The sequence below is a fragment of the Schistocerca nitens genome, chromosome 4 (genome assembly GCF_023898315.1).
Source record: "Schistocerca nitens isolate TAMUIC-IGC-003100 chromosome 4, iqSchNite1.1, whole genome shotgun sequence".
Classification (NCBI taxonomy): Eukaryota; Metazoa; Arthropoda; class Insecta; order Orthoptera; family Acrididae; genus Schistocerca; species Schistocerca nitens.
In genome coordinates, this window is record NC_064617.1 from 177983966 (window position 1) to 179065038 (window position 1081073).

The window sequence follows — 1081073 nt, forward strand, 5'->3', positions numbered from 1 at the left end:
TACATGTGTGGCCTTTTTGTTTCCTCTTCCCAGTTTGACGAGCACATCTGATTTGCTTAATGGGGATATTTATGGTTACAAAAAATAAATAAATATGTGGATACAATGCAACCTGCAAACCAAGATCATCCTCCAAAGTTTACGAGCCTAGGAAATAAGCACAATGATTTGGACATAGTAGCATGTTTTAATAAACCAGATGTTTCAGTTATTACTGAGCATTGGTATACCAAAAAAGAATCTTATTATGCACCCATTAACAAAGAAGTTCTGCTCATCTTTCAGTAGGGATATCAAACCTTATGGTAATGTTGCAAAAAGTGGCAATAATTGGTGCTCAAAGATGTAATTCCTACGTGTTGAAGGTGTTACTCAACTTTCTGCCATAAGCTGTAGATGGGAAAGGAAACGTAATTTTAGATACAGACAAACCTCCATCTGAAATTACAGATTTGTTTTAGCTAATCTCTATCAGTTGCTTGTAGAGAGAGATAGTAAATACTAAGGGAAAACAGCTGGTAATTATGCTGATAATTGTTCACAGTTTAATAAAACCTTATCTAACACAAATCAGTTTTCACTCATAAGGATGGCGAGTGGCACACACAGATCTAACATTACTGATAGGTAATACAGGGTACCCAGGACTTTCTACTGGGATACTTTCTTTTGTTGATTTATGTAAATGACAAAATACTGCTCCTCAAATTCAAGGATAGTTCTGTATGCTGATGCTACACCCATTGCATGCAAGTGTAAAGATCGTGAGCAACTACAAAAACTATGAAACTGTATTACAAATGAAATAACTCAGTATTTCTATGAAAGTCATCTCATTGTCAGCACAAGATAGTAGCAGTAACGGATTTTCACCCCACAATACAGATTTTTAAATTCAGTTGTGCACTGGAACTGATATTGTCACCAAAGAAAACTACTGCTTGGTTACAGTTAAACTTTCTATATTTAACATGTTATAACATGGAAATAAACGGTCCTTATCAGAGCCAACTTTAACTATCATATCTATAAATATTGAAGGCATATCATCAGCCAAAGAACATCTGTTATCCAACGTATGCCGTGACAAAAAATGCAACATCCTGTGTATACAAGAGACGCATAGAGATGAGCGACAGAGGCGACCAGAAATACCGGGCATGAAACTAGCTGCAGAAACACCGCACTCTCAGTATGGAAGTGCTATATTTGTAAGACCAGGACTTCAGATAATCAGTGCTTACTGCACCGTAGAAAATAACATCGAAGTCATTTCAGTGGAGCTGAGTAACTGCTTGGCTACCTCTGTGTATAAGCCCCCTTCGGCTGCATTTTCCTTCACACCACCCAGGAACTACCATAACAGCAAGACGTCTGTAGTAATCGGTGACTTTAACAGCCATAGTCATTTGTGGGGATACTCTGAAGATGACGAAAATGGGGAGGCAGTCCTCTCCTGGGCTGAATCCTGCCAGTTGTCTCTTATACATGACAGCAAGCTACCCCCCTTCCTTCAACAGTGGCAGGTGGCAACGTGGATTTAACCCTGACCTCCTCTTTGTGAGTGAAGACATCACACAGCTTTGCTCCAAATCAGTGTGCTCGCCCATACCAAAGACGCAACACAGGCCACTACTATGTCAAGTTCTTACAGCAATAAGGCCACAGGAGGTGAATTTCAAACGGAGATACAATTTCAAGAAAGCTGATTGGAAATAATTTGCTAAGATGCTGGACAAGGAGATTAAGTCTGTGCGACCTATTCCTGACACAGCTGCTCTGCTGTACGGATACTATCGACTATATGAAGAAAACCCTTATAGCGAGGAGACTTATCTGGCTGCGCAAAATACTCTCTCCTCAATCTCTGAGGCGAAGAGAGAACAGTGGATTAAAATGATGACAGAATGTGAGATGAGTAGAAGTAGTCAAAAGGCCTGGAGATTGTTACGACACCTTAACAATGATTCCTCCCAACCCAATACGCATACAAATGTGAAGGCAGACCAGATCGCAAACCAGCTTTTGAAAAATGGTAAACCTGATCATAGCAGTAAAATCGGGAGACGAACCCTGGAAAGGGAGCCCGAACAAGAGGGAAACACTCTGTCTCGACCATTCAGTTTGAATGAGGTCGACTCAGCTCTAAATAAGTGCAAAGTCGGAAAAGCAGCAGGGGTAGATGACATAAGAAGTGAACAGATCAAGAACTTTGGTCCAGGCGCAAAGTGCTGGCTACTCGAGCTAATGAATAATTGTATCAAGAGCGGCAAGATACCAAAATCTTTGCGGAAAGCAAAAATTATAGCTATACATAAACCAGGGAAAGACCGGGATGACCCCAAAAGCTATAGGCCAATCTCCCTCCTATGCCACCTGTATAAGGTATTGGAAAGGTTGATCCTCCAAAGAATTACAGATATGATAGAACCATTACTGATCCCTCAACAGGCAGGATTCAGACAAGGGAAGAGCTGTACAGCACAAGTGTTGAATTTGACACAGGATATAGAGGACGGCTTCCAAAGGTGGCAGATAACAGGAGCAGTGTTTATAGATATTTCAGCCGCCTACGACACTGTCAACCACAGACTCTTGTTGTTGAAGCTATACAACCTCACCAAGGACTATAAACTAACCTGTCTAATTAGAAATCTTCTGCAGAACCGAAGATATTTTGTGGAATATCAAGGACAAAGAAGCAGATGGAGGCAGCAGAGAAATGGGTTGCCACAGGGCAGGGTACTGGCACCCACCCTCTTCAATATATACACTAATGACCAGCCGTTACCAGAAGGAACACAAAGCTTCATATATGCAGATGACCGAGCAATCACAGCACAAGATCACAGCTTTGAGAGGGTGGAGCGGAAGCTAACTGATGCTCTGAAAGAATTAACTGCCTATTACAGGGACAATCAATTGAAACCAAATCCTTCTAAGACCCAGACCTGTGCTTTCCACCTCCGAAACAGACAGGCTAGTAGAACCTTGCAGATAGATTGGGAAGGAACCTCTTTAGAACACTGCAAGACTCCAAAATACCTCGGAGTCACTCTGGACCGTGCTCTTACATAAAAGGAACACTGCTTAAAAACAAAGCAAAAAGTGGCTGCCAGGAACAATGTGGTTAGGAAGCTGACTGGAACAACATAGGGAGCACAGCCAGACACAGTGCGCACATCCGCATTAGCCCTCTGCTACTCTGCAGCTGAGTACGCTTGCCCAGTATGGTGCAGATCTACACATACAAAGAAAGTTGATGTTGCTCTGAATGAGACATGTTGTATCACTACGGGTTGTCTAAGAGCCACACCTGTGGAAAAACTGTACTGCTTATCCGGCATAGCCCCCCCGGACATCCGAAGAGATACAGCAGCACGGAGTGAAATGAAGAAGGCATTAACATCCGAAGCCCACCCACTACATGGCCACCAACTGGCACAGCAAAGACTTGTGTCTAGAAAGAGCTTCCTTCACAGTACAGAACCACTCGCTGACACTCCACATCAACACCGGGAGAAGAAATGGCAGGTCAGATGCCAGCATCTGGAGGAGTGGCTGATCCCACAAGAAGTATTTCCCCCAGGCCACACAGAGAAATCACTCAACTGCCTGCGTTCTTCTGTCACAAGATCCAAGAGTAATCTGGAGGGGTGGGGCTTCCAGGTGGACTCTCTCCAGCGTGACTGCGGAGCTGCCGTGCAGACATAAACACATCTACTACAAGGCACATTACCTCCAACTGTGTGCACCATGGAGGACCTCGTAAACGCTACACAAAGTGCACTGGACGTTGCAAATTTTTGGGCATCCACTGTATAGATTAAAATTACCTTATGTTTGACAACACAATCTGTGTCTAATCATTTATTTCATTCTTGACTAGTTTAATTTATAAACCATAATGTATGTAGTAATGTATCTAATATTGATTTTTTTTTAGTTTGCTTCTGACACAATAAATAAATAAAATAACATGGAAACTAATTACCGTACAAGAACATAACTTGGTAGCATTAATGTCAAGGACATGGGGAAGAGAGATAATGCAGAATCAATTCAATTGAAACACTTTTAATGTGCTGCTACAGTACACCACACTATTACTTACCAGTACCATTACTGGTGACGGTGATGGAGGCTGTTATGAAAAGCTTGCGATATTATTCAAATCTGATATGGCAAGTTAACAGAACTTTTGATCCATGTGAGTAAAATTATTGTGTAAAATCGATAGTTCAGCTTCTTACAGAAGTCTCTTCAGGGCCTTCGGAGTCTTTCACTTACATGTCAACATATTTACTCCCTAATAGTATTTGTTGTCCATAATAGGGGTAATTTTACTCTGTTCAGTGAAATGAACTTGCAAAATACTGGAAGGAAATGGAATTTCACATTCTAATTGAAAGTCTTTAAGAGGTTGCTGCAAGACATAAGGCAGCAAACTGAAACTCTTAAGATATTAATAAAATACAAAGTAAAAAAATTATTTTATTAGCCTCTCCTTCTATAATTATAATCAAACGTAATGTTCTTCCTCAAGGATGCATATGATAGTTAACACTAAGATTCAAATTAACACGGTTTTAATGCTACCATTATATGTAGGGCAGCCAGTACTCATTGTAAAATTCTGAAATGCTTTGTACAAAGTATGAGAGAAACAGCACTTGAATACAAAAACCATTTCCAGCTTTCAGGGTCATTACTTCCTTCCTCTGGGAAGATGAATATGTTTTGTGACTGGAAATGAGGGGAAGATCACTTAGACCACCCATATCGAACACTTATGTGACACATTCATGAGTACTGCTCCAAAGTTTGAGATCCATGTCAGATTTAAGCAACACATTGAAGCAACTCAGAGGCTGGATGCTAGATAGGTTACCAGTAGTTTCAAACTATGTGCGAGTATTATTTTGTATAACACTATTGAGAAAATTTAGAAGGCATGAGAAATCAGGGCTCGGATGATAGACAGCCTTTCTTCCCTCTCTCTATTTGCGAGTGGAACGGTACCATTTGGTTGCTTGTGTAGTATGTATATACATAAAAATACGGAAGAAAATTGTGACTGCCTACTACATTAAGAAGTAATAGTTGAACTAACCTAAAGCTTCGTGATTTACTTCAAATGTTTTGTCCCACTGACACACTCTGACAATCAGTGACTTCCATCTATAGCAGTCTTACAATTTGGAGATGTCAGTATTGCTTCGATCTATTAATATTCCCTCATTGAGCTCTTTTTATTTTAAGATCACATAAACTGGATTTTTGAGAAACTACATACAGGAAGATGTGATTGGCATATAGCTGTTTGTTTTTAGAAAAACAACGATCAAAATTTAAGCATATCGGTAACGCACACAGGGCAAGAGCACATATCTGGGCAAGAGCACTATACTGGATTTCGCCCCCTTTTCCCTAGAAACCTTGACTGGAGTAATAACTTTATTTGTAGCATAGTCTGATGTCTACATTAGGTTGAAAAGCGATAATTTCGTTGACAGTTGTGGAACACAGCGAATGAGAAATAAAGGTTGTGGTAACAGACAGACGTGTGTCTTTGCCTAATATTTGTTTGTGGCATATTTAAATGCACTTTCCCACATTTAACACATTTCTCATAATAAAAAAAATAAAACTACTAGGTCATCCCCAAAAAACATATATTAGAAAATGAACAAGCATCCGACGTGTTTTGATGCATATTACGTACAGATATCGTACACAAACTGGAAAAATGCAATGGGCGTTCCACTACGCATCCTTTACCATATTTGATTCGTTTTTCTGCACTTGCTACTGCTGGTATGGGTTCAAAGACAAATTCGTGCTGCAAACGTCTCAGTGGTAGTTAGCCTACATTAGTAAGCAGCAGTTAATGCGTTAAAAACATTTAGACACATTGTCCACAATGCGTAATATGTGTTATGCTTTAAATCACTCTGCCTTTCGACCAATAATTTGTAATGAGTTGGTTTCAAACAATCACGTACGGCTCTAATATGTAACCTTGACTATGCTGCGGATTTATCATGTCACCATAATACAGATTATTCGCATTTAAACCTTCTTTCTACATTTTATTCTGTTAACGGAAGCTTCATTCAAACAATCTGGATTGATTTGACATTCCAAAACAACAGCTGAAGGCAAGTCTGTATAAACACTGTAGCCAACGTGTGACGTCACTTGCGTCAACAGAGTTGTTTACAGGTCTAGTCACAAGGCAGCGCTGTCACGCTTTCAGCCTTGTTGATGACGTCATGAAGCGATTCCTCGGGGCCCGCGAGACGCACGTGTTATCATTATTGGCTCGTAGTTCTAGTTCTCTGGTAGTTATCGGGCTACCACCACAGATAACCTGGAAGCTGGTAACGGAATAACTGTGTGTCTAGACGTTCCTGACTCGGTGACTCCAGTTATGCTTTAAATCACTCTGCCTTTCGACCAATAATTTGTAATGAGTTGGTTTCAAACAATCACGTACGGCTCTAATATGTAACCTTGACTATGCTGCGGATTTATCATGTCACCATAATACAGATTATTCGCATTTAAACCTTCTTTCTACATTTTATTCTGTTAACGGAAGCTTCATTCAAACAATCTGGATTGATTTGACATTCCAAAACAACAGCTGAAGGCAAGTCTGTATAAACACTGTAGCCAACGTGTGACGTCACTTGCGTCAACAGAGTTGTTTACAGGTCTAGTCACAAGGCAGCGCTGTCACGCTTTCAGCCTTGTTGATGACGTCATGAAGCGATTCCTCGGGGCCCGCGAGACGCACGTGTTATCGTTATTGGCTCGTAGTTCTAGTTCTCTGGTAGTTATCGGGCTACCACCACAGATAACCTGGAAGCTGGTAACGGAATAACTGTGTGTCTAGACGTTCCTGACTCGGTGACTCCAGTTAAAGGTCGTAGTTCCAGGTGATATTTCCAGAGAGGATAGTAACTGGAACGAACAAATATTTTCGTACTGCTACGGAAATAGCCGCTGGCCATCGCGAATGACAAATAACATGTCAGAAAGTATAACATAATACAGTGGAATATAATAATTATTATCCTCATCATTTGTCAGGAGATTGTCAAAATATGTGAATATATCACAGTAACTGCTAATATTTACAGAATTGGTACACTGACAGAATAAAACACAGTTACGTACTTTTAATAAATTTATCGTACACAGAATACCCGATCTTGACTGTTGCAACCAAGTGCTGTCAAAACTGAAATATAGCAGAATTTTTACCTAAGCTGGTCTATCAGTCTCTGTTGCGATATTCATCTACAGAGTAGAAGGAGGGGTCAATGGAAGCGTCTGATTCCACCCATCTGCTTCGACGTAAAGGTGTTGTGGTGGGTGAATGTCATTACGGCACGGTGTTTATGAGTTGGTTTTTGTGTGTGTGTGGGGGGGGGGGCTGTCGATCTAGGTTGCAGTGCCGGAATTTGCTGGGGGTAATTTTTTTTTTTCTAGCTGTGATGTTTTGTGTATTTATGAAGTATTGAATTTGATTTAATTTATGTAGGGATGATTGATTTGTGGATTTTTGGGATTGTGGTTTTATTTTTCGCAGTTGTAGGTGTTGGTTTTTTGGCATCAGTAGCTGTGGTGGACCTATATACACTCCTGGAAATGGAAAAAAGAACACATTGACACCGGTGTGTCAGACCCACCATACTTGCTCCGGACACTGCGAGAGGGCTGTACAAGCAATGATCACACGCACGGCACGGCGGACACACCAGGAACCGCGGTGTTGGCCGTCGAATGGCGCTAGCTGCGCAGCATTTGTGCACCGCCGCCGTCAGTGTCAGCCAGTTTTCCGTGGCATACGGAGCTCCATCGCAGTCTTTAACACTGGTAGCATGCCGCGACAGCGTGGACGTGAACCGTATGTGCAGTTGACGGACTTTGAGCGAGGGCGTATAGTGGGCATGCGGGAGGCCGGGTGGACGTACCGCCGAATTGCTCAACACGTGGGGCGTGAGGTCTCCACAGTACATCGATGTTGTCCCCAGTGGTCGGCGGAAGGTGCACGTGCCCGTCGACCTGGGACCGGACCGCAGCGACGCACGGATGCACGCCAAGACCGTAGGATCCTACGCAGTGCCGTAGGGGACCGCACCGCCACTTCCCAGCAAATTAGGGACACTGTTGCTCCTGGGGTATCGGCGAGGACCATTCGCAACCGTCTCCATGAAGCTGGGCTACGGTCCCGCACACCGTTAGGCCGTCTTCCGCTCACGCCCCAACATCGTGCAGCCCGCCTCCAGTGGTGTCGCGACAGGCGTGAATGGAGGGACGAATGGAGACGTGTCGTCTTCAGCGATGAGAGTTGCTTCTGCCTTGGTGCCAATGATGGTCGTATGCGTGTTTGGCGCCGTGCAGATGAGCGCCACAATCAGGACTGCATACGACCGAGGCACACAGGGCCAACACCCGGCATCATGGTGTGGGGAGCGATCTCCTACACTGGCCGTACACAACTGGTGATCGTCGAGGGGACACTGAATAGTGCACGGTACACCCAAACCGTCATCGAACCCATCGTTCTACCATTCCTAGACCGGCAAGGGAACTTGCTGTTCCAACAGGACAATGCACGTCCGCATGTATCCCGTGCCACCCAACGTGCTCTAGAAGGTGTAAGTCAACTACCCTGGCCAGCAAGATCTCCGGATCTGTCCCCCATTGAGCATGTTTGGGACTGGATGAAGCATCGTCTCACGCGGTCTGCACGTCCAGCACGAACGCTGGTCCAACTGAGGCGCCAGGTGGAAATGGCATGGCAAGCCGTTCCACAGGACTACATCCAGCATCTCTACGAGCGTCTCCATGGGAGAATAGCAGCCTGCATTGCTGCGAAAGGTGGATATACACCGTACTAGTGCCGACATTGTGCATGCTCTGTTGCCTGTGTCTATGTGCCTGTGGTTCTGTCAGTGTGATCATGTGATGTATCTGACCCCAGGAATGTGTCAATAAAGTTTCCCCTTCCTGGGACAATGAATTCACGGTGTTCTTATTTCAATTTCCAGGAGTGTAGGTCACCAGAAATGTCCGATTCCCATTTTCATAGTTGTGTGTGTTGATGTTTTAGTATCGTCATCTGAGGTTGACCTATGTAGGTCAAGGGAAATGTATGATTCCAATTTTCGTACTTTTAGTTGTGGGTATTGGTGTTTTGGTATGGTCACCTATAGTTGACCTATATTGTTCAAGGGAAGTGTCCGATTCCTGCAGATTTTTGTTGGTGTAGCAGAATGCTGTATTTTTTTCTTTTTGTTCTTCATTTTGTGTTTTGGGATCATGATGTGTATTTTTTACTAGCTTGTCCTCACCCTAAAACCCCCAACTTCCCGCAGTTGTCCCATTGGTTTGATTGTATTTTTGGTGGGAAATATTATTGTATTATTGATATGTATCTTCGTGTTTGTTGCCATGTGTATGTAGTGACGTCATAGACACACTTAAAATAGCCATTTCCGGCATATTGATGACGGGTGGAATCAGACACTTCTGTATCAAATAGTCTTTCAAACACACTGTAAACCGTGCCTTATCTGAAATCAAGTTTTTAATGATTGCTGACTTGCTGGCAGTTTATTGAAAATGCATGTTCCTGAATATTGGACCCCTTTTGGACCAAGGTAAGTAATTTTAGGTCTTTATGTAGATTGCTGTTCCCATTTCTAGTACTGATATTATGTATTAAGCTATTGGTTGGAAATACTTGTAACAAATTTCATTAAGGAATAAATATACTAGGAAGCAGTGGTTAGAATACAAAGTTCCTTGAACAGGTTCCTACATGACGTTCTTGAATTGATACCACAAACGATTTTTATTACACGCTTTTACATGCGAAAAACTTTTGCTACGTTTGATAAGTTACCACAGAATATGCTCCCTTATGAAATAATAGAATGAAAAAATGTGGTATGCCCTTCCCAACTGAATTTATTATCGAGTTGTAGTCCCAGAAATGTAACACTGTCAACCTTTTCGATCTGCATGTCTTCATATGGTATAAACATGCTGTCGCTGGAGAAATCGAGCAGTTTGCAAATCTGACATAAAACTTGGATTAGCGTACTCACGCTTTCCCCAATAGGACTAGCTTTTACAGCACAGGAGTAAACGAATCTGTCACATTACGTATATTTTTTTTTGTATTACAAGGCTGTACACTTTATTCTATTATGTGAGCAGCACAAGAAATTAAGCTTCGAATTTAACCTACAGTACTCAGTTTACATATTACTTCATACTTAAATGCACGTTGTTAACATTTTACTTAAACAGTGCTTTGGCGAAGTTCCGCGTACTTTCTGTCGCAGCTGCGAAGATAATATTTCTAATAGCGACCGATAACCTACAAACATATAATATGAAACACTAATAATCGTTCTAACATCAACTAAAATGTACCCGGAGTTAATAAGCTAAGGTTATGACACGATTCATACGACATTCCTGCTATTTCACACTACTCGCAGTTATACTGATAACTAAACTGATGGATTCCAACTATGTCGTTATTTAACTGTCGGAGTATTCGGTATTCGCTAACGAAAAATAACTTGGCAGTTATTAATAACTGTTAACGATAACGGTTATCAAAGAATAACTGGAACTGTGATAACGGTTACTCCAGAATAACCGTTTGGCCCACCTCTAGTCTGGCGCACCTTAGCACCGCACTCTGTCGGCGATCGTTTCAGTCGCATGTCCTGCCCTCTGGGCAGTTGATGCGAGCAACAGGACAGAGAGCCTCCTAGCGGAGAACTTGCAACAACCTGTTCGCAAGAGAACGGACGATTTGTCTCGGAGCGGGTGAGTGGTGGCCGTTCACCGCTCCCCACACCCTCGGAACTCGACCGCTCAACGCTCACCTCACCGTTCTCGACTCTAGCCAGAGCGTTGAGCAAAGCAACTCAGGTGTCACTCTGGTCTCTGCGGTCTTAGCTCACGCAGCAATACAGCTTGCGGCTCGACCAGCTTGACTCAGCGCCTCTGCATCGGAGTTCGTCTATTCTGGATATTGTTCTTCGTACTAATACCGATATGTATATTACATAATTATGTTATGTATACATCATTTGTTTTTATTTTATTTTTATTTGTTTAAACTGATCAGATGAGGTTCCTGACGACTCCTCTTACTATAGGATTTTTTATTATGGACACTCGAATTTACACTTTAATTACGAGCGAACCAATAAACGTATCGCAAAATGTGATACACCAATATTTTCCTTGTTTTATTCTGCATAAGGCTATATGCAGCACTTTGGTCTTACAGTCAAATTTATATTTTTTTTCTAATTGTAGTACGGATTTTGCGATTTTGGGCGTCTTCGGAAGGAAATGTTCACTTTAAAAATATATGGCTTGGAATGTATTTGTACGAGGTTAATGAAATTTTAATACATTATAGCCAAATACATTGTTAATGTAAATCTCAAGTTACAACATTTTCCGATCACCCAAAAAACCACGATAGTGCAAAATAAATCGATAATCAAAAACTTTGTCATATCGTGGAAATTTCAATAAACAATACAGAATTCTTACTCATTATCTGTGTTACTTCAAAATAGGATCAAATAAGATCAAAATACAGGTATAGTACTGGAATAAACCAAGTTTAAAGGGCAATGTGCCTTCCATTTATTTTCTGTTGTGAATGAGTGGTGAGTCATGAAAAAGACCTAGTTCATTTCAGGGAGTGAACAGTTCGGATCCGATCTCTGAAAAGAACAGTTTTTCCCATCTCTAGTGCTGTGGCCGTGCCGGACACAGAGGCCATTGCTGGCCCGGTCGGGCAAGCACAAAGGCGAGGAGCACTTAGCCAGAAATGGGTAAACCCCAGAACAGGCAGAAAGCAGTCGGTCGCTTACTCAGCGTGCAGAAGATTCACCGGGAATGGTGGAGTTGAAGGCAGTCTGCCATATGGCTGCTTACAGCTCTTAGAAACTCTATAAGAAACCACAGTTAAACAATAGAACAAATCTGAATACATCTGCAATCTCAGATAAATGAGGCATATCTAATGAACAATAATATTTTCAATATTTTTAAAATTACAAAAGTTAATAATTTATAGTGACTAAATATTTTCACAACGAACTTTATAATTAACAACGCTTCATATTTCCCAGATGACAGAATTGCACTATAACTATCATCCCTCAAAGCCACTCATCTGTATCTAAATTATTTTTGACTTCATGACGTATTTGTACCTTTTTCATTGTGCATATGCCTGTCAGAACATAGAATTCTCCACAATATCACAGCAAATGGATGCAGCATGAATATCTCATATCTTGTCATACTTCGATAGTTATTTATTGAATTTCTACTATTTTGGCAATTGCGTTATTTAAATGTTGATTACAACTGATTTTCCGAAGCACGATAATTTAAAAGTGATCAGTAGTATATGTTAGCCGTCACCGTAATTGAAAACAGAAGCATAAGATGCTTCTCTCAAGGAGACATATTTGTTTTAACAGTATTTCACGACAGTTTGTTGTCATTTGACGTGAGCACATTGGTGCAACAATGATGGCTTATTTATTTACAAACAAAGCTTTATTTATATTTATTATGAATGTGACCAAATATTTATAACATTTCTTTATTTAAATGTTGTTGTAATGTATTAGTTTAGTGCAGAAAGTGGTCAAGCTGAGTCAAAACCATGTCTGTAGAACATAAGAACAATGAATTTTTGATAAGGACGGCATTCAGTGGAGAAGCAGGAAGTGGTGGAACACTGTTGGGGGCAAGTGGAGACGGAACACTTTTTGAGTGGTGCATTCAAGGGAGCGATTCGGACACTTTTACGTGAGTTCTGGACGAATGCAAATCTGTCTGTGGTAGCGTGACTTATTCGATCATATGCGTAACTGATTCTGGATGGTGAACGGTCACTACTCTACCTTTCCAAGGAACTCTAACCCACACGAGATCTGAATGTGCTCCAGTGCACAACGTTAACTTTTTTCGATTGCATAACGGAACTGAGAAGAGACAGAAAATGAGTTTCCATTCGTTATCTCACGTGTGATAATTTGTACAACGTCATTCGGAGTTCTGAACGGTTTTGAGCTTGGAGTATTTCGTGTATTCTGGTCACGAAATTGACTTACTTTTCGCGAGTCTTGGATGACTATTTAGTTTGAGGATTCTGTTACAATTCTTTTAACCTTCTCACTGTAACTGTACTGCATTTAATAAGTTTATTTCTGACTGTAATACACTTAGTTATCGCCGGATCATTTTCCATTTATTTGGATTTCAGTTTCTTGAATAAACATTATTCAACATAATTCTCTGTCATCTACATCAATTACAGACATTAGAACAGAATCCTTTTTATTAATTATTCATTTTGCTTTATTGAATATGTCTGTTTATGTTATTAATTCACAATTGTAGCCAATACTTAGAAAACTGCACTGCAGGATCACGGCTGCAAGTTATTATTTGCAACGATGACGCTACTGGGTATGAAAACAGATGTGTGCGGCTCGAACCTACCACATTATATGGCTTTTTTTCCTTTTTTTCAAGCAGAGACGTGCATAGCCCAGTTACCTAAGGTACAAGCAAGGTTAGGTAAAGTCGCATTTGATTTGCTCTATGGAACGCTGTGTGGAGAGCAACTACTCTGCAAAATATCCGTTAGGTAACGGACACTGATCTTGAAAGCCTTCTAAAAGACACCGACAGTCCCTGGGAATGATGGTCACACGCTTCAGCCGCCTGTTCGGCATCTAGCCCAATATTTTTCCCTTTCCTTTCCTTTTTTCTCTTTTTGTGTTCCCAAGCTTGGAAACAGTGCACAGAAGGCGCCATATATAAGAGATATGGATTGGTTGGAATATCGTGAAATACAATTTTCAGACACAAGTTTATGGAATAGGGTTTTCAGTACACTCGAGTGGGAAGGGCCAATTTTTCTTACGTTGCTGGAAGTACAGGTGCGTGAGCTTAATTTTTCTGTTGTGGAACAAAAATGTTACTTTCTGATTGGCAATTCAGATGCGGGAATCGTCCTCAGAACTGACGCATTCTGCACTTTTAACTTTACTTCGGATTTTGCTCCGAGTAGACCGACTTCAGGCTGCGCTTGCAGAGGGGACACTTCAGCCTCTGACTGCAGCATATTCACTTTGCGTCTTACACTCGGTAGAGACACTTTGCGCTCCGCTCGCAGATACGACACTTTGCGGTCATGGCCCTCCAGACTGAGACTTCGCCAGTCAGACTTCATCCGAGGACGATGCAGCAGCGGCACTCAGCCAGGCTGCGCTTAGCGATACATTGGTACCTTCCACAGCCAGAGCACGCTCCAACGATGGTGAGATTTACGGGTAGCACCAGTGGTACAGGTTGTGATGAATTTAATGTTGTTGTTGTGGTCTTCAGTCCTGAGACTGGTTTGATGCAGCTCTCCATGCTACTCTATCCTGTGCAAGCTTCTTCATCTCCCAGCACCTATTGCAACCTATATCCTTCTGAATCTGCTTAGTGTATTCATCTCTTGGTCTCCCTCTACGATTTTTACCCTCCACGCTGCCCTCCAATACTAAATTGGTGATCCCTTGATGCCTCAGAACATGTCCTACCAACCGATCCCTTCTTCCAGTCAAGTTGCGCCACAAACTCCTCCCCAATTCTATTCAGTACCTCCTCATTGTTTATGTGATCTACCCATCTAATCTTCAGCATTCTTCTGTAGCACCACATTTCAAAAGCTTCTATTCTCTTCTTGTCCAAACTATTTATCGTCCATGTTTCACTTCCATACATAGCTACACTCCATACAAATACTTTGAGAAACGACTTCCTGACACTTAAATCTATACTCGATATTAACAAATTTCTCTTCTTCAGAAACGCTTTCCTTGCCATTGCCAGTCTACATTTTTATATCCTCTCTACTTCGACCATCATTAGTTATTTTGCTCCCCAAATATCAAAACTCCTTTACTACTTTAAGTGTCTCATTTCCTAATCTAGTTTCCTCAGCATCACCCGACTTAATTCGACTACATTCCATTATCCTAGTTTTGCTTTTGTTGAATTTAATAACCGTCAATAATTTCACATTTAGGTTCTAACTGACCACTGGGGTTAGTATGGTTGCACAAGAATTTCACTTGTATTCCAGTCAAGACTGCAGTCAGTGTTGTCTAGTCGCGGACCTGAGTCAGTTAAATTTTAATATGTTAGAGAGCTGAACTTACCATAATGTACTCCCCTTCCTGAACTTTGCCAACCATCGGTCACTTCAGTTTTATCTTGTTTTGTGTTGTTGTTACTGCTGTTGCATCTGGAGTTACTTTTACTGAATAAGTTGAGAACGTTTGTAACGAAATCGACTTGTGCGAATAAACTGAAGACTTTATAGTAACTTTGAACTTCGTTTCATAGCCAGTCATTGCTGTTCATAATTCAGAAAACTTCGTGACTACCCCCACACATTGATCCATGCTGGGCAGAAAATTAGCGATCATTTACTCTATTGCATGCAGTTTAATTAGCATAGCTCTTTGTGGGCGGGGGGGGGGAGATTTAGATAGATAACCAGCACCTTTTCTCACTCTCTTTAATAGTGAAGGGTGTTTCGCATAAATTGACCGACCCTGGGCATAGTTTCGAGGCAGTTAGGATTGAATCGTTGAACCGATAACATACATCTGAGTATAATCAGTTATAGCTACTTTTCATTGTAGAATGTTTGAGCTACACCAGCACCCCCTTAATACAATTTTAGTTTCAGTTGCTGGCGCAAATTCTTAAGTGATGTATTTTTCTTACAGCTTTCCTCTTATTCTGTGGATTCTGTTCCACATCCTGTGAATATCGGCATCGGTAACAGCGTTGTAGCTTTTGGATCGGTTGGGATATATATGTTTTAGGTATTGTCTTTATTTGTAATTTTGTTGTAGGTTTTTCAAACATCTTTGAGTAGCTCATGGTTTGAATGAAAACGAGAAGGCAAAGCAGGTTAACAAGAGACCAGAATAATGTTAACCCAGTAACAAACATGAGCAAAGCCAGGACGGTGAAGAGGTAAATACGGGGGAGGAGTAGGTAACATTTCCCATGGAACAGGCAGATCACAGCGCATCCGAAAATGAAACAGGGGGAGATGAAAGCATGGAGTTAGCAAGCGCTGTGGGCTATGATACGAGGTAGAGGTCACGGTCGCATCACGAGACGTTGACGCCAAAGTAAAAATCAGAAATTACGAGGTAGAGGATGCGATGTTTCTGCTCTGCTTTTAATGAGACAGTGGGGCAAATGTATGGCTCTGAATAAAAGTGGTTCGTAATTATCCTAGAAAAGAGCTGTACACCGTGTACTTTACAAGTAAAATGTTTTATTGAAAGGTGATCTAGAGGTCGAATAATTGAGTGTAGACAAGTACTGTGAATTATAAATTAATGAAAATAAAAAAAAATGGTGAAAGATTTGTAATAAACATAGGCAACACTGTACATTTAACTTTAAGAACAGATGGTTTATTCAGTAAGAACTCCTGAAGCTAGAGTCTCTCCTTCTCAGTAGATATCGTGAGCTGTTCTCCCATTTCTTGCTCCATCATGCTCCGAAAAGCACCTTTTCCACCACCAAGCTCATAACATTTTAGCCGATGAGAGCTCAAGCAACTCCCCACCAAGTTAAACACTTCTTACAATGCTTTGACATATATGTAAATGGTCCACCAGTCCTATATTAATGATCCTGTAACTAAAATATATATTCTAATTGACGCGTTATGTCATGAAGTGTCTGCTGACACCATATCTTATCATTTTTAATTACGTACCTTATTAACATTGACCTACTATTTATTTTAGTGTACCCTCATTCATATTACAATCAGCATTGATATAGATTAATAAATCGATTCACTAACAGCTACATAAAGCTTTATTTCATCAGTGTGATTGTGGAGAATGATCTTGTACGACACCCTTACATATATAAACTTAATATTATAGAATATTTGACTGAGATGTAGCGAAACAAATGGGCACTGGAGGCATATAAATAACTTTGGATTTCTGGGAAGGGATCACTTATCATTCCAGAGCGACATTGGACCATGCGACGACTGGGCTCCGCTATGTACTAAGATCAGTAAAGATCTTTGTAATTCTTAACAGTGTTTGCCCTAGGTCCCACAGCCTCTCACCACCACTTACTCGTTCCTCGGCTTTCCCAGTACGCGAAAAAAGGGAAGAAGTGCAAGGTCCAGTCTTAGGTCATTTCAGACATTTGTACGAAATTAAATAATGGTCAGTCTAGAATATGAGAGACAAGGAAGGAAATAAAAGATTAATTTAAATACAAGCGGGGGGGGGGGGGGGAATTATACGCGCATATGGGTAGGAATGTGAGGAACAGTGTGATATCAGTTTTGCGTAATAGTCAGTTGTGGGATATCAATCAGTTTATGTTCTGTTTGTTACATCGAACTTCATGATAAAATAATAAATGCGTGTACAGATGTCTTTGTAATGGTGTTAAGTGTTCTTCAGGTTTGTTTTTCTGTAGAAATGCCATGTCGAGTCATGAAGTTGTGTTTGTAGGAGATAATGTATACGTTCTGTCGATATTTAAGAAGGGTGACATTGTGAGCCGCACAGCTGCGAGTTCGATGCTCACCAGCCGACCCTCACAATTCAAATACACGGAACGTTAAGTAAGGGGCCACTTGTCTTAATAAAACTGTTATTTATGTAGTGTTATGACGCCAGCATGAGAGAAGGAGAACTAATTCAAGGACAGTATGGACACGACAAAGAGAATACATCAAGAAGGAAACTGTAAGACGAGATTCTAAATTATTCCAACGAAGCACGAAACTTGATTATGTAAGTACAGATGACAATGACTGCACCATCTACATAAATATATATGGTGAACATTAAAAAAAAACGAGAAACTGCAGGGACAGATTCCTAACTGGAAATGGAGGAAAAAAGGTCCTATGAATATGTGTTCAGGAACGGACGATGTGCTTGCAACGGCAACAAATCGTCCCGGAACACAGCACAGAGCTGTATCAAATCCACGTCATAAGATAGCTTCAGAGTGGTCCCATGGGGTATAATGTCATGCAGGATACACCTCACCGTACTTTGGCTTGCACCACGTTGGCGGGCCACTCGCCTCGAGCTTGTACTAACGTTCGCCTCAATATCCAGTAGGACTCGGCGCTCCAAATCTGGTGTACGCAGTTTGCCGCCTCCCTGGACGGTCGTCTGTCTGAAAGGAACCATGATCACACAAACGCCCAAAGAGGTCTTGAAATTTTGCGTAACGTGTCGGTGTCTGTGAGGGTACTTCTCTTGGTATAGCTGTGCTGCCCCTTGACTGTTTCCATCTACTTGTCCGGAAGCAAACACCATCTCAAGTGTGTTCCCAACATGAATTCTGGATCATTCTGCTGTTTACAGTACGGTGAGTCAGCCACACAGCCTGCAACACACAAGGAGCACAGGGCACCGGAGTCAGACGAACTGTCATTCGCCATCGTTATGTACTGTGGCAACGATGCATTTCCGAACACGTGTTTATGTGACTTTTTTTCCTCCATTTCCAGTCTGGAATACGTCCCTACAGTTTGTGGACGAGCAGATGGAGCGGAAGGACGGAAAAGATGAAAGAATGATTCGCAGCACTATGACAACCAGGGAAAAGGTCGTATAGCTGATGAGAAAGGTATGATGCGTAAGATGAGAGAAGAAAAAAGAGAACGACACATAGTAAATGCTGTGTATGATACGATGAAGGTTTCCTGCTCTTGTACTTGAGTAGATTAACGGTAATTAGTACAGTTTAAGACATGAATTGTAGGGCAGTTTAAAGGCATAAAATGAACGACATGAAGAAGGTACATAAACTTGAAACATCGCATGACAAGAAAAAAGGAAAAGAAAATGTCGATGCATGATTATTAACAAGCTAAATAAGACTAACGAATAACTTTCCAAGAGTCAAATATATATTAATTTAATGTTCTCTGAATCCCAGCCCGCCTGCTTAGCTGGGTGGTAATGTGCTCGCCTCCCATGCAAGTGGGCCCAGGTTCGATTCCCGGCCGGGTTGTAGATTTTCTCCGCTCGGGGACTGGGTGTTGTGTTGTCCTCATCATTTCATGCTCATCACCGGTGTGTAAGTCGCCCAATGTGGCGTCGACTGATATTAAGTCTTGCACTTGGCGGCCGAACTTCCCCGGATGGAGCCTCCCAGCCAACGATGCCATACGCTCATTTCATTATTATATAAATCCCATAACAAGTCACTTTCGTCATGTGGACTCTTAGAAGTAACTCCCTCCATTATCATGAAAAGTTATCAAAATGCATCAAATGGCTCTGAGCACTATGGGACAACTTCTGAGGCCGTCAGTCCCCTAGAACTTAGAACTACTTAAGCCTAACTAACCTGAGGACGTCACACACATCCATGCCCGAGGCAGGATTCGAACCTGCGACCGTAGCGGTCGCGCGGTTCAAGACTGTAGCGCCTAGAACCGCTTGGCCACCCCGGCCGGCAAAAGTTATCAGAATGAATTGTTTTCTCAATAAGAAATTTACTCTTATGAAATATCTGTAAACATTGTAATTTGTTACATACATCCAATGTTTTAGTAGAAATTAACGTAGGACTTATTAGCTCTGTGCAACGGGCACGTGGGTGGATGGAAGAGCGAGCTACGGGGAGCTGATGGCATCACACAGGCCAGAGCGATGGCGCGTCAGGCTATGGCAAGGAAGACGTTACCGACAGGCCAGCTTGCCCAACCATTTTCACCAGTGACCCTGAAGTGCTACTGCTGTTACGCTTCAATTGTCGATATGCAAGTGATATCAGAAAGCAAATTAGGTAGTATTCACAGTAATCTATGACATGACAAGAGTGTTTCTTCTCTCGTAATCATCAAATTGTGCAACAGTATGTTTCATTACGATAAGTACTCCTCAGTATCACACTTCCTCGTCCTACCTATACCTTTCCTAGTGTGTATGAAGGCATGATATGAGATTATAATGGGATGTAGGTGGGTGAAGAACCAACCCAAGGATAGTTAGGAAGCAACAGGCTTGTCAAAGCATAGCATGGGAAAGCTAAGCACAGAGTTTATCTCAGGGGGCGGTAGAAAGATCGACTCGGATGAAAGGAAAGGGCGTAAGTTGGCCTGCAGTCAATTGGAGACCAATGGTTTGAAAAAGGGGCCGCTGTTTCCGGAAAGCAGCCATGTTCCGGCAATACTCCTAGTGGCGTTGAGCTGAAGAGACTGCTGTGGCTGAGTGCCGCTTGGTATGTGGTAAAAGAAAAAGTCCGGTCAGCACTCAGGTGTCACAAGATGCTCATACAGATGGGCATGTGATCAGCTACCGCTCTCCTAGCCCTTGTCAGTTTTCGTGAGCGGTGACGCTACTTTTCGTCAAGTAGCTCCTCAATTGGCCTCACAAGGCTGAGCGCACTCTTGCCAACAGCACACGGCAGACTCGGATGGCGACCCATACAAGTACTAGCCAAGCCTGACAGCACTTAACTTCGGTAGTGAAAAGAAGCACTCCGTCTTCAGGCCACAAGTGGCCCATCGGGACCATCCGACCACCGTGTCATCCTCAGTTGATGATGCGGATAGGAGGGGCTTGTGGATGGCACACCACTCTCCCGGTCGTTATGATGGTTTTCTTTGACCGGAGCCGCTACTATTCAGTCGCGTAGCTCCTCAATTGGCATCACGAGGCTGAGTGCACCCCGAAAAATGGCAACAGCACATGGCGGCTGGATGGCCACCCATCCACGTGCCGGCCACGCCCGACAGCGCTTAACTTCGGTGATCCCAAGGGAACCAGTGTATACACTGAGGCAACGCTGTTGCCCACTGCGGTGGTAAGAAGTTGAAAAATGAGTTACATCATTGTGGATAGGACTCTCGATGTGTTATTTGGGATTGATTTGATTAATGAAGTGTCAAATGTTGACGTAATTATTATTATTTTGTCGGAATAAGATGATCAGTGAGTGGTAGCTGCATCTGTCTTTCTACTGCTACGGATCATCAGTCTTGCTCCTTACAGGACAACCTTCAGAGTGTTAAATGATAGTATTTACGAAAGCGTTTAAAGATATTTCTTTGCTAACATAATTTTGTGGAATGGAGGTAAATTTTGAAGTAGTTTTCTTAGTAATGAGGTCTTGGCCACTGCATCGCGCCACTCCCAGTGTGACACAGTAAGTGCAGAAAATGCATAGGTTTGAAAACGGTCAGTTACAGCGAACATTCAGGCAGTATAACAGAAAGAGGGCTACAATTCTTTTAGTTAATTTCTCGACGAATTCGTGGCAGTTTCTTTGTAGCTTGAGTCCGCACCATGTATCAGTGCAACTTCCGGAAGAAAGCAGTAACGGTCAGCATACGATGATCGATGAGTGTTTAACTGCAGTCAGAGATTAGAGGTAGAATGAATTGCGAGATAGATATTTTACTTGATTAATTTGAGTGTTCGGTTGACTCTTTTTGTGGTTAGTGGTAGATGCATTGTGGTGCCCATGTGTATGCAGTTGATAGGCATTAGTAGGGGGACAAGGTTCGTGTCAGCGCATGTTGCATTGTTGCCAAATTTATTCAAGATGGCGGCGATGACGTCATCCAAGATGGCGGATTTTGGCGGGAAAATAGTCCAATTGTGCTACATCCACTAACCTAACCTTCAGAAAAAATGGCGGGAAGTTTGAATTTTGGCGGGAAAAAGTCAATTGTGCTATGTCCACTAACCTAACCTCAAGAAAAAATTGCGTGAAGTTTGAATTCCGACAGGATAATGCATGCAAAGACCGTACTTGTCTTTATTATTATTATTGATTATCATTCATTAACATTCATTATCATTCATTGTCATTCATTATCATTCATTATCATTTATTAACATTCATTATCATTCATTGCCATTCATTATCATTCATTATCATTTATTATCATTCATTATCACTTATTAACATTCATTATCATTCATTATCATTCATTATCATTTATTATCATTCATTATCATTTATTACTATAGGCATACCTCCACTAGAAAATTGCGCCAAATTCAAATTCCAACACGATATTCTCTCGAAAACTGTACTTCTATGTATTATTAGCATTTATTATTTATTCAAGATGTCCGATTTTCTTGGTGAGAAAGCCATTCTCCTTGCATTCATAACAAAAATCTGTCGCAAGTTCAAATCCCCAACACCATAATTGACCACATGTACAAGCTTTCTCCATCACGTATTTTTTTTCACTGGTAGCCTATCATAATTGCGTCAAATAATAAACTGCACTTATAGTAACATAATTCACGTCCTTTGATTTTGCAGGGGGGGGGTGGGGGGAAGGGATTGAAGACTTTATTTCAAGCAGTACGCTCATCACTTGTTCTCCAACACAGTCAGCACACACACCTTTGATATTGCAGTGCAGTCACCACGACGTCCGCGCTCCAACTGAATTAGTTCAAATCCTCGCCACCCCCTGGCCAGCACGCGAAGACACTGCCTACGCCTGTCACGTGAGGCGGCTGGCCACTAGCGCGGGGGGGACGAGCCCAGCGATCGCTCCCACGTCGTAAACATGTTTTCGCTGCGTGTAAATAGAGATACAGAGAACAAGGCAAGCGCTCTCCGAATGTGGAGGTGACTGGATACGCCTTGGTTACATTTAGAGGCAATTTTAGAACACAGAACGATAACTTATGTCGCGGTCACATGGATGGATCTGACATAAAAACGGCGAAATGCAAAAACTGATTAGCGCATAGATTTAAACTAACCTAATATACACCGAAATGCGGTGAAAATGAGAACGTACTTGCTTATCTTCGGGTTCGCAGGGGGGAATTTGTACATGGAGTCAAGTATGCTGCAACAAGAGGAATGCAGGAAAACGACGACATCGAAGGGAGCGGACTATGGAAGGTAGTCAATTTTTTCTCGTTGAGTTCATATTATAGTGTATGTCTACTGAGGTAGCAGTGATACACGCGAGTTAAATACTGTATTTGATGCTTTTGAGGAGGACAGAGAATCATTCACGTCTAAACTTACTCACCTCTGTGTGAAAGGATAACAGAGAGTGTACGGGGTGATCGATTGAGACAGAGCTGTAACTAGGTAGGATTTAAACGTTGACTCATGTATTCTGGAGAAAGACAAGTTGCTGAAGGTCGTTTTTTTTTCAGTGTTCTATCTGGATGCTTTTAGTCACGTTGTAACCTCCCCGCAAAATTATTCAATGAAAAATGAGAAAAGAGCCATAGAACCAAGCCTAACCTCCCCACAAAAACTAAAAAATGATAATTGACCATAAACCACACAATAATATTAATTAAATAATGAACCATGAACTAAATGTAACCTCCCAACAGAAATAATAATATCTGGTAAATTTTATAAGGACAGCAGCGCTGACCTTCGGCCCCGTATTCTGAATAAAAAAGTAAAAATTCTTACCTCAATAAAAACTGCAATTATATCTGCTCTTAATTATACATTCTTCGACACAGCTTCGTGCAATACTGGCGTATTTTTCTTTTTTTTTTTTTGGATTATTGAAAGGAGTGATGATCCATTGGAAATGTTCTTTAAATTGAAATGAATGTTTTTCTTTAAAAGAGTTACTTTATAAAAAAAATTATTATTGGGGCATTTTTTCTGAACAAATTAAATTACAATTAACATACATTATTAAATATGCACAAGGCTGCTTCTTTACCTTCTACAACAATACTCATCCTCCAGAATGCTGACCAGAGTCGCGAGCAGAGCACACAGCCGACGCATGCCGACTCCCGCAGACTACTCGCTACTAAAGCCGACCGATTACTACTGTATCCGACTGACTACTACTGTAGACTCACTTCTACTGTCGACTCGCGCAGACTACTACTGTCCACTCGCTACTAAAGCCGACCAACTACTACTGTATCCGACTGACTACTACTGTCGACTCACGCAGACTAGCGCAGACTCACGACAAGCAACAACTAACAATAAACTACTCTCTGGTCAGATATTCTGTCATGCCTCGCCCATCGCCGGCGAAGCATACGCCTTACATAACCCTCCACTGGGGGGGCAAAAATTTGGCAGCGATGGTGAGTCAATTGGACTTGCCATGAGCAACAAATTTTTCATAATTAATTAACTTTACACTCACAGAATATACATATATAGAGGTGCAGAACATGAAATAAAATACAGTGCACATGCACTGAGTACAGACATATCAAGCAATGACAAAATGTATACACAATGAATACAAATGAAATGACATTAAGTGCACACGCACCGTAGTTCAGAATATATCAGCAAATCACAAAATGTATATACAATGAATACAAATCATGTTAACAAAATGACGAAAGTGCACACGCACTGTAATACAGAACATATCTGGGAATCACAAAATGTATACGTAATGAGTAGAAATCATATTAACAAATGGCATAAAGTGCACACGCACTGTAGTTCAGAACATATCAGCAAATCACAAAATGCAATGAATACAAATCATGTTAACAAAATCACAAAAGTGCACACGCACTGTAGTACAAAACATACCTGGGAATCACAAAATGTACACGTAATGAGTACAAATGGCATAAAGTGCACACGCACTGTGAAACTCTCTAATATTTTTACAACAAATAAACATAATGAGTACAAATCATATTGACAAATGACAAAAGTGCACACACACTGAAGTTCAGAACATATCAAGTAAAGACAAAATGTATACACAATGAGTACAAAACATATTAACAAATGGCATAGAGTGCACACGCACTGTAAAACTCTCTAGCATTTTTTTACAACAAATAAACATATCAAGGAGTGAAATAAAATGCACATGCACTATAGAAGTCTTTAGTATTTTTAGGACAACTGATCTTGTTAACAAATGAAACGAAGTGCACACACACTGTATATGTCTTTATCATTTTACAAGAATTAGGAAAGGATTTGGGAAGGATTTCGTCATGGTTGTAGCACTTTAGGTTGCACGCAGCTGCACTGAAAGTCCATATCTTTCTACAGAAGCACAACACCAAGTGAGATAATCTGAAGCTCTTTTCCTTGAAGTATTAATCAGTGTAGCCAAGACACTGAAATGTCGTAATAATATTCCATGCTATCATTTTGGTAGTACACTAGGTACACCAAACAGTGGGACCATAATAACATCTCCATCGCTCAAGGTGGTGGACAGCATGTCATGTCAACACCATGTTCTTGTAAAGTAGACCAACGTAGAATTAGTGCAAAAACCAAATATAGTGCTCCATGATCATGAGGATAGACAGGACAAATGGATATTGCACTAATTTCTGGTAACTAGGTCAGAAGGTGAAGGACATTAAGTCACATAGTAGTCTTCATTGAGAATTACACTAGTCTAACAACTGATTTGAGTAATTGGTGGCACTCATTGCCCAGTTACATTACATTTCTGTACCATGTATGTAGTATTACAGAATAATGTTCATAAATTATCTGAATATAGTAATTATTGGCACTCATTGCCCAGTTACAAACCATCAGAAGTCACCATTCAAAACAGAAGCTAATGAATGGCATAGTATTAACATAATTCACTTAATTATAGTAATCATTGGCATCATCAATTTCATCTTATTACAATAATCAGTGGCATTCATTGGCCAGCTACAAAGCATTTTTTTTGTATTCTTCAGAAATCATCATTCAAAATGAGTTAATTATTGGCATAGAATTTATACATAATTAATCTAATTATAGTAATCATTGGCATCATAGGTCATCTTATTACAGTAATCAGTGGCATTCATTGGCCAGCTACAAAGCATTTTTTTTTGTATTATTCAGAAGTCATTATTGAAGTGACATACAATTCAGTATTACTCAGAACTCTCTTAAACTAGTAGTATTATTTTGGACTGGTAATTCCTTTGTTTGTTTTTGAGTTATTGCTGCAAATGAAGATGTGTAACGTCGTTCGTCATGAGTCAGCTGTACCAAGGTTATGAAACAAGTAGAGTATATGTGATCACTTTCATAAACGACATAGGTTTAATAAACAACTATTTATACCACATTAATTTCATGAATAATTTCTCCTGCAAAATATACAAAATGGATTATGAAACTGAAAGAAGAAACGCATATTATGCTGGAAAGTAGTGAACTTCGAATTAACAGGTAGTGAAATGTGTATAAAAATATATATGTTCTCTAGCTGTCCTTTCCAAAACCTTCAGTCATCATACCATGCGATATAAGACATACTGTCAAAACGAACTGCAACAAATACTTAAATAACTACATAGCATCTCTTAACTAACAGTAAATATATAAACTTTATCATTATTTTCATCTGCAAAGAAAAAACTTCATTATCCGTATCACCATAACTCCATTATTATCATCACCTGTAAAGAAAAACTTCATTATCCATAGTAGCACATTCTTCATCATTATTCATCACCATTCATTATCATCTGCAAAAAAGTCACTTCATTATTCATTATACAACTATTCCTTATTTCTAGCATATTTCATCACTAAAACTAAGATGTGTAGTTCTGTCTGACAGCCTGCATCAATCGCCTCGTATTCTGAAAGAAAATTAGTTAAGACTGCTATTCTACGATGTGTATAGTATATTCTTGTTAATGCTTGTTAATTCTGATCCATTTACTCTTCATCACGAGGTATTGCATCCTCTTTCGTTCATTCCGAAGGTGAAATTCCCATTTCTGTTTAATTTATTTCGTTTACACGTTATTTTTTTCTGAAAATGATGAACAAAGATTAATGTCTTGCATTTAATTCATATCTTCATCATCAGTTATCTGCTATATTAGCAGGTCCTTTGCCTCTCCATTTTCTGCGATCCATTGCTTCCTTCTTAAGGTTGCTGTATGTTGTACCGTCCATCATGTCATCCAGTATCTGGAATCTCTTCCTTCCTCGCTTCTTTTTCCCTTCTACATAACCTTCTAAAACTGTTTTTATCAGTCCGTCATTCTTTCTTAATATATGCCCAATCCAATTTCTTTTTCTTCTCTTTATTACATCTAGTAACTGTCTTTCCTCTCCCACTCTTCTCAGTACCTCTTCATTTTTTACTCTGTCCATCCAACTTATTCTTTCCATCTTCCGCCATGTCCAGATCTGAAAAGCCTCCAGCCTTTTTCTCATTCATATACCCATTAGATAAAAACTGGTTTATAGTAACGTAATTGAGCATACAGCATAGCATGACAATAAACGTAATATGTCAAAAACATCGACAGTGTTCAGAAGCAAAAAATGTACACAGTGTATCACAATGTAGCAGCAAAAAAAAAGTAAAGTAGTCACGATGTTGAGATATCATAAGGCAAAATGTTAAAGTCAACTGGTGTTTGTTATATCTTAAATATTTCATAGTGCATACAAACAAAACAGGAAAACAATCATACATACGTAAAAAATGGAAAATATGCACGGTCTGATGTGTAACGACAACAAAAGCGACCTGCTAACCTTACCTTGCCGGGCACTTGCCAAGAAAAAATACGACAATCATCAGTAAGTAGTCACATAAATATAATTGCATAAGTGGTCATAAAATGTGTAAGTTGATCTGGAAAAATATGCACGATCTGATGTGTAACGACAAGAAAAGCGACCAGCTAACCTTACCTTGCCGGGTACTTGCCAAGAAAAAATTACGATAATCATCAGTAGGTGTTCATGTGAATATAATTGCATAAGTGGTCATAAAAAATTAGGAAATGGCATTACAGTGTGATAAATCATAAACTATGTTCATTCAATAAAAGGTTTGATGTTGGATACGTGGTGGTTCCCTTTGGTTTTTCTGGTTCTCAAAGTTTCGACGTGTAGTACATTGGGGTGAGGAATGCTGCGAATCCGATATGGACCTGCTTATAGAAGTTCAAATTTACTGCACCTACCTTTTCCTCTATTGGATAAATAGTGTGTACATACTAAAGTGCGCGTCATATATCTTGGCAGCCGAGTTTAGGTTCGTTCTGCGCATCTGACGTCACAAAACACAGTCAGCCAATGAACAGAGAACGACGTTGCCAGATCTCGACTGCAGTGCAGAGCACGGACGAGCGAGTGTCTTCAGTTTTAGAAACGTTCAGTCATAAATAAAGTAATAGAACAAAAGCAATGTCTTGATAGCAGACTTTCTTTTATAGAAAGTTTGGAAAAAGCATTCTTTATACAAATTGCTTCATATTCTATTAATTAATCAAACCAAGCAAGCAATAAGACTCCTAATTCAGGCGATAGCAAGGAAAGGTGTTTGTTTCAATCTCACGAACTGCTTTTTCGCAATAAAGAACAGCGGTAACTGTTTATTTCCTATTGTACTTCGACGAAGCGTGAGTAATTCATAGTCATACCAACAATGTTTATAAGTAGTTGTGTGAGGTTTTAAAGTCCTTATGGACTTACACTGTTCGATGAGCTGAGGTAGTGGAATGGTTAAGGTGTTGGGCTGCCAAGTGAAAGGTTAAGAGTTCAAACCTTGTGTGGTGCTTAATATTTTCTTTATTTAAAAACAATATTGGAGTGCCTTACTTCACGAATTTTATTTGTTTGAATGAAATTTCTAGTGCTTTGCCTCTTTATTAACTTTTTCGCTGCTGCAGTCATGTGCTCCCAGCATTCCGCGCTTTGCGCGATTTTGTCATCACTGCACTTCTCGCCTGTGCAGACACATGGTGTTCCCACTGCTTTGACACACTTATCATTCGATTTCACAAAAACTATTTGGCCAAAAAATTTGATTTTTACACGTCTTCTTGACTGATACCTTCCCCCATAAATGACTTAATTTTGTCTTGGTGTGCAGCATTAAATGTAGTAAACCACTGCACGAAATTTTGAAGAGTTTGCAGAGGTAAAAGTCCATAGCGTCTACTTTCCGTATGGTCGATTTTAGTTGCCACAATGTTGAGAATGAAATGTGGACAATATACCTAAATTTCATATAATATTTACTGTATAACAATATCTCATTTAATTTAAGTACCACATTGGTGTTGTATGTAATATTGAGAAATACTCCGTCTTTCGCGACTGTAATAAAAGTTTTATTTACACAGGGCGCGTTTGGCTTTATTTTAAAGCACTTCCATCGGTGAAAGGTATGGCACATACACAATGGTATTCATCTTCTATTTCTTGTTTTTGTTCCACAGACGCAGTTTTACCAATGGTGTTGAAATATATCCCTCTTCTGCAACTGTAATAAGCGACTTATTTAGACCAGACACTTTTCTCTCTTTTGAAGCATCATAAGAGGACTGTATTTTGTGTCCTCCATTGCCAAGTCACCTTTCGTAGTTTTGTGCTGTGGTAGCACAATATTCAACGTTTGTGTTGGCTCATCAGTGTTTTTGCAAATAAATGCTGTTTGTGTGTGCCACACACAAAATTATATTTGACATAGCTCTGAGCACTTCACTGACAGACGGTGTATTCAAGTCCTAATGTTTTTGTAAGTCCACAATTTTGTTTAATGTATTTTGTCTACTTCCTTTTGATTGATTGAAGTGCTTTAAAATAAAGCCAAACGTGCCCAGTGTAAGTAAAACTTTTGTTACAGTCGCGAAAGGTGGAATATTTCTCAATTTTACATACGACACTTATGTGGTACTTAAATTAAATGAAATATGTAGGTATCTTGTCCACATTTCATTCTCAACATTGTGGCAACTAAAATCGACCATCCGGAAAGTATACTCTACGGACTTTACCTCTGCAAACTCTTCAAAATTTCGTGCAATGGTTTACTATATTTAATGCTGCATAATAACTGCGTTGAACATCGAAACAAAATTAAGTCATTTATGGGGGGAAGGTATCAGTCAAGAAGATAGGTAAAAATCTAATTTTTGAGCCAAATAGTTTTTGTGGAATCGAATGATAAAGAGTGTCAAAGCAGTCGGAACACAATGTGTCTGCACAGGCGAGCAGTGCAGTGACAAAATCGCCCACAGCGCGGAATGCAGGGAGCACGTCTTTGTAGCAGCGAAAGGGTTAATGCGGCCGTGGTGGCTTTACTTCATGAACTGCGCGCTCCCCCCTAAACGTAAGCTTGCGATCTATGCTATACTATGGCGCTGCTTCTCTTGGCGCGTGCGTCGTGTGCAACTGGCAACGCAGCAATCTCCCGCGTCTAGGCGGGCATGCGCGAGCCGCCAAGATAAAAGAATTGAAATATAATATCTTCTGTCCAATGTGAAAGTCACGGCGTATACAAACCTGTTTTTGCTGTCTCCTCCGGCGCTCTGCGGCACGTTTAATGTTCAGCGCAATGTCAATTATTTCATGGTGTCGAAGTCGACGAGATGTAGGAAATGATACTAATTCTTTAATTTTGTTAGGTGGTTCAACATTTTTCAGTATAACAGACGGAGATAGCATAGTAGATTCATTCGGTATGGAATTAATTACATCTTGGAATGAGAGTATGTGTGTGTCCCAATCAGTATGTTTTTTATGGCAGTAAATTCTACATAGTTTACCAATTTCTTTCATTAATCGTTCACAAGGGTTCGAAGAAGTATGGTACCTGGATATATAGACCGGAGAAATGTTTCTAGCTCGTAACATACGTGTCCATATAGCAGATCGAAACTGTGATCCACTGTCGGAAATTACTTTCAACATATGCCCTACATGAAATAGAAAATGTTTTACAAATGTTTTCGAAACAGTTTTAGCTGTAGCTTTGCGTAACGGAGTGAAGGTAGAAAATTTTGAAGTGAGTTCAACAGCGACAAAGATGTAGCAAAAACCTCTATTAGTTCTGGGAATCGGACCAAAAATGTCTACAGCGGCCATAGGTCTCAATTTAACAGGAACAATGGGATGTAATGGAGGAATATGTGAAGTCGTATCTGATTTAGCTTTCTGGCAGATTTTACATGACGCTAAAACTCGACGAATAGGTTTCTCCATGTTCGTAAAATAACAGTTCTGTCTCAGTATAAGAAAACATTTTCTGGCTCCGTAATGTGCGTAACTTAAATGAGTATACCAGATTAATTTGTTAATAAGTTCGTCAGGAATGCATAATAACCAATTGTTGCTGTCAGGATGAGAGCGGCGAAACAATGTCATTGCGTACAATGTAATGGTTTCTAATGGTAACATTATTCCTATCTTGCCAAAGGTGTTTAATCTCTTTCCATACGTTGACTTTATTCTGCTCTTGTGCTATGTCTTGTAATGACGACGAAATGAAATTTTCAAATGCAACTTGTTGAATGTACATGACACTGAAATTTGCTTTGCAGAAGTTGGTTGCGATGTCTTGCTGATTGTTGCTGAGAGAACGGGATAGTGCATCTGCTACAATATTTTGTGTGCCGGGAATGTGAACAATTGTAAAATTAAATTCCTGTAGATAAAGTTTCCATCTACTTAATCTGTCGTGTGTAAATTTAGCGGAAAGTAAAAACTGTATCGCTCTATGGTCTGTATAAATGGTAGTGTGTCTTCCATAAAGAAAATGCCTAAATCTGGTAAAAGCCCATACAACACATAATGTTTCAAGTTCTGTAACAGAATAATTTCGTTCAGCAGGTGACAGAATGCGACTTGCAAAAGCGATGTTTTTAATTATTGTACAACCATCTTCTTCCATTTCCTGAAAAATATGTACGTCTAAAGCGGTGTTAGAACTGTCGGTGGCAATGGAAAAATTTCTGGTAAGATCTGGGTGCGATAAAAGTGGTGCATTCAACAAAGCATGTTTCAAATAACATTCTCGTGAACAAGATTCTGCGTGTCAAAAGTATTGCTTGCGTTACTGGAATATGCAACCTGTACTGTATTTAATCAAATTCTATCTGGCGTGTTATTATTTTCAGGAAGATGCTGTGGCATTTCAACTATTTGTACTGTTCTGTTATTTCTTCCTGACGTATTACGTTCTGGATGATACCTACTGTCTGGTTCATTCATGATTATTTGTTGTGGCGGATGTTCTTGCTCCGACTGACTACTACTGTCGACTCACGCAGACTAGCGCAGACTCGCGACAAGCAGCAACTAACAATAAACTACTCTCTGGTCAGAGATTCTGTCATGCCTCGCCCATCGCCGGCGAAGCATACGCCTTACAACGTGATATAGCCTGCGTTCTAGCCATATGCAGCTACAGTGCTTTACACATGATAGATTGGATGATTTACGTAAATATGTGTCGAACTACGTTGTGTATAAATATCACTCCGTTCTTGTCCTTCTTAACTGTATGCTATTAAATTAAGGCACTTTGAGATCTGTTACTATAGATCGATACGGTGTGCTAAGCGCCAATACTTGGGTACATCTCTAGAAATGTGGTGTACTTGGAGGGGTTAGGCCTAGGAAAGCTCTATTCAGACAAGAGAGGTGAAGTTTAGCTATATTCCTCTGGTCGGTTGAGGATTAATTGGGTAGCGACGTTGCAGGGTAGGTTGGTTAATGCCGAAGTGAGGATGGTCCTTTAACGTAAGAGGGCGAGATTGCACTGTGACCGCCATAGGCAGAGAGATTGATCGAGTACTATGCGCGAGGTCTTAGAAATATGTATATCGTTGTCTGGTATACTTTGGTCGTTTTTATGTGCTTGAGAATTAAGTGTGAATGGGCTTACTGAGCAGTCATCTATCAATGCTCGCAATGATACTTGCAAAGTAGAGGAGGTATGGTTTAACTATGACATTGAAATTAGGAAAACATGCTGTCACATGATTGGCCAGTGTGCTTTATTACGAGGACAAGGTGCGCGTCGGAATATGGTTATCATTGGTTTGTGTTTAAATATATAATATTAAATGCCCTATCCTCAGTGAGAGGGGTGTGTATGTCGGTAAAAGTATTTGCTTATTTGACTACATGTATGCGTAATTTAGTACATTTAAATGTTCACTGAATATGGCTGTCTGTGGGAAAAGGAATTATTATGTTCTATTGAGCTGGGTTGTATGTGGGGGCGTAAATGCTTGTTCCAAATTATTATAACAGGGTGGCTGGCATATAAGTAGAGCAAGTTCTGTGGAAGCGTGTGTAGAAGGAGTGAGCGAGTGGATGACACGACTCATCTACGACTGTATCATTAGGACGTGTAAATAAATGTGGGGTAATCTAAATTGAGGTCTTTTTTTTCTTTTTAATCATATGTATGACTTCTGCTTGGAGTTATGTTTGTCTATTTGTTCTAAATGAATACTCATCTTTGTTGAGAAAGTGAGTTTTGACAGAATTTTCGGCGCAGCGTGAATGACGACGGGTTCACTGGCTGGGGGAGACACTGTTTACATGTCGAGTTGGAAATGTAGGGGAGGATAGAGATCTGCACTATTCAGGAATCCGTCTGTGCAGTGTATGTCGTTAGACAATAGCTGGAGAGCAGGTATAGAAAGAGAGCCCACTACGGCATGCTGGTCCTGGGGCTTAGTGGACGGCTGTTTAGAAAGACAGATATGTGGCTTTGACATGCCTCCGGCGGCGCTTGAATTTCAGGTGAATGGTCAAGACAAGGTCCTGTTGCAGTAACTGAGGTCATTCTGCTTGTAGACAGGCTGCAGAAGGTAACTGATATGTCTTTCTCTGACTTAAATTGCATATACCAGATGCGCAAAGATCTTGAAATGGGATCAGCTGAACGATGTGTAGGGTGTGACTAAAGCCAAGTTGGAATTTTAATGTAGCATGCAGGTTCGGGAAAGGTGACACGTTTCACATTGGGTACAGCCGTCTTGAATAATGGTAATTGCGTAATCAACCGACGTGATGACAGAGCACTCTGGTGGTTGTCAAAGGAGCTAAACACAGTTGAACTTGGAGCCATTTTTGTTAGGTAACATGATAAAAATTATAATAAATAATAAATCATAATAAATAATAATAAATGATCATAAATGATAATAAATAACTGGAGCAGCTGTCCAAATGCAGAGACCTGTTGGAGTGTATGGGTCTGTAAGAGCTAGCTTTGATGTCCTCTAGACGACCAAATAGCGAAGTAATATTATGTGTTGGGCGGCTTTGGTGATCAAGTCAGAATTTGAGAAGATTATTGATTTGGGTTGGAGTGTTATTAGATGGGATGTAGATTGTTCCGTTGACTACGTCTGCACATTTGCTTCCTTTATTTAGCTGAGTGAAGCTGGATTGTGGTGTGTTGGTTACATGCTTGTCTGTGTTCTAGACCTGGGACAGACCTTAGTTGACGTGTAAATTATAGCCAAGATCTCGAAAATGTTATATGACTGAGACCGGTATTCGAGAGTGGAAATATCATTTTGCGTATGTTTGTTTCTAGTTAGTCAGTGGTTTACAGCATGCTGCACATAGATAAAGTTCGGCGTTTGTAGAGAATTAATTTGAAGTCTATATCTTGAGAATTATGATGAACTAGTGATCGGTAGGGTGTCGCCTAGTGCATGATATTGAGAAGTACAGCTAAAATGGTGTAATATTATGGAGAAAGTACATGTGTTCTTGCAGTGTATGAGTCTGAGGATGTTTGTAGAAAAGTGAACAGATAAGGAAGGAGAGACAGTAAGGCGTTTTGCTGAGGAGGGGACGATACCGAATTTGGAAAAAAGAGTTCTGAGGGTGACTTAGGTCCGCTGATGTAAGAGGGAAGTTTAGCTCTGAGTGTCGGGTCTGTAGAGAGAACAGGTTGACGGTGCTTTCCTAGGATTTGGGGGGGCGGGCATTGCTGTATATAGACGCTGTATAGATAGGATATTTTTTTCGCATGCTGTAGAGATATACTGGATAAGTGCACTGTTTTGTGTCAAATGTGTATATACTGTATTGTGAAGTTAATGTGGTTTACATTGTGTAGCGTTTATATATATTGCACTGTAAAGTTAATATTGATTGTGTTATGTGATGAGTAGAGAGGAAATCGTAAGGACGGTAGAGATATTTCATGAGTAACAGCGGTCAAGAGAGTGTATTTCCGATACTTATCTCATTGTCGAATGCCAATCAAATGAGACCGCGATCGTAAGATTTAACTGTATAAGTATAATGAGATCAACGACTTCGGTATTCGAGAGTGCGAATATAATTTTTTGGTCTGTTAGTTTCTAGTTATTCAGTGATTTAAAGGAAGCTGTACTTAGGAAAAAAATGGTGTGTTCTTGTAATCTATGAGTCTGGATAAGTTTGTAGAAAAAAAGCGAGCAGGCAAGGAAGAAGAAGAGAGAGTAACGCATTTGTGTTGAGGGGAAGCGATCGCCGAATTTGTAAAACAGTTCTGAGAGGGACTTCCGTCCGTTGATGTAGAAGGGCTGATTACCGCTGAGCGTAGCGTGTGTAGAAAGAAAGAGCAGGTTCACAGTGCTTCCTTAGGCATTGAGAGAATTGGGGCATGTAGTGGGTATTGTAAAGTTAATGTGGCTTACATTGTGTAGGGTTTGTATATAATGGATTGTAAAGTTACTATTGCTTATGTTATGGGATGAGTAGAGAGGATGACCGTATGTGTGTGTGTGTGTGTGTGTGTGTGTGTATGTGTGCATGTGTGTGTGTGTGTGTGTGTGTAGATTGAGGGGGGCTGTGGAGGTAATTTAGCGATCTCTGTAAAAGTAAGCACAGGAAGTATCAGAAAGAAAAGCAGGATGGTACTTCGATAACGGGTTCTTAGGAAATTGAGCCAGTAAATTCGATAAGAAGGAATAAGAACGATTAATCGGTTGTGCTGGGATATAGGAGGGTTGAGAACATTTGCGTATGTTGAGAGCTGGAAAGGTAGGAGATGGGGAGCGCATTCAGTATTATTTTGGTGAACATGTTCTGTTAGGGTAAGAATTTGAATTTACAAATAAGCTTATAAAACACGAAAGCGAGCGTTAACTATTTTTGGGGGCACTATACAATTTCAGAGAGGTTGACTGGGCTCTTATTTTCTTTTTTTTTTTTTTTTTCAAATGATCGTTTTAGTTTGAGAGGGGAGATAAGCGCTGGGATGTGTGCGGACGGTGTATGTGTGAACTCGCTCTCGGCTATTCTGACAACAAACGTGAAGGTGGAGATGTGGCGCATATAGGCCGGCAAGCAATGGAATGCGGCCTTAACACGTGTGTTGGACCGCATTGAGTTAGGACGGAGACAGACGACTCGCGTGGTCTGGCTTGGTTAGTCATGTTCGGCGTGTAGGTGATATGAATTTCTCAGGTGTTAGGTGTGAATGAGGCTGTCATCAAGTCATGTTTGAAGGGTCGAAGAGAGGCCTTTGAGCGAATTGAGAGCTGTCGGACGTGTGACTTAATGTGGGACAGGTTGATTGCGCGCGTCTGTTGAGTTACTTTGCTTTGCGTTATTTGGACAGATTACGAGAGCTGTCGGACGTGTGACTTAATGTGGGACAGGTTGATTGCGCGCGTCTGTTGAGTTACTTTGCTTTGCGTTATTTGGACAGATTACGAGTACTGATGGTGTTTACAGCTATGCGTACTGCATTATTTAGGAGCAGTTTGATATTGTGCACTGAAATTAAGAGCTGTTTGCGTGTCTGCCGATTGTGCAACATGACATCAGGCATATCAGGAGAGTGTTTTTTTGTATGAGAGTGACAGGTATACTCGATGCATAAATAAAATGTACGTTAAGTATTTGTGGGACGATATAGAATATGAGAGAGTTCGAGTTGGTTGTTATTTTTTCTACTTGGATGGTTTGTTAGATCGAATTGCTGTGGTGAGTAGCTACGAGAGCGTGAGGGGTGTGATTGCAGCATATCTCCGTCTCTCAGCGGTTAACTAAAGATGGGGCGAGCAATGTTCTCGGCTTAGGTACTGTGGGTGTGCTCTGGCCATGTGCTAGACCGTGTGGATTGAACAACAGTATTAGGGTCATAGCTTAGCTAGAATATTGATACAGGAGTATGTCCGACGCTAGTATAAAGGTCCAGACTGTGATGTGGGCGGTCTCGTGCTCGTGGTGTGTGAGAGAGGCAAAGCAGACGATTTTGAGTCATCATAGGTGACTTAAGTTAGTGGCTTCGTTTGCCACAATTTTCTTGTGTTTAGTAGCGAAACACGAACTGACCATCAGAATTGAAGCTTGGCTTATTTGTATAGACAGAATGTGATATAAGTTAATGTGGGTTAGTACACGTTAGTGCACGTTAGTAAACGGAAGCAAGCATTAGTACATGGTAGCCAACGAACATGGGTCGGTAAAAAGGACGTGGAGGTCGGTAGGGACTTTAAATATTTCATTTCAAGTCCAGGTGAGTGTGGCAGTGGCGAAAATTTATTCCCAGTCTAGGTGGACGTGGCAGTTTTCCGCATCAGAGAGGTTAATTAATTGATCAGATTAATTAAATAGTCATGCGGACTTTGTTCCATTCACTTGCGGAGGTACTGAGCTAGGTGCGCGCGATGGCTCATGTGTACGGACGTGTGGTTTCGCCAAGATCCTGGATTAGATAATCGAAGCGTGTGGGCTGAATAATGAGAATCAGGTGATCAGTTAACTTAGTGAGAGCGTTCTTTGTCTGACAGAGCCACGTGGTCGATCGCACGTTGTGACGTCAAGGAAGTTTCCAACTTGGTAGAAAAAACATTATGTTTACTAGAAACGTGTAGGAAGAGGTTGAGTGCTGGTGGCTTTGTTTGAAACAATTTTCTTAGGTTGGTGGCGGAAGCGCAAGTGAGCTTTGTTTAATGGCAGATTTCAAACTTGGCGCTGGTTCCTAGGAGGAGGCGGAGGTGGCTATCTGGTCCTAGAAAAGTAGTTGAAATTAGGGAGTTGAACACGTTTGCATACGTATATGAAATTGTAAATGGAATTATTTAATATAGCGGGGTGGTGAGAGTGAATTAGCGAGCGTTCTCGCGACGAGCAAACGCACTGTTATACGGTCATGGTGGATTCCACTGTCGAGCAAACTTTGCCGCCAAAAGTGTAGCACTGCGTTCTCGATCGCACAAGGACACGTGGCGAACGGCTGTGTCAGGTCGGTATCTGCAGGTTCGGACTTGCTCAGGGAACGGTCGACCGTTGTGTGATTCAGCTCCGAGACAGACAATTTTGGCAGGAAACGTGCGGATGCGACGAATACAGATGGTGAGCGGACAAGGGGCCGCTGTGATATCAAACTCGACAAGTTCCAGTGTGTCCAGCGAAAACATGTTTACGACGTAGGAGCGATCGCTGGACTCGTCCCCCCCCGCGCTAGTGGCCAGGCGCCTCACGTGACAGGCGTAGGCAGTGTCTCCACGTGCTGGCCAGGGGGTGGCGAGGATTTGAACTAATTCTGTTGGAGCACGGACGTCGTGGTGACTGCACTGCGATATCAAAGACGTGTGTGCTGACTGTGTTGGAGAACAAGTGATGACCGTACTGTCTGAAATAAAGTCTTCAGTCCCTTCCCCCCTGCAAAATCAAAGGACGTGAATTACGTTACTATAAGTGCAGTTTATTATTTGACACGATTATGATAGGCTACCAGTGAAAAAAGATACGTGATGGAGAAAGCTCGTACATGTGGTCAATTATGGTGTTGGAAATTTGAACTTGTGATAGATTTTTGTTATGGATGTAAGGAGAATGGCTTTCTCGCCGAGAAAATCGGACATCTTGAATAAATAATAAATGATAATAACACATAGAAGTACAGTTTTCGAGAGAATATAGTGTTGGAATTTGAATATGGCGCAATTTTCTAGTGGAGGTATGCCTATAATAATAAATGATAATGAATGATAATAAATGAAATGTTAATAAATGATAATGAATGACAATAAATGATAATGAATGTTAATAAATGATAATGAATGACAATGAATGTTAATGAATGATAATCAATAATAATAATAAAGACAAGTACGGTCTTTGGATGCATTATCCTGTTGCAAGTCAAACTTCCCGCAATTTTTTCTTGAGGTTAGGTTAGTGGACGTAGCATAATTGGACTATTTTCCCGCCATTTTTTCTGAAGGTTAGGTTAGTGGATGTAGCACAATTGGACTATTTTCCCGCCAAAAGCCGCCATCTTGGATGACGTCATGCGCTGTTGCCAAGTCTACATGCCGCCATCTTGGATGACGTCATCACCGCCATCTTGAATAAATTTGGCAACACTGCAACGTGCACTGACACGAACCTTGTCTTCCTACCGGCAATGTCTTGAACAAGGCAGCCAGTTAATAACACAGTGTCCTAACGCGTAATTTGGGACATCGATGTTAGTTTTGTGTGAATTTTGTGTATTTTTGAATTTGTTTCTTTGTGAGGGAGAGATAGCCAAGTCCCTAGCAATGATCCACATGGCCCCTGTGAGCATACTTTTCCATTTACTGTCTCCCTCTTCTTTCGATTTCATTATCAGAATTGTAATGGCCTTCAGCCATGTTTATGGTAACATTCATGCGGATTTCGCGTGACTGATATTAGTTCTGGCGAACGGCCTTGCCACAGAGGTAACACCGCTTCGTATCAGATCACCAAAGTTAAGTGCTGTCGAGCTTGGGTAGCATTTGAATCAGTCACTGTCTGTGTCTGCTGAGCGCTGTTCGAAAGCGGTGTGCACTCTGTCGTTGTCAGGCCAGTTGAGGAGCTTTTTGATTGAGAAGTAGTAGTATCAGTAACGAAAACCATGATCGATGAGTGTTTAACTATGGTCAGGGATTATTAATCATGAATTGCGAAATAGATATTTTACTCGATTAATTTAGGTGTTCAGTTGACTCTCTTTGTGATTCGTGGTAGATGCATTGTGCTGCCCACATGTTGTTGTTGTTGTGGTCTTCAGTCCTGAGACTGGTTTGATGCAGCTCTCAATGCTGCTCTATCCTGTGCAAGCTGCTTCATCTCCTAGTACATACTGCAGCCCACATCCTTCTGAATCTGCTTAGTGTATTCATCTCTTGGTCTCCCTCTACGATTTTTACCCTCCACGCTGCCCTCCAATGCTAAATTTGTGATCCCCTGATGCCTCAAAACATGTCCTACCAACTGATCCCTTCTTGTAGTCAAGTTGTGCCACAAACTTCTCTTCTCCCCAATCCTATTCAATACCTCCTCATTAGTTACGTGATCTACCCACCTTATCTTCAGCATTTTCTGTAGCACCACATTTCGAAAGCTTCTATTCTCTTCTTGTCCAAACTAGTTATTGTCCATGTTTCACTTCCATACATGGCTACACTCCATACAAATACTTTCAGAAACGACTTCCTGACACTTAAATCTATACTCGATGTTAACAAATTTCTCTTCTTCAGAAACGCTTTCCTTGCCATTGCCAGTCTACATTTTATATCCTCTCTACTTAGACCATCATCAGTTATTTTACTCCCTAAATAGCAAAACTCCTTTACTACTTTAAGTGTCTCATTTCCTAATCTAATCCCCTCAGCATCACCCGATTTAATTTGACTACATTCCATTATCCTCGTTTTGCTTTTGTTGATGTTCATCTTATATCCTCCTTTCAAGACACTGTCCATTCCGTTCAACTGCTCATCCAAGTCCTTTGCTGTCTCTGACAGAATTACAATGTCATCGGCGATCCTTAAAGTTTTTATTTCTTCTCCATGGATTTTAATACCTACTCCGAACTTTTCTTTTGTTTCCTTTATTGCTTGCTCAATATACAGATTGAATAACATCGGGTAGAGGCTACACCCCTGTCTCACTCCCTTCCCGACCACTGCTTCTCTTTCATGTCCCTCGACTCTGATAACTACCATCTGGTTTTTGTACAAATTGTAAATAGCCTTTCGCTCCCTGTATTTTACCCCTGCCACCTTCAGAATTTGAAAGAGAGTATTCCATTCAACATTGTCAAAAGCTTTCTCTAAATCTACCAATGCTAGAAACGTAGGTTTGCGTTTTCTTAATCTAGCTTCTAAGATAAACCGTATCAGTATTGCCTCACATGTTCCAACATTTCCACGGAATCCAAACTGATCTTCCCCGAGGTCAGCTTCTACCAGTTTTTCCATTCGTCTGTAAAGAATTCGCGTTAGTATTTTGCAGCCGTGACTTATTAAACTGATAGCTCGGTAATTTTCACATCTGCCCACACCTACTTTCTTTGGGATTGGAATTATTATATGCACGTGTATGTGCTGACCACATTCCCCTCTGTATACGCATCCGGTGACACCTAAGGACTGAGGGTGACACTGCGGCTGGTCGGTACCGTTAGGCCTTCAAGGTCTTTTAGGCCCGTGTTTGTTTGTTTTTTCTTGTAGCAGTTCTGAGTGCTCCCGCCAAAAGTTGATGGCCCACCTCTGTCTGCTTACGTCATTGGTTCAAGTGATAAAATATTTTCTATATTATTGATCGTAATCAAAGCCTCCACTCTGAACATGTGTTTGCTCCTTAATTCAACCTTCCCCACTCTTTTCGGGAGCTTACGTAAACAATGTACCCTGAGTCAACTTTGTTGCAGAACTTTTGCATGACGTATATTAACGCGGTTAGTTTTACCAGTAGCATGCTGCTGATTTCGAAGTGCATATCTGTGAGTGTCACTGCGAGAAAATGTTGCGTTGTTCTGAGAGCTTTTCCCCCTCTTGCCTTTTGATAGTGTGACAAGGGGTAATTCATGACTAAGAGACCGAATAAGAGAAGTTAATTTACTAGTAATTCTATATAACTAAAGTTTATGTCATTCAAGTTCATAAATAATGTTGATTAAAGTCCATGTCATTCATATTCAGAGAGAATGTTGTTTGATACAATAAAAGAAGTTCGTTCATCCTAATTAAGTGTTGCCCATGACAATTCCTAGTCCACTCTTTATTGATTGAATGATGCAAACCAAATATAACTTCAATAAGAGAAAAGAGTAGTAACAACGTTAATTGAAATTTAATTAAATAATTAATAAAAGCCCGATAGTTCAGCTTAGTGTCAGCTTGGTTAGGGGCATGTTTCAACCAAGAGTTACCTACCTCTATGGTGAATGTGTTAGTAGAAGTGCGACTAGCGTTACCTGTTGTATTTCTTAACTTATTAACTCCAAATATTATGAATGGTAATTTAAAGTCGGGGCACTGAGAATAATTAAACAGAATCATAGCACCGCAACCTGAACATAAGGGAAGAGGCAAAATTTTCTCCTAACAAGTGCCATAGGATAGTATAGAGATAATAATGACGGCACAGACAAATTGCTTCATGTACCTGTAACAGAAAGCAGATGGCAGTTATAAGAGTCGAGGGATATGAAAGGGAAGCAGTGGTCGGGAAGGGAGTGAGACAGGGTTGTAGCCTATCCCCGATGTTATTCAACCTGTATATTGAGCAAGCAATAAAGGAAACAAAAGAAAAGTTCGGAGTAGGTATTAAAATCCATGGAGCAGAAATAAAAACTTTGAGGTTCGCCAATGATATTGTAATTCTGTCAGAGACAGAAAGGACTTGGAAGAGCAGTTGAACGGAATGGACAGTGTCTTGAAAGGAGGGTATAAGATGAACATCAGCAAAAGCAAAACGAGGATAACGGAATGTAGTCGAATTAAGTTGGGTGATGCTTAGGGTATTAGATTAGGAAATGAGACACTTAAAGTAGTAAAGGAGTTTTGCTATTTGGGGAGAAAAATAACTGATGATGATCGAAGTAGAGAGGATATAAAATGTAGACTGGCAATGGCAAGGAAAGCGTTCCTGAAGAAGAGGAATTTGTTAACATCGAGTATAGATTTAAATGTCAGGAACTCGTTTCTGAAAGTATTTGTATGGAGTGTAGCCATGTATGGGAGTGAAACGTGGACGATAAATAGCTTAGACAAGAAGAGAATAGAAGGTTTCGAAATGTGGTGCTACAGAAGAATGCTGAAGATCAGATGGGTAGATCACATAACTAATGAGGAGGTATTGAATAGAATTGGGGAGAAGAGAAGTTTGTGGCACAACTTGACTACAAGAAGGGATCGGTTGCTAGGACATGTTCTGAGACATCGAGGGATCACCAATTTAGCATTGGAGGGCAGCGTGGAGGGTAAAAATCATTGAGGGAGATCAAGAGATGAATACACTAAGCAGATTCAGAAGGATGTAGGCTGCAGTAGGTACTGGGAGATGAAGAAGCTTGCACAGGATAGAGTAGCATGGAGAGCTGCATCAAACCAGTCTCAGGACTGAAGACCACAACAACAACAACCTGTAACCAAACCAAAAGGAAAATAAATTTCAACAGCAGACCACTACGGTAACCGACAACTGGACAGGTAGGCAGTGTGGTGCAGAGCCAGACGTCTACAGCGGCGACCAAGGGTTGCGGGGCTCTGCCGGCTGGCTGACGCTGACGCTAAAATGATGGTCCTTGTTCTTGGCCCGAGTCATAGGAGTTTAAGCTTTCGGAAGCTGTTCCTCCTCTATTCCTGGCTGGTTGGGTTGTTTTGCCTCTGGTTCTGGATGGGCCTCTGGTTTTCTGTAAAAAATAATTATCGGCCAGAAGTCTCTGGCTGCTTCCTATTCTTCTTCTTCTTGTGGTCCCGTGGCTGTCCAAAATCGATTTTGATCAGACGGGAGATGTCCACTGGCGGTGTGTTCTGCTTGATGTACAGGACGGCTTGTTCCGTCGTCGTCGGTGAAGATCGTATAGCAGTTTATTAACTCCAGATCCGCACACCAGACGAGTTCCCTCCCTTTGACCTCCTGGTTTAGGGGTTCACACCCCCAGTGGAACGAAAGGGTTTGTGGGGCAGGGGAGGGATATCGGTTTCAGTGAAGGGATATAGATTTCCATGGTGGAGATAGCTGCCGTCACGTAGGGAGTCTGCAATCTTGCCGAGTACCTCCCTCACACAATTCTTGTTAAGGAGGGGCAGGAACTTAAATTTCGGCTCGTCTTCTTCTCCCTCGGTGTCCATGGGGGTCTCTTCCGCCGTCTGCGTATCTGCAGAGGCAGAAGGGGCGACCGTTTCCAAGGCGGCCGTCTTCTTGCTGTCGGTGGGTGTCCCCGGCTCCCCAGCAACCTTCGTTGCCGCATCGGCCAGAGAGACGGTAGTTTGCGTTTCCGCGTCTACCCCCATACTGGTGGGGGTCGGCGCCCCTTCATGTGTCGTGAGAGATGCGAAGTACAGGGCTACCCTCAGTTGTGTCACCTCGCGACGCATCTCGTCGAGTTCCGCCCTCAGGGCCGGCATGGCGGATTTGAACGTGTGGCGTTATGTAAGGAAAAGTGTTTTCATAGTCCCATTACTTCATGACGTAGATGAGCTGAAGAATAGAATAAGAGCTGCAGTGAATTACGCAGGCATTGATATGTTAGGTTAAATAGTTTTTATGACGAATGTGTCTATCATATGGACACTGTCTGTACTGTTGCTTGTGGACATATAGACCATTTGTAATAACATAACTAAAACTTAAATATTTTATGAGTATTTTGAGATTTGTCTCTGTTTTCTAATACATTACTGGCCATTAAAATTGCTACACCACGAAGATGACGTGCTACAGACGCGAAATTTAACTGACAGGAAGACGATTCTGTGATATGCAAGTGATAGCTTTTCAGAGCATCCACACATGGTTGGCGCCGGTGGCGACTTCCTACAACGTGCTGACACGAGGAAAGTTTCCAACCGATTTCTCATACACAAACAGCAGTTGACTGGCGTTGCCTGGTGAAACGTTGTTGTGATGCCTCGTGTAGGGAGGACAAATGCGTACCATCATGTTTCCAACTTTGATAAAGGTCGGATTGTAGCCTATCGCGATTGCGGTTTATCATATCGCGACATTGATGCTCGCGTTGGTCGAGATCCAATGACTGTTAGCAGAGTATGGAATCGGTGGGTTCAGGAGGGTAATACGGAACCCCGTGCTGGATTCCAACGGCCTTGTATCACTAGCAGTCGAGATGACAGGCATCTTATCCACATGGCTATAACGGATCGTGCAGCCATGTCTCGGTCTCTAACTCAACAGATGGGGACGTTTGCAAGACAACAACCGTCTGCACGAACAGCTCGACGACGTTTGCAGCAACATGGACTATCAGCTCGGAGACCACGGCTGCGGTTACCCTTGACGCTGCATCACAGACAGGAGCGCCTGCAATGGTGTACTCAACGACGAACCTGGGTGCACGAATGGAAAAACGTCATATCTTCGGATGAATCCAGGTTCTGTTTACAGCATCATGATGGTCGTATCCGTGTTTGGCGACATCGCGGTGAACGCACATTGGAAGCGTGTATTCGTCATCGCCATACTGGCGTATCACACTGCATGATGGTATGGGGTGCCATTGGTTACACGTCTCGGTCACCTCTTGTTCGCAATGACGGCACTTTGAACAGTGGACGTTACATTTCAGATGTGTTACGACCCGTGGCTCTACCCTTCATTCGATCTCTGCGAAACCCTACACTTCAGCAGGATAATACACGACCGCATGTTGCAGGTCCTGTACGGGCCTTTCTGGATACAGAAAATGCTCGACTGCTGCCCTGGCCAGCACATTCTCCAGATCTCTCACCGATTGAAAACGTCTGGTCAATGGTGGCCGAGCAACTGGCTCGTCACAATACGCCAGTCACTACTCTTGATGATCTGTGGTATCGTGTTGAAGCTGCATGGGCTGCTGTACATGTACACGCCATCCAAGCTCTGTTTGAGTCAATGCCCAGGCGTATCGAGGCCGTTATTACAGCCAGAGATAGTTGTTCTGGGTACTGATTTCTCAGGATCTATGCACCCAAATTGCGTGAAAATGTAATCATATGTAAGTTCTAGTATAATATATTTGTCCAATTAATACTCATTTATCATATGCATTTCTTCTTGGTGTAGCAATTTTAATGGCCAGTAGTGTATATTTCCATTAGTCCATACGAAGTTTTGAAATCACGTCGTTCTGTTTGATACACCATGTATCATCATCAACATGGCAGGGGGCAAAGAAAGAGCCTCCAAGAAGCGTCAGAAATGCCCAGTCGGGCGTCCCCTGGGCAACGGCAATTTGCCGGCTAATCTTTCTACCCAGCGACTACAAACCTCATGAGAGTGCGGAAAATGAGAGATCACAAAAGGCTCTTTTCAGAGCCAACACTGACAATTATCTCATTCAACACAGGACTGTGACATGCAAAACAAGATCTTATTTCAAATATGTGCAAGGATTATAGGTGCGATGTTCTGTGCCTCCAGGAAACGCACAGAGGGCCAGACTCCACAAAGTCAAGAATACCTGGCATGCAACTAATCGAACAGATTCGCCATAACCAATACGGAAGTGCAATTTTCGACAAGAACGATCTCAAAATCACAGAAGGTAGAACTAATGATAAAAACAGTGTAGAAATAGTCTCTGTAAGTCTGGGTAACATAAACATCCACTCTGTATACAAGCCGCCCAACATACCATATCAGTTCAGTACACCCCTGAGGAATAACAAGGATATACCAGACATGATAATGGGAGACTTCAACAGTCATAATGTGGCCTGGGGATATACAAAAACTAACAAAGATGGGGAACTAGTGGAACAGTGGGCTGAAAACAACAAGCTCCATTTGATCCACGATCCCAAACAGCCTCCATCATTCAACAGCGGCATATGGAAAAGAGGCTACAATCCAGATCTATGTTTCACTAGCAATACTCTTGCGAAAATAAGCCAAAAGATCGTATTGAATCCCATCCCAAAGTCCCAGCACCGGACAATACTCTGCAAAATCAACCCAGTCATATAACCAACAGAGTTTCCCGTTCGAAACAGATTTAATTTCCAAAAAGCTAATTGGGAAGCTTTGTCGAAAGGAGTGGACAACAAACTTTCATTTTTTCAACCTCTACCAGAAAACTACAGTGAGTTTGTTAAAGCTTTAAAATACTGTGCACGGTAGGGTATACCGAGAGGATGTAGAAAATCGTACATTCCAGGCTACAGAGAAGAGACACAAATACAAATCGTATTGTGATCTCTATGACGTCAACCCATTCTCCCCAGAAGCAATGGAGGCGGGCAAAGACGTCATAACAACAATGATTGAAAATAGAAGACAGAAGTGGCAACACAATGTAGAAAGTATTAACTTAGCCCACAGTAGTAGGAAAGCGTGGAGACTGCTCAGTAAGCTAGATGGTATATCTGCAAAAAACCAGGCTTTCGTTGGCGTTACAGGAAATCAAATAGCCTCCCAGTTGCTGAAAAACGGTAAAGCGGAACACAGACTGAAGAAAGGGCATACGAGGAAACTAAATGCTTCCCAAGAAGAAAATAATGAAACACTCGATCACGCATTTACATTATTAGAACTGAACGAAAGAATCAAAAGTTTAAAGATTGGGAAGGCCGCAGGCATAGATGATATTTAAAATGAACAGCTGATACATCTTGGTGTTCTCTCTAAATTGTGGCTGTTGGAGTTTATGAACTGGACGAATCCCTAAAATCTGGAGGCAAGCAAAAGTAATTGCAATTATTAAGCCTGGTAAGGACCCAGAAGATCCTAAGAGTTATCAGCCGATCTCTCTTTTGTGCACAACTTACAAACAGTTTGAAAGACTGAAACAGATTCAAAGAGCTGATTGAGGGCATCCTAATAAAAGAGCAATCAGGATTTCGGCCTGGCAAATCTTGTACCAGTCAAGCTCTCAGTCTAACCCAGTATATTGAAGATGGGTTTGAGAAAAGACTAGTTACAGGGGTGGTGTTTATAGATTTGACAGCAGCATATGATACCATAAACCTCAGACATCTCATTGCGAACGGGCAAAAAACAACAAAAAGCCCTCAACAGACTGCTGAACCCAAATCAGTTCTATTTAACAGAAGATATTTTGTTGAGTTCCAGGGCAACGAGAACAGATGGCGACTACAAAAAAATGGGCTTCCCAGGGCAGTGTTTTTGCTCCCATGTTGTTCAATATTTATACAAATGACCAGATATTTCATTTATGCTGATGATAGGGCAATAACAGTTCAGGCATCAAACGACAAGTATATTGAGGAAATACTAGCTGAGAACCTGGAAAATCTCACCAACTATTATAATAAAAATCAGCTGGAACCCAATCCAAGTAAGATCCAGACTTGTCTATTCCATCTTAACAACAGAGAGGCGAAGCGAAAATTGAATGTTTAGTGGAATGACACAAGTTTAACACACTGCCCTTTCCCGGTGTACTTGGGAGTTACTCTTGATAGGAGACTGTTATTCAAGCAGCACACTGAGAAGAGCAGGGCAAAAGTCCAATCACAGAATAACTTCCTTTGCAAGATAACAACAGCAAAATGGGGAGCTAATCCAAAAGTTTTACGCACCACAGCAATGGCACTCTGTTATTCTGCTGCTGAGTTTGCAAGTCCTTTCTGGGAGCGGTCATGCCGCAAACAAGCTGAACACTGTCCTGAACCGGACTTGTAGACACATTACTGGATGTCTTAAGCCAACAAGAGTAGAACACCTACACTCCTTACCAGGAACTGCTCCGCCAAATGTCCGACATTCAATACAGAGCAGAATTGAACGAACAAAACAGGTTCAAGATCAACGTCATGCATGGGGGCTTAATTAAAATAAAATGAAAATAATATTTTAATTTTTTGGTTTAGTAGCTGTCTGTCCGATTACGAAGTCTCGTAAACGGTTGGCCCTGACTAGTATTATTACGCAATCCGACTGCATAGAACTACAAAGAATGAAATGAAAATTTTCGTTAACACAATTAATTAATTAAGTCCCCAGCAACTATAAAACCTACGAAACCAAAGCACAAGTGTAACTGTTCTGTGTGTGGAAGTATGACTCAACGTACGCATCTGGCACGGTTCTTCTTCAACAACACAAGAAATTTTAAATAACATTTATACTGAATTAATTAAAGAAAATAGAAATACCATAATTACTCAAGAAAACCAGAATTACACTCTAATACAAGAACACAAGCCAGATGCTTTGTTGACTGAACCTGTAATGACGCATTATTCAGGACATTGAAATAATGAGAAAGAAAAGAAAAGTAGTTTGTTACCTTAATTTACATTGATGAAAAGCACTCTAGACATTACAATCTCTCCACACCGACTCTCTACTATCACATCTCAACAAGAACTTTTCAGTATCACATCTCAGCAAGCACTGCCTACTAGCTCATCTCAACAAACACTCCTCACTACGACATCTCAGCACTGACTACCACGAGCTCTCCCCAAGCACTGCCCACTACGAGTTCTCAATAATCACTGCCAGTGGAGGCGGCAGAACAATACTCTCTAGCGCGATCTCTGGCGCTGTGGCTCAGTGTAGCCACCTTTCATATGCCCTTCCTCCACAGGCTAGAATTTGATGGTATTTTTGCCAGCATTGGTGGTGAAAATACCACCAAATTCGTCAAAAAAATACAGACAAAAATAAAAGATAATATTAATACGTAAATATCACATACTAGATAAAATTTTGGCTTTGCACTGACCTTTCAATAACCTAATATATAAAATACAGTAAGCAATACAAATTCTTTCATACATGTGACTTTACATAATAGTTTACACAAGTATTATGTGGTTAAACAGTTCAATCAATAACGTCAGCAATGACGAATATGTGCAGGTAAGAGTCTCATAACTTTTCACAAACAGTAATACACAAAAAATCAGTTTATACAAATATTCACATAAACGCTTTCCATAGCCCAAGAAACAAGTAGTTGACAGTTCCAGCAGTAGCACCCAGCAATGGTCAACAGGTGCAAAAACCAACAAGTGACATTTTTGCAGTAGAAACAGTCCATCAGTGGCACCCAGTAATGTTGAATAGGTGCAGACACCAACAAGTAACACCATTTCAGTATAAGCAGTTCCATTAGTGGCACCAGCAATGTTGAGCAGGTGCCGACACCAACAAGTAACACCATTTCAGTATAAGCAGTTCCATCAGTGGCACCAGCAATGTTGAATAGGTGCAGATATCAACAGGTGACATCTTTTCAGTAGAAGCAGTCCATCAGTGGCACCCAGCAATGTTGAGCAGGTGCAGACATCAACAAGTAACACCATTTCGGTAGAAGCAGTCCATCAGTGGCACCCAGTAATGTTGACCAGGTGCTGACCGCAGTCCATAAAATTCACTATCACTAATCACACTGTTCATCAGCAGAAATTAAACATGTCCTAGTGGCACCAATCATGTAGAAAAAGTGCAAATAACAGTTCATAATATTCCCTATCACTAATCACACAGTTCATCAGCAGAAATTAAACATGTCCAGGTGGCATCCACCATGTTGAAAAGTGCAGCACCATCACTAATCAGACAGTTCAGGCATGAACAATAGTTTGAATACACATACAATGCTTTTACACTAAACATACAAATCATAACAAACACACAAATGATATCAGATAATTGTCCTATTAACTATTACAATACACAAATACCAGTAAACCTATAATATTTATGGGTGTCAGTGCAAGCCACAACAACAAGTAAAATAATATTTAGGAGATAAGTTGGGATCACTTCTCTGGGATTATAAAAGGAAAACACACAAAACACACTCACTCATCTTTCATCCACATTTAGTGCTACTGTGTAGTTGAATAGTGTTAACTGTGTAAATGCAATTCTGTCAAAATTTTATGTTCATCATGTGTATCAAGTAGTGGTGGCAGCAATGTATAACAGTCAATAATAGTTAGTCAACGTCATAGTCATCATGTCAAGACCAATGTTTGCCAAGCCAGATCAAAATGTACGGTTGCTGAACAACTGTCAGTGAGCCAAGATATGCAAATACATCCTCTCTTCAAAAAAAGTATATACTGCTTAGTGATTTAACAAAGTGTGTGTGTAGACAATCTTCCTTCTACTTGAGTGTTCTAGTCTGCCATCTTTATCCTCCTTGTTCCACATAGACCAACAAAAAAAAATATGCTCCTCACTTACTTCACCTCTTATCCACCAAAACTCCAATAATCATCAGCATCACATAATCTCAATACTTCAATAATACCTCATTTACCTTACCTCTTGTCCACGAAACTCCAATAATCATCAACTTCACATAATCTCAATACCTCAATAATACGTCGATACATATAAACCTCAGCACCAATATCATTTCACTTCCATAACAACTCTTTCTTCTAGTCAGTCTCCTCGAACAAGTACAGACAAAATCCTAGTGCAACTTCAATTCAGCATCCCATACAATCCGAAGACACAGTGTCCACACACAACCTCTGTGTAATCCATCTGACACAAATTTTCTACTCATTATAAATTATAAGATACATTTTGGTTCCTTGTCCATCATTAAATAAAAGAAATGCATACATGACCTCTAACAGACTTAGTTCGAATAACTCTCAGTAATTAAGTACGATTACGAAGTGTTCATGATCGTGATATTTCAGTGTGTACACCACTTCAAAAATTATTGCAAACAGAAGCAAACATGTGGAGTATTTCTCGTGTCAAGTGTCACTTCCTATTTCAATTGCTCACGAAGAATGCAGTGTAATAACTGTCAATGGTCTAAACCTAGTGTTGGTATGTCATGTCGTTAGCTTCCTTCCTATTAGCATAAATTTATACAGCTTCCATAAAACCTCCAGCTCATGTGACTTCTAAGCAGTTTCTTGTACCAATGTCGTTCGTAGAATTATAGCAGTTCATTTTCTTATCTTAAAAATATCAGGCACTGAGCGTAAGCAATACATGCAATATCGCGACAATATACCAGTAGCGAACAGAATGTCAACAAGTGGATGCAGCACAATCCCTATAACGAGACTCTGCCAAGCGAACAATCTACAATTAATACAATAGTGTAACCTAATCTTCATGTTTGTACACTGTACATCAGCATTGCTATATTCTAAATTGAAGAGTAGTTATGACAACAAAACAGAAATGTGTAAATATGCAATCCATACGCACAGCAGCAAACATATATCTTACGTAATAAACAAGTGATTAGCATCATATCAGCATAAGCAAATAAATGTTCATATGTAATCTTTAAAAAGTAAACATGAAGGCGCAAGCAGATAAATCACAAAGTGTAGCCTACATACATAACCACTGTCAGCACAATTAATCAGGTGACAATTATAACTTAAATAAATAAGCACAGCAGGCACATAATAGAAAAATATGACTTCAGTGAAAAAGCAGTGCAGCCAAGCGATGTATAATATATACAAATAACAAGCCTGTTCATTAATCAATCATCGTCAAAATCAGTAAATGTACACAAGCACGTCGCTTCACAAGTAAATTCATAGAACATGAAATTTAGCACAAAGTATGAGTCACGTAATGGCAAGCAACAAATTACGTCTAAAGTACGTACCTAAGTGGAAATATGTTACCTGAAAAATAAACTCAATTAATAGTTACCCTTTTTAGTTTATTACTTTTTTTTCTTCGAAATTACATTCTTCCTGAAATTTTCTCCATAGCAAGTCGTCTTAACGTCGGACACGCACAGAATTTACCTAAAGGTCTTAAATATTTTACACAACCGTATCCTGAAAAATACTGAACGTTAATAACATAATTTATAAAGTCACCATAGCTTTATACAGAATTTATTCGGAGAATTTAGACTGTGTATTTGATTACGGCTGTCAGTGCATTCACACTGTGCGCTCGATCAGCTGTAGGCGCGTGACGTATGAAGTAATTGTTTGCTGTCAACGACTGCCTTTTGCGGCGCGCAGACTTCACTGTTGCTTTGAGTATCTGCCGCCGCCGGAACACGGCGTGGTATCCTTGTATTCTCTGCATGTTTACATGTAGCTGTTAGGAAACTACGAACATCACGTTTTGTGGTAGGAACAGCATAATTACGAATCGCGTCTAGTTTTTCTGGATCAGGAAGAATACCGTCTGTAGAAATAATGTGACGAAAAATTTCACCTGAGAACGACCAAATTCAGATTTTTTTTTTTTAAGTTCACTATAATGCCAACTCTTGCAAAAATACGTAATAATGAATCCAAAATTTTGTTGTGCTCACTCCAAGAATGTTTAGCTATAAGAATATCGTCAACATAAGAAGTAATATTGTCACGAAGATAAACAGGTAAAATTTCATTTAAATTACGAATGAATGCTGCAGAAAATATAGTAAGTCCAAACGGTAATTTCCAAAGTCACTTTTGGGTAAAACAGTCAAATCCGGTTATTGTTTACCTACTGTCTAGATAGATGGAGAGTAGAAGAGTTGTTTTTTCTTTTTTTTTTTCTTTTTTTTTTTTAGATGCAAAGAATAGTGAAAGAGTAGGCAGCGGTGCAGAAAACTAAAAGGGAAATAGCACCACTACAGCTCGGGGCCCTGTGAACGCTACGACACATATTCACTTAGTGTAGTGAATCCCCTGAGGACATTAATAGCTGCACATAAATTTCAGTTTGTGACTTAGTGGCACATCTGGCGGAAGTGCGTACGTAAACTGATCTAACCATGAACATGGATGTATGTCATTCCTAGAATTGCAAAAGATCTTAAATTTCCGAACAGTCAAAAAGTGTTTATAGTCAAAGTTTTCGCCTCGTGGCGACAAAGACCTACCGCGTCTGTCCCAGTCCCAATGTCGATTATTGTCAAGTTCGCGCGCCTGGCACTCTCTTGTTGCGTCCCGTAAATGAAACAAATTATTTTCTTCAAAGCCCTCTGCTATCTGTGCTTCTAAATTTCTTCTGCTGTCTTTTCCTACAATTTCCCCTTCAATTTGTTTGACTTGCTTTCGTAATGCCTCAACTTCCCTTTTAACACGTTCATTAAATTTTCCCTGATTTTCAACATGCTTATTTATGTTCTGGTACTCTTCGGTTTCTGCAAATGGTAATGGAGCTGTATCATCAGACTCTCTGTCCCCATGTAAACTAAGATTTGTCAATTTATCTGAAATCTCCTCAACTCTTTCCGATAAGTCACCTATTTTTTCTTTCTGTTTATTTACGTCTTCCGTAAGTGTCGAGACTCGGGTTTCAGTGTTGACACATTTGGTAGTTAACTGTTCATATTGTTGTGTTAGATTATTTATTCTGTCATTTGGTACGGATTCCTCGATTCTCTGAAATATTTCTTCCTTATCGTGTACACGTTGTAAATTTAACTCTGAAAATTTTTGTACTATCACGCGATCTCTTTCTTCCTGTTCTCTATCTTGTTCCCTTTGTCTAATCTCCACTGCAATTAATCTATTATTGTGAGAATTCAAAATCGGTTGTACTTCTTCCCTAATTTCTTTCTTTAATTCATCTTTCATATTTTTGAAACATGTCCCTATTCGTAAATCTAACCGTGTTTCCAGTGTTCCCATATCAGTTTTTAATTCAGATCCCAAAGTTCCCATCTCGGTTTTAATTGTTCGTATTTCTGTTTTTAATTCAGATCCTTGTGAGTCTAACCGTGTTGCCAAAGTTCCAATCTCTGTTTTAATTGTTCCTATTTGTGATCCCAAATTTAATATTGCACCCATCAACTGCTCCATAATAGCCGGTTCGAAATTCCTTTCGCCCCTAACATTTCCCGCAAAACCAGTTTCATTCGTCATAGCTGTAAAGCTATCTGTGTTCGATGCTATTCCAGAATTTTCTATCGTTAATCTCGTATTCTGTGAATTTTCTGATTGAGAAAAATTTTGAAATGGTTCCGGACTGTCTTCCCGACTTATTAAATTGTTTTCAACTCCATTATTCATCATACTGTTGTCCTGTGTTGGCGAGTTCGCCATGTCGACAATTTCGTCATTCTCACTATTCATCATTTTCGCCTTTTTCATTGATCGCGTAATCATTTACAAAACATACAAAACTCGTTACTGTACGAAAATTACACACAATGCCTCTTTATTTCCAACAATACCATTCACACGAAATGCTTCCCTCAACCACGATTAACGAACAATTGAAATCTTCCTAACTGCACAAAATTGTCAAACCCGTATACAAGATAACAAAATTAAATTCTGCAAAAAAAAAAAAATACCATTAGAAGAGTGACAATTACCAAATCTACACATGCAAAATAGACTACAATTACTAAACTACAAAGTACTACAACAATACTACTGTCTACTATTTTTACAATCAGAAGAACTCCAAGGGACGATCCTGGCAGGGTCGCCACGTGCATGGGGGCTTAATTAAAATAAAATGAAAATAATATTTTAATTTTTTGGTTTAGTAGCTGTCTGTCCGATTACGAAGTCTCGTAAACGGTTGGCCCTGACTAGTATTATTACGCAATCTGACTGCATAGAACTACAAAGAATGAAATGAAAATTTTCGTTAACACAATTAATTAATTAAGTCCCCAGCAACTATAAAACCTACGAAACCAAAGCACAAGTGTAACTGTTCTGTGTGTGGAAGTATGACTCAACGTACGCATCTGGCACGGTTCTTCTTCAACAACACAAGAAATTTTAAATATCATTTATACTGAATTAATTAAAGAAAATAGAAATACCATAATTACTCAAGAAAACCAGAATTACACTCTAATACAAGAACACAAGCCAGATGCTTTGTTGACTGAACCTGTAATGACGCATTATTCAGGACATTGAAATAATGAGAAAGAAAAGAAAAGTAGTTTGTTACCTTAATTTATATTGATGAAAAGCACTCTAGACATTACAATCTCTCCACACCGACTCTCTACTATCACATCTCAACAAGAACTTTTCAGTATCACATCTCAGCAAGCACTGCCTACTAGCTCATCTCAACAAACACTCCTCACTATGACATCTCAGCACTGACTACCACGAGCTCTCCCCAAGCACTGCCCACTACGAGTTCTCAATAATCACTGCCAGTGGAGGCGGCGGAACAATACTCTCTAGCGCGATCTCTGGCGCTGTGGCTCAGTGTAGCCACCTTTCAGTCATCCGTTACATGGGTACCAAAACGTCTTAAAGTCAAGAAGTAGTTTTCTCCACTCAACGGAACCGCTCACAGATCCAGCAAAAACTTCTGGAAAAAGACTGTGGCAGGAACAACAAGAATCACCCACGATTCTGAGCAAGTGCTGCCACCAGGTCCGGAACTTGAGTGGGAGAGATGGAAAACCCTGAAAAGGCTGCGTTCAGGAATGGGCAGATGTCACAAAAATCTGCACAGGTGGGGAATTAGTGAAAGTGCTTTGTGTCCGTGTGTGAACATCCAGACCAAGAACCACATGTTTCAATGTCCGCTAGTAAACCGTCCAAGAGCGTGCACGGCCCAAGACCCGATAGCGTGCAGTGAAACAACGAGGGCATATGTGGACTTCCGGAAGAATGAGATATGAAGCAAAGACTCCGTAATATTTTATTACACTGTATATAATGTTCCATTTATTTTATTTTATAAATTAGCATTGTAATATTGTAAATTTTATAGAGGACAAATTATTCTATAATGTGTGAATTTATTGTAAATTGTTTGTAGTACACATACGAAATATATATATCAACATGGTCAAATACATAAATCAAAAAATGTTTTGCATCACCCCGGTTCCCAGAACTCCTGAAGATAGACAATGGCTGTGGATATTGTGTCACAGACACAGTCCCTTTGACTAAACCTGCCCAAAGATGTACACAACCATGCATGAGCAGCGCCTATTAGACGGAGGGGATCCGACAGCCGATCAGTTCCAGTCGCTCCACCAGGAAGGAGGTACACAGCTCGTGTTGTCTGTAGTTCAACTATGCCTAGACGGTCAATACCGCGGTTCGATCGCATCCACATTGTTACTTTGTGCCAGGAAGGGCACTCAACAAGGGAAGTGTCCAGGCGTCTCGGAGTGAACCAAAGCGATGTTGTTCGGACATGGAGGAGATACAGCGAGACAGGAACAGTTGATGACATGCCTCGTTCAGGCCGCCCAAGGGCTACTACTGTAGTGGATGACCGCTGTCTACAGATTATGGCTCCGAGGAACCCTCACAACAACGGCACCATGTTGAATAAAGCTTTTCGTGCAGCCACAGGATGTCGTGTTACGACTCAAACTATGCGCAATAGGCTGCATGATGCGCAACTTCACTCCCGACGTCTATGGCGAGGTCCATGTTTGCAACCACGACATCATGCAGTGTGGTACAGATGGGCCCAACAACATGCCAAATGGACTGCTCAGGATTGGCATCACGCTGTCTTTACCAATGAGTGTCGCATATGCCTTCAACCAGACAATCGCCGGAGACATGTTTGGAGGCAACCCAGTTAAGGCTGACTGCCTTAGACGCACTGTCCAGAGAGTGCAGCAAGGTAGAGGTTCCCTGCTGTTTTCAGGTGGTATTATGTGGGGCCGACATACGCGCTGGTGGTCATGGAAGGCGCCGTAACGGCTGTACAATACGTGAATGCCATCCTCCGACCAATAGTGCAACCAAGTCAGCAGCATATTGGCGAGGCACTCGTCTTCATGGACGACAATTCGCGCCCCCGGCGTGCAAATCTTGTGAATGACTTCCTTCAGGATAACGACATCGCTCGACTAAAGTGGCCAGCATGTTCTCCAGACATGAAAGCTATCGAACATGCCTGGGATAGAAAAGGGCTGTTGATGGACGACGTGGCCCACCAACCACTCTGAGGGATCTACGCCGAATCGCCGTTGAGGAGTGGGACAATCTGGACCAACAGCGCCTTGAGGAACTTGTGGATAGTGTGCCACGACGAATACAGGCATGCATCAGTGCAAGAGGACGTGCTACTGGGTATTAGAGGTAGCGATGTGTACAGCAATCTGGCTCTGAGCACTATGCGACTTAACGTCTGAGGTCATCAGTCGCCTAGAACTTAGAACTAATTAAACCTAACTAACCTAAGGACATCACACACATCCATGCCCGAGGCAGGATTCGAACCTGCGACCGTAGCGGTCGCTCGGTTCCGGACTGCAGCGCCTAGAACCGCACGGCCACTCCGGCCGGCCCAGCAATCTGGACCACCCCCCTAAGAAGGTCTCGCTGTATTGTATGGTGGTACAACATACAATGTGTGGTTTTTATGAGCAATAAAAGGGCGGAAATGATGTTTATGTTGATCTCTATTTCAATTTTCTGTACGGGTTCCGGAACTCTCGGAACCGAGGTGATGCAAAACTTTTTTTGATGTGTGTACTTGAAGCTATCGTCAGCGCTAACAGATGATCGCAAAAGTATTGTCAGGTATGTGATAATACTGTCATGATCCCTAGCGTTCATGAGGGGTAAGAAACGAAGCGCGATTGCATTGAGCACAATGGAAACAGGACGTTTGTCAGTGAAAGCCTCCACAAATGATATGGTATGGATGAGAGAGTTATCGAAGAGTCTTGACCTGAAAGAAATAACTGTTGAGTAACACCTTTGGCAATTACACACTCCAAGTATCTTATAGATAAATCAAGAACAATGCACATCTTCATAAAACACCATTTCATCAGGGAAAATGTGCAGATCGAACGATTAACATTCGATACATGATGACACATAAAAATCAAGAAGAGATGTTAACAAAGCCTCTGAATGAGAATACTCATGGATGTCACAGCAAGGAAATATTAATGAGAATAATTCGAAACGATGTATGCGACATACGTTTATCGGCAGTCGCGGAGCCGGAAGGACACACCTGCAGGTGTACCAGGCTTTTATGACGAATATGTCTACTTTCCGTCTTCCAAGTACTTCCGTAAAGAAGGGAACTGTGCTTGTGCATTTTCCTGTGTAGACTTGTGTTATTGGCTTACTCTATTTTTTTGCGTAAATTTTAATGCATGTCTTTTTTTGAGGTGACTTTCTCGTGTAGTTTTCCGTTACCAAAAGCTCCATGTCACGTGAGTCAGTTAGAATCTCCTGACCGTTAGATACTGTGCTTGGACAAGCATTGCAGCGGAATCACGAAGCTGAGAGGACGCGCTAGTAATTCGGTAGTTTGTCTAATACAAGTTACCATAGTTTCTGTTTTCCGTGTACTTCTGCGAAGAACTTAATTGTATCTACATATTTTACTGTATAGACTATTGATTATTAACTTACTCCAGGCGTTTTGCGTAAATTTTTGTGCATTAGCTTTGTGTGGAGGCGACTTTCTCGAATAGTATAGACTAGAGGTAACATACTGTAGCTGCAGAACCTAGACTGCACCCAGCGATTTCTTGGGTTAATGTTACATGACTTGTGATATGTCGGCCGTTGTCACCGAGCGGTTCTAGGCGCTTCAGTCTGGAACCGCGCTGCTGCTGCGGTCGCAGGTTCGAATCCTGCCTCGGGCATGCATGTGTGTGATGTCCTTAGGTTAGTTAGGTTTAAGTAGTTTGTAAGTAGGCTGTTTAGGTTTTTATATTGGTAAGGCCGGTATTACACTATCAAATTTCTTTGTCAAAGATTTGATCAAAGATGTGATCAAATATTCCATCAAATATATTTGCCAAAGATCTTTGATGTAGCGCTAGAAGGGGTATTACACTGTCATCAAATTTTTCATCAAAGTTCAAGATGGCTGACAACAACTTGTTATTAACCGCAGCAGTTGCACGTACCGCAATTGCATTGTGTGCACATGCGGAAAAGAAGTGGGGGAAAAAAAGGAACCATACATTCGAGATTGACAGTCTTAAATTCCTGGGATTACAACTTGATAATAAATTCAGTTGGGAGGAGCACACCACAGAACTGCAGAAACACATTAACAAATCTGTATTTGCAATTCGAGTGTTAGCAGACATGTTGTTGTTGTTGTGGTCTTCAGTCCTGAGACTGGTTTGATGCAGCTCTCCATGCTACTCTATCCTGTGCAAGCTTCTTCATCTCCCAGTACCTACTGCAACCTACATCCTTCTGAATCTGCTTAGTGTATTCCTCTCTTGGTCTCCCTCTACGATTTTTACCCTCCACGCTGCCCTCCAATGCTAAATTTGTGATCCCTTGATGCCTCAAAACATGTCCTACCAACCGATCCCTTCTTCTAGTCAAGTTGTGCCACAAACTTCTCTTCTCCCCAATCCTATTCAATACCTCCTCATTAGTTACGTGATCTACCCACCTTATCTTCAGCATTCTTCTGTAGCACCACATTTCGAAAGCTTCTATTCTCTTCTTGTCCAAACTGGTTATCGTCCATGTTTCACTTCCATACATGGCTACACTCCATACAAATACTTTCAGAAACGACTTCCTGACACTTAAATCTATACTCGATGTTAACAAATTTCTCTTCTTCAGAAACGATTCCCTTGCCATTGCCAGTCTACATTTTATATCCTCTCTACTTCGACCATCATCAGTTATTTTACTCCCTAAATAGCAAAACTCCTTTACTACTTTAAGTGTCTCATTTCCTAATCTAATCCCCTCAGCATCACCCGATTTAATTTGACTACATTCCATTATCCTCGTTTTGCTTTTGTTGATGTTCATCTTATATCCTCCTTTCAAGACACTGTCCATTCCGTTCAACTGCTCTTCCAAGTCCTTTGCTGTCTCTGACAGAATTACAATGTCATCGGCGAACCTCAAAGTTTTTACTTCTTCTCCATGAATTTTAATACCTACTCCGAATTTTTTGTCAGCAGACATAGGCAACATAAAATGAAAAAGCTTGCATACTTTGCCTACTTTCATTCCACAATGTCATATGGGATAATATTTTGGGGTAAGTCTTAAAGTCAAACAAAAGTTTTCAGAGTCCAAAAGCGTGTAATACGTATTATTTGTGGAGTAAATTCACAGACGTCCTGCAGAAACCTCTTTAAAGAACTGGGTATACTAACTATTGCCTCTCAGTATATTTACTCCTTAATGAAATTTGTCCTAAATAATATATCTCTTTTTCCAGCAAACAACTCAGTTCATACACTCCTGGAAATTGAAATAAGAACACCGTGAAGTCATTGTCCCAGGAAGGGGAAACTTTAGTGACACATTCCTGGGGTCAGATACATCACATGATCACACTGACAGAACCACAGGCACATAGACACAGGCAACAGAGCATGCACAATGTCGGCACTAGTACAGTGTATATCCACCTTTCGCAGCAATGCAGGCTGCTATTCTCCCATGGAGACGATCGTAGAGATGCTGGATGTAGTCCTGTGGAACGGCTTGCCATGCCATTTCCACCTGGCGCCTCAGTTGGACCAGCGTTCGTGCTGGACGTGCAGACCGCGTGAGACGACGCTTCATCCAGTCCCAAACATGCTCAATGGGGGACAGATCCGGAGATTTTGCTGGCCAGGGTAGTTGACTTACACCTTCTAGAGCACGTTGGGTGGCACGGGATACATGCGGACGTGCATTGTCCTGTTGGAACAGCAAGTTCCCTTGCCGGTCTAGGAATGGTAGAACGATGGGTTCGATGACGGTTTGGATGTACCGTGCACTATTCAGTGTCCCCTCGACGATCACCAGTGGTGTACGGCCAGTGTAGGAGATCGCTCCCCACACCATAATGCCGGGTGTTGGCCCTGTGTGCCTCGGTCGTATGCAGTCCTGATTGTGGCGCTCACCTGCACGGCGCCAAACACGCATACGATCATCATTGGCACCAAGGCAGAAGCGACTCTCATCGCTGAAGACGACACGTCTCCATTCGTCCCTCCATTCACGCCTGTCGCGACACCACTGGAGGCGGGCTGCACGATGTTGGGGCGTGAGCGGAAGACGGCCTTACGGTGTGCGGGACCGTAGCCCAGCTTCATGGAGACGGTTGCGAATGGTCCTCGCCGATACCCCGGGAGCAACAGTGTCCCTAATTTGCTGGGAAGTGGCGGTGCGGCCCCCTACGGCACTGCGTAGGATCCTACGGTCTTGGCGTGCATCCGTGCGTCGCTGCGGTCCGGTCCCAGGTCGACGGGCACGTGCACCTTCCGCCGACCACTGGCGACAACATCGATGTACTGTGGAGACCTCACGCCCCACGTGTTGAGCAATTCGGCGGTACGTCCACCCGGCCTCCCGCATGCCCACTATACGCCCTCGCTCAAAGTCCGTCAACTGCACATACGGTTCACGTCCACGCTGTCGCGGCATGCTTCCAGTGTTAAAGACTGCGATGGAGCTCCGTATGCCACGGCAAACTGGCTGACACTGACGGCGGCGGTGCACAAATGCTGCGCAGCTAGCGCCATTCGACGGCCAACACCGCGGTTCCTGGTGTGTCCGCTGTGCCGTGCGTGTGATCATTGCTTGTACAGCCCTCTCGCAGTGTCCGGAGCAAGTATGGTGGGTCTGACACACCGGTGTCAATGTGTTCCTTTTTCCATTTCCAGGAGTATATATATAATACCAGGAACAAAAAGGATCTGCACAAGGACTTAAAAGCACTTACTTTAGTTCAAAAGGGGGTCCACTACTCAGGAACACTCATCTTCAATAATTTGCCAGCAAATATGAAAAATTTAGTTAGAAATAAAGATCAGTTTAAAAGGAGCCTGAAAGACATGCTAGTGGCCAACTCCTACTCCATTGGCGAAATTTTTAATAGAAACAAATGATGTATTTATTCATACTATTAGTATTGTTATTTCTGCTTAAAAAAATCGACATGTTCCACATCCACGAGGATCTCCTCAGCACGGATCTATATAACGAAAAACTAATCTAATCTGGGTGAAGCCGTGGGTTTTACGACGACACGATGAAAGCATTCAACAAAACTTGTTACGTGAGCTTACAGTGGAAGACGTCAAGTCGTACATCAATTACTTAAGAATGGATGAGCATACATCTCTGTATGTGCTCAATGAAGTGTATCCTCATATCACAAAGCACAATATTCACTTAAGAACTGCTACATCTTCAGAAGACAGGCTCACTGTAACACTTCGATTCCTTGCTACAGGAGAGGGTTATGTTATGTTAGGTTAGGTTAGTTTAGGTTAGGTCAGCTCAGGTCAGGTCTGGTCTCCAATCTTCTTAATCTATTTTTGTATTCAGGGTGCCTCATGTTGTAAAGCGCCTCATCAGCTTCAGACATCTCTATTAATTTTTTAGTTGTCGGCACACACCAATTGTATTTACCGGCAATGGTTATAAAAAGCCTACAGACGACAGAACGCTGCAGCGATGCTAGCGCTCCATGTGGTAACAAGTCACGTTGCAGTGAACAGAAGACAAGCGATTTCTTTGATCAAATATACAGCGAGGCCCTAGATTTGATCAAATATTGGACGACATTTGACAAAGTCCCTATTACACTATCAAATACCTTTGACAAAGATATTGGACAAAGATATTGGGCAAAGAAATTTGATGTAATACCGGCCTAACGCCACGTAACGCTCTGTATGAAAGGCTGTATGTGTGAAGGCTGTGGTTGGTTTGCATTGTTGGAGTATATGCTATTGTAGCGTTGGGCAGTTGGCTGTTAACAGCATGTAGCGTTGCGCAGCTGGAGGTGAGCCGCCAGCAGTAGTAGATGTGGGGAGAGAGATGGCGGAGTTTTGAGAACGGATGATCTGTTCGTGTGTCCATCAGAGACAGAGCTTTATCTGAAAACTACCTTGAGCAGTTAAACAGAGAACCGACTCGTGGCGATAACATATTAGACCTTCTGATGACAAACAGACCCGAACTATTTGAAACAGTTAACGCAGAACAGGGAATCAGCGATCATAAAGCGGTTACGGCATCGATGATTTCAGCCGTAAATAGAAATATTAAAAAAGGTAGGAAGATTTTTCTGTTTAGCAAAAGTGACAAAAAGCAGATTACAGAGTACCTGACGGCTCAACACAAAAGTTTTGTCTCAAGTACAGATAGTGTTGAGGATCAGTGGACAAAGTTCAAAACTATCGTACAATATGCGTTAGACGAGTATGTGCCAAGCAAGATCGTAAGGGATGAAAGAGCCATCGTGGTACAACAACCGAGTTAGAAAACTGCTGCGGAAGCAAAGGGAACTTCACAGCAAACATAAACATAGCCAAAGCCTTGCAGACAAACAAAAATTACGCGAAGCGAAATGTAGTGTGAGGAGGGCTATGCGAGAGGTGTTCATTGAATTCGAAAGTAAAGTTCTATGTACTGACTTGGCAGAAAATCCTAAGAAATCCTGGTCTTATGTCAAAGCGGTAGGTGGATCAAAGCAAAATGTCCAGACACTCTGTGACCAAAATGGTACTGAAACAGAGGATGACAGACTAAAGGCCGAAATACTAAATGTCTTTTTCCAAAGCTGTTTCACAGAGGAAGACTGCACTGTAGTTCCCTCTCTAGATTGTCGCACAGATGACAAAATGGTAGATATCGAAGTAGACGACAGAGGGATAGAGAAACAATTAAAATCGCTCAAAAGAGGAAAGGCCGCTGGACCTGATGGGATACCAGTTCTATTTTACACAGAGTACGCGAAGGAACTTGCCCCCCTTCTTGCAGCGGTGTACCGTGGGTCTCTAGAAGAGCGTAGCGTTCCAAAGGATTGGAAAATGGCACAGGTCATCCCCGTTTACAAGAAGGGAGATCGAACAGATGTGCAGAACTATAGATCTATATATCTCTAACGTCGATCAGTTGTAGAATTTTGGAACACGTATTATGTTCGAGTATAATGACTTTTCTGGAGACTAGAAATCTACTCTGTAGGAATCAGCACGGGTTTCGAAAAAGACGGTCGTGTGAAACCCAGCTCGCGCTATTCGTCCACTAGACTCAGAGGGCCATAGACACGGGTTCACAGGTAGATGCCGTGTTTCTTGACTTCCGCAAGGCGTTCGATACAGTTCCCCACAGTCGTTTAATGAACAAAGTAAGAGCATATGGACTATCAAACCAATTGTGTGATTGGATTGAGGAGTTCCTAGATAACAGAACGCAGAGTGTCATTCTCATTGGAGAGAAGTCTTCCGAAGTAAGAGTGATTTCAGGTGTGCCACAGAGGAGTGTCATGGGACCGTTGCTGTTCACAATATACATAAATGACCTTGTGGATGACATCGGAAGTTCACTGAGGCTTTTTGCAGATGATGCTGTGGTGTATCGAGAGGTTGTAACAATGGAAAATTGTACTGAAATGCAGGAGGATCTGCAGCAAATTGACGCATGGTGCAGGGAATGGCAATTGAATCTCAATGTAGACAAGTGTAATGTGCTGCGAATACATAGAAAGATAGATCCCTTATCATTTAGCTACAATATAGCAGGTCAGCAACTGGAAGCAGTTAATTCCATAAATTATCTGGGAGTACGCATTAGGAGTGATTTAAAATGGAATGATCATATAAAGTTGATTGGCGGTAAAGCAGATGCCAGACTGAGATTCATGGGAAGAATCCTAAGGAAATGCAATCCGAAAACAAAGGAAGTAGGTTACAGTACGCTTGTTCGCCCACTGCTTGAATACTGCTCAGCGGTGTGGGATCTGTACCAGATAGGGTTGATACAAGAGATAGAGAAGATCCAACGGAGAGCAGCGCGCTTCGTTACAGGATGATTTAGTAATCGCGAAAGCGTTACGGAGATGGTAGATAAACTCTAGTGGAAGACTCTGCAGGAGAGACGCTCAGTAGCTCGGTGCGGGCTTTTGTTAAAGTTTCGAGAACATACCTTCACCGAAGAGTCCAGCAGTATATTGCTCCCTGCTACGTATATCTCGCGAAGAGACCATGAGGATAAAATCAGAGAAATTAGAGCCCACACAGAAGCATACAGACAATCCTTCTTTCCACAAACAATACGGGACTGGAATAGAAGGGAGAACCGATAGAGGTACTCAGGGTACCCTCCGCCACACACCGTCAGGTGGCTTGCGGAGTATGGATGTAGATGTAGATAGTAAATTTGTAAGACTGGATGTCATGAACTGCTATATATATTATGACTTTTGAACACTATTAAGGTAAATACATTGTTTGTTCTCTATCAAAATCTTTCATTTGCTAACTATGCCTATCAGTAGTTAGTGCCTTCAGTAGTTTGAATCTTTTATTTAGCTGGCAGTAGTGGCGCTCGATGTATTGGAGTAGTTCGAGTAACGAAGATTTTTGTGAGGTAAGTGATTTGTGAAACGTATAGGTTAATGTTAGTCAGGGCCATTCTTTTGTAGGGATTTTTTAAAGCCAGATTGTATTGCGCTAAAAATATTGTGTGTCAGTTTAGTGTTGGTCAGAATAAGTAAAGAGAGAAATGTCTGAGTACATTCAGTTTTGCTCAGCTGTTTGAAAAGCGAATAATGTAAGAGGTTTATCAGCATAGTCATTTATAATTTTTTCTAAGGGGACGTTTCAAGTTCTAAGTCTAGGAGACTGATGACCTCAGATGTTAAGTCCCATAGTGCTTAGAGGCATTTGAACAATTTGAACTTGTGATACAGACGAAAATTGTGAGAGATGGTTGGGCACTGCACCAGTTGTCTACGGATTCAAGGGCTATTGGCCATTGTCCATAAATATCTGGAAGATGAATTGGCCATGGTCGGCAGGTGTCAGGCTGCTGCCCTGAGCTACGGTGTTTTGGGGTACCTGAGGGAAAGGCTTTGGTACCTCTAGAACATGTAGTGCTGCCTAGGATCCCTGTTGCCACTGCACTTTCCGACTGGCACGTTCCTGCACATATGCGTTTTTCAGGATAGAGGAATCCCTTCATAGGTCCTAAAACATGTGTTCTGGATCCAGATAGGGTAGCATTTGTCATGGCAGGTCACATGAAGAAACTGTAATGTGCTATTAGTCAACTGCAAGAGTATCTATAGAAAGATCCCTGAACTAATTGCGGTTATAAACGGTCGCAGTGCCCACATAGTACTAGGGACAGAAAGCTGGCTGAAATCAGATGTCAATAGCAATCAAATTCTAAATTCAGATTGGAATTACGTCGCAAAAATAAGATGAACCCTGGTGGTGGAGGCGTGTTGATACCTATAAAAAGTGAGATTAGTACAGATACAGAATGCGAAATAATTTAAGTGAACGAAAGCGTTAAAGGTGGATCAAACACGGTCATCAGATGCTGCCTCAGCGGCAGTGGTGGGGGAACATCTGAGGGGAAATTTGGAGAATATTTTGCGGAAATTTACCAGTCAAGTTACTATTTTAGGTGGAGATATGAGGGTGGTTTGATTGGTAAAAAAGCGCATGTAACACAATTTTTCAGCACGACATCTGTTTCATAAACAACTCATCTTACTTCCCGACATAATCTCGTTTGAGGGATATGTACTTGGTCCAGCAATCCTTCAGCTTTCTCACGCCATCAGAAAAAATGTTCTTTCAAACTCTGCAAAATGCTATTACACTGTCGGTATCGCTGACTTGATGGTGATAGTGCACTTTTTGCGTGTCATTCTTGGTCTTTTTTCAGCCAATGTAAGTTTCAAATGATTAAAAAACGAAGCATAATAGGGTCCAGTTATGGCTCTGCCTTTTTCCAAGTAATCTACGACGATTATTCCTTGAGAATTCCCCAAAAAAAGTATTAATTACCTTACCAGCTGACAAAATGGTCTTTTCCTTCTTCGATGCACTTTCACAGCCTTTTTCCATTGTTTTGACTGCCGTTTTGACTCTTGCGTGTAATGACATCAACAGTCACAAATCGGCGCAAAAAGTCTTGGGGATTGTGATTAAACATCGTGGACATCGTGCTGAAATATTGTGCCAGATGTGCTTTTGGTCGACTGTGAGCAATCACGGCACCCATCATGCACACATCATCATCTTCACAACCAATTTTCCGTGCTGGAATTATGCACTCGCTTAGTTGAAATGCCTACATTTTCAGCTGTCTCATTGATTTTTCTTCGGCGTTATTTCATTCCCATATCATGGATTTTGTCGATGGTTTCTCTTGTGGTGACCTAAAGTGGATGTCGGGAGTGCGCTTTGTCTTCGGTGCTTTTGTGACCACGTGACCACGTTATTAATTAATCCAAAAGTAAATGGTCTTCCGTGATGTTGCAGAGTCCACGTCGCCTCCATCCAATTATGTTTTCATTTGTGCTGCAGTCCAGCCCTTCAAGATAAAATACAAAAGCTAGCTCGGTTTTCTACATTTTCAATCATAGTCGACACATTGACCAATTCAGACGACTGTCAACAATAAACTGTATGCTGTATATTGTTGAAATTCTTTATACGATTCTTGAAATAATCATGCTTACCAACAATGAACCGCACATGGAAATTTGCCAGATTTATCAAACCACCCTTGTACTTGCCAGATATAGATTGGAAGACTCAAGTCATTAGGATGGGTGGTAGGGACAGAGAACCGAGCGAAAATATTATAACAACTTTACCCGGAAATTACCTTGAGCAGTTAATCAGAGAACCAACTCTTGAAGATAATGTCTTAGACCTGCTGATAAAAACAAACCCAGACTTTTCGACTTAGCGTAGTTGAACAGGGAATCAGTGACCATAAGACTATTACAGCGTCACTGAATTCGGCTGTAAATTGCAATACAATGAAAGGTAGGAAGATCTTTCGGTTCAGCAAGAGTGAAAAGAGACATTTCAGATTACCTGGCAGGTCAACACGAACGTTTCATCTCCAGTACTAACAATGTGGAGCATCAATGGACAAAGTTCATGAGCGTCATACAGTATGCTTTAGACATGTATGTGCCGAGCAAAATTGCGAGGGGTGGAAATGACCCATTATGGTTTGAGAACTGCTACTAGAAAGCTGCTACGAAAGTAAAGGGAGCTTCATTGCAAATTTAAATGTAGCGAAAGCCACACAGACAAACAAAAATTGAAAGAAGCCTAAATTAGCGCAAGGGGGCTATGAATGAAGGGGTCAACGAATCCAAAAGTAAAATTTTATGTACCGACTTAACAGAAAATCCTAAAAAGTTCTGGTCCTATTTTAAATCAGTAAACGGATCGAAGTCATCTGTCCAGACACTATGTAACTATAATAGCACTGAAACAGATGATGATAAAGAAAGACGTCGAAATACTAAACATCTTTTTTCAAAACTGTTTCACACATGTGTATCATGATGTAGTTCCTCCTTTAAATCGTCGCAAAAACGACAAAACGAAAATGTTCTAATAAATGACCAAGAGATACCTAAACAACTGAAATCGCTCGACAGGTAAGAGGCCACTGGACTTGATGGGATATCAATACAATTCTACATAGAGTATGCGAAAGAACTTCACCCTGTTCTATCAGTAGTATACCGCAGGTCTCTAGAGAACCGAAACGTTCCTAATGATTGGAAAACAGCACAGGTATTTCCTCTTTTCAATGATGGTCGTCGAACAGATGCACAAAACAACAGAAGTATTTTTCTGGGACCGGCCTGTCGTAAAATTTTGGCACATGTTTTATGCTCTGGTATTAAAACATTTCTGGAGACCCAAAATCTCCTCTGTTGGAATCAATACAGGTTCCGAACGTTCGAATGAAACTCAGCTCGCTCTATCTGTCTATGAAACCCAGAAAGCAGTTGGTACAGGTTCCCAGATAGGTTTTATGTTCTTTGACTTCCACATGGCCTTTAGGACAGTTCCGCACAGCCGCCTGATGAACAAAATACGACAACACAGAATATCCGACCAACTGTGTGACTGGATTGAAAACTTTCTAGCAAACGGGACACAGTATGTCATTCTGAATGAAGAGAAATCTTCAGACGTAAAAGTAAATTTCTGGCTTATTGTAGTACCGTTACTTTTCACAAAATATATAAATGATTTAGTAGATAATGTTAGACATTCCATGAGGCAATTTGTGGACGATGCTTATGTGTGCAGAGAATCTTCAAAGTTAGAAAATTGTAGTGAAATGCAGGAAGACATTCAGAGGATTGACGCTTGGTGCAGGCAGTGGCAGTTGACCCTCAACGTAAACAAATGTAACGTATTGCGAATGCTTATATAGAGAAACCGTTTATTGTACTATTACACAACTGCAGAACAATAACTGGAAGCAGCTATTTCCATACAATCTCTAGGAGTACTCATACAGAACTATTTTACATGGAACGATGGGTAAGGCAGACGTCAGACCGAGATTCGTTGCAAGAACCCTCGGGAAACGTAGTCCATCAACAAAGGAACTAGCTTGGAAAACACCCTTTTGGCCAGTATCTGAACACTGCTCGTCGGCCTGGGATCTGCACCAAATAGGAGTGATAGATCATACAGAGAAGAGACAAGAAGAGATAAGAAGCTTTTGTTCTCTTAAAAAGAGTTGTTAGTTTCTCTGCTTTAATGGTGTACACTATTTTTTCCCACAAATATTAATGTCTACATCTACATACATACTCCGCAATCCACCATACGGTGTGTGGCGGAGGGTACCTCGTACCACAACTAGCATCTTCTCTCCCTGTTCCACTCCCAAACAGAACGAGGGGAAAATGACTGCCTATATGCCTCTGTACGAGCCCTAATCTCTCTTATCTTATCTTTGTGGTCTTTCCGCGAAATATAAGTTGGCAGCAGTAAAATTGTACTGCAGTCAGCCTCAAACGCTGGTTCTCTAAATTTCCTCAGTAGCGATTCACGAAAAGAACGCCTCCTTTCCTCCAGAGACTCCCACCCGAGTTCCTGAAGCATTTCCGTAACACTCGCGTGATGATCGAACCTACCAGTAACAAATCTAGCAGCCTGCCTTTGAATTGCTTTTATGTCCTCCCTCAATCTGACCTGATAGGGATCCCAAACGCTCGAGCAGTACTCAAGAATAGGTCATATTAGTGTTTTATAAGCGGTCTCCTTTACAGATGAACCACATCTTCCCAAAATTCTACCAATGAACAGAAGGCGACTATCCGCCTTCCCCACAACTGCCATTACATGCTTGTCCCACTTCATATCGCTCTGCAATGTTGAGCCCAAATATTTAATCGACGTGACTGTGTCAAGCGCTACACTACTAATGGAGTATTCAAACATTACAGGATTCTTTTTCCTATTCATCTGCATTAATTTACATTTATCTATATTTAGAGTTAGCTGCCATTCTTTACACCAATCACAAATCCTGTCCAAGTCATCTTGTATCCTCCTACAGTTACTCAACGACGACACCTTCCCGTACATCACAGCATCATCAGCAAACAGCCGCACATTGCTATCCACCCTACCCAAAAGATCATTTATGTAGACAGAAAACAACCGCGGACTTACCACACTTCCCTGGGGCACTCCAGATGATACCCTCACCTCCGATGAACAATCACCATCGAGGTCAACGTACTGGGTTCTATTACTTAAGAAGTCTTCGAGCCACTCATATTTGGGAACCAGTCCCATATGCTCGTACCTTAGCTAGGAGTCTGCAGTGGGGCACCGAGTCAAACGCTTTCCGGAAGTCAAGGAATATGGCATCCGTCTGATACCCTTCATCCATGGTTCGCAAGATATCATGTGAAAAAAGGGCGAGTTGCGCTTCGCAGGAGCGAAGCTTTCTAAAGCCGTGCTGATGCATGGACAGCAACTTCTCTGTCTCAAGGAAATTCATTATATTCGAACTGAGAATATGTTCGAGAATCCTGCAACAAACCGATGTTAAGGATATTGGTCCGTAATTTTGAGGATCCGTCCTTCTACCCTGTTTATATACAGGCGTTACCTGCGCTTTTTTCCAGTCGCTCGGGAGTTTCGTTAGGGAGGGAGATTTGCGATAAATGCAAGCTAAGTAAGGAGCCAATGCAGTTGAGTACTCTCTGTAAAAGCGAATTGGAATCCCATCAGTACCTGGCGATTTATTTATTTTCAACCCATTGAGTTGCTTCACAACCCCAGGGATGTCTATCACTATGTCCTCCATACGGGAATCTGTACGAGACTCAAACGGCGGTATGTTTGTACGATCCTCCTGCGTGAAAGATTTCTCCAATGCGAAATTTAAAATTTCAGCTTTCGTTTTGCTGTCTTCCGTTGCCAGGCCAGACTGATCAGTGAGTGACTGGATGGAAGCCTTCGACCCGCTTACAGATTTTACATAAGACCAGAATTCCCTTGGGTTTTCAGCAAGATCTTTTGATAAGATATGACGGTGGTAGTGGTTGTATGCTTCGCGCATCGCTCTTTTTACAGCAGCACGAATCTCTACTAACTTTTGCCTGTCCTCATTCTCCCGATCTTTCTTGTACCGCGAGTGCAACTGTCTTTGCTTCCTGAGCATTCTCCGAATTGCGCTGTTAAACCACGGTGAGTATTTTCCGTCCGTAACCCTTTTCTCGGCACATACTTCTCCAATGCGCGATTTACAATGTGTTTAAAATTTGCCCATAATTCTTCCACGTCCATCGTACCGGAAGTAAATGAAGTCGATTCATTTACTAAGTGGGATGTCAACAACTTCTTATCTGCTCTTTCTAGTAAGAATACTCTCCTAGCCTTCTTGACCGACTTTTTAACTTTCGTAACCATAGTCGTAATGACAACATGATGATCACTAATCCCTGTCGCAACACTGACACCGTCGATGAGGTCTGGTCTGTTCGTGGCTACCAGATCTAAAATATTTCCATTACGCGTTGGCTGTCGATTTAGCTGCTCAAGACAGTTTTCGGTTTATGTGTTCAAAAGTAATTCACCTGACGGCTTGTCTGTACCACCTGTAATGAATCCATGGACATCCCAGTCTATTCTAGATAGGTTGAAGTCGCCTCCAACTAATATAGCATGATCCGGGTACTTCTGCGATACAGAGTGTAGACTCCCTTTGAATGAGAACTGTAACGGTGGAACCTGGTGGCCGGTAATAACACCCAACAATTAACTTTATTTCTCCTAGCCCTGTTAAACGTATCCAGATAACTTCACAATCACACTCTACTTCGACCTCAGTAGACACAATATTTATGTCAATTGCAATGAAGACACCACCTCCTATGGTGTCTAATCTGTCTTTCCGATACACGTTCCAACTCTCACTAAATATTTCGGAACTTCCTATCTCAGTGTTCAGCCAGGTCTCAGTCCCGAGAATAATTTGCGCGCCACACGCTTCCTGGAGGGCAGTAAATTCAGGAACTTTATTCTGAACACTCTGAAAAATTACTGCTAATATCTTGATAGCTGAAGTGTCTTTACACTGAGCGCATCCTGATTTCCCTGCCTGCACATCGACTGGTGAGTGTTCATCAGGACACTACACTACTGCCTAGCTTAAAAAACCCCTATGTGCACACCACAAGTACTCGGCTACCTGAGTAGCTGCTTCCTTTGTGTAGTGCACCCCTGACCTATCTAGGGGCGTCCTACAATTCCCCATCGAATAGTGCAAGTCTAGAAATCTGCAGCCAAGACCGTCACAGAGTCGACGAAGCCTCTAGTTGAGACCCTCCACTCGGCTCCAAACCAAAGGACCCCGATCTATTCTGGGAACGATGCTGCAAATAGATAGCTCTACATGCACCCCGCGTGCAAGGCCAGCGGTCTTCACCAAATCCGCCAGCTGCCTGTAGTAACTGAGGATCGCCTCAGAAATCAAGCGACAGGCATCACTGGTGCCAACGTGAGCAACTACTTGCAGACGACTGCACTCCATACGCTCAATAGCCGCAGGCAAGGCCGCCTCCACATCTTGGGTGAGGCCCCCCGGCAGACAAACAGAGTGCACGTTGGAATTCAAATGGCTCTGAGCACTATGGGACTTAACATCTTAGGTCATCAGTCCTCTGGAACTTAGAACTACTTAAACCTAACTAACCTAAGGACATCACACACATCCATGCCCGAGGCAGGATTCGAACCTGCGACCGTAGCAGTCCCGCGGTTCCGGACTGCAACGCCTAGAACCGCACGGCCACCGCGGCCGGCCACGTTGGAATTCTTTCCAGCCCTGTACGCTATTTCCCTAAGGGGCTCCATCACCCGCCTAACGTTGGAGCTCCCAATAACCAGCAAGCCTTTGCCCCCGTGTGCCTGCTCGGGCCCTGCTGAAGGAGCGGCCACCCGCCCACTGACAGGTTGAACGGGCGAGGCCAGCCGGCCAGCCTCCACATTGACCCTCCGCCTTGAGCGACGCGAACGCGTTGCAGTCCGCCACTCACCCTGAGGCAAGCGACGCGCCAGACCCTAAATGCTGCTGACCGTGGCCAACAGCACGCTCAGCTGCTCGCGAACCGCGGCCAGTTCCTCCTGCGCCCGCACACAGCACGCACACACCCTATCCATTTTACTGCTAATATCTGGACGTATAGAGTTGCGACAAATAAAACAGTGATATGCGACTGCACAGTTGCGTCACCAGCGCCATATTGATCTGCGATATATGAACAATTACTTACGAACTAAGCAATCAAATGACGACGACTACGCCACTATGCAGATATTACAATGTGATTCTACCCCTGTCTTAGTCAAATGACAACCGCCTACGCGATGTTACACTCTATCGTTTTTAAAATTGGATACTACCCCTTTCTATTCTAAAATACGCAAAGATCCGAAAAATTTTACCACGCAAGCACACAAACACACAAAGTAATTTGAATTAAACCTGCGAAGCTAATACGAAAAACTGAATATACGACTAGTTTCTGCTACTGCTGCTCGCACACGTCAATCTGCAAGCACAGATGAAACTGCACTGGCCTCTGTCTGCTGCTGACTGACTCTACTACATAAACAGAAAGCACTGGCTGTCCAAAACAAACAACTGACTAACGACTCCGCGAGCTTGTACTTTACAGCTATCAATAAGCAATATAACTCCTCTCAAATACGAGAATATGCAAGGATTTTATGTAATTAAATATGCAAGCGCACAAACACTCGGAAAGAAATTACGAATCAAACTACAAAACAAATATGAAAGCTAAATATGCGACTCGCTACTGCACTGCTGCTGCACTACTGCTGCACTGTTACTAATGTGATTATTACGGCTGCTTATTCTACTCCAACATCCTTCAATAGAGCTCATTTGTTCATTATTAAAAAAAAGGTTGCGTAGAGTTGTCAGTGCTAACAGACAAGCAATACCGCATGATACAACCACAGAAATCAATGGGGTACGTACAGCGAACATATTCGTTAGGACAATGAAGCGAAATTTGATATTAACAGGCCATGGCAGCAGACGACTGACGTGAGTGCCTTTGCTAACAGCTTGGCATCACCTGCATCACCACCCCTGGGCTCGTGACCATATTGGTTGGACCCTAGACTATACGAAAACCATGGCGTGTTTGGATAACTCCCGATCTGAATTGGTGTCAGCTAATGGTAGGGTTCGAATTTGGCGCAGACCCTACAAAGCCACGGATCTAAGTTGTCAACAAGGCATTGTGCAAGCTGGTGGTGGCTCCATAATTGTGTGGGCTGTGTTTACATGAAATGAATTGGGTCCTCTGATCCAACTGAACCGATCATTGCATGGAAATGGTTATGTTCAGATATTTGCAAGCCATTTGCAGCCATTCATAGACTTTATGTTCCCAAACAACTATGTCATGTCACCAGGCCACAACTGTTGGTGACTGATTTGAAGAATGTTCTGGACAATTTGAGCGAGTGATTTATCCACCCACATCAACCGAAATGAATCCCATCTAACGTCTATGGGGCATAATAAAGAGGTCAGTTCGTGCACAAAATTCTGCACTGACAACCCTTTCACAATTATGGATGTCTGTAGAGGCAGCCTGGCTCAGTATTTCTCTAGCGGGCTCCCAACGAATTGTTGAGCCCATGCCACTTCTAGCTGCTTCACTATGCTGGGAAAAAATATATCTGACATAATATCAGGAGGTATCCCATAACTTTTGTCAGCGCAGTGTATTCCTTCATTGCAGATCAATCCATCAGTGAAAAGCGTATCAAAATTCCTACAGTAGATTCTGTGACTGGCCTTCACATGCAGACAAAAAAATGCTGCAGGAGACTGGTCTAGCACAAAGTTCTAATGCACCAGAAATTTTCAGTATATATGTTATATATCAGGACTCAAACTCAAAATCTTGCTCTTTGCAGGCCATGCTCTAATTGGTCGAATGATGCAAGTGTGACTCACCACCTTGCCTTAAGTGGGATTGTGATGGTAGATCGTGACCTGAGAGTCATGCCTGGATAGCTCAACTGGTAAGAACAATATGCATGAAAGGGAAGGTGCTCTCATGTGTACCTTTGCGTCGCACTTCCAGAGGCAATGATGTTGCAGAGATGTGTCTGCAGCTTACAGCATTGTTGCCAGAATGATCTCTCACTCAGTAGTGAAGTGTGTGGTGTTTCAAAACCTATGGCAGATTAAATACATACGCCAGACCTGAACATGAGCTTGGAACCTTAGCTTTCAGTTGCAGTGTTCTTATCAGCTTAGCTATACTAGCACAATTGATGGCCCACCCCCACAGTTTGACTTCCGCCAGTACCTCTCCCCTATTTGGTGTGGTTTATGAGTCAGAGCTGCTTAGCTCAGCCAGTAAGTGCGTTGCCCATGAAATGTAGGTTTGGGGCCATGATTGCTAATCTGGCACAAAGTTTTAATCTGTAAGGAAATTTCAAAATAGCGCACAGTCCACTGTCGAGTGGTATTTGATTGTGGATACGATCAACTACGCTGTGGCTGTCATTAGTCTTCAGTATACGGTACTTTATTTTACAGGTGCTAGTCCAGCTTAAGCGTGCAGAACTCCTGTGAAGTTCGGAATTTAGTAAAGAACACTGGTGTAAGTAAAGTTGAGACGGTGAATGGAGTTTCTTATGTGGGCAACTCAACCGGTAAGAGCATTGCCTGTGGCCTGTGTAATGCCTCTGGCATTCAGTTATAATCTGCTAGAACGTTTCAAAATAGTGGACATTCTGGTGTAGAGTGAAAGACCCATTTTGGAAACGTCCATTCATTTTTAGACTCTTATTTTATAAATAATATCATTTAATGAATTTAATAATTCTGTCATTTAAAAAAATCGGTACTTGAACCGTCTGTGTACTGTTTGGGTCTCATTCGTGATTTTAACAACTTTTTTTCGAGGAGGTGCTTAGAACCTTCCGTTCTTTGACCCCACTAGATTTTTTTACCAGTGTCACTGGGTAATACTGGACTTTATTACTTGAGAAGTAACGATTCTCACGTCATAAGAAATTTGGAGACTCCAAATTGAATCCCAGGTTATAACATTTTTGTGATACTTCGTCTGGCTCCTGCGTTTGTCATAATTTATGAACTGAATCTTATGCTTAACCTTCTCAGTTGTGAACTTCACACAAAATAAATTCAATCTGACATTTATTTTGTATTACCTGTGTAATGATTCACAATTACCGTTCCTGATCGTATGACATGTGTTTACTGCGTATATCACAAATATTTGTGTCTTTGCTGTTTATATAAGCAAAGACTTCACACTTCTTACCTACGCATATACACTGTGAAGCGTAAACACAGCCAGTGACTGAGTTTGTATCCAATGGAAGTTTATATGTCAAAGCGTCGAAAGTGTTCTTTAGTGCTTTAATTTAATGTGACGAAAGAATATGTGATGTTGTACTCGCTTGGCGTTCCGTATTAAAACAGTAATTTACTTGTTTTCGAATTCTTGGGAAGTCACAAGGACAAGTTTGAAAAACAAGAGGATAGGAGAAAGTTTAGTGCGTCGTCACAGGAAGGTTTACAAATGACATCGGTTGATTCTGGCGTTGAAACTGGCAATGACAGTAATGATAGTTGTGCGACACATGATCCACAGTCACCAACACTTGAAATAACCCCAGCAAAATTAATTACGACGACTACGACCGACATACAACAGACCCTTACTGTGTGTCAAACAGCAGTTGACAAATCATGTTCGACGACGGATCATGATATCCAGTTTCCACTAGTCAGGATAAAGCCAGATGACAAGGTTAGTTCATGGTGACTTAAGAACACTGTTATACAACTATTTCTAGCAACATTGTACATCACTAGTATTATTTTATTTCGTCAGGTTGTAAATTTCCTGCTCCCTCTTCAAAGACCAATTCCTGGAATCGATCCACCAGCTGGACTCACATTCTGTAATGTACAGCGCACAAGTCTTGGTCTTGGAAATGGTTATGAAGTGGTCAGGGCTGGTAAGTAAATTTTAGGAGTCAAACAACCTATTCATTCCGTTTGCAGAGAACATTAGGTTGATTTCGCTATAAAATTTATTTTTCGTTTACAGAGAACAAAGGTTATGATCTGACAGCTGTGTACCAGAAATTTGAACTTCAGAGGAAACTCCGAGCTGTGCGGTGCAGGCTGAAGACTACTCGTGAAGCGTGGTTGCAGTTTAAAGGACCTCTCAGTAATTTCTGTAAACTCGTTATTTTTATTCATTAAAACTGATAGTCTCAGAAAACAGTATTTGGTTGACACCAAGGAAATGGGGCATTTTTTTTCTTAAACTGCTTAATAATAACAGTATTTGTCATTGTGTTAGCAGCTTTTCTACCATCTGTAGTTTACTATCTACTGTGCTCCACTATTACTGGTAAATAGTCCCCAGTATATTTTTATTCATTAAAACTGGTAGTTTCAGAAAACAGTATTTGGTTGACACCAAGGAAATGGGACATTTTTTTTTTTCTTAAACTGCTTAATAATAATAGTATTTGTCATTGTGTTAGCAGCTTTTCTACCATCTGTAGTTTACTATCTACTGTGCTCCATTATTACTGGTAAATAGGCCCCAGTATATATGTAAAATATGTTTCTTTGGTTTTCTGTGTTATTGAATGAACAGATAACACACAAATAATAGAAAGAACAGGGATGTAATGTTTGACATAACTTTGTGATTAACAGCTTTGAGGAGGGGGGAGGGGAAGAAGGGAGGAATATCTGGAGCATTGTCCCAGGGTGTAAAATTATCAAGCTCAATGAACTAGTAACACAGTACCATTATAAATTACATCCTGATCATTGGGTGAAAAAAAAGTTTATGACCGCTTTTTAAACATTAAAGTGACATACTGAAAATGCATTGATGTTTGCAGATGAGCGGAAGTTAAGACATGCATGCTCCACAAACAATTTAGATTTGGTTCAAGCCTTACTTGACATGGGCGTCAACCCGAACTGTTATGATGATCAGCGCAGATCACCATTACATCTTGCTGCATGCCGCGGATACGCTGATGTTGTGAAGTAAGTAATGGGTTACAATTATCATCATGGTCCCACTCTATAATTACATTGTTACTTATAGGAATGCACTTTTACATTCAGTAATGGAAAAATTGGGTGAAATTATCGTTAGTTACTGAATCTCCCTTTGTTGCATTGCTGACTGAATGAATAACCTCAACTATTTCTGGCTGCTGCAGTTTGGTGGCTGTTGAAATTGCACAGTAAACATAATAATAATGAGTTGTAGACATCCTTTGATTTTAAAAAAATGAGACTTGCTTCATAGTGAAGGTCACTGTGCAGTCACAAAATTCATTTTTAGTCGTGGCAATGTTTGACTCATTTTAGTTTTCAGGGATTGTGGAAATCCTAATTCGGAAATACGGAAGCGTCCGATCCCGCCCGTCTGCTTTGACCCATGACGTCACAAATATGGCGGAAACAAAAACAAACACACACACTTTCCACAAGAAGCCTAATGACACTAACGGGACAAGTGCGGGAAATGGGGTGTTTTGTGTGGGGGGCAAACTAAATATAAACAAATTTAGACGCCTTGCTTAGCTACAATGTGTAAGTGAAGACAGCCATATATGAATACCCACCAACCTCCCCAGGGGTCGTAACCCCTGCAACCCATAGAAGATAAAGATGCTTCAGTAGCTGATTAGTGTTTTTTGTCTTTAAAAAAAAAAAAAATCTCACGGGATAGAACGAACAGATCAGAAAGATAAATATAATAAACTAAAACAGAAATTGGAGGAAACAGATAATTAAAATAAGTAATAAGTGTTTTTAAATTTAAAAAAAAAATCTTACGAGATAGAACGAACAGATCAGAAAAGTAAATAAAATAAGATAAAACAGAACTGGAGACAGCCACACTCAAACCAAACTCCGCGCCGTCATGACATCACACACGACAACACCCTTACGTCATGGGTCAAAGCCGACGCGTGGGATCGGACGCTTCTGTCGACCCCCTAATTCTTTAATATTTATGAGGTTATGAGCAACAAGGTTTTATATTGGTCATTAGGTATATCTTGCAACCATCTGTACACTTTCTTTTTCTAGTGTTTTTGTTTTTTAGATTTTTATATTGACTGAGAAAAAAATTAGTATTATCTTTGAGAAACAGTTTTATTGATAGTGCCATATTTATTCTTCTCAAACTTCTGAGTTGAAAAAAGAAGTTATTTTTTTGGGTTTTAATCAACTAGTAAATAGTCTCTCGTCTTTCGTTTAACATATAATTATGTGCCACTGATCAGATAAAATTTTTCTGATAACTGTGCTCTTGTGTGAAATGTAAATATCAGTATAATTTTTCTGATAACTGTGCTCTTGTGTGAAATGTAAATATCAGTATAAAATTGCTCAAGTGCTTTGTGCACAGTTTGCTTGGTGAAGTAACAGTTCCTGGAGAAGCTTTGCTGAAGCTGTATCAGTCACCAGCCATTAGTGTACAGATTCTCAAGGTTACAGAAAGCAAAACATAATGACTTTTCTCTCCTTTTTGTTGGTTCTTAATGTATGTGCAATACTTCTTTAAAAATTTTGCTATATGGACGGTAGGAGTTACATAGTATAAACCAAGATCAAACAATTAAATTCTTAAAATTACACCAAGACAAGATGGCATACTGTGACAAGTACACTTCTGATGTCTGCAGTTTCTCCGTTGCATGCTGATTTTGGCATTTTGTTGATGGTGGTAGCCAATCAGGTGATAGTAGCCTACATGGTAGACAGTGGGAATTGCTAAATCTAATGCTTTCTTTTCAGTAGACGATACAGATGGAGTATGTTTGTTTTCAGCATGAAGAGTTGGAAGAAAACTATCTGTGCTGACAAACTGACCTATACTATAGCCCGAAGTGTAGGTTAGTTTAAAATGTGACAGTTTGCTTGTAAACTGGTAAAGCCAATGAATATCTATACAAAAATAATAGTTGTCATAATAGGCTGATGTGTAGCATAGCCCAAGAGATACATGCATCATTGCAATGAACAACTTTTATGTCTTATTTCAAATTTTGCCAAAAATTGTGTGATGGCTAAATTCTAATTTATGGGACAAAACCCTCAATTAACTTTATTTAGGAACCATAGGAAGTTTCGAAGGAGTGTTCCAATTGGATACCAACTGACTCACCATATTTGTTGTATTCGCAGGGCTATTTTTTGGCAACAACGGCACAAAACACAATAGCTATCTACGCTGTTCAGAATTGTATCTAGTAAATGTTAGCATTGTTGTAGTGAATGATGTCTTCTGCCGTTTGCACCGCTGAGTTCTGTTATATTGTATACACCTTAAGAATAGGCTATCCCATCTCATGGCTAACATTCCAGACAAACAAAAGTAAAAATTGTATCGTGCCTGATACCAGCTTGCTGTAATATGGCTCTTAAAAGAAGAATAAAGTTTTACAAAATGTCAGCACTTAAATATTGCTGTTTGAGATATTGTTTAACATCTTCTCTTAATAACAAAAAGAAGGCATTCTGGTATTCACAATCTTGGCATTTTAGTTTGTGCATCCTGTTGACATTCTGCATTTGTTCTCTGTTTAGTTACACCTTGACATCTGGCATCACCCTAATTTAATAACAACATTCATAAAATGCCGAGGAAACTGAGATTGTTGCATTCTTGATTCAAAAAAGGATACAGAAATGCTGACATTCAATACTTGGTAAACATTATTGAGTGACTTTATAAAGAGAGCTATGTATGACACATACAATAACTTACACAGTCATACATGAAAAATTATTTCTAGAGACTTAGAAGTTCTGATGCTGTATAAAATTGATATGTGAGTGGAAAGCTTATATTCAGTCTTTCATCAAAGCTTGTATTCAGCCCTTTCCCAGTCTGGTGTGGAACCAGAGGCCAGCAACCGGGAAGCTGAAGTCTTAAATCTAGCATTTAGAAAGATCATTCATACAGGGAAATCATACTATTATTACACTGCCTCACAAACTCCCAATTGGATGACACAGAAATAAGGTATCTAAAGTCTAGATCAGGGCCAGAATCAGTCACAGGCTGATTCTTTGACATAACCAATGAGAGATGAGACCAGAGACAATGTATTTGTAGTATGGAAACTGAAACCACTGTCTTGTTTGCTGTTTTTTGGTGCATTAGTGAGTTTCGAGAGAAATATTTTGCGATTACGGCAGCAAGTGCTATAAAGAGGACTGATTTAAGTGATTAAGTTGTGCATTGCGTCTTTGGCTATTGGTTCATGTCTCATGGATTAATTGCAGAAACATAAAAATGTATAAAATCTGGCAGTGAAATGACTCTTAATGAGCAAAAGGTTTGTGTGGAGCCATCTGGAGCTACAGCAGAAACTGCCATTTTCAGTTAGTGTATCAGTGTTTTTTCATTGAATCACGGGAGAAGATAGGTGGATCAATGGGGATAACGGAAGTGTCCGATTCCACCCCTCTGCTTTGACCAATGATGTCACCAGTATGGCGGAAACAACCATTCACGACGACTCCCATACCGCTCCTATGACGTCATCAAGTAAACATGGCAACAAACACGAAAATAGATCGAAAAACCACCAAACAGATATATAATGAAACTAACGGGACAAGGAGGGGAAATTGGGGGTGTTTGGATGGGGACAAACTAAATATAAACACATGCCACTACACCGAATGACAAAAAACACTAAAATAACAGGACCCCAAATTACACCACACACAAAAATCCACTGGAAACTATCACTTGCCTTGAGCTATATAGGTCAACAGGAACAACCGATGCCACACTATAAATCTAAAAACATTCACTACCACCACACTTAATCCTACTGCAAAGAAACACCTAGAAAATCAAAATTTAAATCGAACACTTCCCTTGACCTGTTATCCTTATGACATCTCCACATATAGCAGTCCCTGGTCCGAGATGCCGGAACTTTAGTAAACCTCATTTCTTCACGACTTCAGCCAGCAGGCCGAATAGCTGAAGAAATTTTATTGGAGACAACGCACTGTCCCCCATCAACGTCGACAACCAAAAACTGTTGACCTTGTCAGTCATATCCGTACCTACCAAAGACATAAGCAAAGCAATTTACCAAAATTCACACGCGACAAACAGAAAAAAAATCTACAATAACGTTGACATAACAAAACCAAAATCGTTAACTCGCTGAAAAATATTCCGCTGAAAGCACAGTCACGACTGATACCCCACACGTGCAATACTACCATGCAAATGAATCCCTATTGCCACATAACACGCTACCCATAAACTCACCACCAGTGAGGACCACAGACCGCAACAATATGCCGCCTATAAACACTCCACACAAGCAAACTAAACAAAAAACATCATCTGACACACAAACACACCACCAGAGAACACCACCGATCACATCAAAACGACACATACAAACATGCCACTCTCACAAACTAAACTCCGCGCCATCGTGATGTCACACACAACAACAGCCTTACATCACAGGTCAAAGCCGACGAGTGGAATCAGACACTTCCATTGACCCGATCAGTGTTAGGTAATAATAGTTATTTGTTCAGTATGTTAATAAACATTGATCCACTTACTCATTGCGCTTGCACAGAACAACTGTGTAAAAATATAGAGCAGAGAAATAGTTCACAATATATCATGGGCTGTGACACTGTGCTTGGTTTGCAGTTGCTAGCAGTGTTTAGAATAGCTGCAACTCTAACAAGGACCACTTAAATTTGTAATCCTCATTTACAGAAATGTTTCACCCTTTCTTCCAAATGTATTACTCTGAAACATGTTATCTGCCTGCTGCTCTCTCCTTGGCTGCATAATACAAACAACTGAAACACCTCTTTTTGTTACCATCATACCTCATGGCAAGTGCTGACATCATTCGTGCATGTAACATGTAAGTAAGCCACTGGCCCTATTGACTTTTACAAATAAGCCTTCTTGGCTGAGGAACAACTTGAACCAATTGAAGACAAAAAGGGCACCAGGCCCCGATGGTGGAATCCAGTTTGGTTTCCTGGTCAGTACTTGGAGGCATTGGCCCCTAGCATTATCATGAATCTCCCTCACAGAGAGCAGGCCCAAGTGAATGGAAAAAAGTTAGACTACTCCAGTGTGCAAGAATAGCAGGTAGTATTATAATGTGCAAAATTACCCAACACGAGAGAACCTCACTCACTGCAGATTAAGTGGCAAGTTGTGTAACATGTTAGTGTCACTCAAAGTGGAGGATGAATATGGGGATTGGCCATCTCGCCTCAACCATTCCTTCAATAAATGAATGGACAAATGGTTATTTCTTCAGCAGGGTCAAAGCAGGCACAAGGAGCAGGGATTTGCTAGGTATTGGGAGCTCCAGTGTTAGGCACCTTATGGAGCCTGCTTTGGCTGTGGTCACTGGCACCAACAGTGAACCATTCTGCTTACACCCATCATCTGACGCCTGATCTTTTCAAATCAGCGCGCCAGTGCATGTGTGGTCTCAGTGCAACAGATCTCAATCCCTGATCGTACAGGCTACAGACAACAGTCGGCAGAATTCAAATCAGTTTGTTTCCTATGGGTGACGTTCCCACACTCAAAACATGGTTTATGAGAAAGAAGGGAGTTACTTGAGATCTGGAGGATGAGAATGTAGTAATAAAGATATGTCTTTGAATCTGTGGCCTGAAATCAGTGCATTTTTGGAAGCAGTAAGTGTCAGACAACTTAGAAATTTAATAATAATTAATTGAGTATTACCTTATATTACTTTATGCATGTTCTGTAGCTGTCTGTCTACTTCAATTTCATGTATATCCTTAAAATGCAGCATGTCATGTGCAACACAGGCAAAATCTGTATCAGAAATTTTAGGCATAGATTATAACAGTAAAATATTAGGTGTTCAAGGGAGAAAGGTGGCATGGGTCAATTGTGATGCTTAAAGTTACTGTAGAGGATCTATTTTGGGTTGTGGTAGGTGAGCACTACCTGTCTACAGATTATAATTAGCCTATATATAATAGAGGGAAACATTCCATGTGGGAAAAATATATCTTAAAAACAAAGATGCTGTAACTTACCAAACGAAAGCATTGGTATGTTGATAGAGACATAAAAACACACAAATGCACACACAAATTACAAGCTTTCGCAACCCACGGTTGCTTCATCAGGAAAGACGAACGGATGTGGGTTTTAAGGGAGAGGGTAAGGAGTCATTCCAATCCCGGGAGTGGAAAGACTTACCTTAGGGGGAAAAAAGGACAGGTATACACTCGCCCACACACACACATCCATCCGCACATATACAGACACTTTTTAAGTAATAGAACCCATTACGTCATCTTGGGAGGTGAGTGTTCACAGGAGATGAGGGTACTGTCAGGAATGCCCCAGGGAAATGTGATAGGACCACTCTTGTTTTATATATACATAAATGATCTGACAGATCGGGTGAGCAGCAATCAGCAACTGTTTGTGGATGATGCTATAGTGTGTGGGAAAGTATAAGTGCTGAGTGACTGTAAACGGATACAGTGTGAAGTAGACAGAATTTCATTTGGTGTGATGAGTGGCACCTTGCTCTAAATGTAGAAGAATTACATTTAATGCAAATGAATGAGAAAAAGAAGCCTTTCATGTTCGATATAATGTTGCAAAGTGATATGAAATGGAACGAGCATGGAAGGTTGGTAGTAGGGAAGGAAAAGGTTCATATTCGGTTTATTGGGAGAATACTAGGAAAGTGTACTTCATCTGTAAAGGAGACGACATATGGAACACTAGTGGAATCCATTTTTGAGCCTGCTGGAGTGTTTGGGATCTCCACTAAGTCGAATTAAAGGAAGACATTGAAGCTGTTCAGAGGCACGCTGCTAGATTTCCTACCAGTAAGTCTGATTTACATGCAAGTATTATGGAAATGCTCCATGAACTTGAATGAGAGCCCCTGTAGGAAAGATGACATTCTTTTCATGAAACACTGTTAAGAAAGTTTAGAGAATGGTCATTTGCAAATGACTGCAGAAAAATTCTACCATCAGTAACATACATCCTGTGTAAGGACCATAGAGACAAGATAAGAGAAATTATGGTTCATAGGAAGGCATATAGATAGTCATTTTTCCATCACTTCACTTGTCAGTGCTACATGTTTGGGAATGACTAGTACTGGTACAATGTAACCTCCACCACACACAGTATGGTGGCTTGCAGAGTGTACGTAGAGGTATATACCAATATCCTTAATGTTAATCTGCTGCAGTATGCTTCAGCATATGTTAAGAACAAATACGGTGTGTTTTGTAGAGAGACGAATTTTTGTTCGGTCTAGGTTAACAGGCAGATTCTTTACTCCTAGACTTATAGAAAGCTTTACACACTGTACCACACAGTAGATTATCAAAAGCCTGAGCATATAGAAAAAGCTATCAGATATCTCACTGACTCTTAGACTTTTCAGTTAATGTAACCCAGTTATTTATCTTGGATGGTAAGTGTTAATTAGAGACATGTGACACTGGAGTGCCCCAGGGATGTGTGATAGAGGACATCGGGGAATGTTTGTTGGTGACACTGACGAGTACTGGAAAGAGTTGTAGTCATATGACTGTTTGGAGGCTTCTGGATTACTTGGGCACAAGTTCTGTTTGGTGTAACGAATTGCAGTCTCCTTTAAATGTGGGTGACTGTAAGTTAATGCACATGGTTGGCAAAACATTCCTATAATGTCCAAATAAAGTATCAGCTTACCAGAGTTGGCTTTTGAGATATTGCCGCTGTGCCGTGGCACAGCTTATATAAAAAAGAAATAGAAATCTATCCGAACTACGTGTTCATGTAAAACATCGTTTCAGTGTACGTATTTTCTGATTTGAAGAGGCACATTTCACCGTGCATGCTTTCGCGGTAGTTTTCTGAAGCTTGGAGCCAACTGTAGATTGGCACCGTCTGTCCTCATAAGCACTTCGTGAAAGGGTCGGCCGTAGATTTCTACACGCTTCTTATGACAGCTTTGGAGCCACAGCTAATCTGACTCAGAGCTTTACATTCCTTCCAGCAGAGAGCAGTGAAGTGCAGGACCTATAGAAGCACAATCTGCCAAATAGCTATCATGTTAGAATACATCTGGGTGCAGATTTCTTGTAATCCAGTTTTACAATCTTTCTGCAAGTTAATGCTAATGCATTCCCAAATGCTTAATTAAATCAAATACAGATATAATACACTTAAATATCGTTATAAATAGCTATATGTAATTTGAATATAATTATGCCCTTAGATCTTGAAACTAAGAGGCATTATTTCAATATTGGCGTATCTCACAACAGCAGGGCTACTGCTACTGAACAAAAAACTAACATATTCACCACATGTTAGCATCTGTTCTCCAAAAAAAGGTATAGTATTTCTGTTTATACTCGTTATGTTCGTGTAATACTGTTCTGCACTAACATGTAGTTATTGTGAGGTCAGATGTATAGCTGTCTGCACAGTGTTATCTGTAAGGAAAAATTCAGTTGACTGTGAAAATAGCTAACATGAACAAAGTAAATGAGTTATTAAAAATGCCATTTAGTGACAAGACTCAGATAAAAAACACTAGGTAGGTCACTCGCGAAACTGAATCTGTGGCAGCAAACAGAAAATCAATGCCGTAAGTTCAATCCAGAAATTGAGCAAAAGAAGAAATGGATTTGTGGTTGTGAAGAAAGCAAGTTTTGTTTTCCTTCTATGTCATTTGGAGGAGATGTTCATTGGTGTAAGACCGGAATAACTGATATTGAGCATATATGGTCTAAAATGAAAGTACATGAAATGTCAAAGCAACACATGAATAATGTGCTTAGTCTTTCATTTCTAGGCAAACCAACATTCAGCAGAAATTAGATTCACAATATAAACAAATAATTGACAGCCGCAACAAATGTGTAGAAAAGAATAGATAGTATCGAATTTAATTGTGAACTGTATTCTGTTTTGTGGTGCTTTGTAACTGGCTCTCAGGGGCCACGATGAATCTGCTGCCTCTCAAAATAAGGGGGGTTTTCGCGAGCTAATTCAGTTCAGCACGGAACTGGATAAAGATCATTTCATCTCATTCAAGCATCAGTGTTTCAAAGGCATTTCTAAGACTGTTCAGAATGAACTACTGCAATGCATGTTGGAAGTGTACCATGATGAAATTTGTAAAGAAATAAAACGTGCCGATTGTGTTGCAATAATTGTGGATGAAAGCATAGATGTGTCTTGCAAATTTTGGTTGGTTATTGTTTTGTATTATGTTGTTGAGGGAAAACCTGTTGAAAGATTTTGGAACTTTGTTAATCATGAAAGTCAGCATGTTCATACTATAGCTGAGAGTATTCTGAAAGAAACGGAACCATTAATTGATGATGCAAACATTACGAGTGACAAATCAAATGATGTTCAGAAATTAATTAAAGACAAGTATCCAAATGCAAACTAAATCCATTGTTATGTGCATCAGTTCAACCTTATGTATATGGCAGCCGCTGTTAATCGCAAAGCCAACTTTTTTTTTGCACACCTTTCAGGTAATTCTTTCTTTTCTAACTGACCACAGAGATCAAAAGTGTTGCATAGCATTATTCAAAAAAGCTTGCCCTGCATGTGTGATGAGATGGAATTACCATTCGCGAGTAGTAAAAGATGTTTTTGAACACAAGGAAAAATCTTGTTACTGTCATGGAAGTCATTGAAACAAGTGAAAGTAGAAGACTATCTTCTACTATTAAAAAAGCTGGCTCACACAAACAAGGACTGCAAGATAACAAATTCATTTTCTGGCTATCATTTTTCTATAAGATAATGCCTCATGCAGACGTACTTCTTAATCAGCTTCAGAAGAAGATAATCGAATTGACCACAGCAATGCAAGACAACCAGAACTTTGAAGCAGTAATGCAGAACATCAGAGGTGACATTGGCTCCATCCTTAATGAGATTAGTTTCGAAAATGACGAAACAATGCTTGCTAAGAATTCATGGATTATCGATGAACATAAAAAAGAAATGCTTTGGAAGTGTGCCTCATTACAGCGTACTTATTTGATGTGAATCAGTTTGGCAAATATACCACAGATTTTCTAGACAAATACCTTGAAATTAGAGATACACATACATTTATGGTAAAAAGGAAGTTGAAGGGTTTGCTTCATGCTTCAAGTCTTCTGTGCTAGGCCTGAGTTGAGAGCAGTTTCTGGAGCAGTTCCGTTTCTTTAGCTGATTCTAGAGGATGAACTTCGCGACACATTCAACGAGACTGTTAAAGTTTTGAAACTGCTAATCACGAAACCTATCTCAATATCAGAAGCTGAGCTGTGCTTTTCAATGCTCACAAGAATTAAAACGTTCCTACAAAAAACCATGAAAGAAGAATGACTGAGTGCCTTAGGGATGCTATTGTGTGAAAAGTCATTCATGTGTTAAATGGAACATTTGAATCTGAGATGATGACAGATTTATTTGCCAACATGAAGGAGCGACGAATCAATTTACAATATAATTCCTACTAATTATTTTGAAGCTGTCTTCCCAAAGTCATGGAGTTGCTGCTTTTGGTGGGTACAATGCTTTTAGTTTTAAATGTTGGTAATTTCATTAAATTTGCTTCGCAAAATCCAGATTACACATTCAAATAATTTACACATGCTCTATTATTTCTCACACTGGCACTCATGTTGTAGTGGACACTTTTCTGGCAGTCGGCCATGAACGTAAAACAAACAACGAATTTTAGCTGTCATGAGGAGAAGAGCGGAGTGGTGGGACAAGCCACACCTCCCTCTCACACGGCTGGCAGCCTACGTCCTTGTTCTGAGCTGCTGGGAAGGCAGAACTGATGTAATAATGTACATATGGATCACTGGTTCCATCTTGTGTTGCGTGTGACATATTCAAACCCTGTGACAGAGCAAGATTCCTCTCTGTACTTATTTCAAAATAAGAACATAAAACAACCAGCAAGCACAACTCAAAGCAGAGCGGAGCACATAAATCATTTGGTAACAGCTGGAGCACAGTTGTTAGCAGATGTTGGTGTAGTCGTTACATGGTAGTTCAGGCCCGAACTTGATTGATATCTTCAGCAACCATACATCAAAACACCCCCTGCTTACGACTGCCATTTAAAATTGACTGAACATACCCTGTGAGGAGTGAAGACTTGTGCTATTGAAGTGTGTGCGCACATGTGCATTTATGTGTGCGAGAGAGATTTTCAGAGTTAGTGCTATGTTTTATATCTCATGCAGACACGTGAAAAAGATGGTTAAAGCAAACCATCCCCCCCCCCCCCCTCTCTCTCTCTCTCTCTCTCTCTCTCTCTCTCTCTTTTATACAGTCACTTGCTGTCATGTTCTCCGGGAATATATCAGTCTCTTACTGTGCATAAGAAGAGCACTGTTGTAATATGTGTTTATTTCCGTTCCTCTATATGTTTTGTTTGACATTCGATACTACCAAACTAAGTTCCCTTTTTTTTTCTCCCCCCACCACCAACGGAATGCCTCTTGTTGACTGTGGGCTTCAGTTCAGAAGTATGTATTTATTAGTTCAGTATTCAAGCATATAGCCCATCATGAGTGACGCCTTTTATGTTATTAAATTTCATTTAGTCTGATAAGCAAAGTATTTTAAAATTATTTGTGACTGTAAATTTTAAATTGACTGTTGAATCATGAATACTAATAAAATATTATTTGTTTAGACTACTACTAGACAAAGGAGCAAACCCTAATCAGAGAGATTCTCTTGGAAACACGCCTCTCCATCTGGCTGCATGCACAAACAATCTGAGTGTTGTGACACTGCTACTGAAGGCTGGTGAGTACCACCAAATAGAACCGTCATGTGTGCAAGGTTGCAATCGCCATTTCCTTCCAGTAACAATTTGTTCCAAGATGTTAAATAAACTGTACTCTATACTTAATGTGCCATTTTTTGCTGTTATTTACTGATATCTTCTTATTAAGTATTTAAGAGGGTACTTGTAATGTAGAATTAGCTCCTCATTTGCTTTAAACTTTCTTTCATGAACAATTGTGTGAATTTACTGAAATAAAAGACAGCATTTTTAGAAATAATCAATGTGTGTCAGATCTAAGAATTAAATTCTTTCCTAGATGATCTCATAATTCCGACTAATACCGGATGGTCAACAATATGTGGCCAGATAATTAAAAATACCCTTATGGTAAGCAGTGAAGAAACTGTAGAGTATAATGTGCACATAATATCTGATGGAGATAGCTTTAACAGATCTTGACCAACTGGATGTCAAAACATTAAATATTGGTACAAACCTGAGATTTGTATGATAGACTTGCCACAAAACATTTTTTAATCAGTGTGTAGTAAAATGTTATCTTGCAGAACTTTTTAGGTAGAATAAATGAACATAACTTGTGTTCACTGTTAATATGTAGTGGTTGAAACTCTGAAAGAACCCATAGAGGTTTTGTGAGTACTGTCATTATTATATGAAGTGTGGATATTAATCTGCATATTTTCTACAAATCGAAAACAGATAAGATGTACATTTAAGAAATGTTGATTAACATAAGTTTTTTCCATTTTCAGGAACTGATGTAAGTTCGTTGGACTTGTTTGGACGAAATCCATTGCAGCTTGCTCAGGCAAAGCTGAAATTGCTACAAAGAGGAAGTGACAATGAAGATTCAAAATTTATTAAAGGCGAAGTGCAAAAGGTAAAAATGGCATTCCAAAATATGATCACTGGTACTGTATGAGATGTAATTTACTAATAGAATGTGTAAATGTTCTTAGGTCATAGACATGATGATGGCATATCTGCAAAAGAAAGGCCAACAAATGGAAATGGAGCTTTTAACTGCATTCTCATCCCGTGTGACCCTAAGCAACTCAAAAGAAGAAGTTGAAACTGATGTGCGAGACTTGTTGGCGAGTCTTAACAATTTGACCTTGGATACAAAGAAATGATTATTTTTGAAGAAGGCAGCTTGTGATTTTGATGAAGTCAATTTTAGATATTTGGATGTGACACAGTGCTTATAAAATTTTCTGCATACTTTCTCTGTTTTAGTATCTGTACTTATAATAGTGGCTGCTATAGGATTGAGTACCTCTTCTGTTCCTTGTGTTTGTAGATAGTCCACACTAAATAAGAATGTGGTTGTGAAAGATGAACTGACATAATCAAGCAGTTGTCTTATATTTTTAGCTAGTTTCATGATTTTAGTATCCTGCTGCATAAGGCAGGTAGCTTGTGAAACAGTCTAGTAACTTAGGTAAGTAGATTTATTTTCAAAAAAATAAAAAAGTAAGGACAGGATCGGTTTGCATTTGTTGCAAACTCACTCAATGATATTATCAATATGACTGATACTGCAGTATTGTTGTATATCTAAAGGACATGATACTTATTATACTTGGAGTGTTAATCTTCACTGCCACTCTTTGTATGTGTGTGTGTTGTGCATTATAAAAAGATTTTCATACTAATCCATTTTCTATGTCAGTGTTTAGAGTTTAAATGAGGTACCAAGAAAGAAGGTTTTTTTTTCCTTTTTTGTACTGTCATATTTACAAACTTATTTATTACAGAAATGTAGTAAGTAAAGATGCATCATATGTTATTGTTATAAATGTCTATCAGAAGCCATTCACGTTGATGAAGCCAAAATATTTTAATAATCTGACTATTCAGATGGACTGCACAAACTACTTACAATACTACAAAGTTTCATCTTTTTCGCATAATAGTACACACTTAAAAAGCTGACTGAAAAAAAGAAACGAATTAATTTCAGTTGTGACAGCAATGTATGATGTTTCTCGCATAAAACTGATCACATAATTACACTGAGACTGATAAATAGCAAACATCATTTGTGTGTTGATGGCAACTTGGACAGTTTCTAGGGGCATGTTATTCTACAAGTGTTTGCCAATGAATGTACATGTGACGTTTAAGTATCCCATGTCCATGATCTTGTAACAGGTATTTACACAATTATTAAGCTATTCTTGGGAGTATTTGTGTTCGTTATCTTGAAATTTTGCTGTTACATTACAGCAAATGTAAGATGAAGAAGGGAAGAAAGAGAAAATATTATTCTTAGTGAAAGAGAGTGTTGAATTTTTAATGAGGATTCAAAATTAAGAGAGATGGGGATTTCAGTTTATTGGCTGGAAAATTTCTCTTGTACATTTGTACATGTATTTTGTTTTGCAATTTAAAGAAAGTTTGTTTGTAATGTATTCAAAGTGTATTATATTAACATGAACAGTCACTTCATACCTTGTAGAAATGTAAATCAAATAAAAAAATGTGAGAAGAAAGTGTTCCTTAGCTATTTGGTCATATCTACAAAATTAAACACCTCTTGTTCATCAGATATGACAATTTAATTATGTGATCAAGCCAAATGTACATACAGCAACAGAAGAAATGGTAAAAAAATGTTCTTAGAAGTATCATTGATTTGTTTCCTGTGAATGATCTCATCATCAATTTACAAAAAAACACAACACATTCTGTTCTGCGCTAGGGTTCCAACGCCAGTGGTAAGTGTAACACGTGGTGAGGAAATAATAAATATGGTGGAAACTTCAAAATTTTTGGTGTTAATATTGATGGGAATTTAAACTGGAGAAAGTACATTTTGGAACTCCTAAAACAGCTTGGTTCAGCCACATTTGCCTTAGAATAATTGGAAATCACTGCAAATCATAGGCAAACATATTTTCTGTATTTTCATGGAATAATGTTCTGGGGCAAATCTTTTTAAGAAAGAAAGTCTTCATTGTTCAAAAATGTGCTTTAAAAATAGTGTGTGGTGCTTACCCTTGATTATCTTGTAGATGTCTGTTAAAGGAGTTGGGCATTTTGACAACAGCTTCATAATATATTTATTTCCTTGCGAAGTTTGTTGTAAATAATCCACTGCAGTTCAAAAAGAACAATGATGTACATAATTACAATAGCAGAAAAAAAAAGACATTCATTACACCGCGTTGAAATTGTCTTTAACATGAGAAGGGGGTGCATAATACTGCAATTAAATTTTTTGATAACTTACCCAGTTATATAAAATGTCTGATAGACAACAAAGTAAAATTTGAAAACACAAACAAAAAATTTCTCCTTGACAATGCCTTCCATTCTGTAGAAGACTTTGTATTACTGTAATCTGCACAGAGAGGTGGGTAGGAGGTACCAATTCACATACATATTTTAAAAAATATACTGTTCAGCATGAGCCATATTTACAAATTAATTTGTGATGTGAATGTAAAATGATTTGTTCCACATATTACGATTTATGGTGCAAATAGCCTGTGCAACATGAAATTAACTGCAATGACATCCAGTGTTCATGACACAACGTGGTAACATCATCTGTTCTTAGAAGATAAGTGCTTTATCACACTGAAAGTGAATATTGAGAATAAGGATGAGCTTCAGTAACGTGACTCTAATCCTAAGAAAAGAACAACAAAATACGCAACTCACTCGATAAACAATTGGCTGTATTGTAATCTTATGAAGAATAGCGAGTGACCCATAACTACAAATTACATTTTAAATTGAAACCCGCCTGACCATCATTTCATTTACTGTGAACTGATGCCCAATTCTGTTTATACAATGCATCATAGATTATTGGGATAAAAAGGGGCAGAAAAATTTGTTTTCTCTTCACATTTGTCCTTCAGATCCCATTGTGGAGGAGAACCTTCAATGATTTAGCACAAATCAGCTCTTGGTTCTATTCTAATATTGTCTCTATGATTACACTGATATTTATCATAGAACAATACTTATCTGCATGCTGTAAACACAGAGACCAGTGCACTGTAAGAATTTTTAGCTGTCCGTGCAATTAATATACTACTACTGCCTGCCTAACTTATAGTTTGGTTTGTTCCATATGCTGGAAGCCTCTCCTCTATAGTGGGATGTACTGAACACAATTAGCAAATACGTAAAATTTTTGTTTCCTAAATCAAATTTTACGGTTCACAAAGTTGAAGATTTTTGCAAGTTGCCAGGCCACGTCATCAACATATTTTTGCTCTGTTTAACCTTGTCATGACTTTGTTTATAAGGTCATGTATGGCTTTCTCTGTAGAAAACAGTTTATGAAATAAAATTCAAAACTATGTTTATTAATCACCAAACATACTAATTGTACATATTACATGCAGTGCACTAAACTGGGAGAGCATACTTCGTATGAGATTTGTACATGCTATTTTGCTGTCATTGAAGTAATGTTCAGACACATGCTTTCTGTATCCATATGGTTAGCAGTTTTAGATGTAGGTGGGAAATAAGAAAAACATTGCGAATTGAAGGTACTACACTACTAGAAGCTTTTAGAATCAAGAGATATCTGGATGTTTCAGTTTCAGGGGGAACAATGACAAATGGTTTAGCATACACTTTCTACTAAACAATCCATTACATCTTCTTGTTTCCTTCAAACTATTACTGAAATGATACAGTTTTGTTTGTAGTGGGGCAGTATGCGAGTTCAGCGTGCAAAGATGCAAAGAGATCTCCCTCCCTCCTCTCCTCTCTTCCTTCCACCCACCCCCCACCCCACCTTGTCTGTAGCGCGTGGTCTAGTGTTGCTGCCTCTGGATCACAGGGTCCTGGGTTCGATTCCTGGCAAAGTTGTGGAGTTTTTGTGTTGTCCTCATCATTTTGTCATCATTCATGACAGTGACTAAATTGGATCCCTCTGCCCCTCTACCCCCCCTCCCCTCTCTTCCCACCTTCTCTATCCCTCTCCCCCCTTTAAATTTGGGGGGGGGGGGGGAGACAGCTGGTCCAATGTTTGATTATGATTATTTGAAGGAAAAGACTTTTTTTTCCCCAGATCAGATGTTTTTGGTACGCTTTTGTCAGCCGGTTTAAGACTAAAGTGGCACCTAGCGTTGCCAAGCTGAGACCGGTAATAGAGGTACTGAAGTGCAAAATATGTATACAAGGTTAGTAGCAAAACTGATGTGTCAGAGTGTCTGATAATATTTGTAGAAGCAAAAATGTTCCAGTAAAAATTTGCTGCAAACAAGCTGTTTCCAAGATAATTTCAATGTATTGTTAGAAGCCGATATTGCCTTCAGATGGAAATGTCTAGTTAGACAAAAATTTTACACTTCAAATACATTTGTACTCAGTCCCCATTTAAATGGGTTCACATTTTACGCAAGGTCTAACTTAACAAGATATAAAATATTATGCCAGCACATTACACGTTACAAATTATTGTGCACTCATACCTTCTAAAGGTGTGTCCACATGTCCTCACATTTGGAGGCAATACTGCACTCATCTTGGCAGTCAGTCGCAATTTCCTTCAAACACCCTGGATCATTTCATAAATCTTGATGACTGTACAAGTTGCTGCTCCAGTTCTTCAACTATATCAATGGGAGTGTTGTACACTTTTCTTTTGAAATGATCCCAAACAGAAAAGGCCAGGAACTTGTCAAGTGTCCTCAGTGGCCAAGGTACATGCTGTAATTGTCCGATTCATCTTGGGCGATGTTGGCAAGATAATGTCGTACTCTGTCAGCATAAAAATGTGCCTATACCCCATTGTGCATGGAACTGCTTTCCTCAACATTGTGCAAGTGAGATAGGCCATAGATGAAATGTAAGCCCACTCAAATGGGGACTGAATCAAGAAGTTTACAATAGAAATACATTCATACTGAAGTCTGTGGCAGCTGGTAACCATACATTCGGAATTGGCTCACAGACGGCAAGGGGAAGTGAACCATATGCTGACCTCTAAGAGATATAGAACCTAGTTTTGCTTACTTAGCAGTCACTTTCTCAGTTTTTTATACATAATCAGGAGACAATCAGCATTTCATTTCATCTTTTGTGGCACTACATTTTGTAGATGGTTATAATGTCAATTAATCATAACAGGATAACTGCAAATCTTAGAAGAAATTGGTAATCTGCAGAGGGTGTAAGCAAATTTTATCAGCTGCAAATTTAGGCAAAATCCTCCAAACTGGATTGTTGAAACCAAAATTACTGCCCCAGAGTGTGATGAGATGATGAATGTACAGCAGCAGTAGTGGAACAAAAACATGCATAAATACATACATCAAAAAAAGTTTTGCATCACCTCAGTTCAGAGAGTTCTGGAAATTTTACAGAAAATTGGAATAGAGATCAACATAAATATCATTTCTGCCATTTTTATTGCTAATGACAACCACACATTGCATGTTGTACCACCTTACAGTGAGATCTTCAGAGGTGGTGGTCCAGATTGCTGTACACACCGGTACCTCTAATACCCAGTAGCATATCCTCTTGCATGGTGCATATCTGTATTCATCAAGGCATATTATCCACAAGTTCATCAAGGCACTGTTGGTATAGATTGCCACACTCCTTAACAGCAATTCGGCGTAGATCCCCAGAATGGTTGCTGGGTCACGTCATCTATAAACAGCCTTTTTCAATCTATCCCAGCCATGTTCGATAGAATTAATGTTTGGAAATCTTGCTGGCCTCTCTAGTCAAGCAATGTCATATCCTGAAGGAAGTCATTAACAAGATGTGCACAATGGGGGTGCAAATTGTCGTCCATGAAGATGAATGCCTCGCCAATATGCTGCTGGTATGGTTGCACTATCGGTTGGAGGATGGCATTCACGTATTGTACAGCCATTACAGTGCCTTCCATGACCACCAGCGGCATACATCGACCCCACATAATGCCACCCCAAAACAGCAGGGAACCTCCACCTTGCTGCACTCGCTGGACAGTGTGTCTAAGGTGTTCAGCCTGACCGGTTTGCCTCCAAACACATCTCCGACGCTTGTCTGGTTGGAGGCATATGCTACACTCATTGGTGAAGAGAATGTGATGCTAATCCTGAGCTGTCCATTTGGCACATTGTTGGGCCCATCTGTACCATGCTGCATGGTGGTGGTGTTGCAAGGATGGATGCCAGGAGTGAAGTTGTGCATCATGCAGCCTATTGCGCACAGTTTTGAGTCTTAACACAACGTCCCATGGCTGCACGAAAAGCATTGTTCAACATGGTGGTGGTGTTGTCAGTGTTCCTATGAGCCATAATCCATTGGTAGCATTCATCCACTGCAGTAGTAGCCCTTGGGCGGCTTGAGCGAGGCATATCATCGACAGTTCCTGTCTCTCTGTATGTCCTCCATGTCCAAATAACATCACTTTGGTTCACACTGAGACACCTGGACACTTCCCTTGTTAAGAGCCCTTCCTGGCACAAAGTAACAATGCAGACATGATCAAACGGTGGTATTGACCATCTAGGCATTGTTGAACTACAGGCAGCATGAGCCGTGTGAACAATTATGGAGAAGTTTGCTCTGGATTGAGTCATATGCAAATTAATTAGCCCAGTGAAGAATATCACCATACTTTTTTAAATGAACCCTTCATGATCTAAGAACTGAACCAAGTTCTTCCTTGGTTAAAAGTATGGTCTTGGATCTAGGCAAGACACATTAATGACATGTTACCACACCTGCTGTTACAGGGACAGAAACTGCTATACACTCTCCATAATATATGGGAAAATGTAATTGAAAAATGACACAGGTCATGACTGTCTGGGCCATGGCACAAATTATATTCCATTTATTACCAACAGCCAATGCAAATGGATAACTTGTAACAATATTCACTTCCACTGTTAATGCATATTAATTCTCTCAACGAATAAACAGTTAATGTACCAAGTCCAGCTGGCTTTGTAAACATGTTGCTACGAGACATCATTGATCATAAAAACGATGCTCATTAAGTAGCTCCCAGGAGAATTGGCAGAGATCATCCATAAGGGATTGATCTTGTCCTCCCTCCTATTTAGTATGTCCACTATGAACTTCCACAATGCCTTAAAACTAAGCATAAGACTCCTACAACAAGCTGATGATTTATGTATCCAACAGAGGGTGACACACTAACAGAGATTATGCTTAAAATAGATTACTTGATAGTTAAATGATTCTGAATACAGAGGCAAATTGTCTAGGCATCTCAGATACCAAATCTTTGCAGTCTTTATTATTACGCACTGGACATCAGGGCTCACACTAGAAGACTTACAACCACATGGGTTTCAGGTCCATACAGTGGTCAAGTATCTCGCTTTTTCTCTGACGAGAAGTTCCAGTGGAATATGTACATTATTACATGCTAGCAAAAAAAAAAAAAAAATGCTGTGATCATAAATGAGAATCAGTTGGGGAACAGACTAGATGCCCCCTGCAGGCCTGGGGGTTAGAATAGGCCTGAGGTATTCCTGCCTGTCGTTTTCCCAAAGAGTGAGCCTATTGGGGAAGGGTGCTTTACATGGTGCATCATGTCCATTGTGCATTGAGATCAAAGCCCACTTTCTCATCGTGGCATTGCAGTTCTGATCATTCTCCATCTCTTGAGGGAGGACACCTTCCTGGGTGCGTTTTCCTCCACCCACTAGGCAGTGTCATTTTCTGCGCCAACGAGGACCATGGAATTCTTTGCACCTCATATCCAGCATGTTAGCCAGTCTGTTGTGGTGGGTCCGCCATGTACCCTGTTTGTTGTAGCCCCCTGACTACACAGGGATCACTTTGTTGATGCCTGTGCCATTAAATCCCCATGTATGCCATGCCAAGGAGTAGATGCCTGTCACCCTGGGACATCGGGACTCCCAGCAATGGCCATCGTGCCAGGTGGCCTTTGCTGTGGTTGGGAGGTGCCCATGGGAAGGGCCCCTGGTCGGAATGGGTGGCATCAGGGTGGATGACGCACAATGAAGCATACCACATCATCACTTGCTGGTGATCAAACGCCAGCAGTCTCTAAGCATTCCAAGTCTCAGTACAATGCAGGGAAGTATGATCCTAAATTGTTCCCCTCCCTGGCCACACCATGAAGAAACGCCTGCCTGGCTAAGGATGGCAGCGAACCTTATTCACCCCGGTACCTCATATGTACGAGCGCTGATGGGTCTGCTTTGTCTTGATGAAGCCTCAGTTTTTGTAGAGCATTCAGAGGACAAGTTTGGGGAGGTGTAGGGCTTGTCCAAAATGTGGTCAGGGTCAGTCTTGATAAAAATGGCTTCCTCTGTCCAGTCACAGACATTACTCGCTTGTGACAAGCTGGGGGATGTTTCCATTACCATCACGCCTCATAAGAGCTTAAATATGGTCCAGGGTATTATATTCCACAGAGACCTTCTTTTGCAGTCTGACGACGAGCTGCATGCTAACTTAGAGCAACGAGGAGTTCATTACGTCCGGTGCGTCCATTAGGGTCCGAGGGATAATAGATTGCCATCGGTGCCTTCATCGTGGCCTTTGAGGGCGACACATTACCCGAGAAGGTCAAGGTGATGGTCTACCGTTGTGATGTCAAGCCATATATCCCTCCCCCAATGTGGTATGGAAGTCTGGCCTTATATCTTGCCGCTGTACTTCCAGCATCACATGTCGAGATTGTGGACATCTGTCCCATCCCAATACTCCATGTGCCCCGCCTCCCATCTGTGTCAACAGTGGAGAGCATAATTCCCCTTGCTCACCAGACTGCAGGATTTTACAGTGAGAAAGGAAAATCATGGAATACAAGACCCTGGACTGACTGACCTACACTGAGACCAAGAGGACATTTGCTGCCGTTACGAGAAGAGCCCCATCAGTAGTCCCATCAGTTGTAGCCCCTTCAGTTCCACAAGTTCCAGTTGGCTCTCAGAGCTGGAAGACTACACCTATCCCCTTGATGGTGGGGGGCACTTCCCTCCCTGTTGCTCCTGCACCACCTACCTCAGGAGTTCTGTCCCCACAACCATCGGGGACACCACTCCCCACTTCTCAGCCGGAGAAGCATGAGTCTTCTTTGGCTCCTCTTGCTAGGAAGGGGTCCCTTGGGTCATTCCCTGCCTAGGTTTCTGCTAGTGGGAAAGATCACACCCACCAGTGGCTGAAATGCACAAAAGCAGCTTGTCGTAGGGCTTTATGATCATTCTCAGTCATGGAGACTGAATCAGTGAAGCCCTCCCAACCGGAGGAACCCAAGGATCAGTGAGATAAATCCAGAAAGAAGGCCCCAAGACCAAGGGAATTGCGGTGGCACCAACACCACCGCTGCCTACAAGCTCTATGTCTGAGGATGAGGTGAAAATTCTGGCATCTGCTGAGGACCTAGAACTCGCCAGACCCTCACACAATGGATATTGCCTGTTCAGGAAATAAGTTGGTGGCAGCAGGTGACCCTGAGGCGTAGACTTCCTCATTGAGTGTTTCATGCTTTCCCAGTCCCATGATCACGTCATCCTCCAGTGGAATTGCGGTGGTTTTTTTCCACCACATGGCTGAGCTACAGCAACTGTTGATCTTTACACCTGCGTTCTGCATTGCCCTCCAGGAAACCTGGTTCCCGGCAATGCAGACCCCTACCCACCGTGGCTACAGGGGATATTACAAGAGCTATAACGAATATAGTAGAGTCTCAGGTGAAGTTTTCGTTTGTCCTGAACTCGGTATGTAGTGGACTTGTGCCCCTTCAAACTCCTCTTGAAGCTGTGGCTGTCAGGATATGGACGATGCAGGAAATAACTGTCTGCAACATATATTTCCCTCCAGGTGGTGCGGTACCCCTGAACATATTGGCTGCACTGATTGATCAACTCCCTAAACCTTCCCTACTTTTGCGAGATTTTAACGCCCATAACCCCTTGTGGGGTAGCATCATGCTGCATGTGGCAGAGATGTCGAAAATTTACTGCCCCAACTCGATGTCTGCCTCTTAAATACTGGGGCCGCCACATGTTTCAGTGTGGCTCATGGTAGTTACTCGGCCATTGATTTATCAATTTGCAGTCCAGGACTCCTCCCATCTATCCACTGGAGACCATATGATGACCTGTGTGGTAGTGACCACTTCCCCATCTTCTTGTAACTCCGCTGGCGTCATGCCCACGGATGCCTACCCAGATGGGCTTTAAACAAGGCAGACTGGGTAGCCTTCACCTCTGCTGTCATTGTTAAATCTCCCCTACATGATTCCATTGATGTGATTGAGCAGGTCACTACAACAATAATTTCTGCAGCAGAAAATGCGATCCCTAGTTCCACAGGGTGCCCCTGGTGAAAGTCAGTTCCTTGGTGGTCACTGGAAGTTGCTGGAGCAATTAAAGAGAGTTGGCGAGCTCTACAGGGACATAAGCGGCACCCTTCCCTAGAGCACCTAATAGCCTTTAAGCGGCTCTGTGCCCACATTCGCCTGCTTATAAAACGATGGAAACAGGAGTGTTGGGAGAGGTATGTGTCGACCATTGGGTGCCATACGTCACCTTCCCAAGTCTGGACGTAGATCAGACATCTTTTTAGCTACCAGACCCCAACAGGTGTCCCTGGCGTTATCAGCAATGGTGTGCTCTCTACCAATGCAAACACAATTGCCAAGGACTTTGCTGAGCACTATGCTCGAGCTTCTGCATTGGAGACCTACCCTCAAATGGCTGATGGAAAGGAAAGTCCTCTCATTCCCTACTTGCCACAGTGAACCCTATAATGCCCCGTTTACAGAGTGGGAGCTCCTCAGTGCCCTTGCACATTGCCCTGACACAGCTCCTGGGCCGGATCGGATCCAAAGTCAGATGATTAAACATCTCTTATCTTCAAATGGATCTTGTGCAATGGCGTCTTTCCATCAGAATGGCAGAAGAGCACCATCATTCCGGTGCTAAAACCCAGTAAAAATCCGCTTGATGTCGATAGCTATCAGCCCATTAGCCTCACCAATGTTATCTGTAAGCTGCTGGAATGTATGGTGTGTCAGCGGTTGTGTTGGGTCCTGGAGCCATATGACATACTGGATCCATGTCAGGGTGGCTTCTGCAATGGTCGCTCTTGTGTCCCTCAAGTCTGCCATCCGAACAGCCTTTTCCAGATTCCAACATCTGGTTGCCGCCTTACTTGTCTTATGTAAAGCATATGACACCACCTGGCGACATCATATCCTTGCCACAGTGTATGAGTGGGGGCTCTGGGGGCCGCTCCCAATTTTTATCCAAAACTTTGCCTCACTTCGTACTTTCCATGTCCAAGTCGGTACCTTCCATACTTCCCCAGGGATCTGTATTGAGTGTATCTCTATTTTTAGTGGCCATCAACGACCTAGCACCAGCTGTAGGGCCATTGGTGTCCCATTCTCTGTATTTGGATGACTTTTGCATTTCGCATTGCTCCTCCAGTACTGGTGTTGCTGAGCGTTGCCTCCAATCAGCCATCCACAAGGCGCAGTCATGGGCTCTAGCCCACGGCTTCCAGTTTTCAGCCGCAAAGTCGTGTGTCGTGCACTTCTGTCAGCGTCGTACCGCTCATCCAGAACCCACACTTTATCTTAATGACAATTGACTCACTGTAGTTGAGATGCATTGATTCTTAGGACTGGTTTTCGATGCCCAATTCACTTGGCTACCTCACCTTCATCAGCTTAAGCATGAGTGCTGGCAGCACCTCAATGGTCTCTGCTGCCTGAGCAACACCAACTGGGGTGCACATCACTCTATGCTGCTGCAGCTCTATAGAATCCTTGTTCAATCACACCTTGAGTATGTGAGTCTGGTTTACAGTTTGGCGGCACCCTCAGTGTTGCATTTCCTCGACCCAGTGCACCACTGTGGCGTTCACCTAGCGACGGGAGCTTTTAGAGTGAATCCGGTGACCTGTGTCCTGGTGGAGGCTCAAGCCCTCCATTGCGGATCTGATTTGCACAACTGCTCACCAGTTATGCTGCACACATTTGTAGTTCTCATGCGCATCCGAATGACCATCTCCCGTATCGGCAGCCTGGGTCAGGGCTCATGATTGTGGTTCACGTGCAATCCCTTCTCTCTTAACTGGAGTTCTTCCCTTTACCACGTCTATTTTGAGGTCCATTCACGTACACCTCGGCCGAAGCTGGATCTTTTGCAGGGCCCTAAGGACTCTGTTAACCCCGCCATCACTTCCTCTCAATTCTTGACGTGTTCCGAGGCTCTGAAGTTGTTTACACTGATGGCTTGATGGCTGATGGTAATGTTGGCTTCGCCTATGTCCACAGAGGCCATATTGAACAGCATACCTTGCCTGCTGGCTGCAGTGTATTCAATGCAGAGGTTGTGGCCATATCTTGTGAACTTCAGTACATCCATTCCTGTTTTGATGAGTCATTTCTTCTCTTTTCTGACTCCCTAAGCAGCTTCCAAGCTATCAACCAGTGCTACCCTCACCAACCTTTGGTAGCAAACATCCTGGAGTCCATCTCAGATCTGGAACGGTCCAGTCGTTCAGTGGCGTTTGTGTGGGGCCCAGGAATCCCAGGCAACAAACTTGCTGACAGGCTGGCCAAACAGGGTATGCAGAAACCGCTCCTGGAGATGGGCTTCTCTGAAACTGACCTGCGTTCTGTCTTACACCGCCAGGTTTTTTGGCTTTAGGAGATGGAGTGGTATAACAGTATGCACAACAAACTGTGTGTCATTAAGGAGACTGTGAATGTGTGAAAGTCTTCTCTGTGTGCTTCTCGCAGGGAATCAGTTGTCCTTTGTGGAATCCTCATTGGCCATATGTGGCTCACACATGGTCACCTCCTCCATCGCAAGGACCCATCTCAGTGTCGCTGTGGCTTCCAAATGACAGTCATCCACCTCTTGCTGGACTGCCCACTTTTAGCCACTCTGCAGCGGACTTTCAACTTTCACAGCACCCTCCCTTTGGTGTTGGATGACAATGCCTCAACAGCAGCTTTTAGTTTTACATTTTATTTGTGAGGGTGGGTTTTATGATTTGATCTGAGTTTTGGTACATGTCCTTTGTCCCTCTGTGGTCTCCGTCCTAGGACTTTTAGGTTGGAGGTTTTAATGTGTTGCAGAGTGGCTGACTTCTCCTTTTTTATTCTCATGGTCAGCCAGCCATGGTAATCTGCTTTCTTGTTTTTAATCTCCTCTCCCTGTTTCTTGCATGTCTGTGTGCTTTTCTTGTCTTGTTTTGTCCATTATAGTGTTTGTTGTCCTTCTGTTGTTCTTCTGGTTCTTCCTTTCTCCTGTTATTATGCTGTATGTTTTCTTTGTTTTCTTCGTTCCCTTGGGTAATTGTTCTGCTGGGAGCAAGGGACCGATGACCTCGCAGTTTGTTTGATTTGGTTGCCCCCCCACCTCCCCCCCCCCTCTTTTAAACCAACCAACCAACCTAGAACTCAACATAGATCATGCTTAAGTTTGGATTCATTTTGATCATGCCTGTCTGCATTTTGGTTTAGCTTCTTATTCGTGTCATGCTGCTTTGTCAAGTGGTGATACAAAGCAGTCAGAGTTTGCCGGTGCCACAGTATCCACATCAGTGCTCACATTATTGATGGACATGATAGACTCTGCTTCAAATAAGACATCAATATCTCAGTGCAAAATTCTTCTTAAAACTAGTGCAGTTTTTTTGGAAGATTAAAACTCAATGAATATTCAAGGGGTAGCCAGAAAGCGTTTTACCTTGAAATATTGACTGGAGAGGCACCTACCCTCATTTGCGGCAGAGTATGCAACACGAGTCCTTATGTCACGAAAAGCTTGTGTATCCATATACTACGCTATTTTGTTGCTAGCTAACAGAGTACTGTCTTACAGTCAGAAATTGCATTAGACATATTTTAAAAGACTTATACTATTCTAGAAAAGTATCTTTCCGCAAGTGGAGAAGTGTCAGGCCTTTATATATTAATGTACATATGACGAAAAGAAAAACAGAAGCTTCCACTGAACATCACTATTCTAACACCAGCTTTCCTAAAGTGTGTCCAATATGCTCACCAACGAGATAAAGAATTTTAGGTCAATGCATACTTTGCAGAAATCTTTGTGTGTTGAAAGATGTAATCACCGCATTGTGTATAATATTCAACTATTGCTAATATTATTCCTCAACTGATGCAGGACGGGAACCCCTGCTAGATAAAGGAAATGCAAATTGTTTGGTGTTTTAGTTAAGGGAGTCGCTTACAGTACAGAGGCCAGTCATTGTGGAATCCCAGCTAATGATTTCCTTTGAAGACTCTCAGCCAAGGAAGTGTCGAACAAAAAATGGGTAAAGTACACCAGAAGTGGTGGAAAAATTTGTACCCAATATACCTATTGCTACCAGAGTGTTACTGGTATAATAACTGCTGTTATTCAAGGAGCGTCAAAACCACCATTACCTGGACTTCAACCATGGCTGCTACAGAAAACAACTGCACTTTATCAGCCGTACTACCACACAAGCTGTGTGCTGAACAGTAGACTACCAGACTTATCTTTTTGTTGGCATGATCATGCAATGCTCTGTTGTATGAACTGCTAAGGCTATATTGTTCGCTGCCAACTTCAGCAGTGATGTTATTGTTGAAAATAACTGAAAGATATTGAAAGCCATAGAGGCTTTCATACCCATTTTGATCTCCTTGAGAATGGACCTTTAATAATAAATCATAGAGAAAACTGTATTAAATTATGAATAAGTGGTAAACTGCTTATACACTGAGGTTTTGTCCCAAGTACAGACAGTGTTGAGGATCAGCGGACAAAGTTCAAAACCATCGTACAATATGCATTAGATGAGTATGTGCCAAGCAAGATTGTAAGAAATGGAAAAGAGCCACCGTGGTACAACAACCAAGATAGAAAACTGCTGCGGAAGCAAAGGGAACTTCACAGCAAACATAAATATAGCCAAAGCCTTGCAGACAAACAAAAATTACATGAAGCGAAATGTAGTGTGAGGAGGGCTATGCGAGAGGCGTTCAATGAATTCAAAAGTAAAGCTCTATGTACTGACTTGGCAGAAAATCCTAAGCAATTTTGGTCTTATGTCAAAGTGGTAGGTGGATTAAAACAAAATGTCCAGACACTGTGACTAAAATGGTACTGAAACAGAGGATGACAGACTAAAGGCCGAAATACTAAATATCTTTTTCCAAAGCTGTTTCACAGAGGAAGGTTGCACTGTAGTTCCTTTTGTAGATTGTTGCACAGATGACAAAATGGTAGATATCAAAGTAGACGACAGAGGGATAGAGAAACAATTAAAATCGCTCAAAAGAGGAAAGGCCGCTGGACCTGATGGGATACCAGTTCGATTTTACAGAGAGTACACAAAGGAACTTGCCCCCCTTCTTGCAGCGGTGTACCGTAGGACTCTAGAAGAGTGTAGCGTTCCAAAGGATTGGAAAAGGGCACAGGTCATCCCTGGTTTCAAGAAGGGACGTCGAACAGATGTGCAGAACTATAGACCTATACCTCTACGTTGATCAGTTGTAGAATTTTGGAACATGTGTTATGTTTGAGTATAATGACTTTTCTGGAGACTAGAAATCTACTCTGTAGGAATCAGCATGGGTTTCAAAAAAGACAATCGTGTGAAACCCAGCTTGCGCTATTCGTGCACGAGACTCAGAGGGCCATAGACACGGGTTCCCAGGTAGATGCCGTGTTTCTTGACTTCCGCAAGGCGTTCGATACAGTTCCCCACAGTCGTTTAATGAACAAAGTAAGAGCATATGGACTATCAGACCAATTGTGTGATTGGATTGAAGAGTTCCTAGATAACAGGACGCAGCATGTCATTCTCAATGGAGAGAAGTCTTCTGAAGTAAGAGTGATTTCAGGTGTGCCACAGGGGAGTGTCGTGGGACCGTTGCTATTCACAATATACATAAATGACCTTGTGGATAACATCAGAAGTTCACTGAGGCTTTTTGTTGATGATGCTGTGGTATATCGAGAGGTTGTAACAATGGAAAATTGTACTGAAATGCAGGAGGATCTGCAGCGAATTGACGCATGGTGCAGGGAATGGCAATTGAATCTCAGTGTAGACAAGTGTAATGTGCTGCGAATACATAGAAAGAAAGATCCCTTATCATTTAGCTACAATATAGCAGGTCAGCAACTGGAAGCAGTTAATTCCATAAATTATCTGGGAGTACGCATTAGGAGTGATTTAAAATGGAATGATCATATAAAGTTGATCATCAGTAAAACAGATGCCAGACTGAGATTCGTTGGAAGAATTCTAAGGAAATGCAATCCGAAAACAAAGGAAGTAGGTTACAGTACACTTGTTCGCCCACCGCTTGAATACTGCTCACCAGTGTGGGATCCGTACGAGATACGGTTGATAGAAGAGATAGAGAAGATCCAATGGAGAGCAGCGCACTTTGTTACAGGGTCATTTAGTAATCACGAAAGTGTTATGGAGATGATAGATAAACTCCAGTGGAAGACTCTGCAGGAGAGACGCTCAGTACCTCAGTACAGGGTTTTGTTGAAGTTTCGAGAACATACCTTCACCGAGGACTCAAGCAGTATATTGCTCCCTCCTACGTATATCTCACGAAGAGACCATGAGGATAAAATCAGAGAGATTAGAGCCCACACAGAGGCATACCGACAATCCTTCTTTCCACGAACAATACGAGACTGGAATAGAAGGGAGAACCAATAGAGGTACTCAAGGTACCCTCTGCCACACACCGTCAGGTGGCTTGTGGAGTGTGGATGTAGATGTAGATGTAGATGTAGAGGTGACAGAAGCATGGGATGCCTCCTAATATCATGTCAGGCCTCCTTTTGCCCAGAATAGTGCAGTAACTCGACAAGGCATGGACTCAACAAATCTTTAGAAGTCCCCTGCAGAAATATTGAGCCATGCTGCCTCTATGGCTGTGCATAATTGTGAAAACCAAACAATTGACCTCTCGATTACGCCCTGTAAATGTTTGAAGGGGTTTGTGTTGGGCAAACTGGATGGCCACATCATTCGCTCAAATAGCCCAGAATATTCTTCAGACTGTTAGATGCCCCATGGATTGTTACCCATGGAGAGTGAAATGAAACACAGGCATGACAGCAGATTTGTTTAATTAAATTCTTCATTCCAGCCCTCAGCTGTAATATGTCAAGAACAGCTTAGTGGAGGTGTCCAGTTGCCTCTCAGGTGAAACAATAGAAGTCTGGCATTGCTGACAGTGCAAAGAGTCAGGACAAGTGTGGCATCACTCGAATGCCACTGTCAGCAACATCTCTGGCTGCAGCCGTATGACAGCATGGAAGCCCAGCTAGCAACACTGCGGAGGCAGCCGTGACCTCCTTCCAGCAAGCAGACAGTGCTCTGCTCCGGGTATGGCTGCTTTCATGACTCAGAGCAGGCTGCCCTGTCCCATGATCGAACAGCAGACCCATATTGCACTCCAGGATGTCACTCAAGGTATAGCTGTGATACTCAAAAGAGAATATTTTAATACATGGGTGGGTGAGTGCTTAACAACCAAGATTATGTTCATTTAGGGCTTGAGGCACATACTCTAAAACACTTCCAAGGCAGCAACTGAGGAAAGGCTTCCATCCTTCTGCTAGCACATTGCAGCATTGGCTGTTGCTAAATTGCACCCAGCTGGCTCTGTTTTGCAATGCTTGTCTGTCATATTTTGCTTTGCAACATACAACACACTTGCCTGCCTGTGGCTGGCTCCGTTGCAACTCATTTCCACTCTGGCATACTTTTTTGAGCGAATATGGTCAATATGCTACATTGCCCTCCTTTTTATGAAGGCCCGGCCCCTTGGTTCAATTAAACTAGATTATCCTTTACACTAGAGTTCCTGGCGACTGGCCCTTCTGACCCTCTTACATCTCTTAAGAATTATTCTAACAGTCGGTTTCTTTAACCCTATCACTTAATCTTACACATTTCTACAGGGCCCCTTCCCTGCTCCTTGTCTCAAACACCATGGGACTTATTTCTTTGCTAGGCTTCCTTTTGTACTGTTCCTCCTGGGTGGACATGAATGTGCAGTGTATAGATTACATGTTTTTAGGATAAGTATTGTATGAGTAACTTGTGAGTTTTACCAAGGAAATGCTACAATGTATGCCTGTTCCATGGAATTGAGATTCTGTGTTTGAACTCTGACCTCTTTTGTCATTACTATTCTTCCTCTTGTCTTATGATCTGGACGTGAACTGTAAGGAGCATTTAACGAAGGTTCATCTTGCTGTATCAGCCAATCTAAGTTATTAACAAAACCGAAAATAGAGTTGTTTGTGACTTAAAAATTGTGTCCGTCTTGAAATCATATGTAATCCTAAACCTTGCTTGTCCAGAGTAGACATGGGCCTTAACAGAAATTCTTCATTGTTAGGCGCCATATTAAAAAATAATTAAGAACTTTCTTTTAGCTCATCATTGAGACGTGCTGCTGGTTAGAAAACTAAACCTTTCTTTCGGATTCTACGAGCCTGGTGGTCGCTGCAAATAATTTAATAAGATTCACTTTCAGATATTCTCAAAGTTGCGAGATAACATCCCAGGCAGGAAGGCCTGGTCACAGAATTCTAGTTCTGGTATAAGATTTCATTTGCAAAAGCTACGCTTATTATCTTATATTGGGAATCAAGACAAAACCACAATTTTGAGTTATGGAATTTATTGTTGTACAGTGAATGGACTGGTGAAGCGCTCGACTTTTAACTTGACATCGACTAGGCATATATTGAGGAATATCTGTGGTGTTTTAATAGCTAAACAAATGAGTATTTACAATTCTGTAACCCTTGAGAACTGAGTTAGTTTACTGAGTGCTTATACATCTTGGGCAAAATTAAACAACATATTACATGGTTAATAATATGCCTACATTAGTTATTTCTCTTTTATGCTGAGCCATTGCATTAATGTGTGTTTCTTTTTTTTGTATTAGTCATGGCTCAGATTTATTCTATTACATTAAAGAAAAAGAGTCACAAGCATTTTTATTTTTTTACATTACATTTTACAGTAACTTCTAACTCTCTATTCTAAATTTACAAGACAAAATGAATCAATTATCCTTAATGCTACCCCCTTGAGTATTCATCTTCCTTTTGACTGCTTTAAAGCTCAGGGTATTCAATCCACTGGAATTTGAATGATGGCTGGGTCTGAACTCAGTCTTGTGCTTTGTCTTCTACATACCGACACAAGGACTAAGCTCAGCAGAATAAGTGGTGCTGTGGGGTTGGTATGACAATAGTCAATTTTGTCTCTTTCTGCTACTGATTTTCCCAATACAAATTTACATGCTGCAATAAGGTTTCCAGGGGACTCACCCCTCCCTCTGGTTCAGAAGCATGTTTATAGACTGTAACAGTTCTGGCCCTAGAGTTTGATTTAAGCTGGTTAGATATGCAGCTGGTAGCACTTCCATGGGCTCCTCTGACCAATCCAAATGAGGGTGTGAAAAATTCAGGTGAGTTATCCCTGAAATTGTGACGGGCAGATGGAAAGTAGGCCCCATTATCTCACATGCTATTCCATTTAGTAACAAATCACTCTTGTTTAATTCTATCCTCTTTGCTGACACAAGCTTCCCCTGCTCAAATCTTGACAAAGGTCGAGTACAACCAATGTGCCTCGACCTGCTGAAAGTACAATTCCAGCACAATCATTTCTTTATTGCATTCTCTTACCTCCCTTCGTCCCATTAGCAATTTCACTGCTCAGGAATTATGCTCATCTCATATGCCATATTCGGACAGATTTTGATTTCACCTCAGTAGCATTTTTGTAACTTAGCTTCCTCCATTTCTACATATCCTCCCTTGTCTTTAGCAATCAATAATAGTTGCTGCATTTTTACTCTTACAAATTTCTTCAATATCCCCCACTAGGCAGGATATGCATGAAGTATGTTGCACTCATATTATGCTTGTTTTCCTGCTACTGGTATAGAAATAGGAATGTAAACTTTTGTTCTACCAGTTCTCACTGGTACTGTGGCTACCTTGAAATAAAAATGTAAGTTTCTGTGCGCAGGTTCTGAAACCAATCCCAACTCCAGCAGTAGTTCCATCTGTACTTTCCTTAGACCCATTAAATACTGCACTGGTGACAACAAGTTTACTCTTAGCTGACCTCTTACAACCTGCAGCATACTCTCCTGTAGTTCTGTTACTTTCCCTCATGCTTCCCAAACCTGTCTTCTATGGACTACAACCATTTTCCCTATCTAAGACTTCTACTTTGGTTTGTAGTTCCCTGGTATTTCGATTAACTGCATCTTTTGCAGCTCTGGCATACTGCATTACTTCTACAGTCAGTTGTTGTTGTTGTTGTTGTTGTTGTCATGTGTAATTCAATAGGTCCTTCTCTAAACTTTCAATCTGTTTTCATAAGCCGACATCCAGCATTGATCCAACCCCTCTTCCTTCATGTATGTGTAATAACACCCAGTATCTGGGTCCTCTCACTCCTTAATTTCTCATATGCTCCATGTACTCTCTCACGTATCCCTTCCTTTGAGTGTCCTGTGCCTTTCCGTTCCCTGATGGAATTTTTCAAATGCTTCCTCCAACCTTCTCACCTTGTTATGCATCTACCATGCACTGAATACTACCTGTATCACCCAGCAGTGACTGGTGATCGCTACATCTTCCTGCCTGATGAACAGCACTCACCCTTCCAAGCGCTGGTTCTGTAACATTTCCACCCCAATGAAGATCAGTAACCATGCTATGAACCACATCATCTTGTCTTCTCTGTAGCTCACCCCCATGATAAGAATACCTGCTACTTCCCCCCCCCCCCCCCCCCAAATTCATTGCTGCTCATACTAATTACACTAAATCTATACCTAACCTAAAAATATAAATTAAATGACTATCTCCTAGGCCATAACCCACACAGGATCCTTGTTACCGTTTCATTCACAACCTCTTGTTTATCTCCCGATATCTTTCTCCTGATTCTCCCTTTCCGACTCCCTTGAAAAGATTTCAACCACCATACATGCACAATTGTTTTTCTTGTTGGTAGCTGAATCTTGACATTTACTGGCAATGTAGTCTCTACCACTTTACTGATAACCTTGGGAGAGCCAGCTGAGACAAAACTCTTCCATCTGGTGAGCAAGATGTATGAGACAGGCAAAATACCCTGAGACTTAAAGAAAAATTTAATAAGTTCAATTCAAAATAAAGCAGGTGTTGAAAGATGTGAAAATTACCGAACTATCAGTTTAATATGTCATGGTTGCAAAATACCAATACAAGTCCTTTACAGAAGAATGGAAAAACTGGTGAAAGCTGATCTCAGGGAAGATCAGTTTGGATTCAGGAGAAATGTAGGAACATGCGAGGCAATACTGACCCTAAGCCTTCTCATAGAAGACAGATTAAGGAAAAGCAGACCTACATTTGTAGTATTTGTAGACTTTGAGAAAGCTTTTGACAATGTTGACTGGAATACTCTCTTTCAAATTCTGAAGGTGGTAGGGGTAAAAAATTACTATTTACAATTTTTACAGGAAACAGATGGTAGTTATAAGAGTCGAGGGGCAGTAAAGGAAAGCAGTGGTTGAGAAGGAAGTGAGACAGGGTTGTAGCCTATCCCTGATGTTATTCAGTTTGTTTATTGAGCAAGCAGTAAATGAAACAAAAGAAAAATTTGGAGTAGGAATTAAAGTCCAGGGACAATAAATAAAAACTTTGAGGTTTGCTGATGACATTTTAATTCTGGCAGAGACAGCAAAGGACTTGGAAGAGCAGTTTCACGGAATGGACAATGTCTTGAAAGGAGAATAGAAGATGAACATCAACAAAAGCAAAATGAGGATAATGGAATAAAGTCAAATTAAATCAGGTGATGCTGAGGGAATTAGATTAGGAAACGAGACACTTAAAGTAGTAGAAGAGTTTTGCTGTTTGGGAAGTGAAATAACTGATGGTGGTCGAAGAAGGGAGGGTATAAAATGTAGACTGGCAATGGCAAGAAAAGAATTTCTGAAGAAGAGAAATTTGTTAACATCGAGTATAGATTTAAGTGTCAGGAAGTTCTTTCTGAAAGTATTTGTATGTAGTGTGGCCATGAATGGAAGTGAAACATGGACGATAAACAGTTTAGACAAGAAGAGAATAGAAGCTTTTGAAATGTGGTGCTACAGAAGAATGCTGAAGATTAGTGGGGAAGATCACGTAACTAATGAGGTGGTACTGAATAGATTTAGGAAGAAGAGAAATTTGTTGTACAACCTGACTAGGAGAAGGGATTAATTGGTAGGACACATTCTGAAGCATCAAGGGATCACCAATTTAGTACTGGAGGGAAGTGTGGTGTATAAAAACCATAGGAGGAGGCTAAGAGCTGAATACAGTAAGCAGATTCAGAAGGATGTAGGTTGCAGTAGTTACTTGCAAAAGATAGAGTAGCGTGGAGAACTGCATCAAACTAGTCTTTGGACTGAAGACCACAGCAACTGTCCCTACCACGTGGTATGGCTCCTCATACTTTTCAAAAAACGTCTTTGTCCTTTCCTTCTGCATACATGAAGTTGATAGCATCATCCACTGAAGAAACTTACTTATACTGTAGCAATCTTGCTGTATGGCCCACTGCTTCTTCCTGTTTCTCCAGTGCATGTGTATTTGACCTCCATAGTCTATTGCAAATTTCACTTATCACTCTGGCAAATTCCTTAAGACTCTCCGGTCTTATCTTTCTTCATTTTCAATACGTCGAATGGTAATGGCACTTTAGAACCATATATTACTTCATTTGATAATAATCCTGTATTTGTATACTGTTTTGGGTTGTAGGCAGAGATGACGTACTTCAAATACACACCCAAGTTGGTGTGAGATGAGTCAATTTAATGTCCAAGCATCTTCCTGATTATTCTATGCACTCTTTCAGTTCTTCCATTGCCTTGTGGATAGAAAAGAATTGTCCTTAACTTCTTCATGTTCAATAACTTACACTATTCCTTGAATAGATCTGACATGAATTTCGTTCCCTGGTCTGTTACAATTGTTGCAGGCACTTCAAACTTCAGTATCCAATTATTCACAAGTGCTCGTCCCACTGTTGCTGCCTGCTGGTTTGGCGCCACAATCATTTCTACATATCTCGGAAAAATGATCCATGATTGTGAGTATGTACTAATTTTCTGCAGATGTTTTATGGAATGGACGTAAAACATCAATCCCCAGAAATTCGGATGGTGCTAATGCTTCAGGTAATCTCTGCAATGGTATTCCTACTCGACGTAAATCTTCTCTCCGTGTGCACTGTATGCAGTTCTGCAAGTACTGGTTTACGTCCATCTGCCTATTCTTCTACCAGTATCATTCTGCTACCCTTCTGTTGGTAGATCTGCAACCTCCTTGACCTACTAATATGTGATCATGAGCTTCTAGTTGCACTGTATTCCTTAGCTTCACTAGTACCCGCAGTCCCAACTTGATCTCCCTGCATACCGACCTATCCTGCGTACAAAATGGTGACTGCTTAAAATACTGTTTACATTCATCATCCACTCTCTGTGCAGTTTGCCATTCCTTATGGCCACTACCCTCAATATTTAATACTGCTACACTTCTACTTAAGCCATCAGCATTTCTGTGCTTCTTTCCAGGTTTATGTACGTCTTCAAAATCAAATTCGCTGTCCATAGCATCAAGGACATAGGCAGGCTATTATCAAAGGGGGGGATCCAATTTGTTAAAGAGGGCCTTAAAAAGGCTCATGTTTTTAATTTTATTCTGAAAACTCATTTATTTATTTATTAAGTTTCTTGCGAAATCTTCATACAAATAGTATTTGGTCCATAAAATTAACCCAGAAAAGTTAGCAAAACACAACTGAGTCTTCAAATATAAATTTCACCATTACAAAGGAGAAGAATCTTAATGTTATGTTGAATAATTTATAAAGGTGAACGGGCTCGGGTCTCTTTTGACAATTGCTATTTTTCTCCTACTGCAAACTTCTATTTAAATTTTCAACTTATTTGAAACCAAGTCAGAATTCCTTCAGCACATCAAAGCATCCCAAGTTCCTCAATCCAAACGCAAATTTTATTAAATATCTTTCATTTCATTAAAATGCTTATGTTTCCCTTACTGATCAAGAACTTCTTTTAGATTATTATTTCAATAGTCAACTTGAAACTATAGCAACAAAATTTAATTACAGAATGAAACACAATACACAGCTACTATGAGCTACAGTTTTAGGATCTTAACATTGATTCATGTGTTAGTTTCAACCAGATTCTGATGTATGCAACATCTTAAATCAGTTCGTATTTATCCATGATAATGTAGTTATATAACCATTGATGCTAATAAACTCCATCAAGATGTACAACAAACAATGTCATTTATATGATGTTTATCTACAAATCATTAGAATTGTTATGGTTGGACTCACTTTTCCAACAATATCACAAATAAAAGGTTTCACAGTAGAGCATCATTCTTGTAATAAGACTTGAAGACATGATATATTGCCATTACACAAGTGAGGCATCTTTATACACAGATGCGTAGTATAAAATAATGATTGTTAGCCTCCTTCCAACGTAAATATGGCTTTTAGTGCTAAGAGTCTCTGAAGATATGTTTGGTTCACCTTCGATTCAGCTCTTTCCATGTACACAGAGATGCTGCATCTTTAAGGAAACTGGAATCTGTCAGGAAAGAAAGGAATTCAGAAGGAATTGACTATGGCATATTGTATGGGACTGATCCCAGGATTTGCCTAAATTGAAAATGGGAAACCACAGAAAACCATTTTCGAAGTTGTTGGGAGACACATTTGAACCACCTTGCTGCCTGAATCCAGAGACTGCTAGCACAGTGCCTCAAGGCACAGAGCTAATCCAATAGGTCGACAATTTGGAAAAACTAATTGTTTTACATTGTTTTCAAGTAAAATAAAATGCTTTGCAATAAAAAGTGGAACTCTGATACTGGATGTTTTTCCTTTAACTGTGTATGTATCATCATCTGGTAGTGCAAACATGATTTCATGTGTATTTTGAGATTTAATTGTGCAGGGTATTCATGGTTTCAGTTATTACAGTATTACAAGAGTGTAAATAGATTTTGGATGAAAGGGGGGGGGGGGGGGAGGAGGGATGCAGGTCTCAGTCAGCTTGGACAAATTTAAGCAGCCCACTGAAAAAGTTTTTATAAACGAATGAACTACAGAATGTGCTGTTATCACAGACAACTCTCAAAACCCCTTTCCCCATCATTCTGTATCAGAACTGGTTTTCGTAATTTGAGTACCAGCCATGTGACCAGACAGGGCAATATTTTACCATTTGACCAATTAATGATAGAATTTTGAACAATTTTTTTGAAGAAACATAAGTAATTGTTTGGGCAATTTTTAATGCGATTTCTAGGTGACACAGGCAAATACAAGTGTATTTTTATGCACTGAGTTGAATATTATTTGTAATGTTGTTTTACTGTTCCACTTATTTGTAAAACATTGAAATATTGCAACCCCAGAGTTTACAAGACTCCAAATAAGGACTCCAGTGCCAACATTAAACAGCTATAGATAGGTAATTAGGCTTTTATAGTAGTGCATACATATTTTTAACTTACTACAACATGATTGGGTGAACCAAAATCAATTTTCCTCTTGTTTCTTTTAGCAAACTTAACCAAAGTTAGAAACTATTAAAACCACACACAGCATAAGAACAATACAGCATAAAAACAATTCAGCTACAGGTAAGAAGTGAACTGATAATAAAATAACAACTGACCTCAGGTAAAGCCAACAATGTACAATACTTAGTTTTGGCTAAAGCAGGGCTAGGCGGTAGCCAAAGTGCTATCGAAATATCGGTAGCTTAAGTCTATCGATGATCTCGTTGACGGTTTATGGTGTGTATGCCTCTTTTGTCATACAACTGAAAACAGATTACAAGGAGGATCAAAAAGTTTCCTTTCGGAGGGCGTAGAGTCCAGAATTGGTAAGACAATGTCATAACTGCCTGGACACTGAGGCAATGATTCCATCAATGCACCAGGCTGAAGATACCTTTTTGGTAAAACACCATGTACTGCTGCTTGAAGAAGTACACAACTACCTGCTGTACATCCTCATCTGACAGGAATTGTCAACCCTACAAGGCCATTTTTAAAGGACAAGGGCATCTACATCTACATCTACATACATACTCCGCAATCCACCATACATCTACATCTACATTCATACTCCGCAAGCCACCCAACGGTGTGTGGCGGAGGGCACTTTACGTGCCACTGTCATTACCTCCCTTTCCTGTTCCAGTCGCGTATGGTTCGCGGGAAGAACGACTGTCTGAAAGCCTCCGTGCGCGCTCTAATCTCTCTAATTTTACATTCGTGATCTCCTCGGGAGGTATAAGTAGGGGGAAGCAATATACTCGATACCTCATCCAGAAACGCACCCTCTCGAAACCTGGCGAGCAAGCTACACCGTGATGCAGAGCACCTCTCTTGCAGAGTCTGCCACTTGAGTTTATTAAACATCTCCGTAACGCTATCACGGTTACCAAATAACCCTGTGACGAAACGCGCCGCTCTTCTTTGGATCTTCTCTATCTCCTCCGTCAACCCGATCTGGTACGGATCCCACACTGATGAGCAATACTCAAGTATAGGTCGAACGAGTGTTTTGTAAGCCACCTCCTTTGTTGCTGGACTACATTTTCTAAGCACTCTCCCAATGAATCTCAACCTGGTACCCGCCTTACCAACCAATTAATTTTATATGATCATTCCACTTCAAATCGTTCCGCACGCATACTCCCAGATATTTTACAGAAGTAACTGCTACCAGTGTTTGTTCCGCTATCATATAATCATACAATAAAGGATCCTTCTTTCTATGTATTCGCAATACATTACATTTGTCTATGTTAAGGGACAGTTGCCACTCCCTGCACCAAGTGCCTATCCGCTGCAGGTCTTCCTGCATTTCGCTACAATTTTCTAATGCTGCAACTTCTCTGTATACTACAGCATCATCCGCGAAAAGCCGCATGGAACTTCCGACACTATCTACTAGGTCATTTATATATATTGTGAAAAGCAATGGTCCCATAACACTCCCCTGTGGCACGCCAGAGGTTACCTTAACGTCTGTAGACGTCTCTCCATTGATAACAACATGCTGTGTTCTGTTTGCTAAAAAATCTTCAATCCAGCCACACAGCTGGTCTGATATTCCGTAGGCTCTTACTTTGTTTATCAGGCAACAGTGCGGAACTGTATCGAATGCCTTCCGGAAGTCAAGAAAAATAGCATCCACCTGGGAGCCTGTATCTAATATTTTCTGGGTCTCATGAACAAATAACGCGAGTTGGGTCTCACATGATCGCTGTTTCCGGAATCCATGTTGATTCCTACATAGTAGATTCTGGGTTTCCAAAAACGACATGATACTCGAGCAAAAAACATGTTCTAAAATTCTACAACAGATCGACGTCAGAGATATAGGTCTATAGTTTTGCGCATCTGCTCGACGACCCTTCTTGAAGACTGGGACTACCTGTGCTCTTTTCCAATCATTTGGAACCCTCCGTTCCTCTAGAGACTTGCGGTACACGGCTGTTAGAAGGGGGGCAAGTTCTTTCGCGTACTCTGTGTAGAATCGAATTGGTATCCCGTCAGGTCCAGTGGACTTTCCTCTGTTGAGTGATTCCAGTTGCTTTTCTATTCCTTGGACACTTATTTCGATGTCAGCCATTTTTTCGTTTGTGCGAGGATTTAGAGAAGGAACTGCAGTGCGGTCTTCTTCTGTGAAACAGCTTTGGAAAAAGGTGTTTAGTATTTCAGCTTTACGTGTGTCATCCTCTGTTTCAATGCCATCATCATCCCGGAGTGTCTGGATATGCTGTTTTGAGCCACTTACTGATTTAACGTAAGACCAGAACTTCCTAGGATTTTCTGTCAAGTCTGTACATAGAATTTTACTTTCGAATTCACTGAACGCTTCTCGCATAGCCCTCCTTACGCTAACTTTGACATCGCTTAGCTTCTGTTTGTCTGAGAGGTTTTGGCTGCGTTTAAACTTGGAGTGAAGCTCTCTTTGCTTTCGCAGTAGTTTCCTAACTTTGTTGTTGTACCACGGTGGGTTTTTCCCGTCCCTCACAGTTTTACTCGGCACGTACCTGTCTAAAACGCATTTTACGATTGCCTTGAACTTTTTCCATAAACACTCAACATTGTCAGTGTCGGAACAGAAATTTTCGTTTTGATCTATTAGGTGGTCTGAAATCTGCCTTCTATTACTCTTGCTAAACAGATAAACCTTCCTCCCTTTTTTTATATTCCTATTAACTTCCATATTCAGGGATGCTACAACGGCCTTATGATCACTGATTCCCTGTTCTGCACTTACAGAGTCGAAAAGTTCGGGTCTGTTTGTTATCAGTAGGTCCAAGATGTTATCTCCACGAGTCGGTTCTCTGTTTAATTGCTCGAGGTAATTTTCGGATAGTGCACTCAGTATAATGTCACTCGATGCTCTGTCCCTACCACCCATCCTAAACATCTGAGTGTCCCAGTCTATATCTGGTAAATTGAAATCTCCACCTAAGACTATAACATGCTGAGGAAATTTATGCGAAATGTATTCCAAATTTTCTCTCAGTTGTTCTGCCACTAACGCTGCTGAGTCGGGAGGTCGGTAAAAGGAGCCAATTATTAACCCAGCTCGGTTGTTGAGTGTAACCTCCACCCATAATAATTCACAGGAACTATCCACTTCTACTTCACTACAGGATAAACTACTACTAACAGCGACAAACACTCCACCACCGGTTGCATGCAATCTATCCTTCCTAAACACCGTCTGTACCTCTGTAAAAATTTCGGCAGAATTTATCTCTGGCTTCAGCCAGCTCTCTGAACCTATAACGATTTCAGCTTCGGTGCTTTCTATCAGCGCTTGAAGTTCCGGTACTTTACCAACGCAGCTTCGACAGTTTACAATTACAATACCGATTGCTGCTTGGTCCCCGCATGTCCTGACTTTGCTCCGCACCCTTTGAGGCTGTTGCCCTTTCTGTACATGCCCGAGGCCATCTAACCTAAAAAACCGCCCAGTCCACACCACACAACCCCTGCTACCCGTGTAGCCGCTTGCTGCGTGTAGTGGACTCCTGACCTATCCAGCAGAACCCGAAACCCCACCACCCTATGGCGCAAGTCGAGGAATCTGCAGCCCACATGGTCGCAGAACTGTCTCAGCCTCTGATTCAGACCCTCCACTCGGCTCTGTACCAAAGATCCACAGTCAGTCCTGTCGACGATGCTGCAGATGGTGAGCTCTGCTTTCATCCTGCTAGCGAGACTGTCAGTCTTCACCAAATCAGATAGCCGCCGGAAGCCAGAGAGGATTTCCTCCGATCCATAGCGACACACATCATTGGTGCCGACATGAGCGACCACCTGCAGATGGGTGCACCCTGTACCCTTCATGGCATCCGGAAGGACCCTTTCCACATCTGGAATGACTCCCCCCGGTATGCACACGGAGTGCACATTGGTTTTCTTCCCCTCTCTTGCTGCCATTTCCCTAAGGGGCCCCATTACGCGCCTGAGGTTGGAGCTCCCAACTACCAGTAAGCCCACCCTATGCGACCGCCTGGATCTTGCAGACTGAGGGGCAACCTCTGGAACAGGACAAGCAGCCATGTCAGGCCGAAGATCAGTATCAGCCTGAGACAGAACCCGAAACCGGTTCGTCAGACAAACTGGAGAGGCCTTCCGTTCAGCCCTCAGGAATGTCTTTCGCCCCCTGCCGCACCTTGAGACTACCTCCCACTCTACCACAGGTGAGGGATCAGCCTCAATGCGGGCAGTATCCCGGGCAACCACAGTCTTAGTCCGATCGGGGGATGCGTTGGACGAGCTGGCCGTCCCCGACAAACCCCCATCCGGACCCCCACTGTGATGCCCATTGGCAACAGCCTCAAGCTGTGTGACCGAAGCCAACACTGCCTGAAGCTGGGAGCGAAGGGATGCCAACTCAGCCTGCATCCGAACACAGCAGTTGCAGTCCCTATCCATGCTAAAAACTGTTTTGCAAAGAACGTCTGAACTAATCTACAGAGAGCGCAAACAAATCGACAAAATTTAAACGGTTATTAAAATACAAGATTGCCTAGTAAATGCAGTAATGCTGCTACTAACGCACTGCTGACACACTGCTCGGCAGCGGAAGGAGACTACGCGATTTTACACTATTCAGGTACTAAAACGCGATGCTACAGCTCGCAAATACTATAATACGCCAGAAATTTATGTATCAAACAATGCAAGTACCAAAAACACTCAAAGAAATTAAGAATTAAACTATGTAAGAAATGAGTGAGCTAGGAGTATACGACTTGCTGCTGCAGCTGCTTATCCAACGGCGGCAGGGAGCACACTGACTGACCAACCGACACTGGCCGTTCAAAACAAAAACAAAAGACAAACGACTACGCGAATTTACACTATTCAGGAACTAAAACGCGATGTTACAACTCTCAAATACTATAATACGCCCGAAATTTATGTATCAAACAATGCAAGTACCAAAAACACGCAAAGAAATTAAGAATTAAACTATGTAAGAAATGAGTGTGCTAGGAGTATACGACTTGCTGCTGCAGCTGCTTATCCAACGGCGGCAGGGAGCACACCATACAGTGCATGGCGGATGGTAACTCGTACCACAACTAGCATCTTCTCTCCCTGTTCCACTCCCAAACAGATCGAGGGAAAAATGACTGCCTATATGCCTCTGTACGAGCCCTAATCTCTCTTATCTTATCTTTGTGGTCTTTCCGCAAAATATAAGTTGGTGGCAGTAAAATTGTACTGCAGTCAGCCTCAAATGCTGGTTCTCTAAATTTCCTCTGTAGCAATTCATGAAAAGAACACCTCCTTTCCTCCAGAGACTCCCACCCGAGTTCCTGAAGCATTTACGTAACACTCACATGATGATCAAACCTACCAGTAACAAATCTAGCAACCTGACTCTGAATCACCTCTATGTCCTCCCTCAATCTGACCTGATAGGGATCCCAAATGCTCGAGCAGTACTCAAGAATAGGTTGTAATAGTGTTTTACAAGCGGTTTCCTTTACAGATGAACCACATCTTCCCAAAATTGTGTAAATCATGAAATTCTGCTAGACAAGCTCAATTATTGTGGCATGAGTGGGGCAGTGCACAAATGGTTTAATTCGTACCTAACTGGAAGAGTGCAGAAAGTAGAAATAAGTAGTTCTCATAACATGCAAAGATCAGCACATTCCTCAAACTGGGGAACTATCAAGAATGGGGTTCCACAAGGGTCAGTCTTGGGTCCTTTGTTGTTCTTATTATATATTAATGACTTGCCATTCTATATTCATGAAGAGGCAAAGTTAGTTCTCTTTGCTGATGACACAAGTATAGTAATCACACCTGACAAACAAGAATTAACTGATGAAATTGTCAATACTGTCTTTCAGAAAATTACTAAGTGGTTCCTTGTAAACAGACTCTCATTGAATTTTGATAAGACACAGTACATACAGTTCCGTACAGTGAATGGTATGACGCCATTAATAAATATAGACCTTAATCAGAAGCATATAGCTAAGGTAGAATATTGCAAATTTTTAGGTGTGTCCATTGATGAGAGATTAAATTGGAAGAAACACATTGATGATCTGCTGAAACGTTCGAGTTCAGCTACTTATGCAATAAGGGTCATTGAAAATTTTGGTGATAAACATCTTAGTAAATTAGCTTACTATGCCTATTTTCACTCATTGCTTTCATATGGCATCATATTTTGGGGTAATTCATCACTGAGGAATAAAGTATTTATTGCACAAAAGCGTGTAATCAGAATAATAGCTGGAGTCCACCCAAGATCATCCTGCAGACATTTATTTAAGGATCTAGGGATATTCACAGTAGCTTCTCAGTATATATACTCGCTTATGAAATTTGTTATTAACAACCAAACCCAATTCAAAAGTAATAGCAGTGTGCATAACTACAATACTAGGAGAAAGGATGATCTTCACTATTCAAGATTAAATCTAACTTTGGCACAGAAAGGGGTGAATTATACTGGCACTAAAGTCTTTGGTGACTTACCAAATATTATCAAAAGTCTGACAGATAACCAACAAGTATTTAAGAAGAAATTAAAAGAATTTCTGAATGACAACTCCTTCTACTCCATAGAGGAATTTTTAGATATAAATTAAGAAAAAAAAAACAAAAAAAATATTTAAAAAATTAAAAAATAAAAATAAAAAATAAAGAAAAACAAAAAAAACACAATAAAATAAAGTTGTTATATTAACTTAAGTATGTTGTTAAATTAACCTAATTATGTCATGTATTGGAAAATTCGACTCGTTCCACATCATTACGAAATATCGTATTCATGATCCATGGAACTAGTATTAATCTAATCTAATCTAATCTACCAATGAACCAAAGACGACTATCCGCCTTCCCCACAACTGCCATTACATGCTTGTCCCACTTCATATCGCTCTGCAATGTTATGCCCAAATATTTAATCGACGTGACTGTGTCAAGCGCTACACTACTAATGGAGTATTCAAACATTATGGGATTCTTTTTCCTATTCATCTACATTAATTTACATTTATCTATATTTAGAGTTAGCTGCCATTCTTTACACCAATCACAAATCCTGTCCAAGTCATCTCGTATCCTCCTACAGCCACTCAACGACGACACCTCCCCGTACACCACAGCATCATGAGCAAACAGCTGCACATTGCTATCCACCCTATCCAAAAGATCATTTATGTAGATAGAAAACAAAAGCGGACCTACCACACTTCCCTGGGCCACTCCAGATGGTACCCTCACCTCCGATGAACACTCACCAATGAGGACAACGTAATAGGTTCTATTGCTTAAGAAGTCTTCGAGCCACTCCCATATGCTCATACCTTAGTTAGGAGTCTGCAGTGGGGCACCGAGTCAAAACACTTTCCGGAAGTCAAGGAATATGGCATCCGTCTGATACCCTTCATCCATGATTCGCAGGATATCATGTGAAAAAAGGGCGAATTGCGTTTCGCAGGAATGATGCTTTCTAAAGCCGTGCTGATGCATGGACAGCAACTTCTCTGTCTCAAGGAAATTCATTATTTCGAACTGAGAATATGTTCGAAAATCCTGCAACAAACCGATGTGATAATAATCACACGGGGAGATATCAGAACTATAGGACAGATGCTCCAGTGTGTCTCACTTCAGTTGACATAACTTCTGTGATACAGCATTTGTGACATGGGAATGTGCATTATGATGGATCAGCACACCTTTCACACCATTCCACAACAGTGGTTTTTGACAGACATGCTGTCCCATACACATTCTTCATTCTCTGATGGATGCCAAAAAAGAACAGCAGCACATTGGTCCTGTGTGGACACATTTGGCAATAACATTGTCACAGTTCACGTTTGTGAATTTACCACATATACATCAGAAAGGCATGAATGGCACACTGATACCTTGCCCACATGTCTGTGCAGCAGATATGCTGCAGCAACGCCCTCAAACAGAAACTTTCTGATCGTCCCTTATAGCTTTCAATTTCACTACATGACAGCTAGATTGTGTGGAGTTTTGTTTAGGTGATAGGAGGGGTCCAGACCACCCCCTTTGGCTATGTCCTTGATCTCATCAACCTCCTAGAAGGATCATATAACACCAACAATCATTTTAATGCCACATGATCTGTAATTACTCTAAACATTTTACCATACAGATAACATTTTAAATAAGTAATTCCATAAATATGGCTTAACATGTTTTTCTCCATCATTGAATAATGTCTTTCTGCAGAATTTAGTTGTCTTGATGCATAGGCTACCAGATGTTCTGTGGCTTCTACTTCTTGTGACAACACACAGCCAAGTTCATGGTTTGATGCATCACATGCTAAAACAAGTTCTCTATTAAAATCCAGAAATAGCAATATTTGACTTGATGTTAAAGCTTCTTTTGCTCCTTAAAAGTATGCTGGCACTCTTCTGACTACACAAATTTGGTACCCTTTTTTAACAACTGTGTCAACAGTTTGGCAATATCTGCAAATCCTTTTACAAACTGGTGAGAATTGTCTGTGACTCCTAGGAATGATTGCAACTCCTTTACAGATTCAGGAAATGCACGTACAGCTCTAATTAATCTTGGGTCTGTCTTAACCCCATCTTTACTTATGAGACGTAGGTATGCTACCTCTTCCATCACAAAATTACACTTTTCTGTACTCAATGTTAACTTTGCTGCTTTTAACCTTAGGAATACTTCCCTTAATCACTGCATATGCTGTTCGATATCACTCCCATAGACAATAATCTCATCGAGATACACTAAGCATTGCCATGGTTTTAAACCTCCGAGTACTCCAGTCTGACAATCTCTAAAATGTTGTAGGTGCATTTTTTATTGATCCTGTGGTGAAACTATTGTCTGGTGATAACAACTCTTCAAATCCATTGTTGAAAAATATTTGAACTACCCTAAATGACCCAAGATTTCTGTGATTTTTGGTAAAGGGTAGGCATCCATTATGGTTTTCGTATTTAGATGTCTGTAATCACAACAAAACCTCTATTTTCGTATTCCATCTATTGATTTTTTTGGCATGATGACAATTCTTTCCCACCATGCACTATTGCTTTCTTCAATTATTCTATTTTTCAGCTGTTGATCCATAAATTACTCCAAAATTGGCTTTAAGTACCTAGGTATTACATATCGTTTGCAGTAGACTGGTGATTCATTTCCCATTTGTACGCAGTGCTGTGCAGTATGCATACCTGGTACTGGCTCTTTTGGAAAAAATAACTACTTGAATTCCAAAAGTAATTTTTCCATCCATTTGCTATAGCTTCTCTCTAGGCCCTTCACTTTTCCTTGTAATGCTGTTTCAATGGGACCAGGTCATTGTGCATAGCTTACGCCCCTCATGTCCCATTCTTCTTCCTCCAGGATATCCATATTAGCAATTAACAATCCATTTTTAATACTATGTCCTCTGTGCTAAAATTATCTTTAAAAACCTGTACTGCCTTTTCATTCTTTATTTCTTGTATGTGTACGATACCTCTTATCACTAAGCAACCTGCCTGATCTTATATTTCAATCTGTTCTAATGGTTTCACCACACACAAAAATCCTACCAGAAAGCTAGTCTCAACACTGACCCAAAGTGATTTCCCAGTATCCTTAGGTACACAATCATGCAAATCAAGTCTCAGTATGATAATTCATCGTATAATCGGATTGTCTTTCGCGACAGAGCCCCTCGCAACATCGGTACACTGGCAATGACTTCACTTAACTGAAACATTTTTCTGCCAAGTTACACTCTATGTTGCCAAAGATCAATTATGCCACAGTGCTGATATAAGAAATCTAAGTCCAGAATCACGTCACAGCCCTCACTGACATGTGGCACGATCTCTACACGTTTAAACTGAACCGTATCCAGGCAAAAGTCTATGTCCACTGACCCTAATGGTTTGAAATCTTTATCCCCCACTCCACACACTCTGTACCATGGTGGGTCCCATTATTCATGTTTCACAAGATCACTACTGGCGACCAACACATGTGCTCCTGTGTTCAAAAATATCCTGCAACTGTTTTTTTCCTACTAGTTCTCTTATTGCACAGTCCACCTCTGCATCTGATTTTGTAGCATCCAGTCTTACCAGGAATTACCGTAGGTGGACCTGTGGTTCCTGTTGGCATTTTACACCATTTTCTTCTCTACTTCTAAAACTATTACTTCCTCTTACTTTACCCACATCACCCTGAGGCTGGCAGCACTGCCTTCCTACATGCCCTGTTCATCCATACCTGAAGCATTATATACTAGCTGCAAACACTCTTTGTTTACCCTGCATTCCAGCTGATAAACCGATCTTCTAATAGTCTATAACTAATCGCACTGCTGTGCACAGGTCCATCAGACCCCTTGTCCATACACATCTTCACATTTCCACATGCAATCCTCTTAATGAAGCACTGAGCACCCTCTGCTCAGCTTCTTGTAAAATAATTTCATTGACTGTGTCCTAATTCATAGGTACATCCATTAATTTTCCTTACCCTATCCACAAATTGTTCCACAGTTTCTGTACTTCGCTCAGCTATTATTCCTAATTGTTCTGTATAGTGACTGGCACTACATATCTCTAAATCAACCCTTGTTTAAAGTCTTCAAATGTTGTGGCTCCCTCTAAAGCTTCTGTATACCCTACATATGTTTTAGCTTCCCCTATTAGTCTCAGTTTTGTAATGCTCGATAATTCCTTATCAGCCAAACCTTTCATCTCAGGTAGATACCCAAGGTCTCCACAAAGGCCTGCAAATCCTCAATTGCCTTACCAGAAAAAAGGAGCAATTACACTTGTGACTGACAAATGTACACCCCTTTGTGATGATCGCAATTCTACCAACCCGTGCTGTTGTGTACTATCTGTTGTTAGTTGTGCTACCTTTTCTAACAATATGTGTACTGCTCCCAGCTCTGACACACCTTGAGTCTCTCATTCTGTCAAAGCTTAATCCTCGACAACACTCATTTTGAGATCTAGCCCTCACAAGACAAGAACATGAAATGTTGTTGTTGTTGTGGTCTTCAGTCCTGAGACTGGTTTGATGCAGCTCTCCATGCTACTCTATGCCGTGCAAGCTTCATCTCCCAGTACCTACCGCAACCTACATCCTTCTGAATCTGCTTAGTGTATTCGTCTCTTGGTCTCCCTCTACGATTTTTACCCTCCACACTGCCCTCCAATACTAAATTGGTGATCCCTTGATGCCTCAGAACATGTCCTACCAACCGATCCCTTCTTCTAGTCAAGTTGTGCAACAAACTTCTCTTTTCCCCAATCCTATTCAATACTTCCTCATTAGTTATGTGATCTACCCATCTAATCTTCAGCATTCTTCTGTAGCACCACATTTCAAAGGCTTCTATTCTCTTCTTGTCCAAGCTATTTATCGTCCATGTTTCACTTCCATACATGGCTACACTCCATACAAATACTTTCAAAAATGGCTTCCTGACACTTAAATCTATACTCGATGTTAACAAATTTCTCTTCTTCAGAAACGTTTTCCTTGCCATTGCCAGTCTACATTTTATATCATCTCTACTTCGACCATCATCAGTTATTTTGCTCCCCATATAGCAAAACTCCTTTACTACTTTAAGTGTCTCATTTCCTAATCTAATTCCCTCAGCATCACCTGACTTTATTCGACTACATTCCATTATCCTCGTTTTGCTTTTGTTGATGTTCATCTTATATCCTCCTTTCAAGACACTATCCATTCTGTTCAACTGCTCTTCCAAGTCCTTTGCTGTCTCTGACAGAATTACAATGTCATCGGCGAACCTCAAAGTTTTTATTTCTTCTCCATGGATTTTAATACCTACTCCAAATTTTTATTTTGTTTCCTTCACTGCTTGCTCAATATACAGATTGAATAACATCGGGGAGAGACTACAACCCTGTCTCACTCCCTTCCCAACCACTGCTTCCTTTTCATACCCCTCGACCCTTATAACTGCCATCTGGTTTCCGTACAAATTGTAAATAGCCTTTCGCTCCCTGCAATTTACCCCTGCCACCTTCAGAATTTGAAAGAGAGTATTCCAGTCAACATTGTCAAAAGCTTTCTCTAAGTCTACAAATGCTAGAAACGTAGGTTTGCCCTTCCTTAATCTAGCTTCTAAGATAAGTCTAGGGTCAGTATTGCCTCACGTGTTCCAACATTTCTACGAAATCCAAACTGATCTTCCCCGAGGTCGGCTTCTACTAGTTTTTCCATTCTTCTGTAAAGAATTCGAGTTAGTATTTTGCAGCTGTGACTTATTAAACTGATAGTTCGATAATTTTCACATCTGTCAACACCTGCTTTCTTTGGGATTGGAATTATTATATTCTTCTTGAAGTCTGAGGGTATTTCGCCTGTTTCGTACATCTTGCTCACCAGATGGTAGAGTTTTGTCAGGACTGGCTCTCCCAAGGCCGTCAGTAGATCTAATGGAATGTTGTCTACTCCGGGGGCCTTGTTTCGACTCAGGTCTTTCAGTGCTCTGTCAAACTCTTCACGCAGTATCGTATCTCCCACTTCATCTTCATCTACATCCTCTTCCATTTCCATAATATTGTCCTCAAGTACATCGCCCTTGTATAGACCCTCTATATACTCCTTCCACCTTTCTGCTTTCCCTTCTTTGCTTAGAACTGGGTTTCCATCTGAGCTCTTGATATTCATGCAAGTGGTTCTCTTATCTCCAAAGGTCTCTTTAATTTTCCTGTAGGCAGTATCTATCTTACCCCTAGTGATACTTGCTTCTACATCCTTACGTTTGTCCTCTAGCCATCCCTGCTTAGCAATTTTGCACTTCCTGTCGATCTCATTTTTGAGACGTTTGTATTCCTTTTTGTCTGCTTCATTCACTGCATTTTTATATTTTCTCCTTTCATCAATTAAATTCAATATATCTTCTGTTACCCAAGGATTTCTACTAGCCCTCGTCTTTTTACCTACTTGATCCTCTGCTGCCTTCACTACTTCATCCCTCAGAGCTACCCATTCTTCTTCTACTGTATTTCTTTCCCCCATTCCTGTCAATTGTTCCCTTATGCTCTCCCTGAAACTCTGTACAACCTCTGGTTTAGTCAGTTTATCCAGGTCCCATCTCCTTAAATTCCCACCATTTTGGTGTTTCTTCAGTTTTAATCTACAGATCATAACCAATAGAACATGAAATACAGTAACTTAATTCTTACGTCTAATCATGAGCCATCTCAACTTACAGCATTGCCTAGCCATATGCCCCTAAAGATTACATGTATAACATTTTAGTGGAACATGATTCCATACATGGTCCCAAGTGGCCCTCAAGGTTGCACTGTGCACATCTCACAGGCATTAACCAATCATAACTTACATTACCTTTAAAACTAGCCAAGACTGGCTAAGTTTCACAGAAGCTCGAAATTCAGTGCAGACGTCAATGCGAGATGCTTTTAATAGGTTCCACAATAAAACATTGTCTCAAAATATGGTAGAAAACCCAAAGAGATTCTGGTCGTATGTAAAGTACACCAGTGGCAAAAAGCAGTCAATACCATCATTGCACGATAGCGATGGAAATGTTACCGATGATGTTGCCACTAAAGCGGAGTTACTAAATACAGTTTTCTGTAACTCCACGAAAGAAGACAAAGTAAATATTCCAGAATTTGAAACCAGAACAGCTGTTAGCATGAGAGACATATATAAGTAGATATCTTAGGTGTTGTGAAATAACTCAAATCACTTAAGAAAGGCAAGTCTTGCGGTCCAGATGGTATACCAATCAGGTTCCTTTCAGAGTATGCAGACACAATAGTGCCTTTCTTAGCAATCATATGCAACTGCTCACTTGACAAAAGGTTTGTTCCTAAAGACTGGAAAGTAGCACAGGTCACACCAATATTCAAGAAAGGAAATAGGAATAACCCATTGAATTACAGACCCATATCACTGACCTCGATTTGTAGTAGGATTTTGGAGCATATACTGTACTCAAACATTATGAATCACCTTGAAGAAAATGACTTATTGATACATAACCAACACGAATTCAGAAAATATCGTTCTTGTGAAACACAGTTAACTCTTTATTCCCATGAAGTAATGAGTGCTGTTGACAAGGGATCTCAGATCGATTCCACATTCCTAGATTTCCAGAAGGCTTTTGATACCATTCTTCACAAGCTACTATGAATCAAATTTCGTGCATATGGAGTATCGTCTCAGTTGTGTGACTGGATTCGTAATTTCCTCTCAGAAAGGTCACGGTTCATAGTGATAGGTGGTAAATCATAGAGTAGAACAGAAGTGATATCTGGCATTCCGCAACATACAGTCATAGGCCCTCTGCTGTTCCTGATTTACGTAAATGATCTAGGTGATAATCTGAGCAGCCCCCTTAGATTGTTTGCAGATGACGCTGTAATTTAACATCTAGTAAAATCATCAGATGATCAATTCCAATTACGAAATGATCTAGAGAGAATTTATGTATTGTGTGAAAAGTGGCAATTGGCACTAAACAAAGAAAAGTGCGGGGTCATCGAAATAGGTACTAAAAGAAATCCGATAAATTTTGGGTATATGATAAATCACACAAATCTAAGGGCTGTCAATTCGACTAAATAGCTAGGAATTAAAATTATGAACAACTTAAATTGGAAAGACCACATAGATAATATTGTGGGGAAGACAAAACAAAGACTGCACTTTGTTGGCAGAACACTTAGAAGATGTGACAAACCCACTAAAGAGACAGCCTCTTGTTTTGTGTTATTGTGCAATAAGGATGAGAGTGTCACTGATATGATATGCGAGTTGAGGTGGCAGTCACTGAAACAAAGCAGTTTTCTTTGTGGCGAGATCTATTTATGAAATTTCGATCACCAACTCTCTCTTCCGAATGGGAAAATATTTTGTTGTCACCCACCTACATAGGGAGAAATGATCATCATAATAAAATAAGAGAAATCAGAGCTCAAATGGAAACATTTAGGTGTTCCTTTTTCCAGCGCGCCATTCGAGAGTGGAATGGTAGAGAAGTAGTATGAAAATTGTTTGATGAACACTCTGCCAGGCACTTAAGAGTGAATTTCAGAGTAACCGTGTTGATGTAGATGTAGACAAATCAACTGGTTCTCTACTCGTAATAAAATCTATTTTATAAAATGCATGACCAAAATACAAGCAAAAGTTTTGGACTCATTGTGCTGTAGGCTGCAGGTTCACACATTTTCTAAGAAGGCGACATCATCGATCTGACACCAATGTTAGATGATCCACAGATTGTCACCCATGGAAAGTGAAGTGAGACATCAGGTCAACAGTATATTTGTTTATTAACTTCTTTATTCTGGCCCTCAGCCGTAGTACATCGAGAACAGCTCGATGGAGGCATTTAGTTCTCCCTCGAGCGAAATACACGACCAGCATTGCTGACAGTGTAAAAGTGGGGCTGAGCATGGCATCACTTGAATTCCGCTGTCATTGATATCTCCAGCTGCGACTGTGATGACAGCATGGCAGCGCAGCTAGCAATACTGTGTATGTGGCTGTGACCTCCCTGCAGTGAGCAGGCAGCTCTATGCTCTGGCAGCAGCTGTTTTTGTGACTCAGGGCAGGATGCCCTGTCCTGAGGTCAAACAGTGGACACTGGACTGCATTCCAGGATGTTGCTCTGGGTGTCACAACTGTGATACTGAGATGAGAATATTTTAGTACACGAATGGCTGAGTACTTACATGCTCCAGACTGTGTTCGTTTAGAGCTTAAGGCACATACTTTAAGGGGCTCCGGAACGCCCTATACTTGCAATGTTAAAATAACGCTTATAAATTACATCTTTCCTCACAAAGTATTTGAGGTAGGAAGTTGAACTTTTTACAGATTATTTATTGGAATATGGGCTACAACTTAACACAGGGATTTTACAAAATTTTAGTTCAGTTATTAAAGATGATTTTTTTTCAATTGTAATGAAAATTCACAACATTTTTTTGCAATTTTTTATTTATATATTCAAAAATATACAGTTTTTTGGAAAAAGGCTGTGTTAAATTATGCAGAAGGTACTGTGTAACATTTACTGAAAGTTTGAAACAAATATGTTTGGAAGATCCTTAGAAAAAATGTAATTAGTATGAGAAAATAAAAGTTTTGGGAATCGAGCAACAAAGATTGGATTAACTTTTTAGTGCATTCCAGGTCCATATGATGGATTATCTTCATCCTCTGCAAACTCCTCCTCCAGCTTCCTCTTGTTCCTCCTCCTGTTTACTCTTGCTTGTATTTCTAGACTCTTTACAGCCCTGTCTGCAGCCCGAAGGCGTTCCTTGTCTAAAGCAAGCATCGCTCATTGTTGTGTTCGTAGATTTTGCTACCATTTTCTTCAGTTGCAGTTGCTGCAACACTGTTCCAAAAGGTGGTCATGTATGAACACTTATCACATTTCAGCTGTATTTCACTAGCAAGTCCTACGTGCTTTATTATGGAGAGTTCCAGACCAACTTCACTACAATGAATACATCTTACACAGTTTGAAAAAATTCCTTTGAGAACCGACATATCAAATATTTCATTCACATCCGATTCGCCCATAAAACATTCATAGTTTTCACTCATTGAACCAAGCTTCTTCTGTGAAGTATTTTCTTTCCCACTTTGACTGCCATGGGCAGGTGTACTTGAGAGGTTAGGTTCACTCACTTGGTTATCGTCTTTATTGTTTACAGTAATAACACATACCTTTGGCTTTCCAACATTTCTCCTTTTCTTAAAAGCCTTCAGAGGATTTCTAATAACTTTACTTTTCCTCATTATTATACTTCAACAAAACAGAGACTCAAGAAACAGAATTAATTACGAATATTTTCAAGGTAATGACAGAGTAAATAAACATGAAACAATCGACAATCACACCAGCGATATATATTGAACCATCACAGGTTAGCCACAACACATACTTTATCTCACATCACTAAAATGTACCTGATGAACACGGACGTTAATAATAACACCATTTGACAGCAGTTTAACAGCGCCACAGTGGGTCACGCCCATGTAGAACACATTTCAAAAAAAATTTAAAAATAGTTGTAGTCTTCGGAATTGAATAAATTATATATCTATTAAAAGGTAATAGTCTGCAGATTCAGAAAACACAAAAAAGTAAAAATTGAACATTTCATGATTTTGAGCCTTTCCGGAGCCCCTTAAACACTTCTGTGGCAGAAAGTGAGCACAGGCTTCCATCCTTCTGCTAGCGTATTGCAGCATTGGCTGTTGCTATACCGCAACCAACTGGCTTTGCTTCATAACATCTGTCAGCTGTGTTCTGCTTTGCAAAGCATAATGCTCTTGCCTGTCTGCAGCTGGCTCTGTTGCAACTCACTTCCACTCTGCCATACTTCTTGATCAAGTATGGTCGATATGCAACAAAGCCAATCTTCAACAGCTGTGACCCAGTGACATGGCGCATCCATAAAAATCCCGTTGATGTTTGGGAATATGAAATACGTGAATGGGTGCAGACAGTCTCCAGCTAGCCGAACATAGCCATTTCCAGTCAATAATCAGTTCAGTTTGACCAGAGGACCCAGTCTGTTCCATGCAAACATGGCTACACCGTTATGGAGCCACCATCAGCTTGCACTGTGTCTTGTTGACAGCTCGGGTCCGTGGTTTCGTGGGGTATGCACCACACCCCAACCCTACCATCAGCTCTTACCATCTGAAACTGGGACTCATCTGACCATGCCATGGTTTTCCAGTTGACTAGGGTCTAACCAATATGGTCACAAGCCCAGAAGAGGCACCACAGGTGATGCCGTGTTAGCAAAGGCACGTGTGTCTGTCATCTGCTGCCACAGCCTGTTAATGCCAGATTTCACCACATTGTCCTGTTCGATATGTTGTTTGTGCAGTTATTTCATGCAGTGTTGCTTGTCTGTTGGCACTGACAACTGTATGCAAATGTCGCTGCTCTCGGTCATTAAGTGAAGGCCGTCAGTCGCTGCATTGCCTGTGGTGAGAGGTGATGCCTGAAATTTGGTGTTCTTGGCACATTATTGACACTGTTGATCTAGGAATATTGAATTCCCTAACGATTTACAAAATGGAATGTCCCATGTGTCTACCTCCAACTACCATTCCAAGTTCAAAGTCTGTTAACGCCCATCATGCAGTCATAATCAAGTCAGAAATCTTTTCACATGAATCGTACCTTTTGTATGCAATATTACCATCATCTATATACGTGCGTATCACTATCCCATGACTTTTGTCACCTCAGTGTGTGATATCACTGTATAGTTACTTATAAGTGTAATAGGTCTTCCTGTAAGAGACTTTGTGAGATTTGCGAAAAAAATGTGTATGACATTTTAAGATGAAAGCACTATAAATTTGTAGCTCCTCATGGTTTATTTCATCAAACTGTTAACCACAGCAAAATATGTGGATTATTCATTCTTGGGGTACCATGTAAGAGGATTTTTTTTTAATGCAAAAATTGATAGATAGATCACGATTTCTAAAGTATGCATATTCCACAGTGGGTGGATGAAACATAATGAAGTACTTTCATGAGCTTTTTTTCCCCTTGCAGTAGTCATTCAGTTCCCTTCTGGAAACAAAAATGTATCTTTCTTATTGGGACTGTGGAATCTTTTTGGATGTCCCAACATGTTGAATTTATTTATTTCATTTAGCTTAGTGCTATAAACATGATTTTCATTTTTTTCTAGTTGATATTTTTCTTCTGGTGATGGTCACTTCTAATTGCTTTGTAGTCAAGTGGTCTTCTTTTCCCCATATTCTCTGCCACAAATGGATTTCTTGTTCTTGCATTTTACTTCACAGACCCGATCATTAGAAACACACACATGCAGTGGCATAGTGTGGTTGTAAACGTTGGGGAGACTCTACATTTATTATAGGTAGACAAAATAGTACAACAAACAATAATTTAAACAAATTAAACAAAACAACAAACTACTACTACTACTACTACTACTACTACCACTACTACTGCCGCCACTAATAATTAACTTGTTCAAGAAATTATGACAAATTTGTAGAGAACTCCAGCAGCAAGAGAAGAAGCACTTATATTTTCTTGTATACAAGTGCAATGCGCCTGTCTTTTCTTTCCACGAATGAGTCTATAACTCGGTCTACAAAGATCTGATCACTGGATAGCTCTCCAAGTAGTGTCTTTTCTATTGATAACGTGCTCAAACACGATAGCCGGGTGTTGGACATTGAATTCCTCAAATAATTCTTCACTCGTTTAAGAGTACTCATGCTTTGTTCACTGCCTGCTGTAGTTGCAAGTAGGGTCAAAACCAAATGCAGGAACTTCGTTGTTTCTTCATAAACAGAGTCTAAATCATTGTTGACAATGTACTTTAAGAGGATTCTTGGAGATAAGTGTTTTTTCACATCAGTGTATATGTTACATAGTGCATTTTCAAATTGTTCTTGTTTGAAAAAAGGGTACTGTTCTAATAACTGAAGCAGTTTCAACTTTTGGAATTCTTTTTGATAGTTCGGGAAACACTTTTCGTACAAAAATTCACAAACTGAATTTGAGGAAACTCTTGAAATCTTGCTTCCATCTGAACAATTTGCAAATCCAGTATCTCATAAGTTAGTGCCCTGAGATATGTCTTTTGACTGTCACGGAATGATAAGTTGCCATTTTCAAACATAAACTGCATTTAATGCATTCATCAACGAATGTTTCTGTTCTTAATTGGCGTACGTTTCTCAAAACAGTTCTTATTTCGTCGTGGCAACCAGTTATACTGACAGATTTTGACTGAAGAACATTAAAGAATTGAACAACATGAACAAAGCACCCTCGGTAGAAACAAAGCAAGTAGACAAACGTAGGATCATCCATCCATCGTTTCATTCTCACAGCACAGCTCAAAGATTCTGGGTCCCACTGAGAGCCTGTACTATCAATTGTATAATTAAAAACACTATATAGCTCTGAGAAATGACTAGATGTTGTTGAAACTGCCCTAGAATGAAAGTTCCAGCGAGTGTTGCTTGCAAGTGGCAGTTTAAATCTTTTCTCAGTTAGCAACACAGTTCGTTTTGATGATTTGCTGGAAAATGAATGGAATGCAGTAAAATCACTTACAAACATGCATACTTGTCGTATAATTTTGGAGACATGTAACAGTACCAAATTCAGTTGGTGTGCGTAACAATGAATAAACAGCACATAGGGACAGAACTGCTCCACCAATTGTTGTAATCCTCTTTTTCTCTGCCCACCATTACTGAAGCGCCATGTTGTGCTTGACTAACCACTTTTCTTTCCACATTCCATTCTTTCAATACTGCATGAATAATGTTTGACAAACCTTCAGCAGTTTTATCTCCAGAAACACCGTAAAATCCAACGAATCTTTCCTCAATTTTGTCTGCAATACAGTATCTGAATATTATACTCATTTGACTCTTACATGACATGTTTAATATTTCATCAGCTTGAATCGAAATGAAATTGCAGTTCTGAATTTCAGATCTTATTTTCTCATTAACTGCTAGAGTTATCATTTCTATTACATCATTATGTATATCTGGAGAAGTTCCTTTAAAGGTTGAAGATGGTGACAGATGGTCTTGGATTACCTGCTCTCCTTGAGCTAGTTAATCCAACAATTCCAGATAGTTATCTTTGTAGCTGGAGGATTCATCTTCTCGATGGCCGCGAAAGACTAGTTCTTCTTTACAAAGAATTACAATTGCCTGAAAAATACAAGCCAATACTCTCCTGTTGGATGCAACTTGTTCGTTGTATTTTATTGCTGTCAGATGAGCGGCTTCAGAAAGGGCGTGCTCAGTTCTACTTTTCCCCAATAACTGAAATGATTCTTTGTGCTGCAGGTGACATTTTGATATCTGATGCTTTGGTGCTTTTCGGTCAAAGTTCTTTATTGTACAAATGCCCTCATTGCACCATTCCTTTTCACCACCAAACAGAAGACATACATAACAATCTGCTATTAACTGCATTCGCAGTCATCCAAGTATACTTTTCGTACCAAGCTATCTGAAAAGTGAGTTTTTGTTTGGATTCACTTAAAACTACACTGAGTATAGGAGTAGGTCGTTTGTCCTTCAATTCACACTTTTTTTCGTACGGTACGTTAATGTAGAAAAAGGTGCTTTTAATAAAAATTTTATAAGGTGTTCAGTTGCTCGCTCACTCATGTTGGCGACACAATGAAAATATGCACTAAATTCACACAAGAATGACTATGAACACAAACCGCGTGACTGTTCACTTCCATGTTAAAAGCCAGCATAGAAGCGGCAGAGACTAGTCTCGATACCTGTTAGCAAGTGCAGCGCACCGGCCTTTGTGGAAGAGGGGAAGTGGAGGGGGCGCAGGCGCACCCAGCCAGGTAAGGGAAGAGAGGCAGAGACTGAGAGCAGTCGAGTCTCAAGCTGGCAAATACATCAATACTCAGGGTGCGGCGCGGACTACAAGACTGATGTCTTCACACATTTAGAGCTCTTAGCAGAAAGTTATTTATATTTTTGTTATGAATTACTATTGAAACTTTTTTAAGCATGAATACGGGGGAGACTAAGTCTCAAAGTCTCCCCTCACGCTACGCCACTGCACACATGTAGCAAACATTCTCTTTTCTGTTCAATCAAAATGTTTATCACAAGTAGAGGCTGCAGAGAAACTTGTCTTTGACATTGGTATAAACAAAAACGGGACTTGACAGCATAAAATTCTACTTTAGCAGCAATTCAATATTTGATGATGAAAACTTAGCACAGTAAAATGATTGTCAGTTGATTATCATGTGCAAAAATATTTCATTTCCCACTTGCATCCAGTATATCAGTTACATGAACTGTGCTTTGGACCACTGTAGTATGCATCACAGTTGAAATTATTGTTTTTAGTATTAAACCACAGTTGTTGTTGTTGTGGTCTTCAGTCCTGAGACTGGTTTGATGCAGCTCTCCATGCTACTCTATCCTGTGCAAGCCTCTTCATCTCCCAGTACCTATTGCAGCCTACATCCTTCTGAATCTGCTTAGTGTATTCATCTCTTGGTCTCCCTCTACGATTTTTACCCTCCACGCTGCCCTACAGTGCTAAATTGGTGATCCCTTGATGCCTCAGAACTTGTCCTACCAACCAATCCCTTCTTCTAGTCCAGTTGCGCCACAAACTCCTCCCCAATTCTATTCAATACCTCCTCATTAGTTATGTGATCTACCCATCTAATCTTCAGCATTCTTCTGTAGCACCACATTTCAAAAGCTTCTATTCTCTTCTTGTCTAAACTATTTATCGTCCATGTTTCATTTCCATACATGGCTACACTCCATACAAATACTTTCAGAAACGACTTCCTGACACTTAAATCTATACTCGATGTTAACAAATTTCTCTTCTTCAGAAACGCTTTCCTTGCCATTGCCAGTCTACATTTTATATCCTCTCTACTCCGACCATCATCAGTTATTTTGCTCCCCAAATAGCAAAACTCCTTTACTACTTTAAGTGTCTCATTTCCTAATCTAATTCCCGCAGCATCACCCGACTTAATTCGACTACATTCCATTATCCTCTTTTTGCTTTTGTTGATGTTCATCTTATAGTGCTGATAACAATTAGTTTTCCTAGATACTACATTGAATATCAGATGCTGTCAAAGAGTCAGGCTGTAAGTCCAGACGATGTAGAAACACATAATTCACCAATAGTGTTTGTTTGGCTACTGATGTTTTCATAGCCTCAATTCTACTCATCTTTGGGTATCCTGTATAAGGTAAAGCTGTCATCAACCCACAGGTTGGTCAGAACACCACAGCAATTTCCATGGAGGTGATATGCAACTGCCTTCATCTAACCTTGAACAAAGTTACCCAACCAATTGTAAGAGAACCTATGATTTAATGTGAGCCCTGAACCTCGGTGCATCTTGTCATTGTTCACATTAACAAATAATTGTGACAGATGAGAGATGTTAAAAATAACAGAAATAACTTTTCACTGACTGGGTTTTGAACTCACAACCTCTGGATGTGTAGTCTGGCACTTAGGCCCTATTTACCTATAATAAACACATAATTTGCTTTGTTCATCATTGATTACAAATTTAGTCACAAAGTCGACTTCCGTGCATGATCCAGTTTAGTGCCTTTCCCACTGGCAGCCTACAACACAGATCAAAGTATTGCAGACACTCATTTAACATCACACTCAACACTATCCTTCCAGCAACTGGCGCAGAAGCTTAAGATGACTGACCTTGCTTGCAGGGTTTCAGTGAAGCTCACAATCTGCAGCATTGTCCCCAGAACTGACGATTGCCTCCTGGGTCTGAGTTCAGTGGACAGTATGAAACAAAGGCTTTGAGGGTTCAGTGACTAGATGTACTGGCTTCCTTGACTTGTGTCATAGGATTGAAAATTTGTAAGGTCCCTCTGCATGGGTCACGTATGAAGTGCACATCAGAGGCTGCTACCCAAGATGCTGACTGTGTTTTGGTTGCACACAATGGTTTTTCAGTTTAGGTTTAATGATAACTGGAGGAGACCCATAAGCATTAGTATAATATCCAAAGCAATGCCTCCCACAGGCAAGACTATTAAAAAACCACGGTTAACTGTATTCACAACGAAGTTATAGAGTCTGAACTGCTCCAGAAAAGCAGTGATGCTCGCATAATAATAGATACTGGTTAAAACCCACAGCTGACAGCAGTGAGATTTTTGGGAAAAATTTAAGCCTGTATCAAAAGTATAGGCTAATGGTAAATGGGAAATGGTGTATTTGAAGCAGTAGACAAGATGCTCAAACCCAATGAGATGGAAACTGAAGCTTCGTGAGAAACTGTTTAGGCAAGACTCAGTTTTTAGAGGTGGGCATAAAATTGTTACTGGATCCTTTTATCAATCGACAGACTCGCGTTCTGATGTAAACAAGAACTTTAGAGAAGACCTCAGTTCACCAGCACATAAGTATCCAATCATACTGCAGTCATTGGAGGAGACTTTGTCTCCATTGATTGTTGGATGATTAATTACAGTTTCATTAATAGTGGGCATGAAGAGACATGCTGTGAAACATTCCTAAATGCCTTCTCTGAAAACTACCTAGAACAGATGGTTCGAAACCCCCTCAAGGTGGAAATATATAAGATCTAATGTCCGAAAAACGAACCTCAAGTATTAGAAGTAATCCACATCGGTGACCATAAGGCAGTTGTAGCAACAATGATTACCAAAGTACAAGTGGCTACTAAGGGAAGTAGAAAGATTTACATGTTCAGTAAAATAAAGAAGCAGCAGTGTTTTGTCTCAAAGAGGAACTTGAAACTTTTAGCTCTAGACAGGAGCATGTAGAGGAACTGTGACAATTTTAAAAGCCTAATTGAGCATGCATTGGATAGATAAGAACCCGACAGAACAGTTCTTGATGGGAGGCACACCATGGTATACATTCACTGTAAAGAAATTTCTAAAGAAATGGAGACTAATGCATAATAGGCATAACAAAGCATAGGACTACAGATGGTGAGATTCTGAATGAAACACATTTGAGTGTCAGGGCAGCAATGAGAGAAGCCGTCAATTACTATCATAAGAGAATATTGTCAAAGATAATCAACAAAACCCAAAAAAATTCTGGTAAAATCTGTTAGTGGCACCAAAGTTAATGCCTAATCACTCATGGACAAGACAGGAATTGAAACTGAAGGTAGCAGTGCCAAAGCAGAAATACTGAACCCCAGTTTCAAATGTTCCTTTGCAAAGGAAAATCCAGAAATGTTGCCCCAATTTAATTTTCACACCACTGCAAAAATGAGTGAAATAGATAGTGTTGGTGGTGATGAGAAACAGCAAGCAGAAATTGAACAAAGCTCCAGGAACCAATGGAGTTCCTATCAGAGTCTATACTGAATTTGCAGCTGAATTAGACACTTTTTTAACCTTAATATATCTTAGAGCCCTTGAACAAACAAAAAACATGCCCAGAAGTTGGAAGAAAGCATAGATCACTCCTGTATACCAGACAGCTAGCAGGAAGTATCTACACAACTACTGTCCAGTGCCCATGACTTCCATTCTTTCCAACATCCTGAAACATATTCTGAGTTCAAATGTAATGAGGTAACAAAATGACTTCCTCTATGCCACCCAGAATGTATTCAGAAGATATTAATCATTTAAAACCAAATTCATAGCTTTCTCACTTGACATACTGAAAGCCATGAATCAAGGCAGTCAGGTAGACACAGTGTTTCTTGACTTCAGAAAAGCATTTGACTCAGTATCATACATAGCTTATCATCAAAAGGATGATTGTGTGGGGTAGGCCAATTGAACAGAATTTGTTCCTGGATTGAGGATTTCTTGGTAGGAGGATGCTCTGTCATTTTGCTAACAGACTCTTCTGTCACTTCTTGATAGAACAATTCTATGATGATAAATGAAAAGCGCAAAATCTTAGATGTTCTGCGACAAGCTAGATTGTGACAATTTTGTGCTTTTCATTTATAATTATGTTGTCTTGTATGGACAGTCATTGACCCTTGCTGTTCATGTTGTACGAAGGACATTCAATAGGTAATTCAACACATTTTTTTCTGTAAGAAGGTAGGGTTTATTCAGGATTCCAATATACCATATTATTTCACAGTCTTTGGTCTACAAAACCCAATTTTTCAACATGATCTCCATGTGACAGCCTTCCCCCACCTTACTGGGAGGGACTGCATGCCTGCATGGTATCTCTCTACTGCTCAACATTGGAGCCGAGGTGGTGTTGTATCAACAACCTTCCCATCATCCACATACTGCTTCCCACATGGTGCATCCTTCATTGGGCAAAACAGATGGAAATCAGAAGGTGTGAGATCTGGACTGTAGAGTGGATGAGAAAGAACAGTCCAATGAAGTTTTGTAAGGTCCTCTCAGGTATACAGACCTGTGTGAGGCCGATGAACACACTGAAGTCCAACACTGCAGGAGTTGCAGCCATGTGTGACTGGCTGCCGTACAGGAGATCAGACAGGTTTGCACGATCATGTTGCTGCAATGATGACAGACGACTCACCCAATGACTCACAGCGAGTTTGTTCATTGCCAGGTCTCCATAAACATTTTGCAATCATCTATGAATATCTGCAATGCTCTGGTTTTCTGCTAAAAGAAACGCAGTGACAGCTCTCAGCTTGGAACACACCAGTATTATGGACAGCAGTTTGCACTGCTGCCTTTGGAACTTCGTGAAACTATAGGGGCTGAAGCAGGAATATTCCACAATGTCCAACAACAAATTCCACTTTTTCAACCAAAATTGTCCAAGAAAAAAAATCATTACATTACTTATTCAATACCCCTCAAACATTAATGAACTTGTACACAACATTAATAGTAACCTCTGATGTTTTGCAGATGATTCAGTTAACAATAGTGAAGTTCTGTATGAAAAAACTTACACTAATACTCGGGGAGCTCTCAATAAGATTTCAAAGTAGCGCAAGGATTAGGAGCTTGCTTTAAATGTTCAGAAATGTCAAGTTTTGCACTTTACAAAATGATAAAATATGGTATCATATGACTACACTATCAATGAGTCACTGTTGGAACTAGTCAACTCATACAAATATCTGGGTGTAGCAGTTCGTTGGGGTATGAAATGGAATGATCACATAAGTTCAGTAACAGCTACTTTGGCTGGTTGGTAGAATACTAGAGAAATGCGATCAGTGTACAGAGGAGATTGTTTACAAAACACTTGTGCAATCCGTACCAGAATATTGTTCAAATGTGTTGCACCCATATCATATATGACTAACAGGGCGTATTGGATGTATACGAAGAAGACCAGCACAAAATTGCTATGGTTACACGTTTGTTTGACCCATGGGAGAGCATCACACAGAGGCCAAAAAAATTAACTGGCAGATGCAAAGAGATAAACACAAACTATCGTGCGAAAGGTTACTTACAAAGTTTCAAGAACCAACTTTAAATGATGATTCTAGGCCTACATTAAAACCTCCTATGTATTATTCCTGTAGCAACCTCAAAGATAAGATTAGACTAATTGTAGCTTGCATAGAGACATTTAAACCATCATTATTTCCACATTCTGTATATGATTAGACTGGGGAGAACCCCCAATAACCTGCACAATCAATGGGAAGTACACACTGCAATGCACTTCATAGTGGTTTGCAGAGTACACTGTAGATGTAGATCATTAATTATAATATAGCTGAGAGCAAGAAAGGCACTCTGCTAAAATTCAGAATAAAGTATTTCATTGACACAGTGTTTATTTTATCTTTTTTTAAAAAAATGAACTTTTCATATAAGACCTTCATGTATTTACTTTAGGCCTACACAAGACACATACTTGAAAAGTTACGAAGGAAAGATTAAGAGGACTACTACTGGTAAAACAATATTAGAAGTTGGAAAGGCAGAATGATGGCCGTTGAGAATCTGGAATTTCTTTTTCCAAGGAGAAAGAAGAGTTTTTGAAATTTCTTGTAAATATATGATGGGAGAGGAAACGTAGTGTGGAATGGAAATTAAATTAAAATCAGTTATAAAAGATGAGAGCAAAATCCTGAAATCTAATTTTTAAAGCAGTAGAGTCAGTCTGCAAAATGAGAAGGGATAGAGGTGAAGCAGAAACAGATGAGTTTCAATGGAAATAATATATTGGGTTCGGTAGGGGTTAGTTATATGAGAAGATAAAAATAAAGAAACATATCGGTAATGCAAAAGATGTTGACAGAAGCACAAAGGAATAGGTGGAATGTCTGAGTGGGAAATGGGCAGACAGCATCCTGCAATATAATCAGAGATCAGTTGTGAAATGTAAATTACAGTTCTGTCACTTAGTAAGGCACCACCTTCTTTCTGAATATTTTGTGCTGGAAGGAAGCATGTAGGTTGCCAACACATTGCAGCAGGCATGAAACGAGGCAAGTGCATTGTGATGGAGTGTTACACGTTACATTACTAGTGTATACCCAATCATTCTGCGGATGATTTCCTGAGAACCATGTCATACGTAGACCACAAGGTTTTATCCTTATATGAATCCCAGAATAATCAACCGCTTTTCTTTTAAAAATTATACAGATGATATATCCCAAACTATTGCTGAAGACGAAATGTTTCATTTCTTCTGGCAGTAAATACTTTCCTCATTGTTAGACACTATCTCACAGACAGTAATCTAGCAACTAACAAAGTATTTACCTCTATCCAAGGTGGTGTTCTTCAGGGAGATTTTGGCCTCTGAAAATCACTATTATGACACTGACTATACCCTAAAGCAAACTGACAACCCCACGGCCTTTTTTACATAACCACCCCATCAATCATAACGTGTAGGCTTTCACGTCTGGCATCTTCATTCATTAAAACTTCCGGGCTAAGAGGCAGTGGTCGAATGGTAGAAATTCTTCCTCCTGATGTTTTGTTGCCAACTGCGGGCAGCATCTCCCAAGGTGGGTCAATGGCTGGCTGCAGGGCCATGGATGTTCCATTTACATAGAGTGCTTGGAGGGCACCAACACTCATCATGTGCTGTTACCAGTAAAGCTCTCTCTGACAAATGTCATTACTCTCAATCAAAGGTAGTCTTTGTTCACATCATTGGTTGCCATATTGTATCTAATTTTAAGTCCTATTCTTTTCTGTTAAAATTATTGTGATGTTTATAAATCTCTATCGCTTCTCTGTACATCCCAGGCAGAAACATTGGTGGACAGGACCCATAAAATCTATGAGCCAGTCTATTTGCAACAGAAACTAAATAATTTGTGAACAGCTCTTAAGAAAAATGGATACATTGATAACAAGATAGATCAAGCACTCCATCCCAGAAGAAAAGTGTCCGAAAATGTGCAACAATAGCAGTGGCAACAGCAGCAGCAACAACAACAACAACAACAACAACAACAACAACAACAACCTTTGGCTGGGAAAGTCTTTCTACTGTTTATCCACAACATTATGGACTGTATTAGAAAAGTTCTGGACAAGATTTGAGTTGAAACGATCTTTATACCCACCGAGAAAACCAGTGAATGTTTAAGATCAGCAAAAGACATATGACACCCTTTTGCAATCCCTGTGGTGTATAAAATTCGGTATAGTCATGGCAAGGTTTATATTGGAACAATGAAAAGAAGAGTTAATACCCACCTAACTGAACACAAAAGAAACTGTTGTCTGGGACACACCAACAAATTGGCTGTAGTGGAACATGTTTTTGAAGACTGTGATCATGAAATAAAATTTAGGGAGACAAGCATGGTAACTAAGACATCAGATTATGTGTGTACAGAGAAGCCATAGAGATTTATAAACACCACAATGATTTTAACAGAAAAGAATAAGGCTTAAAGTTAGATCAGATATGGCAGTCTACTTTGTAACAATGATGTGACAATTGATTATCTTTGATTGAGAGTAATGACGTTAGTCAGAGTTTTTACTATTGACAGCACATGATGAGTGGTGGCACATTCTTTGCACTCTATGTAAACGGGACCTCCATGGTCCAGCAGCCACCAGTCATTGACACCTCAGATGTTGCCCACAGTTGGTAATGAAACATCAGGAGGAAGAAGTTCTACTCTTTGACCATGGCCTCTCATCCCAGAAGTTTTAATTAATGATCATCCCATCAATCTTAAATACACCCAGAACTGATGCATGTACTGACAAATGGCAGAGTGGTATGTGCACCCCTTGTGATACAATGATATAATTATCTTGAAAGCACCAGCCAGCTTTTGTGCTGAACCTGAAATTATATGCTAAAAGAACATAATTTTCAGAAAACTTTTTCTGCCTCACCCCATAGAAGTGTTCCTTCATATAATCAACATTGATAACATACTAATTAAAATCCTATGAGCTCCCACCATGTACCCCTCCCACAAATAAATTATTTTATCCTTGAGGCTGTTCCCACTGTGAAACTTGGCCTGTGCACTAGGGAACTGCACCACTCCTATCCACACCCTCAGCACAATTCACATTCAAATGTGTGAGCAATCACCAATTGCAACCCAACATGCATGTGACCCCCCTGGTGACCTCAAAAGCTATTATTTTTAAGTAAAAACAGGTTTTCCTTGCACATGCTATACTGTTCATAATTTCTCTTACCCAAAATGTGAAAATCTTTTCTATATGTTCCCATCATTTACTTTACTGTTATGAAAAGGCATCCGTTTTCTGATTAAGGAGTGTGAAATACGAGGGTTGTTTTTTAAGTAAGGGGTGTTTTTATTTTTTAAAAAAAAGATACAAATACTTTTGTAAAAAAACTTTTATTTTCTGATTCTACACACTTTTACCTGTTTTTCTACATAGTTGCCTTGTTTATTTAAGCACTTGTCATACCGTACAACTAAGTTTTTAATTCCCTCTTCAAAGAATTCGGCCGCCTGCTCCGACAGCCAAGAGTTCACAGCCGCTTTCACTTCATCGTCGTCATTGAAGCGCTGCCCTCCAAGATGGTGTTTCAGGTACCGGAAAAGGTGAAAATCGCTAGGAGCAAGGTCAGGGCTGTATGGTGCATGGTCCAAAACTTCCCAGCCAAAAGAATCAATCAAATCCCGAGTCTTTTGAGAGGTGTGAGGCCTAGTGTTATCGTGCAGGAGCAAAACTCCTTTTGTCAGCATGCCACGCCTTTTGTTTTGAATTGCTCTGCGGAGCTTCTTTAGAGTTGCACAGTAGGCATCTGAGTTGATTGTCATTCCTCGTGGCATAAAGTCCACTAGCAAAACACCGCGCCGGTCCCAGAACACAGTTGCCATAATCTTGCGCTTTGACAGCGTCTGTTTGGCTTTGACCTTGACGGGTGAGGTTGTGTGTCGCCATTCCATCGATTGCCGCTTGCTTTCGGGAGTGATATGGGATACCCATGTTTCATCTCCAGTGACAATTTGACTCAACATGTCATCCCCTTCTTCCTCGTAACAAATCAAAAAGTCCAACGAAGTGGCAAATCTCTTCCCTTTGTGGTCCTCTGTGAGGAGTCTGGGTAGACACCGAGAACACAGTTTCTTAAAGTTTAGGTTTTCAGACACAATTTTGTACAAAACCGATCTTGAAACTTTTGGAAATTCCAAAGAAAGAGTGGAAATTTTGAATCTTCTGTCCTCGCGAATCTTTGTTTCGACTGCAGCCACCAAATCATCAGTGATCACAGAGGGCCGGCCTGAGCGTTCTTCGTCATGGTCATTTTGACGGCCATTTTTAAACTCTCTAACCCATTGACGCACTTTACCTCCACTCATTGCATTCAAGCCATAAACTTTTGTTAACTGACGATGAATTTCTGCAGCTGATAGGCTTCTCGCGGTCAAAAAACGTATCACTGACTGTATCTCACATGCGGCGGGCGATTCAATAATCGTAAACATTATAAAGTAGCACAGCGATGCGTACACGTCAGCTACAGAGCTGCAACTTGCATCAGTGTGAACGGGAAGAATGCCGGCAAGTGGCGCGGTGGCTTGATGCGGCGTCCGCGCGAACTACGGGACTATACGCACGAACAGCATTACTTAAAAAACAACCCTCGTAGTATATATCCAACTTTACTTCATTAGATCATAACTAGAGCTTAAGGTAAATTTGCTCACAGCTGTCTTCTAATCCAGAACTTGCAGTGTGAAGATAAAAGAACTCAGGCATGGAAGAAAATGAAGGACATGTGAACACACAATGAACAACTAAATAACTATTTCTAGTTATTTAGTAACTGTATTATTACATACACCGAAATATATCAGAAAATGTATACCAGTAAGTGAAAATCAAAGCAGTTCCAAAATACAATAGTGAATGTTATTAACAGCATATGACAAAATACAGCTTAATTCAGTGCAAAATTACGTTCAGCCATTCACTATAGCTTGCAGAAAAGTAATAGCATCTAAACCATTACTAATAACAAATTATGAATGCAACAGAAGTCACAAACCTACCCTTTCCCAGAATTGGGAAAGTTCTGGTGTGATTTTGGGAAGAGTAACTAATGTAAATGATTGAAAAATTCTTTTATTATTTGGAACATTTTATTTGTCATTCCAGAAACTATAACAAATCTGTCTGAGAAATTTACTCAGGAGCTGAGAAAACTGTGCAGTTTATATTTATTCCCACACATTTATTATATATAAGATCCATTTTATTTACAATAACATAAGAAATACCAAAAATATAAAATAATATATTCAAACAGGTATGTACACACTATACATTTATTACCATGGCACAACCACAAAGTTTTCAATCACAGTACACCACATTATTGTAAATATTTCATACTCTGTTCCAAGAGATCAATAGAATATCAGTATCACCTCTCTAAAAGAAACACTTATCAATGTTCTTCTTGACTAGTGGACTCATATTAATCCACACTGTGTTTGGAAGCCATCCTATAAGAATTCAGTCTCTTGGGAAGAAAGAATTTATGTCACAGATATCTAAGGCAAGTGGAGCAATGGGGAAGCAGACAATGGAGGAGGAAATTATTGATCATAGGTCTCCCAACAGCTATAACAGACCTATAACGTATCTGCAGATTGCTGATATAGAAACCAAATTCAGAATTAAAAACATAGATTTCTAAATTAATGGCCCCAAAACATAAATACCACTGCCAAATTGTGATGCGAAATAATGCAATTGCTGTTTCTAAAATAATTCTACAACAATACAAAAACTTTTAAAAGATACAACAGTGCTGATAATGTATTGTTTCTATCACATTAAAATTATTTGCAGTTAGTAAAGATCATTCTCTACTAATGGCAATATATGTTTGAAACAATTACAAATATGAATTAATCTTTGAACACATTACAGTTCTGTAAATTAGTCCAAAAACTATGTTCCACTACTAATGAAGAAAATCTTCTCTCAAATGAATATGAAATATTTTTTTATAAAAAAATTCAATATGAAATGAAAATTAGAAAAAAGGGAATGTGACCTGTAATCTGCAAAGGAGAGAAGAAAATAAGAATAAATTATTTGTAGATTAGTGTGTCATTAAAAGAAACGTTTGCTATGATATGTTAAAGCACGGCTGAAGTGCACTCACAGCCTGCAGTACTTGCCAAGTCTGTATGAAAAAAAAAAAAAGACCATGAGCAAGGCACATGGGAATCAAAATTGAAGCATATGACGAAAACAGGGTAGGAGAAGAAAATGACGAATGAAGAAGCAAGGAAATATATAATGTGAATGAACACATGGGGACAGATTGGAAATAAGGGGAATTCAAGATCGTCAAGAGATAAGGAGGAAAAGAACAAGGAGAATTAAGATGATGAGAATCATAATGGTCATGCATCAGATTAGTGTATTGATCATGCAATGAGAAAAGGATGAAAGGCAGGACAATTTTAACATCCTATAAATTGTATGGGGACAGAAGAGGGTGGTAGGCATGATGTAATTGTACCAAGACTACCCCAGCAATCAACAGAAGTACTGGAAACCACACAAAACCCATATCTTGATGAGCATATCAACCACACTCCTCCAAAATGTTAGTACAGGATCTTAAGCACTTCTCGCAGAGAAAACAAACTGTGTATAGTAATTTTGAAAGAGAAAAAGGCCTGCTATAACTGGAGAAAAGTTCTGTCTCATGACTTCACCATTAAAATACAGTCAATACTGTATAATGGTTCCAGGATTGTTCAAGACAAGGTATAAACTTTTGTGAGCTGATATACTGAAAGGCAGTTACAGTTAACCTTTTATTTTTATGATAGTCAGCGAAAAACAAACTGTTAAAAATAGTGTATTGAAATACAAGTGAAATGCCAGTAATAATATTTCTCAATAAAACAACTGTAACTGAAAACAAGAAAACTCAAACATTAAGACAGACGAGTACGTAATAATTCATATTCAGAAAGGAATTATGCCAATATGGAACACAGCATTTGTGAACAAACTCTCAAAAGTCAAATATAATAACAGTTATCCATTTATAGAAAAGAGGCATCCACTGCCACCACAACATATACCTGCAGTGCATATTTTAGTGAATATGGCTACCGAAAAATTCAGCTCTCTTGCTCTACTTCTTTCTCTTCTTAGTGACGTCATGCTCTTGTATCTTTCCAAAAACTCAACACCTCCAGCAAAGAGCCGTTTGTCTACTACACATAGGCTAATAAGTCAGTTCCTCAAAAATACACAAATGTTAATATCTCAAATTTTCACATCATAAATGAGGCAGCATTTCAGTATTAACAAACAACAACTAATGAAGAATCAGTGTCTTGTAATCAATCTCATTGAGGGTTGAGGACTTGGAACAGTTGTCTTTTTATTATTGCAATTCATATAAAAATACTTCATTTTTCACATTATAAGTTAGTCAAAGCATATCACAGTACCAGTTTTATTAATAGGTGGACTACTTAACTGAACAATATGTACATAAGTACAGTCTGCCTGCTTTATAGGATGATGGTGGAGAGAGTGCAGATAATAAGAAAATACACAATAGAATCAAATGTGAACATGAAAAGATGAGGTTTTAATAAATCAGTATTTTATATTTAAGTGAAAATAATGACACAGGGTAAGATGTAATATGGACTGTAGCTAAGCAGTAAGAAACTTTTAATTTATGGACGACAATGAAAAATAGCAAACTAATAATGAATGAATGATTAAAGATGATCACTTACTGTATCAATACTAAGCAGAAGACACTCAGACTTTGATCTCGGATTTGACAGTATGTTCTGAAGCTTTCACTGATCCTGTTGTTTGTATTCTGTTCACAATCCTTCAGCATTGTATAAATGTGGAAACAATTAGATGATGTGAAATAGTGGTTCAATGACATGACTGGTAAGTTTACAAGTAAATAAATTCAAAAAAATCAAAACAACAAAAAAAGAAAAGCGAAAATATTTAAAATAAGAAAGTAGTGACAGGAAGGAGCTAGTGAGTAAAATATACAAATAAAGACTGTTATTTTGCTTACAACATACACTGGTGCCAGATGAAAGTGAGGTACATTTCTCTATCACTATGTAACATAGTGAATAGTATGGCACTGTGCAAATAAACTGATAAGCCATTTTGTGCTACATTTTTAAGTTAACATAAAACCAGTGAGTGATTTACTATCAGCAAGTAAAATGAAGCATCCATTATTAACATGATCATAAGATTTTTAAAACTTTATTTGTATCTTAAAAAGGGTGGTATGCTTTGGTTCAACTCACAAAACCTAATTCCTTTTGAATCTTTTTCTGAAGTTTTGTTGACTGCACGAAATTGTAAAGAAACAGAATGTGAGAAATGATGAATAGGATGGCCAATGTATCAATCAAGTCAGAAATACTGAGACAAGATGCAGATGCAGACCACTTCCTATAAGGTTGAGAACTACCTTAATGCGGAATTGATTCAGCTGACTGTGGTGCCAAAAGTCATACTGTAAATTCATACAGTTGGAAATAAAGAATGAACAATTTTGGAGTGGTGTTTTTCCTGTAATTGTCTCTCACATCTGTCCACATACAAAATATTTAATCATTTTTGATGCCGGGTTCACACTCAAACATGTCATAATTCCAAGAAATTCGTTATCCGTTCCAGACATTCACTCCATTCTCAATTTGTGTACAATTCTACTCATTTCTTTTTTTTATTCATTTTTTGCAATAATGAATAAAAGTACAGAATTAAAAACATTGGAACAAGGGCAAACAAATAACTAACCACAGGATGCCTAATTTACACCATTTGCATGATATGCTTTGTACTGAAAGTCATTCAACTTCAGACTTAAATAATCAATATGTACGTGTCTTCAAGATGGTATATTGTGGTAACTTACAGCCTGTAGTTTTTGTCCAGTATGATTTTTTTTTTTTTTCAGAGACTGGTTTTGTTAAGAATTTCTTTGGGTATTCCGGCTCAGACTAGGGAGTGTCCAACACTAATAACAATATAAATTGTCTTAGTAGATATTATATACACAGTATTGAATATTAAAAGTCAAATATAAAAATTACACTATACAGGATAATTGACATATTAAAAAAGTAGAAAGTGTGCAGCACATGACAGCAACCTGATAAGAACCAGTGACTGATCTTGAGTGTCCAAGACTAAAGTCCAGTCTACAAAAGTTAGCAAGAAAAATTGGGAAACAACAGAAGTATTTAATAGTTTCCTGGGTCCAATGAAATAAAACATTTGATTTCTTCCATGACATCATCTGATATCTCTAGCTCTCTAAGTCACTGCAAGACTTATTATTCTCCTTTAATATCTAGACTTCTGCTCTGTTTCTATTTTTACGGTTCTGGTAAATGTATTCATTGCTTCTCTATTGCAATTTTTCCTTTATCTCAGTTTTCATGGCAGTTCTGCCATGACTTCCATTTGTAGTAAGTACAGTCTTTCTATTTTATTACAAAGTTTGTGACACTAAAATACTGCCTTTTTATGATTCCATGACCAAGAATCTATCAGCAGCCACCACAACAACCAACGCATTAACAGATTTGTAAACATTTAGAATGATTAAAAGTTTGATTGCAATTTATATTATTCTCCTGCTACTCCCTAGGAACTATATTTACTTTGCTTAAGATAAAATACAAAACTCTGTGAATAAAAATCCAAGGTGCTGATAAATCATCACATATTATAGCCTACATAAAGATGTATTGGCAAGTTGAAAAACATTAAGTTACAACATATTGTTGGGAAAAATAGCAGATTCTGAACCAGTAACTCATTTTATGCTTATTATAATTAAAAATGTACACACTTTAAAATTTTTAAACACTTGGATGGAATGTATGAAGCATGTTCTTTGTACAAAACAGTTACAGTATATACAGCCCAGTGACCAATACAGGTCCAAATTAAATGTAGCAAAAATATTTACAGTGCATTTATGAGGAAAACTGGGTAACAATATCAGCAAAGCACCATATTTAAATGATTAATCAAGTTTGTAAAGAATCACTCTGCAGCATTGTTGACTTGATTTAAGCACATAAAAATAGAAGTGAAACATCCTTGAAATGGACTACTGCCAATGCAAACCTTTACATGCAGATGAATTTCTGCAGTAAAACTACCGTACAATTTGTGTTTGATTTTTATTCATAGGCAGTAAATTTTACTATGGTTTACAAATATACTGTTTATTTAAGAATGCTAAAATACTGTTATAGTACTAAATGTACCTATAACCTGGCACTTGCTCACAATTTAACAAACATACAATGACTGCACAGAAAACAGGAAATGGCAAGACCCTCGCATCATTTGCCATGTCACTGTGTATCAAAAGTTCAGCATTTGAGTTCCTTGTACTCTTTGTACACAGTTAAGTAAGAAACAAATTCACAAATCCTGTAAGAAAAGATCCCATTAACAGAAAAGGAACTTTTGATAAACCTAACATGGCAAATCTCTTCTAAAACTGGGGGTAATACGTAACTATGTTTAGTCTTTAATTTCACAAATTACTAAAACCCTACTATGATCATTTACTGTTTTGGTCTGGATAAACAATACAAATATTACCTTCCAAGCCATAATCAGACTCCAAGATAGTTTTGACAGAGTTTTGATACTACACAGTTAAAAGCTAAATCCACAATGGAATTTTAAAAATACTGAATGTAGGACTGTACAGTAATATGTCTGGAGTCAAAAAATGAAAAATAATTTGGAGTGGACATCTGCACTCTACAAAGTATGAGGTTGTACTATTCACAGCAGCGTTGAGACAAAAGTGTGTCTTATCAGACTGCCAGTACTAAACAGCACATAAATTTTCTACAACCATGAAAACATGATAATTGTAGCCACAATGCTACCACAAAAAAGGCTGTGGAACTGTTGCATTCCACTGTGTGATGCAGACAACTAGAGAATGTTCCACTTACCTCTTTGGTAAATATTTTGTTAAAATAGCACCTTACATTGTTTGCATACAACATGGTTGTAACTTTTTGTGCTTCTCTTTAAAATACAAAATTCACATGCAACATAGGCAAGACATACTTCAACACAAGTTGTGCAGATTTTTAGGGCAAGTTTCATACATCTACACAAATTGTGTAGCTTTTTAGAGGCAAGTTGTACAGAAGTTATGTACTCAAATGAGCAAACAATCAGTCTCAATACACAGAATACTGGGCAAATGGTGAATGGTTTATCATACAGACGCAGCTTCAGTTACTGTGAAATGGAAACAGGCTGCAATAACAGCTCCGACTGAAAACACATTCCTTCCTGAATACTGTAACCATGGAAATACGTACAGGAAGACCTAAGGCAGAATAGCAGTAACCTGTCTAGCCACATCAACGTGACATAATGTTTGCCAGTGATGGCATAAGCTCTGCTTGCACAGGACCGTAATCCACAAGTTCACCATCCACCGTCAGGTGTCCACGAGTAGACTCAGGCTCAAGGCGGAATGCTGTCACCGGAATCATTTCTGCCCGAGGACAGGACAAGTGACTTCCTGATGAAAGACCAAGCAAGAACTGCAACAAAAACTGGAATTTAGCAACATGAAATATTTTTGGAACAGAACATATCACCAATCATCACAGAATGCACTCTTTCATATAACTATATCTATGTGCACCATAAGCCATCAAATGGCAGAACACACAATGTACCAAAACTATTGTCCCCTTTCTATACAATTTCCTAGAATAACAACTGTTGATACCCATCAGCACCAACCCCAATATCTAATTTTAGCGGTGTGGACATTACACAAGTCATATGTCCTTGATTCATATTAGACTTCTGGCACTCATTGTTTAGAGAACAGGGCATTCCACATTGCACAAAATAAAGAATTTCTTGAAGCATCTCCCATTGTCATTTGTTCTAGTTTTCTGTGAAGCTATCACAAAACCATACAGTTCTTCTTTGAAACTTACCTAACTTCTCCATTAATTCAATTCATTTGGTGTTCTTAGTGGTTGTCATTGATTTCAGAGACTGAATGACAAACTCATAACACAACATTATGTGGTCTTGTCTATTTACTCGCACACCTTATATTTATTTATGTTAAGGGGCCAGCTGCCAGTCTTTGCATCAAGTACTTATCATTTGAAAGTGTTTATACATTTTGTAACAATTTTTAATGGTAGACCTCCATGTGCAAAACTGTCATCTTTAAACAGAGAGCTAAATGTGTTATCTGTCAAGGTATTTGTACATATTGTTAGCCGTAACGGTTCCTTCTCACTGATGTACACAAGCACCCATGTGTATCTCCCCCCCTGCACACACAGTAAAAACGGCAAAACAATTAAATTGCAATGGGAAATAAAGGTACAAATTATTCAGTACTATGCACATATTTTAATGAAAACAAACTAAAATTAAACACAAATAAATCCGCCTATATTGAATTTGATCTTTATAGGCATAAACCTCATGGAAACCAAATTTTAATGGGTGATGACTACGTTAAAAAAGAATATTTGACCAAATTTTCTGGCCTGACACTTGATGCAGAGTTAAACTGGTCTAATCACGCAAGCATATATGCCCTAAGAAAACTGGCACCTTTTTGTAACATTACCACTCTGGGGCAAATATATTTTGCACTATTTGAATCCCACCTAAGCTATGGGATAGAGGTATGGGGATCCAGCAGTAAAGGTAATATGAAAAGTGTACTTATCCTACCAAAGAAGGCACTTAGAATTATGGGAAAGAAATGTGCCAGGGAGTTCTGCAGAAATTTGTTTAAAGAATTTAAAATACTAACTGTTCATAACCTGTATGTACTTATGGACAGAGACCCTACAACATACCTCATAGAACAACACTTTATGAAAAAAGCCCTTACTATGCAGCCATAAAACTACTGAATTGCTTCCATCCTAGTACCTCCAAATTACCCATTACAGAACTAAAAAAGAAATTAAAATTATGGCTCCTAGACAATCCTATGTATTCAATACATGAGTTTCTACATTTAGTACACTTGTATGATGAAAGACCATCTATCTAGAAATATTTGAATCTCAGATCTTACACCATGTGATAGTAAATTGTTTTTATGTATTGTCCATATATGTAACATTGTTCTCTCAACTAAATTTAGAAAAAGTTGTGTAGATAATAATGCCAGGCAATAATATGTAACTCTAGTAAGTAAGGCTCTGACTTATCCAGAAAACTGGAAGATTTTTTTTAATCAATAGATGTTGGATCAAAATAAATAAATACATATCAAACTGTCTAGAAAAGTAAATAATATGACAATTAGGCTCATTGTTTTTCCAACTACATAGCAGGTGACATTATTATTTTGGATAATGTATGCTGAAGTATAATATTTTCTTTCAAGATAGCATAATTAACTAAAATTACATAACCATAATTAGGGCCAACAATGTGAAAAAGTGTTTCATATATTTTTATCAAAACCTTACTTGTAACAACTGTGTACGCGTTATTCCCGCACGAATAATTAACAGCCAGATTATACCATCATCTAGTTTAGAACTGGGTGCAAAGAGGCAGTCGGAGCCAAGGTGTGTCTGGTATGATGCATGTACCAAGACAAAATCGCCTGCATGGAGAAGAAATAAATTTATTAGCTTGTGGAGAACAAAACAACAATATCGAAAGGTACTTGAATAATTCTGCATGCATTTCTATGACAGTGTCTATTATAATTACATACTAATAATAATATTAATTCCAAAAATTCTTTGAATTTATGCAAAAGTATTCAAATGAAACTGATTTATGTATTCTCAATTTAATACATCATGATTGCAAAATACTGCCACAATTTATTTGCATAAGAAGGGAAAAAAAGTAATAGATGTCAACTTTGGAGGAGGTCAGTTGTGTTTTAGAAAAGTGTAGGAATGCACGAGGCAGTACTGATTCATTGATGTATTTTAGAAGATAGGCCAAAGAAAAGTAAATCTTTAGATTTAAAGACAGGTTTTGACATTGTTGACTGAAATACAGTGATAAAATACACCAAGCAAAAGATTGTCTGCAACTTGTGCAGAAACTCGACTGCAGTTATAAGATTCAAAGGACATGAAATGGAAGCAGTAGTTGAAAAGGGAGTGAAACAGGGCTGTACCCTATCCCCAATTCTATTCAATCTGTACACTGAGCAAGCATTAAAAGAAACAAATGAGAAACTTGGAAAAGGAATTAAAGTTCAGGACGGAAGAAAACAAAAACTTTGAGGTTGACACTGTTATCCTATCATTCGTGCTGAAGCACTTAGAAGAGCAGTTGAAAGGAATGGTCAGTGTCTTGAAAAGAGAATCTCTATTTTATTATTTCATTATGTACATACATCAATCACTGATTTAATGTACACGAGACTTTTAAATATAAGTAATATAATTTTGAGATATAAAAAGTAAAAAAAACTTAAATTAATTTTAATGTACAATCATCTTCACAAGGATATTACATTACTCTACACAAATAAAAACAATAAATACTTCCGAACAGGCCTTGAAGACCCAATAGCTTTATCATAATACAAAAATTCTGTGACAATAAAAGTACTGGCATTTAATTTTCTTCTCAGCAAAGCTAGATACCTACTGTGAAAGTTTTCACTTTTAATTCATTATAAATTTGCATAACCATCTACTGAATGGCCTAGCAATAAATTTTTAATCTATGAGATGGTAACATGAAATTTTCTTTGTTTCTAGTTTCCTACACATATAGAAAATTCTAAAAACTGTAGAGACAGACCAACACTTAACACAGTAAGTGTGTTCAAATGGATGTAGGCTGCAGTAGTTATTTGGAGATGAAGAGATTTGCACAGGATAGACTGGTGTGTGGAGAGCTGCATCAAATCAGTCTTTCGACTAAGACCAGAACGAGATGAATCGTATAGAGGAGTTAGTACAAGAAGTATGATTACCTGAGGTGTTTAATCTGACACAGATTTTTAAAACAAGGCAAGGAAGATTGGTTTCACATCCCATTGACAATGATGTCATGAGGGACAGAGCATAAGCTCAGACTGGGGTAAGAAAATCATACATGTTCTTCAGAGGAACCACAACAGTATTTTCCTTTATAATTTCAGAAACCGCAGAATATCTGAAAATAGAAGGCCAGTTGGGAATGAGAACTGCCTCCAAACTCTGTAATGCAAATCTGATGTGCTAACCACTGTTCCACCACACTTGGTGATTTCAGGAAGGCAGAGTTAAAAGAAAAAGAGTGGCTTGAACCAAAACTATTCATTTTGGCTGTCGTGTGTGTCTTTACAATAAATGACAAAGAACAAACTCCTTCTAATAATTTCCGGGTATGCAGCCGGATCCCATCGACATTCTGCCACGATATTTCAGCCCAGAGACGTCCGGCCATCATCAGGTGAGTACACAACTACTGAAGAGCCCGGGTGCAGTCGCGGTATTTATGCCGAATCTCGCGCATGCGAAATGTACTGGCATCCTACAGTGCATGCGTCAGGTGTTGACATGCGCGGCATAGCCGAGTTGTACGTGCTGCCCTCGGGGTGAAAATAAAAGATCATCTAGTCATTGAGTATCGAATGACGCTGTCGATTCCACTGTGATTGTATAATTTCAAAAACAGGATTCCAATTTTTATCCAGCTGAAAGCCGTTGTCACGATTTATAAGATTATCGACAAGATGTATTTCCACTGATTCTTTGACTATGGAATCCCAAAATGGAACAAAAATTTTAGCTCCGGTTTCCGGATTTTGGGGTTCCGTAGTCAAACAATCAGTGGAAATACGTCTTGTCGATAATCTTATAAATCGTGACAACGGCTTTCAGCTGGATTAAAATTGGAATCCTGTTATTAAAATTATACAATCACAGCAGAATCGACAGCGTCATTCGATACTCAATGACTAGATGATCTTTTATTTTCACCTCCGAGGACAGCACGTACAACTCGGCTATGCCGCGCATGTCAACATCTGACGCATGCACTGTAGGATGCCAGTACATTTCGCATGCGCGAGATTTGGCATAAATACTGCGACTACACCTGGGCTCTTCAGTGGTGGTGTACTCACCTGATGATGGCCGGACGTCTCTGGATTAGATTAGATTAATACTAGTTCCATGGATCATGAATACGATATTTCGTAATGATGTGGAACGAGTCAAATTTTCCAATACATGACATAATTAAGTTAATTTAACAACATACTTAAGTTAATATAACAACTTTTTATTTTTTGTGTTTTTTATTTATTTTTTTTATTTTTTAAATATTTTTTTTTTTTCGTTTTTTGTTTTTTTCTTAATTTATATCTAAAAATTCCTCTATGGAGTAGAAGGAGTTGTCATTCAGAAATTCTTTTAATTTCTTCTTAAATACTTGTTGGTTATCTGTCAGACTTTTGATACTATTTGGTAAGTGACCAAAGACTTTAGTGCCAGTATAATTCACCCCTTTCTGTGCAAAAGTTAGATTTAATCTTGAATAGTGAAGATCATCCTTTCTCCTAGTATTGTAGTTATGCACACTGCTATTACTTTTGAATTGGGTTTGGTTGTTAATAACAAATTTCATAAGAGAGTATATATACTGAGAAGCTACTGTGAATATCCCTAGATCCTTAAATAAATGTCTGCAGGATGATCTTGGGTGGACTCCAGCTATTATTCCGATTACACGTTTTTGTGCAATAAATACTTTATTCCTCAGTGATGAATTACCCCAAAATATGATGCCATATGAAAGCAATGAGTGAAAATAGGCGTATTAAGCTAATTTACTAAGATGTTTATCACCAAAATTTGCAATGACCCTTATTGCATAAGTAGCTGAACTCGAACGTTTCAGCAGATCATCAATGTGTTTCTTCCAATTTAATCTCTCATCAATGGACACACCTAAAAATTTGGAATATTCTACCTTAGCTATATGCTTCTGATTAAGGTCTATATTTATTAATGGTGTCATACCATTCACTGTACGGAACTGTATGTACTGTGTCGTATCAAATCAGTGAGAGTCCATTTACAAGGAACCACTTAGTAATTTTCTGAAAGACAGTATTGACAATTTCATCAGTTAATTCTTGTTTGTCAGGTGTGATTACTATACTTGTATCATCAGCAAAGAGAACTAACTTTGCCTCTTCATGAATATACAATGGCAAGTCATTAATATATATTAAGAACAACAAAGGACCCAAGACTGACCCTTGTGGAACCCTATTCTTGATAGTTCCCCAGTTTGAGGAATGTGCTGATCTTTGCATGTTATGAGAACTACATATTTCAACTTTCTGCACTCTTCCAGTTAGGTACGAATTAAACCACTTGTGCACTATCCCACTCATGCCACAATACTTGAGCTTGTCTAGCAGAATTTCATGATTTACACAATCAAAAGCCTTTGAGAGATCACAAAAAATCCCAATGGGTGGTGTTCGGTTATTCAGATCATTCAAAATTTGATTGGTGAAAGCATATATGGTATTTTCTGTTGAAAAACCTTTCTGGAAACCAAACTGACATTTTGTTAGTACTTCATTTTTACAGATATGTGAAGCTACTCTTGAATACATTACTTTCTCAAAAATTTTGGATAATGCTGTTAGAAGGGAGATTGGACGGTAATTGTTGACATCAGATCTATCCCCCTTTTTATGCAAAGGTATAACAATAGCGTATTTCAGTCTATCAGGGAAAATGCCCTGTTCCAGAGAGCTATTACACAGGTGGCTGAGAATCTTACTTATCTGTTGAGAACAAGCTTTTAGTATTTTGCTGGAAATGCCATCAATTCCATGTGAGTTTTTGCTTTTAAGCAAGTTTATTATTTTCCTAATTTCAGAGGGAGAAGTGGGTGAGATTTCAATTGTATCAAATTGCATAGGTATGGCCTCTTCCATTAACAGCCTAGCATCTTCTAATGAACACCTGGATCCTACTATATTCACAACATTTAGAAAATGATTATTAAAAATATTTTCAACTTCTGACTTTTTGTTCGTAAAGTTTTCATTCAATTTTATGGTAATACTGTCTTCCTCTGCTCTTGGTTGACCTGTTTCTCTTTTAATAATATTCCAAATTGTTTTAATTTTATTATCAGAGTTGCTGATTTCAGACATGATACACATACTCCTGGATTTTTTAATAACTTTTCTTAATATAACACAGTAGTTTTTATAATGTTTGATAGTTTCTGGGTCACTACTCTTTCTTGCTGTCAGATACATTTCCCTTTTCCGGTTACAAGATATTTTTATATCCTTAGTAAGCCATGGTTTGTTACAAGGTTTCTTACGAGTAAATTTAACTATTTTCTTGGGGAAGCAGTTTTCAAATGCATTTACAAAAATGTCATGAAATAAATTATATTTTAAATTGGCATCAGGTTCACGGTACACCTCATCCCAGTCTAATTGCTATAGGCTTTCCCTGAAATTTGCAATTGTTAAATCGTTGACTGAACGTACTACTTTGGAGGACTGTTTAGTATTGCTGAATGGAGCTATGTCATATATTGTGACTAGCTGTGCACCATGATCAGAAAGACCATTCTCAACAGGCTGAGCAATTATCTGGTTAAACTTATCTTGGTCTATAAAGAAGTTATCTATCAGTGAGCTGCTATCCTTTACCACCCGAGTAGGAAAATCAATAACGGGTGTCAAATTGAAAGAACTGAGTAATACTTCAAGGTCATTTTTCCTATTACCCTCTTTCAGAGAATCTACATTGAAGTCCCCACAAATAATAATATGCTTCCCCCTGTCTGACAGATAGCACAACAAGGAGTCCAAATTTTTCAGAAATAGATGAAAATTTCCTGATGGGGACCTATATACAGTTACAATTATAAATGTGCCTTTCTTTAATTTAAGCTCACAGGCACATGCTTCTATATGTTTCTCTACACAAAACTTTTTTGTTTCTATACTTTTTGCACAATGATAACTTTTGACATATATGGCAACTCCTCCTTTCTCCATATTTTCTCTCATTACATGTGCAGAGAGCTTATATCCACTTACATTTACCTTTTCCATATCAGTAACAATGTGATGCTCAGACAGGCATAGTATATCTATTTCATCCTCAGCTTCTAAATCTTCTAAACAAACCAGAAGCTCATCTATTTTATTCTTTAAACTCCCAATATTTTGATGAAATATACTTACATTATTTTTAATTATACTTTTATGAGAACCTTTCCTTATTCTAACATTTGCAGTACTCTCCTGTCTGAGTTTCTCATTGTGCTTAGGCCTAGTTCCTATACCAGTGGTCACATGGTGTTCAGAGAGGCAGATTATGTCAACTGGGTTGGCTGACTTTAATTCATCAATGCAATTACCTAGGACTGAGATACAACTTGGTGGAGATAAAATTTCTGGTGATTGGTGAAAATTTATAATTGACAGCTGTGATTGGTGATCCAATGTGCTAGAATTGTGCTGTTTAATTTCTTTCCTAAACTGAAGATTTGTTTCAATCCTGACCTCTCGTAGAACTTGACATCTTTCTGTCTTACCTATCCTAAAAAAAGGTGCTGCTCCAACACCTGTAACCACTGGTATTTTACCATTCATGGCAGTGCCTCCCCCCCTTAAATTTCCTGGGCCGAAATATTGTGGCAGAATGTCAACGGGATCCGGTTGCATACCTGGAAATTATTAGAAGAAGAAATACACTGGGAAAATTTCAGAAGTCACATCAAAGAACAAACTGTTTAATCAAATGTATTTATTTACTTTGCTGACTTTAATTACCAAAAATCAAAACTACACAAGTTTAAACTATCCATAACTGACACAGCCAGATATTTACAAAAACCTCTGTAGATATCAATACTGGAATGAACAGAGTGTACTGAGGGTGTTGAGCAATGGGTAAGCACAAAGACATTTATCATTCCTTTAGTAAGACATATGCAAAGAAAACTTTACCTCCACATGGAAAAGTGGCAATTATGAGTAATTCTTGTGTGTATGATTCAGGGATAGAAAATAAAATTAGGAATGCAACCAAAAATAATGAAAAATGGAATCAGTAATTTTGATAATCTTTTTAATACACGTTTCCATGTCCAGTCCAAATATTTTCAGCCAACTGAACATATGCTACCAGATTACTTTGGTTTCAGTGGCTGCTACAATAACTAATTTAAGAAATTGTGAATGTCCAATACGAAACTTCAAACAGACTACTTTTTTCTTTCTTTTAATATCATGTTCATCATGCACATACCCTCAATAGTCTTCCAGTGTGATGGCACTGGCTGTGTAAGGGCTGGTAAACGTGAAGGTGGTCCATATACAACATGCGGGCTACCGTCACCTGCTATTGTCACATCCACAGATCGGTAACTTGAGTCTGCAGTTGAAAAGTATGCACTGTAGCGTGAATTTGCTGAGTAATAGCTGTCTAGACGTGGCCTCATTGTTGATCCTGGACTGTCCAGGTCACTCATGCCCTAATGTTTGACACAAAAAAGATATGCAATGTTAATTGTTTTGTAAATATTAACCATAATTAGGAGCAGTGGACAGAAACACACTATGTTAACTATCCAATCAAAGCAAATTAAAAATAAAAAGTAGAAAATCCCTCACTGTTATTTCCTAAATGCTAACAATACAGACTGTGACAAATGAAACACACCAGTGGATCTGAAATAAAAGTAGAGTATTAGTCACTAATTACATGGAGAATGGTAAGGTTTATTTGTATGTGTGGGGCTTTTGGTTTATGTGGGTGGACTCTACACCATTGTGGCAAGTGAACTTGTGGCTGAATGCCAAATGAGGTAATGTATTTGCCTGAATTATAAAAGTAGCCCAATTGCTAAGCAGGGAAGTATATGAGAAAATAAGAAGAAAAGCACAAGTTTGTATAAATAATTCTGTATTCAGAATGTTGGAGTGATGGAGATTAGTGTGTTGAGTGAAATAATGTCATTGTGATGTTCACAAAAGTAAGGTGGAATAGAAAAAACACAAATGTAGCACAAGAAAAAGCATGTTTAAAAATGATGAAAACCTTTTTTGTGATATTTTCATGTCACTTTTTTGAAATATTAAAAAAACACAGATTCAGGGCAAGGAAAGGATGGTTCAAAAAAGACAAAAGCTTTTACCCTCAACCTTCACTAACAACAAAGAAAAAGGCAGTGAATTTCATACCATGTAAACTGGAAGCAAAAACACCAAACGCCACAGAAGAAAAACATGTCTGGTGGAATATGCTTTTCAATTGGTGGTAGCTTAAGATGAAAAACCCATTAACATATAATAGCTGCAGTGGCAGATGGCCATGCAAACAAACATACAAATCTGAAACATTTTCAAGGACAAGGCAATCAGTGAATCACTGGCTGGTGTGCAGGTTTGAGTATTTAGTTCAGGACATCAGGAGTTTTAAAATGAACAATAAAGAGAGCATCAGTACTTACTGAAAAATTGATCCAAAGGACTGCTGCAACAATTTTGTAATTATAATTGAGTTTTGATATCTAGTAATTACACAAAGAGACCTGCATATCATCTTGAGTGTTATTCTCCAACTATGTCCTTTGTCCTTGCTGATGATACTAACAGAAAAGCAGAAAACTTCCTGAGGTGTTATAATAATGAATGAGATGTTTTCTTTGGCCACATTGGTACTGACTTTAAAACATAGGCTCTGCACTCAACCACTGACACACAACAGCATTCCATGTATTGAAGCAACTAATTGTTGCCAGAAAAGACTATGTTGGATAATTTCTGTAACTTGGAAGAGCTCACACATGGTGTTACAGACTCGGCAAGGAGTTTATGCCTTACAGCATAACCATGAGTACACATGTACATTGCAAAATGCTGAAAAATGCATTGCCTATTCATGGTAATGATTTCCAGCTGAAAGTAATTTTCTTATCTTCACTACAGTTCTCATCTAAACAGTAGTGATTTTCTTTTCTGCGCCTCCAATCATACATTGCATGATCATGCTTTCAAAGCTATGACCAAGAGAAAAACAATTGTCTCCAGCTGGATACCATCATAGACGTCAATTTTTTACAATAAAGACAGGAAACACTGGCCACAAAGACAATGCAATCAAAATAAAATTGTGTAATTGTATGTAAAGCCAACAACATTGTCAAAGCTTTTTTCCCCTTCATCAGAATTTTCTTTCATGATGATACTCATAATTTTGGCTGTAACTCCCAAAACATGAGACGTTCATTAGAAACAATGATTTATATTAAATAAAACAGAGTTCCTTAACATCACATTTGGCTTCTCTTTTGCCATGGATGAAGACCTAGATGGGATGTACACCATCTAACATAACACTCAATCTCTTGAGTGGAATCACATTAAGTGGAAATGTGACTTAATACCTGTTTTATCAATAACAAAGATTGGTCTGAATGCTGGAATCTTCAGCGACTGATATTCATTTACAAGTGTTGTCTCTCTCCTGCAGTTTCAAATGGTTGGTGGCTTAGGAGATACCCTCATACTCCAACATCTACAATTTTTGGGTCTTAACGTTCCACTTTCTGTTATCTGAGATATTGTTTAAATAGATCAACTTCATATAATGCTTTAAACATTTTGTTAGATAATCCTAAGAATGTGGATTTTTATGTCAATTTTCTTCAAGGTCAGCTGAAGAGCAGTTCTGTTCAGGGTGTGGCTACCCGGGCAAGAGCACTCTAGTTCGCTTGCTGCCTGGGGAGTGAGCACTAGCAGAAAAATGGGGTGGTCTGACATCATTACATAGCACAGAGGAAGTGCAACCAATGCGCTGCCTTCAAAGGAATGACCACAGTTACGTTTGGCGTAGCCTTACAGATGAAAATAATTATATATTTATGGCACAGCATACCAAGTGGAGAGCAGCGGTTTTACAACATGAAAAGTAGCGTGATGGCTGGGTTAGAAAATTCAAAATGATGGTCAGACAGATGAACATCAATTTAGAACATGTCAGAGCCAGATTGCTATACATTAATGGTATGTAATGATATCTGAATATGCTTAATTAATTTCAAAGCTCTGAACACAATGAAAAAAATTGCAATATCTTCGGTGTAAAGGATTCTGGAAACTTACAAAAGTGAAGAGCAAGAAGGGAGAAGCAAAAATTAAAGAAAGCACTATTACGTAATGTGACTAAAGAAAGTATTAATCATGTGGAAACAGAGAAATAATCATCTGTATAATTTATCCCAACGTTTCCACTATGAAAATATATTTTCATTTTCAGGAGGGATCTCAACAAATGAATCTGCAGTTCAAGCAAGTTACCTTACTGCTTTCCAGTTTGCACAGCATTGTGCAGTTTCACTGATTTTTAGTTGATGTTGACAATACTGAAACTGAGCTATAGTTAGAACTTTTAGACCTAAAGTGTGACAGTTGTGTTATAAGTTTCATTACAAAACTAATCTCGCAGTGTTTTATTTCCTCATCATAAACTTCCATGACTTAACAAACCTGCAGCAATGATTATGTCATTGTTTTGGTCTGCATACTTGTGCAAGCAACTTTTTTCCATGACAAAAAGAATGAAACCTTACCCAAAAAACTCACTGACAGACTTTTAAGTTAAAAGCTTGTCTTTGAATTAGCAGTACTCAAAAGTGGTACCAGTCAGTGATACTTTAGTTAAAAGCAAAATTAGAAATTTCTTGCTTCTATGTGTAACGTATAAAGAAAACGGCAATGAAATCAAGTCTGTCAGTTTACATTTTGTCCTAAAATGTCATTCCTTATTGGGCTCCATCGGTCTTAAGAAATCTGATGTTCTGTACTTCGCTGAAGTGAAGAACTTCTTCAAAATATTAAAAAGAGATGTTTCATTTGATTGTCATTTCTCATCAATATAACAATCATAAAAATAAATTTGCCACAAAATGCGTTAATGAGTGGCCATGAAGCGATACATTTACGAATAACATAACATTATTGGCTGCAGAATTCTACATCTACATCTAGATTTATACTCCGCAAGCCACCCAACGGTGTGTGGCGGAGGGCACTTTATGTGCCACTGTCATTACCTCCCTTTCCTGTTCCAGTCGCGTATGGTTCGCGGGAAGAACGACTGTCTGAAGGCCTCCGTGCGCGCTCTAATCTCTCTAATTTTACATTCATGATCCCCTCGGGAGGTATAAGTAGGGAGAAGCAATATATTTGATACCTCATCCAGAAACGCACCCTCTCGAAACCTGGCGAGCAAGCTACACCGCGATGCAGAGCGCCTCTCTTGCAGAGTCTTGAGTTTATTAAACATCTCCGTAACGCTATCATGGTTACCAAATAACCCTGTGACAAAACGCGCCGCTCTTCTTTGGATCTTCTCTATCACCTCCGTCAACCCGATCTGGTACGGATCCCACACTGATGAGCAATACTCAAGTATAGGTCAAACGAGTGTTTTGTAAGCCACCTCCTTTGTTGATGGACTACATTTTCTAAGCACTCTCCCAATGAATCTCAACCTGGTATCCGCCTTACCAACAATTAATTTTATATGATCATTCCACTTCAAATCGTTCCGCACACATACTCCCAGATATTTTACAGAAGTAACTGCTACCAGTGTTTGTTCCGCTATCATATAATCATACAATAAAGGATCCTTATTTCTATGTATTCGCAATACATTACATTTGTCTATGTTAAGGGACAGTTGCCACTCCCTGCACCAAGTGCCTATCCGCTGCAGATCTTCCTGCATTTCGCTACAATTTTCTAATGCTGCAACTTCTCTGTATACTACAGCATCATCCACGAAAAGCCGCATGGAACTTCCGACACTATTTACTAGGTCATTTATATATATTGTGAAAAGCAATGGTCCCATAACACTCCCCTGTGGCACGCCAGAGGTTACTTTAACGTCTGTAGACGTCTCTCCATTGATAACAACATGCTGTGTTCTGTTTGCTAAAAACTCTTCAATCCAGCCACACAGCTGGTCTGATATTCCGTAGGCTCTTACTTTGTTTATCAGGCAACAGTGCGGAACTGTATCGAACGCCTTCCGGAAGTCAAGAAAAATAGCATCTACCTGAGAGCCTGTATCTAATATTTTCTGGGTCTCATGAACAAATAAAGCGAGTTGGGTCTCACACGATCGCTGTTTCCAGAATCCATGTTAATTACTACATAGTAGATTCTGGGTTTCCAAAAACGACATGATACTCGAGCAAAAAACATGTTCTAAAATTCTACAACAGATCGACGTCAGAAATATAGGTCTATAGTTTTGCGCATCTGCTCGACGACCCTTCTTGAAGACTGGGACTACCTGTGCTCTTTTCCAATCATTTGGAACCTTCCGTTCCTCTAGAGACTTGCGGTACACGGCTGTCAGAAAGGGGGCAAGTTCTTTCGCGTACTCTGTGTAGAATCGAATTGGTATCCCATCAGGTCCAGTGGACTTTCCTCTGTTGAGTGATTCCAGTTGCTTTTCTATTCCTTGGACACTTATTTCGATGTCAGCCATTTTTTCGTTTGTGCGAGGATTTAGAGAAGGAACTGCAGTGCGGTCTTCCTCTGTGAAACAGCTTTGGAAAAAGGTGTTTAGTATTTCAGCTTTACGCGTGTCATCCTCTGTTTCAATGCCATTATCATCCCGGAGTGTCTGGATATGCTGTTTCGAGCCACTTACTGATTTAACGTAAGACCAGAACTTCCTAGGATTTTCTGTCAAGTCGGTACATAGAATTTTACTTTCGAATTCACTGAACGCTTCACGCATAGCCCTCCTTACGCTAACTTTGACATCGTTTAGCTTCTGTTTGAGAGGTTTTGGCTGCGTTTAAACTTGGAGTGAAGCTCTCTTTGCTTTCGCAGTAGTTTCCTAACTTTGTTGTTGTACCACGGTGGGTTTTTCCCGTCTCTCACAGTTTTACTTGGCACATATCCATCTAAAACGCATTTAAGACTCATTGTGAAGAGTGAAGCTACCTTGTTCTGATACCAACCTCCCCTACCTTACCCTCACTCCTCCTTTCCCCACCATATGTTGCTGTGGGCCAACTGGTTTCTCACTGCTGTCATGTGCGCACAACCCAGTGCACATGAGCAGATCAGTAAACAGGCCTGCTCTAGAGGGCCACCTTGAGGTGCTCTGTCAGCACTGAGCTCATAAAAGATGACAATGTTGATTGCCTGAGTGATAACAGACTTCCTTGACATATTGTCCTGTCTGAGTCTGTGGCTAATGTGGTACCTTTTATACTTTTCATTCATGCTCTTATAAGAACAACTATTTCAATTATCTACTTTTTGCATTTTATGATCACTGTTCAAGCTTTTGATGGTAAAAGCACTCCAGTTTCTCAATGTTTTGAAATAGAATCCATGAATGGAGTTTGAGACAATTGCCTGTTACAGCATTACTTCTCTCACTGTTTTATTTTCTTCCCACTGCAGTTTTCCAATTATTGTCATTTATATCATGCACCTTGACATTAAACATCACCAACTGAGTATCATCATATGAGATGCTATTAACTATATGATTTATATCATTTCTATACAAGCTCAATGAATTTATAAACTTTTTTTCAACAGCAATATGCTGTTTCCTATAATTTTAGCTGCAAATTTTATGAGGGGAATTTGATTATATGATGTGGTAAGATGTCCAAGTATATCTGCGGAATAAATATGCTCATGAAAATTTAAATTTAAGCCTTGATATTATTTCATACTGTTTAGAAGTCAAAAAAGAATTAATAATGCATCAAACAGTTTTATGAATAGCACAATAGCTAGAACTTTGTATATTGTTACTGTTACTACTGATTTTCATGTATTTACATTTCTACATAAAAGCTTTAAAATGATGATCACTGCAAAATCTAAGAGTATCAATATGTTTTTCCGGAGTGGAAAGGAGCACCTGGTCCCCGGCACGAATCTGCCCGGTGCACTTGTATCGAGGTCTGGTGAGCCAGGCAGTCTGTGGATGGTTTTTAGACAGCTTTCCATCTGCCTCGGCGAATGCGGGCTGGTTCCCCTTATTCCGCCTCAGCTACACTCTGTCGGCAATTGCTGCGCAAACAAGTTCTCCACGTACGTGTACGTCACCATTACTCTACCACGCAAACATAGGGGTTACACTCAGCTGATGTGAGATGTCCCTTGGGGAGGTACATCGGGGGCCGAACCGCACAATAACTCTGGGTTTGGTGTGGGGCGGCGGAGGGGTGAAGTAGACTGTGGTAGTCATAGTGGGGTTGTGGACCACTGCGGCTACGGCAGGGACAGAGCCTCTCCGTCGTTTCTAGGTCCCCGGTTAACATACTATACAATACAATCAATATGTTTAATGTAAGTAGCAACACTTCATTTCTCTATTATGTTGAGATACATGCCATGACATATAAAATCCTACTGCCCATAACATTATGTTAAATTCCATAACTGACAGATGCAATTGATCTAACTCTGTTTGCCTGACACACAGAGTTGTTCAACTGATACTGACCATAACACTTCATATCAGGAGTAATCTCAACATTTGTATGATTTTTTGTGAAACTACCCTTACCAGATCACTCTCAATACTGTTTCCTAACCTATTTACTATTATAACATGCTCATTCTTTCCTAAATATTTGCACAAAGGACACAAGTTCTCTAATATTTCACTAAGACATACACTTGTTATACGAGCCACTACTTTTTCTCTTAATTCCCTCTGCAGAATCTAGTGCACACCTTTTTCAAGTCACGTTACCCACTTTACACTAAAAAATCAAACTGAAAATACAAAGCGGCAAGCTCATCAGTATTCACACAATGTAAATATCAGCAGTGCTATAGAGTCAACCTAAAAATCTTCTGTCAATAGAAATATACTTAATACATAGAACAGGGTGCTGATAGTGAAACAACAGAACAGAAGGCAATATAAACATTGCATTGATGCTGGGGATGGCTCCACTCTCATTTTGGATGTCATAACTATAGACAGCAATACGGGCAGTGGCCATAGTTTAGAATACCTCTGGACTGCCCTTATGGAAATGGAAGCAAATGGCTATGTACATAGAAAGAGAACCATGGACACAAATTGGCAGACGTATTTTTGTTTCCTGATGATGAGGGCAATGGTAATGATATTTGAAGGCTTGAGTTTTAAATTTAGTCCGTAATGATTTGTGTATCAAAAATTTTATAACAACAGCCTCAGTGGAAGAAAACTTGATAAATAAAACAGTCATTCACAATGAACACAATAACCTTAAGGGAAAAAAGTTTACTTTATTGTACTTTCCGTAAGGTAATATTGAAGAAAACAACAAAAAAATAAAGCAATATGTACCTGAGACACCGCTGTCTCCAAGCTAAGAGAATCGGTGAGAGTGTCTGGTTCATCCAGGAAATCATCAGGAAGCGCACCAAAATCAAAACTCCGACTGGCATGCATGGCCTGCAGACGCCCTTCTGAAGGGACACCATTTGTGTGTTCTCTCATTGTAGAGACTGTTTCAGTGGGGTAATGGCTTGAACTCCGTGTGAGAAGTGCTTCACTGGGTCGTATGCGGTTCTTATCATCTGACAGGCCATCTTCAACTGGCTCATATGACAGACGACCACGATAAGTCCGCAGCCCTGCAGACAGGTCAGAAGTCAAATGTTCTTAGTCACATGTAACAGCTACCTAGATTTTTTATTGTTTCAGTTAACTATTTTAATTTTATAAGATATAATTTATACAAATTAGATAACTTACATATTTGAAAAGGATATGGTGAATAAGAACCTATCAGTTTGAAATAATTCAAGTGGAGAGAAGAGGATGCAAACATTAGAGAAGGAGGCAAGGAATAGAGAAGGCAGAGGAGATGTGCGAGTTTGGCTGGAGGGAGGTATTTGAGGGACAATGATGTGGGATGAGGGGGAAGGAAAATTGGAGATAAAGCAGAAGCAAGAAAAAGAGGAAGGGAGAAGGTGACAAAGGTGAATGGATAGGGAGGAAAATGGAAAGATATATGAGAATGATAGGCATATGGGGAGGTAAGGAATGGAAAGGCAGAAAAGTTTATAGAGATAGTTACGAGAGTGCAGGTGGAAGAAGAGGATGGGTGAATAGGAACAGAAAGCGAAGAGCAGGAGGATAGAAAGTCTGAGAGTGGGGATGCAGAGAGGGTGAGTGGGCATACAATATGGGGAAAGGGAATAAGACAATGTGAGAGCAGTAGTAAGAGCAATGTTAAAGGAGTGGGGCAGATCTGTTAAGAGAGGGGAGAAACAGGTCTATTATGTTAGTGGAAAAACAGTAAGAGAGGGAGTACAGAGGGAAGTAGTAGCAAAGAGGTAGTGGGAAGAGACAAGGGAATAAAACAACTTTGCGATATGGTGCTTTACTATTGCACACACAATCATGAAAGGAGAGTTTGTCTGCCTCTTTGAATTACTTATATAAGTGAATAATATACAGGATGCCCATAATTAAAGTTCCAATTTTAAAATGCTGTAGAAAGAGAACTACTGCTCAGAATGATGTCAAATTTTAACAGCATAATACTGACATAGGGAGAAAAGTCACACGAAAAAAAGGAAAGAAAAAAAAAAACGAAAATTTGACCAACAGATGCACCATGAGCAACAGAATATGCACACCAACAGATGCACAGCACAAGGCTCAACATGACTATCTCCTTGAAGGATCATGCAATGCTGGTATATCTCTTTTATAAGAACAGTGACTGTGTACCAGTAGTCCTCCAGAAGTCCTGGCCACTCAGTGGTATGAAAAAAGGCATTGGTCTGATGTCTGCTAATGATCTGGAGAAAATGATTACAAAATTTGAAAAGAAAGGTTTTTTGAAGTGCAATGCTGCAGAAGGAGAAAAGCAGTTGAATCTGAAATCTGTCAAATATGTGGCCACAGCACTGTAGGAGGGCCTGAGTAGTGGTGTGCAAACATGCAGTGCACAGGGAAGTGCCCAAAGGTTGTACATGCCTGTGAGCACAGTGCATAAAATTCTATTAAACATCCAGAATTGCTATCCATACAAAATCACCCATGTTCTGTAGTTGCTTTCTGCCAACCAGCCAGCAGCACAAATGATTCACTCCAGAATTTCTTGCTCACATGGAAGTGGACAATGAATGGCCAAGGAACATTCTATGAACAGACGATGCCCATTTCCGTCTCCAAGGACATGTCAATATCCAAAATTGCAGAAAATGTGCAACAGAAAATCTGCCCATACGTCAACTAGTTCAACTTCATTCTGCAAAAGTGTCTCTGTGGTGCAAGTTGATGGCATCATTTTTTGAGATGAGTCTTGCAGTTCGTGTTACCTGTACCATCACTGGCAAATACCGTGAAAGTCTTTTGTGCACCAATACCGTTGCAAGTATTCAACAGTGTGGATGTGGGGGTATGATCATTTTCATGCAGTATGGCACTCCTTTGCACATTGTACAGCCAGTGAAGCAACTGCTGCAGAGGCATTTCGGAAATGCTAGAATTAGCAGCCATAATTTCCCTACAGCCTGGCCATCCAGATCACCAGATTTTAACCCAGATGACTTCTGATTGTGCAGTTATGTGAAAGATGTAGTGCTCAGTGTTCCAGTCACAAACATAGCTGAACCAAAGGCAGGCACTGGACAGTGCATTCTGAATGTCACACCCCGGTCTGGTGTGGAACATGCTATTTCTTGATTTCAATTTTCAAGAAAACAGTGGATATCATGTTGAACATGTATTGTGTCAGTCTAATAACAGTTAGGAACCAATGTCATTTTGTTTTTTATGAAGTTTTTGGCCCCAGGACAATTAAAAACCAATGTCATTTTGCTTTTTATGTGGATTTTGGCCTCAGGACAATTAAAAACCTAGTTTTTCCTTTTGATGTGGAATGACCTTGCCATGGTGATGGGCTTACTTAACTAGCAGTGCCACAACTGCTCACAACCAAAACTGTGCAGTCATGCACACTGAAGAGTACAGATGGTGTAATATGTAACTCAAATCATAGCCGTTTTACTATGATTAATCTATCATTTGTGAGCGACCCCATTTACGTTAAGACCTTTGCAGTGCCATCTATTGGTAAAAGTTTTGTTACTTTTTTTTGTTCCATGATGTTTCCCCCAGCGTCAATAATATGCTGTTCATCTGAGTGATGGTTCTCTTTCTAAAATGTTTTAAAATTGGAACTTTAATTGTGGGCACCTTGTAGTTAATATTGGAGGAATCAGTGAGTGATCTGATAATTTTATGAACCTTAATTTGATTATTGGGATGAAAAAATGTACATATTGGCATTCTCATAACTCATAAATACATTTTATCTTAATAATTCTATGTTGATTGGTAAGATATGCCAGTTTTGTGTTATAGCCTGCTTTATATCTCTAAATTCATACTCTATGTACCTAGTCAGTCTCTTGACATGCAAGACTATACTCTAGCTCTGTACAAAGAATGTCATGTAGTATCTATACTTACATGTTAAATAGCGTCAAAATTATTTTGTCCCTTCGATGCACAAACTGTTCATTTAATAGAAATTCATTGAAAACTTTGACTTTCTCTTACCTATTAGCCTAGCCACACTCCATACAGTAAACCTCTGGCCTCCAATAGCTCGCAGCTTCTCTGATTCAATATCAATATCGGACAGCAATCCCCACCCAACAGATAGGAATGAGAACATTATCTGCAAGACAAAATACTTCATTACTTTTCTGTACAATATGAAGAAAATTGGTTGACTTATGGGATAACAAGCCTAGCAATATAGGCAAATAAAATAAAGTAAGAAGAAATAAGAAGTTAAAATGTAATTCCATGCTGCATGCAGAAGCAATGGGATTCAAGACAATAGTCTCATGTGACAGTGTTGAGAAATGTCATTATTCAGATTCTTCTTTGTTTCTTTTTTTTTCTTTTTTTTAATATGAGTGTACTGTAGAAACCCAAGACTTGATACAGAGGTTGGGCCAGGGGAAGCTACTGGGTGCAGAATCAGGGACACACAGCAGTGGCTATCACCCTGCCAAGTACTGTTACATCAGACCGTACACCTGGACAGCTCCGAACGGTTACTGCAAGTGACCTCCTGCCTCTTATGACACCTAGCCACCAATACCTTACAAAATATGGTAATGACCAGAGACTTTGGCATAACCCACTAATGACACACTATCATGTGATCAGTGGAAGGGTTGGCGGTGTATTATAGAGCTAGATGGGACTCTGTTTCATCTTGGTTGTAGGGCCGGTAAATCATCACTGTCCCAAGGCACACCTCCAGGACAAAGGGAGCCGCATAAACTGTTAGTTCATGGGATATCGTATGAAAGGTTGATCTGGGTTGAAACGGAAGATGATCTGTTGCTAAATTCATTGTGTACTGTGGATCCATATAAATTGATAGAGGGAAACATTCCACGTGGGAAAAATATATCTAAAAACAAAGATGATGTGACTTACCAAACGAAAGCGCTGGCACGTCGATAGACACACAAACAAACACAAACATACACACAAAATTCAAGCTTTCGCAACAAACTGTTGCCTCATCAGGAAAGAGGGAAGGAGAGGGAAAGACGAAAGGATGTGGGTTTTAAGGGAGAGGGTAAGGAGTCATTCCAATCCCGGGAGCGGAAAGACTTACCCTAGGGGGAAAAAAGGACGGGTATACACTCGCACACACACACATATCCATCCACACATATACAGACACAAGCAGCATGTCTGTATATGTGTGGATGGATTTGTGTGTGTGTGCGAGTGTATACCCGTCCTTTTTTCCCCCTAAGGTAAGTCTTTCCGCTCCCGGGATTGGAATGACTCCTTACCCTCTCCCTTAAAACCCACATCCTTTCGTCTTTCCCTCTCCTTCCCTCTTTCCTGATGAGGCAACAGTTTGTTGCGAAAGCTTGAATTTTGTGTTTATGTTTGTGTTTGTTTGTGTGTCTATCGACGTGCCAGCGCTTTCGTTTGGTAAGTCACATCATCTTTGTTTTTAGATATATTTTTCCCATGTGGAATGTTTCCCTCTATCAATTTATATCATTAATTTGAACCCAACAATTACGTTTGTTATTGTCACTGTTGTATTTCGAAATCTTTTCTGTCATCTTATTTTCTCTTTTTGTTTGTGCCAGTAGTTTCACTTTGTATTCACCTTCTCCTTTTTACCGTAATCTACTATACAATTTTATCCCGCCTATATAGACTCAATAATAAGTCACCCACTTCCAAACCATAACCAAAAATTTTTTTCTGCTTTCAACACTACCGCTGCTATGAAATCCACCATTTCTAGTCCACAAACAGTTCATTTCAGCTATTAAACAACCTTTTCGTCTAGTTCTGATAACTTTCGCTTTATTTCCATTTCCGTTCTTCCCACATCACTGATAATTTTTAGCCGCTTCCCACAGGTTTTAACGTCATTATTTCTTCGCCAGACTATTGTTAGCCTCATTTTCATAATCTGCCACCACAAAACCACTCTTTTTAACACATTTACACGCCGTTTTTTTCGAAATTTTCCCGAATCTCTCCATCCTTTAACGTGTTTTGGTGGCAACACAACCACCTAACCTATGTGCACATCGTTCTCTACCAACCCAAGTGATATATGTCTGCTTGTGTCTGTATATGTGTGGATGGATATGTGTGTGTGTGCGAGTGTATACCCGTCCTTTTTTCCCCCTAAGGTAAGTCTTTCCGCTCCCGGGATTGGAATGACTCCTTACCCTCTCCCTTAAAACCCACATCCTTTCGTCTTTCCCTCTCCTTCCCTCTTTCCTGATGAGGCAACAGTTTGTTGCGAAAGCTTGAATTTTGTGTGTATGTTTGTGTTTGTTTGTGTGTCTATCGACGTGCCAGCGCTTTCGTTTGGTAAGTCACATCATCTTTGTTTTTATATAATTCAGTGTTTTCTCTGATGTAGCTCGTCCCATGCTCAGGAAAGTAAAGGACAGAAAGTAGTACTATTATGTATCGATAATTTCAGCCCTGAGGATGGGGAACTACCACATAGTGTACAGGCAGCTAATTTAGAAACAGTGGATGAGGACAAATTGGAAAATAAATTCTTGCATCGCTGTGCAACACTGGAACAGTCTTTCAGTTTGTCCACAATGAAGGGAGAAGTAGCACATTTACAGGGAAAAGACAGAGTAAGTGTGAGGAAGCTGTTGCAGGAATTCGTAGATACAAAGACCTATCTGACACTCCTGGACCTCTGCCTGCCACACCAATATGCCAGCATCTTATTCCAACAGGGAATGAAGTAGGGAAGGCATCACAGAACGTAGTACCAGTCCACAGTCAGAATTTGTGGTCACTGTATGAAAAATTCACCAGTTTATAGATTCTGTTGTGACAACTGTTTATTGAATGAGAAAATTGTTTCAGATCATGTACCCTATGCCTACAATAAGTGACATCCTAGATTATCTGAGGGCAATGTAGGTACTTCATGACTAAGGACCTTAGCACCAGATATCATCAGTTGGGGGTGGCACCCAAAGATTGGACAGAAACTGCGGATTCCACCCTGTCTGGACATCATCAGTATCAGTTCATGCCTTTCAGACTAAAGAATGTGCCAGTGACATTTAAGAGCCTTTTGGATGGTGTACTGAATGGTTTAAAGCCAAAACAGTGTCTTGTGTTATCTAGATGATATAATAGTTTGCTAAAGCCATTCTACAACATCTTCTATATTTGTATGAAATTTTTGATTGATTATGTTCAGGAAGACAGCCACTTACTTTACAGAAATGCCATTTTATTTTGCTTCAAGTGCATATTTATGGCACATCATTGGGCAGAATGACATAAGCACTGTCCTTCATCTAGTGGAAGCTGTAAACGAGGGTAGTCCCAAAAGTAAGGTCTCCTATTTTTTTATAAGTACATAGACCTGTTTATTTCTACAAAGGTTTACATCAGTTTACAGCTTGAACATTTAGCTATTTTTCGACATAATCACCATTTCTGTCGATGCATTTTTGTAGACACTGTGGCAGATTTTGTATGCCCATGTCATACCAGCTGGCCGCCATGCTGTTCAGAAAGTTGTTGCTTAGTCTCAGGTGTAAAGTGGTATGCCCAGGTTTCCTCACTCGTGACAATTGAGTCCAGAAAGTTGTCCTGTTCGGCTGAAAGGCAGTGAAGAAATGCGCGGGAAGTATCAACTCGTTGACGTGGCACCCATCTAGTGCACGCCTTCCGGTAGTTCAATTTTTCCGTTAAAATTCTGTGAGCGGTGCTTCGGGAAACCTCAGGAACCAAGGTGCAGAGATCATCCAGGGTGATCCGCCAATCTTCACGCATGCTTTGTTCAACCTTCAACACTGTCTCCTCAGAAAGGACAGTCTCCCGCTCCTTTGTTCGTAGCGAGTTTCGGTCCGATCTTGTGAATTTCGGTCCGATCAGTTGCATACTCTCTACACTACCCACGAACATTTCTGACATCCATGCACGACTCACCATACACTTCCATCAATTGGCGATGGATTTCAATCGGCGCAGTGCCCTTTGCGTTCAAAAACTGAATAAGTGCATGCAATTCGCACTTGGTGGCAACATCCAACGCAAGCTGCATTCTCAACGGCTGCCAAGCCAAGACTGAGCACCTCAGCGTGGCGTGCACATGTTTACACACAGCGCTTGAAGCACTCTTCATAACAGAGTGACCAACTGCCACACAAAGAGAGTTCTGTACTTATAAAAAAATAGGAGACCTTACTTTTGGGATTACCCTCATAGAATTACTGTCATATCTTGGCCTGCTGACTTTCTGCTGAAAATACGTGTTGCACTTTGTGGAAATTGCAAGATCGCTTACATAGTTATTGCAGATGGGGTAAAATTTCAATAATATGAAAGCTGTGAAGCAGAATTTCAAACATTAAAAGGCTTATTAACTTCATCTCCAGTTTGTGTTTTTCCCAATTTCAAAAAACTGTTCATATTGTCCTGTGATTGGAGCAACTTCACTCTCGGCTGCATCCTGAGTCAGGAAATTGATGTGCATGAACATCCCTTAGCATATGTATCTAGGCAGCTAAGTTCAGCTGAGAAAAACTATTTACAACTGAGAAGTAAATGTTTGCACTCATATTGAGTGTAACATAATTAATATGTTATTTGTATGGCAGATGTTCCAAGGTGGTTATGGATTCACACAGCACTTCAGTGTCTACTAGTCCTTTGAAGATCCAGCCAGCAATAAGACAAGGTAGTGAATTCTGTTATGAAGTGATACATCGTCTGGGCTAGTCACATGTGAATGCAGACAGCCTGAGTCACTAAATTCACACTGTGGAATGTGCTGGTGTTGATGCTAACATTTGGAGACAAGTACAGAGTCGTGACTCAGACTGTCAGCGATTCACAAGGCAGCCCAGTTCTGCATGGAAGACAGTCTCCTTTACAGGGAAACAAGATGTGGGTTGCAAACTGATGGACTGACAGAGTCCCATGACTCAATTATGTCCAGTCATGTGAGACATAGGTCAACAGAACGCAGAGTGGTGAAAACATACTGGTGGATGACACGCAAGCAAGATACCGAGCATTACATCAAGAAATGCATTCCACGTGCCCTAAGAGTGGATCTAAGCCACTAAAATATTGGATTATAACAACTACCTGAAGTTAATAAATCTTTTCAAGTGATTGGAATTGACATGTGTGGACCATTTGCCCCACACAACAACAGGAAATCAATATGTGCTCATAATTACCAATCATTCCTCTCATTTTATAGCTATCATAGCCATGTCTAACCAACATGCGAAAACCATGGCTCATGCACTGGATGAATTGGTGAATCAATGGTTGCTAATGAATTTTATGTTTGACCTAATGAAATACTTTTGCCACTTAATGTGTATTAAGAAACTACGGATCAGTATCTTGCAACCATTCATGAATGGCCGTACTGAGAGGGTTCACAGAACAATAAGTAAAATGTTAAATTATTACGTTAATTCATAGCACACAGATTGCGACTGTCTACTTCCATTGTAATGGGGATGTACAATTTGAAAGTCCATCAGAGCATGTGGCTCTCCTATCATGAGGTTATTTTTGATTGAAAGAAGCCATCATTTGTTAATTTTGTCAAAGCACCCAAGGAGGGAAATGTTTCACAAATAAAAAGAGTTTACAAAATGTTTAGAAACTTTTTGTTGACATGTGCAGAAAATGAACACGAAAGCTTTAGAGCGGTAGGAGAGGGCCCATACCAAAGAGGCTGTACTGCTAAAATATTTGGTTGGCCAGTGGGTCATGTTAACCAACTCTTGAAAACCTAAAGGGATGACAAACAAATTCGTGACACTATCAGGGGCCATTTCAGGTGACTGAGATGCTGTCATCAGTATATGTAAGCTATAGCTTCCAAACTATACATTGATTGTTCATAGTAGTCAAGTGTGCCATTTTGGAGGTGTCATAGATCTGCTACCTCCTGTCGGCAGCTTCCACTGATTGGGAGGGAGAAGTTTCCGAGATCAGCAGGAGAAAAAGACAGAAAGAGGCAGGAAAACAAGGGCAGCACAGTCACTAACCTGATGCACCGCTACGCACTTTGGCCACAAGCCAAGACAATAAACTAACACCAGGCTTCCCTTTCCCTTAGGGAATGGAGTGGTCTGGCCTTGGGGCAAAGAAAGGCAGTTCCAGCACCAAGCATGGAGCCTGGGATGATGGGGAAAAGAAGCATGAAAACAGTCATCCTAATGGGTCTGTTAAGATGGAGCAGGATGATGCATCCTTTCACGGGATGAGTTTTATTCATATGACAGCCAGGTGTGATCATGTTGGACCACTGGTGGACTTTAAGATTAGATTTCAATATCTGAGCAGTAAGAAACGAGATCAGATGGCTGGAAGGCACTTTTGACAAGCTACAAGCTATTATAGTTAACAAGACAGAGTTCAGAGATATCCAGGGAGAATACCAGCTTTTACTCAACTACAGTGTCAGCTTTGCCACACCATGGAGATAGTCCCAGGGGTAGAAGTTGGATAGATGCATATTAGAAACCATTTTCGGTACAGCTGACTCCGAGGATACTGAAAAAAAAATGAAACCTTGCAACAGCTGCAAGCCAATGAAAACACTAACCAGAATGCAATAGACTTGCATACCATCCAGCTTGCCAGCCTATAAAATGACATGGTAAATAACACCAGGTAAGCACCTGGTCAGCAGCCAGGGGCCAACACCTACAGTCCAGTGGGATCAATGGCTATCCATTGCATATGTTGTTAATAAAGCAGCACTGCAATTCATCAACACCTTCCTCAGCTGTTGGGCCTCCAGCTTCACCGGCAGCAACCCACAGCCTGCCATTCCTAAATCTCCTACAACGTAGTGTAGAGGTTTGTGATGAGAACTTATTAAGAACAAAATAAATATCTTATTGTTGCAAGCAAGTATGGCAACGAAATGATGGAAGAGGCTGAAACCAGGAACACTCTCCAGCTGTCAAAAAGCAGCCTTATGGAATATCTCTTATGCTCTACTGTACCAATAAAATATAGAGCAAACTTAAAAATTATTTTAATGCAAGAGTTCATCTGATAATGTGACACTTGTAGAAAATTTCTTGGTTTAATGACACCTTTGCATGATGGCAGACAGAAAGATGGCTTCACTGATTTCTGTGACATCAATGTGTTGCATTTCTTCAGATCAGTCAATGGGAAATATTAAGTACAAAAGGCTACATAAGAAAGGAAAGACAAGATAAGTCAGTGATTCAACAGTACATTTTTATCATTGGTATAATGAAGTATCGTCTACCTAGTACCAATTTTGTGTTATCTAGCAAATAACATTCACCATCTAAAACTTAAGACTGCTTGCAGTTTAAAATGTTTTAAAATTTATGTTAAAATGACAGCCATCTGAAGTATTATAACTGCCAATAAATATGTCCTGAACTTTGGCATATAGACAAATATAACTGTGAATCACAATCTAATTTACTTTCTGTCTGTATGTAAAGTTATGATTTAGCAGACAATAAATACAGTAATTAAATGACTTATACACTGCTAAAAGAGTCATGCATAACTCTTCAGATACTACTAACATTTATTAAATGAATACCTGTGACTTTGTCTCCACTCTTACAAGATCCATGGGTACTTTTTTGGCTTTTATAATGTTCAGTGTAGAGATGAGTACAGGGTTTTGGTCAAATGGTTCCCTGTATAAACATAAAGAGGTACAGCTATTACTTATCTGAATTAAGGCAAAGAGGGATCTTCAAAATTATCTTTTGCAAATGTACTATTAACTCACACTAGAAACATTCTCGATATCTCAGTATACGTGAAACAATGGCACTAACTACTTCCAGTGATTACCTTTGTGCCTATCTTACTAATAGCACTGTCAAAGGGGTAAAATTAGGGATTAGCAAGAAGCTATAGATGTACAATATGCATTTTATTGAATGCAACTCAGAATAACTATTAAAAGAAAAACAATCACCTCTTCACTAATCTACATAATTATCTATCTGTGTATCTTATGGGCACATTTTGGTGCTTATGTCTGTGATTTTGGGAGCCCCAGACGTGACCCAAGTGAGAAATGAGATGCAGCAGCAAAAGAAATGAATTTATCTTACAGGGGAAGTAGATTCACAGCAAGAACAGATGAAATGGATGAGGAGAGGAACACACTGTCATTTCAACTTTACAAACGCTTCACAAGCACAATACTTAATCTTTTACACATGCAATTCCTGAAGATCAAGTGAGAAATAGAATTTTCATTTAGGGCATTTACTTACTTTTAATGTGCACTTTAATGTTCTAGAGCAAATGGGGTACAAATAAATACATTGTTCAGTGCCATTAATACCTTATCACAAAAGATAATAAAACCCGCATACGTACTCATGTATATAAGCTATTGTCTTCGCTAAGCCATTTCCAGAACCACAGGGTATAATTCCAATACCAATTTCCTTAAATGCCTGCTGCCAGTCTGGTCGTTCAAACAAGCCATTAATTACCTGCCAAATCAATCAAAAACATTTGATTTTCTTACAAATTAAGAATGGGATAGTTATTTAATTATTTGGAATAAAGTTATTCTTTAAACTAATGTTCTGTATTTCTTATAAAATATAAATAAATATTGGGTATTGGATTATTTAGTGGTTGATTAACCCAAAGTAAAAATATGTAAGATCTGAAAATAAGAAAGATAAATATTATGAAGTCATTGTTTGTATATTTCTGCTATTGCCCCCCTCCTCCCAACCCCGCCTTTTCTCCAAATAATATTATCAGCTTTAACAGACCAAATTTTACCTCAAGAATATTAGGTATCAGAACATTTAAGTTTTGGTAAGGATGGGGGGAGGCACTGATTATAATGTTCTTGGCAGAATCAATAACTTTAAATGAAATAATTGATGGAAATTACCTCAAACCTATGTCTGTGTGGCTGCAAAGGAAGATGAATATTTCTCTCTCTCTCTCTCTCTCTCAAACACACACACACACACACACACACACACACACAAATACCAATAAATGGAATACAAAATAAACTCAGCAGAGCGTAGGCACATTCTCAAGGAATAATTTTTAAATGTGAGAAGATATTACGAAATTGTGAAATAGTAAACACTTAATATGTGTAAAAACAAGTGTCAGTTTTTATAGCATCATTATCTCTATCAATCATAAACAACAGAATTATCATCAGCCATTTCACATATACTGCTTAATAAAGGTCGCCTCTAGAACCTTCCATGCAATACTGTCCATAGCGACACACATCAATGTTGCTCCTGCATATTTTCTAATGCCGTTTACATACCTTGCATAGCTCACATCCTCAGTGTTTCCCTCTCTCTAGCAATCCAACAAAGAACTTCCTTGGTTGACTTAACATCCACTCATCTTGCTACTTTCCATTTGTTTTTCATTACGACTGCAACTACACCTTACACTAAAGTCTGTTATCTGATCTATTTACTTGTTTTCCTAACTGTTCTAGTAATACCCAATATATTTCTTTCTACACTGAATGCTGAGCAAATGTGTTTTTAATGTTTTTCTTTTAAACTATTTAGTTTACCGACCCCATTCCACGCCATTTTTATGTATCTGTTTATTTCTTCTGGTGTTCATCCAGTCACTGTCTCCAGCTATCCTAAATATCTTCTATGACTTCACTGTTAATGTGTGTGTGTGTGTGTGTGTGTGTGTGTGTGTGTGTGTGTGTGTGTGTGTGTGTGTGTGTGTGTGTGTGTGTGTGTAGTTTATTTTCAGTCCTACTTTCAGAATTAGTCGACTAAGTTAGTCCAATTTTTGTTGAAGTTAACTTGTGCTAGATGTAAACATTATAATGTCACCAGCAATTGATGATGGTTCAGGTATTTCCCAATAACATGTATTCTCATTTGCTTTCCTCAGGTTTGGGTCTGAAAGCTTCCTCCAGGAGAATACATTTTTAGACATGGAACCTCCTTGCTCAAATCCCCCTCAGTTCACACTATTATTATCGTTACAGTGTGGAAACACTGTAACAAATATGTCTGAAAAGGCCACATGCAGAATTGTGGGTTTGTGAGGAAGGGAGCTCATTGCTCAGTTTCCATTTGAGCTATGAGCATGAGGTAAAAAGTTTTTAGATTGGCCTGGACTCAGTCATTTTTATAGCCATTCAAATATATGTCGTACTGTAGCTATGTTGCAGTATGTTAAGCAAGGTTCGTGCAACGAACTGGAGCTGGCATCCAGGAAAATTCTGCGAATCAATTAATATCTTTTGCAAAAGATTCTAATTGGTTTTAAATTAATGCTCAGCTAATCGCACCATACCATTTTTATGTGCACCGTTCGGATGTTATTGTGCACATACATACAGAAAACAAGCTTTTCTGGGAGGTTTATGGAGTGCCGCACCTCTACAGTTTAAACTTGCGTGAACTGATTCAAACTTTGCACCAAGGTAGATACACTGATAAACTCAAAACGAAATGTTTTCTATTCAATAATCTTTATCCATTGTCACGAAACGATGGTTTAAAGTCGAGCTAAATGTAGCAAGTCAAATTTATTCTTAAGTGAACTGTATGTACAGAAACAGTTTAAAATGTTTCAGAAAAATTAAAAAAAATGCATTCTTATGATAAAAATTTGGATTTTATGTGCAAAAAACATTTTTTGTGAGGGTTTTTTTATACGCTTCGCTTATATGTTTCAACCTTGTGCAAACTTATTCACATTTTAGAAGGTGGACAAATACATGTAATTAAAGGCAGTCCTATTGTTTAGTGGAAGTTTAACCATTGCCACAATGTAAGCAACATGATTTGAAAGACAATAAAAAAAACATATACTCATCAATCTTTGACAGAGTCAACAAAACTGTACATTGGTTGCGAGTTAAGGCAGTTTACCATCAAAATTATGATAGAGTAAAAGTTGGGAACTAGAATGAAAAATGCTCCTATCACAAGGCAAAAAAAATGTGAAGAAGTCCTGGGCAGAGTTAGGGATGTAACTATGGGACTAGCTTTTTGATTTATCTGGGTTGCTTCAGAGACATTTAAGTCAAAACATCTTGACATATTCACACTTTTTTACGAATTAACCCTACTGCCTATCACATTAAGCTCTCTTATCTGCAAGATGTCGACACACTTGTATCTTGCAATTTACAGGCTAAAGTCCCTGATCATGTGCCCGAAATTCAGTAGATTCATCAGCCATTGTAAAAAATATTAATATCATATGGCTGAAGAACATACATGTAATACCTAAAAAAGTTTTTCTGTGGAAGTGGGGGGGGGGGGGGAATATAAAATTTCTGTGGGTGGATTTGTTCATGGGGGGGGGGGGGTGTTTGACATCATGTATCATGTTACTTTTCTTGACACAATGCATAATATGACACGACATGGGTACTAATACTACCAAGTAAAAAGGTATGAATATGTCAAGATATTTTTATTTAAATGTCTTTGAAGCTGCCACATAAACTGAAAAGCTAGTCCCTTATTTTATGTCCTTAGATCTTTCCAGGACATATTCACATTTTTGGGCTATGATAGGAGCATTTTTCATTCTGGAATAGTCTACGGAAGCTATATTACAGGTTTGTGTATTCCTCAATTTACAAACAAGTGTTGAGCTAATACCTCAGTTTTCAAGGACTATTGTCACAGGTCCCTTTACAAAGAAGAGTCAGCCTGAAAGCTAAAATTCCTAGCATTCTTTTTCATTGTTTCTGTTCTCGACTCGATGACTCCTCTACATTATATTAATCCTTTTTCCAGAGATCATGAATATAATGACATTTCATAATGATGTGGAACATGCCAGTCTAACACAAGTTACCATTACACTTTTTTTTTCAGTTACTATTTCGTATCTAAAAATGCATCTATTGAGTAGGAGTTGTCAGAAATTATTTTAATTTGTTTTTCAATGTTGGTTGGCTATCTGTCAGACTTTTAATGATATTTGGCAAATGACCAAAGATGTTTCTGGCAGCATAATTCACCCCTTTCTGTGCCAGAGTCAGATTTAATCGAGAATAATGAAGATCATCCTTTCTTATAGTGTTGTAGCTATGCACTTTGCTATTATTTTTGAACTGGGATGGGTTATTAATAACAAATTGTGTAAGTGAATGTATGTATTACAAAGGTACTGTGAAATCTCAAGTTCCTTAAACAAATGTCTGCAAGGAGATCTTGGATAGGCTCCAGCTATTATTTTGATTACACACTTTTGTGCAATGAATACTTTTTCTCTTTTGTTGAATTACCCCAAAATATGATGCCATATGAAAGCAGTGAATGAAAACAGGCATAGTAGGCTGATACATTTCTCATAAAAATTTGCAATACCCGTAATAGATAAGAAGTCCAAGCTAACCATTTCAGCAGATCACTGATGTGTTTCCTCCAATTCAATTTCTCATCAATGTGCACACACAGAAATTTTGAATATTCTGGCTTAGCAACAAACTTCTGTTCAAAGTCTATATTTATCAATGGTGTTATGCCATTTACTGTACAGAATTTTATATAACGTGTTTTCTCAAAATTTAGTGAGAGTCCATTTGGAGAGAACCACTATCTAATTTTCTGAAAGGTATTATTTACAACTTCCTCAGCTAATTCTTGTTTGTTGGATGTGATTATTATATCTGCATTGTCAGCAAAAAGAACTAGCTTCGGATACTCATGAATACGGAGTGGCAAGTTATTAATATGTTAAGAACAATAAGAGAGCCTAGACTGAACCCTGTGGGACTCTGTTGTTGATACCTCCCCAGTTAGAGGATTGACTTGATTTTTGCAGACTATCTGTACTGTTAATTTCAACCTTTTGCATTCTTCCAGTTAAATACGAATTAAACCATTTGTGCACTGTCCCACTTATATCACAATACTTAAGCTTATCTAGAAGAATTTTGTGATTTACACAGTCAAAAGCCTTTGAGAGATCACAAAATATCCCAATGGGTGATGTTCAGTTTTCAGAGCATTTAATATTTGGTCAGTGAAAGCAAATATAACATTTTGTCAGTACTTCATTTTTACAAATATATGAATCTACTCCTGAATACGCTACTTTTTCAAGAATTTTGGATGAAGCCATCAGAAGTGAGATTGGGCAGTAGTTGCTAGCATCAGACTTGTCCCCTTTTTTATGCAATGGTTTAACAATTGGATATTTCAATCTATCTGGAAAAATGCCCTGTCTCAGTGGGTTACTACATATGCGGCTGATAATTCCACTTATCTGTCGGGAACAAGCATTTACTAGATGGGAACAAGGATTTATTATTCTGTTGGAAATGCCATCAATTCCATGCGAACTCTTACCTTTTACTGAATTTATTATTTTCCTAGTTTCAGTAGGAGAGGTGGGTTGGATTTTAATTTTATCACATTGCGTAGGTATTGTCCCATATACAACCTTGCTTTTTCTAATACGTAGCTGGAACCTATTTCCTCTACAACACTTAAAAAATGATTATTCACAATATTTTCTACTTCTGACTTTTTGTTATCAAACGTTTCATTGAGTTTGATAGAAATACAGTCTTCCTGAGCTCTCAGTTGCCTTGTTTCCTTTTTACCAATACTCCTAATTGTTTCAATTTTATCATCAGAGGTGCTAATCTCAGACATAAGTCACATACTTCAGGAGTTTTTGATAAACTTCCTTAAGACAGTGCATTAGTTTTTATAATGTTTACTGTTTCTGAATCATTACTCCTTCTAGCTGTAAGATACATTTCCCTTTTCTTTTCACAAAATATTTTTATCCCCATAGTAAGCCACGGATTTCTAGATAATTTCTTACAATTATGTTTCACTGTTTTCTTAGGGAAACAGTTTTTAGATACACTCACAAAGGTATCTTGAATTAGATTAAATTTTTAATTAGCATCAAGTTCCATGTAAGCCTCATCCCAGTCTAACTGTTGCCAGCTTTCCCCACAATTTGCAATTGTTGCAATCATTTGAAGAACTGTTTTGCATTACTGTATGTAGCTATGTTATATACCATAACTAGCTGTGCATCATGATCAGACAGACCATTCTTAACAGGAAAAGTTTTTATTTGATTCAATTTACCTTGGTCCATAAAAATTATCTATCAGTGTGCTACTTTCCTGTTCCACCTGAATAGGAAAATCAGTAACTGACGTCAAACTGAAAGAACCAGGTTTTACTTCATTGTCAAGCTTTCTATCAAACTCTTGCAGAAAATCTACATTGAAGTCCCCACAAACAATAATTTGCTTCCCTCTGTCTGACAGATAGAAAGAATCCTAATTTTTCAAAAATAGCTGAAAATTTACTTATTGGGACCTATACACAGCTACAATTACAAAAGTACCATAATTTAGTTTAATCTCACATGCACATACATCTATATGTTGCTCTACACAAAATTTTTTAGTTTCCAAATTTTTCACACTGTGATAATTTTTAACATATATGGCAACTCCTCCTCTCTCTGTAGTGTCTCTATTTACATGTACTGAAAGCTTATATCCACCTACATTTACCTTTTCCATACCTGTGACTATATGGTGTAGTACATCTATTCTTCCCTCAGTTTCTAAATCTTCTAAACAAACGAGAAGTTCATTTCTTTTGGTTTTTTAAATCCCCTGATATTCCGATGGAAAATACTAACATGATTTTTCACTGAGCTTCTCATTAAGCTTAATTTAATTCAATGTTGAATCATGGGACAGCGATCTTAGCCTAAAAGCAGGTACTCCCGTGAGTTTCAGTGCCGCCCCCCACCCCCCACCCCATGTGGTGAGTAACAATTTTGTTGTTATTCCATTCCGGACTTTTCATTGTTTTTCAATTTCTGTCCAATGCAGTCTCCAAAAATCAGTCTTTCTTTCTCATCAGGTCTGGTGAATCTCCCCTGACCTAGGATTCTAAACCTCTCCAGTCCCTTTTGCTTCACCCCTCCTCGTTCACTTTCAGCACTTCTGCTGGAAGAAGGAGCCACTGTCTCTGAAAGCTTGCATAAGTAAAACCTTTTTTTTATGTGTGTGTTCTCCTACCACTGCTTGGTAAGTAGATTTTTTTATCTATCCGATTGCATTACATAATCAGAAATTTATTATTTTTGGTTGTTATATGTAAGAGGATCAATACAATATAAGAGTAGCTCTCTGGCACTCTGAATTTATATGACACCTGGCACTGCCTTTACAACGGCAACATATAACAGCCATCTCACATATGAAAATGTGTAAGTTTTCTTTAGAAGGCGATACTGCGAATGTAACTTGATTGAGTAAGTGTGCTGGTGGTGTGTATATAAAAGGAATGTATCAATATGTCTGCTTCATTTATACATATGACTAGCTCATTTCACAGGTGATAATGTCAAAATGACAGTATTCCATCAGTTTTCCTATTACAGTTTTGTATGGGTGTCAATATCCGCAGTGCTGATAATCTTAATCTTACAGCCAATTAACCAACTAAACTCGTTCTGAAATAAATTTGGGGCAAAATCTCTTTCTTTAGCAAACTTTATGGAAGCTTGCTGAATTTGTGAAATAAACAAGACCAACAGTAGTCCTACCCTGACTTACAAAATGAGTAACTTCTACCTGTAAGAATTTGAAATTTAAATGCAGCTGCTCACCTCAAACAGTATCCCATCTCCTCCAACTACTACAATTGCACGCCATTGGTAAATATCTCTAGATCTCACAAAATCTCTGGCATACCCAGCATGCTTAGTAACATGCAGATCAAATGGTATCTCTGCCTCCGCAAATACAGGTACAACTCGCTGCTGAAAGACATCTCTAGCTCGGCCTGGACCAGATTTTGGGTTAAGTAATACCAGTACTCGCTGCTCTTGTTCATCACCTGGAAAAAAAAAAGTCAACATACACAAAAATCTTAGATATAGCTGCCTTTTTCTACTCACCAATGCCAGAATAATTACTATTAGCTAGGGTTTTTGAGTTTTCACTGGCAAGTCACACACACTGTATGGTTAATATGCCTTGGCACTATTTACTTTAAATAGTTTCTCATTAATAATGGGTGCAGCTGAAGGTTCTGCCTGTCAATCACAAAATATAGGACAATTTTCTTTGCTCAGAGAGAAGTATCTATTCTTTTTAAACAAACTATCCTAATTTAATCACTCAATGTAGCTTTTCTTTAGAAGCACAAACAGACCAAAAAATTAGTCAGTCTCAGGAGACACATCACTATAGTCCACAAGTTTCTTCAGTTATGTCATATCCAGTTGAAGCCACTCACTGATGATTAGATCCCATATGCCTCCCAAATTGTGGCAATGTTGACAGCTCTGTTTCGCCCACTATTCCAAGTAGTACCAAGCATTTAGATTGGCGTAAGATCTGGTGGTTTAGCAGATTAGTTGAGGTGTGGGAGGACACCTGGGTGCTCAACAAGGAAAATTTGTGTGAGCCCTACGAACAAGGGTGTCCACAAAATACTCAAGATGCAGATGTAGATAAAGGACAACATATGCTCAACAAGTTGAAATGAACATCCTGGGTCAACTGCACAGTAACCAAAATGAATGGATCAAAGGCCCAGAATGAAAAATATGTCCTAAACATCAGAGAACCATCTCCAGTCCGAACTACACCCTCCACATGTTGCAGGTTAAGTGCCTCCTTGGGTCATCAGTGCATTCGATGCCCTTCATCACTTGAAAAGAGGCAAAAATCCCAACAAGTCGGACCACTTTACATGCCCTCAGTACCTGCTATTCAGTTCCTTGGTTGTTTGACCCACTAAAGACGTACAGTTTTATGTGCCACTGAAGCAATCACCTTTTACGAGATACTTGAGACTCCACATTTCCATTGAATATAGCTCTGTTCACAACATTTACTTCAAAATTGGTTGAGATGGACATGCATTCAGTAACATCAACAGTTTCTGTCAGGATTGAAACCAGTTGTCAGTTGTGAGGAATGAGTCTTGTCTCATATACTGTTAGGATCACGTTAAAACTGCTGTTAGAACACTTTGTTACATGGCAGTTACACCACTCCTTGCAGTCACAGTGGACAGTCCGTAATCATACACCAACAAATGGGGCAACTTTATTCTAAGTGTGGTCATGGGCACATTGAAATGCAACAGATTTTTTCTGCCACATACCCACTTTAACTTATCTCACTGTGCTAATTCCATACAGACAGCTGGCACATACGTTCTACTTCAATCCCATGATTTACATCAAGGTTGAGGATCGCACATGATCACATGACATGTTGACATAAAAGTAATATTACCTGTTTGTTCAGATGCATGAATGCATGAATGCTTAATTGAAAACTCAGAGTATTTTCAGTAACTCTAGCAGCTTCTCTTGCAGCTTGGGAAGTCTTGTGTGCAGATTCTGAATAGGCTATTGATTAAGGGGGGAGGGATGTGAAAACAAGGGTTTTTGGATGATCCTTTTTGATATAAACGTTACAGAAATTGTTTACATATTCCAAATTCATTTGAGAGTTCTGAAAAATATGTGTTATTAATATCTACCACATAAAGAATTTATTGTTAAAATCTAAGTAACTTTAGTCGACATCTACGGCACAGGCAGTGGAAACTATTGCTATTTTGTCTAAAAGACATGAATAAATAATGACCATGTTGTTTAACAACTCAATAGAGTCCTGCTCTGTTTATACTCTGTGATTCAGTTGCCTCACGTTAATTTTTATTTCAAGTTTTCAGTTGAGTTGAAGTTGCAAGTTTAAAAAAAAATATGGCTAATTTAAACTTGAAAATATACCACTACAACAGGATGATGCCTCCCTTCTCCTGTGCCCCATCCATACTTAGGCAGAGTTGAGATGTACAGTGTTCTGTATTTTCTACACTCCACGGACACAGCACCGTATGATTACAACATACTTGGCTTGTCTATTGATGGTTTTGGTGGAACAAAACTTTCAAATTGGTAAATACATCAGCAAAGAACTGTTTAAATGGATAACCACTGGACAACAAAATTCTTCTGCGTTGGAAACTACACACTTTCAAAAAAAACGTGTATTTTCATCAAAATGAGGCACATCACTTAGAAGAATATATTATTGAAACGAATATTGAAAAGAATATTATTGAAACGATCAATCGAAATCATATGTCTGATAATTTTCTATCTTCTTGATTGCTCATTGATATCACTATCGGTAATGAAATGAAATAAAATTATTAATTTATCCGCGCTGAGCCTTATGGTCATGGACTGAATTACGTAAAGAACTACAGCCGCCACCACCACTTTTTTTTACGTCACATTCCCGGCGTCTATCTAGCTTCAACTGGTGTAGAACTTTTAAATCTGCGTTTCTTAGAAACTGCGTTTTCAACATAGCTCCTATTGCCGCCTACCAACAGGGAATGCACGAACACTTTTAGGTTCTCTAATGCACTGACGCAGTGCATCATTCGTAATGTGACCGACTAATTAAGGTATCTGATGGCACAACAAAAGAAACTAAGGCCCAATTAGCAAACCGCGACGAATCACATATGACAACCGTATTGTACGTGTACCTGCTCCACTGTTTCTCAGGCAACAAACCAGTTGCAGGCTTCTAATTACAGCCCATAAAAGCGTTATAATGACGTAAATAGGGTGGAGAAAATTTGCGTCACGAAATTTTAACGCTGGATAGCTGATGCCAATAGGAACCACAATAACTAATGTTGTGTAGGTCGACGATGCAAAATTTTTAAACTACGGAAACTTGGCGCCGCGAGCTCCGATTGGCGGCCGGATGCGCCCTGTTGCCAAATGCTCTCGACAAGGCATGACCGCGAATGCTTTGTCTACCGGAGATGTTACCACGTTGGGGCAATGACGGTGCGATGGTCTTTATTTATAGTATGTGTGAACTGACAACCGACGAACGGCAACAGGGCAATCCCACGGCCAATCGGAGGGCGTGGCGCCAAGTTTCCGTAGTTTAAAAATGGTGCGTTGTCGACCTACACAACATTAGTAATTTTGGTTCCTACTTGCATCAGCTATCCAGGATTAAAATTTCGTGCCGGCCGGGGTGGCCGTGCGGTTCTAGGCGCTACAATCTGGAACCGCAGCGGTTCTAGGCGCTACAATCTGGAACCGCAGGACCGCTACGGTCGCAGGTTCGAATCCTGCCTCGGGCACGGATGTGTGTGATGTCCTTAGGTTAGTTAGGTTTAAGTAGTTCTAAGTTCTAGGGGCCTGATGACCTCAGATGTTAAGTCCCATAGTGCTCAGAGCCATTTGAACCATTTTTTTTTAAATTTCGTGATAATTTTCATCCCTCTGTACATGAACACATTTCGCTAACTGAAGATGGGTGAAAACCTGAAAACACTCCTGACAAACTTACTGTATTTCTTTACGATAATAAAATCAGAGCTACTACAGACTGTACAGTAGCGTAACGGTTTTATGCACATGGAAAAGTTTTTTTTCATTGTTGAACACAGCTAGGCGTTCCTTTCAGAACGGATACACTCGCCTTTGTTATGTAATGTATGTTACGTAAAACTAATTACTAGTATATAATTCATACGAAAAGCAACAAAATTAAAAATTATTCGCGGACTCCTAGCTACGGTTGCCAGGTCCAGATCTGGCATTTTGTGGTCATGACGCCTTTTGTTAGTCTTTTTTAGCGATGGAGTAGAGAAAGTATAACAAAGGCACGTTCCGAGTTAATTATGTACGTCAGTATAAGGAGATACAGGGTCTTTTTTCACAAGCTGCGACATGATTGTGAATGGGATAGCGATCTGAAAATGTAGAATAAATTTCTTTACTTTAGGTCTATGGTCACAAGTACGTCCTCTGATTACCTGTTTCGGTCAGCAATGACCGCCTTTGCATCCAATGCCTAATTTCCTTTTCTTGACAACGTTCTACTGTAATCATTGAACGCCTTTCTCATGTACAGAAACTTGTACACCTACCTAATAACGTGTAGGGCCCCGTGAGCATACAGAACTGCCGCAACACGGCGTGGCATGGACTCGACTAATGTCTGAAGTAGCGCTGGAGGGAATTGACACCATGAATCTTGCAGGGCTGTCCATAAATTCGTAGGAGTACGAGGAGGTGGAGATCTCTTCTGAACAGGACGTTGCAAGGCATCCCAGATATGCTCAATAATGCTCAGGTCTGGGGAAAATGGTGGCCACCGGAAGTGTTAAAACTCAGAAGAGTCTTCATGGAGCCACTCTGTAGCAACTCTGGACGTGTGGGATGTCGCATTGTCCTGCTGGAATCACCCAAATCCGTCGGAATGCACAGTGGACATCAATGGATGCAGGAGATGAGACAGGATGTTTACGTATGCGTCGCCTGTCAGACTGGTATCTAGACGTATCAGGGGTCCCATATTAGTTCCCACTTCATTACAGAGCCTCCATCACCTTGAACAGTCCCCTGCCGACATAGAGGGTCCATGGATTTATGAGGTTGTCTCCATATCCGTACACGTCCATCCGCTCGATACAATTTGAAACGAGACTCGTCCGACCAGGCAACATATGTCCAATCATCAACAGTCTAAGAGTCGGCGTTGACGGACCCAGGCGAGGCATACTGTGTCGTGCGGTTATCGAGGGTACACGAGTGGGCATTCTGTTCCGAAAGCCCATATAGATGATGTTTCGATGAATTGTCCACATGCTGACACTTGTTGATGGCCCAGCATTTAAATCAGCAGCAATTTGGGAAAGGGTTGCACTTTTGTTGCGTTGAACGATTCTCTTCAGTATCGTTGGTCCCGTACTTGCAGGATCTTTTTCCGGCCGCAGCGGTGTCGGAGATTGATGTTTCACTGGTACACTCGTGAAATGGTCGTACGAAAAAATCCCTACTCCATCGCTACCTCGGAGATGCTGTGTCCCATCGCTCGTGCACGGACCCTAACATCACGTACAAACTCACTTAAATCTTGATAACTTGCCATTGTAGCAGCAGTAACCGATCTAACAACTGCGCCAGACACTTGTGTTATATAGGCGTTGCCGACCGCAGCGCAGTATTCTGCCTGTTATATACAGGGTGTTACAAAAATGTATGGCCAAACTTTCTGGAAACATTCCTCACACACAAATAAAGAAAATATGTTATGTGGACATGTGTCCGGAAACGCTTAATTTCCATGTTAGAGCTCATTTTAGTTTCGTCAGTATGTACTGTACTTCCTCGATTCACCGCCAGTTGGCCCAATTGAAGGAAGGTAATGTTGACTTCGGTGCTTGTGTTGACATGCGACTCATTGCCCTACAGTACTAGCATCAAGCACATCAGTACGTAGCATTAACAGGTTAGTGCTCATCACGAACGTGGTTTTGCAGTCAGTGCAATGTTTACAGATGCGGAGTTGGCAGATGCCCATTTGATGTATGGATTAGCACGGGGCAATAGCCGTGGCGCGGTACGTTTGTATCGAGACAGATTTCCAGAACGAAGGTGGCCCGACAGGAAGACGTTCGAAGCAATTGATCGGCATCTTAGGGAGCACGGAACATTCCAGCCTATGACTCGCGACTGGGGAAAACCTAGAACGACGAGGACACCTGCAATTGACGAGGCAATTCTTCGTGCAGTTGACGATAACCCTAACGTCAGCGCCAGAGAAATTGCTGCTGTACAAGGTACAAGGTAACGTTCTTCCCCCATGAACCATGGACCTTGCCGTTGGTGGGGAGGCTTGCGTGCCTCAGCGATACAGATGGCCGTACCGTAGGTGCAACCACAACGGAGGGGTATCTGTTGAGAGGCCAGACAAACATGTGGTTCCTGAAGAGGGGTAGCAGCCTTTTCAGTAGTTGCAGGGGCAACAGTCTGGATGATTGACTGATCTGGCCTTGTAACATTAACCAAAACGGCCTTGCTGTGCTGGTACTGCGAACGGCTGAAAGCAAGGGGAAACTACAGCCGTAATTTTTCCCCAGGGCATGCAGCTTTACTGTATGGTTAAATGATGATGGCGTCCTCTTGGGTAAAATATTCCGGAGGTAAAATAGTCCCCCATTCGGATCTCCGGGCGGGGACTACTCAAGAGGACGTCGTTATCAGGAGAAAGAAAACTGGCATTCTACGGATCGGAGCGTGGAATGTCAGATCCCTTAATCGGGCAGGTAGGTTAGAAAATTTAAAAAGGGAAATGGATAGCTTAAAGTTAGATATAGTGGGAATTAGTGAAGTTCGGTGGCAGGAGGAACAAGACTTTTGGTCAGGTGATTACAGGGTTATAAATACAAAATCAAATAGGGGTAATGCAGGAGTAGGTTTAATAATGAATAAAAAAATTAGGAATCCGGTTTAGCTACTACAAACAGCATAGTGAACGCATTATTGTGGCCAAGATAGACACAAAGCCCATGCCTACTACAGTAGTACAAGTTTATATGCCAACTAGCTCTGCAGATGATGAAGAAATTGATGAAATGTATGACGAGATAAAAGAAATTATTCAGGTAGTGAAGGGAGACGAAAATGTAATAGTCATAGGTGACTGGAATTCGTCAGTAGGAAAAGGGAGAGAAGGAAACATAGTAGGTGAATATGGATTGGGGGGAAGAAATGAAAGAGGAAGCCGCCTTGTAGAATTTTGCACAGAGCATAACTTAATCATAGCTAACACTTGGTTCAAGAATCATAAAAGAAGGTTGTATACCTGGAAGAATCCTGGAGATACTAATAGGTATCAGATAGATTATATAATGGTAAGACAGAGATTTAGGAACCAGGTTTTAAATTGTAAGACATTTCCAGGGGCAGATGTGGATTCTGACCACAATCTATTGGTTATGAACTGCAGATTGAAACTGAAGAAACTGCAAAAAGGTCGGAATTTAAGGAGATGGGACCTGGATAAACTGAAAGAACCAGAGGTTGTAGAGAGTTTCAGGGAGAGCATAAGGGAACAATTGACAGGAATGGGGGAAAGAAATACAGTAGAAGAAGAATGGGTAGCTCTGAGGGATGAAATAGTGAAGGCAGCAGAGGATCAAGTAGGTAAAAAAGACGAGGGCTAATAGAAATCCTTGGGTAACAGAAGAAATATTGAATTTAATTGATGAAAGGAGAAAATATAAAAATGCAGTAAATGAAGCAGGCAAAAGGGAATACAAACGTCTCAAAAATGAGATCGACAGAAAGTGCAAAATGGCTAAGCAGGGATGGCTAGAGGACAAATGCAAGGATGTAGAGGCTTGTCTCACTAGGGGTAAGATAGACACTGCCTACAGGAAAATTAAACAGATCTTTGGAGAGAAGAGAACCACTTGTATGAATATCAAGAGCTCAGATGGCAACCCTGTTCTAAGCAAAGAAGGGAAGGCAGAAATGTGGAAGGAGTATATAGAGGGTTTATACAAGGGCGATGTACTTGAGGACAGTATTATGGAAATGGAAGAGGATGTAGATGAAGATTAAATGGGAGATAAGATACTGCGTGAAGAGTTTGACAGAGCACTGAAAGACCTGAGTCGAAACAAGGCCCCGGGAGTAGACAACATTCCATTAGAACTACTGATGGCCTTGGGAGAGCCAGTCATGACAAAACTCTACCATGTGGTGAGCAAGATGTATGAGACAGGCGAAATACCCACAGACTTCAAGAAGAATATAATAATTCCAATCCCAAAGAAAGCAGGTGTTGACAGATGTGAAAATTACCGAACTATCAGTTTAATAAGTCACAGCTGCAAAATACTAACGCGAATTCTTTACAGACGAATGGAAAAACTGGTAGAAGCGGACCTCGGTGAAGATCAGTTTGGATTCCGTAGAAATGTTGGAACACGTGAGGCAATACTAACCTTACGACTTATTTTAGAAGAAAGATTAAGAAAAGGCAAACCTACGTTTCTAGCATTTGTAGACTTAGAGAAAGCTTTTGACAACGTTAACTGGAATACTCTCTTTCAAATTCTGAAGGTGGCAGGGGTAAAATACAGGGAGCGAAAGGCTATTTACAATTTGTACAGAAACCAGATGGCAGTTATAAGAGTCCAGGGGCATGAAAGGGAAGCAGTGGTTGGGAATGGAGTGAGACAGGGTTGTAACCTCTCCCCGATGTTATTCAATCTGTATATTGAGCAAGCAGTAAAGGAAACAAATGAAAAATTCGGAGTAGGTATTAAAATTCATGGAGAAGAAGTAAAAACTTTGAGGTTCGCCGATGACATTGTAATTCTGTCAGAGACAGCAAAGGACTTGGAAGAGCAATTGAACGGAATGGACAGTGTCTTGAAAGGAGGATATAAGATGAACATCAACAAAAGCAAAACGAGGATAATGGAATGTAGTCAAATTAAATCGGGTGATGCTGAGGGGATTAGATTAGGAAATGAGACACTTAAAGTAGTAAAGGAGTTTTGCTATTTAGGGAGTAAAATAACTGATGATGGTCGAAGTAGAGAGGATATAAAATGTAGACTGGCAATGGCAAGGAAATCGTTTCTGAAGAAGAGAAATTTGTTAACATCGAGTATAGATTTAAGTGTCAGGAAGTCGTTTCTGAAAGTATTTGTATGGAGTGTAGCCATGTATGGAAGTGAAACATGGACGATAACCAGTTTGGACAAGAATCGAATAGAAGCTTTCGAAATGTGGTGCTACAGAAGAATGCTGAAGATTAGATGGGTAGATCACGAAACTAATGAGGAGGTACTGAATAGGATTGGGGAGAAGAGGAGTTTGTGGCACAACCTGACTAGAAGAAGGGATCGGTTGGTAGGACATGTTTTGAGGCATCAAGGGATCACAAATTTAGCATTGGAGGGCAGCGTGGAGGGTAAAAATCGTAGAGGGAGACCAAGAGATCAATACACTAAGCAGATTCAGAAGGATGTAGGTTGCAGTAGGTACTGGGAGATGAGGAAGCTTGCACAGGGTAGAGTAGCATGGAGAGCTGCATCAAACCAGTCTCAGGACTGAAGACCACAACAACAACAACAACAACAACAACAACAAGGTAACGTTGACCACGTCACTGTATGGAGAGTACTACGGGAGAACTAGTTGTTTCCGTACCATGTACAGCGTGTGCAGGCACTATCAGCAGCTGATTGGCCTCCACGAGTACACTTCTGCGAATGGTTCATCCAACAATGTGTCAATCCTCATTTCAGTGCAAATGTTCTCTTTACGGATGAGGCTTCATTCCAACGTGATCAAATTGTAAATTTTCACAATCAGCATGTGTGGGCTGACGAGAATCCGCACGCAATTGTGCAATCACGTCATCAACACAGATTTTTTGTGAACGTTTGGGCAGGCATTGTTGGTGATGTCTTGATTGGGCCCCATGTTCTTCCACCTACGCTCAATGGAGCACGTTATCATGATTTCATACGGGATACTCTACCTGTGCCGCTAAAACATGTGCCTTTACAAGTACTACACAACATGTGGTTCATGCACGATGGAGCTCCTGCACATTTCAGTCGAAGTGTTCTTACGCTTCTCAACAACAGATTCGGTGACCGATGGATTGGTAGAGGCGGACCAATTCCATGGCCTCCACGCTCTCCTGACCTCAACCCTCTTGACTTTCATTTATGGGGGCATTTGAAAGCTCTTGTCTACGCAACCCCGATACCAAATGTAGAGACTCTTCGTGCTCGTATTGTGGACGGCTGCGATACAATACGCCATTCTCCAGGGCTGCATCAGCGCATCAGGGATTCCATGTGACGGAGGGTGGATGCATGTATCCTCGCTAACGGAGGACGTTTTGAACATGTCCTGTAACAAAGTGTTTGTAGTCACGCTGGTACGTTCTGTTGCTGTGTGTTTCAATTCCATGATTAATGTGATCTGAAGAGAAGTAATAAAATGAGCTCTAACATGGAAAGTAAGCGTTTCCGGACACATGTCCACATAACATATTTTCTTTCTTTGTGTGTGAGGAATGTTTCCTAAAAGTTTGGCCGTACCTTTTTGCAACACCCTGTATATCTCTATATTTGAATACGCATGCCTGTATCAGTTACTTTAGCGCTTCAGTGTATATCTTGCCTATGTCTGTACCTAATACAGAGTGCCTTAGATATTTACTTCATCTTCTTTGGTTGAGCTCTGTTCTCTGTTTATAAAACATGTTTGACAAACTAGATAATCTTGTTAATGGACCGGTACGGTGTTTTATCATTCTTTTCTCTGAACGGCCTGTCGCGGGGTATGAGGGGCCGTCTAGAGGTTACATTCCTCTAACAGCTTCTCGTCCGTGCGGCATACTGACAGTAGCACGAACAGAGGGCGCTGATTATTTGCTACCGTATGTTTTCATTCATTGGGCTTCTTTCGGTATTTGTTTTTGTCATTTTTATGTTATGCTGTGTACTCCGTAAGCTGGTTATTATTTTTTGATAATCTAACTTTTGTCATATCTTAATTTATTGCATTTTATTATTGTAATGACTTTTACGCCTGGTAAGCCTGCTACAGAGTTCACTGATTGTATTCTTTTTATTTTATATCGTATAATTATATCGTTGAAAAGTACATGTATGCCTACAGGAGCGACGTCTGTTGTGCTAGCGACACGAACATTTTGTTGGATAGGTTAGGTTGGCTGGTTAATTTGGGGGGAGGGGACAAACATTTTGTGGCTGCTGTATACAGTAGTTTGTTTTGAACAGTAGTACTCTTAACAAGATGACTCTAGTATACACCATAATTTAGATATGTGACGATGCTGTCGCTAATTTTGTGTTTAGCATTTGACGATGCCACTATGGCTCAGGATGTACATAAAGTCCGGGAACATTTTCAATTATTTATTGCACAAGAACCAAATATTGTACAGATATCATACATATGTCATTTTGAAGAGAAATCCTGAAAGTTTTTTTTTTTCCATGTATACCCCCCTCAGCGTAGTTTGGTAATTTGCCGATAGTCAGCGCTAGTCGCACACGTGGCGATTTCAGGTGCAGAGTAAGCTTTCCGTGTGTTGGGAGTTCGGCAAAAACAACTGTGCTACAGCTGTTCAACGGATGTTTAGAACCAAGTACGGTAAGAAGACACCAACAAGGAAGGCCATTTACCACTGGAACAACAAATTTGTTACGACGGGTTGCTTGTGCTCGGCAAGGAGGAGACCCCAGTGTGAGTAAAGCGAATATGGAGGGTGTACGAGAGACATTCATAAGGAGTCCAAAGAAATCGGTGCGTCGTGCATCCCGTGAACTCGAAATGGGGCTCCACCCCATTTTCGTCGTGAAGTTCGTGGGTACTTGAACAGGGGAGTTGTCGCATCGATGGATCGACCGTGCTACAGAAGGGGACAGCTGTTTCATGAAATGGCCTCCCCGATCACCAGATCTCAGTCGGTGTGACATTTTTCTGCGGGGACACATTAAAGATCTGGTTATGTACCGCCTCTACCACGTGATGTAGCAGAGCTCCGGGAGAGAATACGGGAAGCGACTGCCACAGTCGACGATGCCATGCTGGGACGGGTACGGCAAGAAATCGATTACCGTATGGACGTTTGCCGGGTCACTCATGGTTCGCATATCGAATGTTTGTAAAAAAACTTTCAGAGTTTCTCTTCAAAATGCAGTATGTATGACATCTGTACAATGTTCAATTCTTTGCAATAAATAATTGAAAGTGGTCCCGGACTTTATGTACACACTGTATTAGGACATGTTATACAACAGGTATGCCTCGTCATATTTGAAGCGCATAATTTTCACATGTATGTCAGTACTACTTTTCTTCCTTGCCTATTTTATTGTTTTAAGCTGCAGCCATCCACTAGTTGTATTTGTATTTTGCTGCAGATCCGAAGATCGTTGCTGACCAAAATCGGTAGTCTGAGACCTACAATATTTGTGATCATATAAGTGAAACAAAGAAATGTAGGCTGTTTATTGATTGCTTTTTTAGATTAAGCACGTTTAAGATTGATCTCCCGGCAAAACTGATGGTATTTGATTATTGATAATCGGCTGGATATAACCAACTGACTATTTCTATTTAAAACAGATAGTTCGGCTTTTAGGGCAACGTGTCTGGCTAAATATAACACCGAGTCAGGCTTTTCTATTTTTGGACCCGGCAACCCTACTCTAGCTGACACTCGGCGCGGGGGCTGATGGGAGCGATCCTTTAAAAGCATCTTCCATTTACGGTTGCACCCATCAGCCACCACGTCAATTTTCAGCTTGGACCAGTACACTCCGATTCCTCAAAGAATAGAACTCCCACTAATAAAATAGCTTTGAAATTCTGATTACTTTACAAATGAGTTAATGTGTTACATATTTAACGTTAAGCATGGAAGCAAAAAACGAGGACTGATGACTTCAGAAGTTAAGTCCCGCAGCGCTTAGAGCCATTTGAAGCGAGAAACAGTTTGGAAAAGATTCGAAATAATGTTGAAAGTTCTCTAGAAGTGGATACATGTTCCATTTATCTAACACTGGATGAGTACGATCTTGGGAAATCTGCGATCCGCTTTAAGCAAAAGCTAGTTTCTCACGCATCTCAATGGTTATGACGTCGTATGTCCTGAACTGTCTGTCGTACAATTATATAATTTTACACGTACTTTCAGTGGCATATGTATTTTATGCAGTCCGCAAAATGTGTTACGAATAGAGGTAAGAGTAAAGAAAGTAACAAATTAAAATGTGGTGCCTAATGCTGAAGCTTGAGTGCATAACAGCGAAAATGTAGTAAGCGATACGCTTCTTTTCCTTTCATCTTTGTGTAGGGGGTTTCAGCGAGAAAAAGCTTCATAAAAGTTCGAAATTATACGTAAAGTTTGTTGGAAGCCGCTTAGTACTCTCATTCTCTTATACTGTATGAATATAGTCCGAATATTTGTGCGCTGTCATGTCTCAACACACACACACACACACACACACACACACACACACACACACACAGTTTCTATCTGTAACACTTGTCTAGTGTGTTAAATCTTTCACGTAAATTTATCCCTTATGTATTTATTAAACGTCCATTTCATTAAATCATTGACATAGGACACACTTTCTTGCGTACATTAATACACAGTTTTAAATACAAGACACATTACAATAAAACTGAGTCAATAAAGTACCAATACCATAGATAATATTTGGCGTATAATACAGTACAAAAAAGCTTTGCAATATAATACATTAAAATAACAGAAATAACAGAACAATGGATAACAAAAGAAATTTTTGATATGGTGTATAAAAGCAAGAGGGAAATAATTTTAATTTATGTGATAGTATGTCTTCTAGAACCATTTTGAATGTTTTTATTTCTTTTTTGTCTTGATGTGGTGAGGAAGCTCATTGTAAAGATTTTTCACAGTCTGCAGACGTCAGTTTTGTCTGAGAGTTGTGTTAGCATATTCACTGTGAATGCCCAGTTTTTCCCTGGTGTCATATGAGTAGTCTACTTGATTTGTACGCATAAAGTTGTGCCGGCCAGGTTGGCTGATAATGAACCTCACGCTTCTCTCACCGCTCCATATGTAATGCACATACTATACCATGAAATGATCTACATGTTCCTTTTAACAGAGTGGTCCATATGGAAAATAAAAAAATAAATAAAAAACATAAAAAAAGCGGTTCTAGGCGCTTCAGTCTGGAACCGTGCGACCGCTACGGTCGCAGGTTCGAATCCTGCCTCGGGCATGGATGTGTGTGATGTCCTTAGGTTAGTTAAGTTTAAGTAGTTCTCAGTTATAGGGGACTGATGACCTCAGATGTTGCGACGCGATAATGTATAGAGTTGTGAGGAGCGTACCGCATTACTGCTGAAACAACTAAACAAAATTTATTCTTAAAGGGCAACGGAAATAGTTTCTGAAAGCTAATCTTCTGTATTTTATAGCACGACGAATGTACACATCCTTCTTGGTTCTCCTTCGTAACATGACTAACGGATCGCTATGCTTGTATATACTGAGAAAAACTTGCAGCGCTTTCGAATCTTGCCATCGTTGCAGAAAGATAGATTTAAAAAATAATGGCACCATGAAATTAAGCCTCAATATCGCAGTGCAGTTCCTGTAAGCAGAACCAGAAGTCGTCGAAACAGTATTGCATCGTGTCAACGCGCTCACAAACAACAGCAGTGTTATGGCAGTTTCGTCACTGTAGGTTAATGGCGGCTCAGTTGCGTAGTCACTGACATTAGTGACACAAGCAACTGAGCAATTCCGTCTAGCGAGGAGGTCATTGTACTTCCGTGTCTTTCTTCACGGCGTCCTGCTCTGAATAGTATTCACGCCGGTAGGAACGAGGTACAGGTACCGGTAATTTTCGTTACAAGATACAGAAGTGAGGTTTCCGGAAAATGATCGAATGCAGAGGGGCATGTCATTTTATTTCATGGGTAGTACCGCAGATGGGCAGTAACGTTATTTCATGGGTAACACATATGTATCAACCGACAGCATGTTTTAGCTCTCGAAAAGACGAGGCAGGGATCTTTTGCTCGTTAATGTTGGCATTGAACCTTTCTGCAAAAGTATCCGAGAAACGTGCTCAAGTTGAAATAGGCCATTGAAATTAGTTCCATAACTGGAAACTGTTTTAATCATTCATGTAGGCATCTGATATGAATAATCTGAGTTTGCCTCGATTTCTGAGTGGAGCTTCACCAATAATGAAACAAAAACCATCAAAAGTTCGGTCTTACTCCTTTTTTCCAAATTATTTCGAAAGTAGGCGTTTACTAGAAAAATCCAACGTTACCAAAAATGAAGAGCGTTTAATTCTGCATCAATCGAATAACAAAACTTTGCTATTTAATTAATTTTCGTAGACAAAGCTACATCTGACAACGGTAATTTCTCACACTTTTCAAAACACACTCGTTTCGTTGTTATGAAAGGTGGAGCATCTGAGACTTAGCCAATTTGACGCAAATTTTTATAAGAGAAAAGTTGGAGAGCATTAAATCGTTTTCAAAAAGTCAAACAAAATGATAAAAACTAGCCATTATTCAATTATATGTAAATCACATGGTTAACGACCAACACCATTTTTTACTTTAACTTCAGTGACTTCTTCCCACTCTTGTTCGTTTACTTATCGGTATCTTCATTCTTCAGTTCGGTGCTCCACCATTGTCTGAGACACTTGCCGGGGCGCATAGTGTTGATACTTCTAGCAGGCGTCAGGAGTTAGCTGACCATTGTTCATTTACGTTCTCCAGTGGAAATCAGTGCAATGTCTGAGAGTTGTATTTGTGGTGAAAGTGCTGTGGACGGGGTGGATGTCGTCATAATGAAGGAGAGTGGGGTACGAACATTTACAGAGAGAAGTAAGATGAGAAAAGGTAGTAAACATGTTGGTTTGGTGAAATGCACTGCTACTGCTGTTCATGGAAACTGTTTCTGACCGCTTCAGCCCAGTCTCCAACATCTCTACTGAAGCCAGGCAAAGGTAGAGAGGGCGAGGTAGTCTAGAGCTACCTAAATTTCAAGTTTTCTCTAACGTCGAAAGACAATATACCGTTCGTTCCTAGACGCCTTCAGTGACTGTGATAACGACTTCGTCTTTTTCCGGCAAAGGAAAACTGAAACTCATCAGGTTACCTTCGATTCAGAAGGCTGTTCCACTCAGCGACTGTTATATTGACTTGTAAAGTATAGATTGCAGCGATCAGTCGTCCTTTTTAAATTTTATTGTGCAGATCTAGATTTCGGCTAGAAGCTAGCCAGTCTCAATGCACTATTATTTCCGCGCAATGCATGTAATGCCTGTTGGTCGGGCTTCATCCACAGTTCATTGAATACTACAGTAGTATTCAAATATCGGTCCAGTGATTTCGGAGACGTGGAACATACATATATGCATACGTACATTTTTATAACATAAAAGCATGTATTAATAAATAATACATGTATGAATATCTTTTCTTTCGTGACACGATCTTTATGAACTACAGCCTATACGGTGCACTTAGCTACGCCGAGAATAACAGTGACAACCCCATAAAAATCTGTCCAATAATTTTGGACATTACCGTGTTCAGACAGAGAGACAAAGTTTCAGTCAAACTTTAAATCGTGATATCTTTTTTCCGTTACCCGATTTTAATGAACTAAAGCTTATACGGTGCCCCAGACTATACTCAAGTGACCTGCGAAAACCCAATGGAAATTCGTCTAGTAGTTTTGAAGATTAGCGTGTTTAAAGACAAGCAGAGAGACACGACAGTTTTACAGATTATTAGGGCCTAGATATATGTACAGGGTGGTCCGAAACAGTTTGAAATGCGTGTTAATGTGTTGCAGGGTGGGATGTGCCGAGAAAGAACATTTAAGAAAAAAAAATTAGCTACCTCGCGGGGTTTCCAAGTTAGTTAACACTGAAGTTAGCCAATCAGGTCTGTGCAAATTCAAGCGGGCCGCCAGACACGATTACTGTCAGTTGTTCTCATAGCGTCGATGATAGTGCACGAGTTGAGCAGCCTTTGGCTCGGTTTCGGGGTCCTTACTACCGTCCCATGCCCAATTTTGGAATCGCTCTGTTGTTCGGTTTTAGGAAACCAAACGAGGAACGCGTTTGACGACATTACGCTGGCTGGATGAATTTGGGCGCACAACGGCCTCATTCTCTAACTTCAATGCTAATTATCTCGAAAACAACGCAATGCATAGATTGCTTTTCCTCAACAATTATTTCTCAGCATAATCTATCATGTAACAACCTTTACAAGCTTTTTGGACTGTTTCTTACTGTGTGTGTGTGTGTGTGTGTGTGTGTGTGTGTGTGTGATTGTTCTGATGACACGTACCACATCATAACGTTTATCGTGCATATGATTCATGGAACAAGTAGATAACCAACTCACTCACTCACTCACACCTACAACCTTTAGTACATGTTTACGATTCTCGTTTGGAAGGGACAATACGACGACTGGTCCCAGATTAATGCACGACTGCGAATCTGCGCAAAATTTCGTGGAGCCAAAATGTTGTAGTATTCTGCGTCGCTTGTTCTTCCGCGACACCGTAACGTCCAGCGGATAGAAGCTTTTCGATCTTTCACAACCATGTGTCGAAATTTTTTTGTCTCCTTTCTGATTATCAAAACTGCCGGACCAAAATGGGCTTCATTGTCTGTGTTTCTGCGACCACCTTTACATTCATGAATTAAGTCCTCTTTTATCTGCGTCTCACCACACCTTCTAGTCAGTCTCCAAGAGCCTGAGAAACCCCATGGGAAAGGCAATGGGCGTAGTAATGTATTTAGCGCAGAGAGAAGACTACGTGTTGGCATCAGTGCCGATCGTCTGCGTGTACGGCTTCGACCACGAGAACGGAAAATAACAAAGTTTATCAGGCCGCGAGACGCAGAACTAATTCTGAGCATCCGCATTTACATCCATACCATGGAGGCCACTGTGATGCCTATGGCTGAGGAGACTTCCCATTGCACACTGGCGTTTCATCCTGTTCCAGATGCGTAAGAAGCTTAAATACATCCAGTATGCACTGTGATTAGTGTGCTGTTATCTTCGTGGCAGGAGCATGAAGTTCCTCGCTCCTACCTTCCCAAATTCATAGTCGTTCTGCATACCTTTTGGGTCTAGCACTCCTCGAAGAAAGGATTCATTCTGAAAACAATCACTTGCGCTATGACACAGTCATTCCTCCGCAGTAGCCTTTCTTCCAGGATTACTAGTCCCGTAAGATACGAATTTCTGTGAAATTTGGAAGAGAGGAGAGAAGTACTGGCAGATGTAAACCAGTGAGGGCGGGTCGTGAGCCTTACCTGGATAACTCAGTCGGTAACATTGTCCACGAACGGAAATACGCCAGACTGAAGTCTCTGTCCAGCACACAGTTTTAATCTGTCGGGAAGTTAACACCGATACTGACTTCTTTAAAATGGTGATTACATATTAAACATACACTGTCTGATCAACAGCATCAAGGCGCGCAATGTAATGCGGAACTGACCACTAGATCTCACAGAGGCGCACCCGCTAGTATAAAAGGAGGCAGGGAATATTGAACTGTCAATAGAGAATCAGTAACAGCATAATGGGAAGGTCGGGTCAGCTCGGTGACTTCGAACGTGATCATTGTTGGATGTAACACATGAATCCCTTAGGGACATTTCAACCTAAAAGCTGCCCAAGTCGACTGTTGGTGACGTTATTGTGAATTGGAAACGTGAATGAACAACCACAGCTATACAAAGACCATGCAGACGCATGAGGGAGAATGAAGATTACAAGGTAATCTGCTTTGACGAACTAAAGGTATGACTACAGCCCCCTCCCCAAAACAGCATCCAAGGGGCATTTTATAAAAGACAGCTTAGCTTTTATTGTTCCTGTATGGATATTAAAGTCACAATTACCTGTATTTATATTCAATTAATAAACAGTCATATGTTCTACAACATCCAAAATGAATAAGATTTATCTGTTTATAGCTTGCTTCATTTCCAGCCTCAGAAAGAGAATGTGATGACAACTCACTCCCTGCATTGATGCAATTCATGAAAAAAGTGACTCTCAGGGCACTTAGACTGGAAGGTGTCTACTTCAGGGACTACAAAGGAAACCCCAGCACTGCACTCACTGCAGTTATTGACGCACATTATTGATACATTTACACAACTATTTGTCCTATGGTAGGGTGTATGATGCGCCAGTTTTCAACAACAGCAAACTGCTTAAGTGATTTGTAAGCAATCTCCTTTGTAGACTTATTACATTTTTTCAATATTCTACCTATAAAACGAAGGCTACCACCTGCGTTATCCACGACTGAGCCTGTATGATCATTCCACTTCACATCCTTACAAAGTGTTACACCGTGCCGATTCCAACTCTGACTCACTGATAGTACTGTCACACAATACTACGTTTTTTGTTTTGTAAAATGGTCTATTTGACATTTCCAGAGGGTGGTTGACACAAATCACGTGATATGAGCGGAAGGAATCACTCCTGACTTACGAAGTACTACCAGCAGTCCAACTAGCACAATGATTCTGCTTTGGAGGGTAAGAAGGGGCATAATGATCGAGCAGTTCCTCATAAGCCACAAATTTCTATAGTCAGCGCTAAGCGACGCTCGAGGTGGTGTAAAGGGTGACACCAGTGAACAGTTGATGATTGGAAAGTAATGATTTGAAGTGCCAAATCACGCTATGTCTTGGGCCATCCGTTTCACTTTGGCGAATGCCTGGAGAATGTTACCTGCGATCGTGTGTAATGCGAACAGTGTAGGACGGTAGAGGCGGTTTTACGATATGGATGCGTTTTCAGTTTTAGGATGCGGTACGCCTACTGTGCTTAAGAAAGCCCTACATGGAGAAGGATATGAATGCATTTCACACTTACAGTGTTGTGTACGGCGTAAACTAGAGGAACAATTCGGAGACGATGATTGGTTGTATGAGAATGACAGTGCATCTTATCATAAAGCAGCATCTGTGAGCTAATGGTCTGTGGACAACAACGTTTCGGAAACGGACTGGCCTGCCTAGAGTCGCGATCTGAACCCAGTGGAACACCTTTGGGGTGAATTCGACCGTCGACTACGTTCCGGATTCCAGCATCCAACATAGCTACCGTCTCTGGTTTCGGCTCTTGAGGAAAAACGGACATCTCTTTGACTATGTTCCCAGCAAAGTTCAAACCGTCATAAAAGCGGATGGTGGATACAACCCATATTAATGCCCGGCCACAACTCATCGATAGCCGACGGCCTTGCCGCAGTGGTTACACCGGCTCACGTCAGATCACCGAAGTTAAGCGCTGTCGGCCTGCGCTAGTACTTGGATGGGTGACCAACCGGTCTGCCGAGCGCTGTTGGCAAGCAGGCTGCACTCAGCGATGGTAAAATGGAAATGAGCGTTTGGCGTCATTGGCCGGGAGGTCCGTTGCGGGGCAGGTCTTATTACATTCGACGCCACATTGGGCGACCTGCACGCCGGATGGAAATGAAATGACGATGAAGACAACACAACACCCAGTCCATGAGCGGAGAAAATCCCCGACCCAACCGGGAAACGAACCCGGGCCCCTTAGGACGGCAGTTCGTCACGCTGACCATTCAGCTATCGGGGCGGACACTCAGCGCTGGTGAGGTAAACTGAGGAGCTATTTGATCGAGAAGTTGCAGCTCCGGTCTCGTGAATTGACATACGGCCGGGAGAGCGGCGTGCTGACCACGTGCCCCTCCATATCCGCATGCAGTGGCGCCTGTGAGCTGAGGATGACACGGCGGCCGGTACGTACCGTTGGGCCTTCATGGCCTGTTCGGGCGGAATTTAGTTTAGCTTTTCCTGAACCCATCGAATCCAAAGACATATGACAATCATGGGATCCCAAGCAATGCGAGCAGTAATACTGCGGACGTTAAAACGCATTGTCGATATGCCACAATTCTGCCATTTCAAATACAGGCACGTGCTAGTAAACGATTAGCCTCCTTAGATGAGGTATAATATGGCTTTTACACAAACATAAAACTGTGAAAGGTGTCTACACTGAGTCACAGCGCCAGAGATTGCGCCAAAGATTATTATTCCGCCGCCTCCACTGGCAGTAGTAGTTCAGAGGATGTCGAGTGCAGTTGTTGTTCTGTTGGGCGAGAGAGTAGATGCTGTACGGTTGGTGTAATGTATGGATGGAAGATGTTGCAATGATCACAGTGTATTTTTCGTCAATGTATACTGAGGTAAAAAAAAAAGTATTAAAGATTTCTTTAATGACAATGCCTCTTGGTCACAGGTTCAGTCAACAAAGCATCTGGCCCGTGTTCATGTATTAGACTTGTAATTCTGGTTTCTATGTGCAATTATAGTATTTCTGGTTTTTCAATTAGTTCATTGTAAATGGTGTTTAAAATATCTTGTCGTACTGAGGAAGAACCGAGCCAGATACATGTACGTTGAGTCACACTACCACACACAGCACAGTTACATTTGTGCTTTGTTGTTTCGTAGCTTTTACAATTGTAGGGGACTTAATTAATCAATTGTGTTAATGGAAATTTCTTGTCCTTCTTTATTTTTATTTTATGCAGTCAGATTGCGTGCTAATACTAGCCAGGGTTAACCGATTACGAGACTTCGTTACCGGTCACACAGCTACTAAAATTATTGCATTTATCCTTGTTTTTAATTAAGCCCCCATGCAACTGCAAATTCTGAATAAGAAAGCCGCTGCGTAATCTTTCTTTATACACAGGACGGAGATGGCGTTACTCCCATCTACTTTGTGTACATGCGCTGTCCATCATTTGTATGCGCAAGTACATAATACACTTGCCAATTTAAGTTTTAGTGGCCAGCAGTGTACTTTCTCAAGATTAAACTCTGTAATAGTAGCAAATGGAGGATCTATACAACACAAGTTACACAGCAATGGCTGCCCGATGACTTTTGTCTACATAAAGTGAGTGTTAAGCGGAAAAACAGGAGCAGGTGGTAGCCACAGTGCGGCGCCATCCTCGCTCGGGTGAATCTAGCTGACACCGACAATGTAAACCTGAGTGTTGGCAATTTGCTGCGAGTAACACGAGGAGGCACTTTGGATGCCGATCGCTGACGGCTTTGCGTGAAGGAGACGAAACAGCGTCGCTAAGGCTTCCCTGCAGATCGAAGGATCGTAGCTCCTCTGAGAAGAATTTAACGCACGCAGGTTTTCTAACTGTCTAACAAGTAATGCACAGGCGTTCTTAAAAAGACCGCGGCTGCAGTAGTTAAAGCACCTACCGCATATCAACAATAGCAGCGATTATCATAACGGGATGACCAAGTTAATTTTGAGCAATCGATTTCCACACAAAATAATGTAAAATATATGGTCTGCATGAAAGAGTACTTACGTTGCGTAGCTTCGAATACTGTATGAGCTTGACACACTTTTATCTTCCATTCTTTACTGTGTGACAGAATGAGGCAAAGCTACCGAGAAGTTCACAAAACCCTGATGATTTTTTTAAACTAAAACAAGAACAAGCTATTTTGTTGACATAAATCGCAACATTACAGCGAACGACTCTAAACTACTGACTGGAACACAAGCACATGAAAAGGAAGGGTGCCACACAGGTACCTTTCCACTTAGGTCTGAAAACCTGGGCACTATCGATCACAGCTTGTTTTTTGTTCTACTGAAAGCGTAATGAATATGGGAACTGTAAAACAGTGTACGTCCTTCAGTAAAATCGTTAAAGAAGTACTGTTGCTGTTATCTTCAGTCCGAAGCCTGGACTGAGGCAGCTATCTACGTTTTGTCTCCCCCGTGCAAGCCCCTTCATCTCTGCTTAACTACTGCAGCCTACATCAATTTAAACCTGCTTACTGCAGTCAAGCCGCCGTCTCCCTCTAGATTTTGTACCCCGGTACACTTCCCTCGATTACCAACCGACTATCCCTTCACGCCTCAGACTGCGTCTCGTCAACCGATGCCTTCCGTTAGTCATGTTGCCCCACAAATTTCTTTTATTCCCAGTTCGCTTCAGTTCCTCTTCATTAGTTCGCGATCTACCCATGTAGTCTCTAGCTTTACCTGTAGCACCACATCTCAAAAGCTATTATCATTCTGCTAGACATGTTTATCGTATATGTTTCACTTTGGTACAAGGTCACACTCCAGAAAAATACCTTCAGCACTTAAATTTACGTTAAGTGTTCCCAGATTTCTCTATTTTAGAAGTGTTTTTCTTTAAATCCCCAGTCTGCATCCTATGTCCTCACTACCTCGGCTATTGTCAGCTACTTTGCTGCCCAAATAGCAAAACTTTTCTACTACTTCTCCTGTTCTTAACGTAATTCCGTCAGTATCGCTCGATTTAATGCGAATGCATTCCTTTATTGCCTTGAAAAGAGATTATAAAATGAACATCAACAAAAGTATTCATTCAGTTCAATGGATCTTCCATGTCCTTCTCTGCCTCTGATAAAAACTTATTCCTTGGCAAAGCTCGAAGTTTCATTTTTTGTCCCTAAACTTTTAATTCCCTTTCCAAATTTGGCTTCATTCACTGCTTGCTCGGTGTGCAGACTGAGTAACATTGGGAACGGGTTATAACCCTGTCTCACTCCCAACTCAAGTACTGCTTCTCTTTCATGTACTTCAACTCATATTATAACTGCAGCATGACTCAGGTTCGATTCCACATGAAACTGTTATGCTCAGCGACTGCATTTATTAATATTGAGTCGCTAATAATCGCTCCATTCACGTGAAAAGGGGAAATTTATGGACCTGCTGGAGGAACTGGAAATTTTCTGCCACCAGCAGTCGTCTCATGGTAGGCTGCTCAATGAGCAGACAACGAGCTCCCATTTCTGGGAACTTTTTTAAACTGCTTTGGGCTCCGCCAATGCCAGCAGGTGCATCGGTCTGCCAGTGTTGGCATATTATAATAGTACCCCTCAAGGCTCATCTCTGACAACATGTTCAGTATTAACTAACAAAGTTTTTTCATTAATAAGCGGCGCACTTTAAAGCTTAAATAATTTAGCATCAAACTGAACCAACAGTTATATGGTCCTATGGGAGATCTGGATTTGGCGGGCCTGTGTGGCCGAGCGGTTCTAGGCGCTTCCATCTGGAACCGCGCGACCGCTACGGTCGCAGGTTCGAATCCTGCCTCGGGCATGGATGTATATGATGTCCTTAGATGAGTTAGGTTTAAGTAGTTCTAGTTCTAGGTGACTGATGATCTCAGATGTTAAGTCCGATAGTTCTCAGAGCCATTTGAACCATTTAAACCATCTGGATTTGCCGCGTCAGTTCAGTGTTAAACCTCGAGCTTCCGCCGATCACCTCCATCGTCTTCGTCAGGAGCAACTTCCTGTCAAACTGCTGCTGTCATGGACTTGTATAACCCAAAGACGGCTTGTGATTGGCCGGCAATTACGTCACCCTGTCGCAGATGGTGTCAACGTCTGCGCTGGTGGCGCCACCACTCCCGCCGTAGTGTAAACATCGCAAGAATATCTCTGGCTCTTCTCTGAATCGAGAGCTCGCTTCCATGCTCCGCTAAGATTATATACACTGTCACAATTGAAGATTTTCTTACACATTCTTATTTCTACGGCCTCTTTAATTACAGAGTCCCAGCACGTAGGAGCTTTGGGCAATACTGTTGTTTCTTCGAACAGTATTTTATGTTTGTGAGGGTGTATTCAGCAACTGCAGATTTCCCCATTTCTCGACTTTTAATATGCCGTTGATATTCTGCACAGCGGCCGGAAACGGCGAGGGTGGACTGACCGAGGAAATTGGTTCCGCATTCACAATGAACGTTCTAAATGGTCCAAATGGCTCTGAGCACTATGGGTTCAAAAATGGCTCTGAGCACTATGGGACTTAACATCTGAGGTCATCAGTCCCCTAGAACTTAGAACTACTTACACCTAACTAACCTAAGGAAATCACACACATCCATGCCTGAGGCAGGATTCGAACCTGCGACCGTAGCGGTCGCGCGGTTCCAGACTGAAGCGCCTAGAACCGCTCGGCCACTCCGGCCGGCGAATGTTGTAAATCCCAGGAATCCTGAGGCCGAGACTGTCCTTAACAGGGCGTAGCATCTCCTGTATCATCTTAGGAGGTCGGAAAATAGATCTGATACCTCGTATTCCTAGGACTCTGCCTGTTTCGCTGGACGTAGTGCCGCAGAAGGGAAGGAATGCAATCGGAGGCACATCACGTGGACGTTCAACATTTTCACTTTTTACTTTTTTTGAGAACGCTCAGTTCATATCACATGGCCGGCAGACGTTCTTTCGGAACACACACTTCACATTATTAATTCGGAATCCAAGTGCTCTTCGTCAGAAACGGTTTTCGATCCGCATACCAGCGTATTTAAAGCTGCTATCTTCTGCGCTGGATGGTGGAAACTCGGGGCGCTAAGATATAAATGTGCGTCGGTTTGCGGTACACTGAGTGGCCGAGACGTCCATCCTATTTCCAATGTACCTAAACATCTAAAAACAGCAGCCTTTTCTCTGTCTCGATGGTGAACTGGATGTTTGGGTGCATGTTGTTCATATGTAGGATGAAGATGGATGAATGGGAGCCAAATTAAATGCGCGTTGCTCAAAATGTTCCATAAAAAAAGTTAGCCATTGCTGGAGACAACTGAAAACCCATAGCCATATGAAATACTGCTTGACGAAACAAAATTTTTGTCCTAGGCTCCAACATACTGGGACTCGTAATGAAAGAGGCTGTAGAAATAAGAATGTGTGAGAAAATCTTCAACCGTGAGACCGGATATAATCTTAGCGGTGCATGGAAGCGAGCTCTCGATGCGGAGAAGAGCCGGAGATAATCGTCGCAATGTTTACGCTACCGTGGGAGCGGTGGCGCCACCAGTGCAACATTGACAACATCTGCGACAGCATGTTGTAATTACCGACCTTACTGGCTATATCAGGCCATCACAGCAGCGGTTTGACAGTCGTCAATCCTGACGAAGACGATGTTGGCAATCGTCGAAACCTCGAGGTTTTACCCTAAACTGACGCAACAAGAAATCCCAGAATGCTTTATATAACAGTTCCGTCACGAAAGACTTCGTTCTCATATAAATGAGTCTTGTTTCTTATAACGTACGTCTGCTGATACGTTACTTCCTGAAGCTTCTGGTGTATATTTTTAATTGGAGCTGGCATTGAAATGAAGCCAATATTGTGTTTTAATAAATGGTTTTAAGTTTTATTCCCGCACACAAGAGTAAATGTATAATTTTTATTATCTGTTTACGTTTTTAAACAGTACTACGTACGAACTAGTGTTACACTATGTGATCAAAAGTATCCGGACACCTGGCTGAAAATGACTTACAAGTTCGTGGCGCCCTCCATTGGTAATGCTGGAATTCAATATGGTGTTGGCCCACCCTTAGCCTTGATGACACCTTCCACTCTCGCAGGCGTACGTTCTATCAGGTGCTGGAAAGTTTCTTTGGGAATGGCAGCCTATTCTTCACGGAGTGCTGCACTGAGAAGAGGTATCGATGTCGGTAGGTGATGTCTGGCACGAATTCAGCGTTTCAAAACATCCCATCATGTTATATAGGATTCAGGTCAGGACTCTGTGCAGGCCAGTCCAATACAGGGATGTTATTGTTGTGTAACCACTCCACCACAGGCAATCACAGAATTGCTCTTCAACAGTGGAAAGTAAGAAGGTGCTTAAAACATCGATGTAGGCCTGTGCTGTGATAGTGCCACGCAAAACAACTCGGGTTGCAAGACCCGTCCATGAAAAACGCGGCCACACCATAATACCACTGCCTCCGAATTTTACTGTTGGCACTACACACGCTGGCAGATGACGTTCACCGACACACTGCCATCGGATCGCCACATTGTGTACCGTGATTCGTTACTCCACACAACGTTTTTCCACGGTTCAGTCGTCCAATGTTTACATTCCTTACACCAAGCGAGGCGTCGTTTGGCATTTACTGGCGTCATGTGTGGCTTATGAGTAGCCGCTCGACCATGAAATCCACGTTTCCTCACCTCTTGCCTAACTGTCATAGTACTTGCAGTGGATCCTGATGCAGTCTGGAATTCCTGTGTGATGGTCTGGATAGATTTCTGCCTATTACACATTACGACCCTCTTCAACTGTCAGCGGTGTCTGTCAGTCAACAGACGAGGTCAGCCTGTACGCTTTTGTGCTGTACGTGCCCTTTCATGTTTCTACTTCACTATCACATGGGAAACAGTGGACCTAGGGATGTTTAGGAGTGTGGAAATCTCGCGTACAGACATATGACACGACTGACACCCAATCACGTGACCAAGTCCGTGAGTTCTGCGGAGCGCGCCTTTCTGCTCTCTGGCGATGTCTAATGACTACTGAGGTCGCTGATATGGAGTACCTGGCAGCAGGTGGCAGTAAAATAATCCTAAAATGAAAAACGTATGTTTTTGGGCATGTCCGGATACTTTTGATCACATAGTGTAATTCACACCCCAACCACCAGGCAGGTCGATAGGGAAATGGGTAGCGAGTACCTTTTGAATAATACACAATTTTGCTTTTTCTGCAATGTTTTTTCCACTGTGTTTGATGGTTTTTTAAATGTTAGCCAGTTTGTAAGGCTAGTAAATTGTGTAAGATAAACAAAAGGGCTCTGCATACCATTATGACGCACACTTGAGGTTAACTGTGCAATGATTGTAAGCAATACCCTCAATGTGAACTGAAATACTGTCGTCTGTACAGGCAAGTGATAATGATGTTTTAATTTGTATTACTTTATCATCTACTTTTATACAAAGCTTATACAACTATAACATGTTCTGACTCATATATGTGCCTTATTGTAATATATTTTTATATGCTAGCACTTGCTATAGCCTCACAGTGGTCGCAATCTAGTTATATCTGCAATAAACCGAGTATTAGCAACTGATTACTGTAGCTTTCTCAATTTCAATTGTGATATGGTTTCAGTTCAAACTGTGACAACCTTTCACTCCCTGTAATTGATTACTATCATCTTCAGAATTTAAGAGTGTTTCCAGTCGACGTTATTAAACCGCTGGCAGAAGCGGCAAGCTGGCGTTTGGCGGTCCTCTATGTCTGATCGCGGCGTTTACTTTTGTTCCTGTATTTCAGCGGAACACAAAAAAGATCATCCCCCGGGATCAGGTGCTACCAGTCTTTAGATTCACAATAAATCAATCGTGATAATACCCTGTCCAGTCGCATTAATTCACACCTGTCACACCGTTCGCAGAGCGGAACGCGACGGTACGTGCAGGAAGAGCGTCAGTGAGGTTCTGGAAGGTACAGACAGGGGTGTGAAGCCATGCCGACTGCCGTGTCGTTGCCCGCTGCGCTGGGTCTCTCGGTGGCGAATCCATGACGCGAACAGCCCGATTGAGGTGGCCTCACAGAGTCACGATTGTGTTTATATACGGGGAGTTTGGTGGCCAGGGGAGTACAATAAACTCATCCTAGTGCGCTTCGTACCACGCATGTACAGGGTGTTTCAAAAATGACCGGTATATTTGAAACGGCAATACAAACTAAACGAGCAGCGATAGAAATACACCGTTTGTTGCAATATGCTTTGGACAACAGTACATTTTCAGGTGGACAAACTTTCGAAATTACAGTAGTTACAATTTTCAACAACAGATGGCGCTGCAAGTGATGTGAAAGATATAGAAGACAACGCAGTCTGTGGGTGCGCCATTCTGTACGTCGTCTTTCTGCTGTAAGCGTGTGCTGTTCACAACGTGCAAGTGTGCTGTGGACAGCATGGTTTATTCCCTAGAACAGAGGATTTTTCTGGTGTTGGAATTCCACCGCCTAGAACACAGTGTTGTTGCAACAAGACGAAGTTTTCAACGGAGGTTTAATGTAACCAAAGGACCGAAAAGCGATACAATAAAGGATCTGTTTGAAAAATTTCAACGGACTGGGAACGTGACGGATGAACGTGCTGGAAAGGTAGGGCGACCGCGTACGGCAACCACAGAGGGCAACGCGCAGCTAGTGCAGCAGGTGATCCAACAGCGGCCTCGGGTTTCCGTTCGCCGTGTTGCAGCTGCGGTCCAAATGACGCCAACGTCCACGTATCGTCTCATGCGCCAGAGTTTACACCTCTATCCATACAAAATTCAAACGCGGCAACCCCTCAGCGCCGCTACCATTGCTGCACGAGAGACATTCGCTAACGATATAGTGCACAGGATTGATGACGGCGATATGCATGTGGGCAGCATTTGGTTTACTGACGAAGCTTATTTTTCCCTGGACGGCTTCGTCAATAAACAGAACTGGCGCATATGGGGAACCGAAAAGCCCCATCTTGCAGTCCCATCGTCCCTGCATCCTCAAAAAGTACTGGTCTGGGCCGCCATTTCTTCCAAAGGAATCATTGGCCCATTTTTCAGATCCGAAACGATTACTGCATCACGCTATCTGGACATTCTTCGTGAATTTGTGGCGGTACAAACTGCCTTAGACGACACTGCGAACACCTCGTGGTTTATGCAAGATGGTGCCCGGCCACACCGCACGGCCGACGTCTTTAATTTCCTGAATGAATATTTCGATGATCGTGTGATTGCTTTGGGCTATCCGAAACATACAGGAGGCGGCGTGGATTGGCCTCCCTATTCGCCAGACATGAAGCCCTGTGACTTCTTTCTGTGGGGATACTTGAAAGACCAGGTGTACCGCCAGAATCCAGAAACAATTGAACAGCTGAAGCAGTACATCTCATCTGCATGTGAAGCCATTCCGCCAGACACGTTGTCAAAGGTTTCGGGTAATTTCATTCAGAGACTACGCCATATTATTGCTAAGCATGGTGGATATGTGGAAAATATCGTACTATAGAGTTTCCCAGACCGCAGCGCCATCTGTTGTTGACAATTGTAACTACTGTAATTTCGAAAGTTTGTCTGCCTAAAAATGTACTTTTGTCCCAAGCATATTGCAACAAACGGTGTATTTCTATCGCTGCTCGTTTAGTTTGTATTGCCGTTTCAAATATACCGGTCATTTTTGAAACACCCTGTACACTGCGAGCTGTGTGACACCTTGCTGTTCTTGTGGTAGATGCCATTGTGCCGAGGAAAAACGAACTGCATGTAGGGGTGGGCATGGCCCCCATGGATAGATGCATACTTGTGTTGATCCACTGTGCCATGTCCGCTTCCGTAGCGTAGCGGTAGCGTTACCGGCTACCACGCAGGGGGTCCGGGTTCGGTTCCCGGCAGGGGACTGGGTATTGTCATCATTTTCATCGTCACTGACTCGCAAGGACTTGCAAAACGGCGGCCGAACTCCCCCGAATGGGGCCTCCCGGCCAAGAATGCCATACGATCATCATCGTCGTCAGTGATAACTATGACGAGATCACCCAGGGAATGCCACGAAAACATTCCCCAGACCATAACGCTCCTTCCTTCAGCCTGGACCCTTCCGACGATTGTTGCTGGGTGTTTGCTTTCCGAAGTTTCACGCTGTATAGGCCAACGGCCATCAGCCTGATGGAGCATAAACCGTGATTCATCTCAAAACGCCGTCCGCCCCCCGGTAGCTGAGTGGTCAGCACGACAGACTGTCAATCCTAAGGGCCCGGGTTCGATTCCCGGCTGGGTCGGAGATTTTCTCCGCTCAGGGACTGGGCGTTGTTTTGTCCTAATCATCATCATTTCATCCCCACCAACGCGCAAGTCGCCGAAGTGGCGTCAAATCGAAAGATTTGCACCAGGCGAGCGGTCTACCCGACGGGAGGCCCTACTCACACGACATTTCATCTCAAAACGCCACCTGCCGCCATTCAGTGGACGTCCACTTACGATGCTGGCGAGCAAATTCCAGCCTTCGCCGGCGGTGAACTGCAGCCAGCATGGGTGAATGACCAGCTACCTGCTGCAGAGGCCCAAAGCAAACATTCGCTGAACGGTCGTTGAGGAGACATTGGTGGTAGCCCCCTCGTTCATCTGGGCGGTCATTGCTCAACAGTTGACCGTCTGTTCGCCCGTGCACATCTCTGCAGCCGCCGTTCACCCCTACCATCTATGACGTGCTGCACCAGTTGCATCGGCGCCCGTTTTGGATAGCGTCATTTTGTCATGAAAGGTATATTTTGAAAGGGTCCCATATTCCCCTTCCATTATCAGTTTATTTGCTTTCCAGTGTACCAGAGAAGACTGAGCTCTGATTCAATCTAGCCGTAGCCTACTTCTTTCTACGATCTGCAAACATAATATGGCTGTTATGTTGGTTCTTTTCAGACTTTAATGTTTTTATATGTAACCCAACTCACGACTATGATTCCATAAAATGTTTATCCCTTGTTCTCCAAAACTGTCTGGCATGCGTGAGTGGATGAATGTGGGTTTCATTTTGCTGTACGGTAGTTTAGTCTGCTGCAGAGAATCAGCGGTAGTCTTACAGAATGGCCAACCCTTGTAGTTTTCAGGTAGGTAAAGAGGTTTATTCCCTTTGTGTGAAAGTTACCGGTGTTAGGTTGGTGGCGGAAGCCTCATCTCTGGGTTTTCCTGGCCACGGGGTCGTGTGGGAGAAGTTTTAGTGTGAGATGGGCAGTCTGCTTCCAGCTCTCCGAGGGTCTGCAGCCGAGGTCTCTTCGAAGAAGGTTGAGTTGATTTAACCGCGTCGTGCTTTATCTCATAGCGAGAGGGGAGCTTTTTGTAATTATCTCACTGAAGTTGCACCTTGTGCAGCTTTTTGCCTCGCATTTGTCTCATAAATATTGTTTTGCTGGGTCGCAGCAAGAATTGCAAGGCTTTTGCAGACTTCCAGTTTGATTCCTACTGCAGACTTTGGTCCGTCAGAAGAACTTAGCACAAAGCCGTTGCATATGTTGAAGCGATCTCTCATAGGAAGTGCGCTCTCGGTTCAGTGTGAATGTTTGTGTGCCTGCGACTGCGTGTGTATACATTCTAATCTTTTCCGAATCTTGAGTCCGCATCTCGTGGCCGTGCGGTGGCGTTCTCGCTTCCCACGCCCGGGTTCCCGGGTTCGATTCCCGGCGGGGTCAGGGATTTTCTCTGCCTCGTGATGGCTGGGTGTTGTGTGCTGTCCTTAGGTTAGTTGGGTTTAAGTAGTTCTAAGTTCTCGGGGACTGATGACCATAGATTTTAAGTCCCATAGTGCTCAGAACCATTTGAACCGAATCTTGATAATTTTTGCCTCTTTGGTAATTTTCTTTGTTTGATTACTATATGTCCTTTGGATACCATCCACGAGGGTTAATATTTGAGTTTGTTGTCTCCCATTACCCTTCGCCTCTTCAAATGTGTCCTCTGTAAAATGTTAATTGTTCGCGGCTGCGTGGTTTAACGTTGCTAAAATTTGGCCACGGTATGTAGAAATTGTTTCCGCGGACCACGTGGCCACACAACAGTGAGCCTAACTTTCCCGTCGCCCCCTGTCTCTTTCCTAGAGTTTACTTAGTGCTCTGATTATGGAATATTAAATATATCCTGTCCAGATTATTCAATTGTGTTGGTGGCTTGTGATTTCATGTTAAGCGTGTAAGCGTGTATTTGTGGCCCTTGTTGAGGCTGTTTCTCCAAACCGAGATTCAACTTTAAATGCAACCGTGATATTCAGATTTACTCTTTTATTTAATCATTTTCCAACGCGGCGGAACAAACCTCCTAACTTCGTTGCATGTTGGTGTTAGGGCCGTCCTTGCTGTTCTTTGAGTGAATGTGGGTCTGAATGCGACTATTAAACCTTTCCCATCCCCCTATAATTACGACCACGATTCTAAATTAAGAGATTCTGTTGTGAATCGTATAGCGTTTCACAAGCAATCGTAAGTAGTTACTAGGCAACAGTAGTTTTATAGATGCCTTATATCAGTGTCTTAAGGAATAAATAATTTTTTTCAAGTCTTATCCAGCAAACCGATGTTACGTCTCCTTTACCTACGCCATTCACCTTGTAGTTTCCTTGTTAGCCCATCCATAGCGTTTCCATGCGCACAGGCCCAATAATTAGCGTTCCCTTTTTATTTAAAATAAATTCTTTAGAATAAATTTGTTTTCAGAAATGTTCCTGCAAGCTGCTCTTGTTCACAGTGTTCACACACTTTTTACTTTATTTCAGTATTTGATTCATGTGAACAATCCCTGGATCATATTAAAACTTACATCCTTTTTTTATTAGTGACATTACAATGGATGTTCTTTTATGAGTTTTTTCTTTAAACGAATTACTTCTCCAACTCAGTCGAACCTCTTGTTTGTCGTGTGGCTAGAGTTGGCGGTGACCCAATCTTTAACTTTGTTTTTAATGTCAGATAGCATTTCCATTTGCGTGTGGCTCTTTTAGCCATCTGGATATAGCTCAGGGCTCCACTCATTTCGTAAACACCACTCGAGTGCGCGTCACTAACAACTGCAACTACAGCAGCACGCGAACACTTTATAAACTTAGCCGTTTCGGAAATGTTTCCACCATTGGCTCGAAAGCCAGTGATCACGCCTTTTTGGACGTCAGATAAATCGCTCCATTTCGGCATTACGACAAAGACTGCACTGTTTTCAGCGTCCCACCGACACGCTTCAGAAACCCCCCACTGCTAGTGTTGGCACCTGCCGTCTGTGAGTGGTTATCCCACATTGGCGTCGAACACGGCGGTAGCGACTTCACCTTTTTTTTTGCAACCATGACTTATTGAACTGACGTTACGGTAAGATTCACATCTGTCAATACCTACCTTGTTTGTAATTCGAATTATTACATTCTTCTTTAAGACTGAAGATATTTCGGCTGTTTCATATTCTGTATACCAGGTGGAATAGCTCTGTCATGACTGGACCTCCCAAGGATATCAATAATTCCGAGCGAAAGTCGGCTACTCCAGGTGTATCATTTCGACTTAGTTTGTCAGTGCTCTCTCAAACTTTTCTCGCAGTATCAGATTCCCCATCTCATCTTCATCCGCTTCACCTTTCCTTTTCGTAATATTTTTTGCAAGTTTGCTGCCTTTGCTTAGCCGTTCCATATAAGGTAAAGGGATATTGATATTTTTTTCACTCTTTAACGTAAAAACAATTCACCCAGTTACACATTAATATTGATCAACTACGGATAAAACTGTGAGAATTTTTACGTTGCAAGTAAAAGTGGAATTTTAAATGATTATCAAGATGCACATACATTGGTAGGTAAATCAAATGGCTCCAAGTACTATGCGACTTAACATCTGAGGTCATCAGTCCCCTAGACTTAGAACTACTTAAATCCAACTAACCTAAGAACATCACACACATACATGCTCGAGGCACGATTCGAACCTGCGACCATAGCGGTCGCGCGGTTCCGCACTGAAGCGCCTAGAACCACTCAGCCACAGCGGCCGGCCATTGGTGGGTAATTTCGTGATAATTGTAAGATGAAAATGGCTCTGAGCACTATGGGACTCAACTGCTGAGGTTATTAGTCCCCTAGAACTTAGAACTAGTTAAACCTAACTAACCTAAGGACATCACAAACATCCATGCCCGAGGCAGGATTCGAACCTGCGACCGCAGCGGTCTTGCGGTTCCAGACTGCAGCGCCTTTAACCGCACGGCCACTTCGGCCGGCCAATTGTAAGATGAATAATAGACTGAAGATATATACAGTTACAAGTAATTATTCTTGATAATATGTAATTCATCGAATATAATTAATATAAGTGAAGTACCAATATAAACAGTTTTAGTTTTATTTTAAAATTAACCAGAACCAGCATTTAAAGCAGCGTAGGTATCACACATGGAAATTTCTTGCTCAGTGTCTGAAGCGTGACCCAAAACCTGATGTGGTTTTAGACAAACCACTCATTGCACCCTTTTAGCACCAATCTTCCCTCTCACGTCATCAGTACAGGGGCCTCCGTAAGTACTGCGCCACGAGTCATCCTCAGCCGCACTGATTGCTTCATTTGGCTTCATCTATACAGAGACGTAGACGATAGGACGTTTGCGTTTTGTTTTCTTGGTTACGAGTGAGATACTTTGCCCTCCTGTCTCTTTTTCTACTGCTGGTAGTTTCCTAGGTTTTCTCCACTTCCTCTGGCTCCTTAAGAATGTGTCGAAACTCTGATGTTTCATGTGGTTGAAAATTTGTGGTGTTTTCTGTAAGCAACGATGGCGTAATAGCTTCTCTTGAGATGGCTTGTTCGTCGCATGTAAAAGTCCTGTTTTTTAAAAGAAAAATCAGAAATGACTAAAAGAATGGACAAAAACTGGATTTAGAATTGTGTGTAAGTCGTATTGGGTTTTCTTCCGTATAAGAACTCACATTGTGTGCCCAAAGTGATATGAGGAACTTGCAAATTCCAACGTCCAGAGGCTGCAGCGTACGTGTGGTACGTGCAGGAAAACTCAGTAATAAGATGCTGTTCTCCTCTGCCATCTTCACTATATCTTGAATTAGTGTGCGATGCATGGGACGGGACTGCTACGGTCGCAGGTTCGAATCCTGCCTCGGGCATGGATGTGTGTGATGTCCTTAGGTTAGTTAGGTTTAAGTAGTTCTAAGTTCTAGGGGACTGATGACCTAAGATGTTAAGTCCCATAGTGCTCAGAGCCATTTGAACCATTTGGTGCATGGGAGTCCATATTCAGGACAAATGGGATGTAACTGATGAAAACGTGGAACCACTGCAGGAATATCTCGCTGGTGATCTATCCCTTTGGAGGAAGTTTCACCACAACGTTCAGTAAACAGTCCGTTTTTGGCTTCTCACCCCATCTAGCTGCTTTAAAGTAATCGTGGATGGTATCCATGTCCAATATATATATATATATATATATATATATATATATATATATATATATATATATATATATATATATATCGATGTGGAGTATGAACTTCTCCTTTTGCTTCAGTTCTTTTACAAACATACTGTTTTCCCTATCAACTTCACTACTTCTCTGGGTGTAACAATCTACGACAGGCCAGTTTCAACAGAGTTCCAGATTGCGTCAGGACTGTCCCTGATGTTTAGTTTTGTCAGAAACTCCCGTAATTTGTTGTATAGGTCCTCAAACTTATTGCCCTTTGAAGCTCTGTAGGCAGCAAATTTCTCGGGAATCCTAAGGATGAGATTATATCTCCTCTTGAAACAATACCACCACCAGCAATGTCACCGTCGGAGTTTAAAAATTTCTGTCGACCAGAACTTCTGTTTGACTGGCAACATTCCTTACCCTGATAACCATCCATCCAAATGCTCTTCCGTGCTTGTCTTAAAACAGTTAAGTATCCGCCGTTGCTCGGCTCTGTATTCCAATTCTGTTAGTTCACTTCCTCCTTCCCCCTCTCTCGCGGAAAATTTTATCTTCTTTCCTTTCTCTGTCCATTTCCTCCACTCCCTCTCGTTGTACATTTCCTCCCCCTATCTGGGTCCATCTCCCTTGGATAACGTCTGAGAAATGCGTTGCTAATAGTGTTAGTAGTAGAGACGTAATAAATCAAATCGTCATGCATGCAAATACCAAATCCCGCAGCAGTGTCTTACGGCGTTATATGGGACTTTGAGACTAGGTGTCAATCGGCCGATTGTGTTAACCAAAAGGTAAGTTGGGTTTCACCCTCTCATATCCTTTATCCTGGACAACACAGATACACCACACCGCACAAGCTCTCAACACAGTCATCATACTTCATACTTCACATTGCTCGATTCACACACAACCGTGAGATGAGAGTCCCCTAATCGCGTTTATTGCTACTGTTCTCGGTGCATACGCCAAATGTACACACACGCTCATAAATTAAGGATAATGCTCATACATGGTGAAACAACGCTCTGGTGGGCGGTTTGAGGGTTGAAATCACCTCGGGGTATGACCATGCAGTGCGACGACCTGTATGGAGGTCGTGGTTTGATGGTGTGGGGGTGGGATTATGGTTAGTGCACGTACACCCCTGCATGTCTTCGGGACGTCATTTTGCACCAGTATGTCCGCCTTTTCAGGGGTGCAGTGGGTACCACCTTCCTCCTGATGGATGATAACGCACGGCCCCACCGAGCTGCCATCGTGGAGGAGCACCTTGAAGCAGAAGATATCAGGCGAATGGAGTGGCGTGCCTCTTCTCAAGACCTAAACCCCATCGAGCACGTCTGGGATGCTCTCCGTCGACGTATCGCTGCACGTCTTCAAACCCCTAGGACAATTCAGGAGCTCCGACAGGCACTAGTGCAAGAATGGGAGGCTATACCCCACCACCTGCTCGACCACCTGATCCAGAGTATGCCAACCCGTTGTGCGGCCTGTGTTTGTGTGCATGGTGATCATATCCCATATTGATGTCGGGGTACATGCGCAGGAAACAGTGGCGTTTTGCAGCACATGTGTTTCGGGACGGTTTTCTCAACTTATCACCAATACCGTGGACTTACACATCTGTGTCGTGTGTGTTCCCTACGTGCCTAAGCTATTAGCGCCAGTTTTGTGTAGTGCCACCTCTGGCTTTTTCCAGAACAACAGATGATATGATTGTACCCACTTGCTTCTCCACAACTTTTATTAAAAGTGAGATACAAATACGTACAATTCCGTTACTCAGCCAGCTGATTTTAGGAGGGGTGGGGTGGGGGTTCTCATACTTCAAAATTTATTTTTGTATGGAGGGAAGGCAAGGACAAGTGCATTTTGGCAAGAGAAACATTCACGGAATACTTTAATTCTTATGCTGTGGTCTCTACCTAGGCCCTGAAATATCGAGATAGAAGTAAATGTCAAGTTCTAAATACACTGTCTGCTGCACAAGTACAATTTTTTATTCTATAAACCTTGGTACCCAAGACGTTGCTGTTAACAATATGATAAATAATAACACAAAAAACGTGAATTTCGTACCCTTTGTTTCGATTTCGTCTCCAGTGTTGCTCCAAAAACAACTCAAATCTGTATCCACGTATTTTGGACTGGAGAAGCCATACAGTGAGATGTATTTTCACACCGCCACATATCGTCATATAAAACACTGATTTGAGTAATGAAAGAGGCCAAGAGCCATATTTGCCAATGTATAATATTTAACTACACATTGTAATGATGTATTTTGACGATTCAAGGAGAAATGAATCCAGCGCCACTGACGCGCCTAAGAAACTATAGACTAATTCAGTGCACATGTACTGTAAAAACATCAATATTAAAGACAGACTCTGAAGACATTTTAATATTAAAAAAAAAGCAAGCGCTCAACCCATCGTCCACTGCCGGACGATATCACTCTCTTTTTATCTCCTGTATAATATGGACGCACCATTACATAGGCGTCATTATAAGGTTTGTATTTTGTTAAAACTTGCAGAGATATACTGTCATTTTGTTGCATGTGGGACTAGTATGTGTGAAAAACGCAGAGTTGTTAATGAATGGACATTTCTACGTGATTTCTAAACTTTTCAAACCCCTCAGGCTCTGTCATTGTTATTGACGTAAGTGTTAACATGTTATATGTATGTTAAATCCAAGTTCATGATTATAGTGTCAATTTCTCTAAATTTGTGTTTGCTTTGGCAGTTGGACAACCTTAATCATTTACATTCTATGTGGCAAGTTTTTTCACAGAGCCAACCGTATCCGACGTGTCATTGTGTGGACAGAACAGTCGAGGCCGACGTTAACATACAACTTATTTTCTCCCCTTCTAATATTCTTCAAACTCAGTTTTAAACCGGCCCTTAGGTACTTTTTCAATGCGAGTAACGTCCGGGAATGTCTTAGTAAACTTTACTTCTCAAATTGCACATCAAATGGCTCTGAGCACTATGGGACTTAACATCTGTGGTCATCAGTCCCCTAGAACTTAGAACTACTTAAACCTAACTAACCTAAGGACATCACACACATCCATGCCCGAGGCAGGATTCGAACCTGCGACCGTAGCGGTCGCGCCTAGAACCGCTCGGCCACACCGGCCGGCTATATCCACAAGCCACCTGCACACTGATTCAATAAGTCTTTGGTCATTCAAAGTTCCGATGATAAATGAAAACAATCTACAAAATGGGAAATAAGAGTACTCCCACACTCCCCGAGTTGCACGTTCGCGAGAAATCAATCGCAGTACTGTGACGGCGACAGCACTGTTGGCACAGGCACGGTTCCGCGCCGAGAGAGTGCCAACACAGCCATTCCAATTCTAGCCAGAATGTTTTCAATTTTGTCGCAAGACGCGCGAACCACACACGGCACTATCACATCACAGATAGGTGTGAATCGATTCGAAAAGACGGAAGAACGAAACGGCGAATATAATCCACTTGTGCCTCCGAAACGCGTCGGGATCCTTGCTGTTCTTGTTGTGTATTAATGACCTGGTAGGAAATATTAATAGTAACGACAGACGTTCCTTGTAGATGATACAATTACCTATAATGAAATATTGTCCGAAAAAGCTGCACTAATATTCCGTCAGAGCTTTCTACGACTTCAGAGTGGTCAACTTGCTTCAAATGTTCCCGAGGGTAAAGCTGTGCTCTGCCACGAAATGCAGAAAAAAATATAACGTTAATGAGTCACGATTGGAATCTGCTGTCTCATATAAACACCGGGCAGTTCTCGTGTGATGTCTGCACTTGTTGGTTGGCTTTGTTATACCATTTTTGTACAGGCACTAGAAACCACACGATCGCAGCAACATGCTACATGTATCTCATTTTGGACACTTCCGAATGATTCATCACTAAGACCTTCTGAAGAGAGACACTGAAACCAGATAAGGAAATAAAATTTCTTTTGCGGAACTGGTTGCTGATTATTTCAATAAATACAAATACAGATGCTGCGGATGGATAAAAATATTACCTTTACATGTTTTTTTAAATGTTCATTTGTGTAATTATTGACGGTTGAACAGTAAAATTGTTGAAGACTAAACGGTGTAACTGCTGATGGCTAAATAGCGTGCCCATGCTGAAGGCCAAATAAGAAACAAAAAAGATAGTATTTTCAGCGAGTTAGCCCAGCCCAGGAGAGTGGCGTCACCGGCGGGATCACGCGCACCATAGCGAAACCATTAGCCGCATGTAAACGCACAGCCTGTGGTCTTTGTAAGATCTACCGCAGGCCCCCTCCGTCGTCTGTTGATAGAAACATGGAAGTCCAGGATTGATTCCCAGTGACCACCTAAGATTTTTCTTCACTGGGAAGGTCTGGAATGGGGTCCGCTCAGTCTCGTGACGCCAAATGGGAAGTCGCTTGCTAACGTAAGCAGAAAAACTGGTACCTAAGCCGACGAAGCGGCGTCAGACAGAAAGGCTTCCACCAGGCTGGCTTTAGCCACTGCTCGATTATTCAAACGCGTCCTGAAAACAGACTGTAGTACCTGCTTACAGACACGTTATTGATCTTCAGCTGTGACAGGCTTTCATTATTGGGCATCAGCCATCGTGCAAAGCTAGCGGCACCTAGGTTTGCACATCGCCTTGTGTCTTCCTACTAGCTACTGTAAACTCCAACGTGAAGTAGTGTAGTGAATTACTGTATATTGCATGTTTTATACCTCACAGTGGATCATAAATAGCACAGGGATATCAAAAAACATGGGTCCAATTAGATTAATTTTCATTTCATTAAATATGAATTCTTTATAAATACACCGATGGAAACAGGAAGTTTTAAGGCTTAAAAACGTAGTTTATAAACAATGTGTCACCGTCCCGCTGCTCGCCTTCTTAGCTGGGTAGTAACGTGCTTGCCTCCCATGCAGCGGGCGCGGGTTCGATTCCCGGCCGGGCTGCAGATTTTCTCCGCTCCTGGACTGGGTGTTGTGTTGTCCTTATCATCATTTCATCCTCGTCATCGGCACACAAGTCGCCGAATGTGGCGTCGATTGAAATATGATTTGCACTCGGCAGCCCAACTTAACCCGGATGGGGCCTCCCGGCCAACAATGCCACACGCTCATTTCATTTTTTCATTACTATCCCGCCATGCAGTAAACGTCTAAGAAGTAGATGAGCTCATCCCGCACGCGTCCATCGCAGCTGTCATACGGTTGGGCATAGTTGTTTGTAGATGTGGAACGTCTGCCTCTTTTACAAAGCCCCGCCAAGAAAAACCATTCAGCCTGAGATAGCTCTCAGCGGCCACACCGTAAGAGCCAAGTCGTCTTTTTCCCCATTCAACCTGACCGTCGCTTGGGAAGGGATTGATTAAAAAAGAAATGCTGCGACATCAAGTTGCCAATTGGGCGGTATTGGTAGCTCTGTACTCGCTTTATTGGTCGACATACTTGGACTACACACAACAAGTTCTTCAATTTGTATCACATCCTCACCTGACACGCACACGGTCGGTGTGTGCTTCGGGCTCTCCAGAGAAATCACGTTTGTTAAAATTGCTTAAACCAATGACTTACACATTTCCTAGTTGGTGGAAATTGGAAATTTTTCGAAAGGTCTTATGGGACCAAACTGCTGAGGTCATCGGTGCCTAAGCTTACGCACTACTTAATCTAACTTAAACTAACTTACACTAAGTACAACACACACGGCCATGCCCGAGGGAGGACTCGAACCTCCGACGGAGGGAGCCACGCGGACCGTGACAAGACGCCCCAGGCCGCGCGGCCCTAGTTGGTGGCTTAATGTCGAACCAGAGAGGAAATACCCTCTGCACTGCAGTTCTCGAGTCACTTCTTCCGAACTCAAGAACGGAGAAAACTTTATGCTGCACGGTAGCCATCTCCTTCACAACTGACGGTAACTGGCTCTAGTGGTCATTTCAGCAATTATCAGCAGTCTAGCGGTGGTAATCGAAACTTCACATCTTCCTTCAAAAAGCGTGAAAATTAATCATTTTTATGAAATAAAAATTAAATTGGGTCCATCTTTTAGAATACACCTGTATTCATATTTCGTATCACAGTGCGAGCAAGCCAATGAAATTTGGGCAACGACAACAATATAAATTGTTTGCGTCGTTATATGCAAAACGCGGAGTAAGCAAGGCTCAGTGGAATTGCGAATAGTAACGACTGTAAAGTGCAGATATTAGGAACAGTCAAAAAATATACGAGCTGATGGATGCATAAACTATTGCGTCATCCGATGCCGCATATAACATCTCTGAACTCCCTATCTTTCGTTACATTCCTTTTTCCGAACACTTGCGTTGCTTTAGTGATCTTTGGTTATTCTCGCGCCGTGCACAGTATACACACGCAGCAACGAGACTAGCTAGACGTTTCTCAGTCTCCCATGGAAGTTCTGTATAGTTATTACAGTGTCTGTAGTACTTCCCTAGACTACTATAGACAATGTTCCAGAGTGTCCCACAGAGAACATGACGCTCGTCGTGGTCCGATAGACGTTCAATTAGCTTAATGTCATGGCAACTTTGGGTCTAGACAAATGGTTTGAAATCTCTGTTGTGTTTAGAATGGCGCATTATCGTGATGAAAAGACCAGTTCTCTCCCGAGAAGACAATTATTACGTACACCAAAACACAAATAACAACCAAGCGCCACGGAGATACTGAAGATTCTTTCGTTTATCGACTTCAGTAAATAAAACACTGGGCTCTAAACCGGCCACATTACAACTGCTAGAATATTCTCTGCTTCAGTTTGTAGTGTGAGCGAGATGTACTTAATTTCCATAACGTTCTGCTGACGCCGGGACCATGATATGGAAAGAACGTTATCGCAACTCAGATATATTGCTAAATGGGGTCAAACTGCAGGAAACTGTTCCTGAGATAACAGGAAGCAAAAATGATGGCACGGACATATGGCCGAAAATGTGTTCCAACCCACTTGAAGGGCGAGGTAAAACATTTTTGACAATGATCTTGGTATCAGCACCAGGCAGGTGGCCCGTCAGCATGGGATAAGCTAGACGACCGTGTGGAACACATTCCACAACTGAGACTATCAGATTACTTACAATGCGCGCACGCCTTCTTACTTACCTACATGGCTACGGTTTGCCGCTCGTTCGTCGCATAGACCACCAAGTATTGGGATATCTATCAACCATTCTATCCACAGATGATGCTACCTGTACGATGGGCTGTATCGCCAACCTTCTCAACACCATCTGTTGGCTAGGAGAACCACCATGACCGGGTCAGCCTCAAAGTGTGGCAGGGATTATTAACGACCGCCTTGTGGGAGCATTCATCCATCCACAACGCTCCGAAGGCGAGGTATATCAGCACTTCCTGCAGGTGAGCCTACCACCCCTGCTGGAAGACATTCTTCTGATGGTACGGAGAGTAATGTGGCAGCTATATGAGGGTAGTAGAGCTCACGGCTCTCTCGAATGTGGAGCTAAACCACTAGTGGACATACAACATTCGCAGTTGGCTAGCGTGTTCTCGTGCGTTCTTTCAATTACTGACACCTACAATATCCAAGATCTTCAGTATCCACAGTCTACATCTACATCTACATTTATACTCCGCAAGCCACCCAACGGTGTGTGGCGGAGGGCACTTTACGTGCCACTGTCATTACCTCCCTTTCCTGTTCCAGTCGCGTATGGTTCGCGGGAAGAACGACTGTCTGAAAGCCTCCGTGCGCGCTCTAATCTCTCTAATTTTACATTCGTGATCTCCTCGGGAGGTATAAGTAGGGGGAAGCAATATATTTGATACCTCATCCAGAAACGCACCCTCTCGAAACCTGGAGAGCAAGCTACACCGCGATGCAGAGCGCCCCTCTTGCAGAGTCTTCCACTTGAGTTTATTAAACATCTCCGTAACGCTATCACGGTTACCAAATAACCCTGTGACGAAACGCGCCGCTCTTCTTTGGATCTTCTCTATCACCTCCGTCAACCCGATCTGGTACGGATCCCACACTGATGAGCAATACTCAAGTATAGGTCGAACGAGTGTTTTGTAAGCCACCTCCTTTGTTGATGGACTACATTTTCTAAGCACTCTCCCAATGAATCTCAACCTGGTATCCGCCTTACCAACAATTAATTTTATATGATCATTCCACTTCAAATCGTTCCGCACACATACTCCCAGATATTTTACAGAAGTAACTGCTACCAGTGTTTGTTCCGCTATCATATAATCATACAATAAAGGATCCTTCTTTCTATGTATTCGCAATACATTACATTTGTTTATGTTAAGGGACAGTTGCTACTCCCTGCACCAAGTGCCTATCCGCTGCAGATCTTTCTGCATTTCGGTACAATTTTCTAATGCTGCAACTTCTCTGTATACTACAGCATCATCCGCGAAAAGCCGCATGGAACTTCCGACACTATCTACTAGGTCATTTATATATATTGTGAAAAGCAATGGTCCCATAACACTCCCCTGTGGCACGCCAGAGGTTACTTTAACGTCTGTAGACGTCTCTCCATTGATAACAACATGCTGTGTTCTGTTTGCTAAAAACTCTTCAATCCAGCCACACAGCTGGTCTGATATTCCGTAGGCTCTTAGTTTGCTTATCAGGCGACAGGGCGGAATTGTATCGAACGCCTTCCGGAAGTCAAGAAAAATAGCATCTACCTGGGAGCCCGTATCTAATATTTTCTGGGTCTCATGAACAAATAAAGCGAGTTGGGTCTCACACGATCGCTGTTTCCGGAATCTATGTTGATTCCTACATAGTAGATTCTGGGTTTCCAAAAACGACATGATACTCGAGCAAAAAACATGTTCTAAAATTCTACAACAGATCGACGTCAGAGATATAGGTCTATAGTTTTGCACATCTGCTCGACGACCCTTCTTGAAGACTGGGACTACCTGTGCTCTTTTCCAATCATTTGGAACCCTCCGTTCCTCTAGAGACTTGCGGTACACGGCTGTTAGAAGGGGGGCAAGTTCTTTCGCGTACTCTGTGTAGAATCGAATTGGTATCCCGTCAGGTCCAGTGGACTTTCCTCTGTTGAGTGATTCCAGTTGCTTTTCTATTCCTTGGACACTTATTTCGATGTCAGCCATTTTTTCGTTTGTGCGAGGATTTAGAGAAGGAATTGCAGTGCGGTCTTCCTCTGTGAAACAGCTTTGGAAAAAGGTGTTTAGTATTTCAGCTTTACGCGTGTCATCCTCTGTTTCAATGCCATCATCATCCTGGAGTGTCTGGATATGCTGTTTCGAGCCACTTACTGATTTAACGTAAGACCAGAACTTCCTAGGATTTTCTGTCAAGTCGGTACATTGAATTTTACTTTCGAATTCACCGAACGCTTCACGCATAGCCCTCCTTACGCTAACTTTGACATCGTTTAGCTTCTGTTTGTCTGAGAGGTTTTGGCTGCGTTTAAACTTGCAGTGAAGCTCTCTTTGCTTTCACAGTAGTTTCCTAACTTTGTTGTTGTACCACGGTGGGTTTTTCCCGTCCCTCACAGTTTTACTCGGCACGTACCTGTCTAAAATGCATTTTACGATTGCCTTGAACTTTTTCCATAAACACTCAACATTGTCAGTGTCGGAACAGAAATTTTCGTTTTGATCTGTTAGGTAGTCTGAAATCTGCCTTCTATTACTCTTGCTAAACAGATAAACCTTCCTTCCTTTTTTTATATTCCTATTAACTTCCATATTCAGGGATGGTGCAACGGCCTTATGATCACTGATTCCCTGTTCTGCACATACAGAGTCGAAAAGTTCGGGTCTGTTTGTTATCAGTAGGTCCAAGATGTTATCTCCACGAGTCGGTTCTCTGTTTAATTGCTCGAGGTAATTTTCAGATAGTGCACTCAGTATAATGTCACTCGATGCTCTGTCCCTACCACCCGTCCTAAACATCTGAGTGTCCCAGTCTATATCTGGTAAATTGAAATCTCCACCTAAGACTATAACATGCTGAGAAAATTTTGTGTGAAATGTATTCCAAATTTTCTCTCAGTTGTTCTGCCACTAATGCTGCTGAGTCGGGAGGTCGGTAAAAGGAGCCAATTATTAACCTAGCTCGGTTGTTGAGTGTAACCTCCACCCATAATAATTCACAGGAACTATCCACTTCTACTTCACTACAGGATAAACTACTACTAACAGCGACGAACACTCCACCACCGGTTGCATGCAATCTATCCTTTCTAAACACCGTCTGTACCTTTGTAAAAATTTCGGCAGAATTTATCTCTGGCTTCAGCCAGCTTTCTGTACCTATAACGATTTCAGCTTCGGTGCTTTGTATCAGCGCTTGAAGTTCCGGTACTTTACCAACGCAGCTTCGACAGTTGACAATTACAATACCGATTGCTGCTTGGTCCCCGCATGTCTTGACTTTGCCCCGCACCCGTTGAGGCTGTTGCCCTTTCTGTACTTGCCCAAGGCCATATAACCTAAAAAACCGCCCAGCCCACGTCACACAACCCCTGCTACCCGTGTAGCCGCTTGTTGCGTGTAGTGGACTCCTGACCTATCCAGCGGAACCCGAAACCCCACCACCCTATGGCGCAAGTCGAGGAATCTGCAGCCCACATGGTCGCAGAATTGTCTCAGCCTCTGATTCAGACCCTCCACTCGGCTCTGTACCAAAGGTCCGCAGTCAGTCCTGTCGACGATGCTGCAGATGGTGAGCTCTGCTTTCATCCCGCTAGCGAGACTGGCAGTCTTCACCAAATCAGATAGCCGCCGGAAGCCAGAGAGGATTTCCTCCGATCCATAGCGACACACATCATTGGTGCCGACATGAGCGACCACCTGCAGATGGGTGCACCCTGTACCCTTCATGGCATCCGGAAGGACCGTTTCCACATCTGGAATGACTCCCCCCGGTATGCACACGGAGTGCACATTGGTTTTCTTCCCCTCTCTTGCTGCCATTTCCCTAAGGGTCCCCATTACGCGCCTGGCGTTGGAGCTCCCAACTACCAGTAAGCCCACCCTCTGCGACCGCCCGGATCTTGCAGACTGAGGGGCAACCTCTGGAACAGGACAAGCAGCCATGTCAGACCGAAGGTCAGTATCAGCCTGAGACAGAGCCTGAAACCGGTTCGTCAGAAAAACTGGAGAGGCCTTCCGTTCAGCCCTCCGGAATGTCTTTCGCCCCCTGCCACACCTTGAGACGACCTCCCACTCTACCACAGGTGAGGGATCAGCCTCAATGCGGGCAGTATCCCGGGCAACCACAGTCGTAGTCAGATTGGGGGATGCGTGGGACGAGCTGGCCGTCCCCGACAAACCCCCATCCGGACCCCCACAGTGATGCCCATTGGCAACAGCCTCAAGCTGTGTGACCGAAGCCAACACTGCCTGAAGCTGGGAGCGAAGGGATGCCAACTCAGCCTGCATCCGAACACAGCAGTTGCAGTCCCTATCCATGCTAAAAACTGTTGTGCATAGAACGTCTGAACTAATCTACAGAGAGCGCAAACAAATCGACAAAATTTAAAAGGTTATTAAAATACAAGATTGCCTAGTAAATGCAGTAATGCTGACACACTGCTCGGCGGCGGAAGGAGACTATGCGATTTTACACTATTCAGGTACTAAAACGCGATGCTACAACTCTCAAATACTATAATACGCCCGAAATTTATGAATTAAACAATGCAAGTACCAAAAACACGCAAAGAAATTAAGAATTAAACTATGTAACAAATGAGTGAGCTAGGAGTATACGACTTGCTGCTGCAGCTGCTTATCCAACGGCGGCAGGGAGCACACTGTGGATGTGCTTCCCTTGGGACACACTTTCGACCAAATGTCCAAATGGTTCAAATGGCTCTGAGCACTATGGGACTTAACATCTATGGTCATCAGTCCCCTAGAACTTAGAACTACTTAAACCTAACTAACCTAAGGACAGCACACAACACCCAGCCATCACGAGGCAGAGAAAATCCCTGACCCCGCCGGGAATCGAACCCGGGAACCCGGGCGTGGGAAGCGAGAACGCTACCGCACGACCACGAGATGCGGGCCAAATGTCCACATGGCACTTTTGCTCGTTATCCTCTCAGGGATAGCTTCCTGCGCTTCGTCCCTATTTTGCAAAATCACCCTGTATACGTGGTCTGTCAAAACGATTTATCCGATTTCATTAAGACTACATCTTGTTCGTGAATGAAGATAGAAACATGCGGGCGCATTTTAACCTTCGCATCCAAACTAAAAGTTTACCTTGCGCCAGTTGTAAGCTGCCGTTGACATTTAGCCGGTAAGGGTCTCAGAGGGTCACCTCGCTCGCTTGCTTGTTCATTACCGAATGGGTCGGGATGGAGATAGCACGGCAACAAAAGGCGTTTTATATTCCCCGTTTAAATAGATTGTAAGATGCCGTCACTAATAATTTTTGTGTGTGTAAAAATTGGTGATTTGACGGCGGCTAGGAGACGCCTAGTTGTTCATTTTCTTTTTTCGCCATCCCTATCTTTAGTTGCTCTGCTCCCTACGCCAATCTGGGATAATTACAACGTGCATTACTTCGTTCCTTCGATATTTATTTAGTGAGTGGAGGTGGAAACCAGCTCACAATATGCAACTGAGCTACAACTGTGCGGCGTGATTTTCACACCTGCACCTTCAACAGCACAAAGCATTCGACGATATGTTAGCAGTTTTTAGACACACTTTGTTTTCGTAATGGGAAATCCATGTCTGCCTGTTTAAGATGTACGATGCATTCAAAATTTTTTCCAGGTAGCCCACGTAGGTCTACTCGTCGTGGCATCCGAGAGTTAGACTTTCCTCACGTGTCTGGCTGGCAAGTTTTGAGGCGACATTTGTATTTCACACCATACACGATTCTGTTGTTAGGCCGGCATTACACTATCATATTTCTTTGTGAAAGTTGATAAGTCAAACAATTATATCAAAGAAATTTGATAGCGTATTAAGGAAATTTGTCAAATCTCGCCTTTCGTCAAAGAAATATGATCACACCTAGAGCCTCGCCGTAGATTTGATCATAAAAGTCGTTCTTCTGTTCATTGCAATGTGAAAGGTAACCGCTTGGAGCGCTGACATCGCTACAGCTATTTGACATCTTTGTAGTGTGTTTGTGCACATGGCTTCAAAGTTGGTGTGTTTCTTCAACTCTTTTTTTAATAACCTTGCTTCGAATGGGGTGGGGGATGAGCAAGGGGCTCAATGCATCGTGTGCTGATGGGCAGGCGCATATGCTGCAGGTAGCTTTATATCCATAATCACAGCTACAGCCATCCACCTCTGCATCTGGAAACATCCAGGCAGCTTTTCAGCAAGCCGGAATAGAGGAGATAGTCACAATCTAAAATAAAAAAATTTCTTAGCTTTCCATTCTACTTTGTCTATTTTTGAACTCTGAATGCCACAAGTTGAAAGGCATTTCATCTGTTTCTTACTTCTTGTTAATTTTGTAGTTGTTGGAACACTAATTCTATTAATTAAATTATCCAAGAATAAAAGTAGTTCTTATTGCACTTATAGTGTACTAAACATTTATTTATGTTCAGATATTCCCCCTTAGGTGCTTTATAAATCGCTTCACACATTTCTGGAATTATTTTGGTTAATGTGCATTGTCGTATTAGAGTACTGTATTGTAAATTAGAGTAACTCTCTCCTGTACGAAAAAAAATCGCAGTGTCACAGTGAGCATGTCTTCTGCACATATAGCGTTCCTCAAGTGAGATTCTGTTTTATAATATGAGAAGCCATTTACTGAGCAAATACTGAAATGCAGTCTCATCCACTCGTAAGTCCTCCACTTGCAGCTCTCGTAACAAATTTTGCTGAATGCTTTTAATACCTCGACGTAATAACCATGGCCTCAATAAGTGTGTTTCCTTTTTTCCACCGCTTTTCTTCCAAATGCACACACAATGTAATTGTGGCACAAGCAACTGCAGCGCATAACAAGTTATTGCTGTCCGCCATCTTGAAATATGACAAAAATATAGCGACAGTGTAATATCGATAGACCATATACAGGATGAAGCGAAATTCGCGCACTCGGGCTTCGCAGCGCGACTCTTCACGTGCCAGCGATAAAAAAATCTCTCTCACAAAATTTCGTCTGGCGAGTATATCCGGCAGAAAAAGGACGTTAAAGAGTGGCAATCTGGCAACACTGTAACAACATTACGGTAACTACTCTGACAGCACACTTTAATAGTGCAGCACAGTTGGCGCAATAGATAGAGTTCTGGGTTCAAAGCTGGGTTAAGGTGCACTTTTTCTATTTGTTAATTTCATTCTGACATTTCATACTGTAATATACACCGTTTCTTATGTCACATGTACCCTAAATTTACAACATTTTGTAACGCTCAACACCACAAATACGTGGTTACACAAATAGGAAATAGTTCAGACACTTAATGGGACCATGGTGATAACACATATAAATAGTTACGAATTTGGACATTACTCGCAAAGCACGTTGTTAGTCCTACTGGTAACGTAAGGCCCTGACGAAATGTAATGGACCTGAACGAGGCAAGAATAATAGTTGGTACTAATCTATGTGACCATTAGAGGAAGGTACAAAGAAAACAGGTTTCGCTTCTAGTAGAGGAAGTGGTGCGAGTAAATTCGAGCCCACGACGTGGAATGGGCATCTTTCAAAGCTGACCAATGTTCCATTTCTACGATTGTCTTATGTAAGTGCAAGCGTTTTCCAGAGTACCCGCTGCAATCGCTGTTGATGATAAAGATGCCAGATACCGTACCACTTGGACTACATTTACCAAATAAAAAACATATTCTTGAACCCAGGATCGAACGCTCGACCTGCATGTTAACCCAAAACTCTATTCAATGCACCAACTGTACAGCACACCTCTCCTGTGTTGACAGAGCTAGTTACTATACGTGTGGTTACAGTGTTACCAGATTGCCACTCTTTAACGTCCTTTTTCTGCCGGGGCCGGCCGAAGTGGCCGCGCGGTTCTAGGCGCTGCAGTCTGGAACCGCGAGACCGCTACGGTCGCAGGTTAGAATCCTGCCTCGGGCGTGGATGTGTGTGATGTCCTTAGGTTAGTTAGGTTTAACTAGTTCTAAGTTCTAGGGGACTAATGACCTCAGCAGTTGAGTCCCATAGTGCTCAGAGCCATTTTTTCTGCCGGGTATACTCGCCAGACGAAATTTTTCGAGAGACGTTTTTTTATCGCTGGCACGTGAGGAGTCGCGCTGCGAAGCCCGAGTGCTCGCGTTTCGCTTCACCCTGTATAACACAGAGCGCGCATGTCCCTATCTCTGCCGTGTTAACGCTTGAAACCAACATGTAAGTCGCGTGACTCGGGGCAGAAAGCCGACTTCCTGTCATTACGCGCTGTGTGGAGTTGACAGTTACCGTATCTCTCATTTTTAGCTGAAACCAAGCAATGATTTTGACGGAGTCAACGAACTGTAGTACCACTACTACACATGCAGTTCAGTCAACCTAATTTCTCCGAAATTCCCGATAATAAAGCAATGGTTACTGTTTCACATGTGGTCAAGTTAAAACATTTTGACAGTTCTTTTACGAAGCGACAGAATGACTGCTCTTCAGTGAATACTGTTTTTGCACTGTGATTTCTTATAGTTCACCGCTTCCACAGGCGTGGAAGACAAAATAACTATTTCGAACGCAGAATTAGTTTTCTAACGATTCCACAACAATATACGAGGGCCGTTCAGAAAGTAACCTCCGGTTGATTTAAAAAAATACACCAAGTTAAATAAAAATATTTTAATATATACATCTTACAACTACATCTTTGCACTATTTTTCTACATAGTCTCCATAGCGATTGAGACACTTATCGTATCTCTTCACAAGCTTTGAAATTCCTTCTGCATGAAAATCACCCGCTTGTGCCTGGAGCCAGCCTGTGACCGCATCTTTGAGCTCTTCGTCGTCATCAAACCGCTGTAACCCGAGCCATTTCTTCAAATGCATGAAGAGGTGATAATCACTTGGCGCCAGGTCTGGGCTGTAAGGTGGATGGTTGATAACGTCCCACTTGAAGGACTCAAGAAGGGCCGTTGTTCTGCGAGCAGAGTGAGGACGGGCGTTATCGTGCAAAAAAACGATACCGGAAGTCAGCATACCACGGCGTTTGTTCTGTATAGCCCGTCGTAACTTTTTTATTGTTTCACAGTACACGTCTTGATTAATGGTCGTACCACGTTCCATGAATTCAACCAACAACACCCCTTTGGCATCCCAAAACACCGTTGCCATCAGTTTTCTGGCAGAAAAATCTTGCGAGGCTTTTCTTGGTTTGGTAGGCGAATTTGAATGTGCCCACATCTTTGATTGTTCTTTTGTCTCAGGGTTCACGTACCTAATCCAGGTTTCGTCACCGGTCACGATTCTGTTTAACAATGGTTCTCCTTCGTCCTCATAACGTGACAGAAAGTCTAATGCAGAGGCCATTCTTTGAGTTTTGTGGTGGTCGGTAAGAATTTTGGGCACCCATCGTGCACAGAACTTACGGTAACCCAATCTTGCTGTCACTATCTCGTACAAGAGAGCCTTAGAAATCTGTGGAAAACCAGTAGACAACTCCGACATTGAGAAACGTCGATTTTCACGAACTTTTGCATCAACTGTCTTAACGAGTTCGTCAGTCACCAATGAGGGTCTACCACTCCTCTCTTCATCATGAACGTTTTCTCGTCCACTTTTAAATAAACGTACCCATTCACGGACAACTCCTTCACTCATAACTCTTGGTCCGTACGCGATGAATAGCTGCTGCAGAATATCCTTTGGCTGTAAAAAAACCTTATGACAGCACGCACTTCACATTTGGCGGGGTTTTCTATTGCAGCACACATTTCAAACTGCCACAAAAACTAAACTAGCGCAGGTACGACGTTCACTCGACCACGGCTTGATGCCGACTGACCTGTTGAGTGCGTGAACGCACAGATGGCGTCACTACTCCCCCCACAACCCGCACTGTGACCAATCGGAGGTTACTTTCTGAACCGCCCTCGTATATGAAATGCTTTAGTAACCTTTTGTAAGAAAGGAAATTCGTTTATGTGCATAGTGTCAGGTATCTACGCAAAGTAAGCACATATATTTTGTGACTTTTGCTTATTCCAGTACAGATACCGAAACGATGTCGAGATAGGAAGCGTAATGTATTACAAACCGTAATTACACTGGTATTGTGAGCTCGATATTAACTATATGTTGTTTCAAAAGCTTAGTCATTCAAGAAATTTTACATCCGAGGGCCAACATGCATCCTAAGTATCAACTTATGGAAATACCTCTGCAAGTATTTCAAAGTAATTCACTTACACAACCGAGATTTTCATCACTTTACCTAATCTGCAGGACACAAACCAAGACTTATCTGAGCATATGTGCAGGTCTTTCCTTCTGAATCTAGTAAAAAGCACAACATTTGATCTATAACAAAATGTCATAAATGCGAAATGACATACTCGGCTTCGTGTCCCGAGTCACGTGACTTAGATGTTGGTTTCAGTAATGTGACGCAGTCTATGTTATCTTTGTCAAAGAAATATGATAGTGCAATGTCGGCCTTACAAGCCCGTCATGATGGTGGCAAACAACTTGCAGAGTTCTGCAAATTCATTCTGCGCGTGTAGAAGGAAGATAATTTGCTTTCACGCTTAGTTTTCAGTGATGACGCTACGTTCTATTTAGCCGAAAAGCTCAGCCGCCACTACGTAAGAATATGGGAAACACAGCAGCCACATACAATAGTCGAGCGCGAGACGAACTCTCCAAAGCTTCAGGTGGTTTGTGCCATTTCCTGAGAAAAGATTTACGGCCCAAAAAAGACGGTTACTGGAATTGTGTACTTAGATATTTTGCAGATCTGAACTTTTGCGCAATTGAGAGAACACGATGAAAACTTAATTTTTGAACAATACGGGTCATCATTGGCCTCCAAGGACGTTGATGTTAAGGTATGCAACGATTTTGACTGGGGTGTGACGGACTCCGAGTGCATTCTCTGCTGACGACTGCGGGTGAAATGTGACGCCGCAAAACAACAGCAGTTGATCCAGTAACTCAAGACATGCTCGCAGAACTTTCGGTCGTGTTTAATGTCGTCTGGGTGTTTGTCGCGTATCGGGTAGAAGGCACATTGAATATTTGCGAAGGGTAAATAATACCTTCGATCCTAAACGTAATTGTAAAAAGTAAACCAAGGTTGTATGTGCATGCATGTAAAAGACATGAGCTTGCAAAAGCGAATGATTCTTTTGAAAATAAAAACTTTTTATTTCTAAGCGTAAGTTAAAATGGGGCAAGTTAAAATTTGCCATAAGTTTCTATCTTTGTTTATACAGATGACAACGTCTTGTAAAATCGGACGAAGTTTTTAGAAAAGCCCCGCATTACAAACATGGTATACCTGCGTACCATAGTTTCGTGCACTGCGACAACATTATTGAGATCGAACTTAATATTTGTGAATTATGATCAAAATTGTAGGTGTTAAATTGGGTGGCGTCTTAGAAAACGAAATATATGCGTCACTGTAATATGCTACGGCAGCAGCCTGCGCTGCTCCCAGATGAGCCGCAAAATATTCAGCTAAGCGTCAAGTTCCAGCATACTTGGCCACTATTGTGTATCACACGATCTGTACGTGAGCGTCTCCACAGCAGAAATCAGGAACGATCGGTAGGTCACGGTAAATCAATTCCATGGCCAAGGTCACTACAATAACTCGCTGGCCTCCTTTCTCTGCATACCATGTAAGGTATGTTCTTTCTCATACATGTAACGATGCTAGGAATGCCTCTGTACAAAACAAATTTTTGCAAGACATTTCGAAACTGTCTCTCCCACGAAGAACACAGGAGCCAACTAACGTACCATTACGCCTCTTTCTCCCACCTTCAGCGGGATAATCGTTCGGATTCTGACGTTAGTACCAAATGATATTTGGTTTAATTTTTGGCTATAAAATTTGGCTATTTTGTTTAATTCTTACACAATACATTATTAACCTCAGCGTGCTTCACTGCAGGGACGCTCTTAAGTAGTTCACAGCTTGTGAAAGACCAAGTTCCGACAGTCTGCAAGGTAACCGCCGCCGTGAACTCTATTAGAGCGCTAAAACGGTGTCCACGAATGGGTTCCTGAAATTTAGAAAGCCAGACGAAGTTTCCTGATGGCTGGGCTGTAAGGTACTTCCTACCTGTAATTTTGCTCCAAGTCGGTCATACGTACCTCCAGGCGAAGGCTTGCACCGTCGTGTAAAATGAATAAGTCATATAAGACAGCTTTTGACTGTTTTCGTATATTACCCCTCTTCCGGAGCCACAACAAAGCATTTAGTCACACTATGTGACTATCTCTCACGATGTTTTCTGCAAGATAATCAGTGATCGTAAGTGATAGTCCTCACTGTTTTCCAATTGGACCGTATCCATCGATTTATTGTTATTGTTATTGCCACTAACACCCCCACATACTAATTCTTTAAAGAATCGAACTCGAATGTCTAAAACGTCATACCGATCGAATTGTGTGTAACACAATGATGTATTTTTGCAGGTAAATTCAGGGGTAAATGTGGATACTGTCTGAAAAACTGTTCCAAATAGAGTTAGTAATAATAATAAAGGAGAACGTCACGCCTGATGCTGTAGCTTTACTACATGAACAGTGAAAATGTAGTAAGGGATAAGCTTTTTCCCTTCCAACAGTTTGTGGGAGGGTGTTAACAAGAAAAAGTTACGTAAAATGTGACATCAAAAATATATCAACGCAATTTTAATTGCACAGCACTGAAATATTATCTCTGAAAATACTCAATGGAAAATCAATCAGAGATTGATTCGCTGTCGTGTTTTCGTAACTCACTTGTTATTCTATGATACGGGAACTCTTGTACCACTTTCGATTTTCTGCTTCTAGTGTCTGTCTTTGGAGTTAAACGTGTATCATGCAGCTCTGAATTATTTCTGATAGTAACATATATTATTTATACGGCTAAAGCGAATAAACGCTCAGGAGGCGTTAGGAAGACATCATTAATCACTGATTCTATATTATGCTCAACTCAATCTTTGTAATAAATTCTTATTTGCCACCTACTCATTGGTAACAGGACATATATCGCTAGTAATCCTAAGCACATAAACAGTTTCTAATTGTGATACCAGGCTTATTGTGTTGTACCTCTAACGTAAAATTATAGTTCCTGATGACTAGATTATGACAGCATTTTAAATTTTTAAATTAGGTCAATAATTTTATGAAACAGTAAAACCAAATTTTTGTTGCTCCTGGGAGCCAAGCCGTTAGACAGCCAACCTGCAACTGGGATTGTGTATTTTGTACAGTTTGAGACCAGCCGACAATTTCAGTTGCGTCTCATCTGCGCATTCCTTTTCCTCCCATGTCCTCTCAACTTTTCTTTCTCCACAAATAAAACCTCTTCTGTTATTGCCTCTGATTTGGAATCATTCTAAATCTAACATTTTATTTTTGAAAATCTCTTTCTGCTATTTCTTCTGCTTTTATGTTGTGTATTTCTAAATCTTTAACTTCTCCGGTCCAGCTTCTTGTTAATTTCTCTACCAGAAGACATACGAAGATTTCCCTCCTTGGCGATGTTTGTCTTACGATAAACACGCCGTGATCTAAGCATGCTTTCGTGCCTGCTGCTTCGTCTCCGCCGGCCGCGGTGGTCTCGCGGTTCTAGGCGCTCAATTCGGAACCGCGCGACTGCTACGGTCGCAGGTTCGAATCCTGCCTCGGGCATGGACGTGTGTGATGACTTCAGGTTAGTTAGGTTTAAGTAGTTCTAAGTTCTAGGGGACTGATGACCTCAGCAGTGCTCAGAGCCATTTGAACCATTTTTTTGCTTCGTCTCCCAATGCTGGAGACATCGTCAGAGGTTATAAAGGCACAGTTGGTATTTTCAAACTTAAGCAAGCTCATTCTCCTTTTCTTTGTTGTTTCTGGTATTTTTTTTATTTCGATATATTTCATTTCATCGTTGCTCCATTATCATTAGTGTAACTATATTAGAACACAGCAAATAAGTTCACTATACTGGGATTTCGCATTTTATCAATTGTCAGACACTTCCCAAGCATTTAGGCCTGAGTGATGTACCAGGAATTTCTGTAGATCCCAGTAAAGTGGGTAGTTGGCAGATGTATATTTTATCGATGCTAATGGTATTCAGATGCCCACAACGATCTTCTGGAACTGCTCTCTGTGTGCCAAGAACCACTTTTTTACTAGTGCTTGTTTCAAGTACTAGTATCTGATAAATTCAAGTTGTTTCTCATCGATTCAGCTATCACCCGCGATGTCAATGTCAATGATCTACAGTTTCTTTTTCTCCACAATTGTCTGGTGTATTGTGTTCTAGCAGCCGATCTGTCTGGAATCGGCACTTCCACAGTAAATGGGCATGTTCTACCATCTCTTGCCACCAGTAGATGGTAATTTTGGTACAAGCAACAGATCATTCGTGCCACATTATCGTGCCTCTGCATGTGATCAGTCAGAGCGATCTCTCTGCAACAGCTAAAGATATGGTAAATTGTTTCCCCAAGATCCTTGCAAAGTCTGCACTTCTGGTCTTTTGCCGATTTCTTGATTACTATTATTATTATTTGCTTCTTGCATTTCCTATTTTCCAATCCAAGTAGGAAGCTAAATAACAGCAGCTAAAAACAGAGGGAGAAAGAGAGAGAAAAAAAAATGGCTCTGAGCACTATGGGACTCAACATCTTAGGTCATAAGTCCCCTAGAACTTAGAACTACTTAAACCTAACTAATCTAAGGACATCACACACACCCATGCCCGAGGCAGGATTCGAACCTGCGACCGTAGCAGCCACGCGGTTCCGGACTGCAGCGCCAGAACCGCACGGCCACCGCGGCCGGCAGAAAGAGAGAGAGAGAGAGAGAGAGAGAGAGAGAGAGAGAGAGAAAGAGAGAGAGGAGAGAGAGAGAGAGAGGGGGGGGGGGAGTGTTTTGGGTGTTTTAGCTGACTCGCATTGAAAAGCTGTTTTTATATAAAAATTCGTTTCACTCTATCCCAAAGAGCAGAACAGGCTGTTCGCGATCGGACGCATTATAGAGCCGGGTTCTCTCCCATCAGAAGAGTTGATAGTAGGTCAGAGGGGTTCCAGTTGGGGATATTCCACTGGACAGGTGAACATAGCGTTTTTATGGCAACACTGGCTGAGAGAACAACAGAGTCAGTCAGACCACTGAAAAGGTTTCTTTAAGTAAGACACATGGCTGGATTTGTGTGAAGTGTATCTCTATAAGGTGAAAATGACTGTTGTGCCTGTGTGTAAAATTGTGTTGGGTTTGTTCAGCAGGTAGTTTAGGTTAAGGGGCAGGTGTGGGGCTATGGTGACAAGTGCTGTTGGCAGGTAGCCCACTCCTCTCGATATGCAATAAAGTAGCCACTAGACAAAGTGTTTTCCACGAAGACAGATCGACATCCACAGTTTTACCTCCCACCTACATATATAAGACCATGCGGATATCTTCCCAGTTTAGCACGGTTTCACAGGAGGCTATTATTTCTTCTTTCCACCACCGAGGTTCGAACTACCTACCATCCAGGCATAGGCAGCAGAAGTCGACTTCGTCACTGCAGTACTGATAGCATGGAAGATAACAGGTGACTGCAGTGTACAAATCTGTTTACTGAACTTAATAAAATCTTAGTAACATTATAAAATCCATATACAACAACGGAACATTGTAAATCATACAGATCTGGTAGTGCATACTACAGTCAGGTTCACATGTACCTACACGAGGTGAACCCGCACTCCACTGACAATATTTCTCAGGTTGTTCAGGGGTATTTTCTGAGTATTGGTTTGTAACGAGCCAATGGAGACCATGTATGAGCCATGCGTGGCTCGTGTTCGTGCCATATCTCGTTTGACATCCTGTTTTTACTGTATTACCACCTCGTTATGTTAACTTCAATTACTGGTGTCACTGAGTTGCCGCCATGCATGCCCGTGAGCGGCAGCAGCGGCGCTTATCGATATAAGCCCTGGCGTATTATGTTTGCTGACTGCTATTACTTCCCGGTTGTCGTGTGTTGGGAGTTAGTTCGGATCGGCCAGTGAGTTGGGAGGCGATAGCAGTGCAGTTTGGACCTGGCAGTGTTTGACTGAAGTTCAGTCAGGGCACGGCTGCATTGAGGTCCGGACGGCCATGACTCGCCCGACGGTTGCCGATACATATCACTTGAGTGCGGACCGCCTTGGTTGGTCGTCGGTCGGTCATCTTGTCGGACGACGTGTATGTTGGCCGGCGATCGCTTATGGGTTGCCTGCGTGTGCCGACTTGTGATTCGACCTTGTTGCACAGTCGCTGCCGTTAGTATTGTCTAGTCCTTCGTGCAAGTGTTCGTGAAACTGTGTGTAGCGTGTGATGTCGACTGCTCAGTTATTTTAGTGCTGTCTCCGTGCTGATGTGTGGCAGTCGGTCAGTTGGTGTGGATCAGCCGGGATATCTTCGCGCGGCACAGTGGGCTGGGCCCGCTGGCGATCTCTATGCAGTGTCTGAGTGTGTGGGAGCTGTTCCTATTGCTACGAGGTTCGTGGCTCACCGACCAAGGACATCAAAGTTGAGTGGTGATTTAACTACCGAAGCCAGTTTGTTCACATTGTGCCGTTGGTTTTTATGGTTGGCTGTTGGGGGTATTCCCATGAGCAACAGCGAGTGTTCGAATTGGCGAAAGTTTGGCCACCATCCCGTGGAGTTTAACTGCATTTTGGTTATTTGAAGTCCAAGTGCACCATCGGAATTTTCTGCCTTGTGGCCGTTAGCGTTCCGGTTACCTGCCCATGCCACTGACGTAAAATTCAGGCAGTGTCCTTTACTCACCGTGTTGTCGGTGTCCAACACGTGTGTTTAGTTTTGACAGCTTATGCATACTTGGTTGTGGGCGGCTACGCCTTTTACGTTTTGGCATTGCAGTTCCTCGTGTACTGGTCGGGTGGAAAGCAAGTCGTCTTGTCGGTGGGTCCATTGACTATCTCTTGGTTGGGTTGCCGGCGGATCGGATATAGTTGGGCCGACTACCTGCCTCCCCTAAGCGAACGTTAATATTTGAAGTGCAGACCGACCCCTGGAAACTTCTGAGCGCCGCTGGCTGTACTGCCTTTTCTTATTGGTGTTTGATTGTGTATTTTAATGGCTCATAGCCGAAGGTTTGAATTTGTATGCCTTTAGTTGGGTTTTAAATAATGGGCCTTCAGCCGTTTTAAAATTGAAAGTTTCTTACTTTTCAAGTCTTGCATTGTTTGGGCCTTCAGCCTCATTTAAAATATTTTTTTGGATAAAGCTTTGGGCCTTCTGCCTTTTAAAAACATAACTACAATAAATTTTCAATCATGGGCTTTCAGCCATTTCAAAAATTAAAGAGGTTGTGCCCTTAAGCCATAAGATTGTGTGACATATTCAGTCGATAGTTAAGCTCGGAAATTTGCGCTGTAATGTTTAGGCAACTAAATAAATTGTGTGTGTTCGAGTGTAACTGACAGCCGCTCATTTCTGGCCCCTTTCTACAATTCGAACTACCTGTTCTGTCCCGCGGATTTAACCCGGCGTTTCAATGTACAAAAACAAAACACTGTCCGAACAGGCCTTGAAGGTCAAACGGTACCAACAGGCCGCCATGTCATCCGGTACCGACCGGCCGCCATGTCATCCTCAGCCTCTACGCATCACCAGGTGCAGATACTGAGGGGCACGTGGTCAGCTCTTCCAGCCGTTGTCAGTTTTCGTGACCAGTGCCACTACTGCTCAGTCAGGTTTCTCCTCAGCTGACCTCACAAGGGCTGAGTGCACCCCACTTGCCAACAGCACCCGGCAGACCCGGACAGTGACCCATCCAAAATATTCATAAAATATCCCTGAACAACATGTGAAATGTTCTTGGTGAAGTCCTACCACCGAGAAAAAATCCCTGGTAGTACCTGGAGTCGAACCGAGGTCCCCTACATGGCAGTCAGCTTCACTGACCATTCAGCTACAGAGGTGGACAGAAACGTAATGACTCCTGTCCAAATTACCGCTTATGTGAACCAGAGGTAACCCTGTTGTGCACCTAATGCTAACCCATACCATCACGCCAATTGCAGAGCCTCTAGATGACGGTGAATGTAATCTCGCAACGTTCATTCAACTCAGAGCCTCCACACACAAATACGACCATCGTGATCGCCTGTATGCAGAACCGGCACTCGTCTGAAAAAATGGTGTCACTCGAATGTTTAGTATTGTCGTTGGTCTCTCCGCTGCCACGTCAGAGGAAGCCACAACAATCGTCGCCATGTTGACCGCCCGTGGGTCTTCCCATACGTCTTCCTATATCCTGACTCAAGATACGTGACGTGCATTTATTTTCCTGACGGCCGAGTCGCGCGAGGTCGTTGAGATCCTGTCTGGTGATCATAATGGTCCTCCTGAACCCATATGCAAATGACAGTCATAGGCTGCCAACCAACGGCAGCAGCAATATTGCTGAATCACAAACCGCAGTCGCGGTGGGCCATGATCCATCGGCTGTCGAATTCCAAAACTTGATGGTAAACACTTCTGCTCTTTACATTAGGCGTAATATTATCTTACCACAAACAACAAACATTCGAATGCAATTTGTTGTTGTGGTCTTCAGTCCTGAGACTGGTTTGATGCAGCTCTCCATGCTACTCTATCCTGTGCAAGCTTCTTCATCTCCCAGTACCTACTGCAACCTACATCCTTCTGAATCTGCTTAGTGTATTCATCTCTTGGTCTCCCTCTACAATTTTTACCCTCCACGCTGCCCTCCAATGCCAAATTTGTGATCACTTGATGCCTCAAAACATGTCCTACCAACCGGTCCCTTCTTCTTTTCAAGTTGTGCCACAAACTCCTCTTCTCCCCAATTCTATTCAATACCTCCTCATTAGTTATGTGATCTACCCACCTTATCTTCAGCATTCTTCTGTAGCACCACATTTCGAAAGCTTCTATTCTCTTCTTGTCCAAACTGGTTATCGTCCATGTTTCACTTCCATACATGGCTACACTCCATACAAATACTTTCAGAAACGACTTCCTGACACTTAAATCTATACTCGATGTTAACAAATTTCTCTTCTTCAGAAACGATTTCCTTGCCATTGCCAGTCTACATTTTATATCCTCTCTACTTCGACCATCATCAGTTATTTTACTCCCTAAATAGCAAAACTCATTTACTATTTTAAGTGTCTCATTTCCTAATCTAATTCCCTCAGCATCACCCGATTTAATTTGACTACATTCCATTATCCTCGTTTTGCTTTTGTTGATGTTCATCTTATATCCTCTGTTCAAGACACTGTCCATTCCGTTCAACTGCTCTTCCAAGTCCTTTGCTGTCTCTGGCAGAATTACAATGTCATCGGCGAACCTCAAAGTTTTAACTTCTTCTCCATGAATTTTAATACCTACTCCGAATTTTTCTTTTGTTTCCTTTACTGCTTGCTCAATATACAGATTGAATAACATCGGGGAGAGGCTACAACCCTGTCTCACTCCTTTCCCAACCACTGCTTCCCTTTCATGCCCCTCGACTCTTATAACTGCCATCTGGTTTCTGTACAAATTGTAAATAGCCTTTCGCTCCCTGTATTTTAGCCCTGCCACCTTCAGAATTTGAAAGAGAGTATTCCAGTCAACATTGTCAAAAGCTTTCTCTAAGTCTACACATGCTAGAAACGTAGGTTTGCCTTTTCTTAATCTTTCTTCTAAGATAAGTCGTAAGGTTAGTATTGCCTCACGTGTTCCAACATTTCTACGGAATCCAAACTGATCTTCCCCGAGGTCGGCTTCTACCAGTTTTTCCATTCGTCTGTAAAGAATTCGCGTTAGTATTTTGCAGCTGTGACTTATTAAACTGATAGTTCGGTAATTTTCACATCTGTCAACACCTGCTTTCTTTGGGATTGGAATTATTATATTCTTTATGAATGAGAAAATCTCTGCATAACCTTTCCTTGTTTACGGTACATAGATGACGTTACTAAAAAAAAAAGTATCTACGCTGTGCAACAGAATTAAGGTATCACCTTTTAGAAACCCCGTAATTCCCACTCATTGCGTTGCTTAAGTTCGAAATTTGGCTCAAAGGTACCTACAGCGTTCCTCTGTAATGGTGCAAACGTATGGCGCCCTGCGACGTCAGGCAACGCTTTAAAGAGCAGGGTGTCAGCACTTGAGAGAAAAAGGCCAGAGCTCAGAATTTCTTCTGAAGTGTAAGGTGAGTTAAAGTTGTCACATTGGCACCAAATTTCACCAATGTCACTGTGGACGTGTCACACGGTCGGAAGGTCATCACACCCCCTCTTACTCACATTTCACCCTTTGTTTTGACGCCTCTGCGATGGAAGTCAGAGTCGCGATACCCAGCGTTGAAATCTCGAAGTTCTCTTATGAGTGGCCGAGGAAACCACTGCCGCTCAGAATCGGCACGAAAAGGGCGCATGGGGTCGCGTAGAGGGCGTCAATGAGACGAACCATTTCCCTGTAGTATTCATTTTCAAATATTTCGCGATTGAAAATGACAGTTCGCAGTTTGATGAGCAGAAAGAAGACGTTGCTCGCAACATTTGACACTGCTGACACCGTCGAACATTTCAACCCTTCTCTAAGCACATTGTGGGGCTGCATCCTCATCAAACGCGATCACACCTGTTTGGAGTCCAGCACGACTGTTTTTGCTCTCGTGTACAGGTTGGAACCAATACAGACCATTGAAAACCATCCAATGAAATCTTAATCTGAACCGAAGTCGCATGGGCGCTTACGCTTTTTCAGCACTCCTATTTTGTGTCCTGTGGCAGATGTGACAGGCAGATGCATGAATAAAATGGTAAAGGGTCTGTCTAGGATTCCCCAGGTGTCAAAACTCTTGGTGGCACCTGCCCATCTTTATTGAGGATTTTAGAAATGTACCTGTACTGACAGACAAGCTGTAACCACGTCTTGGCACTTGCAGACCAGCAACCCCTTTGACACTCTATGATTCTAGATAGCCCACTATCAGGCGCAAGAGCAGCATTGTAGCGGCGAAGAGTTGCAGCGAAGCCTGCCTGCAGGCGCCTGGCACTCTTGTCACAGGTTCTGCTAGACAGGGAAATTTTTAAAATTCTCAATGAGAGGGGTCGGATGCAGTCGAGAGTTTTGCCGAAGGTGGAGAGGCTTAGAGGGGCCATTCGCCATTTTATTAACACACAAGTAAACCTTACATTCCACTATGATCACGCCACATGAGGACACATAACAGGAGTGCCGAAAAAACATAAGCACTTTTTGCTGCTTCAGATCACATTCAAATCTCGGCGAAAGGTTTTGAATGGTCCCTAGTGTTTCCAACCTGTAAACGAGAGCAAAAACGGTGGATGCGCTGCAGTCCAAATGGTGCAATCACATTCGATGGGGATACAGCTCCACAACGTGCACAGAGGAAGGCTGAAACACCCGAGGATGCCAGCAGTGTCAAAGGTTGTTGCATTGCACAGTGAACTGTCGTTTTCACCGCGAAATGTGTAGGAATCAACACGCCAAGTAAAGAGATGGTTTCATTGACGCCGTATGCCCCCTGCGGCCTTTTCGAGCCGATTCTGAGCGGCAGTGTGTCTGGAATGTTTTCCTCGGACACTCATAAGAGAACCGCGAGACTTCAATACTGGGTGTCGCGGTTCTGACCTCCGTCACAGAGGCATCAAAATAAAATAAAATAAAAATAAAGAAAAAGGTCCGCCCATTGAGCCAAATTTCAACTTAAGCGTCGCAGTGGGTGGGAATTTATATCCAAGAACGTAGTACACTTAACGCAATTTTGACCTCTGATCCATGTAACTTTAGTGGTGTTGCAATTTTAAAGGCTAACGGTATGATGGTCGGGGTGAACGAATGCAGTATGTGTCCACAGGACAAATAGAAAGAAAAAGAACTGTCCAAAGCCGCCACAGTATTGCGCTGAGTTTGGAGACTTCTTTATTGACACTTGGCCAAGAAACGTGTTCAGCCATTTTACGCCGAATGTCCTCGCTCTCCAAGAAGGTCGCAAGTCGGCAGTTACGGCTAACGTGTTGGTTAGCATGATTATCTCATGTCACGGCGTTTCTTATTTCTGCCAAAGAGACGCCAAATTCTGTTTTGTGTTCTCTTTGAAACTCCGTTCAGAGCTTTAGGCTGTACTTTGAACCTCAGGAGCAGTAAGGAATCTTGCCTGCAATGCCTCGCAGAATGGAAATCGCGCTATTCGTGGGTAGCAAGCAGTAAAATGCAAAACCGTGTAAAACACGCCTCCGTAGCCGAGATCGATAGTATACGCCATTGCGACGATGCTCGATTCCGAAGTAATCGGTTCGAGGCAATTCCATGTCATTATTTGGTCAGCAAGAGGCGGTGGGGGAGATGGCGGTGGCGACACACAGTTGTCGATTGCCAAACTATGCATCAAATTAATGCATTGAACACTAAACACCTAAGCAGTGTGGTGTAACTTCTTTAATATTTGGACCAACACTCAATGAATGGACAACCATTAGCTGTATAATGGAATGACAACAATGAAAACTTGTGCCGTAACGGGACTCGAATCCAGATTTTCTGCTTACAGCGAGCGGTCGTCTTACCTGTTGGCTATCCGAACACGACTCACGGCCACACCCAAACTCCCATATGTCGTCAATAATGCGTCTACAACCTCCACTCGTGCATTCCTTATGTACCGGATGATCAAAAAGTCAGTATAAATTTGAAAACTGAATAAATCACGGAATAATGTAGATAGAGAGGTACAAATTGACACAAATGCTTGGAATGTCATGGGGTTTTATTAGAACCAAAAAGCTACAAAAGTTCAAAAAATGTCCGACAGATGGCGCTTCATTTGATCAGAATAGCAATAATTAGCATAACAAAGTAAGACAAAGCAAAGATGATGTTCTTTACAGGAAATGCTCAATATGTCCACCATCATTCCTCAACAATAGCTGTAGTCGAGGAATAATGTTGTGAACAGCACTGTAAAGCATGTCCGGAGTTATCTTGAGGCATTGGCTTTCAGCATCCTTAGTGATGGCGCTCGATCACGATACACTTGCGACTACAGGTAACCCCAAAGCCAATTATCGCACGGATTGAGGTCTGGGGACCTGGGAGGCCAAGCATGACGAAAGTGGCGGCTGAGCACACGATCATCACCAAACGACGCGCGCAAGAGATCTTTCACGCGTCTAGCAATATGGGGTGGAGCGTCATCCTGCATAAATATCGTAAGTTCCAGCAGGCTGTGGATGATGCGATTTTGTAACATATCGGCGTATCTCTCACCCGTCACGGTAGCAGTTACAAAACCAGAATCACGCATTTCCTCGAAGAAAAAAGGCCCGATAACGGTAGATGTGGTAAATCCAAACCATACTGTGACTTTCTCGTCGTGCAATGGAGTTTCCACGACAGTTCTAGGATTTTCGGTAGCCCAAATTCTGCAGTTGTGGGCGTTGACAGACCCTCGGAGCGTGAAATGAGCTTCGTCGGTACACAACACATTACTCAACCAGTCGTCATCTTCCGCTATCTTTTGAAACGCCCACACCGCAAATGCCGTCCGCTTCACTAAATCGCCAGGTAACAGTTCATGATGCCGATGGATTTTGTACGGATAGCATCTGAGGGCACGCCTCAGTGCCAACCAAACAGTAGTGTATGGAATGCCGGTGCGACGTGCGACTCACGAGCGCTGACTTCCCCGTGCGTAGACGAACCCGCTACAGTCTCCTTTCTCCCTGAACTGTCTCAGTAGCATTACGCCTTGTGCTCGGTCGGCCACTACGGGGTCTATCGTCTAAACAACCAGTGGCTTCGAACTTCGAAATCTCGCCACAGCTGCATTTGTCAACGGATCTTTACCCGTTCGAATCCCCTTCCTATGGCGATAGGAACGTAACGATGAACTAGCACATTCCCCATTCTGATAATACAGCTTCACTAAAAGCGCCTTTTCAGGTAACGTCAACATGCTGCGACTGCTTGCGCACCTGGTTCTCTCTCTCATTACAGCTCCTTTTATACACTATTGTCATGCGCAGTCACTGACGTTTTGCTGTCCAGCGCCATCTGTCGGACATTTTGTGGACATTTTTTGTTCTAATAAAACCCCATGTCATTCCAAGGATTTGTGTCAATTTTTACCTCTCTATCTACATTACTCCGTGGTTTATTAAGTTTTCAAATATATACTGACTTTTTGATCACCCGGTATATTCCTGTACAGGAGAGACTTCTATTGAAAATTGCTTGCACGCTGTCGGCGGATACATACATACTGCAGTGCCTGTTGCTCACAAGGGAACCTCCCCATCGCACTCCCCTCAGATTTAGTTATAAGTTGGCACAGTGGATAGGCCTTGAAAAACTTACCACAGATCAATCGAGAAAACAGGAAGAAGTTGTGTGGAACTATGAAAAAAATAAGCAAAATATACAAACTGTGTAGTCCATGGGCAAGATAGGTAACATCAAGGACACTGCGAACTCAGGAGCGCTGTGGTCCCATGGTTAGCGTGAGCAGCTGCGGAACGAGAAATCCTTGGTTTAAGTCTTCCCTCGAGATGAAATTTTACTTTCTTTATTTTCGCAAAGTTATGATCTGTCCGATCGTTCATTGACGTCTCTGTTCACTGTAATACGTTTAGTGTCTGTGTTTTGCGACCGCACCGCAAAACCGTGCGATTAGTAGACGAAAGGACGTGCTTCTCCAATGGGAACCGAAAACATTTGATCGCAAGGTCATAGGTCAACCGATTCCTCCACAGGAAAACACGTCTGATATATTCTATACGAGTCTGGTGACGGCATGTGCGTCACATGACAGGAATATTTTGTCGACCCACCTAACTTGTACACTTGGCGAATGGGTAAAAAGATTCTTCTACCTTGCCCGATTTAGGTTTTCTTGTGAATGTGATAATCCCATTGGAGAGGCACGTCCTTTGCTGTCGCAAAACACAGACACTAAATTTATTACAGTGAACAGAGACGTCAATGAACGAACGGACAAATCATAACTTTGCGAAAATAAAGAAAGTAAAATTTTCACTTGAGGGAGACTTGAACCAAGGACCTTTCGTGCCGCAGCTGCTCACGTTAACCACGAGACTACGGCGCTCCTGAGCTCACGCTGTCCATGATGTTCCTTATCACGCAGATGAACTACTCAGTTTGTATATTCTTAGTTCCACACAACTTCTTCCTGTTTTCTCGATTGATCTGTGTTCAGTTTTTCAAGGCCTATCCACTGTGCCAACTTATAACTAAATCTGAGGGGGGTGCGATGGGGAGGTTGCCTTGTCAGAAGTATGATGCAAATTTCCTTCGGACAAGCATGCATGTCCCAAGGAACAGACACTGGGGCGACTACAGCCGTTATGAAATACATTTTAAAAGTGTTCACAGTTGCGAATATGAAGAACCTTCAGCGGCGTAAGGGAATGACGACCATGACATGCATTCACGCATGTCCGGAGGAACGTTGCTTCGCTCTTCGTAACAACATACGCACTGCAATATCGTATTAGCTTTTGTTGTTTCGCCTCAAGTTTTTTGATACTGGGATATTTAAAATTTGTCGAATATTTATAAGGCTTAGCTTTTTATCTTGCTCGGATTGGTCAAGGGCAAAGGTCAAGTGGCACTGTTAATGGGGGATCATCCATTTAGCCCATTCAATTTGTCAGAAAAAAGAACTATACCTTGCAAAACGTTGGGTATAGGATTTTATATTTTAATCTGTTCATATGGTTGGACAGGTTGGAAAACCAAGTTAAGCCAACAAAATTTATGTTGGTTAAACTTCTGTAGTCAAAAAACTTTGAAAATTTCGGATTTTTTCAGTTTTTCTAAAAATTCCAGTTTCTTGTGATCACAGCGCTTTGGCAACTATTTCCTTTCTAAAAGAGCACAAAATTGTCTACAGATTTGATTAATGCAACCTTTCTCTGCACCCAATATCAAGGGTGCTACAGTTCGTCAAAAAATATCAATTATACAACAGTTTACGACAATTTCCGGTTATGTGAAGTTCCATAAAAAAATATAAGTTTATGACTCCCCTTTCTGCGGTCAGTATTATAAAATCTGGGACCACTGAACTTACTCCTGTTGATTCTTTACCTATTTTCCAAAGGATTTGTTTAATGAAACAGAGTGGAGAAGAATTAAAAGCCTTTCTTAAATATGAACCTGTTCCCTAGCCAGTGTCTCTACTCTCAGAAAAAGACGTACCAAAATGAACAAAATCTTCAGTCTACAAGTCCTTTGCTCCAGTGAGCGATGTGAACTCAGGCACACCGAATAATGTTTTTTGTCGTTGATAAAGGGTAAATTACACATAAGGTAACTTGGTCTCGAAATGTTTCCTTGAAATCATTAGCCCCAAGTTATGTTTCTTACATGCGACATCATTTTAGATCTGAATTTGCTATTGTATTTGGTGGATATTCTTGCGAGTGAGAGCAATGTAGCACAAAGAGTGCTGAGAGAATCCGTAGGTCTAGAAAACATTATTCGGTTAAGGCTGTAATTGAATCACAAATGATAACCAAGTCCCTCAGGGCAAGTTTTCGTACAACTAACAAAACAAGAAACGCTTGATCACACTTCTTACAAAGGAATTTCGAGAGAGTAGCACTGAGATAGACGAGGCACAAGATGATGCTGACGTTATGATTGTGGTATCTGCCATTTCAAGAAATGACGATTCTGGAAGTCTGGTCATAGTGGGAGAAGATGTCGACCACCTTGTGCTAATGACTGATTTAGGACAAGGCATCAAAAACTTCTTTGCTTTAAAGTCAGGAAGAGAAGTTGCAGCCGGCCGGTGTGGCCGAGCGGTTCTAGGCGCTACAGTCTGGAACCGCGCTACCGCTACGGTCGCAGGTTCGAATCCTGCCTTGGGCATGGATGTTTGTGATGTCCTTAGGTTAGTTCGGTTTAAGTAGTTCTAAGTTCTAGGGGACTGATGATCTCAGCAGTTAAGTCCCATAGTGCTCAGAGCCGTTTTTTAGAGGAGTTGCAGAAGAAAACTGATTTTGCAATGCAACCTACAAGTTAGACTGTGAATATATTTAGTTCATGCGCGCCCTTCGTGGATGTGATACAACATTCGCTTTTCTCGGTCAAAGAAAAATTACGTTTTGGAACACTAATAAGAAACATGGACACTTAAACTCAGCGCTTGTCACGTTCAAGAAACCAGACGTTACACGTAAAGAAATAATAGCACCTGGAAACAGTTTATAAACGCATTGTATAGAGGTGGTCTCAGCGGTTTCCAGATGCTAGATGATTCGAGGTACCCGCTATTCGTCAAGTCCGCCACAAAAGCACACTGACTCTTGCAAGGTTGCCATCCACAAGAGATTCCGCGCAACATCGTTCGTTACAGAGTTACCAGCAAGTCAAAAGTTGGATGGGGAACTGGAAATGTCCTGAGAAATGGAGCTGGATTGCACGTTCGAAATACTCTTCTATCTGCAAGAACTGCAGTGGGGTCCACTGTGAAAACGTGCATAATATGAAAAATCTGAAAAGTGGATTTTATGGAAATTATTGAGGAAACAAACGTCGAAATCGACGTACTGCAAGAGGCTTACTCGCTTTTGCAAGAACAGGTCCATCTGGGACACACTCTTAACTACTTACTCTGATTCTATTATTCAATGCACTTCTTTGGCACATCAAAACGTCGGTCGTGACTCATGTCCATCTCAAGTGCTCCAAAGGTTGAAGTACACCGTCAGATGTTTTACCCAGCCAGAATTGATAACAATAAGTGTAAGTAAATGTTAATGCCTCTTTAATTATAATAAAGCTTCATGTGTTTCATTTGGTTGCGTGGTTTCCTTATACACGTACAATTAGCTATCTCGGTCTGCCTATTTTAGCTGTCAAAGGTTATTTAATATATGCACCATAATGAGCAAATGATGTAATTTTTTAAATTTTCGCGACTCAGTGTTGAAAACACTAGGACATAGCTTCGAGTAGGGATGTACGAATCACAACAGATCTATGCACAGGAATCACCCGATTGCACACGGAGTAACTGAATACCGCAAAGTGAGAAGTTTAGTTCCAATATATATTCCTACGGTAGAAACAGAAATTGAAAGAAAAGTGCTCAAAAATGAGGTATTTTGACATTTTGCGCAAAAATTTTTAAAAATGTTTTTTGACGAACTGTAGCGCCCTTGCCGCTGGTTGCAGAAAAAAGTTACAGTAATCAAAGTTGAAGAGAAATCGTGCTCTTTTACGAAGGAAATACACGAGGTGACAAAAGCCACAGTGTCGGACCTCCTTTAGCCCGACATGGTGTGAACATGCTACCTCCATAGCTGTCCACAATTGCGAATGTGTTGCTGATGCTGGATTTTGTGCACGAACTAACCTCTCGAAAATGTTCCATAAAAGTTCGATGAGATTCACGTCGGGCGGTCTGGGTGGACAAATCATTTGCTTATTTGCTTGAATTGTCCAGAATGTTCTCCAAACCAGTCGCGAACAACTGTGGTCTGGTGACATGGCTCACCGTCATCCATTTGGCAATATCACGTCCATGAATTCCTGAAAATGGTCTCCAAGTAGCCGAACATAACAATTTCTGATCGGTTCAGTTGGACTAGAGGATCCAGTCCATTCCATGTAAACACAGCCCTCACCATTATGGAGTCACCACCAGCTTGCACAGTACCTTGTTGACAACTTGGTCAATGGCATCGTGGGGTCTGCGCCACACTAACTCTACCATCAACTCTTACCAGATGAAATCGGGACTCATTTGACCAGGCCACAGTTTTCCAGTCGTTTTCGGTCCACCGATATGGTCTCGAGCCGAGAACGGGCGCTGCAGGGGATGTCGTGCTGTTACCAAAAGCACTCGCGTCGGTCGTCTGATGCCGTAGCCTATTAACGTCAAATTTCGCCGGTTTGGCCTAAAGGTTACGTTAGTCGTACGTCCTGCACAGATTTGTACGGTAATTTCACGCAGTCTGTTAGCACTGACAACTCTACGCAAACGAAGCTGCTACCGGTTGTTAAATGGAGGCCGTCGGCCAGCGCGTTGCATGTAATGAGAGATCATGCTTGAAATTTGGTATTCTCGGCGGACTTGACGGTGTGGACCTCGGAATATTGAATTTCCGAAATGGAATGCCCCATGCTTCTAGCTCCAGCTACCATTCCGCGTTCAAAGTCTTTTAATTCCCGTCGTGTGCTCATAATCACGCCGCAAACATTTTCATATCAATCACCTGAGTGCAAATGACAGCTCCTTCTTTTATACCTTGTGTACACAATACTACCGCCATCTGTATATGTGCAAAGCGCTACCCCGTGACTTTTGTCAGTTCAGTGTATGTTCGATACATGTGGAGCAAATGATGTTTTTAATGACTGCAAAAAAAAAAAAAAAGAAATGGCTCTAAGCACTATGAGACTTAACATCTGAGGTCATCAGTCGCCTAGACTTAGAATTAGTTAAACCTAAGTAACGTAATGACATCAAACACACCCATGCCCGAGGCAGGATTCGAACCTGCGACAGTAGCAGTAGCGTGGTTCCGGACTGAAGCGCCTAGAACCGCTCGGCCACAGCGGCCGGTTGTAACTAAAAGACACTGCATGTTACACATTGATGATATGATTCTAAGGGCATAACATGCTGATGACATTCTGTTTTCAAGTACCTTTGTGTGTTCACACCACTTCAACCGAGAATCAATATTCATTCCTAGAAATTTGGCATTTGTTACATAGTCTATAGAGGTGCCACCTACATTTAATTTAACATTGTCATTTTTCCTCTTCAAACTGAAATTCATGGCATTAGTTTTCTTTATGTCCAATGTCAATTTATTGCTTATTGACCAATCATAAACTTCCTTGAGAGTTTCATTTGCTTTCTTGGCAAGGAGTTCTCTTGTTTTCTCAGTGACTATAATATTGCTGTCATCAGTGAAGAGAATTGTTTTCACCATGAGTAACATTACCGGGAAAGCCATTGATGTATATCAGGAACAGTATTGGTCCTAATATGCTACCTTGCGGAACCCCTATATTAATGTATTTTGGTTCTGATAAGTGTTTTACTAAATGTTTAGATCTATTTGAACTACACTCCTGGAAATGGAAAAAAGAACACATTGACACCGGTGTGTCAGACCCAACATACTTGCTCCGGACACTGCGAGAGGGCTGTACAAGCAATGATCACACGCACGGCACAGCGGACACACCAGGAACCGCGGTGTTGGCCGTCGAATGGCGCTAGCTGCGCAGCATTTGTGCACCGCCGCCGTCAGTGTCAGCCAGTTTGCCGTGGCATACGGAGCTCCATCGCAGTCTTTAACACTGGTAGCATGCCGCGACAGCGTGGACGTGAACCGTATGTGCAGTTGACGGACTTTGAGCGAGGGCGTATAGTGGGCATGTGGGAGGCCGGGTGGACGTACCGCCGAATTGCTCAACACGTGGGGCGTGAGGTCTCCACAGTACATCGATGTTGTCGCCAGTGGTCGGCGGAAGGTGCACGTGCCCGTCGACCTGGGACCGGACCGCAGCGACGCACGGATGCACGCCAAGACCGTAGGATCCTACGCAGTGCCGTAGGGGACCGCACCGCCACTTCCCAGCAAATTAGGGACACTGTTGCTCCTGGGGTATCGGCGAGGACCATTCGCAACCGTCTCCATGAAGCTGGGCTACGGTCCCGCACACCGTTAGGCCGTCTTCCGCTCACGCCCCAACATCGTGCAGCCCGCCTCCAGTGGTGTCGCGACAGGCGTGAATGGAGGGACGAATGGAGACGTGTCGTCTTCAGCGATGAGAGTCGCTTCTGCCTTGGTGCCAATGATGGTCGTATGCGTGTTTGGCGCCGTGCAGGTGAGCGCCACAATCAGGACTGCATACGACCGAGGCACACAGGGCCAACACCCGGCATCATGGTGTGGGGAGCGATCTCCTACACTGACCGTACACCACTGGTGATCGTCGAGGGGACACTGAATAGTGCACGGTACATCCAAACCGTCATCGAACCCATCGTTCTACCATTCCTAGACCGGCAAGGGAACTTGCTGTTCCAACAGGACAATGCACGTCCGCATGTATCCCGTGCCACCCAACGTGCTCTAGAAGGTGTAAGTCAACTAGCCTGGCCAGCAAGATCTCCGGATCTGTCCCCCATTGAGCATGTTTGGGACTGGATGAAGCGTCGTCTCACGCGGTCTGCACGTCCAGCACGAACGCTGGTCCAACTGAGGCGCCAGGTGGAAATGGCATAGCAAGCCGTTCCACAGGACTACATCCAGCATCTCTACGATCGTCTCCATGGGAGAATAGCAGCCTGCATTGCTGCGAAAGGTGGATATACACTGTACTAGTGCCGACATTGTGCATGCTCTGTTGCCTGAGTCTATGTGCCTGTGGTTCTGTCAGTGTGATCATGTGATGTATCTGACCCCAGGAATGTGTCAATAAAGTTTCCCCTTCCTGGGACAATGAATTCACGGTGTTCTTATTTCAATTTCCAGGAGTGTATGTGTTATCTCTACTCTTTGTACCCTATCTGTAAGGTATGATCGAAACCAGTCATTAGCTATCCCTTTTATTCCTAATGCTTCTAATTTATTTAATAGAAGCTTGTGGTCGACTCTGTCAAACGCCGTAGAAAGATCCAAAAATATGCCTGTGACACACTCATCTTTATCAAGAGCATCAAGTACAACTTTTGTGAATTCTACTATGGCTGACTCTGTATTTTTGCCACTTCGGAGACCAAACTCCCAATTTATGTCCCATAAATTTTCGACGGGATTGATGTCAGCCGATAAGCGTGTCCAAATGAATTCTCTCGAACTGTCCAGAATGTTCTTCAAACCAATCGCGAACAATTGTAGTCCTGTGAACGGCGCATAGTCATCCATAAAAATTCCATCGTTGTTTGGGGCAAGTAGCCGACAATTACCATTTCCAAACAATGATTGGTTCAGCTGGACCAGAGGACCCAGTCAATTCCATATAGACAAAGCCCACACCCTTATGGAGCCACTACCAGCTTCCACAGTGCCTTGTTGACAACTTGGGCCCAGAGCTTCGTGGGGTCTGTGCCACACGCGAACCCTACCATCAGCTCTTACCAACTGAAATCTGGACTAATCTGACCAAGCCAGTCGTCTGGGATCCAACCGATATGGCCACAAGCCTAGGAGAGGCGCCGCAGGCATCAGTCGTCTACTGCCATAGCCCACTAACGCCAAATTTGGCCGCACTGTCCTAACAGATACGTTCGGCGTACGTCCCACATAGATTTCTGCGATTGTCTGTCAGCACCGACAACTCTACGCAAACGCCGCTGCTGTCGGTCGTTAAGTGAAGGCCGTCGGTCACTGCGCTGCATGCAGTGAGACATCATGCCTGAAATTTGGTATCCTCTCGTGACACTCTTGACACTGTGAATCTCGGAATATCGAATCCTCTAACGATTTCCGAATTGGAATGTCCCAAGCATCTGGCTCCAACTATCATTCCGTGTTCAGAGTCTGTTAATATCCGTCGCGCGGCCATAGTCACGCCGGAAACCTTTTCACATGAATCATTTGAGTACAGATGACAGCTGCGCCAATGCGCTGTCCATTTACACTTTGTCCTCGTGAAACAACCGCGAACTGTATATGGACGTATCGCTATCCCATGACTTGTCACCTCTCAGTTGGTCAATGTTGCAGTGCAATACTTATTATTGTGCAATAAATATTGAGCGTGCGACGGATCTTTTACGTTGTGCTACAGTAAAATGGCTGCATTTTTTAGTTTCTGACGAGACACTTACGGTTAGACAGGATGGGCAGACACGGATTTAACGACTGACGCTCTTCAGCACGACTCCAGTGACTTGACTACTGCATCAGCTGTTTGTTGTGTTGCGGTACGAAAAGAATATCACGTCCAAAGATTTATAAGCGGCGGATATCTGTGTACTACAGTCTCCTGCTCTGATGTGCACGCTAATAACACACGCAAACCACAAAGCTGTTCTCAATACAGGAAGGCAATACATTTGTTTACAAAATTAACTTGTGTTAAAACAAAAAATTTAGGTTAGTTTAATGCTGCAAGTGGAGATCTTATCTCGACAAACAAACAACTTTTAAAAACTCACTTATCCTAGTTGAGTGTATTTCATAAATAGTGGCCACCGAAGTCTTAACTGACAGGTGATTTCATTCCTGATAAGGAACTAAGATATGGGACAAAACACTCAGTTAGGTCATCTACCAACAAAGACAGAACCAGATTATCTGGTAGTGATAGACAACACGACAATCTTAGATTTTCTTATGCACGGGAACTTCGTTCTTCTGTGGAAACCTTTACCCTTCTATAACAAATAAACGGCAAACGTTTGAGGTCAGTTTATGGAAAAACGTGGGGTCAGAGTCTGTCCGCCATTCGAGGGCCACCACGATTGACTTATTTAATCATCATGCTGAGTTTGCAGACATTGCAGAGAGACTTCGAAGGAACTTTATTTCTGTTAGTCCTTTAAGTGAAAGTCTGCATAAATATTGTGTCGCTTTGAAAGCAGAGTCAGACAGCTTGTAGCAAGCCTCTTTACTACGCTTTGGCAATAAATCTTTCTTATTTCCAGCTTTCTGCCAATTACGGTCTTGAAATACATTAAGCCCCGGTAGCTCCGCCTGCTTCCAAATATTATTTCCACAGTACATGCGTCTGTAGTTAAGACCGTCGAAAGTAACTTGAAAGGCATATTAACAGCCAAAGTGGAAGAAATCTGTATTTTTCTCTACCAAAATTCTGTTCAGGCAGCTCTGTCTTACTGATAATTATCTTGCCATAGGATAGCGGCTGATCTGACAATGATCTGTATTTTTCTCTCAATACACAATGTGGCTTTTGCCATCTCAACCCTTATAGCCATCACATCACTGTTACAATTTCTTTCACATTTGAATATACACATCGCGCAAGGTTTGTCCAGCCATTCAAAATTAGGTTTCCGGCGATTTCCCTAAGTCAATTACGGTGCATGGTGGGATCCTGCGAGAGGTACGGCCAATTTCCTTCCATACTCTTTCACAAACAGAGTTCGTGACCCGTTATCCAATATTATCGTCGTCGATGTGACATTAAATCCTAATGTCCCTTCGAGTATACGCACATTTTAAGGTATGTAAATGTACGGGTCCATTTCCGGTTTTTATAGCGTCAAACTAAAACTTTTACATCAAATGTTACATCTTAACTTATGAGACATATTCCATGTATATGCACTTTCTTAAAGACCTGAAAATGACAGCAAAGTCTGTTGAAACCGGCTGTCTTAAATAAAGGAATATTTTATGCGATATGGGATGCTGTTTTTTTTTTTTTTTTTTTTTTTTTTTTTTTTTTTTTTTTTTTTTTTTTTTTGCGATTGCACTGAAATGCTAATCATTCGTTAATACAAGTACGAAGCGCGCTTCATACCAATTTGACGTTTGTTGGGTGTCGCCTTCATGGTGTTACAATTTTAATGGCCAACAGCGTACATTTTTACGTTACGTGAGTAACCATAAATAAACCCAGCATTGTTGCTGGTCAGTGCCAGGCTGTTTTGTGTACTTTACACAGCTGATTGGTACCTAGCGCAAGGTATCACCTATCCTGTGCTGCTACGGATGCCATTTCACCATAGACTTAAAAGCCTGTAATGCTTTTTCACTCGTTAATTGTATCGTAATTTTATATATATTTTTACGACTCACTCTATTCTTCTGTTTTAACAGTTTGTCTGAAGATGGTTAAACCGAAACCGCTCACCAGTTTAAGTAAAATAAGACTTTTACTGTTTCATGATAAATTTGAAATAGTAACTGTTAAACCCCCTCTTCCCTGGAGGAAGCCAGTTTGAATCCTCTTCATCAGTGGGTTAGTCATAAAGCTATAATTTGCACACTGTTTAAAAAAGTTACGTTACTCAATTATTTGTTTGTCTGCAGGTATGTGTCTGCAGTGCTGGTATACAATGAAATCCCTGCACCAAACACCGTAGTACACCACTAAAGGAACCAAATAAAATGGCGCAGACCACTGATAGGGTTGAGTATCTTACAGTAATTCGTTTTCTGCGTTAGACGGTGAACAACGCTACAACAATCCATGCTGAGTTGAAAGCGTGCCGTAAAAACGTGCAACCATATGACGCAGTGGTTCAATGGGACAGACACTTCCCATGTGGTCGGAATGAGGTAGTAGTAATTTTTTAGAACGTTTCTCGTGGAGAATAACAGTGGTCTGGTTAAAATACTTTCAAAATGGATTAAAAATAGTCTTGACAGCAATAAAATATTTATTTGCAATGAGTACCGGCTTCGATCAGGATGTGACCACCTTCAGCCAATTTATACCATGATGGTAGGCGGTGGCAGTGAACGGATCAGGTGTTATGACTCCACGAGCGTCAGCTGCTCAAAGCAGACGGTAACCAATCGAAACAAATATTTTATTGCTGTCAAACTGTTTTTAATCCATCTTTAAATGACGAAGTGGCAGACCATGTTTGTGTGAAGAACCGGGAATAGCAAGACAAGAGGAGGCCCTGGCCCTCGGCATATCACAAAGGAGGTAACAGTGGAAAAAGTTAGTCATGGATCAGTTTTCAACATCTTGCACGACATTTCGAAAATGACAAAGATTTCCGTCTGACGGACTGGGGCGGCACCGGAAATGTTGCAATCCACATAATTTCTTTAACTGTCCAATCACCATGGACGAGTGTTGGACGTACCACTACGACTCTGAGACAAAGGAGCAAAGCAATCTGAGGGAACATTTGGATTCATCGAGACCATTATCGGGCAAGGTGATGCTGAGGGATTTCTGGGACTGCCGTGGTGTGATTAGGGCAAGGCGTCACAGGGGCATACGACCGAAATCTCCTGACGAAGTTATGGGAGGCTGCCAAGATGAACTGTCGCGGAAAGCTGTCAAAGGGGATTTTGGTCCTCTCTTCACGATAACTCCCTGAGCATTTTGCGTAGTACAGTGTCTCACCTGCTGCTTCCTTTGGTCACTGGACGACCAAATTTTTCATCACTCCTTAATTCTCCAGACATGACACCCAGTGACTTCTTTCTCTTTCCTCTGGTGCAAGAAACCATTTGCGGCAGGACGACGAAGTGATTTTCGAGGAGTTTCCAGAACAGCCAATATGCAGACTTGGGAAACCGAAGTTACCGCTAAATCATCCGTCATTTACAAAAAAGGTCTCACACTGGAGAGTTGATATGCACAGATGGACTAACGCCATCAGCGGGTTGCAGCAACACTTTTTCGAGATGATAAATAAATTTTTATGATTAGCCCTTCTATGGCTGGCAAGGGGTGGACGGGGGGGGGGGATGCAATAGTGTACAATTTACAATCTTTGGTCCGCGTTCCATTCTCCTTGGTTAAGCCACAAACCACTTCGCCGTGTCGCACTGAGTGAGGGCACGTGGCACAATGATACATTCGGCACTAACTAAAGATGACGAATCCTGCTCAGTATTTCAATACGTTTAACGGAAATCTTGGAAAATTCGGCACAACTCTATGAATGACGAGGCACAGCTATTGAACTAAGAAAGAGGCAACGTGGTACGCCGTCTCTAGTTAAGGGGAGGTTTACTATCTTTGGCCCGGAAAAAGAATTTTTTTCTTGGTATGTGTTATAGATATCAATGACAAATTTGTTCAAAATTTTTATTGATGTTTCCTCTACAAACTGGAATTTTTTCGTCCGGAAATGTCGATATCTCCACAGTCTCCGCACCAGAATGCAAATGCTTGGGGGCTAACTTCCAAACACACGCGTTCCCACTTTCATTTGAATTTTGTGTGTTTCCTCCCAAGCACCGGTACAATAACTCGTCCACAGAAAGGGCCTCGTAGTTCGAATGAATCACTTTTTGAAATTCTTTGGAGAGCAGCTGGTCGTGTTGATATTCGTCCAGATGTCCGGTAGCCTCTGAAATGCGCCACTTGCACCAACTAGTTTCCCCAGCCGGATAATTTTGGTGTTGTGGGTTGTCATCCGTCGAACACTTGTGGAAATACGTTGCCCAAACTGGCTTCTTCATCTGTTCCACCGAATTGGAATGCCGTCGGATTGCCAAGCCGTAGTACGTCGTAAGCTCCTTGATTACTTTTAGTCATGGCCAAGCACAAAGAATAATTTTTCGCGGGTACAAAGTCGAAATTCCCGAAAAAAAAAAAACTGGTGGGTGAAAAAGGCCGATTTCAGGCAGGTGCATTTTTTTGTTCAACCGCGAATACAAACATTTCCGTTCCGTATTCGGAAAAAACCGTTTCAGGGGTAGATTCTAAACCCTTTTACGGATCCAAAACTGCAATTTAAAAAATCGATTTTTTGAACCTAAAGATAGTAGGCTAAACCTCCCCTTAATATACTCAGCGTATTCAGCTTCGCGTAAATTCCAGGTTGGTGCGACACTTAAGTATTTTTATTAGATGTTTCCTTTCAAATAAAATGTAGATAGCATGAAACAGCTGCGAAAATGAGCAATCACCAAGCTTCCGAATTATCATGATTTGCCCGCAAATTACACTTGCAGACACAGTAAACATCACCTGTACGTGAATTTTAGTCACACTGACGGCAGCTCCGAAGATAAACTTCGTCTGAAAATTGTCCTGTTTGTCCTGGTCTGAAGTGCTAATAGGGAATGTTTCACTGCCTTCGCCGCTTACAGAGGAGGACATCACCGTGTCGCAAACATTTGGTACGAAGGGCACAGTGCGGTAGGCAGAGTTGTGTACCCCGAAGAAGTGCAAGCGATGCCTATACGCTAAATTCTGAAACAAATAACGAAAAGTTGCATAACTTCACTGGTGAACAGAGATTGTGTATTAATACTTGGAAAATATCCTTAACCTTCAACGCAACAAACATTTTGGTTATACACGCGTACTGTGCTCACAGAATGACAGTAGGAACATCTTGAAAATATCCGTCGCTTACCACTGCCAGCCCTTTGAGCTCACGATGTCACCTTGTACTCGCTACAACGGAGACAGTAATGCCAGCAGCTAACAAGTCCAAGCCTCGTGCTGTCTCGATAGTTTTAATGGCGTCTGTCATTAGCACCGGAGGGCGCTTCCATTCATTATAAACCACACTATACGAAGAGCTGCGGATAGCACACAGCGCATGTCACCGACAACAAACCGAAATAGTCACGTGAACTTGTGCTAAGACTCAAACTACATTTTTCATATTTTAACACATTCAGTTATTAATAACAGCTATGGTTTGGATTTTTACTGCAACAGATGCAAATCGAAATTCATCGAAGGAGGAAACGTTTCTGTTCATACAGACCACACAGGTCTAATTAGAAGGCGCTTTATTGTCCATCTGTATATATAAAGAAGAGTGTGCGTTTGTTTCTTTGTAATTCATACAAACCTACAGTTTTATTCCGATCCTGAAGAATTTTTGTACGCTTTACCTTAAGAACAAGAGGAAGATTACTACCTACATAAGCTTTCATAGTCTGACTTGAAACATACACAATGAGGAGCCAAAACATTATGAACAGCTGCTTAATAGCGTGTTTGTCCGTCTTTGGTACGAAATGCATAACTGATTCTGCGTATCAAGGATCAGACAGTTTATTGGTAGGTTTGTGGAGATATGTGGCACTAGGTGTCTACACACAGGTCATGTAATTTGCATAAATAAAGCGGTCGCTGATTTGTGTACGCGATGATGGCGTGCGATAGCGACCTAGATGGATTCCGCAGCATTTACATCGGGCGAATTTGGTCGCCAAGTTATCAACATGAGATAATGATCCTCAGACCACTGTAGCACGGTTCTGGCTTCGAGATACAGACATACTGCTGAAAGATGATATCGCCGTCGGGGGACACACCAAGTACGAAGGGATGCAAGTGGTTCGCAGTTGTCAGTGCGTCTTCGATTACATCCACAGGTCCCGTGCAAGCGCAGGAGAATGTATCCCACAGCATAATACTGCTCCCAGTAACCTGCGTCCGCACCGCGGTGCACGTTTTGAGCCGCCGTTCACCTCTTGCTACACTTAGCAAGAGTGTGATTCGCCCAAAGAGCCGACACATTTTCATTGATCGACGGTCGAATCCCGATGGCTCTGTGACCACTGCGATCTTAAATGACGATGTCGTTGGGACAACATGCCGGGGTGGTCTGCTGCGGAGCTCCATGTTAACAATGTACGATGAACGGTGTGCTCCGAAACACGTGTGCCTGCACCTGTATTGTGCTCTGTCGGTGGATATGCCACAGATCACCATCTATCCTACGCTGCAGAGCAGACAAGTCTCCGAACCCCACGTTCCGTGGAGAGACGTGGACGTACAACCGCTGCCCCACCTCTTTCCGTAGATGCTCACGACAATAGCGCGTGCACATTCGACCGGCTTCGCCGTTTTCGGTATATTCGTTCATACACTCTGCCTAATAATAACGTGTCCTTTGCCAAAGTCGCTTATCTAAGTGGATTTCCCCATTTGCAGTCCCTATCTTCGCTAGGGTGATCCCCGTCCGTGTCTGCAACGCTTACACACTTTTGTTACCGCGTCACGTGTCCGCAACGTCACCAGGCGGCATCCAACATCGAGGTGGGCAGTGGCCATAATGTTTTCGCTTATTACTGTATGTACGCAATATACAGGGTTATTACAAATGATTGAAGCGAATTCACAGCTCCACAGTAACTTTATTATTTGAGATATTTTCACAATGCTTTGCACACACATACAAAAACTCAAAAAGTTTTTTTAGGCATTCACAAATGTTCGATTTGTGCCCCTTTAGTGATTCGGCAGACATCAAGCCGATAATCAAGTTCCTCCCACACTCGGCGCATCATGTCCCCATCAATGAGTTCGAAAGCATCGTTGATGCGAGCTCTCAGTTCTGGTACGTTTCTTGGTAGAGGAGGTTTAAACACTGAATCTTTCACATAACCCCACAGAAAGAAATCGCATGGGGTTAAGTTGGGAGAGCGTGGAGGCCATGACATGAATTGCTGATCATGATCTCCACCACGACCGATCCATCGGTTTTCCAATCTCCTGTTTAAGAAATGCCGAACATCATGATGGAAGTGCGGTGGAGCACCATCCTGTTGAAAGATGAAGTCGGCGCTGTCGGTCTCCAGTTGTGGCATGAGCCAATTTCCGCGGGCTACGCGTGAAACTTCGCTCACTGCAGGCCGACCCGTTGATTTCCCCTTACAGAGGCATCCAGAAGCTTTAAACTGCGCATACCATCGCCGAATGGAGTTAGCAGTTGGTGGATCTTTGTTGAACTTCGTCCTGAAGTGTCGTTGCACTGTTATGACTGACTGATGTGAGTGCATTTCAAGCACGACATACGCTTTCTCGGCTCCTGTCGCCATTTTGTCTCACTGCGCTCTCGAGCGCTATGGCGGCAGAAACCTGAAGTGCGGCTTCAGCCGAACAAAACTTTATGAGTTTTTCTACGCATCTGTAGTGTGTCGTGACCATATGTCAATGAATGGAGCTACAGTGAATTTATGAAATCGCTTCAATCATTTGTAATACCCCTGTACAATGAAGAGCGAAATAAACTGGTACACCTGCCTAATATCGTGTAGGACCCTCGCGAGCACGCAGAAGTGCCGCAACACGACATGGCATCGACTCGACAAATATCTGAAGTCGTGCTGGAGGGAACTGACACTATGAATCGTGCTGTGCTCTCCATAAGAGCACGAGGGGGTGGAGATCTCTTCTGAATAGCGCGTTGCAAGTCATCCCAGATAAACTCAATAATGTTTATGTCTGGGGAATTTGATGGCCAGCGGAAATGTTTAAAGTCTGAAGAATGGTCCTCGTGCCACTCTGCAGGAATACTGGACGAGTGGGGTGTCGCATTGTCCTGCTGAAATTGCCCAAGTCCGCCGGAATACAGGATGCTTGCTTACGTGACACCTGTCAGAGTCGTATCTAGACGTGTCACGGGTTCCTTATACGCCCCACACCATTACAGAGCCTCCACCAGCTTCAACAGTCCCATGCTGATATGCAGGGTCCATGGATTCATGTAGTTGTCTCCATACCCGTACATGTCCATCCGCTCGATACAATTTGAAACGAGACTCGTCCGACCATTCATCAACACTCGAATATCGTCGTTGACGGGCCCAGGCAAGGAGTAAAGATTTGTATCGTGCAGTCAACAACGGTACATGAGTGGGCCTTCGGCTCCGAAAGCTCATATCAATAATGTTTGTTGAATGGTTCGCACTTGTTGATGGCCCAGCATTGAAATCTGCAGCAATTTGCGGAAGGGTTGTACTTCCGTCACGGTGAGCGATTCTCTTCAATCGTCGTCGGTCCCATTCTTGCAGGACTTTTTCCGGCCGCAGCGATGTCAGAGATTCGATGTTTTACCGGATTCCTCATATTCGCTGTACACTCGTGAAATGGTCGTGCAGGAAAATCCCCACTTCATCGCTACCTCCGAGATGCTGTGTTCCCTCGTTCGTGCGCCGACTATAGCACGACGTTTAAACTCACTTAAATCTTGATAACCTGCCATTGTAGCAGCAGTAACCGATCTGACAACTAGCCAGACACTTTTCTTATAGAGGCGTTGCCGACCGCAGCGCCGTATCCTACCTGTTTACGTATCTCTTTATTTGAATACGTACGGCCATAGCAGTTTCTTTGACGCGTCAGTGTATAAAGCGGAAAGGTTGTTACCAAAAGTCTCTAAGAGTTCTTGGCCGATTTACTTGAAATATCTATACGATTCCCCAACGAACATTTTGGCGGACATAGGCTAAGCCTCTGTATTTTTTTTAAAAAAACACAAAATTTATGACAAACGTTGTCACCAAACACCTCGAAAACTACGTGACCGGTTTACGTCAAACTTTTTGGCCAATTTACTTCAGATTTCTACATTCAGATGTAAATGCCGTGTGACTAGGGCCTCCCGTCGGGTAGACCGTTCGCCGGTTGCAAATCTTTCGATCTGACGCCACTTCGGCGACTTGCGCGTCGATGGGGATGAAATAATGATGATGATTAGGACAACACAACATCCAGTTCCTGAGCGGAAAAAATCTCCGACCAGCCGGGGATTGAATCCGGGCCCTTAGGATTGACATTCTGTCGCGCAGACCACTTTTTTTATCTCATTTTGTTCTATATTTTTCGCTGGATTTGTTCGTGGCGGACGTCCGATGACACTCGTTCAGGCTGTTCGTTGATCCGTGCACTCAGTTTTTTTATTACAGAGGGTAGCTTGACGATAGCCAATCAGGTCACGATGATTATACGTTATACAGAAGACGGAAAACTGAAAATGGAAGCTTCATAGCGACAATTAAAGTTAACAACAAAAACAACGAAACCGATAACGGATGGGTTGTGCCTTATTGCCCTGTCCTTACAAAAATGTTTCACGCGCCCATCATGATGGAGAACTACCACTCTGTTAAATCTATTAAGTACGTTTGCAAATACGTCACCAAACGCAGTGACATCACCGTTTTTGGATTAGCCGATGAAAATGCGGACGAGGTGACTCAGTACCAATCAGGACTCTGTATTAGGAGTTAGGAGGCCGTTTGCCACCGCTTAAATTTTCCTATCCACCAACGATACCCAACCGCTGTCTGCTTAAGTATTCACCTAGAAAACAGACAGAGTGTATATTTTACTGAAGAGAATGCTCAAAAAACAGCCGAAATGTTTCCCAGCACAACATTAACATCGTTTTTCCAGGCATAGGGCCAATCACTTTGTGTGGTAGATATTACAGTAAATACCACCCGCAATGCGTAACTTTGTAAGATCTTAAGGAACCAAACTGCTTAGGTCATCGGTCCCTAAGCTTACACACTAGTTAATATAACAAATTAACTTAGGCTATGGACAACACACACACCCATGCCCGAGGGAGGACTCGAACCTTCGACAGTTCGACGGAGGGTGGGGAGGGGGGGGGTGGGGGGTGGGGGGGAGCCGCGCGGACCGCAACGCCGGGCAATGCAGCTAATCGAATAATACAGAGATGCAGTATAATGAAGGCTTAAGGCTGTAGGACTAATTTAAGTGACCATATGGTCATGTGTTTACGAAGTAAGTGCTGGATAATTTCCCTGTTTACGAAATTCGGGGAGGTGAGCCTGCTCCGGATCGAATTCACCTGGAGGATTAATGACGAGGGTTGATGAGTTACCCAACCTGGGTGTGATTTTTAGGCGGCTTTGCTCATCCACCTAGGTAAATACCTGGCTGGTACCCAAGTTCCGCCGGCCGCTGTGGCCAAGCGGTTCTAGGTGCTTCCGTCCGGAACCGCGCTGCTGCTACGGTCGCAGGTTCGAATCCTGCCTCGGGCATGGATATGTGTGATGTCCTTAGGTTAGTTAGGTTTAAGTAGTTCTAAGTCTAGGGGACTGATGACCTCAGATGTTAAGTCCCATAGTGCTTAGAGCCATTTGAACCATTTTTTGAACGCAAGTTCCGCCTCACATACCCACCACGTTCTCACACTTGAACGGGAAATGTACACTAGACGCAGACAGATGGCATACACAGATTCCGTCCCGTGGTGGTGTGATGGCATCAGGACTAGCATTCGGTCACCAACTGTCACTAATTTGCTTCAACCATATAACAACGCCGGCCGCGTAGAGAAACGGGAGAAGGAGATGATTCAGTTGTTCCAAACCATTGTGCTTATTTTACAGCAGTTGTAAAGTTGCTATCACATGATTAGTCTTTTTTTCCCTAAGGAAGGGTAAAGGTTAAAACGAAAGTACCAGAAAGAAAAACGGGAGAATGTAGTTCAAAAAATCATTTCAAAGTGTGAAAAGCCTAATTTGCTGCAAGTTGTAGGTCCAAATTCGAAGTTTATAGGGACACTTTCTAACTGTCGTAGTAGGAAGCCATTACACAATGCCACCGCAGCATGATTTATTAAAGCAGAGACTCCGCAATTCCAACAACAAAAGAGGAAAGAAAAAAATAGCGACATCGGCCTTGTGACACTTGTCGCACGTGAAATGCCCTTACGTTTCTCTCTTCAAATCGCTAAGCAAGTTCATTCTTTATATTGAACGCAAATTGTTAAAAGACTATGAGAGGCGAGTACAAACTCTACGGTACTTTCGAATGAGCTGTGTCTGTAATAATATAATAACACACAAAGCTGCAGAGCGCTTACGGACAAACCTTAACGCTGTAGCGTAGACTTATTGTAAGAGTATGTTGACAACAAAAAATTCTGTTCTGAGCATTTCTGACTCTAGAAATACTACTATTCTGCCCCTTTGAACAAAAGGTTGCATATGGTACCGTAGTTACCATGAGGCGCGGTCCTTGCGAAGTGTCGGTGGCATCATACCATTAGTGGACGTAACAGTCCAACATCCCGCCTCCGGACAAGACCACACATCACCTCACCTCAATATTCGGCCTTTCGAGTTTCCGTGTCCCCTACGTCGCGTGCATTGCGGTAAGCACCGCGGGTGCATAACTTCCCGGTGCAGCCTTTCAGTAATGCAAACAACTTTATCTGCATAGTCACACTTCCGTGTGTAACGCCTGCCTTGCACGAGCTACTTTCTTATCTAAATCAACTACCAGTGCTGGGTTCGCGTCACATGCCAGCCTGTAAATCAACTGCCAATGACGCACGGATGGGCCAGTAACGCCAACAGGCGTTAACTGAGAGCGCCGAGTGTAGAACTCCGGAAGCTAGGGAATGCTGTTGACTGTGTCTCCTTAATATTTATTTTATTGTTTGCTTTGCTTTCGTGACATACGGCACAGGTTGCATGAAAACGTCCTAGGACAGTTCTCCCACAGGCGAGCCCAAAATAACTGAAACCAAAAGGTTATTTAGGTTTTCCATGTCAGAACAAAGAAAAAAATCTACACTGTGCGTAGATAAAAACTTAAGCAGATTAAAACTGCTGCAGCAGTCGTAAAATCAGCTCTATTGAAGAAGAAAAATAGTTTTGCATGTCACATGGCACTTACAGAGGAAATAAAATACAAAGGATAAAGAAAAAAATGCACTACATACTGCCTTCGGAAACTGAGTTTGTACTTATATATTTTCTCGAGTTGATGTTTCGATTTTTTTTAGTATTTTCCCTATTCTTGCAGTTCCCAACAGGGCGGTGAATTTATGACACAGTGTTTGTCAAGGTTATCCATAATGAATTTTGCTTTATCTTTAATAAACTGTGCTTTAATTGCTAGTCCCTTGACTTTGTTACGAGATTCCCAGTTTTTGTAAGAATAACTGTCGCATCTTCTACTCTACCGTTCAGGCGCCTAATTGCACAGTAGACAACACTCAGAGCATAGGCTGTAAAATATGTTCGTATCCTTCTGTATTCTTAAGCCGCAAATAGGGGACCGCGTCCTAACCACGAAGAAACAGACTCAGGTGCCAGACTAAGATTCATAGGGAGCATCAAGGACTTGTCCACGAAGGAAGTGGCTTATGAGGTGCTTGTTCGAACGATTTTTGAGTACTGTTCGTCTATCTGGAATCCCTACCAGACAGGACTGATAGGAGGGGGAAGGGGAGTGGGGCAGTGGGAGGGAGAGGGGGTGGAGAGGGAGAGGGTGAGAGAGAGAGAGAGAGAGAGAGAGAGAGAGAGAAGATCCAACGAAGTGACTCAGGGGATCGTTTAGTCAGCACGACAGCGTTACTGAGAAGCTCAACAAACTCCATTGGCAAACGTTAAAATTGAGGCGTTGTGCATCACGGAAGATTTACTATTGAAATTTCGAGAGAGCACTTTCCGGGAAGAGTCGGACAACGTATTACATAGCTGTAATCAGGAATGAAGGTCGACACATGGGAAAACTGTGGTGCGACGTGCGCAACCAACACCGGCGGGACGTGAGAGACTGGCATCAGAACCTGTAGTAAACGACCAGTGAGAGAAGGACGTTGACTTTTCCATCGTTTCCACATGTTGATCATGTAAAGGGCAGCTGCTCCCGCCCTCACGTTGATCAATCCCAGCCCCCCTTTGTGCACTGGAAGGGTAAGAGTGTCGTATCGCCCTTTAAATATATAACCTGTGGAAACGTAGTCACTGAAGGCCGCCTGAAGCCGGCGACCTATATGCAGCGGTAGTGGGAGGATTTGTGCCACATGGTTGAGTTTTGATCCCACGTAGAGGTTCAAGTATTCAACACGTTGTAGGTGATTCAAGTCCCACAGCAGGTTCTGGCGCACAATGGCGAGTATGATCTGTAGTAAACGTCGATAGTTTGCTGCAGCTGTTTTGCGTAAATCCTTCGTGAACGTGATTCCCAAATATCGCAGATCAGAAACTGGTGGGAGGGGAGCGAGGACTTGCGGTCCGAGACCACGCCCAATATCCAACGCCGCCGACTTGTTGATGTTCAGAAGACTGTCTGCGGCCTGTCCCTTTGAACTTGGTCATTGGAACGTACCAGCAGTAACAGGTCGTCAGCGTATTCCCTATAGAGAAAGGTGACGACCCGCAGCGTGATGCCTGATAGCCGGTGGTTAAGGCCCCCGAGGAGTGGCTCGAGAGCGATTGCACAACGTAGGTAGAAAGGAGACAACCCTGTCGTGGAGACCTCTTAGGGGGTACTGGTCCTACCGTCCTTCCATTGACATGGACGTGTGAGTTGGCTGCGGTCCAAAGACGCCCTAGGATGTCAATGAGGCCCGGCGGGAATCCCATACGGTTCATCACTCGTAGGAGGAAGTTATGGTGCACTCTATCAAAGGCGTGATTGAAATCGATGGAGACGATCGCCGCTCTCAGACGGCACGCAGAGGCGATCGCTATTAAGTCCCTGCGGTCACCGGTGGTCATGTATATGTTGGCTTCTCCCCCCCTGCGACGTCTGTTCTGAGGCGAGAATCATCGGAAAAGTCGTCTTAATACGGCCTACCATAAGCCTGGCGAAAATCTTGTAGTCGGCGTTCAGCATTGTGAGCGGCCGATAGTCGTTAATTGATCGCCCTCCACCTGGCTTGTGTATCGGTATGAGAAGTCCTACAAACGCTGGCGGCAGAACACAGTCTGGAGACATAAGTTCGCGGAACATTATAACCCAGCGAGGCATCATGTCGTCACGCAAGGTCCGGTAGAATTCGACGGGGAATCCATTAGGCCCAGGAGACTTACTGGCCGCACCTTTGTCCAGAGCGTCTTCGGCTTCTTCGAGTGAGACTTCCTCCGTTTAGTGCATTCACGGTAGCCTCGTCGATAGTACGTGTTACCTGCTGTAACACTTCAGTAGTGGCCTCGTCATCTACCGTTCTTTCCTGGTAAAGATGACGAAAATGATACTCCACCGCCTTTACTATGGTTGCTTGGGTCGTATAGAAGCGACCGTCTTGTGTCCTGAGTTGTGTGATTAAGTGTTGGTGATATCGGCGTTTATCCACCTTGCTAATTGCGAGGAACGAACAGCGTAACGCGGAATCAGACTTATGATGCAACTGGTCACTTTCGGCAGTCACGAAATTTTCGAACTACCCCAGACAATTCTCCTGGCCATACATACATTCGGCTACGGTGTGGAGCCGGGGTGGGTCGTTAATTACTCTGTATTTATGTTCCTAATACCATCGGGATCGATATGTAAGAGGGCTGTAGAGTCTTCGTAAATTCCATCCTCATAGCAAATCCTTGAATTTTTTTAAAGCTGGTATTCGCGATTTATACAGTATCCTTCTTCGAATGCTCTTCCAGTTAGGATTTTTCGTATATGTTACGCTCTTACACCATTCTAACAGAAAAGTGACCATTCGTGCCGCTCTTCTCTGTATATGTATCATTTCTTTAAAAAAAATAAAAAAAATAAAAATAAAAAAGGACCTGGCCAAGGGCGAGAAGTCAGTCATCAGGCAAGGAATGACTTTATTGCTCATAAGACGCGTTTCGGAATTTATCCATCATCAGATATCCAGGAGCGATTATTGCACGTAGATACGGCGTTTCAACTTGGACGTGAAACAAACATTCGAAGACCTGTTTGAACTAAAAGCTTGACGGGGGATAACAAATGACAAAAGAAATATTTTTTCGTGTGATATAATCACAAATTAACAATTTTCGAGTTTTTTTCCTTTAGTTGTACTGCGAAACCTCACTTCTTACCAAATTTCATCGTTGTAGATCGACGGGAAGTTCCTTATGTGTTTTAATGAGTGAGTCCTCGAGTATCATAATGTGTGACATAAATGGCCGTACCTTTCGACTGCATTAAATTAGAAGCTAACGTTCATTATATCGCCAAAAGACCAGAGACTTTAGTTCAAATGGCTCTGAGCACTATGGGACTTAACATCTGAGGTCATCAGTCCCCTAGAACTTAGTGCTACTTACACCTAACTAACCTAAGGACGACACACACATCCATGCCCGAGGCAGGATTCGAACCCGCGACCGTAGCGGTCGCGCGGTTCCAGACTGAAGCGCCTAGAACCGCTAGGCCATCTGGCCGGCAGAGACTTTAGTACGTTAAATTAATTTCAGCTAGATACGCCTAACCGTTCCTCAGAAAAAAAGGGTGTGACAGACGGACAACGAAACGACCCTTTAAGGTTTCTGTTTTTGCCGATTGAGGCCCGGAACCCTAAAACGTTATCCACTTTGAAGTCTCAAAAACAGTCGCCCTTACTGCTTCCGCCGACGAAAGTTTTGAGCTCTTCGGTGCTCCTTCACCGTCGCAAAAACCAAAGTTTTGACTGCAGATTTGACTCCGTGAGCAATCGTGCATAAACGCTTCGCCTACATCCACATAACGGCGCAAACTTTTCAAACACTATTCTGAAATGTCTCCCCTCCAGCGCTATGTGAGTAGAGTCCAGAAACACAACACCCATAGTGTACTATAGTTGTTCTTAAACAGAACTCACATTTGGCATATTTCTCGGATATATTTGCAAAAATAATTCACTGCAGATGTTGACGTATGCTACATGTTAATAACGTTCTTTTTACGAGTTATCGAAGGCCGTGAAAAAGAGGATATAGTTCCGCTTAATAAATAAATAAATATAAAACTCAGATTCTCTCGACACGCAGTTGCATCCATAAATGTATTAAACATGCTTCAATATACACTCCTGGAAATGGAAAAAAGAACACATTGACACCGGTGTGTCAGACCCACCATACTTGCTCCGGACACTGCGAGAGGGCTGTACAAGCAATGATCACACGCACGGCACAGCGGACACACCAGGAACCGCGGTGTTGGCCGTCGAATGGCGCTAGCTGCGCAGCATTTGTGCACCGCCGCCGTCAGTGTCAGCCAGTTTGCCGTGGCATACGGAGCTCCATCGCAGTCTTTAACACTGGTAGCATGCCGCGACAGCGTGGACGTGAACCGTATGTGCAGTTGACGGACTTTGAGCGAGGGCGTATAGTGGGCATGCGGGAGGCCGGGTGGACGTACCGCCGAATTGCTCAACACGTGGGGCGTGAGGTCTCCACAGTACATCGATGTTGTCGCCAGTGGTCGGCGGAAGGTGCACGTGCCCGTCGACCTGGGACCGGACCGCAGCGACGCACGGATGCACGCCAAGACCGTAGGATCCTACGCAGTGCCGTAGGGGACCGCACCGCCACTTCCCAGCAAATTAGGGACACTGTTGCTCCTGGGGTATCGGCGAGGACCATTCGCAACCGTCTCCATGAAGCTGGGCTACGGTCCCGCACACCGTTAGGCCGTCTTCCGCTCACGCCCCAACATCGTGCAGCCCGCCTCCAGTGGTGTCGCGACAGGCGTGAATGGAGGGACGAATGGAGACGTGTCGTCTTCAGCGATGAGAGTCGCTTCTGCCTTGGTGCCAATGATGGTCGTATGCGTGTTTGGCGCCGTGCAGGTGAGCGCCACAATCAGGACTGCATACGACCGAGGCACACAGGGCCAACACCCGACATCATGGTGTGGGGAGCGATCTCCTACACTGGCCGTACACCACTGGTGATCGTCGAGGGGACACTGAATAGTGCACGGCACATCCAAACCGTCATCGAACCCATCGTTCTACCATTCCTAGACCGGCAAGGGAACTTGCTGTTCCAACAGCACAATGCACGTCCGCATGTATCCTGTGCCACCCAACGTGCTCTAGAAGGTGTAAGTCAACTACCCTGGCGAGCAAGATCTCCGGATCTGTCCCCCATTGAGCATGTTTGGGACTGGATGAAGCGTCGTCTCACGCGGTCTGCACGTCCAGCACGAACGCTGGTCCAACTGAGGCGCCAGGTGGAAATGGCATGGCAAGCCGTTCCACAGGACTACATCCAGCATCTCTACGATCGTCTCCATGGGAGAATAGCAGCCTGCATTGCTGCGAAAGGTGGATATACACTGTACTAGTGCCGACATTGTGCATGCTCTGTTGCCTGTGTCTATGTGCCTGTGGTTCTGTCAGTGTGATCATGTGATGTATCTGACCCCAGGAATGTGTCAATAAAGTTTCCCCTTCCTGGGACAATGAATTCACGGTGTTCTTATTTCAATTTCCAGCAGTGTACTATCTCCAATGTGCAGTGTAATTCGCCGAAACCGCAGTTTCGATGTTTGGATTATATTGGAAATAAATATTGATCGTGTCCATGTTTCTTGGAACCCCCTACATAACATAATCGAGAGAATATACAGGGTCATTCAAAAAGAATACCACAACTTTAAAAACGTGTATTTAATGAAAGAAACATAATATAACCTTCTGTTATACATCACTACAAAGAGTATTTAAAAAGTTTTTTTTTCACTCAAAAACAAGTTCAGAGATGTTCAATATGGCCCCCTCCAGACACTCGAGCAATATCAACCCGATACTCCAACTCGTTCCACACTCTCTGTAGCATATCAGGTGTAACAGTTTGGATAGCTGTTGTTATTTCTCGTTTCAAATCATCAATGGTGGCTGGGAGAGGTGGCCGAAACACCATATCCTTAACATACCCCCATAAGAAAAAATCGTAGGGGGTAAGATCAGGGCTTCTTGGAGGCCAGTGATGAAGTGCTCTGTCACGGGCTGCCTGGCGGCCGATCCATCGCCTCGGGTAGTTGACGTTCAGGTAGTTACGGACAGATAAGTGCCAATGTGGTGGCGCTCCATCCTGCTGAAATATGAATTGTTGTGCTTCTTGTTCGAGCTGAGGGAACAGCCAATTCTCTAACATCAGCTTTCTGTTGAGATGTCGCCATCTTAGCATCAACTGACGCTGACGCCTAGTCAACAGCGCCTCAAGCGAACAAATGTACAACTAAATGAAACTTTACAGCTCCCTTAATTCGCCGACAGATAGTGCTTAGCTCTGCCTTTTGTCGTTGCAGAGTTGTAAATTCCTAAAGTTGTGGTATTCTTTTTAAATCACCCTGTACTATCCAGTAAGAGCAAAAGGGAGGAACACTGAACCGTTTTACATCAAAGAGTCTTGCAACAGTCAAACAACCGACTTTGAAAACTCATGTAATGCAGCTGACTAAGCTCTCCTAATTTCGGCAATCTAGATCTTGCAAACGAAGCCAGCGAAAGGGTATATAGACTTTTAAAAAAGAAAACTGACAGAAAGTATAGAATGGCTAAGCAAGAATGGCCACAGGGCAGATGCAAAGCTGTAGAGGCACGCGTGACTAAGGGAGAGAGAGATGCCGCCTGTAGGAGCTTTGGAGAAAAGAGGAACACGTGTATGAAAATCAAGAGCTCAGGTAACAATCCGGTACTAAACAAAGAGGGGAAAGCTGCAAAAGACATGAGTAGAAAGGCTGTACAAGGGCAATGAACTTCAATGCAGTATTACAAATTGTAAGAGGAAGTAAATGGGGATGGGAGATCCGATATTGCGAGAGGAATTTGACATAGCACTGACGTACCCAAGTCGAAACAATGCTTCTGTAGTACACGACATTCCGTCATAATTACTGAGATCCTTGGGAGAGCCAGCCATGAAAAAACTGTTCCACTTGGCGTGCAGGTTATATGAGACAGGCAAAATACCCTTGCACTGTAAAAACAATGTGACAATTACAATTCTTACTACCCCCTCACCCCCCCTCCCTCCACACACACAGATACACTTCACTCCAATCCCAAATTCATGATTGCTTGACACCTCAGGATGCATTCCACGAACCGATCCCTTCTTTTAGTCAATTTGTGCCACAAATTTCTTTTTTTTTCCGAGTTCGATTTAGGACCTCCTGATTTGTTACTCGGTCTACCAACTTGATCTACAGCGTTCTCTATAGCGCCGCACTTTGGAAGCTTCTTTTCTGTGCTTGTTTTAATTGTTTATCGTCCACGCTTCACATCACGAGTAGCTGTCGAAACAGAGCCCTACAGACAACCCCAAGAAGCAACTTACAACTCCAGCACGGTTAAATAAGGGCAAACCTACGTTATAACATTGGTTGATTGAAAGAAAGCGTTTAACAATGTTGACTTGAATACACTTTTTCAACTTCTGATGCTAGCAGGGATAAAAAACAGGAAACGAAAGTGGTTATCTGCTGAAGATTGATGCGTTTATTTGTAAAGGTCATTGATGTTCTCGTCAAGCAAAGTTTGCGAAAGAAATATTGTGTCTCCTTAATACCAATTAGCAGTATAATTTGGTAACAATCCGTGATCAAGCTCTGAAGCCCACGCGATGCTAAAGAGTCGTTTTGTCGTTCTCCGACAATGGTATCATTTGGAAATTGTATTATCTGGAAATGATATTGAGGGTATGTGGTCAGTACACGACTATTCTAGCCGTTGTCAGTTTTCCTAAACTAATGTTAATTCTCTTGTTCCACTGCTATTAGAAAAGAAACCGGTCTGCCACAGTATCAGTAATTTAGGTTTCCGCGAAGACCCAGGTTAAACATTTAAACCATTCAGCTATGGAGGCGCACTAATGATGCCAATTTGTTGTCGTCGTTTTTAGTACGAAGGCTGCTTTGATGAAGCTCTCCATGCTACTCTATCCTGTGCGAGACTCTTCATCTCCGAATAACTGCTGCAATCCACATCCACGTTTGTGATGAGCCACATTCAAGAATATCCTCTATCTTTTTTTTATGAGAGACGCCTCAGTCAGTTGGTTCACAATAATCGTCGACAGTAAAACACGGGAACTGGCACAAATTATGTAATACGATGACTCAACCATTGTACGCCATTTGCGTTCGTTGAGTAAGGTGTAAAAATTAGGTACGTGGGTACCACACATGTTAAGCGGCACCATCGAAAATCAGCGATTAAGGTATTTTTGTCTTTGATGATTCGTTACGATTTGGCTTGTAGTAGGTACAAACCCTTCCGTCAGAATATCATTACAGTTGACGGGAAATACACTACTGGCCATTAAAATCGCTACACCACGAAGATGACCTGCTACAGACGCGAAATTTAACCGTCAGGAAGAAGATGCTGTGATATGCGAATGATTAGCTTTTCAGAGCATTCATACAAGGCTGGCGCCGGTGGCGACACCTACAACGTGCTGACGTGAGGAAAGTTTCCAAACGATTTCTCATACACAAACAGCAGTTGACCGGCGTTGCCTGGTGAAACGTTGTTATGCCTCGTGTAAGGAGCAACAATGCGTACCATCACGTTTCCGACTTTGATAAAGGTCAGATTGACTGTTAGCAGAATATGGAATCGGTGGGTTCAGGAGGGTAATAAGGAACGCCGTGCTGGATCCCAACGGCCTCGTATCATTAGTAGTCGAGATGACAGGCATCTTATCCGCACGGCTGCAACGGATCGTGCAGCCACGTCTCGATCTCCGAGTCAACAGATGGGGATGTTTGCAACACAACAACCATCTGCGCGAACAGTTCGACGACGTTTGCAGCAGCATGGACTATCAGCTCGGAGACCATGGCTGCAGTTACCCTTGACGCTGCATCACAGACAGGAGCGCCTGCGATAGTGTACTCAGCGACGAACCTGGGTGCACAAATGGCAAAACGTCATTTTTTCGGATGAATCCAGGTTCTGTTTACAGCATCATGATGGTCACATCCGTGTTTGGCGACATCGCGGTGAACGCACATTGGAAGCGTGTATTCGTCATCGCCATACTGACGTATCACCCGGCGTGATGGTATGGGGTGCCATTGATTACACGTCTCGGTCACCTCTTGTTCGCATTGCCGGCACTTTGAACAGTGGACGTTACATTTCAGATGTGTTACGATCCGTGGCTCTACCCTTCATTCGATCCCTGCGAAACCCTACATTTCAGCAGGATAATGCACGACCGCATGTTCCAGGTCCTGTACGGGCATTTCTGGATACAGAAAATGTTCGACTGCTGCCCTGGCCAGCACATTCTCCAGATCTCTCACCAATTGAAAACGTCTGGTCAATGGTGGCCGAACAACTGGCTCGTCACAATACGCCAGTCACTACTCTTGATGAACTGTGGTATCGTGTTTACGCTGCATGGGCAGCTGTACCTGTACACGCGATCCCAGCTCTGTTTGACTCAATGCCCAGGCGTATCAAGGCCGTTATTACGGCCAGAGGTCTGGGTACTGATTTCTCAGGATCTATGCACCCAAACTGCGTGAAAGTGTAATCACATGTCAGTTCTAGTATAATATATTTGTCCAGTGAATACCCGTTTATCATCTGCATTTCTTCTTGGTGTAGCAATTTTAATGGCCAGTAGTGTAGTTCCTGACATATACTACTAGAAGAAGAAAGACTGCCTCAGCACATCAAAGAAAGCAATGAGTTGTCAGCAAGAAATGAAACTATGGGATGTGTATATGCAGACTCTCCAACTGTACTGGAGTAGGAACTCGGCATTATGCGAAACAGGGCATCCTGCCAGAAACCAAAGCTTGGTGCTTTAATCAAATGAATACCAAGAGATCCGAGGTGTGAATGGGAATTTAGATTGAGGAACGAGGCATGCTAGGATAGTCCGTGCATTTGTGCAAAGCCACTGTGCCAGCCAGGGTGACGATCTGCCTAGTGAACACGAGACACGGCATCGAAACCCAGCTTTCATACAAATTTTTATTTGTCGTTTCAGTCTGCATATAAACATCACGGATGCTTGAGACTTGAAAAGGTCTCTGGCACTATAGAGTTTCATTTGAAACTATAGAAGCTGGTGCGTACACTGAACAGCTAAGACGACTCGCAGTTGCTACTAAAAACTTGGGAATCTTGTGCTCTTTTTCCACGACAGTGCTCGCCTGCTTACAGCCATAATCACCACAGATGCGATAGGTGAATTTGGTCGGGAACCAGTGCCTCGCACTTCACTTTCACCAGCCTTGTCCCATTTTTACAGTCTTTCTCTCTCTCTAGCATCATTCCGGAAGAAGTGTTTCAAGACAAAACTTCTCTTAGCAACTGGCGAACAGATTTCTTCAACTCGGAAACATATCAATTCTACAGAAAAGGCATAAAACTCCTACTTGAATGATGGCAGGCGGTCACTGATAATGATGGTGAGTACATATCTAATTGACTGCGTTGTGTATCAATCTTTTTAGTGCGTATTGTATATGTGTAATAATAAAATAAAATCACTGCATCGTAAAAACTGCACGAACCTATGCACAGTACTCAATAGTTAACCCTTTCATAGTAATGCAAAGTTTTAAACGCTGGGGCATACGTATCTCGCATCTGTCTAATGCTAGCATGCTGGGAGGTTCTTTCAGCACTTGCAGAAAAATACCACGGACTACGGGATGGATACACGTATATCAGGCTGTGAGCGATCAAATGGGGCGGCGTGTGTTTACAGGTGGTGCAGTGCGTCTATTCAAATGGTTCAAATGGCTGTGAGCACTATGGGACTTAACATCTGAGGTCATCAGTCCCCTAGACTTAGAACTACTCAAACTAACCTAACGACATCACAAACATCCATGCCCGAGGCAGGATTCGAACCTGAGACCGTAGCAGCAGCGTGGTTGCAGACTGAAGCGCCTAGAACCGCTGGGCCACAGCGGCCGGCAGTACGTTTATTTCACGAAAATCAGATCAAATCATCATCTTCTCCATTCCAAGAATGACTGAAGTAACCAACTTATCTTACACGTCATAGACGTAGTTTTCAAACATCTCTACACACCTCAGTAAGTCCGCTGGTTCGTACATAATTTGTATGTAGCGAGACGTATGTGTCCCGGAAAGGCTCTTATAGTGTAGAAAACACTGGCGTGTGGTACGTCAGCGCCATCTTCAAATGTTATGGTGAAAATCTTTGTGCGATAATTCATGCTTTGCTTTGTGAGGGAAATAAATGTGACTTGGTACTGATTTGTTATACTTTTGTTTAACTTCTGTCCTAGTAAAATAATTCTAAAACTAAAAATTCAGCTCTGAAAATCTTAGGTTCACATCAAAACATGAATCCACTTAGGTTCGTGGGACACACTGTTCTCAAAATTTGCCAGACTAAAACTTTTTTTTTTTGGTGATGAAAGTATTATTTACCACAAACGAAGACAGTTTTTGAATATTTACTCTTCAAATATAGGCAAAATAAATTTTAACCGTGAAAGGGTTAACAGTGCCTACTTGCTGCAGTTACTCATTAGCTATTTCATGAAAGTAGCAGTGAAGATTCATACAGTCCTTGCATTTCTTACATGCATTTCACCAGCAGAATGACACGGGCGCCAGTGTAACGTAACGTGATGCGTCCCGCCGGACGCCCAACGATTTGGCCGCAGCTGTTGCAGCTGCTGCCCCAGACGCAGGTGGATCAAACTGCGGCAAAGTTAGTGCGCTAGGCGGCCGCCTGAGGGCTCCGCTGCAAGCGCTTACAACACGCTGTACTCGGCGCCAAGCGAAAGGCCTGGTCGCGTGTTGTCCACACAGCCTGGGGGACATGGATACCAGCTGACTCATACACGTCAGCTCTGCTTGTATGCCTGTAAGGGACTGGACCATTAAATTTATCGCGCACTCTATTTTCTAAAACATCAGTCTTCGGCTGGCTTTACGGCGTCGTCCATTTGTTACGATCGTGTTAAACCTCGTTTATACCAGAGCGAATGGAAGCTAATACAAGCGGATGAGCATTCGCAGACAATTCGCCAGCATTGACTGCACCTGTGAACAAAACGATCATAACGTGCCAACCCTACGATCGCTGTTTTTTTTTTTTTTTTTGCTCAAATTGTTGGCACACTGGTTTCACTCGATACAACGCTGGTTATTGCCGTGAGGCAAAAACTCTTACTATTCAGACAGTACTATCTTCTATGACAAGCGCGCCGTTTTTTTAACGAAGGTGTGCAAAAGAAAAGTAGATGTACGAATTTTTACACAAGCCTTAAACACAAGTAGCTTGTGCACGTATCACTGAATTGAAGCTCGAGCCTTCTTTGGGAATATAACAAACCGTTACTCATACACTGATGAGCAAAACATTATGACCACTGCCTACCATTAGCTCGAATGCAGCGTGGTGGCGTTGCGGGCACAAAAAAGTGGTTCAAATGGCTCTAAGCACTACGGGACTTAACATCTGAGGTCATCAGTCGCCTAGACTTAGAACGACTTAAACCTAACCAACCTAAGGACATCACGCACATCCATGCCCGAGGCAGGATTCGAACCTGCGACAACAGTAGCAGCGCGGTTCCGGACTGGAGCGCGTAGAACCGCTCTGCCACAGTGGCGGGCGTTGCGGGCACAACATGCGATTAAGGGATGTGCAGGGTCATGTATATGTGCAGACAGTAGCAACAAATGAAAATTTGTACTCAGGCCAGGATTCGAAACATGCACTAATCACGACGCCACCCTGGCGCAGTGGCTTTGTACAACAGCAAGGACTATCTTTGCATGCCTCCGTCCACAAGCCAAATTACCATTCATGCATCAGCACACTTGATAGCCGGCCGGGGTGGCCGAGCGGTTCTAGGCGCTACAGTCTGGAACCGCGCGACCGCTACGGTCGCAGGTTCGAATCCTGCCTCAGGCATGGATGTGTGTGATGTCCTTTGGTTAGTTAGTTTTAAGTAGTTCTAAGTTCTAGAGGACTGATGACCTCAGATGTTAAGTCCCATAGTGCTCAGAGCCATTTGAACCAACCCACTTGATATTCCCCCTAAACTCGAACTGCATTGCAGAGGTTCTCCAACTATATTGGAATAGCACCTCAGCATCAAATGAAATGAGGGATCCTGCCTGAAACACAGGCATAGGTGCTTCCATAAAATGAAACTGTATGGTTCAGGAGAGATATTCAAGTCTCAAGCGTCTATGATGTATGTACGCAGACTGAAGTGACAAATGAAAATTTTTACCGAGGCCAGAATTTGAACCCAGGTCTCCTTGTCACTGGGCAAATGCCTGCAACACTGTTCGAGTTTAGAGGAAATATCAAGTGGGCTGATGCCTGAATGTAGATTGCTGAGGAAGGCATGTGAGAGTAGTCCTAGCAGTCGTGCAAAGCCATTGTGCCAGGATGGCGTAGCGGTTTGAGCATCTGCATGGTGAGCAGTAGACCCGGGTTCGAAACCTGGTCTTGCTACAAATTTTCATTTGTCTCTTCAGTCTGCATACATACAGCATAGATGACTGAGGCTTGAAAAGGTCTCTGGAAACATATAGTTTCATTTGGTTGAAGTACAGGATGTTTATAAATAAACTTTCGCTACTTGACAGACCCCATGAAAATCGAGTGATCGGAGGACAATGAAACTTCATGGAAACATTTGTAAGAACAAGATGAAGAGAAATCATGCATAAATCATTGAAGGCTCAAATGGCTCTGAGCACTTCTACGGTATTCAGTCCCCTAGAACTTAGAACTACTTAAACCTAACTAACCTAAGGACATCACACACATCCATGCCCGAGACAGGACCGAGCGAGGTGGCGCAGTGGTAAGACACTGGACTCGCATTCGGGAGGACGACGGTTCAATCCCGCGTCCGGCCATCCTGATTTAGGTTTTCCGTGATTTCCCTAAATCACTCCAGGCAAATGCCGGGATGGTTCCTCTGAAAGGGCACGGCCGACTTCCTTCCCCATCCTTCCCTAATCCGATGAGACCGATGACCACGCTGTCTGGTCTCCTTCCCCAAAACCAACCAACCATGCCCGAGACAGGATTCGAACCTGCGACCGTAGCGGTCGCGCGGTTCCAGATTGTAGCGCCTAGAACCGCTTGGCCACCCCGGCCGGCAAATCACTGAAGAAAACACACTTTCATTTCCACATAAGGGGTGAAAATTGTGAATTAACGTTCCATGTTTACGTTACAGTTTAGAAACGTTGCTCAATGTTATGACCATCTGCATCAACGAAAGCCAAGAACCGCACTAAAGAGAAAATTTCACAATTGTTCGAAGCACTTTTCGAACAGTGGGCCATGGAATGTTCAATGCCTAGTTTTCTCAGCCATGGCAACAGTAACTCCTACAACAATTTGTGGCCTTCGGCCTCTCCTAGGAGTAACTTCTAAATTGCCAGTTAATTCGAACATCCGAATCATTTTCTTCAATTCCAGTGCAAAAAGAGGACCTCTCCTTATTCCTGTAATGCGTCAACACTCGCACTGAGCGAGGTGGTGGAGCGATTAGCAAATTGGACTCGCATTCTGGAGGATGACGGTTCAAATCCGCGTCTAGCCATCCTGATTTAGGTTTACCGTGATTTCCCCAAGTCGCTTCAGGCAAATGCCGGAATGGTTCCGACCAATTTCCTTCGCGGTCCTACTATAATCCGTGCTTGTGCTCAGTCTGTAATGACCTCGTTGTCGACGGGACAATCATCTTCTACTCCTCCTCGGTTCTCGCGAAGAACGGCAGCACAATTACTTGACGAGTAACGCCCTGCTCATCTTGTCCAGACTCCTGTTAGCTGTCTGCAATAGTAATGCACACTGATGCTTGTGTTTGCTCGAAAATGAAACTAAGTCTAGTGAAATGTACAGATTTTAATACCCACCTGTTTCCACTCCCTCCTGTTTCTCATGAAGATCAATAGTAAATGGTACTGGAGGTCAAGATATCTCTCTCTCTCTCTCTCTCTCTCTCTCTCTCCTCTCTCTCTCTCTCTCTCTCTCTCTCTCTCACACACACACACACACACACACACACACACACACACACACACACACACACACACGAGAGAGAGAGAGAGAGAGAGAGAGAGAGAGAGAGAGAGGAAGATGGTTTCTTATAGCCTAGTGATATCGCATTTAGTGATAGGTTAGAAGCAAGTGTGTTTTCGAAGTTGCTAGTTTATTCAAAAATGGTTCAAATGGCTCTGAGCACTATAGGACTCAACATCTTAGGTCATAAGTCCCCTAGAACTTAGAACTACTTAAACCTAACTAACCTAAGTACATCACACACACCCATGCCCGAGGCAGGATTCGAACCTGCGACCGTAGCAGTCCCGCGGTTCCGGACTGCAGCGCCAGAACCGCACGGCCACCGCGGCCGGCTGCTAGTTTATTATTCAACTTTTGGGAGAATTCATAATGACGTTGTAAGTGGCGAATCATTTTCTCTACACCAAGATCATAAAGAGTGTTTGGTAAGGTTTGTTCTGTAGCATGTGCCACCTCTGAGAAATTATGTTAATTAACAAAATAAAACGACGAAACCGTAAGTTACTTCTCTTTATATATTGCCCTTGTGTAGCAATTTCGCAAACACTGATAAAATATTATACGAGGAACTGTCGAAAGTTTCTGTAGCTAGTATTTTGCCTGAGCACATCAATGCATCGCAGTGTACCTCCTCCATGCCTCCTTCTCTGAGTAAGTTTAGCAGCGTCGGTATGAGTGATCGTATGTATCTATGATGAAAGTAATTTCTTTGTTATGTTTCCATTATCCTGTGATACGGCGTCGTCAGTCGTACAATACCTGCGTGGCTGTGCAATCTTTCTTGTTAATTCGGGAAAACTGCAACAAGATCCACCAAAGAATGAAATAAGTTTTTGGAGATAATTACAGTATTTTTTAAAAACAGTCTTGGTTGAAATTTAAGTTTTTTATTTTTCAACAACGCGGATCGCCTTATTTAGGCATCTTCAGGTTACCTTAATTTGGTATTTCTTAGAAGAATCCGTGAGTCAGTGTAGCCAAAGGGCATCGTCAAATATATCAGCCCAACATCGCCTTCGTTAAACTCAGTAAAAACTTTTCTAGATAGACGCGAGTGACACCAAGATCTGCATGACGCGTTACCGTTCACAGGAGCGAGTAACAGAATCAGAATTTTCTGATCGTTGTTGTCATCTATGGTCCGTGATGCACCACAGTTACCTCAGCGTCGGTTTCGGATGGCGCCATTTTGGCATTCACGGTATACTTTAACCATAGACAGAGTTCGCTATTTCGGAAATGCTTCCAACCTTGGTTTGAAAATAAAGATAATGCCCTTTTGGACAGCAAGTAAATCACTCCGTTTCCGCACTACGACAACTGCACTGTTTTCCGCGTCCCCCCCCCCTCCCCCGCGACGCGCTTTATCTACCATCCACGGCTAATGCTGCCATGTATCGTCTGTGAATGGTTACTGCAGAGTGACGTCGAGCATAGGCGGTGGTCACATTAACGTGACTGTTCCCTATTCGTCATACTCACCAAGCTTTGGTCCTAGCGCCATCTTCCTTTTCTGCAAGATAGATGTCAAGTTAACGACAGGTAGGGGGAATGATACACAGGCGGAAAATTCTAACAGAGATACAGACACATTTGAAAACCATAGCATAGGAAGACACAGACGTGCACTTCAAAAGCTGTAACCCTGGGACTGATGTGCAAGTCACCAAATATACCACTTTGAAGATGGAGGTACTGAAGAAGATGGAGTTTAGACGTGGAGATTGTTAATAATACACTCAGGCAAGTTATTGTTAGCCTTTTTCGTAGTTTAGCGTTCTCCTGAAACGATAGACCAACAAAAAGACCTTAAATAGTTCAACCGGAATGAGGTTCGAACCCTGCTCCTCTTGATAGCGAACCCAATTGTATTCACATACACAAGGATGTGCGGGTAAGCCAGTGTTAGAATAATATGAGAGTCACTCAACACCATGCAAAAATTAAGTGGTCCTTACGTATTAATTTTTATTTACTTATCAATACATATATATCGGTATACTGAAAATTAAGGCATAATATTTTCACTTTTAGTCTCCTCTTCCCACGACATTCCCGTCTGTCCTTATCGCTGCAAGTATCGGGTCACTCTGTGTCACCTTCCAGTGTTCTGCTGGACTGCCTCTTCTGTTGTACGATTTCCATGGGCTGTTCGCGACATAGATCCTGTGCTTAGAATCATTATCGTCTCTCCACCAACACGTGCAACATTAAACTCTCTCTCTTTAGCGGTTTCCATCAATACAGTACATTCAGCTTCTTCGTGTGCCTCAAGCGTAAGATTTAGTTTTTTGTTGTTAGGAACTGCGACGGCAACAATCCATTCGCTGCCGTTAGATTTATCTAAGAGCATCACACAAAGTGATTCAGCTGCCCCTACCGCTGTCGTTTTATGCAACCCGCAATGTTACACGAGGGCTGGAACTTATATAGCGGCAACTATTTATTTACAACCGATACGAAAGAGTTACATGTTTGCACCTGTTACTGTCCTTCAAAGTAGTCACCAGCATTGTGTAGAACCCGTTGTCAGCGATGTGGAAGGCGTAGTATACCGTTAGCAGAGCCTGTTCTGTTGATGGTGCGAATGGAGCGGTCTACTGCCTGTCGAATCTCTGGCACAGTTCTGAAGCGAATGCCACGAAGTGGTTCCTTCATCTTCGGAATCAAATCAAAGTCACAAGGACTTAAGTCCGGGGAGTATGGTGGATAGTACAGTATTTCCCAGTCCCATCGACCGAACAGAGCAGCCACAGGTTGCGCTGTATGCGCCCGCGCATTGTCGTGCAAAATGATGGGTGGGTTGCGCAGGAAGTGTCGCCGCTTCTTTCGCAAAGCTGGTCGCTGGTGATGCTCCAAAAAAGAACAGTAATACTGTGCATTGACGGTCTGTCGTGGAGGAACGTATTGCGTGAGGGTAACACCATCACAGTCGTACACGAGAATCACCCTAACTTTAGACCGCTCCATTCGCACATCAACAGGACAAACTCTGCTAACGGTATACTACGTTTTCAACGTCGCTGGCAACGGGTTCTACACAACGCTGGTCACTACTTTGAAGGACAGTAACAGATGCAAACATGTAACACTTTTGTATCGGTTGTGAATAAATAGTTGCCACTATTTAAGTTCCAATCCTCGCATATGTCCTTCATAAACCACGTGCGAGATTTTCATAATCTCTCGCTCGGTAGGCGAAAACTATTGGTCTTACTAATTTTTTCGTAATGTGAGGCCACAGTCATATTTCTTTAAAGTCAGTACCGCCATTAGATTGTTTTTTTTTCCCAGTGCTACATTTACACGGTCATGATTTCGGCTTTAAAGCGCCATTATCAAGTGTTTTAATGTTTTATACAGTGCCTAAGATGGCATACTGTCGTATTTAAAATACACTATTAGTCACATTGTCTAAGGGTCAATATTTCTGGTAGGCTTTTATCAGAACTATTGACCCTTAGGCAATATGTCTATTAGTGTATTTTAAATACGACAGTATGACATCTTAGGCACTGTATAACATTAAAACACTTGATAATGGCACTTTAAAGTCGAAGTCATGATCTTGTAAATGTAACACTGCAAATAAAAAACAGTCTAATGGCGGTACTGACTTTAAAGAAATATTAGTCTTACAGAAAAAATGAAGAGAACCTTTTTGTAGGAAATTTAATGTAGTGAAATTTTGTACTGGGATACGTCTTCGCTAGATGCCGTAATTTTCGAGATATTTAAGGAAAACGTCCAAAATGACCTTCAAACGCACCCCCGCTCCCACGCTCAGCCCCCACGGCCAGGAATTCTAGTATGTTGTTAACGGCACTCCCTCCTGTCATTGCACGAATATTTGCGACTGCAAGAATTATTTCCCACATTCGATCTTTTCTTCAGGTCTTCATTGATTAGCTTTATTACGCCACTGGCTTAGTCGAGCACTTACAAATTGTAAAACTGACGTTTGTGTAAATTTTATTTTACAATTTTGTGAATTTTAACAGCATAAAATAAACGATTACATTGTTGTAATCGTCAGGCTTCCAGATTACCATAGTATTGTGCTTCTAATGGTTAAGTTTGGATCGAATTTCCAACGTGATTAGTTTTAGCGTAACGTTTACAAAACTCGTGTTGTTCATTAGCCTCAGACACGTTTAAATTAATAATTGTGACGAAGTAGCTGGCTATACTGGTGGCGTAATAGCTAAATCAACAGACACCAAAATAGGTCGAATGTCTGGAATAGTTCGCGGAGTCGGAAATTTTTGTACAGGGGTGGGAGGGAGTGGCACGAACAACATACTAGACATCCTGATTAGTGAGGGATGAGAGTTGGGTGGACGTGCGTTTGAAGTTCGCTTTTGTGTGTTGTCCTTGAATAACTGGAAAACTGCGGCCTCCAGCGAAAACGTGTCCCTGTACAAAATTAAATTAAATTTTCTGCAGAAAGGTCCTGCTCATTTTTTCTGTAGGACTAATAACTTGCGCGTGGTGAGCGAGAGAATACGAAAATCTCGCGCGTGTTTTATGTACGCCAGCTGTAACATTGCGGGTTGCATAATCGGCAGTGTTAAGGACAGCCGAATCACCCTGCGTTGGGACAGTTGACTGGTGGTGTACGATCTGTTAATGTTGTTCAGTTCCATTAAATTTTGAGCTGGTCATTTTGTAGTTCGCTTTGTGGTTCATTTTTGAAATCTGCAGAAACCAAGTGGATTTTCAGTACAACTTGTTGATACATTGTTTTTGCAATTGAGTCACGCCTGAGCTAAAAGGGGACTTCAGAATATAAGTGCACCTTACGATGGCAGGCCAAGTAACGTTCACTGAATACAGAACTACACCTTTAAGTGGCACAGATAGGTGCCACTATTTTTCAGCATAGTCGCCAAGTCTCTGTAAACTACGGTCGGAACGTTCTACCAATCGCTCAGTTCCTCGACGACTGAAATCCCATTCTTGGACATTGAGTCAACCGAGAACTAGTGTACAAACTTTCTCCTCTTTGAAAAACGTCTTTCCCCGCAGATGTTCATTCAGCTCGCCGGTTGAGTGGACATTACCGTCTGTGGTCGATGTCGATGGTCTTCCGTCCCGATCAGCATCAATCGCATCTGTGTAGCCTCGGTCAAATTGTTGGCACGATTTCACTACGACAGGACGCACATTGCGTTTAGTCCACATACCGCCAGAATTTCACGGTGACAGTGTGCAGTATTGACGTGTTGACCACAAGAACAGTACTGTCGGGTAGTTCAGCTTTGTATTACGTTTCCAGCTGCTACGACATTTCACTGCCACACCACGACGCACGCGGTATCCGCACTGCAGCAGGACGTGGTCTGCAGGAATTGCGCAACGTGTACTGTCTTCTGACAATGCGCCACCCTTGTTCCGCTATGGCATTAGCGCGGGGCAAAATTTGTAACTTACTTTCTGAAGTCCTTACGTAGTAGTCTGTTGCTGTGACCCTACGTAGTAGTCTGTTGCTGTGATACGTTTGCTGCGCGTTCTTATGGCTGCTCTGTCTTCTATAGACGGTGCAGCACATACCTCAGTAGCTTTTTTACGACATAGATCACTTCAGGTAGTTTCTTATCAAAATCACTCGGTACTTAACAGCCACCAAGAAACCCCCCACCCCCCGCCCTCCAGTTTCCGGGAACAGCTGCCCAGAGGTCAAGCAGTAATGCAATACATCTTCGAAAGGAGAAAGGAAAGTGCGGAGATTAAATCCTAATGTCCCGTCGAGCACCAGGTGGCAAGAGCTAGAGAAAAATTTCAGACGGGAAGAAAATCGGTCGTGTCCTTCCAAAGAAATCATCCCGATATTTGCGTTATTTAATAAAGTTACGGGAAATTCAAATCTGTATGACTGGTCGGGGATCTGAACTGCAGTCATTCCGAATGCAAGTCCACTCTCTCTCCACTGCGCCAGCTCGCGCTCTACTTACGCTCGAATACTTCTTGGTCGACTCTTTACGATAGCAGACGAGCAAGTATTTTTATCAAAACTAGACATATTCGTCACCAGGGAGCGTCCGCGATCGTTACTTACACAAAACTGTCCAACTTTAGTCTCAAGCTCGCTGTCTTCTATTTCTGCATGACCGGCTACGAGCTAGCTGCCCCCCTTCAGCTCTATTACAAACAATTTTTAAATCATAATTGGTTCAAATTACAAACAGTTTACGATATATGTTCAGAAAGCTCCAAAATTATTAGCAAATTAGTTGCAACACAGCAGTAGCACAACACAGAATTCGTTACAGTTAGAGAGCAACCTGTCGAATACAGAACTCAAAGTCCACTGTCGTATCTAGTCATACACAAGCCTGCTGTGGCTTTATAATTTTTAAGAAACTTGATTGGTGCAACAACTACAGCGCTAAAAAGCACCCATACGTTACATTTAGGAACATCTTTCACTGTATTTATTATATCAGTCCATGGAAAGCGCTTTCGATCGCTATATACAAGCCGCAGTAGGCTGTGCGTGGCTAAATATGACAGTGAACTTTCAGTTCTACACTGAAAAGCCAAAAAATCTGGTACACCTGCCTAATATCGTGTACGGCACCCGCAATCACGCGGAAGTGCCGCATCAAGACGTGGCATGGACTCAACTAATGTCTGAAATGGTGCTGGATGAACTGACGTATGAATCCTGCACGGCTGTCCATAAATCCGTAAGAGTACGACGGGGTGAAAATCTCTTCTGAACAGCACGTTGCAAGGCATCCCAGACATGGTCAATCATCTTCATGTCTGTGGAGTTTGGTGGCTAGTGGAAGTGTTTAAACTCAGAAGAGTGTTCCTGGAGCCACACACTAGCAATTCTGGACGTGTACGGCGTCACATTGTCCTGCTGGAATTGACCAGTCCGTCGGAATGCACAATGAATATGAATGGATGCAGGTGATCAGACAGAATGCTTACGTACGTGTCACTTGTCAGAGTCGTATCTAGACGTATCAGGAGCCCCATATCATTCAAAATGCTCACGCCCCACACCATTACAGAGCCCCTACCAACTTGAATACTCAACTGCTGCCATGTAGCGTCCATGGATTCATGAGGTTGTCTCCGTATCCGTACACATCCATCCGTTCGATACAATTTGAAACGAGACTCTTCCGACCAGGCAACATGTTTCCAGTCATCAACACTCCAATTTCGGTGTTGACGGGCCCCGACAAGGCGTAAAGCTTTGTGTCGTGCAGTCATCAATGGTATACGAGTGGGCCTTCGACTCCGAAAGTCTATATCGACGATGTTTCGTTGAATGGTTTGTACGCTGACACTTGTTGATGGCCAAGCATTGAAATCTGCAGCAATTTGCGGAAGGGCTACACTTCTGTCACGTTGAACGATTCTCTTCAGTCGTCGGTTGTCCCGTTCTTGCAGGATCTTTTTCCGGGCGCAGCGATGTCGGAGATTTGATGTTTTAGCAGATTCTTGATGTTCACGTTACACTCGTGAAATGGTCGTACGGAAAAATCCCCACTTCATCGCTACCTCGGAGACACTGTGTCCCACCGTTCATGCGCCGATTATAACATCACGTTCAAACTCGCTCAGCCCTTGATAACTTGCCATTTTAGCAGCAGTAACCTATCTAACAACCACTCCAGACACTTCTTGTCCTACATAGGCGTTGCCGACCGAATCGCCGTATTCTGCCTGTTTACATATCTCTGTATTTGAATACGCGTGCCTATAACCAGTTTCTTTGGCGCTTCACTGTATATTCGACAGATTACACTGTAACTAATGATATGTTACACAACTGTTATGTTCTAACTAATTTGCTAAGAATTTTGAAGCTGTCTGAACACACATCGATATAGCTATTTGTAATTTGAAGTACTTAAAATTTAGAAATTGTTTGTGATAGATCTGAATGCGGGCAGCTGACCCGAAACCGGTGATGTGGAGATAAAGAACACCGATCTGGAGACTGAATTTGGAGAGTTTTGTATAGGGTATAATTTTGATTTCGTTTAGTGACTACTACTATACTACGTATTTCTTCCTGGTTACGACATAGTGGTGTTAAATCGTTCGTCCGATACATTGCGAAATATTTTTTTCCATCAGTCTTACGAGATGATGCGGCCTGCCGCATCTTCCTCTCCTGAGCTAACCTCTTCACCTCAAGAACAGTACTTACGCCAAAAGCCCTTAATTATTTTGTTGATAGATCCTAATCTCTGTTTTTCTCTACAGTTCTTAACCTCTATAGCTGCTTGTAGTACCACAGATGTTATTTCCTGATGTCCTGTACTCCTGTCACTTTTCTTTGTCAATATCTTCCACATATTCCATTCCTCACTGTTTCTACGGATAACCTCATTTTTTATCTTACCAGACCACCTAATTTTCCACATACTTCTATAGTACATCATCTCAAACTATTCGATTCTCTTTTTTTTCTGGTTTACACTCCCTGATTTACTTCCATATAATGTTGTGCTCCAGACGAGTATTCCCACAGATAGATGTATTCCTCAAATTCAGTCTTGTTTGATAGTAGTTGACTTCGTTTAGCAACAAATGCCCTCTTTGCCTGACCTAGACTGCACCTTATACTGTCCTTACGTCGTCCGTCATATGTCATTCCTTCACTTCGCCAACTTTGTGGCCCCACCCCATTATTTCTACTACTCCTTAATCCGTTTGTCTTTCTTCGTTTTCCTCTCAATCTACATTCTGTACTAGACAGACTATTTATTTTCTTTCAGGATGTCCTGAAATTCTTCCTCGCTTTCATTCAGGACAAAAATATTATCAGCGAGTATTTTCATTGATATCATTTCACCCAGAATTTTAATTAATGTACTGTCCCTTTTGTTTAATTTCGTTCATTTTTTCTTCACTATACTGGATGAACAGACGGCATGCCTGTCTTAGACCCTTTTTAATCGTGTTCCATTCTTGTCGTTCCTTCTTGGTTCTTAAAAGCATTGTATTTTAGCTACTTTTCCTACATCTTAACTTATTTTTCTGAGATTTTATAACATGTTCCACCTTTTTATTACGCTGTCAAACGCTGTTTTCTACGTGCTGTGGTGACATACTCGTAGTTCATTTCTGGAAAAAAATTTGTCAGACTTTATTTGATTTGTACGTTACCTCTGTCAACCATATATCTCAACTGCAGATCACTATTTATTTCCTAAGTGTTGGCTGGTTAGCTTTACACCGATCACATTTAATCTTTGAGTACACATAGTATTTTCTTACTGCTATTTATTTATTTGTACTGTTTATTCTGTTAAGGAAGCACACACTGACATCACATTTCAAATACATACGCATGTTCGAAGTGGGACTCGAACTTATGACGTGCGCTTTACGAGGCAACGATTCTGCCCCGAGAGCACTGAGGCCGGTTGTCTGTAGCATGCAGTCCCGGTAATGACGGTAACACACACACACACACAAGGGACGGACGTCACGCCTTTGGGGACAATCACAACGTGGAAAGCTTCCGGAGATGTACATACCGTACTGAGAACTGCTTTTACGAGAACCAATGGAGCGAGAATTCAAATTTGCTACATCCCACACAGTGAAGCCAGTTTCCGGGTCCGTCTCGTCTGCAAATACAAGGTGCAAGAATTCAGTCTCTATGTCTATAGCTTACATTTATCACACTATGAATTAGGGCACTGTAGAGCCATGAGTCTGTAAAAAATATTAAAGAGCACAGTTTATTTTCAGGGACTGCAGGATGATAACAAGATGACTTAGACGAAATTTCTAGTTGGTGTGATGATGGCAGCTGGCTATAAATATAGAGAAATTTAATTTAATATGGATATGTAGGAAAAACAACCCGTAATGTTCGGATACAGCATTAGTAGTTTTTATTTAATTTATTTAATCGTATGACTAGGGCCCCCCGTCGGGCAGCCGTTCGCCGGATGCTGGTCTTTCAATTTGACGCCACTTCGGCGACCTGCAGTCGATGAGGATGATAGGATGATGACGAGGACAGCACAACACCCAGTCCATGCGCGGAGAAAATTCCCCGACCCAGTCGGGAATCGAACACGGGCCCAGAGGATTGACAATCAGCTACCGGGAGCGGGCAGCATTAGTAGTGTCCCGCTTGACAAAGTCAAGTCCTTTACATCTACATCCACATCTATACTCCGCGAGCCACCTTACGGTGTGTGGCGGAGGGTACTTATTGTACCACTATCTGATCCCCCCTTCCCTGTTCCATTCACGAATTGTGCGTGGGAAGAACGACTGCTTGTAAGTCTCCGTATTTGCTCTAATTTCTCGGATCTTTTCGTTGTGATCATTACGCGAGATATATGTGGGCGGTAGTAATATGTTGCCCATCTCTTCCCGGAATGTGCTCTCTCGTAATTTCGATAATAAACCTCTCCGTATTGCGTAACGCCTTTCTTGAAGTGTCCGCCACTGGAGCTTGTTCAGCATCTCCGTAACGCTCTCGCGCTGACTAAATGTCCCCATGACGAATCGCGCTGCTTTTCGCTGGATCATGTCTATCTCTTCTATTAATCCAACCTGGTAAGGGTCCCATACTGATGAGCAATACTCAAGAATCGGACGAACAAGCGTTTTGTAAGCTACTTCTTTCGTCGATGAGTCACATTTTCTTAGAATTCTTCCTATGAATCTCAACCTGGCGCCTGCTTTTCCCACTATTTGTTTTATGTGATCATTCCACTTCAGATCGCTCCGGATAGTAACTCCTAAGTATTTTACGGTCGTTACCGCTTCCAATGATTTACCACCTATGGCATAATCGTACTGGAATGGATTTCTGCCCATATGTATGCGCATTATATTACATTTATCTACGTTTAGGGAAAGCTGCCAGCTGTCGCACCATTCATTAATCCTCTGCAGGTCTTCCTGGAGTACGTACGAGTCTTCTGATGTTGCTACTTTCTTGTAGACAACCGTGTCATCTGCAAATAGCCTCACGGAGCTACCGATGTTGTCAACTAAGTCATTTATGTATATTGTAAACAATAAAGGTCCTATCACGCTTCCTTGCGGTACTCCCGAAATTACCTCTACATCTGCAGATTTTGAACCGTTAAGAATGACATGTTGTGTTCTTTCTTCTAGGAAATCCTGAATCCAATCACAAACCTGGTCCGATATTCCGTAAGCTCGTATTTTTTTTCACTAAACGTAAGTGCGGAACCGTATCAAATGCCTTCCTGAAGTCCAGGAATACGGCATCAATCTGCTCGCCAGTGTCTACGGCACTGTGAATTTCTTGGACAAATAGGGCGAGCTGAGTTTCACATGATCTCTGTTTGCGGAATCCATGTTGGTTATGATGAAGGAGATTTGTATTATCTAAGAACGTCATAATACGAGAACATAAAACATGTTCCATTATTCTACAACAGATTGACGTAAGCGAAATAGGCCTATAATTATTCGCATCTGATTTATGACCCTTCTTGAAAATGGGAACGACCTGCGCTTTCTTCCAGTCGCTAGGTACTTTACGTTCTTCCAGAGATCTACGATAAATTGCTGATAGAAAGGGGGCAAGTTCTTTAGCATAATCACTGTAGAATCTTACGGGTATCTCGTCTGGTCCGGATGCTTTTCCGCTACTAAGTGATAGCAGTTGTTTTTCAATTCCGATATCGTTTATTTCAATATTTTCCATTTTGGCGTCCGTGCGACGGCTGAAGTCAGGGACCGTGTTACGATTTTCCGCAGTGAAACAGTTTCGGAACACTGAATTCAGTATTTCTGCCTTTCTTCGGTCGTCCTCTGTCTCGGTGCCATCGTGGTCAACGAGTGACTGAATAGGGGATTTAGATCCGCTTACCGATTTTACATATGACCAAAACTTTTTAGGGTTCTTGTTTAGATTGTTTGCCAATGTTTTATGTTCGAATTCGTTGAATGCTTCTCTCATTGCTCTCTTTACGCTCTTTTTCGCTTCGTTCAGCTTTTCCTTATCAGCTATGATTCGACTACTCTTAAACCTATGATGAAGCTTTCTTTGTTTCCGTAGTACCTTTCGTACATGATTGTTATACCACGGTGGATCTTTCCCCTCGCTTTGGACCTTAGTCGGTACGAACTTATCTAAGGCGTACTGGACGATGTTTCTGAATTTTTTCCATTTTTGTTCCACATCCTCTTCCTCAGAAATGAACGTTTGATGGTGGTCACTCAGATATTCTGCGATTTGTGCCCTATCACTCTTGTTAAGCAAATATATTTTCCTTCCTTTCTTGGCATTTCTTATTACACTTGTAGTCATTGATGCAACCACTGACTTATGATCACTGATACCCTCTTCTACATTCACGGAGTCGAAAAGTTCCGGTCTATTTGTTGCTATGAGGTCTAAAACGTTAGCTTCACGAGTTGGTTCTCTAACTATCTGCTCGAAGTAATTCTCGGACAAGGCAGTCAAGATAATGTCACAAGAGTCTCTGTCCCTGGCTCCAGTTCTGATTGTGTGACTATCCCATTCTATACCTGGTAGATTGAAGTCTCCCCCTATTACAATAGTATGATCACGAAACTTCTTCACGACGTTCTGCAGGTTCTCTCTGAGGCGCTCAACTACTACGGTTGCTGATGCAGGTGGTCTATAGAAGCATCCGACTATCATATCTGACCCACCTTTGATACTTAACCCAGATTATTTCACATTCGCATTCGCTAATAACTTCACTGGATATTATTGAATTCTTTACTGCTATAAATACTCCTCCACCATTGGCGTTTATCCTATCCTTGCGGTATATATTCCATTCTGTGTCTAGGATTTCGTTACTGTTCACTTCCGGTTTTAACCAACTTTCCGTTCCTAATACTATATGCGCACTATTTCCTTCAATAAGCGATACTAATTCAGGAACCTTGCCCTGGATACTCCTGCAGTTTACCAATATTACGTTAACTTTTCCTGTTTTTGGTCTCTGAGGACGGACGTTCTTTATCAACGATGCTGATGTTCTCTCTGGTAAGCCGTCAGGTATTTTATCGTTTCGCCCAAGGGGGGGGGGTCCCCTAAAAAACCCCCGTGTGCACGCCACACGTACTCTGCTACCCTAGTAGCTGCTTCCGGTGTGTAGTGCACGCCTGACCTGTCTAGGGGGGCCCTACAGTTCTCCACCCAATAACGGAGGTCGATGAATTTGCAACCATTATAGTCGCAGAGTCGTCTGAGCCTCTGGTTTAGACCCTCCACACGGCTCCAAACCAGAGGATCGCGATCGACTCTGGGCACTATGCTGCAGATATTAAGCTCAGCTTGCACTCCGCGTGCGATGCTGGTTGTCTTCACCAAATCAGCCAGCCGCTGGAAGGAACCAAGGATGGCCTCAGAACCCAAGCGGCAGGCGTCATTCGTTCCGACATGTGCTACTATCTGCAGCCGGTCACACCCAGTGCGTTCAATAGCTGCCGGAAGGGCCTCCTCCACATTACGGACGAGACCCCCCGGCAAGCACACCGAGTGCACACTGGCATTCTTCCCCGACCTACCCGCTATTTTCCTGAGGGGCTCCATAACCCGCCTAACGTTGGAGCTCCCTATAACTAATAGGCCCGCCCTCTGTGACTGTCGGGACCTTGCCGGAGAATCGGCCACTGGCCCAACAGGCGAGGCATCCTGTGGTGGCTCGGAAACGATGTCATCACCACTAGGAAGCACCCCGTACCTGTTGGAAAGGGGTAAGGCAGCTGCCACGCGGCCAGATCCCACCTTCGCCTTTCGGCCAGGCACACGCGAGCCCACCACTGTCCGCCATTCACCCTGGAGTGATGGCTGACCGGTAAGATGCTCACTGCCGGAAGACGCAGCGACATCAGGGGTTCCATGTGATTCCAAGGCCACCGAAGTAGGCATAGGTCTCACCACAGTTGCCCCAACGCCACTACGAGCCGACGCCTGCGCCTCGAGCTCGATGAGCCTAACAGACAAAGCCTCCACCTGCCCCCGAAGAGTGGCCAATTCTCCTTGCGTCCGCTCACAACAACCACAGTCCCTACACATGACTATGTTTACCCTACTCTATACGGTGACAAATTCCCAAGATAATCTTCTGATGAGCTACTCTGATAATCAAGAAACACTCACTGAAATACGAGACGCGAAAACTACGCTAGGTTTTCCCAGAAAAACTATTTAAAAGCTAAGCGCAGCAAATAAGTACAAAATAAATTTCTCTCCTAACGATCAAGAACTGTTAGTTTCTATGCAGAGCAGATAAACACAAATAGAATCCCTTCCTCAGTGGAAGGTCGTAAACAAAATGCAAAATAAACGCTTTATACAAACAGTACTCGCTGCTGCTGGTGCTCTCGCTCTGGCTGTCACAAGACAATATCGGGGCGCAAAGTTGCCAAGCGATATGAAGTGGAACGAGCATATGAGGATTGTGTAGGCAAGGCAAACAGTCGGTCTCGGTTTAGTGGGAGAGTTTTGGCGAAGTGTGGTTGATCTGTAAAGAAGAACACGAATAGAACGCTAGTGCGACCTTTTCTTCAGCGTTGCTTGAATGTTTGGCATCCCAACCAGGTCGGATTAAAGGAAGACAGCGTTGCAGTTCGGATGCGGGCTGCTAGATCTGTTACTGGTAGGTTCCAGCAACATGCAAGTGTTAATGGATGCTTCGGGAACTCAAATGGGAATCCCTGCAAGAAAGGAGACGTTCTGCAGAGAAAATTTAGAGAACCGGCATTTGAAGCTGACTGCAGAGCGATCCTACTGCCGCCAACATACATTACGGTGGTTTGTACTGAGTATGTATGTAAATGTAGAAGACACCGCCAGTGAATCACACGATGCGCACTAATTTTGGTTTTGTAGCAAGCGACAGTCCAGTCATTTGCTCCAGTACAGGCTGCAATAAAAATAGTGAAACAAATGGGCTGAAATTGTATAATTTGATTAACACACACACACACACACACACACACACACACACACATTCCTGCGTCCTTATGCGTACATACCTAAAAATTTTAACGTTTTTATAAAGTGTAAACAAAGAAAATAATTGCCAACTAATAGGGCATTTTAGATATAGATCACTGATCATTAAGAGGAAAAAGAAGAAGCGTAGCATCAGTACACACTTTAGTATACTTTCCTCTCCTTTATTTTTTAATTTTCTACTATATATACTAGGAGTAAAATAGTTATTACAATAAAAAAATTACATCCACATGTATTACTTTTTTGCCATGTAAAAATGTGTGTATCTACTACATAAAGTGAAATGTGTCTGTTTCGATGTAATTCGGTCACCGTGAACATAGAAACAAATAAATTATAATAGTAGTGGAATCTACTTTCAACGATTTCAGTACTATTCTGTATGGAAAGCAAAATTTTAAAACTTTTGCAGTACCCAGGTCTTTGAAAAATTCACAGTGGAGGTGGTGATTATGACACTTCGCGAGGGGACGTCTTTTTGGCCTTGAAATTTGACGCCCATTTTCTACTCTCCACCGCAGGTAATTGCATCTTTTGCTCCGACCGTCGTATTGCGGTCGAAAGGCGAAGTCATTTTCCTTATGGTCTACTGCATTCGCTCTACAATGTTAAACATAGTAATTTCAGCAAGCCATCACGGGCTTTGTTCGTCGATAGACAGAGGACAAAAACTATTGGTGTGACAGATAGTGCTGCAGGACGAAAGCACTCCGTCTTCAGGCCAGGAAGTGCTCTTTTGGGAATCGGGGACGGGCGCCGGCCCGATACAATATAAGGTGTCCACATGAAGCCTTCCTGATTTCCAAATACATTTTTTATAATTTAGCGTTTTGCTGTATCACGTAAAGGAACTCACAAACTTTTATGTAGATTATTTCTGAATGAATCCTTTCGTTTTGTTTCAGATGTTAAATAATTACCAAAAATTACTACATTTAAGGTAGTGGCACGTCGCTCGGCCAGCAGCGGTCTACTGCAGACCGGCACTTAAGGGACACTAAAAACAAATTGACATCGAGAGAGAGAGGTCCTACTATGTGGCACTCGCGGTGTATACGCTGAAATAAAATGTAAATAATACTTCTTCTTTAGTGGGCGGCGCGCTACTGCAATGTCACACATGACACATAAATAGGAAAACAGTAGCAAGTCTGTGTAGGGCCATGTTTTTACCCACTTTCACTTGGCTGGATGTGTATAATCCTCTGTGGCATCATTTAGACACAGACAAATCATCACAGTAGCTGTGTATCTCTAATAATGTCGCCTCTGTGGCGATTAAAACGATTTGGCCCCCGGGTGGGCTCGAACCACCAACCTTTCCGTTAACAGCCGAACGCGCTAGCCGATTGCGCCACGGAGGCCTTGACTTTTGCTCACTTCTGCTCCCTCAATCAATGCAACTAGTATACCTTTTGCAGGCATCTCGCAAAATGTTAGAATCTGCTTATTCCTCTTCACATGGATAAAGTGTATGCACACTGTAGCGAGGTTCATAAACGAATGTCATCGCAAAGCATGACATTATACTACAAAATTCATACAAAACACTATTCCATGTGGCCACCGCGCTCTCCAGACATAACCCCTCTGGATTTCTTCCTGTGTGGTTACGTGAAAGACGTTGTGTATACCTCGCCTCTACGTGACCTACACGATCTCCGTTGAAGAACTGTGGATGCAATAGCTTCCATCACCCCGCAGATGCCTGTGCGCCTATCGGTTGGGATAGAGTATCGCCTAGATATTTTACGAGCCACCAAAGGAGCCCGTATACTCGTAGATGTGTGTTAATTTTTTGGAAAAAACTTTGAGTTACTTTACATGATCTCGCCAACAGGAAGTATATATGGATCAAATATTGTTTTTAATTGCATTTGGGAATCAGGGAGATTTCATGTGGACCGACACACTGTACAACAACCATATTCATGCACCGCTGATGAGATAGGAGAAGGCAAATGACGCCCGACTCTACGTTGGGTGGCGAACCGATCCTATTCTGCAGCTCGGAAAGTGCTGTACGAGCAAGGAATAGAGAAAAGGAGGATTGTACTTCCGTTCTGTTCTGCAAAAGTTCGCATGTATCTTACCAGTAGCGCAGCGCAGGAACCATTGCCGCTCCAAGGAAATGGTATAATTTCTCTTGAACAGTATGATAAGCAACCAAACCGAAATTACGAAGCGATTCCTAAAGTCGCGATATTTTTCATCGCGCTCTGTAATACTAAATCTGCAGTTTCGTAGAAATCCAATCATTCTTAGCAAAGATACACAATTTTAAAATGAATAATAAGTCTACACTCCATATTTCAAGCAATTTTTAACACTACAACACAATATGTCACACTATGATACAATATTTCTTTCGTATATTTCAACGTTGCTCATTTGTAATGAATGTAAATATTTTCATTGTTTCTTTGTGTATGACCAATTGCAATATGGTGGAGTTATTTCGCGTAACTATTAGTAACGATTTTTATAAATTTTGTAAAGCAGACGCATAGGCAATGTCAGAGTCTTCGCTTTATATACAATCAAACGTAAGGCTTAAACGGTAGCAGTACCTATGGCGTATGAGAGAGCAATAGTCGGAAGATGTGAAGGAGGTTGGTCACTATGTAGCTGCAACAATAAGCATGGGAGTGTATTTCGACGGCGCGTTGGCAGTGTGTTTGTCGAGGCTTTGTGGGTGTGATGAATGCAACTTTGTAAGCCACAGTACAGATCTAATTAACTAAGAGGCTTCAGGAATATAATTAATGAAGGAGTACGGTGTGGTTGTAGCATGTTTAAATTTATCTCCGACTGGATGGTGAACTTAGTCAAAGTAATTGTTGTCGCCGTGCTATTACGTTGCGCCAGAAGCTCCACCTTCAACACATCTTAACATAACAGTCGCGACACTCGGTCTCGTTTTTGTTACCCAGAGATAGCAGCGCCCCAAGCGGCCAACAAGCGACACTTCTAAATACGAGATCGGATGAGTGCCTATACTTCCATTTATAATAATTTGTACCATAGTTTTTACAATAGGGAGAATATGTAGCGCCATAAAAATCGACAATAATAAGTAAAAATGACAATATTTTTCATTTTTAGCTTTCTTAAGGACCCTGGAAGGTACGAAACGGTACATTACAGCGCAGTTTATTTACGATTGCCTTGTAACGTATAGACGTTTACTATTAATTTTTTGTTATTATTCAGTAAACACCGGAAAACCCGACCCTTAGCGGAAAGGCGTCGTACATCTAAACAACAATGTATAGTTTTACTCGCTACACTTACAGCCAAATCAGTGAATGTGGAACGTCTGAAAGCTATATGGAATGTAATACCTACATTATTTAACGTACTAAATAAGCCACCACAACTGTAGCTTCAGGAAAAGCTACACAGACGTGATAACAAATCGTCAAAAGCACAATAAAACTGTTTTCCAGCACTGAAGAGAGCAATTCCGTAATTGTTGCTAAATCTGAGCCATAAACGGCGCCGGCCGCGGTGGCCGAGCGGTTCTAGACGCTTCAGTCAGGAACCGCGCGACTGCTACGGTCGCAGGTTCGAATCCTGCCTCGGGCATGGATGTGTGTGATGTCCTTAGGTTAGTTAGGTTTAAGTAGTTCTAAGCTCTAGGGGACTGATGACCTCAGATGTTAAGTCCCATAGTGTTCAGAGCCATTTGAAACATTTTGAACCATAAACGGCAAGAATCTTCAAAACAATCGCTTTTGAAGCAAAAGTAATTTCATTTTCAAAAATATTCGTGTATTAAAAGGCGAGTGAAGGTAAGAATGGGCGAATCATTAGACTCCATAAAAAGGAAATTGTTTGTGCTAACAACAGAAATATATGCTTCTCATGCATGAAATAAGCGTTTATATTCCCTAACTTTCAGCGGAATAAGCTACAATATACACATATTCGAATGTATTTCTTCATGAACAAGTTGTAAATGTTCAAATGTGTGTGAATACCTAAGGGACCAAACTGCTTAGGTCATCGGTCCCTAGATTTACACACTACTTAAAGTAACTTCAACTAACTTATGCTAAGAACAACACACACGCCCATGCCCAAGGGAGGACTCGACCAAGTTTTAGTACACGTCTTTGTATCAGTGTAAGCCGGGTGTTTTTAAATGTATTTCACAACTCACGTCTCTTGGTAATTTACTAACGCATGGAACGCAAGAACGCCGGCCGCGGTGGTCTAGCGGTTCTAGGCGCTCAGTCCGGAACCGCGCGACCGCTACGGTCGCAGGTTCGAATCCTGCCTCGGGCATGGATGTGTGTGATGTCCTTAGGTTAGTTAGGTTTAAGTAGTTCTAAGTTCTAAGGGACTTATGACCACAGATGTTGAGTCCCATAGTGCTCAGAGCCATTTGAACCATTTGAACGCAAAAACATGACAACTATTTCGTTAATTACGTAGAAAATAATTATAAACAAACATTATCCTTGCGACACATGTGACTGCTTTCTCATCGCTTCTCAGACAACTAGTACCATAAAAGACTTGGCAGTGGAACAGAATTTTCTGTGAACAATGTATTCCGTGTGAAAAAATTAATCGTAATCCTATGCTAATTATTTACGCAAGTCATTATTACCTTAAGCAGGGTCCATATCCTATTACCCTAGCATCACATTGAGAAAAGGAAAGAGACTTTAATAAAAATGATAAAGGTGGCTAAAAGTAAAGCTAAATTTTCAGTTACAATGAAAGAGTCATTCTTGTTGGTTGAAGTAATCGCGTAAGTCTTGTACTGCATCAATACGCAGCACATGTTTTAAAAATAAGGTTCATTAAATGTTGAAACCACTGATAAGTCAAACTACTGTAATTTTTATACTATGATCCAGGTGTACCAGTGTCCATTACTGACATCGTGGTGCGGCTCCTCGGGCCACATATGTACCGGTCTCATTTTTAATTTGGTAACTCGTATGAATTAGTACGTTATGAGTTCCCAATACACTAGCTACGGTAAGGGCGCGATAAACACCACAGGCCCCTCCGAGTACTGATCCTCAGAAGTCCGTATCGTTCGGAACATTTCTGGTCGACCGGTCTTTATTTCAAATTGCTGCTAACCGCAGCGATCCCACAGCAGTGACACTGTAATTTCCTAACGAAGTGTTGTGTTATCTGTGTGAGCAGCTGGTTAATTGATTAGTAACAGTAATTATACTTATATGTATGCATCATGTCGTAAGGATCATAAATGTTTAACAAATATTTTGAATGTCAATTTTCTTGTACGCATTGCGTTTTATCACAGTAGCCTTAATTTAATTTCATAAAAAAATGGTTCAAATGGCTCTGAGCACTATGGGACTTAACTGCTGAGGTCAACAACAGTCCCCTAGGACTTAAAACTACTTAAACCTAACTAACGTAAGGACATCACACACATCCATGCCCGAGGCAGGATTCGAACCTGCGACCGTAGCGGTCGCGCGGTTCCAGACTGTATCGCCTAGAACCGCTCGGTCACTCCGGCCGGCTTTAATTTCATATTCCTACCGCATTTGAAGATGACTCGTCTCCATAAAGCGCATCCGCGAGTCCCTGTTGTGTTGTTGTTGTGGTCTTCAGTCCTGAGACTGGTTTGATGCAGCTCTCCATGCTACTCTATCCTGTGCAAGCTTCTTCACCTCCCAGTACCTACTACAACCTACATCCTTCTGAATCTGCTTAGTGTATTGATCTCTTGGTCTCCCTCTACGATTTTTACCCTCCACGATGCCCTCCAATGATAAATTTGTGATCCCTTGATGCCTCAAAACATGTCCTACCAACCAATCCCTTCTTCTAGTCAAGTTGTGCCACAAACTTATCTTCTCCCCAATCCTATTCAATACCTCCTCATTAGTTATGTGATCTACCCACCTTATCTTCAGCATTCTTCTGTAGCACCACATTTCGAAAGCTTCTATTCTCTTCCTGTCCAAACTGGTTATCGTCCATGTTTCACTTCCATACATGGCTACACTCCATACAAATACTTTCAGAAACGACTTCCTGACACTTAAATCTATACTCGATGTTAACAAATTTCTCTTCTCCCTGTTACTTTCGTTTAAAATTTATACCATAGCAGCTGATCGGTACGAGACATACACGCCCATGAACTATCAGCACTGGAAGAGAAGCAATAAAACATTCCCCCTCTACGACATATTCAAATCTTGCTTGTCAGCGCTACTTACCTCTCTGTCCATAAAGTAAGCGGCCAACTCTCATTTGTTCACTGACGAATTTGCCAACGTCAATTAAAATTAAGCATATTATGTCTCTGTAAGAATTTTTGTTTGTTACTGGGCAGGAAAATACATTCTTCAGCTCTTAACTTTAGTCGCCTTTTTTGGATTCGACTGTTAGTTGCTAGATGCATATTATGATAAAATACGGTTGAGAACCGCGGGCCGCACAAATATTTGATTAGGGTCACAGTTTTACGACCACTGAGCTATACTATTCAGTTTTGAGTGTTTACAAGTTCCGTGCATCTATCTCTTGGGTATCGTATTTCGGCGCTGCTTTAATAGATTGCTGCTAATTGCGATGCCGTTTATAATTAATTACTACGTTTTTGGTAAATAAATGTTACTACTTGCGAAAAGTGGTTCGTTAAACTCAGTGACAGTGAACATTACTGGGAGGTCGCGCTACGTAATTATTACCGGGTCGCATGAGACAGTGAGAGTTTTGAATTTAAATAATTCTGATATGTTGAATATGATAGTTGCTCATTAACTTAATTTTGTAATAGTCTGCATTTTAAATTGCGCTCCCGTTTAAGTAACTACCGCTGTCGCCCATGTACGTATCATTATTGTTCCTTAAGATTCAAGCTACGCCAATCAGTATCAGAATTATCGTCCACTGTAGGACAGGCGACTCTATTATTTCACTCTATAATTACAGTTCCACTAAACTGCAGTTTCAAAATCAGTAACAAATTCGCTTATTTGAGCAAAATTAATATTTTAATTACGTATGTTTGCATCCGATCATTGTTACGGCAACATATTCTTGTGCCATAGGCACGATTAGCTGTACGCTTTCCCACATCGTTTCAGTTCCTTAGGTTCATTTAATCACGGTCGACTGCACGACTCGCGACTGCTACGGTCGCAGGTTCGAATCCTGCCTCGGGCATTGATGTGTGTGATGTCCTTAGGTTAGTTAGGTTTAAGTAGTTCTAAGTTCTAGGGGACTGATGACCTTGGAAGTTAAGTCCCGTAGTGCTCGGAGCCATTTGAACCATTTTTGACTGCACGACTACCGAAGCGTGTAGGGGAGTTACAAACTGTATCTATCGGCTGTTACCGTGATGCCTTAGTGTGATCTGTTATCGTCTACTATGTGCTCCGTATGTCCTTAACAATTTTCTTTGTTGTCAGTACTACCACCTAAGTAAGTAGTTACTGGATGTGTGGCATGTACACAAATGCTAATAAATAAATAATTGCGTCACCAGGCACATGCCGCCGAGTAGTTTTCGCGAACGCCACGAGTTAACGACGTAAACATTGCGGAGACAGTAGTAGAGAGAGAGAGAGTGTGTGTGTGTGTGTGTGTGTGTGTGTGTGTGTGTGTGTGTGTGTGTGTATGTGTGTGTGTTTACGACAAGCCGTAAATGTCTGGAAGGCGCTGTACACGGCTTTCTACGATCAGTTCTGGTTCCCGGCCAGATGCAGTGTACATATTTCACAGCATAACACAGTTTAACGCCGATACAGATACCATCCGACGGGCGCACCCATCTGCAAACAGATAAGCGCCATATAACGTACTATCAGTAGCATGGGAATGGTACAAGTATTACAACAAAACTCTGTAAAGTTCATCGAGCGAGGCGTCGCAACGCTAACAAAAATTGTAGCTACGTGCTGGAAGATATGTAGAGAACTGACGCCTGGTACAGGGACCTGCAGTTGATCCTCAACATAAATTATAGTTTTGGGCATGGATAACCGGAAAGACATGTTAGCGTCTGATTGTACTATTGCAGAACACGCTGCAAGCACGTAACATCTATTAAACGTGTGGGAGTATGTGTACGGACCGATATAAAGTCGAATGAGAGCAGATAACTAATGTAGGAAAGGGAAATGCCAAACTGACATTCGTTGGAAGACTCCTCTGAAAGTTTAGTCTACCCGTGAAGGAGGTAGCTTACAAAACCTTCAATTTACCGATATTTTAATACTGTTCATCAATCTGGTGCCCGCACCAGCAGGGATTGAAGAAGGAAAATCGATAAGACCCAAAAAAGGGCACCCCGTTTCGCCGCAGGCTCATTCATTAAGCACGACACCTTTACGGAGACGCTCAGCCTATTTCTTGGAAGAAGCGGCAAGGCAAGCGCTATCCATCAGCGCGTGGTTTACTCTTAAAGTACCGAGCACGTTCATTCCTAGAAGAATCAACCAATATATTGCTTCCTCCTTCATATATCTGGCGCAAAGATCATGAAGGTAAAGTCGAGAGATTTTCGAACTCAGAAGGAGGTTTACCAATTAATCTTTCTTCCCGTGGACCATTCGCAGCTCGAACAGAGGTGCACAAAATACCCTCGGCCACACACCATAAGATGCCAGCCTGTGTATACCCCATCAGTCCAAAATGTTTCGAGGCCGGATTAATAAAAAACAGAGAAACGGTAAGAAGGTGGTTTTTAATGTTTCATGTGTCCTATATAGTCTCTCACTCTTGTGTACAATGAACAGAAAGTTCAACCAACCATGTGAAACAGTCAGAAAATTTGTTTTCTGGAATGATGTTGAAATCGCGCGTGACACTGGCTTAAATGTCGATTATGTCTTAAGTGTTGAGTCTTTGTATCAATTTCTGCACTTTGTGTTATCGGTACAAACCTTCTACAGAACGACGAAATCTTTTCATCCGTGATTTGCATTTCAATCAACTGGTGGCAGGTGCCACGCGTCGTTATTCTTGTTCGAGAGTTCAGGTGTGCGGGACAAACTGTGCACCCACTTTCCTCTCGTTTAAAATAATCTGGAAACCTCTTGTACACTTTATTTACGTGTTGCTCCATAGCAATGTGTGACAACAACGTTAAAACACTGCGGTCGCATGCCCACCACTTACCACTGTCTGCTCACTATGGTCGGCTGCACGTCTTACACTTGTTAGCTCAAGTTGCCCCCGTAATCAATGCGCAGACGTCGTTTATACGTCAGCAATGAAATCAGTCTCGGAACTTTTTGGACGGACGGTGTAGATGAAGAGTCGCATTTTTAAAAATAATGCGGTTTTTAACGCTGATGGAAATGCAGAAAGAGCTATACTGGACGCAGACAGTCGAGACAATCCTTTGCATGTGCCTTAAGCGATTGAGGAATTCCATGAAAAATAGTAGTGGTTTGGCAGCGCCAGAATTTAGACACTCAGATCCTCCTGAAATGCGAGTGCACGTTCTTTGCTTTGTGGCTGAATTCATTGTGAGAGGCAGGGACCAAATCTCGTACCGCCAATATTATTTACGTATCCCTTTGTTTCCTTAAGTCGACTGAGGCGAACGCCGAGATGAGTGCTTCAGAAAGAACGCTAGTTCCCTTCCCTACAAATGTACATTTCCGCCTAGTGTTCTGCGTCTAATGGTCTGTCGCCAACTAAGTTCTTAAACACCTGTCCCGTAATAAATAATTACATTCATTAAGCGAAAAATCATTGCCCCGTCCCGTTGTAATGGCTACCATAAGCATTCGCCGGGTTGCTTCACCTGCAGACCGACAATGTTAACGATGGCGATGGATTTAGGGCGCTCAGTAGCATGGTTATTAGAGCCCTTACGGGATATGAAAATATCGAGGTTTGTCTGTCCTCATAAGCAAATTTCTGCGACAGTTGTCCAGGAACACATATGACGGGCGTGTAATAAGTAATGCAACAATTTTTTTGTTGAAGCAGGTTGGTTTTATTCAGGACTCCAATACATCATCTTATTCCCCACTCTTTTGGCTAAAAAACCCTATTTTTCAAGATAATCTCTGTTCAATGCGACAGTCTTACGCTACCTTACTGGGAGGGCCCGTATCCCCGCATGGTACCCGTCTACTGGTCGCCTTGCTGCATCAATAACCTCCCCACCATCCACGTACTGCTTCCTGCAGAGTACATTAGCCACAGGGGCCAAACAGATGGAAGTCGGAAGATGCGAGATGCGGGCTGTCGGGTGGATGAGGAAGAACACTCCAATGAAGTTCTGTGAACTCCTCTCGGGTGCGCAGACTTGTGTGAGGCCTTGCTTTATCATGGAGAAGTTTGTATTTTTGTGGCGAGGAACACGCTGAAGTCGTTTCTTCAATTTCCAAAGGGTAGCACAACCAACTTCAGAGTTGATCGTTGCACCATGAGGGAGGACATCAAATAGAATAACACCTTCAGTCCCAGAAAAATGTCTACATGACTTTACCGGCTGAGTGTGCGGCTTTGAACTTTTTCTTAGGAGGAGAGGTGGTGTGGCGCCGCTCCATGCAATGCCGTTTTGTCCGGTTCGAAGCGATGAACCCTTGCTTCATCGCCTGTGACAATGCTCCACAAAAAATTGTTACGATCAGCCTCGTAATGCGCAAGCAATTCAGCACGGATGGCCCTTTGTTGGTCTTTACAGTCATCTGTTAAGCGGCGAGGAACCCCAGTGGGCACATCACCTTCCGTATCGTGACTTGTGGACGAGTGTGTCAGCACTACCAGCGAGCAGGAGGAGGCAGGATTTGCGTTCGGGACTGAAAGATGTAAAGTGATAGGACACTGAGTGACACTGAAATGTTTCGTGTGATATTACCGGAAGATACAAAAACTAAATGTTAAAGCATATTGCGTACGATGATATTGTTATTCACGGTGCTCAGGAAATATTCCAGTTTTCAAAAATTCCTTTTACTGGCTCTTTGCGTCTGCAGGCGATTCACGGCAAAGTTTGAATAAATTTTGGAGAGGCATTCGTGGCATGCTACGTCAGTGTCCGTTCCTTTACTTCGGCTGAGTCATAATTTGGATTTTAATTTGTATCACTGTTCGTCCGTGCACCATTCAATATATGAGCAACGAACTCGCGACCCGCTGAGAAGAAGAATCGAATGGGGACATTCACCAGCACAGCGGTCGGCACTAGGAAACAATGCATAGCAGACGCTGAACTAACAAGGGAACCTTCCCATCGCACCCCCCTCAGATTTAATTATAAGCTGGCACAGTGGATAGGCCTTGAAAAACTGAACACAGATCAATCGAGAAAACAGGAAGAAGTTGGGTGGAACTATGAAAAAAATAAGCAAAATATACAAACTGAGTAGTCCATATGCAAGATAGGCAACATTAAGGATATGGTGAGCTCAGGAGCGCCGTGGTCCCGTGGTTAGCGTGAGCAGCTGCGGAGTGAGAGGTCCTTGGTTCAAGTCTTCCCTCGAGTGAAATAATTTCATTCTTTATTTTCGCAAAGTTATGATCTGTTCGTTCGTTCATTGACGTCTCTGTTCACTGTAATAAGTTTAGTGGCTGTGTTTTGCGACCGCACCGCAAAACCGTGCGATGAGTAGACGAAAGGACGTGGCTCTCCAATGGGAACCGAAAACATTTGATCGCAAGGTCATAGGTCAACCGATTTCTCCACAGGAAAACACGTCTGATACTTCTATACGAGACTGGTGACGGCATGTGCGTCACATGACAGGAAAATGTTGTCGACCCACCTAACTTGTACACTTGGCGAATGGGTAAAAAGATTCTTCTACCTTGCCCGATTTAGGTTTTCTTGTGGATGTGATAATCACTCCCAAAAAAGTGATGAAAACATAAGAGTTTGTCACATAAACTGCAACAAATGAATGTAACAGTCTCTCAAGCTCACTACCTCAGTACGTCGCATCGGGACTAAGTTCGCATTGCACCTCAATACGTCGCACTGTGCTGTAGTCTTCCACAGTGATATCCTCGCCTCGAACCTGTGAGGCAACGTTAGTCATTATATTTATTTGAGAAATGCACACGGAGAAGATTCAAGAATTGTCACTGAAGTTAAATACTCAACTGGTTCCTTTAATATACTGTATTTTAACCACGTGTTGCAGTCAGAGGAAACCGCCACCCACCTATCTTATCACCCTCTCCTCATCCAGCCAGGAACCACAAATCATTACAGGAGGGCACAACTACAACAACATCAATACGAACAAGCGGCTTCCACGAGGCATCTATAGAAAACGTCAGGCGAGCAAAAACAATTCCAGATAAACAGTGAAGATACAGGGCGCAAAAATAGAACAGTGTTCGGATTTTTATTATTTCATAGCCTCCGTGGTATCTTAGTGTAATCAAAACAGTGATAATCAGTGCCGGATGGTGTAATGTGTGGGAGCAGAAGTCTGCATACCAATTTTCGGCAGCATCTAGTAGACACTGGGGCTATGCCTTGAAGCCCACAGTTTAGATGATAAAAAACGCCTAATAATATGCTGTGCACATCGCCTTCCACTGCTTACTTTCATTTAGTTATTTTTCACCAAATTTCTGTTATAGGGTCTCTCTTCAGCTTGGATCTCATCGGCTGATCTTCCTGTACTCGTCCTGAACGGGTTGTGACCGGAGCCTATATGGCTGGTACAGAGAGAATACTTCCTCTCCGCGGCTGGCATTACCAACATAGTTCTTACATTTCTTCCAGAAGGCAAGACCTTACAGAAGTGCTGTATGCAGTAGCAGGGAATGACCTACATTCTGCTCCCCGTCCTGATTGGCTTAGAAGTACATTAAATAATTTCGTGGCCTCGAGTTGGCACTGGGGAAATCCAGGCGTCAATTGGCAGTCCTTGTAGGACGTAGAAGTTACGGCATCGACGGCGTCTCTGTCATCGCACAAGGCGCGCCGCTCGTAGATTTGTGGAAGGCGGCACATGTAAACATCCCGCCAGCGCGCCGCCGGGCGAGATAGCTCTCCCGTCGCTCGCTTTCTCCGATTGATGGCGCCATCATAGACGCCACCAGTGGACGCTGAATTCCCATCACCTCACTGCCTGTGACTGAGTTTTTTTCTCTCTTTATTGAATTTCAATTCCCCCCCGAAGGGGGCAGGCCGGCAGCGGCTTACTACGCCGCTCTTCAGCCTACAGAATTTGTGTTAAAAAGATGAAGATAATAAAAAATAACAGTTGGCGATAAAATCAGTGACTTAAAGGTAAAATGGCAGAAAATTCTAGAACTGAAAACATAAAACACAGGGTTAATCATGCTAAGATAATACACAAGAAGCAGAAAAATAACAGACAGACAGTTAAAAAAACACGGCGATAGTCTGGTTTCTGTTCGCAGGATATAAAATGCACACCCAGCGACAGCATGATTTCTGTTCGCAACACTGTGGAAAGACGCACAACACTGAACACTCACTTAAAAACGGCACTAAAAAGTTGGCACAAATATGACATACCACAGCCGAGAGCAGGTGTGGGGGGGGGGGGGGGGGGGGAACTGGACAGATGATGGAGAAATAAAAAAAAGGGGGGAAGGAGAGGAAAAGTGAACGGTGGGAGGGGGGAAGGAAGCCAATGGAGAATGAGGACCCATAAGAGGGGTGGGGGGTGTTGAGCAGACGTGCCAGGGAGTGGGGAAGGCAGAGGAGGGGAATGCAAAAGGAGTCGGGGGGTGGGGAGTGAGAAGGGACAGAGGGGGAGGTTGGGCGGGGAGAAAACACAGGATGGAAGGGGGGAGGAAGAGGGAGCCCAGGGAAAGGACGGAGGAAAGGAGGGGGGTGAGGGATAAATGGAGGGAGAGAGGGCATCGTCTGGGAGGGGGAGTTGATGGAAGCCACCTCGGGAAAGGAGATGTAGGGTGGAGAGATGGAGGGTAGGGGGGACACAACGGTGAAGACGTGGCAGGGGGCGGGGATGGGAGAGGAGAGGAGCAACCAGGGGGTGAGGGGGTTCAAGACGGCGGGAGGTGTAGAGGATGCGGATATGTTCGAGGAATAGGAGCAGATGGGGGAAAGGAATGAGATTATAGAGGATCCGCGTGGGGGGCGGGAGGTGTGACTGAGTCGCCGTTGCGTGCTTTTAAGCAGCCGCAAACAGAGCTTTGCCCCAGATTCAGTGCATCTTCATACTTGCATTAACCTTAGTACAGAAGACTGCAGTGAGAAATTACATCGTCGCCTCACAAAGCTACTAAGCATTATTACTTCTCAGTGACTTAGCACATTGTATCAGCACTCAAGATCATTTTTTCCTATTAACATCATTACTCTCCGTATATGACTGAGCACCACCAAAGAACTCACAGTAACAAAATTATACATTGAAGTGCCAAAGAAATTGGTATAGGCATGCGTATTCAATTACAGAGATAGGTAAATAGACAAAAGACGGCGCTGCGGTCAGCAAAGCCTATAAAACACAACCAGTGTCTGGCGCAGTTGTGATATCGATTACTGCTGCTATAATGGCAGGTTATCAAGATTTAAGCGAGTTCGAACGTGGTGTTATACTCGGCGCACGAACGATGGGACACAGCATCTCTGAGGTAGCGATGGAGATTTTCCCGTACGATCATTTCGCCAGTGTACCGTCAATATCAGGAATCCGGTAAAACATCAGATCTCCGACATCGCTGCGGCCGGAAAGAGATTCTGCAAGAACGGAACCCACGACGACTGAAGAGACTCGTTCAACGTGACAGACATGCAACTCTTCTGCAAATTGCTTCAGATTTCAATACTGGACCATCAACAAGTGTCAGTGTGTGAAACATTCAACGAAACACCATCGATATGGTCCGAAGGCCCAATAGTATACCCTTGATGACTGCACGACACAATGTTTTACGCCTCGCCTGGGGCCGTCAACACCGACATTGGAGTATTGATGACTGGAAACATGTTGCCTGATCGGACGAGTCTCGTTTCAAACTGTATGGAGCGGATGGACGTGTACGGCTATGGAGAGAACCTCATGAATCAATGCATGTCAGCAGGGGATTGTTGAAGTTGGTGGAGGCTCTGTAATGGTTGAGGCGTGTGCTGTTGGAGTGATATGGGACCCCTGATACGTCTAGATACGACTCTGACAGATGACACGTACATAAGCACCCTGTCTGATCACCTGCATCCGTTGATGTCCATTGTGCGTTCCGACGGACTTGGCAATTCCAGCAGAACAATGCGACACCCCACATGTGCAGATCTGCTACAGAGTGGCTCCAGAAACACTCATCTGAGTTGAAACACTTTCGCTGGCCACCAAACTCCCCAGCTATGGACATTATTGAGTATATCTGGTACGTCTCGCAACGTGCTGCTCAGAAAAAATCTCCACTCCCCGGTACTCTTACAGATTTATGTACAGCCCTGCAATTGACAGTCCTGCAGGATTCATGGTGTGAGTTCTCTCCAGCACTACTTACGACGTTAGTCGAGCCCCTGCGTGCTCGCGGGGGCCCTACATGATATTAGGCAAGTGTACCAATTTCTTTGGCTCTTCAGTGTATAGATCTCAATTACCAAGTATACATAACGTAAACAAACTTAGTAATGCGTTACTTTTTTGTAGATGTATGTCTATCTTGGCTATCTCAATTACCGACTCATCGGAAGTTGTGTGCGTTCTGGGGCGGAGGTGGTGTTTTTCTTGGTTTACAGGGTGCTTATAACCAAACTTTCGCTGAGTCAGCCAGAGTAGACGGAAAACTACGAGGGCCGTTCAGAAAGTAACCTTCGGTTGATTTAAAAAAATACACCAAGTTAAATAAAAATATTTTAATATATACATCTTACAACTACATCTTTGCACTATTTTTCTACATAGTCTCCATAGCGATTGAGGCACTTATCGTATCTCTTCACAAGCTTTGAAATTCCTTCTGCATAAAAATCACCCGCTTGTGCCTGGAGCCAGCCTGTGACCGCATCTTTGAGCTCTTCGTCGTCATCAAACCGCTGTGACCCGAGCCATTTCTTCAAATGCATGAAGAGGTGATAATCACTTGGCGCCAGGTCTGGGCTGTAAGGTGGATGGTTGATAACGTCCCACTTGAAGGACTCAAGAAGGGCCGTTGTTCTGCGAGCAGAGTGAGGACGGGCGTTATCGTGCAAAAAAACGATACCGGAAGTCAGCATACCACGGTGTTTGTTCTGTATAGCCCGTCGTAACTTTTTTATTGTTTCACAGTACACGTCTTGATTAATGGTCGTACCACGTTCCATGAATTCAACCAACAACACCCCTTTGGCATCCCAAAACACCGTTGCCATCAGTTTTCTGGCAGAAAAATCTTGCGAGGCTTTTCTTGGTTTGGTAGGCGAATTTGAATGTGCCCACATCTTTGTTCTTTTGTCTCAGGGTTCACGTACTTAATCCAGGTTTCGTCACCGGTCGCGATTCTGTTTAACAATGGTTCTCCTTCGTCCTCATAACGTGACAGAAAGTCTAATGCAGAGGCCATTCTTTGAGTTTTGTAGTGGTCGGTAAGAATTTTGGGCACCCATCGTGCACAGAACTTACGGTAACCCAATCTTGCTGTCACTATCTCGTACAAGAGAGTCTTAGAAATCTGTGGAAAACCAGTAGACAACTCCGACACTGAGAAACGTCGATTTTCACGAACTTTTGCATCAACTGTCTGAACGAGTTCGTCAGTCACCAATGATGGTCTACCACTCCTCTCTTCATCATGAACGTTTTCTCGTCCACTTTTAAATAAACGTACCCATTCACGGACAACTCCTTCACTCATAACTCTTGGTCCGTACACGGCACAAAGCTCACGATGAATAGCTGCTGCAGAATATCCTTTGGCTGTAAAAAACCTTATGACAGCACGCACTTCACATTTGGCGGGGTTTTCTATTGCAGCACACATTTCAAACTGCCACAAAAACTAAACTAGCGCAGGTACGACGTTCACTCGACCACGGCTTGATGCCGACTGACCTGTTGAGTGCGTGAACGCACAGATGGCGTCGCTACTCCCCCCACAACCCGCACTGTGACCAATCGGAGGTTACTTTCTGAACCGCCCTCGTATTTACCGAATGGACGGAACTTTCAGAGAATGATGTTCACATTGTGCGCTGCAGGATTTGCGCTGTTAGTAGTGTCACTGTCATGACTTGCCGTTAGGCGCCGTAGGGTTGAAACACAAGCATAGGTGTGGATTACAGTTTGAGACAGTCAGCATGAGTCTGCACAAGGCGAGCTGGGCTTTACTCGTGAAGCTATTTTATCAAAACAATACCAATAGTGCTGCTGCTCTTCGAAAGCATGACGCATTAAAGGAATACGTAGAGTTGCTGTTTTCGCACCGGGACTGAAGAAAATGGTTCGGAAGTTCGGATTGACTGGCGATTTGGGAATTGCTCCTGGGAAATGCCGACGGGTAATTGCGTAATTGGTACTGTTACTATGCCTGAGAGCGCTTGACGCAATGTGCGATCTTAAAGCAGTGCGCGAGGTGCTTGACGTCAGTTAAACACGGACCACCGTTCGAAAAGTGTAGCGAACAATTGTGGAATGGTATCCTTACAAATTTCCAGGCTGTCGTGAATACAAATGGTCGTCACATTGAGCAACCAGTTCTAACAAGAAACGTATACACAGTATGCAATTGACAAATATTGTCCTCTCGTGTAGAAATTAAAATGCGTTTCTTTCAATGGTCTATTAGTTATTTCTCTTCCACATTTCCTTACAAATGTTTCCACAAAGTTCCATTGTCTTACGATCACTCGTTTCTCATGGAAGTCCTCTCAATCAACGGAAGTTTAATTATAACAACCCCATATTTCTGAAGTCAGGGGTACGTGATACTTCATAGTCAGCCAGATTAATTATTGCACTATGGAAGACAGAGAGAATCCAAACTGCGTTACCACATGCAGGCGTGGAATTCTACACAGGAATTTGTGTGGTTTTTTTTTTTTTTACGGATTAGTGAGCGTGGAATTGCTCGGTCAAAAAGATACACCACAAAGCAGAGCGTGGAGCCATTAGGTGTAAGGGCCAGTCCAATTAAAACCGAACACCCGCCCCAGCGAAAGTAATCACCACACGCGTTAAGGCGTTTATCCCACTTGGATAGAAGACGATCAATTCCTGTTTCATAGAACACAGAGGGCCGCTGACGGATCCACAATCACACTCACTCTTGCACCACCTTCTCGGACTGAAACCGACGTCCACTCACGTCTTACTTCACTTCACCAAAGAAATGAAAATCACGCGGTGGAAGATTCGGGCTGTGTGGAGGATGTTGCCGAGTTTCCCAATGAAATCGCTGAAGCGTAGCCTTAGTCCGATCGGACGTGTGGGAGCGGACATTATCGTGGATTTGGATGATTCTGTCCGATAGCATTCCTGGGTGCTTTGACTTAATGACGCGTGGCAGTTTCTGCAAAGTCTCTTCATAGAGCTGCGCACTGACCGGGATTCCACGCTCGAGGAACTCGACGAGCAGAGGGTCCATGCGTTCGAAGGAGGAAGTCATAACGACCTTACCGGAACTCTTGTGAAGATCTTTGGATTTCTCTGGCGGGGAAAATGGGGGTTGTTCCCACTGCTGGCTTTGCGATTTGCCCTCGGGCTGCCGCAATGCTATTGGATGGAATCATCCTGTTGCACGATAACGCTTGCCTCCACACTTCCACTCTGAAGAAGGCTACGTTTCAGCAGTTTGGTTGGGAAATATCCTCTGTACATCCAGGATATTTCACCCTGTGGTTTTCACACTTTGGCAACCTGAAGAAAAACATGCGTTGACGTCAGTTTCCGTCGGACGAGAACGCGCAAGAGTGGGTGCGGTTGTGGATCCATCAGCGGCCGACCGCGTTCTACGAAACAGTAACTGAACGCCTCTTCTTCCAGTGGCATAAATATCTTAACGCGTGTGGTGATTACTTTTGAATGGAACCATTCCATGGTTTCGTTGGGGCGGGTGTTCGGTTTTCATTTGATTGCTCCTCATAGCTGGAAGTAGTTTCGGAAAACATGTTATGTACTTTAGATTAAGCTCATCCTTTACGGACGTTTAAGGGCCCGTGACTGTTTATTCATTGTAAGTACATAAAACTGTAACCAGTCACTTCTTTTAAAATAGTTATTTATTCATTGCACGATCCGGTTTTCGAATCTTTCAGGCTCATCTTCAGATGGTGTACAGAAAGTTAGATAGCTATTTCAAGCAAAATGCTGGGCGCTGGCTCTGTGACAAGAAGATGGTTAACAAAATCTTTGTCAAAAATCCATTTCATGTAAATATTTTAGTATTATATCATTATATTTTACCTCACTTTGTATGTCATACCTCTTTCTTCTCCTAATATCTTTTCGCATAGAGAGCGGGTTTGCTTTGCAGCGCCCCCTTATGGTTTCTCGTTGTCATAGTCAATTCTCGATGTATCACTTAATGTTTGACCTCTGCTTACGTCAGTATTACTACTCAGAGCACATACTGGTTGAAAGGTAAATTTGTATGTTCATTTTAAATGGTTTAATGCGTCTATATACATTTAATTGGTTTACGTTGCTTTATGTACAGTTATTCATTTGGTCACTGTTATTAATTATTTTTATTCTTGTATTTGTACCACCAATGATGGCTGTTAATCAGTTGAAATAAATAAAACATGATTTTTCGAGTGGTTGCTGCATATTTGGTAATTTTAACCTCATGTTTGTTCAAGTGTATTTTGTATGATAGAGCATAAAGCTTCTGCTGTGTTCCCGTTCTTTTTTTTTTTTCGTGAAATAGTGACATTGTCATGCAACACTTTGGCAATAGCATTGAGTTGTCACGTCCATGGAGAGTTCCTTGAGAAGAGTTGAAGATAGAGAAGGAAGATTCATGGCATTTCATCTCCCGACTGTCGTGCTATTGGGTTTCCCGTCTGCCAGCTGGTGCTGATGGGCACATGCTTTGCTGTCATGGGGAAATGTGAGTGTCGCATTCCGCGTTAGCGTGGTCCATATTATGAGCAGCTCGTTACCTAGTCATTATGGTAAGCAACTTTAGTTGCCTATTTTATTATAATTTGTAATTTTGTCTCGTTAACTGTGGATTCAAGAGCTGCCAAGATAAAAATATCTTGTTGCATTTTCTCATTGCAGTCTTCCATATAATTTGGTATCTCCCCACAAAGTAAGAGTCGTTTTGTGTCAGTTCAATCGAGATTTTAGAGAACTTGGCTTTCTGTCAATTTTTTTTTTCACGAATTGTGCGCAACACTTAGCAAATAAATAATAATCTGTTACACTTAAATTTCAAGATGTTTGTTTTACAACTTATTCGCGATATGGCGACTCGCTAGTAAAACACAGGGTGGCGCACGAAATGTGTTACCAATTGTTTCTTTCACAATTTACGACGCACATTAGATATCCCGCTGGGATCTCTACAGCAGTACCAGCAGAGCTTGGAAAAACAAATGAGTTACGAAATGACGTGTAATTCACGATACTGCCGCTAGGAGCCTAGTAAGCAGCAATGGCTGACAATGGAAGACTGACGACACAGCAACGATCGGCAATCGTGTTACTTTTTCATGAAACGAAAAGCCTTGTTGTGACTCAGAGGCGTTTGCAACAGTTTAACACACGATGGGTCCCTTGGAAGAAGACCATCCACAGGTTGTACGATACATTTGTACAGGAAGGAACAGTATTGGAAGCGAAGCGACCTCGGCTGAAGCCTGTTTGTTCGCCGGAGAATATTGAAGCGGTACGAGTTGCTGTACAGAGAACTCCCGGGAAATCGTTTAGAAAGGCAGCAGTGCAACTGAGAATATCCATACGCTCCGTTCAACGCATTCTTAAAAGTGACTTCCATATGTACCCATACAAGATGACCTGTGCACAGAAGCTCACTGAAGAACACAAGCAGCAGAGACTACCGTTTGCTCAGTGGGCGGAGGATAGGGAAGAAACTCTCAACAACGTTTGGTTTTCAGACGAGGCGCATTTTCATTTAGACAGTGTGGTTAACAAACAAAATGTACGCTTTTGGGCCACTGAAAACCCACAAGTGATTCATGAACGACTACATTATGCTCTGAGGGTTACAGCGTGGGTAGCAATTTCCAGTCACGGACTTATTGGACCGTTTTTCTTTGAAGAAACTGTGAACAGCGAGCGTTATTTGAGCATGCTTCGCAATAGCTTCATTCCACAGCTTCTTGCTACTGCCTTGCCCTTCGACATGCAGTGGTTCATGCAAGATGGAGCAAGGCCACATACTGAAAACACTATGTTGGAGTTGTTACACGAGCATTTCGACATGCGGATCATTTCACTCAGGTTTCCAGGTCGCTTTAATGACGGACAAAATTGCAAAATTGCCCCCCCCCCCCAATAGTCCAGACCTAAATCCATGTGACTTTTTTCTTTGGGGGGACCTAAAGGAAAAAAATTTCCCGAAACGTCCACGTGATTTAATGGAGCTCAGAAGACTTATTCTTCAAGCTTGCAGTGAAATTACGGAAGACACGTGCCGTAGGGTAATCACTAACTTCAGTGTTCGTTTGAAGGAAGTTAGGAAACGAAATGGTGGGCATATTGAGCATGTGCTGAGTTAGAACAAATCTCCATGGACGGCTCTTCATTGTAGTATATGTTCCTTTCAGATTGTATTGACAATAAAGTTGATATTAAAAAACAAAATGGAAACACATTTGGTACGCCACCCGGTATAATTTGTTAACACCTAAATCTGTTGTTCTCACTGTGACAGTGTAATCGTTGTACACAGTACTCAAGCTCAGCAATCAGTTATTACTCAGACAGCGTAACAAGCATTGCACTCAACTTCTGTGATTATAGATTTGTTTAATGTCTAGGGAGAGTTGCGTCAGTTTCCCCTACGATTGTAAGTTTGCTGTGGGTTGTTTCATGTTAATTCGGCTAATTACCTTGCAGTATTCAGACATAATAAGCAACAATATTTTTATAAAAATGTCATATCACAACGTATGTCGAGCACAAACTGCCCACACAAAGAACTGGTACACAACATTCAATACTTAGTATTAACGACAGCATTCGTCGTGTTATAATGAAGAGCGAGCGTGTTAACAATACAACAAGCAGCAGAATATCAGGCCAGTTGAACTAAATTGTTCAGCATGCAAATTTTCACTAACAACAGAATTCTTTTACTGCATACAATTCGGAACAAAAAAATGTGTACACAACACGCCACAGAACTACAGCTGTATTTTAATTGTTGTTATGTGTATGACTGCCCAGTAGGTGTCTCAACATTTGTCAACATGTTTTAGAGAGCGGCAGAATAATTTACACAAACACTTAGTCACCGCTGCAATTACAAGGAACGTAGCTTTAAGACAGGTTTCACGCACCAGGTCACGGAATATTCTGCAGCAGTTTAAGAATGAAAAATAGAGACTTTATTTAGTTTCATTATTTACTGGGCTCAGCTTGCTAGGGCATAATCAGACGTCAACTAACTATCATCATCAAAGCGATATGATGAACAAGTTTTGAAATATATTAAAAATGAAATACGATATTAAAAACGAAAAATGTATAAGAAAACCATCACAGTCAATTGCAATGACAACTCATGTATCAAAAAACGATTAACAAGAAAAATAAAACAGTGCTCACACCTTTTTAGACTGAATCTCCCTCTAAGCAGACGAGAGTACGCTGTAATATAATTTCCTGTCACGTTAAAATGTAACAGATAGCAACTGTAATCCACGTCTTTGTATTTTTCAGTCAACTTTATCGTCAACTAAACGATTTGAACACACCGCACGGTCCAAGTCAAAGCTATATTCTGGGAGTACCTCCCTCTTCTCACCTTCGATACACAACAATTCTCCTGCAAACCTGATTGGAATAAACCTCCCTGGAAAAGGATACGCTTCTCCCTTTTAGTCATTTCATGAGACCTGCATGAATATTTAATCTCTCAGTAAGTTATAAAATGTCTGTGCCAAGCAATTATAGAAGAAGTCATTAATAGTGACAGTATTGCAGCATACGTCACTCACTTATTTATACTATCTTATGTGACTAATTTAGAAAAACGGGTGTCATTTAGACATGCAGGCAAACTAGCTGGATCATCAAGTTATTGGGCTACAATAAAAAAAAAAACCAGACTTGATCTGTCATGAAAGTAACTCTCATACAGAAACTCTAATTTTAGCGCTGACTTCAATGTGAGATGCTTATAATACTTTCCACAACGAATCTTTGTCTCGAAACCTGGCAGAAAATTCAAAGAGATTCTGGTCATATGTAAAAGCATACTAGTGGCAAGACACAATTAAAGCCTTCTCTGCGCGATAGCAGTGGAATTACTATGAATGACAGTGCTGGTAAAGCAGAGTTAACTTAACACAACCTTCCGAAATTCATGCACCAAAGTAATAAACATTCTCGAATCAAGAACAGCTGCCAACATGAGTAGATATTCTCGGAGTAGTGAAGCAACTTAAATCACTTAATAAAATCAAGTCTTTCTCTCTAGACCGTATACTAATTCGGTACTTCTCAGAGTATGCTGATGCAATAGCTCCGTACTTAACAATCATAGACAACCGTTCTCTTGGCGTCAGATCTGTACTCAAACACTGGGAAGTTGCACAGGTCACACCAATATGCAAGAAAGGTAGTAGGAGTAATGCACTAAATTACAGGCCCATATCACTGACGTCGATATACAGCAGGATTTAGGAACTTATATTGTGTTTGAACATTATGAATTACCTCGAAGAGAACTGTTCATTGAGACATAGTAAACAAGGATTTAGAAAATATCGTTCTATGAAACACAACTAGCTCTTTATTGAATGCTATCAATAAAAGACTTCCAACTGATTCCATATTCCTAGATTTCCAGAAGGCTTTTGACACAGTACTTCACAAGTGGCTTGCAATCAAATTGCTTGCTTATGGAATATCGTTTCAGTTATGCGACTGGATTCGTGATATCCCGTCACTGAGATCACAGTTCATAGTAACTGACGCCAAACCCATTGAGGAAAACAGAAGTGATATCTGGCGTCCCCCAAGGTCCTGTTATAACCCTCTGTTGTTCCTTATCTATATAAACGATTTAGGAGACAATCTAAGCAGCCGACTTAAGTTGTCTGCAGATGATGCTGTCGGTTATCGTCTAGTTATCGGAAGATAAAAACCAATTGCAAAACTATTTAGATACGATATCTGGTATGGTGCCAAAATTGACAATTGATCCTAAATAATGAGAAGAGTGAGGTTATCCACATGAGCGCTAAAGTGAATCTGTTAACTTCGGTTCATGATAAATCAATCAAATCTTTAAAGAAGGGCAGCACGTGTTGTATAATAGAGAAATAGGGGAGAGAGTGTCGCGGACATGTTACAGGATTTGGGGTGGACATCATAACAACAAAGGTGTCTCTCGCTGCGGCGGGATCTTCTCTCAAAATTTGTATCACCAGATTTCTCCTCCGAATGGGAAAATATTTTTTTGGTGCCGACTTGCATAGAGAGAAACGATCATGGTCGTAAAATAAGGGAAATCAGAGCTCGCACGGAAAGATATTGTGTTTTTTTCCGTGCGCCGTTCAAGAGAGGAATGACAGAATTATTGTGATGCCTCTGGGAGGCACTTAAGTGTGTTTTGTAGAGTAGCCACGTAGATGTAGACAGAGATGAAGACTTATGATTCAGTCCACAGTACAAAACTTCGATGAAGAAACATAGTAACAATAATGAGCTAAGTTGATCTAGATAGAATATGTTCGTAAGTTGTAATCAGTGTCAAGAGAAGAATTTGTTTACTTGTCACGGACTAACTTCAGCACATACATGGGTTTGACAAACGTGAAGCCATCGAGAGAAATGCATGCGTGAACATAAATGCAAATACTATCCAAGCCTGCAGATTGCGCTGTTGTTTTTGACAGCGAACGGCGCCTGTGCAGTGTCCTCAATATGTTGCAAGTGTCAGTCGAGTTACAAGAGTGTTCTGTGTAGTTGTGAGTACGTTATGTCGGCGCTAAGTGAATTTGAACGTGGGTAAATTGTTGGAGCTCATGTGGTGGGTGCTTCCGTAAACAGTATAACCGACGCGTTTGGTGTTTCAAGAGGTATCATATTGAAGATTTATATCGCATACAGAGAAACAGGACAAACCATCTGCTAAGTCACAACGCGGACGGAAGTGTGTGTTGAGTGATCGCGACGGACGGTCATTGAAGATGATTGTGACGAAAAATACACTACTGGCCATTAAAATTGCTACACCACGAAGACGACGTGCTACAGACGCGAAATTTAATCCACAAGACGAAGATGCTGTGATATGCAAATCATTAGCTTATCAGAGCATTCACACAAGGTTGGTGCCGGTGGCGACACCTACAACGTGCTGACATGAGGAAAGTTTCCAACCGAGTTCTCATACACGAATAGCAGTTGACCGGCGTTGCCTGGTGAAACGTTGTTGTGATGCCTCGTGTAAGGAGGAGAAATGCGTACCATCACGTTTCCGACTTTGATAAAGGTCGGATTGTAGATTATCGCGATTGCGGTTTATCGTATCGCGACATTGCTGCTAGCGTTGGGCGAGATCCAATGACTGTTAGCAGAATATGGAATCGGTGGGTTCAGGAGGGTATTACAGAACGCCGTGCTGGATCTCAACGGCCTCGTATCACTAGCAGTCGAGATGATAGGCATCTTATCCTCATGGATGTAAGCGATCGTGCAGCCACGTCTCGATCCCTGAGTCAACAGATGGGGACGTTTGCAAGACAACAACCATCTGCACGAACAGTTCGACGATGTTTGCAGCAGCATGGACTATCAGCTCGGAGACCATGGCTACGGTTACCCTTGACGCTGCATCGCAGACAGGAGTGCCTGCGATTGTGTACTCAACGACGAACCGGGGTGCACGAATGGCAAAACATCATTTTTTCGGATGAATCCAGGTTCTGTTTACAGCATCATGATGGTCGCATCCGTGTTTGGCGACATCGCGGTGAACGCAAATTGGAAGCGTGTATTCGTCATCGCCATACTGGCGTATCACCCGGCGTGATGGTATGGGGGGCCATTGGTTACACGTCTCGGTCACCCCTTTCTTACATTGGCGGCACTTTGAACGGCGGACGTTACATTTCAGATGTGTTACGACCCGTGGCTCTACCCTTCATTCGATCCCTGCGAAACCCTACATTTCAGCAGGATAATGCACGACCGCATGTTGCAGGTTCTGGATACAGAAAATGTTCGACTGCTACCCTGGCCAGCACATTCTGCAGATCTCTCACCAACTGGTCAATGGTGGCCGAGCAACTGGCTCGTCACAATACGCCAGTCACTACTCTAGATTAACTGTGGTATCGTGTTAAAGCTGCATGGGCAGCTGTACCTGTACACGCCATCCAAGCTCTGTTTGACTCAATTGACTCAACGTACACCCTGCGACCAATCATAAGGACACTACGTATTCGGAACTCGCTTACCATTGTTTGTGATATTACCATATTTTTGCCCACTCCCTGTATTTTTTCAGTAGGACTAATTTTCTTGGAACGGCGAAAGCTGCTTATTTTCACGTATTTACTTTTTCTGTCCTACTTGGCGTAGATAGAACACAGTTTATGAGCAGTTACACATTGGCGGTGACGCTGAGACCAGAGGAACAAACAGGCGGTTCCTGCTGCCGATGAAGGTGAACTTCATGAAGTTAATGGCTAGCCAGAAGCAAAGTCCAGAGCGTAGTGAAAGTCGACCTAAATGTGTGCAAGCATGAGGAGCGTTACAAATTGAAACACGTAAACACAGGCAAGGTCACTCACTCTACTATGTATACCGAAAGCAGCGAGAATGCCGTACAAGTGCGGGGCTGCGGTATTTATGGTCAATGTCGATTCAATAGAGGACCCATTTGACATCCCCGCAGCGGCGCCCTTGGCGCGAAGGCCGAGTATCTCCGATCTTCCACATCTGCATGTGCAGCTAGAGGATACCTCTGCAATTCGCACTTAAGTGCCTGACAGAGGGTTCTTCTAATCACCTTCAGGCTATTTCTCTACCAAGACAAAGGAATGAAAGACATCAGCTGTAAGTAGGCATTTATTTATATCAATGGGGCACGTTGAAAATATCTGCTGGACCGGAATTCGAATCAAAGTATCCTGCTGACTAGGAAGATGCATTAACCTCTACGCCATCCGGGCACAGTGGTCACCACAACCACATGGACTACCATAGCACACTTCCCGTCAGGCTCAAAATTTACAATTTATACCACACACTACTGATGTCGGGTCCCTGATCATTAGCCTCATTACTTGCGGCATCTCGGCAGTCCCTGTAGGAGTCAGAGCTTAGTGTGCATCTTCACTGATGGGATCATTGGCGGTCATCGCAATTATTGTACTGTATATATTGTGTCTGTTCTTTCAGGCAAGAGGCTAAAGAGCAAGGGCACTACATCAGCACTGTCTGCTATAACTTGAGAATTTGGGTCTGACAGACGGTGTGCTAGGGTAGTCCGTGTGGTCCGAAAGAACACCATACACTCAAATATACGAGGCCTGTTCAGAAAGTAAGCTCCGATTGATTGCCAAATTGAAACCACAGTGAACATCAGAAATGTTTTACTTGTAACAATTAGCTACACCTTTCAGCTACTTCTCTACGTAGTCGCCGTTCTGACTTAGACTTTTGTCATAGCGTTGTACCAACTTTTCAATAGCCTCATCATAGAAGGCAGCCGCCAGTGCTTTCCGCCAATTCTCCACGCTGGCCTACACCTCGTTGTCTGTGTCAAAATGTTGTCTTCAAAGACAGCGGTTCATGTGACCAGAGATGAAACTCAGGGGGAGACAATTGCGGAATGTATTGTGGGTAATCTCACATTTCCATTTGAAAACGATGCAGGAGCATCTTCATTGCCCCTGCAGAATGCGGCTGAGAATTGTCTTGAAGAAGAAACAGCACGACAGTTATGTAATGTTAGCTGCATAGCTTCAGGCGAAATTTCTCACCAGGCCCTCGTACTTGGCGGCAGACACTATTTTCTAGACATCTTTACGCACTCACTGCGAGCTCAGAAATGAGAAGAGCGACGTGATGCTAACTGGGGTTATACTAGAGACACTACCCAATACATCTGTGCAAAGCTTTATCGGATTTTCATAGTCGTTTCCATTTCGCGACCGATCGGAGCTTACTTTCTGAACGCCCCTCGTACATGCACAAGCACACACACCATTCGACACTAACAGCACGAAGGGAAAATGAACACTTCAGTCTCTCTGTACGATCTCTGATTGCTCTTATTTTATTATGATGGTCATTTCTCCCTATGTAGGTTGGCGACGATATAATATATTGAATATACTGAAGAGCCAAAGAAACTGGTACACTTGCCTAATATTGTGTACGGCCCCCGCGAGCACGCAGAAGTGCCATAACACGACGTAGTATGGACTCGACTGATGTCTGAAGTCGTGCTGGAGGGAACTGCAGCGCTGACTCCTGCAGCGCTGTCCGTAAATCCGTGAGAGGACGAGGAGGTGACGATCTCTTCTGAACAGCACGTTGCAAGGAATCCCAGATATGCTCAATAATGTTCATGTCTGGGGAGGTTGGTGGCAAGCGGAAATGTCTAAATTCAGAAGTGTGTTCCTGGAGCCACTCTGTAGCAGTTCCGGATGTGTGGGGTGTCGCATTGCCCTGCTGGAATTTCCCAAGTCCTTCAGAATGCATAGTGGACATGAACGGATGCAGTTGATCAGACAGAACGATTACGTACGTCTCACCTGTCAGGGTTGTATCTATACGTATCAGGGGTCCCATGTCACTCCGACTGCACACGCCCGACACCATTACAGAGCCTCCACCAGCTTGATCAGTCCCCTGCTGACATGTAGGGTCCATGGATTCATGAGGTTGTCTCCATTACCGTACACGTCCATCCGCTCGATACAATTTGCAACGAGACTTGTCCGACCACGCAACATGTTTCCAGTCATCAACCTCCCAGTGTTGGTGTTGACGGCCCCAGGTGAGCCGTAAAGCATTGTGTCGTGCAGTCATCAAGGGTACACGAGCGGGCCTTCTGCCCATATCGATGATGTTTCGTTGAATGGTTCACACACTGACACTTATTGTGGTCCAGCACTGAAATCTGCAGCAATTTGATGAAGAGTTACATTTTTGTCACGTTGAACGATTCTCTTCAGTCATCGTTGGTCCTGTTCTTGCAGGATCTTTTCCCGGCCGCTGCTATGTCGAAGATTTGATATTCTATCGGGTTCCTGATATTCACGGTACACTCGTGAAATGGTCGTACAGGAAAATACCCTCTTCATCACTATTTCGGAGACGCTGTGTCCCATAGCTCGTGCGCCGACTGTAACACCACGTTCAAATTCACTTAAATTTTGATAACCTGCCATTGTAGCAGAAGTAATGGATCTAACAACTGTGCCAGACACTTGTTGTCTTGTATAGGCACTGTCGACAGCAACGCCGTATTCTACCTGTTTACGTATCAGTGTATTTGAATACGCATCCCTATACCAGCTTCTTTGGCGCTTCAGTTTATTTTCATGATTCAAATGGCTCTGAGCACTATGGGACTTAACTTCTGAGGTCATCAGTCGCCTAGAGAACCTAGCACTACTTAAACCTAACTAACCTCAGGACATCACAACCATCCATGCCCGAGGCAGGATTCGAACCTGCGCCTAGAACCGCTCGGCCACTCCGGCCGGCGTGTATTTTCATATACAGAGGAGAAATTTAGTGATTGAAATTTCGTGAAACGGCTTTGTTTTTACCTCTTGTCTTCATATCGATAGTCAGGCTAAATGGGGAATCTGAATCCCTGCCGATACTAAATTACCCGTTTTAATTAAGGTTCTTAATTAATTAGTGCACGAGAAATTGGCGCTTTCGCTGTTCTCGGTCGCATTCAGGCCCCGTCTTGTTCTTCCCGTGTGGAACCAGCGAAAACGCTGAAAATCTGATAAGCAGGAGAGTGCTTATTATGATCACGAAAATAAGAGAGCTAAGCATCTCCACGAGAAATATACGAAATCAATAGCAGTTTCAACACATGCGGAGAAATAAAGCGAAGAACTGAAGCAAAAACGAGTAGCATTATTTACTGTAATACGAAATTATATGCACAGAAGGTTACATTCCTTAACGGGATTACAAGTTAGATGCCGAATAAATAACGTAATAAACTTTAAAAAGCCGTTCACAGGACAAGGAGAACAACAACAAAAGCCTGTAAAAACAGGACGTTCTTTGTTCAGAAGAAAACAATTTCGAACATCCGTTGTAAATTGTGTTTTAAATCCAGTGACCTTTGCTCACTGTTGTGATTGTAACTGCATTGAACGTGGTTTGTTACAATATCTTCGCTTACCATGGACGAAGAGTGATGAATAGTGCGCTTACGCTCAAAGAAAACAAAAATTAAACATAGTACTAAATAAACTTAAAGTGACAATGAAAATGTGCTTCAGTTTCAGTTAGTTGGAAATAGAACTTTACTATCTGGCTACGACAGCAAGTTGTGCAGTGTGTTGCTATGTCTTGAGACCAACTAAAATCACGCTATCCATTCTCCGCAGATTTTCCCGCAAACGGTGGATGCCACAATTTAACAAAGGGAATTTTTATCTAAAATTTTTGAGCACACGTTTCTGGATACGCAGTATACTACATACGTATGATCTCGGTAACAGCCTGACCATCTGTGCTGAAACTGGTTGTTCGCTATACATCGTTGTTACTACTGTTCACGTTGAGATGGAACGTGTGCTTCTCGGGCGAGTGCAAGTTTGTTGTTAATGTGCGGTGCTATACTTCGTTTCGAAATAATTTGACACGCTACAACTGTTTCGGCAAATTTAATTGTTGTCTTTCCTATCAATTATTCAATTTCGTTAAATAATAAATAGCACTTTACCGCAACAGGATTGCATCAATTTACTTGGCCACAACAGTGTTTAATACCCATGAAATTAACTGTCACGTGAAACGGGAATATGTTATGTCTTTTGTACGTTAAAATGTGTGTGAAAGCTTTGCTACAATAAAATGCTGGAACAATGAGGCAACTTACTACTGTCTGATATGAGAGAGGGTACTATTACGAAATATGAGCATCCAAGGTGGACAAACGGTTTTTTGAGATGTCGTGCAGTATTAGTAGAGCAAGAGCGTGAATATCGCAATGTGGCAAAGTCCAAATCTTCATTTCTTCCAGAAAGGTGACAGTGAGGCCAGTTGGCGAAACAGCTTTCAAAACCACAAGCGGCTGTCAAGAAAAACCTCGCGCAGTGGGAAAACATCTTGTGTTGTCACGTTGTGACTCACGAGGCCGAGTCTCTCAGCATTTCTGCAAAGCCAAGAGAGTGGAGAAGAGAAGGGGCATTAGGAAAGGCACGGGATGGGAGGGAAGGAGGGAAACAGATTCGCAGTCGACATAGCCATTCTGACGAAAAGCAAGAAAGGCTTATTTAGAGGACCTGTGAATGGATTGTACAGCGTACTTAGTGTAGTATTTAGGCCACAGATGAACAAAATGGAGAAATTCGGAAGGTTAGTAGGAAAGATACTGACAACAGTCAAAGAAGCAACGAAACTGTATCAAGGAAGAAAGACCACATCCTTGTAGACGACGCAAGAAAGGAACAGGCGAAGAAATCTTTTTTTCATTCAAACGCGCTTTAGTGATATCAGATACACTGAAGCGCCAAAGAAACTGGTATACCCGTCTAATATCGTGTAGGGCCGCCTCATAAAAGTGAGTATCCTCAGAAGTATTGAAGACATCTTGGCTTCACTAAAACAAAAGTCAGTGCAGGAAGAGAAAATAAGTGGATGTCCTAATTATTCGCCGGCCGAGGTGGCCGAGTGGTTCTAGGCGCTACAGTCTGGAACCGCGCGACCGCTACGGTCACAGGTTCGAATCCTGCCTCGGGCATGGATGTGTGTGATGTCCTTAGGTTAGTTAGGTTTAAGTAGTTCAAAGTTCTAGGGGACTGGTGACCTCAGGTGTTAAGTCCCATAGTGCTCAGAGCCATTTGAGCCTAATTAATCATTACAGAAAAGAGAGAACACCGCTAAATATATCATACACGGTCTAAGATGTGTAAATGGTAAGTTGCAAAAAATACGAAGAAGGTTTACTAATTTGAAGCTCTAGGTGGACAAACTACTTCTTGCTTCTGTGTATGTTGACAGCGCACATCTACATCTACATTTATACTCCGCAAGCCACCTAACGGTGTGTGGCGGAGGGCACTGCCATTACCTCCCTTTCTTGTTCCAGTCGCGTATGGTTCGCGGGAACAACGACTGCCGGAAAGCCTCCGTGCGCGCTCGAATCTCTCTAATTTTAAATTCGTGATCTCCTCGGGAGGTATAAGTAGGGGGAAGCAATATATTCGATACCTCATCCAGAAATGCACCCTCTCGAGACCTGGACAGCAAACTACACGGCGATGCAGAGCGCCTCTCTTGGAGAAATGCTACTGAAATGGTAACCTGTTGAAATGGACGAAAGAAGAGCGACGAACAGATTTTAACAACATTTTAATCGATAACAGGCATCTACTATTAGAAACCTCGTTATCTGAAATCCACGCCATTGTGTAAAACGGCATAAAACGGAAGCAGTTGTGTTCTTTCTGTGTATTACACTCCTTCACACAGAACCACATGGAAGATTGTTCCTCGTTTCCGAAGGAATACTGAAGAAACGGGCCAGAGCAGCATTTCCGTAGTATTGTTGTTGTTGTTGTTGTTGTCTTCAGTCCTGAGACTGGTTTGATGCAGCTCTCCATGCTACTCTATCCCGTGGAAGCTTCATCTCCCAGTACCTACTGCAGCCTACATCCTTCTGAATCTGCTTGTGTATTCATCTCTTGGTCTCACTCTACGATTTTTACCCTCCACGCTGCCCTACAATACTAAATTGGTGATCCCTTGATGCCTCAGAACATGTCCTACCAAGCGAACCCTTCTTCTGGTCAAGTTGTGCCACAAACTCCTCTTCTCCTCAATTCTATTCAATACCTCCTCATTAGTTATGTGATCTTCCCATCTAATCTTCAGCATTCTTCTGTAGCACCACATTTCGAAAGCTTCTATTCTCTTCTTGTCCAAACTATTTATTGTCCATGTTTCACTTCCATACATGGCTACACTACATACAAATACTTTCACAAACGACTTCCTGACACTTAAATCTATACTCAATGTTAACAAATTTCTCTTCTTCAGAAACGCTTTCCCTGCCATTGCCAGTCTACATTTTATATCCCCTCTACTTCGACCATCATCAGTTATTTTGCTCCCCAAATAGCAAAATTCCTTTACTACTTTAAGTGTCTCATTTCCTAATCTAATTCCCTCAGCATCACCCGATTTAATTCGACTACATTCCATTATCCTCGTTTTGCTTTTGTTGATGTTCATCTTATACCCTCCTTTCAAGACACTGTCCATTCCGTTCAACTGCTCTTCCAAGTAGTATTATTACAGGCGACGAAACCTGGCTTTATTACTATTACATGTCAACCAAGCTCCAGAGCAAGAATTGAATGTACGAGGTCTGTACAAAAAATTCCGGAACTTTGTCCGCAAATTTTTTTTACGCTTACCTTTCATTTACTGTGCACGATCTCCTTCGAAATATTCTCCTCCACAATAGGTACACCGCTCCCACCCCCGTTTCCTCTTCCAGAAGCAATCTTTATAAGCCTCTTGCTCGATCGCGCGGAGAGCCGTCTGTGAATTTTATTTTATCTCGTCTATCGTTGCAAATCTTCGTCCTTTCAACGGGATTTTCAACACTGGAAATAGAAATAAGTTCGCAGGGGCCAGGTGTGGAGAGTACGGAGGATGGGGCAACACAGTGATTTCGTTTTTTGTGCAATAATCATCCCCAGAAGGGATGAATGTGCGGGTGCGTTATCGTGACGCAAGAGCGATGAATTGCCTCGCCACATTTCAGGCCGTATCCTTTTCACATTTTTTCGCAGGCGTCGCAACACGTGACGATAGTACCGCCGATTAACAGTTTATCCCTGTGGTACGAATTCATGACGACCTAACCCTTCAAAGTCAAAGAAAACTATCAGCATGGCTTTGGCTTTTGACCTGAACCGACGAGGTTTTTCTGGCCTTAGAGAACCTTTCCCCACCCGTTGTGTAGATTGAACGTTGGTCTCAACATCATAACTGTAGATCCACGTCTCGTTCTCACTTGCGCGATCCAGAAGCTCTCCACAATTTGCGAGGCGAAGTTCTTTCTGTTCTTGACTAATGAGCCGTGGGACAATCTTGGCGGGAACACGATGCATTCCAAGATGCTGTGTCATGATTTCATGACATGATCCAACTGAAATGTTATATTCTTCTGTGATCTCTCGGAAAGGCATGCACAATTTAGTTGACGTTTCTGACATGAGCGTCGTCGGTAGGCGTCGAAGGGCGTCCTGGATAAGGGTCACCTTTAACTTCCGTCCGGCCATTTTAAAATCGTCTGAACCATTCGTAACACTGAGTGCGCCTTAAGCACTCATCAGTGTAGGCTTCCTGTATCATTTGATGTGTCTGTAAATAGAGCTGGTGAGACAGCGGTTCGAGAGGCTCTCAAATTCAATCATCATGTAAGGCTCCAGAACCTGCTAATAGTGACAACTCAAAAAGCGTATCACACACTATTGAAAACCCCAAATGGAACACTAAAATGAACATTCAAATACTAGAAATCAAACGCGATTCACTGCTAAATAAACGAAGAGTTATAAGAACCCCTTTCCTATGGGACATAGCTCATGTACGACTGGTCTCTTATGACATCTACATCTACATGATTACTCTGCAATTCACATTTACGCGCTTGGCAGAGGGTTCGTCGAACCACAATCATACTATCTCTCTACCATTCCACTCCCGAACAGCGCGCGGGAAAAACGAATACCTAAACCTTTCTGTTCGAGCTCTGATTTCTCTTATTTTATTTTGATGATCATCCCTACCTATGTAGGTTGGGGTCAACAAAATATTTTCGCATTCGGAAGAGAAAGCTGGTGACTGAAATTCCGTAATTAGACCCCGCCGCGACGAAAAACGTCTTTGCTTTAATGACTTCCATCCCAACTCGCGTATCATATCTGCCACACTCTCTCCCCTATTACGTGATGATACACAACGAGCTGCCCTTTTTTGCACCCTTTCGATGTCCTCCGTCAATCCCACCTGGTAAGGATCCCACACCGCGCAGCAATATTCTAACAGAGGACGAACGAGTGTAGTGTAAGCTGTCTCTTTAGTGGACTTGTTGCATCTTCTAAGTACCCTGCCAATGAAACGCAACCTTTGGCTCGCCTTCCCCACAATATTATCTATGTGGTCTTCCCAATTGAAGTTGTTCGTAATTTTAACACCCAAGTACTTAGTTGAATTGACAGCCTTTAGAATTGTACTATTTATCGAGTAATCGAATTCCAACGGATTTCTTTTGGAACTCATGTGGATCACCTCACACTTTTCGTTATTTAGCGTCAACTGCCACCTGCCACACCTTACAGAAATCTTTTCTAAATCGCTTTGCAACTGATACTGGTCTTTGGATGACCTTACTAGACGGTAAATTACAGCATCAGCTGGGAACAACCTAAGAGAACTGCTCATATTGTCACCCAGGTCATTTATATAGATCAGGAACAGCAGAGGTCCCAGGACGCTTCCCTGGGGAACACCTGATATCATTTCAGTTTTACTCGATGACTTGCCGTCTATTACTACGAACTGCGACCTTCCTGACAGGAAATCAAGAATCCAGTCGCACAACTGAGACGATACCCAATAGGCCCGCAGCTTGATCGACTAGCTGGCGAAGGAGGCCTGTGGCTCTCTCCTTGTAATGAACGTCAGTCTGCCATCATCCGATTTCAAGTTACGGATGGGATAACTGGCCGAGGAAGAATGGGCAGTGTTGGCGCCCTTCAATCTGCTATAGAGGTCAAATACTAGACTACGATCCAAACAATAAATAATTAGAAGTACCCCCTGGTTTTGAAAATTTCAGGTGAGCAGGAGGCTGGCAACTGCCTTGGTACTAATTCGTACCAACCATGGTTCAACTCGTTCCGTTCACACGTGACTTGCATAGGCGTCAAGCACAATCCTTTCTGCGACTACCAGAAGAAAGAGAGGAGGAGACGTCAACCACTTATCGTTTTCCTGGAGTTTCTTCGAAACACACGAAAACGAATTACTACAAAATCCCGTGAAACTGAAGATGCCCCTGTTCCTGTTTTATGATGTCGTGAACATGCTAAAAAATACGTAACCCATTTTTGTTTTGTACGAGAATGCAATGCGTGTGCATAAAATTTGGTGTTTTGTCTGTCACTGCATTAACACATTACTCTCCGGGTGTATTCTTCCTTATCACTGTTGAGCTCTTTTTATTAATAATTTTGTCTCTATGTAAATGACAAGTTTCCTCAGCTACATGTCTTGTACTTACGAGGACATTATAAAATGATTTTAAATCATTGTTCAAACTTTGTAAATTTTGATTTCTATGTATATAAGCTTTTATATTTGTACTAAGCTGTTGACAGTATAGTTCAATAAACCAAGGCCAAATATATAAATAAAATAGAGATCAGTTCCTAAGTGAATGCTATTTTTTTTTTAAACGGTGCTTGGTTATTAAGGTCGGTCAACCCGAGTTACAAGCACTCTTGTCTTGGTCCCATTAAATAACTTCGTACAGGACCATGTGTAAGACCATGTGTACAGAATTCCAGTACCAGATACTGAAAAGCTAATATTATAGGTAGTTCTACTGTTACGCTTGCTACGCTCGGACTGGAACTAAATATCGACTGCGAGTGCTACCAAGGATGCAGATTAGTTTTATCGCTCCCTTGCTCTTACGAATACACAGATGAAGCTTACAATCAGGGATATATTTTTCGGACACAATGTACAACCTTGACGTTGCAAAATAAGTTCGTTTCCGGAGTCATTTCCGCAGGCGTTTTTCTACGCTCGTTTACGCAAACGCTGGGCTCGTCCTCAAATTCCGCCACGGGAAAAACGATGCACAAATAGTTCAAATACGATAACACACAGAAAAAAGTTCACGCGATTGAGAGAGAGAGAGATGGCGCACACGATTTCTCTCTCATCGGTTACCTTAATACTAGGGGAGACAGAAAGGGGATCCGAGCATGAAGTTTAAATACACTCCTGGAAATTGAAATAAGAACACCGTGAATTCATTGTCCCAGGAAGGGGAAACTTTATTGACACATTCCTGGGGTCAGATACATCACATGATCACACTGACAGAACCACAGGCACATAGACACAGGCAACAGAGCATGCACAATGTCGGCACTAGTACAGTGTATATCCACCTTTCGCAGCAATGCAGGCTGCTATTCTCCCATGGAGACGATCGTAGAGATGCTGGATGTAGTCCTGTGGAACGGCTTGCCATGCCATTTCCACCTGGCGCCTCAGTTGTACCAGCGTTCGTGCTGGACGTGCAGACCGCGTGAGACGACGCTTCATCCAGTCCCAAACATGCTCAATGGGGGACAGATCCGGAGATCTTGCTGGCCAGGGTAGTTGACTTACACCTTCTAGAGCACGTTGGGTGGCACGGGATACATGCGGACGTGCATTGTCCTGTTGGAACAGCAAGTTCCCTTGCCGGTCTAGGAATGGTAGAACGATGGGTTCGATGACGGTTTGGATGTACCGTGCACTATTCAGTGTCCCCTCGGCGATCACCAGTGGTGTACGGCCAGTGTAGGAGATCGCTCCCCACACCATGATGCCGGGTGTTGGCCCTGTGTGCCTCGGTCGTATGCAGTCCTGATTGTGGCGCTCACCTGCACGGCGCCAAACACGCATACGACCATCATTGGCACCAAGGCAGAAGCGACTCTCATCGCTGAAGACGACACGTCTCCATTCGTCCCTCCATTCACGCCTGTCGCGACACCACTGGAGGCGGGCTGCACGATGTTGGGGCGTGAGCGGAAGACGGCCTAACGGTGTGCGGGACCGTAGCCCAGCTTCATGGAGACGGTTGCGAATGGTCCTCGCCGATACCCCAGGAGCAACAGTGTCCCTAATTTGCTGGGAAGTGGCGGTGCGGTCCCCTACAGCACTGCGTAGGATCCTACGGTCTTGGCGTGCATCCGTGCGTTGCTGCGGTTCGGTCCCAGGTCGACGAGCACGTGCACCTTCCGCCGACCACTGGCGACAACATCGATGTACTGTGGAGACCTCACGCCCCACGTGTTGAGCAATTCGGCGGTACGTCCACTCGGCCTCCCGCATGCCCACTATACGCCCTCGCTCAAAGTCCGTCAACTGCACATACGGTTCACGTCCACGCTGTCGCGGCATGCTACCAGTGTTAAAGACTGCGATGGAGCTCCGTATGCCACGGCAAACTGGCTGACACTGACGGCGGCGGTGCACAAATGCTGCGCAGCTAGCGCCATTCGACGGCCAACACCGCGGTTCCTGGTGTGTCCGCTGTGCCGTGCGTGTGATCATTGCTTGTACAGCCCTCTCGCAGTGTCCGGAGCAAGTATGGTGGGTCTGACACACCGGTGTCAATGTGTTCTTTTTTCCATTTCCAGGAGTGTATAAGTAAATTTGCAACATCAAGAAAAAACACAGCGTGCATCGTACTAAAGGATAAACTCTATGAAAGATATTTGCTAAATTTGCCACTAATCTGAAAAAAATTCTAATACACTTTGTGGTTGCTGTTGATATAACAAAATGTGGAGTGTTGTAAGAGAGATCAGAATAAACAGCTGCTTTTGAAGCTCCAACTTTTTAAAAATGTGTCACATTGAGATGTATACTATGATATAACGCTGCCACAATGATGATACAATACGATAAAGGAGAAGCACGGGGGATAAGTGCTCGGATGTTAGCGATGTGAAATCGAAAAGCGAACTGAATGAGCCATCAGCGGCTGTCACGCATGAAAATCGACCATTAGGGAGAACCGACACACTATGACGGAATGCTCATTACGATATTTGCCACATATCAAACAATAGCATTCTTAGTAGTTTAAGTGAACATTTGACCGTGTATGTACAAAAATACACTTGAAAATCAGAATCTGGCAATACAAAATATTTTTCGATCATTGAGGAATAAAACCTCAAAGTGTGGCGTGCTTGCTATGCTTGCATTCACCATAAAAAAGGCTTATAGCCGAGAACACGGCTGGGACATTTTTTAATACTCTCAAAAGTGAAGCACATCACAATAACTTCCTACTGAGCTCTGAGTACGAGATTTTCTTCATCTTCCCCAGTTCATCTCTGTCAGGCAAGACCGAATGAGAACATCATGCACAGGACACCTGTCCTCGTTACTCGTCGCATGTCTTCCGGTGGAAAGACACCTTTGTTCGGATCTGTTCTGTTCTGGAACGAAAGTAAAGTTACAGCCTAGTGCAACGAGAATCCGATATTTACAGAAAATCGGTTGTTCACATGGCGTACTCTTGCTTCTCTGCGGAGCGGGTTTTGAAAACTGTGCCCGTATTTCTCTTTCTTTTCAAATTACTTGAAGCCTGATATAGCTTCATTTCTCATTACAGTTAGAGCTAGATGCTAATGAAGAGATGTAAGTGTCTTCGACATGTAGCTCTTCCAGACCAGCGCAGAATTCTCTGACTTGCCATGACATTTCGGGAATCTCGTCATATGCGACATCTTCAAAGAAGCTGTAACAAAGCTGTTTTCATCATATCTCACCCCGCCACTTGCCAACCACCCAGCCAGTCTCTAGCGCTCATTCAGTGACCAACTCCACTATCCTTTATCTCACTGGAACGGAAGTGCTAGTTTAAAAGGAAATCCACGGTGAAATTATTAATGTGGCCTTACTGATGAATCTAGCCAGACATTAATCGAAAATGAGAGAAAAATCAGAATACAAAAAGCGAAGATAGTTGAAATGTTTGTAATGCAAGTTCAATGTGTGTTTCCATACGCGTTAAATCGCTGGGAAGGTACTAGAATGAGAGCGCTTCGCCTTCTCTCTCTCTCTCTCTCTCTCTCTTTCACTACTTAAAGTTCGTCGCCTCTACAGTATCACCCTTGCTCCGTGACGCTAGAGAGGGATTTCGAGGTCTGTGCAACAACGCTACCAGTATTGTTACTAGTTACGTTTCACGTTAATATTTTCCTAGGAACTTTCTCTCGCCGTTATAACCGGACCGAAGTTAGCTCTACAAGGTCAACAGTGGCTCCGCCGACAAAACTGCGGGGCTTGTTCATGTTTCTGGTGACTCTTTAAAAAGAAATAAGGTAATTATGATTTATTCGGTTTGTTACCCCAATTATCTATCTTTCCGTGAAAATGCCTCCACAAAAGCGAAAACGTTTCCATTACGCAATCACCAAAACGTGCAACACAAAACACAGAGTAACGCAACAGCCCTCAGACAGATGCTAATGTATTGTGATGTGGCTGTCGTTGCTACGGGAGGAGATTCCCATGCCGTCGTCATGTCACTCTTCACACTGCATTTAGTTAGCCCATGCACGAGGTGCATATCGGCCAACTCTTCATCTGTAAACTGCTGTAGTACTACTAACACTGCTTGGAAAACAAACCCAAGATGCACCCGGGCGTTACTCACAGCAGTCTCGAGGGATAAGAGTAAAAGTGGACATTACTGTTGTCAACAGCAAGCGCCATGACTGAACGGAGTAAGTTTGTTTCCACAGGCATCCAGCATACACAGTTGACATTTCCACTGTTGTACGGATGTGTTCAGCGCAATACATGTTTTAAAAAATGGCAAAATGTGAGTAGGATTGGCGCACTGATGTTTCTGTAGATACTTAATTATGTGTGTGTGTGTGTGTGTGTGTGTGAAATCTTATGGGACTTAACTGCTAAGGTCATCAGTCCCTAAGCTTACACACTACTTAACCTAAATTATCCTAAGGACAAACACACACACCCATGCCCGAGGGAGGATTCGAACCTCCGCCGGGACCAGCTGCACAGTCCATGACTGCAGCGCCCTAGACCGCTCGGCTAATCACGCGCGGCTACTTAATTATGTATATACATTCCGGGGATCGAGGTATTGACGATTTCTGCCTATTACCGACATTGATACAGACAATATATCGGTTCCAGGGATACCAAGACTTTCGAGAATGTTTTAATTCCAAGTGACAAAAGAATTTTTTTTCTTTTGATATAATTACGAATTAACTATTTCCGATTTTTCTCTTTACTTGTACTGTGAATGATTCTAGGTCAACAGGAAGTAACCTATACGTTTTGATGAGTGTTCCTGAGTATCAAAATACGTGACATAAAAGGCCGTATGTTTTGATTACATGGACGTAAAATTTTTACACCGGCAAGGGACCATTGACTTTAGTACGTGACATACATTTCAACATGATTCACCAAATTGTTCCAGACAAAAAGGATCTCAACAGACGGATAAAAAAAAAAGAGACGAAAGATATTTTTTCGTATTGTATAATTACAAATTATTCGGATTTTTCCCTTTATTTGCACTATGAAACCTTACTTCTTGTCAAATTTCGTGATTATAGGTTAACGGGAAGTACTCAATAGGTTGTGATGGGTTTCAGAGCGTGAAAATATGTGACATAATCTGCCGTATCTTTTGACGGAATGACTTAAAAGTTTATAATTTCTACACCGCCAAGGGACCACAGACCCTTAATATGTGACATAAATTTGAACTTGTTAAGTCTACTCGATATTACAATCAGACAGACGGATAATAAAGAGCTTCTATAAGGGTTCCGATTTTACAGTTTGAAGCACGGCGTGAAAAAAAGTCTAACGAAATGGATGTCCTGTGTAACGAGCCCCTGGAGGCCACAGGTGCCTTGTACCAGAAGACTCGGAAAATATCCATGCCCAAGTTTTGTTCCTCCTGTATACAACATATGCAAATACCACTCCACACCACGTTTCTTATTACCTCTACATTTTCATATTTTTCATCAAAATATATGTTGATCGAAACGGTTTTACTGGTATCACGAACTGCATCTCCAGTTGACTGCGAAGCTCTATGATTATTGTGTATCGTGGCACCAGCCTCCTCAACCAATATTCCCAACGCACGTTAGATACGCAAGGATCTGCACCTGGCGATCGAAGAAATAATTTTTGACCGGAAAGGGAATAGAAAGTTGTGTCCTAAAGTTCACTTCTTGACCATCCACCTGTCCGGCACTGTCCTGGAATACTCGTCAGAAGATGATAGTGGTGATGAGGATGGTTTTTTCAAAATGTTCAAATGTGTGTGAATTCCTATGGGACCAAACTGCTAAGGTCATCGGTCCCTAGACTTACACACTAGTTTGACTTATGCTAAGAACAACACACTCACCCATGTTTGAGGGAGGACTGGAACCTCCGGCGGGAGGGGCCGCGCAATCCGTGACACGGCGCCTCTAACCGAGCGGCCATTCCGCGCGGCTAGCTTTTTTCACTACCAGGACACGAATCAAGTAGCTCCTGGTATAACAGCATAGCACTATCATGAATTAGCGCATAGAATTGCAGTGTCGCTGGACCACTAGTCGTAAGGATGAGAATATTTTGAGAGAAGTTCCTCGTTACCACACTATGTGGCAATGTTTGGTTTAAAGCCTAAACCTGTTCACACTGTGTCATATAACTTGGCCGTAGGACACAGTTGATCTGTTAGTCAGATGAAAGTGTTAAGCTCGGTACTTTTCGATATGCGTGGGCCATCTCCCGGCACCAGGTTTCATCTTCCAGCGACAAAAACGACACGCCACTACACAATGGAAGTACCGATCACAGTACTACTTCTTGTTCTTCTTCTTTTCCCTTAGCATCACATCACCACCATCACCCTTAATTGTGGGGTGCCACAGCTGTATTGTGTCATGTACGGACCAAGTGAATAACAATGGTCAACAGCTTTTTCCGAAGACTTATTTGGAGTGAATTTTTTTTTACTAATTCTTACTATTTTTGATTTGCTGACTTTAAATTTGAAATCGGTTTTGCTGTGCATGCTCTGGTTTTCATGCAATTCCAACTTTTCCGTTCAAGCAGTATGCGGTTAGATTACTTACTTAGAAAGGAAATGGGACAAACCTGTAATGGTAGACCGTTTCTGGAACATTAAACGAGACCTCCCTGAAATTGTCCACAAACGGAAGAGCTTAAAATTAAATTGGGTTTCCCTCCAAACTGGATTGAAAGAAAAGTGAGATTACAAAATAGCACATTACCGAAAGCGGAAAGAAGCCTTTCTTTCATATTTAACATAAAAAGATAAGTTTGTTTATTGCCATAATCTATTAGGTCTTCTCCAGGAATTTGGAATTATATTGTACTATCCTAATGACTGACGTCTACTTGTAGACAGTTCAAATCGCAGTCTGAAGTGTGTCTATTACATAATGGAAATGTCTATGCACCTGTTCCAGTTGGTCATTCCGCGTATTTACAAGAGGAGCATAATGACCTGAAAAGTATGATTAACCTAAATACCAAGAGCTCTACAGTATAATATTCGTGGACCTCAAAATGGTTAATTTTCAGCATGGCCAACAGAGCAGAATTACAAAGTATCACTGCCTTATTTGCATATAGGACATCCAGGGACGAGATAGGTACTGGAAAGCTGTCAGTGACCCCAATTGTCGAGAAAAAAAATAATTTTCCCTCCACGCCATATCAAATGGATTTGAGACAACAGTTTTTTAAGCATTAGATAGAGACTGTGAATGGTTCCAACATATTGTCAGTGCCCTTCCTGCTTTGTCCCTAGAGAAGATCAAACAGGAGTGTTTAATGCACTCCAGATTCAGCCACTTGTACTTGACGAAGAGTTTATCACAAAGATTAACATCAAGGAAAGGATTCCACCAGTGTCATTCGTGTTCGTAACAAAACTTCCTTGGTAATAAAGAAGCTGCTAATTGTGAAAATCTCGTAGCTGGTATGTTGTCAGCTTTCCAGATTCCGAGATTTCATGTGAGTGTCAAACTCCACTTCGTTTACAGTCGTCTTACAAATATCATGATTACTCAAGAGAAGTTAGTGACGAGCAAGGCGAATGGTTCCATAAGGACCTCAAGACTGTGGAAAATCGTTGTCAAGGGAGATGGGACAAACATATGATGGCAGACTATGGCTTGAGTATTAAATGAGATTTCCTTGAAGTAGTGCACAAACAGAAGAGCTTGAAACGAAACTATCTGCGTCAATGGAATGTGTTAGTTATAAGTCACTGTTATCTAATTGTAACCTTCTTCATGGTTTATGTGTTTCAATTTGTACCACTAAATACATTTAGACCGTTTTCTATATTTAATTTGTATTAACAGGCTAAGTTCAAGGGAGTTAAATCAAGTATTTGTCGACCTACGTTATGACCTAACGATAAAAGATGAAATACTGAAATTTGCAACAAAAATGGAGCTTTCAGAAGAAAAGCGGCCACAGATATGAAATCAGCACCCTTACATTAAGTAAGAACTACTGCTGATAACAATGCAACAAAAATGTTGTGGACCAGTGCAATTCCAAATCGTCTTTCGGGTATGATGCGCATTTTCAAGCACAGTAAAACGGATATTATAGCGCAATTGCCGGTTACGGTTCTCGTATTCTCATATTGTGGCGTTCTTTAAGACGTAAGAACGTAAGTGACTGTTGCATTATTGACATTTTCACGCTGCCGATATGTGCTATACAATGGACGTGATGCCCGAAACTCGTCAGTTTAGGAGTTAAATAGCATCCACATGTCCTCTGACGTGCGGATGCTATTCAGCTCCGAAACTGACGAGTTACTTTATAACAAAAATTAATTGGAGAATGGATCGTTCGTAAATCCGAAATCGGTCGCATGTGAAAAACTTGGAAATCCCAGGGTGCTAAATAAAAACTGTTAATTCCTGATATCTCGTCGTATTTGTTGGAACCGACCGAACTGCATAAAACTGAGTGTCTTTGCCGTGTTTTCCAGGAACTAGTATTTAGAGTTTTGTACTTACAAACGGCATCATCCACTCGTAACCTGAATGGCTGAAGACAGTGAAAGCCAAGCTAGACAGCACTGGCTGTGAGCCAAGAATAATAGCCAGTTCTCACCGACGTTAGTGGGAGAGCTTTTCACTTCCAAGAAACTGGTATGGAAACTAGTTAGGTTAAGTGCATCGGCGTGAACTTTCGTCCTCAGTAGTATTCGCTTTCGTCGAGACGCCGCTGTGTGCAAGGCAGGTTAGAAAATGGGTTGCACTATCGCGTATGTGATCCAGGACTTGGGCAATTGTTTTTAGGAATCTTTTCTCTTTAGCCGTATGTGATGCTTTTTTCAATGAGAAATATACTACAAAGAATGGATAGATATTCATAACTAGCTATTGTTGAAAGAGAAGATTTTAAGAAAAAATATGTTTAATAGTACAAGTATGTACCAACATTTTTTAATTTTTATGCAGTTTGTGTTTTGACGGCTGTGGATGAATATAACGGCTGATGATTAGGAACAACTAATACAATTCCATTCCTTTAAAAAGTCCTACGTTAACAAGAAAATTGTAGATAAATAATTAGGAATTAACAGTTTCATCGAGCAAAGACAGATTGTCCCTGGGAAACCTTGGATCTTTATCAGTGGTTTCCACAAAGCTCGAGACGTAAAGCTTAGAGGATATATGTCAGATGGGATAAACAGACCTGACCTCTGACACCGTTGGTTGGCGGATTCTTCTTGTGGATGGCCAAGCATATATCTTCTAGAATGTGGCTACGGAGTACCAAAGCACACTATGAGGTACACGTGTCAGAAATAAGGATTGTGATCCTAGAAGGAGATTTGAGTGAACTTCATGACCCCCCAAAACCACCGGACTAGAATGGACCGTAACAATCTACCGAGAATCTAGTTTGGAGCGGTTTCCTTAAAATACTCCAGTCAAATATCGGGATGGTTGCTTCAAACATACCATTCTACACCCCTGTGCTTGAGATTCATTTGTAATGACCTAGAATTCGAGGTCATGTTCAACTTACTTCCTTCCTGTTTATAAAGACGTGTTGCCATGTTTAAGCTTCGAATTGGGTCAAGTGGGCGGATAATTTCGTTGGTAGAGCTTTGATAACAAGAGGCAACCGAATCTAATCTTCTACATGATGTACTGTCTCTTAGTTATTTATAGTTGCATACTAACACTTTCTACTGTATAATAAAATTGTATATGACCACTATGAATACTTCATTAATTCATTATTTTCAGATTAGATTACATTTTTTCTGTCTTCATGCCGTGTCTGAGAATGAACTCGAATATACAAAGACTTCCATTATCGTCATCGTCAGGGGCATCTAACTGGTGTGACTGCTAGTGTACCGGCCTTTTACGAAAGAAAACGATTAGACGACAAATTTCATGTGCGGTCATGGATAAGGTTTTGCCTGTACCACCAGAGATTACCTCGATGCCTGATGGGATACCTATATGATTATACAGAGAATATGCGGAAGAAATTACATCTCTTGTTGCAGCCGTCTACCACAGGTCGTTGGAGGAATGAAGCGTTCAAAGTGATTGCAAAAAATGCGCAGATTATTCCCGTTTTCAAGAAGGATCATCGAACAAGCGCACAGAAATATAAAGCTGTGTCGCTGTCGTCGGTCTGTTGCAGAAATTTCCAACATGTTTTATGATCGATTATTATAATCTTTCAGAGGACTGAAAATTTCTGTAGGGATCTGTTGTATCCCACGTCACTACCCCTGTCATGTAGACAACCCTTCTGTCGTAGCGGTGTGTCAACTTGCTTACATCTAGGCGCGGCCAAGAGGGCTGAGAACTTGTCTGCAGAGGCCGCTAGCGGCGACTGCACTATTTTGCCATACCTCCGGACGTGCGCCAATCGCACACACTTATGACATCAGCCCGCTTGCGAAGACAACGAACGCGCCGGTTATCGTCAGCAGCATCAATCACTAGCATGGATTCAGTGTAGTAACTCGTGCTGCTTTATAGCTCGCGGCTCGGGAAGCCAGCAGGCAGTTCATCGGCGGAGTTCACCTGGAGCTCAACAGAGTTCTGCAACAGCGGAGCTAAGAGCTCAGAGTTCCTCGGTAACCAACACTTCATTATCAGCAGCCAGGGGTCGTCTTCAGCAGTTCTCGGTCAGCGGGCATCAGCTATGCAGTCAGCGCCAGCATCTATGAGTAGAGAGCTGCCCACAGCCTTCAGCCTTAGCAGCTACGCATATTAATTGACTTTGTCTCTGGAGGGGTGTTTACTTCTGAAAGTGACTGTTCTTTTGTGAAACTTAGTTCTCAGCTCGGACAGATTAATATGTGTTTAAGCCGAACTGTTTGAGTTAATATTTCAATCAACAAATGTTTATGTACTTGTGGTAATGATATGTGGGTTGCTGTGTTGCAAAATGCTACAACAGAATAGACATGGGATCCGCAAACAATGATCGTTACTCATTTTTGATATGGGTCCCACACAAGAGTAATTTTCTACCATGGGACGCACGAGAGTTCTGTAGGCAGTCTCTTTTGTAAACAACCTATTTGATAGTTTTGGAGCATGCTGCTTTAGAAACCTACAATTAGTTTCCTTTTTAATTTAGGTGCACAATTTTTTCGAAAGCTGCACTATCTAATTGCAAAGTCTCTAATCAGCAGTAATCACAGGTTAAAATACTGTGCTATGTTTTCCTTATCAAATATGTATCTCCAAAACGCACATAATTTAATGCTTCAATAGGCGTCGTCATTCTCATGCAATTAAAAAAATAAGACGCTGCACATCAAAATCTTATACCACAAAGCATACTCTGATGACGACGTTAAGTTTCGTGGCTCCATACAGCATGCGGTGCTTGTGTTTAAAAACTAGCGAGCCTCTTTCAACACACCTCTGGCACGCAGGGCCGTGTTTACGCGCTGGCTATGTGCGCTGCAGCCTATGCGCCAGCACAACAAAAATTTTACATACCATAAGACTTTGGATTAACACTGTTCAAAAATGGCTCTGAGCACTATGGGACTTAACTTCTGAGGTCATCAGTCCCCTAGAACGTAGAACTACTTAAACCTAACTAACCTAAGGACATCACACACATCCATGCCCGAGGCAGGATTCGAACCTGCGACCGTAGCGGTCGCGCGGTTCCAGACTGTGACGCCTAGAACCGCTCGGCCACCACGGCCGCTATTCGGCTGATTTTCCATTTCACAGCTGATGAATTAAGTCAGCACTCGCCCCTCAAACCCAGTTGCAGCCAGTCAAACGCGTGGCTCTTCAGTCGGTAAAAGCACTAATACTTCCATACATCCTATAAATTAAACTTCCCCGATGTGTTTTTCTGTCGGCATGTGAAAGCTTATTTCAGGAACTACTGTAGGAGTTTTGATACAGTTTCCACAAACGCCGGCCGGTGTGGCCGTGCGGTTCTAGGCGCGTCAGTCTGGACCCGCGTCACCACTACGGTCGCAGGTTCGAATCCTGCCTCGGGCATGGGTGTGTGTGATGTCCTTAGGTTAGTTAGGTTTAAGTAGTTCTAAGTTCTAGGGGACTGATGACCTCACAAGTTAAGTCCCATAGTGCTCAGAGTCATTTGAACCATTTTTTTCCACTAATAACAGACGAACGACGAAGGTTTTTGTATATAATTTATAACTGGTATGTCAGACAAGTCGCCCAGTCGCAGAAGTATCTGATGGCGGAGCAAAGCAGGGCAGCTCGCAGGTGTAAAGTAATGGTCAAGAGAATTTTGGCATTTCAGGTGGATCGATTTCGCTGAAAGCCGATTTCTTCAAATAGTTCAAATGGCTCTGAGCACTATGGGCTTAACTCCTGAGGTCATCAGCCCATAGAACTTAGAACTACTTAAACCTAACTAACCTAAGGACATCACACACATCCATGCCCGAGGCAGGATTCGAACCTGCGACCGTAGCGGACGCGCGGTTCCAGACTGAAGCGCCTAGAACCGCTCGGTCACAATGGCCGGCACCGATTTCTTCCATCAATCATTTAATCGAAACAAGACCCACAGAATGTTTTACTACCTTTCACCAGACGTGCATTCTTCCGTTCTTGAAGTTGTGGGGGGGGGGGGGGGAGGGGGGGGCAGAGGGAACAATTTTCTAGTTAACGAGATATTTCGGGAAACGGGAAACTTAACATCTTAAGAACCATAGCGTCTGATAGTTCACTGACTAGTAACTTCATAGCAGCGTAAAAAGGTCCAACATGAGTGTTTTAGCAGACAATTCTATAGCCAAAAAAAGGATAGTATTTGTGAAAAAATACAAATTTCTTTTTATAAAAAGTTTGGTCGTAGTAAATTGCAAATAACTGCAAAGCTTTGTAACTATCCGTGCTACAGCAGAAACCTAGCTCGACCTCTAACAAAGCTTTTGCGTCAGCGCTGTCGTAACTAACAAGCTACACAGGAGCCGACGGAACTGAATTTGTGGTGAAAACTCACGAATTAGAAGACTGCATTAAGCACAAAACTGAAACGCAGCACAAACGTATGTTTGTCGTCTATTGAGTGCGTTGAAGCACTTCATGTCGAGCTGACCCCATCAGAAAAATTATGAACTAAGAGTTTCCTTCGTGTCATAGACTAGTTTAAATCTATGTTGCGGCAGAGGTTTGAGTCACACGATTATTTTATTCTCATTCTGGGTTTCTCAGAAAGTTGGATTCAGTTAACAAACAGGGATCATTGCAACTCAAAACTGAGTTGATATACGAGGGCGTACTGGGAAGTAATGCCTCTGAACTCTTTATTCGGTTTTCGGTATCGATTGAGGTATTATACGTCATGCATATTACTCGGGCGACCTTCCCGCTTCGCTGGCGCAAGTTGCAACCCCTACAGGAAGAGCGCTCCGAATTGCGCCGTGTAACATGCCAGTACCGTTGTGGCCGTGCGGTTCTAGGCGCTTCAGTCTGGAACCGCGTGACCGCTATGGTCGCAGGTTCGAATCCTGCCTCGGGCATGGATGTGTGTGATGTCCTTAGGTTAGTTAGGTTTAAGTAGTTCTAAGTTCTAGGGAACTGATGACCTCAGATGTTAAGTCCCATAGTTCTCAGAGCCATTTGAACATGCCAGTATGTAACGTAACTATGTCGGTGCGTGAGAAACAGAGTGCTGTAATCGAGTTTCTAACCACAGAAAACGTGCTTCCAACAGAAATCCATAAAAGAATGAAAGCTGTGTACAATGCCAATGTTAGGTCACACAGAGCGCTGCGACATCCGCAACAGTCAGACACCTCTGGTTCACTGTCACCGATCACAGTCCATACAGTCCCTATTTGGCCTCATCCGATTTTCATCTGTTTCCAGAATTTAAAGAACACATCGAGGAATTCATTTTGTTAGCGATGAAGCGGTGCACGCAGAGATGAGGTTGTGACTCCCTTAACAAAGTAAAACATTCTACATTGACGTTATCAACAAACTGGCCTCTTGTTGGGAGAAATTTGTTCGTCGCCATGGTGACAATGTTGAGAAATAGTTAATATTTAGACATGAAAAATAAAGATTTAGATTGTTAATAAATTTTCTGTTATTTAAAAATTTTAAGAGTTTTCACAAAAAAATGGAGGCGTTACTTTACTGCACCCTCTCGTAACAATGACTTGAAGGTTCAACTACTAAATAAAATGATTTAGTTCTAGGCTTTTTACCAAGAGAGTCATCAAGATGAGGAAAATGTAAAAGTGCTTCCATGGGGAGGAGACACTTTATCAGTTCTCGGACCATCTGAACTCCGTTCATGGAAGCAGCTAATTTATCATAGAGATGGAAAAAAAGCACATCATCTTTCTTGGAAGTCTGTCATCATCCTACGCAGACCAATGGTTTCCTGAATAAAGTTGTCCGCAGGGCAAGTTTGACTGCTGATAAGGGTCATCTACAGCAAAAAATCGAACATGAGAATTGTTTTTTGAAGATAATGGCTATCCACTATCGAAGATCCGCAAGGCTTTACAATTAAAACCGAATGTGCGGGTCCCACCTTACGAAGCTGAACACAAAAAGCTCGAGACGACGGCCTTTATACCGTTCGTAGGGTATCTTTCTTCTTAATTAGGTCCTATGCACTCTAAACATAAAAGCAAGGTTATCTTTCTGCCAGCACCAAAGATAGCAACGCTCGTTCTCTCCGTGGAAGACGAAAAATAGCTCTGAGCACTATGGGACTTAACATTTTAGGTCATCAGTCCCCTAGAACTTAGGTTTAAGTAGTTCTAACTAACCTAAGGACATCACACACATCCATGCCCGAGGCAGGATTCGAACCTGCGACCGTAGCAGTCCCGCGGTTCCGGACTGCAGCGCCAGAACCGCACGGCCACCGCGGCCGGCCGTGGAAGACTATTTGACACTTGGGAAGGCAGTGCAGTTAGTCATACATCGGACGTGCTTTCTGTACAATTCAAGAACAATGCGTTAGAACATCGACGCTATACCTGGCTGCTATAGCCTGATAAATCGACAATGGCCGAGCAGTGTATAAAGGCAAGTCACGCTATGGACTACAATAACGTCCGAATTTTAATATCTCACTCATCCTTCTGCGATTCAGTTTTCAGGGAAACCATTGAAATGATCTGACGAATGATTTAATTAGCCGTGACGATGCTTTTAACGTTGACAAAATGTGCAATCCAGCACTAGCACCGAGCGAGGTGGCGCATTGGTTAGCACACTGGACTCGGGAGGACGACGGTTCAAAACCGCGTTCGACCGTCCTGATTCAGGTTTCCCGTGATTCCCCTAAATCACTTCAGGTTCCTCTGACAGGGCACGGCCGACTTCCTTCCCCATCGTTCCCTAACCCGATGGGACCGGTAACCTCACTGTTTGGTTCCTTCCCCCCAAATCAACCAACCAAGCCGCACCAGCCATACTTAAGCATCATAGAAAACGGTACCGTCCCCCTGTCGACCAGAATTTTTGAAACAACCTCTTCACAGACGGGTCACGGATACCATACATCTCTGCCGTCCATTGTCTGCCACTATGATTTATGGTGTACGCATGCGTAATTAACTCGCTCTGACACTACATAAGGTGGACGGGAGCGCTTTGCAGTCACTGGGTCTTGACAACCGAAATACACTAACTGATCAACAGTATCCGAACACCTATTAGTCGCCATTAAGATGGGGTGTGTGCTTCCTTTGCCTTTAAGATGGCTTGTACTCCGCTTGAGACGCTATCAGTAAGGTGTATGAATGTCTGGAAGAATGGCAGCCCATTCTTCCTCAAGAGCCGAAACCAGAGAATGTAGTGACGTTGGATTCAGGGGTCTGGAGCGACTTGGACATTCTAACTCATCCCGAAGGAGTCCATTTGGATTCAGGTCGGGACGCTGGGCAGGCTTGTCCATTTCTGGAACGCTGATGTTCAAATGGTTCAAATGGCTCTGAGCACTATGGGACTTTGCTTTATGGCAGAGTGCACTGTCATGCTGATACAGTCATTGCCTCCGAACTGCTCCTCTTCCGTGCTCAGTGCTGTAAATAGTCGCCGGTCGCTGGTGGCCGAGCGGTTCTGGCGCTACAGTCTGGAACCGCGCGACCGCTACGGTCGCAGGTTCGAATCCTGCCTCGGGCATGGATGTGTGTGTTGTCCTTAGGTTAGTTAGGTTTAAGTAGTTCTAAGTTCTAGGGGACTTATGACCTCAGCAGTTGAGTCCCATAGTGCTCAGAGCCATTTGAACCATTTTTGTAAATAGTCTTCATATCCTTCAGCATTCAGCTCTTTCTTAAACGCAGTAAGCGGACCATACGACAACCACGAAAAACACCTCAATACCGTAACACCAAATGGGTTCAAATGGCTCTGAGCATTATGGGACTCAAACTGCTGTGGTCATAAGTCCCCTAGAACTTAGAACTACTTAAACCTAACTAACCTAAGGACAGCACACAACACCCAGCCATCACGAGGCAGAGAAAATCCCTGACCCCGCCGGGAATCGAACCCGGGAACCCGGGCGTGGGAAGCGAGAACGCTACCGCATGACCACGAGATGCGGGCCCGTAACACCACATCCTCCGTACTTCACTATTTGGCACTACACTTGATGGCAGGTGCCGTTCTCCAGGCATTCGCCAAACCCAAACCCTTCCATCGATTTGCCAACGGGTATAGCGTTATTCATCACTCCAAATGACTCGTTTCCAGTTATTGACTGTCCAATGGTGTTGCTCTTTATACCATCTCAATGGTCGCTTAGCACTGACTGTAGAAATTAATGGCTTATGAGGAGGTGCTCGACAGTCATATCCCACTAGTTTTAACTCCTAGACACAGTCACTGTACTAGCTGGACTGCTGGTAGCACTTTGGAACTCACGTGCAATTTCTTCCGCTGAATTCCGCTTCAATCACCCTCCACAATGACCGATAGTCCCTGTCCGTCAGTACAAGAGGTCTGCTTGGTCTTGGTTTGGCTGTGGTTGTTCATTCCATCGCAGCGGTCGACTTGGACAACTTTAGAAGATTTGAAATCTTCCTGATTCACGTGTTAATCGCGCGAGATCCACGTGCAAACTCACTGGGCTCTCCTGAACGACTCATTCTGCAGTTACTGCTTTTGCCGGCCGTTGTGGCCGAGCGGTTCTAGGCGCCTCAGTCTGGAAACGCACGACCGTTACGCTCGCGTGTTCGAATCCTGCCTCGGGCATGGATGTGTGTGATGTCCATAGGTTGGTTAGCTTTAACTACACTACTGGCTAATAAAATTGCTACCCCAAGAAGAAATGCAGATGATAAACAGTTATTCATTCGACAAATATATAATACTAGAACTGATTGGGATTACATTTTCACGCAATTTGGGTGCATTGATTCTGAGAAATCAGTACCCAGAATAACCACCTCTGGCCGTAATAACGGCCTTCATACGCCTGTTCATTGAGTGAAACAGAGCTTGGATGGCGTGTATAGGTACAGCTGCCCATGCAGCTTCAACACGATACCACAGTTCATCAAGAATGGTGACTGGCGTATTGTGACGATCAAGAGTGGTGACTGCCGTATTGTGACGAGCCAGTTGCTCGGCCACCATTGACCAGACGTTTTAAATTGGTGAGAGATCTGGAGAATGTGCTGGCCAGGGCAGCAGTCGAACATTTTCTGTATCCAGAAAGGCCGGTACAGGACCTGCAACATGCGGTCGTGCATTATCCTGCTGAAATGTAGGGTTTCGCAGAGATCGAATGAGGGGTAGAGCCACGAGTCGTAACACATCTGAAATGTAACGTCCACTGTTCAAAGTGCCGTCAATGCGAACAAGAGGTGACCGAGACCTGTAACCAATGGCACCCCATACCATCACGCCGGGTGATACGCCAGTATGGCGATGACGAATACACGCTTACAATGTAGTTCATCGCGATGTCGCCAAACACAGATGCGACCATCATGATGCTGTAAGCAGAACCTGGATTCATCAGAAAATATGACGTTTTGCCTTCGTGCACCCAGGTTCGTCGTTGAGTACACCGTCGCAGGCGCTCCTGTCTGTGATGCAGCGTCAAGGGTAACCGCAGCCACGGTCTCCGAGCTGATAGTCCATGCTGCTGCAACCGTCGTCGAACAGTTCGTGCAGATGGTTGTTGTCTTGCAAACGTCCCCATCTGTTGACTCAGGGATCGAGACGTGGCTGCACGATCCGTTACAGCCATGCGGATAAGACGCCTGTCATCTCGACTGCTAGTGATACGAGGCCGTTGGGATCCAGCACGGCGTTCCGTATTACCCTCCTGAACCCACCGATTCCATATTCGACTCGAGCAGCAATGTCGCCATACGATAAACCGCAATCGCGATAGGCTACAATCCGACCTTTATCAAAATCGGAAACGTGATGGTAAGGATTTCTCCTCCTTACACGAGGCATCACAACAACTTTTCACCAAGCAGCACCGGTCAACTGCTTTTTGTGTAAGAGAAATCGGTTGGAAACTTTCCTCATGTGAGCACGTTGTAGGTGTCGCCACCGGCGCCAACCTTGTGTGAATGCTCTGAAAAGCTAATCATTTGCATATCACAGCCTCTTCTTCCTGTCGGTTAAATTTCGCGTCTGTAGCACGTCGTCTTCGTGGTGTAGCAATTTTAATGGCCAGTAGTGTATTATCGCCCTCTGCCAAAATACAAAGTGGACGAGAGCGCTTCACCGTCAGTCTTTCTGGCTCGTACCGAAGATGGTTGAACGGCTGACAACCGAAACATTGACAGCAAGTAAAGTTTGTTTCCGAATGAAGTCTGACAATCACTAATCACGTAATAGGCTGTGAGAAGATGTTGGTTTACACATAGCGGTCCGCTCGGGTGACCAGCGCCCCGGCGTGCGATGCGGCCGGACGCCTGTGGAGCCGAGCGGTACGGTAAGCAGCTCGTGACACGGCAAGGCGTCGCGTGCCAGCAGGGACCGGCCGACCTCGGCGCGCCCTAGGCTGACGCGGCCGCCCTTGGCCCTGAGCGGCATTTGTCTCGAGTGGGAGGGGCGCCAGCGCGCTGAGGGCACCGTAATGAAACGGCTGCAGTGCTCCGCGACGCGCGTCGTGCGTCTTGTTTATCTTCTGCCTCCTCGTACGCCGACGCCCCGCAACACTCCGCGAACGACAAAATGTTGCTCACAAGGGGACCGTTCGAATATCCCATCACCGATTGGACTCATATGGACAGGTTGTGCAAGGCACGACCGGGACTTTCACATACACGACCATTCGCCTTCCCCTACCACTTTTCACATGTTCATTCCATTTCATATCGGTTTGCAACGTTACACCCAGATATTTAAACGACTTGACTCTGTTCAGAATGTTCAAATGTGTTTGAATTCCTAATGGGGCCCAATTGCTGCGGTCATCGGTCCCTTGACTTACACACTACTTAATCTAACTTATGCTAAGACACACACACACACTCATACACACACACACACACACTCGAGGGAGGACTCGAACCTCCGCCTTGTTCTTCCTAACCATCCGCATTAACTTACATTTTTCCAAATTTAGAGCTAGCTGGCATTCACTACACCTAGAAATTATGTGTAAGTAGTCTTGTATCTTCCTTCGACACCTACCGTACATCACAGCATCAGCTGCAAACAACCGCAGATTGCTCCTCACCCTGTCCATCAAATTATTTATGTACATACAGAACAACAGCGATCCTATCACACATCCCTGGTCTCTGACGAACACTTGCCGTCGAGGAGAACATACTGGGTTCTATTATTTAGGAAGTCTTCGAGCCACCCTCACATCTGTACTAAAAGAAATCAGCTAAATTTCGATTACGCGATAAGTCACACAAATCTGAAGGCTGTAAATTCAACTAAATACTTAGGGATTGCAATTACAAATAACCAAAATTGGAACGATCACGTAGATAATATTCTGGGTAGAGCAAACCAAAGACTGCGATTCATTGGTAGAACACTTAGAAGGTGCTACAGGTCTACTGCTTACAGCACGCTTGTCCGCTCTATTCTGGAGTATTGCTGTGCGGTGTGGGATCCGTATCAGGTGGAACTGGCGGATGACATTGAAAAAGTACAAAGAAGGGCAGCTCGTTTTGTATTATCGCGAAATAGGGGAGATAGTGCCACAGACATGATACGTGAATTGGAGTGGCAATCATTAAAACAAAGGCGTTTTTCGTTGCGACGGGATCTTCTCATGACATTTCAATCACCAGTTTTCTCCTCCGATTACGAAAACATTCTGTTGGCACCCACCTACATAGGGAGAAATGATTATCACCATAAAATACGAGAAATCACGGCTCGCACAGAAAAATTTAATTGCTCTTTTTTCCCGCGTGCTGTTCAGAGTGGAACGTTAGAGAGACAGCTTGAAGGTGGTTCATTGAACCCTCTGCCAGGCACTTTATTGTGAATAGCAGAGTTATCACGTAGATGTAGATCTGTGAACTTATTCCATATGCTCGTACCTTCGTTAACAGCCTGCAATATAGTTTCATTAAAAAGACCTATTTCGTTCAATATTCCGTTGATACAAGAGTTAACAGTATTATACACACAACAAAATTACGAGCCCTTTTGCATATTATCACTAGCCGAAAACCTCATTTCGATATCTTGAAACGTTCAAAGGTGTGATACGACTTACGAGACTCACCCAGCATAAAGCTCGCAACTACATACAAATCGCATATACTGCGTGGAAAATGGTGAACGCCACAGTTTGCGAACGAGCGACGTGGGCGATCGAAATAGTAATCGTCGCGCACATCAGTGTAAATGCTGCACCTCTGGATACGCTCTCCGGTGGCTATCTTAACTGTCTGTCAGAGGGTACATCCAGCCACTCCACGTCAGGCCAGTCCGCCTCCGTACCTGCGTGGTAAAGTGCGTTGGTAGTGAAGTGCCTAAGAGCACAGTTCCCAAATTAAGCTGGCGCGGGAGCTCAGCGTGTTTCGTCAGGGGACTGGCCACCCTCTGTAAAAACAAACGGAGTGAAATTTCTCATCGATAGAATTTGAAAGATAACATGCTACATCCACACAGAACCACTGAGAAAAAAACTACGAAGAAACAGATCGAAAGAAAGAAAAAAAAATAAACGAAGTGGTCAGCGCGGAGTATCCGGGCTCGATTCTCGGTATTTCCTGGGAGGACGGGAATTACGTGCACTTAGTTTAGTGATGCCAACTGAGGACAGACGTCTTGGGGCAACATAAATGGGGATTCTCAACTACCGAGCAATCCGATAGATGTCGCTACGATCGTACTACCAAGATCCTTTGCGAATCCATAGTGCTCATATCTGCTGTCTAGCTCAGGAGAAGCTAATCCAGAATTCAACTTTCAAGGCAAGGCGGAGAGAAGATTTATCACAAATACCTCCCTCTTTTTTACGATTTGTTACAATTGTCAGTTAATGACATGTCGACGTTAGAAAGCCTTCATATCATTGTTAAGATATACATGCAGCGTATCGTGGTGTGCAGAGTGCAGGAGTTCATAAACAGAAGGAAGTAGATTCGAGTGTTACCATGTGCTAATTTTTTTTTCGCCTTTGTGTTTGCAAAATATTCTCGGGCTTTCACATTAATTTAATAAAAGATGTGTTCTGCGATTTATTTACACGTATCACCACCTTCCAGTGTAGCCTAGAACACGGGCTATGCTACGGATCATTGTCACGACAAGCAAGATTTCAGGGATAGGGAGAGGGAGAGGGCGGGATCAAGTATCACATGCTAGCACCTTTTCATTCAGCACAGTTTCGCTTAAATAGGTAGGTTCAATGTTGTACGCATCACATTCCTTTTAAACACATTCTTTTCAGCAGTGGCATTCATTTGTTGTGAACTTTCCGAGCGAATTTTCAAACCATATGCATACATACTCTACAGAAGAGACACATATCGGAAATATGAATGGGCTAACTTGACTTTGGTGACATGTATCGGATTGCTTGGAAGCTGAGAATTCCCATTTCTGTCTGCCCTAGACGCCTCTCCACTGAGAAGCTACTTGGCCGACCAATAGCAGCACCAGGTCGGCTAAATCACCTACGGCCGGGAGAGCGGCGTGCTGATTCCACACCATTTTATACCGCGTCTCGATGACACGGCGGTCGTCTGGACTCTATAGGCGCGTCTGTGACCAGAATGGCGGTGCTTTCCTCCCCATTTCCAAGACCGACTGCATTCGCGTATGAAGCGAGGAAAAATTGCTCACTCCCTGCCTGCATACGATAATGATGGTGAGACGTGTTTCCATGGAACTTCACAGCGCAGTTGTTAATCCCTGTATACAGGGTGGTCCATTGATAGTGACCGGGCCAAATATCTCACGAAATAAGCATCAAACGAAAAAACTACAAAGAACGAAACTCGTCTAGCTTGGAGGGGGAAACCAGATGACGCTATGGTTGGCCCGATAGATGGCGCTACCATAGGTCAAACGGATATCAACTGCGTATTTTTAAATAGGAACTCCCATTTTTGATTACATATTCGTGTAGTACGTAAAGAAATAGGAATGTTTTAGTTGGACCACTTTTTTCTCTTTGTGATATGTGGCGCTGCAATATTCACAAACGTATAAGTACGTGGTATCATGTAACATTCCGCCAGTGTGGACGGTATTTGGTTTGAGATACATTACCCGTGTTAAAATGGACCGTTTACCACGGAAAAGGTCGATATCGTGTTGATGTATGGCTATTGTGATCAAAATACCCAACGGACGTGTGCTATGTATGCTGCTCGGTATCCTGGAGGACATCATCGAAGCTTCCGGACCGTTCGCCGGATAGTTACGTTATTTAAGGAAACAGAAAGTGTTCAGCCACATGTGAAACGTCAACAACGACCTGCAACAAATGATGATGCCCAAGTAGGTGTTTTAGCTGCTGTCGCGGCTAATCCTCATATCAGTAGCAGACAAACTGCGCAAGAATCGGGAATCTCAAAAAGGTCGCTGTTGAGAATGCTACATCAACATCGATTGCGCCCGTACCATATTTTTATGCACCAGGAGCTCCATGGCGAAGACTTTGAACGTCGTGCACAGTGCTGCCACTGGGCACAAGAGAAATTTCGGGACGATGACAGATTTTTTGCACGCTTTCTATTTAGCGACGCAGCGTCATTCACCAACAGTGGTAACGTCAACCGGCATAATATGCCCTATTGGGCAACGGAAAATCCACGATGGCTGCGACAAGTGGGACATCAGTGACCTTGGTGGGTTAATGTATGGTGCGGCATTATGGGAGGAAGGATAGTTGACCACCATTTTATCGATGGCAATCTAAATGGTGCAATGTATGCTGATTTCCTACGTAATGTTCTACCGATGTTGCTACAAGATGTTTCAGTGCAGGACAGAATGGCGATGTGCTTCCAACATGATGGATGTCCGGCACATAGCTCTCGTGCGGTTGAAGCGGTATTGAACAGCATATTTCATGACAGGTGGATTGGTCGTCGAAGTAAGTTCACCGGACCTGACGTCCCCGGATTTCTTTCTGTGGGGAAAGTTGAAGGATATTTGCTATCCTGATCCACCGACGACGCCTGACAACATGCGTCAGCGCATTGTCAACGCATGTGCGAACTTTACGGAAGGCGAACTACTCACCATTGAGAGGAATGTCGTTAGACGTATTGACAAATGCATTGAGGTTGACGGACACCATTTTGAGCATTTATTGCATTAATGTGCTATTTACAGGTAATCACGCTGTAACAGCAGGCGTTCTCAGAAATGATAAGTTCACAGAGGTACATGTATCACATTGGACCAACCGAAATAAAATGTTCAAATGTGCCTTCGTTCCGTATTTAATTTAAAAAGCCTACCTGTTACCAACTGTTCGTCTAAAATTGTGAGCCGTATGTTTGTGACTATTACAGCGCCATCCATCACAAAGCGAAAAAAGTGGTCCAACTAAAACATTCATATTTCTTTACGTACTACACGAATAAGTAATAAAAAATGGGGGTCCGTTTGACCTATGGCAGCGCCATCTAGCGGGTCAACCATAGCGCCATCTGGTTTCCCCCTTCAAGTTAGACCAGTTTCGTCCTTTGTAGTTTTTTCGTTTAACGTTTATTTCTTGAGATATTTGACCTGGTCACGATCAATGGACCACCCTGTACTCATAATCAACAAGCCAATAGGAGAGTCCTTGCGAGTAATAAAGCGTAGAGGCAGGTAAAGAGTTGTAACGCTGCCACAAAAAATGTCTCATTGGAGGACAGTGAACTGAGAGTACCAATAAGCGAAGATTTAGACATGCACAGGTAAAGGTAGAGTAGTAGCAGCAAGGGCGCAACCAAACATTGTCCCAGCAGAGCTGGGCAAACGATACACGCGTTCGAACGGTCTCTATATTTTCCCATACGCCGCAGCGATCGATACGGTATCGAGCCTCCTCGAACAGCCACGTGATATTTGACTCATCGCGAGCGGAAGAGATACGCGAGAAACTAGCCACAACAACAAGCTATAGCTCTGCTTACAATTTTACAATTTAGTGAAACATAGGCTGAAATATTATTAAATCCTGTCACCGTACAGACCCTCGTTGTATTCGATCAAATTTGCAGTACGAGTTCTCATACAATAGGTATGGATGCTGTACGTATAACTGTTTATGCTGATCTTTAATGACGAAACTGCTGTCCTTCGAAAAAATATTACCTGAATGTGTACCCGGTATAATATTTTGTCTGGATATTAGGGACTGTAATATTTTACCAAGTTGGATGAAGCACCCTGTAATGACACATTCCGACGCAGAGACATACAATACCTTAAAGGCTGCGCCAAAGATTAAATTGAGAGGGATGTAGAATATAATCTCTGTAATGTTCATGTTGGATTCTCTTTTGTTTCATACTCCAAGAAGGAGTTAAGAGACACTTTCGATTGTTACCTTGTAGGGGATGGACGTAATTTTTGGTGTGTGCGGAATGGCAGCCATCTTGTTAGTATTTATGGTTTGTGCGACGAGCAGAGCAAGTCTTATTGTGTTTTGAATAAAAAATAGTGAGAATTATCTATGTTTTACGAGAATTATTTAAAGCGACGTAGCATTGTATTCCTTGGTTTCCACCGTCTTCGTGGAGTGAACCGATGCCGACTCAGGAAGATACACACGGTCAACAAAGACAAGAACATCGATGGCGACTAATGAATTAATGTTGCGGCAGAAGGACAAATTCTACGTCTAAGGTGAGAACTCTGAATAAATCAACAATGACGTAGAATTCAAAAATGTAATTAATCGGGATGGTAAATTATATTACAGGCAAATTTCACGTAGAACTGAATTTGACCGCATTCAAGCCGGTCAATACAGTCCGTAAAAAAAGCCCGTCAAAAATTCGAAAGTTACAGTTCCATATCCATAATTTTTTCTCTTTTCAAAAAACAATAAATTTAATTTTTTTTATTTATTTCGCCACAACCCCCTCGGCAAAACAAGCGGAAGCAGAGTCCATCCCATAGGTCGACTACTCCTTTAAATCAAGTGGTTTATCACAAAAAGCTTAAAATGCGGCCTGCTTTCGTTGACCGTCACCTGGGAACTTCCGGAACGGGCTTCAATCTTACTTATTCCCAAGGTCCCTACATAAAATGTACGATGTAGTCGGCAGAATTGTTGGTAATCTACGGCGATGCCTGCTTCTCGAAATTTTTACACCATGCTCTCATGAGAACAATACCGACTTTCTTCCAACGAATGCCATTTGATACTGTTAGGCGACGCCACGGCTGCAATTTCCTTCCGTGTCATACTGACCTGTTACGATCTCTGTAGCGCGTCTCAAAATTCCTCCGCCGCCTACCATCAGGCTTACAGAATAAAGAAACAGAACACTAGAACAATACTCTGGAGTTGATCACACTGCTGTTTTGTATGGCCTTCCGTAGTACTTAATTCGCTCGCTTGTCAGATTACATATCGTTTAGTAGTGTCACACTCTGTCTAGGATGTCCCAGGAAGTGATCAGTATTCGGGGATATGACAGGAACTATCATTCGAAGCAAAAAAGTATAGTAAACATGGGTTCTAAAATGCATACTAGAGCTAGGAGCACTTCATCTTCGATAATGTGAAACTAATTTCTTTTACTGCAAGCTCTTTGTTTTCCATATCTTGATAAGTGGTAGTATGGATCAAAACAAGGAAAAAATGTCGAATAAACATGGGCTCTAAAGTGCATATCTTACGAGCTATGAGTACTTGTTCATATTCGCTACGGTGAAACGTAACTCTTCTGCTGAGCGAGTGCTCATAGCTCATAGATATGCATTCCAGGGTCCATGTTTACTACATTTTTTTGCTCAGAATGATCGTTCCTGTCATACTCTTGAACACTGACTGCTCCTTTTGGGATATCCTGCATATTTAAACTTGCGTCAGACTTCGCAGATTTATTACTAACGCTATCTGCGTCTCTCTCTTGTTTACGGGAGTAACCCACATTCCTTGCACATGGAGCTACTATTCCCATCACTGGGTGAGAATGGTTACGCTGTAAACAGTTGCAGCATTTCAAAATACTATAACTGCTCGCGAACACCGGTGTTGCCTTAAGACGTGTGTCCACTAGCAAGTAACTTCTGCAAGCATTTGCTGAGATGTCTACATTACAAACAAAAACTTGCGCAAGTTTACTTCTGCAGGTCGCTTGTGCAAGTTAACTTCAGGAACTTGCTGCAAGTACTTGCAACAGTGTTGCCTCTAGGGCCGCGTCGTGAGATAATAAGTTACAAAGTAACACTATTGAATAAAATAACATCAGAGAGCTTTGCTTAGATCAAAAACTTTCTGAGAATTTCGTATGTAATTTTCGAAGAGCATACAGTCGAAAACAGGGTAGAAAAATTCGGCACGATATATTACCAAGAAATCAGGTTTTAATTCCTCTTTGATTTTTGCAAACAGTATTTGTTACTTTTATTACAAATGTGATGCATTTAAGTTTGCATTTACCTTAAAATCAAATGGTTCAAATGGCTCTGAGCACTATGGGACTTAACTTGTGAGGTCATCAGTCCCCTAGAACTTAGAACTACTTAAACCTAACCAACCTAAGGACATCACACACATCCATGTCGGAGGCAGGATTCGAACCTGCGACCGTAGCAGCAGCGTGGTTCCGGACTGAAGCGCCTAGAACCGCTCGGCCACAACGGCCGGCTTACCTTAAAAAAAAAATCAGCTAAAATTTGTGTGTATTTATTGCCATTCTACTTCCCTTCTGGTGAAACAAAGGAACTGGTGAATTAATTTCGCACTCCTTTGGCTGTCGGTGGCCAATTATACAGTATGTTTAGGGATTTCAGTGGTACATTTGTTTCGGCGCACCTTTTCATACCGGTATTGAAGACACGTAACTTCTAGAAGTTCGAGAAAAACTTCCAGCAACTGTGACGTGCAGTAATAACTTGCACCAAGGTACAAGAAACTCTTTCCATTAAGTTGCAGAAACTATTTCTGGAAGTTGACGAAACTTACAGAAGCCGACATGCTGTGGGTTGTTTCCATGTCAATAAACTGGGAGAAATAGTTTCTGCAAGCGACTTGTAGAAGTTTTCTTGCTACTGAACACACACTTCTACGGCCGTTTACGGGAGGAAAAAAAAGTGCGCAACCAGTCTTCCATTCGTTCCTTCGTGCCATTCAGTGGCATCCAGTGAAACTGAATGTACTCCTCGGCAATTTCTTGTGAAAAGACTGAGGGGTCGTGAAAGCCAGGAATTTATTGTAGACACACCTGCACAACTCTTTCAGCTCTTGCGGCATCGCTGTCGCGATGAATATGAGGCGGTGTGTGGCCTTTGAAGAGCTAAAGTCCGACTCGCTGTTTAACCCACAGCACGTGGGTGTTCAGGGCTGTGGCTATTGCACTCGCTGCGGGCCACGCATTACACCTGACCTTCCGTAGCAGCAGTGCGGAACGCGGGTACAACGTTACCAGCAACCACAGCTCAGTACCAGGTAGATGCTAGAAGACCGGGAAAAAAGGGAATTTTGTAGAAGGATGCTTAAAATTAACTGGACTAATGAGATAAAAAATGAGGAGCTTCTCCGCAGCACCGCCAGGGATCGAATACCATACAAAACACTCACCCCAAGAAACCCGTCTCCGTGGCTGAGGTCGCTAACGCATGCTCACCCCCGGGTAAGCCAGTTCGAATCTTGGTGGTGGAAAAGTTTTCACAGTTAGTGTTTGACCGGTGAGGGGAGATGGTGTGGTGGCCCTGAAGTACCACCAGATTTTGCGCCAATGTCTTGGTTTAAACATCAAACCTCTCCGCAGTGTGAGGTGAAGCCATGTGATACTCTTGATGGTGATCCGTTCGTCGGATGGGGAAATTAAACTTTGCGGCCCCCTTGGTGCTGTTTGCGAAGAGTAGGCTATGTGGCGGCACCGGGTTTCACCTTCTCCCTTCTCTCATCATCTTCATGCAACAAAAACATTACACTACACACACACACACACACACACACACACACACACAAAGAATACATACTTTCTTTCTCTTTCGCTTACGCCATAGTCCCGCAGCGACCGCAGGGTCGGCGTGGTTAGAACGGATTTGGCAAGGTTAGTTGTAGGGGTGGCCGGATGCCCTTCCTGCCGCCACCCCATACCCCTAGGGATGGAGTCAGTCTACCCCAGCTGTCTGCATCCAGTGTAAATAGTGAAATAGTGCGAACGTGTTGCAAATGTCTGCAACGCGTGTAACTGAGGCGGTACGTGGGGACCAGCCTGGTATTCATCTAGTGGGATGTGGAAAACCGCCTAAAAACCACATCCAGGCTGGCCAGAACACCAGCCCTCGTTGTGAATCCGCCGGGCGGATTCGATCCGGGGCCGTCGCGCCTTCCTGAGTCCAGGAAGCAGCGCGTTAGCGCTCTCGGCTACCCTGGCGGATACACAAAGAATACATACACGCAATATTAAAATATTGTAATGGAACACGTTATAAATAAAAGAAAAAACTTCACTACGTGAAGGGGTAGGGTGACAGAGTTCTACGCATCACACCGCATCCGCAAGTCACTTATCCAAATCCGCAACGGCGAACATTAAATTTTTGTAAACCACTGTAGCTCGTTCGAGACACCGAAGCTTCGGCTTTAGGATTGCGCCCTGGCTTACATTTTCGTATGTTCAAATCTGACCTCCTGTCTTACAATCCATGACAGGTCTGTAATTTCATGTTACGTACACAACTTGTAAAGCTCTTGTCCTTGTGCTTCCTTCGCACTTGGATTTCTGAAAATGGAAATAATTCCGAAACGCGTCATGCATACTTTGTGATCAATGCTGTATGCCTTTTTAAGCGGTCTAGCCAGCTAAGCTACAGATGTGCGTATATTTACTAGAATGATAACTAGCCCCGTAAGTGACTATGTCACACCTTGAAACTTCCTGGCAGATTAAAACTTTGTGCCGGACCCTGACTCGAACTCGGGACCTTTTCCTTTCGCGGGCAAGTGCTCTACGAACTGAGCTACCCAAGCATGACTCACGCCCCGTCCTCACAGCTTTACTTCTGCCAGTACCTCGTCTCCTAACTTCCAAACTTTACAGAAGCTCTCCTGCAAACCTTGCAGAACTAGCACTCTTGAAAGAAAAGATATTGCGGAGACATGGCTTATCCACAGCCTGGGGGATGTTTCTAGAATGAAATTTTCATCTACAGTGATTTACTCAGTTTCTCAGCAAGAATGTTATGAAAATCAAAGAAATAGCAAGTACCTTTCATATACCTCACCAACATATTCCCCACGGTATCGGTGATTGCACTAAATGCATATCTGAAACACACAGGTGACGAAGAAGTAACCTCCTCTACCCCTCTGTGTGCCCCTCCCCCACCCGCACACAGAGAGTGATTTGCTCCAATCTAAGACTGGTACCTTGGCTCTAAGCACTATGGGACTTAACATCTGAGGTCATCAGTTCCGTAGACATAGAACTACTTAAATCTAACTAACCTAAGGAGATCACACACATCCATGCCCGAGGCGGGATTCGAATCTGCGACCGTAGCAGCCGCGTGGTTCCGGATTGAAGCGCCTAAAACCGCTCGGCCACAGCGGCCGGCCAGCAGCTACCTTGTTCGAGAAAGCTCTCATGACGCTTCAGCGAATAGAACAGTTCCGCGTTTTACATGACCGTGATGCCGCCAACCCTTGCACCTGCCCTCTGAATAAGAATCGCACACAGGATTTGGGGAGACGAGCGATGTCAGCGCATTTAGTCACTGTCAAGTCTTCGAAGGCAGATGCATCGGCTCCCAAGTAATACAAGTATCGAGCCTTCCACGGGGTCCTGCGTCAATTGTCTACTGTCAGTACATCGATTCCAGTAAACTACACCATCAGGGTCAACTGAATTGGTTTAAGTGTCGATGCCAAGGATCGCCGAGGGTTCGGGCCGACTGTAACAGCACATATACGGGTCATAATGGTCGACATCACTGGCTAACTCAATCCTGTGACAACATAAACAACGTTTAAGTTGCCGGAGTATTCCGGAGTCTCACTAGTGGAGCACAAAGGGTTTTGATCGTCGTAAACAGAACATTTCTGTGCCACTCCTTTCCGACGCCTTGCACAAAAGCAAACTCAGTTTGTGTGTGTGTGTGTGTGTGTGTGTGTGTGTGTGTGTGAGAGAGAGAGAGAGAGAGAGAGAGAGAGAGAGAGAGTGTACACGTCAGAAGCTGAAGACAAAAACAAGGCGTGGAGTTTTTATAACAAATTAAAATACTCGCAGTTAAATACTTCTCGGGCAATCTGAGTCAAAATCACTTGAAGTGGGCGAATTCGGCTAATATCATTACATTACAAGACAAGGTACAATATTTTAAAGTGACTGGTCCCAGAGTGTTATGCTAGGGAAACTTAACATCGGGTGTGCTCGAGAAAGCGTACTACAGTCGCCGATGTTGTCAATCTACGCAAATGATTAAACACAAGAGGTCAACACCGCGTTCACATTGTTAGTTTTAACAGAACTATTTTCTAAAATAAAGAATCGTCGTCACCGGTGATGGTGAGGAAATGCCGAACGACTCAGACAGTGTTCCAATTGCTGCACTGCGCGACAGCACTTTCAAAACGCGGAAAAATGGAAACAACACACAGCAAGAAAGAGGTAACATCCAAATGCAAGAGCTTGTGGAGTCTTGCATATGAAAAATATCTAGGAGTAGCACAACGAAATGACAAGAAATCTAACACATGACTCAGTACTGTGCAGGCCGGACGAAAGATGTAGATTCGTCAGGAAGATTTTGGGTAAAAACAACGCATCTATTAACTAATGCTCATACGAGACGGCAGTGAGAACATTTCTAGTGTATGTTTCCAGTGTTCTGTTACCAAATATAGCTTGACATTAGACGCTTAACGAACTTAGAGACGAGCAGACGGGATCGTAACAGGTCGATATAGCCCATGGGAAAGTGTAACAGATGCGCAAAGAGAAATTAAATGAGAATCATTGGAAGGAGGCAACGCTGCTCTCTTGAAACTGTTTTGCGCAATTTAAGGGAACAGCTATTGGCCGAAAACTGTGCGACAGTTCAGTTATCACCATCGTGTATCTCGCGAAGGAGCCATAAGACTTAAATCACACTAAGGAGCGAACAGGTGCAAGCAAACAGTCAACTTTTCCTCGATTAATACTCTTGTGGAATACGACAATAAATGGATACGACTGCTGTGAAGTTACTTCTGGCATGCACTGTCCAGTGGCTTGTTAAGTACACTACATACTAAACTAAAAACTTAACTCCTCCTGAGCAGGCCATGAAGGCCAAACGGTACCGAAGGGCCGCCGAGTCATCCTCAGCCAATAGGCGTCACCGGATGCGGATATGGAGGGGCCTGTGGTCAGCACACCTCTCTCCTGGCTGTGTGCCAGTTTCCGAGACCGGAGTCGCTACTTCTCAATAAAGTAGCTCCTCAGTTTGCCTCACATTGCCTGAGTGCACCGCGCTTGCCAACAGTGGTCGGCAGACCGTATGGTCACCGACTCAAGTGCCAGCCCAGCCCGACAGCAACTTCGGCGATCTGACGGGAACCGATGTTACCACTGCGACAAGGCCGGTGGCTTGTTAAGAACACCGCACAAAATAATTAAAAGGTCACTCTTTTGTAAACCTGTCTGTTCAAGTAGATATCTGAAATTTGGTTCAAAGGTGCCCACAACATTTTTCTGCACAGGTCGAAATGCCTGGCGTCCTGCCAAGTCGTGCTACGTCTCGGGGACGATTCAAAAAGCAATGTCCATGGGAAAAAGAGACCAGATCTCAGAAGTTTATGTGAGGCGTAAGGTGAGTTAATGAGGTCACATTGGCAGCAAATTTCCCAACGCCACCGTAGATGTATGTCACGAAAAGAGTGCGACGCCCAGCGTTGAAATCGCACGGTTCACTTATGGGTGGCTGAGGAAAATATTTCAAGTACACCATGGCTCAGAATAGACAGTAAAAGTTTCACAACTGCGACATCGTCGCGAAAAAACAGTGACCCGTATATGTAATAAGTTTCCTTTAATTTACGTCTATGGTCACAAACTTTTTATTAATATATTACCGGTTTCGGTCTATAATGACCATCATCAGGTCTGCAGCTTTTAATTATGGTCTATGTATTGTTCTTAAGCTGTATACAGTTTGCGAGTGTATTTATGTTTTTCGCATTTTTGCTGCAGATCTGATGATGGTCATTATAGACCGAAACCGGTAATCTGTTAACAAAAAGTTTGTGACCATAGACGTAAATTAAAGGAAACATAAGACAGTACAAGGCCGCAGGAGGTGCCGTAAAGAGCGTCAATGAAACCCCCCCCCCCCCCCCCCCCCCCCCCATGAACGTTCATTTACACACATTTCGCGATCGAAAACGACGGTCTGCAGTGCAGTGTGTAACAGAACGACGTACTTGACGCTGATGAGGCCCCAGGCCCCCCAGAAGATTCATCCCTCCTTTAAGGACAACGTGAGGCTGCAATCCCACTGAACGTGGTCTAACCCCTTTGGGGTGTAGTGCGATCGCAGTTTTTGCTTTGGTATACGGGTGGAACCACTAGGGACAGCTCGAAACCGTATCACGAAACTTGAACGCATCCAGAGCAGCAACTTCAGCCATTCTGTTTCACACGCTACTACGGTGTGATCATTGAGGGGGGGGGGGGGGGGGGAGAAGAGGGTGACTGACATGTGCATGTATAAAATGGCGAAAGGTCCCTCTAAGAGCCCATAATTCGGCAAAACCCTTGCTGACACCTATGCACCTTTATTGAGCACTTTAAAAAGGTATCTGTAGGCGCCTGTGGGCAGGCAACCCCTGCCGACACCTTGCTATTTGAAGCATCACCGAACCCGAGGGTGACGTCGCAGCTGGGGGGGGGGGGGAGGGTTGTTTTGGGGGAGGAGACCAGACAGCGAGGTCATCGGTCTCATCGGATTAGGGAAGAGTGGAAAAGGAAGTCGGCCGTGCCCTTTGAAAGGAACCATCCCGACATTTGTCTGGAGCGATTTAGGGAAATCACGAAAAACCTAAATCAGGATGGCCGGACGCAGGACTGAACCGTCGTCCTCCCGAATGCGAGTCCAGTGTGCTAACCACTGCGCCACCTCGCTCGGTGCAGGCCGCTAGGCTCTTGCACCATTACAGAGGAGGTTTGCAGGTACCTCTGAGCCTAGTTCAAACTTCTGTGCTGCAATAGAGGAAAATTTTGGGGGTTCAAAAAAATTATGCTTTAATCCCTTCGTGCAGTATATTTCTGTATATGTATAAGTAGACTGTACAAAGGTGGAGAAAATAACCAAACAGTGACATGAATCTTGCACCTCTCAAATTTTTCTGCTCAGTTATTGCACCACATACTATCGCAGAACAAGTAAACCACTCATTCTTCCCATAGCGAAAAAATAAACTTTTACCTCAATCTCGTCACTGTAAGTATACAGCACCCGCTGTCTTATATTCCAGCAATGTGTCTTGTAGTTAACGCAATTCAACATGAACGATTGTCGGAGACTTAACTTCTATTTTGCTCAGTCTATTGGCGTTCGTTATCACTGCACACTGGACGCTTACATCCAAACATACAGCAATATAGATTAATGTTTGTATTCTATAACTACATTATTTCATGGTCCGCCCCCGGTAGCTGAGTGGTCGGCACGACAAAATGTCAATCCTAAGGGCCCTGGTTCGATTCCCGGCTGGGTCGGAGATTTTCTCCACTCAGGGACTGGATGTTGTGTTGCCCTAATCATCATCATTTCATCCCCATCTACGCGGTAGTCGCCGAAGTGGCGTCCAGTCGAAAGACTTGCACCCGGCGAACGGTCTACCAGACGGGAGGCCCTGGTCACTCGACATTTACATTTACTTATTTCATATTCTGAAGTCCATAATTCGCCTGTATTAAATTAATCTAAAAAGTGTTGACCACTGAGATCGCTATGTGGACCAGCGGGTTCGTCAAAAGAAATATGTGCAATGCACATCCCGAAAAGCGACATATTTCACTGAGATGGTTAGCACCGGGCGGCGCGCGCTTTCCTTCTGGAAAACAGCAGTTAACAGCTCCAATTCAGCCACTTGCCGGAGAAACCGCCCGCAACTGGTGCACGTGAGGCTGCCGTGTGTCAGGCCACTGCGAGGTTCCACACCTACCCTGCCCCAAGGCAATAACTTCGCATTTCAACGACTGTCTTTTGACTACAAGAAGTAATGAGACTATGAGGACTTAGCCGTGAGAATATCGTTTCGAAGGAGGGATTCTGGATGTCTTGCCGTCTCATGCGCACCCTTCGTAGGGACCAATAAAGATAGGACGATCCCTCTGGAAATGAAACGAAAAGATACTTTAGTGCACTAGTTTCTAGAACTACAAAGAAATTCAAACGGCAATAGCTCAGTGGTTAAACAGAAGTAAATCTACATGTCTTAATTTTACCCATTGTTTTTCAGTGTTTCGTCCGCGACTGTTTTATTTTCGTAAAATGAAGAACAAACCGCCTTCAGTCACAAGTTGCGTTTATTTACTGCACTATGCATTTCGAGCCCTGGCGGCTCATCTTCAGGTGCTTTTTAGTGATTTACATCAGGTTTTTTAGTTGTTTACCTGTTGATATTACTTTTTTTTTGTTACAACATGGTGTATTGTAGATATACGTTTAACAGCTTTAATAATATGAAACTAACTTATAGTTTAACATTGTATGTGGTCTGCTTCTGTTGTGCAGTTGGTATACACAATACACATCTTTAATTTTGCAGTACATACTGGGATATATACATAGTCACACACTTTTTCGCACATTGTAGTAGCAGAACGTAAACATGCCGAAGATTCTTGTTCATACAGATGTTGTACTTCTAAATATAATCGATTTTCTTGTTTCATAGAAGATAATAGGATATCATATTATCTTCTATGAAACAAGAAAATCGATTATATGGCTGTGAGCACGATGGGACTTAACATCTGAGGTCATCAGTCCCCTAGAACTTAGAACTACTTAAACCTAACTAACCTAAGGACATCACACACATCCATGCCCGAGGCAGGATTCGAACCTGCGACCGTAGCGGATGCGCGGTTCCAGACTGTAGCGGCTAGAACCGCTCGGCCACATCGGCCGGCAAAATCGATTATATTTAGAACATCTGTATGAACGAGAATCTTTGGCATGTTTACGTTCTGCTACTATAATGTGCGAAAAAGTGTGTGACTATGTATATATCCCAGTATGTACTGCAAAATTAAAGATGTGTATTGTGTATACCAACTGCACAACAGAAGCAGACCACATACAATGTTAAACTGTAAGTTAGTTTCATATTATTAACGCTGTTAAACTTATATCTACAATATACCATGTTGTAACACAAAAATGTAATATCAACAGGTAAACAACTAAAAAACCTGATGTAAATCACTAAAAAGCACGTGAAGATGAGCTTCCAGGGCTCGAAATGTATAGTGCAATAAATAAACGCAACTTGTGACTGAAGGCGGTTTGTTCTTCATTTTACGAAAATCTACATGTACATTGACGTACATACTCCACAAGCCAGGGTACGGCGCGTGGCGGAGTGTACCCTCTACCGCAGCCTGTTCGTGTTCCGTTCCTGTTCTACTCGCAAGCAAAGCGAGGAAAAAACTAATGTCAACTAGCCTCCGTGTGAGCCATAATTTCTCGTATCTCACCTTCACGGTCCTTCACGAAATGTATGTTGGCGGTAGTAGAATCATTCTGCAGTAGGCTTCAAAATCCATTTTTCTAAATTTACTCAGCAGCGTTCCTCGAAAAGAAGGTCGCGTTCCCTCCAGGGATTTCCATTTGAGTTTCTGAAGCATCGCCGGCCAGTGTGGCCGAGCGGTTCTAGGCGCTTCAGTCTGGAACCGCGCGACCGCTACGGTCGCAGGTTCGAATCCTGCCTCGGGCATGGATGTGTGTGATGTCCTTAGGTTCGTTAGGTTTAATTAGTTCTAAGTTCTAGGCGACTGATGACCACAGCAGTGAAGTCGCATAGTGCTCAGAGCCATTTGAACCATTTTCTGAAGCATCTACGTAACACTTGCGTGTTGTTCGACCCTACCGATGACAGATCCAGCAGCCCGCCTCTGAACTGCTTCGATGTCTTCTTTTAATGCGACCTGGTGCGGATTCCAAACCCTCGAGCAGTACTCAAGAATAGGTCGCACCAGCGTCCTATACGCGGTCTCGTTTACAGATGGATCACACTTTCCCAAAATTATCCCAGTATACCTTAGTCGACCATTGGCCTTCCCTACCACAATCCTCACATGCTCGTTCCATTTCATGTCGCTTAAACGACGTGACTGAGACAAGCAGGACGCTACTACTGCTGTAACCGAACACAATCGGTTTGTTTTTCCTGTTCATCCGCATTTACTTACAATTTAGAGTTAGCTGCCATTCATTAAACCAACTACAGATTTTGTCTACGACACCTCATACCCTCCTGTAGTCATTCAACCTCGACATCTTCGCGTACACCACAGTATCATCAGCAAATATAGAAAACAATAGCGGCCCTGTGACACTTTCCTGGGGCACTCCTGACGATACCTTGTCTCGCCGTCAAGGACAACATAATGGCTTACATTACTTAAGAAGTCTTCGAGCCACTCACATATCTGGGAATCTATGATCGCACCTTCGTAACTCGCGAGAAGAGCAACACAGGTGTATGATAGTTGTTAGCGAAATCTGACACAGGTGGAGATACACCATAAAAGAAGCAACTTGTGTCCGGCGACGAGCGATCGCGAGATAATAGACTGTGTAGTTAAGAGCCGTCACTTAAGTATGAAACGTTGTCCTTGTTAGTACAAATTTGTTCATATGCAAACTGTTCCCAACCTAATTGTGCTCAAATCTGAGTCATGGCCTATCTCAGCAAGAAATCTATGAGAATGTTACTAAAATGCTATCCCAGAACCCTCACCACTTGCAGAGGAGGGGCAAGAAAAATTCGATTTTCAATATTTCGCGTAATTAATGACCGAATTTAAAATCTGTCATAATGTAGTTATTAAGAGGTATAATCCTATGTTACATGTTTGACACAATAAGGCAAGTATTACAGATAGAAACTGTGTGTTTGTCTCGAGGCAGCGTAACTGACGGCGCGCAAATACCCGCACTCTTATTCATCCAGTATTTGAAAATCATTTACCTACTTCCAACAGACTTTACACATAATTTGAAACCCTTCACGAAACTCTTCCTCGCTGACACCTTTCCCAAAGTGATAAAAGGAAATATGTTTATCGCTTAAGACAATTTCGCTATTCTTGTGGTGAAACTTCAACATCAGGCATGACTTTTCAATGTATCACTTCTTTACTACTAACACTATTCGCAACACGTTTTGCGGACAGTATCCGCATATTATATCCTTGTACGACACATGGTTCAGGACATATGATTTCATAAACATTCAGATGCCTCAGAAACTAGCATTTGCTTAAAACGGTGCCCACATAACCCAGACTGTATTCATTCAGTGTTTGAGAATTACTATACTTAGGGACTTCCAACAAACATTAAACTTAATTTCAAATCGTTTCTAAACTATTTTACCGCTTACGTACTTAACCTCAAATTTTTGGCATATTAACCCAATTGTACAGTAATCAGACGTTTGAAGCTGTTTTAACAGGAGATTTCGTTTCTTTGAAGAACGGGGATTTAGTGGTGCAGTACTACTACACTACGCTACAAGTTACAGTTTACTGTACACTCATACATATTAAAGGACGTGTTCCACGTGTCGTCCTCACATTTGGATTCAATGCTGCACTCGGCTCTTATTCAAACACCTCCGAATATTGAAAACTGTGGTGTCACCGCCAGACACCACACTTGCAAAGTGGTAGCTTTAAATCGGCCGCGGTCCATTAGTACATGTCGGACCCGCGTGTCGCCACTGTCAGTGATCGCAGACCGAGAGCCACCACACGGCAGGTCTCGAGAGACGGACTAGCACTCGCCCCAGTTGTACGGACGACCTAGCTAGCGATGCACACTGACGAAGCCTCGCTCATTTGCAGAGCCGATAGTTAGAATAGCCTTCAGCTAAGTCAATGGCTACGACCTAGCAAGGCGCCATTAGCATTACATAGCTTGTATCTAAAGAGTCTCACTTGTATCGTCAAGAGCAATGTACCACAAGGATGGATTAAAGTTAAGTATTCCAGGAGCTACGTACTTTTCTTTACAGCATTCATTACGTAACCTGTTTCAGACCTATCTACTAGCCTGCGTGCCTTTCGGCTACTTCCGAGTGGCGTGGCTGTCTTGTTACGCCACAACAAAAACATTTTACAATTCGATGCTTCAGTTCTTCAACATTCACAATAGGAATGGTGTACACTTCGCTTCTGAAATACTCCTAGACAGAAAAATCCGGAGGATTTAGGTCAGGTGATCTTGCAGTGCGAGGTACAGGACCTGCTCAGTTTAATCCTCTTGGACATTCTGGCGCGATGGACGCCGTCGTTTTCCATAAACAGCGTGACCTATCGTATATGAATCACATTCCACAACCACGCACAATGGATGAAAGTCGAACCCAATCAGAAGGAGACTTCATCGAAAAGTTTACATTTCAAATACATTTGTAGTAACTAAGACCATACTTAATACTGAAGTCAGTGGCTGATAGTAAACAAACACCCATACGTTCAAAGAACAAAGAACTTCCTCCCACATATGTCTTGCGAAATAAGCACGCTGAAATAAAATCAGAGAAATTATATCTCATAAGGAAATTTATTGACAGTCTTTCTTCCCACACCATTCGCATACAGAGAAGTGGAAAAATTACAATGGGTTCTATAGGTAGCCTCCACCACACACTGTAAAATGCCTTGCGGAGTACAGATAGAGATGTAGATCTTGGAAACAGCCGGTTTGCAGACCCTTCTTTATTGGAATGTTTTTTTTTATCTACAATCGTATGCTTTCATGGGGAGGGGGGGGGGGACGCTTTCACCGACGAAAATCTGCGGCCCATTGTTCGAAAAAGCACTGTTCGTATCACCTCGACCAGTTCGTAATACTGTGTGTGATCTTACATTGTTCTTCACTGACATAATCATAGGTCTTTTAGTCGGTTGTTAGTTCAATGAAAAAAGATTACAGTATATTGTTGAAACACTAGAAGTTATGGTTTGTGGAAAAAGATAAGTCCAGTAGTTGGTTCAAATGGCTCTGAGCACTATGCGACTTAACTTCTGAGGTCATCAGTCGCCTAGAACTTAGAACTAATTAAACCTAACTAATCTAAGGACATCACACACATCCATGCCCGAGGCAGGATTCGAACCTGCGACCGTGGCGGCCGCGCAGTTCCAGACTGTAGCGCCTAGAACCGCTCGGCCACCTCGGCCGGCACCAGTAGTTCGTGTTGCACTTACTGCACGACATACTCCTGTTTTCTTATCATGCAGTGATCCTTGAAGTAATAAATGGGAATTTTCAAAACTCAAGCATGCACAGTATTTTGAGTAGACATTACTGACACACCGAAGTGCTAAATGGCGCAGAGATTTTGTCAGACTTCTTTGCGAGGCCATTCCAAACTCGTTTAGTTTGGTTAAAACTGATGAGCCACCTGCCAGAGTCCCAAGAATGCGCCGTAGTGTATGCGACGATAGGAGCGTGTGTCCCATGTGAAACACCCTGTATTTAATATATGGGGCAACCAGGAGACGGCTGCAGCCTGTTTTATGGACACAACCATGCGTCACCACCAGAGGGGCTTGGAAGATTGGCCGGTAAGGAGCTGCCCGCGGAAGGCCTGATTCCGGGCTCAACTCCTGGATCGGCTCACAGCTTTACAAGAAAGTATTCTTGACTGGAGCACAGTGATCGGTATAAAATGTTAAAAATCAATAAAAAGTCTCGATCGTGTTTTCATATTTTTCATTATTTGTTGGCAACCGGTGTCAGCCCTTTCCTCGGACCATCTTCAGGCTTACGTCGCCATTCTGGGTGCTGGTGGCGGCAGACGGAGCGAGATCCGTAGAAGTACTGCAGTGACAACCGTACTTCGGATCTCGTTCCGTCTGCCGCCACCAGCAGTGTAAGCCCGAAGATGGTGTGAGGAAAGGGCCGAAACCGGTTGCGAACAAATAAAGAAAAATCTGAAAATGCCGTAGAGATTGTTTTTATTGATTTTTAACACGGTTTTATTCTGTCCAGTAAGGAGTAGTCACTAGGTCCCACGTCGTGATGATTGCCGACAGCAGCAGCGGTGGTAGCAGCAATGGGTGCGTGAGGCAATGTGGAGGGCCGCGAGGCGGCAGTACGGCAGAGGCGCCTGCACTTCCTGATTAACCGCTGTGGCCGTGGGAAAGCCGGCTCTGAGGTGTCACAGGCGCAACGAGGCCGGCCTTGTCCCAAACCAGGACAGGAGCGCCTTCCGCTTCCACTCTACTCGCACACTCAACCGCGTCGGTGTAGGAGGGGACACCTTGCCACGGCAGGCCCAGACAAACAGTAGCTCGTGGGACAAAACTTCAGTCACACACCAGACTGTACAACTGCTACCAGTCGTTCATGTGACCGTCTACCGCTGATGGAAGTCATGGCAGTGAAGTGTCGTTAACGCGTCCATCAATTATATAGAATCGGTGCAGTAAAATGGTTCGACGTGCAGGTGACAGAATGGCAGGAAGGAGCTATTGTCTTTCCACATGCCATGAATGAAGTTGCCAGATTTGATATAAACACGGACTCTCAAATGTGTCTACAAGAAACGATGTACCGCTCGCAGCTTGTAACAAGGCTTTAGAAACAGTGGTCATAAAAATATCCTAAACGACAGAAGACGAATGTCACGCCTTGTCAATGACTTTCGGTTTTAAACACTACAGGAATTGGTACTGACGGTGAATAAAGTCCATCTCAAGCGCTTTCCCAGCGAACACTGCGAAGGGAGCTGCAAACAAGTGAACATTTGGAGTCGCTTACCTCGCAAAAGGCTAGTGTTCACAGCGGACCAAACGACACACAAACTGGACAGTAGCTGACTAGAGGGTGTACTGTGTTCCGAGGAGTCCCGTTTTCGCCCCCTCCATCTTTTCCCTCGTACAGTTGCCGCATGCCGGTTTTCGTCATTAACTGTGATATACTCACTACACAAAGCTGGCACCTGTCGCCCCTGGAACCCTCCTCTTCCTAGCCGCTAAAAATTACGATACGTCCTGTACAAAAATCCTACAGTTGCATCTGTGGCGCCCCTCTCAGCTTTGCGCCCGAGCTGCGGTTTGTGTCGCTTGGGCCTTAAACCTGCCCTGTCCAGAGAAGGCAGGCGCTGATAGGTGTGAACACTACCGAATCAGCTACTTAATAAGTCATCGTTGCAAAATACTGACACGAATTATTTACGTAAGAATGCGGAAACTGGTAACAGCCGACGTGGGGACAGATCACTCTGGATACAGGAGAAATGTAGCACGACGCCGAATCAATAGTGAGCCTAAGATTTATCTCAGAAGATAAGTAGAACACAGGCGTCAGTCGCTGTGGCCGAGCAGTTCTAGGCGCTTCAGTCTGGAACCGCACGACCGCTACGTCGCAGGTTCGAATCCTGCCTCGGGCGTGGATATGTGTGATGTCCTAAGGTTAACTAGGTTTAACTAGTTCTAAGTTCTAGGGGACTGATGACCTCAGAAGTTAAGTCCCATAGTGCTCAGAGCCATTTTTGAAGATAGGCAAAACCCTATTTTTAGTAGTTGTAGACTCAGAAAAAATTTTCGACAATGATGGCTAGAGCACATTCTTTGAAATTCTGAAGTTATCATGGATAAAATATGGGCAGTGAGTGGCTATCTACAACACATACAGAAACCAGAGTGCAGTTATAGCTTGAAAAGGAGACTACTACGGAAGGAAGTGAGGGAGTCTTGCAGCTTACCAATAGTGTTATTTTACGTCAAAAAAAAAAAAAAAGTCCCCCATAAGTAACTCCGGACTGGAGCGAGACTGATGGTTCAAATTTTGTCCACCGGTGTGTTGGACCTTGGTCTAAGATAACTTTTAGCAGTTTAAAAAAAAATTGCTCCGTTTGGGTTTTACGTGCAAAAAACATATTTGTCTTGGACGTTTATGAAGCGCGCCACTTCTGAACGGTGTTTCTGTAACAGCGTGCAAGAGGTTGCTCTACTAACCAATTTCTGGTAAGGAACCTAGGGTCGGAGAAACCAACTTAAGGAAAAAATAGAAATAACATCACATTACTGTATACTTTTCTATTTACGTTAGCTACAGTTAACTGCAAATACGATCATTGACACAATGAACGTACCATTAGTACTGTGTCTTACAAAATGTGCTAAAACTGGCGGCCATCAACCTCTATGCAAGCATGAGATCAGCGAACATGATTCTGACGCATGCTGTCAAATATCCCTGGTGTGTTTCGAATCACATCACAGACAGCTACAATTCTGGCAACTAGTTGCATCTCCGTATCCACTGGAGAAGCATACATAAGTGTCTTTAGATATCCTCATAGGAAATTGTCAAGCGGATTCACGACAGGGGACCTCACAGGCCATGTAGTAGGACCTACCCTTACAACACAGCGACCAGAAAATACAGCAGTGACATGGTTCCGGACATCCACACTGAAGTGAGACGGCTCTAGGCGCTTCAGTCCGGAATCGCGCTGCTGCTACGGTCGCAGGTTCGAATCCTGCCTCGGGCATGGATGTGTGTGATGTTCCTAGGTTAGTTAGGTTTAAGTAGTTCTAAGTATAGGGAACTGATGATCTCAGATGTTAAGTCCCATAGTGTCCACAGCCATATGAACAATTTATTTGGTAAGACGGCGCATCGTGATGTTCTATCCACTTCCCCTCACGAAGGGGTACGTCCTCCAACAACTCATGTAGAACACTTTGTACGAATATCAAGTACCGGTGGCCATTCAGACAGCCAGGCTGACTTCCTAGTAATCAGGCTCGTCCTTCTTGTTTCCTTGCAAGAAACAAGAATGTACATGTAAATAAACAGCACAGTACGTGTAAACATGTAATCATGTTAGCTGTAAATAAGATGGAAAACAGTGCTGCTAGACGAAGCGGTAGACAAGTTTACTTCGTGTCTCCTTTCTGGCTTCTCTGAGCCCAGTTCCCTACATCAAGTTATTAAGTGGAGCATTCTCTGTGTCATGTTACACTTTTGCGCTCTCTTACGGAAACACCGCGTATACTTTAAACTTAGAGTCGGTTCGAACTTTGCCCAAAGGTAGATAAGTGGATAAAGTCAACATTAAATTTTATTTATCAGGTAATCTTTATACGTTGTTGAGATACAATGGTTTTAAGTCGAGCTAAATGTAGCATGTAAAATTCTTAAGAGAACTAAACGCGCGGGAACGGTTTGAAGTGAATAAAATAAATAAAAAAGCCATTCTTACGATAAAATTGAAACTCACTTTCAAAACTAGCTTCATTCGGGTTTTACGTGCAAAAAACACCTGTTTTACGCACGCCGTTTGTATATGTTTCAAACTTGTGCGAATCGGTTCAAATTTTGTACGAAGGTAGACAAATACATGTAATTAATGGTCGTCCTGTTGTTTTGTGGAAGCTTTAACTGTTGCTACGACATAAGTAAAATGATTCGAATGACAATAAAAAAGGCCTAAACCTGGGCCAGTCATCGCCCGAGTGAACAAAATTTCACATCGTTTGCAAAGATATGGAGATCTAGTGCGAACATCATGGTAGAGTAAAAGTTGGGAACCAAAATGAATAATGCTCCTTTCATAGCACAACAAGAGGCGAATATATCCTGGACAGAGTTACGGATATAAAAGAAGGGATCTAGCTTTTCGACTTATATGGCAGATTCAAAGGCATTTCAGTCAAAACATCTTGACATACTAGCACTTCTTTGCAGATTATTCCGACTTGCAAGGCGCGGCGAACTTCCTTAGCTGCAAGGTGTTGGCAAACCTGCATCTCACCATTTATAGGCTACATTCCCTGATGCTGTGCCAGTGATCTAGAAGATTCGCCAGCCACAATAAACAATATATAATATCATATGGCTGAAGAGCACACATGTAACAGCTAAAAACGTTTTTCTCGCATGGGGGGGGGGGGGGGGGGCGGACAAAAATATATAGTGGTGGATTTGATCCACAGGGAACACTAAAACAATTTTTTAACTTCTGGGTAGGAGAGGGGGGTGGGTTATTTTTGTCCCCATGGGGGCTACTTCTCCCCCAAAACCGTCCCTTGTTACATGTATGATGGGGCGATTGTCGAAACAACTACACAGAAATTTATGTTCTTCTAGAGAATGTAGATAATGGGATGCAGCTACAATAGAAAGTATCCGAGAATGGGTATGCATGCATCCTAAACGATGACACGTTGTGTTATATTGTACAGATGTCCGCCCCGATAGCTGAGTGGTCAGCGTGACGGATCGCCGTCCAACGGGCCCGGGTTTGATTCCCGGCTGGGTAGGGGATTTTCTCCGCTCAGGGACTGGGTTTTATGCTGCCTTCATCATCATTTCATCCCCATCCGGCGCGCAGGTCGCCCAATGTGGCGTCGAATGTAATAAGCCCTGCACCAAGGCGGCCGGACCTGACTCGCAAGGGGCCTCCCGGCCAATGACGCCAAACGCTCATTTCCATTTTCCATATTGTACAGATGACAAATGCCGTATTGAATAACATTATGGCATGTATCATGTTATACAACATTACATCAGGCATCATGTTGCTTTACTTCACACGATGCATTATGTTACGGGACATAGGAACTAATAACAGCAAGTAAAACAACGCGCTTATGTCAAGCTGTTTTGATTTGAATGTCATTGAAGCCGCCAGGTAAGACGAAAAGCTAGTTCCCATCTTTTACACCCCTAACTCTGCCCAGGACATATTCGCCTTTTTTGTGCTATCATAACAGCATTTTCCGTTAGGGGTTCAAGCATGAATGCTAGAAGGAAGAACGACGAGGTGATTAGAGCTTCGGTTGGGGAAAAAATCGACAGTGCCCTTCGAAAGGAGCCAGCCCGGCAATCGCCTCCATCTCTCTCCCCCTCCCCTAATATGAGTCAATTGTCTGACCACTAACCGTGGCATCACCCTCTGTCGGTAACAGACGCAACTGGAACTGTGCCACAAAAATGAGTATTTAACGGGGTAGCCACTTATGAAAACATTATCCAACGTAAAACTATCTTTTTGGACCTGATCAAATACATACTTTAATAAAGAAACGGTTAAATCAAAATTACACAAAATAAGATTTATCTGTGGCATCTGGGTCAGATGCAAGTTAACGAACTCCACCAAGAAACGCACGTCACAGATAAGAAACACCTGATTCCAAAGTTCTCTATGGAGAATGTGGTAATATGCCTGATAACAGGCCTCGTGCCACTTTATCGATCTGTAATCAATGTTACAATTTCTCGTTTACTCGTCAACGTCCTCGAATTTAGCTAGTATTCAGTTAAAAACAGTCACGAGTTGGCTAATAGTATTCGTGATGTACAAGTAATAACAGAAATGCAATTTGTGTCACTGGATACAATTAAGTTATACACAAATACACCGGTTGAGGCTACTGTTTAAATCATTGCGAGAAATTTGACTGTACAGGATAGATCGTCAAGGAACAGACTGGGGAATTTATTGGCCTGTTGTCCCTAATCCTGGAATATAATTATTTTGTTAGCACTAGGAAAGTATACCTCCAAAACGACAGGTTAAGTATGCTGAGTTCAATTTCTGGCTTATTAGCAGACATTTTTATTAACCACCTATTAAACAGTTCTTTCCGTGAAAATGCCAACATGGTACTTAAAACTGTTTATTACTTTTGCTAATAAAAGGTAATGAAGATGACATTAACAAAATCGCCACGCTATTTAATAACGGACATGAGAAAATTCGTTTCACAAGTGAAATAGGCAATAATTCTATAAATTTCCTAGACTAAGACGTTAGGAATGAAAATGGGAAACAAACTACTGGTACTTTCCAGAAGACACCTGTGTAGATAGTTTTAGATTTTTACTCAAACCACCCATCCCAACACAAGAAGGCAAATTTTGACATTAATCGCCTTTTTAAACTACCACTGTTAGAAACTGCACACAAATTAGAGATAGACATTATCAACTACATTGCAAGAACTAATAATCGCCCGCATCTCGTGGTCGTGCGGTAGCGTTCTCGCTTCCCACGCCCGGGTTCCCGGGTTCGATTCCCGGCGGGGTCACGGATTTTCTCTGCCTCGTGATGGCTGGGTGTTGTGTGCTGTCCTTAGGTTAGTTAGGTTTAAATAGTTCTAAGTTCTAGGGGACTGATGACCATAGATGTTAAGTCCCATAGTGCTCAGAGCCATTTGAATCAGACCGTAATGCCTGTCATGTGGGCCAAACAGGGAGACAGCTCGAGGCCAGATTGCACGAGCATGTGGCACTGGAAAGAAGGAACGTGGCTGATAAATCTGATTTTGTCACCTACTTAATTGACGGCGGATACAGGGTTCCGGATATGACCTTACAATTAAAATTACTTCATAGGGACAAGAAGAATAAATTTTTGGATTTACTAGAGGAGATGGAGATATTCTGCCATCACAGATCTTCCCCCACATTCTTGTTGAATGAACAAGTGGCAATGAGTAGCACCCATGTTTGGGAGTTTTTTTTTTTTTTTTTTTTTTTGAAACCGCCTTCTTGGTAGAAGGCATGGTTGTGATCCAGGAGGGATGCATTCAACCTAACAGATCCATTTCCGTGTACTAGCGTTGTAACAGTATACCAAACGAGTAAGAACGCTGTAACCAAATATCTAAGCCGTCTTGCCAGCATTATAGACTGTATATTTTGTAATGTAGTTTTTAACATCAACATATGCTATTTATCTTGCTTGAATTTGGTTTATAAACATCTCATAAACATTTTACTATATGTCACATTCTCTGTGAAACCTAAGATATCATTTTTAAAATATTACATGGTGTGTCCATACAGGTACAATGACGATCATTGTTTACATTTAGACGATACGATTAAGTAGAGAATGGTAAATTGTAATTTTTATGCCCATTTGTTAATCCTGTTTCAGTGATTTACGGAAACAAAGTTTAATATGCCGATGTACTTCATGGTAAGTGATTCAGTGTAATGTAACACTTGTTACTGTTTTTTAATTTATATACCTCCAGACAAAACTGTATATTATAATTGTTATTTGAATACACTGTATTTTTATGTATATAAAAGTTTTTGATCTCAACCCATTCTTTTACATACGGGCAATAACAATAGTTGGCGTTGGCTACCCAGTATGACGTAATATAGCACATGACACATAGTTGATGCCATATAGAATTTTGGTCTGGCCTAATGTTAAGGCGACCACTCGCGATAAGCAGGAATTTCGAGTTCGGTCCCGGTCCGACACAAATTTTCACTGTCGTCATTTCATTGCTTATCTGATGGTTGTCCATATTGCGAATGCATTTCACGTAATATAACATTTTATCGTAATGATTTTTAGAATTTATTTGCTTCCAGACAAAAGTACTATTTGAATTCCCTGTATTTTTGTGTATAATTTTTTTTATCTTAACCGAATCTTTTAAATATGTGCAATAAATAGAGGGTGTTAGCTACCCAGTATGATGTAAACTGACGTTAGTTAGGTGCACGGATCTGTAAACAGCAGCCTCAATTGGACTAATGCTTGTATATGACTGAGTTGGACAGTAATAGGTGTCACTATATTTACGTTGAGTCTGCATGAGTACTTATAACGGTATGGAATTGCGGAACTGTAATTGTGCATAACTGTGACATGGCGTTTGATCAATGTGCTGTTTCTATGTTACATTTTTGTATTAATTGTATTTATAGCACTGATGACAGCAGAACTGTCAGTTGAAATCTAGATGTGCAATGCAATAAAAAACAGATGATGTTACAACACGATGGTGAATCCCTTTCTGTCCTGGATTACGTCACGATCGTGTGGCACAATCATTCCAACAAGAAAAAAAGAAAAAAGTTCAAATGTGTGTGAAATCTTATGCGACTTTACTGCTACTTAACCTAAATTATCCTAAGGACAAACACACACACCCATGCCCGAGGGAGGACTTTAAACTCTGCCGGGACCAGCCACACAGTCCATGACTGCAGCGCCCCAGACCGTTCGGCTAATCCCGCGCGGCTACAATCATTCACGTGGAATCTAACGTGACGAACAACACAATATATATAGTGTTTTAATACAATTACATTGCTTATGCTTTTTTTTCGGGTGAGTCGTTCATAACACCCACCATCACCCTTGCCTGCTCCGTTGGATTTGTGCCTATAGTTGTTTATACCACTTGTGCCTGATCTTGGAAATTAGAATGCAGTCCATCCCAAGTTTTGGTGTTTATTGTCGCATTCATCAATTTCGAAACTGACATTTTAATTTTAACAGTTACATCTTTCACGTATTTGAAAGAATAGAGGTTATTATTTAATATCCTCTCGATCTTAATTCATAGTAGACTGAGTAAAGTTCGTGTAGGTCAAGGAAAGTGCATGAAAGCGGCCATGTCCTTGTTAAGGAAATCACTCTAGCACCCCATGCGATTTGAAGGGAACAAAAGGAAAAAAAAGGAGCGGAGAATTTAAATCAGAATGACCGACCGTGAATTCGTACCACATTTCTCCAGAATACGAACGTACCACAGTAACAGTTTTATAGGAGCTGTCAAACGATATAATCGTTGGCAGGATATCAAGTCTTACTACGAAGACGACAAATAACAGATAAGTAGGTTAGAGAGCTGAAATGTTTATGTTACATGTAATGCCAGAACTATATGGACCGACACGTCGTAAGTCATGTTACTGGGAGATGAACGCGGGTTGACGTATGGAAACAAAGGATGCGCATTTCAAATAATATAACAAAATAATGATGATAACGAATGGTCGTTCATATATCACTTCCTGACAGCTCTCCGTTCACTGAAACGCATTCTAATGAGGGAACTATCTCTCTTAGCCGTCTCATGTCCTGTAGCGCCATATTTACGACAAAAGCGTCACACATTTCGACCAGGTTTTCGACTACACTCTGTTCCAAACATATACAGATTGTCTAACATGCACTACGGCTTTATATTTATGTCTGAGACAAGGTGTCCGAGAAATAAAATTAACTCCAAAACCGTAGTTCAGGTTATTATTCTAACTTTGTTAAGTATTTAGCGCTCTCTAAGTAACTTGGCCCTAACACATTAGATCAGCTGCTGCACTTTTAAAAAGGAAGCAAAAGTGAAGAAATGGCAGACATCATACTATCAGCCGTACTGAGTGGCTAGGAAGCATTGTCGCCGTTCAACAATCTGTACCTCACGAGCCTACAGGTACCTTCCGAGCAACATCCAAGCGCTCAGCACCAGTTCTGCAGTATCTGGTAACCCATCAAGGAAAGTGCGACTACAGCCGGACTCTTAAGTACTTGAAACCATGTCGTTCATTCTTTTCAACATATGCAACCAGTTTCGACACCAAATGGTGTTACCTTCAGGGCCCAAGCGTAGCCTGCCACCCACAACCGTTTTCATGTGCAATTAACAGAACTGTATGCAGCGGGCCAAAATTAAATGGATTCCGTACCCTTGAAGCCTGAAGATGGCACCATTTGGCGTCGAAAATGATTGCTTGTTTAAAAAGAATAAACGACGTGGATTCAAATACAGCCGCTGGTTTTGTTAACATTGCTCAATTAGTTCTGCAGTACGTGTAATATATCAACCAAAACATGGTTTCCCTAAATTGCTCAACTTAAAAGCTTGGATGGTCCCAGTCAGAACACACGGAGGCGTTGTGTTTCTAACGGAGTCGCCGTCGGCAGAACGTTAAACTCTAATCTTCCGACCACCCTTCTTCGACTGTTCACTTTTTCCGTGCGGGCAGATACAGTCTATTTCAGCGTGTTATTGACTGAGATAGTGTCAGTCACTATTTCGACTTCTATACATATTACCACTGCTCTTTTTCTGGGAAAACGCTTGGGGGACGCGCACCCCTAAACTTTTCCTGTCCGTAAACTAACTTCTTTACGATTTTGGAGAACTTAAAAGTTTGTCAACGATTTATTTCACGGACGTAAATCGGATTTCATTTTTTCATGTTGTTAATCGCAATATGAACGATGCCAGTGCAGCCTGTCGTGGAAAAAGCGATACATTTAACTATTTCGAAGCAACAGGCAACCGTTCTCAATAACTGAATCGCTGACAGGCAGTGAGTCAACATTCTTCCTCTGTGAGGGAGACGGGACACGGGACACGTCACACTTCGTTATTCACTTATAGTTCCCATTCTACTGGCTACGTGATTGTACAGTGTGCCCTGCCTTTCGTTGCACGTGATCTTAGAGGTTAGGTTAAGAGGAACAGTAAAATAAACTATTTTATTTACTCTCATGCGTCTAAAAAGCTAAATCTTCAAAAATGGTTCAAATGACTCTAAGCACTATGGGACTTAACATCTAAGTTCATCAGTCCCCTAGACTTATAACTACTTAAACCTAACTAACCTAAGGTCATCACAAACATCCATGCCCGAGGCAGGGTTCGAACCTGTGACCGTAGTAGCACCGCGGTTCTGGACTAAAGCGACTAGAGCCGCTCGGCCACAGCGGCCGGCGCTAAAACTTTTTAATTCCTGTACGAATGAAAAATCAGGAATTTCGACCTTGTCGTTGGATGACAAAAGTCAGAATGTGAACACTGAACCTACGAGTGAAAAAGTGCACTAAGAAAGTCAAAAGATCGTTCACAACGATTGACTTGGGTTCAAGAAACAGCATTTTGTGAGAAAAATGACTGATTAATCGTTTCAAACAAAAAACTTGGTTGAAAAATTTGCGAAGAAATAGGAAATTTGGGCGCAAGTCGAAACAAACAAGGAGTGAACAAGCCCAACATTGAGCTATCGTATCTATCGTCTTAAGGTGATTCAAGAAAAGAAGAGACTGTTTCTTTGCGGAAAAAAATATTTAAACCAACAAACTTCCGCTCATCCAGCTGCTGCCCAAATTCTACTTTGTGCTAAAAAGAAGACTTTAGAAAATGCTTGCACTAATGCGTTTCAAACTGAACGGGAGATGACAGCAAATCTATTTTGCACTGCTTTTAAAGACGCGAAAAATAATCGACCTTCCAATGATTTTGATACGGAAACTGATCCGCAAGAATTTAACGGAGTTGACATGGGCCGCATTTTACATTCTTGAAATTCGTGTACTAAAATTATTAATCACATCAAGTGAATCTCATCGTCACTCCTACAAGACCTTTATTGCGTCTGTCTACTGTCAACAATCTAATGTTCATTGAGCTGGGTGGTCCCCCACGTCAGTGTTTCAGCCTATGGATCATGTACATTCTTGGTTTATGAAAGGCAGGCATCTTGCTACTGATACCGGGACTAACGTAAGAAAGAGTGAAGATCAAAGCGTTTGGTTCAAATGGCTCTGAGCGCTAAGGGACTTAACTTCTGAGGTCATCAGTCTCCTAGAACTTAGAACTACTTAAACCTAACTAACCTAAGGACATCACACACATCCATGCCCGAGGCAGGATTCGAACCTGAGACCGTAGCGGTCGCGCGGTTCCAGACTGCAGCGCCCAGAAAAGCTCGGCCACCCCGGCCGGCAGTTAATTACAATGTAATGTTGTTTTACAGTCAAATAAATAAAAAACTGTATTGAAAACTTCAGTAATTGTCGCTGCATAATATCTAGGATTATTAGTACCCCTAAGCTTTTTTTGTTTAGAAAAAGAGCGTTGCATATTACTAAATTAAAGTCCCCCTCGTTTGTTTGTCTACATTAGGAGACTAATTTCAGGGAACTACTGTTGGAGTTCTGATATGATTTTCACTAATAGACAAATTGATTCTTGAGAAAGGTTTCTGTGTGTAATCCATTACCGCTACGCTAGACAAGTCGTCCAGCTATAGATATTTATCTACATACATACTCCGCAATCCACCATACGGTGCGTGGCGGAGGGTACCTCGTATCACAACTAGCATCTTCTCTCCCTGTTCCACTCCCAAACAGAACGAGGGAAAAATGACTGCCTATATGCCTCTGTACGAGCCCTAATCTCTCTTATCTTATCTTTGTGGTCTTTCCGCGAAATATAAGTTGGCGGCAGTGAAATTGTACTGCAGTCAGCTTCAAATGCTGGTTCTCTAAATTACCTCAGTAGCGATTCACGAAAAGAACGCCACCTTTCCTCTAGAGACTCCCACCCGAGTTCCCGAAGCATTTCCGTAACACTCGCGTGATGATCAAACCTACCAGTAACAAATCTAGCAGCCCGATTCTGAATTGCTTCTATGTCCTCCCTCAATCCGACCTGATAGGGATCCCAAACGCTCGAGCAGTACTCATGAATAGGTCGTATTTGTGTTTTATAAGCTGTCTCCTTTACAGATGAACCAAATCTTCCCAAAATTCTACCAATGAACGGAAGACGACTATCCGCCTTCCCCACAACTGCTATTACATGCTTGTCCCACTTCATATCGCTCTGCAATGTTACGCCCAAATATTTAATCGACGTGACTGTGTCAAGCGCTACACTACTAATGGAGTATTCAAACATTACGGGATTCAACTGCATTAATTTACTTTTATATATATTTAGTTAGCTGCCATTCTTTACACCAATCACAAATCCTGTCCAAGTCATCTTGTATCCTCCTACAGTCACTCAACGACGACACCTTCCCGTACACCACAGCATCATCAGCAAACAGCCGCACATTGCTATCCACCCTATCGAAAAGATCATTTATGTAGATAGAAAACAACAGCGGACCTACCACACTTCCCTGGGGCACTCCAGATGATACCCTCACCTCCGATGAACACTCACCATCGAGGACAACGTACTGGGTTCTATTACTTAAGAAGTCTTCGAGCCACTCACATATTTGGGAACCAATCCCATATGCTCGTACCTTAGGAGTCTCAGTGGGGCACCGAGTCAAACGCTTTCCGGAAGTCAAGGAATATGGCATCCATCTGACACCTTTCATCCATGGTTCGCAAGATATCATGTGAAAAAGGGGCGAGTTGCGTTTCGCAGGAGCGATGCTTGATTTTTTCTGGGGAGGGTCGTTAGTTCGTATTGTAAAAGCTTCCGTTCGATGAGCGACGGCGGGTAAATAGCATAGCAGAAAGCAGAATAATCTTTTTTTCGCTTCCTTTTAAAGTTCCAGACGATACGTGGGACTAAATGTTGTAAGTATCCCTCTGTTATACTGGCCTTATCTAATTTGTTGACGCTGTCATGCTCGGACGCTGATTAATCAAAACATTGATGAATCCAACAGCTCTTTTTTGAATCTACTATATCTTTTCCGTTTACATAAATTCTTATGTATCCCTGGTCGACTACAATACTAGAAGTAACAACGCAGCAATAGTTCCAAATTTTCTATTTCCGGCTATTATTTACAGCAGATTTTCCTTTGTTGCAAGACAGAAACCTGGGACTGGAGGTCGCTTGTCGGACAATCTCTGCGGAACTCTGGGTACTGACTAAAAGTGAGTCAGAATTTCTGACCTGCTATTTTTTTAATATTTATTTTATAAAACACGTAAATGCCACTGACAGGATAAAAGCTACAACAAAAATAAAATCATCATCTTTGTCCACAATTCTTTTCCACCTGTGCAGTAATAATCGCGGTCCTGCTTACTCAGCCATCGGCGCACAGAATTTTTCAAGACCACATCTTCCACGTGACACCCCTGATAAGATTATTTTCAATGGGCCGAACAGATGGAAGTTTGATGGTGCAAATTTTCTTTATCCTAGTTGGTCAACATTTTCCGTACCCAGTGCACAAAAATCTTGGAATAGCTCAGTTGCTTCCCGCGCCCGGGTTCCCGGGTTCGATTCCCGGCGGGGTCAGGGATTTTCTCTGCCTCGTGATGATTGGGTGTTGTGTGATGTCCTTAGGTTAGTTAGGTTTAAGTAGTTCTAAGTTCTAGGGGACTGATGACCATAGCTGTTAAGCCCCATAGTGCTCAGAGCCAATAGCTCAGTTTTTCAATAATGGCCATCACACTGCCTGTACGTCACGGGTAACAGGAGAGACATTTCGTCTCTCGTTATCCGGCGGTCTCGCGGATGATTTGGTCGACACAATGGATGTTGTGTGAAGTTGCTGCAGTCGCTGGTCGACTGCTGAGCGTTGCATCAGACCAGCTGCATCTGCCCGTCAGTTGCTCTAAAGCGACGGACCCATCACCTGACGGTACTGGCGTCGACCGTATCATCTCCGTACACATTCTTCAGCCTTCAAGAAATGCGATTTGGCGTTTCAACTTCTGCAGTAAGAGACGTAATCACAGAATGCTATCTTATACGGCGAAAATTTGTGTAACGTTCGGCTTACTCAGAAGTGACATCAAAAGGAGACGTAGTCGATGCGACCACAAAACTCGATAGCAGTCGACCCAGTAAGAGTTGCGTCCTCACCAACGGAGGCAACCGCAGCTGGCTTGCTGAGATAGTTTCCAACTGGCGCCACAGGCGGCTCTTACAATTTCACCGCCAATCACAAGCGCAGCCCAAACAGCAACCTCTGCGCCGACGCCAATGACATGGACTTCTGCGTTGTAATAAGCGGCGGCCAGAGGCAGCAACGTGTTCATATTCGGCTTTGGAGTACGACAGTTCCGGTACAGAGTTCCACAGTTGCTGTTCGTAGGAGAAATCAGCCTGCGAGACTTAATCTACAAGTTGAGTCGCCTATAGCCTATCCATAGAGACAGCTGTTTAATACAGTGATTGACAGTATAGTGCCCAGGACGGACATCCTTCTGGCGTGCGCTGGCGCCAGCACACCATGCGGCATAGAGGTTACGCGAGTATCGATAGAGGCCAACGACAAGACTCGCTAGAAACGCGCCGCCAACGTCCTCTCAGCCGCCAGTATTTAGGATCGCCGCCGTGGTCCGGAGAGCCAGTTAGTTCGAGCATCTTACGCCGTGAAGTTCCAGCTTGTCACCGAGACGGAGCCGCAGACTTAGCGTCTAGAACAGAGACAGGCAGCACGTAGCAACCTTATAGTGAACATAGCGGACTACTTCTTCAACAGCGTTGAGGCTATGTGGACTATACACAAGAGAGCTTGTACCTCAGCACAAGGAAACTTGAGTTACATAGCTCTTTTTTTATGAATAAAGAACCCCATTATTAATTACGTGTAGTTTGTGTTATAGAACGAGGATACCGGCCACCAACCAACATCCTCTCCTAGCTTCACTAGGTACAGCTCTAAAGAGACAACGAGACGACATAAAAGCGGTTAAAGTGAATATAACATAGTCCTGTTGACATTATATTCAGTAACGCTCGCCTTGACAGGCCACTGTTAGACTATCTATCCGCCAGGACATACAGTAAGTTACTGTACAATGAGGTGTGTATGTGTGTGTCACTAATTTGTTTGCACTGTCATAGTTCCTCCGTCCAACTTGGAGCACCCAAACGTGTGCGAGCCGTTCTACCCACACGACTCATACACATTAGTAAGTGTCTCTTTGACTGCGAGTAGACCCTCGGAAATAGCGACATATACGGAAAAAACAGCTAAATATTTGTGGGAACCAAGTACACAAGTGTCAGTGCTGCTCCTATCACTCGCAGCATTTCAAGCTGTGTTCTTAGATTCCTACCTAACCATACCCTCGAAAAACGCGACTTATCCGGAAATTAAACAGCCAAATATTTTTGGTGAATACGAATATGAATGTCATTGCTGCTCGTTTCACTTGCAGCAATTTATTCTCCCTTCTTTTAATCAGACTACAGCGCGAAACTCATTCATCTACATCTACATTTATACTTCGCAAGCCACCCAACGGTGTGTAGCGGAGGGCACTTTACGTGCCACTGTCATTACCTCCCTTTCCTGTTCCAGTCGCGTATGGTTCGCGGGAAGAACGACTGCCGGAAAGCCTCCGTGCGCGCTCGAGTCTCTTTAATTTTACATTCGTGATCTCCTCGGGACGTGTAAGTACGGCGAAGCAATATATTCGATACCTCATCCAGAAACGCACCCTCTCGAAACCTGGCGAGCAAGCTACACCGCGATGCAGAGCGCCTCTCTTGCAGAGTCTACCACTTGAGTTTGCTAAACATCTCCGTAACGCTATCACGCTTACCAGATAACCCTGTGACGAAACGCGCAGCTCTTCTTTGGATCTTCTCTATCTCCTCTGTCAACCCGACCTGGTACGGATCCCACACTGATGAGCAATACTCAAGTATAGGTCGAACGAGTGTTTTGTAAGCCACCTCCTTTGTTGATGGACTCCATTTTCTAAGGACTCTCCCAATGAATCTTAACCTGGCACCCGCCTTACCAACAATTAATTTTATATGATCATTCCACTTCAAATCGTTCCGTACGCATACTCCCAGAAATTTTACGGAAGTAGCTGCTACCAGTGTTTGTTCTGCTATCATATAATCATACAATAAAGGATCCTTCTTTCTATGTATTCGCAATACATTACATTTGTCTATGTTAAGGGTCAGTTGCCACTCCCTGCACCAAGTGCGTATCCGCTGTAGATCTTCCTGCATTTCGCTGCAATTTTCTAATGCTGCAACTTCTCTGTATACTACAGCATCATCCGCGAAAAGGCGCACGGACTTCCGACACTATCTACTAGGTCATTTATATGTATTGTGAAAAGCAATGGTCCTATAACACTCGCCTGTGGCACGGCAAAGGTTACTTTAACGTCTGTAGACGTCTCTCCATTGCGAACAACATGCTGTGTTCTGTTTGCTATAAACTCTTCAATCCAGCCACACAGCTGGTCTAATATTCCGTAGGCTCTTACTTTGTTTATCAGACGACAATGCGGATCTGTACCGAACGCCTTCCGGAAGTCAAGGAAAATGGCATCTACCTGGGAGCCTGCATCTAATATTTTCTGGGTCTCATGAACAAATAAAGCAAGTTGGGTCTCACACGATCGCTGTTTCCGGAATCCATGTTGATTCCTACAGAGTAGATTCTGGGTTTCAAGAAATGACATGATACGCGAGAAAAAAACATGTTCTCAAATTCTACAACAGATCGACGTCAGAGATATAGGTCTATAGTTTTGCGCATCTGCTCGACGATCCTTCTTGAAAACTGGAACTACCTGTGCTCTTTTCCAATCATTTGGAAACTTCCGTTCCTCTAGAGACTTTCGGTACACGGCTGTTAGAAGTGGGGCAAGTTCTTTCGCGTACTCTGTGAAGAATCGAATTGGTGTCCCGTCGGGTCCAGTGGACTTTCCTCTGTTGAGTGATTTCAGTTGCTTTTATATTCCTTGGACACTTATTTAGATGTCAGCCATTTTTTCGTTTGTGCGAGGATTTAGAGAAGGAACTGCAGTGCGGCCTTCCTCTGTGAAACAGCTTTGGAAAAAGGTGTTCAGTATTTCAGCTTTACGCGTGTCATCCTCTGTTTCAATGCCATCATCATCCCGGAGTATCTGGATATGCTGTTTCGAGCCACTTACTGATTTAACGTAAGACCAAAACTTCCTAGGATTTTCTGTTAAGTCGGTACATAGAATTTTACTTTCGAATTCACTGAACGCTTCACGCATAGCCCTCCTTACGTTAACTTTGACATCGTTTAGCTTCTGTTTCTCTGAGAGGTTTTGGCTGTGTTTAATTTTGCAGTGAAGCTCTCTTTGCTTTTGCAGTAGTTTCCTAACTTTGTTGTTGAACCACGGTGGGTTTTTCCCGTCCCTCACAGTTTTACTCGGCACGTACCTGTCTAAAAAGCGTTTTACGATTGCCTTGAACTTTTTCGCCGCGTGGGATTAGCCGAGCGGTTTGAGGCGCTGCAGTCATGGACTGTGCGGCTGGTCCCTGCGGATGTTCGAGTCCTCCCTCGGGCATGGGTGTGTGTGTTTGTCCTTAGGATAATTTAGGTTAAGTAGTGTGTAAGCTTAGGGACTGATGACCTTAGCAGTTAAGTCCCATAAGATTTCACACACATTTGAGCATTTTTTTGAACTTTTTCCATAAACACTCAACATTGTCAGTGTCGGAACAGAAATTTTCATTTTGATCTGTTAGGTAGTCGGAAATCTGTCTTCTATTACTCTAGCTAAACAGATAAACCTTCCTCCCTTTTTTTATATTCCTATTTACTTCCATATTCAGGGATGCTGCAACGGCCTTATGACCACTGATTCCCTGTTCTACGCTTAGAGAGTCGAAAAGCTCGGGTCTGTTTTTGTTATCAGTGGGTCCAAGATGTTATCTCCACCTGTTTAACTGCTCGAGGTAATTTCGGATAGTGCACTCAGTATAATGTCACTCGATGCTCCGTCCCTACCACCCTTTCTAAACATCTGAGTGTCCCAGTCTATATATGGTAACTTGAGATCTCCACCTAAGACTATAACATGCTGAGGAGACAGCGCTCTTATATGTAAATAACATCGAATATTGCAGAACATACTTCTGTTACATTTATAAGTAAGTCCCGAACACAGGAAGATAGTTAAAAATATATTATCAAACAGTAAGACATGAAACAACGTTTTACGACTCTGTAAAGCCGCGCGGGGTGGCCGTGCGGTTAGAGGCGCCATATCACTGATTGCGCGACCCCTCCCGTTGGAGGTTCGAGTCCTCCCTCGGGCATGGGTGGTTGTGTTGTTCTTAGAATAAGTTAGTGTTAGTCTAAGTAGTGTGTAAGCACAGGGACCGATGACCTCAGCAGTTGGGACCCTTAGGAATTCACACATTTGACTCCGTAAAACGACGTCTCTCCACGAAGCACAAACTGAGCTTTCGACAGCATTGTCACTCGTCTTAGGATCGCCTGAAGGCATTTATCTGAAGTGTCATTAGTTACATTCAGATGACGGGAGGACAAAGCTTTGCGTGGATCCAGTCATTCATTTCTAGAACAACATGGTATTCAGAGCTGAAACTTTCACGTCGTCATGCATCAGCGATAAGAATGTGAAAGGAAGTGTTGTCCTGCACATCTCCACAGAATCCATACTGTGTAGATCATCCTTCAGAACTGACACATCTAAATTATCAGCTGCTTGACCGTTCCTGCTACGCGATTAGCAGACCAAACTTTACAAGGCAATCGTCAAACTGAAAATTCCCCTGTCCAAAGTGTCATGAATCTTTGCCGGCAGTCAAAACACCTGTATCCATATCGGAAAATATTTTCAAGAAACAGCCATTCACAAATAAACTGCAAAGTTTCATGTCACACGAATAAGAGCAAACACATGACCCCACCGGTCAAATTTTGCCAGAAGAAGAAACTGCTGCAGTTATTTACTCATTAAATGGTTATTCGTTCGCGGTATTAATCCCAAGTCAAAGTAGTTTTTATCTCTACTGGTTGACTCCAACAACTTACTAAAAGTGCCATACGATTGTCAATTTATTACTAATACCCTCAGCAGAAAACTATATGACTGATACGGAAAAAATAAAAACAAGAATAAGAAAGCTTGTATGTTTGTCTAGTTTCGAGTGATAGTACAGGGGCGCACAAAGTAACTTCACACTTTCAAAAATTCATACAAACGAAACGGTATGAGTTACGCACTTCTAATCTTAACCATTTAATAGAGTATCATTGGACGTTTTGTTTACTTATGGGCACAAATCTATTGTTGCAGGCTGTCTCCGCCAGAGAGCGCTAGTGTAGATGAAGGCAACTACATAACACAAGAGCTGGTGTGTTCTTCAGTTAGCAAAAATTAGCCGATAACTGCTGTTCAACAGGCATTTTGTACAAATTTTCACCAGGAGCCACCCAGCAGAGCCTCCATTTATGGCTGATACAAAGCATTGTGTCGGAAAAATATACTGATTGCGTACGATCAATATTCCAGCGAAGCCCACAGAAATCATGTCGAGCAAGACGTTAGCTACAAACACCACAAATAACCGTTTCCAAAATCCTGCGTAAGTTGCGCATGAAACCGCAAAGACTGCAGTTGGTCCTCGCTCTCACTTCAGGAACCTATGCACTATGAAAAAAAGGTTCAAATGGCTCTGAGCACTATGGGACTTAACATCTGAGGTCATCAGTCCCCTAGAGCTTAGAACCACTTAAACCTAACTAACCTAAGGACATCACACACATCCATGCCCGAGGCAGGATTCGAACCTGCGACCGTAGCAGTCGCGCGGTTCCGGACTGAAGCGCCTAGAACCGCTAGGCCAAATCGGCCGCTATGCACTATGAACTGACTACTGGAGTGAGGTGTTGGCAATCATGAACAACGACAACGGCACCTTGAAGAGGTTAATTTTTAGTGAATGAACAACGTTTCATACTAAAAGTGAAAGTAATCGGTTAAGTGTTCGTTTTTGTGCAAGAAAAAACTCCCAGTTCTTCGTTGAACAACGAGATTCAGTAAATACGTTGTGCACAACATAATGAGAGAAAATTACGCGCCTTCTTTTTAATGGAGAAAACCGCCTCGGGAATTTGCTACTCGATGTACTTTTATGTGGCTTATGCCTCAGTTGCAAGACGACTCCTACAACCTTATCTTGCAACAAGATCGTGAAGCTCCTTAGTTCCCTTGGCTGTTCGGAATTACCGAATCAACATCTGCCTGGACAATGGCTCAGCCGTACAGTCACTGTTGATAACGTGTGGTGAAAATGGCCACCACGATCATTAGACATAACGTCTTGCTATTTTTTATGGAGTTATGTGAAAGACAAAGTGCGCCACAATCCTTCTAACAGTTACGGCGGCGAATCACAGCTCCGGTGCAGTGCATTCACATGTTGCGCAAGGTTTGAGTAGAGTACGAACAACGTCTCGACGTTTGCCGTGTGTCTCGAGGAACATATGTCGAGCCCCTGTAAGTTGTAAAAAAACTTCCACAGAGGTTCTATTAACAGCTTAAGGTTCGAAGCGAACAAGTTGTACCGTTTCGTTTGTATGAATTTTTGAAAATGTGAAGTTCTTTTGTGTTCCCTCTGTAGATATTTCAGAGAGTGAAAGGTATCTAAATTTCAGTGTAACCGCAACAAAACAATTCGTAAACACGTTAAATAACAATACAGTTGGCTACATAGTTTGAAATTTGTCTGTCACGATCCTAACTTTCAGTACAAACTTTTCTTTTTCATATTCTAAGTCGCAGACACTCTGCGAAGATGTTTCTGTACCGAGAAATCTATGAAAGCATGACTGTGATACATTCAGCAGGAGGAGTATACAGGGCGATTCACGAAGATATGCAAATATTTTAATACGTTACCCTACAAGTAAAACTAAAGAAAAAAGTTCACATAAACATAGGTTCGCAAATTTTTCGTTACGGAGTTACGGCTGATAAAAGATTTTGCCTGAAATTTAGCAACTTCGCTAATATAAGCCATTGCAAAACTGTACGAGGCTAAAGTAAAGCACGATTTCCATTTATTTTGTTATTATTGATCGGTGAATCTAATAAAACATAACATCCAGAAAAGCAAAGAAGTAATTTTTTAATATATTAACTACTTGGCAGATTTTGTTTTTTAAATTCCAGACAACTGCACACAGTTTTCAACAGAAGTTGTAGAGAATTTAATTTTGGAAGAATGACAGTAATAACGTTAACTGAAAATGTATGAATGTGTCAGATAATCTGATTTTATTAATAACATAGTACATGTGCATTCACGTTAAACCGGATTGAAACAACTCACTAACGGTGGCCAACAATGGCCAACGTTTCTACATTCTTAGTGGAAAGTAAACAAATTTACTTGTATAATAATCTTTGCTTCTCTTGATGTTCTGGATAACTGCTGCAGATACACGTCTGAGACATGTTTTATTAGATTCACCAGACCAATAACAACAAAATAAATGGAAATCGTGCATTACTTTAGCCTTGTACAATTTTGCGATGGCTTCATATTAGCGAAGTTGCTAAATTTCAGGCAAAATTTTTTATTAGCTGTAACTCCTTAACAAAACAATTGCGGACCTATGTTTGTATGAACTTTTTTCTTTAGTTTTACTTGTAGAATAACATTAAAATATTTGCATATCTTCGTAAATCACCCCGTACAAGGGCCACGAGGAGTGGCCGCGCGGTTTGGGCGCCATGTCTCGGATTGCGCAGCCCCTTTCGCCGGAGGTTCGAGTCCTTCCTCGGGTATGGGTATGTTTGTGTGAGTTGTTCTTAGCATAAGTTAGTTTAAGTAGTGCGTAAGTCTAGGGACCGATGACCTCAGCACTTATGTTGAAACGATACGTTCGTTGTTTCGTGATATGGGCAGTTTTCGAAGCACGGTACAGAATCGGGTGTACAATAGCTTACTCGAATGCTAGAGCAGTCGGATTCTTCAGTCCGCGTTTAGTGAGCCTTTTTCAATACTTTCTAATAGAAGGTATTTTTGTTGTTCAAGTCTCATTTCTGGTGGTTTATTGTACCAATTTCGTGTGCGTTATGTGGCCATAATTCTGCTTTCAGTAAATGTAGTAATTCCCTGGAAACATCTTGGTCGATAAAAACTTCGTCATCTGATAGCGTTTCGAGTCATCATCACCATCAGATAAAATATGCAAGTCTGGCATGCGAAGCCAGCCGATGTGGCCGAGCGGTTCTAGCGCTTCAGTCTGGAATCGCGCGACCGCTACGGTCGCAGGTTCGAATCCTGCCTCGGGCATGGATGTGTGTGATGTCCTTAGGTTAGTTAGGTTTAAGTAGCTCCAAGTTCTAGGGGACTGATGCCACGCGGGATTAGCCTAGCGGTCTTGGGCGCTGCAGTCGTGGACTGTGCGGCTGGTCCCGGCGGAGGTTCGAGTCCTCCCTCGGGCATGGGTGTGTGTGTTTGTCCTTCGGATAATTTAGGTTAAGTAGAGTGTAATCTTAGGGACTGATGACCTTAGCAGTTTAGTCCTATAAGATTTCACACGCATTTTCTAGGGGACTGATGACCTCAGATGTTAAGTCCCATAGTGCTCAGAGCCATTTGAACCATTTGACATGCGAAGTCTCCAAATAACATCTTTTGCAAATACGCCTGACAGCAATTGCATATGAGATTGTACATTTTTCTTGCATTGATCACTTGTGTGGGCTGTTCTAAGCACATTTTACCTGTGTCGATTACTCGAAACGTTTCAGAAATGAAGATTTTAGCATCGTGGGCTTCCTGCATTATTTGGTTTGTGTCTGAATGTTTTCCTGAGTTTCACGAAAAATTTAATGCAGACGCGTTGCTCCTCTAACGCTGCCATCTCGAAGTTACCAGACTGTGCGACACAACGTTGTACTTTGTACAGCATTGAACCTAACAGACATACAACAGTGAAACTTATTACACATTAAAAACAGGCGTGTGCAGGGATGTCAACCGCATTTCGCTCCAACACACCATTGGCGTGAAATTACGAATGTTCCGTAAGTTTTTGAAGAGACCTCGTAAGTATGGGACGGTAGTTCGCTAGTGCGGCTGTGGTGTCACCGCCAGACACCACACTTGCTAGGTGGTAGCCTTTAAATCGGCCGCGGTCCGTTAGTATCCGTCGGACCCGCGTGTCGCCACTATCAGTGATTGCAGACCGAACGCCGCCACACGGCAGGTCTAGTCTAGAGAGACTCCCTAGCACTCGCCCCAGTTGTACAGCCGACTTCGCTATCGATGGTTCACTGACTACACACGCTCTCATTTGCAGAGACGACAGTTTGGATTAGCCTTCAGCTACGTCATTTGCTGCGACCTAGCAAGGCGCCATATTCAGTTACTACGAATGTGTTCTGAACAGATAATATTGTGAATCATGTACCGCCAAGAGCGACGTTCATCATTAATGGATTAAAGTTAAGTATCAAACTAATTATGTCCGCTTTCTGAATTCTAATTCCTTGTCATGTTCCGGACCTCACATCAGTCTAGTTCTTCCCTCCTCACGCCAGCCTGCGTGCTAGTAACACGGTGTTGGCTCTTCGGCCAACACAACAGCGGCTGCTGCTACTCTCCGACCAATGCTCTAGGATACCAAGCGCAGATGTAAAAGATTACGAACGGCGTGGTGCACAAATCGACTATCCCCCTCGTGTGGTGGTGAGACGTGGTCGAGCGCAACCTTGATGAAGAGTATGCTTGCCCTCACGTTCCTATACAGTCCAACATCGGGTCACTGTCACATCCGAATGCCCCACAAATCTCGATATTGCACGATTCGACCGAACGGCAAATTGGAGATCCATAATGAGGCCCCATTAAAACTGTGGTGTGCTGATAATGCTATTTCGCACGATTACACGGCACCTCCGTGTCCTCCACAGTGGTCACTCAACTTGTACTGCTGTTGACGTCTCCTATGTACCATACCAGGCCTGTTAAAACATTAAAGACCAACAACACTGATTCACGCTGGTGGCTGTTAGATAGTCACCTACTGCCAGGTATTCCATATCAGTGACCTCAGTAGTCATTAGGTCATTAGATGTCGCGAGAGAGCAGAATGGGGCGCTACGTGGAACTCACGGACTTCGAACGTGGTCAGGTGATTGGGTGTCACTTGTGTCATACGTCTGTACGGGAGATTTTAACACATCCCTAGGTCCACTGTTTCCGATGTGATAGTGAAGTGGAAACGTGGATGGACACGTACAGCACAAAACCGTACAGGCCGCCCTCGTCTGCTGACTGACAGAGACCGCCGACAATTGAAGAGGGTCGTAATATGTAACAGGCAGACATCTATTCAGACCATCAAACAGAAAATCCCAACTGCATCGCCGGCAGGTGTGGCCGAGCGGTTCTAGGCGCTTCTGTCTGGAACCGCGCGACCGCTACGGTCGCAGGTTCGAATCCTGCCTCGGGCATGGATGTGTGTGATGTCCTTAGATTAGTTACGTTTAAGTAGTTCTAAGTACTAGGGGACTGATGACCTCAGATGTTAAGTCCCATAGTGCTCAGAGCCATTTTGAACCAACTGCATCAGGATCCACTGCAAGTACTATGACAGGCGGGAGGTGAGAAAACTTGGATTTCATGGTCGAGCGGCTGCACGTAAGCCACGAATCACGCCGGTAAATGCCAAACGACGCCTCGCTTAGTGTAAGCAGCGTAAACATTGGACGACTGAACCGTGGGAAAACGTTGTGTTGAGTAACGAATCACGGTACACAATGTGGCGATCTTTGTACGACGCTTCGAATTATTCAGACTGACTGAAGAGCAACAGTGAACAATCACACTGACGTGTACGCAAGAGATTCGTTACAAGCAGCGTGCTATAATTGGATTTTTACCTGCGCAAAAAGAAACCGCGCTGAAATTCATAAACGTTTGTGTGCAGTCTATGGTAACGATGTAGTTGGTATGCATTGGGCTATGCGTAATGAAAGTTTAAGTGCCAGGAAGGGCAGAAATTGAGCTCCATGATCAGCTGCGTTCGGGATGTTCTATCACAACCACTACTTACGACTTGGCGAATCGCGCAGATGCCGTTATTCGTACAGACCAGCGCATCACAACTCTACAGTTGGCTCTGCAACTATCAATGAGCACTGGAAGTGTGTGTGCGATGATTTGACACTGTTCAGTGTGCTCAAGATGGGTTCCACGAATGCTTAGAATGGGCCACAAGATTCAAAGAAAAGCCATTTCATTGTACTGTTGGAGCAGTTTGAAACTTATGAGGTGGTTTCTTTGTGTAATTGATCGTTATGGAACTTAAATGCATCACTTGACTCACAAACAGAAAAGAAGTCACTGGAAAGGCACCACCCACAAAAAAATTTGAGACAGCTCCCTGTGCTGGCAAAGTCGTGATAATAGTCTTTGGAGATAGCAATGATGTCATTCTCATTCTCATGGATGTGTTGCCAAAAGAGTCAATCATTAATTCAGAGGCACATATGAAGTCTCTGAACTAACTCAAGAACCGTTTTCGACGTGTTTGGTCCGACAAGAATACAAAAGAAATCTTGCTCCAACACGATAATGCACGCCCACACATAAGCCTCAGTACATGCGAACACATCGCCGAACTAGGTTGCTCATTATTTGCCTCATCCATCCAACAGCCGAGGCTGGCGTAATCGGACTTCTGTCTGGGCCACTTAAAGATTCTCTACGTGGGATACATCTCGAAGATCATACGAGTTTAATTCACGCAGTGAAAACATGGCTACGATCACAGGAGAACGGATTCCCAAGAGGGAATACACGCTCTTACATACCGCTGGCATAATCCTATATGACGTGATGAGGACTGTGTAAAAACTAGTACATCGAAAAGAAATCTTGGTGGGTGTATCATTAAATACTAACTCTTAAGAACATGTTCAGTGGAAAAAATTGTGGGGCACTGTTTGCTGAACGATCCTCGTAATCCAAGTTACCCCTTTCCCCGGAGTGTTGAAGGTTATTAGGCTTTCCTTGGTTGAGAGATTATCCGCCGCGCTCTTGTCAAAAGGGACTTGTAAATATGTAAATGCCTTTACTTTACTGTAGTCCAATAACCTTGCGAAAGTGATCTACGAATGAATAAATCTGTCACTACTACTGCAAGTACATTTACTAAGACGTTGGATCTGGTAAGCCCGGCCAAAATATTTTTTGATGACATACTGACTGCCTCACTCCCGTCTAAAAGCTTATTTTGCTCCGAAAGAAAAGAACTGACAACTTTACGCCAAACTCTCTGCCCCTTGTAAAGCAGAGGACGACGTATGAAAGATGTGGCACTACACTTTACACTGAAATAAAAACTAGCTGCAGATTTAATTTTTCGCTTACACGAAGTATCTATAGATAAGAAAATAATTCTTGGACCATGTGGAAATCCAACTACTAACATTCGGATACTAAACTAGAATTAAAACCAACCTACGTGTTGTGAAGATGACCCGTTCGCGCACTTACGTCTTCGGTGCAGCACTCAAAAGACTTTAAAATTAAATGCCGTCTAACTTTCGAAGACTGCAGTGGGACATTGAGAGCGAGATACTTCCTGCACAGCGCAAACGCAGATCGTCTCAACTTAAAATGGGACTTCAGGGCGTTGGGCAGAAAATCGACACATTAGAAGAATGGAGACAGTTTCGAAATAGGAACGCAATATTGCATGAGAATAATCTCACACGAACGTCTATGGAGAGCAGAATGTGGTCATATTTCGTAGCTATGTAATATACGGCATCGGATGCTCGAAGCGAACAGAAAATGACGTATACGTACAATTTCACTTTTCGTGTGTTGTGCGGTATTTCAGCATTTTGTTGTGTTAATGCGAGGTTTCGCAATAATGAGCAATCACTTACGCCACGTTGCGATATCACTGCTACCGAGGAAGGGGGAGGGGGAGATGGGGAGACAGCAGCATAAGGCAGGCAGTCTACATTCGCGTCAGTCATATCGAGCGATCTGGCAGCGCTACTGACAAGGGAACCTCCCCATCGTACCCCCCTCAGATTTAGTTATAAGTTGGCACAGTGGATAGGCCTTGAAAAACTGAACACAGATCAATCGAGAAAATAGGAAGAAGTTATGTGGAACCGTGAAAAAAAATTAGTAAAATATACAAACTGAGTAGTCTATATGCAACATAGGCAACATCAAGGAGAGTGCGAGCTCAGCAGCGCCGTAGTCCCGTGGTTAGCGTGAATAGCTGCAGAACGAGAGGTCCTTGGTTCAAGTCTTCCCTCGACTGAAAATTTTACTTGCTTTATTTTCGCAAAGTTATGATCTGTCCGTTCGTTTATTGACGTTTCTGTTCACTGCAATAAGTTTAGTGTCTGTGTTTTGCGACCGCACCGCAAAACCGTGCGATTAGTAGACGAAAGGACGTGACTCTCCAATGGGAACCGAAAACATTTGATCGCAAGGTCATAGGTCAACCGATTCCTCCACGGGAAAACACGTCTGATATATGCTACACGACACTGGTGACGGCATGTGCGTCACATGACAGGAATATGTTGTCGACCCACGTAACTTGTACACTTAGCGAATGGGTAAAAAGATTCTTCTACCATGCCCGATTTAGGTTTTCTTGTAGATGTGATAATCACTCCCAAAATAGTGACGAAAACGTAAGAGTTTGTCACATAAACTTAAAATAAAAAATTAAAATTTTCACTCGAAGGAAGACTTGTACCTAGGACCTCTCGTTCCGTAGCTGCTCTCGCTAACCACGGGACCACGGAGCAGCTTGCCTCCCAGTGTCCCTGATGTTGCCTATCTTCGCATGGACTACTCACTTTGTATATTTTACTAATTTTTTTCATAGTTCCACACAACTTCTTCCTGTTTTCTCGATTGATCTGTGTTCAGTTTTTCAAGGTCTATCCACTGTGCCAACTTATAACTAAATCTGAGGGGGGTGCGATGGGGAGGTTCCCTTGTGAGATGTGTCTGTGTAGCCGACATTTGTCAGAGATCAAAAATACTTTCGACCGCGTAAAATTGGAAAAACAAGTAGCTGTTTACTTCTGTTCTGACTGTAAAACAGCCTGTACGTACAAGCCGAAAAATATGCTCGTGTGTGTAAATACACTGAAGCGTCAGAAAAAAAAACTGGTATAGGCATGCGTATTCAAATACAGATATATGTAAACAGGCAGAATACGGCGCTGCGATTGGCAACGCCTAAATATTACAAGTGTCTGGCGTAGTTGTTAGATCGGTTACTGCTACTACAACGGCAGGTTATCACGATTTAAATGAGTGTGAACGTGGTGTTATAGTCGGCGCACGAGCGGCGGGACTCAGTATCTCTGAGGTATCGCTGAAGTGGGGATTTTCCCGTACGACCATTTCACGAGTGTGCCGAGAATATCAGGAATCCGGTAAAATGTTCAATATGGCTGCGGCCAGAAAAATATCCTGCGAGAACGGGACCAACTACGGCTGAAGAGGATCGTCAAACGCTACAGAAGTGTGCAACCCTTCCACAAGGGCCCTCAACAAGTGTCAGCGAGCGAACCGTGCGATGAAACATCATCGATATAGGTTTTCAGAGGCGAAGGCCCACTCGTCTACCCTTGATGACTGCACGATACAACGCTTTGCGCCTCGCCTTGATCCGTCAGCACCGAGACTGGACTGTCGTTGACTGGAAACATGTTACCTGGTCGGACAAGCCTCGTTTAAAATTGTATCGAGCACATGGACGTGTAAGGGTATGGAGACAACCTCACGAATCCATGGATCCTACATGTCAGTAGGGGACTGTTCAAGTTGGAGTGATATGGTAGCCCTGATAGGTCACCCGACAGGTGAGACATAAGTAAGCACCCTGTCTGTTCACCTGCAACAATTCATGTCCATTGTGCATTCCGATGGACTTCGGCAATTTCAGCAGGACAATGCGACACCCCACGCGTCGAGAATTGCTACAGAGTGGCTCCGGGAACAGTCTTCCGAGTTCAAATACTTCCGCTGACCACCAGACACCCCACACACGAACATTATTGAGCATATCTGGGATGCCCTGCAACGTGCTGTTCAGAAGAAATCTCCACCCCCTCGTACTCTTACGGATTTATGGACAGCCCAGCAGGATTCATGGTATCAATTCCCTCCAGCACTACTTCACACATTAGTCGAGTGAACGCCACGTCGTGCTGCGGCACTTGGGCGTGCTTGCGGGGGCTCTACACGATATTAGGCGCGAGTTCCAGTTTCTTTGTCTCTTCAGTGTAATACAAGTATTGTCACGACCAAGGGGAAAGAATAAATTATTCTGGTCAGTTAATAAACGACGCAGCTATTTTTATTCAACTACCATGAACTAATTGCCTGAATTTTAGAGGATTGTCAGTTGCCACCGATTTCCGGAGAAATAATAACATTCAGTGGCTCGTAAGAAAATGTAAAGGATTTGGTTGGTGGTTTTGAGTGATGGGTTACTAAAATGTGTGAATGTAATGTAGATCAGGAATAATTTCTGGAATCTATGGATTTAAGGATAGCTGGGACGATTACAGTAGGAGGATAGGATGTCCAGTGAGAATCTGCTATGGAAGTACAGATTACGAAAGAAAGACTGAAGAACTGTAGAGCACGTAGAGAGCATGAAATTTAATAACCGCTATGAAAATCTAACAAACAATGGGCAAAGTAGACATAATTTCATACGACATTCAAAACTGAACCGCCCGTTTTATTCGTTAGGTGGAATGTAGAAGGAACCGTCGCTTCCTGACGCTCTTGGAATACGCGATGAAGCAGCACAGTGTCAGGAATCGTAAGCGTGGAATAATAATACAAAGGCTAGGCAGCAGTCTTGGTGGAGTACAGGCCAACAGCTGCAGGAGAAATTAAGTTTTAGGACACAGGTCACAAGGTTAATAAAATCTGGTCTTAATCTTAGCTATGCAGCAAAAAACTTGGGGCACAACTTAGAGGATTTTACTACAAAGGAACAACTGGGTGTTGAACTAGCCTGACTAAGGACATGCGGTATCACGGGAGACCTCGAGAACTAATTACTGGAGGCGTAATTGTGGGTAGTGTTGAGGCCTTTTGGGAACATGACGAGATCTGCATAAAATTCGCTTCAAACCATGCGAACACGGTGCTGAACGCGAGATCTGGTATTGATACTGGAATCAGTATAAAGTACAAGGGAAGCTACGGCAGTTACTGGTATCAGCACAGGCTCTTTTCAGAATCTGGACAAACGGTATCATGAGAAAGTAAACAGACAGATCTTCTCAGTTCATCGGAAGGAAACATGATAGTAACTTTCTTTAACGGAATATTAGAGGGGACAAAAGAAGAGTAACTGAGCTGCTTGCCTGGGAGGTTTTAAAAACCTGGAATGAAACTGTAGATTGCCTGTATTAACACTAATTAACGACGAACACCAAAGAAAATAATGTGTAAGCAGTCTTAAACATCAGCATACTCACGTATGTGATATTTGCCGAGAAACTGGCATGCCACCACTCGCCAGCCACAACGGTTGATGGACTCTGGCATAGGATTAAATCAGCATGCAGTGACGTACGTGTATCCGTCATCAAAGTTTAGTTCCATTTGATGTTTAGTTGGGTTAAAGCCATAGTTTCTGTTGAAAATAGCAACTCTGTGTACTTAATTTCATACCTTGTATACCTCATTATCACCTAGCACAAATATATGCTCAAAATTTAAAGTTTTGACTGCGACATTGGACAACCAAGAAAAATATACTAAGAGAAAAGAAACGCACCACAAAGGAATCTTATGAGTTGCACGGAAATCAGTAGATGTGACTTACAAGTACAGAGAAACAAATGGTTAAATTTTCAGAAAAAACTGTATTATTTATTCAAAAGAAAGAACTTCACAAATTGAGAAAGTCAATAACCCACTGGTCCACCATAGGCCCTTATGCAAGCAATTATTCGGCTTGGCACTGTTTGATAGAGTTGTTGGATACCCTCCTGAGGCATATCGTGCCCAATTCTGTCCAACTGGCACTTTACATCGCCAAAATCCCGAGCTGGTTAGAAGGTCCTGCCCATAATCTTTGCCGGCCGTGTTGGCCGAGCGGTTCTAGGCGCTACAGTCTGGAACCGCGCGACCGCTACGGTCGCAGGTTCGAATCCTGCCTCGGGCATGGATGTGTGTGATGTCCTTAGGTTGGTTAGGTTTAAGTAGTTCTAAGTTCTAGGGGACTGATGTCCTCAGAAGTTAAGTCCCGTAGCGCTCAGAGCCATTTTTGAACCATAATGCTTTAAAAGTTCTCAATTGGGGAAAGATCCGGCGTCCTTGCTGGCCAAGTTAGGGTTTGGCAAGCACGGAGGCAAGCAACAGAAATTCTCACCGTGTACTGAATGTAGCCCAGGATGCCTTGCCAAGAAAGCAACAAAACGAGGCGTAGAATATTCTCAACGTAGCACTGTGTTGTAAGGATGTAGTGGATGACAGCCAAACAGTCCTGCTATGAAAAGAGGTGGGAGAACGGACCATCACTCCTGGTTGCCGGGCAAGTCAGGTTGATATCCCACCACTGTTCGGCGCGTCTCCAGACGTCTTCGGCTCGGAATCTCATTGACTGGAGTAGAATTGATGATGATGATGATGATGATGGTGTTGTTTGGATTGTGGGGCGCTCAACTGCGCGGTTATCAGCGCCCGTACAAGTTGCCAACCTTTTCTCAGTCCAACCTTGCCACGTAAATGAATGATGATGAAATGATGACAACACAAACACCCAGTCATCTCGAGGCAGGTGAAAATCCCTGACCCCGCCGGGAATCGAACCCGGGACCCCGTACTCGGGAAGCGAGAACGCGACCGCGAGACCAGCGACGACGCGTGGGTAGGCAAACTGGAAAGCGGTGGGTTATCCACCTAAGTGTTGCTCGCCATATGGCCCAACAACCAGGAGTGATGGTCTGGGGTGCCATCCATTTTATAGCAGGACCCCTTTGGTTGGCATTGACGGCACCGTTACAGCACAGCGATACGTCAACGATACTCTACGCCCCGTGTTGTTGCCATTAATGGCAAGCCATCCTGCTCTCACATTTCAGCAAGATAATGCCCGCCTGCACGTGGCGAGAGTTTCTACTGCTTATCTTCTTGCCTGCCAAACCCTACCTCGGCCGGCAACGTCACCGGATCTCTCCGCAACTGCGAACGTTTGGAGGATTATGTGCAGGGCCCTCCAACCAGATAGAGATTTTGGCAGCTAACGCGCCAATTGGACAGAAATTGGCACAACATCCCTCTGGAGGACATCCAACAACTCTGTCAGTCAATGCCAAGCAGAATAACTGCTTGGATAAGGGTCAGAGGTGGACGAGCGCGTTATTGACTTGCTTAATTTGTGAAGCTTTTCTCTTGCATAAGTCATCCAGTTTTTCTGAAATTGTAATCACTTATTCGAACATGTACATCACATCTACCGATTTCCGTCCCATTAGAATTATTCAAAAAATGTTCAAATGTGTGTGAAATCTTGTGGGACTTAACTGCTAAGGTCATCAGTCCCTTAGCTTACACACTACTTACTCTAAATTATCCTAAGGACAAACACACACACACCCATGCCCATGCCCGAGGGAGGACTCGAACCTCCGCCGGGACCAGCCGCACAGTACATGACTGCAGCGCCTTAGACCGCTCGATTTAGAATAATTCCTTCGTAATGCATCGTTTTTTCTTACAGTGTAGTTAAATCCCCTCAGTCCAATAAAGGATTTCAGCAGACAATCATTCGTCCATCAGACAACTGCTGGAATTGTAAATCCCTTACCAAATATTTCCAAGCAGAACTCCCTCTGCCACACTCCAAATAGTTCGGATATTTTATGGAAAACGACGAGGTTCTACAACAGTCTACAGTGCTCTCCCAAGTTGGGAATGAAAGATGTATTTTTATAAAATTCGAGGTTTAATAATGTGTTTTCCCTACTATACCATACACCCACAGTAAATAAAATTTCTGTATTTGCTATTCTTCTTGGTGTTGAAGTTTTAATGGCCAACAGAGTATTTTCGGCTGGGACACGATCCGTATAATTTATACCAATAGTTTTAGCTTCTGGATTACAATCGTCTGGATGCGTTCAATTGCTACAAGATCTGAAATGGTTTTTGAATAGAACCGAAACGCATCCCAGTAGGTAAAAAGGATGTTTGTGACCCAGACGGTAAATAAATTGTTGTGCCCGTTTCGTTTACAAGTTCCTGTAATTGCAAACTTTATGGAGAGACTGAACAAATTGTTCTTATAGCCTACAGTGTGACTGGCGACGAGATTGTAGGAAGCATAGCAAAAGCGTAAGAATAAATGAAGATTGATGGAATGTTGCACGCAGGCTCAAAATAAGTGAAATGATTCAAAACTTCACTTAATGCCGAGGAAGCGTAACAGGTTTTTTGAGACTAAAAAGGACCGCTTCCAGTCGACTTTTATTTCTAGTGCTGATGTATTATACTCCGAGAAGCTACAGAAAACAAGTCGGGCCGTTCAAAACAAATAGCGAGAAGTGCTGTCGCAGACATTTGTTTACTGTAAGTCATCTTCGAAGGTTGCGCCGAGTCTCTGTTATTATTTTTGTATCTTTAAATATATGTAACATTCAGGAGACTCCTTTTCCCCGCAACATGGCATCATTGTGGGATGGAACATCGTTCTATGTGCACAGGAAATTAAATATTCATAACAGCGTGGAGGAAACGGGAGTGGCCCGGAATTACGGATCGTCCAACCTTTTAAGCGACTATAAGTTATGGAACAGCCTTTGCAAAGCCAAGCGGAAACATGGTGCGCGTGGGGCTCTGTATGCTTGCCACCAACGAGATTCTACATCTTCACACACTATCTTCACGCTTTCTTGCCTGCGCAAACTAAATCGTAAAGTCAGGCGAATAAAAAGAGGAATTGTCTTTTACGAGACAAAGAGAGAGAGAGAGAGAGAGAGAGAGAAATGAGGTATCCAGGTAATACTAAACTTATTTTTATTTCAAAATGATAAAAACATTTTATAAACACTCATGTGTTTTCTTCCCAAATATTCCTGCACGCCCCTTTGAAAAATCAACAGATGTCTCAGTAACTGAACAGACTGACGTACCAAGTACTTATGGTTTCTTGTCGAATGTCAGAAAATACTCTCATAATTGTGTTTAATTCAGTATACCAACGAGCAACTTATTTTAGACATGTCCTCCTCAATAGTGTGTAACAAACTCTTTTATTCACAGTGATGACAGTGACTTACCATTAAAAGTAAAACTTCAACATATATTTCCTCAGTTTGTAGCGAGTAAGATCTAGTGACGCAGTAAACTGTGGCAAGACTCCAGTTTAAATTTTTCTTGCTCTCCTTACGCAAATGACTGAACTTTGCCACATCTGTTATTAAGGCACATGGCAGATACCTTTGAAATAAATGTATAACGTTGTTATATCTTATTATTCTTATACTGACACAATCACAAGAACCGCTTTCAGCCACACAGTGTTTACCTTCCGACTATAACCGCACACGCCTCTCATGTAGTAACACCAGGAGCTCTCCGTACACTGTCACTGAATGCGCCGTTTGCGGTTAGCGTTTGCAGACGACCACTGTGTCCTTGAAAAGGGTTACATTGCAAAATGATCTCATAACTGTATCTTCGTCCAGCCAATTGATGTTCAAAGCAGACGTTTTCTTAACAAAATTGCGAAACGAAAAACGCAAAAAGCCTCAAAATTTTCGCTCTTACTCAGTGTTTCGCGTAAATCTCGAAAACTATGCGTTTTTCGAAAATAAAACTCGGAAAAAAATTAAGGTAGACAAAATTTCCTTCAAATTTTCTGATGAGTGGTATCGGCGTTCGAGCGCACTGAAAAACGCCAGAAACGCAGACTCTCACCCCCCTAAAATTCGAAAAACGTACATGTTATGAATAAAAAACCCAGCAAATCTTGAAAGAACATTAACTTTTCTACAGGATAGGTCTCTAACATTCAATTTTCTCACAAGAGGGAGGGAACAAAGCGAAAATTACGAAAAATGCCTTCTGCGCTCTATTCTCAAACGACCCCTCCCACATCTCATCGTAGTTGTACTTTCGGAGCATTGCGCTTAAAAAAGAGGTTGTTTTGAATGAATTGATTGGAAAGCATTTTTGAAGAATACAATACTAAGAACTACATCGTTTGGCAGGACCTATACATCAAGTTGTTAAATGTTGTAGTTCCTCAAAATGATCCTTCTTCCTAACTAGTATCTTTGGCTCGGAAGAAGATATTGCTGGGCAAAACTGGGTTTCAGGTCTTTGCCTGATAGGAATACCGAAAATCTTTGCCCAGAAAGATTTTATTGCTTGGAAAATAATTACGTGTGGTGAGTCGATCAGGTGGGAATAAACAGCACGTCGTATCTTTAAGGCTACAGTATTTTCTTAGTTTTCAGTGCTGTTTTAAGTTTGTGTTGCTATGTGCGTACATCATGTATCGTCCGCAATGTTTCACTTGTGACAAACTGTTAGAAGATGGGACGCGGACGAGTGCTGTGGCAGAAAAAGGACTGAAATATGTCATTCAAGCCAGTAAGAAAAGACACAATGTTAAGTTTGTACTATTTAAGATGAACACTGAAACTGAAGTTCATGACAAATATCGGAAAAATTACGTATAAGAAAGTCTGTAGATGCTTATTTGAACAAGGCTCAAGAAAATCCTGAATCCTAACAGCTGAGTTCAGGTCCCCGTGACTTTGCCTTTACAACTGTTTTGTCGTGTGGGTGTCTCTGGACTATGGCAAGAAACAAAACAAAATTCCCCTTGAAACGCAATTTGGTGCACCTTGTGACAAAACTAGTCGTTATTGGAAATCTGCTCGCATTCGTGAGGCACCTAAATGATGAATTTGGAAGAAGTATAGTATAACGTATAGATTCAGTTAATGACTTTGTAACATCTCATGCGCAGTCCCATTTTCTGTGCGTGAAACCTCTACACCAGCTTCCACGGGCTCTACATGCAGTTGGCAGGCCCTCTGGAGGTGAGGTGGAAGATTCTTCAGCTCACTAGATTGTGAAACTTCCTGGTAGATTAAAACTGTGTGCCCGACCGAGACTCGAACTCGGGACCTTTGCCTTTCGCGGGCAAGTGCTCTACCATCTGAGCTACCGAAGCACGACTCACGCCCGGTACTCACAGCTTTACTTCTGCCAGTATCTCGTCTCCTACCTTCGGTAGCTCAGATGGTAGAGCACTTGCCCGCGAAAGGCAAAGGTCCCGAGTTCGAGTCTCGGTCGGGCACACAGTTTTAATCTGCCAGGAAGTTTCATATCAGCGCACACTCCGCTGCAGAGTGAAAATCTCATTCTGATCACTAGATTGTCTCAATTGTGGGGGAAAATGCTGACCTTCTGGTCACAACGATGAGTCTCCAGACTCCCCCCAGCGTATATTTCCACGAAACAGGGAGAGGCTCAGCTCCTGTATCACACGGGAGGTGTAGGGGAGAAGAATACTGCCAACCACAAGTTCTTTCTCGACGCAATGAGTGCTTACGACTCTACATCCACAGTTTTCAACAAGGCAAGGCTAAATTTCTCAAGAATTTCTCCAAAAATACGGACCTCGAATCATACAAATGGGGAATAAGGATTCAGAAAAATATCGCTCTTGTGAAGAACATGTAGTTCTTTATCCTCACGAAGTAATGAGTGCAATCTGCAGGGGACGTCAGATTGATTCTATATGTTTAGATTATCAGAAATCTTTTGACACCGTCCCTCACAAGCGATATCTGATTAAATTGCGTGCCTATGGAGTGTCGCACCAATTGTGGACTGTATTTGTGATTTGCTGTCAGAAAGGTCACAGTTCATAATAACTGACGATCGAGTAATACAGAAGTAATATCTAGCGTTCTTCAATGAAGTGTTATAACCCTTGTTGCTCCTGATTTACATAAACGATTTAGGAGACAATCTGAGCAGCCGTCTTAGGTTCTTTGCAGATGACGCTATCATTTACGGTCATGTAAAGTCATCAGATGATCAAAACGAATTGCATAATAATAAAACAAGAGAAATCAGAGCTCGCACGGAAAGATTTAAGTGTTCGTTTTTCGGCGAGCTATTCAAAAGAGGAACAGTAGAGAAGTAGCTTAAACGTGGTTCGATTAACCCTCTGCCGGGCACTTAATTGTGAATTTCAGAGTAATCATGCAGATGTAGATGTATTACTAAATTCACTAATCCTTCAGGCAGTCCAAAAGAAATAACAGCTGCTGGTGAGAAATTCCCAATCACACCCTGTTCTTGCCAGGCGTTACTGCATCATATAGATCCTCCAACGTTATTAAACCTGCATTCCTCTCTGTTTCAGCCAGAACCAATCTGTATATATTACACTTCCGTCCAGAGTTTATTTTATAGTACTGTAACCAGTTAGTTTCGGGTATGGTCTTTATAATCTTTGTTTAAATGTTTTGTTATTTTGTAAGCTGCGTATTGTCTTCCTCTTACATTAGTTCAATACCTGTATTGTACTGTTTTTTCAGCTATAGTTTTTAATTTGCCTGTCTTTCCTTTTCATTTGTATCATTAACAAATGTGTTAAAAGGAGAAGCTGCTCTAACTATATGCCTATCAGTATTTATTGCCTTCAGTAGTTAGAATCTTTTATGTAGCTGTGTATTTCAGCTTCCCGCAATCGGGCAAACCATGTTTGTTATTTTTCCGCGGAAATATATAATCGTCGTCGTCTTCGTCTTCAAGGAACAGGCATTTTGGCCAGTTTTGCCTCAGAATTGTTCACGCCATCTCTCTAAGGGGCGTTCAACGTTCCTATTGCCAGTTGAGTTATATTTCATTGCCACTTTAGTTATTCAATCATTAGACATATGTTGGACATAGTTTTTCCCTTTCAGTCGGTATTTTTCAGTTACATTTGTAACAGGTTCAACATTTAGTTGTCTAACATCGGTATTTCTTTTACAGTCCAAGAGTGAATATTCCGCTACACACCGGAGGAACTTCATCGCTGATGATTCGATGCGTAGTAATTGAACAGATGCTAGGGTCCAACATTCACTACCATGCAGCAGCAGAGGTAACGCTATTACGTTGTGGACTTTAATTGGTGTTCCTTTCCGTACGTTATGTCTTAATGTACGTTGTCTAGTTCCACAGAAATAACTGAAACTGGCGTATTTCATCTCTAGATCATCTGACACGGGAAATTTAAAATTTTACCCTAAATATTTAAACTCTGTTACTTGTGCAATTATTCGACCACCTATAACATTTTAGCTGTTATGGGTTCCAGTCCTTGAAATGCCATCACTTTTGGTTTATCTGTTGACATTCTCATTCCGTATTTAGCGGCTATTTGATTCAATTTTTGTACTGAAATTTCAACCTTTTCTTCAGATTTCCCTATGATAATATGATCCTTAACAAATAGCATAGTCATAAAATTGAAGTTATCACTTCTTAATGTGCGATGTACTGAAGTCAACCATTTACGAATGATATCGTGAATGTAAACATTAAAAGGATGGGGACTGTGGGCAGCCCTGACTGACTACTTGATTGCTATCGGCAGGTTCTGTCCCATTTCTCACAGTACGGATCCTTGTTTTATAATTGTTGTATAACGACTGAACTGCCACCCAGTTCGTTAAGTGATTCCCACAACATTTTCCGCTTTATCTTGTCAATGGCCTTTTCATAGCCGATAAAAATTTGATGCCTCAGTTGACTAAAGGCAAGAGCATTGAGAGCTTTTAAAATCTTGAAATACTTCAGGCATTGGTCAGAGCCCTTATGAGATACTGGCTTGATTACAGATGTGTAACATATGGCTCAGTGAAGTCTTTATAGGTAATAATATCACTCATGAACACTGAAAATAGTGCACTCAGAGGGGAGAAAGATAAAAATGCGAAACTTTTCGAATAAGTATAGTGAGATCCAATATGCGCCTGTTCACGGATGCCTAGTGGACAAGTTATATATTTTATGATCACACCCTGACTCGAGGAGGACATTCTTGGGCACAGAATGCTAGGTGCTATTCAGGCAACATTTCTCACAGTTAAGTATGTTTGAGAGGGGTCTAATCATTGACATGAAAATCGCAGGCTGTTCAACATGCAGTGTAGCTCACCAGGTCGATTGTTCGGAGTGTTCTGTCCGACAATTTTTGAAGTAGAGTAAACGAGATGGCACCTACGTGTGATATACTGGATCTGGAGTGATCAGGAAGATGACGAGATGAGAGGATCAAAGGATCTTGCAGCAAGTGATCATGCATCCTACAGTGACTCGCTCCATGATACAACCCTGCGTGTGGAAATCTAAATTGCTTTCCTTTCTCGGCCACTTGTGTCAATGTGAAAAGACAATCAGAATATACCTCTAACATACTTGCCTCCGCTACTGGCACTAATTTCTTATTTATAATTTTAGCATACAGTTTACAGCAGGAAACATTATGACGTACGACGGGGGGAGGGTGGGGGGGGGGGGGGGGGCAAACGAAACGGACTCCGAGGGCGCTGCCACTCGTAGACATAGTACAGGGCTCTCACGCTAGATGGTGTTAGTAGAGACCTTCATGAAACAGCTGTGCAGACGGCAAGTGTGGTATTGCGTTTCTCAGACTGTTGGCGGGTTACCTCTTTTCTTTAAAAGAACAAAGAGCGTGTGTGAAATTTTGTTTCCTGCTTTAAAAAACTGCAACGGAGACACACCAAATGCTTCAGGAAGCTTTCCGGGAGGACGCTATGAGCCGCACACAGGTTTTCGAGTGGTTTGGGCGCTTTAAAAGTGGTGAGATGTGTGTTGAAGACCAAGCTCGTTCTGGACGCCCTTCAACATCGCGAAATGAGGAGAACATTGAAAAGGTCCGCCAAAAGATCAACGAGGATCGCCGCCAAACGATCGACCAAATTTCAGCAGAGACAGGAATCAGGAGGAGAGCCGTAGCGGCCACCCCCACACCATGGTCGAACGAATTAGGACAGATGCGCCAGGCCGTGAGGAGGGCAAGGAGGTACTACCAGCGGAGTGTCGTCTGGAGAGAAAAACAAAGATGGCTGCAGATCTATCGAGAGTGCAAGGAACAATTTCAACAGGAGTTAAGGGCAGTCAGACTCAGAAGCTGGGAAAATTACGTAAAAAGCCAACTGGCTACAGACCCATGGGGAGTCCCGTACAAACTGGTTCGTGAAAAGTTAAGATCACCTATGGTGTTATCCACCGTCAGGGACGGGGACCGAATGACGGGCACGTGGCAGGAAACTGCTGAGGCCCTACTTCGGGTCCTGTTGCCTGACGATGTGGAGGAAAACGAAACAGAAGAACAAAAAAGAATAAGGACAGAAGATCAATGGGACAACAACAACAACAACAACAGAATCTACCCTTTCTCCGAGGAGGAGGTTGCTGCCCAGATCAAGGCCCTCAAAAGAGGAAAAGCTCCTGGCCCAGACGGCATTACTGCGGAGGTGGTGCAATTCCTTGCCCCCCAGCTCGTAGCTCCTCTCACTAAGTTATATAACGAGTGTCTGAAGCTCGGGAAATTCCCAGAAATATGGAAAAAAGCTAACATAATTATCATTAAAAAGAGTCCAGACAAGGATCCCACAGAAATCAAATCGTACAGACCTATCTGCTTGTTAGATGTACTGGGCAAACTTTTTGAGAGGCTACTGGCGGACAGACTGACAGCACACCGCATGCTGTGCGGGATGAGTGACAGGCAATTCGGCTTTCGGTCTGGGCGCTCTGCGTCTGACGCAATCGCCCTGGCTGCCGAGGTCTGTGGCTCTACCCCGCACAAGTATGTCGTTGGCATCATGGTAGATATCAGTGGCGCCTTTGACAACCTGTGGTGGCCCTCACTCTTTTCCTGCTTGCGGGAGAAGAACTGTCCAGGGTCGCTATATGGCTGTCTTAGGAGCTATTGTGCAAACAGGGAGGTCTCGCTATCGGCCCCTAGCGGCACAGTCAGGAAGACTGTTACCAAAGGATGTCCTCAAGGCTCTGTCCTAGGACCTCTCTTTTGGGACATCAATATGGAGCCATTACTTGAAGATCTAAAGAACTGTGACGATGTGCTAGAGGTCATAGCATACGCTGACGACCTCCTCCTGCTGGTCGGCGGCAGAAGCCGCGAGGATTTAGAGCCGAAAGTGGAAAGAGCATTAACTATCCTTACATCGTGGTGCCATAAAAGTAAAATGACGATTGCACCCAACAAATCCACATACTTACTCCTCAAAGGCCAATTGGTCAGAAACCCCACGGTAAGAATAAATGGCATGCCAGTTCTTCGGCGCCGCGAGGCCCGATACCTGGGTGTAATCATCGATGAGAGGTGGAATTTTGCATCACATATTGACACCGTATCTCAGAAATCCCTGGTCCTATTAAACAATCTCATCGGAATTGGACACAAGCGGTTTCACCTTCCACCTAATCTAATCAAGCTATATCACAATAGCATACTGACCTCAATAGTGGGATACGGCTCAGGAGTCTGGGCACACAGACTCACGAGGGTCATGCCTGCCATGGCCGTAAGAAGAGTGAAGCGGAATATGATTCTACGTTCAGCAGGAGCCTATAGGACAACACCTGGGGGAGCGCTGTTAGTGCTAATGGGAATCTGCCCATTAGACATAAAAATTCGTGAACAGGCTGCCTGGTACTGGGCAAAAAAGGATAACAGGGACAAAATTAGGGAGATACTTGGGGTTTACGCAGGGGATAAATATACCATCAAAAATAGAATTATGGCAAGAACAATGGAACAACGAGGATACAGGTCGCAGAACATACGAGTTGCTACCAGATATAGAAGAAAGAATAAAACTTACATTTTTCACGCCGACGAGAGGAATGCTGCACTTTCTTACTGGACATGGACCATATCCAACATACCTATGCAGGTTTGGGAAGCAGGCTACACCAGCGTGTGACTGTGGTGCAGTGCAAGGCACCCCAGAACATGTGGTGTATGAGTGCCACCTCTTCGATGATGTAGCCCATGAGCTAAGACAACAACTACCAAACAATGACACGTACCACTTAATAAGACATGACAACACCTTTGACACCTTAAACAAACTCACAAATGAGATATCAAAAAAGATAATTAAGAACTTTCTAAGGGACAATCGCCATTAAAGACTAAAACCTTTACCGACTTTGACTCAGTACACCCTTCCTGTACCGCCAGGTAAGGACTGGCCAGCCGCTTCACGGCTGGAATCCGCCTTGTCCAGGATTAGGAGGGAGGGGGGTACACAAATACCGGACTAAACGCACACCGATTATGACTAATGTAATTAGAGTAGATGTAGAAGTAGGATAATACCTTAGAATAGACTGCAGCGACACTAAGTTAAGGGCCAGCCCAGTGCCAGGGGCATGCCCACTGGGATTAGCTCAGTGGGACTGGCCAACAACTAGTAGGTTTATAGTAGCACTGGCACACTTGTAACGCTGCAGGTAGCACGTAGTTTCCTCGTAGATTAAGTAATAAGAGCCTCATAGCGGTAAGATTAGAGTAAACAATAATAACAATAATAAAAAGATACCTGTAGTGTAGAATAAATAGCTGCATTTTCCATGTATCATCATTAGGACCCACTAATGTAGTCAGGTAGTGGGTTATTATGTATCATGTAATTGACTTAATTGACTTAATCAGTTGGAGCTCGTGCCATCGGATTTTGAGTGAGGATTTGCACATGAGACGTGTTGCTGCTAAATTTGTTCTGCGCCTTCTCACACAGGAGCAAAAACCCTCAGCATGAATGTGTGTCAGGACTTAAAAACAGAGATTGCACGTGATCCAAACTTCTCGAACAAAGTAATTACAGGGGATGAGAGTTGGTGTTACGGGTATGACCCAGAAGCCAGGCAAGCGTCAAGCCAGTGGAGGACTCCCAACTCTCCCAGACCAAAAAAGCAAGGCATATGAGGTCAAATGTGAAGACGATGATCATTGTCTTTTTTGTTGTTCGTGGAATTGTGCATCAGGAATTCGTACCCCCTGGCCAGACTGTTAACCAGCACTTTTACTTGGATGTTTTAAGGCGTCTGCGAGACGATGTGAGGAGGAAACGCCCGGAACTTTGGCGATCAGGTGACTAGCTTCTGCATCACGACATCGCTCCAGCACACACGGCCTTACGAGTGACCCACTATTTGGCATCTTAGAGGTGGTCTGTCGTTCCCCACGCTCCGTATTCGCCGGACTTAACCCCGTGCGACTTTTTCCTATTTCCACGAATGAAAAAAAAACGCTAAAAGGGGAGCGTTATGACGATGTGGAGGCGGTAAAAACAGCTTCGCAAAGGGCACTGGGCAATATCAAACTGGGAGAGTTCCAAACATGCTTCCAACAGTGGGAAAGGAGACTTGACAAGTGCACCTCATGTACTGGAGAGTATTTTGAAGGTGACTGAAGTAATTTTGTAAAAAGATTCATCAATAAATTTTTTATGACAAACAATCCGGTTTCTTTTGGGTCCCCCCTCGTATGTCTCTCTACTCCGGCAGCAGAGATTTAATTTTGAAGACCAGCACAGTCAGTAAAGTAATGCGTCATATAAACGGGAGTGAAGCCCGTTTGAACTGTCGCCTATTCAGCTGGTGTAACCTCGCCGGGCTGAGCACGGCGGTCGCTGTGTACAGTGAAGTGGAACGGCCGGAAAGAGCGCGCCGGAACACGGCTGTAGGGGCGGCGAGGTAAGGCAAGCTGTGCCGAGAGTACCCCGCCGCGCCAAGGGCCGCCTGAGAGCGTCGCGGACAGAAATATTCCCCGCGGCGTCTGCGCCGCTTAATTACGACTGGCCCAGAGCCGGCTAGGGCCGCTGCCTGGGCACGCCACCGCAACACTCTTACCTCCACAGCCGCACTCGCATCCCCGATCGATTGCGTGCCTGCAGTCTGCCGTCTTACTGCCAACCTCCTTACGGCCACCATCTACATATTATACAGCGTGTATCTAGTGGCGCAGGAAAATAGGCTGTTACACTGGGTACATCGCCTCAATACCCACATAACGTGTATAGCTTCCGGATAAGACCAAGACATCGATCAACTGCGTTCCCGCACACTGCCGTCTTGCTACGAACCCTCTCGCGTCTACGTACATATACAGGGTGTCACAAGAGGAATGCTCCAACATTCAGAGATATGACACAACGATCATTAGAAGCAAAAAAAAGGTCTAGAAAACATGAGCTCTAAAATGCATACCTTCTACATCTACATTTACATTTAAACTCCGGAAGCCACCGAATGGTGTGTGGCGGAGGGCACTTTACGTGGCACTGTCATTACCTCCCTTTCCTGTTCCAGTCGCGTATGGTTCGCGGGAAGAACGACTGCCGGAAAGCCTCCGTGCGCACTCGAAACTCTCTAATTTTACATTCGTGATCTCCTCGGGAGGTATAAGTAGGGGGAAGCAATATATTCGATACCTCATCCAGAAACGCACCCTCTCGCAACCTGGACAGCAAGCTACACCGCGATGCAGAGCGCCTCTATTGCAGAGTCTGCCACTTGAGTTTGCTAAACATCTCCGTAACGCTATCACGCTTACCAAATAACCCTGTGACGAAACGCGCAGCTCTTCTTTAGATCTTCTCTATCCCCTCTGTCAACCACACCTGGTACGGATTCCACACTGATGAGCAATACTCAAGTATAGGTCGAACGAGTGTTTTGTAAGCCACCTCCTTTGTTGATGGACTACATTTTCTAAGCACTCTCCCAATGAATCTCAACCTGGCACCCGCTTTACCAACAATTAATTTTATATGATCATTCCACTTCTAATCGTTCCGTACGCATACTCCCAGATATTTTACAGAAGTAACTGCTACCAGTGTTTGTTCCGCTATCGTATAATCATACAATAAAGGATCCTTCTTTCTATATATTCGCGATACATTACATTTGTCAATGTTAAGGGTCAGTTGCCACTCCCTGCACCAAGTGCCTATCCGCTGCAGATCTTCCTGCATTTCGCTGCAATTTTCTAATGCTGCAACTTCTCTGTATACTACAGCATAATCCGCGAAAAGCCGCATGGAACTTCCGACACTATCTACTAGGTCATTTATATATATTGTGAAAAGCAATGGTCCCATAACACTCCCCTGTGGCACGCCAGAGGTTACATTAACGTCTGTAGACGTCTCTCCATTGAGAACAACATGCTGTGTTCTGTTTGCTAAAAACTCTTCAATCCAGCCGCACAGGTGGTCTGATATTCCGTAGGCTCTTAGTTTGTTTATCAGGTGACAGTGCGGAACTGTATCGAACGCCTTCAGGAAGTCAAGGAAAATGGCATCTACCTTAAGGGCTATGAGCACTTTCTCCGCAAAAGCGACGTATTGCACCTTGCCGAAGACGACCAAGTGCTCATCGCCCTAAGGTATGCACTTTACAATGTTTAGTGGACATTTTTTATTGTTTTGGTCCACACTACCTCCTTTCAGAATTTTGAAAGTACAGTGCTTCCCGTAGATGAGATTTGTTTCATAGTATCGAAGGTGATGAAGTGCTCCAGCTCTGAAGGTTTGCGTTTTAGAGCCCGTGTTTAATAGATATCTTTGCTTCGAACTGTCGTTCCTGTTATATCCCTGAATATTGACCACTGCTCCTGGGACACCCTGTTTACTGCGTCTATCTAATTGTAAGTAGGCTGTTTAGGTTTTTCTGTTGGTAACGCCACGTAGCGCTCTCTATTAAAATCGCTGACTGCGTTGTGTACAGTATGTGGCTGGATGGACTCATTGTTGGAAGTTATTCCCCAGTGTAGTATTGTTGGACAGTTCGATGTGAACAGCCCGCAGCGTTGGGCAGTTGGAGGTGAGCCGCCAGCAATGGGGGATGTGGGGAGATAGGTGCCAGAGTTCTGAGATGTGAATATGAGCGGACGATCTGGACGTGTGTCCGTCAGAAAAAGGAAATCTGTTTGGCCCGCTAGATGGCGCTGCCATAGGTCAAACGGATATCAACAGCGTTTTTTTAAAATAGGAACCCTCATTTTTTATTACATATTCGTGTAGTACTTAAAGAATTATGAATGTTTTAGTTGGACCACTTTTTTCGCTTTGTGATAGATGGCGCTGTAATAGTCACAAACATATGGCTCACAATTTTAGACGAACAGTTGGTAGCAGATAGGTTTTTTAAATTAAAATACAGAACACAGGTACGTTTGAACATTTTATTTCGGTTGCTCCAATGTGATACATCTACCTTTGTGAACTTATCATTTCTGAGAACGCCTGCTGTTACAGCGTGATTACCTGTAAATACCACGTTAATGCAATAAATGCTCAAAATGATGTCCGTCAACCTCAATGCATTCGGCAATACGTGTAACGACATTTCTCTCAACACCGACGTTTTTGAGATTTCCGATTCTCGCGCAATTTGTCTGCTACTGATGTGCGGATTAGCCGCGACAGCAGCTGGAACACCTACTTGGGCATCATCATTTGTTGCACGTCGTGGTCGACGTTTCACATTTGGCTGAACACTTCCTGTTTCCTTAAATAACGTAACTATCCGGCGAACGGTCCGGACACTTGGATGATGTCGTCCAGGACACCAGGCAACATACATAGCAAACGCCCGCTGGGTATTCTGATCACAATAGCCATACATCAACACGATATCGACCTTTTCCGCAATTGGTAAACGGTCCATTTTAACACGGGTAATGTATCACGAAGCAAATACCGTCCGCACTGGCGGAATGTTACGTGATACCATGTACTTATACGTTTGTGACTATTGCAGCGCCATCTATCACAAAGCGAAAAAAGTGGTCCAACTGAAACATTCATATTTCTTTACGTACTACACGAATATGTAATAAAAATGGGGGTTTCTATAAAAAAAACGCAGTTGACATCCGTTTGACCTATGGTAGCGCCATCTAGCGCCTTTCTTTCAGGAGTGCTAGTTCTGCAAGGTTCGCAGGAGAGCTTCTGTAAAGTTTGGAAGGTAGGAGGCGAGGTACTGGCAGAAGTAAAGCTGTGAGGACGGGGCGTGAGTCGTGCTTGGGTAGCTCAGTTGGTAGAGCACTTGTCCGCGAAAGGCAAAGGTCCCGAGTTCGAGCCTCGGTCCGGCACACAGTTTTAATCTGCCAGGAAGTTTCATAGGTTATTGTTAGTCAGGGCTATTCTTTTGTAGGGATTATTAAAAGTCAGACTGCGTTGCGCTAAAATATTGTGTGTTCGTTTAAAAATGATTAGAATAAGTAAAGAGAAAACAGTACGTTCAGTTTCACTCTGGAGTTTGAAAATCAAGTAACGTAGAAATTTTACCAGCACAGTTATTCCTTACATTCAAAGGGGAAGTTTCGTAATGGCTCACGAAAATTGGCTGTTACAATGAGTACGGGTACATCGCCCGAACAGCCACAGAAGATATACTGCATCCGGTCAAGAACCTGTGCCCCAAAATGAAAAAGAGCTAGTTAATGGAAAAATATACAACTATACATCTACGTAGGGACTTCATAATGTAAGATGCAAATATTGTCCCCCACGAAGACCACTGTGCAACAAGAGTGCCACGTTGTCAGAAGACTGAGGTGACAGAAGTCACAGGACAGTGATGTGAAAGTACACACATGGCGGTAGTACCGCGTACACAAGGTACAAAAGGGGAGTGCATTGGTGAAGCAATCATTTGTACTCAGGTGATTCACGTGAAAAGGTTTCCAGCGTTGATTATGGCTGAACGACGGGAATTAACAGACTCTGAACGCGAAATGGTAGTTGGAGCTAGACGCAGGACACATTCCACTTCGGGAATCGTTAGGAAATTTGGTATTCAAAGATCCGCGGCGTCGGAAATACGGAAGCGTCCGATCCCACCCGTCTGCTTTGACCCATGACGTCACAAATATGGCGGAAACAAAAACAAACACACACACTTTCCACAAGAAGCCTAATGACACTAACGGGACAAGCGCGAGAAATGGGGTGTTTTGGGTGGGGGGCAAACTAAATATAAACAAATTTAGACGCCTTGCGTAGCTACAACGTGTAAGTGAAGACAGCCATGCATGAATACCCACCCACCTCCCCAGGGGTCGCAACCCCTGCAACCCATAGAAGATAAAGATGCTTCCGTAGCTGATTAGTGTTTTTTGACTTTAAAAAAAAAAATCTCACGGGATAGAACGAACAGATCAGAAAGATAAATATAATAAACTAAAACAGAAATTGGAGGAAACAGATAATTATAATAAGTAAATAAAAAAATCTCACGAGATAGAACGAACAGATCAGAAAAGTAAATAAAATAAAACAGAACTGGAGACAGCCACACTCAAACCAAACTCCGCGCCGTCATGACGTCACACACGACAACACCCTTATGTCACGGGTCAAAGCCGACGCGTGGGATCGGACGCTTCTGTCGACCCGCGGCGTCTCACCACGGACAACACAGTGGTCGACAGCCTTCACTTAACGACCGATAGCAGCGGCGTTTGCATAGAATTGTCAGTGCTAACAGACTAACAACACTGCCTGAAATGACCACAGAAATCAACGTCGGACCTACGACGAACGTAGGTCAGTGCGGCGAAATTTGGCCGTCATGGGCTATGGCAGCAGACGACCGAGACGAATGCCTTTTCTAGCAGCACGACAACGCCAGCAGCGCCTCTCCTGGGCTCGTTACGTTATCGGTTAGACCATAGACGACTGGAAAGGCGTGGCCTGGTCAAAGGAGTCCCGATTTCAGTTAGTAAGAGCCGATGGTAGGTTTCGAGTGTCACGCAGCCCCCATGAAGCCATGTACCCAAGTTGTCAACAAGGCACTGTGCAAGCTTACGGTCCGTCCATAATAGTGTGGGCTGTGTTTACAAGAATAGACTGGGTCCTCTGGTTATGTCCGCCTACTTGGAGACCACTTGCAGGCATTCATGGACTTCATCCTCTCAAACAACGGTGAAATTTTTATGGATGATAATGCACCATGTCACCGGACCACCATTGTTCGCGACTGGTTTGAAGCACATTCTGGACAATTCGAGCGCATATGGGACATATTCGAGAGGTCAGTTCGTGCACAAAATCTTGCACCAGCAACAGTTTCACTATGGACGGCTATAGAGGCAGCATTAAGAATCAGCCCTCTGCAGAAAAAGTGATAGTTTCAGTTTTTGGATCGCGTGTCAGTTCAGGAACATTACCAAGAAAAACGGTCAGCCGTAAACAGTCAGTATTACAGTGATTTGCTTTACAAAGAGTTGGAGCCAGCAATTCGAAATTAACGCCGAGGTCTGTAGTTTTAACTGAAAGCACCCGTCCACATATCAAACTGTTCAGAACAAGCATATAGGAGTGTTAGAGCATCCTGTTTACAGACCTGATGATGTCCCGTCATATTTCCATTTCTCTGGTCCACTTATATATGGTTAAAGAGGTCGTCGATTCATTTCCGACGAAGAGGTGAAGGATGCTGTACATACGAAGCTTGCTACTCAGAATCTTTTTGACTTGCCGCCATACATACTATGTGAGATCAAGGAGGAGTGTGACAAGCCTGATGGATTATTGACAGGGGCATAACTAAGTTGGGTCGACTGGGGCAAAGGCTCCCGACAATGCGAGGCCCAAAAGAGGGAAAGAAAGGTGAGAAAAATTAAAATGAACCACATTAAGCAATTTAAAACAATTACGACAAACCTAAGTCTCATTGGCCGGATAGTGATACGAGCCATTGGCTTTCCGAACAAGAGTTCAGACTGTTGCCATTGCACATATTTTCAAAAAGAAAAAAAAATTCGCTGCTGTAAGGTACGAACTATTTGGAACATAGTAAAAGTCAGACAGGAAAAAGGAACAGAAAAATTCTTTAAAGGTAAATAATAAACTGATTAAAGGTAATCTGAAATTTTTGGACCATTCATTAAGTCCTTTTTATCCCACCCAGCTAGCCGTGCGGTCTAACGCGCTGCTTCCCGAGCTTCCCCGGCACGAAGCCGCCCGGAGGATTAGTGTAGAGGTCCGGTGTGCTGGCCAGCCTTTGGATGGTTTTTAGCCGGCCGCGGTGGTCTAGCGGTTCTAGGCGCTCAGTCAGGAACCGCGCGACTGCTACGGTCGCAGGTTCGAATCCTGCCTCGGGCATGGATGTGTGTGATGTCCTTAGGTTAGTTAGGTTTAAGTAGTTCTAAGTTCTAGGGGACTTATGACCACAGATGTTGAGTCCCATAGTGCTCAGAGCCATTTGAACCATTTTTTTCATGGTTTTTAAGGCGGTCTTCAATCGGCCTTGGCGAATGCGGGCTGGTTCGCCTTATTCCGCCTCAATTGCACTATGTCGGCGATTGATGCACAAACACAGTCTCCACGTACGCGTACACCATCATTACTCTACCACGCAAACGTTTGGGTATTGGGTATCAGACGTTCCCGGGGGTGGGGGGGGGTTTCCAATGGGGGCCGAACCGCACTATAACCCTGGGGTTCAGTGTGGAGCGGCGGTGGGGTGGGTGGACTGCTGTAGCCTGTTGTGGTGTGAACTACTGCGGGCTACGGCAGGGCGAAGCCTCTCCGTCGTTTCTAGGTCCCCGGTTGCAATACACACAATACGCAGTACAAGTCCTTTTTAAGCTAAGTAGCAGATAATTTAAATCCGAACACTTCCTTAGCGTATATATCACAGTCTTCCGAAACACTGTTGCTAAACGTAGCAGTAAATTTTCCAGAACAGAACTTATCGACACATTGGCTTTCAAAACACTAGTTTCAATTCCTTTTTCAATACTCTGTATGGCGACGTGGATGCGAGCGACCTACTGTAGGCGATACTGCTGCCAAGTTTACCAACGATATATCGATCGTGACCCTTTAAATGAACTTGTTGTTGACGGAACTACTTGATGTGTCAGACCAGGAGCACGTAGTCTTTAAGAGTTTATGTACAAGTGATGACAGCATTAAGCAATGTACAGCTACGTTGGGTAGGTATACTACGCATAGCATTACATTTTAATCACCGAAGTTGGTAGCGAGACGAATCGAAATATTAGCAGCTCGAATTTCAGCGGCCTCTACAGATACAGGCTCAGCAAGACGAGAAGGTAAGTGTATATGGATGCACTGTACTGGGCTTGAGGATACGAATTGCTGTGCAATCAGAAAATAAAGCTATCGACCTTATTTAATTATACATGGTGTTTCCGTACGAACGTGTAAAAAAATTAACACGACATATAGGCTGCTCCACTGAACAATTCGAGGTAGGGAACCTGGGGTCGGAGAAGCCAGCTTAAGGAGATAGGAGGTTGCATTAGTTACAGTCAACTGCAAATATCCTCACTGACACAATGAACGTACCATTTGTACTATATCTTACGAAATGTTCTGAAACTGACAGCCATCAACTTCAATGCAAGCAGACATCGACTAACAAGATTCTGACGCACACTGACAGCTATCCCTGGCGTGTTTCGCATCATATCGCATCATATCCACTCGGGTCTCATACACAAGTGACTTTATATATCCCCATAGGAAATAATCAAGGGGATCCAGCTCAGGTGGCCTCGTAAGAATAGGACCCCCCTTCCAATCCAGCGACCAAGAAATACAGCATTGAGATAGTTGCGGACAACCATACTGAAGTGAAGCGGTGCGTCGTCATGCTTTATCCACATCCTCTCACGAACAGCCAACATTACGTTCTCCAACAACTCGGGTAGAACTCTTTGCATGAACCTCAAGTACAGGTGGCCATTCAGACCGCCTACTGCATCATGACTTCTTAGTAATCTGGCTCGTCCTCCTTGTTTCCTTGCAGGAAATAAAAATGTACATGTAAATATACAGCACAGTATGTGTAAACTTGTACACATGTTAGTTTTAAATAAGCTGGAAAACACTTGTCAGACAAAGCGGTAGACAAGTTTACTTCCATATATCCTTCAGGTGCTTTCTCCAACTCCAGGTTCCCTAGCTCAAACTGTTCAGTGGAGCATTCTCTATGCCCTGTTACATTTTTCCACGCTCTTACCTATATGTTAGCAAAAATGACAGAATTTCAAAATACATTTCATTTCGTTGATGTCCACAGTTCTCAAGTTCCATTGATTTAAATGGCAGATGCTTAACGTATCAAATGCGTTTACAAGGCATTACACATTCTTATAAAATATATTATTTGTTATGACAAGTGCGCGAAAGACCATCCTGATGCACTCGACGTGCTCAACATCATGTGTATGAGCGAATGAACAACGTTTCTGCAGGATTTGTAACATTTGGACTTCTCCAGTACCAACTGCTTCAAACAAGCTGTTATATATAGTCTGAATGACAGGTTTGCAAAATGAAATTACTCTGCATATAGCTGCTGTGTCTGCCACTGAGAATTTATGCTGTGCGTCCGCAGAAAATGGCAATCGATCTGACTCCTGTGTTTTGGGAGGCGAGATTGTCATGACTCAGATGTTTGTTGACGACTGAGCTTCTGAGTGCTATCGTTGCTCCGTGCTGTTACTGCGCTATAAGGTTTTCTTCAGAATTTGCTGACTGGGAATGAATACATTAGTGTTTCTCTCCAGTCGTCCGTCTCAACCGTAAACCAAGCAAGGTTATGGGCCGCTGAAGGGAGTCACCTACTGTTGAGGACTGCAGCACGTTGCGATTCGATGTTTACTCTCAGACAACGCGTGGAAAATAATCGCCGCCTAATTATGGTAACTATCCAGAAAAACTTGTTACGTGAGTACTTTCAAGGTGAAGCTAAAGGCACTACGCTCAAGGCGTCGGACTAGCATTTACGACGCCATCTATGCACTTAGAGGCTATTCGTTGACATAACTCTCACGAGAAAGGAACGAAGTGCAGTAACACGCCTTAACAGCACAATCGCAACAGTTTGTTTTTCAATGTAAAGCACTAGAATGAATCAGTACAGTATCCAAGGTCTTGAACTGTGGTAGTATGGACGTTGCAGCTGCATTTCACCTTTTAGGAACAGTGCTGCCAGAAATCATCATTCGACAAACACTTGATGAAACTTTCACCAGTTGATGGCAACGCAACGAGAGTAAATTCTCTAACGAACTAATAACAACTATAGATAAGACTGACATAGCCCTTAACTAATCTTAGAATGACACTTTACGTACTAATGATTGACAACATTTATTCGCAACTAAATATAATAACTAGTTTCAAGTAACGAAGTCAGTTACATGTGCATACGCTGTGGTGGTGACGGTAAGAGAATCATCGAAACTGTTCGGCGTACAAGATTTGGTAATGCTAATATCGAGTTATAGCGACGTGTGCACAACCGTGCTAATGCTATCTTATTGAACTTGTGGCTGTTGCAAAATCTGAGTGTACTTTTTCCAAGGTCCATATCTTAAAAATAGACATTTTATAATAGTGCGCCAAGAACGGTTATCTGGTTTTGGAATACTGTCAATATGGTCAGAGGATTGTTTGACTGGTGAACGAATGTAACAAATAAAAAAACATTGGCTGGTACAACTCTAAGCAAGACGCCGTACAGCTCCCAATAACGTGTTTGGAAAATACCAAGACCCGTCTTTGAGCCCAGACACTACAAACGTTCTTCGGCCACCTACATATCCGTCCCGTAAAAGTCGTGCAGATAAAATCAGTCGACCGACATCACGCACAAGCGGTATGCAGTCAGCCATTCTCCCCACTCTCCATATATGCAGGCAACAGGAACACAATTTAATGTGTGGTTCAATATAAAGTATCCGCTGCCACTTTACGGTGATTGGCCGAGTATCGATGAATATATAAAAATGGCTCTGAGCACTATGGGACTCAACATCTTAGGTCATAAGTCCCCTAGAACTTAGAACTACTTAAACCTAACTAACCTAAGGACATCACACACACCCATGCCCGAGGCAGGATTCGAACCTGCGACCGTAGCAGTCCCGCGGTTCCAGACTGCAGCGCCAGAACCGCTAGACCACCGCGGCCGGCGATGAATATATAGATGCACCCATGCAAAATAAAAGAGCGCGAAATGTCCCTATTAACGGGTAGACATAGATGGCGCTCCCGTAGCTATGCCATTACCCTGTCTATTGGCGGACGATGTTGAAACCATTATCAGTAAATACACTTACTATTTCCGAGGCAGCATATGCCGTCATCGGATAAAAATCGATGTCGTCCTTCCATATGCACCAATTTTCTTCTGGAACTGTAAATATCATTACAGATTCCGTTGTATTGACGCCTCCGGGCGTGAACTGGACCACTGACCCACACTCTACGCTTGACACCCTATTTACAAAGTGACCCTCGCACTCGGGTCGCAACAGAACTAGTATTGGAAATCACTGTACAGACTTTCTTCTGTCTTCGTCTCATATCCCTGTAATAGCTCGTACAGATGCATAGTCATATTTCTCTCGCTTCCTGTGCAAAATGGAACAGGAAAAGAAATGGGTAATATTGGTACTACGTACCCACCATGCATTGTAGATAGGCCTCATGAGTATGCGTGTACACTGTAATTCTACTCAATCGATTCGTAGATAATTTTTTTCTTTCTTTCAATTACAATCGTTTCCTATAGGATTAGAAAATTCTACTGACCCGCCGTGTTGTGCTAAATTAACATAATGACATTTGTTTATAACCTTCATAACTTGCTTACAGCTATGTGAAATAGGTGTGTTTAACAAAAGTGCCATATTCCTACAGGGGGCAGTATTGACCAAAATTAGAAGAAAAGTTCCTATAGCGATATATCCAGAAACCCATACCTGTTGAGATATGGGCCAGTCCCTCCTCTCATTCCCAACTGTTACGTCGAAGTACATAGTACAGGCAGGGCTGCATGTGATTACCACGCATCTTGTCACGCCCTTCGGCCCTTCTTCGCAGTGAATCACGCATTCTTTAAAATACACCTGGCGACATTCAGATTGTGTCACATGCATTGGTCATACGTTCGGGTAACGTCCGTACCTTGTGGATGGGTTGGGCATACACCAATGCATTTAAATGTCTTCACAACCAGAAATCCAATGGATTCAGGTCCGCTGAAAGGGAAGGCGATGCTATCAGACCACCTCGACCAAGCCATAGTTTATGAAACTTTGCAGTAAGGTTCTGTCGCACGGTCCGTAGAAAATGGGGTGCTGTCCCGTCGTGTATGAACCAACCTCGTTATTCATCGTACAGAAGTCCGTGATACACAGCATCTGTTTATTAAAGTGTATGGCACTATGAGTCTGTTATCGACAATTCCTGTCCATAAACTGATACTGAAGAGAACCTGATGTCTCACTTCCGTGGTTCCTTGAGGATCTGTATCTGCCCACATGTGCGTGTTGTGGTTATTTTGCTATGCCATATCTTGTAAATCCTGCCTACACCACGAAATACTATACACTACTCGCCGCAAGTAAAACGGCCCATATCTCAACAGGTATTTCTTCCCTGACATGTAATCATAAAAACTTTTCTTCTAGTTTCGACCGTATTTCATCCTGAAGGAATATGTGGCAGTTGTTTTTCTAACACCCTGTGTACTAATAAACTATTTGCTTTGCAGCCCGCATCTCGTGGTCGTGCGGTAGCGTTCTCGCTTCCCACGCCCGGGTTCCCGGGTTCGATTCCCGGCGGGGTCAGGGATTTTCTCTGCCTCGTGATGGCTGGCTGTTGTGTGATGTCCTTAGGTTAGTTAGGTTTAAGTAGTTCTAAGTTCTAGGGGACTGATGACCATAGCTGTTAAGTCCCATAGTGCTCAGAGCCATTTGAACCATTTTTTTGCTTTGCATGTTGATTCTCGAGAGAGCCTAAGCAGTTTGACGCTGCACGATAAAGCTGCTTCTTGATCCTTACTTAATTTTTAATAAGCAAAGTTACACATGTGCAACTACGAAGGGAGCAATCACGACACAGATTGTCAGTAACATACGATAGCACTGCGCTCGGTGACTGTAAGAGTCATGGCAAAGTTCTTCATCAACAGCTGTGACGCACAGACGTATGTACTGAGATGAAGTGAAGTACTAAGACTGTGACGAACAGAACAACTTCGCACACTGTCCTGGCGGCGACTTTAAAATAACGTCTGCGGTGTACAAATGAGCATTGGTGTGCTCATTTATGAGAACGAAAGACCCCACCCATGAACATCGCTGCCACATTTGACTTGTCAATGATGCTGTGTAGCTGCTTCTTAATATGGTGTTGTGTTACTTCGCAACTTGATTGCAGTGTGTCTGTCCTATTGCTATTTTGATCTGTGCGTGCTTTAATTCATGGAACATTGTCTCTGTAAGGGTTTATCGTCATCGTTATCCAGAAATAAATGTGATAGGGCAGTTACTTTAGTTTTTGGAGTGTCCACGTGACTCTTAGTTTGTCCTCAGCCGCATTCAGTCCGATTGCCTTTTTATTAGAGCATTAGGTAAACTCAGCGAAGGTCTTAATGCTAATGTACTGCAGTGTTTATCAACAGAGACACAAGCAACGAACACTCACTACGCCGTACGGAGTGTTTGCAGCATTAAAATGATGGCGAGCACAGATAACTACGTGACTGAAGAGCTTTTCAAACTGCAGGATGTAGATGTAATGGTATGGCCAGCCGTCCCTGGATGGCAAACGAAGAAGCGAGTGGAAGACAGGAACTTGTCATGACACCAAACAACCTTCTTTTCTGATGATCTGGCATGTGTGCGTAACTCGCACATCCACCTGTATCAACATTTGCGTTCCGTCTAGTCTGAACAGGCTAGTTAGCTGATAATGTGGCGATACGGCCCGAAAGCTTCCATCAAAACAAGCACTTTCGAAGATTATCAAATGATAGGATGGTTATCGGATGTGATATGCTCAAAGAAGCAAGTTCCACCAAAAGGAGCAAAAGAGCTCCATTAAGCCCAAGCCCGCCGCCGATTGGCCACGGATGGCAACATGTGTTGTGTTTTTGGAAAATAAATCATGTACTCTCGCACGGAATCATGTCAGCCAGCTGACTGTATCCCTTATCTTCGATGCAACTACCAAATTTGTAGGTGTATTTTCTCTATGTTGCAAGAAATGTATAAATTGAACTTCATTCTAGAATGAGATTTTCACTCTGCAGCGGAGTGTGCGCTGATATGAAACTTCCTGGCAGATTAAAACTGTGTGCCGGGCCGAGACTCGAACCCGGGACCTTTGCCTTTCGCGGGCAAGTGCTCTACCAACTGAGCTACCCAAGCACGACTCACGCCCGGTACTCACAGCTTTACTTCTGCCAGTACCTCGTCTCCTACCTTCCAAACTTTACAGAAGCTCTCTTGCGAACCTTGCAGAACTAGCACTCCTGAAAGAAAGGATATTGCGGAGACATGGCTTAGCCACAGCCTGGGATATGTTTCCAGAATGAGATTTTCACTCTGCAGTGGAGTGTGCGCTGATACGAAAGGCAAAGGTCCCGAGTTCGACTCTCGGCCCGGCACACAGTTATAATCTGTCAGGAAGTTTCATATCAGTGAACTTCATTCCGTCTCTAATGACGTTGTTGTCGACGGGACGTTGAACATTAATCTTCCCTCTAGCTTTATTTGAATCTTCAAACGTCATTCTTATTGCTGCTGTCTTCAGTCGAAAGACTGGTTTGATTTAGCTACTCTGTACAAGCCTCTTCACATCCGAATAACTACTGTAACCCATATCCGTCTGTGGGTTCCCTCTAAAATTTTTACCCACCCCCACTAAACTAATGATTCCTTGACGACTCACATTGTGTACTATCAACCAGTCCCTTCTATTACTCAAGTCTGGCCACAAATTTCTTTCGTCTCCAGTTTCATTCAGTACTTCCTCATCAGTCACGCGATCCACTCATCTAATCTTCACCATTCTTTCGTAGCACAATATTTTAAATGGGTTAATAAATGCAGTAAACCTTAACTACGTTAAGGTTTTCTCTTCATGAGAAGTTTCACTACCAAACAGCTCAAAGTACATGTAAAGATAGTACTTTTCCTGTCACTTGTTTGATGTTTATCTTATCATCAACTATGATAACTATGTGATTCATTCACATTCTTGTTCACGTTTTCAGTCATTCCTTTACCTTACTTCACCTTTTCATATAGAGAGAAAGAGAGTGGGCGAGTGTGTGTGTGTGTGTGTGTGTGTGTGTGTGTGTGTGAGAGAGAGAGAGAGAGAGAGAGAGAGAGAGAGAGAGAGAGAGAGAGAGAGACAGTTTTACCACCTTTAAAATTATTTCCTTCAAATGATTTTCTCGAACTTAGGCTTGTTTTACCACCTTTAAAATTATTTCCTTCAAATGATTTTCTCGAACTTAGGCTTTGATATATATCTACACGTTTCATAACAAAGTTATGTCAATTTGAAAAATTTCGACCCAACTTCATGTATTAAATCTTGTTCTGACGTTGAAAATATTAATTTCGTTTCTGATATAAAATCGGTAGGAATCGACTAGATAAAATAATTATTAACCATGGTCTTGGGCAAGGGCGGGGGACTATCACCTACTCTTTTTAATATTTATATTGACTTCATTCTTCGCAAATGGAAATGTAAAGTAAACGAAAGTAGTGAGATAACTAATAAGGAATACGTGAATGACTTTTGTTTGCTGGTCACATCGTTATTACTCAGAAGAATGAAGATAACCTCCAAAGATCAGTATGGCAGCTGAACGAAATTTGCAAGAAGTACAACTTTATAATTTCTAGCAAAGAATAAAAAATAATGGCATTCCGAGGAAAATATCCAGTCAGATCAAAAACTGTTTTGGATAATTCAGTTTTAGAATAAGTGTCTCAGATCTCCTATTGAGATTATGCAGTAAGTTTTGATTTTGGCTCTAATATTGAAAATGAAATACACAAATTCCAAGCTGTCTGTGGCACCATTAACAGAACATTGGGCCATAACGTACAAAAAGAAATCATCATTAGATTCTATAAAGTAATGGCGGCTCCTGTGTTATCCTATGGAAGCGAAAGCTGGGTTACCACAAAAAAAAAAAAGAAAATAAAATTCAAACAGCAAAGACGAGGTTCCTAAGAAAGACAAAGGGCTGTACAAGAAGACATATGTTTAGAAACGATGATATTAGAACAAAATTAAATATTTTCAGTATTAATGAAAAAAATCAAGAATTTCGTGAAGATTGCAGACAAACATCTCATGAGAATGGTAGGTCACAGAATTTCTTAGAAGATCTTGAAGTACAAGCAGAATGGGAAAAGAGACATTGGAAGACCTCGAAAAAGATGGGAATGATTTTGTTTGAGAGTTCGGAACAGGTAACAGCGAAATCCTTGAAAGTGAGATGATAATGATATAAAATCGGAAGGCCAAACATATATATTAGATAGTAAACTGCAATACAGTTTTTAATTTCGCGTAATCAGACAGTTATGTAAATAATTACATTACAGTTTCCTTGATCTTCCTTTGTCCAAATTAACATCGTCACTTTTATTTGAAGCCAAAGGCAGAAACACAGAAACATTCTTTAACTCTCACATACTCAACTGTGCTTTTGGTTCTTTATAGTCACATAGTTTTGAGTATAGCATTCCTCGCATAATATACAGAAAGTAGCTCTTTCTCGAGAAAAATACAGTATAACACAAATATTTCTAGCGAATAACTGTGCTACTTCAGGTAAAGAAGAAACACTAAAAATTCTGCAGGGGAAATTTCAGTCTACATGACAGGAAACAAACACCATCCGCCTACGATCGTTTTTCGTAAAACTACTCACATACAGGAATGTCTAGTCCTAGAGACTCGTTCTCACGTACACGAGCATATACTGTTCGTTACATTTTTAGTAGTGGAGCCACTCGTCCTCAGCTGCTAGTTCAGTATCATTAATTATATGCAGGGTGTCTCCGCAGGATTGGTCTATATTCAGGCATGTACCAGGAACGATCATTCGAATCAAAAAAGTCTAGTAAACATGGTCTCTAAAGTGCATAACTTAAGAGCTATGGCCACTTGTTCATCTACCCTAGCGTGAAACACACCTCTTCTACTGAACAAGTGCTCATAGCTATCCGGGTATGCACTTTCGAGCTCACGTGTACTAAACAATTTTTTCCTTCTTTCGATGCGTACTACCGCCCCCTTGCCCACAAAAAGAAAATTATGAAAACACAAGAGCTTGCAGTAGAAGAGATTTCTTCCAGAGTTGGAATTATCGTTCCTGTCATATCCTTGGCTACTAACCATTTCTCCTAGGACTGGCTGATACTCATATTTCGTAAACGAAACTTTATTTTGAGAATGTAGTTACATTCTTGGACAAATGTTACACGAATTTCTTGCAGCGTCGTGTGGATATGTAAACTCAAGCTTCCTATGATGCTCTCTGTACACATCGTTAGGAGTATTCCGTAAGCCGAATGGTACTTTTATTTAGTTGGCCGAATTATGTCAAGGAGACTAACCTGACGCGGTAAAAATCCATGAAACATTTACCCACGAATATCGTTTTGCTTATTAATCACACATATTTTACGTAACTTTTCAAGACATCTTCAAGGATTCATAAAGGACAATTGCACGCGTTCTTGTGTATTCATCCCACTTTCCTAGTACATCATTACATTGGAAGTCGTGTCTCACTGAAAATATTATTGTTCTGTTGGTGCTCTTTTCATCATTTATCATTCATCGTTCATCATGCTTACCTGGGCATAAAACACATGCTCACACGGCAAGTACCACATGAGTTGTACCCCTAGCACACCAGGTCTTCCTGTTCCAACATCCGGAAACCACTGCTATCCCCCTCTGCTCCATTATTCCCCATGATCCTTCAGTTACACTGACAGCAAATAATGGGAAGTGCAGCCCAGCTCACCGCAGTGGAAACTTTTATGCAAGAATATTTCATAATTTTTTTCTCCTTAGGTGATAGCAAAAGAGTCAGTGGACCCATAAAAAAACAGGAGCGGTAAAAATTAGGTGTTTAAGTTACATATTTTACTTTAACTACCGTAATCACAAGTTAACTTAAAAGTGCTGCTATGAAACACTACACATTTAAACTGAAGTTTTAAAATATCAATTGTAAGTAAACGATGATTACTATACTGAGGTGACAGAAGACATGGGATAGCGATATGCACATACACCGATGGTAGTACTTCTCCTGCGCGGATGCACAAACAATGCCCGAACTCTTACGGGAATCGGCAGTAAAGCCGCGAGCAATGAGTATGATGGTCAGGGGCACTATGAGTATAGTGCGGGACAGTAAGTAGGTCTCACGGGAGGCGTGCCAGAGATAAGTCCCTGCAGTCGCACTCTCCTCTGTGCCTTGGTGGTTCAAATGGATATAGCGTCTGCCATGTAAGCAGGAGATCCCGGGTTCGAGTCCCGGTCGGGGGCGCACATTTTCAACTGTCCCCGTTGACTTATAGCAACGCCTCTATGCAGCTAAGGGTATTCATTTCATTGTAATACGACGAATTTTTTTCGTCTACTTTAGTTTTTCATTTAATGCTCAATTTTATGAACACACGCATACAGTTTAACATAATGACATCATATATACTGTATTACACAGAATTTTGAAAGCCTTCAACAATACCGTTATAAATATTCTGTATGACATTTATAAGAAAACTGAATGAGAAATTCGTTGAGAATCTGTCATACATATTATTTGAATGTCCTCATTGAGACGTTCCACCACCATATTCACATAATGTTTAATATGGATACCAATGCCTAGTGTGGATCGATACCAATGCCTAGTGTGGATCGATACCTCGATATATCGGAACAAAAGTGTCAGTAACAACAGTACCGCAAGGTATTAATTACCTATATGTTTCCTTTGTCTTTGTATCGACCAACTGGGATCATGTGACAACTTTAATTTCAGTTCTTTATTGCTGTTTTCTATTTCCCATTACTCCATTTTTTGCCCATCCTTTCTTTTGCTTTCTTCTGTCCATAATGTTGGAGATTCCCTATTTCTTCTGCATTGAAACCCTTCTAAAACAAATATATTTCTCAAGCCAATATCCTTTTCTCGCAGCACATACTAACCGTAAAGGTTTTTTAACGTCTTCTGACACTGCATACCGATTTTGCGCTAATACTTATTATATGTAGAGACGTTTAACATAAAAGAGACTTAACTATGATAGGCAAAAGGGCAACATGGATGCCCAGCTTCACACTTATATTTTACGAAGCTAACTATTAATTACGAGTCCGCAGCTCGTAGTCGCACGGTAGCGTTCTCGCTTCCCGCGACCGGATTCCCGGGTTCGATTCCCGGCGGGGTCAGGGATTTTCTCTGCCTCGTGATGACTGGGTGTTGTGTGATGTCCTTAGGTTAGTTAGGTTTAAGTAGTTCTAAGTTCTAGGGGACTGATGACCATAGATGTTAAGTCCCATAATGCTCAGAGCCATTTGAGCCATTTTTTTTATTAATTACGAACAAAAGACTCCTTTTTCATATTATCTTGTTACAAATACCATTTTATTTGTTTTAATGTATTTATTAATTGGACAGTTTGTATACAGTATTATCATAAATAATAACAGTGACCACTGCAGCAGTTCATTCTCTCTGCCAGTCATGCAAGTTCACTTTTCTAAACGAATATACTTTCGAAACGACTAACATATATGTCATTGTCACCTTGAATTGTGATTTACCTACTGCTATTACGGCCTACGTGCTTACTGTAACTGAAAATGTTAAAGGTTATGTGGCCCTATTGACAGTTCCCAATCTCTGCTTGTCGTACAAGCCGGGGCAACTATATCGAATGCATAAATATCTTTTTATTATATATATATATATATATATATAGTGCACTTACGTATTGCTACTACACCATAAAGTACGTGAATTAAAATTTCAAAATAAAGGTTGTTGTGACATTGCATGTAAGAAGCGAACATTACCTTCTGACCTAAACATATCGCATTTCTTTACTTTTTTGTGTTTCATATACGTAAAAAAAATTCACTAAACTTCTCTTCAACAACAGGTGAATGTAAATATTACGGTCGAAAGTTAAATTATTTGACATTTCTATATCCGTTAGAGAAAATGAGAAACAGAAAGTACACGAAAATCACTTTCTTACGTCAAACACTGTTTACAGAGTTTTTTTAAGTTTTTTTTCTCTTCATTCCCACGACGACCCTTACCCCAAACGACTACATTTACTCCAAATACCCTCATCATTTAAAACTATGAAAGTGTGAAAATCCCTTGGTCTAGTAATTTTTCTTAGAAACGTTTCTTTCTGTTATGTACAATTCTTTGTTCCTTCTTTCTACCTCTTTTCATATTCTGTAATCCATGCTAGCGTTGACTTCTTTTTCCAGAAATACAGGAATGTTTGTTACGATAGCCAGTTCTGATTCTTTTGGTAAAGGTGACCAAAGAGGATTAATCTGCTTTGCCATTGCCTCTGATATCTTATGTATATTTTCATATATCTCCTCGCTACTTCTCAGTTTCCAATTATCTGTACCCTGAACACATTTTTCTAATAATCTGACTTAACTATCTCTGCTATGTCCAGCTTCTAGTTCATCGTTAAGCGTTCACAAGCCTGTAAAAATTCCCGTCTTACCACTGTGTTATACTGTTGTGATTCTAGATATAAGTTTTTGGTTGTGTATATTTTTTGTGAAACCATTTGCCCCTTTCATTTTATTAACTCTTCCATCTACTGCAATTTTTTCGAGTTAATTCGATTGTATAGTTTCTCTAAGATAACTCTCTCTCTCTCTCTCTCTCTCTCTCTCTCTCTCGTTTTATCTATTTCTGTATCTATGTATTTTGCTGCAATTTTACATTCGTCATGATTTTTTTAGACGAGACAGACTAGTTCTATTTGTTGTTGGTTTCAGAAGATTAATCTGAGTTACCGCTTCTGTCAGATTTTCTGAAAGTACTGTTAAATTGTCTGCAAATGCCAGCCATTTAACCTCAGTGCCATTTCGTTTCCTTCCCAGAATTATTGGTTGAATATGGTAATTTTTAAACTCTGCATTCCAGATGCTTACAATTTTTTCTTTCTATTGGAGATTAGAGGATCTGCGAGTATTATTAAGTAAAAAGCATTTACTCTTCACGATGGGGCGTCAAAAAGAAAGTTGCACAATCCCACTCCTTGGCCGCAGAACCGCTCGAAGACAGCTGTGTGAACGTTCACATCGTTGCAAAATCTCTTTCGCCCAAGTTCAACGTGTTGTTCCTCAATTACCTGTACACTGCCACGTGTGGTCGATTTCGTCGGCCTTTCTTCCGATCAGCATCTTCCCTGTCTGAGCGGCCTTACTCTCAAATTGTTGGTACGTATCATTTCATTACGTCTGGACGCGACATTTTATTTGGTTCATATACTGCAGAAATTCACAAGAATCTTACTGCCCGCCGTAGTTCAACTTTGGAGGATGTTTCCAGTTGCCACGGCATTTCACTCGCACACTGTGTTGCACTAGTTATCCGTACTGTACAGGAGCTAATGATCTTATGAATAGTAGCCGCACACGTTACACATTTAGCCACCGATGATTCATTAAACGCAAGGCAGATATCCCACATCTACCCCGCCAAGGAAATCCAAATTTGTTCACACGAGTTCCTGAGACTGCAGGGGCCCTCTGCTCGTCGAGTTCCTCGAGCGTGGAAACACAATCAGCTCTATAAAGACACTTTCCAGAAATTGCGACGCGCCATTGAGTCAAAACGTTTAGGAACGCTGTCGAACTGAATCATCCTCATGAAACACCCGCCTCTAAACTGCCAATCAGACGAAGGCTGTTTGGGAAACACGACGCCGTCCGTACAGCCCGGATACTTCACTGTGTGATTTTCACGTATTTGTCGACATGCTGAAAGACATGTGTGGACATCGGTTTAGCCAGACAAGGAAGTGCAAGAGTGGGTGTGGTTGTGAATCCGTCAGCAGCCGATCGCGCTCTACGAAACAGAAACTGATAAGTCTCGCCTCCCAATGGGATAAATGTTTTAACACGTGTGTTCATTACTTTTGAATGGAACCATTACTGTGCGTATTCTGTTTTCATTTGACTGTCCCCCAAAAAATGTGGGCGATGACTCTGTTCATTTTCTTGGTAGAGTGGACGCAGCGTGCTTTCAGGGGGACCTTGGAGTTACTTCTTATAAGTAACGCTTTGAAGGTCAGTGCGCAGACATTTCTTGCCTAAATGAGTAAGACAGCAAAGATGACTGAAAAGATCCCACATCTACTCAGTCAAAGAAATCCAAACCTGTTCACACAAGTGATTTTCACATTTTGGTTGACCTGAAGAAAGACGTGCGCGGACGTCGGTTCCACTCGGACGAAGACGTGCAAGAACGGGTGCAGTTGTCGATCAGTCAGTGACCGACTGCGTTCTGTTGTTGTTGTTGTTGTTGTTGTCTTCAGTCCTGAGACTGGTTTGATGCAGCTCTCCATGCCACTCTATCCTGTGCAAGCCTCTTCATCTCCCAGTACCTACGGCAACCTACATCCTTCTGAATCTTCTTAGTGTATTGATCTCTTGGTCTCCCTCTACGATTTTTACCCTCCACGCTGCCCTCCAATGCTAAATTTGTGATCCCTTGATGCCTCAAAACATGTCCTACAAACCGATCCCTTCTTCTAGTCAAGTTGTGCCACAAACTTCTCTTCTCCCCAATCCTGTTCAATACCTCCTCATTAGTTACGTGATCTACCCACCTTATCTTCAGCATTCTTCTGTAGCACCACATTTCGAAAGCTTCTATTCTCTTCTGGTCCAAACTGGTTATCGTCCACGTTTCACTTTCATACATGGCTACACTCCATACAAATACTTTCAGAAACGACTTCCTGACACTTAAATCTATACTCGATGTTAACAAATTTCTCTTCTTCAGAAACGATTTCCTTGCCATTGCCAGTCTACATTTTATATCCTCTCTACTTCGGCCATCATCAGTTATTTTACTCCCTAAATAGTAAAACTCCTTTACTACTTTAAGTATCTCATTTCCTAATCTAATCCCCTCAGCATCACCCGATTTAATTTGACTACATTCCATTATCCTCGTTTTGCTTTTGTTGATGTTCATCTTATATCCTCCTTTCGAGACACTGTCCATTCCGTTCAACTACTCTTCCAAGTCCTTTGCTGTCTCTGACAGAATTACAATGTCATCGGCGAACCTCAAAGTTTTTATTTCTTCTCCATGAATTTTAATACCTACTCCGAATTTTTCTTTTGTTTCCTTTACTGCTTGCTCAATATACAGATTGAATAACATCGGGGAGAGGCTACAACCCTGTCTCACTCCTTTCCCAACCACTGCTTCCCTTTCATGCCCCTCGACTCTTATAACTGCCATCTGGTTTCTGTACAAATTGTAAATAGCCTTTCGCTCCTTGTATTTTACCCCTGCCACCTTCAGAATTTGAAAGAGGGTATTCCAGTTAACGTTGTCAAAAGCTTTCTCCAAGTCTACAAATGCTAGAAACGTAGGTTTGCCTTTTCTTAATCTTTCTTCTAAGATAAGTCGTAAGGTTAGTATTACCTCACGTGTTCCAACATTTCTACGGAATCCAAACTGATCTTCCCCGAGGTCCGCTTCTACCAGTTTTTCCATTCGTCTGTAAAGAATTCGCGTTAGTATTTTTCAGCTGTGACTTATTAAACTGATAGTTCGGTAATTTTCACATCTGTCAACACCTGCTTTCTTTGGGATTGGAATTATTATATTCTTCTTGAAGTCTGTGGGTATTTCGCCTGTCTCATACATCTTGCTCACCAGATGGTACAGTTTTGTCATGACTGGCTCTCCAAAGGCCATCAGTAGTTCTAATGGAATGTTGTCTACTCCCGGGGCCTTGTTTCGACTCAGGTCTTTCAGTGCTCTGTCAAACTCTTCACGCAGTATCTTATCTCCCATTTCATCTTCATCTACATTCTCTTCCATTTCCATAATATTGTCCTGAAGTGCATCGCCCTTGTATAAACCCTCTATATACTCCTTCCACCTTTCTGCCTTCCCTTCTTTGCTTAGAACTGGGTTGCCATCTGAGCTCTTGATATTCATACAAGTGGTTCTCTTCTCTCCAAAGGTCTCTTTAATTTTCCTGTAGGCAGTATCTATCTTACTCCTAATGAGACAAGCCTCTACATCCTTACATTTGTCCTCTAGCCATCCCTGCTTAGCCATTTTGCACTTCCTGTCGATCTCATTTTTGAGACGTTCTACGAAAAAGAAATTTATCGTCTCGCCTCCCAGTGGGATAAATGTGTTTACGCGTGTGGCGATTACTTTTGAATGGAACCAATTGTTTTTGGGGCGTATGGACGCTTAACGACGAAGTTATCAGCGCCCTTAAATTTATTAAAAGAAATGAATATGGTTGAAAGGGCTAAAACGTTGGAACACTCACTAAAATCCTCACTCCTTACCTCATTGGCGTTGTTCCAGACAATCACTCCATATCACATACTGTAGATCAATGATAAATAAGAAACTTCCTGGCAGATTAAATCTGTGTTCTGGACCGAGACTAGAACTCGGGACCATTGTCTTTCGTGGGGAAGTGCTCTAGCAAAGGGCTACCCAAGCACGATTAACGACCCGTCCTCACAGCCTAACTTCTGCCAGTACCTCGTCTCCTACCTTCCAAACTTCACAGAAGCTTTCCTGCGAAACTTGCAGGACTAGTACTCCTGGAAAAAAAGGACATTACGGAGACATGGCTTTGCCACAGCCTGGGTGATGCTTCCTGAATAAAATTTTCACTCTGCAGCAGAGTGTGCGTTGATATGAAACTTTCCGGCAGATTAAAACTGCGTGCCGGACCGGGATTCGAACTGGGGACCTTTCCCTTTTGCGGGCAAGTGCTCCCCACCGCAGAGTGAAAATTTCATTCTTGAAAGGATGAATAATCAAAGGTACTACACCGGGGAAGAAAGCAGAAAGAAAACGGCAAAGGAACTAAAATAATGGCACAGTGACATGTGACCACTTACAAAAAAAACCGGGTGAGCCAGTGAGCCATTAACACATTAAGAACTATCTATCGCTTGCGCCGTTGTCCCTCATTGTGTGCGGGGTTGGCGTGGTTAAATCGGATTTGGCATGTTAATTTGAAGGGGTGGCCGGATGCCCTTCCTGCCGCCACCCCATACTCCCGGGATGGAATCAGAGTACCCCATCTGTCTGCGTCTAGTGTAAATCATGGAAAAGTGCGGATGTGTTGCAAATGTCTGTGAGTCGTGTAACTGAGAGGCGGGACGTGGGGACCAGCCCGGTATTCACCTAGAGGGATGTGGGAAAACCGCCAAAAAACTACATCCAGGCTGGCCGGCACACCCGCCCTCGTCGTTAATCCGGCGGGCGGTTTCGATCCGGGGCCGGCTCCGTTACCGAGTACAAGGAGCAGCGCATTAGTGCTCTCTCTTTCTTTTCTTTTCTTTTCTTTTCTTTTTTTTTTTTTTTTGTTCGAGATAGTTCGTTGAATTTGTTCGTGGCGGACGTCCGATGACAGCCGTTCGGGTTCTTTGTTGATCCGTTCACTCAGTTTTTGTTCTCGGCTAACCTGTCGGGTCTGTTAACACATTAAGAACATCTTCCTAAAATTTTTGGATACCAGAAACCTCAGAAGTCTCACCACATTCGTTTGAACGTCACTTAGAATAGAGGCCAGATCTGCCGCTGCCACCTGGTTCAAAAATAAAACACAGTCCAGTAGAATGTGGTACACAGTGATCTGTACGCTACGAGCGGGACACACTGGAACCAAAAACCATGAGTCAGAGGGCTGTGTCCCATGCGAGACGAGTAAGGAATAACTCATCCCGCATTCGTGGTGCCGGCCGCAGTGACCGAGCGGTTCTAGGCGCTTCAGTCCGAAACCGCGCGACTGCTACGGTCGCAGGTTCGAATTCTGCCTCGGGCATGGATGTGTGTGATGTCCATACGTTAGTTAGGTTTAAGTAGTTTCAAGTTCTAGATGACTGGTGACCTCAGATGTTAAGTCCCATAGTGCTCAGATCCATTTGCATTCGTGGCTGAAAGGAGATACGCCACAGCCGTGTAGTGAGTTGTACTAGGCGCAGCACATTATTTGTCACTCCCGCTCACTCGTTCTTCCTATTACATGGAACCATCCCATGGTCCTGTTGTGGCGGATGTTCGGTTATCATTTGACTGCCCCTTATAGAGCAGTTCCTATTGTTGGTAACGCTTTCCATTTGCTGTTTACATGAGAACTGTGAGCGACCAGATGCAGTGTCAAGGCAGCAGAGCAACTGTGTCGCGGAGGAAGGCAGGGATGCGAATAGCGGCGCAGTGCGAACTGGCGCAGAGGGCTGCCCAGCTACGTGCTCATTGCTTTCGGTGGACAAACTGCCGGCGCCCGCTGCCAGAGGTCCATTCGGCAGAGCCGTAATGTGCCGCTGCAGCGCAGATCAGAGGCCGGGCGCCGCGTCTGGGGTGACCCGTCGCTCTCGTTCAATACCCGACAGCGGCAGCGGCGAATCTCAGCCAGCCCGCACCGGCCGCTGCTCTCAATTACTCACACACAGCTGCGGCCGCTGGCGCTGTCATCCGTACCGGTTAACTGCCAGCACAGAGCGCGCTCGCTCGTTTAGGGGCTAAGTGGTTTCTCCATAGAGTCAAGTACAATTGCACCCAATTAATTCCTGCGCCGTACGTTCTATTTGTACAGGGGGCAACGTCTAGTGACGATTTGCAGTAACGTCCGACGGGACGTCACCTCTCAGGTTCCTTCGCCGTGATTCATTAATGATGTGCTTCCTGGTGCTCTGCCGAGTTATTCTTTTCATTTTATGGTAAAGAGTTCGGACAAAGAGATCTTCACTGTCCAAGATGCTGCTCCAGGGGGATGTAAAATGAATGTGCTCAACGGAGAATAATAACGCTAAAATGATGATTTGGCCCTGTCTGTCTACCCCCTGAATCAGATCTTAACATCTCTTAATTCTATAAATTACAATTTAAACATAAATGAATGATGAAGGCAATTAATTCTACTAAATGATAAACGTTGTTCCCTGCTTATATAGGGTGGTCCACTGATAGTGACCGGGACAAATAACTCACGAAATAAGCATCAAACGAAAAAACTACAAAGAACGAAACTCGTCTAGCTTGAAGGGGAAAACCAGATGGCGCTATGGTTAGCCCGCTAGATGGCGCTGCCATTGGTCAAACGGATATCAACAGCGTTTTTTAAATAGGAACCCCCATTTTTTATTACATACTCGTGTAGTACGTAAAGAAATATGAATGTTTTAGTTGGACCACTTTTTTCACTTTGTGATAGATGGCGCTGTAATAGTCACAAATATATGGCTCACAATTTTAGACGAACAGTTGGTAACTGGTACGTTTTTTTTTTTAATTAAAATACAGAACGTACGTATGTTTGAACATTTTATTTCGGTTGTTCCTATGTGATACATGTACCTTTGTGAACTTATTATTTCTGAGAACGCATGCTGTTACAGCGTGATTACCTGTAAATATCACATTAATACAATAAATGCCCAAAATGATGTCCGCCAACCTCAATGCATTTGGCAATAGGTGTAACGAGATTCCTCTCAATAGCGAGTAGTTCGCCTTCCGTAATGTTCGCACATGCATTGACAATGCGCTGACGCATGTTCTCAGGCGTTGTCGGTGGATCACGATAGCAAATATCCTTCAACTTTCCCCACAGAAAGAAATCCGGAGACGTCAGATCCGGTGAACGTGCGGGCCATGGTATGGTGCTTCGACGACCAATCCACCTGTCATGAAATATGCTATTCAATACCGCTTCAACCGCACGCGAGCTATGTGCCGGAAATCAATTGCCCCTTACTGTGCGGTCTAATATCAATAACGCGAAATGACTGACATCATCTGCGTAACAAACACTAGAAGACACTACTTTCAAAAATGATCTACGGTGGTGTGGAACCTCAGTGGAAATAAACTAACGTGATCACAGTTGTTTAGCTTTTATAGCCCTAATAAGCAGAAGCAATTTGCGATATCGCCGTACTAAGTTGTAGGGGACTGATGACCATAGATGTTTCGTCCCATGGTGCTCAGAGCCATTTTTTTTATAAACTCTCCTGAGAGCAAAGACAGCAAGTCTGTCTGTACCAACAGTGGTATCGAGCGACCGTCACACACGAGCGCTCAAAAAGGAAGATCACGTCTCTCCAGTGCTGGCTTCCCAGCAAGGCTTGGCTCCACACCATGGTAATTCCGAAAACGAATCATATTCCCGAAACCACGGAATATTCTCCCTCTCTACAGATTCTTCCTAACGCCGACAAAACATATTTTAGTCTTTTGTCGTCCAGCGCGTTAAGGTTGCGAGGAAAAACCTATCTCGTACAGTTGTACGCTTCTGATTAAAAATCCTTGGAAATAACCCGGCCTGTGTGGTTTCCGAGGTGCCGCTTCTGCGTTCCTCTCACCTGCGTCCAAGACTTTCAGCGTTCGGAAGTATTATTCGGTTATCCTTCCGGCCCCTACTACAATAGCGGCCGACCGTCACCCTACTGTGCTCCAGAGCTCAGGTGCCACGACGTCCGTCTAGCTACTTCCTTTGTTTAAGCAGGACCAACACCTGTGCAGGTCTTCCACCCAAAGCTTGAGTCCTGCCTGCCATTTCATCTCCACTGGCGTTCCAACCTCTACTAGTATAGGCAACCATGAATTACGCCGTTTTTATAATAAAGACATTCCGTCACCTTTCATGGGATAGGCGTTAACAATTATTCACAATACGTACGTGACAATGTCAGTCTCCTTTATATATTCATATGCACGATGTACAACCTATCACATGATACCTAACTGTGTTTGTAGATCATGGCAAAGTATGTGGATGAGTTCTTGTAAGGTGCGGAATTATAACCACCTTACAACTAAAGAATTCGAACACCTACGAATAGTGCATATCGACGATCCACAGCTATACGAAATACACTGAGGTGAAGTCATGGGATAGCGATACGCACATATTATGAAACGTCCCCTTTGAACAATTATACAAGACTGTGCTTAAACTGACACACAATGTTTTTAGCGCAACGCAATCTGACTTTCAAAAATCCCTACAAAAGAATGGCCCTGACTAACATTAACCTATACCTTTCACAAATCACTTACCTCACAAAAATCTTCGTTACTCGAACTATTGCAATACAGCGAACGCCACTACTGCCAGCTAAATAAAAGATTCTAACTACGGAAGGCACTAACTACTGATAGGGCCGGCCGGTGTGGCCGTGCGGTTCTAGGCGCTACAGTCTGGAGCCGAGCGACCGCTACGGTCGCAGGTTCGAATCCTGCCACGGGCATGGATGTGTGTGATGTCTTTAGGTTAGTTAGGTTTAATTAGTTCTAAGTTCTAGGCGACTGATGACCTCAGCAGTTAAGTCGCATAGTGCTCAGAGCCATTTGAACCATTTTTGAACTACTGATAGGCATAGTTAGCAAATCAAAGATTTTAATAGGGAACAAACAATGTATTTACCTTAATAGTCATCATATATATAGCAGTTCATGACATCCAGTCTTACAAATTTCAAAACTCCGCCATCTCTCTCCCCACATCCACCACTGCTGGCGGCTCACCTCCAACTGCGCAACGTTACGCGCTGTTCACATCCAGCTGCCGCTGCCCAACACTACAATGGCAGACAACAATGCAAAATAGCCACAGACTGCACACAGCACAGCCAGTGATTTTCATACAGAGCGCTACGTAACGTTGCCAATAAGAAAACATAAACAGCCTACTTACAATATACAGACGGCAGTAATATTGCGTACACAAGGTATAAAAGGGAGTGCATTGGTGGAGCCTTCATTTGTACTCAGGTGATTCGTATGAAAAAGTTTCCGATGTGATATATGGTCACACGACGGGAGTTAACAGACTTTGAAAGCGAAATGGTAGTTGGAGCTAGGGGCACAGGGCATTCTACACTCCTGGAAATTGAAATAAGAACACCGTGAATTCATTGTCCCAGGAAGGGGAAACTTTATTGACACATTCCTGGGGTCAGATACATCACATGATCACACTGACAGAACCACAGGCACATAGACACAGGCAACAGAGCATGCACAATGTCGGCACTAGTACAGTGTATATCCACCTTTCGCAGCAATGCAGGCTGCTATTCTCCCATGGAGACGATCGTAGAGATGCTGGATGTAGTCCTGTGGAACGGCTTGCCATGCCATTTCCACCTGGCGCCTCAGTTGGACCAGCGTTCGTGCTGGACGTGTAGACCGCGTGAGACGACGCTTCATCCAGTCCCAAACATGCTCAATGGGGGACAGATCCGGAGATCTTGCTGGCCAGGGTAGTTGACTTACACCTTCTAGAGCACGTTGGGTGGCACGGGACACATGCGGACGTGCATTGTCCTGTTGGAACAGCAAGTTCCCTTGCCGGTCTAGGAATGGTAGAACGATGGGTTCGATGACGGTTTGGAAGTACCGTGCACTATTCAGTGTCCCCTCGACGATCACCAGTGGTGTACGCCCAGTGTAGGAGATCGCTCCCCACACCATGATGCCGGGTGTTGGCCCTGTGTGCCTCGGTCGTATGCAGTCCTGATTGTGGCGCTCACCTGCACGGCGCCAAACACGCATACGACCATCATTGGCACCAAGGCAGAAGCGACTCTCATCGCTGAAGACGACACGTCTCCATTCGTCCCTCCATTCACGCCTGTCGCGACACCACTGGAGGCGGGCTGCACGATGTTGGGGCGTGAGCGGAAGACGGCCTAACGGTGTGCGGGACCGTAGCCCAGCTTCATGGAGACGGTTGCGAATGGTCCGCGCCGATACCCCAGGAGCAACAGTGTCCCTAATTTGCTGGGAAGTGGCGGTGCGGTCCCCTACGGAACTGCGTAGGATCCTACGGTCTTGGCGTGCATCCGTGCGTCGCTGCGGTCCGGTCCCAGGTCGACGGGCACGTGCACCTTCCGCCGACCACTGGCGACAACATCGATGTACTGTGGAGACCTCACGCCCCACGTGTTGAGCAATTCGGCGGTACGTCCACCCGGCCTCCCGCATGCCCACTATACGCCCTCGCTCAAAGTCCGCCAACTGCACATACGGTTCACGTCCACGCTGTCGCGGCATGCTACCAGTGTTAAAGACTGCGATGGAGCTCCGTATGCCACGGCAAACTGGCTGACACTGACGGCGGCGGTGCACAAATGCTGCGCAGCTAGCGCCATTCGACGGCCAACACCGCGGTTCCTGGTGTGTCCGCTGTGCCGTGCGTGTGATCATTGCTTGTACAGCCCTCTCGCAGTGTCCGGAGCAAGTATGGTGGGTCTGACACACCGGTGTCAATGTGTTCTTTTTTCCATTTCCAGGAGTGTATTTCCGAAATCTATAGGGAATTCAATATTCAAAGATTCATGCTGTCACGAGTGCGCCGAGAACACCAAATTTCAGCCATTACTTCTTACCACGGACAACGCAGTGGCCTGCGGTCTTCACTTAACGACTGAGAGCAGCGGCGTCTGCGTAGAGTTGTCAGTGCTAACAGACAGGTAGGACGTACGACGGACATATCCGTTAGGACAGTGCGGCGAAATTTAGCGTTAATGGGCTATGGCAGCAGCCGACCGACACGAGTGCCTTTGCTGACAGCACGACATCGCCTGCAGCGCCTCTCGTGGGCTCGTAACCATTTCGGTCGGGCCCTAGACGACTGAAAAACCGTGGCCTCGTCAAATGAGTCCCGATTTCAGTTGGTAACAGCTGATGGTAGGGTTCGAGTGTGGCGCGAACCTCACGAAACCATGGACGCATTTTGAAAGCTAGTGGTGGCTCGATAATGGTGTGACCTGCATTTAGATGGAATGGACTGAGTCATCTGGTCCGACTGACCCGATCATTGACTGGAAATGGTTATGCTCGGCTACCTGGAGATCATCTGCAGCCGTTCATGACTTCACGTTCCCAAAAAAACGATTAAATTTTTATTGACAACAGTGCGCAATGTCAGAACATTCTGGGCAATTCGAATGAATGATTTGGCAACCCAGATCGCCCACCATGAAACCCACCGAACAATTATGGGGCATAGTCGAGAGTGAGTTCGTGCACAAAATCCTAAACACTTTCGCAGTTACGGTCGGCTATATACGCAGCATGTCTAAGTATTTCTGCAGGTGTCTTTCAATGACTTCTTGAGTCACGCCACGTCGGGTTGCGACACTACTCAGTGCAAAAGTAGGAGCCAGCCGCTGAGGCCGGGAGGCTCTAGGCGCTTCAGTCCGGAACCGCGCTGCTCCTACGGTCGCAGGTTCGAATCCTGCCTCGGGCATGGATGTGTGTGATGTCCTTAGGTTAGGTTTAAGTAGTTCTAAGTTCTAGGTGACTGATGACCTCAGAAGTTAAGTCCCATAGTGCTTAGAGCCATTTGAACCATTTTTTGCAAAAGTAGGTCCGACACGATATTAGGAGGTATCCCATGGCTGTCATCTCAGCTGAATGCGAATTTCTTGCAGTCAGCTGTTAAGGATATGTTCCGAAGGAATGGCCACTCAGATCGTCAAATTGAACTGGCATTGCAGTCAAAATCAACAACGCCTGAGAAAGAGGTTGAAGGAAGAGAAGCCGAGAATCGCGCACCTATATTATTATGGTCCAGAATCCGGAGAGACTGGTAGACTGCTTCGTAAACATGGTATCCCCAGCATTTCGCTCCCTATAACTAAGACTTTTGGTCTGCTTTCTAAGGTTAAAGACAATCTAGATCTCCGAAAGCCGGGTGCGCATCGCATTCCATGCGAGTGTGGCATGTCTTATGTGGGGCAGACTCTTAGAAAAGTAGAGGAGGAATGCAAGAAAATATCAGCGGCGCGCTTGACTAAAACAACCACGCATATTGGCTGTCGTCCAGCACTACTTTGCGTACAACCATGAAATGAAACGCAGTGAGACCAGTGACGTGGAGCAAACGTCGAATTTTTGTGACAGCGTAATTCAGGGGTCAAAATTCTAACAAACAGGTGCCGGCCGGAGTGGCCGTGCGCTTATAGCCGCTACAGTCTGGAACCGCGTGACCGCTACGGTCGCAGGTTCGAATCCTGCCTCGGGCATGGATGTGTGTGATGTCCTTAGGTTAGTTAGGTTTAAGTAGTTCTAAGTTCCAGGGGCTGATGACCACAGCAGTTAAGTCCCATAGTCCTAAGAGCCATTTGAACCATTTGAACAAACAGGTACGGAGGTTACGATTTAGGCAAGGCTTGGGGTCTGGCACTCAATTTTTTGTAATGTAGTGCACATCGTTTGTTTGTGTATGTACCTTCCGGAAGCTGTCATCCGATGTAGTCTACGCTACACACCAAGGTTACTGAAAAAGGAGGTTAGGCCCGAAGCTAAATCGGCTGTGACTGGCCGGCGCAGCGACGTCACTGTAGGAGCAAAGCGAGGCAGTGGCTAGCGCAGCAAGCGACTCTTATTAAAGACAAGCGACTATTTCGGCTCTGGGCGCTGCACTCTGGAACCGAGCGACCGCTACGGTCGCAGGTTCGAATCCTGCCTCGGGCATGGATGTGTGTGATGTCCTTAGGTTAGTTAGGTTTAAGTAGTTCTAAGTTCCAGGGGCTGATGACCACAGCAGTTAAGTCCCATAGTCCTAAGAGCCATTTGAACCATTTGAACAAACAGGTACGGAGGTTACGATTTAGGCAAGGCTTGGGGTCTGGCACTCAATTTTTTGTAATGTAGTGCACATCGTTTGTTTGTGTATGTACCTTCCGGAAGCTGTCATCCGATGTAGTCTACGCTACACACCAAGGTTACTGAAAAAGGAGGTTAGGCCCGAAGCTAAATCGGCTGTGACTGGCCGGCGCAGCGACGTCACTGTAGGAGCAAAGCGAGGCAGTGGCTAGCGCAGCAAGCGACTCTTATTAAAGACAAGCGACTATTTCGGCTCTGGGCGCTGCACTCTGGAACCGAGCGACCGCTACGGTCGCAGGTTCGAATCCTGCCTCGGGCATGGATGTGTGTGATGTCCTTAGGTTAGTTAGGTTTAAGTAGTTCTAAGTTCTAGGCGACTGATGACCTCAGAAGTTAAGTCGCATAGTGCTCAGAGCCATTTTTTTGAAGAAGAGTGCCACTGTTTTGATTTCCGCTTCTGTGCTGCCGCTGCTTTCTGTATTTTATGCTTCATATTGCAGCATACGAATGAAAAGTCGTGTTCTGACAAAGTTTTATAACTTGTGAAGAAAACTCCGGTTATTTAGTTTGGACAGGTATCGGTGGGGATGCCCCGGGTAAGTATGATGGGGCCGCACTTATTCTCCATATGTGCGGGGCCATGGCCCCGCACTAGCTGGTGTAAGTGGGGGCACTCAATTTATTAAATTCTCGCCGGCCATCGCGTCCACCAGAATTTGAAAACGCTGAAAGACTTTGCGTCTCACGGAATATTAGGGCGGACTGTGACAAACAAGTGAGCATCGAAGGGCGTAGTGGACGTTGGGAGTTGAACTCTGCTATAAATAGCGGCGTGAGATTAACAATTTCTCACAGGCTGGTTGGAGTCCAGGCAGCAAGTACGCGTAGCAGAGAAACTCTCAATACCTGAAAAAGACGGCTTGGTCGGTTATAAAAATATTGTGCGAAAAAGGGAACAACAACTCGACAGAACACCAGGAATGTCACGTTGTTGTGGTCTTCAGTCCTGAGACTGGTTTGATGCAGCTCTCCATGCTACTCTATCCTGTGCAAGCTTCTTCATCTCCCAGTACCTACTGCAACCTATATCCTTCTGAATCTGCTTAGTGTATTCATCTCTTGGTCTCCCTCTACGATTTTTACCCTCCACGCTGCCCTCCAATGCTAAATTTGTGATCCCTTGATGCCTCAAAACATGTCCTACCAACCGATCCCTTCTTCTAGTCAAGTTGTGCCACAAACTTCTCTTCTCTCCAATCCTATTCAATACCGCCTCATTAGTTACGTGATCTACCCATCTTATCTTCAGCATTCTTCCGTAGCACCACATTTCGAAAGCTTCTATTCTCTTCTTGTCCAAACTAGTTATCGTCCATGTTTCACTTCCATACATGGCTAAACTCCATACAAATACTTTCAGAAATGACTTCCTGACACTTAAATCTATACTTGATGTTAACAAATTTCTCTTCTTGAGAAACGCTTTCCTTGCCATTGCCAGTCTACATTTTATATCCTCTCTACTTCGACCATCATCAGCTATTTTTCTCCCCAAATAGCAAAGCTCCTTTACTACTTTAAGTGTCTCATTTCCTAATCTAATCCCCTCAGCAACACCCGATTTAATTTGACTACATTCCATTATCCTCGTTTTGCTTTTGTTGATGTTCATCTTATATCCTCCTTTCGAGACACTGTCCATTCCGTTCAACTACTCTTCCAAGTCCTTTGCTGTCTCTGACAGAATTACAATGTCATCGGCGAACCTCAAAGTTTTTACTTCTTCTCCATGAATTTTAATACCTACTCCGAATTTTTCTTTTGTTTCCTTTACTGCTTGCTCAATATACAGATTGAATAACATCGGGGAGAGGCTACAACCCTGTCTCACTCCTTTCCCAACCACTGCTTCCCTTTCATGCCCCTCGACTCTTATAACTGCCATCTGCTTTCTGTACAAATTGTAAATAGCCTTTCGCTCCCTGTATTTTACCCCTGCCACCTTCAGAATTTGAAAGAGAGTATTCCAGTTAACGTTGTCAAAAGCTTTCTCTAAGTCTACAAATGCTAGAAACGTAGGTTTGCCTTTTCTTAATCTTTCTTCTAAGATAAGTCGTAAGGTTAGTATTGCCTCATGTGTTCCAACATTTCTACGGAATCCAAACTGATCTTCCCCGAGGTCCGCTTCTACCAGTTTTTCCATTCGTCTGTTAGTATTTTGCAGCTGTGACTTATTAAACTGATAGTTCGGTAATTTTCACATCTGTCAACACCTGCTTTCTTTGGTATTGGAATTATTATATTCTTCTTGAAGTCTGTGGGTATTTCGCCTGTCTCATACATCTTGCTCACCAGATGGTAGAGTTTTGTCATGACTGGCTCTCCCAAGGCCATCAGTAGTTCTAATGGAATGTTGTCTACTCCCGGGGCCTTGTTTTGACTCGGGTCTTTCAGTGCTCTGTCAAACTCTTCACGCAGTATCTTATCTCCCATTTCATCTTCATCTACATCCTCTTCCATTTCCATAATATTGTCCTCAAGTACATCGCCCTTGTATAAACCCTCTATATACTCCTTCCACCTTTCTGCCTTCCCTTCTTTGCTTAGAACTGGGTTGCCATCTGCGCTCTTGATATTCATACAAGTGGTTTTCTTCTCTCCAAAGGTCTCTTTAATTTTCCTGTAGGCAGTATCTATCTTACCCCTAGTGAGACAAGCCTCTACATCCTTACATTTGTCCTCTAGCCATCCCTGCTTAGCCATTTTGCACTTTCTGTCGATCTCATTTTTGAGACGTTTGTATTCCCTTTTGCCTGCTTCATTTACTGCATTTTTATATTTTCTCCTTTCATCAATTAAATTCAATATTTCTTCTGTTACCCAGGGATTTCTATTAGCCCTCGTCTTTTTACCTACTTGATCCTCTGCTGCCTTCACTACTTCATCCCTCAGAGCTACCCATTCTTCTTCTACTGTATTTCTTTCCCCCATTCCTGTCAATTGTTCCCTTATGCTCTCCCTGAAACTCTCTACAACCTCTGGTTCTTTCAGTTTATCCAGGTCCCATCTCCTTAAATTCCCACCTTTTGCAGTTTCTTCAGTTTCAATCTGCAGTTAATAACCAATAGATTGTGGTCAGAATCCACATCTGCCCCTGGAAATGTCTTACAATTTAAAACCTGGTTCCTAAATCTCTGTCTTACCATTATATAATCTACCTGATACCTTTTAGTATCTCCAGGATTCTTCCAGGTATACAACCTTCTTTTATGATTCTTGAACCAAGTGTTAGCTATGATTAAGTTATGCTCTGTGCAAAATTCTACAAGGCGGCTTCCTCTTTCATTTCTTCCCCCCAATCCATATTCACCTACTATGTTTCCTTCTCTCCCTTTTCCTACTGACGAATTCCAGTCACCCATGACTATTAAATTTTCGTCTCCCTTCACTACCTGAATAATTTCTTTTATCTCGTCATACATTTCATCAATTTCTTCATCATCTGCAGAGCTAGTTGGCATATAAACTTGTACTACTGTAGTAGGCATGGGCTTTGTGTCTATCTTGGCCACAATAATGCGTTCACTATGCTGTTTGTAGTAGCTAACCCGCACTCCTATTTTTTTATTCATTATTAAACCTACTCCTGCATTACCCCTATTTGATTTTGTATTTATAACCCTGTAATCACCTGACCAAAAGTCTTGTTCCTCCTGCCACCGAACTTCACTAATTCCCACTATATCTAACTTTAACCTATCCATTTCCCTTTTTAAATTTTCTAACCTTCCTGCCCGATTAAGGGATGTCACATATTTAAAAATTTCTACTCTCTCGCAGGCAAAAAAAGTCTTTCAAGAATTTTAAGTAATTGTGTCCGTATCTGATGATGCTAGAATCTGACGATTGTACAAAGCATACTAGTCCTTGTACCAGCAATTACGACTCGCCCGCCAGTATATGAAATCCGCTTAGTTTACCCGAGATAGTTTATTCGCGCCCTTGTACCAGCAAATTTACCGCTTGGTTGACTTCACAATCGACTAGGGGAGCTTAGGGCTTGAAATGCTCCTGATAGACATGTTACTCAGGCAATACTCAAAGCCACGCTCAATCACTTCACAATCGACTAAGGGAGCTTAGGGCTTGAAATGCTCCTGATAGACATGTTACTCAGGCAATACTCAATGCCTAGTCCACACCTGAAACCACTGAACTGCTTTGACCGATTCAATCCGCCATTACTGGCTTGCCACTGACAGCACAACTGTCCCTTTAAGCGGCCAGGCCCATCTCTCGTGACACATGGTGGCCATTCCGAATTACGTAGGTTGTCCGGACACTTCATCGGAGAATGTATATTCCGTACAGTTCAGCCTCACTTGGCACACTGACTGGCAAGTGCACTGCCTGGCAAGAGAACGCTGCTAACTCTCTCCAGTCAATATAAAGAAAAACTACTCGCAAAAAGGGTGACGGAAATGAACCTACTGGCTGCTGGCAACTAAAGTACCAGTTTTCTTATCAGTATATGCGCTGGAAGGATCTAGATATTCGAAAATGCTAAAACTGAAGATGGAAAAAACTTCGTGACAGTAAAAATTTTTCTTTTCTCTATGTACCTCAGGGCCGACCGCGGTGGCCGAGCGGTTCTAGGCGCTTCAGTCCGGAACCCCGCGACTGCTGCGGTCGCAGGTTCGAATACTGCCTCGGGCATGGATGTGTGTGATGTCCTTACGTTAGTTAGGTTTAAGTAGTTCTAAGTTCTAGGGGACTGATAACCTAAGATGCTCAGAGCCATTTCTATTTACCTTATACAGCAGATCACTACAATTCGTCCATGCAACCGACAGTCACGCGCCGAGAGTCGTAAGATCGTTTGCCAAGGTCAGGAGTAATAAGTAACTATAGCTTGGATGCATACAAAAAGAGACGACAACGAAGAAAAAGGAATAAGGCGGAGGTGGCGATGTGAGAGAGGCGCAGTAACTTCAAGAGCAGGATGTAAGATTTGTTTTGTTCACTAATTAGGGTATGTCTAGTAGGAGTAACGTTTTTAGGCGGATTGAATCACCTTGAGAATTCTTTCAGAAAAACATTAGTTACTTGAATTGATGCTTCTCTCTCTTTATCGACTAAATGATCATCTCACGTTTTTCTTCTTCTTGTCGTTGTTCCTGTTGCTCCCCGTCCTACACTTACTCTTCCTTCACTCACTCATAATGATGTAGATGCATTCATCTACTAAAAATGGCTCAAATGGCTCTGAGCACTATGGGACTTAACGTCTATGGTCATCAGTCCCCTAGAACTTAGAACTACTTAAACCTAACTAACCTAAGGACAGCACACAACACCCAGCCATCACGAGGCAGATAAAATCCCTGACCCCGTCGGGAATCGAACCCGGGAACCCGGGCGTGGGAAGCGAGAACGCTACCGCACGACCACGAGATGCGGGCACTCATCTACTATGTTTATTGTTATAAATAATTAGTTAATCAATAATAATAATAATATAATTTCCATTTGCAAGCAACGAAATACTAGTTGACGCTCACAGGCTTGCAAGGAGAAACGATTGTTGGCTCTGAGCACTATGGGACTTAACATCTATGGTCATCAGTCCCCTAGAACCTAGAACTACTTAAACCTAACTTATCTAAGGACATCACACAACACCCAGTCATCAGAAACGATTGTTGATAGCGACAAAAGACCAAGTCGTTGCAGCGAAGAGTAACTACCGGAAGTATATCTAGATATAGCAAGGAAGAGAACAATAGATGATAGTTGCAGAAAGTGGGGTGCGGGAAGGGGAGCAAAAGGAGACGGTCAAACAATACAACTGACTGTACAACTCTGGCACCCACGGAATATTTGAGAAGCCATTGTTATCTTCTTCTTCTTCCTTGCCTTTGTTCCCGTTTCTCTGCGGGGTCGACACTGTTCAATGGATTGACGAAGTCTTAGTGACAGGTGGTGGGCAGATCTGCTTCCTGACGTCATCAATCCTCCCAGAATGGAATCTGTGCTCCACATACGTCTGCGTCTAAAGTAAATCTCATTCAAGTGTGAGATCGTTTTCTCAATTTCTGCGTAGCGTGTATCTGAAGGGGACGTGGGTACTAGTCTGGTATTCACTTAGCTGGATGTGGGAAACAACCTAAAAACCGCATCCAGGTTGGCCGGCTCGCCAGCCCTTGTCGTTAAGCCGCGAGTCAGACTCGATCAGAGGCAGGCTGGTCTCCCCGTTTTCCAGAAGCAGCGCTTTAACGCGCTCGGCTACATTGGCGGGCATAGGCCAAAATTAATTAGTTGGCATAAAATATCGTGGTCCGTAACTGGAATAAATATAAAAATACTTTCCTGAATCGATTTGGACTTTCTGCTACGTAACTCGTTTAATGAAAACGTACTGAATCCAACTGGGCAGAAATGAACATCTGCGCACAACTTGGATAAATAAGGGATAGATTGATAGGAAAATTCCTAAGGCATCAAGAATGGCGGTAAGTGTGTGTATATATTTTGTGTGTAAGGGGAGAGGGGAAGCTGATTTGTAGGTTCAAATGAATGTGAGATGCAGTAAACATACAGAGTGAAGATGCTTGCACAGGATAAACTAGCGTCTTCGAGTTGAAGAGTACAACAACAATCGTTGGGCAATAACGGAAGTCAAGAACCAACATGATAAGGGGGATAGTTTTACTTATAAAACTTTTTGAATTAGTAACGCTCTAAGTCATAAAATTCATTTCTTTGTCCAAATGGAATTCAGCAAATATTAGAGAAGAGTGTTCAACAGCTAAAATGTGGCTTTCAGAATTCAATATGGACGTTCTTCTGTTCGATATGATCGACATGAACGACGCTTAAAACTGAGATGAAAATATACAGGCACTGTATGGGAATGCAGGCTTCATCGGCGAATTTCAAAGTCCTTACCGGCAGATGATGGGTAGGAAACTCGTTGAAACGTTGCGACGAAGGCGATTAAAGACTTTTGAAATCACTGACGGGTAGGGATATCACAAGAATAAGTGCAGTGCATTCTGCGTTACGAAAAAAAGGGTGGAAAAAGCGTGGTGTAAGGTGCCGCATTCGTTGAATACTAAACAAATCTAATGCGAAAACGAATGTTTGGGCCGTTTTAAAAAGGTTCAACTGAGTTTGTGTACGTTCGTGTTGGGGACGAACTCTATGAAAAAAATTGTAAACGATAAAACCTATTCGTTGTTTGCAAGAGGACAATGCATCTGCGGAATACAGAATAGTAATGCGTGATGAGATTAAGGTAAACTTTTTAGCGCTCACACCGAGAATTTTGTGTAGCAAGCAAATTAATTTATTATTCATATTTCTTTGAGGCATGTTCCGTCAACCGTTTTCATCAAAACTTGCATACTAAAGGAACACAAAGAAGAAAGAAACGCACTGGACGGGAACATGCCTGATTTTAAATAACGAACAAAGAAAAGAAGTCATACTTAACGTTTTGAAAGAAACTCAAATATACGCCAAGTTGAGAAATAATCGGGTAAACTTTCTCAATGACAAATGTGAATATCGTCACAGTACCCACTGCGATATTTTTAAGGACTTACTGTAACAATACACCGAGGTGATCTAGTCTCCGTGCAGTTCCTATCATTAGCCTCCGTTCTCATTCTATGAGCTGCTCGCCGTTGACGACAACATCCGCACAGCTCACCGGTATTACCACTAGTCGGAGGTCCTTAGTGTACAGCGAAATGATGCACTTCCTGCCCCACTGCCCGTTCCACGGATACCGCATGGAAGCATGCTAACGGATTGCCCGCGCAGAGACTTCTAACGTCACCTTGGACAGTCACCTCATAATCATAGTTATGTTTCTTTCGTATTTTCTTATACAGGGTTACGCAGATAAAAGCTGCCTATGTAAGTATAAACAAAATGCAGTGAAATTACTGAAACGAAGAATTGAAATGGACTGACCATTTATTTACAATGAAAAATACATTTCTGGAAGATGCTGAAAGTGACCTCCTGCAACATCTAGACACAGCTGTGCACGTCTAAGCATATTCAAATACACCTGGCGTAAAGTTCGGATATCGATGGCGGCAGTTTCAAGCCTGATATTCTTCAGCTCCTGTATTGTGTGTTGATTTGTTTCAGAGCTCTTGCTCTTCAAGTGTTCTTACAGGAAAATAATTGCATGTGGTGGCCATAAATGACTGCTGACAGTTCGTTCCTCAGTGAAGACAACACGGACTCGTTCCCGGGATACCGCAGACGTACTAGAAGAAGCAGTATTGTCTTTCATATTCACTCAATTGAGCACAAAATGTATCAAAAATTTTCATATATGCAATCTTGTTGAGGGTGTGTCAAAAAATATCGGCCCAATGATGCGCGTTCCTATTACACCGCACCAAAAGCCGATTTTTGCATCATGAAGAAGTTGCTAACACACAATGTTAGTGTTCTCCGTCGCTCAGTACCTCGTGGTCTGTGAATTCACATGAGCGGAAACATGAAACAAACCTTGCTTCATTACTCGTGATGTAATGGAAAGGGTCTAACAAATCATCGTTGATGTTGTTCAAAAGCCACATGTAAACGTTTCTGGCTGTCATGCTCCCGTAATTGCTGCACAACCGTCACACGATATGGCTTCAAATTATGACTTTTCATTATACGCTGGCAACTCCCCCTACTTTCTTAGAAGAATGTCTGCAATAACTTTTGGCGTGCGAACTGAAGGATTTCTTTGTCGTTTTACATTTTGCACGGGTCCGTAGGTGCGCCAGTTTTTATACAGACTGTGTTGCTCTCTTTGCTGGTACTCCACTATCCGGATACTTCATCCCGAAAATTTCATGAGTTTTCTTAATCGAGCCTGTTTGCACATATTTTGTCGTCCCATCTCCCCTTTTTTTGTCGCTATTGATGTTGAGCCGCTATTGCTACAGCTCGGTCTGTGGAATGGAGACGCGACGCGCAGAGATGGTTGTCCCCGCCGGATAACGTGGAACAGCACCTGAAAATCTCTAAAGAAAATTATTCCTCGCGTAGTGTATGAAAGCCCGTTTGCGAGTCCGCACAGTCTTCTCAGCGATGCGAACTGCTGATTTTAATTGTCTGTTATGGTTTTATAATGATTTGCTATGCCCGGTTAGTTAGTTATTGCAGTATTGAGTGAATCATTCATCACCGGCGTCGTTTCACACCACTGAAGCGAGGAAAAATTCATTTGCGGTCCGGTATCAGTAGTTGTTGTTACGTTGCTAGGCAGAATTGTTCACTACGGCACGACACAAATCCAGAGATAATCTATAATGCTATCTTGCTTTCGTGCGTCGTAATATTATTTCGGCAAAACACTCCTTTCAGTGCTCAATGTTCATCAAGTCCCTCTTTCAATTAAAATGCTCACAGTTAATTAATTTTGATCATCAACTATCGCACTGTTCAATTAATGATGGAGCCAACACGTGACATTTCCATTACTGACGAACAATTTTTATTGTTACTTCTTAGCAGTTACTTTATAATCATCACACCACACGCACACCGATGGATCAGATCAATTACGATTCTTTTCTGTTCGGTGATCGTGACAATTACGACAACTTTTACAATCGACGTATTTGTATTACCTTCGTATGGTCGTATTAATGTTTCCTACTCAAGGCTAATCAGGTATTGCAGTCTTCGATACTATGTCCATTCTTCGTTGTAACTGTTCACTTTGATGAAGGTTGAGTCCAACAATAATTAAAGTTCATTCACTCGTCGTACACTATCAAAATATCACTTCAGTTCAAGTTCTCAAGTCAGAATAGCTGAGAACAAAGTCCGCGCATCTCTATCAAGCAATAGTACTTTTTTTAATAGAAACAATATCGTAGCGTTCCGTTTGTAGTTCTATAACAAACAGTGCTCTCTCACGACTTCATAGCAAGCAAGCTAAATGCTTCAAATGGCTCTGAGCACTATGAGACTTAACTTCTGAGCTCATCAGTCCCCTAGAACTTAGAATTACTCAAACCTAACTAACCTAAGGACATCACATACACCCATACCCGAAGCAGGATTCGAACCTGCGACCGTAGCGGTCGCGCGGTTCCAGATTGTAGCGCGTAGAACCGCTCGGCCACCCCAGCCGGCGCTAGCAAGCTACTAACATTTTCATGATCGAGCATTGTAGACGCATTGAATTTCCTTTTCGCCGCGTTTACGACTCTCTTTCACAATAAATGTTATCTCTGACCGACATATTACTTTGGACTTAGCTTTCGTCGTACTGATTTGCAGTTATTACTGAGATGTTTGATAGCTAATTAAAAATAACCTTTCTTTCTTTCTACTTTTATATATATCATGACATCCTCAGTAATTATTGAAATTGGTGTTCATTAAAACTTTAAGGTGTTATATTATTATCAAAGTTGTCGTACCTATTAGGATACCACTGTTGCCTACTTTAAATTATCATGACATTATTATTTGGGTTTTCGGCTTTCTTCAGGTGTTACAATATGCCCCCACAATTTCAGTTCATTCTTCTACCGAGAAAGTCATTCTCCACAGCGCAAACAGAAACGTCTAACTTCACTGACGAACTAAAATGAAATGCTGACAGAAGAATGCTACTGTTGTTGATGTTGTGGTCTTCAGTCCTGAGAATGGTTTGATGCAACTCTCCATGCTACTCGATCCTGTGCAAGCTTCTTCATCTCCCAGTACCTACTGCAATCTACGTCCTTCTGAATCTGCTTAGTGTATTCATCTCTTGGTCTCCCTCTACGATTTTTACCCTCCACACTGCCCTCCAGTGCTAAATTTGTGATCCCCTGATGCCTCAGAACATGTCCTACCAACCAGTCCCTTCCTCTTGTCAAGTTATGACACAAACTCCTCTTCTCCCCAAATCTGTTCAATACCTCCTCTTCAGTTATGATCTACCCATCTAATCTTCAGCATTCTTTTGTAGTACCACATTTCGAAAGCTTCTATTCTCTTCTTGTCCAAACTATTTATCGTCCATGTTTCACTTCCATACAATTACTTTCAGAAACGACTTCCTGACACTTAAATCTATACTCGATGTTAACAAATTTCTCTTCTTCAGAAACGCTTTCCTTGCCATTGCCAGTCTACATTTTATATCCTCTCTACTTCGTCCATCATCAGTTATTTTGCTCTGCAAATAGCAAAACTCCTTTACTAATTTAAGTGTCTCATTTCCTAATCTAATTCCCTCAGCATCACCCGAGTTAACTCGACTACATTCCATTATCCTCGTTTTGCTTTTGTTGATGTTCATTTTATATCCTCCTTTCAAGACACTGTCCATTCCGTTCAACTGCTCTTCCAAGTCCTTTGCTGTCTCTGACAGAATTACAATGTCATCGGCGAACCTCAAAGTTTTTACTTCTTCTCCATGGACATTAATACCTACTCCGAATTTTTCTTTTGTTTCCTTTAGTGCTTGTTCAATATACAGATTGAATAACATCGGGGAGAGGCTACAACCCTGTCTCACTCCTTTCCCAACCACTGCTTCCCTTTCATGCCCCTCGACTCTTATAACTGCCATCTGGTTTCTGTACAAATTGTAAATAGCCTTTAGCTCCATGTATTTTACCCCTGCCACCTTTAGAATTTGAAAGAGCGTATTCTAGTCAACATTGTCAAAAGCTTTCTCTAAGTCTACAAATGCTAGAAATGTAGGTTTGCCTTTCCTTAATCTTTCTTCTAAGATAAGTCGTAAGGTCACTACCAGCTTTTTCCATTCGTCTGTAAAGAATTCGTGTTAGTATTTTGCAGCCGTAACTTATTAAACTGACAGTTCGGTAATTTTCACATCTGCCAACACCTGCTTTCTTTGGGATTGGAATTACTATATTCTTCTTGAAGTCTGAGGGTAAGAATGCTAACAATCGAATATTGCTTAAAACTTTCCATTGTTGCAGCTGTTTACTCTGTTTCAGAAATCAGAATAATGCATTCGCATTCAAAGGGGAGGCAGGCTACTTTTAACTACGCCATCCTGTATTTTGTACTTTCCGGCATTTTCGCATTACCGCTACTACTTTTAATCCTGTTCGTTTTTCCACGGAATTAAAGCATGCTCTTTTGTTCATACAGTGAGGAAGCTGTCCGGAACCTCGACGGCAGCAGCCCTGTGCCCACTATTCGATCTGTTTCGACCGCCAGCAAGACCGAAATGGCTGCGCAGTCACGGTCGCCAGAAGGGCCAGCACGACACCGAAGACTGGGACAGCCGGCCGCGGCGTAGTGCAGGCGGCAGGCAGCCCCGGCCTTGCTGGGTCACCTGAGCGCGCCCACCCGCAGCGAGCAGAAGGCGGACGTCGCCGCCTCCGCCCTGACGCAACAAAACAGGTTCCCCCGCCGCGCACTGCCGGGACCTCTGCCCCGGCAATTACACTTCCCAGCACGGCAGCAACACGAAACGTGACGCGCGCGTCACAGCAGGCGCAGGCGCATGCGCAGGACGTGCCACGCGGGACGGTCGACGTTGCGATGGGCCAACTCGGGTTTACGCCAATCCGAGTTAACCTATTACGGTGTATAGATAATTTTTACTTATGGACCGTCTGACAGCAACTGAATAAAACACAATTTTAGTGCCATACGCGTTTCGCCTTTATTTTCTGCAAGGCATCATCAGTGGCCTGGAATATGTACATATGTTTGCTATCTAATTTACATTTTTGTCACTGTACCTACAGGTTATAAACAGTTCTGGTGGTTGGTATTTCCCATTAAGTAGTAATGTTTTGAACTGTACTTACAGGTTTCTGGACAATTTCTTACATATTACGCTCCTGTTGCATTTTTGCTGTTGTTCTTCTTCTTATGAATGCCAATTTGCGGTTTTTTCCCACATTCCACAGCACTATGAACTGAACGCTTGTTTCAAAGCAATGGGCCGGCCGGTGTGGCCGTGCGGTTAAAGGCACTTCAGTCTGGAACCGCGTGACCGCTACGGTCGCAGGTTCGAATCCTGCCTCGGGCATGGATGTGTGTGATGTCCTTAGGTTAGTTAGGTTTAATTAGTTCTAAGTTCTAGGCGACTGATGACCTCAGAAGTTAAGTCGCATAGTGCTCAGAGCCATTCAAAGCAATGTTTTGGCTTCCGTTGCCGACTGTCAAGTGTTTTTGCCAAAGATCGAATGTTATTGCCAAACTTTCGAGTGTAATCATTGAAGTATCCGTGATCCGTTTGTGTATGCATTTGTGTGTGTGTGTGTGTGTGTGTGTGTGTGTGTGTGTGTGTGTGTCCAGATGGTGAAGGGGGAAGAGTTTTTTTTTTGTTTTATCTTATCAATTCCTTTATTAAGTGTAGTAGGGAGCCTGTGCTGATGTGTGTTTGTTCATTTACCACATGTTTGTTTTCTGCTATGGCTTTCTGGATGTGGAAGTGAATAAGCAACCATGACAAACCACTTATACAAACGCAAGAAAACTTCCACACCCAGAAAGCCATAGCAGAAAACAAACATGTGATAAATGAACAAACACACATCAGCACAGGCTCCCTACTACACTTAATAAAGGAAATGATAAGATAAAACAAAAGAAAAAAACTCTTCCCCCTTCACCATCTGGACGGACACACACACACACACACACACACACACACACACACACACACAAACCACAGTTTCGACAGGCCACAATCCAGCCGTAGTCGAATTCCGCCAAGTACTGCTAAATGTTTCTCTTTCTTAGGTGAAGCGTTACATGCTCTTCTCACAAGTAACCAACATTCATATTTGATTTATGAATGAGAAATCCGCTGCGTAATCTCTTCTACAAACGGAATGCAGATGGCATTGCGCTGAAATGCTGATCATATGCGTATCCAAGCATGTAGTACTCCCACGACAATTTGACGTTAATGCATGCTCCTTCATGGTGTTGGTATTTTAATGGCCAGTGCTGCATATCCCTTCAGCAAGTAAGCGTAGTGCCTCTTCGCTGTTGGACTGAAAGCTTCGGCGTCTTCCCATTTCTTTCTGTCAGCGGGCTGGGCGCAAGTACTGCCTGCAAAGGAAGGGATACCGATTCCAGTCCCGTATGACACACAGTTAAGCCTGTTGCATATATTCAGCACACTACATGCTTCTCTAAATACAAGAATTCCACACCACTCGATTTTGATACGAGACGCAATTACACAGCTATCAACAAACTAAACATTACTCGGCCGCCTCGAATACACTTTCTGCACTGGAATACTAGTGAAATAGTTTGCACAGTTAGCGCACCCTCGTTTTCACATGCGAGATATGATTAAATAGTCACAACTTTCATACCACTGCTATGATTCCACTAGGAATCTGATAACACTGAGTTAGGATATTGCCCCGACTCCTTGACGGAAACAGTATAAGACACAGCCTCCACACAAACCCTACAATAGTCCCCTACAACTTCATCGCGTCTCAGCAAATAAAAGAGTCGAGATAACATTTAAAAAAAATGCGAGATACAAAACATTCACGAAAAACTCTACATACAGGATGGATCAGAGGAAACGCATGTTTTTCACTATTGAATGACTGGAACACGGTTTGATAAAAATAATAAAAACAAGAACTACGTGATAGATTTTTAATGCAGTTTTGAAATGTACATACTTTGATAAGGTTCGAAAAATAATGTCTTGGAGATGACGTCCATCTTGTAGATACAATTTGGATCCTCTCCCGAAAGTTACGCATGGCTCTCTCCAACATTTCATTCGGCACGGTTTCAATTTCCTGAAGAATGGAATTTTTCAGGTCATGGATTGTGCGAGGCTTGTTCATGTAGACTTCTGATTTTAAATATCCCCACAAAACGTAGTCGCATATAGACAAGTCGGGAGAGCGAGGGGGCCAGTAAACATTAACATATCCCGAAATAGCCGGCCGCTGGTGGCCGAGCGGTTCTGGCGCTACAGTCTGGAACCGCGCGACCGCTACGGTCGCAGGTTCGAATCCTGCCTCGGGCATGGATGTGTGTGTTATCCTTAGGTTAGTTAGGTTTAAGTAGTTCTAAGTTCTAGGGGACTTATGACCTCAGCAGTTGAGTCCCATAGAGCTCAGAGCCATTTGAACCATATCCCGAAATAACATGTCCTGCGAACATTTGTCGAACCACTTCCATGAATTCTCCCGTCGTGTGAGCTGTGGCACCGTCCTGCTAAAACCATATTTCTCTCATGTTCACTTGACGCCTTTCAAGTTCTGGACGAAGAAAGTTGTTTAACATTTTAACGTAGCGCGCTGATGTCACAGAAACTGCAGTTCCTTCCTCTTCAAAAAAATAGGGTCCAACAATCCCCATCTTTGAAATGCAGCACCACACTGTTAGTTCTAAACTGTGGAGAGGTCTTTGGTGTAATTCATGTGGGTTCTCCGGCGCCCAATACCGACAATTTTGAACACTGACGTAACGGTCTACATGAATATGTGCTTCATCACTCATGAAGACTGTGGCATCTGCATCTTCCGTAAAAATTCCATCCATTACGCGACAAAATTGTCTGTGCTGCACAAAATCCCCTTCACTAAGCTGCTGTACGATCATTATCTTGAGCGGGTGAAACTTAAGATTTTCATGTAAGATGCGGTGAAGCGAACGACGTGACGTACCCAGCGCTACTGCCTGTCGTCTAGCCGATCGTTTCGGAATAGCAAGAACTGCCGTTCTCACTCGGTCTACATTTTCCAGAGTGCGAACTGAACGGGGAAGACCAGGTGATTTCTTTTTCATCACAGATCCAATACTTCTAAACGCTGCAACCCATCGGAGTACAGTATTTCGATCAGGCACTGCACCTCGATGTCCAAATCAAAAATTTTGACGGAAAAGCCGTTGCACTGTGACTACGGAATCATTGTGTCTAGGGAAGTACTGCTCGACAATGAACACACGAAGCTCTACGATCCAACGCTCCATAGCGACTGAAACTGCATTATATGGACAGTCTGCCAACATTCATTCAAGGTCAATACCCCCTCTCGTCGCCGCGTACTAGCAGTTCAAAAAACATGCGTTTCCTCTGCTCCACCCTGTACATAGAAACGATCTGGTTTCTTTCCAGATTAACAAGTCTCGAAACGCTATTTTTTTATCAACATCCCCCCCCTCCCCCATCCAAACAAACTCCATAATCACACATAAAACTGCCCACCTCTGCTTGTCACAACTCACCCCCTTGAAAATCCTTCAAAATCCGGAACCACCGATTCATCTCCACCTGTGAGGAAGAATCAAACTGTGATTTCAGGCTAACTTTCCTCACTGGAATCGAAACTTCGATGATCCTTATGGTACACATCGTCCATCTCAGCAAAACGGAAAACTGACGACCACAGCTTATGTCCCTTAGGACGCCAGAAATCCGCCTCCTAGCGGCCTAGATTAAGATCCACAACCTGCTCTCGTTTACAAACAATCCTCGAAAATATAAGCTAGACATTATAATTGAAGGCCACACAACTTTTATTCACTGTTACACTACACTTCAAAGTAACACTGATACATTACACAACTTTTCAATATTCTCACCAAGTCTCTGTGAACAACGGTCGGGACGTTCTACCAATCGTTCTATTCCTTGAAGACAGAAATCCGCTCCTTCGTCATGGGAGTTTCGAGAATCTCTGCGTGAGCGTCCGTCCTCATCGCTCATCGTGGGGAAACCTCCTCTCCCTACCCCCCCCCCCCCTCGATGTTGCATCAGCTCGCCGAGTCGAAGTGATCTGGACTGTATCGCGGATGCTTCCAAACTCCCCATCGAAAACGTTTAAGCAGAACTTGTGTTGTGAGCACCGTGTAGGGTGTTCCATGTCTTACTGCGGAACACTTCCTTTGCTTAATATTCCACGCTTCTTGTTCTTTATGGCGTTGCGCAACTATGTCACAGTTGCACAGTAAGAATCGGCATTAGTGGTTGTGCCCTTTGCCATAAACTCGGAGAATACAACTCCTTCACAGTCGAAGAAAACAGAGACCATAACTTTCCCTGCTCATAGCGCAACTCAGCATTTCCTCCGGGGAGGCGAGGCAGTATGAATCCGTTCCAGAAATGTTCTCTTTGTTGCATGTGCCAAATGATGGTCCCATGTCCCTGCGTCCGTAATGATGCGGTTTAGGAAATCACCGACTTCCACGAATCAAGGCTCGAGGAGACGCCATAAATCTGCGTCTTTGTGTGCAGCTGACAGTGATCTCGGAGCCCAGTGTGAGCACAATTCGCGATATCACAGACGATATCGGAGATAGAATAGCACTCCCTAATGAGATGCGCATCTGCTGAGCAGTGTCATCGAATGTCACTCCACGACTGCAGCGAATCAGATCGTCGATTGACCGAAGCTACACATACATGGTTGATGTCCAGGCAAACTGTTAGCCCATTTCACTACAGCGGGACGCGACATCGCATTTTATCCATTTATTGGCAGAATCTGTGTGCAATTTAGACATTTTGCTCCAAGAATCATGCTGTTCTGTGTACAGCTACTTCGGAGTTTTTCAGTACCGCAGCAGAATTGCGTCTGCAGGAATCCGGAACACGCTGGTATCTCTTCTGACAGTACGCCACTCTTGTTGCGCAATAATCGTAGTTTGGGACGACATATCTAACGTCCTTTCTTAAGTATTTACGTATTTCGGTTAGCCCATAGACACTGCAGCTACAGATAGATTGACTTCTGTCAGGGTGCCGAGCGAATTGATGCATTGGTTAAGCCACTGAATTGAGTTCCAGAAGATAGCGGTTCAAATGCCCATTCTTCCACCTAGGTAAAGTTTTTTCATGGTTTCCGTCAACCGCTTATAGAAAACGGCAGGATGGTCTCTTGAAGAAGAACATGACCAATATCCCAATACCCCCACTCTGAGCTTCTAGTCTCTCGCTAATGACACTGTCGTCGACGAGACGCTAATTTTCAATCTTCCTCCTTTCCGTCTTACTCATCGGGATTTACATTGCTCCTACCCCCTTGTTCCAATAACAGGGGGCCCACATAGGCTGTTGCCACCTGCCAGCAAGTCTCGTACTATATTTTAATACTTTATGTTGACAGAAACTTCCTGGGAATGGGAAACCCTGTGTCACTTCGGTCAGCCGAGAAATTTCAGCAACAGCATTTAGCCTGTGTTGTTAAGCTTCCCGAATGCCAGTCACGTTTGCGTCACAGACAGCCCAGGCTGCACAAATAATGGCATGCACGTGGTTCTGCCGCGACTTGCGCAGAATACTATCGGATACACCGGCCACTCGTCTGAATGACAGGACGTTCCAAGCTGCGGCGGTCTCCCGCATCGCATTCAATCAACGTAAAAACGCTGGCTAGATTAAATTGCTGGTCGAGTAATTAATACCACAAACCCCACCCCTAGGCGGTCGAAAATGATACTCTGTGTCCTTTGGCAGTAATAAGAACGTAGAAACTGCAACTCAGACCAGTAATTTCATTAACTAATTTCGTAACAGGGAATGTGCTAACTGTGCAAGTTTTATAACTGGTAAGTATAAGCATGTAGTCCGAGAACTTACGATTTTTAAACTGATAACAAAAGCAGTGGTTAGTGGGTAAAAGCAAGGCTATAGAAATATGCATGACTAGGGGAAAGATAGATACCGCCTATAGAAAAATGTAAGCAGTTGTAGGAATATCATTAGCTCACATGCCAAGCAAACAAGGGAAAATTCACATATATTTTGCTCACCCATTAATTCACTTATATATATAACTGATCCGAAAAATATTTATGCACTGAAGTGGAACTGATCCTTGTTAATGAATAGCTGAACTGTCCTTCACAGAAAATGCTGGAAACCGTGATATCGATGCACCAATCAGTTGGTGTCGTGTGTCTGCGCACGCGCATCTCTTGCATGCTCTGTCCCGAGTATTTCGTTACGTCATTATGTTTGACTTAACTGAGAGGAGCAGACGTGTCTAATGACCAGTGGAGTGCAGTACAGAATGGTGCTCACAATAAAACAGCCCATGGAACTGCTGACGAGGAGGACACGGGAAGTGCTATCAACCGATTTCTCAGGAACTTCGCTCAGTCAAAGAGGAGTCAGAATAAGCGAACACGTGTCTCGGCTTATCTCCAGATACTCGACTGTTTCTGAAAAAAACGACGGTCGAAGTTTTCGAGGTACTTTGCACGTCTTTTTACCGTGTGGTATTCTTAGACGAAACGGTTGCTCAGTGGTTAGCGTCACGGGTTCTTATATTGCTCCCCGTTTTCAAAACCCGATTATTGTTTTTATTTTTTATTGTTTTCATTAGCTACGCATGTCCGTAGGAGGCTACTACACGAACGTTTCTTATCAAATTAGTGGCGTTATATTAATTGTGATACTATAACTGGATTTTACAGCAAGTTTAGCACATTTTTATATAAAAAATGTGTGTATCGCACGCTGAGTGATTACAATCTTTTGCAGTTATCATATTCTGATATTTCATTGTCATGTCAGTTCTTATATTAATTCTTATATTTTATTCAGGCGTTTATTCTTCAGAAAGATTTAGTGTATTCCCTTGGATGATACCCATCGTAGAAACTTTTAAAACACATATATATTCCGAACACCACGAGCATTGTGCGAAGTAAGATTCGTTGCATGACATTTCTCCGTATGAATCTCACTCGGGAAAGAAACGTCGTTAAAATTGGTGAAGATTTCGCTAGTTAGCAATAATTTCGCGGGAAATCATGCGTAACGGTTCACTGTTAAGAAAACTGGCGCTGGCAACTGATTATAAATCAGGATACACAACAGGAATCACCGAAGACAATTTCAATTTTGTTTTTTTTGAAGAATTCATTCATCTGACATACAATTAGTAGACGAATAAGGGCAACATTATATCAACATACAATGGAAAACATCCGTGTAGTAATTTTATACAGGCATGGATGGGTTTATACATGAAAAACAAAAGTAAAAGTAATAATCTGGTTTCGAACACAGGGCGCAAAATTAAGACACCACGACGCTAACCACTGTGCCACCATTTCGTCTGAGGATATGGCGTAAAAGGCACAAAGTCACTGGAAAATACCCCGAAAACTTTGACAGTCGTGTTTCCAGAAATAGTCAGTATCTACGGAGAAGCATGGACACATGTTCTCCTATTTTTACCCCTCTTCCACTGAGCGAAGTTTATGGGAAATCGGGTGATGGTACTTGCGCCTTCTACTCGTGGGTGTTATGCGAAGAACAAGTCGTCAAAACACGTGCGAAACTGTTTGTACAAGAGTTTAAGACTGGGAGTGTTTTGGCGAAACCTCCAGTCGCCGTGCAAAATTTAATGGCAAAGTGGCGTGAAAAGCATTCTGCAGGGAATAAAAACTGTAACTTTCAGAAACATGTTCGAACACCACAAAACATCCCGCGAGTGAAGGTAAGCCTGGAGCAAAGTCCGACGAAAACTTAATGCCGTTTATCTGTGCAAGTAGAAATTAAGAGATCGTCTGTCAAAACATTATCAAAAAGGACCTGGATCTGCACCCTTACAAATTTACTGTTGTATCTGAATTAAAGCGACTAGATGAACTTTTCTGTGTGTCCATATTTTTAGAGATGGTTGCGGGAATCGACTTGTTCGATAGAGGATGTCAAACTAAACACCTTTCAGCCGTCAAATTTCCAATCTTATTTTGTGGCAACCAGTTGGAGCGTTTTGCTACGCCATCTTCAGGTCCCTGACCGACATGTGGGAAGAATCTACCTCGGTTGTGATCGAAACAGGGGTCAGCATTACTGGTATTAGTAGATTTCTACTTGTTGCAGTGGTCACTTTCTCGTGTTGAGTCCTGCCGGTGGTTTCAGAGTAATTTGGAGTCATGTCTTTTCGATCCTCAGTTTCTCATTTCTTGGGATGACGACTGGTTCAGCCTGTCAGGGTAGATGAACCCCCACAACATGTGCCATTACGGATCGCAAACTCTCCCGTCGATACTTTGAAGAGCCACTGCATAATCTCTAAGTTGGCGTTTAGTGCGAAGTGGCTGGTGCCCTCACCCTCCTCACACCTTAATTGTTAATGCTAACCTGTAAGTCCAGAAAGTGTTCAGTGTGGATCAACTCACGGAAGGTGAATGACTGTACGGATTTTTGCAGCAAGATGGAGCAAGAGCAGCCATCATTTGAGAAACTTCTCACCAGTGCATCACGTGTGCGGTGCTTGATCTCTCCCCTCTGTGATTTGTACCTGTGGGTCAAACTGAAGGATCAGGTGTACTCAAATAATCCTCACACACGCTGGAAGAGCTACAGCAGGACACTGAAACTCTATTGCTGCTATCCCTCAGGCAGAGCTGCTAAGCATCTCTCATAATTAGATAAACCGAGCACAGCCCTGTACCGACGTCAACGGTGGCTGTTTCCAGGATCTTCAGTGATGTTCGTTAACGAGAGCCAATCCCGCGGCAGTCTTATTGTAAATATTTTCTTAGGCTGTTTCATTTTGCTCATTCTGTACATGGGAAATGAACTTGGGGAAGATAGGAGAAGTAAATGAAGGTAAGATAGGAAATATGTTATTACGAGAAGAATCTGACAGAGCACTGAAAGACCGAAGACGGAACACGGCGACTGTAGTAGACAACATTCCTACAGATCCTTGGATGAGCCAATCACGACAAAACTCTTCTACCTGTTGTGCAATAAATATGAGACAACTGAAACACACTCAGACGTCAACAATAATGCAACAATTCCGATTACAAAGTAGGCATGAGCTACAGGTGTGAATATTACCGATCTACCAATTTAACAAGTCATAGTCGCAAAAGGCTGATAATACTTATGTACAGCGGAATTGAAAAACTGGTGGAAGCCGACCATGGGGAGGCTCAGTTTGGGTTCGGGGAAATACTGTCTATGACGTCTCTTAGAAGACAGGCTAAGGAAAGTCAAACCCACGTTTACAGTGTTTGTAGACTTCGAGAGAGCTTCAGATAATGTTGAGTAGAATAAACTCTTTGAAATTCTAGAGGTAGCAGGGATAAAACACAGGGAGCGAAAGGCTATTTACAACTTGTGAGAAACCTGACAGCAGTCGTAAGAGTGGAAGCGTATAAAAGGAAGCAGTGGTTGACAAGGGAGTGAGACGGGGTTGTAACCTCTCCACGATGTTATTTGATCTACGTTGAGCAAGAAGTAAAGGAAACAAAGGAGGAACCTGGAAAAGCAATTAAAATTCAGAGAGAAGAAATTAAAATTTTGAGTTCTGCGCATGTCATTGAATTCAGTCAGAGAAAGCAAAGGGAAGAGTGGTTGGATAGTGTTCTGAAGAAAGAGGTTATGAGATGAATATCAAAAGGCGTAAACAATGGTAATGGAACGTAGCTGAATTAATCAAAATGAGATTTGCTGCTTAGATAGAAAAATCACTGATGATGGACGGAATATAAAGGATATAAAATACAGGTTGCCAACAGCGAAGAGCGTTTCTGAAAGAAAGAAAGTGCAGGGAAGCAGCCTACTCACGCCGTAGTAAACTCACATCAGTCTTTCCATTGTGTGCCAGCCTAGTCCGCTGTAACTAGCTCTGACGTCATAAATGTTGCGCAATATTTTAAAAATTAAGCAAATTACCTAAAATGTTTCTAGCATGTCAGGAGTAATACTAAATCAACATGTGTTGAATATCAGTTCGATAATTTTAACCATTTTCGAAATTTGGACGTTTTCTGTAAAAATAATTGGCGCAACAGAAAAGAGCTAGAGATTTAAAATTTTACAATTAGCTTCCTTTTTCATAATTATTTAATAGAAACAGTCTTCTGGATCTCACAATTTAAGATTTTAGTTGAAATTCAATATTTTCTGGTTTTTGTCTTAAAAATTAAGGAAGCAAGATAGATTAAGTAGGCTAATAAATAAGGCTAGGATGTTTGTATTTAAGTAGAATGGAGATCCGCTATCACCATAAGGATGTGAGAAGTTTCATTTGAATAACTAATAAACTATAGCGATAGCGTATCTCCAAAGGGCCAGTTCAGAGCTCGTCTACTGCGTGCAGTTTAATTAAATTAATTCTCTCGCCCAAAATATTTAACTTAGCCACGTCAAACTTTTATTATGATTACTTACCTGTGTGTTGAATGCACATTTAAATTGAGAGCTTCATCGGCCATCAGCAAAAGAAGCTATGATTTATTCAGTAACTTAAAGTGGTGCATTACTAGCCCAGCGGCTAGTCGGGAGAGCCGATTTGATCACTCTCCAGATGCTGAATAGGACGCCATATGTGTCGGGAGTCGCGTCGCGTCGGTATCATTGCTACAAACAGCCTCGGATGCCGTATTAAGTTACTCGAGATACGCGTAACCATGAAATCATTTTCGAGTGAAGTGTTAATTCTGGGATGATTTTCATTATCTAGCTTCAGTTTGCGTATTGTCGTATTTTCACGTGCCGCCGCGGGACAAACATTCTACCATTATTTAGCGTGGCGTTTCATGAAACATTATCATCAAATTATGGCGAGCATTCATTTAAATATTTAATTTGGACAGTTATAGTGGCATCAGCGCATTAGACTCTGAACTGCTCTGTTAGTTAGATTGTGTGGATTCTTTTGTTTTCATCTGTGACTTTCAGAATACAGAACTTTTTTTTCACGACCGTTTTTGATTATAAATCCCGGACAATCTCCTAAATTCCTCAGAGCTATAAGCTGTAACTATAAGTGTATTCTCAGATGAAGTGGGCACTAGGAATTCTAATTACAGGCTTCACGTTTTGCTAATCACTTTCTGGTTGCCAATATTGTAGTTAGAGAGCCAGTGTTGAAAACGGCGAAAGACAGCATAAATAACATTCTAAATAATAGGAAATGCAGTGTTCCTACATTCAAACAAATTATATAACAGCAACATATTTTCCTACCAGCCGCCCCACAAGAGAGAGAAATTTACTAGCATAGAATATAAATTTCGTGTCGGAAAGATTTTTCTGAAGGTATTTGTATGAACTCTAACCTTCGACAGAAGTAAAACGTGGGCGATAAACAGTTAATGCAAGAAGCTTTTGAAATACGTTGCTACAGAAAAATTATGATGATTAGATGTGTAGGTCGGATTACTAATCAAGAGGTACTGTATCGAAATGGGAGATAAAGAATAATCAAGTGTCAAGTGACACTGTTACTGACAACGGAACACGGGGGCTCACTAGGATGTGACAGACGAGAGGAGAATAGACTGTGGGGCAAAGTTCCAACACCAGATTTTCCATCATTGTCACGATTCGGATTTCAGATCTTCTTGTAGTGTGTCAACGAGTTGAGACAGTGATACTACTGCTGGCGATTCGTTCATACGTCAGATACGCACGTGTGTATCTACTATCCCCTTGGTTCTGTTAGACAGTTGTGAACTGACACTGGGTTTCACTCTCACACTTCCTTTCGTTTCATGCGCATCCATAACAACACAAACGCATTGCATAAGCATTTCTCGCACTCAAACACTCGGGACAGACACACGCATAACATCTTATCTTATAAGAAAGTCAGAGAAGGGCAACGGCGACCCAGTGTAAAAGGTCCTCCTCTACGACCTTGATCATGACAGCAATTCCTGCATCTGACTTTTATGGCGTCGTCAGGATAGGCGTAGAGTAAACGTCTATGGCCACGTACCTTCCTAGAACCAAAATTTTTCCTTTAAAACATGAAGCACCCGGAAGACACGGTCCGATATCAATGTAACTCCGTAAAGTACACACGACCGTCGGGTACGTAACTGATCAGAGTTGTGACGCTTTGAGAGAGGCAGAACTGCCACCAGAGTGCATTGGTCTTGTTTGTGCTTCGTGTTGTCACTAGGCGTGGTAGGATATACAGGGCTATTACAAATGATTGAAGCGATTTCATAAATTCACTGTAGCTCCATTCATTGACATATGGTCACGACACACTACAGTTACGTAGAAAAACTCAAAGTTTTGTTCGGCGGAAGCCGCACTTCAGGTTTCTGCCGCCAGAGCGCTCGAGAGCGCAGTGAGACAAAATGGCGACAGGAGCCGAGAAAGCGTATGTCGTGCTTGAAATGCACTCACATCAGTGCAACGACACTTCAGGACGAAGTTCAACAAGGATCCACCAACTGCTAACTCCATTCGGCGATGGTAAGCGCAGTTTAAAGCTTCTGGATGCCTCTGTAAGGGGAAATCAACGGGTAGGCCTGCAGTGAGCGAAGAAACGGTTGAACGCGTGCGGGCAAGTTTCACGCGTAGCCCGCGGAAGTCGACGAATAAAGCAAGCAGGGAGCTAAACGTACCACAGCCGACGGTTTGGAAAATCTTACGGAAAAGGCTAAAGCAGAAGCCTTACCGTTTACAATTGCTACAAGCCCTGACACCCGATGACAAAGTCAAACGCTTTGAATTTTCAGCGCGGTTGCAACAGCTCGTGGAAGAGGATGCGTTCAGTGCGAAACTTGTTTTCAGTGATGAAGCAACATTTTTTCTTAATGGTGAAGTGAACAGACACAATGTGCGAATCTGGGCGGTAGAGAATCCTCACGCATTCGTGCAGCAAATTCGCAATTCACCAAAAGTTAACGTGTTTTGTGCAATCTCACGGTTTAAAGTTTATGGCCCCTTTTTCTTCTGCGAAAAAAACGTTACAGGACACGTGTATCTGGACATGCTGGGAAATTGGCTCATGCCACAACTGGAGACCGACAGCGCCGACTTCATCTTTCAACAGGATGGTGCTCCACCGCACTTCCATCATGATGTTCGGCATTTCTTAAACAGGAGATTGGAAAACCGGTGGATCGGTCGTGGTGGAGATCATGATCAGCAATTCATGTCATGGCCTCCACCCTCTCCCGACTTAACCCCATGCGATTTCTTTCTGTGGGGTTATGTGAAAGATTCAGTGTTTAAACCTCCTCTACCAAGAAACGTGCCAGAACTGCGAGCTCGCATCAACGATGCTTTCGAACTCATTGATGGGGACATGCTGCGCCGAGTGTGGGAGGAACTTGATTATCGGATTGATGTCTGCCGAATCACTAAAGGGGCACATATCGAACATTTGTGAATGCCTAAAAAAACTTTTTGAGTTTCTGTATGTGTGTGCAAAGCATTGTGAAAATATCTCAAATAATAAAGTTATTGTAGAGCTGTGAAATCGCTTCAATCATTTGTAATAACCCTGTATAAGGGCATTAACGCAGCGTCACAGGTTGACTGATTACTGAAGGACACGGAGATGCCGTATATTTCTGTGAGACAGCGTTATCAGCACCTGACAAAGTTTTAGAGAGGCCTCATTATGGGTCTCCATTTGACCGCCTGGTCGAATCCAGCAATATCCAGATTTGTGGGACTTCCCCATGTGATGCTGACTTGATATCTAACAGCATGCAAACGTGAGGGAAGCCATAATAGTCGTCAAGGTTCCGCTCTACCAAGTCTGACCACCACAAGGAAGATCGCCGTATTGTGCACCAAGTCCATAAAGCCTTCACATCTGCCCCTGCCATCCGAGATCAGGTAATGGTCTCCCTTCAAACTTCTGACCAATGGTCCGATACTAGAAGCAGCCTTAGTAAGGGATTGCAGTCCCGTGAGTAGGCTGCCGTTAACACTACAACACAAACATCTGGTTCGGTGTGGTACGTGACAAGGACGCATGGATTGATTGACAGATGGAACTCTGAACGGTACGTCGCGGGCATCCTATGCCGTAATATGTGTTGCCTCTCACCCACAGTATCGTGGTGCCATTTTTCCACAAGTGCTCGTCCACACACGGCACGCGTGTCTATGAACTGTGTAGCGATGCTGATGTACTAAGGTGGCCAGCGAGATCCCAGACCTGTCCCCGATGGGACATGTGTTGGCCTATCTCGGACGTCAGCTCTGTCCCAGTGCAACAGCTGTGAGCTAGCTTGCTCCAGAAGAGGATTCAACGGCATTCTGACAGCCTTCCCACCCAAGTAAGTGTAATCACCCAGGTCAGACCGCGTGCAACGTCGCTCTGATATGTGGGAGCTGTGTGATTTTGTAATCACTGAAATAACACCCTCTTATCACGCTGAAATTTCATTTTGTTTCAGCTTCCTCTTCTGGGTGCTGCTTCTTGTTTTGTCAGCGGTGTGTTTTACACAAATAAACCAGAACTGAAGCAGTTTTATTTTTAGATGTTAGTTTCAAGGAGAGGTGTATTCATTGCCGAGTCACCTACAGGCAGTTAGAAAAGGTGTTCAAAATGCCTTCCCTGAAGCTGACTGTGCAATAGCAACGACTGCCAGAATTTTCTCACGACGGAACAGCTGTAAACAGAAATTACATATCGATGTTCGGTTTATAATATTTTAACAATCACTTTAGCTGGCTACACATCTAAAGCATACACATTCCGTAGAGGAGTGAAGAATTCATTCTGGAAAGTAATCCGTACGCTGTGGCTAAGTTCGAGGGGTGCGAGTCCCACCGCCTAGGCATGAGTTACGAGAAGCTTGAAAAGCAGGAGGGAGGTACAGATAAAATTGAATCTGAACGGGCGGATCTAGTGCCTGGGTAGCTCAGCCGTTATGAACATTTCCTGCGAATGGCAAGGTTCCGGGTTCGAGATCCCTGTGTGGGACACAGTATTAATCTACCTCAAAGTTTCAGATCTGAAGATTGTCAGTGCACTAAAATCGGCCAGCCCACAATCTAAGTGCAACCGTAAAGGCATGTAAAAAAACTCAAGGCTATTGATCATTCTGGACATTTCCCCTATACAACGTGTCAGGGAAGGACCCGAAAATGCCACAGAAATGTAGGTAATTTGACAGAATACGATATGTTGATGTAAAACGCAACGCAAGGGGCGTTGAGAGTTGTTCGAACTTCTTGTGGGTACACTAAATATACGGTACATATCTGGTGGTTTTAATAAAGTGTATGCAGCTACAATTATTTGCAGTCGTGTTAAGTGTCAATGTTTTCTGGATTAAACACGGATTCAACGACACGACAACTGTACGAGATCTGTTCAAAAAAATCTGGAACCTTCGTAATTTCGCGCAAATGGTCTGTTGGAGCGAAATGCGATTTATATCCCTGCACTCGCCTGTATTTAATGTGTAATTGCCGGATATTCCATTGTTGTCTTTCTGTTAGTTATTGTTCTCAGTGCTGTGTTGAGTAGAACACGTTATCGCTGAGTTTGCGAATTTCGAGACGGGAGAGTTAGAGGAGCAATGCGTCTCCATTAAATTCTGCGTGAAACTCTAGAAAACCTTTACAGAGACACGCCGAATGATCAAGGAAGCCTACGGTGACGAGCGCTCAAGCCGTACTCGGTGTAACGAATGGTACACAGGGTTTAAAAATGGCCGGACGGAAGTTAACGATGGTGCCCTTCGACGCCTAGCGACGACGCTCATCTCAAGAAAGTCAACGAATTTGTGCGTGAAGTCTGACTGTCCGAGAGATTACAGAAGAATGTAACATTTCGGTTGAATCATGTCATGAAATCCTGACATAGTGTCTTGGAATGCATGGTTTTGCCGCCAAGTTCGTCCCACGGCTCATGAGTCAAGACCAAGGTGCGTGACTATCGCACAAAAAACGAAATCACTGTGCTGCCTGATCCTCCATACTCGCCAGACCTGGCCCCTGCGAACTTTTCTTTTATTTCCAAAGTTGTAAAGCTCATTGAAAGGACGCAGATTTGCAACGACAGACGAGATAAAAGAAAATTCGCACACGGCCCTTCGCGCGATCCAGCAAGACGCGTACCAAGACTGCTTCCGGAAGTGGATACGGCATTGGCAGTGGCGTTATCAGTAGTGGAGGAGAGCATTTCGAAGCAGACGACAAACATTAAGGGGCTCCGGAACGCCCTATACTTGCAATGTTAAAATAACGCTTATAAATTACATCTTTCCTCACAAAGTATTTGAGGTAGGAAGTTGAACTTTTTACAGATTATTTATTGGAATATGGGCTACAACTTAACACAGGGATTTTACAAAATTTTAGTTCAGTTATTAAAGATGATTTTTTTTCAATTGTAATGAAAATTCACAACATTTTTTTGCAATTTTTTATTTATATATTCAAAAATATACAGTTTTTTGGAAGAAGGCTGTGTTAAATTATGCAGAAGGTACTGTGTAACATTTACTGAAAGTCTGAAACAAATATGTTTGGAAGATCCTTAGAAAACATGTAATTAGTATGAGAAAATAAAAGTTTTGGGAATCGAGCGACAAAGATTGGATTGACTTTTTAGTGCATTCCAGGTCCATAGGATGGATTATCTTCATCCTCTGCAAACTCCTCCTCCAGCTTCCTCTTGTTCCTCCTCCTGTTTACTCTTGCTTGTATTTCTAGACTCTTTACAGCCCTGTCTGCAGCCCGAAGGCGTTCCTTGTCTAAAGCAAGCATCGCTCGTACCATGTTAGAACCTATCTTCATTCCCATATTTCTAAATACCTTGCACCTTACAATGTTGCCATCATTGAAAGTCGCAACAGCATCATACACACCAAAGTGAAGTGTTTCTATTCCAACAAATGCAGTCTTGGGGATTCTCGACCATATAACTCTATTTACACTTTCATTGGGGTTTTGAGTTTTTCCGTGAATACACTTTTTCAACAGTTCAGGTGCTGCTAAGTCTCTGAAAATAAGTTTTATCACCTCCATTATTGCATGAGGCAGACTATGCTTATGAGTGTACACTTCACCAGTTAGCAATCCTTTGTTATATTTACACCAACTGTCTTCTTCTTTGGGACACAAGCTATGTTGGGGATTTTCATCGTCTTTATTGTTTACAGTAATAACACATACCTTTGGCTTTCCAACATTTCTCCTTTTCTTAAAAGCCTTCAGAGGATTTCTAATAACTTTACTTTTACTCATTATTATACTTCAACAAAACAGAGACTCAAGAAACAGAATTAATTACGAATATTTTCGCGATAACGACAGAGTAAATAAACATGAAACAATCGACAATCACACAAGCGATATATATTGAACCATCACAGGTTAGCCACAACACATACTTTATCTCACATCACTAAAATGTACCTGATGAACACGGACGTTAATAATAACACCATTTGACAGCAGTATAACAGCGCCACAGTGGGTCACGCCCATGTAGAACACATTTCAAAAAAAATTTAAAAACAGTTGTAGTCTTCGGAATTGAATAAATTATATATCTATTAAAAGGTAATAGTCTGCAGATTCAGAAAACGCAAAAAAGTAAAAATTGAACTTTTCATAATTTTGAGCCTTTCCGGAGCCCCTTAAGTAAAAGGTAAGCGTAGAAAAATTTTATGGAGAGAGTTCCGGAGTTTTTTGAATAAATCTCGTACATGAACTAGCACCTTTTGAAGGATCACTGTATATGGGGTACAGTTTGCAGATCCACTTGCCACTGCTGCGACAGAAGAAGACTCACTAACAAAGGTAAGGTTCTGAACTGAACTGTGAGCCAGCCCAAACAGGCAGTAGCGTCAACAAACATATCAAGAGCGCGTCCCCGAGGTACGAACCAAGTTCTAACGGCAACACTATGACGAATAGTACTCGTATAGGGAAGCCCAGCTTCAAGAGATCGAAAATTCTTCAGAAATTTTAGGGTCATCTCATACGCGGTCAGCGCTTTCTATAATTCACTGGAACGACCAACTGCACGCGGCCTCTTTCACGGCAATATAACGGAGAAAGTTGTTTTCCCGTAAGAGCGTCTACGTACTTGCCGTCTCAACCACAATAAACTGTGTGTGTGTGTGTGTGTGTGTGTGTGTGTGTGTGTGTGTGTGTGTGTTGTGTGTTGTGTCAGGAGTCCTTGCTCCTCCGGTATGATAAGATAATGCAAGTTACGCTGCTGTTGCGGGAACCCTAAAACTAACAACTGACTGTTACAGACCAGCAAACAAATAAAAGACCGACTTAACGACAGTGAAGGAAGCAGCTGTGGAGCTCGGCTTTTAATCTGCGAACCCATTAAGCTTCGCCCATAACGTGGTACTCACAGTACTGCTTTGACGCAAGACATGCAGAAAGTGGAACTGCATACGTTCTGTACTCTGACGATCTTTAGACGACTTACACGAACGAAGACAATCACGCCTGCTCTCAACGGGAGTTTTATACACTTATCCACACTTACTCAGCAGAATACCTGTTCGCGTATACCTCGTTACGTACACAGTTTGCGAACGCTGCTTATAGTACTCATTCACCTAGTTCCATTTCTTTGAGTTTTATGACTACTCTACAACTATTTAATTAAAAATTTCTAAGCAACCATAAAATTGGTTTGCCGGCCGCTGCGGCCGAGTGGTTGTAGGTGCTTCAGACCGGCACCACGCTGCTGCTACGGTCGCAGGTTCGAATCCTGCGTCGGGCATGGATGTGTGTGATATCCTTAGGTTGGTTAGGTTTAAGTAGTTCTAAGTCTAGGGGACTGATGACCTCAGATGTTAAGTCCCATAGTACCTAGAGCCATTTAAAATTGGCTTGAACGTTACTGCACTTTAGAGAGGAGTTTTGGTCTTCGTAAGACTTACGAGTCGTTTCAGATATCCAGTGAGCGGGAGACTAAAGGTACAGGGGAGAGGGGAGGCATACGTAGGATGAAAATCTCCGTGCACATGGGCGTTTGGACAGTCACAAAGCATTGGCAGGGATTAATAATCACGATACGCGCGTGATACTCACAGGTCGAATTGCATCATACTGATAAAATACACTCTAAGAAAAAAAAGTAACCCACCACGAAGGAATTATCCAAATGGGACCGTTGGAAATCGGTAGATGTGATTTACTTGCACAGTCAAAAAAATGATTACAATTACAGAGTAATTGGATGATTTATTCAAGAGAAATACTTTCACAGACAAAGCAAGTAATTAACCGGTTGATCCAAATGGTTCAAATGGCTCTGAGCACTATGGGACTTAACAGCTGAGGTCATCAGTCCCCTAGAACTTAGAACTGCTTAAACCTAACTGACCTAAGGACATCACACGTATCCATGTTCGAGGCAGGATTCGAACCTGTGACCGTAGCGGTCGCGCGGTTCCAGACTGTAGCGCCTAGAACCAGTTGATCCATTTCTGGCCCTTATACAGCAGTTATTCGGCTTGGTATTCATCGACAGAGTTGTTGGATGTTCTCATGAGGAATATCGTGCCAAATTATGTCCGATTGGCGCATAGATCGTCAGACTCCCGAGAGGGTTGGAGGGCCCTTCCCATAATGCTGTAAACGTTCTCCATTAGGGAGAGATCCGGTGCCCTTGCTGGCCTCGATAGGGTCTAGCAAACATGAGGAGAGCAGTAGAAACTCTCGCTTTGTGCGGGCGGTCATTATTTTGCTGAAATGTATGCCCAGGATGGCTTGTCGAGAAGGGCAACAAAACGGAGCGTAGAATATCGTCGACGTACCGCTGTGCTGTAAGGGTGCTTCGGATGACAACCAAAGGGGCCCTGCAACGAAAAGAAATGCCCCCCACCATCACTCCTGGATGTCGGGCCGTGCGGTGTGCGACAATCAGGTTGGTATCCCATCGCTAGCCGCGGCGTCTTCAGACACGTTGTCGCTGGTCATAGGGGCTCGATTTGCATCGAGACTCATCGCTGAAGACAATTCTACCCCAGTCTGTGAGGTTCCAGGTCGGAGACGTGTCTGGAAACGCACGGGACAGCGGTGTGGTAAGAATCTGACTGACGCCCGACAACCAGGGATGAAGGTCTTGGGTGCCATTTCCTTTCACAGCGTGACCTATTTGGTTGTTATCCGCGGTACCCCTACAGCTCAGCGTTACGTCGTCGATATTCTACGCTCCGTTTAGTTGCCCTTCGTGGCAAGCCATCCTGGGCTTACATCTCAGCAACATAATGCCTGCCCGCTCATGACGAGAGTTTCTAGCGCTTGTCTTAAGCTTGTCCAACGCTACCTTGGCCCACAAGGTCGGCGGATCTCAATTGAAAGCGTCTGGAGCATTACAGGCAGGGCCCTTCAACCAGCTCGGGATTCTGACGACCTAACGCGTCAACTGGACAGAATTCGGACGATATCCAGCAACTCTAGCAATCAACACCAAACGGAATAACTGCTTGCACAAGAGCCAGAGGTGGACCAATACGTTATTGACTTGCTCAGTTTCTGAATCTCTTTTTCTTGAATAAATCACCCTGTTCTTCTGAATTTCTGAAATTGTAGTCATTTGTTTGTCTGTACAAGTACACCACCACAGCTACCGATTTCCGTCGCATTCGGATAATTCCTTCGTGGTTTTGCGACTTGCTTATCATATCGGGGAAGAGAGAGAGAGAGAGAGAGAGAGAGAGAGAGAGAGAGAGAGAGAGAGAACATCTACGCTATGGTCCACGCTTTAACAGCTTGCTTCAGGAAATTGTTCTCTGTCGTTCCGATTTTGTGAAATCTTTGCATTAACATTGCATCTGATAAAAACATGTACCAACTTTATCCGAAATTAAAGATACAAGTCTACAAAATGAAAACTTATATTCTAAATATTCGAAACTGCAACCGAATTAAATTTTGTAGTTTTCTCCGCGGTATTTCCCTAGTGGTGTTCGTCAGATCTGTCAAGAGTACTGAGTAGTTCCTTGTCCTGGCTCCAACAAAACAGTTTCGTTGGACTGGATTGATCCCCGTCTCTTGTTTTCATTACACATGAACCAATAATACTAGCATTGCACAAGTTAATCACTAATCCACATGACTCAGTTACACGTATGACACTTCACAATAAGGAAACGGAAGGCAACGACAAACCACTTCCTCTAGGACCTTGGAGACGGCAGCACTGTGGGCTTCCAACCTTTTTCCTGAATGTGGGTCTCCATTTTACGAGCACAGTAATAATTAGGCATTGCAGCCAATGCTACAATGCTCATTTCGTGTTGAAGGGAGACGTAAATCAGCTTAAAACGTGCGAGTTAAGAGCTAATACGTAGGTGAAATGGATGTGGTGTCAGCTGATGATACGCAGTACTGCTGTCAGCGAACGAGCCACGTGGAGTAACTTCATGTTTTAATGTATGACGTGGGAACCGGGGCCATCTCCGCCACCAAGTGACTTCAGAGACTCCCTGCCATAGAATCGCAAATTCTCATCAAAGCAAAAAAATGTCCAAGCAGAAAACCAGGAAGTATATATACATAGACAGAATCCCATCTGCATATACATTAGTCATAACACACACTAAAATAAACACTTACTAAAAAAAAAAAAAACAGAAGTCAGTGACTGCTATTTTGATGATAACGTGTAAATGGGAACATTTGTACTTCATCGATTACATGTCGCATTACGAATGGCTTTACTGAAGTTTTACATACGTAACTGATAAAGAGTGGTCAAGATAGAATGGGTTGTATGTAATTTCATTGAATTAAGAGTCACTATTGAGAACATGGAGCGAAGAAAACATTACGGACAGTATGCAGCCGACTGATATGAGAAGACAGATTAACGAAAGCCAAACATACTTTTATAAAATTTGTAGAATTGCAGAAAACTTTTGATAATGTTGACTGGATTACACCTTTCGAAATTCCGAAGGTAACAGGGACACAATACAAGGAGCGAAAGGTTATCCACAAACTGGACAGAAAAAAGTCAGCAGGTACAGGAGTCGAAGGACATGAAAGGAAACCCGAGTACCAGCCTGTCCTACATATTATTAAATCTGTACAATGAACAAGCGGTAAAGGAAACAAAGGAGAAATAAAACTTCGTTCCTTGATAACACAGTACGAGGGGCGTTCAATAAGCAGTGCAACACATTTTTTTGTGAAAGCAGGTTGGTTTTATTCAGGATTCCAATACACCGTATTATTCCCCACTCTTTTGGCTACAAAACCCTATTGTCAAACATAATCTCCGTTCAATGCGACGTCCTTACGCCGCCTTCCTGAGAGGTCCACTGCATACCGCGGAGTGCTTCCTTCATTCGGCCAAACATGTGGAAGTTGGAAAGTGTGAGATCCAGGCTGTAGAATGATTGACGAAGAACAGGCCAGTGAGCTCTCCTCGGGTGCGCAGATTTGGGTGAGGCCTTGCGTTATTACGGAGAAGGAGACTTTCGTTCGCAGTACTGTAGCGACCAACACGCTGAAGTCCTTTCTTCAGTTTCCTTGAGGGTAACACAATACACTTCACGACTGACTGATCGTTGCGCCATGAAGGAAGACAGTAAACAGAATAACCCTTCAGAATCCCAGAAGATCGTCACCATGACTTTACTGGCTGAGGGTGTTGAGCCGTGCATGCTCTCGTTTATCCCACTTCTGTTTGTCATCTTATTACGGTACTCCCGCCTCGTTTTCTTATTCCATTTACTGGCGTCACTAACTTCCTGCCTTACTTGCCGTGAGCGGCAGCAGCAGCGCGTATCGATAAGTGCACTGTCGTACCATCTCTGGAGCGACCGATAGTATTTCCGGGTCCCCGTGTGTCTGGCAGTCCGTTAGGGACGGACCAGCAGCCGGCCGGAGTGGCCGTGCGGCTCTAGGCGCTGCAGTCTGGAACCGAGCGATCGCTACGGTCGCAGGTTCGAATCCTGCCTCGGGCATGGATGTGTGTGATGTCCTTAGGTTGGTTAGGTTTAATTATTTCTAAGTTCTAAGCGACTGATGACGTTAGAAGTTAAGTCGCATAGTGCTCAGAGCCATTTGAACCATTTTGAACCACGGACCAGAAGTGCAGTCGGGACGCAGCGGCGGTGAAGTCGGGGGACGGAGCGCCGGTGAGGCGCCGACAGCCAATGCTCGACGACCGCTGGCGACACACCTGAACTGTCCGACGGAGGGAGATTGGAGTGGGACGACCGTTGGCTGGTCGTCTCATCGTCCGACGTATACTTCGTCCTTTCGGTTGGTGTGGAGCAGCGAGGAATTCTCCGCGCGACGTAGTTTGACAGGGGCCTCTGGCGATCTATACGCAGTGTCAGAGAGAGTGTAGCTGTTGCCATTGCTGCGAGGTCCGTGGCTCACCGACCCTGGACACGAAAGTTGAGTTTTGATTTAATCTACCAGAAAGTCAAGACTGTTGACATTGTGTCGTTTGGAGTTCGTTGTCAGATGTTGGGATATCCCGCAAGCAACAACGTGGTTTTCAAGTTGGAAAATTCTAGTCACCGTCAGGTGGAGTTTTACCGTATTTGGTTATTTGAATTGAAGTGCACCAGCAGAATCTTCTGCCTTGTGGCCGTTAACGTTCCAGTTACCTATCCTGGGCGTTGACGTACAGTTCAGGTAGTGTAGTTTCCTCATCGTGTTGTTGCTGTCCAGCACGGTGTGTAGTTTGACAGCTCCCTGTATGATCGGTTGTGAGCGCCAAAATCTTCTACATTGTTCCGTTGAACTCCCTGTTGAGCCCTGGTCGGGTGAAGTGGAAGTTATATTGTCGGTGGGTCCGCTAACTGTTGGTCAGTTGGGTTTTCGTCAGATCGTGAATGGTTGGGCCGACTGCCTGTCTCACCCAACCGAGCATTAGTGTTTGAATTCCAGGCCGACCCTCGAACATCTGAGCGCCCATGGGTGTACTGCCTTGAATGGCTTCTAGCCGATTTTTTTAAAATTTAGGTTGTTTTGCCCTTATGGTGTAAGATTCTTTAGGTCTTGAGGCTAATTTAAAGAACTGCTTCACGTAAGGCCTTTGGTATTTTAAAAAATTAATGTTGTGGAGTTTTAAGTTTTGGGCCTTCAGCCGATTTTGAATTTAAGTTGTTTGCTCTTAAAGTGTTTCATTCTTTGGGCCTTCAGCCTGACCAAAGAACTGTTGTGAGATAAGGCTTGCCTTTAAATTTCTGATTATGCTTGCGTTTTAAGTTATTGGCTTTCTGCCGTTTTTAAATTAAAGTGATCTTGCCCTTAAGGCATCAGATTGTACGGCGCATTCAGCCGGTGATCAAGTTCCCAAGATGAAAGCTGTATGTTCGAATGTAACTGACAGCCGCTTATTTTGGCCTCTTTCCAGAATTTAGACTACCTGTCCTGTCCTGCGGGTGTAGCAGGGCGTCTAAGGTGTGGTTCTGAACTTTTTCTTCGGAGGAGATATGGTTTGGTGCCACTGTTTTGTTTCCGGTTCGAAGTGATGAACTCATGTTTTATTGTGTTATATGTTCACCTCACCTGAAGGTGTGTGAGTTGCGCCGAGGAAATATTGTGGAAATTTCGCAACCACATCCGATGTCTCACCCGAGAACCATATTTACAACCTTTCCATTTTATTAACTCTTACATCTAATCGATAACTTTTTAGTCTATGGACTGAAGCAACTGAAAGAATGAATTTCACTCAATCAAGTAGGAAGGCATGAAGTTTGTTACGTAAACTCGGAGGTACGACAAGACCAGCCCAGAAAAATCCAACCATAACACCAGAGAAAATTGCAAATAACATTGTCGAAATATCAAGAGCTCCGAGAGACAAACCACATACCAGGATGATTAAGCGCGAACTCAGAACACTAAAAAAGAATACTCCAAATATATCAGAGCTTTCCAGACCATTGACTGAGGATGTCATTACTGCCCTCAAGGATATGAAACCGGGCAAAGCCCCAGGTTTTGACAACATACATCGAGAATTTCTAACCTACGCTGGAAAGAACGTAGTCAAATGGCTGGCAAATTTCTTTTCGAACATTTTGACTACAAACCATCTCCCTAGAGAATTCAAAAAGGCAAGAATACTAGCTTTGCTGAAACCAGGGAAATCAGCAGACCAACCGCTAAGCTACAGACCAATAGCACTTCTTAGCTGTACATACAAACTTCTCGAACGACTTGTCCATAATCGAATTAGCGGCATTATTATGGAGAACTTAACTATAGAACAGGCAGGCTTCAGACCTGGGCGTAGTTGCTGTGACCAAGTTCTGGCATTAACATCCTACATAGAGGCTGGCTTTCAACAGAAATTGAAAACAAGTGCTGTATTTCTAGACTTAACATCTGCATATGATACTGTTTGGAGAGATGGAATAATTTACAAACTCTTAAGAGTGATTCCTTGCCAGATTCTAACATCCTTAATACATAATATGCTGAGTAACAGAACCTTCCAGGTCACCCTAAACGGAAAGACAAGCAAAACAAAACTTATTAACAACGGGCTTCCGCAAGGCTCCGTATTGGCCCCTCTTCTGTTTAACCTCTATATAGCAGATCTCCCAAACACAAAGTCAAGAAAATTTTGCTATGCGGATGACATAGCACTGGCTACCAGAGACAAGTATCTCTTCAATACAGAGGAAGTCCTTAATAATGACGTTGAAATACTATACAATTATTTCAAGAAATGGAGACTCAAGCCAAACCCTAACAAAACTGAAGTATCTACATTCCATCTTAATAACAAAATGGCAAATGAAATTATTAACATAAAACTCGGAAACACCAACCTCAAACATAATAAGTTTCCAAAGTACTTAGGTATAACATTGGATCGCACTCTTTCTTACCGAAAACATCTGGAGAACACCACTGCAAAAATTGGAACACGGAATAACATCATTCAAAAACTTAGCGGTACTACTTGGGGAGCTAACGCAAAAACATTTCGCACCTCATCTACCGCCTTAGTGTTCTCTGTGGCTGAGTACTGCGCTCCAGTCTGGATTAATAGCTGTCACACCAAACTTATTGACAGACAATTAAATAACACAATGAGGTTGATTTCTGGAACTGTTAAATCAACGCCCACGTACTGGTTACCGGTGCTATGTAATATCCTGCCCCCGGACCTGCGTAGAAAAGCGACCCTACTGCACGAATTAAGAAAGATTGAGACAAAACCAGAACTACCAATTAAAGAAGAATTCTCACAACTGCGACACACGCGATTGAAATCAAGAAAGCCACCCATACGCACAGCTGAGCAGCTTCAAAATAATAACTATGACCACATGAAACAATGGAGACTAGATTGGAACCAAAAGACAAATGACCAACTACAGACCTGGTTTGAGAGCTATAAATGCAACATCTCTGGAGTGGAACTAACACGGAAAACATGGTCCGCATTAAATCGAATACGTACTGGACATGGCAGGTGTGCGGATTCACTACACAAATGGGGAAGAGCAATGTCACCAGAATGCGACTGCGGTGCCCCTAGACAGACGATCCAACACATCCATGGTGAATGCTCCTTGCGAGCATATGCAGGGAACTGGTCCGACTTCCTGGAGGCATCCCCATCGGCGCTAGAATGGATCTCAAACCTCGATATAACCTTTTAACTGACCAATATATAAATTATATTTATGATTGTTATAAGATTTTAATGTCTAACACTTGACGTATTAATGTTGCATGTATAGCTATACGCTAAATAAATAAATACATAGTCTATTCTGCTGTATGTTTTCTCTAGATTTAAATATACCAACGGTCCTGCCACAGTGGTAACAATGGGCACTGGTTCCCGTCAGGTTAGCAAAGTTAAGCGCTGTCGGGGTTGGCTAGCACTTGGATGGGTCACCGTCCGGCTCTGCCGAAAGCTGTTGGCAAACGGGGTGCACTCGGCCCTTGTGAGGTCAACTGAGGAGCTACTTGACAGAAGTTGCGGCACTGGTCACGAAAAGTGACATACGGCTGGGAGAGCGGTGTGCTGAGCACATGCCCCTCCGTATCCGCATCCGGTGACGCCTATGGCCTGAGGATGACACGGCGGCCGGTTGGTACCATTGGGCCTTCAAGGCCCATTCGGAGGATGTAAATTCTATTTTCTGATAAATATGAGGGTCACTCCAAAAGAAATGCACACTATTTTTGTAAAAACACAGTTTTCATTCTGCATGTGTGAAAGTCTTACAGTGTGCAGATACATCCTTCCCGCTTGTTTTCAAAGTTAGTCAACCTGTTCCCATGAGTGGCGCCGTCACAGCATGTCTTCAAGATGGCTGCTACACTTAACGTTCGCCAGAAGCAACGTGCTGTCATAGAATTCCTGTGCTGTGAGAACGAGACAGTGGGAAACATCCACAAGAGGTTAAAAAAGGTGTATGGAGATGCTGCTGTCGATCGCAGTACAGTTAGTCGGTGGGCAAGCAGGTTACGTGATGAAAGCGGGCACGGCAATATTGAGGATTGTCCTCGCAGCGGCAGGCCGCGTACTGCACACATTCCAGACAATGTGCAGAGAGTCAACGAATTGGTTACTGCTGACAGACGCATCACAGTGAACGAATTGTCGCGCTACGTTGGGATAGGGGAAGGAAGTGCTTTCAGAATACTGAAAGTGTCGGCGTTAAAAAAGGTTTGTGCCAGGTGGGTTCCCAGGATGTTGACAGTGGCTCACAAAGAAAGAAGAAAATCGATACGCAGCGAACTTTTGGAACAGTACGAGAACGGTGGAGATGAATTTCTTGGAACAATTGTGACAGGTGATGAAACATGGCTTCATCATTTTTCACCAGAGACGAAGAGGCAATCAATGGAGTGGCATCATGCAAATTCACCCAAGAAAAAAAAAAAAAAATTCAAAACCACACCTTCTGCTGGAAAAGTTATGGCTACGGTGCTTTTCGATTCCGAAGGACTCTTGCTTGTGGACATCATGCCAAGTGGAACCACCATAAATTCTGATGCATATGTGACGACACTGAAGAAACTTCAAGCTTACTGAGTAGTGTTTGACCACATCGGCAAAAGCAGGATGTTTTGCTGTTGCACGACAATGCACGGCCACATGTCAGTCAAAAAACCATGGAAGCGATCACAAAACTCGTATGGACAACACTGAAACACCCGCCTTACAGTCCTGACCTCGCTCCATGTGACTACCATCTCTTTGGGAAACTGAAAGACTCTCTTCGTGGAACAAGGTTTGAAGATGATGACTCCCTTGTGCAGGCTGCCAAATAGTGGCTCCAACAGGTTGGTCCAGAATTTTACCGTGCGGGTATACAGGCGCTGGTTCCAAGATGGCTAAAGCAGTTGAGAGAGATGGAAATTATGTGGTGAAATGAAAATATTGTTCCTAAAGGATGTATCTACACACTGTAAAACTTTCAAACATGTAGAATAAAAGATGGATTTTTTAAAAAATAGTGTTCCTTTCTTTTGGAGTGACCCTCGTATTAATTTCTGCAGCCAAGATCGGTTGTTGAAATATTTCTATTGCCTCAATAACCGTTTTCGAAAGCTATCTGTCATTTTCGGATCATCTGAAAATAATATTACCGTGTGTGAATGGCGCAACCATAACGAGAGCACACTATTTGTAAAACAGAGGCGCCGCATTGGCTTCTCAAATACATAAACCAGAGAAAATAAAAAGTCCCTCGCACCAACAGTGGACGTGGAGCGGAGGCGAGTTCTTCCGTGGAGCAGTTACAGTTGCGGCCCATCAGGAAAGTAGCTATAACGGCTCCACGGACGAACTTGCCTCCGCTCCAGAGCTCACTCTTGGTGCTATGAACTTTACATTTACTCAGTTTTATGTATTTGAGAAGCCAATTCGGCGCCTTTGTTTTATGTATGGAGTACGCTCTCGGTACGGTTGTGCGACTCATGCACAGTAACTTTTTCTTATCTGTCACCAAATATCAGTTTGCGCCCAGCAACATGTGCAACTTAAAAATATAAATCTGTTTTACTATCTCTGTTACTACAGTTTTGGTGCACGTTTTTTTACACTGTCCAGTCGCATTAAAGCGATCATCTGTCAAAAGCCTGAATACCCACCTTTTGCAGTGCGGACCACTGCGAGATGTGAAGGAACAGAATCAGTCAGGTTCTTGAAGATACCAACAGGGATGTGGATCCACGACGACTCCAGCGCCGTGGCCAGCTTCGCTATGTATCTCGGGTCGAGAATCCACAATGCGAACAGCCCGATCTAGCTGCTCCCATTGATTCTCGGGTTGTGTGTTTAAATCTAGGGAGTACGGTAAACTCAGACGCATACTTGTGTTGATCCTCTGCAACTTCCATAATAGCGAGATCACCAAGGGAATGCCACGAAAACATCCTACTTTCAGTCGTTCATGCCGTACACGCCAACGGCATCTGTCCGGTGGAACGTAAAGCGTGATTTATCTGAAAAGACCACCTCGCCACCCACTGGATGACCATTTGTGGTACTGGCGTGCAAATTCCAGTCTTTGTCACCAATCAACAGCAGTGAGCATGGATGCATGAACCAAGCCAAGCGCTGGCTGCAGAGGCCCATAAGTAGCAATGTTCGCTGAACGGACTTTGAACAGCGACTGTTGTTAGCCCCTTGGTTCATGCGGGCAGTCAGTTGATCAACAGTTGTACGTCTATTCGTCCGTAAATATCTCCATGTATGACCCCTGGTGCACTGCAGTTTTTTTTTTCTTTATTTTGATTTTGATCACCTTATACATAGGCGAGCTGTCAGCAGCATATTACGCCGCTCTTCAGCCTTGAGTGGTACAATAAGTATTACATATAGGTGGCACAGATAATACAATCAAAACGGCTGGCAAAAACTGGAGACACTAAAAACAAAAAACATGGAGCCGTTCACGCTGGACGAGAAATATCACTAGCACTAGTTGACACGGCGCACATAACAGTGAAGACGGCGACGGCACACGTGAACAGTGGTGGCGTGACGGCGAAAGAACACGAAACACAAACGAAGGCACACACACGAGACACTGATGTCGATGATCTCCGGCGCGCGAATGTTCACTGAGCGTGTGCGAGTCCGGGGACCTGCCAAGAGAGGAGGAGGAGGAGGAGGGGGAGTGGGAGAGGGGAGATAGGGGGAGGGGAAGCCCGAGGGAAGAGGGGGCGGAGGAAGGGGGATGGGGGAAAAGGAAAGAGAAGGGAGGGAGGGTGCCTAAAGGAAAGGACACAGGAAGTGGGGGAGGGGGAGGATCAAAGTTGATAGAAGGGGTAGATGGAGGGGAGGAGGACATCAGGGAGGGGGAGCTGGCGGAAGCCATCTTGGGAGAGGGTAAGGAGGGTGGAGAGATGGAGACCAGGTGGGACGTGGGAATACAGGCGCGGCAGCGGGCGGGGGCGGGAGAGGTAGGGTGAGACAAGCGGATGAGGAGGATCGAGTTTGCGGGAGGTGTACAGGATCCGTATCCTTTCAAGGAAAAGGAGGAGGTGTGGGAACGGAATGAGATCGTACAGGAACCGCGTGGGGGAGGGGAGACGGATGCGATAGGCGAGGCGGAGAGCATGGCGTTCAAGGATTTGAAGGGATTTATAAAAGGTAGGGGGGGGGGGGGGCGGAGATCCAGGCCGGATGGGCGTAACAAAGGATAGGGTGGATGAGGGATTTATAGGTGTGGAGGATGGTGGAGGGGTCCAGACCCCACGTACGGCCGGAAAGGAGCTTGAGGAGATGGAGTCGGGAGCGTGCCTTGGCTCGGATGGTCCGGAGATGGGGGGTCCAGGAGAGTCGACGGTCGAGGGTGACGCCAAGGTACTTAAGGGTGGGGGTGAGGGCGATAGGACGGCCATAGATAGTGAGATCGAAATCAAGGAGGCGGAAGGAAGGGGTGGTTTTGCTTACAATGATCGCCTGGGTTTTGGAGGGATTGACCTTGAGCAACCACTGGTTGCACCAAGCGGTGAACCGGTCAAGATGGGATTGGAGAAGGTGTTGGGAGTGCTGCAGGGTGGGGGCAAGGGCAAGGAAGGCGGTGTCATCGGCAAACTGGAGAAGGTGGACGGAGGGTGACGGCGGCGGCATGTCCGCCGTATATAAAAGGTACAGAAGGGGGGAGAGGACGGAGCCTTGGGGCACAACGGCGGAGGGAAAAAAGGTGTAGGAATCCGTGTTATGGATGGTGACGTAGGAAGGACGGTGGGAGAGAAAGGAGCCGATCAGACGGACGTAGTTAATGGGAAGGGCGAAGGTTTGGAGCTTGAAGAGGAGACCGGAATGCCATACGCGGTCATAAGCACGTTCGAGGTCCAGGGAGAGGAAGATTGCGGAGCGACGGGAATTAAGCTGTTCGGAAAGGAGATGAGTGAGGTGAAGGAGAAGGTCGTCGGAAGAGGACGGCCGAAAGCCACAATGGGTAACGGGAAGGAGGCGGTGCTGGCGGAGATGCTGGTGGATGCGGCGGGTGAGGATAGATTCCAGGACCTTGCTGAAGACCGAGGTAAGGCTGATGGGACGGTAGGAGGAGACGGCGGACGGCGGTTTTCTAGGTTTAAGGAACATCAGGATACGGGAGGTTTTCGACAGGTCGGGGTAGTAACCGGTGGACAGGACTACATTGTAGAGCCTGGCCAGGGTGGAGAGGAAAGAGACAGGAGCTTCACGAAGGTGACGGTAGGTGACACGATCGTGACCAGGAGCGGTGTTGCGTTTTGTGCGGAGTGTAGCAATGAGATCCTGTGTAGTGATAGGGGCATTGAGTTCCGTGTGTGCAATGTTGTCCAAGTACTGGAAACCAGGTGCGAGTGGAGGGACAGAGGTGTCAGTTCGATCGCAGATATCCGGGAAGAGGGAGTAATCGAACTGGGGATCATCGGGGATGGAAAAGACATCGGAGAGGTAAGAGGCAAAGTGATTGGCCTTACTAAGGGTGTCAGGGAAGGGGTGATCATCATGGAGAAGAGGATAGTAGGGGGAGGGTTTAGTTCCGGTAAGGCGACGGAAGGCTGACCAGAACTTGGACGAGTTTATAGGTAGGGTAGCATGCACTGTAGTTGCCTCGGCGGCGGTTTTGTCATCTACGGTATACCACGGCGGCACGCTAACGGTTTACACACTTATCCGTGTCGGAAATGCTTCCACGCTTTGCCCGAAAGCCAGTGATCATGCCCTTTTGGACGTCAGATAAATCATTCCATTTCCACATTATAACGACTGAGCTGTTCTCCGCACACCCGACACGCTTTGCATATTGTCCACTGCTAGTGCTGACACCTGTCGTCCGTGAGTGGTTATTGCACGTCGACGTCGCACATAGGCGGTGGTCACATTGTGATTGGACCGTGTCTATTTGTAATGAATTATGTTATGAACGTCGATAGATGCTTTTGGTAGACCCTTATGTTATTCAGTAACTGCAAAAACAGTTTCAAACTACAGTTTCAGCAACGGAGGGCCAAGTGTAGGACACGTGCCGAAGACGGATATTTGCTGTTATCAACTTTAAGGAGGACAGTAGTCCTTATCTCATTTACGGTCTGCTCCTGCTTCAGAGACGTGCGCTGAAGAATTCATTCAGGTATTACGCATACAATACGACCAGTGACGTGCATGCTCAACATAGGAGGCTTTCGGCGGTAACGCCACCGTGTTCCCTGAATTGTAGATCAACCGAAGCTCTTCACTCCTAGGACATAGTTCAGTTTACCTTCTAAATCTAAAGCAGATATTTCATTTATGAAGACGATGAAACCCTTTACCTCCTACCAAGTAGCCGTGGAAGGGATGTCTACGGATGACACAGTGCCCACTGGGTGTGGCCTAACACACCTTTACATGGAGCAACAGATCTTTACATCAGGCACGTCCAACCATGATTGCTCATGACTGTTCACACTTTCATAAAACTTGACTGTCAAAATTATGCTGACGCTAGACGCACCTACACTGAGTACTTTGAGATAAGAAACTGATGGTCCGAACTGAACACGTAGTATTTTGTTGGCGTAAACAGCTTACACGTTGTAGCAACAGCTAACGGTAGCTAGTTACATAGTCAGTAGAACATTTGAATAATTTTTTTATCGGAAATATATGAAACGAGTCACTTTACAGGATAAGTACTGATGATTACCTTTAACGTTAATATATTTTTACAGTTTTACTGATGATGCTACATTTAAAAACGCGTTTTTCTTTTGGGATACCAGTTTTTAAATGAAAATTCGTCTATGAAATCGAAGACATTGTCCAGATGAAATGATTTTATGTCAGATTTAAAACTTGCTTTGCTACCCGCCAGACGTTTTATATTATTGCGCAAATGATTAAAAATTTCTGTTGCTGCATATTTAACTCCTTTCTGAGCCGCTGACAGCTTTAATAAAGGGTGATAAGGTTCATTTTTCTTCTACTGTAATAGTAATGGACATCACTGTTCTTCTCAACTTGTGATGGATTGCTTAAAACGACTTCCATTAACGAATATGTACGAGATGCTGTTGACACGCCTGACTCCTTTAAAGGTACGCACAAGATGACAGCGGATTAACACCACATACAATTCTTACGGCTCGGTTTCCTGCAATCAATAATTTATTTCTAACTGATGAGTTACACCAGAAAATTATTCCACACAACATTGAGTGAAAATGTGTGAAATACATAAGGAAATTGATTAGTTTCTAGCAACGACACGAAGAGTAAAAATGGCTGAATTTGACTGTTTGAGTAGTTCAGTAATATATTTCTTCGGTTCAAGCTTTCATCGATATGTAAACCCGATCTTCTTACCTCCAGATCCAACGCAATGGAAATATAATTTAGACAAACTATTGACATTTTCGAAACTATTTAATTTCTCTTCACAAAAATTGTATTCTAATGGGGAGAAATTAATCTTTTGGTTCCAGTTTAGTCTCTCAGCCACAGGAACAACGTGAGATACATAGTGTGATAGCCGCCATCAATCATTCCTCTAATCTCCCTTCCAAATTACTCCATTCTCTTTATGAACTCTGACGATGTCTACAAGTAACGGTGAAAATTTCTATATTTCTCACTAACGAAAATCCTAGTGGATGGCAGAACTGTCAACACATTAGTGACAGACTCCAGCATTTTAGTTACATTGCGGGAGAAGGAAGCAGACCACTAATGTGAGCTTTTTAGCCTGCGTCTTTTCCCCAAATACCTAAATGCCATTACCGAAGATTGGGAAATGTCTTATTCATCAGTGAGGGAAAAACCGGCTGCTCTAGCCACTAAAAATTCCACTGCTCCAAATGGGAGGTATTAGAGCCCATTTTCCTACAGCTACGGATTAACAAATTTTTCAGTTACAACAAGTTCTTAGAAAATACGAGAAGGACAGCTTGAGCCTGTCAAACTTCTGTGCGACTTCGAAAATGTCAACATATAGTCCTCAAAATATATCCATTTTCGAATACAACACCAATTTTCTGCTTAAATGCATCCACATAAAATCATAAATAAGTTGTTTCTCGCCTTGGACAGTGGAAAATGCGTGGGACATCAGAAATTTTACTATTCGTACTACCAATTTCTTCCCGTCGTCGGTGCCAACAAATTTAGCACAAAGTGCTCTTTTCTATCGATCGTTGTAATTTTTTATACTTTCACTGTCAACTAAATTTTTAAATTCTTTCTGTTTGGTACTGTAATGTCGTTTCATAGAAAACTTGCAGAACCTGTCGGCTATGCGACTGTGTAATAGATACTGAGAATTCTCATCCCTCTCTTCTATCATTCCCATTTATTTTTAAAGGCTTGTGACGACAGATGATTAGACTGTCTCTTTTGTGCATATAGCCAGGGACGTGTGAATGTACTTCATACCACTAACAAATAACGGAGGGTAAACGGTGCTGACACAACAATTCTACCGAACTGAAGAGAGTTGCGCTGAGCGAAAAGTGGCACACCGGAATACTGAATGAATTGTGGCGCTATACAGGGTACATGACATCATTTAGTTCTAGTACTATGGACGTAGAAGAATGGGCAAATTTTAAACTGATTGTGCAGAGTAAGTGGATGAAGGGCAGGAAAGACCCACCGTGGTTTAACAACGAAATTAGAGAAAAATGCTGAGGATAAAAAGGCTGTTTTATCTCAGTTCGAAAGGGAACGCCCAAATGATGACAGGCAAAAGTTAACAGAAATTCGTGCGTCAGTAAAAATATCGATGTGCGAAGATTACAACTACCACAGTCGTACCTCAGCAATAGATCTTGCCGACAACCAAAGAAAATTCTGGACCTATGTAAAATAGCGAAGTAGAGCTAAGGCTTCTATCTAGACACTCGTTGATCAGTCTGGTATGGCAATAGAAGACAGCAAAAGTAAAGCCAAAGTTTTAAATTTTGCATATAAGAAATCGTTCACGCAGGAGAGTCGCACAAACTCCCGTCCCTTGACCATGCACATACTCCCGTAAGGACAACACCCGTAATAAGCATCGCTGTTGTAGAGAAACAACACTGTAAAATAGCGTAGGTGACTCCTGTATATAAGAAGGGTAAAAGACCGGACCTGCAAAATTTCAGACCAATATCTTTAACATTTTGCTGCAGATTTCTTGAACAGACACTCAGTTCCAATATAACAAATTTCCTTGAGTAGGAAAGGCTTCTGTCACAAATCAGCACGGTTTTAGAAAGCATCGCTCGTGCGAAACTCACCTTGCCCTTTTCTCACATGAGAGCCTGCGAATCATGGAGGAATGGGCAACCAGTGGATTCCATACTCGTAGATTCCCGCAAAGCATTAAACACGGAGTTACAATGCCGACTGTTAACGAAGGTACAAGCATACGGAATAGGTTTCCAGGTGTGTGAGTGGCTCGAAGACTTCTTAAGTAACAGAACCCAGTATTCTGTCCAGGGCCTGCGACTATTTGTTGTTGATGCTGTGCTGTATAGGAAGGTGTGGTCGTTGAGTAACTGTATGGGGATCTGAGACGACTCAGACCAAATATCTAGTTGATGTGATGAATGACAGCTAGCTTCCAATTTTGAAAAATGTAAATTGACTCAGGTGAGTAGGAAAAACAAACCCATAATGTTCGAATACAGTATTAGTAGTGAGCTGCCTGACACAGTCAGTTGATGAAACATCAAGGCGTAACGTTGCAAAGGAATATGAAAGGGAATGTGCATGTGAGATCTGTAGCAGAGAAGGCAAGTAGTTCTACTTTAGTTTTTTGGGAGAATTTAGGGAAAATGTAGTTCATCTGTAAAGGAGACCGCATATAGGACACTAGTGCGAGTACTACTCGAGTGTTTGGGATCCGCACCAGGTCGGATTAAAAGAAGACATCGAAGCAATTCAGAGGCGCGCTGCTAGATTTGTTACCGAGATGCTTCGGGAAATCATCTACATCTACATCCATAGTCCGCAAGCCACCTGACGGTGTGTGGCGGAGGGTACCTTGAGTACCCCTATCGGTTCTCCCTTCTATTCCAGTTTCGTATTGTTCGTGGAAAGAAGGATTATCGGTATGCCTCTGTGTGGGCTCTAATCTCTCTGATTTTATCCTCATGGTCTCTTCGTGGGATATACGTAGGAGGGAGCAATATACTGCTCGACTCCTCGGTGAAGGTATGTTCTCGAAACTTCAACAAAAGCCCGTACCGAGCTACTGAGCGTCTCTCCTGCAGTCTTCCACTGGAGTTCATCTATCACCTCCGTAACGCTTTCGCGATTACTAAATGATCCTGTAACGAAGCGTGCTGCCCTCCGTTGGATCTTCTCTATCTCTTCTATCAACCCTATCTGGTAGGGATCCCACACTGCTGAGCAGTAATCAAGCAGTGGGCGAACAAGCGTACTCTAACCTACTTCCTTTGTTTTCGGATTGCCCGCATCTCGTAGTCGTGCGGTAGCGTTCTCGCTTCCCACGCCCGGGTTCCCGGGTTCGATTCCCGGCGGGGTCAGGGATTTTCTCTGCCTCGTGATGGCTGGGTGTTGTGTGCTGTCCTTAGGTTAGTTAGGTTTAAGTAGTTCTAAGTTCTAGGGGACTTATGACCACAGCAGTTGAGTCCCATAGTGCTCAGAGCCATTTGTTTTCGGATTGCATTTCCTTAGGATTCTTCCAATGAATCTCAGTCTGGCATCTGCTTTACCGCCGATCAACTTTATATGAGCATTCCATTTTAAATCAGTCTCAATGCCTACTCCCAGATAATTTATGGAATTAACTGCTTCCAGTTGCTGACCTGCTATATTGTAGCTAAATGATAAAGGATCTATCTTTCTATGTATTCGTAGCACATTACACTTGTGTAGATTGAGATTCAGTTGCCATTCCCTGCACCATACGTCAATTCGTTGCAGATCCTCCTGTATTTCAGTACAATTTTCCATTGTTACAACCTCTCGATATACCACAGCATCATCCGCAAAAAGCCTCAGTGAACTTCCAATGTCATCCACAAGGTCATTTATGTATATTGTGAATAGCAACGGTCCTACGACACTCCCCTGCGACACACCTGAAATCACTCTTACTTCGGAAGACTTCTCTCCATTGAGAATGACATATTGCGTTCTGTTATCTAGGAACTCTTCAATCACACAATTGGTCTGATAGTCCATATACTCTTACTTTCTTCATTAAACGACTATGGGGAACTGTATCGAACGCCTTGCGGGAGTCAAGAAACACGGCATCTACCTGGGAACCCGTGTCTATGGCCTTCTGAGTCTCGTGGACGAATAGCGCGAGCTGGGTTTCACACGATCGTCTTTTTCGAAACCCATGCAGATTCCTACAGAGTAGATTTCTAATCTCCAGAAAAGTCATTATATTCGAACATAATACGTGTTCCAAAATTCTACAACTGATCGACGTTAGAGATATAGGTCTATAGTTCTGCACATCTGTTCGACGGGGATGACCTGTGCCCTTTTCCAATCCTTTGGAACGCTACGCTCTTCTAGAGACCTACGGTACACCGCTGCAAGAAGGGGGGCAAGTTCCTTCGCGTACTCTGTGTAAAATCGAACTGGTATCCCAGCAGGTCCAGCGGCCTTTCCTCTTTTGAGCGTTTTTAATTGTTTTTCTATCCCTCTGTCGTCTATTTCGATATCTACCATTTTGTAATCTGTGCGACAATCTAGAGAAGGAACTACAGTGCAACTCAAATGGGAATCACTCAGGGGAAGGCGACGTTCTTTTCCAGGAGCACTGAGGCTGACTGCAGAACGATTCTGCTGCCACCAATGCATATTTCGTGTAAGGACCCAGAAGATAAGATTAGAATGATTAGGGCTAATTCGAGGCATACAGATTGTCGATTTTCGCTCGCTCAAGCAGAGAGAGGCGGAGCCTCGGCCGGCGTGCGGCCCGCACACCCGGTCGCGTGCGGTTTGACACGTCGTGGCCGGCACGGTCTCAAGCGACAAAGCGACAAAAAGACTTACGTTAAGGCATCATATCTGTAAATGTAACAAGTTTCTGTGTAGTGCCTGTAGAAGCATCCTGAAGGCCAACTAGTACCTTTTTTTGACACACGCCGAAGTACTTGTCAGATTCTTGTTGTGTCGCTGATTTCATTTTCTCTAAGAAAGCATGTGTTATCGAGCTACATCAGGGAAGTAGAGAGAATATTTGTGCACGATTCTTGCTCTCAGCCGGCCAGAGTGGCCGAGCGGTTCTAGGCGCTGCAGTGTGGAACCGCGCGACCGCTACGGTCGCAGGTTCGAATCCTGCCTCGGGCATGGATGTGTGTGTGGTCCGTAGTTTAGTTAGGTTTAAGTAGTTCTAAGTTCTAGGGGACTGATGACCACAGAAGTTAAGTCCCATAGTGCTCAGAGCCATTTGAACGATTTTGTTCTTGCTCTCAAACCTCTGATTGTCCTGAAGACATCTGAACGATACTCCACGAAGTGGGTCAGCATCTCTGCACACTGCAGGCCGCTACGGGTGACTCAACGTTACTCATGCTTATAGTGGCCGCAGATCAGGTGGTATGTGGTAGCAAAGGTCAAAGATCGGAAAGGTAACATGAGAGTGATTCATTTGAAACATTTATTGTACATAATAAGTACGCACCGCGAACGACATGAATACAACTCTAATGTTAGAACAGATGCTCGAAGTTTGCACAATCCGATCGCGATAAATGAGAGACTTCATGGCTTCCCGCAAAGAGAAACCAATGTGAGTCAGGGGGTGGGGGTTGGGGGCAGAGAAACGGTCGACCATGCCCAATCCATCGGTATGGGAATGACCTGTACAAATGCCTACGAACAGTCAGTCCAAAATGAGCAAGCACTCCACGATGTTGGAACCACATGCTGCGCCTCGCATTTGCTGGAACATTTTCAACAAAGCCAGCAAGAACTTGTTCCAGAAAGGTCTGATAATTCGCGGCAATCGGGATGGTACAATGAGGTTACAAAATTCATGGGGCACCTCCTAATAGTGGTTGGACTTTGTAAGTAGGCTGTTTAGATTTTTATATTGGTAACGCCACGTAGCGCTCTGTATGAAAATCACTGGCTGCGTTGTGTGCAGTCTGTGGCTGGTTTGCATTGTTGGTTCAAAAATGGTTCAAATGGCTCTGAGCACTATGAGACTTAACGTCTGAGGTCATCAGTCGCCTAGAACTTAGAACTAATTAAACCTAACTAACCTAAGGACATCACACACATCCATGCCCGAGGCAGGATTCGAACCTGCGACCGTAGCGGTCGCTCGGCTGCAGACTGTAGCGCTCAGAACCGCACGGCCACTACGGCCGGCGGTTTGCATTGTTGGAATTTGCTATTGTAATGGGCAGTTGGCTGTTAACAGCGCGTAGCGTTGCGCAGTTGGAGGTGAGCCGCCAGCAGTGGTGGATGTGGGGAGAGAGAGGGCGGAGTTTTGAGAGCGGATGATCTGGACGTGTGTCCATCAGAGACAGTACATGTGTAAGAATGGATGTCATGAACTGCTATATATATTATGACTATTAAGGTAAATACATTGTTTGTTCTCTATTAAAATCTTTCATTTGCTAACTATGGCTATCAGTAGTTAGTGCCTTCTGTAGTTTGAATCTTTTATTTAGCTGGCAGTAGTGGCGCTCGCTGTATTGCAGTAGTTCGAGTAACGAAGATTTTTGTGAGGTAAGTGATTTGTGAAAGGTATAGGTTAATGTTAGTCAGGTCCATTCTTTTGTAGGTATTATTGAAAGTCAGATTGCGTTGCGCTAAAAATATTGTGTGTCAGTTTAGTGTTGATCAGAATAGGTGAAGAGCGAAATGTCTGAGTACGTTCAAGTTCTGCTCAGCTGTTTGAAAATCAAATAATGTAAGAGGTTTATAAGCACAGTAATTCACTAATTTTTCTAAGGGGACGTTTCAACTTCATTTTATGAAGCGTGGCATGGACTCGACAACTCTGTGAAAGTTCCCTGCACGACAACTGAACGATGCTGCCTCTACAGTCGTCCATGATTGTGGAAATGTTGGTGGTGCTGGTTTAGTACTGACCTCTCGGTTATATCCCACAAGTGTTCGATGGGTGGCCAAATAATTCGCTCGAATTGTCCAGACTTTTCTTCAAACCAATCGCGAACAATTCAGGCTCGGTCACATGGCGCATTGTCATCCATAAAAATTCCATCGTTGTTTGGGAACATGACGTCCATGAATGGCTGCAAAAGACCTCCAGATAGGCGAACATAACTATTTCCAATGAATGGTCGATTCAGTTGCACCAAGCGATCCATTCCATGTAAACCCAGTCCACACCATTATGAAGCCACCACGAACTTGTTCAGTGGTTTGTTGACAACTTGGGTCCACGATCCGTGGGGTCCGCGCCACACTCGAACCCTACTGTCAACTCTCATCCACTAAAATCGGGACTTCTCTGATCACGCTGCAGTTCTCCAGTCATCTAGGGTGCAACGGGTATGGTCATGAACCCAGGATGGGCACCGCAGGCGATGTTGTGCTGTTAGCAAAGGCACTCGCGTCGGTCGTCTGCTGTCTTAGCCCATTAAAGCCAAATTTCGCCGCACAGTCCTGACAGATAATGTTCGCCGTACGTCCCCACGCAGCGTTGCCTGTCTTAGCACTGACAACGACGCTGCTCTCGGACGTTAAGTGAAGGCCCCTCCAACACTCGTGTGCAACATCACCTAGCGGCGTACGACGGCGTTTGAGGCCATGATTTACTACGAAATTCTCAATCCTTATGATGTGTTCCACCTCACGTACAAGTTAGTCGCAACATTTCTGGGGCCCAATGGAGATGTAGCTGTAGACGAGAATGCAAGAATGTAGAATGAATGACTGCAGTGAGTGTTGTCCAAGGTGCCCGAGAAAGCCTACACGTGTCTCAAAGTTGTTTGTCACTGGCAGAGTCCTCTGCAATTAAGTAACGTGTTGCCATACGGACAGCGCTGACGACGCTTTGTCGAGTCGATAGCCAGCACGAGGAAGTGATTAAAAGCGGCGTAGCGCGATGAGTGTGTGCCGGCTGCACTGAAGGGAAACGAGTTCGATACAAGGACGGCGACAGCTGTTGGAGCGCGACCTACAGACACTGTGATCCGCTCGAGGAGAGCAGACACCTGCACTGCTCACTAGTGCGTACAGGTGATAAGATGTATACGCACGCCGTTCCATTTCTAGTCGCCACTCTGTTTTTTACAGCACACGAAAAGAAAGTTATATACCGGATCAAATAGTCAGTATAAATTTGAAAACTTAATAAACCACGGAGTAATGTAGATAGAGAGGTAAAAATTGACACAAATCCTTGGAATGACATGGGGTTTTATTAGAACAAAAAAAAAGTTCACAAAATGTCCGACAGATGGCGCTGGACAGCAAAACGTCAGTGACTGCGCATGACAATCGTGTATAAAAGGAGCTGTAATGAGAGAGAGAATCAGATGCGCCAGCAGTTGCAGCATGTTGACGTTACCTGAAAAGGCGCTTTTAGTGAAGCTGTATTATCAGAATGGGCAATGTGCTAGTTCATCGTTACGATCCTATCGCCATAGGAAGGGGATTTGAACGGGTAAAGGTCCGTTGACAAATGCAGCTGTGGCGAGAATGATTTCGAAGTTCGAAGCTACTGGATATTTAGACGATAGACTCCGCAGTGGCCGACCGAGCACAAGGCGTAATACTGCTGAGACAGATCAGGAAGAAATGGAGACTGTAGCGGGTTCGTCTATGCACGGGGAAGTCAGCGCTCGTGCAGTCGCACGTCGCACCGGCATTCCATACACTACTGTTTGGTTGGCACTGAGGCGTACCCTCAGATGCTATCCGTACAAAATCCATCGGCATCATGAACTGTTACCTGGCGATTTAGTGAAGCGGAGGGCATTTGCGGTGTGGGCGTTTCAAAAGATGGCGGAAGATGACGATTGGTTGAGTAACGTGTTGTGGACCGACGAAGCTCATTTCACGCTCTGAGGGTCTGTCAACGCCCACAACTGCAGAATTTGGGCTACCGAAAATCCTAGAACTGTCGTGGAAACTCCATTGCACGACGAGAAAATCACGGTATGGGTTGGATTTACCACATCTACCGTTATCTGGCCTTTTTTCTTCGAGAAAATGCGTGATTCTGGTTTTGTAACTGCTACCGTGACGTGTGAGAGGTACGCCGATATGTTACAGAATCGCATCATCCCCAGCCTGGCTGATAAACACCTGCTAGAACGTACGATGTTTATGTAGGATGGTGCTCCACCCCATATTGCTAGACGCGTGAAAGATCTCTTGCGCGCGTCGTTTGGTGATGATCGTGTGCTCAGCCGCCACTTTCGTCATGCTTGGCCTCCCAGGTCCCCAGACCTCAGTCCGTGCGATTATTGGCTTTGGGGTTACCTGAAGTCGCAAGTGTATCGTGATCGACCGACATCTCTAGGGTGGCTGAAAGACAACATCCGACGCCAATGCCTCGCCATAACTCCGGACATGCTTTACAGTGCTGTTCACAACATTATTCCTCGACTACAGCTATTGCTGAGGAATGATGGTGGACATATTGAGCATTTCCTGTAAAGAACATCATCTTTGCATGTCTTACTTTGTTATGCTAATTACTGCTATTCTGATCAGATGAAGCGCCATCTGTCGGACACTTTTTGAACTTTTGTATTTTTTTGGTTCTAATAAAACCCCATGTCATTCCAAGCATGTGTGTCAATTTTTACTTCTCTATCTTCATTATTCCGTGATTTATTCAGTTTTCAAATTTATACTGACTTTTTGATCACCCGGTATATATATATATATATATATACGCAGAGGGGCGTGAGGCAGCGCCGGCTGGAATAGCCACTAAATGGGCTGCCAACCTTTCAGATTTTAAATTAAATAACTAAAAATTTACTTACCTCTTCGTCTATTTTTAGAACTAAATTTCATTGACGTATATTGTAACATACCTTACGACATGCAAATGACCCGTACGGTGAAGGAAATATTACGCATTGCATGATTGATATGATTTCGGCACGTGCAAAGAAATGAAGACCTTCTTCACAAAGGAGTAACACTGCAAGATATAAAAAGAGAGGGAGTTTATAATGTGAACATATGGAGGCATATTGTCTACAATGGTCCTACCAGGCTCGCTGAAAGACGCGATATATTACGTTGTATTTTCAGTCACACGCGAAGGCCAATGACAAACTCATTTAAACGATAACTTGGTATAGTGCTGTAATTACTAGCTACAGGGTCCGGAAAGGAAGTGTTACACTTTTCAAAACATTCTAACACATTTATTTTTTAAATAAATTCCAATGTTTATATATCTCAAAGATTACAAGGACAATGCAATTTAATAAAGATAAAGCACAAACAAGGATGCACTGCAATTCAAGTGCGAAATATATCATCCAAATGGCGCCGTTCTTGCTCAGGCATTGTTGCACCCGAGTGGAATAATTGTCCATACACCTTTCAAGGATAGCAAGAGGAATTTCTCGTGTAATGTCTTCTGAAAGAGCTTCAAGAGTCAGTTGTTTTTCAATGCCAGCCGGAGATTTCATGTAGCCCTATAAAAAATAATCGCACGCCGGCCGTTGTGACCGAGCGATTCTAGGCGCTTCAGTTCGGAACCGCGCTACTGCTACGGTCGCAGGTTCGAATCCTGCCGCGGGCATGGAAGTGTATAATGCCCTTAGGGTAGTTATGCTTAAGTAGTTCTAAGTCTAGGGGACTGATGATCTCAAATGTTAAGTCCCATAGTGGTCAGAGCCATTTGAACCATTTTGAAATAATCGCACGGAGAAAGATCTGGAGATCGAGCAGGCCACTCCACATCCCCAGGCAAAGAAAGGAGGGGACCTGGAAAAAATTTCTTTAGAAAAGCCATGGGCGGTCTTGAGTTATGGGAAGTAGCACCATCCTGTCGAAAGCAAAGATTATCGTGATCAATCTGACAATTTCTCAGTTCTGGCATAAAAAATTCTGCCTATATCCTGAGGTAATGCTATGACTTGACAGTCACAGTGCGTCCATTTTCTCGGAAAAAGAAAGGACCCAATGATGTCAACTCGGGCTAATCCACATTACACAGTTATTTCCTCACTATGTAGGAGCCTCTCGTGGAGTTGCCGGATTATTTTCCGACCATTACGGGCAATTTTGTTTCTTCACAGCACCTGGTAAGTGAAAATTATTCTCATCACTCATTATAAGAATAATGTCATTTTCTAAGGTTTCCAGCATCCCTTCTGCCAACATACGCCGCCGTACATAGCCAGTTTGCATCAGTTATTGAACCACCATGATTTTAAAAGGATGAAAGTGGAGGTCAAAGTGCAAAAAGCGGCCAACTGATCTGTACGAAATGTGAAAAGCGCGAGCATGTCCACCGTTCAACGCCGAGGGCTAGTCTCGACAACTTGTCGAACTTACTTTGTGTTTTCTGCTGCTCTAACTGTCTGAACAGCTCCCCGGACTGTTCCAAATCGTTCCTCTTATTCTGAAGTTGCTGAACCACTTTATTATTGTTCGGCTAAATGAGACAGTACTGTGTCCACGAACACTGAACTGTTTGCGTAATCTTCGCTGCGTCTGCACTACTCAATGGCCGGTTGCAACAAAGATGTATAGAAAGACGCATTAGTCAATTGGCCAAGGCTCCATCCTTAGTTAAGTGGCAACTAATAACGAATGTATATGAGCTACTGTGCATACACTAGTCCACTCACCACATAAGTACTGAAACGTAACACCTCGCTGCCGAATCATGTATAATGTTTTTCACGTCAAGAGGTCGTGTGTCCTCATTCGTCCATTTCAGATTTGGTTCAAATTTTATGTGCCAGTTTGTTAAACTATTGATAAAAATTTCTAGTTTGTATGAGCCTGTTGAATGAAGGGCTACAAAATGTCGCAGCCACACTTCAAAAATTTTGGCAAAGGTCAAAGTGTTTTGTTTCAGTTAATAGGTGGGCTAAAGCTATAGAACATGTGATGATGGTTGACCATCTTGGCATTGTGCACATTCTGTAAGTACGTATCAGGCGATACTTTTAAAAAGAAGTGTTTAAAAGTTACTTTCGGCGTCCGCTGTGGCCGAGCGGTTCTAGGCGCTTCAGTCCGGAACCACGCGGCTGCTACGGATGCAGGTCCGTATCCTGACTGGATGTGTGTGATGTCCTTAGGTTAGTTAGGTTTACGTAGTTATAAGTCTAGGGGACTGATGACCTCAGATGTTAAGTCCCGTAGTGCTTAGAGCCGCTTGAACCATCTGAAGTTACTTTCGCGCTAATTTTTTTCAGGCAACTCCAGCTTCCACATATCTCAAAAACTACACACCAAAAAGTGATCAAACTTAGAGGTGCCGTAAACAAGGCGCTAGGTAAAACGGTTGCAAAACCAGAGCCTCTTAAACCAACTACTTGAAGAAACAAAGCAAGTTAAACTTTTGACGTGACTTTAAATGTCGCTTGGAGCAAAAATAGTGGAGCCGATGACATGCAAATTACAGAACATGCAGAACTCGAGTTGTTCAACCATCTTGCCGCATTTACAGCTGTATTACAACTATTCACTTAAATACTGCACTTCAGACTTGGACAAAATTTTTGGACATGCAATGTACGAAACCTGAATGCCGTCCCAGTCTTGGTTCAAGTAGATACCGGTACTGTCTGTAGTTGTCTCTCTCCGAACTTTTGATTTTTGCCTGTAGGGATTTCGTGCTTAATTGAACAGTTGAGGTATTTTTAATCAGTTCAGTATACATCATAAAAGGGGGGGGGGGGGGAATGAAACTCTACCCATATAAAATCAGATCTTCCTTGATTCGCAACTAGTAACACCTAATGCAGAATGTAGCTTAATACTGATACTTAATACGGTTATCATGGACTTCGTAAATGCCTTACCATCTTGTAGCCAAAATATCGATAACGATATTAAAGTCAGCATCATGTAACACGCTCTTACGAGTGGTAATGCCTTCAAAATCCCTGAAGACTTCCCTCAACACATCTTTACCAAAGTAATCTAAGGCCAGTCTTCGTTCAATCTACTGCAAAAACCAGTTGTCCTATATCGGATTGCAGAATTACTTGAATGGAAAGAACCTGTTGATGCTGCAGGCCACATACTGTGCTTGTATTGTTCAGTACAAGCATACAGTGGTGTCTGAATCTGAATGAAGATGCACGAAAATAAATGACCAATGGGATAACGTCAGATGTTCCAAGAGGATAGTCGCGGATGCCGCTGCTTTTCGCTTCAATTTATAACGTTGCGTCTTCTCTATATAGAACAATACAGAGAAGTCGCAACGTCACAAACTGAAGCGAAAAGCAGGTAGACCAGCCGAGGTTCACCGCTCGGTACAGGGATTGGCAATCGACCCGTAACATACACAAATCTAACCTGTTGCGTATAAAAAGGTAGAAAGACCCGTTACTGTAACATTACTGGACTGCCGAATAATCACTGGACGGAGTAACATTCATTAAATATCTGGAAGTACACCTTTGGCGAGATATAAAATAGAACAACTAGATAAAATGTAATCAACCAAAGAAGGAGATAGCTTAAACATCATCGTTCGACAGGCACTTGATCTGGAATGCTTATCAGATAAAATTGATAGATGAAACAGAGAAGATAAAAAGAACAGCAGCGCGTTTCATCACAAATGTATATGTGTGAATTCCTAAGGGACCAAACTGCTGAGGTCATGGGTTCCTAGACTTACACACTATTTAAATTCACTTAACTAATTTATGCCAAGAACAACATACACACCCATGCCCGAAAGAGGACTCGAACCTCCGGCGGAAGGGGCCGCACGTTTCATCACAGTTTCGATTATTAAGCGCGAAAGCGACACACCGAGATGCTCATCCAGATCCAGAAGCAGACGCTATAGGAGAGGCATTGTGCACCACGATTGGTTTGCTGTTAAAATTCAAGAGCGTACGCTCCTAGGAGAGTCAACAAATATATTGCTTTCGCCCATGTATTTCTCGCGAGAAGACTATGAAGGCACAATTACAGAAATTCGAGCTCACAAGGAAGTTTCGTTCTCCCTGCAGACCATTCGCGCGATTGGAAAACGGAGGGGGAGAGGGAATAAAGGAGAGGAGGAAGCGACGAAGAGACACAAAGTATTCTCCACCGCACACAAGGTGGCGTGCGGAGAAAGCCGACGATCTTGCTTGAGTCAAGCAACGTCTTCACAAGCAACGTCTTCACAAGCAATGTCTTGCTCTTAATTTTACTCCAATCGATGAAAAGGGTTAATACGTTCATTTTCGCAAAAGTCAAACTTTGATTCGCACTATGCAGAGCCGACAGATTGGTGAAACAGTATATAAAATGAAGGGGCCCACGGGAGTGGATAATCACATCGACAGGTTCGTTCTTTATCCGTCCAAGGCGTTACTGGAGGCCCAGAAAGGTTAGAAAAGTCATTAGCACATCACTGCCAGCCATTATCATCAGCTTCTGAAACTGTAGCCGTTACTAACTTAATTCTTCAAGAATATCTTCAGCTGTTTTCGTGAACCTGAAGGGACACTTTTGCAGCCTTCTAGCTAAACAAAAACCTGTGGCAGTACTAGGAGGCGAACCCATGTGCTCCATATGGCGGTGACAAAACTTGAATGCTCACTTGATGGATTAACTACTAGTGCCGAAAAGAATACTACATTAAATTAGGAATAAAACAAACTGGATTCCGTAAGTTACTTCGTGGAAGTCAATCAACGCTTATGCTTGTCGTGACAGATGGGACCAAGGAAAAAAAAAAGAGGTAAAAATTATAAACGCTTACATGAACTAATGAAGTTAATACGTGAATATTTTAGATTTCGTGCGCATCAAGTTTATTTCTAGTTCATTTTCACAAATCAGAAACAGCTGTTTATCAATCACAACTTCTTGATACGGTATCTACAGATCTGTTTGTGATTATGTACTTGTCTTTGTTAGTTGCGGGGTACTAGCTTTGGAGCGAAACAAAAAGAACGCTGAATATTAGATGACGAACAAAGAAGAAATATTTTCATTCGTGAACTCCTACACATGTTCTAGACAATAACTGTACTGTTTCTAAGCATTAAGCTAACACCATAAGCCGTCACTGTTGATTAATATCAAACGTACGTTTCAGGGATACCAATAACAAAATGGTTCAAATGGCTCTGAGCACTATGGGACTAAACATCTATGGTCATCAGTCCCCTAGAACTTAGAACTACTTAAACCTAACTAACCTAAGGACATCACACAACACCCAGTCATCAGGAGCCAGAGAAAATCCCTGACCCCGCCGGGAATCGAACCCGGGCTACCAATAACAAATTCGTGTTTTATACCTAACACGCTCCACGAACAAACACATTTGACCAGGTTGAGATAAAAGTACCTGAGTGAACATTTCCAATGTGAAAATTATAATTCTCTTCTGAGTCGCAATTTAAAAAATAACAAAGTTCAATTTTTCTTTAAAGTCCTTAACACTATTACTACTTACATTACGTAAAAGAAACTGATCCAGAAAAAAAATACATCGACATATTGGATAAATCGGCCACGGAGACACGTGGAACTAATTGTGACCAGTTTCTGTCCGTAAGTTCTGTCTGTCAATTACTTGTCCACTGCCGCAGAATGCGACTGCAGTATTGCTGTACGACGCAAGATGACAGAGATTTTGTCTGGTGATTAATTTATAAAAGTAAAATTTCTGGATACACAACACGTCAAAGTATTATTCGTAATAAAACTGAACTACTTTAAAACTGAAGTCACAGTGTGGAAGTGAAAAAAAAAACGGAATATCCAAAAGGAGTATTAATACGCTATATTTATTTCAGATATAGCGTATTCATTGCCAGTAAACAGTCCTGTATTTCAATAAAGCATTCAGTTCAAATGCCAAAGGCGTTGTGCATAATGTTATGCCAGTTGCAGTGAAGCATGAAAATTCTGAACTCCAAAAATATTCGTCTCGTTCGGCATCCTCCAAAGTTACCCCTCAGTTGAAAACAACATTCTATTGCTTATCTGTGGAAGATAATTTGGAACTACCTTATGGACATGAACCTCACTACATTTTTAGACACAGAGACCGAAGTATTGCTTTTTTTCGGCTTAAAGAAGAAAGACTAGTCCCGTTGGCGGCAATATCACTAACGCTGGGTTACAATCTCCGAGGACAAGAAAGGGAACAGCCGTTTCTGGTAAAGCAAGTGACATAACTCGAATAAAATAGCTCTGATACCTTATTATGGTGGTGGAGGATGGGGGGGGGGGAGAGGGGGGGGGAGGCCAATTGCCGGCATGCAGCCAACCATGGCTGACAATGTTCTGAATGTAGCTAAGAACATCGAACAAAAACTTAGTCACTGTCAGAAGACAAGAAGTTAATACTGTGTCTGGGTGCCTCTAGCCTATATAATGGCGTCTGCTACAGAGGGACCGCCATGAAGATGTGATTTCCATTGCTTGGTAGAAGAAAGTCTCACCCAATATGAAGCTAATTCTATGAGCTGCCTGCGAAACTGTTCAACAATATCTAATTGAAGTTCAAAATGCCTTACTGTACCAAAATATCAGTAGCGCTCAGACACGTACATTTACAGCAGTATGTGCAACTAAAAAAATATAGTAAAAAAGATCCACTGGTGTTGGTGAAACTGCACTGAAAACTTTAATGGGTAAGAAAAGAATAATACTGTTTTTTCTCAGACAGAATTTTCACATTTTTAACCATACCTATCTTCCAAAAATCAAAATAAACTACCGCCACAGGATCTGTCGTCTGCGTCGATGAGATGAAATGCAGCTGTTGCAATCGCTTTAGTTCGCTACTGTTGTTACTGTTACTCTGTTTAGAATGAGCGGATTCAGCGCCATACAACGTATTTAGGGACGGTTGTTGGCCTCCTTTGTCGTGTGCAACTTTGGTTCGCATACAACTGGTTGATATGAATGTAATCAGCGCGAAGCAATACAGGAGAGAGGCTACGCCTCCGTGGATGAGAACAGTAGTACGATGGTGCTCGACACAGGTGCAACAACCAGTTCAAAGCCTGAAAGTCGAACCCGTTTTCATCGACAGCAGTTGGCTGGCTAGCGGAGAAGAGGTGGTGACAATGTGCCTGGTCATTACATCTCTCGACAGTGTCCAGCATTAAATCTCAAACCTATCTGCGAGAAGACATTTTATATGGTGACCAAGTATTATGACGAAAGATAGACACCGTCAGACGGTGTTACATTAGAAGTGGTCTCGTTGTCCTCAGATGTCATATCTTCAACTATGGTGTTCAGGTATTTAAGCTGATAGCTCTCTTAATGCACCGCCGCCGCCACCGCCGCCGCCGCCACCGCCGCCGCCGCCGCCACCGCCGCCGCAACAACAACATTCACCCGACTACGCACTATTCAAGCACAATTTGTGGGCGAAAGGTGTAAATTTGCGCAAAGAACGGAACATGTGCAGTTGTCGGAGCTACAGGGGTTGGAGAGAAATATAGAAACACCGCGGAAAATGCATGCTTGAATATAAACGCAGATGCTAGCCAAGCCTGCAAGTTGCGCTATTATATTTGACGATGACGGGCACCTGTGAAATGTCTTCAGTACATTGCAAATGTCAGTCGTGGTCAGGAAAGTGTGCTGTGTAGCTGTAAGTGCATTATGTCGGAGCTAAGTGACTTCGAACGCGGAAAAATTGTTGGTGTTCGTATGGTGGGTGCTTCCGTAACTTAGGTAGCCGGAGTGTTTGGTGTTTCAAGAAGCACCATATTGAAGATTTATATCGCATACAGGGAAAGCGGAAAAACAACATTCGCTAAGGCACAACGCGGACAGAAGTGTGTGTTGAGTGATTGTGACAGGCGGTCAGTGAAGAGGATTGTGACGAAAAGTAAGACGACGCCTACAGCAAAAGTCATAGCAGAACTAAATGTCGCCCTTGTCATTCCAGTCAGCACTAGAACACGAAGGGACCTCCTCAAACTAGAAACTACAAGGCGAGCTGGAATTCCAAAAGCACTCATCAGTGATTCACATACCCATGTCGAAGCCGTAAAACCTGGACTGTGGAGCAATGGAAGAAAGTCATTTGGTCGGATGAGTCTTGTTGCACATTGTTACCAATTCCTGGCCGAGTTTACGTCCAAAGCGTAAAAATGGAGGGGGCTCGATGACGATTTGTACAGTCATATCGTGGCATCCGATGGGCCCCATGGTTACTCTGTAAGCTCGTATTGTTGCCACGGATTACATGACCATTTTGGCTAATGAGGTCCATCCGAAGGTACAGCGTTCGTTCCCAAATGGTGTTGCTATGTTCCAAGACGATGAGGCCCTGTTCGCACATTTCGCATCGTCCAGGTCTTGTTTTGTGAGCACGAGGATGCATTGTAGCATCTCCCCTAGGTACCAAAGACACTAGATCTCAATTTTATTGAGCCTTTGTGTTCTAATTTGGAGGGAAGGCTGCGTGATCGCTGTCCACCTCCATCATCGTTTCCTGATCTTGCCACTATTTTGCAAGAAGGACCTTTACTTATCCATTGGAAGTTGTTTCGAATGGCAAAGGTTTTCTTACAGCGTATTAGGCATGATAATGTGTTGTGTTTCTATATTTTGGTCCTTCCCCCTGTAAATATTCTCCTCGAAGTCTTCCAACCAATATGGCGACTTCCCGTATCCACCAGTAGGGCCATCCAAATGGTTCAAATGGCTCTGACCACTATGGGACTTAACATCAGAGGTCATCAGTCCCCTAGACATAGAACTACTTAAACCTAACTAACCTAAGGACATCACACACATCCACAGCCCAGGCAGGATTCGAACCTGCGATCGTAGCAGCAGGGCGGTTCCGGACTGAAGCGCCTAGAACCGCTCGGCCACAACGGCCGGCAAACTTGAAAATACCTGAGGATTTTATATCTCAGAATGGATCGAATACCACCTTGTACCTAAACGGTCTCCGTACAGCTAAGCAACGATATTTTTCCCATTCAGAGGTTTACTTCTGGGACTTTATTCAAGGCAGACCTGCAGAACGCTGATTTGTCGTTTACGTTGTCGTCGTCGTCGTGATATATTCCTTCGCGCTACACTGTGCAGTCTATGGCACAGCTGTGGCCCGTATTTCCTGCTAAGACTTCCGGTCGGTCGATGCGTAACGTTACTCACAAGAACAGGCGGACGTACTTATTTCCCCCGTGACCAAGTGATGTGCAGAATGTGGAGCCTCAAGTGCAGTTTGCACCTGCGCCGTACCGAAAAACCAGTGCACTCTACGGAACGATGAAAGGATGGCAGAAAGAAATAAATAAAGAAAGAAAAAACGAAAAAGTTAATGATCTAATTTAACGTCTCGTCGACAAATTGAGATTTACTTGGACAAGGATGGAGGACAGGACTATGTTGTTGTAGGAAACGTTGTGACATTCGCCAGAAAAAATTTAAGAACCGACTGCTAAATCAGGATAAACAGTTGGACTCTTGAATCCTGCCCTTCTCGAAGAACAATCTAGTGGCTCAACCACTGGTCCCTCGCCTCGGTGCAAGTACATTCGCAAAGTTTAGTGTAGTTTTCTTTAGTTTAGTGTTCTACATGTTCCTCAGGTCATATTCGCGAAAAGTCGTCACGATGTGGAGCGTATCAGTAGGTTTACTAATAACATGCATTTTCTCCGTGAAGGTATGGCTACATGTTGACCATTTACACAACTGAAATTTTTGATTTGATTTCAATCTACAAAAAAAGTTGATAAATGTAACCCAGTCCCTTACACACAATCTACTTAGAAATCCATCTATGAAGTAGAAGGAGTGGTCAATCATTATGCCGGCCTCTGTGGCCGAGCGGTTCTAGGCGCTTCAGTCCGGAGCCGAGCTGCTGCTACAGTCGCAGGTTCGAATCCTGCCTCGGGCATGGATGTGTGTGATATCCTTAGTTTAGTTAGGTTTAAGTGATGTAATTGCGTAGGCTTCCGTGGCCAGAGTGAGTCAGTCAGTCTGTGGGTATGGTACCGCGTCATAATGTAAAAACTACTGCTGCTGGAGAAAAACCAACGTTTCGGCCACGGTTACAACAGCCTTCTTCAGGGTCTAATGCTACGTTCTAGCCATGTAGTGTCCTTTATATTTTGCTGTTACTGTTCACTGCGCATGCCATTACGTCATCTCCACTAGGTTTAAGTAGTTCTAAGTCTAGGGGACTGATGATCTCAGATGTTAAGTCCCATAGTGCTTAGAGCCATTTGAACCATCGATCATTACCTTTCAGCACTGTTACTTCGCAAGGAAAGTTGGTCAAATATTTCTTTGGCTACATACTTTGCTCCTCTTTGTGCTACAGTCACGTTAAATCGTGGACGGTAGAGACTAATTTTGTTCCTAATGTTGCAGTTATGAATCCTACTATTATTGTTTTTAAATCGTGCATGAGTCTTCGCAACAGACTCGATAAGAGAATAAATGTAGTGCGAGGGTCTTAGTATGTCTAATCTTTTAATTGTTCGATGATGATGTTTGGTTTGTGGGGCGCTCAACTGCACAGTTATCAGCGCCCGTACAAATTCCCAACCTTGCTCAGTCCAAACTCGCCACTTTCATGAATGATGATGATGAAATGGTGAGAACAACACAAACACCCAGGCATCTCGAAGCAGGTGAAAATCCCTGACCCCGCCGGGAATCGAATCCGGGACCCCGTGCTCGGGAAGCGAGAACGCGACCGCGAGACCACGAGCTGTGGACATGAAGTTCGAGAATGGACACCAAGCGGCCTGGAATATCAATGACTGGAGTAGAATTGTCTTCAGTGATGAATCCGACTTCGGATTGAGCCCCAATGACCAGAGAAGACGTCTGAGGAGACGCCCCAGACAGCGGTGGGATACCAACGACTGTCCCCCGCTATATGGCCCAGCAACCGGGAGTGATGGTAGGGGGTGCCAGTTTCTTCATAGGAGGGCCCATTTGGTTGTCATCCGCGGCATCCTTACAGCACAGCGATACGTCGACGATTATTTGCTGTCCGTTGTAAGCAAGGGCTTACATTTCTGCATGGTGATGCCCGCCAGCACACAGTGAAAGTTTCTACTGTTCGTCTTCTTGCTTGCCAAACCCTATCATGGCCAGCATCGTAACCGGATGTCTCCATAACTGAGGCATTATGGGCAAGGCCCTCCAACCATCTCGGAATTTTGACGCTCTAACATGCCAGGTGGTCAGGTGTGTGTGTGTGTGTGTGTGTGTGTGTGTGTGTGTGTGTGTGTGTGTGTGTGTGTATTCCTGTGGGACCAAACTACTGGGGTCATCGGTCCCTAGACTTACACACTACTTAAACTAAGAACAACACACACACCCATGCCCGAGGGAGGACTCGAACCTCCAGCGGGAGGGGCCACTTAATCAGTCACATGGCGCCTCTAACCGCACGCCCAATCCGCGCGGCAGGTGATCAGAGTTTGGCACAATATCCCTCGGGACGACGAACAACAACTCTGTCAATCAAGGCCAAGCCGAATAGCTGCTTGCATAAGGCCCAGAGGTGGACCAACGCATAACCAACTTGCTCAATTTGCGAAGCCCTTTCTTTTGAATAAATCATCCAATTTTTCTGTTCAAATGGCTCTGAGCACTATGGGACTTAACAGCTATGGTCATCAGTCCCCTAGAACTTAGAACTACTTAAACCTAACTAACCTAAGGACAGCACACAACACCCAGCCATCACGAGGCAGAGACAATCCCTGACCCCGACGGGAATCGAACCCGGGAACCCGGGCGTGGGAAGCGAGAACGCTACCGCACGACCACGAGATGTGGGCCCAATTTTTCTGAAATTGAAATTATTTGTTTGTACATGCGCGTAACGTCTAGCGATTTCCGTCCTGTTCGGATAATTCCTTCGTGATGCATTGCTTTTTTTTCCTTAGGATGTATTTTGTTCACAACAGCAACGCCGATTTTACTGCCTTCGTCAAGCTTGCGTTCAGTATTGCTCAGCTCTGTCTCGGGTTTGTATTTCTTGCAGCGTTAGTTGACTGTTAGCAGTGATACACAGCAGTATGGATAAGTTTGTTGATGACTGAGTTGACCGATGTTCACCTCGTGTATGGATTTACTGAATGTAATGAGAGAACGGCACTACGGCGCCATGTTGGACTGTTCCCGCAGCGACGGCAACCACATTGCAGTACATTTGCATCCGTACATAGGCACCTGTGAGAAACCGGATCATTCCGCTTTACAATTGACCGTGCGAGGTATGCCGTAACACCTGATCTGAAAGATTCGCTGCACGCGACTCGTGAAGGCCGTGTAACCAGTAGTCGGTACGTTGAACGAGCTCTGAACATAGAATATGAAGAATATGCGACAGACATTCCAGACGCACAGCATCAGCAAGGCGACACAACGGAGTCTCCTGTTTAACATAGGCAAGACAATAGATAGGTCAGGCGTGCAGGCACCGTTTATGTACCGATAGTCACCAGCCAATGAAGTATGAAGCAACAGACATTTGCTTAGATCTACGTTACCCCAATTTGTTATCGTCTGGTTCTTGTACAAAAGACAATACTCGTATTTGCTCATTGCATAGGAAGTATCAAAGCTTTGAGACGAAAAAGAAACACACACGGGATATCATGTTTTCTTCATCTGGAGACTGCCTATATCGAAGTCAAGGCCATGTGGCTCCACGGCATTTACCATAGGCTTCTCCTCCACTGGGTGCATTTCTTGCTCCCTGTCGCCAGTCGTCCAGTATGTCAATTTGCAGCAAATAACCACAGAGTTCAGCCTATCATTTTCTTTTCTTGTTCTGCCCTGCGGCCTTCTTCCACCGCAAATTGGGCCAGAATTCTGACGAAAAAAAAGCTATAAATTCCAAAAAAAAAAGTTCAGCGTTAAGAAATTTCGTTCAGTAGATTGTCTAGGGGACTGATGACCTTAGAAGTTAAGTCCCATAGTGCTCAGAGCCATTTGATTCGACAATTTCCAGTGTTCGCATCGTGTACTGTCATGACGAGTTTTTTGTTACAATAAATTTGACGTGAAAGTCATTTTTCCTGGAAACACATATCCAATTTCCATACAATATCACTATTTCGTTGAATGTCATGTACTTTTGGTGTTTGAATTATCTCTCGACAGACTGTATGACTTAAGCAAATGACTGAGAGTTAAGTAAGAAAAAGTTCCGGCTTGGATATTTAAGATGATCTCAGTCTGTTGACATTTCTCCAAGGTATTTGGATATTCTTATCCTTTCGCAAAATCGGTGAGACTCTTGTACGTCTGGCCGGCCGGTGTGGCCGAGCGGTTCTAGACGCTACAGTCTGGAACTGCGCGATCGCTACGGTCGCAGTTTGGAATTCTCCCTCGGGCATGGATGTGTGTGATGTCCTTAGGTTAGTTAGGTTCAAGTAGTTCTAAGTTATAGGGGACTGATGACCTCAGATATTAAGTCCCATAGTGCTCAGAGCCATTTGAACCATTTTTTCTTGTAAGTCATGTTTTTTAACGACAAGATATTCAGTCTTTGCTTCAAATACCAGAAGGCCATTTCTCCTAAGTTCTGTCTCCAATGGCCTCGTTTGGACGGTTGTTGTTGTTGTTGCTGCTGCTGCTGCTGTCGTTGTCTTCAGTGCGAAGACTGGTTTTATGCAACTCTAGATGCTAGTCTGTCATGTGCAAGCCTCTTACTTTCTATGTTCATGGCTAGGCCTCCCTCTACAATTTTACCAAACTGACTACTCCTTGGTGCCTCATGTGTGCTACCAACCTATCCCTCCTTTCAGTCGAGTTGTGCCATAAATTTCTTTTTTACCCCGTTAGATTCGTTACTTCCCCATCAACTATTCCATCTAAATATCTAATCTTTAACGCTCTCCCGTAGCATCACATTTTAAAAGTTTTCATTCTCTTCTTGTCAGAAATGCTTGTCGTTCAAGATTCACTTCCGGACGAGCCTACATCCCAGACAAGTACCATCACAAAGAACATACTAAAACTTAAATTTGTATTAGATATCAATAACTTTCCCTTTCTCAGTAACGTATTTCTTGCTACTGACAGCGTGCATTTTAAATCCTCTCTACGTCGGCCATCATCAGTTATTTTACTGCCCAAATAGCAAACCCGATCTACCACTTTTATTGTTTCGTTTCCTAATCTAATTTCCTCAGCATAGCCGGATTTAATTAGACTACATTCCATTACTGTCGTTTTACATTGGTCGAAGTTCAACGTGTAATCTCTTTTCAAGACATAGTCGATTCCGGTCAGCTGCTCTTCCCAGTCCTCTGCCGTCCGTCTCTGACAGGCTGCGATGTCGTCGTTAAACCTCAAAGTTGTTATATCCTTTCCCTGAACTTTATTTGCCTTTCCAAATTTCTCTTTGGTTTCCTTTACTGTTTGTTTAAGGTACCGTTTGAATAACAATGGAGATAGGTTACAGACCTTCCTCCCCTCCCCCTCCCCTCCCACCCCCTCCGCGGCTCAGCCGCCGCTGTGGCATTAGAAATTACACACTTGAAACATCGCTTTGTTTAACTTTCTCAATCATAAACTGTCACTTTACGTGATCGATGACGGACGCTGGACAAGAAAGACTACAGTAAACTGCTCCGGCTCAAGTATTTTATGAGTTGGCATGTTGGTTCGAAAATTTTACTGTCGCGGATATTGGACAGTCCATATACGAGCAGAAAACTCGTATAAGAAGCGCGGACTGTGAAGCAAATGCTATAATTGTACCGAGAAATTGACGAGTGTCATAAAGAAACTAACCGTGAAGCAGCAGCGCACTGAAATGAGAGTCTTTCAAAACAGGCATAGAAAATCTACGTCACATGTGGAATTTTATCTCCTAAATTTAACTTACACAGCAGTACCTGCGTGTGAGAAAAAGATTATCGTGTGAAAAACGTTTGCATTGTAAAAGCCACGGTCTGTGGAATCAATTACTTACGTTCTCTGCAAGCCGCTTTCTCAAGTATTTGTCTCTGATAAGAAATGATAACAACATCCGTATCCAATCAAGGGGCATGACTGGGTAAACAAAAGAACGATTTCTCTTGTGCGAAACTGGAGAGCAGTGTACGATCGGAGCACATTGTTCCGCTGGAGAATTCCAAAACAAGTAGATTGTAGTTTCTTTAGTAGATCTGCTGCCTCTCACGTTAACTGTCAATTACTTTGAATTAGTTTAAGTTTCTCGTTGGTTGAAAGAGCAGTAAGCCATAACGTTACGGTGTTACCTCGGAAGATAAAGAGGTGATGCAGACTTCGATAGAGTGATCGACAGTATTAATGACCATTGGCCAACAAGGTTGTTAGAACAATTTGTGGAGGTGGACATGGAAGAAGAGTCTCATAGTTAACAAATATGATAACTTGGTTTCAGGTTTTATCCAGTTACTTGTATAACTTAACATGCAGCACTGTAGCTTGCACGACACAGATATGAGCCATGTGTCTATGGAACCCGCATGCCGACCTACAACTGGTTGTCCGGTACCCTGGATAGGGCTGAGTGAAGTTTTTCGGTGGAGGTCCACAATCAGGTAAGCAAATGCTGGAGTGGTCTCCAATTTCTGCCTCAGAAAATACGATACATAAACAGTTAAAACACAATAACGGAATAAAATTTACACAATTCACAGACAGATGGGGCAAACAAATGGTTCAAATGGCTCTGAGCACTATGGGACTTAACTTCTAAGGTCATCAGTCCCCTAGAACTTAGAACTACTTAAACCTAACTAACCTAAGGACATCACACACATCCATGCCCAAGGCAGGATTCGAATCTGCGACCGTAGCGGCCGCGCGGTTCCAGACTGTAGCGCCTTTAACCGCTTGGCCACCACGGCCGCCTGGGGCAAACAACTTTCCTCTCTTATCTTACCCGACGACTGTGCATACAGGGATGACATCTGTCCGCAAAGTTAAAATAAATTAAAACGACTAACACAATGCGACAGGATAAACGCTAGGAAAGAGAGAAGTTTCTTCTTTCATCAAAATGCCCTTTCTGAAACACAGTGGGCAAAGGCAGAATTTCCACGCATGCAACCAAAAGTGTGCTATCACGTTTCGATACAATCCCACGGGGGTCACAGCAATGGAATTGCAGATTTCCATGAGACGCCGATAACGCTCGTATTGGGTCCCGGCGGACCCAATGGAGAACGCCTGCTGGGCCGCACCTCTAGCTACGGCTGTTGATAAAATATCGATATCAAAGCGGCAATATCGAGTCCCGATCTTTTAATTTTATATAATATTTCTTCAAGATTTTAGTAAAATATTTGAAGTTGTCCTTTCGAAATTGTAATAAGACATAATTTTGCTTTCACTGTGCGCAGGAGCTTTACTACTTTTTGAGCTTACATCACATCCAATCTTTCTCTTTGACTGTGTGAAGCAATTATAAGTGGCACAAAAGAAGAACACTGATTCCATTGGTGGTGCGGGCGGAGGGGGGGGGGTGAACAACAATTTTTTCGATGTGAAGGAAAAGCACGTCAGTTGCGTTAAAAAAAATTAACGCAGCCAGTGTGCTATTTCTTCACGACGACATTCTTCAAAAACATTTGGTGAAAATGATGAACAAAACTCTAAATGACAAGATTAGTCTTTCCTGTAGAAGGAAGCGTTTGAGGGGAAATGCTGACGCAATCGGCGCTCGACGCTACCAACAGAAACTGCAACATTTAGCTTCACCACGCAATTTTGCCACTACAACTTATAGACTGCTGGCATTTGCAGAAATGAAAAAAAAAGGGAAGTCAACATGAAGTGTTCCGGACAAATCCGATATATGCCATAAGTGAACGATTGACGCCACTTACATACAATTACCATTGTTAGCGGCGGCCGAACTTCCCCGATGCCATACGCTCATTTCCATTTTTCCGTTATTAGCAAATTGTTTATCGCCAACGTGAACGTGCATCGTTTTCCTTTCAATTCTTGCTCTAAAGGGCATAGGCAGGCTGCTAGCTTGTTGATATATAGAATACATCAATACTTAAATATACAGCTTCAAAACTAACTCATAGTTAGTAGTCAATACTTGATGCAAACATCTGCGTAGTTTTCTATATGCAGCAGAATAAAAAGGGACCAGTGAAACTGGCAAAAAGGTGGAACTGCGCGAAATATTCCACTACGACAATGTGTCTGCTCACAGGGCGACAAAAATACAAATATTACTTGATAATTAGCGAGAGCAGAAATTTCTGCATGTACTTCATAATACAACTGTTTTCAGCCAGGATTGTCGTCCTCTCCAAAAAACATATGTGAGCCTCTCTCTTTATGAGACGTCTCTGAATAACCTTATCTGGGAGACATATCATCGAGCTAGCACTAAGTAGTTTACCAAGATACGCTTCTACATACAGCTTCAGGGATAAGATGTGTTCGTAAGTTTTCGGGAAAAGGGAAATTTCATTTACTACAGGTTCATTTTTTGTCGATCGTGTTCAAACACTAGGCCGGCCGCGGTGGCCGAGCGGTTCTAGGCGCTTCAGTCCGGAACCGCGCGACCGCTACGGTCGCAGGTTCGGATCTTGCCTCGGGCATGGATGTGTGTGATGTCATTAGGTTAGTTAGGTTTAAGTAGTTCTAAGTTCTAGGGGACCGATGACCTCAGATGTTAAGTCCCATAGTGCTCAGAGCCATTTGAACCACTTTCAAACTCTAGGGATTGATCGATGAGAGAATACGGAACAAAAAAGGTTTAGTGAACTTGTGTCCGAATATGCATAGTTCCCATGCTAGAGACCATTTATTCAATAATACTTTGTTACAGAGACTGCGGTCTTATACGCGCTCAACCACAGCATTCAATGTATGCAACAGTGCTACGCCGTTTGTCTGAGACAGGGTCGTTCCAGGAAGCAGGAAATCATGAAGGACGTACCATAAATATTCGGACACCAGACTTGGAGGGAAATGTAACATTGTGGAAGGCGACCGCCGTGTCAGTACCAAGCAGTTGGTCCGCCAGTACAGGGTAAGCCCGACGACCGTGCGGAACATTCTCCATGACAACTGCTACTACCCTTACCACTTTTAGTATGTGCAGGGCCTACTAGCGACAGACTTTACACATCGGGAGCAGATTTGTCACTGGTTTCTTCGCCAGGCAACCACGCTTTCGGGATTTGTGCCCTCCAGCCTATTCACAGATGAGGTCACCTTTACGCGGAGTGATTTCTTCAACTTTCGTAAGAGTCATCTGTGGGATAGTATGCAGAACCTCCATGGTATGGTGCAAGCGAATCATCAGCATCGGTACTGCCGGAATGTGTGGGCCGGGATAATTGGCGACCATAGTTTGCGACCAGACTTCCTTCCATATCGCCTAACAGGCCGGAACTATCCGCCTTTCTTGCAAGTGACTTAGCCTCTCCTGCTGGAAGAAGTGCCACTGATGATTCGAAGGGTTACGTGGCTGCTACATGTTGGTGCTCCAGCCTACTTCGCTGTTAACGTCCGGACGCGTCTCTATCATGTCTTCCCTGGTCTATGGACCGGATGAGAGGGTCCACTTGCATGGCCTGCTCGTTCACCGGCTCTCCATCCGTGCGATTTCTGGTTACGGGTCCATATCAAAAGTGTCGAATATGCAGAGCCCATTCCAGATGTAAAGACACTGGAGCAGCATATTCATGTTGCCTTTGACACTGTTGGGATGCATCCTGGCCGACGTGAAGGTGTGAGACAGAACAAGCTAGGCGCGTACTCGCATGCTTTGAGGCACATGGAAACTATTTTCAACACATACTATAACTGTGGCTGCATGGTACAGCGGGTATTAGACCGCACACTCTGTAACAAAGTACTACTGAATAAATGTTCCCTAGCATGGAAATTGTGTATTTCCGGACGTAAGTTCTTAGGCCCTTTTTTGTTCCGTATCCTCTCATCGATCAATCCGTACATTTTGTACATGTTGAAAAAAAGATCACCTTGTGTATTAAAAAAGACAGAGATGCTCGTGTAGCCTATATGACGCACCTTATGGTGTTTTGCAGAGGGTACTGACTGCTGCATTCGTTCAAATGGCTCTGAGCACTATGGGACTTAACAACTGAGGTCATCAGTCCCCTAGACGTAGAACCACTTAAACCTAACTAACCTAAGGACATAACACACGTCCATGCCCAAGGCAGGATTTGAACCTGCGACCGTAGCGGTCACGCGGATCCAGACTGAAGTGCCTAGAACCGCACGGCCACACCAGCCGGCGCTGCATTCGTGTTCTTCACTATTAAAAGGTGTAGGGACTGGGAGGGAGGGGAGAGAGAAAGAGAGAGAGAGAGAGAGAGAGAGATCAGATCACGTTGCAGAGCGGTGTCCGGGCGCGGAGACGCGTATTGAATAGTAATGAGAATCCTCAGCTGCAGTCGTGCAGAGATTGCAGTAACGAGCCGACCTCTGCAGCACAGCAAACACTTCATCTTTTCGATATAAGCACGGTACCCGTCTGCTACTTACCTGCTGTTCGTCCACTGACCTTGAGAAATACTGTGTGTCTCTAAAGCGGGCATGCGAACGTTGCATGCAAGCACGGTGAACCTTCTCACAGAGGGCTGTGATTAAAAGCTGCATTTTTCAAAGAGGCACCTTAGTCGTCGGACCACTTGATTACCCATTACGTAAAGGTCGCAACATCTACTAATAGGAGGCTACACGGGGATTGACGTGTTTGATTGCTGGGAAGTTTTCAGAGGGGGCAAAAAGAATGTCTTCTGGCGGAAGCCGCAAGACTGGTAAACAATTTCGCTGCTGAGAAAACGACTATGTCATCTTGCACGCGACATCCTTTGCTCATCCCGCACAACACAGCAGAGGTCGCTAAGGCGAGCTAGTGCGGAACCTCTACAGGGTGTTACAAAAAGGTACGGCCAAACTTCCAGGAAACATTCCTCACACACAAATAAAGAAAATATGTTATGTGGACATGTGTCCGGAAACGCTTAATTTCCATGTTAGAGCTCATTTTAGTTTCGTCAGTATGTACTGTACTTCCTCGATTCACCGCCAGTTGGCCCAATTGAAGGAAGGTAATGTTGACTTCGGTGCTTGTGTTGACATGCGACTCTTTGCTCTACAGTACTAGCATCAAGCACATCAGTACGTAGCATCAACAGGTTAGTGTTCATCACGAACGTGATTTAGCAGTCAGTGCAATGTTTACAAATGCGGAGTTGGCAGATGCCCATTTGATGTATGCATTAGCACGGGGCAATAGCCGTGGCGCGGTACGTTTGTATCGAGACAGATTTCCAGAACGAAGGTGTCCCGACAGGAAGACGTTCGAAGCAATTGATCGGCGTCTTAGGGAGCACGGAACATTCCAGCCTATGATTCGCGACTGGGGAAGACCTAGAACGACGAGGACACCTGCAATGGACGAGGCAATTCTTCGTGCAGTTGACGATAACCCTAATGTCAGCGTCAGAGAAGTTGCTGCTGTACAAGGTAACGTTGATCACGTCACTGTATGGAGAGTGCTACGGGAGAACGAGTTGTTTCCGTACCATGTACAGCTTGTGCAGGCACTATCAGCAGCTGATTGGCCTCCACGGGTACACTTCTGCGAATGGTTCATCCAACAATGTGTCAATCCTCATTTCTGTGCAAATGTTCTCTTTACGGATGAGGATTCATTCCAACGTGATCAAATTGTAAATTTTCACGATTAACATGTGTGGGCTGACGAGAATCCGCACGCAACTGTGCAATCACGTCATCAACACAGATTTTCTGTGAACGTTTGGGCAGGCATTGTTGGTGATGTCTCGATTGGGCCCCATGTTCTTCCACCTACGCTCAATGGAGCACGTTATCATGATTTCATACGGGATACTCTACCTGTGCTGCTACAACATGTGCCTTTACAAGTACGACACAACATGTGGTTCATGCACGATGGAGCTCTTGCACATTTCAGCCGAAGTGCAGCTCGTGGTCGTGCGGTAGCGTTCTCGCTTCTCGCGCCCGGGTTCGATTCCCGGCGGGGTCAGGGATTTTCTCTGCCTCGTGAGGACTGGTTGTTGTGTGCTGTTCTTAGGTTAGTTAGGTTTAAGTAGTTCTAAGTTCTAGGGGACTGATGATCATAGATGTTAAGTCCCATAGTGCTCAGAGCCATTTGAACCATTCAGCCGAAGTGTTCGTACGCTTTTCAACAACAGATTCGGCGACCGATGGATTGGTAGAGGCGGACCAATTCCATTGCCTCCACGCTCTCCTGACCTCAACCCTCTTGACTTTCATTTATGGGGGCATTTGAAAGCTCTTGTCTACGCAACCCCGGTACCAAATGTAGAGACTCTTCGTGCTCGTATTGTGGACGGCTGTGATACAATACGCCATTCTCCAGTGCTGCATCAGCGCATCAGGAATGTTTCCTGAAAGTTTGGCCGTACCTTTTTGTAACACCCTGTATAAACGGGGCAGTCTTTTCGAATCCCCGCGATAGATTTGTTCGGAAACGAGAACGGGAATTGTGACATACAATATTTCCCGACCAACAAACGGACCGTGCGAGCCCCCACTGATAATGTAGAAGCTCAAATCCGCAATTCGCGTGGACATAATTAGTTTGTACCTTTTTTCAAAGTGCAGGTGCACAGCTTCAAATAAATATTTATTTCTGTTCTGGACAACTGCTGTGAGTCAGAGCTGCCAACTTCACCCAAGGCAAAAACAGTGCAGCGCCACCTTGCAATCACACGCACGTCTGTCATCTGACCAACAAGCTATCGTGCAAGTACTGCTGCCAAAATCAACCCTTCGTCAGCTGAGGCTGCTGCTTTTGTTATACGGACTAGTGACATTAGCGTGACCTTAGACAAGCTCTACATCAGAATTACGATACGCCTAATGATTCAAATTACGTGTTGTTTAGATTTAAACTATGTTAATGGCTAATAATACTAAATAAAGGACTCTAGGGATCCTTCTCAATTTGCCGATTTTGTTTACGGGAAAATTGTGTTTGTAATGTTTTGATTCTATCCTACTGACAAGGATAGAAAGGACTAAAAACGTACAAAAAATCACTAGAAATATATGAAAATAAAAATAACTATGTAACTGTGTCATCATGATGTGCTGTGCATCAAACGATTCCGTTTGATCAGAGGATTACAAAACTATAATTTAATTTCGTTTAGGTGAAGTCGTATGAAAGTCTTAAATCTTCACGGTAAATAATAGCAGCCAAACAGTTGCAGGATAAAGATTTATTGAAATCCCTGACCACGGTTTCGGTATATCTAAATCTAACTTCATCAGAAGCAAAAATACATCTGAACAGGAAGACACCTTCATTAGCAAAAAACTTAGCATCATAACTGAGATAGAAGAAAAAAACACTTCTAATTTTAAGTAACCGCGAAAATTACCTAAGTATTACAAGCACAAAAACTTTTAGTCACTTACAAAAATCACATCCTGCAATGGAGATACATAAAACAATCGTGCCAAAGGCATCGTCAGTAGTTAAAATATCACCACTATCTGTACAGCATAATTATGAAGAGAGGGTCGATGCAAAACACGGCATATTATCCGTACTTAGCCTGTGAACTAGCGTGAAGAGGGTGTGGAAGTCCTAGGGCAGACAGTTTAGTAAGTTTCTTAAAAGACGTCATAGTCGCCGTTGACTGTATAAAATATTTATTGTGACTATTGCAATTTCGGCCTTATAGCTATTTTCAAGTAACACTGCAAAGTTACCTGAACACAAAAATACAAAAGTGAAACACGGGGTGTATATACATAATTAAGCAAACATTTCATTTAGAAAGTAGTTCAACTATAAAAATTGGAGATACATGCACATCACTTATATTCTGTTAGAATATAAAACTATCTAATGCAGCCTTTTGAATGTGAGAGTCCCACAAGATCTGATGAGTACGACACATATTACATCGTAATATGTTGTTTAATATATACTGAACTGTCGATGTTACCGTCGTTCTAATAATCTAACACACATACAAGATCAAGTGCACTGACAACATGTGAAGTTAAGTCAGTCGGCGCCAAAATACATTTACTAAAGATACTGCCTGTGCACGCAGCAAAGATAATGCACACCAAGGATACAACTTATACGCTTCATATCGTAAAGGCTTTTCATCTGTCGACATCATACAGCTTACTAAACAGTGCTATGATTGTAATGGGCAGTAGGATAGAATGGGAATATTTATTTATAACATAATAGGAGATAATACATGTGTCATCTGTTAAAAAGCTCTCACATTGACTGAAGTGCTCGTAAATGACAGAATGTAAGTAATGTACATTTATCTCCAATTTTTATAACTGAACCCTTTCCCTGACTCCCTTAGTAAGGCCAATCACTTTGCCTCCTACCTCTCCGATGTCTTTTCCATCCCCGATGATCCCCAGTTCGATTACTCCCTCTTCCCGGATATCCGCGATCGAACTGACACCTCTATCCCTCCCCTCGCTCCTGGTTTCCAGTACTTGGACAACATTGCACACACGGAACTCAATGCCCCTATCACTGCACAGGATCTCATTGCTACACTCCGCACAAAACGTAACACCGCTCCTGGTCACGATCGTGTCACCTACCGTCACCTTCGTGAAGCTCCTGTCTCTTTCCTCTCCACCCTGGCCAGGCTCTACAATGTAGTCCTGTCCAGCAGTTACTACCCCGACCTGTGGAAAACCTCCCGTATCCTCATGTTCCTTAAACCCGGCAAACCGCCGTCCGCCGTCTCCTCCTACCGCCCCATCAGCCTTACCTCGGTCTTCAGCAAGGTCCTGGAATCTATCCTCACCCGCCGCATCCACCAGCATCTCCGCCAGCACCGCCTCCTTCCCGATACCCAGTGTGGCTTTCGGCCGTCCTTCTCTTCCGACGACCTTCTCCTTCACCTCACTCATCTCCTTTCCGAACAGCTTAATTCCCGTCGCTCTGCAATCTTCCTCTCCCTGGACCTCGAACGTGCCTATGACCGCGTATGGCATTCCGGTCTCCCCTTCAAGCTCCAAACCTTCGCCCTTCCCATTAACTACGTCCGTCTGATTGGCTCCTTTCTCTCCCGCCGTCCTTCCTATGTCACCATCCATAATGCAGATTCCTACACCTTTTTCCCCTCCGCCGGTGTGCCCCAAGGCTCCGTCCTCTCCCCCCTTCTGTACCTTTTGTACACGGCAGACATGCCGCCGCCGTCACCCCCCATCTACCTTCTCCAGTTTGCCGATAACACCGCCTTCCTTGCCCTTGCCCCCACCCTGCAGCGCTCCCAACACCTTCTCCAATCCCATCTTGACCGGTTCACCGCTTGGTGCAACCAGTGGTTGCTCAAGGTCAATCCCTCGACCGTCGCCTCTCCTGGACTCCCCACCTCCGGACAATCCAAGCCAAGGCACGCTCCCGACTCAGTCTCCTCAAGCTCCTCTCCGGCCGCACGTGGGGTCTGGACCCCTCCACCATCCTCCACACTTATCAATCCCTCATCCGCCCTATCCTTTGTTATGCCCATCCGGCTTGGATCTCCGCCCCCCCTTCCTTTTATATATCCCTCCAAATCCTTGAACACCATGCTCTCCGCCTCGCCTATCGAATCCGTCTCCCCTCCCCTACGCGGATCCTGTACGATCTCCTCCCCTTCCCCCACCTCCTCCTTTTCCTTGAAAGGATACGGATCCTGTACACCTCCCGTAAACTCGATCCTCCTCACCCGCTCGTCTCCCCGATCCTCTCCCACCCCCGCCCGCTGCCACGCCTGTATGCCCACGTCCCACCTGGTCTCCATCTCTCCACCCTCCTTAACCTCTCCCAAGGTGGCTTCCGCCAGCTCCCCCTCCCTGATGATGTCCTCCTCCCCTCCATCTACCCCTCCTATCAACTTTGATCCTCCCCCCCCCACCTCCTGTGTCCTTTCCTTTAGGCACCCTCCCTCCCTCCTTTCCCTTCCCTTCTCTTTCCTTTCCCCCTCCCTCCTCCCCTCTCCCCCGGGCTTCCCCTCCCCCTTCCTCCCTCCCCCTCTCTTTCCTTTGCCCATGGCATCTCTGCTCTCCCCTCTCGCTCTCCCACTCCCCTTCCTCCTCCTCCTCTCTTGGCAGGTCCCCGGACTCGCACACGCATAGTGAACATTCGCGCGCCGGAGATCGTCGCCTTCTGTGTCTCGTGTGTGTGACGTCGTTTAGTGTTTTTGGTGTCCGCCGTCCCACTACTACGTTCACTTGTGCCGTCGGATTCGTCAGTGTTCTGTGCGCCGTGCCAACGTGTTTTCAGTGTTGTTATCGTCACGTGTGAATGACTCCGTGTTTTTTGTGTCTCTGTGACCTCTCTCTTTTGCCCGTCACTTTGTTCATTATCATTCTCCGTTTTTATACTATTGTAAAACGCTATGTCTGAAGAGCGGCGTAGTGTGCCGCTGCCAGCCTACCTGATTTGTACAGGTTTTAAAATAACAATAAAGTAAAATATATATATATATATATATATATATATATATATATATATATATATATCTGAGCTACTTTCTAAATGAAATGTTTGCTTAATTATGTATATACACCCTGTGCTTCACTTTTGTATTTTTGTGTTTAGGTAACTTTGCAGTGTTACTTGAAAATGGCCATAAGGCCGAAATTGCAATAGTAACAATAAATATTGTATACAGCCAACGGCGACTATGATGACTTTTAAGAGATATTATATGACTGTGAATCCCAACCATGAGAAGTTTAGTAATTGACTAAAAGTTTTTGTGCTTCTAATACTTTGGTAATTTTCACGGTTACTTAAAGCTATAAGTGTTTGTTTTTTTCTTCTATCTCAGTTATGATGCTAAGTTTTTTGTTAATTAAGGTGTCTTCCTGTTCAGGTGTATTTTTGCTTCTGATGAAGGTATATTTAGATATACCGAAACCGTGGTCAAGGATTTCAATAAATCTTCATCCTGCAACAGTTTGGCTGTTATCTTTTTTTTTAAGATTTTAAATAGTTGCTGCTTCATTCATGTTTAAAATTTTGAGATTTTTAATCGTCTTGACACCAGCCGGGGAAGCCTACGGAGTTATGACATTATGGAAGTTATTAATGTCTTCAGCAATGTTTTAATTAATTATTAGTAACTAAAACATCGTCTTTTAAGTGAAACTAGCTGTAAGAAACAAGGTATTTTGACTTCCTGCTTAGACTGAAATGCGTTATTTACTTCAAAAGATCTTTTTTAAGAAAGTATCAAATTAAGATGTTCCAGCGTTCTCGCATCAGCCTTTGTAAGATTATGTGACGAAATCCATCCCCCAGAAAACTTCTTACGTAATTGCGAATAAGCGTGGTCCACGAGAAAGACAGGTCGTGGCACAAACGTCACACCACGTTACACTGCAGGTCTTCCGAGTGCCAGCTGCTATCTCCAGCGGGGAGCGAGTAACTGTTTCAGACGAGTTTAATATGCAAGCTATCGATAGCCGACGGTAAAGTTAAGACCTTAAGTGGGTACTTTTTCAATTACATATTGATTTCCGTTGGGCGCTGCTCCGAGCCGAACATTCCGAAGTGTTGCGGACAAGCCGACTAGTGTGACGTCACAAGTTCGTTACAGGGCCCGTATTCTCATGGGCCCCGGAATAAGCGGTTGTCTCACTCCCTCTACATGTTAGTGAAGCCGGGGATAATTTCTAAAAGAGAAACAATATACAAAAACATTAAGCACACGAAGAAAACAGATAAAGTAGGCTGAAATGAAAAGGGATGGATAATTTTAAACAATTTCGTGCAGTGGCCGTGATGTTACATCAGAACCAACTTTTATTACGTAGAGTTTAGGTTTGACGAACAAAACAGTTCTGATTTGCAGCAATCGATCTGGACTAGATATGCATTGGTCGAAATAGATCCCGGCTTTATGAAAAGCGCTATCAGTTAAACGGAATTATATCACAAAGTCGCGTCGACAACACGGCCATTCGAGTCAAGAGAAAGGACAAGGGCAGGGTAGCAAAATTGGCCTTGCCCTTCTGAAAGCGAATCATCCCGGCATTCATCTTGAGAGGTTTACAAAAACCACGGAAAAACCTGTATCAGGCCGGATAAACAATTTTAACCTCGGTTCGTCATAACTTCCGGGTCTAAGTCTGATGAGCCCGTAACAGTGCTAAAAATCTCAATGATTAGCCACATTTTGGTACAGAGGAGCAGTAAAAATACAGGGTGAGCACAAAGTCTTGCCCTGATTATAAAAATTTATAACAGAATAATCGTTTGACATAATAATTTACATTTGATGCCGTTACATAGGTTAGTGTTACTAGTTTCTTTCAAGACTACTTCCGTTAGTAAACCTCAACGTGTGATCTCTTGGTAGCTCGGAGAATGTAGAGGTGGTATTCCAGTTCCCGCCATGTGTTTCGTAACATGTATTCTGCCACAGTACTGATAGCAGCTGGTATCCTAGCCTTCAGTTCGTCGACGTCAGCAAATGGTGTGATGAAGACTCTGTCATTGATATAGCCCCAGAAAAAAAAAGTCAGGGAGCGTAATGTCTGGAGAGGGGAGTAATGTCCGGATCGGTGGAGTGGAAGGAACGGTCCAACACCCTGGCCACCCAGCTCTCCAGACATTAAGCCCCTTGACTTTTTTTCCTGGGGAGGACAGAGTCTTCGTCACACCAGTTGCTGACGTCTTCATCTACATCTACATGACTACTCTGCAATTCACATTTAAGTGCTTGGCAGAGGGTTCGTCGAACCACAATCATACTATCTCTCTACCATTCCACTCCCGAACAGCGCGCGGGAAAAACGAACACCTAAACCTTTCTGTTCGAGCTCTGATTTCTCTTATTTTATTTTGATGATCATTCCTACCTATGTAGGTTGGGCTCAACAAAATATTTTCGCATTCGGAAGAGAAAGTTGGTGACTGAAATTTCGTAAATAGATCTCGCCGCGAGGAAAAACGTCTTTGCTGTAATTACTTCCATCCCAATTCGCGTATCATATCTGCCACACTCTCTCCCCCACTACGTGATAATACAAAACGAGCTGCCCTTTTTTGCACCCTTTCGATGTCCTCTGTCAATCCCACCTGGTAAGGATCCCACACCGCGCAGCAATATTCTAACAGAGGACGAACGAGTGTAGTGTAATCTGTCTCTTTAGTGGACTTGTTGCATCTTCTAAGTGTCCTGCCAATGAAACGCAACCTTTGGCTCGCCTTCCCCACAATATTATCTACACTCCTGGAAATGGAAAAAAGAACACATTGACACCGGTGTGTCAGACCCACCATACTTGCTCCGGACACTGCGAGAGAGCTGTACAAGCAATGATCACACGCACGGCACAGCGGACACACCAGGAACCGCGGTGTTGGCCGTCGAATGGCGCTAGCTGCGCAGCATTTGTGCACCGCCGCCGTCAGTGTCAGCCAGTTTGCCGTGGCATACGGAGCTCCATCGCAGTCTTTAACACTGGTAGCATGCCGCGACAGCGTGGACGTGAACCGTATGTGCAGTTGACGGACTTTGAGCGAGGGCGTATAGTGGGCATGCGGGAGGCCGGGTGGACGTACCGCCGAATTGCTCACCACGTGGGGCGTGAGGTCTCCACAGTACATCGATGTTGTCGCCAGTGGTCGGCGGAAGGTGCACGTGCCCGTCGACCTGGGACCGGACCGCAGCGACGCACGGATGCACGCCAAGAGCGTAGGATCCTACGCAGTGCCGTAGGGGACCGCACCGCCACTTCCCAGCAAATTAGGGACACTGTTGCTCCTGGGATATCGGCGAGGACCATTCGCAACCGTCTCCATGAAGCTGGGCTACGGTCCCGCACACCGTTAGGCCGTCTTCCGCTCACGCCCCAACATCGTGCAGCCCGCCTCCAGTGGTGTCGCGACAGGCGTGAATGGAGGGACGAATGGAGACGTGTCGTCTTCAGCGATGAGAGTCGCTTCTGCCTTGGTGCCAATGATGGTCGTATGCGTGTTTGGCGCCGTGCAGGTGAGCGCCACAATCAGGACTGCATACGACCGAGGCACACAGGGCCAACACCCGGCATCATGGTGTGGGGAGCGATCTCCTACACTGGCCGTACACCATTGGTGATCGTCGAGGGGACACTGAATAGTGCACGGTACATCCAAACCGTCATCGAACCCATCGTTCTACCATTCCTAGACCGGCAAGGGAACTTGCTGTTCCAACAGGACAATGCACGTCCGCATGTATCCCGTGCCACCCAACGTGCTCTAGAAGGTGTAAGTCAACTACCCTGGCCAGCAAGATCTCCGGATCTGTCCCCCATTGAGCATGTTTGGGACTGGATGAAGCGTCGTCTCACGCGGTCTGCACGTCCAGCACGAACGCTGGTCCAACTGAGGCGCCAGGTGGAAATGGCATGGCAAGCCGTTCCACAGGACTACATCCAGCATCTCTACGATCGTCTCCATGGGAGAATAGCAGCCTGCATTGCTGCGAAAGGTGGATATACACTGTACTAGTGCCGACATTGTGCATGCTCTGTTGCCTGTGTCTATGTGCCTGTGGTTCTGTCAGTGTGATCATGTGATGTATCTGACCCCAGGAATGTGTCAATAAAGTTTGCCCTTCCTGGGACAATGAATTCACGGTGTTCTTATTTCAATTTCCAGGAGTGTATGTGGTCTTTCCAACTGAAGTTGTTCGTAATTTTAACACCCAGGTACTTAGTTGAATTGACAGCCTTGACAATTGTACTATTTTTCGAGTAATCGAATTCCAACGGATTTCTTTTGGAACTCATGTGGATCACCTCACACTTTTCGTTATTTAGCGTCAACTGCCACCTGCCACACCATACAGCAATCTTTTCTAAATCGCTTTGCAACTGATACTGGTCTTCGGATGACCTTACTAGATGGTAAATTACAGCATCATCTGCGAACAACCTAAGAGAACTGCTCAGATTGTCACCCAGGTCATTTATATAGATCAAGAACAGCAGAGGTCCCAGGACGCTTCCCTGGGGAACACCTGATATCACTTCAGTTTTACTCGATGATTTGCCGTCTATTACTACGAACTGCGACCTTCCTGACAGGAAATCACCAATCCAGTCGCACAACTGAGACGATACCCCATAGGCCCGCAGCTTGATTAGAAGTCGCTTGTGAGGAACGGTGTCAAAAGCTTTCCGGAAATCTAGACGTCGACGAACTGAAGGCTAGGATACAAGCAGCTGTGGGTACTGTGACAGAACACATGTTACGAAACACCTGGCGGGAACTGGAATACCGCCTCGGCATTCTCCGAGCTACCAAGGGAGCAGACGTTTAGGTTAACTAACGTAAGTGGTCTTAAAAAAGCTAGTAACACTAACCTATGTAACGACATCAAATGTAAATTATTATGTCAGACGGTTATTCTGTAATTGTTATAATCAGGGCAAGACTTCGTGCTCACCCTGTATTTACGTTTCTTCGGGTAGGTGCCACAGTCGTCGTAATTACTGAAATGACAACATTTTGCATGTCCGAATGTAATTACTCTTAATTTCTCACTTTTGGCCAACTTCTGCTGTTATGGCATTGTCAAGAGGTAGTTGGCGAGTATGAGGACTGGACAACAAGCTGTCCAGCCATTATCATGTAGCGGCAAACGTGCAGGGTGTAACAAAAATATACGGCCAAACATTCCTCACAAACGAGTAGTGGTGGTGGTGGTGGTGGTGGTGGTGGCGGTGGCGGTGGCGATGGTAAGTTCCTATGGGACCAAACTGCCGAGGTCATCGGTCCCCAGGATTACACACTACTTAATCTAACTAACTTACGCTAAGGACAACACACACATCCATGCCCGAGGGAGGAATCGAGCCTCCGATGGGGGAGCTGCGCGAACCGTGACAAGGCGCATGAGATCGCGCGGCTACCCCGCGCGGCGAAACGTGAGGTAAAAAATGGTTCAAATGGCTCTGAGCTCTATGCGACTTAACTTCTGAGGTCATCAGTCACCTAGAACTTAGAACTAATTAAACCTAACTAACCTAAGGACATCACACACATCCATGCCCAAGGCAGGATTCGAACCTGCGACCGGAGCGGTCGCTCGGCTCCAGACTGTAGCGCCTAGAACCGCTCGGCCACCCGGCCGGCAAACGAGAGGTAAAATATGTTATATGGACATGGGTCCAGATACCCTTTATTTCCATTTTTCATTTTCTACTTGATGTTTACGGGTCCCACACGTCGTATTAGGTTTAGGTGTCCCAAGGTGGATGGAGGAACTGTGACAGAGCAAACATATTAGTGACACACTTCATTGCGCTGTGATACTTGTTGTACAGCAACTCGTTGGATGCACTTGCGGACAGATACAACCAACCAGTGGCCTGTCAAGCTGTGCGTTACTGAATACAATGTCAACAACATTATGTTCGTCCTGGGCGCCACACTGACAATCACTGTTGTAAACACTTGTCCCTGTGCGAAGGCTAGGCGGCACCACTTCTAGACTAACAATGGGAGGCCGCCAATTGTGAAATTCGGATTCGATTCATACTGCGCATAATAAAAGCTCATGGCCAGAGGTGTAATGTGGCAAAGCACCAAGATGCACAAAAGAAACCGTTGCGGTGAAATACTCTCTACGATTAATAATTTTCTACAGCGTCGTGGCGCAGCGGTAAGCGCTCGGGTTCGTAATCCGAAGGTCGCCGGATCGAATCTCGCGCCATGCAACCTCTTTTTTTGTATTTGTTTTTTGTAATTCAAATGTGTGTATACACACACACACACACACACACACACACACACACACACACACACACATATATATATATATATATATATATATATATATATATATATATATATATATATATATATATAATTCCCGGCAATCAGTTGCAACAATTATGCATTTAATAAGTTGTTGAAAGTCGTTTGTCGTGGAAAAACTGGCGACTTCGAACATCATTATGTTTTCCGCAAACAAGGTTGTATTTCACAAATGTTATTAATTGTCTTCATAATGTTAACCACGTATAGTTAACGGAAGACGTAGAAACGATATTCCGAAACGAATACGTATAGCGTAAGTCAAACGTTCGAATTAGAATAGAAACCCCACGAACACAAATTCGCTGTGGCAGGTATGAAATATAAACTCCGTTTCTCTCTCGTTACACTTGAAGGACAGATGTTGAATGGGCCGAAACGAGCCGCCGCATAACAGCGTAATTGCCTGCTAACTTCGAAAGAAGGTAGATGCGGTCCCTAGCGCAACTTATAACATCGTCGAAAATCAGTGCGGACGGGAGAGCTTTGGTACACCCTGTTGAAAAAACGGAAAAATGGAGGCGGTACAATTGGAGAGCGATCCGCCTTCCCCAAAATGCATAAGCAATTTATTAATAGTTTATATATATATAAACTATTTGAATTACAAAAAACTAATAATAAAAAAATGTTGCATGGCGCGAGATTCGATCCGGCGACCTTCGGATAACGAACCCGAGCGCTTACCGCTGCGCCACGACGCTGTAGGAAATTATTAATCGTAGAGAGTATTTCACCGCAACGGTTTCTTTTAACTGTCGATTTTCTCGACAACTGCTCAGAAGTGCATCTTGGTGCTTTGCCACATTACACCTCTGGCCATGAGCTTTTATTATACGCAGTATGAATCGAATCTGAATTTCACAATTGGCGGCCTCCCCTTGTAAGTCTCACAGGCCGATCTCCACAACTGCATCCCTGGAACTCCGTGGTAGAACTGTCGTATGCCACCGCCGAACATGAACCCACTGCTGTATGTGACCGTCGCTTATCACAACGCGGACGTCCCTCTCATTGGCGGCGGCGACGGAGGTGGGCCGCTCTTGTGTTTGGCGGCGAATTTCAAAGCTCCGCCCGGTGCTCCAGTCGGCAACTGTCTCAACGCGCCAGCTCAGGTTGCGTTCACCGGAGAAGACACAAAACTAATTCTCTTCATAATCACATTAATTATGGGAAACACGCAGAAATAGAACGTACCAGCATTACATGGAATGTTTTCTTACATGAAATTTTCAAAATGCCTTCTTGGTTACGTTTGATTAGAACATAAAATAAGCTGCAATTTTTTCGGTTTACAGTCATTCTTGTTCGAATTAAGAACGAAGGTAACGTTGACAGGTCACTCACATGATTGCTCCACATGCGTCAATCAAGTAGCATCAACTGCTCAGTGCCGCGCGGGATTAGCCGAGCGGTCTATGGCGCTGCAGTCATGGACTGTGCAGCTGGTCCCGGCGTGGAGGTTAGAGTCCTCCCTCCGGCATGGGTGTATGTGTTTGTTCTTAGGATAATTTAGGTTAGGTTGTGTGTAAGCTTAGGGACTGATGACTTAAGCAGTTAAGCCCCATAAGATCTCACACACATTTGAACATTTTTGAACTGTTCAGTGTTCATCACGGGCTTGGTTTCCAGTACACTGCAATAAAAGTGTACCCAAATGCGGAATTGGCAGATGCCCGTTTGCTGTACGGATTAGCAAAAAATGGCTCTGAGCACTATGGGACTCAACATCTTAGGTCATCAGTCCCCTAGAACTTAGAACTACTTAAACCTAACTAACCTAAGGACATCACACACATCCATGCCCGAGGCAGGATTCGTACCTGCGACCGTAGCGGTCGCGCAGTTCCAAACTGAAGCGCCTAGAACCGCTCGGCCACAATGGCCGGCGTGTCTCGACAGAACATTTGAAGCAACTGATTGTCCTCTTAGGGAGTATGGGGCATTTAAGCCTACTACTCGCGACTAGAGGAAGCCTAAAAGAACGAGAATACTTTAACAGGAGGCGAAACATCGTGCAGTTGACAACAACCATTAGGGTCAGCGTAAGAGAATATGGTGCAACAAATAATGTTGACCACATGACAGTCTGGAAAGTGCTACATGAGAACCTGCTGCATCGTACCACGTACGACGTGTGCTGGAACTATTGACAGCCGATTTTGCTGCACTTGAGCACTGTCACGAATGGTTCACTCAACAATGTGTCAACTGCCACTAATGCTAGTGTGCTGTTCACAGATGAGGTATCGTTTCGAAGTAGATGATTAATTGTGTTGAAGAGTTATGAATTACATCGAAGAAAACGGCCTATTGACACACAGTCAACGCGGATTTAGAAAACATCTTTCGTGTGAAACACAACTAGCTCTTTACTCGCACAAAGTGTTGAGTGCTATCGACAGGGGATTTCAAACTGATTCCGTATTTATGGATTTCCAGAAGATTTTTCTTACACTGTGCCCACAAAAGCGGCTCCTAGCAAAACTGCGTGCCTGTGGAATATCGTCTCTGTTATGTGACGGGATTCGTGATTTCCTGTCAGAGAGGTCACAGGTCGTAGCCATTAACGGAAAGTCATCGAGTAAAACAGAAGTGATTTCTGGCGTTCCCCAAGGTAATGTTATAGGTCCTTTGCTGTTCTATATCTATATAAACGATGTGGAAGACAATCTCAGCATCTGTCTTAGATTGTTCGCAGATGACGCTGTCGTTTATCGACTAGTAAAGTCATCAGAAGATCAAAAGAAATTGCAAAACTATTGAGAAGAGATATCGGAATGGCGTGAAAAGTGGCAGTTGGCCCTAAATAGCGAAAAGTGTGAGGTCATCCAGATGAGTGCTAAAAAGAATCCGTTAAACTTCGGTTACACGATAAATCAGTCAAATCTAAAGGCCGTAAATTCAACTAAACACGTAGGAATTACAACTTAAATTGGAAGGAACACACAGAAAATGCTGTGGGGAAGGCTAACCAAAGATGCGTTTCATTGGCAGGACACTTAGAAAATGTAACAGATCTAGTAAAGAGACCGCCTACACTACGCTTGTCCGTCCTCTTTTAGAATACTGCTGCGCGTTGTGGGATCCTTACCAGACAGGATTGACGGAGTACATCGAAAAAGTTCAAAGAACGTACGTTTCGTATTATCGCGAAACAGGGGAGTGTGTGTCACTGAAATGATACAGGATTTGGGGTGGACATCATTAAAACAAAGGCGCTTTTCGTTGCGGCGCAATCTTGTCACGAAATTCCAATCACCAACTGTCTCCTCCGAATGCGAAAACATTTTGCTGACGCCGACGTACATAGGGAGAAACGATCAACACGATGAAATAAGGAAAATCAGAGCTGGCACGGAAAGATATAGGCGTTCATTCTTTCCGCGCGCTATACGAGATTGGAATAATAGAGAATTGTGAAGGTGGTTCGATGAACCCTCTGCCAGGCACTTAAATGTGATTTGCAGAGTATCCATGTAGATGCTATAGAAACTGAACTCTAACATGGAAATAAATCTTTTCTGGACCCACGTTGTAATGTTACTTGAATTACGTAACCATTACGGCACCTCATCTGAACCTCTCGATACCATAAATATTCTACTGTGTTTTTGTTGAGTAGTTGACATATTTCTGAGACAACATTCAGATTTGATTTCATTAATGTAGCGATTGATACATCGATATGTTTATATTGCAATGATATTATTCTTATGTATATTCTTTCTTTTGTCACTATGATCTTTGACGTACTTGTAACTCTGATTTTTGGGCGCGTAAGCGATTATTAGTTAGTTGTTAGAGAGTCGGACCTTAAAAAAGTGTAGTCTTGGACGTCATGTTGGAAAGACGCATATTGTAGTTGGCTTATAAAATGTGAGGAAGATGTTTTCAAGTACGTTTTGTATTGTGAAGTGATGTTTTGTGTCTTACGTGATATTGCAATAAAAGCAATTAAAAGGAAGTGTAACTTAAATTCGGAGTGCTGATTATTTTTTTTACGTCACTATTGTGCTAACTTTGAAAGGTTTAATCTTCAAGAATGGTTTGTGAAGCGCATCTACAAAACTTTTGAATATAGCAGAATAAAACCCAGGCCTCTTTGCATCCGAGCTTGGAATCATCACCACCTAGATTTTCTACGATTGAGCCATGATTTTACAACGAGACCAGCGTGGGAAACACGAAAAGATGAGTGCCTAGTTTATTCATTTTTACATAAAATGACTTTATTAACTGTGCTCTAATGACACCTGCCACATAAATGCCCGAAAATGCAGTATTTAGCAGCGTGAGCAAAACCACAATCATTACTAAATTTTGACCTTTGTTGTGGTAGGGTTGTTAGAACGTCTATATAACACATTTTCTTCCTCTACGTTTGAGGAATGTTTCCTGAAAGTTTGGCAGTACCTTTTTGTTATGCCCCATAGAATTTCCAGCAAATAGTCTGCGTACAATTGGCATAACACAGTTTGTACAGATGGTGTATATACAGGTCAGTTGGACACATAGTTCTTAAATGTAAATATTCCAACACACAGCATTGTGTCTAGGGTACGAGGGCATCTCAGACGCACTGCGCAGCGCTGCTACTCTGGCATTCGACAGTTGTGTGATGAGGCGTATTGTAGATAGGGCGCTGCACCCGCAAGCCCTTGAACGTTGCGCTGGCCGCCACAAGAAGCGCCATTTATCTCTGTGACGAGTGACGCGAGCGCAGCCAGCTGATGCACGTGCGTCAGGCGAAGGAGCCTCGGCCGCCAGCAGGCGGCTGCAAACACGCGACACGCCAGTACACTCCTCTAGCTGCCCCTCTGTACGTAGGCCGCAAACAACGAAAAAACTCATCGCAAACAGTAGCGCGAGGTACCCCAGTTTCTAGTATGCTATGATCAGCGCACTTCCTTGTCTGTTAAATATTAGCGTCAGCAATTATGTTAGGTGTGATGGTGATCTATATTTATACTAATAACAAAACTAAACTGTCGTGTTTGTACTTTGAAAATACACTACTGGTCATTAAAATTGCTACACCAAGAAGAAATGCAAACGATAAACGGGTATTCATTGGACAAATATTTTATACTAGAACTGACATGGGATTACATTTTCACGCAGTTTGGGTGCATAGATCCTGAGAAATCAGTACCCAGAACAACCACCTCTGGCCGTAATAACGGCCTTGATACGCCTGGGCATTGAGTCAAACAGAGCTTGGATGGCGTGTACAGGACAGCTGCCCATGCAGCTTCAATACGATACCACAGTTCATCAAGAATAGTGACTGGCGTATTGTGACGAGCCAGTTGCTCGGCCACCATTGACCAGACGTTTTCAGTTGGTGAGAGATCTGGGGAATGTCCTGGGCAGGGCAGCAGTCAAACATTTTCTGTGTCCAGAAAGGCCCGTACAGGACCTGCAACATGCGGTCGTGCATTATCCTGCTGAAATGTAGGGTTTTGTAGGGATAGAATGAAGTGTAGAGCCACGGGTCGTAACACATCTGAAATGTAACGTCCACTGTTCGAAGTGCCGTCAATGCTAACAAGAGAAGAGCGAGTCGTGTAACCCATGGCACCCCATAACATCAGGCTGAATGATACGCCAGTATGGCGATGACGAATATACGCTTCCAATGTGCGTTCACCGCGATGTCGCCAAAAACCGATGCGACCATCATGATGCTGTAAACAGAACCTGGATTCATCCGAAAAAATGACGTTTTGCCAGTCGTGCACCCTGGTTCATCGTTGAGTACACCATCGCAGGTGCTCCTTCCTGTGATGCAGCGTCAAGCGTAACCGCAGCCATGGTCTCCGAGCTGATAGTCCATGCTGCTGCAAATATCGTCGAACTGTTCGTTCAGATAGTTCTTGTCTTGCAAACGTCCCCATCTGTTGACTCAGGGATCAAGACGTGGCTGCACGATCCGTTACAGTCATGCGGATAAGATGGCTGTCATCTCGACTGCTAGTGATACGAGGCCGTTGGGATCCAGCACGGTGTTTCGTATTACCCTCCTGAACCCACCGATTCCATATTCTGCTGACAGTCATTGGATCTCGACCAACGCGAGCAGCAATGTCGCGATACGATAAACCGCAATCGCGATAGGCTACAATCCGACCTTTATCGAAGTCGGAAACGTGAGGGTACGCATTTCTCCTCCTTACACGAGGCATCACAACAACGTTTCACCAGGCAACGCCGGTCAACTGATGTTTGTGTATGGTTAATCGGTTGGAAACTTTCCTCATGTGAGCACGTTGTAGGTGTCGCCACCGGCGCCAACCTTGTGTGAATGCTCTGAAAAGCTAATCATTTGCATATCACAGCATCTTCTTCCTGTCGGTTAAATTTCGCGTCTGTAGCACGTTATTTTCGTGGTGTAACGATTTTAATGGCCAGTAGTGTATTTGCCAAAAACTGGCTGCGGGTCATGTAGGGAATGTAACAGAATACTATAAGATTACTTTTAAAAACTTTGCTTGTTCGAACACAATAATCTCCAAAACTACTAGACGAATTTTCATGGGGTTTTCACAGCTATCTTCAACGTAGCTTAGCGCAACTCATAGGCTTTATTCATCAAAACTAGATCGCGAATATATATATATATATATATATATATATAATCTCAAAGTTTTAGGAGCCTGTACAGCTTAGTAATTCGGATGTTTACCTAAGTGACACCATCAACATCCAATAGGTGGCGCTGTTAGGTGTTTAACCTCAGCATCAGAAAACTTATTGGAAGTTCACGTTATTGTCAGAATTAAGCACCACAACCTTTTCTTTACGAATGCAAACTAACACTGAATTCACTTGGCTAAGATATACGAATATACTTACTTCACTTTGTGTATTAAAAATACAACGACATTCAAATGGCTCTAAGCACTATGGAACTTAACATCTGAGGTCATCATTCCCCTAGAGCTTAGAACTACTTAAACCTAACTAGCCTAAGGACATCACACACATCCCTGCCCGAGGCACGATTCGAACCTGCGTCCGTAGCGGTCGCGCGATTCCAGACTGTAGCGCCGAGAACCGCTCGGCCACTCAGGCCGGCTCAGATGTTAAGTCCCATAGTGCTTACAAGGGAACCTCCCCATCGCACCCCCCTCAGATTTAATTATAAGCTGGCACAGTGGATAGGCCTTGGAAAACTAAACACAGATCAGTCGAGAAAACAGGAAGAGGTTGTGTGGAACTATGAAAAAAATAAGTAAAATATACAAACTGATTAGTCCATGCGCAAGATAAGCAACATCAAGTATAGTATGAGCTCAGGAGCGCCGTGGTCACGTGGTTAACGTGCGCAGCTGCGGAACGAGAGGTCATTGGTTCAAGTCTTCCCTCGAGTAAAAAGTTTATTTTATTTTCGCGAAGTTATGATCTGTCCGTTCGTTCATGGACGTCTCTGTTCACAGTAATAAGTTTAGTGTCTGTGTTTTGCGAACGCACCGCAAAACCATGCGATTAGTAGACGAAAGAACGTGCCTCTCCAATGGGAACCGAAAACATTTGATCGCAAGGTCATAGGTCAACCGATTCCTCCACAGGAAAACACGTCTGATATATTCTATACGACACTGGTGACGGCATGTGCGTCACATGACAGGACTATGTTGTCGACCCACAAAACTTGTACACTTGGCGAATGGGTAAAAAGATTCTTCTATCTTGCCCGATTTAGGATTTCTTGTGGATGTGATAATCACTCCCAAAAAAGTGATGGAAACATAAGAGTTTGTCACAAAAACTGCAACAAATGAATGCAACAGTTTCACAGTCGCACAGTTTTCCCTGTGCTCTGTCAAAACATATGTTTTTAACGTTTTGAAATTTTTCCGTGTGTAGACGTCAAATCCTGCATATGTCCAAGCAAATCTGAACATGTCCTGGAATTTTAGAGAGCGAAGTTGATTATATAAAAATTTAATTTTTTCGCTCGAGGGAAGACTTGAACCAAGGACATTTTGTTCCGCAGCTGCTCACGCTAACCACGGGACCACGGCGCTCCTGACATATTATCCTTGATGTTGCCTATCTTGTACATGGTCTACTCAGTTTGTATATTTTGCTTATTTTTTTCATAGTTCCACACAACTTCTTCCTGTTTTCTCGATTGATCTGTGTTCAGTTTTTCAAGGCCTATCCACTGCGCCAACTGATAAATAAATCTGAGAGGGTGCGATGGGGAGGTTCCCTTGGTAGAGCCATTTGAATTTGAACTCAGCTGCAATGTGACTTACTCGCGACTACTTCAGACTCCTCACCTTCCATTCGACCTTTTAAGACAACAGTTTGAATCAAATAGTGTACACCCATCGCAGGATTGTCTATTGCAAGGACATATACAGAAGCTTGATAATAAAACGCACATAATCACGACAAACTGACTTGCTAAGGCGAGCCATTACCGTCTGTTTTTCGTGAATAATTAAGTACTATATAGAGTTTTGGTAAATATACCTGTTCACACAACTATGAAGCTTAATAATTCAGCAAACAAAATACGTATCGGCTAAAACATGTTGAAAACGTGTATAAATAATGTCACGTACACCACATTTAACTTTCAGAGAATACTTGTGATTTTACAAGCTCGTGAAATCCGTAACAGCCATACAACATTTTACGCTTAGCACTTTCTAGAGAAACGCGTGTCTTATTACGAGCTATTCGACCACTGTTCCACATTTTCTGAACTCCCTGCGCTCAGTCTTTGTGCTGGCTGGACTGCTGGTAGCACTCTGGATATCACGAGTGATCCCTTCCGCTTATTTCTGCGAGTTTTTACATCCACCCTACGCAATGCTCGACGGTCCCTGTCTGTCTGTACATGAGATCTGCCTGGTCTTAGTTTAGCTGTGGTTGTTCCTTGGCCCTTACACTTCACCATCACATCGCCAGCAGCCGACTTGGGAAGATTTAGAAGGACTGAAATGTCCCTGATGAGGTTCGGTTTGTGGGGCGCTCAACTGCGCGGTCATCAGCGCCCGTACAAAGCCCCAATCTTTACACAGTCCAAAGTAGCCAGTTTCACGAATTGTACTGTGTTTTGTGTGTATTAAACCCCACAACAGGCCACAGCAGTCCACCAACCCCACCGCCGCCCCACAACGAACCCAGGGTTATTGTGCGGCTCTTGGGGAAGAAAGGGTTGCCATTCCTCAAAACACATCCAATGACCTTACTGGATGTCTCCTCAGTAGAGTTCAAGCTGTCAAAGGCGAAGGGATGACACACCCCCTACTGATGTACACTAATATGGAGTCCAGATACTTTTGTTCTGATAGTGTAAATGTTGTAAGCTTACTCAACAATCACTTTAATGCCGTTACGGGCGTGCAATTGGGCGAAACACCTTATTAAATACAACAAGATTCTATCTGTCCATAGTAAATCATGATTCTTCATGTTGCTGATTTACCTGGTATCAACGGGATATACATAACTTCGTCGAAAGTCGATTTCAGAGAATACTTGTGATTTTACAATGCGTCTGTCCAGTATGCTCACCGATTCGTACGAATCCCGTTCATAGGTCCTCTTCTCTAACGCAGTCTTACGCATGACTGTGCTAATCCACAACATCTTTCCTGCCGCGACAACACGCTTACACCACGGAGAGAAGTTGCTCAGGCTCCTAAACACTAACATAAGCCAGCCAGTTGCGATACCCTCTAGATCAGTGGTTCTCAGCTTTTCTGAGACCATTACCCCTTAGTATTCGGTAGTACCCCCTCTCGTTCCCACCTGCTTACCATACAACCATCACTATCATCCATCAACATAAGCGCCTAACTAATCTTTCTTTGAACATTTCCATTTCTATATGACGAAATACACTCCTGGAAATGGAAAAAAGAACACATTGACACCGGTGTGTCAGACCCACCATACTTGCTCCGGACACTGCGAGAGGGCTGTACAAGCAATGATCACACACACGGCACAGCGGACACACCAGGAACCGCGGTGTTGGCCGTCGAATGGCGCTAGCTGCGCAGCATTTGTGCACCGCCGCCGTCAGTGTCAGCCAGTTTGCCGTTGCATACGGAGCTCCATCGCAGTCTTTAACACTGGTAGCATGCCGCGACAGCGTGGACGTGAACCGTATGTGCAGTTGACGGACTTTGAGCGAGGGCGTATAGTGGGCATGCGGGAGGCCGGGTGGACGTACCGCCGAATTGCTCAACACGTGGGGCGTGAGGTCTCCACAGTACATCGATGTTGTCGCCAGTGGTCGGCGGAAGGTGCACGTGCCCGTCGACCTGGGACCGGACCGCAGCGACGCACGGATGCACGCCAAGACCGTAGGATCCTACGCAGTGCCGTAGGGGACCGCACCGCCACTTCCCAGCAAATTAGGGACACTGTTGCTCCTGGGGTATCGGCGAGGACCATTCGCAACCGTCTCCATGAAGCTGAGCTACGGTCCCGCACACCGTTAGGCCGTCTTCCGCTCACGCCCCAACATCGTGCAGCCCGCCTCCAGTGGTGTCGCGACAGGCGTGAATGGAGGGACGAATGGAGACGTGTCGTCTTCAGCGATGAGAGTCGCTTCTGCCTTGGTGCCAATGATGGTCGTATGCGTGTTTGGCGCTGTGCAGGTGAGCGCCACAATCAGGACTGCATACGACCGAGGCACACAGGGCCAACACCCGGCATCATGGTGTGGGGAGCGATCTCCTACACTGGCCGTACACCACTGGTGATCGTCGAGGGGACACTGAATAGTGCACGGTACATCCAAACCGTCATCGAACCCATCGTTCTACCATTCCTAGACCGGCAAGGGAACTTGCTGTTCCAACAGGACAATGCACGTCCGCATGTATCCCGTGCCACCCAACGTGCTCTAGAAGGTGTAAGTCAACTACCCTGGCCAGCAAGATCTCCGGATCTGTCCCCCATTGAGCATGTTTGGGACTGGATGAAGCGTCGTCTCACGCGGTCTGCATGTCCAGCACGAACACTGGTCCAACTGAGGCGCCAGGTGGAAATGGCATGGCAAGCCGTTCCACAGGACTACATCCAGCATCTCTACGATAGTCTCCATGGGAGAATAGCAGCCTGCATTGCTGCGAAAGGTGGATATACACTGTACTAGTGTCGACATTGTGCATGCTCTGTTGCCTGTGTCTATGTGCCTGTGGTTCTGTCAGTGTGATCATGTGATGTATCTGACCCCAGGAATGTGTCAATAAAGTTTCCCCTTCCTGGGACAATGAATTCACGGTGTTCTTATTTCAATTTCCAGGAGTGTATTAATGATATTTAGTGTTTGTAGCTGTTTCATTGAACCATGAACTAATGGCTCAATGAGACAATTGGTACGCCTTATACCTAAATTTTTTTTTTTTTTTTTTTTTTTTTTTTACAGAACGATGAAGCAATTTTCAGTACATCGCGATAGCTACCTACGTCTCCATATCGGAAAAGAAAGCTAAATGTCCACATTTAGGGTAGATACTTGTGAAACATGCGTGCTGTGCACTATTGCTCTCCCTAGTGACACTTGCTTCATCGCCGGCCGCGGTGGCCGCGCGGTTCTAGGCGCTTCAGTCCGGAACCACGCGGCTGCTACGGTTGCAGGTTCGAATCCTGCCTCGGGCATGGATGTGTGTGATGTCCTTAGGTTTAAGTAGTTCTCAGTTCTAGGCGACTGATGGCCTCAGATGGTAAGGCCCATAGTGCTTAGAGCCATTTGAAGCATTTTTTAACATGCTTCAACCACACCCTGCACCCCCATTTGAAATCAACCAAATTTAATTACGTGCCGTAAACTTGTTGCTTGAAAATCACTTGATTGCTGGTCTCCTTACTTCTGAACTGCCAGAAATTGGACAACATCAGGCTGTGAGAGCTTTGGGTCTGAAGACTGTAGCTAATAATAATAATAAAATGAAATGAAATGTCGTGTGGGTTGGGTTGTTTTTGGGGAAGGAGACCAGACAGCGAGGTCATCGGATTAGGGAAGGATGGGGAAGGAAGTCGGCCGTGCCCTTTGAGAGGAACCATCCCGGCATTTGCCTGGAGTGATTTAGGGAAATCACGGAAAACCTAAATCAGGATGGCCGGACGCGGGATTGAACCGTCGTCCTCCCGAATGCGAGTCCAGTGTCTAACCACTGCGCCACCTCGCTCGGTGAAATGTCGTGTGGCTAGGGCCTCCCGTCGGGTAGACCGTTCGCCTGGTGCAGGTCTTTCGATTTGACGCCTCTTCGGCGACCTGCGCGTCGATGGGGATGAAATGACGATGATTAGGACTACACAACATCCAGTCCCTGAGCGGAGAAAATCTCCAACCCAGCCGGGAATCGAACCCGGACCCTTAGGATTGACAGTCTGTCACGCTGACCACTCAGCTACCGGGGACGGACAATAATAATAATTACAGTGTAGGTCCTACAGCGGTGGAGTAGCCATTACGTGGTTACTGCTGAGTTGTGCTGTGGTAAGGTTTTATGGGACCAAACTGCAGAGGTCATCGGTCCCTATGAGTTGTGCTTTCAATTAGTGCCGTTAGTGTTGTGAAGTGAATAATGAAGCGATTTCTGCTCTGATGGGGGAAGTATCTACAATTTTAATGAGATATTTAAGTATGTGCGACGTATAAGTCCCCATTTTACTGTAGTATATGCATAGTACGAAGTATGTAAGTAGTGGTTAGAATATGTGAGGAAAAATGTGTTCATAAATTCGTTTCACAAGCACTAAACTCCACCACATTGTGTTACACGTTAATGCTATAATGGTTCAAATGGCTCTAAGCACTATGGGACTTAAAATGTGTCATTACTCCCCTAACTAACCTAAGGACATCACACACATCCATGCCCGAGGCAGGATTCGAACCTGCGACCGTAGCGGTCGCGCGGTTCCAGACTGTAGCGCGTAGAACCGCTACCCCCCCCCCCCCCCTCGGCAAGCTAGTTTCGTGAACGAAACTCAATTGAGCGCTTCTGTTTTTACCTCTCAGAAATTATCATTCTACATCTCAGAGGGAGGGGGTAATTAGGCTACCCCCAGGCTAGGAACCACTGCTCTTGATGAAACAAGAGAAATTACAATATCAGAAGAGAAAAGCCAACGATAAAGAGTGCGCTCCTGATTACGGACGCCTCCGCGCAGCTAGCGTTAGCAGAAGGAACCGGGAAAGCGTTACATCTTGACTGGATGTCCGGGAAAGTGTGAAAGACGGCTAGCTGCGGACTGAAGCAGTGCACTTTCACCTCCTCAGCCGCACAGTCTGCTAAAACAGATAGGAGAGCGACGTGCCAACTTACAAAGCCACGCCGCTGGCACGGCACTGCATTCTCACTGTGCAGAGAGCGCCGGCGTGTCAATCGTGGGCGGGTGATGAGCGCGACAACACTACGGGCCGCCTCAGCTGCCTTGTATTTCCAGTGAACGGCCTCGGGGCCTCCACTGCACGGACGTCAACACGATTATACAGTTGTGGCGATAGGCTAACTGCTGCCCTTCGCGGTGCCTTTATACGCAGCTCGACACGGCAGGTCTCGCGAACATAGCTTGTGTGCGACGTGTCTTGCGGACAGGAAATTCTCACAATGATGGAAGGACGTTTCACGAATGACAGCGGGATTGGGACAGTGGAAATACAGGCTGCCGGGCATGCAGTCTCCTCCCTAAAAAGGAAAAAGAGAGACTACAAATGTATCATAACATTCGCAGCATAGACTGGTTAATTTTTATGACAAGACACGCCGTCCCCCCCCCCCCCACCCCCAATACACATGTACAAGGTGATCCAAAACACCACACTACTGGCCATTAAAATTGTTAAAATTGCTATACCACTAAGATGACGTGCTACAGACGCGAAATTTAACCGTCACAAAGAAGATGCTGTGATATGCAAATGATTAGCTTTTCAGAGCATTCACACGAGGTTGGCGCCGGTGGCGATACCTACAACGTGCTCACATGAGGAAAGTTTCCAACCGATTTCTCAAACACAAACAGCAGTTGACCGGCGTTGCCCGGTGAAACGTTGTTGTGATGTCTCGTGTAAGAAGGAGAAATGCGTACCATCACGTTTCCGACTTTGATAAAGGTCGGATTGTAGCCTGTCGCGATTGCGGTTTATCGTATCGCGACATTGCTGCTCGCGTTGGTCGAGATAAAAAACAATGGTTCAAAAATGGTTCAAATGGCTCTGAGCACTATGGGACTCAACATCTTAGGTCATAAGTCCCCTAGAACTTAGAACTACTTAAACCTAACTAACCTAAGGACATCACACACACCCATGCCCGAGGCAGGATTCGAACCTGCGACCGTAGCAGCCCCGCGGTTCCGGACTGCAGCGCCAGAACAGCACGGCCACCGCGGCCGGCGTTGGTCGAGATCCAATGACTGTTAGCAGAATATGGAATCGGTGGGTTCAGGAGGGTAATACGGAACGCCGTGCTGGATCCCAACGGCCTCATATCACTAGCAATCGAGATGACAGCCATCTTATCCGCATGACTGTAACGGATCGTGCAGCCACGTCTCGATCCCTGAGTCAAGAGATGGGGACGTTTGCAAAACAACAACCATCTGCACGAACGGTTTAACGAAGTTTGCAGCAGCATGGACTATCAGCTCGGAGACCATGGCTGCGGTTACCCTTGACGATGCATCACAGACAGGAGCGCCTGCGATGGTGTACTCAACGACGAAACTGGGTTCACGAATGGCAAAACGTCATTTTTTCGGATGAATCCAGGTTCTGTGCACAGCATCATGATGGTTGCATCCGTGTTTCGCGACATCGCGGTGAACGCACATTGGAAGCGTGTATTCGTCATCACCATACTGCCGTATCACCCGGCGTGATGGTATGTCGAGATGACAGCCATCTTATCCGCATGACTGTAACGGATCGTGCAGCCACGTCTCGATCCCTGAGTCAAGAGATGGGGACGTTTGCAAAACAACAACACATCTCGGTCACCTCTTGTTCGGATTGACGGCACTTTGAACACTGGACGTTACATTTCAGATGTGTTACGACCCGTGGCTCTACCCTTCATTCGATCCCTGCGAAACCCCACATTTCAGCAGGGTAATGCACGACCACATGTTGCAGGTCCTGTACAGGCCTTTCTGGATACAGAAAATGTTCGACTGGTACCCTGGCCAGCACATTCTCCAGATCTCTCACCATCTGAAAACGTCTGGTCAATGATGGCCGAGCAACTGGCTCTCACAATACGTCAGTCACTACTTTTGAGCCGGCCGCGGTGGCCGTGCGGTCCTGGCGCTGCAGTCCGGAACCGCGAGGCTGCTACGGTCGCAGGTTCGAATCCTGCCTCGGGCATGGGTGTGTGTGATGTCCTTAGGTTAGTTCGGTTTAAGTAGTTCTAAGTTCTAGGGGACTTATGACCTAAGATGTTGAGTCCCATTTGAACCACTACTTTTGATGAGCTGTGGCATCGTGTTGAAGTTGCATGGGCAGCTGTACCTGTACACGCCATCCAATACCCAGGCGTATCAAGGCCGTTATTACGGCCAGAGGTAGTTGTTCTGGGTACTGATTTCTCAGGATGTATGCACCCAAATTGCTTAAAAATGTAATCACATGTCAGTTCTAGTATAATATATTTGTCCAATGAATACCCGTTTATCATCTGCATTTATTCTTGGTGTAGCAATTTTAATGGCCAGTAGTGTATTCGTGCAAATTAATACAGAAGACAGAGAAATCAAAACAAACGTATATGTGGTCTCTGACGTCAACTTCTGACGTTAGAGAAAATTTTGTTAGTGGTGTCGTAAGCTGTTGTTTCGGTGTTGCTGACTGGTAATGCGTACAGACATTCAAAATTGCTCAGTGTACGGATGGCTGGCTGTACTGGGTGAATGTACCTCTGAATGTTAGACAAACGATGAACTTCAAATACGATGTGGCGCCAGTCCATTTCAGCACTGCTGTGAGGAATCATCTCAGAGCCACCCTTCGGGAATCTATGGATCGGCCGAGTGGCCCTGTGGTCTGGGCACGAGGTCAGCTGACCTCATGTTTCTGGATTTCTTCCTCTGCAGGCGGATGAAATAGCTGCTGTATGAAACCGTTGTGAAATCAGAAGAGCCGGCCGGGGTGGCCAAGCGGTTCTAGGCGCTATAGTCTGCAACCGCGCGACCGCTACCGTCGCAGGTTCGAATCCTGCCTCGGGCTTGGATGTGTGAGATGTCCTTAGGTTGGTTAGGTTTAAGTAGTTCTAAGTTCTAGGGGACTGATGACCTCAGAAGTTAAGTCCCATAGTGCTCAGAGCCATTTTGAAACCAGAAGAGCTCGTCGCTAGAACTGCCGTCGCTGCCTGTACCATTGCGGACATGCCAGGAATCTTCGAACGAACACGACACAATGGTTCAACGATGTACTGCGTGCATACAGTCCAGTGATTGCGCATTTGAGCAGTTTTTGTGAATTCCAATATTGTAATTAGCATGCTACATTCCCTTCTGTGCCAGGCCTCACCGACCGACATCAATACCTCCCCTCAGTGCAGCACCCCGTGAAGAATGGGCCCCGATCCCCCAAGAAACCTTCCAGCACCTGATTGAACGTGTTCCTGCGAGAGTGGAAGCTGTCATCAAGGATAATGTTGGGCCAACACCATATTGAATTACCGATTGAGGGCGCCACGAACTGAGTCCATATTTCTTGTGTTATTTATCGCAAAAAAGCTGCATTCAAAACGCCCGTACAGCCTTAGCCTCAATGTTCAATAGTGAGATCGCTTTGTAGGGTCATAAGTCTTATCACTCGTGTAAGCAGTTTCACAGTTAGCTCCACATATTCTAACGGTATAAAAGAAACGTACCGCACTAAGAAACAAAACATACAAGAGCAAATCACAACAATTAAAAAGGACATTAAAAAAGTAACTATTATTAAGGAGCAGACTGACTGCCCTCCGGCAGCTAGGGTAGCAGAGCGATATGAAACTGTGCCCGTCACTTTGTTATTCTGAGCCAGGTATGTAGATAAATATTGTTTTCGCCTGCAGGCGTCTGTGCTCCGCAGTTGACAACACCGCTGCCAACTGTCAGGAATCTTCTTTCGACGACTTTACTGTAGTAAGCTGAAGTGGCCCACACAGGCGCTCACACTATGGTAGTTGGAACTGAAGGGAACAGTCAACAACTTAACAGTTGAAATCTGGCGACTCTTAAATCGCAAATCCTCGTGGTTGGCATTTTGACACAGTCTAAGAACTTGACAAATTAAAAATCTGCAGATCAAGTCCCTAAGCGAGACGAGAATAGCATGCTTGAAGGGACCTAGAATGGACAGAATCTGGATAGAGACTAATTGAAAGACCACAAACAAGATGAGACTGCAAAGGATAGACTGTGGGAGAAAAAAGAAGATTGAAAGAACATATGCGGAAACGTTTCAGGACGAGGACAATGAAGGGGAAGAAGAAGAAGAAGAAGAAGAAGAACCATAAAAGTTGTTCAAGAAACAAAGTGATTTCCGTAACAAAGCTGTTTCGAAATATTGTCTGATCCATTATGTCTGTTGTCCGTTTTTTGCACCATTTCTTTTGTTGGTATTCCTTTTTTTGCTGGTCCGCTCGATTTCATGGTTGTTTCATTGTGTCTGTAGTGTATACTTGTGACCGCCCGCTAGAGTGTCCAAATAGCAAACTTTAGGATTTACGATTTAACAGTTACCATCATTTTAGTATTACGCGTCCTTCAGTTCTAACAATCAGAGCGCATATATGCTCACATTTGTAAGTGCCTCTCCTGGGGTCTTCAGATGACGAGTTCCAATATAACAGATTCTGATGCGTATAGTCACGAATAAATGTTAAGTTTCATTTGTAATTTAGTTTCCCGGCATTTTAATATAGCACCTTTTCTTTGCTTTGCTTCTAAACAGATCACCTTAGGACTTACTCAGACGTCGAGCTCGATTGTGTGGCCTGAGGCTTTGAAATACAAAATACAGTTGCTCTTTGTGTAGTGTCTCGTGTATACACCGTTTTTAAATTTACTCCCGTTGCAGAAATCTCCGTTTAGTCATACCGAGCACTCTCAAACTTCGCACCAGCAGATGCTATGAAAACGCTTATTCATTGCGAACGTCAGGGGAAATGAATGACTACCATCTCATCTCCATGCTTTATAAGCACATCCGGTGGAAAGTACTGTGACTAACAAACACCGCCTGCCACTTGAACACTTTATCTACAACAACAAACACTCAAAAAGAAAGCAAGCAAGCGCGCGCGCGCGCACACACACACACACACACACACACACACACACACACACACACACACACACACACCACACACACCACACACACACACCACACACACACACATACACACACAGCCGGCCGGTGTGGCCGTGCGGTTCTAGGCGCTATAGTCTGGAGCCGAGCGACTGCTACGGTCGCAGGTTCGAATCCTGCCTCGGGTATGGATGTGTGTGATGTCCTTAGGTTGATTAGGTTTAAGTAGTTCTAAGTTCTAGGCGACTGATGACCTCAGAAGTTAAGTCGCATAGTGCTCAGAGCCATTTGAACCAAGCCAACACACACACACACACACACACACACACACACACACAAGAGCGCGCGCGCTCGCTGGCACTTTTAGAACTCGCGAACTGAGTGTTTCGTAGAAACTTAATAAGGTATGTAGACAGTTCATCCATCCCGGGACCCGAGAATGTCTGCGATTTTTGGCAGTAACCGACATTGATACTGGCAAGATATTGGACTGGGGAATTCCAAGACTTTCCAGCACGTTTTAGGTTCGTGGGCGGATAAACAATGAGAAATGAAATTTCTCTCGTAAAATATAATTTAAAAATGATAATTTTCTGATTCTTCTTTTGCTTTACTTCCACTGTGAAACCTTGTTACTTGCACTGTGAAACCTTGCTTCTCGCTAGATTCATGATTCTAGGTCAACAGGAAGTATCCTATAGGATTTAATGAGTGAGTCTGCGAATATCAAAGGTTCCGTTTCTGCCGACTGAAGTACGGAACCCTAAAATTCAACGTTTTAGAACACCACATATAGGTTGAAATGCGCACCCTGACGATACAGACATTAGCAGCGTTCGTTTCATCTTTTAATACGTAAAGGTTTTTGCGGAGACCGCTACCGGTCACAGACATTTTACTTACATAAATTATTTTATAAAGCTACATGTTTCAAGGTATAAACCTCATCTACAGACTACAACGGCAATACAGAACCCCAAGAACCCCGTACGGATAGCTGTGAGCGTTAAAGCGCTCGCTTTCAGGACGGGGAGTCGCGCCGGTCTCATTGAATCCGCCCAGAGGGTTGGCGATGAGGGTCGTTGTGTCGGCCAGCTTGTATGTGGTTTTTAGGCGTTTCCACACATCCCACTAGGTGAATACTGGGCTGGTGTCCCTTGCTGCTGAAGGTACACGCTATGCGCTTGGAAAACTTTCTTGCACGTTCACGTAGAATTCACTCTACAGGGTGAAAAGTATTTAAACCGACAAACTGTGGGGAGTTGTAGGGGACATCAAAACAAATATTTTTCCCTAATGTCATTTTTTCCTATGAGGAGTATTTAAAGCGGTAGAGGAATATTTCTCTGGCGGCAAATTAAATAAACCAACAAACACTTTTCTATTTTTTTATGACCAAGAGACAACACGTTAACACTACCCAATTTCAGTTACAGTAGATTTTCAAAAATTCCTCCATTGACACGTAAACAAAAGTTACACCGTCGGATCATGTTCTGTCTGACACGGGCAAAAACCCCAGGAGTATCCTGAATTATTCCTGCTGCTGCTGCTACTATCCGGGCAACCAGATCCTCTTCTGAAGCAACAGGAGTTGCGTAAACAAGGTTGTGCATCTCTCCCCACACAAAAAAGTCCAAAGGGATCGAGCAGGCCATGGTACAGGACCACCTCTGCCAGTCCACGTTGTAAGTGAAATGGACTAACAATTGCTCTCGAAGGACTGTTCTTACATTCATCTGATTCGTCCCCATGTTGCGCGCAATTGCACGAATGCTGTTTGAAGGATTGCGCTCCACATGCTGCAAGACAGCTTCCTCAAATTGCAGCGTTCTTACCGTGAGACAGCGTCGCTGTCCAGGTAATCTGCTAAATGACCCGGTTTCACGCAGACGTCGTATGATGCAGGATACGTCGATTAGGATATTGTTGTTAATAAACCCGCTGTGTAGCTCGTCCGTTGTGGTGCGCAACGTAGTACGCACCAACCATATCAGTGTACTCACTCCAGGTGTATCGCTCCAGTAGTAAACAGAGACAATGCACAACTACACTGGCGGATAGCAGTTGCCTACAACTGAAGAGCGTAATACGGCCTCTAACAACTGAAGATCGTAACACGGTCTCTAACAACTGAAGAGCGTAATACGGCCTCCGCCGGTTTAAATAATCCTCATCGGAAAAAATGATATTAGGGAAAAATATTTGTTTTAATGCCCCTACAACCACCCAGAGTTTGTCGGTTTAAATACTTTTCACCCTGTGGACGCAAACTGGTTGGTGGTACCCTCATTCCGTCCGAGGGATGAGGGTGGGATGGAGGGAAGGGGAGGAAAGGGTGGTGAAAAGAAGATTGATGACCTTAGATGTTTCGTCTCAAACCGATAATCAGCAGCAGCAGCAATATAGGAACCTTTAGCAAAAGTACACGTAGATATTAAATTTGTTTGTTTACAGTTTTGGCATGTGCTGTGTCCGTACTCTGGAGAAAGATAAGAATAACCTAATATGAGGAAGAACTCACTTCCTTTGCTGTTCACATACACAAATTAAATAATCATTCACCTTGTTCATATGAAATGGCTGTCTCCTTGTCGTGTACTCAGTTTTACAGCCTTTACTGTGGCTCCTGGTTTTTTTTTAACCACTTTTTATGAACTTACCACAGGCACTCCAAACACATCTTCACAATCAACTTTACTGTACAACAGAAAAAAAGGCGACCAAAAAAAAAATTTCTTTCTATCTAACCACTGGTGATTCAAGCCATTTGTTTTAAAAATGTATGTGAACAGCAGACTAACAATTGAAGTACATATTCCCTGATATTAGGTTATCCTATTTCTCCGCACGAAGGCCTCAACACATGCAACGGACAATTTACGTATCTATGCACATTTTTGTTAAATTTTTTTGTGTCACCGTTTTAACCTGAAGATGAAGTTTATGTCTCGAAACATTAAGCTTCAGTAAATAATTTAAGTAAACCAACAAAGGTTTGTGACTAGTAGCGGTCTCTAAATCAACTTCTTCATGTTCTTCAGTCACGGTCGATTAACAGCCAATACTGCTTTAATCCTGCACACTCGTAGAACTCCAGTAGCAACAAATATTCGAATCATACGTCAGAGAGAATTCTTGGTGAAGGTTGCTCGCTGAGCTCGGAAAACTAGCATGGGAAGTCATTGGGATTTATCGCAACAACGTTCGCATGATAGACTTGCAGGAGAATGATGCCACCTTCGAAAAGGCAGTTGACTGTCCCATATGGCTGCCGTTGGATAGAGAAGAGAAACTCCATGTAAAAATCGTTGTCATTTAACAGCGAAGTTTCATGGTGCAGCTCATAACGTATCCAACTTGAATTACCAACTGTCAGGGCACATATCCGTCTTCTTTCGCAATTTGAGTGGATATGATGCCCACTTTCTCGTCCAGCATTTGGGTGATTTTCGTTTGAAGGGTGATAAGATCAGTGTAATTGCTGGTACCGTTGAAATGTACATTTCCTTTTCCAACAGAATGACACTAACGGAACTGTATGTCTCTTTACATCAACAGTAATTAAATTTTTCAAGTTTATAGAGGGCGACTCCAGACTCGTCCGACAAAATTTACGAAGTTATTCAGGGATATTTTCTGAGCATAGGTAAGTGATGCGTGGTCTTCGGCGGGTCTTTACAGAGAACTGCAATTTGTATTATTTCTTACTCTATTTTTTATATCTGTATTGTACTGATTAGATTAGATTAATTATTCATTCCATACACTCACAAAAGAGGGGACCCTTCTGGGCGTGGAAGATGTCAGATAAACACATTACAAAAATGTAATTAGTAAAATTTGAGTTCCGATAATTTTAATAATCCTCAGTCAATCAACAGTAAAATTATGTACATGAATTAAAATTTAACTTCTAATATTTACAGGTTTAATACTTACATCTGCTTTCATTAAACCCATCATTCACACAGTAGCTAGTTACTTGGCTATTACAACCAATTATTGTAAAAAATTAAAGTAAATTATTCATTTCAATGATCCTCAGTTAAGAACAGTCAAATTATGTACAAGATTTGAAATTAAACTTCCACTATTTGCAGACGTAAGACTTACATCTGCTTTCCATACATCCATAATTCACACATTAGGTAGTTACTTGGCTGTTACATTATTTCTTACTCTAATTATTTTTTATATCTGTATTGTACTGAATACATATGATGAGCATTATTTTAGCTGCACAGGACATCAAAACAAATATTTTTTGTAATGTCATAATTTCCTGTGAGCATTGCTTAATCCGGTAGAGAGCTTATTCACTCTTCAGTTGTAATGACTGATTTGTTGTTAATGGTTCCCGTTGCACCAGTAGAGAGCATACTTCACTCTTCAGTCGTAATAGCTGTTTCATATTCACATTTCGTTGTACAGCCCGGCACAATACTTGTTTACCAATGGAGCGATGCTCCTCGATAGAGTACACTGACATGATTCGTGCTCACTACATCCACAATTCAGATGAGTAAGTTTCATCCACCTGCCACATTTATTCGCGCTCATCAAATGCGGTTTTACGTGAATGTGTGAGCCAATATCGTTCGTGACCGTTTAACTGGGCCAAATCCTTCACCTAGACCATTAAATGGCAGGCATTATTACAATTTCCTCGTCGGAGCATTGCCAGGATTTCTGGATGACTTCCCACTTGTTATGAGACAGCGCTTGTGGTTCCAGTCAATCAATCACAGTTAACGTACAACTAATGCTATCGTATAAAAAAGAGAGAGAGTGAGAGAAAGGGGGGGCGGGAGGGAAAGGGTTAGGGAGGGAGGGAGGGAGGGAGAGACCGAACTGAGCAGTACTGAATGCGGCCTTGAGGTGCAAAGAGCAAAGCGGGCATTACTGTCGTCAACAGCAAATAGCGTGAGTGAATGGAACAAGTTTGTTTCGAAACAAGACACAGTGCATTCCGACGAAATTTTCACTTTAGTACAAATCAGGATGAACATTATTTAAACCGACAAGCCCTGAGAGATTGCACGGGACACAAAAAAGAAATACTTTAATGTCATATTTTCCTGTGAGGACTTTTTAAACCGATAAAAGGAGGTTTTTTGGACGAAAATTAATTAAACCATCAAACTCCGTGAGGTTACTTGGGAAACTGAAAACACTTTGTGTGGAGTGTTTTGCTTTGAGGCACCATTGTACACCAAATCTTACACTACACAAAAAATAACACAAACAATTTTTAATCTTTGTTTCCAAGAGACAATATTAATAAAACACAGTTGCTTCAAAAATGCCTCCATTGACTTGTAAACGAAGGTTACACCGGCGGATCGTATTCTAACACAGTCAAACGCTGCAGGGGCTTCCTTAATTTCTTCTTCTGCTACTGCTATGATTGGGAACCGGATCATTTCCGTCGTCCAGTGCGTCGATTCTTGAACAGTTTCCAGAGAAGTGGGTTGGGAAGTGTGATCCTGTACCATGTCCTACGGTATCCCCTGATTTTATCCTTCTTGACTTTGTGTGGGGTGAGACGTGCAGCCTTGTTTCCAAAGCCCCTGTTGAATTTGTTGAATCAATAGAGGATCTGACTGCCTGGATAGCAGTAGCACCCCTGTGTTAGAATACGATCCGCCGGTGTAACCTTCGTTTACAAGTCAATGGAGGCATTTTTGAAGCAACTCTGTTTTATTAATATTGTCTCTTGGAAACAAAGATTAAAAATTGTTTGTGTTATTTTTTGTCTAGTGTAAGATTTGGTGTACAATGGTGCCTCAAAGCAAAACACTCCACACAAAGTGTTTTCAGTTTCCCAAGTAACCTCACGGAGTTTGATGGTTTAATTAATTTTCGTCCAAAAAACCTCCTTTTATCGGTTTAAAAAGTCCTCACAGGAAAATATGACATTAAAGTATTTCTTTTTTGTGTCCCGTGCAATCTCTCAGGACTTGTCGGTTTAAATAATGTTCATCCAGTACTCACTGGACGTAGTGGGAGTGCGGCGTGAGGTAGCGGACAGAGCTATTTCCGCAGCGACGACAAGCACATCATTGCACCTTTGCGTCTGCATTTTACTCCATGTTTTGCGTTGTTCGTATTGATGATCGCTTATCATACGCTTTGTCACTGTTGTGAAGGTGGTTTCAAAGAAACGAAGGTAACTGGGGTAATAAACCGGATAAATCATGATGCCATTATAACTATGAAATGTCTCTGCGCTGTCGGAAAAGGGAACTAAACGTGCTAGAAAAATAATAAAGTTGAGGAAGTCGGCATTAGAGGATGTAAGTCTAATTCTCTGCCCACAATGAGAATTGGAAGGACGTTAACATCAAGGTCGGGTGGAATACCGTCACTGAAATACTTCTGCATTTTTAAGTTAAGTACAATTAAATGTACAATAATTGATATTAATAAATCAAATGTTTGTTGGCATTGTTGGAAAAAAGAAACAATAAAAATGCGCAACATTTCACAAAAACAGGTAACACGTAACTGTATGCACAAAAATCTTCAGTATTACATGTATTATTTTGCGTTCTGGTCTTCAGTCCAGAGACTGGCTTGATGCAGCCCTCCATGCTACTCTATCCTGTGGAAGCTTCTTCATCTCCCAGTATCTACTGCAAGCTACATCCTTCTGAATCTGCTTAGTGTATTCATCTCTTGGTCTCCCTCTATAATTTTTGATTTTTACCCTCCACGCTGCCCTCCAGTACTAAACTGGTGATCCCTTGATGCCTCAGAACATGTCCTACTATCCGGTCCTTTCTTCTAATCAAGTTGTGCCACGAATTCCTCTTCTCCTCAATTCTATTCAGTACCTCCCCGTTGGTTACGTGAACTACCCATCTAATGTTCAGCATTCTTCTGTAGCACCACATTTCGTAAGCTCCTATTCTCTTCTTGTCTAAATTAGTTATCGTCCATGTTTCACTTCCATACATTTTTTATTTTACTAATGTCAAATATTACCATCAGCTAGGTACTTTCATCAAATCACTTGACAACTACACACCAACAAAGCAAACAATTATAAAATAATTAAAAATAACAAAAAATAAAAATTGTTATTACTTTGCTGCATGTCAAGACAATTGGAACAACCCATATTCTTAGGTTCATCACATTTTGTAGAAATGGAATGACGCCTTCACCAAAATCATTTTTTCACCGTATTGAACATAAAACTATTAGATACAGTGCAAAAATAATTTTGGTGAAGGTACTTAATTCTTACAAACTGTGAACTGTGTTTGTATTCGGCACAATTATATGTTCACATACAAAGAAAATTTTCTTGTTAAGTGAACTTAAGGTGCAGTTTACACAGTTAACTGTTGAATACAGTACGAACATATTTCCTTTGTGAATCTGGTACCTATTCTTTTCAAATGTTAATTGTGTTTGCATTCAGTGCTTATTTATGTATGGATGTATTAAGATGTTCATAAGTAATAAAAAATACAATTATTTTCATTGCAGACGTCACATCGAAGAGGTTCTTTCGCAGCTTCCCGAATTCCGGCTCATCTTCTTCTTCGCCGAGATAACTCTTGATAGAAAGTCGAAGTTCTCTTGGTAGATGAGAATTATCAGCTCGCTTCTTCGCAAGTGGTCAATGGGAAAATCTTTTAAGGAATCGGTCACGTGCCCTGCTAGAGAAACCATGCGTTTGGGGGCGTTGAAAGTACAAATGCGTTCACACCAGCAGCGTCCTGAACTCCGTAAAAATACCGGAGTGGCCATCTTCGAGTTTCACGTTTGGTGCTCTTACGGTGACACAGTTGGCCGAAAACGTCACTCCGTATTTTGCCATATCGTAGAATTCGATTTATTTGAGTTTTTGTGATTGCGCATCTATTCTAGGTGAACCATGCATGGATGACAAAATAATAACGTTTTTGTATTTCTTTAGTGTAAAAGAAACGAGCATTTTATCAGGGCCATAGGGAAAATGAGATGGCAAAGATGGTTCGTTCCTGGAGTAGAGCATTTCCGGTGGCATTTGCGGTTTATTTTTGCGTACCATGTCCACTAATGTGAGTTTCATTTTTGTCAACTCTTCGGCCAATTCGTACGATGTAAACCAATTCTCTGTCGTGATACTTCAGTTTGTGTATCTTACAGATTCACAAAGCTATAGGACATACCTCGTTGGCATGGAAAGATTCATTGATTCTTTTTTCTTCCCAACGTCAGTAATTCCACCCAAAAAATAAAATATTTTTGCGTCATATACACTAATAGTGACAATTTGTAAGCATTGTTTGCTAGGGCTTTTTGGCAAAAACAAGAATTCAGATGGCATATAATTACCTTTACACTGAGTGGTAAAAAAGGAGTCCAGAACGCTAGAAAGACCGAAAAATTGTCGTTTTGTTTCCTTTGGTCTCGTGTTTTTTTGTCGTTGAATCTAAGGGCACGTACAAGAAATCAAAGCGGCTTTTATACATTGTAAATCGAAAAATCGAGTGTCCGTCAATTTTTGGAAGCTTTTCCTCGGTGTTAAAACGGGAATTCTACATGTATCCGCTCCTCTATAGTAATCCAGAAAGTGCTTTCCTCTCAGATTTGTCTGTGGCTACGATATACCTTTTAACAGAATTGAATCGCCCGCCTATTAGTTCGACTTTCTGATTTGTATATGTCACCAATATATTAATCATTTGTTCATTTACAAACAATGAAAATAGTTTTCCGTCATTCGTCATGCCTTTAGCGATATTCTTAGGTGAGGGAAGCTGTAACGCTACATTTTTTTGTAGGCGTTTTGGCACATTAGACTTTAGAGGTGTGTTTGTCCATATTGTTCCTGAATCTTCCCCCGGCGTAAAATATCTAGCTTTTCGTCGTTGTCTTCGAGTAGCTCCTTCCTGAAGGAATTCGTACTCGGTTTCGAATTCACCGTCGTTGGCCTCATCATCAGATAGTTCCTAAGTAAGATTCATCAAAATTGCTTTCATCCGCATCATCAGAATCCATCGCATCCGCATCATCAGAATCCATCGCCATTTGCCTTTGCAACTCGTCTAAAACTACTTCTGGGATGATGAACACATTTTTGTGGGCCATTGTGGTATACCGTAAAATAGAACGAAAAATAACAATATTAGCGAGATTAAAACTGTGTGCCGGACCGAGACTCGAACTCGGGACCTTTGCCTTTCGCGGGCAAGTGCTCTACTAACTGAGCTACCCAAGCACAACTCACGCCCCGTCCTTACAGCTTTATTTCTGCCAGTACCTCGTCTCCTAGCTTCCAAACTTTACAGAAGTTCTCCTGCGAACCATGCTGAACTAGCACTCCTGGAAGAAAGGATATTGCGGAGACATGGCTTAGCCACAGCCTGGGGGATGAGAGGTAGGAGACGAGGTACTGGCGGAAGTAAAGCTGTGAGGACGGGGCGTGAGTCGTGCTTGAGTAGCTCAGTAGGTAGAGCACTTGCCCGCGAAAGGCAAAGGTCCCGGGTTCGAGTCTCGGTCGGGTACACAGTTTTAATCTGCCAAGAAGTTTCATATCAGCGCACACTCCGCTGCAGAGTGAAAATCGCATTCTGGAAATATTAGCGAGGCTCGGTAGAAATCCACCCGAGCTACTGTCACATTCATAGCAATGTCAGGCGAAATCCCATCCGAAGATCGTGTGTGGAGCCAGTATTACGTTCAACGGAGTAGGAAGCCCCTCCAATATTGTGAGCGTGACGGGCTACAAGGATACCCTAGATGAGGACAAGACCTGAGCTACAACGCACATGCCACAAAGGCAAATAGGGCGGACGGGTGATTTCAAAACATCGCATCAATGACTATGTCATTAGAGATGAGGTACAAACTTAGATCAAAGTACCTACGGAAGAACATTGTTGGTGGCCTGTTCCATAAAGGCCCGTCCACACGCAACGATCTGTCTGCGCAAATGTCTGCTCACATCACATCTGCACAGACAGATCGTTGCGTGTGGACAGAAGATTTGCACCAACCTGAGGTGTGTGCAAACCTGGAAGTTGGAGTTGGAGGTTTGAGCGAAACCTCTCAAATCTGTGGGTTCAAACCACATCTGCGCACATAAGTTGGAGCGTGTGGAGAGGGGATCGCCGCAAATCTGGCGCGAAACAGCTGTTTGCTCAGTCTAGTGTTTGCATTTGTGCGCACACATTAAAATGACTGATACTCGTAAGTGTTCTCGAGAGTTTGTAAGTGAATTCATTGAAATACATACAAAGCACCCATGTTTGTGGAAGATTAAAAGTAAAGAATATAGTGACCGAGACAAAAAGACAGCAGCATACGATGCTCTAATTGAAAAATTGCGGGCAGTTGACGCCTCGGCAAACAGAGAAACAGTAATAAAAAAAAAAAAATTCGTTGCGAACTGTTTACCGAAAAGAGTTATCCAAAGTTAAGAAATCTAGAAGATCTGGTGTAGGAGTAGATGAAGTATACCAGCCAACGTTATAGTATTTTGATCTGCTTGGTTTTCTTGGTGATGCAAGAAACGGCAAGACCAAGCAGGAGTACAATTGAAGATGAAATTGGAGTGTCAATGTGCGAGGAAATGGAACACGAGATAATGTAAAACAATATATTTCACATACGTTTATCAAAAGTTTATTCAAAAGAATATATTTGTGTGAAAACATAATAGAAAATTAACTGCTGTTATAAAAAGAACTCATTCTTCAAGACAGCGTAAATAGCTTCACATGTGTAGGGTATTATTTCACTCAACGATTGTTTCGATATTGCAGTTGAAAATTCCAAATCCTTGTAGCTCCTTCCTGTTGCTAGGAATCTTAATGTTACCGCCAGCCGTTCATGAGGAGAAATTGCCCTTCTCATACAAGTATTTTTTTTCTCATAATATGAGAAGTTACAAGCTTTAAGAGATAATTATAAGTTTCGACATCCATCCGCAAATAATTTCGCCAGTCGTTAGGTTCGCCCTGCAACTCTCGCAGCAAATTTACGTGAGAAAACTGCTTTCGCTTTAGCAGCCACTGTCTACACCATTTTGACCGCTTTCTCTGTGTCCTGCGGTTGGTCTGAATGTTTTTTGCTACACAAGTTGCGAACACAGACTACAACAGAACTTCCTCCATTTCTATATTTCACAATAACTGAATTAAATTTTTGACGTTTACGGGGAGCGCAGTCGCTTGCCACTGATATTTCTTGTCTGCACCGACAGATGGCGGGCGAGTAGTAGATTGGGGTTTGTGTCGTGTGAACACACCACATTTGCAGCGAACTTTTGCATGTGCAGACATCTGCGCCGATGTCTGCGCAGACAGATCGTTGCGTGTGGACCGGGCTTAACACTATCCTAGCACTTGCCGTAACTGATTGGGGAAACCTCCAGGTAACACAACACTGTCCGCTGCAGGTCAGCGTTTTGGAGAAGCAATTCTCACTGCACGTTTAGGGCACGACGCGAAAGACTCATCTGTCGTGCAGGTGGACGGACTACCAGAACTGCACAGTTGCTTCTGTTAATCGTACAATTTATCGCTGAGACATGACGCGACATGTAATAAAATGCGCAGTTAAAGTGAAAGTGCGTGGGCCCCGGCGGCAGCGCTGCAGATCCGTCAGCATGAGGGCGGAGAGCGGACCGCACCCGGGGCTCCTCGGCATCCTATCGATCTGTAGCATATTGGCCACTTCCTGCCGCTGCCGATGGACCCAATTTCGGCGAAACAGGTGTGGTTTTCCCTCTCCGGGGTCGAGTGGCGTTTGTTCGCCTGCCAGTTTCGCTACCTACTAGCTTTCCGGCCCGTGCTAGGGGCAGGAGTCTGCACCGATTTGTTGCAGCTTTGCACTCAGCACATCTGTGACTTAGCTGAACCGGTCATTCCTGCGCTTTTCGTAGCGTTGAAGGTATTATGTTTGCAATATATCTACTGTTATTATCTGTCGAGGTGGATTAAGACCTCGGTCACAGATATGTCGTATTGATGACAGAGAGAAAGACAGACTTTTCATAAGACGTCAAAAAACAAAGGATCACCACCAACAGAAGTTGGTAAAAATTTTTCCAATTACAAAAAATATTATCTGAAGAGTAATTTCCAACGTATTGAAATCCCTTTGACAATGCGTTAAGCACATCGATGAAGCTACAAATAATTATGTCCATACTGCATGTAGTATAAAATAAAATGTTCCTTAAATATAACAAGGCTGGTAGAGGCGATTTAAAGATCGACAAAAAATGAAACAAGGAGATACACTATGTGATCAAAAGTATCCGGACAACCCCAAAAACATACGATTTTCGTATTAGGTATATTGTGCTGCCACCTACTTCCAGGTACTCCATATAAACGACCTCAGAAGTCATTAGACATCGTGAGAGAGCATAATTGGGCTCTCCGCGGAACTCACGGACTTCAAACGGGGTCAGGTGATAGGGTTTCACTTCTGTCATACGTCTGTATCCGAGATTTCCACACTACGAAACATCCCCAGGTCCACTGCTTCCGATGTGACAGAAGTGGAAACGTGAAGGAACACGTACAGCACAAAAGCGTAGAGGCCGACCTCGTCTGTTGACTGACAGAGACTGCCGACAGCTGAAGAGGGTCGTAGGCAGACATCTATCCAGACCATCAAACAGGAATTCCAGACTGCATCAGGATTCACTACAAGTACTATGACAGACAGGTGGGACGTCAGAAAACTTGGATTTCATGGTCGAGCGGCTACTCATAAGCCACACATTACGCCGGTAAATGCCAAACGATGTCTCGCTTGGTGTAAGGAGCGTAAACATTGGGCAACTGAACGGTGGAAACACGTTGTGTGGAGTGACGAATCACGGTACACGATGTGGCGATCCGATGGCAGAGTGTGGGTATGGCGAATGCCCGACGAACGTCGTCTGCCAGCGTGTGTAGTGCCAAAAGCAAAATTTGGAGGCTATGGTGTTATGGTGTGGTTCTATTTTTCATGGAGAGAGCTTGCACACCTTGTTGTTTTGCGTGGCACTATCGCAGCACAAGCCTACATTGATGTTTTAAGCACCTTCTTGCTTCCCACTGTTGAAGAGTAATTCGGGGACGGCGACTGCATCTTTCAACACGATCGAGCACCTGTTCATAATGCACGGCCTGTGGCGGAATGGTTACACGACAATAACATCCCTGTAATGGACTGGCCTGCACGAGGTCCTGACCTGAATCCTATAGAACACCTCTGGGATGTTTTGGAACACCTGCTACGTGCCAGGCCTCACCGACCGACATCGATACCTCTCCTCAGTGCAGCACTCAGTGAAGAATGGGCTGCCATTCCCCTAGAAACCTTCCAGCACCTGATTGAAGGTATGCCTGCGAGAGTGGAAGCTGTCATCAAGGCTAAGGGTGGGCCAACGCCCTACTGAATTCCAGCATTACCGATGGAGGGCGCCACGAACTTGTAAGTCATTTTCAGCCAGTTGTCCGGATACTTTTGATCAGATACTGTAGAAGGCACTTACTCTTACATGCAATAATCTACATACGACTCTCTGGTCTGAATGTAGGTGAAGTTGCGGTCGGTATAAGGATTATTGGCAAATTGTAGGAATGACATCAGTTAACACCATAAGCTGCTGTCATTTCTACAATTCGTCGAAGCTGTGGAACAGTCAATGAAAATATTGGATTACTGGCAATTATTTCAAGCCTGCGTTAATGTAATAGCTATATTGACAAACCTGGCCGCTGTGGCGTAGCGGTTCTAGGCTCTTCAGTCGAACCGCGCGACCGCTACGGTCGCAGGTTCGAATCCTGCCTCGTGCATCGATTTATGTGATGTCCTTAGGTTAGTTAGGTTTAAGAAGTTCTAAGTTCTAGTGGACTGATGACCTCAGATGTTCAGTCCCATAGTGCTCAGAGCCAAACCAATGATTTTCGTATATGCTGTCTATACTGCTGATGTAGAGTGCATATAAGTTCCACAAGTAAAGACTCTTCAATTCGCAGACGACGTAAGCTTCTACGGCATGTAAAAATTAGTGACCAATTCAATAATATTTTCCAAGAGAGTAACATCTCTCCAAACGGCTTTACCGTCATTAGGTGGCAGCGAAATACAGTTAAAATCGCAATCCGCTTCTTGGACATCATCCTTGATAGTAAACTGAGCTCCATCAACGCTCCAGTACCTTCGTGTGATCGGGAACTGAGCCTCATACGATGCCTTTCGGTTTGGAGGAGAGCTCATTCCTCGACATAATTAATTCTCCACATATCTGCAATCAGATTATGGCTGTTGTTTATACGGGAATGCCAATATCAGACAGCTTGACAAGACAGATACGCTAAGTACAGTGCCCTCGGGATATGCTTGGTTGCCATTAAAACAACGCCAATCAACGCCCTAGTGATTGAATGCCGCGGGATGCCCCTACGTATACGACGGACAGTTTTAACAGCGTATCAGATAACAGGACTAGCTAACACAAACCACTGTTTACTGAAACTACAGCCGCCTTCATCCAGATGCGCGTATTTCTGCCTCACAGTTATGGGCTCATCGACTATCCCGTCTGCTACAAAAATCGCTAGTTTTCTCTTCGGAAACTATTGCTACCTCTGAGACCATTAAATACTTTGCTGATACTCTCTAACTCCCGAAGCGCTCCGGAATTTTCCCAATGGAATAAGAGAGCAAATAAATACGTTTTGCAAATCCGCACAACCTACTATGAATATGTTCAGCGAGGCTAAGCCATCGTGTTCAATTTGGCAAACATACAAGCTGATATCGATGATGAAGAACGAGCTGCCGAACTTGCCAAGGAGGCTACTCGCAAAGCATTAATATTCAATACTGAACTCACGTTTGTGGAATTTAACCGTTCTGTCAGGAAGAGAGCAGTGTAAGTGACAAGAACAATGAACCCTTGCATCTAGCTTTAAGAGAGTACCATACGCAAAATCAAGCCTACAGTGCCAACACATGGTTCGCTTCCTTTAATTCCCAAAGGTAGAAAATATCCGCAATATTATGGGGATGAGATTTAAGAATGGTACTTTCCCAACTCGTCTGCCGGCCGGAGTGGATGAGCGGTTCTAGGCGCTTCAGTCTGGAACCGCGCGACCGCTACGGTCGCAGGTTCGAATCCTGCCTCGGGCATGGATGTGTGTGATGTCCTTAGGTTAGTTAGGTTGAAGTAGTTCTAAGTTCTAGGGGACCGATGCCTCCGATGTTAAGTCCCATAGTGCTCAGAGCCATTTGAACCATTTGAACTCAACTCGTCTGCACAGAATTCATTTATTGGATGCCTCCAGCTGTGAGTGCGACGGTAGTTCACCAGATATTAAGCATATCATTTTCACTTGCAAGATGTGCAGCGCACACACAGGACCGTTTCTATATAAACGGAAGAAGACGTCTCTCAGTTGACTCCCACCAAGTGTCTCCTATGTGCCAACAATCCATAAATATACGATGTTCTTATGGGATACATTTTTACAGTGAACATTAAACTGTGATTGTTTAAGGTTAATGTGAATTCATTTATTTGCGATGGAGTGTGAATATGCAATTGTTAAAAATGGTTCAAATGGCTCTGAGCAATATGGGACAACATCTGTGGTCATCAGTCCCCTAGAACTTAGAACTACTTAAACCTAACTAACCTAAGGACATCACACAAATCCATGCCCGAGGCAGGATTGGAACCTGCAATTGTAACTGTCTATATTTATGCGTACAATTACATCTACCAAGAGAGATCGGAAAGTAACTCACAATAATTTTATTACCAAAATGTTTAACAGGCAACAACAAAAACAAAAAGAAACTCACAAATGAGCTCACATCAAAAATGTTCAAATGTGTGTGAAATCTTATGGAATTTGACTGCTAAGGTCATCAGTCCCTAAGCTTACACACTACTTAACCTGAAGTATCATAAGGACAAACACACACACACACATACACACACCCATGCCCGAGTGAGGACTCTGACCTCCGCCGGGACCAACCGCACAGTCCATGACTGCAGCGCTCTAGACCGCTCGGCTAATCCCGCGCGGAGAGCTTACATCTTTTACCCACTTTTCTGCGTAGCCACTAACGTTTCCAACACATTTTTCCTATTGTAGTACCAGTTTCAATATTCCCTGTATGTAGAAGTCAGTTTGGTTGGAGTATAGCCATCCGCGGAATGCGGATTTCACTTCCGCATCGGTCGCAAAGCGTTGGCCGGCCAGGAGTTTCTTCATGCGCCAAACAGAAGAAAGTCCGACGGCACAAGGTCGGGACTGTATGGTGGATGCTGGAGTACCTCCCACCCAAATTTGGTGACTTCCTCACGAGCAGGAGCAGCAACAACATGGGGGCGAACATTGTCATGAAGCAGTTTGACACCATCAGAATTAATGTTGTGGTGTTTGTCATGAAGGGTACAACGCAACTTAACTAAAGCTTTAATATAGGCTCCAGCAATCACAGTGGTCCCTTGTTCAGCACAGTCCACCAATAACACCCCCTGCATAATAACAGCCGGCCGCGGTGGTCTAGCGGTTCTAGGCGCGCAGTCCGGAACCGCGCGACTGCTACGGTCGCAGGTTCGAATCCTGCCTCGGGCATGGATGTGTGTGATGTCCTTAGGTTAGTTAGGTTTAAGTAGTTCTAAGTTCTAGGGGACTGATGACCACAGATGTTAAGTCCCATAGTGCTCAGAACCATTTTTTGCATAATAACACACCCTGCATACCCCAGAACACTGTCACTAGCTATTTCCTAACAGACTGAGTCACTTTGAATTTTTTTTTCCTGCACGGAACCAGCATGTTTTCACTCCCTAGAGGCCTGCTTGGTTTCGGTCGTGCATTGGAATGCCTGTCCGCAGCTCGTGGTCTCGCGGTATCTTTCTCGCTTCCCGAGCACGGAGTCCCGGGTTCGATTCCCGGCGGGGTCAGGGATTTTCACATGCCTCGAGATGACTGGGTGTTGTTGCGTCGTCTTCATCATTCACCGCATTATGGTCGGAGGAAGGCAACGGCAAACCACGTCCATTAGGACATTGCCTAGGACGGCGCTGCGCGTCTCCCGCATCGTTCCCCTACGCTCTGTTAAGAATTATGGGACTTCATTTCCACTAGAACGCCCACGGTTCATCATCAGTGACGATTCCTTTCAGAAAGTCATGCCCTTCTGCGGTATAACGCGTTAACTTGACCCTTGTGGCTGTCTGTGAAGTTCTTAGACAACCAGCAAGCACTAACTTTACGAAATTTCAACGTTTCGTTACCAATATCGTAAACCGCACCTCGGGAAATTTTGAACTGCTGCGATAAAGTTAGCAGATGCATGCGCCGGTCGTTCATAATTGCCGCCTCAATGGGTCCAATATTCTGCGGGGTTCCAGCTGTTCCCAGCCGCCCAGAGCGTGGTGAATCACAAAGGTTCAGACGACATTCTTGGAAGAATGCACACCACCTAGACACATTGCTACGGTCCATACAGGCATCCCCATACACGTCACTCATGTCCCTGTGAATTTCACTCGGTTTATGCCCACTGGCCCACACATATCAAACTATACCTCGCTGCTCTTCACAAGCTGACGACAGTAACAAGCGCGTCATGTTTGTTTCGCAGTTCAGGCTTCTCTCGCTAGAGCTACACATGAAAACAAAATACCCTCTGTAGCTCAAACGTCAAACTATATCATCGTGAAGTTTCAACATTCCAGCTGCAATAGCAGTGGAGAAAAAAATTATTGTGAGTTACTTTCCGATTCTCCTTCGTGTTTTGTACTGAGTGATATATTTGCTCATCTTTATAATGTGTTTTATGTATGTATTTATGGTTTAATGGTTTGTTGACAAACGCAAAATAAAAAAGAAAGGTTTCTGGATGTACTCATCTTCTTGTATCTTCCATAGAAGTAGGTGCAACGCTTCTCTGTCTTTAAAATTGTTTCCTTGATATGTTGCCATGAAATGAAATGAAATGATCGTATGGCATTGTTGGCCGGGAGGCCCCATGCGCGGAAGTTCGGCCGCCGTATTGCAAGTCCTTTTTAATTGACGCCACTTCGGCGACTTGCAAGTCAGTGATGGTGAAATGATGATGAAGAACACACACAACACCCAGTCATCACGAGGCAGAGAAAATCCCTGACCCCGCCGGGAATCGAACCCGGGACCTCGTGCTAGGGAAGCGAGAACGCTACCGCAAGACCACGAGCTGCAGACTGAATCAATTAAATGAAAAACTTTCCATAATGTGTTTATTTCTCACCTCGAAATATAAACAAACAACACTGACGTAGAATGTGTAATTCAAATATGGCTGATATGAGCGATGCACAAACAAAATGTCGCACGAAGGCTGTGTTAGCTATACAAATGACATATTGTGCCACACACTGCCGCCTCCATCCAACATCCTTTCAGCGAAGACGTCTACTAACCATTGCCTCGTGGCGTCATTGTTAGGTGTCAGACGAGTTATAAGCTGCAATATGGACATGACATTGAACTTACGTTTGCATACTGTTCATTCATTCTGAATCCCAGTTTACTGTGTACTTTAGTGATTTTTAAAATAAAAGGGACATGATATTGTATACGCATGCAAATCATGTTTATATGACATTAATCGAACCTGTTGATATGAGGGCAGAAAAATGAGAGCTAAACATATGTTTCCTCGTAACGAAGTGTTCAAGAGATACGTACATCAAATGATAGCATTGGATTTATGGGTCATGAATGTGGAATCTGTTTTTGTCTGGGCAACGTATTTGAAAAATAATCTGTGTTATCACACTCATTTTTAATTAATCAACATTAATTAAAACCGCCTCGCTTGAGAAAATACCTATCTAAATAGAGGTATCTTGACTTTCTGCTTCAATTGAGATAGTTCAATATCTTGTTTCTAAAAAGTCTAAAACCAATTGGTGCAGCACTTCCATATTACGTTTGGTAGATCTAGCAAATACAAATTGTCCCCCCCCCCCACAATATTTATTCTGACTGCGAATAAAAGGGCGTTCTAACTGTTAATAAGTGTTAATAATACTAGACATGATGACATCTCCTGGAAATCGGGTTTTCTGCCGGATATCAGCGTCTTCCAAACACGATATTTCGACGTCATTACTTGACGTCTTCATCAGGTGTGACCTGGTCACACCTGATGAAGACGTCAAGTAATGACGTCGAAATATCGTGTTTGGAAGACGCTGATATCCGGCAGAAAATCCGATTTCCACGAGATGTCATCAAAACGCTGGGAAAGTCTAAGAAACTAGACATGATGTTTAGTTAGAAAACAAAAAACTTTACTCACATTATGAAACTCGATGAATATCTGTAAAAGTATTGATGTAGACAGGAACGGTCTATCCATACAGCACACATAGAATATGCTACAAGTCCTCGAGTCTCAGGGGACACACAGCCTAATTTTTCAGAGGAAAAATTAAACATTAGCAGTTCTGTATTGAAAATTACGACAAAGTTTAAGAATATTTTTAAAGCGCTTGAAATAATCACTCACTGACATGAAATTGTGTGTATTTAAGAACGATTAAGAATACATTCGACGTAAATCTATTTCAATAAACCACTATTAACGAATTAAAATTTCGCACCACAACAGTTTTATTTAGATGCTCAGTTTCATTTATGCATGCTATGCAATACTATGAATGTGTGACACAATATTGTCAATGGATATTATTTGCTTTATATTGTTAAGAAAGCTCTCCTGAAATCGTCTGTTTACCAAACCATGTAGGCTGCTCAGCGAAACAGTCGGAGAATCAGAATGCTCCAAAACTCTGGCAGCTGTTTGAATTAAGGTTAATAATAATACAGCTCAGGTGGTGCTGCTTTTATGATCCTGTTATATATCCCTTTCACTAATTTTGTGTTTTGACGCAACGTGTCCTCACAGTGTGTGTGTCTATCGCGTTACGAGGTATTTCTGAAAGGTTTTGAGGCATCTTACTTGTTAGAGCTACAGAGAGTAAGAGGAGGAACTTGGAGGCCACGGGAAAAGGATGTGTACAGACAATCATTGGGAATATGGCTAGATTACAGAGGGTACAGAAAGGTCATTAGCACTCGAAATTTAACGGAAACAATTAATATACTACGATCATATCCAACGGATGGCTGTATCCAGGTTATCTAAGAAGACTATGCTATGGAGACCACGGAGGAGTAGGAAAGGAGGATCATGGAAATCGGGCATCGGACAACGTCGGAAGCGTGTTCTCAAACCGATAAATAAAATGTAAATGTCGTGTGACTAGGGCCTCCCGTCGGGTAGACTGTTCGCCGCGTGCAAGTCTTTCGATTTGACAACACTTCGGCGACTTGAGCGTCGATGGGGATGAAATGATGATGATTAGGACAACACAACACCCAGTCCGTGAGCAGAGAAAATCTCCGACCCAGCTGGGAACCGAACCCGGGACCTTTTTTATTTTTTAAAAAATTCTTTGTTGATCTCATTTTGTTTTATTTTGTTCGTTGTATATGTTCGGGGCGGACATCTCATAATACCCGTTCAGGTTGCTCGTTGATCTGTTCACTCAGTTTTTTTTTTTTTCTTTAAATTACAGAGGGTAGCTAATCCTCTGACAGAACACGCTGAGCTACAGTGTGGCAGCCCTTAGGACTGAGAGTCTGTCGCGCTGACCACTCAGCTACCAGGGGCGGACCTCAAACCTATATTATACGAAAACAATTTTACTTTTTATGTGGGCTGCAACAATTTAGGGACAGCCTGTACAAGTCAGCGCTAGAAACGGTGGGCAGCTGTATAGTTCTGCTCCCCGGTGACTGGAGCGAATATAAAAACATGGGACAGCGGTTACGTTACTCTCCCCACTTAGTGAAATCAAAAGTAGGGGGCACCCTGCTCATTTTCAGTGTAGACATTGCCTAATAGCTAGGGTTCCAAAAAAATTATTTCAAAACTTTGTGATGGAGAGACCTATTATTCGTAATAAGAGTAATCGGAGACGCTTAGTATCAGTTGTTTGAGTAATGTTGATTTTGTTGCTCAAATAATGGTTTCAAAAATCATGCTGAATAGAATCTGTTAGTGCTAAAATTAGTGAAAGAAAATTTATATTAGACGGTACCTCATTATATTTAAGAACTGTAAGTACATGTTACTGAGTAGGGATTCTACGCGGCATTAAACTTGCCCTGTGTATGAAGAGAAATAGGAAATTTTCGAGCAAACTTACAGTTTAGGAGAAACTAGAGACCCGTCCCGGCTACTCACGGGTATGTACAAGTATATAGGTACAGCGTGTCTCACGAAAGACACCCAGGAAGGGTCCGTGGAGTCTCTCGGCGCGTTCGCCGCCTGTTGCTGCTGCGACTGCCGCTTGTCGCTATGCGTACTTCTCGGACATCAATACTATGCGCGTGCCTCTTATACACTGTGCGGCTGAGTGTAGAGGTGTTTCCTTTTGAGTTTTTTGTCAAATTTAGTCGCTTCAAACATTGTTGCTAGACGTCACTATAGCAACTACGCAGAGTCCGGGGCTTTCCTTGCCCGTCTGTCACTGGGCCCTGTCCTCAGACAAAAACACCGTGCGTGTGTCTTCTATACTGTGCGATTGAGTCTTACAGTGTTATTTTGAGGTTCCTGTCGAGTTTCCGTTCGATATGGTATACACAAAGGATCAAGGAGTGTTCCTTGTGTTTAACTATGCAAAAACAGAATTGTATGTGGAATGTCGGCTTGAACTGATACGAAAATTTCCCAGTGTGCATGTTCTCAGTTATTCGACGATACACATATCAGTCAAGACATTACACAAACGGAGGCCTAGAGAACCTGGTGTTTTAACCCAAAATAAATTAGACGAGATAGGCGAGGCCTTCGAAAGAAGATCGAGAAAATCTCGGCACCATTTGGCACTTCAGACTGGTGTGCCAAGAGCATCTGCTCATGAAGCTGTGCAAAAAAAATGGTTCAAATGGCTCTAAGAACTATGGGACTTAACATCTGAGGTCATCAGTCCCCTAGAAATTAGAACTACTTAAACCTAACTAACCTAAGGACATCACACACATCCATGCCCGAGGCAGGATTCGAACCTGCGACCGTAGCGGTCGCGCGGTTCCAGACTGAAGAGCCTAGAACCGCTCAGCCACAACGGCCGGCGTTGTAGGTGCCGCCACCGGGGCCAACCTTGTGTGAATGCTCTAAAAAGCTAATCATTTGGATATCACAGCATCTTCTCCCTGAGGTTAAATTACGCGTCTGTAGCACGTCATCTTCGTGGTGTAGCAATTTTAATGGCCAGTAGTGTACATTAAAACGTCATAACTGATGCGGGAGTTTCACTCCGTGAACATCGAAAATGTAGTAAGAGGTTTTTTTCCCCCTTTCATCATTTTGTGGAAGTTGTCAGCGAGATAATGTTTTGTAGAGGTTTGCAACTACGTGTAAAGTTTGTTGCAAGTCACCAGCTTATGCCATTCTGAAATGCTTGTCAAATAGACTGGTTATTCGCCTCTAGACATATACACAGTTACTAACTATAATACGTCTTCAGAATGAGATTTTCACTCCGCAGCGGAGTCTATGCTCATATGAAACTTCCTGGCAGATCAAAACTGTGTGTCGGACCGAGATTCGAACTCGGGACCTTTGCCTTTCGCGGGCAAGTGCTCTACCATCTGAGCTACCCAAGCACGACTCACGCCCCGTCCTCACAGCTTTACTTTTGCCAGTACCTCGTCTCCTACCTTCTAAACTTTACAGAAGTTCTCCTGCGAACCTTGCAGAACTATCACTCCTGGAAGAAAGGATATTGCGGAGACATGGCTTAGCCACAGCCTGGGGAATGTTTCCAGAATGAGATTTTCACTCTGCAGCGGAGTGTGCGCTGATATGAAACTTCCTGGCGGATTAAAACTGTGTGCCGGACCGAGACTCGAACTCGGGACCTTTGCCTGTCGCGGGCAAATGCTCTACCCGAGTTCGAGTCTCGGTCCGGCACACAGTTTTAATCTGCCAGGAAGTTTTTTATAATACGTCTTATATAAGAGGGGAGGAGGGAACGAAAAAATAGTGTGACCCCTCTTCCCCGTTAAAAGCGCACACTGAGTCGGTTCCTCCGACGCGGAGCGCCACACGTGGACCACTAGGAGAACACGTGCGAGTCCCGGTATCAGGTGCGGTGTCTGTCTGTAGCGACTGCTTACGCAGCGGCTGGCGCTACGCTCCGCTGCCCAGGCTGGCGCGAACAGCGCATAGGCAGCAGCCAGATGCGGGAGCGACTTTACATGCGCACGCGCGGACGCCCCGCATTCATTATGATTCAGCGGTAGGGCTCATTTCCTGCCCGCCGGCTCCTGGCCCGGGCCGGTGGCGTGCTGACGACGCGCCGCCGTAATGGACTGTCGTTATGTTGGCGCCGCACGCCTTGGCGCTGCCCTCCACTCACAGCTCAAATGTCACGGGGCTGTTGCATATCAGGCCGCGAGCCACCGCGACAGTTGCCTCTTTTTCACCTGCATTTCAGGAAAACAGCAAGCTCATCGCAAACGATCCGTCCTAAAACTACCTGAATCTACTTGCTCCAGTCGCAGATCCAGAGTTCGGTCCTGGGGGGAAAGGGGTGGTGTGTGTGTGGGGGGGGAGGGGGGGGGGGGTTCAACGTTTTATTGTCGCTTTGACCTGCTCCCAAAAGATGAGGAGCGTTCAGTAAGTAATGTAACACATTTTTTTCTGAAAGCAGGTTGGATTGGATTGTCTGGGGGAAGAGAGCAAACAGCGAGGTCATCAGTCTCATCGGATTAGGGAAGGATGGGGAAGGAAGTCGGCCGTGCCCTTTCAAAGGAACCATCCCAGCATTTTCCTGGAGCGATTTAGGGAAAGCACGGAAAACCTAAATCAGGATGGCCGGACGCGGGATTGAACAGTCGTCCTCTCGAATGCGAGTCCAGTGTGAAAGCAGGTTGGTTTTAGTCAGGGCTCAAATACATCATATTATTCTGCGTTCTTTTGGCTACAAAACCCTGGTTTTCAGCATAATCTCTATTCAGTGGCCGCGCTGGAGTAGCCGAGCGGTCTAAGGCGCTGCAGTTATAGACTGTGCGGCTGATCCCGGTGGAGGTTCGAGTCCTCCCTCGGGCATGGGTGTTTGTGTTTGTCCTTATGCTAATTTAGGTTAAGTAGTGTGTAAGCTTAGGGATTGATGACCTTAGCAGTTAAGTCCCATAAGATTTCACACACATTTGAACATCTATTCAGTGCGACGGCCTGCATGTCCGCATGGTACCACTCTACTGGTCGATGTCGGAGACAACGCCTTGCTGCAGAAATAACTTCCCAATCATCACTACCACGGAGTTCATTCTCCATTGGGCCAGACAGGTGGAAGTCGGAATATGCGAGATCAGAGCTGTAGGGCGGATGAGGAAGAATAGCCCAATGAAATTTTGTTAGCTCCTCTCGGGTCTGGAGACTTTCGAGGCCTTGCTTTTTCATGGAGAAGTTCGTATGCATTTTTCTGGTGACGAAAACACTTAAGTTGTTTCTTCAATTTCCTGAGGGTAGCACAGTACATTTCCGAAAAAAAAATGGCTCTGAGCACTATGGGACTTAACAGCTGAGGTCATGTACCCCAGAACTTAGAACTACTTAAACCTAACTAACCTAAGAACATCACACACATCCATGCCCGAGACAGGATTCTAACCTGCGACCGTAGCGGTAGCGCGGTTCCAGACTGAAGCGCCTAGAACCGCTCGGCCACAACGGCCGGCTACATTTCAGAGTTGATCGGTAAGTCACACAAATCTGAAGGCTGTAAATTCAACTAAATATTTAGGGATTACAATTACAAACAACCTAAATTGGAACGATCAGATAGATAATACTGTGGGTAGAGCAAACCAAAGACTACGATTCACTGGCAGAACACTTAGAAGGCGCAACAGGTCTACTCAAGATACTGCTTACACCACGCTTGTCCGCCCTATTCTGGAGCACCGCTGTGCGGTGTGGGATCCGCACCAGGTGGGACTGACGGATGACATCGAAAAAGTACAAAGAAGGGCAGCTAGTTTTGTATTATCGCGAAATAAGGGAGATAGCGTCACAGACACCAGTTTTCTCCCCCGATTGCGAAATCATTCTGTTGACACCCACCTACATAGGGAGAAATGATCATCACTATAAAATAAGAGAAAACAGGGCTCGCACAGAAAAATTTAAATGCTCGCTTTTCCCGCGTACCGTTCGAGAGTGGAACGGTAGAGAGATAGCATGAAGGTGGTTTATTGAACCCTCTGCCAGGCACTTTATTGTGAATAGCAGAGTAATCACGTAGATGTAGATGTTGCACCATGAGGGAGGACATCAAATAGAATAACCCCTTTAGAGCCTCACAAGACTGTCGCCATGACTTTACTGGCTGAAGATGCGGCCTTGAACTTCTTCTGCAGGGGAGAGGTAGTGTGGCGCCACTCCATGGATTGCCATTTTGTATCCGGTTCGCAGTGATGAACCTTTTTTTCGTTGCCTATGACGATGTTCTCCAAAAAACTGTAACGTTCACCCCCTAACGCGCAATCAATTCCACACAGATGGTCCTTCGCTGCCCTTTATGGTCTTCTGTTAGGGGCCGCGGAAACCAGAGAGCACAAACCTGTGAGTACCCTAACTGGTGGACGAATGTCAGCAGTAACAGAGACGCGCGGTTGTGCAACTAGGTGTTCCATCGTGATCCGTCGATCACATCGAATTACAGTGTCCGCACGTTCCAAACACTACGCGAGTCACAGCTGTATTGCGGCCGGCCGGCACGGGGGAGACCGGACAGGTTTGCGCCACCTTGTTGCGATGATGACAGACGGCCTTATCGCGCTTTTCTTCACTGCCAATTCTCCGTAAGTACTCTTTAAACGCCTATGAATATCTGCGACGCTCTGGTTTTCCGCAAAAAGAAACTCAATGACAACTCCCTGCTCGGAACGCACTTCCGTTACAGACGCCATTTTGAAGTCTACGTATATCACCGCCACCTATCGATACTTCATGGAACTATAGGGGCTGAAGCGGTAAATTCCACGACCGAGCGAGGTGGCGCAGTGGGTAAACACTGGACTCGCATTCGGGAGGACGACGGTTCAATCCCGCGTCCGGCCATCCTGATTTAGGTTTTCCGTGATTTCCCTAAATCGCTCCAGGCAAATGCCGGGATGGTTCCTTTCAAAGGGCACGGCCGACTTCCTTCCCCGTCCTTCCCTAATCCGATGAGACCGATGACCTCGCTGTCTGGTCTCCTTCCCGAAACAACCCAACCCAACCCGGTAAATTCCACGATGTCCCAAATTCCGTATTTTTTAAACCGAAATCGGCCGAGGAAAAAAATGTGTTGCATTACTTATTGAACGCTAGTCGTATAACTTACTGATACACCCTCATTTAAGGGGAGGTTTACTATCTTTGGTTAAAAAAAACAGATTTTTTTTTAAATTGCGTTTTTGGATCCATAAAAGTGTTTAGAATCCACCCTTGAAACTGTTTTTCCGAATACGGAACGGAAATATTTGTTATTCGCGGTTGAACAAAAAACTGCACCTGCCTGAAATCAGCCTTTTTCACGCAACAGTTTTTTTTTCTTTTTTCTTCAGAGGACGAGTTACTGTACCGGTGCTTTGGAGGAAACACACAAAATTCAAATGAAAATTTGAACGCGTGTGTTTGGTAGTTAGCCCACAAGCATTTGCATTCTGGTGCGAAGACTGTGGAGACTGCGACTTTCCTGGCAGTGAGCAGCTTCAACGAAGGGTATTCAGCAGTTTTGAAGACCATGACAACGATGGACGTCACCCTGGGATTCTTTTCGACGCAGTTCGCCAAGCATTCGGACGACCACCGAATTCAAGCGGCCGAAAACCGCTCGTCACCGGCCGTACGAGCGGCTCTGGAGCAGCGCAAATGGCCCACATCGAGCAGAACGCACTCCATGAGGAAGAGGGAGGGCTAGTTTATGGACCCGGAATAGCAAATTGAACGTACGTAGCATAATATTGCATTTATATGTAGTCAAAACTTCAAACGCGTTTTTCTCGAAATGACGTGTTTTTTATCGCGCGGTATGGCAACTTCAAATCTACTCAACCGACTGGCATGATTCTTTGTTTCCGACGAAGCTAACTAAATTGTCTAGGAGTTGTACCACTTTTATTCCGATCCATTAACTATAAATATTTTTACTTGGCCGACGAAGTCGAAAAATCGATGAAAAATCTCCTATTTTTTTTTCAAATGGCCGCCATTTTGTTTGCTATGGTCTATTAAGCGAGGTACATCTCCTAAAGAATCTTATATACTCCGCTAACATCAACTCAATTTTGATTTCAGACGAGCCGGCTGACCTGTGACATACCGCGCGTGGAGGTCTACATCGAAATTTTGTTTCGTTCCGACGGCAGTGCCGCCTTTGCTGTTGTTGTGCGTGAAATCTTATGGGACTTTAAGTGCTAAGGTCATCAGTCCCTAAGCTTACATACTACTTAACCTAAATTATCCTAAGGACAAACACACACACCCATGCTCGAGGGAGGTCTCTAACCTCCGCCGGGACCAGCCGCACAGTCCATGACTGCAGCGCCTTAGACCGTTCGGCTAATCCCGCGCGGCCCGCCTTTGCTCTTCCACATTTCCGGTCGAAAATGTTCCAGTTTGTAGAGGTAATATCAATAAACATTTTGACCAAATTTGAAATTGATATCTATAACACATCCTGAGAAAAAAATTCTCAAAGAACATACTTTTTTCGGGCCAAAGATAGTAAACCTCCTCTTAAGGTACCACATATGCTGAGATTTTAATAATAATAAAAATAAATTACATAAAATGTTTTAACAGAATTCAATAGAACGCGAAGTCCTGTTAATCATCCTTAATGAAATCGGAGTTGACAAACTACCAGAACCTGGTGTACGGGTTTGATGCAAACCGACTATACCCCGATAAGAACGGAAACTAACTCCAAGAGAACCGTGGTAGACTGCCCATGTTTTGCCAACGATATAAACGACGAACCAACTGTTAGCATTCACATCGAACTGTTCAAGGAAACCGCCGAACAAACTACACAGCAGATGTATGAAAAAAAAACTAATCATCAAATGTGCCCCACCCAAAACTCCGGACGAAATATCGAGACATCAGCAGAGCAGAAAAATTTAAGTGCGTGTATGAGATCACTATGAAAAATGGACTGAACAAGGAACTACTTAAGGAACGAGTATATAACCTTGAAACAGTCTACCAAAAATAGCCTACTGAACGACGCGCACGATCAATAACGTAAAAACACCTTTCACAAAATTCTGAGTTACATCAGCGTTAAACGGTTCTGAAGTCAGTAGTAATTTATGGAGCCCGAACACTACATCTAAATCCAAATGAAAGCCTTTTCGAATAACTGGAAGAAAAAAATGGAATCCACCGGATAAAATCCAACAAGGAAGTCTATGGTAGAACAGAGAAAATTACACTATCCGCAAAAGGCTTGTATGATTTTATGGTCACATCAAACGTATGGATGGGAACAGGTTGACCAAGAAAATCTTCCACTTTTATTCAAATTCGAAAACCACAATTCCCAGATTTAGAAAAACCAAAGAACAGTCCGAACACGCCAGTGACGAGGGTCTCCTCTTCAAGGGTATAATGATGAGCGGGATACACTGGGGCGAGCAACCAAAAGATGCGGTGCTCAGTGAAATAATAATTATTATTTTATTAATTATTATTATTACTATTTCTTTACATCAGTGGTTAGTACAAGGATTTTACTTTCTCTGGTGATAATGGTACACTCCTTCCTTCCGCCCCAATCCCCCGATACGGCGCCTAATTGGTCCACTGACGACTTCAAAAAGCTTTTATCCGAAGAATGCCTGTGACCGTGGACTCTAATATCAAATACGTGTCTTACTCCGATACGGATGTAGATCAGCAGCATCAGATGGGAGCATTAGTTCTTGCAGGGCGGAAAGAGAGACCAATGTGGTTTTACTTACCGGCAGTTACCCGTATTAGTCTCATTTACAACGGTATTAATGAGCAAGTAAGCTGCTGAAAAACAGTTTTGTTACCTCTTTGTGACTGGCAAAATCTGTGTTTTCTGATCGGAAACGCCTTTCTCAATACTCATTGGATCACAGGAAGTCGCTTTTGTACAACCACCTATGTAAGAACTAACCCACGGTTTCAGTGTAGTTAAGAACAGCACGCTGTGTGTCCAGTCGTGAATAAGACAATCGAGATTTCAGTCCGTCAAAACGCTCGCAGGGTTCACTTCAAGCTTAGACCGTGAGAGCATTGTTAGTTACGGCAAGAAGAGTTGTCGGCACGGGGTGTTTCCTGGCGAACTGACATACATCACAATGTGTATTCGAACACTCAACCACAATCGTGAGACATGAAACACTGAAGCTCTGCCCTGTTGTGGTCCCCTGTTGTCTAAAACCCCAGCTGATGACGATAACCTACAAATTATCATTTTAACATAGCATTTGTGCGCTACCTGCGCTTTATCTGATACTCTTTAAAAGAATAATAAACTTAATTCATCACTTATATAGTTCGACAGATACCACGTAGTTTTTCTCTTCCACAATTAGTGTTGTACCCAAATCATAATATTATCAAAACTAACATTTTATAGCATTTTTAAGCAGCGCAAGTTGAATGTCTCCCACAAAGCAGTGGATATGGAACGCTGATTTCGCCATTTATGACATCTTGAATTTTTTACACTGCCATGTTAACTGAACTATTCCGCCATCTTGCAGCACAAGTTGACTACATTTGCCATCTTGGATTTAGACTGCACGGGGAAAGAAGAGGGGAGAGGGAGGAGGAGGAGGAGGAGGAGGAAGTTGGTGGAGAGGAGTTGGGGTCCGACCTTCATAACACTGACGTAGAGGGATCAATATGTTCACTGTTCGAACTCTCCTTTAGCCGCTAAAATGCACCATCGTCAAATATAAATTTTTGGCACATCGTGCACAATCGTGCCCACTTCTTCACAGTCATTTTCAACTCACTGAGTCATAAAATCTTTCTCACAGAAGACAGTCTCCACTGTGTCAGGTAGATGTACATCAAATTGCACCGGATCTGGGCTTCACTAAGAATGAGGGGTCACAGACAATGCTAAATTTTCCGGCCGCCTAGTTCTTTTTCTTTGGGAAACAGGGGTGTTTGTGCAGACTGTCTTGTTGAATTTGATTGTTTTCAGATTCTTGCGTGGATTCTTCCTTCTGATAGCTTCTCTGTTCAGTGGAGTGTCTCAGTGTACCACTGTATATTGTCGATATGATCACATTCCAGAAAACCAAGAATAATGATGCCATGTAATAACAAAACCGGTCATCACCGCCATTTTATGAACTGATTCACCGTTTGCGGATCAAGGGCTATGCCTATGTCCACCTTTCATCTCCTGGCACCAGATCGGAAAAGACATGTTTTCACTGACTTTGAAGGCATCAATCAAATCAGGACAGACTTCCATATTTATCTCCTTCAAATTGGGTGTCAACTACTGAAGTCCGGACGAGGCACACACTTTTTGACAGTTTAGGTTCCCCACCATATTCTGTCAGCAACAAAGGAGGTACACGGAATCTGACTCGTCTGCCGACGTGAGTCCAATCGTCCATTCGCTGACTATTCGTCTTCGGGGCGGCAGATGGTGGCCTCCCACTGCATTGTTTGTCTTTAATGCTGGTTTCTGTCTCTGTAGACATCTCCATCCCACGCCTTGTTGCTCATGTTAATCAAATCATCTTCAAACACATTCTCCAACCTTCAGTGGATGTTGGATACCTCACATCCCTCTTTCACTAGTAACCGACGAGAGAGCGTTGTTTTTGCGCGAGAACCATTTTTCACCTGCAAGGCATAAACATTATTTTGAAGTACCTCTAATGAGGAACAGTCTGTCCAATCAGATGTGCAATACTCTATGTGATCGAAAGTATTCGGACACCCCCAAAAACATACGCTTTTCATATTAGGTGCATTGTGGTGCCATCTACTGCCAGGCGCTCCATATAAGCGACCTCAGTAGTCATCGTGAGAGAGCAGAATGGGGCGCTCCGCGGAATTCAGGGACTTCGAACGTGGTCAGGTGATTGGGTGGCACCTGTGTCATACGTCTGTACGCGAGATTTCCACATTCCTAAACATCCCTATGTCCATTGTTTCCGATGTGATAGCGAAGTGGAAATGTGAAGGGACACGTACAGCACAAAAGCGTACAGGCCGACCTCATCTGTTGACTGACACAGACCGCCGACTGTTGAAGAGGGTCGTAATGACTAAAAGGCACACATCTATCCAGACCATCACACAGGAATTCCAAACTGCAACACGATCCACTGCAAGTAGTATGACAGGCGGGAGGTGAAAAACTTGGATTTCATGGTCGAACGGCTACTCATAAGCCACACATCACGCCAGTAAATGCCATACAATGTCTCGCTTGTTGTAAGGAGCGTAAACAATGGACGATTGAACAGTGGAAAAGCGTTGTGTGGAGTGACTAATCACGGTACACAATGTGGCGATCCGATGGCAGGGTGTGAGTATGGTGAATGGCCGGTGAACGACATCTGCCAGAGTGTGTAGTGCCAACAGTAAAATTCTGAGGCGGTGGTGTTATGATGTGGAGGAGGCTTGCGCCCCTTGTTGTTTTGCGTGGCACTATCACAGCACATGCCTACATTGATGTTTTAAGCACCTTCTTGCTTCCCAATGTTGAAGAGCATTTCGGGGATGCCGACTGCATCTTTCAACACGATCGAGCACCTGTTCATAATGCACGGCCTGTGGAGGAGTGGTTACATGATAATAATATCCCTGTAATGGACTGGCCTGCACAGAATCCTGATCTGAATCCTACAGAACACCTTTTGGATGTCTAGGAACGCCGACTTCGTGCCAGGCCTCACCGACCGACATCGATACCTCTCCACAGTGCAGCACTTCGTGAAGAATGGGCTGCCATTCCCCAAGAAACTGACTGAATGTATGCCTGCGAGAGTGGAAGCTGTCATCAAGGCTAAGGGTGAGCCAACACTATATTGAATTCCAACATTACCGATGGAGGCCGCCACGAACTTGTAAGTCATTTTCAGCCATGTGTTCGGACACTTTTGATCACATAGTGTAAGAGCTATCTAAATCAATACACATTATAAAAATGGATGTATGTATGTTCCATATCTCCTCCTAAGCTAGGGGCCAATTTCACTCAACTTTGATACACATATCACTAACTGTCTGAAACGAGTCGCTGTGAGGTTTGAAAAATGTGTGGTCCTCGACGCGCGAATATCCATACTTCATTCATCCAGTATTTTAGATTGACTGCAAGTGACTTGTAACGAACTTTACACATAATTTTAAACCTTTTCGAAATTTTTTCTCGCTGAGAAGTCCCACAATATCATGAAAGGAAAGAAGTTTATCGCTTACTACATTTTTTATGTTCATCAGGCCTGACGTTTTAATTTACTTGCTCGGATACATCAGTCGAGTGTGCCTCTGGTGTTCACGGCATCACGGGTACTCAAGAGTGGCAGATTCAACGTGCTCTCCGCCCACCCACTACAGCACAACCTGTGGAGATGGATGAAATCACGAGGGAGGAGGTAGGCACTGCGTTTATCCCATATACAGGCGCACTCTCGGGGAAAATCGCCCGCATTTTGAAGAAACACCGGGTCGGAACTGTGTTTTGCCCTCCGAATAAAACTCGTGCACTGTTGGGGAGCGCCAAAGATGACCTCGGTTTGAGGAAGGCCGGCGTGTACCAGATTCCGTGTCAATGTGGCAAGTCGTATATTGGTCAGACGATGCGTACCGTCGAGGATCGATGCCGTGAACACCAGAGGCACACTCGACTGATGTATCCGAGGAAGTCGGCGGTCGCTGAACATTGTTTGTCGGAAAATCACGCTATGGAGTATGAACGCACGAGGATTCTGGTACAGACGTCGAGATACTGGGACAGCGTTGTTAGAGAGGCCATCGAAATTCGCACCAATGACGACCTCATAAACCGTGACTGTGGCTATAATCTCAGCAAGGCTTGGGAACCAGCGATTGGGTTAATCAAGAGTAAATCGAGCAAATGTATAGTTGTGACGACCACGGCGGACAGAGCCATCACACCGACGTCATCTCAGACGCCGTCGCAATCTGTTGCACCGCGCGACCGTGGCGCGGGGCGCTGACGGCGGAGTGAGCGCGCCGCGGGCGGAGGGTATTTAAATCGGCCGCCGCCGCGACCGAACCCAGTTCCCCCTGAGCAGTCATAGTGTACGGATCTCCGTGCCGGCACGTTCACAGGAGCTCAGTCCGTCAGTTCACCTGATGATGGCGACATGTATGATCGCCGAAATATTGTGCCCGTTGGACACTGTAGACCGGCAGTACACCCGTGGATATTTAGATAGTTAGTTAATAATGATGGCGTTGTGACCAATTTTGCATTACTTCGTGTACAGCTCCCAGATAGAATCGGGGTTGTTATTTCCCTACGGAAATTCACAGGCTCGCATTGTTGTATAATCGCAGTAATTTTTCCTTTCTGTAATTGTGCATATGCTGCTTCAAGGCCGGTTAGTTTTCTGCTAAGGCGAACAACGAAAATAGCTTCCGTAAAAACAAAAGAGTGGAGAGGCGCAGGGCTGTTTTTACGGTGCTCATTCCCAGAACTAACGCCTATTTCGACCTTATTCAGTGTCCAAGAAGTAAGGGTAGAGAAAAACTGCTAACTAACTAGTTTCGAATTCCATGTTACGCCAGGACGCAGGCAGATTTCCGCAGCAAAATTTATGCACCCGTTTAATGCCTTTTTAAAGCGTTTAAAGTCCTTTTCACATCACTGTCGTTAGAGACACAGCTGTTACGGCGGAGTTAACTGTTGAAGGGGATTCATGAGAACCGAAATCAATATGACAGTGGTATTTGGAACTGATCCCTCTGCGGTACGAATCCGAGGTATTAACCAGTGTGCCATCCTCTTGCTTCATAGCTTGTAACAAATGACGAAGGAATGAAAAATCCAATGACATGATTCTTAACGATCTGAACGATATAGTCTATCATTTTGTCAACTGTTTACACTCAACTCGGTTTTACGACACTGTTGCAATTACAGTGCACGTGTTAAACAGCCACTCCGTTCGAGTGCGACGAACTTCATGAATAATGCCATAGTATGAAGTTCATGAATAATGCTCGGTAATTCTATTCCACCGTGTCAGAATGTGAGTTTTGTCACTTCGTCTATTTCAAAGACACCGAGAAAGCTTTCGATAGGATGCAACAAAATTTGATAAGGATTTTGAAGGGAATTGTTGCTGAAAGCAAAGTTGTACATATCATGGAAAATCCCCAGCTGTCAGAATTGAAGGAACTAAATCACGAAACATTATCGTTTAATCAGTGATTGACGGTGGTTGGGTTTGGAGGTATCGTAAACTCCTTCCATCAAAAGTGAATTTTTTAATGTGAACTTTTTAATGTTAACTAAGCAAAGGAATATTCAAGTACAGAAATTATAAAGCTAAACTAAATCATAATATTCTCAATGGAGAATTTAGTAAAAGGAAACTCTCTTTTGTTTTCAGTTTATTTCATACTCAGTTATAAAGCGCATCCAAAAAGAAATGATCCTGAGGCTCTAAAATTAAGACCGCAGTAAATATCGTAATGTCATTGCCGGCGGAAGATGCGACTGTCCCTAAACGAGCGCTGAGCTCTCATACTCGCCGCTTATGGGACACACGGGAACACACCCACGTAGCGACACAGCGAGCACGTGTCGACATTTCACTGCACTCAGTCTAAGAACAGCCCGCCCGGTTGGCCGTGCGGTCTGACGCACGGCTTTCCGGGCGGGAAGGAGCGCCTGGTCCCCGGCACGAATCCGCCCGGCGGATTTGTGTCGAGGTCCGGTGAACCGGCCAGTCTGTGGATGGTTTTTAGGCGGTTTTCCATCTGCCTCGGCGAATGCGGGTTGGTTCCCCTTCTTCCGCCTCAGTTACACTATGTCGGCGATTGCTGCGCAAACAAGTTCTTCACGTACACGTACACCACCATTACTCTAAAACGCAAACATAGGGGTTACACTCTCTGGTGTGAGGCGTTCCCTGGGGGGTCCACCGGGGGCCGAACCGCACAGTAACCCTGGGTTCGGTGTGGGGCGGCGGAGGGGTGAAGTGGGCTGCGGTAGTCACCGTGGGGTTGTGGGCCACTTCCGCTGCGACGGGGACGGAGCCTCTCCGTCGTTTCTAGGTCCCCAGTTAACATACCATACAATACAATACAATACAATACAATACAGTCTAAGAACAAGAGAGCATAACCTTTCCCGGACTTGTGTGGACGGCATTGGATTTTTTGGTTGGTGGCGACCTTGCACACTTCCAATACAGACTTTGTGGTTCTGACTCGGGTTCGAAGTGGCGAAATCCTGTCTCGTGTCCACCTACCACTCGTGGCAAGAATTCATTGCCTTCCTTGGCGTAACACTTCACACGTTCGCCTCCGGTAGTTGAGTGGTCTGGAAAAACATGAGTAGTGATTTTCTTTCGTCTGATGTGAGAACAGCGTGGTACAACGTAGTCAATAACATCATCAACACTAATGAGCGCCGGCCGCGGTGGCCGTGCGGTTCTAGGCACTTCAGTCCGGAACCGCGAGACTGCTGCAGGTTCGAATCCTGCCTCGGGCATGGATGTGTGGGATGTCCTTACGTTAGTTAGGTTTAAGTAGTTCTAAGTTCTAGGGGACTGATGACCTCAGATGTTAAGTCCCATAGTGCTCAGAGCCATTTGAACCATTTTGAACTAATGAGAGTCTCTTTGCCATCGGTTTAAGTGACACTAACTTCTGCAGCAGATGCAACCTCGTTGACAGTGTGCCTCATCGTTACACATGTGGAGATCGGATTATCAACTAGTGGTGGACCAGGGAGAAAATTGCTCAAATAACAAGAACTTCAGCAAACAATGTACCGACTAACATTTTCTTCAGACCAGAAGAAAGTTACTACCTTCAGGCAAAAAATAACGCAGTGATATGGTTAATGGGCAAATATACAAGTTACATTTGTAACAATATTGGGAGCGATGAACATATTGAATTAAATATGTATATAGAAAATGAATTCGTGAACACAATTAAGTATCAGAATCACAATAAGAAATATGGTAACATGCTCCGAATTGTCTTCAACAGAATGGGTATAGGTTGGGAACTGGATTCCTCGTGGAGAGGGGATGGGTTGGGTCACGTTCCCGACCCTAACCTCACCTGCAAGTCACACATGAAAAATAAATCAGTAGTACAGCAGATACAAGAATATGATGGTAAACATCTGGTGTCAGTTATAAAGGAAGATCTTCAACTCCCTAAGGATGCGTTCAGAAGGTTGGAACTGACAAAAATAACGAGGCTGTGAAGAACTTTGCGATGTCGCTGTTCGGGACTGCTGTATACGTAATTTACCCTGGAAAGAACACACATCAAGGATTTGCTGAATGATTAATTTGGGTCTGATGATGAGGAACTTCAGGCTGCAGAAGAAGAAAATGTGCATGATGAACTGCCACCAGTTGAAGGTGACAGTGAAGGTGCTAAAGACTCTAAAGACTGAATATCAGTCCTCATTCTATGAATGCTGTAATTTATCTGTCACCTGATTTATGTCATTTCATTGTAAGCCATCCATTTTTGTTATTGTTTTTGTGGAATGATAATAATAAAAAAAGTGGTCAGAGCGGAGGAATGTGAATCCTAAGGGTCCGGGTTCGATACCCGATTGGGTCGGAGATTTTCTCCGCTCAGGGACTGGGTGTTGTGTTGTCCTAATCATCATCATTATCATTTCATCCCCATCGACGCGCAAGTCGCCGAAGTGGCGTCAAATCGTAAGACTTGCACCAGGCGAACGGTCTACCCGACAGGAGGCCCTTTCGCACGACATTTACATTACACTTCAGTTGTTCAAGAGAGCGTTTCCTTCGACATGGTTCCTGTCCTGGTTGAAGACTATGACGTATCCATTGGGGCGCACCCTTCGCGAAATTTCAGCAGCCAACGACATCCGTCCTTCCGTGGATCGTTTGTGCTACGTCTTGACACCTGCAGCGGTCATGCCAGTCTTTGAAGAATTTCCATTCCCCACTCTCCTTCGGATGTCAGAGCGACTGAATGCAGTGAACGATCGACGCATGCGCATGGTCGCTCTGTCGACGTGCGCCCGTGCCCCTCTAGCGACTGGTTTGGAACTTGGGCGCTCTAATAGGACCCACATCTTCTTCCGCAGGAAATCTGATTCGCTCTCATCAGCCATTTTAGTTTTACAGCTTCTGGTTCGTTTCTTTTTGAATGCACCTAAACCTACTCTATTATAATATTTGCTTATGAATTACATTTGTCATCTTATTTGGTGAGGACATATTCTTTGGGTTTCCCATTCTGCAGCAAGCTTCGTGTAACTGAGAGCGAGAAAAGAATGATTGTTTCAAAAAAATGCCACATTATTTTAACGTTTAACCATGTGCCTTACTTATAATGATATTAAATGCTAATCTCAATGGAAACGGCAGTTTGGCAGACATGAGCAGAATCCTCGTAATAAAGGAGAAAAGAAACATTGGTTACAGCTGCGACCTCTGAACTTTATCTAGCTCTAGCTGCTTCTCCTGTAGTCAAATACTTTATCCCTGCCCTATTTACACCACTGGCCATTAAAATTGCTACGCCAAGAAGAAATGCAGATGATAAACGGGCATTCATTGGACAAATATATTATACTAGAACTGACATGTGATTACATTTTCACGCAATTTGGATGCATAGATCCTGTGAAATCAGTACCCAGAACAACCACCTCTGGCCGTAATAACGACCTTGATACGCCTGGGCATTGAGTCAAACAGAGCTTGGATGGCGTTTACAGGTACAGCTGCCCATCCAGCTTCAACACGATACTACAGTTCATCAAGAGTAGAGACTGGCGTATTGTGAGGAGCCAGTTGCTCGGCCACCATTGACCAGACGTTTTCAATTGGTGAGAGATCCGGAGAATGTGCTGGCCAGGGCAGCAGTCGAACATTTTCTGTATCCAGAAAGGCCCGTACAGGACCTCCAACATGCGGTCGTGCATTATCCTGCAGGAATGTAGGGTTTCGCAGGGATCGAATGAAGGGTAGAGCCACGGGTCGTAACACATCTGAAATGTAAAGTCCACTGTTCAAAGTTCCGTCAATGCGAAGAAGAGGTGACCGAGACGTATAACCAATGGAACCCCATACCATCACGCCGGGTGATACCCCAGTATGGCGATGACGAATACACGTTTCCAATGTGCGTTCACCACGATGTCGCCAAACACGGATGCGACCGTCATGATGCTGTAAACAGAACCTGGATTCATCCGAAAAAATGACGTTTTGCCATTCGTGCACCCAGGTTCGTCGTTGAGTACACCATCGCAGGTGCTCCTGTCTGTGATGCAGCTTCAAGGGTAACCGCAGCCACGGTCTCCGAGCTGATAGTCCATGCTTCTGCAAACGTCGTCGAACTGTTCGTGCAGATGGTTGTCGTCTTGCAAACGTCCCCATCTGTTGACTCAGGGGTCGAGACGTGGCTGCACGACCCGTTACAGCCATGCGGATGTCATCTCGACTGCTAGTGACACGAGGCCGTTGGGATCCAACACGGTGTTCCATATTACCCTCCTGAACCCACCTTCAATATTCTGCAAACAGTCATTGGATCTCGACCAATGCGAGCAGCAATGTCACGATACGATAAACCGCAATCGCGATAGGCTACAATCCGACCTTTATCAAAGTCGGAAACGTGATGGTACGCATTTCTCCTCCTTACACGAGGCATCACAACAACGTTTCACCAGGCAACGCCGGTCAACTGCTGTTTGTGTATGAGAAATCGGTTGAAAGGTTTCCTCGTGTCGGCACGTTGTAGGTGTCGCCACCGGCGCCAACCTTGTGTGTATGCTCTGAAAAGCTAATCATTTGTATATCACAGCATCTTCTTCCTGTCGGCTAAATTTCGCGTCTGTAGCGCGTTATCTTCGTGGTGTAGCAATTTTAATGGCCAGTAGTGTAATATTTGCTTATGAATTACATTTGTCATCTTATTTGGTGAGAACATATTCTTTGGGTTTCCCATTCTGCAGCAAGCTTCGTGTAACAGAGTGAGAAAAGAACGATTCTTTCAAAATAATGCCACATTATTTTAACGTTTACCCTTGTGTCTCACTTGTAGTGGAATTAAATGCTAATCTTATTGGAAACGGCAGTCTTGTGAACTGAAACGGCAGTTCGGCAGACATGAGCAGAATCCTCGTAATGAAGGAGAAAGGAAATGGTTACAGCTGTGACCTCTGAACTTTATCTAGCTCTAGCTGCTTCTCCTGTACCCAAATACTTTATCCCTGTCCCTATTTATTACTCTTCAGTAGTATGTTTCCATGTATTTCACATCCACGCTGCTCCGACCTGTTTCACTCCAGTGCAGCGTCACGACCGTGTCCCCTCTATTATGTTACTTTAGCAACAGGCAGCAAAAGGTCATTATTCAAAATGTTGATAACGGCTGTGCTGTGGGGTCTGAGTGGAGGGTGCCTCAGGGATCAGTGTTGGGGCCACTCCTGTTTCCTTATTTATATAAAATACGCCCTCTAGTATTACAGGTAACTCTAAAATATTTCTGTTTGCTGATGACACTAGCTTGGTAGTAAATGATGTTGTGTATAACATTGGCTCGGTTGCAAATAGTGCAGTACATGACCTCAGTTCATGGCTTGTAGAAAATAAACTAACGCTGAATCACAGTAAGACTCAGTTTTTACAGTTTCTAACGCACAATTCAACAAAACATGACATTTTAATTTCACATAACGGGCATATGATTAGTGAAGCTAAACAGTTCAAATTTCTAGGTGTTCAAATAGATAGTAAGCTGTCGCGGAAAGCCCACGTTCAGGATCTTGTTCAAAGACTTGATACTGCCATTTTTACTGTTCGAACGGCATCAGAAGTGAGTGATCGTTCGACGAAAATTAGTCTAATTTGCTTATTTTCATTCGCTTATGTCGTATGCTATTATATTTTGGGGTAACTCTTCCCATTCTAAAAGGATATTTTTGGCTCAGAAGCGGGCGGTTTGCGCAGTAGTGGTGTACCTCTTGTCGACCAATGTTCACGAGTCTGGGTATTCTGACATTGGCCTCTCAATATGTATATTGCTTATTGTCGTTTCTTGTTACCAATATTAGCTTATTCCCAACAATAATCAGCTTTCACTCGGTTAATACTCGGCGGAAATCAAAGCTACATTTGGAACGGACTTCCTTAACTCTTGTGCAAAAAGGTTTGCAGTGTCCTGTTGCATCCATTTTCAATAAGCTGCCACTCGAATTCAAAAATCTTAGCAGTAATCCACGCGCTTTCAAATCGATACTGAAGAGTTTCCTCATGAGTCACTCCTCCTATTCTGTCGAGGAGTTCCTTGAAAAATTAAGCTGATACTTATTGTATTGTTGATAACGTTTACTTAATTCCTTTGAACTTACCTCTGACCACCTAATGTTAAGGAACACTCGGGAGGAAAATAAAAGTCCACCGTACCACTGTTGGCCTATTCCACGGAATCGAGCCGAAACCCTCTTTAACTCTTTTAGGGAAAATATAGAAAACCTAAATCAAGGTGGCCAGAAGGCTATCTGAACTCCAATCGTACAGCATGAGTGTCGACTGAATTCATTGCCGCGTCAGGTCGCTTGATATGATGGAGTTATTTGGTGATACGTTTGGTTGCTTACATGTTTCACACTCACATAGCAAGATTTCACATCACTTCTGAATATTCAGACATAGTTTTCTTCCCTGGGGATTTCACTGATTTACCATATTTATTTTACTTGGATAAATGCACCAGTAAGTTTTTGTATACGCAATTGAGACTACCATCCTATCAGTTTCACTAACTACCTCTCAAAATTTACCACTTGGGTTTCGAGAAATGCTGAGTTAATCCCTTCATCCGGTCGAATTGTTGGTGACCTTAAACCACACATGCGCTTGATCTCTAACTTCAGTACTTTGTCCTGCATGTTTCTGAACCAATGTGAGCTTAGGAAAAGTCATCAGTAAAGTCTAACCCTCAAATGACTTAACTTCCTTGGACCTACTTTATACTTCTGCTCTAACTTCTGAGAGTCCGTTCAGTACTGTTTGGTGCCTAGGGAAATAAGGTAGTAAATAACACCAATAATTACTGGACCCCTGAGCTAAAATTTGCAGGTTCCGTTAATTCTGACCGATAAACTATTTATTATTAATCAGTTAATGGCCTATACTTCCAACTGGAAGATTCAAGTAACATCACGAAGGCACTTTCTTTGGTGACTTATGAGTCCAATACGAGAGCCCATAGGGCACCCTCAGGGGGGGGGGGGGGGGGTAAGGGTTTATCATCCCGGAAGAGCGGTTAGTCGGAGGCGATTGTTGACAAGCTCGTTTCGCAGATAAGTTGTTGAGCCAGAAGCCGTCATGGAAGTTGCTGCCATCCTTGATGAGTTTCCTTCATCTGCTACCGTCTTCGGCCAGCTCCTCCCATTTGTGCTAGTCAATATTAAATGCGTTCATGCTGCGCTTAGCCAAATCTTTAAAGGGCAATGCAGGTCTTGCAGGGGGTCTATTGGCATGTGCTGTCTCTCTAGACGGGAGTGGTCCGTACGGCATAAGTACACTAGCCACTGCAGGCGACGTTCCTTGAGAGTGGCGGTGATACAGTATTGAGGATCTAGTCTGTCACATAGTGTCCACGGTCCCTAATAACTAATACAAATCTACATCTGTAATCTGTAAACCACTGAATTTTACGTTGCCTGAAGGTTTCTTCCCGTTCCATTCGTGTAAGGAGCGTGGGAAGAATGGCTGCTTAAATGTCTCCGTAAAAAGTAAAATTTCCGTCAACTCGCCCTGACCAGCCCGTCGGCACCGACCGAACGCCGTGTCATCCTCTGCCAATGGTGTCATTGGTTGCGCTACGGATGGGCGTGGTGTCAGCACTCCACTCTTCCAGCCACTACTACTGGGTCAAGTAGTTCGTCAACGGACATCACGAAGTTGAGAGCTCCCTGTTCCAGTCCTCTCACCAAAGAAAAATTCCTAGCAGCATCAGGAATCGAACCCGGGTCCTCCGCATGGCATTCAGCCGCGCTGATCACTCAGCTACATAGGTGCACCGTGAATGCCTCTGTGCGTTTTACTATTAGCCTGATCTTGTCTTCGTGCGCCACCGAGAGAGGTGGCGCATGGTTAGCTCACTGGACTCACATTCGGGAGGGCGACGGTTCAAACCCGCATCCGGCCATCCTGATTTACGTTTCCCGCGATTTTCCTAAATCACTTCAGGCAAATTCTGGGACGGTTCCTTTGAAAGGGCACGGCCGACTTCCTTCCCTAACCCGACGGGACCGATGACTCCACTATTTGGTCCCCCTCTGTCCCCAAATCAACCAACCAACCAACAAATCTTCGTGGTCCCTACTGGAAGAGTGTCGCAATACCTTCCTACATTTCCCCATTTATAACTGTTCTTGAAACTTTGTGAATAGACTTCGCCCAGTAGCTAGTGGGTGTATCTTTCAGCGTAGTCCGCCAAATCTGGTTTTTCAGCATCTCTGCGACGCTCTCCCATGAGTCCAACAAATCTGTGACCACTCATGCTGCCCTTCCTTGTAGTCCTAATTGATATGGCTCTCACACGCTTCAACAATATTCTAGAATGGTTCAAAAAAATGGTTCAAATGGCTCTGAGCACTATAGGACTCAACTGCTGTGGTCATAAGTCCCCTAGAACTTAGAACTACTTAAACCTAACCTAAGGACATCACACACATCCATGCCCGAGGCAGGATTCGAACCTGCGACCGTAGCGGTCGTGCGGTTCCAGACTGTAGCGCCTTTAACCGCTCGGCCACTCCGGCCGGCTAGAATGGTTCAAATTAGTGTATTGTGTACAGTCTCCTTTGAAAACTCATTGCACTTTCCCATTATCCTACCAAAAAAAATGGCTCTGAGCACTATGGGACTCAACTGCTGAGGTCATTAGTCCCCTAGAACTTAGAACTAGTTAAACCTAACTAACCTAAGGACATCACACACATCCATGCCCGAGGCAGGATTCGAACCTGCGACCGTAGCAGTCGCGCGGTTCCGGACTGAGCGCCTAGAACCGCTAGACCACCGCGGCCGGCTATATCCTACCAAAGAACCGAAGTCTGCCACTATGTATGTTCTTTAAGTCTGTGAAATACCTACTTAGAACCTTCTGTAAAACAATGCTGAAGTGTAGAAAAGCCTTGAAGACGGAAGCAGTAAGTTTCATTTCGAAAATATTGAGCATTATCTACATTTTAAGCCCTCTTAGTTATCAGCGTATAATTGGTGATAATATATCTAATTTAGTATCGAAATCAAGTGTATTATACACGCCCGCTTTATTAGACTTAGACACTCAGGTAAAAACGAACAGCAACGTTCTTCAATCCAAAACTTCATTTACTTCGACAGTAGCAGGGAGCGCTCCAGAAACCGACATAAATTTGTAAATGCTGTCGGATCTGAAACTACGATGAATAAAGCCCAGACGAATTGCAATGAATATTGCAGCCTTTAGCTAACAGAGAGGAGATGAATAGCGACACTATTGACGCAATTTCGAGCATCCCGCAAATGCTCTGAAGCGTTTTGTAACAACGCATAGTTTAGGGATATTAAACATCCGAAGGAGAATGTATCAAATAGAGTATGGGGACCAAATGAACACATCTCCAGGACGACGCAGTGGACTAGCAACAATGGAAATGGTAAGAAACACCAAACGATAATTTAACACTGCGAAACTTGTGCTAAAAAGCTGTTTTGTAATTTGAAAAACAAGAGAACACGAGAAAGTTAACATAGTAACATTTGTTAAGTACTTCGTATTGCATTTATATATATTGAGGCGGTAATTTTTAAGTTGATTAAAAGACGCGCTCTCTAGCCGCTAAATAGCGATAACATCTGTGACAACGATAAAAGATAGCGAGGTCAGAGATGATTGTTAATGAGCAATCCAGCGTGCATTAATTAATTAGTAGCTGTCTGTGTTGAGATCTGAAAGAGACCAGACGCATATTATGACTTGTGTAAAAACTGTAAGCACGCCTAAGTATTATTAACCTTGTGAATATAATACGTGAACGTTGTGTGTGCAAATACATTCGGGACAGTTTTAAAAAGTTGTTTGAATATTTATTTATTAGTCCACGAAAGTACATCGTAATAAATGTTTGGACGATTGTGACGACCTGCAAGGACACCAGTAATAATGGACGGGAAACATCAACGTGTTACCGCAGCGTTGAAGAGGTATAAGAAATCGTTTCAAGAAGGGATATAAGAACATTTTTACTTTTTGTATCAATGTATCTATAACGAAATCTTATTGTTACATTTTTTTCGGATAGACGAAACCCCTCCTTTATCCGATTATATATTCCATACAATCTTAAAAATCATTTATTAAATAATATTTGCCTTATTTCCAATTCCTTTTCCAACTAATTTTACAATATAAAACAAGCATGTATTACAAGCCACTGAAGATGTGTCATAAATAAAAGAAGCGAAATGCGTATGGCAGAAAACAGACTGCCTTTCATTTAGATGCAAAGAGGGAACATACCTCCGTGAATTTTGAAGCACCTAAGGAATGATGGAAAACGTAAAAAGTGACGAGAATGTATTTGTTTTTAGTACCTACTATTAGTCCTACGTACTACTGATGCACTTGGCCGTCATCTCTAACACGCGGTGACGTTGCAAATTGTAAACAAGTACAATGCTGACTAAGGAAAACATCATACTCTCAATGCTTTCAGGTCAGCTGCGCATATACTATCAATCCCGATTACATGCTGAATCATGACGAGCTGGCAGAGACGTCCTCGCTGCCAAGTGCAATAATACTGTGGTCGAATAATATAGGCCACCTTACCAGCCGGACTTTAAAACATTTGCCATAAAATTTTCTGCATGCAACTGTTGTTAAATGAGGGCGGGGTTCCGCACACATATATCACATTAAATTTTCTCTCCATATAACTCTAAATGACAGCTATATGACCATCGAACTGTAAGAGAGATTATTTGAAACTGGTTAGATGTGTTCTTCCTTGCCGGCCGTTGTGGTCGAGCGGTTCTAGGCGCTTCAGTCCGGAACCGCGCTGCTGCTACGGTCGCAGGTTCGAATCCTATCTCGGGCATGGATGTGTGTCCTTAGGTTAGTTAGGTTTAAGTAGTTCTCAGTCTAGGGGACTGATGACCTCAGAAGTTAAGTCCCATAGTGCTCAGAGCCATTTCAACCATTTTTGTGTTCTTCCTTCGTGCCCAACTACGTAAATCTAAGTTATCTTCCGTGACGATCACGAGGAGCTCAGTGTTCAGTCAACATCTTGGCCATTAAAGCTCAACATCTTGGGCATTCAAGCGCGAGCCTGATTGGACAATGTTGGGGAAGGAAACCAGACTTGGCCTACAGCAAGAAACCATCTTGACACTAGCCTGACGCGAGTCATAGTAAGAAGACAAACAATTCGGTTTGGCCACATGGAATGTGAACAACGGTCTATCTAAATTATAGTCCACTGTCTTAACTATGCTCACCGCTTTTCGTCGTGTAATCTGCTTCTTTCTCTAACTGCTATTTACTACGTTACGCAGCGCTAACTGCATCTAGTTTATCCAGAAGATAACGTGCGCATCTTAGTGATATCAAAACAAATGGTTCAAATGGCGCTGAGCACTATGGGACTCAACATCTGAGGTCACCAGTCCCCTAGAACTTAGAACTACTTAAACCTAACTAACCTAAGGACATCACACACATCCATGCCCGAGGCTGGGTTCGAACCTGCGGCCGTAGCAGTCGCGCGTTGCCGGACTGAAGCGTCTAGAACCGCTCGGCCACAGCGGCCGGCGATACCAAAACAAACTTCGTCATGACGATGAAAGAAGACTACAGTGTTTCCTGTGTCGTACGAGATGTTTCATTTTTGAACCGTAGCTCGAATATGTTTGTCTTCTACAACGTGTCATACCATAAATTCACTGACGGAAAAAAATCGCGAAGTAGGAGTTGTGCGATATAACGAAAGTTGGTAGGCGTGCTTCTACATCTGAAAGATTTCACGCCAGTGGAAGACGAGTGGCGCTAGTAGCGCCACTATGAGGATGCAAATTAGGTTTGCTTTCAATACACGCTGTAACGGTCGTGAGCGCTAGTTACCTTTGACACTGTACGTGGCGAGTTGATGTTGGACGAGAACGTCTTTAAGGACGCCATTATCAACACCGCACTGAGTTTGAACGAGGTTGTGTAATGAGGCTACGAGAAATTCGCTTTTGCGATATTGCAGAAACACTTGGCAAGAATGAAGCCACTGTACTTGATTGCTGACAGCGGCGGTAAGAAGACAACGGTCGCAAGAAGATCGGGCTCCGGACAGCCACGTGGAAATGCATAGAGAGAAGACCGTTATGTCTGGAATATTGCTCTGGCGCATCGTATTGCATCTACAGCAGCAATCTGAGCAGCAGTTGGCAAAGTGACACAATGAACTGTTACAAATCGGTCACTTCGAGGACACCTCCGAGTCAGATGTCCTGTGGCGTGCATTCCATTAACCCAAAATCAATGCCATTTGCGACTTCAGTGGTGTTAAGCGAGAACTCATTGAAGGGCAGGGTGGAGATTTGTTGTGTTTTCTGATGAAAGCTGGTTCTGCCTCGGTGCCAGTGATGGCCGTGTGTTGGTTAGAAGGAGGCCAGTTGAGGGCAACCAACCTGTCTGCGTGCTAGACACAGTGGACTTAAACCTGGAGTTATGGTCTGCGATTTCGTATGAAAGCAGAAGCACCCTCGTTGTTCTTCCACACACACCCTGATTCCAAATTTGTAAGTCAGTGTGGTGATTCGACCAGGGAGCATTTTCCAGCAGGATAACGCTGGAGCCGCGCGGGATTAGTCGAGCGGTCTCAGGCGCTGCAGTCATGGACTGTGCGGCTGGTCCCGGCATGGGTGTGTGTGTTTGTCCTTAGGATAGTTTAGGTTAAGTAGTGTGTAAGCTTTGGGACTGATGACCTTAGCAGTGAAGTCCCATAAGATTTCACACACATTTTGATAATGCTGGTCCACGTACCGCTGTTGTAATCTAACATGCTCTACACAGTATTGACATGATGGTTTGCCCTGCTCGATCACAAAAAAAAAAAAAGTTCAAATGTGTGTGAAATCTTATGGGACTTAACTGCTAAGGTCATCAGTCCCTAAGCTTACACGCTACTTAACCTAAATTAACCTAAGGACAAACATACACACCCATACCCAAGGGAGGACTCGAACCTCCGCCGGGACCAGCCGCACAGTCTATGACTGCAGCGCCTTAGACCGCTCGGCTAATCTGGCGCGGCTGCTCGATCACCAGATCTGTCTCCAATCGAGCACGTAATGGACATCATCGGACGATAGCTCCAGCTTCATCCACAACCAGCATTAACCGTTCCTGCATTGACCGACCAGGTGCAACAGGTATGAAACTCCATCCCACGAACTGACATAACACCTATGCAATACATGTACGTTTGCATGTTTGCATTTAACATTCTAGCGGTTACACCGGTTATTAATGTATCTGCATTTCACATTTGCAATGGCTTCACTGTCGCTTACCTCAACCTGTGATTTTGCAATGTTAATCACTTAAATATGTTACCCAGACAGTTGTATTCCCGAAATTTCATTACTCTACACTGATTATTTTTTGGTGTTGCGATTTTTTCTGGCAGTATAATGTTCAGTACAAACAAAGTCTGCACTGTTAAGAATCAAAACACAATTGTAAAGTATTGCGTAATTGTTTAGAGTATTTCTGCTCCTTCAGGGCGAAAAGTGGTATATACAAAGAACCACAGTAAAAATCGCGTGACGTGATTCTGTCTGAATCCTTCTGTCAACTAAGCTGAGTGTGCCCGTAGACCAGAGTTCAGGAATTCCGAACCAATTACAAAATACTAGTACATTTTTCATCATTGTAATTACTGAAAAACTATGAAACTATAAGCAGATCAATGGCACGTTTCGTCACTGAAGCACAATATGTACAATGTCTTTCAACGTACCGATGACGTACAGAACACTGAACGGAATAAGAATAACTGACAAGTAAACTCAGCTGTTTTTTTTTAAGAAGGAAACTAGTCAGATGTCGTGTTTCCTGGAGTTTCCCCGGCGGATCGAATATTCCAACATTTTTACGACGTGTATCTGCAGTAGACAGTAGCAAAGGAACCTCGCTCGAAACGCGTAAACGAACAGACGAGACATCAGTTTTTCGTGGTGCAAAACACATGTTACAATGTCTGATCTTCCAGAGATACATGTTGCGAAACAATAACTGAAAGCCGGCCGCGGTGGTCTCGCGGTTCTAGGCGCGCAGTCCGGAACCGTGCGACTGCTGCGGTCGCAGGTTCGAATCCTGCCTCGGGCATGGATGTGTGTGATGTCCTTAGGTTAGTTAGGTTTAAGTAGTTCTAAGTTCTAGGGGACTGATGACCACAGCAGTTGAGTCCCATAGTGCTCAGAGCCATTTGAACCAATAACTGAAAAGTGTAATGCGTCATATCTGTTGAATGTTTAGAACGTGGGGGATAGTTCAGGTTTTAATCGACACACCTGACGCTTTGGAATCCGATTCAATTATACGACACGGTTGGCCCATATCAGTCCAGGCAGCTCATTCCCTCTCATTCTGATAAATGCTAGCACAGCACATGGACAACAGTGATTGTTTTGTCACAAGTGATTCTATATGTCTCACTCCGTCCGGATAGGTGTCTAATAACACAGTCGACAAATCTTGTTCGAAAACGTCACCCGACGCGGTTTGTAAAATTTCACTACTCCTCGCTGACGAGGAGTTTAGTTCCCTGCTGAGACCTGCAGCCTCTTACGACAATCTTATCGGTAAAAGATAACAGCGGAAGTGACAGGTCTGTTGAGTCTGTGCAATGTTTAGAAGCAGAGTAATCCTTTGCACTCTTTACGCCAGCAGTTTGCAAACTGATTTCCGAAAGAATTTTGGGTCCTATGGTTCCTCCGACGAGAGTCGCAAGGCCTGCATTTAGAGCGGTATCAATCATAAATGCATGAAACAACCGCACGGCCCTAACATATACACATTGTTATGAGTGGCACTTCCTGACACGCACTTTTGATTTTTAACAATGATAGCGGAAAACACATGCCATTAATATTTAAGAAGAATGGCAGTTTAGAAACAATTTTTCACGAAAACCGTGCGTTCGAATACCAGAACTGTCAACCGGCATAGTACCAATGAAGAGTGATGCAATTCTCATTAGATGATACGCCTATTTGTCTCTGGCCTTGCGACAACGGTCGCAGGTTCGAATCCTGCATCAGGCATGGATGTGTGTGATGTCCTTAGGTTAGTTAGGTTTAAGTAGTTCTAAGTTCTAGGGGACTAATGACTCAGATTTTAAGTGCCATAGTGCTCAGAGCCATTTGAACCTTGCGACAATGTGCAAGCATTCTGAAATCGAGTCGATAAATTTTTGACCTGTCAATAACATTATTGCAAGATTGAAAAGACGGTGAGAATTTCGATGGAAAGATCGTCTGCGAACAGGCTGCTTGTCCGTTTTCATTCGTAAATATTTCATCAAGCAACACTGGATTTGTCGTTGTAGCGATATATGTGAATAGAAAAACAGATTTTTCGTTTTAGCGATACAAGTGAATAGTGAAAGAGTAGGAAAATAAAAATAACGCGAGACTCAGTAAGTTCGGGGCAGACTTCTACCCTGCCGTCCATTGCCGGTTGCGCTAATGCTGCTGATCGTCGACTGCGCTCCCGTATGATATTCTACAGATTTATTAAAACCTTCAACCTCAATTTCTCCGGAACGCTTTAGAAACGAATCGCAGTAGAGCAGTAATCCCTACGTCCGAATACATACTACAATCACGTAAAAGTTGAGCAAAATGGTGACCCTTTGGGTACGCACTTGGCCCACGAAATCTGACGACCGAGTTAAAAAAAACGTATCTGGTGAACATATTCAAGTAGAATACAATACTGAAAGCACTTCATTATTTCTACTGTCTCCGTTCGTTGTGTAGTTTTCGACCGGCTGACGTCCATGTGAACTGAATGAAGGACCAGTGATTCTACACTGAACGCCAGCCACGAAGCCCTGCCGGAAGTGTTTATAAAATACTCCAAGGCTACCATGAAAAAGGACATGTAGAACATGCTAGGTTTAAAAAATTCTGCGACCTCGGTGGCTTCTCAACACACTACCTCGAATGTGACTACCCGGCAGCCGGGCAGGAAATTAGGTTGTGCAACACGAGCTACTGGGCTGCGACAGCGTTTTCACTGGCTGCTCTACTTCCGTATTTTCACTGTGATTCGTACGGAAACACACGCACGCACACGCACGCACACGCTCACACACATGCACACAGTCACGGAAGCACCGTCTCGTCTAGGACAACTGTAAAATGGTTCAAATGGCTCTCAGCACTATGGGACTCAACATCTTAGGTCATAAGTCCCCTAGAACTTAGAACTACTTAAACCTAACCTAACCTAAGGACATCACACACACCCATGCCCGAGGCAGGATTCGAACCTGCGACCGTAGCAGTCCCGCGGTTCCGGACTGCAGCGCCAGAACCGCTAGACCACCGCGGCCGGCTAGGACAACTGTAGTATTTACGCCAACGCAATGTCTATACACTCTCTCCAGCCGACATATGATATTTGTCTATTTGTGTTTCTACTGTTGGCCTTGAGTGGTGCTAAAAGTGGCACTGACTCTTATCGTACGCAACGCCTATACCATTGCTAGAAGTGAAAATATTTGTGTTATTCGGCTAGGGAAAAGTAAACGATTGCAACCGCGTCAGTATTTTCGGCAAACAGTGGATAACTACGTTAAGTGAGATATTTGAAAGTCGTGTCGAGGATGCAGAATCGACGATGGACCCCTCCCCTCCCCCCTTCTCCCTCCATCTCTCTCTCTCTCTCTCTCTCTCTCTCTCCCTCTCTCTCTCCCTCCCTCTCCCTCTCTCTCCCTCCCTCCCCCCCTCTCTCTTTACAGTGGTCATCCTCGACGAGCCAGTGGTTGCAGAACGCAGTTAGATACAATGCCGACTGCTTTACACACATGTAAAACGTACCGACATTAACGTCATATTTCATGCGAAGAACAACAAGAATGTGCAGCAGCAACATTCGACATTTCAGTTTGTTTCCATATTCACAGACTGTGTGTGTGTGTGTGTGTGTGTGTGTGTGTGTGTGTGTGTGTGTGTGTGTGTGTGCGTGTGTGTGTGTGTTAGATCGAGGGGGGGGGGGGGGGTTAGCTGGTTGTTTCACGCAAATAAGGTAATATGAAATTCTTCCTTGCTAAGTCCTTCTACGGATCGCTCATAGCGTAATACAGAAAGAATAATACAATATTTCTAAATCAGCTAGGACAATTGATTGTACGAGGGCTATCCACAAAGTACATTACGTTTTGGAATTAAAAATAAATAAAGTATTGGAAATTTTTTTTATTATATACAGATGAAAGCCAAACTTAAATACCACTTTTCTACATAGTCGCCATTTAAATTAAGGCACTTATCGTAGCGATGGACGAGCTTGGAAATTCCTTCGTCGTAAAATTCGGCCGCCCGCGCCTTCAACCACGTGGTTACCTCTTTTGGGACAGAAAAGGTGTGATTTTTGTTGATTTCCTGGAAAGAGGCACTACAATAAACTCTCAAAGGTATTGCCAAACTCTGCACAACCTCAGAAGAGCAATACAAAACAAGCGTAGGGAAAAGTTGGGCTCAAAGATCTTGCTGATTCACGACAACGCCCGTGCCCACACGACAAATGCCACTCGTGAAGTTCTCGAATCTTTTAAGTGGGAGTTGTTTCCTCATCCGCCGTACAGTCCCGACCTGGCACCGAGCGACTTCCACTTATTCCCAGCAATGAAGAAGTGGTTGGCTATGCAGCGTTTTGATGACGACGCACAGCTTCAAGAAGAGGTAACCACGTGGTTGAAGGCGCAGGCGGCCGAATTTTACGACGGAGGAATTTCCAAGCTCGTCCATTGCTACGATAACTGCCTTAATTTAAATGGCAACTATGTAGAAAAGTAGTATTGAAGTGTGGCTTTCATCTGTATATAATAAAAAAAAATTTCCAATACTTTATTTATTTTTAATTCCAAAACGCAATGTACTTTGTGGATAGCCCTCGTATTACACCATGCAAGAAGAAAATTCGAGAGGCAATACCAACGTTCTCTATTTACGACGTAGGATACCGTATAGCGATATTACGACGATCAGCGAAACCAAACAGACTGATCTGTCTGCCTCAAGGAGGAAGGACGAAAAGAAACGGATATGTCGATAAAGAACAATCGTTAGGAAGATAAAGAAAAAAATCTCCAGCTTTACAGTTCCGAATTGAAAGGAGAATAGATTCAGCAGTCTGGTACAAATACCCTATTCTCAGAAAATTCACTGACTGATACAGAAACTGGTGTACTATGCTAGACCTCACAGAAGGAAAACATTACGTTCCGCCAACTTCTATTCAATACGCAGCAACACATCGTCGAGATTACGCAAACTGGAAGTGACGTTAATCACAAGAGGTAGCTATAGTTTTATAGAAATCAAGGCAATGACGATAAAAACCTAGTAAGATTATGAGATTATTGCTAATGGAAGTAATCTAAGTGTCTTTTACTGCGATAACAGAACTAGTAAGGACGTTAACAAAACCAATTATTGGAATTCAGAAAACACGCCCAACCGTCAAGCTTGATGAAGAAGTGTGTAAAATATGCTCGGTATTCTGGTCGTCCGAATCCCTGGAGTTTGCAGCATCTCTTGTCAGTGTAGAAGCAATTAAATCTGTTAAGGAATATGTATTGTTTGCAAACGTGTAGAACACCAACGGTGCAGTAGAAACTAGGAGAAAGTAGATTCAGCGGTTGACGAGTACAACGGCACAAATCAATATCAAATTATGGTTAATGGAACGAAAGTCATATCCCACGCATAGATCTCCTGAGAAGATGTCATCTTAGAAACCGTAGAGATCAAGATGTGCAACAATAACTGGAACAGCAGCGAAAATCTTAGAGGTGCATGGAAGGGAGCTCTCCACCTTGAGAGACAACACTGAAATTCGCCGAGTTGTTTACACTCCAATGGGCGCCACTAGCTTTGCCGACATTGACACGATCGCTCGTAACATGACAGTCAGATGCTGCTAACAAAGATTACCTCAATCTTAAAACATGAAACGCCGCAAGAGTACCGACAGCATTTTCCTCAAGAATGCCGCCGCGAGGAAATTCGTTCCACATGATGGAGATACAGTGACGCCAAAAAGTAGACTGACCACAGTGCATAGAATATAATAAACACAATCATAAAAATATAGCTAATAAACGAACAATAACTATTTATTTAAATAGGTTAATACTTTCATTTCGAAATAGAACGCCATTTTGCTTCCAGAATTGCTTAATTTGTGAACAAATACCCGTTATTTAAAACCATGTCCCAGTTGATGTCAAACAAGTATTCGTCAAGTAATGTAGATCTCAGGTACGGTGCTGCACTGACACACAGCCCTCTCCCTTTCCTTTCGCAGTCGTGTTTCATCCACTGCAGAGGAGAGTTCCTTGTTTTCAAAGCCGCTCAGTGATTTTTGAGTACTATGGGTCGAAAACGTCGCGAAACTATGAAAGCTAGAGAAATTTTAATTAGAGTGATTCGAAAACAAATACCTTTTCAAGAAATCAGTGAAACCACTAGCAGACCTACCAGTGAAGAGTATTATATAAAGATTTAATCAGAACACAATGCACGAAAACCAGTCACGAAGATGGAAGAACGTCAACTACTTTGAGAAGTCAAGAAAAATCCAAAACTAAGCGCTCCAAAACTTGCTACTGCAATTTAAATGCTTACGGAAAAGTCTCTTTCACCACAGACTGAAAGAAAAGTGCTTTATGAAGCCAGGTATGAAGGCCGAACAGCCCAAGACAATCCTACATCAGTAAAATCAACTAAAGGACGCTAGATGCATTTGCAAGAGAACACAAATCCCGTGTGTTTGATTCATGGAAGATGGGTGTACTTACTGACAAGAGTCGACTTGAGAGGTAAGTCAAATGGGCGAGTAACACTGTGAAGAAAAAATTATTGTGAACTTGAAAAGAGAAATATAACAGCCCCAGTTAGACATGGAAGAGGTTGAGTACCTGTCTGGCGCTGCGAGAGTGCAAATGGTGTGGGGGATTTATGTTTTATCGAAAGAATAATGATCCACACGATTTAATAAAGATCCAGATGATAACTATCAAAAACACATAAGGTAATGATCCAAAACATACACATGAACGCCTGTGTCTGTTGTACAACACTCCCCGCTGGATGCCGACACCACCGTTCAAATGGTTCAAATGGCTCTGAGCACTATGCGACTTAACATCGGAGGTCATCAGTCCCCTAGAACTTAGAACTACTTAAACCTAACTAAGCTAAGGACATCACAAACATCCATGCCCGAGGCAGGATTCGAACCTGCGACCGTAGCGATCGCGCGGTTCCAGACTGAAGCGCCTAGAACCGCCGGCCGACACCACCGTAAATCCCAGTCGTTAATCCGGTAGAGAACTTGCGGAATGTACTGGACAAAAATATGAGGAATTATCAAATATAAAACACTAATGATCTAAAGAACACTTTAATAGAGGAATGGCGTAAAATCACATTGCAAACAACAGAATCTCTGGTGAAATCCATTCCAAGGAGAATTCAAGAGATCATAAAGAGGAAACCAGGGCCTGCTAAGTACTAACCCTAACGTTCTATGTTCGGAGTGTCATTTTTCAGTATTGCTCATGAATACTTATTTTTATAACAAATTGACGATCTTGCCTTTTGACTGTTTAACTATGGTTCAAATGGCTCTGAGCACTATGGGACTCAACTGCTGTGGTCATTAGTCCCCTAGAACTTAGAACTACTTAAACCTAACTAACCTAAGGACATCACACACATCCATGCCCGAGGCAGGATTCGAACCTGCGACCGTAGCAGTCGCACGGTTCCGGACTGCGCGCCTAGAACCGCGAGACCACCGCGGCCGGCGTTTAACTATGTTTATGTAAACAGAAATCTGTGTTTCTTTATTGTATTCTCCTTTTCACTGATTAATAAACAGGTCGCTGTCCCTACTGTACGAGGTCTGTTCAAAACATTTCGGAACATTCGTAATTGATTCAAATGGCTCTGAGCACTATGGGACTTAACATCTGTGGTCATCAGTCCCCTAGAACTTAGAACTACTTAAACCTAACTAACCTAAGGACATCACACACATCCATGCCCGAGGCAGGATTCGAACCTGCGACCGTAGCGGTCACGCGGTTCTAAACTGAAGCGCCTAGAACCGCACGGCCACACCGGCCGGCACATTCGTAATTCCACGTCAGTGATGTGTTGGAGCGAAATTTGGTTGGCATCCCTGCACACGCCTGTGTTTAATGTGTATATTGATTAGAACGTTGTGTCGCACCGTTTGCAAATTTCGAGATGGCAGAGTTAAAGGAGCAACGCGTCTGCATTAAATTTTGCATGAAACTCAAGAAAACCTTTACAGAGACACACCAAAAGATGCAGAAAGCCAACGGTGATGAGTACTTAAGCCGTACTCGGTGTTACGAATGGTTCGCACGTTTTGAAAAATGGCCGGATGGAAGTTATAGATGACCCTCGACCAGGACGTCTACTGACGACGCTCATGTCAGGAACGTCAACGAAGTTGTACGTGCCAGTCGAAGACTGACTGTCAGCGAGATTGCAGAAGTATGTAACATTTCAGTTGGATCATGTCATGAAATCCTGACAGCATCTTGGAATGCAGCGTCTTGCCACCAAGAGCGTCCCACGGCTCATGAGTCAAGACCAAGAAGACCCTTCTCCTCGTAATCTGAGGAAAGCTTTTGTATCTCGCAGATGAGTCCGAGATGTTCCTTAAGAGAATCATAACTGGTGGTGTGACGTGGGTCTACGGTTGTGATGTTGAGACCACGGTTCAATCTTCATAATGCGTCGGGAAAGGTTCTCTAAGACCAAAAAAAGCTCGACAGGTCAGGTCAAATGTCAAAGTGAAGCTACTAGTTTTCTTTGACTTTGAAGGATTAGTCCATCATGAATTCGTGCAACAGGGACAACAATCGATGGTACTATCCTATGGTCGCAGGTTCGAATCCTGCCTCGGGCATGGATGTGTGTGATGTCCTTAGGTTAGTTAGATTTAAGTAGTTCTAAGTTCTAGGGGACTGATGACCTCAGAAGTTGTCCCATAGTGCTCAGAGCCATTTGAACCATTTGATTTTATGGTACTATCGGGACGTGTTGCGACGGCTGCGAGAAAATGTGAGAAGGAAACGGCTTGAATTGTGGCAAGACAATTCATGGCTCCTGCATCACGATAATGCACCCACACATTCATCCTTGTTGATACGTGATTATTGAAGAAAAACGAAATCACTGTGCTGCTTCATCCTCCGTACTCTCCAGACCCGGTCCCTACAGACTTCGTTTACTTTCCGAAGTTGAAAACCCCTTTCAAAGAACGAAGATTTGCAACGACAGACGAGATACAAGAAATTTCGCAGACGGTGCCTCGCTCGATCCAGCAAGATGTGTATCAAACTGCTTTAGAAAATGGGAACGGCGTTGGGAGCGGTTTGTTGGTTGGTTTAAAAGAGGGGGGGGGGGGGGGGGGACCAGACAGCTAGGGTGATCGGTCCCTTGGGAGCGGTGTTTGAGGTATGGAGGAGAATATATCTAAGGAGACTATGCACAATCAGTAAAAGGTAAGCGTAAAAAAATTTGTACTCGAAGTTCCGGAATTTTTTGAACAGAGCTCGTATTTCATTCTGACAATTTTCCACTATCTATACACCCTGAAGCATAAATTCATGTAGACGTATACTTTTTGAAGTAATTGTGTTCTCGAACGACGCAGTCATGGAATGGAAGCTACTTCCTCACGTTCCATCGTTATCAGGGTCGTTAGCTCAGCGGGAGACTGGAAAATGAAATCTCATTGCTTTGATTTCGGAAACAAGGAGTAATATTTCTGAAGTAATTTGAGGGAACCTCGGAAAAACAAATAATATGGCGGAAAGAGGATTTGCACATTATCAGGATTAGCCGCCATAGGTGTCATAATGAGAATTTTACTAACAGCTCCAATACCGGATAACGATCCAATCACTTACACAAGATGTATTACAATTAATAGGGAAAACTGATACGTGTGAATGCCTAGGATAACAGATCCGGAACACGGGACAGCAAACGAGCAGTTCGTGAGGAAAGTGCAAATGTAAGTTACAGTTACGAGCCTTCCATTAATTTCACTGTAAAATATTGTCATATGCTGTCCATTTTTGGAACACCATCTACGACCAGCTTACAGACAGAAGTGATGACACTTTCTGCATGACCTGACAATCATTTTGCAGGTCAATGCTCAAGCACGTACAGTGCAAGCTGTTACTGATTTGTTTGACTGATGGGGCTGCAATACCATCTACTGCGCTCCCCTGAGTTAAGCCCTCGTGAGTCCAACTCGATTTCTAAACTGAAGGAAACACTTCACGACATTCGCTTCAGAACTGCTACAAATTCGTCGGGCAATAGACCGCACCGCTCGAACTGTCAACACAACTGGCACTGCTAAGAGTATTCTACGACTTCCACGTCGCTCGCAACGGGTTATACATAATGCTGGTGACTACTTTGAAAGTCAGTAAAACTTTGAAAGCCGCATCTATCTTGTACGAGCTGTAAATAAATAGTTGCCACTATCAAAGTTCTAACCCTCGTATTATCACTTACTTTTATCTGCGTCAATTTTCGTTGCTAATTATAATACACCCTGTCCACTGCAGCAACTCTTGTTCCAAAAAAACTGGCGAAGGTCTAAGATTACATAAAAAGTTGCATGCCATTTCCTTTCTCTGACCTTTGAACTGACTTACTTAGCCTATTATAGGGACATCTACAGTTTACCCCTTTTGCTACCACTGGATCGCACGAGTCCCACGACAGATTATCAGCGAACAAGTGGGAATTTTCTGCATATTATTGCTATGTATCAGTGTCCAACTGGTAAGGGATAGCCTGCTAATTATTTGCACAAATCTTATAGATGCGTTGTGCTGTCTTCAATTTTCACTGTTAACCCTCTACTCCGCTGCGCTCTGTAGTATCGTATCGAAATATATCGCGCCTGCAGATAGGCAACTCAACGAACAAGTTTGCATAGTGGGCTGCTGTTGCGCCTTCTCGGAACAGTCGTATCAATGAAATGAAATGTCTTGTGGCTAACGCCTCCCGCGGGTAGACCGATCGCCTGGTGCACGTCTTTTGAGTTGACGCCACTTCGGCGACTTGCGCGGCGATGGGGATGATATGGCGATGATGAGGATAACACAACACCCAGTCCCTGAGCGGAGAAAATCTCCGACCCAGCCGGGAAACGAACCCGGGCCCCTTTGCACGGCATTCCGTCGCGCTGACGTGGCGGACAGTCGTATAAATGAATCACACGTATTAGAGTTTACCGTGCTACAAATGGTACCCTTGTATGTTAAAAACTTGGAGATGCTCTATCCGCCGATGTGTGGCTGTTTTTGTTATGTCTTGTAGTTTTTGTGCAGTTGTATTCTGAAACCCCGGAGGGACGTATCAGTAACCCTGCATGTCTAACCCTCCTCGCACTGGAAAACGAAACGGCAGGAGATATACACTACTGGCCATTAAAATTGCTACACTACGAATATGACGTGCTACAGACGCGAAATTTAGCCGACAGGAAGAAGATGCTGTGATATGCAAATTATTAGCTTCTCAGAGCATTCACACAAGGTTGGTGTCGGTGGCGACACCTACAAAATGCTGACATGAGGAAAGTTTTCAACCGATTTCTCATACACAAACAGCAGTTGACCGGCGTTGCCTGGTGAAACGTTGTTGTGATGCCTCGTGTAAGGAGGAGAAATGCGTACCATCACGTTTCCGACTTTGATAAAGGTCGGATTGTAGCCTATCGCTATTACCCTTGACGCTGCATCACAGACAGGAGCGCCTGCGATGGTGTACTCAACGACGAACCTGGGTCCACGAATGGCAAAACGTCATTTTTTCGAATGAATCCAGGTTCTGTTTACAGCATCATGATGGTCGCATCCGTGTTTGGCGACATCGCGGTGAACGCACATTGGAAATGTGTATTCATCATCGCCATACTGGCGTATCACCCGACGTGATGGTATGAGGTGCCATTGGTTATACGTCTCGGTTACCTCTTGTTCGCATTGACGGCACTTTAAACAGTGGACGTTACATTTCAGATGTGTTACGACCCGTTGCCCTACCCTTCATTCGATCCCTGCGAAACCCTACATTTCAGCACGATAATACACGACCGCATGTTGCAGGTCCTGTACGGGCCTTTCTGGATACAGAAAATGTTCGACTGCTGCCCTGGCCAGCACATTCTCCAGATCTCTCACCAACTGAAAACGTCCGGTCAATGGTGGCCGAGCAACTGGCTCGTCACAATACGCCAGTCACTACTCTTGATGAACTGTGGTATCGTGTTGAAGCTGCTTGGGCAGCTGTACCTGTACACGCCATCCAAGCTCTGTTTGACTCAGTGCCCAGGCGTATTAAGGCCGTTATTACGGCCAGAGGTGGTTGTTCTGGGTACTGATTTCTCAGGATATATGCACCCAAATTGCGTGAAAATGTAATCACATGTCAGTTCTAGTATAATATATTTGTCCAATGAATACCCGTTTATCATCTGCATTTCTTCGTGGTGTAGCAATTTTAATGGCCAGTAGTGTATTTCTCTCCTGATATTTCTGTCGACGACGTTAATTAAAATAACCATGCATTAATGTCTTTCACTCCGAAGAAAATGCTAACGTACTTCTGAACCACGGTGTCACTGAGTACGTCTCACATTAACAAACTTTGCTAGAGGTGAGAAAAGTGAAAAGCGACAGATAATAATCCTAGAACTAATCGAGGACCGAGATCTTTGGATTGGTAATCTTGCACTTTATTTCTGGGCCACCGAACCGCATCAGCTGCTCGATTATGGACTAGCACTCGGCGCTAGCAAAATTTACACTGGCAGGCAAAGCGGGCGTGTAATGCAGCAGATCAGGCGGGGTTGAACGACAGTGCATAATTAATGAGGCGAGCCCGTTAAAGGCGAAAACGCCGGCCGAGACCCCAGGCGGCGAGCGGCGGCGGTAACGATCAGTCAGCTAGGCGCCACGCCGCGACGCGCCGCGCCGTCGTACTCTCCGCGCCGGCGTTCGGAGGAAGTTACTTGCTACTTGTTCCTCACTTCTCGAGACGGCCACAAATAGAGTCGGCGCCGTGGATAACACTAGAGCCACATGCACTGTCTGACAAAAAACGTGGAGCACTCAGAAGGGGAAGAGGAAACGAAATGAAACTTCGCAAGTTCAGAGGATATGTCATTTTATTTCAGTGATTACAAAATCGAGCCAAATTTACAAAAAACTTGGCAGTATGAGCTCGCGTTGTACCCTCTCTGGCCCCTGATGCATGCCCTTATTCAGTCGGGAAGGGCGTCATAATGCCGTTGTACCCCCTCCCGAGGCGAGATAACCCACAACTGCTTTAACCGGTCCCCAATATACTGGATACTGACACTGGGATGAACTTTATGTTCGAGCTGGTGCCCCATATGTTCCATTGGGGGGCCAGATCTGAGAATCGTGCTGGACTTGAGAGTGCCTCAATGTCACGCGGACAGTTCACAGGGACCCTTGCGATATATGGACGAGCATACTTGCATTGAAGTGATACACCCTGTCTGTTGTCAGGAGTAACAACCCTCTGCCTCTCGTAAACATCTAAACTATGATGACTCTCCCAGTAGAGGTGTTGGCAAAATATCTATATATCGATGCGTTTCCCAAAAATATCGATATATATCGGCGGCCTTACTTTCACCAACACATCGGTATCGAAATTACAATATCGGGTGCCGATATTTTTATTTTGTATATTTTTCGCAGTTTCCGGTAAATACTTGAAACATTCTTTTAGAATTATAGTAGAACATAACTTTACTGTAATGTGTGAAGAATTCTTACTGCTTTTTGAGCTTTCATCGGGTCCGGTCTTTCTCCTAGCTGTGTGAAGTAAGTACGGATGCCACAAAAGAAGTCCGATTGCACTGGGGGTTGGCGGTGTGATTGGAATAACAAGATATTTGATGTGAAAAAGTAGCACACCAGTTACGTTAAAAATTGTTTTTTAGCGCAACTAGTGTGCTATTTCTTCACATCAGCATTCTTCAAAAACAGTTGCTCGCTCGGTGGTGCAGGATGACACAGATTAATGCAGGATGACCGCTGCTTGTTCTCGGATCGCAAGCGCAGATTAGAAGGGGTTACACAGTGCTTGATGCATACTGCGGTGATCCTCTGTTGTGGGCGTCAGACGAGGTCGACTAGGACCTTGACGATGAGTATGCCTGCCCTCACGCTCCCACGCAGTCCAACATCCATTCACTGCCACATGCTAATGTTCCACAAATCTGGATATTGCACGATCTGAGCAGACGACCAAATGGAGACCCATAATGAGGCCCCATTCGGACTCTGTTAGGTGATGATAATGCAGTCTCACACGAGTACGTGGGATCTCCGTGTTCTTCATAATGACCATGCAACTTCTGACGCTTTTCATAACACTTATAAATCCCGCCAGACTTGGTAAAATCATTAAACGCGAACAACACTAATGAATTCTCGTGGTCGTTCTACCTGTCGCAGATAATTGCAACCATTAATCATTTACATAGCTGCTGATGACGTGTACGCGTACGGAGTTACAGTGACAACCGACCCTGTCTTCTGGATGCTTCACTTTTTTGTCAGGCAGTGTAGTTGTCGTTAATTTCACATGTCTTCCTGCACCCACAAACTGTGTCCAGGACGGAGCGAAAATACACTGGATGCTACCGTCAACTAAAATAAAAAGTTTTAATGAAACCACTCTGGTTGTTTGGCCCTGACAGTATAAAATACTAGAACAACTATACAACAATTGTATAAAACATTCTCTGACATCTTGTCGAGGATTACCTCCATCGTCTCGTAAGAAGCAAGAGACAAAGTGCTTCTGACGAAGATGATGGAGGTAATCATGGAAAGCTCGAGGTTTTACCCTGAATTGACGCAGAAAGAGGTCAAGAATGTTTTATACAACAATGCCATCGAGAAAGACTTCGTTCTCTTATGACTACAAGATCGACGATTCGACCATCATTGCAGCAGTTGCCTTCGGGGCGACTAGACTACTAGATTATGGGGATGGGTCTTCCATATACAGGGTGTTTGACTACTGTAGCAAAAACTAAAAGGGCGAGTACAGGGCAGGGAGACAAGCAAACAGTCCTAATAAACGTAGGTCCGCGACGTATCACGACTGACTACATGAACACCATATAACAGAGCCCTAAGGTTGAAAACTGCTAATATGTACATGAGCACAAACACACCACAAGTGTTCAACATGGCCACACTTCATGTGAAGGCTGGCTTCAACATGTCTCCTTATCAATGGCGATACATGTTCCAAAATTCCACGCTTGTTCCGAATGCACCGACAATCACAGACAGTACATTCCCAGAGTTCATCGACACTATCAAGAGTTCTGGAATACACCGAAGATTTCAAATACTCCCTCACAAAAGAATCCATCGGGTTCAAGTCGGGGGATTTGGGAGCCCATGGTGCTGCCGAGCCACCACTGATACACCTGTAGTCGAAACGCTGTTTACCAGTACTTGCATATCCAGAATAATGATAAAATGAAACGAGGGAAGTTTTCATTTTGTACTTTACGCCTAACTTGTGGTGTTTAGAAATAAAAGTAGCCTTGATATGAACATTGGCATGACAGCACTGGGGCATCGGTTTCCAGAACAATGTTTAGTAGGATTATTTGCTTATTTTATTGCTCTCTACTCGCCCCTTTTGTTTGCAGCTACAAGGAGCGATCACAAAGTTTCCGTTTGAAACCGACAAGTAGGTAGTGGTTTAGTGTGCCACTCATATCTTCCTCACTTGCGTGCAGTAAATGCAGAAACGTGAACTATGCTGACTTTATTACCAAATGCGTCCAAAGAGGACCGACGTGCTGTTATTCTTTTCTTGGCTACCCAAAGACAAACACTAGAAGACATCCACGAGAGTACGAAGAATATGTATGGGGCAGCACATCTACCGAAAACTACCATTCTGGAATGGTGCGCCAAGTTTCGTGCTGATCGCGATACGATAAAAGGCGCCCATCGATATGGGTCGTCAGCCTCGTCCAATACGGAGAATAACAAGTAGGCGGTTGATGCGATTGAGGCGGATCGGCGCATGTCTTACGCTAACAAAGGATCTCTACGTCAGCTTCGGTAGCATGCGAAACATTATTCGGCAAGTGCCATGCTATCGGAAGGTCTTCAGCTACTGGATACCGAAGGCGTTGAGTGCTGATCACAAAGCAAACCGGATGGTTCTTTGCCTGAAACACCTGATGCCTTTCAATGTTGAAGGCGTCCGCCCGCGGAAGCTGAGTGGTCAGCGCGACAGAATGTGAATCCTGAGAGGCCGGGTTCGATTCCTAGGTGGGTCGGAGATTTTCTCCGCTCAGGGACTGGGTGTTGTGTTGTCCTAATCATCATCATTTCATCCCCATCGACGAGCAAGTCGCCGAAGTGGCGTCAAATCGAAAGACTTGCACCCGGCGAACGGTCTACCCGACAGGAGGCCCTAGTCACACGACAGTGTTGAAGGCAACACGTTCCTTGAGCGCATTGTTGCAAGCGACGAAAGCTGGTGCCACCAACAGGAGTCTAAAGCGTTGACGATGCAGTGGTGGTGGTGATTATTTTGGGTGAGGGCGCTCAACATGTAATGGTGTCATCCGTCATCCCCTCGTCCAAATAAGTTCAAGAGCAAGTCACCTGCTGGAAAGATGATCCTCATCTTGTTCTTTGATTACCAGGGCCCATTGCTTATTTATATCTAGCAACCTGGTATCTCCATCACTGGGGAATGGTGCAGTTCAACGCTATAGAAATTATGGCGTACAATTAAGGCGAAACGTCCAGAAAAACTGCGACAAGGGGTACTGCTGTTTCACGTCTCCACATCGCAAATGTCGTAACGCAGAAGTTACCTCAATTCACAAGGAAGATACCAGAGTACCAGCCCTATAGTCTTGATCTCTGCCCATGCTATTATCACACCTAAGGTCCCTTAAAAAGGGCCTTGAAGCGTTGGCGATGTGCAGCAGGGAGTTACTGACTTCATGACGCAGCAGCATGTGGTCTTATACCAAACGGTTATCTCCAACCTGGTGCGCCAGTGGAACGATTGCCACAATGCTCACAGCAGTTGTGCGTGACTGGCATACCAATTCTGGGCTGTAAGTTCTTCAAATGGAAACTTTCTAATCGCCCCTTATATGGTAGTTAAACACCCTGTATATATTGTTTCGTGTAGGTTGTCAGCTGTATGTAGGGAAGACAATTCTCATAATCTAGCAGTGTAGTTGGTCTATCGAGAACCTATGCAAAGATGGTCTAAACTCTTTTTGTATAACTGTCTTAATGTTTTAAAGTGACGCAACTTAACACTCAAAGTGATTTAATTCAAACTGACACTGACTGCGGAGCTCGACGAACTTAAAGAAGACAGTCGAAGAGAGAAATATCCGACTGCAACAATGAAGTGGTTCGAAGATAATACTGAAATAAAATACAAGGAGACCTGTACAGTGATGCAAACGTTTGTTTCCGGAACAGCGTAATTAAAGAGTCAGTCGAAATAAAGACGTCGAAATAAATCACAAACTGGAGCGGATGTTTGAACTGAAACCAGGTTTGGAGTCCGGCATTCGGTTTATCAAGATTTCGTTGGCCGTCACCCACCAAGAGCCGGAACACGTTGAGAAAATATTCATTGTTTTGTTTTTTAAAAAAAATTCTTTATTCAATCCAATAGTATCGTACATCATAACTCACCACCTTATACATTAATGGGTCTTAAAATCTACATACATTTTAATAATATTAGCAGCATTTTTACTTTTTTATTTCTAGTTTTTAGTAAACTTACATGCTACAGGAAATAATGAGTTAGTTTCTTAATGCGTAAGATCTACAGTCTACTCTTAGCTAACTATTCTAAGGGCTACTTCCTTCATTTCGCTGAATAACAGTATGGTATCTGACAAACAAATGAGCATCGAAGGGCGAGAGCCGGGACTCGAACTCGGCTATAAATAGCGGCGCGATACCAACAGTACGTCACAGTCTGGTTGGAGTCCAGTCTCATTAATGTGACCTCCTGTCAAAAGCCTGAATAACCACATTTTGCAGCGGGGACTGCTGCGTGACGTGCACGAAGAGTGCCAGTGAGTGGAAGGTACTGATACGCATGTGGAGCCATGCCGACTCCAGGGCTGCGGACAGCTGCGCTAGGGTTCTCGGTTGAGAATCCATAGCGGGAACAGCCCGATCGAAGTGGTCCCGCCGGCTGCTGTTGCCGAGCGGTTCTAGGCGCTTCAGTCCGGAACCATGCGGCTACTACGGTCAGGTTCGAATCCTGCCTCGGGCATGAATATGTGTGATGTCCTTAGGTTAGTTAGGGTTACGTAGTTCTAAGTCTAGGGGACTCATGATCTCAGATGTTAAGTCCCATAGTGCTACGAGCCATTTGAACCATTTTGAACTGGTCCCACAGATTCTCGATTAGGTTTACATCAGGGAGAGTGGAGTACGGTAAACTCATTCTGGTCCCGGCGGAGGTTCGAGTGCTCCCTCGGGCATGGGTGTGTGTGTGTGTGTGTGTGTGTGTGTGTGTGTGTGTGTGTGTGTGTGTGTGTGTGTGTGTTTGTCCTTAGGATAATTTAGGTTAAGTAGTGTGTAAGCTTAGGGACTGATGACCTTAGCAGTTGAGTCCCATAAGATTTCACATTTGAACATTTTTTGGAACAAACTCACTCTGGAGCCCTTCGAACCACGGACCTTCACAGCAAGGTGTGTGACGTGTTGCAGTGTCCTGCTGATAGGTGCCATCGTGCCAAGGAAAAACAAATTGCATATAAGGGTGGACATAGTCCCCGAGGATAGATGCATGCTTGTGCTGATCCACTGTGCCACGAAAACATTCTCCAGGCCGTAATGCTCCCTCCTCCAGCCTGGACCCTTCTGACGATTGCTGCAGGGTATTTGCTTTCGGATATTTCACGCTGTACGCGCCAACGGTCATCTGTCCGATAGAGCAAAAATTTGATTCATCTGAGGAGGCCACTTAGTGGACATCCATTTGCAGTGCTGGCGTGCAAATTCCAGCCTTCGTCACCGATGAGCTGCACTCAGTGTTGGACCACGAACCAGGCGCCCGCTGCGGAGGCCCATACGCATCAACGTTCGTTGCACGGCCGTTACGGAAACATCGTTGGTACCCCCTTGCTTCATCTGGGCGGTCAGTTACTCAACAGTTGCACGTCTGTTCGCCCGAACACATATCCGTAGCCGTCGTTCGCAGCTAGCATGTATGGCTCATGGTGCACCACTGCTGCCTCAGCGCCGGTTTTGGATGGCGCCGTTTCGTCATCCACGGTATATTTTTAACCACAATATTGCGTGAAAATTTTACAAACTTAGTCGTTTCTGGATGATCTCTTTATGTACCCTCCATTGTTAGTGCTGCGACCTGCCCTCTATGACTGGTTATTGCACGTTGACGTCGAACATACACTCATGCTCATAAATTAAGGATAGTTGCAGAATATGGTGCCACACAACGTGGCACTACACAAAACTGAAGCTAATAGCATAGGCACATAGGGAACACACACGACACAGATCTTTAAGACCACGGTATTGGTAATAAGTTGAGAAAACCGTCGCGAAACATGCGCTACAAAACGCCACTGTTTGCTGCGCATGTGCCCCGACATCAATGTGGGATATGATCACCATGCACATGAACACAGGCCGCATAACGGGTTGGCATACTCTGGAACAGGTGGTCGAGCAGTTGCTGAGGTATAGCTTCCCATTCTTGCACCAGTGCCTGTCGGAGCTCCTGAAGTGTCGTAGAGGTTTGAAGACGTGCAGCTATATGTCGACCGGGAGCATCTCAGACGTGCTCGATAGGGTTTAGGTCTTGAAAACAGGCAGGCCACTCCATTCGCCTGATATCTCGTGTTTCAAGGTACTGCTCCACGATGGCAGCTAGATGTGGCCGTGCGTTATCATCCATCAGGAGAAAGGTGCGACCAACTGCACCCCTGAAAAGGCGGACATACTGGTGCAAAATGACGTCCCAATACACCGGACCTGTTACAGTTCCTCTGTCAAAGACATGCAGGGGCGTACGTGCACCAGTCATAATCCCACTTCACACCATCAAACCACGACCTCCATACAGGTCCCTTTCAAGGACATTAAGGGGTTCGTATCTGGATCCTGGATCACGCCAAATGAAAACCCGGCGAGAATCACTGTTCAGACTATACCTAGACTCGTCCGTGAACATAACCTGGGACCACTGTTCCAATGACCATGTACTGTGTTCTTGACACCAGGCTTTACGGGTTCTCCTGTGACCAGGGATCACTGGAATGCACCTTGCAGATCTCCGGGAGAATAAACCATGTCTGTTCAGTTGTCTGCAGACTGTGTGTCTGGAGACAACTGTTCCAATGGCTGCGGTAAGGTCCCGAGCAAGGCTACATGCAGTACTCCGTGGCCGTCTGCGGGCACTGATGGTGAGATATCGGTCTTCTTGTAGCGTTGTACACTGTGGACGTCCCCTACTGTAGCGCCCAGACACGTTTCCTGTCTGCTGTAATCGTTGCCATAATCTTGAGATCACACTTTGTGGCAGACGGAGGGCCCGTGCTACGACCTGCTGTGTTTGAACAGCCTCCAGTCGCCCTAGTATTCTACCCCTCATAACGTCATCAATATGTGTTCTTTGAGCCATTTTCAACACACAATCACCATTAGCACGTCCGAAACGTCTGCACACTTACTCGCTGCACCGTACTCTTACATGCATCAACACATCTCTGCGTATGTGGACTGCTGCCAGCGCCACCATGCGACGACCGCAGGTCAAATGCACCGCAAACCGCCCACCAGAGCGTTGTTTCACCGTGTATCAGCATTATCCTTAATTTATGAGGATGAGTGTAGATGGTGGTCACATTAATGTGGTTGGACTATGTACAATTAACTACAATGTTGATCCACAGCCAAACCATTATCACCATATTCTTCGAGTTACATTAAGCCAACATTTAATGATAACAAGGATAATAAAAAGGTTAACTAGAGCAGCATTCATTTTGCATCACGAGAGCTTTCTTATATGACCTACATATTTTTTTTTAATTGCGTCGTACTGCTTTAGGAAATTGTTGTCCAAGCACTCGCCTTCAAATTCTATAAGCATAAAAAAAAGGAAGAGGGCCAGTCCGTATGACACTTTTGTAAGTGACACTCCTGGAAGTACTATGAAGGTGCATTCATGTTGGATTATTCCTGCAAGTGTTTCCTGGGATAAGCTTCATAAGGATCGTTTCGAACAATGAAAAGTCTTCCCTGACACAGTCTCTGAGTTAGTTTCATTCTGCATTATGCAACGGCCCCTGTCATGCGATTGCTACGCAGGCTGTGTGGGCGCAGAACTATGCACTTCCCTCACGCAAACTCTAGCACTTCACGTCTACCCATGCCACGAGTGGCACTTTAAAAGTGACGTTTTACAAGAATCTTGCAAGAACTCAAAAATCTGTAGCAGCTTTCACTGCGGCTCAGTCATCACTGGTTCAACCCTTCCTCGAACGATCCCAGACGTAAAGAACGTAAATTACGTCTTAAAAAGGGAGGAAGGATTATTAGGGTTTAAAGTGCGGTCGACAGCGAGGTAATTGTAGACGCGGCAAGAGCTCTAATTGTTTCAAGGATAGGGAAGGAAATCGGTCGTATTCATTCAAAGGAACCATAGCGGCAACTGCCTGGAGTGATTTATGGCAATGACGGAAAACTTAAGTCAGGGGGGGCCCGACGCGCATCTGAACCGTCTTTCTCCAGAATCCGAGCCCAGTGTGTTAACCACTGAGCCACCTCGCTCAGTTTAGGGCTTAACGTCCCCTCGATGTTGGAGTCTTCTGGTCTTGTGTAAGATAGCTCCCTCGCCCATTTTTCGCTTATCCCATTCCATTTTTGTTCAGGAAATACTTACATGTGCATGATCTGAAACAAGTCTACTGAACTAGATAGCGCACTGATTAAGACACTGGAATAGTGCTCAGGTTAAAATTCTCTTCTGAGCTTCTCTATTTAGATTTTCTGTGGTTCCCTGAAATAATACCATTCGAACTTTGTAATGGTTGTTTCGAGCAGGCGCCGTTCAGTTTCCTTCCCCGGCATTATGAAACCAAGTTAGCGCTCGGTCTAGAAACGTCTTTGCTATCAAAGAGACAATAATTTAATACCCTTCTTTTACGTCTCTGCCCTCATACGTTCCCATAAATACATGTAAAGTTGATTTAATTGTTATATACAATGTTATCGTTGACAACATTATTATTTTATGTTATTTACGCTAGTTAGTTTTTAATATGTCATATCTGCTTAGTTTAGTCTATATAAAATGTATTTGACGTAAAGGTGAACATAAAAGCAACCTGTGACCACTGAAAGGTATCGACATTTGTATTACAGTTTATTTATGCAATCAAGTAACCACCACATAACTTTGAACCTTGTACTAATATGGTTTTTTTTCCTCTGCTGTCAGACAGTGCAACAGGTTACTCAAACTCATGCTTACAGCTCATACACACATTCCTTATTAACTGACGATAGTACACCTGATGAAAGAGGTGTACCTCTCTGAAATGCCAGTGGAAATAATACTAAGAGTATATTCAATGCCTCATCGATGTGTGGACGAGGAAGAGTAGTGTGACAAAGTTGTTATGCTTCATTCAGGTTACGTTTCGCATTGCCGGTTCACCTTGAATATAGCCTGCTAGCTGGTTTCCATGTAGGCAATCACTTACGTTGTTACGTGTGCTTCTTCACTGCGGCAGTGCGCTCGCTTCCCCCCCCCCCCCCCCCGCCCCCCCTGTGTGTGTGTGTGTGTGTGTGTGTGTGTGTGTGTTGTAATTTGTCAGGCACATCTGTGGACCCAGCACAGCCTAAAATGACGTCAGAAGCCTCCTGGAAGTCATGGTGAAAGGTTTAACCCAACGTGGACATTTCAACTGTGTTAGGCTTACATCCCCGATGCAAAAACAAGTGCACTACATACCATGTCAAGCAAGCACTTCATCTTTAAAACGACTATCACTAAATTTTAAAGAGGACCGAAAAAAAAACCAAGAACAGGAATGGGTCCAGTGACACAAATAAGGGTTTTTTTATTTCTGCACTTGGAGCCAACTGTTCGAAGAGGAGACAGTGTCTTTTACGGCGTCGGCACTGTTTTTATTAAGGCAATGGAGCATCGAGCAAACGGCTTATTACGCTGTGGCCGTGCGCAGAATATCGGTGTACGACGAATCGGGTGTAGAATTTTTACGAATAACAGAGTAAAGTGTTTACAATAGATACATAACAACTAGAAAGGCACACATAATTGTGTGGCAATGATGACTGCTCGAGACCGCACCGAGTAAGATAATTACCGCAGCGTGGAACTCCAATCCTCTAACTCAAGGCACCTTGAGAAGGTGGATAGCTGGGCGCACTCAGATATCTGGTACACCGAATCATATACGTCAGACGACGCACACAAAACAGTGGACAATGGACTGACGCCGCGTTGTTGAGGTTGGCTTATCACGTCTTCCGCTCGCGTGAGCACAATTGTACCCGTGTGAACCGATTACCAACCGCACCCATCCATCCATTATGTAATGGGCTTTTTTACGGACGTTGGTTGGTTGGTTTGTGGGATTAAAGGGACCAGACTGCTACGGTCATCGGTCCCTTACGGACGTTGGCCTCAAGGGTTCCATTGAAAGGAAAAATAGTCCCAGTGACACTGCAGTCCCTCCATATAGGAGAGATTTACACAGATCCCCTGAACATCTTCACCGAATACATTCAACTACAATCTTCTTCCACAAAAGGTGGGGAGATTATCATCGGGAGGACGAGAAAGATTTCCGGAGATCCTGACAGCCATCCCACTCGTCGTCTCTTACGGGAGAAGATGAATACATGTGTGATGTTGAACAAGAACCATGACAGCAAATTCTTTGGGGTTCGAGCCACAGCGCTTGAGGACCACCAGACCCGCAAAATTGTAGGAAATATTTGAACAGGCGAGACACCTATTATTTAACTCCAACTTTGAACACAGTTTATACTGAATTTTAATACAGAAGTGTAATTTGAGAAACTGATACTGTAGTAACAACAAAGAAGTAGACAAGTGAATAGCGCAGTATCATGTTGCGTGTCTTTTGTATTCCGGCTGTGTATAGCTGTCCATCAGTTTGCCAGAGGGCTAAAGTATAGCAAGTAGACGTGGAATATATCGTGTAATAGGTTGGTTTCTGTTTGGGATCGTCAGTTCTCTGGCTAGTTTGTTGCCAACTGCCACGACTTCTTCTCTTGTGCCAAACTCGCCAACCCAGAGCAGCATTTGCACACAGCGTTCTCAATTGCTGGTTTGATATATTCTAGTGTCTGTCTTCCCCTACACTTTTTACCCTCCGCATTTCTAAACCTTACCAGTCCACCTACCGTCAACACACTTCTGTAGCACCTCGTCTGAATGACTTGGATTCTCTTTCTTTCTTTTTCTTTTTTTTTTCACCTTTCCTACAGTTCAATGTTCCCACGCTGTATAACATTGTCTTTATAATTTCTAAGCTCCCATGTCACTGTGCAAAGCTATCAACGGACAAACAAGTACAAATAATTAATACTGGTACCATGCCAACAGCTACCACTGCTATTTCTTCTGTTATTGAGTGAAGTCTGAGACATGCTTTATCTTCGATTAAGCCTATGTGATCATTCCATTTCATATTGCCCCTCAGTTGTGACTGGATTGAGAGAGTGTGTGTTGTCTACGAAGCATTTGTTGTATGTTAGTAGGTATTGGTTTAACTGTTGGTATATTCGCTTTGTAGGATTGATCAGCCTGAAATTAACCTAAACTGGCGCGGAAAATAGCTTAAACTACAACCAGGCTGCAGAATGTACAACACTGAAGGCTATTAGTATAACAAGAACATCGCAACAGCTTTGGCCCACTCCTTTGGTTTTTCAAGCTAACTGTTCTACGTAATATTTAGAACTAGCGAGTAAATAAAAAAAGATATCATCGACCCGAATGTTGGTTTGAACAATGCAGTGCTGCAATAGAAGACGTCCTATCACAGAAAGATTACCCTTGCCTTACACCGACATGAGAAGCGTCACCCTTCCAACATGCCAGCCAGAGGGGCCTACATTTAAAATTAAATTAAGATCACAGTGAAAACATGATTCTTTGACGTTCACAATGCACTGCCAGAAAAATTTCTAGGCTGCTCAGCGATCGAACCCATTATCTACAGATTTATATAGAGCACAAGAAAGGGCAGATACTTGTGCCCATTGTTCTTTAACGCAGACTCTGCTCCCAAGTAATATCGCGATAAGCATACATGGCTGAGATATAAACTCAGGTGCGAAATCCGGATGATACATTGTAAATAACCTTATGTACTGTTATGACACCACTTTGACAGTTGAAACAACAACTATTCTTCAAGGTAAAACAAGCAAGCAATGAATCGGAGTGATCTAATTGCGAAAAAAATAATGATAACGACCACAGCAGCTAACAGAGACATTAATCTCAAGAATACCGGGACATGAGTTACTGGAGGTTTTCTTTTTAGCGGCTCTATGGTAAGCTATTGAGTACAAGGTCCAAGTAGTCAAGCCTCGGCAGACAGACAGAAGATAGTCGAGATGATATAGTGGCTTATGGGAGTTGAATCAAGGAAAAGTATTATATGCCTTTTCTTTGCTACCGAAGGCGATCGCTACAGATTCTGCCAATGTTGTACTGAAATGAAACGAAATGGCGGAATTATTAATTAGAGTTTTTGAGTGGCTCGAAGATTTCTTACGTGATATACACTGAAGAGCCACAGAAACTGGAACACTTGCCTAATATTATGTAGCACCCCCCGAGAGCACGCAGAAATACCGCAACACGACGTGGCATGGACTCTTGACTAATGTCTGAAGTTGTGCTGCGAGAAACTGACACCATGAATCCTGCAAGGTTGTTCATAAATCCGTAAAAGCACGAAGGGGTGGAGATCTCTTCTGAAGACATCCCAGATATGCTCAATCATGTTCATGTCTGGAGAGTTTGGTGGCCAGCGGAAGTGTTCCAACTTAGAAGAGTGTTCCTGGAGACACTCTGTAGCAATTCTGGACGTGTGGGGTGTCGCATTGTCCTGATGAAATTACCCAAGTCCGTCGGAATGCACAATGGTCATGAATGAATGCAGGTGATCAGACAGGATGCTTACGTACCTGTCATCTGTCAGTTGTATCTAGACGTATCAGGGGTCCCATATCGTTGCACATACCCCACTTCATTACAGAGCCTCCACCAGCTTTAACAGTCCCCTGCTGACATGCAGGGTCCATGGATTCATGAGGTTGACTCCATATCCGTACACGTCCACCCATTCGATACAGTTTGAAACGAGACTCGTCCGACCAGGCAACATGTTTCCAGTCAGCACCAATCCAATGTCGGTGTTGATGGGCCAAGGCGAAGCGTAAAGCTTTTATGTCGAGCGGTGGGCTTTGGCTCCGAAAGCCCATATCTATGATGTTTCGTTGAATGGCAGTGTTGCACTTTTGTACGTTGAACGATTCTCTTCAGTCGTCGTTGGTCCCGTTCTTGCGGGATCTTTTTCCGACCGCAGCGATGTCTGAGATTTGATGTTTTACCGGATTCCTGATATTCACGGTACACTCGTGAAATGGTCGCACGGAAAAATTCCCACTTCAGCGCTACCTCGGAGATGTGTCCCATCGCTCGTGCGCCGACTATAACACTAAGTTCAATCTCACTTAAATCTTGATAACCTGCCATTGTAGCAACCGTAACCGATCAAACAACTGCGCCAGACATTTAATGTCTTACAGCACCGTGTTCTTCCTGTTTACATAAACTATGTGATCAAAAGTATCCGGACACCTGGCTGAAAATGAATTACAAGTTCGTGGCGCCCTCCATCGGTAATGCTGCATTTCGATATGGTGTTGGCCCATCCTTAGCCTGGATGACAGCTTTCACTCTCGCAGGCATAAGTTAAATCAGGTACTTGAAGGATTTTTGGGGAATGGCAGCACATTCTTCACGGAGTGCTGCACTGAGGTGAGGTATCGATGTCGGTCAGTGAGGCCTGGCACGAAGTCGGCGTTCCTAAACATCCCAAATATGTTCTGTAGGATTCAAGTCAGGACTGTGTGCAGGCCAGTACATTACAGGGATATTATAGTCGTCTAACCACTCCGGCACAGGCCGTGCATTATAAACTGGTGCTCGATCGTGTTGAAAGATACAATCGCCATTCCCGAATTGCTCTTCAACAGTGGGAAGCAAGAAGGTTCTTAAAACATCAATGTAGGACTGTGCTGCGATAGTGCCACGCAAAACAACAAGGGGTGCAAGTCCCCTCCATGAAAAACACGACCACACCCTAACACCACCGCCTCCGAATTTTACTGTTGGCACTACACACGCTGGCAGATGACGCTCACCCGGCATTCGCCATACCCACACCCTGCCATCTGATCGGCACATTGTGTACCGTGATTCGTCACTCCACACAACGTTTTTCCACTGTTCAGTCGTCCAATGTTTACGCTACTTACACCATGCGAGGCGTCGTTTGGCATTTACCGGGGTCATGTGTGGCTTATGAGCAGCCGCTCAACATGCAATCCAAGTTTTCTCACCTCCTGTCTAACTGTCATAGTACTTGCAGTGGATCCTGAAGCAGTTTGGAATTCCTGGGGGATGGTTTGGATAGATTTCTGCCTGTTACACATTACGACCCTCTTCAATTGTTGGCGGTCTCTGTCAGTCAACAGACGAGGTTGGCCTGTACGCTTTTGTGCTGTACGTGTCCCTTCACGTTTCCATTTCACTATCACATCGGTAACAGTGGACCTAGGGGTGTTTAGGAGTGTGGAAATCTCGCGTACAGACGGATGACACAAATGACACCCAATCATGTGACCACGTTGGAAGTCCGTTAGTTACGCGCAGCGCCCTATTCTGCTCCCTCACGATGTGTAGTGACTACTAAGGTTGCTGATATGAAGTACCTAGCAGTAGGTGGCAGCACAATGCACCTAATATGAAAAACTTATTTTTTGCGGTGTCCGGATACTTTTGATCACATAGTGTATCTCTGCATTTGAATTCGCACGCTTATACCAATTTCTTTGGCGCTTCAGGGTAGAACCCAATACGCTGTCCCGGATGTCGAGTGTTCATAAGAGACTAAGGTATTGTCAGGAGTGCCCCAGGGAAGTCTGATACCTCCGGTCCTGTTCTCTATGTACGTAAACGATATGACTGATAGGGTGAGTAGCAATCAGTGACGCTGTAGTGTATGGGGGATTGTTGCCGTTGACAGACTGTAGGATGATATAAGGTGATTTAGACGGAATTTCTATTTTGCGCGATGAACGGCAGCATGCTCTAAATGTAGAAAAATATAAACTAATACTGACGAGTAGGGAAAAACAATCCTGTAATGTTCGAATACAATATTAGCGGTGTGCTGCTTAACCCAGTCACGTTGATTAAATATCTAGGCGTAACGTTGCAAAGTCGTATGAAATGAACTACCATATAAGGACGGTAGTAGGGATGGCAAATAACGGGCTTCGGTTTATTGGAACAATTCTAGGAAAGTGTAGCTCATCTACAAAGGAGGCCGCGTATAGAATAGTAGTGCGACAGAGTTAAGAGAACTGCTTAACTGTTTGGAATGTCCTCCACGTCGGATTAAAGGTAGAAATCGAAGGCATCAAAAGGCGCACTGCTAGATTTGTTACCGCTAGGTTCGATCAGCACGCGAGTATTACGGTGATTTGTCGTGAACTCAAAGGGAAACCCTAGAGGGGTGACGACGCTCTTTTCGTGAAACATTAAACAGAAAATTTAGAGAAACTGCATTGTCAGCTGCCTGAAGAACGGTTCTACTGTCGCCCAAGTACATTTCGTGTAAGGACCGAGAGCACGGGATAAGAGAAAGTATGGCTCGCACGGGGGCATACAGACAGTCATTTTCCCCTCGCTCCAATTGCGGGTGTAACAGGAATGGCTAGCAATGGTAGATGGTACCCTCCGCCGTGCACCGTATGGTGGTTTGGTGCGTATTATATAGAGATCTAGAACCTATCGGGCTTGGTTACGTCGTGGAAGATTTTTCCCTTCGAGGGGGATATGACAGACAGAAGGGAAAAGTAGAGGCCGTCTAAGGACCTAAGAGTAGAAGCAGTGGTGCAGAATATTGGAATCCCTTCAATCTACATCAGCAGTTGGCAAATCTCTGAACGGTGTGCGGCGAAAGAGCCCCCCCACCCCACCGCGCAACTTCCTATTCCATTCGCGAATGCTGCGCGAGAAGAACGGGAGTCGATATGCCTCTGCCTAGGTCAGAATTTCTAATTTTAGTATTATGTTCGTAACCTAAGAGAAATCAATGATGTATATATTCAGACTAAAGCGATGAATGAAAATTTGTCCCAAGGCCGGGCTTCGAACTCGTGTCTCCCGCTCATTAGGCAGATGCACCAACGACTGCGCCACCTTGGCACAGTAGCTTTGTACAACTCTACGGACTACCCTAGCACGCCTCCTTCGTCAGTCCAAGTTCCCATTCGCGCCTCAGTCCATTTGGTATTCCTCTATACTCGAACAGCATCCCGGCCTTGGTACAATGTTTCATTCGTCGCTTCAGTCTGCATATATACAGCACAGATGTTTGAGACCTGAAAAAGTCGCTGGAATCAAAGTTTCATTTGATTAAGATAATCTCGTCAGAAAAAGTATGTTTCTTTAGTCGTCTTGAAGTTTCATTCTCGGGGCAAGTAGAGTAAAGTAAATGAAAGCTGTTACAAGCTACGTTACTATTGACAAAAATCTTCCAAATTCACTTGTGTTCGGAGTCGCAAGCAGAGGAAGGAAGGAGGATTAGGGTTTAGTATCTCGTCGGCATCGAGGTCATTAGGGAGAGAGCACAAGCTCGGATCATTTCAAGGATGGGGAAGGAAATCGGCCGTATGCTTTCAAAGGAACCATCCCGGCATTTGCCTGGAGCGGTTGAGGGAAATGGAAAACCTAAATCTGGATGGCCGGACGCGGATTTGAACCGCCGTCCTCCGAACTGCGAGTCCAGTGTTTTAACCGCTGCACCATCTCGCTCGGTGCAAGCAGAAGAGCTTCTTCTGCGCGAAATGCAGGGCGTAGTTGATAATCCAGTACGTTTTCAATGGTCTGTGCTTCTCCGAAGTCAGAATTGGTAGTATCCACAGGGAAGTGCCATTCCTGGATATTCTCCTGGATATTTCAACTCCAGAAAGAAGACGGCTGAGTGACCTCCACAGATGCAAATCTGTTCATGCCCAGGTGGGAGGGTTTCCGGAGGGAGAGGCTAAGTAATGTTATTCTTACGTCGAGAACTGCATCATTGGGTCCTTACTGTAGCTGCCGTTTGCAAGAGTGATGGGCTATTGAGGAAACATCTTCTGGACCTCAAACTTGGGGCTGCTGCAACGTGGCCATATAAAGAGTGGTTTTCCCGATGAATGTGATTGTTCTCTCCGCGATGGCAGCTACTTCACGACGAGTATCTCGTGGCGCTATGCATATGAGCTGGTGATATTTTACAAGTGGAGTAGGTTTCAAAAAACCTGTAATAAGACCACACGTTTCGTTTAACTATGTTTGCGTTAGTAGAATTGCACCAGTGTAGGCACGCGTTCTCTGCAGCACTGTTCCATATTGCTCGTGTCGTCGTTCTCAGGGTTTGTGGTCGAGAGCCCCACCTGCTACCAGTGATCTAGCGAAGGATGTTATTCCTGGCTCGCCGGCCGCGGTGGTCTAGCGGTTCTAGGCGCTCAGTCCGGAGCCGCGCGACTGCTACGGTCGCAGGTTCGAATCCTGCCTCGGGCATGGATGTGTGTGATATCCTTAGGTTAGTTAGGTTTAAGTAGTTCTGAGTTCTAGGGGACTGATGACCATAGATGTTAAGTCCCATAGTGCTCAGAGCCATTGCTGGCTCGTATTCTCGCAAAGCTATTTGTGCGTCGGAGTACGATGCAGAGTGACTCCTACATGTTTTGGATGGAGGGTTATTTCCGAAGTGTATCTCCTGTCATGTGATGTTAAGTTTGCGACGTGCTTGACTGCTCAACGGAACGCACACAGTTGGGTTTTAGCTGGGTCTCTATTGTTTGTTATAGAAATAGACACTCAACTATCTCAATGCTTGTGCCACGTGGGCTTCAACGTCTTCAAATTTCCCTTGATTTGCTAATGCCAGATCATCGGCATAAAGGAAACTCCTTATGTTCCTCGAAGTGAGTGGTCATTCCGGACTGAAAAGGAGCATTCCATATTCAGCCAGACTTCAGTTTGGTAAGCTATCTCCTTCGTGTGTTTTTCCAATGAAATGAGGGTTTTTTTTAATGAAATTCAGCCTGGCGCCGGCCGGTGTGGCCGAGCGGTTCTAGGCGCTTCAGTCTGAAACCGCGCGACCGCTACGGTCGCAGGTTCGAATCCTGCCTCGGGCATGGATGTGTGTGGTGTCCTTAGGTTAATTAGGTTTAAGTAGTTCTAAGTTATAGGGGACTGATGACCTCAGAAGTTTAGTCCCATAGTGCTCAGAGCCATTTGAACCATTTTTCAGCCTCGCGTCAGCCTCCCAAGCAACTAGATTTATGTTCAAATGGCTCTGAGCACTATGGGACTTAACAGCTACAGTCATCAGTCCCCTAGAACTTAACTACTTAAACCTAACTAACCTAAGGACATCATACACATCCATTCCCGAGGGACGATTCGAACCTGCGACCGTAGCAGTCGCGCGGTTCCAGACTGAAGCGCCTAGAACCGCTCGGCCACCGCAGCCGGCCTAGATTTATGTAATCGTCTTACATTGAATTACCTCTGATGGGAGACTGTGTTGACTAACTCTAGTCACAATCATTGCACTGCATCTGGTTAATCCGATTATACTAGAATGAGTCTATGATGGAAGTTGTGGAAGTGATTTGGATAGGTAGAGATGGAAAAGCCTGAAACAACCGATATCAAAGTCGTTCGGTACTGTCTGAATTAGGATGTGGTGTACAAAATCCAGAATCCCCACGGATAATATGCCATCACAATAGGCAATAACTACCTGGAAATCTTTGCACTATGATACCATCACCTGGAACTACTTCCACACCATTCAAATAGAGTACTACGTCGTCGGTTACGTAAGGGAACTAGTTAGCATGGGATATCCAGAAGAATCTGGGTGGGATAGAGAACCTAACAGGCACAACACAATACTTTGTGCTCGGTAGAGAGGACGATGTGATGTATTGTGTGCCACTGAAAACTGAGATAGTGTAATTGTTGATGGTACGCAGGGCAACTCAAAATGACTATAGCGATTACAAACAGCTATAGGTATTTAACGCATAGCGATAAGAATTACAGAAGATGTGAAACAAAGTTCAAACTCCGGCCTATTGCGCAACACAGTTAACTGGAAGCCGGCAATGCTGGATTTCAGGAGGGAGAAAGATTTGCTGCAATTCTCATTTTTAACGATGAAGGCAACCTTCTACGTGCGTGGCAGGGTAACTGCAATAACGTCCGAATATGGCGTAGAGAAAACCCTTCGTGCGCTATCGAACATCAGCCTATCTCACCGCAGGTTAATGTGTTCTATTGCGATGCCAGCACAAAAATTGCACATTTCATTTTTTTTCTTCACTGTTTCAACAAACCTGTATCTACACACATATGAGCAATGCTGATGTCACAGGTTGATACGGATTACTTCTTTCATCAAATGGAGCAACCCCCTCCCCTCCCCAATGGAGTATTGAGGTTCACATCTTTCAAACTACTAGATCGGTCGTACGGCACTAGAAGTTGTGTTCCGCTCTTGGCCACCTAAAACCTCAGACCTGACACCCTGACGTAATTCATACATACTGACATTTAAATACTTTTTATTCGTTTTGGCTTTCGGAACGTACCCATACAGCCTCTCAACACTGGAGGTGTTATACTGCAGTTTGTTTTGACAATTCAGAGTTTATATTAGGCCTAGTTTAAGTCACATAAGCTTAACTAAGGACAGATTCCGACATGAAACAAATTTTAAATCCACAGTGTACTGGTCCGAGAATTTATATACTTACAGATCTAGGTCTACAAGGATGGAGCAGGTAGTGGACCTTGGCCATACAGCAGGAACCTCTCGGCATTTGCATGACGTCATTAGGGAAACCACGGAAAATCTAAATGAGGATGGCCTGACGGAGACTCCAAACTCCCATTTAAAAAACCAGCCTGTTTAAAACAGCGCAACATCATTCGTGTTATCTGTAGTCTAGAATACAGTTTCCTTTATAGGGTGTTGCCAAGAAGTTATTTCGTAGCGTAAAAAGCTATTCGTTCATTTCTCAAAACAGATTATCCCACACACTATACTATTCACACATTATTTTATAATGAAAACACTACACACATTATCAACCGAAATCAAGATCATGACGGCGATGTTTGGTTTCAGTTTTGTCTACCGAAAATTGTAGCAGTAATTGATTGTGTATTTAATCGTTCATAAATGCAGTCAGTGAATTCACATCGAACGTAGCTATATGGCGCAGTGTGTAAGGCGTCGGACTCGCATTCGGAAGAATAACGGGCAGAACCCACCATTCGGTCATCCAATCTGACATATGTATTTTCCGTAAATTAATAACAGCGTTGTCAAGGCCGTTACTTTGAAAATGGAATCGACCGATGTTTTTCACCGCCCAGTCCTACCCGAGCTTGCGTCGGAGGTGCGTTAAATTGTAATCCTTCATTCTTCACATTCTACAAATATCTGGGAAAACCACTTACAGATTTCAGTTTCTTACAGGTTCAAATGGCTCTGAGCACTATGGGACGCAACTGCTGAGGTCATTAGTCCCCTAGAACTTAGAACTAGTTAAACCTAACTAACCTAAGGACATCACAAACATCCATGCCCGAGGCAGGATTCGAACCTGCGACCGTAGCGGTCTTGCGGTTCCAGACTGCAGCGCCTTTAACCGCACGGCCACTTCGGCCGGCCCGGTTTCTTACAGAAGGTTTTTTTTTTTTTTTTTTTTTTTTTTTTTTTTTTTTTTTACGACCTGAAACAATAGTTTTGGAGTGTGTGGGATCTCTGTTATCTACGACGGGGCAACCCATTTTTTCTGTAAGCATGTTGGTTTTATTCAGGGTTCCAATAAGCCATATTATACCCCATTCTTTTGTCTAGAAAACCCTATTTTTCAACGTAATCTCCGTCCAATGCGACGGCCTTACGCCATCTTACTGGGAGAGCCAGTATGCGTGCGGGGTGCCACTCTACTGGCAAGTGTCTTGCTGCGTCAATACGTTCTCCATAACCATCGCACAGATTCCCGCGGAGTGTATCTTTCATTGGGCCATGCAGATGGAAGTTGAACGGTGCGAAATTAGCGCTGTAGGGTGAATGAGGAAGAACAGTTCAATGAAGCTTTGAAAGCTCCTCTCGGGTGTACATATTTGTTTGAGACCTCGCATTATCATGGAGAAGGTGAAGTTCGCGTTACACATTTCAGAGCTAATAGTTGCACCATGAGCGAAGACATCAAACTGAATAACCCCCATCAGATCCCAGACGACTGTCGCCATGACATTACCGGCTAAGGGTGCGGCTTTGAACAGAGGCAGTGTGGCACCTGTCCATGGACTATCGGTTTCCGGTTCGAAGTGATGAACCCATGTTCCATCGCCTGTGACGAAGTTCGACAAAAAATTTTCACGATCAGCCTCGTAACGCGCATATGTTCCTCCGTTACTCTTTATAGCCTTCTGTTAGCCAGCGAGACGCGCAGCGGTCACACACTTTTGAGAACGCCAACTGGTGGACGAGTGTGTCAGCATTACCAACAGAGATGTCCAGTTCTGCAGCGAAGTGTTTGGTTCTGATCCGTCGATCACCTCCAACGAGAGTGTTCGCACATTCCAGCTTCGCAGGAATCACAGCTGCGTGTGGCCGGCCGGCACGCGGGAAATCGGAAATGTTTGCGCGACCTTGTTGCGATGATGAAAAACGCCTCGCCCAACGACTCATCGTGCTTTTGTTCACTGCCTGGTCTCCGCAGACATTCTACAAGCGCCTGTTGTGACGTTCTCTGGCAGCACGCATCCAAAGTGAAACTTAAAAGGACATTTCGATGTATAATGCTCACTGTAACAAATAATTTATATGTATTTCTGTTAATTGAATTTCAAAAGGACACTTAATTTTGTGAGGAAAAAGATACTTACGCATTTTGCTATTATAAATGATTATTCAAAGAGTGTGAAATACTATCTGTGGCAGAGGATGTGAAAACCGCCACAGAAGAAACGATATGTAATTAAAAATGACAAAGAATGTACAACAATTATTTAAGATCTAAATAGGCAATATATTGTAATAGAATCGCTTGTCTTCTGCACGGACTGACTGGGAGAGGAATCCGTGACATTGCATTAGGCTCTTAGGTAGTCTTCATTTGTCATAAGTCGATGATCGACGCCATTTGTTGCTGGGATTGTAGAAGGTGTGTAAAGATTTTAATTGTTTCTGTTAAAATATATTTATCTAGTAAAATCTGTTTGTCACAATTACTGTAAAGTCCGCACCGGACATTACCCATTTTATTTAAGAAATTTCAGCATTTATTGGATATCGCTGGCGGTGAGGAGCTGCGCCGCGAGCGAGCAGTCTGCAGCAGCGGCAGATTTAAATATACGATCGCAATAACGACCACACCCTAAAAAGGGTACAAGTAGAGGTGAAGGAAAATAATAAAGTGTTTCTTTTCACAGCATTCCAGACGCAGAATAAAAAGAGATAGTAGATTTTATCTTGTGCATTTACAAGTGGATACAAGCTGCAGCTTTTGTAAATTTTCATTCAAAAAAGTGATAAATTCTGAACATATCGTAAAGTGTATTTAAAAGTGGATAATTTTCATGAGAGCTTAGCAATATAAAAAAGAAAACATTTTCATATAGTAAAGATAGTCTTAAGCTTCAAAGCTAGTCGGGGTATATCCAGTTAAACAAAAATCCACTGCAACGTGAAAATGTTTGCTAAATTCGATGGACAATAATATTTTCATTCTTGCACAAACATCCTTAGTACTTGAATAAAAGTAAAACTTGAATCATTATTTTGGAATATTCAAAGAAATTCATTTTTATTAATCTGCAACAAAATATTTCATACGTAAAGTAATAATCACAGATGAAAAATTTATTGTAACCTTTCATTTCTCATATCCATCCATGAATATGTTAAGTTCAATCTCAACGGTTTCCCAATCAAATTAAACGCAAAAAGCAAAGAAAGTGTAAAACCAGATGGTCTACTCCCGAATAATTAAAACAGACAGAATCGCATTAAACTGTGCATATCTGTGATGCTCTGGTTCTCCGTCAAAAGCCACTCAACAACAACTCTCTGCTTGAATCGCATCTCCGTTACGTACATCTACCGGAACTTCATGAAACAACAGGGACCGAAGTGGGAATATTCTACGATGTCCCACAACAAATTCCGCATTTTTTTTTCAACCGAACTTGGTGGAGTAAAAAGAGGTGTTGCATTACTTATTAAACGCCCCTCGTACATTAATAAATGGCTAGTAACGTAAGTCCTAGTTGTAGGTTGCCTCTCCAGTGGCTTCCAAGAGCAACAAACATTTGATTTCGAGTAGTTCATATAATTATTGACAGAATTTAATAATTCTGTCATTATCTACTAAATAAGAGGCATAATCTTACGTTAAAGATTTAACAACCAATTAAAGCTAGAAATAGTGTGTATGTGCCGAGAGAACTTAATACACAGCGCGCAAATTATCCAGAATATATTCATCCAGTATTTGAGAATGAGATCACTTAGCGAATTCCACCAATCTCCACACACAATTTTAAACCTCTTCTCGGTGAACACCCCCCCCCCCCCCCCACACACACACACAAACAAAGTAATGAAAGGAAAAATGTTTATCGCTTCCTACATTTCCGCTGTTCATGTACTGAAACTTCACATCACGCATGACGTTTTCATATACTACTCCTTCACTACTAACTCCATTGGCGAAACACTTTGCAGACAGTATCCACACACATGTACCTGCAAAATTATATCATTGCACGAGATATAGTTCAGGATATATGACGTCATAAACACTGAGAAGCATGAAAACTGGTTTTTCTTAAACCGGTACTGCTTTATACGTGAGAGCTCGATTCTTTAAAGAACCAGGGTGGGGTTACTGGTGTCGGATTAACAGGGGAGAACGAGCGCAGAGGTCTGGGCCAGTGGCCACAGGCTTGTTAAGATCAACAGGGAATCTGCGATATTTCGGCGTATGGCTTAAATGGCAGCCGCTCTAAGAAATAAAGAAAAGTACCGAATATTTCGTGTGTATCCACGTACAGGGACTGGGTTTCAAAGGTAGAATCTGTGAATATTTCTCAGATCCTCGTGTATCGCGCCAGAAGCGAAGAGGGATACGAAATAACATTGACGACAGCCTGCGCAGAAGCCTGTAAACAACCACTCTTCCCACGCTGCACGTGAATGAAATGGGGGAAAACTGTAATATGGGGTACAAAAAGAAATCCCTACCTTTCACTTTATACCAATTCACAGAGATTAGGTGCGGATGCGTAATGTAACCAGGCAGCAGACTACGGCAATGAGGGGCCGAAGACATGCTGCGTACCTGAAAACTGCTCACCTGGAACGAGCCAGGTCCACGGAACTTCTTCTACTCACTCCACTCCCTATAAAAAAAAGAGCTCTGAAACCGAGCGAGGTGGCGCAGTAGAAAGACACTGCACTCGTATTCAGGACGACGGCGGTTTAAATTCCCGTTAGGCCATCCAGATTTACGATATTGCAGTGCCTGTGTTCTTCAGAAATCCGACGTAATGTTCCTTGGGACATGCATGCATCTCCGAAGGAACAGGAACTGCGGCAACTACGGTCGGTCCGGTACAAAATCGCATTGTCATCATTCCATTATACAGTTGATGGCTGTCTATATTCGCAGCTGCGAATACATTTGATGCATCCAGATTTAGTTTTATGGGCTAACCGCACACGATGGTTTCATCAAAAAGAACAAGACCAGCTTCCGTCCATCTCCAAGTCTTCCCCCAATCCGAGCTTGTACTCCGTCAATGAAACGTAGCATCTAGAGTCGTAGCTATGACTTATACTTTGTTCGTAGGGCTGGGCAAATGGAACTCGCGTTCCAACGGATTCGAGATTGCCCGATACGTCCACAGAACTCCATACGGCATCGAGCGCTGCTCGAGCAATCGTTTGACATTTCACGCAAATGGCGCGAGTGCAAGCGATACGCGAGAAACTCAAACGAGCAACAACTTTGCTTGATATTTCGACAATTCACGTGAAGCACGAGTGGAGATAGCGATAAATACAAACTCCGTACAAACTCCTGTTGCGTTGAAACAAAGTCGCTATAAGAGTTCTCATACGGTTTCTATGGACATATAAACATTTATGGTGATTTTTAGGTGAACTGCAGTCAAGGGAGCAAATGTTGTGCTCAAAAATGGTTCAAATGGCTCTGAGCACTATGCGACTTAACTTCTGAGGTCATCAGTCGCCTAGAACGTAGAACTAATTAAACCTAACTAACCTAAGGACAACACACACGTCCATGTACCCAATAAAATATTTTATTTACTTATTACAGGCTATAATGATTTACCAAGTTAAGCTGCAAACCAACATTTCGATCCTGTTCACAGATTAGAATGACGTGCATAAAAGTTACCAGTTTTTGATCGTCGGGAAACAAGACGGTAACGTTAAGATGAAAAATGAAGAAAATTAGTAACGGAATGCCTAATAAACGAACTAAATACTATTAAATTGATTGCGATCGCGAGAATAAATTACAGTGGTAAGATCCAACGTGTCAATAGTACCAACAGACGTCACGACATCACAGAACGAGAGGAAACTGTGTAATTAGACTGAGTCGTGACTTCCATAATTTATTTACTCATTAGTTGCCATTTTTACATATGACCTGCACTCTTTAGACACTGCTGTCCATGTCTCAAGGTTATTTTTATTATAACAATGCATAATAGATTAATAATGCTGATCCTTTGTGGAGGAAGTTTCAACTTTAGATCGAACAACGATCGACATCTCGAACAAAGCCCGAGATTTCTCGATCTGTTCAACTGTTCGAACCATGCTCAAGCAAAGCATTATTTGTTCGTCCTAAGTTTAAACTTAATGGTAACAAACGCCCACTAAGGTAGCTCAGCGATTGGTCTTCCGGCGCAGTGCACCTAAGCCAATAATGTTGTGACAACATTGAAACTAGGTCGTGCTTAAGTACTAGTTATTTAGTGGTTATTCTAACGCGAACGACACATTGAGGCGCGCAATGTGTAGCTTTTGTTCAAATCTCATTGGACAGTCGCTTTCTCAGTCTCATCCAACGTGTTCACGGAGTCCTGTCGTTCGAAGGCGCTGGGAAATTTGTTTGGGAAAAAACGTCCGCTGCCACCGATACAACAGATTTCACAAATAACACCTGCGTTTACAGGTGTTTCTTTGTCGAGTGCATTAGGTGCGCGTAAACCTCGACAATACTACACATTTCTCACGCAGGTGAAATATATGTTTGCGATAGGTTTTTCAGCGGCTCGTTTCCTCTCTCCCCCTCCTCCCTCTCTCTCGTAGCTTCCACTTTCTGCTTGCTCTCTTCTCGTAGCATATTAGGGAGTTTTGCCGTACATTATTTCACTGTGCTTACAAACTGTACTAAATGGATCTTGAAGTTATACGGTCTGTCGGCTGTTCATCATTTTATGAATCACGTATCCAGGGAATTTAATGTTTCGTTTCCCTGTTGTTGCAACAAGTTAATGCTACAGCGTAGCCCAATTAATCCTTGGCGTTGATTCCAACGGCCATACTTCGTTCATCATAAGAATAAATCTGATGTAAATAAACAAAAACGTGATAATTGGCTGGCTCAAATGGCTCTAAGCGCTATGAGACTTAACATCTGAGGTCATCAGTCCCCCAGAACTTAGAACTACTTAAACTTAACTAATGTAAGGACATTACACACATCCATGCCTGAGGCAGGATTCGAACCTGCGACCGTAGCGGTCGCGCGGTGCCAGACTGAAGCGCCTAGAACCGCTCGGCCACAACGGCCGGCCGTGATGATTGGTCAGCAGCCGTAGCACATGTATACTAGTGTTGTTACGCTCTTGGAAGTAGGTCTTACTTACGAATTCGGTAGTTTGTTACTATGTTACGGCAAATGATACTTTAAACTCTTCTAATGAATTAACAGCCATCAACGTTTTTCTTAATCACACTTTACCTATGTAGTTTTCATTTCGAAAATCGTGTACTGTCGCAGTCGCTATGCTGTTGTGCTCTGATTGTCGAGCTTTTGTGTAGTGTGAAAATGGTTGACGCTGGTTCCTGTTCCGTAGTAAAACACGAGCGTGGAACACTGTTAAAAAGTGCCGAGAAATAGATTGTTCTTAAAGTTTTTCACAAGTTTACGGAAAAAAACTGGCTTTGAACTTTTCGTGAAATTTATTTACTACATTAAGGCGTTTTTGTAAACGGGACGTATGGCTGAAACGGTAGCGTTGTAAAATCGTAAGCTGGAATAATCTCATTTTGGTCTTCTTTTTATCGTTCACTTTGGAATACCTGCATATTTGAAATATAAAATTCAAACATATGCTACTCAATATTGCTCGCAAAATTTCAGTTTTTATTGCAAATACACATTCTTGATTATCCGAGATTGTTTAAATTAAGAAAACTTAACAGATTAAATGTTTAGGACAAATTGTCTATTTGGTCTACGTTCATTGTTTTATATCGCATACGTGGTCTCACACGAGCCGGAGTGATTATGCGTTGTAGAAACATGGAAAACAATTTTCACGGCACCGAGCACATCATACAAATGCTGCACTTTTAAACTGCCGCAGTACCTCGGTAATATGAACCCAACAGAACTGATCTGGAGCCATTTAAGGTACCAGACGTATTGGGACTAATGCACTTGTCACACGTCACTGCCGAACGCCGGCAGGGTACGGAATGGCAGTTCATAAAAGATGAGGGGAAAATGTTGTGCTAGGATAGCTTCGTGGATTCCATTGTTGATCGACTCGTTATCAACGTGGCAGATCTAGAACGAGTAAAGAATTATCAGACGGCTGACTGTAAGTAACACCTTAAGTGGTTTCAATATTTAATTGTACGATGAAAACCCTGCAATACACTTTTGAGTCAAACATTGCTCGCGCAGAAAAATTACCCTGTGTTTCAGTTAGGATTTTCACTACTCTGTTTATAATCACAGTACTATGTTAGCTAAGAAGGAGAGCATGTTATGCTTTCCGTCTGGTCCCTTAAGACCGATGGCGTGGTGGTAGTGCGCCCATCTCCTCCGTCAGTTTTTGACAGGGTCAAAGGAGGTTAGGTTAGAATCTATTCTATGTAAGAAGTAGGTTAGATTTTATCCTCTTAGGGTGAGGTGGATACCACGACGTATCTGTGCTTGCATACGAGTGCTGCATAGCGGCTTCTGCTTTTAAAGAGAAGTCGAATGCATGTGAATGAGCGTTCCTGTCTCGTAAGGTACGTGGCGAGTACTATATATTCTGCCGTCAGTTATCGGAATACCCTGACAAGTTTTGCAAAAATATGAGATGACGGGAGAAACGTTCGGCTGCATACTCGATGTAATTGGTGGTGACCTTGAAAATCAAGTTATAAACACTCTGTTTCGCTGTATTTGTTCAAGTGTGTTCAAGTGTGTGTGAAATCTTGTGGGACTTAACTACTCAGGTCATCAGTCCCTAAGCTTACACACTACTTAACCTAAACTATCCTAAGGACAAACACACACACCCATGCCCGAGTGAGGACTCGAACCTCCGCCGGGACCAGCCGCACAGTCCATGACTGCAGCGCCTTAGACCGCTCGGCTAATCCCGCGCGGCGCTGTATTTGTTTACTTTTGCAGACGTACATTAATTACCCTTCAATGACTGACGTTTAGCACACGAGTGAAAGACAAGCCTAAAGTGTAGCGTAAGATATCTGAAAACCTAAAGCACTTAAAAAAGGAAAGCCCACATTTGTAAACAATTTCATATTAACAGAATCACTACCCTGCTGGCATAAAACGCCAGTCAGCAGTAATAACAATTTGCAGACTACTAACGACAACCTATCACAAAAAAGATCCAGTACAGTAGCTGTAAGCATATAGATACGCCACCCTTTTCACTTGAACAAATTATTTTTTGAGGTTATAACGTATGCCTCAAATTTCCAATAAAGATTTTGCCTATTTGAGGTTTCAAATAAACCTGCGATTTCAGTCCATAGCTCGCGAATTATAATACGATGATATTTTCATCCTCATGATGCCACTAACTCATTATTTCGTGGACTAAATTTATCAGTTTCTCAAGCTCCAAATTTCGGGTGCGAGAACGTCGGTCGATTTGACCGAAGAAAGCAATTTGAATTTCGTCCGAAGTCTGTACGTTCCGGAGATGATAACGACTATGTGTGCCCGCGCATGTCGTTGCGTACTGATTTGAAAAAATCGGCCGTCTCCGGCCGATGTCTGTCGTCGGCGGACTTTACCGATATCGGAGCCAATGTGACGGCACCCTAAGAAGCGTTCTAGAATTTTGCCGAACATTATTTAATTCTGTTTATAAGTTAAATGATGTTCGAAGCTATATTGTTTCTCTGCTCGCCTCTTTTTACGTCTTAACTGCAGCTGCTTACATCACTGTAGGTTGGTTGGACCATCTGGCTGACCTGTGCTGTCCAAGTTAAGCGCGCCTGTAAAGCTTTGTCCCGTATTATCTCTCAGTTGATGTGCGTGTAACGCCAGCATAAAACGTATCGGTATTATCGTACTTAACTGTACTCTAGACAGCTTGGCTTCCGTTCCACATGAACGGAAATCCAATGAGATCTCAGCAAACGAGGAAGACTACAACTGTATTGTTTACATCATGTTTATTCTTCCGATGAACAAAGTATAGATGGTCAGCGCAGACGAAGGTTAAAAAAGCTGGAAGGCCATGTGCGAGTTGCAGCGCAACCGTACCGATAGGGCGCCGTTAAACTATGTGGGAAGGAGATCCCAACAAAGTAACAACAAACATGAAGAATGTATCTACATCTACATCCATAATCCGCAAGCCACCTGACGGTGTGTGGCGGAGGGTACCTTGAGTACCTCTACCGGTTCTCCCTTCCATTCCAGTCTCGTATTGTTCGTAGAAAGAGGATTGTCGGTATGCCTCTGTGTGGGCTCTAATCTCTCTGATTTTATCCTCGTGGTCTCTTCGCGAAATATACGTAGGAGGGAGCAATATACTGCTTGACTCCTCGGTGAAGGTATGTTCTCGAAACTTCACCAAAAGCCCGTACCGAGCTACTGAGCGTCTCTCCTGCAGAGTCTTCCACTGGAGTTTATCTATCATCTCCGTAACGCTTTCGCGATTACTAAATGATCCTGTAACGAAGCGCGCTGCTCTCCGTTGGATCTTCTCTATCTCTTCTATCAACCCTATCTGGTACGGATCCCACACTGCTGAGCAGTATTCAAGCAGTGGGCGAACAAACGTACTGTAACCTACTTCCTTTGTTTTCGGATTCCATTTCCTTAGGATTCTTCCAATGTATCTCAGTCTGGCATCTGCTTTACCGACAATCAACTTCATATGATCATTCCATTTTAAATCACTCCTAATGCGTACTCCCAGATAATTTATGGAATTCACTGCTTCCAGCTGCTGACCTGCTGTATTGTAGATAAATGATCTTTCTTCCTTACACTTGTGTAGATTGAGATTCAATTGCCATTCCCTGCACCATGCGTCAATTCGCTGCAGATCCTCCTGCATTTCAGTACAATTTTCCATTGTTACAACCTCTCGATGTACCACAGCATCATCCGCAAAAAGCCTCAGTGAACTTCCGATGTCATCCACAAGGTCATTTATGTATATTGTGAATAGAAACGGTCCTACGACACTCCCCTGCGGCACACCTGAAATCACTCTTACTTCGAAAGACTTCTCTCCATTGAGAATGACATGCTGCGTTCTGTTATCTAGGAACTCTTCAATCCAATCACACAATTGGTCTGATAGTCCATATGCTCTTACTTTGTTCATTAAACGACTGTGGGGAACTGTATCGAACGCCTTGCGAAAGTCAAGAAACACGGCATCTACCTGTGAACCCGTGTCTATGGCCCTCTGAGTCTCGTGGACGAATAGCGCGAGCTGGGTTTCACACGATCGTCTTTTTCGAAAGCCATGCTGATTACTACAGAGTAGATTCCTAGTTTCCAGAAAAGTCATTATACTCGAACATAATACGTGTTCCAAAATTCTACAACTGATCGACGTCAGAAATATAGGTCTATAGTTCTGCACATCTGTTCGACGTCCCTTCTTGAAAACGGGGATGACCTGTGCCCTTTTCCAATCCTTTGGAACGTTACGCTCTTCTGGAGACCTACGGTACACCGCTGCAAGAAGGGAGACAAGTTCCTTCACGTACTCTGTGTAAAATCGAACTGGTATCTCATCAGGTCCAGCGGCCTTTCCTCTTTTGAGCGATTTTAATTGTTTCTCTATTCCTCTGTCGTCTATTTAGATGTCTACCATTTTGTCATCTGTGCGACAATCTAGAGAAGGAACTACAGTGCAGTCTTCCTCTGTGAAACAGCTTTGGAAAAAGACATTTAGTATTTCGGCCTTTAGTTTGTCATCCTCTGCTTCAGTACCATTTTGGTCACAGAGTGTCTGGACATTTTGTTTTGATCCACCTACCGCTTTGACATAAGACCAAAATTTCTTAGGATTTTCTGCCAAGTCAGTACATAGAACTTTACTTTCGAATTCATTGAACGCCTCTCGCATAGCCCTCCTCACACTACATTTCGCTTCGCGTAATTTTTTTGTTTGTCTGCAAGGCTTTGGCTATGTTTATGTTTGCTGTGAAGTTCCCTTTGCTTCCGCAGCAGTTTTCTAAAAAATGGTTCAAATGGCTCTGAGCACTATGGGACTAAACTTCTGAGGTCATCAGTCCCCTAGAACTTAGAACTACTTAAACCTAACTAACCTAAGGACATCACACACATCCATGCCCGAGGCAGGATTCGAACCTGCGACCGTAGCAGTCGCGCGGCTCCGGACTGAGCGCCTAGAACCGCTAGACCACCGCGGCCGGCAGCAGTTTTCTAACTCGGTTGTTGTACCACGGTGGCTCTTTTCCATCTCTTACGATCTTGATTGGCACATACTCATCTAACGCATATTGTACGAGGGTTTTGAGCTTTGTCCACTGATCCTCAACACTATCTGTACTTGAGAAAAAAACTTTTGTGTTGAGCCATCAGGTACAACGTGTATTTCCGTGTTAAACTTACGATAGAGTATAGTACTACTACTGCTATACTATACCACTACAAGACAGTGTCCTGGGATACATTCGTAGGATAGAGTTGTAGTGAACTGCCTAAAGATGGAGCCACAATTGCTTCGAAATGACAGCAACTAAATTACAACAATTAGCAAGTGCGAATGGACGAAACGTAATAAGAAAATAGCCTATTTCCTCCCCTTCCACCCCCCTTCCCCCTCCCCATAACAAATTAAAGGGATTCTTCACCACGCTTCCCCGTTTTTCGATCGTCCTTTCTCACTTTCACTCGGTGATGTCTTGTTGCCAACTGTCAGCTTGGGCAACAGTATTGTATTTCCAGGTTTTAAGAAATCTTGGCACGAAGGCGTGTACAAGATAATGAGGTTCTAGGCGTGTGTCATAAATTACTTCGTAAACACCCAGCAGTGTTTATACTCGCCGATTACCGCGCGCAGCTGCTGCAGCTGCTCAAGCGGATAAGGTCCGGATTGCCACGTGACGCTTGCGACTGCAGTGTGGCACTGGCTCAGCTGTTGACTTGACTCAATCTATTCCGGAGTGCGCGCTGCCTTCCGCATGCAGGTTATTTTTAAAATGAACTGGGTCAGCGCGTACTCCCATAACCAAGAATACCAGGGCAGACTTTGTTCTGACCAACATACACCCACATGGAACGGCCGCTATGTTATCTCGTCAAAAATATCCAGACACCACTATGCAATGCAGAACGGACCACTACATGTCACGAGAGGCAGACCCCAGTATTAAAGGAGGCAACGAATACTGTGTTGTCAGTAGAGCAGCAGTAACAGAATGTATCGGTTGGAGAAATCAGTGACTTCGAACTAGGCCTGTCGATAGAACATCGATACATTTCCCAACAGGTACCGATATACACTACTGGACATTAAAATTGCTACACCACGAAGATGACGTGCTACAGACGCGAAATTTAACCGACAGGAAGAAGATGCTGTGATATGCAAATGATTAGCTTTTCAGAGCATTCACACAAGGTTGGCGCTGGTGGCGACACCTACAACGTGCTGACATGAGGAAAGTTTCCAACCGATTTCTCAAACACAAACAGCAGTTGACAGGCGTTGCCTGGTGAAACGCTTTTGTGATGCCTCGTGTAAAGAGGAGGAGTGCGTACCATCACGTTACCGACTTTGATAAAGGTCGGATTGTAGCCTATCGCGATTGCGGTTTATCGCATCGCGACATTGCTGCTCGCGTTGGTCGACATCCTATGACCGTTAGCAGAATATGGAATCGGTGGGTTCAGGAGGGTAATACGGAACGCCGTGCTGGATCCCAACGGCCTCGTATCACTAGCAGCCGAGATGACAGGCATCTTTATCCGCATGGCTGTAACGGATCGTGCAGCCACGTCTCGATCCCTGAGTCAACATATGGGGACGTTTACAAGACAACAACCATCTGCACGAACAGTTCGACGACGTTTGCAGCAGCATGGACTATCAGCTCGGAGACCGTGGCTGCGGTTACCCTTGACGCTGCATCAAAGACAGGAGTGCCTGCGATGATGTACTAAAGGACGAACCTGGGTGCACGAATGGCGAAACGTCACTTTTTCGGATGAATCCAGATTCTGTTTACAGCATCATGATGATCGCATCCGTGTTTGGCGACATCGCGGTGAACGCACATTGGAAGCTTGTATTCGTCATCGCCATACTGGCGTATCACCGTGCGTGATGGTATGCGGTGCCATTGGTTACACGTCTCTGTCACCTCTTGTTCGCATTGACAGCACTCTGAACAGTGGACGTTACATTTCAGATGTGTTACGACACGTGGCTCTACCCTTCATTCGATTCCTGTTAAACTCTACAGTTCAGCAGGATAATGCACGACCGCATGTTGCAGGTCCTGTACGGGCCTTTCTGGATACAGAAAATGTTCGACTGCTGCCCTGGCCAGCACGTTCTCCAGATCCCTCACCAACTGAAAACGTCTGGTCAATGATGGCCGAACAACTGGCTCGTCACAATACGCCAGTCACTACTCTTGATGAACTGTGGTATCGTGTTGGCGCTGCATGGGCAGCTGTACCTGTACACGCCATCCAAGCTCTGTTTGACTCAATGCCCAGAAGTATAAAGGCCGTTATTACGGCCGGAGGTGGTTGTTCTGGGCACTGATTTCTCATAATCTAGGCACCCATATTGCGTGAAAATGTAATCACGTGTCAGTTCTAGTATAATATATTTGTCCAATGAATATCGGATTGTCATCTGCATTTCTTCCTCGTGTAGCAATTTTAATGGCCAGTAGTGTATGTCGGCGATATTTTTTCCACAGATATATCTATATCGAAATGGCAATTTCGACTGCCGATATTTATACTTTTTATATTTTTTTCGCAATATTCGATAAATATATGTGGCTCTTTTGAAACTGCAGTAGAACATAATTTCACTTTCACTGTATGAAGGCGTCTTACTGCTTCTTGAGCCTTCATCACGTCCAGTCTTCCTCTTTGACTGTGTGAAGCAAGTGTAGATGACTTAAAGAAGTAGTCTCATTGCACACGGGGGGGAGGAGGGGGGGGGAGTGGCGTGTGAATGGAATAACAATATCTCCGCTGAGAAGAAATAGCACACCAGTTGCATTAAAAAACAATTTTTAACAGAACTAGTGTGGTATTTCTTCACATCAGCATTCTTCAAAAACAGCTGCTGAAACTGATGAAAAAATTCTAAATGACAAGACGTGTGAGGGGAAATGCTGACGTAATCGGCGTTCGGTGCTACCAAAAGAACCTGCAACGTTTAACTTCACCGCGCATTCTGACACTACAACTGCTAGGTCGCTGGCGTTTGCAGAAACGAAAAAAACAGAGAAGTCGACATGAAGTGTTCCAGACAAACTCGGTATGTGACGAAACCGAACGACATTAGCAAAGTGATTATCGCCAAGTGTGAACGGCATAGTTTTCCTTTCAATTCTTGTCTAAGGGGCATAAGCAGGCTGCTAGCTTGTTCACGTACTGAATATCTATTATTAAATCAATACTTAAATAAACGGCACTAAAACCAGCTCTACATTTACAATGTGCAGCCGATATATATATATTGCCGGTACGTCGATATGTTTTCCGTCAATACAGGGTGTTTATAAATGAATATCGGGGTTTTAACGCTTTATAATATTTGCTATATTAAACTTACAGTTATAAATGATATGTCAAAAGAAAGAGCAACTCAAACAGTTTTACCAAGAACCTTATAAATGTTCAATGTGAGCACCATTTGTCACACGGCACACATCAAGTCTATAGCCGAGTTCTTCGCAAACGTTGATAAGTGTGTCTTCAGTGATTGTAGCAACAGCTGCTTCAATCCGGTTTCTTAATTCGAGGTGGTCTGCTGGTAGCAGAGGCGCGTACACACGATCCTTGATGAAGCCCCAAAGGAAAAAATATCGTATGGCGTTAGGTCGGGTGAACGTGGAGGCCATGCAAAGCAAGCCCTGTCATTGGGCCCCTTGCGGCCTATCCAGTGCTTGGGTACAGTGAAGTTCAACCAATCGCGTATTCGCTATGCCAGTGAGGTGGCGCACCATCTTGCTGGAAAATGAAGTTCTCTGGCTCATCTTCTTCCAACTGAGGGAAGAGCGATTGCTCTAGTGTATCAAGGTAAGAAGTGCCAGTTACGGTAGGTTCACCAAACTCGGCTGTAGACTTGATGTGTGCCGTGTGACAAATGGTGCTCACATTGAACATTTATGAGGTTCTTGATAAAACTGTTTTAATGATTATTAAGACTCCGACTTGAAAGCTAATAGACCGGATGTTGACCTATGTTTCGGCGCGGATAACACGCCTTCTTCGGAACACACTAAACTACAAACTGCCTAAAGAGGCATGGTCCAACATTAACATTAGTTCTTTAGACCATTCCTCTTTAGGCAATTTGTAGTTTAGTGTGTTCCGAAGAAGGAGTGGTTATCCGCGCCGAAACCTAGGTCAACATCCGGTTTCTATTTGCAATCGAGGCGGATTCTTTATAATCATTAAATGACTCACGATTGCTAACGCGCTGCAATGTTAAAAGTTCTCAAAACTGAGTTGCTCTTTCATTTGACATATCATTTATAACTGTAAGTTTAATGGAATAAATATTATAAAGCGTTAAACCCCGATATACATTTATAAACACCCCGTATATCGAGAAATTTTTCGATATGACGAGGTCCAACTGTGACATGTTTTAAATATCGATATGTCGAATTCCCGACATTTTTAAAAGTATCAACAGTCCTACTTCGAACGTCGACAACTAATTGGATGTCACTTGAGTATCATACCCATCGGGGGCATTGCAACCCTTCCTAAAGCTGCCCAAGTCAACTGTTGGTTTTGTGACTCTGAATTAAAAGAAGCTAACGGACAATCAGAGCCAAGCAGTGTCCAGACAGACCTCGTGTATTGACGAACAGGGGCTTCCTACTATTACAGAGGGCGGCTATAAAAAACCGCATGAAATCATTTCACAGAACTATCAGCAGTACAGCTAGCACAATAATTATGCGTAGGCACTTAAAAAGAATGGGGCGCAATGTGCGAGCAGCTCCTCATAAGACACATGTTCATGTGAACAGTGCTATGCGACACCTGAGGTGGCGTAAAGAGCTACGCCACTTGATCGTAGATGGCTGGAAACGAATGATTTGGAGTGTTGAGCCATGCCATAACATGTAGAAATTCCAATAGAAGGGTTTGGGTTTGGCAAATGGCTACAGAACGTTATCTGACATCATGTGTAGTTCCAATAGTAATAATGATAATAATGGCGTGTGACGAGTGAAGTAAAAAGAAGGTAGTGTTATATGGGGGTGTTATTCTTATGCTTTAGAAAACGCTAAATGCGGAAGGATATGAAAACATTTAACGCACTGTGTACTGCTTTCTTTTAATGAAGCTGACGCCATTCGCCTGTAAATTTTTGATTTTAATCTTATACGATCCAGATTTGGGCCTTAGACCATTTCTAAGTACAAAAACTAGAACAAACAATAGAACTATAAATCACAAAAACAAGAAACAGGGCAACCATGAAAAATAGTGCATAAATACAATGGTTCTTTATTTATGTCTCAAAAGAGATCAGACTGATATCAAATACAAATCCTTGTTGAAGAAGCATATCTGGTCATATAGGCCAAATATCTCATTAGTAAAAGTAATAACAGCTCTAAAACTCTTAAATATATTGCAGACTTTCATTGCCGCATTATTGTGTCTGTACAACAACCGGCATAGCCATAGATGAAACGGTCTTCTGAAGATCGCGTAAGAGACACCACTGTCCTTACAATGCAACCTGTGGTGTTAGGGAACAAGATAGATGAACCGTTTATTTTGCCTTATAATTAGATTATCTTTGCTTACACTGATAAATAAGAGTGTTTACAGTATAAGACATGGAACTCCACTATTAAAGTTCACATTTAAACATCGTGAAGTGTAACAAACATGGAATTTCCATCTTGTAATACAGTTAATTGTGTAAAACATCTCCATCTAGATCCATCTACATCCATACCCCGCAAGCCACCTGACGGTGTGTAGCGGAGGGTACTTGAGTACCTCTATCGGTTCTCCCGTCTATTCCACTCACGTATTGTTCGTGGAAAGAAATATTGTCGGTATTCCTCTGTGTGGCTTCTAATCTCTCTGATTTTATCCTCATGGTCTCTTCGCGAGATATACGTAGGAGGGAGCAATATACTGCTTGACTCCTCGGTGAAGATATGTTCTCGAAACTTCACCAAAAGCCCGTACCGAGCTACTGAGCGTCTCTCCTGCAGAGTCTTCCACTGGAGTTTATCTATCATCTCCGTAACGCTTTCCCGATTACTAAATGGTCCTGTAACGAAGCGCGCTGCTCGCCGTTGGATCTTCTCTATCTCTTCTATCAACACTATCCGGTACGGATCCCACACCGGCGAGCAGCATTCAAACAGTGGGCGAACAAGTGTACTGTAACCTACTTCCTTTGTTTTCGGACTGCATTTCCTTAGGCTTCTACCAATGAATCTCAGTCTGGCATCTGCTTTACCCACGATTAATTTTATTTGGTCATTCCATTTTAAATCACTCCTAATGCGTACTCCCAGATAGTTTATGGAATTAACTGCTTCCAGTTGCTGACCTGCTATACTGAAGCTAAATGATAAAGGATCTTTCTTTCTATGTATTCGCAGCACATTACACTTGTCTACATCGAGATGCAATTGTCATTCCCTGCACCATGCGTCAATTCGTTGTAGATCCTCCTGCATTTCAGTACAATTTTCCATTGTTACAACCTCTCGATATCATCCGCAAAAAGCCTCAGTGAACTTCCGATGTTATCCACAAGGTCATTTATATATATTGTGAATAGCAACGGCCCTACGACACTCCTCTGCGGCACACCTGAAATGACTCTTACTTCGGAAGACTTCTCTCCAGTGAGAATGACATGCTGCGTTCTGTTATCTAGGAACTCTTCAATCCAATCACACAATTGGTCTGATAGCGCATATGCTCTTACTTTGTTCATTGAACGACTGTGGGGAACATGGTGCACTATATAGGCGATTAGTAATATATATTGTTACAAATTGCAACAGCAATACGTGAATGCTCCTAAAGGTCCAACACGCCAGCACAATGAACCAAGAAATGGCCCGCCCCGAAATCTGCACCGTATAACAATAAAATAAAAATTATTACAGTCAAATTGCAGCAGCATTATTCAAAAAATTTACAGTGACTGCGGCTCCAGCCAAGATAAAAATTATCGACTGTGTACTGCGTTTGAAGGAGCATCTGTGAGGCGACAGTTTGTGAACAGTAGCATGTAATGGAGAGGCCTGATCAGTCCCCACCTGAACTGAATGGAACGCCTTTCAAATGGTTTCGGACGTCGACTTTGCTAGCGTCCAACATCATTACCTATCCTAGTTTCAGTTCTCGAGTAAGAACGGGCTGCCATTCCTCAACAGACAAACAAATATCTCACTGAAAGTGTCCTCGGAATAGTCCAAGCCACCATAAAGGCAAAGGACGGCCACAACACATTTAATGTCCAATACATTTAACGTCTCCGGATACTTCTGATCAGGTAGTACATATGCTGAGAAACACAAGGCACAGAAACATAGCTTTTCTTTTCAGCTCTGAAGTTTTTTGTTTAATCAGAGGGACTACAAGAACAATTCTTCTCAATATAGATAGTTATTTACTCCTACAGAGTCTCACTTTTGCTTGGGAGATGGAAAGAAAAAAAAACTGCGTCTCAGAAGGAAGTATCAAGTAGGTGTAATGAAACAAATATCAAGGAAGACAAATTAGGGTTCAGAAGGGTGCAAGGCAAGGTTGTAACTTATCGCACCTGTTTTTGATTCTAAATGAACCATTTGCGGTATCTCCTGACATTTGGAAAGACTACGTTCAAAACAGCGAATCTATATTGTTAGAGAATAAATTATGAAAATCTATCTGCAGTAGTTACACTGCTTGCAAATAAAATTGCAGCACCATCAAGGCGGTACATAAAAGACATCAAAATTGGCATGAAATGGACTACATGCTTATATAAGTAAATGATTGGCATTTCAGCACAATCGCATGCAGTACTTCTACGAGGAGTGTTTTTAAGATAAGTACCGTTTTGAAATTCCGCCGCTGCAGCATCGCGGTCGGCATTTGTCGCATGTACCGCACTCTGTTGGCAAGCCACAGACGCCATTACCGAGTCATTTGACGTGTTTAAGTTTGTTTGTGAGTATTTGAAATGCCTGCTCCGATTGAGAATCCCGTTGACTGAAGTACGTGCTGTGAATTGTTTTCTTAGTACAAGAGACGTGAAAACGGCTGAAATTCCATCGTCAAATGAGTGAAGTGTATGGCGAAAACATTATGAGCGATAGGATGGTATGGAAATGGATGAGAGCTTTTAAAGATGACCGTACGAATGTGCACGATGAGGAACAAAGTGGACGACCTTCAGTCATTACTGTTGATTTGGTGCAAAAGTTGATAAAGTGAGAGAGAACAGACCACTTACGATTTCGATGTTGTATGATAAATTTCCTCAGGTATCAAGAAATGTCCTTTTTGCAGTTGTTACAGAACGTTTAAATTATAGCATGTATGCTCACTGTTGGAAAATTTTGAGGAGCTTCTGAATGTGGAAGACAGGGACTGGGTGTTTGTTTCATGACTACCTTTAAGCTCAGACAATTTTGTGCCACCGCACTGCTCCCTGTGTTTTAAGAGAGATGTCGCACACGACCGTCGTTTCTTATTTTTCTTATGACCAGCTTCTTGCAGTAAAATATATGCTGCGCATGTGACGAATGCTAAATCCTCTTCTTCTCTCGTAATACTGGCCAATGAAACTGTAACTAAAACGCTACTTTATAACAATTATCAAACAGAATGAATGTAGAAAGTTGTCTTAGCCAACTGTGATTCCACATGAAATAATCTCTTGACCCCAAGCCCTTCGTTTGGTGCGGATAAGAAGCCGAACGCCAATGCACTGGCGACCAAAGTTCGGCCGAATCCAGGCTCTGTCGTTGGTTGGACTTCGTTGGTCTACTATGTTTGCGCCTTAATTCGAGACATTGTCCGCTTGGCCTTGAAGGATCACACAGCCATGCCAGGACAGTGCGACGACATCAGAAGCAACACAGGCTGCCAACACTAAGACTATTGTTGCAGCCTGAGCTGCAACAGCAGCAGAGAAAGGCAAGCCGACTGTGGGGCACCCACAGACAACAGTGGACACAGGAATGACACCTTGTCTTTTCAGATGAGTCCTGGTTGCGCGTAGGCATATCTGAATGTGAAGGCTCTGAGAACAACGAACGTTGCCGGACTGAATTCGTATTCGTAATACGGGCCGAGAACATGACATGGAAGTGCGGGGTGACAGTGGGTACACAATATGATCGTTTCTGGTTTGTATAGCCAGTAGCGTGGACAACAGGCGTTACGTTTCTGACGTGTAAATGCCGTTTGCTGTGCCCTATCTTCGAGGTTTCCGTGACATTTTACAAGATAATGCAAGGCTATTGGAATTAAAAAATCTGCTTATGGGTTGCGATGAGACTGCCGTGCCACCACTTGATGAATCTGGCATAGAGTTGAAGCAGCACGGAATGACATATCCGTATTTGTCACGCAAGCCTGGTTGGAGCTAATGCTCAGTCAAAGCAGAACGACTGTTGATGCCAGAGGTGGCATATCTGTGTACTAAAGTTACCCCAAAATCACCTGTATTCTGCCTGCTTTACTGCACCCATCAACAAAAGTTTTGTATCTACCGTTTATTCCGAAATTCATAAACCAGAAAACAATTTTTGCAGCCTGAGCTGAGTTGGATTGTGTCCAGAACATAAAAAAAAAGTTTGTGTAACGACAAAATCTTCTGTTTCCCACGGGGGTTTTTTACAGCACCCGAGTGACTTCAGTACATGGTGGAATGTCCTCTTGCTCAGATGCTTACTTGAATCCGTTGTGGAATACCATCGATGTGATCATAAAGCCAGCTGTAGTCCAAATTGTGCTAGTCTTCAATGGCGATTCTGTGTAAGATGTGCACAGTATGTGGTCACTGTCAACTTCCAAAAACAGTTCGTTTCAATCGATTCCTCACATGCTCGATTGGGTTCATCCCGGCGAACAGGCGGGCCACTCCATTCTGGTGATCCTAGAATGCTGAAGGAACGTGTTCACCAGAAGAGCACGATGAGCATGCGAATTCTAATCTGTGAAGAAGAAATTCACCAAAATGTTGGCAATGCAGTCCCACTATTGGTTGTAGGATTTCATCCCGGCACCACAGAGCAGCGAGATTGTTCTTAATAACAACAAGAGGTGTACGGTGGTCCCATGTAATGCCAACCCAGATGTCACTCGTTGCACATGTAGGATAGTGTCGGTGGCGTTCTATATTACCAGGTTGTCTCCAAACATGTCTGTGGTTAGCAGGGTACAAACAAATCACAGTTTCCTCTATAAGCAACACCCGGTGACAATTCTGAGGTGTTCATCTTGCACGATCTCTTGCTCATCTGCAACGGAATCCATGGTGTTGTGCTGTACGATGTGGTGCTCGCCATGGTCGTTAGGAATGGGAGTCACATGATGCAATCATCTCCTACGAGTTTGACGTGAAACATGATGTCCTGCAGCCTCTTTGAACGGCAGATTCGGTTCTCGAGCACTCAACCCACAGTTACTTTGATTTGAAAGTCGTAGGTACCTATCATCATGTGCAACTGTCGAGCCTGTAGTGTAAGTCGTTTACACTACCTGCCTACTCGAACTAGTTCCATGTCCGCACCACATCACTTTGATCTCAGTGCATATGTCGAGCAAAGCCCCGATTGACAAGCCTTCTTCACATTATGTGATGATGAAGACCCGAACATTGGTTGAGATTGTCCTTCGCGGCATGACAGATGTTCACTTCACTGTTACACAGACTTCTGCAATGCGTCCCTACTGGTGATTTACTTTCGGCTGAAATGCTGCAGTCTATTCGAGTGCGGCGTTATACCCCATGCTGCGCTCACGACAACTGTCTAAAAGTTTACAAACAACGTTAGAGGTGACCTTCTGATCAGTACAGAAACAGTCACAACAGCAACACACCTGCGTGACATAACCAGGTGGCGCAAAATTTCTCGCTTATAATTTAACAATGTATTTCATTAATCCAGCTACTATCCAATAGCCTGGATGTTCAAAACACCTCTATTTTATTTGAATTGTAATCCTGCCTTCCTCTTAAGACTATCCGCTGGCCTTTTTTTCCTGGCTTTCCTAGCAATTCCCCACATGTATCTCTCCGTTCCTAGCCAATAAGCCCTCAGTTTTTGAATGGATTTTTCAGTAAATGTTTATGTCTCACTATAGTAACTGAAAGGAGGTGAAAGCTGTCAGAAGCTTCGCTTCCTAAACCAAACAAACACTACTCTCCATTAAAATGCAGATGATAAACGGGTATTCATTGGACAAATATATTACACTAGAACTGACATGCGATTACATTTTCACGCAATTTGGGTGCATATATCCTGAGAAATCTGTACCCAAAACAACCACCTCTGGCCGTAATAACGGCCTTGATACGCCTGGGCATTGAGTCAAACAGAGCTTGGATGGCGTGTACAGGTACAGCTGCAAATGCAGCTTCAACACGATATCACAGTTCATCAAGAGGAGTGACTGGCGTATTGTGACGAGCCAGTTGCTCGGTCACCATTGACCAGACGTTTTCAATTGGTGAAAGATCTGGAGAATGTGCTGGCCAGGGCAGCAGTCGAACATTTTCTATATCCAGAAAGGCTCGTACAGGACCTGCAACATGCGGTCGTGCATTATCCTGCTGAACTGTAGAGTTTAACAGGGATCGAATGAAGGGTAGAGCCACGTGTCGTAACACATCTGAAATGTAACGTCCACTGTTCAAAGTGCCGTCAATGCGAACAAGAGGTGACCGAGACGTGTATCCAATGGCACCCCATACAATCACGCCGGGTGATACACCAGTATGGCGATGGAGAATACACGCTTCCAATGTGCGTTAACCGCGATGTCGCCAAACACGGATGCGATCATCATGATGCTGTAAACAGAATCTGGATTCATCCGAAAAAGTGACGTTTCGCCATTCGTGCACCCAGGTTCGTCGTTGAGTACATCATCGCAGGCACTCCTGTCTTTGATGCAGCGTCAAGGGTAACCGCAGCCACGGTCTCCGAGCTGATAGTCCATGCTGCTGCAAACGTCGTCGAACTGTTCGTGCAGATGGTTGTCGTCTTGCAAACGTCCCCATCTGTTGACTCAGGGGTCGAGACGTGGCTGCACGACCCGTTACAGCCATGCGGATGTCATCTCGACTGCTAGTGACACGAGGCCGTTGGGATCCAACACAGTGTTCCATATTACCCTCCTGAACCCACCGATGACGTTTTGCCATTCGTGCACCCAGGTTCGTCGCTGAGTACATCATCGCAGGCACTCCTGTCTTTGATGCAGCGTCAAGGGTAACCGCAGCCACGGTCTCCGAGCTGATAGTCCATGCTGCTGCAAACGTCGTCGAACTGTTCGTGCAGATGGTTGTCGTCTTGCAAACGTCCCCATCTGTTGACTCAGGGATCGAGACGTGGCTGCACCATCCGTTACAGTCATACGGATAAGATGCCTGTCATCTCAACTGCTAGTGATACGAAGCCGTTGGGATCCAGCACGGCGTTCCGTATTACCCTCCTGAACCCACCGATTCCATATTCTGCTAACAGTCATTGGATCTCGAGCAACGCGAGAAGCAATGTCGCGATACGTAAAACCGCAATCGCGATAGGCTACAATCCGACCTTTATCAAAGTCGGAAACGTGATGGTACGCATTTCTCCTCCTTACATGAGGCATCACAACAACGTTTCACCAGGCAACGCTAGTCAGCTGCTGTTTGTGTTTGAGAAATCGGTTGAAAACTTTCCTCTTGTCAGCACGGCGCCAACCTTGTGTGAATGCTCTGAAAAGCTAATCATTTGCATATCACAGTATCTTCTTCCTGTCGGTTAAATTTCGCGTCTGTAGCACGTCATCTTCGTGGTGTAGCAAGTTTAATGACCAGTAGTGTATTTTATTAAGAAGCGTTCCAGGCCATCATTACTTTTATGTCCGTTGTGTAGTCTTCAATTGTCTCAACTATAAATATTTTACTAGTTCTATGATTTCACTGTGAAGTATTTTCTTTTCGATGTGGTCAATGTACATTATTTTAGTCTTACTATACTTCATTTTCAGATCTAGTTTCAAAATTACTCTGTCACCTTCTTCACTCCTCCTTGAAGTTCATCTGCACTAGTGGCAAACAGAACAACATCGTCAGCAACACGAATGTGGCACACACAATTGTCTTCCATTAACCGACATTTCTACTTCGTTTTCCAGTTTTAAGGATGTGACAACTTCCCCTGGGACTGCTGAAAATAAATATGGTGATACAGTTTCTCCAGACCTGACTTTTCTTTTAATTCTCAATTTCCCACATCCCTGGTGAAGTTTATGGAAGCTGTAATCAAAAATCATTGTATTGTCTATTAGGCTGTTAGCACATATTTTGTGAAAACAAGTTCAAAATTCTTTGCACGATCTATGAATCTCACACAAAGCGGTAAACTTCACTCATTGATTCACTTCATAGTAGCTTTTACAACTCGAAAATAGTCCACTGTGCTTTATCTCTCTCTAAAGCCAGCTTTATCCTTTGCTTACATACAATGAGGTGACGAGAATCGTGGCACAGCTCCTAATATCGTGTTGGACCTCCTTTTGCCGGTGTAGCGCTTGAACTCGACGTGGCATGGACTCAACAAGTCATTCGAAGTCCTCTGCAGAACTATTGAGCTGTGCTGTCTCTTTAGCTGTCCATAACTGTGAAAGACTTCCCGTTGCAGGATGTTGTGCACGAATTAACCTCTCGATTATGTCATACAAATGTTCGATGGGATTCATGTCTAGCGATCTGGGTGGCCAAATCATTCGCTCGAATTCTCCAGAATGTTCTCCAAACCAGACACGAACAATTGTGGCCCAGTAACATGACATCATTGTTTGGGATCATGAAGTCCACGAATGGCTGCAAATGGTCTCCAAGTAGCCGAACATAACCATTTCCAATTAATAACTGGTTCAGTTGGACCAGAGGACCCAGTACATTCCATATAAATGCAGCTGACATCATTTTGAAGCTACCACCAGCTTGTAAAGTGCCTCGTTGACAACTTGGGTCCATGGCTTCGTGGGGTCTACGCCACACTCGAATTTTGTCAGTAGCTCTTACTAACTGAATCGGGATTCATTAAATCAAGCAATGGTTTTGCAGTCGCCTAGTATCTGACCGATACTTTAATGAGTCTAGGAAAGGTGCTGCAGGCGATGTCGTGCTGTCAGCAAAGGCACTCGTGTCGGTCGTCTGTTGCCATAGCCCATTAACTCCAAATTTCGCCGTACTGACGTAAAGGATACGTTCGTCGTACCTCCCACACTGATTCTGCGGTTATTTCATGTAGTGCTGTTTGTATGTTAGCACTGACAACTCTATACGCAAACGCCGCTGCTCTCGGTTGTTAAGTGAAGGCCTTCCAGCCACTGCACTGACTGTGGCGAGAGGTAATGCCTGAAATTTGGTATTATCGGTACACTCTTGAAACTGGATCTCTGAATACTGAATTCCCGAACGACTTTCGAAATGGACTGTCCCATGCATCTATCTCCAACTACCCTTCCACATTCTAACTGTTAATTCTCGTTGTGTGGCCACAATCACGTCGGAAACGTATTCACATGAATCTCCTGTGTACAAACAGCATTTACACCTAATGTACGCGATACTACCGCCATTGTGTATATGCTTATCGCTATCTCACGACTTCTGTCACCTCAGTGCAAACAACAAGCAGCAGCAAATCTGAAGAGGACGGCGCCCACCGAGTTGGTCAATCGTTTGTAGCGCCCTTTACAGATCTCTGATTAAAATTCAAATAATCTAAAACGCGTATCTTAACTAAAAGGCCCTTGTCTAAATGGGGGATGTGTGTAAGGTATCACAGATACCTAACTAAAGTAAATATGTCTTCGGCATAACCCCAAGTTATTAACTTTGGAATGAAAGGGCGCAGTTGCACAGTGCAGTCATATGGCACTTTGTACGAGGGCAGTTCAATAAGTAATGCAACACATTTTTTTTCTCGGCCAATTTTGGTTGAAAAAACCGGAAATTTCTTGTGGAATATTTTCAAACATTCCCGCTTCGTCTCGTATAGTTTCATTGACTTCCGACAGGTGGCAGCGCTGTACGGAGCTGTTAAAATGGCGTCTGTAACGGATGTGCGTTGCAAACAACGGGCAGTGATCGAGTTTCTTTTGGCAGAAAACCAGGGCATCTCAGATATTCATAGGCGCTTGCAGAATGTCTACAGTGATCTGGCAGTGGACAAAAGCACGGTGAGTCGTTGGGCAAAGCGTGTGTCATCATCGCCGCAAGGTCAAGCAAGACTGTCTGATCTCCCGCGTGCGGGCCGGCCGTGCACAGCTGTGACTCCTGCAATGGCGGAGCGTGCGAACACACTCGTTCGAGATGATCGACGGATCACCATCAGACAACTCAGTGCTCAACTTGACATCTCTGTTGGTAGTACTGTCACAATTGTTCACCAGTTGGGATATTCAAAGGTTTGTTCCCGCTGGGTCCCTCGTTGTCTAACCGAACACCATAAAGAGCAAAGGAGAACCATCTGTGCGGAATTGCTTGCTCGTCATGTGGCTGAGGGTGACAATTTCTTGTCAAAGATTGTTACAGGCGATGAAACATGGGTTCATCACTTCGAACCTGAAACAAAACGGCAATCAATGGAGTGGCGCCACACCCACTCCCCTACCAAGAAAAAGTTTAAAGCCATACCCTCAGCCGGTAAAGTCATGGTTACAGTCTTCTGGGACGCTGAAGGGGTTATTCTGTTCGATGTCCTTCCCCATGGTCAAACGATCAACTCTGAAGTGTATTGTGCTACTCTTCAGAAATTGAAGAAACGACTTCAGCGTGTTCGTAGGCACAAAAATCTGAACGAACTTCTCCTTCTTCATGACAACACAAGACCTCACACAAGTCTTCGCACCCGAGAGGAGCTCACAAAACTTCAGTGGACTGTTCTTCCTCATGCACCCTACAGCCTCGATCTCGCACCGTCGGATTTCCATATGTTTGGCCCAATGAAGGACGCAATCCGTGGGAGGCACTACGCGGATGATGAAGAAGTTATTGATGCAGTACGACGTTGGCTCCGACATCGACCAGTGGAATGGTACCATGCAGGCATACAGGCCCTCATTTCAAGGTAGCGTAAGGCCGTAGCATTGAATGGAGATTACGTTGAAAAATAGTGTTGTGTAGCTAAAAGATTGGGGAATAACCTGGTGTATTTCAATGCTGAATAAAACAACCCCTGTTTCAGAAAAAAATGTGTTGCATTACTTATTGAACTGCTCTCGTATTTAGCGTTCACTGGATAATCCATCGTACTAAAAGTCATTTGGTGTAATAACTGCACGCGGTCAGAGAGACTGCTGAAAAAGAGGCAATCAGGCAAAGAGGCAATAGTGTGACGGAACAAAACAGAGTGATACGTGGGTAATTTTGAAGTAAAACAATGAATTTTGTCCAAATGACTTTATTTTATGACTGCTACATTGCATGTTCAACTATGTAGAATCGGTGGTTTAAACACAGACAGCCATGTGTTAACATTGCTTTATTGTGTGTTAAATTCTGAATTAATATAACGAGGTAAAAAATATTGAGCTGTTTGATGAAACTGCGTATTGACATACGTTTTGAAGAGCGGTAATTATTGCTACAGATTCCGCTATCTTGTTATTACCGTAGCAATATTCACATTAACGACTATTTTCCTCATTTCGCTCTGTATTCTAACAAATCTCTGAGGAGTCGTATGCAGCGCCAGTGGCGGGCTTGGAAATGCTTCGTAACAAGCTAACTTGACAGCACACAACCTATTGTAATGGCTACTTAGATAATATAAAGTTTATTATTACTGTCTGATCTGTAACGTTGGCAATGATCATACATTAAACACTAACAACTGGAAGTCTTCTAAGATTCAAAAATAGCGAGCTCAGCGATCAAGAAAACCTTGATAAGTAGTACAGGTTAGTCTGGCTGTATAATTTTTCCAGTGCTCCTCCTTACAGGGTGTCCAAAACAAAAATTTTGTGAACATATTTAAGTCAAGACATTTCGTGCCACACTTATATCCCACAGGCTTATCAGCGTTGCGAGATTTCGTTCTCTTTCCAAAACATGAACGGAATCATATATACTGTAGACACGGTTAGGCCCCAGAAGCAACTGCCATACATAGAAAGCATTCTCGAAGAGCTTCCGACGGACGAGTCAAGCTGTTGATGAAGCGAGTCAAAGATCGGTTTTCCGATCGTCAGTTGTTCTAGGCCTCCGAAATCAGCTGTTCCGGTTTCCGATTTCGTCAGCACTCGGCACGAAGGTCTTATTCTTGAATTGTATATGGAGGAAGGTAACTCTTGATCAGAGCAGAGTAGCCAACTTTTTAAAATAGATCTTTTTTTTTAATAGATTGACGATGTAATTTACATTATGATGTAACAGTGCGTAGTTCATTCTTTTACCATCTGGCGATAACTATATTTCACGTAACATGATGCTGCGAATACTTTTATAAACCTGCTGATTGTCAGACGACTAAATCTGGTTGTATAATTGAAGTTATTTCCCAGCAGTTCACACACACACACACACACACACACACATATATATATATATATATATATATATATATATATAAGAGCTGTGGGTCACAACCTCCTGAAAATGTAGTTTTAAAAGGAAATAGAAACTTGATAATCCACGCACGTTTTAAAGACGGTGGACCATTTACTTGGAAGCTAATATCGACTCTGAAGAGGAAATCCGGCAGCTGTAACTCCACATCCAGAACTGATATTCGGAGCATAGACTATACAAGGCTAACTACAATTGGTATTGGGAGGGTTTACGGAAACCGAAGTTGGAAGTCTCATCTAGTGATCAGTTGTCATCATGAAATCTATACTGAAATATAAGCATTCCTAATAATAACTCCGAGAGAACCTCGTTTCTGGAACAGGGAGCTGCCGCCGTCTTGTTGGTAACCTTCATACTGTAGGCAGAAGTATTCACGGCAACGCCTTTCATCTCAAAGTTCACGTTGTTTCAGAAAGAATATTCTTTTTAATTTCCGTGGTGACGTCTTAATTTTTTGGTACTTAATGCTTACGTCACATAGCACCTAAAAGGCGACGAAAATCATGGCAATATCTATCCCTGCAGATCAGATGAGTTATCTGTTACTTGTTATATTTCACATATTTGCTACATTCTTTCGATCTACACTTTTAGCAGCAGTTTTGTGCAAATGAATTTTCGGTTTACGTTATACCAAGACTTGAACCAGACTGTCAACCACATTTTATTATTAAAACGTAATAAAAAAGGAGCCGCAAGTACACCAGATTTTGATATGCGTGCTCAGTAACCTTCCGCGTAGTGAACGGTGATCGTAAGGAGTCCGAAATCCCTTGGCCCCGCACCGCTATCAGCTTCGTCTTAGGACGGGCTCATAACAGCTGACGTCAATACTGCCGCTGACGGGTTAAAATGGCGCGCAACTCGAAATGAATAGCGTCGCGTACTCTAAGATGGCCAAGCGCGCTTTACAATACAAGAGTGGTACCTACTTTGTGACAGTCGTAGGAATAAGGGAGGGCTGCTTTTTGAATCTTATTCTGACAGTAACATTTAAATCAGCGCACAGCAGGTTTCCTTAAATATATTTAGTGGACAAAGTACATATGCAAAAATTCTACACAACAAACGTAATACAACAACCCCCGAATGTAACTTGTGGGAGATCACCCTATTGTCGACAATACATGAAATAAGATATTTTCCGCGGCGACCGGTGAAGCGCTCAGCATTTAAAATAAGTCATCTAGAAAAATGTGCGGTAAGATAAGTGTTAAATTGCTGTAAATTTTATATTCTTTGTCTGTATGTGTGAATGTCATGAAATATAGTATAAAAATTAAACGGCAAAGTAAGGCTCCATGTAAATTCGCCAGTTTCTGTTCACAAAGCGTGCACAGTACATGAAAACTTACTACTTTCTTTTCGGTAGTCATTTCGGTATTTAGTATGCCATGCTGCAATCAGCTTCCTGTAATTATTGTGGAATTTGCTAAATCCTTGAAGGCAAAAATAACCTCTAGTTCCAAGAACGTACTGTGCAAAATAATAACGTCGTAAATACGCATCCATCACGAAATTTCGAGGAACATAAACTCATCGCAGAAAATGAACCGTCGTAGATAAAAATGAATATCTGTTACTGGCCTTAAACACCTGAAGACTTACAGTAACGTAGTTGTACCTAACGAACGATTGATTCTTTTTATTTCATTGTTATAAAAATTAAATATTTTTGCCCTGGTATGTGCATGGTGTATAAAATTATTCATCGCCGAGTATTTTGAAAACTTATGCCAATATCGTTGCGACCTCATTGTGCTGCGCAATCCTGACATGGACGAAAATTCTTCAGTTCAGATTTCTAAGATAACCAATACTGGAGGAAAAACAGTTTTCGCCTACGTCTCCTAGTATTGGTTCAGGCAACACACGGTCAGTCAGTAGCGAGATGCCCTTTTTCCATAAACTTCCCGCCTCATTGAAGGTATGTTGCAGTTCGGCAACGATTATGACACAAATACAACGCTGAATGGCAGAAAGTTCTATAAGATCAACATAGCTGAAATTACTGTTTTCAAAAATTTCTCAAAATATACCTATTTTAATATCTATTCTTTTCTCATCTGCATTACTTATACAATATTCTGCGCTTAAGAGTTAAAGTTTAATGTCTACTTCGGTGGAATACGAGACAACAGAATCAACCAAAATACTTCTAAAACAAACGATGTCTCATGCCGCTGATCACGGATTTGTCATTACGGGAAGTCAAAGCGCATCTTTCATGCTTATAATGGTTGCCGATGTTACATTCATAGAAATAAAAGTTGATTACGAATACTACACGCTATGAAATTAAAGGCAAATTTTATAAAAACAGCAGCTCGATCAATTCAAACATTTCTCGCAATCCTGAACACACAACAGGGGTGAACTCAGTTCACAGCATGGAAAGGTAGCCTACTGAAATTGAAACAGACAAATAGTAAAATAGATATTAAAGCAGGTATTTACCAGTTTCCACCGGCGTGAGAGGTCCTTCTCCGTTTGTCAAGATATTTCGTGGCACTGGTTTATTCCTTATCAAACACTTCAATGCTATTCGCCACTTTTGAGCTTCCTTCATATTGTCTTCGTATCTGTCAAATGATCTGAATCGCAGAGTTATTGTCATTCGTTCTCTCTTCTGCCCAGATTTCATTTTAATTTTTTTGAGTACGTAGGCGTATATGTAAAGGTACGCACTTATGTCGGTCTCATCTTGTTCACTCGAATTTTCCTCAACAACTCTTAAGTCATTTCGCTTGTTGGAGCTAGGATGACATGCACACGATTTTCCTGATCTTCTTTTACTTCTCATACAGCGACAACCCACAATATCATTTATTCTAATTGTTTCAGTTTTTGTATTGCCATTACTTTCCTTTTGCAAACTCAGTCCCTTTTCTGTCAGTTTCACCCTATAGACCGTATTTTTTTTGGAAAGGATGTAAAAAGTTTCTTCAAGAACTGGACCACCGCTTATATTCCCGCCTTCCATGTTATTTATTAAACACGCGAACCATTTAAAGCAATACACATCACACACCGCTCACTTTGCAAAGCACACGCGGACTTCGCAGCGCATCCCCCCACCGCCTATTGCAGACTGGCAGGACCTTAACAAGATATGTCAGTACCAAACAAAAACACAAGCCTGAGAGTATCATACGAAAGATAGAAGTTCGAAAGAGACTTGGCAGCTATGACCTACCACAAGGTTCACACGTCAGCGAAAGCATTTTCCTCGCGAAACATTTCGTAACTTGGAAATTTTAGTTTTATCCGTAGTCTTTTGAGTAGTTTTCTTGCTGTACACTATAGAAATGAAATTCTAAAAGTGGTATTTCGTTTGAATGAAGAATATTGTCTTCAATATTCTGTTAATACTTTTCAATGCTTATATCGAATCTTTTTAGGCGTAAAGAGTTTCTGATTTCGATCTATAATTCTCAAAATTTCTGTTTTTCTCCGATCTTCCTTTTTCATAGGAATATCTGTCGTTTTCAGTCATTGCAGATGTTCATGAATGAAAATACTTTGGTGTTGTTTTCGTCTGTTTGAATTTCGCGTAGTAATGCATTCGTGACAGATCAGTGTTTTCACGCGTGAACAAGTGAGATGCCTTAATGAAATATTGCTGGTGAACACTTTCAGTGTCATAATGTCCGCTGGCAAATCGGTAATTGTACTAACACCGAACGGCAGACGCCAAACAGTGAAGGTTACACCGAACACCACGATTTTGCAGGTATAAAAGCAAATTTTGAGCTGTATCCTATATGATTGTGTTAACAGTTGTCAGATTACTTTTAGCTGTCACTTTTTAGCATTGGCTCAACGGACATACGAAGTGGAAACGCATTTAATAGCTAATGCAATCGACACATAAACGTATTTTTTTCTTGTCTTCTGCATTTGTCATTAATATTCGCGTGAACGCTTGTTGAGTGTAGTTGGACTACACAATATACGTAGTCTGCAAACTATGAAGTTCGGAAAGAGAAAAAAAGAATTTGTCTCTTGAGAGCTAAATGTAGCAGTATTTTTCTTTTCCACGCCCGCGTACCATTTAGATAAACCTCGATCTTTGTTGTACAAAAAAGTATACCGACCAGAGCAGGAATTGATATAAATAAATATGAATAAATAACTAAAAATTTCCGGTTGTGTTCATAGTAAGTCCTGCCAGTACTTTTCTACCGTAAATACTGAGCATACTACAGCCGACATTATCGGCTGTGGCATGGAACATTGTGTCTTTTGGATGATAGGGAACATGGCTTAACTTGCTGAACCACAAGGAAGGTACAAAGCTCTCTTAAAACACCCTCGAGATGTGTTATGTGCCAAGGGGGTGGATGATTGTTGAGGTGAAACAGTTGCTAGTAGGCAACCTCTGGGCATCTCTCACAATTCCATTGTATGTGGAAAGCTCAGGAAAGTGAAACTCTGCCTAAGTTGACATTTAATTCCTTAGTTGCTCATGAGATTTCTATGGGGCCAACAACACATAATGGGAAGGACGTACCATGAGGCAGCACCTACACCCAACCAACAAAGAGAGACTGGGCAGTTAGCCCATCTGAGAAGTAACATCAGAAAGATATAAATAGGGCTCGGGTTGGCCATTATACCTTCATAGTAATGAAGACAGAGGAGTGAATCTTTGAAAAGACCTCACCTTACTATACTCACAATATCTGGAGAGTATTGCTGGGTGTAGGGTGCAAGACTGGGGTAGTGAAAAACTGCATGAAAACGTCACTGGTACACTGGAATAAAATGGGAACATGTATTTTAACTACCTGAAACATTATTATCGGTTATATCCACCTTAAAATTGGATCGTATGTCCCAAACTGTTATGATGCATCAAATGCCAAAAATTTGGTGATAATGCAGTGTTCTGTCATGATGAGTTACATTTGGGAGTTGTGGAGGCACAACAAACGGATCAGTAGCAACTTGGACATCAGAGCTGAGCGTGAATGTGGAATACGAGCACTTGTGGAGGTAGGATTGCATCCGATCCGGAAACCACTCTGAAGCCAACAAGAGCTTCAACACTTCACTTAAATATGCATCATCACAAAAGATGATGTCTTCATGTACACAATCACCACTTTCAGCAATCAAAGAACAACATTTAACAAAATGTCATCCATAGATAAAAAAAATAGCAGTAAAACCGTCAGGTTTGTAAGCACTCAACTTTCCAATGACGATTGCAATGTTAACGACATTGATGCACCCATTGAGGAACCAGAGAATCACACTCGGACTAATGTTCCTCTTAATCTCTACTGTGCATCCTTGTGGCTGAGAGATGGGAAAGGAAAACCCACAACAATCTAAGGCTCTCGCCAATACGTTTCTAGACTACAGAGGAACTTAAATAGGTTCAGAAAGTTTTGGGAGAAAGAATTGAAGCTGTTGGTGCAGGAAAAACCAATTTATACCTGTTTATAAAGCACTCATTTCCAATTCACTGACAATTTTCTAAGTGGATATGCTTCTAGAAGAACGATGATATTACAGGAAAAATACTAAGGTTAGGGTACCTGTTTTTGTTAGCTTCAGATAACCATATTTTCCACTCCATCTTGCCATAGATATATGGGTGAGTGCAATGGCAGTTCATACAGCTATCAAGATCACAGTATGTTCTACGTACCTGCCACCCCACAATCCTCTGAATGAAAATGTACTGAAGAAGCTTCTTAAAGAACTCCTTTCTCCCACCCATTTCTTGCAATGGGGCAGTTCAATGCATTTGATGTGTTGTGAGGTTCAGCTACCACATGCCCCATGTTTTTAGTCATTGGGAGGCTTCTTCGTGTAGAAGAGATATCTTTTGAACTGCAGTCAGTTGATACAATCTCGTACAGCTACTAGTTTGTTTTCAGCTATTGGCATTTGCCTCGGCTCTCCAGTTCTTGCAAACTCTGTTCAGTGAGAAGAAGCTGTAGATATGCATTCCAGAGATCACATTCCAATGTGTATCCGTCTGATGAATGAAGCTGAGCTCGAAAGACACCACAAAAGTCAATACTTAACAGGGCAAATTGGACACTGGCATAATCTGTATCACTTCAGGCGGGGAGGGCGGGGGGGGGGGGGGGGGGTACCTTCATAGTCTTGAATGTTATTGAATTTAGCATATGTTAAAAGTCGGGAGTATGTAAGAAACACACATTTTTTTTGTTTTCTCCAAAAAAATTCCTGCCCCAAGGTGCAGGCATCCAAAGATGACACTGCGAACACCATTTTGACTATGCAATTTTTGGAAAAAAATTTAAAATGCTATGTCTCTTTAACAGTTCTAGATATTTTGTTAACAATTTTTTTATTTCAAAGATAATTGCTTTATGTTTACAATGGTATCTTCTGTTTGGACATATCTGTAACAGTTCTTTTACTGTCACCTTGTGATTTTTTTTTTTTTTTTTCAGAAAATGCCAATCCAGGAAAGTTAAGATTTTTCTCTGTTGATTAATACCATGTAGTACTATATTCTATGTAAAGGAGAGCTTCCACTTTTAAGTTGGACAGGTTTATTTTAAAAAAATCTTTTTTTACTTTCAAGGGTAATGTACGTCTTCACTGAATTTGTTTCTTACTAATTTCTTTTTTACAATGTTTATTTGTATTTTCTTTGATGCAGTTAATTGTTTTCACTTTTTTTGTTGAATATTGTACATCCTACAGGAAAAGGTGCAAGTGTTAGCTATTATTCTTGAAACATTTTCAAAGAAAACAATTTTGAACCACGTTCCATCAGTATCAAAGTACGTGGTAGGCAAATCAAGAGATGTGTGGTCTGTAAAAGGAGTCTTTGGAAGACCAGTTCCCTATTATAGTCATCCTGTAGAAGCAGCTTAAGTTCAAATAGTGCAGTCATTTTATCTGGAAGATAAATGGGACTGTTCTTTTCAGAGTGCCAACAAAAAAAGACACTATAACTGTAACAGTCGAAGGTCAGAAATTTTTGAAAGTGAAGAGGTACGTGACTCGCAGTATTAAAGACACTTTTGCAGTTTATAAGAGCAACTATACAACTTCACATATTGGAAGATCAAAATTTTATGCACTACAACCTAAGTGGGTAGTTCCACACCCACCCAGAGATGTCTGTTTATGTATGTACTGCACAAATTTTGAACTTTGTGTGGTAACTTTGAAGATGTTACTGGAACACTTGACGTATGACACCTTGCTTGGGTGTGTTGGGCCATTAGTACTCTGTGACATAAAGTGAGAGACTTGTTTGTTTCAAGAATGTGGTGACTGCCATGGAAAGGAAGGGCTGTCTTTACAGACACTTGGCCTGGAAGACGTAGCAGGTAACTCTGCAGAAATTACATGTGCGAAATGGGAGGAAACTAAACTAATTAAGAAATCTGTTGCCTTTGACAGTTTCATTGATGAACTTGGTAAATGGTCAGTGAAACGAGTAACACACCAGCTTCTGAAGAAATTGCAACAACAAAACATTGCAGAAGTGGAAGGATGTGTACAGGCTGAAGAACTATCTTTAATGCTTCACTATGATTTTGCTGAGAGCACTGGTCTGTAATTCTACCACAAGAAGTACAAGGATATCATTGGAGTGACATATTTTCAAAACAAGACCACAAGTGTTGGAGTTATAAGTGATGACACAGGACATGACTCAGCACATGCTTTGCCAGCAATGTGCAAAATTCTTCAACTGCAAACAGGGGCAGAGAAGATCTCTATTATTTCTGATGGTGCTCCTAGTCATTTTAATAATCATTACCAGCTCTTTGAATTGAGTAAGTCACTTGTGCCAACTGACTGTGTATACAGTGCTAGTTGTCACGGGAAGGGGTCTTGTGATAGTGTGGGCGGGCTGCTGAAGCACCTTTCTACAAAACATAATCTTTCCACACCAAATACATCTGTGATTCAGAATGCTGAGGATTGTAAGAGTGTCACGAAATCTTACAAATCCACATCTTTTGTCCAAAGAGGAACTTGAAGAATTCCGTGAGCAGAAAAAAGAATAATGGTCCAAACAAACTCCTGTGAAAGGAATTAAGACACATTTTTGGACTCAAAATGATGTGTGAACTCATATTGCAAGCACTTCAAAGAGCAAGAAAGAAGAAATTTCGTTCGTTTGGCCAACACCTCAGAAACAGTAGGATAACATTCAGATTCGTAATCTGAGAAGGGGGAGAGTGTGTGTGTGTGTGTGTGTGTGTGTGTGTGTGTGTGTGTGTGTGTGTGTGTGTGTGAGAGAGAGAGAGACTGGTGGATTGCAGAAATTATAGACTCCAGTTGTGAGTTAAACAAAATTGTACTTTATGCTACCACATGGACCAGCTGCTGGAAATAGGTTTCCAGCTGAAGGACAGCAACAATGCCACCAGTGCTCACCTCCTGTTCAGTGTTTTGAAGACTGTAAGTACTCCAGTTCCTATTGGTTCAATAGGAAGGCATCACTCTATATCAAAGAAAGATACTGAAGGAGTGGAACACATTTTTAGTTCATTGACTGGCTAATTTAAATGCAAAACAGAGTGCACAGAAGTTATATAAATTGAAACCTGTAAGTCCCTGGACCTTTCGCATACATTTTGGAACCATTTAAAAAATCATGAAAAATGAGTCTGTTACTCATCTATCAAAACTAAAAATATGTTAAATAAGACTAGGGTTTGATTTTTATGAGCCTGTTGTGTGATAATATGGTAATAAAACAGATTTTATGTATGGCAAAAATTTCAACTGTTTATAAAACATGTTCAACCTACAAGTGTAAGCTCTCCTTTTCAGGGAATGTAGAATTATATGGTACTAATCAACAGAAGAAAATCAAATTTTATGGATTGGCAGTTTTGAAAAAGAGATCCATAAATTACAAAAAAGTTAAGAATGCTATACTAAAACAACTTTGACAGATAAGTCCAAATGGGGGATTTCTTTGTAATCATAAAGCAATTATCTTTCAAATAATAATAAAAAAATCTAGAACTGCTTCAGAGATACAGCGTTTTAAATTTTTTTCCAAAATTTGCATCGTCAAAATAGTATGCACTGTGTCATCTTTGGAGGGCTGTATCTCGGAGCAGAAATTTTTTTGGAGAAAACAAAAAAATATATGTTCCTTATTTAGTCCTTCATTTTAACATATGCTAAATTCAATAACATCAGAGACTATGAAGGTAAGATTTTTTTCCTATCCTGCTTGAACTATTCCTATACAGCCAGGACAGGTTAGACCATATTAGCTGTGTGACCCACCAAATTGCTGAAGAATCCATTGCAAAGTCTAGCAATCATATCGGAAGAAAACCCACCCCATGATGTAACGAAGAATGCCACACAGCAATCGGAGCCAGGTGCATAACTTTGTGGAAGTTCAAACATAGACCATCAACAGTAAATGGAACAAATTTGTGAATTCTGTTCCCCATCAACTATGCAAGTTCAGGAGTTAATGAGGAGGCTTTGAGTGCATAATCAGAAATGAATCATGTACAACGAAGTCATTTGGGATCTGCACTGAAGGACAATACATTTATCTGAATGTATTAGACCTCAGGATAAGGAGCCAGGGATGAATCAAACTGCCACTTTGGCATCTATGGAGCCCCGGAGTGATATTAAGTTTTATGGAGTGCAAGAAATCTCTTATTACACATTACATTTTTAAATGTTTGTTTTCCTCAATTCTAAGCCTGTATCAAGTATTTTTGTTACATATTTGGATTGCTTTAAGAAGGGAAATGGAGTCCGCTGTTCAGCTGTTTTCTCTGATTTTCAGAGTTTATCTTCCAGAACAACTACAAATTATAATGCTGGGAACAAGAAGTCGTGAGTGAGAAGCCATTGCAGTAGAAAGTTTCTCATATGATCTGACTCAGGCCCTGAAATCTGTTCATCAAATATATTGAGCAGAAAAATATTCAGACCACATAAGATGCCATACAGCAGATCAAAAATAAAGGCAAAGAGCTAGTATTATGCTGGGTATCATGATAATTTGGGATATGGTAAAAAGGTGCAGCTGTCAAAGTAGCCAAGGAAGCATGTAGAGTAGGTGTTCGGATTTGGTGTGCCGTTCTCTAGCAGAGATCATGTACTTGTTGGACAGAGCTCTGGATCATGCTTTAGTGAGAAGACAAGTGGTTGGAGATGGTAAACAAATAATTTTTGTGGAAAACTACTGAGAAAGTTTAGAGAACAGGCATTTACGATGGATTGCAGGACAGTTGTATTGGCAATAATGTATATCTCACATAAGGACAATAAATAGAAGGTAAGAGAAATCAGGATTCATATGGAAGCATATGGACAGTTTTTGTTATAAGTAAAATGGAAAAGGGAATGGTTAGCAGCAGTAGAAGGTACCCTCTGCTGTGTACTGTATGGTGACTTGAAGAGTACTGTATGTATGTAGATGTGGATGAAGCACCATTATTTTAAAAGTTATGTATATTGGTATTTCAAACCAAGGTACATTCTTGGCAGTTCAGTAATATTTTTCTGCTGTGTCATTGTGTTTACCTTCCCAGTTAATTCACAGTACTTTCTGAGTTATAAGCTATCATCAAGCCACTGTAGCAGTTTCTTCTTCTTGTTTCGAATGGGCCTACTTTGTACCATGCTTGTTCAACTGTTGGCTTTGATCTTTGTCCAGTACTGTCGCATCCTCTGCCGATGTAACTCCTTCCTTTCTTTTGTCCAGGGGGTACCTTTCCTTCGGGGATTTTCTTGAAATCCTCGGACTTCCTTCAGGGTACATCTCACAGACTGTCTGTTCTGGAGATCAGTTATTCCCAGTTCTTTAATGTCCTTTTCAGTTTCTGTCAGCCAAGTGGTGCGAACCTTCTTGTTTTCCCAGAAGATGAACAGGTGGTTGGTCAATCTATTTGGAGACAATCTTGCAACATGGCTATAGAAAGCTATCCTTCTTTTTCTTGCTCAGTCAAAGAGCCTCTTGATACGTTCATAGAGATCAGAGGTATGTTGCCTTCTCAATTCCCCATCTTCTTCTACCAGGCCTAGGATCTTCCTGAGGAATCTCCTCTCTCTGACTTTCAATTTCTCCATCAGACCTCTCTGGTTCGTGCAGACATTCCATGGCATACAGGGCATCTGGTTTGTATGACTGATGTGTAGTGCTTAAGTTTCAGGTTGCGTGACAGGCATTTTTTGTTATAGGTGTTCATAGTTAGTCGATAGGTTAGTTCCACTTGTTGACTCTTGTGGATAATTATGTTTTTTCTGATAAGCTGGGTTCAATCCATTCGCCAAGATACTTCAACTTCTCAGTCCTTTCGATGTTTCTCTGGTCTAGTAACATCTCTCTATTAGCTTCTTTGATGTTGGTGAAGAACTATTTTCTCCAGCAACACTTGAAGACCCCCTTTGGCTGCCTGTTTGCTGAGGCAGTTTACCTGCATTGTTGCCATTTCAAGAGAATCAGCATTCAGTGCCATGTCATCTGCGAAAGCCCCGCAATCTACAATCAGTCCTTTGTTCTTAAGGCCCAGGTAGACACCACCCTGAACACCCAAATTGGTCAGTTCCTTACGCTATTCTCTCTCAACCTTTTCAAGGCCACAGTTGAAGAGAAGTGCGGAGAGTCCATCCCCCTGGCTCACTACAGGTTTTATCTCAAAGCTTTCTGAGATCTCAACTCTAAATTTGACCTTGAAATAGGTGTTGATCAAGGTTTCTAGAATGAGTCTGCAGGTTTTGTTGTCTAGTCCTAGTACCTGGAGTATTTTGTTAAGCGTTTCTCTATCAACAGAGTTGTAGGCCTTCCTGAAACTGACAAACGTGACTACCACCTTGCGTTTTCTTGTCTTGGAGTATGCAAGTATTGTTTTAAGGTTGAGGTTCTGTTCAGCACAGGATCAGGTCTTCCTGAAACTTCCCTCATATTCTCCAAGTTGACTATCCAGTCGATCTTCTGCCCTTATTACTAATACTTTGGAGAGAATCTTGTATGTTACCGAAACGAGGAATTCCACGGTAGTTGTTCAGATCAGTAAAATTTCCCTTTTTGTGAAGCAGATGGATCAGAGCCGTGTACCAATCAGGTAGTAATTTCTCTGTTTTCCAGATGTCCTGGATGATCTCGGTGAGCTTGGCCAAGGCATTTCTTCCAGCGCATTTCCAGTGTTGAACAATGATAGTCCTCTCCAGCTGCCTTATTATTCTTTCAAAGTTGAATGATTTGTCAACTTCTTCCAATGAAGGAGGTAGCGAGTCTGGGTTTGGTGTGGTTTTTTTTGTAGTCAGTTTTCACTGGATGGATCACAGTTGAGTAGGTTTTTAAACTACTGAGCAAAGAGATGGCAGTTGTCCTTGTTGTTAAAAACCAGTTTGCACTGTGAGTGTGTGAAGTGGAGGCTTGGCAGATTGTATTTTCTGAGTGTGTATTTGAAGGTTTTGTAGAAATCACAGGAGTTATACCTAGCAAAGCTCTCTTCAATTTGGGTTACTTAGTTTTGTGTGAAGGTCCATGTGGTTCCTTGAATTATCTTGGCTGTAAGCCTTCTTTGTTCCAAAAAGTTCTCCCAATTTTTCTTGGTTTTCTTACAATTCCACTTCCCCTAGAGTGTCTGTCCTTGAGCTATTGCGTTGTCACAGTCTTCATTCCATTACGGATGCTTCCTTCTTCTCATGAGGGGGTGAATTCATTGGGCGTCTTCACAAGTCTCCTTCAGTTGGTCCCAGCTGTTTAAATCTGTACTGTTCAGTCTCTGCCGGCTTACTTCTTGTCTGTTCGTAAGTTGCTTATTGTCAAATCTTAAATTTAGATGACCCCTATATAGACTGTGTAACAAATGCAAAATTTCTAGGAATGAATATTGATTCTCAGTTGAAGTGGTGTGTACACACAAAGGTACTAGCAAAAAGAAGGTCATCAGCATGTTATGCCCTTAGAATCCTATCATCAGTGTGTAACATGCAGTGTCTTTTAGTTACAATTTATTCATGTGTACACTCAATTCTTAGCTATGGCATTCGTTTTTGGGGACAAACACACAAAATATGAACTAAATTTTCAAATTCCAGAAAAGAGCCATAAGAATAATAACCAAAAATACTAGTTGAGTTCATTGTAAAGATCTGTTCAAAACAAAGGGGATTTTAACTACTCCATGTGAATACATTCACCAGTCAGTTGTCAACATCAAAAATAACGTTGGTAATTACTGCATAAACAGCTCTGTCCATGACCATGCAACAAAAGATAGACTCAGCTTACATTTACCAAGAAAAAATAAACATAAAACTCAGAACAGCATTTCTACCAAGGAATAAAACTGCACAATAAATTACCAAAAGAGATTAAAGAAATTGCAAAATACACTTATTTAAAAAGGAAGCTAAAAAATACCTGTTATGCAGTACATTTTATAGATTGAAGGATTACTTAGATAAAACAAAGTAGGGGTTTGATAAAAAAGTTATAAAAATAAACAATAATAATAATTATAAAACATCCAACATTCCCCATAACATCTTCACTTTATGCTTTTTCCCTTCTTTTTTCCTTTCTAGAAATACTGAGTGCCAAGCTATGCATAGCACAATACTAACACCTCTTCCTCTTTCTGAGCTCAACATGTCACTCATTATGGAGGGATGCTGACTCAGTTTTTCAGGATAGCAAATGGGAAATTGCGGCACAGAAAATGGCCCAGGGAGTGTGTGTGTGTGTGTGTGTGTGTGTGTGTGTGTGTGTGTGTGTGTAGTGTTATGAAACAATGTGTATATAGTGTGTGCAGTGATTGATGATGAGATATGAGTGAACAGTGTGCTATTACATTATTTAATAAGTTATTTGTAAAAAATGTATTGTGTACCAGGAGTAAATCTAATGATTGTCTATAACTAGAAGTCTGTAAATATATGTGCATACGAGTTACTTTATTCTAAATTGATCTAAACTTGTAAATACTTTGACTGGTCCTATATCCTTGTAAAAAGAGATCTACGGATGAATAAAGCTGCTGCTGCTGCTGCTGCTGCTGCTGCTGCTGCTACTACTACTACTACTACTACTACTACTACTACTACAATAATTCTTGTAGAAGCATAAGACTGAGTTACCAGTAACCTAACTGATCCTAATATATTTCTATATATTATAAATAATATAAATAAATTACCTATTTGGCAACATTCATTTGTTTATGTTAGTGAGACACTGACATTATCTTTTTGTTTCATTATAGGTCCTCGAAGAAGTATGCCGTAAGCATGGATTTCAAGCAGAAGAATATGACATTAAGTATGTTCAAGTGTTTTAAGATATAGTCTAGTTTGACTAGTTATACAGTTTGTAATAGATATCATAGTTGTTTAAAATTAGATTTTACGGGCTACAATTAGTTGGTTTGTGACTTCTCTTCTGTGGCTCACTATGCCCTATACAGTCAAGTTCAACATATATAGTATTAAAAACAAATGGGCAGCTGATTGGGAGGATGGTAATTGTCATTCAGCTGTTTCACACTGCAAATATAATGCTCAACCCTTAAACAAGACTTATGACCAGTACTCTCTGCTGCATATGCACTAAATCTCGATAAAAAATGTAGTATGGATAATTGGTTGAAATTCGTCACAGGAATTTGGTGATGTTCATAATTAGCATTTTTCCATTCATGGATGTAGTGTTGTATCAACTGAGTAATACAAATCTTTGTTTCTTTTTAGTGTATACTAAAATCTTTGGATTTTTTCCATTTCTCTTCGGTTGGGTAAAAAAAAGTAAAGCCAACATGGGAAAATACTTTCTCACAGCAACATTCTTCAATAAATGTGTCGTAAGAGGCGACTAAAAGGAGTACCAAATGTTTCAGCCCTTATCTGATGGTCCCCTCTGTTGTTTGACCACCATATTTCAAAATTATTCTAAAGAGTGAGCCAATTGGGGAAGGGCGCCTTAATTGGTGCATTGTGTCCATCGTGCATCGAGACATTTAGGCAGCTTATTCATCGTTGCATTGCAGTCCTGCCCACTCTCCATCTCTTGGGCGAGGCTACATTCCTGGGTGCAATTTCCACCATGCACTCTGCAGTGTCGCTTTCTACGCTGATGACGACCATGGACCTCTTGCCACCTAATATCCAGCACGGTAGCCAGTCCTTTGTGGTGGGGCCGCCATTTATCCTGTTGGTTGTAGTCTCCTGACAACACAGGGATCGCTCTACTGACGTCTGTGCCTTTAACTCCCCACGTATGCCAAGGAGTATATGCCTATCTCCCTGGGGCATCGGGATGCCCGGCAATGGCCATCCTGCCAAGTGGCCCTTGCTGTGGCTGGGTGGCGCCCATGGGGAGGGCCCTTGGTCGGAGTAGGTGGCATCAGGGTGGATGACAAGCAATTAAGCTTGGCACATCTTCTCATTCGAAGGCACATCTTCTCATTCAAAGGCTCGCTTTAATGTAAACATGTATGACCCCAAATCGTTCCCCTCCCTGGCCACATCATGTGAGGAACGAAAGGCTACGAATGGGAGCGAGACGTATTCGCCCCGGTATCTCGTCTGTACGAGCGCTTATGGGGAAACCTTTGTGTCCACGAAGCCTCAGTTCTTCGTAGAGCATTTAGGGGACAAGTTTGGGGTGGTGGAGGGCTTGTCAGAAATGCGGTCCAGGTCAGTCTTGATATAAACAGCATCCTCTGCCCAGTGACGGGCATTACTCGCTTGTAAGAAACTGGGTGATGTTTCTGTTACTATCACACCCCATAAAAGCTTAAATACGGTCCAGGGCATTGCCTTCCACAGGGACCTTCTTTTAAAGTCTAATGACGAGCTGTGCACCAACTTAGAGCGATGAGATGTCCATTTCGTCTGGTGCGTCCACTGGGGTCTGAGGGATAATCAGGTTGCCACCGGTGCCTTCATCTTGGCCTTCGAGGGTGACACATTACCCGAGAAGGTGAAGGTGATGGTCTACTGCTGTGATGTCAAGCCATATATCCCTCCCCCGATGCGGTGCTTCAAGTGTTGGAAGTTCGGCCATATGTCTTCCCGCTGTGCTTCCAGCCTCATATGTCATGATTGTAGTCATCCATCCCATCCCGATACTCCATGTGCCCCGCCTCCCATCTGTGTCAACTGCGGAGAGCACCATCCCCCTTGCTCGCTGGACTGTAAGATTCTACAGAAGGAGCGGAAAATAATGGAATACAAGACCCTGGACCGACTGACCTACACTGAGGCTAAACGGAAATTTGAACGGCTTCATCCGGTGTGCATGAGTCATCTTATGCTGTCACTGTCACTCCTGTTACAGCTCCATCCATTGCACCACATACAGTCAGCTCTCGGAGCGGAAGGACCACACCTGCCCCCATGATGGTTGGGGGCACTTCCCTCCCTGTTGCTCCCGCACCACCTACATTGGGAGCAGCACCCCGCCAACCATCGGGGCCACCAGTCTTCACTTCTAACCTGGAGAAGTGTAAGTCTTCTTCAGCTTCTCTCCCTAGGAAGGGATCCCTTGGGTCACTCCCTTCCCAGGTTCCTACCAGTGGCAAACCACATACCCGCCAGGGGCTGAAGAAGCCCTAGATAGCTGGCCGTAGGACTTCGCGGTCCTCTTCGGTCCCGGAGACTAAATCAAAGAAGCCCTCCCAGCAAGGGCAACCAAAGGAAATCGCAGTGGCACCCACTCGACCGCTACCTACAAGCTCTGTATCTGAGGATGCAGTGGAGATTCTGGCGTCCGCTGAGGACCTAGATCTTGCCGGTCCCTCAGACATGATGGATGTCACTCCCGTCGGTACTCAATCGGTGGCAGCAAGTGACCCAGCGGTGTAATCTGCCTCCTTGGTCCCTTCACGCCTTTCTCGGCCATGGACAATGTCATTCTCCAGTGGAACTGCAGTGGTTTTTTCCACCATCTCACTGAGCTTCAACAGCTTCTCAGCCTTCACCCTTTCCTCTGCATTGCTCTTCAGGAAACTTGGTTTCCAGCGATATGAACCTCTGCCCTCCGTAGCTGTTGGGGTTATTATAAGAATCGGGCAGCTTATGAGAGGGTATCTGGGGGTGTCTGCATCTACGTCCTTCACTCTCTTTACAGCGAGTCTGTCCCTCTAGAAACACCTTTAGAGGCTGTCGCTGTTCGGGTTTGGACGCCTCAGGCTGTTACTGGCTGCAGTCTCCCGCAGCATGTCGTGGCTGCGCTGATAGCCCAATTGCCGCCCCCTTTTCTGTTACTGAGTGGCTTCAACGCCCATAACCCTCTGTGGGGTGGATCAGTGGCGACAGACCAAGGTAGCATCATTGAGGAAGTATTGGCTCAGCTTGACCTTTCTCCTTTAAATACTGGTGCCTTCACACATTTCAGTGCGGCGCATGGCACATACTCAGCCATCGACCTTTCGATCTGCAGCCCTAGCCTATTACCATCTGTCCAATTCAGTCACATCAGCTGGGGTGCCGGCGACTCTGTGGCTATCTGACCCCCGTCAGCAACTGCAAAGCGGGGTGCTTGACCCCATCCTTCACAGTGGGATCCAATTCGCCACTGGAGCTTTCCAGACAAGCCCTGTTGACGATTACTGGACGCTTATGCTACACATGTTTGTAGCGTGCCCGGGCATCCCAATTATCGTCTCCTGTTCCCTCAGTCGGTCGTCCATCTTCCGGAACAGTGGCCCCGGTCAGGGTGTACTATCACAGTTAGTGTCAGAGCTCTTCTCTCTGGGCTTGAGGCTTTCCTTCTTCCACCTCTTTTCTGGGCCCCTCTGTGTATACCCCCGTGGTGTGTGCCCCACCCATGCCTTCGGCTCGATTTGGCATAGGGCTCAAAGGACTCAGTCCCTCCTGAGGCCCTCTGCCGCCACTTTCTTTCAACCCTTGCCACATTTCAAGGCTCTGACATTGTCTATACTGATGGTTCAATGGTTGCTGGTCGTGTCGGTTATGCTCTTACTCTAGGGCATCATTGTAAACAAAACTCATTGCTGGCTGGCTGCAGCGTTTTCACTGTCGAGCTGGTCGCCATCACTCGTGTCCTAGAGTATATCTGCTCCTGCTCAGGTGGGTCCTTCGTTATCTGTAGTGACTCCCTGAGTGGCTTAAGAGCTATCGACTAGTGTTTCCCTCGCTCTCGTCTGGTGGTGGCTATCCAGAAGTCCCTCAATACTCTCGCCCGTTGTGGCCGCTCTGTGGTCTTTGTGTGGACCCTGGGTCATGTCGGCATCCCGGGAAATGAATGTGTTGACACGCTAGCCAAACAGGCTGTCGGTGCACCAGCCTTGGAGATTGGCCTTTCGGAGAGTGACCTCAGGTCAGTTTTGTGGCAGAAGGTACTTTGCACCTGGGGTGAAGAATGGTGCACCCTTCCTTCACCCAACAAACTTCAGGCCATCAAGGAGGCTACCAATGCGTGGCGCTCCTTCTTGCAGGTCTCTCACAAGGACTCTGTTGTCCTCTGCCGGCTGTGCATTGGCCACACCTGGATAACACACAGCTATTTATTGTGCCGAGAGGGTCAGCTTTGATGGTGGTCCACATCTTGTTGGACTGCCTACTTTTAACTCCGCTCAGGCAGATGTTTGCGCTGCCTGATACGCTTCCTGCACTTTTATCAGATGATGTTGCGATGGCAGATTTAGCTTTGGGTTTTATTCGTGCAGGGGGTTCTTATCGCTTGATCTAAGTGTTTGTCCTTTATTTATTTTGAGTCTGGCCTTTGGCCTACGATTTTAGACTGGGGTTTTTAGTGTGTTTCTTGGTGGTTGGCTTTTCCTTTTTTGTTTCTATAGTCGGCCAACCACTGTCACACTCGGTGTGATTTTAATTCCTTTTTTCTGGTCTCTTTCTGTGTCTTTCTTGTCCTGTGTCATCTCTTGTCATCTCCATTGTTTGTTCCTATTCTTTGTGGGTGTTTAAAGTTCATGAAAAAAGGGGCTGATGGCCCTAGTAGTCTGTTCCCTTCAATCCCACAAACCAATCAACCAATAAATGTTTCTTATACTTCTTCTTGTGCTATTTTTGGCAGAGAATGTTGTCAAAAGTTAGTTTTCAATCAAATCTGATCCATCAGTAGAAATGAGGAAACATACTTGTACATCCACTGTTGATCTGTTTTGCTGAGTAAATAGTTATTATACACATTCAGTTGCCAAGCAATGAGTGTTCTATAGCATTTAATTATTTTGGTTGATTGGAGAAGTGTGTGTGTGCGCGCTTCATACCTAAGCATAGTCTGCTAGCCAGCTCACTTAAAGTTAAAGAGATTATGTGACTTTGCACTGTTAGTCCTATCCAAAGATTAATGTTACTATGTGCTAAGTGTTCGTCATTAGTAGCTCATCATGTTTGTTGAGATGTTACTGACATCTGATTTTTAGATTTACTAAGTGATGTTTTATTTACTACACTACCGGCCATTAAAATTGCTACACCAAGAAGAAATGCAGATGATAAACGGGTATTCATTGGACAAATATATTATACTCGAACTGACACGTGATTACATATTCGCGCAGTTTGGGTGCATAGATCCTGAGAAATCAGTACCCAGAACAACCACCTCTGGCTGTAATAATGGCCTCGATACGCCTGGACATTGAGTCAAACAGAGCTTAGATCGCGTGTACAGGTACAGCTGCCCATGCAGCTTCAACACGATACCACAGTTCATCAAGAGTAGTGACTGGCGTATTGTGATGAGCCAGTTGTTCGGCCACCATTGACCAGACGTTTTCAATTGGTGAGAGATCTGTAGAATATGCTGGCCAGGGCAGCAGTCGAACATTTTCTGTATCCAGAAAGACCCGTACAGGACCTGCAACATGCGGTCATGCATTATCCTGCTGAAATGTAGGGTTTCGCAGGGATCGAATTAAGGGTAGAGCCACGGGTCGTAACACATCTGAAATGTAACGTCCACTGTTCAAAGTGCCGTCAATGTGAACAAGAGGTGACAGAGATGTGTAACCAGTGGCACCCCATACCATCACGCCGGGTGATATGCCAGTATGGCGATAACGAATACACGCTTCCAATGTGCGTTCACTGCAGTGTCGCCAAACACAGATGCGCCCATCATGTTGCTGTAAACAGAACGTGGATTCATCCGAAAAAATGAAGTTTTGCCATTCGTGCACCCAGGTTCGTCGTTGAGTACACCATCGCAGGTGCTCCTGTCTATGATGCAGCATCAAGGGTAACCACAGCCATGGTCTCCGAGCTGATAGTCCATGCTGCTGCAAACGTCGTCAAACTGTTCGTGCAGGTGGTTGTTGTCTTGCAAACGCCCCCATCTGTTGACTCATGGATCGAGACGTGGCTGCATGATCCATTACACCCATGCGGATAAGATGCCTGTCATTTCGAGTGCTAGTGATACGAGGGATCCAGCATGGTGTTCCGTAATACCCTCCTGAACCCACCGATTCCATATTCTGCTAACAGTCATTGGATCTCGACCAATGCAAGCAGCAATGTTGCGATACGATAAACCGCAATTGCAATAGGCTACAATCCGACCTTTAGCAAAGTCAGAAACGTGATGGTACGCATTTCTCCTCCTTACACGAGGCATCAGAACAACGTTTCACCAGGCAACGTCGGCCAACTGCTGTTTGTGTTTGAGAAATCGGTTAGAAACTTTCCTCATGTCAGCACATTGTAGGTGTCGCCACCGGCGCCAACCTTGTGTGAATGCTCTGAAAAGCTAATCATTTGCATATCACAGCATCTTCTTCCTGTCGGTTAAATTTCGTGTCTGTAGCACGTCATCTTCGTGGTGTAGCAATTTTAATGGCCAATAGTGTAAATATGATGCCAGATGGCACCATACATCCGTTACATGAGACAGTGCTCTAGTTGCCTCTACTTTGGACATGGCAGCAAACAATGCAAGAGTGGGATCAGCAGTACTGAATGTAGTGCTTGTCATATAGTTGAGTCTTGTGATGCTCCCGATATTAAGTATACCAATTAAATTGGTGAACACTTCCCCACATATGATTACGATGAATTTGGCAGCAAATTCATTTCCTCCATTTCAGATGGTTTGTTCAAGCATATTGAAATATGACAGAAAAGACTGGGAATCAGTATTTGACACAGCTAAAAGAGGAGACTGTCAGTATTCCTCCTTGCCTGGTTCATGGTCATGTTGGAAAAAGGAAGGAAGATTAGGTCTGATGTCTTGTTGACATAAAGGTCATTAGAGATGGAGCACAAGCTCAGATTGTGTCAAGGGTGGGGAAGGAAATGTATTGTGCCCTTTCAAAGGAGCCATCCTGGTATTTGCCTGGAACGATTTTGGGAAATCATGGAAAATCTAAATCAGGATGGCTAGACACTGGCTTGAACCGTCATCCTCCCAAATGAGAGTCCAGTGTGTTAACTGCTGTGCTACTTTGCTCGGTGGTCATGTTCTAGAAAAGAGCTTCAATGACCATTCCAAGGAACACTGTTTGCCATTCCCAAAATTAACTGCTTATGATACTATGCAGCCTGGAATGCTTTTGGGCTATTGATTTAAAGGGGGCAGAATTAAGAGTATTTTGACAACAGTTCAAAGAAAAAAAGTGTCTCAAATTCAAATATGTCAGCACTAGAGTGAAGCAGATCTTTAAACTATGCAAAACTGAATCTTGGAAGTAATTCTGTGCCCCACTGATGGTCAGTGCTGGCATGATGGACATATGGCAGAAAATCAGGAGCTCTATAAACAGAAAATGCACTCAAAACATTGGATAGACAGTCACAGGCTGTACGGTGGACTTTGTGGACATAATCACTTCGTCTGTGAAGCCTACAGAAATTTAATTCAACCTCACTGTGAAAGATTACTCTCTAAACACACACGCATTACAATGAGGGAACTGCAACTGGCAATGAAAAACTCTCTTCCTTTCTTTGATTGACAACATTTTTTAACCTGTGTTCTCACATTTGTCATCAAACCCATTACAACATCTGTGAATTCTCTGTTAAATGTGGCCTATGAATTGCTCCTGGTGATATGGGTTTTGCAAATCATTGTGCCCATACTAAAGCAAGGAAAAGAACAGAGTACTGCCAGGCTATAGGCTAACTGCACCAAACTCATTTGTTAGAAAAAACTCTAGAATGTATTGTTCAGGCACAAAAGGATTAATGGCTAGAACACAATTACTTACTGCCAAACATACACATTGTCATCAGAAAAGGTTGGAGAGCATATGACTGTAGCACAGTATTAACAAATATTATCATGGTCCTGTTGTCTCCGGGCAGCCTTCTCAATATAGTCTCCACATCTCATCTGTGTATGACAGTGGAAAAGTCACTAAACATATGCTTAACATTCTAGAGTACCTGATACAGGCAAACAAGTGATACAAGTGATTGTTACATTCTGCACAGTCATCACACATACAGAATTTGTGTAAATTGAGTTATTTTATGTGTAAAATACGGGGTTAGGTTCTCATCTACTCACATATCAAGTTCCAAGTTGCAGTGTTTCTTAGTATTTTTACCAAAAATAACTATCATTTTAGTGAAACACATTTTAATGTGAAATTTATACACATACTAATTTAACACTGAAACACACAATAATTCACTGAAGTTGTTATTCCATCTCCAATGAACTCTCAGCCTGCTCGTCACAACTCTTTAGTGCCCTAGGATTCTGAGATTGGTAGATTAAAAGGGAGTTTTAATTTGCAATCAGCCACAACATTTCCTCAGAAAAGAAGGGTGTATCAGTCCTTGGCAGCCTTAAATCCAGGTGCTGTTTTTTCTTCAGTAGAAACGATTGTATGGCTCGGCACTTCTTTCTAAAATAAGCCCATTTCAGCAAGGTTGAAAATATGCTTTGCAGTGTAGCATTTTTCTGTCACAATTCCTTTAAACCTCTTTCTAATTCTTCAGCCCCCAACATCATCTCTGCCTCTCATGTCGTTATATTATTGTGAAAGCCAAAACTATGCTTGAAGTGCTCAAACCAACCAGAGCTGGCCAATAAAGGTGCTGGATCATCCTCTTCTTTTATGAAAACTGGATACAAGCTCTTGGATTTAGCTTGAGTTGCAGCTCCAGAGAGAGGCATGTGCTATTGGTTGTGGTGCTCAGTCCAATGCCTTAACATTTTTCTTTCCATTCTTTCCATTGCTTCCATGTGAGATTCAGTCACTTAACTCATACTGAAGTCAGTTTAGCAGTATGAAGTTTTTTGAAATGATTCTGCATTGTAGCAAATAGTTGTCACAGTGGGTTCACTAAGTCGCAAAGCATGCTGAATGTCAACAGTGCACCCACTTTTCTCATAGCGATCCAAAGTTGTCACTTTGTTTCTAACGAATACCACCTTCATACATATGTCTTTTGCTCGACAGGCTCACTAAATTTTATTTTACTAAAATTTTTAGATATAGACGTGGTGAAGTGCAACTTCACAGCTCTGTTGACCTGTACCGATGAGTCATGTATCCACACACATGACCGAAGATGTGCATTGAGATGCATTAACACAGTTTTGCATTTTTGTACTGTTAACAGATGGCAGCAGTGGACTTAAAACTAAATTCGTGTACGCGTGAAAATGCGTGTAATGAATCTGCATGTAATGGGATCTACCTGTACCTTTGTCACAGGTATGTGTGGGCTGCAACACACTCATTGGCCAAGCAATGAGATTGTGGACCCAGGCAGAATAGCACAGGGTCCCCTTCAAGGGGTAATCCTCAGCACAATTTACCGTATACAATGACCAGCCAAAACGTTATGACCACTAGTTTAATAGCATGCTGCTTCATCTTTGGAATTCACTACAGCAGTGACCTTGTGTGGCACGAGACTTCTACCCACAGGCCACACAATTGCTGTAAATCATGGGCTGGTGGTTTGTGGGTGCAGAACTAGCTCCTGATAGTATCATGTTCAGATAGGTGAATTTGTTGGCTGAGACATCAGTGGGAGTTCACTATCATACTCCTGAAAGGTGCCAGTGCCATCAGGGAAGACATTAAGTATGAAGGGTTGCAAGTGGTCTACAATAATTTTCATGTAGTCCTCAGTGGTCACAGTGATTTTGATTACTATCACAGGTCCCATGGCCTACAAATGTGAATGTCTCTCATAGCATAATACTACCCCCACTGGCCTGCATCGGTGGACTTGTGCATGTTCAGAGTTGCTGTTCACCTCGGTGAGGGTATACTCCGACACAGCCATTGTCTTGATATAACAAATACAACGAGCTATAACACACATCATGCGGTGTAGTGGTTATCGTTGCTGGTTGGCATGCTGCGAGTCGCCCGTTCAAACCCGACCACCACCAGTAGTTCCTTATTATTTAGTAGTTATATTTCAGCAATGTTCTTGAAATAACTTATGTTTGTAATTTTTATATATTCTGGATTGTTCAGTATTTGCGTGAATACCAGCATTGCGGAATATTTGGTGCTCGTATAAATTGTTGTGTATGACTTTGTACACAATGGTAAGGAGAGGCTACAGAGTGATGCAGCAGATTTCTTCATAGGAAAGTTGGACAGGAGCAGAAATGATAAGTGAGCAAGTTAGCACAGCAAACAGAAGATTTACTTAACTTGTATTTCTTCAAGAGTATGAAGACTCATTACAAATAATGCAACAAAAAATAGAGCCCAGTTCTCAATATGAACAAGGATGAAGCTTGCTGTTCTAAACATGGACAATGGTGTAATAGCAAAGACACTCCAACTGCAAGTGTATTGAGTGACTGTCCTATATTGTGACAGCAGAGCCACTTGAGGTGTGGCTCAGCAGTCATTCTCCATTGGGTCTGCTGGGTCCCGTAAGACTGCTATCAGTCCCTTTCCCCAGTTTCCAGATCTCTCCTGAAAAAATACAGGTCATCCATTTCTGTCGTCGTACCGTAGTCCATCCTGACCCAGAGCTCTAGTTGAGTACCCAATACTTCAGAGTTGTTGCACAGTCCTGTTTTTTGAGTCTTACTTTCGATAAAAAGCTGACTTTTTGATAAAAAGCTGACTACAGGGTGCCTCAAACAAATGTATACACACTTTGAACTGTCACAGGAAATTTATTTCCCATTCTACAAGATTAAATTTCTGGAAATGGAAAGATTAAAGGCAAATTTGAAAAGTTAACGTACTTTCTTTCCGATTGATTTCCAGAATGGTGATCTTCAGAATCAATACATTTCTGAGCATGAGTCACCATTGATTCCGTACATCATACCAAAGTGTCCAATGTGATTTCTGCACAAACTGCTTGAATCTCACTCCAAAGTATGTTCAGGTTATGTGGTTCTTGTGTGCACATCTAATCTTTTACTGTGTCCCATAAGAAGAAATCGAGCAGCGTAGGTTGTGGAGAGTATGGAGGAAACTTAGTTTGCCCCCCTGCATCCTATGCACTGGCCTGTCAAATTTTGATACAGGTATGCCTCTATGACAACATGGTGAGGCTCCATCTTGTTGGTATCAAAATTTGTCATTATCTTATAACTCATGTATAGCAGGGAATATGGAATCAGCAAGTGGTGGTAGATACTTTTCTCCAGCTACATTGACTTCAAATTGGAAAGGCTCAATTAGCCCACTTGCAAACAAACCACACCACCCATTCACACCAGGACAATTCACAGCCTTTTCACCTGTAATGTGAGGATTATCTTTAGCCCAGTATACATAATTGTGCCATATTGACAATTCCATTAAATGTAAATTATGCTATCCAGAAATCCCGGTTCACTTGTTACATTTCCTGAATCCATTCCGAACAATCTAACCTACAGTCTGATACGTTGTCATTGAGATGTTGCACAAGTGTTGGGATGTACCCATGAAACATGCCTTTCTTCAGAATGTGTAGCACACAACTAACACTTAACAATACTCTCATGTGCCACTTTTTGTGTACATTACACATTGTTCTGTTAACTTTGAATTTGTCTCATAGACATGTCATTGTTATACTTTGAAGGTGGTGCTATACCATACTCACTTCTCCACTGTCTTTGAACCATAATGACATTCTGAAACTTCTTATACCATTTAATCACTTACTTCCACACTTCAAAGCTCAAGCATACATCTGCCATGTCGAGGTTACACCCTTGTCACTAACTGGATTGCACAGCATGAGTGACAATTCTGCTGCCATCTGTTGAACCAATATAACATTACTTTTGCCCAGAAGCTGAACTATGTAGAACAGGAAATAAATTTTGTATGACAGTGCAGAGCGTGTATACATTTTTTGACATACCCTGTAGTAACATGCAGAAGCTTAATGCATTCTGCTTCCATGCACACACCTCATGGGGGTGTGGATCAGCCTACTCTTCTTTGTATTTACTGGACCCTGATCTTGTCCTGACTATACTGTGGGTGTCAGGTTTATGACTTGGTGGAGCCTTTGGCTATGAAATTGTTGGACCCATTACAACATTGTGGAGTTTTTCTGGCAACTGGCACCTTCCGGACTAGTCCCAAGGACAGTCTCCTTGCTGAAGCACGGATCTTACCTCTTCAGTTCCATCGATACCAACTCTTTGTCTCCTGTGCAATTCCCTGATCATCCAACATATCCCAGTCTTTTTGCATACCGTGGGCATCTACCTCCTGATACATTGCCTCTCAGCCCTCTCTCGTGATCTGTGCTTCTCCTCCCTCAAATTTGCCCACCTTCTTTTCACATGCAACCCTCACCCCTGCCCCTTTTAGCATTTGTTATATTCAGTTCTTCAGGAGTTTCAGGGTACTACCAATTTTTACACTGACGGCGCTAAATGTGTGGATAAGACAGGACATGCTTTTACATCTCCTGCCAGTCAGGAGCAATATTTGTTGCCAGGAAAAAGTAGTATTTTTTTAGTGGAGCTGACAAGCATTGACAGAGCCCTCTACTTAATTGAATGGACCTCCCTTAGCTGTGTTTTAATACACAGTGACTCAATGAGCAGTCTTCAGACCATGGAACAATGTTCACCTTGTCAGCCTGTGGTCTCTGTTATTCATCACCTTCTCACTGAACTTAATGCCTGCTTGGTTGTCTTTCTGTGGGCTCCCTCCAAGTCATATTGGTTGGGTATCCCAGGGAATGAACAGACTGACTGGCTAGAGTGATTACTTGGCCCCATTTGCTTTACTGCTCCCAGGTGCAGACTTATGGGTGCAAATAAGATCTCTGCTCATTCAGATATGGAATGACCTATGGTTGGCTAGATGGCAGTGGGGGGAGGAAACTTTAATTCACTATAGTTTAGTCAGTTCGCTTGATATATTTGTGAGCTACATACACAAGCTTTCTTTATAAAACAGGCTATATATTAGTGAAAACCACATCAAAATCCCAGCAGTAGTTTCTGTGATTAGTCGAAACGTACAGAGAGAACGGTGGCGGGGGACTTCAGTTTATACAAGGGGTCTCTCCTAAGAGTCGTAAGGTGCATTTTCACTAGCATTTCAGCAGATATCTGCAATTTTGTTTTTTCATTGTGTAACTGGAGTCAGCCCAAAGAATAGTGCACATCATGTCATTTGTGTGATGCCCATTGTCAGCAGAAAGCATCAGTTTGTTTCCTGTTACGAACAAAATTATTTTCAAAGTAGATAGAACTGTCCCAAGTTAGTCTAGTGGGATATCTGTTTTATCAGTTTGTATTAACAAGGACAGTAAAACACAAAGAAAAATCAGGACTTCAGCAGCGATAGCTGTGTCCTGGCTCCTGTACTCGTTGTTAGCGCCAAACGTGCAACACTACTGTGTTGCTGCTTGATTGCTGTTAAGCCCTCATGTTTTGCTGTCCCTGTTAGTACATACTGATAAAACAAGTATCGTACTAGACTAATTTGTGAGTGCTCTATTGAATGGTAATGTAAAATTAAAATTTAAAAATAATTTTGTTTGTAATAGGAAACAAACTGACACTTTCTGTTGACATTGGGTATCACATGGAAGATTGGATGAGGGGTATTTCGTGTATGCTGACTCCAACTAGTGACCTGTTTTGGCTTTGCTTGGTAGTCACTGAGTATCTAAGGCCACACAAATTGTCTGGCATAGCTGTAATTTGGTTATCGGATGTTGCATAGAGCTCTACATGAAAATTGGAGAACAGCATTAGGTAAATGAAGATCATCGCTTTCATATATACAAGTAGCACACACCAGGAAAGTTCTCAGGAGTGATGAATGATATCTGTTCCCTATTTAACTGGTATTTGGAATGAATTACCATGGCAATTATGGGATTAGATCATGATGTAATTAATCTGTTTCGTACCAACGTAAAGATTCTATCAAAATTTTGTGTGTGTGTGTGTGTGTGTGTGTGTGTGTGTGTGTGTAATGAGGAGGGTAAGAATTGTAGAGGGAGATCAAGGCATGGATACACTAAGGAGATTCAAATAGATGGAGGGCACAGTAGTCATTCAGAGCTTAAGAGGCTTACACAGGATAGATTAGTGTGGAGAGCTGCAGCAAACTGGTCTTGTGGCTGAAGACCTTAACAGTAACTATAGACCCCTGAATAGAAATCTGTGCCCAGTGGTTGTAAGAAAGCACAAGCCACACATCTACCAGAAGGGTAGCTGTAGTGAAAGGTGACAGGAAGCAGAAATTATTCAGTCCATATCTTTCAAATTCTGTGACCTGTGGTGTGGGGAGCTATTGGATACGACAACAAGATTGATGTAATTGTTGAAGGAGTCAGAATGCTTTCCAGTATGCGGCAATAATGGTAAATCCTGTTCTCAAACCCTTCATGATCCCAGTACCAAATGGCATATTCCAACTGGAATGCAAGACACCACTCCGCAGTTCACACCGTAAACTCCTAGGAATCTATGGATCCGTATCCTGCCTACTGCATTGCCCACAAGGCTTGTATGGAATACTATTGGATGACATAGGTCTATGTGAGCCTCCAGCCAGTAATCATCATGAACTTGGATAGCATGTGTTTCAAGCACGGTAAGAAATTCCTCAACATGACATTCAGAGGCTATTTGCTGCCCTGCTACAACAAGTTTGAGTGTATTTGTGCTCAACTAACGTTAATGATGGACTTCAGTTCTGAATGTAATGAAAGTTTAATCAATTGATGCCTATTGTGTGGTAAACATCTCCACAATGTCTAATAAATATTGAACTGCTGCTTAATGGTATAACACTTCCCATTTCTGTCAGTGTAGTTTGTCTTTCCCACCTGGTCTTATCATAAGCATGTTGACTATTAACAAAAGAAGTGAGTTAGCTGATTTTAGAACTTTCTCTTTTGAGTGTTCATATACAGGTTTGTGACAATGGTGGAAAAGGGTCTGCCCTTAGCAACCACACTGGTCTCTTCATGGCAGTCTCCATTAAAGATAAAGTAGATAGAGATTGGGATGTGTCTAAATAGCACTATCATCTCATCATTGAATTTCTCATTGATCAGCTTTTTATTCTCTTCTAGTGGCACCTCCGCCGAAGAGGGGAAACAATGTCAATATTGACAAGAATGTTAGTGTTGTGAAATTTGAAGTGACTGCACTGTTGTTGAAAGTCCTGTGGGTTACAAATATGGTGTTGACATTTACCAACATACATGCTGAGAATGTCTTTCAGATACTTGGAAATACCATACGTTTCTTAAGCTGGAGCAAAATAGTACACCTTCATTATGCATTTTAGGGAGTTCGTATAACCTTCACAGTACCAGTCCTTGCATACACATAGTCTAGGTAATATCTTGTGCCAGACTAAATGCTTGGAGAAGTGTCAGCATTTTCCCATGGACCTTCCTGGTTGGTTTGTTGTTTCTGTAGGTAGGCTAATTTAGCAAGAGTTTTATCTTCTCCATATACTGCAGTGGGGCACAGACTGGAGTGCAGACAGTGTGTGGAATGCCTGACTTACCCATGGTGCCTGCAGGTGTGAGTAGTAGTTGATCCAGCCTCTTGGTATAAGTCCATATGCATACCTGATGATTGCAACTCATTCTGTTGTTGAAATATTTTGCATGCCTGACACGACTATCCACCACTTTGACTTCTGAGCCAGGTGATATATAAAAGCATACCATCACAATGTTTGACTTACCGTTCTCTATTGCAATAAGTATGCTGTTGATTTTACACACACACACACACACACACACACACACACACACACACACACACACACATACAGAAGAAAGGGGAATCCAAATAGCACGGGTTTTGAAGCAGCTGCCAAAGTCACTGATGTGATGATGTTGAGCATAGTCAACAGTAGGGGGGGGGGGGGGGGTAGAGTTGTAGTTACGCAGGCAAAATTTGGAGGTGTGGTGGATGTCTAGCTACTTGTACTGATGTAAAATGTTACAGAGTAATCACAGCATAGCTGATTATGGATGAGAAGAATGACCTGTACATTGCGGAATGGGAGTAGCTTCATAGTGATGGACTAGGATAAGTGCATAAATTGGATGGGTGATGGAGTGTTGCAGTGTGGGTGAGACTGCTGGCAGTTAGAAGATACTCATTATCTTGAAAATAAGGGAGCTGCAGCTTTATAGCAATTTTACGATTGAAGTTAAAATAAATGATATTGGGAAGAGGTTTTTTTGCATATAATCGTCTCTGCAGACCATAATGCATGATGTAAATTGTAGATCTTTCAATCTGAGTGCAAAGATGAAAGCTTTTCCTGACGTCAGCTTTTGGCTGCTGACTAAATAACCTTTACTTGACACTGTCTTTATATACGTATTAAAACACATTTGGTCGCGGCGCTAATGGCTGCAAAGATAAAAGCTTTTCCTGACGTCAACTTTTGGCTGGCGTGGGTGCTTGCCGAGATAGTGTCTGAAAGACAACTATCTTGGAAGAATTGTCTGAAAGACAACTATCTTGCAGTGACAGCCATGGCCGCCACGGCGACCTCGGGACCCAGTGACCCGGCGGCCTCATGAAACATGAAACATGGCACTTACATGCCGTTTCGTTTCGAGGCCGCCAGGTCACTGGGTCCCAAGGTTGCCGTGGCGGCCATGGCTGTCACTGCAAGATAGTTGTCTTTCAGACACTATCTCGGCAAGCACCCATGCCAGCCAAAAGTTGACGTCAGGAAAAGCTTTTATCTTTGCAGCCATTAGCGCCGCGACTTGTATATAAGGGACACTAAATCAGTGTACTGCACAATGTCTTCAACTGATATACAACCGGTTGCTACTACTTCAAGGGATTGTACATTGGAAGAATTGCTGCTCTGAAAGAAACATTTACATTTGCTATGTGAACTATTCAGCTTTATTTTCTATTTGACTTTTCAGGCCTCTTTTATTAATAAAACATTTGATTCTTGAGTCTCTGTTGTTCTTTTATAAACAATGTGGGTAAGTGCTTGATGGTGAATAGTAATTGTGACATTTTTTCATTGTAAGAGATTAAAACAGTTATTGAAGTTTGACAAAATGATTAAGAATTACCTTAGTTTAATTATGTGCCTTCAGACATCACAATCATGTCTTGGACCTGACCTCAGCAATACGTTTTTCTGGTCTTCCAAACAATGCACAATTGGAAATGGCACCAATAGCTAAGCAGCGAAAAGAATCTGAAGTTACTGTTGCTCTACAGTCTGAGTCTGGAAGCAGGAACATGGGAAGTTTTGTACCAACAGGTGATTATGTTTCAACAATAATCTAGGATGAAAGACTAATGAAGTTTGCGTTTCACTCACTGTGCTCTTCACTCTCTGTTTTTAGATAATTTATGGGACATTGTGCAGAAACTTTGTCCAGAAGGAACAGATATTAGCTCAAATCCTGTGGTGATATATATGCGTTCAGAAGTAGTGGGCGTACAGAAACTTAGAGAAACAACATTAAGAAATCTGGGCATAACTGGAGGTAGAGCCATGTTGAGGTAACAATCTTTCATTGCAGTAACCACTACCATCCAAAATTATATTTTTCTGGTTACTACATTTTAATTTTGCAGGTTGATTCAACGTGCACCAGAAGAGCTCCAGTATCAAGCCAATGTATCAGCTCCTTTACCACACAAACCTGTGGAACCTGTTACTAAAAAGGCACCTGAGATTGCTAAATCCCAACCAGAGCAGTTAAAATTATCACCCAAGGAGTTAAAACCCCACAAAGAAACTTCAAAGACAGTTGAATCAGCAGTAAGGAATGTTACTAGTGCAGACATGGAAGGGTGTATGCATTCCACAGATGTAACTGATGTACAGCAAGTGACTACTACTAAAATTGAAGAGAATAAAGAAAATCAGGACATATTCATTGATTCCCAGAGGTGTACTGAAAATAAAACAAAGAAAATTGATAGAGATGATGCTATGAAGATGGATGTTCCTGTTGACAGAGAAGCTGCTCCTACCACAACGCATTGTGCAGATCCAGGTCCTGAACCTGTTGAAGAAGAACTTATTCTAGTAAGATGTTCATCTTTGTGAACTGGTGAAATGATGTTCAAAAGTCATATCATCATGCTCCGTTTTAAATGATGGGTTGACTATTTCCTTATAACTTTATTTCAATAACTGATAAGGATCCAACACTGAAACTAGTTTTTGATTGAAATCTCCAAAGTTTGAATATCATAAAATAACGTTATAAGTTTGTGGTGGAAATCAATTGTGATGTTCTGTGAGAAGAAAAATTTTAATGCATTTTTACCAGCACTGTTGAAGTGCTTTGACTTTTCATAACACTGTGATACCTGTGTAAATAAGTCTTTGTTTCTTTTTCAGTTAGGTGATAGAAATGCCATTGCTTTCAATTCTGCTTGTGTGCAGAGTGCTGTTTATGATGATCTCCCAGATGACTTTTTTGACCTGACTGTAGAGGATGCACGAATATTGCTGAGAGATATAAAACGTCGAAGGTAAGTTTGCAGCTAACTTTACATGAGAATTGTGGTTTTTGACTGTCACTTTGACAGAACGTTATTCTGAGATTGCTGTTACATTTATGAACACAGCATCTTCCCATGAAAGTCACATAAGCGTCAACTTGCTGCCTTTAATTGTGGGAACGTCAGTTTTTCTACATCTACATGTACAACTACATAGATACTCCAGAAGCCACCGTACAGTGTGTATTGGAGAGTACCCTGTATCACTGCTTATCATTTCACTTGCAAATAGTGAGGCAAAAATGACTAACGGTATGTCTCCATATGAGTCCTAATTTCTCGTATCTTATCTTCATGGTCCTTAAGTGCAATGTATGTTATCAGCAATAGAGGTGTTCAGCAGTCAACTTCAAATGCCAGTTCTCTAAATTTTCTCGAAAAGACTTTTGCCTTCCCTCAGTGATCCCCATTTGAGTTCCCGAAGACTCTCCATAACACTTGCGTGTTGTTTGAACCTATCAGTAACCAGTCTTGCAGCCCGCCTCTGCATTGCTTTGATATCTTCCTTCAATCTGATCTGGTACGGATTCCAAACATTCGAGTGATACACAATAATAGTAGTAAGTTTGTTTTTTAATATTACCTTTACAGGTATGAGGTAAAGCTGTTAAGTTTGCACAGTGATAATTAGTAGCATTCAACTGTATTTATGTCCTACACACTGCTCAACAAAGCATTTTCAGAGATGATGCTTCACCATCAGGTTGTAAAACTTTGTTCATGAAGTTAAAACAATAAAAAATCTACCAACAATAATAATTATGGCGTTCATAAGATACAATCGGTATCAGTCCATGGCTGCCCAATCTCACAGCACACACTATACCAGGCTACGTCTTGCTTCTCTAGTGTGGGATCAGAGTGTCAAGTTGACGCTTATGGAGGTTTAGGGGGTTGTTGTGAAGTGACATGCATCAAAGAGAGATAACAAATTTATAATCATGTAAATGCCCTAAAATAAGTCTACAAAGCCACAAAAAAATCTTATTTCATTGTCTTGTACATTCGGAAGATTGCTGTGTTTCTTTCAATGAATCTCCATTTCTTCTAGCAAGTAGAGGTTCCTCCCCTTCTTTTATGTGTGCAAGATTTCTAATTCCTTTTTTATTCCCACAATGGGATGGCCTATTTCATATATATGGTTCACAACAGCTGATTTCGTCATAATTACTTAATCTGAATGAATCTTTATGTTCATTGTACCTGAAAAATGTTTTTTTTTCCCTTTGTGGGGTGGCAGGTAAATAATCAGATGGTCAGTACTTTGTCATTTTGAAAAGGCACTCATATTATCTGTGTGTGCTTTACACCTACCTTCGCTGTTTACAAAAGCCTGAAAACTATTTTTGCGGCCAGCCAGGAAGTAGTGGAGAACATACTGACCATAATTTCCAGTCTAAAAGTCCATGTTACTCTTTGTGCTCACTGAAAGAAAATGTTCCTACTTGCCGTTTAGTCAGTGGGATCAGGAGCTGTAACCATAAATAAAAGTTTTTGAGTTTTAGCTGTTTGATATATTCTGTAAAAGTTCACAAGCACAAAATATAATAATATCACTAATGATGATGATCATAATAATATTCCTATCAGAAACAGTTTAGAGGCCACATTTACAGGAAATTCTAAGTAAAAAGGTGTATCGCCCTGACTTCTAATACCAAAAGTTAATTGCTCACCTTAAAAGTACAAAATAATTTTGCCACTTGCCATGCGTTTAATAAACATTATGGGTGGCACATCCATGAAATCTAAACGATCCAGGACAGTATACAGTCCTCACGAGTTCACTTTCTACTTTTACCAAAAATGCCTTCAAGTCTGCCCAGTTCTGACGTCATCTGAGACAAAACATATGCAAGCGTTCGACTGACACGAACAGATTTATATCTTGGTGCGAAGTGTCTCCACCGAACTGCCTCTCTGACCATATTTGTAAATGGGCACAGTGGACTGCCAAATGGAACATCTGCTGTCAACTGCCCTAGACTCAAGTAGCAGTATTTAAGTGGCCCCTTTCTCAGACATGTATTACTTACTAGCTCTGTTGTTTAACAATTTACAATCTTCTTAATTTTTATATAAATAGTTAAGTTTTCTTTAGTTATTGAAAAAGTTTTAGCTTAGCTGCGTTTAAACTTTGCCAGCTAGAATCTTTAGAATGAAGTAAATAGTAGAGCATGACCTCTGAACTGCCTCTTTAAGACTCCTTGTAAACTCTGTTATTTACAATAGCATCTTGAAACTTAGTACAGCTGTATTGTTGCATGCATGTAATCGAGTGTTGTAATTAGAACTTTCTATTACAAATACAAATGATACTTAATCTATCATGACATTTTCATTCCAAATTTGGTTTTTAGCAGGTATCTTGAAAACTAATATAGGCAGTTTATTGATGTTACTTATTTAATGCTTTTCGACAAACTGTGGTTACACACGTATTTTCATCTATGTGATAGCTTCAACTTTTCGTCCAAAAGCAGATTTTGAACGCAGTATTGCTCTAATCAAGCTGAGACCTGTAACTTTTAACTGTGACATACATTTGCATATTCTGAAAAACTTTTAGTTTTGTAGTCTTATTATTCAGTGCCACTTACTTTTTTCTTAAGCTCGTATATCTTGTCCAACATATTCATTTGATCTTTCTGAGACCTTACAGTGTTAATATTAATATACTGAAGCATACACTGATGAAGTTTGGAAAAGTTATTTTAATTTTTAGTTTCATTCTTAGATATGGTGCAATCCTTTATATGTTAAGCCCAGGCAGATGTGTTATGACGATGTGGTGCTGGTAGTAGTGAACTGGGGTAAACCCTGGCACATACGCTTGCCTCTGCACCTCTTACAGTGATACAGCACTTGTTTTGCCTTGTCACCCTCCATTTATCTTTTTGAAAAATTTATTTTTGAACAAAATTAAATATTGTAAACAAGTGATGTTAGTATAGCTGATTGCTTTTAAATGGAATTGATTTTAGCTAAATTTTCCTTATTAATGTACCCACAAAGTTAACCATATAGAAAAACATAATATAGTGGGTTTTTACAACCAGTCTTTACCTGAATGAGGAACACACAGAAAAATTTCACTCCTTTACAGCTTTTTTTAGCACTCATCAGTTTAACCACAACTGTAAGCACTGTGATGTGTGTGTCCTTATGAACCACTTTCACTAAAACAGTTAAGATAGATGGAGGGAAGTCACTATGGTTTGTGTCCCTCTGACAGACTTACAAAAATGGAAAGGGGAAGAGTCACTGTTGTTGGTGTCCTCCTAGCTTCGATCTCCAAACAGCTTGTAGGATGCCTTTCATGGATCCTCCACATCCCTGAGAAACAGATAACATACCCCAAGTTTCTGTTCTCAATTTATATCTAAGGGAGGACAAATCACATTCCATACTCTAATTTCCTTCTATAATTAATTGAGAAGTTATCAGAAAGAATTTTTCTTTTTAAAAATTTTATTATTTGAAAAAATTTATTATTTGGGGAACTGTTGTTAACTTTTTCAAAATGGTTATTGCTTCATAAAATTGTGATGTTACTCTAGCTCACTTTTACTTGTTACTTCATTATTGTACTTGAATCACTAACTTTGCATTTTTTTTAACTACAGCCATTATGCTCTGAAAGTCAGCATATGTCTCTTTAAATGTCACATTTTGGGCTAGTTTGCAATTCACTTCATTACTTTAGATGTTGCTTTACTTAGCAAAACGAGTAACCTTTGTAAGCTCCGTCTTCGTATGCTCAATTATCACAAGGATCAGTACGCTAAAGGAGTCATTTGTCCACCAGCAGTTACTTTGATCTGTTACACACACAATTAAAAGCTGTTTTCATTATAACATACCAGTACTCTACAATTCGCATTTCTTAACACATTCGTTTATTGTTGTCTGTATGTGTCAGTATTTATCTGTTAATTGAGCATTTGCTTTAAGCAAGATTACGCATTTCTCAGTCCTATTTTATGAGACAGGAGGGAATTACATGCCAGTTTTCCACAATTTTACCATCCCTATTTTCATTTATTCATATATTTCACTTTCCTACATATTTGATGCTTCTTTCTCCCATTTATCTTCGTCAGCCTACTGACCTCAGTATTTACACATATTTTTGGTGTTATCCTCACACCACATTTGTACATCTTCTTCAGTTAGTATCAAAACACTTTGTCTTGCCTCTAATGGCACCATATTAGTACTCTCTATCTGCAGACAATCTTACTTCCAACATGAAAATTATTAATTTATGCAGAGCTTATTCATTCAGATTTTAGGACTTTCCAACTTCAGTTATTTCTTTTAATGCAAAGTATCTGTATTTTTGTGGATATTTCTTATTATTCGTTAACTTTAGCCATTATTTTTCAATCATTGATGCTAAGAAGTTAACTGTTACTTGAACATTTAGAACTTGCTATTGCAAACTACTTCTTATATTCTCTTATAGGTCGTCATTTGGGTGTAGTCATTTTCAGGAATCATTCTTACTTACTAGGAAGATATTACGAACTAAAAGCATATGGACAACATGAAGGCATATATTCCTTACTTACTATAGATAAATAGAAGAAGAGAATGAAACTTGAAAGGGAAAAAAAGTTTCAACTAGCTGGGACTGCACAGTGCACAAAACTGTGTGTCCACCAAAGAGTGGCAGACACTCTGCAGAATCTAATTACTATCAATTTTGAAAAGGCTTGAGATCTACAAGGTTTCATAGACCTATTCCAATGAGTATGCGTTTGCATGAAGCTTAGCTTTTGTCCTGAATGCTCCTTGATTAACAGCTTCCATTCTCACAACATACATCTTATAAAGTGTCTTAAAAATACCTGTCCAGGCTTTACATTCAAATGGCATGTATATCCAATAACTTAACCAAGCATCTTTGTGATGAGTGGCTAACACTTCCCTAATTCTACTCTTTGTTTATCAGAAGTCTGATCTATTGACTGTATCCTAGCCTCTATTTCTTCCAGAATATATTTCTCTTCTGCATTAGCATTTTGCACATTATTCCTAAATTCAGTATCTTCCTGCACATATCCCTTATTTCTCATTACTATGATAGGCAGTTCCCCATGCTTCATTATTACTGCCCACATAATTTCCAATGAAATTCTCCATAATCCCTTGAGAATCTGTTCTGTTAAAGTTAATACTAAGTGGCTCTGATCAAAGTCAATCTTTCCTTGATATTTAGTTAAAAGGGCTGTACCAATCAACATTTTGACACATAACCTGAACACAATTATACAAAGTGATCTATTATTAAGTTACCTGTACCAACTAATATAAAAGATTCATGTTGCACTGACCTAGAAACTTTTCCAGTAGCACCTGTTACCCTTAAACTGCTTACTTTAATGACAGTTAACACATTCTTATTGGGAACAGAATCAAAGAACATTAGGGCCAAAGCACTGGCTTCGCCACCACTGTCAGGAAGACAGTGCACCGTTATTCCTGAGATGTTAGTTCTTGTAATAGTCTTGTAATAGTGTGAGTTATTCTAGTTTGAACAGGTTCCTCATGAAATTGTCTCCAACTAAAGTAAATTTGTTCAGTTGCAAGTACATTTATGCGTAGATTCATAGGGTCATCAAACACTACATCTGTAGCTGCTTTTTTCCAACCTGTCCACCTGTTTTAAATCAAAGCACTTGATGACTTCCTGTCACATCAGCTAAACTGTTCTCTAGCTCTGAGCAACTGTGTCCCTGTGCGACATTGCTACCTTTAATACTGTTGTCTGGTTTTACAGTTTGACAGTTTGTGGCAAATCAATACAGCTAATAGGTTCCCTGACATTATTATTGCTACTCCTTTCATCTTTACAATTCCTCCTCCTCAAAACCTTGCAAAACTGACTCTACTTCCTTTACCAAAACTTCAGCCTTCAGATTGCCATTATTGTCATCTTCATCCTCATATGATTTATCCCATGTAATTTGTTCTTCCCCATTATCTGTAGCGTTTTCTTTTTCCTTCTTGTCCCATTCTTCTGATGTGTCCAAAATTCTGTCTGCTAGACAATGAGAGTGGTTTAGTACATTACTGTTATTGTCCTGTTATCGGTTGGCGTGTGCTGACTTTCTGTGGGCTGTTTTTTGTTACTGGCTGTGTTACTGCTTTCACCTGGTGAGCACCAGTTTCCTAATAGATGGGACGTAGTTTCTCGCGCATGGTGTATTCTGTTAGTTTGATTCAGAATCAGATCGGGTAGCATTCTGCTCTCAATCTTGTCTCAACTATACATTATTTATATTTCTGCCTTTGTCATAATAATTACTGTGAAAGCACAGTGGCTGTCTACCTCTTCTTCATCTAAAACAGCATTCCATTCTTCTAACATTCATGTTCCCACTGTCATTATTTCAATTGTTTATATGACTGTTAAGAGGACCTATTACTACTCTGCACCTGCTCCACAACAGCAACTACTCTTTCCACTTTCTCTAGATACTCAATGAACCTAGCCACATTATCTCTAGGTGCAGAAATGATTTTCTGCCAATACCAAAGCAACTTACCTACTAGTCCCATGATCATCCTTTGTCCTTTCTTGTTTCATCTTTTCTGTCAGATGTGACAGCTGTGAAACCCACTTTCCACTGGGCACTTGCGAGTGTGTGCAGTAGCTTGCAGGTCCTAAAGTTTACAGTGGCTAATGTTCACAATGTAGTTTCCACACTCTCGAGCAAATCTTAACATTGTTCTTGCACTGGTTTCAGCATATTTCATTTCAGTATCCTGCTAGTGTCTATCGAGTTCCCTATTTTGTAAAAATCACTTTCACAGTACGGTTTGTCAGCCAATGAACCATATCTGGAGTGGCAGGTAGATAATCGAATGGCCGGTACTTCATTATGTCCTGACACTTGAATGGTCTGTGCATGCTTTACACTTACCTACACTGTTTACAAGAGCTTGAAAACTATTTTTGTGGTCAGCTAGAAAGCAGTGGAAAACACACTGACCATAATTTCCAGTTTGCAAGCCCACATTCCTCTTTGTGCTCACTGAAAGAAAATGTTCCTAGTTGTTGTTTATTCAGTTAGATCAGGAGCTATAACTGTAAGTAAAAAGTTTTTGAATTTTAACTGTTTGATATATTCTGTAAAAGTTCACACGCACAAAATATAATAATCTCTGTATCAGAAACTGTACTACTAATAGTTCAGAGGTGACATCTACAGGCAGTTCCACATCAAATCAAGCAGTTTCATCATTATTACGCGTGGCGCACAAACAGTTACTTCCATGAAGTCTAAGCAATCCAGGATTTTCAGACATTTCAGCAACAAATATTGAAAGCTGTGCAAACCAACATGACAGCTGCTGTTCATGAGTACATATAGTACCACCCGCATTCAGGACTGTAGCCTAGTGGATCACCTCCATGGGAGACAACCATGACACTCCTCCATATTCTGGCCCTAGAAAACCCGAACCTGGCACAAATGGTAATACGCACCAGGAACACCAGTGTGTGCATGCTTGTAGGGAACAAAGGGCTTGTGGACACATACAGGTGGCACATCAGGTTAGTTGACACACTAAAATGTTTTGAATGTCATCATAGCCAACTGACTGCATCATTACTGGTGGTACACACTGCATTACACACTGCATTAGAAAGCCCACCATTGCCAGTCCCACGTGTTCAAAGATATAACTTGCATCCAAGAAAACCAGTGGCAGTTTCAGTAGATGCAGACTTGGAGATGGAATCTTCATGCAGCTTCCACAACCACAGCCAATGATGCACACATTGCCATGTCCAAGTATGATGGTGGATGTTCCCAGTTCCTCACACCAGCCAGTGGGCTTAAGTGCAGAGACACAAACTACACCACTAGTTCACCTCCTGAAACAATCCAGAACACTTCCAGCCATACACCTCCATTTCAGGGAGGGGGGGGGGGGGGGAGATCTAATATCCTGGTCAGTGGTTTCAAAAGCCCGCCAGAGAACATGAAACTGGACCTGGCCTGCAGGGCAGAGCTGTTACATTTATGAGTGCCAGCATACCAGCTGCAGTGCCACACATCATTCTGCCGGCCATTTACGACCTAAAAGTTCTGCCATGCAGTGACTCTTTGGACTTTATATGTAGTGCCATCTTCCAAAGCACTGTAAATACAAAAATGTGTATGCCTGGCTACTGCCTAGGCCAAGAACATATAATGGCTACAAATAACTTGGAAAAACATTGACACTGTAATCAAAACTTGTAAAAGGAGTACTGCTGTACGATTTACAGATTGGCGTTATTGGAAACTGTAGGAAGTCTGTCTGCAGTTTTGACTGATGATGCGCTGATTGCTTTCCCGATAACATTGTCTTCTTTTCCTGGTTCTCACTTTTGTCACAAAGTGATCATATGTTCCTGTCTTATGTATTATTGCCTTATCCAGTAGCTCTCAAACTACTGGCTAGCCGCAAACCCTGTGTTCTCCTATCTGGCACCTATAGTTCTGTTCTTGTTTCTCCTTGCTCCATGAAGGACATGGCCATGCAGACATGCAACCTTAAATTCAGCTCTGAGGTTGTGAAATCGCCTGGTGTCAAGGTAGCATCACATCCCCCTGTCCAGCTGTGCAACAAACCGTCAAACTTTCACCCAAAGGGGCGAAGCCACCAGCTACACAACCGATGGGCCGGAAAGGACAGGAGTAGTACTCCTATGTAGACTTCCTCCATCCCTCCAGCCAAACAACACCAGAGTCTTCCTCTAACCGGAAAGGCTCGAAGTAGTCCACCAAAGGCAAAAGGTCTTCTTCTTTGCCAACTCGAAGATCCTCTTAGGCAGTCTCGCCCCGTGGTACCTTAGCCCAGCCTGCCTCCGTATCGCCATTGCACACCACCAACCGTTTTTCAGCATTGGACTCCATGGACCAACCACACAAGCAAGCCGTGCTTCTGTGAACCCCATGGAGCAGGATCCTCCTGCTTCTGTGCCCTGTAGTAGCAACTTTACACCAGCTGCCACTCGGCAGCCGCTGAATTGACACCCCTACATCTCTTCCTCATCATGACTGTCCTCCAATGGAACATTCACAGCCTTTGGTCCCACAAAGAGGATTTATGGCTGCTTTTAGCATCACAGCATCCCTTTGTACTCTGCCTTCAGGAAACAAAATTACACCCTCATGACCGCTTTGAGCTTTCATGTTACTTAACGATTCGTTCTGACCTTTCCCCTGAGGTCGGCATTCCATTTCATGGGGGGTGTCATGCTGCTCCTACAGGATGACATTCATTCTGACTACCAATTTTCAAGCTGTTGCAGTTTGCCATTTTCTTCCCCACCTAACTTTTTCTCTCTGTACCATCTATGTACCTCCGTCATTCGCTGTCACCAGGATAGACTTCCTTCACCTTATTGGGCAGCTTCCTCCCCCATTTTTGCTACTCGGTGACTTTAATGTGCATCATCCCCTTTGGGGGTTCTCCCAGGACCTGTCAGAGAGTTGCCCTCTTGGCTGGCCTTCTTAACCAGTGCAAGGCAGAAGAGGGTAACACTGGAGCATCCACTTTCCTTTCCTACTCCTCACACACCTATTCCCATTTGGACCTATCCTTTTGCACTGCCCAGCTTGCCCATCATCTTGAATGGTCCGTTCTTTCTGACACCTACTCGGGCGACCATTTCCTGTGTGCTATCCTTTTGCTGACTCTTACCCCATCCACATGCATGCCCAAATGGCAGCTTACTCTGGCTGACTGGCAGCTTTACTCCTCCCAGGCGACCTTTGAAGAAAAAGATTTCCCCAGTTGTGATGCCCAGGTGAAATATCTCACAAACGTTATCCTTACTGCTGCAGAACATTTCATTCCTCGTAGTTCCTCTTTACTATGTCGTGTCCCAGTCCCTTGGTGCACTGAGGCATGTCGTGACACAATTCGCACACAGAGACGTGTTCTCCGCATTTTTAACCGTCATCCTACGATAGCAAACCGCACTATTTATAAACAGAGTGCAAAGTGTCATTGTGTTTTTGGGATAGCAAAAGAGCTAGCTGGATTTAATTCACTAGTTCTTTTAACAGTCCCCCCCCCCCCCCCCCTCCTTCCTCTGTCATGTGGGCCAACATCCGACGGCTCTCTGCGACCAAGATCCAGTCCCCAATTTCTGGCCTGAAAGTAGCAGATGATGTTATTGTGGACCCTATTGCTATCTCCAACACCTTGGGCCACCATTTTGTGGAAGTTTCAAGCTCTTCCCACTATCACCTTGCCTTCCTCCATTGGAAACGAGCAAAGGCGGCTCGGGCGATACCCTTCTCTTCTCCGAATTGTGAGTGCTACAATGCCGCCTTTACTATGAGGGAGCTAGATCCTGCTCTTAGTTCATCTCAATCCTTCACCCCAGGGCCAGATGCCATCAACATTCAGATGTTGCAGCACCTTTCTCTTTTGGCAAACATTTTCTGCTTAACACTTACAACTACATCTGGGCAGAGGGAACATTTCCCGGGCGCTGGCATGAAGCCGCCGTCATACCCATACCTAGGCCCGGTAAGGACAGAAACCTTCCTTCTAGCTACCACCCCACCTCTCTTACCAGCTGCACTTGCAAGGTGATGGAATGTATGGTCCATGCCCGGCTGGTATGGTCGCTCAAGTGTTGCAATGTACTGACGAATTTACAGTGTGGATTTAGAGCGTTCATTGGTTGACCATCTTGTTACTTTGTCCATCCATGTCATAAATGGTTTTGTGCGGAAATCCCAGACTGGCAGTGTTTATCAATTTGGAGAAGGCCTACGACACATGCTGGAGAACTGGTATCCTCCGTACTTTTTATACGTGAGGCTTTCATGGCCATCTGCCCTGTTTCCTTGAGGCATTTTTAAAAGATAAGAGTTTTCAAGGTGCATGTGTGTTCTGCCTTGTCGGACACCTTTACCCAGGAAAACAGTGTGACTCAGGGTTTTGTCGTGAGTGTCGTCCTCTTTGCTATTGCTATTGAAGCTATGAAATTCCTGGGGCTCATGCTCAATAGGAAACACTCTTGGTCCTCCCATGTCTTATCCGTCAGCCTGCTGTACACAGTTCCTCAATGTCCTACATGTCCTCAATGGTACTTCCTGGGGTTCTGATCAAACCACAGTCCTCCGTTTGTACTGGTCCCTTGTCCGTTCGAAACTCGACTGTGAGTGTTTTTTGTGTGTGTACATCTGCATGCCCATCCCTCTTACGCCATCTCAACACTATCCACCACTGTGGCATCCGTTTGGCCATGGGCACCTTTCACTCTAGTCCAGTTGAGAACCTGTATGCTGAAGCTGCTGAACTACCACTGTCCTACCACCGTGACTTTCTCTTCAGCAGGTATGCAAGCTATTTGTCTGCCATGTATGGCCACCTATCCTATGTCTCCTGCTTTGATGATTCCTTTGATCGTCAGTATGGGGCACATCCCTCTTCTGTTACCTCCTGGAGTCTGCTTGGCACTTGATATGGCGACTTAACTTCACACTACCTGCAACTTTCCTGGTGGGTGTGACCCCTTCACCACCTTGGCTTCGTGAAGCAGCCCATGTTAACCTTGGCCTTCATTCGCTTCCTAAGGACACTACTCCAGCCTCGGTCTATTGCCTTCAATTTCATGACCTTTGCATGGAACTTCGCGATAGTACCTTTGTATGCACTGATAGCTCTCGGACTGACAGTGAGGTCGGGGGTGCCTTCATCATTGGCACCCGTGTCTTTCGCTGTTGCCTTCTGGCACACTGCTCAGTATTTACAGCTGAGCTCTTCACTTTGTGTCAGGCCATCCAGTGACAAAGCCCTTTCAATTGTGTTCTCTGCTCAGACTCTCAGCACCCTTCAAAGTCTGTGTGTGTTGTACACCGCCCATCCCTTAGTGCAGCAGGTCCAGGAAAACTGTCACTTGCTCACTATCGGTGGAGCCAATGTGATGTTTCTGTGGTTCCTGGTCATGTCGGTCTGCCAGGAAATGAGGCTGCTGCCAAGGCTGCAGTTCTTGTACCTCAGACTGCGAGTACTTATATTCCCTCCGATGATATCTGTGTCGCCATCTGTTAAGAGGTGGTGTCCCTTTGGCATCGCCAATGGTCCTCCCTTAACGGGAATGAGCTCTGCCTTAATAAGTCTCTCCCAGCGACTTGCATGACCTCCTCTCGGTCCTCCCTCCAGGAGGAAGTCATTTTAACTAGGCTTTGTATTGGGCACTGCCTTTTTAGCCATAGTCATTTGCTAAGTGGTGCTGCCCCATCACTTTGTACACATTGCGCCCAAGTTTTAACTGTTCGCCACTTCCTGATGGAACGCCCATTTTTTAACCATTTACGTTCCTACTTGGGTTTGCTGTCTGATTTATCAGCTGTTTTAGCAAATGTTGCGCGGGCTGTCGACCATGTTTTACTTTTTATACACCAAAGCAATATGGCAAAGGCCATTTAATTTTTAGTTTCGTGTTTTTAGCCCTTAGCTGTCTTCTACTATGTCAATTGGGACTGAAGTATAGTCATTTTTTAACTACTTTCTGTATTTGTGTTTTCTAGTTTTGACTTTGGCACGTATGACCCCAGTTGTTTTTTGCACCCTAAAGCAAATCAAAACCAAAATGAAGCAGATTTACCTCAATAAAGAAATAGAAGCTTTAGGGAACACTTTTCAGTATAAAGTATAGTAACATACTCATATTACCATTATATTTTTAGTATATTTACTGTAAAACAATAATGCTAACATTTTGATCATATTGTTGTAATAAATAAGTGTTTTTCGCAGGGCTGAACTGGAGGATGCTCCAATCACAACATCTGCCATGAGGGAACTGGAAGCATCAAAGCAGGTGCTCAACAACTTGGGCCGGTACAAGAAATCTGTGATACGAATTTACTTTCCAGACCAGCTAGTTTTACAAGGCACTTTTGCTCCTCATGAAACAGTCAGCACTGTGGCACAGTTTGTAAGGGGCTTCCTTTGTGATCCTGAATTACAGTTTTATCTTTGTAAGTTACAGCAGCTCACACTTTTTGTTTAATTTATAAACACCACACACTTCCATAATTTGCATGTAACTACACAAAATATTAGATTGGTAGTAACACGAGTCTCTAATTATGATCTCTTGTAAACTTGCTGTTATGGTATTGATATCCATTAATCTTGCAAATGAGACCACGAACAGAGAGTAAATATACATTGAAGGGAGAGAGTGATTTGTGTAGTTTAAGATTAACTACTTCTCCTCGCCTCTACAGTAGTGAGAGTAGGGGTAGGCATAGCTATGTATTGCAGCAGGCACTTATGCTCACTCTTTCAGAAATGCACTTGGGGGCATTCTGTGTACATCTACGTATAAAAACAGAATTAAGATTTAACAGTATTATGAAAAGGATAGATTGCCATTCACCATAAAGATAACACGTTGAGTTGCAGATAGGTGCAACAAAAAGACTGTTACACATTTAGCTTATGACCAAAGCTCTCTCCAGAAAAAATACACACACTGTACATTTACACAAACAAGCACACCTCACACGTACATAAGTGGCCAGAATCTGTGTGTGCTGCTTTTCTGCAATCACTGACTTTTTGTCTTGTGTAACTCTCTGTAAATTTTCATTTTAGAAGTAAAAGCATTTCATATTATCTTCGCATATCTGGGATCTATTTACATTGACGGTGACTTAATTTTCAATTGCATTAAATGGAAAGTTTACTTAGGAAAACTATACATTCACAAAAAGACATGATGATAGGCCAGTACTTATCATTAAGAGGTGAAATTTGAATACTGCCAATAGGCACATTTAAAAGTGAAAAAAACTGTTCCTAACTTCTGAAACTGTTAATTCCTGTCCCATGGAGGAATGAAGAGTATGTTTTGGAAAGTCAGAAAGGTCCCTCTCATCCTGGAATCTGAGTGACCTGACCCGTTCTTTCTCTGTCCCTTTTAATGGGCCCATCAGCAATACTGGTATTTCACCTTCTGAATGTAAGTACTGGGCAGCCATTCAGTGATTTTATAGTTTCCTCAAGTGAATATTCTTTGTGATACAATTGAAAATCACACAACGGAATGTGGCAATAATTTCAAGAAATTTCTTAAACATACAATGTATGTAAACACAAAACATACAGTGAAAAATTATAGTAGAACAATAACAAGTAGAATACTGAGGCTCTATAAATGAAATAACAGGTGACATTTATCACGCTCCCATCTTACATGTGAGTGCATTCAAGTTACACCACCTCAGATTGTTTTTTTCATCAGGATTGGAAACCAATAGAAACATGTGATTTGTTTTAAAATTGATGAAAAATATTATTTAAAGGCAAGAAAACATTTTATTAGCTTTGTAATTACACCCTGGATACGAAAAAAACACATTTACTGTAAGAAAATACACAGAAGTTACACACAAGCCAAGAATAAAGATATTGACAGCAGAGTCATGGAGCAGCACATAAATATAGACGTCAAGGAATTTTTTCTTTTCTTTTAACACTTCCTCCAAAAGAAAAAATCATGAAATTATTGCTTTGTCTCTTGCATGCCAATTTCTGAACATAGAAAATTAAATCGAACTCGTTCAAGAGGTTTCGTCAAAATATCTGCCAACTGGTTGTGTCCATCAATGTGTTCCAAGAAAATCTCACTGTTCAGATATCTTTCACGAACATAGAAATGTCGGACCTCTATATGTTAAGAACGTCGATGATATTCTGGATTGTTTGCCAACTTCAATGCACTAGCATTGTCAATGTAAAGAACTGGAGGCTGCCCCGACATTTCCACTAATTCTGATAGCAGACGACGTAACCAAACTAACTCTTTTGCTCCTTCACTAGCTGCAATTATTTCCGCCTCGGTTGTGGATGTGGCCACTACTTTCTGCAACTGACTTGTCCATGACACTGCACCACCTGAGTACTTTGCAAGAATTCCAGTTGTTGAGCGCCTTGTCCGGTTATCACCTGCGAAATCTGCATCAGCGTAAATCTTTAACTCTTCTTTTTTATTATATACAATTCCAAAATTTAAGGTCCCTTTCAAATACCGGAAAATGCGCTTTACTCTATTCCAGTCTTCAGTGGTTGGTTTCTCCATAGCTCGAGCAGCTTTATTGACTGCAAAAGTGATGTCTGGACGAGTTACTGTTGAAAGGTACATGAGACAACCAATTGCTTCACGGTAGGGTACAGATGACGAAACTTCTTCGTTTTGATTATTGTCCTCACGTCCAATAGGAGTTGAGATTGTATTTCATTCTGCCATTCGAAATCTTTGCAGAATTTCTTCTGTGTATTTCTCTTGACTTATCATTATTGCTCCATCTTCATATTGCTTTATTTTTATGCCAAGAAAATTGTCAAAACTGCCAGTTGTTATTTCGAATTCATGTTGTAAAACATCCATAAAAACAGCAATTTCTTTCTTGTTACTGCCGACAATCAGGCCATCATCAACGTAGATTGCCACATAAAGGCTATTTCCATTTTGTCTACGATAAAATAGGCATGGGTCTGCATCACTGTTTGAAAAACCAGCTTTCTTCATGAACTCAACAAAACGTTTGTTCCAGCAACGTGGCGCTTGCTTCAACCCATAAAGACCTTTTCTTAAGAAACATACTCGGCCTGTACCATCTTCGAAACCTTCTGGTTGTTCCATATATACTTCATCTTCAAGTATTCCATTCAAAAAAGCTGTCTTTACATCGAATTGTTCTAGCAGCATTTTCTTTGAAGCAGCTACAGCCAACAGAGTTCGTATGGTGTCATAACGTGCCACAGGGCTAAAGGCGTCGTCATAATCAATTCCTGCTTTCTGAATACAGCCTTTTGCAACCAATCTGGCTTTAAAGCGAGTACCTCCATTGACTGCGACCTTTCGCCGTAGAACCCAGCGGTTTTGCAATACTTTGGCATTCTTCGGACGGTCAACCAGCACCCAGGTATTGTTTTCCTTAAGTGATTGAAGTTCTTCACTAATAGCTTGCATCCATTCTTCCTTCTCGTTTGACTGCAATATTTCTGAAAAACAGTTTGGATCTTTGTATCCAAGTGCATCAACTTTTGTTGCCATACAAAATTCACCACTTTCCATCCAGGTTGGTTTTCTTCGTTGTCTTTTATTCTTCTGTTTCTCTTCATTAGAAGATTCAGCAGCTTCTGCTTTTAGAAATTCTGTTAATTCTTTATTTTCTTCAGATTCACTCGACTCTTGACTTTCTCTAGAATCGAGAGTGCCAATTTTTTCTTGAGTTTGGCTTCCTCCAGAAGTGTACAGCCTGGGAGATTTACATTGGTCATCTTTAGATGAATTCGGATCATTAAATTCTTCCCGAGGGACTTCAAATTCAACATGATCACTATGTAAATCACAAACAATTTCTGGCTTAAATTTTACATCGTGACTCAACACCACTTTTCTTTTAGATGGAATCCAAACTCTGAACCCATCTTTGTCATTAACATATCCAACAAGTCGTCCAAAAACTGCCTTATCATCAAACTTGGAACATAATTGTTTGTTAATGTGAACATAGCAGCCTGTACCAAAAATTCTGAGATGATAAAGTCATCCTACTGGTCGATTAAACCATAGTTCATAAGGGGTTTTATTTTCAACTGAAGATTTTCCAGTACGATTTATTAGGTAGACTGCTGTGTTACATGCCTCTGCCCACAACCCTTTAGGTAATTTACTCGGATTTAGCATTGACCGGGCAGCTTCAACAATGGTCCTATTTTCCCGTTCAGCCACACCATTTTGTTCAGGAGTGTAAGGAGAAGGAATCAGTAGCTCTATTCCCCTGTCTGCAAGCAGTTCACTGACATTCTTATTGTTAAATTCTTTGCCACCATCACATCTAAATTGTTTGTCAACATGTCCATTAGTTCGTGCTTCATTTAAAAACTGCTTAAGCACAGTACACACTTCACTTTTGTGTCTTAAAAAGAAAATTCGACGAAATTTTCTAAAATCGTCTTTGAAACATACATAATAATGCTTGCCTCCAAAAGATTTCGTGCTCATTGGCCCATTTACATCCGCGTGGATTAATTCACCACTACTGGTAGCGCGTATTGTTCGTGTTTTGAATGGCAGCCTATGCATCTTTCCAACCGCACAGCCGTCACAAAATTCACTCTTGGCATCTTCCACATTAATGTTCATTCCTTTTAAAATATTCTTCACATGTTGTTTATTCTGATGACCAAACCTTTCATGGTACACTTGCAATGTTTCGGATGAAGTCATCAAGCTCATAAGATTCATTTTTGCATTTCTAACAACACGCATGTTCAACACATAAAGTCCATTTTTCACATAACCTGTCATAACAATATTGCCACTGACTTGTTTTCGAACACAGACATTATTATAACTAAAATTAGTACTGTAGCCTCTGCAGGCAATGGCTCTCACAGAGAACAGATTAGCACTTGCATCAGGGACGTATAAAACATTGTCCATTCTAGCATTGTACCATTTATTGTTTCGTCGGATTTGGATGTAAACTGTTCCTTGACCGTACGCACACATTTTCACATCTTGTTTTCCCAATGAAATTACTTGAGGAACATCAAATTCACTATACGAAACAAAATACTGTTTGTTGGGAGTGATATGATTTGTAGCGCCACTGTCGCAATACCATTTATTTGGGTCACTGTGATTACTGGTACACACACCCATAGCGTATGAAGTAAATGCAGCGTGTTCACTGTCTCGCTTCTTCTCTTTTCTTTTATTGCTGTCACGAGTGTTCTGTGGACACTCTGCTGCCCAGTGACCTAATTGTTTGCATTTATTACACGGAAACTTCTGTTTTAATTGTGACTTCGTCATCTTTACTTGCTGATTACTTGTTTGCCGTTTTCTTGTTTTAGAAACGACAAAAGCTGCACTTCCATTAACGTCTTGTTCACGCAGTTCAATAGTACAGAGTTTTTCAATCAATAAATTCAAGCTTTGCTTTTCTGTCGGTATCGTATCCCAGAGATCCTTAAAATTGTCATAGTCTTTTCCCAGTGTAGACAAAATTCGACCATTTAAGATTCTTTCAGATAGCGTATTTTCTTCATGTTTTGATAATTCATCGTTCAGGTCCACAAATAACTTTTGCAGTTTGGCCACATGTGCACTAATATCTTCCGATGCATCACGTTTAACACGGAAAAATGTTTCAATCAACATATTCAAACGCTGAGTACTGCTACGTTCAAATCGGGCGCGTAATTTGTCCCAGATTTCTTTAGCATTCTTGCACTTTAAGACGAGTTCTGCAACAGGTTTACTTAGCGCACTTGCTTATCACTTGCTGCCTTTGCGTCGTCCTTGAGCCATTCCACATACGCTTCTTTTTGTTCACTTGTCGTATCTTGCGGCAACCCTACACGTTCACGTGTACCGTTAATAATATCTTCTAGTCCATATGAACATAGCACCATAGAAATATGCCATTTCCATTTGGCCCAGCGTCAGGTCCTTCAAGCTTATCAGTGCTGACTTTATAATCGCCGCTAGCAGTCATGTTTCTTTACAGACATAAGCTCATTTCAAATATTGTTTTAATTAAACTGTGTTGTTTGCCTTTACACGTGTACTGGGCCCATAACCTGATGAAAAATATTATTTAAAGGCAATAAAACATTTTATTAGCTTTGTAATTACACCCTGGATACGAAAAAAAACACATTTACTGTAAGAAAATACACAGAAGTTACACACAAGCCAAGAATAAAGATATTGACAGCAGAGTCATGGAGCAGCACATAAATATAGACGTCAAGGAATTTTTTTCTTTTCTTTTAACAAAAATATGCATGCACTCATTGAGAGTGAGTGACAGAGATGGCAGCACTGTATGGCACACAGAATCCTAGTGGCAGCAGCAAGAGTGAGGACTGTTTTTGATAGTTAGAATGGTGTTGTTTTCATTACAAGGAGAGTGTCTAATCATTTTTTTTCTCCATAGGCATGGTGTGATACAGATTGAAATTCATTACGAGTTGAATGAGATATACAGTGATGGTGTCATGGATGTGACTAAGGCGTATTCATGGGTGTGCCATTTCAAAGACAACAGATCATTGTGTGACAACAAACCAATACAATCTTGGCCTCACACCAACCAGTCTAATGACATGATGGAACAAATGGAGGAAGTTGTGTAAGATCACTGAAGGAGTGTGGAACACACAGCCTCCAAAGTTGGCATTTCCGTGGATCTGTACACACAGTCTTGCATCGAGACCTGAAAATGTGAAAAGTGTCCTCCAGATAGATGCAACGAATGCTGACGGATGACCACAAGGCTGCGCACGTGGCATGTTGCCAGGCAGTGATGACAGCATGAATGGGACATTCTTTTCATCTATTGTGACAATGGATGAGACGTGGATGCTGTCTTTGAACCCCGAAATGAAGTGCCAGTCAGCTCATTGGAAGTGCACACATACTCACCACCATAAAAAAAATTTCGGGAAAGTTCCAGTGCTGAAAAAATGCTGGTGGCCATGTTGTGGGACAGCAATGGCATAAACCTTACTCATTGTATTCCAAAGGGCACTGTGCTGACACGTGCATCCTACCAAGATGTTTTGAAGAACAAGCTCTTTCCAGCATTGTGTGAAATACAGCTGGAAAAGACTGCACATGTGCTTTTACACCAAGACAGTGTACCAGTTGCACCCGTCCTCGTGTATCATAAGCATCAGGTACAAGTGCAGAACAGAATGATGATTATTTCCATTATTGAGGTTATCAATATTTACACCTTTAAAATATAAACAACTTAATGGAATTTATATACACAGTGCCTCAATATCACTGAACGTATTATTTAGTTTTCAAGATGTGTTCATATAAAAATGGATGAGGGGGCAGGGGCATTACGTAAAACACACATAAGAAAGAATAATAAGCACAAAGAAAACAGACCCATCAACCAGAATATTTTTAACACACACATTGAATTAACAATAATTCCTGTCTTCCTCCCCCTTCGTCCTCACAACAGGCGGGTCCTCCCATCCTGGGGTACGAGTGACCTGCTCTTCCTTTTTAAACTTCCCCTGTGTATTCCTCTCTCTTCAGTGAGTTAGAAACTGATAGTTCCAAAAGCTAGGATAGTGTGTGTACCCTTTACATGTCTGTTGAAAGTATTAAATGTGGAGAGAGATTGGGTGACTGTACAAAGTCAGGGATAAGAAGTTAACTTTTCCAATGATATTGTAAACCTGTTAGGGCTTGTGAAGGAGTTAAAAGCCCATTTGAAAGGAATGAATTCTGTCATGAAAAGAGATTATAAGATGAACCTCAACAAAATTAAAATGAGAGGAATGGACTGTAGTTAAATTATCAGGTGATGTTGAGAGAACTAGGTTAACAACTGAGAAACTAAAAGTAGTTAGTTTCACTTTTGCAGAGCAAAATAAATTGATGATAACTGAAGTAGAGAGAGAGAGAATATAAAATGCAGCATTGAAAAAAAAAAAAAAAAAACTGAAAAGGAAGTATGTTAACATGTAATATAAGTTTAAATATTAAGAATTATTTTCTTAAAGTATGTATCTGGACTGTAGTCTTGTATGACAGTGAAAGGTAGATGATAAACAGTACAACAGAACCATCATTATGAGATCCACCCCCCTGCCCACTACATCAACGCTGATGTTGTATCATGCTACCAGCTTAATGAAAAGAGTAAACACACACACACACACACACACACACACACACACACTTGAAAAATTCCCCATGGCAGCCCAGAAGGTGGCTATATTGGCAAATCAGTATCTAATGAAGTAGTAAGATATGCACTTTTTGTTTGCTCAGAGCACCTGTACAAAGCTATGGAACCTGTGCTATGGACTTTTTCTTTGATGTGGCACAGACTTAATGGGTATTTCTGCTGGCCATGGAAGATTCTGAGGGTTGGGCTATGATCCCTATTACACTCTGGTCTCAAGGTACTGCATAATGTACAATTGGGTTATGGAGGATGGAGGCATTGACGAAGTACGGATGCTGACATTGAATGTGAGGTTCTAGCCTACCTGACATGTGCGAAACACCTAGAATCAGGTGTGTGTTTCTCCCCATGGCCTATTCCCAATCAGCATGGTATTACATGCATATCACTTTGCAGGCTCATTCAAGGAAACTGTGGCTGCTTGTGGTGGACATATTCTTGATAATTTCCCTTATGTTATCCGTATATTATCAATTACATCAGGAGCTACAGTCTGGGCACTAGTAATGATCTTCACCATAAAGGGAGCGCCACATATTATTGTATCCAACAATGACCCATTGTGCACATTAGCAGAGTTCCAACAAGGAGGAACAATACAACACATCTGACCCCCCTCTTTATAATCTTGGGTCTAACACCAGGGTGTATACACGGACAAGGAAAGAAAATTCCCGGATTTTTCCTGGATCTCCCGGTTAAAAATACATTTTCTCCTGGGTGAAAATACACTTTTTCTGTGTTAAGTGATAGTATACTTTCCCTCGGAACTGTAAAACGTATCCTTTGAATGGATATGGTTTTATACAGCAGCGTAGAATTTCCCGGCACTTTAGAAAACGAAACTCAGAGCGAAAAAAGACGCTTTGGAAAAATCTTTGATGTGCAGCAACATGTACGCTGCGTATTTTCGTATCACGAAAGTATAAATTTGAATTCCAACAACAAGAAAATTCAATGGTTTAAATTAATATACATAGTGTTGCTACAAGAAAAGCAAAGCTTTCGCATTAATATTTGTCTCGAAGATTAATAAGCTACAAGAGAAGCTAAGCTTTCACATGTAATGTTGATTTGTTTAACGCATGTTACACTTTAAGATACATCACACAAATACGCCAGTAAAATTTTTAATAACGACGTACATCTCTGATCTTCTGGGCTAGAAATTATTCTAAATGGCTCGTCATCAAAAAGTTGATTTTTAAAAGAGAGCAAACGCATTGTGATATAGGAAAATCATAGTACATTCTCGCACATAGTTCATCTTCCGTAAAAGGAAATTTACTTTGAAAATAACTCTTTTCGAATAACTGTTCGCAATATTTTCCCGCGACTTGTTAGAAATAGATTCATTTCAGCAGTTGCTAGACAACGCCAGATAAGAGGCTCTGGCTCTGAGCACTATGAGACTTAACATCTGAGGTAATCAGTCCCCTAGAACTTAGAACTATTTAAACCCAACTACCCTAAGGACGTCACACACATCCATGCCCGAGGCAGGATTCAAACCTGTGACCGTAGCAGTCGTGGGGTTCCGGACTGAAGCGCCTAGATAAGAGGCGTCACCGCTCTTGCGCAGCTATAGTGACGTAGGAAGCCCTTATGTTTGTACGTGTAAAACATTAATAGATCTTACTTCTTGTCATAAAAGAAACAAGACGTGAGAGGATACTCCAAGAGCGTCGGAATTTCGTGAACCGTACTAAAATGCATAGTTCGCCTAACAGTGCACATTCGTATGTCCAGATTCCCAATGACGTAGGCCTCGACCTGATACGAAGCTTTTCAGTGTGGTTTTCGGGACGTAAATTTTCTTCGAGTACCAGTACTGTGTTATGTCATGTTTCGTTCTTTGTTATGGCATAATGCAGTAAGTGCTAGAAGATGAAGACGTGCACTTGAAACGCAGCGAACAGTTGAAAATAGGCAATAGTGTGGAATTAAACACTTCGTTTCAATGCCTCAGCAGGAAACCCTAATAAAAGCCAAATTTCTTTAGCAAACCAACAAAAATAACTCTATTGTTCTGCAAGGCGATTAATGCTTGACTGGTGGAAATAAAATAAGATCTGAAACTAGTAACATATTTTAGCCTTCCGTAATTACATGAATATATTTTAATTCGCTTAATAGCTCCCAGCCACAGGAATCCGTCTTGTTTTCATTTAACGTGAGAGCAATAAACGAAGAGCAAACAGAAAAATCACTAAATGTAAATACGAGTCACGTGGAAACTGCCCCCCTTCCCCCTATAACTCAGACTGCTCTGCGCATCAGAACGCCAAAAATTTAAAAACAGACTTTTCAAAAATAAGTTCATTTTGTAGCGCACAACTTTCTGAAGAATCTGATACATAAAACATACATCTTCGAGGAAATGTAAGACACGTTATTTGGTCTTAAGTGTGCAGTGCAGTGCAGTGCCACGCCTCTTCAAACAACATTCTTACAGCGCACGTCACTGTATTTCACTCTGTGGAACTCAGACGTATATATTTTGTAATGGATGCCATCAAACTATTTCAGGAAAGTGGAAATTGAAATGTCCTGTAGTGCCTATCCTGCTCCCAGTCAGCCGGTTTTACATTCTGCACAATCCCCACAATTAATACTGGATAGGATTATTTGTAACCAGGAGAACAAGAACTCTTCAGAAAATCTGGACTCTTTATTGCCTATTAGCTAATAACTTGCTCTTCTGTGTAACATAAAATTAAATATAGGATAACTAAAACCAGTAAAGACAAGAGACAGGCAGGACAGTACACATTTCTTCAATCCTTAGGTCCTAGCGATTTTTCTCTCTAATCTTGGTACAACTTTACATGGCATTCTTTCCTTTCTGCGAAAGAACTATTACCTTATCAAATTTCGTCAAACTTTCTGCTACATGAAGAATGTAAATGTTGTTGTCCAATACTGAAAAAGCATTTAATACAATTAGTACCCAAGACTGGTGTGGTTTCTCAATCTGATTACGTCTATTTTGTCACTGTGTTCCGGATAAAACAAAATAGCCCTTTCTAATATTGCAGCAATTGTAACACACATCAAATAAGTGACACTGTTTTGGCAATAATGACCATTTTTATAATACGACAATAAATTCGCGAAGTACCAATACGAAATACCTATTTGGCCTACTACAAGCAAAAAGCTTTACATTATGAAATGGTTTCACATTTCATTTATGCACTCCAGTTTCTCATGCACGAGACTGAAAAGTAATAGAATGAAATTTTTGTATAAATTTGGAATCGTCATATTCTTCCATAATCTGTGTGATGTCCCCGTTTCTTCTCCTTCCTCGTTCTAACAAACAGTCTTGTCATCACTAATTCTGTAACTATTCCTGTTGTTGTTGTTGTGGTCTTCAGTCCTGAGACTGGTTTGATGCAGCTCTCCATGCTACTCTATCCTGTGCAAGCTTCTTCATCTCCCAGTACCTACTGCAACCTACATCCTTCTGAATCTGTTTAGTGTATTCATCTCTTGGTCTCCCTCTACGATTTTTACCCTCCACGCTGCCCTCCAATGCTAAATTTGTGATCCCTTGATGCCTCAAAACATGTCCTACCAACCGATCCCTTCTTCTAGTCAAGTTGTGCCACAAACTTCTCTTCTCCCCAATCCTATTCAATACCTCCTCATTAGTTACGTGATCTACCCACCTTATCTTCAGCATTCTTCTGTAGCACCACATTTCGAAAGCTTCTATTCTCTTCTTGTCCAAACTATTTATCGTCCATGTTTCACTTCCATACATGGCTACACTCCATACAAATACTTTCAGAAACGACTTCCTGACACTTAAATCTATACTCGATGTTAACAAATTTATCTTCTTCAGAAACGATTTTCTTGCCATTGCCAATCTACATTTTATATCCTCTCCACTTCGACCATTATCAGTTATTTTACTCCCTAAATAGCAAAACTCCTTCACTACTTTAAGTGTCTCATTTCCTAATCTAATCCCCTCAGCATCACCCGATTTAATTTGACTACATTCCATTATCCTCGTTTTGCTTTTGTTGATGTTCATCTTATATCCTCCTTTCAAGACACTGTCCATTCCGTTCAACTGCTCTTCCAAGTCCTTTGCTGTCTCTGACAGAATTACAATGTCATCGGCGAAACTCAGTTTTTACTTCTTCTCCATGAATTTTAATAATATTCCTACCACTGTCAAAACTCATTCTCCGGTTAACTTTACTAACCCTGCCACAATCACCAGTTTAGTTATCCAGCGATTATTCACCGGTTAGGCGTTATTACGAGTTCGTACAATGCGTTTCCCGCGCTATTTCCAGAATGGAACTTAAGCGGCTGCTAGCCGGGGACTGCAACTGGCCCTGTCTAGTGTTACGATCTGGCCAAAAATTTTCCCTCAAAATTTGACTTTCTTGAATACACCGAGAAGAAATAGTAATCTTTCTTATCTGTTATTCCTGTTAGTCGTTTAGTTCCACTCTGGTAGTCTGAATCTATGGATTTCGCTAGTGATTATAGCAACGCTGAACATTCGCAAACCGAATCAACCACATAAACAAGCAGCAGTTTGCTTTCTCCTGTTCGGTTTTATTCCGCTCAGCTCGTATAGCCCCGTCCCGTTTTGTCTGCAGTTGTTAGAGACATGACGTACAATATGCACACATTCAAAAATCAACTAATTCATTCAGAAATCAATTATAATGTGTTCAAATACCAGCAGGGGTGTGTTTCAAAATCATATGAATCATCAATAGACCGACGTGCGCTGGATGCTAGGTGCTTTATGAAACAAGGATTTTTCCCTCAAGGACATTCATTTGCCCCCTCCCCTGAAATTACCACCCGGTTCAGATACCCTGGTTTGCCCTCACCCCCCATTAGAAACGGGCCTGCTGCGCACGCGTGATCAGACAGCTTGGGCGCGCCAGCAAAATTTGCTGCTACTGCAACAGCCACATTTCTGTAGCCAGAAGCGGGAGAAGGTACTAAAAAGCCTTTGACACATTCTGCTGTTGGCAGACGCTTGTACGAGCACTGTTATTTTATATGGCTTATTTCTTTTGCAATTTAATTTTTTTTTTTTTTTTCTCTCATTCATGTTTTAATGCTGCAGTATTACTCTGCAGTAGCGGGATACAGTAATATCGTTTGTTAGAGTATCGGTTCTTACCAGTCAGAATTACAAAAAATTAACTGGAAACTTAAACAACGAAAAATTCCCAGAATTCTAAAAAATTCCTGGGTTTTTCCCAGTTTCCTCCCGGATGAAAAAATTCCCGGGCTATTCCCGAATCTCCCGGTTGTCCCGGGTTGTAGACACCCTGAACAAAGAAGCAGAGCAGTTGGTCAGAATGTTTGTCACAAATGAACTAAATTATGATGGCAACCTCTGAGAAAGCCTTTATACATTTTTCCTCTATGCAGTCTTCACAGCTATATCTGTGCTGCAATACTGCCTCTCTAGTCTGGGTGGACCCAATGGGCTGTCATTAGTTACAGAGGATGTCAGTTTGAAGTAGTGGCTGAACAGCTTCAGCTTCAACCAAGATGATTGCATGATGTTACGCCAACCCCCACCCTCCCCAATATCGTTAAGGCTGATGTAATTACCTAAGTCTGCCCCACTGCCGGCTACGCCATCCAGCATTCCCGTGTCCAGGTGATCACCTCCCAGACTTCTACACTCCCCATCTCCACCCCAGCCAACACATACTTAGAACCTACACCCATGCTGAAGACCCACAGAGGTTCTGCCCTCATGCTACCAGTTGTCACCAAGCAATTGGCAGATATTCCTGCTTTGCCTTCCCCCCATTTTTCCAGTGCTAGTTTCACACCAAGCATTACTGGGCATAAGGGCTGGTTAAAGGGGGAAGGGCTCTAATATCCCAATACTCCGGTGCTATGGAAACTGACTCAGAGCGGGATGGCGATAACATCAACCTGGCATATTGATCCGCCAGCAGCAACTGCATCATCAGAGTATGTGGCAAACAAATTGCATAGGGATGGCCACTGGTCCATTAAAGTAATAAAATATGAGGTCTAACAGCTGCATTGGCACTTTTTATCTTGTTGTTGAACCCTCAGCAGTGCTTTTAACTTGCTTTCTGGGCCTAGACTTGAAATGGAATGCTGTGTAATTTATATTTTATGATTCTGGCTTTGCTCAGCTTATTTAGCTCTCATTACTTTTAGTCATAATGTTCTCCCTCTAGGGTCGATTTTGATAGTCGCAGGTTACGTGGTTCATATCAGTGACCTACCCAGTTTATGCCAATGACAAAAATAATATTTGTACACTAACTCATTATTCCATCAAATATATGTGTCTTTTGAAGTTCATAACAATAAGATATTATTAATGGTAGTGCTTGTATGGGAAAACATACTGATAGTGGAATTGTTATACAACAATTCTATTCTAGTCAGATATTATATTGTACATTATTTCTTTTTAAATCAGTTACAGCTCCTCCAAAGCAAGTACTTTCAGATGACCTACATCTAGTAGAAGCTGGCCTAATTCCCAGTGCAGTGATCCACTTTGGATCAGAGAAACCTGCTGGGGATGGATCTTATCTGAAACCTGACATCATGAATCGGCTGACATCCCCCAATGCAGCTTTAAACATAGCTAGTCGTCACAGGTAATATTCTTCCATTATCCTTGCTATATGGATTTCCATTCAGATGTTGAATATTAATTTGTGTTATGTCAACTGAGCGTTAAAAACAGATCTGCATTTTGACCCTTAACATACCAAGCTGGGTCCTCAAGGGACCTCAGAGTGATTTTCAGTGATACTGCTGCAACTATAAGAAAAAAAAAAAAAAAAACAACAACATGGGGTCCCCTCAAGATCCCAGTTTGGTATGTTAAGGTGACATGCTTGATACTACATTGTAATTGTTTTTTCCAATAAGGGTCAGATAAGATAATTTTAACAGATTATTCAAAACACTAGCTTCTAAAGGTAATGAAAGCCTCCATGATCCTCTGCCTCGTTCCCCTTTCTAGTATATCTGTGTCTGTGTGTGTCACCCATCATTCATCTGCAGCTGGGTGATTACCTAGTCCTTTACTACTTCCTCCTCCTCCTCCTCCTCCTCCTCCTCCTAACAGTTGATAAGGAGAGGAAGTTGCTAGCTTGTGATGTAGCACTGAACACATCTAGTTACATATTACGGAAAGAACTAAAACAATCTCTTACAGTTAATGGATCGTCAGAGGAGTGCTAGTCTGAGATCTGGAAGTTGTTCAGGTTTCATATGCTTTATTGACTAAATTCTGCAACAGGCTTGTGATTTCTTGTGGTCATGCTGCTAAAGTAACTTTTTGCCACTGTTAAAATCTGTAGTCTGTTTGAGCCTCTATGATAACTTGGAAATTGCTTTTATCATAAGCTGTTTATCACTTCAGTGTGTCTTTTACAAAAATTGCACCTTGTGCACCCTCCCATCATGTATGAGGATCATGAGTGTTGTTATATACCAAGGACAGAACCCACTGTGGGAGAAGTATTCAGCAGTATTTGGTCACCTGACAACAGAAGAATAAAGTTTTCAATAAAAATCCCATAAACAGTGGCAACCATTGGATGCTTGCAACATACAGTACTCCTTTAGCAGAGCAAATGTTGCAACATCACAAGAGAGATAGATGTCTTCCCTTCCTCTTCCCACACAGCAGACTCTGCAGTTGGAGACGAGCACTAAACCACCTACTGTATTCTTACTATTATCCGGCTCTGATTCATACTGTTTCACATAAATCCCCCTCTCCCTAAGTCGTCATTCTTTCTAGTGTATATGCATACTTTTATTTTAACACCCTCCACTATCCACACTTATTTAGGTATTTTGATTCTTATATTTGCCTTTATGTTCCAACTACTTCTGTGTAATTTTTCTTCATATTAGTGCTTTTATATTTTACAGTGCTCTTGTTGATCACACTACAACTAGTAATTATGTCATTATACTTTTCAGATAAGTAAATAACACTTCTGAATTGTTGAGTATTTGATGATGCTACAGTGTGTAACTAATTGTTTGTCATGTAGGGCCACACCCCATGTCACCCAGAATCGGGAAACGGTAAATACTGATAAGCCAAGCACTAGTGGGACGCAGCCACATCACTCTAAAGAGAACCCAGTTCACAAGTCAAGCCAGAGAGCAGCTGCTGTTTCTTCGGACATACATCCAAATAAAATACCTAAGTGGTTTAAACCATTATAATGTTTTGTTTATAATTGTAAGTTTTGGTTTGATTTGATGTTTTATCCAGATTTTTATTAAAACTGCATGTTCATAAAATTACTATTTTGTCAATATATTTTACCTGAAATCTGAAAATTATGTTTATTTCATTGTAAAAATTATATTATTTTGTAATATTTAACAGTCATTAACAGGACAGCTGTAATAGCAACAGCCAAGTAGAAAAAGATCTTAGTCACACATTCTGTTCTGTTCACTGTCGTAATATTGTTCTGCTATCTCAGGTGTTGGTTACACAATCAAGCGTAACAAAGAAAATAACTATTGTAAATTGTATTGGTTACATGCTTTGTTTCACTATGCTGATTATTTTATGCAGCAGAGGCTAGAAGTGAATGTGCGCAGACAAGTGAGCAGGCTATTACGATCCTGCAAAGCATACTCAACATTATGTGTTAGCAGAGAATGTGGGAATTTATGCAGTATGGAACTGTACAGATGTTACTGCTGCAGCCACTGCCCCCTTTTATGTAGAACTGTGCCTACTGTCAATTTGTTATTCTAGGTCATATTCAGTTATATCACTTATGTTTGGAGAAGTAACATCTCTCACATTTTGTGGAAAATGTTGAAACCCTTGTTAATGCCAAACCTGTTGTTTTCTCTTAATTATGCTGTTGAAAATAATGGGAACAGATGCTGCCGGGTGACAACAGATGGGCACATGTGAGCAGATTTTAGTAACATACCACAGATATTTCCAACATATTCTGGAAAAACTCGAAGGCCTGTATGTACGTTAATGGACACACAACTTGCAGTACGTTACTTGCCTTTCTTGGAACTGACAATCCCACTTCACATGAGTGGATTTCTATGATGGGCCGTGTTCACAAAGTCAGTGAGTTTTCTTGTGGTTTGCAGGTGACAGGAAGCTTTAACTGCTATGAGTATAAACTTACTGCAGCATGCCTGGTTTATGGAAATTGACACGTGAACTGTACATGAATAAGAATGTAAAAGATAGGGCATACAAAGAAGTGGCCGAAACATTTATAGATCTTATTCCAGCTGAGAACCATCTAAGCCACAAAATTTGAATGTAATGTTGATGAGACTCTATCGGAGCCCATTAAAATGTGTCATCTGTGGCATTTGTCCTGGGTCCGTGGATAAATTATAAAAATTTGCCAATTTACATCACATGTGAAGAGACCAAGCCTGTGGACAGAATCAGAGAGACTAGACCTGGCTGGCTGGATCTGTCAAAAACATCTGTGGAACTGGTCCATCACAGAAATCTGCAGTTTCATTTAGACAGCTTCTGCAAACCAATTAGACTGATTAAAACATAAATGACCAAAAATTGGTTACAGAAAACAAGAAACAAAATGGAGAACTCTGCAAAAAATCAAAAATTCATTAGTGTTGTCTTAACACTCTGCCAACCGGCGACACCACAGTGGTGTCGTGTGCATAGTATCGCTCAGTGGCCGGCGACAGCACTTTAGTAACTTTTGCATTCTGTTGGTGTTTTGTTTAGGTAACAATACGTTACACATGTCAACAAGTTTTTTTGTTTTTATAAGTTCTTGTGCCCTTTCATCATGGCAGACAAAAGAGATGATAAGATTATTTATGATCAATGACGGACATCTTGTCTGACATTCCGGACAACTTGACCAATGAGGAAGAAGACATTGGATATAAAAAAAAAAAGAAAGTGAAGCAGAATCGTTGGAAGATAGTGAAATACGTCCAAGAATAATTCGGCGAGCACTACGGTTGCCAACTGATTCTTGGGAATCGGACAAAGAAGACAGTGCACAGTGGTCAGACTGTGATTTACCAAGGACCAATAATAAATTTGAAGGATTTCTGGGTCCAAAAGTATTTCCCAAAGATACAGAGAACATTGAGGATATCGTAGAATTATATATTGGGAATGACCTATTTGAATATATTAGCAATGAAACCAACAAGTACTACAGTCAAAATTGCAATAGAAGGAAACTGGATTAAAAAAGGCCAAATTTGTTGACGTTACGGGACCCGAACTTAGAAAATGGTTTCCCTTATGGGAATTGTAAAAAAAATCAAGGATTGATGATTACTGGTCAACAAGTCTGTTGATAGACACACAGATATTTCACAAAACGATGTCCCGCAACTGATTCATACAAGTATTATCATTTTTACGTTTTTCTGACAACAATAATAAACCGGATAATGCCAACTGGCTTTTTAAAGTGCAATACTAATTGATTATTTTTCCAAAAAGTTTAAATAAACTTTTAATCTATGTTAAAACATCTCAATTGATCAAAGAATGATATTGTGGTGTGGACAGTTAAATTTTAAAGTTTACAATCTGTCGAAAATTACGAAATATGGCATACTTATTCGGATGCTGTGTGATTCGAGTACGAGATATATTTTCTCATTCAAGATATATTCTGGCTCTGGACTCACCTCTACATAGATAATTATAATAACAGTGTAGAACTTGCAGAGAAGTTACTTGAAAAGAAAATTCAAGTTTGTGGAACGATATGGCATAATAGAGGATTTCCGGAAAAATTAAAGCACACAAGTCAATGTTTTTGAAGATTGTCATCAACGGAAAGGTGAAGTACTCGCACAGGTATGGCGAGCTTCAAAAACTAAAACATACGAATGATCTCTACAATACATAATGCCGCTTTGACTGACACTCAAAGAACATGTAGAAAAACAAATTACACAATAAAAAAAACCTGAAAGTGTATTAGACTACAACAAATACATGAAAGGAGTGGATTGGGCAGACCAATATTTGAGTTATTACCTGATATACAGAAAAACTATAAAATGGTCAAAAAAGGTTTGCAAGTACCTCTTTAATTGTGCATTATTTAATGCATTTGGTACATGTTAATATTTCAATACAGAACACAAGAGTCTCCGGTTTTATTGAAAGTGATCATGGATAAAAGACCATGTACCTGCTTCTCAGCAAAACTTGGAGGTTGCCACTACATTGCATCATGATCTGGTTGACAGACTTTCTGATCACATAAAGCAACATCAACTAATACTTATTTCCAAAACAAAGAAACTGCCATGTATGTTCCAAAAACAAAGAAAGAACAACAACAGACTTAATGTGCAAGTCTTGTGGAGTTGTATTACATCTTGGAGACGGTTTTGCTGCATATCATATGAAAGAGAAATACTAAGTACCAAAGACAATCCAAATAAACAAATATCTGAAACAAACAAATTTTGTATTTATTTACGTATGTATATCTTATAACTTTCTTGTAAGTAGGGGAACATGGTTGAGAACTTATGAGAACTAACAGTGAAGATTAGTAAACCTTAACAGTTTATAATCTCCCAATAATGTCAAGAATGGCTGGTGACAAGCACATTGTTGTCAAGTGCGTACCTACAGATAATAGAACAAGCAAAATAGAGTTTATGATAACAAGCACTCTGACCTAACAGATCTTTAGACTAATCAGCAAATGTGCCAGGAAGGTAGTCCCAGATTCCAAAAACTGACTATTCTCCTCCTACTGTAAGTTAGCTCATTAGTATTTGCCAGAGATCTTCCATCCTGTTGTGAGATTAGGACATGTACTTGATACGTTTGCTGGTAGCCATTTTGGCCAGTTCAGAACACCTGCATCCCAGTCCCAGGCTGGGGGAGAAAATCCATCCCCTTTCAGTGGCCAGGAAAGATATGAACATGGGGGCTTTCTGCAGCTATGCAGGAGGTAGCCCTTGCCTCACTTAAGAATGAACACCTTGCGAAGAGCCTGGTGGACAGTGAGTAGATGCCAAAAACTGATGGACCCCAGCAGCTACTGGGATGGAGCATAAATACAAAAATGTTAAGAATGTACATGTAGAGATGTGTGAATCTTCTGGCTGGCAGGAGCTGTTTTAACCGGCATAAAAAAGCGAGAATGTGTCAAGAATTAAAGACCCCACACAGGCTCTTGGATGGAGCGTACACACAAAGCACCAAGAATTAACACAGGGAAATGTGTGATACTAAATAACTATGGAGGAAGTAAGCCTGTTTAAAATGTTACCAAGGCATAGGACAGTATTTCTTTTTGTCACTCTGTATGTGGACTGAGAAGGAGTATGGGGAGGGAGTATATGCCCCCTCCTCTGGCCAGGTGTAAACTTTGGCAGCTTATGTATCAGTTCCACTTCTTATTCTATGAATCAACTTCTCATTTGGGCTCACAGGGTTGAATGGACCCTGTTTCATGCTCTTACCACCCCCCCCCCCCCTCCCTCCTCCCCAACCTCCCAAAGAAAATCTGATATTGAACTTCAGACCTCCATATCAATAGTTAACCTCTAGATCATGGAGACTGCTGGAATAGAACAGAAAGTTGCTGACAGTGGTACAAAATTTTCTCCACCTTGCACTGTACAGTGCATTGTAAAGTGTGTAAGTAGACCAAACACTTAGTCACTGCCAGGATACATCACGCTAATACCATATAGCCTTTTGGACAAAATTCTTCAGGTATGCTGTATCCAGCTGAAGCCGCTCATTGATGATGATATCTTACAGAGTTACCAAACTGGGAGATGTGATTTGTTAAATTTCACTGCTGTTCCAAACATTCCCAGGAATTTTCTATGTATTTAGATCAGGTTACCTAAGTGTTCGTCAAACCACAAACTTATGCATGTAGCTCTGTGAACACTGCTATTGTAATCTTGAAAGACGAGAGAGTCCTCAGTATCCTCATAATGAAAATCTAGAAGAAATACCGACATAGATCACCATAAATTTTGAAGTACACATCCTGACTCGTGTTCACAGTGAGCTGAATGAATTGGACAAGACACCATTTTGTGATGTGTTGGACATGTGTTTTGCAACATCTCTGACCTGAACTAAAACCGACACACACTACAGGTTAAATACCTTACTGGAATGTCTGAGCACTCTATGCTCACACATATATATATAAAAAAAGGGTGAAACAGTGACTTGTTAGACCACACTACATGCCTACAATCCGATACTGTCCAATTTCAGTGTTGCTTGGCCCACAGAAGATGAGCAAATGTATTTGCTGCTGTGACTAGTTGTCTGTAGCAAGGTACCTGCTTCCAAACGTCCACTGCATGCAGATCACTTCGCAGTGTTCACTCAAAAACTGGTTGAGATGAACCTGCATTCACTGACAGTAGCAACTAACTGTTGTTTGCAAGATATATGATACTCTTGTTGATCCCTGTCAGTTAGTCTTTGTATGATCACTATTCTTATGCCATTTAACATGGCAGTGAGTGGTACACTAGTCCTTGTAGATACAATGGACAATCTGCATTGATACACCAACAAATTGGGCAACTTCATTTATGGTGTGGTCATGGGTATGTCCAAACATGAAAACTTCTTTCTGACAGTCTGTCTCTTCTTCATGTCAGCCCATCTTACTGCACTGATTTCATATAGCCAACTAACATATACACACCTCGTCACTGCTGACTTGCATCAGTGGTGGAGGGTTCACATGACTGTCTGGTACCAGTTTTACACCATCTACAGAGCACAGTGTGCACTTTTGAAGTGGTTCACTAATATTTTGTGTAGTGGACTTATGTACGTGTGATGAGGGAGCCAACAGAATAACAGGGACAAAGAGGTCAGTGGACCATGGTTTTTATGAGTGTTCTAGTACCCAGAAGTTACTGATCATAGGATTAATGTGTGATGTCACAATGTGACACAGACAAAATGTCATTGGTTTGTTACACATTGGAAGTTAATATTAAGTGACAGTACATGACGAGGCATTGCAGTTGCTAGTGTCTTATGAAAGGTTTCAACTGGAAGTTCTCCATTGTGTTGTGTTTTGAATATCTTCCTTCATCAGTTTGTATGTCATCCATTTCTAGTGTCATTCATCATTCCAATTCTCTTCCTACCTCTTCTCGCTCCATAATTCTTTGTTGCAGAACAATTTCGATGCAGTTTATGTCCTAGCGAAGAATTTTTCCTCTTTCTGATCCCTTCCAGCAATCTTCTTTCTTCCCCTATTTTCATTTATTACTTCTCCATTCAAGTCTGTCAGTCCACATCACCTTAAGCATTCTTCCCTATGCTCTTATTAAAAACTTAATAAATATCTTTCTTGTTTCTTTTTAGCTGTCCATGTTTCGCTGTTGCATAACACTACACTCCAGACACAACATTTAGCAAATCTTCACCACAGCTCCATTGGAATTTTTCTGTTAATAACTGCTTCATCTGTTCAAATGCACTCTTCCGCATAGATATCCTCCCCTTTATTTCTTTCATAAAGCTTCTACACCATGTCATTAAACTTGCAGGTACAGAAAAGATTTTACTGGTTCTTTCCATCTAAGAATATGTTAACTGGCTCTTCCTTCTTTTATATTCTCATCATTTTTGTCTTTTTTATATTTATCTTAATTCAAGCTCATCACCCATTCTTGCTATACTCCTCACTATCTGCTGTAAGCTGCTTGCTCCTCTTCTGTATCTGCTTGCACATGCTTGATTGTCCATGTATTTCCCTCCAATTACAATGCTTCTTGCATCTCTATGAACTTACCTGCCAATTCTCCTCCGTATATCCAGTAAAATTATTCTGTATATGTGACCGCATTGTCATTCCCGGTTCAAAATACACTTTCTCCCAGGTGAAAATACACTTTTTCCATGTTAAGTGACAGCATACCTTTCCTCAGAACTGTAAAACTTACCCTTTCAATGGTTATGGTTTTATACACTGGCATAGAATTTCCCGGCACTTTAGAAAACGAAACTTGGGGAAACAACATGTTTTGGAAAGATATTTAATGTGCAGCAACATGTACACTGCATATTTTCGTGTTGCAAAAGCATAAATTCGAATTCTCCCTAACACTGTATGTTACTTTCTGAAGCATTGAAATCGAGATTGTGCATCAGCCACAGATCCACAATAGTTCTGAACCAAGGTAATACTAGATAGTGGTACCCACCACTCCACCACCACCACCACAACCATGACCCCCCCCCCCCAATCTTGAGCATTTGAGGCAGGACACCAAAACTTTTAAAAAATAGACTTTTGAAATAATGTTCATTTTGTATCGCACATCTTTCTGAAGAGTCTGATACATAAAACGTGTGTTCGAGGAAATGTATGACGTTATTTGGTCTTAAGTGTACGCCTCTTCACACAGCATACTTCAGTCGCACCTCACTGTATTCCGCTCTGTGGAAATGAAACGTGTATATTTTGTAATGGATGGCATCAAACATCAAGACAGTGGAAAGAAAATGTTCTGTGGTGCCTGTCCTGCTCCCATTCGGCCGGTTTGACATCTTGCCCCTCTCAGTTAATACTGGGTGGGATTATTTGTAACTGGGAGAACAAGAACTCTTCAGAAAATTTGCACTTTTTATTGCTTATTAGCTAATAACTTGCTGTTTTGTGTGACATAAAATTAAATATAGGATACATAAAAAAAAAGAAAGACAAGAGACAAGCAAGACAGCACACATTTCTTCAATCATTAAGTCCTAGCATTTTTTTCTCTCTAATCTTGCTACAGCTTTACATGGCGTGCTTTCCTTTCTAGGAAAGAATCTATTACCTCATCAAAGTCTGTCAAACATTTTGCTACATGAAAAAACGAAATGTTGTCTAATTCTGAAAAAGGTGTTAATACAAATAGTACCAAAGATTGGTGTGGTTTCTCGATCTGATTACATGTATTTTGTCACCATCTGCAAGATAAAACAAAACAGGCTTGCCTAATATTGTAGCAATTGTAACACACTAACTAAACAAAACTGTTTTGGCACAAATGGTCATTTTTATAACACGACAGAATATAAATCACGAAGTACCAATATCAAATGCCTATTAGGCCTACTACAAGCAACAGACTTAATGTTACAAAATAGTTTCACATTTTGTTCATACTCTCCAGTTGCTGAAGCATGAGACCGAAAAGTAGTAGTACGAAATTTTTATATAAATTTGGAATCCTCGTATTCTTCCATAATTGCATGATGTCCTCACTACTTCTCCTTCCTCGTTCTAATAAACAATTATGTCATCAATAATTTTGAAACTATTCCTGCCAGTGTCAAAACTTACTCTCCGGTTAACTTCACTAGCCCTGCCACAATCACCAGTTTAGCTATCCTTATTCTTTGGTTTGGCATTATTACGCATTTGTACAACGCGTTTTCCGCACTACTCCCAAAATATAACTTAAGCAACTGGGACTCTACAACTGGCCCCTACTAGTGTAGTGGTCTGGCCAAAAATTTTGTGTCAAAATTTCTTTTTCTTGGTTACACCAAGAAGATAATAAGTAATCCACTGTTAGTCATTTATTTCCATTCTGGTGGTCTGGATCTATGGTTTCACTGGCACTTATAACAATGCTGATCATTCGAAAACCCAGCCAATCACATAAACAATTTGACTTTATTACACTCAGCTTGTATAGCCCCGTCACCTTTTGTCTGCAGGATTGTTTATTTCTAGATGCAATGGGGATTCCCCTGGCAGAGACATCACGTGTGCTATGCACACATTCAAAAATCAGCTTATGATTCATTCAGTAATCTACTTAGAATGTGTTAAAAAAATGTTCAAAAACCAACAGGGATGCGTTTCAAAATCATTCAGTTGATAGACAAATGTGCAGTGGAGGCTAGGCACTTTGAGAAAGAAGGTTTTTTCCTCAAGAATATGAATTTATGAATGGATAGTTGTGGAAAAGGATTATTTCTCCTCAGACAATGTATAGCATCTCTTGTTCCTTTATGCTTTCTGAACCAAAACTGGTCCGACCCAGTAATTTTCCTCAATTTTCTTTTCAGTGCTCCATAGTATGACTCTCATTACAGCCTTTGTAACGTGACTAATAAAAGTAATTGTTTCATGGTCTTTGTGTTGCACTTTTTAGGTTACAATGCTTTCATTTCACAGTGCTCTTGAATTGCTTTCTCCAACTTCCATTTCATTATGTTATGACCTCGCTCTTCTTCATTCTGATCGCCTTTCATCTTCCAAACCCATTCTGGTGTTATCCACCAGTGCACTGAATAACTCTTCCATATACGAGGGCTATTCACAAAATAGAGAACATTTTGGCATTAAAAAAATTAAGTACAAGAAATAAATTTTGTTATATACATCTGAAAGAGCGACTGACGTACTACTTTTCCACAGTCACCAAACACATAGCGGCACCTATCATAGTGGTAGACAAGCTTTGAAAGACCTTCATCGTAAAATTCTGCCGCCTGAGACTTCAGCCAGTGAGTCACGCCTGCCTGGAGTTCCGCATCGTCATCAAAGCACTGTGTTGCATGCCAGTTCTTCATCTTGAAAAACAAGTGGAAGTCGCTTGGTGCAAGATCGAGGCTGTAGGAAAATTTCCCATTTGAGAATTAAGAAGTTCTTTAGTGCGGTTTGCTGTGTGAGGTCGGGCAAAAGCAAAATTTTGGACGTCAGCTTTCCTCGGCATTTGTTTTGAATTGCTCTTCTAAGGCTGTGCAAAGTTTGACAGTACCAGGTAGAATTATTGGTTGCTCCACACTCGAGAAAAATCAATAAGGAGCACACCTTGCCTATCCCAAAACATTGCCACTATCAACTTCCTTGCTGACAAGGTTTGCAAACATTTTCTTGGTTTTTGGGGGGGACGTTGAGTGTCCCCACACTATGGACTATAATTTTGTCTTGCAATTGACGTGTTTCACCCTAGTCTTGTCACCAGTTATGATTAGATCCAATAAGGAATCACCATGTTTGTGGTAGGCCTCCAGAAATTTCAACGTTGCCCCCATTTGCTGTTCTTTACAGTGCTCTGTAAGCATTTTGGGCACCCATCGTGCACAAAATGTGGTAGCCTAGCTTTTGAGTGACAAAGTCCATGAAACTTGTGGAAAAGAAAGCGAAAGCTCCATTATTGTGAAGTGAAGGTTTCCACAAATCATTTCATCAGCTTTAGCGACAAAATCGTCCGTTACAATGCTCAGGCGTCCGCGTCCACTCTTCTCTTCATCATGAGCATTAGTTCGGCCATTTTTAAACCAAATGCACCATTTCTGGATGGAACATTCACTCATTATGTTGTTTCCGTGTACGTCGCCCAGTTCACAATAAATTTCTATAGGTTTTAGGTTTTTTTACTAACAAAAACCGTATCACAGTCTGCACCTCACAACTGGTTTGATTTTCGATTGCAGCGCACATTTTAAATTTCAATATCAAAAAAACCAAATGCGCAGAGATGCTCCCACTGTTATGGATGGATGCTAAGTGAACTGCCAACCTTACACGTACCAAAATATACACGATTGGCACACGCCTAGCGGCGTCAAACTGAAACATTCCCGACTTTCTGAACAGCCCTCGTAATTCATCCAAATTTTCTCCTCCTCTTCTATTACACACTGTCTTCTTCCCATGTTTATTTAAAATGCTTGCACACTTTATCTTCCTCACTTCTCTTTTTGTTAAAGCTTTCACAGTTATGTACATTTCTTCCAATTTTACTTTTCTTTCCAATTCTTCAAATTCCTTATATTGCTTTCTCATCCAGTACTCTCATGCCTGATCAGTTAACCTTCTTAGCTCATTGTTCAGGTTTCTATACTGTATTCAGCCTTTTTCCAAATTATCATTTTTCCATTTCCTGTGCTCTCCATTTTATTCAACATACTTAATGTTATCCACTTTTTCTTATTCCTTGTTCTTTTCACTTCTCCAATCCTTCCCACACTATATTCTGCTCTTCAGTGACTTCTGTGCTTTGCCTTACACATTCCAATTTATTTTTGACATAATTACTGTACTCTTTCTTAAAGTTTTATTCTTGAATTTACCAATGTCCCATATCGTAATCTGTTGTCTTTATATTAATATTCTGTAATCTTATCATAATATCTGCTACAGGTAAATTATGGTCTGTATTGATTCTGGTCCTGGAAAAGTTTTTGCCATCTTAATACTGTTTCTTAATATATGGTTGATTGCGATAAGTCAGTCTGGTATCTTATCAATATCACCTGGTACTCTACACATATATAATCTTCGCTGACAGTGCTTAAACCAAATATTAGCAATGCAGAGATCAAATTGTTCACAGAAGGCTATCAGTTTTGCTCCCCCTTCATTGCACAACTAGAGTGTGTGTGTGTGTAGTGATAACTAAAATTCAATAACCTGCTCTTCACACAGTGGTATCAGTTTGGAAGTGGGGATTTTCTATATAAGCATGATAATTCTCCTGTCCACAAAGCAAAGACCATAGCATCTTGATTAGAAGAATATCAGATGAAGTCCCATAATGACTTGAACCTGGTAAAACATCTCCAGGATGAACAGCAACTGTTCATCATAACAGAAAAAGAATCAAAATATGGAAAATGCAGGATGGAATGTAACAATATTGTGAAAAGGGAAGTTGCTACTCACCACATAGTGAAGGTGCTGAGTCGCAGATAGGCACAACCAAAATAATGTCTCAAATATAGCTTTAGGCCAGTAAGAGCTTCGTCAAAATTGGATGACAAACACAGTGTGTTTGTTGACTGATTTTGACGAAGGCCTTACTGGCCGAAAGCTATATTTGTGACAGTTTTTGTTGTTGTGCTTATCTGTGACTCAGAAAGAATTAAAACAAATTCTGCCTTCAGGGAACTGAAATGAATAGGAAAGCGTTCATTGAAGGCTACCTGCCATGACAATGGCTATAGTCATATTATTAATTACATGACTGGAATATTTAGAGCATGCAATTAAGGTTGTTTGGAGATCATAAGTGTAATGTTGCTATGAACTTAAGCAGCTACAGTTTTCATAAGAGTGTGAGTTTTAATAAGTAATTCTTCAGTAAACCGCTTTCCCTGCTTTGCATTGCACTTCCTTACCCTCTGATCAAATGTTTCTGCCACCCAGTTTCATGGGTGTAATCTTCTTCATAAGTGAAAATTTTTTCTCTTACCTATACAGTACACTGCCCAATTATGTGAGGTAATGGGGGGAAGAAGATACCAAGTAATCAAAAAACCCTAATAATTGAGATATTTTCAATCATTTATTCTTCGTTCAAAACTTTACCCTACTTCTGTGCATAGCTACTGTAGGCCTGTTTATTTCTTAAAATAGTCTGTGATGTTCTGCTTCTAAGATAAGTTGACATTTTTAGACACGGCATTTTGAATTTTTCTTGCAGCACTAATGTCATTGTACTGACACTCCCTCTGGCCCACATAATTTAGAAGAGTGTCAACACATTACAAAGCTGTACAATGACTGACAAGGTCACTGTTTTTATCCCCACTTTCACATTCACTGTCCTTTTCTTTGTTTTGTTGTGAAGTAGTGGTCACAATTTTGGCATCATCTGTGTACTGGAAGCTGGGTTTGCAATCATTGATCTTCAGCCACTCTTTCAAGTTTTCATCAACACTGAAAATCACTTTCTTACACATCTGGCAGAATTTTTGTCCATGACTGAACTAGTGTATATCATCTAAAATTGTCACCTTCTTCCAGAATACTATCAAATCATCCTCATCAACTAGTATTATCAGTATACTAGCCAGTATCGTCATTTTACCAATGCAATTACACCTTGGCCTATTGGCTGTATAACGGCAGTCACTTTAGGAGGTAAAAACTTTAGTCACGAAGAGACCATTATCAGATACAAGAAACCTCACAATGGAATGAGAAGGGGCGTTATCAAGCAATAGAACAGCTGTTGTAATAGCGACAGGAACGGTCGCTGGGTTGCCACTAACGAAAATGTGGCGGGACCGAACGGAAGCGGCCTGCGACCAAACAAGACAGATAAACGGGTATGGAAGGACAAGCACGACAACAGACAACCGAGCAGAACACCATGATCAACAACAAAGTATTAAGCAATGGGTCACAAGAGAACCTCACGAAATCAAAACAACGTCCACTCATGAACAGGAAGCAAGCACATGCAACGTAATCACGATGTCTGTAAGAGATATCAACCGACTCAATGCGAATACCAGACTGCCTCGCTGTGTGAGAGGCAGCCACTTAAACGCATGACAGGGTATGACGCTATTGGCCACTGCGATCACATGCTCCACAGCGGAGCCCTCATGTTAGACTCGGGGCCAGGAGCATGTGCAGCCACGGCTTACAGCACGACTGCTGCAGAGACCTCTCGTGGTCATCAAGTTCCATGCCGTCTGATGTGGATTCAAAACCTGTGGCGCTCGGTACCAGATCCTTCCCCCCCCTGAAACTTGCACGTAGAGGCAAAAATGCCCCAGATGGTGCCGCAGTGCTTGGCAGATGGGAGAAGACCCAGGCTCGTCGACTGCCATTGTCGGGGAGGAAGGGATATCTGAGGTGTCCATGATGGTCAACCCAGAGGCCAGGGCGTCAGAGGGAGCCTCCAATCCACCTGGGGGCGGGGAGGGCTGGTGGCAGGCATGCGGGGAGGCGGTAACCGGGGGCAGTGGCAGCGAGTAGAGGACCACGTCTGTACCTGAAGGAGGGAGTGTAGGAGGAGGCAGCAGCAGGAGGCCTGCGGGGGTATGCAGGTGAAGATGGTTATGATGGCGGCACTCCAAGCCTTTTGACATCTGCACTGACATCACAAGCTGCCCATGGGCTGCGACGACCTTGGCAGGTGTCCAACCTGCCTTGTTCCCGTACACGCGGGCCCACACGGCTGCGCTGAGAGGGCCGGGAGCAGTGGTGGGAGGGTGACGGCATCAGCAAATGGAACAGGGTCCGTGGCTGCCGCCCTTGGAGAAGCTGCGCCAGACTGTTTTCGTCAATTGACGTGGTGCGATATGTGCTCAAAAACAGGGTGAGGGCCGACGTGGTTGGAGATGTTTTGACCGCCTTTGTCAACTGGTATTTAAATGTGCGGACAAACCTCTCTACTGCACCATTGGAGGAAGGGTGGAAAGGCGAGCTACAGATATGTTTGATACTGTTGACCTGACAGAAGTCGTGGAAGGAGGATGCCGCGAATTGGGGGCCATTATTGGAGACCAATGTGTGAGGCAGGCCCTCAATGGCAAGAACCTGGGCCAGGGCTGTGAGTGTGGCCTCTGTGCTGGTGGATGCCATGCCGATGACATGGATATTTGGAGTAGGCATCAACGATAACCTGCCCCCATGAACCATGGACCTTGCCGTTGGTGGGGAGGCTTGTGTGCCTCAGCGATACAGATAGCCGTACCGTACGTACAACCACAACGGAGGGGTATCTGTTGAGAGGCCAGACAAACGTGTGGTTCCTGAAGAGGGGCAGCAGCCTTTTCAGTAGTTGCAGGGGCAACAGTCTGGATGATTGAGTGATCTGGCCTTGCAACACTAACCAAAACGGCCTTGCTGTGCTGGTACTGTGAACAGCTGAAAGCAAGGGGAAACTACAGCCGTAATTTTTCCCGAGGGCATGCAGCTTTACTGTATGGTTAAATGATGATGGCGTCCTCTTGGGTAAAATATTCCGGAGGTAAAATAGTCCCCCATTCGGATCTCCGGGCGGGGACTACTCAAGAGGACGTCGTTATCAGGAGAAAGAAAACTGGTGTTCTACGGATCAGAGCGTGGGATGTCAGATCCCTTAATCGGGCAGGTAGGTTAGAAAATTTAAAAAGGGAAATGGATAGGTTGAAGTTAGATATAGTGAGAATTAGTGAAGTTCGGTGGCAGGAGGAAGAAGACTTTTGGTCAGGTGAATACAGGGTTATAAATACAAAATCAAATAGGGGTAATGCAGGAGTAGGTTTAATAATGAATAAAAAATAGGAGTGCGGGTAAGCTACTACCAACAGCATAGTGAATGCATTATTGTGGCCAAGATAGACACGAAGCCCATGCCTACTACAGTAGTACAAGTTTATATGCCAACTAGCTCTGCAGATGATGAAGAAATCGATGAAATGTATGATGAGATAAAAGAAATTATTCAGGTAGTGAAGGGAGACGAAAATTTAATAGTCATGGGTGACTGGAACTCGAGAGTAGGAAAAGGGAGAGAAGAAAACATGAAAACATGAATATGGATTGGGGGAGAGAAATGAAAGAGGAATCGCCAAAGCGTGCGCGAGTAATGAGAGGGTGGGCAAATGTCTATAAGGTACAATACATATGTAGAATTGTGGACAGTTGGGAATGTGAGTCTCACGGGAAGTGTGCAAGGGATAAGTCCCTGCAGTCGCGCTATTCATCTGTGTCCTCAGTGGCTCAGGTGGATAGAGCGTCTGCCATGTAAGCAGGAGATCCCGGGTTCGAGTCCCGGTTGGGGCACACATTTTCACCTGTCCACATCGAGGTATAACAACACCACCTGTCGGCAGCTGAGGTTGTGAATTAGTCATCATTCATTTCTGAAAGTATTTGTATGGAGTGTAGCCATGTATGGAAGTGAAACATGGACGATAAAAGGTTTGGACAAGAAGAGAATAGAAGCTTTTGAAATGTGGTGCTACAGAAGAATGCTGAAGATTAGATGGGTAGATCACATAACTAATGAGGAGGTATTGAACAGAATTGGGGAGAAGAGGAGTTTGTGGCACAGCTTGACAAGAAGAAGGGACTGGTTGGTAGGACATGTTCTGAGGCATCAAGGGATCACAAATTTAGCATTGGAGGGCAGCGTGGAGGTTAAAAATCGTAGAGGGAGACCAAGAGATGAATACACTAAGTAGATTCAGAAGGATGTAGGTTGCAGTAAGTACTGGGAGATGTAGAAGCTTGCACAGGATAGAGTAGCATGGAGAGCTGCATCAAACCAGTCTCAGGATTGAAAACAACAACAACAATAACAACAACAACAACATCAACGATAAGTAACCACATGGATCCCAAAAACAGACCCGCAAAATCGAGATGGAAGCGATCACAGGGCCAGCGAGTCACAGGCCAGGGGCCAAGGATGGGGGGGGGGGGCCTTGCCTGGTGACGCATGCTAACACAGTGCACCCGTGGACCAGGTGGTCAACATCGCCTTCGATGCCGGGCAAATACACATCCGGCGAGCCAAAACTTTCACGTGGGACATACCTTACTGCCTGCGGTGTAACAAACGGAGCATGTGATATCGAAAATCCAGAGGGATGACTGGCCGATGGGAATCCAACTCTGTGGCCAACAGAAGGACATCATCAACCACGGAGAGCCTGTGGGGACAGATGATGCCAGGGGCTGAAGTCAGCCCGCATCTGACAAGTGTAATATAGGAGGATCAACCGTGGACCACATAGCAGAGAACCTGCCACAAGATAGGGTCTCTGTGTGTAGCCGTGGAAATGTGAGCAGCCATAAGAGGCAGATCGTCCAGCGCATCCCGGCAGGCGGAATCAATGTCAAAGCAGAGGACCTCCTGTTGGTCAAACGCAGGATCAGTGCCTGCTAGGAGACATGATAAAGTGTCCACGTTAGCATGGTGGGCAGTGGGGCTGTACCAGATGGTGTAAGTGTAATTCTGTAAAAATAATGCCCAGTGCTGGAGACGTTGAGCCGCCCTCTCTGGAAGGTGAGAGTGGGGTCTGAGAAGTGTAACTAAGGGTTTATAGTCCATCAGGAGGGTGAAGTCTGCCCCAAAGAGATAGACGTGAAATTTTTGGACGGCGAACACTCTCGCCAGGGCCTCTTTTCAATCTGGGAGTAGTTCCGTTGTGCTGGGGTTAACGTCTTGGATGCATAAGCGATGGGCTGTTCTGAGCCATCGGTATTCCGATGTGCGAGGACTGCCCCAATGCCGTATGCTGACGCATCAGCCACCACAACCAAGGGGAGGTCCGGAGAGAAGGGACTAAGGCAATGGGTAGAACTCAGCATCGTCTTTAAACAGAGAAAACCCTGGTCACAGGTGGGAGTCCAATCAAAAGTCACCCCTTTGTGTCACAAGTGATTGAGGCGTTGAGCAACAGACACAGCTTGGGGTTAAGAACTTTAAGTAATAAGTAACCATGCCCAAAAACACCTTGAGTGCAGATAAGTCCTTGGGACAATGAAGGGCCGCGACAGGAACGTTCGTGGGGTTGCCGCAAACAAAAATGCTGTGGAACCAAACGGGAGCGGCCCGTGAACAAACAAGATGGACGACCGGGAATGGAAGTGCAAGCACGACAGGCAGATAACCGAGCAAGACACCAACATCAACACCAAAGTATTAAGCAACGGGTCACAAGAGATAACATCACAAAATCAAAACAATGTCCACTCTTAAACAGGTAGTAAGCACACACAATGTAAACACGATGTCTGTAAGCGAGATATCAACCGACTCAACGCGAATACCAGACTGCCTCACTGCGTGAGAGGCAGCTGCCTAAATACACGACAGGGTATATCGGTATGTCGCTATTGGCCACTGGTACCATGTGCTCCACCGTGGTGCCCTCACGTTAGGCTCGGGGCCAGGAGCACGCGCTGCCATGGCTTACAGTGCGACTGCTGCAGTGGTCTTCGAGTTCTGTGCTGTCTGGCGTGGATTCGAAACCCACAGCGCTCGGTACCAGAACAGCCCTCTGTGACAGTCCTTTCTCTTCTAGAAATTGCCAAACTTGTGGTACAAAATGTGTGTGGAATCAATTTTTGAAAATTTCAGTACCTTAATAGATGTTTACATTTCATTAATAATTTGTAAAATAAAGTCACCATATCTACACTTTTCAGAGCTTCCTAGTCCTGTTCTAGGAACCATGTTGTAAAATTTTGCTAAATATAGAAGGGCAATTTTAACTCCTACCCCACAGCTATAAATTTCCCCATTAGCTGTTGTAAAATAAAGATTATCTGCACAGAGTCTATTCTGTGTACTTCCACTCTGATTTTCAACAATATGGTGGCCAACATTCTGCCTTACTTTCTCATTCATAATTTTTCCACATAAGTGTGGCTCTTTGTGCAGTTCAGACCAATGCCTCCATAACAGTTTTTGGCTTATCTATTCCCTTTCTTGAAAATGGAAATCAGTTATGGCCTTTTCCACTTTGATGGTATTTCAATCTATTGACAATAATTGTTCATAAGGAGTGTTATTTTCTTCAAATGGTGTCATGCAACTTTCAATAATTCCACAAGAATATATTCAGGACAAGGCGATAGACCGATTTCCATTTTAGCTAATGTGCTACCATAATGTTTATATTTTGCATGGTTTCATCAGTCTTGCCTTCATTGTCTCTTATGAACTGGGGTCTGTCTTCAGTCACAAGCTCTGTATAAAGCTTTTTCCATTTCATTAAAGGAATTAAGTTGTCTATTGCTTTATTGGTTGATGTTTGCTTTGGAAATATTGACCATACTAGTCTTTTTCCCCGCAACTTTGCTTGCATGTGTGGTTGACGCATATATTGAATACACCTCCTCCTCCCCCTCTCTATGCTCACTTCTTCCTCCCTCTGTCTCCTCCACCCCCCTCCCCAAACATATCTTCATCTCTCCTCACCCTGACCATATATTCCTCTTTCTATCTCTGCCTCCACCGTTCCCATTTCCACTTGCCCACTACACCTTCCGCCTGCATCAAGCATCTCCCCCTCCCCTCCTCTCTCTCTATCCATGCTTGTGGTAGCCCTTGCAATACAGTGCAGTAAAGCAGGCAAATACTGTTCTCCCACAACAAACCTATCATGTAGTGAGGGTTACACATCAGGGGATTGGAAATCATTTGTGTGTCCCTGATGTACAGGCCACCATACAAAGCAGATAGATAAAGCAGGCCAATACCGTTACTACTGTTACTACTACTACTACTACTACCACCACCGCCACCACCACCACCACCACCACCACACGCCTGTCATGCAGGGCAGCCTATAAGGCAGAAGCTACAAAAACACGTTTTTGCCTATATCTCCACTTCTATTGCAGCTAGTGCTGATACTCGAGCCCTGCTGTTTCTGTGCCAGTATTGGTTGAAATTGATCCTGGGGATTTAGGAGGACACACACACACACACACACACACACACACACACACACACACACACACACACACACTAGCTGAGAAACCAAGCAACACTCTGTCCATTCCCCCCCCCCCCCCCCTATCTGTGTGTATTCACCTCAACTCCCTCCTCTCACTATCCATCCCTCCTGTCCCCTTCCATCATCTCCACTCCTCTCTCTCCTCCTCCACACCCCCCCCCCCCCCCCCCAAAAAAAAAAATCTCTTTGCCTCTCTTCTTCCCCATCTCTCTGTCCATCTCCTCATCATATCTTCTCTGTTCTCATAATCAAACTCACCCCGATAGGAGACTGGTGGTTCTTAATCATACAGTATTTCTTTCCATATTGTAATAATATTTGTACCAAATTTGATTGAATTTGTTCCATGGGGTCAGGATGAGCTTTTTACATGTGGCTTAGCTAAATATGCACATTTCAAATATATTTCACACACTTATTTCACCTGTGCTGATGTGTGAGAAAAGTAATGAGACTAACAACACTAAGTGATCTGGCAACACTGTGTTATTCTAAGTGTGTAGACCCGAGAGTTCAGCCCTTCCAGACGCTCAGTCCGAGTTTCAGCACCATACAGCCATCAGGTGATTTTTGAGAGTGTCATCCATGAAGCTGTATTTTTTTTTTTAGTGTGTTACGAAAATGGAACAACGGAATTCAGAGCAATGTTATGCAATCAAGCTTTGTGTTAAACTTGGGGAATCTGCGAGTGTAACCTTTCAAAAGTCGAAACAGGTCTATGGGGAACACTCCTTAAGAAGAGCACAAGTTTTTCACTGTACAAATCATTTTTGGAAGGCTGAGAACATGTTGAAGATGAACTTCACTCAGGTAGACCTTCAACTTCAAAAAGTGATGAAAATGTCAAAGAGGTGCTTGCTATTCTGACATCAGACTGGTGTTTAACAATAAGGACGAGGGTGACTGTTAACTTTCACCATAAATCTAATTTTGACTGAAGATTTGCGCATGCAAAAGGTTTCTGCCAAAGTGATGCCAAAAAACCTTACAAGTTAGCAGAAGGCAATTGAAGAAACATGTGCATTGATCTTGAGAAATGAATGGTTCAGTCGTGTGATCAAAGGTGATGAATTCAAGTATGATCCTAAGACAAAGCGGCAAAGTGAGGGAGTGGCACACTTGAGACATCTCTTCAACTGAAAAAAATCTTAAATGAGCAACTCAAAGATCAAAACAATGTTGGTTTGCTTTGTTGACAATGGGGGGTGTTGTACATAAAGAACTTATTCCTTCAGGAAGCACTGTCAACCAAGCATTTTACAAAGACACCCTTGAAAGGCTCAGGAAAAGGGTGAATCAAGTGAGACCAGACATTGCAGATAAGTGGATGCTGCATCATGACAATGCCCCATGTCACACAGCCACTTCCACAATGCAATTCTTGACCTCTAAAGACATTCCTGTTGTTCACTTGATCTGAGTCCTCGTGACTTTTTTCTTTTCCCAAAATCGAAAAAGTCTTTAAACGATTTCATTTTGTAACTCGAGATAGACGTGTTAGCATTGCTACCAAGACTGCCAGTGTATAGCTGCCGAAGGGATCTACTTTGAAGGGGACAATACTGTTGTTTGAAAAAAATAAAAACTTTGGTATGTAAAAAAATTTGTCTCATTAATTTTTCTCACATACCTCGTATGTCTAGCGATTTTTGTGCTGCAGTTTCACTCCAAGAAGCTTTATGGTCATTATGCCTTATCTCCTTAACTATGTTCCATACAATGATATAATTTTATGGGTCCACCCAGTGCTGTGTGTGCCTACTGACTGCAAAACGTGCAGTGAATACATTTAGTAGTAAACAAGTAATAAATTAAAATGTCACACATGATGCGGCAGTTTCTCACATACCTCAGCATCTGACATCATCTCTCCTGAACTGTGTGTCGTACAATGATATATTTGTATAGGTACATTCAGTAGCAAATTTTCATACTGTCTGCGATAAAGTGTTGCAAATAGAGTTAGTAACAATGAAGTAATAAATTTAAACATCTTGCATGATATGATAGTTTTTCATGTAAGTCAGCATTTATGACATTGTATCTCCTAAACTAAGTGTCACACAATAATGTAATTTTTCTGGTACAGTCAGTGGTACACGTGAATACTGTCTGCAAAATGTGTCACCAATACAGTAAGTAGTAAAGAAGTAATAAATTAAAACATCATGTTTCATGGGTCAGTTTCACTGCATGAACAGTGAAAATGTAGGAAGCGATAAACATTTTTTCTTAACATCATTTTGTGGGGGTCATCAACAACAAAAACTTTTGTTAGGGTTTGAAATTATGTGTAAAGTTTGTTTCAAGTCTCTAAGTGTTCTCATTCTCAAATACTGGATAACTAAAGTAAGGGTATTCTCACGTCATGGGCTACACTGATTTTTCACCTCCACCCCTTTGATAGGGGGAGGAGATTCGTACCCCACAATTATATGTTCTGGAAAGTAAATGATATCTGTACCAAGTTTGGTTGAAGTCAGTCCAGTGGTTTAGGAGAAGATGTGGAATGTACGGGCATTTTTGTAATTTGTACGGATATAATCAGATGCCTTTCACTTATATTAGTAGATGCAAAATTTTGCAGTATTCTGTCTCTCTTAATGATGTGACTGATGTGGAGCTGATGAACAAAACAATTGGTCATTTGGCACTGGTTTGCCCAAATGCATCCTTGAGGGGTACATTGTACATTACAAATTGTAGCGGTTCGCCTACTTTGTTTCTTCGTTTGTTGTCCTGGGTCTCGACTTACTGGCTGAAAAAATAGGGGGTGGATGTGCAGAACTGTCTACTATAAATGATGTAGTTGACAGATGCACAGTCTTGTACTTTCGCTTTTCACAACCCCCCCCTCCCCAATAATACACAGTTATATATGGCCAGTGCACTATTGTTCGAACTTCCCATAAGCCTCATTAATAGTTAGCACGCGAAAATCCACATACTGCTAAAATAGCTTACTGCTGAACATCTGTGAGCAAAGCCTAATCACAAAGTTCACAGTTCTTGAAGAATAGAAAGATACGTATGGAGCAGACACTGTCACTGTTTTAACACACAGCCTAAATGTGCAACACTTATTACACTATTGATGCATTGTTGTTGTTCTAACCAACATAGGTTCCTCGTCTGAAACTTGGCCGTGGACTTACTGTCTTGGGACCAAAAATCAGGCCCTTATTTATCCTCACAATAATAGGTACTGAAACTACACATTGTTCAAAGTTAAATTTACAGAAATTACAATTAAAACTTAACTCATTAAATTAACTGAATACATTGAAAAATTGTGCCTTTTTTAGCAGTTTCTTCTACTGCAAGAGTTAGGCCAAATTATTTGTTTAAATCATGAATTTAACATATATAGTTAAGCAAGCAATACTTTTGGAGTTAATTAAGGGCTAGCTTTGCCAACACGTTTTCGAATATAGCCAAATAGATACTTTAAGGTTACTACTCCACCACCAAAGCATTGGAATGGCTATTCTCCCAGTCACAAAATATCCCACTCAGTATTTATTGTGAGGGTTTTTTTTTTCTTTTTTAAAAAAGAGGAGGGGTAGGATGTCAAATCAGCTGACAGGGAGCAGAAGAGGCACCACAGGACATTTTAATTTCTGCTGTGCATTATACTGGTTTGATGGCTTCCATTACAAAATATAGATGTTTGAATTGCAAAGAGCGAAATACAGTGATGTGCGATAGGAGAATGCTGTGTGAAGAGGCATGGCATGGCACTTTGGCACAGTTAAGAAGTGTATATTGTTTATATCAAACTCTTCAGTAAGATGTGTGCTATAAAATGAAGATATTTTTGAAAAAATCTATTTTTTAAAGATTTTTGATATCCTATGTCAAACACTCTATGGGGATGGAGGCGACGGCGCTATAAGGGTTTAGCCTCGCTTTGGAAATATCATAGATCCTGTTCTGCCTACAGCCTCTGAGGAATGTGACAAAGTTTCTTAAACTAAAATGCTGCAAATTGTGCATACAGAATTCTAAATAATATGATTATTTTCAATTTAAAGCTGCTAATAATTAGTTGATTAAATGTTTCCTGGAAAACTGCAGTGCCGGTGTAAGACCTGTAGCATGTGCTATATAGCTAACACAATTTGTGACAACCATGGGCACTAAAACTTCGATACGGGTTGTGGTTCCATAGTAGAATACACCCTTAATCTGACATCTCCAACTACCCCCATCCCTGACACAGATAGTGCAACTAGTTGCAGACTATTGTTTCAGTGTTGGGAGTCCTTACTGGGTATGTATGACAACAGATATCAGAAAAATTCAGAGAAACGATGCTAGGATTGTAACTGGTTGCTATAGGACTATACAAAAGTTTAATGAAAATAGGGATCATGAGAAAAATATGAGAGAGATTAAAGTGCATACAGACAGTAACCGTTCGCTCGCTCAGTACACGACTGGAATAGTAAAGATAATCTATAATATTTGTACACGTACCTTTTGCTATGTACTGTACAACTGCTTGTGGAGAGTATATATAGACACTGATTTAGGTCTGGAATAGCTGGGGCGTAAAAGAAGAAGAAAAAGCAGACTCTGAAGCTTTATTAGCAGCTTCCCAACACCAGGTCCTGCAGCTGAAAAATTTATAAGGAAAACAACTCAAGATGATAAGACGTTGACTTTGTGGAGTATGCTCTGAGACCAAAGAACACCAGGATGCCATATTTTGGCAAAGAATAAATACATCAAGAGGCACAATTAAGTTGTGCTCATACCTTCATTTGCAAATATGCAGAGCTCTAGTGTTACCAGATACATCTCCAACAATGGTAAGAATACACATCTAAAGCAGTCATAGCAGATGGATGTTACACTATCCTGTACGGTCAGATACATAGGGACCAAGCAGTTGCAATCAATAAATCCGATGTGGTATGTCAGCCAGATAAATATTTGTCTCTTAATCGATTTATCAATCCTGTGTGAGGTGAACGTTATGATTAAAAGTTGCTCAGAAGAAACTGAAATATAAGGATATGAGTGCTGGGGTCAGCTGAATGTGGAATGTTAAAACTGTCATCCTGATAATCATTGCTATCTGGAATCAATAATGTATAACTTCAGGATGTAATAAAAACGGTGAGATAAAAGATATAATGCTACTTGGAACTGCCCATATCTTGTGTATTGTAAAATCACTTGAGTCATCACACATACTCATGAGGAAGATGGAAGTAACTTGGAGTTGTCTTGACTATATTTAACAATGCAATTTCTATTATGAGAAAGATGACAATAACAATAATACTCATAGTAATAGCCACCCAGCGAAAGACAGATTTCTATAGTGCTTTTTATTTCATATTGTTTTGCAAATTAAATTATTTGAAATTGCTCTTAAGCATTGTGATGTCCTAATCACACCAGTAATTTTATAGGTAAGGTGTGACATCAATGTAAAATAGTCTGTCAGTTTCACTACATGGTACTGACACACACTGAGCAAGAGATGAATTTGTAAAGCATGATCATAGCAATCTAAACTTCTCAAACTGATATTGTACACATTCTGGAGGAAACAAATAATTAATATCCTGAAAAAAGCATTTTATTTAGAAAATTAAAATACAAAATTGTTGCATTTTACTTCAACAGAATTTTCTGTCAAATACAGTCCACATCCTTAATGTTTTGTTTGGTGCCATGGATTTTGTATGTGCACATACACACACAAAAATTAGTAAGTACATCAGTGATCGCATGTCATTACAAGCTGACTGTTTAATCACACCTTTTTTTAATATGACTCCTGTAGCATGTACAAAACAAAAATAATTATGGTCATAATTTTGATAAAAATACTTTGTAAAATAATGAAGAAAATACTTCACATTAAAAAACTTCCCTGTTTCAATCATTTAACACTGCAAATTTGTTCATTCTGTGAGTATAAAGCCAACAGACATAAACTTTAAAATGTAAGAACAGTGTGTAATTAAGGCTGATTTCAATGGCTTGTCCCTTCTTCTTCCTGATTTTTCTTAAAAAAAATGTTTTATTTCAGTTATGTAGGACAACTTATTTTTTAAGCTGGTTTATCAAGAGATTTGAGAGTGAAGCATTACCAAACTACTTGCATAAATATAAATCAGGAAATCATCCTCCTATTACAAATTATAGCTTCAAAACAATGCCACTACAGTGACATTTCATTGTGACCATTGTATATCACTGAGCATCTGGTTGATATACCATAAATTTATTCATTGCAAAAATAACCTTTAATCATGGGTCTTCTGGAACTGATTTGCATTTCTATTCACAATACAGATTGTTATACATTTTTTCCCTGTCATACATCCTTCAACAATATTCAGATTTGTTTTAATAAAACATGTAACAACTGTATACTTTCTGCATTTGAATTGCTTCACTGTCTGTAACAATATACTTTCTTCCACATCTGACTGGCCTTGCAATTTTTTTCAGTTCTTTGTACAATAAGCACCAATGTTTAGAACAGGAAATATATGAAGATTCTCAGATATAAAAGTGTATCATCTGGCTTGAAAACTGGCATGTGCATTGGAATTATTCAATTCCAATAATAAAAAAAAGGAGCTGACTAGAGTGCCTTATTGTTCTTTGAATGACATGTTACTGTTCAAGGTCCTGGTAATGAATCTGTATCAGGAGGATCTGTCTTTAAGTGTACACCCATTGGACCCAACAGATTGCTAGCAGGCCCAGAACCTCCCATTTGAGCTTGATATGACTCCAATATATTCTTCAGAGCAGTTAAATCAATGTCCACAGGTTTAAAATCCTCAACATCTTCAAAGTCATCCTTCCACTTTTTCTCTGGTATCTGGAAAAAAAAGGCAAATTAAAGCAAGTATCCAATACACAAGTTTAGGAATGTTTATTTTGGAATGGATTGAGAGTAATATTATTAACATTACAGACATGACAGCTAGTACCTGAAAACATCAAATTCATCAACTGAACACAAAATGTTTTCTTTTTCACACTTATAGTAAGACACTGGGGAAAAAACTAGTGAAGGGGAAGTGGAATTTGAGGAGAGAGTGCAGGCATTTTAAATGGTGGATATGGCAATGGTAAATGTGACATTATCAGCAAACTGTTTTTTTAATATCCGTCATAGTGCATAGTTACGTTAAAAAAAAAAAAAAAAAGAATGAAGTGTGACTAATTACATTACTGTGCAAAGTCTGCATAAAGTTTAGTTTGTATCAACAGCCATTTGTAACATCTCAGATAATAAGGTGATGTATTGCACTAATGTTAAGAGATGCATGTAGTTTTCTCACAAATGACTTATTAGCATTAACTGAAGAAAATGTGACCACTTGCTTATTTCAGATTGGAATGTGGAAGTAAAGAGAAAAATACAACTTCATAGTTAAGTAAGCAATGTTTAAACTGGGCTATTCAACAAGCTGAAGACTGTATTTTGCTATGGAGAAAAGTACTAAAATCTAATGATAATTTCACCAGTGATACATGTGGTATTTTAGCTGAATCTTATAAACTTCCAATGAGAACAATATACACTAGCTACCCTGTAACAGCAGTTGCTTCCTTGAGCTATTATATCAAGTGCTATGACAACAAATGGAGTTTATGGGAAAAAAAAGTCTCTAGTATGTTTGATGTCTGCATGTACCCCGTCCTCTCTCCTCCCCCTCTCCCTCCATTTACATAATTCCTTGTCCCACCCCCTCTTGCACCATACAGTATGTCACACACCATTTTTCTCTAACCGCATATTAACCTCTCCCATTCCACTGCCTGACATACATTTCTCCTCCACTCCTCCTCCCAGGATGATGTAGCTGTTGTGACAACCAAAATCTTTATCTATGAATATGTCAGTAAAAAATTCATCATTTACAGGATCCAAACTCAACAAGTAACTATAAGTGCACAAAACAAATGCACCCAAACCACATTGTCATCTGGTCAAAATAAACCTGGGATGTCATCAATAACATAAACTGGCAATGTTAATTATTAAACCACACATATGACCTCTAATATCTTTAACTGGAAGCTAAAAAAACCAAACAATGTAGAGTGCAAAGGATAATTTCATCACCTTGATTGACACATTTGAATAAATAAATGCAGTATTTTTTGTTTCATTATACTAAATGAAAAAAATGCAGCACCATACATGCATTACCAGAAATAATTACCAGTTTAGCCTGCATAGGACCTATAGCGACACAAAGAAATGATATTTTATTTTTCTATATTATGTTCAAAATCACAATCTGGTGAATCTGCAATGATAACTTCTATACCCAGAGGCATCACATCAAACAGACTTTGAATGTACTTGGATGAATGATATCTCAGATGCTTCCAATCCTGGTCAAATGTCATGAACAAGTTGCTGACCAATTAAATTCCTGATATGTTCAATGGGTGACATTGTAGAAGAATGAGAAAATAAGGGTCACACAACTTGACAGGTGAGGGAATATGCTGTATTGAGGATATGACATACTGAACATCCCTTACAATATGTGGATGAATACTATTCTGTTCGTAAATGGCTTCTGGAGCGCAATGAATGAAGAACACCGTTTTGGGATTAACAAGTAGCCTAATTTACGACATACAAAATTCAGAGTGACTGAGACTACTGATTATACACCACCGCATCCCAGACCATGCCACAAGGTGATACCAGCTAACTTCAAAGGCAAACAATGCTGACATATAGTTAAACATAACCATCCATCGAATTTCGTAGTATCATTTCTGCAATATATATGACTTAAGTATTTCAGTGGTTACACTAACCGAATTGGTGAGAAAAACTTAAGTTATCTGTGGATTATTAAATAACCTATTTCAGCAATCACCTGGTGTCATTTAGAGAAAGCATATAAAATCTAAATCTGGTTGGATAAGTGAAGATTTAAAGACTGGTCCTCCTCCCAAAATGTAAGTCCAATGCCTCAACCATTACACCATTGTGCACATAAATGCTTGAAAAGGCCAATTGGAGAGTACTACTCAAGCCGTCACTGAAAAACTATATGCTGCTTTGAATGTTATAAAGTTTTTCTTTCATTATGCTCAAATTTTTCACAAACAACTCACATTAATACTGTGCATATTACAACAAAATAATTATTTATATACATCTATTACAATACAGACAAAACTGCTGTAATATATTATAGCTGTGCTGGACCCATTATGAACAAACCATATCCCATCCAGCTCATCCATAAACTGATCTCCTGTGCCATCCACTCCTCTGACAGCAATAAACCTGTTAAAACAGCCACCGACCAGTAGTCCTCTTATCACTCACAGGCATTTCCTACACAATAAAATGCAGGGCCTCATATGAGAGCTCCCATGTTATATGTCTGATACGCTGCAGTTAATGTGCAGCATTCTTCTTGGGCACAACACGTAATGGGTAACCAACTGTCTACAGGCAGAGTGTCCACCACCAAACTGTGGCAGACTGCAAACTTTACTATCTGGCTGCCAAAGAGGACTTCAAAAGCTGCTTCTTCACTACACACGCCATTTGGATGATCTCATCCAGCATAAGTTTCTCTCAACCCCTCTGGTATAAACTTCGACTAATCTGTTTTTCCACTGCCTCAGATTACTTTTTTCTTCTGTCATTGATATGTCTGAGTAATGTCTTTCCCACTTCCGCCTCGCCCTATTCCACTACCCCCTTCTCCCTTCTTGCCTCATGTGTCCTTCCCTACACCTTCCCCATATCCATCAGCCCAGGCAGCTGCTCTCTAATAATCAGTGTTACTGCAGCTGCAATAGTGAGCATTTGGGCGTCTGTATTGTTGTGACTGTTAATGTGGGTACTTACTGTCAGAAGAAAAGCCAGAGCTCGAAAGCTACTTCAGGGTGTCTATGTGGACAAGAAAAAAATTTCCTGGATTTCCCGGGTAAAAACACAATTTCTCCCGGATGAAATTACGTATAAAGCGGGTGAAAATACATCCGTGTTAAGCAACAGTATACTTTCCCTCGGGCTGTAAAACCTATCAGTCCTTTGAATAGTGAAGGTCTTATACCAGCTGAGGATGTCCCAGCACTTAAGGAAACAGGAAAAACAATGCGTTTGGAAAGATGTTTGATGCGAGACAATATAGACAGATTTTATTTTCGTATTGCGAAAGTATATACACAAATTCCACAAGTTACAGCACGGTAGCTTCCGAAGCCTTAAAATACAGATTGCGTTGAGCGATGCACTTTTGTCAGCCAGTCATAGCTCAAGTCACGTGATCTCGCTAGCGAATGACGGCAGTTATTCAGAGCACGAGGCCTACGAGGAAGACAGGCCACGGCGCGTACATTACGAACGTGGGCCGAGCTCGCTCAACTCAGCAAAGTGCGTTTCTACAACGGTTAATGTAACTAAATGTGTATGTACGAACGAGAAATGCATCGACTATTGGAATCCACTATTATTAGCCCTACAATGATAGGAAGTCCGTAGGCCTACTAACAGGCTCTAATTTGGCAACTAAAATCGTACCAAAATGATTATCAGTTGAGTAAGGCACCACATCTTCTATGAAAGAACTGTTACGAAGAAGAGACTAAATGCTGTAAACGAGCGGTTATACCATTTCTATTGAGAATTGATTTTAAATTTTGTTGTATGAACAGTAATCAGTAAGACTTCATAATAACGGATTCCAGTACAAGATGAAATTCTCGTTAGTATGCACGCACCCGGTTGCGAGTTAACAGATTTAAATACGCATTTTGCCCACTGAGTTACGGGAACAAGCGAGCTCAGGCCGTTCTTCGTGACGTACGCGCCGCGGCCTGTCTTTCTCGTGGGCCTCGATTAGTGCATAATACATGTTATGTATTCAACCACTAGCAGCATCATTGTTAAGTAGCACGACCATACAAAGACGAAAGGTTAATGGGTTAAAGTAATGTAAGTACACTATATCTTCACGAAAAGCTGAACTTTCACATATAATATAGGGCATTAAAAATGTTTTGCTGCTTTTTCTCGAAGCGCGTGGTTAGGCAGGAACCTAAGAATGCTTCGGAAACTAAACTGCTGTATTTCATACATATACTTTCGTATTACGCAAACATGCAGTCCAAATGCCGATGCGAATCAAAGATCTTTCCAAAACGCGTTGTTTTTTGTTGGATTTCGTTTCCTAAAGTGCTCCGAAGTATAAAACCCCTAAACTTTCCATAAGCCGTTTTCCAATAACACTATTCAGTTTTTATTTCGTGATCATAGCTGCAGTGATTTAAGAGAACCATTACAAAGTGAAGTTTATACTTAGCTGTAGTCGGTGTCATGTTTTCTCGACGAGTGATGCATCAACTTTTACATTGTTTTTATTCAAAACTCTGAATATACTGTACAACATTTAAACACCCACTGACGTAAGGCTGCGAGCACTCACAACAAGGTCTAGGGATCTTTGAAAGCATTCTGCGTTCTGCCTGACTGGGACTGGAGTGCCAATGAAGGATGGGACAGAATAGGAGTCACCATGGCGTCAGCTGGTCAATGCAAAGCGATCCAGTGACTGGATGAAGTGGGAAGAGACATTTCTGCGAGCTGAGGAGGCAAGGTGAGATGACCAAGCCAGCAATCTATCACACGAAAGACGAGCCATTGCTTTCAGCAGCTAACATCGTTACATGCCTGTTCAAAATCCCAATACCGTAATAATACAGCCGCTGTTACCGTGATTAAATACAAATAAAACAATTGCCGTTTATACATTCAATGCCAAAAACTAGAACTTGGTATATATAAAGAGAAAAAAACATCGAGACAGTATTACAGGAAAATACTAGCTGGCAAATAAGTGGTAAAGAAAACATTACGTAAGTTGGTCAATAATTAAAGAAGAAAAGTCTGGAGCAAGAGTCTTGAAATAAGAGTTTATTGAGCCGAGTAGCATGTTCTTCAGATGATCATAGACTACCGTGTAGCTAGCACGTTTCGCGTTTTTTTTGTGCTCTATCTTTGCAACAAACATTGGCAAATACAGAAGCAGTTACTAGAGCGCACTCCGCAACAAAGTTCTCCAGCCATCGGATCACGCAAATCTTCAAGGGCAAACGTTCCGATTCAATGGTCCAAATATACAGAGCTAGTCTGGAATGGAAATCCTTAAATAGGTTTAACAGGGCATGTACAAACTGAATTATCATCCAGAGTGTTTCCTTTACTGCGGACTTGATTAGCAGAAAAATATGGAGAGGGGGTTTGCAAGTACGTCAAAGAACAGCAAGAAAACATAACGTGAAGACAACAATAACAGCTGAACAGGGTTTATTACGTTTCTAGGTACGGAGGGATACATAAAAAGTGACATTATCAATGTACTGGATGTAAAGTTAAACCATATTTTAAAATGAAACGGGTAAATCATTCCTCTACAAGTAAATCAACATGTACGCTGCTACAGAATCTAGACTTTAAATTAAAATCGGTATATGTACAACAGAATGTCTACCAAGTCCTAAAGCACTTCGGAAATTTTACACACAGTAGAGCGCCTCAGCTGTAAAGTAACTGGGAGGCCAATTCGTTCGTAACCAGCAGACTTCATAACTTAGTAATCGTGGATGGGAGACGAGAGCAAGCAACCAATAGCAGCCGATAGATAGAGAGAGAGAGAGAGAGAGAGAGAGAGAGAGAGAGAGAGAGGGAGAGAGAGAGAGAGAGAAAAGGAGAAGCCTCATGATAAGGAATAAGCTAGAACGAAAAGGTGGCGAAGCCTTCAGAACTTTGGTCGATGAGCGGGGTGGACTTAATATCTTTCGTCTTTATAATTGAGGTGCTATACTGTACATGTAAAATTAGCTAGAAACTTGCAACAGGTTACTGGAGTGAGACTGGTTGATACGTCTTGTGATTCATAGTTTCTTAAAGGGTCAATAAACGCAGCGCTACTAATAATATCGTAATTAACGCCGATTGTTGCTTGGTAGAGACAGTGTTGTCAAACGTGCTTCGTTCGATTTTCAAATCACACAGTCTGTCAGTAGTCAGTGTGCTCGGCTCACCTGTTGGATTCAGTTCTGCGCACGTGCGGGGCAAAATTTTATAAACTGACAAGGTAGGTAACACTCATTGTGTCATATTTCATTATGCATAATAACGAGGCGCAGCCTTATTTACATCCATCGTTCTTCTTTATCCAATAAAGGTTGCCCACCAACAACCACTGCGACTGCGCCATGTCGATTGGTTTTCAAGATAGCTGGCTTTCAGATCCAGCATTCAAGGACTGGTTGGTGAAAGTACCTACAGACCTTTATAGTGCTAAATGTGGATTATGTCCAGGGACCCTCATTAACATCCGTACTATGGGAAGATCGGCTCTTACAAGTCACGTGACAAAATCCAAGAAGCACGTCGCGAAAGCAGCTGCCATGAGAAGCACAGCAAGTTTGTATGTCTACACCAGACCGGCGGCGACCACTTCAACCCAGCAGACAGATTCTACTTCCACTACCACATCTGCGGATTCAGCTGGGTCAACAACAGTGGCGTTGGCCGCTTGAACTGTTGCGCCTCTGCAGAAGGATGTCACTGCAATGTCAAAACCCATGGATAAACTGAGAGGAATTGATCAGATGGCAATAAAGGACGAAGTAACAAAGGCGGAAATACTGTGGTGTTTGGAGTGCATCGTTTCACGCAAGTCACTGCGTAGTTCTGCAAACGACGTGTTGCCTTTCCCCGCAATGTTCCCCGACAGTGAAGTGGCCAAGAGCATGGGTTTACAAAAGGACAAAATCGGTTATATCGTGCAATATGGACTAGCTCCCTTCTTTGAGTCTGAAATTAAATCTGACCTCGTAAACGCATCAAGGATTGTTGTTTGTTTTGACGAATCCTTGAACAAGGTGTGCAAAAGAATCCAGATGGACATTTTAGTGTGTTATTGGGACATTAGAAAAATTCCAGTGTGCACCCGTTACTATGCATCGGCTTTTCTAGGCAGTTCGACGGCAGCTAAGCTACTCGAGTCCTTCAAGAAAAAAATTCCCGCCAAAGCAATGAAAAAACTTTTACAAGTATCGATGGACAGCCCTAACGTCAACTTCGTGTTCTTAAGGGAACTTAAAATTTTTTTGAAACAAATTGAAGGAGTAGACACCATTTTACTGGAAATTGGAACGTGTGGGCTTCACGTTGTTCACGGCGCCTTCAAGCCCGCAATTCAAGAAACACAGTGGATGATAATTCAGTTTTTATGTGCCTTGTACAATCTTTTTAAGGATGTCCCTGCCAGAAGAGCTCTGTATATTTCGACAACGGAATCGGAACTGTTTCCCTTAAAGTTTTGCGCAATCCGATGGCTGGAGAATGTGGAAGTTGCTGAGCGAGCTCTGGTAATGCTTCCATTTCTGCGAATATTTGTTGGAAAACTGGAAGAAAAAAACAAACCAAAATGTGCTAGCTACAGAGTAGTGGAGGATCACCTCAAGGACAAGCTACTTGGTCCGAAAGTTGCCTTTTTCAAGACTCTTGCTGGAGACTTGACACCTTTCATAAAGGATTTCCAATCCGATTGGCCGCTAGCACCGTTCCTCCACTCTGCTTTGACAGAGATAATGGAGACAACGATGACACGATTTGTCCAGCCGAAGAAGATCTCGCCGTCAGTTAATTTGGACAAAGAATCCAATCTTTTGGGTGTGAACCACGTCAAGATTGGGTTCACCGTCAAGAATGAATTCAGAAAGTGCAGGTCTCTCACAGCCCTTGAAATCGCTGAGTTCCGGAGCGAATGCAGAAGAGGAATGATCAAGCTTGTGTCAAAGTTGATGGAGAAATCTCCCTTACACTTTAGGTTGACAAAAGCTGTAAGCTGCTTTGATCCCACAATAGTGTGCAGGGAGGCTGTTCCCAAACGATTTCATTCCTTTCTACAGATTTTGGTGGAGAGCAATTGGATTAACGGTGTATGTGCCGATAAAGCAGAAGCGCAATACGCTTCCGTTGTAAAGAAGAACTGCAAAACAAAATTCAAAACATTCAACAAAAAGGAGCAACGGCTGGATGAGTTCTGGATGAATTGTCTCAAGAACCAGAATGCAACGTGCCACGAGCTGCAGAAGGCAATGGAAATCACGCTCACTTTGTCGCACGGTCAAGCAGCTGCAGAGCGAGGATTCTCGGTGAACAAAGAGTGCCTCTTCAAGAATATGAGGGAACAATCTGTAGTGAGCAGAAGACTGGTGTACGACGCCGTCAAGACACACGGCGGAGTCCAAGGAGTGCCTATAACAAAGTCCCTTATACACTCGGTAAGAAACTCACAAGATCGATATGCTGAAGACCTCAAAAATCGAAACGACGAGTCATCCAGGAAAAAGGATCATCTGACTAAAAGGAAGATTGTTGACGCAGAAATAAGACAGCTTAAAGAGAAGAAGGCAAAACTTGAGGGGACCATTCAAAACGCTCAGATAGAGCGAGAATATATTACAGAACGAATCAATGCTCTCGCACACTCACCAAGTGAGTTATTCTCCAAGGTCAATTCCTAAATTACAGTATTTGTTGTTAAACATGGTACTTCCTTCTAAATTATTTGTTTTATTTGTTGTATTGTCTAATAATAATTAAAATGTTTCTTTAATAAAATGTTTTTAAAATAAATGAATATGATAGCGTTATTTTAAACTGCTAACTCCCACAGATGTTTAAATATACATTTCAAACAATAACTTTCGTGATTAAAAAATATTTGAAAAATAAACCTAATTTAAGAAATTAAGTATTAAAATAAAGACTGGAGCTAAAATTTAGCAACACGAAAATCCGAAAAGAAAGGACTGTAAAAATGTACAAAATATTTTACGGAAAAAATCTCTTCTTATTCTAAAACGAAAGACAGTAATTAAAGGTCTTTAACAACGATTAAACAGTAAGCTTTTGTATTTAAATAAAAAATAATAAAATCAGAAAAAATGAGGAATGGAAGAGGTAAAAGACATACTTGTCCTTACTGAAAGCAAATTTTAGAGCGGGGAATATAGTAGCTGTGCCTGACACAGGTTTCCGCTCTAAAACTGGACTAATTTCGTACGAGAGCAAGGTACGGATATCCCGCTACCTGTCGCGTGACTGGTGCTGCCTTCTGTTGTCCATTTATAGGATTAGTTAGAAAGAAGAAGTAGCGAATGTTAGAGCTGTTCGGAGACGAAGATCCAATTCACCGGCCAAAAAGTAGAAAAGAAGTGAACTGGTATTGCTCTGCATGCCAGAACACTTCGTCTTTTCTATACTACAGAAAAGTCGAAGTGCTCTGGCATGAAGAGACTTGTGACATTGCTCAGTAACATACTATTCACTTTTTTTGAAGGTCAATTATACTTTTTGCCATCAATTGCATAATTTTTTATCTATGAAAGAACAACATTAAATATGAAAACTAACTTGAAGCTCGGTCTTTTTTCAATGTGTGTTACACGTTAAGTCATATCAAATACAAATGTGCGGTAAAATGTAAATAGTGGCATAAATGACTTCTCTTCTGGGCCCGAAACTTTTCAAATGGCTGATCCTCAAGTGTTACCGGTACGTTTTGAATGAGAGTTATAACGCCCTGTGATTTAAGAAATTCACTGCACATTCTCACGCGTAACATACATCATCTTGCGTGGAAATTTACTTTGAAAGTAACGCTTCTCAAGTCACTATTCAAATATTTTCCAGTGATCTGTTAAAAATGTAAACAATTGCGACGCTAGCACATCGAATGCATGTTAGCTGTTACGCACGTACTGCATAATCTTCGACCTACAGCCTTTGACACTTTTCGGTGTCGGCAAACTGGTCTGTGCATTGTGTAAATTACTCATTTTCTACGCAACTAAACTTTTATTTTGGTGTTATTCTCTGATTAATGTTTCACTGCTGCAGTTTTATTCAGCAGTAGTGGGCTAAAGTTCTTTGTCAGCGTATCAGATCTTATACGTCAAACCTACAAAAATTTAACTGAAATCTAAAAGAATGAAAAATCCCGGAATTCTAAAAAATTCCCGGGTTTTTCCCGGATGAAAAAATTCCCAGGTTTTTCCCGGATCTCTCGGGGCGTATACACCCTGTAGTTAATATTGTGTACCGTTACATGTGTCTATGTGACATACATTAGTCTGCTCAAGGTGAGTGGTTGCCTTTACTTTATGTAAAAATACACTCATGGAAAAAGATCTCGACACCAAGAAGGAATTGTAAGACATAAACGAAAACTGGTACGTGTGTTTCTACACCTGAAAGATAATGTCTATTCAAATTTCATGCCACTCATGTAAGAGTCAGAGTGCAAATGATTGCTTTAAATACTCACTGTAACAGTTGAGAGTGTTAGTTACCTTTGAGATTAGATGTGGTGAGTTGATAATAGTCAAGAATGCCTCAAGGCTACGAACATGCCATTATCAACACCTCCCCGAGTTTGAACATGGTCGTGTAATAGGGCTACAAGAAGTTGTATGCTCTTTCTGCAATATTGCAGAAAGACTTAGCAGGAATGCACTGTATGTAACTGCTGGCAATGGTGGTAATGAGAACAGAGGGTCACTAGAAGACTGGGTTTTGGATTGTCACGTGGCACTACTGAGAGGGAAGACCACTGTGTTCGGCGTATGGCTCTGGTGCATCGTAATGCATCTGTAGCAGCAATTTGAGCTGCACTTGGCACCACAGTGACACAACAAACTGTTACAAATCGGTTACTTTAAGAAGAGCTCTGAGCCAGATGCCCTGTAACGTGCATCCCATTCACCCCAAAAACACCAGCCTTTGTGACTTCAGTGGGGCTCACTGGAAGGAAGGCTGGAGGTCAGTTGTGTTTTCTGATGAAAACTGGTTCTGCCTCATAACCAGAGGCGGCTGTGTCCAGAATAACTTATGCTAGGTAAAGTTTACCACATATCGCTGTCGTAACCCATGTTCTACAGAATGTCGACATGTTACTTTAGCCTGCTCGACCACCAGATCTATCTCCAACTGAACACATATGAGACATCACTGGACGACAACTCCAGCGACACCCACAAGCACCATTAACAGTTCCTGTATTGCTCAACCCAGCACAACAGGCATGGGACTCCATCCCACAAACTTAAGTCCGGCACCTGTACAACACAATGCATGCACTTTTGCAAGCTTTCATTCAACATTCTGGCAGTTGCACTGGTTATTAATGCACCAACTTTTCACATTTGTAATGACTTATCTCGTGCTTACATTAACCTGCGATTTTGTAATGCTAATCACTTACATATGCTTCACAGACAAATGTATTCCTGAAATTTCATTACTCTATATTAATTATTTCCTGGTGTTACAATTTTTTTCTTACAGTGTTTCTGGAATGTGTTAAAACATCTTAAGAAATCAAAACACCCTCACTAGATCTGATGATGGACATCTTAGAAAGCTTATTGCTTACTGTGAAGGATGGCATAGATCCAGTGTGTGTGTGTGTGTGTGTGTGTGTGTGTGTGTGTGTTCTAGGCACATGTACGTACACAACTAACTCTGGAAAGTAGAAAAGGTATTGTTTCTAATAGAAACAATTTACCTCAGACTTCTCGAAGCTCTGACCCATAGTGGTAGAAGCTAGTTCCTGATCCATTTGGTCCATGTACTGCTTCAACTCTGATTTGGGCTGTTCTCCACCTTTACCTTAAAGTGTTAATAAAATAATTAATAATTCTTACAGCGTTTTTATAAATGCTATAATACCGAATCGTACACCACAGTATAATGAAGAACATACAGACCAATGGATATGATTAAATTACTCATACCTTTCTTTAGTTGATCAATGTCCATATCAAGTTCATCTTCATAAGAACTCATTCCTGATCCATCTGATTCAAGATCCCAGCTATCTTCTGGTATGGCAAAGTCTTGAACAAAATGGAACATAGTGCATGAAAATTTACTACCATGGTCTTTAATTTAGTGGCAATATATATTATCATTTATTAAGTACATATCAACATACCAAGAATATTTTGAACTGCACATGAAAATGATTCTGGATCAAATGCAATCTTATTCTCTGTAACCGAGGCCGACATTTCATCTTCGTTACCCTGGAGATCTGCCTCAGAATTCTTATTCTTGAATGGTTTAATGCCTCTCTTTGGACGTTTTGGTGGCAGGTCATCACTATAATTTAGACATGTAGCAAAACTATTTAAATAAGTCAAATACTTGAAAAGTTTAGTACTTTCCAATTTTAACTTTCATTAGAATGAATAAAAACTACAACAATAATCATAATCTGTGATGTGTGTATTGGCTTGTGATGTGCCCTTGATGCCACATTTTAGAACCCACAGTCATACTACATAGCTTATTGGAACTGGGGAGATCATAAATAGCTGTGTACATCCAAACCCCTCTTAGTTATAATAACATATAGGAATCATGTATCTTGGTGAGCTGCAAATGACTTTTGAAAGCTTTTCTGCCTTGTTGACAAAAGGTTTATAAGCAGCAAAGCACTCCTGCTTCAATTCAAAATTTTCAGAAATGATATATAATTAGTAAAAACACTATGGGAATGATACATCTGAGTTAATGTTTTTATCGAAAACTTACTGAAAGACAGGTAGCAAATATTGTGTCAGGTGATTTAATTACATACTGATTTACAAGTTTTTGAGTTTGCAGCCAAGTTGTCATATTCTCTTTATACAATGACATTCTGAAAAGCAATACTTGACATTTATTGCTAGCCTTTTAAGATAAGTCAATTAGTATTTTGTCATTAAAAAAATAAATTTATAATATCATCAAAATACCTAGGAAATTCAGCCCCTTCGACACCTGACATGTGATCAAGAAACCGGCTAAGGTGAGCCGATATACTTGATGGATCTGAGGTCTTATCTGCTGTCATGAAATCCTTTCTGCCGTATCTCTGTTCCAACATGCGATCAATGTCTGCTGGACTCACTTCTAACCAAGAATCATCTGTAAGCAAAGTTAAACTTTACAATTCGAAAATGTTTGTTCTATGAACTACTTGAATTTTTACCAGAAGGAGAAAAAACTTACTTTCTGAAAGCTAAGTAAAAATCAAAAGTACACAAAATGGGAAATATAATTTAAGAACTGGGACTAAATCAGTACCAGTTCAACAATGGTATTAAATTTAAAATGAAGCATCCCCTACAACCTACATGTTGTTGTTGTTGTTGTTGTGGTCTTCAGTCCTGAGACTGGTTTGATGCAGCTCTTCATGCTACTCTATCCTGTGCAAGCTTCTTCATCTCCCAGTACCTGCTGCAACCTACATCCTTCTGAATCTGTTTAGTGTATTCATCTCTTGGTCTCCCTCTACGATTTTTACCCTCCACGCTGCCCTCCAATACTAAATTGGTGATCCCTCGATGTCTCAGAACATGTCCTACCAACCGATCCCTTCTTCTAGTCAAGTTGTGCCACAAGCTCCTCTTCTCCCCAATTCTATTCAATACCTCCTCATTAGTTATGTGATCAACCCATCTAATCTTCAACACTCTTCTGTAGCACCACATTTCAAAAGCTTCTATTCTCTTCTTGCCTAAGCTATTTATCGTCCACGTTTCACTTCCATACATGGCTACACTCCATACAAATACTTTCAGAAACGAATTCCTGACACTTAAATCAATAGTCGATGTTAACAAATTTCTCTTCTTAAGAAACGCTTTCCTTGCCATTGCCGGTCTACATTTTATATCCTCTCTATTTTGACCATCGTCAGTTATTTTGCTCCCCAAATAGCAAAACTACTTTACTACTTTAAGTGTCTCATTTCCTAATCTAATTCCCTCAGCATCACCTGACTTAATTCGACTACATTCCATTATCGTCGTTTTGCTTTTGTTGATGTTCATCTTATACCCTCCTTTCAAGACATTGTCCATTCCGTTCAACTGCTCTTCCAAGTCCTTTGCTGTCTCTGACAGAACTACAATGTCATCGGCGAACCTCAAAGTTTTTATTTCTTCTCCATGGATTTTAATACCTACTCCGAATTTTTCTTTTGTTTCTTTTATTGCTTGCTCAATATACAGATTGAATAACATCGGGGATAGGCTACAACCCTGTCTCACTCCCTTCCCAACCACTGCTTCCCTTTCATACCCCTCGACTCATAACTGCCATCTGCTTTCTGTACAAATTGTAAATAGCCTTTCACTCTCTGTATTTTATCCCTGCCATCTTCAGAATTTGAAAGAGAGTATTCCAATCAACATTGTCAAAAGCTTTCTCTAAGTCTACAAATGCTAGAAACGTAGGTTTGCCTTTCCTTAATCTTTCTTCTAAGGTAAGTCGTAGGGTCAGTATTGCCTCACGTGTTCCAACATTTCTACGAAATCCAAACTGATCTTCCCCGAGGTCAGCTTCTATCAGTTTTTCCATTCGTCTGTAAATAATTCGCGTTAGTATTTTGCAGCTGTGACTTATTAAACTGATAGTTCGGTAATTTTCACATCTGTCAACACCTGCTTTCTTTGGGATTGGGATTATTATATTCTTCTTGAAGTCTGAGGGTATTTCGCCTGACTCATACATCTTGCTCACCAGATGGTAGAGTTTTGTCAGGACTGTCTCTCCCGAGGTTGTCAGTAGTTCTAATGGAATGTTGTCTACTCCGGGGGCCTTGTTTCGACTCACGTCTTTCAGTGCTCTGTCAAACTCTTCACGCAGTATCGTATCTCCCATTTCATCTTCATCTACATCCTCTTCCATTTCCATAATATTGTCCTCAAGTACATCGCCCTTGTATAGACCCTCTATATACTCCTTCCACCTTTCTGCTTTCCCTTCTTTGCTTAGAACTGGGTTTCCATCAAAGCTCTTGATATTCATGCAAGTGGTTCTCCTTTCTCCAAAGGTCTCTTTAATTTTCCTGTAGGCAGTATCTATCTTACCCCTAGTGAGATAAGCCTCTACATCCTTACATTTGTCCTACAACCTACATAAGTGACAGCATAGTGGGAAGCACAAATACTTTTAAATCTGATAAGAGGAAAGTTCATATCAGTATCTACAAAGGGAATTAGAGTGCTTTCCATTCTTTCTGCTATTTTCTGAATTGCTCCTCCTCCTGGATATAAAAAGTTATATTTCTGTATCAAAACAACAGTCAAAATGAATGCACAATCTAACGAAGAAGGAATAAAACTCTAGTTATCAGTTGGCTGCAGACACAGGTGCATGAAAGAACTAGCAGATTCACTAGCTTCAAGCTCCACGAAACTCTGCTGAGCAAAAGGTAGGGAAGAATCAGACAAAAGTAGCATTTCAATAACACGGGTGGAAAGTTACCCAAGTACATTCATCAGGACATTTTCAAGAGGACAGGAAAGAGGAAAATCAGTGGAATTGATCTTCTCTGAACGTGAGACCTTGGGTGAATTTCCATCCATATCCTTGAAATGGCTCATTTGCGTGACCCTTCCCTATCTTTTACTGAATCCCAATTCAGTTTTACAGAGATTACTCATTGGCGTTGGCCCAATACTTAGCTTGTATTTATCCTGAATCTGTTACCCAGCAGAGTGTCCAAAGTAACTGGAACAAAGTGCAGGCGATTCTTGTATTTGAGAGAGTAAAACAATGGATCCACAATTGTATCCTTAATATCACTTTGCTGCAGAATTCTTAAGCATATTCTAAGCTAGAATGTAATACATGTCCTTGAAGGAGGATATCTTATATCCACAAATCAACACTGATTCAGAAAGCATCTCTTATGCGAGACACAATTTCTCCTTCTCTCACATGATAACCCGCCATATATGGATGGAGGGCAACAGTCAGATTTCCCACTCCCAGATTTCTGAAAAGCACTCAATACCACATTATAGCCTGTTAACGAAGGTCCAAACATATGGGATAGGTTCTCAGATATGGGAGTGATTCCAAGACTTTGTAAGTACTAGAACTTAGTATGTTGGTTCAAAAATGGTTCAAATGGCTCTGAGCACTATGGGACTCAACTGCTGAGGTCATTAGTCCCCTAGAACTTAGAACTAGTTAAACCTAACTAACCTAAGGACATCACAAACATCCATGCCCGAGGCAGGATTCGAACCTGCGACCGTAGCGGTCTTGCGGTTCCAGACTGCAGCGCCTTAGTATGTTGTCCTGGACGCCAAGTGCTCATTGGAGCCCCCTTCAGGAGTACTTCAGAAAAGTGTGATAGGATGGCTTTTCTTCTCTTTATTCATGAACAACATGATGCGTACGTTGAGAAGCAATAGGGGCTTGTTTGTCGAAGATGCTGTAGTGAATGGAAAATTGTCATCTTTGAGTGACTGTATGGCTTGGATAGAATTTCCATTTGTGTGATGAATGGCATCTCGCTGTAAATGTGGAGGAAATGTAAGTCAATGAAAATGAATAGGAGAAACAATGCTTTAGTATTTGAATACAATATCAGCAGTGCACTACCTAACACAGTCATGCCTATTAAATATCTGGGCATAAAATTGCAAAGCAGCATAAAATGGAACGAGAACATGTGATCAGTTGTAAGGCAGGCAAATGGTCCATTTTGGTTTACTGGGAGAATTCTAGGAAAGTGTAGCTCATCTGTAAAGCAGATCGTGTATGAACACTTGTGTGATCCATGTTTTAGTACTGCCCCAAGTATCTGGGATTCCCTTCAGGTCAGATTAAAGAAAGTTAGAGTTTTGCTGCTAGATTTGTTCCTGGGACATTTGATGAAAATGTGAGCATTATGGAAATGCTCTGTAAACTCAAACGGGAATCTCTGGAGGGGAGAAGACATTCTTTTTGCAAAACACTCTTGAGAAAGTTTAGGGAAACGGCATTTGCAGCAGATTGCAGAACAATCGTTCTGCCACCACATACATCTCAGGTAAGGACTGCGAAGACAAGATAAGAGAAATGAGGACTCACACAAAAGTGTATGGACAGTTGTTTTTACCTTACACCATTTATAAGAACAGGGAAGGGAATGCCTAACAGTGATACAGGGTGCCCTCTGCTATACACTGTATGGTGGCTTGCAGAGTAAGTATGCAGATGCAGATAATATTTGAAAATCTGATTGAGGTACAACACATGGGACTGGGATGAAAACATATATGCAACATGCTCCCCATGAAGGTGAGGAGACGTTCATATTTATTACAATTCTTTCTCATGCATTATAATATGTATGTCAAGAATACTGAGACATTCATAGCAGAACTTCGTTACATAAGCATTACAATAACTGGCATGTTTGTAAGAACGATCAGTTTTATAAGTAATGACTACTCTGAATTCTATTACTATCCACCCTTCAAAAATATGGTAACCTTACTGAATTTGGTTGAAAAATAAAATCTTTTATTGCTAATGGCATACTACAGACATAGGTAATTTGGCAGCAGAAGCAGCAACAGGATGTCCAGAATGGAGGATTCACTCTGCAGCTGAATGGGTACTGTGTTGGGACTTCCTGGCAGATTAAAACTGAATGCAATATCTGGAACTTTGTCTTTGGGCAAATGCTCTACAGATTGAGCTATCCAGGTAGTTGGTTGATTAGGAAAGGAAAGGGGGGTGGAGATAAACAGTAAGATTGCCACTCCTTCAGTCATGAGATAGGTCATATGGAGTTACTGATGTAAGACAGAAATTTGATCAAATTATGAAAGTATGTAGGAGTGGTAAAATTGAGTACTGAACGCAATATTGGTGCCAGAGCTGAGAAACAGAATAGAAAACACAAGGAGCACTCTAAGGGGGTCATGGAGACATCCCAACAGACAGCCTCGAGGCACATTCCAACTGGTAATCTTACCCAACGGTGGGTGTGCAATGGGTCAATGCTCCCTGTATGAAAAAGAATTTGATAAGTTGAATGATTAGGAAATTGTTGGACGGAGATTGCGTAAGTGAGTAAGAATTAGTACTGTTGGAACCTAAAACCTCCCCCCCCCTCTCCCCTTGGAGAGGAGATTGTCTACGAGGTTAGCCTAGAAGGTGCCAGTGGTGTCTTACTGCACAATGATGGACAGCAGAACTACCACACTGCGAAGATGTTGACTGCTACATTTCACCTGCTGTTCCAAACAGTCGCAGATACTTTTCTTGGGATTAAGATAAGGTGATTTAGCTGGCCAGTCAAGTTGTGATAGGGTTGCCCGAGTGTTCGTAATGCATGCAATCTATGAACATGACTGTTGTCACCTTGGAAGAAGGGAATAAACACATAGTACTCCTGATGAAGAAAGGGCTGCACTTAATTTATAATTGTCTTTCTTATTAAGTTGTTGGACACACAGATGGGACCACACCACAATATTCCATCATCAGACAGTGGATTAGCATCATAAAAATGTCATAAACTTAAAATAAATTTCAGTTTTTGTACGAAATTGAAGTATTGTGTTTTTTGTGCCTGTCATTGTACAATCATGATAGCTCTCTTCTGCCTTTCTGTCACTACACCATCTACAGAATTCTAATGTTATCAGTGTGTTCTTATAGGGGTGACTAACATTTTTTCCAATGAGCTTATCTATATGCACCAAACAAAATTAAATAAGAAATCACCTCCCTTTGGACAACTTGACTACTGCAGTAATTGACCAAGAAGAGCATGTGGCAGATGGACATCATCAGCTCTCAGACACCTCGACATACAAAATTGTTTCTAATGATCCTTTCATCCAGACTGAGCTGCAGAAAATCGTGAAAACCCTAAGCCCCTCACAAGAACTCAAAAATTGTTTCCATAAAACTCCATTAATCTCCTGATCTACATATTCCCACTTTCTACCTACTTCCCAAAATACACAAATACAACCAACCTAATTGTCCCACAACAGCTCGTTTTAAAGCTCTCACCCAATGCATCTCAGACCTGGCTGATCCGCAACTCCATCCTACCACAGAGAGCCTTCAATCATATGTAAAAGATTCTTCTTGGAATGTCTCAGCCCTCTATCATTTGGACCCCTCATCACCTTTGTTGCGACCTTGCTTTACACAAGCATCCAACATACGCACAGCCTCTCAGCCACAGAGCACTATCACTCCCAACAACAACCTGACAGTTTTCCTAAAACCTCATTTATAGTCAGCCTAGCTGACTTCATCCATACCCATTCACTTATTATGGCCAAATCTACAAATAAATCAAGGGAACTGTGGGAATCATGATGACCCTTGTTAAGTTAACTGTTTCATGGGCTACATGGAAATATAATTTACCAAGACCCAGAAGCTGGACCACATTCCTTAACATTGGACACCACCTCACTGAAGCCCAAATCAAAACCTCAGCCCACATAAAACCAGCCAAAAAGCAATGATACCTATAATTGCCACTCCTTTCACACCGCACACTCCCTGTCCTCCACCCTAGGCATCGAAGTCAAACGTATCTGCTCCACCACCAAATGCATCAACACCTACTCCAACAATCTCTCACAGACTTCCCTCTTCTGTAACTATCCAGCTGATCTTATTCACAAACAAATCTTCCAGGAAGTACCCTCTGAATAATAAATTTCCCACTTCCAGGAAACTCTAAAGCACCCTCTTATTACCTAGTGCAACCCTCGCCTTGAATGCCTCAATACTTTACTCCGTGAAGGCTATGACTTTCTTGAGTCATGCCCTAAACTGAGCTCCTCGTTTCCTGATATCCTCCCCACACCATCCACAACTGCCTTCAGTTGCCCTCATAACCTTGGTAACATCCTAGTCAAACCTAATGACATTTCATACCTTTGTCTCTGTCCCAAGGGCCCTACCCATGCAAGAAACAGTCTGTGCTGTAAAACTTGCCCCCTGTACCTACCCCTAGGATGTACTCCAGCCCCAACACTACTAAATACTACATAATCAAAGACAGGAACAACTTGCAAAACAATGCATGTTCATCAGTTAACTTGTGTCCACTGCACAATGTTTTATACAGCTGTAATCATCACTAAACTGAGAACAGGAGTGAACACAGAAGAACCATCTGCCTTGAGGACGCCAAGCACCCAGCTGTTGAACATGTTCTACGGAATGAATCACGGGGCACTGAGTTCATGCTGCACCACACAGATATATCTGGATTCTCCCACCCAGTACTAGTTTCTCTGAACTCAGGAGATGAGAACTTGCTCTCCAACACATTCTTGCACCCTGACACCCCCTGGACTTAATTTGCACTATTTATGTAGCTTACCCTTAATTATCTATATTTATCATCTCTGGAGTGGAGCTGATGGTTCAAATGGCTCTGAGCACTATGGGACTCAACTGCTGTGGTCATCAGTCCCCTAGAACTTAGAACTACTTAAACCTAACTAACCTAAGGACATCACACACACCCATGCCCGAGGCAGGATTCGAACCTGCGACCGTAGCAGTCCTGCGGTTCCGGACTGCAGCGCCAGAACCGCTAGACCACCGCGGCCGGCGGAGTGGAGCTGACACAGTGCTTAATAATGTACCATCTGTGATCGCTCTCTCTGACTCTCTGCCTTCACCTTGTGTACCCTTGCCCTCACTACAGATGGGTCTCTCTCATCCTGAGGTCTGAGTGGCCTGCCTTCCTTTCTAACTTTCCCCAAGATATACTTCTTTTCTCCTAAACAAAGGAACTATTAGTTTCAAAAGCTATGTAGTGCGTTCCTATTATGTGCTTCTATCGGCAGTACTATTTCACATCCTGTAGGTAAGACATGGTAAGCAATTCTGTCTCAAAATTGACTAGTTTTTTCAACTGAGTTTTTCTTTGATGCACAAAATAAAACTTGTTTACTGATTGAGTTTCTTACCATCAGGTGGTGGAACATCTGCATGTCGCAAGGCATCCTCATCAAAATCTAAGTTGGAAAGTATCTGTAACAATTCTTGGGCCACTGAAGGACGGCAGTGTAAACTATCCCGATGTTCCACATAATACTGCTTAGCTTGTTCTAGCTTTTTCTTGTATCCTTTAGACCCTTCAAGCTCATCCTGAAACAAGTAAAGATGTCCGAGCTGCACACACTTAGCACTACAAAGCGAAACAGCAAATCTAATACTTTTATCAATTTCTGTTAAAATTCATTTATTAAAATGGATAGAGATGAAATATTTATTTTACACGCCATTTAAGTTTAATTTGTGTACATTGGCATCATTAGTAACACTTCTTACAAAATCTGAATAAAGAGATTAGCTGGACAGCTCTTGCACCTGGATTTTCCACAGTGTATGTATGACCCGTATGGCAAGGGGTTAGGTGTAGACGTGGCACAACAATTGACTATGATATTGAGTAGATTATATGGCTGGTGGAATACCATTTTAGGAGTGGGAAGGATAGCATTTCAGATGTTCCTCATTTCTGGGCATGTTGATAAGTCATTGAAGCCCTGGCAAATGATATAGTTCAGCTGCTCCAGTACAGGATTACATTTGTGTGATGAGGGGGGACGGGGTGTTCCTTTGCAGCTGGTTCCTGGAGGTAGCCAGAGTATTAAGTGCACACTTATCAAAATGTTGCATGAAGTCTGTCTTTGGACTATGTTTGAGAGGAAAAGGGGAGGTTCTATCTGTGAAGGCCTTAGTAAGGCCATCAGCACACTGGGCAAGGGATTACTCGTCATTAAAGATGTGCCATTCATGACTGAACAGATTATATGGGAGAGACACTTTAGTGTGGAAGGGATTAGTCTAGCCACGGCAGCTGTTATTCCTTGCTACTCGCTGGGTATGCACTTGTCTATCAGCTTCTCTCCACAACATACAAGATATTCACTAAAATTATTACAATCCATGCAGGAAAAGCAATGGTTTTTATTCAGGCAAAGAAAGAAAGGAGGGAACATTAGGGTTCAGCTTCATATTACATCTCAGTTAAGGGAAAGCTAAGAAAGGAAAATGGCCATGCTCTCTACCAAGGAACCATTCTGGCATTTTCCTTAAGCAATTTAAGGAAACCACTGAAAATCTGGATAGCAGAATGGGAATCCAAATCACCTTCCTCACAAATAAAAGTCCACAGTAACCACTGTGATCCCTCATTTGATTCAGGCAAAAGAACACGCTCACTTTAGAATTTGATAAAGCAGTGTGTTCTCCATGCTTCCAACGAACAATCTATTTCATTTCGGGCAGTTAAGAAGAGTTGATTCTTTTGATGACGACAGTGAAGAGCTTTGTGCATTTTGAATTCAGTTCAACTTTTCAGCAGATACAACACACTGTGAAGTTCACAGGGCAGATAACTGCCAGAGCACTTTGGAATCCATTCAGCATGTTATCACCATATGGACTGAAAATTATCATCACTGAATGATCTGTACTCATCTGAAAATGGAGTATCATTTAACATGTCAGTGTGATTGAACAATTACACTTCAATATGATATTAATATTTAGATAACTTCATACCAACAGCACTTTTTGACCAAAAAGAGCTAATTAGAAGCTAAAAGTACTCTCCGCAAAGCACTGCAGAGGTTCTCTGTTCTTAGTTCAGGTTGATAAACCTCAGGCTCTCAGTACTATTGTAGCCTCGGTCCTGCAATCTTTGTGGTTATCATCTTCTCGGCACACATCATGGGTGTGATTTGTTTTAACTTTTGTAACTCCAAAGGGACCTAGGTTCTTGACCTTCACCTTTCCTTCATTTTACTGCATCTCTCTTCAAATGAATTAATAATTTCTTCTTATAACAATTTTGTGATGTGAAGATCTGTGTGGGGACCTTAACTCTTATCTGAATGGTGTTTTCCCAATACTTCTGTGGTATGTTGAATTCATGGCATACTGAACTAATGGTATCATCTTATACCATTCATTAGAGCTATCAATATTGAGCTTAGCAATTATTTTAGCTGTCCATTGGCTCTAGGGAATCCCGTCATTATTAAAGTGTGTTCAGCTCCTTCTGTAATGTAATATTCCTTGAATTCTTGACAAGTAAAGCAAGTCACCCATCATCAATTATTTGGACTGGATTCCCAAAATCAGTTTTCTCTAATTCCATCTTACTAATTGTTTCTGTTGATTTTGTAGTCTTTACATGATATGGCCAGGTAAACTTGGCAAATACACCAATAACAATTAGAATGTGTTTGTATTCTCTGTGCATTAATTGAAGTGATCCAATATGATCCCTGTAACAAGTGCATAATGGCTCACGTTCTTTGAATAAGTTATGAATGAAACCTTCCTTCTTTCCTGATTCCTTATTCATAATCAAACATTTTATACACTTGGAGGTCACTCTTTTCACCTTGTCAGTCAAATCTTACTTCCTCTTCAGTTCGATTAACTGCATGATGAACTTTCTCATGCACAAGCTTGATGATTTCGCATTGCATACTGTGTGATCAAACAAAGTCTCTTATCAATCACAGAACTTCAAAACAATTCCATCTCTCATTAAAAAGTTTTCATAAGGCCATTCTTTGAGATAGCTCTTACATTGTTGCTCAACCTTCATCCTCAGTACATTCACACAATGACTTAAGGTGTCTACATGTTTCATCATAGAACCATATCAGTGTTCAATGCTCTAGGAACACACTTCTAACAGTAATGCCCATCTAGCTACTCTTGGAAGTCCTTCATATCCATAGTCTCTTGGAATGCAGCAAATTCCATTACAATTTTAAAACGTATTCCTAGTAAATACACCTGGAATTTATTTAAGGTATTAACAAGAGCTAAGACTTCAAGCTCATGCTACAGTATTTCTCCTCTTGTGGTGTTTCTTTTTAGCTCATATACAATACTGAATGGAACTCATCATCACCTGGAGTTTTTTTTTTTTTTTTTTTATATAACACAGCTCAAAAACCTTCTTTGCTTGTGTCTGTGTGTAATTCAGTTTTGGGTTTTGGGCTGTAGATTTTTAAAACTGGATCTGATGAAAGAATATCTTTGAGCATCTTGAATTCTTGCTTCTGCTGTTGTTCAAACTTACGTTCTCGATTATTCCTTAATAAAGCACTCAGAGGTTTGGCAATTGCAAAGTAATTTGAGGTAAACTTCCTAAAGTATCCTGTTAAGACATAGGAAACTTTCTATTGCCGCCACAGATTCCAGTTCTGAAAAATTTTGAATAGCTATTATCTTCTCAGGAGGAGGTCGGATTTGTTCACACTGTATAACATCACCCAAAAATGTCTACAGTTCTCTTCGAGAACTGGTATTTCGCAAAATTAATTTCCAAGTCATATTCTGCTGCAGTTGTAACACTAAACCAAACTGTTGAAATTCCTCATCATCATTGTTGGTATTATTATATATTCTATGTAAATAAATAACATGTTTTCTCAAAGCCAGTGCCCAAAAAAAAAAATATGTTTAAAAAACGCTGGAACACTGCAAGTGAATTTGATAATCCAAATGGAACTTTCCTGAATTAAAACTGTCCTGAATGTCACAAATGAGGTATATTTTTGGCTTTCCTCTTTAACATGAATGTAGAAAAAAACGTTTTTGAGATCTGGTGTGGAAAACACACAGATGTTTTGAAGTTTAAAAGGTCTCCTTTGATGGGCAATGGGTAATGATCTTTCACTGTGATCTTGTTTAATTTTCTGTAGTCTATACAGACTTGATAATCTCCATTTTTCTCTTTTACAACTACAATGTGGCTAGCATATTCAGATGAACTAGGTTCTATTACTCCTCGAAGATGTGACATCTGGACTTGGTTGTCAACAATTTCTTTCTCATCTGGTGACAAACTTCTTGGTCTACCGTATGTCAGTTGCTGTTGTAGTTCTCTCTCAATAATCTTCATTCCGACATCAGCAGACTTTGTCTTTGTTGGGATGTTATTAGTCACCAAATCTTTGTTTCATCACTAACAGAGCTTTGGTTTGTCTGGTATATGGATACACGTAAGATGAGCTCCCCCTTCTGGCATCCTAATAGTAACACCACACTTATTTATTAAAACTTTAGTTTGATCTATGGCTAAACTTGTTCCAATTAGAGCATCTCTTTCTCTTGCTCTGGGAATTGCAATCACTTGATCTGAGATCACTGGCACCACAACTGAAACACCCTTTGCCTCTCAAGCTGCACTTAATATTTCTACTACTTGGGTCATTAGCATCTTTTTTACTGGAGTTTGAATTTTCACTGCTGTTATTTATTTTTGGCAATGACCTCACAGCTCTTCTGTAATGTCTCACTTTTTCCTTAAACTCTTTTACATTTCCAGCCCAGTACAGTGGAAGTTTTTGCGCCTAAACAAATACTGAACTAGTGAGTTGTTACCAGTATCAGCATGGATGGCAAGTCCCTCCATTACAAGAAAATATTCCCGAAGAGACTCTTCCCGTTTCTTCTTTCACCGAGACAGCAGTTGGTGGATCCCCACAGGACTTGTTTTGTATCATGTAAAAATTTCAAGTAAATCAGGCAACAACTTATCAGGATTTTTTTATTAACATTTCCCCTTTATACATTACATATCAAAAACATATAGCCTATGTCTGTCAGAATGTTTATTAGAGCATCATCTAAAAATCTGACGTAAATTCATCATGAACTTTTTGAGATTTTTGGAAACAACATTAAGCAGTAATTTGTCTTTATAAAGTACTACAGATATAAATAATAATAATAATAATAATAATAATTTATGTGATGCTCATTTGGCGTATGAGCTTTTCAGTTTGAAGTACATTTACGAAAACAAAGAAATTGCTGCATAAATTATGGTGGAAGTTGGTCCTGCTTGCTAAGTTTCAGCACCTGACCTTAGGTAGAGAAATATGAAAACAAGTGAGTGGGAAATTCATTGCCCATGCGCAATATCTGAAAGCTGTCCCACTCTGGCAGTGTGAGTCTTTTCAGAGGGAGATTGATTACAAAAAGTTGAACAAAGCTATGTGAAATAATGTTGTTGAGTTAAGCCTTTACAAAAATTGAAAAATCATTGTCTAAGGGTGAACTTCCTATAAAATTTCCACTTTTTAACAAGGTTGTGTCTTCAACACTTGCTATAAGCAAGAGTTGTCATTGTTTTAACAACAACCAATGACAAGTTTTAAAACAATAGTAATGCCACAGGTCAAATGCACCACCTAGTACTCATATGTAAAAACGTAAAAATGAACCTATAACATTCTGGCAACATGAAGTGTTATGTACAGCGGTTTCTTCTTAACTTACAGGTATTACGCAGGGACACAATAAATCGTTTTATTTTATGGCCAAATTCAGTCTCCCCCCCCCCCCCCCTCCCACCCAGTTTGTGTCAATTTTCTCTAGCCAGATTCAATTATTTATTGCCAACTTCGATGCCCCCCCCCCAAAAAAAAAAAATTGGTTGGCGTTTTTCTACCAGATTTGATTGGTCATTACTTTTTTGCCAGATATGGAACTACTTTCTTTTTTGCCAAATTTTTTGTGACATTTTCTGCTACTCCTTTCTTTCACTGAGATTTGCTGCTACTCCTTTTTTGCCACTTTTGGTGTTACTCTTTTCTTGCCAGATTCAGTGTAACCCCCCCCCCCCCTTTTCTTTCCAGATTCGATGTACCCTTTTTTTTTGCCGCATTTGGTGTTACCTTTTGTTGCCAGATTAAATTTTTTTAATCAATTTTGCTGTTTTACTGCCAATTTCAGAGCTATTTTTTTGCCAATTTTGTAGCTATTTTCGGCACCACACCATACATGGGAAATGAAGTATCATTTTAAGATTATACATGAACCACAGCCTTGAGGAAATCAAAACACAATTTCAGCATTCAATAACTAACTATCAGTTATGAATACTGGCAAACTACTGTTCTCAGATTTATAACATTTGTTATGTGGGAACATGATAACTTTCACAATATTTCATTAAAATTGCCAATTTTGCATTATGTCACTGTAAAACTGACTGTTTCTCATTATTTTTTGTGTTATTGTTTTCATGAAATTTTCCTGTCCCTAACAATAGGTGCATTTTTTTTTAAGTAAATGTTACTTTAATATCAGTTCAAATTATGCTAGAGGATCAACACATGAAATTCAGTTGGGAAAAATCAAGAAAGCTCCATGCCCCAAGCTTTCTCATGACTTGGGTTCAGTACCTAGCAGGAGTTGTCACATGTGTCTACTTTGGGAAGCAATTTATTTTAAGAGAAATGGGTGCTGAAAAGATTGAAAGGGACTGTTAATGACATACTTCCTGATTTTTTTCTGACATTTAAACACTAATCAACATGGAAAAAATGTGTTGAAGGAATGAAGAGTCTTAATTTGTGTATACACCTGTACTGCTTTCTGTGTGCATTAAATGCATGTAGAGGCAAAGGGGAGATGCAATGGTGCAAAGTCACGCCTGCCTCTGTTTTGCATGCAAGGGATACCACGCGCTCCACCTCAGTTGGGGAGGCACATGTAACTGTTGTGCGCCTGCCTGCAGTTCTAAAAGATTAGGTTTTTTGCACACACTGAAATTTATCCTTGCGTTAGCACTTTGGCTGAGTGCTTTAAGAAGAAACACATGAAACCTGAAGAGGATTATCACCGATTTCCCTGTTTGCGGTTTGTTAATTCAACAGACTATGAAGACAAAGTGAAACGAAAAGACTGTTAACACTTACTCACAAATAAGTATAACCTGGAAACAACAAAGGCAAACCTTAAAAGAGGAGGAGTGATTCTGGCACAATTAATTTAATGATGTCATCCTTGGTTTATAAACCACTTTGATTAGTAAATAGTTTGCATCAATGAGAGAAAATAAAAGAACACTGAAATCATACTTATAATTGAAATAGCTGTTTTCCTGCCGAGTGGGTACTGCAGAACCACACATTGGCCATATAAAGTCCACAGACAGTGCTTGAAATTCCACCTCGTTCAAAATTTTGTGTGCTGCCTAAACACTCTTATCTAGAGTTTGGAGGCTGACGATAAACAAATCCAAATCTAATTAATGCTTTTGACGAACTAATCTGCCCCCCCCCCCCCCCCATGTACACACTGATGGCTATTAACTGTTGTATATGTAAACTTTCAGTGATTCTATTCTACACACCTCTATTGTGTTGCATATTCAGGAATTCAGTATTGTTGGATTACTGACTGTGAATGTTAAGTATCAAATAAATGTTCATTTTTCCACAGAAAGAAACGTAAAGTGATCATAATCTATATGTAGTTTTCCTAGGATTTCACCAAAGTCTGGAAAACTAATGGGATGACGACAGATTTCCATGCAGTAGATATCTTGAACTGTAGCACAGCCGTGCACAATTATGCAAAATGGAACATCCCAGTATTTGCACTTGGCTGTAGTGACAATTGTTGCTAGCAAAGCAAAAACTTCGATTACTGTAGCAGCATGCATGATTCTACCTAGGTGTGAATAGAACCATGGATGCACTCATGTTGATAAAAAGTGCTGCACCTACACGTGTGCCTCTTTTCATGTGTGAGGCAAACACAGGCCCACGTGACTAGGCATCAGGTACACAGGTATAAATGAGTCTTTAGTAACATCTAGGACCACAAATAATATAAAATGACAGAACTGCAAATCATTTCATGGCTGGATGTTTATTTCTTCATCAGCCTCAATAGTTTTCAGTTATTTTTGTGAATATACAGTTTAACGAATTACTGTGTGGATTCAAATAATTTGTTCATGGGTTTCTTTATTGTCAATATCCACCACCATATGACCATATTTTCTAGACAGTGCTGAAACCCTGTCTGACATAGGAGTGGATCCAACTAATATTCTGTGGAAAAAGTACCACATGAAAACTAAAGTGTTTTGAAAATGACAAAGAATTCTCAAAAATATGAGCTACATTTAACACAGGATGCTTTTCAGTAGCTTGAGTGAGGGCCTGCCCATGTTGGTTACTGACTGGTAACATTGCAGTTAGTTACAAGCGCACATTACCATCGGCCATATAAAGTCCACAGACAGTGCTTGAAATTCCACCTCGTTCAAAATTTTGTGTGCTGCCTAAACACTCTTATCTAGAGTTTGGAGGCTGACGATAAACAAATCCAAATCTAATTAATGCTTTTGACGAACTAATCTGCCCCCCCCCCCCCCCCCATGTACACACTGATGGCTATTAACTGTTGTATATGTAAACTTTCAGTGATTCTATTCTACACACCTCTATTGTGTTGCATATTCAGGAATTCAGTATTGTTGGATTACTGACTGTGAATGTTAAGTATCAAATAAATGTTCATTTTTCCACAGAAAGAAACGTAAAGTGATCATAATCTATATGTAGTTTTCCTAGGATTTCACCAAAGTCTGGAAAACTAATGGGATGACGACAGATTTCCATGCAGTAGATATCTTGAACTGTAGCACAGCCGTGCACAATTATGCAAAATGGAACATCCCAGTATTTGCACTTGGCTGTAGTGACAATTGTTGCTAGCAAAGCAAAAACTTCGATTACTGTAGCAGCATGCATGATTCTACCTAGGTGTGAATAGAACCATGGATGCACTCATGTTGATAAAAAGTGCTGCACCTACACGTGTGCCTCTTTTCATGTGTGAGGCAAACACAGGCCCACGTGACTAGGCATCAGGTACACAGGTATAAATGAGTCTTTAGTAACATCTAGGACCACAAATAATATAAAATGACAGAACTGCAAATCATTTCATGGCTGGATGTTTATTTCTTCATCAGCCTCAATAGTTTTCAGTTATTTTTGTGAATATACAGTTTAACGAATTACTGTGTGGATTCAAATAATTTGTTCATGGGTTTCTTTATTGTCAATATCCACCACCATATGACCATATTTTCTAGACAGTGCTGAAACCCTGTCTGACATAGGAGTGGATCCAACTAATATTCTGTGGAAAAAGTACCACATGAAAACTAAAGTGTTTTGAAAATGACAAAGAATTCTCAAAAATATGAGCTACATTTAACACAGGATGCTTTTCAGTAGCTTGAGTGAGGGCCTGCCCATGTTGGTTACTGACTGGTAACATTGCAGTTAGTTACAAGCGCACATTACCATCGGCCATATAAAGTCCACAGACAGTGCTTGAAATTCCACCTCGTTCAAAATTTTGTGTGCTGCCTAAACACTCTTATCTAGAGTTTGGAGGCTGACGATAAACAAATCCAAATCTAATTAATGCTTTTGACGAACTAATCCCTCCCCACCCCAACTGCTGCCAACAACAAATTCTATATGACTCTTGAGTTCACAGGTAGAGCTGGCAAACCACAAAAAGTTGTGTAAAGGAGGACAGAAGCAAAGTTTCACTTAGAAACAGATAGATAAAGTAATATAACATAATAACTACTAGGTGGAAGTGAATGGAATTGCGGGAGCATGTTGCCAGGTGTCTCCCAGTCAAGCCCAGAAAGTAGGATGTCACGTGGCATAAGGTCATCATGACTACAGTGCCAAATGAGGATGGTCCCGCCAACGTGAGGCAGCTGAAGGTACAGGAAAAGTGTGTGTCAATCACTGAGCAGTTACAGTGCATTGTGGTGGTTTTATCATTACGACACGGCCCAGAGACAACATTTGGATGACTCCACATGGAGAAGAACTGTCAGGCAACTGGAAGAATGTCAGTGTATGATAAGTGTAGCCCAGGGGTTTGATACTGCTCACAGCATCGTTTCACGTGCATGCTGCCTGCAGAAGAAGAGGTAGTCAATCATGGTAAATTACAGCAGCCAATGACCACTAAATTGTGCAACAGGCAAAAAGGGACCCACATCAAACATTAAGTGCAATTTCAACCACATTTAACAGGACTGAGGGCAACCAGTCTAATACTCCACAGTGACTGCAAGGCGGAGGTGTCTTTGCACTGACAACCAGTACATTGTGTTCGTTGGCACCTGCACGTCAGAAGCACTGTTTGCGATGGTGCCAAGAACAGGAACAGCACCAATGAGGAATGGAGTTGTGTGCTCTTCTTGGATGAGAGCAGATTCACCTGAGTAGTGCTTCTGAACATACCCTCATATGGTGACAAGAGGGAACACACAATGCACCCACAAATATTGTTGAACATGATTGGTTTGATGGTCCAGATGATTTTTTGTGGGGAGGCATAATGTTGCAAGTGCTTATTTACTTCAAAAGCTTTGAACGAAGTATGCTTTTGGTCAACATTATTGTGAGACTGTACTCCTATTCCATGTGCATTTTTTCAGGGATGCATTTGGCCCCGACTTCATTTTTATGGATGACAATGTGCGATCACATTGTTCAGCACCGGTGGAATGAGAGGATATTCAGCAAATGGACTGACCGGTCACTCCTCGGCCATGAATTCCATCAAGCACATGTGGGATGCAGAGGGGATACATACTGCAGCATATCCTCTTGCTCAAACGACCATACAGTAGTTGTTAACCACAATGGCGGAGGAAGAGGAATGGAACGCCCTACCACACACACACACACACACACACACACACACACACACACACACACACACGATGACTGACTTCCCAACTGTAAATGAAAATGACTGGAAGAAATGGCACTTCCCTCAATTACTAGCTTGCATAGCAAAATACTGATAATGGTGAGTGCATGCTTTGGTATTATATATTGTTCAAATTATGACATCGTCAAAGTTGTCGATTAGAGACCTCAGTAAGGAGGCTGCTTCTGTTCCAGCAGCAGCACAGACTAGTACAGCATATGTTGCTGAATTATTTTTAATAGTTTCAAATAGGAATAACTTATTTTCAGTTAACTGCATGCTTGGTAAATTAATTCTTAAATTTCTTATGTGTTTGTGCACTTATTGGCACAGTGTGGTGTTTTAATAATGTGTAGTGTAGAGTTCTACCATCTTTAGCGTAGATGGGGACGTGTAATTACTGTGCTTGGATGCTGACTGAATTGGTGAGCCCCCCTCCCTCGCTCCCCTCCACACAGCTCCAGGCAGTACTAGGTTCAGTCACGCAGCTTGAGGCTATTGCCAATGCACATCACTGTGGTGGGCCAGATGTGGGGATCCAAGGCACATATGCCACATCCCAACAAACAGGTTTTGGGTGCTATCCACGACTGATTAAGATCCTGAGCCAGATGCAATCACTCATCCTCTTTCAGAGAAAATTTCTCAGCCTGCAAGGTTTGGGCTGTCACTAATGATGAGATTATTGGCAGTTGGGATCTCCAATGTTAGGCATGTAATAGCGCCCCTTAAGGACATGGCTGCCAAGTATGTGCACTCTGTAAGCATATGGGGGGGAGTCATCCCAGATGTGCAACGGATCTTTCTGGATGCTACGAGGAGCACAGGGTGCAGCCAACTGCAGGTGCTGGTTCATGTTGGTACTTATGATGTGTGCCAATTTGTAACAGAAGAGTTTCTCATTTCCAGTGGCAATCTGAATTGATAAAGACTGGCAAGTCTTGTGCTGCAGTCATCACAGATGCCTACAGCAGTGGCAGCTCCACAGACAGACTAGCGATGCGGGTTGCCGACCCTGTTGCGAAGCCTGACCAATGCAAGTGTGTTTACAAGCAAGTGTCACAGCTGACAACAAACACATTTGTATGGCCAATGTCCATCAGAGGGCATCAACCAGCAGCAGAGAAAGGGGGCACAATGATCAATGAACTATTTGCTGATGTTCATGTGCGTGCAAATAGTCCCGGACATATCCTTCTGCCCGGGCTAGACAAGCGGGCACCCAGCCGTTCAGCAGGCAGTTCTCAACTAACCGAGTGCAGAGGAGACTGGCCGGTCCAGCGGTGTGCCACCTTGACCATCCTCGCTTCCGCAATGATTGTGAGATGTTGCTTTCATTGTGATAGGCTATCTACCAGCTGCTAACAGCAGATTGATTGGTTGATTTAAAGGTGGGAGACGGGACCAAACTATGAGGTCATTGGTCCCTTGTTCCTAATAAAACAATGTCACAAGTGTGAGAATAAAACAGGCAAAACATATAACACAAAGACAAAGACACAAGAACAAAGGGAAGGCAACGAACACTAAAAGGGGACAACAAAACAACAGAGACGGTAGAAACAGAAGAGAGTAAAACATGAGAATAGATTACAGTGGCTGGCCAACCACAAGAATAAAAAGGGAAAGCCAGCCACTCTGCAACATATTAAAACCTCTTCCCTAAAAGCACTACGGTGGAGGACACAGAGAGACAAAGGACATGTGCTAAAACCTACATAGAAGTATAAAACCCACTCTCACAGATAAAACATATAACTAAAGCTGCTGTGGAGACATTGTCACCCAACACCAAAGGCAGGGTGCTGGGAAAGTTAAAAGTCTGCCGCAGAGCGGCTAAAAGTGGGTAGTCCAGCAAGAGGTGAACGACTGTCATTTGGGAGCCATAGCGAAACTGAGGTGGGTCCTCGCAATGGAGTAGGTAACCATGCGTTAGTCACATACGGCCAATGCAGAGCCGGCAGAGGACAACTGGTTCCCTGCAAGAGGCCTGCATGGAAGACTTCCACACATTCATAGTCTCAATGGTCAGTACACGGGAGAAATTACTCGCCAGGGCATATCGGATGGACTCGAGCACGATATATGGCTGCCAGCTCTGCAGTGAAAACACTGCAGCCAACTGGCAAGGAGTGCTGCTTAATATGCCCTTCATGAAGATATGCAAAGCCTACCTGACCATCAGCCATTGAGCCGTCGGAATAAATCACTTCAGAGCCCCGGAACACATCAAGAATTGAGAGGAAGTGACAGTGGAGAGCAGTGGGGTTAATGGAATCCTTAGGGCCACGCAAAAGTTCCAGAAGAAGCTGCGGCCAAGGCGTACATCAAGGAGGCGTATGTGAATGGTCCGCAAGTAGAGGTGGTAAAGGGAAGGACTCCAGTTCGGAGAGGAGGGACCGCACACGAACCACAATCGTTAGCCCTGATCTGGGCCGCCGATGCGGGAGATGGGACTGCTGCGGGTGGGAAAAGGACAGTAACTCGGATGCTCAGGGGAACTATGAATGTGTGCTCCGTAACTGGCGAGTAGTTGCGCACGTCTGATCTGCAGTGGAGGGACACCAGCCTCCACCAGTACGCTGGTCACTGGACTCGTCCTAAAAGCTCCTATCGCTAATCAAACGCCACAGTGGGGCACAGGGTCGAGTAAATGCAATGCTGAAGGCACTGCCGAACCATAAACCACACTTCCATAGTCAATCCGGGATTGGACAAAGGCTCTGTAGAGCTGCAGCAACGTACAGCGATCTGCACCCCAATCAGTGTTGCTCAGGCAATGGAGGGCATTGAGGTGCTGCCAGCACTTCTGCTTAAGCTGACGAAGATGAGGGAGCCAAGTCAATCGAGCGTCGAAAACCAGTCCTAGGAATTGATAACTCTCCACTATAGTGAGTGGATCGCCATTAAGGTAAAGTGCGGGTTCTGGATGAACAGTACGACGCCAACAGAAGCGCATGACACACGACTTTGCGGCTGAAAAAAGTAAGCCGTGGGCTAGAGCCCACGACTGCACTTTGTGGATGACTCCCTGGAGGCGCCGCTCAGCAACAACAGTACTGGAGCAGCAGTACGAAATGCAGAAGTCATCTGCATTCAGAGAAGGTGAGACAGAGGCCTCAACAGCTGCTGCTAGACTATTAATGGCCACTAAAAATAGAGAGACACTGAATACAGAGCCCTGCGGGACTCCATTCTCCTGGATATGGATGGAACTATGGGAGTCACCGACTTGGACACGGAAAGTATGGAGCGACAGGAAGTTTTGGATAAAAATCGGGAGTTGTCCCTGGAGACCCCACTCATACAATGTGGCAAGGATATGTTGTCGCCAAGTCGTGTTGTATGCTTTACATAAGTCAAAAAACACAGTAATCAAGTGTTGCCGTCTGTAAAAGGCTGTTTGGATGGAAGACTCGATGGACACAAGATTATCAGTGGAAGAGCGACCCTGGCAGAAGCCGCCCTGACATGGAGCCACCAAGCCACGTAACTCCAGAACCCAACCCAACCCAACCGCCAACATATCATATGTTCCAGCAGCTTACAAAGAACGCTTGTGAGGCTGATGGGCCGATAGCTATCCACATCATCAAGCGGGTTTTTACTGGGTTTGAGCACCGGAATGATGGTGCACTTCCGCCATTGCGACGGAAAGACGCCATCACACGAGATTCGATTGAGGATGATGAGATGTCGCTTGTAGTGAGATGAGAGATGTTTAATGATCTGACTGTGGGTCCGATCTGACCCAAGAGCTGCGTCAGGGCAATGTGCAAGGGCACTGAGGAGCTCCCAATCTGTAAATGGGGCGTTATAGGATTCACTGCAGTGTTTAGTGAATTAGAGGATGTTCCCTTCCAGCTGCCGTTTGAGTGTGCGAAAGACTGGGGGGTAATTCTCCGACGCAGAGGCTCGAGCAAAGTGCTCGGCAGTCGCGTTTGCGTCGGTGCATAACTCGCCATTTATGGTAACACCAGGGACAACTGTTGGGGCCTGGTACCCGAAAAGACATTTGATCTTTGCCCAGACTTGGGAAGGTGACGTGTGGCACCCAATGGTGGAGACATATCGCTCCCAACACTCCTTCCTCCGTTGTTTGATAAGGTAGCGAACACGGGCACGGAGCCGTTTAAAGGCTATGAGGTGCTCCAGGGAAGGGTGACGCTTATGCTGCTGTATAGATCGCTGACACTCCTTAATTGCTTCAGCGACTTCCGGCGACCACCAAGGGACTGCCTTTCGCCGGGGGCACCCTAAAGAGTGAGGGATCGTGTTTCCTGCCGCAGAAACAATTGTGCTAGTCACCTGCTCAACCATCACATTGATGTTACCGTGTGGGGGAGATTCAGCGGTGACAGCAGAGGTGAAAGTTCCCCAGTCCACCTTGTTCAAAGCCCATCTGGGCAGGAGTCTGTGCACCTGACGCTGGGGCAGTGACAGGAAGATGGGGAAGTGGTCACTACCACACAGGTCATCATGTGCTCTCCAGTGGATAGAGGGAGAAGTCCTGGGCTGCAAATTGATAAATCAATGGCCAAGTAACTACCAAGAGCCACACTGAAATGTGTGGCGGTCCCAGTATTTAAGAGGCAGAGGTCGAATTGCGACAGTAAAGTTTCAACATCTCTGCCTCGGCCAGTAAGCATGGTACCACCCCACAAGGGGTTATGGGCATTAAAATCTCCCAGAAGTAGGAAAGGTTTGGGAGTTGGTCAATCAGTCCAGTTAATACATTCCAGTTAATACATTCAGGTATACTGCACCATCTGGAGGAAGATATACACTGCAGACAGTTATGTCCTGCGTCATCCTTATCTTGACAGCCACAGCCTCAAGAGGGGTTTGAAGGGGCATAGGTTCACTACAGACTAAGTTTAGGACATAAATGAAAACTCCACCTGACACTTGATTATAGTTGCTACGGTTCCTGCAGTATCCCTCTTAGCCGCAGAGGACAGGGGTCCGCTTTGCCGGGAACCAGGTTTCCTGGGGGGCAATGCAGAAAGCAGGTGTAAAGCTTAACAGTTGCCGTAGCTCAGCCAAGTGGTGGAAAAAATTGCTGCAATTCCACTGGAGGATGACATCGTGAGACTGGAAAGGCATGGAACATTCAATGAGGCAGTTTATGTCTCAGAGTCACCTGCTGCCACCGATTTATTGCCTGAGCAGTCTATATCGATTGTGTCTGAGCATCTGGCGAGATCTAGGTCCTCAGCGGACGCCAAAATCTCCACCCCACCCACAGCCACCACAGATCTTGTAGGTAGCGGTGGTGTGGGTGCCACCGCAGTATCCTTGATCTTAGGGGGTTTTCGTTTTGGATACTCTTGTCACTGCTCCTTGGGTTTACCTGGCTGGGAGGACTTCACTGGCTCAGTCTCCGGGACTGAGGATGAGTGTGAAGCCCTACGACCAGATGCTTTTGGGCTCTTCAGCCACTGGTGGGTGTCTTCTTTACCACTAGAAGGAACCTGGGACGGGAGTGACCCAAGGGACCCCTTCCTAGTGAGAGAAGCCGAAGAAGACTTAAGCTTCTCCAGCTTCGAAGTGGGGATGGACGTCCCAGATGGTTGGGGGGGGGGGGGGTGTTGCTTCCGAAGTAGATGGTGCAGGAGCAACAGGGAGGGAAATGACCCCCACCATCAAGGGGGCAGGTTTAGTCTTCTCGCTCTGAAAGATGACCTGGGTTGGCGGAGCTGATGGTGCCAGAACTTTTGTAGCGGTGGCGGCGTAAGACGATGTCACACACACACACAGGATGCAGGTGTTCAAATTTTCTCTTAGCCTCAGTGTAGGTCAGTCTGTCCAGGATCTTGTGCTCCATTATTTTCCTTTCTTTCTGGAGAATCCTGCAGTCAGGCGGGCAAGGCGAATGGTGCTCTCCACAGTTGACACAGATGGGAGGCAGAGCACATGGAGTATTGGGATGCGATGGGCGTCTGCAATCTCGGCATGTGATGCTGGAAGTACAGTGGGAAGACATATGGCGGAACTTCCAGCACCTAAAGCACCGCATTGGTGGAGGGATATAGGGCTTTACATCACACCAGTAGACCATCACATTGACCTTCTCGGGCAATGTATCACCCTCAAAGGCCAAGATGAAGACACTGGTAGCAACCCGATTATCCTCCGGACCCCGGTGGACACGCCAGACGAACTGTACACCTCGCCGCTCTAAATTGGCGTGCAGCTCATTGTCCGACTGCAAAAGGTTACTGTGAAATATGATACCCTGGATCATATTTAAGCTCTTATGGGGTGTGATGGTTACAGAAACATCCCCCCAGCTTGTCACTAGTGAGCAACTCCCGTCACTGGGCAGAGGATGCTGTTTTGATCAAGACGGACCCAGATCTCATTTTGGACAAGCCCCCCACCTCCCCGAACTTGTCCTCTAAATGCTGAACAAAAAAATTGAGGTTTCATCGTCATGAAAGATTCTCCATCAGCTCTCGTACATACAAGGTACCGGAGCGAATAAGATCCGCTGCCATCCTTAGCCTGACGTTCCTCTCATGGTGTGGCCAGGGAGGGGAACGATTTGGGGTCGTACTTCTGTGCGTTGAATTAAGCTCGTGATCGCTTAGAGATCGCTGGCGTTTCACCAAGCAAGAGATGATGGACTACGCTTTATCACGTGTCATCCACCCTGATGCCACCCACTCCGACCATGGGCCTTCCCCATGGGCGCCACCCAGCCGCAGCAAAGGCCACCTGGCAGGATGGCCATTGCCAGGAGTCCTGATGCCCCAGGGGGATGGGCATCTACCCCTTGGCATACGTGGGGTGTTAACAGCGCAGGCATCAGCAGAACGATCCCTGTGTGGTCAGGGGGCTACAACCAACAGGGTACATGGCGGCCCGGGTACATGGCAGCCCCACCACAACTGACTGGCTACCGTGCTGGATTACAGGCGCAAAGAAGTCCATAGTCATCGTCAACGCATAAATCAACACTGCACAATGCATGGTGGAAAACGCACCCAGGAAGGTTTCTTGCCCAAGAGATGGAGAATGAGCAGGACTGCAATGCGATGACAAGAAAGTGGGCCAAAGATCTCAATGCATGATGGACATGATGCACCTTATAAGGCACCCTTCCCCAATTGGCTTGCTCTTCAGGAAAATTTTGAAGAATGGAGGTCAAACCCTACAGGGGACCATCAAATAAAGGCTGAAACGTGTGAAACTCCTTTTAGTCGCCTCGTACGACAGGCGGGAATACCTCGGGCCTGTTCTAATCCCCGGACCCGCAGGGGAACTAACAGCAGACTTCGACATGAAATGGTTGTACGGGTATAGAGTCGAAGGGAACTCTGATTATAGGAATTAGTTGTTAATTGCTTGATCCCCAGAAGGGAACCTCATTGTTTTTTTTTTGAATAGTGTGTTACTGTTGGTGGTTTATTGTAGTTCCCTTAATGAAAAAGTTGGTTCTTGTTCCATAGATCTAGCATTTACGAAGAGTTTGTTCGAATTCCTGCCATGCTCCATTGTTTGCTGACATGGATGAAGGTATTCCGGGTTTAGATGCACCATCGGCTCGCATCCTTAAGCTGTAGGATCTTATGCAACACAAAACTGAACTTCTGATTCAGTGTCTACAGACTTTGGCTCGTGTTCCTCCGGGGGGCACCAGCGTTAGCCACTACTGCCGCGTTCCCGCCATTTGAAAAGCCTATTGAACTGTGGAGTAAATATACGGATCGCTTGAAACAACATTTTCTTGCCCACAGAATCATTAACACTGGCCAGCATCGTGCATTTTTTCTTGCCTATGTGGGTCACGACACTTATTGCTTAGTGCAGCAGTTGCATCCAGAGGTAGAACCCCATGCTGTCCCTTATGAACAACTGACCAACAGTTTAGCAGAATATTTTGATGCCAGGTCCACATCGCAGTAGATTGCTACAAGAGTATTTAAACAATAGTTTTGTATTCTGAAAAATGTCGACAGGTTGTTCCTTATGTGGATAAATGAAAAGCAATTGCAAGGCAACACTATTAACGAGAACTTCATTTGTGAGAAGGTCAGAATGATTTTTGCAAACTTTGTTAAGAAGACACCAGGATAATCAGTGACCAAAGAAGTGTTAAAGGGAAGCCGTGGGTGGTTTGAGAAATATAAGAGAAGAATCAGCATCCACAGCATTGCGAGGCATGGCGAAGCTGTCAGCTCTAATACAAAGGCAGCATAGAACTTCATCAGCAACTTCAAGATGCTCCTAGATTCTGAGGGTTATCTGCCGCAACGGGATTTTAATTGTGACAAGATAGGTCTATTCTAGAAAAAGATGCTGAAGTGAACCTTTACAACAGCAGAGGAGAATGCATTGCCCGGTCACAAGCCAATGGAAGACCATCTCACACTGCTATTATGTGCCAATGCAAGTGGCAGTTTGAAAATTAAATTGCTGCTTGTTTATCACTCAGAAACTCCAAGAGCCTTCAAGAAGTTAAAGTCCAGAAGAGCAGGTTAAATGTGATGTGGAGGTCCAACAAGGCTTGGGTGACGTGTGATCTTTTTTGTGGTTAGATCAATGAAGTGTTTGGTTCTTTGCTGAAAAATTATTTGTTCGGGATGAATCCACCACTCCATGTCTTTCTTGTTATGGACAATGCTCCTGCCCATTGTCCAGTCCTACAAGATCACCTTCTTGATGAATTCCAAATTGTCAAGATCCAATTTCTGCCTCCCAACACCACTCTATTACTCTAGCAACAAGTACCCCCCCCCCCTCCCTTTGTGCCTGATGAAGGAGCAACAGCATATCCTCCCACAGGGCAGATGGGCAGTCTGAGCGGCCAGTCTCCACACTGAGTCTGTCGTCACGCAACATGAACACATTACCACCTGCCACTCACCCTGCGGTGAGGGTGGATCCACCGCCTCGGCACACTGCAAGGTGTCTCAGCAGCTGAGCCTGTAAGTGCAAAAAGCAACACCTGAGGTGACACACCAAATTCTTTGCATAACTACACACTGACACAATAGCCTGAAGGCTGCTAACCATGGCCAAAAGCTTCCACTGATCGCTAACTGCAGGCACCTCTTCTTGTGTCCCCTCATAGCATGCACATGTCCTGTCCATACTACTAGGATGGATAATTATAAAAGCCCACACAGAAAGGTAAATACATAGCTCACTAACTTTCCTGACATGCTATCAATGCAGGCTGGATGCTTTACTGAGCTCTGTAGCAGGCCAATGAAAAGAAATGCGACTGTGCTACAGACTATGCAAATCTACACTTTAGTTACCGAAATGGGAGATTACACCTCTTAAATACAAAAGTATGCATGGAATTTAAGAATTAATCTATGTATGTAATTCACCTGCATTTGTAGGTAAATTTCAACTGTGGTGTTAGATTATATATTTTAATGTTTCTGATTAGCAATTATCACTTTTTGGATTAAATGATGATGATGAAAAGCTGAATTGGACTGCAGCACAGTTAATATAGAACATATATTTTGCAATAATTGTTTAAATAGTAATTATGACCATAATGAAAATAATATGGGCATGGGAAGAACATATAGCTAGGCAAATGGACAGCAGGTGGACAACGGAAATTCTTTGTTGTATTCCAAATACCAGGTGATACGAAAAGACTGAGACAATGCCCATATGGAGGGTGAGTAGATGGTGTTAGAAAACATGCAGGAGAAAGGTGAATGTAAATAAACAGCTGTAGACTGTGATATGTGGTGAAGTCTAGAGAAGGCCTTTATCCACTAGTGGCTATCAAATGGATACCGCTGCTGATGTTGCAAATATTAGCATGTAGGCAGACAGCAAACTTCAAAGCTCTGTATGGAGTGATGTGGAATGTATTGATGACAAACAACATTTTCTGTTTTTTGGGTTAACATAAACACAGAGGGTTAATGAGTTTGATTTTGTTCATGTTTTGTGTGGACGTGTAGATATGGCAATAGCTGATGATGGACTAGTGCCTGTATCACTAGAATCTCCTGACTAACTGGAAAGGTTTTCTCATTAATTATGATGCAATATACTGAATTATGCAATTTTCTGATTCATTAATTTACTGGTCATAAATTAACCATAAGACTAATTTAATAGTGTCCAATATACAGGGTGGTCCCGAATTCATGGTACAAACTTTAATGGTAGGTACAGGACATTGTAACAAGGATTTATTGTATAGGAATGTATAGTCGCAGGTGACGCGGTGAGGCGTAAACAGGGGAAAGAGAAATGGAGTGATCGGTTGGTGTCACTGCCGGTAGAGGGCAGTAGATGAACATGATGTATCGCAGTAGGGACAAGCGCCATTCACAATTGTGCTGCCGTAGACGATGGGTGACTTTACGTATGCAGAAAAAGCAGACATGCATTACATGTACGGCCGTGCAAATGGTAACGCCAGAGCTGCGTTACGAATGTATCGCGCGGAGTATCCTAATCGACGAATGCCGGATCATAGAATTTTTCAACGGTTACATCGTCAACTTTGTGAAACAGGTACGTTCGACGTCAACAGACATGACGCTGGTCGATTAAGAGCTGTACGCACTCCACGACTGGAAGAACGCATCTTGAACATAGTGGCTGATAGACCCGAGTCAAGCACAAGAACTGTTGCGCGTGACGTACATGTGAGTCATCAGACTGTATGCAGAGTGTTAAATGAAAATCGCTTACACCCCTTCCATTTTCAAAAAGTACAAGCATTGAATCCGGCAGATTATCCTCTTCGCGTGAACTTCTGCCAGTGGTTGTTGCAGCAATGTGCGTTGCAGCCGGATTTCGTAGGTCATGTGCTATTTACAGATGAAGCGACATTTTCACGCGAGGGTGTCTTTAATGCGCACAATTCCCATGTGTGGGCAACAGATAATCCACATGCAACGCGTCCACATGCGTATCAACAACGTTTCGGTATTAATGTGTCGGCTGGTATTGTGAACGACTTTTTGATTGGGCCATACTTACTACCCACGCGACTCTGTGGCGAAAGCTATCTTATTTTTCTGCAAGAAGTGTTACCAGAACTGCTGCAAGATGTTCCGCTCGCCATTCGTAACCGCATGTGGTTTCAGCACGATGGAGCGCCAGCACACTTCAGCACTGCTGTACGGAATTACCTGAATGCCACGTTTGGTGCTAGATGGATTGGGCGTGGTGGACCAGTCCCTTGGCCACCCCGATCTCCTGATTTCTCTTGCCTCGATTACTTTTTATGGGGACATCTTAAGAGCCTTGTTTATGAGACTCCAGTTGACTCAGATGAGGATCTCGTTGCTCGCATATCTGTAGCTGCTGCAGGTGTGCGTGAAATACCAGGCATCTTTGAACGTGTACGCCAATCGCTGCACCGACGCTGTCAAGCATGTATCGCTCATGGTGGACGCAATTTTGAACACTTACTGTAAACATGACACTTGTCAACAACGATTTCAATAAAATCTTTCGTTTTCCTTTCGGCCGTTATTTCCCCTGTTTACGCCTCACCGCGTCACCTGGGACTATACATTCCTATACAATATATCCTTGTTACAATGTCCTGCACCTACCATTAAAGTTTGTACCATGAATTCGGGACCACCCTGTATAAGGCTGCAGCACACAGGTAGCAAATGATACGGCTGTTATAAGCAGTGCAAAGGTGGCACCTGGGGGTGGAAAGAGCAAATCACAAACAACAATACTGTCACATGACTGCTTCCTGTGAAAAATGCTAGACACTATGAGAATTCATAAGAAAGTAAACATGAACAGTTTGAGTGAAGAACTGACAGCACAGTGCAGTGCAGTACCGTTACATTGTGCTATATAAGTGCATTTTCATGCAACAGTTTGGAGTCTATACTAAGTCGCAACTATACATTCTGTCAGTAAACAGGAGTTCTGAAACTAAGTGTTTAAGTAACTAACACAAAATAATTCACAACTGATGTCTGCCTTCCACTATTTCGAGGGAGTCTCAGTTACCACTCACAAAACTGAGCTTTTGCAAACAGTAGCGAGACTTGACAGTATGCCACTTCCTGATTTCAAACTTGTATTTTGCTAAAAAGTAACACCAGAATCAGCTCTATGAGTTGTCACAAAAAATTTATATGCAATGGTAAAGCTATTAAGTCCATACTGAAACACCTTGTATAATGTACAGTAATGTAAAATTTTGCTTTCAGTGTACATTTGACTGTAGCTTGGTCAAAATAGGAAACCGACTGAAAGCTAGTTGTTTACATAACTGCTACCACAGCAACAACCAATCAGCTGGTCACACCTTCTATTTTGTTCCCCCCTTGTCACTTAGCTCTGCTACCTCATGTGCCAGTTGCCATATCAGCTACAGACAGCACTTGCAGCTGGTAACGTAACAACTGTGATTTGTTTTCATTCTTTCTCTGTGTGTCATGTTTATTTTATAAAACAGAATGTTCTATACTAGCTGAGAAAATGCGCAAGAAAGTGATAAGACTTACCATCACACTAAGCAAACCCATTACTGCACATTAATGGGTTACATGCGAATATACCTGCAATTGAAATGCCTGTCTCTTGTCACAGAAGTGACATTGTCTGTGCGGACAACTAGCAACATTCACCCCTTCCATGCTCAGCTGTAAATCACTTTGAGGATGAGCGTTCAAGATGGCGGCGATTGAGAAGTTTAGTGAATTTGTGCCTCCAGTTATTTCGAATTTTCAAATGTTATCCGCCATCAATAGCAAGAAGATGATCAACAAAAGTGCTTCGCAAAGTTTCAAGTCTAGTGCCACGCAAAAAACCTGCAGTGAAAAATCATCCAAATCAAAATGTAAGTGTGTAACATGTGAAGTCCATCCTGACAAAGCAAAACTAGTTGAAACTATTAATTCGTTGCAAGAAATTGTGCGCAGATCCTTGGCAGAAAACAGAGTGTTAGCTGATAGACTCAAATGTCTTGAAAATGATCATGGAAAACTAAAAACCGCCGAGCAGGGCGTAAGTGAATTCGACAGAAATAAAGTGTGCACAGTAACTGATGATTCCGTCGCCATTTCAAGTTTTCCAACACATTCTGGGTGTACCGGTAACGCAAACCATAGCGCAATCATTTCATCGTCTTTAGTAATAAATTCTCCTGCCGTGCTTCAAAAAACGGTAGGCCTATCTACAAAAGATCAAATCGTGCACCATCTGAAAGAAAAGTCTGTTATTAAGCAAAATGTGGAACCCACACAACAGAGTCCGTGTAAAATAAAGTGTGCAGATATAGTAAATAGTGTGTCTTCTTCAGTAATAGCTCAAAAAAACAAATTCGATATCCCACTACAAAACGGTGGTCATTGTGAAAAACAAACTTCTGCTGCATACAATAAATTTGCTCCCAAGACCGCAAAGTTAGCACAGGTTCATAGTTATCAAAAAAGGTTACCGAATGTGCAAAAACAGAATATATCTACACAGCAAAAACACGTTTCAAAACCTTCTAGCCCCAAAACTGTGATAAACAAAAAAATTTGTGTGCTTGGTGACAGTCATGGACGTGGAATTTCAGCACTATTGAAAGATAAATGTAATTTAATGGTAACAGGTTTTGTGAAGCCAGGAGCGCAGTTTTGTGAGGTAAATAATCTAACAAACTCTACTGATGTATCACACTTAAGTAATTGTGATTTTGTCGTGCTTCTAGGTGGTGCAAACGATATATATAGGAATGAAACAAAAGGGTTTGCAAAAGAAATGAAGGAATGCTTAAACAACCTATTACATACAAATGTACTCGCTGTTAACATTTCTCATCGTTATGATTTGCCTTCCTGGTCCTGTGTCAACCAAGAAATTTACATTGCAAACAAACTGATATCAGAAATATGTTCTACATTTCATAACGTAGAGATAATTGATACATACAATTTAGGAAGAAGATTTCATACAGCTCATGGACTACATTTAAATATGTTAGGAAAAGACCAAATACAAGGTCCGGCAGAAAAACCTCCCCTTTAAGGAAAGCTAATAAAAACAAAACCAAATAAGGTAGAACAATTTTATTTATACTAAATAAAAGTACATATTATGCCATTTTAGAAAATACTCTTATGGTCTTACTTTTTAAATAAAACATCCCTTAAATGGCTTCCTGCACTGTCGACACACTGATTGAGTCTTTCCCTGAAGTTATTCATTACTCTTTGAGTCATTTCAGGTGGAATAGCTTCAACCTCTTGTGTAATTGCTTCTTTCAGGGCTCGTAAAGACTGTGGACGTTGTTCATAAACTTTTGCTTTTAAATAGCCCCAAAGAAAGAAATCACAGGGCGTTACGTCCGGCGATCGTGGGGGCCAGCCAATGTCTCCACGCAACGAGATCACATGTCCAGGAAACATTTCCTTCACCAATGCCAGTGACTGCCGCGCTGTGTGGGCTGTAGCACCATCTTGCTGGAACCACACGTTCTCTATTTCACCAAAAAGCTCCCTTAGTTGCGGTTGGAGAAAGTCGCGGAGCATGGCACAATAGCGTTCACTGTTGACGGTTAAATTCCTGTCATTTTCTTCGAAAAAGTAAGGACCGATCACTCCGGAATTGTAAACAGCACACCATACTGTTACTTTAGGGCTATGAAGTGGTCGTTGATGAAGTTCTTGGGGATTGTGTTCACACCAGTACCTGCAATTTTGGCTGTTCACTGTTCCGGCAATGTGAAAGTGTGCTTCATCAGAAAAAATCACAATATCGTTGGGACGAATGTTCCGAAGAAGGTCTTGGCACAAACTTACACGGACACCACAGTCTCGTTCACTCAGTTCCTGCGTAGTTACAATTTTGTAAGGATGCATTTTAAGATCTCGATGCAAGATTCTTCTCACACTTCGATCAGATATCCGTAATGCTGCCGCATGCTTTTTAGCGGATCGTCGAGGAGATTGTTGAACTGAAGCTCTAACTGCATCAACATTTCCGGGGCCTGTTGCAGTCCATGGTCGTCCAGGTGGTTTCCTTTTTAATGCGGAACCTGTCTCACGAAAGTTAGCAACCCAAGAATAAATTGTTTTCTTATCGGGAACAGGGTCCCGTCGTCCGAGCGCAAAGCGAAAGCGAAAAGCACGTTGAGTATTAATAGGCGATTCGCCATTTTGAATAAAATCTTCCACTACGAAGGCACGATGTTCACCAGACCACGCCATGGCGTACACTGAAAACGGCACGTAGGCAGCTACTTAACGACGCGCCCTCCACCACTCTGCTCCTTCTACTGTCCGCTGCACGTTACTTTGTAATCGGGGAGTTTTTTATGCCGGACCCTGTAGTAGAAAAACTCCGAAATCATATCCTGAAGAAATCAGCCCCAAGTATCAAGATCGCCAAACAACCACAAATTACAAAATGGTTTAGGCCAAAAACAGAAGCTTTGATGGAAGCAGAACTGAACTCTGCTACTGAAAATTGCGTGCAAGAAGCCACACACAAAAATAAAATCTCGGCCAATTTTTTAGGGTAAGTGCTGTGTCAGAAATACCTTTAGAAAAGAAATTAATTAAACCCTTAACTGAAAAGTCACAAAGTCCATCATTTCTTGTATTACACCATAATGTCCAGTCATTCAGAAATAAGATTCAAATGCTGGAAGTGTTACTTCAGTCTCAAATAAATCCAAATGTAATATGTATTACCGAACACTGGCTGTCTAAAGAAGAAATTCAGTCAACCTCTATTCCAAGGTACTCATTAACAAGCTTTTATTGTAGGAATTTCTCCACACATGGCGGTACTGCTATATTTGTAAAGGACCAGATAAAATTCAGTGAGGTAGACCTAAATGAACAGATTGCATTATCTGAAGATAAGGAATTTGAGCTTTCTATGGTTAAGCTGCCTGAACTAAACTATATAATTATAAATGTATACAGAGCACCAAGTAGTAATATTCCAAATTTTATGACCAAATTAGAAGTTCTGCTGAATAGTGTCAGCTCATTAAATATGAGAATAATACTTTGTGGCGATTTTAACATTGCTTTATCAAAAAACAGTAGAGCTAAACTTGATTTGTTAAACATGACCAAATCCTTTAATATGATCCCCACAATACACTCTCCAACAAGATCAACAGAGCATACTGATTCAATAATTGATCAAATCTTCATAACTGATACTGGTTACAAATTCACTGGCGAAGTACTGAGCATGGGATACAGTGACCATGATGCTCAGCTACTGAGCGTTGACATGGAAAATAGTAAAATCAGCCCCAAAAAAGTATTTCAAAGAAGAAACTTTTCAGATGACAATATTAAGATTTTTAACTTCCTATTAGCTAAGGAAAATTGGGACAGTGTTTACATGCAAATAACTGTTGATAATATGTTCTTAAGCTTCCATAACACCTTCCTTTATTACTTTAATACAGCATTTCCTTTTGAAACAAAAACTTCTAGCAATCAAAATAGAAAGTCGTGGGTAACAAAAGGAATCAAAATTTCTAGTGAGAGAAACAGATTTCTCCAATATTGCTCCAAAAAATACATAGTCACTGAAGAATTTTCTGACTATTGTAAAGCCTACAAAAAAACTTATCTTAGAGTGATTAGACAGGCAAAACTTTTATGGAATGACAATTTCATAAAAAACTCTTCAAACAAAATGAAAGCTATGTGGAAAGTTATTAAAAAAGAAACTTGTAGTTCAACACCTAAAAAGGAAAACATTTCTCTAACACTTAATGACTCTAAGGTCACAGATCCATACACAGTTGTAAACAAGTTCAATGAATATTTCACCTCACTAGCAGAAGATCCCATTCAGGCAAACTGCAAGGTATCGTTCTTCAATTCCACCAATACGTCAAACAGCACTAATGCTACAATGTTTGTTTATGAAACAAACCCTGATGAAATTAGGAACATAATAAAATTGTTACCCAATAAAATCTCTAGTGGCTATGATGAAGTACCTGACCTCATATTAAAGGTGTGTGCTCCCCATATAGTAAAGCCATTATCAACCATCTACAACCAATCATTAAAAACTGGCATTTTTCCAGATGCTCTCAAAATAGCTAAAGTCTCACCATTACTAAAGAAAGGTTCCCCTTATTTAGTATCCAATTATAGACCATTATCCATATTAAGCATCTTTTCAAAAATCCTGGAAAAACTTTTTTATGACAGGCTTATAAATTTCATAAAAAACCACGCACCAATCAGCATTCAACAACATGGTTTTAGTAAATCTTTATCCACCCAGACAGCAATTTTTGAACTGTTGGACCACATACTGAAATCAATTGACCAACATAATATAGCTGCAGGTATCTTCTTAGATCTCTCTAAAGCCTTTGACGTACTAGATCATAAAATACTGCTTGCTAAATTGGAAAGAAGAGGAATAAGAGGTGTGGCTCACAACTGGCTAGGCTCTTACCTACAAAACCGCAGACAGAAGGTATCACTTCAATACGATATTAATGTACAGAATAAAATAAATAATACAGTTTTCCTCTCGGAGGAAAGAACAATAAGATATGGTGTTCCCCAGGGTTCTGTTCTAGGGCCATTACTTTTCCTCATTTACATAGATGATCTTGTTGAACATATGAGCCCACAAAAAACTATCCTGTTTGCTGATGATACAAGCATAGTGTTGACTGGATCTAGCCCTGAATCCCTTCAGACAATATCTGATAACTCCATGAAAAAACTTTCTGAGTGGTTTAACAAAAATGGCCTAATTGTTAATAGTGGGAAAACTGTATGTATCAACTTCCATCTAATTCCCACATCCAATCAAAAAACTATCCAAGTAAAGTTAAATAATGATAAAATTGAAAATGTAAATGCAACAAAATTTTTGGGTCTATGGGTCCAACAAAATTTAAAATGGGACACACATATAAACAACTTATCAAAAAAAACTCTCATCATTGTGCTATGGACTAAGAATACTAAAATCTACTACAAGTAAATCCACACTAATGCAAGCATACCATGCGCAGTTCCACTCATTGCTCCGCTATGGAATCATCTTTTGGGGAAATTCAACTCACAGCACAAATATATTTAAACTACAAAAAAGAGCACTGAGGATAATCTGTGGCCTCAAAAAGCTGGAATCCTGTAAATGTCAATTTATAAAACTTAATGTTCTAAGCATCCCATCCCTATTCATTCAAGAAACAATCCTATTCACCAGGGAATACCTCTCAAGAACAGGCAAATTAATCCAAAACAATGATATACACGCTCATTATACCAGAGGGCAATCTAATATCCATCAAATTTTTTCAAGGACATCATCATACCAAAAATATATAACTCATCTGGGCGTCGTATTACACAATAAAATTCCAGAACAAATAAAAACTGCTCCAGATCCAATATTTAAAAATAAACTAAAGGCATTTCTCACAAAGCACTGTTTCTATTCAGTACAAGAATTCCTGGAAATGAAAAATTATAAAGTTCCTTTGTAAATACTGTGATTAGAGTAAAACATTCTGCAGGCAAAATAATAACCTAATTTCTACTATACACAACTATGTTTCAGTTTCACTTCCCCAAATTTTTTAACTCACTTTTTGAATGTACAAGTACACATTCTATTAGTATTAAAACTTAATTGTCTGTGAAATCTCAATGTTAATTTTATGTTTAATGTAGTTTTTTAAATGACATTGTCCTTCTGTTGTGTTTCCAGTTGACATTTTCACTATTCTGTAATCTCAGTGATTATTTGTGTAAATTTAAAGTAGCACTACATTGCCTACATGTTTCTGTTGTGTTTCCAGTTGACATTTTCACTATTCTGTAATCTCAGTGATTATTTGTGTAAATTTAAAGTAGCACTACATTGCCTACATGTTTCTTAGTTCCCCATGTAAATTGTTTGTATTCTCTGTATGTGAAGTTACTATATTCATCAATGAACAATTTTGTGTACATTTTTTAAATGGCAGTCCATTGCCTATTTTTTTCTCCATACTACATATTTGTTAAGAAAAATGACTTGTCCTATATCATGTGTACTTTGTACAATATGTGATCCACAGGATAAATAAATAAATACAAATACAAATACCCTGTTACTTTGATTCAGGTATAAAATGGTAACAACTTATTTCTTTGGCATTTATTGTTTGTTTTTGTAATCTTCTGGGACTGCTGCATAATAAATGTCTTTCAGGGACATAATACATTTATATACCCAGTTATGCTGCTACGATTATTACTTTTATTTGACTATAGTCCTATACCAGCTACATAGCCATCATTAACTTATATGTAATGGAACATCTTATAAATTTTTGTACGTTTGTTGTAGTGCAAGTGTGTTACTTATGAATAATATGGTTCTACATACATTTTCTAGTCCTGACTTCCATGCAATATCATTGTTTCGGTTGCTGTCTATTTGCTATTGATTATATTTTATGTTAATGTAGCAATAGTAATCAGTTCTGTAGTGGTCAGGAATAAATCTTAAGTCTGTTGTTGACATTTAGTGACAGCAGTTGTGAGAAATGATTAGCAATTTGTTATTTCTGTTGCTGTCTATTTGTTTACTGATTTCATTCTTTTGTTGTTATTCTAGTTGTAATCTATTGTATGTTATGTTCTGAGATTTCATTAATCATGGTCAGAAATTAACTTTCTTCCCAGTCGAAACTTTGTGACAGCAATTATTTTAGATGATCGACAATATTGTATGGTTACATCTGCTTATTGAAAATTCTACCAGCAATGTGATTGGGTTATATTGAATGGATATTTGTGGTGTTGTGTTATTTAAGATAAATTTAATCTCTGGTTGAATTATGGTTTATCCGGGATCTTGGTGAATAATTTCAAGTGTGTAAATATATCTCAATTTCCTGCAATATATTCATTATCAGTCCTTCTGGTGTTACGTGTAGATGAATACAGAGATATACTGAGATATACTTACACACATGAAATTATCCACATTTAATCCTCGATGCATGAGTTGATCTATAATATACACATTTTATCGAAAATTTTTACTGTCATTATCCACCAAGATCTTGGATAAACTATAATATAACCAGAGAGAAAATTTATCTTAAATAACACAACACTACAGATATCCATTCAATATAACCCAATCACACTGCTGGTAGAACTGTCAATAAGCAGATGTAACCATACAATATCGCTGATCATCTGACATAATTGCTCTCATAAAATTTCAACCGGAAAGTAAGTTTATTTCTGACCATTATTAATAAAACATCAAAACATAAAAAACAACAGGTTACTACTAGAAGAACAATGAAAGAATATAATCAGTAAAGAAATAGTCAGCAACAGAAATCACAAAATCAGTGATCATATGTCATGAATGCTGTTAATAAATGTCAACTACAGACTAAGATATAATTCTGACCACTATTACAAGAAGTGTCAGAACATACTACAAAACTGATTGCTATTGCTACATTAAAATAAAATATAATCAATAACAAATAGACAGCAACAGAAACAACAATACTGCATGGAAGTCAGGATTAGAAAATGTACGTAAAATCATATTATTCATAAGTAACTCACATGTACTACAACAAATGTATCAAAATTTATAAGATTTTCTATTACAGATAACCTGATGATGGCTTTATAGCTGAGATAAGCCTATAGTTCAAACAAAAATAACATTCATAGCGGTGTAACTAGCTATATAAATATATTATGTTTGTTTTTCTGTGCCCATTACCATAATTTTCAATTGTCAGTATTTGTGGTGTTACTGTTTTATTTCTCTTCAATTTTTTGTCAACATTTAACAAAGTGAAACATTTCTAATTGGAAAAATGTATATTACACTGAATACCTATCAATCCGTATTCGATGTTCCTGTCTGCCACTAAATACCTCTTCTGTGTGTGAGTAGCAATCTATCCTTTTCATATTGTAGTTATTGCATTCTGAATTTTAAACTGTCTGATTTTACAATTATAGTAACTCCATCGGAGATACGATAACCTAACCATCAGTGCAATACCAATGACAGATGTAACATCGGAAACTCTCTTCCCACCTTATGGAAAAGACTAGCAGATCTCTAATAGATCTCCATCAGGTCAATAATTTTCTAATTCCGGCATACTTATAGTTGTTATTCATCTACAAGGGAAAGTTATTTTTATACACAGCAAATATTTGCTACTAAATTAGGGCATGAACTATTTTAAAACTGAAGCCAAAATACCTGAAAATAGCCATGGTTCCTCAGACTTTCAACAAATGTATGCCAACTTCGGCCACTGAACATTTCTCCACTTGTGTCAGGTACACTCGGGGGCTTGGCCTGAGAAGCAAGTATCTCAACCCCACAAGCCTAAAACAAATAATTATGCTCACACATGAGAAATATTTTGAAAAATAATTGAAAAGGCACAGAATGTTAAGTATAACCTATAGGAAAGTTCTGGCAGAATGTAAATAGTTTTGGATTAAAGGAGACCACTCACTGAAAAGCGATCTTAAGTACGTACACAAACACGCACACACACCACCTATGCCCCTCCATGGCACTGGCTAGATGCTCAGCATTGTGTGCATTGTGTGTCCACCCAGCACCATGTAGGGCACAGGAGAGAGAGAGGGTGTGTGTGTATGTGTGTGTGTGTGTGTGTGTGTGTGTGTGTGTGTGTGTGTGTGGGAGGGGGGGGGGGCATGGGTCGAAGACAAGTGACTTTCATAATACACGTATAAAGACCCACCTTAACAACAATTAGGATCACCACAATACCACAGAGCTGAGAGATACCATGACATTACAAAAACAGATGTACTACATTGTATTAATACTTGATATTGCTTTTTGATGGTTATACAGTAACAACACTGGCCTGTCTAAATTATGACAGAAACTCTGTTATTTAAAAATAAGTAAAACCTATATTAGTGAAAATGCAACAGTAAATATGTCAGCATATGACAATGACAATGTAGTATCAGTGAAGTATTGAATGTAACAGCATCGAAGCATTGTACCAACGAGACAGGTGGCATTCCTCAACATAAGATAAATAATATTTCAGCTGCAATGCTTGGAAAACCTGACAAGTTACAGGAATTTACTACTTTTAAAATAAATACTAATAACAAAAACACCAAAAGAAGTTTCTTTCGTGCAACGTGTTAAATATATTTAAAAACGGTGAATAATAATAATAATGAAATAAGAAACTAAAATTCAGTAATGTGTGACCATTATTATCTGCAGGTCACTCCTTGCAATGACTTGGTTAAAAATAACTGTTTATATAGAGCAGCTTTGTTTCTGTATTATCATTAGGCATATTTAGCTTTTCTGCAGCAAATTATAATACTTACTGCATTTCAGCAGCCCTGAAGATGCTTAAGTGTAACAAAGTGAAACATTTCTAATGATAGATGACGTACAAAATAAAAACTTACCTTAAATTGTTTCTAATGATCAAATCATTAAAATAAAAATCATATGTTTCCTACAGAAGATGAGCAACCACTCAGTAGCTATCAAAATAGGAACAAGTGGAGCAAGAGTGCCACACATAAGCAAACTGAAACTCTATAACTCTATCTTTTGGAGTTTTCAAAATTCCCTCATCAGGAAAAAGATATACAAAAGTAGGGGAGGGGAGGTGGGGTGTAAATGGTCTGTGCATAGTAGCAGCAAGCATCTAATGAAAGAAAGTTAAAGTCACTCCAACCCATGGACAACTGGAAATACATAAGACAGGATGATTAAGAATGGACAATGAACTAGCAGCTATGATTCAGATTTTAGATTGAGAAGTAAGTGATAACATAAAGCACATTAAATGGAACTATACACTTTTTTCTGTGACACTGGAAGGAGCCTTCGAAGAGGCCTTCAACAACATAACATGAATGTAACTTACTTATGAGATAATGACACTTCAAACCCCCATCCCACTGTCAGGAGAAAGAAAAGATGCAGCAAATGGGGAAAACGAGGAAAGAAACATGATACTCACTTTTCTTCCTTACGTGCAGCCACTCTCAGCCAAGATCACGATGTTCCTTGGACAATGCAACATCAAAATCACCTTCCATTCACTGGCCAAGACAAAAGATATTCCTGACTTTACAAAGGACCCTCTGAAAATTATCAGGGATACATACCAACCCATGTGAATGTGGCCACTAATACATTGGGCAATGTAGGACTATAGCTTGAAATACTACAAGGAACACATCGGATGTGAACATCTGAGACACGTGTATTAATCAGCAGTGGTGGAGCACAGGTTCAATTAAGAAAATGCATTTGACTCTATGAACATCAAGTTTCTGTGTGGAGCAAGTGGCTACTGAGAAAGCATTACAAAGGAACCCACAGAAATAAGGATCTGTAAGAATCTTGTCAAGAGAGATGCAGGTCATCAGCTAGGTAACAAGCACACATCCAGCAGTGGCTCAGTATGCAAAATGGATCAAGAATGCCTAAGCAGAGATTTGAGAATAGCCTCCAGTCCACTCCCAGCCCAATGTTGCAACCCCCAACCCTCTTCCTGCCCATCAACCACACCAGATCCTGGCACCCCTTGGGCAGATGGAGGGTTGGCCACTGCACCAGTATTAATTTAGGGACTTCAGCAATATCTTGACACTTTGTTGGAAAGGAAATGATATGACACTCATTGAAACTTTGCGATAACAACACTGCCACATGGCTGGAAACCCAAGAACTTGCCATCATCCTCCTCCACAATAATAATAATAATAATAATAATAATAATAATAATAAATCCCGTGGAGGCCCGGGAAAAGAATAGGCTTCCGGTATGTTCTGCCAGTCGTAAAAGGCGACAAAAAGAACAAACCACTAATAGGGCTAACCCCCCTTTTAGTGTGATGAGTTGGTTCAGGACAGAACTAAAGAAGCCTCGGACAAGCGCCGTCATGGTCGGGGACGACGCTTGAACCCTATGCCCGCCCACAATGGTAACAACACTGCTAGCCAACTGGAAAATGATTTAAATCCAAATAGAGGTGTTTTGCAGGATATGCTTCCTGCAACCACCCTTTAAGGAAAACAAAGACAGAGGATGAGATGGTCAGATGAAGTTAATCGACACCTCATGTTCTGTTATTACTAAGCAAAAAACCTAGGAACCAACACAACTGGATAAAGATCACAAGTATACACAACATTTATTACCAGATACCCAGAATTAAAATTTTTAACAGAACAACGACTAGCTGATCAGATCTGTGTAATAATCAAAAATAACAGGATACCCCAGTCACAATTAGAAAACATCAAACAACAAGTACAACAAATACTGGAACAAAATAATGTGCAATCAGAAGAAGAAGAAAATACAGTAATGGACTCAAATATCCCAGAGCAAACAAACAAAGAACAACACGCATCAATTAAACAATCAGAGGAAAACAAAATCTTAAGACAGCCACCAGAACAAGCACAAATAGAACACGAAGTGACACACATGTTAGATATAGATGAAAAATTTCAGCTGACATATATAGAATACAAAGACACAAATACAGACATTAGACCATTCTTGCATAGACTGCCAAATAACCCACAAGTCGAAACAACAATAAAAACTATCAACACAATCATACACAACAAAATAAATGAAAACACAACTATGGAAGAGTTACAACTACTGGTTTATATAGGAGCACTCACATCACTAAATATACACACTAGGCAGAGATCAGAACCAACCAACACACAGCAGAAACCCACAAAACCAGCATGGCAACACAGGCTACAGATCAGAATAGAAAAACTGAGAAAAGACATCGGACAGCTAACACAATTTATAAGAAATGAAATGTCAGTAAAAAAAAAAAAAAACGAAAAAGGTTAGGTAAAATCTCACAACAAGAAGCGACAGAGCAATTAGATGAAAAGAAGCAGAAATTACAAGCATTGGCCAAACGACTTAGAAGATACAAAAAAGTGAAAATAGAAGGAAACAAAACCAAACATTCAACACAAACCAAAAGAAATTTTACCAGACAATAGATAACACACACATTAAAATAGACAATCCTCCAAACATAACAGAAATGGAACACTTCTGGAGCAACATATGGTCAAACCCGGTACAACATAACAGGCATGCACGGTGGATACAAGCAGAAACAGGCACATACAAGTTGATACCACAAATGCCTGAAGTAAAATTTTTGCAACATGAAGTCACCCAAGCAATTAATTCTACTCACAATTGGAAAGCCCCTGGAAAAGATAAAATAGCAAATTTCTGGCTAAAGAAGTTCACCTCAACACATTCACATCTAACTAAATTATTTAATTATTATTTAATTATTTAGATATAAATTATTTAACAGTTACATTGCAGACCCATACACATTCCCTGATACACTTACACAAGGAATAACTTATCTGAAACCTAAAGATCAAGCAGACACAGCAAACCCAGCTAAATATCGCCGCATAACATGCCTACCAACAATATACAAAATATTAACTTCAGTCATTACACAGAAATTATTGACACTTACAACACAGAACAAAATTATAAATGAAGAACAAAAAGTCTGTTGCAAAGGAGCACGAGGATGTAAAGAGCAACTGATAATAGATGCAGAGGTGACATATCAAGCTAAAACTAAACAAAGGTCACTACACTACGCATACATTGATTACCAAAAAGCTTTTGATAGTGTACCCCACTCATGGTTACTACAAATATTGGAAATATACAAAGTAGATCCTAAATTGATACAGTTCCTAAACATAGTAATGAAAAATTGGAAAACCACACTTAATATCCAAACAAATTCAAATATCATCACATCACAGCCAATACAGATTAAGCGTGGAATATACCAAGGAGACTCATTAAGTCCTTTCTGGTTCTGCCTTGCTCTGAACCCACTATCCAACATGCTAAATAATACAAATTATGGATACAATATTACTGGAACATACCCACACAAAATCACACATTTGCTATACACGGATGATCTAAAACTACTGGCAGCAACAAATCAACAACTCAACCAATTACTAAAGATAACAGAAGTATTCAGCAATGATATAAATATGGCTTTTGGAACAGACAAATGTAAGAAAAATAGCATAGTCAAGGGAAAACACACTAAACAAGAAGATTACATAATGGATAACCACAGCGACTGCACAGAAGCAATGGAAAAAAACAGATGCCTATAAATATCTAGGATACAGACAAAAAATAGGAATAGATAATAAAAATATTAAAGAAGGACTAAAAGAAAAATATAGACAAAGACTAACAAAAATACTGAAAACAGAATTGACAGCAAGAAACAAGACAAAAGCTATAAATACTTATGCTATACCAATACTGACCTACTCATTTGGAGTAGTGAAATGGAGTAACACAGACCTAGAAACACTCAATACACTTACACAATCACAATGCCACAAATATAGAATACATCACATACATTCAGCAACAGGAAGATTCACATTAAGCAGAAAGGAAGGAGGAAGGGGATTTATCGACATAAAAAACCTACATTATGGACAAGTAGATAATTTAAGAAAATTCTTTCTAGAACGCGCAGAAACTAGCAAAATACACAATGCAATCACTCATATAAATACATCGGCTACACCACTGCAATTTCATAACCACTTCCACAACCCTTTAGATCACATAACATCAACAGATACGAAGAAAGTAAATTGGAAAAAGAAAACACTACATGGCAAGCACCCGTATCATCTAACACAGCCACACATCGATCAAGACGCATCCAACACATGGCTAAGAAAAGGCAATATATACAGTGAGACGGAAGGATTCATGATTGCAATACAGGATCAAACAATAAACACCAGATATTACAGCAAGCATATTATTAAAGATCCCAATACCACAACAGATAAATGCAGACTTTGCAAACAACAAATAGAAACAGTAGATCACATCACAAGCGGATGTACAATACTAGCAAATACAGAATACCCCAGAAGACATGACAATGTAGCAAAAATAATACATCAACAGCTTGCCTTACAACATAAACTTATAAAACAACACGCTCCCACATACAAGTATGCACCACAAAATGTACTGGAGAATGATGAATACAAATTATACTGGAACAGAACCATTATAACAGATAAAACAACACCACATAACAAACCTGACATCATACTCACCAATAAAAAGAAGAAATTAACACAACTAATCGAAATATCCATACCCAATACAACAAATATACAAAAGAAAACAGGAGAAAAAATTGAAAAATACATCCAACTGGCTGAGGAAGTCAAGGACATGTGGCATCAGGATAAAGTTGACATTATACCAATTATACTATCAACTACAGGAGTCATACCACACAATATCCACCAGTACATCAATGCAATACAGCTACATCCAAACTTATATATACAACTACAGAAATTAATCTGTAATTATTGATACATGTTCGATTACCCGAAAGTTCCTAAATGCAATATAACACATACCGTACAGTTAAAAAGAAGTGACGCTTGATCAAGGTCCGCGTCACTTTCCATTTTTAACCAGACTTAACGTCTGAGAAAGTAAAGAAATAATAATAATAATAAAAGAAGAAGAAGAAGAATACTGATGTCAACGGTGATGATGATGGTGATAGTGATGGAGGGAAGTATATTAATTCTTGTAAACTCGATAATTGTCTGCTTGTGTCTGTGTATGTGCGGATGGAGATATGTGTGTGTGTGTGTGTGTGTGTGTGTGTGTGTGTGTGTGTGTGCGCGAGTGTATGCCTGTTCTTTTTTCCCCCTAAGGTAAGTCTTTCCGCTCCCGGGATTGGAAAGACTCCTTACCCTCTCCCTTAAAACCCACATCCTTTCGTCTTTCCCTCTCCTTCCCTCTTTCCTGATGAAGCAACCATTTGTTGCGAAAGCTTGAATTTCGTGTGTATGTTTGTGTTTGTTTGTGTGTCTATCGACCTGCCAGCACTTTCGTTCGGTAAGTCACATCATCTTTGTTTTTAGATATATTTTTCCCACGTGGAATGTTTCCCTCTATTATATTCATACGATACTGTAATAAGTTCGACAAGGTAACCAATACAAACCAAATTTAATTTATGTCTACTCTGCTGTTGTTATTTGCTTATAAGAAATACATTATTTTATTGTAGGTTACTTACAATCTTCATTCCAAGTGAATGAGACTTGTATTCAGGGCTACTGGGGGCTGGGAGATTCCAACCCGTCCTTCGATCAGGCTGGTACTGTTGGTGCCCAAGCATGGCATACAGGCACCGGGTCATTACCACACTTGTCATTACACGGTTCTCAGGAGGGAAGTATCGCATAACACGGCAAGCCTGAAATTGGAGAGTATGCAACTGACTTCAGGTAACATATGAGCATATAATTTATAATGAGTTGATAATGACTGATTTCAGGTATATTATTTCACTTAGATGAAACAGAAGTAACAGGAGCATTTAATGTAATTCATTCTTATAAGTTTCAGCAATGTATGATAATTACAGTTGTTTGTTTACATGCCTAGAACAGTGATGCTATCAGTGCCCTTCCACTATAGTCACGTTAAAATACCTAACAACTTTTGGGCATCTGGCACAGAGTTAGGGAAATATCCTGGCACACAAAGATTGTGGCCACAGAATCAATGATACTTGACACAACATGCTACTGTTTCCTGACATTGTGGGAACAGCCTGCACTAATTCAACCAATTTTTTGCAATATCAGGACAATGATATAATCTCCTCTCCTGCAAACTAAACATGAAAGTTGCAAACATTTTCAGGCTGGTCAGAGATACTCAGACTACATACATCGGCCACAGATTGCTCCTGCGTAGGGTGCTGCCACTGCTGCAAGAATGTCACATGGAGTCATCCAGTGACATTTCAATCTGCCAGTAAGTACTGCAGCCCACACTTGCCAGTCAGTCTCTCGATAGTTTGAAGCCTTAAGCGTAGCCGTTTATTACCAGAGTTTTGACATTGCCTGTATTGACAAACTGCCTATTGGCTTCTGTCTCGGGTTCTTCGGCCGACGTTCATCTAATGATTTTTCTGACGTTTCGCCAGCACGAGTGGCTGGCATTGTCAAAGCTTCACCCTCCATTGCCGGTGGTGAACTGGAGCCGAGCTCGCGGGCGCAGGCTATATGTACCTGGCGCGCCAACGTCCGAGGGCTTCTCCGCGGTCATTTCCGGTGCGGTTCTCCTCTTGCTACCTGCGACGGTCGTTCGCTGCAGTACGGGAAGCCAGGATCCGTTGACCTTAAGGCTTTCCTCTTTCTTGTTCAAACTGTTCGCGTGTTTTTGTATTTCTACAGCTTCTCTGAACAAGCGCGTGTGATAGTGCTTCTCTACAGCCAGAACTTCCGTGTCGGCGAATTTAATTACATGGTCGGTCTCATTCAGTGCGTGCTCTGCCACGGCCGATTTCTCCACCTGCCCCAACCTGCAATGTCGCTTATGCTCTTTGATCCTGGTGTTAATGGATCGTCCAGTCATTCCGACATAAACTTTTCCGCATGTGCATGGTATGCGGTATATTCCCGACATTGCAAGTGGGTCTCTCTTCTCCTTCGCCGATCTAAGACACTCTTTGATCTTCCTTGTCGGTTTGAAAATAGTCTTTACGCCATGTTTGCGCAATATACGGCCGATTCTGTCCGTCACTCTGGGAATGTATGGCAGAAAGGCCGTACCCGACAATTCTTTTTCCGGTTCCTTACTTCGCCGAGGGTTGGGCTCTGTTACACTTCTAATATAATTTGTGGAGTAACCATTGCTCCTCAGGACAGTTTCCAGGTGTTGCATTTCTCGTTTGAGGTGTTGCGGCTCACATATTCATCCTGCTCTCGTTACGAGCGTACTAATCATGCCTCTTTTCTGGCTCGGGTGGTGGTTTGACAGTTTGTGCAGGTATCGGTCCGTGTGAGTCGGTTTTCGATACACGCTGTGTCCCAGATCTTCGCCGTCCCTTGTGACCAGAACATCTAGAAATGGCAGTTTCTTGTCCTTTTCTACTTCCATGGTAAATGTTATGTTGGCATGGAGGCTGTTCAAGTGTCTTAGGAAGTCACTGAGCTGTTCTTCACCATGGCTCCACACCACGAAAGTATCATCGACGTACCTGTACCACACCTTAGGTTTGCAAGTCGCCGAGTCCAGTGCCTGTGCTTCGAATTGTTCCATGAAGAAGTTGGCCACCACTGGACTGAGAGGACTACCCATGGCGACGCCTTCCAGCTGTTCGTAGAAATCGCCATTCCACGTGAAATAGCTCGTGGTGAGACATGCATGGAAGAGCTTTCTGATGTCTAGCGGAAAAATGGAACCGATGTGCTCCAGAGCGTCACTGAGTGGCACTTTCGTAAATAACGAAACAACATCAAAGCTGACCAGGATGTCGTTTGGTGCAAGTTTCAGTTTCTTCAGCTTCTCAATGAAATGTCCTGAGTCCTTAATGTATGTGTCGGTCTTCCCCACGTGTGGCTGGAGCAGAGAGGCCAAGTGTTTTGCCAGTTTATATGTCGGTGATCCAGGAGCGCTAACGATCGGTCTCAGTGGAACGTTGTTCTTATGGATCTTGGGTAATCCATACAGCCGAGGTGGCAGGGCTTCTGTGTTGCGCAGGTTTCTCTGTATGTCCGCCGGCAGAGAAGACGCCTTGATTAATCGATTCGTATTCCGTGTGATACGTTGCGTCGGATCTGCGCTTAGTTTTCGGTACGTCGTCGGATCTAATAGGTCTCGGATCTTTTGCTCATAATCTTCGGTCTTCATTACGACGGTCGCATTCCCCTTATCGGCAGGCAGTACCAATATACTCTTGTCGGCGTTGAGATTCTTAATGGCTTGTACCTCTTCTCTCTTCAGGTTGCAAGCTGGTGGTTTTGCTCGGCGCAGTATCCTGGCTGTTTCCGTGCGTATTTCCTCTGCCCTTTCACAAGGAAGGGTACGAATGGCTGCTTCGGTGTTGGCAATGATGTCCTCCATAGGTATAGTTCTCGGGATGATAGCGAAATTCCCTCCTTTTTGAAGAACAGACACTTCCTCTTCGGTCAATTGTCGTTCAGTGAGGTTGACCACTGTGTGTGACATGTCGGGAGTCGCCTTGTCGGTGTGCTTCCGGCATCTTTCAAACTTCTTCTTCTGTCGATCGGTGCAGCGCTCGAGTTCGTTCTGCATGCTCCTGTGAGTGATGCTGTCAATCTTGTCCCAGTCGTCTCGATGCATTCTGCTACTTAGTTGATAGAAAAGGTCCAGAAGTTCCTGATCCGTTCTTGCCAAGTCTCTCCGTGTTGTATGTATTCGCTCACGAAGAAAAGCTCGTTCCATTCTGTCGTAGATACGATGTGCTTGGGCGGTGGTGAATAGGCGCTTACATCTCAAGAACTTCGGTGTAGCACATTCATCTCGGCAACGTGACAGAAAGGCGAGAGAGGACATCAGTCGCGCTTTCTTCTTCCGTCGTTGGTCAAGGCGTCGGTACAATCTGCAAATCTCCTCCCCGTAGAGGCGTAATACAAAATTGTTGAGGCTTTCGTGGCCACTTGTTGACAAACTGCCTATTGGCTTCTGTCTCGGGTTCTTCGGCCGACGTTCATCTAATGATTTTTCTGACGTTTCGCCAGCACGAGTGGCTGGCATTGTCAAAGCTTCACCCTCCATTGCCGGTGGTGAACTGGAGCCGAGCTCGCGGGCGCAGGCTATATGTACCTGGCGCGCCAACGTCCGAGGGCTTCTCCGCGGTCATTTCCGGTGCGGTTCTCCTCTTGCTACCTGCGACGGTCGTTCGCTGCAGTACGGGAAGCCAGGATCCGTTGACCTTAAGGCTTTCCTCTTTCTTGTTCAAACTGTTCGCGTGTTTTTGTATTTCTACAGCTTCTCTGAACAAGCGCGTGTGATAGTGCTTCTCTACAGCCAGAACTTCCGTGGCGGCGAATTTAATTACATGGTCGGTCTCATTCAGTGCGTGCTCTGCCACGGCCGATTTCTCCACCTGCCCCAACCTGCAATGTCGCTTATGCTCTTTGATCCTGGTGTTAATGGATCGTCCAGTCATTCCGACATAAACTTTTCCGCATGTGCATGGTATGCGGTATATTCCCGACATTGCAAGTGGGTCTCTCTTCTCCTTCGCCGATCTAAGACACTCTTTGATCTTCCTTGTCGGTTTGAAAATAGTCTTTACGCCATGTTTGCGCAATATACGGCCGATTCTGTCCGTCACTCTGGGAATGTATGGCAGAAAGGCCGTACCCGACAATTCTTTTTCCGGTTCCTTACTTCGCCGAGGGTTGGGCTCTGTTACACTTCTACTATAATTTGTGGAGTAACCATTGCTCCTCAGGACAGTTTCCAGGTGTTGCATTTCTCGTTTGAGGTGTTGCGGCTCACATATTCGTCCTGCTCTCGTTACGAGCGTACTAATCATGCCTCTTTTCTGGCTCGGGTGGTGGTTTGACAGTTTGTGCAGGTATCGGTCCGTGTGAGTCGGTTTTCGATACACGCTGTGTCCCAGATCTTCGCCGTCCCTTGTGACCAGAACATCTAGAAATGGCAGTTTCTTGTCCTTTTCTACTTCCAAACCTAAGGTGTGGTACAGGTACGTCGATGATACTTTCGTGGTGTGGAGCCATGGTGAAGAACAGCTCAGTGACTTCCTAAGACACTTGAACAGCCTCCATGCCAACATAACATTTACCATGGAAGTAGAAAAGGACAAGAAACTGCCATTTCTAGATGTTCTGGTCACAAGGGACGGCGAAGATCTGGGACACAGCGTGTATCGAAAACCGACTCACACGGACCGATACCTGCACAAACTGTCAAACCACCACCCGAGCCAGAAAAGAGGCATGATTAGTACGCTCGTAACGAGAGCAGGACGAATATGTGAGCCGCAACACCTCAAACGAGAAATGCAACACCTGGAAACTGTCCTGAGGAGCAATGGTTACTCCACAAATTATATTAGAAGTGTAACAGAGCCCAACCCTCGGCGAAGTAAGGAACCGGAAAAAGAATTGTCGGGTACGGCCTTTCTGCCATACATTCCCAGAGTGACGGACAGAATCGGCCGTATATTGCGCAAACATGGCGTAAAGACTATTTTCAAACCGACAAGGAAGATCAAAGAGTGTCTTAGATCGGCGAAGGAGAAGAGAGACCCACTTGCAATGTCGGGAATATACCGCATACCATGCACATGCGGAAAAGTTTATGTCGGAATGACTGGACGATCCATTAACACCAGGATCAAAGAGCATAAGCGACATTGCAGGTTGGGGCAGGTGGAGAAATCGGCCGTGGCAGAGCACGCACTGAATGAGACCGACCATGTAATTAAATTCGCCGACACGGAAGTTCTGGCTGTAGAGAAGCACTATCACACGCGCTTGTTCAGTGAAGCTGTAGAAATACAAAAACACGCGAACAGTTTGAACAAGAAAGAGGAAAGCCTTAAGGTCAACGGATCCTGGCTTCCCGTACTGCAGCGAACGACCGTCGCAGGTAGCAAGAGGAGAACCGCACCGGAAATGACCGCGGAGAAGCCCTCGGACGTTGGCGCGCCAGGTACATATAGCCTGCGCCCGCGAGCTCGGCTCCAGTTCACCACCGGCAATGGAGGGTGAAGCTTTGACAATGCCAGCCACTCGTGCTGGCGAAACGTCAGAAAAATCATTAGATGAACGTCGGCCGAAGAACCCGAGACAGAAGCCAATAGGCAGTTTGTCAACAAGTGGCCACGAAAGCCTCAACAATTTTGTATTACGCCTCTACGGGGAGGAGATTTGCAGATTGTACCGACGCCTTGACCAACGACGGAAGAAGAAAGCGCGACTGATGTCCTCTCTCGCCTTTCTGTCACGTTGCCGAGATGAATGTGCTACACCGAAGTTCTTGAGATGTAAGCGCCTATTCACCACCGCCCAAGCACATCGTATCTACGACAGAATGGAACGAGCTTTTCTTCGTGAGCGAATACATACAACACGGAGAGACTTGGCAAGAACGGATCAGGAACTTCTGGACCTTTTCTATCAACTAAGTAGCAGAATGCATCGAGACGACTGGGACAAGATTGACAGCATCACTCACAGGAGCATGCAGAACGAACTCGAGCGCTGCACCGATCGACAGAAGAAGAAGTTTGAAAGATGCCGGAAGCACACCGACAAGGCGACTCCCGACATGTCACACACAGTGGTCAACCTCACTGAACGACAATTGACCGAAGAGGAAGTGTCTGTTTCTTCAAAAAGGAGGGAATTTCGCTATCATCCCGAGAACTATACCTATGGAGGACATCATTGCCAACACCGAAGCAGCCATTCGTACCCTTCCTTGTGAAAGGGCAGAGGAAATACGCACGGAAACAGCCAGGATACTGCGCCGAGCAAAACCACCAGCTTGCAACCTGAAGAGAGAAGAGGTACAAGCCATTAAGAATCTCAACGCCGACAAGAGTATATTGGTACTGCCTGCCGATAAGGGGAATGCGACCGTCGTAATGAAGACCGAAGATTATGAGCAAAAGATCCGAGACCTATTAGATCCGACGACGTACCGAAAACTAAGCGCAGATCCGACGCAACGTATCACACGGAATACGAATCGATTAATCAAGGCGTCTTCTCTGCCGGCGGACATACAGAGAAACCTGCGCAACACAGAAGCCCTGCCACCTCGGCTGTATGGATTACCCAAGATCCATAAGAACAACGTTCCACTGAGACCGATCGTTAGCGCTCCTGGATCACCGACATATAAACTGGCAAAACACTTGGCCTCTCTGCTCCAGCCACACGTGGGGAAGACCGACACATACATTAAGGACTCAGGACATTTCATTGAGAAGCTGAAGAAACTGAAACTTGCACCAAACGACATCCTGGTCAGCTTTGAGGTTGTTTCGTTATTTACGAAAGTGCCACTCAGTGACGCTCTGGAGCACATCGGTTCCATTTTTCCGCTAGACATCAGAAAGCTCTTCCATGCATGTCTCACCACGAGCTATTTCACGTGGAATGGCGATTTCTACGAACAGCTGGAAGGCGTCGCCATGGGTAGTCCTCTCAGTCCAGTGGTGGCCAACTTCTTCATGGAACAATTCGAAGCACAGGCACTGGACTCGGCGACTTGCAAACCTAAGGTGTGGTACAGGTACGTCGATGATACTTTCGTGGTGTGGAGCCATGGTGAAGAACAGCTCAGTGACTTCCTAAGACACTTGAACAGCCTCCATGCCAACATAACATTTACCATGGAAGTAGAAAAGGACAAGAAACTGCCATTTCTAGATGTTCTGGTCACAAGGGACGGCGAAGATCTGGGACACAGCGTGTATCGAAAACCGACTCACACGGACCGATACCTGCACAAACTGTCAAACCACCACCCGAGCCAGAAAAGAGGCATGATTAGTACGCTCGTAACGAGAGCAGGACGAATATGTGAGCCGCAACACCTCAAACGAGAAATGCAACACCTGGAAACTGTCCTGAGGAGCAATGGTTACTCCACAAATTATATTAGAAGTGTAACAGAGCCCAACCCTCGGCGAAGTAAGGAACCGGAAAAAGAATTGTCGGGTACGGCCTTTCTGCCATACATTCCCAGAGTGACGGACAGAATCGGCCGTATATTGCGCAAACATGGCGTAAAGACTATTTTCAAACCGACAAGGAAGATCAAAGAGTGTCTTAGATCGGCGAAGGAGAAGAGAGACCCACTTGCAATGTCGGGAATATACCGCATACCATGCACATGCGGAAAAGTTTATGTCGGAATGACTGGACGATCCATTAACACCAGGATCAAAGAGCATAAGCGACATTGCAGGTTGGGGCAGGTGGAGAAATCGGCCGTGGCAGAGCACGCACTGAATGAGACCGACCATGTAATTAAATTCGCCGACACGGAAGTTCTGGCTGTAGAGAAGCACTATCACACGCGCTTGTTCAGAGAAGCTGTAGAAATACAAAAACACGCGAACAGTTTGAACAAGAAAGAGGAAAGCCTTAAGGTCAACGGATCCTGGCTTCCCGTACTGCAGCGAACGACCGTCGCAGGTAGCAAGAGGAGAACCGCACCGGAAATGACCGCGGAGAAGCCCTCGGACGTTGGCGCGCCAGGTACATATAGCCTGCGCCCGCGAGCTCGGCTCCAGTTCACCACCGGCAATGGAGGGTGAAGCTTTGACAATGCCAGCCACTCGTGCTGGCGAAACGTCAGAAAAATCATTAGATGAACGTCGGCCGAAGAACCCGAGACAGAAGCCAATAGGCAGTTTGTCAACAAGTGGCCACGAAAGCCTCAACAATTTTGTATTACGCCTCTACGGGGAGGAGATTTGCAGATTGTACCGACGCCTTGACCAACGACGGAAGAAGAAAGCGCGACTGATGTCCTCTCTCGCCTTTCTGTCACGTTGCCGAGATGAATGTGCTACACCGAAGTTCTTGAGATGTAAGCGCCTATTCACCACCGCCCAAGCACATCGTATCTACGACAGAATGGAACGAGCTTTTCTTCGTGAGCGAATACATACAACACGGAGAGACTTGGCAAGAACGGATCAGGAACTTCTGGACCTTTTCTATCAACTAAGTAGCAGAATGCATCGAGACGACTGGGACAAGATTGACAGCATCACTCACAGGAGCATGCAGAACGAACTCGAGCGCTGCACCGATCGACAGAAGAAGAAGTTTGAAAGATGCCGGAAGCACACCGACAAGGCGACTCCCGACATGTCACACACAGTGGTCAACCTCACTGAACGACAATTGACCGAAGAGGAAGTGTCTGTTTCTTCAAAAAGGAGGGAATTTCGCTATCATCCCGAGAACTATACCTATGGAGGACATCATTGCCAACACCGAAGCAGCCATTCGTACCCTTCCTTGTGAAAGGGCAGAGGAAATACGCACGGAAACAGCCAGGATACTGCGCCGAGCAAAACCACCAGCTTGCAACCTGAAGAGAGAAGAGGTACAAGCCATTAAGAATCTCAACGCCGACAAGAGTATATTGGTACTGCCTGCCGATAAGGGGAATGCGACCGTCGTAATGAAGACCGAAGATTATGAGCAAAAGATCCGAGACCTATTAGATCCGACGACGTACCGAAAACTAAGCGCAGATCCGACGCAACGTATCACACGGAATACGAATCGATTAATCAAGGCGTCTTCTCTGCCGGCGGACATACAGAGAAACCTGCGCAACACAGAAGCCCTGCCACCTCGGCTGTATGGATTACCCAAGATCCATAAGAACAACGTTCCACTGAGACCGATCGTTAGCGCTCCTGGATCACCGACATATAAACTGGCAAAACACTTGGCCTCTCTGCTCCAGCCACACGTGGGGAAGACCGACACATACATTAAGGACTCAGGACATTTCATTGAGAAGCTGAAGAAACTGAAACTTGCACCAAACGACATCCTGGTCAGCTTTGATGTTGTTTCGTTATTTACGAAAGTGCCACTCAGTGACGCTCTGGAGCACATCGGTTCCATTTTTCCGCTAGACATCAGAAAGCTCTTCCATGCATGTCTCACCACGAGCTATTTCACGTGGAATGGCGATTTCTACGAACAGCTGGAAGGCGTCGCCATGGGTAGTCCTCTCAGTCCAGTGGTGGCCAACTTCTTCATGGAACAATTCGAAGCACAGGCACTGGACTCGGCGACTTGCAAACCTAAGGTGTGGTACAGGTACGTCGATGATACTTTCGTGGTGTGGAGCCATGGTGAAGAACAGCTCAGTGACTTCCTAAGACACTTGAACAGCCTCCATGCCAACATAACATTTACCATGGAAGTAGAAAAGGACAAGAAACTGCCATTTCTAGATGTTCTGGTCACAAGGGACGGCGAAGATCTGGGACACAGCGTGTATCGAAAACCGACTCACACGGACCGATACCTGCACAAACTGTCAAACCACCACCCGAGCCAGAAAAGAGGCATGATTAGTACGCTCGTAACGAGAGCAGGACGAATATGTGAGCCGCAACACCTCAAACGAGAAATGCAACACCTGGAAACTGTCCTGAGGAGCAATGGTTACTCCACAAATTATATTAGAAGTGTAACAGAGCCCAACCCTCGGCGAAGTAAGGAACCGGAAAAAGAATTGTCGGGTACGGCCTTTCTGCCATACATTCCCAGAGTGACGGACAGAATCGGCCGTATATTGCGCAAACATGGCGTAAAGACTATTTTCAAACCGACAAGGAAGATCAAAGAGTGTCTTAGATCGGCGAAGGAGAAGAGAGACCCACTTGCAATGTCGGGAATATACCGCATACCATGCACATGCGGAAAAGTTTATGTCGGAATGACTGGACGATCCATTAACACCAGGATCAAAGAGCATAAGCGACATTGCAGGTTGGGGCAGGTGGAGAAATCGGCCGTGGCAGAGCACGCACTGAATGAGACCGACCATGTAATTAAATTCGCCGACACGGAAGTTCTGGCTGTAGAGAAGCACTATCACACGCGCTTGTTCAGAGAAGCTGTAGAAATACAAAAACACGCGAACAGTTTGAACAAGAAAGAGGAAAGCCTTAAGGTCAACGGATCCTGGCTTCCCGTACTGCAGCGAACGACCGTCGCAGGTAGCAAGAGGAGAACCGCACCGGAAATGACCGCGGAGAAGCCCTCGGACGTTGGCGCGCCAGGTACATATAGCCTGCGCCCGCGAGCTCGGCTCCAGTTCACCACCGGCAATGGAGGGTGAAGCTTTGACAATGCCAGCCACTCGTGCTGGCGAAACGTCAGAAAAATCATTAGATGAACGTCGGCCGAAGAACCCGAGACAGAAGCCAATAGGCAGTTTGTCAACAAGTGGCCACGAAAGCCTCAACAATTTTGTATTGCCTGTATTACAATTTTGGATTTGGATTGCTTCCTGGACTGTCTGTATATTCTCAACGCAACTTTGCTATGCTCTGGACATGTTTTTGGTTTGCCATTCACTTCGTGAATTCTGCTGTCATTGACCTCAGGGACCATCTGTTTGCTCACAGGTCTCTGCATTACTGTCAATGCGAGAAAAGAGGTGTATGAGAAAAGATTGGGCCAGTCAATAACAAAAGCTTTTATTGCCAGTTCTAGTTTCTGACATTCTTCAGCCTACCACACAATGACTACTCTCTTTTGTAATGCTGCACTGCTTCTTTAACCCCTCTGCATAGTTATCTGCCTTGGAATTTGACCAGCTGACAACAGCAGTCTTATTTCCTTGCCATCCATACATGTTACCTATCAAGTTATTGTTTCAAGTACAAAGCAAGGGAATGGCTACTAGGTGTGAGAAAACAAAAATCATCATCAAATTGTTGGCCACGGTCAAATAAAGGCTGGTACAGTTGACATTCTTTGCCCTTTGTGCTCATCAAAAAGCATTTTTGGTACTCACAAGGCATGCAGTTTGTGAGATCTGAGCTTTTAAATTACAGCAGTGTAAATAGTGGCATGTCCAAAATGAGGAAATTCAACAACCAAAGGACCAATTATCAGTCACAGGGCAAATCACAGTTTTTGGTCCACTTGTTTTACAATTTCATCAGTCACTTTTAAAGTCTCCATACCATTGTGTAATCTTATCTTGACTCATTACTACAGACATATAAACTAGGCACAACACGTGATGAGTTTTGGCACAGAAAAATTGAATTACTGCATAAACTTCGCAATTGGCAGAACAACCATTTTCCAAGCCTTTGTTGTTAACCTATACCCACAGTCATGTGCTTGCTGAAACAAAACATTGACTTCTGTGGCTTCATAATCAATCAACAGATGGCGCTGCATTGATTTGTGCAATTGAGCCACCTGGTGTGTGGCCTGTCTACCTGTGCCTGTCCGGGAGCAAGCTAGCAGATGCCCATGTCCCAAGGGGCAGCGTTGGAACATCCCGCTTTAGTGAGATAACATGGAAGGAATGTACCTATGAAGTAAATTGCTGCCAAATTCTACAGGTAGAAGTCTAGAGTAATACAAAGAAGTAGAATATAAATCGAATGGCAGAGAGAAGCATAATCAACACTCATAATAGAGAAACATCTTGAGTCTCTAACCCCTTACGTACTTAATATACAGAAAGAATAGTCAGAAAAAACTGTGTACCATTTTGTCACATAACGAACAGAGATGAAATGCTTAAAATGCCAATGCACTGTACCACATTTCAAATGTCATTTGTGTATAAGATTTAAGGCAAATGAACACATTGTTATACCACTGTGATAGAGTGTCTGAATGTTACCTTCAAATCAATGGGATCCCTGTTACAGAAAGCTAAAACCGCAGGTGCAATAAGGTTAGGTTTCTCTTTCAACAAGGCTGCTACTCTGACTGGAATATATGCTGTAGTCCTGTGAAGGAGTTCTGTAATTTTTCCTGGATATCTGGAACAAAAGAATAGAAATAGCTGGTGTCACAACCATCAGTAAATACTCTTATTTTCACTCTATGACGCCAACTAAATTTAAAAGTAGCATTCTCAGTATGTACATTAGTTTCGAGTAAAATAGGTACAGTGAGACAATTAAAAAGTAGGTTGTTGAACCAACGTATAACACACATTAAGACTGAACAAACTCATAAATGGATAATCTTCATATAAAGATGTAAACATGTATTAACTTTGAAAAAATATGACAGGAGCTCAAAAAAATAAGTTTGTGAAATATCATGAGTTGATGTCCTGCATTTTTCATTTTATAGCAAGAAGGTAGATAAAACTTAAAGAAAAAATTGTAAATGGTGAGATGACATTTTACTCTTCAGTGGAGCAACAAATATGCATGACTAGTTAAAATTGCGTGCCAGACCATGACATAAAACTAGACAGCAGAAACAATGCACACTTCATGGCCTGCTTCCAAGTTTCATCTTTCCACCGTTAAAACTGAAACACAAATTTAACTTGCCACTAATGTTCGTGAATGTTGTGTACTGTGTATTGAACTGGGGACCTAGAAACGACGGAGAGGCTTCGCCCCACCATAGCCCTCAGTGGTTCACAACCCCACAACAGGCCGCAGCAGTCCACCTACCTCACTGCTGCCCCACACTGAACCAGGGTTATTGTGTGGTTTGGCCCACAGAGGAACTCCCCCCAGGGGAACATCTCAAACCAGATGAGTATAACTCCAATGTTTACGTGGTAGAGTAATTACGGTGTACACGTACATGGAGACAGTGTTTGTACAGCATTCGCCGACATAGTGTAACTGAGGTGGAATAAGGGGAATCAGCCCGCATCCTCCGAGGCAGATGGAAAACCACTTCAAAAACCATCCACAGGTTGGCCGGCACACCGGACCTCAACACTAATCTGCCAGGCGGATTTGTGCCAGGGGCCAGCCTGCCTTCCCGTTTAGGAAGCAGTGCGTTAGACCGCGCGGCTAGCAGGGCTGGCTTCGTGAATGTGGTGCTCAATAAAGTGCATCAGACATGACAAAATTCCAACAAGACATTATAACTTTGTGACACAGATCACAGACAACTGGGGTGTAAGCACACAAATTACAAACTGCTGTGAATTTTACAAATAGCATGTCAAATTGAGAAGGAAAAAATATGCAATAGTGTTTGCCAACAAGCCACTACATGTTCGCAATAAGCATTCTTTGCCTCTGGCAGTTGTTATCGAAACCATATGGATGTAATGTCAGTACAGAATGCTGAACTTGAGTTCAAATGAGTCATCTTGGTACAGCTTCCCCATTTATGAATGGCATCATACCATGTAAACAGTTGCAACAAATAAGTGTTCCACAAGGAGTGCGCTGAATGGCACAGGGAAGTACTTAGCAGAGTAATATGATTTCTAGTATTCTTGTAGAGATTGTTCACAGTAGCTACCTTACGGCATTTGAAGAGTTATATAGTAACATATTCGACTCGTCTGATGATGACTTGGTAATAAGTAGAACTGGAAATGATGCCTTTGTGTAATCTTAATATCTTAATTTAAAAAAATTATAAGATGGTCACTACACCTACTCTGTGCAAGATTTCATTCCTATTCTCTTAACTGACATTCTTGGCAGCAAAGATTTTTCACATCGGATATTCTCTTACGATTGTTATACCTTTAGTGTATCTCAATTGGATTCAAACTGTCTTCTATAGAACTTTTCTGCTTTTACCTATTTTCTGCCCTTTTTCCTTTTCTGTATTTTATCTTTAGACTCTACCAAATAAAACAATTCTAGAAGCTTATGATTTGTCACTTTACTATACCTCTTTCCCGATAGTTGTTATACAAGTGTTAGCAGACGATACAAAGGTGACAGTTTTGTCTTTGCCTAGTCAGCAGAAGTAACACATAATTTCGATTGTCGCATTTTTAAAAAAATCTGTAATATTTGTATTTAGAGATAATAATGGATCTAGACTTGTTTAGCCCAAGTATATTAAGCTTAGTTCTAGACAATATATTTGTGTAAATGGCTATTTCCTTCAATCTTTTTTAACAAAGGACTACAAAGCAAAAGTAACTGGTTTTTACTCTTGTTAGTGAGTATATGTTAAGAAGGAAGGCAGCATCTCATAAAGAACGAGAATGGGGATGGGGATGAAGTGGCCATGTACATGAAAAATGGAATTAGCTACATTTGAATCTACTGACATATCAGAGTAATGTGCAGAACAGGTCACTGAACATTGTGCAAGAGTTGTGGAATTTAGTGAAACTAAACTTTTCAATTGTACTTATCTATGGGACCCCTAACTGATTTCAGGACATTTCTGTTCAATCTAGTGAGAGTTCATCATTCACTTTATAAAAAGTACCCAAAATTAGTTGTATGTAGTGACTTTAATGTTAATTTTATATGTGACTGTGCAAGAAAAAGAATATTGGGAGCTCTCTAAATTCATATGATCTGATGCAGAGTATATCCTTTCCAACGAGAGTTGCAGGGGAGCAGTACAACTACAGACTACATTTTTATTCATTCTTCATTACTAGGAAAAGGTGGATGGCCTTCCAGAAAATGATGCCAAAGTTTTAACATTAAAAGGAATCTTTGCACACACACACACACACACACACACACACACACACACACACACACGTTAAATGTAATTATGAGTAGCAACAGAGACGTTTCTTAAACCTCGTCAAAGAACATGAGGGACAGGATGTTTATAATGCTGATAACATATATGGTAAATATAATGATTTCCTCAGCTTATTTCTCATTCTTTATGAAAGTTGCTTTCCATTAAAATGTTTAAAAAAGGGTACTAGCATCAACAGGCAACCTGGGTGGTTTACTAGTGGGATAAGAGCATAAAGTAGAATAAAGTGAAAATTATAACAGCAAAATGTTATATTGCAATAGTCGCAATTGAGCTGCAGTAGCCCATTACAAAAAGTACTGTAAGATGCTTACACATGTTACTCGGATGACCAAAAAACTTGTGTTATGCAAATAGAATAGTTAATTCACAGGATAAAATTAAAACTATGTGGTCAGACATGAAGGGAGTGTCTGGTGAACAATACAAGGTCACTAATATGAAAAAATGTTTTTGTTACTGACAAGTCAGATATATGTGCAGTATTTAACAATCACTTTCTCAACGTAACACATGTATTAAATAAAAACTTGGTTTCTACAGGGAATCACAAAACTCTCTTAGAAAATGGTTTTCCAAAAATGCACTACTGACCACTTTATTCCCAGAAATAAATCCCATTCATGTTTTTCCAAAAGACTGTTTCTTCCATGATGTAAATAGATCACTTGATGTAAGGTAATTGGGTTTGTGAGGCATTTTGCCACTCAAGAACATTTACAGCAACACCCTTTGGCAGTTACTATAAATGCACTGTGACTCCGATAGAATCAGTATGCAGACAGTAACCCAAAAGCACATCTAATACTACCTCAATTTAGTGGCAGTGTTGTATACCAGCCTTAGGCCAAGTACATTACACTTCCAGCATAATGTCTTTGCCCTATGGGTTGCTTAACCTTGACCCACATGTGTCTTCTCCAGAGATTACAAATACCATGTGTGTGTCACGTGTTGTGGATATGATACTGTGTACAGTCTGTTAATACACTGCTTGTTACAGGCTGCACAAGGAAGCACCAGCCACTCTACTGAGCAGTGCATGCATCAGCAAGCCATCGGCACTGCTATTCAGGAAACTGCCCTCAGTGATGTGGTCATGGATGTACTTCCCCTGCTGGATGCTTGAGTGAAGCACATCCTCCAGCAACAGCATTTAACTGCTCGCTCAGTTCAGGGTCAGTTGTAGGACATTGATAGCCTGTCAACTGGAATTCACTAAGACCATCACAGATGCTCCACTCCACACTGCAACATCTCCGCATTGCTTCATGGTACGCCACATGGCGCGGCCTTCACAGATGCTGCTCTTACAGCCACTCAGAAGGAGTCTTCCCTTGGAACACGGATCGAGAGCAGCGGCATTTGTGTAGAGTTGTCAGTGTTAACAGAAAATCAACACTGCATGAAATAAGAGCAGAAATCAATGTGGGACGTATGACATGTGTCTTTTACAACAGTGTGGTGGGTGTTAATGGGCTATGGCAGCAGACAACCACTGCAAGTGCCTTTGCTTACAGCATGACATTGCCTGCAGACCTCTCTTGGGCTTGTGACCATACCGGTTGGACCCTAGACGACTGGAAAACTGTGGCCTAGTCAGATGAGTTCCAATTTCAGCTGATAAGAGCTGACAGTAGGGTTCGAGTGTGGCACAGACCCCTTGAAGCCGTGGGCCCAATTCATCAACAAGACACTGTGAAAGCCTATGGTGGCTCCATAATGGTGTGGTCTGTGTACATATGAAATGGACTGGGTCCTCTAGTCCAACTGAACCGAACACTGATTGGAAATAGTTATGTTCGGCCATCTTAGAGATAACTTACTGCCATTCATGGACTTCCCGACTGAGCTACCCAAGCATCACTCAGGTCTGTCCTCACAGCTTTACTTCCACTAATACTTCGTCTCCTACCTTCCAATCTTTACCTAAACTCTTGTGCAAAACTTGTAGAACTTGCACTCCTGGAAGAATGAATAACTGGAGATATAGCTTCTGTGAACGTTGGAAGGTAGGAGATGAGGTATTGAAGGAAGTAAAGCTGTGAGGACAGGTCGTGAGTCATGCTTGGGTGGCTCAGTTGGTGGAGCACTTGCCTGTGAAAGGTGAAGGTCACAAGTTTGAGTCTTGGTCCGGCACACAGTTTTAATCTACTAAGTTTCATGATTTTTGCTGTTCCATTAAAACTACAGAAAAGATAAAATATTTCTAACTGTATTATGTTACTGTACTATAAAAACTGTACCAAAAATAAGACAAAAAGCAAGAAAGTATTATGATTAGCCCCATTAAACTTTCTATTTACTACTAAAATAATTTGCCAAATCCATATAAACATATTGTCCACCATACCCTCCAATTCGCTCAAGAATGGCATCCTGTATGCTCTGTGATGCCTCTGTAGACTCCTCTGGGTTTCTGACTCGGTTAACAGCTTGATGTATGGAAATAGATTTCCTTTCTTCAATGATATGGACTTTTCCCTCAAAGAGGTATACCTGCAGAGAAATTTACAATATTTATAGCACCTTTCTTTCTCGAGAAGGTAGTAATTAGTACCTGATTACAGAACATACAGCATTTATGTGTTAAATTTTGTTAAAACATCAATAAATAAACAAGCAGCATTATCTAAGGATGTGTGGTACCACACTTCCAGATCTTGTATTTGACACATTAAGAAGACTCCATCAGGAAGATGTAAGTGAGTAACTCCTACAACGTAAATAAAATTAGTGCCCCACTACACAGTCATTATGTCTGAATGGTTGGGGAAGTATTAATCCATATAATTGTTCCTCTTGTTTTATATCACACTGGGACATATCATATTTACAAGATCAAGGTGAGTAGCATGGAGAGCTGCATCAAACCAGTCTCAGGACTGAAGACCACAACAACAACAACAACAACAACAAGATCAAGGTTGCCTGCCACTGATAAAGAGGGACCAAGTTGCAATAAGGTGGTGCTGCTTGTATTCATATGTTATTCTAGTGGGGCCAATACAGAGTGGTAAAGAATTGTTGATTCTTGGCAGGTCATTCTGCATGAAGACATTCATGCATTTGTAGAATCTTCATGGTGCAGCTTGTTCGTGGCATCCATGGCATTTTATGTTAGGAGTTGTTGGGATAAGGTCTTCCGTTAGTCAGGAGTATGTGTCAAGACGTCTTCTCAGTTCCTCTGGTTTGGTTGTTAACATGACTTACCAGCAATGCTTTGTGTATACGGAAAAAAAAAAAAAAAAAAAAAAAAAACTTGCATCTTGGTTGAGATTCTTAGTTAAGCTTTAGGTCTCTGTATATCTGGTTAATTAAGCTAATTTTCAGGTCAGGGGATGGCAAGGACATACCAATTGTAATAGAATCAAGTCTAGTAGGACAGTGAGGTGTTCAAACCAACATTCGAGTTGAAGACAGCTTCACTTAATTTATTGTCACTAACCTTTCCTTCACAAGTATCAGGATTTGCCCAAAGAGGGAGGCATTCTGCAGCTTCAATCAGCAAAAACTCGCCATCAGAGTCGACAACCCTGTACAGGAACAATATAACCATATCATTTGCCTTATTCTTAATATCAGTAGCAGGGTAATGAATTGAGAAGGTTGCATTAGTGAAGTAAAAATGTGTACTACACTTATTAATTAAATACAGCTCTGTTAATTAGTGAAATACAACACACACACACGCACACACACACACACACACACACACACACACACACACACACACAGAGAGAGAGAGAGAGAGAGGGGGGGGGGGGTTATTGTTACAACACACAAGCTCCGTAAGAAATACGTACGAAAACGCTGTGCACAGAATCACAAATTGGGAGAGAGGGGGCTCTTGATGTTCAGTTCCTATTTGAGCCAGGGCTGTGAGGTAAAAAGTATTTGATTTAGCCCTAACCTGTGTCCATTTTTTTACACCCATTAGAACATCTGTATTTTTGTAGTTATTTTACACTATGTTAAGTGAGGTTCGAATGACGAGCCAGAGATGGTGCCCAGACAAATTGTGCAAAGCAGTTAATTCCTTTTGCAGAAGATTTTAACTGGGATGAAATTAATGCTAGGTTAATAGCACGAACTGAATGAGCAGAAATGGTTTTAAATGAATCAAATAAATAAAAAAATGCATTCTTACGATAATACTGAAAACTCATTTTCAAACATCTAGCTTCATTTGAATGTTATGGGCAAAAAATACATTTTTGTGTTTTTTTTTAATGTGTGCTGTTTCTATGTTTTAAGCTTGATTCAAATTTTGTAAGAAATTAAACAAATACACATAATTAATGGTCATACTGTTGTTTTGTGAAAGTTTTATCCATTGCCAGAATATAGCAGTCTAAAGTAGCTAATAAAATGCTTGTAAAACTCGGTTTTACGTGAATTGCAGATGCTGAGATGGTTTACAGTAATACAGATGATAATATGACATACATTCTTACAGCAATTACAAGAAGTGTTTACAAAAATCTTTCATTGTTTGGATTTTAAATGTGACAAATCATGTGACTGCACATGAAACGAGTTGCATTTTAAGTACTGCATTTCAATATAATTTTAAAAAACTTGTTATTACAGCTGGTTATCATTTTGTTGTTTATACATTAAAGATTTTATTCATCAGTGGCTTAATATCATCAAAAAACCTTTGGACGTGCAAAACAATGCATGTAGCTGGACCAGAATTATGCCTAGCCCTTTACAAAACATATACTGTTTGATCAAGCCTTTAAAGCTTTTTCGATAACCACGCAGAAAATTAAACTAACCTGAAAATTGCTATAAAAATATAAAATGTTTCACTGAGTTTTCTTCAAAAACTACTATGCTATCATGTAGAAAATTTATTTTCAGCCAAAAAAAGCCAAATTTGTCAATTTTTGACAGGATCAGTTGGTTAGTTTAAAAGAGGGGGAAGAAGGGACCAAAATGCAAGGTCATCGGTCCCTTGTTCCTGGTAAAATAATTACACAAGTGGTCTGGTGGTATGCAGAGACAAAGTGCAAAGAAATTTTCGTCGAGTTTACAACAAAGCGCCCCAGTCTTTCAAGACTATAAAAAAGTGGTGTGATCAGTTTTTGGCTACTGGGAGTGTTGCGAAAGGGCATGGTGGTGGTAAGCCTGGGATTAGCGAACATCATGTGGAGCAAGTGCGGTGGTCATTCGAACAAAGTCCACAGAAGTCAGTGTGACAAGCAGCACGAGAACTTCGTATGAAACGCTCAACAGTGCACAAAGTGCTTCATCAGCGATTACGTTTGTACGCATATAAAGTGCAGGTTGTGCAAAAAATCAAGCCTGATGATCGACCAAAGTGATAAGAATTTGCATGTGTCATGTTAGATCGCATTGCCATGGACAAGACATTTTTATCACGCGTGATGTTTACTGACGAGGCAATCTTTCACGTGTCAGGGGCTGTCAATCGTCACAATGTGAGCATCTGGAAGTCCAAAAATCCACATGCACCTAGGGAACACATACGCGACAGTCCGAAAGTTAATGTTTGGTGTGGTTTGATGATAAATCGCATTGTTGGGCCATTTTTCTTTCAGGACCCGACTGTGATGGAGCCATCTACCTGGACATGTTGGAACAATTTGCCGTGCCACAGATAACAGACCTGCAGCCAAATGTGATGTTTCAATAGGACGGTGCACCACCCCATTGGAGCCTTGATGTCCGAAAATTTTTAAATGACACATTCCCGCAACGAGGGATTGGCCGTGGGGGTCCAATTCCTTGGCCGCCATGTCTGCCTGACATAATCCCCCTCGATTTTTTTTTGTGGGGTTATGTGAAAGACCGGGTATACACTACACCAGTAAAGGACCTGCAAGACTTGAAACAGTGCATAAGAATTGTCATCAACTCTGTCACAGAACAGATGCTCCACAACACATGGCACGAAATCGATTATAGACTTGATACTCTTCGCGCTACCCGTGGCACCCATGTTCAAGTGTACTGAACCGTCCACCTGTGTATGAAAACTTGATGAGCTGCTGTATGATTTCCCTGTATTTGTTCGTCAATAAATTGTGTTTCCTCTCAGATTTTATGAGTTCAAATGTTGGAGTCTCATTGTGGACACCCTGTACATTTCAGACAGTTATTTCCTGCGTCGTCCTTATCCTGACAGCCACAGCTTCAAGAGGGGTTTGAAGGGGCATAGGTTCACTACAGACTGACTTTAGGACATAAATGCAAACTCCACCTGACACTCGATTACAGTCGCTATGGTTCCTGTAGTATCCCTTATTGCTATGGAGGACAGGGGTCTGCATTGCTGGGAACCAGGTTTCCTGGAGGGCAATGCAGAAAGCAGGAGTAAAGCTTAACAGTTGCCGTAGCTCAGGCAGGCAGTGGAAAAAACCGCCGCAATTCCACTGGAGTACGACATCATCGTGAGACTAGGAAGGCATGGAACATTCAATGAGGCAGTTTACGCCTCAGGGTCACCTGCTGCACCAGCTTTTTGTGTGAGCAGACTATATCCATTGTGTCTGAGGGTCCGGCGAGATCTAGGACCTTAGCAGACGCCAGAATCTCCACCTCATCCTTAGGTAGCGGTGGTGTGGGTGCCACCACAATTCCCTTGGCCTTGGGGACCTTCTTTTTGGATTTCTCTCACAGATCCTTGGGTTTCCCTGGATGGGAGGACTTCACTGATTCAGTCTCTGTGACTGAGGATGAGTTTGAAGCCCTACGACCAGCTGCTTTTGGACTCTTCAGCCAGTGTTGGGTGTCATCTTTCCCACTAGCAGAAACCTGGGAGGGAGTGACCCAAAGGACCCCTTCGTAGCAAGAGGTGCCGAAGAAGACTTATGATTCTCTGGCCCAGAAGTGGGGACTGATATCCCCGATGGTTGGGGGGGCTGTTGTTCCCAAAATAGGTGGTGCCAGAACAACAGGGAGGGAAGCGCCCCCCACCATCAAGGGGTAGGTGTAGTCTTTTGGTTCTGAGAGGTGACAGGAATGCGACGAACTGATGGGGGTGACAACTGTTCTCGTAGTGGCGGCATAAGAGGAGGTCATAGCCACAGGACATAGGCGCTCAAATGTCCTCTTAGCCTCAGTGTAGGTCAGTTGGTCCAGGGTATTATATTCCACGATTTTCCTCTCTTTCTGTAAAATCATGCAGTCTGGTGAGCAAGGTGAATAATGCTCTCCACAGTTGACACAGATGGGAGGCGGGGCACATGGACATCCACAATCTCAACATGTGATGCTGGAAGTACAGCGGCAAGACATATGGCCAAACTTGCAGCACTTACAGCACCGCATCTGGAGAGGGATATATGGCTTGACGTCACAGCGGTAGACCATCACCCTGACCTTCTCGGGCAACGTGTCATCCTCGAAGGCCAAGACAAAGGTACCGGTCGCAACCTGATTTATACCTCAGACCCCGATGGACACGCCAGACAAAGTGACACCTCACTGCTCTAAATTGGTGTGCAGCTCGTCGTCAGACTGAAAAAGAAGGTCCCTGTGGAATATAATACCTTGGACCATATTGAAGCTCTTATGGGGCATGATGGTAACAGAAACACAAGCGAGTAATGCCTGTGACTGGGCATAAGATGCTGTTTTTATCAAGACTGACCCAGAGCACATTTTGGATAAGCCCTCCACCTCCCCAAACTTGTCCTCCAAATGCTCCACAAAGAAACTGAGGCTTCATGGACATGAAAGATTCCCCATCAATTCTCGTACATACGAGGTACTGGGGCGAATAAGCTTCACTGCCATCCTTAGCCTGGCATTCCTCTCATGGTGTGGCCAGGGAGCCTCCCATGGTGTGGCCAGGGAGGGGAACAATATCGGGTCATATTTCTTAGCACTGAGTTCAGGCACCAGCAGAGCGATCCCTATGTTGTCAGGGAGTTACAACCAAACGGGGTACACGGCGGCCCCACCACAATGGACTGGCTACCGTGCTGGATATGAGGTGCTAAGACGTCCACGGTCATCGTCGGTGTAGAAAATGACAATGCATAGTGCATGGTGGAAAACGCACCCAGGAAGGTGTCCTCACCCAAGAAATTGAGAATGACAGGGACTGCAATGCAACGACGAGAAAGCGGGCTAAAGATCTCAATGCACGATGGGCATGATGTACCATGTAAGGCGCCCTTCCCCAATTGGCTCACTCTTCGGAAAAATTTAGAAAGATGGAAGTCAAACCTAACAGGGGACCATCACATAAAGGCCGAAACATGTGAGACTCCTTTTAGTCACCTCTTATGACAGGCAGGAATACCTCGGGCCTATTCTAACCCCTGGACCCGCAGGGGGATTTTGACAGGACTCAGGACTAAAAAGTTGACAGTATTTTGTCATGTATTTATTGTTTCACAGTTCTTGTGCTTATTACAGCCAATCATCCTTGATTTGAATTGGCGGTTGCAATATTTCACACCAAAATTATTCCTGTGAGAGTTTTCCTAGCAGCAGTTTTTTAGTTTTCAGTTTTTTATTAGAAATAAACAATGACTAGAATTTTATGATAAGAGATAGTAACGAGATGTATGCTTCTCAACAGTTTACCATTTGTTGCACAAATCATTCAGCTTGCAATATAGTAAGTTTTTAAAAAAGTTTATCTGTGTAATATGGTATATCGTAAGTTTACCTACATAATGTAAACTATTTACACACATTATTGTAAACACCACACTGTATTTAATATATTTCATTGAGTATCGTATTAATGGTTGCTGTTATTATGCACTAAGTAGTTATGCTTATTTTTCATGTGTTTGCACACATGGTCTCTTGTGTATATGAGTAAAACATATAACTATAAAATTAAAAAAATTAAACAGAATTTTAAAAAATTAAAAACAAATATAATGAAAATATGAAACAAGAAACCTCCCGTGGGCATATGACCTCGACATGATGGTGGGGCTTGAGTGCTCCAAGGACACAATAGGCTGTACTGGACAGGTTCAACCATACTAAAAGGTAAGTAACCGTAGAGGAGGCAGACAAACAATGCCCCACACATGGTTAGGAAAGAGAATTAAAAAAACCTATAATCACATATTCACACATTTTTTTACAAGTAAATGCCACTTCTCCAGTGCAGTGGGCTCTCTTAGCTGCAAGGCATTGACACACCTGCATCTTGCTGACAATCCAAAAGATTCATCAGCCAAAGTAACCAATATAAAATACCATACGGAAGAAGAGCACACATGTAATAGCTAAAAAAGGTTTTCTGGAGGGATAAAATTTCAGAGTTTTTGTACATCCATCCTTTTGACATGGGGTCATTGGGATTATGGATGTTTATTACTAAGTTTCAGATAATCTACATAACCAGTTATGCTGACCACTGATATACATATATATGGATCGTGTTGACCCCTTCTGCGTCAATTACAGCCTGAAAATGGTACACTGAAGTGCCGGAACTGGTTGCAACAAAATAAATAAAATTGTAAGTATGGCGGTAGGTGTTTTATTTTCTCACAAAATTTCAGGGGGTGGATTTGTTCAGGGGGAGGGGGGGGGAGATTCTAATTTTTTTGGATTTTTGGGTGGGATCATTTCTCCCCCCAAACCCACCCCTATTACATGTATGGAGAGGGGTGTCAGAACAAATAGACACAAATTTGTGTGCTTCTAGAGAGGGTGCATCTACAATAGGAAGTACCCAAGGGTGGGGATGCATCAATAATAGGAAGTACACTACTGTGAAGATGCATGCATCCTAAACTTTAATGGCATGTTAAGCCATATTGCATGACATGACAAATGTCATGTAGGATGAAATGATGTGTTACTTTATGTGACATGATGCTTTATTATATGATGTGGATACTAATAGTAACAAGTAAGAATGTGCGAATAAATCAAGGTGTTTCAATCTAAGTACATTTGAAGCTACCAGAAAAGTTGAAAAGCTAGTTTCTTTTTTTACACCCCTAATTCTGCCCTGGGCATATTCATCTTTTTTGTGCTACGATAGGAGCATTTTTTATTCGGGTTAATTACATTGCTGAAAATAGGTTCAAAAATATGTTTTTCGTAGCTTAGTCTTTTTTAATTTTTTTTTTATCTATCCAACATTTAGTATCCAGCAGCACTACTGATATAGACCCTCCACAGGCAGTTATGCAGCTGGGGGCAGGCTCTTACCAGGAAGTGCCACCCCACCACACAAGAATGCAGCTGGGGCCAGTCTCTTACCAGCAGCTGCCACCCCACCACAGAAGATTGAAGTGATACCGTCATAGGCCATACTCTGTCACTCAGGTATAGCCTGACAGCAACAGAACTCTCGCAGCACTACAAATATGCTGTGTACCACTGCAATTTGCCATATGACTCAACAATAACAAATGTTGCTATGATACGTGGTTTTCTCTCATGGTCTCTGCTTGGTTCATTGGTGCTTGTGGCATAGGTGACTCGTGGCTACGAAGCAGAGTAGTATTATCCTATCAAATGAACTCAGCATTCAACCTTACCATTTACTGCGTCTTGTTTTTTTGCGTAGTAAAATGTGGCTCAGAGCCGAAATCAGACTACTGAAGGAAGTGAGATCAGGATCTAACGAGTCATCAATTTTAAGATATGGACAAATATTGATGAAAGTGGTGAATTTTATGGAGTATCTTTCATATTATATGATGGTCAATTGTAAGCGTTGGTTGTAACCAACACTTGTTAGTAAAGAGGATAAATTTCTGCACACACATTGAAGGAAGGAAGGGTCAAGATGTAGTGTTAGTAGGTGTGTTGCATTTAGCAGAAAATCACATTGAAACCACTGCAATCGAACAGATATAACTTGTAAGTGTCTGTGTTTTCACAATGATTCGCTAGCTATGTTTACACAGCTGCCTTAAATATATCTCTAGCTGTTGAATGAAGCTTGTATTTCCTGTGGGCTGCCTGTAAACTGTCAGTAATGTTGCTTCTGTTTTTACTGGTTCACTGTTGTGGCCCAAAATTCAAAGAGCTGTTCAAAATAATGTTCACTAACATGAAAATCCAGAACTTAATTTTTTGTACAGACAGCCTTTCTTCTTAACAGCTTGTACCCATCAAAGTTATATCTGTTCGATTGCAGTGGTTTCAATGTGATTTTCTGCTAAAGTAACACACCTAACACTACACCTGACCCTTCCTTCCTTCAATGTGTGTGCAGAAATTTATCCTCTTTACTAACAAGTCTGCTGAAGTTTTGATGGAAGATACAAAAGGTGTCTACCTTAAGATTCACAATTTTGTCCAAGATGAAATACTCTGTTTTGCTAGTGGAGGATTCAACTGCAGTTACACTTGCTCTGCAACTCTGTCTTTCAGGCACGGCTATTCTAAAGGTGTCGTGGGTCACACACTTGAAAGCACAGTGACAGGGGTGAATACTATTATGATCAGACTGAATGCATCTGATAATTATTCATGCAAGTAGCCTCCTGTCAGCAGCATTCAGATTCAAACAATGCCATATATTACTTATTTGGAAGATTACAAGACAATTTTTGGGCTCGTAGTCCTCATTTTATTGTAGCCTATGGTAAACATTCAAATACTGAACTCAAATTCCGTAATTAAAAAATGTACTGTGCAAGATTAGTTAGTTAATTAGTTTCTTATTCCCTGGACCATTTAGCACAATAAGTCATAATGGTATGGAATGAGTCATTTTACTTTCGCAACACAAATTATTAAGTTTTGTTTTACTTAAATAGTTATTTAACCCACAGATACTAGTTAGTAATTCCTACCCACCACCTTTTACACATTACAATAATAGAAATTTATTATGGAACACAAGTTGTTAATGGGAAACTTTCTTAAGTTTGTTTTGAAATTTTACTATGCTGTCTGTAACAGATATTACATCACTGGGCAAATGATCAAAGGTTTTTGTAGTGCATCATGCACCCCTTCTGGTGTTACAGACAAACCTTAATGTGGATGAAATGAGGTGCACAACGCTGCTACAAAAATTTTTGATCACTTACATGACGATATAAAATGTTTGGTAGACAGCAAAGTAAAATTAAAATATAAGATTAAAAGACGCTGTCAGGAACCTGCAATTACCTTAATTCAGGGATGAGCTAAAACCATCATCATGTAAAGTTACCAATAATCATTTGTTATCAGCCATCCCTCCCCATGAACCATGGACCTTGCCGTTGGTGGGGAGGCTTGTGTGCCTCAGCGATACAGATGGTCGTACCGTAGGTGCAACCACAACGGAGGGGTATCTGTTGAGAGGCCAGACAAACGTGTGGTTCCTGAAGAGGGGCAGCAGCCTTTTCAATAGTTGCAGGGGCAACAGTCTGGATGATTCACTGATCTGGCCTTGTAACACTAACCAAAACGGCCTTGCTGTGCTGGTACTGCGAACGACTGAAAGCAAGGGGAAACTACGGCCGTAACTTTTCCCGAGGGCATGCAGCTTTACTGTATGGTTAAATGATGATGGCGTCCTCTTGGGTAAAATATTCCGGAGGTAAAATAGTCCCCCATTCGGATCTCCGGGCGGGGACTACTCAAGAGGATGTCGTTATCAGGACAAAGAAAACTGACATTCTACGGATCGGAGTGTGGAATGTCAGATCCCTTAATCGGGCAGGTAGGTTAGAAAATTTAAAAAGGGAAATGGATAGGTTAAAGTTAGATATAGTGGGAATTAGTGAAGTTCGGTGGCAGGAGGAACAAGACTTCTGGTCAGGTGACTACAGAGTTATAAACACAAAATCAAATAGGGGAAATGCAGGAGTAGGTTTAATAATGAATAGGAAAATAGGAATGCGGGTAAGCTACTACAAACAGCATAGTGAACGCATTATTGTGGCCAAGATAGATACGAATCCCACGCCTACTACAGTAGTACAAGTTTATATGCCAACTAGCTATGCAGATGACGAAGAAATTGAAGAAATGTATGATGAAATAAGAGAAATTATTCAGATAGTGAAGGGTGACGAAAATTTAATAGTTATGGGTGACTGGAATTCGGTAGTAGGAAAAGGGAGAGAAGGAAACGTAGTAGGTGAATATGGATTGGGGCTAAGAAATGAAAGAGGAAGCCGCCTGGTAGAATTTTGCACAGAGCACAACTTAATCATAGCTAACACTTGGTTCAAGAATCATAGAAGAAGGCTGTATACATGGAAAAAGCCTGGAGATACTGACAGGTTTCAGATAGATTATCTAATGGTAAGACAAAGATTTAGGAACCAGGTTTTAAATTGTAAGACATTTCCAGGGGCAGATGTGGACTCTGACCACAATCTATTGGTTATGACCTGTAGATTAAAACTGAAGAAACTACAAAAAAGGTGGGAATTTAAGGAGATGGGACCTGGATAAACTGAAAGAACCAGAGGTTGTACAGAGTTTCAGGGAGAGCATAAGGGAACAATTGATAGGAATGGGGGAAAGAAATACAGTAGAAGAAGAATGGGTAGCTTTGAGGGATGAAGTAGTGAAGGCAGCAGAGGATCAAGTAGGTAAAAAGACGAGGGCTAGTAGAAATCCATGGGTAACAGAAGATACATTGAATTTAATTGATGAAAGGAGAAAATATAAAAATGCAGTAAATGAAGCAGGCAAAAAGGAATACAAACGTCTCAAAAATGAGATCGACAGGGAGTGCAAAATGGCTAAGCAGGCATGGCTAGAGGACAAATGTAAGGATGTAGAGGCTTATCTCACTAGGGGTAAGATAGATTCTGGCTACAGGAAAATTAAAGAGACCTTTGGAGATAAGAGAACCACTTGCATGAACATCAAGAGCTCAGATGGAAACCCAGTTCTAAGCAAAGAAGGGAAAGCAGAAAGGTGGAAGGAGTATATAGAAGGTCTATACAAGGGCGATGTACTTGAGGACAATATTATGGAAATGGAACAGGATGTAGATGAAGATGAAGTGGGAGATACGATACTGCGTGAAGAGTTTGACAGAGCACTGAAAGACCTGAGTCGAAACAAGGCCCCTGGAGTAGACAACATTCCATTGGAACTACTGACAACCTTGGGAGAGCCAGTCCTGACAAAACTCTACCATCTGGTGAGCAAGATGTATGAAACAGGCGAAATACCCACAGACTTCAAGAAGAATATAATAATTCCAATCCCAAAGAAAGCAGGTGTTGACAGATGTGAAAAGTACCGAATTATCAATTTAATAAGTCACAGCTGCAAAATACTAACTCGAATTCTTTACAGAAGAATGGAAAAACTAGTAGAAGTCGACCTTGGGGAAGATCAGTTTGGATTCCGTAGAAATGTTGGAACACGTGAGGCAATACTGACCCTACGACTCATCTTAGAAGCTAGATTAAGGAAGGGCAAACCTACATTTCTAGCATTTATAGACTTAGAGAAAGCTTTTGACAATGTTGACTGGAATACTCTCTTTCATATTCTGAAGGTGGCAGGGGTAAAATACAGGGAGCGAAAGGCTATTTACAATTTGTACAGAAACCAGATGGCAGTTATAAGAGTCGAGGGGCATGAAATGGAAGCAGTGGTTGGGAAGGGAGTGAGACAGGGCTGTAGCCTATCCCCGATGTTATTCAATCTGTATATTGAGCAAGCAGTGAAGGAAACAAAAGAAAAATTCGGAGTAGGTATTAAAATCCGTGGAGAAGAAATAAAAACTTTGAGGTTCGTCGATGACATTGTAGTTCTGTCAGAGACAGCAAAGGACTTGGAAGAGCAGTTGAACGGAATGGATAGTGTCTTGAAAGGAGGATATAAGATGAACACCAACAAAAGCAAAACGATGATAATGGAATGCAGTCGAATTAAGTCGGGTGATGCTGAGGGAATTAGATTAGGAAATGAGACACTTAAAGTAGTAAAGGAGTTTTGCTATTTGGGGAGCAAAATAACTGATGATGGTCGAAGTAGAGAGGATATAAAATGTAGACTTGCAATGGCAAGGAAATTTGTTAAAATCGAGTATAGATTTAAGTGTGAGGAAGTCATTTCTGAAAGTATTTGTATGGAGTGTAGCCATGTATGGAAGTGAAACATGGACGATAAATAGTTTGGACAAGAAGAGAATAGAAGCTTTTGAAATGTGGTGCTACAGAAGAATGCTGAAGATTAGATGGGTAGATCACATAACTAATGAGGAAGTATTGAATAGGACTGGGGAGAAGAGAAGTTTGTGGCACAACTTGACTAGAAGAAGGGATCGGTTGGAAGGACATGTTCTGAGGCATCAAGGGATCACCAATTTAGTATTGGAGGGCAGCGCGGAGGGTAAAAATCGTAGAGGGAGACCAAGAGATGAATACCATAAGCAGATTCAGAAGGATGTAGGTTGCGGTAGGTACTGGGAGATGAAGAGGCTTGTACAGGATAGAGTAGCATGGAGAGCTGCATCAAACCAGTCTCAGGACTGAAGACCACAACAACATCAGCCATTACCACAAAGTTCGCAATACTCTATGAATTTATCCCCCACTGTCATTCAACCACCCTCTGGACAGCTTCCAGTAACAAGAATGGGCCCAATATACATCCCTGTGGAACACCTACCTTAACTTGTCCTATAATGGACGTTTCTTTTCCAACACAGACAACTTGTTTATGGTTCTATAGATAATAGTTTAAGGCTGCCATCTCTAAACCCACAGAAGTCCTTTTTCTTTCTAGAAGTTGTCTATGCCCTAAACAGCCAAAGGCTTCACTTAGCTCATAAAAAGTGGCTTAAGCAAAGGCTTTGTCTTCGAACAGTTGAAGTATGTATTTGACGACAGAGTCTATAGCATCAACAGTTCACAAATTTTTGCCAAGGCCGCATTGTGAGCCACTAGTTATAGGTTTTCAAAATAAACATATAACATTTGGTAAATAGTACATTCAAATACTTTAGTAAACGCTGGGACAATGGAAACTGGCCTGTAGCTTTAAGGTGAATCTACAATTCCTTTTTAATATGTCAGAAATACCACAGACACTTTAACCTCATCAGAAAAATATCCTTCAGATACATGCCTGTACAATATGTTAAGAGATACACAATACAATCAATTACTTTCCTTAGTATGTTGCAAGATATGTCATATACATCTACATTTATGATTTCAACTGTGTTAATATTCTTAGAACAAAACTAGGCAATACCTTGGAGAAGGTGAACATACTTGTATTTATAAATGCTCTACAGACATGTTTTGAAAGTAGCTCAGATGAACTGATGTTAGGATTGATGACAACATTTCCCGCTTCTTCAAGTGATTTTATTTAAAAAAAAACATTGAATTTTTGGAAAAGTATATTGAAGTTTTTTGTTTCTTGCAGTTTCCATGCAGCTTTGCACTTATTCATGGAATTCTCAATACTGCTGTGACTGTGTGTTTTTTGTGCCTTCCAAAATGACTTTTTTACACGCAGTCCTACTTGCAACATAGGCTAATCTGGTAGGGCCAGTCTTCAGACCATCAAGTAGTCACTTAGAAAAAACCCACTATGAAGGAATTATCCAACTGGGACAGAAGTCAGTAGATGTGATGCACATGTACAGACAAACAAATGATTACTATTCCAGAGAAATTGGGTGCCATATTCAAGTGAAAGAGCTTCACAAACTGAGCAAGTCAATAATGTGTTGGTCCACCTCCCGTCATTATGCGAATAATAATTTGGCTTGGCACTGATTCACAGTGCTGTTGAACGTCCTCCTGAGGGATATCTTGCCAAATTCTTTCCAACTGACGTGTTAGATTGTCTAAGTGCCGAGCTGGAAGGAGGGCCCCGCAATGCTTCAAACATTCTCAATTGGGGAGAGATCTGGTGACCTTGCTGGTCAAAATAAGGATTGGCAAGCATGAAGATAAGCACTAGAATTTTTTTTTTATATTTGAAGGTCAAAATTGGTTATGAGTGTATCATAAGTGACAAAAATAATAATAAAAAAATACTACCTCACAATAAGTGAGTCACTACCTCCACTAATGGAATATCGTTTTTCCAAAGTAAAAACTCTCACAGTGTGTGGGAGGACATTTTCTTTCTGAAATATAAACACAGGATATCTTGCCATGAAGAGCAACAAAACAGGGCATAAAATATCACTGACATACCACTGTGATAAGTGTGCCACAGATGGCAACCTAAGGGATCCTGCTATGAAAAGAAATGATGCTCCAGACCATCTCTCCTGGTTATTGGGCCATATGGCGGGCAACAGTCGGGTATGTATAACTGAGCCTCGATGAGTAGTGAAGATATGTCTGGAGAAAATATGGGTTACTTTAGATGGAATTTCTGGCTCTATGGCAAAAATTTGGGAATTTAGTTGTTGGGGTGTTAAAAAAAAGTGGCCTATGGTGTGAAGTTTGACAATGTTTTACTGGAAATAACAGATGTTGCAGTATAGATAAAGAAGGCAGCTGAATGTCTTGTTAGTTATTCTAAACCTAAAATGATCCATGTTACACGCATTGCACATGGTTTACATAAATTTATTTTTAATGGGGAAAAGGATGGCCATTAAATTGCCTAGATGAATTTACATAGTTAAGACTAAAAATCCCAAAGTACCACTGCCACCCAAATCACTAATAACTTGGAGGGGAACCTGGCTCACTGCAGTCTAGTACTATGGAGAAATTTTTGATGGTTTTTGTCTCAGTAGCTAATGTACTGGACAGAGGTGATGCAACTTCAATTGCAATCCTTCAGGAAATGTTAAGTCACACAGTGTGAAAAACACTTGGAATATATATCTGCTAACTTGTGTTTCCTTCGTGGCACCATTCAGAGACTTTAAAATGGAGGGCCCTTCTGTCAGAAACAGTTCAGCATGTTGAGGACATCGAAAGGAAACTGAACAGTCTTAGTGGATCTACAGCACAAATGTTCAAAAATTAAATTCAGGTGTGTTTAAAAACAACAGTGAGTTTCAAACTAAATGCAAAATTTCAAATGAGTTACTTGGACATCAAGAAGAGAATATTTATGTGAATATGAGTGACGTGCCCTGTTATAAATTTACTAGACTGACATCTAGTGGTGTGGAGCGCTCACTTTCCCCGCAGAACGCAGTGTTTCAGGATACTTGTCAGTTGTCTATGATGGACAACTTCAGGATGACTCAATGTGTATAGTAATTCTTCAGCAATCAGTGTGGCGCAACATAATTGCATTCATGAGTACTGCATATTGTTCATATTCACATAAATAAAATTAATTATAATCAAATATTTTTACTTTATAGTCCCATATTTCAAGCATTTTTAAAACATAAAAAATAAATAATTTCCCAACTTTTTAGCACCTGAAATCTGACCCCTACTGATAATAATGAAGATTATGTTATCTATAAAGACTACAGTTTTACACACATATCATTTAATATTAAAAGGATGTATAACGAAGCTGTACCTCACAACAAGGCCTGGTATCTCTTTTGTCAACTGTAGCAGTAAAAACACAATAAACCATTCATCTTCAATGTTATCTCCAAAGTGAGTGATTCCATGCAGGTGCAACGGTACGTAATCTGAGAAAAAAAGAGCAAGCACTATTTTGTCTGCCATAACAAGTACAGTATGACATTAAATCAAACAATGGAAAATCCAGGATGGAGTGTAACAATACTGAGAAGGAAAGTTGCTACTCACCATATAGCGGAGACAATGAGTCGCAGGTACGCACAACAAACAGATTCTCACAATTATAGTTTTCGGCCATTAAGGCAACAATAGACCCACCCATGCACGGGTGTGCGCACACACACGCACGCACGCATGCAAGCACGTGTGTGTGTGTGTGTGTGTGTACTGTTGACAATGGCCCTAATGGCCAAAAGCTATAATTGTGAGAAGCTTTTTGTTGTGCCTATCCGCAACTCTGCATCTCCGCTATATGCTGAGTAGCAACTGTCCTTCTCAATATTGTTGCAGTATGACATTAAATTTATGAAGAGAAAGCTTGCTATTCACGACAGTATGCACCTTTCTCAACCTTATATTACACAACAATTTTTTCTGTATCACTATAAATTTATTACTAAGAAGAGGAACACTTACCATTTTTAGCAATATCTGCTTGGAAATTTTCGGGCGCTTTACAAACCGTGCCACACTTTTCACAATGCTGATGGATTACTACAGTTTTATTTACTATAAATGAAAATTCCTGTGTTCTGCAGCCTGACTTTAAATCTATCTCGTGTACAAGAAACCAGATACACCATTGAACCCATTTATTTGTGCAGCTCTTATTCAGTTTTCCAGGTTTCTTATACAAAACCAATTATTGCATCTATCAGTTTATTGCAAAATTCTTGCAAAAATGTGACAAAATATCATACAGTGAGAGTTGTCATCACAGCATTGAGGATTGGAAAAGGTGTTTCACAAAACCCTCTCTCTTTCTCTATTTTGAGAGTATTAGCTTTTTCAATTTTCATTTTGTTGCTGCCTCTGCGAGTCACCTGTTTCTCCTTCTATTATGCCTCCTAGTACCTCCCCACCCCAGTCTTGCCCCAACATCTGAATCCATTTCAAGTGCTACATGCCTTCCTTCTCTCTCGCTATTCCTTTCAGCATAAACAACCACTCACAAACAATTACTGTAACCATAGCTGCATGTAGGTATGTCTGAGTAATGTGTGTGTATGTGAGCTGCATGTGGGTTCGTCTGAGAAGAGTGTGTGTGTGAGAGAGAGAGAGAGAGAGAGAGAGAGAGAGAGAGAGAGAGAGAGAGAGAGAGAAAATTAGACAGGATTCTGCCTTATTCAAGACAACATTTTTTACTTATTATTAGCCAAACACTTTTCAACCCATTATAAATTACATTCAGTGAGAGTTTTGTTTATTTTCTTTCTTACATGATGCTATTAGCTGTGTATGCTGGTAGCTTAAAATCTACCATACATTCTACAGCTTGTCCTTTTTTATATTATGGTCTTCCTTCCTTTGTTTGTGACCCGTTGAAGCTCTTATTTCTTTTTCAGGTATCACTTCTTGCTATTAAACATGCATCTGATTATAATGTACCCACAAAGCACAAGGTTTTTGCTGCTGTTTCATGTGAAAAGGTGGCAGAAATTGTGTGCTTTGCTGATACATTGTAATCAAACACATGTGTAACAGCAAGAAATGACAACTGAAAATGAACTAAGTGCTTCAACAGGTTACAAACAAGAGAAGAAAGCTCACAACATAAAAAAAAAACCATGAAATGATGTAGAATGTAAGGCAGATATGAAGCTACTAGCATATACAACTAATAGTGCCATGCGAGAAAGAAAATAAAAATCCCACTGACGATAGCACATAAATTGTTGTAACATGTTTGGATAACAACAAAAATAAAAAATAGTGTCTTTCACAAAGTGGAATTCCTCACCAATATGTGACTGGTTGCCTTTCTTCTCCATTTTTGTGTATTGCAGTCTAAAATTAAGTTATCACTATAGTAACTTGGTTTAAGTGAAGCCTTCTACATATACTTCTACAGACATACTCCACAAATCTCCGCATGGTGCATAATGGAGGTTACCTTGTACCTCTACTAGTCATTTCCTTTCCCTTTTCACTTGCAAAGGGAAAAAATGACTGCTTGAATACCTCCATAAGAGCCCTATTTTCTCTTATATTATTCATGGTCCTTGCATGAAATGTACATTGATGGCAGTAGAATCATTCTGCAGTCAGTTTCAAATGCTGGCACTTTAAATTTTCACAATAGCATACTGTGAAAAGAAGTCATCTTCCATTCACGGATTCCCACTAGAGTTCATGAAGCATCTCCACAATACTTGCATTTAATCAACTGTACCAGTAACAAAACTAGCAGCCCGGATCTGAATTGCTTTTCTGTCTTCTTTCAATCCCACCTAGCAGGAATCCCAAACACTCGAGCACTACTCAAGAATTGGTTGCAGTATTCAATTTACAGTCTTCTTTACAGATGAACCGCATTTTCCTAAAATTCTCCCAATAAGCCAAATTCGACCATTCACCATGTCATTTCATATCTCTTTGCAACATTACACCTAGGTATTTAATTGACCTGACTTGTGTCGAGCAGTACGCTAGGGCTACTAATGCTATATTTGAACATTATGGCATTGTACTTCCTACAACTTTGCATTAACTTACATTTTTCTACATTTAGAGCCAGCAACCATTTATCGCCCCTACAACAAATTTTGTCCAAGACATCTTGTACCCTCCTGCAATCACTCAACAGAGACACCTTCCCATGCACTTCACAGCAAATTCAGCAAACAGCTGCATACTGCTGCACACCCTGTCTGTCAGATCATTTATGTACATCGAGAATAATAGTAATAGTGGTCCTAAAATACCTCCCTGGGGCACTCATGATGGTACCTTTACTCTGATGAAAACTCGCCATTGAGGACAACATACTGCATTCTATCACTTAAGAAGACTGAGTCACTCACAATCTGGAAACCTATTCTGTACATTTGTACTGTTGCTCTTCATCCATTATTCACAGGATATCGTGTGTGAAAGCAGCAAAATTAGTTTCACTCGAGCAATGCTTTCTAAAACAGCAATGCTGTTTTGTGGACAGAAGCTTATATGTCTCAGTGAAATTTGTTATATTCAAACCAAGAATATGTTCAACAATTTTGTAGGTCCATTATTTTACCCTTATTATGTACCAGTCACCTGCTCTCTTTGCCAGTTACTTAGAACTTTGCTCTGGGTGAGAGATTTACATTAAATTCAAGCTAAGTAAAGGGCTAATGCCATAGAGTACTCTCTGTAGAACCAAACTGAGAGTCCATGTGGATCTGACAAATTATTTGTTTCTACTTCTTCCAGTTGCTTCTCTAAACCAGGGATGCCCATTACTATGTCCTCCACACGGAGTCTGTACGATGGTCAAATGACGGTACGTTTGTGTGATCCTCCTGTGTAAATTATTTCTTAAACGCGAAATTTAAAACTTCAACTTTCCTTTTGCTATCTTCTATTGCTCGACCAGAGTAGTCAACGAGTGACTGAATAGAAGTCTTCAACCCATTTACTGATTTTACTTATGTTCAGAATTTTATTGGGTTCTTGGCAAGATCTTTTGCTAAGGTACAATGGCATTAGTTGGTCAAGATCTTTTGCTAAGGTACAATGGCATTAGTTGGTATATGCGTCGTGCATCGATCTTTTTACAGATGCACAAATCTCTAACTTCTGCCTGTCGTCATTTGCGCACTTTCTTTTGAATTGAGAATGCACAAGCTGTTGCTTCCTCAGAATTTTCTGAATTTTGTCTGTAAACCATGGAGGGTTATCCTTAACCCACTTACTTGACATACACTACTCCAGAACACAATTTACATCCTGTGTAAACTTTGCACATAATTCCTCCATATCTTTCATACTGGAACTAAATTATGTCCATTCAGTCTCTAAATTGAATCCAAACAACTTCTACACCAACTCACAATCAGACGGTCGCCTTTTAACCTAACCTACATCTACACTGATACTCTGCAAATCACACTCAAGTGCATAGCAGAGGCTTCATCGGACCACCTTCACAATAATTCCCTATTATTCCAATCTTGAACAGAGTGTGGAAAAAATGGACACCTATAGTTTTCCATGCAAATTCTGATTTCCCTTATTTTATTATAATGAACATTTCTCCCTATGTAGGTCAGCGTCAACGAAATATTTTTGCATTCGGAGGAAAAAATTGGTGATTGAAATTTCAGGAAAATATTCCACTGCAATGAAAAATGCCTTTTTTTTTAACAATGCCCACCCCAAATCCTGACACTCTTTCTCCTCTGTCGCAATAATACAAAACATGTTGCTCTTCTTTGAAATTCTTTGATGTACTCCATTAATCCTATAGTAAGGATGCCAGACCGGGCAGCAGTACTCCAAAACAGGACGGACAAATGTAGTGTAGGCAGTCTCTTTAGTAGATCTCTTGCATTTTCTAAGCATTCTGCCAACCAAACACAGTCTTTGGTGTGCCTTCCCCACATCATTTTCTGTGAGTTCTTTCCAATTTAAGTTGTTCATAATTGTAGTTACTTGGTATTTAAATGAATATAGGGCCTATAGATTTGACTGATGTATCGTGTAGGCTAAGCAAAGTTTGTCGAATTACTTTTAGCACTCATGTGGATCACCTCACACTTTTCATTATGTAGGGTCTACTGCCAATTGTTGCATCATACAGGTATCTTTTCTAAATCACTTTGCAATTTGTTTTGATCTTCTGATGACTTTACTCAACGATAAACAACAGCATAATCTGTCTCCTAAACCATTTATATACATAAGGAACAGCAGAGTGCCTGTAACACTACCTTGGGAATGCCAGAAATCACGTCTGTTTTACTCGATGACTTTCCATTAATTAATTCAAATTGAGGTCTCTCTGACAGGAAATCACAAACCCAGTCACATAACTGAGATGATATTCTAGAAGCAGGCAATTTCACTGCAAGCCGCTTGTGTGGTACAGTGTCAAAAGCCTTCTGGAAATATAGAAATACAGAATCAATTTGAAATACCTTGTCAATAGCACTCAATACTTCATGTGAGTAAAGAACTGGTTGTGTTTCACAAGAACAATGTTTTCTAACTCCGTGTTGACTGTGTGTCAATAGACCGTTCTCTTCAAGGTAATTCATAATGTTCAAACACAATATAAGTTCCTAAATCCTGCCGCATATTGACGTTAACGATATGAGCCTTTAATTTAGTGGATTATTCCTACTACCTTTATTGAATATTGGTGTGATCTATGCAACTTCCCAGCCTTTGGATATGGATCTTTCGTCAAGCAGTTGGTCATATATGATTAAGTACAGAGCTACTGCATCAGCATACTCTGAAAGGAACCCAACTGGTATATAGTTTGGGCCAGAAGACTTTCTTTTATTATGTGATTTAAGTTGCTTCGCTACTCCAAGGATATCTAGGCCTACATCTAAGTTACTTGTGCTGGCAGCTGTCCTTGATTCGAGGTTTGGAATACTTACTTCGTCTTTTTTGGTGGAAGAATTTTGGAAGGCTGTTTTTAGTAACTCTGCTGTGGTAGCACTGTCCTCGATAGTATTTCCATTGCTACTGCACAAAGAAGGCATTTATTGTGTTGTGCTGCTAACATACTTTACATATGACCAGAATCTCTTTGGATTTTCTGCCAGGTTTCAAGACAAATTTCACTGTAGAAACTATTATATGCATCTCGCACTAAATTTCTAGCTTCTGTAAAAGATTGACACTCTTGGAGATTTTGCATACATTTAAATTTTGCATGCTTCTTTCATTGTTTCTGCAACAGTGTTCTGTCCGATTTTGTGTACCAAGAAGGATCAGCTCTGTTGTTTGTTAATTTATTTGGCATAGATCTCTCAATTACTGTCAAAACTATTGCTTTGAATTAAAGCCATATCTGGTCTACACCTACATTGATAATGTGCAGTAAGGTGTCAAGTGAATTTTTATCTGCTATGCCTTGAGCTAGGACTATACTACAGATCAATCTGTCACCACAAACGACATTCCAAAAAAACAATATAGATGCAAAAAGACTGCCAATTTTCTGTTCTCTTTCTGTTTGCCCATGTCACAAATCTCAAGATCACAAGACGCAGCCAAGACACAGCACAAGACGCAGCCAAGATCTGGTAACGGTAGGTTCAGATAAAACATCCTAAGTGCCTTAAGTGCTCGTCTCATCTCTCTCCATGGGTTAACTGAAGCCTCTGATACTCATTATCAGCTTTGACTAAAAACATCATTAAAATGACAGATATAAACAACTCACTGTAATCCAATGAGTGCCATAATAAACAACATAACAAGAAATACAGGCCATAGTTACTCCAATGGTGACACATTTGCCAGGTTTACTAACTCGCAACCAAGCCGTAAGACAGACTTTGAGCCACACTACAGCTCAGTAACTCACTACAATTAAGATTTCATACCCCTAGACTTACACTACACTACAGATCAGTCTCATGCCATGATCCAGATTCTAAAAAATAATGCAGTTGCAAAACAAGTATTATCACTGATCTATTCTCTTATTACAAACTTCCAGCTTGCTGGAACAATTGCAGGTCAGCAACTTCTTTCAATCAGTACAATGGAAAACTAGACAAAAATTGCAAATTGCATTTTTATTTATTTACTTGATGACTAGTTTCAGGCCGGAATCCATTTTCAAATCATCCAGATAGACAAAATACCACCGGCAATGGAGGGTGAAGCTTTGACAATGCCAGCCACTGGTGCTGGCGAAACGTCAGAAAAATCATTCGATGAACGTCGGCCGAAGAACCCGAGACAGAAGCCAATAGGCAGTTTGTCAACAAGTGGCCACGAAAGCCTTAACAATTTTGTAAAATAGTATTTTCCAAAGTACAAGAACCATATATGCTGATACACCTGTATGCACTGTAACTGTTTATTTGCACTTCATAATACATATGTACTTATCTTGACATGGTTCTTGTATTTTGGGAAATACTGTTTTATCTGGATGATTCGAAAATGGATCCTGGCCCGAAACTGGTCAGCAAGCAAATGAAAAAAGTGAACTTTGCAACACTGGCTGGTTTTCTGTTGTACTGTTCTCTTTATGTGTGCACATGTACGATGTCTCACACTACATCATTATGTCAAGAGTTAATAGTATTGTCTATTATAGGTAGGTACAAATAACACTCTATGACCACAGCAACAGCTGACTTTGTAGCTAATGTAATTAAGGCATTAGATGAGCAACGAAGAGTCTGTACAGTTTTTCTTGATCTTTCAAAAGCACCTGATTATGAATGTCCCAATATACTTCTACACAAACTAAACTGTTATAGTGTCGAGGCAAAGCAAATGACATAATAATCATTTGTTGGAAATTTAGGAAAGTGTTTGGATGTAAGCATAAACAAACAACACTAGTGAAGTATGGTGTAGCTCAAAGATAAATTTTGGGATCCTTACTTTCATTATTTGTTTAAAAGATTTGTGATAATTCTTCAGCAAGGGAGATCCCATACTAAGATGCCAGTGAAACCAATTCTAGAGTATTGGTCCACTGTTCAAAGTCCCTATCATGTAGGTATCAAAATCAACACTGAACAAATTCAGTGGCATGCTGTTAGGATCATAACTGGTCATTCATAGCCCATACAAATGTGTAACAGAAATGCTTGGGAAGTTGAATGGGAATACTTGAAAGAAAGACAACATAGCTCTCCCAAGACACGTTAGGTAATTTTAGAGAACATGTAGGCTTATTTAAAGAAGAGAGTGTTACCATTGTATCTAATACATATACAACATGTGAAGTACGGTATAACAGATATTAGGGCATGAACAGAAACATACAGACGGTCAGTTTTCCCTCACTCAATATGCATCTGTAATAGGAAAAGAAACTGATAAACTGGTATTATATACCATCTGCTATGCATTGTACTGTGGTTTGCAGAGTATATATGTAAAAAACGTAGACGCCTTAAGCAACTAGTGAGACTGCACTAATGTATGCTGCCGACATCACACTCATAACAAAAAGCAACCTTGTAGAACTGCAAGCAAGAGCCCCTGCAAATTTTTGGGAGTCTAACAAATATTTTAGTGAGAACAATTCATTTGCAAATGCAAATAAGACAGCATACACATAAAGAAAATTGAACATGCTAATGACACCTGTCAAACTAGGTGATTCAGTTCTTGGGTGATTGGTAAACAATCAACAAAGTATACTCTACAAGAAGCAATAGCATATTTAAATGAGAAATACGTCTAGAGGAGTAAATACATACACTCAGTTAACAGTTTACTATGAGCCAGTCAACCTTCACTTATCACAGTGTGGCAAAATGCAGTAGCCTACATGTATAGATTAGTGAAGTTTCAGAACACACTGTTAGGTGTATTGGAAATCTAACTCCAAGATAATCTTACAGAAACAAATGCAGAAACTTAACAGCCTGCTACTCAGCATATAAATTTGCAACAATTATGCACTAGAAGACACATGGAGCTACTCAGTTAAAGGCAGGCATGATTACAATCCAAGAAATCATCTTAACGTGAAGCAAATTAATTGAGAAGTATCCTGCAATTGTTGGATGCATTTCATTCAATAAACTCAACACAGAATAAAATGCATAGAAAAGAAATCTGTAGTTAGAAAAAAATTGAGAGTTTACCATAGGCCTACTTAGTTTTATCTTGTCTATGTATAAAGTTCTACCAAGAAGCTAGTCATTAGAAAACGTCTGCATCAAATAATAAACGGTTAATATCTCTGTCCCTCCAGAAACTGGGAATTATATTCAATGTATGTAATTTTTCTTTTATAAAAATGAAGCTACTGCTAATGTTCTTTTTTCTATGCTGTTTGTACCTCTGGACACACACAGTTGCAGAAGTGAATCTGCCAAGGAGATGAATTATGAAGACGAATGAGTGAATTTGTGTAGGACTCCTATCTAGTACATGCTGGTTTTTCAGGATATGGCAAATGGCGTTTTATTATTAAACTTTCTGGCCAAATGCCCTTCCCAACAACACAGTCACCAAGGTAACCAAAGAGAGGGAAGTCGTGTGCTATCTTCACTGTGAATTGTGTAAACTACTTTCTGCGTGATAATGTATTATCTGAGGTGGAGTTTGCAGATCTACCCAGTATGTGCCTAAATAATCATGGTTAGCCAGCTAAAACCACACTTAGGCTGGACAATGTATAAGCTCACAATTGTTAATGTACAGTGTAAATTCAATACTAGTCTAGTTCACTGTCCTGTCTTGTAAGCTAGGACACTGCACTATATGAGGTGGTCAATAAAAGCATCCAACCACGAGTTAATTGTTTTCCATCTTGCTTAGGACCTGTTTATAAAATATTGGGCTGATTTTATGTACAGTCCAACACCCAAGAGTGATTTAATTACGTTTCAACTGTGACAGAATGGGTTTGTAGGAAGTTATATGTGTAAATACAAGAGATATAGTATATAACTGGACCACATACATCAATACATCATTAACCAAGAAAGCCAATGATAACAGTAGTAAAGAGCTAAAAATTTTGATGGTTATCAATAAGCGAAAGACACAGTAAAGATATAAACGTATTCTAACAGCAAAATATAAGATGACAGATAAAATGTCAATGTAGTATGCGTAGTGCTAAAGTTAGGCCTACCAGGGTAACTTAGACACTAAATGTTCTTTATCGTTAATGCTGATAGTCCTAACAAACATGCAGCGGAGCGTTCTGAAACTCAGGTGTACAACGACGCTTCTACATGCTGAATATTCAGCGATCGCGTGATTTTTCACAAATGACATGTAAAACGCAACGCGCTTCAAAACATCTGAAAAACTTTTACATCTGTTCCAAATGTTTGCGCTCAAATCAATGCCTTACTTCAACAACAATGTATTTTTTCTAACTGATTTTTGGCAGCCACTGGGCGTGTCCACTTTGTTATATTCCTAAAGCGCCTGATCCTGAACGTTCAGAATCGAATGTCTCCCGTCACTATAACTAATACACGCAAAAATCACACAATATACCTTTGGCGTCATTTTCAAACTTTGACGATTCGCTCCTGAATCGCACGTTGAAAGGATCTTTATGCCAAATGTACTGATGAGTATATTTATCTATTACTGACTGCACTTTGGCAACGCAGTCGCCTAATGCTGTTAGTCGGCTTTCTTCATTCGTGAAGTTTTCTTCCAAGTCATTTGAAAACAAATAATACTCCACATAATCTTCTTCTCTCACAGTTTCAAGCACACCTGCCATAACTAAACAAAAGCCTGTCTCGCACTGTATCCGGATCGATGTTCAGTTCATGTGACTGGGAGTGATGTAGCGCTGATCCACAATTTGTAATTTGAAATGATATGCCAAAATTCATGTGTACTTTTTCAAGCAGATTCCCAAAAGCTGTTTCGCGGAAAAGTAGGCGTAGTGCTAGTTATCAAGTGATCGTAGTAATGTCACAAACATGGCTTCTGCGAAAGTCCTTGACAGTAGATGGGTTCGTAGGTACCGTATATTTTTCGTAGCAGGCACTATTATTCTAGGCATCCAAGTCTTCCTCGCGTATAAGTTTTTTCCTGGTGATAATGATGTCAGTGAAAAACTTCAAGATCAAAGAGGTGTATCAGGAAAAGGGAGGGTAAACATAGAGGTTGGTACTATAGCTCATAATCCTTACTTTAAAAATTTAGTAAGATCTTGATACTTCTCTTTTATGGAAACTAGCGATAATTTAAAAACATTATCGAATAATGACTCCTAAATTAAATTGATACCTATGTTTGTAATGACAGGTATTACATGAAGATCCTAATGGTGCAGTTTCATCAAGGAGATTCAAGGAAAATTACTTAGTTGTAGATGATGAGGACAGCCCAAGCAATAGCAACCCTGTGAATGGCCTTTACAACAAACATAAAGTTCCTCCGGATAAATATGACGTAGCAGACAGCAGAAACCCTGCAGTTGCAGCAGAAAAAGTGCCTCAGCATTCACACAGTAGGAATAGGGTAATTCAATGGGGAAATCGGAGTAGCTTAAGACTGGAAGAATTAGATTTTGTACCTGTTTGTGATATAACAACCAAAGAAGCAATATCAGCAGTTCACCGAGCTAAGACACAACGATGTAAGCAGCAACTAGTGAACATTACGTGCCTTATACAGCAGGGGCAGCTGTACCCAGAACGTCTTTCTAGTTCTTGCCCATCACAAGGTGAGTTTCTTGTTCAGAATCCTGCTGTACATCTGGTTCTAACAAAAATATATATTATTTGTTGTAGGATGTGATGAACGTAGATTGTCATTATCAATTAGGTCTACTCTGGATGTAAATATGCACAGTATGTTATCCTTGTTTAATTAAAGTTTTAGTAGCGGTACATCATATTAAGACATGTTAAAACAAACATTATTATTTAGGTTTTACTGCTGGAAAATCCCTTGGATGTTACCGTGATGAAAAAACATTTCGGCTGCTATCTGGATATTATGCAAATTTTAAAACAACAAATTCTCCACAGTACTGCATCAATATGTGCCTTCAGTCTGGCTTTCCCTATGCTGGTGTACAGTACTCGTGAGTATTTTTTATTATACAACATTTTTATGTAAAGCTGGTACTCTTATGGGATTAGTAATAAAAAGCATTGATCTTGTGTAATGTATAGATAAGAAAATTTTGCAAAAGAAACAAACACAAACTAGCTGCATCATACAAATTCAACCACTAGAGTAATTTGCAGAAATGAGTTCTGGGTAACAGAGAGAATGTTGAGATGGCCTGGAAAAATGGGCTGGTTAAGCCACCATCTAAAAAGGACGTGACCACAACACCTTCTGATTACTGATCTGTTTGCCTTCTTGTGGCATTGTCCAATGCCTTAGAATATAGAGACCATAACTAGCTAGCAAACTGCTTAACTACAAACACCTACTTGACGAATACCAGTCAGGTCTCCGTAAATGTCACAGCACAACACCTGCCATAATAAAGGTAATGGATGGCCTGAAGCTTGCCATGGTGCATAAGAGGCAACTGCCATGTGCGTCTTATACTTCAGTATAGCCTTTGACACTGACATTCACAATTTACTTGCCAAACTTCACAGCCTACATTTGTCACCAAGTGCAGTGCACTGGTTTTGCTCATATCTGATATCTTGCCGGACATGCATTGTGTGTGGCACCATAAAGTCACAATGGAGGCAGGTAGTATCAGGTGTCCCCCTGGGATCGATATTAGGTCCTATATCCTTTTCGTTGTATTTCAGTTTGCTCTACTGCAAATACCACGTATATGCTGATGTCCTCCAGTTGTATCTAAGTGCAGTTAACCTGAAGACCGCTAAACCTCGGAAATACGGAAGCGTCCGATCCCGCCCGTCTGCTTTGACCCATGACGTCACAAATATGGCGGAAACAAAAACAAACTCACACACTTTCCACAAGAAGCCTAATGACACTAACGGGACAAGCGCGGGAAATGGGGTGTTTTGGGTGGGGGGCAAACTAAATATAAACAAATTTAGAAGCCTTGCGTAGCTACAATGTGTAAGTGAAGACAGCCATGCATGAATACCCACCCACCTCCCCAGGGGTCGTAACCCCTGCAACCCATAGAAGATAAAGATGCTTCAGTAGCTGATTAGTGTTTTTTGTCTTTTTTAAAAAAAAAATCTCACGGGATAGAATGAACAGATCAGAAAGATAAATATAATAAACTAAAACAGAAATTGGAGGAAACAGATAATTAAAATAAGTAATAAGTGTTTTTAAATTAAAAAAAAAAAATCTCACGAGATAGAACGAACAGATCAGAAAAGTAAATAAAATAAGATAAAACAGAACTGGAGACAGCCACACTCAAACCAAACTCCGCGCCGTCATGACGTCACACATGACAACACCCTTATGTCACGGGTCAAAGCCGACGCATGGGATCGGATGCTTCTGTCGACCCTAAACCTCAATACTGACCTGTATACACTATAAAAATGGGTACAAAATATAGGGTTAGAGCTCAATCCAGCCAAAACCCAAGCAGTACAGTTGGGTAGTCATTCTAGGCTCATTAGCCTGAAATGTCATGCATTCATACCATCTTTAATCCTTAATGGAATTAACATCAACTTCTCTCCTTTGTCAAAGAGGCTAGGAGTAATATTAGATGAAAGTCTAAATTAGGCTGAGCTTGTAACTGAAATATGCAAGAAGGCATGGGCATGCAGCTCTCCATGCTACTCTATCCTGTGCGAGCTTCTTCATCTCCCAGTACTGACTGCAACCTACATCCTTCTGAATCTGCTTAGTGTATTCATCTCTTGGTCTCTCTACGATTTTTACCCTCCACGCTGCCCTCCAATGCTAAAGTTGTGCCACAAAATCCTCTTCTCCCCAATTCTATTCAATACTTCATCATTAGTTATGTGATCTACCCATCTAATCTTCAGCATTCTTCTGTAGCACTACATTTCAAAAGCTTCTATTCTCTTCCTGTCCAACCTATTTATCGTCCATGTTTCACTTCCATACATGGCTACACTCCATACAAATACTGTCAGAGACGACTTCCTGACACTTAAATCTATACTCGATGTTAACAAATTTCTCTTCTTTAGAAAAGCTTTCTTGCCATTGACAGTCTACATTTTATACATCCCTCCATGCCCTACAAAAATTTTAAAAAATCTCTTCTGTTTTGATTTGAAAAAGAAACTTGTACAAACACTTGTATTTTCAATTATTGACTGCAGTGATGTTATTCTACAAGGTCTTTCTCAGGAAAATTCACAGCACGTGGAACTGGTTATGAATATCTGTGTTCGATATACCTGTCACATTTCACTCTTTAATTATATTTCACCATCATATGCACAGCTATCCTGGATGTGTGCAGACAAGTGTTTCCATAGTCATCTCCTCCACTTTCTTATCCACATACCCTGTCTCTCATCTCTCTCCTCAATCTTAACACTCTTGTCTGAACCACATGGCAGAAAAAACTCATTCCCATCAGAGCAAAATTCTTTCTGTCCCACTATATTGCTCAACCACTTTCCCAAAGTCCATCTCAGTAGCAGTATGTTAGAGAACTTAATTGTGTCACCAGTTTCGAAAGATAGTTACTGACATATCTACTGAAGCAACAATAATGATTACTATTGACCCTGTACACACTCATTACCCATTTACATCCTTCTTTCCACCTGCATCTTCCTCATTTCCCAATATTCTTAGCTTACACTGTGTATTATTTATTATTATTATTACTATTTATTATTATTTCTTTTTTTTCTCAGACATTATGTCTGATCAAAAATGGAAAGTGACGCGGACCTTGATCAAGCGTCACTTCCTTTTAACTGTACGGTATATGTTATATTGCATTTAGGAACTTTCGGGTAATTGAACATGTATCAATAATTACGGATTTCTGTAGTTGTATATATAAGTTTGGATGTAGCTGTATTGCATTGATGCACTGGTGGATATTGTGTGGTATGACTCCTGTAGTTGATAGTATAATTGGTATAATGTCAACTTTATCCTGATGCCACATGTCCTTGACTTCCTCAGCCAGTTGGATGTATTTTTCAATTTTTTCTCCTGTTTTCTTTTGTATATTTGTTGTATTGGGTATGGATATTTCGATTAGTTGTGTTAATTTCTTCTTTTTATTGGTGAGTATGATGTCAGGTTTGTTATGTGGTGTTGTTTTATCTGTTATAATGGTTCTGTTCCAGTATAATTTGTATTCATCATTCTCCAGTACATTTTGTGGTGCATACTTGTATGTGGGAGCATGTTGTTTTATAAGTTTATGTTGTAAGGCAAGCTGTTGATGTATTATTTTTGCTACATTGTCATGTCTTCTGGGGTATTCTGTATTTGCTAGTATTGTACATCCGCTTGTGATGTGATCTACTGTTTCTATTTGTTGTTTGCAAAGTCTGCATTTATCTGTTGTGGTATTGGGATCTTTAATAATATGCTTGCTGTAATATCTGGTGTTTATTGTTTGATCCTGTATTGCAATCATGAATCCTTCCGTCTCACTGTATATATTGCCTTTTCTTAGCCATGTGTTGGATGCGTCTTGATCGATGTGTGGCTGTGTTAGATGATACAGGTGCTTGCCATGTAATGTTTTCTTTTTCCAATTTACTTTCTTCGTATCTGTTGATGTTATGTGATCTAAAGGGTTGTAGAGGTGGTTATGAAATTGTAGTGGTGTAGCCGATGTATTTATATGAGTGATTGCTTTGTGTATTTTGCTAGTTTCTGCTCGTTCTAGAAAGAATTTTCTTAAATTGTCTACCTGTCCATAATGTAGGTTTTTTATGTCGATAAATCCCCTTCCTCCTTCCTTTCTGCTTAATGTGAATCTTTCTGTTGCTGAATGTATGTGATGTATTCTATATTTGTGGCATTGTGATCGTGTAAGTGTACTGAGTGCTTCTAGATCTGTGTTACTCCATTTCACTTTTCCAAATGAGTAGGTCAATATTGGTATAGCATAAGTATTTATAGTTTTTGTCTTGTTTCTTGCTGTCAGTTCTGTTTTCAGTATTTTTGTTAGTCTTTATCTATATTTTTCTTTTAGTTCTTCTTTAATATTTGTATTATCTATTCCTATTTTTTGTCTGTATCCTAGATATTTATAGGCATCTGTTTTTTCCATTGCTTCTATGCAATCGTTGTGGTTATCCAATTTGTAATCTTCTTGTTTAGTGTGTTTTCCGTTGACTATGCTATTTTTCTTACATTTGTCTGTTCCAAAAGCCGTATTTATATCATTGCTGAATACTTCTGTTATCTTTAGTAATTGGTTGAGTTGTTGATTTGTTGCTGCCAGTAGTTTTAGATCATCCGTGTATAGCAAATGTGTGATTTTGTGTGGGTATGTTCCAGTAATATTGTATCCATAATTTGTATTATTTAGCATGTTGGATAGTGGGTTCAGAGCAAGGCAGAACCAGAAAGGACTTAATGAGTCTCCTTGGTATATTCCACGCTTAATCTGTATTGGCTGTGATGTGATATTATTTGAATTTGTTTGGATATTAAGTGTGGTTTTCCAATTTTTCATTACTATGTTTAGGAACTGTATCAATTTAGGATCTGCTTTGTATATTTCCAATATTTGTAGTAACCATGAGTGGGGTACGCTATCAAAAGCTTTTTGGTAACCAATGTATGCGTAGTGTAGCGACCTTTGTTTAGTTTTAGCTTGATATGTCACCTCTGCATCTATTATCAGTTGCTCTTTACATCCTCGTGCTCCTTTGCAACAGACTTTTTGTTCTTCATTTATAATTTTGTTCTGTGTTGTATGTGTCATTAATTTCTGTGTAATGACTGAAGTTAATATTTTGTATATTGTTGGTAGGCATGTTATGGGGCGATATTTAGCTGGGTTTGCTGTGTCTGCTTGATCTTTAGGTTTCAGATAAGTTATTCCATGTGTAAGTGTATCAGGAAATGTGTATGGGTCTGCAATGTAACTGTTAAATAATTTATCTAAAAACAAAGATGATGTGACTTACCATACGAAAGCGCTGGCAGGTCGATAGATACACAAACAAACACATACATACACACAAAATACAAGCTTTCGCAACCAATGGTTGCTTCGTCAGGAAGGAGTGAAGGAGAGGGAAAGATGAAAGGATGTGGGTTTTAAGTGAGAGGGTAAGGAGTCATTCCAATCCCAGGAGCGGAAAGACTTACCTTAGGGGGGAAAAAGGACAGGTATACACTCGCGCGCGCGCGCGCACACACACATCTATTCCTATTTTTTGCCTGTATCCTAGATATTTATAGGCATCTGTTTTTTCCATCGCTTCTATGCAGTCGCTGTGGCTATCCAATATGTAATCTTGATATGTGTGTGTGTGCGAGTGTATACCTGTCCTCTTTTCCCCCTAAGGTAAGTCTTTCCGCTCCCGGGATTGGAATGACTCCTTACCCTCTCCCTTAAAACCCACATCCTTTCATCTTTCCCTCTCCTTCCCTCTTTCCTGACAAAGCAACCATTGGTTGCGAAAGCTTGAATTTTGTGTGTATGTATGTGTTTGTTTGTGTATCTATCGACCTGCCAGCGCTTTCGTATGGTAAGTCACATCATCTTGGTTTTTAGATATATTTTTCCCGCGTGGAATGTTTCCCTCTATTATATTCATATCATTAATGTTAAATAATTTAGTTAGATGTGAATGTGTTGAGGTGAACTTCTTTAGCCATAAATTTGCTATTTTATCTTTTCCAGGGGCTTTCCAATTGTGAGTAGAATTAATTGCTTGGGTGACTTCATGTTGCAAAATTATCACTTCATGTTATGTTGTACCGGGTTTGACCATATGTTGCTCCAGAAGTGTTCCATGTCTGTTATGTTTGGTGGATTGTCTATTTTGATGTGTGTGTTATCTATTGTCTGGTAAAATTTCTTTTGGTTTGTGTTGAATGTTTTGTTTTGTTTCCTTCTATTTTCACTTTTTTTGTATCTTCTAAGTCGTTTGGCCAATGCTTGTAATTTCTGCTTCTTTTCATCTAATTGCTCTATCGCTTCTTGTTGTGAGATTTTACCTAACCTTTTTCGTTTTTTTTTTCTGACATTTCATTTCTTATAAATTGTGTTAGCTGTCCGATGTCTTTTTCTCAGTTTTTCTATTCTGGTCTGTAGCCTGTGTTGCCATGCTGGTTTTGTGGGTTTTTCTGTGTGTTGGTTGGTTCTGATCTCTGCCTAGTGTGTATATTTAGTGTAGTGAATGCTCCTATCTAAACCAGTAGTTGTAACTCTTCCATAGTTGTGTTTTCATTTATTTTGTTGTGTATGATTGTGTTGATAGTTTTTATTGTTGTTTCGACTTGTGGGTTATTTGGCAGTCTATGCAAGAATGGTCTAATGTCTGTATTTGTGTCTTTGTATTCTATATATGTCAGCTGAAATTTTTCTTCTATATCTAACATGTGTGTCACTTCGTGTTCTATTTGTGCTTGTTCTGGTGGCTGTCTTAAGATTTTGTTTTCCTCTGATTGTTTAATTGATGCGTGTTGTTCTTTGTTTGTTTGACCCCATTACTGTATTTTCTTCTTCTTCTGATTGCACATTATTTTGTTCCAGTATTTGTTGTACTTGTTGTTTGATGTTTTCTAATTGATTATTACACGGATCTGATCAGCTAGTCGTTGTTCTGTTAAAAATTTTAATTCTGGGTATCTGGTAATAAATGTTGTGTATACTTGTGATCTGTATCCAGTTGTGTTGGTTCCTAGGTTTTTTGCTTGGTAATAACAGAACATGAGGTGTCGGTTAACTTCATCTGACCATCTCATCCTCTGCCATTGTTTTCCTTGTAGGATGGTTGCAGGAAGCATATCCTGCAAAACACCTCTATTTGGATTTAAATCATTTTCCAGTTGGCTAGCAGTGTCGTTACCATTGTGGGCGGGCATAGGGTTCAAGCGTAGTCCCCGACCATGACAGCGCTTGTCCAAGGCTTATTTAGTTCTGTCCTGAACCAACTAATCACACTAAAAGGGGGGTCAGCCGTATTAGTGGTTTGTTCTTTTCGTTGCCTTTTACGACTGGCAGAACATACCGGAGGCCTATTCTTTTCCCGGGCCTCCACGGGGTATTTATTATTATTATTATTATTATTATTATTATTACCATTTCCATTACCATTGTCATTATTATTATTATTATATATTGTCCAGTCACATTAATATAACCACCGCTTATGATCAATGTGCAAAAACCACTCACAGACGGCATATGGCAGCACTAGTAGTGGAGGGTATATAAAGCTTGTTGGAGGAGGTGGTGGGTGGCATGGAAAACAGTGCAGTCATTATATAGGTTGACTTTAAAGAGAAGATAACAACAACCAGTCACTTTTTACAGTGCTATTTATTTATATAAATAGTGTCATTACCAGTTTCGAACTGAAAGGTTCATCTTCAGATGTCTCATTCATGTTAAGGTACATTTTCCATTAGCTTTCACATTTTGTTTTCCGAAATGGTGAAATTTCCTTGAGTTGGTGGCGCCCTACAACCAAAATAAGATGTAAGACAATAAGCAGTCAGCACTGAAACGTAATGGTGTGGATTTTTCAATGTAAATAACCAAAACATCTTCACTTGAATAATTTGTTTACATCATTTAAAGTCATTGTGAGGCACAGTTACAATTAAAAAGACATTTTCTTACATCTTGTTTTGGTTGTAGGGCACCACGACTTCAAGGAAATTTCACCGTTTCATAAAACAAAAAGTGAAAGCTAATGTGATAGTCATCTTAATGTGAACTAGAAGTCTGATGATGAAACTGTTGGTTAAAGTGGCTGGTTGCTGTTATCTTCTCTGTAAGAGTCAACATATATTTTGTGCGTAGTTATGTGCTCAGAATGTCAGTTTTTAACAAAATAGCAGTACAGTCATTGTTGTAAGGCAGAAATGGAGTGATTCATCTGACATCCAAAAGGGCCAAGGTTGAAATCATTTCTGAAGTGGCTAAGTTTGTAAACTGTTTGCATGCTGCTGTGGTTAAAGCATACTGTGCATTGCAAAATGGCACTGTCCAAAACCAGTCCTGATGCATCTGTGGTGCACCATGGGCCATAGGTGACAGGCGATTGATGGCTGCAGAGATATGCACAGGTGAAGAGATGTGCAACTGTTGGGCAACTGACCACCCAGATGAACCAAGGGGCTGTCAACAGTGTCTCCTCATTGGCTATTGAGTGAACATTGCTGCGTATGGGTCCCCACAGCAAGTGCCTGTTTCATGCACCCATACTGACTACTGTTAATCAATGATGAAGTTTGGAATTTGCACACCAATACCACAACTGGGTATCCACTGAATGGCACAGGTAACCTTTAAGGTGAATCATGTTTTATGCTCCATAGGACAGAGGGCTGTTAGATTGTCGGAAGCACCCAGGCCAGAGGGAGAAGCATTATGGTGTGCAGAATGTCTTCATGGCATTCCCTGGGTGATCTCATCATTTTTTAAGGCACCGTGAATCAACACAATTACGCATCTTCCCTTGGGGGGCTGTGTCCACCTGTACATGCAGTTTGTTTCCCCTCAGCATGATGGCATCTACCAGCAGGACAATGCAATGGGTCACAAATCTTGCAGGGTATGTGCTTGGCTTGAAGAGCAGCAGGATGAGTTGATTCTGCTCCACAGGCCACTATAATCCCATATTTAAACCAAGTTGAAAATGTGGTTTGACCATCTCGGTCGGACTGTTCACACCTTGGATCCTCAACTGAGAAATCTAGCACACTGGAGTCAGCATGCCTCCACATCCTCGTTACGGTACCTTCCAGAACTTCATTGACTCTGTGCCTGCATGTCTTGCAGTGGTGTGCTGCAAAAGGTGGTTATTCAGGCTTGGACAGGTGGTTAAATTAATGTGAACTGAACAGTGTATTATCGTTATTAAGGGTGGCAGTAGCAGAATTAGTACCCATATTAACTTTTTTATTCTCAGTCAATATTGTTCACTCACATTGTTGTTATAGATACTCAGTTTTAATACTATTTGTTGTATTAAAACCATTGTTATTTAAAAACTTGAATACACGGTATTAATGTTCCACAATAATATTTATTTAATAGTTCATTATGAACTGGCTTTCGGCTTCTTAGGCCTTCATCAGATAACTTAATACTGAATAAATAGTCCGAATACCTTCAGCGAGACTTCATAGCTGTACAAAGATTGTTGTCAAGTGGCATTAAAGGGAAGTAAACCATAGAAAAACTTGGAGTAGGAGTTAAGTAAAGTTCAGGGAGAAGAAATAAAAACTTTGAGGTTTGCCGATGAAATTGTAATCCTGCCAGGCACTGCATAGGGTTTGGAATGGCAGTTGAAGGAAATGGGCAGTATAAGATTAAAATCAACAAAACCAAAACAAGGATAAAGCATTGTAGTCAAATTAAATCAGGTGATGCTGAGGGAATTATATTAGGAAACAAGACACTTAAAGTAGTTGATGAGTTTTGTTATTTGGGCAGCAAAATAACTGATGATGGCCGAAGTAGAGAGGATATAAAATGTAGACTGGCTATGGCAAGAAAAGTGTTTATGAAGAAGGCAAATTTGTTATTATCAAATACAGACTCAAGTGTTAAGAAGTGTTTTCTGAAAGTATTTATACAGGTCGGTCCATTGATAGTGACTGGGCCAAATATCTCACGAAATAAGCATCAAACAAAAAAAAGTACAAAGAACAAAACTCATTTAGCTTGAAGGGGGAAACCAGATGGCACTATGGTTGGCCCACTAGATGGCTCTGCCGTAGGTCAAATGGATATCAACTGCGTTTTTTAAAAATAGGAATCCTCATTTTTTATTACATATTCATGTAGTACGTAAAGAAATATGAATATTTAATTGGACCACTTTTTTTGCTTTGTGATAGATGGTGCTGTAATAGTCGCAAACGTATAAGTACGTGGTATCACGTAACATTCAGCCAGTGTGGGTGGTATTTGCTTCGTGATATATTACCTGTGTTAAAATGGACTGTTTACCAATTGCAGAAAAGGTCGATATCGTGTTGATGTATGGCTATCGTGGTCAAAATGTCCACGGGCGTCTGCTACATATGCTGCTCGGTATCCTGGAAGACGTCATCCAAGTGTTCGGACTGTTCGCTGGATAGTTACGTTATTTAAGAAAACAGGAAGTGTTCAGCCACATGTGAAACGTCAACCACGACCTGCAACAAATGATAATGCCCATTAGGTGTTTTAGCTGCTGTCACGGCTAATCCGCACATCAGTAACAGATAAACTGCGCAAGAATCTCAGAAACGTCGGTGTTGAGAATGCTACATCAACATCGATTGCACCCGTACCATATTTCTTGCACAAGGAATTGCACGGTGACGACTTTGAATGTTGTGTACAGTTCCGCCACTGGACACGAGAAATTATGGGACGATGACAGATTTTTTACACGTGTTCTATTTAGTATCGAAGCGTCATTCACCAACGGTGGTAACGTAAAACGGTATAATATGCACTATTGGGCAACGGAAAATCCACGATGGCTGCGACAAGTGGAACATCAGCGACCTTGGCGGGTTAATGTATGGTGCGGCAGTATGGGAGGAAGGATAATTGGCCCCCATTTTATCGATGGAAATCTAAATGGTGCAATGTATGCTGATTTCCTACATAATGTTCTACCGATGTTACTACAAGATGTTTCACTGCATGACAGAATGGCGATGTACTTCCAACATGATGGATGTCCGGCACATAGCTCATGTGCGGTTGAAGCGGTATTGAATAGCATATTTCATGACAGGTGGATTGGTCGTCAAAGCCCCCATACAATGGCCCGTACGTTCACCGGATCTGACGTCCCCGGATTTCTTTCTGTGGGGAAAATTGAAGGATATTTGCCATCGTGATCCACCAACAATGCCTGACAACATGCATCAGCGCATTGTCAGTGCATGTGAAAACATTACGGGAGGCGAACTACTTGCTTTTGAGAGGAATGTTGTTACACGTATTGCCAAATACATTGAGGTTGACAGACTTCATTTTGAGCATTTATTGCATTAATGTGGTATTTACAGGTAATCACGCTGTAACAGCATGTGTTCTCAGAAATGATGAGTGCACAAAGGTACATGTATCACATTGGAACAACCGAAATAAAATGTTCAAACGTACCTACGTTCTGTATTTTAATTTTAAAAACCTACCTGTTACCAACTGTTCGTCTAAAATTGTGAGCCATATGTTTGTGACTATTACTGTGCCATCTATCACAAAGCGAAAAAAGCGTTCCAACTAAAACATTCATATTTCTTTACGTACTACATGAGTATGTAATAAAAAAATTGGGTTCCTATTTAAAAAAAACACAGTTGATATCCATTTGACCTATGGGAGCACCCTCTAGCAGGCCAACCATAGCGCCATCTGGTTTCCCCCTTCAAGCTAGACAAGTTTCATTCTTTGTAGTTTTTTCGTTTGACGCTTATTTCGTGAGATATTTGGCCCGGTCACAATCAATGGACCACCCTGTGTAAATTGTAGCCATATACAGAAGTGTAACATGGACAATAAACAATTTAGACAAGAAGAGAATAGGAGTTTTTGAAATGTGGTTCTACAGAAGAATGCTGAAGATTAGATGAGTGCATCTTGTAACTAATGAGGAGCTACTGAATAGAATTTGGGAGAAAAGAAATTTCTGGTGCAACGTGACTAGAAAAAGGGGTAGGTTGGTAGGACATACTCTGAGAAATCAAGAGACCACCAATTTAGTATTTGAAGGAAGTGTGGAGAGTAAAAATCGTAGAGTGAGACTGTGACATGGATACAGTTAGCAGATTCAGAAGGATGTGAGTTGCACTAGTTATTTGGAGATGAAGAGGCTTCGATAGAATAGAGTAACATGAAGAGCTGCATCAAACCAGTCTTTGGACTGAAGACCACAACAACAGTAATATTCCTCAAGGGGAAATAGAAATGCTGTAGGATCTGTACAGTGGTTCATTTAAATGTGAAAATTATATAAACATAAGCTCTGTTTTTGGGAGATTTGAACCACAAAGAGTGCCGATGAAAGTAAATTCACAGTTTTAATTTTTGGCTTCTATAGACAGTTACTGTGTTGAACTTCTCATATGTTTCCAGATGTTATCTGTAGTATTTTAGTCTTAACCCAATCCATGAACAGTAATACAGCAGATAAGGTTCATGTGTTATGTGCCTTCAAGTGACCACCTTGCCAAATGCCGCCTGTTTCAGCTAATCATGTTATATGTTATTTAAACTGAAGAACTGGCCAGAATGTCAGTGGCAGCAGAGAGATAGGTAGGTAGGTAGAGAGAGAGAGAGAGAGAGAGAGAGAGAGAGAGAGAGAGAGAGAGAGAGAGAGAGAGAAGCAGCATGTCTCCTCCAGTAGTCATCCCAGATTTTTGTCAATGTGATGTACCATTTCTCTATAGTCTTGTTATGTGATAGTAGCCAAACCATTCTTGAGAATACAACTACAAATCTTATTAACAAGTTTCCAGATTGGTTTTGTAGGTCATTAGCAGCAAGTCATTACACCTTCAGCGAAGTCAATGTACTAAACAAGGAAAACAATTTAAATAATGGGAAATAGCATAAGCTGCAGATGGATGAGAATGACAGTACTGTTATTGATTCTTGCTTATCTGTCTATAAATTATCAGCATCTTATATATGTTTGAGAATAAAAACATTCAGGTTGACTGTAGCCTTCAGTGATACTTCCCCAACTTGCAATTAAAGTGTAACCTTTCAACATAACCTGAGCCGTAGGCTAAACAGGAGATCAATAGAACAGTCACCAACGTCTGAGTGGAATCCTGTTTCAGTTTTATAAAGTGTACTCTTTGGCATTGACCTCTTATTTAGCTTGCATTTATAGAGTGTACTCGTTTGCATTGACCCTTATTTAGCTTGCATTTATTGATATTCTCCCAACCAGCATAAAGCTCCAGCTGCCTGGAAAAAATTGTTGCTACAGCATTCTTAATCATGTTCTAAGTTTTACGTGGGACACAAAAACTTCTGTCCACAAATAGCATGGATTTAGAAAGCATCAGTTTTGTGAAACTTAGCTTGCTTTGTTTTCCCACGACATCCTGTGAATTGTGGAAGAAGGAGAACAGGTAGATTCCATGTTCCTAGATTTCCAGAAAGTATTTGATTCAGTGATACACTGCAGACTGTTAACAAAGGTCTGAGCATAAAGAATAGGTTCTCAAATACACCTGTGTCTCAATCAAGGTTTGATCAACATACTAGTATTACAAAAATGCTCCATGAACTCAAATGGGAATCCCTGGAGGAAATAAGATGTTATTTTTATGAAACACTATTGAGAAAGTTAAGAAAACAGGCATTTGCAGCAGACTGCAGAACAATTCTGCTACCACGAGCTACCAATGTACATCTCACATAAGGAACGCAAAGACAAAAGCCGGCCGAAGTGGCCGTGCGGTTAAAGGCGCTGCGGTCTGGAACCGCAAGGCCACTACGGTCGCAGGTTCGAATCCTGCCTCGGGCATGGATGTTTGTGATGTCCTTAGGTTAGTTAGGTTTAACTAGTTCTAAGTTCTAGGGGACTAATGACCTCAGAAGTTGAGTCCCATAGTGCTCGGAGCAAAGACAAAAGCTGAGAAATCGTGGCTGCCATGCAAGTGAAACAAGAAAGGAAATTATTATAGTGGTACAGATGCTTGCCATGAACTGTATGGTGTCTTACAATTATGTAACACATTATTTAGTATGGGAGGAAGTGTCATCCAAAACAAACTATGTGTATTGAATTTGTGCTTTCCTTTAATCAATACTTAATATCTATAGAAGAAACATTAGCATTCTTTCTTTTTTTTATTTTATTCGCATTTTGCCCCCCCCCCCCCCTCTCCCCTTCCCTCCTCCTCTCTCTCTCTCTCTCTCTCTCTCTCTCTCTCTCTCTCTCTCTTTCTTTCTTTCTGTGTTAGTGTCTTGTTTGATATGCAGTATCTAGATAGTTTTCTGACACAGATGTGACTGAGTATTAATTCTCCAACATTTACCACCACAATAAACTTGTTACTAATTCTCTGATTGCCTTTGGTAAAATCTTGCATTAGCTAATAAGCAATTTATTTTCTAACAAGGTTCTACCTCTCATAATTTTAGTCATTTATCTCTTTGAGTAGTACTGAGTGCTTCTGCGGATATGAGGAGCCTCCGTCCACATCACGGCTTCCTGATTCATCCTGCAACATGAAGTGCCCGAGTGACGCCCATGAAGCCTGTGGTGGATACTACACAATCAATGTCTATGAAACAGGCATTGCAAGTATGTAAAACATCATCAGAATTGTCAGTTTTGAATTTAAATGAAATCTGTTCTTTTAGTTTTACATAATTAACTTGAAAGTATGTATGGTCTACATTTTTTTACCTGTTAAAAAATGCCCTTTTTTATACAATGTTAGGTTCATTTCTTCCCCTCATCCCTTCCATCAACCTTTTCTATTCTCCAATCCTTCTTCTACCATTCTTTTTTGTCCTCTCCTCCCATTTTCTTAATTTCATATGCCGTGAATAATTTTGTAGCGTTCTGCCATCCAAACAAACGTTGATATAACAGTATTAGAATATCTCAAATCATTGACATTGTTACTTCCAGAACAGTTGCTTTTCTATACGTATGGTTGGAGTTCCTTTATCACACGTCTTCTTTTGTAAGCTAGATAAGCAATACAGAATATGAAATTCTAACTACATATCGGAAGCAGGATATTTACATTGTTTACATGTATTGTGGCTTCATTAACTATAAGCTGTTTATTTTAAAGTTGTATCTTCATATGTAAGATTAATTTACACTGACTTAATGTGTGCACCTGGGAGTTTTGCAGCAACTCATTGTTTGCTGGAGTTACCTGTGTCCGAAGTCAGGCTCAGTTTGACAACTGTATTGTTACATAGCACTACAATGCAAAATTTTCTAAACATCATTGAGATAACAAACAAATGTAGTCCCACCAATTTTGCATTATCGTACTGTTAATGCTTAGAGCTGTATTCCTGTGAATTACTATGAAAATTGTTCACTGTTTGGTGTGGTTTAATTTCCTTTTCCATCTCCCCTTTCTTTTCCCCTTGGGTCAACTGTTCCTCCAGCTACCTAATTATTGTTTTCTTGTTTCTGTCGTAGGCTAATCAGTGATGGAGGTATTTGTTTATTTGATGATGATCGTGGTGATGATGGACTAGACTCCTGACCTTTTGTTCCATGTCATTCGCTTCTATGCAGTGTATTGTCACCATTGTATTCTGGATTTATATTCTCCTAATAATCCAGAGTATATGATGAGTAATTAATAATTGCATGTGGTTCAATTGCTGAGTGCAAGTCTTTCAGTTGGATGATACTTTGGCGACTTGCATGTCCTTCACCTACCCCCATTGTCCAACTGCCATAAAGGGCCCTACACTTGAACATGGAATCTAACCACATGTTATTCATGGCAATTCCTCGCCAGGAGAGGTAAAGATTAAATTGAAGACTGAAAATTTCTGTGATCCAACTGGGATTAGATTCTGTGACGTCTTGGTTTCCAGGCATGCACTTTTCCACTAGGCCATCAAGCCTGACATGTGATAAATGAGATGACATTACCTCAACTTGTAAAAGCACTAATGTGTCTTATTAATATTTTTTCTTGTCCTCTGAAATTTTGCCTTGCTGCTTCATATAAAAACTGTAACTTTGGCAGTTTGTAGTACCACTTTTGCTTTCAATTAACATCAAATACTTTCCAAGAGGGAGAGAGTGCTACACTGTATTGCCTGTAACCTACTACAATGTTAGAACGGTTCATGTGTTGCTCCGTATCTTCGCCCTGTAGTCTTGGCCTCTGTTGCTAACACTGCTCTAAAGAAATACGCCTCACCAGCAATTTCGAAAGATAAATGTTATTTGTAAATTGGAGTGATGTGCGATAATTATTCAGGTAACTGAAGCACTCAATGTTATAGTTATATTATTAGTATGTATTATTCCATATTAAATATAATTATGTTATTCATTAATTAAAAATATTAATATTATAATTTTAAGTAAATAATAGTAAAGCAAGGGATAGGCTTGTCTCAACAACTTAACTGGTAATATGTTAAATTAAAACATAAATATTAAAGATTGAACACACACCTGGTAATAGTTTAAATTGAAAGAATAAATGTTACAGTAATTAGACTAATACCAGTTTATATTACTGTAAGCAAATTTTTATAAAAAATAACTAGTTTCTGGCTTTAAACTCACCCTTGACGTTTCAGTAGATCACCTCTGCGAGATCAACAGAATTGAAATTCCATTCTTCTCTCCTAGGAAGTAAATTTGGTTACCACCTCCTGAAAGAAACATTCCTACTTTGTGAGTTCTTCTAGTACACAAGCTTCAGTAGAAATAATTTCAAGATGAGACAGTCTCTCCTCTCCAGTAGAATTTTGAGAGTTTGCTTTTGGTTGTCTTCAGTGCTAAAACAACCTTTCTACTGGAGATGTACTCACAGGAATTGTATACAGTAATGACACTGACATATTAAACTGCTGAAAACTTTTGATTAGTATTGATTGATTGATTTTTTTTTATTGGTCCAGTTTTATCATACAGTACAAATTGTACAACTGATATTTTACAAGTCAAAGAAAAGTTTCATTAATACATAGTATTAGCAAATAATAGACAAAATTAGGTACCTATTCTTACAATTTAATTTTTCAAGCAACTTTATATTTGTTACATATTCAAAAAAATTTAACAGAATAGAAACAGCACTTTATTAGAGATGTCTTTAGTTTAATTTTAAATATTGGATACATAGCAATTTTTATTTCGTCTGGTATCTTATTGTGTAGTACTATACCAATGTTAATTATGCTCTGCTGATATGCTGTTGTTCTGAAGATAGTTTCATAGATGAATAAACTTGAAACATTTAGAACACCAAACTCAGTAAAATGAGATTTACAGGACTCCACATTTTTAAGGCCACAATTATTCTTAGATCTCTTTTTTTGCATTCTAAAAACCTTTACGCTGTGAGTTGAGTGTCCGCAGAAGGTGATCCCGTATTGAAGCCATGAGTGAAAATGTGCATACTATGCCTGGGGTTGCTGTTTTGCTTATTCTTGACTTTAATATTCTTAGTGATCATAGCACATGGATGAGAGTTTCCTAGACGAGTTATTTATATGTGTACCCCACTTTAAATCTTGGTGATCCCACAAACCCAAAAATTTTGTGACGCATTTTCTAGGGGATCATTTTTTAATCATGGTTGAATAGATATTTGATTAGATGGAGGAAATAAATGAAAGTTGGCACACATAGTTTTCCAGTATTTACAGTGAGTTTGGTCTTGCCGAATTGGGCTGGATCCAGTAAGCAGTATGCTGGTGTCTTCGGCAAATAGGATAGTTTTTTGGGGACTCATATATTCAAGAAAGTCATCCACATAAATCAAGAAGAGTAGTGGACCTAAGATTGAGCCCTGTGATATGCCATATTTTATTGCTAATTCATTAGCAAGGAAGGAACTATTCATTGTTTTATTTTTGGTGTTGTATTCATTTTGAAACAGTATCTTCGGCTTGCAGTTTTTTAGGTATGAACACAACCAGCTATGTGCTACACATCTTACTCCTGGTCTTTCTAATTTTTCGAGCAAAAAGTTATGGTCCAGAATGTCGAAGGCCTTTGACCGGTCTAGAAAAATACCTGCAGCTAATTGATGTTGATCTGGGGATTTTAAAGTACAGCCTGAGAATTAAAAAATGACTATCTGTGTAGATTTTGACTTTCTAAAACCATGTTGTTGTACGGTAAGAGGAGAATATTTATTTATTCTTAAAAGCCTGTCATAAGAGAGTTTTTTCTAGAATTTTTGAGAAGGAGCTTAACTGTGACACTGGTTGGTAGTATGATATTATATCAGAAGGACCTTTTTGTTAGCTGTGGTGAAACTTCTGCTGTTTTGATAATACTTGGAAAGACACCAGTTTGTAGAGAGAGGTTGAAAATTGCCAACAATTTTGCTACATGGTGAGCACATGCTTTTTATATGAAATCAGCTACTTCATCATGGCCTCCTGAGATTGTATTGATTAATGACTGAATTTTACTTATAATTTAATAAGAATTTGTTTCATAAATATACACAGAAACAGCCAAGATCACCGATTTGCTGGAGGTACTTGTGACTGGTTCTTTACAGTTCACGTGAATGAGGTTTTCAGCTAGTGAAGTGAAGTAAATTATTCATTGAAGTTTGTCATGAATGGTTTTGGGTCTGTCATGTTTGAGCCCTCTAGTGTTGATGATACGTTCTCTTTTTTTGTACTAAGCTACAGGTTTCTTTCTTTATTACTCTTCACATGGGACTCATTTCATTAGATGAATTTCTTATCAAATTGTCGTTCCACATAATTTTTGCCTCTCTGACTACTCCATCATAAATTCTCTTGTAGGCTTTAGAATAACCTGCAAATTCATGGGTAACTTCTTTTTCTTACAACAGTAGTGCTGCAATCTGTTTCTGTCACTGGAAATTTTTATGCCTTTGTTACCCTTTCCTTATTGTTGTAAGGTTTTACAGTTTTTACTTCTTTTGGAAATGCTACATTAAAATAGTAAAGAAAGATATCCTGAAAACACATGTACATGGTATCAACATTGTTCTGAATGCAAATGCTTTCCCAATTTTCCTTAGCCAGCAAAAATTAAAAATTGTAATGTTATCTTCAGAAAAAGTTCATTTTTCAACTTCTTTTTTGCAGCTGCTACTACCTGTTGGCATTTCTATACACCGCAGCTGTGCTTCATGATTGCTATAACCCATGCTCAGCACTACTTGTGAATTTGTATCTTGTGTCTGAGATGACAGTGTCTGTACTTTCTGTTAATCTTGTTGGGCAGTGTATTGTGGGGATCGTATTGACTGTGTTGGTCATATTTATCAGTGCATCTCTAGTACTGCTGTATTCTGAAGAATTGTTATTGAAGCCACCACAGAGCACTGTCTTCATATTTAATGCACTGATCCTGTTCGGCAGAACCTCTAGTTTGCTCAGGGGAAGACCGGCAAATTTCCACTTGATGCTCTATGTATCTTAGTAGTTATGAAACTAAGCTGTGGCAGCTTAATAATGGAAAGTTCGAAATCTTTTTCAATGGAATCAATATTATGTTTATTGACATCACAGAGATTTATTTGTTCTTTCACAGAGCCACCACATTTGAACTCTTGGGTACAGTGACTTGGTAATGCAGATCCTGAGATTGAGGCTAATTTTACTTTGTCATTTCATAGCCAATGTTCAGTAATGCAAATTATGTCTACATTTAGTCTACACAGGAGTACAGCTTCCAATATGGTAATTTTATTTTTTGAGTGAGTAAATGCTATGGTATAATACAAAAAAATTTGGGTATTTAGAAACTTTAGTTGAAACAGTTTCTAATTCTTTACCTCATAGCACACAGCATTTGAATTAGTACTCAGTAGTTGTGCAAGTTCACTCACGGTTTTGTTTATAAACTCTTCAGTTCTACAGTTGGCTCATTTTTCAATTGAATGGTGTCAAAGAACTTTGAAGAGACTTTGGAAACCGCTTTTGGGGAACTGATTGGAATTTGTCCGTAGTTTTCATGTGACAATGAATTTAGAAATTTCAATTTAGGATAATCTTGAAATCATAAATTCAAATGGATATCATCGAATACCTTGCAGTAAATGAATTTATAGCTGATACTTTTCTGCTTTGAAGGTTGTCCTACTTGAGACACAGTTTCTCGAAAGACTTTTTTAGTTGTCACATAGCACAGTGAGTTTCTTGGATTTTCTGTGCACAGTACAAAATATCACTTGCTTGGTTCTAATGAGTGTTGTATAACACATCAGTGAAGGTAAATATTTTGTTGAATGTGTCCAAGAGAAAAACAGTTTGAAATCTTCTAAAAGTGCTAAAGTATCCGAATCAGTTTCTTGAGAGGGTGTTCTGGTATAGTTTTTACCACTCTTAATGAGCAATCCCGTTATGTTGGAAAATGACATTGCAAAAATTTAAGATGCTTAGGAAAAAACTGCGAGTCCATTAAGTGAACTAAAAAATATTTTACACTCCAGTATTTGGCTGATGCTTCCAGACAAAATGAGGTTTAGTACACGATCATAACAGTGAAAAAATAATACTTCAGGATATGTGACCCTAGTTAATGCTTGAACTCCGCTGACACCTATTTCTTGACATAGTCACCAACCCAGCAAATGTTTGTGCAGTAAATTTTTCATTACCTCTGAATTCTGATAAGAAATGCCATATGTAGTTTCATCAACCATGATGGCCACAAAAGCAACATCCACAATGTCCAGCTATATAGCTGACAAAACAGTCACACCTTTGACTTGTATTATATCATTTTGAATTACATTTGAAATTTCTTTAAACACAGTAGAAATTTCTGTGCACTCCACTAAAAGAGCTCATATGCTGCAGTGTACTACATCAATTCACAAATTTTCCTAGTTAATAGAATTTGTTGTTTCATTGTATCCTCAAATGGTCAGCTGTTGTTTTCCCAGAAAACACAAAGCATTCTTTTCTTTTTCTTGTGCCTTTGAGTCACATCAGTGTAGAACCAGCATAGTTATTAATGGATTTGGCATGGTTAATTTAAGGGGTGGCAGGATGCTCTTCCTTCTGCATGTAGTGTTACTCGCGTGGAAGTGAGTGAAAGTTTTCTAAATATTTGCAAATCATGTAACGGTGGTGGGGGAGTACCAGCCCAGTATTCACATAGTGGGATGTGGGAAACAGCATAAAAACCACATCCAGGCTGGCTAGCACTGTGACTGTTGCCGTTAATTTGCCTGGTGCATTCAGTCTGGGACCGAACAACCTCCCTCTCCAAGAACCAATGCTTTAACAAATGTAGCTATTGAAGCAGGTAGAAAATGCATTGCATTAATGAAGCTTTTAAGATGTACATGTTCTGCCTTCCTGTAGAGATATTTCATTTTTAAGCTGGTCATAAACTGCAGTTTCCATTTTATTTTCTGCAAGAGTAGCTACAGCCACAGATGATTGATGATGCTTAACAAACACACTCTGCTCAGTTATCGACTTCACTAAATTTCCAAAATGCATGTACCCACTTTTGGTCCAACTAGTGTTTCTATCCTTTTCAAACAACAGACAACACCAGCAAAACATTGCATTTAGGTCTCTGCTATTGGCTATCAGTCACATTTGGTACCCACATGGCACTGAAAATGTATATTGAATTTACTGATCTTTCGAACCAAGTTTGGTAGTTCCGGTGTTGGCCATCAGTGTTTAATTATCTCTTTTTTCTGAGAAAGAATGTGCAGAAAATGGCTTGGACAAAAGCTCTGTTGTAACACATGTAGACGTAGTTCTATATTATACTATTAGATACTACCTGGCACCTTCACACATATTTGGTAAACAAACTGAGCAAAACAGTATTGTACTGTTGTTGGTAACTCTGTTATTCTGTCTCTGTAGTATATGCCTGTCTGAAGCTAGCATGGGTTGTGGCAGAAACACATGCACACAGACTGTGATCAACAGAGATGTACATTGCAAGTTTCTCACTGCTCAGCTAATCTACACTGACAATGCTTTGGCTTGGCTCATAATGCTTTATGAATAATGTAACATAAGGAACATATTAGTTCTAAGTATTTCAAAGAAATGTGATGGTTTTATGTAGATATTGTTGAATAATCATGTGAATATAATTATGTAGTATGTTGTCACAGTTATCGCTACCAAAGCAATGTTTCCATTGCGTCCCTGGATTGCGCACCATTGGTAAATTACAACCTTAAGGATATCCAGAATATTTCTTAGATTTGTGGGGTATAGGTTTTATTTGCAGGAGCTTTAATTCACTGACAATATTTTGTATGGGAGCCTAGGAAGTGTGTATTTGTATTATTGTATCTTGATAATGTTTTATTCTATTGGTACTCCGTAAAACAAATTCATATTTAACAGTGGCAAATAAATGTATGTAGCAAATTTGCTATTGCCTTACAGTGTCACTATAAGCAGATTCTTTTCATATATGTGTATGAGAGCTAAAGTAGAGACACTTAAGATAAATACGTGAGTCAGAATATGTCAGAACTAACCATATAGAAGAGGCACTAAGCAATAAAAGAGTATGCAGAAAGGCTGATAAATTGCTCGGCTTTTGGACAAAGTTTAGATCTCTCTCTCTCTCTCTCTCTCTCTCTCTCTCTCTCTCTCTCTCTCTCTCTCTCTGTTGTCTCTTGGCATCCTCAATCATTCAGGCTACAGTGCTGGTAGGTGACAATGTACAGTAACATGAGGGAGAAGGGGAGTGGAGAGTAGGTAGAGAAAACTTTAATAGGCTTATAGGAGTGCGGGTTAGCTACTACAAACAGCATAGTGAACGCATTATTGTGGCCAAGATAGACACAAAGCCCATGCCTACTACAGTAGTACAAGTTTATATGCCAACTAGCTCTGCAGATGATGAAGAAATTGATGAAACATATGACGAGATAAAAGAAATTATTCAGGTAGTGAAGGGAGACGAAAATTTAATAGTCATGGGTGACTGGAATTCGTCAGTAGGAAAAGGGAGAGAAGGAAACATAGTAGGTGAATATGGATTGGGGCGAAGAAATGAAAGAGGAAGCCGCCTTGTAGAATTTTGCACAGAGCATAACTTAATCATAGCTAACACTTGGTTCAAGAATCATAAAAGAAGGTTGTATACCTGGAAGAATCCTGGAGATACTAAAAGGTATCAGATATATTATATAATGGTAAGACAGAGATTTAGGAACCAGGTATTAAATTGTAAGACATTTCCAGGGGCAGATGTGGATTCTGACCACAATCTATTGGTTATGAACTGCAGATTGAAACTGAAGAAACTGCAAAAAGGTGGGAATTTAAGGAGATGGGACCTGGATAAACTGAAAGAACCAGAGGTTGTACAGAGTTTCAGGGAGAGCATAAGGGAACAATTGACAGGAATGGGGGAAAGAAATACAGTAGAAGAAGAATGGGTAGCTCTGAGGGATGAAGTAGTGAAGGCAGCAGAGGATCAAGTAGGTAAAAAGACGAGGGCTAATAGAAATCCTTGGGTAACAGAAGAAATATTGAATTTAATTGATGAAAGGAGAAAATATAAAAATGCAGTAAATGATGCAGGCAAAAAGGAATACAAACGTCTCAAAAATGAGATCAACAGGAAGTGCAAAATGGCTAAGCAGGGATGGCTAGAGGACAAATGTAAGGATGTAGAGGCTTATCTCACTAGGGGTAAGATAGATACTGCCTACAGGAAAATTAAAGAGACCTTTGGAGAGAAGAGGACCACTTGTATGAATATCAAGAGCTCAGATGGCAACCCAGTTCTAAGCAAAGAAGGGAAGGCAGAAAGGTGGAAGGAGTATATAGAGGGTTTATACAAGGGCAATGTACTTGAGGACAATATTATGGAAATGGAACAGGATGTAGATGAAATGGGAGATAAGATACTGCGTGAAGAGTTTGACAGAGCACTGAAAGACCTGAGTCGAAACAAGGCCCCGGGAGTAGACAACATTCCATTAGAACTACTGATGGCCTTGGGAGAGCCAGTCATCACAAAACTCTACCATCTGGTGAGCAAGATGTATGAGACAGGCGAAATACCCACAGACTTCAAGAAGAATATAATAATTCCAATCCCAAAGAAAGCAGGTGTTGACAGATGTGAAAATTACCGAACTATCAGTTTAATAAGTCACAGCTGCAAAATACTAACACGAATTCTTTACAGACGAATGGAAAAACTGGTGGAAGCGGACCTTGGGGAAGATCAGTTTGGATTCCGTAGAAATGTTGGAACACGTGAGGCAATACTAAGCTTACGACTTATCTTAGAAGAAAGATTAAGAAAAGGCAAACCTACGTTTCTAGCATTTGTAGACTTAGAGAAAGCTTTTGACAACGTTAACTGGAATACTCTCTTTCAAATTCTGAAGGTGGCAGGGGTAAAATACAAGGAGCGAAAGGCTATTTACAATTTGTACAGAAACCAGATGGCAGTTATAAGAGTCGAGGGACATGAAAGGGAAGCAGTTGTTGGGAAGGGAGTAAGACAGGGTTGTAGCCTCTCCCCGATGTTATTCAATCTGTATATTGAGCAAGCAGTAAAGGAAACTAAAGAAAAATTCGGAGTAGGTATTAAAATTCATGGAGAAGAAGTAAAAACTTTGAGGTTCGCCGATGACATTGTAATTCTGTCAGAGACAGCAAAGGACTTGGAAGAGCAGTTGAACGGAATGGACAGTGTCTTGAAAGGAGGATATAAGATGAACATCAACAAAAGCAAAACAAGGATAATGGAATGTAGCCAAATTAAAACGGGTGATGCTGAGGGGATTATATTAGGAAATGAGACACTTAAAGTAGTAAAGGAGTTTTGCTATTTAGGGAGTAAAATAACTGATGATGGTCGAAGTAGAGAGGATATAAAATGTAGACTGGCAATGGCAGGGAAATCGTTTCTGAAGAAGAGAAATTTGTTAACATCGAGTATAGATTTAAGTGTCAGGAAGTCGTTTCTGAAAGTATTTGTATGGAGTGTAGCCATGTATGGAAGTGAAACATGGATGATAACCAGTTTGGACAAGAAGAGAATAGAAGCTTTCGAAATGTGGTGCTACAGAAGAATGCTGAAGATAAGGTGGGTAGATCACGTAACTAATGAGGAGGTATTGAATAGGATTGGGGAGAAGAGAAGTTTGTGGCACAACTTGACTAGAAGAAGAGATCGGTTGGTAGGACATGTTTTGAAGCATCAAGGGATCACAAATTTAGCGTTGGAGGGCAGCGTGGAGGGTAAAAATCGTAGAGGGAGACCAAGAGATCAATACACTAAGCAGATTCAGAAAGATGTAGGTTGCAGTAGGTACTGGGAGATGAAGAAGCTTGCACAGGATAGAGTAGCATGGAGAGCTGCATCAAACCAGTCTCAGGACTGAAGACCACAACAACAACAACAACAGGAATTTTTGCGGTGAAATCCACACACGATGTACAATGGTGAAATTAATTCACACACAATGAAACGACAATGAATATAACTTGTGCCTTGCATAAGCAATCGAGACTTCTTTGCCTATTTGCAGGAGCAGTTCATGTTCTGGATTATTTTGTTACAATGATTTTCTTATTTGCCATGGTGCACAAGGGATATTGTCTCCTTTCTTCCACAATTATTTAATGCAAAAAGTAATGTTTATAAGAGAAAAAATACACAAAATTATTTCAGTAAGGCTATAAGTTGGTGAGGGCACTGAGAAAATTGTTTGATCAGAACTGTGATCATTATGTTACAGATATCTCCCGGTTATAGGGAAAGGGCACCCATAAATTTAATCAAAATATTATGTGGGAGTGCGAGGTCAGCCCTCTCCCCAACACACACACACACACACACACACACACACACACACACACCAACCCATATACTTTTACAGTAAGTGCAGAAATAACACATTCCAGTTTTACAGCTAGTACCCCAAGGAGTATATTAACAAGGGCCTAACCAGAATTGGGAGGTGCTGTACGTAGCAAGGAAAGCAGTGACGAGTTCACCTCACAAACGTAAAACTGCTCAAATATTGACGTGACACTGTCATTTAAGGTGGGATCTGAGCAGCTGATATTTTGATGAGTTGGGGTTCAAAATAATCTGTTTAAAAGGTCTCCCACTATCTGGTTTTGGGTACCAACTTAAGCTAGGCTACCTGATTGAAATCACCACAACTTTTACCTTTTGCAGTACAAGGGCAATCGCCTTCCACAGTGTCAGAAGCTGTGGACACACTTTGCTTGCTCTATCCTTGGTACCAGGCTCTTTGGGAAAACATGGTATCCCTATGCCTAATGGCCAGAGTTAGTGCGTGTTCCTTGCAGTTGGACTTTTGAAGCAGCTTTCCTGCACTTCGAACATTACTGTTGACATGAGGAAATGAAAGTAGAACTGGGGGCTATCTGTTCTGGGAATTTGCAATTACTATGTTTAATGGCCAATTAAAGTTTGGTAGTCTAAAGATAAACTCTTCTAATTAATTCTTTTTCATTATATGCCACCCATTCATCGCTCCAAGTGACAGTCTCTCATTAGTTTCAACATTTAACCTATACTTGTTTTAAAGAGAGGAGGGCAGTTACAGCCTCTCACACCTATTTTGAAAAGTAAGGGCTAGAAATGTCTCTGCTCTCCACCCCTCTCCAGCACATATCTCTCTCTTTGTCCAGATGCAAATTACAAAATGTTTCAAGCAAATTTTCTTTGCTCTCGGGGACATCAATCAGCATGGTTGCCTTCGTTGTAGCTTTGTTTTTTACAAAAATATGAACAGTGGTATTACTTTTTTAAATGGCACCCTGTATTTTTTATTTGCTAATTCATTTCCTCTCCTAAAGACCTATTAAAAATGTATCACAATGTATCATTCACTGAAACACAACATTATTAATTACATAACACAACATTGACTTTTGAGCCCGGAATCATAAACTTGTCCACTTGCCGGACTTGTCAGAAAACAAATGAAAGCCAAGTAAAAACATAACACAAAATTGGTTTTGTCTCTCCTGTACCATCGCCCAGGAGTAGAACATTCAAAGGTGCTCAGAGAGGTGACCCTGGACACCAGTGGTGCACTCGTTGAATAAAAGAATTATTTACTGCTTGCAGTGTTGCCTGCTGAAGAGAATTATAAGCAAGCATGATACATTCGTGCATGTCCTGTGGAGTTGTTGGAATATCGTGATAGACAGCGTCTTAATGCATCCTCAAAGAAAAAAGTCCAGAGGATTTAAATCAGGAGACCCCCTCGACCAATCCATCTGGTAGGATATCTTCGGTTCAGAACACGACATGCACGCAAGGCATTATGTGCTGGGCATCCATCGTGTTGATACCACATAAGCCTTCCGGTTCTTAGCAGCATTTCATCCAGAAGAGGAGGAAGAATTCATCTGAGGAAGTTGACATACGTTGCGCCGTTTAGACTACCATTTATGAAATAAGGGCCAGTAATTGTAGTACCAAGCATCCCACACCAGATGTTAACTCTCCATTGACGCTGATGTTCCACCTGTCTAAGCTATCATGGGTTGTCGCTGGACCAATAATGCATGTTTCTTGTATTTACCTGTCCTTTTTTTGAGAAGGTACAGTCATCGGTAAATAGAACATTGGACAAGAAGTTCGGGTTGGCTTGGATTTGCTGCTGTACCCACTGACAGAACTGTACTCGGTTCTGGAAATCATTCCCATGCAATTCTTGATGTAGGTGTACATGGTAAGGATTGAACTGGTAACGTGTAAGAATATGATGTATATTGGTTTTCGGAATGCCAATCTCGTGTTCAAGCTGTCATTTGCTCACATGTGGATTCATAGCAGTGGAAGCAAGAACAGTAACTTCGGCAGCTTCGTCTGTGTGAGTGCTACGATAATTGTGTTGTCGTGGGTTGAAACTTCCCATTTCCTGAAGCGTCACAACAAAACGAGAAAACATCCATCGGGAAGGTGGGTTCTTGTTAGGATATCACTCTCTGTACACTTCTGCTGCCTGCGTAGCATTTCACCTACCTTCAACAACTACAACAATAAAAGAAACATTACGTCAATGTAGTTTGTAGGAAGGACAGCCTTTACTGCATGCCTAATCTACACAACAGTATTTAAAAGGACTAAACTACTGTACTAAATGTACCCGTACATAAGAAAACAGTATTGCAATTACTATTCTGCTAACTTACATTCCCTATAGATGAGTAGCGTTTCTACATTCTCTTTGTTGGTGTACATACTACTTACACAATTCTCAAGTGATGATGGTTGACGGAATGAGGGGTGTGCATTCTTCATATGTTTACATTTATCTTCTGTCAATGTCAGCACGTGGATGTGTTCCATTACCCCGAGTACCTGCACTAAGCGCTGGGAGCATCAACGTCAGTGTTGTGTTATGTAATTAATAACATTGTGTTTCAGTGAATGGTACACTGTGATACATTTTTGAATAGGTCTTTAGGAGAGGAAATGAATTACCGAATAAAAACTACAAGGTACCATTGGAAAAAAGTCATACTGCTGTTCATATCTTTGGAAAAAACAAAGCTACAATGAAGTCAATCATGCTGACTGATGTCCCCATGATGGCTAAAGAACATTTGCTTGAAACATTTTGTAATTTGCATCTGGGCAAACAGCTATTTAAGGTGGTTGAGAGAAATGGGACAACCTGTATGTGAGACAGAGAGAGAGAGAGAGAGAGAGAGAGAGAGAGAGAGAGAGAAGGGCTTTATCTGGAAAGCTTCACAATGTATTCATTATTCTATATGTCTACATACTGCTTAGTGCCCCTCCTTTTTTGTGTAGTGGTCTATCCCAAAACATATTATATGCTGTCATATATTTGGCAACTATGTAACTTTTGGGTTAAAGGTGGATGTGTTTCACTCCATTAACATGGCATGTATGTCATAGTCTGAACCATCTCGAATATATGTTTTTCCTTCCCTAGCCCAGCCTTGTTGTTTTTGTTTAATAGTTTTATTGCTGATATAATTGCCAATTGTGGAACAGTTAACATTTTTTGTGGAGTGATTAAACTGTAAATGAATTGTTCTAAATAGAACTGGTTATAATGGCTGTATGTTTTTCGCATTAGTTTTGAAAGAGAAGTGAATATTTGTAAATACTCTTTGTTATAGAATTTATGCCTCAAGTGCCAAATATTAAACCTGAATCTGGAACGCAGCCTGTAAGAATAGCCTATCTACTAACATTGAATGGTCGAGCATTACGCCAAGTACGCAGATTATTTAAAGTGCTATTCCACAGGGACCACTTCTTCTTCATCCATGTAGATGCTGTAAGTCTTCCGATGATTTTGTGAAATATTTAACAGTCATGTTATACCTTTAGATTTATTCTTTAAGTAACATAACAAAATTTGATTTAATGTACAATTAATTTTCCTGTTGTCAATATTGGTGATACTCGTAAATAGCCTCATGGTCATAACATTAGATCTCAAGTAACAATTCCATTCAAAGGAAATGGGTTTTACATGTCTCCAGACTGCATGCCTATTTAACGCATTGCTATTGCTGTATGAACCAAATTGCGCACAAGTGCCACAGGGTGCAATCATTGGTGTGAGGGGCATCTGGCTAAGAGTTAGTATATGATAAAAATCTGGGAGCTCCAGTTATCAACTGAGAAACTGCCATGATGAATTTTGTGCTTGATCTCTTGAGGTACCTGAAGTTGATGAGCTGGAAATGTATTGAAACACTGCTACCCAATGACTCTGTTCCTTGGCTGATAACTTGAAGATTTCATCAAAATAATATGATGATTAGGTCTGCATTCTCCTTCGGTGCTATTAGCATTTATCTCACCTGTACCTTATGCACGCAGTCATGGTCGTCAGTAGTTGTGTGTAAGGAGGTAGCTAATTTTTTTGGTGTAATGAGATATAAATTCAAGTTTATAGGTGTACATGATCTCAGAATATGCAGGAATCAATTTCCCTGAAAATAACAAAGGGTACTATTCACAGTCTATAAACTTTTTCTCGGGTGCTCAGCTTGTTACGTTCTGAATCATTAGACACTGGAGGCTTTGGGCGATTAGTGTTTATGTCTTCCTACTAACCTGAATGAGTCAACAATAATGGATCCAGTTGCAGTGTCATGGCTGTTGAATTTTTTGTTTCATTTTGTTGTACCATGTTCACTGTTTCTGCTCTAGTGGATGATGAAACCTTTTTTAGTCCATTGTAAGTGCACTCTAAAACTCCTATTATAAACCCCAGATCAAATCTAAACTGAAATGTTGCTTTTGGCATACACATTTTGATATGTACAGGAATTACCCACAGTTACTTTGAGATTTTCACTGTAATTTATCATTTATTTTTATGTTGTTGTTATTCACATATGGTCCCAATAGGACCACACGAGGTACAATCAATCATTGTCACTTTTGATTTTTGGCTTTCCTTTGTGTCCAAATTTGTTTCATCCTTTCAGAATGAAGTCTCTTTCTTTCATAACACCACATTGTTCCAGTCTCTTTTCTAATTTCCCTCTGATCAACTTTCCAATCACATATCTTTTATGTGAATGTTTTTCTAACTGTAATCTCTGCCTGAGTTATACTGGCTTCTTTAGGACCCTCCTTAATTGCAGTAATCCATTTAATTGGGTCAGTTTGTAGAATTCTTCTATTTATTTTGTCAACCCAGTGGCGGTGTTTCTTTTAATGTGCCCATAAAATGTAAGTCTTCATTTTCTCATGTCACTGTGTTTGTCTGCATATTCTTTTATTTCCTTATTACTTTTCAGCCTATAAGTTTCTCCAGCAGTAATTTTGGGACCAAATATTTTCCTAATAATCTGTCTTTCTTTCTTTCTTTCTTTTTAATTTCTTCAGTATACCTCTTTCTATTTATAATTAAAGTTTCTGCTCCCTGAAGATATTCACATTTGATTACAGTGCTGTAATGCGTAAGTTTACTGAATTTAGAAAGTGATTTTTTTATTATAGATATTTTGTGTTTATCTGAATACAGTTGTCACTTTTTGGCAGCGAACTTCGTTTGTTGCTTTTTCCAGATTGTTTTTGTGTATGATTTCCCCCAAGTATTTAAACTGAGAAACCCTTTTTATTTTCCCATATTTCATTTTCAAAAACTTTTATGCTTGTTTGTTGCATGCCATATATACCATTTCTTCAAATGGTATTTGTAGTCCTAGTTTTTCCGCAACTTCTGTAAGAATTTCACTTTCTTTTTGACCTGTGGTAATATCCCTAGTTAAAACTACCAGATCATCTGCAAAGCTGAGGCAATCTATTCTAATATTACTTCTATGAAACTTGATTGATTAATCTATATTTTGACTCAACTTTTGCCCTTGCCATTTTGTAATCACTTACCATTTCCGTAATCAGTGTTAGGGTTTTATTATCTAGCCCTTGTTCCTTTAAAATGTGGAAAAGAGATTCACGATCAGCTGAGTCGTAGGCCTTTTTAAAATTTTTGTGTATTATTACAAATATTTTGCCTTCATGTTTTCCTGTTTTAAAAAATATTTTCATTTTTGAATATCTGATCACAGAATGAGATTTTCACTCTGCAGCGGAGTGTGCGCTGATATGAAACTTCCTGGCAGATTAAAACTGTGTGCCTGAAAGAGACTCGAACTCGGGACCTTTGCCTTTCGCGGGCAAGTGCTCTACCAACTGTTGGTAGAGCACTTGCCCGCGAAAGGCAAAGGTCCCGAGTTCGAGTCTCGGTCGGGCACACAGTTTTAATCTGCCAGGAAGTTTCATATCAGCGCACGCTCCGCTGCAGAGTGAAAATCTCATTCTGGAAACATCCCCCAGGCTGTGGCTAAGCCATGTCTCCGCAATATCCTTTCTTTCAGGAGTGCTAGTTCTGCAAGGTTCGCAGGAGAGCTTCTGTAAAGTTTGGAAGGTGGGAGACGAGGTACTGGCAGAAGTAAAGCTGTGAGTACCGGGCGTGAGTCATGCTTCGGTAGCTCAGTTGGTAGAGCACTTGCCCGCGAAAGGCAAAGGTCCCGAGTTCGAGTCTCGGTCGGGCACACAGTTTTAATCTGCCAGGAAGTTTAATATCTGATCAGTTTGACATTCTGGTGGTAATATCCCTTTACTGCCAAACAACATATTTAAAAATGAAAAAAGCTATTCCTAGCCTATGAAATTTTAGAGACAGAAAGATTGGTCTTGGGACATGGGGATGGGGGGCAGATCACTTGACCCCAGATTGAGAGGAACCCACCTGTATTGCGACAGGAGAAGACAGATGAATAGGGAGGTGCCAGAGAGGCAGGAGGTTGAAGATACTATATTGATATGTACTGTGCAGCTTCAGTCCAGATATGATACAACAAACTGTGAAATAAAGATGGGCTGAGACTAAGAAAAATGAGAAGTGGAATGAATAGTGCAATTAAGAACTAAGGGGAAAATAGAAAAGGAGATGGGGCAAAAAACAAGGAGATAGTGTGTGAGTGAGTGAGTAAGTGAGAGAGGGAGAGAGTAAGTAAAAAAAAAAAAAAAAAATGGGAAAAAGAGGAAATGCTGCCAGTGAAGTAAATATCAATTTGGGAAGGGGAGAGGGTGGTTTTTGAATGATGAAGTTCAGATGGGTGGCTGGATGTGTGGAATATGATGAAAAACAAGTTTCCGTCTCCTGAGTCCACAGAAACTAGTTCTGGGTCTGATGATTCAAATAGCTTGTGCTGTGTAGTAGCCACTCATGCCTTTTTGAGTCTGTTTGCGTGGTAGTTCCGTGGCAGACAGTTCTTGTGACCATGGGCATGTTTGCCCAGTTTAGCGGTGGTGATTCCTATAAATAAATAAAAAAGGCATGTAGTGAATACATGTTAGCTGGCAAACAGCATGCATGGTTTCACATGTTGTTGTGCCTTTGATGTTGTATGACGTACCTGTGGTGGGGCTGCAGTAGTTGTAGTCAATGTATTGTATGCATGGAGGAAGGTTTTACTGTGAGTATGGTGTAGGTGTATGAAACTCAGAATAGGGGTAAATGTTTGAAAATGTCATACCACATAATAAACAATGGAAAGTCTGGGTTGGAATAATAATAATAATAATGTGAAAAGGATAGTTTGCTACTCATCATATAGTGGTGATGCTGACTCACAGACAGGCATTACAAAAAGACTGTCAAACAAAGCTTTTGGCCATACATGACCGCAGTCTCTGGCTGCCAAGGCCAGATTGCAGGCAACAGGGCATGATGGTAGAAGCAACTGGGTGGTGGGGGTAAGGAGGAGGCTGGGATGGAGAGGGGTAGCATGGTAGGGGTTTGGGCAGTAAAGTGCTGCTTGTGGGAGCAGCCAGATTCAGTTGGGAGGTTAGCAGGTGGGCAAGAGGGAGGGAGTAGGGTTCTGTGTAAAAGAAGATAAGTGGAATAGAGGGCAGTATAGTGCTGGAATTGGAACAGGGAAGGGGATAAGTGGGTAAGGTCACTGATTTATGAAGGCTGAGGCCAGGAGGGTTATTAGAATGTAGGATATATATTGTAGGGAGAGTTACCATCTGCATGATTCACAGAAGCTGGTGTTGTTGGGAAGGATTCAGATGCCACAGGATGTGAAGTAGTCATTGAAATGAAGAACATCATGTTGGGCAGTGTGCTCAGCAACTGGGTGGTCCAGTTGTTTCTTGGCATAGTTTGTCAGTGGCCATTTGTGTGGACAGACAACTTGTTGGTTGTCGGGCCCATGTAGAATGCAGCACAGTGGTTGTGCCTTAACTTATGCATCACATGACTAGTTTCACAGGTAGCCTTGTCTTTGATGAGATAGGTGGTACTTGTAACAGGACTGGAGTAGGTGCTGGTGGGAGGATGTATGGGAAAAGTCTTGTATCTATTGTATCTAGGTCTGTTACTGGGATATGAGCCATGAGCCAAGGAGATGGGAGCAGGGGTTGTGTAGGGATGGACAAGGATTTTGTGTAGGTTTGGTGGGTGGTGGAAAACCACTCACTTGGGGAGGGGTGGCAGGGATAGTGGGTAGTAAATTTCTCATTTCAGGGCATAATTAGAGGTAGTTGAAAGCCTGGCAGAGAATGTGATTCAGTTGCTTCAGTCCTGGGTGGTACTGAGTCATGAGGGGAATGCTGTTGTATGGCCAGACATTGGGACTTTGGGAGGGAGATCTATTTTTGTACAAGGTTGGGAGGTAGTTATGATCTGTTTAGGTCTCAGTGAGACCCTTGGTTATTTCAAGAGGGACTCCTCATCACTACAGATGTGATGGGTGCAGTTGGCTAGGCTGTATGGAGGCTCTGATGTAGCCATCCTTGAGGTGGAGGTCAACATCAAGAAAGGTGACTTGTTGGGTTAAGGAGGACCAGGTGAAACAAATGGGGGAGAAGGTGACATTCTGGAGGAACATGGATAGGGTGTCCTCACCCTCAATCCAGATCACGAAGGAGTCAGGTGAATCTGAGCCAAGTGATGAGCTTGATATTCCGTGTGATTGTAAAGGATTCTTCTAGATGGCCCATGAAAAGGTTTGCATAGTATGATGTTATGTGGGTGCCCAATAGCCAAACCACAGGTGAGGGGTTTGGGTTTTTGAGTGGTTAGAAAGGATTTCTCATGCAGGGGTCCATATCGGTACCCTGTATTTGTTTGTAGGTGATGCCTTAAAAGGAGAAGTAATTGTGGGTTGGGATATAGTTGATTAGGGCGATTAGTGGAAGGGGATATGTAGGTAAGGATAATGGTTAACAAAGGTTGAGGCCAGGAGGGTTATGGAAATGTAGGATATATTATTGGGAGAGTTCCCATCTGCACAGTTCAGAAAGGTGGTGTTGATGGGGAGGATCAAGATGGCACAGGAAGGAAGGAGGTTTTAGGTTTGACATCTGTCAGGCATTGGGAAAGGTAGTGTTCAATAGCAGCAAGGCCACTGGCATTATGGATGTTAGTGTAAAGAGAAGTGGTACCAATAGTGATGAGCAGGGCACCATTTGGTAAAGGAACAGGGACTGATGAGAATCCTTAAGCTCATCCCAGAACCTCTCCCCGAAGTCCATCTCTCTCCCTATCCCTAACACTCCCCACAGTCCTACCTTTTACATGCTTCCTAAAGTCCATAAACCTAACCATTCAGAATGCCCTATTGTGGCCAGTTACTGTGCCCCTACTGAGAGAATGTCTGCTCTCGAAGACCAACACCTTCTGCCTTTTACCCACAATGTACCCTCCCATATAACAAATACCAACCATTTCCACCACCACCTCCCCACACCTGCTTTTTCTTTACCACATGGTGCCCTACCAGTCACTAGTAACCCTACCAGTCACTACTGATGGCATCTCCCTTTACACTAATGCCCCTAATGCCCTTGGCCTTGGCACAGTTGAACACTTCCTTCCCCAATGCCCAAAGAATTCCAAACCAACAACCTCCTTCCTAGGTGCCATGACTAAATAAACCCTCACCACAATTACTTCTCCTTTGAAGGCATCACCTACAAACAAATCCAGGGTACCGACATGGACTCCTGCATGAGAAATCCTTTCTTATCACTCAAAAACCCAAACCCCACACCAGGTTCAGATTCAGTGATGACATCTTTGTGATCTGGATTAAGAATGAGGATACCCAATCCATGTTCCTCCAGAACCCCAACATCTTCTCCCCACTCTCTTTACCTGGTCCTCCTCAACCCGACAAGCCATCTTACTCGATATTGACCTCCACCTCAAAAATGATTGCATCATTACCTTCATCCATATGAAACCTACCAATCACCCTCCACTTCGACAGCTGCCATCCATTCCATACTAAAAAGTCCCTTCCATAAAAACTAGCCATCTAGAGCCATCTAGAAGAATCATTTCTAACCATCCAGAATCTCAAACCCATCACTTGGTTCAGATTCACCTATGACAGCTTTGTGATTTGGATTGAAGGTGAGGACACCCTATCCACATTCCTCCAGAAACTCAATTTCTCCCCCATTCATTTCACCAGGTCCTCCTCAACCAAGCAAGTCACATTTAATGATGTTGACCTCGACCTAAAGGATGGCTACATCAGAGCCTCTGTCCATATCAAACCTACCAACCACCAGCAATATCTCCATTTCGACAGCTGCCACCTATTCCACACCAAGATGTGCCTTTCACACAGCCTAGCCAACTGCACACATCACATCTGTAGTGATGAGCAGTCCTTCTCAGATTACACCCAGGTTCTCACTGAGGCCTTCACAGGCTGTAATTACCCTCCCAACCTTGTACAAACACAGATCTCTCGAGCCTTATCTTACCAGTCACCCACCACCTCCCAAAGTCCCAACATCCAGCCATAGAGCAGCATTCCCCTCGTGACTCAGTACCACCCACGGCTGGAGCAACTGAATCACATCCCCTGCCATGCTTTTGACTACCTCTCATTATGCCCTGAAATGAGAAATATACTACCCACTTCGTGCGGTAGCGTTCTCGCTTCCAACGCCCGGGTTCCCGGGTTCGATTCCCGGCGGGGTCAGGGATTTTCTCTGCCTCGTGATGGCTGGGTGTTGTGTGCTGTCCTTAGGTTAGTTAGGTTTAAGTAGTTCTAAGTTCTAGGGGACTTATGACCACAGCGAGTCCCATAGTGCTCAGAGCCATTTGAACCATTTTTACTACCCACTATCCCTGCCACCCCTCCCCAAGTGAGTGGTATTCCACTGCTCACCAAACCTACACGAAATCCTTGTCCATACCTACACAACCCCTGCTCCCAACTCCTTGTCTCATGCCTCATATCCTGTAATAGATGTAAATACAAGACTTCTCCCAAACATCCTCCCACCACCAGCATCATCATCACCACCAGTCAGGTCACAAGTATCACCTATCCCATCAAAGGCAGGGCTACCTGTGAAACCAGTCAATTGATCTGCAAACTAAGCTGCAACTGCTGTCCTGCTTTCTACCTGTGCATGACAACCAGAAGCTGTTTGTCTGAATAAAAGATCACCGACAAACTGTGGCCAAGAAACAGTTAGACCACCCAGTTGCTGAGCACACTGCCCCTACACAAAGTTCTTCATTTCAATGACTGCTTCACAGTCTGTACTATCTGGATGCTTTCCACCAACACCAGCTTTTCTGAATAGCGCAGATGGGAACTCTTCCTACAATATATCCTACATTCCTGTAACCCTCCTGGCCTCAAATTTCTTTAGTCATTGTCTTTACCCACCTATTCCCTTCTCTGTTCCCATTCTGACACTACACAGTCCTCTGTTCCACCAAGACACCCACAGCCTCCTTTTTTTTTTTTTTTTTTTTTTTTTTTTTTTTTTTTTTTTTTTTTTGACCCCTGCCACCTGCCCCCTGTTAAACCTCCCTCTCTCCATCTCGTCCCTATATGCTTCCACAAACAGTATTTTACCATCCTCCACCCCTACCCTGCCATCCATCTCCTTTCCTCCCCCAGCCTCCTCCTTACCTCCATCATCCAGTTGTTTCTCCCATCATGTGCCACTGCTTTTAATTTGCCTAATTTGCCATTGGCAGCCAGAGACTGTGGTCTTTTGTGTGTGTGTGTGTGTGTGTGTGTGTGTGTGTGTATTCATATGAAGGCCTCTTTGTTTGAAAGCTATTTGTTGTGCCTATCTGTGACTCAGCATCTCCGTTATATGGTGATTAGCAACTATCCTTTTCATAATAAACCATATAATAAGGATGTTATGGAGGTTAGCAGTGTGTTAAAAGGCAAGGGTGGGTGGTGTGGGAATGATTTAAGCACTTGATTTGGATTGATTTGGCAGATAAATGTGCTAAGTTGTACAAAGCCTGAGAGTACTGGGCAACAAGGACGTTTTTCACTGTTTTTTGGAAGAGAGAACTGTATTTGTCAGAGAGTGAGAGGAAGACATTGGCTGGGACATTTGTGTGTAGACAAGATTTGTGGGGTAGTTGTAGGAAGGAAGACTTGTATAGATATTTTATATACATGTTGAAGGGTTTAGTGTTGGGAGTAGTACATTTGCCACTGATGACTAGGCTGTAGGGAAGGAAGCATCTGATATGGAAGGGATGGCAGCTGTCAAGGTAGAGGTATTGTTGCTTAATGGGTGGTTTCAAGTGTAATGGATTTAAGATATGTTTTTCAATTAGATGGAGGTCAGTGTTAAGTAAGGTAGCTTGGGATATGAAATTGGACCAAGTGTATTTGAACTGGAGAAAGAAGTTAAGTTTTGCAGGAAGTGAAGGTGTTTGTCTTCACTGTGAGTCCTGACCACAAAGATGTCATGTAACCAGAGGGACCAGCTTCAGATATTGAGGAATTCCTCTTTTGTGTGGTCCTTTAAAAGGTTTTCATAGACATAGTGATCCCCCACTTTATTTGTGGATTTGGTCTTCAGATGTGAAGTAATCATGGGTTTGAAGTTGGCTAGGTTGAAATTTGGATTTAGTGAGAGTGTCAGATGTACAATGGGATTTGAGATTTTCCACAAAGTGATTGGTTATGTAGGATGGTAGGCATTGTGTGATGGGCTGGAGGTGCTGGTCAGCCAAGGTTGGTTGTGTTTGCTAGAAGATTTGAAGCCAGTCACAATGGAGTAGTCACTGTGGTTGTTTTTGTGTGTTTTGGGAATGTACTTTGTACCTACTGATAATCAAAAAATAGTTCCAGAGCTGATATTTGTGTCATTTACCTGTTTAGCTGTTTGTGATGGCTCAACATGGAATTCTTCATGTTGCTCTTTCAGAGACAAGACTATCTTTACCGAGAGCTATTGACTCTGGAGCACAACTTTCCTAATGTGAAGATTTCACGAACACGTTTTGCGACCATCTGGGGTGGTGCATCATTGCTACAAATGCTTTTAACATCAATGAAAGAGCTTCTGGACTCAGACTGGAAGTGGGATTTTGTTATAAACCTGAGTGAATCAGACTTCCCTGTCAAGTGAGTATGTACATAACTCCTTTTAGTCTTTGAACACGTTGTGTAAATGAAATTCACATCCCAGTTAGCCTTCTTTGTTGTACCTTGATACATCAGGTTAGGATAATAAAATTACCAATTAATAAGTCACTATTAGGTTCAGGTTAAAACATGTATTTTTCAATAATTACAGTAACTTTTGATTGTATGTGACATGTTAAAATTGTGTATCAAACTCGGACTTGACCAGTATATTTGAACCTGTACACTTTGTTTTGGTTGGCTGCACTTTACCATTTGAGCCAGCCAAGCATAACTGATGGGCTTATTCAAAGCTTCGGCTTTACTGGTTCTACTGTAAAACCATTTACACACAAAACCAAATTTGCACAAGTGGTCATAATGTGAATAAATACAGTACTGGAAAACTTCATGTGGAATGACTAAAAACAAGTACTCATATAGTGGAGGTACTGTACTGTATTTAGACACAAACAAGAAGTTTAATGCAGTAGAAATGAGAAGTGAAATTTGGTAGCTCAGCTTATGAACTTAAATTCTTTGTCAGGGCACATAGACACATACACATACATAACATTGGCCCATGTTGTGGCCTGAGTGCATCAGATGCAGGGCTGGAAAAATGTAGCTGTTTTTTTTTTTCTTCGAAAAAGGAGAAATTAAATATAGTTCACCTGTAAAGTTGTAGTGTATCAGAGGAAAAGTGGCTGCAGGAAGAGACCAGAAAAATGGTAAATTTAGCCTTGGCTGTAATTACCATGGAATTGGTTTCATTTGTGTATTGACCCTCACCATCAGTGAGCCATCAAGGTTTTCACTTGGGCTGAACAATATTTTCTCTGCACAAAACGTAGAATAATTTTATTGGCATGCTATAAGTAGTTCCATATAGACCAAGAGAGACAAAACTCACTATTATGGAAAACACAGTGAGTTAAGCATTCTAATTAGAAGGAACTTAATTGATAAGATAACTAACATCATTATTGATATTAGTGACTACTCTTGCACTTCCCTCATGGTAATACCCTAAAAAGTCATATTAGTATCTCTTTTTAGCAGAACAGTTACTAGATCAACACCTGGAAGAGCACATAAGCAGCTTCAAAAAAGTATGCCTATATATTAATCTCTAAAATCAGTCCTGTAATATATGTAATTCAGACTCAAGTAAACTATGGAGATCTGTTAATTGATGTGAAAAAGGCCTACAATTTAATACAGTTAGTTCTAGTAGTTCAGGACCTAAAGGAATTTGGTTTGTGTGATCAAATGAGTGTGATCCTTGGACAGATCCTAAGCTCTCTTAGTTAAAATTTGGAGGAGAGATTCCAGAAGCCCTTGTGAATATGAGTCTCACAAAGAAATGTCCTCTTTGCCCTGTTCTTCAGTATACCCTTGGAAAAATCATCTGCAGATGTGAAGACGAAGAAGAAGAAGAAGAAGAGTGAGAATGGAGTCAAGAACTGTTCAGTCTTGGCTGCAGAAATATGATCCTTCCTTTTGCACACAATCTTGCAACATTTTCTGAATTTGGCTGTTAACTGAGTGAAATAGCTTAAACACAAGAAGAAATTTGGGCCCTCAATTGGCTTTATAACATTGGGTTCATACATAACTTTCAGCAAGTACTATTTGAGCTGAAAGTAGAACTGGGAAAAATCTACAGGGCAAGAAAATTCAAATCCATAGCTGGATGGTAGAACCAAACCTCTTGGAGAAGTACAGGGTGTCCCACTCAAACCTCCCTGATTTCAAGGACCCAGGAGAGAAAAACCACAGTAGATACAATGAAAACTGCACCACATTGTACAGCATCAAAGAATTTATATTCCCGCGTCAGAAGTGCCAAGTATCGTCGCCAGAGTGCAGCATGGTTGCATGAAGTGAAAATGGCAACTCCACAGCAGCGCACGCAAGCAGTAGTGTGGTTTGCAGAAACAAAATCGCCGATTACTGTGCAAATAAATCATCATCGTGTGTATGAATGTGATGCACCTGATGTGAAAACAATTAAGGAATGGTATAGGAAGTTTCTAGCAGCAGGAAGTGTTCTGAAACCTTCTGGCAGTGCATGTTACGGCATTTCAGAAGAGACAGTGGAGGACATCAGACAAACGATTCTCAGAAGCCCACATGAGAATTTGTCAAGCATCTAGGCAACTTGATGTACCTCAATCAACATTGCATTGTGTAGCTCACCAGCGTCTTCGTATCTGTGCTTACAAAGTGCAAATTCTGCAACGTCTAACGCCAAACGACAAACCACGCCGTCAACAATTTGCTGCGGGTATGCTGCAGCGTATTGATATGGATGCCAGCTTCCTGGAAAGATGTTTATTCTCAGATGAGGCAATCTTTCATCTATCAGGAAGGGTTAATAGGCATGATGTTCAAATTGTGGTTCACAAAATGCACGTTGTCATTGAACATGTTTGTGATAGCCCTAAACTAAGCGTCTGGTGTGGGCTAATGCACGACAGGACTGTTGGACTGTTCTTCTTAGCAGAACAAACAGTGAATGGGTCAGTGTATCTGGACATTTTGGAACAGTTTGTGTGCCCTCAAATACAAGACTTGCAGCCCAACATCATTTTTCAACAAGATGGTGCTCCTCCGCATTGGTCAGCGGCTGTTCGCAAGTTCCTGGATAGGAAATTTCCCACTCGTTGGATCAGATGCAGAGGACCCATTGCCTGGCCACTGCATTCACTCAACATTATGCTGCTTGATTTCTTCATGTCGGGATTCGTGAAGGACCGCGTGTATGCAACCAAAGTGGACGATATTCCTACGTTGCGACATCATATCGCTAATGCGATTGCGACAATAACAGAGGAAATGTTACAAAGAACTTGGCAAGAAATTGAATATAGACTTGATGTTCTTCGTGCTACAAATGGTTCACATGTAGAGGTGTATTGATGATAAATAAATAAATTCTTCGAGATGCTCTACAATGTGGTGCATATTTCATTATCGTATCTACTGTTTTTTTTAATCAGGGAGGTTTGAGTGGGGGCACCCTGTAGTGTTTTTTCAGGCATGTGCAAACTGAAATGACTTAAAAGTTAACCCTGTCCTGGGCCTTGGGGCATATATTTACCAGTAACTGTATTTTTTTACTGCGTTCATGGGAATACATTGTACCACTTCTGTACACTCCTAGCAAGGAGGGGTACTTTGCTGCACCTGCTGTAATTGTGTTGTGAAATATAGCTTTTTGGGCCATGGAAAGTATATGTCCCACCAAGTAACTTTGTTTCAGAGGTTCTTGGTAAGTTTTATTACCACCAAAGTAGTTTCTCAAAGAGGCTTACTACAAAATTGGTATGTCTTTTGTGGGCCTTGGGAAGCAAACTTGCCACCAACTTAATAGTTTTACAATGCTTTTGGGGAGTGTCTTACAACCACTGGATGTGACAGACATCTACTGGTAGTACATTGCACCAGGTGGATATAAACTGCCACAACGATCAGTTTATGTTCGTTGTGAGATTGCTGCTGCTGTCAGCTGTGAAGTTGGAAAAAATCACTTCATTTTTACAATGGGAAATACACTTACTACCAAAATAACATCCCCCAAAAGGCCCTGGGAGATACTCATACCATAAGCTTTCCAATCCTAAATAACAAAAATAAAATTATAAAAAATAAACGTTTTCAGTTGATCACAATTCTAATATGGTTTTTGAAAAAGGGAAAAAAAGCATCTAATGCCATTACGCTATCAAAGAACCAGGAGTGTTAAATGTAGCAGCATGGTTTTACAGTGAACAAGAAAGGGCTTAATAAGAACTGCAGGTCAAAGAAAGAAATGTTATGAGGAAAACTTGATTTGGTCAAAGACAATGTGGGGTGCGTGCATGCGCATGTGATCAGTTATGAAGAGTCATGACAGAAGAGAGGAAACAATCGTACAGGAAATACATTTGGAATATCGATCAAGTATTAGCTTAGAAGTAGGGAGACAGAGTCATGCGATCCCTAGGTAAATAAGTGAATAAGAAAGAAACATTAGTGTCATGTCACATCTACCTGCAGGTTGATTGTTAACATGTAAAATTAATCTGATATGTGATCACAATAATAAAATGATAATAAATGTCTGATTTTTTCGTATTTTATGCTTCATGTTTATTACTGCTGTGGCTTACATAGTTCCTTGTTGCTAATCTATTTTCTTTTGTAAATTCCTGTTATAGTATGACATTTAAAGTTAGGCTGTTCCTATCTTTTGTCCTCCATTAGTAACTAAATATAATCAGTCTTTTTTCCAACAGGACAGACAGAGAACTGGTTGAATTTTTGACCGCCAACAAAGGTCGCAATTTTGTCAAGTCTCATGGTCGTGAAGTCCAGCGCTTTATTCAGAAGCAAGGACTTGACAAGACATTTGTAGAATGTGATGCGCATATGTGGCGCACTGGAGATCGCCGACTCCCATGGGGAATACAGGTTGATGGTGGAAGTGACTGGGTTGCTCTGTCACGACAGTTTGTGGCCTATGTAGCAAGCAATGCATCAACTGAAGATCCTCTGCTTAGTGGTCTTGCTGTTGTATTTCATCACACTTTATTGCCTGCTGAGGTAAAAACAAAACTATTTTTATTCTGTGAAACTAATGATTTTGTAAAACAAAAATTGAAATGAAAGCTATGAACTGAATTAAGATGGATAAAAAGACTTGGCAAAATACAGTGATTTATTTGGGAGTGCCAGTTATGAAACATTACTTTTAATGTTAAGATCAGAGGGTAGGTGTTTTTGCAAGAAGGCTCTGCAGTGGTAGACTATATTAGTGTTTGTGATGACTGAAAACAGTGCAGGGATTCAGAGAAAAATTTAGAGGGGCAAAGCAGTGTGGCCTTATAATTATTAGAGTCATAATTCAAATATTAATCTACCCATCCTAAAATATATTTCTCACATTTGCCTGAAACACAGAAACAGTATTCTTGGCAGTGTCACTGTCAGTTCCCACTCTCGTCATCATAAGATTGAGCATGTGCTCCATTTACTCCGTGCTCTCTCTCACCTGAAGCAACAGGAGACTTTACCACAATAAAGAAAGAAGAGGACCAGATAATGATGTTGATGATTTTGTGTGTAGGGCACTCAATAGCCTGGCCATAAGCACACATGCTGTTTTTACCTAGAGAAGAATGTGGTTAAAATAAGTAAAATATTCTTGATAAAACAGCAATAGTCATCCAATTCGACCTTTTTTTGTTGGAGATAGTGCAGTGCTTACTAATGTACTGTACCATCAGATACCTCCCCTTTCATCTTTGTCAACCACCAACCTCAATATAGCTGGTATCATCTTCCTAACGACTTTTTATATATAACAGTACTACTCATTTCATGTCCTGAAGGGAGCACTGGTCAGCTGTTCAACTGTATTCATCATCAGTTGTGATCTTAGTCAGCTCAGAGATGCAAAATATCCCTGATTGTTAGTATGAGGGGCATTCAATAAGTAATGCAAACATGTTTTTTCCTCAGCCAATTTCATTTTATGTCTGCCAATTTCAGTTGGAAAAATGTGCAATTTGTTGTGGGACATTGTGGAATATTTCCGCATCAGCCTCTATGGTTAAGTTCCAATAGATAGCGGTGCTATATGTAGCCTTCAAAATGGTGACTGTAAAGGAGGTGCATTCCAAGCAGAGAGCTGTCATTGAGTTTCTTTTTGCGTACAAACAGAGCATCCCAGGTATTCATAGGCGCTTGTAGAATGTCTATGGAGACCTGACAGCAACCAAAAGCATTTGAGTCGTTGGGCGAGGCACCCGTCATCATCGCAACAAAGTCGCCCGAGCCTGTCCGATCTTCCGAGTGCTGGCCAGCCACACACAGGTGTCACTCCTGCAATCTTGGAATGTTGCGGAAACTCTCGTTCAGTGCTATTGATGGATCACAAACGAATGCCTTGCTGCACAGCTGGACATCTCTGTTGGTAATGCTGACACACATGTCCACCAGTTGGGGTACTCAAAAGTTTGTGCCTCACCATCTAACAGAAGACCATAAAGAGCAACAAAGGGCCATCTATGTGGAATTGCTTGCATGTTACAAGACTGACCACTATGATTTTTTGTCGGCGTCATCACAGACAATGAAATATGGGTTGACTTTGGAGCAGAAACAGAATGGCAATACATGGAGTGGCGTGACACCACCTCTCCCCCAAAGAAAAAGTTCAAATTCGCATCCTCAGGTGGAAAGTCATGGCGATGATCTTCTGGGATTCTGATGGTGTTGTTCCATTTGTTGTCCTCCCTCATGGTGCAATGATCAACTTGGAAGTGCATTGTGCTGCTTTCAGGAAATAGAACAAATGACTTCAGCATGTTCATTGCAACAAAAATGCAATCAAACTACTTCTCCTCCATGACAATGTGGCGCCTCACACTCATCTACCCTACAGCCCAGATCTCGGACCTGCCAATTTCCATCTGTTTGGCCCAGGTGGGAAGCAGTACGCACATGGTGGGCAGGTTATTGATGCAGCAGCATGTTGACTCCAACATTGACCTGTAGAATGGTACCATGCAGGTAAACAGACACTACCATAGGTGGCATAGGTCTGTTGCATTGAATGGAGATTATTTCAAAAAACAGGATATGCAGCCGAAAGAATGGGGAATAATGTGGTGTATTGGAATGCTGAATAAAACCACCCTGCTTTCAGAAAAAAATATGCTCCATTACTCATTGAATGCTCCTCATATATTTTATTTATCACAAAATTCCTTCTACAAGGATGAATTATTAAATATCTTTGCTACATTTGCAAGTATCTCACATCATATTTGGTATTGGCTTGCTGCTCCTCACAGTCTGTTGTTTCAGACTTTCTTCCACACTGTGCTGCGGAACTCACGTTTTTGCAACACGTATGTAGACAACAACCTACATGTGACCAACTGGAAACGGCGACTGGGATGCAAATGTCAGTACAAACATGTTGTTGATTGGTGTGGTTGCAGTCCCAATGATTTCAGGATTGATGATTGGCCACGACTCCAGGTATTATTATAACATTGAGAAGTATATGCTTAACTATTTACTTTTTTTGAAATGAGATGTGTTATTCACTACTGTTGTAGTTTTAACAACCATTTATTTAGTAAAAACAAAAACTGAGCATGATAAAAACAAAGTGCCCATACATTTGTAAAGTAATTGAAAATTTTAATATTTAAAAAAACATAGCCAGTATTAAACAATGGAAAATCCAGGTTGGAATGTAACAGTATGAGATAAGGAAAGTTGCTACTCACCATATAGCAGAGATGCTGAGCCGTGATAGGCACAATAAAAAGATTCACACAATCATAGCTTTCAGCCATTAAGGCCTTTGTCAGCAGTCGACACACATACACAGTGCAGTGTAGTTTCAGCTCTCTGAGACTGCAGATGTGTATGCAAGTTGCGCTTGCGTGAGTGTGTGTGTGCGTTGTATGTGTGTCTACTGCTGTCAAAGGCCTTAATGGCTGAAAGCTATAATTGTGTGAATCTTTTTATTGGGCCTATCACGGCTCAGCATCTCCGCTATATGGTGAGTAGCAACTTTCCTTCTCTCATATTGTTATATAGCCAGTATTAGGTATGTGGACTTGATAAATGGCAACTGTTGGTTAGTGTTGTTGTATTTGCAATAGTGTGATGTTAGTTTATTGCTGCCACTGCTGTTTGGGTGCAGGGTACCCAACAATGTGGCCATTGATGCCTGATCTGATCTGTGCTGCAGAAAGTTTTGAAAATAATGTATATAATAATAAAATGCTACAAAATAAATGTGCACAAAAGAACACAGGAAAAGTCTTGTGGGGAAATGACCCCAGAGACCCATTTATGGAGCTGCATGAGAACTTTATGCCTCCAAGAGATGTTATAGATCTTTCCAAGATGCAGGAAAGTACCACCTGCATGATGCCTAATTAGTTGAGCCTCCTATAAAGCCACCTCCAAGAGGGTCACGCTATCAGTGGCAGAAGAATACTTCCTGTGTCCACACTGGAAGCTACTTATGAATGTCTAGATTTGAGAACCCAAACAAGCCAATGATTCATGATCACTCCGTGATCTTTTCTACACAGTTAGTGAGGGCAGCAGTACTATGTCCTTTCATTGTTTCAGGAGAGGTATTAGGATCACGTCCATCCATGAGTAGGAAAAGCATAATTTGTCCCAAATTAAAGAGGATGTCCCTCGTGAAGTGCTGCAATGACTGTCTTGATCAAATGGCATGTTGTTAACTGTAGAAAATGCTGAATCCAACTTGAGAAGGGCCAGTTGTGTAGCCCCACAGTATTGAAACTGAAGTCCCAACTGTCCCTCTCAGCATTAGTTCTTTATTGACACTGGTAATCACTTGTGCAAAATGTTCCCCAATTCCCAGAACTTCATCCCTCTGGTTTAAGTAGAGACTTAATTTATCACTATATTAGTAAATGAGCATATGTAATCTTGCAAGAAATTCTCCTAATGGTCTCTCATATTCCACAATCTATTTTGGTCTCCTTCATAATTTGAAAACATTTGGCCCTCACTACATAAAAGGCTGTGATTCTCTGCAGGGGTCAGCATGTACTGAGCTGGATGCTTGCCCATAATTGCAGAGCAGCACACCTTACTCCTCCAGTGTTCAAAGTTTGCCTGGAGACTTTGGAATGTAAGCAACTGCAGCTTGGTGGATCATATTCTTGGCTGTACAGTGTGGTCCAGTTTGCTATGCTGTGCCTCAATGCAATGTGGTCATAGCATCTCAATACATTTCTAAGAAATAATGGATGCATTTGCATAAACGCAGTTCAACATGGCCTCCATACATTTCGATATATTCCTCCCATCGTTGAAGAGCAGCCCAGAATACCTTCTGAAATATCTTGTCAAATAGGCCGTGCTGTATCCTGAATTCAATCTCTTAGATCCTTTACCACATTTTGCACAACCTTGACGCTATGTAACCCCCAAGCGAAGAAATCCAAAGGGGTCAAATCAGGTGGACATGATGGCCAAAGTCTTGCTGAACCTCTGCCCATCAATCTGTTGGTGAATCTTCGATTGAGGTACCAGCACTCCCTTCCTATGAGAGTAAAATGAGGGGATTCCCCATCCTGTTGGAACACAAGAATGTCCACAATGCCTTCTTGCTGAATCATGGTTCCAGGAATCGCTCCAGCATATCAAGGTAAATATTTCCTCTAATTGTCTCTTTTGCAAAACTGAAGAGTCCATAAACTATAGTCTTTGGGAATCCGAACCACAAACACCACTTTTGGTGTGTGTTTTTGCCATTCAGTTGTAGCATGAGCTGGCTTCACACACATTCACTTTTGGTGTGTCTGTTCACCATCAGTGATAGCTTGAGCTGGCTTTTTGTTCCTTACATGGCTGCTATTTATGTTAACTTTACTGCAGATATGGAATGTGATTTTGTCAGCAAACAACTTGTAATCTGTAAGGTGTTTGTTGTGCACAGCTTCTGTCAAATCATAACACATATGCATTATCTTCTTGTGGTCTAATTTGTGAAACATCTTAATGTGGTGTAAAACTTTCAAAACTTCGATTTTGGCGTGTCAAATTCAGTGCTTAAATGAAGAGTTGATGCATTTTGACTTTCTCGATTGTCTCTCTTATTCACTTCAGTGTCTCTTGGAGCTACAGGAGGTCTCATGGAGTATGATTCCTCAGCAGTGTTTCTAGTTGTTTAGAACTTATTGACAAGTAACTGTACAGGGTGGATGAGAAGTCCCTATACACCTGTAACACCTGCTTAGTATCAAATGTTGTTATGCATGTTGGTAGCTATGCTACTTCTTGTCATTTGGTATTCATGTTGACATGTTTTCGCAGTTGCAACCAAATTTTAATTTTTAGCCACGGCAGATGTGAGCGGGTATAGTTATAATATTGAGGAGCACTTAGTGACGTGTGTGGGCTCATGAATGACAACACACAGGGCAATGAGACAGACCATGCGAGCATTTGAGGAAGGATTTAATGAGACTCCACCACTAGAGGCAACAATTCTGAATTGGGAAAGATGTGCTTTTGCTTTTGGCAGTGTTAAAGACAGGCCACAGAGTGGAAGGAAGAAGATATGAGAAGAAACATGTTCCGGAATCTCTGCTTTGTCAGAACAGTCTCCTATGAAGTTGACACTGGAACTCAGTATATCAGTGACAACAATGTGAGATCATATGAAGACTTTTTGGGCTGACATTTGTAAACAAATTATCAGGTTCAGACCGGAGTGAGTGCATTTTATCATGCCATGCTTTGTTGACTCAATTTCCAAATGCAGTGAACCATGCCAGTATTATGTTTTCAGATGAATGTGCCATTTATTGCAGCCCATGTGCTAGAAATATTGAATCCTCATTAAACATTTGAGTTAAAATGGAACCCGCCTCATGTAATGATGTGGGCAACAGTGACATCACAATATCTGCTTGACCCATACATTTTTAAAAGGACTGTGAATGGTGCACTTTATTTATGCGTGTTACAAACATGACTAATACCTCAACTTGAGGAAAGGGGCCTCACAAAACGCATATGTTGCAGCAAGGTGGAGTGCCACCTCACTATGCTCTTGCAGTGTACTAGTTCCAAAATGAACACTATTCATAGTGGTGGATAGGTCATGGTTCAGCAACACCAGCTCCCTTGAAATGGCCACCAAGCAGTCCTGACCTTGCCACACCTAACTCATTATGGGGAGTCATTAAGGCACATGTATTTGCACATTGTTATGCTACAAACAAAGAACTGTGTAATACTGTTGAGGATGCATTTCACATTATAACACTGGACTTGCTCAAAAATAAGTGAAGAAAAACATGGAGGCATAGGAAATGTGTTTACAGTATGTTGGACAACATACCAATATACTGGACACTTAATACGCAAGTAAGACTTGGGCTGAAACGAAAAAAATCAATCCACATTTGATAACAGTGGGTACAGGGACTTCTTGCCCATCCTGTATGTTTGCTCTTGTTGGTGCTGGCTTGTGAAATTTCTGGGAGAAATCCTGTTGCATCTCCGGATAAGGTAAACCACAGAGTTGCCCGCTAACAGCACCCACACGTTTTCTGTTGTATGCAATCTTCTTGATTAAATTTTAAAAAAATAGGCCCATGTTATTGCAGAAATAAATTATAATTATGTAAATAAATCCATTATTTCTTAGAAATCTAAAATAGCCTCACATATATGAGAGGCATTTGAAAAGTCCGTGGAAAAATAAAAACTACTTACGTGTTTGGGGTAAACCTTTTTAATTTTTCTACATAGTGTTGTTTTAGACTTGTAAACTTCGTCCAATGCTGTTCTAATTTGTTGATCCCTTCCGAATAATAGGAATTGTCCAAGTCTGCAAAATAGCTATTAGTTGCTGCAATCACCTCCTTGTTTGAATAAAATCCTTGTCCCGCCAGCCATTTCTTCAAATTGGGGAACAAATAGTAGTCCAAGGGAGCCAAGTCTGGAGAATAGGGGGGATGTGAAACGAGTTGGAATCCATTTACATTAATTTTGTGACCACAACTGTTGAGGTGTGTTCTAGTGCATTGTCGTGATGGAAAGGACTTTTTTGCGGTCCAATCGCCAGCGTTTTTCTTGCAGCTCGGTTTCAAATGGTCCAATAATGATGAATAATATGCACCTGTAATAGTTTTATCCTTTTCCAGATAGTTGATGAGGATTATCCCTTGTGAATCCCAAAAGGCAGTCGCCATAACCTTTACAGCTGAAAGAATGCTCTTCACCTTTTTTGTTGCAGATTCTCCCTTGGTAACCTACTGTTTAGATTGTTCTTTGGTCTCAGGAGTATAGTAATGTATCCATGTTTCATCCACAGTGATGAAACAATGCTTAAAGTCCTGTGTATTCTTCCTGAACAGCTGCAAACCATCCTTGCAATAGTTCACACGATTCCGTTTTTGATCAGGTGAGAGCAATCGCAGAACCCATCTTGCAGAGAGCTTTCTCATGTCCAAATGTTTATGCAAAATATTATGTACCCATTCATTCGAGATGCCCACAACACTAGCAATCTCACGCACCTTAACTCTTCTGTCATCCATCACCATATCATGGATTTTATCAATGATTTCTGGAGTCGTAACCTCCACAAGGTGTCCAGAACGTTCAGTATCACTTGTGCCCATATGTCCACTCTGAAAATTTTGAAACCACTGATAAAATGTTCTAATCGAAGGTGCAGAGCCACTGTAATGTTTATCAAGCTTCTCTTTAGTCTCCTGAGGCGTTTTGCCTTTCATAAAGTAATGTTTAATCACCACACAAAATTATTTTTCATCCAATTATTGACAGTCACTCAACTTCCTTGATTCACATGAATGCCAAACACAAAGAAATAGACCAATATGGCTGAAACTTGGTGTGTGTTCTTTCCAAAGATGCTACTAACTAAATATGACTTCGATACCCACTGGTAGTGCCATCTCTCGGACTCTGCAGTGCCACAACTCCCTTACTCAGTATGCTGAGGTCTCACAAAGCCCTTCACAGACAGGCACTATCCCCCAGATGTAGTTCGCAAGCAGATCTCCCATGCCATTTCCCCTCATACTCCAAATCCTCCCACCACCCACAAGAACAAGCCACAAAGGAGTGACCCTTCATCACCCATTATCACCTCGGACTGGAACACCTGAATCACATCCGTTGCCAGTTACCTATCATCATGGCCTGAAATGAGGAACATCCTACCCGAGATACTCCCCCCTCCCCTCCTAAAGTGATGTTCCATTGCCCACCCAACTTCCACAACATCCTATCCATCCCTATGCCACTCACAATCCCAACCCCTTGCCACAAGGATCATATCCCTGCTGTCACAAGTTTATCTTGCCACATCAGGGGCGAGGCCACCTGTGAAACCTGCCATGTCATTTACCAGCTCTGCTGCAATCATTGCACAGCCTTTTATATTGGCGCAACCAGCTGTCCACCAGGGTGAAGGCCACCACCAAACTGTTGCCTAGAGCAGAGTAGACCACCCTATGGCACAACATGCAGTGGAACATAACATGCTTGATTTCATTGGCCGCTTCACTACCTGAGCTGTCTGGATCCTTCCATCTACCACCAACTTTTCTGAACTGTGCAGATGGGAGTTAACCTTACAACACATACTCTACTCCTGTAATTATTCCGGCCTCAACCTACAGTAACATACTGGCCCCATACCCTCCACCCAACAGTTTCCACCCTCTCTGTCTTATCACCTCCTCCCCATTCTCATCTTCCTCCCTGTTTATTTGCAGTCCTCTGTCAATGCACCTGCCCATCTTTCCCTCCTCCTCTCCTTTTTTGCCCACCTCCCTGCATCACAACCTCCTCATGCTGTGCCTGTTGGCACTCTAGTCCCTACACACTCCACCAGACAGAGCTTGTCTCCCTCCTCAGCCGTACAACTATCCCTTTCCCTTCCCTGCCCCCTCCAGATTGGTGCTGCATCCTACGTGGTGATGCAGTCCAGTCTGAGATGCAGGAATTGTCAGTCCTGTGTGAGAAGTGTGCTTGCTTGTGTGTGTGTATCTCTCTTTTAATGATGAAGGCTGTGGCCAAAAGCTTTATGTGAGTGTCTTTAAATTGTGCCTGTCTGCAACTTGACGTGTCTTCTTTATGGTAAGTAGGAATCTTTCTTTTCCTACATTGTTGATATTTCTTAGAAATGGATTAAGACTTTATCACCATCCTGCATTGGGCGTGCCTATTCAGGCACTGCTTGATTTCTGAGTGGTAGCCAGATTTAATGTGACTGAGTGCAAATCTTGAATGACTTACCATTGAACAGACTAGAGGGGAAGACATAATAATTATTGCAATGAAAATGAAATGAAAATGAATGGGACACTAATTCAGATAAATGAGTGATAGACAGGCAGAGATAGATCTTTGCTGGATATAAGAAAAAATCTGAAATGACCACCTTATAGAAGGTGGATAAATAGAAAACTTGCAGGAGCAGCATGGATGTGTTATCACTGAGGACTGTAATGTGTGACAAAGTCTAGGGGAGACTTAGCTGTTGATGTCAAAGGTCCACTGCTTAAGATGAAGGTGGCGATAGTGATGATGATGTGAAAATGAAAAAATGTGTCTTATTAAAACCAGTAATAATGTGAGAAAGAAATAAGTCTGATGTTCTGCCATATTTACTGTCAAATGTACCATTTGTTTCATCAGTAGTAGCTTATTCCTATTCTAAATTGTTTTTTGTAAGTAAACAGAAGCAAAGAAGAATTACTCCAATAAAACAGGCAATGTTTATCTTGTAATAACCTTCTAACTATGTTTTAGTTCTCTTAATTTGTCATGTGTGCAATCTTAATATGTCATGTCTGCAAATATTTTCAGTGCCAAGAACTGAAATAATAATGAAACTGCCAAGGAGTCCTGTAGATACCTCCTACAAGACTCCTTGACAATTGAACAAGAGAACATGCTGTGATATGGTGTATGATAACACCTGCATGACATCACCTCATTGTGACAAAAAGCACTGTCACAGTGGATGCAAGGGTCAGCAAGTTATGTCAGTGAAACTAACATTCTGGCAGAGGCATAGATGTTTCTGATTCTAAGATTTTTTTTCTGATATTTGTTGTTGATATATGTGTCTCTGGCCATAGTTTATAATCATTAATCATTACAAAGTGTTTATGGTATGTTAAAATATATAATGTTTTACTGCATTGTTGCTTTTTTTCCAGGGAACAGAAGGGCGACAGCTGTTTTTTGCTCGAAAGTTTGAAGCTATTGTTAACCAGGGAATCATAAACCAGCTGGATGAGTGGTTGTATGGTCCACATACTGCAAGTGAGTTGTTAAACTGTTGAGACCATGAATATTGTAAAAAATTATCAGAAATCGGTGTTTTGTTGTATGAAAAGGACAAGTGTTGCAGAATATGAAATGTCTTTGTGAAGTGGACTGCTGAAGAATTTAATGTATAACAGGCAGGCCCATTGACAATGGTACAAATGGTTTTGACTCTGAGTTCTTACAACAGTGTATACTGATGATTCTAATCAGTGGAAATACAATGATTACTCAGTTTAATTCCATAAAAAAGTCACAATGACATACTGCCCAAACAAACCCACTGTCTTTGACATTGTTATAGCAAATTTTAGAAGCACTAGAGCTGATGAGGTACCATAGTGAAAGCAATTATTTATTGCTTAGATTCTCCCATTACCCTTTGAGCCATGTAGTGCATATATCCATCTGGACTAGTAGTTCTGGAGTCCAGTATTCTATTTTTTTTCCCCCTCTACAAAAAATTTCAAAATGGGTGTCATTCTGCTACGTACTGAGACACATGATAAAAAGGATAGCAAGCTATCTAGTTCAACTGCCAAGGAGTCCTGTAGATACCTCCTACAGGACTCCTTGACAATTGGACAAGAGAACATGCTGGGATATGGTGTGTGATAACACCTACATGACATCACCTCATTGTGACAAAAAACACTGTCACAGTGGATGCAAGGGTCAGCAAGATATGTCAGTGAAACTAACATTCTGGCAGAGGCATAGATGTTTCTGATTCTAAGATAGTATCTCAGTTTCCTTCCTTATATGCCTGTGTTTTGTTAGACATCTGAAAACATCAAAAACATGCCTTTTGGGATTTAGGTCAGTAGATTAAACTAACCACTTAATGCACTGACTATTTAAGATATTTGTTCACAATATAACCACTGTGTGCCAGTGTTACCTTAAAGAAGAAATCATTACCATTGGTGTTATGTCCTATATAAGTCTTCAGACTGGGGAATTAAGTTTCACATGGAAATAAAGGAGATGTGTTTGACATCTAAGGGTATGTAATCACTCATATAACACTACATGTCTAGAAGATCCCTTACACATATCTTTGATCTGTCATAATGTATTCTGGCTTCTTCCCAAACAAATATCGTGTCACTTTCAAGCTACAGTGAGAAGCAGCCATCCATCAATCTATTTATCTAGTGTACTAAAAACACTCTTTTGGTGATAAGTGGTGAGAAACACAAATATATCCAGTTTCCTGACAGACACACCATCTTCACGAAACCTTTTGTGCACAGTACTTGATTATCCCATCTCACTGGAGGCTGCAGCAACTACAGAACATAGGATGGTATGAAAATCCTGTTCCTATGCATGCACAATAGCTAACTTCATTCATTGGTGTGCAACATGGCCATTAGCTGAACTTTCTGTATGACTAACCAGTGGTTAAATATATCTGACAGTGTCTGTGAAAGCCAGAGGAATGAATGTTCAGTGACCTATCCACATCTGTCTAAGGTTCATCTTCCTCCAATGCTTCAGTAGTCCTCGCATCACAGTTCATCTGGAAAGAGGTGCTCTGTTGGCATTCATACAGATTGGTTCTACCGACTGACTTCTGTCTCACATAACTAACACTGTTCTTCTGTGAAACATGTTGTTGTTTGGCTTGTAGGTGATAATTTAGTGAAACATTACATAGGTAACAAGTTACTCAATTTATGCTGACTGCTTGTAGTTTCTAGTGGTTTTTTTTCCCTATAACTATATAGCCACTATAGCTCTTGTGAGACATAGCTTTGTGTTATCCCCAGTGGGTTGAGAAAACTGCAGCTGTTTTCCTAAATATCACTGAAGGAGAAAACAACAACTAACCTCACTTTTTGATGAATACTTAATTTTGCCATAACTACTTTCAAGCCTGAACCCATCAGCAGATGGCAGCAAGGATTTCTTGTGTAAATTTCACGTGATTTTGGTCTTGAGGGAAAGATTTGCAAAATGAAAAACATTTCTTCCATGCTCAGGTAAAAGTTGTTCAATAAATCTTTGGTGCTGTCAGGTGATGGAGTTATGTCTGAAAATAATTGTGGCAAAATAAAGCATTCATCAAAAAGAGTGGTTGGTTGCAGTTTTTCCCCTTCTGTTTTGTTCAACTTTTTTCCAGGATACATTAGTACATCTTTTTCAGAATACTGTATCATTAATGCATTAGTGCTGTGTGCAGAAATGACAATGATTGTTGCCTAAGTAGCTTGCCACAGTATAGCAGTGATGCCCTCTCTTTACTGCTGCACTGAACATCAATGGATGAACAGATGACATTTTTTTACATACCGACAGATTGTTAAAATTAAATTCATTGTGTCACTATAGTACCCCACCAGTATTTTCTTAAACACTGAGATTTATATGTGAATGGAATGTTCTGGTGGATGCGTAAAGGTGACAACTCACTGAACTGTGAAGGTGCAGAGTCATTAGAAGGCACATAAACAATACTGAGTAGTCTCTACTTTTTATTCCATACATTATTTACATTGAGATTTATTCTTGATTTAACTTTTTATTGATTGTGTGTGTGAGAGGTTACTTTGGTGTTAGTAGTTAATTAAAGATCAGTGTTCTGATTCCCTCTGTATGTAAGACCAATAAAAAGTGTGAAATATATGTTTATTGTGTTAAAAGTTTGAATTGTGTAATGTTTTGTTACTACTCATTCTCGATTTCATGATTTCTTAGGTGTACATATGTACATATATACATACATTCATTCATTCATTCATACCTACCTACCTACCTACCTACATACATACGTACGTATTCTAAAGGGATGATGACTTGTAAATGCAACCATTCAGTTCTGTCAGCTGTTCATTTCAGTTCCATATAAATTTAACATACCTTCTATTTCTTGATGTCTTCCAAATACTTTGTCATAAGCCATACTTTCCTTTCTTTCCCACCACTTTTCCTTCATGTATGTTAATAATGATATAATGGCGTGTGACAAGAGCCTCCCGTCGGGTAGACCGCCCGCCTGGTGCAAGTTTTTCGTTTTGACGCCACTCTGGCGACTTGCGCGTCGATGGGAATGAAATGATGATGATTAGGACAACTCAACACCCAGTCCCTGAGCGGAGAAAATCTCTGACCCAGCCGGGAATCGAACTCGGGCCCTTAGGATTGACAGTCCGTCGCGCTGACCACTCAGCTACCGGGGGGCGGACTTAATAATGATAGTGTCATGTCTAATGACATGTCCACAAAAATTTATTTTTCTCTACTTCATTTCCTTTAATAATCTCCTCTCTTCATTATCTTTCCTTAAGACTTCCAGGATGATTTTTCTTTCTGTCCAGCTTGTTCTTGTCATTTCCCACCACATCAGCATATTAATAGCTTCAAGTTGATTCCTGTTTGACCCCCCTCCCACATAGGCAGATGCATTAGCATGCCGCTTCTGTGATTCATGTTGGTGCACTGGCCTCAGATTGAATTGGTGCACTGGCCTCAGATTGAATCCAGCCAGTGGATTAACAGCAAGAGTTTCCTACATTTGACTAGGTGAATACCAAGGCTGTACCCACGTCTCACCTCATTTACACGATTCTCAAACATCTTGTAAACATTCTCATACTTTCACATGGGGTACCACTAGGTGCAGACAGATGGTGCATATATAGTTCCCTCCTGTGGGGAAAGGAGGGAGAGGGGATGGCAACAGGAAGGGCTTTTTCAGAGCATTTTCTGAAATCTATAATCCTGTGTTTGCTGTTTTTTCTTCTTCTTCTCCTTTTTTTGTGTCATAAGTGCCTGTTCTCTAGAGCAGTCCTTCTCTTCACTTCCATTAAGATTCTATTGCCATCTGTGATTGTACTACTGAGATAACAAAACTGTTTCATCTTATCAGTTCTGATATCATCAATTTTTATATTGGTTTTAATTTGTCGCATATGTCTCTGTAGGTATTACTGGGCTTAATAGTTATTGGCAGAATACATACCACAGTGATGATCTCAGCCCATCACCTGACGATGCACTTGTAACACTCGCCTTCAGCCTTGCACGTCTCACTGCAAAAGATATAAATATTAATAATGATGGGTGCTCCCTGAGTGTGAAGAAAATTGTATCGGTCACGTCATACCACTTCAAAGACATCTACAAGGTAAATCTCCATTTGCCAAAGAATAATCGATTCTAATTTTCAGTGAAAACATTTATGTATGAAATTTGCAGTACCCTTGTATTTAGAGTAGGTGGCTTAATATTAATGTGTGTTTGTAATTCTACTTGCAGAAATATGGAAAAAAATGTAATTATGGAATGGCAGCAAAACGTGGTAGATATTCTAATGCACTCACGCGAATCCAATTTACACTAGAAAAAAATTAGTTCCAGGTTTGCCCACAAAGTACAAATCTGGCACTGAGAATGCAGGAAAGACATATAGAAATGTTTCCATATGTAATGGATAAGCATCGGGACATGCGTGGGAAAGCTCAAACAAATGAGAAAAGTATAACAATGATTTTATTATTAACTGCCGCTTACACAGTTTGTTCTTTATGAGCACTGGAGACAGCGACGAGATGCTGTACAGTGCCAGATTTGCAACTGGTGACCAAAAATGGAACTACTTTTTTTCCACGGTAAATGGGTTCTGAATTAATGCATTAGCATATTTACCAATTTCCACTGCCATATTGTAATTAGAGCCCACACTAGAACTCCATGAGTAGCTGCACTTCTATTATAACCAACTGGTAGTATTAAGTTATCTTTCATATACTGAGGACACTGCATCACATTGAAGTTGCTGATATTTAGTCTCAGGATGTAAGTTGGCAATTTTATGTTCATGAGCTGAACAATTTTTTTTTTTTTTTTTCTTGGGATAATAATGTTGGGAGGGCACACCACTTTAAAGATGATGTGCCGAGTTGTGGGTGGGCACATAACAAGTAGTGATGACTGCTTAAATTCCAAATTCTTCATTCTGATTTAATCCAAGAAGTTAAAAATACTGTTGTACACCTTGCAGTGCGACAGTTCTGTGTGTTATTGAGTCTAAGGGAGTTAAATACTGATTCATCATTGTCCAAACCATTTGGAGCCAATCTCTCAGTCGTTAGCAATTAATCGGTGACAAAATTCACGTGCTGTTATCTACACTATGAATCACTTATTGCACTACAGCAAATAAGCAATATTGTGAATTGTATGCAGAACTTATGTATGGAAAAGCTGCCTAATTATGAAGAATGTGGACTTTGACAGTGAAAAAAGGTTTTCTTTTCAAACAAATTACTTAAAATCTTAATGTTAACATTCTGAAATATTAAATTTTCATTTGCAGGGCTCATTGATACTGTTTGAGGCACAACTAGAAGAAGCAAACAGAATTGCAACTGTTAGACTGGAAACCTGGATAAAGCCTCAGGATCACATTCGAATTTTTGACCATGGTACGCTGCAGTCTGTGATCAAGGTAACTGTAGCTATTATTTTTTCTTGGAGTAATGTACAGTTCATTAGAATATCTCTCAACACAAGAAAACGAAATGTAAATATATTTTTAGTGAGGACAGGAAACTTTTGCAAAAACAGTAACATGAAAAATAATGCAAAACTAACTGTTTTCAATGAAATAACTCAAAATACCTCACAACCTCCCCAAAAACGGAATGTAAATGCATTTTAAGTGGGGACAGAAAAACTATGCAAAAATGCTAACATGAAAAAATCACAAAATTAACTGTTTATAGTGAAGTAATATAAAATTAGTGATTTTTACGAGATACCACAAAATTTGTAATTTTGCCATATCAAAAGTTATAAATCTGAGGACAGTAGCTTATTAATATTTGTAGCTGATAGTTATTAAATGTTAGCACTGCATTTTGATATTTAATCTTCTTGAGTTTGAGGTTTGTGTAATATTAAACTGACATTCATTTCCTGTGTAACGAACTTTGAGATGATGACAAAAGTAGCACAAAAGTTAGCAAAAACACCACCAAACTTGGAAAAAAAACCACAGAGTTTGGCAAAATGAACAACATTGAATTTGGCAAAAAGTTAACATTGAATTTGGGAGAAAAAGGTAACACAAAAATTGGCAAAGAAGTAGCAAAGAATTTAGTGAAAATGCTGAATGTGGCAAAAAAAACACTGAATTTGGCAAAAAATAACACTGAATTCCACAAAAAATAACACTAAATATGGAAAAAAGAACACCAAATTTGGCAGAAAGCCACCAAATATTTCAGACAAGTAATACCAAATTTGGCAAAACAAGTCGCCAAATTTCAAATTTGACAAAAAAATTACACTATATTTGACAAAAAAACACTGATTACTTAGGAAAAGATACCAAATTTGGCAAAAAAATGTACTGAATGTGGCAAAAAATGCACCAGACTTGGCACATAAATAATTGTGAATTATTAACTAATTTGCAAAAATGACGAGTCAGGCAAAAAAAAGAAAGAACAGACAGGTGTGAATATAACTCGCATAACTTAATTATGAGTGTAGTTGATAGTAATAAAAGTTTCATGTAGCTAAGTGTCATGGGGCAAGTCTTTGTAGTGGACGTTACTTCAGCTCCCTGCATGCCCCTAACTTACTGCAGTTATCCAACCACACAAAGAGGACCTACAGTTTAAGATGGAATTCAAACCACATGTTATTTCTGGTGACTCCTCACATTGTAGAGATGTGAAGGTCAGGTTAAAACTAAGACCGAAAAATCTGTGGTCAGACCGTGATATATGATATAGATAATTCCACAGGTGTCCCTGCTTCTGATGGGATGGGATAAAGCAGTGACGCATTTGGAACGGAGTTTAGTGGGTTGAAATCATGGGACTGGTCTTGCCTCTTGGTCTTCCATACAGACAAAACCTATGTATTTTAGGATATTTTGCACTAGTGTAAATGCTCAGGAAAATCCCAGTTTTGAAATGATCCAGTGCAATAAATGTTATGATGTAATACATATCTTGCTGCACAGCACATGTCTCTGCAATAATTTTTTTTAATTTTTTTTTTTTTTTTTTTTTTTTTTTTTTGTTATTTTACTGGTTCTGTATTTCCACTAATCCTTAGTTGTTATTAATCCCAAAACTAATGGTAGATGTGTATAGAACAACTATCAATATTTTTTAAAGTTTTCTATCTGTTTCTGTTTATTTGTCTACCTGGCTTCTCACATAAGCAGAAGAGGGGTGGTTCTTTAATCATCTGTGATATCTTAATTCCATTTTCCAGTCGGCAGTTGTGAGCTCTGATTACGATCAAAAAGAACAGCTGTTGAGGAATCATCTACGGAGCTTAGGCCCTTTCTCAGAACCAGCATTGGCTGTTGAGATAGAACCAGCATTAGGAACTAATTCAGCAGTATCACTAAATCTGACAGCTCTCTGGATAGACCCAGCAGGAAGACTTGCCCAGGTTGCAGATATTCATGTTGATGATACTACTTTGGTAAGTACCTAAATATTAAATATACGAGTAATTTTCTAGAACCAGCCCCTTTCCGTGAGTATGTATGAATGACTTTATGTGCTATATCCTCAGCTTCTAGAGATCGCCTGGTAATAATTTTGTATTACTTTAGCATTAGTTCCCACATCTACAACATAATAGACGCCAAAGGTTGTACAGGGCGGAAGATTACATTTAGTATCACTATGTTCCCTGTCATTGGGCCATACTATATTTGAAAGGAGTCACTTTTCTTTTTTCTTGCAGTCTCTCAAGGATATTCTTTTATGTTTCTGCCTCCAAGTGAATTAATTTACATTTTTCAGTGTATGAGTCTTGTTGACCGCTGGATGATCTTTACCTTCTCTGTCAGACACTTAGAAAGAAAACAAAAAAAGTTTTATCTCTGTGGATCATGTATGTTGTACAAGTTTATTCATCTTATACAAGCTTGCAACTACAGCTACACATAAGACTTCTGTTCAAAAAGAAAGTTTTGTATTACATTTTTTGGGGAGTATTGCTGGCTCTTTGTGGCTTTACACCACTATTCTGTGTGCTGTGTTGCCAGCCTCTATCACCCTGAAGCTTTAGGAACACACAACAAAGAATTACCAATTCATAAAAATGACATTCACAGGTACATGTTTGTAGAAACTAAAATAAAGTACTTGCATTATGAAAACTCTCATGTTACAGGCATGTGACACAATTTCATGATACAAAATTGTGACATAATTTTGGGATATGAAGTCCTGTTCCATCACAAGTGCATCCTAACCCACAGTAGCTTTTCAAGAATTGAAACAGTTTGGTGCATGTTATTGCAGATTAAATGAAGCGGGTCCCCAAGCTAGATGGTGGTTTAATCTTGTTGGCATTTGTTACTTCTTCACAAATACTGCTACAGCATTTTTTTTATTATTTATTTATTTATTTTCATTGTGGTTCTCAGGTACTGTAGTGTTATTGAGTGACCACCTGTCACTAAAGCAGAATCTTCACATGCTGTTTGCTGTTCATGATGATGCATAGACAAGGCATAAGGTGAATGGATCTTGAGTACTCTGCAAGCATACAATTTCTTGAATATGCGTATTACCCAAGTCTGTTGTTTTTAGACATTCATAGTTACTGAAGTTTCAGCTGGAATTCTGGTAGGATAGACTGATTATGATTGTGGTCCTGTGAGTACATTAGGTAAATAAAGTCAGTTGCCGTCAACACTATAAAAGTTCAACCATACATTTACTTTGTATTGATGTCAATCTGTTTGGTTTTCAAAAATAGCAGGAAGATTCCGTTTCTCATCTTTCCATTCATACTCTTCAACATGTGGTTTTCAGGGACAAGGATCACATGATCAGTCTTTTACAAAGGTTACCACATGTCTGTTTAATGAACTGTTTAAATAATTATTTTTAAAATTTGTTGGGATAATGCTAAATGACTGCTGTGTTCTTAATTTTCATTCATTGTGACATACAGACATCATTGTAAAATTTATCATATTGCTTATTAACCAGAGATAATTATATGAACTGTAACACGTGAACTTATGCTGAAAAGCTAGGTTGTTTTTATCATTTTTGCAACTGTGTAGTAACCCTTAGGAAGTTTACAGTGTATAATAATATTTACTGAAATGAAAAATTTTAAGCTTCCATATTTTTAGGTTGATGCATAAGTTCATAGCATTTTTCCATTAGTTTAATAAACTCAACAGATACATGTAACAGATGCTTTAGTCATCATTAATATATTCTCCTTCACCATTTACAACAGTCTGCCAATGCTTAACTTTTTGACTCTGTGACTGTAGAAATCACATGGTGTTGAGGCGAAGAACTTGTGAAGCCATGTTCGGGGCGCATTTTCATCTGGAAATCAAATTCCATGAAGGTTGTTCAATAGATAGCAGAAAAATTGAAAATCTCAGTTGTTGACAATAAATGTCAGCAGTGATTCATATACATCACATTGTTCCTGCTCCATCAGATGTATAACATTATCTTTTGTCGTTGTGCACAAGTTTTTGTATGCTGCTTTGTTTAAACTAAACCATTCCTTTCTTTTCCATATGTTAGTATAAAGACACCGTTTCTCATCACCAGTAAAGATACAGGATATAATTGGTTGGGACTGATAACCTCAGCAGTTGAGTCCCATAGTGCTCAGAGCCATTCAGCCATAATTGGTTGGTATTCTTCATGAGCCAATTGATAACGAGCAAGCAGAGATGCACAAACAGCCACCCACGAATTGTTATGATTTTGGTTTAGAGTGTGTTGCACCCGTGCACCTGATTTTTTGAACCTTTCCCACTGCAAGCAAATGTTACATGGTTGTGGAATGATTACAGTTCATCACATTTGTCAGCTCTGGAGTACACTGATGCGCATCATTATGAATTAATGCATTTAAACAATCTTCATCAAACCCAAAAGTCTTCTTGAATTTGAAGAGACACACATCCAAATGATCCTCCTTAAAAAGAGAAAACCTTTTTCTTGATGTGCTTTATCCAATGGCATTATCCTCATACATGACACAGTTGTTTCTGGCTTCCTCTCCTCTGCTGTCACCACTCTATCGGACTCAAACTAAAGAACATGTTGGAAATGTTCTGATTTCTTCACTTATCACTTCATTTTATATCATCCAGAGCTCCACTCACTATCTCCAAATCACAAAATGACAGTATGTAAACTCAAATAGCAACAGTGAACTAAAAATAAAAAATAACTGTTGATAAATAAACCTGAAGTAAGGGTCATTTCATGTCAAATCATGCAAGTTATGTCACCCATCATCTCAGATTTTCATGAAACTTTTCACATTTGCTTATACTTATAACATAAGAACTTGTGCAAAATCTTTTTCTCTCAGACTAAAACTTTTTTTATATCAAATTTTAAATGTAGTGAGCTTCTGATAACTTGGCTCTGCAAGAATGTCAATGCAATGTGGTGCTTTTATGTACATAAATGCCCCTAACTCGTGTGTATAGGAAGCTTTTAATTTTTTTTTTCATAAGTTATGAGAAGCACATACTTGACAGACATGTAATTATTTAAGCAGTAAAGTTACAAAGAACAATACAAAAAATTTAATATGTGTCACTTTCCAAATTCCAGAAAAAATACAGACGCATTGAAAAATCATTATTCACATTTCTCCAACCTGGTGGAAACTAATAATTGCTCTTAAATAATTCCCAAGTAATTAGACATTGTATTAAAATAAAATTATTAATGGGTTTTCTACAAATGGGCACACAAATAAATCTGGAATCACAATACTTTGTTTTGTGATGTAAAAAAAAAAAAAAATTTCTAAGTAAGGTCATCCATACCAGAGACCCACTGCTTCAGATTTCCACAAAACTTTTTCTACTTATTACTTTCTGCATGGCAATAGTCAGTGCAAAATTACTACACATACTTCGTGTAATTTGAGAGGAAAAAATGGAATTTTTTTTACAAACATAAATGCACAACTGAAGTTTGTCATTTGGATTACATTACCTCAGACAAAAATAGTAATAACAATAATAATAACAGAAAGTATCATATTTTCAACACATCACTGTCATATTTCCGCAGATGACACAGAAAGGATGTATCTTCATTTGGAAAAAAAATAATAAGTATTCTTGACTTAGGGGAATATAGAAAATCAACTTACGCTGCTGTTGTCCAAACAATGATTTTTAAATATGTAAAACACTTTCTGACAGCTGATATGAGATTTGTTTTCATCAAAACTCTGATATTATTTTTAAAAAGAGAAAAAAGAAGAAACACCCTGAGTGTGGATAGATATTGGATGTTCACTTAAAATACATCACATCATTGTTTAGAAGATAATTCAAATCAGATTATGTAAACTGACAACCTGTAGTAAGTCTGCCTCATGAAAGTAAAGAACCAAAAGTTATAAATTTAATTGAAATATTTCATTACATGTGTTAACTTTATTTAGAGGGTCAAATTAGGATCTTTAAACAACAATTATTCTGGCCACATTGATGTTAATTTAAAATGTACATGTTCAACAGTGAAGATCCCTGAAACTATCAATGAAACTTTTTAACAGCATCTCTGTTTTTAATCCACTGTGACAAATTACACTCTGTTAACTGCATATCTTTTTCATTAAATTAATACATTCTACCTAATGATGTTGATTTAGGTACACCAGCAGCACATAAAAGGTTTTCCAAAGGGTCAAAACAAGAGTCCTCCTTCTCAGGCCAAAAGAATGACACATGCTCCAGCATTGTGCTATTTCAGCAGAGATGCCTCAGATCACCATTTAAGATGCTACAGACCAGAAATGCCCATAAACCCCGCATTATGTGATGTCATGGAGGTCGAACCGTTTAGCACCTGGTGATGGTTTTACTGTCGTAGCATGTGAACATTTGACCAGCTTTGCCAGTTTTGAGATACTCATTCACAGTCTCTGTGCAATAATAATCTGCTCTTTGTCAAAGTCGCTTATCTCAGTGGATTTCCCCATTTGCAGCCCATATCTCTGCTAGAATGGTTCCCCATCTGTGTCTCCTCTATTTACATACCTTTTTTACCAAGTCGCATGCCTGCAGTGCCACCAGGCAGCGTCTATCATCGCAGCGGGTAGTGGTCATAATGTTTTAGCTGATCAGGGTATTGTTCCATCCAGGAATTTCCATTATTGAGTGTTTTATAACATTGTTTTTAATAACAGGAAAAGTTGGTCAAGGGAGTGTGCAAAGAATCTTTCAGAAAGCAACATTAGTCTTTTACACAAAATGTGTAATAGTAATGCATAACAAGTCTTATGTACAGTAATCACGTTTGAGGATATATTATGAAAACTTTCTGCTTTGTATGATAAATTGTGAAACACGATAATTTACACAGTGTGACTTGCACTCACTACATTGGTAGCTCATGTCTTTGTGATATTGTTTTCAAGTCGTCATCTTGCTTCTGTGTCAACATATTACCCATTTTGACAAAGGTGACTCCAATATGCTCTGTTCGACATTCAGGTTAGTTTGTCCCTTCATGTTTATCATACAGTTTGTTCGGAGGCATTAATGAAATCCCTGAAGTGGTACTGTTCTCATCTAAATGTATATTGCATGGTACAGAGTGTCCTGAAAATACAGTTATTGGGCTCATGATCACTGGTCATCCAGCTTTCCTCATAATCTGCCCTCACGCTTGGTCTTCCAAGCTCTTCAATTAAGGTTTCCAGGGGAATAATGTCACTGTTTGCCCTTTAAGTAACTTTTTGCCCTCTTCTTATTCTATGACAAAAAGTAATGTTCAAAAATAAAACCACATTGGAATTATGTACTGAAGTGCTTTCATCTGAAATCTGAATAAAAATACCAATTATCATGTTCCAAGCATGCTTTGCTCAAATCCTCTCTTATTTCTACTTTAAAATAGTCCTTATCATTCTCATAGTCATCTCCAAATTCATTGTTCAAAAATCAATGTCACTATCAGCAAAATCTCATTATAAGACACATTGCAATAACAACACGTCTAAAGGTGCATGTGATAGTAATTAGCTGCTGCAAAGACACAAGAAAGAACAAAACTGGCACACTGACATGCCCACACAAAATCTAGTGACAAATACTCAAATTACAGATTCTATTGAGATGTCCAGTGGTATGTAATACATAAGAAGATTCAGAGGAACAAAGGGAACCATCAAGAAAGGGCACCTGTCAAGTTACAGATGGCTGACTTCAAGACAGGCAACTGGGCCTATATTTTTACTGGTGCAGCTCCAGAATGCTAATTTGGCATTTTTTTCACACCTGAACAAGTAACATTTGACTATACAATATAGAAATAAATAATACAAAGATTTTTCCGTTATGTTTCTTATAAATCATATTAAAAATGGAAAGGCTGGTCATTCCTCTTTTTCCACAATTAACAATAGATATCACAACATTTACATTGCATTTGACGAGTCGGAGGCATTATTGCAACTGGCTGTAACACCATAACTTTATAACCAAAAGCAATCTCTTGTTTATCATTGACTTATGTCATTGTTATGCATCACATTCAGTTTCAGTAGTAATTAAAACAGATTTTTTTATAATTTAAACAGATTTCTTTCAGGCACAGTGAACAAGCTCCAGAATTGAGACCCTAATACTTTCTGTTAGTTTCTGTATGAGATTTGTTGATTATGTAAGCTCTAAGGGCTTCCAACTTTCGTTCTTTAGGTTTTGTGCAATAAAGTTGATATTTCTCAGTGAAAATTACATTAAATGAAACTACAAGTTTACTGTTACTAGTTACTGTTTATTTGTATCCATGATGCATTTGAAAGGTTTAAACCTCTATCGTCACATGGATTCACTTGATGAGGGAGGTTTAAACCTTTTGAAATGCATTGTGTAGATAAATAAACAGTTGCTGGTAACAGTAAACTTGTTGTTTCATTAAATGGCAATAACAGTCATGGTAAAGCCTAACCTAAAATGTTCGCATTTAAAGAAAATTACATTTACATTGTATTTCGTGCATGTAAAGAGATGGCAGAAGTATGCAAATCACAGGGTTGTTGAAGCTGCATCTGTTTAACATGGTATTAGCAACTGTTAAGGATAGGATGTAATATTAATTTTTTCCATTTATATAGTGCCAGGAAACAAAAATTAATTGTCGAGAGGAAAAGTGTGATGGTGTTACTCAACAAAATTTTAAGTTATTCTCAATATGTAAAAAAATCAAAGTGACCATATTTTGGGGCAGCTAACAATCAAAACTTATTGGTTCCAAAAAAGTGCCATGGTGATACCAGCAATCTGCTAGCATTTTTTACAAAGAAGTGCTGTGAGAAAAATGGCAAAAAATGCTCTTCATCAAAATTGATGAAAGGAGAAAATATAAAAATGAAGTAAGTGAAGCAGGCAAAAAGGAATACAAACGTCTCAAAAATGAGATCGACAGGAAGTGCAAAATGGCTAAGCAGGGATGGCTAGAGGACAAATGTAAGGAAGTAGAGGCTTGTCTCACTAGGGGTAAAATAGATACTGCCTACAGGAAAATTAAAGAGACCTTTGGAGAAAAGAGAACCACATGTATGAATATCAAGAGCTCAGATGGCAACCCAGTTCTAAGCAAAGAAGGGAAGGCAGAAAGGTGGAAGGAGTATATAGAGGGTTTATACAAGGGCGATGTACTTGAGGACAATATTATGGAAATGGAAGAGGATGTAGATGAAGATGAAATGGGAGATAAGATACTGCGTGAAGAGTTTGACAGAGCACTGAAAGACCTGAGTCGAAACAAGGCCCCGGGAGTAGACAACATTCCATTAGAACTACTGATGGCCTTGGGAGAGCCAGTCATCACAAAACTCTACCATCTGGTGAGCAAGATGTATGAGACAGGCGAAATACCCACAGACTTCAAGAAGAATATAATAATTCCAATACCAAAGAAAGCAGGTGTTGACAGATGTGAAAATTACCGAACTATCACTTTAATAAGTCACAGCTGCAAAATACTAACGCGAATTCTTTACAGACGAATGGAAAAACTGGTAGAAGTGGACCTCGGGGAAGATCAGTTTGGATTCCGTAGAAATGTTGGAACACGTGAGGCAATACTAACTGTTGTGTCGATTCCCTAAGGTCTCGACACAATGAGTGGCTAGGTGCACGCGAAACTAACGCAGACGGGCGTAAATTCTGAAACAGGAGACTGGATGAAAACTATAAAGAAAAGAAGAGAGATTTTAATATACTTAACTTTAATGTAGTCTTGTTCTTGTTGAAATACATCTCTTGCATAGTAGTAAGCAATTAGCAATGATACACATGGCGCCTTGCTAGGTAGTAGCGATGGACTAGCTGAAGGCTATTTAATCTGTCTCTCGGCAAATGAGAGGAATACTTGGTAGGTCTAGTCGCAAGCTATGTCGTCCGTACAACTGGGGCAAGGTCATGTCCGTGTCTTGTGACCTGCCATGTGGTGGCGCTAGGTTTGCGATTACATAGTGGCGACACGCGGGTCCGACATGTACTACAGGACCGCGGCCGATTTAAGTTACCACCTAGCAAGTGTGGTGTCTAGCGGTGACACCACACTAACCTTACGACTTACCTTAGAAGAAAGATTAAGAAAAGACAAACTTGTGGCAGGGGTAAAATACAAGGAGCGAAAGGCTATTTACAATTTGTACAGAAACCAGATGGCAGTTATAAGAGTCGAGGGGCATGAAAGGGAAGCAGTGGTTGGGAAAAGAGTGAGACAGGGTTGTAGCCTCTCCCCGATGTTATTCAATCTGTGTATTGAGCAAGCAGTAAAGGAAATAAAAGAAAAATTCGGAGTAGGTATTAAAATCCATGGAGAAGAAATAAAAACTTTTAGGTTTGCCGATGACATTGTAATTCTGTCAGAGACAGCAAAGGACTTGGAAGAGCAGTTGAACGGAATGGACAGTGTCTTGAAAGGAGGATATAAGATGAACATCAACAAAAGCAAAACGAGGATAATGGAATGTAGTCGAATTAAGTCGGGTGATGCAGAGGGAATTAGACTAGGAAATGAGACACTTAAAGTAGTAAAGGAGTTTTGCTATTTGGGGAGCAAAATAACTGATGATGGTCGAAGTAGAGAGGATATAAAATGTAGACTGGCAATGGCAACGAAATCGTTTCTGAAGAAGAGAAATTTGTTAACATCGAGTATAGATTTAAGTGTCAGGAAGTCGTTTCTGAAAGTATTTGTATGGAGTGTAGCCATGTATGGAAGTGAAACATGGACGATAACCAGTTTGGACAAGAAGAGAATAGAAGCTTTCGAAATGTGGTGCTACAGAAGAATGCTGAAGATAAGGTGGGTAGATCACATAACTAATGAGGAGGTATTGAATAGGATTGGGGAGAAGAGAAGTTTGTGGCACAACTTGACTAGAAGAAGGGATCAGTTGGTAGGACATGTTTTGAGGCATCAAGGGATCACAAATTTAGCATTGGAGGGCAGCGTGGAGGGTAAAAATCGTAGAGGGAGACCAAGAGATGAATACACTAAGCAGATTCAGAAGGATGTAGGTTGCAGTAGGTACTGGGAGATGAAGAAGCTTGCACAGGATAGAGTAGCATGGAGAGCTGCATCAAACCAGTCTCAGGACTGAAGACCACAACAACAACAAGACAATCAACACATTTGTCAGAAATTTGTAACCCAGTGCCCCCCCCCCCCCAAAAAAAAAAAAAAAAAAAAAGAAGTATAAGTTCTAAACTAGCATTGTTTGCTCCATATTAGGCATACGTGGCTCACAGTTTTTTCTAACCTTTCCTTGACATCATGTTTGGTGCTAGCTGAGTATTACACCATGGTAGCAATTTGTTAGTAGCAGAGCCTTGCATCACAGACAAAGCATTTCAGTCTGAAACATTCTGAAGCCATTCTTTTCACAATGTCATGGTGGAACTGTAGTGCATAGATAATGAGTACCTCCAGTATGCTGGTGACAACACATTGCATGCATCCTTAGAGAATATCAAATGCACCAACTCTCCATTATTTTAGGAATGCTGATTATCATGCTATGATGCATCTTTGGCAATCATAAATAGTTTACCTGGAGACACATTATTAAATAGTTTCCAGGAACCAATTGCATTTTGAGTTATTAGCAGGCCTCTTTGCACTAATTTCAGCAGTGGAGGCTTTCATAACCAATATTTATGTGATGTCTTAAGTTGTATGGGCATTAGGCTCAGATTGTTTTATGTCGAGAAGCAGTTAACAAAAGGAGTTGGCAGCCTTGCAAGTTTCGTGCTTTCATACAGATAAGTGATTCAGACTGAAATAAAACATAACTTAATACCAATAACTAATTACATATGTGTGTGTTATTGTGTTTTTTCAAGCTTACCACTAAAGGATTCACTTTTCTTTGCATATTATACCAGAAAATTTGAAAAGATCATAAAGCAGGGTTACAATTGTATTTTTATTTATGTTTGGCACAGTAAACTTTAGAACAATGAGATTCTTTTTTTCTTTCCACTAAGTACAGCATACCCCATCATTGTTTTAATTCTTATTTGTGAAGTGCAGCATAAAGTTTATTTGATGGACCTAGACACTTTACACTTAGTAGCTTTGTTTGCATACAGTTGCAAGTAGGCCTGATTTTTGTAAATGTGTTTTCTTGTTTTTTGGTAATGCAATTGACTTGTTCTCACTAAAGTACTATTTTTACCATGAGTGAAAATTGCCTGACATGCCATAGAATTGTTGTTTCTGTGGCCTGGTGTGATGGATGCAATAATTTTTGCCATTAAGATGACTGTAGTGGCATGGGAATTGGGAAGTGAATCAGACTCATCAGTGGTTCTGTAGGATACGTAGCAGAGATAGGAAGATAGTGGAACAGAAGGGGAAAATTACTGCCATTCAGGCTGAGTTACATTAGGGTAAGGAAGATCCGGATAGGTTAATGAAGGAAAAGGGTAAAGAGAGGTGGGAACTGGCAACAGATAATGGAAGGAATAGGCTTGGCTTAGAACTTTTTCAGATAGCTTTGTGATGAATGTTAAAACTCAGTTTCACCTGTTGCTTCAGTTAGAAACTGATGAGCCTCAGGCCGAGGTAGGTGTAGATGAGGCACGACAAACTTGTAGAAACTTGAGTAAGAACATAGGGAAATCAGCGCGAAGAGAAAGAAAGTTTTGTTGTTAGGTAGTAGTCATGCCAGAGGTGTTGGCAAACTTCTGCAGGATGAATTAGGATCAAAATACCAAATCACCAACTTTTTTAAACCTAGTCCTGGTTTGGGTCAGGTGACAGAGGATTTAGGTTCAGTCTGTGAAGATTTTACCAAGGAAGACACCAGGAAACAGTATTGACAGAGGTCCTGGTTACAATATAGTGCATGACCTGGTACAGGTTGCATCAGCGTCGAGCCATGCCAGTGTGGAGTTTGTGTCTGTTCTGAAATGCCATGACTGGCCTAATTTGAACTCTTCTGGCAGTAGGGTTAATTTGGAGTTGGAACATCTGCTTGGATTGGGTGCAGGGTCGCATATTGCTGTTGATTCTCTCAGTAAGTGGGGTAATTTGGAGGGGGGGGGGGGGGAGGCACTGCCATGAATGGTAAAATACCAGTGGTTGCAGGCACTGGAGCAGCACCTTTTTTAGGATAGGTAGGCCAGAAAGAAGTCAAGTTCTAAGAGAGGTCAGTTTGAGAAAGAAATTAAACAGCATAATTCTAGCACATAGGATCAGCAAAAACAGCTGTTGGTTAAAAATTTTCATCAATCAGCAGAAATTTTTATTTCCAGCCAATTTTACTCAGTCAGTGTGAAATGCCAACTATCTTTAGTGCATCAAAATATTTGAGGCTAAGAAGTAAAATTAATGAACTACTTACCTGCATTGATGAATTAGATTCATCCAACTCAGTTGACATAATCTGCTTCTCTGAAAATCATGTGATCATTGGTATAGGTGTGTTAGCGTTGCAGGATTTCGGTTAGGCCAGAAATGGTGAATGGAGAAGGTGCCACATTAATCAGGAATTGCCATAAATTTAATAACATAGACATTCATAAATTTTGCTTGGAGAAGCATATGGAGGCATTTGGAATAGAAGTAGAATTTAATAATAAATCATCCATGATAGGTAATTTGAATCTGCATGTAAATCACTTTGACTTTATTGTCCTGTCTAACAACAAAAAAGATAATAAGTGATTGCTGTTGATTTTAATTCTGATTTTCTTGAAAACTCTTCCACTAAGAACTTATTGCAGTCAGTGGCATTGCCATTCAACTTAATTCATACTCTTAACTTTCCAACTACACTGATAAGCCAAAACATTATGACTACGGCCCACTGTGATGTTGAATACCACCTGGCGGTGTTGCTGGCATGTGTCACAGTTACAAAAGTATGTAAGCAGAGCAGACATGGACAAGGGATCACGCTAGCGAAGATATGGAGTGCAAATGAGGAAATCCACTGAGATAAGCAACTTTGACAAGGCCAGATTTTTATTACACAGAACCTGTGAACAAAAACGGCAAAGCTGGTTGAAAGTTCACTTGCTACTGTCAGGAGGATCTGTGGAAATAAGTAGAAGGGCAGTGAAACTGCCACTAGGCGCTAAATGGTTGGACGCCCATGACTCCTCAGAGAACGTGTGGTTCAGGGGCATGTCTGTAGGACAGATGGTGATCTGCGGCATCTCTGCTGAAATAGCACAATGTTGGTGCACGCACAGATGTTTCAGAGCACGCCGTTCATCATGCAAAGTTGAACATGGAGCTTGGCAGCAGACTACCCTATGTGTTCGCATGTTGACTCAGCGAGATAATCAATTATGATTGCAGTGCCCCTGGCCCATTGGGATTCAACCATCAATCAATGGAAACATGTCGGCTCTTTGGGTGATTCACATTTGTGCTGCGCTGTTGTTGTTGTTGTTGTTGTTGTGGTCTTCAGTCCTGAGACTGGTTTGATGCAGCTCTCCATGCTACTCTATCCTGTGCAAGCTCCTTCATCTCCCAGTACCTACTGCAACCTACATCCTTCTGAATCTGCTTAGTGTATTGATCTCTTGGTCTCCCTCTACGATTTTTACCCTCCACGCTGCCCTCCAATACTAAATTTGTGATCCCTTGATGCCTCAAAACATGTCCTACCAACCGATCCCTTCTTCTAGCCAAGTTGTGCCACAAACTTCTCTTCTCCCCAATCCTATTCAATACCTCCTCATTAGTTACGTGATCTACCCACCTTATCTTCAGCATTCTTCTGTAGCACCACATTTCGAAAGCTTCTATTCTCTTCTTGTCCAAACTGGTTATCGTCCATGTTTCACTTCCATACATGGCTACACTCCATACAAATACTTTCAGAAACGACTTCCTGACACTTAAATCTATACTCGATGTTAACAAATTTCTCTTCTTCAGAAACGACTTCCTTGCCATTGCCAGTCTACATTTTATATCCTCTCCAGTTCGACCATCATCAGTTATTTTGCTCCCTAAATAGCAAAACTCCTTTACTATTTTAAGTGTCTCATTTCCTAATCTAATCCCCTCAGCATCACCCGATTTAATTTGACTACATTCCATTATCCTCGTTTTGCTTTTGTTGATGTTCATCTTATATCCTCCTTTCAAGACACTGTCCATTCCGTTCAACTGCTCTTCCAAGTCCTTTGCTGTCTCTGACAGAATTACAATGTCATCGGCGAACCTCAAAGTTTTTACTTCTTCTCCATGAATTTTAATACCTACTCCGAATTTTTCTTTTGTTTCCTTCACCGCTTGCTCAATATACAGATTGAATAACAACGGGGAGAGGCTACAACCCTGTCTCACTCCTTTCCCAACCACTGCTTCCCTTTCATGTCCCTCGACTCTTATAACTGCCATCTGGTTTCTGTACAAATTGTAAATAGCCTTTCGCTCCCTGTATTTTACCCCTGCCACCTTCAGAATTTGAAAGAGAGTATTCCAGTTAACGTTGTCAAAAGCTTTCTCTAAGTCTACAAATGCTAGAAACGTAGGTTTGCCTTATCTTAATCTTTCTTCTAAGATAAGACGTAAGGTTAGTACTGCCTCACGTGTTTCAACATTTCTACGGAATCCAAACTGATCTTCCCCGAGGTCTGCTTCTACCAGCTTTTCCATTCGTCTGTAAAGAATTCGCGTTAGTATTTTGCAGCTGTGACTTATTAAACTGATAGTTCGGTAATTTTCACATCTGTCAACACCTGCTTTCTTTGGTATTGGAATTATTATATTCTTCTTGAAGTCTGTGGGTATTTCGCCTGTCTCATACATCTTGCTCACCAGATGGTAGAGTTTTGTGATGACTGGCTCTCCCAAGGCCATCAGTAGTTCTAATGGAATGTTGTCTACTCCCGGGGCCTTGTTTCGACTCAGGTCTTTCAGTGCTCTGTCAAACTCTTCACGCAGTATCTTATCTCCCATTTCATCTTCATCTACATCCTCTTCCATTTCCATAATATTGTCCTCAAGTACATCGCCCTTGTATAAACCCTCTATATACTCCTTCCACCTTTCTGCCTTCCCTTCTTTGCTTAGAACTGGGTTGCCATCTGAGCTCTTGATATTCATACAAGTGGTTCTCTTCTCTCCAAAGGTCTCTTTAATTTTCCTGTAGGCAGTATCTATCTTACCCCTAGTGAGACAAGCCTCTACATCCTTACATTTGTCCTCTAGCCATCCCTGCTTAGCCATTTTGCACTTCCTGTCGATCTCATTTTTGAGACGTTTGTATTCCTTTTTGCCTGCTTCATTTACTGCATTTTTATATTTTCTCCTTTCATCAATTAAATTCAATATTTCTTCTGTTACCCAAGGATTTCTATTAGCCCTCGTCATTTTACCTACTTGATCCTCTGCTGCCTTCACTACTTCATCCCTCAGAGCTACCCATTCTTCTTCTACCGTATTTCTTTCCCCCATTCCTGTCAATTGTTCCCTTATGCTCTCCCTGAAACTCTGTACAACCTCTGGTTCTTTCAGTTTATCCAGGTCCCATCTCCTTAAATTCCCACCTTTTTGCAGTTTCTTCAGTTTCAATCTGCAGTTCATAACCAATAGATTGTGGTCAGAATCCACATCTGCCCCTGGAAATGTCTTACAATTTAAAACCTGGTTCCTAAATCTCTGTCTTACCATTATATAATCTACCTGATACCTTTTAGTATCTCCAGGATTCTTCCAGGTATACAACCTTCTTTTATGATTCTTGAACCAAGTGTTAGCTATGATTAAGTTATGCTCTGTGCTAAATTCTACAAGGCGGCTTCCTCTTTCATTTCTTCCCCCCAATCCATATTCACCTACTATGTTTCCTTCTCTCCCTTTTCCTACTGACGAATTCCAGTCACCCATGACTATTAAATTTTCATCTCCCTTCACTACCTGAATAATTTCTTTTATCTCGTCATACATTTCATCAATTTCTTCATCTTCTGCAGAGCTAGTTGGCATATAAACTTGTACTACTGTAGTAGGCATGGGCTTTGTGTCTATCTTGGCCACAATAATGCGTTCACTATGCTGTTTGTAGTAGCTAATCCGCACTCCTATTTTTTTATTCATTATTAAACCTACTCCTGCATTACCTCTAGGTTTCTGATTATCTCAACAAAAGCCATCATCGAGATGAATGGTAGCTCGAAACGTGCAACGCGTCACAGACGCAGACTGTTGGGAGGAGCAGTTTATGCTATGGGAGACATTCTCCTGTGCTTGGGTGGGAGCTGTGGTAGTAATCAAAGACACACTGGCCTTTCAGCAGTATAATTGTCTGTATCTCAGAGCTAGAACCATGCTACAGTGGTTTGAGGAGCATTTTTGTGAATCCACATTGACGTCTTGGTGACCAAATTAGCCTCATGTGAATCCTATGGACCTGTCTGGGTCGCTATCAGGCAGCATCATTACATATGTGAATCAGTGTCCCCTTTATTTACGGGATTACATGACCTGTGCATATACATCTAATGCCACACACCTCCACAAACCTAGCAACAAACTGTCAGATCCATGATATGCAGAATCAGTGATGTATTTCATTTCATAAACAGACAAACAAGCTATTAAGTAGGCCATAATGTTTTGCCTCATCAATGTAAAATAGCCAAGGGGTCACAGATGGTCCCTGATAATATCTTTAAAGAAATGTCTAATGAAAAAAAATTGTATTTTAAAACCAATAATAAATAGTCTCTCAGACCATGACATGCAGTTCCATTTGCTAAAATTTTAACAGTGATTAGGATATAAACTCTATTAAATCTGAGTTCAAGAGGGTAGTCAGTAATGCCAAAATTGATCGTTTTAGGAAATTCCTCAAAGACATGAATTGGAGTGATGTGTAGAATGCCCATAGCATGTATGAGCAATACAACACTTTTATTATAATGTCCTTAACTTATCTGAAGACTGTTCCCCCCCCCCCCCCCCCCCCCCACAACTAACCTAGATTAGACCAAAGTCTATAAAAAAAGCCATGGATAACTCCAGTAATAAAGGTATCCTGTAAGACAAAAAGGAAACTATATCTGTCAGTCAGAAACAGCTCTAATGTATATATTATAGATCATTACAAAGCATACTTCAAAATATTGAAGATAATGAAATGTGCTTCAGAGCATATGAATTATCAGAAAAGGATAGTCATAACAGATAACAAAGTGAAGACTATGTGGGATATAGTGAAAGAAGAGACTGGTAGAACCAGAGATGAGGTTCACATAGCATTAAGAGTAAATGATACACTTGGTAATAGATGAGTGCAGTGTTGCTGAACTTTTCAATAAGCACTTCATAACTGTTACTGAAAAGATCAGACTATCAGGTTCAGTAGATGCTGCATGGAATATCTCAGACCAGTCAGTACAAATAACTACAATAATACCAGTATGAGCATTACCTTAACAACACCAGTAGAAGTAGTGCCCCTCATAAAATCCTTAAAATCAGGAAAGTGTAGTGGCTATGATAATATATCAACAAAGCTGATTAAACATTGTACCTCTGAGTTTAATGCCAAATTAAATTGTTTGTGTCACCAGTCTTTTATCGGCGGAACATTTCCCGAGAGGCTGAAGTACGCTGAAGTGAAGCCTTTGTATAAGAAAAGAGATAAAGAAATATCATCAAACTTCCATCCAGTTTCTCTTTTTCCCACATTCTCAAAAAATTTAGAAAAGATAATATACAGTCATCTTCTTAACCCTCTGACCATAAATCAAATATTATCCAAGTCACAATTCGGATTCCTAAAGAGTTTCAATACTGAGAAGGCTATCTACACATACACTGAAGAGCCAAAGACACTATCCCTAATATCGTGTAGGCCCCCACAAGCCTGCAGAAGTGCTGCAACATGATGTGTCAAGGACTCAGCTACTGTTTGAAGTAGTGCTGGAGGGAACTGACACCATGAATCATGCAGGGCTGTCCATAATTCCGTAAGAATACGATGGGTGAAATCTCTTCTGAACAGCACATTGAGGGGCATCCCAGATATTCTCAATAATGTTCATGTCTGGGGAGTTTGATGACCAGCGGAGGTATTTAAACTCAGAAGAGTGTTCCTGGAGCCACTACATAGAAATTCTGGACCTATGGGGTGTTGTGTTTTCCTGCTGGAATTGCCCAAGTCCATCAGAATCCACAATGGACATGAATGGATACAGGTGATCAGGGAGGATGCTTACGTATGTGTCACCTGCCAGAGTCGTGCATAGATGTATCAGCACTCCAACTACACTTGCCCTCCATCATTACAGAGCCTCCACCAGCTTGAGCAGTCCCCTGCTGGCATGCAGGGTCCATGGATTCATGAGGTTGTCACCATACCCATGCATGTTCATTTGCTCAGTACAATTTGAAATAAGACTTGTCTGACTAGGCAACATATTTCCAGTGTTGACGGGCCCAGGTGAGGCATAAACCTTTGTGTTGTGCAGTCATCAAGAATACACAAGTAGACCTTTGGCTCCAAAAACCCAAGTCAATCATGTTTCATTGAATCGTTCGGACGCTGACACTTGTTGATGGCCTGGCTTTGAAATCTGCAGCAATTTGTGGAAGGGTTGCACTTTTGCCATGTTGAACAATTCTCTTCAGTTGTCGGTCCTGTTCTTGCAGGATCTTTTTCTGGCCACAACAATGTATGACATTTGACGTTTTACCATATTCTTGATATTAACAGTGCACTCATAAAATGGTTGTATGGGAAAATCCCCACTTCATCACTACCTCAGAGATGCTGTATCTCATCGCTCATGCGCTGACTATAACACCACATTCAAACTCATTTAAATCTTGATAACTTCCCATTGTAGAAGCAGTAACCGATCTAACAACTGCGTCAGACACTTGTTGTCTTATATAGGCACTGCCAACTGCAGTGCTGTATTCTGCCTGTTTACATATCTCTGTATTTGAATATGCATGCCTATAACAGTTTTCTTGACACTTCAGTGTACAGTGAGAATGTATGTAATTCATGAGACAGAAAATTACTGGCTATTGGTATATTTTGTGATCTGTCAAAGGTATTTGACTGTGTAAATAACAGTATCCTTTTGAGTGAACCAGAATATTCCTGTTTAGCAGGAAATGTTGCAAATGTTGCAAATGTTGCAAAATGGTTCAAATTGTATATCTCTGACAGAAAACAAAGAATGTCAATAGGAAAGAGACATGTATTAACCTATAGGCATGATCCAATTGGTAATGAATAATTAGTTTTGTCCCCCATGGTTCCAGCTTAGGGCCCTTACTTTTCTTGGGTCTATCAATGACATTTCATCAGTAACATTACCATATGCCTAGATTGTTTTGTTTGCAGAAAGTACAAACATTGCAATAAATAGTAAATCAAATATAACCTTAGAAAGGTCGGCTAATGAAATTTCTTGGGTATTAATAAATGGTTCCTAGCCAGTTCTCTGTCATAAAACCGTGAAGAAACACACTATAAGCAGCTCAGAACCTGTAAAAGGCTACCTGGCAGTATATGCCTGAAATATGATGGCAAGCAGATCGAAGTTGACGATGTTAAATTCATGGGATTAAAGCTTGATAATGAATTTAATTGGGAGGAGCATACCACAGAACTGCTGAAGCACCTGAATAAATCTCTATTTGCTATGTGAATGTTGTCAGATGTAGGTGACGTAAAAATAAAAAAGATAGCATACTATGCTTGCCTTCATTCTGTAATGTCATACGGAATTTTTTTCTGGGGTTGCTCATTAGGCCAAACTAAAGTTTTCCAAGCCCAAAAACATGAATATGAATTGTGTGTGATGTGAACTCTAGAATGTCCTGCAGAGAGCTGTTTAAGGAACTGGGGATACCAACTACTGCTTCCCAACATATTTATTCCTTAATGAAATTTGTCATTAAAACATATATCTTTTTTCCAAATGAACAGCGCAGTTCATGGAATCGATACTAGAAACAAGAGTAACTTCCACAAAGATTTAAAGTCACTTACGTTGGTTCAGAAAGGTGTCCACCATTCAGCAATACACATTTTCAATAACATGTCGGCAAACGTAAAAAGTTTAACTAGTAATAAAATACAGTCTTAGAAGAGTCTAAAGGATCTATTGGTGGCCAACTACTTCTACGCCATTGATGAATTTCTTAGCAGAACTGATGTCCGTGTGTATGTTACTAATAATATGAATATTGTATACAATCTGACTTTAGTACAAATTTTGTGCAGCAATGTGATCATTGTAAATAAATGGTGTAAAATATTTTTTATTTTATTTTTTTTATTTGATGATGTGTTGCTACAATAGCCCAAGAATCAGTGGCGGCCACTGAGGCATTCCATTGGTGGTGCCGAAAAAAACTTAGTTTGGTAGCATCGATTCTGTTACGGAATTTTGTTGATAATTCATATATTTCACAAGATATAATATCAAACAAAACGTATAGAGAAATGGGAATAAAAACTTCTTACAACAGCGCCCTTCTTATGCACAGTAGGAGACTGATATACTCCTGTAGAAAATGATAGCAAGTGTTAGAGAGAGAGAGAGAGAGAGAGAGAGAGAGAAAGTTGCTTTAGCTATCTTTTTTGTATATCTGCATGAGATATAAAATGTAACACTGACTCCAAAAATCTCTTTCACACACACAAATGCACATGTGGGCACACATATCAACAGCACAATTCTTCAGTCCTCATGGGCTATGTTCGGTCAGTTTAATGTGGCAGTCGTAAGCTGGGAGTGTTTTGATGTATAGTTGTTTAAGATACTGGTGGACATTGGGCCTGAACTACCATGTTACGACACCACCAACCTCAGCTAACAGTTGTGCTCTAGCCATTATCGAATGATTTATGTGCTCCGTTTTGCTTTGTGTTGTGCTTGCTGGTTGTTTCCTTTTCTTATTTTGAAATGAGTGCAGAGAGCAATCTTGCTCTCCCACAGGGTTCGAATATGACTCTCACAACACCAGATAGAATCTGCAATCCATATGTACATTATTACATCGGTTCTGCCTTCCCATGAGCACAGAACACTGACATAGGCTGCCAGCCCTGTGAGAGGGAGGCGTGGCTTGCCCCCCCCCCCCTCCCCCCCGCCCCCTACCGCTCTTCTCCTCTTGACAGTCAGAATTCCTCGTTTGTTTTATGTTCATGGCCGACTACCATAATAGTGTCTGCTATAACATGAGTACCAGTGTGAGAAATAATAGAGCATGTATAAATTATCCGAACTTGTAATCTGGATTTTGCGAATCAAATTTAATCCAATTACCAACATTTAAAACTGAAAGTATTGTACTCACCAAAAGCAGCAACTCCATGACTTTGGGAAGGCAGCTTCAAAATAATTAGTAGGGATGATATTGTAAATTGATTCGTTGCTCCTTCTTGTTGGCAATAAATCTGTCATCTAAGATTGAAATGCTCAATTTTACACACGAACTAGCATCCCTAAGGCACTCAGTCATTCTTCTTTCATGGTGTTTTGTAGGAATGTTTTAATTCTTTTGACCATTGGAAAGCACCACTCAGCTTCTGATGTCAAGATAGGCATCGTGATTACCACTTTCAAAACTTTATCAGTCTCCTTGTTGAATGTGTCATGAAATTCATCCTCTAGAATCAGCGAAAGAAAAGCAACTGCTCTCAACTCAGGCCTAGCATAGAAGACACCTAGCATAGAAGACTTGAAGCTCATGCTTCAACTTTCTTTTTTCCAGAAATGTATATGTGTCTTTAATTTCAAGGTATTTGTAAGGAAAATCTGTGATGTATTTGTCAAACTGATTTACATCAAATAAGTTGGCTGCAATGAGGTGTCCAGTGAACTGTAAACATAATTTTATTTCAGAAAGGACAGCATCATACACTTCCAAAGCATCTCTTTTTTTTTTTATGCCCGTCAAGAATAAGAGGCTTCTTGGCAGGCACTGTTTCGTCATTTTTGAAACTAATCTCATTAAGGATGGAGTCACTGTCATCTCTGATGGTTTGCATTACTGCTTCAATGTTCTGGTTGTCTTGCATTGCTGTGGTTGTTTCAGTTATCTATTTCTGAAACTAATTAAAAAGTACGTCTGCATGAGGCAGTATCTTACAGACATATGATAGCTAGAAAATGACTTCGTTATCTTTCAGTCTTTCTATGAACCAACTTTTTAGATAGTTTTATGCTCTCAATTGTTTGAGTGACTTCCATAACAGTAATATGATTTTTCCCTGTTTTCAAAAACATTTTTTACTACTCGTGAATGATAATTCTATCTCATCACACAACCGGGGCAAGCTTTTTGGAATAATGCTATGCAACACTTTTGATCTCTGTGGCAAGTCAGAAAAGAGACTCACGTGGAAGGTGTGCAAAAAAGATGTGGGCCTTGCAATTAACAGAGGCTTCCGTAGACAGAAGGTTGAACTGATGCACATAACAATGGATGTAGCTTGCATTTGGATATTTCTGTTTAATTTCTCAACCCCATTTGACTTGCCACTCATAATGTTTGCACCATCATAACTCTGAGCTATAAGTTATGTTCGATCATTGCCAATTAATGGTTCAGTTTCTTTCAGAATACTCTCAGCTATAGAATGAGCATGCTGACTTTCTGGATTAACAAAGTTCCAAAATCTTTCAACAGGTTTTCGCTCAACAACATAACGCAAAACAATAACCAGTTGAAACTCACAAGACACATCTGTGCTTTCATCTGTGATTATTGCAACATAATTGGCACGTTTTATTTCTTTATGAACTTCAACATGGTACACTTACAAAGTGCATTTGCAGTAGTTTATTCTGAACAGTCCTAGAAATGCCTTTGAACACTGATGCCTGAATAGATGAACTTATAGATGTTTATCCAGTTCTGCACTGAACTGAATTAGCTTGCAAAAAACTATATTGTTTTGAGAGGCATCAGATTAATCGTGGCCCCTGAGAGCCAGTTCCAAAGCACCACAGAACTGAATGCAGTTTATAATTAAATACAATGCATATCTATTCTTTTGTACACGTTTGTTGTGGGTGTCAATTGTTTGTCTATATTGCGAATCTAATTTCTGCTGGACGTTGGTTTTGACTAGAAATGAAGGACTCAGCACATTATTCATGTGTCGCTTTGACATACCGTACTTTCATTTTAGACCATATAAGGCAATGTCAGTTACTCCAGCCTTACAATAATTAACATCTGCCCCCAAATTACACACAAGGAAAACAAAAAAACAGTGATTCTTTCCTCACAACCACAAATCTGTTTCTTCTTTTGGTAAATTTCTGGATAGAACTTAAGGCATCGATTTTTTGTTTGCTGCTACAGATTCAGATTCAGGAGTGGCCTACCTAGTGTTTTTTTATCTGAGAGTCCTGTCACTAAATGACATTTTTAATAACTCATTTGCTTTTTTCATGTTTGCTATTTTCACAGACAACTGAATTTTCCCTTATAGATAACACTGTGCAGACAGTTATATACGGTCAATTACGTGACCTTGCAATAACTACAACATGTTTGTACAGAGCTGTAATACATGAACATAATGAGTATAAACAGAAATACTATACCTTTGTTTGGAAAACAGATGCTCAACTGATGGTGAATACATTAGTTTTTTTGTTCTGTCGCAATAGCCCTGCTGTTGTGAAATATACCAATATTGAAATAATGCCACTTAGTTTCAAAATCTAAGGGCATAATTATATTCAAATTACATATAGCTATTTTTCATGATATTTAAGTGCATTATTTCTGTACTTGATTTAATTAAGCATTATTTAGTGTTCTGGAATGCATTAGCATTAACTTGCAGAAAGATTGTAAAACTGGATTACAAGAAATCTGTGCCCCGATGTATTCTAACATGATCGCTAAATGGCAGATAGTGCTTCTACAGGTCCTGCACTTTACTGCTCTCTGGCAGAAAGAACGTGAAGCTTTGAGCCAGACTAGCTGTGGGTCTACTTCCACCATAAGAAGCATGTAGAAACCAACAGCTGAGCCTTTCACACAGCCCTCGACAGTGCACGCAGTGAAACACGCCTCTTCAAATCAGAAAATGCGTACTCCAAAACAATGTTTTATGCGCAGTTCGCATAGATTTCTCTTTCTTTCCTTTTTATATAAGTGGTGCCATGGCACAGCAGCACTACCTCAGAAACTGCCCCTGCCAAGAATTATCATATGCATCCAAGTGTAATGAACTTTTAATATTTAATGACAAGTTTTATGTGCTTTTAAATGTAAATATGCTTAAGACTTTTTTTTATTTTTTTAATTCTGATTCCACATCCACAGGGGCAATTTCATTTGTGATCTGTGGAAGGTACATTATCATATCTGTTCTTATTTTGTAAATATTTATTGTGTATTGTTGTTTTCTGACATGTTCAACATTCCAGAGTATCTTCTCACTCTGGATCAGTCAGAATGAAAAGTACATCTAATCTAATCTCTATAGCATCTGAGGATGTTTCCACCATTAGGAGATGAAAAGATAGGCACAGGAACCTGCCTTAGACTGCCATCTAATGCCACACAGCCAAAATCACCAAAAATTTTGGTGTGTGTATCTGGTATTGAAGAGTTAACCCTTAAAAGTGGACTGCTGCAACAATTGATGTGCCACTATATCAAAAGTGTGTTTGATGGCTGTACAAATTTTAGGATCCATACTTGGTTACTATTCAGCCATGGCAGCTGTATCTCTCACAGTTGTGTAGATAATATGGATATCTGTAATGAAGACTGTTTGAAAACAGCTGCACAAATATTCCGGTTGGATCTTGACCAGATTTCAAATGGTGCAAATATTGGCAACTTGCTTGAAATGTCCAGAAATGTAGAGTAAAATTGTGTGCTTCACAAAATGATAAAAGTAATATCTTATGGGATCAGTCGACTTCTACAAATACGTGGACATAATAACTTGTAGGGATATGAAATGGAATGATCATATAGGGTCAATTGTAGGTAAAGCAGGTGAAAGACTTCAGTTCATTGGTAGAATATAATAGAAACACAAGCAGTCTACAAAGGAGATTGATTACAGAAAAATACTTGGACAGCCCATCTTAGAATGTCGCTCAAGTGTGGGGGAACTGTACCAAATAGGACTAACAGAAGATACTGAATGTATCCAGAAAAATGTGAATAGTCACAGTTAGTTTGACCCATGGCAGAGTGTCACAGAGATACTGAAGAAATTTAACTGGTAGGCACTTGAAGATAAACACAGACTACCTTAAGAAAGCCTACATAGCTAGTTTTAAGAACCATCCTTAAATGATTAATTAGGAATGTACTACAAGATTAGACTAATTGCAATGCACACAGAGGTGTTTAAACAATCGTAGTCTCTTGCATTATATGGAATGGAACAGGAAGAAGTCATAGTAAATGGTACAATGAGAAGCACCCTCTGCCATGCCCGTAACAGTGTTTTTGCAGAGTATGAATCTAGTTGTAGGTTTGTCAGTTCAGTTGTTACACTACTGGCTGACACTCGTCATACTTCATAGTTTGCTGTAAACCCAGAAGTTGGTGATTTGTACAGACCTGAATTTCAAAAAATGCAGTGTAACTCTTTTTCTGTCCTTCAAATGGAACCCAAATCCTCTTGAAAAGAGGAAATTGACATAACTTTAGATTACATTTTAACTCATTATCTTGAAGATTTTAACTCATTATCTCGAAAAATGTGAGACTTGAAGGGAAAGAAATAACTGTGAAAGTGGCCCATAGTTCTTCCTTAATGTCTCCAGTAACAATTACATTTCATTGTCTAGTTACAAAGTGGTAAATATAGCGAAAACACTGAGGATTGTTGTTATTAAGCATATTAAGTTTTCTTTAACTGAGAGACAAGTTAACTAATTTTAATGAGAGGTGTAGTATAAAATGAAATACTGGAAAAATGTCTGGTACAGGTACAGGTATTCCACATTTATTTTTTAATTTGCCACTTTGACTTTTGTCATTTATGGATTGAATGTCAAATTGGGTTTCAACAGCTCTGTTTCTACAACATAATGACTTCCAACAATTCTAAGCTCTGTTTGTTTATGTAAGTGGTACTTAATAGTATTGCAAATGAATAGTAGGTGAAACATCATTGGAAATTGTCATTAAACTGCAAGTTCCTGTAGAATTGACTGGGCAAGCCAAACCAAAGGTTGGAGAAAGGCAAGAACATACCATCTCCAATAGGATCATGGCTATTAAAGCACTGTGATGTTCACATCATTTGGGTCAAGGAAGCTTTACTATACTAACATGTGAAACGATGTTAATCAACCATCGTTTCGATATTACAACCACTGTAATGTAAAAGTTGTAGCTTATTGTTTATCCAAAAAAGTGTTTATTATTAATTTCTGTTCATAAATTTTGTATTATTGTTTTTTGCAGACTGGTTCAGTGAAACCAACACTTCGAGACCCACTACTTCCAGGTGCATGGAAAGTGAAGCTGTTACACAAGGATTCTCCATTAGTCCAAACAGAATTTGTTGTTATGCCACTAGAATTTGTATCAGGTGTGCCAGTGAGTCAGCAGCAAGCAGGGTGAGTAAATCAAACACAGTATTTTAGGGGGGTAATGGTTGCCATTTCTGTGACATGCAATACACCACAGCTTTGTTGTGGGTCAGGCATAATGAAGTGCACTTCAGGAACTCGGCTAGTCTTGACAAACCTGGATTACCAACCGGGGGCTGGTCAAAGGCACCAGTCATACCAGTCATCTGTGCTAATATATTGTGCCCATGCCTCAGCGACCACCCATATGTGTGATGATGGAAAATTGTGTGCCATGTAGAATGGGATCTTACCTTAACTGCCCGGTTTGTAACGATAATCATACCTTTAAATAATAATAATAATAATAATAATAATAATATACCCCGTGGAGGCCCGGGAAAAGAATAGGCCTCCGGTATGTTCTGCCAGTCGTAAAAGGCAACGAAAAGAACAAACCACTAATAGGGCTAACCCCCCCTTTTAATGTGATTAGTTGGTTCAGGACAGAACTAAAGAAGCCTCGGATAAGCGCCGTCATGGTCGGGGACGACACTTGAACCCTATGCCCGCCCACAATGGTAACGACACTGCTAGCCAACTGGAAAATGATTTAAATCCAAATAGAGGTGTTTTGCAGGATATGCTTCCTGCAAGCACCCTAGAAGGAAAACAAAGACAGAGGATGAGATGGTCAGGTGAAGTTAATCGACACCTCATGTTCTGTTATTACCAAGCAACAAACCTAGGAACCTACACAACCGGATACAGATCACAAGTATACACAACATTTATTACCAGATACCCAGAATTAAAATTTTTAAAAGAACAACGACTACCTGATCAGATCCGTGTAATAATAAAAAATAACAGGATACCCCAGTCACAATTAGAAAACATAAAACAACAAGTACAACAAATACTGGAACAAAATAATGTGCAATCAGAAGAAGAAGAAAATACAGTAATGGACTCAAACATCCCAGAGCAAACAAACAAAGAACAACAAGCATCAATTAAACAATCAAAGGAAAACGAAATCTTAAGACAGCCACCAGAACAAGCACAAATAGAACACGAAGTGACACACATGTTAGATATAGATGAAAAATTTCAGCTGACATATATAGAATACAAAGACACAAATACAGACATTAGACCATTCTTGCATAGACTGCCAAATAACCCACAAGTCGAAACAACAATTAAAACTATCAACACAATCATACACAACAAAATAAATGAAAACACAACTATGGAAGAGTTACAACTACTGGTTTATATAGGAGCACTCACTACACTAAATATACACACTAGGCAGAGATCAGAACCAACCAACACACAGAAGAAACCCACAAAACCAGCATGGCAACACAGGCTACAGATCAGAATAGAAAAACTGAGAAAAGACATCGGACAGCTAACACAATTTATAAGAAATGAAATGTCAGAAAAAAAAAAAAAACGAAAAAGGTTAGGTAAAATCTCACAACAAGAAGCGATTGAGCAATTAGATGAAAAGAAGCAGAAATTACAAGCATTGGCCAAATGACTTAGAAGATACAAAAAAAGTGAAAATAGAAGGAAACAAAACCAAACATTCAACACAAACCAAAAGAAATTTTACCAGACAATAGATAACACACACATTAAAATAGACAATCCACCAAACATAACAGACATGGAACACTTCTGGAGCAACATATGGTCAAACCCAGTACAACATAACAGGCATGCACGGTGGATACAAGCAGAAACAGACACATAAAAGATGATACCACAAATGCCTGAAGTGATAATTTTGCAACATGAAGTCACCCAAGCAATTAATTCTACTCACAATTGGAAAGCCCCTGGAAAAGATAAAATAGCAAATTTCTGGCTAAAGAAGTTCACCTCAACACATTCACATCTAACTAAATTATTTAATTATTATTTAATTATTTAGATATAAATTATTTGACACTTACATTGCAGACCCATACACATTCCCTGATACACTTACACAAGGAATAACTTATCTGAAACCTAAAGATCAAGCAGACACAGCAAACCCAGCTAAATATCGCCACATAACATGCCTACCAACAATATACAAAATATTAACTTCAGTCATTACACAGAAATTATTGACACATACAACACAGAACAAAATTATAAATGAAGAACAAAAAGGCTGCTGCAAAGGAGCACGAGGATGTAAAGAGCAACTGATAATAGATACAGAGGTGACATATCAAGCAAAAACTAAACAAAGGTCGCTGCACTACGCATACATTGATTACCAAAAAGCTTTTGATAGCGTACCCCACTCATGGTTACTACAAATATTGGAAATATAGAAAGTAGATACTAAATTGATACAGTTCCTAAACATAGTAATGAAAAATTGGAAAACCACACTTAATATCCAAACAAATTCAAATATCATCACATCACAGCCAATACAGATTAAGCGTGGAATATACCAAGGAGACTCATTAAGTCCTTTCTGGTTCTGCCTTGCTCTGAACCCACTATCCAACATGCTAAATAATACAAATTATGGATACAATATTACTGGAACATACCCACACAAAATCACACATTTGCTATACATGGATGATCTAAAACTACTGGCAGCAACAAATCAACAACTCAACCAATTACTAAAGATAACAGAAGTATTCAGCAATGATATAAATATGGCTTTTGGAACAGACAAATGTAAGAAAAATAGCATAGTCAAGGGAAAACACACTAAACAAGAAGATTACAAATTGGATAACCACAACGATTGCATAGAAGCGATGGAAAAAACAGATGCCTATAAATATCTAGGATACAGACAAAAAATAGGAATAGATAATACAAATATTAAAGAAGAACTAAAAGAAAAATATAGACAAAGACTAACAAAAATACTGAAAACAGAATTGACAGCAAGAAACAAGACAAAAGGTATAAATACTTATGCTATACCAATATTGACCTACTCATTTGGAGTAGTGAAATGGAGTAACACAGACCTAGAAGCACTCAGTACACTTACACGATCACAATGCCACAAATATAGAATACATCACATACATTCAGCAACAGAAAGATTCACATTAAACAGAAAGGAAGGAGGAAGGGGATTTATCGACATAAAAAACCTACATTATGGACAGGTAGACAATTTAAGAAAATTATTTCTAGAACGAGCAGAAACTAGCAAAATACACAAAGCAATCACTCATATAAATACATCGGCTACACCACTACGATTTCATAACCACCTCTACAACCCTTTAGATCACATAACATCAACAGATACAAAGAAAGTAAATTGTAAAAAGAAATCATTACATGGCAAGCACCTGTTTCATCTAACACAGCCACACATTGATCAAGACGCATCCAACACATGGCTAAGAAAAGGCAATATATACAGTGAGACGGAAGGATTCATGATTGCAACACAGGATCAAACAATAAACACCAGATATTACAGCAAGCATATTATTAAAGATCCCAATACCACAACAGATAAATGCAGACTTTGCAAACAACAAATAGAAACAGTGGATCACATCACAAGCGGATGTACAATACTAGCAAATACAGAATACCCCAGAAGACATGACAATGTAGCAAAAATAATACATCAACAGCTTGCCTTACAACATAAACTTATAAAACAACACGTTCCCACATACAAGTATGCACCACAAAATGTACTGGAGAATGATGAATACAAATTATACTGGAACAGAACCATTATAACAGATAAAACAACACCACATAACAAACCTGACATCATACTAGCCAATAAAAAGAAGAAATTAACACAACTAATCGAAATATCCATACCCAATACAACAAATATACAAAAGAAAACAGGAGAAAAAATTGAAAAATACATCCAACTGGCTGAGGAAGTCAAGGACATGTGGCATCAGGATAAAGTTGACATTATACCAATTATACTATCAACTACAGGAGTCATACCACACAATATCCACCAGTACATCAATGCAATACAGCTACATCCAAACTTATATATACAACTACAGAAATCCGTAATTATTGATACATGTTCAATTACCCGAAAGTTCCTAAATGCAATATAACACATACCGTACAGTTAAAAGGAAGCCACACTTGATCAAGGTCCGCGTCACTTTCCATTTTTGACCAGACATAACGCCTGAGAAAAGAATGAAATAATAATATTGAACACAAGGCATGCTACACTGCTGTGGAATGCATCACTATTGAGGCAGAACAGTCATTGGTTGAATGAGGCTTGCTTAGGTGGGCAGGGTTAATTGACTTGACTTTTGTAACAACCACTTCTCATGGGAATCCCATGAAACCAATGATAACTTACCTAATACTCCCAATAGCTTGTGTGGACCACCAGGGGGGTGGGGTATCTGCTTTTAACCAACAGTAGGTTTGTGAAACTTTCTGGCAGATTAAAACTGTGTGCCAGACCAAGACTCAAACTCTGGACCTTTACCCTTTGTGGGCAGGTGCTCTACCAACTGAGCTACCTAAGCATGACTCATGACCCATTCCCACAGCTTTAATTCTGCCAGTATCTTGTCTCCTACCTTCCAAGATTCACAGAAGCTCTCCTGCAAAACTTGCAAAACTAGCACTCCTGGAAGAAAGGGTTGTAGTGGGAAGCTCTCCTGCCTTCAATAGAACAAAGACTAGTAGCAGGATACTACCATGTTACATTCAGTTTACTGTTGTTTGGTGAGAAGAAGGTAGTATTGAATAACAGCCATTCCCATTTTTGTTAAGAGGATAGAAAGAATATCAAGTTCCTCAAACCTTTGCAAAGAATTCTAATCAAGTCTGCTCCAGCTCAACAGGCTAAGAGATTATCTACAATAAAGAGTGTAGGTAACTCTACCATTTCTTTGTGAATTGCAAAACATGCTCGTATTCTGTAAGGATTTTGTGACATACTACAACATCATTAATATAAATGTGAAAGAGTTACATGAAGAGTAGTAAAACACAACTTTCATGTAAATAAAAAATGTAATGAAGCAAGTAAACATCATTTTAGAAAAAAATTGTGGCATTATTTTGAATGGCATCTCACCTGCATGGCCAGAACACGCAGAGGCTAGATATACACACCACTGAACTTTCTCACAGAATCCACTTTGCTCTACAAGAGAAAATTGAGGGGGAAAAATATGAAAATGGTATGGGCCCAAGGAAAGAGTAAATGAAAAGAGGGTGCCTAAGAAGATGCACAATATGAAGATAGAAGGCAAGATACAAAGGCAGGTTCAAGAAACAAGTGCGTAAGCAGTGGAAGAAAGTGTTCAGAAGAGAGAAGTCGTGGCCAGAGTAGTAACAGACAGGTTGTGGGAAAACCAAAGAAGATGGAGAGTCTTGTTCCGAGCAGACACTGTCAATAGTAGGAAACTGTGTATGATATGATGATGATGATGACAGTTAGAAGTGAACTGAGTTGTGATATATGTTAGTCATCAGCTTATGGAACTCAATCCACATGTACATCCCCACAGGAGTGTATAAATTGCTGGGTTGATCAGCATATGTGGAGCATGAGTGGTGGCCATACGCCGAGGAGCAAAAGATTTGAGAGCTGAGAAGAACCTTTAAAGTCCCCTGTGATAAAGCAAAATGATGTTCAATGCTATGCAGCCTTCAAGCTTTACAACCTCTTTGGCCATGGCCCTGGCACTCTATGCAGGCGTAGATGACGAAAGTTGGCAGAAATACTTGCACCTGTAAAAAAACTTGAAAGGAGTAAATGTTAGTGCTCACACCTGCACCCAGAATGACAGTTTGTGTACCAGGCAGATTAATGAGAAATTTGTGTAGCATTGCACAAATAATAGCCCAAAAGTGACCCTGTGTACACAGCCATGTGGAGAGAGAGCCATAGCAAAGAACTATGAAAAATAAAAGCAGTTGGTTTTAAATCATTGGATCGTAGAACACTGTCATTGTCAGAATATTGTGTATTGTGTCACATGGTTTCATTTCCACTAGCGACTCAGTTTGAAGATGGCACTAAGGTTATTAGCTAAAATATCAGAAGAAGAAAGAGTACTGTCCGAGATGCACACCTGAAAGATGATTGAATATAATATACAGGATGTACTGTCTGTTGGATAGAGAGTAAATATGTTAATCATTGAGAGCTCCAGTGTTATGGGGTAATGGAACCCCTCATATAATAATTGGTAGGTTGGCCAAAAGAAGGCCAGTGTGTACTCAGTATGTTTACAAGCCAGTGGGTACTCAGTATGTTTACCAGGAGGTCTTGTCCAAGATGTGAAGGAGGCTCTGCCAGCGCTATTAAACGCATTGGGTGCAACTTATTTCAAATCGTAATTCATATCAGCACAAGAGATGTCCCTCACCTGGTTTCAGAAGCCGTTCCCTGTTTTTTGAGGTGGCTGACTGAATTCATGAAAACAGCTAATCCCACAGACATGGGGGAGGCACAGGTCATGATTGTACCCAGGACAAGTCATGGCACCCTGGCTTGCTGGTAGGCGGTGGCTTAAACCAGAGGCTCAGATGGTTCTGTGGTGGTCTTTTATGTAGAGTTCTTGACCTTCAGAATCAGATGGAAATTATAGGGTCCTTTCAACGAGTCAGGCATGCAAGACAGAAAAAGTAGCCACTCATGTGTGTTGTGCACATGCAGATTTTCTTATATTGGAGCAACTTATCCAGAGGCTTGACGGTGAATTCTAAAATCAGAGTGAATCAGACAGCTTAATAACAACAAACATTTTTTTTCTTGTAGTTCAGAAAGTGGATATTATAACATGGTAAAGTTAACTGGGGGGAACAACCATGGTAAACTCCCCGGAATAACCTCACATTTATAGTGCTCACTTAGTATTAAGAGAGGAAACTGGTTGTAGCCAGCAGTGAAATCCACATTGGAAGGATAGAATTCACATCAGTGATGGCAACATATTTATTAACATTAAGTATTCAATAATATCTCGTCAGTTTATTAAAGATCTCAACTTCAAAACTGTCTGGATCAAGATTCAAACATGAGTCAAACTTGGTAATAAGATACTTTTATAAATCAAGTGCTTCAAAAGCTGTAGGGGCAGAAGGCTTGTGAGAAAATCTGTAGAATATTGCTTGTAAATTTCCTTATCATATTATTGTAACAGGAGGAGTTTTCAACTTGGCAGCAATAGGGAGGGAGATTAACATGATTAAAACTTGTGCCAGGCACAGAGATTCGCGTGAAATTTTCCCGAACATCAGTTCAAGAAATTATTTTGAGCAGTTAGTTAGAGAACTGACTCTTGAAGGGAATCTCCTAGTAACTAACAGACCTGAACTTTTTGAGTCAGTTACCATAGAGAAGGGAATTGGTGACCATAAGATAGTTATTTTTGCTTGGCAAGTGTGGCAGGATACACTTTTTAGGTTACATGTCTAGTTAGCATCAACCTTGGTTATCATGGTTATCATGGTTATCACATTTAGCATTCAACCGCGATTTTTATATATATTTTAACAACGCGTTTCGAGAGACAATGCTCTCATCATCAGGTTGTAAAATCTATGTCGCGAAATTAAACGTACTAAAAAGACAAAATACCATCACCAATAGTTGGTGGGTCCATAGAGTAAAAAAGAATTAAAAGTATATTGGACTGTGGGTCCTCGTCTTACATTAAAGTTGTTGACGCAGGTCGATGGCCGTCCCATAGCTACCAAATATGCTGTCGACTGTGCCGGCTCGGGTGCTGTTTTCAGGAGACAGAGATGTGCATGAAAAAGGATAAAATTCAAAAGTACAAATTTTTCAGTATGGTATAGAAATATATGCACCTACCAAGGTTGTGAGGGATTAGAGATGGGGGATGATAAAGGCGATCTCTGATTCAATAGTTGTGTTACAGAATTGCTGTGAAAGCAAAGTGAGCTTCATCACAGATTTAAAGGAAAAGCTAAACAAAACCAAAATAAGAGTAAGGAGAACAAATTATTAAGTGTTCAGTGAATTCAAAAGCAAAATTTTGATCTGATGAAAATTCCAAAGAAGTCTTTTGTAAAGTCAGAAAATGTATCCAATCATATATACAGTCACTCAGTAATAATGCTGGCATTGAAACTGAAAATGACAAAGAGAAGGTTGAACCACTGAATTGGGCTATAAGAATTGTTTCACTCCCGAAAATTGTAATATGGTTCTTTTCAGTCTTGCAAAAACCCCTAAATGAGGTACTGAGATAAGTATCTACAAAATAAAAAATAGACTAAAATTATCCAACAGAGAAAAGGAAACTCAAACTGATGAGATACCTTTATTATTCTATATCTATTATGCGAAAGTAGTAGTTTAATGTAGATCTCTGGAGCAATGAAGGGTTGCAAGTGATTGAAAAAAGGCATGTGTCATTTTGTTTTGAATAGTGTTTCAAACAGGTGCACATAATTACAGGCCTATATTATTTTGTTGTTCTAAAATGAAAACTTCCCCTATGGGAATAATGATGGATTGTGAAACTCAACTTGCTCTGCTCCTCCGTGAGATCTGGAGGACAGTAGATAACAGTGGACAGGTTTATACCATGCTCCTTGACTTCTGGAAGTCATTCAGTACAGCTTTGAACTGTCACCTAGTGAGCAACATACAAACTTACAGAATACTGGACAAACTTTGTGAGCGGATTCAGGACTTTCCAGCAGATAAAACTGGACCTGTTGTTCTTAATTGGGTGAAATGATCAGGCTGAGAGTACCACAAGGGACTGATACAGAGCTGTGATGTGTTCACAGAAGCTCTGTGAAGCTTTTTGTGGCTGGTTCTGTTTTATATAGGAAAGCTGGAACTCCAGGAAAGTGCAGTGAAAAGCAAGAAGGTGTGGAGACAGTAAATGTTCGGTGTATCGAGGGTAGATGCTTGGTGCAGGGCCTGAAGATTCACCTTCAACATAAACAAATGTAACATATTGAGCATAAAATGGCAGAAAGATTCATTATTGTTCGATTATATTATTGGCAGTCAATCACTGAATTCAAAAACAATCAAAACATATCTGGGAGTAACCATCAGAATGGTCGAAAGTGTGATTGACCACATAAAAATGTCAGACAGAGATTTGTTGGAAGAGCCTTTACTCTCATGAACAAGGTAGCTTACAAAACTCTCATTCAACTGATTTTTTAGTATTTCTCATCAGTCTGGGACCCTGAGTAGACAGGTTTAACAGAGGAAATAGTGAATTATGAGTAGAACTCATAGGTTCATTTAGTTGGGGGGAGAACATCATGGAAATGTTCATCGAACTTCAGCGGAAGATTCTGCAAGATAGACATTGTGCATCACAAAGGGCTGTGCTGTTAAATTAACTGATAATTGTTCTTCCCATTAACCACTCACAATTGGAACAGGAAAGTGCATAAATCATGTTGTGAAAGGTGGCTTGTGGAGTATAGATGCACATCTAAGGTAATACCCCACAAGAAGCCAACCATTAGGCTGTGGTGGAGTGAGTGTTACTCAGAGGAAAAGACATCAAACTAACAAGAATATTGATAGAGACTTGCTCTTTAGCTTATGGTCATCTCCAGGGGGAAGGGGGAGGGGAGAGGGCTGTTGGGTGACAGTAGTTGCACTTATGCTGTATCAGTTTTTGTGTTAAAAATTTTCAATGGATTTTTTTTTTTATATTTGTAAAAGAGCACTGTGATCCACTTGGATAGAGAGACGCCTTCTGTTTTAGGTAAAACTGGCAAAAGGTGGAATCATTTTAAAGGTTTGTATATTGTCCGGACTCGTGACGTAATTATTGGGACAAATCTTGTAATGTGTGTGTCTTCTGTTGCTAATGGCATACATGATGAACAGTTCAGCAGTGACCAGATGAAGTTACCATGATCATTTGCTAAAATATTTTGCTTGTTGCACACAGAGGTCCAGCTGTACACCTGCGAAGTAATTTTTCATCCTTTTTTTTTGTCTCATTGTTAGTGGATCATATTTTAATCTGTCTCCAGGCACACCTGTGTTATCATTGTATCAGAGTTGTGTTTATCGACTTCCCATTCAGTGTAAAATTTGTTTAAAGACCATGTTTTTTTAACATCCACAAGGAGCCTCGTGTAAGTAATTCTTAAATTACCTTTAAGTTTTGTGTGTTTTATTTCTTTTAACCTCACTTGGCTTGTAATAAAAAAACATATGTGCTCTAATACGTGTCTTTTGTTCATAACAAACAAGGATTATTATCCAACAAAACTGACATCTGTTGTTGTTGATGAGTTAATTGAGAATGGGAAGTTCCACTGTGTAAATGCTAGGTGCCCTCAAATCTTTTTTCTACATATGACAGCAGCATCCTAGCATGGATTTGCCCTGGTTTATTTACAATGAGACAAACACAGGATTCTCATCAGAAATAGTGCAAGCTAACGTACATCTGTATTAAAAAGCAAAGTCCAATCCAAGCCATATCTAGATTCTGTCTATGACAAACACAGTCCACTCTCCACTTGCTGATCACTTCACAAATTACATTGTAACTGACTCAGACCAGCCCTGAAGTTTCTTATATGTCTTTTTTGGCATTGTCCTGACAGAGGGCCCTTCTGTAGACCAGTGCCCTCCCAGATAGAGGGGCCACAGTGGTCAACAGTAATGTTACACCAACTATTCGATTACCATAGTCGGGTGGGGCCACTACACTTCAAATCACTTAAGTGGGATATCTGGACGGTTTGTTAAAAAATAAATTTAAAAAAATAAAAAAGTTAGTGAACAGGACATTTTAATTTTGTGCTTAACTAAAGATAACTTTAATTGTGTAGTAACAGGTGCTGATAACAGAATTATAATCTACAAATGACATGTTACGTTATTTGGCCTTGCTGCATTTTTTTATAGTTGGCAGTTTCATAGAAGTACATACAGAGGTTTTAGATGATGAGTGCCAAAGAATTCATATACTGAAAGCTTCTGAGTCGTGGTATTTTCCAGGTTTATTCATAATGGACCTCCTCAAATATTTAGTGTTGATGAAGGCTCTGAGTGGGACAAACATCTGATCTTGAGCTCTGAAGAAAGGGCCAGTCTGCAGAGAAGAAGTGTAACCAATGCTCGTCGATTTGGGCTTGATCTGAGGGAATGGATCGATTCGCTTACTACAAAGTGAGTTTTTGCTTTAAATTCCTACAAACACAACCTGCTGTTCCCTGCCCAAGGCTCCCCTTCAACTCCATGCAATTATTTTCATGTTTCAAAATGAGAAGTTCAGTAGTTTGTAGATGGCATTGTTGAGTGCATCCTCTTATCATCGTCACATTCTACATTAGTCTTTGACTGAGATAAGACAAACCTTATTACTTTTCACATGAGTTGTAATCTTAGTAAATCATTTTTTACAGTCCACTATTAGCATATTTAACTACCAGTGTAAAGGTACTGGCTGTCACAATATCTATAAGCAAACTTTTGAATAATCTCTTGGTGTTTTAACTAAAATTTAATAATCCAGGTTAAATGTTAGTTTTCCTGTCAATGGCATGAGGACATTTGGAATAAGTAGTTTTCTTAATAGCTCATCCCTACCAAAAAAGTTTAAAAATGGAGGCTTATTATGTCTGAATTTGGGTTTCTGGTTAGGAATTCCTCAAGAGAAAATTATCTGCAGTAGCAGTGCGTGTAGTGCTAGAAGTTTAAAGATACTTGTACCCCACAAGCCACTATGAAGTGCATCGTAGTGAATTGTTATAAGAGGTACCATTGCAGGAAACCAGAGAGGTTGCTTAACTAGAAGAGAAGTGAAACATAAACTAGAAAGTAATTTGAGATAAGAAACATCAGACAAAGGCAACAGGTCATGGGAAAGTAAATAATTTCCTCAAGTTAATGACAAAAAAGAAAATGAAGCAATTTGTAGGATGTGGATGGGAATTAACTGTTTAAGTTGCTTAGGAATTAAAACAATGGGAAATACGAAGTAGCTGAAAGCAATGCTACTGGAAGGAAATTTGTAAAACATTGTTGCTGAGAGGACTAATATTGTATACAAAATCAAATAATGGAAAGTCCTGGATGGAATAACAATAATATGGAAAGGATAGATTGCTGCTCACCACATAGAGGAACCGTTGAGTCACAGACAGGCACAATGTAAAAGGATATTAAGCTCTCGGACAAAATCCTTCTTATGAAATTGAAAACACATACACACATTCACAACCTACTCAGTCACTCATGGCCAATGTCTCCAGGTGCTGGAGCCTGACTGACTCCAGTGCCTCGAGACAGTGGCCATGAGCGTGTCAGTTGTGTGTGTGTGTGTGTGTGTGTGTGTGTGTGTGTGTGTGTGTGTGTGTGTGTGTGTGTTTTCTATTTTGGAAGGACTTTGGCCGATAGCTTAATATTTTAGCAGTCTTTTTCATTGTGCCTACCTGTGACTTAACGCCTGCTCTGTGTAGTGAGTAGTAATGTATTTTTTCCATATTGTTGTTAATGATGCATACTGGAGTGTTTAATATATACTACAGTTCAGTATGTGTACATATTCCAGCCCAGCACACAGTATATAAGCTACTGATTCTGAAATAATTTTGTCCTGAGTTTACACTTATGTTGATAAGAATGGGAAACATCGTTGCACTTAATTGTTCTACTGTTTAATTTGAATGTTGAAGAAACACTGAAGGAACAATTCTCAGTGGAATGTTTATGGGGAGTGTGCACTAGTGCAAAGGTTCACCAGTGGCATTGCAGTAGAAACTAAAACTACATGAGATGCAGCTAATGCTAAGATAAATGTTAAATTTTAAGCCGACAGCAGTAGCAAGAAGTGGACAAATATTATGGAGAATAGGTGAGTAAAGAAGTCTATGGGAAACCCTTAATAACAGAAGAGATGTGCTTTGAATTTATGTATGAGGGTCAAACAATGCAGATGGCATGACCATGTTGAAATTCGTGTCAGTTGTGAATGAGAACTGAGGCTGGTTTGTGTGGCTATGGCTTGAGTAATTCAGTTTTAAAATGGAAACTGAAACCAAGTCAAGATGGACTACATGTAGTGACTAGTGTTTCTGCATCAAAATCTGTATGGGAATAGTTCAGTGGATCATAGCACAGAAGCAAGATGATCTCCTCATTTCTGTGAAGGTTGGGTAAGCACTGAGGACAACCCAACAATTGGAGGGCCATGAACTACAACAGGCTGCACCTCTCAGGTTACTGTTAATGATATTTTGAGAGAGGGTTGACAAAAAATGTGAGAAAATTGCATTTGAGGCCAGAAAGTCAATCACTTCACTTTACAGAATCACAACTGTAAAGTTAAACATGATAAAAGTTGCTGCCAGATGGGTTCCAAATGACCTGAGTGAAGAGTAGAAAGTAGATTGCAAAAGAATCTCAGAAGAATTGCTTCAACTTTATTGAACAGAAGGAGGACAGTTTCTGAAAAGATAGTTGCACTTGATGAAACCTGGATACAAGATTTTGAGCCAGAACTGAAGTCTCAGTTGTCACAATGGAAAAGTTCAAAATATCCATGCCCGATAAAATCTCACTGCCAACAATCATGTATGGAGTAAGAGCGTATGACATGAATGGAGTAATAGCTACAAATAGTGTGTCCTTTGGGATGTCTGTAATAGGCACATGCTACAGACTGTTTCTATAAAATGTTTTGCACCTGAAAATTCTCCAAAGAATGCCTGACATGCTGGTAGCTGGTGTCCTCATTTTACACAATAATGCAAGACTACATATTGCCCTACCAGTGAGAGAAATGCTCGACACCCACCGTCCTGATATGAGCCCACCGGTCTTCAATTTGTTTTCCAAATTGTAGGAACAACTCCATTGAAAATGTTTTGCTGCAATCGATGATGCTTCCAATGAGGTGATGCAAGTAATCAGACAGCTCAACAATGAAGGTGCCTTATATGCATTACAGAAGTTGCCAAAATGTTGAGAAGGTGTCATAAGCAAGAATGGAGATTATATTGAAGACCTGTAAAGGTATTTAGTAAAATACATTATTTTCTTCAGTTCTGTCTTACAGTGTACAGAACTTTTGAAATGATCCTAGTATTGCAATATCTATATATGTGGGAAGGCGGAACAGTTAAAAGGAAAAATTGCAGAAGACAAATACTGTAATACACAGCTCAGATTATCAAGGATATGGGGCACAGGAATTAATAGTTGAAGAGATATGTTCAAAATAGGAATAAATGGTAAACAGCAACAAATCCTTTTATGTATTGCTTCTACAAGACAAAAACAAAAGAAAAGAATAGAAAATTTAAAACTGTGGAAGGTCTTTACACTTTACGTGAAATAGTGTCCCAATATCATATTTAATTAATTTATAAATTTTAATAAATCTGCATATTATGTATCATTTTGTACTGTGGTTCCCCTAGAATTTTCTGTCAACTTTGGACCTAATGACTAGTTCTTTAATTTCCACATCAAATTTGTTTAGTTTTTAGTTCTATAAAGGATAGAGAGAAATAGCATGATTATCCATAGGACATTTCACAGGAAAACAATTCAGTAATAGATAATCCAAATTCGATATGATCTTAAGTAGTTTCTAAACTTGTAACTTGAGTATTAGATCAGCAAACTGATAAATACTTTTTTCACTTTCTTTACACATCTCATTTGATTTATATTTCATCCCCCGAGTGATAGCTAATAGCACCACCTGCTTTTAGTTAAGAGACCCAAAAAATGCACCATTTACGTACATTCTAGATATATTACAGCCCAGGCATGCTTACTTTTAACTATGACATTAATTTTTGCTGCCACAGTTTTGAATGTTTACTTTTTTCTTAATACTGTGCTGTTGTGCTTTACAGATTCTATAAAATTTTGGACAAGTGTGTCGACACAATGCAGAGACGACCTGATGCACTACTCTGTGGGAATTTGCAAATAGAACCTTGTGCTGCAACTTTTTGGAGCTCACTGTCTCCTGACCCAAAGTCTAGTATCACAACTATTGAGCCTGCAACGGGTCGACTGCACAGGTAAAGTGTCAGTGACTGTAATGTGTGACATAGGCTTTTTCATGACTTGCTTAAGGGGAATTTACACAAGCATATGAGCACATATCATAATCAGCAGTAAGGTTAAAGTTATTTGTAACAGTGCACTACACATAACATATGTTCAGGTGAAGAAGAGCATACTATCGAATTTTACATCACAGATGTCTGTGAGAATATTTACAAAAGTTCTCCATCTGAAAGTTGAAGAATGCTTGTGTAATTTCAAAGGGTAAGCTTACTTTTCAATGTCTCTAAAATTATTATTCTGAACTGCAGATAATTGATATGAAAGAAGAATACTCCAAATATCTTTCAGATCATTGTTAAGAATAAAATAAAAAGCTAGTATAAAGTAATATTTACATGAGCAAATAATTTAGACATGAAAGTGACAAATCATTAATAGAATTATGACAATTATTAATAGAAGCATTGAGTTGTTGACAGTCACGTGTAAAAGAATGAAAACTTTGTGCTCACATGCACCAACACACACTGAATACACAGTGCAGGAATGCCGGAATTGTGTGTGTGTGTGTGTGTGTGTGTGTGTGTGTGTGTGTGTGTGTGAGGGGAGGGGGGGGGGGGGAGGTTGCATGCTCTGCGTCAAAAAAGGATTTGTCCAAAAACTAGCAAGTGTGCATTCTTTTTTGTGTGCCTATCATTGACTCAACACTTTATTACTATTATTATTATTATTATTATTATTTACATTCTGCCAGAACTTCCCATACCATATTTATTTACAGGAACAATGTATGTTCACTGCCTGCAATTAGAATGATTTCACTGGTGCACATTCCTATCTTCTGCTTCTGTGGCCTCTTCCTCCCAGCCATCAGCCATTTGTCCCAAACCCTACACCCACTATCCACTTTCTGTCTCCTCCCACCCACTTCATTTGACACAAACACTCATCCCAGTTGAGCAGCAGAGCTGGCAAAATGTAGTCATCCAGGATATGGTATGTGTGTAGGTACGTGTGTGATAGTGTGTTCTATAGCTCTGAAGAAGGAATCATCCAAAAGCTCCCTGCCACCGTTGGATAAGCAGCTGCCAGCAGCAAGCCGTATACTCCTAGCTTACTTATTTGTTACATAGTTTAATTCTTAATTTCTTTGCATGTTTTTGGGTACTTGCATTGTTTAATTCATAAATTTCAGGCGTATTATAGTATTTGAGAGTTGTAGCATCGCACTTTAGTACCTGAACAGTGTAAAATCGCGTAGTCTCCTTCTGCTGCCGAGCAGTGTATCAGCAATGCACAAGTAGCAGCATTACTGCATTTACTAGGCAACCTTGTATTTTAATAACCATTTAAATTTTGTGTCGAATTGTTTGTGCCCTGCAGATTAGTTCAGACGTTCTTTGCACAACAGTTTTTAGCATAGATAGGGACTGTGACTGCTGTGTTCGGATGCGGGCTGAGTTGGCATCCCTTCGCTCCCAGCTTCAGGCAATGTTGGCTTCGGTCACGCAGCTTGAAGCTGTTGCCAATGGGCATCACTGTGGGGGTCCGAATGGGGGTTTGTCGGGGACGGCCAGCTCGTCCCATGCATCCTCTGATCGGACTACGGCTGTGGCTGCCCGGGATAGTGCTCACATTGAGGCTGACCCCTCACCCGTGGTAGAGTGGGAGGTCATCTCGAGGTGTGGCAGGGGGCGAAAGACATTCCGGAGGGCTGAACGGAAGGCCTCTCCAGTTTGTCTGACGAACCAGTTTCAGGCTCTGTCTCCGGCTGATACTGATCTTCTGCCGGACATGGCTGCTTGTCCTGTTCCAGAGGTTGCCCCTCAGTCTGCAAGATCCAGGCGGTCGCAGAGGGTGGGCTTACTGGTAGTTGGGAGCTCCAACGTCAGGCACATAATGGGGCCCGTTAGGGATATGGCAGCAAGAGAGGGGAAGAAAACCAATGTGCACTCCATGTGCATACCAGGGGGAGTCATTCCTGATGTGGAAAGGGTCCTTCCGGATGCCATTAAGGGCACAGGGTGCACCCATCTACAGGTGGTCACTCATGTTGGCACCAATGATGTGTGTCACTATGGATCGGAGGAATTCCTCTCTGGCTTCCGGCGGCTATCTGATTTCGTGAAGACTTCCAGTCTCGCTAGTGGGATGAAAACACAGCTCACCATCTGCAGCATCGTTGACAGGACTGACTGCGAACCTTTGGTACAGAGCCGAGTGGAGGGTCTGAATCAGAGGTTGAGACGGTTCTGTGACCGTGTGGGCTGCAGATTCCTCGACTTGCGCCACAGGGTGGTCGGGTTTCGGGTTCCGCTGGTTAGGTCAGGAGTCCTCTACACACAGCAGGCGGCTACACGGGTAGCAGGGGTTGTGTGGCGTGGACTGGGCGGTTTTTTAGGTTAGATGGTCTCGGGCAAGTACAGAAAGGGCAACAGCCTCAAAGGGTGCGGGGCAAAGTCAGGACATGCAGGGACCAAACAGCAATTGGTATTGTAATTGTAAACTGTCGAAGCTGCATCGGTAAAGTACCAGAACTTCAAGCGCTGATAGAAAGCACCGAAGCTGAAATCGTTATAGGTACGGAAAGCTGGCTTAAGCCAGAGATAAATTCTGCCGAAATTTTTACAAAGGCGCAGATGGTGCTTAGAAAGGATAGATTGCATGCAACCAGTGGTTGCGTGTTCGTCGCTGTTAGTAGTAGTTTATCCTGTAGTGAAATAGAAGTGGATAGTTCCTGTGAATTATTATGGGTGGAGGTTACACTCAACAACCGATCTAGGTTATTAATTGGCTCCTTTTACCAACCTCCCAACTCAGCAGCATTAGTGGCAGAACAACTGAGAGAAAATCTGGAATACATTTCACATAAATTTTCTCAGCATGTTATAGTCTTAGGTGGAGATTTCAATTTACCAGATATAGACTGGGACACTTAGATGCTTAGGACGGGTGGTAGGGACAGAGCATCGAGTGACATTATACTGAGTGCACTATCCGAAAATTACCTCGAGCAATTAAACAGAGAACCGACTCATGGAGATAACATCTTGGACCTACTGATAACAAACAGACCCGAACTTTTCGACTCTGTAAGCGCAGAACAGGGAATCAGTGATCATAAGGCCGTTGCAGCATCCCTGAATATGGAAGTAAATAGGAATATAAAAAAGGGAGGAAGATTTATCTGTTTAGCAAGAGTAGTAGAAGGCAGATTTCAGACTACCTAACAGATGAAAACGAAAATTTCTGTTCTGACACTGACAATGTTGAGTGTTTATCGAAAAAGTTCAAGGCAATCGTAAAATGCGTTTTAGACAGATACGTGCCGAGTAAAACTGTGAGGGACAGGAAAAACCCACCGTGGTTCAACAACAAAGTTAGGAAACTACTGTGAAAGCAAAGAGAGCTTCACTGCAAGTTTAAACGCAGCCAAAACCTCTCAGACAAACAGAAGCTAGATTGTGTCAAAGTTAGCGTAAGGAAGGCTATGCATGAAGCGTTCAGTGAATTCTAAAGTAAAATTCTATGTACCGACTTGACAGAAAATCCTAGGAAGTTCTGGTTTTACATTAAATCAGTAAGTGGCTCGAAACAGCATATCCAGACACTCCAGGATGATGATGGCATTGAAACAGAGGATGACACGCGTAAAGCTGAAATACTGAGCACATTTTTCCAAACCTGTTTCACAGAGGAAGACTGCACTGCAGTTCCTTCTCTAAATCCTCGCACAAACGAAAAAATGGCTGACATTAAAATCAGTGTCCAAGGAATAGAAAAGCAACTGGAATCACTCAACAGAGGAAAGTCCACTGGACCTGATGGGATACCCATTCGATTCTACACAGAGTACGCGAAAGAGCTTGCCCCCCTTCTAACAGCCGTGTACCGCAAGTCTCTAGAGGAACCGAAGGTTCCAAATGATTGGAAAAGAGCACAGGTAGTCCCAGTCTCCAAGAAGGGTCGTCGAGCAGAAGCGCAAAACTATAGACCTATATCTCTGACGTCGATCTGTTGTAGAATTTTAGAACATGTTTTTTGCTCACGTATCATGTCGTTTCTGCAAACCCAGAATCTACTCTGTAGGAATCAACATGGATTCCGGAAACAGCGATCATGTGAGACCCAACTCGCTTTATTTGTTCATGAAACCGAGAAAATATTAGATACAGGCTCCCAGGTAGATGCTATTTTCCTTGACTTCCGGAATCTGTTCGATACAGTTCCGCACTGTCGCATGATAAACAAAGTAAGAGCCTACGGAATATCAGACCAGCTGTGTGGCTGGATTGAAGAGTTTTTAGCAAACAGAACACAGCATGTTGTTCTCAATGGAGAGATGTCTACAGACATTAAGGTAACCTCTGGCATGCCACAGGGGAGTGTCATGGGACCATTGCTTTTCACAATATATATAAATGGCCTAGAGATATCGTCGGAAGTTCCATGCGGCTTTTTGCGGATGATGCTGTAGTATACAGAGAAGTTGCAGCATTAGAAAACTGCAGCGAAATGCAGGAAGATCTGCAGCGGATAGGCACTTGGTGCAGGGAGTGGCAACTGACCCTTAACATAGACAAATGTAATGTATTGCGAATACATAGAAAGAAGGATCCTTTATTGTATGATTATATGATAGCGGAAGAAACACTGGTAGCAGTTACTTCTGTAAAATATCTGGGAGTATGCGTGCGGAACGATTTGAAGTGGAATGATCATATAAAATTAATTGTTGGTAAGGTGGGTACCAGGTTGAGATTCATTGGGAGAGTGCTTAGAAAATGTAGTCCATCAACAAAGGAGGTGGCTTACAAAACACTTGTTCGACCTATACTTGAGTATTGCTCATCAGTGTGGGATCTGTACCAGGTCGGGTTGACGGAGGAGATAGAGAAGATCCAAAGAAGAGCCGTGCGTTTCGTCACAGGGTTATTTGGTAAGCGTGATAGCGTTACGGAGATGTTTAGCAAACTCAAGTGGCAGACTCTGCAAGAAAGGTGCTCTGCATCGCGGTGTAGCTTGCTGTCCAGATTTCGAGAGGGTGCGTTTCTGGATGAGGTATTGAATATATTGCTTCCCCGTACTTATACCTCCCGAGGAGATCACGAATGTAAAATTAGAGAGATTCGAGCGCGCACGGAGGCTTTCCAGCAGTCGTTCTTCCCGTGAACTATACGTGACTGGAACAGGAAAGGGAGGTAATGACAGTGGCATGTAAAGTGCCCTCCGCCACACACTGTTGGGTGGCTTGCGGAGTATAAATGTTGATGTAGATGTAGAACATTCTCAGTCTTGCTCATGTTTCAGTGCCTTAACTATACGGTGATTTGTTACCTGTACTCCTTTCATTGATTATATAAGTGTGCTGCTTTCACATTGCGCTAGTCTGCCCCCAATTTTGAATTTATTACCAGGTATTTTATTTTGTGAATGAGAATTACTGTGTAAGTAAGGGGACAGCAAAGATTGCTGTATAATTAAAGTAAACTATTCTCCAAATAGGCAGGTCCAGGAGTCTGTAATGCAGACTATTTCTTTACACTCGGAAGTAAAGGCCCAGTTCAAAATAGTAATTAACAAGAAAGTAATTGAACAGTTATCACATTTTAAATATTTGAGTGAATCATGAGCTATGATTAGATGAGAAACTGCACAAATTTCAAGTAATATGTAGAACTATAAACAGAACACTTAATTACAAAACTTGATACAGATACAAAAATTTAAGTTTTATAGAAATGTGGTGATACTGCTTTATGGAAGTGAAAGTTGGATAAATTAAAAGAAAAATTACAGCAAAATACAAACAGTAGTCATGAGATTTATGAAGCGAGTGAAGGCTACACAAGAAGAGATTTAATAAAGAATGAAAATGTTTCATATAAGGGGAAAGTGCTTGCTGTTAATGAGGAAGTAACTGAATAGACACCGGAGAAAAAAAGTGTGACTTGAATGAAAAATAAGACGCCCCCTAGAAATGCTGAACTACAACCTGAGGGGATGGATAGACACAGGTTGCCCAAGGAAATGATGTGGGGATGGTACAGGCACATGTCTAACCTTTGTAAATAAGATGATGGTGACATTAAAAATTGGAAATATGATAGCCGAAACATACATTTGTGTCAAAATGGGTGAGATGTTAATCGCAGGCAGCATGCACATATTGTAGAGGATAGGATTGTGCTTTGGTTCCGTGTTTTGTTAACATGTCTCACTACTACATTATTATACCAGCTGCAATTTGCACCAATTAATTTGATGATGAGACAGTGAATTCATATTCATTGACCAAAAGTTGTATCTACATCTACATGACTACTCTACAATTCACTGGCCTGGCTCCTATAATGTTACTCTGTTACATTGCATGATTATGTCATTACACAGATGAACACTTAACTAATATGGTTTTTGAGTAATAATTAGATTTAAATAAAGTCGAGAAAAGCTGATTGATAGATATTTATTCTCTTTTGTTACAGGTGATGACTGGGGTTACTTTTTAGGTATATTTCAAATTTGTGATCAACATGACATTCAAAAGCAATACTGAGAAGTCATTCCACTATTTAAGAGTCTCCTTCTAAAGCCATTTAAATATTTGACAGGCAATCATATACAAAATGAAAGCTTTAATGTCTGTTTGATTTTTAAATGGTCATTGTTATACAAAAATTTTAAAGATAAATTTGAAATGCCATATTTCTGTACCATGTGATATCCACTACTTGAGTTTAGCTTTGCTCAGATTACATATAAGATAGTTTACAATAAAAGTTTTCTATTAATTCATGAAATGTTTTGTGATAAGACATCAACATATGACCGGTGCTCATTGTACATGTATATATGTCAGATTTCATGAACTGCTCCTATGTAAATCTGTACCGTATTTTGAAGGGGTGTATAAAGTATTAATTCAGAGAAGTAATAATCATCAAATCCAACATGAAGCTCATAGCTGAATGTTGATTTGGTGAATATGTTATGTACTTACTGTGTAAGTTTGTTGACCTTTACTGTTAATGGAGAACATTAAAAATCTGACTACAAAAGTTAATTCCTCATTGTGCTGAATATATATATATACAGTATATAAATCAGTCATAATTCATGAATGCCTTAAAAAATAACATAAAACTGCAGATATTTGTTTCAGTTTCCTATAACCCAACGGATACTACCTTTGTACTGAGTGTGGTATTTGTTGTGATCCTTGTAGGCTCCTTATATTAGCTGATAATCTGATTTCAGATTCCTGATAACATATCAGAGAGAAAGCCTTGCACATCCTTAGATGTTGAAATGAGAAGAAGGAAATGGGTTTAGATTTAATGTTCTTTCAATGACAAGGTCATTAGAAACAGATAGTTGGTGTTAGATAATGAATACATCATTAAAATGAAATGATCATATGGCATTGTTGGCCGGGAGACCCAGCCTGGGGTTGTTTGGCTGCCTAGTGCAGATCTTTTTATTTGATGCCACATTGGTGATTTGCACATTGATGATGTTGATGACAACATAACACTCAGGCCCTGCGCAGATAAAAATCTACAACTTGGACGGGATTAAAACTTGGGCCCTCCTGCATGGCAACCAGCTGCACTGATCACTCAGTCACAGAGATGGACAAATACATCATTATATTGATGGGAGAATAGAGAGGATGAAATCTGGTGCTGACACAATAGTAGCAGCATTAAAATCACTGATCTTAACTCAATGAATGAATGCCTTATGACTTAATCAAATAAGGCACTACATAGCACAGGATTTAATGAAGATAGCAGAATCTTCTTTTTACTGTGTGACAGTGGGTGGACACACAAAAAGGTTGACAACAGTAATAGTTTTCATAACCAGCATTTTTCCTCATTCAGTAAGAGGGAAAACAGAACTATTCAACACTTAAATAGGAAATAAGCCTGATACCTGGGATCAAGACAGCAGAATAGGATCAGAAGGGAATCAGTTTGTTGGATTGTAGAGTTTCCTCTAATCCATTACAGTGAAACCTCTTTATAACGTTCCTCCATATAATGTTTTCCTCTATGTTACATCTGGTTTTTTTTTTTTTTTTCGGTCCCGACTAAAAGCCCATATAACCAATGTTAAATTTTCGTCTTTACTGTGTTTCCTCTATGTTACTATTTCCTCCATGTAACGCTCATACTTTTGAAACCCTGGTCAATTATTTACCTCTTTATAATGTTTAAGTGACTGGATGTAGATGCATAATTTTCCATTCTGTGGATTCACAGTTTGCACCGGCTCGGAAAGCCCATGCTCAGCATGTTTCATAGTCAGCGGAAGAACCTGGTCACATGACATGTGACACACATTCTGCTTGCGATCTTTTTGGCACCATTTACTTTCACCATCCACCTACCGGGCCCCATCTTTTAATTACAAAAAAACTAATCATTTGATACATTGATCATTTGAAATGAATATCATATTACAGTGTTGTGAAAATTTAAAATGTCATCTATGGCACCATTTGTCAAAGCTGATTAGTGGTATCTCGATCTTCAGTAATGCCCTATAATTATTATTTGGAAGCCTTCCTCTTTATAGTGTTTTCCTCTATACAGTGTTCAGAATTTGTGGTCCCTTGAAAAACATTATATAGATGTTTCACTGTATATTTTTTGACAGATGAAGGGACCCCTGGCCCCAAACAGTAGACTTTCTGTCAACTTTTCTTTGATTTTTTAAGCTGTGCTAATTCTTTGCAAATGTTTTTTTCCTAAATTTATTCAATATAGAATTGAGCAATGTTTTACAGCAAAAAAGTAAGAGTTACATCTTCTTAATGGCCCACATAGATGATTAAAAATTTGTCAAGTTTCACATTATTTGCCACTCTGGGGTTTCGTTTGGTGTGTTTGTCAAATTTATGCTTCGTTTGACATATTGTAGAAAGTTTGATTATGGCCAGTTTGACAAACAGTTTCGACTGCTTATGCATGTATTTGTTGAACAATAGTCAATTGGTATTGTCTGTAACTGGGAGATATCTGGCAACTGGAAGAGATTTCAGGGATTTAAAGTGTGTATCTTACATTGCATCTTGTATGTTGCCCACCAGTGTCAAAATATTTCATGACACGATACATACAGCATGACACTGCTTAAAAAGTGATATCAAATTGTTTGCTGTGTTGTGCATTTGTTCGAGAAACCAAACAGTGAATTTGACAGACAAGTTTTATTGTTTACAGTGGCCTTTAACAGATGAATACTGTGTAATCCCAAATCACCTAAATACATATACCAAACAACCCACAGAGAAGTATCAGTCTGTCAGATAATCTGTTCCCCGTCTAGGTTCGAACCTGGTCTTCATGTAGTTTTCACTTATAGAGAAAAATATTTTATTTCCTAAACACATCAGAACCTTTTCATGTGAGCCAATCTGTCATTTGAAGATAATTCTGTGACGCCAGAAGATCTGGATCAGAAATTAATGCATTCCTTTGTGCACTGAATCTGCAACTCAGTCTTTGTCTTTCTCACATGATATTCTGTCTTACATGATTATTTTATTGCAAAACTGTGTCTGAGCCACCCAGATAAATGGCCTGGTTATAAGTGTGTTTGTTCAGATTGAACTCATTATGAGGTGCTAAAAATCCTGCTAGGGTGAAGATCATCTAGGAGACAAGTATATCAGAGATTTTGCTCCACAGTTATCAGTTTGTAATTAATATGATGCAGAGCTTCAGATGACTCTCCTTAATAACTGATTGGCTGAACTTTTTGTATTAATTCTCACATCAAGTCAGTGTCAAAAGTATTACAACGATAGACCACTAACCACCCTCAGCATTTTATAAGAGCAGAGATGTTGTTTCAAGGGATACAGAAAATATTAATGAATTATAATGAATCATTTATTTCAGTCACAGTTGCAAAATGATACAGGTGATCATCACTAGTTTCAACGGTTAGGTGACCATCATCAAATTTTGAGTGGTTGGTTACTGTTTAACATATTGTGAGTGTCAAATCACTGTGTCAACATTAAAATAGCCTAATGGCCAAAACCAATCACCATCACATTTATTGTTTTGCAGCTGTGACTGAAATAAATAATCATTATAATTTTAATGGTTAATTGTCAAGTGGCAGACACTAACAGAAACAGAATGGAGGGCTTAGGTTTTAGCTTTTCCTCAGAGCTACTAACAGTTATCAGAACTTGTCTTCTGATTATCCTTAATGGTTCTGAATGATAATGGCAGTTCAGTAACTTAGCTGACATATCCATTCTTCATCTGTGCTTGCCACCATTTAGGACTTTGAGGTAAGTGCTGGCCTGTGCTCCATCATAAGCATTCAGTTGCCTCTCCCACTTGATCAATAATAAAAGTAGTTCTTTGCCACAGCAGAAACTTCTTTTAAATGTAATCAGTCACTGAGGAAGACCAAAATATTGATAGGAAAGATGACTGTAGCTGTTTTTCCGTTATTATAATTACATTGTTACAAAACATGCAAGTAACACTTCAAATGGGTTTTGCAAGTTATCAATGCATACTAATTTTTTGGGAAACAAAGTTTTAGTACCTTGGTTCTTGTTATGTTTGTAGTAAAAGCTGAATTTAAATTTCCAACTTCCATAAACAAATAGTAACAGCTGTGTGAGGGAAACATCTGCCAACTACCATTAAAGAGATGTGCATATCTAATTCAAAACACTATAAATGTCATAGTTTCCATCAAGTTAGTTTTCTTATTTATAACAGTCAAATGATTAAGAGATAACTGTGGCACATTCTCCAGACTAGCATGATTTTGTGGTTGTGCAGCGCAGAAAAAGAATTTTGATTTTCCTCAATGAAAACAACGTCCTCGGCTAATTACTGTTTTCATAAGTATCAAATATGTTTTCCATTGAATACTATTTTCCTCTGCTCTCACCTTAAGAATCACAAGAAAATATCAGACATCTTTAACATATTTTAAAGAATGAGATGTATTGATGTAGTCAGGCAGTTATTCTGGCTATATTACTTGTATTCATGTGCATCTCAAGGCCTAAAGTCACCATTTCACTTTTTCCATGTGCAAAACTTAAATATTTCATGTATATATTCAGCACAGAGACATATTTCTCTTTCATTATATAAAAAATGTTTTATTGTGTACATCAGGGAGTTGTCTACTGTTATCAAGGAATATATATGAAGTACTGATAATTTTATATGAGGCAGATGATTTGGGACTTACTATAGTTTTGAATATCTCACCGAATATGTTGGTTTTTATTTAGCATGTTATGTGACATTTGTTACTCAACACTAGTTTAGAATGAGTGTTCCTTAGTCATAGCCATTTTTTCAGTGCCATACAGCTTTCATACTGTAAGACATTAAATGTCGATTTTATGTATTGTATTATTCATTTAAAGTCTTTAAAGTTTTGATAAGAATGTTTAAATTATTTGTGATCTGATGATGACTGTTGAATGTATGAGACTGTCATGTGATTTATTGTACATTATGGGAAATTAATATGTTTTATATTCAAGTACATAAATGTAATTTATACAAATGAAAAAACTGACATTTTTCATACATATGTATTTTAATAAATGCTCATAAAAGAACAACTTCACTATAAATATATGTTAATTATTTATTAGTTCCTTTCCTTACACTTAAACATATTGCTTTAATAATTTCAGGCAGTGCACATATTAAGATATTAAAAAATGGTTATTTGTGTGTCATGATCGTACAAAACAAGATTCCACATTGGCTATGTGCACAGCACTTCAATTGTCCTAATAAAATGTTCACTCACTTAATAGTAACATCTCTTATAACTATCCAGCTACCTGTGCTAAATGCCTGTCCCTCGGAGCCGGGATCCGGAGCGGCCTGTGCTGCCCAACCGTCCTGTGCTGAATACTTATGGACTGATTACGACACACGCAGAGCCAGCGTGAAGTTTTGGTGGCTTTGAGCTGTAATATCTTGGGCAATAGTTTTTGTAAAGAAACCAAATTTGGCCATCTTGTTCAACTTTATGCGCTCTCTTAAGGATAATAATGAAAATAATTTTACGAGCCATATTGAGCCAGAAAATTGTAGGTAAAATCGGCCAAAAAAAATAGGCGTTTGAAAAAATTTGGCTTCTTGCATCTCCTGGACAAATGCTATGATGAAGGCTCTCAGATATAAAGTTTCATTTTTGTAGCACTTTCCAGTACTGAATGAATTAAGCACAAAATTGAAGATTTTGTAAAAACGTCAAAAATGCGGTATTTTATTTCTGATTATGCTAAAAAGAAAAAAAAAAGTGTGTTCTTTAAAGCATTCCAAGCTGTATAATTGGAATGAAAGGTGGACGTGAAAACCAGGTCCGAAAACAATGTAAACTTTGGATTCATATGATGATGATGAAATTTAGAGTACAATAGATTAATAGCACAAAGATGTGGGATAAAATTTTTATTCCCTACTATTTTCCAATAATCTACAAATTAGTGGGAAAGACGTTGATTTTTATGGAAAGGTGAAAGCAGGATATATTCGATACTCCCTTTACAAATACCTTTTTGTATTAATGCTTCAAAGCTGGTCTCATAAGAACAACCAGTTTTAAGCCCCCCACCCTCCCCAGAACAGTGAGTTTAATTTCCAATATTGGCTAACAACAGAGGCAAAGTGGCAAGAAAAATCAGACTGAGAACAGAGTTTTAACTTTGGCATGTTATTTCTCATTGATCAAAGGCATTGGAAAACAGCTTTTGTACAAGTAGACTGAATGTGATCTATATTTGTACTACTAAGAATAAAAGAATATAACTGTTATAACCTTTAATCACCAATAATTGTGTGGATATTCAAACACACTCACTTAGAAACAACAGCTGGTTACATGATAAAAACTCAGTATCTCTTATTCGACTGCCATTCTGTGACGTGCGGCCGGCGCCGTTCGTAGCTAGGTGGCGCTCCCGCGCTCAGCCGAGTTGCGGAGCGCCTCTATCGCCGTTTGCGCGTACTGTCGTGGCGGCACTGTAAATGTCGTGGCACTGTCACAACACTTTTCCCCCCTTGAACAAAAAAAAAACACTCACTTCCATGGAGACATGGACAGTGCGGAGACGTCCATGGCCTCTTGTGAGGCCCCGAGAAGATCCCACGGAGAGACACAAGAGTATGGTCGAAAATTTCCAGGACGGAAGCTCGTGCCTCCTGGACGAGATGATGGGTGGAAACTCTGGAGCAGCATCCATAGGTGTCATGGACCTGGGGGTGTGCTCCAGCGAGATGGGTCTCGGAGAAGGCGGCGTCGCGACTGGGGCCGGTTCCGGCGTACTCGGAAGCGGTAGCGACGTCGGCTGCAGCAACACGTACGGTAGATCGGCAGCAGCGACAGGACTGGCGTCTCGGGCTGGTGGAGGTGAAGGAAGGGGCGGTGGCACCGGCGTGGCCACCACTCGTGGGCGCATCTGGTCGTAATGGCGAACAACCATGCCGTCGCCCGTACGTATTTCACAAAGCCGGCGGCCGCGAAGAGCCTTGACCACCCCTGGAATCCATTTAGGGCGAGATCCATACCCTCGTGCCCACACGTCGGCGCCCACCGAGTATTTTCCCGCACTAGGGGACACAGCACAAGGCCTGACAGGGTGAAGCAGGTGCAGTAGAGTGCGCGGTTGGCGGCCATGCAAGAGTTCAGCAGGGCTGCGATCACCCAGAGGCGTGAAGCGATAAGAACTCAGAAATTGCAGCAGAGCGTCATCTGTGGAAAAATCACTAAGGAATTTTTTCATCTGGCTTTTGAAAGTGCGGACAAGGCGCTCGACCTCCCCATTCAACTGCGGATGAAAGGGCGGTGCTGTAACATGATGAATCCCTTGTCCAGTACAAAAATCACGGAAGGCCTGCGAAGAGAACTGAGGGCCATTGTCCGTGACGATCGTAGATGGAAGACCTTCTAGCGCAAAGATTTTGGACAAAGCCAGCGTCGTCGCCGCAGTGGTGGGCGACGGACATTGAACAACAAACAGAAACTTCGAGAAGGCGTCAATCAACAGTAGCCAGTAAGTACCGAGGAAGGGGCCGGCAAAGTCAACGTGCACCCGTTCCCACGGCTGCGCCGGATCAGGCCACGGAGAGGGCATTGTACGAGGTGCAGCCAGTTGTGGAGCACACTGACCACACGCAGCAACCATGTGGGTGATGTCCGAATCAATACCGGGCCAATAAACGTGCCTGCGGGCCAGGGACTTAGTCCGAGAAATACCCCAATGGCCTTCATGCAACAGTTTGAGAACATCTATGCGAAGAGAGGCTGGCACCACGACCCGTGGAATGCGCCATCCGTGGCCAGAAGAACAACACCATCACGAACAGACAGACGAAGGCGCAAGGCATGGTAGTTGCGAAGGGGATCCAATGCCCGGCCCTTGGTCCTGTGCGGCCAACCCCGTTGAACAAAACCAATCACCTGACGCAGGACCGAGTCCCGCGCAGTAGCCGACGCGACCTGCGAACCTGTAAGTGGAAAACCCTCGACCGCATGACGTTCTTCCTCATCAATGTGGAAACAGAGTAGTTCATCACGATCGAAAACCGGGTCGGGGCCCATCGGCAATCGCGACAATGCGTCAGCGTTGGCGTACTGGGCCGTGGGGCGATAATGAATCTCATAGTGAAAACGAGACAAGTATAAGGCCCAACATTGCAGGTGGTGAGCTGCCTTATCCGGAAGCGACGCCGATGGGCTGAACAGAGAGACCAGTGGCTTGTGGTCGGTGATGAGGTGAAACTTAGAACCATACAAAAAAACACTGAACTTTTTTAGAGCATAAATGATAGCGAGCGCCTCCTTTTCTACATCTACATCTATACTCCGCGAGCCACCTTACGGTGTGTGGCGGAGGGTACTTATTGTACCACTATCTGATCCCCCCTTCCCTGTTCCATTCACGAATTGTGCGTGGGAAGAACGACTGCTTGTAAGTCTCCGTATTTGCTCTAATTTCTCGGATCTTTTCGTTGTGATCATTACGCGAGATATATGTGGGCGGTAGTAATATGTTGCCCATCTCTTCCCGGAATGTGCTCTCTCGTAATTTCGATAATAAACCTCTCCGTATTGCGTAACGCCTTTCTTGAAGTGTCCGCCATTGGAGCTTGTTCAGCATCTCCGTAACGCTCTCGCGCTGACTAAATGTCCCCATGACGAATCGCGCTGCTTTTCGCTGGATCATGTCTATCTCTTCTATTAATCCAACCTGGTAAGGGTCCCATACTGATGAGCAATACTCAAGAATCGGACGAACAAGCGTTTTGTAAGCTACTTCTTTCGTCGATGAGTCACATTTTCTTAGAATTCTTCCTATGAATCTCAACCTGGCGCCTGCTTTTCCCACTATTTGTTTTATGTGATCATTCCACTTCAGATCGCTCCGGATAGTAACTCCTAAGTATTTTACGGTCGTTACCGCTTCCAATGATTTACCACCTATGGCATAATCGTACTGGAATGGATTTCTGCCCCTATGTATGCGCATTATATTACATTTATCTACGTTTAGGGAAAGCTGCCAGCTGTCGCACCATTCATTAATCCTCTGCAGGTCTTCCTGGAGTACGTACGAGTCTTCTGATGTTGCTACTTTCTTGTAGACAACCGTGTCATCTGCAAATAGCCTCACGGAGCTACCGATGTTGTCAACTAAGTCATTTATGTATATTGTAAACAATAAAGGTCCTATCACGCTTCCTTGCGGTACTCCCGAAATTACCTCTACATCTGCAGATTTTGAACCGTTAAGAATGACATGTTGTGTTCTTTCTTCTAGGAAATCCTGAATCCAATCACAAACCTGGTCCGATATTCCGTAAGCTCGTATTTTTTTCACTAAACGTAAGTGCGGAACCGTATCAAATGCCTTCCTGAAGTCCAGGAATACGGCATCAATTCGTATTTGAGAGTAACGCTGTTGCGCATCGTTGAGGGTCTTGGAAGCATAGGCGATGGGTCGTTCCGACCCATCCTCATACCGGTGGGCGAGAACAGCCCCTAGGCCATACTGTGACGCGTCAGTCGTCAGAACCAAGTGCTGACCCGGACGGAATGTGGCAAGACAAGGTGCTGACTGCAAATGAGCCTTCAGGCGGACAAAAGCCTGCTCACACTCATCGGACCAACAGAAAGGGACGTTTTTGTGTAACAGCTGATGCAGAGGATGAGCTATCGCTGCCGTGGATGGAATGAATTTGTGATAATAAGCAATCTTGCCTAGAAACGCCTGAAGTTCTTTGACCGTAGACGGCCGGGGTAGAGCGTTAATGGCCGCAATGTGCTGACGTAGAGGACGTATACCCTCACGGGACAAATGGAAACCAAGCTACACAATGGAGGGTTGGAAGAACTGTGACTTGTCCAGATTGCACCTTAACCCAGCCGAATGCAAAACCCGAAACAGGGAACGCAAATTGCGAAGGTGCTCCTCAGTGGAGGCCCTCGTGACAACAATGTCATCCAGATAGTTTATGCAGCCGGGAACGGAAGCCGTGAGCTGTTCCAAAAACCACTGAAAAATGGCCGGCACGCTAGCGACGCCAAATGGTAACCGCTGGTACTGATACAACTCACAAGGAGTGTTGATGACGAGAAATTCCTTGGAAGAAGCATCCAACGGCAACTGATGGTACGCCTCCGATAAGTCAAGTTTGGAAAAGAACTGGCCCCCAGCGAGCTTGGTAAATAACTCCTCAGGACGGGGAAGAGGATAAGTGTCAATGAGGCTCTGAGCGTTGACAGTGGCTTTAAAATCACCACACAATCGCAGACTCCCATTTGGTTTAGAAACCACCACGATGGGCGATGCCCATTCGCTGGAGGTAACAGGAAGGAGAATCCCTGAAGCTGTTAACCTGTCTATCTCAGCCTTGACAGATGCACACAACGCCACCGGAATAGGGCATGCCCGGAAAAACTTAGGGCGAACTGTAAGTTTAAGAGTAATGTGGGCTTCAAAATCCTTGGCACGACCCAGACCAGCAGAGAACACGGACGAAAATTCAGAACACAATCCATCCAGCTGTTGATACGGAATATCCTCAGATATGAGGTGCACATCATCATCAATGGAGAACCCGAACAACTGGAAAGCATCATAACCAAACAGGTTTTCAGTGCCCGCATGATCCACCACATAAAACGTGAGGGGCCTAACAACAGACTTGTAGGCAGTGGAAGCATCAAACTGGCCAATGATAGGAATTTTCTGTTTATTATAAGTTCTCAGATTTCGCGTAACTGGAGACAAGGGGGGGGGGGGGGCAGCCCAACTCGAAATACATGCGAGAATTAATGAGAGTTACTGCAGAGCCAGTGTCCACTTGCATGCGAATGTCTTTATCCAGAACACGAACAGTAACAAACAACTTATTTGTTTGAGAAAGCACACAGTTAACATCCATGTCCGATGCCTCGTCCTCGTCGACAGGAACTTTAGGGGACTGACACACAGAAGCAATGTGGCCTTTTTTCCTACAGGACTTACACGTGGCCCAACGTTTGGGACACGCGGCCCTGTCATGCTGTACGAAACAACGTGGACAAGAAGGAAGTGCAGAACGAACCTGCTTCTGTGGTTGCTGTTTTCGCTGCGAGCGTTGTGGCCCAACGCGACGTTGTTTACGCGAGTGAACCGCCGCCACATCTTCGTTCTCCTGTGAAACAGGCAAATTGTCTGTGTCGAAAGTTGACTGTACAGCACCTACATCACACCACGCGTCTATTTGCGCGCCAGCAGCGTGAGACACTTCAAAGGATTGAGCGATGCTTAGAACTTTCGACGATGACGGGTTTGGCAGTTGTATGGCACGTTGCCGAACTTCTTTATCAGGAGCAAGCCGTAGAATAGCATCCCTAACCATTGAATCAGCATAAGACTCATGATGAGTGTCCGTGACAAACTGACATTTCCTACTCAGACTGTGTAGTTCTGCCGCCCAAGCCTGGTAAGATTGATGGGGCTGTTTATGACACCGGTAGAATGCCACGCAGGCGGCAACGACGTGGGTGTTTTTTCGGTAATAGTTAGACAATAAGTCACACATTTCTTGGAAGGACAGAGAGGCAGGTTCCCGCAGAGGGGCTAACTGAGATAGCAGCTGATAGATCTGTGGGGAAATCCAAGATAGAAATAATGACTTACACACAGCAGCGTCGACAACGCCGAAAGCCAAGAAGTGTTGCCGCAAACACTTCTCATAATCCTCCCAGTCTTCAGCGGCCTCGTCGTAAGGAGGGAATGGAGGCGGAGAAGAGGAAGACAGACGACGAGTAAGCGACGTCGACAACGCCTGAATAGCAGCCGTCAGCTGTGTTTGTTGTTCAATGAGCACTTGCATAAGCTGTTCCATGTCCGCCCCGTCACGAACACACAAATCCACAACGCAGTGAAAATGTCCGACCTCGTCGCCAAAAAGTGTTATAACCTTTAATCACCAATAATTGCGTGGATATTCAAACACACTCACTTAGAAACAACAGCTGGTTACATGATAACAACTCAGTATCTCTTATTCGACTGCCGTGCCGTGACATGCGGCCGGTGCTGTTCGTAGCTAGGTGGCGCTCCCGCGCTCAGCCGAGTTGCGGAGCGCCTCTATCGCCGTTTGCGCGTACTGTTGTGGCGGCACTGTAAATGTCGTGGCACTGTCACAACAATAACTGTCTATGTTACATGTTAATAATTTAAATGTATCGAGTGTAGATTAATATATGGATTTTGTTATACTGGCACAATGCAATCAATTACATTTGGTGCAGTACAGATATTGCGCCATCTCAATCACCAAGTCCATTAATATGCCAGCAAACTGCTACATATGAAGAAGTCAGGCATTGTTTGAATAATTTTACGCCTGTTGCATCTATTTCCCATCCTTCTTTTCGACCCGAGCTTTGGACCGGCACTTGTGAAGTTAGAAGTAGATTTATATTTCTTTTACATTTTTTGCCTTCTTTTAGTAATTCATTCCAAAATCTCAATAAATTTTCTCGGATTTAGTTTCCAGTTATTAGTAATGCTTCTTTGTATGACAAGTCTTAAAGTAAGTAACAACGCATATTGGAATGTTGCAAGTTTTGCATTGGTATCTACCTTCCCGGCGCACTTTCTGTTTCATGCAAACCACACATCTGCGCGTTAGCGTACTTTTCTACGAATGTTCACTCACAATAACAGCCAGAAAATATCTTCCTTTGAATCACAGAGGATTGTTGTCATAGCGCGTTCCCCTACCAGCACACATTTTTCTACAGCCTCTCTTACAAGAGAAAAATAAAACTTTGCAAGTGCCATTTTTTGCCCTTTTACCGACCGGTGGAGAGCATGAGCATTGAGAATGCACAAACCCAGAATGTGAAAAAAATATTTCTTGTACCATTTCATAGTCTTAAGCACTGATCCCACTGAACTCAGTAACATGTCACAATGGTCAACTGCACCCATACTCGAACTGTAATATACAATACATTGTGGTTTTTTTTTATTTTTTTGCCAGTATTTCTATCAGTCTTCTCTGTTTCAACCATTTGTGTTGTGTGACTTGTGGTCAACATACACACCTCTCTCTTATCGCACCACTTGATAGCAAGGATCTTGTCAGTGGACTTAAACTCAGTTTCTTCTTGTTTTAATTTCTTCTGCAGTTTTGGTATGTTGGGCCTATTCTTACAAACAGTGCCACATGTGGCTGTTCCATAGTTGTGAAGCCAGAGGAACAGGTCCGGGCTGGAGTACCAATTATCCACATATAGAATATGACCCTTTTCCAAATATGGTCCCGTAAGAGACGGCATTACATCACCACTTTTCCCTAAGTTGTGGAACCCAATTTGTGTTGTTGTGCCTGTATATACAATAAAATCCAAAATATACCCACTCTGACAGTCACATAGTACAAATGTCTTCATTCTGAATCTACTTTGCTTAGTTGGAATAAATTGTTTAAAAGATAATCGTCCTTTGAACAGCAAGAGACTTTCATCTATACAAAGCTTGTGATGTGGACGAAATGAATTATGAAATGTCTTATGAACTTTGTCAACAATCATCGTAATTTTAAATAGACTGTCACCTCCAGTACTCGCAGAGTTATCACTGAAGTGTAGCGTTCTCAGACATAGACAAAAATGGTCTTGGGACATATTTTCACTGAAGTATGCAAAAGTGTATCTCTGGACCAATAATCACATAATTTTAACTTCTTAACTTGCGCCATTAGAAGGCAAATAGCAACAAAACAATACATTTCTTCAAATCCAGTGTCTTTCCTCTTTGACAGTTGAGAATTCACAGATTCTGTTGTATTTTCTCTGATGTGAACATAAAAACAATTTGTTTCATCTGCAATAAACTGCAACAGATATTCAGACATAAAGGTCACAAAAAATGAAAGAATGCTTGTGTCAGTATCTAGTTGACATTTGTGTCCTGAACTCGAGTTGTCAAAGATTAAAACTATCCCTAGTAACAAGTCTTTCTTCCTATACCCAATAGATGAACAGGAAATGCTAAAAACAATAGGGGCTCTAAAATCAAAATTTTCCTCTGGTACTGACAACATACCATACCATACCAGTAAAAAATGTGCACCCTTATTAGTTAGGCTCATGGTAGACATGCAATAGTTCAATTTCTCAGGGAATCTTCCCAGAAAGGTTAAAAATAGCTAAAGTGAAGCCATTTTACAAAAAGGGTGGAAAAACAGATTATATGCCAGTCTCTCTACTATCTGTTTTTTTTCTAAAATAATTGAAAAAATCTTTTATAAAATATTCACTTTTCTCAGCTACACAGCATGGTTTCCAAAAATGTAAATCCACCGAGACAGCTATTATTGATTTCTTAAATGAAGCTTTAAATGAATTAGATAAAAAAGAACACACAGCAGTAATATTCCTAGATCTTTCAAAAGCATTTGACATCATTAACCATGGTCTATTGCATAGGAAGCTAGAAAATGGTGTCAGAGGCCCAGCTTATGAGTGGTGAAGTCATATCTACAAAACAAACACCAAATAGTTGAAGTCTTGTACAAAGAAGGAAAAAATTTAATTTCCTATCAATCAGAAAAACAGTGTGTTAAATACGGTGTGCCGCAGGCTTCCATACTGGGACCAGTCTTGTTCTTGCTGTTTGTAAATGACTTGGGACCATCCAGCTCTAACTGTAAGTACATTAAATATGCCGATGCTACAAATGTACTTATGAAAGGAAAGACCCCAAAAGAGCTCCAAAATGAAATAAAAAAGAGCACTTCACGTGTATCAGAATGGTTCACAATGAACAACTTAATAATAAACACACATAAAACAAACACTATGCATCTACACACAGTGCAGAATAAGCAGCCTTTAACTGCAACCATAGAACTGTTAGGCAAAAGACTTGAAATTGTAAATAGCACCAAATGTCTGGGAGTTTGGATCCAAGATGACCTAAGATGGCAGAAACACACACAACACCTATGTAGTAAATTAAATACCATTTGTTATAGTATAAAAGTTCTTGCTGGTGCACATCAAGGCAAGTCATAAAAAATGTGTACTATGCCCAAACAGAATCGCTACTAAGATGTGCTTTAATTTTCTGGGGAAATTCACTACCCGGCAAAAGCTGTTATATTGCACAAAAAAGAATTATAAGAGCCATGGAAGGCACAGCACCTCGATCTTCATGCAAACCCTCATTTAAAAAGCTTCATATTCTTCCATTACCATGCCTATATATCCTAGAAACAATAATGTTTATAAGGAAAATCATAGATGAAAATAGCAAGATTGCCCCAAGAAACCAAAATATCCATTTATACAACACAAGGAATAATCAGGCTTTACATATGCAGTTTTCACATACAACACTAAAACAAAAAGGACCCTTGCGAGCAGGAAAATAATGTATAACAGACTACCTAAAAAAATAAAGGCAATAAATGATGTGCATAACTTGAAAACTGCAGTGAGTGACTACTTGCTACAGAATTGCTACTGTAGTGTCGATGAATTTTTATCTACAATGTAAATGTGTGAAAAATTTAAATAGTTTATACAATTAAGGCCAAAATAAGAAATGTGTACATGTAGATTTATCTGTGAATTATATGTGGTCTATTACATATATGTGTGTATCTGATAATCAAGGCCGAAAGTAAGAAATGTGTATTTGTGAAAGGTTATTCCCATATGTAAGACTTATATTGCTATATACTGGAAACAATACAACAATTTTCTGCTAAACTTCATTGCAATTATTTGACTTGTCCTATATCATTATGTACCCCTGTACAATGTGTGATTCATGGGACCAATAAATATACAATAAATACAATACAATGGTTTAACATCTGGAAATCAGTTTCTTTGCAGTCAAATGTGTCACTTCGGCGTGCTCTTTTCCAGACCATTTCACTGTCCCTTTCTTATTCCTCGGATTCAGAGGAACTGCTGACTGTAATTCCTTCTCTCCCATTTGATGTAAAGGGCTGAGGTCTACAGCTCTGAGATTCTGTTGAAGACTCATCACTGCTAGCAACGCCAGATACTTCACACTCACTGTTGCTCCTAGTGAACATAACCGGGATCTCTTTATCTGTGCAACCATGGCTATGTGACGTTTCTCCCATGGAAAACAAGAAAAATGACGAAAACACGGGAAGCAAAGTTGAATTCTGCAAAGAGGGATCACAGCAACAAACATATAAGCACTCTCAAACTATACAGTCAGGCCACTGAACAGTGACTAGAAGAGCATGATGGAAAGACAGCTCTGCGTGTTTACACATCTGTCGCGCTCACACAGCTGTGACTCAGAGTGCCTAAACTCATCCCTAGCGGTGAAAAGGCCAGTGGCATGGTACATGTCAACATGGTCCACACATAGACTCAGATAGGAGGGACTGTGTTATTCAAATTTAGATGTTGGAATAAAGTAAAGTAGTAATATTTCTTAGTTTTAAAGACTCATGGTTTAAAAAAATGTGTGTGTCAACAAATCTGTAGTGTATATAGTATATGCGAACATCCTATCCTTTATTTATTAAGAATTTGTATCCTATGAAGTATGCAGACTATAATACACAACATACTGTCCAAGGAGAAGTTAAGCTTTTCCCAGATTGTTGTATGCTCTATTGATTTGTGAGAATGCGGCTGGATAAATCTTTCAAAAACTCCAATATTTTCACAGGTAAGCCCTTGTTAAGTTAAAACAAGGCCAGTTGTCCTCATTTTCTTATACGAATATTACTTGAAAATTAGTACGCTACCTATTCTGCATATAGTCCTTTTGAAATCCATCATGACTACTGCTAAGATCATGATTGTGTTGAGATGCTTAACAATTAAAGCAGGAGATAATGACCATAATGGATATTCATTTTGCAGTAATCTGTGCAAAAATTTTATTGTCAGGATAAGTGCCTATCACCAACTAATGAATCAAGTGAGATCTGATAAAAAGTGGCATTATTGTGTTATAAACAAACTGTTCAGTCCCATTGTTGATCATTTATGAGGTATGATCATTCTTTTCTACATTTTTTCCTAATAGTTCTGCCTCTTGATTCAGTGAAATAAAAAGTTTCATTTTTGATTCAGAAGATGAATTAAGATTAAAGGATCTACATCTACATATATACTCCGCTAGCCACCAAACGGTGTGTGGCGAAGGGCACTATTCACGCCAAAGTTGTATTTCCCCCCTCTGTTCCACTCACAGATCACGTGAAGGAAAAACGACTGTTTGAATGCCTCAGTACGAGTTCTAATTTTCTTTATCTTTGAATGGTGATCAGTGTGCGATTTGAAAGTTTGTGGTAATAATACGAGGGTTAGAACTTAAATAGTGGCAACTATTTATTCACAACCGATACAAAAGAGTTACACGTTTGCACCTGTTACTGTCCTTCAAAGTAGTCACCAGCGTTTTGTAGAACTTGTTTCCAGCGATGTGGAAGGCGTAGTATACCATTAGCAGAGCCTGTTCTGTTGATGGTGCGAATGGAGCAGTCTACAGCCTGTCGAATCTCTGGAACAGTTCTGAAGCAAATGCCACGAAGTGGTTCCTTCATCTTCAGAATCAAATCAAAGTGAGCTCATGAATTGTATGGCAACGATCACTGTCCACTAATGTGACAACAGCATGCACTTCTTCTTCAGAGATGATAGGACGATCTGTCCGATGCATGACTGCCAGAGTTTGCCAACCTTCATTGAAGGCCTTTACCCAATGTGCCACTGTTCTGTACGGCAGTGCTGATTCCCTGCATGCCTCTTGAAGACCTTGATGACACTGTCGTGCTGTATGACCTCTGGCAGATTCGATCTCGATCCAAATCTGTTGTTCCTGTTTCGAAAACATAGTGACACCATTACGTTTGACTGCTCACTCACAAGTGACTGTGTTTCCCTCAATAGTACACATGCCGGTGACGTGGGACAGGCGAGTCCATTTGCTCGGAGGTAAGGTAGGTATGTCAACAATGTGTGCTATCAGCAACAATAGTAGATTCCATTGCATAGTGTCTCCACAGCGGTGTTGCCAGTATTTAAGTTCCAACCTATGTATATGCTTTACATCCTTGGCAAAGATCGGATTTTGGAATTTAGTGAGCAGCCCCTTCCATGTAGCGCATCATCTATCTGCAAGTGTGTCCCACTTCAAACTTTCTATGAGATTTTTAACACTCTCCCGATGGCTAAACGTACCAATCACGAATCTTGCCGCTCTTCTTTGGACCTTCTCAATCTCTTGAATCAGACCCTACTGATAAGGGTCACATGCAGACAAACAATACTCTAAGACTGGATGAACTAAAGTATTGTAAGCAATTACCTTTGTTGAACGACTGCATCGCTTCAGGATTCTACCAATAAACCGCAATCTAGAGTTTGCCTTACCCGTTACTTGTGTAATCTGATCGTTCCATTTGAGATCATTTGGAATAGTCACACCCAGATACTTGACAAATGTTACTGCTGCCAAAGCCTGGGCATTCATTTTGTACTTGTACATTAATGGGGTTTTTTGCTGTGTTATACACAATAGGTTACACTTTCTAATATTGAGAGATAACTGCCAGTCATTTTCTGCATATCCTCATTGATTTGTTCACAACTCTCATGTGATACTACTTTCCTGTAGACTACAGCGTCATTGGCAAACAGTCTAATACCACTGCCAAGACCTACAACCAGATTGTTTATGTAAATTGTAAAAAGCACCGGACCTATTGCACTGCCCTGGGGCACACCTGATGTTACGCTTGTTTCTGTTGAAGTCTCCCCATTCAGGACGACATACTGCTCTCTCTCTGTTAGAAAACTTTCTATCCAACCGCATATGTCATCGCATAGACTGTAAGTGCACAATACTAAGGGAAACAATGCGGGACCAGTATTACAAACCATTACCATCATCATTTTCTTCGGGCCTTTGTCACACTTCAACACAGGGTTGGCCTAGTTACTATGGAGTTGGTGATGACAGAGTCAGAGGGTGGCCGGATGCTCTTCCTGTCGCCACCGCAAACCCCCTGGGATGGAATTAGTGTACCCCAGCTGTCTACATCTAGTGGAAGCCATGAAATTAGTGCAAACATTTTCAAATGTGTGCGAGTCATGTAACTGAGGCGGGACATGGGGACCAGCCCGGTATTCACCTAGTGGGATGTGGAAAACCACCTAAAAACCAAATTCAGGCAGGCCGACACCCCAGCCCTCATCATTAATCTGCTGGGCGAATTCGATCCGGGGCCGGTGTGCTTATCCAAGTCCAGGAAGCAGCGCATTAGTGCTCTTGGCTAATCTGGTGGGTCACCATTTCACCAAACCACTTTTTGGTTTTCATAAAACTGTATGAGATAGCTTATGATTGACAACCTGACAGCTTCAAGGTTTTAAAACCACTATGAACAGCACTTCGGCTGCAGGAGAGAGAAAGAGAGAGAGAAAGAGAGAGAGAAAGAGAGAGAGAGAGAGTGAGTGTTCAAAATACGCACCGACTGAGAAAATGCAAGTATCACAAATTTTATTCTCTTCTTGTGATACACTGAATTCAACATAGAATATAAACATTTTCATCCAATATGTAGCCTTCACCATCCACATTGCTTGATGGAGAGCTCGTGAACCACAAAAAGGTACATCATGGAGTTACGCCAAAAAATTTCAGACTTAATTCAAAAAATTCTCTATAGCTTCTCTAGGCTGCAGTTCAGCAAGTATTTGAGATAACTTACATCAAAATAATTCAAATGCCCCTTGTCCTTTTGGATGTACAATTTGGAATAGTTTAAGAGCAATTTCTGACTAAGTGTTCTGAAATGTTATATAGGTTGATGTACTTCTACGATTCATCAAAAGGTGACCTTCATTTTGCTTATATTTGGTGAAAAATAGAACTCTTACAACAATATCCTCATAAGTTTTTGATTTCAGTCGAATTTGCAAAAAGTTTTTATGTATGTCAACTCTTGTTGCAATGCGTTTTCTTCCCTTTTCGCTGTCAGTATGAAACTAAGACATAAAAAGAGCTTTATCTTTGCATATTACGGGTATTATAGATTTTTATTGGTCACATACAAGCTCACAAATACGGTTGCATATACAAGTCTCATGCTATATACCCTTTGGAATAGATAACAATATGAAAATAAAACTTTTTTGGTATCTCGTTTCTTTTTTGATGAGTACTGCTTGATCTCCAGAAGTTTGGATTGAACACAGCCTGATACATGTCACAACATTTCGAATTTCTTCTGAAAAGCTTCTGAGCATGTTTCACATATTTAATGCCTATAAGCAATGGGTGTCCAATTTCTTAACTTATCTGGGCCACATTGGAAGCAGATGAGTATTTTTGGCTGCACATTATACACTTAACACTAACAATAACCACAGGGGGTGGCAGCCATTGGGGGTTCATACAGGGTGAATCACCCAAAACTTGCATTGCAAATGCTGCAGAAATGGAAAGTGCTATTGATGTGCAGTTTCCACAGAATGGATTGGTAGTCACAGCTTCCTATTCATAGCCAATAAACAGATTGTAATAAAACATAATGTGTATTTTTTGTGCAAACATACACTTTTTAAATGTGACAATGCCTATTGACATTAACAGACTAAAAGTATGGTAAATTAGGATGATATCCCAATAGAAGTCAACCATCTTGGCAATTATTTATCAACCTCATCAACCAGTTACATGGAAGTTGTAGTGTAACACCTAGACTATGTAACAGAAGAAAGCAAGTGATGACAGAAGAGGCGGTAATTAATGTTCATGCTGCTGTGGCAGCTGATTCACATGTCGGCTCCTGCGCAGTCGCACAAGGATGTGGAATGGGTCAGGCAAGTGTTCTACCCATTCTCCATCAACATTTGTTCCATCCCTTTCACATCACTGTCCATCAGGAGCTTTATGAAAATGAAATGATTGTCTAATATTTATGGCCAGGAGGCCCTGTCCAGTGACGTTAGGCTACCAGGTGCAAGTTTTATTTCAGGTGACGGCACACTGGACAACTTTCACATCAGTGATGATGAAATGATGATAACAACATAATATCCAGTCTATGAGCCGAGAAAATCTCCGACATGTCCGGAAATTGACCCCGGACCTGCTACATGGTAGGCAAACATGTTACCACGCAGCTAAACAGGCGGACTCATGGAAATTATTATGAGAATCGTGTAAATGGGTATTAAGACAGTATACACCAGATGTATCTTGTTTAGTGATGAAGTCACATTTACCAATGAAGGCCAGGTTAACCATCAAAACATGTGCTATTGGTCTGTTCACTATCTCCATTGGCTTTGTCAAGTGAAATGTCAGCATCCATGGAATGTAAACATGTGGTCTGGGACAATGAATCATCAGCTTGTAGGGCCATTTTTCATTGACGGAACACTGAATGTGCACAAGTATCACAGCCTTCTAACAGGCCATCTTCCACGGATGCTAGAAGAAATTCCTCTGCAGCCTAGGAGAAATCTGAGGTACCAACATGATGGCTGTCCAGCCCATATTGCACGAAGTACTAAGCATGTCTTCATGAATTGTTTCCAAATAGGACTGGACGCAGAGGACCTGTACCTTGACTGGCCCGTTCTCTGGATTTAGTGCCTGTACACTTTTTTCTGTGTGGGAAGCTGAAACATGCTGTCAACTAGGACATACCAACTACACCTGACGATATGCAATATCTCCAGTGAAATGCTAGCATGTGTGCAGCAGTCGTTCCATACCAGACTGGAAGAGTGTATAGCTGCTGCCAGCGGTCATTTTGAACACAACATGTCATGGTCAGTTGTCTTGTTACTGGTCAGAATCCACATAACTAATGCATGCATTTGCATTGTTCTTTAACTCTGCTACCATAGGTATTATACAATTGTAGGTGTGGGAACTTTTCAAAACACGACATCTCATAAACAACTCACACTAGAATCCTTCAACAAACCCCACTAACATTCTAATTTACCCTAATTTTAGTTTGTTAATGCCAATAAGCATTGTTCCATTTTAAAAGTATATGTTTGCATAAAAAAATACATACGGTATTCTAAGTATCATTACAATCTGTTGATTGGCCAACAAAATGAACCCCTGACTACCAGTTCACTCTGTCAGAACAGCACTTCAATAGCACTTTCTGTTTCCACATATTTGTAGTGCAACTTTCAGATGATTTACCCTGTAGTTAACACTTTTGAGTCATTTAGAATTCATTAATTTAGGATTCTTTGTTGTAAAAAAAACATAATGGAATTAATTTGAGATTTTATGTATGAGATTTCATTAATAACTGAGACTTCTGTGAAATTGTGGATAGCGATTAACCACCTGTTGTGGTCTCTCATCTCCAATCACATTATCAAACATGTTAGCAATAATGCAGTGCTATCTCTTTAACATAATGCAGCGCGTCAGCAACCGTATATGTATAGAAAATAAACAATTTTTTCAGCCTTCAGTTGCAAGGTAATTTTTACTCGTTTACCTAGGTTTCGATTACAGTAATGGAATCTTCTTCAGAACAAAAAATTAAATTATTTTGAGAGCCAAACACTGGCCATGTCACAGATTAAAAATTAAAACAATAAAGACGCATAATCATAAGATTATGTCTGTCAAAATTAAAACCATTAAGGCCTTAATGGATTTAATTTTGACAGACGTAATCTTATGATTATGCGTATTTATTGTTTTACTTTTTAATCTGCGACATGGCCAGTGTTTGGCTCTCAAAATAATTTAATTTTTTGTTCTGAAGAAGATTCCATTACTGGAATCGAAACCTAGATAAACGAGTAAAAATTACCTTGCAACTGAAGGCTGGAAAAAAAAATTGTTTATTTTTTGCAGTGCTATCTACTGTCAGTTCATATCGGTTGATAGTAGTTCCAAGACAATGACTTCCGACAAGTACTGACCAGAAACAAGGACCAAGTTGTTGTGGCCAGACAGTGCAGTACAAGCACATTAGAAAGAAATTTCTCTACTTTGGGTGGGTTGTTAGGGGAATGAGCACGGTGATCACTGCGGGGCAATGAAGGGCAAGGGAAGTAGCTACCACAGTACTAACACAATTTGATTTGTTCCGATCATCTGCTATGGTAGAAATTGCACATGAAAGTAAAAAGATTTTGTGAAAACCCATTATAGGCATTCATGTTGAAATATGGTTCTTATTTGTAGCAATAGATATGCTATCAAGTTAAACCTCTTATAACAGGTTTCTTGTCCACCTCTGTAGCGTAGCGGTAGCGTTACCGCCTACCATGCACGGGGCCCAGGTTCGATTCCTGGCAGGGGACTGGGTGTTGTGTGTCCCTTCTCATAATTTTCATCATTGACTCTCAAGTCGCCAATGTGATGTCAGCTGAAAAGGACTTGCAATACGGCAGCCAAACTCCCCCAAATGGGGCCTCCTGGCCAACAATGCCATATGATCATTTCCATTTCTTGGAAAACTTCCTACACGTTTTTAATGAAACTTTCCCCCCTACTGTACATCATAAAAATGTAGGAGATAAAGTAAAGGGGATTACTGAAGGAATAAAACTCTCAAGTGCAAGAAAAAGGTGGCTACATAGGGAACTAAAACATACTAAAAGTCTTGATTTTGTTGCCAATGTAAAAGATTACAAAAATATTTTTAAAAGAGTTGTAAAGGCAGCCAAAGAACTGGCAAACAATACATTTATATTGGATAGTGAAAACAAGTCAAAAGCATTATGGTCAGTGATCAAAGCTAAAACAGGTGCCACAGGTAGAGGCTGTGATATTTCTGAAATCAAGATAGAAGATAAAACTATTGCAAATCCTGTTCAAATTTCTGAATTATTTAATGAATTCTTTATAAATGTAAACAAATCTAATGTCAATATAGCAGAGCACACAGACAAGGTAAATTTCTTCAACAATGAGCAATTTGACAGTGAATTTTGCAGTACATTAGCCAAAACTACTGTAAAAGATATAGTAAATGTGATACTATCACTAAAAAGTAGAACATCAGCAGGATGGGATGGGATACCAACAAAAGTGTTAAAGACAGTCTCTAAAATAATTGTACAGCCACTAACTACAATAGTTAACCAGCTCCAAACACACTGAAGTACGCAGTAGTTAACACACTATTCAAAAAAAGGCACAAAAGAACATATGGGACACTATCACCCAGTCTCTCTTCTTCCATCTCTATAAAGATAGAAAAATTTAAAATAATCTCAAAAAATCAGTATAGGTTTCAAAAAGGCAAAACCACAGTATCTGCTATAAATAATTTTGTTGATAAAATTAGCTCATCTGTAGACAATTCACTGCATGCCACAGGAATTTTTTGTGACCTATCAAAGGCCTTTGATAGTGTGAATCACTCCTTGCTACTCTGTAAACTGGAAAAGTACGGAATTAGGGGCACAGTATTAGAATGGTTTAAGTCCAATCTAACCAACTGAAGACAAAGAGCGATTATAACATTAAAGAGAGGAACTTATACTTCATAATGGAAAACCATTTCACATGGAGTACCCCAAGGTTCTGTCTTAGGTCCCATTCTGTTTTTGTTTTACATAAATGATCTGCCGCTTAATATTGGGTGTCACTCAAATTTATTTGTAGATGACACATCTTTAATCATTGAAAATAACAGTACTGATCAAATTCCACAAACTGTATTAAATACTTTAGAAAAATTAGATACCTGGTTTGATTTAAACGGGTTAACATTAAAGAAGAAATAAAAACTTTGAGGTTCGCCGATGACATTGTAATGCTGACAGAGACAGCAAAGGACTTGGAAGAGCAGTTGAACAGAATGGATAGTGTCTTGAAAGGAGGATATAAGATGAACATCAACACAAGCAAAACGAGGATAATGGAATGTAGTCGAATTAAGTTGGGTGATGCTGAGGGAATCAGATTAGGAAATGACACACTTAAAGTAGTAAAGGAGCTTTGCTATTTGGGGAGAAAAATAATTGATGATGGTCGAAGTAGAGAGGATATAAAATGTAGACTGGCAATGGCAGGAAAGCATTTCTGAAGAAGAGAAATTTGTTCACATCGAGTATAGATTTAAGTGTCAGGAAGTCGTTTCTGAAAGTATTTGTATGGAGTGTAGCCATGTATGGAAGTGAAACGTGGACGATAAATAGTTTGGACAAGAAGAGAATAAAAGCTTTCGAAATGTGGTGCTACAGAAGAATGCTGAAGATTAGATGGGTAGATCATATAACTAATGAGGAGGTATTGAATAGGATTGGGGAGAAGAGAAGTTTGTGGCACAACTTGACTAGAAGAAGAGATCGGTTGGTAGGACATGTTTTGAGGCATAAAGGGATCACCAATTTAGTATTGGAGGGCAGCGTGGAGGGTAAAAATCGTAGAGGGAGACCAAGAGATGAATACGCTAAGCATATTCAGAAGGATGTAGGTTGCAGTAGGTACTGGGAGATGAAGAAGCTTGCACAGGATAGAGTAGCATGGAGAGCTGCATCAAACCAGTCTCAGGACTGACGACCACAACAACAACAACATTAAACATGGAAAAAGACTCAGTTAATGCAGTTCAAAACAAAACAAGCAAAATTAAATGATATTCAGGCCAGTCACAGGAACCAGGATTTGCAGGAAGCTAGCTGTGTGAAATTCCTAGGAATGCAACTAGATAAAAATCTATCATGGGGATCACATATACGGTACCTTGAAAATAAATTAAATAGCCTAACATTTGCAATGAGAATATTGTACAATGCTACCAGTATGGGCATAAGAAAAGTAGTATATCACAGCTACTTAAGTATGTAATAAGGTACGGAATTGTATTTTGGGGTAACTCAAACCATATGTGTCGAATATTAAACTTCAGAAAACCATCATTAGAAATATGCACAATGTAGGGTGAAGAAAATCATGTCGCCCACTCCTAAAAAATCTAAGTATATTAAGTGTTCCCTCACTATACATATATGAGCTAATTATCTTTGTACACAGTAACCCTGATTTATTTGTAGTAAATCATTTTCAACATGATTACAAAACCAGAAATCAAAATAAGTTTATGCTGCCCACCCACCATTTGAAACTTTATGCTCAAACTCCACATTATATGGGTATGGAAATTTATAACAAATTGAAGGGAAGAGAATTGCTCAGCATAAATTTAGAAACACTGAAAAAATCCTTATATGAGAAACTATTGCAGAAATGTTACTATTCAGTAGAAGAATTTATAAATGACAACCTGAAAATTTGAGCGGGAGAGAGCAAGTACTTAAGGCTGTTACTCTTAAAAGTCTGTTACTTTAAAGAAAAATTATTAATTGCTTAATTAAGTAATTATTCAGTATTGTATATTATATTACTAGCATTATAAAGAAAATTGTAAACCAGTTTTTGTGTTTTGATGAGTCTCCTGTACTTTAAGTCAATGGCTCGAAATTGTATGTTACGAGACAATAAACTTCTACTTCTACTTCTACTTCAGTGGCAGCTGATCAGAGGATGCACAGGAGACCAGGCCTCCTCACTTTCCCATTGTAGAAGTAGTACAATAATAGTAGTAATAATAATTATTTTTTACAATAAACCTTTATGCACTTTTGTCACTGAGCATGAAAGATATTAGCTTATGTTACTTCTGCTTAACTGCCAGCACTAGAAAGCAAGGCAAACTTAAACCTAACTCAAGACAGACAGAGGTGCGAAGCATAGAGTGAGGAAGCCAGATACATGCCAGGCTGCCATAAAAGGTTGACTGCCATGGTAAACATGATGTCACTACTAGGAACAGAAGAGGGGGTACAGACTGTCATAGTCATATTGCCGTGAACATTCATGGCCCAGGAGGCCAGTGGCTGTGGTGCTGTCTCCCTAGGTTTTTCTCACGTTAGTTCACCTGTGTGCAGTGAATATGGATGAAGCCCTCCCTTGTACAACTACTGATGTAACACTTTCAAGTGAGTACATCCTTACTTCCTTGCAGGGGCTGGGTGAAACAGGACAACATGAATGATGCACAGTTTACAACAATGCTGTCTTAGAATGCCTAGCTTACACAAGAAACTTAAGAAATGAAGGTAAATCGGTCAATTTTTAAATTCCATGAAATGCTTGACTAATTTGCAAGCTGAAGGTTCCATGAATAGAGTTGAAATGATGGACAAACACAGTGGAAATCCATTGACGTCAAAATACAAACAGGTGAACTTCAAGGTATTGAATAGTATTGTAAAACAACTGGACACAAAATTTTCACATTATCAGAAACTGCTCTTTCTTAAATTAGGTGATACTACTTAGTTCACCAACTATGGCCACCATTTCCCTTTAGATGGTATAGATTCATTATTACAAACATATAGTGTATCTTTCAGTTGCCCGCAGTTTCGTATGGAACTAGAGACTGTATTTTCTTCCCAGCATAAAGAAACATTTCAGTCCATCAGTTTGGGAGACATTATCAAAAGAATAATTGAGAATGAAATGGACTGAATTCTTCCAGAGGCTTTTGAATTATTTTGCTTAATTTCTACCATTCATGCAACAAGTACTTCAGTTGAAAGGAGTTTTTTTGTCTAAAATGTGTAAAAACATATTTTAAATACAGCATGGCCCATGTTCACCTATCAACTCTTGCTTGTAATTCAACTGAAAAATCAGTAATGCAAATATTTGAAAACTGAGACAGATGGTACAATGATGTCATCAAAAGACTCAGACGCAGAAGGATTGACAAGTTAACTTGTTTCACAAGTGACAACACTGCAATGCCCATTCTACCAGTTCACCAGTAAATAAAAGTGAGGATTATTATTATTATTATTATTACTATTATTATTATTATTACTGTTACCGTCATTGTCTTAGTAGTACCAGTAGTAGTAGTATTAGCATAGTGGAACGCTAGGTGTGCATATTTTAAAAAGGAATGAAAGGGGATTTTCTAATATGTTTCGTGGCCTCCCCAGAATTTAGGTCCATAATCCACCACTGGCAGAACCACAATACTCTCAGACACCAAACATTGACACAATCGACATGAAGATTTCTAACTTCCACTGACTTGTAGTGATCAGAATTATGGTAATAAAGGTTCTTTATCACAACTGTACAGAAATAACACAGAGTTGCCTTGTACTTCCATACATTAATTTCATTTCTTTCTTTTGCTTGTGCCTTCATCCCACGGTTTTGCAGGGTTGGTGTGGTCAGGTACAGATTTGGCAATGTTAATGGTAAGGGTGGCCGGATGCCCTTCATACCACCATCCAATACCCCCCGGGACAGAATTAATGTACCCCAGCTGTCTGCATCTAGTGTAATCCATGGGATAGTGTGATTGTATTCAGACGTCTGTGAGTTGTGTAACTGAGGTGGGACTTGGGGACCAGCCTGGTATTCACCTAGTGGGATGTGGAAAACCGCCTAAAAACCACATCCAGGCTGGCCGGCACACCGGGCCGTGTCGTTAATCCACTGGGTGGATTCGATCTGGGGCCAGCACACCTACCAGAGTCCAGGAAGCAGTGCATTAGTACTCTCGGTTAACCTGGCAGGTCCCTACATTAATTTCATTATACATCCCTAAATCCCTAGTTTCGCAATTGCAACTGAAGTAACCATAAGATAGCAGGGCAAATCTGACAGATTGGCCTGTTATAATGACGAGAAGCTGGGGGTTCAAGTATAGAGATGGAGCAATGAAAGAATAGCATCGTGTGGCAAAGTTTCAAATTAAAATTATTCAATTTCTTTTAATTTAACATAAATGGACTTTTTTTACACTACTCTCCCCAAACTGTGTGATAGATGCTTAGTTCTTGGATGGCTGTGACTCTTGCTGTGGGTTGGACACTCCTATCAAAAAGTTTCAATCAGGCACATGTGTTTCTAAAATTGTCTGTAATTTGCACTGTTGTGTCAGAAACTAATTATTTAAGACAGGACAGAAGACCCTAGTAAATGACAGTTTGATAGATGTCGGTTGCTTGCTGTTTTTTAGTCTCAGGTTGCAAAGCAAGTACACTGAGAAATTGCTTAGTACCACAATGTGAAAGACTCACAGAAAGTAATTTACCATCTCATTCTATTACACTAGCTTGGTGTTTCATATCCTTGATTCATTCTCTATTCAGTACTCTGTGCTCCATTGAGGTTTTCCAGCATTTTGTGAATAGAACTCAGTTGACTGCAAAAAGTCCTTTCATAGACACATCATCCCATTATGAAGAAGAAGAGCATACAGGAATATGGAATGAGTCAAGTTATAAATTGTCACTGCAGGCTCCTTCTGTAAAGAACAGTGCATTAATGATGAATTATGATTAATTTACACACACACATCATAATTATGAGAAGAACATCCAGACTACATTCTGTATCTTAACCTAGTGATTACTTTCTTCTCACAGAACCTAAATTTATCAAAGACTGCAACAAGCTTATTAGTTATTACTGCTTGATGCCCTGTTCTCTTTTTTAGTTGTGGTGATTAAACTTTTGAGACAGAGTAGTCAGTTGATGTTCTTGGAACATCTCCAAAATCACGTAACTGTGAATTGCTGTCCACACTGATAAATGAGCCAATTAGGGAATCATTCCTGAATAAAATAATAGCTAACATGTTTAATTTTTCCAGTAATATGAGGTACATCCAGAAAGTAGTTCTATTTGTATTTCTTTCTTCAGCAATACTACAATCGCAGTTCATTGCATGCATGGTAATTGCTTGGAGTCAAGGAGAAGGAGAGGACACCATTGTGAGTTCTCTTTGTACTGTTTATACAGTGTATTGTTTGTTTATAATGGTGGAAATATCACAACTTGTGAGATTAGATCTGTAATTCATTTTCAGAATGTGAAGAACACTAAACCAGTCGATGTTCACTGACCAGATATGCAAGGTTTATACTGAAAATACAATGAATGATTCAATGGTGAGAAGATGCATCCAATAGTTCAGTGAAGTATGTGATCAAGTACACAATGGCAAAGTGTGTGTCTATCTTTAGTTAATGAGGAAATAGTTCATGCAGCTGAAGAACTCATAAAGGAAATCTTTGAAAGTTTACAGTATCTAATCTCCCTAATGCAAATTTCAAAACAACTTATCCCTGAAATTGTTTTAGAAAACTGAATTTTTGTAAACTGTGTGCTTGTTGGGTATCAAGAACTCTTACAGAGCAAGACAAAAAACACTGCTTGGGCACTGAACTTGACATTTTGACATGGTAGTCCAAAGATGGTGGTGATTTTTCAAACAAGATGGTGGCCAAATATGAGAGCTGGGTCTCTTGCAAAGCTCCTCAATTGAAATGACTGTCAGTGGAATGGACACAAAATGCATCACCAATACAGACTAAAGGCAAGCAAATCTCAGCACCTCAAAATGTAATGTGCAGTCTTTCATGGCAGACATGGCATACTACTGGTGCGCATTTTTAACCATGAGGAATTTACTGTGGGATGCTAATGCAGCTGCATCACACAATAGAGAATAAGCACTGTGGAAAGCTAAAAAACAGTATTTTTTTGATTCACAACAATGCTTGACCTTACATTGTGAACAAGACATGATAACTCTTACAGTAATTTGACTGTAGACAATTTTGACTATTCTCTATACAGCCATGACCTTGCCCCTAGTGACTTCCATCTCTTTTTGCACCTGAAAACACTCATTGTGTTCAAAAATTTCACAATAATGAGAACTAAAAGAAAATATACCACATTGTTGATTACCACAGAGTTGACAAAATAAGGTAATAATGTTCTATGAGTAAGGCATATAAAAGCTTGTAGCATGCTATAGCAAGTGGCTACAAAATGTTGGGAACTCTGTAAACAGTTAGTTTAAGACTTTTAGTTTTTTCCCAAAAAATATTTTTTCTGTGTCTATACTCGTTTTATTTTATTCTAAATGCAACATATAAGGTGCAGTGAAGTGAAAGTGAGACAAATGGAGAAAAAGTAATTAAACTGTTTATTATTTCAAAAGTAACTGCATTTATCCCACTGTGAGACAAGATGGTCCATGCCTTAACAGAAAAATGTTTGCAGTTGCCTATGGAACCATGAAAGTATCCAGGCATGCACATATTTGTCCAAGGTAAAGTGAAGGCCATGGATTTCTTTCTTTAGGGCTCTAAAAATGTGGAAATTGCATGGGAAGGGATCAGGACTGTAATGGGTTCATAGCAAAACTTCTGCAGTGATGTCAAAATAACATGCATGCCAGCTTCAGAAAAATCACGATGACCTTTTTCTTTGACAACAAGGGCTTTCTGCTCATTGACTTTCTGGAACACAGTGCCATGATTGATGAACATTAGAATGTGGACATTTTGCAAAATTTGGAGCATACCATTAAGTCTACAGGAATGGTGATGGAAGGCATCATTTTGATGCAGTATAACACCTACCCAAATGTTGCCAACATTGTTTCAAGTAAGCTGCAGATGTTTTGGTGGGAAGCCCATACACATCCTACATTAAGTCTCGATCTCTTTCCATGTGATTTCCATAGTTTTGGAGCCCTGAAGGAGAAAGACATTTGTGTCCGTCAATTATCTTTGGGTGAACAGTGGGATGCCTGGGTACAATTGATGGTTCTGTAGGCAACCACAAACATTTTTCCATGAAGGCATTGACTGGCCTGTCTCACTTTTATTAGGGTATTAACAGATATGGCAGTTATTGATGAAATATTAAATAGTTTACTTACGTTTTCCATCTGTTACATTTTCATATGAGTGCTCTTTATACTTTCAGGATGCACTTTGTAGATCAGTTGTGAAGCATGGCATCTCTGATCAGTATGAAGTTCTACTTCAATTGCACTGCAATGTCACCACGAGCCCATCTCCATCCAAACAGGTAAAAAAGAGGAGAAACTGTATGAAAAATGGTCATGTATGATGAAAACATCAGAACAAGTTAGGATACACTCATGGCTTATCAAAAAATGTTTCAACAATATTATGAAAAGGATAAATTGCTACTCACCTTAAAGATGATGTGTTGATTTGCAGACAAGTACCATGAAAACACTGTTACACATTGAACTTTTGGCCAAAGCCTCCTTCAGGAAAGAAAACACAAAAAAAATTCACACAAACAGGCACACTTGATTCACACATGATCTCTGTCTCCAGCCACTGTGGCCAGAATGTCACTTTCGTGTTGAAGGAAAGCAGTAATCTAGAGTGGGGTGGGGAAGGGAGAGGGGTAGAAAGGTACAGGAGGGGGTAGAGCAGAGTGATGGAGCAAGTAGGGACTAGATGGCAGCTGGACAAGGCTGCCAGGCACAGCATTGGGAGGCTGTGGGGGAAGGAGTGGGCGTGTGGATGGAGCCATCAGAGAGGAGGAGGTAACATCTGGGAGGTGGTGTACTTGTTTGAGAAGTACCAGTTGAAGTGGATGGGAGAAAAGGTGTTAAGGTTGGAAGGAATGAGGATAGTCTGTTTTGGCCTTGAGTCAAAATCTTGAAGATATCATCAGTGAACATGAACCAAGCTTTTTGGGAGGCTAGGAAGGTATTTAGGTGGCCCATAAACAGGTTGGCATAGGATGGTGCCATACAGGTGCCCATGGCTGTGCTGCAGATTTATTTTTACACTTTCCCTTTAAAGGAGAAGCAGTTATGTGTTAGGAGAAAGTTGGTAAGGCATATGATGAATCGGGTAGCTAATTTGGAGTCTAAAGGATGTTGGGATAGTAGTGGCAAGACTAAGGTGTTGGGAGAGTTGGTGGTCAGTAGTGGCAATGAGCGATGTTGTTGTATAGGGAAGTGGCATCAGCAGAGATGAGTAGGAATCCAGCAGGTAAAGGGGTGGGGATGACGGAGAATTGATGAAGGAAGTGGTTGGTATCTTTGTCATGGGAGGCTAGATTTTGGGCAATGAGTTGCAGGTCTCTCAGTGGAGGTACAATAACCAGCTATAGCGGTGTATCCAGGATTGCTGGGTTTGTGGACTTTGGGGAGTATATAGATGGGTGTGCAGGGTGTCCTAAGGGTGAGGAGGCAAATGGATGCACTGGAGAGGTTCTGGAAAGGGCCTAAGGCTTTAAGTACAGACTGGAGGTTATGTTGCATTTCTGGGGTGGAATCCCTCCACAAAAGTTAATAGGTGGAGGAGTCATGCAACTGACAGAAGTCTTCCACCAGGTAGTTGCTGTGATTCATAATGCAAGTGGTGGAACTTTTGTAAGCAGGTAGGTTGATTAGGTCAGGATCTGTTATGAGGCAGTGTATGGGTGTCCTTTCCTCTGCTGAAAGGTTGTTGTTCTCAGGAAGGAACATGAGGGAGGATGGTAAGGCCAAGTTGAAGGAAAGTAATTCCTGGATGGTGACTATCAGGTAGTTTGGTGGTGTTGGGAGGGGGGGAGGGAGGGAGGATCATGGTTGGATGGTAGTGTGGCCTAGGAAGAAACAAGATTAAGTGTAGAGTTTAGGTTGGCTTTGGTTGGAAGAATTGTTGCCAAAGAATTGTTTCCACTCCAGGGACCAGGGGAAGCAGAGTAGGTCTTTGACAATTCCAGTATGATTAAATATGTGTGAAAGGCTGAAGTTGATCCCTCTGAGTAGGACTGAAGCTTCTGTAGGCCAAGGATTTTGGTGGAAAGGCGAACAACAGTGTTCCAGGATGGTTTCAGCTCTGGTTTTAGTAGAGTGTTGGTAAGGAGTTTTGGGAGATGTGGCAATTCGAGGAGGTCAGCTAGGCAGGTCTGGGTGCTAGGATGGGTAGAGGAGAAGGAACACTGGGGGAAGGATAGAGGTTGGATAGTGGTGCCCAAAGATGGCAGTAGAATGTCGGCAGACTGGGTGAATCATGGAGGTGGTGGTTGAAATGCTCTTCCAGGTGATGGAGAGCAAGGGATTCAATTTGAGAGATGATATGTATGTAGTAGGGATTGCACAGTAGCGGTATCTTGTGGAGGGAGCAGAGGTGGTTCTGCAATGCCTATGCCATGGAGATGTGTTCCTGTTCCAGGCTTGTGAAGGACAGGGACTGATAGAATCTGAAAAGATGAAAGTCATTGTGAAAGGAGGTGTTGTGTTAGACTTCTAGTAGTAATACAGTTAATTAGAACATTCTTAATAAGTAAAATTTTATGAATTACAACAAAACATATCTTTAGTCACCAAGCTAGGCTGTAGCTATGAAACTACACATGTAGAACTGCAGTTCAGAACACCCTAAATGAGCCATGATCACAGGTCTGATTTTGTTGGCACATAGGCACAGTTCACAGGAGATGGAAGCCTCTTCACTCCCCAATGGTTGACATGGGCTGTGTCATGAAGAGTAGGCAGCACAACAACATTACCCCAACAGGAATTTCTTGGAATTGGACAGGATACAACCTCGAAAAGAACTGCCTTCCTGGCCTCTGTTGACACTATATCAGGGCAGAAGTATGAAAGTGGCACCTTGGAACTAAGGGAGGCATGGCTTCTTCCTAGCATCTCATTGGCACTTTGCGATTCTGCATTGTTATGCAGAATCTCTGCAGTGGTTGATACTTCTTGTGCTGCTTTTCAGTATTTGACGACACTGCATGCCTCTCCCCCAAACTTCCACCCTGGCATCAATTATGGAGATAGGACATGATGGGCGTTGCAGGGGATGGAGGAATGGAGCGACAATGTAATTGTGGAGGTAGGTGTCAAAACTTCAGTCAGCACCTTGCATGCGGCTGGAAACGCCAACCAGGAAACAACCCACAGTATGCACATTGGCAGCCATAGGTGCAGAGACAGACAATGTGACAGGCAGGACACTGGAGATGATGTCTAAGCCCTCCAGGTTGTCCAGCTGGGCAACCAGGTGTGCCCCTGTTGCTGACTGTGTCAAGGGCTGCCAGCAGCACCATGTCGATGACCATCAGTGTCTCCCACTGTGGAGACAGCCGCGCTGCTGGAGGCGATGTATACGACTGTGACGGTGACTCCTACATGCCCTGGCTGCATGCTGGATCTGTGAAAAAAAAGGGGGTGGCAGAATCTCCTAAGTGGATTGGCTGAAGCTAGTTCTGATGCCACCTATGCAACCTCATCGGACTGTGGATGATGTACGTGGAAAGGGACGTCAGACACCACACCCTGTTCTCATCTGCGACCCTTGCCAAACACATGAAAGAACACTGATTGCTGAGGCCAAAACTGTAACTCAGAAGGCAGGACATGAGGTCTCTGAAGTGGACATAACAAATGAAGTAGAGTTCTATGGCATCAACCATGCAGGATTTCTGCTGGTGACTTTTCATCTCTGGGCAGGGAGCGATATGACAACAGAAAAACTTTCAAAGCCTGGTCCTGTGTGTGCGTGACTGCAGCTTGTCAGTCTGTGATTTGAAGGTCCTTATGAGGCGTTCAGCTTCACCACTCAATAGTGTGTGAAAGGGCATTGTGAGGACAAGCTGAATACCATTATGCGCACAAGCTCCTGAGATGCGAACTGTTGCCCTTTATCAGACACTCTCACCTCGAGCTGATACTGTACTGACTGATGTGGCAGACTTCATTGGAACTATGAAGGGAAAGTTGCTGTTTGCATCAACAACCACTAGCCAGCTTACATTCCAGTATGGCCCAGCAAAATCTATGTACAGGAATCGCCAAGGCCCATCAGGATGTGGCCACTCAAAGTACCACTGTAGAGGAGTGGATTGATTGCACACTGTGAAGTCATGTCCTCTATTTGTACATCCATGTTTGTCCATGTACAATGGTACCTGGTCAGCTGCTTGGTATGGACAATACTCCAATGTCCTTGGTGCCACAACTGAAGAACTTCCCGCTGAAGTGACTGTGGGACCATGACTCTTGCATCCCCACTTTAGGTGTGCATCAAGAAGGTGCCCATCTGTACAGAGATGGCACACCAATGAGCAAAGTCGCAACAAATCACTGGGTGGTGGATCTCCTTCAGACTCTGCAACCACCCATGATGAATAAACTTGAGCACCATCTGCAGTGCTGGGTCCGATGTTACCTCCTGCACCAGATGGTGGAAGGTGACCAAAAAATCTTCCAAAAGCCAGATCTCTTCTGAATCAGTGTGAGGACAGGAATCCTCTGAGGAATCAAATGCAGCATTGGAGCCAATAGGGAGCCTTGACAGGAGGACATGGTTGGAGTGTTTGGTGGGGGGCCGATATGCCAACTTGTACCGGTAACTGGACAAGAGAAGGGCCCACTGTTGTAACTTCTGCACTGTATGTGTTGGGACAGGCTGGGAGGCCCAGAACAGAGCCATCAATGGTCTGATAGTCAGTTTCAGTGAGAGAGAAGAAACGTTTAGAATGGTTGCACATCAGTCTCGCTTCAGACAACACTTGAAACAGTGCCTCTAAATTTTGTAAGTGTTCTGCTGGCACACTACCAGAGACAACCGTATCATCTACAAGAATGTGATTGCAATGTCAGTTGCTCAAGGAAAATAGCTGGGGTAAAAGCACTACCAAATGGTAATCATTGAAACTGGAGTAATCCCTTAGATGAATTTATCATCAAAATCTTCTTTGACTCTTCATCTAACGGCAGTTGCAGGTTGGGCTCCGGGATATCTGTTTTTGAAAATAAATGACCAATGAGCACGAAAAATCTTGGGGTGCACATTGTCTTTCAGTGCCACATAGACGACAAACACTTAGGCGTTGCCTAAACTACCATGAAACAGAGAATTGTAATTGTCACATAATCCATTAATATTGGCCAGAATCCCAGATGAACAAATTTGTAACACCTCCCCATGAATTGACAATCTGAAAAGGTCAAAGCTGTCTATACCATAAATATTAGTACATTCACAAGAACGTAACACATGAAGTAACACTGTTTTAGTATGTAGTATGGAACCTGGCTGGTAAACTGCACACTGAAGCACTGGAATACATTGTCTATAGTATGATGACAATGAGTTATGTGGTTACTGAAGCTGTGGGCTACCTAACCATTCATACATAGCACAGCTGAACAGCATAACAGTGGCACCAGTATCTAACCGGAAATTAACACATTTGTTAAACTCATGCAACTGAACATACAACTTATTGGGTTGCCAATTGATAAGTTAAGAGTTTGTGTCCTGACACTCTGATGAAACAACAACAGGATCAGCAGATTGTTGCACAGCAGACGCAACATACACTTCATTAGAACCACTGTCTGAGTCTGACATAGAATGTGAAAGCTGGCTGACACTATCTATACTTAAAACATACAAACTGCATGTGACCTTGTTTGCCACATGTCACGTGATGTCTGACCTGAGCGCCTGAGTGGGGGGATGGTGAGGGGGGAGGGGGTGGGGGGCTGTTGGCCCCTAAACAGTCTTACTCTTGACAACATATACTGCAGGTGCTCAGTTACACTGACAATATACTGTGACTCAATAACTCACAACACTGTGCTGAGGTCAGGATTTAGATGGCTGCATGAATATGGGAATCAGACGCTTTCTCAGTAATTGCATCTCTCATCATAACGTCATTGTACCTTAACCCTCGTGAATTCTGAAAGTGTCATTGTCTAGTAGGGTCACAAAGTTCTGTTACCCACTGTTTGTAGCACTGTCCTGGCTGCTGTTTTTACCTGAGAAATTTATATTGCGCAGCCGCTACATGCACTTGTGATTTAAAATGATTTGACAGTTTGTCAACCAACTCGTTCTAGGGGACCTCATGATATTTGCAATCAGGAAACAGTTTTATTAGCAATCAGAATACATCTAAGCCTACAGTGAATAGAAAATGGTAAATATGATGGTTATCTGTTATGCCGTAGACATTGAAATGCACTGTCAACTGTACAACATAATTAGTCCACTCTTCGCTTTGCCCCAGAGACTCTCTGATTAAGGCACTTGAACTGTTTCTTGAATTCTTTCCAAATGAATTGGCTTAAGTGGCAATCGTAGCGCTGCAAAATTCCTTGCAGTGCTTGTAATAATTGTTCAATCCTTTGTCCCTGCAATTGTATAGCTTGCAATAAAGACACACCCAGAAGAGACATCGTGAATACTCAATATAACAACTCACACAAACAGAAAAATAGCACTGCTCATGACCTGCATTCTCGGCATCACGCCAATTTGTTGTGTCCAACATGTTGGATGCTGAGGTTGCTGGTAGTCATACAGTTAATTGGAACACTGTGAATAAGTAGTACTTTATTAATGAGAACAAAACTTATCTTTGCTCGCCAGGCACAGCTGTAGCTTTGAAACTGCACATGTGCAATTGCAGTTCAGAACACACTGAATGAGCAATGATTACTAAGTGGCGAATTGATAAAGTTCAGAATGGCCGTACTGTGGCTTCACCAAAGTCACTAGAAAACACAAGTTCATAGACACTTGTTGACTCAGTTCTGGTAGCATTAGTGTGCAGGCACGGTTCATAGGAGATGGAAGTCTCTTCAGTCCCTGATGGCTGACACGAGCTGTGTCATGGCGAGTGGGCAGCACAACGATGTTACTCTGACAGGAACTTCCTGGAAGAGGGCATGATCTGATCTTGAACAGAACAGCCTTCCTGGAATTGGCGATGCTATTTCGAGGCAGAGGCACAGCAGTGGAGCCTCAAGACAAAAGACATGGCTTCTTCCTAGCATCTCATTGGCACCTCCTGATACTGCATTGCTGTGCACTATCTCTGTGGTGGTCGACACTTCTTGCGCCACTCTCGACACTTGAAGACACTGCAGGAAGGGTAGGTTAGGACTTTGGCTTGCGGGGGGGTTCCATAGTTTAGACCACATGTAAGGAACAGGATGTGGGACTGGAGTTCAGCCAGGGAATTGAACTGGTGCAGAATGATGAGAAACAGGAAATAACGTACAAAATGGGCAAGTGAAAGCGTTAGGTGATCGTGAAGGGAAATGGATAACTGAAAAACACGCTTAAAAATACTTACATACACGCAAAAATACAAATACGTAAAAAAATACGCAAATATACCCACAAACACGTGAAAATATGGAAAAATATGCACAAACAACTATGTACAAAAACAGGAGGGAAAAGGATGGAATGGATGAGACATGGGAGTTCATGTTTGTTGGAGTAAGGGATGGTAAGAGGGAGAAGGGGAGGGGGGATGGTTACGTCGAGGTTCACAAGTCCGTGTGTCACAGAGAGATGTGAAAAATAACACACGAAAATACGTGAGGATGAGGGAGGAAATGCGATCAATAGAAATAATTATAATTATTGGCAAGAAGAATTTGGAGCATGAGAAGCTGCACCAACAATTCATGCAGTCACGTAGTCATAAGTTGGGCACTTATGAGACCATTGATACAGTGTGTGTGCAATTTGGAAGGCAATGAAAAGTGTCTGGATCTTTCCCTCAATCACTACCATCGCTGAACTTAGCAGTTGGGAATTATCCTTACAATATATTTTCTGTTCCCAAAATCCCAGCCGCAACCTACTGTCCCCACACCATGCCCCACACAGTTTTTGGCCCCTCTGTTCTATCACTTCCTCCTAATTCAAGTCCGCTCACACTCATTGTGCACCACTCTCTGCGATTGCACCCAGTGGTCTTTTCTCCTTCTCTGCACCCGTCCTTTTCCACTCCGCATTTCCTGTATATAAACAAAATGCAAAACAGCCATGGGTACCTGCATGAACCCTCCTGTGCTAACCTGACATAAGCCATCTAGAGGAAACCTTTCTAGCCTTCCAAAACCCCGAACCCCATTGATTAAATACAATCTCAGTCGTCTTTATACATTGGAGAAAGAGAATGTGGTCGATATATAATTGCATCTGGGTCCTTGGAATGGTCCCAAAACTATATATATACTTGCACTTATAAATAGAGATGATACTTACAAAGTAACAGGGACAGAAAAGTGGTTGAAAACAGATGTTAAAGCAATAAAATTATAAATTACTATTGGAATGTATATCTAGGGTTGCCATATCTAGCTGAGACCTCGTTGGGACACTCTGACATAATGTTTATATGCGACATATCTTCTGGAAGACGAAATCCGAAGTTCGGAAACCGTTTTTCGCTGTCGCGTTTACATGTGAAGGCCTGAAGTGGATTTGCTAGATCAGTTAAATATGGCGCCTGGAAAACAGCTGTTACGGTTTGTGATTTAGGCAGCATAATCGCTATTTATCTTCAATTAGACGAGATGTAAACAGCCCCAGTCTAATATTTCTACTTGTCCTTCACTGTACAAAAAGCCACTTCATCCAAATATTTGTAAAAACAAGACGAAACGTGACAGTCTAATCATGTTTCAAAACAGCTACATTTACCTGGGAGCGAAAATCGATTTCGGAACTGAAAATTGGCAACCAGAAGCGGATTTCTTGAATCGATTTTGAAATGTTTACATGACCATCCAGAAGCGGTATCGGAAAAGCGGTTTACGAAATGCGGTTTTAGAAGCTCCATGTAAATCGGGTGTGATGTGGGTGTGAAGAATTTAAGTAAAAAAAACTATTTAATATTATTACTTTTTGTTTAGAACATAATTACCTAGAGCTCTGTTGCGGCGGAAGTATTTGGTAAACCATATTTTTCTGAAGATTTCACCTTTTCCAGCATGTCTTTTATCCCTTTTACGTACTTATAAAACTCCTTGCAAGTCAGCTTGTAGTTAAACTGACTGTCACTGTAAGATAGATTTCAGAATTCTGGTAGCAGTCGATCTCTTATCACTCCACTGGGCCGACATCAACGAAAATATCCTTTCCGCAGTGGTGTTCAGGAATATAAAACAAAGATTCACATAATTTTAGCAGCTGGCATTTGCCTTCAGGATTTTCGGTTTCCTTAAGAAAGCAAATCCAACTGTCTTCCACAGTGTGTTTAGACTTTTATTTTTCCAAGTCAAGCTCAGTTTCTAAAAAGTTCTTCAGAGCTTCCTGAAAACAACTGTCGCCCGAAATCCTTACACCATTTTCACTCAAGTATATAATAGTGTTTTCAATCATCATCCAATATGGGGTTTCATACAGCGTCATCCAATCAGATACTTGATATTTACTAAAAGAAACAGCCCATTTCTCTACGTAATCAAATTCTATGGTCTAGAAAGTCATCGTCTCTTCCTCAAATTTCGAAATCAAATTGTTTCTTGGTTAGGGTTCTCATTCTTTAATTTGTTCAAATTCATCTTGGTTTGCATGGCAATAAAATTGGCAATCTACCTTTCCTTCAGACATCTTTGAGTGTCAATTAATATGTTTCTTATTTCAATTTTCCAGACTTTATTCTTCTTCACTCTTTTTTTTCCAACCAGACAAGAGTTTGACTGCAGAAACATGAAGTAAATTTCATTCATCGGACTACTGAAAAAATCTTAAATTATTGGAGTTGGCCTGTCTTCAGAGTCAAAAAATTGTTTTAATGGAATCCAGAGCTGAAAAATTCTCTCAGCTACGGGCACGAGTGAGACGGAAGAGTCTGATGACTGACATCAACGTACAAGCAGAAAAAAGTGGTTCAAATGGCTCTGAGCACTAGGGACTTAACTTTTGAGGTCATCAGTCCCCTAGAACTTAGAACTACTTAAACCTAACTAACCTAAGGACATCACACACATCCATGCCCGAGGCAGGATTCAAACCTGCGACCGTAGCGTTCGCGCGGTTCCAGACTGTAGCGCCTAGAACCACGCGGCCACTCCGGCCGGCTATAAGCAGAACTCTTTCAGCTTCTCTGTCCTTACTATGCACATCGAAAAACAAATATTTTCATGACGAGTATTTCATTGTCGACAGATGAAACTCCAGCAGCGCTTGATATACGTAGTAATGTGGAGAATGTGGGCAGGGGCTTCCAATACCTTCTTTAGTTTTTCCTAGTTCTTCATTAATTGGGTGAAATACACTCCGCTGGCCGCATCGATGAAGCCCTCCGAATTTGATAGTGTTACTGTCTCGACAAAAAACGATTAATTTATCTAATGCTAGACAAAACTTTGCAGTTGTCTCCAATGTTCCGTTATTCGGCGAATCAAACTTCAACAGCTTCAGGTGGATTCCGTCAGTTTCAGTAAAGTACTGATCAACTGAAAGAAACATCTTGTGGTTCGCTGAGTCGGTGCCTATGCCGTAAAATGAAACTTCTTGCAATTGTTTTATGCATTTGGACGAGAAGAGTTTTAACAATCGCTGTAGCTTTGGTCCTGGCTGTAGACTGCGTTGCGGCGACTTTGGCGTCAGGATGTAATATGGCATTCAGTTTTATGGTGCAGTCAAGAAAACTGAAGGACTGATGATGCTTGATAACTTCATTAGCTGTTGTTAGTTCTGCAACAGCAATGAGCAATTTTTCTTCTTTAATCATGAATATAGAAAAAAGAAATGATGTCAATGCTACCGCGAATCTATGTGTATGATTCTTCGAAGAAATGTGATGCCTCACTTCTGATTTATCTCCTTGAGTTACTGAAATGAAACAACGACAGATTTCACACAACGCTTCCTGATCCGTAAATCCATTCTTGAGAAAAGACCACTCTTTTGTGTAATCATTCGAAAACTGACACTTTCTCTTTCCATACTTAAGCATTTTTGTAAGCTATGAAAAGATAAGTTTATTGGATGGTAAACAGACCACAATAACACTTTAAACATTGAAGTACACGTCACTATACACTTCACGCCCTTTATACTCCCAGTAAACATTTCAAACATTACTTACTTGCACTCTTCATTTGTGTTGTGTTTAAAAAGAAGTGTCTTATCAGATCGCTATTCAAATGGCAACTGCTCGATTATGCTGCTGCTGCATGACAGGGACAGATGGGTCCCCATAGTTCGGTGGAGTCCAAGGGGGAGAGCTGTGCCTCCAAGCTGACGAGTGTGGGGGTGTGATCCTGGCATCGTGATGATGTCGGCGGGAACGGTGTCGTCCAGCAGGTGTACTTTGTGACTTAGTGGTCACGAAGCAGGTGAGGCCACCTGGTAGCGTTGAGACGCTGCACGCGATGGCCCAGTGTCCGGAGAAGCGGATTTGTGGACTGAGTGGTCTTCTCGTAGAAGATCCAAGCAGCCTGGCGGAACCTGCCACGGATGGTAGATAAACGGGAGACCCTGACGAGGTCGGCCGTTGGGAAGTCCCGAGGCAGGTGTAACACCAGCCGTAGGACTCAGTTCTGGAGCCGCTGTAGATCGTCAACGTGAGTCGCCGCGGCGTTGCCCCAAACCACAGCGGCATAGTCGAAGAGTGGGTGGATAAGGGTAATGTAGTGCTCCACACCTAATTCAGGAAGGAGCGTCATCGATGGGTTGAGGAAGGGGTACAGTTGGGTCATTCGACCCCTGGCCTTTCGGACGACGTCGTCGACGTGCTGTCGTCACGTTAGGCCCCTGCCCAGCATCACACCTAGGTACTTCGCTGTAGTGCCACAAGATACAGTAGTTCACCTGATGATGGTGATCTGTGGAAGGTTGGCTGGGATGTGCTTTTTCGTGATGAGGAGAGCTTGTGTCTTAGCCCCATTGAAACTAAGGCGCCACCTCCTCACCTACTGACTGAGGGCGTCAGCCACTGCCTGCATGCATCAATGCAGCAGTGCTGCATTCATGCTTCTGGTAAAGAGCGCCCTGTCATCAGCATAGAGGGTGATATGGACACTGTCCAACCGAGGCATATCTGAAGTGTAGAGAATATACATTATGGGGCCAACGGGAACTCCGGCCCCGACAGGTTGTCAGTCCAAACATGGAAGCTTCTGTTGGAGAGGTAAGATTGCAGGAGACATGTGGCAGGAGCGCGCCGAGTTCCAGGAGCTTATAGAGGAGCCCCTCATGCCATACAGAGGTGAACGCCCCTGAAACATTCAGGAAGATAGCCCCAAAATACTCCTAATGTTCGATGACGTCAAGAGCTTCTTCGATGAGGCAAATTAGGTGGTACATCGTTGCATGACCTGGGCGAAAAACCACATTGCTCGTCCAGCAGGAGATATTCGTTCTGGATATGGCGCAGGAGGCGTCGGAGATAGAATTGTTCAAAAACTTTGCTGACCGCCGGCAGCAAACTGATGGGCCTGTAACTACTAGGCAGATGAGGGTCCTTCCCAGGCTTCTGGATGGGGATGGCCTCGGTGTGTTTCCAGTCCTGAGGGTAGTGCCTAGTACAGAGGATGTCACTGAAGAGCTTGACCAGGTGTTCAGTAGACACTTGTGGCATCCTTTGTAACATTTCATTGGTAAGCTGGTCAGGGCCTCCAGCCTTGCATTTATCTAGAAGGCAAAGTTCGTTGGAGACATCGGCAGCGTCCACCTCTTCAATGTGTTTGTCACCCACAGGGGCATTAAGAAGTACCAGGAGATGTTGGGCAACCAGGCGAACGTGATCCGGGTCAATAGGTTCCAAGATGTACCGAAAATTGTGTACGAAGACGTCAACAATGGCTTTGTCCACGGGGCTGCTGACGATGTCGCGACCAACCTGCAGTGGTGGTATCTTCTGCCGCCGACATAGGAAGAGCTGGGTGGCTTTTCAGGCAGTACCATCATCAATCCGAAGAGTGATCAGGTGGTTGGACCATTCCTGATGGCAGTGGTCGGCGACTGCAAACTTAATCTCCCTCCTCATCCAGTTGAGAACCCTCTTTGTTGCTGTGTTTCGTGCCAGCTGCCATTTGTAAAAGAGCGGTTTTTGGCCGTTATCGCTTTCAAGAGATGAGGTGGTAACTGCTGGGATTGGTCAGGCAGTTCAGACTGTGGCCGTGATGTGGCCCAGTGCTCTGCCTGTAGAGCACAGTCCTGGAGGAATTGCGCACAGCCATCGACGCCCACATCATCTGATACAGGTGCATTGCGGAGACTCTCCTCTAACAGCTCCTGACATTCAGTCCAGTCAGTGTTGCTGATCGGGATTCCTCTTCGTGTCACTGGCTGGGCATCAACGTCAGTGTCAGAAATAACTGGAACATGATCCGAAGACAACGCATTGCGAGTGCTGGCGGAGGTAACATAGGGCACCCCCTTGACCACTGTGATGTCAAGCATGTCCGGAGACCCACCATTGTTGGGAAAGTGGGTGGGGTCATGGGGGCTGAGGATAAGAGCATTCCACCATTGGGCTGCTTGGGAAAGTTTTCTCCCATGGTTGTTGGTGACACGGAAATGCCACTCAGGATGCTTGGCGTTTTAGTCGCCTCCAGCAAAGACCTTCCCAGGTAAAGCTAAAAGTGCCTCAGTGTCCTTCAGGAGCAACAGTTGGTGGGGCAGATGGTAGACCACCACAAATGTGACAGCAAACGGCGACAGCTGTGGCCTCAAGCACCTGCAGTGGCGGGTGCAGAGAAGTTCGGACATAGACCGCTGTGCCATCGCCATGAGTGGGTCTGTCAGTCCAATATCACACATAATTTACAGCTCAAATATGGACTCGAGGCTTGAGGTATGTCTCAGATACCAGGAAAACATCGATGGCCTCATCCCGTAGCAGTTGCGGAAATTCACCATATTAGGTGCGGATGCCCTGGGCAATCCACACACATACAGTGACACCTCTTTGACTATGGGCCATGCTGGGGGGTCAGAGTTCCAGTGGAGAACGCCTGAACAGCTACATTTAGTTGCCGGAGGATATCCTTAAGAAGCTCACGGAGTTCCTGTAGAAGAAGCTTCATTTCATCCAGACTTTTATCGGCCACCTGGGAGGGTGCAGGGACAGCACATGAGTGTTGAGCCGGGGTAGCCATGACGTCATCTTGACATCGGTCGTGGTGTACCTGGTCGTGACTCTGCTGCTGATCAGAGGCGTGTTGTGCTGGTAGTGGCGCTGGGTCCCATGGATGGCAGTCCTTCGTGACACCTGTAGCTGCAGCGGTGGCGACAGGTGCTGCTGCAGGTATGTGGGCCTGTGGAGGGGACCCAGAGGCAGCACCATCAGCAAAACTGACTCCAGGTCTGACTGGTGCAGGTCGCTTGACAGCGCCAGGTGGTTGGCCACAGCTCCGTGCTGCAGCCCGTTGGAAGCTGGGACAGCCACAGTAAGAATCAACATGTTCCCCACCAGAGCCAGCGCGTTTGGGTGGTCCATCAGGCGACTGACGTGTTCTCCTGCTCACTTAACACAGCGTGGGGGTTGTGTGCAGAACCGTGTCACAAGCCTAACAGCTTGGCAGTTGTAGCATTGAGGTTAACCTCTCTTGGATCGGGGTTTTTCTGTGGTGACTTGCCACAGCCCACGATTGTGAGGAATACTGCAGATAACCACCAGAACCTTCTTGGTTCGACGGGAAGGTAAATGGGTTACCGATCTGAGATCATATACTCTAATTGCTGTCTGATGTGTTCCAGACTGTAGTTTTGACGAACCCCACGAAGAATTATCTTGAGTGTCTTGTCCATCGCGGACAGATACGCGTAGAAAGGCTTCTGTTGTTCCCCAAACGTAGCCGTGACCTTTCAGTAGTCTTCCACTGTTTTGATGGTCACCTTGTATAGGTTTGTGCCTGCTGGCTTGATGACGACGCTGTCCAGGGCAACAAGTCGAAGCAGCATCCTGTAGAGGCTGTCATAGTCCTCAATGTGTTGCACCATAACGGGTGGTGGTTTCGGCTCCTTCTTCCTGGCAGGCATCTCCACCCCATCAGCGAGCTCGTCGTACGTGTTGGTCGTTGGAACCGGTGGCGCCAACGGAAGGTGAGCCTTACGGGCCGGTCGTTTGACGAGCTAGAATCCATCCTCATTGATGACATTCGCCTATTTCGTCTTTTTCCCCTGAGCAGGGGTGCGCATAGTTCCTGTGGCGGTGGTCGCCCCCCTTTTGTTTGTTCTGGATGAAGTGGAAGCTTCATTTCGAGCCGCTGACTCGTCAGCTGAATCGGGCAGCGGGACCTGCAATGCATCCGTTTCTCAATCCATTTCCGTGTCCATAGTCTTCACCTCTTTCGTCTTAGGTGTGGGGCTGAATGGGACCACCGACAAAGCAAGCTCTGCCACACGACGATCCGCCGCACCCTTCGCTGTACAGAGATCCTCACGCTCGGACATCTCAACTCGAACTGCATGCGACGCGTGCGTGCGGCGCGTGCCCGATTTTTCTGCGTGGCGTTGCTTAAGTAGTTCCAGCCCCGTACTACTGGGGAAGTCTGGTATTTTCTCGAATGATGGTGCTAGATCTAGACGGTGCTTGCATCGTTGATAAAGGGTACGTAACATGCAACGCAATCAGTGAGACGACCTTGTCAACATAATATGAAGATGTCAACATAATATGAAGAACAGATACCATCTTCATATGGATAAGGTTTACGGGCCGATGATCTTCTTCAGTGCGGATGCACTCACATTGCCCGAACTCTTATGGGAATCCGTAGATTGACTGCCGCGAGTATGTGGGCTGGGGCACTAAAAATGTAGTGTGTGGACCGTAAGATGGGAAGGTGTGTCTCACGGGGAGCGTGCCAGAGGTAAGTTCCTGCAGTCACAGTATCCTCTGTGTCCTCGGTGGCCTAGACGGTTGCCGGCACGGTAGCTCAGCGTGTTTAGTCACAGGGTTAGCTGGCCTCTGTAATAAAAAACTGAGTGAAGGGGTCAACAAAGAAATTTAACGGGTGTCATGGGACGTCTGCCCCGAACAGTCGCAAAAAAATATCTCCTGCTTACATGGCAGACGCTCGTGTGCCATGTAAACAGGAGATCCTGGGTTCCAGTCCCGGTCGGGGCACAGATTTTCAACTGTCCCCGTTGATATTTATCAACGTCTGTAAGCAACTAAAGGTCTGGTTTTCATTGTAATTTCATTGTCAACATAATGTTGACGTAAATAAAACTGAGGCTGCGTTTATATGTTGCTCTAACAGATGACGTTACTTCAAGCTCATAACATTATATTGCAAAATAGGAACAAAATTGGTTCTTATCGGGAGCTCGGGACAAGGAAGTCCATAATGGTGACAGTCCCGATATAACAGGACGGATGGCATCCCTATGTATATCGCTGATGGTGGAGGAATGTTTGTAGCTGTAAAAAATACGCTAATATCTAATGAGGCCAGTGCAGAATCTGAATGCGAAATAATTTGGGTGGCGACGAATGTTAATTGTGGGCCAAACACGATAATCGGATGCTTTTATCCCTATGTCAGGAGCAACAGTGGAGGAACATTTCAGTGAAAACACGGAAATCTCGAAAGTTTTGGAAAAACTTCTTGATAAATAATTCTTTATACAAAGCCGGTTTCGGATGTTCAAGCATCTTCAGGTATCTTAAAGTTATTTAAACTAGCATACATGACAATATTAAAACGGTGGCGACAAATAACATAAAATCCATCCATTGTCATTGAGGTAAATAGTGAAATACGAAACATAGTCGATGATAAAACATAAAACACGGTTAATCTTTGTCTACTAATTACAGCTGGTTTTCACCTTTTCATATGGAGGATATTGCTCTGCATACAGCGTGTGAATTTTAAAGGGATCGATCAGCTCTCTAGTCATGAATCGGTAGTCATTTATTTTTGGTTGAGCAAACGTTACCTAGTTGCCAGTTTCGTACTGTTTCCTTTCCTGCTGATTAAGCATATAGGCCGCGCGTGCTTCCTTCGCTGCCCGTTATGCCGTCTGAAATTGGCCAATTTACTGTACACAGTTGCAGAAATCAGCTGTTGCCAGTTGTATATTAATGACAAGGTAGACAGTATTAATTGTAACCTTAGACTTGCGGAAAAAATCTGCACAAATATTGTCGGATCTTGCTAAGATTTCGGAGAGGTGCAAAGACTGCCGATTTGCTTCCAATATCTTAGAATTCTAGGAAAATGTGGTAACCCACGAAGGAGATTGCTCACTAAACATTAGTGCAAACCAATCTAGTTTATTACTCAAGTATTGGGGACCCATAACGAATAGGATTAACGAAGGATACTGAACGTATCGTCATCTGGTACAATTCTGTTATATGGCACGGATCATAATAAGCTCTCGAAGTAGTGCTGAGATTTTTTTCTTTATTATTATTATTATTTCATCCCCGCCCCTTTCATATGCACAGGGGATGCGCTCTTAGCGGATATACTTTGCCGCTCTTCAGCTACATTAAAAGAAATAATATAAAAGTTGGACATGACGGTTGACAAAAGAAACTTTTTGTACAGTAAAAGGACAGAGCGGTAGTTGCATAAGTTAAAATACAAAAGGCTGATTCGGTGACTGATTAAAATATAGACAAAGATGAACGGAAAATGAGTGTCGCACAAGAAGATATAGAAACAGACATTTGCATAAAGTAACACTGAAAGTCCGATGTCTGACTGATTAAAAAATACATAGATGACCGCAGAGATGAGTGGATGTAGAGGGAGAAGGGGCAAAGACTACACAGGCCGACGATTGAAAAATTTTTTGCTTCAAATACATTATTCATATGTTTTTTAGGGTGGAAAATTCAAATATTGTACTTAAAAACTGTATCAACCACCATTTCTTCACATTTTACAGTTAAATTTATTAAATTAAACGTTTTTTAAAGAATTTAACAGCTTTTATATAATTAAAAATATTTTAAAAAAGAGGTGTAATGAATGTACATGACGTTGGTAGCACTGCTGACAAACATTTGCCGGCAAAAAAAGATCGATTATATTTTCACTTTTCCGTTCCTGTGCATGTGCTCAGTACAATATCTAATAGTGGTTGAAAAAACCCTGCTGACAGTTTTTGTTATATTTGTGGTGAATTTGTGATTAAAAAACACCAAAGAAACATTACAGACTTTGTGAAAAAGGTTTATCTATCATGCTTTGGATCTAAACTTGGTAATCAAGATAAATCTTGAGCGCCGCGTAAGGTATGTTATGTGTGTGTTGAAGATATGAGAAAATGGTCCAGAAAGGAGAAAAAAGCCTTTAGATTTGCTGTTCCTATGATATGGAGGGAGCCAAGAAATCATTTCGATGATTGCTACTTTTGCAGTCTTGAAATTACCGGTCATAATTCGAAAAACAAGAAGGTAATAAGCTACCCTAACTTCCCGTCCGCCTGACCAATAGGGCATGGTGTGGATTTGCTGGTTCCTGAACCACCAGATGACTTAAATTTTATTCCAACGGAAGTATTTTCTGATGTACAATCTGATTTAGATGAACCAGATGATGATGAATTCCATTGTAATACACAAAGTCTAGTGCCCAAATTGTTTACTCAGACCGAGCTTAACATTTTGGTTAGGAATCAGGGCTTACCCAAAGAAAACGATGTATTGCTTGGCTCTAGATTAAATGAAAAGAACTGATTGGCAGTAGGAACCAGCATATACCTGTACAGAAAGAGAGAGCAGCAATTTTCCAAGCTTTTTCAACAAGAACGTGATTTAGTGTACTGCTCAGACATTCCCGTCTGATGAATGAGTTTGGTATTGAATACAAAAAGGAAGACTGGAGGCTGTTTGTTGATTCATTCAAAACCAGTTTAAAGGCTGTTTTATTACACAATGGTAGCATGTATGCATCTATACCTGTTGGACATTCCGTACAAATGAAAGAAAGCTATGAAAACCTAGAAATAGTGCTAAATAAAATAGTCTATTCTGCTCATGGTTGGATGATCTGTGGCGATCTAAAAGTAACAAGCATGCTCCTTGGTCAGCAAGGTGGCTTTACCAAATTTCCATGTTTCTTGTGAGAATGGTACAGTAGTGCTGGGGTCAATGCTGGTGCAGAAAGAACTGGCCTGTGGGGGAGTCTTTAAAATCTGGTGAGAAGAACACTTTGCACAAAACCTTGTAGATCCATAAAACGTACTCCTACCACCTCTACATATAAAGTTAGGCCTAATGAAACAATTTATAAAGGCTTTGCCTAAAGATGGACCATGTTTTAAGTATCTCTGCCAAAAGTTTCCACACCTTTCAGAAGCTAAACTAAAAGAAGGTGTCTTTGTCGGACCTGACATTAGAAAATTGATGTTTGATGTTAACTTTGAATCCACAATGACCTTTAATGAGAAAGAAGCATGGGTATCATTCAATCAAGTCGTTTCAAAGTTCTTAGGACATGAAAAAGACTCAGAATATGTTTCTATTATAGCTACAATGTTAAAGAAGTTTAAAACTTTAGGATGTTTAATGAGCCTGAAAGTTCACTTTTTGAACAGTCACCTTGATTACTTCCCGGACAATATGGGAGATGTTAGTGAGGAGCAAGGAGAGCGTTTTCACCAGGACATTAAAGTGATGGAAAAACGCTGTCAAGGCCGCTGGAACACCAACATGATGGGGGACTACTGTTGGTCGCTTCACAGAGAAGTTCAGCAAGCGACTCATCGTAGAAAAAGCTACACAAGAAGCTTCAAAGAAAAAAAAGAAAGAACACACAAAACCAATTCCAGCTGACAAGTGAAACCTCTATTAACACATATCATTGTTTTAAGTATCTTAACTGTCAATACAAACCATGCTTATGTTGTAACAAAGCGTTGCATTAATTTCCCACTTTACCGTATAGCATACGATTTTTATACTACATAATAAAAAGCATATTGCTCGAAAACTGTGGGTGATACAAAGAAAAAACTAAGGCTAGATTTGGATTCATCTCATAAAAATCTATAAAGATCGGCTATCAAAGTAAAACAAAAAGTATTTAAAAAATTTTTTTTCGTTGGTCTACAAAGGAGATTACGCACTAAACATCCATGCAACGTAACACAGAATATTGCTCAGTGTCTGGGGACCATAACAATTAACACTAACAAAGGATACTAAACGTATTTATCATCAACTGGCACAACTCTGTCACGTGGAACAACTTTGAAAGGTTCTTAAAAAGATAACATTTGACGCTATTCCCAGTTCCTGAACTCATCGATGGAGGTGTCCTATGATATACCTCGTTGGGCGCCACTTCTTGCATCGCACGCAGAAATTTTTAGTTAACAATGGTCTTACGCGTTTTCAGTTTAGTCACATGTTTACACTTTTTTGTCGGTGTTTTTGCATTTGTCTTGGAGGAGATAATAGTTTAGTAGTCTAAGAAAAAGTCCAACTCTGCTCATTCACTCACACCAGAGTAAATCTACTTGTTTTGCTTGATAGAGCATATATTTTTATTTCACAATCTTTTAGATATAAACATTATTTTGTATTCACTTTTAACAATATCTCCTGGAAATTTGGTGGAAACATGGCAACTTACCCAGCTTATAATTTCCTGATTTTCTCAGCTTTTCCGTGTTTGTTGTCAGATTGTGCGTTTTGCATGTTGTTAAAATGCCAAGGAGTATTAGGACCGATCTGGGACGCCGCAGGTATCAAAATTACGACGATATCGCTCTGTAACTTGCTGTTTCTGCAGTTGTTAGTAAAGAAATGAGAACTGCAAAAAACAGCTGGAAAGTACTGTATAACATATCGATCTGAACCACTGAAAAGTCACAAGTACTTAGACCGCACTGAAAAATGGCGAGAAAGAAGAGTGCCTCAACCAGGTCATCAGTCAATGTAGGCGGGGGGCTCGACCAACTGACAGAGAGAGAAAACCGCTAGTTCCCAACCACGCCTAATGAATCTTATGTGCAAGGCATTGCGTATATAACCGATCCTCCTTACAATGAAATCTGAGGTAAAATTTACTTATTCTGATGAAAATTTCAGAATTTTCATTCAAGTCTAAAGCGTGTTGGTTGAATACTGCCTATATTAATATTCCGAGTATTTCTATTTCCATATCGTTCCATTAAAGAACTTTCCTAGTTTAAATAATCTATTCACGCATCGTTTTTAGGATTTCCGCATGTTTTAACACAACTGGCAAATTTATTCCTGAAACTGAACTTAACTGTAATAGGTATATATGTTCTACGTGAAGCGACGTACGAAAATTTAGGCTGCACCGTGACTCGAACACGGATTTCCCACTTATCGCTAGTAGTCACCTAACCACTTACGTTATGCTATCTGAGTACATTCGCCACCCAGACTCAAGTTTCCATTTGTCACAAACGTATCTATTTCTTCTCATAGATTGTTACTTCACTGACGCATTCTTGCACGTCTCGTGATTCCCATGCACGTTTTAGGATCATGGTCTGTCGTCATTTTCGTCATAGGCCCGTCTTCGTCTCATGTACAGTGTGTTCACAATGAGACTCCAACATTTGAACTCATAAAATCTGAGAGGAAACACAATATATTGGCGAACAAATACAGGGAAATCATACAGCAGCTCATCAAGTTTTCATACACAGGTGGACGGTTCAGTACACTTGAACATGGGTGCCACGGGTAGCGCGAAGAATATCAAGTCTATAATCGATTTCGTGCCTTGTGTTGCGGAGCATCTGTTCTGTGACAGAGTTGATGACAATTCTTATGCGCTGTTTCAAGTCTTGCAGGTCCTTTACTGGTGTAGCGTATACCCAGTCTTTCACATAACCCCACAAGAAAAAATCGAGGGGGGTTATGTCGGGCGAACGTGGCGGCCAAGGAATTGGACCACCACGGCCAATCCCTCGTTGCGGGAATGTGTCATTTAAAAATTTTCGCACATCAAGGCTCCAATGGCGTGGTGCACCGTCCTGTTGAAACGTCACATTTGGCTGCAGGCAAATTGTTCCAACATGTCCAGGTAGATGGCTCCATCCACAGTCGACTCCCGAAAGAAAAACGGCCCAACGGTGCGTTTTATCATCAAACCACACCACACATTAACTTTCGGAATGTCACGCATGTGTTCCCTAGGTGCATGTGGATTTCCGGATCGCCAGATGCGCACATTGTGACGATTGACAGCCCCTGACACGTGAAAGGTTGCCTCGTCAGTAATCATCACGCGTGATAAAAATGTCTCGTCCGCGGCAATGCGATCTAACATGACACATGCAAATTCTTCTCACTTTGGTCGATCATCAGGCTTGATTTCTTGCACAACCTGCACTTTATATGCGTACAAACGTAATCGCTGATGAAGCACTTTGTGCACTGTTGAGCGTTTCATACGAAGTTCTCGTGCTGTCTGTCGCACTGACTTCTGTGGACTTTGTTCGAATGACCGCCGCACTTGTTCCACATGATGTTCGCTGATCCCAGGCTTACCACCACCATACCCTTTCGCAACACTTCTTTATAGTCTTGAACGACGGGGGCGCTTTGTTGTAAACTCGACGAAAGTTTCTTTGCATTTGGGTCGCCGATTTTGTCTCTGCATACCACCAGACGACTTGTGCACGCTCCTTCATATCCTCCATTCTGCTAAAACAATTGATTGCAGCTCCTACGGCCACTTGGCGTATCAAATTTGCACACCACAAACTTGTTGAGTTGCTCTGTCTGCCCCTTCAGGATTCGTAGGTCCACCATCTGAAATGAGAAAGATATAGGATATTAAAATGTTGGAGTCTCATTGTGGACACCCTGTACATTTATATTTGATGACGAACTTCAGTTTCAAATATTGAAATGGTCCACCCAAGGCGACATATGAAAATTCGTGACGCTCCGAGACTCGAACCTGGATTTGCGCTTATCGCGAGTCGTCGCCGTTCACATAGGCTACCCGAGCACATTGTCTGAAGAGGAGATGTGTGATATATCAAAGTTTGAATGGACTTGGTGAACGTGCTCGGCTAGCCTAAGTTGTAAGGCGACCACCCATGTACAGTTAAGTAAAATTACAGGAATAAATTTCGATATTTGAAATTGTAGGTCGTCATGAAACATAAAACAATTGGCAAAGTTTCTGAGGTAACTTTTCCATCATCGTTAGCGTTTAAATGTATTCTTAATCTGTTACTGTGAAGCTAGAAATAAACACCGATGCTTTATGATGGCTTTGAGCATTTTCGTACAAATCAGTTAACACTGAGCGAGGTGGCGCAGTGGTTCGACACTGGACTCGCATTCGGGAGGACGACGGTTCAATCCCGCGTCCGGCCATCCTGATTTAGGTTTTCCGTGATTTCCCTAAATCGCTCCAGGCAAATGCCGGGATGGTTCCTTTGAAAGGGCACGGCCGATTTCCATCCCCATCCTTCCTTAATCCAATGAGACCGATGACCTCGCTGTCTGGTCTCCTTCCCCAAAAACAACAACAAATCAGTTAACAAAGCAGTTGAGTGAAAGAAAAAGAAGTGGCAAAGTTATCCCCGGTATACAAAGAAGGCTAGAACGAAAGATCACAGCTTTTTTTAAAAAAATTCACTCGGAAATGCTGTGAAAGCAGACACCTCAAGATAGACCAGGGCTTCCCCGTGAAAGACTACTTACAAAATTTCAGGAACTAGTTTCATGTGAGCAATCGATTAAAAGCCTCTGTGTGCTCTGCAGTTAATGTAATCTTGTCTTCGCCGTTCCTACAGGAGCGATAGGTAAGGGGGTCCAGTGCATTTCTAAATTCCTCACTTAAGGCTACCCTTTACGCATATTGAACTGGAGAACGCGTGGTAACTGTTGCGATGGGAATTACCCCAGTGTTGTGTACATAGTTCCGCGTAGTCAGCGCGTACGCAACTTTCCCAATAGAGCGCGCCCCGCTAAGCACAACAGCGCAGGCGCAGCGCTCGTCCGTCTCCGCACTACGAGATGGCGCTGCCATAAAGACGGACCAAATTCTGCTTCCGCCGATCCGCGTATTAATATGTAACGCAGCCAATGAGATTGCTGCTAACGTAGAACCTTTTCTCCTCGCGGATCACACTCGCGCAGTGATACCTGAACGCGCGAGGTATTATAACGAGTGTACAGACCTCCAATTAGTCAGTCTGCATCAGTCTGTACCAGTCTGCGTTAGTCTGCATTTGTCTGTACCAGTCTATAGTCAAGTTTCAGTCTGTGCCTAATAAGATTATCATATTCCTGTACATAGCCATGAAGATAAATGTATAGACACTTTTGTCAAGTATCAGATATATGTGAGAATAAGATTAACGTACCAAGACCAAAGGCACTTCAGATTGTCAATTGTAAATAGCATCCAGAACCAAGTTAAGTTATTTTTATTCTTGTTATTATTTTAATAAATGTGTGTGAAAATTAATCAAGTTCTGTTTAAAGTTGGTCACCGTCAATCTGCTACTCTAAGCGTGCAAGTGGCATTTCTATCGTCTGACCTAACGGCAGAAGATAAACACGCCACGTTAAGACCACGAGACATATTGCTGACACTCGCCTACTTCGCTAGAGCGACAAGTTAAATAATCTGATGGTGTGTGTACCGAAGGTCTTACAGTACGCACACCACACCCAGCCATACACTTCAGAACAGAGAATGTATGTAGATGCAGATGACGTCTTTGTGGCAGTGTCTTGCAAATGCTACCATGATTCTGCACTTCTGCTCACAAGAACGTTCGAAGAGGACAGAAGCGTTATGGGTGCAATACACTGCTTTTCACAACCGATATCTCTAAATCACTTTCCTGTTTTCGTTCATTTCGTATAAAGACAGCATGTGCAACAATTACCTTTCCTCTTCCCACTTTTTCTGGTTTCTCGATTGTGCTTAAAGTATGGATTCCCTCATGTAATGTGTAATGACCACTATACGTCGCGAGAGACGTATCGCCAGTATAAAAGGAGACAAGTGTCTGGAGCAGTTGTTAGATCGGTTACTGCTGCTACAGTGGCAGGTTATCAAGATTTAAGTGAGTCTGAATGTGGTGTTATAGTCAGCGCACAAGCGATGAGATACAGCATCTCTGAGATAGTGATGAAGTGGGGATTTTCCCATACGACCATTTTATGAGTGTACCGTGAATATCAGGAATTATGTAAAACATCACATCTCCGACATCGCTACGGCCGGAAAAAGACCCAATGACGCCTGAAGAGAATCGTTCAACCTGACAGAATTGCAACCCTTCCGCAAATTGCTGCAGATTTCAGTGCTGGGCCATTACCAAGTGTCAGCGTGCAAACCATTCAACGAAACATCATCAATATGGGCTTTCGGAACCGAAGGCCCACTCGTGCACCCTTGATGATTGCACGACACAAAGCTTGGGCCTGTCAACACTGATATTGGACTGTTGATGACCGGAGACATGTTGCCTGGTCGGATGAGTCTTGTTTTAAATTGTATCTAGCGGATGGACGTGTACAGGTATGGAGACAACCTCATGAACCCATGGAACATGCATGTCAGGAGGGGATGTTCAAGCTGGTGGAGGCTCTGTAATGGTGTGGAGCGTGTGCAGTTGGGGTGATATGGGACCCCTGATACGTCTAGATACGACTCTGACAGGTGACACGTACGTAAGCATGCTGTCTGATCAGCTGCACCCATTCATGTCCATTGTGCATTCCGACGAACTTGGCCAATTCCAGCAGGACAATGCGACATCCCACACGTCCAGAATTGCTACAGAGTGCCTCCAGGAACACTCTTCTGAGTTTAAACACTCCCGCTGGTCACCAAAGTCCCCAGACATGAACATTATTGAGCATATCTTTGGATGTATTGCAACGTACTGTTCAGAAGAAACCTTCGACCCCTCGTACTCTTACGGATTTATGGAGAGCCCAGCAGGATTCATGGTGTCAGTTCCCTCCAGCACTACTTCACACATTAGTCGAGTTCATGCCACGTCGTGTTGTGGTACTACTGCGTACTCGCGGGGGCCCTACACGATACCAGGCAGGTGTACCAGCTTCTTTAGTTCTTCAGTACAGATCCATGAAGCACATTTCAACCGTTCTAAAGCACCGAAGTCGACTGTTGGGGATGTAACTGTGAAGTGGAAATGCGAAGGAAGAACCACAACTAATCCAAAACCAGGCATTCTTCATGCAGAGGGTGACCCAAAAGTCCGTTAACAGTTGAAAATGCACTGATTCACGGAATAATGTGGGTAGGAAGGTAAAACTTGACACACATGACTGAAATGACATGATTATTGAAATCGAAAACGAGTGCATTAAGCTGCCAACAAATGTCGCTGGGCAGCAACGCGTCTGTGACGCCGCATGAGAATCGTGACATGTGAGAGATACGCTGATATATTACAGAATTACAGCATCCCTCGCCTGGCTGATAAAATATCTGGTGGGAGGCACGACGTTTAAGCAGGATAGTGCTCCATGCGGTACTGCTGCACTTGTGTAAGACCTCTCGTGAGTAGCCTTTGGTGAGAATCGCGTGCTGAGCCACCAGTTCCGTCATGCTTGCCTCCCAAGTCCCTAGTCCTCAATGGATGTGATTATTGGTTGTGGGGTTACCTGAAGTCGCAAGTCTCCCACGATCGTCCTAAGTCGTTAAGGATGCTAAAAGAAAGCATCCGAAAGCAATTTCTCACCGTACCTACTGCTATGCTGTACGAAGCTCTTCACCACAGTACCACTCCACTACAGCTACTGTTGACGAATGACTGTCAATATGGTGAGAATTTGTTATAAAGAATATCATCTTTGCTAAAAATCAATTGTTATGCTAATAATTTCTTTCGTATCACAATACGCGCAGTCTGTTGCTCGTTTTGTGCACTTTGTTTCCGTTTCAACAACCCCATGCCATTTCAAGCATCTGTGTCCAGTTTTACATCTTTATCTATATTATCCCGTGAAGTATTGAATTTTCAAATGTTAACCAACTTTTTGGTCACCTTCCACTGATGGACAGGGACCATCGAGCATTGCGGAGAGTGATTGTAAAAATCGAAGAAACCAGTGATTCCTGGAAAGAATCACTCGTGAGTACCAAAGTGCTACTAGCAGTCCAGCTACCTCAATGACAGCATAGAGAGTTGAAAAGAACAGGGTAAAATGGTCGAACAACTCCTCATAAGCCACACATTCCTGTACTCAGTATTGTATTGTATGTTAACTGCCGGCCGGGGTGGCCAAGCGGTTCTAGGCGCTACAGTCTGGAACCGCGCGACCGCTACGGTCGCAGGTTCGAATCCTGCCTCGGACATGGATGTGTGTGATGTCCTTAGGTTAGTTAGGTTTAAGTAGTTCTACGTTCTAGGGGACTGATGACCTCAGTAGTTAAGTCCCATAGTGCTCACAGCCATGTGAACCATTTTTGTATGTTAACTGGGGCCCTAGAAACGACAGAGAGGCTCCGCCCCCGCCGCAGCTGCAGTGGTCCACAACCCCACGACGACTACCGCAGTCCACTTCACCTCTCCGCCGCCACACACCGAACCCAGGGTTATTGTGCGGTTCGGCCCCCAGGTGGACCCCCCCCCCCCCCTCCCTTCCCCAGAAACGTCTCACACCAGACGAGTGTAACCCCTATGTTTGTGTAGTAGAGTAATGGTGGTGTAGGCGTACGTGGAGAACTTGTTTGCGCAGCAATCGTGCACATAGTGTAGGTGAGGCGGAATAAGGGGAACCAGCCCGCATTCGCCGAGGCAGATGGAAAACCGCCTAAAAACCATCCACAGACTGGCTAGCTCACCGGACCTCGACGGGTGGATTCGTGCCGGGGACCAGGCAGTGCTAAATAATACTTAGGTGGTGTAAAGAGTGGGACCACTGGACAGTGGATGATGGTCAACGAGTGATCTGCAGTGATGAATTACGATATACTGTGTGGCAGTCCGATGGAGGGGTATGGATTTGGCGAATGCCTGGACGACGTTACCTGCCATCATATGCAGTGCCAGTAGTGAAACATATAGGAGATAGTGTTATGGTAGGGGAGTGTTTTTCGTGGTTAGTCTGTGGTCCGATTACTGCACTTAACAAAACGCTAAATGCGGAATATCAACAATTTTTATAGCATGGTGTTCTGTGCACAGTAGACAAAACGTTTGGGGATTGTGACTTTATATGAGCATGATAATCCACTCTATCATAAAGCACCATCTGTAAGGCAATGGCACACTTTTTGTATAAGTTAGAACTTCGCTCTAGGCCCCAGTGTCCAACATCATTACTTTCTCCGATTTCTGGTCCCGAGGGAGAATGGGCTGCCAATCCCCCACAGCCATTCAGACACCTCACTGAAAGTCTCCCCAGTACAGTTCAAGCTGTCATAAAGGCGAAGAGAAGCCTCATCTCGTATTAGTGTCCACTAATAAGGTGTAGGGGCAACTTATTGCAAATGTGGAAAAGAAGTACGTTCATATTCAGAAAAAGCAGAACACTTTGAATGACTAGAGACAGGACATGTATGTTCTGCAGAAGTGATTAGCATTTCAGTCGCCTCAGTTCACCATGTGTCCTGCTGCCTAGTAGGTACAGGGTCCACTATGGGCCCTGATAACTTGTTTCATGTGTCATGGTATGCACGAGTATAATGCACAAATGGCCTTCTGTGGTATAGCCATCCATGCTACACTCACATGGTTCCAAAGTTCATCTGTGGTGGTCAGCATAGAGTCATAGCGCTGCACCCATCGTTTTGCCATATCCCACACATTTTCGATTGGCGACAACTCTAGTGATCTGGTGTGTCAGGTGCGCCCCAGGGCAGCGTAATAGGTCCGCTGTTTTTTACAATTTACATAAACGATCTGGTTGATGGTATTGACAGCGGCGTTAGACTGTTTGCCGATGATGCTGTAGTCTACAGGGAAGTAGTATCACACGAAAGTTGTGAACAAATCAATGAGGATTTACAGAAAATAAATGTGTGGTGTAATGACTGGAAGCTATCTCTCAATATTAGTAAGTGTAACCTACTGCGTATAACAAGGCGAAAATCCCCATTAATGTACAAATTCCGAAATCCGATCTTCACCGAGGATGTAGAGCATGTATTACAACCACCAACTTTCAGATCGCCCAATGATCACCATTCATAGATATGGGAAATTAGAGCTCGTGTTGAGGCGTTCAGGCAGTCGTTTTGCCCCCGCGCGATTCGCGAGTGGAACAGAGGGGGAGGGGGGGGGAATAAGACTCGGTCGCGAATTGTGCCCTCCGCCACACACCGCTTGGTGGCTAGCGGAGTATATATGTAGATGTACGTAGATGTAGAAGTTTCACATCCTGTGACACCAAGGAGGCATATGTTTGTGCAGCAGCATCTGGTCGTGCATTGTCTTGCTGGAAAATGCCATCTGGGGTGTGGTGCAGAAAGGGTATGGTTACGGGTCGCAGGATGTCATTCACGTAGGTCACACTGGCTACAGTACCCTGGACACGCACCAACTGTAATTTGTGGTTTTACCCAATAGCATCGCATAACATAAGGCCCTGAGATGGCGCTGTATGTCTTGTGCTAATGCAGTCACTGGGATGCCACTCCGTCTGCATCAGAACCTAGATTCGTGAGGAAACACTGTCTGGTGTCATTCCCGTTCCCAGTGGCGTGTTCCATACACTATTGCCGTCTAGCACAAATTGTTCAAATGGCTGTGAGCACTATGGGACTTAACTTATGAGGTCATCAGTCCCCTAGAACTTAGAACTACTTAAACCTAACTAACCTAAGGACATCACACACATCCATGGCCGAGGCAGGATTCTAACCGGCGACTTTAGCGGCAGCGCGGTTGCAGACTGTAGCGCTTAGAACCGCTCGGCCACCACGGTCGGCCGTCTAGCACATTCCTGGTCATTTGTCAAAGGTAGGCGGAGAAGTAGACGATGCAGACATAACCCACGCTGTAATAAACGCTGACGGACGGTCACCCCTGTACGGTTTCATACACTGTTCCACTACTGCACCAGAGCCGAGGAGGACGCAGCTCTGTCCTGCAGTGCCATTCAGATGAGGTGTCGATCTTCTCGGGCGGTGATCTGTGTGGTGCGTCCTGGCCCATCCCGTCGTGTTCCGCACCCATCCGTGACCCATTCTCCACACACTCGTTGCACTGTCGAAACACTTCGCGCCCACGAGCAGCAATTTCCCGGATGGATGCATCACATTCCCTAATGCCGATAATGCGCCCTCTTTCAAACACACTGATCTGACGGTACGGTTCGTGCATACGTCTGCAAGGCGTCCTACGCCTCTGCTCGAGTCTCACTGATTCATTACCTTTGCTTTATAGAGACAACGAGAGCCGCAAGCACATTTTACCGGTAGGTGGTGCTGCACCGCGATATCGATGTTGACCTTGAATCCACGGACCAAGAGGGTTCCTGAATGTCCTATCTCTAGTCGTTCAAGATCTGTTTTTTCTGAACATGACCTGTGCCGCAATCGTATGTTCGCAACGGATTTCGATGCTCTAAATGAGATATTCTAACGCGCATGTTTGCCGGACCCAGCCTTTGTGTATACAGGGTGTTTCAAAAATGACCGGTATATTTGAAACGGCAATAAAAACTAAACGAGCAGCGATAGAAATACACCGTTTGTTGCAATATGCTTGGGACAACAGTACATTTTCAGGCGGACAAACTTTCGAAATTACAGTAGTTACAATTTTCAACAACAGATGGCGCTGCAAGTGATGTGAAAGATATAGAAGACAACGCAGTCTGTGGGTGCGCCATTCTGTACGTCGTCTTTCTGCTGTAAGCGTGTGCTGTTCACAACGTGCAAGTGTGCTGTAGACAACATGGTTTATTCCTTAGCACAGAGGATTTTTCTGGTGTTGGAATTCCACCGCCTAGAACACAGTGTTGTTGCAACAAGACGAAGTTTTCAACGGAGGTTTAATGTAACGAAAGGACCGAAAAGCGATACAATAAAGGATCTGTTTGAAAAATTTCAACGGACTGGGAACGTGACGGATGAACGTGCTGGAAAGGTAGGGCGACCGCGTACGGCAACCACAGAGGGCAACGCGCAGCTAGTGCAGCAGGTGATCCAACAGCGGCCTCGGGTTTCCGTTCGCCGTGTTGCAGCTGCGGTCCAAATGACGCCAACGTCCACGTATCGTCCCATGCGCCAGAGTTTACACCTCTATCCATACAAAATTCAAACGCGGCAACCCCTCAGCGCCGCTACCATTGCTGCACGAGAGACATTCGCTAACGATATAGTGCACAGGATCGATGACGGCGATATGCATGTGGGCAGCATTTGGTTTACTGACGAAGCTTATTTTTACCTGGACGGATTCGTCAATAAACAGAACTGGCGCATATGGGGAACCGAAAAGCCCCATGTTGCAGTCCCATCGTCCCTGCATCCTCAAAAAGTACTGGTCTGGACCGCCATTTCTTCCAAAGGAATCATTGGCCCATTTTTCAGATCCGAAACGATTACTGCATCACGCTATCTGGACATTCTTCGTGAATTTGTGGCGGTACAAACTGCCTTAGACGACACTGCGAACACCTCGTGGTTTATGCAAGATGGTGCCCGGCCACATCGCACGGCCGACGTCTTTAATTTCCTGAATGAATATTTCGATGATCGTGTGATTGCTTTGGGCTATCCGAAACATACAGGAGGCGGCGTGGATTGGCCTCCCTATTCGCCAGACATGAACCCCTGTGACTTCTTTCTGTGGGGACACTTGAAAGACCAGGTGTACCGCCAGAATCCAGAAACAATTAAACAGCTGAAGCAGTACATCTCATCTGCATGTGAAGCCATTCCGCCAGACACGTTGTCAAAGGTTTCGGGTAATTTCATTCAGAGACTACGCCATATTATTGCTACGCATGGTGGATATGTGGAAAATATCGTACTATAGAGTTTCCCAGACCGCAGCGCCATCTGTTGTTGACAATTGTAACTACTGTAATTTCGAAAGTTTGTCTGCCTGAAAATGTACTGTTGTCCCAAGCATATTGCAACAAACGGTGTATTTCTATCGCTGCTCGTTTAGTTTTTATTGCCGTTTCAAATATACCGGTCATTTTTGAAACACCCTGTATGTACACTTCGAGGCAGCACGAGAAGAAGCTGATCGCACATCATTTTCTTAAAAAAGTGCACAGTAAGAAGAAACAAAAGTGTTCCTATTCATTTATTTGTAGCACTTTGCGTGTCAGTTCCTTTTCAGCTTTTTCTACGGGCGGACCAAAAGTGCCTTAAGTGGTTGTCCTTGATGGTCAGGAACCGGCACAGCTCGCCGTTAGGGAGAGGTCGGCGAACTGTGGCAGACCGGCTGCGCTGTGACGAGATTGGCGCATGTTTGGTCTGTGGCGAGGGTGGGGCGGCGGTTACGTGCCGAGATTGGCAGCCAGGCCACGTCGCTTACTGTCTGGCCACTGCGTTCCTATAACGCAAGCTGGGGTCTTCGCGCTATTATGCGTTACGCTGCAAGTCACAGTGCAATTCAGTGTTAACACAGCGATTACAAACAGCTGTAACTATCTAATGCATAGCAATACATCGATGAGAATTACAGAGTATATATAAGAAAGTTCAGTATCTCTTATGGCTTTGCTGATGTTATGATTGTACTAACTTCCGAAAGGAATTCGATACAGTTCTCCACTCTGCACAAAGTACGAGCTTTCCGAGTATTGGAGCAGATTTGTCTCTTTCTAGGAGACAGAACGTGGCTCTTAACGGGATGAAATCGACAGATGCAAAGTCAACTTCCAAAGTACCCCAAATATGTAAACTACTGGCCATTAAAATTGCTACACCAATACCAGGCGATAAACGGGTATTCATTGGACAAACATATTATACTACAACTGACATGTGATTACATTTTCACGCAATTTGGGTGCATAGATCCTGAGAAATCAGTACCCAGAACAACCACCTCTGGCCCTAATAACGGTCTTGATACGGCAGCGCATTGAGTCAAACAGAGATTGGATGGCGTGTACAGGTACAGCTGCCCATGCAGCTTCAACACGATACCACAGTTCATCAAGAGTAGTGACTGGCGTATTGTGACGAGCCAGTTGTTCGGCCACCATTGACCAGACGTTTTCATTTGGTGAGATATCTGGAGAATGTGCTGGCCACGGCAGCAGTCGAACATTTTCTGTATCCAGAAAGGCCCGTACAGGACCTGCAATATGTGATCGTGCATTATCCTGCTGAAATGTAGGGTTTCGCAGGGATCGAATGAAGGGTAGAGCCACGGGGCGTAACACATCTGAAATGTAACGTCCACTGTTCAAAGTGCCGTCAGTGCGAACAAGAGGTGACCGAGACGTGTAACCAGTGGCACCCCATACCATCACACCGGGTGATACTCCAGTATGGCGATGACGAATACACGCTTCCAATGTGCGTTCAGCGCGATGTCGTCAAACACGGATGCGACCATCGTGATGCTGTAAACAGAACCTGGATTTATCCGAAAAAATGACATTTTGCTATTCGTGCACCAAGGTTCGTCGTTGAGTACACCATCGCAGGCGCTCCTCTCCGTGATACAGCGTCAAGGGTAACTGCAGCCATGGTCTCCGAGCTGATAGGCCATGCTGCTGCAAACATCGTCGAACTGTTCGTGTAGGTGGTTGTTGTCTTGCTAACGTCTCCATCTGTTGACTCAGGGATCGAGACGTGGCTGCACGATCTGTTACAGCCATGCGGATAAGATGCCTGTCATCTCGACTGCTAGTGATGCTAGTGATACGAGGCCGTTGGGATCCAGCACGGCGTTCCGTATTACCCTCCTGAACCCACCGATTCAATATTCTGCCAACAGTCATTGGATCTCGACCAACGTGAGCAGCAATGTCGCGATACGATAAGCCGCAATCGCGATAGGCTACAATCCGACCTTTATCAAAATCGGAAACGTGATGTTATGCATTTCTCCTCCTTACACGAGGCATCACAACAACGTTTCACCAGGCAACGCCGATCAACTGCTGTTTGTGTGTGAGAAATCGGTTGGAAACTTTCCTCATGTCAGAACGTTGTACGTGTCGCCACCGGGGCCAACCTTGTGTGAATGCTCTGAAAAGCTAATCATTTGCATATCATAGCATCTTGTTCCTGTCGGTTAAATTTCGCGTCTGTAGCACGTCATCTTCGTGGTGTAGCAATTTTAATGCCCAGTAGTGTATTATAGAGCCTTTACTATTTGCATTGTACAGGCTGCCCAAAATAAACGTTCCAGTTTCAAAACACTGTAGAATCAGAAACATTGCGCGGAATGACGTAAAATTTGAACAGCATGTTATTGACGCAGGTGAAATGTCATGGGACAAAAAAGAATTTAACGAAAATTTGACCAATAGCGTCAGAATATGCATACCAAAGACGTGCGGCACACGGCTGTTCCTCAGGTTGCGTCCGAGACTCTCGCCATGACTGTCTCCATGACGGATCGCGCGCTGCTGATAAAGCTCTATTATAAGAACGGTGACTGCACTGGCAGCCCTGCAGAAGTTCCGGACGCTCAAGGGTATGAAAAAAGGCATTGCTTCGATGTCTGCTAAGGGTCTGGGGGAGAATGATTACAAAATTCGAAAAAGCAGGTTCTTTAGTGTAATGTGGCAGAGGGAGGTAAGCAGTTGATCCGACGTCTGTCACAGATGTGACTACAGGGTTGCGGGGTGGGGGGGCGGGGGGGAGCGGTGGGGTGCAAACGTGCAGTGCACGGGAAGTTGTCTGAACGTTGGACATGCCTGCAAGCACAGTGCATGAAATCCTATGAAACATCCTGCCTTGCTATCCATACAGAATCACACATGTTCTGGAGTTGCTTTCTGCTGACCTGCCGCCAAGACAAATGTTCGCTCTGGAATTTTTTGCTCGCATGGAAGTGCACAGTGAATGGTCATACACAGTGAATGGTCGTGGAACATTGTGTGGACAGACGAAGCCCATTTTCCTTTCCAAGGACATGTCAATAAAGAGAATTGCAGAATATGGGCAACGGAAATCCGTACGCACATCAACCACTTGCTTCTGCAAAGGTGACTGTGTGGTGCGGGTAGACAGCATCGTTTACCGTAGGGCCGTATCTTTTCGAGGAGATGGAGTCCTGCGGTTCCTGTTACCTGTACCATCACTGGTAAACGCTAAGAGATGCTTTTGCACACCAACCGTCGTTCCAACCCTTCAATAGCGTTGAGGTATGGGTGGGATCTCTTTTTATGCAAGATGGCGCTCCTCCGCAAATAGCACAGCCAGTAAAGTGGCTGCCGCAGAGGAATTTCGGAAATGCTAGAATTAACAGTCATCATTTCCCTACAGCCTGGCCGTCCAGATCTAAACTCCTCCCGCACAGGCCATGAAAGCCCAAAGGTACCGACCGGCCGCCGTGTCACCCTCACACCACAGGCGTCACTGGATGCGGATATGGAGAGGCATGTGGTCAGCACACCGCTCTCCCGGCCGTATGTCAGTTTCCGAGACCGGAGCCGCTAATTCTCAACCAAGTAGCTCCTCAGTTTGCCTCACAAGGGCTGAGTGGACCCCGCTTGCCAACAGCGCTCGCCAGACCGGATGGTCACCCATCCAAGTACTAAGCAAGCCAGACAGCGCTTATCTGACGGGAACTGGTGTTACCACTGCGGCAAGGCCGTTGGCGGCCGTCCAGACCACCTGATCTTAATTCGTGTGATTTCCGGCTGTTGGGTTATCTGAAAGATGTGTTTAGTGCTCCAATTACGAACGTAGCCGAAATGAACGCGCAACGCATTCCGAAAGTGACCCTCAGACACTCCGATCTTTTTTTCGATTTCAGGTTGTGGCAGAAGGCGACGGACAGAATACTGAACACGTCTTGCGCCAGTCTCACGCCAATTAGAAACCGATGTCATTTTGCTTTTTATGCGGTTTTTGGTCCCAAGACAATTAAAAACCGACGTCATTTTGCTTTTTATGCGGTTTTAGGCCTCAGGAGAATTAAAAATCGCTTTTTCCCATCCGATGTGGTACGACCTTGTCGTGGTGGATGGGTTTACCTAATGCTGCCACAACTGTTGATTGCCGAACTTGTGTGTCATGCACATTGATCAGCACGGATCGCGTAATGTGCATCACAAACCATAGCCGTCGTATTGCGATTCATCTGTCACTTATAGCCGACCCATTTACGTTAAGACGGTGACAGCGCCATCTACTGGTAAATTTTTCGTTTTTTTTTTCTGTGTCGTTTTTTGGAAAGTGGGACTTAAATTATGAACACCTTGGTATAAATGATATAGTGCATAACGTCGGAAGCTGTATGATGCTGTAGTCGATTATGTTCTCTGTAGGAAAGTTGGCACGCGAGAAGACTGTAGAGAAGAAGGATCCATGACTGATGTAGAGGTTGGCAGTTATAACATACCGCGCGAAAATACGAGATTGCGCTAGTGGTGAAAAATAGCTGGAAAAGGTAACAACCGCAAAGTACCTAAGAGTAACGGTACGGAGCGATCTAAAGCGGAAAGACCACATGAAAGTAACTTTGGGAAAAGCCGATGCCGGGCTGACATTCATTGGAAGAATGTTAAGAAAACGTAATCCATCGACGAAAAAAGTGTCTTATAAAAAACTCTGTTCGACGGAAACTTGAGTATTACTCGTCAGTCTGACACCCTTACTAACAAGAGGATCGCGCTCACACGTCATCACCGATTTCATCCAAATTTATGGTATACGTGGTGCCTGGACAAAAATGAAAGTGACGGAAGTGGGAACTCCAGATCACCAAGCGTTTAGAAACAAATAGCATTTTTGGCGTGGATCGGTCGTGGGATGAGCCATTTATGATGGTGTAGCTTCCAAGCATCGGTTCAGCGAAAAGAGTGCAGAATAGTAATCCGAGGCTCGTGGTGTCGGGTCTCTACGCGGGAATTTTCTTTATTTTAAATTTTTACGGTACTTACACTGCACATAAACTGACGTAATTCACAGTATATTGTATTTATTATTGTTTTCATAAAAAATTGTGAAAAGTAAAACCAAAGAAAAATTTGATGGACGAGTACATGGTAAACTGAAGCGATGTCGTCATCACTTCATCAGAATCTGGGAAACTTACACCAAGCTTATACAAAAATTTTTTGGCTGATGTGATAAAGCCTTACGTCCTGAAGAACAAATTTCTGCTGTTAATTGACGCGTGGGGAGGACAAACAGATCCACAATTATACGACCAGATTTTTTAAGGTTCAGGATTGTGATCATGAAATATTAAAGTGATCCCCCGTCCTCCGCCTCCAAATACACTCGCTTGTGCAACTCTATGATGTCTATTTTTATCGTCAGGCAAAGAATTTGATCAAAAAGCTTCGAAATTGCTTTTATCTCATCGAGAGAGAAAAAAAATCACATCTCGAGAAAACTACATCTAAATACAGGGTAGTTACGAGGGACGTTTGAAAAGTCCCTGCAAAAATAAAAACTACTTACGTGTTTGGGTTAAACCTTTTTTTATTTTTCGACATAGTCTCCTTTTAGACTTAAACACTTCGTCCAACGCTGCTCCCATTTGTTGATCCCTTCCGAATAATAGGAATTGTCCAAGTCTGCAAAATAACTATTAGTTACTGCAATCACCTCCTCGTTTGAATAAAATCTTTGTCCCGCCAGCCATTTCTTCAAATTGGGGAACAAATAGTAGTCCGAGGGAGCCAAGTCTAGAAAAATAGGGGGGGGGGGTGAAATGAGTTGGAGTCCTATTTCCATTTATTTTGCGACCACAACGGCTGAGGTATGTGCTCGTGCATTATCGTATTGGAAAAGGACATTTTTGCGGTCCAATCGTCATCGTTTCCCTTGCAGCTCGGTTTTCCAACGGTCCATTAACGATGAATTATATGCACCCGTCATAGTTTTACCCTTTTCCAGACAGTCGATGAGGATTATCCCTTGCGAATCCCAATATACAGTCGCCATAACCTTTCCGGCCGAAGGAATGGTCTTCGCCTTTTTTGGTGCAAATTCTCCCTTGGTAACCCATTGTTTTGATTGCTGTTTGGTCTCCCGAGTATAGTAATGTAGCCATGTTTCATCCCCAGTAACCAAACGACGCTTAAAGTAGTGTGGATTCTTCCTGAACAGTTCCAAACTATCGTTGCAACACTTCACACGACTCCGTTTTTGGTCAAGCGAGAGCAATCGCGGAACCCATCTTGCGGATAGCTTTTTCATGTCCAGATGTTTATGCAAAATATTATGTACCCGTTCGTTCGAGATTCCCACAGCACTAGCAATCTCACACACCTTAACTCTTCTGTCATTCATCACCATATCATGGATTTTATCAATGATTTCTAGAGTCGTAACCTCCACAAGGCGTCCAGAACGTTTAGCGTCACTTGTGCCCATGGCGTCCCATTGACAAATATGGATATTGCCTTACTCCACCAGCCAGCTACAGTGGGATGCATAGTGAGGTCCCTTCCAAAATCTGTCAAATGCTGATAACGCTGTCTCAGAGGAGTACACCGCATCTTCGTGTCCTCCGTTGTGAACACTCATCATCTGATGCTGTTATTGCTTCTTATATACCCTACCGGACCTAAGCATGAATAACACTGGTGCACTCTGGAGGCAATTCCACCTGTCAGACAGAATTGCAATTCTAATCATTTAACATGTTCACAGAAGGTTGAAAGATGCGCCGTATTTTCGAATTCCCTTCATAATTTTATCTTTCCCTGCCTTACTATTGTTTTATTCAATATTTCTCTCAGACACACTTTTGTTTGTCGCGTACTGATGCTTGAAGGAGGATTTTCCGGTGGACATTTGAGTTTACTTTACTTTCCATTTTGCTACAGGGATCAGCAGCCTCGTTCCTTTCAGGTTCTAACTCCCTGTGTAGTCAACTGCATGAGATGAGAACATGGAGACATAACTTAAAGTTAGAGGCAGTCTCTTTCTTTCATTATCTGTTAGAGTTCATTAGCTTCCTTTATGCCTGCCTGTCGGGAACAAGCCTCAACGGTAGAAGCCTTTTTTTAAAATGGACTTCTTTGATTGGTCCCATAGAATACCGCGCAAAACTTCCTAGAACTTTCTGGAAGCTTTCTCTGCTCGGAAAGAACTTAGGGACAACGGCCGACGGCACTTTTGCCGCCCCTCTGTTAGGCTTAGCGGCCCACGCTTTTCGGCAGGTGCCTGGGATTGGGCAGCTGTTGCACCTCGATGAAGAACTGACTCTGGACGCGCCGTCTGGGGAGGTTTGGGAATTTTTCGTTAGAGAGACATTCGAATCCGGGAAGCCGGTGAATACGCACGTTGTGATCGAATGCAGAGTTAGATATTCAGGGAACTTTGTACATGAAATTCGTTGAAATTTTGACATTTTCTGTTTTCTACTCCATAATGTACTTTGGGCTTTCCTGAACATTTTGGTATATAATACATTAAAATCAACAATTGTGAGACCTTCAGATAATACAGGGTGATTCAAAAAGAATACCACAACTTTAAAAATGTGTATTTAATGAAAGAAACATAATATAACCTTCTGTTATACATCATTACAAAGAGTATTTAAAAAGGTTTTTTTTTCACTCAAAAACAAGTTCAGAGATGTTCAATATGTCCCCCTCCAGACACACGAGCAATATCAACCCGATACTCCAACTCGTTCCACACTCTTTGTAGCATATCAGGCGTAACAGTTTGGATAGCTGCTGTTATTTCTCGTTTCAAATCATCAATGGTGGCTGGGAGAGGTGGCCGAAACACCATATCCTTAACATACCCCCATAAGAAAAAATCGCAGGGGGTAAGATCAGGGCTTCTTGGAGGCCAGTGATGAAGTGCTCTGTCACGGGCTGCCTGGCGGCCGATCCATCGCCTCGGGTAGTTGACGTTCAGGTAGTTACGGACAGATAAGTGCCAATGTGGTGGCGCTCCATCCTGCTGAAATATGAATTGTTGTGCTTCTTGTTTGAGCTGAGGGAAAAGCCAATTCTCTAACATCTCCAGATACTGTAGTCCAGTTACAGTAGCACCTTCGAAGAAAAAGGGACCAAAAACTTTATTGGCTGAAATGGCACAGAAAACGTTCACCTTAGGCGAGTCACGTTCATACTGAGTTGTTTCCCGCGGATTCTCAGTGCCCCATATACAGACATTGTGACGGTTGACTTTCCCGTTAGTGTGGAAAGTTGCTTCATCACTAAACACAATCTTTGAAACGAAAGATTCATCTGTTTCCATTTGAGCAAGGATAAAATCACAGAAATCGATTCTTTTAATCTTATCAGCTGCAGACAGTGCTTGAACCAATTTCAGACGATAAGGTTTCATAACTAACATTTTTTGTAGGACTCTCCATACAGTTGATTGTGGAATTTGCAGCTCTCTGCTAGCTCTGCGAGTCGATTTTCCTGGGCTGCGAACAAATGCTTGCTGGATGCGTGCTACATTTTCATCACTCGTTCTAGGCCGTCCAGAACTTTTCCCTTTGCACAAACACCCATTCTCTGTAAACTGTTTATACCAACGTTTAATACACCACCTATCAGGAGGTTTAACACCATACTTCGTTCGAAATGCACGCTGAACAACTGTCGTCGATTCACTTCTGCCGTACTCTATAACACAAAAAGCTTTCTGTTGAGCGGTCGCCATCTTAGCATCAACTGACGCTGACGCCTAGTCAACAGCGCCTCAAGCGAACAAATGTACAACTAAATGAAACTTTATAGCTCCCTTAATTCGCCGACAGATAGTGCTTAGCTCTGCCTTTTGTCGTTGCAGAGTTTTAAATTCCTAAAGTTGTGGTATTCTTTTTGAATCACCCTGTATTTTGAATGTATGACGTATGACTGTCAGATTTCGCAGCTATGTATATCCTGCCACAGTTGAGCGGTCATATATTGGGAACTATACAGTCTAGAAGGCTGTGAATTGATTTGTTTTGTGCCTGCTGATACACCTCAGAAGTTGGCATTGCGAATAAACAAATCAGTCCTTTGTTTCTGGTACTAGTTTTCGTTGAAAGTAGTGTGATGATCGGCTATTTTTGTAATAAGCTAATTTCTACTGCTTTTTATATGTAACTAAAATGACTAAGCGTAAAAATAGCTGTGAAAATTTTGAGAAGATGAAAAGAGTTGTGTGGAGCACTTTCTTTCATCGAATATCAACCGATGAAAAGCCATGTCATACTTGTGTCTACCTCCACCTAACACTTGGTATAAATAAAGGCAAGCTGAATTTTCTGGCATCCTGTATGAATTTAAACATAAACATTCTCTTTCTTTGTCAGTAATGGAGGCAATCAAACCTGTTTACAGAGATTTGGCAAATCCTGACCTACTAAAGAAGTGTTTACATGGGAAGACCCAGAATGTGAATGAGTCCTTCAATATTGTTGTGTGGTGCCGTGTGCCTAAAAATGTATTTGTTGGCCTTATGACTCTAAAGTTATCAGTGTCTGATGCTGTAATAACTTTTAATGGTGGGAACTATGAAAGACTTGAAGTTCTGGAGAAGTTAGGGGTAAGATTTGGACAGAACACCACTAAAGAGGACTGCGGGAACTGCATGAGCTTCGTGTACGTGAAGCAGAGTTAGCTGCTCATCAAATGGCAAAAGAAGCAAAAAAGAAAAGGAGGAGGCAAGCACTGGGCTGTTGTGACACTGAAGAAGACACAGAGTATGGGTCAGGGCAATTCTAGTGCATAAAAGACGCAGAAATGGAAGTCTGTATAAGAATTTGTAATAAAAAAGTTTTAAACCTCAATATCTCTGAACTACATTTTTTGCAATGAATGACCCATTCTCTAAAAAAGTACTAATGAGAGAGATGAAATTTTAACAGCGTGCCAAGTGTGAGGTTCAACACATATGGAACTAGAATAATTAAAATATCCTGAGTTGATTTGTTTTTATGTTCATTTATTTACAATATTCTGTCAAAAATTTGAACATTTGATAAAAAAAAGATAACATGCCCCACAATACAATGTTAGTAATAATTATAGTTCAGTGTATGTAGAAAGGTGCATTCAAGAATTATGGAAAATTATAAGTTGGTGTCTTAAAACGTTTCCAAGATAATGGGTCACAAAATTCGATAATTTAACCCTTTGTTTCCTGACATAAGATAAAATTTACTTTTTAACATTTTCTTTGCAGAATTTATGCTATTGTGGCCTCAAATGATGGTACGATTTTTTGTAAAATTTTATTTTATTTTTCACAACTTTTTTTCTCTCCTGGTACTCAAAAGTACCGTCAGACTCCATGGACAGAATCACAACATACGCAGAAAAATGATCCAATTTTTATAACTTGTACTTTATGCCACATAAATATTGAATACTTTTACATTAGAAAATTAATTAATAGAAATATGATGTTTCTGAATTTTTTTTTTCACTTTCGCATAAATTTATTCTAGAGCAACTTCACAATACATAGTAGCTATACATTTTTGACAGTATATACATATCACATATTTAGTGATACCTCATGAAATTGAAGGAAACAGTTCTTTTTCTCATTGCAGCACAAATACACTTTACATGTAGTACATTGAGAATGTGGTCTCGACTGAATTTTATTTTTCGCACACATTTCGCATCGTCCTCTTTTACAACTGAATACTACAAAATGGTTCCCCTGGTTGCCAAGACGTACATCCTTCGGAACAGAAAAGCTATCCTTCCTTCTCTTTGGGAGAGTTATTTCATCTTTACCAGAGTTCCTCTTTTTGAGATTTGGCACTTGCTGTTCATTCATTAGCCCTAGTGCCACAGCACGCCTGAATTCCAGCAGTGGCAGTGCCCCATGTAGATCACTGAAAATGATGTAAGCATTGACAAAAGCAATTTCTATTGCTCCCCAGAAGAGACGGTGCCACCATTTCTTTGATCGCTTGTCAAGACCATAAGTTGAACGTAATCTGTCTGCATGATCCACACCACCCATGTTTTTATTGTAATCACATACAATAACTGGACATGGTATAGTCATACTAGTTCCATCTTTCTGTTTTCTTGTCACTACGCTCTGTTCAGTGCCATGGAAGTTTGACACAAAATACACTAGTTTATTTTCCTTCCATTGAAATACTGTTAGGTCTAAAGATGACACTCTGTGATTTGATTTAGACATTTTTCTTTAGGTAAATTCCCTGGCAAACCTTTCCTGTTTCTTCTAATTGTTCCACAGGCAAATGTATTTACGGATTTCTGTGTGAGAAGAAGTGGACAGAACAACTATTGTTGCTACAATAAAGTGTTCGCACAACCTGACGGTACTAACCGCTTTATATTTTCCACTTTATCTCATTCACTTGTAACGTAATGCTTCAAACTATTATAAAAAAAACAAAGAAGGTAAGTACGTACAATGGAAAACTCAACGGAAGTTTCAATAAATTGCGCACAAATTCAGGCAACACCATGGAAACAAGCACATACAATCTTCTGTTTTCACAGCAGCGCGCGAAAAACAATTTCAAGCTCTGACCGCCAGAGAGGTCTATGTATTGCACAATAACATCTATGAAACAGTAGAGCAGAGTTACTGTTACGTACCGACAGGCTCTCAGATCACGAAACTGCACCACGAGAAAATAATGAGAGTCAAAACTTTCTGGTACTTTTAAGTACCGTCAGGCAACAAAGGGTTAACATTGGCGGCATAGGACATACAATGTCCCCTTAAGCGAGACAGACATTTTATAAATTAGACCGTGTTCAAACCTTGCTGTGTCACCACCATCAGGAGTAGGAAATGATTCACTTTACTTGTTTCTGTTTCTGCGTGTGATGTTTAATCAACTCTCATGGAACTTAAAATCATGAAGCCGATTTGTTGCGGTGGCTTGTACTAAGTTGCGTGGTCACGCTATAAAGTCAGTGATTAATTTTGCACTAGTTCTGCGATCCTCAGATGCACCTAGGTTGCCGAAATGTTAGTTCTGTTTGTTGTAAATTCAGTGTTGAGCGATTCTTGTGGCTTTTATCACCATAACGTCTGATTCCACGTGTTCATCGGCCAGTTCAACTTTAACAGGAACCTCCTTAGCTGCAGAGAACGCAGGCTTGTGAGTCTATCGCGCATCAATAGTCATTCTATCAAATGAATAACTCATGGCTCCCTAGAATGTATTGCAGTTTGTGACGACGGATCTGGCCCCCTCGCTAATTTCTGTCTCTCTCGATCCATATGTGAGTGCATGTCTGTAGGCCCATTCTAAAGTAGATGTTTATCCCAAACATATGAACAGGTTTACTACGGTAGATAAGCGTAATCCACCCCACCTTTGTGCGTACCTAAGGGACTACAGTAGTAGTTTTATATGTGTCCAATTTGGTATCAAGCTTTCTAATAAATAACCTGATTTCTGACTGGCAATCGTAGGACCTAGACGCTTTAACTTAATAAGTCAAGACCCATCCACATGCAGTGGACAATTTATATGCCCACGAGGCAAGATACGGAAAGTGAAGCTTTTGAAATTTTGTCCAGTGTGATAACTTATACACAACCCATCCCCCCTCTCCATTATCGTGACGACAGCACTCCCGACTGACCAATTAATGAGGACAAAAATAAGACGCCCCTCCCCCTCCCTTCTGCGTAGCGAGTCTGCTTGAGCTTGCAGGCAGAAAATATAGAGCCACACCTTAAACAAACCCTTCAGGGTTCGAACGAGTACAAAGTTACATTAACATCTCACCAAGTCTTCTAGTTGCGTGGCTTAATTTTGTCAGGCAGTGTGTTTAATTTTTATACCAGTTTATTCACCCCATGAATTTTGGACCTGGCTGAAGTGGTGTGAATTGCGTGCCTCAACGATGCAGGTATTCAGAGCCTACAGAGATTATCGTGCATATCTGGCATAACTGCCAAAACTGAGCCTCACCCCCCTCCCCTTCCTTTCCTGTCTACCTTCCTATTTCGATTTAGCAAATTTTATAATTTTATCAGTGGGTTTAATAAAACAGTACTTAAATGAGAATTTATACCATCCAATCACTTTTTTCAGTATTTGGCGTTTGTTATTTCACTATTTAACTTAGTGAAATTACAATGAAATCCGGACCATTAACTGCTTACAGGCGTTGACAAATATTAACGGGGACAGTTGAAAAATGTGTGCCCCAACTGGGACTCGAACCCGGGATCTCCTGCTTACGTTACAGACGCTTTATCCGACTGAGCAATCGAGGACAGAGAGAGTAGTGCGACTGCAGAGACTTATCTCTGGCAAGCTCCCTGTGATCCCCGCACTTCCAATTTTCTGTTCACTCACTACATTTGTAGTGCCCCTGCCAACTATACTCTTTATTCGCGGCAGTCAATCTACCGACTCCCGGAAGAGTTTGAGCAATGTGAGTGCATACGCACTGAAGAAGATCATTAGCCAGTAAGCGTTATCTATGTGAAGATAAGGCTTCCTGGCCAATGATCTTCAGTGCAGATCCACTCACATTGCTCAAACTCTTACGGGAATCGGTAGATTGACTGTCGCGAGTAATGAGTGTAGTGGGCAGGGGCACTACAAATGTACAGTAAGTTGGATATGTTGGTATCACGGGGAGAGTGCCAGAAATAAGTCCCTGCAGTCGCACTAGCCTCTGTGTACTCGATGGCTAAGTCAGAGGTCCGAAAGAACAGATGCCATCTTCATATATTCATATATTTAACTTTGTGGCTGGATGCCTTTCCTGACGCCAGTGTCGTCGAAGTGACCTAAGGACATTGCCAAAAAAACAATCAGACAGCATGCAGTTCCTCATGGACTTGTGGGAAGAACACAAGAAGGCAAAACTACACGCCAAATACCGAGGGAGCTTCCACAACTTCCTGGAGATCCCGTTGACCGCCGCCTTCAGGGACGCCCTGTCTGCCGCCAGGTGACGTGACCGCCGCCGCCCACCCCCGCAGCCTCCCACGCCCTCGTCGCCACCACCGACGCCATCCCACAGCCCACAAGCACCAGTAGTGATACGAGTGTCCCAAAGTGTTAAAAAGTGACAGTGATAGTGCTTTTCCAAGCAAAAGTTTCCTCTACAGTGCCAGCGTAACTCTTGCTTTGAGTGTATTCTCTCCGCACCCGTGTGCAATCAATACGTGTGCCGAATAGCGAGTACCTCAATATTATTATAGTCTAACAGTGAAACCAATTAGTGTTTACGTGCTTAAATATGCCTTTTCTTCCACCATAAATAGCTTCCTCCCTCTCCTTTCAGTCTCTTTTACTTTCGCTCATCATCTTTATCAAAACAGCTCTACATTTGCACTGTCCACTGCTTCCTAGTGTCTTGTTCCTCGTTCAATCTGACAAAATTATTTAAATGATTCGATCTCATGGTAATGATTTTTTTTAATTCTTCTGGTTTGTCTTTATGTTGAAATATTTTTTCACGGCTGGTTTTTTTTTCTTTTTTTATTCTTCTTTTTTTTACTAAATAATTGTTGATGATTGGTTCATTCTTTGATGCTCCTGTCAAGTTTTGTTTTTATGGCCCACTGTAACGTGTTTCTCCTTTTTGCTTTCCAACATTTAGATTTAATAAGTAAATATTTATACTACAACATGATTTTAAATGCACAGAAAACATGCTCAATTTAAAATATAAATATACCAAGCTAGTATTAAGTAGAAAGACTTTACCATCACTTCTATTTCTCCATTCCTTTGTGTAACTTAGCTCGATTTTGCAATCAATGTTTAATTCTAACTTCCTTCTATCCAATGTATAAATGTACTGTTTCAAGCTTCAGAAAACGGTAAACTGAAATAAGAAATAGGGTAAGAAATTACTAACGAACTCAGCCTGAAAGACTCTCGCAAAATACAGAGACTAATGGAAACAACTACCTGGACAATAACAGAAAAAAGAACAGATCAGATTATCTTACTGAAAAGCGTAAAATGTAAATTGTTCTGTAAAACTAAATTTGTTATTTTGTTAACAAAATATCATACACGTTAAAAAAGGGGAGAAAGATGTTTGCGCCATCTATCTGAATCTTGTAAACTTTTTTTGTGTGCTATCGTAGTATAACTGTTTGCGAATCGAATTTGCTGAATTGATATTTAGGGACTAACCAAACATTTGTTTCAACTAGCACGGAACGCCGACTAAAAACAACTCAGACTGTTCGGTGTACCAGTCCATGGTGCATAATCCACCGCACGGGTTCGATCCAGGTCTGGCTCACGCCTCTATTTTGTAACCTTGTACGTTGGTCATTACGCTACGCGAGCAGGTTATTTAAATGGACAATAATGATTAAAAGCACTGCTAACAACAAAACTAATTACAAAGCGTGTTAACTTTATAAAGAACGAAACCAAAACGAAGACTAGACTCCTACATCTTATTGGTTAGGGCAGCTACGTAGTTTAAAGAGCTCCCGTGGCCTAGGGATGCCAGCACGATAGCTCAGCGTGTTCGCTCAGACGCTGGCTACCCTCTGGAAAAAAAGAGAGAGAGAACAAAACAAAATTAAAAGAAAAAAAAGGGCATCGCGGCTTAGATTAGTAATCAAAACGTCCGCGGTTCCGGGTTCTGACCCCGCCTCTGCTTACATTTTGAATAAAAATCGTCGGCATTGGTGGCCGAAAACTTCCGGCTTAAGAAGTCACCCTCATTCTGCCAACGCCCTTGTCAAAGACGACCGAAGAGAGGACAGAGATTCAGAGCACTCGCTCGTCCCTGGGGTGGAAAACTGACCCTAAAGGCGGAAGAATTAGTAATGAGGATACAGAAGGCAATGGAAACCACTGCATTACAGACATATAATGTGCATCCAGAAGGTGTGTGGCCTGTAATTGAAAAAGTGTCGTGATGACCTCTCCAATGGCAAAAGATTCCGGTTTAATCCACCATTCGGATCTCCAGGAGGCGACTGCCGGGCGGGGGGGGGGGGGGGGGGGGGTGACCATGAGAAAAAGATTGAATAACCGACGAAAGGATAACGGTCTACGCGTCGGGGCGTGGAATGTCAGCAGTCTGAATGTGTTAGGGAAGCTAGAAAATCTGAGAACGGAAATCCTAAGGCTCAGTGTAGATTAGGGAGGGTTAGTGAAGCGTAACACAAAGAAGACAAGGATTCCTTGTCGATGAGTATAGGGTAATATCGACAGCAGCAGAAAATGGTATAACGGGAATAGGATTCGTCATGAATAGGAAGGTAGGGCAGAGAGTGAGCTACTGTGAACAGTTCACTGATAGAGTTTTCTTATCACAATCGACAGCAAACAACACCGACAGCGATAGTTCAGGTATATACGCCGACGTCGCATATCGAAGATGAAGAGGTAGAGAAAGTAAATCGGGATACTGAAAGTGTAATTCAGTACGTAAAGGATGATGAAAATCTAATAGTCATGGGGGACGGGAATGTGCTTGTAGGGGAAGGAGGAGAAGAAAGGGTTACGGGAGAATACGGGCTAGGTATTGAGAATGGGAGTTCTGCAATAAATTTCAGCAAGTAATAGCGAATACTCTGTTCAAGAATCGCAAGAGGAGGAGGTATACTTGGGAAAGGCCGGGTGATATGGGAAGATTTCAGTTAGATTACATCATGGTGAGACAGAGATTCCGAAATCAGATAGTGGATTGTAAAGCGTATTCAGAAGCAGATATAGACTCAGATCATAATTTAGTATTGACGAAGAAAAAGTTTAAGAGACTAGTCAGAAAGCTTCAAGAAATGGTTCAAATGGCTCTGAGCACTATGGGACTTGAGGTCATCAGTCCCCTAGAACTTAGAACTACTTAAACCTAACCAAGCGAAGGACATCACACACATCCATGCCCGAGGCAGGATTCGAACCTGCGACCGTAGCGGTCGCGCAGTCCCAGACTGAAGCGCCTAGAAAAACTCGGCCACTGTGGTTGGCTGGAAGAATCAATGCGCGAAGAAGGGGGATATGGAAGCACTAGGGAATAAAGAGGTACGCTGCAAATTCCCTAGGGCTACAGATACTGAGATGAGGAATAGCACACTATGAAGTTCGATTGAAGAGGAATGGACATCTTTAAAAGGGCAATCACAAAAGATGGAAAGAAAAACATAGGCACAAAGAAGGTAACTGCGAAGAAAACATGGGTAACAGAGTAAATACTTCAGCTGCTCGACGAAAGAAGGGAGTACAAAAATGCAATGGTAAATTCAGGAATACAGAAATGCAAGTCTCTGAGGAATGAAATAAATAGGAAGTGCAGGGAAGCTAAGACGAAATACCTGCATGAAAAATGTGAAGAAATCGAAAAGAAATGACTGTCGGAAGGACTGGCTCAGTATATAGAAAAATCACAACAACCGTCGGTGAAATTAAAAGCAAGGCTGGTAACGTTAAGGGTACAATCGGAATCTCACTGTTAAGTGCAGAGGAGAGAGTGGGTAGGTGGAAAGAGTGTATTGAAGGCCACTATGAGGACGACGACTTGTCTATTGAAGTGACAGAAGAAGAAACAGTTGATATAGAAGAGACTGGGGATCCAGTCTTAGAATCAGAACTTAAAAGGGCTTTGGAAGATTTAAGATCGAAGAAGTCAGCAGGAAAAGATAACATTCCATCAGAAGTTCTAAAATCATTGGGGCCGCGCGGAGTGGCCGTGCGGTTTGAGGCGCCATGTCAACGAATTGCGAGGCCCCTCTCGCCGGAGGTTCGAGTCCTCCCTCGGGCATGGGTGTGTGAGCTGTTCTTAGCATAAGTTAGTTTAAGTAGTGTGTAAGTCTAGGGACCCATGACCTTAGCAGTTTGATCCCTCATGGATTCACACACATTTGAACATTTCTCGAAAATAATTCTAAAAACACGTTTAATTTCATGACATAGACTTTACAACCTGATGATGAGAGCATTGTCTCTTGAAACGCGTTGTTAAAACATGCATAAGAATCGCGGCTGAATGCTAACAGTGATAACCAGTATAACGACAACTGCTACCTCGACTCCATAATGGATTATATTAAATCGTTAGTGTCAGGCGAGACATTGAGGTTAGTGTATAAATACAAAAATTTAAGACGTAAGTTATTAAAAACTGCCGCAAACATAAACTTTAACAAAGAATGTGTGAAGAATCATGTTATCGCGAATTACGTGAAGTTGAAACTTTGTGATTGCAAGTCATGGGCGGGACGACTAGCTGTTGAAAAAGCAAAAAAGTTTTGGATACGCGCAGAAATTAAATATCTGTATAAAAAGAAAGATTTAATTAAAAAACAAATAGTTCAAGCAGAGACTAAGGTCAAGGAAATATTACCGGTGAACGTATGGGAAGAGGTTACATGTAGACTTCACAAAACACTACAGAAAGAGTTTATAAAGAAAAAAGAAAAACAAGATAAAAAACTTCGTAAATTAAGTAATGACACGCGCGAAGATGGAAAAGATCAACAACAAAGCCTTTCGTCTTTAGACTTTTATCCACGGGTGGTTAACAAAACGGATATTGTATTTGATAATACAGAAATGGTTGGTTCAAATGGCTCTGAGCACTATGGGACTTAACATCTGTGGTCATCAGTCCCCTAGAACTGAGAACTACTTAAACCTAACTAACCTAAGGACATCACACACATCCATGCCCGAGGCAGGATTCGAACCTGCGACCGTAGCAGTCGCGCGGCTCCGGACTCGGCGCCTAGAACCGCTAGACCACCACGGCCGGCGATAATACAGAAGTAGAAATGTTAAATAAGGCATTAAAGTTTAATATTGAGCCGTCATTTAACAAGAAGATCGCGAAAGAAGTAATTGCCCTCATTAAAATGACAACAGAAATTGCCAAATTAAATAATAATGAAACCGGGCATGTCGGTCATAAGCTACATAAAATAGTAAAAAATGAACTAAGTAAGCGAAATAGTGTTAATCATAAGACTAGAGCAGACCGACTAACTGTCGATTCTATAAATAAAAAACTTAATGAAGTGAAAGCTATTGCCACGAAAGCGGATAAGGGGAATACGCTCGTAATATTAAAAGAGGAGGAGTACGTTTCGAAGACCTTAGCGTTTTTTGTCGAAAATAGCATTACGGAAATTCCGAAAGACATAACAGCCAACTTCCAAATTAAACTAAAAAATATTCTTAAACGCACACACTTCCTGCTGACAGAAGCCGAAAAAAGAAGATGTGTTATCATGAACCCAACGGCCCCCAAATTAAGATCACAGGTGAAGATACATAAAGATCTGCATCCGGTTCGTCCGATTGTTAACGGTCGAAATAGTCCAGCATATAAAATAACGAAATTGTTTAACCAAATTCTGAAAAAGACTTACATGTATAATAATAATTATTCGGTGCGTGGTAGTATGACTATGATAGGTGAAATTAAAGATACGCCAGTCACTGACACTTCCCGTTTAGTTTCGTTGAATGTTAAGAACTTATACTCCAGTGTTCCGGTTAACGAAACTATAGAAATCATTAAGAGAAATTTCCTTAAATACGGTAAAATTTCAACGCAAGAGACAATTGAATTTATTGAACTCCTACAGCTCATTACAAATTTTAATTATTTTACGTTTAATAACAAATTTTATACTCAGGACGATGGGTTATCCATGGGGTCCAGTATTTCGGGAACTATGGCGGACATTTTTATCAACGACCTTGAAGATAAAGTTCTAAATTCTGACGATAACATTATGGATAAAATTGTTTATTACAAACGTTGTGTTGGCGACACTCTGTTACTTGTCGATGGTTCCCGTGAGGACATTGAGAAAATAGTAAAAAAGTTCAACGACGCACATAATAAAATAGAATTTACCGTGGAGTATGAAACTGACAATTGTTTACAGTTCCTGGACCTGAATATAAAAAATCAGGGCAACAAACATGCGTTCTCCGTTTATAGAAAACAAACTGCGACTGCTGCCGTGATCCCGAATGATTCATGCCGTCCACAGGCTTATAAAGAAGCTGCTTTCCGTAGTCTCGTGCATAGGGCAGTCAATATACCTATGAGCGAAAAAAATAGGGAGACTGAAATTAATACCGTTAAGACAACAGCGATGAATAACGATTACAGAATAGATATGGTTAAAAAACTGTTACGGAAAAGTAATAAGCGCAAAAAGAAAAAACCTGATGGAGAGAAAGTGAAAATTATCACGATGCCATACTACGGAACAGTCTCACAAAAGATAGCAAATATTTTTAAGCCATACGATGTTAAAATAGCTTTTCAGACTAATAACCTAGTGAGGTATAGCCTTAAGCACGACATTGGCGAGAAGAGAAATAAGTTTGAAAGATCGGGAGTTTAAAAGATTCAGTGCAGAACTTGTGATGCAAAATATATAGGGCAGACAGGAAAATCATTCGCGATCCGGTATAAAGAACATAAAGATGCGTTCAGGTTAGGAAATTATGACAAATCAGCTGTTGCGAACCATATATATGAAACAGGCCATCCCCTTAATAGCATAGAAGATAACGTAGAAACATTGCATGTAAAAAAGAAAGGGAGGAAACTTGATTTACTAGAGGAATTCGAGATAGCTATCCATGAAAAGAAACAAAGCAATATTCTAAATGCACAAGATAATTTTAAAGAAATGAGATTTTTTAGCGGGTTTTTAGAATTATTTTAGGGTAGGTATGCGACTTTAAACTTGTAGCTTGTTACTGACGGAGTTGCGAGAGGCCAACGATGGCAGACCAATGCAATAAGGAAATAAGGCGCCCAATAGTATAGCGTTACCGTCAAGCACACGGGCCGGCCGCGGTGGTCTCGCGGTTCTAGGCGCGCAGTCCGGAACCGTGCGACTGCTACGGTCGCAGGTTCGAATCCTGCCTCGGGCATGGATGTGTGTGATGTCCTTAGGTTAGTTAGGTTTAAGTAGTTCTAAGTTCTAGGGGACTGATAACCACAGCAGTTGAGTCCCATAGTGCTCAGAGCCATTTGAACCCAAGCACACGGCTGTAACCACGCCACAACACCTAGGCCCGTCAGTCCACAACAGCTCCCGAGCCGGCACAGTGCGACAGCATACTTGGTAGCTATGGGACGGCCATCGACTTGTGTCAACAACTTCAATGTAAGACGAGGACCCACAGTCCAATATACTTTTAATTCTGTTTTACTCTATGGACTTCCCAAGTATTTGTGATGGTATTTTGTCTTTTTAGTCCGTTTAATTTCATGACATAGACTTTACAACCTGATGATGAGAGCATTGTCTCTTGAAACGCGTTGTTAAAACATATGTATAAGAATCGCGGTTGAATGCTAACAGTGATAACCAAATATTTCCTTGTACTTAAAAAAAAATCTGTCCTGGTGTCCAGAACTTGATTAACTTGTTTTTGAAAGCACGAACACTGTTCCTCGCAAATATGCTTTTTAACCATATAAGGTCTTAATTTGAGGAAGAAATTCCTGAAAATGTAAGTTTGGAACCCAGCATTGCATGATAGTAAGACATGGACTGTGGAAGAACCAGAACAGAAGAGAATTGAAGAATCTGAGACGTGGTGCTACAGAAGAATGCTAAAAACCAGGTGGACGGTTAAGGTAAGGAATATATATATTGAAAACAGTGACAAGAAGAAGAAATAGGATAGGATAGTAGGACATCAATTGAAGACAGCTGTTAGAGATAAAGATCTAAAATTTTCAGCGTTTCTACATCAGTTTATACATTTTATCATGGCCCTCTGGTAATACACTGCCTGACAAAACAAATGAAAGAGCTAGAAGGTCTGAGGAAAGATTTGAAACTTCACAGTTTGAGAATTTGTGTGATACGTCGTGGCGACAACAAGGGCGTCATGTCCCCTCTTAAATTAACCATGCCAAATCCATTGATAACAGTGCCGACCCTGCGCCGACGCTGAACGAAAGCATCAGAAAATGTAGAAAGTTTGATATTTCGCTGATTACAAAATCAAATCAAATTCACAAACAAATTGTCAGTGTGGGACTACTTATCAGTATGGCCTAGATTCATGCACAGATTCAATTGAGAAGAATTTCAAGAAGCCATTGCATACTCTCCTAAAGCAAGGTGGTCCACAACTGTTGTAGCTGGTACTTGATATCCTGGATATCAGCACTGGGACGGAGTTGACATCTGAGCCGGTCCCACACATATTCTATCGAGGACAGATTTTGGAGCATTGTCCTTCTGAATACTGACACCATCATACTGCCACATGAGAAGTAGAACATGAGGACGCAGGATGTCTGTGAAGCGCCGTTGTGCTTCCACATTTCTCTCAGTCATTCCCATCCTTGTCCTGAAGTCATACCCGATGGCTCTCCACACCATGTCGCCAGGAGTAACAACGCCGTGCCTCTCCAAAACACTAGGAGACTGGGACCTCTCCACTCTGCGACAATGGTCATCTGGGAGAGTGCAGAACCGCGATTCATCAACAAGCAATATGCGACACTATTCATCTGCAATTCAGGCTTCCCAGTCTTGGAACCATTACAAACGCTGCCGTTTTTGATGTGGTGTTAATGACACTATAACTTTGGGACGGTAATTCATTAGTCTCCATCCAATAGTGCGAGATGACAAAGAATTTCGCAGGGAGTCCGTTATTTGCTCTCGGATGGCAGGCGCAGATGTGAGGAGTCATATGTGCTTCGTGCACAATATAGCGATCTTCTCATGGTTCAAATGGCTCTGAGCACTATGGGACTCAACTGCTGTGGTCATAAGTCCCCTAGAACTTAGAACTACTTAAACCTAACTAACCTAAGGACAGCACACAACACCCAGCCATCACGAGGCAGAGAAAATCCCTGACCCCGCCGGGAATCGAACCCGGGAACCCGGGCGTGGGAAGCGAGAACGCTACCGCACGACCACGAGATGCGGGCGATGTTCTCATGTGGCCTCTTATATACCCTACAATGTCTGGTAACAACAGTAAATATGGATGACCAGGGCCGGTTCGAATACATTTTTCGACACATGCGACATATCATTTGACGCCCCTCTCCATTTCTCCACGCAAGCAGCAAATCAACTGGCACTACTAACCCTTTCCTTCCCTCCTAGGACTGCTGATATTTTTAAAACTATCGGGTGTCCGATATATCGATATATAAAATAACATCATATCGACTCTCGATACATAGAAAAAGTTACGGCATGTCGACGGAAAAAGTTTCGACTTTCCGCTCTATAAAAATATTGCTGGCACATTGTAAATACACTGCCGATATTTCAGCTGTATACTTAAGTACTGATTTATTATTAGATATTCTCTACATCGGAAAGCTTAGCAGCCTGCCTATCTCCCTTAGAGCAAGAATTGAAAAGAAAACGATGTACGTTCACGCTTGTCGATAACCACTTTGCTAACAGTGGTAAATGCATGTAAGTAGCACAATACAAGTGCAATCGGAATTCTTCTTTGTGCCACCTGTACTTGCTTCACATAGTCGAAGAGAAAGACTGGACGTGATGAAAGCTGAAAAAGTAGTAAAACTTCTTCACATAGTGAAAGTAGAATTATGTTCTACTACAATTTCAAAAGAACAACTTCAAATATGTAGCGAAAATTACGAAAAAAATATAATATAAATTAAAGATATCGGCATTCGTTGGTGCCGTTTTGATATCGATATATCGGGTGACAACATATCGCTGATATTAATCGACTTTTTTTTGAAAAGGTGTTGATATACCGATATATTATCAACAGCCCTACTTTATAGTAAAAGTTATCGATTACGTAAAAACACCATAATGTGAAAAAATGTCAGTTGACAGGTTTCTGAAATAAACGATTCAGTTGTGAGTTTAAAAAGTATGCAACTACTGCTGCTACGCCCGGCTAATGCAGATGGCTATAGAAATCATGTGGATTGGACTCACGTAACTGCAACACTTCCGCTGCTGCAGAAAACGAATTATGTTTTGACTGCTCTAGCGGCCTACTGTGGTACTGTGGCGCTAAAAAACAACAAATTAATTACGTAACCTTATTTTTTCGAACTGATGATTAGAGCCTTATGACTAACTGTCGGGTCCGCAACTCGTGGTCTAGTGATCAGTCGGCCTATGGCTGGCCGGCCAGTGTGGCCGAGAGGTTCTAGGCGCTGCAGTCTGGAACCGCGCGACCGCTACGGTCGCAGGTTCGAATCCTGCCTCGGGCGTGGATGTGTGTGATATCCTTAGGTTAGTTAGGTTTAAGTAGTTCTAAGTTCTAGGGGACTGATGACTTCAGAAGTTAAGTCCCATAGTGCTCAGAGCCATTTGAACCATTTTTAGAAGTTAAGTCCCATAGTACTCAGAGCCATTTGAACCATTTTGAGCCTTTGGCTGTGGTGAGGCGCGCACACCTTGTTTGCGTCTCTCCTGTTGTGCTGCTTGCTAGAGAGCGCGCGTTTGTTTACATCCGCGTAGCGGCTTATTTCCGAGTCAGACTTCATTGATCATCATGGCGTTTTCTAACCACCAGGCGACAGTTAAATTAACTTTCCCGTTAGACCGCGAACGACCGAAGGTGTATGAAGCTGTACGTTTTATACTGGGAGAAATGCGTCTCCCGCCACAAGGTGTTCTCGGAATACATTTTTCGATCCTCAGTACTACTGTGTACATAAATCTGGCGAATGGCGAGCTGTGCGCCGACGTTGTGCGGCGTCACGCTAACGATTTCAAGTTTAGATACTCTGACGGACGTGTAGGAACTGTAGTGGTTGATCACGCTTGTTTTGGCCTCCGAACGTTGCGGGTTTTCGAACTCCCGGTTGAAGTACCGCCGGACGCTGTGGTGGCCGCTTTTAAAACTTACGGCTACGTCGTCAGTCACGTGGCTGAAACGTGGAAGACTTTCGAAGCTTATCGTGTCGTCAATAGTATCCGTCAGATAAAAATTGAACTACGGAAACAAGTTCCTTCCTGCTTGGTTATTGCCGGCTGCAGTGCTGTTGCCAAGTACGATGGCAAGCCGCGCACCTGTTCAGGTTGTGACCAGGGAGGCCATGTCCGTGCTGTACGTCTCCGACGTAGACTGGTTCAGACGCCGATCGGAGACGTTGCTCCTCCTGCGGCGCCCAATGTGTTACCTTTGTTTAATAAGCTAACTTTAGTGTGTGTTTATTTATATTTCATGACAATGCTCTTTTAACTAAAAAATTTTACGTTGTTATTCGACTTATAACTCATTCGTTAGTAATGATATCATGCCGTCAGAAGTGGGCGGAGCCTCCATTATATATAGTAAGACGTGCACTGGTTTCTCCAGTAGTGATTCTCCAGCAGAAAGAGGTTCCTAGTCAATGGTAATTTATCGTTTTATAGCTTCATAACTTTATGTATTTTCTTTAATGTATGTAGCCCTCTAATTGAAGCTTTGTATACTTCTAGGTCTGAAGATGACCACAGTAGTGGTTGAAACCGGTCACCTTAATAAATAAATCGTGACCAAGAGTGTTTGTAATAGTAAATATTTGTAACTCATTGATCACTGCTACTCCCATAATGTATTCAAAAGTAATGTGTTACCTCTGTCTTACGCGTCTGCGGCGATGCTGCCTGCTACGCCCTCTCCGAGTCAGTCGGTGCCGGTGTAGGCTCCTCTCGACGACGCGATGGACATTCGCCTGTCTCTCCTACACCCCTGTCGGAGGCAATACAAATGAACGACGACTGTCAGCAGGCACAAGCTGTTATAGTTATTGATCATGGGGCAGTTGTGAAGTAGTGCGACAGGAAGTAGGCGGAGCCTCTGCATATTTAAGCTCATGCTCAGCACTCATAACCATCAGTTGACTGCGTAGCAGCGAGGAGAGCTCCGCCTACCATCCTAAGGAGCCATAGGTATAATTAATTTTATTTTATCTTGTTAAATTTTGACATTATTAGACACTTTCATCTTATTTAAAGATTGGTATCTAGTATTTCTTAAAATTTATCCACAGGTCTGATGATGGTTTTATAGAAAGAACCGAAACCGGTTACCTGTATCATTAAAACATACATGACGTGATCAAGACTGAACTTTAGTCAAAATATAACAATTAATTGATCACTGCTTTCCAAAAATGTGTACCAAAATTGTACTATTCGCTTACGCCACATACTGGCTTTACTCCATGACATGGTATATCCCGCGGACGTTGACGTAGCTCTCCTTCAGAAGATGCATGTCACAACTTTCTGTGCACCCCATGGTTTTACAGCACATGTCTCTCCTGCTTCCCATACTGGTAGTGGGGTGGCGATCCACTTACATGACGGTATCCTCGCTGATGCACTTGCCTATCTCCCTGATGCCAGAGGTATGGCTCTCACGTTTGGTGGCGTCAGCATCGTCAATGTCTATGCGCCATCTGCTTCGGATCGCCGCCGTGAACGCTCCACCTTCTTCTCAGGAACAGTCACGCTTCTCTTCCTGGGTCGGCAGGATGCATTGATCATGGGATGCGATTTCAACTGCACCCAGACACACAAAGACCAACTACTAGGCCAGCCGTTGTGACCGAACGGTTCTAGGCGCTTCAGTCTGGAACCGCGCGACCGCTACGGTCGCTGGTTCGAATCCTGCCTCGGGCATGGATTTGTGTGATGTCCTTAGGTTAGTTAGGTTTAAGTACTTCTGAGTTCTAGGGGACTGATGACCTCAGATGTTAAGTCCCATAGTGATCAGAGCCATTTTTGAACCTACTACCACGTCACTGTCTGCGCGCAGCGCTAGCGACAATTCTCCAGCACCTCAGCCTAGTGGGTTCTTGGGAGCATGTTCATGGCGATCGTCCGGGGTTTACGCATTTCACTAGCCATTCTTCTAGCCGACTCGATCGTGTCTGTATCTCCCGCGATATTGTCAGTGGGGTCGGACGGGAGGGGGGGGGGGGGGAAGGGGGGAGGGGACAGGCTGCTGAAGTCTGGTCCACTGCGTCCTCTGACCATGATGCATATATCTGCGCCATCAATCTCTCTCTCCAAAGGATGTGGAAACGGAACACGGTCCACGTTACTTCACCCACCTGCCGGCAGCTCATCGAGACCACGTGGGCAGCTTTTCGTCGACGCCGTGATGCCCATCAGTCTGTTGTATCTTGGTGGGTGCTCTGTGCAAAGCCTGCCCTCCGTAAGGCCTTAATTGGTTACGGATTGGAGGTTGCGGCGTGGCGGCGACGGACTCAGGAATTCTATCTCACCATTCTCGGGAAATGTGCTATTATGCCGTACTCACCAGTGCGCCAGGCGATGGCGAATCGCGCCAAGGCACAGCTCACGTCCCTCTCTCGCCGCCACCTTGAAGGAGCTATGGCCAGGGCGCTCACACAAGAGCGTCCATCTATGTATCATGTCATGGCGGAACGACGACACCATCGGAGGAATTTGATTAATGTTCTTACGACTGGTGATGGGCAGTGTTTTGATACCCAACGGGATATCGGATCTGTCCTCCATGCACATTATTTTACGCTGTATTCTGAACGTCACCGCCCTGCCAACATTGCGGCAGTCTCCAGGCTCTCCTTTGGCTCGGTTGCCGTTGATGCGATGATATATCTGATTGCTAACGTCACGGAGGACGAACCCCATGACGCTACCCCGGTGGGTTCTTGGAACAGATCGCCTGGCCCTGATGGCCTCATACTGGAGTTTCGTCGGACATTTCGTCCCCTTCTGGTGCCAGTGTGGACGAAAATTTGTCAAGACCATATGTCACCTTTCGTGCCGATTCCAGACGGTTTCCTTGATGGTTTTCTCATTCCCATTCACAAGCTTCGGGGTACCTCATGGATATGCGATTACCGCGCCTTGACGTTACTCAACAGCGATACAAAGATCTTAACTCGGCTGTTGGCTGCGCGGCTTAAACAGGCAGTTCGGTACGTGGTTTCTTTGGGAGGTACCAATAACATCCGCAGTGGCCTCTGCCGCTATCGGGCTCTTGACTTCAGCCAGACGTTCGATCGAGTTGATCACGACTTCCTGGAAGGGGTGCTCCGCAATATGGGCTACCCTGATACTATCGTCGACTTCGTAACGCGTCTCCCACGTGGAGCTACGTCTCGTGTACTCTAAAATGGCCATCTTACTCCTCCCATCTCGATCCGTCGACCAGTGTGTCAAGGTTGCCGGCCCTCTGGACTGATGTATGCATGCATTCGTCATGGAAGCGTTGCTATGCGGTCTCCGTCAATGCCTCTCTGGCATGTCTCACGGTGGCTACGTATTCAGCTGTTGCTCGCAGCGATGCTGAGGTCAGGGAGTCACTGGCATGGGTCATCACCTTGGAGAAGTTTGTGGTAGCTGCCTTAACGTCCGCAAATCGAGCGCCATGGCTATAGGTGCGAGACTTCCTGCGGACAGTGCTGCTCCTTTGGGTGTAGCTGATACTCTCCGATGCTTAGGATTCGATTTTGCAAGTGGTCTGCGACGGACAATTGCCCTCAACTGCCGACGTCTACTTTTCCAACTACGACCTGGGCTCTTAGATCACCGTTTACGAGCACTCGATCTTCTGCAGCCCACACAATACGTAAATATTTATCGCCACGTATCCCCCCACGTGGCACAGACACTTCTTGTTCCGCCATTCATGGTCCGGCGCATGCTAGCGGCATTGGGTTCGTTTATTTGCCACGGCTTGCTGTTGAAGGTAAGGTACGAAATCCTCACCCTCCCGCGGTGCAGGGGCGGTTTAGGCCAGTATCATGCGGCTGATAAGCCGGCCGTGGTGGCCAAGCGGTTAAAGGCGCTACAGTCTGGAACCGCGCGGCCGCTACAGTCGCAGGTTCGAATCCTGCCTCGGGCATGGATGTGTGTGGTGTCCTTAGGTTAGTTAGGTTTAAGTAGTTCTAAGTTCTAGGGGACTGATGACCTTAGAAGTTAAGTCCCATAGTGCTCAGAGCCATTTGAACCTTTTTTTTTTTTTTTTTTTTTTTTTTTTTTTTTTTTTTTTTTTTGCGGCTGATAGAGCGGTAGCCCTTTTCATTGGCTCCCACATGACGACGTGGCCCCGTAGACCTACGAGCCTTACCAGCCTATTGCTGGAGGACCTTGCACCACACTCACTCTCAGCACCTATCCAACTTTCGGAAGTCCCGTCGCCCTTCTTTTACTTCCGCCACTTTTTCCTTGAACTGAGCTACGTCCGTATTGTGATACTGCCGGCGCAATTGACATCCACGAAGGCGACCCAAGGATTCATTCAGCAGCACAGGTCACCGAATGTGGTTGAAGGGAAGCTTCCCAACGTCGACTGGCGTGCCGTTTGGCGATCGGTGTGCGCTCCCTATCTTGACACGTCCAGTCTGATTGGTACCTTACTGTCAATAGGAAGCAAGTATGCCGGTCACGCCTTCACAAGATTCACCTCGCAGACACCCTGTTGTGTGTCGACTGTGATGTTATGGACACAGGCGAGCACCGCCTGGTGTGCAGATTGGCGAGAGGTGTCTGGTTCTTGGTGCGACACATATTGACCCTAAGTACCCGTGCGACTGCTCATTAGATACCTCCTCAACCGCTCCTCTTTTGCCGGACGCGGGACACTTCCCGCAAGCGAACACTGTGAGGTGGATTTATGGATACGCAGCACACCACTTGTTTGCTGATGGCAAGAAAAGTATACTGGACTTTTGGCAGTTTCTTAATGAACACCATTGTGCAGCTGTCCGCAATCCAAAATACAGACAATTTTTCTCCGATTTCCTCTGCAGTGCCTTCCTTAACCCACCCTAGAGCTGGGCTGTTCCTGTCATGAAGAGTTGATTTCCGCTTCTCTCACACTTAGAACCTGTATATCCACTGTTAATCGGAATGTTCTTTGGAAATAAAAAAAAATGCGTTGATAGTCTCAATTAGTGTGACGTCTTGCTTCGCCCTCCTCACCGCGTGACGCCGCTTTCCTGATATTCTCGGTGATATTAATGAGAAAAATAGATAAATGAAAACAAGAGAAACGAAAAGCAAAATAAATGAATAAACGACGTTCATACGTTCATTGCACCTCTACTGCACGTTCCCTACGCCTCCGTTGGTTCATGGAGGGTGGGAACGGGACATGCTGGCCAGCCGGCCGCTGTGGCCGAGCGGTTCTAGGCGCTTCAGTTCAGAACCGCGTTGCTGCTACGGCCGCAGGTTCGAACTCCTGCCTCCGGCATGGATGTGTTTGATGTCCTTAGGTTGGTTAGGTTTAAGAAGTTCTAAGTCTAGGGGACTGATGACCTCGGATGTTAAGTCCCATAGTGCTTAGAGTCATTTGAACATGGTGACCAGGCCTCGGGTGCGACCCCTGCCCACTTTGTCCCCCCCCCCCCCCAAACCTCCCTTTGGGCGCTGGCAAGGTTCATTCTGTTTGTGTTGTCCTCATCATCATTCATGAATGTGGCGAGATCGGACTGTGTAAAGATCAGAAATTTGTACGGGCGCTGATAACCGCGTAGTCGAGCGCCCGACCAATCAAAAGATCGTCATCATCACATCATCAACTATCTGTCGTGCGTCCAACATATTCTTGAAATATTCGAAAACACACACAATTTTATGTCAATGATCTACTATATTCTGTACTTTAAAAAACTGCCCAATCATGCGCATACAATCCTACACAGTGAAATTATTTTCAATCGAAAACTACTACTGGTAGATTTCTCTCATCTCCCCCCTCCCCACACCCCAAAAAAGGCAGTGGGGTGCGGAGGCCCTGAAAGAGGGGAATTCGCAGCACGTGCCACATGAATGAACCGTCTCTTGCTATTTTGCGACGATCTAACTGGATTTGTAAGAGTTAAGAACGTTCCGTTAATTAAATACCAGTAAACCCCCCACTCCCGATTTCCAAGGGATCGAACTCCCAAGTGTAAAACACCTCCAAACGTCTGATAACTTTACAAATGAGTCAATGTGTTAAATATTTGATGCTAATCATATAAGCGACGTACAATTTAGGAAAGGTCTGAAATTGTGCGGTAATTCGTCTTTGCTAGCAGTGGAAATATTTCAGCTATGCCTGTATAATTCAGACGCTCATAGAAATCATGTGAAATGCTCGGTCATTTGTTCGAAATAGGTAAGTACTCTCATTATCAAACACTGGATGAGTATTATCTGGCAATTTGCTTTCAGTTTTAAGCAAAAGCTACTTTTTCATGAATCTCGGTGTTTATGATGTATCTTCTGAATTATGTGTCGTTCAGTGATATAATTTTGCATGTACATTCAGTGGTATATGTTGATACCGCCTGCAAAATATATTACAAGTAAAGTTGGTAGTAAAGAAATAATAAAATAGAACGTGATGGCTGATGCTGCAGTTTTACTGCATGATCAGCGGAAATGTAGTAAGAGATGAACTTTTCCTCTTTCATCATTTTGTGGGGGTATCAGTGAGGGAAAGTTTGGTAAAGGTTTGAAATCAAGTGTATACACTACTGGCCATTAAAACTGCTACTCCGCGAAGATGACGTGCTACAGACACTAAATTTAACCGACAGGAAGAAGATGCTGTGATTTGCAAATGATTAGCTTTTCAGAGCATTCACACAAGGTTGGCGCCGGTAGCGACACCTAAAACGTGCTGACATGAGGAAAGATTCCAACCGATTTTCATACACAAACAGCAGTTAACCGGCGTTGCCTGGTGAAACGTTGTTATGATGCCTCGTGTAAGGAGGAGAAATGCGTACCATCACGTCTCCGACTTTGATAAAGGTCGGATTGTAGCCTATCGCGATTGCGGCTTATCGTATCGCGACATTGCTGCTCGCGTTGGTCGAGATCCAATGACTGTTAGCAGAATATGATCGGTGGGTTCAGGGGGGGAATACGGAACGCCGTGCTGGATCCCAACGGCCTCGTATCACTAGCAGTCGAGATGACAGGCATCTTATCCGCATGGCTGTAATGGATCGTGCAGCCACGTCTCGATACCTGAGTCAGCAGATGGGGACGTTTGCAAGACAACAACCATCTGCACGAACAGATCGACGACGTTTGCAGCAGCATGGACTATCAGCTCGGAGACCATAGCTGCGGTTACCCTTGACGCTGCATCACAGACAGGAGCGCCTGCGATGGTGTACTCAACGACGAAACTGGGTGCACGAATGGCAAAACGTTATTTTTTCGGATGAATCCAGGTTCTGTTTACAGCATCATGATGGTCGCATCCGTGTTTGGCGACATCGCGGTGAACGCACATTGGAAGTGTGTATTCGTCATCGCCATACTGGCGTATCACCCGGCGTAATGGTATGGACTGCAATCGGTTATACGTCTCGGTCACCTCTTGTTCGCGTTGACGGCACTTTGAACAGTGGACGTTACATTTCTGATGTCTTCGACCCGTGGCTCTACCCTTCATTCGATCTCTGCGAAACCCTACATTTCAGCAGGATAATGCACGACCGCATGTTGCAGGTCCTGTACGGGCCTTTCTGGATACAGAAAATGTTCGACTGCTGGCCTGGCCAGGACATTCTCCAGATCTCTCACCAATTAAAAGCGTCTGGTCAATGGTGGCCGAACAACTGGCTCGTCACAATACGTCAGTCACTACTCTTGATGAACTGTGGTATCGTGTTGAAGCTGCATGGGCAGCTGTACCTGTACACGCCATCCAAGCTCTGTTTGACTGAATGCCCAGGCGAATCAAGGCCGTTACTACGGCCAGCGGTGGTTGTTCTGGGTACTGATTTCTCAGGATCTATCCACCGAAATTCCCTGAAAATGTAATCACATGTCAGTTCTAGTATAATATATTTGTCCAATGGATACCCGTTTATCATCTGCAATTCTTCTTGGTGTAGCAATTTTAATGGCCAGAAGTGTAATTTGCTGGAAGTCAGTAAGTGCTCTCACTCTCAACTACTAGATGAACATAGTCGGTGTTACGCTGCCTCAATGCAGATATACAATTTCTAACTATGATACTTGACTTACTATGTGAAACCTTCAGCATAAGTTTACGGTCTTAATAAGTCGAATATGACAGCATTGTAAATTTTTAAATTCGGCTGGTAATTATAAGAAATATTGAAAATCATCTTTTTGTTGTCCCTGGTAGCCGTTACATAGACAACAAGCAAATAAGACTGTTCTGACGGTTCATCATCATCAGCCAATTCAATCATTAAATGACGTGGCCTCTTCGAGTTGTGGATTCCCACGGTTAACCAAAAAAATGGCTCTGAGCACTATGGGACTCAACTGCTGAGGTCATTAGTCCCCTAGAACTTAGAACTAGTTAAACCTAACTAACCTAAGGACATCCCAAACATCCATGTCCGAGGCAGGATTCGAACCTGCGACCGTAGCGGTCTCGCGGTTCCAGACTGCAGCGCCTTTAACCCCACGGTTAACCGCCAAATAATACAGAGTAGATATAAACTGTGTCAGTAATACACAGAAGTTACAAAACTCGTGGGGTACGTCGTAAGGTCGCGTCGAAACTTCTTTTGCCCGCTGTAGTGTAGCATCTCAGTGTGTAATGGACTCAACTGCAGAAATACTAAGCCATGCTGCGTCTATAGCCGCCCTTAATTGCGAAAGTGTTGCCGGCGCAGGATTTTGTGCGTTAACTGTTCACTGGATTACGTCCCATAAACGTTCGATGGGATTCATGTCGGGTGATCTGGGTAGCCAAATCATTTTCTCGAATCATCCAGAATGTTCTACAAACCAATTGCGAACAATTGTGGCCTGGTGACATGTTTGGGAACATGAAGTGCATGAACGGCTGCAAATGGTCTCCAAGCAGCCGAAGACATCCATTTCCAGTCAATGATCGGTTCAGGTGGACTAGAGTACCCAGTCCATTCCATGTAAACACAGCCAACATCATTACGGAGTCACTACCAGCTTGCAGAGTGCCTTAATGGCAGCTTGGATCCATGGCTTCATGGCGCCTCTGCCACACTCGAACCTTACCATCAGCTTTTATCAACCGAATTCGGGACTCATCCGACCAGGCCACGATTTTCCAGTCGTCGAACGTCCAACCGATACAGTCACGAGCCCAGGAGGTTCGCTGCAGGCGATGTCGTCCTATTCGCAATGACGTTCGTGTCTATAGTCTGCTTCCATAGCCCATTAACGCCGAATTACGCCGCATTGTCCTAACGCATATCTTCGTCTTACATCCAATATTGATTACTGTGATTATTTCACACAGCGTTACTTATCTGTTAGCACTGACATCTCTATGCAAATGCCGCTGCTATCGGTCGTTAGATGATGACCGTCGGCCACTGCGTTGTCCGTGGTGAGAGATAATGTCTGAAACGTGGTATTGTCGGCACGCTCCTGACACTCTGGACGAAGTAAATATTCCAGAATTCGAAACAGAACAGCTGTTTGCATGAGTGACATAAAAGTAGATATCTTAAGTGTTGCGAAACAACTCAAATCACTTAAGAAAGGCAAATCTTCCGGTCCAGATGGTATACCAACCAGGTTCCATTCAGAGTGTTGTTGTTGTGGTCTTCAGTCCTGAGACTGGTTTGATGCAGCTCTCCATGCTAATCTATCCTGTGCAAGCTCCTTAATCTCCCAGTACCTACTGCAACCTACATCCTTCTGAATCTGCTTAGTGTATTCATCTCTTGGTCTCCCTCTACGATTTTTACCCTCCACGCTGCCCTCCAATGCTAAATTTGTGATCCCTTGATGCCTCAGGACATGTCCTACCAACCGATCCCTTCTTCTAGTCAAGTTGTGCCACAAACTTCTCTTCTCCCCAATCCTATTCAATACCTCCTCATTAGTTACGTCATCTACCCATCTAATCAAATGGCTCTGAGCACTATGGGACTTAACTACTGAGGTCATCAGTCCCCTAGAACTTAGAACAACTTAAACCTAACTAACCTAAGGACATCACACACAGCCATGCCCGAGGCAGGATTCGAACCTGCGACCGTAGCGGTCACGCGGTTCCAAACTGACGCGCTTAGAACCGCACGGCCACACCGGCCGGCTACCCATCTAATCTTCAGCATTCTTCTGTAGCACCACATTTCGAAAGCTTCTATTCTCTTCTTGTCCAAACTATTTACCGTCCATGTTTCACTTCCATACATGGCTACACTCCATACAAATACTTTCAAAAACGACTTCCTGACACTTAAATCTATACTAGATGTTAACAAATTTCTCTTCTTCAGAAACGCTTTCCTTGCCACTGCCAGTCTACATTTGATATCCTCTCTACTTCGACCATCATCAGTTATTTTGCTCCCCAAATAGCAAAACACCTTTACTACTGTAAGTGTCTCATTTCCTAATCTAATTCCCTCAGCATCACCCGACTTAATTCGACTACATTCCATTATCCTCGTTTTGCTTTTGTTGATGTTCATCTTATATCGTCCTTTCAAGACACTGTCCATTCCGTTCAACTGCTCTTCCAAGTCCTTTGCTGTCTCTGACAGAATTACAATGTCATCGGCGAACCTCAAAGTTTTCATTTCTTCTCCCTGGATTTTAATACCTACTCCGAATTTTTCTTTTGTTTCCTTCACTGCTTGCTCAAGATACAGATTGAATAACATCGGGGAGAGGCTACAACCCTGTCTCACTCCCTTCGCAACCACTGCTTCCCTTTCATGCTCATCGACTGTTATAACTGCCATCTGGTTTCTGCACAAATTGTAAATAGCCTTTAGCTCCCTGTATTTTACCCCTGCCACCTTCAGAATTTGAAAGAGAGTATTCCAGTTAACGTT

The 1081073-nt window shown here is 42.2% G+C and overlaps 5 protein-coding genes and 1 non-coding gene across 7 annotated transcripts; 3 read left to right on the top strand and 3 right to left on the bottom strand.

Annotated features, from left to right (window-relative positions):
* Positions 1-77309: 77309 nt before the first annotated feature.
* LOC126253552 (ankyrin repeat domain-containing protein 54-like) lies at positions 77310-93388 on the top strand. The gene is made up of 7 exons (XM_049954959.1): positions 77310-77808; positions 77893-78019; positions 78112-78234; positions 78926-79076; positions 90794-90909; positions 91666-91793; positions 91873-93388. The coding sequence occupies exons 1-7, from the start codon at positions 77578-77580 to the stop codon at positions 92044-92046; spliced, it is 1050 nt and encodes a 349-aa protein (XP_049810916.1). The 5' UTR covers positions 77310-77577; the 3' UTR covers positions 92047-93388.
* Positions 93389-155312: 61924 nt separating this feature from the next.
* LOC126253551 (sphingosine kinase 1-like) lies at positions 155313-684256 on the bottom strand. 2 transcript variants are annotated; one of them, XM_049954957.1, is made up of 10 exons: positions 683686-684256; positions 304271-304363; positions 191811-192040; positions 184545-184663; positions 183748-183847; positions 176196-176316; positions 172962-173251; positions 164871-165096; positions 158076-158215; positions 155313-156155 (listed from the first exon to the last, which is right to left on the bottom strand). In XM_049954957.1, the coding sequence occupies exons 1-10, from the start codon at positions 684209-684211 to the stop codon at positions 155970-155972; spliced, it is 2031 nt and encodes a 676-aa protein (XP_049810914.1). In that variant the 5' UTR covers positions 684212-684256; the 3' UTR covers positions 155313-155969. The 2 variants fall into 2 exon arrangements, with proteins under 2 accessions (XP_049810914.1, XP_049810915.1); XM_049954958.1 differs by lacking the exon at positions 304271-304363.
* On the bottom strand, positions 311023-311096 carry Trnan-guu (transfer RNA asparagine (anticodon GUU)). The gene has a single exon. It is a non-coding gene; the product is annotated as a tRNA-Asn (tRNA).
* Positions 684257-684735: 479 nt separating the features above from the next.
* Positions 684736-743226, top strand: LOC126252838 (tether containing UBX domain for GLUT4). The gene is made up of 9 exons (XM_049953784.1): positions 684736-684961; positions 695439-695494; positions 712666-712835; positions 712921-713080; positions 713156-713612; positions 713931-714064; positions 726881-727104; positions 741332-741515; positions 742932-743226. Exons 1-9 carry the CDS (start codon positions 684875-684877, stop codon positions 743107-743109), a joined length of 1650 nt encoding a protein of 549 aa, XP_049809741.1. The 5' UTR covers positions 684736-684874; the 3' UTR covers positions 743110-743226.
* Positions 743227-767668: 24442 nt separating this feature from the next.
* Positions 767669-872608, bottom strand: LOC126253446 (protein ecdysoneless). Its single transcript, XM_049954792.1, has 13 exons — positions 872219-872608; positions 862059-862176; positions 847111-847198; positions 846016-846161; positions 840835-840976; positions 828701-828880; positions 821754-821882; positions 789929-790109; positions 781940-782111; positions 781135-781301; positions 780935-781036; positions 780706-780809; positions 767669-768950 (listed from the first exon to the last, which is right to left on the bottom strand). Exons 1-13 carry the CDS (start codon positions 872451-872453, stop codon positions 768747-768749), a joined length of 1968 nt encoding a protein of 655 aa, XP_049810749.1. The 5' UTR covers positions 872454-872608; the 3' UTR covers positions 767669-768746.
* Positions 872609-872657: 49 nt separating this feature from the next.
* Positions 872658-986867, top strand: LOC126253445 (xylosyltransferase oxt). Its single transcript, XM_049954790.1, has 16 exons — positions 872658-872844; positions 872987-873407; positions 873614-873770; positions 887921-888063; positions 902568-902728; positions 912139-912338; positions 916622-916928; positions 919197-919373; positions 927104-927209; positions 931142-931344; positions 932536-932667; positions 934452-934667; positions 960128-960282; positions 971216-971386; positions 975085-975255; positions 981733-986867. Exons 1-16 carry the CDS (start codon positions 872659-872661, stop codon positions 981734-981736), a joined length of 2910 nt encoding a protein of 969 aa, XP_049810747.1. The 5' UTR covers position 872658; the 3' UTR covers positions 981737-986867.
* Positions 986868-1081073: the final 94206 nt, after the last annotated feature.

What these genes read in the sequence shown, in the direction of transcription:
- LOC126253552 (XM_049954959.1), top strand. Translation starts at nt 77,578, where the DNA reads ATGACATCGGTTGATTCTGGCGTTGAAACTGGCAATGACAGTAATGAT. An exon ending in GCAGTTTAAAGGACCTCTCA is followed by an intron (nt 78,235 to 78,925) that starts GTAATTTCTGTA and finishes TGATGTTTGCAG; the next exon opens with ATGAGCGGAAGTTAAGACAT. An exon ending in GGATACGCTGATGTTGTGAA is followed by an intron (nt 79,077 to 90,793) that starts GTAAGTAATGGG and finishes TTATTTGTTTAG; the next exon opens with ACTACTACTAGACAAAGGAG.
- LOC126253551 (XM_049954957.1), bottom strand. Translation starts at nt 684,211, where the DNA reads ATGGAAGGCGGGAATATAAGCGGTGGTCCAGTTCTTGAAGAAACTTTT. An exon ending in GAGTGGAGACAAAGTCACAG is followed by an intron (nt 176,317 to 183,747) that starts GTATTCATTTAA and finishes TTTGTCTTGCAG; the next exon opens with ATAATGTTCTCATTCCTATC. An exon ending in ACACTGGAAGACTATTGAGG is followed by an intron (nt 158,216 to 164,870) that starts GTATGTGCATGA and finishes TTCTCCATGCAG; the next exon opens with GCGATTTTGTCTTGGTACAT.
- LOC126252838 (XM_049953784.1), top strand. Translation starts at nt 684,875, where the DNA reads ATGTCCGCTGGCAAATCGGTAATTGTACTAACACCGAACGGCAGACGC. An exon ending in GCAGAAGAATATGACATTAA is followed by an intron (nt 695,495 to 712,665) that starts GTATGTTCAAGT and finishes ATGTGCCTTCAG; the next exon opens with ACATCACAATCATGTCTTGG. An exon ending in AGAGATATAAAACGTCGAAG is followed by an intron (nt 714,065 to 726,880) that starts GTAAGTTTGCAG and finishes TGTTTTTCGCAG; the next exon opens with GGCTGAACTGGAGGATGCTC.
- LOC126253446 (XM_049954792.1), bottom strand. Translation starts at nt 872,453, where the DNA reads ATGGCAGGTGTGCTTGAAACTGTGAGAGAAGAAGATTATGTGGAGTAT. An exon ending in ATTCTTGAGCGAATTGGAGG is followed by an intron (nt 840,977 to 846,015) that starts GTATGGTGGACA and finishes CTTTTGTTCCAG; the next exon opens with ATATCCAGGAAAAATTACAG. An exon ending in CATTGATCAACTAAAGAAAG is followed by an intron (nt 780,810 to 780,934) that starts GTATGAGTAATT and finishes TAACACTTTAAG; the next exon opens with GTAAAGGTGGAGAACAGCCC.
- LOC126253445 (XM_049954790.1), top strand. Translation starts at nt 872,659, where the DNA reads ATGGCTTCTGCGAAAGTCCTTGACAGTAGATGGGTTCGTAGGTACCGT. An exon ending in AAGGGAGGGTAAACATAGAG is followed by an intron (nt 872,845 to 872,986) that starts GTTGGTACTATA and finishes TTGTAATGACAG; the next exon opens with GTATTACATGAAGATCCTAA. An exon ending in ATGATTGGCCACGACTCCAG is followed by an intron (nt 919,374 to 927,103) that starts GTATTATTATAA and finishes CTTTTTTTCCAG; the next exon opens with GGAACAGAAGGGCGACAGCT.